At 39.3% G+C, this 1150646-nt stretch overlaps 3 protein-coding genes, 1 long non-coding RNA gene and 1 pseudogene across 5 annotated transcripts; 2 read left to right on the forward strand and 3 right to left on the reverse strand.

Moving 5' to 3' along the window:
- Nucleotides 1–78086: 78086 nt before the first annotated feature.
- On the reverse strand, nt 78087–87232 carry LOC140070826 (uncharacterized). Its single transcript, XM_072117779.1, has 2 exons — nt 83421–87232; nt 78087–83127 (listed from the first exon to the last, which is right to left on the reverse strand). The coding sequence occupies exon 2, from the start codon at nt 80431–80433 to the stop codon at nt 78856–78858; it is 1578 nt and encodes a 525-aa protein (XP_071973880.1). The 5' UTR covers nt 80434–83127; nt 83421–87232; the 3' UTR covers nt 78087–78855.
- A 136378-nt stretch (nt 87233–223610) lies between these two features.
- Nucleotides 223611–940056, forward strand: GRID2 (glutamate ionotropic receptor delta type subunit 2). Of its 2 annotated transcripts, XR_011849003.1 has the most exons (17): nt 223611–224562; nt 323629–323784; nt 528912–529196; nt 536647–536852; nt 621319–621372; nt 634292–634465; nt 642773–642934; nt 659104–659223; nt 714740–714841; nt 734750–734947; nt 771265–771577; nt 792565–792703; nt 814139–814334; nt 869688–869854; nt 927781–928021; nt 936805–936897; nt 939634–939773. XR_011849003.1 is itself a non-coding variant. In XM_072117803.1 (16 exons), the coding sequence occupies exons 1-16, from the start codon at nt 224463–224465 to the stop codon at nt 940054–940056; spliced, it is 3036 nt and encodes a 1011-aa protein (XP_071973904.1). In that variant the 5' UTR covers nt 223612–224462. The 2 variants fall into 2 exon arrangements, 1 of the variants encoding a protein (XP_071973904.1); XM_072117803.1 differs by lacking the exon at nt 936805–936897 and having other exon boundaries at nt 223612–224562; nt 939634–940056.
- On the reverse strand, nt 348811–348974 carry LOC140087472 (U2 spliceosomal RNA; annotated as a pseudogene).
- Nucleotides 899879–944356, reverse strand: LOC140070843 (uncharacterized). The gene is made up of 5 exons (XR_011849004.1): nt 944290–944356; nt 930974–931058; nt 904337–904542; nt 902023–902105; nt 899879–900843 (listed from the first exon to the last, which is right to left on the reverse strand). It is a non-coding gene; the product is annotated as an uncharacterized lncRNA (long non-coding RNA).
- A 40916-nt stretch (nt 944357–985272) lies between these two features.
- On the forward strand, nt 985273–986583 carry ATOH1 (atonal bHLH transcription factor 1). The gene has a single exon (XM_072126613.1). The coding sequence runs from the start codon at nt 985350–985352 to the stop codon at nt 985992–985994; it is 645 nt and encodes a 214-aa protein (XP_071982714.1). The 5' UTR covers nt 985273–985349; the 3' UTR covers nt 985995–986583.
- Nucleotides 986584–1150646: the final 164063 nt, after the last annotated feature.

The raw sequence follows: 1150646 nt of genomic DNA on the forward strand, positions 1-1150646 counted from the left end.
GCAAAGACCGAAGTGGGACAATTTATTAGTGGTTTGATTTCAATTAGGCACAGTCTGCCAGTTTCTTTTTATTTTACGTTTATTTTTTTAATAACTCAGCGTCATCTCATCTGGCATAGCAGTGTGCTTTCATACTTGGCTAGAAAATAGCCATAGGAGAATCCAAACGGCTTACTTAGGCCTACAATAGCGTTATATATTTTATTTCTGGTTGATCTGCTGGTGGCTGTCCTTGCTGTAGTGCATCTACTACCATATTGTGAGCAATTTGTAGTGAGACTTGCGACCGTGGTGTTTAGCGCTTAGTGACGCACATATCCATCGCAAAGACCGAAGTGGGACAATTTATTAGGGGTTTGATTTCAATTAGGCACAGTCTGCCAGTTTCTTTTTATTTTACGTTTATTTTTTCATAACTCAGCGTCATCTCATCTGGCATAGCAGTGTGCTTTCATACTTGGCTAGAAAATAGCCATAGGAGAATCCAAACTTCTTACTTAGGCCTACAATAGCTTTATATATTTTATTTCTGGTTGATCTGCTGGTGGCTGTCCTTGCTGTAGTGCATCTACTACCATATTGTGAGGAATTTGTAGTGAGACTTGCGACCGTTGTGTTTAGCGCTTAGTGACGCACATATCCATCGCAAAGACCGAAGTGGGACAATTTATTAGGGGTTTGATTTCAATTAGGCACAGTCTGCCAGTTTCTTTTTATTTTACGTTTATTTTTTCATAACTCAGCGTCATCTCATCTGGCATAGCAGTGTGCTTTCATACTTGGCTAGAAAATAGCCATAGGAGAATCCAAACGGCTTACTTAGGCCTACAATAGCGTAATATATTTTATTTCTGGTTGATCTGCTGGTGGCTGTCCTTGCTATAGTGCATCTACTACCATATTGTGAGGAATTTGTAGTGAGACTTGCGACCGTTGTGTTTAGCGCTTAGTGACGCAAATATCCATCGCAAAGACCGAAGTGGGACAATTTATTAGGGGTTGGATTTCAATTAGACACAGTCTGCCATTTACTTTTTATTTTATGTTTATTTTTTCATAACTCAGCGTCATCTCATCTGGCATAGCAGTGTGCTTTCATACTTGGCTAGAAAATAGCCATAGCAATAGGATAGCATCGTTTGGTTTTAAAAACTAAAAAATACAAAAAAAAAAAACACAATAAAAAGTAAAAAAAAAAATTAAACTTATAACTTTCATTTTCAAAATGTTTAACCCGAGGGCTAGGGGTAGAGGACGAGGGCTGGGACGTGGGCGTCCAACTACTGCAGGGGTCAGAGGCCGTGGTCCTGGGCGGGGTGAGACACCACCTGCTGATGAGGGAGCAGGGGAACGCCGCAGAGCTACACTCCCTAGGTTCATGTCTGAAGTTACTGGGACTCGTGGTAGAGCACTGTTGAGGCCAGAACAGTGCGAACAGGTGATGTCGTGGATTGCCGACAATGCTTCGAGCAATTTGTCCACCAGTCAGTCTTCCACGCAGTCCACCCATGTCACCGAAATCGGCACTCCTCCAGCTCCTGCACCTCAGCCTCCTCCCCCCCAGTCTGCCCCCTCCCAGGAAAATTTGGCATTTGAACCGGCATACTCTGAGGAACTGTTTTCTGGACCCTTCCCACAGTCACAAACCACTTGTCCGGGTGCTGCTGAGCAATTTTCCGATGCCCAGGTTTTCCACCAGTCGCAGTCTGTGGGTGATGATGACCTTCTTGACGTAGTGGAAGAAGTGTGTAAAGAGGTGTCCGACGATGAGGAGACACGGTTGTCAGACAGTGGTGAAGTTGTTGTCAGGGCAGGAAGTCCGAGGGGGGAGCAGACTGAGGGATCGGAGGATGATGAGGTGACAGACCCAAGCTGGGTTGAGAGGCCGGGTGAACACAGTGCTTCTGAGACGGAGGAGAGTCCTCGACCAGAACAGGTTGGAAGAGGCAGTGGTGGGGCCAGACGGAGAGGCAGGGCCAGAGCAGGTGCATCAGCGCCAAATGTGTCACGTAGTGAAGCTCCCGTGGCGAGGGCTAGATTTTCAGAAGTCTGGAGGTTCTTTAAGGAAACACCGGATGACCGACGGACTGTGGTGTGCAACCTTTGCCAAACCAGGATCAGCAGGGGTTCCACCACTACTAGCTTAACTACCACCAGTATGCGCAGGCATATGAATACTAAATACCCCACTCAGTGGAACCAAGTCCGTTCACCTCCGGCCGTGCACACCACTGCTCCTTCCCCTGTGTCAGCTGATAGTCAGCCCCCTGCCCAGGACCCTGGCACAAAAACCCCTTTGTCGCCTCCACGATCCTCCACAGCATACACCAGCGTTCAGCTCTCCATACCCCAGACGCTGGAGCGGAAAAGGAAATATAGTGCAACCCACCCGCACGCCCAAGCCCTTAATGTCCACATCTCCAGATTGCTTAGCCTGGAGATGCTGCCCTATAGGCTAGTAGAGACCGAGGCCTTTCGCAACCTCATGGCGGCGGCCGCCCCTCGGTATTCGGTCCCCAGCCGCCACTACTTTTCCCGATGTGCCGTCCCAGCCCTGCACCAGCACGTGTCAGACAACATCATCCGTGCCCTGACCAACGCCGTTTCTGACAAGGTCCACCTGACCACGGACACGTGGACGAGTGCTGCCGGGCAGGGCCACTATATATCGCTGACGGCACATTGGGTTAACTTGGTGGAGGCTGGGACCGAGTCTGACCCTGCGGCTGGTCATATACTGCCGACGCCGAGGATTGCGGGGCCTACCTCGGTCCAGGTCTCAAAGGCCTACTATGCCTCCTCCTCCACCTCCTCCTCCGAACTACCATCCGTGGGCATGGCGCCATCAGTCGCTAGCTCTAGGCACAGCAGCAGTGCCGTCGCTAAGCGACAGCAGGCGGTGCTCAAACTGCTGAGCCTAGGCGATAAAAGGCACACGGCCCAAGAACTATTACAGGGCATCACGGCGCAGACTGATCTGTGGCTGGCACCGCTGAACCTGAAGCCAGGCATGGTTGTGTGTGACAACGGCCGTAACCTGGTGGCGGCTCTGCAACTCGGCAGACTGACACATGTGCCATGCCTGGCCCATGTGTTAAATCTGATAGTTCAGCGTTTCCTCAAGACATACCCCAATCTGTCTGATTTGCTCACGAAGGTGCGCCGCATCTGTGCGCATTTCAGGAAGTCCAGCACGGATGCTGCCACTCTCAGGGCAGCGCAGCGCCGCCTCCAACTGCCCGCTCACCGACTGTTGTGCGACGTGCCACGAGGTGGAATTCAACATTAACCATGTTATCCAGAGTTTACCAGCAGCGCAGAGCGATTGTAGACTGCCAGATGTCAACTTCCACCAGAACTGGTAGTCAGGTCAGTCAGCTTCCTCAAGTCTACAATGAGGAGTGGACGTGGATGTCTGATATCTGTCAGGTGCTGAGTAACTTCGAGGAGTCAACACAGATGGTCAGTGGCGATGCCGCCATCATCAGCCTCACCATCCCGCTGCTTGGCCTGTTGAAAAACTCTCTGATCAGCATGAAGTCGGAAGCTTTGCGCTCGTCACAAGAGACGGGGGAAGAAGATTCCCTTGTTGATAGCCAAAGCACCCTCAGGTCTGTTTCTCAGCGCATATCGGAGGAGGTGGAGGAGGATGAGGAGGAAGAGGAGGAGAATGTTGGTGAGACACAAGAGGGGACCATTGTTCAGTCCTTCACTGTTCAGCGTGTATGGGCAGAAGAAGAGGAGTTGGAGGAGTTGGAGGAGGAGGAAATGGACAGTCAGGCCAGTGAGGGGAGTGAATTCTTGCGCGTTGGTACTCTGGCGCATATGGCAGATTTCATGCTAGGCTGCCTATCCCGTGACCCTCGCGTTCAAAGAATTTATTCCAGCACCGATTACTGGGTGTTCACTCTCCTGGACCCACGGTACAAGCAAAATCTTTCCACTCTCATCCCTGGAGAGGAAAGGAGTGTGAGAATGCATGAATACCAGCAGGCCCTGATGCACAAGCTGAAACAGTATTTCCCTTCTGACAGCGCTAGCGGCAGAGTGCGTAGTTCTGCGGGACAAGTAGCGAGGGAGAGTAGGCGAGCAGGCAGCTTGTCCAGCACTGGCAAGGGTACGCTTTACAAGGCTTTTGCCAGCTTTATGTCACCCCAGCAAGACACTGTCACCTTTCCCCAGTCTCGGCAGAGTAGGGCTGATCTTTACAGAAAGATGGTGAGGGAGTACGTAGCTGACCATACCATCGTCCTAAATGATCACACAGCTCCCTACAACTACTGGGTTTCAAAGCTGGACATGTGGCACGAACTGGCGCTGTACGCCTTGGAGGTTCTTGCCTGCCCTGGCGCTAGCGTGTTGTCCGAGCGGGTTTTCAGTGCAGCTGGTGGCATCATCACCGATAAGCGTACACGCCTGTCGACTGACAGCGCTGACAGGCTGACGCTTATTAAGATGAATAAAGCCTGGATTTCTCATAATTTCCAATCTCCACCAGGTGAAGGAAGCTCAACCTGAATAAATTATGCACTCCTCCTCCTCATTTTCCTCCTTCTCCTCCTCTTTGTACACTAAAGCAGAGGAAACTGGCTATTTTTTGACAGGGCCCACTGGCTCTAGCTATAGTACTTTATGCATTTAATTTTTCTGGAGGGCCACCTACCCGGTCCTCTGTTTTAAACAATTTTTGGGAGTGCCACATACAGGCACTCAATCTATTCAATTTTTTTGGAGGGCCACCTACCTGCTCCTCTGGTTTCAAAACTTTTTTGGACTGCCACATACAGGCACTCAATCTATTTCATTTTTCTGGAGGGCCACCTACCTGCTCTTCTGGTTTGAAAACTTTTTTGGACTGCCACATACAGGCACTCAATCTATTTAATTTTTCTGGAGGGCCACGTACCTGCTCCTCTGGTTTGAAAACTTTTTTGGACTGCCACATACAGGCACTCAATCTATTTCATTTTTTCTGGAGGGCCACCTACCTGCTCCTCTGGTTTAAAACCTTTTTGGACTGCCACATACAGGCACTATCCAAATTAAATTGTCTCCATAGCAGCCTCCACACGTTGTCTCCATTGCTACCTCCAAAACTCGTCCATATAGCTGCCTCCATACATCGTCCCCTTATCAAACGAGGTGTGTCAGGCAGAAATTTGGGTTGTTTCATGGATTCCACATCAAAGTTGTTAACTTTGTCGCCACCCTGCTGTGTTATCCACAAAATATACTGGCAAACTTTTATCATTTACCGATATTATTTCAGCGCTTCTTGCGCATCTGTTGATTACACTGCTGTGTAATCCACAAAATATACTGCCAAACTTTTACCATTTACGGATATTATTTCAGCGCTTCTTGCGCATCTGTTTACATTCCCCTCACCCGCCATATCCCAAACTTATAAGAACGCTACTACACTTAACTTGGTGGAGGCTGGGACCGAGTCTGACCCTGGGGCTGGCCATATACTGCCGACGCCGAGGATTGCGGGGCCTACCTCGGTCCAGGTCTCAAAGGCCTACTATACCTCCTCCTCCTCCCACCCCTCCTCCACCTCCTCCTCCTCCGAATTACCATCCGTGGCCATGGCGCCATCAGTCGGTAGCTCTAGGCACAGCAGCAGTGCCGTCGCTAAGCGACAGCAGGCGGTGCTCAAACTGCTGAGCCTAGGCGATAAAAGGCACACCGCCCATGAGCTATTACAGGGCATTCCACATCAAACTTGTTAACTTTGTCGCCACCCTGCTGTGTAATCCACAAAATATACTGGCAAACTTTTATCATTTACCGATATTATTTCAGCGCTTCTTGCGCATCTGTTTACATTCCCCTCACCCGCCATATCCCAAACTTATAAGAACGCTACTACACTTGATCTTATACAAAAGGTTCTTAGAAGTGCTGTTTGGGGAGTAGCCTAGAGACAGGGGCTTGGATTGGCGAAAGCTCGCCTGGAAGCGGAGCGCCAGCTCCATCCCAAGATCCAACTAACATAGTTTTAACTGCAGCACCTTTAATCTACTACTAGTTCACTGCCTCCATAATAATAATAATAATAATCTTTATTTATATAGCGCCATCATATTCCGTAGCGCTTTACAAATCATAGGAAACAAATACAAATGTAATGTAACAGAGCACAACATTTGTATGGAACAACAGGAGTGAGGTCCCTGCTCGCCAGAGCTTACGGTTTATGAAGATGATGGGGTAACACGAGGTAAAAGAATATTTAATGGTCAAGCCATTCTTCTTAGGGAATAGAACAAAATATAATAAATGGAATTGCTGTCGCTTGAACCACTCAGCCGTCATCTTATATACCAGGTCCAGGGTGAATGGGACTGCAGAGAAGTCTGGTGCCTGTTGGTTGCTGGATAACAGATGGGAGGACGACACAGGACGGTTTAGTAGAAGAGTTAAAACTTCATGCAGTTAATGAGTGTTATAGGCTTGCCTAAAGAAATGGGTTTTAAGAGCACGTTTGAAACTTTGGAGGTTAGGTATTAGTCTGATAGTCCGGGGCAGAGCATTCCATAGAATTGGTGCAGCTCTAGAGAAGTCTTGGAGACGCGAGTGGGAGGTCCACACTAGGGTAAAGGTTGATCTAAGATCACTGGCGGATCTAAGAGCACGGGTTGGGCGATAGACTGAGATAAGAGAGGAGAGGTAGGGGGGTGCAGCATTATACAGAGCTTTATGGATGAGGGTTATTATTTTAAACTGTATTCGAAAGGAGACTGGCAGCCAGTGCAGCGACTGGCATGAACTGTAGGCATACATGGTCCCCTTATCAAACGAGCTGTGTCAGGCAGAATTTTGGGTTGTTTTCATGGCTTCCACAACAAACTTGTTAACTTTGTCGCCATCCTGCTGTGTAATCCACAAAATATACTGGCAAACTTTTATCATTTACCTATATTATTTCAGCGCTTCTTGCGCATCTGTTTACATTCCCATCACCCGCCATATCCTAAACTTATAAGAACGCTACTACACTTGATCTTATACAAAAGGTTCTTAGAAGTGCTGTTTGGGGAGTAGCCTAGAGACAGGGGCTTGGATTGGCGAAAGCTCGCCTGGCAGCGGAGCGCCAGCTCCATCCCAAGATCCAACTAACATAGTTTTAACTGCAGCACCTTTAATCTACTACTAGTTCACTGCCTCCATACATGGTCCCCTTATCAAACGAGCTGTGTCAGGCAGAATTTTGGGTTGTTTTCATGGCTTCCACATCAAACTTGTTAACTTTGTCGCCACCCTGCTGTGTAATCCACAAAATATACTGGCAAACTTTTATCATTTACCGATATTATTTGAGCGCTTCTTGCTCACCTCCTTTGGTTCCTCTCTGCCACCCATTGGTTTGAAGCCTGAGTCCATTTGGGGTATTTTGCCAAGACACTCTCTAGCCTGCCGCTGCTGCCGCTGCCTCTGCATGCCGTCCCCTATAGTGTCAGGGTCAATTATTGGATGTTTTAGATGCTATCTAGCTTCATTCTGTCACTCTGTCATGGCCATGCTGTTGCCCATAATTTTGGCATAATGGTGCGTTTAAGCAGCCTCAGAGGCATCCATGCATGCTGCCCCTGCTGTTTCCTGTCCATTTCCGTGGTGTTTCCATCCTTTTCTGAGGTTCCCAGGTGTTTGGCCAAGCTTCCCTGTGCAGAGCCTTGGTCCCCTTGAAAAATGCTCGAGTCTCCCATTGACTTCAATGGGGCTCGTTATTCGAGACAAGCACTCGAGCATCGGGAAAAGTTCGTCTCGAATAACGAGTACCCGAGCATTTTAGTGCTCGCTCATCTCTACTCAGCACCCAATTGTGACAATAAACACCTGCAATGTAGAAAAACTGAAATATCACATAATCATAATTAAATAAAATGATCAAATATTCAGACCATTTACTCAATATTGAGTAGAAGCACCATTTCCTAGGTAGTACAGCCATGAGTCTTTTTGGGAATGATGCAACAATTTTTTCACACCTGAATTTTGGGATCATCTTTCATTCTTCCTTGCAGATACTCTCCAGTTCCCTCAGACAGGATGGTGAATGTTGGGTTTAGGTTAGGGTTCTTGTTGGCCCAGTAAAGAATGACCACAGCTTTTCTGAATACACTGATTAGTTATGTTAGAGCTGTGCTCCGGATCATTGCCTTATTGGAAGTTAAACCTTTGGCCCAGTCTTAGGTCTAGAAAACTCTGGAAGAGGTTTTCATCCAGCATCATCAACTTCAACCAGTTGTCCTGTACCTGTAGCTGAAAGACACCCCCAAAACATAATGCTGCCACCACCATGTTTTACTGTTTGGACACATTTGGCATAAGTGCCATAAATCCGCAAATGGTGGTGGGCTGCATTGATAGTTGACTTTGTTGAACTTTCTCCCATCTCCCTTTTACATCTCTAGAGTTCAGTAACAGTGATCATGGAGTTCTTCTTTACCTCTCTCATCAAGGCTTTTTTCTCACTATTGCTGAGTTTGAGTGGATGGCCAGGTGGAGAAAGAGTTGTGGTTGTCCTAAACTTTTAAGTTTATGGAGGCTACTGTGCTCTTAGGAACTTTGAGCGCTGCTGAAATTCTTTTGTAACCTTGGCCAGATCTTGAAAAAATTCTGTCTAGACCTCATAATTTTCATGTGCTCTGACATGCACTGTGAAATCTGATATAGGTGTGTACCTTTCCTAATCAAGCCCAATCATTTTTTACTTAAACATAGCTGGACTCCAATGAAGGAGTATAACCATCTGAAGTAAGATCAGACCGAAATGGGCGGAATGTAAGTTAAATATGAGTGCCAAGGCTTATAAATTTCAAGGGGTCTGAATACTTTCCATACCCATTTTATGTGTGAATAAGGACTTAATGGGTTTGGAGTTAAAATAATTGCAACTCCGCATGAGATTTTTTTATGATGCCATGCACCACCTTAGAAAAAAACTATGTTGTCAGTAATCAAAACTGAGACAAGCTTATAGATTGCTAGGCATGTAGACTATCTCACCATCCACCTTTGCTCCTTTAGCACTTCCTCTCCCTTTGTCTGATGTAATCCCACTGCAGCACAGGAAGTTTCTGTATACAGTGGGAGGGTAACACAATGTAACAGCCTGTGAATCTGCATTACAGATGGAAACACCTCAGTAGCCTTTAAGGTTCATTAGCATAATTTTAAAAATTGATCTTAGAAGGGAGGAGGCCTTGGATAATAAATATAAGCAGATTAGCACACTCATTGTGCTTGGATCTATGAGTAAGTGAATCTGGTTTATCATGCTCGATTTTGATGGAAGAGTTTTTTTGTTAAAAAAAAAAATTGTTACATAAGCTTTTTACATACAGCTTATTCACTATCCTAATTTTTTTGTCCATTAAAAAATAACATAATAACATTAAAAAAAATGGGTGCTTAAATATTATATGATAAAACATTTAAAGTAATTTTAATGGAAAAAACAATTGCTTTATTTTATATTTTCATAAGAATTGTAGTATGTGAACTTGTTATCATAACACAGGTAACAAAAAAAAAAAAAAACGGAAAAAGAAGCATCAGTGTGCTCTCCTCAGCCAGCAGCTGCAATATAGGGCATTTAATTCTGAGAAATTGATTTTACGGTTTCATATTAGTCTTTCCATTTCAGGGCAAACCCTCAGGTTTTTCTTTCTTTTTATGGAAGAGTAATATATTATAAACAAAATTGGAAAAAAAGAAAAGCTATATCTCACTGTATTTTTTGTAACTCTTAAAGTATGTCTTACTTTTATCAAAGCAACATCCACAGAAGCAGAGATTTTCTGTATGATGGGACATTGCTGTATATGTGTTTTAGATCAATGCCAGCAGTGATCCAAACTGTTATATGATGTTATGATTTTTGCAGAAACAGAGAGCTCAGTAGCAATGTGTTAGTAATGATCTCAATTTTATCTCTAGATGCTTTTTATGTAATGATCTTTGTGAGCTAAAATGTCTTAATTTTATCTTTAAGCAGCATGGACCCAGCACTTTTAATGTTTTTTTTTTCTTTTACTAATATCACTTTAATATATTCTATGGTTGCGACAACCTTCAGTATCTTTGCCCAAAATTATATATCTTCGTAAATATTTGATAATGGCACAATAAATTTAGTGGACAAAGATGAAGAGTTTTTAGCCAAGTACAGGCTGCATGCTAAAGGGTTACAAAAAGTCGTACAACTTTTTATTAAGTCTCTCTAAAAGGATAAAGATCTTGTCGGTTACTCATATTGCCAAGGTGATTCACACAGTTAATTTTTCATAACTAAAAACCATTGCAATTGTTATTGGCAGTGGTATGGTAATGACGAAGAGCCAGGGTGCACAAATTATTTAGTCCTGAAAGCTGCATTGTCATACTGTTCATCTTCAATGGGCTACTCCTGTAACATCACCCTTCAAGCAAGAAATTCCAAAGTACTGTACAAAATACCACCCTAGAAACACTATGTAATGCAATGCATTCTAAAATAGACACCAGAAGCAAAGAAAAAGGCTACATTCACACTGCCGTTGCCCGACCATACCGTACCGTAGCGGTCAACGGCAGTGCACGGGGAGAGAAGGAGGAGGTGAGCGCAGCTCACCCCCGCCCCTCTCCATAGGGATACATGGGGCACGACACCGAATTACGGGTAAATATAGGACAGGTCCTATCTTTTTCCCAAGTACGGAGCGGTACGGTGCCGCACGCCGTGCGCCCACTGCCATCTATGGGGGACGTATATGGGCCGTATATACGTCGGCCGTATATATATCCCCCATACGTCAGTGTGAATGTAGCCAAAGTGCTGAACAAAACAATATATAATAAAAATAAATACAGTCCCCAGAGCAGAGCATGATTAATAATTCAGACCGCAGACCCGTCAATAATACTTTATAAACAAATCCCAGAACAGACCATAATAATTTTGTTTAAAACCCCATACCCCAACCCCATCATACACTAATTAATAGTTCAGACCCCACACCACAAAATAAAAAATAATCCAAATCCCAGACACAGACTACAGATCACTACATAAAAAGTAATAGAAAAGATGCCAGGCCAGACTTTACATAAGTTGACCCCAGGCATTGTATAACGCAGATCGTGGAAAAATATGACTGAGGTATTTATGTTTTTGCAGTTTAACAGTAGAAAATGGTGTAGGGAGTAGGAGTGCATTCAAGTTTCCCAAATTTTACACTTGATATATACAGTAGCTGCTCACAGATGAGTCTGAAACTGCACATCCCACTTCCACAATACCAATGCCCTTTAACCCCTTCAGGTCTAAGCCATTTTAGGTTTTATGGGAGGTTATAACTTTGTAATTCTTTAACATTTCCAGTGGATTTTGAGATTTGTTTTCTTGTCACGTTTATGAAAATCATGAAAACCCTTATTTAGAGGCTTTACTTTAAGAGGCCTAAATAGCAGTAAAACCCTGTAAATTATGCCATTTTAGAAACTGCCAGTTTAGAAACTACACCCTTTAATGTGTGAAAAATCAACTTTAAGAAGTGTGTTAACCCCTTTGATGTTTCACAGGGGTTAAAACAAAATGGAAGTGTAATTTACAAGCTGTAATTTTTTTTAGACAATGTATTCATTTTGGCCAAAAATTAAACCATCACAAAGTATTAAATGACAAAAAACCCTACAAAGCTTGATACCCAATTTCTTCTGAGTGTGAGGATGCTCCATATGTGGTAGTAAACTGCTGTATGGGCACACGGCCGGACATAGAAGGGAAGAAGCGTCATTCAGAGCAGATTATGGATTGTCACATTTTACAGACTATAAAATTTTTATTTTTTTGTAATTTGGACATTCCGGGGATTTTTTTTTTTTTGTGGTTGATATCCACATTTAAGTACATCATTTCCGGGTGGTTCAATAGCTAATAATTATAATAATGAGATTTTATTAACTCTTCCCTGGTGGTGGTTAAAAAAATCATTTATTCTTGTTTTTGGTTTTTAGCATATTTTTTTTGGCTTTCTAATAGTCAACATCCATTACTAAGGCAGAAACTTTTTGTAATCTGGTAAAAAGCTAACATTAACCCACTTACTATTACCCCAGTAACTACAATCACCAGAGGTGACTTAAAGAGTCGGTACAATCTAGTACATGACATAGATTGTTGGGTACCAGGGCTGAGAAGTCAAAAAACACTAGCTCTCTCACCAGTAATGCCAGACGGATGCTGCTTTATTGGTTCTGGCTAGTTATGGAAATTTAAGATCACATACCTTCCCTGTGCATGCAAAAGGGTCTCTTCTTTCTTATGCTTGCCATTATTGGCTTACGACAATGAGTAGCAATGTAAATTCAAATAAATGGCTGTCGGTACATCCATGCTAGCATCGTCTTCTGTCTGCAGAAGATGGCTTAAAAGGCATACATTTCTGCAGTAGTTTGTTTGTGTGAACTGTGGCTAGACAATTCTGTGGGAATTGGGTATGAGGAATGGATGGGAAAAAATTAAAAACGCTGAAAAAAGTTCTAAAATAATATTTATCTGAAAAATGTGTTTAAGTGGATTAGAGGGGGTTATGTACCATTTCTCAGGTCAATTGGAGTAACATTGATCCTGTCACACACTGGTAACACCCAGCCAGCACCAAGTGCCATTTGCCACCACAGGGAGCACAGATCCACAGGAAAAGTGAGCTTCCATATTTTCTGGGGTTTTTGTAAACTCAGCTGGGATTGTTGTGAACTACAAGCTGAATTGGCTGGGATCGTCATAAACACCTGCCAGCACCAATACTGTTTTAACAGCAATGGGGATGGGGGTTAAGTTGAACCTAGTAAATATAATAAAGACTCATTATAGTCAAACATCTACACTCTCTCCAATATCCAAAGACTGTCTTTGCCTGGAGTCTTAGGTTCTGGTTCGATGCAACTTTGTATACTGAATCTGTACTGCAATCTTGTTTTTAGATAGCAGTCTAAGGGCCCTTACAAACCACACATGTCACTTTACCAATGCCGATCTATTGATCAATCAAGGTGTTAAATCATACAATGTATCCAATTCAGAACCAAGGTAATTAGGGCCTTATACAAATAAGAAAAGTTATCTGTTATCTTAACTGGAGACACTATATTATACCAACAACTTTTCCAAGGAGAACGGTAAAAAACACCTATTGCTCAATTATAAACAACAGCAATGTGACAAAGTCATAAAACATAGCTTTTACTGATAGTTAAAAAATTGACACTGGGGTCAAAAGATACATATCCAGGTTTAAATACAATTGTCGACATTACACAAACTCCTAAATATAGTGTAGAAAAAGAACAAGTTGAACAGGATGCCTACCAGCGGATAGCGCTGTATGCTGTAAAAATTTTTTATGATGATTGAATAAAAAGAAGAAACATTTTTAAACTCAAGTGCTGGATCAACTTGTTCTTTTTCTACATTGTTTCCTGACCCGCAACTAGAGGGTGTATCCTGGGCACTTTTATCAGGACAAGGAGAATCACTGTATGCTCACAGGTGTAATGATTTTCCCTTTAAAGCACGTTTGCCACATGGACTATGCTCATAAATATATTAACCACCTTATTGGGTGTAAAATCAAGGCCCCTAATATCTATAAATAATAACTGAGGAGATAATGAGGAAGAGAGGCTGCTAGGCCAGTCACGCAATATCGCTCAGAGAAGGCATATAAATACACAGCGGATAATGTTAGATAAATTTACAAAGAGAATTATAGGAATCAAATTCATGATAGTATAAATGTAAGTATATTGTGAAACTGATACTTACTACTAATTGTAGGTATATATTTTACAGTGGCGTAACTTGAATTTGCAGGGCCCCAGTGAAAAGTCTGCGCCAGGCACCCTGACTATAATGTATGTTTTATAGTAATAGTCTTCTCATATGGGAAAGTGACACCTTATGGGCCCTTAATCCTCTTGGGCCCGGTTGCGATCGCACCCTTTGCACCCCCTCAAGTTACGCCCCTGATATTTTACATTATTTTTATTTCTATATGCATTGATCTAACATGGAAGGTCTAACATGCATTGATCTAACGTGTTCCTATTACAACTGTTGACATCTGTTGCTTTGGTTAACAATGGAGAGTTTGATATGTAGATCAGAGCAGGAAAGATAAGATATTGCAGGTCTCTCTTAAAATTGCTAACTAGTAGTATGAACAATGATCTACACTTAGGTTAACATGTGCAAATGTCATGTCTGGACAAACCTAAGCAGTAGGCAGGAATAATAAGAAATAGGGCTCTATCACATTGATGTTGTTTTTCACATCCGTGGTTCAGTGATTTCCAATGATGCCTCACAAAGCCATTGATTTCTATGGGTGTTTGGTTTGTATTTATACTGATCCAATCAATAGAAGTCTATGGATTTACAAAAAAACAGATGAAATGGATGTTTTCATCACAATGTTTAACCTTCAGATGACAAAACATATGCATCACGAAGACAAAACGGAAAAAAAACGGAGACACAATGGAGACACAACCCAACACATGTGCAACTGAAGCTTAACATCAACGCCAATGTGTAAGAGCCCTCAGTAGGCAATTGACTTTTTACATGTTTTTACATACAAAAGAAACAATCCCTTAACCATCCTCCAGGACTTTCTGCATAAACATGAATGTCTAAACAGGAAGATCCTCCCACATAGTTTATCCCGATGCATTTCAAAGAAAAGAATCTTTGTTCAGTTGTTACCATGATATTAATAACAGTGCCCACTAATTATCCAACTGCAGCTTTGGAAACTTAAAGGGGTTTTCCCAAGAAGACAAGTTAGGCCCTATCCATGGGTTCGAAAAATATGTCTATGTCATCAAGGCTCAAATGAGGTTGCTCACTAAGGAGGTTAAGATTTGCTCAGTATTTTCAACTATATAGTATTTCTTATATATGCCTAAATAATTAAGGATAATCAAGTTATTGCCAAGTGACCACGGTGTTATTTCCTTAATTGATTTTTATTCCATGTTATAAAAAGTATGTTTCTTAAAAAATAATTATTTTTCTTCTTGTGCAATATTTTCCTGGTTCACGTAAAAATACCCCTCAAGCAACAAAACAACTGCATAATTTTATATGTTTTCATCCGAATGGGAAATGAAATTATAATTATGTATTTTAGAACAAGACAAGACTCCATTGGTAAACTGTAAATATCAATTAAGGACATTTTTTTTCTAGAAGAAAAACAAGTAATTGTATATTGATTTGAGAAATGAGTAAATAAATTGGTTCAAGAAAGGTTGTATTTGTTTTATGTATGTAGCTATTGAAATTATGGAGACTTCCCTTTGGATATGATAGTAAAACAAACTAATTAAAAATTAATAGTTTTAAAATCCAATGATTTGTAAATACAGATGTTTAACTTGTAAAAAAAATACTGAAATTAAAATACATGCGGTTACCTACTCAAGAACACCCAACTTACAGACAACCCCTAGTTAAACATTTATCACATGCGTTTAAAGCGCATTGCAACAGCTGAAGAGAGATGCCTAATTAAACAGCTGCTAACACTTGTATTTACAAAACACAAATGTTAATGCTTGTGTTAACACACTTGTTAACAAACAGGTACATTAACACGATGTTAACAGTTGCATTTTGGAAATGCAAGTGTTAACAGCTGTTTAATCAGGCAAGTCTCTCTGCAGCTGTCGCAATGCATTTTTAAATGCATGTGTTAAACGCAAGGTGTGACTGCACATTGTGGCTACAATAAACAGCTGTAATCATTAACAAAGGTGTCTGCAAGATTTAATGTTCATCCTGGTTGTTATGACTATCCAAGATTTTTAAAATCCAATTGTCACAGAGGCCCAAAAAATTCTGTCTGGGGTTACAATTATAAAATATACAGTTCTGACTAACATACAGATTCAACTTATGAACAAACCTACTGCCTGTATACATTATTTCAACTTATAGTTGCATATGTATCCCTTAAACTTCTGGATACTTATTCGTTATTTATTATTTGCTAAACTTTTTTTTTAATTTTTTTATTTTTTTTCCCCTTAAACCAACCATAATGAATGGCACATATGCTATATTTTTTAAATCTATACCGGCAATTTTTTTTAGTTTCTAGGGATACGTTGTTTTCCAGGCTTTGCCCAGAGTTAAAAAGATAAAACAAGCCAATATCCCAATAATGGCTCATTAAAGATTCTTTTCAAATGTCAGGTGATATGATGCAGTGGGATACAATGAAAAAGAGAAAATGTTATTCCGCTCAATATTTAAAAGGGACCTCTTCATCCTATGAATTATGAAGAATTAGACCTCTCCTGTCTCATCTGTAACATTTTCTAAAGGTTAATCACCTTTCGCTGTGATTGCAATCCAGAAAAGAAAAGTAGACATCTGTTGTTAATGCCTAGATCCAAAGTACTGTATCAGGAAATAAATCTTTTTATGTGACTGATAATCCAATGCACCATAAAATGTAACAAGTATATATTTAGTGGGGAAAATATCAGTATAAAAAATTTGATTGCTGTTTACAGTGTCGGTGCAGATGTCTAGAAGGATAGAAGGAACTGATCATATTGACATATGATGCAAGGAATCTTGTCCTCAGCTGTGTAATTGGCCCATGCAACAGGACACTAAATATCCCCATCTCTGGCAGTTCAAAGAATTCTCCGCCTAGCATGCCACCTTGAGGAAATGTGTGGGGCTCCTTTGCAGCTCCAACTCGTGCCCAGGGGCCCTGGGCAATTGCCACCTTTGCCTACCCATAGCGCCGGCCCTGCTTCCCCCGAGTCACTTATCTTCTTGTAGTTTGCAGCTACATATAAGAAACTTGTATTCGTGGGAATACGCCTTTAAAGGAAACCCACCATTTGATTTGATGCCTTATGAAGCAAAAATACCTTGCTTTAGCTACACTGATGCAGGATCATATCTCGGTTAATCCCTGAGCTGAGTGGTTTTGCTGATAAAACAATTCTAACATTCAGGACCTTGGGAAAGCTGGGACAGGCTGTCTGACACATTACAGGAGCTTGAAATTACAAATTATGCACCTATATGCCCCTGGCAGATCCTCTTCTATCTTCCTCTAGCTCCGTATTTGTCTCTCCACGTGGCACCATCCTATACACCATGACCTCAGCCCCTTGCTGACATCATAGTGTGCCGAACGCTGCACAATCACTATGATGTCAGCAAGCGGCTGACTTATGGTGTGTGCCACGGGACCGTGCAAGGAGCCGAATACAGAGTTTTTCTTTTTATTGACTCGAGTATAAGCCAAGTTAGGGTTTTTTTTCAGCACAATTTTTGATTGCAAATGGCTTTACTAAGAGGGCGAAACCACTTCTTAGATCTTGGATGGGGGGGATTCCAAGAAATTCCAGTTTTAAACAATTACCCCATTGTGTCTGATGTCTGTTACGTAATAGAGTTACTTTTGTTAATATAAAATAGTTCCCAGTTGGTTATCGAACATAATTGTGCAGGATAGTAAGAAGCTCAGTGATTAAAATTAACAGCAACAAAAACTATAAATAGAAAAAAAGAAAAATATAAATAATACATTTAGCTTTGTTTCAGCTGTATGCAGATTATTGCCACTTGTTGTTACAGTATCCATTAAAACATACTTATGGGAGTACTGGTGTTGTTAAACACACTGATGTCTGGGTTTCAGTTCAGGAATGATGCAGCGTCCCCAAAGGCCTATTTTTGTACATTACTGAAGCATAATGCAATATTGAAGCATAAACAAAAAAAAACATATTTTTGTATTATTTTAGGCTTTTCAGGTGTTTCAAAGCTGGCAGTCGCATGCTTCAATGATAATCTGCAAATGTTCTTGGATCTGGAAAGTAATGTGCAATAGTATCCACCAGACAAAATTAAGGTGCATTAAATGTACTCATTTAATAAATGTTCTCATTCAAGCAGATTAGGTTTTCATGAGATTGTAATGTTATTTTGTGCTATCTGAGAACTATAACAAAGAACATGAATTTATAAGCCTAAATTAAAAGCAAAACACTTTATTTACAAAACTAAACTAGGTCTTGTAAATGTAAAAGGTTAATGAATTATATTCTTCGCATGCTTACCTTTTGTTTAATATTTTTGTTCATTTTTGTTTTTTGTAACATTTATCATTGATTACATCACACTAAAACACTGCACTGTTCTTTTGTGAAGATAAAGCACAATGTAAAATGGTAATGGTTAGTTGCAAGCATGTTCAAAGCGGCAAGTAGTACATCTGAATACTGTAACATTTAACATGTAGATTTATCATTATTGTGTTATTTCATAGAGACAATAGCTAGAGATATGTTTAAAGCTATCATTCTTTTGTATTACACTTTAATGGCTGACACTGTGGCTTTTCCATTTTCTACTACTGAAATGTGTTAGGATTTCTGTTATTTAGACCAGTTGCTACACAATAAGAAAGAGAAAAACACAGGTGAAAAAATACCAAAATTATAATAATAATGTGTTAAAATTGCAAAGGATGCTCAAACATAAAGGGGAAATATGCCATGAATACTGAAGCCAGATCCTGCAGTGTTTTTATAGAATTCATTTTATTGAAATTTGCATCAGTTTTGCCCCCATGTGACCTATTCTGAAGCCAGGGGGAAAATGCTACATGTAGTACAGTATATTTGATGTGGCTAAATTCTGTCTATAAATGATGGATGGATGCATCCGCTGCACAAAAAGAACAACAGTTGTATGTGAAAATATGGACAATTCCTATATGTGATTGCACCTAATTAGTAAGACATGAGAAAACAATTTCAACCACAATCATTTTGTGTGCTAAAGGGGCTCTACAGTTCTCCTTTCCTATTTTTTACATTATATAAGACATCATTATTATAAAATATGCAGGCGAGCTAGTAGACATATTATTTATTGCATTGGGGTCCAGAAGATAAATGTTACACTTATTTAAAAAGTTTTATCCATACTTCAACCAAAGCCAATGCCTCAATTAATGTAGTGCCTGTCGTAGGGATTTCTATCTCACATGCAAAATGACTGGTCTCATGGTTTTCAATGGATTTTAATGGTTTTGCCCAAATGACCCATTTAAGGATGGTCTTGGGGGAGTTTGCATTGGTTCCTTTTACTCATGATGTTCATCAGAAAAACCTATGTAGGGTATTTATTATGAAATCTTCCATGTGGCTTGAGCGAAGATAAGAAATGGTGATGAGCATTTTGTCAAAATACAGGTTTGTTGCATTCGTCTGAACATTGTGAAGAAAGTTGGTTCTGGACACAGACCCTTAACATGAACCTCATTGAAAAAAATTGTTGTAAAATTTATGTAGTAAGAGCTGAAGGGCTGAAAATGGTGTTTATAACAGGGAGTTGCCATTACAAAAATGGGCTAGGAAAAGTACATAAAATAATACATAACTTAAAAAATAGACATAGAAATAAAGGAGAAATTAATAAAATGCTGTTAATGGTTTAAAGAGCTCTTGGTGTTTAAACCTTATTCTCAATTCATAAAAAGAAGGAATCGGAAAACCACAAACTCGTCCTCAGCTCTGGCTGTTCAGACCCAATAATTCTCATAGAGGTAAAAAGGAACAATAGGAAAACCACAAAACTCTTCCTTACATTGTGGCAAATGGTGCTCTGAGTGTTTAGAAATAATTTCTCATTGCATTAAAAGAAGCAATGGGAAAACTCTTCAGTGTGTTTAAAATCTAATTACTGCAGTATTTGACAATTTCAAATTTCAATCCAGCAAATGCGATTTCAATTTGGAAAAGAGGGGAAGGTGGAATTTGAAAATGAACCTTTTTTTCATCCTTGTAGTATGAATCCAGCAGGGTGACCACCCAGTATTTGTTACTATTTACTATCTGGGCAACTTGAATTTCGTTGCACAGGTACTGAAGCATGTATCAGCTCAAGGGCCAAGCTGTACAGAGGCAGGGACAATTTTGTCCTTGGTGGGAGGTGTCTTCTCTCTGCACGCTGCCATGCTGCAGGGATGCCTGTGAGCTGATCTGGTTTTCACTTCACTTGGAGGAAGACTCTTCTTCCTTATCCTCATCCTCTTCTAAAACTATCCCCTGGGTGGACAGTGCAGCACCTGACCACTGGTGCAGCAACCCCCGTGCAAGCAACGTGTGGACTGACTTGATTCCTTTACCTCCCCTTCTTCTTCCTGTGCCACAATTACATCCTCCATCATCGGCAGAAGTTTTTTTCGAAGAAGTTGGGGAGGCTATTGCTCATGATGGCATCATAGCACTTACCATATTGGTGGCATATTGGAAGAAGTGCAGCACGGAACAAATGTTCTTCATGAAAACCCAGTTATTGGTGGAGAAGATCAGTTGGTCATTACTTTGACTCACTCTGGTCTTCTGGAGCTGGAATTGAACTATTGCCTACATTGATACATTACATATGAGGCGTTGAGTTTAGAAGCCAAAGTTGCTCTGCTGTGCAGTTCAGGGTGTGAATGCCGAAAATGCACAAACATACCATGCACTTTATGCAGCAACTCCGGCTGCTGGCTCCTCTGCACGCTGGGTAATGCCTCCTGGCATGACTTGGCTGTAACTAACTGAGCATGCGTAGTACTTACTTACATTATACACTGCAATACATGTAATACATGGCATCCGTATCAATCTTTACAATACATCTGCAGGGATATTGAACCAGCAGGGTGTGGACAGGCTTGGTGAAGTGACGGTTGTGCTGCTGATAGTGGTGGTGGCATCACATCTTCCTTTTGCGGGTAGACAGATGCCCTTGTCTTTCAGGACAGGCTGAGCAAACTGAAGCAGCAAACGGGTAAGGTTTTTCCAGGAGTTTTTGGTGTTTCAGACCAAGCAGTCTGCCTGTCAGCCTTTGCAAGTGCTGTGCTGACAATACTATTGCACTGCAATACATGACTATTGACTAGTGCAGTGCAATAGTATGAAAAATTTATAAAATTATTATTTGTTCAAGTCCTACTAAAGGATTAAAAACAATAAGTAATAAAATGAATTAGAATGCCCCAAAAGTTCATAAAGTATGGCTGAGGATGAGCTGATGAGGGAGATGTTACTTTTAGGTTACATTCTGTCCTTACTAGTCTCAATTATTTAATTCCTGACTGATTTAATTGAATTCTACCATACTCATCTCCTGGTGATTTTGGTGAATTCTACCTCACTCGTCTCCTGGTGATTTTACTCTCAGTTTGTAACAGTTAAGTTAGCTCTCTACACTAACTCTTCTACCCTGCTAGTCTTCTTTTTCTAGATGTCGGGAAACTGGAACAATCAACTTCTGGCCTGGGATTCTGACTGTATTGCATTGCATTGTCCCTTTTGGTTTTGACTTGTATCTTTTGTGTCTTTGTCTCTGTGTTTGCACTTTGGTACAGGAAGCAAATGTCAACCAGTTGTCACCTACCACTCGGCTGACCTGGGCAATTATGTAGAAACATTGGGGAATGGCTCACTGGTTGTGTCTGCCTTTCCAGTCCATCCTTGCCATTCTCTCACTTTTTTGTAATAAAGAAATAGTATGTGATATACCACACAAAAATTATGATTTATAGGACAATAAACTGAATATAATTAAATTAACAATAAAATTATTTATTTATTTAAACCTCCTTTTCCTATTACTTTATTCCCAACCATTCTGTGTCCTCATTCTAAAATCAGCAAGAGATCATTTATACCCCAGGGAATTAAAATATTTTAATGACTACACAGCTTTCTTATTACTTGATAAATCTCAGACAATCAATTTACCATATAATATTTTCAATATGCTCTTGATTGTCTTCAAAATAATTGTTTCTTTATTAGGTCATTTCTCACCTACAAGAAACACAAGTGCTAATGCTCTGTTATGTCAGTGCAGGATATTATTTTGTTATTAAACAGCACACAAAATGGGTGGTTTAATCATTCTACATTGTTTGTTTTGTACACATAATTACATAGTTACACTCAAAGTCGTTTGCTGTCACAGCAAGACATTATCTTATGTTGCTTGGATGGTAATGTGTAACTTTCTGCTATATTCCCACATCCTAAGCTCTCCAGCAGTTTTATTAATAAACAACCATTTATTTATTCCCACAGTGAATGCACATCGCTTTAATAAAATAGTAACTTACAGTGGCAAGCTATTTCCACTTTTTTGGATTATATCTTTACCGTTGGAATGAACAGAATGAATTATCAGCCAAGGTTATTGAAAGACAATCTGGGAACATAAATCCGTATGCTCATCCAGAAACTGTGGTTCTTTAAAACTGCAGCAATATTTTCTGACATATTTGATAGTATGAGTTTGACTTCTGCTTGTTGTTATAGCTAGTAAATCATACCTTCCCTAGACATTTTAGGTTGTTTTTTACAATAGTATTTATTTGCAGCTTATGCATACTGTATTTGAGCATATGGCAAATTATTACGTTAAGCAATCTTTATCTATCCCCATTAGATTGCCACAATTTGCTATGAAATTTTATTTTATATTTACAGATTTGTGTGGAAAAAGTGGTACACTGCTGAAAAAACTGAAGCATCCAGAAAGTACATCACTCCTATGTGAGATATTCTGGACCAATTACAAAGTATATATCATAAATGTCTGATTAGCAGTGCTTTTGGCAAGGTAGCCTTGGTTGTTGCTTCCTGAGACAGACACATAAAGATATAACTGTGAATATTTAGGTCTAATTGAGTTATTTGTGACTGTGACTGTGTTTCTATTTAAATATGAATAAATGGGATTTCTCTTATCTTATTACTGACTAAATCAGTGGTGGTGAACCTCTGAGGTGGTCCCTCAGAGTCCTCTTTGTGGGAATGCAGGCTATTACCCCAGCACAAAGTTTGCCAAACAGAACTCAATGCCTCCTCCTGTAGTCAGACAGTAGGTGTTCTCCTTAAGGAGACATTGCCAATTAAGGCCACCTTAAAGGCAGACAGTAGGTGTTCTCCTTAAGGAGACATTGCCAATTAAGGCCACCTTAAAGGCGTGTGGAGACCTAAAGCCATGGATGCTCCACTAGGGAATTCTGGGAAGAATGCAAATAAGTTTTCCAAGGTGTTAAATGGAAAACAATACCTCCTTTTGCTACCTTGAAAGGCAGCCCCCTTAACATCAAGTATGACCTACAAGAAGTTCTACTGTCTGACCCTAGTCAATAGCCTCTCACATAGCCAAATCAGTTCCCTATGCTGTACTGAGGAGACCGAACCAGTTCGAAACAGTGCTGTCTACAGTTGGGTGTCTGTTCCTCATGGAATAGATATACTGGTCTTGTAGGTCATACTTGATGTTAAGGGGGCTGCCTTTTCAAGGTAGCAAAAGGAGGTATTGTTTTCCATTTAACACCTTGGAAAACTTATTTGCATTCATCCTGTAGTCTCAGGCAGCCCATTATTTGCTTGGTGCTATTTTAAAGTGATAAATCCTGAGGTGCTTAGGACTGGCGGAACAGTAAGAAGGTGTGGAGAGGGTTGTATTATCATTGAAACTCTTACTGGAGAGAAGCTCCAATTATAATCTGATTTTGCTTTATCCATCAGTGTCCTCAGATTCAAAACTGTTAGCATTAAGTAACTGCTTAAGTTGCCAACATCAAGAGAAATATTTTCAATTATGGAAATAGTTTATCCTTAGCCTGCTCTCCGTCAGAATACTTTGAGCTATTTCTTACTCCTTTGGCTTCTACAGGAGTGAGCAGTGTTGTTTTCAATTGTGACCTTACCCAGTTAAAATGCTCTGCTAGATGCTTTTCGGGTGACAGATGAGTAGCCCCTATTGGGGCACAGGGTGTGTCACGGGGCACAATAGGAGTGTCGGAAGGCTGTGGGGGGATCATTACTGGGTCAACAGTGGCTATTGGAGGCTGCACTGTGACTACTGGGGGCAACATTGTGGCTACTGTGGGATGGGGCAGGTTTGTGACTACTGAGAGCAGGAGTGTGATTACTGGGAGCAGCAATTCTACTACTGGGGGAAGCAGTGTGGCTAATAGGGGCAGCAGTGTGGCTACTGAGGGAAGCACGTTGACTACTGGGGGGAAACCTTGTGACTACTAAGAGCAGCAGTTTGGCTACTGGGGGCAGCATTGTGACTATTGGGGGGGTGAGGCAGGTTTGTGACTACTGGAGCAGCAATGTTGCTACTGGGGAAGCACTGTGACTATTGGGGGCTGTGTTGTCTCCTGGGGTCTGCACTGGCTACTGGGTGCAGCACAGTGACTAATGGCTCCTGTGGGGCATAACTGTGACTATTGCCACTGTAGGGGCATAATTGTGATCTCTGGGGAAACAACAAACCACTAATGATTTTTTCTTAAGGATATGGAGGAGATGGTGATAAAATGAGGAACCTAAATTATTGTGTTTATAAATCTTCAGAGAGGACCTCTACCAGGAAGAAGCAACATATCCTCCAAATAGAAGAAGATGAAAGCAAATTCCTCTGAATAAAGACAATGGGGCAGATTTATCAAGCTGTCTGAAAGTCAGAATATTTCTAGTTGCCTATGGCAACCAATCACAGCTCCCCTTTGAAATATTCATGAGCCCTGGTGAAATGAAAGCTGAGCTGTTATTGGTTGCCATGGGCAACTAGGAATATTCTGACTTTCAGACAGCTTGATAACTCTGCCCCAGCATGTGTGAGTTAGCATACTTTAGCTCACATTACTACACCCAATACACAACACGTTGCTTGGTTTTCATTCTGTTTTTCCTGTACTTATGTACATGCCTGTGTATATTTATACACACAAATGCTTCGCCTTCATGAATAAAGGGCTTGTCCAGGCTTGTATATATTTTTTTATCAATGGAGCAATTGTACTTACCCCCCTAAGGCGCTTTAGTCTGCCTTGGGAAAATCATATCAAATGCATATATGCATTAAAAGTAGGAACATATGTTTTCTAATTTAACATTAATAGTGATGACTATCAATGTCACATACAACACACATGTTTCCACAAAGAAAATGTATTTACATGTGATGAAGCATTTTGTCCAATGCATTTCAAAACACAATGCAAATTCATCATGTAAATGCAGTCTGAACCAGTTTTTGAATCTAATGCTAGCTGTTGATCATTGGAAAGAATCCTCCTGGGTCTCTTCTAGTAACGTGTTTGGGGTTACGGGCAGAGGTGTTAGCTTTACGCCACCAATAGGAGCACAGAGAGTGCCTAGGCCAGCATCAACACTGAGTATGGCCTTGCTTTTACCCTGTTCCAGAACTCTGTGACCCAATTCTGTGCCTGTTCCCTAATTTAAATGCAGCCGCTACTCTTAAAATGTCCATCAGTGGCCTCCCGTCACAAATAAAAATCCCAGCAGCGGCCTCCTGTCACAAATAAAATTCCCAGCAGCTGCCTGCTCTCCCTTAGAAAATGACCAGCAGCGACCTCCCTTCATTACTAAAATACCCAGCATCAGTCTCCCCTTTATAACATAATGCCCAGCAGCAGCCTCCCCTTACTAATAAAATGTCCTCCAGTGGTCTCCCTTCACTAATCAAATTCCCAGTGTGGCCTACCTTCAGTAATAAAATGCCCAGCAGCGGCCTGCCCTCACTAACAAAATGTCCAGCAGAGGCCTCCTTTAACTAATAAAATGCCCAGCAGCGGTCTCCCTACAATAATAACATGTCCAGCGTGCCCTCACCTCACTAATAAAATGCCCATTAGAGGCCTTCCATCACTAATAACATGTCCCAGCAGTGGCCTTCCCTCACTAAAAACATGTCCAGCAGCAGCCTCCACTACTAATAAAATGTCCAGCAGTGGCCTTCTCTCACTAATAATATTTCCAGTAGTGGCCTTCCCTCACTAATAAAATGTCCAGCAGTGGCCTCCCCTCACTAATAACATGTCCCAGCAGTGGCCTCCTCTCATTAATAAAATGTGCTGCAGCGGCCTCCCCTCACTAAAAAAAAAGTCCAGCAGTGGCCTCCACTCACTAATATAATTCCCAAAAGTGACCAACCCTCACTAATATAATGCACAGCAGTGGCCTGCCCTCACTAGCCAAATGCCCAGCAGTCTTCCTTAATAATGAAATGTCTGAGAACTGGGAAAACTTAATGACTCAAGTATAAGCCTAGGGTGGGAAATGAAGCTGCTACTCTTAAAGAAAAAGTTAATCAAGAGCACATGCGCCTTTTACATTTCTCTAAAGATTTTTGGCTTTTTCTTAAAGATCTGCATGAATGCAACCTTATTAACTATGATACTATGAAATCATAAGAGCAGAAAAGAACTTCAAATGGCAAGGGGACAAACTGGTTAATTACTGCATATGTTTTTTCCTGTCTTCAGAGCATGGGTTCAGTTGCTACTGCTGCTTGGTCTTATCTTGCCCAGGACTGCACAAGATTATTGCACAAGACTATTGTCCCCAGAGGGGGAAGTTTCCCTCTGTTACTAGAGCTATTATATAATTGTGACTTTATAGGAAACATTTAGTGTAACAAAAGACATCACCTCATAAAAATCGTTAATTTAATAAAATCACCCCGAACATCCAAAAAATTAATTACAATATGCTACAAATAAGTTAAAATCAGTTTGAAATGCAACACATTTGGTATCGCCAAGTACATAAAAACGCATGCAATTAAAATAAATCATTGAACTTAAAATTATTGAACGTGCTTGGTGAATACAATAGCACAAAAAAAACCTCCAAAAATTAAATTTCCATCTCACTAAGCAAAAAAAATAGCATAAAAAGTTGTTGAAAGATCATTTATTCAACAAACTTGTAAAACATAAAAAGCTATCCAGAGATTGGTATAAAATTAATTTTATAAGTCAACACCAGTATTGATTTATACTGGGCCCCTCATTAATTATATACACTGCACCTCAAATTAATTTTATATACTAGGGCCCCTCTTAATTATACACACTGCACCTCCAATTAATTTTATATACTGGGGCCCCTTATTAATTATATACACTGAACCTCCAATTAATTTTATATACTGGGGCCCCTCATTAATTATATTCACTGCACCTCCAAATAATTTTATGTACTGGGCCCCTTTCTCTGTTGCTTAAGCAAAAACATCTTATACTTATCTAACCTTGTCCTGTCTTCTTTCTGCTGCCACTGGTGCTGCCGAATGGGAAGCGATGATGTCATGATTTTGCCGCACATCTTGGGTCAGAGTGCGACATGCTCCTGGAAGACTTCCAATTGCGTTACACTCAGGGGTTGTCAGCTTTAGTGTAATAGTACTTGAGCTTCCGGTTTGGGCCGCGTCAAGTACTATAGCAGCCTCTGGTAGGGGCCTCTTCTGTGCGGATGGCAGCCCCTGCCATACGCCATGCGTGCCTCAGATGGCCAGGGGGCCCATGCGGGGTTGGAGCCCCTTGGCATTTTCCCACCGTGCCATGGGTTAACGCAAGCCATTTTGCCATATAAAATCTTCATCTTCCAAATATGCCCTACAAAAGCCCAATGGCACTATTTTTCTTCCATCCTCCACAAAAACTGTGTCAAAACAAAGGCCACAAATGTGTTTATTATGAGTAAAGTAACCAATCAAATCAATCTTTACTAGAAATTATACATTTTATTTATGACAACCACAAATTCGGCAGCTTTGTACTAATTACTAATCAATGATAAAAACAGTGTTCTGCATATCTTAAAAAAGTTTAAGTTTGTGTATCCTAGAGTAACCTTCACAGCTGTTGGAAAAGTAGGTGTTGACAGAGCTTTAGGCAGGGGGATAACAGATGATGCGAAGCCTAACTATGTCTTAGATCAGAATGTTTAGAATATATAAAGTGACTTAGTTCTTCAATGAAAATGACCTGGCCTAATTTATATAATGTCTGATGTTTGTGTGTTGTCTTACTTACAATAAAAAAAATCTGTTAGTGGTAGAGAATTGCAAACAGCATGAATCATATTTAATTCATCTCCATTACAACTGATATTACACTAGCGTAGATTCACAATAGTAAGTGCAATTCAAAGTGAATAGAATTTATAAATATAGAATTTATATTCTAAACAAGTTAGTTTTAACAGAAAAAATACTACAATGATGTGAATGCCATTGGATAGATTGTGGTGTTATTGGATGAATTGAATAAATTAATTCACAATTCAAATATTAATAATAGTGTAAACCCAATGGAATTATCATTTTATCTTTACATTTTATAAATTAACCTTTTTAACCCATATAGACTTCAGCATGAAATAAAAAGCTTTTCCCATAAAGGCATCCTCTAGCATCAATAACTTCAAATGCTATTACTTCATATGAGGAAAATTGTGGGGGACTTATCTTTTCTTCTTTTTCTTAGTATGAAAAATTTTTAAGCACTTTTGAGTTTGCACGTTATTCAGCGACTTTTCCTTGGATTTTTAATCTGTATTGCAACTTGTGGTGAATGAAGCCAAACAGGACTCACTGTATTTGTCTCATCATTCCACAAAGTTTTTGTATTGAAAATCTATCATACTCCACAGTAGACAGCAATGTTAGACTACTTCTGGGTTCACAACATTTTATTTTTATGTGCTAAGCATATACAGTCATGGCCATAAGTTTTTAGAATGACACAAATATTATATTTTCACATGATCTGTTGCCCTATGGTAATTATGTGTGTTTGTCAGATGTTTTTATCACATACAGAAATACAAGTGCAATCATATTGTAAGTAACAAAAGATTTTATTGACAGTTAGAATGAGTTAATGCAGCAAGTCAATATTTGCAGTGTTGATCCTTCTTCTTCAGGACCTCTGCAATTCTCCCTGGCAGCTCTCAACCAACTTCTGGACCAAATCCTGACTGATAGCAGTCCATTCTTGCACAATCAATGCATGCATTTTGTCACAATTTGTTGCTTTTTTGTTTGTTCACCCGTATCTTGATGATTGAACACAAGTTCTTAATGGGATTAAGATCTGGGGAGTTTCCAGGCCATGGACCCAACATCTCTATGTTTTGTTCCCTAAGCCATTTAGTTATCACCTTTGCTTTATGGCAAGGTGCTCCATCATGCTGGAAAAGGAATTGTTGATCACCAAACTGCTCTTGGACAGTTGGGAGAAGTTGCTTTTGGAGGACATTCTAGTACCATTCTTTATTCATGGATGTGTTTTTAGGCAAGACTGTGAGAGAGCTTCCCTTGGCTGAGAAGCAACCCCACACATGAATGACTGGTGGTATCGCTCACCTTGTCTTCTCCGCACAAGCTGTTTTCCAGATGTTCCAAACAATCGGAAAGGGGATTCATCAGGGAAAATGACTTTACCTCAGTCCTCAGCAGTCCACTCCCTGTACCTTTTGCAGAATAACAGTCTGTCCCTGATATTTTTTCTGGAGAGAAGTGGCTTCTTTGCTGCCCTCCTTGACACCAGGCCTTGCCCCAAGAGTCTCCGCCTCACAGTGCGTGCAGAGGCACTCACACCTGCCTGCTGCCATTCCTGAGCAAATTCTGCACTGCTGGTAGCCCAATCCCAAAGCTGAAACACTTTTAAGAGACGGTCCTGGTGCTTGCTGGTCCTTCTCGGGCGCCCTGGAGCCTTTTTGGCAACAATGGAACCTTTCTCTTTGAATTCCTTGATGATGCGATAGATTGTTGACTGAGATGCAATCTTTCTAGCTGCGAAAGTCTTCTCTGTTAGGTCAGTTTTGTGCAGTACAATGATCACTGCATGTGTTTCTTTAGAGATAACCATGGTTAACAGAAAGGAAACAATGATGCCAAGCACCAGCCTCCTTGTAACCCTTTTACGACCCGTGACGTAATAGCACACCAAGGGTCAGCGGCGGGTGAATGAGAGGGCTCAGCCCTGAGCCCTCTCCATAGCCGGTAAGTCTTTGCTGCATATTGCAGCAAAGACTTACCGGTAACACTAGCACTGATTGCAGATGTTAAACCGCACATTGCTGTCAACAAAGTTGCCGGCGGCTTCAAATAGATGGCGGCGCATGGGTGCAAATGCGTTTTTTCAAAATTTTTTCTTTTTTGAACTATAAAAAACACTTTTTAGCAAGAAAAAAATCTTGCTTAAAAGTGTCTGCATCTTGTAAACCGAAGGTCAGGAGGATCCAGCACTGCCAGACCCTCCTGATCGCTGTAATGGAGATCCGGTGATACCCTGATATAGAACTGCAGCCGATCTCCCAGAGAGAAGAGCCTTTGCCGTGCTCTCTTCTCTCCCGGGTGTCTTACAGGACCAGCGGTGATGTCAGAATTATGTGACTGATCACATGCTTACATCACCACATACTGGCGAGAATGAGAAAAGGAGGGCCAGAAGAGTACTTGAGTAACACCCGTTATGAATCTTAGACCAAAAATTAAATACAAGAGGGTGCACCATTAGTGCTTTTTAATGGTTTTTAATCATGTTAATGATTTGTTTAAGAGGGTTGGACACCCTCTTGTATTTACTTTTTGGTCTAAAATACTGGCGAGAATAGGGACATACTTCACTGGGACAGGGTAATAAGTAGGGTAAGAGGTAAATAGGGGAAGAAGAGGGGTGGAAGAGGGGAAGTGTGTGTGTGTGTGTGTGGTTCTGTATGTATAGCTGAGCTGTTGGTGTAACTTTAAGGATGATGCAGAGCTGTGTTTAACTGTATGGATAATGTAGAGCTGTATTTGTAGATGTATGGATGATTCAGAGCTGTGTGTGTAACTGTATGGATGAAGCAGAGCTGTGTGTGTAGCTGTATGGATGGAGCAGATCTGTGTGTGCTGTGCTTAAGTGCGACCAACTGGGATATTTTAATTGGAGTAAAATATATTTTTCCTTTTTTGGAATCCTAAATCTGGGGTGCGTCTTATAGTCCGAAAAATACAGTATGTCAGTAAGGCATCTAACATATATGCTTAACATATATATCGACAAAGAGTAGTAGACAGAAGTTGCTGTCTCCATCTGGTCACTAAACATCAAGTATATCCAAAAATGCAGGATGGAAATAGGTAGCAAGCTACCTCTTTTCATCCTGCAGCCTTCTCCTGAGTGACTTATGCGCTCAGTGTAGACAATAGATGGCTATAGGGAGCAGATGCAGCATGTTACATCTCTTCCTATAGCCCAGCCAAGCGCATATGTAGCTTGGCAGGAGGGAGGACCCAGTGATGTAAAACCCCGTTCACTGGCAGCAGACAATTGCTGGCTGCTGCCAAAGTAAACTTCTCCCCACATATTCAGGGTTCGTCTGGCCATACGTTGTGATGACACATCGGAATCCTCCTGACATGTCCTTACAACATATGGCAATGATGCCACCTCCACACTATATTATTGTGCCACTCTGTGGCCTACCATGTTGCCGCCACCATGTTGCTGCCACCTGTGGGCTCCTGTTGATGCCACCTTCACACTATATCATTCTGCCACTCTGTGGCTTCCCATGTTGCTGCCACCATGTTGCTGCCACTTGTGGGCTCCTGCCTCTGCCACCATCTCCACACTCTTACAATTGTTCCACTTTGTGGCCTCCTGTTGCTGATGCTGCCGCCACCTCCAGGCTCTGTCATTGGACCACTCTGTGGCTTTCCATGTTGCTGCCACCATGTTTCTGCCACCTGTGGGCTCCTGCTGCTGCCGCCACCTCCACACTCTTATCATTGTGCCACTTTGTGGCCTCCTTTGCTGATGCTGATGTTGCTGCCGCCACCCCCACATTCTGTCTTTGGACCACTCTGTGGCTTTCCATGTTGCTGCCATCATGTTGCTGCCACCAGTGGGCTCCAGCTGCTGCCGCCACCTCCACACTCTTATCATTGTTCCACTTTGTGGACTCCTGTTGCTGCCGCTGATGCTGCTGCCGCCACCTCAACACTCTTATAATTGTGCCACTTTGTGGCCTACCATGTTTCCGCCACCTCCATAATTTGTCATTGTGCCACTCTGCAGCCTACTCATGCTGCTGCCAACTGACCGATGTCTCCCTGGAACACCCTGTGATTTCCATAATGCTGTTTTCACCCTCCACCACTCTATGACGTTGCCACTGTTTGGTTTTCCCCTTCATTTCATCTGTCAGAAGGATGAAAAGCTTCAGGATTGATAGCCATTTGCTGCTCATCTCTGGATCATATTCTGGATCAACCCCGGTTTGTTTTTGGCTTTAGCAATAATGTTGGATTATTGACCAATTGAAAGAGGACACTGACGCATAAAAATAAGGGCAAAATGATCAGTGACGTCAATGCAAAATTACTGCCAACACCCTCTCCACTCTTTAGGGGGTTTCTACATGTATCCGCGTTTAACAGAACTGGTTCTGTAGTAATCTATGGAATCATCTGATGTCAGTGTAAAAAGAGTGCCCTCTTTGGTCTTATAGTGGGATCTTGGCCCTCAGCTCAGTCCTTTTCAGCTGGCACAGATGTTACCTTGTCAGGCTGCGTTCCCGCTTTGCCTATTTGGTGAAGTTGGCCTCTGTAAGCGCACATGGAAGTGAAGAGTGAAGCGATTCTAAGCGTTGTGGCTGTCATGTGTGTGTCATACTAAAACACAGCATTGTTTGAAGACCAAACCATGCTCCGTATGCATATTTAAGCATGGCACAACCTTCTACAACACCCTACACGCTCTCTGCATCCAGGGAATACCTGTTTTTTAACGTGATTGGTCACGATTCGGAACGAATAACATTTTTTTGAAGAGTTCGCTTATAATCGGGACGAGCCGAATTTTAACAAATTCGCCCATCTCTACCTAGTGCCATTACAGACAACTACAGTGATAGTGGAATGGCATGGACAGTGAGGGATAGAGCTTAAATAATTTTACAATTACCCTTTTTTAGGGAAATAGAGAGATAAGGCAATGAGGAAAAGATTAAATTAATTATTATAATTTCCCTTTTCAGGCCAGTGTGAAGAAGCCCTGGATTGTAGACTACTGTTAGCTAAATATGTACATTTCTATATTGCTGAGTCAGTATCACTACATTTGTTTTTTTATACATATCCCCCTGTATGGTCCTTAGCAGTCCCCTGTAATTCTCCCACAGCCCCCTGTAAGGGCCTCCGTTCCCCCCAGCCACATGTAATGTCCCTCACAGCCCCCTGTCCTTATAGCCCCCTGTAATGTCCTCCGCAGCCCCCTGTATTGTCCTCTGCAGCCCCTTGTAATGAAATTCACAGACCCCCATGTCCTCATAGCCCCCTCTAATGTCCGCATCTACAGCCCCAAATGTTCACTTAGCCCCCTAGTAATGTCCTCCACAACCCCTTTAATGTCCTCCACAGTCCCCTGTAATGTTCTCCACAGCCTCCCATTTCCTCATAGCCCTGATTAATGTCCCCAGTCACAGATAATGTGTCCCACAGCCCCCCACCATCATTTCCTGAAAAATGGCAAGGTTCTTCACCATCTGATCTTGGCTATGTATCTGGTTGCTTATAGCATGATATCCATGAGACCAAGACAGCATAGTACAACTTAGTCTAATCTATGGGCTGTCCAAACTCTAATAGGGTACTAGGAGCTTAGTCCCTCAAAACTGACACCTGCCTATTGCCTCTGCATGTCCTAGTGGCAAAGTACAACTAAAATCCAATCTCTCCTTAAGTCTATATAAGGACACGGAACAGGATAAACAAACAAAAACACAAAAAGGCATAGTGAACAAATGGGGTCAGCAACAGCAAGAGCAAACAATGACAGAATTGAAATCTAAGGTTAAGACATTCAAGCCAGAGGTCGAGTAGCAGAAGAAAAGCAGAAAAATATTCAGAACAAGTGGATATAAAGCCAGGGAGGAATTGGACCAGTAAATGCTTAGTACTTAGAGGCGATAGGCACTGTCCAAGATGGAAAGAGCAGAAAATCACAGGTATCTATTGCAAGACAAAGACAGAGTGAAGAGTGATGTATATGACAGATACCAAGTCAGCCAGCCACTAGAGCCACACGTTAAAAAACGCTGGACAAGTGAATAACAAAAAGTTAACATCTTCTTAATCTTCTTGCACAAATCACTGAAGACAAAGTTGCTATGCCAGACGTGAAAAATTGCCCGCTTAGTCAACACTACAAGGATAGCGTTACATAATTTATTCCACCAGTAGAGTGTGAGAGAAAAAGGAGGGAGTATTAGTGCTCTTTGGTGGAGACAATACTGGCAGAATTCCCATCCGACATTGAGAATGCAGTGGCAGCATGAGGAGGAGGAATTAGCAAATGCAGCAGGAGCACCAGCACCACCTCAGCAGAGAGAGTTAGTATGGCCACAATGTGGAACACCATGTTAAATTCTACACAACTGATATGGGACATAGTACCAGCAGGCAGACTCTGACTGACAAGTCTACACTTTTCCTGGTACTGAAGGATAGGTCCTCTCAGCTCAATTTCATGGCTAGAACTTGCCCCTTTTGTCTTTTCCTGCAGCAAGTGTGCTACGTGTTCACCAAAATGGACATCCTCACATTCTTTTAGATGAACAAGACATGGACCCCACGTGAATAGGCTGTGCCAAAGCCTGGTAAGTTGCGCATTTCCAGAATTAAAAAGGGAGAAGATCAAATTCCACATTCGCTGGATTTAAAATTGAAATTGGAAAATTCTGTAGTACCTGAATTTTAACCACAGTTAGAGGAAGAGTTAATGGTTTTCCATTGCTTAAGAAACCCCAAAGAGCCTTTAAAGTGGTATTCCCAGACAAGTTTCTTATATGTACTCAGGATAACAAAATAACACATTATCTAATTCACTATTATTAACAAATAATGCAGCATTTCACATATATAAGTCCAACCTGTCTCTAGCAGTCCTGCTGTACTCAATTTTAGTTGCCCCTAGACACAAATCTGTAACTTGGATTTCTGTGTGAGATTGTGCAGATGAGATTTTTGTGTCTTTCTACCCTGAGCCCGTAACAAAGCCCCCTGCACAAAGCACAGAGACACTCACTGATTATTGCCTGCCAGGAGATGTTGAGCAGAGAGAGAGTCTACAAACTACGATGAGATAAGTGATCCAGGGGAATGGGGGAGGCAGGAACAAATCTGTGAGATGTAGCAGAGCTCACAGTGTAACACTGTAAAAGTCTGTCAGCCTGTGTCTGTCATGCCTCTGTGTAATCTCATGCATCTTTGATGTGTCTCATCTCTTTCTATGTGCCAGTGTGTTAGTACAATGTCAGACACCAGATCAAAGTGTATATACACCTGTACCTGATAATGTAACCAAATTGTCAACCCACAGAACTAGATGGGTCATAATGTGTCTGCTTAGACAGTCCCCACCTACACCCTGGGATTTTGCCCACAGCAGCCTAGAGAGTGATAGGAGCTAAAACAGCAATAAAACCGAGTGAAATTGTAAAGTAAGGGGTTACAATGATCTTTATTGTGTTAACATCACTAGGGGATTGAGACGTTAGAATTTTCTTTCTTGATGGTTTTCCCATTGCTTCTTTTAACACTATGAAAATAAATGGGTTGGATCACCCAATTAACAACATTATCTAAAATGATTTCTTTGTTTAATTGTTTAATTTGTTTAATTTTATGTTATTATTTTGAGCTCTTACTCTAGCCCATTTTGACTGGGCAACTGACTTGTAATTTGTCAGAATCGGTGGTAGTGGATCCTGCGGACCACCGCCAACGATGACGTAAGCCGGCACCTGGGCCCGGAGTCTAAGTGGCACCAGGTTCTCACCAGAGTTTGCTGCAAAGCGGGTTGGACTTGCTGTGGCATGGTACCACCAGGTCATTCCACAGGTGTAACTTTGTCCATGGTGGCGGTCAAGATGAAGTACAGAATTGTAAGGCAAGCTCGTGGTTGGGGACAGGCAGGAGGTTGAGACAGGCAGCACAGGATCAGAGTCGGAGACATAGCAGTAGGTCAGGACTGACATAACATGTTGCCATAACATAACAACTTTATTTATGGGTCAGTACAATTCTTCTGTGCCCAAACGCAGCATAGTCTGGCATAAGGAAGGAAGTACATGTCTTTTCCCCCTATGTCACAACAGATGCTCACAAACTTACAAACTAATGTCAAAACACTCAAGGGTGCTGGTGTCATTACATTCACCACAATATAAACAATGCAACTTTAGCAAGACTTTCAGTGAATATTAAAGGGGTATTCTCATTTCGGTAAATTAATGTTATTGTATGTATAATAAAAAGTTATACAATTTTCCAATATACTTTCTGTATCAATTCCTTACAGTTTTCTAGATCTCTGCTTGTTGTCATTCTATATAAAGCTCCATTGTTTATTTCCAGTGGACAGAAATCTGACCATGGTCGCACAGGTGCTCAGCTGGTTATATCACACAGCTCTGATTATTCTCTATGATAATAATGAGCCGTGTACCTGTGTGACCATGGTCATATTCCTGCCCACCGGAAGTAAACATAGAAGCTTTTCAACAGAATGATATAACGAGCTGAGCATCTGTGTGACCATGGTCAGATTTCTGTCCACTGAAATAAACAATGAAGCTTCATATAGAATGATAGCAAGTAGAGATCTAGAAAACTGTGAGAAATTGATACAGAAAGTATATTGGTAAATTGTATAACTTTTTATTATACATACAATAACATTAATTTACTGGAATGGGAATACCCTTTTAATATTCACTGAAAGTCTTGCTAAAGTTGCCTTGTTTATATTGTGGCGAAGGTAATGACACCAGCACCCTTGGGTGTTTTGACATTAGTTTGTAAGTTTGTGAGCATCTGTTGTGACATAGGGAGCAAAGACATGTACTTCCTTCCTTATGCCAGACTATGCTGCGTTTGAGCACAGAAGAATTGTACTGACCTAGAAAATAAAGTTGTTATGTTTCCCTCATTGTGAACACTTTAAATCTGTACTGTAAAAAAAGAATCAGAATTCAACACCCTAAACATATTTAATATAAATATAAAAGATGTGGGCACTATAGAGAGTGGATTCCAGATTTCTTAAACACACATTAAAGTTATTTAATGTTATGGCTTATTAAAACATACAAATTCACAAAATAACCAGAGAGAATCCTCTGATATGCATGAAAATGCATAAAAATCTGTGCACGATAATTATAAACAATGTTATAATTCAAATTTATATATATATATATAAATATATCAATATTATATGGATTGATGTCCAGGATGCTCATGCTAACAGGATATAGGGCCCTATATCTGTAACATATAGTTATTTGAACAGTTATATTGTTCTAATTAAAAATATTGGGGGTCATTTACTTACCCGGTCCTGTCGCGATCCAGCGGCACGTTCTCCGACGAGGAATCGGGTCTTCCGGCGATTCACTATGGTCGTGCGTCACCAGGTGACACTGCTGCTCCAAGGTCCGCCGAGGTCCACTGGAGTTCACCAACCTATTCCTGGAGCATGTGAGTGATTGATTTTGGGACACAATACATTTTTTAAATTCCGCGTTTTTTTTCCGAATCCGTCGGGTTTTCCGATGGGCCACGCCCCCGATTTCTGTCACGTGAAAGCCGACAGAAAAACATGATTTGGACCTTTAGTAAATGTGCCCCATTATATTATAAAGAGCCCACTAGTGTTTAGATAATTATGTGTGAACCGGCAATCACACTTAGCTGGCTTACAGCTGGGATGTCGGTGATATTTTCTTGGGACTATGATTTTTCCTGCTCCATAGGTTCTCAGGTATTGCTCTTTTGGTGTGCTGCACTGTAGGGCACTGGTGTTTTGTCCAATTGGCTCCGATCTGTGCAATCTGATTCAGCATTTAGTTCAGATGGCTCCGGTCTGTGCAGTTTACCCTGAATCAAGATATTGCCAGTGTAAGTTCACTAGTGGGACTGTAAAAAAAATAGTTAATTAAATTAAAATTTTAAAAAATATATACCGTATATTCCGGCGTATAAGACGACCTGGTGTATAAGACGACCCCCCTACTTTCCTGTTAAAAATATAGAGTTTAAGATATATTCGTCGTATAAGACTACCCCTTTTCTAACAGCCAGCTCCCCCTGTATATTGCCAGCCTGTACCCCCAGTATACAGCCAGCCCCCCTGTATATAGCCAAACTGCCCCCCCTAGTATACTGCCAGCCTGTACCCCCAGTATACAGCCAGCTATTATACAGCCTGGCGGCCCCCCAATTGTGCAGGATGCCGGCCCCCCAGTTTGCATCCTGCCGTCTCCCCCTCTATATAGCCAGCCTGCTTGGCACATTAATAATACAACAGCTTCTCATCTTTCCAGCGATCCACCGAAGCTCCGCTGCTACACTCCGGCTGGTGGTGACAGCTCATTGAGCGCTGGCGGCTCACAGAATATGACGTCAGCCGCGTGCCGACGTCATATTCTCTGCGACGCCGGCACCCACGGAGCTGTCACCGGCAGCCAGAGCGTAGCAGCGGAGCTTCTGGACCGCGGAAAAGGTGAGAAGAAACATTACCGGCGTATAAGACGACCCCAGACCAGACTGAAGATTTTTCAGTCTTCAAAAGTCGTCTTATATGCCGGTATATACGGTACATGAAAAATAGAAATACCCTATAATTATATTTCGTGCTTAGAAATAAAAAAAAAACATATAAGTGATATTGTCACGTCCATATATACAGTATACATTAATATTATAACCAAATATTACATTATTATTAAATTTGTAATTTTATAATTGGAGCTTCAATTTCACTGTCACCACTGGTGGGCATTTTAGGTTGCACCTCGGAGCTTCCTCTAACGAGGGTGCAAAAGTCGCCGGTTACTAAAATCTTATCAGGCAAGGAAGGTATTGGCTGCCCATTGGCTTGATGTCTGTCCTCCTAAATTTAAACAAGTAGTAACACAAATTAATCATATCATCAGAAAAGAGAAATATATTCATACAAAGTGATGCACCCTTAAAAAGTTTCAAAAACAATGGCGGTCTTGATTTTGACTCCTGGGCTGGCATCAGCAACTGTTCTCAGGGATGTAGCAACTATTACGCAGTCTTGGGTGGCTTACTAGGTTAATTTCCTGATCAAAAACAGTTCTCCTATCCAGCATGATTCTCCAACATGCTTGGAGGTTAATGACACAACTTAAGGTTGGCGGTCGAGACACCCTTTGCTGGGGGGGGGGGGGACATTTCAGGGGCATTATGATTTTTTTTTTCTTTTTTTATCAGTTCCTGTCACTTGAACGGTAATTGTGGAATGTAAGGGGAGCTAATGAGAGGATAAAGAGAAAAGCAATATTTGACTTACATCAATTATTACAGCCTGGTGTGCTTTGTTTTCAGGAGACACATTTATTGCCACTACAGTGCATTGTTTGTCCTAACCTTTCTTAGGTCAGTGTTACCACTATACGTTCTCCTCTTACTTTAGACGCGTTTCTATTCTAATTGCAATTACATTGTATTATATCAGGAATTGGTGGTCCAAATTACCCCCCTGTGGAGATTTGTAATCCTGTGTTACCTGTTAGAAGGCTGAGGTGATTTTAGTTGGAGCATATCTACTCCCTGGGGCACCTAATAATAGATAGAGGACTACTAATGATGCCTGTCTTAGTAAGTCAAACCACTTCTATATTCAGAAAATTAATTATTCATCTAGGTTGGTGAGACATTTGGAGAGAGAGAAATCATGGACAAAAAGGTTTTTACTCATCTAAGACACATAATAACCTGTCCTGAATAGACATGGTTTTTGTAAACAATAAGGGTCCTTGTCACGGGCACCCCCACTGCCCTGGCCCCGCTCCCGTGGACTTACCTTTCCACGCTCCCACTCTCGTCTGGACTAGGCCCCACGCGTGGCCCCCCTCCCTACGGCGAGCAGGGCGGTACTGCAAGATTTAAAGGTCCAGTGCACAGGTGATTGGGGCTGGGCACTTCCAGGGCTGCATTTAATCCGGTGGCTCCCATCATTCCCCGCCGGATCTTCAAGCCATTTCCCTGAAGTGAAAGCCCTCCTGTGTATCCTGCGTTCCTGTGTATCCTGCATTCATGTCCTGTGTGCCAGTCCGTTCCTTTGTTCCTGATCCATGTGTCACCCCCTGTGTTTCCTGACGTGAGTCCTAGTGTGCCTTCCTGTGCTGTTCTTCCACTGTCATCCCGGGTACAGACTGTCTCCTGCATTACTATCTTGGCTGCCACTGGGGCTAGTCACACCTGTGGAATGAACTGCTGGTACCCCTGGTTAAGACCAGGTGCCACTTAGACTCCGATCCCAGGTGTCGGCTAGTACCATCTCCCACGGTTGTCCAGAGGGTCCACAGATTCACAGCCCTTACAGTACTTTTATGTTAGATAGGATAGCAATGTGGACCAGAGGACTTTCTGATAATTCTCTCCTTTAGTTTACTTAAATTGCAGTCCTGATAAAGGTAAAATTTAGCCATTTTTGTGTGCCCTAAACTGACGGAAAGTAGACCAAAATAAATTTGGTCTATCATGGACACAAAACAGCTTACACGACCGTACCCGGAATTACACTCACCACACTAGGATGTCTCAAAAACATTTTTTCAATAGGACATAGTATGGATTGCTGATTATGAGTAGTTTAAGCAATTGGCTGTACTAAGCAAGTATAGTCCTACCACGTTTATTAGAAATACTCTATTTTTAATGCTGTTCATTGCAAAGTTTTCCTTAAGGTACACTTTAAGGAGTCTAAAACATTCATTTCTTTTTAAACCTTGACTATTATACAAAAGGAAGTGCTTCTATTCTTTGAAAAACAATTCTGGTGCTGAAATATAGTGCATTGATTTGTTTTATACCACATAGTATCATTTCTGTTTGCAAGTTGGAATAATAGAACAATCGTTGCAATTTATACATTCTGGAAGCTATTGTCAGTTTTGTGGTATAAATTTATCTAAGCACTAAAAGAGCATCTTGGTACTTCCTCTGATCTCTGCAAAATTAATTGGTATTTGTAACATAAAGTTCCCATAATTGTAATAATGTTTCTTTTTTGTGGTCTGCATTTATGACCAGATCTATAATGTTATTTAAAATCTAAAGTTTAAAAAACAGCTTCTTGTAGATGACATTTCAGATCAGTTTTAAGGTGAAACATTAATATGTAAGCTCAAGAGAACAATAAAACAACAGCTTAAAATGCTGTTTTCACCGTTACCATGATTTTTTCGTACTCACCATCACTTCCACTTTTGCAAATATCTGTTTTTTTGTGCAGCAATTGTTTGGCCATTTAATTGTTAATGATTTAAAGATAAAGAACAGTAGGACATTTATACTTCTAGCTAATGATTTTTTCTTAACTAATGAATGTGAATGAAACGCCAAATGAGCTAGAAAGTATTAGTTTGCTTTTAATTTGTTAGCATTGCATGTTCTCATTAGCTAGTTTTTATGAACCTTAAATCCAATGGCTTATATATATTTGTAGCTTGGGGCTTTATTTTATGTTTAAAATGTCAAACTCCAAAGCCAAATATTCTAAAGAAACAACATCTAAAAAAAGGTGTTGCTTTCAAATAACTGTAATTGGTGCATTGCTGTCCAACCCAGCATATGCTAATTGGCAACTTTAAATGTTAAGTTAATGTAATTTTGGGGGAGATGATTGTAATATTTTACTTAGAGAGAAAAAATTATGAGAAAAAAATAGTTTCTGTGTAAAAGTGTCAAGGAAACAAAGCCAATAAGAATATGCACGTGGTCCCCTACTTAAGAACACCCGACTTACAGACAACCCCTAGTTACAAATGGACCTCTGCATTTTGGTAATTTGCTGTACTTTATTCCTAGGCGCCAATAAACAGATGTAACAGTTAACAAAGGTGTAAGCAATTAAGATTTATTGTTCATCCTGGTTGTGACAACACAACCTTTTTAAAATCCAATTGTCACAGAGACTAAACAAAATTTGTCTGGAGCTACAATTATAAATTATACAGTTATGACTTGCATACAAATTCAACTTATGAATAAACCTATAGAACCTATCATGTAAGTAACCCGGGGACTGCCAGTAATAATTTATAATAATAACAAATAACCAATGTCATGACAGTTATGAGGCTCATAATATATAAGTGAATTGTAAATAACAGTTTTGACTAGAAGATGCTCTACTATTTAACAGAATAGACACATGATCCTTTAAAAAATGGTTGTGTGAATACATTAAAAACCATAGTGGTAGGATATGCAATAAGAAAGTTCTCTTTAAATGTCTACCCTTTCTGAGCTTATGGATAAAGTGGGCTTCCTAAAGAACAAATAAACAAATAAATTTTCACAGGGCTCAATACTTCTCCTATAGAGATGAGCGAGCACTAAAATGCTCGGGTACTCGTTATTCGAGACGAACTTTTCCCGATGCTCGAGTGCTCGTTTCGAGTAACGAGCCCCATTGAAGTCAATGGGAGACTCAAGCATTTTTCAAGGGGACCAAGGCTCTGCACAGGGAAGCTTGGCCAAACACCTGGGAACCTCAGAAAAGGATGGAAACACCACGGAAATGGACAGGAAACAGCAGGGGCAGCATGCATGGATGCCTCTGAGGCTGCTTAATCGCACCATTATGCCAAAATTATGGGCAACAGCATGGCCATGACAGAGTGACCGAATGAGGCTAGATAGCATCTAAAACATCAAATAATTGACCCTGACACTATAGGGGACGGCATGCAGAGGCAGCGGCAGCGGCAGCAGCGGCAGGCTAGAGAGTGTCATGGCAACATACCCTAAATGGACTCAGGCTTCAAACCAATGGGTGGCAGAGAAGAACCAAAGGAGGTGAGCAAGAAGCGCTCAAATAATATCGGTACATGATAAAAGTTTGCCAGTATATTTTGTGGATTACACAGCAGGGTGGCGACAAAGTTAACATGGAAGCCATGAAAACAATCCAAAACTCTGCCTGACACAGCTCATTTGATAAGGGGACCATGTATGGAGGCAGTGAACTAGTAGTAGATTAAAGGTGCTGCAGTTAAAACTATGTTAGTTGGATCTTGGCATGGAGCTGGCGCTCCGCTGCCAGGCGAGCTTTCGCCAGTCCAAGCCCCTGTCTCTAGGCTACTCCCCAAACAGCACTTCTAAGAACCTTTTGTATAAGATCAAGTGTAGTAGCGTTCTTATAAGTTTGGGATATGGCGGGTGAGGGGAATGTAAACATCTGCGCAAGAAGCGCTGAAATAATATCCGTAAATGAAAAAAGTTTTCCAGTATATTTTGTGGCTTACACAGCACGGTGGCGACAAAGTTAACAAGTTTGATGTGGAATGCCCTGTAATAGCTCTTGGGCGGTGTGCCTTTTATCACCTAGGCTCAGCAGTTTGAGCACCGCCTGCTGTCGCTTAGCAACGGCACTGCTGCTTTGCCTAGAGCTACCGACTGATGGCGCCATGCCCTCGGATGGTAATTCGGAGGAGGAGGAGGTGGAGGAGGGGTGGGAGGAGGAGGAGGCATAGTAGGCCTGAAACACCTGGACCGAGGTAGGCCCCGCAATCCTCTGCGTCGGCAGTATATGACCAGCCCCAGGGTCAGACTCGGTCCCAGCCTGCACCAAGTTAAGTGTAGTAGCGTTCTTATAAGTTTGGAATATGGCGGGTGAGGGGAATGTAAACAGATGCGCAAGAAGCGCTGAAATAATATCCGTAAATGGTAAAAGTTTGCCAGTATATTTTGAGGATTACACAGCAGGGTGGCGACAAAGTTAACAAGTTTGTTGTGGAAGCCATGAAAACAACCCAAAATTCTGCCTGACACAGCACGTTTGATAAGGCGGCCATGTATGGAGGCAGTGAACTAGTAGTAGATTAAAGGTGCTGCAGTTAAAACTATGTTAGTTGGTTCTTGGCATGGAGCTGGCGCTCCGCTGCCAGGCGAGCTTTCGCCAATCCAAGGCCGTGTCTCTAGGCTACTCCCCAAACAGCAATTCTAAGAACCTTTTGTATAAGATCAAGTGTAGTAGCGTTCTTATAAGTTTAGGATATGGCGGGTGAGGGGAATGTAAACAGATGCGCAAGAAGCGCTGAAATAATATCCGTAAATGGTAAAAGTTTGCCAGTGTATTTTGTGGATAACACAGCAGGGTGGCGACAAAGTTAACAACTTTGATGTGGAATCCATGAAAACAACCCAAATTTCGGCCTGACACACCTCGTTTGATAAAGGGACGATGTATGGAGGCAGCTATATGGACGACTTTTGGAGGTAGCAATGGAGACAACGTGTGGAGGCTGCTATGGAGACAATTCAATTTGGATAGTGCCTGTATGTGGCAGTCCAAAAAAGTTTTCAAACCAGAGGAGCAGGTAGGTGGCCCTCCAGAAAAATTTAATAGATTGAGTGCCTGTATGTGGCAGTCCAAAAAAGTTTTCAAACCAGAGGAGCAGGTAGGTGGCCCTCCAGAAAAATGGAATAGATTGAGTGCCTGTATGTGGCAGTCCAAAAAAGTTTTCAAACCAGAGGAGCAGGTAGGTGGCCCTCCAGAAAAATGGAATAGATTGAGTGCCTGTATGTGGCAGTCCAAAAAAGTTTTCAAACCAGAGGAGCAGGTAGGTGGCCCTCCAGAAAAATTGAATAGATTGAGTGCCTGTATGTGGCACTCCCAAAAATTGTTTAAAACAGAGGACCGGGTCGGTGGCCCTCCAGAAAAATTAAATGCATAAAGTACTATAGCTAGAGCCAGTGGGCCCTGTCAAAAAATAGCCAGTTTCCTCTGCTTTACTGTACAAAGAGGAGGAGAAGGAGGAAAATGAGGAGGAGGAGGAGTGGATAAATTATTCAGGTTGAGCTTCCTTCACCTGGTGGAGATTGGAAATTAGGAGAAATCCAGGCTTTATTCATCTTGATAAGCGTCAGCCTGTCAGCGCTGTCAGTCGACAGGCGTGTACGCTTATCGGTGATGATGCCACCAGCTGCACTGAAAACCCGCTCGGACAAGACGCTAGCGGCAGGGCAGGCAAGAACCTCCAAGGCGTACAGCGCCAGTTCGTGCCACATGTCCAGCTTTGAAACCCAGTAGTTGTAGGGAGCTGTGTGATCATTTAGGACGATGGTATGGTCAGCTACGTACTCCCTCACCATCTTTCTGTAAAGATCAGCCCTACTCTGCCGAGACTGGGGACAGGTGACAGTGTCTTGCTGGGGTGACATAAAGCTGGCAAAAGCCTTGTAAAGCGTACCCTTGCCAGTGCTGGACAAGCTGCCTGCTCGCCTACTCTCCCTCGCTACTTGTCCCGCAGAACTACGCACTCTGCCGCTAGCGCTGTCAGAAGGGAAATACTGTTTCAGCTTGTGCACCAGGGCCTGCTGGTATTCATGCATTCTCACACTCCTTTCCTCTCCAGGGATGAGAGTGGAAAGATTTTGCTTGTACCGTGGGTCCAGGAGAGTGAACACCCAGTAATCGGTGCTGGAATAAATTCTTTGAACGCGAGGGTCACGGGATAGGCAGCCTAGCATGAAATCTGCCATATGCGCCAGAGTACCAACGCGTAAGAATTCACTCCCCTCACTGGCCTGACTGTCCATTTCCTCCTCCTCCAACTCCTCCAACTCCTCTTCTTCTGCCCATACACGCTCAACAGTGAAGGACTCAACAATGGTCCCCTCTTGTGTCTCGCCAACATTCTCCTCCTCTTCCTCCTCATCCTCCTCCACCTCCACCTCCTCCGATATGCACTGAGAAACAGACCTAAGGGTGCTTTGGCTATCAACAAGGGAATCTTCTTCCCCCGTCTCTTGTGAGGAGCGCAAAGCTTCCGACTTCATGCTGACCAGAGAGTTTTTCAACAGGCCAAGCAGCTGGATGGTGAGGCTGATGATGGCGGCATCGCCACTGACCATCTGTGTTGACTCCTCAAAGTTACTCAGCACCTGACAGATATCAGACATCCACGTCCACTCCTCATTGTAGACTTGAGGAAGCTGACTGACCTGACTACCAGTTCTGGTTGAAGTTGACATCTGGCAGTCTACAATCGCTCGGCGCTGCTGGTAAACTCTGGATAACATGGTCAGTGTTGAATTCCACCTCGTGGGCACGTCGCACAACAGTCGGTGAGCGGGCAGTTGGAGGCGGCGCTGCGCTGCCCTGAGAGTGGTAGCATCTCTGCTGGACTTCCTGAAATGCGCACCTTCGTGAGCAAATCAGACAGATTGGGGTATGTCTTGAGGAAACGCTGAACTATCAGATTTAACACATGGGCCAGGCATGGCACATGTGTCAGTCTGCCGAGTTGCAGAGCCGCCACCAGGTTACGGCCGTTGTCACACACAACCATGCCTGGCTTCAGGTTCAGCGGTGCCAGCCACAGATCAGTCTGCGCCGTGATGCCCTGTAATAGTTCTTGGGCTGTGTGCCTTTTATCGCCTAGGCTCAGCAGTTTGAGCACCGCCTGCTGTCGCTTAGCGACGGCACTGCTGCTGTGCCTAGAGCTACCGACTGATGGCGCCATGCCCACGGATGGTCTTTCGGAGGAGGAGGTGGAGGAGGGGTGGGAGGAGGAGGAGGCATAGTAGGCCTGAAACACCTGGACCGAGGTAGGCCCCACAATCCTCGGCGTCGGTAGTATATGACCAGCCGCAGGGTCAGACTCGGTCCCAGCCTCCACCAAGTTAACCCAATGTGCCGTCAGCGATATATAGTGGCCCTGCCCGGCAGCACTCGTCCACGTGTCCGTGGTCAGGTGGACCTTGTCAGAAACGGCGTTGGTCAGGGCACGGATTATGTTGTCTGACACGTGCTGGTGCAGGGCTGGGACGGCACATCGGGAAAAGTAGTGGCGGCTGGGGACCGAATGCTGAGGGGCGGCCGCCGCCATGAGGCTGCGAAAGGCCTCGGTCTCTACTAGCCTATAGGGCAGCATGTCCAGGCTTAGCAATCTGGAGATGTGCACATTAAGGGCTTGGGCGTGCGGGTGGGTTGCACTATATTTGCGTTTCCGCTCCAGCGTCTGGGGTATGGAGAGCTGAACGCTGGTGGATGCTGTGGAGGATCGTGGAGGCGACGATGGGGTTTTTGTGGCAGGGTCCTGGGCAGGGGGCTGACTATCAGCTGACACAGGGGAAGGAGCAGTGGTGTGCACGGCCGGAGGTGAACGCGCTTGTTGCCACTGAGTGGGGTGTTTAGCATTCATATGCCTGCGCATACTGGTGGTAGTTAAGCTATTAGTGGTGGAACCCCTGCTGATCCTGGTTTGGCAAATGTGGCACACCACAGTCCGTCGGTCATCCGGTGTTTCCTTAAAGAACCTCCAGACTTCTGAAAATCTAGCCCTCGCCGCAGGAGCCCTCGCCACGGGAGCTTCACTAGTTGACACATTTGGCGCTGATGCACCAGCTCTGGCCCTGCCTCTTCGTCTGGCCCCACCACTGCCTCTTCCAACCTGTTCTGGTCGAGGACTCTCCTCCGTCTCAGAAGCACTGTGTTCACCCGGCCTCTCAACCCAGCTTGGGTCTGTCACCTCATCATCCTCCGATCCCTCAGTCTGCTCCCCCCTCGGACTTCCTGCCCTGACAACAACTTCCCCACTGTCTGACAACCGTGTCTCCTCATCGTCGGACACCTCTTTACACACTTCTTCCAGTACGTCAACAAGTTCATCATCACCCACAGACTGCGACTGGTGGAAAACCTGGGCATCGGAAAATTGCTCATCAGCAACCGGACAAGTGGTTTGTGACTGTGGGAAGGGTCCAGAAAACAGTTCCTCAGAGTATGCCGGTTCAAATGGCAAATTTTGCTGGGAGGGGGCAGACTAGGGGGGAGGAGGCTGAGGTGCAGGAGCTGGAGGAGTGCCGATTTCGGTGACATGGGTGGACTGCGTGGAAGACTGACTGGTGGACAAATTGCTCGAAGCATTGTCGGCAATCCACGACATCACCTGTTCGCACTGTTCTGGCCTCAACAGTGCTCTACCACGAGTCCCAGTACCCCTAGCCCTCGGGTTAAACATTCTGAAAATGAGAGTTATAACTTTAATTTTTTTTTTAACTTTTTTTTGTGTTTTTTTTTTTTTGTGTTTTTTAGTTTTTAAAACCAAACGATGCTATCCTATTGCTATGGCTATTTTCTAGCCAAGTATTAAAGCACACTACTATGCCAGATGAGATGACGCTGAGTTATGAAAAAAATAAACGTAAAATAAAAAAAAAAAATGGCAGACTGTGCCTAATTGAAATCCAACCCCGGGCCCTAATAAATTTTCCCACTTCGGTCTTTGCGATGGATATGTGTGTCACTAAGCGCAAAACACAGTGGTCGCAAGTCTCACTCCAAATTGCTCACAATTTGCTAGTAGATGCACTGCAGCAACTACAGCCACCAGCAGATCAACCAGAAATCAAATATATATAACGCTACTGTAGGCGTAAGTAAGCCGTTTGGATTCTCCTATGGCTATTTTCTAGCCAAGTATTAAAGCACACTACTATGCCAGATGAGATGACGCTGAGTTATGAAAAAAATAAACGTAAAATAAAAAAGGAAATGGCAGACTGTGCCTAATTGAAATACAACCCCGGGCCCTAATAAATTTTCCCACTTCGGTCTTTGCGATGGATATGTGCGTCACTAAGCGCAAAACACAGTGGTCGCAAGTCTCACTCCAAATTGCTCACAATTTGCTAGTAGATGCACTGCAGCAACTACAGCCACAAGCAGATCAACCAGAAATCAAATATATATAACGCTACTGTAGGCGTAAGTAAGCCGTTTGGATTCTCCTATGGCTATTTTCTAGCCAAGTATTAAAGCACACTACTATGCCAGATGAGATGACGCTGAGTTATGAAAAAAATAAACGTAAAATAAAAAAGGAAATGGCAGACTGTGCCTAATTGAAATACAACCCCGGGCCCTAATAAATTTTCCCACTTCGGTCTTTGCGATGGATATGTGCGTCACTAAGCGCAAAAACACAGTGGTCGCAAGTCTCACTCCAAATTGCTCACAATTTGCTAGTAGATGCACTGCAGCAACTACAGCCACCAGCAGATCAACCAGAAATCAAATATATATAACGCTACTGTAGGCGTAAGTAAGCCGTTTGGATTCTCCTATGGCTATTTTCTAGCCAAGTATTAAAGCACACTACTATGCCAGATGAGATGACGCTGAGTTATGAAAAAAATAAACGTAAAATAAAAAAGGAAATGGCAGACTGTGCCTAATTGAAATACAACCCCGGGCCCTAATAAATTTTCCCACTTCGGTCTTTGCGATGGATATGTGCGTCACTAAGCGCAAAACACAGTGGTCGCAAGTCTCACTCCAAATTGCTCACAATTTGCTAGTAGATGCACTGCAGCAAGGACAGCCACCAGCAGATCAACCAGAAATCAAATATATATAACGCTACTGTAGGCGTAAGTAAGCCGTTTGGATTCTCCTATGGCTATTTTCTAGCCAAGTATTAAAGCACACTACTATGCAAGATGAGATTGTGAGGGCCAAAATAATGATTTTATGTTTTTAATGATTATATGTTTTATGATTGTATACATGTGCCCTTTGCCCTATAGTTTGTACTTTGTCTGTTGAGAAATACAGAGCTTTTCCCTTACATCAGTTTTAACCAGACATGCAACTATCAGCGAAACTCAAGTCTTGTGATGGAAAGCAGAAGATGGAAGAGCAGATGTTACTCCAAAGATAGTACCAGGTTTTTGGAGTGAAGGTTAATTTCTTAATCTTCAGGCTGCAGAAGATGACGCCTGCATGGCAACCATAATCTAAGTTGGAAGACCAATCAGCAAGAGCGGAGGGCCAGACATATATGCTTAGCTATAACCAATTATAATGATTTTAATGTATGTAACCACACCTTTTCCTATGGGTATAAGAAGCTATGTAATCAGGAAATAAACACAGTTCATCTCTCTTTTCTGTTCGGCAAGTTAAGAGCATGAACCTAAGATAAAACAGAACTTCAGTCTTCTGTCTTTTCTTATCCAAACGTGCACGCATGCTCAAATAATTTGGAGTGTCTGAGAGAAGAGTGTAAGGCGGGATTGGCCCGACCCTGACAGCTGACGCCCGAACGTGGGGCCATCCCTGCTGATACCGTACACCCGAGGACCCGAACCAGAGGACGGGGGACGAACGCTTGTCTACACCAATAGAGGACCGCGCGGCCTCACTGAGTCACGGTAAGTTGATGCATATTATATATGTGTTGGACTTCCCTGTAATCATTGGTGTGGAATAAGTTAGTAGCTTCTGATACTTTTCGGGTTTAAGGGCTGATTGTTTGAGTGGTGAGACTCATTTTCTTTACGGTGATCGCTGGGATGATTTAGAACTGATGTATAGTGACACTTCCCTATGGTGTGTCACTGAATCACCACGCTTCATTCTCTTAGGCACTGAGTCAGACCTCTGGGTGGAAAGTGAAAGTAAAAGGCTTTATTGTGACATATAGAGTCTCTGCCCCCCTTCTGTAAAAGCTGGGGAGGAAGTTTGCGGACTGAGAATAGTACAAATTGACATCCTCTATTCTGGGGATATATTGAGCACTGGTTACGTGTCCGGATTATTTTTATTATTTTTATTGTTTTATTGTTTCATTATTTTATACGGGGGGGAGGGAATTAAGGTGGTCTAGGGTTAGAGACCGGAAAGAAGATAGCATTAGCTCATTAGGAGACCGGCTGATTGAGGTACCGAGGGAAGCACGATTTATGAGCTAATTGATAGCTCTAACGGATGTGTAATCAGAGGTCGGGTAGGTTAGGGACTTTATTATTTTATTGACACACGACGGTGAGCTGGGGCCCCTGCATTGAGAGTAAGTAGCTACACTAACGTATACCTTGTTAGAACATGATGTTAGGTGTGTTTAAGAAAGTGCATACCCTCCCAGAGGGGGCAGAGACTGCAGTCGGGCTTGTTGAAAAAAGGGAAGGAAAGAAGTATGTTAATAATTGTGTGAGGTTGTACAAGTATGTTAATATGCCCTCAAAGGGAAGGCTGCAGCCTTCAATATAGAAGCAAATTCTAACCACAAGTAGAAGTGTGTTAGAAGATAAGGGTATACTAGAAGCTGCTCAGGCTCACTACAGAGTGGCCAGAGCATTACAAGTTGAAAGCTGGTCAAAAGTGCGAGGAAAAGGTGGTTCAGCAAAAGCGAAAGTGCTATATGGATATGTGAAGCTTTTAGATAAAAATGTGAAATGTGGAACTAAAATGGCAATAGCACCATATGCTCAGCCACCGCCCTATAATAGCGGCCGGCCTTGTCCAAAAAGGTGAACATGTACAGTTTATGGTTTACAAAATCTTGAGTAGGCAGAGTTATGCCGTTAATGTGGTGCCCCCAGACCTACCCATAATTTAGTTCAACCCCCTTTGATTCAAGCCCCGCCTTTAACCCCACCTAGTGGCCATCTTGGTACACCCATAGTTCAACCTCTATACCCTCTTATTACTTCCTCCGATCAATACTATCAGAGTCCAGCCCCTGTGGCCTTATAAATGGAACCGGGAGTTGAGAATGTATTGAGTGAGAAGTCAACTGAAGACCCCACCCCCGTGTTCATGAGACAATTAAAAAACAAGCCCCTAAGCAAGGACAAAAAAGTTCCCCTCAAACCCCACCAGCCCCTCCTTTAAACATACATATTACTAGTACACCGCAGGTACAAACAGGGGGGAATTATGGGCAGGAGCTTCAGGAGGTTGTCCTGATGCGTAGGTCAGTTATACGGTCAGATGATGAGGAAGACGAGGAAGAAAAGTATTAAGTTATATGTTCTCCAAAACTAGATGTTAAAGGCCCAGCTTTAAAGCCCTGCCCATCCCTAAAGTTACAATTCTCCCACTCAGATGCACCCTTACAGTCCCACTTCTCTGAGGAATTACCCACAAATTCTACCCGAAATTGTTCCTGGATAACCAAGGAATCAATAGCAATTTCCCCACTATCATTGCCACCCCCATCACCCATGCCAGAGTTAGAAAAGTGGGTCCCTAGGCTCACACGGATGTATAATACCCTTGCAGGAGGTCAGTTAATTTTTACCCTGGGACATGGGGACATAACTACTTATGAAGTGGGAGCCGTAGTGAATCCAGCCAACACTAGCTTTAAACATTATAAAAGTTTAGCCAAGAAAATAAGTAAAAAAGGGAATACTCAGATTCAGCGTAAGAGCACACAATTTATACAGAGTAACGGTTATTTTGAACCAAGAGCTGTAGTAGTTACTAACTCTGGGTATTTGCCCTGCAATGTCCTTATTTATATAGTGGGTCCTATTTGGGATGGGCAGGAGCCAGAGATACAAGCCAGTACTCTCCGGTCAGCAATTTGAAATTCATTAATGTCTGCTGCTAAAGTGGAACATTAATATATGCTTCGCAGAAGTGTATCTTTACCCCTAATATCCCTAAATATTTATCAATATTCAGTAGCTGAATGTATTAAGATACATTTGCAGATTGTCCTCCAGTTTATAAAATCCCCCGAATCAGCAGATATAAAAGAGATTAAATTGGTTTCCAATTCCCCTCCCATCACTCAAACTTTGTGTCACACTGCTAAATAAATGAAATTAGTGGATAATAAAGATGTTGCTCCTGTAACCCCTGTAAATATAGTGCAACCAGATAAAACCAAAATTACAGTAAAATATGTCCCTTTTAGTCCCAAACAGTTGGACTCGCTAGTGGAAAAACTCCCTAAACCTAATAAATTCCCTATGCAGTTTGTCCGGATACTGAACATTAACAAGAAAATATTTAGGGGAACTTGGAAAGATCTATTTAATGTAATTACTATTAAGACACCTAAGACCTATCTCAAAATAATATTTTAATATTTAAATGCATCCAAAATCACTAATCAGACTACACATAATTCAGGCATACAATTTATTGAACAATTAAAAGGGTGGGCACAAGTTTGTTTCAGTAATCAAACCGGCAGCATTCAGGATATATAGTAGGAATCTGATAAGTCAACAAAAAAGTATGCTGCTAGAATGATACAGCAGTTTAAGGATCTCGGATTCTCAGCACACAATAAAATTCAGGCTACTATGTTAGTAAAAGCTTTTATCGATGAGTTGAAAGAGAACTTTAAGGAAAAGATTATCAAAACCAGACCCGAAATATATTCTACTGACTACAAAAATACAATCACTATAATAAAAGGATTTCAACATTCTATGACCAAAAAAAAAAAAGAAAAAAAAAAAAAGAAAATTATAATGCTTACAACGAAAAATGCAGAAGATGGTGAGGAGGAGGATGATACAGGGGGAATCCCCATTATAATGCAACAGCAACCTAGTCCATATAATAAGCCAGGCCCCAGCCCGAATTATCAGTCAGAGAATTAGCCACAACGATGGCAAGTTCCCCGCCAAGATCAGCAATATCAGCCATATCCGAGGCAGGCCCAAGCCAGGCTCCCTACCTGACAAACTGGGCCTCCTATGTGTTGGAGATGTCACCGCCCAGGTCACTATAAAAAACACTATAAGATTAACCTCCCGGCCGACCTCCCACCCCAGTCTTATCCCTCATAGGATCAGCGTCCCAGAAGAAATCCCAGGGCTAAACCAAGATCCTATTATACCCAACAACAACCCTGGGACCCTAGGCAATAAAAGTTAGGCCAGCCAGTCCCCATCTGCCCCAATGTTTCCAAATATTCACCCTGTGGAATAGTAACTTTATAAGTAGATCAACAACCCCTTAGTTTTATGATGAATACTAGCGCGGCCACTTCAATCATCTCAGCTAAAGCCCTGCCCCCTACGGTCCCTTTATCAGAAGATACTCTTACTTATATTGGTATTAAAGGTACTACTCACTCCTCCCCACTAACTGTCCCTATATCTACTGGTCCCTTCCTAGACACAATGATACAATTTTTTGTCTCAAACACCTGCCCCATCAATCTACTGGGAGCTAATTTTCTACAGAAATTAAAAGCCAACATCTTCTACACAGCAGAAGACATGACTTTGGAACTTAAAAACCCCACTTCCCAGGGTGGAACCTCTTATCAATATATATTAAAAGCCCTACCCAGCATCATGTTTTTATAAATCAAGGATTCTTTGAAAATGACGGACTTGTTTAATCAATTACCCAGTAATCTCTAGTCTCAAAAACCCGATGATGTTGGGCTACTCCCAGTTCCACCGGTCATAATATATTTTAAAAAAAGGGCTACATACCCCAGATTGCCTCAATATCCGCTTAAGGTTTGTCAAGAAAAAAGCTTAGGGGAGCAAATATCAACTCTCCAGGAGGCAGGAGTATTGGTGAGGTGCACCTCCCCGTGCAATACTCTATTATTTCTAATAAAGAAGAAATCAATCAAAGGTCAACCACCCAAATATAGACTAATACAAAATTTAAGGACGGTAAATACTGCTACCATCCTAAAAACCCCTGTGGTTCCCAACCCCAACACCCTACTTTCAAAAGTCCCTGCCCAAGCCGATATGTTTACCGTGATTAACTTAACAAACGCTTTTTTTAATGTGCCGTTGCACAAAAGCTACCAATACCTTTTCGCCTTTACACAACAGGAAGAACAACTAACCTAGACCAAAATACCATAAGGAGCCCAGAATAGTCCCAATCAATTCACCCAGGCTATGAAGACACTTCTACAACTATAAATTCTAGAGAACCCCAAGGTCACACTGTTACAATATATGGATGACCTTTTGCTTTATGGCGCTGCTTCCACCATCGTTCCTACTTCACTGTCTCTACTCCATTTCCTATATACCATCAATTACAAAATCTCCAAGGACAAAATGCAATAATATCAATTTAAAATTATGTTTCTTGAACACTGCATCTCTCAAAGTACAAGACACCTCACCGAGGAAAAAAAATTAACTATTTTAGCCCTTCCTTACCCAGGAACTATTTTTTAACTCCAAACTTTTTTAAGCTTAGTCATCTACTACCGACAATGGATACCGGATGCTTTAATCAATATGCAGCCTTTTTATAATTATTTGAAAACAAGAAGCCCATTGCCACAATATGCCGTGAATCGGGCAACCTACCAGCAATAAGTGGATTCTTTCAACTACCTGCAGAAAGCAATAGCTAGTGCCCCAGCGTTAGACATCCCCAACTATAACAAAAAATTCAACTTTTTTATTTCAGAAGCTTATAGGCATGCGTCTAAAGTACTGACACAACTCCATACTGGAAGACAAAAACCAATTAGATACTACTCAGCCAGACTTGACCCAGTCGCCAGAACAGCACCCACTTATCTGAAGGCTGTACATGCCGCACATCTACTATTAAATAAAACAACGGATATCGTCCTGGGACATAACTTGGTAATACAAGCACCGCATGACCTAGCAGCAATATTACAACAAACTCTGCCCAGACATTTGACACACCAAAAACACCTTAGACTGCAGTGCTCGTTACTACTGCCTACATATATTACTTTTAAAAGATATCAAACAGTGAACCCAGCCACCTTTATATCACAGGCCTCTGGAGAAGCGGAAGAGCACATACCCTTTAAAAAGCTGGAACACAACTGTTTATAACTTTTGGAAGAAGAGACTACCTCACCTGCTAATGTCACAGAGGAAGAGATGCCTCAAGCTGACTTAGACCTTTGGACGAACGGATCAAGATATGCTGATAACTCAGAAAAGTTCCATACAGGTTTTGCTGTCACCTCTGAGACCGAAATTCTTATAACAGAAACACTACCACCACACTTATCAGCGCAGGAAGCCGAACTCTTAGCTTTAGAAATAGCCTATATACTGACTAAAGGAAAAACTGTCAATATAAAAACAGATTCCAGATATATTTGCAGCGTCGCCCATGACTTCGGAATGATCTAGAAGAACAGAAGGTTTATCACAACTCAAGGAACACCTGTGAAGCATATAAAACATATTAAGTCTTTTATATTAGCACTGGAGCTACCCACCAAAATAACGATGATCAAAGTAAAAACATATAACAAACTCAATAGTAAAAATGCCAGAAGCAATCATCTAGCCGATCAAACAGCAAAAAAAACAGCTTTAGGTAATATGTTCTCCAAATGGCTGGATCCTACATTGCAAGATACATATCCCACCATAATAGTTACCAAAGCCCAAACAAAAAAACTTAAAAAGAAAGAAAAACAAGATATAGAATTAAACACCAAAGGTGTTTACAGACCAGAAATAAACAACCAGATAATGGAAGAACAACACCGAGCTACCTCAAAAGAAAAGAAGCAATAGAAACAGCAAAGTGCTAAAAAAGATCAAGGTGTCTAAAAAATAAAAAACCTGATATGCCTCCCTAGGCGATTGTACCCTGCAGTCATCGCATAAGCCTATGGAGCCACCCATAAGGGAAAGAACCAAGCTTACGCCTGCATCCAGAGAATCTACTATGCCCCAGGAATCACACCTGCCATTGCCGCATACAATCAGGCCTGTACTATATGCGCTACCTGCAATCCCACCCCTACAGCAAAGGTACCCCAACAACACCTTGCCAAACCAGAATACCCATTTTAAAGGATCCAAGTGAACCACATTCAGCTACCCAAGGAGGGAAAACACGAATATATACTTGTAATAGTAGATATGTTCTCCAGATAGCCAGAGGCATACCCAGTAGCTAACATAACATTAAAAACTACAGCAAAGAAACTGATCACTGAGACAGTTTGCAGATTTGAGGTGCCACAAATCATAGAGTCTAACCAGGGCCCTGCTTTTTCTTCTCAGATATTCAGAGAATTATAAAATATATTGGGAGTAGATTTGGGCCTACACACACCATACCACCCACAGAGCTCAGGGAAGGTAAAGAGAATGAATAGTACCCTAAAGAACAAGTTACTTAAAATGACTCAGGATAATCCCCTCCCCTGGCCAGAATTACTCCCCATTGCTCTATATCATGTCCGACACACTGCCCAGGCTAAACATAGTCTCACCCCCTATAAGATTTTATTTGGCAAACCATCAGTTTTTTTTATAATAAGTAAGCAGAAATTGTCTGAAAGCCATAATAAGACTATACAATATGTAATTGAATTATCCAAGGAATTAACTAATCTGCATGCTGCAGTTGTTGCTTCTCTTCCAAAATCATCAAATAACGTAATCCACAACTTCTAACCAGGTAATCAAGTATATATAAAGAAGCATATCCAGAAAGATTGCTTCCAACCCAGATTCGAGGGACCTTATACAGTGGTCCTGGTAACACCTACAGCGGTGAAACTTGAAGGGAAACCTACCTGGATACACACGTTACACTGCAAAGGGAAGACAAAATGAAGCTCTATATCTTTTTCTATTTAAATTATCTAATAATCACAGATAATTACCAAATCATAACCTTTTAAATATATACCACGGCCCCGTATGAAAAGTATTTCTTTGATTTTTATAATATCGTAGATTATTAAAGGACAGAGGACATTAGATAGGATCCATTATACCAGTACAAAAGCGAAGCACAGTTTTACATCTGTGTAACCCGTCCCGGGAATAAGAACTATAACTCATGGTTAGATGTAGGGTGGAACACAGGGAAAAAGTGGGGATATAGACCCCAAGAAGGGTTGGCAAAGACAGACAAACATGGCAAATCCCTTCTTAATTGAATATCTCTGTATTTAAGGGAAGTCCCGACTAAATCATGTAAACACCCAGGCAACTGTTTTTCTTTGTTTATAAGCATTACGATGCTTTCCCCAGGAGATTTAGGTAAATATGTGCTAGGATGTTACAGGGGGACGCTAAATGGGAAGCTTGGGATGTTTGAATTGCAGGATGCTAAATTGAGACCCACAAGTGCCCCAGTACACCACATAGCAAAAGCAGATCAAGAACTACAGGAAAAAGTAAACGAGGTAATACCAGTTCCCAGGTTAAAATGGGAAGAAGTTTTCTCTATGGAAACTCAAATTGTCCCAAGAAAGAACTTATAGTTAGAATGGGTGAAATATACTATAAAGGCACACAACATATCAGTCGGATGTATAGCTTGTACAGGGGCAAATCCTCATCTGACCACCCACCCCTATGTGATCCCGCACATAGATAAACTGGCCTGTTTGATGAAACTTTTAAAGGGCCAGAATACTTCTGACTGTTTGGAATATCTACCTTTAGTTCATGATAAATCCAAGGTAAGACCCCCAGGTGAAATCTGGGTTGAACAGGGAAACTATACCTGTGTATCCTCTGACATCACTAATGCCAAAACTCCCCTAGGGGTGTTTGAAAAAGGTTTCTGCCAAAAGATTGTCACCATAGACTCAGGTTTATTGTCCGACCATACCTCTTTTCTTTATGATGTCTTTTGGCTATGTGGGAATGGTAAGCTGAGGAACCACCTTCCCCAATCATGGAAGGGTCAATGTGCTCTGGTTAAATTAGTCCTGCCTTTCTTGATGTTACCCTAGAATCCAACTTATAAAAATGAACAGATAAAGATAAAAAAGTCACTAAGAAACACTGATTACGGACAAGACCCTGATGTTTACATAGATAGTATTGGTGTCCCAAGGGGGGTCCCAGACCGATACAAGGCTCAGGATCAGATTGCAGCCGGATTTGCTTCCATAATCCCCCAAGTGCAAATCAACAAAAATGTGGACTGGATAAATTACGTTTACTATAATGAACAGAGGTTTGTGAATTATAGTAGAGATGTTTTCACTAGTATTGTGGAAGAACTGGGCCCCAATACTAGAATGACTTTATAAAATAGAATGACTCTAGATATGATACTCGCAGAAAAAGGTGGAGTGTGTGGAATGATAGGAGAAGACTGTTGCACCTACATCCCTCAGAATTCAGGTGCTGGTGGTAAAACACTGATAGCAATAAAGAAAATTACAGCATTGGCAATCGAGATGAAGGAAAATGTAGGGGTAGATACCTCCTGGGCAGTATGGTTTACTACCTGGGCAGGGGGGTGGAAGGCCCTTTTTCAACAGATAGGATTGGTACTACTCGGGATGTTCATCCTGGCCCTATTTTTTTTATGTTGTTGTATACCATTGTATAAGAGGTTGGCCAAGAAAATTGCGAAGAATAAGGCTAAAGGAGTTTTCCCAAATATTGATAAACAGTTTGTTTGTTATATGTCCATGAGGAATAGAAATCTGCCCGATTTGCCTGAAATTTTAGTTCTGTCAGAACAGCCTGATGTTCCAGTTCTGGAACACCCAAATTCTTCCCCGATAGATGACCTGCCTGCCATTGTGATTTTAGAATACTTAGCCCCCTCCCCAATAATGGAAGCTTTAGTGTAAGGGAAAGAAGGAGGACTCCATGTGTTAGCAAGGTTAGTGCTGGGAAATTGATCTAGGTGTCACAAGGGCACATTGGGTCAATGACTCAGTGAAGCAATTCACTCCCCTCTCCCACCACATGGACAGCCTATAGGAAAAACCAATTGCAGCGAAGTGTAGGGAAAAGCTCAGTATTTAGGGGGGAATTGTGAGGGCCAAAATAATGATTTTATGTTTTTAATGATTATATGTTTTATGATTGTATACATGTGCCCTTTGCCCTATAGTTTGTACTTTGTCTGTTGAGAAATACAGAGCTTTTCCCTTACATCAGTTTTAACCAGACATGCAACTATCAGCGAAACTCAAGTCTTGTGATGGAAAGCAGAAGATGGAAGAGCAGATGTTACTCCAAAGATAGTACCAGGTTTTTGGAGTGAAGGTTAATTTCTTAATCTTCAGGCTGCAGAAGATGACGCCTGCATGGCAACCATAATCTAAGTTGGAAGACCAATCAGCAAGAGCGGAGGGCCAGACATATATGCTTAGCTATAACCAATTATAATGATTTTAATGTATGTAACCACACCTTTTCCTATGGGTATAAGAAGCTATGTAATCAGGAAATAAACACAGTTCATCTCTCTTTTCTGTTCGGCAAGTTAAGAGCATGAACCTAAGATAAAACAGAACTTCAGTCTTCTGTCTTTTCTTATCCAAACGTGCACGCATGCTCAAATAATTTGGAGTGTCTGAGAGAAGAGTGTAAGGCGGAATTGGCCCGACCCTGACAAGATGACACTGAGTTATTAAAAAAATAAACGTAAAATAAAAAGAAACTGGCAGACTGTGCCTAATTGAAATCAAACCCCTAATAAATTTTCCCACTTTGGTGTTTGAGGTGGATATGTGTGTCACTAAGAGCTAAACACAACGGTAGCATGTCCCCCTGCTAATTCCTCACAATATGGTACTAGCTGCACTACTAGTGCCAGCAAGCCCAGCCACAAGCAAATAAAAAAAAAAAGTATAACGTTATTGTAGCCCTAAGAAGGGCTGTTGGGTTGTTGTAGAATCACTCCTGCCTAACAGTAAGCTAATAGAACACCCTAACGCTTTCCCTGACCAGCAGCAGCTCTCTCCCTAGCGGCATCCAGACAGAGAATGATCCGAGCAGCGCGGGCAGCGGCTAGTCTATCCCAGGGTCACCTGATCTTGCCAGCCAACCACTGCTATCGACGTGTAAGGGTACCACGTCATGCTGGGTGGAGTGCAGAGTCTCCTGGCTTGTGATTGGCTCTGTTTCTGGCCGCCAAAAAGCAAAACGGCGGGAGCTGCCATTTTCTCGAGCGGGCGAAATACTCGTCCGAGCAACGAGCAGTTACGAGTACGCTAATGCTCGATCGAGCATCAAGCTCGGACGAGTATGTTCGCTCATCTCTTATCTCCTAAGTAAATTGAATGCTGGTGAGGCCAAAAACATTCCCACAACAAAAGTCTTATTTCACTGGCTTATGAAATAGTTTATAATGGATTGGAAATACACTGCAAAACTTTACATCACATGTACCAGATATATCATGCAAGCAACTGTGATAAATTGCACTTGCAGAAAAGAATAGGAGAAGGACTTAAACAGGCACACAATTCTTGTCATTTCCTTGAACCAAGTGCATTACCTACATTTATCTACATTAAACCTCATTAACCATTTGTCAGCCTCCAGTTTCCACAAATCCCCCAGTAATATTATACTATACTCCAATGTACTAATTACTTTACAGAGCTTGTTATCATCTGCAAATATTGAAATTCTACTTTGTAAACCCTCTATGAGGTCATTTATAAAAGTAAATAGGAAAGAGCCCCAATGCTGACCCCCTGTAGAACACCACTTATAACTTCACCCAATCTGAGAATGCACCACCCTCTATTTTTATCACGAAGCCATTTGCTGATCCAAATACTTAATTTTCCCATAGTCCCAACAGTCTCATTTACGTCCCCACATTTTATGTGCATTGTATCAAATACTTTGAAATAGACCAGATATACAACATCCACAGCTGGTTCAAAGTTCATTATAGAACTTATCTGTAGCATGAGCCATGTTTAAAATTCCATAACTTTTATATTTTCTGTTTACAGAGCTTTATAATGGCTTGATTTCTGCACAACACAGTGTACTTCCAAGTGGCTGTATTTCATTTTCCATTCTCTGTATTGGGAAGCAGGAAAAAAATCCAAATGCAGTGAATGATGTTTTTGCACTATACAGCCAAGATGGCGGCACTCATACACCTCTGACCTCTACATGTTGGCAGCAACTTTGCTGGTGGGATGTAAAGAGATAACACCGTCAATCAGTGCCAGCACAAATAGTGGGTCTTAACAGTGCCCATGAGCCCTCTTGCCGCATGCCAAAGTATTATTATGTCAGTTTGCAAAAAGAGTTTAAGAAAGCTACAATGCTCGTGGCACTGACACATAGCATTTTATTAAAATCTGCTAAAAATTGGAAAAATAGCTGATGCTTAAGTTATCTGTCAGTATTTTGAATGGAGTAAAGTCCTACAAGCACTTCTGTAAATGTATTTAAAAAACCATGTGAAATCAAAGGGTGCTAAAACTGATAATCTGTTTGAATTTCTTGCTTCCTCAGGCAGAACAGAAAACAGATAGACATAGAAAATTCATTGCATTGCATTATAAGTCGTGATTTTATGCATGTTGTCACGGATGCTCCCGCGACCTCTCCATGTGCCCCCAGCACCCCACACATCCACTTACCCGTCCTCACTCCTGCTTCCTGGTCCTTGTGCATGCGCCAGCTTCAGAAGATTTAATTGGCATTAATTGGTGCTGGCCTTACCCAGAATTCTATTTAACCCAGCCTCTTCCCGCACCCCCTGCCAAATCTTTGTGCTTTATGCCCTGGAGAAAGCTTGTATTTTTGCCCTGTGCTCATGTAATGATTTCCTGTTGTGACCCCCTGACCTGTTCCTGTTTATACTCCTCTGCTGCCAGCCCTGACCTGCCTTCCATTTGTGTATCTCGCCTTGGCTGCCACCGTGGACAAAGTCGAACCTGTGAAACGACCTGGTGGCACCACGCCACAGCAAGTCCAACCCGCTTTGTGGCAGGTTCTGGTGAAAACCGGGTGCCACTTAGACTCTGGTCCCAGGTGTCGGCTTACGTCATCGTCCACAGTGGTCCAGTGGGTCCACTTCCCCTGGTGCCTGACGCATGTCAAATGTACGAAATGTTATGTGTTATATAATTTAATTTAAGAAATGTCCAACATTGGATATGTATTTACATAGATGTACAGTACATGTATCATAAGTCTGGCTTTGTCCATATGTTTTTGAGACTTTTCTTGACTTTTCTGCTGGTTTTTCCTGATTGATACATGTGGTGTTTGGTTGGTAGTGAATTTGTATTTAACACAAAAGTTGCAAAAGGTCACCAAAAGTTGCAATCAGTTCTAAGCTAATTTCTACCCCTGGTCAGGGGCAGTTTGAGTACTATCACTGTAGCCACAGCTGTCAGAGTGAGATGCGGCCTGGTGCTTTCTGGAGCACGTCGCACTGTAACTGAGATTTGCAGCCCCCTACACACTCTTTTGCCAAAAGTTAAAAAAAAAAATGTACTCGCCTCATCCTGTCACTGCTTACGTAAAGACGTAATGCTGCGGCCCCGCGATGATGTCATGGTGAAGCCGCGCATCTCTCCCTGTCCCACGGCAGCAGCGACAGGATGAGGTGAGTACATTTTTTTTTAACTTTTGGCAAAAGAGTGTGTAGGGGGGGGGGGGATGTGTATGGGGGTGAGGGGTGGAGAAATGTCTATGGGGGTGGTGGTGGGGGGAGAAATGTGTATGTGGTGGTGGGTGGGGGGGAAATGGGTATCGGGTGGTGGGGTGGGGAGAAATGTGTATGGGGTTTATGGGGGGTGAAAAATGTGTATGGGGGGGAGATATGTCTATGGAGGTGGGGTGGGGTGATTGGGGGAAGAATGTGTATGTGGGTGAATGGAAATGTATATGGGAGGGCCTTTATAGAATCTGGAGGCCTGGTGGCAATGTGTATGGGGGGCCTGCCAGCCCCCTGTAGTGTATAGCCTGCCAGCTCCCTGTATTATACAACCTGCCAGCCCCCTGTAGTATAAAGCCAGCTAGCCCCCTGTAGTATATAGCTAGCCATACCCCTGTAGTATATAGTCAGCCAGTCCCCAGTGGTATATAGCCAGCCAGCCCCCAGTGGTATATAGCCAGCCAGCCCCCAGTGGTATATAGCCTACCAGCCCCCAGTAGTACACAGCCAGCCAGCCCCCAGTAGTATATAGCTTGCCAGCCAGTCCCCTGTAGTATATAGCTTGCCAGCCAGTCCCCTGTAGTATATAGCCTGCCATCCAGACCCCTGTAGTATATAGCCTGCCATCCAGCCCCTGTAGTATATAGCCTGCCATCCAGCCCCCAGTGATATATAGCCAGCCAGCCCCCAGTGTTATATAGCCAGCCAGCCCCCAGTAGTATATAGCCAGCCAGCTCCCAGTAGTATATAGCCAGCCAGCCCCCTGTAGTATATAGCCTGCCAGCCCCCAGTAGTATGTAGCCAGGCTATATACTACAGGTGGCTGGCAAGCTACATAATACACACATACTTTTTAATGGCACAGTATTATTTATTCACAGACTGTAGTATAGTAATATATTTGGGGGTAACAATGTAATTTTTGATATGCTGGGGGCACAGCTGAGTTTCTGCAACCAGATTTTATGACGATTCTGGATGTGAAGGAGAGGACAAGTCACCTGTGAGGTAAAAGATCCTACTTCTTCCTGTACCAGATCAGTATTGTAGTCACTGACTAACCTTCTTGTGTGAGACAACTCTCAGCTTATGTATGGTTATATCTATAGGGTCAGAGAGCCAGGTGTGACTTGTCTATGTGGTGTGGGGACGCCGGAGTAGGGTTATTGTCATCAGTTTTATTGGAAGGTTGGTGTGCAGTGTGAACACTTACATCCCTAACCACAGCCCAGTCACCAGCAGAAAGCCCTGGAAAGCAGGGGTAACTCTAATACTACCCCTAACATTAATGCCCTGATATAACGTCACCACTGCACACAAACCAAGAACCGAGAACTAGCAGAGAGGGAGGGAGAAAAGGATTAGCTTATCCTTTCACTGCCCCGCTAGTGCTTAGAAATTCCCTTATCCCAGAATATTTCTATGTAGTAGTAGGTGGGCCCCCAAAATCAATTTCACAGCCAGCCCCCAGTGGTATATAGCCAGCCAGCCCCCAGTGGTATATAGCAAGCCAGCCTCCAGTGGTATATAGCCTACATGCCCCCAGTAGTATATAGCCAGCCAGCCCCCAGTAGTATATAGCTTGCCAGCCAGTCCCCTGTAGTATATTGCCTGCCATCCAGCCCCCTGTAGTATATAGCCTGCCATCCAGCCCCCTGTAGTATATAGCCTGCCATTCAGCCCCCAGTGATATACAGCCAGTAGGTGGTATAGTAGTAGGTGGGCCCCCAAAATCAATTTCACTGGTGGGCCCCAGGCCCCAAGTACCTGCCTGCAACTTGACAATGGCAAAGGGAGACTGCGTTAAACACACAAAAAAGTCGCAATCGAGCACAAGCACCATGACCAGTCCCAAAAATAAAAGACAAAGGAAAGCCAAAAGTTTGATACATGTGCTCCAGAGAGTCAGAGAGCATAATGTTGTCTAGCCAGTTTGTAATCTAAAGCAAAGGCTCTATAATTAAGTGAAGATTGAAAACAGAAATATAATACAAAATACAGTACAGCTTCAAGGATATTAAGACCTTCACATTAGAAACTGTATTTTTTCATGTCTTAAAATTTTAGAACATTTGGTTCCACTGTATGCAATAGACCTTTGGGCAACCTTAAACAAGGCAAGGCTTCTGCTAATGGTTTATTCTGCCAAATTTCATGAGAAACTACATTGCTTCTTAAATCATTCTCTACTGCAAAGTAAATTGTATTTCTACACTTTACAGTAGACAGTAGGCTTTAAAAAAACATTATAAAAACACTATATTGTTAAAAATACTGATAACAAGTTCCAGAGATTTTCAAACATGTCCTAGCTGTGGTTTAATCCAAACAAGATCATGTTAGTGTAATGATTCTGGCCTGGGAGATAATGTATATTTTGTTTGCAGTGACCGACATAACTCTCTTACTATAGTTATAGATCTTACAATCTGCGCAAGTAGTAAAATCTACATACCCCACAAATTACATGTCATCTGGGATATGACTAAAGTTTTGCCTTCTCTGTTTCATACTCTGTGACAGCTATGCAAAACAGGTAGGTAACACTGAGAGCTGCTTACATAAGCAGTTTTATTTCATTGTGAAAAATATGTCTTATTTAATAGCATGTTATGTGGTAAAGGGGTTGTCCATGACTAAGTTTCAAAAAATGAGTTGGCTGGGGTGGGCTGCATGTAAAAAATATCTAGTACTTACCTCATCCAGTGCTCCCAGTGTACCGCAATGCAGTCCCTCTGGGCTGTGACTTTTTTTGTTTACAAAATGCCCGGGCACCCCCAACAAACCACTGTAGGAGCGCCATGCCAGACACCATGAGTTCCGAACTAGATAAGTTTTTTTATACAGTCCACCCTCAGCCACCTAATTTTTTTGCTTAGTCTCTGATAAGCATTTTAGTACTTTTTTGTCAGTGACTAATGATAAATCCAATTTTATTAACCTAAAGTAGTTTAATGGAGGGGTTCATACCTTCCGAGGTGTTCAGAGACTCTTGTTACGTAAAAAGAGGGTTAAATTGGAAATTTTGCAACATTCAAAAACATGCATACATTATCATAAATATAGACTTTGATAATAGGTATATGATATCATTGCTGCATAATGTATTTGTTATTTATTTATTTATTTTTAAGAAGACGTTCACATAAACATGACCTGGAATTGGTGAGATGTAGTTTAACTGAGTTTATTACTCAGCAGATGGCTATGAAAATCCATGACATATGGAGTAAGCTATTCAGGATGCCAGTTTGCTCAACAGATTGTCTTCATGATCTGACCATCACTTTAGAAGACTAGAAATCTGTACAAATTTAAAATCATCATAGTAAAAATAAATAATACTAAAATATATTCAACTTCTAGTCTGGAAATATTTTTAACGACAGTTTATAGATAAAAAAAGATATTAATAGAAAGAAACATTTTTTTTTAATTTCCAGTTACAGTTATTACAGTGTTGGGTTCTTTTTAATTTCTTTTTACAGACCTATTTCACACTTTTCTTAATTAGTAGTTCACTATTAAAAAAGATGTCATAATATGTAGCCAAATATCTTGTAAACAAATGCATATTTATGTTTTTTTTGGCTGAAGTTATAAATGTGAATAATGTTTCTAATAGTAATTTCATATGGCATACAAATATTAAATGCATTTACACTATTAGGAAAACAGTTTGGGAGTGATTTCCAAAGAGATTTCCCACTTAGTGATTGGTAAAAATAAATTGATTGCGGCAGCCTTGGAGTTCAATTATTCTGACAACAAACCACGACCATTTTTCAGCTTTTTATACCATGACACATAATGCACCAATATAAAAAATGCAATGTTTTATGATCTATATTAAAGGGGTTCGCAGGGAAACCGCTTATATACCAGAAAATGTATGTAATAGGTGCTTTTTTATGGTTTCTGCACATGTGTTTATCAATGTCCAATGCTATCTTTATCCTGAAAATAGTTATAGTTCTATCGGTGGACAGTAACCAAACAGGTGGGCGGAGTTCAGGGAAAAATAGTCATGCATTCTTCCCCCCTCCCGACCACCTTGTCAGATAACTCCCGCCTACTTGTTCTTGGTTTCCACCCTATCCTCCCGTGGTCTTGTCTCAAAACTTGCGCATGTGCAGTGTGCATTTCTCCCTTGTGGTGAGTGCAGGGCCGGAGGGGAGATGATGTGTGCACTCCGCATGTACGCGTTTTGAGACAAGACCATGGGAGGATGGGGAGGAGACCAAGAACAACAAGGCAGGGCTGGTACCATCTCCAGGCTGGCAAGGAGGCGAGAGTCACCTGACAAGGCGGCCGGGAGGGTGGATGAATGCCTACTGTTCCCCGATCCCCGCCCCCCTGACTGATTACTGTCCATGGATATAATTATATTTTTCAGGGTAAAGGTAGCGTTGGACATTGATAAACATATGTGCAGAAACCATAAAAAAGTGCCTATAACATACATTTGCTGGTTTATAAGAGGTTTCAGTGGTGACAGGTTCCCTATATTTTATAGGAGTATACCCATCATACAATCCATATTACTATGCCTTGTCATTATATTATAATTAGTGGGGGTTTGACCTCAACAAAAATATAAAAATTAAACTACTAAGAAGCATGTAACATTTACTGTGCACAGAGGTAAATGTGTGTTTCTTTAAACAGATATTTGCCCAAATCATTGTTCAACATTAAACAATTTGCTTATTAATAAGGTTAATATCATGGAGGAGAGACCAGAGGAGGGCTGGAGAAGGAGTTGTAAGAAAGTCAATTTGACAATTTTCCCCTAGATGTCATCTTGCTATCTTTTATCAAGAGTAGCCAAAAATGTTTTATTATTCACATATCAAATAGATGAAATCTCAAAAAACTGAATAATCAACCTATTGAATTATACACCCCAATCACTGTATAGCAACAACCTATACTTTCGTAAAAATTTAAACAAGTGCCCATATTTTGGATAGTTAGACAGTATGAATATCAGTAAACAAGCACAGATTTCATAGCAAAATAATATATATTTCCTCTTATAATTCTGTATAAATATGAGTTTATTCATATACATGTAACTATGTGTTTCTTCAGATATTGTGTTATACCATGCCTAATGAAGAGGCCTAAGTAGACCCAGAAGTTTGGAATTGTCATTAACTTTTTAGTTAGCCACTTAAAGGTATCAACAACTGAAGGCTCTCAATTTTGAATCAATCTTCATTTAATCAATAGGAGAAGAGAACTAAGGTGTGTCATAGTAGCTGTTTTGGGGCCCAGTGTGTCAGGGGGCCCGGCCAACTGATTTGACACACTATTGAGAATGTGCACCGTTATATACATATTATACTGCACATTGTGTGTATGGGTGTATAACTGTATGTATGTGTATATGTGATGTATATACACTGTATGTGAGTATATTTGATATGTATCTGCTCTACATGGGTTTGTATATGCTGTATGATTGTGTATATGATGTATGGTGTGTATATACTATATTTATGTGTGTGTATGTTAACACTTTGTGTATATGTGATGTTTATATTATTTATATGTGTATATATGCTGTATTTATGTTTATATGGTGTATATACTGTATATGGTGCTATATATATATATATATATATATATATATATATACATACTGTAAAGGAAAACGTGACGTTTTAGAGTTGTCCACACAACCTCCGGCAATTATGTCACATTTACTCTTATGCTGCATTTGCGTTACACTTACAGAGTGTTTGCATTATGGGTATTCTTGCACGCCGTTTTTATCACGGTTACTCTTACACTGCATTTGCATCACATTTACGTTTTGCTGCATTTATGGCACACTTCTTCCTAAGTGCCCTTTTTCTCACATTTATGTTTGCGTTTATGCATATACAGCGTTTGAAGTGTGTTTATGCATATGCAGATTATCCATTTATGTTGAATTTGCGTTGTGTTTAAGCTTATGTGGTATTTGCCTTTGCGTCACGTTTATGCTTACATAGCATTTGCGTTTATGTTGAGTTTGACTTGTGTTTTTGCTTATGTAAATGGTGCTTGCATTTACGGCACATTTACACTTCCGTGTCACCACGTTTACACTTACATTTACACGCTATTTGCATTTATGTCTTATTTGCATCACGTTTAGGCTTATGTGTTGATGTCTCATTTGCACTTACATTTACACAGTGTTTGCATTATGTAAATATGTTATGCGTGTTTACCAATGCATGCAACATTGTCAACAGATTATTAGAATGTGTGTAAACATAGCCTTTAGATAAACAAAGAGAAATTACATCTCACCACTGACAGTAGATTAGCATAGCACATAACCCCAGCTCCAGCCCCAGCTACTCCTCTCTGACCAAACAGAGATTATAATGGTCAGATTTCGGGACTACTAACTCTGCAACCGTTGGAGCTAGTAGGAAATTCAAAGTGCCCATTAATCTATGTAGCAGCCGCTACAGAATGGCATGCTAATCTCCATATAAGTGAGGTAGTGAAAGGTCCTCTTTAAGCCTAGCTTAAAGTGTATGTAACCATGGCAGGGACACAATGTACAAAAGAATTTACCCCTTTTAGATCAATAAAGTACTTTCACCTCATAACATACATGCTTCTATGAGTGCCTTCAGCTGGGCCTTACAGCATACTTAGTGCCCAAACATAGTTTCTCAATGTGGACAATTTTGCCTTAACCCCTTATCACCAACACTTGTTTTCAGCTTAGTGACCAGACTCGATTTTTAGAATCTGACGTGTCACAGTAATTGGTTATAACTTCAGAACGCTTTAACATATCCAGGTGATACTGAGAGTGTTATCTCGTGACACATTGTACTTAATGTTAGTTGTAAAATTGTGTAAAATAAGTGATAAGTTTTGAAGTTCGATCTGAAAAAAAATGAAAATTTAGCAAAAGTTTTGAAAAATTCTTTATTTTTAAAGGTTTTATTTTGCTTTCCAGGCAGATAGGGAAACTACCCAAAAAGCTTGATAACAAACATTTCTGGAATGTCTTCTTTATGATGGAATGATATTGTATGTGTCCCCTCTTTTTCTTGATGTTATGAGGCTTAGAACTTAAGGTGCCATTTTTCTCATTTTCGTGAAAATCGCCCAAACTCACATTTTGCCGGATAACTCAGCTTTCAAGTGACTTTCAGAGGCTTATATAATAGTAAATCCCCATAAATTACCCCACTATACAAACTACACCTCTCAACGTATGTAAAACAACTTCTATTAAGTCATAATTAATATAATGATTAAATGCCCTGCAACATTTGATGCCCAATTTCTTCTGAGGGTATCAATACCCCATATGTGGTGACAAACTGCTGTATGGGCACATGGGCGGGCATGGAATCGAAGCAGCTTCGTCCAGAGCAGATTTGTATTGTCACACTGTAAAGGCTATAAAATTTATCTTTTTTTGGTAATGCGAATATATGAAGGCTTATTATTTGTGGGATGAGATATTTTGGGGGTCTATAGCTTTTTCATGAGATTTTATTAATAATTTTTTCCCCCACTCACTGTAACGTAAAAATAATATTTTATCTTTACTCTCTGGTTCACTCTAATTATGGTGATACCTCACTTATATCTTTGTTTCTTATCTTTTCTTAATTTTACTAAGCAAAACCAATATTGGAAAAAATCTAATTTATCTACTATCCACAATTTTCAGGTCATAACTTCAGTATTTTTCTGTTGACAGATCTGATTGAGGGTTTAGTTTTTGCAAAAAGTTTTTTTTTCAGTTGTATCATATTTGGACGCATAACTTTTTTTAAAATCACATTTAAGAATATTTTCTGTGAAGGTATTTGACACAAAATTGTGCATTACGAGAAATTTTTTTACATCGTTGAGTGAGTTCAATATTGATTTATATTTATTTTACAGATTAATATGGATGCGGTGATAACAAATATGTACGTTTTTTGTTTTATATACTTCAGTTGCATTTTATATGTAACTGGGGTGATAAGCGGACTTTTATTTTTTTTTATAAAATAATATTTGCTGTGATTTATTTACAATTGTTAATTTCGCCACACTTGGGCTTGAACAAGTGTTCAATTGATCAATTGTTCAAGCCCTTACACTGCAATACACTGCAATGCTTAGATATTTACAGTTGGGTCCTTCCAGGAGGTGGAACCCGGCGTAAAGAGGAGTCGGCAGCCTCATGGCACACACCAAACCCCAAGGCTGCTGTAAGATGGATCGGATCCCCCAGTAAACTCAACGGGCGGTCCGATCCATGGGGCACTAACTTAAACTTAAACTAACTTAAACGTTGTGGTCAAGCATATAAGGGGTAACACCCAGGATCAGAGTTTTTTCCATTCTGGGTGTTAGTGCCGGGTCTGGGCTGTGATGACACAGCCTAGCCTTGGCACCTGAAGGACCTGATGTCATGCAATCTTCTTTGTGCGCCAACATAGAAAGGTACCCTTAAAGAACATGATACGTCGTCAATAAGTGATTAAAGTCCTGATTCATCGTCCAAAAGTCTGGAGCGATTTTCATGTATAGTAATGTTTCGACCTGCACCACATTGGGGGAGATTTATTAATCTGTCTACGACAGAATTCTGTTTTGGTTTGCACTAAAAATCTGTCTGCACCACATTTATAAAAGGTATTAGACAGTTTTCTGGCTTGCCTACAACAAGCTCAAAGGGGGGGAGTGTGTGGCCTAAAGTCAAAAAGATCTGTGCTCAAGAAATACTGCTAACCCGACAGAACTTTGTACTAACTTTCTGGCGTAAAGTATATACTCGAGTATAAGCCGACCTGAATATAAGCAGAGGCCTCTAATGTTACCACCAAAAACTGGGAAAACCTTTTGACTGGAGTATAAGCCCAGGGTGGAAAATGCATTAGTCACAGCCCCCACAGTATAAAGCAGCCAGTTTTAACTCAGTTTTTCTTTTGTGCTGAAAACTCATCTTATACTTGAGTATATACAGTAAGCCAATTTATAGGACGTGCAGAGTATGACTAGACAATCTTATACTAGGACAGATTTATCATCCAGCATTAGACACTTTTATAAATCTGGTGCAGAATAAGACTGCCTAGTCTAACTCTGCACTGTCTAACCTTAGGACACTTTTCATAAATCTGATGCACCTAAATCCTCATTTCCGGTTCCCGTAAACATCATGAAGCAATATGTTAATTATCCAACATATTTCAAGTCTTTTCGCTATTTCTTCATGATATCTTTAAAAAAGTTTAATGAATAAAACTTTGGCCACATCTGTAGGTCTTTCAACATAAAAGGGACCCCTTAGACCCAGATTAGTTACACCAAATCTTAAAGCAACTAGCTGTTATGTTTTACACATGCTTTCCAGTGCCTGGTACTTATAGTTGGTCCCCTGATTGAAGTACCAGTGATTTTACCCTAACAGTTACCATTATCTGTTATGTCTTTGAGGACTTAAAGCTCCTTTAGCATCAAGTATTGATTAAGTATTAATAATGCACAAGTCTGTCTATGGGTTATGCTTTGAAAAAGAAAGATGGTAAAAAAAGATAGACCATCTCCAAAACTTTATAATGATGCAACTTAAGCTATTAATTTTGTCCATTTATTAGATAAATAATAAAACCTAGTGGTTAAAAGACAAGTTACCAGGTGATCAACAGGTTGTTTTGAAGGTGGGGGGTAAAACAATGGATACACCAAAATGAAAAAGGGCCTGGTGGAAAAAGGTGTTAAGTTACTTTTAGCAGTGGATTGCTACACATAACCAATACCTTATCTACATTTGCTGTTTTTTGCCATACACTATTTAACTGTAGTTTATTTATTTCTTCTTTTATAGTTTATTATTTATGGCCATGCTTTCTTTACATTAAAAATCCCATGGTCCATTTTCCATAGATACATCTTTAAAGAGGTTTTGTGAAAAAAAATTGGAGAGAGAAGCTGTTGCCACTTTCTTTTGTCTCTGGTGCCACCTATGGAGAGTTAAATAGTTCCCCTTTTCATGTATTTCTCCACGTCTCCATAATTTTGCTTGGAGCAGCCATAGCATCTTGAAGAGTTTTGTCTTGATTATTGTGTAATATAATAAAAACTTATTATGATGATGACTTTTATGAATAATTATTATTATTAATAACAATCATAAATGTCATTATACTTGCACAATGTGCTATATTTTCACAACTGTCATTGTGTCTACATTCAAGAGCTTAGCTGGCTAACTAAAATCTAATCACTGGTGTCAAATATGAGACTTTTTTATATTTATCTATAAATGTTTCACATCATTCCTTTTTCCAAAAAGCAATATCACTAAAATGTACTTTAGTTAGTTAACTATGCAATTTCTTTTACAGCTCTCCCTAAAATAAAGCTATGCAATCACATTACTTTCTAGTCATTTTCAAAGGATACATCATTCTTCAAAACTTTACACTCACCGGCCACTTTATTAGGTACACCTGTCCAACTGCTCGTTAACACTTAATTTCTAATCAGCCAATCACATGGCGGCAACTCAGTGCATTTAGGCATGTAGACATGGTCAAGACAATCTCCTGCAGTTCAAACCAAGCATCAGTATGGGGAAGAAAGGTGATTTGAGTGTCTTTGAACGTGGCATGGTTGTTGGTGCCAGAAGGGCTGGTCTGAATATTTCAGAAACTGCTGATCTACTGGGATTTTCACGCACAACCATCTCTAGGGTTTACAGAGAATGGTCCGAAAAAGAAAAAACATCCAGTGAGCGGCATTTCTGTGGGCGGAAATGTCTTGTTGTTGCCAGAGGTAAGAGGAGAATGAGCAGACTGGTTCGAGCTGATAGAAAGGCAACAGTGACTCAAATCGCCACCCGTTACAACCAAGGTAGGCAGAAGAGCATCTCTGAACGTACAGTACGTCGAACTTTGAGGCAGATGGGCTACAGCAGCAGAAGACCACACCGGGTGCCACTCTTTTCAGCTAAGAACAGGAAACTGAGGCTACAATTTGCACAAGCTCATCGAAATTGGATAATAGAAGATTGGAAAAATGTTGCCTGGTCTGATGAGTCTCGATTTCTGCTGCGACATTCGGATGGTAGGGTCAGAATTTGGCGTCAACAACATGAAAGCATGGATCCATCCTGCCTTGTATCAATGGTTCAGGCTGGTGGTGGTGGTGTCATGGTGTGGGGAATATTTTCTTGGCACTCTTTGGGCCCCTTGGTACCAATTGAGCATCGTTGCAACGCCACAGCCTACCTGTGTATTGTTGCTGACCATGTCCATCCCTTTATGACCACAATGTACCCAACATCTGATGGCTACTTTCAGCAGGATAATGCGCCATGTCATAAATCTGGAATCATCTCAGAGTGGTTTCTTGAACATGAAAATGAGTTCACTGTACTCAAAAGGCCTCTGCGGCAACTGTGTGATGCCATCATATCAATATGGACCAAAATCTCTGAGGAATGCTTCCAGCACCTTGTTGAATCTATGCCACGAAGAATTGAGGCAGTTCTGAAGGCAAAAGGGGGTCCAAACCGTTACTAGCATGGTGTACCTAATAAAGTGGCCGGTGAGTGTAGAACTATTAATATGAAAAATGAATTACTCTTTTGGGAGATTTGGTAGAACTTAAGAAACGTTAGAGCATTTATATGAGTCCTCAAAGCCATATGAAATTTTATTGTTGGACCCACAGACCTGTATACATCAAAAATATTTTATAAATTAAATAATAAAGAAAATTTATCAACAGTAGTCAAACATGTGTTCAACCTCCTAGGAGTTCATATGCAGTATGATGGTTTGTTATCTATCTCATGACTCTCTCATCTCTCTTTTTCTATGTGTCAGATACTAGTAGAATGTTCAGAAGCTAAATAAAAGCTAGATAAACCTGTAGCCTGATAATCTAGCACATTGCCAGCACACAACATCTCATAGCACAGAGGAATCATGAAGTGTCTGATCAGTCTTCGCCCACACTCTAGAATTTTGCAATATCCATTACTGGGTTATAGGAGCTAAAACAGCTTAAAAGCAAACAAAGAAAATAACACCAGACAGCATGGAAATAATATATCTAACCATGTTTATTCACCTACATAAATAGGTTGGGAGATTAGCTTTACCATTCTTGGCAAATTCATTCAGTGAACTATCCCAAATCCTGGCCATACCTTCATCATATTTGGTATGTAATGGTAGACAGGGATATGCACAGATTGATGGCAATTTTACAGTCATGAAAACTTTCTATCAAGACTTAGAAGGTTTGTTAGAGATATTTATAAAAATTTAAATGGCGAAGAGGAGGAGTAACCTGCATTACCGTGTAGATATCCTCCTCTCTGTGACATCACAAGACAGTAAGTTGGAGGGCCATGAGCTTACATTTACAGGGTTCCTGAATGCCCCTTTGTCATTTATTGGGATTCACACTACACAATGCATATAATACATTTATCTCATTTTATCCATTTTATTTCAGTGCTGTTTGTTATTATATTGTTTGTATAATTCTTTTACAACCTTTTTTCATCTTTTTTTCTGATAGCTGTTTTTGTGTGCATTGCACATTTGTGTATTAAGTTTTAAAATCTGCATAATCTTGCAGTCTTAAGGAACCTGTATTTCTGAACATATAACATTACCAGTGATAATTCATAGAATAGTATAGATAATTGATTTACTTGTATTCTTTGATATAAAATTGTAATAGGAACTTGTATAGGATATTGCCTTATTTAAAGGAGACCTGTCAATGGGGACCTCATTTTTACTAAAGATAGGTTACAGAAGCCAATTACAGCTGCATTGTAAATATGTCTTTTTGCCTTTTCTAAGCATTTGTATTACAATTAGAAGCAGTACAGAAGCACACAGGTTAGAGCCAAGAGCTGAGAAGTCTGCAGCACAGTCACATGTTGTTTTTTGAAATGCATCTAAACCAAAGCCCAATCTCTGGGACTACACAGATGATTCTGTCAGGGTGCAAGGTAAGTTATGACACACAATTATATTGTAATGCAAATGCTTATAGAAAACAGAAAGGCATATTTTGCAACCCGTCTTTAGGGAAAATAAGGTCCCTGGTGACAGATTCCCTTAAAGTAAAGATGATAGCAGCAAATAGCATGCAAATTACATGGATGCTGGGATGCTTGGAGAGTAGATTTAGCATAAATACATACTCAAGAACAGAAAGGAGGGGTTTTATGTTGTAAGTTGAGTTCCTATTCTAGGTGCAACTCGTGACATGATCTGATAGTGGGGGTACATCAGTGTTGCTGCATGAGGGACTGTTTTTTTTACAGGACCAGTTGCATTTAAAAAAAAAATTTTTTTTCTATATGTTACTTAATTAGGGATATACCAAATATATGCGTATATTTATTTATAATTATAACCATTATATTTGTTTATCAATACCAAAAAAAGGAATGTGTACTGTAAGGACATACCTCTGGCACATCCTAAAGGCATGCACGTGGTACCAATGATAAAATTCTCATTCTTCTTACCATTATCAACATTGAAAACGGTACCTAAAAGGTAAATGTTAGCAATAAATTTTCAACACTGCCCATAGCCATTAAAGCAGGACCCTAGCAATCTGTCACTTGTGGGCTCCACTGTTGATCATGCTAGGCACAGCTGCTTTGAAAACTGACTCTCAATTTAGACATGTAGGTATGTCATTTGCAGGAAGAGGTTAAAGTAGTTATCAACTTTAAAAGAACTAACTTTAATTATACATAGTGTATCTGGAGACACGTGTACCTGTGTCTTCCCCTCATTTCTAAACTACAGCCATTCTGTGCTCTCCTCTTCCCAGTATCAGTATAAGCAAACAGCTCCTGCTATTTGAAGAGCACAATATACTTGCAACGTCACTCACTAGGGGCCAGGCCATTCTCTGCTCTCATCCTAACACATAATGCTTGTCCGCTATACTGGAAAATCATCTTTGAGATGTTTAGGGCCATGCTTGGATACCTCCTTCAGTCAGTTCCCAGGAATATGCAGACTAACATAAGCGTGAGCCGTAAGATGCTGAGAGGGGTAAACTGAGTAATGTTCAAACTCTATCTACTCAGGAGCACTCAGGGAAGAAGACGAAGATACGCTCAAAACAGTTTATAATAGTAGGTTATTATACTGCAAAAGCACTCCAGGGGCATTGAGGGATTATATTCAAAGCACTATTGGGTTTTTGACAGATAAAAGAATAGAGAGGCCACCCCCTTTAAGGATTGGGCCACAATTGCATAGTAATGCTTTGTTCATAATGACTTTTCTCTATGTACATTTTATTACCTTAAAGTAAAGTTAATATTACTTTTAGATCATTTTCAAACTTTTTGTAATATCATTAAGGATCTGTAAATAAATTATCCTGACAGCAATTATTTTTCAATTAGTCTGCTAAGAACTACAATCCTTGATAAATATTTGTCTGCTGCGTTATACTCTATAGAACAGAATGTATTCAGCAATTCCAAAATAAAAGTTTACTTGTTTATTTTGCAATCATAAAAATATGGATGAAAGTAATGTAAACAGGAAAGTAAAGGAAATTAAAAAAATCAAATGTTGAATTCAGGTGAACTAAATAACCACATATTAATACATAATTGAAATATGATTCAACAAAATTGTGATTGAATATATACATTCAATATTTTCCTACATTAACTATGGCTTATTTTAGGCTTTAAAGATTAAACAATTTCTTTTCATTGTTTTATGTATACCAAAGACAATATTTTTTTACTTATATAGCCATTTTAGTGATTTTTCTATGCAAGCTGGGATATATTTTTATTTTCTACCATCTTTGGAAACTGTTTATCAGTTTATGGGGAAAGGATGGACAAAGAAAACAGTTATTTTACCAATATCCATTGTTAATAACATTTTATTTTTCTATTTCAAGCCATTATCCTTACACCAAGACCATATGTTATGCAGTATACAGTGCTTTCGGGGCAGGCTTAAGACCGCCTTACACTCTTCTCTCAGACACCCCAAATTGGTTGAGCATGCGTGCACATTTGGATAAGAAAAGACAGAAGACTGAAGTTCCGTTTTATCTTAGGTTCATGCTCTTAACTTGCCGAACAGAAAAGAGAGATGAACTGCCTTTATTTCCTGATTACATAGCCTCTTATACTCATAAGAAAAGGTGTGGTTACATACATTAAAATCATTATAATTGGTTATAGCTAAGCATATATGTCTGGCCCTCCGCTCTTGCTGATTGGTCTTCCAACTTAGATTATGGTTGCCATGCAGGCGTCATCTTCTGCAGCCTGAAGATTAGGAAGTTAACCTTCACTCCAAAAACCTGGTACTATCTTTGGAGTAACATCTGCTCCTCCATCTTCTGCTTTCCATCATAAGACTCGAGTTTCGCTGACAGTTGCATGTCTGGTTAAAACTGATGTAAGGGAAAAGCTCTGTATTTCTCAACAGACAAAGTACAAACTATAGGGCAAAGGGCACATGTATACAATCATAAGGCATATAATCATTAGAAGCATAAAATCATTATTTTGGCCCTCACAATTCCCCCCTAAATACTGAGCTTTTCCCTACACTTCGCTGCGATTCGTTTTTCTTATAGGCTGTCCATGTGGTGGGAGAGGGGAGTGGATTGCTTCACTGAGTCATTGACCCAATGTGCCCTTGTGACACCTGGATCGATTTCCCAGCACTAACCTTACTGACACATGGAGTCCTCCTTCTTTCCCTTACACTAAAGCTTCCACTATTGGGGAGGGGGCTAAGTATTCCGAGATCACAATGGTAGGTAGGTCATCTATCGGGGAAGAATTTGGGGGTTCCAGAACTGGAACATCAGGCTGTTCTGACAGAACTGAGATCTCAGGCAAATCGGGCAGATTTCTATTTCTCATGGACATATAACAAACAGACTGTTTATCAATATTCGGAAAAACTCCTTTAGCCTTGTTCTTCGCAATTTTCTTGGCCAACCTCTTATACAATGGTATACAACAACATAAAAGAAATAAAGCCAGGATGAACATCCCGAGTAGTACCAATCCTATCTGTTGGAAAAGGGCCTTCCACCCCCCTGTCCAGCTAGTAAACCATGCTGCCCAGGAGGTATCTACCCCTGCATTTTCCTTCATCTCAGTTGCCAATGCTGTAATTTTCTTTATTGCTATCAGTGTCTTGCCACCAGCACCTGAATTCTGAGGAATGTAAGTGCAACAGTCTTCTCCTATCATTCCACACACTCCACCTTTTTCTGCGAGTATCATATCTAGGGTCATTCTATTTTGTAGAGTCATTCTAGTATTGGGGCCCAGTTCTTCCACAATACTGGTGAAAGCATCCCTACTGTAATTCACAAACCTCTGTTCATTATAGTAAACGTAATTTATCCAGTCCACATTTTTGTTGATTTGCACTTGGGGGATTATGGAAGCAAATCCGGCTGCAATCTGATCCTGAGCCTTGTATCGGTCTGGGACCCCCCTTGGGACACCAATACTATCTATGTAAACATCAGGGTCTTGTCCATAATCAGTGTTACTTAGTGACCTTTTTATCTTTACCGGTTCATTTTTATAAGTCGGATCCCAAGGTAACATCAAGAAAGGCAGAACTAATTTAACCAGAGCACATTGACCCTTCCATGATTGGGGAAGGCGGTTTCTTAGCTTACCATTCCCACAAAGCCAAAAGACATCATAAAGAAAAGAAGTATGGTCGGACAATAAATCTGGGTCTATGGTGACAATCTCTTGGCAGAAACCTTTTTCAAACACCCCCAGGGGAGCTTTGGCATTAGTGATATCAGAGGATACACAGGTATAGTTCCCCTGCTCAACCCAGATTTCACCTGGAGGTCTTACCTCAGACTTAACATGAACTAAAGGTAGATATTCCAAACAGTCAGAGGTATTCTGGCCCTTTAAAAGTTTCATCAAACAGGTCAGCTTATCTATGTGTGGGATCACATAGGGGTGGGTGGTTAGATGAGGATTCGCCCCTGCACAAGCTATGCATCCGACTGATATGTTGTGTGCCTTTACAGTATACCTTACCCACTCTAACCATAAGTTCTTTCTTGGGACAACTTGAGTTTCCATAGAGAAAACTTCTTCCCATTTTAACCCGGGAACTGGTATTACCTCGCTTACTACTTTCTGTAGTTCTTGATCTGCTCCTGCTACGTAGTTCACTGGGGCACTTGTGGGTCTCAATTTGGCGTCCCGCAATTCAAACATCCCAAGCTTCCCATTTAGCGTCCCCCTGTAACATCCTAGCACATATTTACCTAAATCTCCTGGGGAAGGCATCGTGATGCTTATAAACAAAGGAAGACAGTTGCCTGGGTGTTTACATGATCTAGTTGGGAACCCCCCCTAGATACAGAGTCATCCGATCAAGAAGGGATTTGCCATGTTTGTCTGTCCTTGCCAACCCTTCTTGGGGTCTATATCCCCACTTTTTCCCTGTGTTCCACCCTACATCTGACCATGAGTTACAGTTCTCATTCCCGGGACGGGTTACGCAAATATAAAACTGTGCTTCGCCCTTGTACTGGTATAATGGATCTCATCTAATGTCCTCTGTCCCTCGACAATCTACGACATCACAAAAGTCAAAGAAATACTCTTCATATGGGGCCGTGGTGTGTACCCAAAAAATTGTAATTTGGCAATTATCTGTGATTATTAAACAACTTAAACAGAAAAGGATATAGAGCTTCATTTTGTCTTCCCCTTGCAGTGTGATGCGTGCATCCAGGTGGGTTTCCCTTCAAGTTTCACCGCTGTTGGCGTTACCAGGACCACTGTGTAAGGTCCCTCGAATCTGGGTTGGAAGCAATCTTTTCCTAATATACTTCTTCACATACACTTGATCACCTGGTTGGAAGTTGTGAACTATGTCACCTGATGACTCTGGAAGAGAAGCAACAACTGCAGCATGCAGACAGTCTTATCATGTTTACTTATCACGGGAAAAATTGGTGGTTTGCCAAACAAAATCTCCTAGGGGGTGAGACCGTGTTTGGCCTGGGCAGTGTGTCGGACATGATACAGAGCAATGGGGAGCAATTCTGGCCAGGGGAGGGGACTATCCTGGGTCATTTTGAGCAACTTGTTCTTTAGGGTACCATTCATCCTCTCTACCTTCCCTGAGCTCTGTGGGTGGTATGGTGTGTGTAGGCCCAAATCTACTCCCAACATATTCCATAATTCTCTGAATATCTAAGAAGAAAAAGCAGGGCCCTGGTCTGACTCTATGACTTGTGGTACTCCAAATCTGCAAACTGTCTCAGTGATCAGTTTCTTTGCTGTAGTTTTTGATGTCATGTTAGCTACTGGGTACGCCTCTGGCCATCCGGAGAACATGTCTACTACCACGAGTACATATTCGTGTTTTCCCTCCTTGGGTAACTGGATGTGATCCACTTGGATCCTTTGAAATGGGTACTCTGGTCTGGCAAGGTGCTGTTGGGGTACTTTTGCTGTAGGGGCGGGATTGCAAGTGGCGCATAAGGTACAGGCCTGGTTGTATGCAGCAATGGCAGGTCTGATTCCTAAGGAGTAATAGATTCTCTGGATGCAGGCATAGGCTTGGTTCTTTCCCCGATGTGTGGCTCCCTTGGTGTATATATATATAAACGTTATCATCTAGGTGCTTCTCTTAGACCTTTAGAATCCTTTGGGATTCTCTACCTTTTCTTATGTGTCTGATCAAACTTATCCCTGGGGATCACGAGGAAGGAATACACAAGTGTTATCACCGTACACTCACCTTCCCAGCCTCTAGGCCTGACCTGCTCCTATCCCCACAAATACAGTACATCAGACACTGCTAATACAGGGTTACCTGTGCTGTCAATGTCAAAAAAAGGTCATTGTCTTGTTGCACCAACCGTAGGTAAAGTCTCCTACCCTGGGGGCATCCTGGTCACCCCTACAAATACAATAATACTCATGGTTGGGGTGTCCCTGAGCATACAGTCAGTCAGAAGAGACCAGCTAGCAGGAAGAATAAGTAACATGGAATAGAAAGCTTGGAAGCATGCTGACTTCCCTCTTGCTTCACAGACGTGGCACTGGTCAGCAGGACTTAAAAAGGACCATCGTAACAAAGCTCCAGACTCTCTCTCTAGTGTCTCTTTACCACCACGTAGTCTCCAGGCTCCAGGTTATACATCCTGAGGTCTCTGTCTGGATCTGAAAAAGGAATCAGAAACACTTTTGCCGACCTTTTCCAAGGCCTGGCTCAGCTGTGTGGCTTGTTCCACCTGGTTTCCTGCCATCAGCTATAGGGTCTGTGGGAAGTAGGGGCCTAGTCTGGGTGCGCAGCCAAAAAGTACTTCAAAGGGGGCAATCCCATATTTCTGTTGGAGGTGGTCCTAACTGAATGGTGGGCAGCAGGAAAGCACTCGCCTGTTCTACACCCAGGAGGGACAAGGTTTCAGGTCTTTACCTGTCCAGTGAAGTTGGTTCTGCGACTGGACTCTATGGTCTCTGGAAGTCCAAACCTGCAGAAAAATCTCACTCACCAACTTCTTGGCTGCGGCTCTGGCAATAGCCTTGGTCATGGCAGAAGCTTCTGGACACCCTGGAAAGAGATCAATGCACACAGGCACGTATTCCTACGTACCACTTTTCGGTAGCTGGATAAAATCCATCTGCAGTCTTTGGAAGGGATACAGCAGCTTGGGTGTCACCTTCTGTGGGGTCTTTTCCACCTTACCCGGGTTGTGGCGGGCACAGACTATACAGGCTTTCACTAGCCTAGTGACAGCGGTAGTAACGCCCGGGGCAAACCACTTATGGTTTATGAGCACTAGCATGGCCATTTTGGATATGTGTGTGTGCTTCCGTGGGCTACTTGACTTACTGTCGGGTGCAGGGCTCCGGGCAGGCACACCCTCTCTCCCAGCATCCAGGTCCCATCGTCATCTGGGCTCCAGCTTTCCTCCACACTTCCTTCACTTCTGATGACACTCCGGCCACCAGGGACTGGAACACCTGTGGATCAAACTTTTAGCTCAGAACTCACCGCTGAGACTTCAGGACAGTCTCTGGGCTCCATCTGTGCAGCTGCCTTCACCATCCCGTCAGTCACATCCTTGCCCTTGGCTTGTGGAGTTACCAAATTGTGTGTGCTTTTGCTTTTACTATCCCCACCTCTTTTGGAAGTAAGAGAGCATCCATGAGCTCTATAACCAGCGTGCCATGCTTAAAGGGGGTCCCTGCAGAGGTGAGGAAATCTCTAGCCTTCCATAAGGGTTCATAGTCGTGTTTAGACCCCAGGACTATACCTTGAGTATAGATGTTTGCCCTTCTACCTTCCACCAGCTGTAGCACTTCCCTGAGTGCCGTCACTTCACCTCCTGCGCTGACCTGTGTGGAGGGAGTGGTTCTGCTTGTACTACCTCATGTGCGCCACTGACCACTGTATATCCAGTGTAGAACCGTCTGTCTTCTCCTGCAGACCTGGAGCCATCTATGAGAAAAAAACTCAACATCTGGGTTAATCACCCTTCTCTCCCCCCTCTCTGAATCCTGGAAGACTGGCTATAGAATGAAGGATTCAGAGCTGTGCACCTTATCAGTGTATCCTGGGGAATCAGGAGTGCACACTGGAGTCTTAGCTGTCTGGCCTTTCTTCAGATGTTTAGGCTGTACTTGGGTGAGGACACTGTGCAAGGTATGTGGGGTTTGCACTGTAACTGAGTGATCTAGGGTCTAGGATCAGCTCACTGGCCTTGCTGAGCAGATTGCTGGCTGCAGCTACTAACACATGAGGGGCTCCCCTCACAACGGAGTCTAACCGGGCCTAATAGTGGGCCACTGGGGAGGCCACCATATTCCTGGGCTAAAACATCTATGGCATGGACTGAATACTCAAAGCGAAATAAAATAAAATGTCTGGTTCAGTGGAACCGGGGCAGACAAAATTTACCGGGGCAGACAAAATTTACCAGTTTAGGGCTATGGAATGCATCAATTGCCTCCTGACTAAGGGCAAATGGGGAAGAGGCAATTCAGTTTATCAAGAGACAACATCAGGCTGGAGGCAGCAGACCTTATCCCAGGCCTGCAGGAGCTGGTCAGTCCTAAAAACATGTAAAGAGGCTCAGGGCCTCGGGGCAGGGGCACATTCTGGACAGCTAGCTTTCTTTCCTCTGTCAGGTGTCTGCCTGTGGCTGAGAAGCAGTGGCCTAGGAAGACCACCTTCTCCTGGCAGTACTGGAGTTTATCTCTGGAAACTTTGCAACCCTTCTGGAACAGAAAACACATAAGGTCAATAAATGCATCCTGGCAAACAAAAACAGTAGGTCCTCCGCATACTGAAACAAAGGAGAACATCCAGTAAGGGGCTAGTCTGCCAGTCTACTCCCTGTAGGGCCGTGGGGTATTGGCTGGGTGAGTTTTACCCCCCTTGTGGGAGTCTACATCAGGTGTTCTGGAATACTGAACTGGTAAAGGCAAATAGATACTGGCAATCCTCATGTAGGGGCACAGAGAGGAAAACATTTGCCAAATCAATAACAGTGAATAATTTGTCACTCTCAGGGACTGCTGCCAGTGTGGGACACTCATTAGCAGCTTGGAGATCATGGACCATCCTACATGTATGTTGTTCTTTCTGGGTCTTTTTCTTGACTGTGAATGGGTTAAAATCATCACTGGGCTAGCAGGGGAGGGTTTGACAATAAGAGAAGCTGTCTGGGGGGGAATGTACTTGCTGACGTCCTTGTTAGTTACCTATATTAGAATATAGCCACTCACTTTAGTCACTTCAGTAATGTCTCCTCCCAGCAAGTGGAAGCACGCCCCCTTGAGCTGGGCTCGTCCGGAATCGAAACTTTTGTCAGTCATGCTTTGGTGTGGTGTGTGAAACACTGGTCTCTGTTTCCCTCTGTCTTTCAATCACAGTTCCCTCTATCGCCCCCCCTCCTTGTAAACTTGCACTTGTCACTGTTTGTTCTCTCCCAAGCACAGCACAGATCGCTTCAAGACCAGTTCTCAAACACAAATTGCAAGCAGCTATGGAGAAATTTAGTCATCAAGGAATAAAAATCTCTTTTTCTCAAATTCTCTACACATCAAAATCTCTGAAATGTCCCTTATCACCTGTCTCTTTCTCAACGGGCACTCTGAAGGATTCCTGTCACTCTGTCCTGGTGTCCGTCTGTCAAAGTCAGAGGCTCTAAGTGTCTATTTAAAAATCTAATCAAGTTTTTTTTTTTTTTTTTCCTCTCACCGTCCTTTTAATTCTAATTCTTCTAATTCTTATCATGACTCCGCCCATTCCAGGTTTTATAAACCACACACTCTACAGGTCCACCCTTCCAGACCGGGTTATCCGCCATTATAGGGCTGTGGCTGGGCACATGGCACTGTCGCCATTTTGGTTCCGCATTTCACATCTCTATCTAAAAACTTCACATATCCATATAGCACTTCTGCTTTTGCTGAACTACCATCTCCTCGCACTTCTGACCATCATTCAACTTGCAATGCTCTGACCACTCTGTAGTGAGCGAGCCTGAGCGGCTTCCAGTATGCCCTTATCTTCTAACTCACCTCTACTTGTGGTTAGAATTTGCTTCCACACTGAAGGCTGCAGCCTTCCCTTTGAGGGCATATCAACATACTTGTACAACCTCGCACAATTATTAACGTACTTTTTTCCTTCCCTTTTTTCAACAAGCCTGACTGCAGTCTCTGCCCCCTCGGGGAGGGTATGCACTTTCTTAAACACACTTACCATCATGTTCCACAAGGTACACGTTGGTGTAGCTACTCACTCAACGCAGGGGCCCCAGCTCACCGTCGCGTGCCAGCAAAATAACAAAGTCCCTAACCTACCAAAAACCACTGAACACACACCCGTTAGAACTTATTTAAAGTTCATAAACCGTGCTTCCCTCGGTACCCCAATCAGCCGGTCTCCTAGTGAGCCAATGCTTATCTTTACGGTCTCTAACCCTAGACCACCTTACTTCCCCTTTTTCCCTCCCCCCGTATAAAATAATAAAAACAATCCCCGGACACCTAATAGCCAGTGTCCACAGAACAGAGGATGTCAATCTGTACTATTCTCAGTCCGCAAACTTCCTCCCCAGCTCCTACAGAAGGGGGGCAGAGACTCTATATGTCACAATGAAGCCTTTTACTTTCACTTTCCACCCAGAGGTCTGACTCAGTGCCTGAGAGAATGAGGCGTGGTGATTCAGTGACACACCATAGGGAAGTGTCACTATACATCAGTTCTGAACCACCCCAGCGATCACCGTAAAGAAAATGAGTCTCACCACTCAGACAATCAGCCCTTAGACCCAAAGAGTATCAGTGACTACTAACTTATACCACACCAATGATCACAGGGAAGTCTAACACATATATAATATGCATCAACTTACCGTGACTCAGTGAGGCCGCGCGGTCCTCTATTGGTGTGGGCAAGCGTTCGTCCCCCGTCCTCTGGTTCGGGTCCTCGGGTGTACGGTATCAGCGGGGATGGTCCCTGTTCGGGCGCCAAATTTTCGGGGCAGGCTTAAGACCGCCTTACACTCTTCTCTCAGACACCCCAAATTGGTTGAGCATGCGTGCACATTTGGATAAGAAAAGACAGAAGACTGAAGTTCCGTTTTATCTTAGGTTCATGCTCTTAACTTGCCGAACAGAAAAGAGAGATGAACTGCCTTTATTTCCTGATTACATAGCCTCTTATACTCATAAGAAAAGGTGTGGTTACATACATTAAAATCATTATAATTGGTTATAGCTAAGCATATATGTCTGGCCCTCCGCTCTTGCTGATTGGTCTTCCAACTTAGATTATGGTTGCCATGCAGGCGTCATCTTCTGCAGCCTGAAGATTAGGAAGTTAACCTTCACTCCAAAAACCTGGTACTATCTTTGGAGTAACATCTGCTCCTCCATCTTCTGCTTTCCATCATAAGACTCGAGTTTCGCTGACAGTTGCATGTCTGGTTAAAACTGATGTAAGGGAAAAGCTCTGTATTTCTCAACAGACAAAGTACAAACTATAGGGCAAAGGGCACATGTATACAATCATAAGGCATATAATCATTAGAAGCATAAAATCATTATTTTGGCCCTCACAGTGCAATATGTCACCTTTATTATATAAGTTAGCTAAGAGTACTAAATATTTTTTTTACTATTACCACATTTTTATGTGGCGCTTTAAAAGAGCTTTAAAATGTGGGAGATTTATCTTTATTTTTGTTTGTTGGGGCACAGATTTTGTATACATTTTCTTTAGTTATCTGAGGAATCCAGCTGTTAAAGAGGTTTGCCCATGAAAGAAATTTCTAAAATATTATTCCCCTATTGATGTTTAAGCAATGAGTTTTAAAACCCATACTTTAGAATTTTACCCATTTTTATTGCTGGTTTAGCTCTTAACTCAATTATGGTCATTGTAGAATGTAAAATGTGGGCGGGTACTCTACACGCAGACACTTTATGATTCTTCTGTGCTATGGGATGCGATGTGCTGACAATGTGCTTAACTTATCAGGTCACATGGTTTATCTACACTTTTAGTAAACTTCTGAATATTCTACTAGTATCTGCCACATATGAGATGACTATAAGACACAATGGGGCCCATGTACTAAGGGTTCATCGGACGCACTTTTGTCGGGTTTCCTGACGATTTCCGTTTTTTGCCAAATTGCCCCGGGATTTTTGCACATGAACGGATTTAGGCGCATCAGCGCCAGCTGGCGCATGACAAAAATCAGGGGGCGTGGCCGTCGGACAACCCGACGGATTCCGACAACGTGCAGGATTTAACAATTAGAAATGTGTCGCAAGACATGCACTTACAAGCATCGGGAAGAAGCAAGTGAACTCCGGTGGACCTTGGCACAGAAACGACAGATGCAGGAACTTGGGCCCACAAGCTACATGAATTGTGCCGGACCCAAATCCTCATCGAACAATGCACCGCGGAATCACGACAGGGCCGGGTAAGTAAATCTGCCCCAATGACACACTCCAGCTCTGCTATCTCACCTCTAACACACACTGTCAGGTCTACAATCTCACCTATGACACATGCAGTCAGCTCTGCTATGCCCCCCTCCCCTAAGATACAGAACTTATCATGTCTGTAGTTTGTAACGAAAGCTCTGCACAATGCTGCTTGCCAGCAGTAGGTGCTTGTGTCAGAGATTCAGGGACAACAAAAACTGTATACACCAGGACTGAGACAGTTTGGAGTTATATCAGGGAAATGCTGGATTTTTGTTATTAACAGTAAATTGTGTTATTTTGTCATACAGTTTATATTTAAGAATCTTGTGAGTTTTTAGTCAATGCCAGTGTTACCGGTGTTCCTCTGTGTTCCTACTGTCACCCCAGGCTTGGATGGTTTCCTGCATACCCTGTACCTTGGCTGCCACCATGGGCCTCATACCATCTCCTGCGGTGGTCCAAAGGGTCCACTGGTCCACAGACTCCTCCCTCTGGACTCTTCCTTTAGAGAGACTTTCCTCCCAGGTACTCCCAGTGACCTTTCTGTTGTCTGTGTGACCCATTACAGCAAGATCTGGCTGGATCCCATCATGGACTGTTCCAAGGACTCATACCAGTTGCTGACAGATGTTCTCGCCCAGCAGTCTCATCTGATTTTTTCTTGGGGAGAGGATCAGGCTATGCTTCCGCAGCTTCCCAGTGCTATTCCAGCTTTCCAAGAGCCACTCCAGCTTGTTTTCATGCCTCAGCAGCTTTTTGATTGCCAGCAACTACAAGTCTGGCTTCCATTTTGGCCTTGCTTGGCTCCTGTGTTCCAAAAGCCGGTCACCGTGCTTCCTCATCTTCCAAGCTCTACTCCGGTTTTGCCCAGAAGCCACACCAGAGCCTCTGCAGCTTCCCAAAGCTGTTCCAGCCTTCCAAGAGTCACTCCAGCCTCCGCAGCTTCCCAAGAGCTGTTCCTGCCTCTGCAGCTTCCCAGTGCTGCTCCGGCTTCCCAAGAGCCACCTCAGCCTCCGGATGTACTACTTGCAGAGGAGTCTATGCAAGTTAGTGGGCTTGTCCTGTTTCTGCTTTCCTCCTCTGGTGTCCCATCAACAAGATGAATTGGAGGAGGTGAAAGAAGAGGCTGAAGAAGAGAGGCCCTAAAGGGGGGGGGGGGGTACCATCACGGGTGCTCCAGCTATCCATGTTGCAGATTGCGGTTACACCCATGCTCCGCTGGCTGGCTGTCCTCGTCCCCCTTCCCACACTTACCTCTCCTGGCTCCTGGCTGTGCTCCGGGTCCTGGCGTGTAGGCCACATGCCTCCTTTCCTGCAGGCTGCGCGCTCCCGCTGCTAGGGCGCGCACGGACTTCTCAAGATTTAAAGGGCCAGCGTTCTCCTGATTGGCGCTGGCTAATCCGGCTCACCCTTTATAATCCGGCACCAATTCCTATTGAAGTGATTGCCCACCAGCTCCTGTCTTCCAGCGTTTCCAGACACTTCCGTTTTCCTCCAGCATTTCCAGATGCCTCTGTGTCTCCTGTCTCTAGAGTTCCCATTTGCTCCTGGTGTGTTTTGTCTTCCAGAGTTTCCAGATGCCTCCATGTCTCCTGTCTCCAGCATTCCCATAAGATTCCTGCTTTACCTTCCAGGGCTCCAGTCCAGCAGTGTCTTCTGTCCATGCCAGTGTTACCAGTGTTTCTCCGTGTTCCTGCTGTCACCCCAGGCTTGGACTGTTTCCTGCATACCCTGTACCTACGCTGCCACTGTGGGCCTCATAGCACTGACTCCTCACGCCTGACTCTTCCCTTACAGACTTTCCTCCCGGGTATTCCCAGGTACCTTCCTGTTGTCTGTGTGACCCGTTACATGGGGATTTTCCTCCTCATTCATTAAAATGTGCAATTAGCAATTAGTGTTGAATATTTAAAGGGTAAGCTAAACTATGCTAAATATTTTGCAGTACACCAGATAATATGTCATAAACTATATTGTTTTTTTCACAAATTGTCCACTTGTCCGATTGAATATCTAGGACATCATTTGTTATGTGTAGCTGAATTGTGCTGTATATAAAGCATTTACATGGTAGCCTTTCTCCAACTTGTTTACCTACATAGCATATCTAGGGGACTGAGGCTAATGGCATCTATGAATAAAATGTATTTTGCCTTACACTTTACTGTACAGTGAGATGGAGATATATTCTTTTGATTTGGTTAATTTGGCTATTTTTCCAAAAATAGAACAATATTGTTATGTTCAGATATGATGAAATATTTTTGTTCATCTTCAGTAAGAAATTCATAATATGACACTGATTAGAAAGAAAATATGATAATCCATGGCATCCATCTTTCATCTGACCCTACCTGACTTTCCAAATGTAGTATAACATAGTAGTATTGAGCATATGACACCATGAAGCTCTAATATTTTGGCAGCATGATATGGTTCTACAGAAATTAGGTTTACTCTGTGTTACTTTATCACAATTTGTCTTTTAACCTTCATTGTAACATATCCAGAAAATTTAACTAATAAATACATAAATGCATGTTTTATCTTCACAGAATAGTCAAAATGTTAAGCTGAATCTGACATAAATTTCTGATAGCTCTCAAAAACTAGAATAATGGGTTAAAGGTCTTCCTATTTAAGTACAGGATGTCATTTGTTTCAAAAACTGTGCCAGCTGAATGAGCTGAAACCTAATTGAAAAAGTAGTATGACCGTATAATATAGTCAGAAAAAAAGTTTAGAGACAAAAGGTGAGAGAATGTGAACATTTATAGGAAATATGTCAATGCTTAAATAAGTTTTTGTGGCTTAATTTTCCTGTATTATATGTTCTTTATCATTAAAATATCTCTTCTACCTAAACTTTTCTGTTAAATGTACAAAGCTAGGTACAAAGCTATGAAACTGGTCTCAAGAGCATTATATAAATATATATTTACTGCTCAAAAAAAGGGAACACTCAAATGCAAAGACATGCTAGATCTGAATCTATTAAATATTGTAATTGAATACGTTCTGTACAGAATCTGCTTTACAGAACGTATTCACAAAAAAAATCATCAATGGAAATCAAATTTATTAACCGATAGAGGCCTGGATTTGAAGTTACCCACAAAATTAAATTGGTAAGACACAATACAGGCTGTTCAAACCTTGAACTAATGTCCTTTAAAAAAGTCAAAATGAGGCTCATAGAGAACTTTGGTTCCTCACGAATCCAAAGTTTACGGTGATTCATGGAAATGAATTTTCGTTTCCCCTTTATTAGCAAAATGGCCGTGAGCACAATGGGGCAGATTTACTTACCCGGTCCATTCGCAATCCCGCGGCGCGTTCTGTGCGGTGGATTCGTGTCCGGCCGGGATTTAGTAAGGCAGTTCCTCCGCCGTCCACCAGGTGGCGCTGCTGCGCTGAAGTCCGCTGGAATGCCCTGAAATTCACCGGCCTATTCGTAGTGAAGGTAAGTGCAATTTTCACGACACATTTATTGTTTTAAATGCGGCGGGTTTTCCGAATCCGTCGGGTTTTCGTTCGGCCACGCCCCCCGATTTCCGTCACGTGCATGCCGACGCCGATGTGCCAAAATCCGATCGCGTGCGCCAAAATCCCTGGGCAATTCAGGGAAAATCGGTGCAAATCGGAAATATTCCGGTAACACGTCGGGAAAACGTGAATCGGGCCCTTAGTAAATGATCCCCAATGTGTTACATGAGGCAGAGAACTCTGGGAATAAGAAAGGAACACCGTCGATCACATGTGCAGACATGTAAGCCAATCAGCGACCGGCAGGCTTTTGTGATGTCACATCCTTATAAAAACAGATGGCCATTTGCAATCCCGTCATTTCACACTGCATGTGCTGTCTCTAGCATCTATCTGCTTGTACTCAGTAGTTGATGGAGTGATTTATATCATATATATAACCCATATTTCACTTCTGTTTTGTTGGTAAAGTTGATATCAAGAAATTCGTGTCAAATCAACATAGTTGGTGGAGTAATTTTTTCTCAAAGTCAAGGGTATCAGTTTTTGGGGTTCTGTAATTCCCCAAATTTCAATTCTTTTTTGTTGCTAAAGTGGATATCAAAAAATCTGTGTCAAATCCACATAGTTACTGGAGTAATTTTTGCTCAAGGTTGGCCGCTGCCTATGTGCTATGTCAGGTCTGACCAGTGGATTCCTGGATACTACTGCCACGGCTGCTGTAGGGAGATAGGGGAGGGGGGTAGGAGCAGCAGCATCCTAAGTCTACCGTCTTCAGCTTCCTTCGGCCTAGTGAGCAGGGTAGCCGCCACCAGCACAGCAGCAGGACATGGAGCAGACCCTACACCAGCAGGCGGTGACCTATTGGACAGAACTCTACCACCCCAGGATCCCCTGGACTACTGAGCAGCCAAACTTGATGTGTGGCTGCAACTTGCGGAGATTGCAGTAGAGAAGCTGTGGTACAAGGCCAGGAGTGTGGCATCAGAGCGGGTGTTCAGGGCAATGGGGGCCCTCATTACCCCAAGAAAAACCCGATTGTTCACCCATAATGTGGAGAGACTAACCTTTGTCAAGATGAATCAGGCGTGGATCGGCCAGGATTTAAACACACCAATGCCTTATGCATCAAATTAGATAAGACATGATACCTCCCCCAAACGTTGAGAAATGAGTCTGGATTCTTACTACCTGCCCCAGCCACTATTCTAATGCTGCTACTCTCTTACCTCATGCAGCTGCCGCCACCTTCACACTCTGCCAGTCTGTGGCCAACGATGTTGATGCTACCTCCATAATTTGTCATTGTGCCACTCTGTGGCCTACTCATGCTGCTGCCAACTGACCACTGTCTCCCTGGAACACCCTGTGCTTTCCATAATGCTGTTTTCACCCTCCACCACTCTATGACATTGCCACTGTTTGGTTTTCCCCTTCATTTCATCTGTCAGAAGGAAAGAAAAGCTTCAGGATTGCTAGCCAGAAGCAGGAGTGGATACAGAACACAGAGGATATGCAAATATCCCATTTACTAGTCATCTCTGTTTTAGATGAACTCCTGTTTGTTTTTGGCTTAAGCAATACCAATGGATTATTGACTGAGTCAAGTTGGCCCTTGTAAGTGCACATGGAATTGAAGAGTGAAGCGATTCTAAGAGCGGCAGCTGTCATGTGCGTGTCAAATCAAAACACAGCATTGTTTGAAGACCAAACCACAATCCCTATGCATATTTGAGAATGTCACAGTGTTCTACAAAACCCTACTGGCTCTCTGCAGCCAGGAAATGCCTGTTTTTTAACATGGTTCGCCATGATTCGATTCAGGTGGAAACGTCTTTCACATGTGCTCAGTGTGAATCTGCTTTCATCTGTGAAGAGTTCAGGGCTTCAGTTTCCAATCCTGGTGCTCTCTAGCAAATGGCAAGTGTCATGCACGACCCCATCGGTACATGTTGGGCCCTCATACCATCCTAGTGGAGTCAGTTTCTAACCATCTGTACAGACACATGCACATTTGTGGCTGCTGGAAGTCATTTTAATGGGCTTGGGCAGTGCTCCTCCTATTCTCCTTGCACAAAGGCAGAGGTAGCAGTCCTGCTGCTGGGTTGTTGCCCATCTACCGCCCCCTCTATGTCACCTGGTGTAATGGCCTGTCTCCTAGTCGTGCCTCCATACCTTGGATGCTAACAAATAGACAAAGCTAACCTTCTTGCCATCACTCACATTGATGTGCCATCCTGGATGAACTGCACTACATGAGCCAGAATCATTGGTACTGTGAAGTGGACCCCACCTGCAGAACCACTCCTTTATTGAGTGTGTCTTGCTAATTGTCTGTGAAATTGAATGTCAATCAGTGTTGCTTCCTAAGGGAACAGTTTGATTTCACAGAAGTTTGATTTACTTGGAGTTATATTTTGCTGTTTAAGTGTTTCCATTATTTTTTGAGTAGTGTATATATATATATATGTATATTTGTATTTATTGTATTTATTGTGTTTAATGCTGAAATGCCTCAATATTTAGCTAAGCTAAAAAAGAAGGAACTTCTTCAACTAGATACAGTTAGGGCCAGAAATATTTGGACAGTGACACAATTTAGCGAGTTGGGCTCTGCATGCCACCACATTGGATTTGAAATGAAACCTCTACAACAGAATTTAAATGCAGATTGTAACGTTTGTAAGGGTTGAAAAAATATCTGATAGAAAATGTAGGAATTGTACACATTTCTTTACAAACACTTCACATTTTATGAGCTCAAAAGTAATTGGACAAATAAACATAACCCAAACAAAATATTTTTATTTTCAATATTTTGTTGCGAATCCTTTGGAGGCAATCACTGCCTTAAGTCTGGAACCCATGGACATCACCAAACGCTGAGTTTCCTCCTTCTTAATGCTTTGCCAGGCCTTTACAGCCGCAGCCTTCAGGTTTTGCATGTTTGTGGGTCTTTCCGTCTGGATTTGAGCAAGTGAAATGCATGCTCAATTGGGTTAAGATCTGGTGATTGACTTGGCCATTGCAGAATGTTCCGCTTTTTTGCACTCATGAACTCCTGGGTAGCTTTGGCTGTATGCTTGGGGTCAGTGTCCATTTGTACTATAAAGCGGCGTCCCATCAACTTTGCAGCATTTGGCTGAATCTGGGCTGAAAGTATATCCCGGTACACTTCAGAATTCATCCGGCTACTCTTGTCTGCTGTTATGTCATCAATAAGCACAAGTGACCCAGTGCCATTGAAAGCCATGCATGCCCATGCCATCACGTTGCCTCCACCATGTTTTACAGAGGATGTGCTGTGCCTTGGATCATGTGCCGTTCCCTTTCTTCTCCAAACTTTTTTCTTCCCATCATTCTGGTACAGGTTTATCTTTGTCTCATCTGTCCATAGAATACTTTTCCAGAACTGAGCTGGCTTCTTGAGGTGTTTTTCGGCAAATTTAACTCTGGCCTGTCTATTTTTGGAATTGTGAATGGTTTGCATCTAGATGTGAACCCTTTGTATTTACTTTCATGGAGTCTTCTCTTTACTGTTGACTTAGAGACAGATACACCTACTTCACTGAGAGTGTTCTGGACTTCAGTTGATGTTGTGAACGGGTTCTTCTTCACCAAAGAAAGTATGCGGCGATCATCCACCACTGTTGTCATCCATGGACGCCCAGGCCTTTTTGAGTTCCCAAGCTCACCAGTCAATTCCTTTTTTCTCAGAATGTACCCGACTGTTGATTTTGCTACTCCAAGCATGTCTGCTATCTCTCTGATGGATTTTTTCTTTTTTTTCAGCCTCAGGATGTTCTGCTTCACCTCAATTGAGAGTTCCTTTGACCGTATGTTGTCTGGTCACAGCAACAGCTTCCAAATGCAAAACCACACACCTGGAATCAACCCCAGACCTTTTAACTGCTTCATTGATTACAGGTTAACGAGGGAGACGCCTTTAGAGTTAATTGCAGCCCTTAGAGTCCATTTTCCAATTACTTTTGGTCCCTTGAAAAAGAGGAGGCTATGCATTACAGAGCTATGATTCCTAAACCCTTTCTCCGATTTGGATGTGGAAACTCTCATATTGCAGCTGGGAGTGTGCACTTTAAGCCCATATTATATATATAATTGTATTTCTCAACATGTTATTGTAAACAGCTAAAATAACAAAACTTGTGTCACTGTCCAAATATTTCTAGCCCTAACTGTACATCTGCTATCCACGGGCAACAGTCATGAAACCCACAAAGAATCTCCATAGAGCCATCAGTTTTTTTTTCTTGAAGGGGTTCTCTACTTTCAGATAATAATTGATATAATTTGTGCAGTGAAAAGTTATACAACTTCCTGATATACTTTCTGTATTAATTCTTCACAGTTTTCAACAGCTGTGCTTGCTGTTATTCCATAGGAAGCTTTTATATTTACTTCTAGTGGATAGAAACCTGTCCATGGTCATGTGATTGACACGCTGTTAGCACAGAGAGTAATCAGAGCCATGTGATACTAACAGCTTGTGCACCTGCCTGTCCATCAAATGACCAAGGACAGGTTTCTGTTCACTGGAAATAAACATAGAAGCTTTATATAGAAGGACAGCAAGCAGAGGCATAGAAAACCACGAAGAATTGATACAGAATGTATATTGGAAAAATGAATAACTTTAAACAAACAATATCAATTATTTGCTGAAAGGGGACAACCCCTTTAAGTATTGTTCAGGTTTGGCAGTAAGAAACTTCATTTATGTCTTTCCACTGATACCTGTAGTGACCATTCACACTAGTAGTCAAATAGGTTTTTTACATTGTTTGTAGAAACAGTTGTTATTTCATCCTAATCATGCAACCTCAAATTATGCTTTTATAGAAAAACTATAGAGGTATAAATTTCCCAGATAATCAATATTTCATTCTTTAAAAAAAGCATATGGCATTGTATAATAGTGTCATGCAAAATTAGTAAATTATGTATATCTGCTCAGATTTGCTGTCAGATACTGTGTGATCAGAAAACATTCCCAATTTGACATTTACACATGTTTACTACTGAAAATTAGAATTAACTGGTTATCAAAACAACCAAGGCTAAACAATTTAGTCTTGAGCCGTAGTTGTATCATATTAAAGTTTAGACTTTCTGTGATGCATTATTTACATGTAGCTGATGAAAATAAATTGACAGGAGAAAAAAAATGAATTGAGGGTGATGTATGGGTGTCAGAACAAATGGACCCACATTTGTCCTGTAGAAAAAGGATAACTAGACCTGGAATACCTGTTTACCTTAATCATAGAATTTAGTCATGCTATGCAATGAGCTTTACAGCATGCTACACCATAAAGTGCCATGCCAGAAGAAAATTGGCATGAACGAGGACTGTTAAATCGGTACATAATCTCTACATAGATGACTCAAAGGATAGGAATAATGCATTTGGATTTAGCCCCCAAAAAATTAAAATACAGTTGAATAATCGTAATAAAAAGGCCAGGATTGGTCCTAACTCTCATCTCATTCCCTAATCTTTTATATTCCATGGTTAGTAGTAAGTATATCTTAAGCAAAGGCTCTATTAGTAGGTCCATTGCTACATCTGAAGTGTGATCAGTGAACACAGATGAGTACCATGGAAACCATGAGCAAAACAAAGACCTGAACTAAAGTATAGGCAACAGGAAAGCAAATAAATCATGTGTAATATAAACATCAGTGTAAAATAAAAAAGTTGAATAGTTTTTTTCCCCAATAGTTTAGTTCAATTAAATAAGGATTCGAGTTAGAACAACTTTGCCCATTATCCTTGTTATCTATTTCCAGCAGTTTCTTTGCTATACTCCTCAGATTATGTTAGTCCTGAAGTAGAGGCTCCTGTGCTTGTGCTGACAAATTCTGTGGATCAGTAGTTTTTTAATCTGTCAGACTCCTGAGTTCACATAGGAGGAGGTCATGTGACTGTGCACTCTCTTTATGTAGCAGAGCTGGATGTGTAAAGACTGCGGATACAGATGTCTGCTGCACAGAATAGTGAGGTACAAGATCTCCCCTGTTCCCCATTAGTCCCTCCATTCCAGTCTGTGATTCTATAGAACTTTTGCTGTCTCTCTCTGCAACTTATGCTGCTCCCTTCCCCCACCTTGTCATCAGCAGTATCAGCTCTATGCAGATAAGCTATTAACCCTTAGTGCTCCTTTATGTGCACTATGCAGTGTTCAGTGGATTTACTTGTGGAATCTAAATCGATTTAATGCTAAATTACTTTGAGAGAGAACACATCATAAGATCTGGGGGCAGCTTGAATTGGCCTCAGTTTGAGGGCATAGACCAGTGATGGCGAACCTATGGCACGGGTGCCAGAGGCGGCACTCAGAGCCCTTTCTGTGGGCACCCAGGCCATCGCCCCAGCACACTAGACAGGACTCTTCATGCAGTTCCAAGCAACTTAAAAGATGCGGCTTTCAGTCATATGTTGATACTTCCTTCGCTACTTGGGTCTGTAGGAAGAGGGAGCATTAGACAGGGTCGAATTATCTTTGGAGGACCTCCTGCTTGCCCCATGATTCTCTGTGTACAGAGGGACACTGGAAAGAAGTGATGTAAATTTTCCATCTTTCTACTGTGTTGCTGTCCTCAGGAGGCCAATATGATTGAAAGTTGTTGAACAGGGAGCAATAAGTTACTGATTTAATTTTTGGTTGGCATCTTGTGATAAATAATGGGGGTTTTGGGTTGCAATTTGGGCACTCGGCCGCTAAAAGGTTCGCCAACACTGGAATAGACTGAAAGACATCAGTCTCCGCCCATATCACCTCTAGTGAGAAAGATTTTTGTCAAAAACTTTCAGACCCGAAAATGCCATAACATTAGAAAGAAAAGGATGAGCAGCACAATGTGGGCATTGTTTTATTTGTTTTAAAAAGGAGGAAACGTATGAGAATTTGGCAAAATCATCATAACTTTACAGTAATGCTTTAAAGAAGTTCCTTTGTCAATTAATACATTAAAATTGGCTAAGTATAACAACTAATAACATGTACAGTATAAGTAGCAATCCAAAATCCAATTCACCAATCCATATTGCATACAACATTTAGCTAAAAGGTTCTCAATATAGAAAACCTATAGGCATAGTTCAATCTACTCTAAGGAAAGCAAGATGAGAGAAGATTAGTATACTATTTAGAAATATGAATATGGGGAGAAAGAAGATACAAAAAAATGTCACACATTTTTTATTTAAGAACTTCTTCTTCCACCCCTATTATCACTGCCCTTTATCCTTTTACTCAATATTGCAGCCTTATTGCACAAATTAACAATATGTAAATTAAGTATAACAAAACATACTTTGAGAATGATTTGGCTGATCTTTTTACTGATATTTACGGAACTTTTTTTAAAAACAAAATAGATTATTTATACCGTTTTACAACATGTTTGGCAACTTCCCAACTGGAGAACTGAAAGAACATGAGAACAGTTCATAGCTTGAAATATCCTGGAAAATAAAAACACATTGCAATTATTCAGATTAGCATAATTTAAAACAAAAAAAAAGGTTTCTTATTGTTGTAGCTCCCCTAGAAGAAACTGCTGAACAGCTTGTAAACCAAAACAGTGGGCACATTAGCAATGTACATAAAATAATGTAATACATAAAATACAAGCAATCATTCATTATATGCTACAAATAATCTATGTGCTTTTATTACTGATATTTCAAAATAGGTAAAAATGCTCCTATAGTCATTTAATGAATATTCTTATATGGGTATTATCTTGAGACAAACTTATAGGCAAAAAGAATTCAGGTAAAAGGTGCCATGTGTATAGAGGATTCCAGTAATATCAAATGATTTAATATAGCAACAATTTTGCGCCGAAAAAAAGAACAAGTCATAAGGCAAAAGCACCAAAATTGCGGAGCTAACACTTCATAAGTAAGGCAGGTCAGGCGCTGCAAGAGAAAGAAAAAAACTTCCACCAGTTTTCCTTTTTAAAGTCGATAATAAATGCCACGCAATATGATTTAGTTATATAGTCAGTAGTTGTATTTTAAGTTTATTTGTATCCTTTAGAAAGTTTTGTTACCATGTTAGTGTCTACCTTTGTCATAGATCTGTCATTATAAAAACTTTTTTTAAGTTTTCTAAAGATGCAAGGCATATTTTTTTCTTACAGATGTAGCACTTATTAACATAGCCTGAGGTGCATTGACTTATTAAGTTACCCACAATAGTGGCTGTTCCATGTACAGGCGGTCCCCTACTTAAGAATACCCGACTTACAGATGACCCCTAGTTACAGATGGACCCCTCTGCCCACTGTGACCGCTGGTGATCAGCTGTAAAGTGTCTGTAATGAAGCTTTATTGATAATCCTTGGTCCCATTACAGCAAAGAATTTTGAAACTCCAATTGTCACTGGGACAAAAAAAAAATTGTCTAGAACTACAATTATAAAATATACAGTTCTGACTTACATACAAATTCAACTTAAGAACAAACCTATGGACCCTATCTTGTACGTAACCCGGGGACTGCCTATACTTTCAAGCATCGCTGTTAGTTTTTTACTCCCCTCTTCCACAAGCCATATCTTTTTTATTTTTCTGTTTACAGAGAGATATGAGGGGTAGTTATCTGCCGGACAAATTGGCCCACATTTATTAAAGCATTTGTGCCAGTTTTCTGTCTGACTTTTCACTGTAAAGAACATACAAACTGCTTGCACATGTATTTATAAAGTGTTTGCACCAGTTTTGTGGCTGCACTGTAACCGACAAGACAGAAATAATGCATACCTAAAGGGGTGTGCTGATGCTTAGTTCAGTGATCATACCAGATGGCAATGTCTACGTGAAACATGGTGAGGTGCTACAGTTGATAGGCTAACTGCTATGATCAGTGCCAGCAGTTAACAGCTGACACTCACCACTCTTGGTGAGGGCTCAGCCCTTAATGCCGTGTGACGCATATAGTCGTATGCCGGTAAGGAAATGGTTAATTTTTTTTATCAAAGAGATATGAATGTTGTGGCTAAATTCATCTAAATTTAAAAAAGTACATTTTCCATTTTAAATGAAATACAAACTGGTTACATGGTTACAAAAATAATATCTTTATATATACAGTATATAGCACCATCATATTCTGCAGTGTTTTACAGATAATGGGATACATATACAAATCAAATAATGCAAAACTGAGCAATAACATTGTCAGATGATAAAAATGCATGTGTGCCTGCTAGCAAGAGCTTACAGTCTATGAGGATGGTGAGAAATCAGCAGAGGTTAGAGAAAAGAAAGTGAATGTCACATGCACTTAGGAAATGTGCAGGGGATTAACTTGAGGAGGTGCAGAGGGTGCGGTCGCACCAGGGCACAAGAGGCTTAGGGGACCCATAAGGTCTCACTTTCTCACTCACATAAAGTCCTGTAAAGCTGAGTGGAAGGTTTAAACAAAAGGAGAAAGTGATCTCAGAACACTAGAAGACCGTAGAGCATGGGCAGGAGAAAAGAGAGATAAGTAGGATGTGCACTGTGAAGAGCTTTGCGGATGAGGGTGATTAGTTTGAATTGAATATGGAAGGTGATGGGAAACTAGTGCAGTGATTTGACACAGAGTGGAGGAATCCATGTAGAGTCAGGTGAATCTGCCTGCTGAATAGATTCAGAGATTGGACACCAGCAGAACCCCACTAGTGAAAGTGATTCACCTGATAGAAAGGGGATCTCTGGGTTCTGTCAAAGACCTAGAACAGAGCCCTGAGAAACTCTTCCAGTAGGAGAGAGATCCAGAGAAGGAGCCACTGAAAGTGCAGTCACAGAGGTAGGAATAAAACCAATAGAGCACAGTGTCCTTCAGGCCAAAGGAATGAATCATCCTGAGGAGGAGCTGGTGGTCCACAGTATCATACACTGCACAGAGATCCATAAGAATGAGTTACCTTTGGAGAGTGCAATGAAAAGATCATTGGAGACTTTAAAAAGAGCAGTTTCAGTAAAGTGCATAGTACGGAAACCAGATTGTCCTTAAAGCTAATCATTTTGTTTTGCTTGCTTCTAGGATAAACCTAGATAAATAATGAGGTTTTTTCATGTATAATTTAGAAACCTTTTTTACAGATGTGTACAATTTCACAATTTAGCCTTTATAACATTGTATGAGCAGAAAAGCACAGCAAAAGTTTTCTAATTTAAAGTTCTACATTGGATTTAATATCTGTTGTTGTCAACTCTCGATAATTACCTGCCTGCAAATAGTTATTTTAGCAGCTTAAATCGGAATAAACTGTTTAAACTGTTATTTGGGAGCCTGCTGTTTATTTCTAAACGAATAAAGAACAAGTATGGCTGTCTTGTCTAATCATGACACCAATTATTGACTAAAAGTTTGAGCCAAAAATATTACCAATACAATTGGATTTCAAACATGAGCCAAAAACCTATCAAAGTTTTCATAGCATGCTGAAACAAAAAATCGGAAGTTAGATTTGGCAGAGCATTACGGTTGGCAGGAGTAAAGGTTTTGTAGTTTCTAATCATAAAGTATTAGATTGGATCGTAATGAGTTGAACACTTTGATGTAGCTTTGCGATGATAAAAAAGAATGATTTTAGATTTCCCTTTATTTTTTATTAAAAAAAAACAACTTTATGTATTATATCTAAAGATGAGCGAACACACTCGTCCAAGCTTGATGCTCGTTCGAGCATTAGCGTACTCGTAACTGCTCGTTAGCTACTTCGCCACCTCGAGAAAATGGCATCTCCCGCCGTTTTGATTTTTGGCGGCCAGAGCCAATCAGAAGCCAGGAGACTCTGCACTCCACCCAGCATGACGTGGTACCCTTACACGTCGATAGCAGTGGTTGGCTGGCCTCATCAGGTGACCCTGGAATAGACTAGCCCCTGCCCGCGTTGCTCGGATCATTCTCTGTCTGGATGCTGTTAGGGAGAGAGCTGCTGCTGCTGCAGGGATAGCGTTAGGCTGTTATATTAGCTTACTGTTAGGCAGGAGTGAGTCTACACGAAACCAACAGCCCTTGTTAGGGCTAGAATAGCGTTATCTATATATATATATATATAGATTTTTTTTTTTTTGCTTGTGGCTGGGCTTGCTGGCACTAGTAGTGCAGCTAGTACCATATTGTGACGAATTTGCAGGGAGACTTGCGAACGTTATATTTAGCTCTTAGTGACATACATATCCATCTCAAACACCTAGGTGGGACAATTTATTAGGGGTTTGATTGAATTAGGCACAGTATGCTTTTTCTTTTTTTTTTTACTTTTCTTTTTTTTATAACTCAAAGTCATCAGGCACAGCACAAAATCCAATTTTGAACCCGAGGGCTAGGGGTAGAACACGAGGGCGTGGGCAACCAACTACTGCAGGGGTCAGAGGCCGTGGTCCTGGGCGGGTTAAGACACCACCTGCTGATGAGGGAGCAGGGGGATGCCGCAGAGCTACACTCCCTAGGTTCATGTCTCAAGTTACTGGGACTCGTGGTAGAGCACTGTTGAGGCCAGAACAGTGCGAACAGGTGATGTCATGGATTGCGGACAATGCTTCTAGCCATTTTTCCACCAGTCAGTCTTCCACGCAGTCCACCCATGTCACCGCAATCAGCACTCCTCCAGCTCCTCCACCTCAGCCTCCTTCCCCCCAGTCTGCCCCCTCCCAGAAAAATTTGGCATTTGAACCGGCATACTCTGAGGAACTGTTTTCTGGACCCTTCCCGGAGTCACAAACCACTTGTCCGGTTGCTGCTGAGCTCTTTTCCGATGCCCAGGTTTTCCACCGGTCGCAGTCTATGGGTGATGATGACATTGTTGACGTAGTGGAAGAAGTGTGTAAAGAGGTGTCGGACGATGAGGAGACACGGTTGTCAGACAGTGGTGAAGTTGTTGTCAGGGCAGGAAGTCCGAGGGGGGAGCAGACTGAGGGATCGGAGGATGATGAGGTGACAGACCCAAGCTGGGTTGATAGGCCGGGTGAACACAGTGCTTCTGAGACGGAGGCGAGTCCTCGACGAGAACAGGTTGGAATAGGCAGTGGTGGGGCCAGACGGAGAGGCAGGGCCAGAGCTGGTGCATCAGCGCCAAATGTTTCCCGTAGTCAAGCTCCAGTGGCGAAGGCTAGATTTTCTGAATTCTGGAGGTTCTTTAAAGAAACACCGGATGACCGACGGACTGTGGTGTGCAACCTGTGCCACACCAGGATCAGCAGGGGTTCCACCACTACCAGCTTAACCTCCACCAGTATGCGCAGGCATATGAATGCTAAACACCCCACTCAATTGAACCAAGTCCGTTCACCTCCGGCCAGGCACACCACTGCTCCTTCCTCTGTGTCACCTGCTGCCTCTGCTAGTCAGCCCCCTGCCCAGGACCCCGGCCCAAACACCTCCCGTGCGAAAACCACACTTTAGCCTCCACGATCCTCCACAGCATCCACCAATGTCCCCATGCGCAGCATTCAGCTCTCCATATCCCAGATGCTGGAGCGCAAGATGAAGTACAGTGCAACCCACCCACACGCCCAAGCCCTCAACGTCCACATCTCCAAATTGCTTAGCCTGGAGATGCTACCCTATAGGCTGGGAGAGACCGAGGCCTTTCGCAACCTCGTGGCCGTGGTGCCCCTCGGTATTCGGTCCCCAGCCGCCACTACTTTTCCCGATGTGCCGTCCCTGCACAAGCACGTGTCAGTAAACATCATCCTTCCCCTTACCAACGCCGTTTATGACAAGGTCCACCTGACCACGGACACGTGGACAAGTGCTGCTGGCCAGGGCCACTATATATCGCTGACGGCACATTGGGTTAACTTGGTGGAGGCTGGGACCAAGTCTGACCCTGGGGCTGGTCATATACTGCCGACGCCGAGGATTGCGGGGCCTACCTCGGTCCAGGTCTCTCAGGCCTACTATGCCTCCTCCCACCCCTCCTCCACCTCCTCCTCCGAATTACCATCCTTGGGCATGGCGCCATCAGTCGGTAGCTCTAGGCACAGCAGCAGTGCCGTCACTAAGCGACAGCAGGTGGTGCTCAAACTGCTGAGCCTAGGCGATAAAAGACACACCGCCCAAGAGCTATTACAGGGCATCACAGCGCAGACTGATCTGTGGCTGGCACCACTGAACCTGAAGCCAGGCATGGTTGTGTGTGACAACGGCCGTAACCTGGTGGCGGCTCTGCAACTCGGCAGACTCACACATGGCCATCCCTGGCCCATGTGTTAAATCTCATAGTTCAACAGTTCCTCAAGACATACCCCAATCTGTCTGATTTGCTCACAAAGGTGCGCCCCATCTGTGCACAGATGCTGCCACTCTCAGGGCAGCGCAGCGCCGCCTCCAACTGCCCACTCACCGACTGTTGTGCGACGTGCCCACGAGGTGGAATTCAACATTAACCATGTTATCCAGAGTTTACCAGCAGCGCAGAGCGATTGTAGACTGCCAGATGTCAACTCCCACCAGAACTAGTAGTCAGGTCAGTCAGCTTCCTCAAGTCTACAATGAGGAGTGGACATGAATGTCTGATATCTGTCAGGTGCTGAGTAACTTTGAGGAGTCAACACAGATGGTCAGTGGCGATGCCGCCATCATCAGCCTCACCATCCCGCTGATTGGCCTGTTGAAAAACTCTCTGGTCAGCATGAAGTCAGAAGCTTTACGCTCGTCACAAGAGATGGGGGAAGAAGATTCCCTTGTTGATAGCCAAAGCACCATCAGGTTTGTTTCTCAGCGCATATCGGAGGAGTTGGCGGAGGATGAGGAGGAAGAGGAGGAGAATGTTGGCGAGACAGAAGAGGGGAGCATTGCTCAGTCCTTCACTGTTCAGCATGTATGGGCAGAAGAAGAGGAGTTGGAGGAGGAGGAAATGGACAGTCAGGCCAGTGAGGGGAGTGAATTCTTGCGTTGGGACTCTGACGCATATGGCAGATTTCATGCTAGGCTGCCTATCCCGTGACCCTCGCGGTCAAAGAATTTATTCTGGTGTACAAGTTGAAACAGTATTTCCCTTCTGACACCGCTAGCGGCAGAGGTCGTACTTCTGCGGGACATTTAGCGAGGGAGAGTAGGCGACAAGGCAGCTTGTGCAACACTGGCAGGGGTACGCTTTACAAGGCCTTTGCCAGTTTTATGTCACCCCAGCAAGACACTGTCACCTGTCCCCAGTCTCGGCAGAGTAGGGCTGATCTTTACAGAAAGATGGTGAGGGAGTACATAGCTGACCATACCATCGTCCTAAATGATCACACAGCTCCCTATAACTACTGGGTTTCAAAGCTGGACATGTGGCACGAACTGGCGCTGTACGCCTTGGAGGTTCTTGCCTGCCCTGCCACTAACATGTTGTCAGAGTGGGTTTTCAGTGCAGCTGGTGGCATCATCACCGATAAGTGTACACGCCTGTCGACTGACAGCGCTGACAGGCTGACGCTTATCAAGATGAATAAAGCCTGGATTTCTCAGGATTTCCATTCTCCACCAGGTGAAAGAAGCTCAACCTGAATAATGTATGCACTCCTCCTCCTCATTGTCCTCCTTCTCCTCCTCTTTGTACACTAAAGCAGAGGAAACTGGCTATTTTTTGCCAGGGCCAACTGGCTCTAGGTATAGTACTCTATGTATTTAATTTTTCTGGAGGGCCACCTACCTGGTCCTCTGTTTTAAACAATTTTTGGGAGTGCCACATACAGGTACTCTATGTATTTTATTTTTCTGGAGGACCACCTACCTGCTCCTCTGGTTTGAAAACTGTTTTGGACTGCCACATACAGGCACTATCCAAATTTAATTGTCTCCATAGCAGCCTCCACACGTCGTCTTTATAGCTGCCTCCACACATTGTCTCCAATGCTACCCCCTACACGTCATCTCCATAGCTGCCTCCAAAAGTCGTCCATATAGCTGCCTCCATACATTGTCCCCTTAGCAAACGAGCTGTGTCAGGCAGAATTTTGGGTTGTTTTCATGGCTTCCACATCAAACTTGTTAACTTTGTCGCCACCCTGCTGTATTATCCACAAAATATACTGGCAAGCTTTTATCATTTACCGATATTATTTCAGCGCTTCTTGCACATCTGTTTACATTCCCCTCACCAGCCATAACTAAAACTTATAAGAACAGTACTACACTTGATCTTATCCAAAAGGTTCTTAGAAGTGCTGTTTGTATCCCCTGCCTGCTTTGAAAATGATACTTTATGACATTTTAAAACCTGCAGGTGGATTCACCGGCAGAAATTAAAGGGTTAACACCTGCGGTTATGGGTCATCCTGGGTCCGCTAATCATTAGTAACCAGTTTTAATTTGGATTATTCCCAAGACTTCCTGATTTAATTTTCTATATTACACTATAATGCAGTGGCCAGAGCAAGTCCACAGCAAAGAATTGTGACCAGAAGAGAAAGGAGTGAGAGCAGAAGCAAACAGGCCATGCCACTCTCTAGCCTGCCGCTGCTGCCGCTGCCTCTGCATGCCATTTTCTATAGTGTCAGGGTCAATTATTGGATGTTTTAGATGCTATCTAGCCTCATACCGTCACTCTGTCATAGCCATGCTGTTGCCCATAATTTTGGCATAATGGTGCGATTAAGCAGCCTCAGAGGCATCCATGCATGCTGCCCCTGCTGTTTCCTGTCCATTTACGTGGCGTTATCATCATTTCCTGAGGTTTCCAGGTTTTTGGCCAAGCTTCCCTGTGCAGACCCTTGGTCCCCTTGAAAAATTCTCGAGTCTCCCATTGACTTCAATGGGGTTCGTTATTCGAGACGAGCACTCGAGCATCGGGAAAAGTTTGTCTCGAATAACGAGCACCCGAGCATTTTAGTGCTCGTTCATCTCTAATTATGTCCCATGAACAAAATGGTGTAAATATGTTAGGAAACATCATTTTTCACAGAAATCTATCTTGAAAAGGGGTTGCGCTTAGCAGATATTGTATAATGTATGAAAAAGTGCACAATAAATATACATGCTGGGGTAAGTGGAAATGGGTTGAATGGAAGGATAAAAATGTCCCCAGCCACAAGACTCTCTCACTCCCTCTCTTATATATATATATACAGTATATATATATATATATATATATATATATATATATATATATATATATATATAATTGCAACTTTTTCAAACTCATTCATTTTCACTGAAATGAACAAGTGACTCCATTTGTTTTATAACACTAATTTATTTCAGTAACCAGCTAGCATTACGGACCCATTTTAAAACCTGCAGGTGGATTCACTGGCAGAAATTAAAGGGTTAACATCTGCGGTTATGGGAATCATCCTGGGTCCGCTCACATTAGTAACCAGTTTTAATTTGGATTATTCCAAAGTCTTCCTCATTTAATTTTCTATATTACACTACAATGCAGTGGCCAGAGCAAGTCCACAGCAAAGAATTGTGACCAGAAGAAAAAGGAGTGAGAGCAGAAGCAAACAGGCACTTCATGGGGCAGATTTACTTATGTTATCAGCACAGGTGAAAAAATAATAATCTTAAAACATAACTTTTACTTAACTTCTTAAAATTCAGGCTCCACAATATCTCACACTTAGCGGCAGACACGGCTCCCACTGCACTTTAGAGAGAAAGGAAGGGGGGGGGTTAAACCATAGACTCCCCATCTGTTCCCTTAACGGGAAGATTACTGACCCAGTCCCAAGTAGTTAACGCTGCTAGGGACTCCTGTTCGTCTCCTAGACCTCCGTTCAAGCCCCTGATGATTACGGACCAAAGTATGAAACGCGTAGGGTAGGAATTTACCAGGGTCAGAAATGGGACTGCCCTTGTAAGGGCGGGAGCTATAATAAATATGGGCCAGGGTGCAATAGGGTTTCTTTAGGGTCTTTTTCTTATGGGACCTCCCTTATCCAGTGACACATGGATGGACTCCTAAACTTGTGAGCCATGTCGACTTGGACTAATGCACTGAGCCTCAAGACAGCAATGGTAAGACCGTTCCATACTGCATTTTAATGTCTTGTTTGGACCATAACCCGCTGCCAGTTTTTTGACTAATAAGCTGGGATAGGCACTGAGATGAGAACAAATCTACAGTGTATTAAACCGATTGCAATACTACATAGTGATTGTGTGTGGTTATTTGGTCTTTATTGAAGTATCCTGCTTCATTATAGTTAGCAGGTATTTTTGAGTGAGTTTTTCACTTATGCTTTGTATTGTGTGAGATATTGTGGAGCCTGAATTTTAAGAAGTTAAGTAAAAGTTATGTTTTAAGATTATTATTTTTTCACCTGTGCTGATAACATATATTTACTCTCTGGTGAACGTTCTGGTACCCTTAACAGGGACAGAAGAACTTCATTGCTTGTTATTTATTGGCAGATTTACTTACCTGGTCCATTCGCGATCCAGCGGCGCGTTCTCTGCGCTGGATTCGGGTACGGCCGGGATTTATTAAGGCAGTTCCTCCGACATCCACCAGGTGGTGCTGCTGCGCTGAAGTTCCCTAGAACGCACTGGAATACACCGAGCCGGGCTGAGTAAAGGTAAGTGCAAGCTCCGTGACACATTTTTTGTTTTAAATGCAGTGGTTTTTACGAATCCGTCGGGTTTTTGTTTGGCCACGCCCCGATTTCCGTCGCGTGCATGCCAGCGCTGATGCACCACAATCCGATCGCGTGCGCCAAAATCCCAGGGCAATTCAGGGGAAATCGGGGGAAAATATTAGGGTAACACGTCGGGAAAACACGAATCTGGCCCTTAGTAAATGACCCCCTATATGTTTCTGGCTTTTCTGCTTACTATATAGTCTCTGTATGTTTCACTTATATCGCCTTAGGTTATGTTACTTGATGAATTTTGTTCTAATTCCACAGAATACACACATTTCTCAGGATAGAAGTCCTTGCATTTTACAGACATTTGATGCAAGGAGTCCATATCTTCTGGCTGAACTGCAACACAGAAAAGGAGTTCATCATATTTCGATATAATGCATGGACTCACATACTTAGCAATATGTGAAGTCTGTGTGATTTTAACATCATGTGGGTTTACTTCCATGCGCTGCACAGCTGGTCTAACTATAAGAGCACTAAGCACTGCTTTTCTACTCGGAAGTCTCCTCCTGGACCATTTTTTCCAAAAGGCACATGGGACGGATATTGTCCTCCTTAATGATGTGGCTCGAAAATTTCTTGACCTGGCATTTTTAGAAAATTTCATACTTCATTGCCATAACTTCTTTTTTGCATGTTCTATTTTCATGACACATAGGGTTACTTTTTTCATTTTTATTTTCACATGATCTGTTACATTTAGGTTTATATACATGCAATTACATATGAGTTCAGGTGGTACTCGTAAAGGATTTAAGGAGATAGAAGTCACCGACCGCTCTCATCAAAAGGTAAATAGATGGATATGAAGTATTGTTTCAAACAAATAACATCACAATAAACAAACTTTTGTTGATTGGATACGGTGGCTCTTTGCTAAAGGGAATCAGAGATACCGCTTTACCATTCCGCCTAACAGACAAGGCCCTGTTTAGGGTGAGTATGAGCCTCTCACTTTCAGTGGGCTTCATTTGGGTACAGGAGGAGGGGTGAGCGAGGAGGAGAACACTGAGGTAAGGTATTGGGTTAAGGAGGATTCACACAACCTCCCCCAAATCTTATCAAACTTGTCCGGACGGGATCGATGTTTATACAACACTCGTTCAAAAGGCACTACAGCATTGATTAGGGACTTCCATTGAGCAATTCTTGGGGGATGGGTGTCAATCCTGCGTAGAGCGATAGCCTTCATGCAAAGAACAGTGTTTCTCTGAGAAATATTCTGGTATAGTGGGGCCAGGTTTCTTTATCTAGGATCCCAAACAGGCATATCTTTGGATCTAGTGCCACTGGGATCTCTATGATATTAGTAAGCAGGGAGGTGACTTCTACCCAAAACCCTTGCACCTCGGGGCACTCCCATATCATATGTCAAAAACCTGCAGGTATATGTCTACATCTGTGGCACCCCGGATTTGGAAGGCGACCCATCTTGTGTAGTCTAATGGGGGTCAAATAGCTTTGATGGATAATGTATAATTGGATAAACTTATTGTTGATTGCGGGGGACACATATTTATGTCATTCCAGAATTTCATCGTGTTCCTCCTCGCTTAAGGAGGGGATCAATGTTTTCCACTCCTCCAATGCTCTCTGTGGAGCAGCCTGAGCTGAGCACAAATTAGGTGAGAGTAAATGAGTGAGATTAAGCCACCGGGGCCCTGTGACCGTATGACACCTATTAATGGACTGTCAGATAAGGAGACCTCATTAGGGGGTAATTGAGCTTGCAATGCATGACATAGTTGTAAGTATCTGTAAAAACTGTGTCGGGGTAGTCGGTATCCAAAATTGGGGGTTGAGGGTCTCTGTCATATGCGGGAGGTCTGGATTTCCCCAAAGTGGGGTTTCTAGGGGGACCGAAGTGGTTCTGGTAATTAGTTTAACCTCTCTCCAAGCAGTCCTAGCTAGTTTATGTGCCGGGAGAAGTTTGGGCCCCCTCCATATAGGAGTAGTCAGGGTATGCCATAAATTATCAACACCCAGATGTGGGGCCAGATGGGTTTCAGGGTATTGCGGGGCATCTGCAGATAGCCTAGATTGCAGAAACTTCAATTGGCAGGCTAGGTAATAGAGAAAGGGGTCAGGTAAGGCCATGCCCGCCAGTGTCTTTGGCCTTTGTAGTTAAGCTAGTTGTGGTTTTGATCTACCAGAGCCCCATATGAAGGGGATCATTAGTGTCTCTAGGGAGGAGAAAAATGTTTTAGGAATAGGATAAAAAAGGTGTGTGGTGACATATAGGCACTTGGGTTGAATGACCAACTTTATGAGATTGATTCTCCCAGTCACTGATAGGGGTAGCTTGACCCATAATTCAAATATAGTTCTAAATAGGGCCAGTAGTGGTGACACATTCTTTTCCTGCAATATGGTTGGGTCTGGGGATAGAACAATGCCAAGATATTTGAAGTGGGGAACCACCCTCAGCCCTTCCTGGGTTTGAGTGTCAGGTATCCGAGCATGTGGCATATACATAATGAAGGATTTATCCCAGTTCATACATAGTCCCAACAGGTCACCGAAATTATCAATAAGTTGCATGGCCCTAGGCAGTGAGTTCTCCCGGTCTGACATGTAGAGTAGGAGATCATCGGCATAAAGTGTCAGACAATCCTCCGTCCCACCATGCCTAAACCCGTATATATCTCATCTGCACGTATCTGAACCGCCAGGGGCTCCACCGCTAGGGCAAAAAGTAGGGGTGAGAGAGGGCACCCCTGGCGGGTATCTCTCTCAAGCTGAAATCTGTGAGTGTTGTCCGTTTAGTGCTATACTGGCTGTCGGACACCTATATATAATGGACACCTATTTAATAAATGAGGGGCCAAATCCAAATCTGAGAAGAGCCCCCAATAGAAATGGCCATTCTACACCCCCACCTGCATAAGGATCTGGGTTTTCCTCAGGTTGTCCGCTGTGCTGCGTCCAGGGATAAAGTCGGACTGGTCCCTATGTACCGCCAGGACACTAGTTAGTAGCTTATAGTCAGCATTTAATAGCGAGATGGGTCTGTATGAACCGCACTCTTGGGGGTCTTTATCCGGTTTGAGGATGACCACTATGTTATCATAAAACAATGCAGGTAATTCCCCCTTTTCAAAAGATGCCTGAAGGACCTTAAGGAGCGCAGGTAATATCTCATCTTGATATTTAATGTAAACTTCAAGGGGCAGACCATCAGGTCCAGGGGCCTTTCCCTTGGATAGGTCACCCAGGGCTTCCTCGAGCTCTTCCAAGGTTATGGGAGCTTCCAGGGAATCTCTCAGAGATGTTGTCAGGGTAGGACATGGTATAGCATCTAGGTAGTTGTCAATCTGGGCATTGGTAGAAGTAGACCGGGTCGTATACAGGGTTTTGTAAAAATCTGTATAAGTCTGTAGTATCCCTGACACTGATAATCGTGGGGAAGCAGAGCTTGGTGAAAAACATACAACGTTTACCTTTCTCATGTATGCAGTGCATTTATTGCCTGCCCATCTGTAACCATGCCTGTCTATTCTCAGGGGTAGGATTAGGTACAAAGACTGCCTCCCGATCAGCATGACCAGCATGATCCAGCTAGGTGTTCCTCCGCCTTGGCAGATTCCTTCTTAATGTGTGTAATGAATGACTAAAGACAGCCACGTATATGTGATTTTAGGGCATCCCAATAGGAGGAATGGTTCTCAAAGGGGAGGTCGGATGAGACAAACTCTGCTAGGAAAGTCGGTGAGCTGTCTAGCTCTGTAAGTAAGGTAAGCCAGCATGGGTGGATTTTTGAGTGGTTCTAAAAATCGCCACAATAGGGGAATGATCGGAGGGTTCTCTAGGCAAATTTTCTATTGATTCAAGACTGAGGCTAGCGCAGTCGTTTCTGCAGACATAGTCAATGCGAGACAGGGTGCCCCGGCCAGCCGTGTAGCATGTAAACTCTTATGGCACCTCAGACATCCGAGCACACAAGTCATACCATCCCATTTCTTGTAGGAAGCTCGCAAGTGGTGTCATACTGTCTGTCCTGCTGTCAGATGGGGGAGTGGGAAATCTATCGTGTGTGGGGTCAACTACTGAATTGAAGTCTCCCATACAATCGTGGCTCTAGGATAACGAGTAGCAAATTGAGCCGCTTCATATAGAATGTTGAGAGTGCCTGGGGGAGGTATATACAGACATAAGATAACAAATGGTTGACAGTCTACAGTGCCATACACAAATAAATATCTCCAATCTGGATTGACCAGGTGATCCACTCTTTCCCATCTCAGGCTTCTGTGAATAAGGAGTGAAACCCCACATGAGTGCATGGAGTAAGTGGAGTGTGCGGACCACTGTACCCATGGTTTCTGTAGCCAGGAAACATTATGAGCTACCAAATGGGTTTCTATTAAGCATAAGACAGAGGGGTTGTGCTTACGCAGCCTTGAGAAAACAACATTACACTTATGAGGGCTGTTCATGCCCCTAACATTCCATATTATAGCTGTAAGAGGCATACCTTATCTGAATTTTAGAGAAACTTAACAATAACAACTAAAAACAGGCAAAGTTCCAGTGAAAAATAACTGAACCCGTGCACGATCGGGTGTCTTAAAATATTTAAGAGATATTTAATATTTAGAGAGATTGGAGGGGGATTATAGGTGGTATTAACCAGGGCCAGGGGGGCCCCCACTGGGGGTTGGTCATTTGGTAAGTAGGTTTTTCATTGCGGGCAGGCATTATCGGTTATACAGCATACATATAAACAGAACAAGTAGATTAGAACGGTAAATCGTCCTTCATTATTTCTCTGAAGGTTTCAGTGTAGTCACCGAACAGTCAGTGTTGACTCAACATATGTTTCAGCGCCGCGGCGGACGCTTGCAGGTGTTCAGCCATGATTCTGCGTTGCTGGGGTTGTCGGAGAATATAATCTTGTCTTCGTATATCACCCGCAGCCTTGCTGGGTAGGTCATTGAGCAGGATGTATGGAGATCCCTCAGCTGTCACTTTACTCCCATGAATGATGCTCGGGACTTTTGTAGAGAAGCAGAAAAATCTGGAAATAACGACACATTTACATTTTGGTAAGTGATAGCGCCGTGTCTTCTAGCTGCCTGCAGTAATGCATCCCGAGCTTTGCTGCACAGAAGGCGAGCCAGGAAGGGCCATGCAGGGGCTCCAGGCGGTGGTGGCTTGGCGGGAACTCTGTGGGCCCTTTCCACTGAGTACGCTGTGGATAATGCGGCTGCTGGTAAAGTGTCACGGAACCATTTTTCAATAAACGACACAGGCTCACTTCCCTCCACTCTTTCCGGTAGGCCCAATATACGAATGTTATTCCGGCGTAGCCGGTTCTCTAAGTCATCAGATTTCTGGGCCCATATGTTAGCCGGTCTCTCTAGGGATCGCAGCCTGTCTGGTATAGGGGCTAGTGTGTCCTCTACCTCAGAAATGCAACTGCTGAAAATCGTGACACAGCAGGCCCAGATCTCCTCTATTTTGGTGGTAAGGGAGGTGGTGGAGGTTTGTATAGCCGCCAGTAACTGGGAAGTTACCTCCTTAAGTGTCAGCTCCGGTTCTAGAGGAGAAGAGGAGGTTTCAGGGCCTGGCTTGCCGCGGTGCTGGAGGCGCGGTTGTAGTTTGTGTGTCAGCGCCATCTTGTGAGCCATGCCACGCAAACTCACAGAGCTTTACTGTGGCTCCTGACGCCCTGGTTTTGCTCATAGCGGCCAGCCTCCGGTGTGATCGAGGTCCCACCTTGTTTCCCGGTGCGGGGAGCATATGACTTCGGCAGGATGAGATAGTAGGTGTCCGGCAAGAGCGGAGCTCAAGCTACATGCGACTGCTCTCCTCGGTTGCTGGCCACGCCCCTTGCCCTCTGGTTTTTATGTGTGTTTGTCAGATGTTTTTATCACATACAGAAATACAAGTGCAATCATAATATGAGTAACAAAAGCTTTTATTGACAGTTAGAATGAGTTATTGCAGCAAGTCAATATTTGCGGTGTTGACCCTTCTTCTTCAGGAGCTCTTCTATTCTCTCTGGCAGCTCTTAATCAACTTGTGGACCAAATCCTGAGTGATAGCAGTCCATTCTTGCACAATCAATGCTTGAATTTTGTCACAATTTGTTGGTTTATGTTTGTCCACCCGTCTCTTGATGATTGACCACCAGTTCTCAATGGGATTATGATCTGGGGAGTTTCCAGGCCATGGACCCAAAATCTCTATGTATTGCTCCCTGAGCCATTTAGTTATCACCTTTACTTCATGGCAAGGTGCTCCATCATGCTGGAAAAGACATTATTGATCAGTAAACTGCTCTTGGACGGTTGGGAGAAGTTGCCCTTGGAGGACATTCTGGTACCATTCTTTATTTATGGATGTGTTTTTAGGCAAGAATGAAGGGTTGCAGGATGCTTTACAGTTGGCATGAGAGAAGACTGGTGGTATCACTCACCTTGTGTTCTCCGAACAAGCTGTTTTCCAGATGTTCCAAACAATCGGAAAGGGGATTCATCAGAGAAAATGACTTTACCCCAGTCCTCAGCAGTCCACTCCCTGTACCTTTTGCTGAATATCAGTCTGTCCTTGATGTTTTTTTTTTTGGTGAGAAGTGGCTTCTTTGCTGCCCTCCTTGACACCAGGTCTTGCTCCAAGAGTCTCCGCCTCACAGTGTGTGCAGATGCACTCACACCTGCCTGCTGCCATTCCTGAGCAAGCTCTGGACTGTTGGTAGCATGATCCCGAAGCTGAAACACTTTTAAGAGATGGTCCTAGTGCTTGCTGGTCCTTCTTGGGCACCCTGGAGCCTTTTTGGCAACAATGGAACCTCTCTCCTTTAATTCCTTGATGATGCGATAGATTGTTGACTGAGGTGCAATCTTTCTAGCTGCGATACTCTTCCCTGGTAGGCCAGTTTTGTGCAGTGCAATGATGACTGCACGTGTTTCTTTAGAGATAACCATGGCTAACAGAAGAGAAACAATGATGCCAAGCACCAGCCTCCCTTTAAAGTTTCCAGTGGTGTGATTCTTACTTAATCATGACAGATTGATCTCCAGCCCTGTCCTCAACACCCACACCTGTGTTACTGGAGCAATCACTGAAACAATGTTAGCTGCTCCTCTTTAGGCAGGCCTGCAATGAAGTTGAAATGTGTTTTAGGGAAAAAAGTTCATTTTCTAGGCAAACATTGACATTGCAATTAATTGCTGTTAAGCTGATCAATCTTTATAACATTCTGGACTATATGCAAATTGCCATTAAAAACCTGATGCAGTAGACTTGGTAAAAATTAACATTTGTATCATTCTCCTGTATCATAATCCTTTTTTTTTTTTTTTACTTTTTTGTCAATAGAAAAGATTCTCACACTTTATAGATTTTTCAAGATGCCTGGAAATCAATCATTAAAATCTGAACTTTCACTTTACAGTATAAAACTTAGTAAATACAATATTGTTATTTGCAAACATCAGGAGAAATTGAGAGAGAATGCATTATTATCAGTATGACCTTATTAATAATAATTTTGACAAACTATATACATCACATTTAGTATCTCGAGCTGCACACAAATCCTGATATTTGTTTTTACTGCATCTGTGACCTTTAGAAAAGTTTTGTGCATGGTATATGTTGTTTTTAATTTTGAAAAGTTTAAAAACATATCTCAGAAAAATACTTATATTTGTGGATGGATAAATAATGTATTTCCATATTTCTTCTACTGCTGCAAATATGTCACACGTAAATGTTTCTTTTCTTCAATCCAATTTTGATATTGGCCAAAAATAACCAAAGTCAAAACAAAATGCTGTTTTTTATTGATTTTTTTTTTTTTTAAATAGAAGTTTGATACTTTGTGAATAAATGAAGCATAGAAATTATTTTGTTGACTACTGGAGCATTTTGAACTATTCACTCTCAGGCATAACTGCCATTCTTGCCAGTTTACCAGTGTATGCAGACTGAGCTTTCTCCATTATGGGTGGGTGACTTCTGCATTATACTGTACAGCAGACACCTGCAAGGAACATCAGCAATGGTTGTCAGCTACAATAATGTGTGTTTGATTGCTGCCTCATCCAGAGCAACAAAGAATTGATAGTGTATTACTGCCTTGAGTTTAGGTATCCTATGAATATCAAAAAATGTAGAATAAAATGAAAACAAAGTGATCAAAAGATGGCATATTTCCCAAATGGTCAATGAAAACATTAATTGGTCCAGTAAAATGACAACTTTCCTAGCTTCATACAAGAAAATGTAAAAGAGTGACTGATGTCTGAATACAACAATACAGAGAATTAAAAAAGAGATCCATGGCTGCTTGGTATGTCGCTTTTGCTTTCACCAAGGTGGATGTGTCAGTCACTGCTTAGTCTATCACTGTCAATAGTGAATATCTATGTAGAATTTAGAGTCATTTGAGGTATGAAGTGTGGCAAGGGTTAGATTTACATTCCCAGCATGAAAACACAATCATCGTTAGAATATATGTTCGAAAGGATTTACAAGTTGAAAGTTTTCCTAGTTTAGGTTTTTTTTTTAATGATGTCTGTTTTAGAAGTCCAACCATCAAAAACAAAAAAAATGAGAAATAGGAGTATATTAGTGTATATATGTGTATATTATTCAAAATATAGTGTCATCATCTTTATTCGTAATAACAAGGTTGAAAGCACCTTAAAATACCTTTCAATTTTTGTTTCATTTCCAGTTGAATTTCAGGTCCAGCAGAATTTGTCCATTTCAAGTTAAATTTTAAGTGCACTGTGGCTAAAGATGCTCAGACATAGTTATTCTCAGAGCATTCAAAGAAAGATTGGGAAAACCACAGACCATTCCTCTCCCTGCGGTTAAAGGTGCTCTGGGTTCTCAGACCCAGTTATTGTCATAGCGTTAAAAGAAAAATTGGAAAATCCATGACCCTTCCTCAGACTGTAATGCAGAATTTTACAATTTCACATTAAATTTCAGGATTTACTACAACTGTATGACTCAAATAGGTCAAAAAGTGGTAGTGTAAATTAAAACTGGCATAAAAACTTGTAAGACTTGTAATACTTGCAACACTCATGCAAATACTTGTAAAACTGGTAATACTGACCCAAATAGTTCTTAGGCTGTGGTTGCTAAGGGATGGCAAGTTGATTGATCACTAAAAATTAATAATAACAAAACCTTATCCTATTTATGTGTATATGTTGTACTTGACTGGTATAGAGAATGGAAAAAAAACAATAGTTAAAAGGTAAATCAAAGCTCCAGAAATAAAGGACTTAATGACTTAAAGGTACTAAATAACACTAGAAATGCCTAGATGGGGTCTTAACAATTAAATCAGAATTAAGTACATAACGAGATGTTCAATTAAATGCAATATACAAATATACATATCAAATAAAGTACAATAACAAATAAAATGTTTTTATTTTATTGATTCACTTTTTGAAGAAACAATTTTGAGAAACTTGTAGCTGCAGTGTACCTGACATGACAGCAGTCAGGCTATGCTATTATCAACTTTGGACTAAAATAAATATGTAGCATATCTGAATGGGCAAGGTCCTAGAGAAGTTTACTGCAATACTTGAATGGCACAGGACTATTTTAGGGTTATCATGGTTCCTCAGGTTATAGTTTAGGTGCATCCTGACATGTTGCATGCTTACCGCCCTGTTGCCCTCAGTACTGCTAAATAGTTGCAAAATTAGTATTTATTGTGGTCAAACATTCCATATTAGGTTGAAAACTGTCTAACACGTTGAAGGTCAGTGAAGCTTTGTAATAATTGACTCTCTTAAAATTGCAAATCTACCCAACCGGTCTATTAGGCATATTTCACTCTAATGAAGGCCTATGGATTATATAAAGCATACAGTGATGAAAGTGGCTTAAGTGACCTTAATAACAACTTTAATTTATTCCAACATCACTATACTATTTTTCTATTTTTCAACATACAATAGCATTAATAGGAATTTTTTTCCAAGCCATGTTTTACCTTTTATTGATGGTGTTTGTTCATCAATTTATGTTATATTGTGTAAGTAACTCAACAGTTATTATTTTCGTTTTATATTTAATGTAGTTTGGAGTTATTATTATTTTTTATATTTTTGTTTTTCACAGAAAACACAATATTTAAAGTTAGAAAAACTGTATGTCTCCTGATATTATCTGTACCATGTTAATCAATATGACCTTGCTGCAGAACCCAGTTCAGTTTAACGGCTGATCCTATCAATTTTGGAACGATAAATGTACTTATTCATTTTAAATTTGGATACAGATATTTATCTTTTTAAGTACACAATGTTTCTGGATTGTCATGTTTAAAGTCGAAGTGATAGATTAAATTGATAAATGAAATATACTCACCAGTGGAAAGTTGCTATATTTTTTACAAATTAATCAAAACCTTCATTTTTCACCTCCCCGTTTTAATAAGGAGAACATGTGATCAAAAATGTTAACTTGATTTAATATTAAACTCCAAATACTCGAAATACTGTGGGATATGCAAAATATGTACATTTATATACTGGTCTAAATCTAATCATTGTTGGCTTTAAATGGTGTAGGCCCAAAGTGTTATGAATGCTTTGAAACCTTTCCCCCACTCACTTGATGACCTCATACTGTTGTCTGGATAGATGTCCACTGAAGTCTTTAATTCCACATAAATCGTGTGGCATCCAGAAGTAATTTTCCATACAGTACCATACTGTTCTGTAGAATGGTGCCTGCCTATGGGCAGAGACAGTATAGTAAACAGCGGGTGTCAGCTTATCAAAATGAATACAATCATCTATGACTATAGCATGCTGCCTTTGGAAGTTGGTGATTGTCATTATGGCTAGAGATGGGCGAATTTGTTGCAATTTGGTTCGACCCGATTCAATTAATTTTTCAAGAAAAATGTATTCGACCAGAACCGAATCATGACGAATCACGTTAAAAGACAGGTATTTCCTGGCTGCAGAGAGCCTGTAGGGTGTTGTAGAACATTGTGCCATACTTAAATATTCATAGGGAGCGTGGTTTGGTTTTCAAATAATGCTGTGTTTTTGTATGACATGCACATGACAGCCGCCGCTCTTAGAATCGCTTCACTCTTCAATTCCATGGGCACTTCAGAGGCAAACTTCACCAAATAAGTGAAGCGGGAACGCAGCTTGGTAAGGTAACGCCTGTGCCAGCTCGAAAGGACTGAGCTAAGGGCCAAGATCCAAGTATAACATCAAAGAGTGCACTCTTTTTACACTGACATTAGATGATTCCATAGATTACGACTGAACCTGTTCTGTTAAATGCGGATACATGTAGAAACCTCCCAAAGGAGTGGAGAGGGTGTCGGCAGTAATTTTGCATTGACGTCACTGATCATTTTCCCCTTCATTTCATCCATCTGTGTCCGCTTTCAATTGGTCAATAATCCATCTTCAGTGTTGCTAAAGCCAAAAACAAACAGGAGTGGATCCAAAACAGAGATGACCAGTAAATGGGATATTTGCATGTCCTCAGCGTTCTTTATCCAATCCTGCTTTTGACTATCAATCATGAGGCTTTTCTTTCCTTCTGACAAATGAAATGAAGGGGAAAACCAAACATAGTGGCAACGTGATAGAGTGATGGAGGGTGAAAACAGCATTATGGAAATCACAGGTCATTCCAGGGAGACGGCGGTCAGTTGGTAGTAGCATGAGTAGATTGCTGAGTAGCACAATAACAAATTATGGAAGTGGCGGAAACATGGTAGGCCACAGAGTGTGGAGGTGGCGGCAGCAGCAGTAGCAGGAGGTCACAGAGTGGCACAATGACAGTATAGAGGTGGCGGCAACATGATAGGCAAACAGAGTGGCACAATGACAGAGTATGAATGTGGCAGCAGCAGCAGGAGGTCAGAAAGTGGCACAATGACAGAGTGGAGGCGGCCGCAATATGGTAAGCCACAGGGTGGCACAATGACATTGTCTGGAGGTGGCAGCATCCTGGTAGGCCACAGAGTGGCACAATGACAGAGTGTGGAGGTGGCAGCAGTAGCTGCAGGAGGTGAGAGAGTGGCACTATGACAAATTCTTTAGCTGTCAGCAACATGGGAGTCCATATTGGGACACAATGATGAAGTTTGAAATGAATTTGAAGTTTAAATTTTGCATTTAAATTTGAAGATTAGAGACGCCACTTGCATCCTTCATTACGGTTTTCCTGAAAATTTCATGTCTTTTCCAAAAAAGAACTGCAAAGGTGACAACAGCAGCAGCATGAGGTCAAAGAGTGGCACAATTACAAATGCTGGAGCAGGCAGCAACATGGGAGGCCACATTGTGGTACAATGACAGAGTGTGGAGGTGGCAGCAACATGGTGGACCACAGAGTGGCACAATGATAAAGCGTGGAGGTGGCGGCAGCAGCAGGAACCCACAAAGTAGCACTATGACAGAGTGGAGGTGGCGGCAACATAGTAAGCTACAGAGTTGCACAATGATAGTGTGGAGGTGGCAGCAATATGGTATGCCACAGAGTGGCGCAATAATAGAGTGGGGTGGTGGCAGCAGCAGCATCAGGAGCCCACAGAGTGGCACAATGACAGAGTGGAGATGGCGACAACAGATTGGGTCAGAAGAATATATATTTCAGTAAGTTTATATTGTCTTTATTTTTCTTCTGCCAGGTGTACACCACCAAGATTCGATAAATTTCAGTTGTAGGGAGAGGGGAAGAGAGAAGGGAGAAGTGGCAGTAAAATATAACTTTTATTAAATCTGATTAAAATATATGTCTCATGGATATAAGAATAAAAACTAAACAAATAGGGAAAGTTCTAGGGGTAGTGTCCCCTACCATGCCTAAAAAGGACCCCTAGGATTTGATTTGCATGGGTTCCCTTAAGTTGAGGGATTCGTTAGAGGGTAAGGTTTGTATTGTTTTATTAAAACCTATTATTAATAGTGTTGCCTCATGTTGTATAGACTATAGCCTTGCGTCTATCTATATCTGTATTTGCACAGTGAGCCCTTTATTGTGTGATGAGCTTTAAATGTAACAATGTTGCATGTCACAGTAGTTTGATTGCCCTTTATTTATAAATATATATTCATTTTCATTTGGCGCCCACTCATTCACTCTATCTGCACAGAGTTCGGCGAAAGGTGCCGTCTCGATCCCAGAATTAAGGGTACACTACGCACACAGCATATATCATCACTCTCTGATCGTGGCTGTATATTAAAGCCTTATCAGATACAGTCCGTGAGGCAGTGAATGCCGTGCCTCCGCTGTATTATGACAGTGGCACGCTCTCACTCTATTCACGAGTGCCGAGCCTAGGAGCACAATCGCGGCTATTCTGAGCTCTCTTTGTAGATTTCTACTGATATGCCGCTAGTTTGCACAAGATCATTCTACTATTCTACTATCATTCTCTGACCCCAGACCACCTATTAGCTCTCTGGCTGTGGGAAAGGAACAGGACAGAGGCTGGTTGAGGACAGGTGAGGGCCGCTGACTTGCTCCTGGGCCATGCCAACTAATTGTTGTATTTGAGGAACCCACTGACTTTTGGCTGGGGTTGTCAGATGTTATATTTGAGAAATTGGATGACCTAGGTCACCCCTGCTGCAACGTCCTCTTACTGTGCTGCCACCTCTTCCTGCTCCACCTGCCACCTTTCTGTCTGATAGTGGTTTATAAACTACGTGGCTTTCACACGTAAATCTGGCTGTAAACTAGTGCCCCTAAAAGGTATGGCAATGTGTGTTATACAGATGCCCTACAACTGACACTGTAGTTCCAGCGAAAATCACTGTATAAACTTTGTGGATTTCATACGTAAATCTGGCTGTAAACTATAGATACCAGATACTAACAGATATCCCACAACTGACACCCAGTAAGAGGGCCACAAATCACTACAACAGCTACATAAACTAATGCAGTTGCATGAACGTCAAACAGATTTGTTCCTATTCGATTTTGTCACTAAATAGAACTGCTATTTGGGGTATACAGATTCCCCTTAAAGAACAACCAGCGATAGGTCCACCAATCGCTACTGCAGATGCATGAAAGTCAAACAGATTTGTTCCTAATCGATTTTGTCACTAAATAGAACTGCTATTTGGGGTATACAGATCCCCTTAAAGAACAACCAGGGATTGGTCCACCAATCACTACTGCAGATGCATGAAAGTCAAACAGATTTCTTCCTATTCGATTTTGTCACTAAATAGAACTGCTATTTGGGGTATACAGATTCCCCTTAAAGAACAACCTGTGATTGGTCCACCAATCGCTACTGCAGATGCATGAAAGTCAAACAGATTTGTTCCTAATCGATTTTGTCACTAAATAGAACTGCTATTTGGGGTATACAGATCCCCTTAAAGAACAACCAGGGATTGGTCCACCAATCGCTACTGCAGATGCATGAAAGTCAAACAGATTTCTTCCTATTCGATGTTGTCACTAAATAGAACTGCTATTTGGGGTATATAGATCCCCCTTAAAGAACATCCATGGATTGCAGCAAGAATCGTTACTACACAGAACAGTAGCAGCAGCTAGACGCTACATGCTGCACATGAAATGTGAAGTGCGAGATGTAAAATGGCTGGGTTTTATATGGCTGTGTGACATCACATAAACCCGCCGGTCTCTGATTGGCTTACATGTAAGCAGATGTCATCGGGGGGTGTTCCTTTCTCCTTCCCAGAGTTCTCTGCCCCATGTGACACGTTGTGCTCGCGCCCATTTAGCTGAAAAAAGAGGGGGGGGGACTTTGTTCCTGCGAATCAGCATAAATTTCGGCTTCGTGACAAATCGAATTTTTCCTGAAATTCTAACCGAAGTTAGAATCTTTAGAATCAATTCGCCCATCTCTATTAATTACTGATCACTCAAAATAATCCGGTGTATGTTGAGAAACAATGCCTGAATATTTGTTTTTCTTCAACTTGAAGAAACACTTCATGCATTATTGTTACGATGGGGGACCCCTTCTACAAATGCAGAAATGAAGGCATTAATTTGTTAATCATGTAAATTTCATCATTCTTTTAAATCACCTTACAGCATGTCTCAATGCCGACAAACTTTTCTTTGAAAGACATCTTTAACAACAGTACGAGCAGATGGATGCTGTCTCGATAAAGTTGCAGTATTTTATATGAATAACTCCGGTCTCACGCAATCCTTATGTTTTTTGCTCCCGCAGGAAAAAAGATAACACTTTCACAGATGCTATTCCTGTCACTATGCCTTATCCATCAATATATTGAAAATACAGATATGTACTATTTTTTCTACACAGAATTAATCAAATGTCTTAACACAAAAACACATATGTAGAACATTAAGACAATTTTCAGGCAACAGAACAAATTAAATAAAGGTAACAAAGAATGTGAAAACTCTACAAAAAATTGTTTAATTGGTTAAATTACTTTAATAATATTAGATTACATACATCATATCAGAAACTGAGAATTACTAAGACTGAGTTAAATACAGCACATGCAGCCACAATATTCAGCTTTACCTGCTGCTTGTGTATTGAGTTTGGGACTGAATTATAAAAAGCTATAAATTCTAATCGAAAAATGAAATCTTATCCAGCACTCGTCAGGTTAAAAAAATCTGTTTAATATTTTCATTTAAAAATAGTATATAGTCCTGCAGGCTTGCATCATACAAGAAAAAACTCATAGGTCCGGCATTAAAAAGTCATAAACTATTATTTTATATACAGCCCCCCCCCCCCATGTGGCCATGTGGACTCCCCTAGCAGCTCTGGGCCCAGCACTTGCCTGGGTATGCCTGGTGCTGGCACTGACCCTGTCCTCATCCACAAATTTTTGTCTTGGGCCTTTAATTTTAAATATTATGGCTATAATATGCATTTTGTTGAATGCTGAATGATAATAAATACTTTAACAATTTGGACTTTTAATTCATGTATGTCTCCTTTTTTTGGGTTAAGGTACAGTTTATCAGCTCCAAATATCAAGTTCAACAAATGCTCGTATTACAAAAAGAAGACCTATATAATAAGCAGTACAAAGTACCAGCGTAACCCACACAGATGTACACACATAGAAAATTCCCTCTATATATGCAGAATTACCTCCCAAAATCCACTCCCATCCAACCTCTCCTCCCTTGGGGGAGGGGTGGCATACACCTAACTGAAGAAAGAAAAGAAAAAAAAACTCCCCTCAGACCATATCCCTCTAACCAAATTTCAGCCACTTATACCATTTGTTGTTGAAAACGTCCTCCTTCCCTTTAACCCTGCCTCCACATTTTCTCAAGTGTCATTCATACCTTTTCTCCACATCCAGACTATTTGTGCTCTTTCAGAGATCCATAACCTAAGTATAATTTTCCTGGCACAGAAAAACATTTGTGATAGAACCTTCCTTTCTTTTTCCCTTATCCTAACATTTTTCTGTATACCCTAGTCTCCTACCCATGTCTCCTAATAACATAAAAAAGACACACTCCTAGAAGAATTTGTTGAAAAAAATATAACTTTATACATAAAATGTAATGATGATACAAATTAGATGTACCTTTAGAAACGTGTAAGGCCATTGCAGGAAGTGAGATATTTTGGATAAAGCTATGAATGTTCTGTAGGGCATCCTAAGGCACCTTTCCCCAGAGATGTTACAGAGATGTACCCAACCTAAAGAAATCCAAGACAGTGCACAAATACACTCACCGGCCACTTTATTAGGTACACCTGTCCAACTGCTCGTTAACACTTAATTTCTAATCAGCCAATCACATGGCGGCAACTCAGTGCATTTAGGCATGTAGACATGGTCAAGACAATCTCCTGCAGTTCAAACCGAGCATCAGTATGGGGAAGAAAGGTGATTTGAGTGCCTTTGAACGTGGCATGGTTGTTGGTGCCAGAAGGGCTGGTCTGAGTATTTCAGAAACTGCTGATCTACTGGGATTTTCACGCACAACCATCTCTAGGGTTTACAGAGAATGGTCCGAAAAAGAAAAAACATCCAGTGAGCAGCAGTTCTGTGGGCGGAAATGCCTTGTTGATGCCAGAGGTCAGAGGAGAATGGGCAGACTGGTTCGAGCTGATAGAAAGGCAACAGTGACTCAAATCGCCACCCGTTACAACCAAGGTAGGCAGAAGAGCATCTCTGAACGCACAGTACGTCGAACTTTGAGGCAGATGTACTACAGCAGCAGAAGACCACACCAGGTGCCACTCCTTTCTGCTAAGAACAGGAAACTGAGGCTACAATTTGCACAAGCTCATCGAAATTGGACAGTAGAAGATTGGAAAAACGTTGCCTGGTCTGATGAGTCTCGATTTCTGCTGCGACATTCAGATGGTAGGTTCAGAATTTGGCGTCAACAACATGAAAGCATGGATCCATCCTGCTTTGTATCAATGGTTCAGGCTGGTGGTGGTGGTGTCATGGCGTGGGGAATATTTTCTTGGCACTCTTTGGGTCCCTTGGTACCAATTGAGCATCGCTGCAACGCCACAGCCTACCTGAGTATTGTTGCTGACTATGTCCATCCCTTTATGACCACAATGTACCCAACATCTGATGGCTACTTTCAGCAGGATAATGTGCCATGTCATAAAGCTGGAATCATCTCAGACTGGTTTCTTGAACATGACAATGAGTTCACTGTACTCAAATGGCCTCCACAATCACCAGATCTCAATCCAATAGAGCATCTTTGGGATGTGGTGGAACGGGAGTTTCGCATCATGGATGTGCAGCCGACAAATCTGCGGCAACTGTGTGATGCCATCATGTCAATATGGACCAAAATCTCTGAGGAATGCTTCAAGCACCTTGTTGAATCTATGCCACAAAGAATTGAGGCAGTTCTGAAGGCAAAAGGGGGTCCAACCCGTTACTAGCATGGTGTACCTAATAAAGTGGCCGGTGAGTGTACATTGTCAATAAAAGCATATGCTTATTAGATAAACATATGCTTTTACCTATTTTCTTTTACATATCTTTTACCCAGATGGCCTGCTGCTGATTCCCCATGGCTTTGCTAAAAGTGGTGCTGTGGGACTGGATAAAGAAACAGGAGATGAGGAAGTAGAATAGGAGGAGGAGGCAACTGGAGGCAAGAAGTGGTGTCTGGATAATCCTGGGTGGAGACAGAATGTGAGTCAGAGTGCCTTGGGACAAACCACCACTACATTCACACCAATGGATAGTTAAGGAGATTTAATGTCCCTGCCCATGTTGTAAGGTTCACCTCAGGGCTATGAGCAGGCTAGGTTTTGGTGGGGCTGCTGGTTTTAGTAGTGGTGGTGGCTTCACATCCTGCCTTTGTGGGGATACAGGCTACCTTCTTACTGGGGATGCGGTGGAATATGCTTGTCCAACTAAAGCCTTAGGTGTTTCCAGGATTTGCAGAACAGACTCTTCTATATACCTAAGTTCCCTGAAAGGGCAATTGCTGGTTTTTCAGAAGTCCTGGCTATCTGATTGACCATATCACGAGCAACAACCTTTTCTTAACTGTCCCTTGTGTTTAATGGCTTCTGGACACGTGGCCCTGCTCTTATACTGCACAGTATAAGAGTCACAAGTTCACAGTATCACAATTTTAGCATGACCAATCACAGGCATGCCTATGGTTGTTAGGGAGCTGCAAGCTGCTTGATTTGCTGCTTCAGCAGTTAATCAAGCAGCTTCGTGCTTTTTTCCAAAAACGTACCCTGATCCCAAACAGCAGAGCTTGTTTGGTCTCCGGGTTTGTATGTGCCAAACCCGCCAAATTTGTTATGTACCTGAATTATGCACTTCAGGTTTACTCATCACAAGTAATAATCTGAAGAATGAAACAATAATGGAAACTGTACTGTATGGTCCTAGCCATAAAAAAATTATAGGGGAAATGTAGTAAAGATAGAACCTGTAACAAATAATAACTGCATGCACAGCCGTGAAATATTGTCAGGTTTTGTAAAGTAAGATTTTATCAAAAGTATGATATTGAGGAAAAATTGACCGATAAAAGGACCACATGTATTTACATATGATGGCTGGGACTATTAAGAAGCTACAAAGGCAAGAGGCAAATTCTGCGGTTAAACAGAAATTTTGCAGACAATAAGAACGTTGGATATTTATAGCCAAGTTCCAATGAAAAGCTGATTGCAAAATGACTATACCGACTCACCATAATATCTAGTGTAAGTAGTCTACATTAACCATTGTTATACCCTCCCAACTGTCCATCATCCAGTACATGTAACCACCTAAAAGGTGGGTTGTACACTGTAGATCACTAATTGTACATCCAGTACACATACATTTGCAGTATCTCGCCTGCATAGTCTGTGCACCTACATAGAGAATCCTCACATGGCATTCAATAACTCAGACACCTACCAGAATCTCTCCATTCATAGTATGTACCTCCACCCAAGTACCTATCCATACATGTCTCTTCTCAATGTATAGGAATGACGTCAACTTTTACATGGCACCTAAATAGCTCAGACATTTATTGGTATCTCTCTATTCATTGTGTGTACCTCCACCCAAGAATTTACCCATATAACCTATGGATCATACATGTCCCATCCTACTGAATAGGAATGATGTGAAATTTAAAACAATGTATTTCAATTTTACATATATTGCACACCCACAACAGTGTACATCATCAGCACATTTTAATAATAGTGAATATACCACATTCACTATACACTAACATTAGTAAAGTCCAATTACAATACAGCTCTCATACAGTAATAGCAATGCAATGTGTCAGTGCCAATAAAGTGGGGGAAAAAAAACCACAGCTGATAGGCCTGATGACATAATGAGGCACAGCCGATAAAACAACCCATTGCAGGCTCGCCTCTGCCTTGGAGAGAGAGGGTTTGCTGCTGCAGTGGAACGAGGTAAGTCATGTACTCCGCACCAACACATCAGCCTCACTTTAGGTGAGCGACAATGGTACAGTCCAGTGCTACTCCTGCATCCTGCAGACTTGTCTAAAACCCATATATTGGGAATGTTACAATATATAGTGGGAACGCATCAACACATAGAATTCATGTGTTTGTTTTAGACATTTATTTTACATGCATATATTATTTCTTTCTCTCTGGCGATTCTCATAAATCAATTTACTTGTATTGGTCACTAACTCAGAAACATACGATTTCCCCCTAGATTACCACTGCTTTTCAATCAGCTATATTCCTCCTCCAACTAGATCACGGTAAGGACAAAAACCGACTTAATACAAATAGTAGACATGTACATCACATAACCAATGTCATGTTTTGGGAATTCCATATATGTGATATGTACACATATGTACACACCAAATGATATGTACACACCAAATGGATCATGAGTATCAGTTTCCTACATGTATAGACACTCCTCACCCCATGCATCACCATTAGAGTACAGTGATACACAACAAGTCATTGACATTTTTACCACAAATTTCCTTTATATAGGCGTGTCTACATGCCTTCATATCTATTAGTTGTCTCTCCAACAATATTGCATACTTAGTTCAGTCCTAAACACACCACTATCTTATTCCAATTCATTTTTATCAGTTTTTACTTTTTATCACTGTTTTTATTGCCATTTTCTGTATTTGTAGAATATTTAAGAACCTGACAAAGGGAGCGTTCCACCCCCGAAACGTGTTGTTCATTAATTGACACTTTTGTTGAATAAAATGATTTTGTGATCAAACCTGAAATCAACGTAGCAGCGCACTTTTCCCTTTAATCCACTGCCATTTGCAATACAGTCCTTCCAGGAGGAATCGGTAGGAGCACTGCAGCGCTACATCATCTCTTGACACACTCTGAGTAGTTATGCACTGAGCATAACTACCCCAGGTGAGAGCATAACTAACCTGACCTTAGTCACCAGAAATAGGATTTCCTTGAACCAACGGGTGTTTGCCCTATGAGCGCCTTTGTGTCCTTTTATTTTTCGTTTTAGACCTAGCAAGAAGAGTTGTTTTAGAGTGTGTAACATTTTTTAATCACTTTTTAGAGCATATTTTTTAAAGGTATTAATTAAAAATTATCTTTTTTCGGAACATTTTTTTGTGTTTCTTTCCCCAGGCATTTACCATGCAGGTCCATTAACCCCTTAAGGACGCAGGGTTTTTTCCCTCATTTCTCACTCTCCACCTTCAAAAATCCATAACTTTTTCATTTTTTTGTGTACAGACCTGTGTGAGGGCTTATTTTGTCCATAACAAATTTTACTTCTGTATTGCAATATATGGCATTTTTGCACACGATTCATTACAATGAGCCACTGGCTCATTGTAACGAATCTGCAGAAGCCATTAAGCCTCGGGTCAAACAAAGACCCGAGGCTACCATGGCAACCAACCGTCTTTTAAATGCATACAATCAAAAGGTTAATCAAAAGGTTAATAGCCACGATCGGTGCAAGCACCGACTGCTGTTATTAGCGTTGGGGGTTTGCTGCAATATGCAACAACCCCCACCTCTGTATGAAGAGGACTCAGCCCGTGAGCCCTCTTCATACATTCCCTGCACCTCTGCGCCGTAGAGCTATGGCGTATAGCGTTAAGTGGTTAACAATGAATGAAAAAGTGATGTCCATCGGCAGCAGGCGAAAAAAGTCAGTGGTTGGTAAAAAAAGGCTTCATTGAAAAAACAATGGTTAAAATAAGGATACCATGGTAGCAGGTACCTGTGATAGTCAGCTGTGATAGACAGCTGATAGCCACTGCTTCTGGTGCCGGCTCCGTTCCTGAGCCGAGCCAGAAGTAGGACGTTTTACTACATCCTGGTGTGCTAAGTATCTAGCCGCAGTGAGGTACTATAACGTCCAGGTTCGCCAAAGGGTTAATAAAAAATACAAACCAGAAATTAGGAGATTTTTCATACCTCTTAACTGCCTGTTAAAATTAAGGAATCATTAATGGGAATAACCCATTTCCATTAATGGGAATAACCCAAACACTGACAGTGTAATGCTGTGAAATCAAGTTACCCATTTTTAAATGTAAGCAAGGAATAGTAGGATGTTGTATTTATTATCTATTTCATGTACTTTAGGAATTCCCCAGGTTTCCACGGATAAACAAATTCACTCTTACCAAAATAGACTTTTAAATAAATACACTGGTAAAATGAAAACATTAAAAACATTAAAAACAAAAACACCTATTCATTGAGCATTAACAAAACCAAAATGTTCTGTTGGCAAATTAACAACTTTATATGTATGTCAATGTGAATAATGAAATATAAAAAAGTCTTATATAAAATGGATGCCTGCTTTATGTAAATCCATAAGGGGCACGGTAATGTGGACGTTTGGGGTGCTCTTTGTAGATAAATGAGAGGGCATTATATAGTGTGTTGACAGGTAAATGCTGCAGGCCAGTAGAGGCAGGCCACACAACTACCATAGAACCTGTATCCCACATGAAGTGACACTGTAAAGAATTGTGTGGTATATGTAAATTAATCATGTGGGAACTGGATAGTAGGGTTGTATAAGGGTGCTGAATAAAAATGAAGGTATTTGCTGCGCTTGCGGCCAGCCTACATGGGGTGAGGAAAACAGAAGAGGCATGAATAAATTTGATTCCAATGGAGCCAGGAGGCACACGGCTAGCCAAGCAGTGAGCACCTCCAGCTCATTTGCATAAATTTTACAAGTTGATATTTCAATATAGAATATTCCAGCACCCCTAAGGTAACAAGCATCCGTTTGGGGACAGTCTACCGCCCCTCAATGTGGTGGTAGATGTCCTTTAATGTTAATTTTATATTATGGTGAAAAGGTTCTATAATTTGGCACACATTTTGAAAAATATTTGCAGGCTATACTCTTCAGGCATGTTGAAGCTGTACTGTAATACTTTTCTTCGCAAAGTCTTTTGCTTTTGTTCTTGGGTTGATATGCACATTTCGGACCAAAGCACATTCATCTCTAGGACACAGAACCCATTTCAATCATGGGGGGTATGATGGCTGGACATTCCCGTCTTGCTTCTACTTGCATATAATTGTTTGTACAGATGAACTAGGCACTTTCGGGTATCTGAAAATTGTTCCAGCAGGTTTCAGGTGTGTAATAAAATCTAGTTAACTCAGATGTTGCCAATATCTGGCAAAGGCATGATATTATCATTGTTTAAAGTCTTAGTAATCTTTGTAATCTCTGTATGTAAACTTTTGACTTTGCAGAAAGTAATAAAAATGTGTAATGAGGACTCTCAACTGAGGAAGGACAGACAGGACCATTTAAGCCCCCCAAATTCTCACCTGCCTCCTTTCCTCAGCATATCCAGGGTGATAAGGTACAACCACGAAGAAAAGACTAAGATAGAAAGTTAATGAATCCTAAGCTGCATCCTGTAGACAGAGGAAGACACTGGCACAGATGTTACATAATATCTTAAAAAAATTCTCTCTCTCTCATTATTCTAGGACTTGGCAAATATAAATAATTTTGGCAATCCTAACTGACCTAAAACAAGAAAGTCTAGTTTTGATTTCATGTGATACACTGAGAAAAAAAAAAACATGTACCGTATATACTAGAGTATAAGCCGAGTTTTTCAGTGCAATATTTGCTTCCAATGCTTCAGATACCTACTCAGGTCCTTCGGGTCCTGTTCCTGTTCTTCCGGTCCTCTTCGTATTGTTCCACTCCTCCTCAGGTCCCCTGGCGATGCCAGCGGTTCACAAAAAATAAGGTTGGCAAGTGACTTACATCATTCTTTTTGTTGGCTGAGCGCAAAGACCCGGAGAGGAGTGGAAGGACCTGGAGAGGATCCGAAGGACCCGAGGAGGCCCCTGAGCATCAGAAGCAGAAGAGAACCTACGGGGGAAGTTGGAATGGTGAGTACAGTGTTTTTATTTTTTTACTATAAGGGGGCAGGCTGGCTATATACTATAGGACTAGAAGGCTATATACTAGGGGGCTGGAAGGCTATATACTACAGGGGTCTGGCAGGCTATACACTAGGGGGCTGGCAGGCTATATACTACAGGGGCTGGCAGGCTATATACAAGAGAGTCTGGAAGGCTATATACTAGAGGTGCTGGCAGGCTACATACTAGAGGGGCTGGAAGGCTATATACTACAGGGGTCTGGCAGGCTATACACTAGTGGGCTGGAAGGCTATATACTAGAATGGCTGGCAGGCTATATAATAGAGGGCTTGCAGCCTAAATGCTAGAGGGGCTGGCAGGCTATATACTACAGGGGGCTGGCAGGCTATGTACTACAGGGGGCTGGCAGGCTATATACTGGGGGGGCTGGTAGGCTATATACTACAGGGGGCTGGCTATATACTGGGAGGCTGTAACCAATGCATTTCACACCCTCGGCTTATGCTCGCGTCAATAGGTTTTCACATTTTTTTTCTTGTTTAAATTAGGTACCTCGGCTTATACTCAGTATATACAGTATATATGTGTCCTTTTATATAGTTTATGTAAACTTCTGGTTTTAATAGTATTACATATGTAATACTATACTATTATATTACATATCATCATGGATGCTCATCATCATGGATGCTTGCCAAATCACTCTTGAAACTACAAACAGGTAATGTGAAGGAAAATAATTATCTTTTGTCATTCATTTTAATTTCATTCTTCTAAAACACCTGTTCTCTGATTACCTGGCGGAAAATAGTTCTGCTCGTTTTATAGCAGTTTTTCTTCTGAGACAGTTTTAATCCCATTTGGGATTTGATTAGAATTGAGAGCAGGCTTATTGTGTTCTGTTTACTTGTCAATTATTGATCTGGTCATAGAGCTCTCTGCATAAAACATTATTCATAGTGTTTGGACCATTTCCTGTTGACAGCAAACAGCAATTGCAAAAATGAAAATATGTGTATTTTAATGCAAAAAAAGCATTATTTTCTATTATTTAAAGCAAAATAAAGAAATTTATTGCAAAATAACTATATATATATATATATATATATATATATATATATATATATATATATACAGGCAGTCCCCTACTTAAGGACACCTGACTTACAGATGACCCTTAGTTAAAGACGGACCCCTCTGCCTTTGATGAAGCTCTATGGATGCTTTACTTTAGTCCCAGGCTGCAATGATCAGCTTAAAGTGTCTGTAGTAAAGCTTTGCTGATAATCCTTGTTTCCCTTACAGCAAAAAATTTTGAAACTCCAGTGTAACTGGGGCAAAAAAAAGAATTTTGTCTGGAACTACAATTGTAAAATATACAGTTGCGACTTACATAAAAATTTAACTTAAGTACAAACCTAAGTTTCAAATCCTATTCAGAATCTTTTCTCAAGCGACGTAGCACTTGGGTGAATAAAGTACCCACCTTCTTTCTATATTTTGGTGTGCCTATTTTTGTATGTATACAGCTGTAGCTGTACTGTGCTGCGAATAGCGCTCAGCACAGTACAGCTACTGCGCAGACGATGCCGGTTCAGCTCTGCACCGGAGCCGAACCGGCATTGGGGGTCGCAGGTAATCTACCGCTGACATCCCCGGGTAACACCCGTGGTCGGAGTGGGCTCCCGTTAAATGCCGCGGTCAACGCGACCACAGCATTTAACATGCCTTCGATCGGCACCCCCACGCCGTTTTCGGGGGCGCCGATCGCTGCTATGGCATCTCTGGGGTCCGATTGGGACCCCAGAGATGTCTGAAGGCAGTGCCATTAAGATGGCATTTGTGACGTCATCTTAAAGGCACAGTGTCAGCCTATGCATGTGCATAGGCTGACACTGCTAATACTCTTCAATACAAAAGTATTGCAGAATATTACCATGATCAAGCAATCAGATGATTGCTTGTTCTTGTCCCATGGTGAATCAAGTAAAAAATGTAAAAAAAAAAAAAAGTTTTTCAGTAAAAAATAACTTTATAAATCACTAAAAATGCCCATAATCCCCAAAATATATAAAGAGACATAGAACGCACAAAAAGTCTAAATCCTAACACAAACCCCACACACATAGTTTCAACGCGTCTGTAACAATTCGTAGAATAAAACTAAATAACTATTGAACCCCTATGATGAATGCAGTAAAAAAAAAAACTTTAAAACCCGCCAAAAATTATGATTTTTACCTATTGAATCCCACTAAAAATGCAATAAAAAGAGATCAACAAAACATATGTACTCCAGAATGATTCTTTTGCAAAGTACAAGTCCTGCAAAAAACAAACAATGTTATGCCACTTGGAAGACGGCGATGCACAAATGATAGATTTTCCCTCACATTAGGGTTTTATTTGGGAAATTTAGTAAAACTTAAAAAAAATATTCATGTCTGGTATCCCCATAATCGTATCGACCCATAGAATAAAGATAACAACATGATTATTAGGCTATATGGTGAACACGAAAAAAAAAAGGAAAAATTCCAGTACAGAATTGATGCTTTTCTACTCCTGCCCTCAAAAAAAGTTCCTAAATTTTCAACAATAGGGGATAACAACCCCAAAATGGTAAAACTGGAAAAAGCATCTCATCCCGCAAAAAAATGCAGTCACATGGCCCCAATAATGAAAAAACTAAAATTTTATAGCCTTCAAAATGGACCTATGAGGAAACTAAAATCCTGGCAGCTGCAGGGTGCTCCTTCCCTTCTGCGCCTCGCTGTGCGCCCATAAAACAAGTAACAGCCACATGTGGGGGGTCTCTGTACTCAGGAGAAATTGCAGAACAAATTGTATGGTGGGTTTTCTCTTTTTATCTTTTGGAAATGTGTACATTTTAGGGTTAAATGGACATATAGCCAACAAAATTTGACCATTCTAAATTTCTCCTCCATTTTGATTCAATTACTATGAAGATCTCAAGGGGTTAACAATCTTTGTAAATGCTGTTTCTGATAGCTTGATGGGTGCAGATTTGAAAATGAGTTGATTATATAGGGGGATTTTAATGCTAAATATGTAAAATTTAATTTCAAGCAATATTTATTCCCAAAATAGTCAATTCTGAAAATACTGAAAATTGCTATTCGATTTGTAAGCCGCGTGACGTCAAAATAAATTATCCAGACATTTCAAAAATTATGAAAATGTAAAGTAGACAAATGGGAAATGTTATTCGGCAAGTTATTTAGGTGGTAAATCTATCTGCTTGAAAACGCGATGATTACGAATTTCGAAAATGGCAAATTTTTCAAAAAATTCATCTTTTTTTTTTTTTTTTTTGAAATAAACGCAAAACGTATCAGCCAAAATTTACCACTAAAATGAAGTAAAATATGTTGGAAAAAAAAACTATCTCAGAATCATTTAGATAAGTAAGTGTTCAAAAGTTATAACCATATAAAGAGACACAGGTCAGAATCCAAAAAATGGGACTGAGCCTTAAAGGGGTTATGCCACGAAACAATTGACTACAAAAAGCTGTCAAAGAGGTTAAAATATTTCAAAAATCTATTTGTAATGGTTACCTGGAATTAAAGATTCCTTTCTATGTGTTATTATGATGCTTGTTCAGCCTCTATTCTGCTCCACACAGAAGCAGATGTGGGAGGGGCCAGGCACATGCACAGCACTGACAGAGGCAACTCACTGGCCTCACCTCAGCGCTACAGAGCGCTCAGCCTTCAGAGTCTCCTTCCACCTGCTGTGCTCAAATAGTCCCTGCATTTACTGATCCAATAGAAGTCCAATAGAAATGTGTCATACGCCCCATGTTAAAAGTGCACCAAAATAAAGTTGGTGCAGTCTGTCAAAGCAGTGCAGGGGGCACCAGATTCATGAAGAACGTGTGCCAGAAATCCTGAATCTGGCGCCCCCTGCACACTACACAGGACACTGCACATAGTACACATGTACTATGTATTCTCACAGCATCATGGTCGGTCAGGCTGACATGCATGGCGGAAGTCTAGGTGGTTGCAGGGGAGGCAAACCCCACGTGTATCGTCACTCCAAAGTGACACTTACCCCTGAGGAAGTCACTTTGAAGTGAGGATACGCATGGAGTTTGCTGTCCCTGCATTCTTCTAGACCTCCGACATATTTACACTTTACTGTCCGCCTGACCGACCATGATGCTGTGAGAATACATTGTTTTGCTCTTCTTGTATGCATTGATTGTACAAAATTAGGTGCAATAGTTGTTTTTATGACTTTTACTAATAAACTTTTGTATTTTTGTATGTTGATTGCATCTCTTTCTGTGTATTTTGTAAGGAATTGCAACCAAATCACTAGATAGATAGATATGTGATAGATAGATAGATAGATAGATAGATAGATAGATAGATAGATAGATAGATAGATAGATAGATAGATATGTGATAGATAGATGGATATATGATAGATGGATAGATAGATAGATAGATAGATAGATAGATGGATATGTGATAGATAGATAGATAGATATGTGATAGATAGATAGATAGATAGATAGATAGATAGATGGATATGTGATAGATAGATAGATAGATAGATAGATAGATAGATACATAGATAGATAGATAGATGGATATGTGATAGATGGATAGATAGATAGATAGATAGATAGATACATAGATAGATACATAGATAGATAGATAGATGGATATGTGATAGATGGATAGATAGATAGATAGATATGTGATAGATAGATGGATATGTGATAGATGGATAGATAGATAGATGGATATGTGATAGATAGATGGATATGTGATAGATAGATAGATAGATAGATAGATAGATAGATAGATATGTGATAGATAGATAGATATGTGATAGATAGATGGATATGTGATAGATAGATGGATATGTGATAGATAGATAGATAGATAGATAGATAGATAGATAGATAGATAGATAGATAGATAGATAGATGGGTAATAGAAAATAGGCAGCACTCCAAGGTATTCAGTGAAAAAGTGGTGTTCTTTATTCCATGTTAGAGTACATTAAAGTACATAAGCAGCAACGTTTCGGCTCCAGGGAGCCTTTTTCAAGCCAAGTGAAGACAGTGGAGCTCATATATATATACCAAACAGAGTGATCACATGATTAAGTAGCCCCGCCCCCTAATTTGCCTAAATTTACAAACATGATAGGCATTAAATATCCACAAAATCATCAATAAATATATACATAGTGAAAGTGCATGTGCTGTGGTACAGTACATACCATTGATTTTACAAATATCATCAAGATTGTGTATTATAAAGTGCTAAGTGCAGTGTTACAATCAAAAACAATGACAAAAGATTTCGGGATCTCACCATCCCATCCACGCGCTGCAGAGGGAAAAAAACCAGCCTGTGAGCGCGCCGATAGCCTCCGTGCGTTATACGCACATATAGAACGCAAGCCAAAGGAGGTGTAATAGATAGATATGTGATAGATAGATAGATAGATAGATAGATAGATATGTGATAGATGGATATGTGATAGATGGATAGATAGATAGATAGATAGATAGATAGGAGATAGATAGATAGATAGATAGATAGATGGATATGTGATAGATGGATATGTGATAGATAGATAGATAGATAGATAGATAGATAGATAGATAGATAGATAGATAGATAATGCAAATAGAAAAATAAGGCGGCACTCCAATATTGTGGGAAAAATCAAGTGGTTTTTATTCCCAAGTTGCTACGTTTCGGCCTCATCCGAAGCCTTTGTCAAGCAATAGTGAAAGTGCATACAGGATTTATATATAGGAAGTAGTTCATAAAATGGGTGGGGTATAGATATATACAGCGGTGTTATACATATACCAAACAGTGTTATAATATACAGGGCCAGTGATTGAATCTCATCTAATACATAGTAATATCTAGAATACCGTGAGTATTGTAGTGCAAATTATCCAAATATTTACATTCCAAGGTGTACATGTGAAGTGGCCAACATACACTCACATGACGATCCTGTTCAAAAAAGTAGCGTTCACATTTTCCATCTGCGCACGTGCAGGTGACGCTCACAGGGATTCACCAATCAGCATTGAAATAGGCGAAAACGCCCATCCCTCAAACCCCACCTACTGCCTCGCCTCGATGGAAACCTAGTCTCGCATTGTGTCTCAGCTGTCCGCGTCACTTCCGGTCTGTCATAGGGTCTCAATCATGTGACCTGACGTCACCGACATGTGACATTTTCGGACATGCGCAGTTTCTTGCCAAGTATGCGGACGCCATCTTGCTTAAGGGTAGGTAAAAGGGGTCTGTTCCAGATCAGAAAGAGGTACATCTACCAGGTGTTAGACTTAGGTGTCAACCCTGAAATTCTCCAAGGTATCCATTCCGTCTATTTACACCTATGGGACCGCCTCAATGACAATCTTACAGCTGTTATTTGTGAGTCCCCGGTGGTCACTTTTCTCGGCTGCATCGGAAAAGTTTTGATATAGAGAAAAATATACATAAAAATACAGTTCAAAGTAATGAATAGTCTAAAGTATAAATTATAGAACAGGATCGCTTCAGAGTTCAATAATTTCAGTTGTATTTTTTCTTTCTGAAATAGAGAAAAGATATATCAATAATGTATTCATATAATTATGAGCACATCCCTTATCCAGAGGGTACGAAATCACAAATCTGGGAGAATGTTAAAAGGAGAAAGTCAACTTATTGTTTAATTCCTGATAAGGAAAAATCAACGTTTAAACCCTTGGGTTTCAGAGTGTCTAATTTATAAATCCACTCCAATTCTCTACGTTTTAAGATGGCCTGTCTGTCACCCCCCCGTCTCAATGGCGGTATATGATCTATCAGGCAAAATTTTAATTGTCCCTCAGTATGTTTTGCTTCAGAAAAATGCCTTGAGACAGGTAAGTCCTTTCTTTTGTTCCGTATCGTATACCTGTGGTGATTTATTCTGGTCTTAAAATCCCATGTGGTTTCCCCTACATATAGGAGTTTACAGGGACACATCAAAACATAAATAACGAATCTACTGTCGCATTTCAAAAAATGTCTAATCTGATAGGATTTGTTCGTGACTGGGTGTATGAAATTCTCTCCCTTGATCATAGATGTACAATTAATACAGGAGAGACAAGGATAGCTACCTTTCCGTATTCTACCCGTTAATGTGGCTTGTTTCGTTTTCCTCAAGGATCCAATGTCGGCCTTGACTAGGTAGTCCTTGAGGTTTTTAGATCTTTTATATGATAATAAAGGGGGGGTTCCTGAATTCCTCAATCTCAGGGTCACAGCTCTCCAATATATGCCAGTGTTTACGGACTATCTTGGCCACTTCTACGCTTTCATTTGTAAATGTTGAAATGAATGGTATTCTTTTAATAATTCTTGTGGGAGTTTTCTTCTTTTGTATTAAAGCCTCTCTGTCTACTTCTTGCACTTTCATTCTATTTGTCACGATTGTGGTTGTAGGGTATCCTCTTTCCTTAAATTTATTAGACATTGCATCTAGTTGGATCTCCAGTTGTTCCTCACCGCTTACTATTCTTTTAACCCTCAATAACTGGCTGTATGGAAGTGAATTCACCATCGGTCTCGGATGGTGACTCTCATACCTTAACAATTGATTTCTATCTGTAGGTTTTGAAAATAGATCGGTCCTCAAAGTCCCATTGTCAATCGTGACCGACACATCAAGAAACTGTATAGTGGTTTTCGATTTGACCATTGTAAATTTCACATCTCTATCAATCATATTTAAATATTCAAAAAAGGATTGCAGTTCCGAGTCAGTACCCAACCACAGGAGGAAGATATCGTCTATGTATCTCCACCACCGGGCAACGAGGCCAAAGTGGTGGGACACATAGACGAAATCCTCCTCCAGAAAAGACATATAGATATTCGCATATGTTGGGGCCATATTAGCACCCATCGCGGTACCGCGATTTTGTACATAAAATTCGTCTCCAAACAAAAAGTAGTTATTATGCAGTACCAAAGATAATAAATCAATTATCAACAATTGACATTTCTCTGAATATTCCGAGGTTTGTAGTTTCTTGAACACAGCCCTAATCCCTTGTTCATGGGAAATAGAGGTGTATAAGGAAGTAACATCAAATGACACCAATGTGACCATCTCCCAATTGATATCTCCTACATCTTTTAATTTAGACAAAAAATCAGATGTATCACGTATATACGATGCAGTATTAACCGCGAATTGTCTTAAAGTTTTATCCAGGAAAACAGCTGTATTTGATAATAAGGATTCAGTACTAGCCACTATTGGTCTCCCCGGAGGATTCACTAAATTCTTGTGAATCTTAGGGAGACAATAAATTACTGGAGTAACTGGGTTTTTAGTTTTTAGAAAATTATACAGATCTTCATCAATTAGTTTTTCCTCTCTGGCCTTATCAATGATCGTTAAAAATTTCTTATTGATCTCAAATTTTGGATCATAGTTCAATTTTACATAAACCTCGGTGTCATCAAGTTGTCCCCTGATTTCATTTAAATAGGCACCTGTGTCCATGACGACGACCGCACCCCCTTTATCCGCGGGTTTAATTGTGAGGTCGCCGTCATGGACCAGTTCCAACATAGCTGAAAACTCTTCAGAATGCAGGTTTGGATGTCTATATGACCGCCCAGTCCTCTCTTTCAAATATCTGATGTCACGTTGTACAGCATTGATATATGCTTCAACCCCCGGACTAGATGTAGGGGGTGAAAAATGACTTTTATTATGTAAATCAAATTGTTTCAAAGTAAGTTCAGTATCAGTAATGGGTCTAGGAACATCAACATGACCTTTAAACCAATTTTTTAACTTTAAAGATCTAAAGAAATTATTCAATTCGATCTCAAGTTGGAACCAGTCCACATGACTATTCGGACAAAATGACAACCCTTTATCCAATACATTCAACTGTGTAGAAGTTAAGATTTTGGAAGAAATATTTACCGTTAGGTTTTTTTCTTTAGGACTACTGCTCTCAATGGTGTTTGTCTCTGTTTTGTCTGTTTCGTGATGTCTGTATCTTCGGTGGTTCTTGCCTCCCCTTCTCCGCCTCCTTTTATATTGGAGCCAGCTTGTTCTAAAAAATCCTCCTGATGTGGTGTTGATTCGTCTGTTTTTTCTCTTTGGTTCCTCGATGCAAGTCTACGTTTTTTCTTTGTTGTCTCCTTTGGTGAGGATACTGTAAAGTCACTGTTATTCAGTTGCCAATTATAGATTTTTCCAGTCCGGTAGTCGTCCATATCTCTATTCCACTTTTTTCTTTTGACTTCTTCCAGTTCTAAACGAAATTTATCCATCTGATTTTTATTTAGTGAAAAAAATTTTTCAGATTCCTGTTGGGATAAACTTTCCTTAATGGTATTTTCAACCACAGATAAATCATTTTTCACCTTCATCACCTCATGTTGTAGATAATCAATATTCAATAGGATCAAGTCCAAAGAATATTTATTGGAAAGTTGCATAAATCGTGAACAAAAGATTTTATCTTGGGCAAACAAATTAGGACTTATTCTTGATCGCATGCCTCTCGGTATGCGTTTCTCCTTATAATAGGTACCAAGGGTTGATAAGTGTAAATTCGTATTCACCAACCTCTTATGTAGTATTTCATATCGTCGTTTCAATTCGGTTATTGTTGGTGTTTTCAAGAAAGTTGCTTCTCCATCTAGTGCTCCCAAAATACGTGCTTCCTCTTCCTCCGAGTAAGAAAAAGCAAAGGAATAATCCACTGTTGTCGTCTCCATTATAATCCACTATTGTTCAAAATACTGGAAAGAAGACAAAAAACGTGATAAAAATACAGTCCTCGATAGCGTGCTCGCTCGAAAAAAGCCAATATTTAGAAGAATAAAAAAGATTCCAAGCGGCACTGCTTAACACATCCTGGTGGGTGCACGCTCAAACGGGCAGGCTAGAGCCCACAGTCAATGCAAATAGAAAAATAAGGCGGCACTCCAATATTGTGGGAAAAATCAAGTGGTTTTTATTCCCAAGTTGCTACGTTTCGGCCTCATCCGAAGCCTTTGTCAAGCAATAGTGAAAGTGCATACAGGATTTATATATAGGAAGTAGTTCATAAAATGGGTGGGGTATAGATATATACAGCGGTGTTATACATATACCAAACAGTGTTATAATATACAGGGCCAGTGATTGAATCTCATCTAATACATAGTTGAAACGACGATATGAAATACTACATAAGAGGTTGGTGAATACGAATTTACACTTATCAACCCTTGGTACCTATTATAAGGAGAAACGCATACCGAGAGGCATGCGATCAAGAATAAGTCCTAATTTGTTTGCCCAAGATAAAATCTTTTGTTCACGATTTATGCAACTTTCCAATAAATATTCTTTGGACTTGATCCTATTGAATATTGATTATCTACAACATGAGGTGATGAAGGTGAAAAATGATTTATCTGTGGTTGAAAATACCATTAAGGAAAGTTTATCCCAACAGGAATCTGAAAATTTTTTTTCACTAAATAAAAATCAGATGGATAAATTTCGTTTAGAACTGGAAGAAGTCAAAAGAAAAAAGTGGAATAGAGATATGGACGACTACCGGACTGGAAAAATCTATAATTGGCAACTGAATAACAGTGACTTTACAGTATCCTCACCAAAGGAGACAACAAAGAAAAAACGTAGACTTGCATCGAGGAACCAAAGAGAAAAAACAGACGAATCAACACCACATCAGGAGGATTTTTTAGAACAAGCTGGCTCCAATATAAAAGGAGGCGGAGAAGGGGAGGCAAGAACCACCGAAGATACAGACATCACGAAACAGACAAAACAGAGACAAACACCATTGAGAGCAGTAGTCCTAAAGAAAAAAACCTAACGGTAAATATTTCTTCCAAAATCTTAACTTCTACACAGTTGAATGTATTGGATAAAGGGTTGTCATTTTGTCCGAATAGTCATGTGGACTGGTTCCAACTTGAGATCGAATTGAATAATTTCTTTAGATCTTTAAAGTTAAAAAATTGGTTTAAAGGTCATGTTGATGTTCCTAGACCCATTACTGATACTGAACTTACTTTGAAACAATTTGATTTACATAATAAAAGTCATTTTTCACCCCCTACATCTAGTCCGGGGGTTGAAGCATATATCAATGCTGTACAACGTGACATCAGATATTTGAAAGAGAGGACTGGGCGGTCATATAGACATCCAAACCTGCATTCTGAAGAGTTTTCAGCTATGTTGGAACTGGTCCATGACGGCGACCTCACAATTAAACCCGCGGATAAAGGGGGTGCGGTCGTCGTCATGGACACAGGTGCCTATTTAAATGAAATCAGGGGACAACTTGATGACACCGAGGTTTATGTAAAATTGAACTATGATCCAAAATTTGAGATCAATAAGAAATTTTTAACGATCATTGATAAGGCCAGAGAGGAAAAACTAATTGATGAAGATCTGTATAATTTTCTAAAAACTAAAAACCCAGTTACTCCAGTAATTTATTGTCTCCCTAAGATTCACAAGAATTTAGTGAATCCTCCGGGGAGACCAATAGTGGCTAGTACTGAATCCTTATTATCAAATACAGCTGTTTTCCTGGATAAAACTTTAAGACAATTCGCGGTTAATACTGCATCGTATATACGTGATACATCTGATTTTTTGTCTAAATTAAAAGATGTAGGAGATATCAATTGGGAGATGGTCACATTGGTGTCATTTGATGTTACTTCCTTATACACCTCTATTTCCCATGAACAAGGGATTAGGGCTGTGTTCAAGAAACTACAAACCTCGGAATATTCAGAGAAATGTCAATTGTTGATAATTGATTTATTATCTTTGGTACTGCATAATAACTACTTTTTGTTTGGAGACGAATTTTATGTACAAAATCGCGGTACCGCGATGGGTGCTAATATGGCCCCAACATATGCGAATATCTATATGTCTTTTCTGGAGGAGGATTTCGTCTATGTGTCCCACCACTTTGGCCTCGTTGCCCGGTGGTGGAGATACATAGACGATATCTTCCTCCTGTGGTTGGGTACTGACTCGGAACTGCAATCCTTTTTTGAATATTTAAATATGATTGATAGAGATGTGAAATTTACAATGGTCAAATCGAAAACCACTATACAGTTTCTTGATGTGTCGGTCACGATTGACAATGGGACTTTGAGGACCGATCTATTTTCAAAACCTACAGATAGAAATCAATTGTTAAGGTATGAGAGTCACCATCCGAGACCGATGGTGAATTCACTTCCATACAGCCAGTTATTGAGGGTTAAAAGAATAGTAAGCGGTGAGGAACAACTGGAGATCCAACTAGATGCAATGTCTAATAAATTTAAGGAAAGAGGATACCCTACAACCACAATCGTGACAAATAGAATGAAAGTGCAAGAAGTAGACAGAGAGGCTTTAATACAAAAGAAGAAAACTCCCACAAGAATTATTAAAAGAATACCATTCATTTCAACATTTACAAATGAAAGCGTAGAAGTGGCCAAGATAGTCCGTAAACACTGGCATATATTGGAGAGCTGTGACCCTGAGATTGAGGAATTCAGGAACCCCCCCTTTATTATCATATAAAAGATCTAAAAACCTCAAGGACTACCTAGTCAAGGCCGACATTGGATCCTTGAGGAAAACGAAACAAGCCACATTAACGGGTAGAATACGGAAAGGTAGCTATCCTTGTCTCTCCTGTATTAATTGTACATCTATGATCAAGGGAGAGAATTTCATACACCCAGTCACGAACAAATCCTATCAGATTAGACATTTTTTGAAATGCGACAGTAGATTCGTTATTTATGTTTTGATGTGTCCCTGTAAACTCCTATATGTAGGGGAAACCACATGGGATTTTAAGACCAGAATAAATCACCACAGGTATACGATACGGAACAAAAGAAAGGACTTACCTGTCTCAAGGCATTTTTCTGAAGCAAAACATACTGAGGGACAATTAAAATTTTGCCTGATAGATCATATACCGCCATTGAGACGGGGGGGTGACAGACAGGCCATCTTAAAACGTAGAGAATTGGAGTGGATTTATAAATTAGACACTCTGAAACCCAAGGGTTTAAACGTTGATTTTTCCTTATCAGGAATTAAACAATAAGTTGACTTTCTCCTTTTAACATTCTCCCAGATTTGTGATTTCGTACCCTCTGGATAAGGGATGTGCTCATAATTATATGAATACATTATTGATATATCTTTTCTCTATTTCAGAAAGAAAAAATACAACTGAAATTATTGAACTCTGAAGCGATCCTGTTCTATAATTTATACTTTAGACTATTCATTACTTTGAACTGTATTTTTATGTATATTTTTCTCTATATCAAAACTTTTCCGATGCAGCCGAGAAAAGTGACCACCGGGGACTCACAAATAACAGCTGTAAGATTGTCATTGAGGCGGTCCCATAGGTGTAAATAGACGGAATGGATACCTTGGAGAATTTCAGGGTTGACACCTAAGTCTAACACCTGGTAGATGTACCTCTTGCTGATCTGGAACAGACCCCTTTTACCTACCCTTAAGCAAGATGGCGTCCGCATACTTGGCAAGAAACTGCGCATGTCCGAAAATGTCACATGTCGGTGACGTCAGGTCACATGATTGAGACCCTATGACAGACCGGAAGTGACGCGGACAGCTGAGACACAATGCGAGACTAGGTTTCCATCGAGGCGAGGCAGTAGGTGGGGTTTGAGGGATGGGCGTTTTCGCCTATTTCAATGCTGATTGGTGAATCCCTGTGAGCGTCACCTGCACGTGCGCAGATGGAAAATGTGAACGCTACTTTTTTGAACAGGATCGTCATGTGAGTGTATGTTGGCCACTTCACCTGTACACCTTGGAATGTAAATATTTGGATAATTTGCACTACAATACTCACGGTATTCTAGATATTACTATGTATTAGATGAGATTCAATCACTGGCCCTGTATATTATAACACTGTTTGGTATATGTATAACACCGCTGTATATATCTATACCCCACCCATTTTATGAACTACTTCCTATATATAAATCCTGTATGCACTTTCACTATTGCTTGACAAAGGCTTCGGATGAGGCCGAAACGTAGCAACTTGGGAATAAAAACCACTTGATTTTTCCCACAATATTGGAGTGCCGCCTTATTTTTCTATTTGCATTGACTGTGGGCTCTAGCCTGCCCGTTTGAGCGTGCACCCACCAGGATGTGTTAAGCAGTGCCGCTTGGAATCTTTTTTATTCTTCTAGATAGATAGATAGATAGATAGATAGATAGGAGATAGATAGATAGATAGATAGGAGATAGATGGATAGATAGATAGATAGATAGATAGATAGATAGATAGATAGATAGATAGATAGATGGATATGTGATAGATAGATAGATAGATAGATAGATGGATAGGAGATAGATAGATAGATATGTGATAGATAGATAGATAGATAGATAGATAGATAGATGGATATGTGATAGATGGATAGATAGATAGATAGATATGTGATAGATAGATAGATAGATAGATAGATAGATAGATGGATATGTGATAGATGGATAGATAGATAGATAGATAGATAGATAGATAGATAGATATGTGATAGATAGATAGATAGATAGATAGGAGATAGATTGTAGATGGATGGATAGATAGATAGATAGATAGATGACAAGATAGATATGAGATAGATAGATAGATAGATAGATAGATAGATAGATAGATAGATGGGTAATAGAAAATAGGCAGCACTCCAAGGTATTCAGTGAAAAAGTGGTGTTCTTTATTCCATGTTAGAGTACATTAAAGTACATAAGCAGCGATGTTTCGGCTCCAGGGAGCCTTTTTCAAGCCAAGTGAAGACAGTGGAGCTCATATATATATACCAAACAGAGTGATCACATGATTAAGTAGCCCCGCCCCCTAATTTGCCTAAATTTACAAACATGATAGGCATTAAATATCCACAAAATCATCAATAAATATATACATAGTGAAAGTGCATGTGCTGTGGTACAGTACATACCATTGATTTTACAAATATCATCAAGATTGTGTATTATAAAGTGCTAAGTGCAGTGTTACAATCAAAAACAATGACAAAAGATTTCGGGATCTCACCATCCCATCCACGCGCTGCAGAGGGAAAAAAACCAGCCTGTGAGCGCGCCGATAGCCTCCGTGCGTTATACGCACATATAGAACGCAAGCCAAAGGAGGTGTAATAGATAGATAGATAGATAGATAGATAGATAGGAGATAGATAGATAGATAGATGGATATGTGATAGATGGATATGTGATAGATAGATAGATAGATAGATAGATAGATAGATAGATAGATAGATAGATGGATATGTGATAGATAGATAGATAGATGGATAGGAGATAGATAGATAGATAGATAGATATGTGATAGATAGATAGATAGATGGATATGTGATAGATGGATAGATAGATAGATAGATAGATAGATAGATAGATAGATATGTGATAGATAGATAGATAGATGGATATGTGATAGATGGATAGATAGATAGATAGATATGTGATAGATAGATAGATAAATAGATAGATAGGAGATAGATTGTAGATGGATAGATAGATGTGCAACATCCCCCACCGGGGCCTAGCCCTTGAGGTGAGGCCTGGAGTCAGCCGGGGCCCGCGGTACCGGAGTGGCTGGCGGTTGCGGCCTAAGCACGCTATTGTCACGGTGCTTGGTACGGGGAAACCGGAGGGCTGTCCTACAGCCTGGCAGGTCTCCAGCAGGGTGGTGTTGGCAAGAAATGATGAGGGAGCGGCTGCTATAGCGGAACTCCCTGGGGCAACCCCTTAATGTCCCGAGTGTGAGTCTCTGGGTGATGGACAGGGTGCCCGGTGATGCAGGCAGGGGTAGTAGCAGGGACCAGACGGAGGCAGAAGTTGAAGGAAACAACTTACAGTTCGTTTATTGCAACCGGCAGGAACTGCAGAAAACGTGCCTTTAACAGGTGGAGTACTGGAGAGGTATTTGGAGGGAGCCACAGGATGTAGATCACCAGCCTGGATGTAAGAGCAGGCTGGGAGGCAGCTGTGTCCTAGAGGATGCTTCAGCTCGGTCCTGGATCTCTTCAGGTATCACCCTTGAAGGTAGGATGATACCCCTTTCCTCGCTACACTAACTCTAGTCTTATTGCTCCACTTCAGGCAGGGGCTAGGCTCTTCCTGCACTGGTCTGGTATGCTAGAGACTCTAAGCTACTGCTCAGCGAACTACTCACTGCTTGTGTCCTGCGGACCCAGAGGGCCTGACTAGGACCGGTCTCTCTCCTGAGAGAGATTTCTCTCTAAGAACCTAGAACATTCCTGGCCAGGGGGTTTTATTACCTCCCTTTGGTCAGGTGGTGGCTGCTCCTCCAATTACCTCTCAGTTCACAGAGACAGGATGTAACACAGACATTGGTTGACATTATTACATCACAAATTAACTTCTGCCTTGCCAGGCAGGATTAACCACTGCAATTTCCGCTGTGTGATGTGGTGACATGTTATGGGGCTTATTCGCAAGCACCCACTCGCCATTGCATCGGCGAGGGTGTTGCATACCCCGGGGGCAATTGAAAGAGCCGCCCTCGGCTCGACTACCGATGGTTTGGGCACAGAGGGGGCTAAGGGCACTTCTGGGAAGTGCAGGCTATGTGAGGTGTAGGGACAAACCGCCCATGGTCCTGGAGACAGGCACCTGGGTTGGTGTCGGACTAAGACAAAAATATGTGGCTGTATGACAGTTGGTCGCTGACGCCATTAAACCGAACTGTACAGTAGAAAAGGTGTGGTGTCATGTCCTGTAATCCACTCCTTGCACCAAGGCCTGTATATTTGTTTGATCAACGCTTCTTCCCTGGCGGCAATTATATGGTGTCTATCTGTATTGCATGAGCATATGCGACACGAGTACCTCCTGACTGACAACCTTACCCATGTATGGGTGGCATCCAGGTGCTAACTGTGTAACACCCCCGGTCCCCTAAAGACCCGCAGTTTACGGACTACCCCCACGTGCAAACCTCAGTTTGAGGGATCAGGTAGCGGTCAGTGTTTTACACAAAAAGACGGTCCGACACAGCCACACTACAACCTGAAAAGCCTATGAAAGGGTTAATGCAGACTACTGGCAGATATGACAGTGTGCAAATATTTGGCAAAATCACATTGGCTTAGGAGCCCAATGGGTACACATCTTATAACATAACGTTACAGATAGATAGGCTACTCAGGGTAGCAGAATAAATGTCTCTTTTCCTGAAAAGAAAAGGCATAAAGAAGTGCAAGCAGAATGTCCATACCTAGAAAGGAAGGCATTAAGTGCAAAATAATAGTCAATAGCCATAGCAACTTTTCCTGGAGATTGGCAAAAGTCTCTCAGAAGGTCTCTACTGACAAAGTCCATCTTCTGGGTACAGCCCTTGAGGTGGGGAAAAGTGCACTGAGAAGCAAAGGGTCTCCTCTATGTGTAGAGGGACAGAGTCCTTTGAAGAAATCTCTGCTGTGGCAGAGGAAGGGTGCTATCATAGCACAGGACAGTAATCAGTTCAAGGTATGTCTCTTGACTGAGATAAATAAGGGTAAGAGTCTCAGGAACGTCTCTGGCTCTATAGGGATATGGGGATAAATACACACAATATGTACAAAGGACATAGTACCTGGAGAGGGCTACAGCCCTTCAAGGATTAGTCAGTATCGCTGGGTTCAGCAAAGACAGGGTCCAGCTCCTGCAGGGAATCCTGTGCATCCTCAGCGGGAATAGGTGCCGGCTGGGGACACCCGGTGGCAGCAGTGGGTACTGCAGGTGCAGCAACATCCTCCGGACCTTCAGGGGGAGGAGCGCTGTCGCCCGGGGTGTCGGCTGTTCCAGCCGGGGGCTCAACTGAGCCAGGGACCACGGAGGGGTCCAAGAAGAAATAAACAGAGCCCAGCGGCCGAGCCGCGGCTCCTTCCAGCTCCGGTTCTTCCGGGGCCGGGTTGTCACCCCACTGGTAACCGGCAAGGGGAGATGCGGGCCTAGACGGAACCTCCGGACAAGGTTCGCTAGCCGGGATGTCTTCTCCCACCGAAGAGCCGCGGGACCTGGCAATGCTCCCGGCAGGGGAGCCGGTGGGGGTGGCGCCCTGTATCATGCCCGGCCCATGGATAGCAATGGGACCCGTACTCACAATTACTGTGGATGGGGCATTCACGTGGGTCACCGCCCGGGGACTTGCAGCCGAGGAGGAAGAGGTGTTCGGAGACTCCGGCCACTCGTCGTCCTCATACCAGTCGTCCTGCGGGAAGTAACGGTCCTCGTCGGAGTCGGGGATCCGGATCACGCCAGCCGCCCAGGGTCCTCGAGGTCCTTCCTGCAGGGAGAACTCGATGCACTCTCCCGGCTTCAGGTTGTGCAGGCTCTCTGGCAGATCAGGCCTCTTGACGGACCGGCGGGGTATAAATACTTCCCGTCCGGTGTAGTCCTGGGTGGCGAAGCCATAGCCCTTCCGCTTGTCGAAGAACCGGACCATGCCGGTGGTGCGGTTCTTCTCGACCCAAGCTCCAGCTGTAGATCGGCCGGCCATATACCGCTGGGCCTCCTTCTCTCGGCGTCGCTGGTCCGAGACAGCGTCTCGGAGTCGCCGGCGGGCGGCCTCACCTCGGCCTTGAGGCTGCGGAGGTTTCGGTGCTGGGGCTCGTGGTTCCGGTTCAGGCTCGGATCTCCTTGGACGACAGGTAGGTGCCGGAACAGGAGCAGGAACCACCGGAGGGTCAGGAACCACCACAGCGGGGCTAGCAGGCCGCGCAGCAGGAGTAGTAGGCCTCGAAGCAGGTGGAGCGGCAACACTAGGCCCAGGCGTTGGCTCAGCAGGAGTCCGGGCCTCCCCACGTGGCGCCTCCACGTGGACCCGCGGTACCGGGATGGTAGCCGGGACAGGGACGAGGAACCGCCCGGGTGGGATTTGGTATTGCGTCACCGTTTGGTAACATGTCCTGGTGACGAAGGCCCGAGTCAATCCTCGGTGCAGCCGATGTCCAGCGGAGGGTCTTCGGACGGGCTGCGCAGAGACCACCACCATAGTCTCTAGGACCTCATAAAACTCCGGACGCTCCACAGGAGGGAAAGGCGGAGGACCCCACATGGCGTTGTCCTCGCTGTCCAAAGTCCACTCAAGTTCTGGCGCTTCTCTGAGGCAGGGCAGGAAGTCCGCCTCTAGCCAGTGGGAGGAGTCCAAGTCCTTCCCGCCAAGAGCTGTGGCGGGCTCTAATTTTTCCTGCGCCACAGGAGGCGGGGTTCGCGCCCTTCGCGCGTGGGTGGAGCTTGATGCGTCATCTGGGTTTCCCGCCAGTGAAGGTTTTGGCGGGCTTGAATTATTTGCTGCGCCACAGTTTCTAAGGTAAAAATCTTCAGGCGCGGCAGCGCCGGATGTAGCAGAGCTGGTACAGTTCTTGCCAGGATTAACCTCTGGAGTGCGGGAGCGGCGCTCGACAGCACGTGGCAGCAGTATAACACAGTTCATTCCAGAAACACACAAGTCCTTGGGCCTAAACCCGGATGGCAGCAGGGTTAGGCAGCACAGTCTTTTTAATAAAGGAAAGTCTTTAATGCCGTAATAAGGCACAGAAGTATCAATCCTGTTCGTGACGCCACTTGCAACATCCCCCACCGGGGCCTAGCCCTTGAGGTGAGGCCTGGAGTCAGCCGGGGCCCGCGGTACCGGAGTGGCTGGCGGTTGCGGCCTAAGCACGCTATTGTCACGGTGCTTGGTACGGGGAAACCGGAGGGCTGTCCTACAGCCTGGCAGGTCTCCAGCAGGGTGGTGTTGGCAAGAAATGATGAGGGAGCGGCTGCTATAGCGGAACTCCCTGGGGCAACCCCTTAATGTCCCGAGTGTGAGTCTCTGGGTGATGGACAGGGTGCCCGGTGATGCAGGCAGGGGTAGTAGCAGGGACCAGACGGAGGCAGAAGTTGAAGGAAACAACTTACAGTTCGTTTATTGCAACCGGCAGGAACTGCAGAAAACGTGCCTTTAACAGGTGGAGTACTGGAGAGGTATTTGGAGGGAGCCACAGGATGTAGATCACCAGCCTGGATGTAAGAGCAGGCTGGGAGGCAGCTGTGTCCTAGAGGATGCTTCAGCTCGGTCCTGGATCTCTTCAGGTATCACCCTTGAAGGTAGGATGATACCCCTTTCCTCGCTACACTAACTCTAGTCTTATTGCTCCACTTCAGGCAGGGGCTAGGCTCTTCCTGCACTGGTCTGGTATGCTAGAGACTCTAAGCTACTGCTCAGCGAACTACTCACTGCTTGTGTCCTGCAGACCCAGAGGGCCTGACTAGGACCGGTCTCTCTCCTGAGAGAGATTTCTCTCTAAGAACCTAGAACATTCCTGGCCAGGGGGTTTTATTACCTCCCTTTGGTCAGGTGGTGGCTGCTCCTCCAATTACCTCTCAGTTCACAGAGACAGGATGTAACACAGACATTGGTTGACATTATTACATCATAAATTAACTTCTGCCTTGCCAGGCAGGATTAACCACTGCAATTTCCGCTGTGTGATGTGGTGACATGTTATGGGGCTTATTCGCAAGCACCCACTCGCCATTGCATCGGCGAGGGTGTTGCAGATGACAAGATAGATATGAGATAGATAGATAGATAGATAGATAGATAGATAGATATGTGATAGATAGATAGATAGATAGATAGATATATGGATAGATAGGAGATAGATAGATATGAGATAGATAGATAGATAGATAGATATGAGATAGATATGAAATAGATAGGAGATAGATAGATAGATAGATATGTGATAGATAGATAGATAGATAGATATGTGATAGATAGATAGATAGATAGATAGATAGATAGATAGATAGATGGATATGTGATAGATGGATAGATAGATAGATAGATGGATAGATAGATAGATAGATAGATAGATAGATAGATAGATAGAAGGATAGATAGGAGATAGATAGATATGAGATAGATAGATAGATAGATAGATAGATAGATAGATAGATAGATATGAGATAGATATGAAATAGATAGAGAGATAGGAGATAGATAGATAGAAAGATAGATAGATAGATAGATAGATAGATAGATAGGAGATAGATAGATAGATAGGAGATAGATAGATGACAGCTTCTCACATGTTACTGATCTTTAGCTACTTCCCTGCTAGTCAGGGACAGGGGCCCCTTTGCAGGACAGCAGGGTAACATGGAGGGAGAGTGAATGGTGGAGAGTACAGGAGGAGGACTGCATCAGCCTATTACTTGTGTTATCTCTGCAGCCTCCTGTGTGACCTGACTAATGGTGGAGGGAGGAAAGGGCTGATACATTGCTATGATCCATGTTAGGCGAGGACTCCTCTGAGAAGACATGTCTGGCTGCAGTTACCTGGTATCTGCTGCTGTAGGCTCCTGTGTAGCTGGTGAGCAGTGGCCATCACAGCACAATCTCTGCCCCTCCTCCTCTCTCACCTCCTATTGGCTGCAGTGTGTCAGGTGACCTCTCAGTGTGCAGAGGAGCTGTGAGCGGCCAGATCAGCTGTTGCTCAGGACGGGACACAGCTACCACCGGGGGGGCGCCAGCAACCAGAACAAAAGGAGTTATCTCAGTAAGGCTGCAGATTTTGTAATAAGTGTAAATGGTGAAAGTACTTTTAACAATGCATTGGACCCAATTACAGCAATGTGCAATGGTGACATAACCCCTTTAAGCTACAAAATGGCTGCGTCCTTAAGGGTTTAAAGGATAAACCATAAATATTTAATTGATATTCCAGTTATTGGACATGTGAATCTATTTTGCCTCTTCATTTATTACCTACCGTATTTTTAGAGGAGGAAAAATAAGAAAAATGTTTTTTCCCCAAATAGTATGCTAAAATATTTAATAAAGTAATGGTAAAGTAACTGGGCAGTGCAGCATAGTTTCTCTTTGGAGAGGGGCAGGGGCGAGCAGCCCTCCTCTCCCGGGCACCGCCGTCTATCTTTAGATAGAATTATGCTGGCACGTAGTCAGGGGGTCTCAAGAGTTACCAGAGCTGTATAGGCATGCGTATATGTGACAATGGTCACAGGAGCTTACAATCAATGAGGAGGAGGGGGACAGAGGAGGTGACTGTGCTTGTACAATGGTCACAGGAGCTTACAATCTACAAGGGGGACAGCAGGTCTCCCTCCCAGGTCTATCTTCAACTGAGCTTTTCCTTAGGCAAAACACACATTTTATGCCTAAAATCAGCAGGCGCATTTTTGGTCTGCTCATAATTATACTGGGCAATTCCCTGTAAAAGTATATTGGGTAGCTTTTGTAAATAATTTCAGTTTTTGTAAAAAAAAAACTTTTGTTTGTTCTGACAACTTTGTTTTTCCAAAATATGTATTTTTCGACAAAGTTTCAGTTTCTCTAAAAAAAAATTGTAGAACAGAGGACACAGAACTTAACGTTTGTCTTCATTGAGCATTTTAAAAAATGAAAATTCAAATAGAAAAAATATATTATCTAAACTTTATCACTATTATTGACTAGTGGAATGGTTTATACATTTTACATTTTTGTTAATCCATACATGATGCAGACAGTTTTTGCCTTTGGGACATGACCACGTTTTCCTTTTTTTACCTACTTATTTGAATAATTCTGTGTTGCTGTTAAAGGTTTTTTTTTTAGCAAGATAAGTTTTCATTTTTGGTGGTGTCCATTTGGGGTGCCAAATTTTTTGACTGAATTTTATGAACTCTCCTGTAGATATATACTCGAGTATAAGCCTAGTTTTTAAGCACAAAAAATGTGCTGAAAACCCAAACTCGGCTTATAATCGAGTAAAAACGAAAAAAAAAAGGTTTTACCAGGTTTTTTGGTAAAATTAGGGGCCTCGGCTTGTACTTAGGTCGGCTTATACGCGAGTATATACAGTAAATAAGGGTTTTTTTTTGCAGAAGTGTATTTTTACTGGTATCATTGATGGGATGTGTGACTTTTTGATCACTTTTTATTAAGCTTTTTTGAATATGAGATAAAAAGGACAGCATTTTTACATTTCTTAGAAATATGGTGTTAACATTGGGAGTCATGGAGGCCTTCACTAGGTCGATACTGACTGCAGAGTCTATCAGGTTAAATGGCCATGATCAATGTGACTACTAATTGTGGTTATAGCTTCAGCAGCCTGGGTTATATACTGCCCACCACAACATACAATTACATGGCAGGACAACTAGAGGTTAAACTTCAGTTTCCATCCTCTGAATTTTTACCATGGTCTGGTTATTTTGTATAAGAAATGGCTGCTTCCTGTTGTATGCTAAGGAAAGTGTCATTTGTGTTGCCAGCAGAATATCATTCAGCACCAATTTATTTACACATATAGGCATAGCCAACTGAAAAGTAAGCAGGTCAGCAAAATGAAACAACATTTTTATAGAACTTAATAGACTTTGTTTTAAGTTATCACAATGAAGGTAGTAATCATATTTCTGTTAAAGACTGCTACATCAGTAAAATCTATGTTTATTCTATGCTGTGTTAAAAATCTATCTTTGCCATGGGAAAATCTATTTCTTTGGGCGCCTACTGTTTTCAGTATTAGATACCATATGTATACAGGTATACTACCTCAGAGGTTTATTGGTCAAACCCAGGGCCGATTCTAGCCTTTTTGCTGCCTGAGGCGAAAATTCAAATAGCGCCCCCCCCCCTCCCCACGCCGTATACACAGGCCTATTTAAATGTTTATTTCCACACTCTTTGTATATAGACAATCACTCACACAAATACCCATATGTATCAATTGTTTACCTCCTGAGATCAGTATTTTAAATAAAATTTTTGAACAAATAGTTATAACACAAAAATGACTTAATAAATAACATTCGCCATATGTCTGCTTTGCGTTGGCAACATTTTTAAAAATTCTTTTGTATCTTTAGGATGGTAGAAGTTTAGTAGACATTTTTTTTTAAATTTCCAAATTCATTTTATTAAGGGCAATTTCAAGTGATTTCAATGGACCTAAACAACAGATAGAAACACATAAATTACACCATTTAAGAAACTACACCTTCAATTATTCAAAATGTCTTTAAGGAGCTTTATTAACCCTTTAGGTTTTCTTCAAAGTTAAATAAAAATGTAGAGGAGGGCACAGATGGGAGAGGTATGCAGCTGGGCAGTGAAGGGGTTAATTGTGTGTGGTGTGCAGGTGATTTATGGTGTGGAGGGTCTGTGAAGGAAAATGAGGAGATAAGATACTGATAAGGTGAGCTCCGCCAGGGAATGCTTCTTTCTTCTGGGATTTGTCTGTCTGTACTAAATGACCAGTCACAGCAATCGCTGCATATTGTCAGAGTGACAGAAGTCATGACGTTCCACAATGTCATGGTGTCTTTATGCACTGCTGCCCATAACGTTGGGGTACGTCATGGTGGCTTGAGGGGTTAATTGTCTGCTAGCTAAAAGGATCCTAACTAAATAGTGTATGACCTGTGCAGGGGGGAGCAGAGAGCAGCCAGCAGGAACTTCTGCTGGGTGATAGATCAGGTCACGAGCTGCCCCCTAAATCATCCAGGCTGCCATTCTGCCGCCTCTGATGTCCGCCGCCTGAAACAAGATTTTCATCCTGCCTCATGGCAGATGCGGCCCTGGTCAAACCTGTACAACAGTGTACAAAAGAAGATTGCTTTGTACCTAAGTACAAATTTCATTTATTTAAGGAAAAGTTATAAAATTTTCCAATATACTTTCTGTATCAATTCCTCACATTTTTCTCTGCTGCTGTCATTCTATAGAAATCTTCTATGTTTACTTCCGGTGGATAAAAATCAGCCCATGTTAACCCCTACGGGACGCAGCCTCTTTTGGCCCTAAGGACACGGCCCCATTTTTCAAGTGGTTATAGCTTTGGAACGCTATGAGATATCCAGGGGATTTTGAGATTGTTTTCTCGTGACACATTGTACTTCAAATTAGTTTAAAAATTTGGATGAAATCTTTTGTGTTTAGTTATTAAAATTTGGCAAAAAGTTGGAAAAATTTTTTATTTTCAAAGTTCTAAATTCTCTACTTTTGATGCAGAAAGTCATAGCACCCAAATAAATTCATAACTTACATTTCACAAATGTCTGCTAATGTTATGAGGCTCAGAATTTAGGTGTTTTATAGGGGTGAAAGCAAAATGGATGTGCAGTCTGCAAATTGTAATATTTTTTCACGATACACTAATTTTGGGTGGAAAATTAAACACAAAGGCTCCAAAAAAGTTTGATACCCAATTTCTCTTGAGTACACCGATACCCTATATGTGGTGGTAACCTGCTGTATGGGCGCACGGCCGGGCATAGAAGGGAAGGAGGCGCCATCCAGATCAGATTTGCTATGTCACATTGTACAGGCTATAATGTTTTTCTTTTTTTAATGTGGACCTATAGGGGCTTATTTCTTTTGCCACATGAGATGCACTTTTCTGGTATGTAATTTTGGGGCATCTATAGCTAATTGGTGAGATTTCATTAACTCTTTGTTGGTGGAGGAAATGAAAATCATCAATTTTTAGGAAAATTTTTATGTGTTTTTTTTTTTTGCCGTTAACCATACCATAAAAATAGTATATTATTTTTATTCTATGGGTCGCCACGATTACGAAAATACCTCATTTATATAGATTTTTTTATTTTTTCCCCATTTTTACTTAATAAAAATTAGGAGTCTGACTGCCCAGCAGAGCGGCCAGCTCCGGAGCACATGGCAGTCCTCGGGGCTGCCCAGAAGTTGATTGAATCCCCCGGTAAGTGGCACGGGGGAGCCGAACCATAGCGGAAACACCCTTACACGCTGCGGTCGTGCTTGACCGTGGCGTGTAAGGGGTTAACACCCGCAATAGGAGTCGTCTCCGATCTCGGATGTTAGCGCAGGCTATCAGCTGTAATAGACAGCTGACAGCCGCTGCTTCTGGTGCCAGCTCCGTTCGTGAGCCGGTACCAGAAGCAGGACGTTATAGCACGTCCATGTGCGCTTAGCATCTAGCCACGGGGACGTACTATAACGTCCTAGTGCGCCTAGGGGTTAATGTGATGTCACACAGGTGCACAAGCTGTTTTATCACACAGCTCTGATTACTCTTTGTGATATAGAGAACTGTGCACCTGTATAGAATGACAAATTAAACAGAGATGCAGAAAACTGTGAGGAATTGATACAGAAATCATATTGGAAAACTTTTCATAACACAATCATTAACCTTTATTTGAAACCAGGCAACCCATTTTAAGGAGCACTACAATGCCATATTAACACCTTGTCAGTTTGCATGAGTCCAACAATTTTGCTATATTTGAACTGATGACCCAAAATGACCATAGTGCTTCCACAGGTTTTAACATTCTAGGATTACCCAAGTATCAAACTTAATAACATAAAAATGCTCTAAAACCAATAAGTACATACATTAAGTTAAAGATCAATAGGATAAAATATGTGCTCATTTTCAGATACTGCATCATATAACAATATAAAATTATTTTGTTGTTTTACCTAACATTTTGTGACATTGACCCCAAAAGATGAATTTTTGGCCAAGACCAACAATGTATAGAAGCAATGTAGCAGCTATTAGTTACTTTTGCTATGATAAAAATCCTTTTATAGTCTCAAATGTTACACTTGGATGTCGGCTGTTAGTTACAGCTGGCACCCCATGTATCAGGACGCCGGTTCAGCTCTGATCTCGAGCTCTGCTAAGTCACTGTGCTCAGTATCTGATATATCGCACGCAGAGTGTGAACCGGTTAAGGTACCATGTCAACAAAATTCCGACCACTAAAAATGCAGCACCCTCAGGCAGGGTATGACATCACTTATTTACCTTCAAAAATTTTCCTCCAAAATCTTGGTTACATTTAGCCTAAAAAGAGTCATGGCTTAAATTACATCTACCACCAGGATCAAGGATTAGAAACCAAGCATACTAACATACTGGTGTGGATCCCTCTGACAGTATCAACTCTTTCTTGAGTTTACTATGCCCTTATTTTTAATAAAAATGGCTTTTAGCACCTTGCCGACCGAGGACAAACTATATCGTCCTCACGCGGCAAGGGGTGTATGGAGAGAGCTCACGAGCTGAGCTCTCTGCATACACAGCGGGTAATGGCTGTATAAAACAGCTAACACCCGCCTGTCACCGATCGCGGCAGTTAACCTGTTAAGTGCCGCGGTCGAACCCGACTGCGGCACCTAACTTACCTTTACATGGGCGCCAGCATCTTGGATGCCCGATCGCCTCCCCCTGGGACATCATCGGAGGTTGGCTAGGGAGTCTCATTGAGACTCGTAGGCTTCCCAGGTGCAATGATTTTTAATAGCCACCAGAGGCAGGCTATTAAAAATCATTGTAAAATACCTATATACTGCAATACAGTAGTATTGCAGTATATAGTATTAGCAATCGGACCCTGCAGGGTTAAATTACCCTGGAGGATCGAAAATAATGGTAAAAAAAAAAATTAAAAAAAAATTAAAAAGAATATGGAAAAATAGTAAAAAAAGTAAAAGTTTAAATCACCCCCCTTTCCCTAGAACTGATATAAATATAAATAAACAGTAAAAATCATAGACACATTAGGTATCATCACGTCCCAAAATGTCCGATCTATCAAAATATATTAGCGATTTTTCCCAGCGCTTAACCCTGTAACGGAAATTGGCGCCACTTTTTTGCTATTTTGAAAAATATTAAAAAATCTATAAAAAGTGATCAAAAGCCCATACAGTCCTAAAAATGAAAGCATTAAAAACGTCATCAAAAGGCGCAAAAAAAGACACCACCCACAGCTTCGTGCACTGAAGTATGAAAAAGTTATTAATGCCAGAACTTTGTACAAAAGGTTTTAATTTTTTTAAATGTATGAAAGCATTATAAAACCTGTAAAAAATTTGGTATCCTCGTGATCGTACCGAACCAAAGAATAAAATAGACATGTGATTTGAGGCGCTTAGTGAAAGCTGTAAAATCAAAGCCCACAAGAAAACGGTGCAAATGCATTTGCATTTGCAAATGGCTATATACTAAAGCGGACTTGCTGTCTATATACTACACGGGGTAGGCTATATACTACTGGGAGCTGGATATATACTACAGGGGGCTAGCTATATACTACAGGGGGCTAACTATGTATTACAAGGGGCTGGCTATATACTAGAGGAGGCTGCCTGGCTATATACTACAGGGGGTTGGCTGGCTATATATTACTGAGGGCTGGCTATAAACTACTGGGCCTGGAGGACTATATGCAGGTGCTGGGCAGCTATATACTGGAGAGGCTGTGACCAATGCATTTCCCATCCTAGGCTAATACTCGAGTCAATAGTTTTCCACAGATTTTGGTGGTAAAATTAGGTACCGCGTACCTAATACCTTAGGATCGGCTTATACTCAAGTATATACAGTATATATTTTTAATTTTTTTACTATTATTTCTGACCCTCTAGGGTACTTTAACCCTGTAGGGTCTGATTGCTCCTACTATTCTGTATTACAGTATATTGCAGTTTTACTGGTGATCTCTAATAGCCAGTCATCTGCTGTATACATGGCAAGCATACAAGTCTTTATGAAAGAGTAGCATGCCATAGTAACTGATCACCACTCTCTAATGACATCAAGGGTGCGGCGCATGGCCATCCAAGATGGTGGCCGCCATTGGCAACTATGTTAGGTGTCATGATCAGATTCCAGTTAACCAGTTAAGTGCCGTGTTCGGTAGTATACAGCTGACATCTGCTGTGTATGGAGAGAGCTCAGCCCGTGAGCTCTCTTCATACACCCCTCCAGCATAAGGATATAATAGTACGTCCTGGTGCACGAAGGGGTTAAGTAAGATGAATATAGGAAGAGAGGATGGATGGGAGCATGACTTAAGAATCACCTTTTTTGGGTTCTATAAAACCTAGAACTATGTTTCTTGTGTCATTTTATAGAATGATTAAAGGGGTTTGACCATGAAAGAAAATTTTACAAAATAAAGATCATTTTAACCCTTACTTTATAATTTTACTCAGTTTTATTGCTGTTTTAGCTCCTATTACTCATTAGGGGTCGGTGTAAAATTCCATTGTGTCTCTTTAAGCAGACACTACATGATTCCTCTGAGCTATGCGATGTTTATCTACACTTTTATCTAGCTCATGAACATTCACTAGTATCTGACACACAGAGAGAGATGAGACAGATCAGAGATGAGAGATGATGAGATCCATAAGATGCATATTACACATGACATTCTCAGCTCTAATATTACAGGCATAACATGCACTGCTCTATTATATTTCACCTATAACACATACTGTCATATCTGCAGTGCCTTCTCCTCCCCCAGATAGAGATATTACCTGTCTGTAGCTTTACTGTCCTCACGAGCTGGCTACAGGAAGTCCGTGTCTGTGTTTGGGTGAAACTGTCTTGAAATGCGAGTGCTGGGTCTAGAGGCAGCAAGCAGCTCAGTGCAGCATCAGACAGGAGAACAATATGTCTGCTGACTGTAAACTACAGATAAAGGGCTGGGTCCAGGGGCAACCAAAATTGTGTACAACAGAACTGATAGAGACAGATTTTTCCATGATAAAACATAACTTAACAAATATACTTATGAGGGTAAAGTACATTGAGGAACTTTAACAGATAACCTCAGTGGTCAACACCATTAGATCAATTCTGTAGTAAATGATAGTTCCCATGTACAGTACTGGCTAGCTGTTTACATTTTTTCCAGGTGTACTACAGCCTCTTTGATACTATAGTGGTCATAAGGTCATCTTCAGTGACCAATAAAGTTTACTTTCTTACAGACTACAGTTCTACAACCAATATATGATTATTCATCATTCATTAATCATCTAAATTAATTTGACGCTTTTTCAAAATTTGAATTTGATTACATGTAGTTTAGAAAAACAACTCCTGCCATGATCACTCATTATTTTATATTTAAAGGAATTTCTAAAAAAACGATTGGTAACAGTTAAAAGCATATTTGTGGATAGTTTAACAGCTGTTTATAAGTTTTATTTCATGTAACTTTTATGTTTAAAATTTAATTAACTAGAAGACATGAACTAGAAGACAGAAGTAAAATAAGTACTTTTGAGGGAAAATAGACATATTTGCAAGCCATAGCTAATCAAATAAGCTAGAAACTAGTGTTGAGCAGGTCTGCATTATCAAATTTTGAATTTGATATTACTGAATTTGTTGGATATGGCACCGACGACCCCCCCCCCAAAGCCTAACATCCGCCATTGTATGTGCTTCCGGTTCATGTTCAGGAAAGAAAAAAGGCAAGCTAGTCGATTGATTGCTGAGCAGCTAATTTACCAGCTTTCAGCTTCTTTACAACTCACAGCCATGTCCTCTATGGCCATGGCTGTCATTGGCAAGGAGATTACATGTTCAAATGCCTTTACAGGAAGGACACAGAGCTAGGGAGAGGTTGATTCTCTTTAAGAGGTCAGGTAGACAGGAAGGGACTTCTCAGACGCCAATAATTGCCCTTTTAAAGAAACTTTGGAAGTAAGATGAGGATGCTGTGATTTAGACAGGTGAAAACCTGAAATAATTGCCCTTTTTAAAGAGAACCCGTCAAGCAAAATAACCCCCCTAAACTAAATATATTTTCATAAACTGCCATTAGAAAGCATTGCCTCTATCCCTTCATTGTCCCTCTACATGCCTGTAAACTTAAGCAATGAGGTCCTAAAGCTGTATGCAAATGACCTGTGAAATGTCCAATGAGTCATTAGCATATTCAAGCTGTCCAGCTTATTAATGAGTGGGAGGGACAACCACACCCCCAGTGCATGACTGACAGCCTGTATAATGGTGTGAGGCTGTATAATGATGTGTTTCCTGGTGCTGGCAGCCGCACCTCCTGCAGCCTGTGTGTGTACAGCTCCAGGCAGCCATGTTATTGCAGAACATGTCAGGTGCATCTGTACTGATGTCTGTGTCACACATGTGTATTAGGAGGATGCAGCATGTCAGCAGATACAGTACACACACACTTTTTTATACATTACACACAGAAATGAGTAGGGAGAGGGGAGGGGTAACAGGGGTGACATCACTGCCTCTGACCATGTGACTAGCTTCATATACTTAATAAAGAAAATATGATTTTATAAGTATTAATGTATGAATTGACTAGATAAAGGCTGGGATGGGATCCTTGTGAGCTGCTCCAACAGGTAGTAGTGACAGGACTAGTGACACAGTCCTGATGACAGGTGTCCTTTAAGGCACTGTCAAGAGTTGCATTAAGCCAATGATAGACTGCTAAAGTGCTGGGCCAAACTTTGTAATATAAGTATTTCCAGTAATATTTGTATTTATCATCCAGACATATTTTAAAGGCGCAGTGTCAGTATAGTTTGCAGTTTCAGTATCTTTTGGCAACATCTTAGGATCACAGTCACAATACAGTTTGCATTTCCAGCATCATCCAGCAACATCTTAAAGGTGCAGTCTCAGTAGAATGTGCATTTGCATTATAATCTAGAAAATCTTAAGAGTACAGTCTCAGTTCAATTTTCATTTCCAGAATCATCCATAAATATCTTAAAGGCACAGTCTAGGTACCATTTGCAGTTATTGGATCTCAGGCACACCCATGCCCCTCTCCGTGGCGGCACCCCGTCCCCCCTAGCTCACTCAACTCTTCGTGTTACTGCTTCCTTCCCGGCTGGCTAGTGCTTGCATGCTCCCTAGGACACTTGCTCACTGCCACTTGCAGATTTAAAGGGCCAGCGTGCTGCTGATTGGCGCTGGTCACTTCTGGGTTTCCTTTAAAAAGCCAGCTTCTCCCAGCAACCCCTGCCAGACCTTAGTGCTCAAAGCCTATGAGAAAGCTTCCCCTGCGTGTCTACTGTATTCTGCTCTCCCGTTGTGAAGCCGGACCTGAACCTGACCTTGCTCCTTTGCTGCCAGCCCTGTCCTGCTGCTCTGTTCCTATTTCTGCATCATTGCAACCTGCCTTGAACGTCTGCCTGTTTCTGACCAGGAGACTGCCCAGTGATTCTGTACTTTGACCTTGGCGGCCACCATGGGCAAGTCGCACCTGTGGAATGACCTGGTGGCACCGCTCCACAGCAAGATTAACCTGCTTTGCAGCGGGTTCTGGTGAAGACCGGGTGCCACTTAGATTCCCTGGTCCCAGGTGTCGGCTTGTGCCATCGTCCACGATGGTCCAGGGGGTTCCCTTCCCCCGATTCCTTACAGTAAGATTCGGACCTGGACCCCGCCAGGGTGCTGCTTCTGAAACTGGCTGATCTTACCCCTGTTGTGGTCCAGCAGTCCCAGCAGATTACTTCGCAAGCAGAACAGCTAAGACAAGTCATCGCCATGCTGTAACAGTTGCTTGCCACTCAGCAGCAGCGTCAGATTCCTGTGACTACTCTGACGACTTCTCCTGCTACCCTGTCTTGTCTACCTGCCACTGGACCAAGGCTAAGACTGTCTATGCCCGACAAGTATGATGGGAACCCCAAGCTGTGCAGGGGCTTTATTACTCAGTGCCGCTTGCACATAGAACTCATGCCGTCTCAGTTTGTCACAGAAATCCAAGGTGGCATTCATCGTCAGCCTCCTATCCGGGAAGGCCCTAGCCTGGGCTAATCCTCTTGGGGAAAGAGGCGATTAGGTCATGGCTACGCACACAGTTTACCTTGCGGAATTCTGGGCTGTGTTTGAAGAACCTGCACAAGCTTCCTCAGCTGAGACTGCGCTGCTCAACTTGACTCTTCTGTTGGAGAGTATGCAGTTCAGATCCACACCCTGGCGCCTGAACTCTCCGGGAATGATGTGGCTCTGTCTTGAGGACTTTTGCCTCAAGTTAAGGACACTTTGGCCCAAAGTTCATCCTCGATGTCTACCTCGCCTGGCTCCTGCCTTCCAAAGGCCACTCCAGCAGAGCCTAAGCAGGTGGACAGAGCCAGACTCTGCTCCCAGAAACGCTCCAGACGATGTCTGGAGAATCTTTGCCTGTATTGTGCCAGTCTGAAGCACTTCATTGGGGCTTGTCCAGTTTGACCCCAGTGTCAGGGAAATGCAAGCACCTAGGGTTCTTGGGAGAAGCGTCCATAGGTGTGAACAGAGCTCCTCCCCCCCTGACTATTCCTGTGCTCCTCTGTTTCAGCTCCTGCACTCCAATTCAGGTTTCCGCCTTCTTGGACTCTAGTTCTGCAGGGAACTTTGTGGATACTGCCTTGGTCTCCCGGCATCACATTCTGATTGTTCCTCTCTAGAAGCTTCTCATCATCTCCTCAGTCAGTGGATAAATCCTTTCCGATGCGGTCCAGTATTGCAATTAGCCCATCTCTTTGCAAGTAGGAGTCCTTCGTGAGGAAAGTCTGTCCTTTTATGTACTGCCACACTCCACTTCATCTCTCCAACTGGGTCATCTCTCCAACTCCACGCACCGGTCCTTAACTGGAAGACGGAGGAGGTGTTCCTTTGTTGGGGACCTGTCAGTTCTGCTGCATGGTGGCGCCTCTGCCTGTCCTGGCTTCCTCTGACTTCCAAGCCTTTGGAGGGTTGACCTACGTGTTACCATGACTTTGCCATTGTTTTTTCCATAAAACAAGCAGAGACTTTGCCACTACACCATACCTATGATTGTCCTGTGGATCTCCTGCCAGGTGCCTCTCCTCCCAGAAGTCAGTTCCAGTTCCAGACACTGCTGCTACGTCAGAGTATATTAAAGAGAATCTGCAGATGTGCGTAGTATGCAAATCCTCCCCTGTGGCTGGTGCAGGCTTCTTTTTTGTCACCAAGAAGGATGGCTCCCTTCATCCTTGCATAGACTATCGTAGCTTTACAAGGTCACGGTTAACTGCTACCCCCTGCCATTGATCACAGAATTCTTTGAGCTGGTTCTTCATGGGGCCAACAATCTCATCTGGATCCGCAAGGGTGAAGAATGGAAGACAGCATTTAACACTCGTAATGGACATTTCGAGTACCTTGTGATGTGATTTGGACTGTATAATGCTGCGGCTGTCTTCACGGAATTTGTTAATGACATCTTTAAAGATCTGCTGTATACATGCATCATGGTCTGCCTAGACAAAATCTTGGTGTCCTCCACAGACCTTGGGACCCATCAGTCCCACGTACAGCAAGTTGTTGGCCGCCTTTGGGCTAATTGTCTCTAAGCCAATCATGAGAAATGTCAGTTTCACCAATGGAGCCTTCCTTTGCTCAGCTATATAATCTCCAACAGAGGCCTCCAGATGGAGCCTGCTAAACTGTCTGCAGTTCTATAGTGGCCACGCCCAGAAGGTCTCCATGCCATTCAGAGGTTCATGGGCTTTGCAAACTATTATTGGCAGTTTATTCTGCATTTCTCCACTTTTCAAGGTTGAAGTCTGTCTTTGCCTCAGCTCCAGTGCTCTCCAGGTCTAACAAAAAGAAGCCCTTTCACCTTGAAGTTGACGCATCCTCCCTAGGTGCTGGGGCGGTGCTGACCCAGAAAGAGTCTAAGGGCTGTACTCTCACTTGCGGCTTTTTCGCTAGGACTTTTTCTTCTACAGAGAGGAATTAATCTTTCTCGTGCCTCTGACAAGGTTCGGGCCTGAGGAGAGATCAAGGGAGCCTGAAGAGAATATTTTGGACTGTAGCCTCCTCCAAAGAGGGAGAGGCCAAGGGGGGAAGGGTTTCTGTCCCAGGTGTTCCTGCGATCCACGTATCCAATCGCAGGAACACCAATGCCCCTCTCCATGGTGGCACCCCGTCCCACCTAACTCACTTACCTCTCCATGTTCCTGCACCAGCACTCGCAGATTTAAAGGGCATCAGTGTTACCTCACAGTTATACCTGGAACTATTTATATCAGTGTTACCTCACACTACATGCCTTAGAACTATTTGAAACCGTGTTAGCATTCAAGTCTTAGATCTATTTGCATCAGTGTTAATTTACATTACTAGTTTTAGACCTATTTGCATGAGTGTTACCCCATACTTCGAGTGTTAGCAGTATTTGTACCAGTGTTATCTTACACTACCAGTTTAAGAAGAATTTGCATCTTTATTAATTTACACAACTTAGCACTATCATTGTTGGACATGTTTATCTGAGTAAGGTATCACAATATCAGTTTTAAAAGTATTTGCATCATTGTTGACTTACACTACTAGTTTGGGACCTATTTGCATAAGTATTAGCTTACACTATCAGTCTTAAAAGTATTGACTTCATTGTGAACTTATACTACCAGTCTTAAATCTATTCCTGTCAGTGTTAGTTCATACTACTAGTCTTAGAAGTATTTGCATCAGTGTTAATTTACACTGCCAGTCTTCGACCTATTTGCATCAGTGTCATCTCATCTCATTCCACATGTGTCAATTCATAGTCATGATGCCTTCAGTGTGAATCTAAAATGTTTATATTCATGAAAATACAGAAAACTCTTTGAATGAGAAGGTGTGTCCAAGCTTTTGGTCTGGCCGGATATTATAAATATCCCTCACACCACAATTGACCACACTGCATCCCCACAAATATCATATAAATCCCTCACACAACTGTATAAACAGTGCACTAAAAATATTACATATACCCCTCACACAAAAACTGACCACACAGTGCCCCCCAACATATATCATATATACCACTCACACCATAACTACGACTACTGTTTACCCCCCCACAGCAACACAAAAAGAAATGCAAATGGCACTGCTCAATGGTAATATTTATTCAGGGGTTTCTTATCCTCTCTTATATGTTCCATTGAAGAAGCGGTGTACATGGTTTCCGACTGTGTTGTGCTCTATTCACACAGCAAAGCACTTCACAATAATCCAAGAAAGGTAAATGAAGAATGGCACGTACCCTTGTTTTTTTTCTCTTATTTGATTGGGCCAAACTTTTTTCACTATACTTAGGTTGCCCCCGCCCCTTCGGATAGTAATGTGACACAGCCTAATCACAATACTGCATTGCAAAAAAAAGTAACCATGCATATATTATGACTATATGTCCATCTATAGGGACCAGGGATAAGGCAAATCCCAACTGCAATCACTTACCAATCCTGCAGACGAGATGCACTCCGGAAACACCAAGGGTGAGACGGTGACACACTAGGCATTTCCGTGGATTTCACTACTTGCTATTCGGCTGTGGATACCAAGTGGTGATGTCACTGATGATATCACTGTTATGTGTGGCACCATATTTAATTTTTCTTATAGTCTTACTGACATGTTCCACATGGGCAGGTAATCATATATACAACACATTTTGTTCTGCATGTTGTACAATGTTTCACCTTTACCTGTTGGTCACCAAAATAAATCGGCCCGCGTTTATTAAAGTGTTTGCATCAGTTTTCTGTCTGCACAAGAACGAACATGCAAACTGCAATTGCTAGCTTTTGTGATTACTTGCCCCGATCCGCCACCTTCATGCCAGTGCGCATGAGCGCCAGAGTATGATAAATATGCCCCAATGGGTTAGATCATCTAACTATCTAGATTATATAATCATACGTAGTTTAGATAGGGAGAGCCATCTACCAAGGGTTTAATCGGTAAGCAAGTTTGACAGCCAATACAAAAAAATGTACTTGTCTTGGACAGGCAGAGGCTTAATACCTAGTGTACACTATAGGCAGAGGTGTTATCAAGCCCCACATAAACAAGATTGAGGCCATCGTAAAGAAAGTGTGATTTGCAATTAAGTGGGCATTAGAAGCGCTCAGGACAAAACCGTGAGAAGAATTGGCGAATGACACAGTGGTTTATGTCACCACAGAACTTTAGTTTTGTTGTGGGTAATGCAGATGCCCTTTTCAAGGGTAAACTTCTCAGAGTGTTCTGCCCCTGAGGTCAATACAGAGGGGGAGGATATGTGACAGGACCAGGGAAAAAGTGTTAAATGGTGTATATGTTTCCCCTAGGTTTCTGCCCTACACGTTCTAGAAAGCCAAAAAAGGTGCACAAGAGAATGGCTGTCTCTACATCTGGGAAAACCTTATGTGAGTTCTCAATTGCTGTCTACTGTGGTTGTACAGTAGGGACAGCTTCCTGGTACTGAGCAAATTACTGAATTTGTTCGTTGCCAGACGGCATAGGACTTTATTTCTCTGTATTGTTTTATCATTGTTCCTGCTCCAAAGAAGCTAATAAAACTGGTTGCGCCAGTTGCACCCAACTTGTCTGGATGGACTGTGAGTGATGTGCCAAAAAGTGCACGGCTACCCCAGGAGACGGAGATCCCAGAGCTATTCACATTACATTTACTATACGGGCTGAGGATGAAAATCATGGAATCCGTTCTGCTCCCTTATCTAGGCTTTTACGGGGGGCGTGGCCTGATGCCGACCTAGGAGGACGTGCACCGCGGAGCTCCCGGGACCTGGCACCCTATCACCCTTCCCAGGCAGCCATCCTTACCTGTACCCCCTCCAGTCTGCTCCCCGGTGCCGCGGGTACTTGCCCCCATACTCCGGTGGCGGTATCGCGGCGGTCACCGGCTCCGTGCGGTCCCCTCCAGCACTTCAGCTCCTGCGGCCTCCCACGTGTCCCGCGCGGCGGCGGGACCATAGCCGCCCGACATCGCGGCTGTACACCGGAGAGGTGTTGAATACCGGGGGAGGGAACCCCCCCCCCCCCCCCCCCGTGCTGTGCCGCCGACCCGCTGTGCTGCTGACCTGCCCTGTCAGGGGATCGTGGCAGCGCTCCAGCCAGCCCTGTATCCGGCCGGAGGCGCCATCTTGCTGGACTCCCCTGCGCTGCCTGAGGCCTAGGCGCGCAGGGTTAACCCTGTCACTGCCGGACTGCAGCCAGGAATAAGGTAGGGAAGTAATTCCCCTGCTGCTGCCCTCCTCTCACCTGGGGACCCCAAGCTGTGCAGCCCACCATACTCCCAGTGATCCCCTGCTCCTGGGTTTTGTTTTATATTAACCCTTGCAGTGCCGCTGCAATACTCCACGTGGGCTTAGACTGTATCTCTGCTAATTACTGGACGCTAGGCTCCTCGATTGTTTATCACTGGCCCCCCTGTCCAGACGCCATGGGTAACCGGAGGAGGACGGCTAAATTGCAAAAAGCAGCATCCGGGGTGTCTGCGCCTCCATCGGATGATGAATCCATCCATGAAGATCCTCCATTCCAGTCCCTGGAACCCCTGGATGCGCAGGAATGCTCCACATCACAAGCCGTTCTTGCACAGATACAGTCAAACGCTGCCAAAAAGTTGGGGAGATTCTCCCGCACACAGCCCTGCTCTCCTCAGGGGTCCCCAAACTCCTCTCCCTCCCTCTTTGAAGGCTCCCAGAGCCCGCCGCAGCTTGTAAGCTATGAAGAGGGCGCTGATCCGCCTGACGTGGCCACTGAACTGGACCGCAAATTTGCAGAGGTGCTGGCGGCCATTAATGGGTGCCAATCCAAACTGGTTACCAAGGTGGATGAGCTGCGACAGGACTTTGTTCTTTTAAGACACGATGTTCACAAAGCCAAAGAGCGAATAACAGAAACTGAACGCAGAATATCTGAAGTGGAGGATGTCCAGAGGCCTATGCCGACACAGATAAGAGAGCTTCAGCGCCAAATGTCTGCTTCCATCGACAGAGCTGATGATCTCGAAAACCGCCTGCGACGGAACAACGTCAGAGTGGTTGGCCTCCCCGAAAAAGTGGAGGGGTCTGACCCGGTATCCTTTTTTGAAAATTGGCTCAAAAATATGCTTCCTGCAGATACCTTCTCCCCGTTCTTCACAGTAGAAAGGGCCCATCGTGTGCCATTCCGCCCTGGCCCCCCAGGGGGCAATCCAAGACCCTTCCTGGCCCGGCTGCTGCACTTTAGGGACAGGGACTCTATCCTCAGGGCTGTCCGTACCAAGGGAGAAATTCTCTATGCCAACAGCAGAGTGTCCTTCTACCCTGATTTCTCTGCATCCGTCAGGAAACAGCGAGCACAATTCACCGAGGTCCGTGCCCGTCTCCGTGACAAGGGGTATAAATACTCCATGATGTACCCTGCCAAGCTCCGAATAGTGGATGGTCAGAAGACTCGATTCTTCACTTGCCCAACCGAAGCACTTCACTGGGCTGATGCAGCTCCACGGGCTCCAGCTGCAAGGCCCGCACCTCCTGAGTGACTGGACTCACATATCCTTTTGTCTGATGTGCAGTGACTGTGCTGGACTTGGTCCTGAGTGGTTATCCAGGGGTCCCAAATCACTGTTACAGTATTCTAATATTTGTTTACACTTTACGTGCCTCACAAATGTACCCTGTGATTGATTTGCGCTTTCTTCTTGGTCATCTTGACCAGTGCGCCATTTATGGCACTCCATTCTCTCCCTCCCTCCCCCCCCCCCTTCCCACCTCCCCCTACCATTACTTCCCCCTACCATTACCTCCTTGCGTCTTCCTCCTTCCCCCCCCTCCCCTATTTCCTATTGGTTCTCTCTAAATATGGCTGCCTAATAACCTCCTGATCATCTATTCATTAAGGGTTGAAGGTCCCGGGACAAATGGTGTAGGTTTGTCTTGAGTTAGGGACCACTGTTCTACTATTTGACTGTTAGTGGGTATAGGTCTACACTACTGCTGTTAGGGTGTTAGACAGGGGGTTTGTATTCTTGGGATTGTTAGTTCAGTTCTGTTATATTTGTTATGCTCACGGTTGTCTGTCTGTCTATGTCTTTGTGGTATGAAAGGATGAATGCTTGGTTGCTCACGTCTCCTCCCCCACACCCCTTTCCCTTCCGCTAAGATGTCTTCACTTAAGGTAATGAGTTGGAATGTGAGGGGACTTAACTCCAAATTCAAGAGGGCTCTGATGTTAGATGTCATTAAGCGTCAGGCCCCCCATATTGTATGTATCCAAGAGACACACCTTACGGGTCAGAAGGTCCTCTCCCTGAAGCGGGCCTGGGTGGCTAGAGGTTACCATTCCTCCTACTCTGTCTACGCTAGGGGAGTATCCATACTTATATCCAAAGCGCTTCCCATAGAAGTCATACAGGTAGCACCGGATCACTTTGGCCGTTATGTAGTCATACATTGTGCCTTGTGGGGCTTTACCTTTACTATTGCGTCTATTTATGTCCCACCTCCCTTTGATCCAGCAGTATTGCATCTAATATCCAGTAAGCTAGCTGCTATGCCTCCAAGCCCGTTACTCTGTATTGGTGACTTCAATGCAGTCCCTAACCCCTCCTTGGATCGTACAAGTGGTCTTGACACAGGCTCGGCCCGTCTGAACGAGTGGCTCACCTCTCTAGACCTCGCCGATGTTTGGCGTAGTAAACACCCTCAAGAGAGAGAATATTCATTTTATTCCTCTGTTCATAAGAGCTTCTCTCGGATTGATCTGGCCTTTGTCTCCCCCGATATGATGCAGCACGTTGACCAGATATCCTATTGCCCGCGCAGTGCGTCAGACCATTCCGCCTTGTTCATTAGTCTCCTTATAGGCCCCCCCAGCGACTCCCGCTTATGGCGCCTGCACCCGGCTTGGCTCCTGTCCCCAGCGGTCCAGAGTACTGTTAGGGCTGCGCACAGCGAGTTCTGGGATGTACACTCAACCCATCCTGATCCTCTTCTAGTCTGGGACTCGTACAAGTCCTCGGTGCGGGGGGCATTCATGTCGGGGGTAGCTGGCCATAGGAAGTCCTTAAATGCCCAGGAGGAAGGGCTGACGGCTGTACTGGTGACTGCAGAAAAGGATTATCTAGAGAAACCTACTCCGGGGAATAAAAAGACTTGGGCTCAGGCGCAGAGGAACCATCTAGCTGTAGTGAAGGAGCGCACCAGCAAACGCCTGCTAGCCAGGGAAGCGTCCATCTTTGAATTTGGAGATAAAAACGGGAAGCTGCTTGCGTATTTATCGCGGGCTGAACGCCCCTGTGCTTCCGTTCCCTCTATTATTGATGGTAACGGAGCATTGATCACAGAACCCCGGGCCATTAACATGGTATTTCATGAATACTATTCATCTCTTTACAGCTCCAGATTGTCCGCCTCTTCCGTCGAGATCTCCGGATTCCTTGACAGTCTTCCACTTTGGAGGCTCACACAGGCACAGTCATCGGAGCTTGATGCTCCGCTCTCGGCAGAGGAGGTGGAACTGGCCATCCAATCGTTGCCCCCCGGTAAGACACCTGGACTTGATGGGCTGGGAGGTGAGTGGTATAGGGATAACTGTGAGACTCTGGTCCCCCTTCTCCTCAGCCTGTACTCCGATGCGCTTGATAGTGGTTCCCTCCCCGACTCCATGCGAGAGGCCCTTATTGTAGTTCTTCCTAAGCCTGGCAAGGATCCCCTGCTTCCTGACTCATACCGCCCAATTTCCCTCCTAAACTCAGATGTTAAAATACTAGCAAAAATTCTGGCAACAAGGCTTAACAAAGTAATACTATCACTGGTTCACCCGGACCAGACAGGCTTTATGCCTGGGAGGGGAACTGACATAAATATACAAAGACTACACCTGAACATTGCAGAGGCAGAGCGGTCTCCAGACCCTGGGTTTATATTATCCTTAGACAATTGTAAGGCGTTTGATTCTGTGGAGTGGCCCTATTTGTGGACCCTTTTGCCTAGAATGGGTTTTGGCCCTCGATTTACAGCATTGGTTAAGCTACTGTATAACGATCCCGAGGCTAGGGTGCGGACTAATCTTAACATCTCACCTACTCTCCCTATGGCTAGGGGCACTAGACAGGGTTGCCCACTATCTCCCCTCCTCTTCGCACTCGCCATTGAGCCCCTGGCTGTGGCGATCCGCCACTCTGAGGGCATCAAGGGCATAACTAGAGGTACTATTATTGAAAAGGTATCTCTCTATGCTGATGATACACTTGTATACCTTGGGGATGTGGGCCCCTCTCTGGAATCCCTTCTGGCCCTGATAGAACGTTATGGGGGGTTCTCAGGCCTTCGGGTTAACTGGGACAAATCGGCCCTCTTTCCCTTATCTGATGTAGGGGTACACTCCCTCCCCGTCCCAGTCCGGGTGGTGTCCACCTTTAAATATCTGGGAGTCCAGGTGTCACGCAAGGTCCAGGCATTTACGGAGTTAAACATTACACCCCTGATAGCTGCAACGGAATCGCGCCTAAAAGCCTGGTCCACTCTCCCCTTGTCTTTGTACGGGCGTATTAATATATTTAAAATGATTTTTCTCCCAAAATTTCTATACCTTTTCCATGCCTGCCCTATACTACTTCCTAAGAGCCTGTTTAAACGCTTAGACGGCATTCTCAGGTCCTTCTACTGGCAGAGTAGCGCCCCGCGATTCAGTCTAGCGCTGCTTCAGGCTCCCAAGTCTAGGGGTGGACTGGCTGCCCCGGATCTGTATCTTTATTACCTGGCTTCCCAGCTAGTATATGCCCAGTGGTGGATAGATATAGATATGGGTAATGCAGCTACTGCACTGGCTGGTGCCCTGGTAGGTTCCTATGAGGCCCTTACAAACCTGCTGTACAGATACAAGTCCCCATCTGATACCCCACTTCCCCTACGTACGGTAGCGGTGTGCTGGCGTAGGGCACAATCCCTGGTAGAACCGAGCAGCTCTCCCCCTCTCTCGCCTAGGACTCCATTGTGGCTCAATCCGTGGTTCTCTCACTTCCTCTCCCTCCCAGGCTGGACAATGTGGGGGGCAGCGGGGGTGAAATTTGTAGGCCAGCTCTTATCCCCGGAAGCAGAGTTACTCAGCTTTAACGAGATAAGGGAGAGACATACTGTACCCAATACGGCCAGCTTCCATTACACGCAACTGCGACACGCATTCAAAGCCCAATTCGGCTCCTTCAGCCTGACAGTGAAATTCTCCAAACTAGAGACTCTGATGAGTACCCCGGACCTCCCTAAGCCACTCACTCAGTGCTATGCTCTCCTACAAGAGCAAAAGTCCAGACCGTTTGATAGAGCCTGTGAACGCTGGAGACAGGATATCCCTGACCTGTCAGATGATGACTGGAGGGAGGTCGAACTGTCCTACTTCACATCTGTTGTGAGTGCGAGGGACTTCCTGATCCAATCCAAATTCCTCCATCGAGTTTACTTCACCCCTGCTAGACTATTTCGCATGGGAGCAATGCCTAATGATCTTTGCTTTCGCTGTCAGGCTGAAGTCGGATCCTTCCTGCATTGTGTCTGGTCCTGCCCTAGGGTCCATGTCTTCTGGTCCGAAGTGCTGGAGTTCCTTAATCTACACTTTGATTTCCCACGCTTACTATCTCCCTCTGTGTGTCTCCTCGGCATCATAAACGAAGTTGTCAATGGCCACTATGACAAAATTTTCTTTAGGTTTGTCCTATACTACGCCCGAAAAGTGGTGGTGATGACCTGGAAGGACCAGGAGCCCCCTCCATTAAAAAGATGGATACTACTCATTAATAGTGTCATTCCCCACTACCGGTCCCTGTATACCAACAGGAAGTGTCCCCAGAAGTTTGACCGCATCTGGTCCAGATGGTGCGCGACTCCCCATACAGCCTTATAATCACATGTGATTTATATTCCTCTCCATGACGAAGGAGACTGAGCGTGCTGGTGTGTGTGTGTGTGTGACTGATTGTCTATGTGTCAATAGTTATTTGTGTTGTATCAAGATGTCTGGCTGCAGTATCCTGCTGTTATCTACTATGTAATATCCCTCAGGTAGTTTTGAAACGCAGTAAGAACCTGACTGTTACCATGGCTGTTGTATAATAATCCTGTATTGGGGGGAAGGAAATATGTGACAGACAATCTTGATTTCTGGTTTTGTTTATTATGTTTGTATAAAAATTCAAAAACTGCAAAAATAAATACTTTTAAAAAATCTAGGCTTTTACAAGCTGATATCACTTTTAAGTCTGAAAGATTTTTACAGTAATTATTTTAAATGATTTATGTATTTAATATGAATTGTCATTTAACAAGTCGTAGGTTGAGTGTTATAGCCAACTAAAAAATACAAAAAAAGATTACTAAACTACAACAAAATTGTTGGTGATGGACACCATAGCAGAATGTTATTTTAGAAAAATGCATGTGTCAAGACATTTTCTATTATCTTCATTCGTCTTGCAACTGTAAGGACTATGTTAGTGAACTCCACGTTCTACCAATAACTAGAACTGAGTTTGAATCTATTGTCAAATGGAAATACATCAAGTTAGGATTCACACCAGTTACATTAGCAGTTGTTAGAAATGTTCACATACAGTATATATTTCCTTCTATTATGCCTTTTATGAAACTTGCGTAGAGTATCTTTATTCAGCTTTCTCTGTTCAACACTTCTATTCCGGTTTGTAATGGAATCCCAATGGATTTCAGAATAAGAATGAGAGTCAGATCACAATGTAACAAAGAGGATAGGATAGGCATTATTATTTAGGGCAACTTTTGTGTGCAGTGACTTTAATAAAATAGATTTTAAGCAGAGAAAATAATGTTTTACTGCGTAAATATGCAATAGAAGACTCACATTCAAATTTTTCATTTAAAATTGAAATATAATTCTCATCTATATGTATTGGGATCTCATTTATATTTATGTCCGTTGAAATAAAAAACAGCTCACATTAGAAAAAGGCAGCTTATTTTCTACTGACCAAAAGTTTAAGATTATTTTCATAATCCTGCCTTAGAACTGTAGACATGTATTTTGTAACCCCTTAACGACCTAACCATTTTTTGTTTTTTCATTTCTATTTTTCACTCCCCACCTTAAAAAATCTATAACTTTTTTATTTTTACATGTATAGAGCTCCGTGATGCCTTTTTTCCTGCGTAACAAATTGCATTTCATAGTGACAGTATTTAATACTCCATGCTGTGCACTGGGAAGTGGGAAAGAAATCCAAATGCAGTGAAATTGGTGAAAAAACGCATTTGTGCCGTTTTCTTGTGGGCTTGGAATTTACAGCTTTTACTGTGCGCCCCAAATGACATGTCTGCTTTATTTTTTGGATCAGAATGGTTACGTGGATACCAAATTTGTATAGGTTTTATATTGTTTTCATACATTTACAAAAATTAAAACCTCCTGTACAACAATTTTTTTAATTATTTTGCCATGTTCTGGGGCCAATAGCTTTTTCAAACTTAGGTTTATGGAGATGAGAGTGATGTCATTTTTTGCGACTTCTGGTGATGATTTTATTGCTGTCATTTTTGGTAGTGTACGACCTTTTGATCACTTTTTATAGATTTTTTTATATTTTTCAAAATGGCAAAAAATTGCAATTTTTGCCTTTGGGCGCTATTTTCCATTATGGGGTTAAACGCAGGGAAAAACCATTAATATATTTTGATATATCGGACATTTTTGGTCACGGTAATATCTAATGTGTTTATGATTTTCACTGTTTATTTATATTTATGTCAGTTTTAGGAAAAGGGGGGTGATTTGAGTTTTTATGTTTTTTTATTATAATTTTTTTTTAAAGTTTATTGAATTTTAATTTTTACTATTTTTCAAACTCCCTAGGGTACTTTAATCCTAGATTGTCTGATTGATCCTATCATATATTGCCTTACTACAGTATGGCATTGTATGGGGATTTTCCTGATCATTAATTTCAATGCTGATAGGGTTAACACGAGTCAGCCTCGGGTCTTCGGAAGAGCCTCAGGTCACGGGGAGCGACAATCATAGGCAAGACGGTGGTGTCCACTAAGTGTTCCCACCACATTTGTGTCGCATGCAACCTTTTGTGGTGCAGTTGTACTCTTCTACACTTGACACAAATTTCGGCACTGAAATGGGTGTTCCAGTGCTCAGTCGGACTGTGCTACACATTTATCATGAAAAGTCTGGCAGAATGTCATATGCTAAAGGTCCTCTGAAAAAAAGTTGGTGCACTCTGTCAGAGCAGTGCAGAGGGCGCCGGATTCATGAAGAAATGGCACCACAATTCTTGAATCTTGCACCCTCTGCACATTATATAGTGGATGTTACTTGTTGTATGGGCGCACAGTGAGCCGCAGAAGTGAAGAAGCTGCCAGTTTTATTCTATAGAACCTAGTGGATTTTAGTTTCCTCATTGGTGCCCTTGTGTAGGCTAGAAAATATTAGTTTTCCCTTTAGTGGGGTCATTTGTGGGCAATTTTTTTTAAGGATGAGATGTTTTTTCCAGTGATACAATTTTGGGGTTGGTATGCAGTATTGTACAGCATAATTCGATTTTTCCCATATTAGGTTTTCCCATATTACGTAAGAAAAAATATCTAAAGTTTTTGCATCACTTCCTTCCAAGAGGCATATCGCTTTTGTTTTTTTGTCTACAGAGCTGGTTGATGACTTGTTTTTTGCTGGACATGTAGTACTTTGCACCAGTATCATCCTGGATTAGATATGTTTTTTGATCACTTCTTATTGCATTTTTTGGCATGAAACGGTTAAAAATCATAATTTTTGTGGGTTTTACCTTTTTTTCCCGCGTTCCTTGTGCGGGTTAAATTACGATTACATTTATGTGTTAATGGGGATTTTGGGCATTTTTAATAATGGATTAATATTTTTTATTGAACAACATTTTTTTATTTTTAATTTTTATTAGTTCCACCATAGGACATGAACAAGCAATCATCTGATGCTGTGGTTACGGTTGCCACAAATCTTGAATCTGGTGCCCTCTGCACACTACACAGGCAAACTGCATATAGCACATTTTGCACTATTTTTAGTAAATCTGGACTAATATATTCTCTTAGGCCCACATTTACTGAGGACCTTGTGCCAGTTTTGTGTCGGACTTTGCACGTTCTCCTCAGTGCAAACTGCTTGCACACGTATTTAAGAAGTGTCCGCGCCACTTTTCTGGCGCAATGGCGCTATTTTTAATGCAACTCAAATTTCTTCACTGAAATGGGTGTTCAGTCGGACTGTGCAACACATTTATCATGCAGAAGTGTGTCCCACACACCATGTTAAATGTGCACCAAAAAAAGTTGGTGCACTCTGTCGGAGTAGTGCAGATGGCACCAGATTCATGAAGAACTGAAATTGTGTACACCAGGACTGATAGACACAGGTTGGAATTATATCTGCGAGATGGTGTATTTTTAGTAATAACATTGAATTAGAGAATGTGTTATTTTGTTATCCTGAGTATATCTAAAGGGGTATTCCCATTTCAGCAAACTAAAGTTATTGTTTTTATGATAAAAAGTTATTCAATTCTCCAATATACTTTCTATATCAATTCCTGACAGTTTTCTAGATCTCTGCTTGCTGTCCTTCCATAGAAAGCTTCTATGTTTACTTCCAGTGGACAAAAATCTTGCCATGGTCACACAGATGCTCGGCTCATTATATGTGTGTTATAACGAACTGCGCACCTGTGTAACCATGGTCAGATTTCTGTCCACTGGAAGCAAACATAGAAGCTGTCTATAGAATGAGAGCAAGCAGAGATCTAGAAAACTGTGTGGATTTGATATAGAAAGTATATTGTAAAATTGTATACCATATATACTCGTGTATAAGCCGAGTTTTTCAGCACAAAAAATGTGCTGCAAAACATCCCATCGGCTTATACACGAGTCACAACGATACTTAAAAAATAATAAACTTATATACTCACCCTTTGGTGGCCCCGATCTGCAGCGCTGCTCCCCCGATGTCCTCTTCTGGCTCCCCCGATGTCCTCTTCTGCAGCGCTGCTCCCCCGATGTCCTCTTCTGGCTTCCCGGCGCCTCTTCTTCCATCTGTACATCGCGCTGGGCGCCGCCATTGCTGCCTCCTGGGCGGCGCCCAGCGCAATGTACAGCAGATGGGCGCAGAAGCAAGAAGAGGACCCGCGCGGACATCGGGGGAGCATCGGGGGAGATTGGGGCCACCGGAGGGTGAGTATATAAGTTTATTTTTTTTTTTTATGCTGGGCTGGGCTGTATACTACTGGGGGCAAGCTGGGCAGTGCTGTATACTACTGGGGGCAAGCTGGGCAGTGCTGTATACTACTGGGGGCAAGCTGGGCAGTGCTGTATACTACTTGGGGCAAGCTGGGCAGTGCTGTATACTACTTGGGGCAAGCTGGGCAGTGCTGTATACTACTGGGGGCAAGCTGGGAAGTGCTGTATACTACTGGGGGCAAGCTGGGCAGTGCTGTATACTACTGGGGGCAGGCTGGGGTGGCTGTATACTACTGGGGGCAGGCTGGGATGGCTGTATACTACTGGGGGCAGGCTGTATACTATAGGGGGCTGGCTGGCTATATACTGGGGGGGGGGGGTCTGTGACCAATCCATTTCCCACCCTCGGCTTATACTCGAGTCAATAGGTTTTCCCAGTTTTTGGTGGTAAAATTAGGGGTCTCGGCTTATACTCGGGTCGGCTTATACTCGAGTATATACGGTAACTTATATATAATAAGCGGTATAATACAAGCAATAACATTAATTTGCTGTAATGGGAATACCCCTTTAAGAAACTTATCTTCATGGGAATACCCCTTTTATGTTTTTTGTTGCAGAAAGTTAAAATTCTAAATGTAAATTATAAATTTCAAATGTAATAGTCCTGTATGTTCCAATATATTTGTGGTTCCTGAGAAAGCTTGTATTGTTTTGGGTTATTTTTCAGCAATCGAATAGCGGCATTTGTACAAGGGCAATGCAGTAGCTAGCACTGATATGGAGCCCTATGAAGTTACTGTTGTGCAGTATAAGAAGGCTGTAATGATTAGAAAGTGCATCCCTAATCATGGTGAGAGAAACTATATTAAAACACTAATAGATTTTGAAAAAATGCCAAATGCACACCTGTTATCTTATCTTAGGGATTGTGTTTTACTCACCCTCTAAACATGACCACCTCTGGATGGAAGTGCCCCTTAAGATTAGTTAATAAAAAAGTTATTTCCTTTCCTTTTGATGAAGAAAAGACCTTTCTGGAATGAATAATTTCCTCCTGTGAGAAGAGTTTCCTGATAAAATATGTATTTGATTTATTTGCTCACTGAATGATAACTTAACAGGATAAGAGATGGGAAACATATTGTATTACCAGCATTAACAGACTTTTAGATAATGTGACTATTTTTTTTATAAAGGGTAAATTATATATCTCAATTATTTTGTGACAGCTATGTGAAACATAGCTATCATGACTGGCATATATAAATATACATTGGACGGTCATTATGCAGTCTATTAAGAGTCCTGTACGTATATATTGTCCTCTGTGGGTGTCGGCTGACACTGATAGGGGCAGTTAACCTAACAGCATTGTTTTATTGTTAAAGGCTCCTATAGGCCTTATTAGGAGATCTACATTACAGTTGTATTGCAGTACAGACAGACCCGAGGTTACATACAAGATGGGTTCCATAGGTTTGTTCTTAAGTCGAATTTGTATGTAAGTCAAAACTGTTTATCATTGTAGATCCAGACAAATTTTTTTTTTGCCCCAGTAACAATTGGAGTTTCAATTTTTTTTTTCTGTAATAGGAGCAAGAGTTATCACTAAAGCTTCATTACAGGCACCTTACAGCTGATGATTGCAGCCTAGGACTATAGTAAAGCATCCAGAGAGCTTCACCAGAGGTCAGTGGGCAGAGGCGTCCCTCTTTAACTAGGGGTCGTCTGTAAGTCGAGTGTCCTTAAGTAGCGGACCGTCTGTATATTGTAAAAGTTATCAGATCCCCTAGGGTCTCAAGTACCCTCAAGTACCCAGGGGGCTAAATATTAGGTAATACCATGTCCCAAAATGTCCAATCTATTAAAATATGAAAACAATTATTTCTGTTCATGAATCCCCGGAAAAATAGCACCTAAATTTCCAAAATGCCACTTTTTTTCCATTTAGCCTCAAATAAAAATCTTAATAAAAAGTGATCAAAAGTATTGATGACAGTTTTGAAAATAGTATCAGTGAAAACTTCATCCAATTTCACAGACAATGACACCTTACACAGCTCTATACACTAACATCTGAAAAGGTTATGGATTTCAGAATTTAGCATTGTGAGACATTTTTAACATTTTTTAAAAGGAATTAACCCTTTACTGACATGTGACGTGGTGCCTGTGGGTGTAGGGAGAGGGCTCATGGGCTGTCAAAACCCACATTTGGTGCCGATTGCTGGTGTTAACCATGTAAATGCTCTGGGAAAACAGCCAGAGGCATTTAAATCCCATTCACGATATGAGATGGTTCACAATATGAGAAGTCCAGGGAGCTGGAAAATGAGGGTTTGTTGGGGGAGGCACAGATAGCATTTAAAAAGAGGTCCTATTTTATGTTGGACCTTAAGGCCATGTTAACAAGATGCAACTGAATTGTGCTTCAAAACGCAATTCAGTCAATCTTGTCAGCATGGCCTTATGCAACACTCACTTTGTGTTAGCATTAAAATGCATTGCTAGCACAACTAAAAAAATGCAAATCAAAACATGTCTGTGTTTTTACCATCATTAACCCCTTCAGAACTAAGCACTAAGGGCGGCACATTGGCTGAGTGGCTAGCACTTCTGCCTTGCAGCACTTTGGTTCTGGATTCAAATCCCACCCAGGTCAACATCTGCAAAGAGTTTGTATGTTCTCTCCGTGTTTGCGTGGGTTTCCTCCAGGTACTCCGGTTTCCTCCCACACTCCAAAACATACTGGTAGGTTGTTTAGATTGTGAGCCCCATGGGGACAAGGACCAATTTGTCGTGCTTTGTGCAGCACTGCATAATCTGTAGGCGCTATATAAATAAAGGAATTATATTTATTATTATTATTAAGCAATTATAAGCCTGATTTTTAAAATCTAACCTGTGTCATTATAACAGTTTATAACTTTTTAGTGGCTTTTACATACCCAAAGTATTTTGAGATTGTTTTCTTGTCACACAATGCACTTTAAAGTAGTTGAAACATTTGAATGATATTTTTTTTGTTTAGTTATTTAAAAAAACCGGAAATTTGGAACAAGCAGAAAGTCAAAGCACCCAAACAACTTCATTTTCCAAATGTTCAGTGTCCAAGGTTCAGAATTTTAGGTGCAATTTTTCAAATTTTTATGAAAACTGTCAAACCTCTAGTCAGACCTGCTCAGCTTTATGTGACTTTGAGAGGCCTAAATAACAGTAAAACCCCATATATTATGTCAATTTAGAAACTATACCCCAAATGTATGAAAAATCAACTTTAAGAAGTTTAACCCTTTAACCCCACAAAATTGGGGTGCAATTTACAAGCTGTAATTTTCTTAGACAATACATAAATTTTGGTCAAAAATTAAACAAAGTTTGATACCCAATTTCTTCCAAGCATGAAGTGGTGGTAAACTACTGTATGAGTACACAACCAGGCATATATAACGAAAGGAGCACCATTCAGAGCAGTTTTGCGTTGTCACCTTAATTCTAGTTTAGATTCTTTAGCTTTTTTTTTGGGCCGTTCACCGTATCATAAAAATAATATCATTATTGTATGGCTGACTACAATTAGGGTGATACCCCATTTATATAGCTTTTTTATGGTTGATTTGTTTTGCAGAAAATAGATTTAATTTTGTGAGAAATTAGCTTTTTTAGGGCTTGTTTTTTTTTGCGGGGCAATCTGTAGTTTTCATTGGTGTCATTTTGGGGTAAATGTTACTTTTGGATCATCTTTTAGCCTACTTTAATGAGGCCAGATTTAAAAATAATTGAAAATAAAAACAATTAAGCAATCGAGAACAATGATAAAGTATACATTCTTGAATCTTATAAAAATAAATATAATATCATAGTATATAAGGTCATAAAAAGATGCAAGTCCATTAAGTCCAACCTTTAAGAATTAAATAAATGTTTTATCCCCATAACCCGTGATATTTTTTCTCTCCAGGCCTCTTTTGAATCCTATAGAATTAAATAAAGAATTAATTAAATAAAGGTCACACTTTTGCTTCAAAGATAACAAACAACGTATGGGAAATATCTTCCTTATAGAAATGCATTGAGGTGGCAACATCATCTTTTTATTTGCCAAAAATAAACTTAAGGAGAAGAAAGAGTTGATGTGAGAAATTTTTGTTGTAAAAAGTCTTGACCAGATTGTCCTGCACCACTGGAGGGATTGGAACATAAATCTACCACACTTTGATTTACATGTTAAAACCTGGAGTAGCTGAGTTTATATTGATGGAAACTAGAAAAAATAGATTTAAAATTTTTTAATTTTTGGAATAAAAATGTTGCCTTTTGATTGGTTTGGTTTTGGCAGTGTCTGGAGATCCATACCAAGTTTTAGTTTCCTAAACAGTGTTAAAGTTAAAAAAAAAACTGGTGAACATTAATAAGAAGCTATGTGTTGTATATTTTACACCAACATATTTTTCAGTTTTCCTGTAATACCCCGTTATGGATTGATATTGTAAATTACTGTAGAGTAACATGTAGATTAAAACCATTTATCCAGCCTGATGAATACTAGTTAGAATTTCAATTTTATCTGATGTCACATTTCTGTAGAAAAAAAGTATGCTACAAGGAAACAAAAAAGATATAATTTAGTATAATTTATATTATATCGAGGCATGTCAGCTTAAAGGTTAATACACTCCAAAAAGGGCTAGTGTACAATCCTTTAGATAATAATATAGCATTTTTAAAATGAGCTGCCTTTAATCTTCTTGCCTTATATAAAGCTGCTTCTAAGAGATAATACATCTGAACTTCAGTACTATACATCACCCATGGTTTAACAGTATTCTTGATTTTAGCAGTCAAGCACAATTTTGCATAATCAGATCCAAAGGGGAATAATTACATAGCAAAGGAAAAGCCAATGTGACCATAATTCCTGTTGACAAACATAGGTGTTACAGCTGAAATGAGCACGATAACACATAACACAGCCTGATCTATTATGCTCATGGTATTTGCAACAAATGAAATAAAAAGAATTTTAGTATGCAAAAGGTACATTTTAAATGAGGTGCAAATACAAAAACCTTATCTGGGAGGACTAACCAGCATTCTAAGCATAACTGGGATGCTTTACTGCCCATTCCACTAATGGGCCACTAAATAAAATATGAGCTTAGACATTTCTTGAATGGTAAAATATGATTTAAATTATTTTGTAGAAAATATGGCTGAAAAAGCAAAAGGCACATTAGCTATGTATTTCCTAAGCATTTTTATTTTGCATTACATTTGTATTTAGAACCTGTAGGTCTTACTATTGTGGTAGGTGGTCAGGGCTGATATAGCACTAAAAAGCAGAAAAATCCCACCATAAATATAACTCCAAGCAACAATAAATGGAAATAAAAGTGGAACACATAAATCTCTAATCAAATGTATGTACTCTACGACTTTATACCACAATACAGTGGTAAAGTGGTCAGATAGCGAGTGCACATAGGCATTCTGTAACACATTATACCGTTGCAGACTAGAGAAAATACTGAACTAGAAAAGAAAAGCTTCCTTCTCTCTTGACATATGGTATCTGTATTGACAATTAGGTCAACTGATCAAATTTTCTTTTCAAGCGACAACTTGTATGAAACTCTGTGCTGTCAATCAGCTAAAATAACTTTTCTTGTGACTATTATTGGGTAAGATTAGTGTTGAGCAAACCCCAATTGCAAAGTACAGGTCTGTATTGAACATGTCAGGTTCACCCACCACCTAAACCCAAGAGCCAAATTGCTAGACAAGTTGCTCGTGTTTGAGGAGAATTCAGCAAGTTGGTTGACTGCTTAGCGACCACAGCCATGACCACTTTTAGCATGGCTGTTATTGGATAGATGGTACATGTGACCCTGCTGTATAAGAGGCAGGGCCACATGTCCAGTTGCCATTACAGACCGGAGACAGAGCTAGTGAGAGGCTGCTGATTTTAATAGGAAGACAGGCAGAGAAAGTAACAATTTTAGGTAGGAAATCTGAAAAAATTGCCCTTTTTACAGTACTATGAAGAAATACATGATGCTACTCATAGGCTGCTATAGTGCAGGGCCATTGGAAGTACAATTTACATTTCCAACATCATACATTAATACCATAAATGACCAGTGTTAGTATTATTTACACTTATTACCACATTATGCGCTCGTAACGTGACCTAGGCATGACTGCGGAATACACAGGTGTTACTTGGGTGGGATTTGTAGACCAGTAGAACCTAATTGTGGGCTTTTTTACAATACCCATATTTAAAGTCTCAAAAATCTTTTTATTTCATTCAAATTTGTTGGTGTCCAATCTCTTGCATGGAAAATTGATCTGTTCTGTTCTGGTTCTGTGTTATATACTGGGTGGCATATAAATTAGTTTGGTGGACAATGTCATTAAGCATAGTGTCACTTATGAATAAAAGAAAGAAGTCCATTTGAACTAAACTGTAATCTTCCACTGTTGTGGTTGCAGTAAAGGCATGAAGTTCAAAAGATGGAGCTGTTGTCAATGAAAGAGTGCATGTCTCAATTATAGGGACCGTGCCACATTGTTCTACAGCGCTACTAGGGCCTGCAACCTCCTGATATGCTGCATGAACTTCACCAGGGACATGCCCTGTGGATGATTCTGAAGTGACGCTGGCATTGTCTCTGCCTTTAAAGTAGTCCATTTCTGATGCTGTCTCAAATTCAGATTTTGACTGAAGCAAGGCGTAGGCCTCCTCATCAGTATATTCCTTTCTCGCCATAATAACACTAACTAAACTGATATATTTTATTTATAACTGTGCAAACAGTAGCAGTAACAAAACTAAATGTAACTTTATGTATGCTTTGTAAGTGGAAGCAATAAGCGCACCAACAAAAAAATAGTCTATAAACGTAAAAAAAAAAAAAATTTTTAATCACCCATAGTAATAGGCAATGGTAAAAATTATTGCACCAATGCGGTTGTAGGTCCTACCTTCCTATACTAAGTAATCTATTACACCGCTTTATGGTGAAAAACTTTTTTTTATAGGTAGAGAACTGTGTATAGAAAGGGTTAAATAAGGGGTATAACTGGGTATATAAAGGGTTAATGAGTAGGAGGATGTAATGTGCTGCTTGTAACAGTATAACAATGAATAATTCTGATAATGAACTTCCTTCTTCTTTTCTCCTCACAAAGAAACATTGTGTGAGGAGAAGAAAAGAGGCCGAAGATTCACTGCCAAACTAATCAAAATAAACTTTGCTGTGATTTGTTCTCACAGTGATCACGTGTGCAGGGAGGACCAGTGTTGGTCCCCAAAACTCTGCCTACTGTCCAAGGCTGTTGGCAATGGCCTTGGCACAAGAAAAATAGTTTTCCCTTGTGCCTGTGCAGTGATTGAAGTGCCGCCATGAATAGACTATGCGGCCGACTTCAAAGACCTCAGCCCGGTGGGTGCTTGCGAACATGTTAAAGGTCCTGAAATGACATGTGTGTATATCTGTTTTGAGAACAGATGTATGAGGATTTCTTGGGTAAAGGTGGTCAGTGGTTTGAGGGCCATGGGCCCCCGAAAGGCTCTCCCTGGCTACCGCCCAAACATCCTATATTATAATCTTTGTACTGTGACCCAAGTATGTGCATTATGTGTGTATTGTGACATCACTGTTATCTTTGGTGCTCTTAGAGCACCAGCGTTGGGTCCCCATTTTTGCAGGCCCAATGATCCGTCCTCCCTGGCACAGGCATTGGGTTATACATGAAAGATAAAAAAAACAATAGTGTCTGCACACCCACGGGTCATACAAGGATAGTTCATGGCGTGCAAGATGGTAGGAGTCCAGTCTGGTCCTGGATTTGTGAAGTATGATGCAAATATGTAGGAGATCCATCGGCTTCAGGCAGGACAGGTGTTTTACATTTTTTTTAAAATGCATGTCCTGCCTGATGCCGATGGATTTCCTACATATTTGCATTGGGTTATACATGCCTCTGCAGTTTGGCCTCTTTAAGATGCAAGAGCACAGTGACAACATTGTGCTCCTGTGTCATCCACATGCAGCCCCATGGAGTAGCGCTGAGGACGTGGTAGGGTGCCAGCACTGGAGGTGAATACTTTAGTACATTTACATGCAGAGACATGTCTAATGGAACAGATTTTTTTTTTAAAGTGGCCAACCCTTTTAAAGCAATTTCATTTACATTTTTATAGCTTTATATTCTTCTAGCCTAGAATTTAAAATACACATTTAGCTAACTATGAACAAAGTAGTTTTTTCATCTTCTGCCTAAGGTGGCATAGAATAAAGAGTCAGAGCTGTTAGTTTCAGTATCCAGTATTCTAATTTGTCTCTTTACTGTCTTGTAGGTAGTCCTGGCTTTTTTCCCTCCAAAAATGGCATGCATGTTATAAGTTGTAAAAATATCCCCCCACAATCACACCTTGTCGCTATTCCACGGAAGAGTTGATAAATGTGTGTTTTATAACTCTAACAATTATGAGAAACCATTTAACCTAACAATTTCTATTTAAACCAACATACAGGACTCCTTATTCTCATAAGTACTGGGGTTTCAAAGGCAGACACTTATCATGTATTATATGGATAGAATATATGTTGTTATTGTGGGACAACCATCCAAACTACTATTCCTGACACCATCAGGCATGCATGTGCAGGGCAGCCCCACAATAAGGCACAAGCCTCTATAACTTTGAAGAGGATGCCACAGCTGAGACATGTTAACATTTTACCCAATTGTGGCTTGTATAGCACTGCATGACAATTTCTATAGCAATGTTTGTATCAAAGTCTTATTTGAGACTTTACAATACTTTTACTCATGTTACTCTTTTTTTTTTAACTCTAAGTGGTCACAAAATTTAGAGAGTGATATTTTGGCACAGATGATAATACACGGTGTCCCTTCTTTTGAGTCTTTGAAAAGTGTCATCTCACTTTATATTTTATAAATGTTATTCCCTAAATTAAAGCCTCTTTCCCTTAATCTGTGAAAAGCATGAAATCAGTGAGGCTGTTTTGTAAAATTTGTAAATTCCTTTATTCCTCACATTTGCTGTCATTTTTATTTGGGCCAATGGTGGCTTGAACTCTAAATTTCAGCCCTGCTTTCAGTTCCGTGTGAAAGAAATTTAACAAAAGAGCTCTACTGGCAATAAAATAAGGTTCACTAAACATCAGCAAAAGCACCGTTGCTCAAGGCAAGACATTACTAAACTGATCGGTTACAGTTCTGATCCTTAATAATATACAATATATTACTTAAGGTTCTGAACAAGAGAATGAGAAATAAGCTCTGTCGTGACTTTGAACAATGTTGAAGCTCCACCTCATATACTTTACACTTGATTGTAAACCCTCTCTGACACTTCTTGTTTGGGCACATATGAAATGTATCCTGCAGTAGTCATTCAACTGTAAGTGTGCACAGCTTGAAATACATCTTGTTTGGCATATGCTACGAAGAAAAGAAAAAATTGATGAAAAACAATAGGAACAAACAAGATGGAAAAGTGAACAATTAATGAATACAAAGGAACAACAGAAATATGTCCTTGCATTTTCTTCTTTGTCTTCTGTCTTGACCGACAGGTGCAAAAAATGCATGTTTGACATTCCAAAAAAGGGATGTGATCCAATTCAGTCACTTACAGCATGTCTTACCATTCAACCAACTTTGCAGCATTTGGTGTCTGAATAAGGACTAACACAATTTCTAGCCAATATTAAAAATATCTTAATTTTCTATAAAAATTCTGTTTATTCATTTATTTTAATGCTGCTAGTTAGAGAGCTAGCTGAATCTTGTCCCCTGTATAGAGCTTCTATGTTATATGACTACTCAGTCATGGTTATGATATGAAAGTCATGGGTTTTTGGGTGAGTGTAAATATGGAAACACTAAAGAAAAAAAAAGGGCTAAGTTGTTAAAAGGTTAAAAAGTTGGGAACAATCTAAGGGTGGCTGTTGAGAGAGAGGTATAAGATAGTGTCAGTCCCATACAGACAAGCATGGGAGAGAACATTGAATAGATTCAACAAGATTTGGTCCCCGTGGATTGATTTCAGTAGCTCGACGGACTTTGCCTCTTGGGTAGGTGGACGGTGACCTCTACCGCGTCATTTGCTTTTCAGGTACAAATTAAGCAATGGACAACTTTGAATAAATTATGCTTTATTCTTATTCTCCATCCCCCCCTTCTCTTTCCTTATGTGTCCCCCCCATAGTTAGTTACTATTACCATTTACCAACCATTCCCGAGTATCTTACCCCATTGTCTTTATGTGTCTTATATGTTTAATGTGGTAATTGTTGTTTGATATTTGTTCCTTAGATGACATAGTCTTCATATTGCACATCTCTTATAAAATTCGCAAGAAGAGTTAGCCCCATTCATTGGCATGAACCTTGAAATGTATATTACAAGACTTTCCATGTCTAGTCCGATGCTCTTGGATGTGCTATATCTCTATTTGTATGCTTTAAGATATTTGTATTTTGCATTTGCGTACAAACTAATAGTAACTACTTTAACTGTGTCATTGACTAATTTCAATAAAGTGTATTGAACACAAAAAGTTAGGAACAAATTTCTTGTTTAAAAGTTTTTTTTTCTGTACATAACTGAAGATTAAGAGCACATTAACTTTTCATGTAGTCATATGTAGAACAACATAAAGAAAGGAATGCTTTTAGTATATGTTTAGTCATGTACCATAAAACCGCAGATACATTTTTGCTGAGTTACCTTTACAATTTTACCTACCCATGACTTTTATTGTTGTTTTCTACATGCCATAAGGGGTCAGTGCTCAAAAGTGACAGGGTCCCATAGAGCCCTATTAACTAAATGTCATCTTTCTGTAAGCGAAAATTTTTTCCCTCACATTCCCATGAAATCAAGTTTGTTTCCTTATATGGCATTAATTCGGATCCTCTGCGAGTCAAACTGGGTGTGTCCTCCCATCTTCAGTAATTTGCTGTAAAGATGTAAATCCTAGAGGATCATGAAAGGTATTTATAACAGATGACTTGGAAGGTAAAGGTGTCAGACTTTAAGTCCCAGAGCAGTCCAAGGCTACATTGCATGGAAAGTGGGTCAGTTCCCAAGTCTAAATTCTTTAATACCTTCCCGATGCACATTGTTCGGTTCGGGTGCATGGAGAGGGCTCACGGGCTGAGCCCTCTCCATAGCCGGTAAGCCTTTGCTGCATATTGCACCAAAGACTTACCGGTAACACCTGCGATGGGCGCGAGCATGGGCGCCGCCATCTTGCTGAAGATCGCCGCTCCCCGTTACATCATCGGGGATCATCGATCCATTGCTATGACAGCCTCACATCTTCCCAAGACCTGAGGATGTCTTTTTTTAACCCATTCATTACAATGTGCTAATTGCACATTGTAATGATTGAGGAGGAAAATCCCCATATACTGCCACACTGCAGTATGGCAGTATATGGTAGGATCTTTCAGACAAGGGGTTAAAGTACGTTAGGGTAGTAACAATAACAAAGTTAAGAAAAAATTATAATTAAAAAACCTAAAAATTCAAATCACCCCCCTTCAAATCATAAACAAGTTAGGTATTGCCTTGTCCACAAATCTATCAAAATCATACCGTCCTAAAACGGTAACATTGAAAACATCATCAAAAGTCACAAAAAATGACACTATCCACAGCTCCGTACACCAAAGTATGAAAAAGTAAATATTGCCAGAAGATCGCAAAATCCCACCAAAAAATTTTGTACAGGAGGTTTTAAATTTTGTAAATGTATGAAAACATTATAAAACCTATACAAATTTGTTATCCCTGTGATCCCAAAGAATAAAGTAGACATGTAATTTTCAGCATGGAATAATAAATACCATCACTATGAAGTGCAACAATTAAGCAGAAAACAAGCCATCACAAAGCTCTTTACAAAAAATTAAAATAAATAGTTATAGATTTTTGAAGGTGGGGACTGAAAAGTGGAAATGAAAAAGCAAAATACGGTTTAAAGGGGTTAAATCATTTGAGTGACCAAGAGAAGAAAGGGCTTCCATGAGACCAAGAGAAGAAAAGGCTTCCATTTATTCTTTACTCCTGGATGCTATTTTGTGGAGTCATAAATTTTAATTAATACGCATTTCTTGAGCACTCTAAAAAAGACTGATTGCAGATTCATTTTTAAGCAATGATTTAAAGAGTCGTCTACATGAAAATCCTTTTCTACAAACTGTGTAGCATCTGAGCCATAGGGGCTTATTTACTAAGGGCCCCGCGTAACGCACTTTCGTTGGACATCCCAACGATTTCCGTTTTGCACCGCTGGGACAGGGATTTAAAAGGGGTGGGGCGGCCCGATGAACGATACGACAGATTCGGACAAACTATGGGATTTAACTTAAAAATTGTGTAGCAAGCCCAAGCACTTACATACACTGGGAAGAAGAAGGTGAACTGCATCGGACCTGATCGCGGAAGGGACACATGCAGGATATCGGGCGGACAATCTTCATGAATCACGGCAGAGTTCATCCTCGTCGGACAGACTGGGTAAGTAAATGTACCCCATAGAATTTCTCACCACCCTTAGCTGAATGTTTAAATCCATAAATAGCCACTGCAGGGGAAGGGCTGATACTAAAGTAAGAACTAGAGATGAGCGAACACACTCGTCCGAGCTTGATGCTCGTTCGAGCATTAGCGTACTCGAAACTGCTCATTGCTCGGACGAATATTTCGCCAGCTCGAGAAAATGGCATCTCCCGCCGTTTTGATTTTTGCCCGCGCTGCTCGCATCATTCTCTGTCTGGATGCCATTAGGGAGAGAGCTGCTGCTGGCTAGGGAAAGTTAGGGTGTTATATAAGCTTACTGTTAGGCAGGAGTGAGTCTACAAGAACCCAACAGCCCTTGTTAGGGCTAGAATATTTTTTTTTTCTTTGCTTGTGGCTGGGCTTGCTGGCACTAGTAGTACAGCTGGTAGCATATTGTGAAGAATTTGCAGGGAGACTTGCGAATGTTCTATTTAGCTCTTAGTGACACACATATTCATCTCAAACAACTAAGTGGGAGAATTTATTAGGGGTTTGGTTGAATTAGGCACAGTCTGCCGTTATTTTTTTTTTTTTCAAAACTGAAAGTCATCACAGGCACAGCAAAAAATCCTCTTGTGTGCTGTCAGTGTAGGTTAGAAACTAGCAATAGCAATCATCATCATCTTCTGTGGTTGCTGTGTGATTTCTTCTGATCATTTTGTTAACAAAAAAAATAAAAAACAAAAAAAAAACACAAAAAAAATTTACAGTTTACTCTTTAATTTTGAAAATGTTAAACCCGAGGGGTAGGGGTAGGGGTAGAGGACGAGGGCGTGGGGGGCGTGGGCATGGGCGTCAGAGGCCGTGGTCCTGGGCGGGGTGAGACACCACCTGCTGATGAGGGAGCAGGGGAACGCCGCAGAGCTACACTCCCTAGGTTCATGTCTCAAGTTACTGGGACTCATGGAAGAGCACTGTTGAGGCCAGAACAGTGTGAACAGGTGATGTCGTGGATTGCGGACAATGCTTCTAGCCATTTGTCCATCAGTCAGTCTTCCACGCAGTCCACCCATGTCACCGAAATCAGCACTCCTCCAGCTCCTCCACCTCAGCCTCCTTCCCCCCAGTCTGCCCCCTCCCAGCAACCGGCATACTCTGAGGAACTGTTTTCTGGACCCTTCCCGGAAACAAACCACTTGTCCGGTTGCTACTGAGCTCTTTCCCGATGTCCAGGTTTTCCACCGGTCGCAATCTGTGGGCGATGATGACATTGTTGACGTAGTGGAAGAAGTGTGTAAAGAGGTGTCGGATGATGAGGAGACACGGTTGTCAGACAGTGGTGAAGTTGTTGTCAGGACAGGAAGTCCGAGGGGGGAGTAGACTGAGGGATCGGAGGATGATGAGGTGACAGACCCAAGCTGGGTTTATAGGCCGGGTGAACACAGTGCTTCTGAGACGGAGGCGAGTCCTCGACGAGAACAGGTTGGAAGAGGCAGTGGTGGGGCCAGACGGAGAGGCAGGGCCACAGCTGGTGCATCAGCGCCAAATGTTGCCCGTAGTCAAGCTCCCGTGGCGAGGGCTAGATTTTCAGAAGTCTGGAGGTTCTTTAAAGAAACACCGGGTGACCGACGGACTGTGGTGTGCAACCTTTGCCAAACCAGGATCAGCAGGGGTTCCACCACTACCAGCTTAACCACCACCAGTATGCGCAGGCATATGAATGCTAAACACCCCACTGAATGGAACCAAGGCCGTTCACCTCCGGCCGGGCACACCGCTGCTCCTTCCCCTGAATCATCTGCTGCCTCTGCTAGTCAGCCCCCTGCCCAGGACCCCGGCCCAAACGCCTCCCATGCAAAAACCACACCTTCACCTCCATGTTCCTCCACAGCATCCACCAATTTCTCTATGCGCAGTGATTAGCTGTCTATACCCCAGACGCTGGAGCGCAAGAGGAAATACAGTGCAACCCACCCACAAGCCCAAGCCCTCAACATCCACATCTCCAAATTACTCAGCCTGGAGATGCTGCCCTATAGACTTGTAGACTGGCGGCCACCCCAGTCCCCAGCCGCCACTACTTTTCCCGATGTGCCGTCCCAGCCCTGCACCAGCACGTGTCAGACAACATAATCCGTGCCCTGACCGTTTCTGACAAGGTCCACCTGACCACTGACACGTGGACAAGTGCTGCCAGGCAGGGCCACTATATATCGCTGACGGCACATTGGGTTAACTTGGTGGAGGCTGGGACCGAGTCTGACCCTGCGGCTGGTCATATACTGCCGACGCCGAGGATTGCGGGGCCTACCTTGGTCCAGGTCTCTCAGGCCTACTATAACTCCTCCTCCTCCCATCCCTCCTCCACCTGCTCCTCCGAATTACCATCCGTGGGCATGGCGCCATCAGTCGGTAGCTCTAGGACCAGCAGCAGTGCCGTCGCTAAGTGACAGCAGGCGGATCTCAAACTGCTGAGCCTAGGCGACAAAAGGCACACCGCCCAAGAGCTATTACAGGGCATCACGGCGCAGACTGATCTGTGGCTGGCACCGCTGAACCTGAAGCCAGGCATGGTTGTGTGTGACAATGGCCGTAACTTGGTGGCGGCTCTGCAACACGACAGACTGACACATGTGCCATGCCTGGCCCATGTGTTAAATCTCATAGTTCAGCAGTTCCTCAAGACATAGCCCAATCTGTCTGATTTGCTAATGAAGGTGCGCCGCATCTGTGCGCATTTCAGGAAGTCCAGCACAGATGCTGCCACTCTCAGGGCAGCGCAGCGCCGCCTCCAACTGCCCGCTCACCGACTGTTGTGCGACGTGCCCACGAGGTGGAATTCAACATTAACCATGTTATCCAGAGTTTACCAGCAGCGCAGAGCGATTGTAGACTGCCAGATGTCAACTTCCACCAGAACTGGTAGTCAGGTCAGTCACCTTCCTCAAGTCTACAATGAGGAGTGGACGTGGATGTCTGATATCTGTCAGGTGCTGAGTAACTTTGAGGAGTCAACACAGATGGTCAGTGGCGATGCCGCCATCATTAGCCTCACCATCCAGCTGCTTGGCCTGTTGAAAAACTCTCTGGCCAGCATGAAGTCAGAAGATTTGCGCTCGTCACAAGAGATGGGGGAAGAAGATTCCCTTGTTGATAGCCAAAGCACCCTCAGGTCTGTTTCTCAGCGCATATCGGAGGAGGTGGAGGAGGATGAGGAGGAAGAGGAGGAGAATGTTGGCGAGACAGAAGAGGGGAGCAGGCAGCTTGTCCAGCACGGGCAGGGGTACGCTTTACAAGGCCTTTGCCAGTTTTATGTCACCCCAGCAAGACACTGTCACCTGTCCCCAGTCTCGGCAGAGTAGGGCTGATCTTTACAGAAAGATGGTGAGGGAGTACGTAGCTGACCATACCATCGTCCTAAATGATCACACAGCTCCCTACAACTACTGGGTTTCAACGCTGGACATGTGGCACGAACTGGCGCTGTACGCCTGCCCTGCCGCTAGCGTGTTGTCTGAGTGGGTTTTCTGTGCAACTGGTGGCATCATCACCGATAAGCGTATACGCCTGTTGACTGACAGCGCTGACAGGCTGGCGCTTATCAAGATGAATAAAGCCTGGATTTCTTAGGATTTCCATTCTCCACTAGGTGAAAGAAGCTCAACCTGAATAATGTATGCACTCCTCCTCCTCATTTTCCTCCTTCTCCTCCTCTTTGTACACTAAAGCAGAGGAAACTGGCTATTTTTTGCCAGGGCCAACTGGCTCTAGCTATAGTACTCTATGTATTTAATTTTTCTGGAGGACCACCTACCTGCTCCTCAGGTTTGAAAACTTTTTTGGACTGCCACATACAGGCACTATCCAAATTTAATTATCTCCATAGCAGCCTCCACACGTCGTCTTTATAGCTGCCTTAACACGTTGTCTCCATTGCTAACTCCATACATAATCTCCATAGCTGCCTCCAAAAGTCGTCCATATAGCTGCCTCCATACATCGTTCCCTTAGCAAACGAGCTGTGTCAGGCAGATTTTTGGGTTGTTTTCATGGCTTCCACATCAAACTTGTTATCTTTGTCGACACCCTGTTGTGTTATCCACTAAATATACTGCCAAACTTTTATCATTGACCGATATTATTTCAGCCCTTCTTGAGCATCTGATTACATTCCCCTCCCCCGCCATAACCAGGCCAATTACTTATAAGAACAGTTCTACACTTGATCTTATACAAAAGGTTCTTAGAAGTGCTGTTTGTAGCCCCCGCCTGCTTTGAAAATTATTATTTTTTCAAAGTAAACGCTTCCGGCCCCCAGGCCCATTTTGGGAGGGGAGGAGCCCAGAGGCAGGGGCTTGGACAGTCGAAATCTCGCCTGGCAGCGGACCGCCAGCTCCATCCCAAGATTAGGCAGCCTCAGAGGCATCCATGCATACTGCCACTGCTGTTTCCTGTCCATTTCGCCTCTACGATCCTCCACAGCGTCCATCAATGTCTCCATGTGCAACTTTCAACTGTCTATACCCCAGACGCTGGAGTGTGAGAGGAAATACAGCACATCATCCCCTTATCAAACGAGCTGTGTCAGGCAGAATTTTCAGGTGTTTCACCAGATACATAGTGGAACTCGGCCCATCTGTCGCCGTCATGCTGGAGACCTGAAGTTGCAATCATAGCAGCGCAATATGAATGCCCCATACTGTCGCTCTTAATCATGGAAGTCGTCTCCATGGCTGCCTCCACATGTCGTCCCCTTATCAAACGAGCTGTGTCAGGCTCATTTTTCGGGTGTTTCACCAGATACGTTATGGAACTTGATCACTAGGTCGCCACCATGCTGTGTTATCGACTAAATATACCGTCAACCTTTTGTTCACATAGGAAATCATTTCAGCGCTTCTTGCTAACCTCCTTTGGTTCCTCTCTGCCACCTTAACCAGGCAAAATACTGATACATACAGTGCTAAACGTTATCCTCGCCAAAAGGAATTTTTTTAATTGGTTTGAAGCCTGAGTCATTTGGGGTATGTCGCCATGCCACTCTCTAGCCTGCCGCTGCCTCTGCATGCCATCTTCTATAGTGTCAGGGTCAATTATTGCATGTTTTAGATGCTATCTAGCCTCATTCGGTCACTCTGTCATGGCCATGCTGTTGCCCATAATTTTGGCATAATGGTGCGATTAAGCAGCCTCAGAGGCATCCATGCGTGCTGCCCCTGCTGTTTCCTGTCCATTTCCGTGGTGTTTCCCTCATTTTCTGAGGTTTCCAGGTGTTTGGCCAAGCTTCCCTGTGCAGACCCTTGGTCCCCTTGAAAAACGCATTGGGAAAAGTTTGTCTCGAATAACGAGCACCCGAGCATTTTAGTGCTCGCTCATCTCTAGTAAGAACCCATTGGGTTCCTCTAATAAATTGGTATCTTTGAACAAGAACAAGAAAGCAGTGAAACATTTGCTGGATGTCAGCCATAAATGCAATAGTCTCTACAAAATCTGAGAAGTACTCCTAGGGGTCAGTTGTTAGACCTGCTAGGAGGACATTGGTTAAGGAAACACCCTTGAATTTGGCACCAAGTCAAATACCACTCTTATCTGTCCTGGTTTCTTTGAGTAGTTTCTTTGACTTTTCAAATATTTTATCCGTTAATGTAAAGAAGTGATCTTTAATATCAGGCTTCCACTGAAGAGTCCATCTTTGAGTGCTTTCTTTGAAGTCATCTTTCATATCAGGCTTCCACTGATGATTCCATTCTTTATTTTCAACGTTCTAAATTCTCTACTTTTGATTCAGAAAGTCATAGCAAATAAATTCATAACTTACATTTCCCAAATGTCTGCTTTATGTTGGCATGGGTTTTTCAGATTCCACATATTTTACTAGAATGTTATGAGGCTCAGAATTTGGGTGCCATTTTTCACATTTTTTGTAAAATCGCCAAAACCTGTATTTAGATGGACCTGCTCAGTTTCTAATTGACACTGAGAGGCCTAAATAATAGCGAGACTCGTAAATTACCCCATTGTGGAAACTACACCCCTCAACGTATGAAAAACCACTTTTAAGAAGTTTGTTAACCCTTTACGTGTTTTATAGGGGTTAAAACAAAATGGAGGTGGAGTCTGCAAATTGTAATATTTTTTCACAATACACTCATTTTGTGTGGAAAATTAAACATTTGTAATGGATAAAATGAAAAAAGGCTCCACAAAGTTTGATACGCAATTTCTCCCGAGTACACGGATACCCTATATGTGGTGGTAACCTGCTGTATGGGCTCACGGCCGGGCATAGAAGGGAAGGAGGCGCCATCCAGAGCAGATTTGCTATGTCACATTGTTCAGGCTATAATTTTTTTCTTTTTTTTTATTGAGGACCTATAGGGGCTTATTTCTTTTGCCACATGAGATGCACTTTTCTAATACATAATTTTGGGGCATCTATAGCTAATTGGTGAGATTTAATTAACTCTTTGTTGGTGGAGGAAATGAAAATCATCAATTTTTAGGAAAATTTTTATGTGTTTTTTTTTTTGGCCGTTAACCATACCATGAAAATAGTATATTATTTTTATTCTATGTGTCGCCACGTTTATGAAAATACTTCATTTATAAATATTTTTTTATTTTTTCCCATTTTTACTGAATAAAAAGTAATTTGGCAAAATTGTTGTTAATTTTAGCATCACCGTCTTTCATATGCATAACTTTTTTATTTTTCACCTCACAAATCTGTTTAAGGGCTTATTTTTTGCAAGAATGATAGCTCTTTTTAGTGGTCTTATTTTAGATTGCGTAACTTTTTAAAATCACTTTTTTAGAGCATTTTTAAAGGGCATTAATAAAAAATCATCTTTATCAGAGAGAGTTTTTTTAGGTTGTTTTTTACGGGGTTCACTTTGCGGATCTAATAACGATTCTGTTTTATTATACAGATTGTTACGGACGCAGGGATACCAAATATGTGGGGGTTTTGTGTATTTTATTCAATTGTACTGAATAAAAACTAATTTGGAGAAAATCTTATTCATTTTAGCATCACCATCTTTTTATATGCATAACTTTTTTATTTTTTGGCAGATAAATCTTGTTAGGGGCTTATTTTTTGCGAGAACAGTTGTTCTTTTTAGTGGGCTTATTTTGGAGTGCATAACATTTTTTAAATCACTTTTTAGAGCATTTTTTTATAGGGTATTAATTAAAAATTATCTTTTTTCGGAATGTTTTTTGCGTTTTTTTCCTCCGGCGTTTACCGTGCGGGTCCAGTAACAATTCTGTTTTATTATGCAGATTGTTACGGACGCGGCAATACCAAATATGCGGGGTTTTTTTGTGTTTTTATGTTTTTTATACTTTATTAAGTTTTTTTATGGGAAAGTGACATTTTAGGGGCTTATATTTTTATGTATTTATTTTTTATTTATTATAATGTGTAGTGTTAACTGTTTTTGCATATTTTTACTTATACATACTTGAACTTAAACCAGTGATGCTCTGATCACTGGTTTAAGTTCAATACACTGCTCTACAATACTATTTTATTGTAGAGCAGTGTAAACTGTCTGAGCAAGCTTGCGCATGCTCAGACAGTTTACAGTCAGATCCGGGGCACATGCCAGTCCTCGGAGCTGCCCAGAAGTGGATCGGATCCCCCGGTAAGCGGCACGGGGGATCCGATCCACAACGCAAACACCCTTACACGCCGCGGTCATGTTTGACCGCGGCGTGTAAGGGGTTAACACCCGTGATCGGAGCCGGCTCCGATCGCGGGTGTTAGCGCAGGCTGTCAGCTGTACTAGACAGCTGACAGCCGCTGCTTCTTGTACCGGCTCCGTTCGTGAGCCGGTGCCAGAAGCAGGACGTTATAGAACGTCCCCATGCGCTAAGCATCTAGCCCCGGGGACGTACTATAACGTCCTGGTGCGCCTAGGGGTTAATGAAGAGCAGCCGCTGGGTATTTTATTAGTGAAGGGAGGCTGCTTAAATTTAAGAATAGTTGCTGCATTCCCCCCTCTCGCCAGGCTTATACTTGAGTCAATAACATTTCTCAGTTATTTGTGGTAAAATTAGGTACCTTGGCTTATACTGCAGTATACATGGTATATCACATATATACTAGGTTTAGTGAAATCTAGCCGAAAATTTTCACCACACACACATAATATATGAAGATTGAAAACTGATTTTATGAGAAAATTTTTTCCTCTCCCATTTACAAAATAAAGTGTAGAACAAATATGAAGAAAATGCTGAAATGGTGCATCACAACTAAATATGTACTGATTTTTTTAAATAGCTCAATATTATAATTTCTGAAAAGAGTCTGAATGTTATCATCATTCCTTCATTTTCTTCCTATTTGTATTACACTTTTACCTAGGAGTGGTATAAATCTGCATTGATGCTGCCTTAGAATGCTGCTGAGCCTGCCAGCCAGGACTTAAGCTGTGTCCACACTTGGCATTTCAATTGTGTTTTTGAAACCCAATTCAGATGCAACAGCAAGGGCATGATTTCATATGTGTTTCTACTGAAGCACATTCGATCGGGAACAAGTATTCGGTTCTTTGCATGTAAATAATGAAATTGCATGCATTTTAGTTGAAATGCAAAGCAAAGGCTGGGGGGGAAGGACTTGTCTATATGCAATACAAGTAGCGTGTGTACTCAATCACAAGCGTTTCACTAGAAACACATCTGCAATCAGTTAAGCCCCTCCTTCACAACCTTTGCATTGTATTTCAAAATGTAAGACAAATGCTCAGTGTGAACATAGCCTTACACTCAGCCTATGTAAAGTTACAGAAATAATTACACAAACACACACATATATTCACATGCATTTAACCACTGAACTCACGAACTTCACACTCAGATTCAACCCTTCATTTATGTAATATAGGAGGCAGCAGCTCCTCACCAGTTCACAGAGCCACTGATGTGACTGCCGTCTGCCAATTGCCTGCTCCTCACTGCAGCTGATGCCAAAAAGTAATACTGTTATTCAGCAGCAGCTGCAAGGTGCCCGATGCTTACTTGTGTTATCTTATATGAAGGAGCACCTCCTCCTCTGCACAGACCTTCCCTCCTGCAGCCAGGACATCACACAATCAGCACTGTATTTCAGTACCATCTCCAAGATGCCGCCCCCCTGATATCCAGAAGGGGGGTGCCCCCTGGCAAAGAACATTTCTAATTTTTTCTTGTTGATCAATAAATTCCATAAACACACTCAATGGTGGAAATGGTATGTTGTGAACTTGATTGTACTCATAATCATGAATTAACCACTTCTCTTACAGGTTAAAAGGAATTCTCCCTTGGTAGTCAGTAGTTCCCTAAGTTTTTTATAGCAGTTGCTAGCTATTTTAGGGAAGTCATCTATTCTATTGAATAACATACTTTCTATAGCGTCATCAAGTTTGTTACAAATCATTGTTGGGCATGATTCTGCATAGTTTGTTTATGGTGATTCTCATAGCATACTTAGCTGATTATTTTCTAAGCCATTTCACTAAGTGATCTAGCTCTTGTCTTAAATAAGTCTTTCATAACTTTCTGGAATAAGGATTAGAAAATACTTAGCAAAGTCTATTGTAGCTTGGTTGGTACTGAGACAGCATGGAAGATTGTTGCCATGGTAAGAATGTGGTGTCTGGTCATACCTGTCAGGATTCTCTGCTTTAGTTTTGACAGTGCCATAATATTCTTGGGTATAGAAACTTCCTGGATGCTGGGAAGGAGCATGGGTTCTTCGTCTTGACACTTAGTATGATGTTCCTGACTTGTCTCACTTTAGGTTGTCTTTCTTTCTTGCAAAGTCTGAGGGTTATTGATGGAATGTTGAAGGATATATTCCGTGGCGCGCAGTATTGAATTCTGGGGTTCCTGTTCTAGACCAGGCATGCTGCTGTGTCTGCTGTACAGGAAATGTGGCTGCTTCTAAGAGTTTTTTGTGAATAGTGCCCTCTCTATGTTGGGAGCTGTCTATGAAGACTGATCACTTCTGTTGGAGGTTTGCAAAAGTGGAATACTTTGTAATTGCAGCTGGGGACCACTGCCAGGGAGGGCAACAGTTAACCTATCTATTGTCTTAAACCAATGATATTCTGTGTTCTTTAATGTAAAGCAAGCTGGAATCTAATTGTAGAGTGCTGCCACCTCACTAGGGGAGAATAAAAACCCCTTGTGGGTGAGAGCACATGATCAGAGTCAAGAGTCAGTTTTGGTCAGCAGAGTGAGAAGCAAGGTCCAGTGTGCAGCTCCTGCTGAGCTGCCATCATGACACACTACCAGGAAGCAGAGATGTCATAGGCCTGCTGCCTGACACCTTGGGCAGTCAGGAGACTAAGCTCCAGATTAGTATTCTGGGTCCAGGCTGACTCCCCTGTTGCTTCCAGGTGTACCCTATCTGCTTCCAAGGATGTTCGTTGTTGCACCTTATCCACGTCTAATAAGGCTTGATCTGGTAACCTTTTCTGCTTGTTGTAATTTCAGTTGCTTCTCTTCTCAAAGGTAACCCTTGCCCTTGCTGCTTCCACATTTGCATGGGCAATCAATGGCATCTGCATTACTTTGCCGCTGATGCTTTGGAGGAACTTGCCAATGACCTTATTTTGAAAGAACATGTCTAGTTTTGTGACCATTTACACTTTGGCATATTACCCGTTCAAAGGTGAATGTGTAAACAGTAGCAATTTGAGATTTGTGCTGGTACATGGCCTTCTTGCATTTCTTCCCCTTCCTTTCATCTTCTGATATGTGTATCAGGAGATGATCATCTTTTTGGGATTTGCTACAACAAAGTGATAAGACAACAAAATGTTATATGGTATCTCTTGTGGTGTTTGTGTGCAGACATCTAGTGGCAATATTTTGCATTGCCACCTGTAAGGTTTTGTGATCATGTTGTGAAATTGTAATCATATATCTGTATATGTGAATCATAGTATCATTGTTTACACGGTTGAAAAAAGACACTTGTCCATCAAGTTCAACCAAGGAAGGGAAGGGATTGCATGAGGAAATGATTTAGGGGAAATAATTCTATATAACATAACCATTAGAGATGAGCGAACATACTCGTCCGAGCTTGATGCTCGATCGAGCATTAGTGTACTCGTAACTGCTCGTTGCTCGGACGAGTATTTCGCCCGCTCGAGAAAATGGCAGCTCCCGCCGTTTTGCTTTTTGGCGGCCAGAAACAGAGCCAATCACAAGCCAGGAGACTCTGCACTCCACCCAGCATGACGTGGTACCCTTACACGTAGATAGCAGTGGTTGGCTGGCCAGATCAGGTGACCCTGGGATAGACTAGCCGCTGCCCGCGCTGCTCGGATCATTCTCTGTCTGGATGCCACTAGGGAGAGAGCTGCTGCTGGTCAGGGAAAGCGTTAGGGTGTTCTATTAGCTTACTGTTAGGCAGGAGTGATTCTAAAAGAACCCAACAGCCCTTCTTAGGGCTACAATAACGTTATAATTTTTTTTTTTTTTTTTATTTGCAGCTAGTACCATATTGTGAGGAATTAGCAGGGGGACTTGCTACCGTTGTGTTTAGCTCTTAGTGACACACATATCCACCTCAAACACCAAAGTGGGAAAATTTATTAGGGGTTTGAGTAGAATTAGGCACAGTCTGCCAGTTTCTATTTTACGTTTATTGTTTTAATAACTCAGTGTCATCTCATCTTGCATAGTAGTGTGCTTTCATACTTGGCTAGAAAATAGCCATAGGAGAATACAAACGGCTTAATTACGCCTACAGTAGCGTTATATATATTTGTTTTCTGGTTGATCTGCTGGTGGCTGTAGTTGTTGCAGTGCATCTACTAGTAAATTGTGAGCAATTTGGAGTCAGACTTGCGACCACTGTGTTTTAGTGACGCACATATCCATCGCAAAGACCGAAGTGGGAAAATTTATTAGGGCCCGGGGTTGTATTTCAATTAGGCACAGTCTGCCATTTCCTTTTTTATTTTACGTTTATTTTTTTCATAACTCAGCGTCATCTCATCTGGCATAGTAGTGTGCTGTAATACTTGGCTAGAAAATAGCCATAGGAGAATACAAACGGCTTAATTACGCCTACAGTAGCGTTATATATATTTGATTTCTGGTTGATCTGCTGGTGGCTGTAGTTGTTGCAGTGCATCTACTAGTAAATTGTGAGCAATTTGGAGTCAGACTTGCGACCACTGTGTTTTAGTGACGCACATATCCATCGCAAAGACCGAAGTGGGAAAATTTATTAGGGCCCGGGGTTGTATTTCAATTAGGCACAGTCTGCCATTTCCTTTTTTATTTTACGTTTATTTTTTTCATAACTCAGCGTCATCTCATCTGGCATAGTAGTGTGCTGTAATACTTGGCTAGAAAATAGCCATAGGAGAATACAAACGGCTTAATTACGCCTACAGTAGCGTTATATATATTTGATTTCTGGTTGATCTGCTGGTGGCTGTAGTTGTTGCAGTGCATCTACTAGCAAATTGTGAGCAATTTGGAGTCAGACTTGCGACCACTGTGTTTTGCGCTTAGTGACGCACATATCCATCGCAAAGACCGAAGTGGGAAAATTTATTAGGGGCCGGGGTTGTATTTCAATTAGGCACAGTCTGCCATTTCCTTTTTTATTTTACGTTTATTTTTTTCATAACTCAGCGTCATCTCATCTGGCATAGTAGTGTGCTGTAATACTTGGCTAGAAAATAGCCATAGGAGAATACAAACGGCTTAATTACGCCTACAGTAGCGTTATATATATTTGATTTCTGGTTGATCTGCTGGTGGCTGTAGTTGTTGCAGTGCATCTACTAGCAAATTGTGAGCAATTTGTAGTGAGACTTGCGACCACTGTGTTTTGCGCTTAGTGACGCACATATCCATCGCAAAGACCGAAGTGGGAAAATTTATTAGGGCCCGGGGTTGTATTTCAATTAGGCACAGTCTGCCATTTCCTTTTTTATTTTACGTTTATTTTTTTCATAACTCAGCGTCATCTCATCTGGCATAGCAGTGTGCTTTCATACTTGGCTATAAAATAGCCATAGCAATAGGATAGCATCGTTTGGTTTTAAAAACTAAAAAACACAAAAAAAAAAAAAAAAAAAAAGTTAAAAAAAAAATTCAAGTTATAACTCTCATTTTCAAAATGTTTAACCCGAGGGCTAGGGGTAGAGGACGAGGGCGGGACGTGGGCGTCCAACTACTGCAGGGGTCAGAGGCCGTGGTCCTGGTCCTGGGCGGGGTGAGACACCACCTGCTTATGAGGGAGCAGGGGAACGCCGCAGAGCTACACTCCCTAGGTTCATGTCTGAAGTTACTGGGAATCGTGGAAGAGCACTGTTGAGGCCAGAACAGTGCGAACAGGTGATGTCGTGGATTGCCGACAATGCTTCGAGCAATTTGTCCACCAGTCAGTTTTCCACGCAGTCCACCCATGTCACCGAAATCGGCACTCCTCCAGCTCCTGCACCTCAGCCTCCTCCCCCCCAGTCTGCCCCCTCCCAGCAAAATTTGCCATTTGAACCGGCATACTCTGAGGAACTGTTTTCTGGACCATTCCCACAGTCACAAACCACTTGTCCGGTTGCTGATGAGCAATTTTCCGATGCCCAGGTTTTCCACCAGTCGCAGTCTGTGGGTGATGATGACCTTGTTGACGTACTGGAAGAAGTGTGTAAAGAGGTGTCCGACGATGAGGAGACACGGTTGTCAGACAGTGGGGAAGTTGTTGTCAGGGCAGGAAGTCCGAGGGGGGAGCAGACTGAGGGATCGGAGGATGATGAGGTGACAGACCCAAGCTGGGTTGAGAGGCCGGGTGAACACAGTGCTTCTGAGACAGAGGAGAGTCCTCGACCAGAACAGGTTGGAACAGGCAGTGGTGGGGCCAGACGGAGAGGCAGGGCCAGAGCTGGTGCATCAGCGCCAAATGTGTCAACTAGTGAAGCTCCCGTGGCAAGGGCTCCTGCGGCGAGGGCTAGATTTTCAGAAGTCTGGAGGTTCTTTAAGGAAACACCGGATGACCGACGGACTGTGGTGTGCCACATTTGCCAAACCAGGATCAGCAGGGGTTCCACCACTACTAGCTTAACTACCACCTGTATGCGCAGGCATATGAATGCTAAACACCCCACTCAGTGGCAACAAGCGCGTTCACCTCCGGCCGTGCACACCACTGCTCCTTCCCCTGTGTCAGCTGATAGTCAGCCCCCTGCCCAGGACCCTGCCACAAAAACCCCATCGTCACCTCCACGATCCTCCACAGCATCCACCAGCGTTAAGCTCTCCATACCCCAGACGCTGGAGCGGAAACGCAAATATAGTGCAACCCACCCGCACGCCCAAGCCCTTAATGTGCACATCTCCAGATTGCTAAGCCTGGAGATGCTGCCCTATAGGCTAGTAGAGACCGAGGCCTTTCGCAGCCTCATGGCGGCGGCCGCCCCTCGGTATTCGGTCCCCAGCCGCCACTACTTTTCCCGATGTGCCGTCCCAGCCCTGCACCAGCACGTGTCAGACAACATAATCCGTGCCCTGACCAACGCCGTTTCTGACAAGGTCCACCTGACCACGGACACGTGGACGAGTGCTGCCGGGCAGGGCCACTATATATCTCTGACGGCACATTGGGTTAACTTGGTGGAGGCTGGGACCGAGTGTGACCCTGCGGCTGGTCATATACTGCCGACGCCGAGGATTGCGGGGCCTACCTCGGTCCAGGTGTTTGAGGCCTACTATGCCTCCTCCTCCTCCCACCCCTCCTCCACCTCCTCCTCCGAACGACCATCCGTGGGCATGGCGCCATCAGTCGGTAGCTCTAGGCACAGCAGCAGTGCCATCGCTAAGCGACAGCAGGCGGTGCTCAAACTGCTGAGCCTAGGCGATAAAAGGCACACCGCCCAAGAACTATTACAGGGCATCACGGCGCAGACTGATCTGTGGCTGGCACCGCTGAACCTGAAGCCAGGCATGGTTGTGTGTGACAACGGCCGTAACCTGGTGGCGGCTCTGCAACTCGGCAGACTGACACATGTGCCATGCCTGGCCCATGTGTTAAATCTGATAGTTCAGCGTTTCCTCAAGACATACCCCAATCTGTCTGATTTGCTCACGAAGGTGCGCCGCATCTGTGCGCATTTCAGGAAGTCCAGCACAGATGCTGCCACTCTCAGGGCAGCGCAGCGCCGCCTACAACTGCCCGCTCACCGACTGTTGTGCGACGTGCCCACGAGGTGGAATTCAACACTGACCATGTTATCCAGAGTTTACCAGCAGCGCCGAGCGATTGTAGACTGCCAGATGTCAACTTCCACCAGAACTGGTAGTCAGGTCAGTCAGCTTCCTCAAGTCTACAATGAGGAGTGGACGTGGATGTCTGATATCTGTCAGGTGCTGAGTAACTTTGAGGAGTCAACACAGATGGTCAGTGGCGATGCCGCCATCATCAGCCTCACCATCCCGCTGCTTGGCCTGTTGAAAAACTCTCTGGTCAGCATGAAGTCGGAAGCTTTGCGCTCCTCACAAGAGACGGGGGAAGAAGATTCCCTTGTTGATAGCCAAAGCACCCTTAGGTCTGTTTCTCAGCGCATATCGGAGGAGGTGGAGGTGGAGGAGGATGAGGAGGAAGAGGAGGAGAATGTTGGCGAGACACAAGAGGGGACCATTGTTGAGTCCTTCACTGTTGAGCGTGTATGGGCAGAAGAAGAGGAATTGGAGGAGTTGGAGGAGGAGGAAATGGACAGTCAGGCCAGTGAGGGGAGCGAATTCTTACGCGTTGGTACTCTGGCGCATATGGCAGATTTCATGCTAGGCTGCCTATCCCGTGACCCTCGCATTCAAAGAATTTATTCCAGCACCGATTACTGGGTGTTCACTCTCCTGGACCCACGGTACAAGCAAAATCTTTCCACTCTCATCCCTGGAGAGGAAAGGAGTGTGAGAATGCATGAATACCAGCAGGCCCTGGTGCACAAGCTGAAACAGTATTTCCCTTCTGACAGCGCTAGCGGCAGAGTGCGTAGTTCTGCGGGACAAGTAGCGAGGGAGAGTAGGCGAGCAGGCAGCTTGTCCAGCACTGGCAAGGGTACGCTTTACAAGGCTTTTGCCAGCTTTATGTCACCCCAGCAAGACACTGTCACCTGTCCCCAGTCTCGGCAGAGTAGGGCTGATCTTTACAGAAAGATGGTGAGGGAGTACGTAGCTGACCATACCATCGTCCTAAATGATCACACAGCTCCCTACAACTACTGGGTTTCAAAGCTGGACATGTGGCACGAACTGGCGCTGTACGCCTTGGAGGTTCTTGCCTGCCCTGCCGCTAGCGTCTTGTCCGAGCGGGTTTTCAGTGCAGCTGGTGGCATCATCAGCGATAAGCGTACACGCCTGTCGACTGACAGCGCTGACAGGCTGACGCTTATCAAGATGAATAAAGCATGGATTTCTCCTAATTTCCAATCTCCAGCAGGTGAAGGAAGCTCAACCTGAATAATTTATCCACTCCTCCTCCTCATTTTCCTCCTTCTCCTGCTCTTTGTACAGTAAAGCAGAGGAAACTGGCTATTTTTTGACAGGGCCCACTGGCTCTACCTATAGTACTTTATGCATTTAATTTTTCTGGAGGGCCACCGACCCGGTCCTCTGTTTTAAACAAATTTTGGGAGTGCCACATACAGGCACTCAATCTATTCAATTTTTCTGGAGCTCCACCTACCTGCTCCTCTGGTTTGAAAAATTTTTTTGGACTGCCACATACAGGCACTCAATCTATTCCATTTTTCTGGAGGGCCACCTACCTGCTCCTCTGGTTTAAAAACTTTTTTGGACTGCCACATACAGGCACTCAATCTATTCAATTTTTCTGGAGGGCCACCTACCTGCTCCTCTGGTTTAAAAACTTTTTTGGACTGCCACATACAGGCACTCAATCTATTCCATTTTTCTGGAGGGCCACCTACCTGCTCCTCTGGTTTAAAAACTTTTTTGGACTGCCACATACAGGCACTCAATCTATTCCATTTTTCTGGAGGGCCACCTACCTGCTCCTCTGGTTTAAAAACTTTTTTGGACTGCCACATACAGGCACTCAATCTATTCCATTTTTCTGGAGGGCCACCTACCTGCTCCTCTGGTTTGAAAAATTTTTTGGACTGCCACATACAGGCACTATCCAAATTGAATTGTCTCCATAGCAGCCTCCACACGTTGTCTCCATTGCTACCTCCAAAAGTCGTCCATATAGCTGCCTCCATACATCGTCCCTTTATCAAACGAGGTTTGTCAGGCCGAAATTTGGGTTGTTTTCATGGATTCCACATCAAAGTTGTTAACTTTGTCGCCACCCTGCTGTGTTATCCACAAAATACACTGGCAAACTTTTACCATTTACGGATATTATTTCAGCGCTTCTTGCGCATCTGTTTACATTCCCCTCACCCGCCATATCCCAAACTTATAAGAACGCTACTACACTTGATCTTATACAAAAGGTTCTTAGAAGTGCTGTTTGGGGAGTAGCCTAGAGACAGGGGCTTGGATTGGCGAAAGCTCGCCTGGCAGCGGAGCGGCAGCTCCATGCCAAGAACCAACTAACATAGTTTTAACTGCAGCACCTTTAATCTACTACTAGTTCACTGCCTCCATACATGCCCGCCTTATCAAACGTGCTGTGTCAGGCAGAATTTTGGGTTGTTTTCATGGCTTCCACAACAAACTTGTTAACTTTGTCGCCACCCTGCTGTGTAATCCACAAAATATACTGGCAAACTTTTACCATTTACGGATATTATTTCAGCGCTTCTTGCGCATCTGTTTACATTCCCCTCACCCGCCATATCCTAAACTTATAAGAACGCTACTACACTTGATCTTATACAAAAGGTTCTTAGAAGTGCTGTTTGGGGAGTAGCCTAGAGACAGGGGCTTGGATTGGCGAAAGCTCGCCTGGCAGCGGAGCGGCAGCTCCATGCCAAGAACCAACTAACATAGTTTTAACTGCAGCACCTTTAATCTACTACTAGTTCACTGCCTCCATACATGCCCGCCTTATCAAACGTGCTGTGTCAGGCAGAATTTTGGGTTGTTTTCATGGCTTCCACAACAAACTTGTTAACTTTGTCGCCACCCTGCTGTGTAATCCACAAAATATACTGGCAAACTTTTACCATTTACGGATATTATTTCAGCGCTTCTTGCGCATCTGTTTACATCCCCCTCACCCGCCATACCCCAAACTTATAAGAACGCTACTACACTTAACTTGGTGCAGGCTGGGACCGAGTATGACCCTGGGGCTGGTCATATACTGCCGACGCAGAGGATTGCAGGGCCTACCTCGGTCCAGGTCTCAAAGGCCTACTATACCTCCAAATCCTTCCACCCCTCCTCCACCTCCTCCTCCTCCGAATTACCATCCGTGGGCATGGCGCCATCAGTCGGTAGCTCTAGGCACAGCAGCAGTGCTGTCGCTAAGCGACAGCAGGCAGTGCTCAAACTGCTGAGCCTAGGTAATAAAAAGGAACACCGCCCAAGAGCTATTGCAGGGCATTCCACATCAAACTTGTTAACTTTGTCGCCACCCTGCTGTGTAAGCCACAAAATATACTGGAAAACTTTTTTCATTTACGGATATTATTTCAGCGCTTTTTGCGCAGATGTTTACATTCCCCTCACCCGCCATATCCCAAACTTATAAGAACGCTACTACACTTGATCTTATCCGAAAGGTTCTTAGAAGTGCTGTTTGGGGAGTAGCCTAGAGACAGGGGCTTGGATTGGCGAAAGCTCGCCTGGCAGCGGAGCGCCAGCTCCTTGCCAAGAAACAACTAACATAGTTTTAACTGCAGCACCTTTAATCTACTACTAGTTCACTGCCTCCATACATCGTCCCCTTATCAAACGAGCTGTGTCAGGCAGAATTTTGGATTGTTTTCATGGCTTCCATGTTAACTTTGTCGCCACCCTGCTGTGTAATCCACAAAATATACTGGCAAACTTTTATCATGTACCGATATTATTTGAGCGCTTCTTGCTCACCTCCTTTGGTTCCTCTCTGCTACCCATTGGTTTGAAGCCTGAGTCCATTTAGGGTATGTCGCCATGCCAATCTCTAGCCTTCCGCTGCTGCCGCTGCCTCTGCATGCCGTCCCCTATAGTGTCAGGGTCAATTATTGGATGTTTTAGATGCTATCTAGCTTCATTCTGTCACTCTGTCATGGCCATGCTGTTGCCCATAATTTTGGCATAATGGTGCATTTAAGCAGCCTCAGAGGCATCCATGCATGCTGCCCCTGCTGTTTCCTGTCCATTTCCGTGGTGTTTCCATCCTTTTCTGAGGTTCTCAGGTGTTTGGCCAAGCTTCCCTGTGCAGAGCCTTGGTCCCCTTGAAAAATGCTTCAATGGGGCTCGTTACTCGAAACGAGCACTCGAGCATCGGGAAAAGTTCGTCTCGAATAACGAGTACCCGAGCATTTTAGTGCTCGCCCATCTCTAATAACCATCAATGTTATTTGGGTGTAAAAAGGCATCTAGACCCTTCTTGAAGCTCTCTGCTGTCCCTGCTGTGAGGCAGGCTATTCCACAGATTGACAGTTCTCACAGTAACAAAGCCCTATCGCCTCTGGTGATTAAACCTTGATTTCTCCAATCGGAGACAGAGCCCTCTCGTCTTTTTATTTGATTTAATCTGAAACAACTTACCACTATATTTTTTGTATGGACCACTGTCACGGTTACACCCGCGATCCTCGGATTGAGGGTGTACCTGTGCCTGCTGCCGCGGTCCCCACTCCCCCAGCTCTCACTTACCTCTCCTGGCTCAGGCCTGCACTCTTGCTCCAAGCGTGTAGGCCGCATGCTTCTTCCATGCAGTCGCGTGCTCCTGCCACTAGAGGGGGTGCTCGCAGACTTCTCCCAGCCTTAAAGGGCCAGCGTCCTCCTTATTGGCTTTGGCATTCCTGGCTCGGCTATATAGCCTGGCGACTCCAAGCATCCCCTGCTTCAGCTCATTCTTCTGAGGAGAAAGCCTTCCTGAGTGTTTCCAGACGCCTCCAAGTTCCCGTGTTCCGTGGTGTTCCCGTGTTCCCTTGTTCCGTGGTATCCTATAGTGGTCCTGTTATCCTGTGGCGGTCCTTTTATCCTGTGGCGGTCCTGGTATCCTGTGGTGCTCCGGTAATCCAGCAGCCATCCGAGGTCCTGCCAGCCATCCGAGGTTCTGCCAGCCATCCGAGGTCTTGCCAGCCATCCGTGGTCCTGCCAGCCATCCAAGGTCCTGCCTGCCATCCGTGGTCCTGCCTGCCATCCGTGGTCCTTGTGTCCCTACCTTGGCTGCCACCGCAGGCCTAGTCGCACCCACAGAGCGACCTGGTGACTCCCGCCACAGCAAGACTATCGCGCTTTGCGGCGGGCTCTGGCGAAGACCAGGAGATCACCCGGGAGCGAAGACTCCGCTCCCGGGTGCGGATAAGGTTGTTATCTCCCGCGGTTGTCCAGGGAGTCCACTGTTTATCCCCCGAGATTGTGACAGTAAGATCCGGCCATGGACTCCTCCAAGGTCTTGTATCCTGCAAAAGCCATGGACTGTGTCGAGGATCCGTACCTGCTACTGGGTGACCTCCCTAGCACCATCGTCCAGCAGTCCCGAGAGATTGCTGTCCAAAAGGAACTCTTTGACAAACTTGCTGCCACTCTTCGGATGATTGCCTCCCAGCAGCAGGCTCCCACGACTCCTCCCATTGCTTCAGTCACCCCGCAATGTTTTTTGGCAGTAGAGACTGGACAAATTTGATGGCAACCCCAAATTGTGCCGGAGATTTATTTCCCAGTGCTCGCAGCACCTTGAACTGTTATCCTCCCAGTACCATACCGAACGCTCTAAGGTGGTGTTCATCTACGGTCTGCTATCTGGAAAGGCCCTGGCCTGGGCTATCCCTCTATTGGATTGTGGTGACCCGGACATGGTCTCCCATACCAGGTTCTTGGCAAAAATCCGCTCCAGGTTTGAACCACCTCAAGTTCTGCTACCTCGCTTGTCCAGCTTGGTCCCGGTGTCCCCAGTGTCTCCACTGCCTCCCAGGGCTGCTCCAGTGACTCTGCAGCTTCCCAGAGCTGCTCCAGCGGCGCCCAGGCCTCCGCAGCTTCCCAGAGCTGTTCCAGCGGTACCCAAGCCTTCGCAGCTTCCCAGAGCTGCTCCAGTTTCTCTGCAGCTTTCTCCAGCTGCTCTAGTATCTCTGCAGCTTCCCAGAGCTGCTCCAGTGGTACCCAAGCCTTCGCAGCTTCCCAGAGCTGCTCCAGTGTCTCTGCAGCTTCCCGCAGCTGCTCCAGTGTCTCCGCAGCTGCTCCAGTGTCTCCGCAGCTGCTCCAGTGTCTCCGCAGCTTCCCGCAGCTGCTCCAGTGGTGCCCCAGACTCCGCAGCTTCCCACGGCTATTCCAGTGGCGCTCCAGACGCCGCAGCTTCCCACGGCTGCTCCGACCTCCCCTGAGGCCACTCTAGAGTCTCCACCGGCCTCCCATGAAGCTGCTCTAGGGTCTCCACCGGCCTCCCTGAGGCCGCTCCGGTGTGCCTAAAGCCGACCCAGCCTGCGGCTTCCCAAGTATTTCCGGTGCCTTCTCTCCTCCTAAGGTGTCTCTCACTTACCTCTCCTGGCTCAGGCCTGCACTCTTGCTCCCAGCGTGTAGGCCGCAGGCTTCTTCCATGCAGTTGTGTGCTCCTGCCACTAGAGGGGGCGCGCGCAGACTTCTCCCAGCCTTAAAGGGCCAGCGTCCTCCTTATTGGCTCTGGCAATCCTGGCTCGGCTATATAGCCTGGCAGCTCCCAGCATCCCCTGCCGGACCTTCAGCTCATTGTTCTGAGGAGAAAGCCTTCCTGAGCGTTTCCAGATGCCTCTGAGTTCCCCTGTTCTGTGGTGTTCCCGTGTTCCTGGTTTCCTGTGTTCCCTTGTTCCGTGGTATCCTATAGTGGTCCTGTTATCCTGTGGCGGTCCTGTTATCCTGTGGAGGTCCTGGTATCCTGTGGCGCTCCGGTAATCCAGCAGCCATCCGAGGTCCTGCCTGCCATCCGAGGTCCTGCCTGCCATCCGAGGTCCTGCCTGCCATCCGAGGTCCTGCCTGCCATCCGTGGTCCCCGTGTCCCTACCTTGGCTGCCACTGCGGGCCTAGTCGCACCCACGGAGCAACTTGGTGACTCCCGCCGCAGCAAGACCATCCCGCTTTACGGCAGGCTCTGGCGAAGACCAGGAGATCACTTAGACTCCACTCCCGGGTGCGGCTAAGGTTGATATCTCCCGCGATGGTCCAGGGAGTCCACTGTTTATCCCCTGAGATTGTGACAACCATTCATATATTTATATCAATTAATCATGTCCCCTCTTAGTTGTCTCCTTTCAAGACTAAATAAATCTAGTTGTTTTAATGTTTCCTCATAACTAAGACCTTCCATACCCCTTATCATTTTTGTGGCTCTATGTTGGACCCTCTCCAGCTCCAGGGCATCCTTTTTATGGACCGGTGCCCAGAACTGGATAGCATATTCCAGGTGAGGCGGAACCAATGCCTTGTACAGTGGTAATATTACATCCCTATCATGAGAGTCCATACCACTTTTGATACATGACAATATCCTACTGGCTTTAGAGGCAGCTGATTGCCATTGCATGCTGTTATTCAATTTATGATCTACTAGCACCCCCAGGTCCTTCTCAACAAGAGACTCTCCCAGATTTACTCCCCCAAGGACATATTTTGCCTGTGGATTATTAGCCCCCAGCTGCATAACCTTACATTTATCCACATTGAACCTCATTTGCCAAGTGGATGACCAAACACTCATTTTGTCCAAGTCACCGTGCAGCCTATGAACATCCTCCATAGACTGTATTACACTATACAGCTTGGTGTCATCTGAATCAAACTTTTATCTGTTCCTGAGCGTGAACCTATGTGCCTTCTGTTTTTTGCCATGTCTTCTAATAATAGGATTTCATGTCATTTGGTAAGATGTGGTTCACTTACTTACTTCTAAATGGTTGAAATTAGATGTGTATGGATCCCTTGGCAGATCCTCTTCTCTCTTCTTTTCCTACTGCTGTCTGGGTTCCGTTGTGGCATCTATTGTTTTGACAATAGATGAATGTTGCATGTACAGTGATTAAATATTCACTGGGGGATATATTAAAACCAGTGTTTGTCAAGCCAGTCATGATACCCCAATGCAGCATGTGCCTATTATATGAGAAGGCACGTGCCACAATATTGTAAGAATAATTAATGTGCCAGCAATAGCAATGTGGGGAGTTGCACCAAACTTGAACCCAGTCCCCAAGTTCTGTAAGAATCCACACTTTGCTGTCCAGGTCTGCTCAAAGCCATATACGACTGATTTCATAGCGAGGAAATACAGAAGTATATGAAACGATTACTAACATTGCAAGATGTCAGGTCACACATAAATCAAATATTGAGAAATCTTTATATATTTTTTTTTAAAAACTGCACCATGGTTGTAGCTAAGAGGACTGGTGCACCCATTCTTGTCTAGATTCACTACCCAAAGCCTCCCACTGATCCTTGGTGACAGCTCACTGTGACTTGTCCTAATAAATAACAATTCAAGTGATTATTTCCTTTAAATTCTGGATTGTACCATTCTTTGGTAATGACAGTATCATGGGTATATAAGGATGAAAATAGACACAGGTCAAGATTAAGAATTTTTTTCCCATAACCCATAATATTATTGTTCTCCTGCAGAAAATTCCACGGTCTCACTGCTCTTACTATAAAGAATCCATGGCAATGGTAGAACCACCTCTCCTCTAGGCGTAAAGTTGTAATGAGCTCTCCCCTCAGACATATTTTATATAAACTGAATAACCCCAAGTTTTGTAATCTAACATTGTATTCTAGTCCCCCATTCCCCTAATAATATTGGTTGCTCTCCACTGCACCCTTTCCAGTTCTATTATGTCCTTTTTATACACTGGTGACCAAAACTGTACACAATATTCCATGTCTGGTCTGACCATTGATTTGTCTAAGGGCAAAACTATGTCCTTATCATAAGAATCTATTCCTCTCATAATACATCCCACAATATGTTTTGTTTTATTAGCAGATACCTGGCTCTGGTCAATAAAATTACATTTACCACCGACACTACCAAGTTTTTTTCTCCTGAAGTTTTAAGTAATTTACTGTTAGAATATAAATATAATTTATATAATTTTTATGTCCACAGCCCAAATATATAAACTTACTGTAAATTTACATGTAAACCTCAGCAGTCATTTCTCTGTCCATTCCTCCAGCTTCCACAAATCCCTCTATAATGCAAAAATATCAGGCTCAGTATTAATTACTTTACAGAGATAAGTATCATCTACAAATATTGAAACTCTATGAGGTCATTAATAAAAATATTAAAAAGAATTCCTCCTGGAAAAAGGAATACATTGATAACTTGGTTTGACATTGATAATCATCTCAGGGCATACACTATTTTTACAAGCAGATTTTGTAGCACTGCTGTTTAATTTTGACTATTGAGTAACAGCAGTAGTCCACAAGATTATATGGAACTCTGTTTGGCCGTGTACTGTTGCCATAGCTCTTTAGGTAAAATGTATTAGTCTTTTTACAAAAAGTCTCTCTTACCTTCTACCCTGGGGGTGCTAACTGCCCCTCAATAGTGATCAATAGTGTATCTTTAAGATGCTCATATTGTTGATCACTGGGTGAGCGCAGCAATATTAAAATTGCTAAAGAGTTAATGTCAGCTTGTTAACATTGCTTCCTTCTATCTTTGGATGGCCCACGTGAACAGCCGGTGTGGTTACTTAGGTGATGGTGCCTGGGTCAAAGAAAGGAAGATGCTGGCATCCACTGGTACCCTGAAGGATGCCAAAGCAAGGAGGAGGTGGCCTTAGGAAGTGCAGGTAGAATGTGTTGGGCTACCTATATACTGGAGGTATTTGTTGGGACTACCTATTTGCTAAGGGCAGCTGCTTGGCTACCTATATCCTGTGGGTATTTGTTGGGACTACCTATATACTAAGGGCAGTGCTTGGCTACCTATATACTGGTTGTGTTTCTGGGATACCTATATACTGTGGGAAATGTGCTGGGCTTTCCTATATGTTGGTGGCACATGTCTGGGCTACCTTTTTACAGAGGGATTAGACTGGGCTACGTACATACAGGGGGCTTGTGCTGAGATAACTATATACACAGGGAATGTGCTGGGCTTCATATATACTAGGGGCATGTTCAGGGCTACATATATATATATATATATACACACACACACACAATGTGGGCATGTGCTCTGCTAACTATATACAGGGGCCATGTTGTGGGATACCTTTATACAGGGGGTATGTTCTGGGCTACATATATACTTGGGACATTTGCTGAGCTACCATTATACTGGGGGTTATTCTGAACTACCTTATATATGGGGGCATGGGCTGGGACTACTTATATACAGTGGGCATGTGCTGGTACAACTTTTATACAAGAGGAATGTGCTAGGGCTATCTATATGCAGGGGCCATTTGCTGGGCTACCTATATACTGGGGCATGTACATATGTATACATATATACTGGGTGCATGTGCTGGGCTAAGTATACTGGGAGCATGTGCTGGGTTATATATATACTTGATGCATATGCTGGGCTACAGTAAATCTGATACAAGACTTAACATGCCACACATCCCAAACAGAACTGATGAACACCATTAAAGAGTTATTAAGGGAATAGGAATGTCTGATACAAAAAAACAAATGGTATAAAACAATGAATTCAACAAATCTCGATGTCATTAACCACAAAATAGAGCTTAAATAGTTTGCTTTTATGATCTTCAAAATTTTATTTAAAATTTTTTGAACTTTCTAAAGTTATCCCCAAGATGGCCACCATCTACAACTACAACTCCCATGACCCTTTAGTTCTCAGTAACTGCTCCTCCCTTTTATGCTCTGCTTCCAGTGATGACTTAACAGACTGTTCTTCTCTTTTACCATAGTAATGATGTGTGTAACTAGTAGCACTGCACATTGCTCCACTGAGATGAGTCTCACCAAAACACTGGCCATACTGAATACGCTGCAAGAAACCAACTACAGCTAAACGTAATGGTGATCACATGACCGGCAAATGCAGGACATGTGATGTGGACATATGACCAGCAGTTATTTTCTGTCCTTTGTCTCCTCCAATGGGACACTTTTAATGGACTTAAATCCAGTTAGCATTTTAATTCTCCATTATAGAGTATGACAACAACATTTTTCTGCTAAGGGGGGCAAAATTTTAAACAACAACTAATTACACATTAGCTTATATTTTAATAACCCATTTGATAATGAATTATGCTTATTTCTGGAATAACCCTTAAAGGTTCTTCAAATCTAAGACATCAGCAACTTTTGACAAGCTACTACAATAATGAATAAAAACCGCAGTCTGCACCATAGGGCCACAGCTCCTGTATGATGGTGAACAGTGGAGCAGAGAGCTATAAGCTCTTATGCAACAACCAAAATGTGGGATCCATTCTAGAACCCCGCTTCTTCTAAGTTTCCCATACTAGTTGGGGAAATAGGAAGAAATGTTTTTATCCCATGTCGAGGCAATCTGTCAGAGAATGTGGTGAAAGACTGCACTGTTTATAAAGCTGTAACCTATCATAAAGACACCAGCATTAACTGTGGTATAAGTGAGTGTTCCCTCCAATGCTAACAGCTATGTAAGTGGACCAGGCTGGAGTCATGATCAGGGTACACCTCCTGCAATGATTGAGCCATAGAGAAATGAGAATAGCCACACAAAACATTAGTATAGCAGAACTACAATAGCCGAACTACAATGCTATATGATGGGTGCATTTGGGCGCAAGGTGGCATAGGAACCATGCTATCATTTTCAGTGGGATGTAAGTTTGTGGTGCAAGGGATTAATGAATTTGCGCACAAACAAAAAAGTTTAGAAATATCTCCCCATTCATGAAGGTTAATAGAAGAGTTGGAAAACGAATTCACAAGTGGTACCAAAATGTGTGCCGAAACTTTATAAATATGGCGCAGCAAGGGGAAAAATGCAGACAGTTTTCCATTTGGAAGGTGATAATAAATGCCCTCTGATATGTCAACTAGGTCAACTAAATAGTTGATTGTTAGGAAGTTCTGCCATAAAAATCATGGCACTAAGTTGGCCAACAGTTGGCCAAAGTTGTCACTGCAGCTATGTTTCCCATTGAGTTGCAGCTGTAGAATTACATCCAACAAAGAGAACAACTTTAAAGCTTTAAAGGAAATCTACCTTCTGCTTTTATGCATTATGAACCAAACATACCATGAGAATACTGTAGCTACAGTGATGCAGAAACATATCTTGTTTAATTCCTCAATTGAGTTGTTTTGCTGAAAAAACTATTATAAAACTATAATAATGAGACTCTATCGCTTCTGTGGCTGCTCAGCGCTTCTCCTCTTACCCTAATTATGCACTACTACAGAGGATGATGTAATCACTGTTTTGTCCCCGACAGGTGGAAGTAATCAATCGCTGCACCATTCCCCAGCTGCTGTGTAGGAGTTAACCAGCTCAGGTTGATTAGTCCTGTCTGGACAGTTCAGGAAGTTCTGCGTAATGTGCTTATGCTTGGCAGGCAGTATTCACCCAGCTTTCCCATGGCCCTGAATTTTATAATTGTTTTTTGAGCAAAACCACTTGGATCAGGGATTAAACAAGATATATATTTTCACCAGTGTAGTTACAGCATTCTCAAGGTATGCTTGGTTCACAAGGCATAAAAACAAATGGCATCACCAAACAGCTAATCAATTCTGAGACTGGGCATTGGTATCTCGCTGATCAACTATCCTGCGGAAAGGTCACTAATAGTAATTTAGAAAAATAACCTTTAAATATTTTATTTAATAAAGAATAAATAGACTATTGAGGATAAATAGTGAATAATTGAGAATAGTGAGAGTAAAAGACTATGATGTTTTTTAATATAAGTACATGACAGAAAACCACTTAATATGATTTGCTGAAATGTTTTAATAACTCCTGATTGGTTAGAGTGGTATATGTTTGTTTCCACCTGCTTTCCTACCATGGCCATGAAAGTGTTACAGCAGAAAATGAGATTATACAGGACAGATAATGAAATGCTCTACAACTAGAAAAGCGGTGACAATGTGGCCTCAATAATGACATAGATCTTATAATAAAAATGAATCCCCTGTGAGTACCTAAATCGAGTATAGAGTCAGGCATCAAGGGATTAGTTAGTGCCCCAGAAAAGTATTCCAACATAAATGTCAGGCAAAAGAACAGAAATCTTCTATAATTATTTTATCAATTTAAATCACAAAATATCAACCCAGGCTGACTTTGTAACCTTTGAGATATTGAGATAAATCTGCCATTCCAGTTTCAGAACATTATATACCTCTTAATTTGGTATGACACTTTCTTTCTTTTTTGCTATATATACCTCTTAATTTGTAATATAGTACATTCATACATCCATTCAAGCACTTTGCAACCTTCATGATTATTTTGTTGGTGACACTTGACCTAAAACATGAAGAATAGTATAGAACGGACGCGAACCGTGTCCAGGTTCGCTCAGACTCTTTAAATGCTCTTCAAAGTCATCAGCAATTGGTGCCAACAGTAGCAATGCCCCACCATTTTGGGGAGCATTGTCGCTCACAGATGACATCCCCGAGAGCGGCGACCCTTCCCAAAATGGCGTGTGATGGCATGAGTTAAAACAGGTGAAAATGTTGCAAGCACTGATGACAGGTGTTGCTGGTGGGGGTTAAGGTCGGGGTTCGGTATCTTGACCCACAGATTTTTAATGGGTCCTCTTATCATTAGTGAAGAATCAAAGAAACCTCTTTTGTCAGGATGGCTGCAAGGTCATGACCATCATGGTACACAAAGAGATCTCAATATCTTAAACTGCTGCTTCCAGGCATGTTTAGATGTTCTCAAGCTGCGGCTAGAAATCTGATTTAGCTGAATTTAACCCTTTTCTTTCTAGAAGCAGGATTACACTTAAATTAATCAAATCCCTATAGTAAGTCTGTGTTAATTCACAACAGCTCTACAAATGATCTCTATATCATTACTTGAACTGTTATAATAATGAAATAAAATTTTGTTCATATGCGGTATCTATTTTGTTTAGCATGTACATGATATTTTACCATCAAATCTGTCATGTGTGCTAAATCAGGCTGCATGCATATGAGTGTAACTGATGCCAAGAATCAGACTGTATGTGCTGCAATTGTTTCTACTGACCAATGAATCTGTCCATGAAAACTGGTCCGTGTATCCGAGTCACAAAAAGTTGCACTAATTTTGATAACTCATGCTAAAAAAATGTGGCTGTCATTTGCATGATGCTCCCCATGATAATATTTTTTTATGGAACCAATTTAAGGGACAAATCCATAGCTGAAAAAGTAGATGCAACATTTACAAAATGCATATTTAAGGGTATGTTTACATATGTATTGAATTTTGCTTCATTGGTCAGGCTGCATAAATATTTCCATGAAGCTGGACACAGGATTTTTTGCAAGGAATCTGCTATGTGTGAACACATTTTATGCCAATATTAGAAATTCTAAGGACATGCTTAGATAAACAACACTGCCCCCTGCAGTTGCAGTACCCAAGACTACAAATCATCCATATAAGAAAGTTAGACCACTATATGTGTGCTGCTGGATGAGCTTTATTGACACAAACAAAGAAAAATAGTTATATGTTTATATATTATCTGTGTAATGTTTCAGGAAATGAAACAATTGTATTTCCAGACTTAGCAGATTGCATATAAATTAACGTGTATGTTTTATGTCTTGTATTCTGCACAGGGAAGTAGCATCATGGTATCGAGCCTTGGTCCAGGGTGTATTTGTACACGTCCAGTTATACATTGTGGATCAGTTATGCTTGAAATATTGCTTTCCCCTCCTCTGTCTCCAAAGGCCAAGTGAGAACTTGGGAGCTGTGTCTCTTCTCCCCTTGTATTGCAGATAGGGACAGGAAGGAGGAGCTAGATGCCTCTCCAGCTCTCAGTTTCTGCCTCTCTCCCTGGCTTTGATGGTCCTCTTATCTCCTCTCTGTATTTCCCATCCTTCTCCTAGGTGATTCATTTCTAGGCAACGTGCTGGCTGCTGCTGGAGCTGGGAACAGGGAGCGTTGTGTTATCCAGCATTGCTTCCCACCAGACAGCTTTCCCTCATCCCAAGGCATCTTAAACTGCAGGCTCAACCTGTTTGAGGATAAAGCTCTGACTTCATCTGGATGCTAGCAGGATTCCCTCTCCATCCTAGTGCATATCCACCGGGAAGCTCAGTATTCACAGAGCAGCAGCTCCTTACTTTTGCAGCTGGATGCTGAGATATTCCCATGCACATTTGTCACACATTGCTCAATAGAAGAGGATGTATGAAGAGAAGGCTGCAGCCGGCAATCCTGTATGTTCTTCCTCCCTGATCATCTAAAAGGCTTTCTGTGAGCCAGATCTGCACTAGGATCCTGAAGGATTATTGTCATTTTCTGCAGTTTGTCTGCTCTAGTATATGCGGCTAGATGGAGGATTTTCACTGGTGCATGTGAGATCATTTTGATGCACAGCTCTGGATGCTTAATGGGTATTTTAGTCTGAGGATCAAATATATTGTTTGGATTTGCTTGAAGGGAATTATTCATATTCAACTTGTCCCTAGACTTTTGCCTATTTGATCTAACCTGGTTTCTAACCTCAATGCCTCCATCTTTAACCCTGTAGAAACACTGGGATTAAACTCTTGTGAGATCTCTCTAACTATCCACGCTGCTACTAGTCTCCCTATGAAGATCTGATTTGTGGTCCACAGTCATTGAGAAGATGGACATTTTGCATGCTATGATCTGTCTGTCCGTCTTCTGGGCTTTATCCTGGGACAGAACAAGAGCAGACTCCAGATCAGACTCAATCATCCACATTGGTAAGATTTCTTGCATCATTTCTATTCCTTAGCAGTAATGCCTTGCAGTAACTTTGAATAAATAGATTCATATATTTAGATACATAGACATAGTGTTGGTAATGTTTTGTATGTTACCATTAATGTGAAATCTTGTTGCATTTGCCCTAGTCTACAACCACCTTAAAGGTATTAATATGGGCTATGATAGAATCTGTTGATCATACAGGTGTCTCTGCATTACAGCTATTTTTCCCAATCTGCAAGGGTTAATCCTTTCAGCAAAGTCTCCTATAATCATGTATATGTTACAGCATGGACACATCAATATTCTGTGGCATGTTCTGTATTACTCCACTGACTGCCAGCCTCTGTTTGAAGAGTTGTCCTTGTGACAGGTGTGATTGAGTGAGATGTACTGTGGGATCTAGTGCTGCTCACATCATCCCATGCTGCCTGGAGACCTCCTGTTCTAAGCTATAGTGAGGCTGAGGGATGCTTACAAAAGGCTGCATTCATGTGCCTGGGCTGCAGTGATCAGCCTTTGTGGGACACAAACCCTTGCAGACAGACAGAAAGAGAGAGAGAGAAAATGTGAAGCTTGAGATGTGTGTGGATTTCCTCTTAGAGGAACCAGTTAGTAGCCAAAAGCTTGAGGGCCCCACCTATTGGCAGCAAGGATGAAGGGAGCCTTTCTGAGAAAAAATATGAAAATAGCAATATCCCCACCATATTTCATGCACTTCTTTTCTGTAATTTATCTCATACATAGGACAGTGTATTTTATGTGACTGGTCCTGGTGGAGGCTTTTATTCTGTAAGTGCCATGTGCGGTAGGAGAGGAGAATGTACAGCAGTACTGGAGATAAACTGCACTGATTTCTTTACACCACCAGCACTGGCTGGTAATCTATAATCTGAACACGCAGGGCCCCTTAGAAAGGGAGTGGGCAGGAGGAGATCACTACAGCAAGAACATAAGCGTTATTCTCCTCCACCCTGTGTTCAGATCATGTAACTCTTTTTTTTTGGAAACTTAGCGGAGGTAAATCTGGCATCAGCATCTAGCCAAAATGTCATCCGGGACGCAGAACTTTAAATACACATGGTTGAAATAAAAGGAATTCAGCTTGCACATCTAGGTTGTTGGCAATTACCTTTTGCTTGGCTAGTAGATCATTTAGTTATATAACCTTCATTAATGAGTGTATTCAAGGAAAGAAAGAGAAAAATCTGGATGAGCGTAATGTGCCAATTAATATTGTCGTATGCTTTGACTATTGCTGCCATATTTTGGACTTGTATAAGTTGTTTTATAGTCTCTTCAGGGTCAACAACAGCAATGCATTACCTAGAGTAGGTCATTAAAAATGTCCCTGACCATGACTCAGGGTCAAATATCACCTACTGAGAAAGTGCCAAGGGATGTATAAATCTTGGTTATGTGATTTATTGAATTGTAATGCTGTGAAAGGGACTCAAATATTAGGAAATAGTCGGAATGAGGTCATTCTAGCCAATCGATAACTTGTAACATATTAAGGAATACAATACAGTATACTTACTGAAATTCCAGGATTGTGAGATGTTGCTAGGATTGTATAGGCTATGCATTAGTCTTCTCCCAACTGTGCTTGGTTTTGTCTTTATAAAAATAGATAAGCAATTATTAGGATATTGTTTCCAGTATCTGCATCTTTACAACATGTGACCACACATAGTGAAACAATGAAGCTACTTCCCAGACAATTAATTTAACTTGAATCACAATTAGTGCATTTGACAAGGGGATTAGCTCTTTTTATGGAGTACTTTATGTTGCCATGAAACTGGTAGATTGATAATTGTTGCACGTAGCGTATAATCATTTATAATTAGAATGCTGTCAATGTATCATCACAAAAGTAGTGCAAAAAAATCTCATTTGCTCAGCATCTGAAATTGTAAAGTTTGAAAGTTATAAAAATAGACTAAGATATTATCAAAGCTTTTCCATCTTAGTACTATAATAGGATTAACTGATTTGTAATTAAACCAGAGCAGGGTATACAACCCATGCAAAGTATATACCAGCCATTGATTTCTATTAGAGTCCATGTGCCTGTCAAAAGCTCGCTCATCCAGATTCCAATAATGTGCAGTGTTTCCCAAGTGCAGAAAACTGGTACCTTTATATTAAGAACTTTCATCAGAATAGGATGCATTTTTAAAGGCTTCAATAGATCACTACCAGAAAACTGACATGGTAATATCAATGATAAATCAATAGTACAACATCAAAGATACCTACATACTTCAGTAATCTTCAATCTCCAGAGTTCTTCATATCAATCATACAATATATATGATGGCTTAATAAAAAGGTTTAATACAATATTAGCTTCCACATATTCCTCACATGTATAAGATTTGTGGAGGTATCTACCATATAAAAAAACATCTCAGATCTCTCTTAAAGTCCCAATTTATCATGGGAAAGATTGTTATATTAGACCTTTTTTCTTATTGTTGTGAATGTGAGGAGTGGGTGTATGGGGGTGGGGAGAAGCCCAATACATTGATAGAGTAATTTCATCAGACTCACATTACTTGATTGCTTCGTAGTTTCCTAATGATCTGCATGCTGTATGAAGAGCAGAGAAGCCGTGAGTAGAATGGAAATGGTCTTGTACTTTATGAGGCCATTTACAAAAAAAACCCCTCTGATTTATGAAGCACAAATGCAGTAGAGACTAAGATAAGTCATGCTACCTAAGTTTTTTTTTTCAAATATCACTCCCCCTCTGTCATTTGTTCATATGCAACTGGTGATTGCCCGAAGATTTAATTAAATTGGGATTTAGTGGCATTTGAAGGCATTTCTCATTGCGGTGTTCACTTATAGAATGCATAGAGACCTGAAACCTCCTGTAGGAGAGGCAGTCTGTGAATTCCAGTTTGCCATTTACAGACTTTCTTGGTTGTTTTAATAAATTTGGTTACGACTTCTTATATTTATAAGTATACAAACTGACTTAAATTACACACACTGATATTACATACATTGGTCTTACTCAAAAATGACACTGGCATCAACATTTGGAGAAAAATAATCTACTGTAGACATAGATATGAGCTATAATTCATACCAGTCAGACCATGGTCCAACCTCCATCCCAAAAACCTAAAGTATTTTGTCAATTTAAAAAAGAAGAGAAAAGATGTAAAACAAAAGTCAATTACCTTACTAAGGAGTAAATGTTGCCATTAACTTCAAAAACTATTAGCATTTTTTTGTGGTAGTCATTATGAAAAAAAATAGATGTAAACTAAAAGCACAAGTTTAAAAAGTCATTCTTTTTCTTTCAAATAAATGACAATACAGGAGATAGCCAGTACTCCCTTACTGCAGCAAAAATCATCAGCTCTGTTGTAGTTCACAACGTCAAAAACAGAGCAAAGACAGCAAATGCCATTCTGTCTTTGCTAATTTGATTGGATTGGTTACAAATAGGACTGCCATCAGTAATGAGCCTCACATACCATGTCTGTCCTTCAGGAGGTTATTGTATTTATGCCATTTTCAATTTTTTTTTTGTAAAACTGGAAGTCAACAGCAAGAACTTAGGGCATCTATAAAAGAGAAATCAACCATAAGAGGAGGGGGTACTCACATCCGCGATTCAGTTCCTTTATTTAGTTGTGCAAAGACATGTTTAGTTGCAGTCCTAGAGATAACAAGCTTTTTTGGAACTGGATCACAGGTATGTGAGTTCTGCTCCTTTCTCTTTTATGGTGGATCTTCATACATCAGTCGGAAGCACTACAACAGTCTGCACAGTGCCTTGGCATGACCCACCACATTATTGAAATGCACTGATGCTCCTATAAAGTAGTGCCAGTTAACTTCTTCTCTTTTACTACTTATCAAAAATATCAAACCTCTTCCAAATGCTCCAATCCAATATGTGCATTTGTATTTTCCTAATCTTTAAAGAAACAAATAAAATTGTGGACCAAATAGAACCCACGCTCGCCTGTTATTCTTCCATGGAATTATAAAGTGAATTGACAACTGGTTGTCACCATTGCACAGATTGCGGGTTTGCCTGTTAGATGGGATACTAAGCAAGCTATGTTTGATATTCTTATGCTTGCTATGATAGAATACAGTCTTAAATGGGTTTTCCTGGTTTTTGATATTGACCAGCTATTTCTAGTATTGGCAATCAAATTCAGACTGAGTTGCACTCATATCATGCCCTGAATGAGTGTTATGTGACATCTTGTCATGTAAAGCAGAAGTGACACCCACTTCAGGCAGGCATTTTGCAGGGGTGTCGGACTCTTAATGGTTTCCTGAAGTTGTAACTGCTGCCTTGCTTTTCTGTCCAGAACATTATGTTCTTTTAGCTAGTGTTCTGATTTTAAATCAGTCCCCTTCAAGTAAAAAAGGCTGAGCTGTAATACCAGTCACAGACACCAAGCAATGTATGGCAATGCGCATGGGAGAAAGGGAAGAGACTGCAGCTCATCTGATCACTGCTGTCTTTTCACAGAACATCTTTAATGTGGCACCAATATTTACTCTTTTTTCCCTTTTAGGTAAACCCATGTAGATGGATGGATAGATAGATGTAAATAGAGGAAGCTAGCAAAACATTCCTTTATGTGACTATTGTAAAATATTGCATTTTAATATATACAATTATTTCTATAAATGATGTATTTCACAACCAATATTTATTTGAATTGGTCTGGTAAGAAGAATTTTTGCTGAAAATTTGACATAAGCATAAATAATTGATTCACATGTGTGTTCACACTGAATATAATTAGACAAGAGGTATAACATGAAGGTGAACTAGCAACTTTAGACAGACATTTGTAGTTTTTGAAGCATGCAGATGTCTCAGGGCAAAAACTTAAACAAACACTGCCACCTTCATGACAATTTATGACACCTTCATAATAAAATGTCCAGCAGCCTCCCCTCACTAATAAAATGTCCAGTAGCAGCCTACACTCACGAGTAAAATGTCTACCTGCAGCCTCCCCTCGCTAAAAAAATGTCTAGAAGCCTCCCCTCACTTGTAAATTATCCAGCAGTACAGCTCCTTCCATAACTAACGAAATGTCCAGCCGCAGCCTCTCCTCATTAAAGAAATGTCCACAGCAGTGTCCCCCCCTTCATTAATGAATGTCCACAGCAGAGCCCTGGATATTTCATTAATTAAGTACTCTATACTTATTTCCCTATGGCAATGTCTTCTTCTCCTCCTGGCAAAGCGGATAGAGGCATGTCAATGTGCCCTGTCCACACACATACGCTATGACGTCACACAGTTGTGAAACAGGTCCGTCCACTTTGCCAGGAAGAGAACAAGGTGCCGCTCTATAGAGACTCATCCTTTCCACAAGGAATAAACTTAGTAAAACCTAGTTAACAATTTATTCACACACTATTAGAGAAATAAAATTAATCAGAATGGTTGTGAACCTACTCCAGTCACACCAGAAAATATGTTTCATGCTGATCACACTGTACGCTAAGAAGGCATTTGACTGCATCAATTAGCCTTACACCTTGTAGGCCCTCAAAGCTATCAGATTAGGAGGTACCATTCTTAGATCTACCAAAGCTGTTTATTCTTCAACTTTTGGCCAAAGTGTTTGCCAGTTGAGCACTATTAGGCTCATTTCATCATTGGCACACACCAAGGCTCTCCCCTTTACCCTTTAGTTTTTATATTATAAATTGAACATCTGGCCCAGATATTAAAGGGCTATTCCCATGAAGACAATTTTCTTTTATGTACTAAAGACAACAAAATAACACATTCTCTAATTCACTGTTATTAACAAAAATGCAGCATTTCACAAATATATGTCCAACCTGTGTCTATCAGTCCTGGCGTACACAATTTCAGTTGTCCCTAGACATCACCCTGTAACTTCTGACTTCATCATCTTGGATTCCTGTGCAACAGCCGTGGAGTGGAGATTTCTGTCTCCCCACCAGAGTCTAGCACTGAGCTTACAGACACCCACTGACATCCTGCCAGCAAACAGCACATGGTGAGGAAAGAGAAGCTGCAAACTACAACCTACAAGCAGATAAGTGATATGGGGGAAGGTAGAGGCAGGCACATATCTGTGAGAGGCATCTCATGCCTCTCATCATCTCTGTACTGACACATAGAGAGAGAGATGAGACAGATCAATGTCAGAAGACAGATGAAAGTGTATATACACCTGTACCCTAATAATATAACTACTTTGTCACACCACAGAACTAGATTGATCATAATGTGTCTGCTTAGAGAGTCCCCGCCACACATTTTACACTGACTAGCCTAGGGAGCGATAGGATCTATAACAGCAATAACACTGAGCAACATTGTAAAGTAAGGGGCTAAAATGATCTTTATTGTGTACACATGACTAGAGGATTGAGAAGTGAGAATTTTCTTTTGTGGGAAAACCCATTTCAGACTGAACCCAGACATCTTTGGAGTTGTGACAGGAAACAGAAGGATACAGTGTTGCTATTTGCTGATTATGGTATTTGGACTTTGGAATAGCCAGGGAGCTCCTTGGAATCGGCAATGGAGGTTATTTGTAAATTCTTTTATTACAAATAAATGCCAATCTAGACAGTATGCTTGCTTCAGGAAAAATAGGAATTCCTCTGAGGTATGTAATGGCAGTGCATGAAATTTTGGACATTCAAAGTCAGTGCTGTACCTAGGTATTACATTACCTAGTGCTTCCTACAAATCCCTATACACTCACAACTAGGTACCCCTTATCACTAGCCTAACATACACATGTGTATCTCTACAAAAAAAACTGAATTAACCTGGCTAGTAAGAATAGCCACTTTCAAGATTCCAGCCACCTTCATTTCTAAAGCCCAAGCCTTAGTCACCAAGTTCATATGGAAAGGTAAAAACCCTCACCTTGTTAAACAGATATTAGCAAAACTAATAATAAAGAGTGTAAATGACCTCCGATTCCCAGACATAAAGGGATACTGCATGGCTATCAAGCCTTTTGCTGGGCATTCACAAAACATCTCAACCCCTGAATGCATATTGCGGAGAACCTTGGAAGAGGGTTTAGAATATATAGCTTACTGTTAGCTGCCCTTTGGGGTGTTTCCCTTCTTCATCATTTATCCCCCATGGCATTAGCCAAACTGCTGGAAGGCCCTCCACACCTTCCCTATTCTATTCCTATTTCTCTAGAAGACTATACAAACAATGGCATACACAGGTAACTGGGGATTGTTCCCATTACACAGCTACAGCAGTAGGTCTCCTTGCCAAATAGCAAGTTTCTCATATATGCTCTCCCCTCTTCTCCATTTATCGCATGGGTATTATTGCAAACTTTTCCACATGTTTTTTAAATCCACTAAAAGTATTAAACCAAACCTAAAAACATATCTCTCTGGCCTGACTTAAAAGTCAATATAAAGAAGTCCCGATATAGAGTTGTCTATGAAAGTTTTCCAACACTGGTTTCTGAACCGTGACTAATCACTGCTCAAGGGGATGTGGAGGGAGAGGAACAATACTCCATCTCTGCTGGAATTGCTCTAATAGCATCCTACTGTACCTTCATTTTCCAATTATTGGATTCACTTCTTGGATTGCTTGCTCTCAAGGACCCCTCAAATTGCATTGCTACTATTAGGCCTGGGTCTAGCTGTCAAACTAGCTGTCAAACTCCTCACCTTTGCCATAGTCCTAGAACAGTTGTGGCAAACCTTTGTCACTCAGAGGTGGCCCTCAGAGTCAACTCTGTGGGCACCCTGTATAGAGTTTGCCAGACAGGTTGATTGAGTACTCAAGCAGTGGGCCCCATAGCAAACTTTTGGCTGGGCCTCCCTTCATATATACGAGTGTATGTGTAGAGTAGAGGAAAAAAGGCAGCACTCCAAAACATCCGGTATGAGGTGTATATAGTGGGTTCTGTTTTATTCCATGTTTTAAGGTACAGCAAAGTACAGCAACGTTTCGGCTCGCTTGGAGCCTTTTTCAAGCGTGTGTATGTGTGTGTGTATGTGTATATACATAGCAACACTTCCTGGGTTTCCCGGTACTGCAAGAGGAACAAGGTGGTATGGAAAGGGCTAGATGATCATTGGAGCTCATGCCCCATGATTATTACTGTTCAAGGGAACCCTGGAGTGAAGATACAAAGATAATCAAATTTCCCCTCTGCTCTTGGTTTCTTCCAGAGGCCAATATGATTGAAAATTTAGAAAAAACAGTAAATTACTGACTCAGCACTATGTGATAAATACAGTAAGTGGGTTTTTTGGCTGTAGTTTGGGCACTCAATCTTTAAAAGCTTTAGAGTCCTAGAACCTCTTTTACCCCCCTTTTCCCATTTGATATGGACCTCATATGTTCACCTTTGAATATATCCTAGCCATCCTAAGTTTTATGTTCCATTATATTTTTCTGTCTATTGTGATATAAATGACCATACTGATCCACTTCTAAGCTTATTTCTTTGCTAAATTAACTTGGTGGGCCCCTGCACAGTTGTCTTTTTATTATATGTATCTGAGGATGACATTTTACTCGCTTTTCTAAGTCTATATTATAAGAAACCTCAATTTAAAAAAATGAAACATAAAAAAGGGGATAATATTAAACAGAATTATATGAAAGAGGTTGCAGAATTATTGCTTCATTTGGAAAAACCAATGTCTAAAAAAATGTATGTGGTAAGAGTTGAGTTACTCCACCGATATTTGAAACTAATTACAGGTGAACTGTATTTTGACCTCATATATTTAAATAGACCTGTGGCCTGCTGACAGTGTCTGTCTAAATGTGAAAACATGCAACAAAGATCTGATTAATGCATAACATTTGTATTAAATACATGGAGGTGATATCTCTTAACATTACAAATGTAGTTTCCTTAAATGTAGTTTTTGCATATTAATTTAACCAGTTCCTTTATAGAATAATTTTCCTTCCTAAAACTTGTGCATATGGATGCCTTGTTCTACCATTACCCTCTAAACAATTGTTCTTGTATGCCCCTCATCAAGTCCTGTGAGATTCCTATTTAATGGTGCTTGAGGAAGCGCATACAAATGCACTTGTGAATTATCCTGAGCTTTTGTTGCTAGAAAAATGCATAATGCGGGTCATTAATGTATGTTCAATACAATAACAAATGCTTGGTGAGTATATGATATGCAAACTGTTCATGGTCATGCCTGTGTAGTTGGCTGATGTCTATGTACCACAATAGAAAATAGCATATGCTAGCTATGGGGCCATGGCTGAAAAACAAGCTTTATATTGGGAGCAGTATGTTCCTTATCGGATAACAACACAATGATAAAAAAACAAGGGATGATATTTTATGCCATACAGCAGTGGTGGTGAACCTATGGCACTGGTGCCAGAGATGGCACTCGGACACCTCTGTGGGCACACGGGCTGTCTCCCAGGCACAGAGTTTGCCTGACATGGCACCTTCCTGCAGTCTCAGGCAGTCCAATAGTAGTGACCTGCTATTTTAAAGTGACCCATCCTGTGCTGCATGGTCCTGTCCAAAGAGTAAGAAGGTGTGGACAGGGTGGAATTGGAGCTCAAACATTCTGGTAGCAATAAGTTTGTTACTGCCTAAATTGCTGTGTTGGCACTTTGGGAAAAGCTATTGTGTCTTGGGTCTCATTTTGGGCACTCAATCTCTAAAAGGTTCTCCATCACTGCCATACAGTATGCCATACAATATGATTCTGTATACCTGCTGTATTATGGAGCTACGGTACATTACATTCCTGTATTGTTTGAGTTAGAAAAAGTAATTGATATTATAGAGGGGTTTTTATTACTTTGCTTACCACTGCAAAAATAAATGAAACAAAAGTGAATTGCATTATGCCTCAGCACAACACCACATGGGCAACTAGACTCATCACCATCTTTAGGAAGATTGTGTAGACTCCTTTGGTTCTAGTAATTCATTGTTCTTTCACGTGACCCCAAAACTGAGGGTAAAAAATTGTTTAACAAAAAGGTTGTGGGCACTAACAGAAGTAAGATACAGAATACAATAAAACATTTATGTTTAATCCAAAAAAATAAATGATTTATACAACATTAGTTTTATTGGATTAAACATATTGGGGCACATTTGCTAAGGGCTGTGCTCCAGTTTTCTGTTGGACTTTACACGTTTGCACAAAAAAATTGGTGCTCTCTGTTGGGGCAGTGCAGAGGCCGCAAGATCAATGAAGAATCTGGCACACACTACACAGGCAAACTACATTTAGTGCAGTTTGCCCTGTTCTTAGTAAATGTGCCCCATATTGTTTTATTATTATTTAATGACTATTCTGTTTCTCAATTCCACTAGTGTCCACAACCTTTCCTAAAACCATCCACTTTCACCTCATCACTGCGGGAAATCTAGATGGCCTTTGGCAAACTTAAAATAGGCAGCAACTTTTTTTAGGGTAGGAGGTGGACAGCTTCAGAGGTGTTGTTCAATGTACATTGATTTTGATGGTTGTCGGATAACCAAAGTTGTTTGCAGTTTACAGAGTGTTCAGTAGGGTCTTTATTTAATAGCACCATTTAATGAGCAAGGCAAGTAAACCCACAGTCCTAATCTCATCCCTTTACTCAAAATAGGTTTTTCCAATTAGCTCTTGAAGTACCGTAATTAAAACAGAGGTACTGTTTATTTTTCTGACCCTTACTGTAGATGTTTAGTGATGCCATAAAATATCAATGAAGAAAGAGATTTCACATGCTCTATGCAATACTGGCACCTTACTGCAGTATCCAGAGACCTTTTACATTGACAAATTCATTCATAAATGTTTTTAAAGGGAGGCTACATGTGTAGGGCTGGATTTTATGTAACAGTGGCAATGGGACCTAAAGAAATACTGGACTGTAATAATTTAAAGGTATGTTCACACTATTTTATGTCTGTGCTATACATAAAACAATGCATTTTGTAGACCCTAATTTCCACAGTCCGATGCTGATAACAAAATATCCAAATATTACTAAATATTACTAAATATACTAATAAAACTAATCGAAATACATGAATAAATATGGTAGTTAATGGTATAATAGTCATAAATATATAATAATGGGTCTTATATTACAACAGTTCAATAAAACAGCATTTATTTGATTATGGGCTAGAAACAAGGCCAAACGTTGTGTACTAAAAGTTGTTAGGAGAACAATTAGATTAGTACAGGAAAAGCCAAAGACTAATAGTCCATAGAAATGGTTTGGGTAAACATTGCCATAAAATAGTATTTTTAATTCATGGCATCTAGTAGAAGCCAAGAAACTACCAATGTGGTTAAAAAAAATAATCAGTTTTATATATAATGAATGCTTGTGGAGCAAATCTCCTCATAATTGTGCAAAGTTAGATTTTTTGGTCATTAGGATAATTTTTATTACATTATGCAAATATGTGTGAGCATAGGGATTGGCAAATTGTGTATTTTATTATAGCTCGGTCATTACTTACTATTATTACTGCACAGTGCATGTTTTTACAACTTAACTGATGTCTTGTCAACTTCTGTTAGGGGGAAGTGATGACATCCCAAACAATATGCCTCTACAGAATTAATTACATTGTTTCTTAATGATGACTCCCCTGACATATCATTCAATAATATCTTTCAGGTGTACATCATTAAGAGGCTTGGGAAGCTGTTTGGATTTTTCTTTTAGACAATGTCTTGAGAGAAATTAGATTCCCTAGAGAAGTATTTTTCAATGTGGAAATCATCAACAACTTAAAAAGGAATTATTTCCATAATTATGCTGGTTTAACAAGGCCCATTGTCGTTTTGCAAACCATGTTTAATCCAAGATATTTACCAACTGGCTTTTATCTGTTTCAATTTTCCATAGATGTGTTTGTCATATTTTTCAAGAATAAGCAATGGGCAAAGTTATTTTCATAATTGTATCACCTATGTGTGACATAGACATTTGTAGACCGGTAACATTATGAAAGTACAGTCATAGGCAATGGGTTTATGTAATAGACATTGATAATTAAACTCTTCAAAGCAACCTCTTTAAAAATTTCACCTAGTTCTAGACTTGCATAAAATTCAACCTTTCCCTGCAAAAGACGTATCTCAAATGTCAACATTATGGCTGAGGATGTATGAGATACATCCTGGATTCTAGGAGTCATAACTCTGGATCCCTGGCACATATTTTTTTTCTCTTCTTTCGTATGAATCTAAAATTGTGTTTCTAGGTGCCAGTGACAAATTCAGGTGCAATTTTTATGGAACTTTTGCTCCCCTCAGCAGAAGAATGCTATTGACATAAACTGTAATGAAGTATTAAAATGTAATCAGTCTGTTGATTTGGACAGAAGATGTCACATGTCCACATCACGTGTCCTGCAGCTACCTGTGCAAATCATGTAATCACCACTATGTTTGGCTGCAGTAGGTTGCTTACAGTGCATCCAGTATTGCCAGTGTTAGGATGAAACCCATCTCAGTGTGGTAATGTGCAGTAATGGTAATTGAACACATCATTACTATGTGGGAGGAGCTGTTACTGAGAACTATGAGATCATGAGACTTGTAGTTTCCAGTGGGGACCATCTTGGTGATAACTCTGCATACTTTAGAAAGCCCATAACAGTTTGTGAATCATAAAATAAACTATCCATTTTGTGATTAATTACAAAATTAAGATTAATTACAAAATTTATTTGTAGCATTATGGGTTTTTGTATCAGACATTCATATTCCAGGAATACCCCTTGTGACACAGTCAGGGGTTTGTTGCTGGATGGGAGGTATTATCCTCTCAGCTTGTGTTGCTCAGAGTAATGCAGCAAGCTGAAATCAAGCACCGGACCAAACTTCAAGCACCGGTCCAAACCGGGTTTTCAGGGTGTTCCAGCTAACAAAGCTCAGCTGGAAGTGTGCACAAGAGAGTGGAGTGAGCTCTAGTCTCAGAGGGAGAAGCTTGTTCCAAGAGCAAACACGTGTCCTGTCTAGGAGGACAGGTTGGCTGTTTTGGACTTTAAATGGACTAAGTGCTATGCAGCAGCTTCTGCAAGGTGTGAACATACACCAACAATTTGGACTATTTGTGAAGACCCTGCTACTGGGTGAGAAGGCCAAGCCTGGTCTGTATGTTTATGTTTTAAACAAGCATGAAGACAATGCTGGATTTTTGTTCCATTTGTTTTGTGGTGTGAATAAACACTGAACTGAACTGAGAACTGTCTCTTTCCCTCTGTCTGCGACCGCTACCTAGCTTATACCTGAGCAATACCCCACAACTGGTGGCTTGGAGCGGGCAAAACGCAGTGAGGGTGGTGCAAAACCGGAGTTCTTTTTTTTTTTTTTTTTTTTTCTGGGCACCATTGCATGTCGTGGATTAAACCTGCAAAGTTTCAGCTAGCATCACCGGACAAGATGGAGGAGCTGATTAAACAACTTGTGCAAGCTAATGTTCAGCAGCAGATGGCACACTCTGAGGCTATGCAGGCCCAGCAACAGACTAACGACTTACTGCTACAACAAATAAAGGCGCTGCGTGAGACTCCAACAGTGGTGACCCAGCTACAGCCTGCGGCCAGAGAGAGAGTCCGAACTGCGCTGAGAAAGCTGACAGCGGAGGATGACGTAGAGGCCTTCCTGGCGGTGTTCGAGAGAACGGCAGAGCGTGAGGGGCTGCAGCCTGACCAGTGGGCTGAAGTGGTGGCCCCGTTCCTGACTGGCGATGCGTTAAAGGCATATTTTGACCTCACTCAGGAGGATGCCCTGGACTACAAGAAGTTGAAAGGTGAGATCCTGGCACGCATGGGGGTCAATGTTTATGTGCGGGCCCAACGTGTATATCAGTGGGGGTTTGTGGAATCCCGAGCTGCCAGGTCTCAAGCTTATGACCTACTGCACCTGGTAAAAAGGTGGCTTCAGCCTGAGACTTTAACCCCAGCCCAAATAGTGGAGAGGGTGGTGGTAGACCGTTTTGTGCGCACTCTGCCGGTTGCCATTCAGCGCTGGGTAGGTCAAGGTGACCCAGGTAATTTAGACCAGCTGGTTGGTCTGGTGGAACGTTACATAGCCACCCAGGACTTTGTGCGGGACTGTACCCCTACACGTAAGCCACCCCGTCCCTCACCCCCACTTGCAGTGACTGAGGAAAAGCCCCGACCTTCTGCTGGGAGTAGCTCCCCAACGATGTCCAAACAACGTTCCACAAAGATTCGTGAGGTCCCCACACTCCGCTGTTGGCGCTGTCATGTCCTGGGACATGTGGCTGCAAATTGCCCCTTGGCCTCCGAACCTATGGACTGTGGGTACGCTCACCGTACTTCCTTCTATGCACGGCCTGTATGTACCGCTGACGTCCTGGATGCAGATAGGGCACCTCCCATGTGCCCAGTGTCCGTTGATGGGTGCAGGGCTAATGCACTACTTGACTCAGGGAGCCTAGTGACCATAGTACGGGATACCCTGGCGCTACCCTCTCAGTTCACTAGTCGCAAGGTTCGAGTATTGTGTATTCATGGAGACTTAAAAGATTATCCAACCGCACTGGTGGTCATAAAAACACCTGCTGGGAGGAAAGTCCACGAGGTGGCAGTAGCATCAAATCTGCCCTATGACCTAATTATAGGAAGAGACTTTCCATTATTCTCTGCACTATGGCCATCGTTACTGCATGTCAGTCCCCAGGGGTCAGGGAGAGCAATAGCTGAAGGTCATGTTCCAGACCTAGAACCAGAACCTTGGGAACCCGAGGCGGAAGGGCCAGCGGTAGGGGTGACCGCCACTTCGGTGGATGATGGGGAGACACTACCAATGAATGTAATGGTTGGGGAAGTAGAGGACTTGCCGCCAGGCCCTGAATTGTCAGACTTAAACGTCTCTGGTGATAATTTTGGTACGGCGCAACTCCGGGACCAGACTCTGTCCCGAGCCTGGGGGAATGTGTTAATGGTTGAAGGTGAGCCACAACAACCAGGAGCTGAGGCAGTTTTTCCTCGTTTTGTGGTTCACCATAATTTACTGTATCGGGTCACCCAACTACGGGGTGAGAATGTTGAACAATTAATAGTGCCTCAGGCATATCGTAGGATGGTACTGGATCTTGCTCACCAACATGTTTTAGGTGGACACCTTGGGCCGCAGAAAACCCAGGACCGTATACTGCAGCGATTTTACTGGCCCAGTGTGTTCAAAGAGGTGGAAGAGTTTTGTAAGTCCTGTCCGACCTGTCAAATAACTAGCCCCCAGCAGCACTTCCGCAGTCCCCTAGTACCCCTCCCAATTATCGAGGTACCTTTTGAGAGAATTGCCATGGACCTTGTGGGTCCAGTACCTAAATCTGCTAGGGGTCACCAACATATTTTAGTTGTCCTTGACTACGCAACCCGGTATCCAGAAGCAGTGCCACTGCGTCATACCTCTGCCAAACTTATAGCTAAGGAGTTAATGGAGATGTTTTCAAGGGTTGGGATACCTAAGGAGATTCTGACAGACCAGGGGACTCCCTTCATGTCGAAGGTCATGAAGGAACTCTGCAAGTTGCTGGGGATTAAACAGTTAAGGACTTCAGTTTACCACCCCCAAACAGACGGCCTGGTGGAGAGATTTAATCAAACTTTGAAAAATATGCTGAAAAGAGCAGTGTCCAAGGATGGAAGGGACTGGGATCTGCTTCTGCCCTATCTTATGTTCGCAGTGCGAGAGGTGCCCCAGGCCTCTACTGGGTTCTCGCCCTTTGAATTACTATATGGCAGACATCCCCGAGGTTTGCTGGACGTGGCCAAAGAGGCATGGGAGCAACAGCCCACTCCGCATAAGAGTGTCATTGAATATGTCACTAAGATGCAGGAGCGGATGGAGACCGTGTTGCCCCTTGTCAGGGAACATATGGAGGCGGCTCAGCGAGCCCAGAGTCAGGTCGACAATAGAGTAGCTAAGGTACGGAGCTTTAACCCAGGAGACAGAGTCTTGGTTTTAGTACCAACGGTAGACAGTAAGTTCCTCGCAAGGTGGCAAGGCCCTTACGAAATTCTGGAAAAAGTAAGCAATGTAAATTACAAGGTACATCAGCCAGGGCGGCGGAAGCCAGAGCAGGTCTACCATGTCAATTTGCTAAAGCCTTGGAGAGATAGGGAGACCTGCGTTGGGAGCACCCCGCAGCCGGTATGTTTAGGGGAAGGGAAACCAGTACCTCCAACTGTTCCCGGGGAAGCGGCTGCCACAGTGCGCATTGCTGACAGCCTTTCCCCTAAACAGGCTCAAGAGGCCAAGGAGTTCATTAGTCGGAACACGGACGTGTTCTCTGACCTCCCTGGACGTACTTCCGTAATCCAACATGACATTGTCACGGAGCCCCAGGCAAAAGTCCGGCTAAAGCCGTACCGGGTGCCCGAAGCTCGGCGACAAGCCATCACGGAGGAAGTACAGTTGATGCTGCGGCTGGACGTAATTGAAGAGTCAAGAAGTGAGTGGGCAAGCCCAATAGTTTTGATACCCAAACCAGATGGGACGCTACGTTTCTGTAACGATTTTCGTAAACTGAACGAAGTGTCCAAATTTGATGCTTATCCCATGCCCCGGGTGGACGAGCTAATTGAGCGCTTAGGACAGGCCAGGTATTTTTCTACCTTGGACCTCACTAAAGGGTACTGGCAAGTGCCCTTGACGGAGGCTGCCAAGGAGAAAACTGCCTTTATCACACCTGAGGGACTATTTCAGTATAAAGTGTTACCCTTTGGCCTGCATGGCGCCCCGGCCACGTTCCAGCGTTTAATGGACATTGTGCTTCGTCCACATCGGCGTTACGCGTCAGCGTACCTCGATGATATTGTCATTTTCAGTGCTGACTGGGAGAGTCATCTGGCAAAAGTGCAGGCTGTAGTAGACTCCCTCCGTAGGGCCGGGCTAACTGCTAACCCAAAGAAATGTGCCATAGGGCTAGAGGAGGCACGGTACTTAGGCTATATCATTGGGCGTGGAGTCATCAAACCCCAGATGAATAAGGTAGAGGCAATACGGAGTTGGCCACGGCCTGTCACCACCAGGCAAATAAAGTCATTCCTGGGGATGGTGGGGTATTATATGAGATTTATTCCCCATTTTGCTACTGTAGCGGCTCCATTGACAGGGCTCCTGAAGGGACGTAAGACAGTGATGGTTCGCTGGAATGACCAAGCGGAGAAGGCTTTTTCCGCTTTGAAGTCGGCCTTGTGCGGGTCACCAGTCCTGGTGACACCCGACTTCAAGAGGGAGTTTGTAGTACAGACCGATGCCTCTGAAGTGGGCCTCGGTGCTGTACTATCTCAGGAAATTAATGGGGAAGAGCATCCTGTTGGGTTCCTGAGTCGCAAGCTCACCCCAGCCGAAACCAGGTACAGTATAGTGGAGAGGGAGTGCCTAGCCATCAAGTGGGCACTCGAGTCTCTCCGCTATTATCTGTTGGGGAGGAAGTTCCGACTGGTGACTGACCATTCACCTCTCAAGTGGATGAGCCAGGCCAAGGAGAGGAATGCTCGGGTCACCAGATGGTTCTTGTCTCTACAGAACTTCAAATTCACAGTGGAACACAGAGCAGGCCGGCTACAGGGGAATGCAGATGCCCTGTCCCGGGTGCACTGTCTGGCGAGTGTTCATCCCCTCAAGGTTGAACAAAGGGAGGGGGTATGTGACACAGTCAGGGGTTTGTTGCTGGATGGGAGGTATTATCCTCTCAGCTTGTGTTGCTCAGAGTAATGCAGCAAGCTGAAATCAAGCACCGGACCAAACTTCAAGCACCGGTCCAAACCGGGTTTTCAGGGTGTTCCAGCTAACAAAGCTCAGCTGGAAGTGTGCACAAGAGAGTGGAGTGAGCTCTAGTCTCAGAGGGAGAAGCTTGTTCCAAGAGCAAACACGTGTCCTGTCTAGGAGGACAGGTTGGCTGTTTTGGACTTTAAATGGACTAAGTGCTATGCAGCAGCTTCTGCAAGGTGTGAACATACACCAACAATTTGGACTATTTGTGAAGACCCTGCTACTGGGTGAGAAGGCCAAGCCTGGTCTGTATGTTTATGTTTTAAACAAGCATGAAGACAATGCTGGATTTTTGTTCCATTTGTTTTGTGGTGTGAATAAACACTGAACTGAACTGAGAACTGTCTCTTTCCCTCTGTCTGCGACCGCTACCTAGCTTATACCTGAGCAATACCCCACACCCTTTAATACCTAACTGCATAGTAATTTTTAGGATGTTTGTGGAAGTGAAGTTGCAGTCCCCTGTTTTGTTGACATGGGAAGAGCCCAGCAGTTGGACCACCCAAAGTCAGACATTTTCCCTCTTCTGAAGTGTAGATATGGGATAAATTTTGTGTCAATTACTAAAACTGGATTCTACACAAGCTTGTAACTTTGTCCTACTAATTTGTGTTAGAAATAGTGTTCCCATTGCATAAAGATATGTTCTCTTTTAAATCTTTGTTGAAATGATGCCACACATCATTGAAGATTTGGTGAAATATTGCTAAAATGCATCATACCACTCCTCCACTGTGTTTATTTTCTCTATGATTGTGAACACCAGTGTCCAAAATGATCATACCTTAATATTTTAAATTTAGAAAAATTAAGTGAAAGAGCAAAATCCATTCTGGGAGCTGAACCTCATTTCATTCATTCAAAACCTCTAAATGCCTCAGAGCTAAAATTAATTGGCTTTTTGTTTTGTCAAGGCAAGAATGTATCAGTTCAACGCACAAATGCATTTCCATTGTAATGGTAAAAACAAACAGCAGGGATTAAAAAGAAAAAAACAATAACAATAAACAGAATCTCTGGACATTTCAACATTGCAGGTTAAATAAATTATTCCTGTACACATTTAGTGTTCTTAATGTATCCTTCTGGAGACCTTAAAGCCTTATCATAATGTGTACACACAACTACAGTGTGTGTAAATTACTCACAAAGAGACTGAATGGCCCAGAGTAGTGAAAAGGATTAACCCAAATTCCATTTCTTCTATTTGGCCCAGAGCTGTCACAAAATGCTCTTTCATTGCCATTTGTATTTTCTCTAGTCACTCTGATGGGAAACCAACAGCAACCAAATAGCAGGTTTTTTAATACTCAGTTTTGAAAAGACATAGAAAAAGTCACAGATTATAACTCGATGTGTTTTGTTTTGTCTTGTTTTATGCAATATAACAAGATGGATTTACTAGTCATTCATCATTAGTTTTTCTATATTTATATTTATATGTAAATGAAAGTAAAATATTGTGGCCACCACATGTAGCAAGCCTTGCTTCTCACATATTGTTAGCTTTGCTTCTCCTATGGGGTTACCATATAGTGCCACATTGTTCTACATGGCTGGACACTGCATGCATTTATTTACTTTAAAATGTTGTATTTCCTTCATAGTTCCATAAGGGGAATATATAAGAAAAAAACACTACACCTTAAACACACCTGGCTGATTTATCATGCTTGAAAACTAGTTATGGGGAACAGTTAAAGATGGAAACTTAAATAAACCGGTCGCTTTGGTTTGATTTTCTTGCTTTGCACCTAAAATGTTGCAATAAATGTACAAATAGACTCCAGGGGGGAGAATAAGCACAGGCCAGCCACACCTTATCATGCCAGATACATCAAAAAAACGACGGCCTCTTGATGTATCTGACATGCCAGGCAGGACCGGGCAAAGCTGTGCCAGGTCCAACCTGGACTTGTTCTGCTTAAAAACCTGAAAACAAACATTGCAGGTTTTTCTAAATTAATCCAGCAGATACGCCCTGTGTCCGCCCAATCTTCTGGCCGATGCAACCCTCTATGTTCTCTCCACGCCCACATGGCGTAAATATGGCATAGTTGCTGTAAGAATTGTAAATGTGAGAGTAAATCACAATTTGTGATTCTTTCACTGTTTCTATGCCAGAAAACTGGTGTAGGAGCACTGATAAATCCCTCTCCTCCCCCAGTCCCCACCAGGCATAGGAAACAGTTTTGCCTAGGCCACAACAAAAATTGTTCAAATTTTGCAGAACTGCTTAAAAAAAACCCCCATGCACATACATTACATGGTGCATGTATCACAGAGTTTAGTTTAAACATCTTTGATAATCAAAAAGGATATATGGATGAAATATGTTATACAGTGTGCAATATGAAATCCTGATCTATTCTTTTGAGCAAAATGAAAGGTTGTGTACTCATAATTACTAGAAGGTGGGCTGTAAAATCGTTCAATTATGGCATCTTAGTGGCTTTCACAAATATTGATCTGGACTTTAAATAGATGCTGCACTTGCAACACATTGTATGTAATTGTTGCACCTCGGGGGAAGTCACATATTTCATAGGAGCTACCTGGCATGCCAAATGCATATAAATGTACTATGCGTATATGAAGTAATTGGGATTCTGAAGTGAATGGTGGAATGAGCAAATTACATAAGCTGGGAGATAACTCAAAGTAAAACATAAGTGTCCTTTAGAGCAATATTACTAAGATTATATTATATATTTGTTTTGCTTGTAGGTGTTGTGAAGTTTTTTTCAGGGATACTGAATTTATATTGGTCTGGGAGTCTTAATTCTTTTAAGGTCTTGGTGTGAGATCTTTATTAATTTAACACACCAAATTAATTGCAATGTCTGGTCTGAGGTTTGAATTAATGATGATTACCTTTTCATTCATTATGTGGCCTGTGACTTGATAATTTATAAAGATTCTTTAATTTCAGAATCTTAAAATTTGCATCAAGGCCCAGCATATACCCTCACTTTTGATGGCACCTTCCTTCCCCATTGACCATTATATTGATAATACAGTATGTTGTTTATGTAATATGCCTTTTTACATATAAAATAATTTGCTAAATAGTTACTGTTAAGGGCTCTTTCACACATCCGTTTCTTTCCACATCCGTGCTTCAGTGATTTTCACTGAAGTCTTACTTATGTGTTTTTTTTTTTACTCCGCAATTTCACACTTCTGTTTTTTTCCACTGATCCATGGCAAACATTTTAAAACCTGTTCTACTTTTTTTTTAACAACAACATTGGATTAGTTGAAAAGTGTGACTATAATAGTTCAGTAAGACATCAATGAAAATCCCTGAAGCCTTTCTGTAAAGACAGAATTCAGCCTTTAGATGGTGGTAATAAATGAGAACTGTGTAACTGTATAATCTTTAGGCAAGTTATTACATAGAGACAGATATATAGCTAGACGGATAGCCAGAAAGTCCAAATTAGTCCAGTGCAAAAAGCTCCAAAGACAAAGGAGTAAAGTGTTTACAGGTCCGTGCAAGGCCTCCAGTAGATACGTGCAGAAAAATAGGCAGCACTCAGGTTTCCAAGTCACAATTAAAGGTGAAATTTATTGGATGTGTGGCATCGATTGGGTGGGCTACACCTTAAAGGACACCTGTCATCAGGTCTGTGTCACTAGTCCTGTCACTACTACCTGTTGGAGCAGCTCACAAGGATCCCATCCCAGCCTTTATCTCGTTATTTCATACATTATTCATTGTAAAATCATCTATTTTTTATCATGTAAATGACGCTGGTCACATGGTCAGAGGCAGTGATGTCACCCCTGTTACCCCTCCCCTCTCCTCCCCCTGCTCATGCCTGTGTGTAATGTATAGTAAAGCATGGCTAGTGTGTGTGCTGCATCTGCTGACATGCTGCATCCTCCTAATATACAGGTGAGAGACACAGACATCAGCTACACATGAATATGACATGTTCTGCTGTAACATGGCTGCCTGGAGCTGGTGTGTCTCTCCTAAACACACACACATGCACACACAGGTTGCAGGGGGCGTGACCACCAGCACCAGGAAGCACATCAATATACAGCCTCACATCATTATACAGGCTGTCAGTCATGCACTGGGGGTGTGGCTGTGCCTCCCACTCATGAATAAGGTGGACAGCTTGAATATGCTAATGCTTCATTGGACATTTCACAGGTCATTTGCACACAGCTTTAGGACCTCATTGCTTAGATTTACAGGCATGGAGAGAGACAATGAAGGGATAGAGGCAATGCTCTCTAATGGCAGTTTATGAAAATATATTTAGTTTAGGGGGGTTATTTTGCATGACGGGTTCTCTTTAAGCTAGCTTAATACACTAACTATACACTATAATCTTATGTTTCATAGACCTCTGAAACCAAATAGAGCAATGATTGTTTCTGATGTTAATATAAAGTTGTAAATATTTTCTCTGCATTGAATATTCAGTTTATTGTATTAGTAAAAAGGAAAAAAAAACTATTTCCTGTGGTTTGTTAAATAATGACATAGAAGAGAACTACACAGAGTTTAGTGATTACTGGATGAACAATGATTTTCGTTTTTTTTATTTCCTGGAAGCCTGAAATACTAATCAATAGAAACCCCAGGAAATGGCCTTGAAAATGCAGGTAAATCTGTCACGCAGCATTACCACGCTTTACTCACACAGATTGAAAATTATAAGCAGTACTTCACACCACAAACTACATTTGTAAAAAACTATTGTAGCTCTACAAAAAAAAACAAGAATCATGAACAGATTTGTATTCCTAAGTTGTGCTATATTAATACTCTTTTATTACATGCTAGATGCAGTACCTGGTATTGCCTGGGATTTTAAATAACTGCTGTTAACTATAAAATAATAGAATATTTTGCACATAAAAATCACAAACCAAAGAAAATTTATTATGAAAAACCAAAAATTACAGTAATAAAAGAATTGGCGCTTTAGTGATTGGGGTCATTAGAAGACTGATGTGTATGCCACCATGTGTCTAAACATCAACTACCAGAACCTCCTCCTCCACTTCCAGGAATGTATCCCCTGTCCTTTATTGGGGAGGGGGGGTGTCACTGTACACATCCCCTTGCAGAGGGGTGCCATTTTCTCTATCTCTGTGTCAGTCCTCACTTAATTCTGGTATTCTAATCATGAATTTGCAAGCTTAGAATAAATATTCACTGTCTTCTTATTCCTTGCAGCAAGGGGTTGTGGGATGTGACTGGAGAATCAGTTATGATATATCAATAGATATATTACTGCAACTGGATGTGACTATAGTATCAGAGAAGATATATGTAACATCCGTGCAAGTGTCTCCTTCTGTCTGCAGAAGGTGACTTAGAAGGTGTTGATTCTCATGTGTTTTGTGTATGTATGAACTGTGGCTAAGTTGGCTGCTTTGTTGGGATTGATTGAGCCACACCCAGCTCCCTGCAGCCAAGCCCTCTCCAGTAAGTGTAAATCCATGAAGCTGCTGTGGGTGGCATCCAGGAAGTCCATGTATAGCTGCCACCGTTCATTACTCCTCTCTGGTTCTATTAGTCTGCTATTTTGTGTATCCTACCTACGCTATACCTACCAGAACCCTCTATTGTTATTCTCTTTTATGATTTATTGCCTTCGCCACCGTCTTGGTTTTGACCCGATTCTGTCTGACTTCTTTTGTCCTTCTGTTGTCTGTCCCTCTGTGTTTGGTCATATTTCTTATGCACTTAGTCAGTGTAGGGAGTTTCAAACAAAGTCCTTAATCAATAGGGAATGTGAGTCATGTTTGGTTGGTGACAGGAGTTATGGGTGGGTCTGCAAACCCTTCTCTACCTTGACAATATAAAGGCAGATTGATACTTCAGTCACATCCAGAGCTGCAGTCATCTGAAATTATATAACAGTAGTTTGCTGTTTGCAGCTCTGCATGTACCTGGAGTTTCCAACATGAACTTATGCCTCTACAACAACATTGGGGCTTATTTACTAAGGGTCGCAGATCACACTTTCCTCTGACTGTTTATGGTTTTCAGGATTTGCTCCGCTGAGACAGATATTTAGCAGGGGATTGTGTCGCACGCAATTGTATTTTGGCACAGCGGGGCCGGCTTTCATGCTACAAAAATCAGGGGGGCGTGCCGTCGGACGATCCGACTGATTCGGCCTGAACGCGGGATTTAACATTCAAATTGTTTCGCAAGACAATGCACTTGCATGCACCAGGAAGGAGAGGGTAAACTCCAGTGGACCTGAGCAGGGAAGCGACACATTCAGGATATCGAGCGCACAATCTTGAATCGCGGCACAGTGCATTCCGGTCAGACAATGCAATTCGGCAAGTAAATGTGCCCCATTGTCTTAGCATCACAATCAATAATATAGTTTATACTAAGAATGTATTTTGTTAGAATCAATAAGAGCTGATATTATTGGCATGCAGCAAAAAAGAAGCTGAACTGTAATATGCAACCTGATGAATGTCCAGGCTAACTGCCACAGCAGCCAACTGACAATGGCTCTTGTAGTTTGACAATTATAAGAGCATAGTTTGGAAAGCTTGGAGTTAAAATACCCACTCAAAATATAGTCTGTAACGTTCCCAGAGTTACAGGAGGCACCTGTGCAAACTTTCATGACTGTAAATGCAACTGTGCAGATTAGGTGTAAATCTGATGATATATTTCTTTTAGTGGACATTACTTTGTACATATAGTATTAGTCTTTCGATATGTAGTGACATATTCAAAGGCTATATTCATATAACGTATTATATCATTGTGAGCCTAACCTTAAAAGAAGTGTTCCTGTTCCACAGAAGAAAGACTGTGACATATAAAACTGTATAGGCATACAGTGGGATTTGCCCACCATGGCACAAAATACTATTTAAGACACATACACCTGCTAGCAGCCAAAAAGTAAGCAATAGGGCAATGTTACTGCATGATTTACCAGTATATTCATTTTTTGTGTACTAAACTGTCAAAAAAACATATCCAAACTGGGCATTGTTCTTTAGACAGAATAACCAAAGGACTAATAATGTTATAGTCATTAAAGGGGTTTTCCCACAAAAGAATTGCTAGTGCAAAATTGCTGGTGCAAAATCCTTGGCTGTGGGTGGGGCTGCTCTAAGCAGAAACATTATGACCAATCTAGTTTTGTGGGGTAACAATTTGGTTAGATTATCAGGGTACAAGGTCTATATACACTTTCATCTGGCTTGTAACATTGTACTAACTCACTGACACATAGAGAGATGAGACAGATCAGAGATGCATGAGATGATTACACACAGGCTAATAGACCTTTACACTGTTACACTGTGAGCTCTGCTACATCGCACAGACATGTGCCTGCCTCCCCTGGATCTCTTTTCTCCTTGTAGTTTGCAGCCTCTCTCTCTGCTCACCATCTCCTGGCAGAATGTGAGCATCTCTGAGCTCTGTGCAGGGGGCGGGGCTACAGCCACACAGCAGAGACAGACAGAAATCTCATCTGCACGGTCTCATCCAAGATGGTGCCTGACCCTAAGTCAGAATTTACAGGGTCGTGTCTTGGGGAACCTGAAATTGTGTACAGCAGGACTGATAGAGACAGGTTGGACTTATATCAATGAAATGCTGCATTTTTGTTAATACTAGTAAATTAGAGAAAGTGTTATTTTGTTATCCTGAGTACATATAAGAAACTTATCATTGGAATTCCCCTTTAAAGAGCAGAATGTTGTAATATTACAATTTATCAAAGTTTCATTTGTAACTTTATAAACAGTGCATTTTGAGTAAATTTCCCACATGTTATTTTAATGAATTTATGTCATTTTTCACCCATACTATTTTCTGAAAGCACTGAAGAGCTAAATTGTTGATAAATGGCTTTCCTTATGTCCCAGCATGGAAGGATTTACACGGAACAGTTGGAGAGGCGTGACTACGCACACCACTGTCTCTATCTTGATTAGTGCTTAGTGTAGAATTGCTGTCACAGACCAGTATGTTCCAGCTTGTGCCTATTTTTTTTTGCTATTTTTGACATTTGGTGAATATTAAGTGATTTATTCACTACAACGGCACAAAACATTTCTAATAAAGAACAACCCAGCAGGTTCCAATCACAAAATGTGACCTGGGCAGTTTAACATTATTTTAAATAGCACTCAATTTGTTTCCAACTGCTTAATCGGTATAATGATTTTCTAATAATCACTGTACCCTGTTTGATTTTTAGTCATTATTCGTCCCCTTTGAATTGCACATTGCATTAGAGAAATAATGCTGTAGGAAAGCTAAAATGCAATTTACTGTGATGATTTTTACATGTGATTGAACAATTGAGTTCTTTAAATTCTCTGCATACTGTATGTATTTTAAATAACTCCACCATTGAGCAGTCTTAATAAGTGCACTCACAAGTGTAGACTGGTGGAGTTTGATTTGATAATGTTTATAGGAAAATTAAATCAACAGCATTTAAACCCAGGTTTAAGATTGTCTTCTTAAAGAGAGACTGTCAGGTTCAAAATGTCTTCCACACCCCTAACCATGGCATGTAGGGGCTGTTTATGCAATCAGCACAAACACATCTTTGTTGCCCTACCCCAAGAAAAGAAAAGCAGACATTTTCATTTATTTCTTAATATTCAAAACTGCCTGAAATTGCAACAAGCGTGGACTGGATTTAAGCTTACATTAGGCCCCCTCCCATTTTAGGGTTGTTTGTAGGTAAACCTCCACTGTACATTCCAGCTCACACCCCAAAATGATCTACCAATTTGCTTTATCACTTTGTGGTATGTTTTTGCTCCTTTTAAAGGCCCCATACAGTACAATGGATTCAGTAGGCATTGTAGACATGGCAGATTGGGAAACATGTTGGATCTGTCTACACCATAATACTGGAGTAATTTGCATCTGAACATTTGTGCCCCCATATATTCTGTGTTTTAGGCTATTAAGACTTAGGCTATTAAGAATTTTAAAGGGGGTGTGACTACAGTAAAGGGGGCAGTGTCTAATATGAAATTGGCTAAACTTACCCTAATAATAGGAGGTGCAAAGTAGGACTCCCCAGTCTTAGGCTACATTCAGATGAACATGTGCCTCCCAGGCGCACATGTCGGCACATGGGAGAGTAGGAGGAGGCGAGCACTGCTCGCCCCGCCCCTATCCATAGAGATACCCGGCGCACATGGCCATATTACGGGGGAAGGTAGGACATGTCCTATTTTTTTCCGGGTACAGAACGGGTACCACTCCATACTGCGCCATGTGCCCATTGCCGACCCAAGGGTCGTCCGAATGTTGCCTTAAGCAGGTTTCACATTGTTCCGTGGTCATTCAATGATAATGGACGTGAGGCATGCCAAGCCATGGACCGATCACTATGACTATGCTGGGGACTGCTTTATATTGTCTCCTTGATATGTGGCCGAGGTGTCACTGTTGACTTTGCAACATATCCGGGAAACAAGAATATAGCAAGTTAATGCACAGAGTTCCATACCCAGAAGATTGATCAGTCCGTGACCATGAACTGATTCTGGACCAATGTGAAAACTGCCTTATACTGCTCCAGGGTAATCATTCAGCATCAGACACACTTTTGGGGGATATTTATCTTATCTCTTTCTACATTTTCTGTCAGTCTAGTTTCTTTTTCGGCTTCTATGTTTGTCTCATGTAAAGGATGCAACTTAAAAAAAAAAGGAAAATTTCTGCACAAAAATTGTGTGTGTGTGGGGTGTTTCTGTTTCTTTCAGCCAAGTACACCACCTGAGACTAGATGAGCTTTTGCACATTTTTATTGTGACGGTTTAAAATAAAATTGCACATACGCAATGTAAATAACATGCAGCAAAACATCTAAAAAATGTGAGTTCTGCTTGGAACTGTTCACAAGGTAAAGTGCTAATACTGAAAATTCACAAAAATATGCAAATTTCTCATAGATTCCCATAATCTAACATACTAGGCATAAAATCACATAGATCCAATGAGTAATCTGGCACAGCAGAAGACTGGTCTAATTATACTCTGCACTGGTCTAATGACTGACAGTCATTAAAAATTAAAAACAACTTTGCTGACAAAAATGTGAAACTCAAAAAAAGATAATAGATTCAATGTAATGACTAATATATACACAAATGCCTTAAAGGAGCACAATTTAAATATTTTAAAATAGCAAAGTGATCCCATGATCTTTGTGGTATATTTTGATATATTTATTTTAAGTAGAGTTTGATTCCCTTTAAACATTTTGGGGGTATTTATCAAGAGCTGGAGTATCATGTTCATGACTTTCACATCATGTTATGTATACTGTACTATAAAGCTGTGGTCTGCATTCCTGCCTGGCGTAGAAATATGCTATAATGTGTACCAAGAACCTTGAGTGGTAGCCAGGAATGCCATATCACTCTATGTGCATAAGGAAATTGGCACCTTTTCCATGACCATGATAAATGTCCCCCATTGTAACAGCCATTTTTTTTCTTTCAAAATCTTTCAAAAAAAATTGTCATTTGTTAAATTGTTTAAAAATTAATAATTTTAATACTGGCTATTCTATCAGATCTACAAAGTGTGTGCAAGCCTGTGTGTGTGAAGTTAGTATCATTCCTATTTCACTCAGTATAGACTTTGTAAGCTAAGCCTAGAGGCATATTGTTTTTGCCAGGAGCTGTTTAGTTAGGGATAGTCTTTGCTAAGGGCAATCCTTGGTCGATTTAGGGATCTCTGTATTAGCTTCAGTATTGACAGAACCGGTGGGATCTAAAATAATTTGTTGCATCACTTACTGTTAGATCCAGTTTACAAATATGCTGGGAATACTAGAAATAGGAATAAAATGGAATAACGAAGCCTTACATTGTTGTGAATGAACTTTTTGAGAGGAATCTTATCTTAGGTATAATTGTACATCATATGTTGACATGGTTTATTGAGGTATACACTTATGTGTCCTTTTTATATCATATTTTCTTCCTTTTTTAAAAATTTTTTAACCACAAACAGCTTGTCTTTAATAAAGGCCCTGTAAAGCCCCACTTTCCTTATTTCTTAAACATCTGTTTCTGAAATCAAAGTCCCTATAGTTGGGGATATGAAAATCACTGAACTCTGCTAATTAACCCTTTTAAACATTAATATGTATTAGGCCTCCTGCACACGGGCTACAAACATGGGAACGTGATCCCTTATTTGCAGCCCAACTGGCCACCTACTCCATCAGTGTCTATAGAAGATTACTGCCCGGGTCGTAAAGATGGGAAGGAGAAAATCCTAATCTACAATGTTTGGCATGGGCAGTCCGGCCCACCCACAGTTCATTGTATTATCCAGCCATGGACATTAACCCATAGAAAGTGTTAACAGGATAGCACAAATCCCTATAACACATTATTATGCATGAGATCTTAATCACCTTTATGATTCAGATTTCCCGTTTGTCGTTATGGACATCCTTCTTGAGAGACAGTTTATATACTAAGCAGTGTCATATGATCCGAATTGCTGAATTATCTGTCTGGATTGTAAAGTATGGCTTCACATTGGAGGTATGGCATTTTGCTTCCCGTCTATTACTTACAACTGCTGTGTGGTGCTGGAAAATGAGAAAATATGTGTTTAGTTTACATCATTATCACATGGAAATAATACATCTCTATACCTTATTCAGAACTAAACAGCCCCTCTTTTTGCCTATTTAAGATGTCTTCCAAAAATTATAAAAATAAGTATTTAGCAACAACATTTGTGGACAGAATCTACCAACTTAATATTGCTGTTAATAAGTATTTTGGGCATACAAAATATATTTTTCTGTTAAGCTTTCAAGGTTACTTAGGTGTATTTACATTGGGTCACGCATATGGGTAACCACGTAAAAATAGAACATTTTACATTCTACACAGCTATAACAGTTTTAGACTTAGGTTCACACCTCATTTGTGCATGAAATTGCTCTTTTGCCCAGATGGTTTTGTGAGTATTGAAGTGTGAGACCTGAACAATTTGCATTACCGCTACACCTTTGTTGGACTTGGATGCAGTCACTTTAGGCAGCTATCCAAGACACTTGCATACAACAATTCCTGTCTCAATTGATATTAACAGTCCAGTAAAAGTGAGTTAAGTTGTAGAGATTTGTTATTTTTGGTAAAAAAGTTTTGATCGCCTAGCATGTACTGTATTGGCATTAACCAAATCTAAGCTTCTCTTAATCCTGGATAATTCAGTTGGCTCTTTTTTGGTAATCCACTCCCATTTAGTCAGTCAAGAAAATTGACAACTGATTTACATAGAACTATACTCTAAATTGTCAAAATCATTGGGTGGAATTGATTAAAACCGACATTTCAAATGCCAGTTTTAAAATTCCCTAGTAGCAGATTCGATCCAGCAACAGGAACCGAATACCAATATTCTTAAAAGTGATGCCTTATGCTTTATTTGAACTTTATGGTATTGCAAAACATAAAAGCTCTGCAACAGGTGTACAAATGATACTTTAACCCTTGGTTATCTAATTGTTCCGACTATATAATGCCATACTACTATATGGGGATTTTACTAATCATGCATTACAATATTCCACTGGCGCATTGTAATGAATGATCCGATACTGTGCAACCTCAGGTCTTACACAGACCCATTCTGTCATAGCAACAGATAATTGCTCTCTGATGACATCACGTGGAGCGACGGTCAAAGTTAGGATAGTTAGGATCAATTTGCCTCCTGCTTTTTACCATCCATGGCAGCTTTGCTGGCAGTAATGGCAGGGCGAACAGTTCTTTCACTGATTGCGGGTCTTATTGGCAGGGGTTTGCTGCATTTTGCAGCAAACAGTGCCTGTGTATGGAGAAGTCTCAGCCTGTTAAAGGCCATACATGATACTTTAAGAATTTTAGGAAAGGTATAAGCAAATCATTTCTCATGTCACAAGGCAAGCACTAGAAATGTAGGCTTTCTTTTCCCACCTGTGTCAACTTATTTGTATATTCCTTTCCTAGAATTCTTAGCTGGGCATATCTTAAACATCTCTGTGCACTTGCCAATCTGGCCTTCAAAAGCAGTCTCTTCAGCCCCTTCACGAGCACCCATCATGCATAGTAAGCTTACATATACCTTATATAAACAAAAAAAATAAAAAATTATGTCTTGTGGAAGGAGAGGAGTGAAAGAACGCAAATGCAAAATAGCTTGGTCTTGAAGGGGTAAAGAAGGTATATTCCTGACCCCTGTCTAAGGCCTCTCAACCAAACCAGTTCAGTGCAATAATGAGATTAATGTCTTTCGAAACAGCCCTGTTTTCAGTTGAAGAATCTTAATCTTTTAGCATTTGTAAAGTAGTTTAAGAGACATTGTTTTGTCATATAAGAAATTAAACATACATGCAGTTTGTTTTAAGGCCTAACAACGGGTTAATCCAAATCCACTATTCATTTTCTAAAAGTGGGGACTAAACATGAAATGGCTATCCTTTGATAATCACATGTAAATTATTGCTAATTGCGGTGGATAGAAGTGCCACCTGGCAATTAGCAGTGATTTGAACGATAGGTACTTGGCAGTGGGAAGATCATAGGTTGTTGGCTTGCCAGGATTTTTAGAGTGGACATTATTCATCCATCACACAATATGTACCTGCATACATTTTTAACCTTTAGATATATTTATGTACAATAAATGTCCATACATATATTTTCTTTAGAACTCTTGAATGTATATGAATGTAGATGATTTTTCAAAGGCAAGTGTTAGATGTTAACTAGTGGTCACATGACAGTGACATTGCAAATCTCACACTATTTTATAATGTACTGTATTACAATGACATTGTAAAAGTAAATGATAATGGTTCATGTTAGTAAATTTCGTCCATATCCAAAATGTTTTCCAGATAAGTCATATAACTTGGCTTCACATAGACGTCATTGGCTTAAAAAAAAGGCTATAATAGTAAATGCAAAAATTCATAATCCCCAGTTCTTGTATTATGAGTCTGTTTCATGCTATAGTCTCAAACTCTGTGTACTTTTTCACAGTACCATTGGTGCATATAAACATAAGGATGTGCACAAAGTAGTAAGTACTTGATATGAAAGCAGTCCTCTTGAGTGACAATTACTGTACTCTCTAAAATGTCTGCCAGGAGCAATCACAACTATATATCTTTAATATGTTTTTAGCTTTGATCCAAGACGTCAATTAAGCCTGATATTACTTTTCCCTCTTGGGCAAGTATGATTTTAAATTTCCTATTATTACGCAGCTAATATCTCTATAACTAGTATTCATTATGCGTAGATGTTTGTAAATGTTTCATGAAAATCTGTAACTGATGCAGATGAAAAGACACTTCGGGGCAATTTTTAAAAGTTTTATTATTAATTTATAGACTTGTTCTTGATGGACTTTTAGAATTCAAAAATCCCATAATATTTTAATAACTTCTACAAATGGTAGTAAATCTATTTTTCAGTGTTGCCTGCGAATAAAAACTGGTCAAATTTATAGTGCTCCTTTGAAATGGATATTTATAACATATTGCACAAACTGTTCTTATTAGAAAATTGATAAATTAAAAAAAAAAAGGTGTTAGGAAATCATGACTGAACCTGGGGGATATGGCCTTGGTAGTGTATTACCCCAATTTAATAAAATGGATGTTGACTTGTATATAAAGCCGCCATTGTTTTTATGTTCAAAAAAATAAAGAAATGTGATGGTTACTACAACTACATAAAATGCTTGTCTCATACTGCAACCAAAAAAAGAAAAAATGCATGCTAGGTTTTCTCTCTATGGGGCACATTTATTAAAAACAGTGCAAACTGCACTATGTGGAGTGCAGAGTGTGCCAGATTCAGGTTTTCTGGTGCACATTCTGCATGAATCTGGCGCTCCATGCACTGCCCCGACAGAATGTGCCACTTTTATTTTTGTGCACCTGTAACATAGGGTGTGTAACACATTTCTGTTGAACTTTTCATGTTAAATCTGGCGCACGGTCCGACTGAGCACCTTAACGCCCCCTTCATTGCAAAAAATTGTGTTGTATGAAGCATAGCGCAGCTGCGCCACAAAACGGTAATGTCAACAGAATTGTGGTGCAGGTACTTCTTACATACTTGTTCAAGCAGTTTTCACTGGAAAGAGTGTGCAAAGTCTGACAAAAAATGGTGCACAGTCCTTAGTAAATTTACCCCTATATGTCAACATTTTAAAGCATAGTTCTTGCTGTGTACTCTACTATATGCACATATTTCAATCACACAAGCAGTAAAAATTGCTACTTTTCTATCACTACTGGTCTAAGGACCCAGTAAACAGAGAATACACAGCTGAAGTTTGTGAATTTATTAGGTCCACAGAAAGGCACCTAATAGATCAGTAGCGGTACCATTATTAAGCAGAGTAGAGTAACACCTTGCAGATCATATTCCTTTTATGGCACTGTTGTGGCATTATCCAAAAAAAAAAACTACTTTGAGATATAAAATGGTTGTATAAAGTCACAGAGGCAGAGCGCCCAGTAATGTCAAACTCTCCCCATTTCTGAAAGCCTCCCTCATTTCAGAAGACCAGGCTAGTGATTTCACAAGAAATGGGGATGAATTACAATGGAGGGGCCATTCTGAGGCAAGGAGAGATTGACTTCAGTGTTAAACTGTCTGCCTTATTTTCTTAATACAACTAATTCGCAAATCACTTCAAAGTTGATTTTCTGGATGATCCCACAAGCAGGACTTGAAAGGATGATGATATGGGAGATGTTACTCTTCTCACTAAGGTACTGGTATATTAGGTTTGTTTATGGTGCAGGTTACCTTTAATAAAGTGCTTTCCTTGCCTCTTTTTTACACTCACACTGTCTTTATGACATTTAGAGACATACTAAGGAGCATTTTTTTATCTCTAGACTTTTGAGACATAAATCCATTACTATATGCTAGATTTCTTACTGTGGAGTAAACAACATAAACTTTTACATTTTTTATGCTTATATTTTTATTACCAAAAGTTAATGAGTTTGCCATTTTCTGAACTCAGTCTAGGGTTTATAGAGGACACATAATAAAAACTGAACTTTTATTCTTGGTCAATGTGTAACTTATAATTTTAACAACATCAAAATATACTTTCTACTTGTGCAATTAATATGGTATAGTGTTATTCCACAACCTGACCAAATGCAATATAGAAATATAGGGGCTCATTTACTAAGGGTCCATGGACCGCTCTTTCGTCAGATTATCCAATGTGCTCCGCATTTAGACAGGCTTTATGTCACACGATCGGATTTTGGCACATTGCCGCCGAATTTCGCGCAACACAAACAAGGGGGCGGGCCGTTGGACGATCCGTCGGATTTGGACAACGCGCAGGATTTAACATGTTAAATTGTGTCGCAAGACATGCACTCACATACACCGGGAAGAAGAAGGTGAACTCCGGCGGACCTCAGCGGGGAAGCAACACATGCAGGATATTGGACACACGATCTTGGTGAATCGCGCCAGACTTCATCCTCGTCGGACAGTCCGAATCGGGGATCGTGACAGTAACGGGTAAGTAAATGTGCCCCATAATATTATTTTCATAGTGAAATGTCAGATCTGATCAGTAGCAATATATAAACAATAAATGAAATCAATATAAGGTAAAATGAAATATGCAGGGTAGAAAATGAAGTGTAGAGCAAAAAGCAAAGCAGACCCAAAGCAGCACCTGTGCTGATTTCACGAGTTCACCTGATCCCACACATGGTCAAAGTGTCACATGATCAGACAGCCAGCAGCACTCCTCCGATCATAGGCCGGGAGAAGGGAGCACAAGTGCACACCAGGAACAGGGTCAATTGATAAGCTACGTTCAACTCATAAGCTATTCATATATATATATATATATATATATAATGTATTTAGAGTGGAGTATTCAAATCCCTAGACCATAATATGAATAAAGAAAACCCAATAATGAAATTTAAAAAGTTGAAAAATAATAAAAAAAAGAGAAAAAAGAAAGATATGTGAAAACATTTCCTGTAAATATATTATGTACAAAATATGTGAAATGTATTAATATATTTTTACATTTCTGTCAGACTTTGCACATGTACTTATGACGTGTTTCCGACAGTATATTTACTAAGGGGCCACGGATCGTTATTCCCGTCATGTTTTCCGACGTTTTCGGTGATCACACCGTTAGGACAGGTATTAAGAAGGGGATTTTGGCACACACAATCTGATTTTGGCGCAGAGGTGCCGGCTTTCATGCAACACAAATCGAGGGGGGGTGTTGGCCGTCGGATGATCCGATTGATTTGGACTAAGCACGGGCTTTAACTTTAAAATTGTGTCGCAAGACAAGCACTTACATACACTGGGAGGAAGATGGTGAACTCCGGTGGTCCTGAACAGGAAAGCGACACATTCAAGAAATCGGGTGCACAATCTTATTGTTGTCGGACAATGCACTTTCGGGAACTCCAAGGGACCGGGTAAGTAAAAGTGCCCCATTGAGTTGTGGCTGCACTGTGCACACCACAACACAATACCATGCACATTCGCACCGTGCACCACATCTGTGTCAGCAAATTCAACATAAATGTGGCGCATGCCTGTTGAACTGAGGGCACACAGTTCATGTACTGTAAGGCAGTTTGCCTCACTAAAAGTAAATCTGGCCCATTGTGTCTACATGCATCATAACAAGGATCTAAGCCTGCCAGACGTGCAGTCAAGTGACCTACCGTATCTGAAGGACTAATTTTGTCAGTGTTAAAAAAATAAAAGTATTTATAAAAACTTTAAACATTGCAAGGTGTAATTTCTTGCAGTCTATTCAGGTAATATCATTTATCTATTAGAATAAATGCAAGTTTACACATATTTAACCATTTTATCTATTAAGTGCCTGGCAGATGGTACTAAAATCAGTAGTGGAATTACTCATTTTCTCAGAGGAAACTGTGTGTGTTTCTTCTGGTCGTCGTTAATTATGTCTCTTTTTGTTTTTAAACATAATTAGTAGCCAAAATATATTCACAAACTGTAAATATGGCATAATGTTTAGTCTCCACCTTTGTAACTGTTGTTTTGTTGATCTTTTGTGTGAGGGTTTATTAGTTATTAGCTATGCTCCAGGCTTTTAGGCCTTTTCTATGTATCCATAAGTGTTCCTAAATTAAAAACAAATGAAATGGCATAAGCCTTAGAATTTCTAAACATCGTATTGTACTTTAATCTGAGATCATAAGAATGTATAGGAAAATTTAGGTTTACATTTATTATAGCTATTAAAATCAAAGACAGACTTCCCACAGCTCTTCTGCAGGGCATCTTTATCAAAAAAATCTCAAACATATGGCAAGCAAGAAAATTTAGAACTTTGAGAATCACATTTTCCAGGGTGTCAATATCAAAATGCAACGGAGCACATTGTTTTGACAGCAACAGATAGAGAGAATAACTGGCAAAGACATGTCCTTCACAGCCAAATGATTGATACTGTTTTGTCCACACTAGCAAGAAGGTTTTTTGGAAGTTGAAATGATATTATCCAGAGTTGTGCTGTCTTAAAGGAGTAAACATATCCCTCTGTTCTCTATTTTCAGTAGAAAACATGAAAAATAATTTGTGAAGCATTTTTTGTTATTTTTTTTTTTGTATGAAATGAAAACTTTGCTAATTACTTTCAAACGTTTTTGTTTCTGATTTATTATTCAGGAATAGATTTTATACTGTTTTATTCTTATTTAAATTAGCTCAAGAGAATTGACTTTGCATATTAAATATGATATTTACGGGAATAACATATTGAATGTCAAGCAATGTAATTTCAACCGGAAGGAGGCCATCAAAGGAATTGTAGAAAGGTTATATAAGATTTCCTGTGGTGCTTCTTGCAGGTGTCTAGCTCCTTATAACATACTCTTAAGTAATTTCGATATATAGAAATGGGGGGGGGGGGGGTTGCAAAGGGTTAGGCCAGTTAAAGCTTCCATTGCAATAATATATTGTGAGCATCTTTTTGTCTGTTCACTCCTGAAAAAAATGGCAAACTCCCATATTTTGATGTACATTTTGCCGTGTCCAGATCTGCCACCCAAAAATACCCTTTGAATCCAAACTTTAAGTAAATCCAAACTGTTTGACTAAAGAAAGGAAGGGGTGTTTACAGTAGGAAAAAAGGAGGCATGCCAAATCAGCCTTAAAAGTGAAGCCCCAAGTAGTAAGATTAATTTTCACAGCAGGATTTATTCATTTTAATAAGAATTGATGTTATGTTATTTTATTGAAATGCATCTTATAAGCCAGTCCACAGCTTAGCAGCTCTTATTATCTTCAAAATGAATACATTTAGAGGAATACAAATGTCCATTTGCTTAGGTTCCCACTCATTGCAATGAGGGGTGTTCTGTCCCCATTTGGGTAAAGCTACAGGCATCCATGTGTGATTCATGGATTTGGTGAAGTCAGAGGCAAGTTCCCTAGCACATAGACATTTAGCATCCATTCTGTGGATGGTGATAAGTGCTGTTTATTTAAGTTGTTCCCATGCCTTCCTTGTTACTTTATAGGGTTAAAGCACTTGAATATGTTTGGTGCTTGAATCAGTGACATCATGGCTGCTGCATCTCAGAGACCAAGCACTGTTTCGGGAATGGGAGTCCAAGCAATGAACGACCCCTCATACTGTAGAGTTGTGATTAGTAAGGACAAGATAATTTTGAAAGAATAAAAGGCAGTAGATGATAAAGGTCATAAAGGTGGTCATCATAAAACATGCATTTTTATCATCAACAAAATTTATCAAAAGTTAATTGCATTTCTTCTTTTTTTTGTTAGACTCTTGCAAGCAAAGCCCTAATTCCTATTATGTTATGTAATGTCTTATTTTATTTGTATATGTTCCCCATAATCTGTAAAGCACTATGGAATTTGATGGTGCTATACAAATAAAGATAATAATAAATATAATTTTTTTGGTGTGCCCTGCTTGCTGCTTAATGCTTGCACTATACTTTTGTAAAAATGCCTATGGCAAATGGTAACAGAAATCTATAGGACACAAGAAGGAGTTCCAGAAATGTCTCTAAGGAGAATTAATTCTGTAAGCCTATTATGGTTACAAGCCATGTGACAAATTTTGCAATACTTACTGAGGAGCCTTGCATCTGCACACATGATCCTGCATTTAAGAAATAGAATTGTGAAGTTTAGAGGGATATTTCAGGTATATGAGCATCTGATACAAAAACCCATGCTACTATAAATAAATGAATATAACAAACTTAAATACGGTAGTTTCATTTTATGATTCACAAAATGTTAGGTTTTTGTAAAGTAGGCAGAGTTATCACCAAGATGGCCACCACTGGAAACTACAAGTCCCACGATTCTTCTGTTCTCAGTAACTCCTCCTCCCTGCCTCCCTGCAGACTGCCCTGCTCTGTTACCATAAGAATGATGTATGTAACTGTCATCACTGCACATGACTTCACTGAGAGGACATCTCACCACAACACTGGCCCTGCTGGATGTAGTGCAACCAACTGACTACAGCCGAACATAGTGGTGATCACATGACCTGCCCAAGCATGTGCAGGACATGTGATGTGGACATGTGACCAGCAGCCATCCTTTTAAAAGGCCAGAAGCATTTTAATTCTTTATTACATCGTTTACCCACAATGTTTTTTTGCTAATGGAAGCTAAATTTTAAATAACAGCTAATTACATATTAGCTTATATTTTAAGAACCCATTTGTATATGAATAATGCTTATTCCTGGAAAACCCCTTTAATATTTTTCATCTATGATCATCAATGCAGTTGGTTTTCAGCAATAATAACCTGTAAACACTCTCAGTCTATGTGTGAAGCTTCCATTTTTGTTTTACTTTTTATTTAATTAGCAAACACGTTTTTAGATCCAAATCCATCAGACTGCAAATCAATGTTCTGTGTGTACTCTTCTTGCTCTCCTCAGATTGTCCCTTAAAAATATTAAAGAATCTGAGAACTAACAAGGGCATTTAAAATCTCAGATCTCTTCTGATGACACTGCTTGGTTGACTTTATATGTGCTGCCTTGTAGTTCATTACAAGAGTGGCAGCAAAAATTCAGCTTGATCTTCAGCTTTTCGTTAGAGCTCCACAGATCTGATACTTGCAGATCCTCATTATCCCCTTTATCTTGAAAAAAAAGACCCCACTCTCACTGCAGAGAAAAAAACTCAAGCCTGAAACTGTCACCACCATCTTCACAGGATTAATGGGTTCTGTAATTTTGGGGTTAGATAAATGTAGGTATTATTATTTTTGTGAGAAAAATTTATCTTTTCAGTCATCCAATACTTGAATGATTTAGTGATCATATTTATACAATTGGGGCATGTCCTTATTGCTAATCCTGGTTCTTATGAGAACCCAACATTTTTAAAATCCAATTGTCACAAAGACCCAAAAAATCTGCTGTGGTTACAACTATGAAATATACAGTTCTGACATACATACAAATTCAACTTAAGAACAAACCTACAGAACCTATCTTGTATGCAACCTGTACTGTGCTATTCTCTGTGTTATTTGCTTATGGAAAACTGTGAGCATACAATTGCACATACAGTACAGTAAGTCTGCTATTCCTGCTTTGCAAGAACCTTCTAGACTCACCAGTAACAATTTAAATAGGAGCAGCTATAACTCCTTAGCCATATCACAGGAAGGAAGCAGATCAATTCTTATTAACCAATTCTTCTCCATACTTGTATTGTATAGTAAGTATGAGGTGGGTCAGAACATGAAGATTGTGAATGTACTGTGGAAATATGTCTGACAATGTAAAGTGGTAATGGTTGGCAATGTAATGGGGCACTATGGTTGATTATGACACTATGATTGGCACTGGGGTGACACAATGTTGTGGAGCATTGCAGATGTACCTGTGCTGGGTCACTTTATGTAGCATTGTGAGGGAACACTGTGTGCCACATCATCAGAGAATTGGCCATGTACCCTATATACTCGAGTATAAGCCGACCCGAGTATAAGCCAAGACCCCTAATTTTGACACAAAAAAACTGGAAAAACATATTGACTCGAGTTTAAGCCGAGGGTGGGAAATGAATTGGTCACAGCCCCCCCAGTATATAGCCTGCCAGACCCCTGGAGTATATAGCCTGCCAGTCCCCTGTAGTATATAGCCAGCCCCTATAGTATATAGCCAGCCAGCCCCTGTAGTATATAGCCTGCCAGCCCCCTCAAGTATATAGCCTGCCAGCCCCCTTGAGTATATAGCCTGCCATCCGCCTGGAGTATATAGCCGCCAGCCCCCTGGAGTATATAGTCTGCCTGCCTGCCCCCTGGAGTATATAGCCTGCCTGCACCTCCCGGTCCATCACAGGCACCATGACATCAGTCGCAAGCTTAAAAACTAGGCTTATACTCAAGTATATATGATAATATGCACCCAACTAACTTTACTCTTTGCTCTTTTAATTATCAGCTTTGAGGTCTAGCTCTATGCAATCTTTCCCTAGTATAAAAGTTAAACAGTTTTTTGAATTTAATTTATTTATTAAAGGGAACCTGTCATCAACAAATTGCCTAATAAACCTGTACCAGAATATTGTCACTATAGCAGCTTGTAGGTTTTGTTTCTTTCATGGTTCAATGTGGTGGCATCATCCAGTAAATCAACATTGAAGTGAAATGTAGACTGGTTGTATAAAATCAAGGAAGGCGGAGAGTGAAGTCAAGGTGTGGAACCCTGAACGCCTGCTCCTCTGACTTCAGAAGATCTGGTTAGAAATGTCTCTGGATGCGGGACTATCAATTACAGTGAAGGGGGCTATCCAAGGAAGAGAGAGCATGACTTCAGATTTAAATTCTCCACACCTTTGACTTCATACAACTAATTTATATGTCACTTCAAAGTAAATTTCCTGGTTGATGCCACCGCACTGGGTCATGAAAGAAATATGATCTGGAATGTGTGTCAGCTGCATGACAACTTACTGGTAGTGGTTTATAAGGTAAATTTCTGCTGGCATGTTCCACTTAAAAGGAGCTATCGACAACACAAGATATTTATCTCCACAGGGAAATGATTACACCACAGTTCAACACATTAAAAAACATATACAAAATAACTTACAAATAGATACATCAACACGATTACACAAAGATAAAGCATCGCCATACAATGCAAATACATTACCTACCACCGATAATCCCATTATATAGGCTGATGGCACGGAGCAAGAGTGACCTACTGTAACACTCCATACGTGCGTACTTTTGTTGGAAAAATCTCTTACTGAAGGTGCTCTGTAGTGCAACAATAGACTCATGAAGTGAGTTCAAAGGATGACCAACTATACTGACAAACTTCAGCAACGTACGATCATTAAAATTTTGGGAGCCTAACACCCATAACACTCCCCAGTTTCACCCTATCAATTCTGCCTCTATCTCCTGTTGTCAAGCTGAAGCCATAGCAGACTGTCATATAGCAAGCAGCTTTCAACCACTGTATCGTAAAAATACTAAGAAGTTTAATACACACATTAATTCTAGATAGTTCTTTCTTATTGTATAAGTTGCTTGCTCATAGATCCTTATGATCCAAATTGGAATGGTGGGCAATAATTCCTTGGGACTCCTATTCATTACAAGATCAAGAAGGTTCTGTTGCTTTTAAAAAAAAATCCTGCCTTTTTATATTTAGAAAGGGACAGCTGAGCCGCATTACTAGATATATGCGGTCCGTGTTTGTTGCTGACAAGGATCAATGTTTGACTCCTGGAAATCCTTTGTTGTGAGCCTGAGGAGCAATCCCACTCAATGATTGGCAGCCTTCCCTATGAGAAGGCTCATACAGGAAAGACTGTCAATCGCTGAATGAGATTGTCCCTTCAGACAAATGATCTTGGCTAGATTAAACCTCTATCAAGCATCCTTCAAGGCTATGTAGGAATCTCAACACTGTATAAAGCTCTGACCACACTATCGTCATGGTTGGTATAATTGATCTGATTTCTATAGCTTTGCTATTCATGCATTCAAAATAAGTAAACCCCTGAGTCTGTGGAATAAACATGTATTCCCCATTATAGAACATTTATGATTATATTCATCTAAAACACAAAACTGATCTAGAAGTGCCTATGCTTACCTATGGGCAACTACGATATGCAAATACACAGCCTACATTTTAATATGACATTTCTTGTCACTTGTATTTGTCATTTTGTGTATTTAGATAGCACCAGAGCATGACTAATGTGTAACGTCTAGATGCTTTTAGTCGGTTAGTTGTTTTGTGAGCATTAAATTCTCTAAAGTGGAGAAAGAAGAAAAGAATTTGCAGAAGATGTATAGGAGTCTGATTTGGAGGCTTTTAAGAAATGTTATGTCTCTCTTCTGTGTCATTTGCATAGCTATTTCTTGTGTTCTGCCTCATTTCACAAGTTCTGTAGCAACAAAGGTGCTCCATCTACAGTGCATTGAAAGATCTTCAAAGTGAATTTTGAGAAAAAGAAACGGAGAAGAAGAAAATGATTGGCATAGGTGTCTATGGCTAAAAGACTACATTGCTATAAAATGCTGCAATATTATTTTAACAAAAACTCAGTAATGGCAGAAGGTGTATATGTAGCTAGAATTATTGATACACATATAAAACATTACCAGAGCAAAGAGCACAAACAGTAATACTGTTTTTTGTTCGCTGAATGGCAAGGGGGCCTTTGGCAACACAACTAAAGGCTTCTCAAACTCGAATGTATGGTGTGACTGATACTGGTAGTGGACATGTAGGATAGAGCAGTTTCTGGAGGCAATCATTCATATAGCAAAAAATGATGTGTGAAGGTAAATAAAGTAATCCTGTTCCCACAGAGAAGCAGTTCATTCAATGAATTTAATGTGTCATCTACTTAACACATTTTGTAACGATGATGAGACAAAAAAGTGATTTAAAGATAATTCCTTGTAAAATACATAATGTCCCAGTTCTTTGTTTGTACAGATGTAGCATACAATAATATTTTAATGAGAAGTGATTGATCACACAATATGCTGATGGTTTTTGTTGTGTTTACATCATTAATCTTTTTACCTTTGCAGCTGTTGTAAATTACGATCAGGCATTGATGAGATCCATTCCTGCTCAAACATCAAGTCTCTCTATGTCACCCTCTAATTACTACAACTTCTCCATTTTTCATTGTGATAATGAAAAGGACTCGTCACATCTCATAGTTAGTTTAAAGTATTTGGGAACAAGGAATTTTATTCAAACCACAAATAGATTGGAGCAGCACTTGTGATAAATAAAGGTGGGTGCAAGTCTTTCAATAGCTGAACAAGCCAGGTAAAATCTTCAAAAAGTAACAATGAAGCAGCACTCTGTTGAAAATATAATGTTCTTTATATACATTATACATTATTTTTAACAGAGTGCTGCTTCATTGATACTTTTTGAGGAATTTTAAGATTGTAAACTTTGGTATTTTGGTTTATCAATGGGAGTAATCTGCTGCAAGATGCTTGAGAACAATAGGACCAGATTTTAGATACACAACATATAGGGGGATATTTATCAGGACCTCTGCGCACCGCCAGTGGTGCAGAAGCCCTGAAATAATCGCAAATGCTAGCTGATTATTTGCCCCGATCTGCCACCTTCACGCCAGTGGGGCGCAGCCGGCCGAGCGGAGGGCGTGGCCAGACAGGAGTGGGCCGGCGTGGGGCGTTACTGTCCCCGGGCCTGCGCACTTGATGCTGCCGGCGACTTTTCATACGTGAAAAGTCGCCGGCTGCGCTTTTTTTCTACGCCAGGCCCTGCCTGGGATAGGATAAACACTGCATCACAATCAGCCCCGATACATCAAAAGGCAGAAGCCTCTTGATGTATCGCACTGCGAATTTGCAGCGGCGTATGAGCGCCAGCATATGATAAATATGCCCCATAACCTTCATTCTTGTACTACCTGACTTGCAGACAGAAGGGGGGATTTATTAACACCCTGTGTGGTTTCTTGCACAGACTTTTTGTCACAATTAACACACTTTCTTTGTCTCAGTTCAGACGTCACATCTATCAACTTTTTATATCTTAACTGTGACAAAAAAAAAAGTCTCAAAAAGTAGTATAAGAATCCAGATAACATGTAACGTATTAATTTCAGATGGGAAAATCTGCAAGAACATTACAGCTATTTTCTGGAAATTGCAAGGGTTAAATTTTAGATAGATGGAATTGGACTGCTAGGATCTGCACAGAATTCTGCATTAGGGGAATGCATTTCTGCTGGATGTGATAGCCTCATGCACTCAGTTTATGAGGTTACAGAAACATTTCCATACAGATCTAATCCAGGTATATCTAGAACAATGGGTAATATTATATACTGCACTAGGCTTAGGCTACATTCACAGTGACATGTGCCCACCATACAGTAGCACGGTGAGCACACGTCGGTACCGGGCAGAGGAGGAGAGGGTGAGCACGGAACATGGCGCTCAGTGAAAGGTACAGTGCCGCACTTGTAACGCTCCCGTAGGGCGCCGTGCGCCCATTGCCGTCTATGGGGGACGTATATACGATGTATATACGTCGGCCGTATGTACGTCCCCCATATGGCTGTGTGAATGCAGCCTTATGGTGTGTTCTTTAATAAAAATAAGCACTCCACTGAGTATACTTTACATTCCAGGGATAGCGCAAGACTGGGTATGTAAATGTGCCCCAGTGTATTCTAAACTTTTCCAAAGGGTAAAATACATTTAGTGATGTATATAGAGTATGTACGTAAAATAATACTTCAAAAATTAGTGTTCTGCATGTGAACATTGGAGCGAATAGGGATACAATATAAGCAATGTTATCTAAGATCATAGGTGCCGTGCGGTGTCACAATCCCTGCAATTGGCATACAAGGTTACTATTAGACTAGGTTAAAGGCTGAAAGAGGCCAAGGCACAAACATATTACTTTTCTGCACTCTTGCAAAAAGGTACGAACTTTAGGATGCATTAAATTTCTCTGTTATTGTTTCATTTTTCTTAGTGTTAACTGTGTTTTATGTTGCTGGCTGTATTGAGACTTATTGAACAACACCCAGTTTCTTTGCAGCTCTGCCCTGGTACAGCAACAGTTAACCTGCTTGTTATATTTCCTTGCTAGCTCCATATTATTCTTTCTTGCTGTGCTTTTTTTGTGCCATATTAACTTTCTCTGCTGAGATCCGGACCTCTATTTTGTGCTATTTTTTGTTAGCCTTGTTTCATGTTCTGACTTTGGCCTAGGAAGGAACTGTCTTCTAGTTGTCCCATTCACCTAGGATACGCTGAGGCAAAGCAGGCAGGTGACAGTTTTGGGAGTTTAGTTCAAGGCTCACTGTCTTGTTTGTTACTTCATTACACAGGTATTTGATATGACAAACAGTCTTTGGGCATATCACTGTCATGCAAAGAACATATAAATTGTTATATCCAGTTGGAATTTATAATGCAACAATAATGCATTTCTAAGTCTTCTGTATGTTACTTAAAAAACAATGAAAATATAACTGCCATGGAAAAGAAAGATCATGGGTTGGGAGAGAACTTTTTAACATTTGAGGAAAGTACAGGGTGGTCAGATGAGTCATTAATATCTTTTTTTTTATAAGCAAAGGCCCCTTCATGACATTCATATGTCCTATTAAGGTATATGGACAGCTGTTGACATAGCCTAGTACAGTGATGGCAAACCTTTCAGAGACAGAGTGCCCAAACTACAACAAAGACCTGCTTATTTATTGCAAAGTGCCAACACAGAAATTTAATTTGTGATTTTAATCTCTGTCACAGTTTTCATTGATACCAGCACCCTGAGGACACCAATAAAGCAGAAAATAGTCCCAGGTAGAGCTGTCACTTTAAAATAGCTCTGTGCACAGCAAGTCCTGGGCTGCCTGGGACTGCAGGAAGATACCTGGAGTCATCTCTGGTGATGGCCTGAGTGCCCACAGAAAGGGCTCTGAGTGCCACCTCTAGCACCAGTGCCATAGGTTAGCCATCACTGGCCTAGTAGGTCACATTATATACAGTACAAACACATACACTCTCCGGCCACTTTATTAGGTACACCATGCTAGTAACGGGTTGGACCCCCTTTTGCCTTCAGAACTGCTGCAATTCTTCGTGGCATAGATTCAACAAGGTGCTGGAAGCATTCCTCAGAGATTTTGGTCCATATTGACATGATGGCATCACACAGTTGCTGCAGATTTGTCAGCTGCACATCCATGATGCGAATCTCCCATTCCACCACATCCCAAAGATGCTCTATTGGATTGAGATCTGGTGACTGTGGAGGCTATTTGAGTACAGTGAAGTCATTGTCATGTTCAAGAAACCAGTCTGAGATGATTCCAGCTTTATGACATGGCGCATTATCCTGCTAAAAGTAGCCATCAGATGTTGGGTACATTGTGGTCATAAAGGGATGGACATGGTCAGCAACAATACTCAGGTAGGCTGTGGCGTTGCAACGCTCAATTGGTACAAAGGGGCCCAAAGAGTGCCAAGAAAATATTCCCCACACCATGACACCACCACCACCAGCCTGAACCGTTGATACAAGGCAGGATGGATCCATGCTTTCATGTTGTTGACGCCAAATTCTGACCCTACCATCCAAATGTCGCAGCAGAAATCGAGACTCATCAGACCAGGCAACGTTTTTCCAATCTTCTACTGTCCAATTTCGATGAGCTTGTGCAAATTGTAGCCCCAGTTTCCTGTTCTTAGCTGAAAGGAGTGGCACCCAGTGTGGTCTTCTGCTGCTTTAGCCCATCTGCCTCAAAGTTCGACATGAGATGCTCTTCTGCCTACCTTGGTTGTAACGGGTGGGGATTTGAGTCACTGTTGCCTTTCTATCAGCTCAAACCAGTCTGCCCATTCTCCTCTGACCTCTGGCATCAACAAGGCATTTCCGCCCACAGAACTGCCGCTCACTGGATGTTTTTTCTTTTTTGGACCATTCTCTGTAAACCCTAGAGATGGTTGTTGAAAATCCCAGTAGATCAGCAGTTTCTGAAATACTCAGACCAGCCCTTCTGGCACCAACAACCATGCCACGTTCAAAGGCACTCAAATCACCTTTCTTCCCCATACTGATGCTCGGTTTGAACTACAGGAGAATGTCTTGACCATATTTACATGCCTAAATGCACTGAGTTGCCGCCATGTGATTGGCTGATTAGAAATTAAGTGTTAAAGAGCAGTTGGACAGGTGTACCTAATAAAGTGGCCGTTGAGTGGATTTGACTCAGATATCTGCTGATTCATTTATGAAAAAAATCTAAATTAGAAAAGGTACCTGCAGCAGTTTTTTTGTGAAATCCTGGTATCAGGTTTCCTTTAGTAGATCCTGAACAGTTAAATCTGTTACTGTCCATTAGAAGATTCATGTATACTGTGACACCATGCGAACTCCGGCTTACCTCCTCCATGGATCACAAAACGTCTTTTTCTCATTCAGCACTATGCACTTTATGTACTATACTTCACTCGTTATTAACTATTAATCCTTTGATTGGATTATTTTTAATATATTATCGTAGTGTATTTTCCATGCAATTCATATATTGTTGTTGTCTTGCACTTTGCACTTTAATGTGCATTTATCATGTGGTTATGTGACATGCTATAGGGTTTCTGGCTATTTATTTGTGCCCTTGGCTGCAGATATTGGTGCATGTGGTTCTATCGTGGTCCACACTCAGACATTGCAGCTTTACAACATGTGGGAACACACCATCTATCTACATATGCTACACTGAATCGTGCATATTGTTGTTTTAGTCTGTCTTGTCCTTTTTAAGTCTGCCTTTTTAGGATTAATAATGTGTATGTATAAGTATTAATAAAGTATATAATTTTTTGCATCATTCTTATGTGCACTGTCGGCTTTTTGCACATATAAGTAGGTAGCATTATTGAGGAAAGTACAAGGTGGTCAGATGAGTCATTATTATCTATTTTTGCATAAGCAAAGACATGACATTCATATGTCCTAATAAGGTATATGGACAGCTGTTGACATAGCCTAGTATAGTGGTGGCGAACCTATGGCACGGGTGCCAGAGGTGGAACTCCAAGCTCTTTCTGTGGGCACCCGGGCCATCGCCCCAGCACACCAGACAGGACTCAAAGAATTTTCCTGCAGTTCTAAACAACTTAAAAGATTCTGCTTTCAGTGATATATTAAAGTGATATTTACTTGGCTACATGGGACTGTAGGAAGAGGGAAATATGCAGATAAGGCCGAATTGGCTTTGGAGGACTTCCTGCTGGCCCCACGATTCTCTGTGTACAGAGGGACACTGGAAAGAAGCTACAATGATGATGATGATTTTCCATCTTTTTTTCTAATATGTTGGTGTCCTCAGGAGGCCAATATGATTGAACATTGTTGAAGAACAAGGAGCAATAAGTTACTGCTTTATTTTTAGTTGCCACCTTGCGATAAACAAGGGGGCTTTGGGGTTTCAGTTTGGGCACTCGGTCCCTAAAAGGTTCGCCATCACTGGCCTAGTAGGTCACATTAAATACAGTACAAACACATATTTGACTCAGATATCTGCTGGTTCATTTATGAAAAAAATCTAAATTAGAAAAGGTACCTGCAGCAGCTTTTTTGTGAAATCCTGCTATCAGGTTTTCTTTAGTAGATCCTGAACAGTTAATTCTGCTGTAGTTGGGACTTTTGCTGTAGTCCGCAACATTCTTGAGCAACAAAGGTCATTCTTTTCAGATAGGTGGAGCTAGGCTGTCTTTGGCTACGCCATTCTTATAGTAGAGACCTGAAAATAATAATAATGATTATTCCAGAATTGTTAGCAATGGAGAGAAAATTCCAACTATGCAAGAATCTGTGGACCAATGCTTTTACAAGGATGAAAGATGTTGGGGTTGATGGACATGGTGAATTGTCCCCTTTAAGTGTAAATTCCTATGTAAATATTTCTGTAAGCAGAGCTCATCTATTCATACATACTGTGAAAGCAAACTAAGCAGTTGCTGTTTTGCTAACACATTAATATAAGAAGATACCAAGATACCAAGCGGAAAGAGCCTGAGGTGTAATAATCTAGATGAACTGTGTTTTGGTACTAATTAAGTAAAGTGCAAAATACTAAAGTGTGAGCCGAAATCCTCACAAATAAAAACACAATGTGCAAACACATTAACATAAAAAACTATGCATGAATGGCTCAAGTCAAACAAGGACCTGCAGGGCTAATCTGTACATCAAGAAACTATCCAGACTTTTAGAAGAGCTAGAAATTATTTACATGGTTAATACTTTAGATCATTTGTTTATTTGCTTATCATATTATTTGATAAGTGATGCAGAAATTCAGTAATGATAACTTTGCTGCTTTTTCAAAGGGATATGAGAAAATAAATAGTAAAAATGTGTTGTTGGATTTTCTATGAACTTAAAAATTTGAGATAACATAATTAACAATATTAGATTGCTGAAGGTCCAACACCCAGCATCACCATAGATCTGATAATGCTCAGCAGATGATAAACAGAGCATTAAAGTACAGTGGAGGAGGTTTATGAGTACAAGTATTTGGGGGTCATATGTTGACCATAGATTGGAATCGCATAGCATTTAAATAAGCAGATAAATAAGGGATACAGTAGTTATATATAAGGGATATAAGGGATACAGGGGGTTAAATATAAGTAGCTCTCTACTATGTAATTTTTACAAGTCAGTAGTGGATATTGCAATTTTTTGCCATTGCCTCCTACTTGTATCACAGTATATGACAAATCCAGGCTGAATAAGATAATTATGAGTGTAAGTTCAGGTGTTGAATACAAATTTAATGGCTGGGATGATGTATTAGAAAACAGGATGTTGGTTGGTGTAGGAGAATTTTTAACATCCAGTTTATGATGTATTAGAGGGTCAGAAAAGTAACAGTTTTTTGCAGTTAAAGTGTAGGACAGATGTATTTAGATGTTCTTTTGTACCAGTATTAATCACCATGGTGAATTTAATGTTGTCTTAGGAAAGGAAAGTGAAAGATATATATGTTTTTATTAATTTTACAAATTTGTATACTAATTTTATGTCTTTGATGTATTGTATATTTAGAGCTGTAGTAAAGTAATATCATTATTTTTTTTTCTCCCAGTTTACCCCATGTCTTCCATTGCATTATCTACTTATGCAGCTAGGAAGTTTGATATTTTTTCATGTGGTTCCGACCTACAATATACAACTCTATGTGTAGCAGGTGTTAAATGGAAATGTGTTTCAGCAAGCACTGTAACTGTTTGTTTTACGCCACATCGCTTGATATTTGCATAGAAAACTAATATAGTTTGCAAAAATAGTTTATTTAACATTTAATATGGCAGATCTAGTAACTTTTTTGTTGCTCATAGTGACCGCGCCAGGTCTAAGCTCTATTTTGCACCTGAATTACCAATTGTGTTCTGCAGCTATGATGAGTTGCAGAGTTTCCTATGATTAATGCACTTATTTGCCCAGCATGATTTTGCGACTTTAGCTATAATTTAGGTGCAACATTGTCACAATTCCTGCTTCTGGCATAGACATGTAAGCTTTCTGCAAGATCTCCTCTACTTCGCACCTACACCACAGAATGTCATTTACATTCACAGCTGAACCCTGGTGTCTGACAAGCTGCATTCCAGACACCTGCATAGGCTGACTTTTGTCTTCACACTACACAGGAGCTGGAATGGAGAAGAAATCCAGCTATTTTTGCAGCCTCACTGCCTCACTCCCCCACTCGGGATTCCCTTAAGTGCTGATCTTCTGGTGCCCTCTTGTAATTCTGGGTATCAATGCTCCATAGACAGTAGAATGTTAATCCTGCTATCTTCTTACACTTTTCTGCCAGCTCTCTTCCCCCTGCTTGTATCTCCAGCTCCTTGAACTCTTGCTGCAGAATATTTGTAAACACTGGTTCCCTTACTGTTAACACCGGCTCCTGAACTGTAAACAAAGCCTAAAGAACTTTAAAGACTTTCTCAGGTCTTCTGCATAAATATACAGGGTATACACTGCCCTAAACAAAAGTCTAAGGGCTTGCTTTTCATTCCACACCACTGCCTTTCTGGAGTGTTTTGCACCTAAAATTGTACCTAAATCAAAAGTCGCACCTAATAGATCATCCTTTGTCACTGTTAAATATCTGTATACAAAGGATAAATGCTAAAAACATGAGTAAAATTGTTGTGCTGCCAGTTTTATAGTAGTGAAGTCATGTCCTCCAATACCAGATGCAACATTAAAAGCCTTCAGCATTATTGTCCGCCATGTATAATTGTTAATAGGGTGTTATTTTCTGTATAAGCTAAGATTTTTCCAGAAGGATTGCGGTTTGTCAAGGTACTCTATGGCAAGTAGTTCCATTTCATGTCTTTTCTTCAGCAATAGTTTACTCCTTGGTATTCGTCCATAATGCTCTGCTTGGTTTAGTGTTCTGAATCTGGTACGTGTTGAAACCATGACCCCAGGCATTTCAAGGTGGATCATCTGGTCTTTGGGTGTTTGCCATGGTGTCTTTTTCCACTATATGCACCCACCTTCGTGGACATCTCTTGACATTCTCCTCTTTCCCCCCACATCCATGGAGGTTATTTATGGTTCCATGCTTGGCAACCTCTTAATAACATTGAGCACTGCTAAAACTGGAATACCAAAGTCTTTGGCGATGGTCTTATACCCATCAAAAACCTTGTGTTTGCTAATTAATATCCTAAGACAGCTTCTTTGTCCTCACCATTGAGAAAAATGAACAGGGCCTACCATGTGGCTTTCTAAAATTCTACAGTCATAATTCATTAGCTAATCACAAGGGTGTCAACAAATGATCACAGATGATTCTCCTTTTCGAATTTTGTGTCAAAATGGGTTTACATAAAAATTTCTTCAGAATTGTTGTTCAGCATTCGCTCGTTTGTTTTTAACACAAGTGCTCTATACAAGAAATTGTTTCACTTGATTCATTTTGTTCAGAAAATTCCACATTATGTACTTAAACTTCATAATGATAAGCAGGACTGTATATATATATATATATATATATATATATATATATATATAGATCTAATATAGATGTAATGATACATTTTGTATAAATGATGGACAAGCAAATTCATTTTTAGAAACATAAAATATTTGTGGAAGAATATGATTACAGATTACACATAAAATTATTAATGTTTCTGATTTAATGATAGCCCTAATAGATAATCCTAGCAAACAGTCATTATATAAAATGTTATTATTTTATATAAATTTATTAAAATTTTATTCAAAATGTTAATTAAATATTTCAAAAGTTTAAATGATCCAATTATATTAAGTTTTTCCTGGTTGCCATTCAGTAGAACAAATGTTCCCTCCTTCATCCTCCCTCATTGTCTACTTAAATCCATGCAGCAAAAACTTGTACTTCACCACATAAGAATATGCCTGAACAGCTGGTAGAGAGTAATCTTGTATGTAATTTTGTAGAATTGTTTGACCCCATACTTCTCTTCAAATTTGTTCATCTCCATTTGCCAACAGTTTGATAGTGAGTTAGACATTAGCTCCAAGCTCTAAAAAACATTTACATAGGATATTTGAGCTAAGTGTTTCCATTTTGAAATGTAAAACTAAAATACTATGGGGGTCATTTATTAAGGGCCCGATTCGCGTTTTCCCGACGTGTTACCCGAATATTTCCGTTTTGCGCCGCTTGTACTTAAATTGCCCCGGGATTTTGGCGCACGCGATCGGATTGTGGCGCATCGGCGCTGGCATGCGCGCGACGGAAATCGGGGGGCGTGGCCGAACGAAAACCCGACGTATTCGGAAAAACCGCCGCATTTAAAAACCGAAAATGTGTCGCATAAGGACCGCTTACCTTCACCTGGTCCAGCTCGGTGCATTCCGGCGCGATGAGTTTACTTTCAGCGCAGCAGCGCCACCTGGTGGACGGCGGAAGAACTACCTTATTAAATCCCGGCCGGACCCGAATCCAGAGCGGAGAAGCCGCCGCTGGAACGCGAATGGACCGGGTAAGTAAATTTGCCCCTATGTGTTAAATTTACTGGATATGTCACCTCTATTGTGTCTTTAATATGTATTAGCAGAGATGCTTAGCAATATCTACCCAAAGATGAGCGGTCACCTTTGCTGCCCCTGAAGATCTGGCCCCTTTCATTTATTAGTTTCAGATGAGTAATAGAAGGATGGTAAAAAGCCATATTCTAGATTTAGCTTAGCTCTGAGTATTTGATGTTTAACGAAAGAAGAAAGGATCTAATAAAACTGTCATATGAATCAATGAAAGCTGACATTTTTCCCAAGGTGACATCACCAACCTTAGACACGGCAAGCCATCTTGAGCTCAAAGGTTTGCCATTATTTTATTTACAGCATTTCTTCTAAGCACAATTTCCTTTTATTTCCTATTGGGATCTTATCTAAATGAATATGATTTTATGCTATTTGCAGAACTATTTGAACATATCAAAAAATGAATAGGAAATAATCCATTGGAGAACACTTGAATGTGTTATTGTAACATTTATAATCTTGATCCATATTCATGGTGCTAAATCCTCTATCAGTAGTGTTTCTCTTTTTAAATCATTCATAATTTAACACATTTCTACCAGGACTATATTGCCATTTAGCTGAAGACCTTTTCAGAATGATATTTTTATGCCAGAAAAGATTGATATTTTCTGCAGATTTTCCATACATCAAGTTCACTTAGGCAGAGAGAGAGTGGATTGTAATGTACAAAACTACTCAAGCTTTCCAAAAAATGGTCAATACAGCCAACTAAAAATCTAGTTAATTCGGCATAAATTACGTTTCTCATGCATTTTATTTTTCTCTCTGAACAGCAGTATTGGCCAGAATGTTGATACTTATACATAATCTGAACAGCAGGGTATTTTAGAGACAAGATTTGCTATTTTTAGTGTGAAGCAAATCTTCAGCTGTTTAGTTAGAAGTGTTCTTCTTGGATTTTCCAAGAACCTCATGTAATAGCTCAATATAATGAACATTATGTTGCCTAGTAGTTATTACATTTTTTATAAAATCAGTATTAAAGGTGCTGTTCTCATGCACATCACAGGGGCTATATCCTATACTGTAGCACTAAGACCCCATGTACTTGGCAGAACATGGAGAAGCACCCAAGCTAACCAGGACTCCCAGGTTTGACCTGAATTTCATTGACATCTTTTTGGGTTAATGTTTATCAAGCTTGGTCCCAAAAAGTGATTAAACAACATGTGTACATGCACAGTCAAGGCATTATTTCTAGCTAAAACTAGAAATGTAATCCATTCACCAGGTGGTGCTGAGGATTTATATACATCAAATTTATAAATAGTCTAAATAAATAGTCTATATAGACTAAAATCCTATTTGACCCTTCAAAGAGTCAACATCTAATGATAAGGAAGTTACCTAAAATATAACATTTATTTTAACAAGTATTAGAGTTTATATTTAATGATAAGTGTAAGAGACACTACTTAAAACCACAGTGAAGGTACCAGAAATACTTGTAGTTACAAATGATTTCCCCCTTCCTATAGGAGGGCGAAGGAGTTAAAGGTTGAAGACCTTTAATCTTTAAATTCTCCTGGACAATATGTTTCGTGTGCAATAACAACCCAAAAGTATCAGCTGGATAGATTCATGTAGGACTTGTATGACTGTCTGAGTGGGTACTTCCACCTTCTACATCCTGTTTAGAGCTCAACGAATAGTTATTTGCATAATGGTACTGATTATACAGGTATTTCTTCACTGTGGTTTCAATTAGTGTGTCTTACTTTTATCATTACATTTTTATACTTGTTGAAATAAAAGTTATATTTTAGGTACCTTCCTAATCATAAGACTATTTGTAGAGTCAGAGAAGTTTTTTTTGGCGTCTCAAAAAGCTAGACCTATGGGCCTAAGATATTTAAGAGAAGCACAGCTTTACAACTTTACATTGTCTGTTTCTCTTGTTGAATGCTACTGACAGTTTCCTCATGGTGATCTATGCAGAAAGTGCTGTCAGAGCAGCAGCAGGATAAGCAGCTTGTATCACACAGCCCTAATACTATTGATCTAATGAAATCTGATTTGAATAAATAAATTGATTAAAATCAGTTTTATCAGAGTCAAAGTTAGGGGTTCAGCACAGGTTAGGAAAACACATGTAAGTGGGTTACCAACTCAGGTATATAAAAATTACCACCATACAGTGACCACATCATGATAGAGAGCCTTCTGAATATGTAGATCGGTTTATTTTGAAATTATTTCCCACTTGGATTTTATAGCTCTTAAACATGATATTACATTAAGTTAATTAGTGAGAATAATAAAATATCTCACTGGAGGTGCTGTAGGCATGATAGCACTATGTCATGATTGCACTATGCCGTAGTGCTTTACAGATTCTGGGGAACATACAAATAAAATAAGACATTACACAGTAACAACAGTCATGTGAAACAATAGGAGTGTGGGTCCTGCTTGTAAGAGCTTACAGTCTATTAGGATAAGGTAGTGACAAAAGAGGTATAAGAGTTTGTATAATGGTCCAGCCATTTTTATAGGGGAATAGAATAAAAATAATTTAATTAATAAAATACTGCTGCTTGAACCAGCCATCAGCCGCCACCTTATATACAAGGTCAGTGGAGCTGCAAAGAAGCATTTTCCGGATAAAAGTCAGGGGAGGTACCCAGAATTAGTTAATAAAGATTAAAAGTTGCATGCGGTAAGCGAGTGTTATAGGCCTGCCTAAATAAATGCATCAAAATGAAATCTGGATTGTACTGTTCCTGAGAAGTAAAGGAGGTCAACTTCCTTCTCATTTTATTCTGTTGCTAATACATATATGTATATATATCATACACTTTATAGAATTCCAAGCCTTTTGTGCTTAAATAAAAAAGCTTTTTATCTTAAAATTACTGACTCCATGCAACTATGAAATTCCTTCTAATCAATGCAATGTATAGTATATACTCGAGTATAAGCCAAGGCACCTGATTTTACCAACAAAAACTAGTAAAACCTGTTGCATTGGTCACAGCCTACCTAGTATATAGTTCACCAGCCCCCTGTAGTGTATAGCTCTCCAGTCCCCTGTAGTATATAGCCGGCCAGCCCCCAGTGGCATATAACCGGCCAGCCCCCTGTAGTATATCATAATAGTGATTACTCAGTTTATTTTTTTTATATACCCGAGTATAAGCCAAGTGGAGTATTTTCAGCACAAAAATTGTGCTGAAAAACTCAGCTTATACTCGAGTATATATGGTACTATGCTTTTGAGGATGAAATATGGAAAATGTTGCCTCATAGCTACCTTAACATCAAGCATGACTTTTAGGAAGCCTAATGAAGTTATGTAGGATTAAAGCCAAACCAGTATATCTATTCCAGAAAGAACAGAATCCCAACTATTCAAAGTGCTGTTTCGATGTGGTTTCATCTCTTCAATTGGTTCATTCTGGTAAATATCCAAATACATTTTCCAAGGAAAACATTGCCTCTTAGCTACCTTATAAAGCAGCCCCCTTCAAGCATGACTTAATGGGGCTGTCTTATGATCCTGGCATCAATAGCTGTAAGTCTCCATACAGGTTTCAATGGGTGAAACAGGGAGCTCACTCCCCATGCACCTGCTTAGACACTGAAGTCCATTTTTGACCAGGCTGTCTAAAGTGTTAAACGTTCAGGATCTGCACTTTTCAATCCTGGCCTTTACTACTGGGGCTAGGCTGTGATAACACAGTCACGAGCAGCAGTAGAGGACTAGGTCCTGCTGTCTTCCTCTGATGCGGTGCTAAAAAAGGCCTTGCATCTGAAGAACTACCCTTAAAGGAAAACTACCATTTCAAATGGTAGGTGTAAGCTGTAAACACCGAGCACCGGTGCTTAGTTTCGTTAGTGTTAAAACCGCGGTATCGCGGTTTTAACACTTTTCAAACTTTATAGTAGAAACTGCTTCGGCGCTGCGTGCGCACGATCGTGCGCGCGCCTACATAGGAAATGCCGCAGGCGTTGCGCGCGCACGGTCGCGCGCAGCGCCGAAGCAGCTTTTGCTATAAAGTTTAAAAAGTGTCAAAACCGCGATACCGCGGTTTTAACACTAACGAAACTAAGCACCGGCACCAGCTCACCCTGAGCTGGTGCTCGGTGTTTACAGCTTACACCTACCATTTGAAATGGTAGGTTTCCTTTAATGAGTCTCATAAAAAGGGTTTAAAGGGTTTAAAATAGTAATTTATCCATGTTTACAGGAAAATGAATATGAAAAATATATTTTTTTCATGCAAATTCTCATGATGAATTATGTATATTGAGTTTCTTGCAGGTTTCTATTTAATACAAAAGCAGGAGCAATATTCCTGTGCGTATCAACAATCTAGACGAAGGTATTTTATCTAGACATATATGTATTTTACTGTTCTCATAAAATTTCCTGTTGTTGACTTTCATCACTAATCCTCCACACAATGAACTAGCGTTTGCATACTGCTACAGATACAATATGTGCCGCAAAGTTTTAGACTTGCACATCTAGTTCTTTAGAATGATCCAGGCAGTACAATACATTTTTCTACATCATAGCGTATTAATTGTCTCGTTAAGTACCATAGGTAGTGTTGAGTGGACCCGAACCGCAGTACCAAACTTTGGCAGTTAGGATTCATTAGAAGTTTGGGTCTGGGTTCTGGTCTCATTCAACCCCTTGCCGATAATGCCCTTGTTAACTCTAAATGCCAAACCTGAATTTTCACAGGTTCGCTCATCATTAACCATGGGTCATATATAAACCATGTAAAACACTGAAAAATTTAATGTGATATTTTCTTTTATAAAAAATGATTAGTTCTACCGTATATACTCGTGTATAAGCCGAGTTTTTCAGCACAAAAAATGTGCTGAAAAACCTAATCTCGGCTTATACACGAGTTAATAAAAAAAAAAAACATGAGTTAATAAAAAAAAAAAAAAATTAATACTCACCATCCGGCTCCCGGTCCTCGGCGGCGGCTCCTGGTCCTCGGCGGCAGCTCCCGATCCTCTGCGGCGGCTTCTCTCTTCGATTTTCAAGTGCCGGCAGTCGCGTCTATGCGACTTGCCGGCGGGCGCACAATATGATGTAGCGGTGTCGCCGCTGATGACGTCATCAGCGGCGACACCGCCGCATCGCACTGTGCGCCCGCTGGCAAGTCGCATGGACGCGACTGCCGGCACGTGAAGATCGAAGAGAGAAGCCGCCGCAGAGGATCGGGAGCTGCCGCCGAGGACCGGGAGCCGCCGCCCAGGACCAGGAGCCGCCGCCGAGAACCGGGAGCCGCCACTTCAAATCAAAGGTGAGTATCGTCGGAGGGTGAGTATTAAGTTTATTTTTTTATTATACTGAGGGCAGGCTGTATACTTTTTGGGGCAGGCTGTATACTTTTTGGGGGCAGGCTGTATACTTCATGGGGGCAGGCTGTATACTTCATGGGGGCAGGCTGTATACTTCATGGGGGCAGGCTGTATACTTCATGGGGGCAGGCTGTATACTTCATGGGAGCAGGCTGTATACTTCATGGGGGCAGGCTGTATACTTCATGGGAGCAGGCTGTATACTTCATGGGAGCAGGCTGTATACTTCATGGGGGCAGGCTGTATACTTCATGGGAGCAGGCTGTATACTTCATGGGAGCAGGCTGTATACTTCATGGGAGCAGGCTGTATACTTCATGGGAGCAGGCTGTATACTTCATGGGAGCAGGCTGTATACTTCATGGGGGCAGGCTGTATACTTCATGGGGGCAGGCTGTATACTTCATGGGGGCAGGCTGATTGTATACTACTTGGGACAGGCTGTATACTACAGGGGGCTAGCTGGCTGTATACTACACCCTCGGCTTATACTCGAGTCAATAGGTTTTCCCATTTTTTTGTGGTAAAATTAGGGGTCTCGGCTTATACTCGGGTCGGCTTATACTCGAGTATATACGGTATTTCCCTTTTTTTCTAAACTGCCCTTTATTGTTTAAATTTCACTATGAATCACTTCTTTGCTACTGCATGCAAATAGTTTTAGGATATACTTATGATCATCTATCCTGGCATCACTATTTTGGTGCAAAATTGCATAAAATAATTTTGGAGTGCCTTTTCTTCTAACTACTCACCTTTTATCCTCCTGAATCTTTAGAAATAATGCAAAATCTAAAGTAGGCCTTAATATTTCTATAGATAAACGGGTGTTGTATAGGTAATGTCATCTCACTGATTAGGGGATTCTCACAGCTCTGACATTGTCCAATCAACAGTACTCATATTCATTTCTAGGAGGGATGACAGACAGCTTTAATAAAAAAAAAGCTATAGGACCAAAAGTTAAGATTACACAGGTGCAAAGCTTGTTAGTATCACAGAGAGTAATCAGAGCAGTGCGTTAAAAAGAGCCTTGCACCTGTGTGACATCACATGACCATGAACAGATTTCTCTCCACTGGAAGTAAACGCAGATGCTTTCAATAGAAGGACAGCAAGTAGGGATCTAGAAAACCATAAGGAATTGATGCAGAAAGTATAAAGGAAGATTTTTAGACTTTTTATAATTTTTTAAATCTACAAATAACAATATCAGAAATGGGAACACCCCTTTAAGTATGCTATCTTTACTAATTGTGTTACTCTTTAAAGAATTTTTAGTAATATGAAAGTTATCCAGTATCCATTTCCTTAAAATACAAATGTGTCTAAAATATATACTGTCTTTTGTATTATATTGTGTTTACATTGTAAATAAATGTCACATAGCATCACAATAAGATGTGACATGGAACAATAAATTAAGATAAATATAGATAATGTGCATTGTATATTTCATTGAAGAATCTACATCCAATTTGTGGTGAGTCAAATATTGCAGGCGGTGTAATCAGAGATAAGATCTGCAGACCTTTAGTTTTTTGAGGTTAACTAATGAGATGCAACATTATTGGGCAGTAGGGCAGTTGATTACAAGGTTGAAAACTAGGCTGAAGTGGCAGTTAGAATGATTGAAACATTTTCTAGGCAAGAAGCAAGAGGCAGCACTGTGAATGCATGCTGTTTATTGGCAGATCTTATTTGCATAATTGTTTTCCCTGTTTGGAATTCACTAGTCTAGAAACTAATCATGAATAAAAATGCAGATGGACAATCAGTATGGATTGAATCATTAAATCACCTGATTACTATTAAAGCAAATGTAAATGACAATAGATTAAAATGTTCAAAAGGAATAAGGACAGGATTGTCTGCCAAAACAAATTCTCATTTGAAATCTTTTCTGAAGCAAAGAAACGGATGTAGGAACATATTAATAGTAATGCAGGGAATGAACCATACACTGTGTAAAGTAACCATCAACACATGCAGATGTAAGCAGCTCATATGCATCACATTTAGCACCTAGGGTATAAACGACAGATCAGGAGCAATTTGCTTTATAAAAGGTATACAGGCGGTCCCCTACTTAAGGACACCTGACTTACAGACAACCCATAGTTACAGACAGACCCTTTCTGAATGCTTTACTATAGTCCCAGATTGCAATAATCAGCTGTAAGGTGTCTGTAATGAAGCTTTATTGATAATCTTTGGTCCCACTACAGCAAAAAATTTTTAAACTCCAATTGTCACTGGGGCCCAATTTTTTTTTGGCTGGATCTACAATTATAAAATATACAGTTTCGACTTACATACAAATTCAACTTAAGAACAAACCTCCGGACCCTATCTTGTACGTAAGAGTACTCATATGTTTCCCGAAAGCAGCCTTATCAGAGGCAGTCATACTATGGACAAGGTTAAAGGTCCAAGCAGATGGCACAGCCCAGCAATGGACCCCTGTGTCAGGAAAATTATGTTCTGCTTCACTGTTTTGAAAGCAAGTTTTAAGATGAATCAATTGAGCCTCCTGGTGACATAACTAATCCCAGCCTTTGGCTCAGAGTTGTACCTGCTATAGCATTTACATTATATGTCCCACAGTTAAGTACATTACACTTGACCGTGAGTTTTAATATTTTTTTCCTGTTAAATGTACAAATCTAGTACTGTACAATTATAGCAAATGTAATAAGACGTAATACATTATGTGTAAGGCAAATGTAAAAGATATCTACAGATATAAAAGTACATTTGGACCTGCTGAAATTATGTAACCACAGATAATACGGCTAACACCTAAGGTTGGTACTGGCACCAATCACAAGTGATAACCCCTTACTTGCCATCATCAAACATGATAGAAGCACTGAAAGCTGCCATCTTGGATCTGCTTGTCAACTCTGTGATGTAATTGGAGGGCTTTGACCAGTTGCTATGACAGCTGGGACATTACAAAGAAAATTAGTTCAGCTCACCTTGTCCAAACACTTTACTCCCGCGCACGGAGCAGCAACTACCCCACAGACCTAGGGCATACGAATCCAGACAAGAAGAGATCGCACCAGCGCTTCAGGAGATGTGTTGTAAAAAATATATTTTCTTTATTCAATCCAGTTAAAATTCCAACATGGCTTGGCACATAGGTAGAAGGACCAACAGGTTTAAAACCAACGCGTTTCGCTCCTTGCGAGCTTAGTCATGGTAAAACATGCTTCCTACTATGTAGGAGCTATTTAAAGATCGCGCCCTGGATGGGCGTGTGACGTCACTGACACGTGATGTGAGTCACGTGATCGGGACTGAACACTTCCTCTTAACTCGTTAAGTCCTTCTACTAGAATATGATAAGGTAAGAAACTTGTAACGATACTAAAAAACAAAATATCATAAGGGTAAGATGATAGTGGAGGACTGACACATATATGGAGCATTACTTAATGGAAATGAGGCACCATTTCCTACATATGTGAAAACGAATGACAATTATATTGCATAGCAAAGTAAAAGCACGTATGTGTACATGGTGTAAGGCAGAAGAACTACAGACTCGTCTCTGAAAAAGGAACATCAGGAAAATTTGGCAATGGGTGTAAAATGACAGATAGGAGGGAGTGGAATGGACAGGTAGAAGGTCAGAAGGGGAACATGTAGATATAATAATTTAATCATTTAATCATAACACAGGATCAAATCCTGACGTAAATTCAGACCCATGGGTTGTGTCGTTTTGAGGATAAACATCCAATAGGTCTCCCTGCTCATGAGTTTCTTTCTATGATCTCCTCCCCTATCCGGTCGTTTGACCTTTTCCATTCCCTGCCATGAAAAGTATCTATTGTCACCATCGTGGACATCACGAAAATGCCTCGAAGCCGCAGACAGATTAGTTAAATTCCTGTTTTTTATGTCAGATAAATGTTTCCTTATGCGGACTTTGAGGGCATTAGTGGTGCACCCCACATATTGTTTATTACATAAGGTGCATTTAATACTGTATATAGCAAATGAAGTGTTACAATTCAAATAAGAGGTGATTTTGTAATTCTTTTGAGTGGTGCATGACGTAACGGAATCGGAGACATAAACAAAGTTACATGCTATACACTTCGTGTGTCCACATTTATGACTACCCAAATGTTGTAGCCAGGTGTAATTGGTAGGGTTTGTAATGGTACTTTTAAAAAGGCTGGGAGACAACATGGAACCTAGAGTGGGGGCTTTTTTCGGGATGCACCTAATTCCTTTTGCAAGACAACGTTTCAAATCTTCATTTTGTTCTAGGATGGGCAGATATTTTGTGATGATCTTCTTTATATGATGAAATTGATTACTGTATGTAGTTGTAAAAGTAATAGGTTTGTCATTTGATGTTCGATTTCTCTTTTTAGAGGAGTCGGACAGCAGTGTTTCTCTATTTACATTGGCAATTCTTTTTTTAGCCATAGTTAGTACATGTGGCTTATATTTACGTTCCCTAAATCTTTTTTCCCAGACACATGTTTGTGCATCAAAGGTGGTGTCTAGTGAACTGTTTCGACGAAGCCGTACCAATTCACCGTAAGGAACATTGTCTACAACATGTCTCGGGTGACACGATGTAGACAATAAAATTGTATTGCCTGCAATTGACTTACGATATGGTGATATATGTATATGTCCATTAGTTCCTCTCAAAGTGACATCTAAGTAATTAATTTCTGCCCCTCCAAAAAAGTGTGTAAACTTTAAATTCATATCGTTACAATTAAGATATGAAACAAATTCATTAAATTCTGCACTGGATCCTTCCCACACCCACAACAGGTCGTCTATAAAGCGGCCGAACCATCTCACCAACGATTTGTACGGATTGTGATCCGAAAAAATAAACCTTTTTTCCCACTGTATCATGAAGATGTTTGCAAGGGAGGGGGAAAACTTAGCTCCCATGGGGGCCCCCTCCACTTGCAAATAAAATTCTGAGTCAAACATAAAAAAATTGTTGCTTAATAAAAAATGTGTGACCATAATGATGTATTCCTTTAGTTCCGATGAATATGTACAAAAATCATTCAGATGTTGAGTCAGATATACCAGGGCCAATTCGTGTGGTATGGAGGAATAAAGAGCAACCACGTCACACGAAGACCAATTGTAAGTGTTTTTCCATTTCATCTGATCCATGATTTGCAACAGATGTTTCGTGTCTCTCAGGTATGTAGGTGTGACTTTGGTTAATGGCTGCAAAAGATGGTCAAGCCAATCTCCCAGTCTCTCCCCAAGGCCACCAATGCCGGCAACAATGGGTCGACAGGGAGGGGGAAACATATCTTTGTGCACCTTGGGGAGAGAGTGAAAGACCGGCATGACCGGATGTTTATTGTATAAAAACTCTTTTAGTTCAACATTCAACACTCCCAACGCTACTCCCTCCTCAAGAAGTTTCATTAAGCCAATTTGACAACTAGACGTGGGGTCCATATTAAGTTTACGATATGTGTTATGATCGTTAAGTATGTCTTCATTCAATTTTTTATACAATGATGAGTTCATAAGGACAATGGATCCCCCTTTGTCTGCATTTCTAATAGTCAAGTCTGAATTATTTTGCAAATCATGTAAGGCTTGTTTTTCTAGATGTGTGATGTTAGATTTGGTATGGATAGAGTTATGTTGTGCTTTCAAAGTGGTGAGTTCTTTTTCTACCATGTCTTGAAATTTGTCCATGCTTCCACATCTCGAGTTAATGGGATAGAAGCTGGGGTTTTTAGTTGTAAAAGGGACCACTACAGTATCGTTAACAGTTAAAGATTCATTTTCTAACATTCTTAAATTAAGGACATTGGTTTGATCTGCAAAATCCACAAAAATATTGTTCTCACTCCGGTCTTGATTTACATCAGGACAGTCCGACTCAGTACCCATATCTTCAAAATGCAAATCCTGGGATTTGTCCAGGAAGTGCATTTTGACTGTTAGGTTCCTGACAAATTTGTTAACATCCAATAAAGTTCTATACAAGTCAAAATCCGTGGATGGAGAAAAGTTAAGCCCTTTACTGAGGACTTTCAACTGAGTGTCCGATATAATATAACTTGAGAGATTGATCACCGGTGAATCTATTTGCGCTTCTTGACTGTCCCGTGGCGTGTTTGCATTTTTTCTTTTATCACTTCTATGTTTCCTGCCACTTCTCCTCCCCCGTTTTTTGACGGTGTCACTCTATGACTGGCTGTAGCTTCTGCTGCATCATCCGATGGACAAGAAGAGGAGCTGTTGTATGATTCCTCTGTTTCAGAGAAACTCACATGGGCAGTGTTATTGTTGTTTCTGCTTCTATGGTATTTCTTATGTCTGTTTTTTTTGAGAATGGATTTAGGGGTTTGATTTCTCTCATGTCGGAATGACTTCCAAGTGTATACTTCATTGTATTTGTAGTCTAGGAGATCTCGGTCGAACTTTCTCTTTTTAGTTTCTATAATGTCGTTTTCTATGGAAGCAATTTTAGTGGCAAGCTCTTGTTCCAAGGCTGCCACATCATTTTGACTGGATAGTGTCTGTAATTGTTTTTTGGTGTCTTCCATTTCTTGTTTAATGGTATCAAGTAGTTTAGATTCTTCCGCTATAATGAGAGTCATTAACTTCTCTGAACAATCACTGATGGTTTCATTCCATTTCTCCAAGAAAGTATCCGAGTATGACAGCTGGGACATGTACTGCGGGTTCTGTGTCTGTCATAGTAGTATCTGGAAAGGAGCCTGCTATTTGTAGGCTCTTTTAGGGATCCACTGATTTTACAATATATTGCAGTTGTATAACAGTATATAGTAAAAGTGATCAGAGCCCCTAGGTTTCAAGTACCCTAAGAAATGCAGTAAAACATTTACCAAGTTATAAAAATGTCATCCTACTTTCTCTAGAACACAAATAAAAATAATTTAACAAAAATAAATATATTAGGAATCACCATGTCCTAAAATGACTGATATATTAAAATATACAAAAAGTTTTTCCTGTCATTGAACCCCAAAATGGAAAAATACACCCATATGAGCAAATTGAAACTTTTTCACTTAAAATTTTTAAAAAAGTTATCAAAAGGTCAAACAGTTCTCAAAATGGAAGCAATGAAAATGCCAGCTCGTCCTGCAAAAAAAGGAAAAGTTATTGCTGTCAGAATATTGCAAAAATTAGAAATGATTGTTTCATACAAATGAAATGTGGTATCTGCTTTATCATACAGACCCAAATAGATTAAAGGTTTCATTTGAAGTACACAGTGAAGGCCATAAGAATATGACACAAATGGATTTTTTCCAGCTTCCCAGTACATGGCATGGAATATAAAATACCATCACTAGGAAGTACAATTTGTACATGAAAAAATACAAAAGTAAAATGGAATAAGACCATAATTGACAAGGAGTACGGGATTTCATAGTGCAGGGCTTGAATACTTCCCTCCAATGTTCAAGACCTAACTGGTGTATAAAAGTAGAAAGCATATTACAGCTGATTTATCATGCCTTGAACTCAAGTATTTTGTCACCAAGAGAAGCAAGCCAGTCATCATTTAAAAAAAAAAAAAAGTTTGAGGAGCAGAGATCAAGGTAGGTCAGAGGGCAAGGTCTAGTTGAAATCTATGCCAGTACCTGACTAGATTTACTTTTAACTGTGACTTTCAGAGATGCATCTGAATAAAGAGCTCCTTACTATTTGGATGTTTATAAAAGGTTGCCAATAAGAATCCATAGAGTGAAACAGAAGGTAACAGGAGATGTGAGATATGCACTCCAAGGTGAGCATGAGTTGAGGGTAAGGGGTATGCACTTTGCTTTTTCTCTCTGCACAGTAATTACAGGAAGCCAAAGCTGAGATGCATGTCAGCTCTGTCCGGTCTACAGTTTACCCTCATGTTTCTACACACAGCACACGTTCCCCCTTCAGATGCTCAATTTAATAAAGGATCCATAAGAATGGATCCATAAGGCTTTGACAAATTTACATGTGAGTCAGTGAGAAGGAGGAGGGAGGGTCAGCACAGCTGTATGATACACAGGATGAGCACTATTTTTTTCTAGATTAACTTGTATGTCTTCTTTGTGTTTGCATGGGTTTCCTCCGAGTCCTCCGGTTTCCTCCCACGCTCCAAAACATACTGGTAGATTGATTAGATTGTGAGCATGTTACACGTGCTATGTCTTCTCCATTCTCCTGTCTGTCAGGAAAAAAAATCACTTTTTACCTTAATGACATGTGACAGATCTGTCATTCTATGCAGTCTATAACAGTATGCCTGTGTTTAGGTTCCTGTAACTGTATTGCTTGTTAGTATGGATTTGAGAATGTAAAACTAATATTGAATTTATCTGTCAGGTTAAGGTCACTTCAGTGTCTTACAGCAGTAAGACGAGAGGCTTCAGCCTGAAATGCTGTTTTCTGATTGGCTGGGCTGCTAGGGCATATGAAAGCACTGAGCATGATAATAATAATAATAATAATAATAATATAATTTAAACCAGTTCCCTTAGCTGTGGAAGTACCAGTCTACTTCAGGGAATACTGGTGGGAATTTTAAAGGTAGGAATTTTAAAGATAGACTCTCACTAGCAGTTCTAAAACAATTTTTGGTCAAGTCAGAATTATTCTTTAAGTGCTGCATGTAACATGAATGTGTCATGTAATGACAAAGGGGTAATTCATTTTTGAGTACCTGCAAGATTTTCCATGATAACTCTGCTTGCATTACTTCCTTGATAAAATAGTATAACTAAAAGAATTCTAATTTCATGTACTTCAATGTTTTATCTTGGCATTTTAATAAAAAAAAGTAATAGGTATTTTACATCAGGTTGATACATATAGTATATACTGCATTAAGCAACTATAATAATCCACATAACAAAATAATTTACCTTCTAAACCTACATTTACATGAAGTAGGATATAGAAATATACACTATTTCTACTGTGTAGAACTTCTATAACTTAGCCCACTGCTTTTAACATTATTTCGACCTTAATTTTTTTTCCGTTTACTGTTTCAAAATTTTATCTATTAAGAATAAAATCTGACATTAGTGACTTATCCCTCCTGCTGCCAGTAAAGAAATTGTTTTCACTCTATTTTATTATGTGGGTGGATGCAATAACATTTCTTTTAACATTTTAGACAATTGGTGAAAAATCACTAAAACTACAGTCTGTATTGTGAGCCCACACACATCCCAAGCACTGAATAAACCTGCAGCTCCAAACTCTTATTTTTTTTGCTGAAGTTGAGCTTTTGTACAGTATGCAATTTGGTTATTTATATACCTAATAGGAAACTGTTTTACTGCAGAAGAAAACTTTACACAGTGAACTTTAGCAACATATCACCAAAAGCAGATATTTGTAATTCACAATCTAAAATAATAGCCGAGGGCTACATTAATGTATAAAATAGCCATTTGATGTTCATTAGCATAATAGATTTGTAAATTTACAAGTAGCAAGGGTTTGTGAGGGGTAAATACAAGGGATAAGAAACTACCTTACCCTAAAAATATATGCCGGGGGAAAGAAAACAAAATCACTAAATCAGTTCCTCTGAGACTCACCTCAGTTTGCCAGTCCTCCCCACCCCCCCACTCGGGAAATCGCTTCTCACTGGCCACTCACACGTGGGACACGCAAAGAGAAAGGTAAACTTTTATCTAATGGAAAAAGGCAGTTTTATTATAAAACACTTTGGCACTGTTCAAACTATTCTCTATGGTGAACTGAGGGAACCAGAGAAAGGGCTCCTGATGACCAGTTCCCTTTAATAGTTTTTATCTATTAATACAGTATTTCTAATACAGTAATTCATAATCTGGTATTTTTCCAAATAGTTTTTATTATACATAAAAGTGTTTTAAGCAAGATTGTTGATTACCATAAACTAATTGATATTCAGTGTGAATTTAAAAAAAATACTACCACATACCTGTAGTTTGGTCTCCCAAATCTATATTTGAGGTCTTTCCTTAGGCACTATTAAAAAACTAGAATACCCCGGCCTAATTGTGCGAGTGTCTTACTGTACATGCACAGGAACGTTGGCTTCATTGTCGGGCATCACGGAGCTCCAAACCTAGATAAGCATACTTTCATTTTTTTTTTAACGGATGAAGAGTGAAAAGTTAAAGGGTGATCTAAGAGGTCTTTTTAAGCATGGTAATAGCATTGTTGTGTTGTCAATTTTTGGTCTCACTATGGCAGTACTACCACTGATGAAGGATGTGATGGGTCTTAGAATCTATGCTCTTTGCCTAAATATTACAGGGCCAGCATTTTTTTTCTTCCTTTACATATTGAATGTTCAATATTTATCTATTTTTTTATGATTATACAGTATATACATAATGGACATAATGCATATAAAGAAATACTGTAAATACAGCAAAAGGAGACTTTCCTTTCAGTACCAATATTTTGTGGCAATTTTGTAATATATAACTTTAGTATTTAGAGCTTTATTTTCCTGATATGAAGCTCCAAATCCCCTGTTTAGACATAAAGCTAAAGGTGAGCTGTCAGCATTTATGCAGCATGAAATCTCATCATGACTTTCTTATGACAGAGAACTATATTTTGTTCTGAAGCACCGTGGTGTTTCATAGAAGAGGTACTCACCATGACTTTTACTTCTACATAAAATATATGTCTCCCTGTGGCAGAGGATTTCTACATTGACACATAGCAGAGTAACATGATGAAGATTATTTATATCATGTATCATTCCCGGTAATATTGACTTTATCGTATGGAGGGACAGCAGCAGATTTTAAACATGTCTTCCCATGACAAACAAAAAGGTCAGGATCATCTAAAAATGATGCATGAAAGGCAAAAATAAATTACCATTATGTACTGTAACTCAGCAACCTTTCATCTGCTTCCTTTCACAAGGAAACATGTATGCTGATGATGGAGGAAAAGTTAAGATCTCTGGCAAAAGTCAGCATCCCTCTATCCACCACCTATATTTTTAAAGTGCTGCAGAATAGGATGGCCCTATACAAATACATAGATTTATTTGCACACTTAATGGGCCTACTATGTGACCCAATAAAATTCTGTCCCCCAACCCAATACACATGAGGAATCACCCCAATTAATTAATTGGACCCCTCATCTGTGCCAATATGCACCCTCTGACCACCAATTACCCATAAATGTTCTCTGTCCCAATACAAACACATTCTGTAACTCATCTCCACCTTCACCCTTATCCAAGTAGCTCTTCAATATCAATATGAACTGCAAATGCCATAGAACATTAATAGGTTATGTATACAGCAGGGTCAGGATGGGCTGTTTTGTAACCTGTCCTCAGGTGCCAAAGAAATCAATGAGCGCAAACTTAACTAATATTACCACTATGAATTTGGGATTTATCATTATTGTCAAACAGTGTTACAATGATTATGTGCTTTATTTTCTGTGATCTTGGTTAAACACAATTTAAGTCCAGTGGGTGTTCCTCACTAGTACATCTGGTAACATAACCAGAGGGAAAGGCAAAAAAACTACTGAGATATCCATACAGCTAATGCGCTTTTCGAACCACTCTGTTCTACTTCAAAAACTCTTTCCTTAAAATAAATCATATCATCCTCACTTGACTGCTGTGTTAATGGGGTCAATGTAGCCCTTGGGAATATTTGAAGTCTGCACCTGTGGTTTGCTAAAGTTGTTGTGCTCTCATTTCTAAGAACAAAATACATAGCCTATTATTCTATAACATTTGAACATAAATATACAATAGTTAAAGGCACCAGGCATTAAGTGTTTCATAATTTTGCCTTGCTAATTTTTAAGGATAGGGTCATCAAGGTTTAAGTTGGTTTAAATTATATTAGTTATAACTTTAAATACTAAATAAATAATCTATATACAATTGATAGATAGATCATTTCTGGTCTGGTCTTTAAGCTCTCATTTATTATTATTATTATTATTATTATTATTATTATTATTTTATTAATATTATTTATAGAGGACAATTAATTCCATGTTGCTGTAGAATCGTAAGAATTTCACATGTAATACATTAAGAGAAGAACAAATGCAATTACAAATACAAAACCACATTGATCAGTAGACAAGTGGGAAGAGGACCCTGCCCTTGAGGGCTTACTATCTATGTGGGGAGACACAAGGTGAGGTAACAGAGCAGTGGAGTTATTGGGGCACATTTACTTACCCGGTCCATTCGCGTTCCAGCGTCGGCTTCTCCAACGAGCGTTCGGGTCTTCCGGCGATTCATGAAGGTCCTGCGCCCGATGTCCACCAGGTGTCGCTGCTGCGCCGAAGTCCGCCGAGGTGCCCCGGAGTTCATCGTCTTCATCCTGGTGCATGTGAGTATGGCCCGAGTGACCAATTTTTTTTTTTTCAAATGCGGCTGTTTTTCTGAATCCGTCGGGTTATCGTTCGGCCACGGCCCCCGTTTTCCGTTGCGTGCATGCCAGCACCGATGCGCCACAAACCGATCGCATGCGCCAAAATCCCGGGGCAATTCAGGGAAAATCAGCGCAAATCGGAAATATTCGGGTAACACGTCGGGAAAACGCGAATCGGGCCCTTAGTAAATTACCCCCATTGTGTGTTGTAGGCAATCAGGAACAGGTAGGATTTCAGATTACATTAGGAGGTTTGGAGGACATGCTGACATATTTTGACAGAAAGTTCCAGAAAATGGGGGAGAAGTCCTAAATACGTGAGAAGAGCGGATGGTAACAGACTAAAGCTAATGAGGTCCTGTGAGGAATGTAGATACATGTGGGATAGTAAGAGCTGATAAGTTCAGACATATATAAAGGGGACAAGTTGATGATGTTTGGTGTAATAAATGGAAGTTGCTGTCTAATGGGTAACCGCTGCAGAGACTGGCAAAGAGGAGAGGCAGAGGAGAAGCAAGGAGAGCCAGGAAGCAAAGTTAAGGTCAGATTGGAGGGGCATTATAGAGTTAGCTGGAAGACCGAAGAGAAGAATATTGAAGCAGTCCAAGAGGGTGATGAGGGCATAGACTAGTAATCTTGTAGGAAGATGCGAGAGATGTTCATGAGACACACAATCGGCAGGTTGTAGTAAAGGCTTGTAGGTGAGGCTTAAAGGATAAGGCAGAGACAAAGCTCCAAAGCAGCAGACTTTAGGAACTGGGGAGAGTGTGGAGCCATGAATTGTGACGGTTAGGTCTGATGGGAGGGATGTGTTTAAAAATAAAAATTATGACAGCTATTATTGAAGCTATTGATCTCTTCAACATTTTTCAGTCTGACTTTTCACAATCTTTTCAGTGCAAACTGCTTGTATTTAAGAAGTGTCTTTGACACATTTGTGTCGCACATGTGTTGTACTCTATTCTGCACTGAAAGGGGTGTTTGGGTGCACAGTCGGACAGTGTATATATGCTCAAGACAGATATCAAATGAACCGAGAGAGACAGACTTATAAATAGACAGACACAAGCCAAGTAAGAATAACCGTTTCAAATTCAAGATGACAGTGAGGTACAGAGTCGTTATGCAAAAGAGTAATCTAAAAACAAAAAAAAGGGTCAATATACAGCAAAAGTAAAATAGAGAAGGTGGCAACTGAGTTGGGGGCACAGTAGGTCATGTGGGAGGAATGTGTTAGGTGGATGAAAGATTATGGCCCAGATTTATTAAAGCCCCAGCACCATTTTTCTGTCTTACTTTACACCTCCCTTTCATTGCAAACTGCTTGCACATGTATTTAAGAAGTGTCCTCGAAACACATTTGTGTTGCACGTAAAACATTTGTGTCGCGGCTGCACTATTCAGCTATGAAAGGGACATTCTGGTGCACCGTCGGACTGTACAATACATTTATCATGCAGCATCCAACAGAATTGTATCGCACGTCCTAAGTTAAAGATGCACCAAAAAAAGTTGATGTAATGTGGCAGAGCAGTGCAGGGGGTGCCAGGTTCATGAACATTTCATGAATCTGTCGCACACTGCACCGTCTACAGGTGAACTGTACATAGTGCTTTTGATAAATGTGGTCCTATCAGTTCTGTTTTGTCCATGTTAAGTTTTAAAAAATGGGAAGAGTAGGAGGAGGATATGGTTGATGGACACTATGGTATTCTGGCTAGCAGAGAAGAGATATATTTACCAGAGATATAGATCCACGTGTCATCTGCTTAGGAGTGGAATTGAAAGCCATAGGACTTTATTAGATATCCTAAGCCAGAGGTGTAGATGGAGAAGGGTCCCAGGACAGAACAGAGAGAAGCAAGTTGAAGAGGTAGTATAAGAGTGATAGTCTGAACGTCCAGTTAGAGTATGAGGAGATCAATGGCAGGGCCAGGTCAATGATGCCAAGAGTACATAGCGTCCAGTGGCGGAACTACCACTGTAGAGGATGGAGCAGCTGCTATGGGCCCCGCAGTGGGATGAGCTTGGGCGGAACATAAGGTGGAGTAGTTATGCGGTCCCGCTGGTCCTCTCTGGCAGCAAATGGTACTGCTGTCAGAGCGACTTTGCTATTCTTTTCCTATGAATCCATATAATAAAGTACTATTACTTACTATATGGAGGCACAGCAGAGGAATGGCAGAGGCCTCTTCTCCTGCTCACAAATAGTCCAGTCCAAGGAGGAACCCCGTATCCTGTGTTTGCCCCGGGTGGCATGAGGAGATGAGGTGAGGGGGACCTGACTGGTGTGTGTGAAGGTGGTACTTGTCTGTTGTTAGTGTGGGTGGGGGGTTGTCACCTGTCTTTTTTATCAGTGGAGGAGGGGGGACTTGTCCATCTTTGGTGGAGGGGGTGTTTTCACCTGTCTGGTAAGTGGGGAGGGGGGACAGGTCTGTCGTTGGGGGGATTGTCACCTGTCTGTGGTCAGTGGAGGAGGGGGGACTTGTCCATCTTTGGTGGAGGGGGTGTTTTCACTTGTCTGGTCAGTGGGGGAGGGGGGACATGTCTGTCATTGAGGGGTCCCTGAAGAGGTGTTTTAAATGGATGAGGCGCAGCCCGATCGCATTTATTTCCAGTGAAATGCTGGCAATCAGCAATAAGCCTCAAGTGTTTTGCATGTACACAATGCTAAATACCAGATACTGATTACTTATTGCATGCGTTTCACTGGAAATGCAGATACGATCAGGCCAAGCAATGCAATGCAAACGCCTCATGTGAACGCACCCAAGGAAAAGTAAATTCAATCCCATGGATTATACATGGCACTTGCATACAGCATATGCATATAGCCTAATAGTAGACAAATGTATAATTGATATTCATATACTGTATTATGCACTATGTATGGTTGTATCTTTATTTATGTGCACTGGGGCCTGAACATATTCTTGCTATGGGGCCCTACCTTTTCTAGTTACGCCCCTGATAGCATCTGCCATAGGAGAGAATGGCCAGTGGGGTTTTGCCTTGGCTGACAGTAGGTCATTAGAGAATTTGGTGGGGCAGTCTCAATGGAGTGATTGGGCCAAAAACCAGAATGTAGTTTGTTAAGGAGCAAGTTGGGTGAAGGGTAGGCAGAAAATCCTAGATGGAACTGTTGTTCCAGGAGTTTTAAAGCAAATGGAAATGGTGAGATTTATGTTACACTTTACTTGTGTTAGCAACATCATCTGTTGAAATAAAAAATAATGTTGCAGTGCCCTTGCATAACATTTTATAAAGCAACATATGCAATGTTAAATATTAAAATCTGAATTTAAACGGATACAAATGAGCTTTTAGGCAATTTAGTAAAAGATACAGTTATTAGCACCATCATAGACTGAAACACAAGGTCGCAATCATAATATAACAAATCAAGAGGAGACAGTCAAAAAAGAAATTTATCATCATATCGGTTTCTTGTGCTACTTTTTGAGCCTTATTTTGTCATTCTTCTACAGTACATTGTACATGCAGTAATTTTAAATGTGACACTGACACTGCTAGAAAATGGCTCTGTATACAGTAATTTTTTTTAAAAAAAGGAATGGCTTTAGGAATGCAGAGTAAGTAAGTGTTGGGTCTAGATGGAGTTTTTTGGGATAATCCATTCAAATCAAAAACAATTAAAAAAATGTTTTTAAGTTTTCTTTTAAAGGATTGTTGAAATACCAAGACATTTTCCCCATTCTGAGCAGTGAGCATCTGTTAGACAATAATTGTACTGTGAACAGGGAGAATATAATGATATATCGATGCTAAAGGCTATGATGAGGTGGTAAAAGTAATAAAGAGAATGCCATACAAACAATAGGATTTAATATATGCTGATTAAATTAGTGAGATGAAACATAAGTCATCTGTGGTGAATTATACATAAGGTAAGATTCTGCGGGAAACAATAGTATATTATCATCAAATCTGAACAAAATCATTTTATCTATGATATGTTGTGTTGATTGTTGTGAGCGTGGCCCCAAGTCTTCTGCATGATTCATAAATTGTTAAACAATGCATGAAATAGGTAAGGGGGAGCAGTAAACCAGCCTCCGCCTGAGGTGTTCTAATCGGCTGACATGGTATTTGAACAAACCTGCTTTAGTGAAATGACATTGAAATAAACTATTCATTAAAGACCATAGCATGATCTTTTTTTGCAATAAACGTTCCTCATATCATGGTCTGAATTATAATGTGCTGTATTTATGGATATTAGTTTGCTTATAATGTTTTTCACATAAACCAAAAAATGTAAACTGTTGGGTTTTATACGCGTTTTAAATGGCCAGGTTTTATTTTTTCTTTTTGGATTCAAAAAATCAATAGGCAATTTAAAAAATGTATATATCTATCAATTATTTGTAGGAATAGATTATTAATATTTTCAATGCATTATAACATATGTTCTATTATTTACAGTTGGAAAGACATAATGGTCTGAATAGTGTCTGAGCAATTAAAAGTGGCTTCATCCATAGTCAAGAGTTACAAGTTAACTTGTCAGCCTCAACGCCCAATGCTATGTATGAAATAAAGGAAACACTGCACATCACCCTGAACACACCATGGTGGTGGCAGCATCATATTATGAGGGTGCCTTACTTCAGCTAGGAAGCTGGTTAGAAATGATCAATGAGGCTAAATAGATTGTACTCCTGGAGGAAACCTACTGCTAAAGACCTAAAACTAGGGTGAAGGTTCACCTTCTAGCAGGACGATGAATGTGACCCAAAGTTCACACCTAAATCCCATTGAGAATCAGTAGCTAGACTTGAAAATTGCTGTTTACAAAGATGTGCAAAACCATTATGGACATACACCAACCGTCTTTGCAAAAATTTTCAAAAGCATCTAAGATTTTCTGTACATATAACAAATACTATATAATTTACATTGCTTTATTGCATGCTTTTTCACATAAAATATAAGTACAATACATTTAAATTTGTCTGTAGCATTTAAGAAATAGAAGACCTTTACAACCCACTGAGATGCTCAGATTCCAAATTTGACCATTGTGCCATCAGCACATCTGGCACACTCTGCACACTCCACAGGCAAACTCGCTACTTCCTAATATGCATATAAGTTTCTAACATAGTAAACAGCCTTCATAGAGTAAAAAATATATCATAAAATAGTAACCCAACATCCTTAAGGAAGGTGGTAAATATTTCACAATATACTGTAAGTTACTAGGAGTATCACCTAAATGGCATCAGCAAATAATAAACTCCTACTGATGGGCATGGTTAGTTTGGTATAGGGTATAGGTCAGGGGGAGACACTGATAACCACCTCAAAGCGTTACATCCTTTTGAGATTCATCAGGTGGTACTGTGTTGTCCCCAGCCTGTCCCCCATACCAAATATCCATGAGGTCGAATCGGTGCTCATCCAGCGTGTAACACACTCCCAATGAAGTCGAGCACCTGAACCACATTGAATATCGCCATCACAGGACTTGTCATGGCAATATGTCTCCTGTTCGGCCCTCGTCCAGAGATGGAGTGTGACGCACTTGCAGACCACTTCTATGACAACCAGCTATAAAAACTGGTAATTGTATGAAATTTTAAAAATGTACAAAAATCCAAAAGATTTGATATAGGGCATAGTTAATAAATAGATCATAGATGTTCACATATAACATAATTTCATTGCTTACCACTCTCCTATAGCATAATCTCGTTGCTATCCGCAAATCAATAGTGAAATATTTAAGGAACATCTACCATCAGTTTACTAAAGAAAGAGTAGTTGGACTAGGTACTTTTTTATAATAACTCTCTGAGCCACAGTTCGGCAATTTCGGTAATACAGAGTCCTAAAAATTATGCTTATCAGTCTGGTGACATAGAATGTCTCCTCTTTTAATTTATTCACTCCCCGATTAAGATATAAGTCCCTCCTGGTGCTGCACGCCAGTTGCTCTATGCACTGTGGATCAATGGGAACAGGTGGGATTTGTAACCGCGAGTGAATAAATGCATCAGTGACATAGCCAGAGTGCCCCTGGCTGATTAGCATTTTTTTTAAAACTCCATATTGCCACAATCACAGCATATAGAGTTATAATAAAAGAAGTCCTCAGTAAACTGACGGTAAAGATCCATGGCCATCACAGCCTCAGGTCACACAAAGATCCGAGGCTTTCATGTTTTAGGCTATCTATTACAATGTGCGATTTGCAAATTATAATAGATGGAGGAAAAAAGCTTTAGTTCAGCCCAGGTTCCGGTGGGGTTAATGATTTTCCTTTACTTAAACAAAGTAAAAAGCTGAATAGGGCATACACAACATGATTCCCCAAGTTACACATGAAAAGAACGACGCGTTTCTGCCTGAACGGCCTTAGTCATGATCTATTGAGCAAACATTAAGATTCCATTTAAAACCCAGTAAGCACCACCTTTTCCTATGATGTCATGTGGGTGTGTGCTTGTTGTCGGCTTCATGTGAAACCCTTTGTATGCCAGATCTAGTCCACTATGCTCATCTGTTTTATCGTATTGTTCACACCTCTACCTGGTGAGTTACGAATTAGGAACGAAGCCGGGTCAGAAATGAGACTATAGGGGATAACCTTACATACATACGTAGAATCATTATATTAGAGTCAATACATTAGAGTCAATAATCTAAATGCTGCACGAGTCGAAAGGGATCAGATTTAAGTTTAGCCCAGCTGGATGTCTCGTATTCAACAAGAACATCCAGTAGGATTCTCTATTTAGTTATTTCTTCCTTATATCACCTCCCCTCGCTGATCTCGTGACTTTTTCTATTCCCTGCCAAGAGAAACTATTGAGATTGCCTCCATGGCCATGGTGGGGCATCGGACATATGTCTGCAAATCCTTTTTTTTTTTAATAGATGGTGTGCAAAATCCCCATATACTGCCATGCTCTAGTACTGTAGTATATGGTAGGATCAATCAGACAACATAGGGTTAAAGTACCCTAGGGAGTCTGAAAAATAGTAAAAAATAATTTAAAAAATTTAAAATAATTATATAAAAAAACCTAAAAATTCAAATCACAACCTTATAGATTTGACTTCAAATCTGGTCCTTAAAGGGTTAAAGAAGACTTACCGACAGGATGAAGGATTCTAAATACACTTAAATACTGGTGTGTGCATCCACTAACAGCATTATGCCCTGATTTTTAAGATTTTAAGATTATGCAAATGAGTCTGAGGGGCACCAGGCTTCATAGGTGTTAATGGAGCCTGGTGCCCCTCAGGCTCAGTTGCATTATTTTTAAAGTCTTTTTTTTTAATGAATTTATCCATGGAAAAACCTTAGAAAAATTCTAGTGGAGATGTATAATAGTTGATTTTTTTGGAATGATTATTTTGTGTTGTATGTATTTTTGAAACTTTTTTTGGTTAATAATTAAAACTCTTTTCATTCATCCTATGTGTGCTAGAAATCCAGAAACCATTTCGGCTTTTCACATTAAAGTTAATTAGAAAGCATTAACTGCTTCATTAAAGGAATAGGAATGTGACAGTAGATTAAAGATAGATGAACTTTGCCATCTATAAATTAGCTAGACTTTATACTAAGTGCTATTGCAAAACAAACATATGATTGTATATATATAGAAAATATTTAATCAGAAATGGGGTTTTTTTTGGAGAATTTAAAATATTCATTATTTTCCTATAAACTTGGTGCATACTGATGCACACTGAATGTAGAGGGGAAATTTAATTTTGAATATATTTTTTAATACATGCAGTTGTTAACAATGATTCAAGTTGTAACCAATGAGTCAGTTCTTCACAAGAAAATTTTGTAGGCGCTCAGCCTCCACAAGTTGGAAAACTTTAAAGGGGCTTTCCCACCAAGGCCCCATCTACATTGTTTTATAGGGGCTCTCTGGAGCTCTATTTGTTTTACAGATTTGCAAAAATGTTGGGTTTTATCGCTTTTTTTTATTATGTTGAATATGTTTTCAGATTTGGCACAGATCACTGTAAAATAGTTTTTTTTCCTAATATGCATGGGGTATTTTTGACATGGAGACAGACAGATCTCTTATGATAATTGTTAAATGTTGTATGAAAAGCAAATGCTTGACAACTTGTTTTATCCTTTTTGTTGGTGTTGCTTGAAATTCTTAATTATGTATTAAGCGTTTTAAGTCTTCCTTTGAATTAGTAACATTTCTATTTCTAGTACAAAGAAGTGTTGTCATCTTGGACATTTATGGCACATCCACAGATTATTAAAATATATACTGTGGATATAGATAGATAAATATATAGATTTGTAGTTTTGCACAATTTGTTTTCAAGGGAATCTTGCTTAAATATATTCAGCTATCCTTTCAACTATCTGTTTGCTGCTATTTAAACAAATAAGAAAAATTATGTCATTTGATAGTAATTAGGAATTTAAAGAGAGCCTGTTAGGCACATCTACATCTCCAAAACGGAGTTACCACCATTATCTGTTGTGCAATTGCTCTGCATTGTAATCCTGTGAATTAAAAGGAACCTGTCACCAGGAGACCCATTTTTAGCACTCCCCCAGTCCCCACAGAGCATAGTACATACACTGCCAAAGTGTTTTTGTATTAAGAATTTGTGACTAGGCAGTTGCCTATTGGGTGGGGCTGGAAAGGAGCAGTCCCCCCCCCACCCTTGGGGAACAGCTACTCCATGTGACCTTTTCAAATATATGAATATATGACACCCCCTGCTCCTCTACAACCAATCCCACATGTTTCCCAAGGCTGATTCACAGGGATGTACGTTAACTAAGTATACTAAGAGGATCTTGTGGTTGACCAGGACAGCAACAAGGAATTTGGTTTTTGGTGGACAATGGGGGACATGTATCACTCCTATTGCTTTCTTTTTCTTTTTTTGTGCAACTTTTTGTGAGACTTTTTGCATTTTGAGACTTTTAGGTGCAGAATCAAGGCGCATACCAAAGTTAGCTGCCTCAAGGATTTAATGCAGTGGCTGGATTTATCTTTGTAACCCAGAAGTTTGTTCAACTTGTAAAACTTCTGGTCCCATTCTTGCACCTAATAAATCCCAAAATAGAGCATGCTAGACCGAGACTTACTTTTGAGAGCTACTATTTTGGACTAAAAAGATTCACACCACAAAAAGTGAGACTAAACAGGCAACTCATCACATGTATCACAAAGGGGAAAAATTTAAAGATACTTTGCAATCATTGAGGAGTACAGGAGTTCAGCGGCCGCTCTTCAAGTCTGGGCAGGGATAAGAAAGACCTGCTCTACCTCTTGCATTAGAGCTTGCTGCACCATGATTGTGCATAATGCAAGTCAATGTCATCCATGAGTTGGCCATAGTTATTGTGGACAGTTCATGTCCACCGTATACAGTTGTCTCCATGAATATGTTTGTTGTCTTCTTTTTTTCACAGATTTTAAGCCTTGTCTTGCTGGAAATGTATAAAAAAAAGGCTATAATAAAGATTGAATGCTTAATGTACTCAACAATAACTATTCTCAAAAACTATAGTCCTTTCATAAATTTGATAAAGGCACAATAGTGAGAGATGCATGAACCTATGAGGGATGAGCTGACTAAGTTTTCAGTTTCATGACATTGATAAATAATGCAATGGAAAGTTGTTTGGGTTCTGCAACAATGAAGCCATGTTTCATCTACTGAAAAGGTGTATCATTTATAATATGCAGAATAAGAAATTGCTGAATTCTCAAAAGTGGATCGCTAATTAAAGCTCAGGGAGCTGGAAAGATTTGGGTTTTTATCTTTCAGGTGCATTCATCTGAATAACTCTTATTTCATTCAGTTCAATATTTGCTTTTTGCTACCTCTCAGATACTAAATGGTTTTTTCATTTTGAATCCTATTTCAGTTGTTATGTAAAATATCTCACTGGTGCTATTTCTGCTGAGATGAGCATTTAAATGTCAGTCTTCCCCTGTACTCACTTCTTGATTGGACAATTTTCGGTTGCCATAAACTCTTTACTTCTCTAATGTACTCAGAGGAACACACACTCATCTTCCCAATGTTACCCTAGGGCATTATTACCAAGCATATGTGTCTAAGCGTGGTATAATCTTAAAAGGATGATATCATTTAAAACTGTCATGAAATGAGAAGCTATGTTTTATTATGTGCCTGTGTATCTGCTTTTAAACTGGGTCACAAAATGTGTATATTTGTTATAAAGAAATGTTTTAAAATTTCTGTATAAGGCCAATGTCAACAGAACCCTGGTTTTAACTCCTCACATATGAAAATTTTCTGAATAAATTGGAAATACTGGTTACAGCTTAGTGCAGGGACAGACTCCTTTATTCTCTCTTCCTTTGTCCTCCCTGATATGCACATTGATTTGTAGCCTCATTTTAACCCTCACTGCTCTGACCCTTCTTATGGCTGGCTGTTAGAAGAGACAACTCACAGCACAGCAAAACCCTGCATGCTCCTGTGGCCTGCAATATATAGTTCAAAATGTTTAACTTTGGAGTAAGTGTAAGTCGTATTCAGCCTGTATAGACACATTGTACATTCTCGATATGACTCTTCTTACCAATACTCTTACCAAAGAGAAACTGTACTGGCAATTTTCTTATTTATTTTTTTCTAAATTAACTAAATTCTGTTAAAAAGAGTTATGATGCAATAAAGGTCTAGGGTAAGTGCACACCCAGTTTCAATTTAACAGTTGAACTATATCATAAATATATTACCAATTTTAGTTTTAACATGGGGTATAATATGATGACAAGCTGCACAGATAAACAGATATTTTATGGAGAGAGGTAGTTAATGTTTTATTTTTTGGGGGGTGGAGGGTAGGTTGAGTGCTTTGAGTAGCCATAAGCTTTCCTTTGCTGTTGGTTGTAATCATTTCTATTATAAGTTACTCACAATAGTTCTTACTCTTCTGTAGCATAGTCTATGTTTGTAAATTTAAATTGATAATTAAAACTGAAAAAAGAAAGGGATAGCAATATGTTAATACAGGTGTGAGCAGGGAATAATTCCAAATTATGTATCATTGTATGAAACCTTTATTGCACTCAATGTAACCTTCCAACTGTGGTACTACATCATGCTTTATTTTATATAGTTCTGAAAACCTTATCCGTATTCTACCAATTCTATATCCGTATAACATAACATTTTCTGTTCTAAGGGATTCTTATGTTAGTGTGTGCATATATTAATAAATATTTTAGCCGAAATATTTATGCGATATTTAAAGGAAGATACAAAATGGGAGGTCATATCAGTATAATGATTATGGCCTATTGTGAGGTTAGTTTCTTCATTACATTGCTATAAACTGCACAAACACATTCAAGATGCATAATTATACCTTTGCAACTCAAAGAGGGGGGATTTATCGCCAATGGTCTGGTTTCCTTTTCTACTTTTTGGGGTTGATTTATCTTTAGTATGGAATTTTGCATCTGTCTCTATTTTTCTTTGGGTTTTTGGGATTGTGGTACATTTGGCATTGGAGTTGTTTGTTTTTTTTTGCACAAAAGTAACAAATATTGCGCTACCCATAGTATTGGTGGAATTATTCAGATGCATAATATAACAGAGGCTATTGGAACTTTTCATTACATAAAAATTACCTTCCTGATGATAGGTTTAAAGCTATCACCCCTTTTTCTATTGTTTATGCCAGTAAGAATCACTGCCCATTGTCCCCCACAAACATGCTGCTGATATTCCACCCCTGTTCTCCAATAAAACAGTTTCTAGCCCCAACATATTAAAGGGGTTGTCCACATTTCAGTAAATACCTTCTATTAGACATATCTGCCCTGAAAATATACCTGTGTCTTTGTCTGCTTTAAACTCTGCAGCCTCTCCCTGTTCTAAGCATTTTGCCCTCTGCATACACATAGATCCGTCTCTGTCTCTGCTCCAGGTTGTCCTTATGGCATCCCCTTTACATCTCTTGATTAACAGTTGTCCACAGAGATAGAGAGAGGGAGGAGGAGAGCAGGAAACTCTCCTGCTGCAGCTCCTCCTATTCAACACAACTCAGAAATTTACAAATGATCCACACACAGTACAAAAGTAAGCAGTGGGACTGCTAAACCACTTGATGAACATTAAGGAATTTTTAATAAAGCAATAAAGGCACATAAACAACTTATGTAAAAGAGTGTCTAATACCTTTAATGGGTTATACATAGGATAGGTCATTAATTTGAAATGGATGCAGTTTGTGACAGCTATTTCTAATAAGATTGTAGATAATGACATTTTAAATGGATTGTTTTAAGAAATTCAGACTATATTCGCCCAAGTAAAAGGAATACCATTGTTTATTTAAAATCTAAATTAATTAAATACAAAAAGTATTTTTTTTCAATTTGTCTGATTTTTTAGCGATTTACATAACCTATTGCAGAAAACTACAATGCAGCTTAGCAGATATATTGTAATCCTTAAGCAATATTATAATTCAGGAAAAAAATGTAATTGGTAAAATGGTAAAATATGGAGTTAATATGATTGTACATTGTATTTGCCCTGCTGTGTATTGAGAATACTTACCTTTTTCTGTTACACGTGCAGATAAAGATACTTTATAGCCTCATTACTGTCCTTACTATTGTTACTGCAGGCTATACATTTGAGTTAGCTGGCTAATATATCACTATCACTAAATTCTTAGAATCCCTAGCCCTAGGTTATTATTGTATTATGGGCAGGTTTTATTGAGGTCTACCATGATTGTAGTTCTATCACAATGCAACACAATTCCGGATATAGAGCTTCTTTGAGCATCTGTGGTGACTGCATTGAAAAGTACATTTCCCTACAGATAGCAATAGGGTGCCTTATAGGAAGGATCTATCAAAATGCAAAGAATATTTAAAAAAAAACAGATATTTATGTATCAGGAAGAGGTATTCACTTTGCAACAGTTTATTTATCCTGTCACAATTACATTGTGGATGATATTTATACTAGTCAATATCTTTTTTTTCTCTTCCAGCCATAATTTTTTATACTTTCCATTAAAATTGTACTTCCTCTTTACATGGTTAAATATTCTGTACAATTAAGTGCGTGGAAAAAATTACAAATGTGGTGGAATTGTTATAAAAATACAGTTTGCTAAATCTCTGCCAATTCAGGCTTCAGTGCCATCCTCTGTCTGTAAAAAATGGCTGTGGGATTTCATTCTTAGGATACATTCTGTCTTTGTAGTCTGAACACTGCCTTACTCCTTTCTTGGCTTTTTTTTATTGAATGCACCCAAGTCTTCTTTGGATTTGCTCTAGAATGCAAACTGTTAAGTTAGATGATCCTGATAGAATCTTCCTCAATTCACACTTCTCCCCTGCTTGTCTACCTTGTCTGGATATCAGAGAACTGGTCCAATCACCTTCTGGATTGGCATTTACTTGCATAACACTCGCATCGTATGCTTGCCCTAATGTCCGTCCTGAATGCTTAGAGACGAGAACTGAACTCAGCATGTCAGTCTATTCTGTTCTCTAAGCATTTGGGCAGAACCTTCAGACAAGTTTATGATGTGAGTGTGATTGCATCACACACATTTGTGCTTGAGCTTGCTGCCATTTTTCTTCATCCGTATTTTGGTTACCTCGACTCTTAAACTGTTTTATAACCATCCATTTTGCCTATTGATTCTTTAATACATTGTGTATCATTGTGGATCAGACTTGATTCACTTATTAAAGGAAACCTACCTTTTGAGTTGAAGCATTATAAAGCAAACATACCTTGAGAATGCTGTAGCTACACTGATGCAGACTCATATCTTGTTTAATCCCTGAGCTGAGTGGTTTTGCTGAAAAATTATTAAATTATGATAAGGGGTCTCTCTTGCTCCTTTGCTTTTCTCAGCGCTTTTCCTCTCACATTAGTTATGCACTGCACTAGAGAATGATGTAATCACTCTGTTATCCTTGAGAGGCAGAAATAAACAATCGCTTCACCATCCCCTAGCTCAGTGATGGCAAATGTTTTAGAGGTAAAGTGCCCAAACTGCAACCCAAAACCTGCATATTTTTTACAAAGTGCCAAAACAGAAGGAGAGGAAATTCGAGTTGTCACTGGAGCTTCCCTTGACAGCCTCCTAAACAGGAAGATTCAGGGGTAGCACAGGAGGGGCTCCAATGATAACCTGACCCTATCCATACCTTCTCTCTTCCTGCAGCCTCAGGTATACCAGGATGCTCCACATTAAAATAATGCTAAGCATGGCAAGTCCTGGTACTGCAGGAGGATCCTGGTCTGGCAAACACTGCCATGGGGCAAAAGCCTGAGTGCCCACTGCGAGGGCTCTGAGTGCCACCTCTGGCACCCGTGCCATAGGTTCGCCACCACTGCCCTAGCTCCTGCATATGAGTCATCCAGCTCAGGTTGGATTAGTTCTGTCTGCACAATTCAGGAAGCTCCATGTGTAATGTGTTTATGTAGGCATCAAGGTTTCCCAAGGTCCTGAATTTTATTTGAATCCCACTCAGTGCAGGGATTAAAGAAATGCTTCTGCATCAGTATAGCTACAGCATTCTCAAGGTATGTTTGGTTCATAATTAGAGATGAGCGAGTATACTCGTCCGAGCTTGATGCTCGTTCGAGTATTAAGGTACTCGAAACGGCTCGTTGCTCGGACGAGTATTTCCCCTGCTCGAGATCGAGCATTTAATTAAAAAAACACAGTGAAGAACAATGAAGAATAGAATAAAAACAGTGAACACAGGATCATTTAAGTGAAAAACACAGTGCAGAACACAGTGCAGAATAGATTACAGATGTTCGGCACATCTGCTTACTTGTCGGGAGATACGCGCGGAACGGTGCGTACAAAATAGTATGTGAAGAACAATATATATGTGTGTAAAGAACACATTGCAGATGTTTACATACATCTGCAATGTCTTCTTCACACATATATATTGTTCTTCACATGCTATTTTGTACGCACCGTTCCGCGCGTATCTCCCGACAAGTAAGCAGATGTGCTGAACATCTGTAATCTATTCTTCATTGTGTTCTTTACTGTGTTTTTCACTTAAATGATCCTGTGTTCACGGTGTTCACTGTTTTTATTCTATTCTTCACTGTTCTTCACATCTGCTAACTTGTCGGAAGATACGCGCGGAACGGTGCGAACAAAATAGTATGTGAAGAACAATATATATGTGTGAAGAACACATTGAAGAACACGGTGAGCAGGACAGAGACACCGGGGAGCAGCACAGAGACACCGGGGAGCAGCACAGAGACACCGGGGAGCGGCACGGAGACATCGGGCAGTGGCACGGAGACATCGGGCAGCGGCACGGAGCGGCACGGAGACATAGGGGCACGGAGACATAGGGGCACGGAGACATAGGGGCACGGAGACATAGGGGCACGGAGACATCGGGGCACGGAGACATTGGGGCACGGAGACATCGAGCAGCGGCACGGAGCGGCACGGAGACATAGGGGCACGGAGACATAGGGGCACGGAGACATAGGGGCACGGAGACATAGGGGCACGGAGACATAGGGGCACGGAGACATAGGGGCACGGAGACATCGGGGCACGGAGACATCGGGGCACGGAGGCATCGGGGCACGGAGACATCGGGCAGCGGCACGGAGCGGCACGGAGACATAGGGGCACGGAGACATAGGGGCACGGAGACATCGGGGTACGGAGACATCGGGGCACGGAGACATAGGGGCACGGACACATCGGGGCACGGAGACATAGGGGCACGGAGACATAGGGGCACGGAGACATAGGGGCACGGAGACATCGGGGCACGGAGACATCGGGGCACGGAGACATCGGGCAGCGGCACGGAGCGGCACGGAGACATAGGGGCACGGAGACATAGGGGCACAGAGACATAGGGGCACGGAGACATCGGGCAGCGGCACGGAGCGGCACGGAGACATAGGGGCACGGAGACATCGGGGCACGGAGACATCGGGGCACGGAGACATCGGGCAGCGGCACGGAGACATAGGGGCACGGAGACATCGGGGCACGGAGGCATCGGGCACGGAGGCATCGGGGCACGGAGACATAGGGGCACGGAGACATAGGGGCACGGAGACATAGGGGCACGGAGGCATAGGGGCACGGAGACATAGGGGCACGGAGACATAGGGGCACGGAGACATAGGGGCACGGAGACATCGGGGCACGGAGACATCGGGCAGCGGCACGGAGACATCGGGGAGACTTCAGTGGAAGAAGAGCAGCGGATCCCGGGACAGCGTATCTCCCGACAAGTAAGCAGATGTGCCGAACATCTGCAATCTATTCTTCACTGTGTTTTTCACTTAAATGATCCTGTGGTCACTGTTTTATTCTATTCTTCACTGTTCTTCACATCTGCTAACTTGTCGGGAGATAATATACACGCGGAACAGTGAAGAATAGATTGCAGATGTTTGCATACATCTGCTAACTTATCAGAAGACATTCTTTTTCAATTAATTAACACATTTTATTCCCGAACCATGGTCCCTTTGAAAAATGCTCGAGTCTCCCATTGACTTCAATGGGGCTCGTTATTCGAGACGAGCACTCGAGCATCAGGAAAAGTTCGTCTCGAATAACGAGCACTCGAGCATTTTAGTGCTCGCTCATCTCTATTCATAATGCATGAAATCAAATGCTAGATTCTCTTTAAAGAGCATCTTCCCTGCCATCAGATAGTACTCTATTCTACTTGGACATACTAGGGTTTATTTATAATTAGGCAGACTTCTTGGTACAGTTCAACATCTGTTTTTGGAGCTCCACTGCCCATGAGATACATTAAAGTGGCTTTGGGCATTTAATAAATGTTCAATTGCTCTAATTGCTGGGTGGCAAAAAATACTGCTGCACATTTACCGACCGGGTCCCAAAGGTGTGTTGTCCGACGAGGATGAAATCTTCCAGCGATTCAACAAGATCGTGCGCCTGAGATTCTGCATTTGTCGCTTCCCCGCTCAGATCTTCCGGAGTTCACCTTATTCTTCCTGGTGTATGTGAGTGCATGTCTTGCAACATAATTAGAATTTAAAATCCCGCACTTAGTCCGAATCAGTCGGGTTTTCCAACGGCCACGCCCCCTGATTTGTGTCGCATGAAAGTTGGCTCGATTGCACCAAAATCCGATTGCGTGCACCAAAAAACCCTTTTAAATGCAGCGCAAATTGGAAATAGTCGGGAAACCCAAAGGAAACGCGGTCCGCGGACCCTTAGTAAATCTGCCGCACTGTCCTAGCACAAACACCAGTAGGGGACTGGAGTTACTATGAGACTTTTGCAAAAGTCCCAAGTCAATAATCTTGCTTTGCACAGTGTTGCATGGCATAGTAGTTCCATGTTTATTCCAGATCAATGAAGAGGCGAAAATAGCCCTGTGAGACGTTTTAGCAGTGAATAGTCCCAAAAAGCATCAATGCCACTTTTGTGAGATTTTTTTATGCCAAAAAGCCTAGCAAAACCAATTATAAATAACCCTATCTGTGTGTGTTTATAATTGGACTGAGGAAGGGAGCAGTATGCACCTCAAACTCAATGTCCATCTATTAATAAGTAAGCTGCCTATGCATCTTAACTTCTGTGATTAGTCTTTTGTGGTAGTGCACCAACTCAGCTTATTTTTTATCTGCAAAATATCTACATTACCTATATCCCTTCACCCAATATGTGATACAGGAGGTGCAGCAACCAGTTCCACAAACCCATTGCTAAAGAAACATCCCACAATAAACAGCACATAAGGATCTTTTGGCAATTTTTACACATTACAGAGTGCTGTGCTTTTTAAATAGATTTCTTTATATTAATATTGTCATGGAGAAACCAGATTTATATTATTCTTTTGTGATAATAATATGTGATAACACTTAACCACATGGCACTGTGCTTGATAACTTGCATTACATTGACAGCATTTTGCGAACTGTATGACTTTAGCAGTATTAAAACATGGCAAAATTGTTCACATTTTGTATGTCTGTGATCATACTGACCTAAAGAATAAATATGATTTGTTTATCAAAACATGTAGTAAGTATTTTGACTCTAGAGGCATTTCATAGGTGGGAATTTATCAAAACTGGACAAATTGTGTATTCTCCCCACCGTTGCACTACATGCCAGATATAGTATACTAAGATGCTTCAATCATGTTCAATCATGCTCCCAGATGAATTTGATGCCAGATCCTGCTTGGGGTAGGTTGCAGTTATAACCTGGCTATGGTAAATAGTAAAGCTATGGTAAATATGGTAAATATTCCTCCCCTAACCCCTCTGTATGTCCTGCCCCAGTATTCCCAACTGGTGTGAAAGTGGTGTTAGGGGAAAAAAGTTGCATTTCCTAGCTTTGCATTAGGAAGTATGACTTTGTCATGCCTTGTACACCAGAAAACTGTCAGACAAGGCATAATAAATGCCCCCATAGAATCACTGCAGTTATAGGTTTATGTGAATGAAATCTTGAACAGATATTAATGACACAAAGGAGTAAAAGCAATATAAGATTATGTAAAAAACCTCTAATCTATTATTGGTCACATTAAAGATAAGTTCTAATCGTTTGCATGTACAATATGCGTTAGACATTAAGCTGCAGTTGAGCTGTGCATTTTAATTGGTGAAATGTAATTGAACCATCAGTCATGCTTAAAATTTCAGAAGAAAATCTCTTTGTTCTTAGTGCATGGATAACTAGCTTTGGTATGCTCAAGCCACCATGTTTATTTTTATTTATTTGAAAAAATTGTAAAATCAAAGAAAGTCAAATAATAATAAGAATGATCACATTGTTCACATTTTTATTAGTCTTGTCACAATAGTTTATGGAATATATTTTGGTTATTCAGCTTAGAAAGAAGACGGCTGTGGGGAGACCTCAGCACAATGAATGGACAAAATACAAATACCTGAATGGACAGTACAAGGATCTCTCCAAAGATCTTTTTATACTTAGGCCTGTGACCAGGGTAAGGGGGCATCGTCTATCCTAGAGTAGAGATGGTTCTACCATCCCCATAGATGGTGAATCTTTACTGTAAGAGCAGTGAGACTATGGAACTCTCTGCCCCAGGAAGTTGTTATGGTGGACTCGATGTACATGTTCAAGAGAAGCCTGGATTACTTTTTTGAGAATAAGAATATCAAGGGTTATTGGAAAAAAAATATTTGTTTAATTCCTATAGTTTGGACTTGATGAGACCTGCATTTTTTCTCAACCGTAAATACTATGATATACTATAATAAACAAAAATTATTTCACTTTCCTTCTGACTACCTTATTGTAACTGTCACATATGTTTATTTCATCCCCATTTTCATGTCTTATTATTTACTTTCCTCAAATTCTTAATTTGAATTTTCCATAACTACATGACCACTCTGATTAAATGAAAGAAATAGACCAAAATCCAGTGCTTTTTCCCCTGATACAGATTTTTCTTTTATTGGATACTTGTGTATGGGATGTATAATATGAAAACATAAATATATTTTCACTAGTAGTGGTTTCTCCACTTGTTAGCATGCCACTTTGCTCATTAACCCCTTAAGGACGGAGGGTTTTCCGGCTCATTTCTCGCTCTCCAACTTCAAAAATCCATAACTTTTTCATTTTTACGTGTACAGACCTGTGTGAGGGCTTATTTTGTGCGTAACAAATTTTACTTTCCCGTAATGTTATTTATTTTAACATGCCGTGTACTGCGAAGCTGAAAAAAAATTCCAAATGTGGAAAAATTGAAAAAAAACTGCACGTGCGTCACGTTCTTGTGAGCTCAGTTTTTACGACTTTCACTCTTCGCTCCAAATAACACGCCTACTTTATTCTTTGGTTCGGTGCGATCGCGGTGATACCAAATTTATATAGGTTTTATTGTGTTTTAATACATTTTCAAAAATTAAACGAATGTGTACAAAAAAGAAAAAAATTTTTTTGCCATCTTCTGACGCTAATAACTTTTTCATACTTTAGCGCACGGAAATGTGTGAGGGGTCATTTTTTGCGAAATGAGGCGACGTTTTCATTGCTACCATTTTGAGGTCTGTGCGACATTTTGATCATTTTTTATTTCATTTTTTATGTTATGTAAAAAGGTGTAAAAGTCGCATTTCGGACATTTGGGCGCCATTTCCCGCCTCGGAGGTCACCGCCGGCCGTAACCGTTTTTATATTTTGATAGATCGGGCATTTTGGGACGCGGCGATACCTAATATGTCTGTGATTTTTACTGTTTGTTATGTTTTATATCCGTTCTAGGGAAAGGGGGGTGATTTGAACTTTTAATATTTTATTAATTTTTTTTATTTTTTAAACTTTTTTTTTTCTTTTTTTTTTCACTATTTTTTAGACCATCTAGGGTACATTAACCCTAGATGATCAGATCGCTCCTACCATATACTACTACAGTATTGCAATATATGGCGTTTTTGCAGGTCTTACATTACAATGAGCCACTGGCTCATTGTAACGAACCTGCATAAACCATGTAGCCTCGTGTCAAGAGAAGACCCGAGGCTACCATGGTAACCGATCGCCCTAGATGGTCAGATCGCTGCTACCATATACTGCAATACTTCTGTATTGCAATATATGGCATTTTTGCAGCACATTCATTACAATGAGCCACTGGCTCATTGTAACGAATCTGCAGCTGCCAGATAGCCTCGTGTCAAAAGAAGACACGAGGCTACCATGGCAACCAATCGCCGCCCCCCGATGACGTTCGGGGGCGTGGCGATCGAAAAAAAGATGGCGGCGCCCACGCGCCGCCGTCTTTTAAACGCCGCCCGCGACTTTGCGGGCGGCGTTTAGAGGGTTAATAGCCGCGATCGGTGCAAGCACCGACCGCGGTTATTAGCGGTGGGGGTTTTGTGCAAAATGCAAAAACCCCCACCTCTGTATGAAGAGGACTCAGCCCGTGAGCCCTCTTCATACATCCCTTATACCTCTGCGCCGTAGAGCTACGGCGCAGAGCGTTAAGGGGTTAATCTGAGATTTCTTAGACTTGAGATGATTTGAGTTGCAATTTTGGTTTTGTTGTTCTACATATGATGTGATCCAAAAAAAAAAAAACTAAAAAAAGCCTCAAATGATAACAGTTGCCATATCAGAGAAAAGTTATTTCTTGACCGCTAAATAACTCTCTAGGTCTTTGTTAACATTAACATTGACACATATTTTTCTTCCCAAAGTATTCATCTCTTGTCTATATTCTGAAGTCTCATTTTCCTCCTTATAGTAGTCAAGAGCAGATTGAATGGAGCAGCAGTTGTGCAGACATGCTGATGATCTTTGGCACAACCATGCTATTAAGTCTTATAATTCAAAACACAATGTCCTTGCTCAGCCACTGCACCATTGAAAGTCTCGCTCACTTATTTCATGCATTGGAAAGGAATAAGGGGCTCAGATCCTCTATTTTTGTGATTGGTGAAAGTGAAAGAGTTGGATTATGCAGCAATTGGGTACCTATCATGTGCAGTATTGGACCAATCCACCAGAGAGCCCGAGGATCCCTGGGTGGTCCCAGGTTCTAACTCAATACTAGACCACAGTTTTCCAGCAGTAGACAACAGGCCGCTACTTGGGTCTATTTCCTAGAGGATGATGGGTGGTTGGAACCCATGATAATTTTGGTAGGCCCACAGAACCTCAGTCCAACACTGATCATGTGAATAAGTAATTCACATAAGTGTGGGAAACCCTATTTGAAAGAATTAATCTGGACAAAACCTCTCATAGACCTTTGTTTGACTTGCATGACAGAAAGAGAAAGTGCCAATAGAGGAGCGTGGTTTCACAGGAAAGTGAAATAGCATAATTTGTGCCAAAAAGTATGCTAATGCACCAAAATGACACTGCATTTTCTATTATCAACTAAGCTAAGAAATATTTTGTGCAAAATCACTAGAAAGCCTTAATTCTTGATTCAGATTTACCAATTAGATACTGATAAATATGGGGCAGTTGGAGCCTGTCTATTCGCCTTACCTTTAGATACTTTTAAAGGGGTATTCCGGGAATATGAACGTCTACCACAAAATCCCATAATGCTATAAATAAATGAGTACAACAATACTCAATGTCATTAGTCACAAAACGGAGCTTAAATAATTTGATTTTATGATTTACAAAATTTATGGCCTCTCTTAAGTAGGTGGAGTTATCACTAAGATGGCCGCCACTGGAAACTACAAGTTCCATGATCCTTTAGTTCTCAGTAACTCCTCCTCCCTCTTATGCTCTGCTCCCAGTGATGATATAACAGGTTTTCTTGCTTGGTTACCATAGTAATGATGTGTACCACAACACCGGCCATACTGGATGCACTGCAACCAACCGACAACAGCCAAACGTAGAGGTGATCACATGACCTGCCCAGGCAGGTGCAGGACATGTGATGTGGACATGTGACCAGTGGCCATCTTCTGTCCTGCAACGGACCGCGGGGAGGAAATTAACGGACTGATTAAAGGGCCAGTAGCATTTTAATTCTCCATTACAGTGTATGTCATCTGCATTTTCTGCTAAGGGGAGCAAAATTTTAAATAACAACTAATTACACATTAGCTTATATTTTAAGTGCCCACTTGTATATGAATTATGCTGATTCCTGGAATACCCCTTTAATAAATTTGCCCCGCAGTTTTAAGCTAGTTTAGGGTAATTGCAGGGATGAGGATTTTATCAATTCCAGAGCTAGAATCCCTGTGTCATACATTGCAGTATCCGCACAACAAACACCAAACAATTCATCTTCAAGAGTTCAGTCTAGAAAGAAACATATTTCTCAAGACATTAATATTACTGCCTTAGGCTAAATTGAAACTACTTTGCATAGTTAAATAGATTGAAACTGAAAGATATGAAACCTAATTAAACTGCAAAAATATACATTTAATTAGGATTTTTAGTAAACCATTATTCTGCCAGCTTTTATTCACCTACAATTAGTAGAAAACTTTTAATATCTTCTGGGAATTCTGCAGTTTTGTCTGTCAAAAGCAACTTACTTAAATCCCATCAGCTTATGGTTGTAACGGAGATTGCAGGCTCATAACATAACCATACTGCTATTTCTTCCTGACTACAAATTTCTAGTCCATTTTAGGGCCAAGAACTCCTTAGCATTTTAATTACCTCTACTTAATTAAGTTGCCAGACTTGGACTAGTAATGCTTTTACACTGAGAAAATTTGATTCCAAGAATTTTGCTTCATTTGTGTTTTCCTTGTTCAGACCTATTATTTATTGTGAACATACTGTTAGTCCCTTCTGTAACACTGCCAAGCAATCCATCATGTCAAGCTAACCTGAATGTTTAAACTGGTGAAATACCACAATCACAAAGCTAATTAATTTTAATGAAAATAATTTCCCTGCGTAATGCTAGAGCTGAAAGAAAATTTCCAGTTGATATGGGAAGTGAGTGTTTGGGGGCATTGGGAGTGTAAGAGAGTTCATGATTGTCATTGCAAAATGGTATTTAAAATATCAAGGGAGCAATATACACTCTGCATCCACTTAGGCAGTTCACTGTTAGAAGATTATTTTTCATGATATCTACATAAATAAAATATTTTCAAATATTTTCAAACCTTAGACACAGTTGTAAAAGCCACAATTCAGTGGGCTAAGCTACAACATCGAACACATCTTTTACACAAAAATGGCCTTTCAGTGGTAAAAGAAAATTGTATTTATTATTTCATGCATACAAGCTCAATATTATAAACCACAACACACTTTGTTATGATTGTTGTTTAAGATGACTAAATATAAAATCCAAAACATTTGTCAATTGTTGGGGGTCTTATATTTTTGTTTTTTATTGGCTTGTTTTTGCCAATCTTTGTCTTTTTTTCCATCTGCTCTTTTGGTAATTTATCATTCTCACGTTTTCCTTGTGTTAAATGGTATTTTTTCAGATCTCTTTTTGAGACATTTGTGACAAATGTCTCAAAAATTAATGAAATTCCCAAAAAATTTTGGGGGGTCAAATATGAAGTAAGTTCTGGAGGAAAGCATTGCAATATATCAAAAATGTCTCAAAAATTAATGAAATTCACAAAAAATTTTGGGGGGTCAGATATGAAGTAAGTTCTGGAGGAAAGCATTGCAATATATCAAAAATGTCTCAAAAATTTCACACAAATGTCTCAAGTCACTTCTTTCCATTTTTTAAGTTCTACTAAAGAATGGTTTCATCTGGAGTTTTTTGCGCCAAAAAATGTATAGAAGATAAATGTGTCTTACTGATGAAAAAAAAAAAAATGTCCGGCAGACATTTGAAAGTGTCCTCATAAAGGCACAAAAATAACAATGCACCAAAAAATGTCTCAAAAAAGACAGAAAAAAAACAGGAAGAAAAATAAAGATAAATGGCCCCCATTGAGTATACAACTTCTCTAATGTGATAATACACTACATCAACAGATGTTGATAATAATATATGTGATGCAATAAGATTTAATTTAAATTGTATTTTAATATTCTCTGTAGAGCTAAAGTATTTATAGATTTAAAGGGATATTCCCATCTGGACTTTTACATTTAATTTAATTCATTTGCCATATGTAAACATTTCTTCAAGTGAATGCTATTAAAAAATGTTCCTGTGTAAAGATAATTACTCATAAATGTAGTTATGTTGTCCCTTAGAAACGAGATGGCTTCCTCGGATACGACCACCTCACATTTAGACAGAAGTGGCCGGACATGCACTATTGAGTCCTGCCCGACCACCTGGATTCAGCATCCATTACCACAGGACGTCTGTGGGACATGTAGTAACTCCCAGACATTTCATGTTCAAAAACAATTTGTTTTTTTGGGTAATCCCTCCAGTAGAGGTGGCTGTATCCATGGAGTCAGTCTTGTCTCTGAGGGACCATATGAGTTACATTTATGAGAAATTATCTTCACACAGGTATTTTTTTTTAATACCATCTAATTGAAGAAATGTTTATATATTGCAGATTAATGAAACTGAATGTAAATACCCAGATGAGAATACTAATTTAAGTAATAGTATTTAATGGCTACTGAATGTTCCCACTTTGTTGGATATCCTTTTTATTATTGCATTGGATAATATATTGACTTCTGTTTTAGTAATGGGTTATTGTTAATTAAAAATGTCACTTTGTCTTCTACAGCCTGTAGGTTGACTCCTGCATTAGCTGTCAGGCAGATTCTCTTGTGGATATTCCTATAAAAGGGAATGAGTGGTATGAACTTTATAACAGAAGCTAAAGTTTGTTGAAGACTAAGAAAGAAAATGCTTCACAGTATTCCATTTTGGATTTTTATAAACAGACACTTTATGAAATGGAATAATATAAAACATCTTTTAGTATTTTAGATAGCCTTTATCTTTTCACTATTATTGGCAACCATTCCCAAAAAGGGTTCTATTTGGAAATCGTATCCCTAAATCTTTAAAGGGGTTGTCTGCTTACAGCCTATATCTGATATTGTTTGTATAGAGACAAGTTTTAGAATTTTCCTAAATACTTTATGCATCAATTCCTAGATCTCTGCTTGCTGTCATTCAACAGGAAACTCCCTTGTTTACTTCATGTGGATTAAAACTGGTCCTTAGTCATGTGATTTCTCACAGGTCCACAACTCTGATTATTCTATGTGATTTGACAAGCTGTGCACCTGAGTGACATCACAAATGACCATGGACTGGTTTTATCCATAGGAGGTGGAGCTTCCTGTTGAATAAGGAATATTGCAAAACTGTACAACTTTTCATTGCACAAAAAATATCAATTATTTGTTTAAAATGGACAATTGTTTTAGTATTGGAGTACGAAGTTTAGGCATTCGTCTTTTAGAGAATAGTTTATTCTGACATATGTCAATTTTTACAGAATGGTAATGGGTATTACTTTTGTACTTTTCTTTTATAGATATCATATTTTTTGAATACTTTAAATCATCAGACTGCACATATGTTTTAAACAAAGTATTATCATAAATGAATATGATGTGGAAAAAGAGCATTTTTGCTAGGTTTTTTTAATCCATACTATTCAATCCCTTGACAGATGTTCCCTGTAAGTTACAATTACCTTCTTTCTTCAGCTAAGTGTAGCCCAAAACCTTGGCATCTTACTCACTTGTCATTTTTTTATCCTATTAATCTTGCATACTCTTTAAAGGTCTTGATCTATTATGTCTATAATCTAGCTTATCCCTGGGAACATGTTGAAGGCTATATTTACAGTGGTTGTACTATGATAAATAGTATTTGTAGAACTTTTCTTTTTGAATTTGACAAAATTGTTCAATTTAGAAACTGGCTTCAGAAATAGTGGATAATAAAAACATTAAAATTGTTTAAAATTCTAGAAAATATATATATATATTTAAAATAAATTGTCACTGCAGTTGAATAAGTTATGCCTGCAATTGTGACACAATATATTACTGATATTATGTACTTCTATACTCTGCATATAAAAATGATTGTGTGAATAGATGGTTTGGCCTGGACTTGCCCATAATGCAGCTATGATACTGCCAGTAGCATCAATACATCAATATTGATGAAAATTTATAACAACATTTTTTTTATTAACAGTACATGTATGAATTATGGAAAAAATTACCTAATTTATGCAGCTATCACAGTTGAGTCATGGGCGTGTCATGTCCACACCAACTATTCACACCATCAGTCCTTTTTATCCTGAATCTCCCAGAATCTTAAAGGATATAATATTAGTAATATATTCTGTCACTGCCCTGTATAGCAGATTGGAAGCGGCCTGTGGGCCTAAATCTAAATTTTCCCTTTTAACATGGAGAACTGGATAGTGAAAATACGCTAATGCAGTAATCACACTGATAAGCACAAACCTAGCGTTATTATAACATGCACTATGCATAATGTACGTTTGTATAGTTATAAATGAATGCACCTACTAACATTTGAAACTCCAGCTTTATGGCACTGTGCAATTCAATATGTTAGTATATAATATTACTGTTTATATTCCACTCAGAATATACAGTAGATGCTGATTAGGTTTTAAACTAGTATGATGAAGCAATATAGAAGTGTTTTCTTAAAGGAAATCTCCCACTAAGATCATGGATTGTAAACCAGGTACACTTGCATGAAGGTGTGGTACCCTCTGGCAGGATTCAGTCTTCCTTAAGCTTCTTATGCCCTTGTTTTTACAAAAAAAAGAGCTCTCTGGGCTGCATAGCTGTTAATTGAGCCCAGAGCCCCTCAGGTTCATTTGCATAATGTGTAAAGCCATTTTTTTGTAAAAACAAGGGCATAAAAAGGTACAAAGAAGAGAAGATCCTGCTAGAGAGGGCACATACCTGCATATAAGCGTTGGTTTACAATCCTTGATCCTGGTGGTGGATTTCCTTTAAATGATTAATGGCAGGAGAGAGGTGTTCAGTGACTGTTGACGGACTGCTGTGTCTGTGACAATTTATAAGCAGCGTCTATGGAAATGTAGAGAAAAATACAGTATATTAATGAGAAACTTGGGCATTTCTTGTTGCCTATATATGCATTACATTTCAAGATAGAACATTAAAATGCATGAACTTATCACAATACAGATGAATTTATTTTTAAAACACTATGAGGTAAATGCACCCTGGCTATGCTGTTGATATAGAGCTCGTGTTATATTCTTTATATTGTGTATTGTATTGTACATTGAGTGTCTGTACTGTATAGATAGTCTAGGTTCTATGATGCGGCACATGAGTAGAATAGTGTGATAAATTCTCAAACTTTTCTACGAGGTCCTAAAAACTGCATAATATCCTTGTAAAATGAATGCATAGCTTCATATTTGATTATGGTTCTATATGTGAATGGAAAAATTGAAGAAAAGAAGTAAAGCATTAGAATTGTCTTCACTGAATTCCAATTGTTCCTCTCATGGACTGTTACCTTGAACTGTAGTGCCATCCTTGATATGCTTCATTTTAGCTGGATTATGTGTAGTCAGAGACATTTATTATGGAACATCATCACTTAAAAAGCTTTTCTTACAGAATAAGGTATACAAAGAACTATTATACCTGACACATAATAAAGCATCATTTGTCATAGCCGCTAAAGAAGGTGTATAGCTATTCCACGTTCATATGAGAAAAAACTCCATATCTTATTTATGTTTGTTGGTAACAATTTATAACTACGGATGCTACTTTATGCATACATTTGTCTCATAGCAACCAAGTTGTCTTGATATTGTGTTCACCAATCTCAACAATTTCCCAATGTTACCCTTTTAACAGCATCTTTCCGTCTTTTCAGGGGCTATTTTTGATGATTCTGCTAGAAAAGATTATGAAGTATTCCGCATGGCAGTCGATGACCTGAATTTAAATGAAGATATTTTGCAAACTGAAAAGATCACATTTACTGAAAAATTTGTGGATGGTAGTAACCCATTTGTGGCTGTCCAGGAAGGTAGGAATCTAATTATCAATTGTTTTATTTAGTTGCAATATTGTAAAACTATACATTGCTTTTAAAGAATAAGCTTTACCTATCAGACATTGCTGGAATTCTTCTACTTCTGGGACCTGCACCTATAAAACTGTAAATGGTTTCACAGCCCCATTTCTACTGGGATCTGAAAACAGTCTGGAATTCCCTTAGAATCAATAAAAGAGAGACAAGCATGTTCAGCCATTCCGCAGTAGCTGTGATACAGAGGTTCCTTACCATGATTCTCAAGGTAGATGAATCCAGCAAAGTCTGAGATGGGAAAATCACTTCAAACTCCATTTGTTACTATTTTGTACTTTTTCAGGCGACTAACTTTGCCTTAATTTATTAATATAAGTGGCAAAAAGAATTACTGTGAAAATGTGCATTGTACTGTGAAACTGCATGTATTCAGATTTCTGAAGTGCCATTTTTTAAAATATTGAAAAAAAACAACTCATTTATTCCAGCACTAGGCTTTAAGTGGAGTTTACAATATGATATGCGACAAATTAAATGTCTGCAATTTGAGATGTCATAAAAACTGAACATGGCAAGAATTAATTCTAGATTAATGTGCACTTGAATAGGCTTTCACTACATTCATTAATGGTTTAAGACAATTTTGGCCAGAGGTGGGGCCTTGGGAAAATGGAGCATGTTAGTCTGTTTACCAAAAAATTTTGTAGTCTTGCTGAAAATTTAGTGGGTGTGCCAGAAAATTCAGTCGGAAATTAGAACAACAAATAGATGATCTAAAGTAGTCTCCAGATACATCATCCAGCATGATTTGTCTAGCACAAAATATGACTGTGTAGCTTAACTCTGCACTGGTCTTTTCACCTAAACTTTCATAAATCTCTCTTAATAAGTCTGCCACAGAATGACCCATTGTTGTCAAATGCAGTAAAGATATTATGGAAAGAAATTATTTAGCACTAGCACTTGATGCTCACTTGCCTTTCAAGTGGTGCCAGATACACTGAGGCTCCAGACCCTGACTAGTGTAGAATTACACTGTAACCTTTACTAGGAACTAAGGCAGGCTATAGCTAATAAGGCAGCACAGGGTATATACACACACCTTATTTACCCACATTCCAGCTACCTGGCATGGTGGTGGGGTAAGGGGGAGTCACAATTTCTGGCACCAGGAACTGCAACTAGGCAAACCTTGATAAATCCCCCCAAATGTGCCTTATATCTTATTTATAGCTAATTTTTATATACTATGGAAAGTCCACATCAGTACCATGGAAAAGAACTCCTCAGAAGAAGGGGTGCAGTGCCCCCCATGGGTCCGGCAGAGACCCTCAAAGATAGAATGTAGATTGCAGACAGCACTCCAAAACCCAATATTCATTTAAAGGTGAAGTTTATTGTGCCACATCCACAATAAACCTTACCTTGAATTGAATCTTGGATTTTGGATCTACATTCTAAAGCTTATTTTTAGTTAAAGAAACAAATTTGCCATGTGTGAACATATCAGCTACAGGACTGTTGTACTAGTGAGCAAAATGTCAGAAAACTATATGCTAATTGTACACTAAGAGCACTAAAAGATGATTTTGTGAGGCTGATGTATTTATAAGTTGAAAGCTTCCTTAGCCATCCCCTACACTTCTTTCAACCCTTCTCTGTAGTGACAGGATGTTGTGTATATGTGCAGACAAAGGAGTCTGTCAATCAAAAAAATGTGGACTAGGAATAGATGGGCTTTCATTGCTAATACACCAGACTCAAAATCTTTGTGTCAATTTTTTCAATATTCTTAGTAGCAAATGCTCAAGTAGCAAATTTTCTGTAACATGTTGTCTGCTAGGAATATTGTTCCATGGTTGTAATATGCTTCCTTTACATAGGATAATACATACACCAAAGTCAGTTTTATTTTTATTTATAATTAAGATGATCTCTCCTTAACTTTGAATGTTGTTTGCATTTATATTGGCTATAATGTATATTACAAATTTTAATTTCAAGTAAAAAGATGATGACAATAATAAGTATTATGAATGCATTTCTAATTTACTACCTGGCTTTAATCTAGTGGTGGATTTTCAATGCTGGTTTCTTGTGAATTAATAATTTATATGGAATAGAATCATTTATGAGCTTATCAATTTATTAAAACATTATAACTCCTTTTTCTTTTCTTTTTCACTCACCATATACGAGGGAAGATGATACATTTTTAATTACAGTTTTTCCAATTTTTTGAAGTCTCTCATTTAGTGAAAATAAATTGAGTAACCTAGGCAGTAGGAAACTGTTGTTAATCATAAAATTCATTTTAAATGCAGATATGCTTTTGTTTAATTTACTATGAAAGTTACTTTGACGTGTGAAAGCAACAAAGTCAATTTTCAATCATGGTTGCTATAATTTATATAATTTTTTATGTTATTCTTTTTTAGCTCCAACTCCCCATTATTTTGACCACTAAATTTTTGTACCACCGGTCAGGTTAATACATTAAATATAAAATAAATCATAATATATGTATGGACTATTTTGCTCAATTATCCAAGTTCACCATTTCTGGGTATAAGTTTTCTTGGAACCATGTGCCAAATTGGTTCATAGTCTTAGTCGTGACTGATGTCTTTGGACATCTGTAAATTTTCATCACTAATATTTAGTGTTTGTTAATAGGAAAGCAATCCATGCTTTATTTTTTACTACTGCAGATGTATGATATGCAGCTACAGCACATCTTAATATTTGTGTGATTCCATGTGTATGTTTTACCTTTAAGCCAAATACGGTTTTTCTGTTTAGGAGTTTAGGAGAATCTATGAATGAAAAGTAACCAAAAAACTTGAATCTACACTAAATTGCCATATTGCAAAATTTGCCCACTTACCTCCTCAGTTGTCACTAGTTTTATTGACCAACTAAAATGGTTGATTTTAGCTTTAGACTTATGTGTCGGAGGATTGCAATTGTCATCAACCATTCTAGTTAGCCAAAGATGATATCGCCAACTGAGGACTTTCAATTTGAATCTATTTACTGGATACCATAGTACAAAGAATATTTTAGCACCACACTAAAAATAACTTTTACTCCTCCAGTAAAAAATGTCAATGTTATTATGTCAAGTCAATGAATACAGTGTTTGCTTACAAAAATCCAGAACTATGAATCCTATTCAGAAAAGTCACAGCTATTGGGTAGACATCTGGCTGATCAGTCATTTTCAATGAGGTATATATTGAAGACTAGAAGTGTATGGTGATTTATAGTCATATCCTATTGCCAATCACCACAAGGCTAAGTAGATACTGTTGTAACTATCCCAAAGTAGCTGACTGGTATAGCACTGCATTCTGCACCCTCTCAATAGAAAGCTATTATTCTCTTAGAATATAGTGTGCTGATGATTAAAATATGTAACACCAACCCCAAGTGGATGCTTCAACACTTCTGTGCCAAAAGGGGGCAAAATGAGTAAAAGTAAAAGGGAATTTTACTAAGCTAAACTTATTTGTGCTTTACTTTGTGTATACTTCCCATAACTTTGATGCATCAGTGGATACCAAAGTTCCCCATACTTTTATTGCACGCCCATGCGAAACCCAATGTGAAAATGCATCAGCTGCTCTATACTGGATGGAAGTTGGTAAACTCTTGTTTTGCACATAGGTGCAAGTTGTGTAACATTAGAATACCAACAATTCCTTCTTTGGCTTTACTTTCACCAGCCTGTATCTTTCTAAAACAAAGAAAATATATCACATCACAATCTCCTCTAAGGACAAACTCAAGGAGTTTCCATGAAGCTTTGCTCTTACAAATCTCTTTTTCACACTTTCTTGGTTGTGAAGCTACTTCATGATAAGCTGTCAATTCACATGTACCTAAATAATATATCACTGGACCCATCATAAGGGCACAAACTTCAGGAGCATTTTTACTAGTAGTTTATTCTTATGCACTTCATTTTCCTTGTAGCTTTTATCTCAAGGTGAATGAATATAGATTATTATATTTTTACAGACACCTACAATGTGACAATAGGATAGGAGAGACGCATATCTGAGACATATATGTAGGCATTTTTAATGGAACTTATCAAGACATGTTTTTCTCCCTCTGCTGTAATGACATATATTTACTGCTTTTTAATTGTATTCATCAGGCATATTTCTACAGATTTGTACATTCAATTTTCAATATAAGAATCAGCTCTATTCAGGAAAATTGCAAATTCTTTGAATCAATTTTCTCATCTGTAATGATTAATGACATCTTCTACAAGAGATGTGACACCAAAAATTAATTCAACTGAGCAAGTGCTCTTTGCAGACATACTTTTCCTTCTCGTCAGACCTATTTCGCTGTATTGATTGAGTAATTCTTTATCAGATCAATAGTATAAGATTTATCATAAAATAGAGATACTCAGCATTTCTTTTGGATTCCATCACAATAGTTAGATTTCAGCAAAGTTACATTGCTTTTATTTATTTTTACCAGTTCTCCTTTTTGTCAAGTATTAGTGGTTTTTACTAAATTTGAACAAACTTTATTGTTACGTGTGTGTTATATATTGTCACATATTTTAATTTAAGAATCCTTGCAATCAAGCCACAATGTACCTCCCCAGTATATAGCCAGCCTGCCCCCAGTAGTATACACCCACCCCAGCCTGCCCCCAGTAGTATATAGCCATCCCAGCCTGCCCCCAGTAGTATACAGCCTGCCCCTAGTAGTATACAGCCAGACCCCAGTCGTATACAGCACTGCCCAACCTGCCCCCAGTTGTATACAGCACTGCCAAGCTTGCCCCCAGTAGTATACAGCACTGCCCAGCTTGCCCCCAGTAGTATACAGCACTGCCCGGCCTGCCCCCAGTAGTATACAGCCCAGCCCAGCCTGCCCCAGTAGTATACAGCCAGCCCAGCCTGCCCCCAGTAGTATACAGCCCAGCCCAGCCTGCCCAGTTGGACAAATTGTATTCCTTTTGTTTCCTTATGTTGTACATGACACAGACAAACATGTATATACATCTACGGAGATTATTTTATGTGAGATCATAAGATTAGTAAATTAATATATAGAAGTTGTGTATCATACCTTGTTCTTTTATAGAACTTATTTCAGTGACTTTAAAGGGAACTTGTCATCAGGAAGTGGCCTAATACCAATGACCAATACCAGTTTGTTGTAAAACAGATTAACACCTTCAAGATCATGTTCATTTCAAGGCCCAGTGTGATGGCATCATCCAGAAAATCATTTTTGAAGTAAGATGTAAAACGGTTATATAAAGTCATATGCATAGAGTTTTTAGCCCTGAAGTCAAGATCTTATTACAGTGAAGGAGTAATCGAAGAGCTTGACTTTAGGCTCTCTGCTTCCTTGACTTTATAAAACCATTTTACATCTCACTTCAAAGTTGATTTTCTGGATATGGTACAATTAATATAAATATGATAAGATATGATACAATATGCAACCATAATCCAGATCGCTCTCATTAACATTCTGAAATAATTACTTTTTACTAAATCTTATTGCTTCCCTTACTATTAGACAGAGATGAACATAAAACATTTGATCATTTGACGTATATTCTAGAAAAGGAAAACATTTAGGCTGATTTATCTTGTCTTGTTCATACCTGTTATCCAGAAATTGCAACTTTTTGCTTTCTTGCTCTGTGCTCCAGTTTTGGCAAAAAGGGAATTGATCAATTCAAGGAACAGGGCAGGCCGTGTCTGGAATGCTCCTGCCCATTAGATTTACAATTACTTGCACCAGACAATAGTAGTATAATATATGTCAACCCTTGGCTGGAATAGTTTTAATTTCTGATCTGTTCCTTGGAGAGGCTTAGAAATTCAGTCTGGTGTCAGCTTTACAGATAATTAAGACCAGTGCAAAAAACCTTGCTAGTTTTAATATTGGCCCTCTGTTTTTTTCTTTTTTGAACATACCGAAATCTATGAAGTTATTAACAGCCATCCTCTTGAATTATCTAATTAGAAGAACATTTAACTAACATCTGTTGACAATAATGTGTTTCTTCATGTTGTTTAATGCTAAATCATAGACATTTACCTAATCTTTTTAACCCCTTAACGCTCTGCGCCGTAGCTCTACGGCGCAGAGGTATAAGGGATGTATGAAGAGGGCTCACGGGCTGAGTCCTCTTCATACAGAGGTGGGGGTTTTTGCATATTGCACAAAACCCCCACCGCTAATAACCGCAGTCGGTGCTTGCACCGATCGCGGCTATTAACCCCTTCAACGCCGCCGGCAAAGTCGCCGGCGGCGTTTAAAAGACGGCGGCGCGCGGGCGCCGCCATCTTTTTTCCGATCGCCACGCCCCCGAACGTCATCGGGGGGCGGCGATTGGTTGCCATGGTAGCCTCGTGTCTTCTTTTGACACGAGGCTATCTGGCAGCTGCAGATTCGTTACAATGAGCCAGTGGCTCATTGTAATGAATGTGCTGCAAAAATGCCATATATTGCAATACAGAAGTATTGCAGTATATGGTAGCAGCGATCTGACCATCTAGGGTTAATGTACCCTAGATGGTCTAAAAGATAGTGAAAAAAAAAATAAAAAAAAAAGTTTAAAAAATAAAAAAAATTAATAAAATATTAAAAGTTCAAATCACCCCCCTTTCCCTAGAACGGATATAAAACATAATAAACAGTAAAAATCACAAACATATTAGGTATCACCGCGTCCCAAAATGCCCGATCTATCAATATATAAAAACGGTTACGGGCGGCGGCGACCTCCGAGGCGGGAAATGGCGCCCAAATGTCCGAAATGCGACTTTTACACCTTTTTACATAACATAAAAAATTAAATAAAAAATGATCAAAATGTCGCACAGACCTCAAAATGGTAGCAATGAAAACGTCGCCTCATTTCGCAAAAAATGACCCCTCACACATCTCTGTGCGCCAAAGTATGAAAAAGTTATTAGCGTCAGAAGATGGCAAAAATTTTTTTTTCTTTTTTGTACACATTCGTTTAATTTTTGAAAATGTATTAAAACACAATAAAACCTATATAAATTTGGTATCACCGCGATCGCACCGAACCAAAGAATAAAGTAGGCGTATTATTTGGAGCGAAGAGTGAAAGTCGTAAAAACTGAGCCCACAAGAACGTGACGCACGTGCGGTTTTTTTTCAATTTTTCCACATTTGGAATTTTTTTTCAGCTTCGCAGTACACGGCATGTTAAAATAAATAACATTACGGGAAAGTAAAATTTGTTACGCACAAAATAAGCCCTCACACAGGTCTGTACACGGAAAAATGGAAAAGTTATGGATTTTTGAAGTTGGAGAGCGAGAAATGAGCCGGAAAACCCTCCGTCCTTAAGGGGTTAAAGTTATTATATTTACCCTGTGTTTTTAAGCAATTTTATAATTAATGAATCATATTTACCTTTAATGGCCACAAGTAATTATTGTTTTTTTTCTGCCGCAGTCATTCGTTTAATTAAATGTAATTGTGCTTAAAATAAAAACTGTGACATCTTGAAATATATCAACTTTCCAAATAGTTTGTTTTCAGTTAATAAAGCAGACAGTGACAATGGAACAATTAACAGAATGATAACATTTATTTTAATGTTAATTAAATGAAAAGTAAAAATAAAGTTACATTGTTAACTACAAAATGCAATAAAATAGAGGTTTTTTCATTTGCTAAACAATTCTGTTGAGTGACATAGAGTTAATTTTTATATTTGACAGTGGAGTATGTACTATATTAGAGTATGACAGGGCTTTCTTTGTAGAAACTTTAAGCAAAATATATTTGCATCTAGTCATGATGCAAGTGGGTCAGGTGATTAAGACAGAGTGCTGGTCTTAATATATTGCCACCACTGCCTATTAAGTGACCAAGATAAATGAGGAGTATTAACTATGAGCTACATAAAATGTAATAATATAGTACTTTATAGAGATATAGAAATATATATATATATATATATATATATATATATATATATATATATATATATGGGCTAGCATGTATAAAAGCTAGATTTCTCCTTATACCATTGTCCATTTTTCCTTATATGTACAACTTTCATTTGAGAGATAATGTTATGCCAAATGGTTCCTCATAAAAGCCAAGGCATTTTTCTAGTTTTGTTGTGATTGTGTCATGGTTTATTTTTTAAAGGTGCCTTAATCTTCATGTCAAAGGTGACAGAAAACTTGACAAAAAAATAGAAGAGCAAAATCTAAATGTATATAGAGAATTATTCTTTAGCACTAAGAGCTGTATTAGCCACTATCACATAAATGTTGCTGTCTTATGTTTTTTATCCTTCATTGCCTACTAGTATAAAATAAGTATTGAACATCAAAACATTTACTGGTTTACCAACAGAAATAAATGAAACTATTGATACTAAAGTACCGTAGAAAAAGTGCATTGTTTTAATGTTTTAAATAATAAAAGACGGATACTTCAGAGGAGATTTATGAATGCTTCTATGCCATTGTTTTGCATTCTGTCCGGTGCCTGAGCACTAAAGTCTATGGACATTTACCACTGAAGTTTTTGTTTTTACATATAAAGTTATGTCAGGTAGAGCCTGGCATAGGTTTGCCTGGCAGAGCGGCCGCCTGACGGATACATTAAGAGATCTAAGTCTCTTGATGTACCTGCTGTGGAAGGTGGGCCCGGCCACTATCATACTCCGTGCACATGAAGCACTGTCTATGAAAAAGTTATTATTATAAAAGTTTATTCTGGCCCATTACTCCTTTTCAATCTTTGTGTTATAATGAAACAAATGCTAGATTCATGTATTATTCATTTGGTATAATGAATTTGTAATTTGCATTTTTAATGATTTTCAAGTTGAGGGATAACAGAAGTGTTGCATATCTGAGCACTGAAACTGATTGCTCCCAAGGCAATATTAGAACACCCGGTGACAAAGAGAGATGTCCTGGATTATTAGATAGCTGAAAAGTTATCTATGTAGGCTATTCATATGGTTTATACTGTCACATTGATGGCAAAGTTTTACTGTGTAGTAAACTAAATTAATTATATGAGATGTTGGAAAGGATAAAAACTACAAAATGTCTAACATAGATACATGACCACTGTTAATTAATCCCTTAGTTATCTACTTGGCTTGAGAGGCCATGGAAAGAATCTGATTAACTTCCATCATCTAAAGCACATTTAGCCTCAGAAACTGTTACATTTTTAGCTGGTATATTATTAGTAAGTTCATTTTATAAAAAAATGATTTATTTACAGGTAAAAATCTTAAAAAGCATATGTTTTTGTTATGTTGAAACATAACAAAACTTTCAACAAAATTGCATAAATAAATAGAGCATAATATTAGTCTTTGCAACATACTTTTATAAAGAAATATGTAGTTACTGCGGTAGCAAGAAGTTACTGCGGTAGTAAGAGAATAGGAATCCAGAACTTCAGAGTTACCTTTAAAATTCCATCCCTTATTGTAGACATATTAAAACTGCAATTTCACACTGGTGCATATAGGATAGAGTCTAAAATACGTGTTTCAACAGATATATATTTCAAAGTTTCCAGTGCAAATTGATTAACATGTGCATCTTATTGTCACATGTTATGCTTATAGGTTCACCCACATTGTATTTACCCTAGTAAACATTCTCCTTTTGTCCAAAAGAGGCACAGGTCAAGGAACTGGAAGGCACATTTGGAACTTTGTGTGATGTCTTATGTTTATTACTGTATTCACCAAGGGCTGTGCATTCAGTAATGAACGTCTAATCTCCTTAAAGAGCTGAATCATCAAGTAAAATATGCAAACCTGTTAAAAATTCTATCCTTATTTGTCTGATGTATATGCACTGCAAAAAGTCTTCACTGCTCACTACAGTAAAAAGGAGTAGAAAAAAGTCACAGAGTAGCTGCTTTCCTTAATGAAGTATATTACAGTGTTTACTGTTCCTAACTTCTGGGATAAAAACTTTAAATATAACTAACACATCTACTTGCTCTTCTAAAATCTACAAAAATATAAAAGGTCTGCCTATAGCAGCTGGAGTGAATTCCTTTAAGCTCAGGCCAAAAAAACCCTTTTATAAAAACAAAAAAAAAATATGTTAATTATGTTAATCCCCTTATATCATTATAAATCAAAATCCAGGCAGCACTCCAGGATAGGACCTGCATTAATCAGAAAGGTGTGGCAAATCCTGTGAAAAGATGAATATAATTTTTAAGATTCTTCTAATACCACATCTTTCATGTATTGAAACAAAAGATGTTCCTCTATTTTTAGTCTTGAGATATACTCCTTGATCTCAATTATAGACATGTGGATGTGACATTTTATACACCAAATAGCAGAATATCATCATGATGTTATGTATTGTATATATAAATTGTAATATTGAACTTTTTTTATATTGTCATATCAATTGTCTCTATAGGTATCCTTAGTTATAGCTGCAGGTGGTCTTAGTTTATTTGGTATACAGGCGACACCCGACTTACAGACAACCCATAGTTACAGACAGACCCCTCTGACCTCTGGTGAAGCTTTCGGAATGCTTTACTATAGTCCCAGATTGCAATAATCAGCTGTAAGGTGTCTGTAATGAAGCTTTATTGATAATCATTGGTCCCATTACAGAAAAAAATGTTTAAAATCCAATCACTGGGGCCAAATTTTTTTTTGTCTGGATCTACAATTATAAAATATAGAGTTTCGACTTACATACAAATTCAACTTAACAACAAACCTCTGGACCCTATCTTGTACGTAACCCGGGGACTGCCTGTACTTGATTTTGATGATATTAGTTTTAAATATTTATATTATTTGTAAGAAAATGTTTCACTTGGTGAGTTCCCCTTTTTCATTGGTGTATTAACAAAAAATAATGATGCCCAATATGATGTCTTGTTGCAGAAACTTCGACCATAATACTTGCTGTATACTTTTCTTCACCATTGTTATAGAAACGTCTATTCCTGTACTGTGCAATGTCCACTGATTCTGATTGATTGCAGAACATGAAATCACTTATTGAATAGATGTCTCTAGGGCAAAAAGGATTTGTAGAATGAACATTTTATGTTGTACAAGAACAGGCCCATTCATTCATGCCTCAAACCTAGCAAACTATTATGAAACCATTAACATGTTCATATTTTTCTCAGTGCAGTATTTGATGTTGGCGGATTTTTAAAATAATATTTCTCTCACGCTTAATCCATAGACAAATACAATATATCTACTTGAGAAATATCAGATAATTCTTTTGTTATGCCATGTTTTTCCTAACCAAGCTTTTGATGTTGCAGAATATTGATATTTAATTAAAGGTTAATTGGAAATTCCTAGAATGAAAATTGTGCATCAAAGATATGTGATGAATACAGTACATAAACGGGTATAAAGAACAAAAGAGGTCTATTATCTAGACACAATATCTCAGCTACTGTTAAGATGTGTGCACTTGTTATTTGCATATTTGTAGTGAATTCATTTTCACTGCCATAACTAGGAGAGAAAGGGCCTCGTAACAAACTTCTGAATGGGGCCCCCTGCCCCCTTAGTAAATACACATATTTGTATACTCACAAATTTATACACTCTTACACACATACATCCTTTCATACAATCATGCACACACATTTAAGCGCTTATATATACGTTTATACACTTCCACATACATATATATATATATATATATATATATATATATATATATATATATATACACATTTATACAATTAACCCTCCCACAAGATTTCTTATCTGAACTGCCAATTCATGCTGTGTATAGTAGAAGATGTGCCCTTGTTTTATACATATTATGCTGTACAATGCGTGTCAGCTTGGATATCGGTGTGTCCCCTGACACTGCAGGTCCCATAGCAGCCGCTATGGCTGCTACCGCTGTAGTTACGCCTCTGGATATTTTACTTGAAATACTTGCATCAATGCTGGGAGATATTGGTTTATTGTATTACAGTTGTCTAAATAACACATTCCCTGGTTTAATCTTGAGAAGAATTTGGCTACTATGTATGACATAGAGGATAGCCCTCAAATAACTACAGTTGAGTGGAATCAATGACTCTTGCAGGGGGTGTACACTATAAAAGTTAGTGTAAAATATCACATCAAACTGATCAAATTAAAATTGTAATGCTTAAAAAAACCTACATTTCATTAAATTACATATTAACCAATCTCAACCTAACTTTTTAATTTTAATATGTCATAATTTGCAAGTAACAAAATCATCATCTTAATCATACTGTCAGGGACATAAGCTGACACCTGGGACCGGAGTCTAAGTGGTACCCGGTTTTCACCAGAGCCCGCCGTAAAGCAGGTTGGACTTGCGGTGCAACTTTGTGCGTGGTGGCAGTCAAGGCAAGGTACAGAATCGTCAGGCAAACTTGTGGTCGGAGACAGTAGGTTGAGACAGGCAGCACAGGATCAACGTCTGGAACAAAGCAGGAGGTCAGGGCAGGCAGAGCAGGATCAGAGTCAAACACAGAACCGAGTCACAATGGGAAATCCAAACACTAGCTCAAGGACAGAAGCTTTCTCATTTGCATGAGAACGAAGATCCGACGGGGATCTGGGATCTGGACAGAGCTCAATGTATTCTGCTTATAGCTGCACTATATATTACTTTATATGTAATGTTTCTGTTGTGCAATAAATCTGGCAAAGTTACTCGTTCTTACGTCTTTGAGCTTTCCTCTCACATACTTAACATTCTGTCTGAATCCCCTGATAGATGCATGATATTACTGTGCACAGAACGCCTCACATTACTCTTTTTATTGTACATTTTATGTCATGCTTTCTGTTTGTTTTTATATATTACGAATATACATAATGGTTTCTGGGATATTGAAACCAATAATAAAATCCTCTTAACAGGCTTCTCTGAACACTTTTTAAAACATATTTGGGATAAGAAAAAGCTTGGCTGCAAATCAAAAGTTTTTCTTTAGCACTAATGGGTAATCATTTGTACTGTGCCTGTAAAGTAATGAGATACAGACCCATAAATATTTTTTTCTCCATTATTATATTTAGTAGAAAGAAGCCTATCAACTAGACAATGATATGGATTTTGCTGCTTTTGGAATTTTGAATACCCGTAGCTTTCATTTGCATCCTGCTCCTTTGCCTAGCAGCTTTTTTTCTGTTATGCATATTAACTTTTATAGATGTCACACATTTTTATGGTAATAGTTCAACTCATGGCAAAAGGGACACTTCAATATTTCATTCTCCGGGATAAGCTAAATGACATTATGTTGATCCAAAAAGCATTCACAATCTAAGACTAGAATGTTCTCTATGTACCTAGAATGTAAACACTTAAAGACATCCATTCTATTACAGTACATGTCCACCTTTTAACAAAACACCATTTTTAGGTGTTAATGTCATACTTTTTTCATCGTGGTGGAGCAGAAGAAATGGAACAGCACTTACATTTGAGGCAAAGCACTCTATAGCTGAAAACCAAATATAGGCAGCCTCTTTCAAACAAGTATCACTACATCCTGAATTTAGTGCACATAGTAAAAAGGAACAAAGATAGAGTCCTCTTGAAAAGCCACTTCCCTAAATTATGTATACTATAGTGATTGATTTTGTGACATTTGATTTTTTTAACATCATTTTTAACACATACATATGTAAACATGTCACATGTAGCGTCATAGGTAATATGTACATACCGATATATACTCATATTTCTATGGCCACAAAGATGAACATTAGTGTAAACATATACACACAGATGTTGAGAACATGTGTACATCAGGAATTGCTACTTTTTTCCCCCTTAAACCACCTTCACACCAAGTAGGCATGGAGGGTGAAAAGGGGCCATGCCAGGCAGTGAAATGGGAAGCACACTAGCCATAGCCATAGCACATTCTGTTGCCTGGCCACATGCTGGCAGCCGGATATATCATTAAGATGGAACCTCTAGTTATATACGGTGTGTGGCAGGAGAGGCAAGGTTTACATCTCAAAATGGCACAACAATCCCCACAGCAGTATATTAAATATATAAACATTATGATAGTTCCCTCTTGTTTATAGCCTAAGAGTCTTTAGTGGGGAATGCGTCACCATGTTGTCTGTTTTTTTTGTGTTACTATTTTAGACTTTTGTCTCAGTGTTACATTTTAATGTCTTATAGAGCAGTAAAAGAAAACAGAATGTGATGAAAAAAGTCCCCCCTATGAGCCCCCGTGATTCTCTATTATGCTTTATCATGGCTGAAATGGCATTCTTCTAATACAGCGGTTCTGTTACCCAAAACATTCAAATTTTGCTCTTTTCCTTATCAATACGATTAAAAACGATGTAATGAAATTACTGACACAGAATTTAGGCACTAGTAAGAGCAAATATAGTGGATTTTCACTACGCAATGTTCCTACATAAAATTATTAGCTAGCTATAACCCATTTCTGACATTAACCAAGGCCAGTATTAATATTTTAAGAAAGTGTCCCCATTTACTGTACATATTTTTATGTAAAAATGAACAAGATACAGTAGTATCTAATGTACAATACATACCATAAAGAAAGCAATTGTAACAGTATCCAGGCAGGAAAACTATTGTTCAGTAGCAAGTGGTCCCTGACCTGCTTGTTTTGTAACACCTCATTGTTTTCCAGGATGTATTCACTGCCTCTAGAAAAAAAAGTGAATCTCTATCTCTATATTTACATGCTAACAAAAGCAATATAGCATATGCAAAAATATTCAAACAAACAAATGTTTTTTATTGAACCAGACAGTAGAATATAATGCTGCAATTAATTAACTAGTAAATCTACCAGTAAATCCTGGTGCAGCAGCATCTGTATAGAGAGGACTCAGGGCAGAGTCCTCTTCAAACACCCACTGCTAACACCTGCTTTGGTGCTGGCACCGATTTTTTTCCACCAACAATGCTACCATGGGTAATTAAATACCAAAAATGTTTGGATGTCACCATCTTGGGCCGGATCGTGCCCTACCATTACTTCATCTGGTGGGCAACGATCCTTTGCAGGGCCAGTCGGGAGTCTATGTGAGACTACCAGGTGTGTCATTCAGAATGATCTATAACAATGAGTCTGTGGCATGGTATTACAGATCAGTAATGAAAAGTGAACAGAAAGTCAAACAGTCCCCAGAATGGTAGCAATGATAACTTTATCTCATTTAGCAAAAAATATTACACTCTTCACAACTTTGAAGACTGCAGTATGCAAAAAGGCATTGAAATCAAAGCATTATAAAACCTATATCAATTTGGTATCTCTATGATTGTACTGAACCAATGAATAAGGGGAAGGTATCATTTGGAGTGCACGGTAAAAGCTATAAAAACAGGGCCTAAAAGAAAATGGCGCATATGTTTTTTTTCATCAATTTCACCGCATTTGCAATTTTTTCAGTGTTACAGTACACAGCATGGAGTGTTGAATACAATGACTAGGAAGCACAGTTTGCAAAAAAGAAAACAAGCCTTTATACAGCTCATTACAAGTAAAAATAAAGTAGGGCATAAAATATGAGAATCAAAAACAAAAAAGGACTTTGTCCTTAATGGTGTAAATAATGGTAAAACTGAAGTATCTACCATACTTCATATTAATAAATAAAAGCTTTCAGTGGAGCACCAATATTTGAAGACTGTTTAAGACTGGTGTCTTAAGTAGTCTAGATGATTTGTATCAAATTTATTATTTATGCTTATACAATGTTTGGGCCTTAGTGACTGGCGAGGTATCCAGAGGCATAAAAGTAAGCTGCTGAGTCTCTGGAAAGGTATACATACATGTCTTAAAGTGTAACTGTAAAGTTTATTAAACTATTAGCTGAAAACTAACATTTTTCCAATATACATTCATTACTTTACTGTAGTTGTTTGGCTGCTATTGTTTTGCTTTTATCTTGTCTCAGCTGCACTCCTATCAGCTGCGCATTCTGGATGCCAAGAAGAAAGTGTACAGTGAAGCATGAGATGCAGGCTAAGGACTGCAGGGTCAACAAAGGGTGTGGAGCTGGGTCGTCCCATCCCCATCTCTTCTCAGTATTTACAGGAAGCAGCTCCTTCATGTCTACTCTGTCTTGTCTACAATCTGCTCTCATGTCTCTAAACACAGTCCATGTCCTTCCCCTGCAGCTACTCAATTTAATAAAGAATCTATTTTAATTTAATTTATATGTCTCCATGTACACCAGTCTCATCTATTTGGGCTTTTGCAAAGCTATAGTTAGATCAGTGAAGAGAAAATGGGAGGATCAGCACAGCAGTCTGATATACAGGAGGAAGACTATTTGTTTTGGTGTGTTCTCTGTTTCCTCTGTTTTCTTTACAGCGATAGCATCTGCTGAACAGCTGACACATCCTTTATGGCAGGTAGTGTGTACAGAAGTCATAAGTCTTTATTAGATTATAGGTTTATCTGTGTAACAGTGCATAATTGTACATAATGTGTGAGTGTGTATAATAATCTGTGTTTATACAGTAGGTTAATTTAACTGTAATAAATGTTAATATGTATGTGATGATTTAAACTGATACTGAATTAGTTTAGGGTCACATCTATATTATACAGCAGTAATTCTGAGGAAGGTATTCAGCCTGAGATTCTGTATCATGATTGGCTGAGCTGCTGGTAGTAGTGCTTGAGAGGAAAGCTCAGCATAATGGGAAGGAAAGGGCACTACTTTCCCTTCAGTTGCCTTAGCTGATGTCACAACCAAGAAGTGTCAACCTACTTCGGGAGAAGCTGAAGATGATTTTACAAGTAGGGCTGATTCGATATATGAGACTGGATCTCAGGCTAGCAAGAAGCTTAAAAATGATATAGGTATTATTGAATTTGTTGTCAAAGGCTCTCTCCAGTTGCTCTAAAACTATTTTTGGCCAGGTATCTTCGAAGTTAAGCTTTAATATTTTAAATTAAAGATCAGTATTTTGCCTATAAATAGATTATTATATTTGTACATACTACCTTCTTAAAGTAATGGCTTCATTCAAAAAGGAAGAGGCACATGATGAAGCTTATATTATGTAACCTACATTTTGCTCTCTAATCTATCCTTTACTAGCAACAATACAAACATTGGCAATTCTGAGTAATGTTTGCATTCATAGTCATTCAGCTATGTTCCTATTCTCTTTCTGTAGATGCTCTTCATAAATAGAAAAGTATTCATCATAGGATGTATTGTGAAGCTGAATTGCAAACATCCTATTTAATTCTCACAGACACGAACAATGCATGATCTTAAGTGGAAATTTGTTGTCGGATGCACTTAAAACAGAAACTTTAAAAGTCTAATTTAAATAAAAAATAATCATAAATAGGCAATTTATTCCAGAGAAAAGCAACATAGCTACATTGAATCATAGATTTTACTGTTATATACCATCAAAACTTTCAATCTTTACAGCTAAACCCAAATCATTTCACAAAGGAAATTGTGTACAGATGTTTGAAAATTTAGTTTGTCATTTGAACAGCTGTGAAATCATGTTTGGTGCAGTCTGATACAGAACTACATGCCTACATAATAGATAACCTTGCCTTAGAAAGTTATAACAGCAAACTAGCAGAGGTAAAGGAAGTGTTGAATTGCTGGTGTCTTTTTAGTTTTTTGAAAATGGTTAATAATTCAATAGTAAAACCATGAACGGGTTAAGCCCAGAGCTTTGAATACCACTCTAAATCATCTGTCCTGCTGTTGTCATCATGAGCCAAAATTATTAAGATGTTTTTTTGAATGGAATTGTGTGTCAGCCAGAAGATCTCAACTATAACCTGCACCAGTACCTATGCAATATGTTGGGGTAAGGCATGTATCTCCTATGGCGCAATTCTAAACCGGGCGTAACCTTTCATGGAATTGTTTACCGGTGCAAATGTCTGCCGGATTTATCAAGTGGCTGGAGTCTCCTGATATATCCAATGTGACAGGAGGGTGGAGTTTAATCATATGCCTGCACACTAGGTATAGTTACTGGCTGTGGCTAGGGTGCAATTCTACACCAGACAGGACTTTTTGTAGAATTTTTTAGCAGCACAACTGCTTGCAAGATTTATCAGGAGGCTTTAATCATAGTTTAATCATATGCTGGCACACAATAAATTCCCCCAAAGGACTAAAAGCTCAAAGGTTAAAAGAACAGAAACCTAGAAGAGGTCTGAACACAAAGATTAGAAGTAGTTCATATTCTTGTTGTGGTTTGGCAAAATGCCTTAAGAAAATCCTCCAATTTAGCCTTAAACCTGTTGGAAATACTATCATTTAAAAAGCAAACTAAAAAAAAAAAAAAAAAAAAAAAGCACTATGACATCTTACATCTGAGATTTTACATTTTAGAAGATGATTTCCGATCTATACAAGGTTTTTCTGTCATGGATTATTAATACCTTTGCTATAATGTAGGTCATATTCACTGAGAATTACTCTAACTGACCATTTTTAGTGCAGTTTTGAGTGGTTGTCTCATTGGGATTTCAAAATGTAAATGCATATCATCAGTAGTACTACACTAGAATAACACAATCAATAAGAATCCTTTTGCTTTAGGTATCCAGTGCAATAGGATTTTATGTTTAAGCTTTACGCTTTTCCCTTTATATCCTGTCAGGCATTTTGCTTTGAAAAAACTCTCTCATTGCTATCACATTAAGGGTGCTATGTCCTGGCATATTAGTATGTTGTGTCATGCAGAAAACTCTAACTTTACTTACAGTATATTTCTCCAATGTCAACTGAGATCTGTGTCTTGATTGAAGCATGACATGAGTGGAACATTGTAGTAGTAAAGATAAAGTGCAGTTCTAGATTGCATTATAGACATAATCAAGAAGAGAATAAAAATAATAACAATCATGTAATAAAGGAAATTGGCAGACAGTTCCCAAGGGCCATTATGATTTTTACAAAGATCTTTGTTGCTAAAAGAATTGCAAACCATAAAAATCTTGTAAAAATCAACATCTGAGAACATAATTGGATTTTGTTGCAGTTATAATATCATATTCTTTTTCATTTCAGTGTAATGTGGAAGCACATTTGTTCATAATATTACATAGGATCCAAACCATATTGTTCCTCCATGAGATAGAACATGGTCATATACTGTATATACAAGGGGGTGGAGCTGGCCTGAAGGTACAGGATTGCAGAACATTATCAATGGTTTATACTTGCATTTTTTTGATTGAAAGAGCCTTTATTCACAGATACACAGTAAAACTTACAGACAGTGTGTGCCATGACGCAGCATGGGCTTTGTACAAAGCACACAATAAATTAAGATACACTCCTAGCACTATCCTAACACTATGGCAGAATAAGTGCTACTCTAGCATACTAGCTCAGGCAAACAAAAAACACACATTTTTCAATTAAAACTAACCTGCAACAGGGGATGGGAGGGGTGGGGGGGAGGGAGGAGGGAAAGGGGGTAAGTTGTCACAGGCCCGAAGCTTTATTGAAAAATAACAGACACATGAGGGAGGTAGGGGGGGAAGGAGAGGATGGTAAGTCTTCTTCTTCCTGGATGCCTCCTTCTGTGAGGAAAGAGGCAAAGTCCCATAACTCCCTAAATAAAGTCCATGGTCAGTTAAAACAAGATAAACAAAGTCCACAAGAGAAAAATGAAGAAGTGGCTTGTCAGTCCTCTTCTTCTAAGTCCACCCTGCTGTCAAGGGAGGCATAGTCTCTGAGCTGGCTCAAGACTAGCCGGTGACAGTCCTGGATGGACAAAGTTTCTCTGTGAAGGGTGAGGCGCCTCCTGGCGTACCACAAGACGTCTTTGAAGCAGTTCATAAGACGCCAGGCATCCTGGATGGCCCCCACCGTGTGGGTGCCCTGGAACAGGCCATAAAGTGCAGCGTGGCACGTCATGGTGTTCCTGGGCACAGAAAGAAGCAGTTCGTGATCCAGAGCTTTCAACAGGCCCCGAGCAAAGGGGCATTCCCAGAACAAGTGCAATGATGTCTCCTCCACAAAGGGACACCGGGGGCAGTACTGGGTTTTGCTCAGGTTGCGGGCTGCCATAAATGACCGGGTGGGGAGGCCCCCCTGGATGGCCATCCATGACAGATCCTTGTGCCAGTTGTTAAGCCTTTCACACGACATGTTGGACCACACGGTGTCCATGGTGCTGGTGGTCAGCCCCGGAACACACTCCACAAGATCCTTGGCTCTGATGACTTTGTGGATAGTTTTTGGCTTCCACAAATCCGGCTTGAGTCCCTCCAGATGTTGATCCCTCACAAATTTCACCGCCCTGGCATAGTACCAGGGAGGATCCCAGTTGTAAGGGAAGGAGCTGTTCCACTTGTCCCAACCAAGCCCCCGCCACAGGGGAAGAAGGAAAAAGCGGGACATGGACTTTCCGGCAGAGTCCCTTGGTGTTCTCAGAGTTCTTCGGACCATGTCACACACAAAAGAAATCCAGAGCAAAGTGGGGATGTCGGGGATGCCCTTACCCCCCTTGCGTGGCTCCTTGTACATGACAGACCTTTTGACTCTGTCCATCTTTGAACCCCAAACAAACTTAAACACGGTCCTGGTAATGGCCTTGCTGACTTCGGCCGTGGGAGGCCATGCCTGTGCCGTATAGTGTAGCACAGGTAGCACCTCGTTACGCAGGACCAATGCTTTCCCCGTGAGGGTAAGCTGTCTGAGGGCCCACAGTCCAATCCGTTGGTTTACCTTGGCCAAGCGTTCTTGCCAAGACTTCGTGGCTGCTCCGTCTTTCCCAAACCAAACCCCCAAAACCTTGATAAAGTCTTGCTGGATGGTGAAGGGAAGAGGTGCAGAAGAAGCAGGATGCCAATCCCCGAAGAGCATGACCTCCGACTTCTTGCAGTTGACCTTTGCCCCCGAAGCTTGTCCGAACTGCTCACACGTCTGGGCGAGTTCCGTCACCGAACGCTGGTCTGCGCAGAAGACGGTCACGTCGTCCATGTAGAGTGAGCACTTGACCTCGGCGTGTCCTGGTCCCGGTGCGGTGATCCCTCTGATCTCTCCTCTCTGCCGGATAGATTCTGCGAACAGCTCTATAACACAAACAAAGAGAAGAGGTGAAAGAGGGCAGCCTTGTCTAACCCCTGAAAGGATAGGAAAGGGGTTAGTCTTCCAGCCGTTCACCAACACCGTGCTGCAAATGTCAGAATACATCAGGTTAACATAGGTACAAAACATTTTCCCCAGACCAAGCTTGCGCAGTACTTTACCCATGAATTCATGCGAGACTCGGTCGAAGGCCTTCTCCTGATCAAGGCTGACCAGGGCTGCGCGGATGCGGCGGCTTCTGATGTAATGCACCGTGTCTCTCATGAGGGCTAGACTGTCTGCAATCCTGCGGCCTGGGATGCCGCAGGTCTGGTCCGGGTGGATGATCTTCCCTATGACGCCCTTCAGTCTGTTTGCTAGGACCTTTGCCAGGATCTTGTAGTCCACGTTGAGGAGCGAGATGGGACGCCAATTCTTCAGGTCACACCTCTCTCCCTTCCGCTTGTACAGGATCGTGATCATTCCTTGCCTCAATGACGGCGGCATACTGCCCTCCACCACCATCTCCCCAAAGAGCTCCAGCAAGTCCGGGCAGATGAGGTCCCCCAGCGCTACATAGAGCTCCGCCGGGAGACCGTCACTGCCCGGAGTCCTGCCGGGTCTAAAGGATTTAGCGGCAGAGAGCAGCTCGTCCACCGTCAAAGGGGCATCCATTGCCGTGGCACCTGCAGGATCAAGGGGGTTAGTGATACCTGCTAGGAACCTCTCGGCGGCTTCCGTGTCTGTGGTTTTCGGGGCGTAGAGGCTGCTGTAGAAGTCGGCGACGACTCCCATCACTGCCTTTTTGCCCCGCTGCATGTTTCCGGCTTCGTCGCGCAGCTCAGTCAGGGGCGTGTGGCCGGCGTGGACTTTCCTGAAAAAGAAAGAGTTACACTTCTCACCCTTCTCCAGGTTGTCCATTTTAGCACGAAAGATGATTCGCTTGGATTCCTCCTCAAAGTGACTTTTCAGACGCTTCTTGGTGTCCTCCAGCTCCTCTCTGACGTCCCAGCCGCAGTGGTGGAGGTCCTGCAGTGATCTCAGCTGACGCTGGAGCTCCCTGAAGTCCCTTTTCACTTGGGCCGCCTGCCGCCTGCCTTTGTCCTGAAAGAAACTACGCAATTCAACTTTAGCATACTCCCACCATTCACTGACAGTAGCAAACAAACATTTGTCATTCCTCAAAACCATGTAGACATCTCTAAGCTCCTCCTGCACTCCCTCCTGTTCCAGCAAGGCACAGTTCAGTTTCCAGGACCCTGGGCCAGTTGGAAAACCGTGGCCCAGGGCGCCCCGAACCCGGACGGCCCTGTGGTCAGAGAAGAAGCAGGGGACCATAGAGTACCCACACGGCTTGATCGCTCTAGAGGTGAACACGAAGTCTATCCGGGAACGCAGTGAGCCATCGGGGCGGCTCCACGTGTAATTCACGGAGCCGCACCCCATGGAACCCACCGCGTCCTTTAAGGATGCTTCAGTTACCATCTCTATGAGCAGTTTGGACGTGACATCAAGCTTGCTCGAGGTGCCGGAGCTGCGCCCATCTTCCTCTATGGGGCAGTTGAAGTCTCCGGCCATCACTACGGCCCGGGTGGTGGCGAGCTGCGGTCTGAGGTTCTGGAAAAGTTCCAGACGCTCACCCTTGTCAGGGGATGCGTACACGCTGATTAGCCGCACGGGCTCACCCGCCCAGGAGCCATCTACGACCAGAAGTCGGCCGCAGACTAGCTCCTGGACGGAATCAAGCGTGAAAGCGCTTCCCCTGAGGAGGATGGCGGTGCCTGCAGACTTACAGTCGCCCCCCCCGGACCAGTAGGACGGGCCGTGACTCCACTGCCTGGCCAGATGTTGGTAGGACCTAGAGGAGGGGAGAGCACATTCCTGCAACATAAAAACATCACCTGGTTGGGAGGCAAGAAAGGTTAGTACAGTCGAACAACGAAACTTATCTCTAATGCTTCTAACATTAATGGAGAAAATGGTTAGATTCGCCATCATGGAAAAAGAAAAAAGAGGGTGGTTAGGTTGGGACGATACAGCCCTAGTTACCTATCCCATCAGGTGGCTCTTCCTGCTGGAGGATCGGGGATCCTTCTGCAGTATCCAGCATCTCGTCTATCAACGGATTGAGGGGTGCTGGCAGGTCGTGGTAGCTGGGGCTCTCAGGGTAGTAGTCCAGCATTTTATCAATTTCTGCATGCAGAACCAGGTCTATAGCGGAAGTGGAGGGCTGTTCGTTCTCCACCAGTACTATTTTCCTGGTGGTCTCTGCTACTGGGCTCTCCGCCTGCTTCCTCTTCCGTTTCTTCTTTGTCTTTGTCTCGGTCTCAGTGTCTGGATCTGTGGGGACAGAAGAAGAGACAAGGGCTTGGGAGGAGAGGTTGGGGAAGTTCTCCACCGTGTAGGATAGGGGATCAGCAGCGGGGGGAGGGGTTTGGGTTAGTGCTGCTGATTCCTGGGGGGTTGCCTTATGGGCCGGTGGCTGAACTGCTGAGACCCCGACTAGGGGGGTGATGGTGGTCTCAGTGGGGGGAAGGGAGGGTTTGGAGTTGGCCTGGGAGGGAGGGGGGGAAGGTGTCACCTTCTTTGTCTTACCCGTCTTCAGTTTTGACACCTCGGCGGGCTTGGCCACATTCCTGGACGTCTGAGTCACCTTCTTTGACGCCTTCTTTTGTTCTGCCGGTTGGTCACCCGACACCTTTGCCTTGGGCTTCTTTGTTGTCTCAGCAGGGGAGCGAGCTTCAAAGCCCTTTCCCGGAGCCGAGGCAGCCACCTCCGCCCATGTTTTCCTCCTTTGTGGACAGGTTTTGTAGACGTGTCCAGTCAGGCCGCAAAGGTTGCAAGTAGACTTTCTGGGACAATCTTTGGTTTCGTGGCCTGTAACCCTGCAATTCTTGCAGGCTTCCTCCTTGCAGGCCTTCATCTGATGACCCGTCTTGCCACACTTCCTGCAGGTTTGCGGCATATCCGGATAATAGATGAGGCCGTGGGAGTTGCCCAACATGAATGCTTGGGGCAGGTGTTTGAAACCGTCTTCTGATGCAGAATCCTTCTGCAGCAGGACTGTCGCAGCCCACTTGCCCATCCAAAGGTTGTAGCAGTTCAGGACCTTTTCGGGGCCCTTCACCACCGTGCAGTACCTTTGGAGGAATGTCTCGATGTCCTTGCCGGGGGTTCGCAGGTTCCACATTGACACGATGATCCTCCTCTCCTCCCTCTGTAGCAGGCAGCTGCATAAGAATTTGGAGAACGGGGAATCCGGCGTCGCTGCTTTCACTGCTTCCCAGTACCTCTTACAGACCGACATGGAGATGAAGGTCACATAAAAGATCCCGGCAACCATGGCTTGGATCCCAAAGATCTCGTGGCTCAGGATCCCCTGGTCCAGCAGCATCTTCTTGCAGAAGACGTCCTTGGACATGTCCGGCACCCTTCCGTCCACCTCCTTCAGCTTCAGGGCCACCGTATCCCTCATGTAGGGAGGGAGCTTTGGGGGCTCCTGGGTCTTCCTGGGCGGCTTCTGAATCCGAGAAGTGGTGGGGGCTTCGGGGTTGGGGACAGCTGCAGGTCCTGGGGTCTGTACCTCGGGTCCTGGGTCTTTGGCCTCCAGTCTTGGGGTTTCAGCCTTTTGGGCTTCCTCCTCCAGTCTTGGGGCTTCCTTGGGGGTCTTCTGCTTCTTCTTCCTTGCCTCCTTGCTTGCTGGAGCCATGGCTTCGGCTTGCTTGGTGGTTTAAAGAAGAAAAGGTGCAGAAATCCTTGAGCAGGGTCCTCAGCAGAACTTTCCCCAGGGGGAGAAAGCAATGAAGATTTTCCTGCTTGGTCCGGAGGTTCCTAGCCGATCGCTAGGAGCAAGGTTCCACCGGCAGAAATTCCTCCAGAAGAAACAAAGAAGAAGAAAAAGTAATCCCAGAGATAATCCAAGGTTCTTCCAAGAAGCAGCAAGAAAAAGCAGCAACTCTTCCAAATCTTTTCAAAAATCCAGGGTTCCTTCTTCAGATCTTCAGTCTTCCAGAGTTCTTTGTCAGATCCAAGGTAGTTTCTTGAAAAGGTACTACACTTGATCTTAGCCAAAAGGCCGAGAAGCAGGTTTATACTTGCATTGGTTTTTTAACTAGTAATGTTTGTTTCACACCATCATGAGGAAGTAAGAGTTCTCCTTATGGGGTGTTTGCCAATTAAGGTCAGCTCATAGCATGTGGAGACTTAAAGCCATTGATGCTCCACTAGGGAATCCTGGGAAATATGCAAATACATTTTGCAAGGTGGGAAATTAAAAACAATGCCTCCTTTTGCTACCTTGAAAGGCAGCCCCCTTAATATCAAACATTATCTATATGAAGTCTACTAACATGATGTAGAATTAATCCCACACTTTGGAAAAGTATTTACATATTTCTCACACCATGATGTAAGACATGGAAATGGAAGTGTCTGCATAATGATGCATTCTGGTTTAATATATCTAAAAAAATATATGTATATATTTATATACAAATTCTGGAATATTCTTACATATTCCCTGCATAAAGGTTAATAATTGTGTATTTCATTGCATTTCCGAATTGCCATTATTATGGTATATGCGTGTACATTCATTTACTATACAATATTGTTTTTTCTCATGTTATTTATTTTTTGTACAGCATTGTATGGTTTGCAGCATGCATATTCAGTACCCACTTACCAGTTATGTATTGTTATGTATTGTTTTGTATGATTTCAGCACTAGTAGTAGTAGTTTCTATAGTTACTACTATAAGTAGTTTCTGGTCTTCTGTTAAAATGGCCTTATTCCTCAGACAATTATTTGGGAAATTTGCAATTTGTTAATACTTTAAAATTGAATTACCTAAAGGAATGATAATGATTTAATGTTAGCATTTATACTTTGTTCATGACTTAAAAGAATATTTTCTGTGAAAATATTCCTTTTTTTGTTTTAAGAAATATAGAGTGACTATGCGTTTTTAGAACAGTATTAAGGTTTATTTTATGACTAGTCTTTGGTAGTTTATTTTGAAATAAAAAATTATCATTGGTGTCTGCTATATTAAGTTATTTCTGGGATCCTTTCCCCAAGTAACCACCCGTGATATGTTATATGCAATACTCATGGCACCAGGAAAGTGATTTATGGCAGCTGTATAATTCATGAGACTCTTTCTGTGATTCATTACCTTGCTTGTTGCTTGTGGGCTAAAACATAATTATATTTTTGGTCATACCAATAAAAAAAATGGGCACTGTTACACTTTAACTCAATAAAACAGTGTACTAAAAATGGTATCAATATAGCAGTTTCTATAAGTTACACACCGGTTTTAATAATAACAAACATCAAAATCATTGTATTTATTGTAAATGTATTAAAGGCTGTCCAAGGGTTAAGTAGATTTTAGGTTTGCATTTTTCTATGTAAGTGGGAACGAGTATATTTTATAACTTTTTTGTCCCAGTGAGAACATTTTTTGCTGTCATAGGAACAAGTTATATCAATAAAGCTTCATTAGAGACACCTTACAGCTGATGATTGCAGCCTGGGAGTAAAGTAAAGCATCCAGAGAGCTTCACCAGAGTTCACAGTGGGCAGAGAGGTCCATCTGTAACTAGGGTCGTCTGTAAGTTGAGTGTCCTTAAGTCAGAGACTGCCTGTATTAAAAATAAAAATGTTTGCTTCTAGTTGGCTTTTATATTTAATATATGGGCACAATTATACATTTTTCGTTTGTTTATGTTCCAAATATTCCAAAGGAAACCATAACAAAAAGAATTTCATAAGACTCCACATTACTAGTCTACTTAAGTGAATTGTTTATTTTGTTATTTTTTTGCAAATGAACCAAATAATTCATAGGTTTTTTATATGACACTAAATGATTGAATAACTTGTGTTAGTGCTTATTGTGTTGTGGTAATTATGTTTTTAATGTTATGTATAGATTTTGTATTGCCTTCCATCTGAACAATAGACGATTGAATGTATCTAATATTTAACGTAAACAGACTGATAAAATCCCAGTACTATTTAGATCTCTGAGAGGGGACTTTTCAGGTTCATTTTTTAATTAGACACTTATGTGTCTCAAGGATTATGCCTATAGCATAGTCCTGCAGAAAATCTATTTTCAGTTTTGTGAGAATCTATGCTGTTGCCTGATGTCACACAGGGAAGGATCACACATACATTGCGATCTACAGCAGCAACATATGGGTGAAATTAGTGTGTGATATGCATTGTATGTTGATGCCATAAAGGTTACTTCAGTAAACCTACATGCGAGCCACAGAAAAAAAACAGTAGAGAATAGTTCTGGGCAGAACAAATGGTTCGGAGCTTGTGCTCCATCCATTTCTCATTTAAATGTGTCTATATTTCAGATACACTATTTAAAAAAAGTTGTACCTCCCCAAGAACTTTGCCCAAGGTTACACTTTATCTTAAACTTGGCTTCAGCATTTCCATGTTTGCCATAGTTTACTTGTGGATCATTTGCAATAAAACAAGTTCCCAAATTATATAAAAAGCTGAACAAAAAGATGAGAAATATTACTCAGTAGTGCTTAGAATGCTAATCTCCAATTGCACAGAACAATTTTCCCCTTGTGTTGTATCAAACTTATCAAACTATAAACTTAGCTTTAATAATGAAATAACTGTTTGTCTGTAAAAATACATACAGATCTTCCTAAAACTAGAGCCTTGCAATCTAGAATATGATGGTTTCCAGTTCACCTCATCCTTACAAGTAATGCAGATGCATGATGAGAGTCTCAAATAATAGGAAACATGGGGAAGCAGTGTTTGGCATTGAGAATATAATTACTATAACGTATACCACTTATTTACAATGAAGTTGAAAATTTTTAAAAGTAACCTTGACCTTACATGTGCATATCTCAATTTTAAGGCAATATCTGTGGTTTTAAACAACCTGGATTTTATAAAAGAGGAAGAAATCCATATTAGTTATAAGAGAAATCAATAGCAGTTTAAGCGGTTCGATTAAACTGTTAGTTAATTAGCCAGAAATATATTTAAACTAATTAGTTTCAAAACTGCTTCCTTTTATTTATTGATAAACATTTAAAATACTACTTCCTAGTCAATTTTCTTCCAAATTCACTGGAAAAGGATTCCTATTACGAATGGGACAGTCCTGAAATACATTGATAACTGTGAATGAAGCCGGAGAGTTGTGAGAGAATTAGAATGCAATGTCACTACAAGATACGAAGTATCAGTGCTACAACACCTTGCTTCCTTCATTGATGACATTCCCCAAACAATTGGAACGACAAACATCCATTCTTTCAATAGCTGCCATCTCAGTGGGAAGTTGTCCCTACATTCAGAAGCTGGAGCAGAGGAATCTGCAACAATAGAGGAAAATGTATATCTCACAAGCACACCGGTATATAAGAAAAAAGTCTGTGGAGTAGAGGTTAATCTCCTATATAATGCAGTACCCTACATTCTGCATACATTAGTTCTCCATGGTAATTATGCCTTAGACACTTTGCATAAGAATGTAGTAAAAAATATGGTAGCATTTTCTTGTTATGTAAAACATCAAATATGCATGGAAATGTCTTGTATATAGAGGAAATCATAATCCTATTATGAAACTGCTTAATGTCTTCCCTTTGTTAATTACTAGTTATGTAATTAAAAGAAGTCTATGTATGAACATTTATTGTGGAAACTTACACTTAGGTCGGAAATGAGTTTAGGCATATACATCTAGAACTTCCAGATTTGTTTGATAGTGTTTGTATTCCTTGAGATTATCTGTAATTTGTTATTATGAAAGGCAGTTATCTACAAAGCAGATGTTAGCACTTATACGGTACAGTCTACAGTGAATAAATATGAACCTAAACAAAGCAATATATATCCATAATGTCATCACGGATCAAACATAAATCTACATATCATGTGGTAGAAATGGGTGAGCAGACGTAAAAAGATGGTTAGACTATAAACCACATGGTAAGGCAAATCTCAAAGTCCATTCTGCTATTAGGTGCATCCAGTCCTGGAGTGAAAAAAACTATAGAATATACAGTAAAGCCCAGCTGATACCTTCTGCAAGACTATTGGTGGTCAGAGTGTTCCTGAGATGTGTTTCAGCATCATACGTTTTCCTCATTAGGTAATCATTTTCTCGCATTTCAAACCTAAATTAATTGTTTTGGTCTCATTGGTTGTTTGACTGCTTCCTCCTTGTGCTCCTTGTGCCACCCTTTTGTTTGTGTGCCTCCTTATCCTTCCTTCACAGCTCCCTTTAGCTGATTGGCTGGGGGATCAAGAGTTGGACCCTTATCAATCTAATATTGATGGCCTAATCTGAGGATAAACAATCCATATGATAGTTCCAGAAAACTATGGTAAACGGGAAGCTTCTATATTTAGGATTTTAAGTATTGTCTGTTTTCACATGGCCATTTACGCAAATTTGCGTCTGGATATATGTCCCCATAGATGGCTATGGCTATCCAGCAACAGTACAGTGCACTGTACTGCACCATACATGGGCATGCACACCATACAAGAGCATGCTCTATCTCCCCCACTGGTACAGCTGTGTGCCGCTGTTTTCTATGGAGAGGGAAGGGGTGAGCAGTTCTCACCCGATCTCCTCTCCAGCATGCTGCCGTATGCTTACCCAGCCAAAGCGTTATTGTGATTGCACCCTTAGCTTAACTTTATATGATTTATGAGGTAATTTACAGCACTTTATTTATTTAATAAACATCCCACTTATTATATTTTGGAATAGCTGTGGGCTAAGTGTTATTTTCATGACTAACAGTGCTTTGTTTTAAGTTGCTATTTATAATAACAAATATTGTGTGAAAGAAATGGCTTTTTTGTCATTATGCTTCTAGTTTATTGTAATATATTTTTGTAACAAGAGTTATTTTAGATATTCAATCCTATTGGCCGTATGTACACGTAACATGTTGTAAGGTATTAGGTATTGGGGTAGTCATCTCCAGCAGTAGACAGGCTTTTTTATGTAGCACAGCAATGACCTAGTCTGTTCCAGCCAAATTTGATACAATTGGAAGCAAGCAGTTTTATTTGCCTTACAAGTTGATAAATAAACAAAGAAAAATGATATAAGAAATGACTCACAGTAGTTTTCCAGATGCAGCGAGAACCCTGTGTGTCTGAAGCATTGATCTTATGTAAGGCCTGTAAAGTTGTGGACTAAACAATAGGGCAGCCCAAAACTCAGACCATTGCTCAGTGCAGAGGCATGATGCTAGTGACAAAAGACTACAGCGGTGGAATGCTGGTATGACATGCCATCACTAACAAATGGATGGTTATTTTTCAGAACAGACAACCCATTTATAGATGATATCTCTTCTGGAAAAAAAATTCATTGGGTCAGATGTATCATAATTATAATTCCTTTATTTATATAGCACACACAGAGTAAACTGGAGGACCAGGAGGAAAGCCACATAAACACTGAGAGAACATACAAACTCTTTGCAGATGTTGACCCTTTGCCTTGAACCCAGGACCCATTGCTGCAAGGCTGTAATGCTAACCACTAAGCCATGGTGCTGACTATAGCTTGTGTGCCATTTTTTCAGGCTTGAAAAAGTAACAATTCCCAGCTAATGCCATGGAATTTCGGACTATTTGTCCTTTTTGTGGCTAATGTGCTCCTTAAGAAAGTGGGTGGGTATTTACTGTAACCAGTGAGATGAAATCTATGCAAGAATTTCACTTCCAGATCACTAATGCTATGGGGGAAGAGTTTGGAACGACTTTGTTGTTCATGGCATGTCATGTCTTGGGTGAGACGAATGTAAAGACTGCGAAAAAATGCTCCAGTCTTAATACATCTGACCCATTAAGTTAGCCATATAGCAGAGAATACAAAGAGCACATAGAAGACACATGCAGTGCATACAAACACTACATGACTGATGATTTTCAGTTTTAAACAAAAGTTTAAATAAAAAAATATATCAATGTGTTTAAGTATGAAATATTTAAAGGCACTTTTTTAATATTATGTGTTATCCAATATTGTAGTATATCTATCCAGTATTATAGTAATCAACATAAACTTAATGTGGGCTTAATTGATGCACGCTACATCTTTAAGATTAATTTCCCAATAGGACTATTTTCAGCTCACTCTCTTTTTTTACGTGACAGCTGTGCCCACTCTCTGTCCATTTATAAAGCATCTAATATAGTTCCTTTATGTGGTGCATGACAAGGACATACTAATGGGCACAGAGGACGATGAATATTAATGTGCCCCTAATTAGCAGCAGGTCACAAGATATGTTCTTTCTGCAGTTATCCATGTATGGTGTATGTTATTAGCCATATCAGGCATTGATATGTTATTATCGGGATGACACTGTTTTAATTACCTGATATATTATAGACAAATAACATGTTTTTATATGGATATTTTTTTTTGTGTGGAAATCTTTAGTTTTAAACTTAGAAGTCACCATTATCTTTCATGTTCTTATTTTGGGAACCCTTCTAAACAATCCAAGCAGTAGTCTAAAGAAGGCAACTTTCTAAAAGGCTATGAACAATAACATTTTTGTAGTTGTTTTTTGCTAATTTTGTAATTTTGTAACATTTTGTAGCTAGCTAAAGAGTTTGCTTTGCTTGGCTTTAGTGCCTAGCATATATGCAGACTACACAAGCCATTCTCCATCCTTTATCTGTCCTCTCATGCATGTTTCTATAAGCTTATTTATGGTCAGAAAAAAAAAATTGAATATTAATTTGGTCCTAAATCTGCTCATAAGATTATGGAGAAGAGGTTATAAAAGGGTTGAAGAAGAAGCAGTCAGAGGCAGTCTCCGGTGTTTCCTTCTGAATGGCATTCTGAAGCTGTCTGTGTAGTATAAAACATAGCTACAGAAGTCAAATGACACAAATAACCTATAACAAAGAAGTACTTTACCCCAAATGTCATGTAAATAATGTAAGTATATAAATATAATAATAAAACTAGCTCCAAGTGTCCAAAGACTTTAAAACCAAAATTCAAGTTAAGCTTGTGCTTATATCTGCAGTATTAATATTTCAGCAAGAGAAAATTATTCTTAAAATTGTTGAACATATAAAATAACAAAATGATCCCCCTCCAACCCCCAACTGTCTCATCTTAATACTTCTAGTTCTCCCTTCAAGCTCTATCTCCTTCTTAGGGATATATATAAAGCATAAACATTTTATAAATAAAAAGTGCAGATGCTAATTATGAACTTTGTAATATACTTTATTAAAGAAATATGTTCTTGTATGCTTTTTCTGTCTGTAAAGACAGCCCTTAGATAGTCTACTCACCAGGGAGCTGCATCATCAAGGGACAAAAGCTATAGGTATGGAAAAAATCAGTCATTAGTCTTAACTGCCTAAGTTGGATTGAGCTCTGAATGCTTACAGATTCACTGCTCAGTAAAGGAGAAAAAAGCAGAAAAAGACACTTAATGAAGATATTACAAAGTTTACTTTTATCACATCTTTTTTTTTAGAAATAAAACATAGCTACAAGGGATTAGTTACAATTAAATAGTTTTCCTCCTTAAAATATAAGATCTACAATATTTATAGCTCAGCTTTAATGGTTCTGTATGTTATACGTCTATTGTACTTTACTAAGTGTGAAACAGAAAAAGACTTAAGTTACATCGCCGCCAATTTATTCATTTCACCTAATAGTTATCTCAATAAGCTACAATATTGCTTCCTACAGAATATGGAAATTATCAGCTCATTAACAGGGAGAATCTGGCTCTGAAACTCTACTCAATGCTTGTAGCAAGATAATAACCATGTTAAATGTATAGCTACCTTCTTCTGGGAGCAGTGAACAAATCCATTGACAATTATTTTAAACATACAGCAAAATTAAGAATGAAAACTCTGGGTTGTTAGCAAATAAGTGTTTAAGGATCTTCAGTTTCTTCAAGTTCATTTGGTCATGTTCATTTCAGTAAGGGCAAAGGTAAATTTACTTGACATCTTATTGTGAATCTATAAGTGGAAAATGTAGAAATGATTCTAAATAAGAAAGAATTGATAATTAAAGTATATGAAGTTGACTTTGTTCTGTTTGGTTACACAGCTGTGAGCAGTGAGTGTTAAATTTGCATGCCATCTCACTTGCTAAAGAATGCTATGAGAATGATTTTCAAAGATTAAGCTGAAAGTATATTAAAATATGTTAACAACACACCCCACACAATATTAAAAATCATTTTAAATAATTTACATTTTAGGCTTTTTAATGTTCACCATAAAGGTTTACTTGGTTATGTTTTTCTCAAAACAGCACCATTCTTAATCTTGTTGAGACATTCCCCATGTTGTATGTCAGTCCTATTAAAGTGAATACACTACTGGCCATAATGATCTTTCTACAGGCGGTCCCTTACTTAAGGACACCCAACTTACAGACGACGCCTAGTTAAAGACGGACCCCTTTGCCGACTGTGACCTTTGGTGAAGCTTACTGGATGCTTTACTATAGTCCCAAACTGCAATGATCAGCTGTAAGGTGTCTGTTATGAAGCTTTATTGATTATGGTCAGAATTTGATAACATATATCCATGAAATTATCCACAAGGCCTTAAAGGTAGGTGGGCAACTTTGTAAGAGAGTGGAAGAGCCGCTTTAAGCTGTGTTTCCTTGTATTAAAGGGAAACATCACCAGGGACCTCATTTTCACTAAAGATAGGTCACAGAAGCCCATTTCAGCTGCATTGCAAATCCGCCTTTCTGCTTTTGCATTTGTATTACAATATAATTGTGTTTTATAACTTACCATGCTCCCTGACAGAATTCGCTGTGTAGTTCCAGGGGTTGGCCTTTGGTTTGGATGCATTTAAAAAAACAACACGTTCATTTTTAAATAAACAATATGCATATGACATTATTCATTTGCTTACATATGTTCACATGTAAGGATGTTAAAGAAGGACCAGTCACCAAAATGTTACCCCTCACACCAGTATGACCTGCTGGTAAAGGGTTCCAAGACTCTGTGCCTTAATTACAACCGTTTTCCAGATATGCAAATGAGCTGGAAATTCTGCAGGGGAAAGTGTTTCTCCAGGCTGCCAGTAAACCAGCCTTTTAATTGACAGCTCTGTGTCTCATCCCGAGCAGATAGGAAGTCCTCTCCCTGTCTACTTCCCTCTCTTGCCAGAATGCTGTCCCTCTCACAACATGGTGAATTTCACAGGTAATGGGCAAAGCCAAACGGTTATGGGCGGAGCCAACATAGTCAAAGGCAGAAAAGGTATGGGGAGCGATTTAACTGGTGCGAGGAGGCAGATTTAAGTTGGGACACCTGCACTTTTCAACAAAGGCACAGTGGGGGTGTGAGTAAGGGTTATTGTCTGTTTGTCTGTTTGTCTATTGTATGTTCTTGATGCCAGGTTCCCTTTAAGTTAATAAGCTATTCACCATATTTTATGTCTGATTTGCTGTCAGACATATTCAAGCATGTATATGAGAATTTTTGATTAATAACTTCAGTTTCTGCTAGAAAATAGTTATTGACAAACAATGGGAATGGGGGCTATGTAAATGTTCTCTGACATGAGCTGTGTATATTAATGCTTCATAGAATAAAGCCAAATTGATTTAATAGCATTGCAAAGGAGAGTTTGGAGCCACTGCGACTCTATCTGGTTATAATGAAGCATTGTGAAAGTCCGCCTCCCATAAGTCATCGTTATCTATCACAACAAGGTTTAGGGTCCTGACAAACTGCATTGTCAATCCATTTGGTAAATAATGATGTTAGCTCAAGCACTGTCAGTGTTAAGGTCCCTTGGGGGAGACCAGGTTATGTGCTACTCTTCTTAAACTGTTCTGCTCTGGGCACAAAGAACTTGTTTACACTGACTACATTTTTGTCTCACATTGTATGGTAGAACTGTGAAAATCAAATGTGTGTAAGTAACTTGACCTATATTTAGCTGTTGTTTTGTAAGTAATTGCCGGATTGTATTCAGACGTCATTTATAGACACAACGTGAAATGGGAAATGTGCCTGCAGACTATTATGTTAGGTGTTAACACTTTAACACTGAATCATTAAAACCATTTCAGCACAATCTACTATGTTTTGGTTGCAAAAAGAAAAAAAAATAATCGAAAAAAAAAATTCTCAGGGGAAACATCTGCCTGAGGGACTTAATTTTAGATGAAACAACAAAACTGAATCACACTTTGTGTTCCTCTCCATCCCATCCCTACATGGAATATGTTGTGTTCCCTTTTAGCAGTGTTATTTTAATATTTGAACAAGCTGAAATATTCCACAGGATAGTGAAATGTAACTAGGTCATTTTAATGATGAAGCAAAGCAGATGAAAATGTTTCAGACAAGATCCATTATACTGTGGCACTTAAAGGATCTTTTCCTGTAGATTCCTCTCTTTTACTCTTCTAATGTAATATACCTGAATGTATATCATTTTAATATTCAATATAATCAACCAGAAAAATTTGAAATCAGTGATTTTTTTTATGCTGTGACTCACTGGCTTGATAAATAGGAGATATATTAAGGTTACGATGTGTATATTAATAATTGAAGACACATTGCAGGAGGTTTTCTAAGTGTTTCTAGATACAGAGCAAGACATTTGCTCTGATTCAAGTCATGCCTATAGGTTAAAAACCAAAACTACATGGCATGGAAAATCAGTCAAACAAATGGCCTTTATTGATCTCCTGCAGCATTTGTCCCAGCTGTAATGTTGACATCATTGATACATTTATCATTAGACACAGTAGGCCTGTGCCTATAGCAAGCAGTCATTAAAAAGCAGCTCTGTCCTTGCACCGCATGAATGTTAGAAGTATTTTTCATCCATAAGCCCAAGAAAGACAAAAATAGTGTAGATGTTACTTATTCTATCTTTTGTTAGGTAGAATAATATAAAATAACAATAGTAAAATAACTGGTAAAAACAATTGTACAATAGTTATAGCTATAAAATGTTTTATAGCCCTATTGTATCGGGAAAAGAAGAGTCTCATTCACTACTGTGCCACTTGTTTCAGCAATAATAACACAATGCAGGTCATACATCCCTTGCACAATCTAAAGCTTAAAGGGGTTTTCCATTTTAGAAATAAATGTTATTGTTTTAATAATGAATCAATTCCTCACAGTTTTCCAGATCTCTGCTTGCCGTCATTCTGTAGGAAACTTCATTTCAGGTGGACATAAATCTGACCATAGTCACAGAGGTGCACGGCTTGTTATATCACACAGCTCTGATTACTCTCTATAACGAGCTGTGCACCTGTGTGACCATGGTCAGATGTCTGTCCACTGGAAGTGAACATAGTAGTTTTCTATAGAAAGACAGCAAGCAGAGATCTAGAAAACCATGAGAGATTGACACAGTAAGTATATTGGTAAATGTATAATTTTTCATCATACAAACAATTACATAAATTTGTTGTAATACCCCCTTTAATGGACACCGACAGATGTGTTCCTATGGAACATTTCTCTTTGGCGAACATGTTAAAAATTGTCTGTTTCATTATGGCTATACTGTAATAAAGACTTCATATCGTATAGTTGACTATGTGGGGCCACAAATCTAAAGCCTAAAGCCTAATGGTTGAGATTCCCATAGTCACAATGAGGCACATTTACTAAGGGCTTTGCGCCACACTTTTGTTATACTTTGCACGTTCTTCTAGGCTAAAGCGGCTTACAAAGGTATTTAAAGGCGACATGTCACCAAGAAATTCCGTACTAAAGTAAGCAGCTCCTAGTGCTAAAACGCCACAGTGTTATATAGCGTTATCGGGGGTTTCCGATAATGCTAGCATTCTAACACTGCGGTGGAGTACAATGTAAATGCCGACTGTCCGGTGAATTCGTGAGGGGGTGGGCCGAGGCGCTTCCTCTTCCCTGAACTGCCCCGCTCGCTCCATAGGCCAGCAGTGACTGCCACGAGTCATGCGGCAGTCACCACCCCTAAAGCCACCCACAATCCCGCCCCCTCACGAATACACCGGACAGCTTTGAAAGCGGTCCGCAGTTTACATTTTACTCTGCCGCAGTGTTAGATAGCGTTATCGGAGGTTTCCGATGATGCTATTTTTGTAACAATAAGGCATTTGTTTTAGCACTATGAGCTGCTTACTTTAGTATGTAGCTCCTAGTGCCAAATATCTGGATGACTGGTCCTCTTTCAAAAGTGTCTGTGCCACTATTGTGTTGCACATGGCCTTTTTGTGGTGTAGCTGCACTCCCTCCATGCAACAAAAATTAGGGGGCATTCCTGCACTTGATCTGACTCAGTGTTAACACATTGTTAACAAGCATAGTAAACACAACCAACCCCACCCTTAAAAGTAATCAAGAAATTAAAAAAAAATGTAAATGGAAAAATGTATGAATTTTCAAAAAAACTGGTTAATGTGCAAAAATTTCTAAACATTTAAAGCATGTGAAATAATTCCAATTTACATATTAAAACAGGGTCCATGAAAAAAATCCTTCCTTTGTACCTGCCCTGGATCAGGGGCAGATTTGCGCCCAAAATGTCACAAAAATAAGCAAAAACAGTGATACATAAGTGAAAAATTGGATGGAACATAAGGAAAATAACAAAACATAAGGCACACTGCACAATGTGCAGACAAAGGTGTACTTGAAATCCGACAGCAAAAGTCGCAGTGAAAAGTCGCAAAAATGACATGAGTCGGCATGTAAAAAAGCACTGGCAATTGTATTGTATATTGTAATACTGCTGCCAGGTTTTTGAAGCCCACACTAAGTTCTTAGTGGGTGAAGTAAAAAAAGAATGCATGATGAATTTCAATGGGTTATTGCCAATCCTGCACAGCTCTGCTTCTGACTAGTGTAAAAGTTACAGAAGCTGGTATAGAACTAGTCTAATATTTACAAAAGCGAGGTGGATGCATAATTAATTTGGCCATAAATTCAAGAACTTTGCTGTTGTGGAGCATGTACCAGAATCTAAAATAATACTGCCTATACAAGTGAACACACTGTACCAGAATCTAAAATAATACTGCCTATACAAGTGAACACACTGTACCCTTTGACACTGTACCCTTCATATTTTATTATATTTATTTCTAATATATTATATACACATGAGCATAAAAAATATGTTAAAATTAATTTGAATTAGACTTGCATCTTATTCAAGAATACCTTGTTTGATACTGTTAGATCTCATATAAGGTTTCAGGTGATTTTTTTAATAAGTAAACAGTTGAGATTTAGCATAAGAGAGAAAATGAAAAAGGATATTTTATACCCTACGTGCAAGGCTGGTAGTTAAGTGTTGTAAAAACAGATTTGCTTTATAGAAAACCTGTCATCAGGGAGGTCTTTTATACCTGCAGTCATGTTCCAATAGCCTATGGCATGTTCATTTCAAAAATGACTTTGGCAGCAATATGAATAAATCCAGTTATTTGTAATTGATTATTTTACACAACCTGGCTCCCTGCCAGCAGCACGTGGTGAGTCTTGGGGAGAGGGGCCATTCAAACAGCAGAAGGCATCTTCTCCTCAAACCCTACTCCTTTCCTCATCACTCGTGGCCCTCACTCCTCCTCCCTAAGCCTCTCCTCTGTTTCTTGAGTTTCTTTCATCAGTATTTAGATGATCAATGATAAAAGCAACCCATCTGTTTATTTAAAAAATCCCATATGGCTAGTTTGTTCGATTGAGATACATTAATAATGAGGACAATACATTTAACCACATGCATTGCACTTGTATGCACTGAGAGGATCCTGTAGCTTTCAATCAGATATCAATATAAGAGGCTGCTGAAGGCATTGAAGTAGTAAATTAATGATATACTGTAATATAATTATATATTAGTAAGTGATTTCATCCTAAAGTTCCCTTGAGTAAAAAGAAAAAGGTTTAAAACATCAAAAAAATACAGAAAAAAAAATCACCCCCTTTCATATAGCAAGAAACAAACATGATAGAAGTGGTAGATATTCCTGTATCTCACAGTACCCAGTAAAGATTTTAAAACATCTTTTTAGCAACTTTGTCAGACCCTAAATATTTGCAAATAATGGGATCTCTTTTCCTGAAAGTTTGTAATTTTTTAAAGTATAGTTTTTAGGTATGCCGTATATACTCGAGTATAAGCTGATGCGTGTATAAGCCGAGACCCCTAATTTGAAAACAAAAAACCTATTGACTTGAGTATAAGCCGAGGGTGTGAAATGCATTGGTCACAGCCTCCCCAGTACATAGCCAGCAAACCCCTCTGTAGTATATAGCAAGCCAGCCCCGAGTAGTATATAGCTAGCCTGCCTCCAGTAGTATACAGCCTGCCAGCTCCCACGGCTCTGCTTCCATCTTTATGTGGCAGCGGCTGACATCACAGTTATGTGCCGTCAGGCCCGTGCGCATGGAGATGTCGCGGTCCTGGCGCTGGCCTGGTAAAAGAAGAGGCGATGCAGACGGAGCTGTCGCGAGCCGCCGTGAACATGAAGATGGAAATGGAGCTGCCCGGAACATCGGAATGATGAGTATTTAGTTTATTTTTTTATATACCTGAGTATAAGCCAAGTGGGGACTTATACTCGAGTATGTGAATGAAGTTTTGTGAATTTGGTATTTGTCATTTGCACCACACAGTGAAACCCATAAAAAAATTGTAAGAAAATTATGAAACTTTTTTCATCAAAATCACCACATTTGAGTCCACCACATACAAAACAAGCACTCATACAACAAAAATAAAAAAAATCATGGCTTTTGGAAGGCAGGGAGTAAAAAATGAATCTAGAATAAGGAAAAATGAGTATCATCCTTAAAAAGGTTGCAGAAAAAAGACACCAAGAGCCTTCCTAGTCTTGATTACAGATAGAGCCTATAGATCAGTGGTGGTGAACCTATGGCACGGGTGCCAGAGGTGGCACTCAGAGCCCTTTCTGTGGGCACCCAGCCTTCACCCCAACACATAATTTGCAAGCTAAGACTTAAGGCTTTCTTCTAAGATCCAATACAGCCCAGGACGTGCCGATGCTCAGCGCTATTTTAATGCCACATCCTTGGCTGCCATGACTACAGGAGGAGCGAGAAGTTGTAGATAGAGATGGATTGTCATTGGAGCTCCTCCTCTGGGCCCCCGATTCTTCCTCTTCAGGGGACACTGGAGGGAAGCTACAATCCAAATTTCTCCATCTTTCTATTGTATTGTTGAACTCAGGACGCCAATGCGATTAAAACCTGTGATACAGCAGGGATCAATAGGTTACTGCTTAAATTGTCATGTTGGCACTTTGCGACATATAAGTGGGTTTCGGTTGTAGCTTGGGCACTCTGTCTCCAAAAGGTTTGCCATCACTGCTATAGATGGACTGCTGAATCCTAAAGATCTAGTGAAACAAAAGAGCAAGAATAAAGTCAGCTATATGATGTTTATATTTACCATTCATTGTTTTAAGGATAAAAGCAGTTACTATATGCTAACAATTGCCATTTAATAGATTTATCATGCAAAGATATAGCATTAATAGTCCTCTAGTAACTTTTGAATGTAATAGATCCTTAAAATATACTATTGTATACAGCCATTTTGTTTCTGGCTACAAAAAAATTATCATAATAGTTAATTTTAAGTGTGGAAATTGAGCCTTCTGTACTAAGAATATGGTGGCAAAAATGGAAAGGTGTTTGGTATAAGAATCGAAAACAACAACAATTTATTTGTTGCAAGATCTCATATGTAGTATACTTGTATATTACTGTATACTTCTATCATTAGTGGTGATGGAAACATCACCTAAATTCCCTACATTCTCCTCTCACCTCCTGTCTGTGTATTTGAAAGGACATCTATATGTAGTATGAGTCCCTTCTGGCAGGATCTTCTTTTCTTTCAGTTTCTTATTCCCTGGTTTTTTTTTTTTTTTTTTACAAAAAAAGGATTATAAAATATTGCAAGTGAGCCTGAGGGGCTCTGGGCTCCATAGGTTTTATTGGAGCCTGATGCCCCTCAGCCTCATTTGCATAATTTTAAAGAATTAACGTTTAATTATTAAAAACAAGAGCATAAGAAGATAAAAGAAGAGCAGATCCTGCCAGAGGGGACATACCCCAGCATGTAAGTGTGCTTGGTTTACAATCCTTCATCCTGGTGGTAGATTTCCTTTTAACCACATGGACTAGATGAAGTTAGCTTTTTATTGGTTGACATATGACATTTTACCATTCTTTGTTTGAAAGCTATTGTTGAGCTACTGAGTTGGAGCTGAGCAGCATTGAAGAAAAGCATCTTCTGTTTCCTGCTCCATGAGCATTGGGTGTCTGCTTTGTATAGTACAGACTGGATAGTGCCATTGAGTTTCACCTTTGATGTTCTATTGAGTAGAGCTTTCATCTTTTTTGAAGGTGTGTAACATGGAACTATATATTCGCTTTGCTAATGTTTCCATGTATTTGTAGAAAGCTGACGTTTGCATTCAGCTTATGTTTTACTGAGGTTTATGAGTTTACTGTTGCTTACAGAAGGCATAAATTATACTTTGTAATCATAAGTTAAAGATGTACTTATGAATAATCTTCCACAGTAACAGGCCCTAAGGGAATTGTTGTATCAAAGTGATTTATCAACTAAAAGTAAACTATGCACACTGCACAAAGACAGAGCCCTTTCTTTGCGTGTTTATATTTAGGCCAGAAACTGTGAATTGTCTTCACTGAAATAGGATATTCAGGAGGTGATGGTCATTTTACTATTGAAATGGCAGTAACCTGTTTCATTTGATTTCTTTAACCCCATGCCATTTTCCAGCATTCTTGAATTATTATCTTTTTAAGAATTTTTTCCTTACAACTTGATATTTTGGTTTTTGGTACATAAAAATCCAAATAATAACCATAAACACCGACCTTTCTGTTTTAACCACTAGAATGACTTGTTTAATTGATTTCACCCTTTATATTTTCAGCACTTAAAGAAGGATGGGATCTGGTTTGGAGCTATATGTCATATTATATAAGATTGGAAAAAGATGCAGGTCCATCAAGTCCAACCTATAACGTTAAACAAATGTTTTTATTCCCATAACTCATGATATTTTTGTTCTCAAAGTCATCCAGGCCTGTGTTCAACATTTACAAAGAATCCACCATAACAAACCTCCTGCTGCAGTAAATTCTATAGTCTCACTGCTATTACCGTAAAGAATCCCGGTCTATGAAGTGCTAGTAATAGTAGATCTCAAACCTGTGTCATCGACACCTTTGTAGCATGAACTTCATTCAGGTGTGTTTCTGGCCTTTCAGTTTTCTGAAGCAAACAGTGAATTGAAGACACAATTAATACACATCATCAGTAATTTATGTAGGTAAACTAGTAGTACCATTTTATTTGTATTTCTCTATCTGGAGATGTAATTTGCGAAAAGAGCAGTTTAACAATAGTAAAAAGACTGCAATATTTCTACATTTGCACATCTTCCTACACAAACACACATGTGTACATAAAACAATAATACTGGAATTAAAGATCTAACATCAGCACTATATGAACACCACTAACAACATAAGGTTCACATTTAGTATCATAAATATGTTTGAGCCATTGCAGACATTACAGCCATTGCAGCCATGCCTTAGACTCTGTCCACACGATATCAGAATGAAATCTAACTAGGATGTTAAATTACATAGAAGTTAAATGTGGAAGAAGAGAAATAGTGAGTCACAAGATTGACTCCCAGCAGCAAAAACTGCATTATAAAAAAACAATGGACAATGGTTATATGGGTACAGTTGGAAACTCAAGACTATGGCTATATTCACACTGCCATTGCCCGCCCGTACCGTACCATAGCGGGCAACGGTAGTGTACGGGGAGAGGAGGAGGAGGTGAGCGCAGCTCACCCCCGCCCCTCTCCATAGCAACCTATGGCGCACGGCGCCGTATTACGGGAAAAGATAGGACAGGTCCTATCTTTTTCCCGGGTACGGAACGGTACGGTGCCGCACGTGTGCGGCACCGTACCGCTCCCATAGGGTGCAGTGCGCCCATAGAAGTGTATGGGGGACGTATATAGGCCGTATATACGTCGGCCGTATATACGTCCCCCATACGTTAGTGTGTAGCCTATTGGGGTTATTTATCATTAGGCAGGCTCCTTGGGACAGTTCTATGTCAGTTTTTGGAGCTCCGCTGCCCATGAGATTAATTAAAGTGGCTTTGGCCCACAAATAAATAATAATTTTCTCTAATTGCTGTGTGAGATTTTTCTTACAAAAAGTCCCACAAAAGTCTCAAAATGCATTAAAAGTCCCAGCACATACACCAGTGAAAGACTGGAGTAACTATGAGAATTTGTATGGGAGTCTTAGCAAAGCCAGTCATGAATCTTTCTTTGCAAGATGTTGCACTGCGTTGCAATAGCAGTAGTTCTATGTTTACCCTAGATTAATGATTAGGCATAAATAACCATGTGAGACATTTTAGCAGTGAAAACTCCCCAAATACCTCAATACGACTTTTTGGAGACTTTTTACGCCAAAAAAGCCTAGCAAAACCAATGATAAATAACCCCCTATAATTCTTATAATAACAACAAAATAGGGTTATTATTGTAATTTATTAATTATTTGATTAAAAAAGGATCCAATTACTGACACCCAGTGACAAACACAAGGAACTGGAATTCCCCAAAAATGAATGAAGTGTTGGTGTGCTAACATATTTCTATAGCATTCCTTGCAGTCTCATAAAAGTGAAAGGAGTCCAAGGTGTAGGTCACAACAACCGAATGCAAAAATGGATTGCATTTTGTTGGCGCATGCAAATTACCCTAAGCTAAGCAGAAGCATCCATTTTAACTTTGGTCATAGGAACATTTAGCTTTGGTTCCCTTTTAATATTCCAGAGCTCCTGTGATCTTCTGGATCACATGAAATAGTGGCAACTCATGGATGCATATAACATGCACATATTAGAGTTGTAACAGGTTCACAAAGAAACCAGGTGAGCGGAAGTAATGTCCCTTGTATCATTGGATACAATCTCCTCTACGGAGTGCTATCTACTTGCCTTCTCTTTTCATCTTTATTGATACAGACAGTATATTGGAATAAGTAATAACTTTTTTCTACGCAAACAAAATAAATCATTTGCTTTAATGTGCTTAACGTGGACAACCATTTTAAGAATGTTTGGTTGGTTTAATGAAACATTGTAACTGGATGAGGACACAGTGGGGTACATGTATCAAACTTTTGGTTTTATTTTTTCTTTAATTTTTGAGACTTTTTTATAGTGCTTTTCCTTGGAACTGTTTTTGCACCTAAAACTGTCTTCCTTCAAAGTTCGCCATTGTCTAGTTTTCTGCCATGTTCCCTGACATATCACCTTAATGTGAAAGTTGCGACTTAATGTGAAGATGTGAAAGTTGCGACTTAATGTGAAGATGTGAAAGTTGCGAGTTTTTTAAAAAGTTGCAAATTTTTGCACAAATCTACGGCTGCCCCATACCTGGCATAGACATTAGCTGAGGAATTGCGACTTTGCGACTTTTTGCAACTTTTGTTTTAAAAAGTCGCAAATTCACCTCCACCAAATGTCATGTATATCAATAAACTAAAAAATTGCTAAAATATTCAAAAAACAGACCGACATATCATACATGTGCCCTAGTGGAATATTTTATTTTGGTATTAAAGATGTGTTTCATTACCTCTGCTCCCACTTGTAATATATTTCCCAAATTATTTCAATACCATTTACTTGTGAATTAACAAGTATAAAAGTTACATTACTGGTTTTCCAAGATCAAACTGCACTGCAATACAGCATGTCAAAATAGATTAAAATGACTATTTTCTTAGACTGAAGAAGCAGCCAAGCTAAATATTATCCCACTTTATTTATTTTTCTCATATAACAGAGAGATGCACTGGGAATTATGTTCCTGCTGGTGGCCTTTTCAGTTTCTTATTTCTAGATTCCCTAACTTATCATACAAATGGGAATTTGTTTAAGAGTGCAGAATGTACAGGTGTGAAAGACCTCACATATACACTCGAGTATTGAAGTGTTTTGTCTCTTGAATGCAAAATACCATGGTAAAATTTTTAGATGCTCTATTGGTAAAAAGAAAAAGAAAAGCAACAATAAGAAAATCAACAATAAGAATGCAGATAGACGCCTTTTTATTGTAGATGTTCCCAAGTAAATCACTTAAAGAAAACACATAATTTTAAATTATTATAATAATTTAAACTACCAGTTCTTCTTTACGCAGTGGAAGTGATGTATTAATAGTGATGCACATCATTGGTGTTCACAGAATGCTACATGCCCAAATTACAAAGAGGTTCCAACCTTGTGAAACCAGAATGCCAAGTCTATGCCAGGTCCGATCTGGCATAGACTTTAGCGATAAGCTGTGCTGTTCTTTTGGGGTGGTAAATTTGGTTGATCAGGGGTCAATGGGTCAAAAAAATAGCAAATCCCATGGTGTACACCAGGAATTGTGACTATATTATGCCTTGTACACCTAAAAACTGACATACAAGGCATGAAACATTGACCCCAGTGAATTTTCACTTTGGCTTTGTGTCTCTGTCTGTGTTCAGTGGCTCAGAAGACTTATTATATATGCACATTTATGCATATTTTGGCCGCATACAGTTCATAATCCACAAAAAAGTGCATGCATTCATTTCTGATGGATTGGATATACAGAGCCGTTTATCATAGACTTGCTGATCTATTAAAGTGAATTGATCTATATAATGACATCAATCATGACATAACAAATTCACAGCATCTTTTATGAATAAATGTTGTACAGTTCCTTTGTAAATCTTTTAGGAAATGGGGTTTCCCAATGTTTTCATAAACAATTCAGTAAAATCTATTAGGAAACCTTAGTATGGCAGTTTAAATGCATATGCATCTGCATAACCATAGAATAAATAATCCTATTTAAAGCAAGGGAACCTTGTTCTTTAAATCTATTCAGAACACATCCATCTGTCACTCACTTATATGCTTTGTAGGACCTGTATCATAGCTTTTTTTTCTTTGGTGTATAATGAGACATTTGGAAGGACATTTTTGTGCCATATGTATGATCCTGTCTTTTTTCTTGTGTTACATGTTTAGTTTTTCCTATTCTGGCAGGTGAAACTTTTGTCTTTTTTGAGACTTTTTGTTGAAAATGTCTCAAATCCACATGGACAAAAGCCTGTGAATAGTTATGTACAGGAGTGGACACTACTGTAAATTTTGGCATTCTTAGGCACTCTAGTCACACCCCAGGGAGATGATGACATATGAGGCTGTGGCCACACGTGCCATTAACACATGCATTTTTAAATGTATGAAGAGGAGATTTGCCTGCTTACAGTGCTGTCAACATTACATTTACATAATGAATATGTTAACAAGATGTTAACACCCAAGTTGTGTGTTAACAGTGTGATAATGCATACATTTTATAAATGCCATGTTGACAGCAATGTAATTAGACAAATCTGTTCATCTCAACTGTTTTGATGCATTTGAAAACGCATGTGTTAACACCACATGAAACCTCACCCTTAGAGGTAACCAATAAATTTGAATAAAATGTGAATGCTAAATTTATAAATTAAAAAAAAAACATAGCCCAAACTTTCAAAGCCCAGCAGGTTTATGTTCAAAATTTTAAACATTTAAAGCATGTGAAATAATTCTAATTTACATGTTAAAACAGGGTCCATGAAAAAAACATCTTTCCTTTTGCACCAGCCCTGGACCAGGTGCAGATTTGTGCCTAAAAGTCACAAAAATAAGCAAAAAAAGTGATACATAAGTGAGAAGTCAAGCTGAACATCTGGAAAATAAAGATACATAATGCAGACTGCACAAGGTGCAGACCATGGCGTACTTGAAAAACAGCAAAAGTTGAAGTAAAAAGTCGCAAAAGTTGCAAAAATAAGACAATTAAATTAGCTGAAATAAAGATACATGTCCTCCCTTGTGTTTATTATCAGGTCAAATATTTCAAATAAACACACAAAATATAAAATGCAAAAAATTTCTAAACTTATTTTATTTTTCCAAGACCAAATATAAGGCAATCTACTCAAATATTATAAATATACCTAAGATACAATGTTTATTCCATGGGAATTCTGTCTGCAGTTCCCCAGTAGTGATATTTTCTATTAGATTTTATTGTGTTTTATGATTGAGAATAAATTATAGCATTTTATTTTAATGCCCAAATATCATCAGATGAATTTGACCTGAAGTTTGATACTGCAAGCCAGAATCCCACTGCTTTCCTTCCTGTGTTGATGCCCAGATTGCATATTTAACTTTGGCATAGAACCGTAAACAGGTGTGATCTTTTGTAAGGAGTGGGCTATGCCAATGTGGTTCTGCGTTCACAGAGGGTGCTTCCAGGAGGAAAGAAGTCACAATCTTTATAGCACAGGCTTCCTACATTTTGCAAATGAGCTTTCCTTGAAACCTTACAGCTTTCATTGCACTCCAGTATGTGAGTGGGCTTATATGTTCTGTTCTAATTAATGAAAAGAACATTTAGCTGTGTTAGTCATGTGTAAACTTGTATTTGTGTATTTAAATACACTATGTAAAACATGATACCCTTATTACGTATAATGTTCATTTTGTAGTGTAAAAGTATACATTTTTTTAGCTAATATGTGTACTGCAAAGACAACATCTTAACGTATAGTTAGACCCCTTCCACACTAGCGTTTTTCACGCGCGAGTTCTGCGCGTGCTTTTGATGCGCAGAACTTGCATTGCACTCTGTCCCATTGTTTCCAATGGGCCTTTCCTCATTTGCTTTTTTTTTCACACGCGTGCTTGCGTTTGTTTTGACGCGCGTCAAAATCGCAGCATGCTCTACTTTTGCGTTTCACGCACGTTTTTCCCGCCCCATTCAAGTCTATGGAGACACATCAAAAATGCATTGCACTCGCAAGGGTTGCTAGGTGACATGAATAATTCCCCTGCTCGAGCATTTAATTAAAAAAACACAGTGAAGAACAGTGAAGAATAGAATAAAAACAGTGAACACAGTGAACACAGGATCATTTAAGTAAAAAAAACACAGTGTAGAACACAGTGAAGAATAGAACAGATGTTCGGCACATCTGCTTACTTGTTGGGAGATACGTGCGGAACGGTGCGAACAAAATAGTATGTGAAGAACAATATATATGTGTGTGAAGAACACATTGCAGATGTTTCCATACATCTGCAATGTGTTCTTCACATCCTATTTTGTTCGCACCGTTCCGCGCGTATCTACCGACAAGTAAGCAGATGTGCCGAACATCTGTAATCTATTCTTCAGTGTTCTTCACTGTGTTTTTCACTTAAATGATCCTATGTTCACTGTGTTCACTGTTTTTATTCTATTCTTCACTGTTCTTCACATCTGCTAACTTGTCGGGAGATAATATACACACGGAACAGTGAAGAATAGATTGCAGATGTGTGCATACATCTGCTAACTTATCAGAAGACATTCTTTTTCAATTAAATAAAACATTTTATTCCTGAACCATGGTCCCTTTGAAAAATGCTCGAGTCTCCCATTCACTTAAAAAACGCGCATGAAAAACGCACCGAAAGCGCAAAAAAAATGCAAACAACACGCGGGAGAAAACCGCAAAAACGCTAATGACTCCAAGGAAAAATGGAACAAAAATGCAGCCAAAAACGTCAGTTTTTCACGCATTGCACCCTGAGGGAAATACAACGCTAGTGTGGAAGGGGCCTTAGGTTCAAATCTGTGTCAGAGGTTCTGTCAGAATTCAATTATGTTTTAAAACTCCTCTAAATTTTGTATGGTGACTATACCAATATACACTCAACGGCCACTTTATTAGGTACACCTGTCCAACTGCTCGTTAACACTTAATTTCTAATCAGCCAATCACATGGCGGCAACTCAGTGCATTTAGGCATGTAGACATGGTCAAGACAATCTCCTGCAGTTCAAACCGAGCATCAGTATCAGGAAGAAAGGTGATTTGAGTGCCTTTGAACGTGGCATGGTTGTTGGTGCCAGAAGGGCTGGTCTATATGGTCAGTATTTCAGAAACTGCTGATCTACTTGGATTTTCACGCACAACCATCTCTAGGGTTTACAGAGAATGGTCCGAAAAAGAAAAAACATCCAGTGAGCGGTAGTTCTGTTTGCGGAAATGCCTTGTTGATGCCAGAGGTCAGAGGAGAATGGGCAGATTGGTTCGAGCTGATAGAAAGGCAACAGTGACTCAAATCGCCACCCGTTACAACCAAGGTAGGCAGAAGAGCATCTCTGAATGCACAGTACGTCGAACTTTGAGGCAGATGGGCTACAGCAGCAGAAGACCACACCGGGTGCCACTCCTTTCAGTTAAGAACAGGAAACTGAGGCTACAATTTGCACAAGCTCATCGAAATTGGACAGTAGAAGATTGGAAAAACGTTGCCTGGTCTGATGAGTCTCGATTTCTGCTGCGACATTCAGATGGTAGGGTCAGAATTTGGCGTCAACAATATGAAAGCATGGATCCATCATGCCTTGTATCAACGGTTCAGGCTGGTGGTGGTGGTGGTGTCATGGTGTGGGGAATATTTTCTTGGCACTCTTTGAGCCCCTTGGTACCAATTGAGCATCGTTGCAATGCCACAGCCTACCTGAGTATTGTTGCTGACCATGTCCTTCCCTTTATGACCACAATGTACCCAGCATCTGATGGCTACTTTCAGCAAGATAATGTGCCATGTCATAGAGCTGGAATCATCTCAGACTGGTTTCTTGAACATGACAATGAGTTGACTATACTCAAATGGCCTCCACAGTCACCAGATCTCAATCCAATAGAGCATCTTTGGGATGTGGTGGAACGGGAGATTCGCATCATGGATGTGCAGCCGACAAATCTGCGGCAACTGTGTGATGCCATCATGTCAATATGGACCAAAATCTCTAAGGAATGCTTCCAGCACCTTGTTGAATCTATGCCACGAAGAATTGAGTCAGTTCTGAAGCCAAAAGGGGGTCCAACCCGTTACTAGCATGGTGTACCTAATAAAGTGGCCAGTGAGTGTAAATAATCGTTGTGCACACATAATAAATAAGACTATAAATTGCCCTTAATAATACATTTTTATATAAATCAAGCCCTCCAGTATGTTTGCCCTATTACCTAGATAAACTAAGATGTTTACTAAATTTATAGTACTATATGTCTAAAAATGAAACAATAAAATCTATTAGCTACCAATGCCTTCATCGTCCTACATCAATGCCCTCCTAGAGCATCATGTGCAGGGGTAAGCCCCCTGTCACCCTACTCTCTATTAACTCATCTTGTATTGTACTTGTTTTTTAATATTACTCAAACAGGCCAAGTGTCTCTGGCTTAGCACAAGGCGCCATTATCTTAAGAGTTAATATTATTTTTCACATTACCTACTATGTAGGCGTGTGGAGTCTTATAGACATTGATGCTCCACTAAGGGGATTCTGGGAAAAATGCAAAGTTTTCATATGTTATTTTGTTAGCATATGTACCCCATGATTTGTAAAGTGCTGCAGAATATGATGGTGCTATATATTTTAATTACTATTATATCTTAAAAAAATATATAAAATAATCTATGAAATGATATTATATATTCTATTTCTTCAGATCATAAAGGACATTCTTTTTTACAGATCTGTACGGTCTTTTCAAATGAGTATTACAATAGAATGCTAAATTGTATCATATTGACAAGATACTGCGAATTGTATTTGCATATGCATATTTAGCTGCTATGATTATTTGTTTAATTAAGCAGAAGTCTTTATGGTTAACATTGATTGCATTTGCTCAGGCATGTGGGTTTTTTTTCTTCTGAAGTTAAACAGAATGTGACACTTTCTTAAAGCAATTAATTGGTAAAATAAGTTAAATATAATGAACCAGTGGGACATTTCAAAGCAACTTTTTGTAAGTTGTGTTATCTGCATTCTTAATAAAGCAAAATAATGTTTATATAGATGATGGTTCATTGATATTAATGGCATTTTAAAGGTACTAAATGGAAACTTTTTTGAACTACATTTAAACTACATTTATCTGTGCCAAACATATTTTTTCATTTTTGTTTGTTTAAAGGTCAACTGTCATTTGAAAATATTTTTGATATTACGGGTCACATTTACGAAGGCTTTTTGACATGATTAATTTATGAAAATATATGAATGGTCCATACAAAAAATATGGTGGGAAGTTGTTTCAGGTTAAATTGAATCAAAAGACAAGGGAGAACTGTCTGTGTCTGGAGTAAACAAGGTTTAATCACCAAAGGCGACAGGGCTTTTTTACTAACAGAACTGTAAATCTGTGGAATAGCCTGCCTCAGGCGCTCGTCACAATTAGGACAGCAGAGAGCTTCAAGAAGGGCTTAGATGTCTTTTATATCTAAATCAGATAACACAATTACACACTGTGTGCAGTGAGTGTTAACGCTTTCTGCTCACTCCCTGGCTATATTTTGCTATGAGCATTATTTTTAAACCGTTAAGCTGAAAGTGAAGGGGTTAATCCTTACTGCTCAGAGCTGTGTAAACAAACACAGTGATTTTAGTTTATAGTCATCCTCCATTGACTCACACAATACAGGCTGAAAAATGAGTTGGAACTCTGGAGTTCTTTTTACAAGCTTAGCAAAATGTAAACAGCACTTTCCCTCACACAATATTAAAATTTTTGTCAGTTGTCAGTTACCTTTTTATTTTTTGTTTTTTTTCAATCTATAATTAACTTTGTAAAACAGATCAATGTGTGCACAAAAATTAATCTATTATTAACCCTCTTAAAGAAGAATGAAGTCACAATTACACATTAAATAGGCACTTTAAGAAAGTGTGTAGATTGTAAACATAATGTTCAAATCTTAATTAGAATAATGAACCTTCCCATGTAAATAATACTTGAATCAATGCACTTCATAATTTATTTCACCTAGATTTTCATTGTGTGTGAACTAAAGGAGATCATGACCTTTTAATATACTACATCATACACTCTGAATTTAGTGTCTATGTATATGCATGATTGGTAGATGTTTCATTGCTGATATGGTAATTTTGAATTATATATTCAAAGATGGGTAGAGTAACTCTTATGTTGTAGTGGATTAGATTTTAATTGGATTTACAGTACACTGGTCACCGGATTACGGTCGTCTTTGATCTCCAAATTTGCTCTTATCTACTTAAGTATTGTGAATGATCTTTAATGTGGTGAAAAGCGAAGGCATTTGAGTGTCCTAATAATTGGATATGCTGAAAATGGGTGTTATCTTTTGTTTAAAATAACATCATTGTTTAAATAACATAATAATGGTGTCCCACAACAGCATGTACTCCTAAATACTCTTAAAATTCTAGTAATTTTGATTGATAGGATTAAATGTAAATATAAATAACCCAATATTCCTTTTTAAAAATATTCTGCGCTTTCTAAAACCCATTGTTCAGAGTCTGTGCAGCACAGTAGGGAAATGTTAGCGTCTAGAATGTTTTGATGTGGTGGGAGTTTTTTTTTTTTTTTAATTTTCAGCATAACAAATTGTTTCAAGGAGGCTCCAGGCTATCCCAAAAATGGATCTTCACCCTCCCCCCTCCTTTGGGAAATATACAAATAAGTTTTACAGGATGGGACAAGGAAAATGACTCCTCTTTATGTCTTGTAAGGAAGCCCCCTTATCAAGCATGACTTTTTGGAAGCCTTATGAGATGATGTGAGACTATAACCAAACCAGTATATCTACTCCCGAAGAAACAGATTTCCAACTGTAGACAGCACTATTTCAACATGGTTGTGTCTTGTCAGTATAGAGTAGGGAATTAGCTTAGCTTTTTTCTTGTTAGAGACTTGTGAAAGGGTTAAGGTCGACCTTGAGGGTTTAGAGATTTATAGCCATTGATGCACTATAAGGGGATTTTGGGAAATATGCAAATACATTTTTCAGGATGGGACAAGGAAAACCATACATCTTTTGCTACCTTGTGAGGCATCCCCCATCAAGCATGACTTGCATATTTCCATTGGCATTTAAGAGTTAACACCAGAAGGTGTTTACCAGAGGTATTTTCTGAAATATATCTGAGCCTTCTTCATACTCATATTATTGGCATATTATTGCAGCATTTGGTGGCCAGGGGTTAAGGTCAGTAAAAAAAGGCTTGCATTCCTGGAACAACACATTTTATGTAAAATAGTCTTTTGGTTACATAGGAATCTCCTCAGCTGACTAAGCACAGCACTATACATTCTATAGTGGCTATGCTTTATATTGCAGCGCTGTCCAATCACTTGAATGGAACTAAATTGCACACAGGTCATGTGACTGATGCATGTCAGATCACATTTTTGTGAAGCTGTGCTTACCCCTGCTCAGATTTCTGATGATCTGATTTTGTTCAAGAAATCTGTAGTGCCCATTTGATTCCAAACTGTGTAACTTCCATTGTAGATCTCTTACATCCTCCAGCAACTCCTGTAATGGCATGGTCTACACACTGTAACATCGCATCGGGTGTCTTTTCTTGTAGCATTTAAGGATGTATGATGGAAGCTTGAAGGTGGAAGAGATATATGAGGTATTTGGACTGATGGAGGAGAACATCATTTCAGCTCTTTTGAAACTTGCTCTTAGTGATATTCTAAAATGAAATGTTTGAATGACTTCTAGTTTTTATGGAATCTGGAATCTACAAACTGGTTGATTCTTTGAGGTGTTCACACTAAGTATCTAGAATAAAATAGCTTTCTTGTAAAATGTTTTATATGTACAACTTTTTTTATAGAACTTTATTTGTATTGTTTTTTGTTCAGTCTAAACAAATATCATATACATACTTTGTTATAATCGAGAATGATATACATTGTTTGTTGGTTTATAAATGTGTTAAACATGTTACATTTATATGTTTGTTCACAATGAGTATCAGGATAAACCAGGTATTAACATAACAGAACAGAAGAAAGAAAAATGCATAGATTTATAGAAAATGCAAAGTTAGACTCAATGGAAGTGTAAATTATGCAATATATCAGTACTTGCAGTTTCTACATATTGTGCGTGGAAGCATATTCTGTCCAGTCATCCCAGTCCAGTCATCCAGCCTATGTCCTTGTTACATCTCCAACAAATGTTTGACCATGATAGGTACAAGCTAATCTATTTGGTATAAGGTACCATCTATATGTCAGTTTGTGCAACTAGAGGTTTGATAGGTGACAGATAGAGCATGCCTCCACACACTTTCATCATACACTGTTCCCAGTTCTTTTTCCCATTTTAGTTGGAATGGGAGTTTTGTACTATGAGAGAGTAATAAAATTTATATGCTCTTCTAATACCTTTTGTTACAAATATTTTTATTGGAGAAGAAACCATTCAGGGTATTTATTGTGTTCAAATTTATTTTCAATTTCTGCAAAGTTTCACTTAGGCTACATTCACACTGCCGTTGCCCGCCGTACCGTAGCACGGTGGGCAATGGCAGTGCGCGGGGAGAGGAGGAGGTGAGTGCAGCTCATCCCCGCCCCTCTCCATAGGAACATATGCTGCACGGCGCGGTACTACTGAGAAAGATAGGACATGTCCTATCTTTCTATGGGGTACGGAGAGGTAGGGTGCTGCACGTGCGCCGTGCATCCATTGCCATCTATGGGGGAGGTATATCGGCCATATATACGTCCCCCTTGCGGCAGTGTGAATGCAGCCTAAGTCTCAGATATTTGAAAAAAAATCCTGTTTGGGAATTTTGTAAGTATTAATTATGTTTCTAAAGGTGTTTAGGGTATTATTTGTGCAGAGTTGGCCTAAAGTGAGTATGCCTGCTGTTATCCATTTTGAAAAATCTATTTATAAGAATCTATCTATAAGAATTAGGTGTCTGGTTGTCTTTTCTTTGATGTGGACTCTACTGCTGGCCAAATTGTTGTGTTGAAGTCTCCAACTATTATAGTTGAGCCTTTTTTGTTTTTTTCCACATTAACTAGCACTTGTAGAAATTTCTTTTGCCTCTTATTCAACACATAGATTGATGCTATGGTGTAAAGAATATTGTTAATAGTACAGTTAAGTATCACAAAACTACCATTTTTATCTGATGTATTGTTTATTAATGAGAAAGCAAGTGTATCCTTAATTGCTATAGTAACACATCCTTTTTTGTTCAGTGCGGGTGCGGAAAAGATGTGTAAGTAGTGCTTGTCTTTTAGTCTGACCAGATCTGTGTCTAACAGGTGTGTCTCCTAGAGACACAATGGGGCAGATTTACTTACCCGGTCCCGTTGCGTTCCCGCGATGCGTTGTCCAACGAGGATTTGGGTACGGCGTGATTCACTAAGATCATGCGTCTGAGTTCCTGTATCCGTCGCTGCTGCGTTGAGGTCTGCCGGAGTTCACCTTCTTCTTTCTGGTGCATGTGAGTGCATGATTTTGCGACACAAAACCTCTTTTAAATTCCGCGGTTTGTCTGAATCCGTCGTTGCCCGACGGCCACACCTGCAGATCTCTGTCGCATGCAAGCCGTCACTGTAGCGCCAAAATCCGATCGTGTGCGCCAAAATCCCGGGGCAATTCAGTGCAAAACGGAAATATTCGGGGAAAGCGACGAAAGTACGGTGTTCGGACCCTTAGTAAATGAGCCCCAATATGTCTGCATTATGTGTTTTAGCTTCACCTTATAGTAAAGATCTTTTATATGGGGAGTTTAGTCCCCTGACGTTTAGTGAGAAGACAGTAAAAATCATAATATACTAAAAGTTAGTGCATTAAGTTGGTATATTGCAGTCATTGCTTTACATACTTTTCATGCTATTTTTCTAGTATTGAGTCATGAGAAATGGTGTAATTTATTGTGAAATGGCAGGCAGGACCATGTGAGCATAACATAAACAAAACCAGGATGAGTATACATGACACTCTTCTTAATAGACTTACTAGGAAAGAGTAGTAAGAAGTGAATTAGCTAGTTATAGGGGCTCAGTGGTAGACCAAAAAGTGTTTCTCTGAGTCTGAATAACACATGGCACGGACCTAATGGCGGTTTAGACCCCAATGTTGTCCATTCTTCATTAAGGTGTTGAGGTGTAGATTTCTAGCTCTGTGTATTGCTGTCGTCTTCTTCCGTTCCACAATGTGTTTGAAGCCTTCTTTAGTGATGATGAGTTTAACTGGAAACCCCATTTATATGGGATGTTGTTGTTGCGTAAGATTCTGGTGCTGTTATTAAATTCTCGTCTTCTGGAAAGTGTTGCAGCCTATAAATCAGCATAGAGAGATATATTTTTTAAATCTTTCAGGAAGTTTAGCATTGTTTCGTGAGGCTTCCATAATTTTTTCTTTTATATGGAAAAAATTGATCCGGATTATGACATCTATTGGTATTTTTTGGGGTAACAAATTTGGCTTGGGTAAGCGATGAGTTCTGTCCATTGTAGAAATTCTCATAATTCTTCTGTTTTTATATTTTCTGGAATGCCTCTCAGGCACACATTGTTTCACCTGGAGTGATCCTCATTGTCAATGATTTTACTTTTAAGTGCTACTATTTCTTCTTCAACTGAGTTAGCAACATCCACTATCTTGTTGTGAGCGACTGTGATCTCCACCATCTTGTTTTCTATGTGGCTTGTTCTGTTCCCCAAACCCACAATCTCTTGTCTTAAGTTGGAAAAGGCAATTTGAAATGCCTTGTGGATTGTGACTTTAAGATCTGAGACAGAGACACTATTATTAAGATTATTGCTTTCTAGTACGGTAGGTTGAGCGGATGTATACAGAGTTTGCTCACCACGTGTCTTGGGTTAGCTGCTCTGGTAGTATTATTCTGCATATTCCCTGACACACTAGGAGCTTGTGTGGCATCTGCTGAGTATGAGGAGGTTAGGCTAAACGAAGGTGAGTGTGTAGGTGTATATATACCACTCACTGCTGCCGGGGATGAAGCGCCACTAAGTTGTTGTTGTTCTTCTCTCGCCTCTGAAATGATTAGGCCAGCACCGCTTTGTGGAGATGCGATTGCTGGGGTGGAGGAGGATAGCTTCCCTGGACTTTTCTCCACCCTTTGCTGATCTGGGCAGCAGAGAAATTCACAAGCTTGGGGCTGCTGTGTGCCGATATCTGCCGGCTTTTTGCCGCTGCGGTCCGGGAGCTCATGGCTCATGCTGCTTCCTTCATGAGCCACTAGCCAAACTCCCTTTATATGTACAACTTTTAGAAGTATAAACTTACGGCTAATATTCTGTCATGTAGCATTTTGATTCTGTATCTTAGAATTCACAATCACAACCAATTATAGGAGCCATAGAATATTACATTTCACTAGGGGACAAAAAAAGGGACATTCTGAATACTTGTAAGAAAAATAGACTACATATTTGGCTTAAAATTGAAGTGAATTTAGAGAAGATAAAGATAAAATGTTATATTAAAATTATTCTGGACTCCAGCTGTAAACCTCGGTTAATCCATATTTTTTTCCAAGTGAACATTTCAAATCCTTGCAAAAGTACATATTGTTTAATACATAAATCAAGAGCCAAAAAATATCAGCTTTACAGCTGTACCAATCGTGCTGTTTATTCCAGCTACCCTCCAGCTGCAAAATGTACATTTAGAGAAAGAAAATGAAACAGTGAGTTAGAGAATAATAGACACAGAAAGTAAAGTGCAGGCGGCTAATTAAAGGATTCTGTAACCTTTAAATAACTTTATGCAAAGTAAAAGGACTTGGGCAATAACTGTTCTTTAACTTATGTATATATTTTTTTTTTTTTACATTAGCCGGGTTCTGTTTCATGTGCTAAAAACTTAGGGCATATAAGGCTGATGTATTGCTATGAACTCAAAAATGATATGCAAGTCGTCCCTTGTCTGCTTTTTAGTTTACCTGTATTCCTGTATTAGGGTAGTGCCAGGGCCGATTCTAGCATATTTGCTGCCTGAGGCGAATATTAAAATGCTGCCCCCCCCCCACTCCCTGTTCAGTAAATGCTGAACACTTTACTAACAAGTAACAACCCTACAGGCAGCTCCCTGACACTGTGTGACTGACTACAGGATCTGGGAGTCATTAGTGGCATCTAGTACCTTATGGATGACAATCTCTTCCATCAGTAGAACTTTATTCCGGGTTCTCCAATCCATGACGTATCACAGGTGAATTCACAGCCGGATATCTTCAGCTCCATGCAGCATCTCCACCCGGCGTCCCTAAAAATACCACAGTCACTTACAGTATAAAGTCTCCTGGATAACAACACTGCGCTCCTAAATAATATATACCCCTCACAACACAACTGACCGCATGCTACCCCACATATAACACATCCCTTCCTTATTATATATATTCTACTGGAATTATAGCATGCTAAGCACCAATCAATATACAACACTCCCAATTTATTAATACAGACCCCTAACATTTGGTTTACATGATGCAAAGTAATCCTAAGTATGGTATCCTATAACTAATATATCCCACCCTGTTATTATGTTACATGTGAATTTATATAGAGTGCTACCCTGATTAATGTAAATATATAGCACCCCCTAATGAATATATATATATTTTATTTTTATAGGCCCCCCCCCAGTATAAACAGTATCCGGCCCCATATAAATATATATAGCCCCCCCCAGAATAAACAGAGTATGGTCCCCCATATAAATATATACAGCCCCCCAGAATAAACAGAATACGGTCCCCCATATAAATATATACAGCCCTCCCCCAGAATAAACAGAATACGGCCCCCCCATATAAATATATACAGCCCCCCCCTAGAATAAACAGAATACGGCCCTCCATATAAATATATGCAGCCCCCCCCCCCAGAATAAACAGCATCTGGCCCCCAATATAAATATATACAGCCCCCCCAGTGTAATAAGAATTTGGCCCCTCATATAAATATATACAGCCCCCCCAGAATAAACAGAATCTGGCCCCCCCATATAAATATATACAGCCGCCCCAGAATAAACGGAATCTGGCCCCTCATTTAAATATATACAGCCCCCCCCCCAGAATAAACAGAATCTGGCCCCCCATATAAATATATACAGCCCCCCCCCCTGGAAAAATTGGATCTGGCCCTTTATAAATGTACACAGGCTCCCCAGTAAAAAAAAAAAAAAAGGAATCTGGCCTCATATAAGCATAGAAGATCTACTAGTACCACTACAACCCCACCCCCACCGCCGTTTCAGGAGTAATTGCCCCCTAATATATATATGGCCACATTTAATTGATTGGACAGTAAAAATAATAAAACTTCTACTTACCCCCGGGCAGGGTGGTCCCACGGCGCGCGGCTCCCGTCTTCAGGCGCCTCTTCTGGCAGCTGCGGCTCCGCTGAGTGACACAGGCGGCGTTACGTCATCATCAGCCGCCTGTGTCACTGCACTGTACGGAGCGACGCCAGCAGCCGGAAAGGCGCTGTGTCGCTCCGCATGTAAATCGCACCTGTTTCTTAAAGAGACAGGTGCGATTTATCTGGAGGGCGATTCGGGCGCTTTTAAAATGCCGCTTTTAAAGAGGTACGCATTCTGCCACCTGCGGCGAGATTTTCATCTCGCCTCATGGCAGATGCGGCCCTGGGTAGTGCTGTGATTCATGACTACAGTTTAGCTGCACAATCTGCAAGAATACCGCCATTTGAAGATCTGTAGACATTTTGATTACCCTTTATTTAAACTTGTGTCCGCAGCAAAATTGGCAAAAAAGTGGTAATTGGAAAAGTTATAATATATACAGTATATATGTGTGTAAAACAGAAAAAAAGATTAGCAGCACTGTGGATACGTTGACTTGGCCCAGGACTGGGACAAGTTCATCCAAATGTAGAAACAGGAAAAAACGACAGGAGTGCCAGATTTCATGGCCATGTGGCCAGCAATGTTTTGGCTCTTACACACCAGAGCCTTTGTCAAGCAAATTGCAGGTGCAAGTATACACATAAATATATAATAATAACAGGATATGATATCATCTACAACCTGTTGCTTAATTAGGGCTCATTCACACTGCCGTCTGCGGGGCCGTACATGCGGGCGCAAATTTGCGGCCGCATGTACGTCCCCATAGACGGCAATAGCCGCACGGCGGGGATCCGGTGCCACACATGTGTGGCACCGATCCGGGCCGCACACCGCAAAAAGATAGAGCAAGCTCTATCTTTCGGCGGATGTGCGGCCGTGTGCCGCTATTTCCTATGGAGGGAGGAGGGGTCACCTCCTCCTCACCTCCAGCACACGGCGGTATGCCCGCACGGCAGGCATACCGCGTGTGAATGTACCCTTAGTGACATCATAAATACAAATGTATTATAAACATATATACAATGAATAACAGTGAAAATATGTAAAATATGTATATGAATTAATAAACCCAATTCAATCATATCAGAGCCCCCATACCCCATGTTGGGAAGGCTGGATGGGATTCCACAAAGTAAATTGTGCAAGCACGGCACCTCACTGCTTACTGCACCTGTATGGAAGTGACCACAATGTAGCATCCACGCCTCACACACCATGCATGTGTGGACTGCCGTGCCACCATTGTTAAGGCTGGAAAGTGAGACCACTCAACCATACATGTAAAAAACATTATAATTTTTTACCTACAATAACAGAGGTAGCAATATATCAAAGAAATATGGCTTTTAAACATGGTCAAAAGTACATAATGCTAAAATTATAGTGATTTATTACAGCATTATGTACTTTTGACCACTTATAACCTAATTCAGTGACATATTTCTACCTCTGTTATTGCAGGTGAAAAATAAGTGTCATTACATAGGGGCATGGAGTATTGGCATGGCAGCAGGGTCGGGCACTAGGATAGATCATTGTCTACCCAGGTACTGCTGTGTTGTTGTATAGGGAAACCGGATTCTCCACTTATATATAGAGGCTCTTCTTACCAATGGCCACACTAGCCTCCTTATAAACACCTCGAACCTGCATACAAGAATTATTGTAATGCTTTTTACATGTAGGGCTGAGTGGCCTTGCTTTCCAGACTCAAAGATGGTGGCATGATAGTCAGCACATGCACATTATGATACACATTGACTAAGGTATAACTGTCAGCTATATGCTGAATTTTATATACTAACTTAAATCCACATTTTATTGGATATTGGATTATTCATTGTATATATTTTTATAATACACCTGTATTCATAGGTTGTTGATGATGTTATATACTGTTGTTGTTACATATATATATATATGTGTATACTTGCACTTTCGATTATCTTGAAAAAGGGTCTGTTGTGTCAAACATTGCTTGACATATGTGAACAATATAGAACTATAACCTTTTTTGAAATCTTGGAGTGCTGCCGTTTTTCTGTTTCTAGATAGATAGACAGACACACACACATTCAATGAATTTTTTTTTCAATCTTCAACTTCAATTTAAAACTTTAAAAAAAAAATCCCTAGTGGATCATATAATATACATATAATATACTATTATACATCTATATTACAGTATTTTATAAACTGCTTTATATACTGCTTCTCTGGCAAGTAGGAAACCTGTAAGAGACCATGCTGAATGATTGGCTGTGATGAACCGATCAGACATGCATGATCACTGCCTTACTTAAATAGGGGTCATTGAGGCCGTAAATGTTGTGGCCACAGTGATTGAACCAATTTAATGTTTTTTTCGGGGGGCAAGCTTATCTGTGTACTAGTAATAATTATCTTGGTCATTTTAAGGTTTATTAAAAGAAATTTGACTTTAACAATCATCCTGGAAAGCGCCAGTATTGCCACTCTTCATTTAAATTATAACAGCTTGTGAATGCTCCCTACACTCAGAATTGGCACACTGCTGTTTTTAGCAGTGGTAATCTTAAGATTGATAAGACATTGCTGTAAAGGTCAAAATCTAATGAATGTATCACAGCTGTCTGAAGTGTTTTCTTCTTATTAATGTCTTGTAACTTTATGCTGTCTTAATCCAGATGTTTTGAAAATTGTAGAATATGACAGGTGTTTCACTGTATAAATTTTAATAAAGCGATGTCCACAGCACAAAGGGAATGAGTCAGGATATGTCTAGGATTTTCCAAAACTTATGTAGCCAACAGAGTAACACAGATTTTTTTGCAGAATAGCTGAACTTTTTGAGATTGATTGCAAGTGACAGGAAATCCCAACACTTATACTACTGCATGCAATACATTTCTCTACACAAATCTGGAATGTAAAAAAAAAAAAATTTACAATGAATTATGAAATTTATTGAATTATGAAATTCACCAAAACACACATAAATTGAATACGTTCAAACTGTGTCCCTGGGTAAAAACACTAAAAAAAGACTAATATTATCAATCATTTTACTGCAAAAGGGATACTACCAGAATTGATTTCATAATATTCGCATATTGTTATAGGACAAAAACCATACAGTGACCATATTTTGGCAGATACGAGGTGTGCTCCGGGGTATGATTCATATAATTCATTGACTATCTGTGACTAGAGTCACTTCTTGTCTCTTCATCTTCACTATAAAAACACAATGAGGGGAATTTAGCGAGCACCAGTCTTAAAGGGGTTATCCGAGTTTAGTAATAATTTAGGGCTTGGATGGGTTTTAAAAAAAATTAAATGTGTACTTACCTCCTCCAGCACTGCTGATATTCTGTGCCGCGGTTCGTCTGATCTGTGCGGCAGTTTGTTTACAAGGGCGCACAGGGAGCTTCCGCCCGCCGGAAGCTTCCATCCAACAACATCTCCCTGTGCTCTGCAATGCTGTGAGATAGGGGCGGATGGGAGGAGCCGGCAACCTCGCCGACTGGAAGCTCCCTTCTGCACGGCTTCTGTGCCCCTGTAAACAAAAAGGCAAGTACACATTTATCATTATTAAATAGCCCGCCCTAGCTTAACCCTAAGTTATTTCTTAAACCCGGATAACCCTTTTAACTGGCCACCTGCCAAAGAGTAAATCAAGAGGTGCAGGTCAAAAATAAAATCTCTAGGCGGAGATTTCAGCTGCAGTCTCCACAAAGACTGTAATAAATATGGTGGACAAGGGCATCTCCCACTACTGCTTTTAAAGAAAATGGCATGCAGATCAGACAACAAATTAAAAGTGATGCATGGAAGAAATTATCAGCTATTGCTTCAGATTCAAAATTTGCCACATGGTCAATTGCTCCACCTTTAATAGAATACCTCCCATTTTACCCCTACATTAAATGTGCAACCTTTTATTTAGTATCTCCAATTGTCTCTTAGCTCTTAGCTCTAAATGCAGAATAAATCCAATTCAGGCAGAAATTCATGATAAATCAAAAGTTAAAACCGAAACAGTTTATTGAAATATCATTAAAAGCAATACAAAAAAAGTGTCAACTCAAGAAGGTGGGTGATATGTATTAGACCCAAAAAAGGTCCTCATCAGGTATGAGTAGAGACTGTTTTTTTGCTCTGAAATGTGTGACCTTGTTTCTTAAGTACCCACTTTTTTGTATAGCTTTTGATGATGTTTTGATAAACTGTTTTGGTTTTAACTTTTTAATTTATCATGATGAATTTCTGCCTGTGCTGGATTAATAAGAAGAAAGCTTTTTAGGAGCTAAGTTATTTCAGCTGGATACCGGACCGCCTGTTTTATATTTTGGATTTACTAAATAAACCAGTTACCATGCCCCCCTCATTTAAACCTATGGCTCCCCATTCCCTTTTTCAGACTGCAACTATGCACTTCTTTGCAATATAGTCTGGCACCTTCACTGTTAAACAGATTTTTATATGCCCACCTCTCATACACCAATTGCCCCTAAAACCTTTCTTTGCAAGAAAGATGAAAAAAGCCAAAGTAGACAAAGAAGATCTGTACTATGATATAGGATATACATTGTTACAAAGGTTCTTGTAGTCCCTTTATTTTATGCAAAGTTTGTTGTAAAGCTAGTGACCACTTAAGGCCTAATGAGTTGTATATCATTCTTGATATGATTGAATTTGCCGAAGTTTGTCTAAGTTAAAGAGTTGAAAGCACATAGTTCCCCAGACACAGCTTTTAGCTTGAGTACAGCAGAGAGTGAGAAATGCCCTGAAATGAATAGATTATAAGTGTTATTGTTTCAATTGTTTTGAGACCTTGAAAGCTGTAAGCAAAAAGTCATGTCTTCTAGTCAGTCTCTAAAGTCGGGTTATAAAACTTTGTTCTTGTTTGTTAAGATGACTTCTTTGAGGTGACAGGGGTCCAGATGCCCTTTCCTCTCCTTCCCAGTTGACATACTGTTTTCAGTCTTTCATGTCTTCAAGTAGAAACAAACTTTGCTGCTCATAATAACCTTAATTTTTTTATCGAGCTTTTACTGTTATGAGGTTTAGAGGAAGTTCTTCTGAGCTTTTCATTGCAGGAACAGCAGTACTATAAAACCAGATCACCACATGAAAGCAGTTTATGGATAAAGAAATTATCAGCAACAGATTTTTTTTCTTTTTTTCACAATGTACTGTAATATAAAGTAATAAAAATTGAGATGGGAAACACATAAAATGAAATATAAGGTTGACTTTTATTAACCACAGAAACTTGCAATAGGAAACAAATGATTAATTTAGAACATTAGAGATGCTTGATTGTTTTCATTCCAGGGTTATATTGTTTCTGAAGTTATAATGAGTGAACTGTGAATACATTAACAATCACATGTCCTCTTGGTGGAAACCTTTTGTGGCTTATTTTCATTAACGTTTAATAGTAAACAATTGTTAAAAGAAATTATAAATTTAGCTGTAAGTGTGATTTTCTTAAAGATGTTTTCAAGTTATCCTGAAAAACCTGAGGGCGGACAGAGTACATAAAATAATGTATTCCCTGTTCCTGTTGTACTTTGCTCCATTCCTTTGTCAACACCTCCTGCTGCATCTTTATTGCTGTTTTGCTCCTGTAACCACAAGGATGCAATAGTCCAGGACTTCTGACCCAGCCAGAGCTACTAGCAAAGTAATAGTAAGAAGTGTCACAGGTACCTTTTTTTTACTTGGTTATTTGGAAAACCCATTTTAACAGGTGGATAAAATATATTTTTTGACATTTCTTTTTACATATAAAGGTGTAATTTTGAAAATTACACTGATTATAATAATATCCTACCATTCTATCCCTACAGCTACACAAACTTAAATGTTTCAGATTACAAACAAACCAGATGAAATCTGGGCAGATATATTACAGTATAACTCAAAGTTAATCTTAATCTTAATCTGAAGTCTACAGTACCTCACATTTCAACAAACTTAATACAGATCAGTAGTCTAGTATTTATAGTCTAGTAATAATAATGTACTATCCAGGAGCCATTAAATACACCCTCAATAATATACTGTCCTGGAGCTATTAAATCCCCCCTAATAATATACTGTTCAGGAGTCATTAAGCCACCCCCAATAATATATTGCCAGGAGCCATTACATCCCCCTCTTATAATATACTGTCCCGCAGCCATTAAATCCCTCCTACTGATACTGTCCTGGAGCCATTAACCCCCCCCCCCCCTCAAATAATATACTAACCTGGAGCTGTTAAATTCCCCCTTTCCTCTAATAATATACTGTCCAGGAGAGATATAGGAGCTCTATATTACCTCTCTGGCGCTCCCTGCATTTTATTTACTCCACTGAAGCAGACAGAATCATGTCCCCACACTGTGCCTGAGTGCACTGTATGACGCACCCAAATGTTGACGCGCATCCTGTGACCATGATTGCTATGCCCCTGAACAGGTAAATATATATCCCTGTTTTGATACGTGTATTTGTTATGTTTTATTACAATGCAACTATTTTAGCCTTGCTCTTCTTTTACTGTTTTGTAGTCCCAACCGTACATCAGATTATTGTGTGTTGGTATCTAGTCCTTGTGTCAATCCAAATACTTTAGATCACTAACTGTGTCAATAGCCTACTCATGCATAGTTACCGTTTTTTTGGAATCTGCTAATGGTCTTTTCTTGGTAGCTCTCAAACTCACTTGCAGATATATTGACATTCCTATATCAAGTACCCCAGTCCTTGTTGAAACAGAGAAGAATCCTGTAAGCATCATCTCTATGTCAGATAGCTATTAAAAGCTATTGCCAGACTAGTGAATTATAGCACATTAAGCAAGAGTAAGCTTCATTAAACATTGTTTTATTGATTTTGTTAGGACTTGTAAAGGTCAGTGTCCAAGAGTCATTTTTTTTACTGAAATTCACTTTCAATCTCATTTCCATAGCAATGGTATATTGTATTATAATCAGAGTCAGGAGAAAAAAACACTAAAAATAAAAACAATATTTATCTTATTTGGTATTCAAATAGAGATTTTTTTCCATCCATACATACAAATGTATACATTCATTCCTTTATATGGCAATCTTTTGTAGATGTAATGTTCAATAAAATACAATGTAAGCACAAACAATTTGTCTAAACACCATCCTACATTACTTACAACCTGCCAAACATAAAAGTATAATAACTGTCAATCGATATTGAGGCATATTCTAAAAAAATGTGAAGTAGTTCATGGTGGAAACAGATGTAAAGATTTTCTGTGACTGTGTTCAATTATGATCTGGTCTTGTGTTATTGCCTGATATTCAGGGGTGGATTGAGACTGTCTGTATGACAGTTTTGCTGCAGTTGTGACTTTTTGACTTTTTTAATCATAGCATATTTACGACTATTTATCAACCAAATCCTAGCTGTTGCACAAAATACTTCTTTGGTCTAATGCTGCGGCCACACAATCATACTCAATCCATGGAAACTGGACCCAGTACAGTGCCATAGATGGGACTCAGGACATCCTTGTCATGCAAGGAGTCCCTGCTTGCCAGCAGAACATCAGCACTGAACTTTAATATGTGTTGCTCAAAGTCCTATTTTCTGCAATGTTCTCGGTATGTGAAATTTGGCCATGTATGGTCCATGATTCATAGTTTTGTGGCATTAGCCGGCCCATCATGCTCACATTGTATTTTTCGATGTAGCATCCATTAATTTAATGGATAGCACATTGTCAAATTCTTTTGTGCTATCAATGGTGTGTTAGCACACCTCACACACTAATGACACACAGGTAGCTAACAACAGACCATGGATTCGTTATTTGTGGCTCATGAAATGCATATGTTCATGTGCAGGGAACTTGAATACCTTATAACCAGTATGAGATCATATAGGGAAGTAAACAGCGCTTTTCAATACAACAAACAACATATATGTTAAATGCTCTAGAAGCTCATGGGAGACAGATGCCATTTTAAAGCATCCGTCAGAGGCATCCACTCTATATATACAAGAATGGTGATGCATACAATATATTATAGTAACTTGATATAGATTGGATTAGTTGCATATAATTTAACTTGATTGGATATTCTGGAAACAAATAAAATGACTCTCTTATATACAAACATAAATACACATTTGTACACACATATACACATAGATATTCACACACAGTTACACATTCTCTTGTACATATATATCTACTTTCATACTCACGCATATACACACTGCACAGTATCTTCATTTTACTCATTTACACACTTACTGTACTAACCTATGTTCATTGATCTGTCAAGTACATCTGTCTTCACCCCTACCACCCAGGGCATTCATGGAGAGTTCAGTAAAACATGTATCCTCTGCAGAGGAGGGAACAGAGTACAGACAACTTACAACTTCCTGATTTCAATGTGCTCTTCTACCCCTGTACTGTGCCACTTCCCTGTATATATATAAATATAAGTGTATAATATATATATATATATATATATATATATATATATATATATATATATATATATTTACCCTCAACTACAACAAAGGAACATGTATATTGTCAGATTATCCATTACATGACTTATGTCCAAATTAATTTCATTACCAGTTTAAGTTTAGATACTGTATGCATTCAATGCCATATTTCTTTGAAAGCATATATTCAGCTAACTATAGCAACAAATCGCTTGTGAGAGTAAACATATGTCAACAGAATACAGAATTTGCAAAACAGAATACATTGAAATAAATCAAGTACGTACCTAAGGCAAGAAAATAAAATGATCAAAAGTGCACAAACATTTTCTGTATTGAAAGTAATGTTCTGTTTGTACAAAATTACAAACAAAAAATAGCGCTTCATAATACACTGACAAACAGTATACACATCATGAATAATTACATAGTCATATGTAACAAAGTGGTGAAAAATCCCCTTTCATCATCTTGCCAGCATATCTCTTTGTGGATGTCTGAATCGTTTTTCACTGCAGCAAATCACTGCACCAAGAAATTCAATGTTTCTCTGAAATTATGTTTAACGAAGTAAGGATAGTGAAGAACCTTAGGCATAGCTCAAGTCTCTAACCACCTAAGTAGCAAGGTCAGAGAGCAACGTCCGTTTTATATTTAGACTGAATTTGTTGCCCTCTGAGTGCACACCCCTCCCACAGGAAAAATAATCGTAGGAAAAAAAATTGATTGCCAAATATGTTAAGCACAAAAGCCTTTCTATGTTCGGGGAATTGAAATCACAGACGGTTCATTGGAAATCAATCTTTACTATTCTGTATAGGTACAGAGCAGTTTTATTGCTTTTTTATTCTAAGCAAGGTTTAAACATGAAAAACCAATGTGAGCCAAAATAAGGGATATAGAGCAGAACCAATACCTAAAAACAAAGTCTTAAATCAAAGAGGCTTAAGGGGCCATACATATTCTTTATTTCTTATACTTCATAAAAACCACACATTTTCTCTTGCAGCACTATGACATTGAGTGTCTTATATAATGTACTTCATTTAATGCCGTGTATCTGTGTGTACCTAATTGTCAATTCTTCTACCTTTATAAAAAAAATAAGTAAATATACACAGACAGACACATCAATAGATAGATTTAGATAAATGGAAATATTTTTTTTTTATTTTATGCTTTAATGTTTTGCAAACAAAAATATTTTACATTATGTAATAACGTTATTTTACAACTGCAAGAGTCCTTGATCCATTTGATTTAAGTTACACATTGACTATTATGTGTCTCTTTATAAGTCAACTTGAAAGATGTACGAAAATATGAAATTATATAACAAGACTCGCATCTATATTCCTAAACTATGGCAGATTTCTTTCTCCTACATTGGTGTGAAGTTTATAAATTCCTAAATCCTTATTATTTCTTGGCCATTCTTTCATATTCAATACTAGTATTGTAGTAACTAAATACAAGGGCAATATATCACGGCTTGCAAACTGGATTTTAAGGTACGCAAAAAGTGAATATTGATGGACATGGCATCAATTGTGATGCTTGAAACAAGTAGGTAGAGCTGGACAAGGAGAAGGACTGAGACAAGAACATCTCAACCCAACAGTTTTTGTAAGTGCCTAAAGGGTTGTCTCACAACAACATTATTTGTCAAAATGTCTCATTTAGTCTAGTGGACTCATCAAGTAGAATGATGAAGATACCATTTCTACCAAACTTGTACTCTTATTAGGTCATTCCAGTTATTGGGAATTAAGGCAGCCATTTTTAGGGTTCCAAACTGAAACTAAACACCATCCAAGAAGATACAAGTAGATTTTGACATTTTGACAGTAAATTTATGCAGTGCCAAATGCATATTCATTTTATTAATGAGGAAGGCAAACCCTTTGTTCTTTCATTACCTGATTTTAATTGATGAAGTTTTCGTCTATTGTGAGGTAGAAATAATAAAATTAAAATTATCTAAAGTTATTGTTAAAGATGACACATGTAATTTCTCCTGTTTTGCCTGGCATGAAAGTTCCAGTTGTTTAACATTTTCTGAGATGAAGCATAAATGTGGGACATTTTTAAGCTGTGGAATAAATGACTTGGAAAAATGTGAGAACAAAAGAGATTATACATATTTTTAATGATTAAAATATAACAATGAAAACAGTTGGAGCATTATTAATGGGATAAAACTAAGAGAGATTTAAAAACTAAATTTTCACCTCACTAAGTTTCTGTCATTGCATTGAAAACGAACAGATTAAAGTAAATTGGTCATGACACTAAGTGAAAGATTACTATTTCAAGATGCCTTAACAGTAATAGAATTAATATAAGTCAAAGCAAATGCAACATTCAAATCCAAGAACCATTTTTTGGAAACAGACAGTGGTTACTAAGTTATTAATGATATGTTTGTAACAATCAGCTGAATGAAACAAGTATTGTTCCCAGTAAACTCAATAAACAGGTAATTTTTTATAGAAACTAAAGGCTTTAACTCATGGTCCACCATCAAAAGCCAATATAATAGATCTGCTTACTAATATAATCCACAGAGGTGTTCCTAAGTGGAAGCCTGTTCATACCCATCAACATCTAAGGAACACATGCCATTTCTGATCCTATGCATGCTATGTATGACCAGGAATTGTGACTCTTCTTCCCCTGACATGACCTCCTTGTCTAGTGGACGGGAAGGGGTGCAGAGTCCCTGTTGCAGGTTATAGTGCATTTCTCCATCAGCTCTTGATAAATTCCCCCTAGAGCAGTGGTGGCGAACCTATGGCACGGGTGCCAGAGGTGGCACTCAGAGCCCTCTATATGGGCACCCTTGCCATCACCCCAGGTTAGAGTTTGCCAAACAGGACTCAAGGCCTCTTGCAGTCTCAGGCAGCCCAGGACCCTAGAAGGAAGCTACACTGATAATCCAAACTTCTTGTTCTTTCTACTGTATTGGTGGCCTCAGGTGCCTATACAATTTAAACCTGTGACAGAGCAGGGAGTAATAAGTTACTTCTTAAATTGTCACATTGGCACTTTGCGAAAAATATGCGGGTTTTGGTTGAAGTTTGGGCACTCGGTGTCTAAAAGGTTTGCCATCACTGCCCTAGAGTATCAGCCTCAAAATAGTTGACACAATCCACTGCAGCACTGCTCATCCTGTCCATGTTTATTCAAAGTGCCCTTAAATTAGCCACACAAGGACTAAGTATTAAAGAAGGCAATGCGAGGTAGCTGCAATTTGTATTTCTAGTTCATTCTCAATGTAAAGGATAGGGACAACATTAAAATTGACCAGAGGTCTAGTGATAAGGAGTAAAAGAGGGAGTAAAAGTCTTTAGGTGAATGGAGCATACAGATCTCAGAGGCAAACAGAGGTGTAATATAATATGTGTGAGCTGTTTAAATGCTTTTTGCAAAGTCATCAGCAGTATTTAGAGGCATCAGAGGCATGTGCCTCAATTTTGGGGAGGATCAGCAAACCCAATAATGTAATGAAGGAGTTCTGGCTAGCTTGGAGGGTTTTTCCATTGAAATGTCACTGGTGATTTTGGTTTGATTTGAGATCAACCCTCACTCGGTCCATAAGTTCTAATGAAGTCCGGGGTCATGTCCAGGGGACACGAATCGGCAATATCAGTAGGAATCCGAACTTTGTATTTCATGTCCACTCATCACTTAGTATAACTTAATTTAGGAAATAGGATACCATGGTTTGGAGCTTGTCAATATCCTGTTATGCATTGTGTTAAATTGAAATATTATTTGGATTCTTTGTCCATTGTACCATATATTAGTCATTAGAAATCAGCCAGGCAATCAACATGGTTAAATGCATTGGTAGTTAATTGATACATATTTTAACATGCAATTTCTTTAATACTTTTTTATTTGTCAAAATATATTTTACTTCATGTGAAAAACTTATTTTTAAAACACAATCATAAAATATTTCTCGAACCAAGACTATGAGGCGGCAGCTAAAGCAAATTAAAGGCTTGTAAAAGGGTTCCACAGATAAATGGCACTGTCAACCATGCCACCACAGTACATGCAGTTTGCCATTTACAATATAATCTATGAAGGACAGAGTAATTGAATAGTACAATAAAAGCTGATCTTTGCCTTGAGAGGTAGTTATTTACTAGAAAAGTGTGATTCCATACTTTTGCCTGCCAATTTGAGTCTTTTGACTATTGTTGTTTGGCACTAACTTAGATTTTTTTTAAAAACAGTTTGCAGTCATATTACTATTTTACTTTGATATAACTTATAAAGTACTATGTGCAATAAAGAAAGTGGAAATTTGTACAAGATACAATGTATAATCTATCACAAGGCCAACACACCATATATAATATATGACCAAAACAAAGAGCAAGCCAGTGTGTATAGGAATGAAGAATTTTATTTGAATACATATGAAAGACACACACAAAAGATGCCATGCATCAAAATTCATAAAAGCAATAAAAAGTGTAAATATACACATCAATAAACAACATGTGGATCAGAGCCAGTCCCACCAATCCACAAACGGCCACAAGTTGAAAAAAGTAGAGACAAACCCCCCACACAATAAAGTTATAAATCAGTATTAGCAGCAGTACGGTGTAGTCCTGGATAATGTGTTCACAATATGACAAACACTTGAGGAACTCCTAAGCAGCAGTATAAACGAATAATCAAGGATAAATACAAAAATCCTGGGGTGATCACCTGCCTCCAATCCCCAGCGCTCACTGAGTGACGAGCACCTGTGAGCGTAGAGTTGCGTAATAACGGTCCGTAGCAGCATAGAGTCTTGCGAGACTAGTGGTGGCTGGCACATGTGCAGCACAAATGCTTGCGCCTCAGATAGTAGTATGGTAAAATAAATCATGCGCATGCGCTACTATAAGAACCCATCGCCGACATACGGTATGTAAAGTATACAATGAGCTTGCGCCTTTATAAAAAAAGAAAGTCACTACTAACAAGGGTGTAAAGAACAGCAATTAGATTCAAAAGAGTGCAAAAAAGAAAGACCAATGACTCAATAAGAAAAGCTTGATCGCTAAGCATACACAGTATATAGTGTGTATATGTATGTAGACACCAAAGAACTGGGATAAAAGATATGTAAGTATATATGAGTTAATGATTGAGCATGTGAGGATAGGACTGCACAATCAAGGGCATAAATAAACCCACGAGCTATAATATTAAACAACCAACATGGTAAGTGCACAAAAATGCAAAAAAATGCATGTGTGTCTTTCATATGTATTGAAATAAAATACTTCATCTTTAGCCTATACACACTGGCTGGCTCTTTGTTTTGGTATAAAATAATATGACAATCCTTTTTTGTTTCAATATTTGTTGATGATTTCAGTGTTCTTTGACAGATATGAACATGTTCGATGGAAAAAAGGTACTTTTACACAATAACATGTTTCCTTTTCACTAGGCTATGTATGTGCTTCATGTTCTTACTAGTTCAACAGAAAACCGCATGTTTCTTGTTACAATTATCTTTCTATTGTTGCTAGTGCTTTCCAGTGCTATTGCTATCTAGTGCTGTTGCTATTGCTTTCTAGTTCTATGGGGCACATTTACTTACCCTTCCTGCGCGCTATCCCCAATCCGGACTGTCCAACGATCACACAGCTCATGCACCCGATTTCCTGCATCTGTCACTTCCCCGCTCAGGTCCGCCGGAGTTCACCTTCTTCTTCCTGGTGCATGTAAGTGCTTGGTATTGGGACACAATTTAAATGTTAAATCCTGCGCATTGTCCGAATCCGTTGGATCGTTCAACGTCCGCCCCCCAATTTGTGTTGCATGAAAGCCGGCACCGATGCGCCAAAATCCGATCGTGTGTGTCAAAAACCCCGATGTGCCGCGCACATTGGAAATCGTAGGGTTTTCCGACGATAGTGTGGACCGCGGACCCTTAGTAAATGAGCCCCACCATGTTTCATTTATAGAAGTACACAATGTCTTTATAAACAAATGTAAAAATAGTCTCTGAATTGATATATTTAAATAATACAGTAGATAAGCTGCTTTATTCTATTTTTCGTGGCCACAGAATGACAAGTTTACACAATCTGTGTATGAGCTAGTAGACAATAACAGTAACTGAAGCAAATGATTGGTTCAAATGACAAAATGTAATGACCAGAAGGGAACCCAGAAAGCAACATCATTTAATTAGCAGTGATTCCTAAGTATTGTTCCGAGTAAACTCTATAAGCAGGTCATTGCAATGGAACCCAAGACTGCAAGGCTTTAACTCATGGTCCACCAGATTAAACAGAATCCAATCTAGTAGAATAGCTTTCTAGCCCATAGAGGCAGTCTTAAGTGGAAGCCTTTTGGTACCCATTGGCATCCAAGGAATTTAACTACTGATCCCAGAGAAACAGTGTCAGTTTTAAAATAGTTAATCTGTGCTCACATCAGACATGCACTTATATGCGTCTACTAGCTAGTAGCAGTTATTTTTATTATATGCTTTCTAACTTCTTCAATAGCTCATTTGTAAAGGAAAACACACTACAGCAAACCTAGAGAGTTAACATGAAATCTCAAATGTAAAGGTCAAGTTTTTAGCGTCCATGTATCCGTATGAGGTGTGTATAACAGCAATTTAGCATGCCTGAATTAAACCTTTTCAGAGCCGTTTACTCTTGTTAGTAAACTAGAGAGCTTGACTGATAAATTTAATTATCTTGACATAAGCACCTTAAATTCTATGTGCAAGTGTTTTAGTCCATTGTGTAATGAAAGAATTTTAAAAGGTAATTTAGTGAAGAAGGTTCAAGGAAATCAACAATTTTTTTCATAACCAGGATGCCATTATCAACAATAATAGTAGCACATTACAATTCGTTAACTTTATATTGTGAAACGCAATTCCAAGCTGTACTCTCCATAAAGATTCATAAAGAAAAATTTGTATAAATTAACCCCCAACCCACTACAGGTGAGCTCAATGATTTCTGGATTCCAATTGCTTATTCCAACTCCTATTACTTTCTAATGAGCGAGCAAGTAAAGGAAAATATTAAATCAGGGTCATGCACCTTGTGCTGTAACAAATTGGCAATAGATGAATGCACTGTAGCTGTGACAAGACTGCCAAGCAAGCAGGTATTATTTTAGGATTAGGGTGAATATCACAAGTTATGGGTGCCGAAGATAAGACCTTGATTTGTTCTCATGGCCAAAAGATAATGGTTCAAAGTGTGGCCCTTAAAGTAAGGCCACTGGCTTGTATGTATAGAATAACATAGTAAGATTATACAGATGTTGCACTAGTCAAGATGTTAACCAGACATTGTGTGTAGTGTTAGGTAATTGAGAGAACAGCCTCTACGTTAATTGAATAAGTAATCACATCTTTACTTACCCAGTACCACACCTGTATATTGAAATTGGATGGCTGGAAAAAATCAAAATTCTGGTTTAAAATGATATGTTCTTGTAGGGAAGCTGCCAGCAGAATCATACTGCCTAAGACTACCTGTACAAAGCTGACCCTTGATTCTTTGTTTATGGCCTGATGCCATCGGGGCATGAGGTTCACTCGTGTGCAAATGAGATTAGAAGAGGACTAGCCAAGCCAGAAAAGCTGGAAGTAATCGGACCTGCTCCAAAATGTGTTTCCTGGGCAGTCATCTGACTTATAGGGGCAGATTTATCAAGCTGTCTGAAAGTCAGAATATTTCTAGTTGCCCATGGCAACCAATCACAGCTCCCCTTTCAAATATGCATGAGCACTTGGAAAATGAAACTGTGATTGGTTGCCATGGGCAACTAGAAATATTCTGACTTTCAGACACTTGATAAATCTGCCCCATAGGATCTCAGAATCCATGGCCATGTGTGTGATCCCATTGAATTACATGAAATTTGAAAAACAACTGCTAGCACATGGCCAAAATGCATGCTTGTGTGAATGTAGTCCAACTGTGTGCTACAGTCTTAAATATAAAAAGGGGGATTTATAATACCCCCTATACTAGTTTTAGCTGGGTAAAAAAATATGTTTTTTTTACAACCTGCCTCTGCACATAAAAAGTACGTTTTCTATTGCCATACCACATGGCTTTTCTAAAATGCCAGTATAATGTGTCTAATATTATAATAATTTCTGGCCTCAAGGAGCTTGTTCATTGGACAGCTCCCTTTTTGGTACATGTGTATTATATAGCAGTTCAGAGTGATGTGTAATGCAGTCTGAACAGGGCCAATGTTTCTATCTCACGTAGTTTGTGGCTAGGGCGATATGAATCTGCTGACAGAGCATAGTAATTAAACATTGAATAAAAATTTAATGGCTAATGATATGCAGTAGAAATACCTTTTAGTGTTTTCTGTGTCATGTGGAATCGGCAGTGATTCAGTTGCTATTCATTTTACCCTGATTATAATAAACTGCAGTTGTCTCATTAAATGTGATGTACATTCATTCAAAATAAAACACTTCCTTAAATGTTGTCACTGTAACGACACAATAAAAATAATTCACTTTTAATGACCACAAGCCTATTCATTTTATCACATTTTTATTAATACCTTATAATTTTATATATTCAGTAATGGTGTAATAAATTTTACTTGGTTCTTCAAAGGATATATAAATAAGAGCTATTATTGTTCTGCTAGAAAGTGATTGGTAAATTATTGGTAAACCAATCCATTGTACAGAGATGATTAAAGCTTTGCTTTTGCAAGATATCCTGAACGTTAGCGCAGTGTGATATTTAGAACTTGCTAGTACAGTATCTTGGTGTTTTCTTAATGGCTGCTGCATAAACACAGTTATGTTAGCTAAAACCATAACCACTGTTTCCATCTAGAACTATCTGGCCGTTTCGCACTCTCTCTCTCTCTTTCTCTCTATCTTTATATATAGATATAGAGAGAGAGAAAGAAAGAGATTTGTGTGTTAAGTATTCACAGGATTGAGTCATGGCAAATAGGTGCTAACGGCCAGATAGCAACACCAAGGATTAAAGGGTAGATTAAATCAAAGAAAAAGTGAAATATAGTTTTATACATTCCTGCCATATGCTGAAAAGATTTAGCCAATTTTCTACAGAAGATAGGAAGATGGGGTCATATCGGAGGGCACTAGTACAGCAGTAGTTTGATCATATTCAAAAACGATATGCTATGATCTTAGCACAAATGGAATAAAATGGTAAAATGTAAAAATATGTAATGTTCAGGGAAGTCTTAAGTTCCAAGACTACAGGTATAATGTGAGCTTCATCTTGCTATGCAAATAAAACTCTTGGCATAGTTGCATTCTGTATTTATTACAATTTAGTATATAGGGCATTATAAATAACATCATAAAATGTGCAAAACATCAAGGTCTTTCCAATTGTAGAGTTAGAATACTGAGCTTACTTGGTAACAGCTGATTTCATTTTAAGCTTGCATTTCAACCATATAGTGCATACAGTCAGGACAGACTAAAATACCACAGAGGATATGATGAGTCCCATCCTCCATCTATTATGTACTGTGCATCTCCATGTAGCATGTTTGGTCGATAAAAAAATAATGAACTCCTTACCAACGCGCGCCATAATAGGATGGCGCACGTCGGGTGTGGGTACATGGAGAGGGCTCACTGGCTGAGCCCACTCCATGGCCGGTAAGTCTTTGCTGCATATTGCAGCAAAGACTTACCGGTAACACCGGCAATTAGGGCTCCCCGATCAATCAAGTTCCCGGTGACGTTATCATGGAGCAGCGATCCATCGCCATAAAAGCCTTGGGTCTTCTGAAGACCCAAGGCTGTCTTGTTTTAACCCTTTCTTTACAATGTGCAATCAGTATATTGTAATGAATGAGGAGGAAAATAACCATATTCTGCCATACTGTAGTATAGCATTACATGGTAGGATTAATCAGGCAATCTAGGGTTAAAGTACCCTAGGGAGTCTGAAAAAAAGTAAAAATTTAAAAAAGTTGAAAAAAATATATAATAGAAAAAAACCTAAAAATCCTAATCACCCCCCTTTCCCTAGAAGTAATATAAATATTAATAAACAGTAAAAATCATAAACACATGAGGTATTGCTGTGTATGAAAATGCTTTTTTTCACTGCTTTTAGCCCCGTAACGGAAAATAACGCCCAAAGTCAAAAATGGCACTTTTTTGCCATTTTGAAAAATATTAAAAATCCAATAAAAAGTGATCAATAGGTCGTACAGTCCTACAAATGGTAGCATTGAAAAGTCATCAAAAGTTTCACAAAATGTAATCACCCACTGCTCCGTACACCTAAGTATGAAAAATTTATTAGCGCCAGAAAATGGCAAAATACATTTTTTTGTAGAGGAGGTTTTAATTTCTGTAAATGTATGAAAACATTATAAAACCTTTATAATTTTGGTATCCTCATGTTTGCACCACCCGATAGAATAAAGAAGACATGTCATTTGGGGTGCTTAGTGAAAGCCTTAAAATCCAAGCTACAAGAAAACAATTTTTTTTCCTGCTTCCTTGTACATGGCATGGAATATTCAATATCATCACTATAAAGTTCAATTTGTTACGCAGAAAACAAGCCATCACAGAGATCTTTACGTGTAAAACTATAAAAGTTATAGATTTTTGATTGTGGGGAGTGAAAAATGGAAATGAAAAAGCAAAAAAGGGCCAGGTGGTTAAGGTGTTAAAAACAAAAAAAAAGAACAATAATTCTATTGTTTGTGGAAGTGTAGACCTGCTCTTTAGCTTTAGGTAAATCTGGTACCATCAGGTCAGTTCCTAAGGGTGTGCACCCACTTTACGTACCTGAAGTAATAATACTGCAAACTATTTCATAAAATTGGTGTATGATCCCATAACATATAATTCTCAATGTCAAGTGATTGCTCAGGTCAACTCAAATTGGGATTATAGTCATGTGGGCCCTGGGGGGAAATGGGCGAATTCATCCCTGTATGCATTTTCTAAATCCCTCTGCCCAGTTAATATATGAAAATGTCTCATGTCTCAAACTATATATTTCAGTGAAAGCTCTTATGCTTTCAATGAGTTTTAAATGAGTATAGATAGCTGTACTTGGGAAGCCATCTCTCCCTTCCTTGCAGCCAAATGAGGGTTTTGGGACCCTCATTTCTTAGCCATTCATACCATATCATAGGAATACTGTATACCTTGCATGCTTGATGAAAAACACTTATGCTCAACTATTATTCCAGTAATAACACAATCAATATGATTTCCTATGCACCCTGTGCCCCATTCACTGCAGCACTTAAGGTATAAAATGCATGGTATGTATAGATATAATGGGAAGCATATCACCATCAAGGCTTTGTATGGCAGATATGTGTGTGTGGATGATTTAACCGCCATCACTTGGAATAATTTCATCTTCTCCACTTTCTTCATTCATGTCTATAAGGCTGATATAACACAGTCAAGTAAATAATTTCATCTTCTCCACTTTCTTCATTCATGTCTATAAGGCTGATATAACACAGTCAAGTAAATAATTTCATCTTCTCCACTTTCTTCATTCATGTCTATAAGGCTGAGATAACACAGTTAAGTAAAATGATGTGGGCTAAGGAACAGCTCATTTTACTACATTCAGGCAGCATATCAAAGGAAAACATGTAGATTTTTTGTATTCCCAATCAGCTTGGCAAAAGAGATAGTTTTGATGTAGTTGTGTGGACAGGTCAGTAATTATTTTATTTTAGGGAGAAATAACTTCTGCAGTTTGTACATTTGTTAGGCTTTTCGCTTTCTCTGTATTTTATTTGATTTATGTATAGCTAATACCTTCTAGCACACTTATCACTACTGAGTTAGTCAATAAAATTGTGACTAAAGCATTTTATTTTCAAGCAATTGGAGCTCTAAATCACCTTAAAGGGGTTTGTCCAAGAAATAAAGGTCTCACATGTTAATCCCCCAGTCATGTTTACACAATAAAGTTAATTTTACTCAGTTTTAATGCTGTTTTTGCTTTTGTCACTCCCTAGACTGGTCAGTGTAAGAATCTAGAGTGTGGGTGGATACTCTCCAAGCAGACACTTTATGATTAGAGATGAGCGAACATGCTCGTCCGAGCTTGATGCTCGGTCGAGCATTAGGGTACTCGAAACTGCTCGTTACTCGGACGAATACTTCGCCCGCTCGAGAAAATGGCAGCTCCCGCCGTTTTGCTTTTTGGCGGCCAGAAACAGAGCCAATCACAAGCCAGGAGACTCTGCACTCCACCCAGCATGACGTGGTACCCTTACACGTCGATAGCAGTGGTTGGCTGGCCAGATCAGGTGACCCTGGGATAGACTAGCCGCTGGCCGCGCTGCTCGGATCATTCTGTCTCTGGATGCCGCTAGGGAGAGAGCTGCTGCTGGTCAGGGAAAGCGTTAGGGTGTTCTATTAGCTTACTGTTAGGCAGGAGTGATTCTCAAAGAACCCAACAGCCCTTCTTAGGGCTACAATAACGTTCTACTTTTTTTATTTTAATTTGCATCTTTTACCATTTTGTGAGGAATTAGCAGGGGGACTTGCTACCGTTGTGTTTAGCTCTTAGTGGCACACATATCCATAGCAAAGACCGAAGTGGGAAAATTCAGTAGGGGTTGGATTTCTATTAGGCAATAACTCAGTGTCATCTCATCTGGCATAGTAGTGTGCTTCCTTTGATACTTGGCTAGAAAATAGCCATAGGAGAATACAAACAGCTTCTTGAAGCCTACAGTAGCGTTCTATATATTTGATTTCTGGTTGATCTGCTGGTGGCTGTAGTTTCTGCAGTGCATGTACTTGCCAATTCTGAGCAATTTGTAGTGAGACTTGCGACCGCTGTGTACTGCGCTTAGTGGCGCACATATCCATAGCAAAGGCCGAAGTGGCAAAATTCAGTAGGGGTTGGATTTCTATTAGGCAATAACTCAGTGTCATCTCATCTGGCATAGTACTGTGCTTCCTTTGATACTTGGCTAGAAAATAGCCATAGGAGAATACAAACAGCTTCTTGAAGCCTACAGTAGCGTTCTATATATTTGATTTCTGGTTGATCTGCTGGTGGCTGTAGTTTCTGCAGTGCATGTACTTGCCAATTCTGAGCAATTTGTAGTGAGACTTGCGAACGCTGTGTTCTGCGCTTAGTGGCGCACATATCCATAGCAAAGGCCGAAGTGGCAAAATTCAGTAGGGGTTGGATTTCTATTAGGCAATAACTCAGTGTCATCTCATCTGGCATAGTAGTGTGCTTCCTTTGATACTTGGCTAGAAAATAGCCATAGGAGAATACAAACAGCTTCTTGAAGCCTACAGTAGCGTTCTATATATTTGATTTCTGGTTGATCTGCTGGTGGCTGTAGTTTCTGCAGTGCATGTACTTGCCAATTCTGAGCAATTTGTAGTGAGACTTGCGACCGCTGTGTTCTGCGCTTAGTGGCGCACATATCCATAGCAAAGGCCGAAGTGGCAAAATTCAGTAGGGGTTGGATTTCTATTAGGCAATAACTCAGTGTCATCTCATCTGGCATAGTAGTGTGCTTTGATACTTGGCTAGAAAATAGCCATAGCAATAGGATAGCATTGTTTGGTTTTAAAAACTCAAAAAAAAACAAAAAACACAAAAAAAAAAAAAAACACAAAAAAAAACAAAAAAAAGTAAAAAAAAAAATAAAGTTATAACTCTCATTTTAAAAATGTTTAACCCGAGGGCTAGGGGTAGAGGACGAGGGCGGGGACGTGGGCGTCCAACTACTGCAGGGGTCAGAGGCCGTGGTCCTGGGCGGGGTGAGACACCACCTGCTGATGAGGGAGCAGGGGAACGCCGCAGAGCTACACTCCCTAGGTTCATGTCTGAAGTTACTGGGACTCGTGGTAGAGCACTGTTGAGGCCAGAACAGTGCGAACAGGTGATGTCGTGGATTGCTGACAATGCTTCGAGCAATTTGTCCACCACCAGTCAGTCTTCCACGCAGTCCACCCATGTCACCGAAATCGCCACTCCTCCAGCTCCTGCACCTCAGCCTCCTCCCCCCCAGTCTGCCCCCTCCCAGGAAAATTTGGCATTTGAACCGGCATACTCTGAGGAACTGTTTTCTGGACCCTTCCCACAGTCACAAACCACTTGTCCGGTTGCTGCTGAGCAATTTTCCGATGCCCAGGTTTTCCACCAGTCACAGTCTGTGGGTGATGATGACCTTCTTGACGTAGTGGAAGTGTGTAAAGAGGTGTCCGACGATGAGGAGACACGGTTGTCAGACAGTGGGGAAGTTGTTGTCAGGGCAGGAAGTCCGAGGGGGGAGCAGACTGAGGGATCGGAGGATGATGAGGTGACAGACCCAAGCTGGGTTGAGAGGCCGGGTGAACACAGTGCTTCTGAGACGGAGGAGAGTCCTCGACCTGAACAGGTTGGAAGAGGCAGTGGTGGGGCCAGACGGAGAGGCAGGGCCAGAGCTGGTGCATCAGCGCCACTGTCAACTAGTGAAGCTCCCGTGGTGAGGGCTCTTGCGGCGAGGGCTAGATCTTCAGAAGTGTGGAGGTTCTTTAAGGAAACACCGGATGACCGACGGACTGTGGTGTGCAACATTTGCCAAACCAGGCTCAGCAGGGGTTCCACCACTACTAGCTTAACTACCACCAGTATGCGCAGGCATATGAATGCTAAGCACCCCACTCAGTGGCAACAAGCCCGTTCACCTCCGGCCGTGCACACCACTGCTCCTTCCCCTGTGTCAGCTGCTAGTCAGCCCCCTGCCCAGGACCCTGGCACAAAAACCCCATCGTCGCCTCCACGATCCTCCACAGCATCCACCAGCGTTCAGCTCTCCATACCCCAGACGCTGGAGCGGAAACGCAAATATAGTGCAACCCACCCGCACGCCCAAGCCCTTAATGTGCACATCTCCAGATTGCTTAGCCTGGAGATGCTGCCCTATAGGCTAGTAGAGACCGAGGCCTTTCGCAACCTCATGGCGGCGGCCGCCCCTCGGTATTCGGTCCCCAGCCGCCACTACTTTTCCCGATGTGCCGTCCCAGCCCTGCACCAGCACGTGTCAGACAACATCATCCGTGCCCTGACCAACGCCGTTTCTGACAAGGTCCACCTGACCACGGACACGTGGACGAGTGCTGCCGGGCAGGGCCACTATATATCGCTGACGGCACATTGGGTTAACTTGGTGGAGGCTGGGACCGAGTCTGACCCTGGGGCTGCTCATATACTGCCGACGCCGAGGATTGCGGGGCCTACCTCGGTCCAGGTGTTTCAGGCCTACTATGCCTCCTCCTCCTCCCACCCCTCCTCCACCTCCTCCTCCGAACTACCATCCGTGGGCACGGCGCCATCAGTCGGTAGCTCTAGGCACAGCAGCAGTGCCGTCGCTAAGCGACAGCAGGCGGTGCTCAAACTGCTGAGCCTAGGCGACAAAAGGCACACCGCCCAAGAGCTATTACAGGGCATCACGGCGCAGACTGATCTGTGGCTGGCACCGCTGAACCTCAAGCCGGGAATGGTTGTGTGTGACAACGGCCGTAACCTGGTGGCGGCTCTGCAACTCGGCAGACTGACACATGTGCCATGCCTGGCCCATGTGTTAAATCTGATAGTGCAGCGTTTCCTCAAGACATACCCCAATCTGTCTGATTTGCTCACGAAGGTGCGCCGCATCTGTGCGCATTTCAGGAAGTCCAGCCCAGATGCTGCCACTCTCAGGGCAGCGCAGCGCCGCCTCCAACTGCCCGCTCACCGACTGTTGTGCGACGTGCCCACGAGGTGGAATTCAACACTGACCATGTTATCCAGAGTTTACCAGCAGCGCAGAGCGATTGTAGACTGCCAGATGTCAACTTCCACCAGAACTGGTAGTCAGGTCAGTCAGCTTCCTCAAGTCTACAATGAGGAGTGGACGTGGATGTCTGATATCTGTCAGGTGCTGAGTAACTTTGAGGAGTCAACACAGATGGTCAGTGGCGATGCCGCCATCATCAGCCTCACCATCCCGCTGCTTGGCCTGTTGAAAAACTCTCTGGTCAGCATGAAGTCGGAAGCTTTGCGCTCGTCACAAGAGACGGGGGAAGAATATTCCCTTGTTGATAGCCAAAGCACCCTGAGGTCTGTTTCTCAGCGCATATCGGAGGAGGTGGAGGTGGAGGAGGATGAGGAGGAAGAGGAGGAGAATGTTGGCGAGACACAAGAGGGGACCATTGTTGAGTCCTTCACTGTTCAGCGTGTATGGGCAGAAGAAGAGGAGTTGGAGGAGTTGGAGGAGGAGGAAATGGACAGTCAGGCCAGTGAGGGGAGTGAATTCTTACGCGTTGGTACTCTGGCGCATATGGCAGATTTCATGCTAGGCTGCCTATCCCGTGACCCTCGCGTTCAAAGAATTTATTCCAGCACCGATTACTGGGTGTTCACTCTCCTGGACCCACGGTACAAGCAAAATCTTCCCACTCTCATCCCTGGAGAGGAAAGGAGTGTGAGAATGCATGAATACCAGCAGGCCCTGGTGCACAAGCTGAAACAGTATTTCCCTTCTGACAGCGCTAGCGGCAGAGTGCGTAGTTCTGCGGGACAAGTAGCGAGGGAGAGTAGGCGAGCAGGCAGCTTGTCCAGCACTGGCAAGGGTACGCTTTACAAGGCTTTTGCCAGCTTTATGTCACCCCAGCAAGACACTGTCACCTGTCCCCAGTCTCGGCAGAGTAGGGCTGATCTTTACAGAAAGATGGTGAGGGAGTACGTAGCTGACCATACCATCGTCCTAAATGATCACACAGCTCCCTACAACTACTGGGTTTCAAAGCTGGACATGTGGCACGAACTGGCGCTGTACGCCTTGGAGGTTCTTGCCTGCCCTGCCGCTAGCGTCTTGTCCGAGCGGGTTTTCAGTGCAGCTGGTGGCATCATCACCGATAAGCGTACACGCCTGTCGACTGACAGCGCTGACAGGCTGACGCTTATTAAAATGAATAAAGGCTGGATTTCTCAGAATTTCCAATCTCCACCAGGTGAAGGAAGCTCAACCTGAATAATTGATCCACTCCTCCTCCTCCTCCTCATTTTCCTCCTTCTCCTCCTCTTTGTACAGTAAAGCAGAGGAAACTGGCTATTTTTTGACAGGGCCCACTGGCTCTTGCTATAGTACTTCATGCATTTAATTTTTCTGGAGGGCCACCTACCCGGTCCTCTGTTTGAAACAATTTTTGTGAGTGCCACATACAGGCACTCAATCTATTCCATTTTTCTGGAGGGCCACCTACCCGGTCCTCTGTTTTAAAAAATTTTTGGGACTGCCACATACAGGCACTCAATCTATTCCATTTTACTGCAGGGCCACCTACCTGCTCCTCTGGTTTGAACAATTTTTGGGACTGCCACATACAGGCACTCAATCTATTCCATTTTACTGGAGGGCCACCTACCTGCTCCTCTGGTTTGAAACATTTTTGGGACTGCCACATACAGGCACTCAATCTATTCCATTTTACTGCAGGGCCACCTACCTGCTCCTCTGGTTTGAACAATTTTTGGGACTGCCACATACAGGCACTCAATCTATTCCATTTTACTGCAGGGCCACCTACCTGCTCCTCTGGTTTGAACAATTTTTGGGACTGCCACATACAGGCACTCAATCTATTCCATTTTACTGCAGGGCCACCTACCTGCTCCTCTGGTTTGAACAATTTTTGGGACTGCCACATACAGGCACTCAATCTATTCCATTTTACTGGAGGGCCACCTACCTGCTCCTCTGGTTTGAAACATTTTTGGGACTGCCACATACAGGCACTCAATCTATCCCATTTTACTGGAGGGCCACCTACCTGCTCCTCTGGTTTGAAACATTTTTGGGACTGCCACATACAGGCACTCAATCTATTCCATTTTACTGCAGGGCCACCTACCTGCTCCTCTGGTTTGAACAATTTTTGGGACTGCCACATACAGGCACTCAATCTATTCCATTTTACTGGAGGGCCACCTACCTGCTCCTCTGGTTTGAAACATTTTTGGGACTGCCACATACAGGCACTCAATCTATCCCATTTTACTGGAGGGCCACCTACCTGCTCCTCTGGTTTGAAAAATGTTTGGGACTGCCACATACAGGCACTATCCAAATTAAATTGTCTCCATAGCAGCCTCCACACGTTGTCTCCATTGCTACCTCCAAAAGTCGTCCATATAGCTGCCTCCATACATCGTCCCTTTATCAAACGAGGTGTGTCAGGCAGAAATTTGGGTTGTTTTCATGGATTCCACATCAAAGTTGTTAACTTTGTCGCCACCCTGCTGTGTTATCCACAAAATATACTGGCAAACTTTTACCATTTAGGGATATTATTTCAGCGCTTCTTGCGCATCTGTTTACATTCCCCTCACCCGGCATATCCTAAACTTATAAGAACGCTACTACACTTGATCTTATACAAAAGGTTCTTAGAAGTGCTGTTTGGGGAGTAGCCTAGAGACAGGGGCTTGGATTGGCGAAAGCTCGCCTGGCAGCGGAACGCCAGCTCCATGCGCATCATGCGCTTCTTGCGCATCTGTTTACATTCCCCTCACCCGCCATATCCCAAACTTATGAGAACGCTACTACACTTAACTTGGTGCAGGCTGGGACCGAGTCTGACCCTGGGGCTGGTCATATACTGCCGACGCAGAGAATTGCGGGGCCTACCTCGGTCCAGGTCTCAAAGGCCTACTATACCTCCTCCCACCCCTCCTCCACCTCCTCCTCCTCCGAATTACCATCCGTGGGCATGGCGCCATCAGTCGGTAGCTCTAGGCACAGCAGCAGTGCCGTCGCTAAGCGACAGCAGGCGGTGCTGAAACTGCTGAGCCTAGGCGATAAAAGGCACACCGCCCAAGAGCTATTACAGGGCATTCCACATCAAAGTTGTTAACTTTGTCGCCACCCTGCTGTGTAATCCCCAAAATATACTTGCAAACTTTTACCATTTAGGGATATTATTTCAGCGCTTCTTGCGCATCTGTTTACATTCCCCTCACCCGGCATATCCTAAACTTATAAGAACGCTACTACACTTGATCTTATACAAAAGGTTCTTAGAAGTGCTGTTTGGGGAGTAGCCTATAGACAGGGGCTTGGATTGGCGAAAGCTCGCCTGGCAGCGGAGCGCCAGCTCCATGCCAAGATCCAACTAACATAGTTTTAACTGCAGCACCTTTAATCTACTACTAGTTCACTGCCTCCATACATCGTCCCCTTATCAAACGAGCTGTGTCAGGCAGAATTTTGGGTTGTTTTCATGGCTTCCATGTTAACTTTGTCGCCACCCTGCTGTGTAATCCACAAAATATACTGGCAAACTTTTATCATGTACCGATATTATTTGAGCGCTTCTTGCTCACCTCCTTTGGTTCCTCTCTGCCACCCATTGGTTTGAAGCCTGAGTCCATTTAGGGTATGTCGCCATGACACTCTCTAGCCTGCTGCCGCTGCCTCTGCATGCCGTCCCCTATAGTGTCAGGGTCAATTATTGGATGTTTTAGATGCTATCTAGCTTCATTCTGTCACTCTGTCATGGCCATGCTGTTGCCCATAATTTTGGCATAATGGTGCGATTATGCAGCCTCAGAGGCATCCATGCATGCTGCCCCTGCTGTTTCCTGTCCATTTCCGTGGTGTTTCCATCCTTTTCTGAGGTTCCCAGGTGTTTGGCCAAGCTTCCCTGTGCAGAGCCTTGGTCCCCTTGAAAAATGCTCGAGTCTCCCATTGACTTCAATGGGGTTCGTTATTCGAGACGAGCACTCGAGCATCGGGAAAAGTTCGTCTCGAATAACGAGTACCCGAGCATTTTAGTGTTCGCTCATCTCTATTTATGATCCCTCTGTGTAGTGAGATGCTATGTTCTGACAATGTGCTTAGATTGTCAGGGTACACGTATTAGCGACACTATCATTTATATTCTTAACACACAAGTATATGGCACATAGGAAAAGAGAGATGAGACACATCAGAGTCATGACATTGATATAAGATGCAAAGACACACTCAGCTCTGCAGCCTCACCTAATCAATAAGACACAGACCCAGCACTACATGCCCCTCCCCTCAGATACAGAGCTTATGTTGTTTATAGAGCTGTTTGGCTGTGTCTGTAGTGCTGTCTGCCTCCTACCCCTTCCCCTGCAATATAAGACATATTAAAGGAATCTGGCGACCATAGTCAGAAAATTTATGGTCGTATCCAGGGACAACCAAATTATAAACACTGGGACTGATAGAGACAGGTTATCATTATATCTCTGAAATCCGGTATTTTTGTTAAACAGTAAATTAAAGAATGTGTTATTTTGTTATCCAGGGTATATTTAAGAATCTTGTCTTCGTGGGAATACCTCTTTAATATCCATGGATGTATATTGATACATAGCATGGTGTTTCAGAATTTTCTTCCACTTTCCCATTTGTCTGAATGAGACTTGCAGAATTTTGTAAGATTTTCACCAAAACAACTCTTTTTAAGGGAATGATGTCTGATTTTCAGTTGGATACATTTTTGCAACACATTGTTATGTATGGATAAACACCTCCAGTTTACGGGCTTTAAAAATTAATTGCCTAACTTTCAAGTAAATGGGGCTGACCTGCAGTACCGAGCAAAACTTCTATACAATGTCTGGCAACGTGCATGAGAGGAAGTTTTTTTCACTGAGCAGATCCAAGACAACCTTTTTAACATTACATATTTTGGTCTCTATTTGACACTTTTATCAGATTGTCCGGCTAATGGTAGCTATATAAAACTACATTTGCATTCATTGAATTGCTGATTATCGACATAAAAATGGCCATATGGATATGGAGAGTGTACAGGAGACTTTATTAGGAGCTCTTCTGCAGGTAAGATTTATCATAGTGGCTTACACAGTTTGTTAAATCTGTCATGTAAAGTGTTATGGTGTACAAAAAAGTGTGCAAGTATCCCCTATGCCATTAGCAAACTGGAGTGCATTTGTGCTAAAGTTTATGACATTTAGAATTTTTGCATGTCATAAATCATATTTCATGGGGATTCTAGTAAATAAAAGGCACATGTAAGAAGAAATTAAAAAATTTTGAAGGTAGAGAAATTGTGCAAATCAGCAGATGCAAAATTTCAGTGACATGAAAATAAGTTCATCTACAAAGATACATGCCCCCAATGTCTTTTACTATTTTATATTCTTATGTAATGTATTGTAGAATATCTTTCCCGCTTGCTGTTTTAGTATTAACTGAACACCATGTAGCTCAATGCTTTCCCCCATTGGTGTAAAAATCTATGAATTTTCATTTCCCAACACTGTTATAGTTAAAATCACGAACATCAAAAATGATTAAATATTTCACCGTGGCAGATGCAGCGTCCTATAATCCCAGCACAGGATCCACAACTCATTTGAATTCAAAGCTATTTACTCTACTGTATGTTATCAAATGAAAGATAACAAGTCTGGACATGCAGAGGCAACAGAGAAACATGACACTATGATGTATGCCCGATAATCCACTACATAAAAATAACCTTGCTTGCTGTAAAAGCATATATTTTCATCATTCCACAGCAGCAACATTAGATTTTTAAGCAGAAAACAAAATTCCCAAATTTCTTACTAATGTAGGAATCTTATTTGATGCTTCTATCACATACCCTGAACTTTGATCTAGAAAATATCTAAACTGTGATCATTTTTCAATCTGCAGACAGATCTCGTATACAAGCAAATTCTCTCTGCTCCTTTAGTAAATGACCCTCTTCTGAAAATGATAACATCATATTTTCTATTTATACAGGATTTTCCCAGAGACCAAAGCTAAGAACCAAAGCTCTGTGTACTGTGTCCATCAATTACTTAACATTGTAATTAAGAGAGGAGACAAATATCATCAGCTTCATTTTTTATTAAAACCAAAAAAATCTCTTTCTTTTTTATATTTCTGAAAGTAGATCTATTTTGTGTCCTTGATTTTAGAGGTGGCCATCTTGCCTGAGCTGCTAATAACAGAATTATATATACATATATACATACATACATAGGGACCAGTCATAGAAGATAAGCTTGGACATCATCCCTTGCCATAGTGGATGCAGTGAAGGTGTTTCTATAGAGATGTTAACTCTTATCTGTCTATAATCTCTTTGGGTGTAGTGCTGCACTCTTAACTTTAACCATCTTGGAGCTAAAACAATGGTCCAGGACTGATCCAGAAGTCCCAATGTTAAAATATAAAGAGATAGAAATAAAAATATATAAATTTCTTATCTGAACGGAGCTCCAGATGTTCACAGAGGTTTTCACTCCAATAATTTTCACAATAATTGTTCTCGTTTTTCCTCCGTTCTGCTCACAGCACAAATCCACAGATTCTCCAGATAAGAATAGCCCACTGTTCAGACCCAAGTGGATGCAGTTTTCGTTCCTCCTATTGTTACCACCGTTCACCACAGCGGACCACTAGAAGAAACACGCACTCCAATCGTGTAGAATGTCTTCATAAAATGTTTTAATAAAATTAAACACTACTCACAAAATGTTTAGTAAAAATGCGCATATCTATAGAAAGGACACCAGCCTCACACGACCGCCCGACCCTGGGTTTCGCCGACACAGCTTCTTCCGGGGCGTATATATATATATGTAAATGAGGTGACTGCTGAAATGTGGGTGGAGAGTTTTGGAGAATATGGAGAGTTTCCTAGACACATTTTGTTCAGCAAAGACATATGAAAACGTTTTGACATCATCTCATTTTAGCAATAAAACTATCTTGAAATGTAATGTAATTTGTGATATAAATTAGGTGAATAATGCACAAAAAAAACCTACAGAATTAGCAAGTATTAGTCTATTCTCAGACCTAGTGGCAATAAAAGTGAAAATTAGGATTTAGAGAGAGATTCCATACTTGGTTTATTTATCTTATTCTTACAGATGTTTAGTCGCATGTACCTTGTATTGAGTATATTAGCAAATCCTAACCTAGCCTCAGGTGGCGAACTTAGCAATTAGAAACAAAAAATTCACATTGCGACCTTTTTGGAAAAAAACATGCAAATTTGTTTTTAAAACAGTCACAAGGTCAATACCAGTCTGCAATACTAGACTAACAACCACAGGTTTGAAAGGAAAATCCATCTAACACATTCAACAAATTAAACAAAGAAACAAGAAAAAAAAGAAAATAGACTGACAGGAAAACTAGAAGGACAAAAGATAAACTCCCTTATAGTACTTTATATTAAATATAATCAGTGGCATGGAAAAATAATTAAAAAACTGTACATTTAACATAAAAATCTACTTGGAAAAAAAACATTGTGACATATTGCCTTCAATATACTCATCTAATGATCTCAAAATGAGTGGAAGCTGTCACATGTAAAATGGTGTTAGAGGTCCCAGGACAATCACCACACTTGCCTTCCCAAAAACCTAATTCAATCTGACAGTTATTGCGTGTAGAAAACTGCTGTCTAGATGCTGGGAATGACTGTGTCGTCATGGCATGCTTGATGGTTAAAAAGTCCTGACAGAACCCCTACTCTTTTCATTCATTATCTAAAGATGTCAAATGAAATTTGTTGCATTGTTTTGTACTGTACTGTTATTTTTCTAATGGTTGTTCTACTTCTTGTACTTTTAATATTCATAGTATATTAATTTAGTATGTTTATTGTCATTAGCTCATTGGAAAGAAGTTTCAGACAATGTGATTTGTTACAATCCTTAGGCCATGAAGTGTCTTTTGTTTCTCTGTGTCACTCATCATGTACGATTAATGAGTCTGTAATGCCGCTTCCTAGTGAAGCTGTCATCACTGTCACTCAGTTATGAGATCTGGCACAGGGTGACTAACACAGTTTAATTTGCTGGTTTAATTCTCACGGGGCTTTTTGAAAGGTCGTGTTGACCAAGTGAGTGAGAAATGAACTTAGCCTTTAGGCACATCATTTTCAAAAGTAGCCCTTTTTCGTTTTATCTTTCATTTCACCTGATCCCTGGGTAAACATTATGGGACGGGATATAGATCTGTTTTATGAATTGTTTGACCATCTTTGACAGGTGATCTCCCGTGGCAGAAGCATCATTTCATGTCAACTTTAATTTGCTCTTTCCTTTCTTCTCACCCCTGGTATTTTTCTCAAGGCATGAGAAATAATGCCACTTTCATATCAAAAAACAAATACCATTTTTATTATTAGGTTAGATTTGTAAACAAAATGTATACTTTGTTCATATGAAGAGCATTGATTACTCTTCATTCCTATTGCATATCAGAGCCAGACTTTTGTTGCTTTGTTTATTTTACTCTTTATTGTTACTAGGCTAAACAAACTACAATAACATGCAGTTTTATTTCATAGGTTTTATCTCACATTGAAAAAATATGTATGTGTCAAAATTGTTGTGCTGAGGAACTTCAGTTTAACCTATTAAGTACCAAGGAACTGTTAGCCTTCCATGGCAAATGTCATTTAAAAAATGTTGATTTTAAAGTGACATATCAAATATTTGAATTGATGGGTCCCAATTCAATACAATCATTAAATTGAAAGCACAAATATGTTTACTATTACAGCCATTAGGACGTGGATTGACTGTCAATCACAACGTTTACAAGTGGGTTGATCATTGTCACAGTTCGTTGGGACGAACTGTCAGAGTCTCTTAGAGAAGAGTCAGTGGACCCTCTGGACCACTACGGCAGATGAGGGTACTAGCCAACACCCGAGACCGGAGTCTAAGTGGCACCTGGTCTTCACCAGAGCCCGCTGCAAATCAAGGTGGTCTTTCTGTGGCGGGGTGCCACCAGGTCATTCCACAGGTGTGACTAGGCCCGCAGTGGCAGCCAGGGTAGTACTCAGATGCAGGACAAAGTCCAAGCCTGGGGTGACAGCAAAAGAACAGCTTGAAGGATACGCTGGAACTCATGGCAGGAACACAGGAGCTGGCACATGGTACTGGAACGCAGGTATGGACTGGCACATGAAAGAAGCAGGCAGGAACAGATTATGGGAACACTGCAGGCACGGGAATAACAGGAACACAGAGGAACACTGTAATCACAGGGAACACTGGAGGGCTTTCACTTAGCAGGAAATGATGCTGAAGATCCGGCGAGGCAGGAAGGGAGGTGCCGGATTATAAGGCCTCCAACCTCAGTGCAATTATTACAATTATATGTGCACCTCTGTGAAGTTATTGCAATTTAAATGGACTCTGTCATCAGATTTTACCCCATTAAACGAATAACCCTCTCAGATCGAGTTTGAAATAAATTTCCCACTCTTATGACATCATGCCCATATTCCTATTAAAAAGTCAGATAAAAATGTACATAGTAGAGTCGCATTTGCCTGATATAAGTCAAATGTAGAGGTTGCAAGGGGAGTGTCATTTCAGATACCCCTATCTGTGGTTCTTTAGTACCTAGAAACATATTGAAAAAAATCTACCACCAGGATGAAGGATTGTAAACCATTCACACTGACATACTGCTATGTGCTTCCTCCTTAAGGATCTTCTCTTCTTTTAGATGTTTATTCCCTGCTTTTGACAAAAAAATAAAAAATATGCATTGGAGCCTTAATACATTAAGGTTGTGGTTCTGTGAGCTACAGTACTGGAGATACCTGCAGTTAAAGTCATAGCTTGAAAAGTAAACTTCAGATTAAGATCCAGTCCCCGCATTTTTTAAACTTTCAATATCTCCAATAATGTAGCTCACAGAACCACAAGCCTGGTACAATCTGAAAGAACTGCAGATAGGGGCATCTAAAGTAACACCTATCCTGTAGTCTCTTAACTTAACTGATTTCAGGCAAATATGAATCTCCTCTGCTCATTTTCACCTGACTTTGAAGGAGATTTCTTTTTAGGTTAACAGTTGAGATTTCACAGAAAATAGAGAATTCAAAAAAATATATATTTCATACTGTATCTGAGGCGCTGGTAGTTTAATGGGGTATAATCTGGTGGCAGGTTCCCTTTAAAATAGCCAATCAGATCTTGCGAATTCAGCTTGACAGAAGCACTAGAAAAGCCATAGTCATTTCAGTCTTGGTCAATAACAAGAATGGATTTGTTGTTTTAAAGCTCTAGATGTGTTTCCAAAAGATTCATTTTATTTTTTAACCATGAACTCAGTGAATCTGCTTGTCTCCATAATATCTGCTTAACTACCTTATCTATAAGTCCAAAAAAGAAATCATAGAAAACAGAAAAAAGCCAGTAGTGTAGAAATTGTTGGTTATAAATATTGGTGAGTAGAGCCTATCCGGGTTCGGCTTAAACTCCCCCATTGTAAAAACCACCATTGGTGCTGGCACCAATCATGGACAAAAACTCTTTAAATACCATTGGCAAAGTTGCCAGAGGCATTTAAATCTATTAAGAGCCTACAAGTTAATTGTCATCTGGAGCAAAGACCCCCCAAAAATGCCTACTCGTGACAGAGTTCCATTGATTTAAACATCGATTTATTTTTCAGTTGGATTCGGACCCAGAATCCTGTAGTAATTAAAAAAATTGTGCCACATTTTTTATACTACAGATTTATCATCCAGCATCAGACACTTACATAAAACACTTTTCATAAATCTTTTCTTTCTATATTTATATATAAGCTATTGTTTTCCATGGTATTTTTCAAAATGCCATTTGTAAGGTGTTGAATCCTTACACTTTTGAGAGTTGGCATTTTGACATATATCTTTATTAACATGACAATATTAGAATAATGATGTTGACTTTTAATTAATTGGTGTTGACATATTTTATGTCTGCAGATTAACCATCTGTCTGTGCAATAATGACACTCCTAAGCCATGTCAGAGCAAGCCCTTTGCGATTGTTATGCCCCAAGATATTGCTTAAAATTGGCTGGTCACTAAACTTTAACACAGCAACAGCTGAAGTAGAAAGCATTGGATTTTATGTGGCATCTATGCATAAACAACCAAAAACTATGAATAATATATATAATGATAATCTTAATTATAGTTGTAATAAATCTAACAATTGTTTTTTTAATACTAAATATACTCTACAAGTAAGTAAGTGAGTATTTTTGAGCATGGAATGTTACACATTCATATTTCTATGAGAAAGTATGCTTTGCAGTGAACAAGTAAATGTTTGTTGAATAAAATATAATCCAGTGTATATCCTAGATCACTTCAAATTCAACACCAAGGTGAGACGGTTTCTGGAGTTGAAGCACTGAAAGAAAACACAATTTCTTGGGCATTGCAAGAAATTGAGATTATTTTTGCATAGCCAGAGAAGTGGGCAATGACAGCCAGTGAAAACAAAAACTCATTCACAGGTTTTTACTAGAGATGAGCGAGTATACTCATCCAAGCTTGATTCTCATTCGAGTATTAGTGTACTTGAAACGGCTCGTTGCTCGGACGAGTATCTCGCCTGCTTAAGATCCAGCATTTACTTAAGGAAACACAGTGAAGAACAGTGAAGAATACAATGAAAACAGTGAACACAGTGAACACAGTGAAAACAGGATCATTTAAGTGAAGAACACAGTGAAGAACACATTGCAGATGTTCCGTAAATCTGCTAACTTATCAGAAGACCCGCGTGCCGAATGGTGTTCTTCAAAATAGTATGTGAAGAACAATATGTGTGAAGAACATATTGCAGATGTATGGAAACATCTGCAATGTGTTCCTCACACATTTTGTTCTTCACATACTATTGTGAAGAACACCGTTCGGCACGCGGGTCTTCCGATAAGTTAGCAGATGTACGGAACATCCGCAATGTGCTCTTCACTGTGTTCTTTCAATGTGTTCTTTCAGTGAAAACATCTGCAAACATCTGCAATGTGTTCTTCACTGTTCTTTCAATGTGCTATTTCAATGTGTTCTTTCAGTGAAAAATGCTCGAGTTGACTTCAATGGGGTTTGTTATTCGATACAAGCACTCGAGCATCGGGAAAAGTTCGACTCGTGTAACGAGCACTCAAGCATTTAAGTGCTCGCTCATTTCTAGTTTTTATGCAAAATTCCACCATATCGGACCTGGCAGAGCTTTGCCTGACGGTGTTGTCACCAGTTGGATGGGGGGACATGGTCAATATCATATGTCGGCGCACAAGTGCCAGCGCATGATAAATTCCCCCCAAGTATTTACATCTTGGTATCAACTTGGCCTTCAAAAGCAAGTCACCATCAAGAGTCTACATATGTTATGTTAAGTGGAGTCAGCTTCATGCTGTAATATTTTCAAAAAAAAGAAAAAAAGAGAATAATATTAAGAAATGTTATATTTGTCTGTTACCTTATGAAAACATACTACAAAAGCTAGTAAACAAAACTATCATTCCAAAATAGATTTGAAAAAACTTAGGACAAGAATTAAAAACTACGCTGATGGATTTGTTGTGCTCGTTTTTTCCCTTTAAAAAGTTAGATGATTGTAATTGCACAATTTTCTGCATTAAAGAGTGGCAAATGTCCGTAATTGCTAAGTTTTAGGCACAGTTATTGACATGTGACTTTTATGGAGCAAAAACAAGCAAAACAAAATCAGAGTTGTGATAAATCCCCCTTGGTGTACAAGAAGGCTATTTCATTATTTAATTGGTGGATGCAATGCCTACATTCTTATAAAGTGGAACAAAATCCATAACATTTATTTTGTAATGACCATGTCAACTCTTTCTATAGATAAATAATTATTTTTCTTTTGTTTTTGAATGGTTTTTAAGTCATTTGTAATTTTTTGTTCCCATAAAAGAAATGCAAATATAAACATTGAACAACTTTTACAGTACGATAAAAAAATGACATTATTATTATAATTATCTATACTCAAAAGTTTACATGTATACAGAATATTGGTATGTATGGTAGAAATGCTTACAACCAACAAAGTGCATTTGGAACTTGGATTACACTTGGAAACTGCAATCACTGACACCGGCCTTGTGTACTGCTTCACGTTGCATCGCGTTAACCGGAAGTCTCATGTTTTCCTGTGGGACTTCTGGGTGACACGACGTGATGTGATGTGGCATTCTTCGGAAATAGGTAAACATGTGCATTTGATGATTTCTTTATACCTTTTGGATGAAAACCAAGTCATTTAATTTACACAATGGAACGTCTACCAGAACCGAAGCATTTTTTTCACATCCGTTAACTAATCTGTTCAATTAATCTGAGGCTATTTCTTGAATGAAAAGATTAAAAAGAGGTCATCAAAACTGGAGTTAGTATCAAAATGTCCAATAGAACTACCAAAAATGACAAATGATTCGGGACAGCACATGCAGAAAACAATAGGTGCGGGCCTTTTAAAGGGTTGTCATCCAGGTCAATGAAATATGATAAAGCAGCAATATTCAAGCAATATGTTTTTTTATTCCACCAGTGTTCAAACAGTCAATGTTTCACCTTCTCAATGAAATGTTCAGAAGGTGAAATGTTACCTGTCTGAACACTGTCTGAAAAAAATACAGATTGGGGCACTATTATCATAGATCTGGCTTTGCCCTTCTGTTTTTTGGGACTTTTCTTGGCTTTTCTGATGGTAAGATGTATCTTAGCTGTTTTTCCAAGCAATCAGTTCCAAGCTAATTTATACACCTTGTAAGGGGCAGCCATAGATTTGAATAAAAATGTGCAACTTTTTTTTTTGGGGGGGGGGGGGGGGAATCTTTCCCAAGGCTCGGAAGGAAAGTAAGTATGAGTATTTTATTTTATTCATATGACTATGTAGGGAGCGGTTTGGGCAATTTGGAACATTTGAGCAATTTTAACCCATTGGTCCATAAGGTCTGGTCGGTGGATTAGTGTTACTAATTGTGCTCACAAGTTCTTTTTAATTTTATATTTTTTTTATTGCTGATTTCCCCCCAAAACAACCTTCCGTTTACAATCAATAAGTGGTTAATGGTTAATTATGGGAGCCAATGTTTGCTTTGGAGCCTAATGTATCTAAATTAATCTCTCAGTAACCATTGAATGAAGACTTAGAACTCATAATAGGCAAGACATAAAGTGCTGGAAGAAAGAATAATTTTCTCTATGTACATTTAATAAATGCCAAGTAGCATGATAGGATTTTGTTACAAAGTTATCCTCTTTGGCATTTCTACCCTTAGTTAATCTTTGGTCTATGTAGTTGAGATGCTTAATATCTGCTATTGTTAATTAAAATAATTTGAGTCATTGTTATCCTAAAGGGAAGCGCTTAAATAGAAATTAACCTTTCGCAAATAAGCGAAGAGCTTGCTGCCAATTAGTAAGTCATCTCTAGTTACATCACAGCCAGAGCTTATTATTGTATCACAGAAATGCTGGCCAAAGTGTAGTAATAGATTTAACAGCCATACTCTCTTGTAGAAGTAACAGGAGGTGAATGAATTATTTTAAGTATCTAAAAAAATAGATAAACTTAAAGGTTATGAACACCATTATGCAAGGGAAATCAATAAGTTACTATATTAAAGTAAGATGGTCTAAGATTTTTTTTGCCTACCTTCATACATATAGCCGAGCAGAACAGACTTTAGCATTTGGGTTTGGGGTTCAGGCACACGCGACCCAGAGGTATTGTCGGATTGGTCGCAGCTAATCCAGTAAATGAACAGCCCTAAAAACTTTCCATGCCATTTTCCTCCCTGGTCAATCATAGCAAAGGTTAGTAGCAAGTTCTTCCACTTAAAAAGATTAGAGAGACCTGTTATGAACATCACAGGTAGTCCTTAACTTTGAGAGACAAAGTGTGAAAACAAATCCAGAAAATCATGTTCTTTAGAGAATTTTTAAAGACTGATTTTGAATTTATTTGCAAATTATGGTGGAAAATAATTCTTTGGTTAATAACATCTGTAACAATAACAAATGTTAAACATCGTTTGTTGGAAAAGACAGAGGTCAAACTGTAAGTCTTCACAAGGCAGACACACAATGTTGCTGTTATGTTGGCCCATTTGTCCATGCAGATATCCTCTAGAGCAGTAATGTTTTTGGGCTGTCACTGGGCAACACAGACTTTCACCCCCTCTATGGGGTTGACATCTAGAGACTGGCTGGGCCACTCTCCATGAAATGCTTCTTATGAAGCCACTCCTTTGTCACCCTGCCGGTGTGCTTGGGATCATTGTTATGCTGAGAGACTCAGCCATTTCATCTTCAATGCCCTTGCTGATGGAAGGAAGTTTGCATTAAAAATTCTCACAATACATGGCCCTATTCATTCTTTTCAGTCTCCATGGTCCCTTTGCAGAGAAACGGCCAAAAAGCATGATGTTGACAGTTCCATGCTTCTGAGAAGATATAGTGTTCTTTGGATGCAACTAAGAATTCACTCACCTCCAAACACGACGAGTTGTGTTTCTACAAAATAGTTCTACTATTTCATCTGGCCATATGACATTTTCCCAATACTCTACTGAAACATCCAAATGCTCTCTAGAAAACTTCAGGTGGGCCCGGATATGTCCTGACTTAAGCAGAGGGACATGGCTGCACTCATATTTCTCACTGCAGGATATGATTCCATGGCAGCATAGTCTGTTGCTGACGGTAGCCTTTGTTACCTTAGTCCCAGCTTTCTACAGGTCATTCACTAGGTTTCCCCATGTGTTTCTCTGATTTTTGCTCACAATTCCTATGATCATTTTGACACAAGGGAATGAGATCTTGCATGAAGCCCCTGGTTAATGGAGTTTGTCAGTGGTCTTGTATGTCTTTCATTTTCTTATTATTGCTCCCACAGTTGATTTATTCACACCAAGCTGCATGGCTTTTGCTTTTCCAGCCTTCACAGCCTGGTGCAGGTCTATGATTTTGTTTCTGGTGTCTCTCAACAGCTCTTCGGTCTTCACCATTAAAGTTTGTAGTGTGACTGTTTGAGGTTGTGGACTGGTGTCTTTTATACTGATAACAAGTTCAAACAGGAGCCATTAGTATAGGTAATGAGTGGAAGACTGAGCCTCTTAAAGAAGAAGTTACAGGTCTGTAAAAAACAGAGATCTTGCTTGTTTGTAGGTGACCAAATACTTATTTCCCAGCATAATTTTCAAATAAATTCTTTAGAAATAAGACAAAGTTATTTACTGGATTTGTTTTCACATTTTGTCTCTCATAGATGAGAGACATTCTATGATGCAGAATAGTCTACCCAACATGCACAGTTGGTGGCTGATTCAATAGTTTTTTTCCCCACTGTATGTCAATAGATAATACTTAGGAAATTCTGCACTCCCTCGTGTTATATCGATACAAACATATAGAAAAAGCAATATTTATAACAAGATCTCATATTTTCTTTTTGAAATGAAGGAGAGGAAAGACTAAGCAGTGAGTGAGTTTTACACATGAAGAGAAGTGGACGTAGCTGAAGAAGTGAACCAGCAGGGCTGTGTTGTATGAGACTGAGCTGACTCCTGTGAGATTCGAGGGGAGGCTTTATGGCTGATAGTTGAAAATCAAGGAGTCAACGAGTCTTGTGCATGAGGAGAGAGAAAGTTAACTATGTACATTTTACATGACAGATTTTTGTGTGGACAAGGTTCATGGGCACAATATAAATTGAAATGGATAGAGGCCCTATATCAATTTTTAGTGAAATGTGGAGAGCAATTTTTCCTAATGAACTTGGGTTGCCACTGTACTATATATAATCAATCCAAGGGTACATGTTAATATTTGACTATTTGTAATAATGTCAGGATGTTAGATGGGGTAGGGGCAGATTTTAAAATTTAGATTTTTGGCTGAATTACCTAGAAACTGCACTTGCTTTTTTGACAAGGTGCATACGATGCCTTCCCTATAGATAAACTTAGTGTACTGAAATATATTGCTATTCAGGATTTATTCCACGTCCAACACAAGACTAAAGCCTCAAGTTTTATATTGAGGGTAAAAGTAGCTCTAAGTAATGCATATCTGACTAATTTCATTTTTATGAAGGCAGTGTTCAGACAGAACTATTTTTGTAACATTTGTTCCATGCTGACCATACAACATTTTGCTTCTCATTTTGTTCTCATTGTGTACTTCTCTTTTATATGCCATTCATCTTGTCACAATAGTAAATCAATGGAATTTTAACTCTTACTGCTTCAACAAGGACTGTATTTGAAATAACTTTCACATCGTTTGTAAGTGATCTGAAGAGGAACAAAACGTCTTTTCTTTGAATAAACACCAAAAGGGAAAGTTCACAGTATTCCCATGTGGTCAGAGTGGAAAGTTGTACATGCTTTGTTCATACTTCTTCTTGTTGATAGTAAAGAAATTGCAAAGTTTATCCTGATAAACAAGCAGTGTGCGACGATCAATCTTGATGCCAGTTCATCTGTGAAATGGCTTGAACCTTGACTATTGTTAGAACTACCTGCTTGGGTATTAAGTTCATATCACTTTTATGGATCTGTGCTCGCATCATTAACACCTGCCTCAACACATTATAGCAATTGGCCTCAGAGACCTGGCTTAGCTCTCTCCTGTTCTATACCCTTTACTGTCACTGGTTGATAGATCAATGAAAGTATTGGCCTGAATTTTGCCTTTTAACTGATTACATGCTCTTTTATCTAGAATAAAATGTGTCAAAAATGTATAAAAGTCCTATTTAAAAAAAAAATACTCATACACCATACATATCAACCAACCTTTCAAAAGCTCTAAAATGAGATATTACTGGATTCTGAAAGAAATATGATAGTTTCATCACCTAAATAAGCATTACTCAGCACGCAAGCAATATCAGTTGATGGGCCATCCTAAGTGCCTCTTATCTGTAGTGGTAATGGTTCTTCCTTATTGAATGTCTGGCTTCCTGGTTTGAGAAATTCTCTATTTAATAGAAAATGTTTATTTTTGTGCCTAAAGCCCCACTTTTTTTTTCTTGCTTTTTAAACTGAACATCTAAATATACCATTTACAGGAGCAATGAGTTCCTGTCACAGCAAATCATATTTCTTATGTCTAAGGCAGATGAAATAAATAGCTGAGATCAAACTGAGTTTACAAGCAGTACTTCAAAGATATTGTTCATTCAGATGTCTGATGCCATAATGCCATTTACTCCAGCTTGGGGACCTATGCCTTTATTACTCTCTTGTAGGTCTTTCCTGTGTCCTACTTTTCTCAGGAATTTCCTTGAAAATCCCCATCATTCATTTTCACAGAACTCAGACTTCTAGTTGAGATCAATTGAATTGCTTCACTTCAGTAGCCATGGTAGATGAAGGAACACTTATTGTAAAAATGACATATTTATTTTCCGAATCAATGGTAGATATGTAAATGGCAGATTTTTCTTGTTAAAATTTTATAAATTATAACATTATTCAATAAACTTACAATGAACTTGCCCACTTTTACCCTAAAGCCACTGCTTACTGGTCTATTAGTTTTTATAGAAATATCTAAGTTCATGAATTCATTGCTTGCGTCTTAGAGAGATTATTAGAGAGACTTACAGATTGTGCTCTTTGATGGGATATGGATTAATAAGGAACATGTATACTGTACCTGTACAAAGATTCTCTGCTGGTGTTATATAGCACCATATCACAATATGGCCCACATTTATTATAGTCCCTGCACCAGTTTTTTGTCTAACTTTGAACATTCTTTTCAATTCAAACTTCTGGTACATGTATTTATAAAGTGCTGTATCCCTGATGCAACACAAAATTCTTCACTGAAAGGGGCGTTCTGATTCACAGTTGGATTGTGCGAAACATTTATCATGACGTGTCTGCCAGAATGATGTCACACACTCTATGTTGAACAAAAAGTTGGTGCACTCTGTCAGAGCAGCGAAGGGTGCCCCAGATTCATGAAGATCATGCGCCACAATTCATGAATCTGGCACACCCTTCACCAGACTCCACAGGCAAACTGCCCTAGTGTAGTTTGCACTGTTCTTATATAAATGTGGGCCAATATGTATAATCTCAGGTTTTTGAACATTTTTAAAAGGTAGAACAATTTTACACTAGAAAAGAGTAATCAGAGTAGGATTTGGATAGGAATCGCAGGACCACCAAGGCAATATATAAAACAATAAATAAGTGAATGAGTAAGAAGGTAAAGAAAATAACACACAATCGGTGTCACAAGTGAAACCAAAAAGAACCTTTGCCCGCATAACACTGGGACTAGCAATATCCCTGAGACCCACCAACAACAATAACAGGAAGAAATCAGGGGAGGATACCACAAAGTAAAGAGGGGAGCAAAAGAAAAATCGGGGGTTTAGGGCAACTGGCAAGACATTCAATTTCTGTAAAAGAGGTCTGAAATCTATTCCTGTGCCATACAGGAACAGGACAGTTTGTGGATATACAAAAAATATCTTTGCCATGCTTCTACTGTAACAGATGCATCCAGTTCCTGTTCCCTACAGCAACAAAATAGAAGATCAGTAGTAATGCAGTGACAGGTTAGAGGGTATATACTAGGTAAATCACACAAGCCAGTGGAGTCTTCTCACAGAATAAACATTAGAAAGCTATAAGGGATGCATCATAAGTGGCTTGCTCACCCAGGCACTAAGGCAAGAATAGAGAACTGCCCATAGCAGTTCAAATATTATCATAGAATAATGCATTGTAGTGTGTTTTTTAATGTATTTCTTTGTACTTGTTAGATAGCATGTGTACCTTCTTTTAAAATGTTTGATTGTACTGGGTATATTCTATCATAGAGGTTCTCTACTAAAGGGCAATGCTTTAGAGGACCACTGATTTCCTTTTGAATAATATGAATCTGTTGATAGATGACCTGTAAAGCACCATTGCATTTGCAGCAGTCAAACCCCAAATATCACTGCTCACAAATTGGTCAATAACAGTTTTATTATTTACTAACCCCCACAAAATACAATGACCATTTGTAAATTGTCATAACATGACATTAATAAACAGATTTTCCAACTTAAGTCTTTTTTTCTTAAAGGAAATCTACCACCAGGATCAAGGATTTTAAGCCAAGCATCCTTACATGTATGTGCCTCCTCTGGCAGGCTCTGCTCTTTTTTTAACCTCTTATGCCCTTGTTTAAATGATTTTTAATATGCAAATGAGCCACAGCTGTTAAGTGAGCCTGACAACTCTGGAGACTCATTTTCATAATATTTAAAGCCTTTTTTGTAAAAACAAGGTCATAAGAAGGTAAAATGAGAGCAGATCTTGCCGGAGGGGGCACACTTCAGCATGTAAGTGGGCTTAGTTTACAATCCTTGATTCTGGTGGTAGATTTCCTTTAAGTCTTTTTATCATAGTATCATAGTATATAAGGCAGGAAAAAGATGCAAGTTCAACCTTTAAGAATTAAATAAATGTTTTTTCCCCATAACCTGTGATATTTTTTTCTCTCCAGAAAGTCATCCAGGCCCAGCTTGAACATGTACATAGAGTCTGCCATAACAACCTTCTGCAGCAGAGAGTTCCATAGTCTCACTGTTTTTACAGTAAAGAGCTACTTTTCAAGAAGGGGCACATGCTATCTAACAAGTGCAAATAAATTAGCTTAAAAAAATAAGTAATATTTAAAAAAACACTACAATGCATTATTCAGTAGTTTGAAAATCTATAACTATTAAACAATGCTGTATTGGTTTATGTAATCTTTTTAATATCCTTGAAATTCTTTATCAGGAAAGTAATTATTGTCGTCTTTATTGTATCTTCAGTGAAGGAAAACACTGTAAGAATGTTCATGCTCCCCAAACAACCCTTCTTCTTTGTATTTATTCAGACTGCCAAGGACACCGCCAGTAAAATAGTATGAATTATCAAAATAGATAGAAATCATTCAACGCTGTAGCACCTGCAGAGAAATAGATTTATTTAATATAGTAAGAAAAATCATCTTGCAGCAGCTCAGCAACTTATTACTCAATGAACCAAGCTATCTTGAAATTGTGATACTAAATTTTGTTTCACATTGAGCTCAATATGAGAATTACACTGTCTTTGCTATTATTATTACCATATTCTATCTACAGCAGTAACTTGTGACCCATAAGGTCATGGACCAGTTATTACTCATTGCTCCACAATGATTCTTCTGTGTCTTAAAATCAATATTACCTATGTTTAAGCCTTGCTTATCCATTCACTGACAAACAGCTTCTACATCTACATCCAGTTTTACTTTATTGAAAGATTATTTACAAAGCAAGTGTAGTAGTTACTATTAAATGTACTACTATATAGTACTATTGTAGTACTGTAGTAGTTACTATTAAATAAATTGTAGGGCTGCTAAGGTAGCATTCATACCATATATATATATATATATATATATATATATATATATATATATATATATATATATATATATTCTATATATATTGAATCTAATTTCTATTGAAAGTTTTGACCTTTATTTTACCAGTGCCCCTACCCTTCACAAACACAGAATTAGGAATTAAAATGTTCCAAGTGACTTCCTAACTTTGAATAAGTGCTGCAACTCACCTATGCTACAGTATGTCATTTGAAAGTTAAGATTTTAGGTTTTAGTATAATTCTATGACACCAAACTCATCTTTCATGATGAACCAGGAGCATTTACTCATTGAGGAAGGAGGGGAGGAAGCAGGGAGAAAGGTAAGACTGCCTGTAAAATCAGATCACAGAGTGGCCATAGAGGCTCTGAAGGCTAATTAACATAATTTTAAAAGTTGATTTTAGAAGGAAGGAGGCCACGGATAACACATATAAGATGATTAACACCATCCCAGTGCCTGGATTTATAAGTAAGTGTCCCTTGTTTATCATGTTTGATTTTGATACAAGAAGGTAAAAGGGTTAAAGAAGTTCAGGTTCATAGTTCAGGTTCAGATACCAGGCTGGGTTCGGCTCAACCCCCCACCCGTAACACTAGCAATTGGTGCTGGGCTAGCAATACCCCTGAGGCCCAACAATAACAGGAATTAATAAGAGGAGGATACCACAAAGTTAAGAGGGAAACAAAAGCTAAAAAGGGGGTTTAGGACAAATAAGATGGTTTAACTCTGAGGACCATCATCCTTGATGTGATGAAATTATGCCCCATGGGAACATTCAGTGTCTGCAAAAAGTCCTGAAATCTATTGCCTGTACCACAAAGACAGAGGACAGTTTGTGGATATATATAAATATTTCTAGTGTAACAGATGCATCTGGTTCCTGTTCTCTACGCCAACAAATGGAAGATCAGTTGTATTGGAGACCCAGGTTAAGAGGGTATATGCTAGGTAGATTACACGACTCCTCACGGAATAAAGATTCGAAAAGCTGGGATGAATCTTAAGTGACTTGCTCACCCACGCACAAAGGAAGAAATAGAGAAATTAAAAAAGATAACTTCCCATATAAGTGCAAACAATATCATATAATAATGTATTGTAGTAGTATTTTGAAAATATTTCTGTTGCTCTTGCCAATCACTTGTTTTATAGGCCTACTAGAGCAAATAACAGATGACGGACATGTGTTGGATAGCATGTTAACCCCTCTTTTAAAATTATTGATGGTAATGCCCCCCAAAAGGTCTACTCTATTATAGAGGTTCTATACTAATGGAAAATGCTTTAAATTTCTAACTTGACAAAAGACAGGTGCTAAATATTATTAAATATTACTAAATACTTAATATTAATGATCACCTAAATGTATTTGCTAACTGAATATTGTTTTTATGTGTTTGTGTGACTTTTAAATCTGACATATTAAAGAAACTTTTTACTAATTATTGCTAAGTGTGACTAAAATATTCCCCACAAAACTCTTTACATTAGCATTGGATAATTCTGTTTAATGAAAGCACTAGAGGTTTTGTCGATCTATCATGAGATAATTAGCACATCTCGTTATGTTTTTCTGTGGCATTATTCATAAAAACCTAAGGGACATATTGTACGAATAAGCGATGGCATGCTAATTACAATGTAAAGGAAAATATAAGTTGTGGAAGTAGTTCATGTTTCTAATTTTATGTTATTTTGCTCTTTGTGATAACATGTAAAGTAAAGTTATAACATGAAAAGTCAAAGTGAATAAAACGGTTTCACCCATCCCCACCATTTTTTTTTACTGTGAATTCCTGAAGCTTACATATCTATTCATACTACTTTCAGTGGTTTCATAAGTGTATTTGTCATGACATCAGTATAAAGAAGTAATCTAAAAAAATAAGAAACATAGAATTATGGGATTAAAAATTGAGATATATCTATGTTCTAAACATTGATGATTTTCAGAGAATGAAGAGGCCTGCAATTTTTATTGTACATACGCTTCAAGAGTGAGAGACCAGAACCAAACAAAAAAAAATCCAGAAAATCACATTGTATGATTTTAAAATAATTTATTAGCATTTTATTGCAAGAAAAAATATTTGATACCATAAAAAAACTGAACATTATATTTGGTACAGAAACAAATTACAGAGGTCAAAGTTTCCTGCATTTCTTGACCAAGTTTGGGGTCGGACAGTAGGTGTTCTCCTTAAGGAGACATTGCCAATTAAGGCCACCTCAAAGGCGTGTGGAGTCTTGACCAAGTTTGCACACACTGCAGGAGGGATATTGATGACTTATCCATACAGCTCTTCTCCAGATCTTTGAAGTTTAGAGGTTGTCACTGGGGCACATTTACAAAGGTCCTTGCTCCAGTTTTCTGTCAGACTTTACACATTCTTTCACAAACTGCTTGCACATGTATTTAAGAAGTGTTCGAGACACATATGTGTCCCATGCGATTGTTTTGTGAAGCGGCTGTACTATTATTCAGCTAAAATTTCTGTACTAAAGGGGGCTGAAATGTGCCCATTGAGTTACAGCTCCCTCCAAAGATTTCTGTTTGGGTTCAGGTCTGGAGGCTGGCTACACCAATCCAGAACCTTAAAATGCTTCATAAAGAGCTGCTCCTAAGTACCCCTGGCTTGGTGTTTTTGGTCATTGATTCATCTATAATGCTCCTAGTGAGAGAAGAAAATTTTTGTTAAAAATCTTGCAAAACATGATCCCATCCATCCTCCCTTCAACATATTACAGTTGACCTTTCCTCTTTGTAGAAAACCACCCCCAAAGTATGATGTCTCCACCACCATGCTTCATGTTTAGGAAAAAAAACAAACAGTACAGAGAGAATAAAAATTCTTTCTTGTTGGTAGGGAATCAAAAATGATTCCATGCAATAAAATGCTAATTATTTTTTTTTAAATTATACAATGCGATTTTCTAGAATTTTTTTAGACTATATCTCACAGTAGCAGTGTACCTACAATTACAAATATAGACCTCTCCACTCTTTGATCCCAGGCCAATTTTGAAAGTGTGCCCACCTACAAATACTTATTCCCCCATTGAAAGTTCTGACAATCCAGATCAAAGCTGGAAAAAGCCTTTTACTAGTTTTACTGTTACTTACCGTTAATGAAGCTGTAAGACCTAAGAAATCTTTTACACTAACTGAACATATTTTATGTAGGTCTGATCTTCAATTTCTAAATTAAATGTTACTCTTGTATATATGAAATACTCATGTTAGTTCAATAAATCCAGTTTACTATTTTAGTCTGGTAGTGCATTTCAGCATCATCTGTTTCTGGTAAGATCTTTAAAAAAAATGTTGAAAGTTATTGATTAGTATAATAAATATAACAAAAAAACCTCAGCAATGATACATTATGAGGAGAGCAGTGACATTTGCATTAATAGCGTGAATTATTAATAACGGTTCTTTGCTTCTAGCATGTTTTTAGAAGCAACAAATTATACAAAATGCAAAATACTGCCATAGTTTCACACTTTCTGTTATAAAGGGCACTAATGACCTGTGTCCTAAGTAGTAATTTGTGTTTTTTTGGGCATCTGAAGCTTACGAATCTTTGCCAGTCTTTAATGTATGCTTGACTGACTCCAAGATTCAAGGTGCTTCACAGCATCAGAACTAATTGCACCTGTCTATCTTTTTACTCTTAGATGCCTCATTTACTTTTCACTCTGCTAATCCCTCCTTTCAGATAAACAATAAAATCTATCTTTGTAATGCTGAAAAAAATCAGTGTCAAACTTTGTAATTACAACTGTTATGTGAATATACTGCAATAGTAACACTGTAAAAAGGCTGAATACAGATATAATAAATTGTATTTGTAGTATGTTCTATGCTCCATAAAAAAAATGTCCAAGTTACATGCCATAAATGTCTGGGAGATGCAGATCCCACCTCTGGTCTCAAAGCTTCTTTGTGGTAGTAGTAAACAAAGTAAATGGAGAAGTTCACTTCATTTGAGGTTTTGCCAATAGTTGAGTGTGAATGTATCTGACATCTCTGATCATGGCAGCAGCAAGTATTCCAGCATTACCAACATTTTTACTTAAAGGGGTATTCCAGGAATCAGCATAATTCATATACAAAAGGGTCCTTAAAATATAAGCTAATATGTAATTAGATATTATTTAAAATTTTGCTCCGGTTAGCAGAAAAATGCTGTTGACATAGACTGTAATGATGAATTAATGATGATGAATTCTACTTTAAAATGAGATGTAAATAGGTTGTAAAAAGTCAAGGAGGCAGAGATTTTAACACTGAAGTCAAGCGCTCTTTTCCTCAGAAAGCCTCCTTCACTGTAATTGATGGCCCTGCATTCAGAGCCATCACTAACTAGATCTTCTGATGTTCAATGCATGTATTCTATGACAGAATCGTAGGGGTTCAGAGCTCCCCACCTTGACATCATTGATAAACTCTCCTCCTCCTTGACTTTATACAAGCAATGTACAGCTCACTTCAGAGTTGGTTTTCTTGACAATGCCACCACACTGGATAATGTAGGAAACAAAAACTAGATGGTTTTACACTGCTTGATAACATTCCGGTAGTGGTTAATTAGGCCAATTGCTGATGACAGGTTCCCTTTAAGTGTTTGTGCTTTCATTAATTTATCATAGTAATTTAGGATATCTTCATACCTTGCCTCATGAGTATGCAATGGAAACATTAAAAAAAAAAAAAAGAATAAAATGTGCATAGGGCCTTATGGAGGGAATTTTTTAAAAGATGTGTACCCCATATTTTTTCATGGCATGTTCCTAAGCTTTTCATATATGCAACTTTTTCAGAATGTGCAAGTTTGAATGGTAGCTGAAAGTCCATGTCTGTGGGCTTGTACTTTACATCTTGTATTAGTTGGTCTAGTTTGCTGCATCATAATATTGAATTTTCTGGCACACAGTTGCTATTTCCTGCAAGACCCCGTCCTCTTTTACGGAGGCCACACCACATTTTTTGGAAAAAGGTATAATAATGGTCTAAATCCTCAATAAATGTGGCACACAGCATTTTAGGTGCAAATTACCCCAGTATTCTTAAACAGATTAATGCATCTCACCCAATGTTTTTTGCTGTTTGTTTGTAAAAGTTAGGCGACACAAAAAGGCCATCAAAAAGTTTTCCCCTTTAGATTAATAGGATAAAAATTTGGTATGCTTCCATGAACTGTACAATTGGTGCCATGCAGAGATTGATTCCAGCCCCTACAGACCCCGATGCATAGATTTCATTAGGAAACTGCTGCATGAAAATAAATAGCGATTTTGCAAATGATAGATGAAATGCCCTTCAATAATTTCTTGTCATAATCTGTAATTACATCTTGAACTAATGACTGTAGTCACAAATCATTATCTACTCAACATATTTCAGACATCTCTAATGTTTGTATAGATATTTCCATCTCATTTTTCATGTAAAAACTCAATTACATTGAAAAATACCCATCATATTTGTTGTATATTTCAAGTATCAGGATTTTGCCCTTGAAGAAGGTGTTTTATCATTGACATGGAAAAGGTCAACGTGGTTTTTCATTTCTATCATCTCAGTATAATGTAGTGTTAACTCCAGGTGAATAATTACACAAACCATTAATTGGCTGCTGAAAACAAATGAGCAATGGTTTGGCATGTGTGTTAGCATGCTAATCATGGGGAAAATTGTAATCTATAAATTCATCAATATTGTGTATCTATTAATAACACATGGCTGCTGGTCACCTTGAGAAGCTGCTGCATCCAGATAAAAGTGACAAAGTACATGTTTCAAGAAATCAAAGGGGAAGGAGGGGGGGGGGTAATTGCCAGCAACAGAAATAAACATATAATTTTTAAAAGTGAGTTAGTAGGGGGCATGCATCTTTATTTTTGCTTGTTTTTTTCTGTAATTTTTGAAAATTTTTACGGCTTTTAACTGCGACTTTTGCTGTCATTTTTCAAGTACTCCTTTGTCTGAACCTTGTGCAGTGTCTTTTGAATATTTATTTTCCAGATGTTCCATGCAACTTTTCACTTATGTATCACTTTTTTCTGCTTACTTTGTGACTTTTTGGACCCTGTTTTAAGATGTAAATTGGAAATAGTTCACATGCTTTAAAGCTGCGTTCAAACAAAGCATTTACATTGCGTTTTTAAGTGCATTTTGGAAACCCATGCCTTTGGCTAGTTAGAAAGTGTCTTTTCTTCATTGCTGGAAGTTTAAGTAGCTGTGAAAATGTTAAAACTGCTTTCTACCCTTCCAACAATGAAGAGAAACGCTTTCAAACACATGGTAACATGTAAAATGCATGGGTTTCTGCAATGGTTGGAAAAAACACATCCCAAATACCATGTGTGCACGTACCCTCATATCTCCCTGGTGTGTGGCTGGAGTGCTTAAAAATGCATGCAGAGGCCTCAAATCCAAGATATACAGCAGTGTCCACTCCTGTACATATCCCAACACAAGTCTTGTTTTCAGTTTCATTTGAGACATTTGCAATAAAAGTTGCGGAATAACAGGAAAAAAGAAAACACTAAACGTCTATCACAAAAAAAACATTATCATAAGGTGCAAAAAAGACCTTCCAATTATACACCAAAGAAAAAAAATCTTGAGATACATGTCCCCCACTATGTATATTTAAGCACATCAATTCAGCATGTACTCTTTTTTTGAATATGATGTACTACGGATTAGAAAAACATAAAATAGATTATTTTATTGACTGAGGAAAAGTTAGAACTGTAGATGTAAGCTCATAATAGATCATAATGCTGGCACAAACACTTTAAACAGCTGATTTTCATGGGAGTCAGAAGCTTAATCTCACAGATGTTATATTTATGAGATATCCTTAGGATACTTCATCAATTATCTCAATATGTAAACCACATTTCAAGATTGAGTTCCATATGATGGACCTTTAAGCTTTCCAGGCTATAAATATTGATGACCTAACTTAAGTATAAATGGTTAATATTATATTGGTGGGAGTCCAATACCCAGAACTCCCACTGATGAGCTGTTCCTAGCAGGTGGCAAACATAGCCAGGCCCTATGCAAATAAACATGAGCTGATTTTCACTATGGTGAATGGAGCTGTCCTGTATGTGAGTATATTTAATGAAGAAGCAACAAAAAGTGGTGGGTTCCATTCACTTTTTCCACTACTGCAAGTCTCATTGGGTTAATGAACAGAGCACAAGTGTTTTTGGTCATTGCTGTCCAGGGCCATTAGGCAGTGCGCTCATGTGTTTTTCTTGCAAATCTAAAAAAAAATTACACTTAGAAGCTGGTGTAGATTTCAGGTATATTTTTAACTTTGAGGTCATGGTAATGGTGCTTGAACTAGCCACAAAGCTCTATCCCCTATCAGCCCCTGTCACTTTTTATTAAATGTTAAATTAATAAAACCACAGAACAAAAATTGGCCTATACTGCATAATTCTCTCACTTTTTAGGCAGTGTTCTTACTAAAAGAAAAGAAACTGAAATTGAATTTTATTTTATTAGGAGAGCTCAATTACTGATACACTGACATGGAGTGTGGTTCTTAGACCATATATTGAAATAATGACACAATGCTGGGCAAATTTCTTTTGGTGACAGGTTCTTTTTCTTCTTGCCTCCCCTGCAATTAAATCCTTGTGAATTTACTGGTCTCCAAAGGCTCAGAATCAATGGATGTGATCTTAGCCAATAGAACCAAGTAGAGATGACTGCCTACTTGTATATACATTTCAGTAGGATCAATCATTAATAGCACAAATTGCAGGTGAATGGGATAGGCTACAAGAAAAAGGGGAAAGCTTCCCATCAGAGAAAATGCAGCCGCAAAGTTTGAAGTTTTACAAGTCCTCTATTTAGTCTGATTTTTGCTGTAAAACATTTTTGGAGAAGATATTGGCTCTTGTGTGAACTCCACAAATTTTAAAGTTAACTTTACAAAATCTAAAGAGCCTAGAAGCAAAAAAAATTCTATTGTTGGAACATTTCATGCATGAGTTAAGTTACCAGCCCTGAGTTGTCTACTGATAATACATACTGGCCCCGTGAAATAGATTTTAAAGGGAACCTGTCATCAGAAATTGGCTTAACCACAACCAGCATGTTGTCAAGCAACTGAATAGCTTCTAGATGATTTTTCTTTCATTACTTGGTATCATCCAAAGAATGAACTTTGAAGTAAGATGTAAATTGGTTTTATGAAATCAAGGAAGCGGAGAGTTTAACACTGAATTTTGTCTTTCCCTGCCCTAGAACGCCCCCAACACTGTAATTATGGTTCAGCATCCAGGGATATCATTGATCAGATCTCCTGAAGTCTGGGGAATGATGTCACTGACAGAGGAGGAGGTGTTCAGAGGCAGGAAAGCTTAACTTCAGTATTAAACTCTTCACCTCCCTGACTTTGTACAACCAACTAACATCTCACTTCAAAGTTGATTTCCTGGATGATGTTACCAAGCTGGGCCATGAAAGAAAAATGATCTAGAAGTTGTTTAGCTGCTTGACAACGTACTGTAATTGGTTTATTAGGCCAATTTATGATGACAGGTTCCCTTTAATATTAGGTCCAACACTCAAATGTGCAGCTTTAGGGTTAACCAAGGTCTTAGACATCATTTTACAAATCTTGAAGTGTACCATACAATTTTGGAAAATGACAATGACTTTTAGCCAATCTCTAATACAGTGTCTACATTCTGTTTGCTGTATTAAGTATAGTTTTTCATTGCTCTATTGACAGTATAAAGAAAATAGCCTATAACAAATTAAATATGAAATGTCTTTTCAGTAATAGATTTTTGTATTGTAAAAACAACTGCAATTTATTCTGACATTTGTTCTGACTCAATAATAATGTCTGCAAATTATTTATTTTATCACATTTTAGCAGCAAAGAAATTTAGAGAAAGTTACTTTTGTTGAATCACACAATATGTGTGTGGGCTTGTTCCAAGGATTAACCCCGCAGTATATGAAAAAAAAAACATTCTCTTTAAATATATGTTAGCTATACTTTTCTTATGGTATTATGGTTTTTTTCCCTCTTAGTTTAAGGGTTATAAACAAAATAATTTACTGTTTGGTAAATTATAAGGGTTTTCTCACACATAAAATGTGGCTTGAATACATTAACATGTTAAAATAACTTTTAAAGTAAAACATTAAAGCACTGCCTTCCTGGTCAGGGCTATGGCATCCTTTAACCCCACAGCCAATCACAGGGCTTAGTAGTGACTTTTACGCTAATGGCACGTCACTGATACAGAAAGTAGCTTATAGCTGTCATTTTCCACTTTTAAAACTGTTTCATGAATGTATCTCAAAGTCTCCTTTTCAAGATTAGTTTCTGCAGTATTCAATAATGTGCATTGTTGCATATTCAAAATGGCTTTCCACAGTATTCTATAAATTGCATTATTGCAGAGTCAAAATCAAGCACTGGGCTTTGGTCCTTATACCAAAACCTGATTACCTGTTGCTGTCATTTATTCACCTATATTTTTGATGTTACTGTGTGTTCAGGGTGATCATGTGATTTACCCACATAAATACCATCTATATCCTTTTCTGCACAAGAAATGTATTTACACTTAGCGCAGAGATTGTGCTGTCTCTATTTTTACTTATGTGATTTTATTTTAATGAAGGTAAAATTTTAAATGGAAAAATGGGGGAAATGTATCATATGCCAGTGCTCATGCACTGGCGTATGATTAAAACCCCACCTCTCCAGTGCTGTCGAATACATCAAGAGGTCACTTGCTTGTGTTTGCTTGTTGCAGTGAGAATGCAATAGTGGGTTAGTAACCCAATTCCCTACTGGCTACTCCTCCCTTCATGCCCCTCCATACCCACTTGGTATATAGATGGTGTAAAAAAGGAAATAATAAAAATTGCTGGGGATTCAATAGCAATTGCAGTTATTTCAATGCTTTTATCCCAGTTTTCTGGCATTATGTAAAGCTATTGATCCTAAAACCAAAAATATGACCAGTAAGGAAATTCGATCTTGTTGCCTATTTAAATTTTTTAATGTTTTCATTTAGGTTCACATCAATTTAGGTTGTATACAAATTTTCATCAAAAAACTAACTCTTAGCCAAACACAATGGTTATAATAAATTCCTCATAGTCTTGCATACAGTTTCTTCAATACGCTTATGTAACGCTTTGTATGTTCACTCAGTAGCCTCCATATAGACGTTCAATTCAAAATAGGCTCATCCATTCAAGCATAATCCCTGAATAGCTATAGCCTGTAACCTTTTTCTTTTTATTCTAGTCAATTTGCTCTTTGAGGAGTCCTGCTATGATGGAATGATGAGAACACTAAAATACATCATACTGGTCTCTGTCTACCTGTTTTCTAAACAGCAATATTCACTGTCACAACAACAGATAATGAATGGATCAAAATGCCATAATAGAAAATTCTCCAATCTAGAAGCCAAACTGATTTGTGTAAACACAGCTGGCCTAATGCAAAAATTGTCCTCGCGCATCAGTCGAAGGAATGACAACATCTGTAAACAAGCTCCTTTCTTTTCGGTTCTAGACATCAAAATTTTGCATCCCCCATATGCTTCTATGATTTCCGCTTAATGAGACAACATAAAAATGAGAAGAAATATAATCAGATGCTTGATGACAAGATGCTGTCACATAGTGTCATCCACAGACCTTTTAATGACATGTTATAATATATAGTACGTCCAAAGATAAATGTGTTTCTCTTCTAATTACTAAGAGTTTGTATTGTAAATTAATTACCAATTCACAGCAAGCCATTTATAGAAAGAAAGAAACCCTGCTGGCTGCATCCAATACTTTAGCACATCAAACCCTGGTGTCTTCCCCTGCCTGACTACCTTTTATTTACATAATTATGTCTGTTCCCAGATTCATTGTTTTTTTTTGCCTCTGACAATTATAGCATTAATTGTACATGAATACAAATTACATTCATTTTTTCCATTTTCATGGTTCATACCATGTATAATGATTAAACAATGCATGCAAATTTTCAACTACTTCAACTAAATTCAAGTTAAAACAAACTCGGATACATTTTTTTTGTTATTTGTTACTGTATCTCTTGAGTTATTTAACAGTCCATTTCTTGTTACATAGCCCTCAATAGACTGCAATATATTTGGCAAAAGAAAATATATACAAAATATATTAAAAATTATGAAATGCTTGTATCCTTAAAATGGTTTAGAAATTTGTCATCTAAGGCAAGGGCTTTTTCATAGACCTGCATCGGCTATATTAGTTTAAAGGACATCTACCACCCGTTTGACATCCAGCATTAGATGTTCGTTTCTTTATGCACTAATTGGGACAGTTCTTAAAGAAAGGCCATATTAGCTAAAATAAATAACTTTTAAAAAACATGTAAATGAGCCGATGGCACTCAGGTTGATATGACCTGAGCGCCTCCTGGCTTCCCCAGGTTTTAGTCTATTCCACCCCCCACCTTGCTGTAAGCCTACTCCTTCTCACGGCTGAGGAGGTGGATGGCAGATGTCTTATAAAGGAATCATGCTATTGTCACTGTTTGTGCTTAGGTCTTCATCTTAGTTAATGTATCCATTGTATTATTATTTTTGGTTGATCTTGAGGATAATTTTTATAAAACTTAAATGTCATATATTGTCTCCTGTGTTATTGCATGTGAGGGGGGGGGGCTAGTAAAGTGGGACAGGGCCACAATTGTCCCTTCTATAATTCACACCAGAAATGTCAGCCAATTTATGTGGTAAATCTAACTATCTAGCACACAAAAAGGTAGATATGTGCCAAATATATAAAGATCTCTTAATAAATTTGAATAATTAAGATTAACTGCACATTCCTGAAGAGTAAATACATATTAAATCCAAATCTAGGTATTTCCAATACCTAGCATTTCAAAATATATTAGTAGACATAATTCATCAATGTAATCTTTGTGTACGCCCAAAGCTACCCAGAACCCTTGTCCTTGTCTACTTGCCAGACCCTGCACCAACCCGCAGGGGGCCACTGGACATCAGTTTAAGTAAGTGATCAGAGAGAAAAACAGACAAATAGACAGATACAAGCATCAGGATGTTCAAGTAAACAACCAAGATAGTGGCAAAGTACAGAATCGTGAGGTAAAGAGTAGTCCAAAAGTGATACTAGAGGTCAAAATACAGCAACAGCAGAATATTGAAAGTTATAACCACAATGAACAGGGGACTAGTATAACAGGAACTGTGTGAGGTGCAGAGCAGATGAAGAGTTCCTAAATGTCACCCCAGTTAACCAGTTAACTGATACAATATTACCTTCCCTAAGAAAATAAGCATCTGTTCTGAGCTTATCGAGACTGGTAGAGACGTTCCCATTTGGCTGCCAATCCGGCAATTCATTCAGGTCCGAATCCAGGAACTTAGGAGCACTAATCTTTAAACACTGGAAAATTCTATTACGTTTTTTACTGTAAATGTTTGATAATTTATCTATTTTACCAGTGTATTAATCAAAGTACTATTTTTTAGGTGAAACCTTGCTATGTACAATCCTTTACTACATTTTTGTATTTAACTGCTTTCTGTTTTTATTAAATGGATAACCATATCAACAGTTTATTTTAGTAATTGCTTCTTAAATTTTAACTGATTTAAATGCTTCCACATGCAACAAAAATTACTTCATATAACACAATTGTGCAACTTTATTGCTATCTTACTAAATACGGTGTACATAGACGTTAACCCAATTTCCCTCTAATTTAGGTCTGCGAAATCTGTAACTTACAGAGGTATAGCATATATATTTACCTAAATTTATTATAGGTGCTTATTATACTGCTCACGTCCACATTTCCTTAACATAATAACAAATCTAACTTTAAGTTAAAAAAAAACCCTCTTAGACTAAAAAGCTACAATTTCTTGATTGCTAGTATTTGTAACAATTATTTATTCAAAGTAAGAAAATTAATTGTATTGAAATGGAGGGCACTTTGTGTTTTCCCAAAGGGCAACTCGACCTCTGTTTGAAAGTTACTTTGAGTGACCATTTTAGAATATGTATAAAAAAAACAAGTTTCTAATCTAGCAAAAAAGCTTCTTTCACTTCAATATGATACATTGTTGGCAGAAGATCTTAAAACAAACCTGTCATCAGGAATATCATTCTTGGCTGGTGATAGCTTCCAATAGCTTATGCTATGTTGATTCTAAAAATGTTCTACATCATTTCAGTACTTTATAGTACTTATTTAGAATTAACCTATAGTTTGTGGTGAGCTCCGGGCATTGGTCAGCTGCAACATATGTGTGCCTCTGTGTGTGTCTCTTCATGCATTTTTGCTCTCCGCCACAACATCCCCTCCCCTTCCTGCTCAATACACATGGCAGGAAATAGGGAGGGGTCGTGGCAGTTGGATGAGTCTGGATAAAAGGAGACTTACACACACACATATGGGCTGCAGATGCTGACTTCCCTTCCCCCCTGGACTCACCACTCACTGTTAGCTGGAATCAAGGTAATGTAAAATAAACTATTATAAACTACTGAAATGATTGAGAATGCTGACAAAGGCATTTTTAAAATCAACATTGCTTAAACTATTGGAACCTGTCACCCGCTAAAGCTGACATTCCTGGTGACAGGTTGACTTTAAATGGTTCTCTTCCCAGAATTTATGGCAAATTGGTAAGTAGGTCTTACCTCTGGGATGTGAATATATCACTAGCATACACCATTAAAGGAATTCTGCAGTTATTCAATAATTTATTTAAAGGTAGAGATAAGCGGACCCAGGGAAATTCAGGTCTGGTAGGTTTGGCTGAACCTGGATCAAATGCCTGGGTTGTGTACCTGGACCCAAATCCGAGTTTTCATGATAATGGTTGATAAACCTTAAAATGCCTTTTAACATGGGTACACTTTTTAATACCCACAATTGGTGCTGGCACCAATCGGTGTTATCCTTTAAATGCCATATGGAAGCCAACAGTGGCATTAATTTGTTGCCCATTTTACCATGATCTGCCTCAATTGAAGCTTACAGTGTGTAAATTATTAATTTATTTTGTATGAATGTATTTGAACTGCAATGCCAGAGATAGATAGAGAGTGAAGAGGCAGCACTCCGAGATATGTTGAAAGGGGTGAACCTTTATTCCATAAACCATGACGTTTCGGTGTAAATCTATGCCTTTTTCAAGCATGCTTGAATGCTTGAATAAGGTGTAGATTTACACCGAACCGTTGCGGTTTATGGAGTAAGGGTTCACCCCTTTCAACATATCTCGGAGTGCTGCCTCTATATTTGGGGTTCACCAAGGAATCATCGGCTATTGCACCCATTTTTTCAGCTGTGCTGCTTTTGGACTTTCCTCTCTTTAGATAGATAGATAGATAGATAGATAGATAGATAGATAGATAGATAGTGCATTGTTACTGGTGCATTTTAATGCTGTTAAAACCAGCCGTTTAAAAATCCACAAATTATTTTTACAAGTCCTAGTGATGTTTTTTTTTTCTGGAGTGTAAAACCAATCAGTGCCAGAGCTAATAATATAATTAAAGTATCTGTATTGTGAGCTGACAAATTCTGCCAATTCAGTTTTTTTGTTTGCTTTATTGAGATTAAAATATATCATTTTCAAATATACACTTATGTGATCATAACGCTTGATTACAGCAGATATAGTGCATTCATTTTGTTTGACCTTATCTCAATAACAACTATGATTTGTTTACTCTGAGTGGAGGTTCATTTTATAAGGATGGAAAAAATTATAACAGTTACATTTATATAATTCCCTTAAAAATTCTCAATTCAAATTACAGATTATGTTTATGGGTGTATTTGAAATAAGTAAGAGTAGAAAATAATATCTTCAATTCCACCAACTCAAACTCTTAGCATTATTTTATAGCTCAGAGTCTAAAAAGTTTATTGGGTGCAGTAATGAATAGCAGCGATTGCTTAGAAACATCTGGGACTAGAGAGTAAATCACAATTGTGTTATTGGGATTTTTGGGGCACATTTATCATAAGTCTGGCTTTTTCTGTCTGTTTTTTTTTAAATTTTCTTGGCTTTCCTGTGTTCCTCAGCTATTTTCTACACCAGGGCACATGTAGCTTGTGCAAAAATGTGCGACTTTTTTGCTACTTTTTTAAAAAGTTGCAACTTTCACAACTGGATTAAGGTGATAAATTAGGGAACTCTGCAGAAAACTAGACAATGGTAAACTTTGAAAGCAGACAGTTGTAGGTGCAAAAAAGTTTTATCAAGCCAAAAGTTTGACACATGTACCCCATTGTGTTATTTGAATGGTACCAATTAACCCTTTTCCATGATTGAATGGTTAGGATATATGGAAAGAGCTCACTGTGGGCGTGTGTCTGATGTACAATAAAGCTGCAATTGGTGCTGGCACGGGTCTTAGAATAAGAACTGTAAGATGTAAGATATATGAGTAGTGGAACTTTGCACCTTTACCAGTCCCCAAACACACATTCCCCCCACCACAGCTCTCTAGCAAAAATTACCCCTTAAATAGCTATGTACATGGTAGTATAAAGAAAAAATAAATATATGAAATATTTTTTATCTTTATGTTTGCACTGAACTCCCTAAAATTAAAAGCATGTGTCATTTGTTACGCACAAGAAAATGGAGCAATATGTCAAGTCCACAGCATGTGGATTTTTCCAAAAACATTGCCTGGAATATTGTATTGTGCCACCGGGAAATGCATTATGTCCCACAGAAAATAAACCCTCATGTAATTTAAAAAGAAATAGTTATGGCTTTTGGAAGGCAGACAGTAAAAAACAACTTGGACTATAAAAGGATAGAGATAAATGATACAGGATGTTAAAATTGGAGGAGATTGTGACAGGTTTTTAGTCTTGGAAATGACATTACTGGGCAACAATCAACTCTAAAATCAAGGGGTCTTAGAAGTCTTTTCTTTAAGTTTGAATATTTTGGTTCCTAGTAGTAAATTGTTATGAAGAGTATATACTGGGCTGATCATTAAATCCTATAAAAGTGCTGCCGAAAATCTAAGCTCCTTATACTTTACTGAATTCTATTGTAATTTCTTAAAAATGATTCACAGCAAGTTATTTCTTTTTATATTTACAATTATAACTTCACTCTCTTGCTTTGCTAGGTAATGTTTAACTGCTGAATAAGAGCAGTTGTGTTTATTGTCTGTCTTTGTTGAAGGTTTGCATCTATGAAGGATATAAAAATAAGTATTTTCAGCTTAATGACTTTAGATATGAATCATGTGCCTGCTGCTTCTAATTTCAATAAAATACAATTTTTTGACCTAATGTTGGTACTTAAAAATAAACACAAAAGGTTTGTTACTTCTATGTACTACATTCTGTAATTCATACAATTCATCCACACCACAGTTGGTATTTTTGATTTAGAAAAAAAATTAGCAAAAAAAATTATTAATTAATTAATTAATTCCCTCACTTAAATGGGTTATAAAGAAACTCAGCCTGGTAAGGCTGAAAACACATAGGGGGTGGGGGATTTATCATATGCTGGTGCATTGTGCCAGATCTATTAAGAGGCTCCGGCCATAGGGAGCAGGGGATTTATCATACACTGGTGCATCATGCCGTGGTGTATGATTAAACCCTTCCTAGAATTGCACTACAACCTGCACCAAAATGGGCACAGCCTATAATCCACTGTTCCACCTTGCAAGGCTACAGTAATGGCTCTACCACACCTACTGGCAATGGAGGTGCCGTAAGAGGGAAATTAATTGCAATATAATTGGGAAATATAATTTCTGTATAATCTTTTCAGCTGCTGTTGCTAAACTTACTATATAATAACGATGCTCTATATCATACATATGTTACCTTATTATACTAATATTTTAGGAGGCTCCTGGTTGACACATTGGTGTTATTTTAACAAATTATCTCCCATGGCAGAAAAAAAAGACACTTTGTCATTGCAGTGTGCCTTGAGCAATTCTAATTTGGACAGCTCTTCTGTGGGGAAAGATAGATAGATGACTGTATAGAAAAAGGTTATCCATCATCTACAGGTGTCAGGAAGCAGCATCTATCTATCTTTCATTTACATCACCAGGCACACAAGTATGTGTGTCTGCATTTGTCACCCAATGAATGTATGCATGAGTTGTTAGTTATACTGTGATATTCATAAAGTCAGAAAACATCTAGCTTCAATAATATAATGTGCAATAAACATTCTGATTTTAACCTGATTCTCTGATTTGTAAAGCCTGAATTCATTTTGTCAGTAAACTTCAAAAAATCTTGAGAGAGACTGTTGATCCAGGTGCCTAGGTGTGTACACAAAAGGTTGGCAAATAGTTGTAGGGAAGAGATTGTTGCAGCATCTCACCCTGGTCTGGGTAGTAACCCAGTGGAATTAATGTTAACAATTGTGAGAAAAACAGGGTAAACATATAGACCCATTTAATCCGTGTTAAAGACAGTGTTGGGTTCATAAACATTTTATCAGTGCATTTCAACGCTGAATTGGCATCTTCATCAGGTCAAGCACACAATGACCAGTGTGAATTCTTGCAGAGGCCCTGGACTGGGAACTCTGTTTATCCTCTGGAGAAAAGTGGAGCCCTACCCAATGGATTCAACTATTTGCCAACCTTTTCTCTACCTAGGCACCTGGCTCAACCAATTTTTTGCAGGATACTGACAGAATTAACTCACTCACAGTATAACTAAGTTGCATACACATGCATACATTTTTATTGGGTGACAAATTCAGAAACACATACATTTGTGCCCTGTGGACTTCCAGAGATTGTGTTTACCCCGTATTTCTCCCATTTGTTTGCATTGGATTTCTCCCCATTGTTTGCATCAGTATTACCAGTATTATGTGCACAATGCATAAAGGGAAAAGGTGAAACAGAAAATCAAGCCTTATCCAATGCAAACTAAGAGATGTGCAGAGAGCGCAAAACATTTTTTATATGACCCAGTAACATGCAGAAACATTGCTGTTTAGTGTACAAAGCACATTGAAATGTGTAAATGGTTTCTCAAAGTGCTATCTCTATATTTCTAAAAATATATATTTATTAAGTTATTCTGTTATCTCTTTGATTTTTATTCACAACCAAACTACTTGACACTCTGAACCACATAAATCATATAGTTCCAAAAGTTTGTTTTTCAGAACTCCATGACGTACCATTCTTGACCGATTCACAAATGAACATATAGCACCATTGGCTTCCAAATAATTGATACATATCTACATCACAAGACTAGTGTTACCTATTAGTAACTCTTGTGCCCTTCATCCCTACTGTTGCTCATATATACACAGTTTTGGTTTCCATAACAACTCAAAAAAATTTTCTTTACTCGCCTTATTTCTCTCAGACATTACTAGTTAGAAAATTCTCATATATCAAATATTTTTTGTACCAGTCAAAAATCTGAGCATTCAAAGATACTTTGTTGGATAGAGGTGTGAGATATAACCATACCTTGGCAAATATATTTAAAATTTATTTAGACTTTAAATTTGTATGAATTCAATAACTATGGGCTATGGGGAGACCTCTACACGTATGCTTGTAACTAGGGCTAGTGGCATTCTCTTCGCCTAGAGGAGAGGCGCTTCTACTATCACCATAGATAGGGATTCTTTACTGTGCGAGCAGTGAGACTATGGAACTCTCTGCCACAGAAGGTTGTTATGGCTGATAATTTCCAATGTCTATGGAGTACCTGGATGCCTTTCTTGAGAGTAAAAATATCACACTTGAGGAAACAAATCTCTTTATAACAGTTTATGTTAATTCAAGAAGTCATTTTGACTGCTATATTAAGGGTCAGATAGGAATTTTTCCCTACTGTGGGCAGATTAGCATCAGCCGTACAGGGTTGTTTTTGTCTGCCTCTAAATCAACACTGTATATTGTAGTATATCTAAGTTGGATTTGATGGATCAATGTCTTTTTCCAAGCTTATCTAGAAATACAGTGTCTTAAATGATTTCTTATTTCTACTGTGTGTTCAGCACTATTACTATCCTAAGGAAAACAATTGGTATAAAAGAAGGGTTACAGTGCTCAGCATATAGGGAAATATTATTAAAAATACTGAACGTGGATAAACGTGCAAGGCTTCTGCCAAAATAGTTTGAACTTCTGAGCAGACCTGAGCTCAAAAGGTTTATTTTAAAGGCTATTCACTTTACTTGGTAAACTACATGCCACACACAGAGCACCTATCAAGTTTTTTTCTCAACATGAATCAACTTTTACAACTTACAATTCTATAGAATAACTAAAGTACACGAAAGCTAATAACTTTTTTCTGTGTCCTTTCTTGATATGATCTACTTACTTTTCACAAAAATTCTCTTTGAAAACAGTCATCAAGTAGCTAGGTTCAGCAATTTATGATGGCAGAGGCAACCAACTGACCTATTTGTCAAGCTTCAGGAAGAAAAGCCAGTCAGTGATTCATTAGCTTCACTATTCGGATGTGTAACCATTTTGTAAAGATTTAATATTTGTCACTGAGACTTACAAGAATAAAATATCCATTGACATGCTTCAGCACTAGCTTGGTCATGGATGGCAGCTAAAGAGAATAGCAGATTTTTCCTCTCTTCGTATTTCAAAAACATAAAGATTTTATTGTTTCTAGCTAGAGTTAAAGATGAAAGAGTAAGACTTTGTGCTGCCCTATAAAACATATCATTTCACAGCGTACAAAATGCATGCTTTCATTGAAAATTTCTATTTCTAGGAAGCTGCATGTTGACTTAACTGATGTGTATAGGTCACGTTTTTAGGAACAACATATAAGGAAAATTTTTTAAAAAGAAAAAAACATTTAAAATTATATTAGGAATTTTTATATGCTATGTCATTGGGTTTAATTTTAAGCACGTTAATCTATACATCTGTTTCAGTGTATTGTCCAATGAAAAGAAGCTAAACAAAATAGGAAAGATTCCTAAATATTTAACCGGCATTGTCTAAATGCATAAAGTGTTAATAACAAAGGCCATACAGTTGTAATTTTTAGGTTGTGCACTATAAATTGCTATTTTATGCCATTTAAGGCAAAAAAATGGCACACAAGACGTGATAAATTGCTCCTTTGTGTTTGCTTGCTAAATTAAACATGGTAAAATATTCACAATGACTCAATGAAGAGAAAACAGTCCTTTTTAATAAACTAAGCAATAGTAATAGAAGTTATTAGGGACTTCACAAAACCTTGAAACTTTAGATACTAAAACCAGAGTGTCTGTCTTATACAACGGTTTATGTAATGTAAAGTTAGCAGCCATCTTTAGACTGTGAAATAATAATAAGTAGTTGAGATAACAGCATTTCAGAAAAGAAAAGAAAGATATTAAATAATATGAAAGATAGGAAGTTAGATACCCTATAGATATTAACCGTTGCTACATGTTGATTCATGTTATCTGTCAAAACCTTCATTGAGGGATTGATATAGGTTGGGAAATCATGATCATCATTCAGGATGATGTATTGAAGGAAAAGTTTTATGGAGCAACGAAAAAAATAAATATATAAAATATACACAGATGTGTGTTTGGGAGACTTCAAGCAACTTTACTGAGATTGATAAATCGCCCTCCAGCTCAGAGAGGCAGATAAGATCATGCAATGTTCTCTGCATTGGAATATGATGACTCCCTGGCTACACTCATTCACTGTAGCCCGGAGGAAGGAAGCGCAGCGTGACTGAGCCTGGCTGCTTCCTGAATACCGGCATCAGTACAAATCAGTGAAGAAACCCCGGCTGAATTCTAAGTTCTGCTTTATATCCCTTGTCCCCACAGCTGATTTCAGCCATCACTGAGAAGATGCTATGCATGCTTTATTACAACACTTTTTTTACATTAGTGCAGGCCTAAAGCAATAACTGTTCAGTACTACATAATACAGTGACAGCACATATATAACCTTCACATTTTACTCTGTCTTTGGAGAACATTATTTTTTCAAATATCTGTTTGGTTTGAAATCAATGTTTTATGTATGATAGAAACAAGGTTTAAAGTTGTCTTCTGGGCTAAAAATTTTAATAATATATGAATATCATAGGTCCTCAGTATCAAACTGGTGGGGGGCCATCATCTTGCACCCCCACAGTTCACCTTCACTAGAGCTAAGCGGCAGTGGAAAGGTTCACCCAACGCACAGAAAACATAGCTGAATGTGTCCAGTTCTATTCTGGTTTTTAGCTGTTAAGAAAAGGTGATCTAAGAGGGTGCTGGGTATTGGATCTTCACTAGTCTTATTTCAATCCCCCATTCTTAGACTATGCATTTAGTATTTTTTAATTTGGAAACTCTTTTAATGTAAAGATCTACTTTAATGTAAACATCCCCTCTAAGGTCACATCAAAGATTCACTGTCATTTGAGATAATTTTTAATATTGTGTTTGGGGGAGTGTTTTGGCCTTTTTTTTTAATAATATACTGTACTTTTTCTTTTTTTACAAACTAAGGATATAAGAACAATGTTCAAAACACTCCCACCAACAATTTTAATTGACAGCTATGCTTTAAGAATAATTGTAGGGAATAATTTTCTATCAATTAACTGAATTAATTTCATCAAATCATAGTATAGTAACCAAACAGTATGGTAACCATAGTAAAGAAACACTTTAGTATTGTGGGAAATCCAATTGGGGGAATTTATGAAACCACTTGACCAGACTTCTGGTGTAATTTGTGACAACACATGTATAAAATCTTTTAGATATTTTTTTCTTTTTTCTTACGTGTCTGACAAAGAGGTGGTGTCTCTAAAAGTACCGTGACAGAAAATAGTCTGTGAGCCAAAAAAATAAAATAACCAAAGCAGGTCTAATAGAACCCAACAGTCCTAAACTACGTTGTCTTCACATTCATAAAATCTCCCCAATATGCACACAATAGACATTAGTCTCTTAAAAGTTTCTTACAGTTTCCTGTGCTAATGAACTGCCATTAATTAATCTTAAATTATGCAGACATATAGACAATGTGAATACAGCTGAGTGCTTGATGACTCTTAATATGTAAGTAACTCCTCAATGTCACTAAAAAGTCACTGCAAAGTTACTACAGCTACGCAATGATTGAAGGATAGGATGAAGGAGAAAGGAAAAAACTGTCACAGAGCCTCATAGAAAATAAAGGCACTGTTTATCACCACCCATCCCACCCTTATTTGTGATAATGTGACCATCAGGTTATAGATTAATGAATAAGTTTGACCTTAACAAACCCAGGTCATAAATATAAAACAAATCCTTATGTATACCCATCAAAAACAGCAAAAAATAAGGATAAGACGAAGGACAAGGAAAAATACTGCCACAGAGCCGCATAGAAAATATAGGCAGAGTTTATCACCACACATGCCGTACTTACTTGTGAGAGTGTAATCATCGGATGATAGGTAACTGAAGAAGAAATGGGATCTAACCTAGCTCATAAATAAAAAAAAATATTTATATATACCCATCACAAACAGCTAAAAATCATTTGAATAGAGCTAAATATTTTATGTAATAAACTGAGAAAGTTGTGTATATAATACTCGGAGAAATTAAAGGAAATCTACCATTTGATTTCATGCATTATGAACCAAACATACCTTGAGAATGCGGTAGCTAAACTGATGCAGAAAAATATCTTGTCTTATCCCTGAGCTGAGTGGTTTTGCTGAAAAAACAATTATAAAATTATGATAATGAGTAATGTTGCTTCTATGCTGGGGCTGGGTGCTTCATCTCTCACATTAAGTATGCATTGCTCTGGAGAATGATGTAATCACTGTGTTGTGCCTGACAGACAGAAGTAATCAATTGCTGCACCATCCCCCAGCTGCTGTGCATGAATGATTCAGCTCTGGTTGATTAGTCCTGTCTGGACAAATCAGAAATCTCCATGTGATGTGTTTATCAACAGTAGGCTGAAGCAATCCAGTTTTCCCAGGGTACTGAATGTTAAAATTGTAATTTCAGCAAAACCACTCAGCTCAGGGATTGAACAAGATATGTGCCTGCATCAGTGTAGCTACAGCTTTCTCAAGGTATGTTTGGGTCATAATGCATGAAATCAAATGGTAGATTTCCTTTAATATTATTGAAATGAACCATTATTCTACAGGCACAGTAAGAACAGTAAGAAAAAGACACTTTCTGATAACCACTTACCCACATATCCAGCAGAGTACTAGACATATTGTATGGTAAAACTATGCCTCCAGGCATTCATACATTTAATGCTTTTTACATGGTTTATATTTTCCTATACAAGAGAAACTAAAACATCATAAATTGCTAAAAAAATAAAAAAAATAATTAACATAAAGCAAATACAAATAATTGATTATTATTAAAAAAATCCTCAATATTTACTGCACTTCAAATATTTGTATTTTAATATTTAGTATTTACCCTTCCCCTACCCTTTTATGGTTTTGGCCTTTTTTGGAAATGTATGTATTTATTTTTATTTCTATTCTTACAAATGTTTTTTTAGCCTCCTTGAACCTTCATTGTCATTGTTCAGAGTATTAAAGCAGATAAATTGTGCCCATCACCTTACTTGGTTAATTTTGCCTCAAAGACCTTATTTTGATCTGTAGCTTTTTTAAATATTAATATTTAAATAGGTTATAATTAATGTTATGATTAATAGAATGGGGGATGCAAGGTAACTCTTCATTCCTAATATCTCTCTATTTTAGTCCTTCATCACTGGAATATCTGAAAATGACTGAAAATTTTGTATGTACATTATTCTTACCTATCCATACAGTACACGGTCTATTTATGGCACTATTCCACATGACAATTACAAGCACTGCCGCATTTCAATGTAATTATTCATCTACACCTACACAGACCAATATGGAGTATATGTTTTCCCCAACACTGTACTTTATTTAAATGTACGCCCTCTGATTACTTCAAAAATGTTATGTATTTGGGGAAAGAAAAAAAACATGTTTTCTCAAACACATTTTGTAAATTATTCAGTAATCTTAGCAGTTTTATAAATCATTCATAAATAAATGTATTTGCACAACTCAAACACCCACCTATGTTTCACAAGCTGTTACCATACCTCATGTGAAAATGAAAAGCAGAATGACAGGAACTATCAGATAATATAGCTTTGATTCTAGGACCATACTGATGAAACACTGTGACATGATATCTGTGAAAGGATTCGTCACACAAGTGGTATGTTAATGACAATGCCGTACTGCTAATTTTCTATCTCCTTATTGTTATTCTGGCCATGCTTTGGTTAGATCAAGCTATGTGGTAATGACTACTAATTTGTTTATCACTGTAGAGCTGCAGTATTTCAGCATTATGAAGTGTTTCAATCATAAGACTATGATTATTTTTTCTTGCATTGCATAATCAAGAAAGGGAACAAAAAAGTCAAATTTTACAGCTTTTAAAGTTCAAAATCCTGGCTTACCTTGAACAAAAGTTATTTAAGCAATCAATAGATGATTCAGAAGTAGTCTGAACCTGGCATCTATTCGGATTCAGGTTTAATATAGACCAGCTATATAGTAGTTCACCTTTTGTTCTGCATATAATTATTGGAAATCAATTGGACAAAGAATTTTTTTTCATATTTATGTTTTTTTTCCTGTAACCTTAGCTTAAGCTGTGAAGAAGCTCATCTTAATGCAATGTCTTAAATAAAAGTACTGATGCCACAGATGAGTCGGGGGTGTGAAATTATCTTTTAGTAGGCAGAATTGCAAAGCTTGACATTGGAAATTCTGTTTGTAAAAAACTGTGGATATCAAAGTTATCAGTGATCAATTAAGATTAGGAAAATAAATTTTTAATCTGACTTAAGAAAATTCTCTTTTAGCATTTACAGTAGATATTTTATAAAATAGGATACATTCATAATTAATTGTTAAGTAACAAAATCAAACAAAATATAGAACAGTTATTTTCCCCATGATAATAGAGCTTACCGATTTGGAAATTTTTGAGGTTTTGTCTCTACTACAAAATATGTCAACAAAATACTATAGACCATTCAAATTCCAGATATAACACAGCTTCATGTGAGAGGCATAAGTGTACAATTCTCATTCCTAAAGGCTTCTGGAGTTTTAAAAATCATCACAGTGAAAGTCCTTAAGGTGAGAGCTATGCACAAATTTTGCTATGTCTGTATTCAGTGTGTTAGATGATGTCCCTGCATCACATAATGAAATAATAAATGCAAATAATTGTATAGCACAATATATACAGTACTAATGCCAGGGCCGTATTTAGTGTTAATGCTGCCCTAGACACTCTGATAGCTTTTTTGCCCTTTACCAGAGCCGTCAAGATACTGCCTCTGCCCATAACCCCTAGACCCCTATAACATTTCTAGAAGAGATCAGCACTAGACCCAGGAGGAGTCTATCCAAAGATACACTGATAGCATTAGATTCAAAGACTGCTTCAGGCTGTGTTCACATGATATGTTTTCATCGTCTTGAAATACGTTGGGCAAAATGTTTCTTCACTCATAAATACTTTTTTTTACTAACACAAATGTTGTGTGTGACATTGTAGATCATCACAATATGCGTTTGATGTGTTTTGCCCAATGCATTTGACCTGCAAATGCATCATTAGAATGCGACCTGTGTTATAGTGCTGCCACCAGTAGCCAGTTCTTCCTCTAAGTAGTCACAGTGCTGCCCCCGTGCCCCGATCATTTGTGCTGCCCCAGTATCCGGTGCTGCCTGCCCCCATGCCACAGTAGTCACAATGCTGCCCCCAGTAATCAATAAATAAAAAATAAAACATTCTTACCTGCTTGTCTGGGCTGCATCTTCAGATCTTTGGTGTCAGCGATTAATGATGATGTCAGGCTAAGCCAGGTCAAAGGCCTATGCCAGGAACTGACGCGGCGCAAGCTAATGTCATCATATGCCATCGGCACTGTACCTATGATCACACAGACCTGCTTTGACAAATACTCCTTCCCCCCACCACTGGGGGTGGGAAATCAGTCAGGCGGCTATAAAAAAAATAAAAAAAAAATAACTACATTTCTCCCCAGGCACCAAACTCCCCCTCTCCCAAGGGGGTACACTTGGCACTGTGCTCCCAGGGCCTAGGAGCGGACCTGTCTAAAGTGATTTGTCCTGGTGGAGATTGCTTTTGGATCTACTAGGTCAGTGATGGCGAACCTTTTAGAGATCGAGTGCCCAAACTACCTCCAAGACCAACTTATTTATCGCAAAGTGCCAACACAGAAATGTAATTAGTGATTTATGCTCCTGGCTCTGTCACTGCTTTCATTTATATCATGACCCTGAGGACACCAATAAAGCAGAAAATAGGAGAGATTTGGATGATCTATGTAGCTTCCTTCCAGGGTCCCCTAAACAGGAAGAATTGTCAGGCCGGAGCAGGAGCTAAAATGATAATCCAGATCTGTCCGCACATCCCACTCCTCCAGTAGTCCCAAGTAGAGCGGTCTCTTTAAAATAGCTCTGTGCACAGCAAGTCTGAGACTGCAAGAAGATATTCCTTTCTGGTGGTGTCCTGGGTGCCAACAGAGAGGGCTCTGAGTGCCACCTCTGGCACCAATGCCATACATTCGCCACCACTATACAAGGTGGTCAGAGACTGCATCAAAATGCCAGTCTTAATAGATACCCCCTATTATTTGTGCAATTTACATACAGCACACAATACAGTAAAAATGTCATTATTACTAGATCACTATAGCAAATAGGTCCGACCTGGCAGAGATCCCTTCTGGATCTTCTAGAAGGTCAAAGCCTCTCAGTAGATCTGGGCTGTAGAATGCTGACATCAAAATGTCAGTCTTAATAGATTTAATGCTTTAATTTAAATACAGCATACTATACAGAATAGATGTCATTATTTCTGGATCACTATAGAAAATAGGTTGCTGATTATAGTATTATGTTACAGGACAAGGTATACACTGATGCTGTCTGTTTAATTAGTGTTGATGGAAAAATAGACTTGTTTCTCGAAAGGCACCACATTTTGTGGAATGTATTCTTTTATTTAATGATTTATCTAGTTGCTAATATTAAACATATTATGGCTGTCTCCATGACAGGATGGTCATTTAGCTTGGTTTTATAATTTGTAGTCCAGACAAACTTTGATAAAGCTAGTTACTGTGGAATATTGTTTTGCTTTAATGACATTGTATTCAGTAAGTTCTATAACCTTTGCTTTTACAAGAATGTGTCGTTATTGCAGTCAAAAAAATCGCATAGATCAAGAGACATCTTCTAAGGAGCTCATGTGATGGTGTTAATTGATAAATGATTGCTATTTTTTGTAGAGATTAAAAAGTTATGTCAATGCATCCAAACCAAAGAATTCTGTAAATTTCTTCCAAAGGTGTATGTCAGTATTACAAGTATTACAACTAACCAGTTGTATCCCCACCATTTTAATAAGCAGAATAATCCTTAAGAGCAGAATTATGAAGACAATACTAAGAAATATGCAGGAAATGATAAGGAAAATATTGCCTATTTTGGCTAGCTTGTAAGGTGGCCCTCTCAACATCAACCATGACTTTCAAAAAGCCTAATATCATGATGCAGGATTAAAACCAAAAGGAACAGAATCTTAACTGTAGACAGAACTGTTTTGATGTATTTGCTTCTCATCATTGCAGTGTATGAAACCGGTTCAGTGAGAGTCTTTTGACTCAGAAATAAGAGTCCTCTTTATGTAGACTTTGCCAATTAAGGCCTCATTGCAGGCGTTTGGAGACTTATAGCCATTGATGCTCCACTAGGGAATGTTAAGGGGGCTAAAAAGAGGTCATGTTTCCCAGGACAGAACCAGGGGAAGGATTTTTTTACATATCATCTTATTTAAAAAAAATGCATTATGTTTTATTTTGAATCAGGCTTATCTACTTAATAAAACCTTTACATCTCATTACAGCTGTAATACCTTAAATCGTATTATAAGTGATTTTTCATCTAAGCTGCTTTGCTCTAAAACTCAGATGCCAGAAGCTTAGACATTCATTCAAATCTGTAGATTTCTAGCGTTCTTGAATCTTGGTTAATATGAATAAATATAATTTAGATTTTTGGTGGTGGAATAGTATCAACTTGTGCGTTACAGCATGAATAATATTCCCTGACAGCCTCCCATCCCTTTCTGCTGAAGGCTAGTCCAAGCTTGAAAAGTCTGGTGCAGCTTGTATATTTTGCACTTGTACAGTTAATGGCAGCACGCACACAACAGACCTTGCCTTGAAGCCCTTATATAGACATCTATAAAATACCAACACTGGGTAACAGAATTTGAGGTCAGAGGTAATAATAATTTTATGAAATCTGCACTTTTTTTTGGAAGGCTTGCTTTATCCTGATTAAAAAATATTCAAATAATGATGCAATATTTTACATCTTATAAAAAATATGGTAATATTCCTTTTATGTATCATCTAAGAATTTAAGAATTCACAAACTGCAAGACAAAAAAATAACGAGAATTTGTTGGCATATCAGCATATTATTCTAAACTTTGTGCTCTGTCCTGACAAAAACAAGAGGCACTTACATGAGGCAAAAGGTTCAGTTTTATACATGCTGTCAATAGTGATTTCGGTTAACAATGACTACTTACGGAAGATTGTGCATGACCTGGCAAACATTGAGTATTGGTATTTATTTTTCGTGAATAAAGTGGAAGATGTGGTTTGGGATACTGTGCATCAAAGCTCCCCCTTTTTATTGCTCTGCAACATCAAAATGTTGTGTCTGGAGTTATACTTACAAAATATATCTCTTCCTGCAACTGAATCTCTAGTACCCATACAAAAAAAGCTGCATTATACAGCAGTTTTCAGCAGTGTTACTATATGAATCCAATGATATAGTGAGTAAGATCACTTACTATAGAACCCGCAGCATCTCTCTCTTTTTATCTTTCCCAAGTCCTTGATAGGGAATGTATAAGGGATTGTAAAAGGGTGAGAACTATAACCTAAACTCTCAGAAATGCTTATAATTCATTGTCATCTCTGTCACTCCAAAGACAGATTTTATCAATAAAGTCATAGAGAGGAATGGAAGGGGTAAGAAGAAGCTGAGTAATTTACACTTTATGATATCACCCATGCACATATATGGACCATATATTATGTTATTTCCACCAGCTTTTTCTAGATACCCACCATTATTAAACATAATTTTTCAGTTTCTCAATTACTGGCACCATTTGATGTATATTCCCTCTTACATTATTAGAGACTTTTACGGGTTTGATTCCTAAAATGAATACATCATTACATTGTGTGGTTAAGCCATGAAAGTGTTCAGATAAAATTTAGAGTTTTATATAAAAGAAAGCAGTAAATGTTCTTTAGCTGATTTTCCTTGCCACAGAATTGTGTTCTTAGATGAACTTGAATTCCTTTGTTGCAGGCTTTAAGCAGTTCCCTCAGCATCAGGGCATCTTCACTACATCATAAATGGGAATTTATATCACTTTATTGTCAAACTAAGTGGCTTTATGGGTCCTTTTATCCCTTGGTATTATGATTTAGAGTTATGAGTGCCCATTTAGTACTTAAAGCAGAAAGTAAATGTGAAATTTCCCCTTTTCATTGAATAAGTATGTTACAGACTTATTTCTTATAAAAATTATCTTGATACTTTTCTGATATGTTATTGCGATGCCATTACTTTTCAATGCAACACTTAAAAATATTGTACAGCGTGATGAAAAGATTAATCTTAAAGGGGTTTGTGCAGGATAGAAAATTCTCAAGTTTCAATTCCCTAGTGATGTTTACACAATAAAGATAATTTTTAACCCTTACTTTACCATTTTACTCACTTTTATTGTTTTTTTTAGCTCCAATCTTTCCCTAGGCTGGTCTGTGTAAAATTTCAAAGTGTGGACAGGCACTCTCTTAGCATAGACCTCATGATCTATCTATTGCTATGTGAGATGTGGTGTTCTGACAACGTGGTTAGATTATCAGAGTCCAGTATCTAACACATAGAAAGAGAGATGGGACAGATCAGGTTGAGAGATGATGAGATCCATGAGATGCATATAACACACAATTACATTCTCAGCTCTGCTATATCTTACCTATAACACACACTGTCAGCACTACTGTGTCTCCCTCCCCCTCCCCTGGATAAAGACCGTATCTGTCTGTGGCATGTAAATTTGGTCTTCTAACACTGCAGTTGCTTGCTGGCAGAAAGTATCTGTCGGTGTGATCTCCTCTTGGAGATGCAGAGAGGAGCTCAGTGCAGGGTCAGATAGGATGCTGCACTGTTAGGGAAACTGAAATTGTATACTCCAGGATTGATAGACAGGTTGGAGATATAACTGTATTTTTCTTAATAACAGTGAATTAGAGAATGTTTTATTTTGTTATCCTGAGTATATTTATGAATCTAGTATTTGTTGGAATACCCCTTTAAAGGAGAAGGTGTTATGGAAATATTAATCTTAAGTGTGCACAACTTGGTTGATGGGCAATAAGTATCTCTTGAAGTGTCCAGGCAGTTTTTATGACAGGATTGTGGAATACAACTTGATAACCTGTGACCTGAATCCTGTTTCTGCAGAGAATCCTGTTTCTGCAGACTTCAAAGGGACCACATTTAGATTTCCCCAACCACACCTACTCTTTCTTCATCAGGATGTGGAGACAAAGCAAAGTGACCGTTAAAATATTCCTGGACTCTGCCCCTCATTAACATTTTCTCCTATCTTGAAATACCCTGCAGACTAATTAATCAGTGGGGGGTCCTGAAATCTAAAACACAGTATAAAACATTTTCATATGTGAGTAAAAAATTGTCACATGGTGGAGTAGTCTAAATGTGTCCATATTTCTCCCATCTCCAGGGAATCGGTATTTAATTTAATTTGCAATTTCTGTTGTTTTCTCCCTTTTTATTTTCTAAGTGCTTTGCTGTGTTGTGTGTTATTTTATTTTGTAATTTTTTAACATCTTTCTGGAAGCACTGAACTCCTTTTTCTTATTAAAGTTTTTCACTTTAATTTTGGTCCCTGTATGCTCTGTGAATTCCTTGCCTTGTAGAATGTGGTTAGCTGTGTGCTGAAAGGTTGAGTGTGCATATCAGGTGGGATGACAAGGTGTCTGCTTGAGAGGCAAGAGTGGATGCAGAGTGGGATACTTATTTGTCCCTGTTTTTAATTCAATAAGTGGTGGCAGCAGATCCCTAATTGGAGTGCGGGAACTGTACGAGGAACAGTATGTTTACCAAATTAATCTTCTTTCATAAATAAATGTTAAATATTTTAACCAAAATTTCCCAATATTTTGAAGTACAAAATGTAATGGAAAAACACTTGGGTAAGTTAAAGCCTTCTAAAGTTATAACCGGATAAAGTGACTGAACTGTATTTAGCTTCATCCATCTTCCCATCGCCTATGATAAGCTTCTCATTCCCTGCTGAAGCAAATATCTCCACTGCATGGTGCTGCCACCTCCATTCATCACAGTGGGGCATGCAATGTGAAGTGTTGACCTACCTCTTCATATATGTATACATCGCAAGTTTTTTCATTTGCAAAACTTTTCAACAGCTCAAGCTAGGTCTGCCCACCTTAACAGAAAATTGAATAAACTAAAACCATCTAAAAGATGAGAAAATACATTTTTTTACAATCTTGTTTCAATGTAAGTGATATATTACCTTTGTGGACTTTAATGTTTTAACTTTATAGGTACGTTTTGTATAACACCTACACTTAGTAGTGTCTGCATTCCCATTTCTTCCATGTCTCCTTATGTGGTGTTTGCACACTCAGATACCAGTTTTAAGTGTATATGATCCCCTTCACACATGAATCTGGGGTGACTAGACTGGAGATTAAGGCATTGTGCAGTCCAATATTTATGGAGTACAATGTATATGGAGGACCAAGGGAAAAACAAATATATACAAAAACACAACCATAATCATTTACAACTATAAAGCACTTATACCTAGCTAACTCCGAAACATGGCCTTGCCCATTCCTTTCTCTGTTCCTTTTTATATTAATAAAATTCAAGTTAGTATAATTTCTATGACTACTTCAATGAATTGTGAAACAGGTTGGTGAAACATTACCAAAAATACTTAGCCTTTTCAATATCAAAGGAGCGTTTTTTTGTCCTTCCAATTCTACTTAATCCTGTTCTGTTACCATTGTATGGCAAACCATGAAATAAAGTTGTTATAAATAAAAAAATGTCAAAGATTTGCTCATCTCTCCTTGGCTTCACTACATTGACAAACTCTGTCTCACTACAGATGTATAAAAAGTAATTCAGTGTGTGATGCATTTTAAATTTTTGGTTATTTAGACTTCAAGTAGAAAGAAATACTAAAGGCTGAGTGTATCACCAGGAAATGGTAGAACCTCTGATCAAGTTTCATGGAAGTGTTTAGCTACAATGTCTTCCTCCTCGTTATCTGTGGTTTCCAGATTCTGTCGTACACATCCTGATTATTTATTGTTTCACTGTTTATGGAGCTGGGTTATAAAGTATTGCTATGGTTAATGAAGATAGTTAAGGATGAATTCTCCCCTGAGAAAAATATTAATACCTCACAATTTGGTAGCCAAGAAATTACTCTGGAGAAGAGTAAATTATAAAGTATGCTAGACACACTATTACATATGATTGTATTTTTTAAAGAAAACTAAAGATCAGCCTGTAGCTTAGTGATGAGCATATAGGAAAAGGCAGCATGGAAAATTTGTCACCCCCAAGAGTCATTGGTCTCTGATAAGATATATTATTATAGCATTAAATGTGGTCATAAAGATTAGAGGAACATCTCTAAATCCTCAAAATACTGCAGCTATCTAAGAAGTATTGACTCTTTAAGATTTCACCATTCCCTTGCAATGCTGATATCCTGGGTCCTATTACAAAACACTTGCATAGAATTTATACACTTCCCTCAGGTTTTTTTTTTTGTTTTGTTTTTCTCCAAGGATGGGGAAAATGTCATTGATTAAGATCTCAGTAATGTACTGTGAATGATGTTGATATGCTAATATATAACTAATGGGAAATTAATATTGAATGACTGAATGTATGAATGAATAAATAAATGAATGAATAAATAAATTATGAACTTGTTATTTATACATTGCCCTAATATAATCCTTAATGTGTCTCCAAAGCTGGTGCATCCTTTAGTGCAGAACCAAATGGGAACATTTTATCCCTTGGCATATACACTAAAGGATTATTCAGTAAAGTGTCTATAAAGCCTAAATACACTTTTTTCTGCGCCTTTCTTCTTTTTTAATACCATAACATATCATGTAACATAACCGTATATCATGAGTTACGAATGTATGAAAAGAGCTCACATGCTGAGTGCTCTTTATTTACTGGGGTGTTTGCTGACAATCCCATCTGGAATGGGATTGTCACACCCCATAACGTCATGGGGTGTGATGATATGTTACTGTTGTAGTTATCAATCTATGTGATGCCTGTCATTCTGAAGGATTAGTAATGGTCTGTCAGTGACAGACTGATACAGATATCTTGAAAGATCCCTATAAACTGCAATACATTTAAAAAAAAATTAAACTCCTTTTCCCTAGATCACAAATAAAAGAAAAAATCATAAACATACTAGATACCACCATGTACCAAGACACCCAGTGTATTATTCCTGCGCTCCTTCTGATGAGTATACAATAACAAAATGCATGGGAAGGTGTCAGGGGGCCCAAACAATAGACAGGAACATAAGTGGGTACTATCCTTGTGCGGGAGCTATCTTGATGGGTAACTAGGGGTAGGGCAGGGAATGCCACCCTACGTTGCACTAAATATTTTAGCCTGATAAAAGAGAAAGCTTCTGAACCCACATGATTCCACAGCTTGGTGAAATTATTTAATCTAGTTACAATATTTAAGCATGCTTAAAACTTCAGAAGATAGCAGGGTAAAGTTAAAATTACATGCAACTGTAGTTATACAACTTCCTGTTATACAACTTCCTGTTATAAACTTCACTTTAGGGGAGTTATCTGCTGATGGTATGATTCCAACAGCATAAAAAATCTCATTTTTTTAACCATATGCTAATAGGGTTTGACTAGGGTAGAAGAGCCCAGGTTTAATATTAGTAGGACCTTGGTTTTATGAGGTCTGGTTTTAATCTATTATATTAAAAGTTATATTTAACCTTCTGTACCATCTAATAGTTGTTAATGCACATTGATAGATTATGTTGACCAAGTAGTATCCAAAGTGGCATTGATTTCTTTCTCTGTATTATATTCTAGAATCAGTAGAGCCACAATACTCAGGCACCTCCCAGTAGGGGGGCTGAGTTTTATAATCAAAGATTTGCAGTGGCTGGGTGGGGGGCACATTAGATGTGTGCACATTTGCCCTTTCAATAACAGGAACTGCCATGAGGCTGCACCTTAGGACCCAGGAACAGGCTGTGAGAAGCAGGATGGTGTGTGAGATTTTTTTCAGACTATGAGGCACACAAAAAATCCTTTTATTTTCTCAGAAATCAAAGATGAGCATAATAGTCCAGTGCGCCTTATACATGAACCGTACTTACAGACAACAGCTGCCTTGAACTGTGCACAGGTCTGCCACCTGCTGGTCATTCATCCTTATAATCAGGTGTGTTTTATAATCTGGTGCGCCTTATATATGAACCTAGATGTTTTAGCAGGGATTTATTGATGGCGCACCTTATAATCCGGTGCACCTTATAGTACTTTATAAACCAAGGTATATATAAACTACCTGTGATACACTTTGGTTCCTTCAGTATCAATATTTTTTTTTTATTTTCACGTGATGCACATATTAATGGTTAATAAATAAAAAAGTGTCTGTGAAAGTAAAAAAGAAAGTTAAATCTTTACCGACAGAAATGTAAATAACATGTTGTGGTATTGCATTCCTGCATCATACTAGTGTCACAATAGAAATGTTGTTACATTTGTCAGATATCTATTGACTGATGTTCTGAGCTGTGTACTAGTATTTGTTAGGCTATTGATCAATAAGAGCCGTTGTTCTCTCTTTCTTTGAGGAATGAAACATGATTACATACTCAAACATCCATTACAGTGTAGGGCATCACTTTGCTAAAAAAAATGAAAAAGAAAAAATATATATTTATTTTAATCAGAGCACATTCAATTCATTTACTAATTGAATAGTCTGATCATGGATCAATTTTATTTGATGGAAAGCAAGTGGCTATTATAGTATTTCCCCTTTTCTTTTTTTCTTAATGAAATAAATAAAAGCAGTTTGCGGGGAATGAATATCCATTACCGTGTATTAAAAAGAAAGACAATTAGAATAACTGCCATGTCGATGAAGCAATACTTCTAAATGATAAAGTGAATAAAATGAACTTACTTTTATACTTGTGGTAATTCAGCAGATCAGTGATTAACATTCAGGTCTTTTGGAAATGGATCTTATGTTCCCTTCATACCAAGAGCTTTGATATGTATGTCCGATTATTGTGAGTTTCTCCAAATGTTCCAGATTCTGTAGATCAGTGATTTTCAACTAGTGTTCCGGGGCACACTAGTGTGCCGCGACACATGGTCGGGTGTGCCGCGGGGAAATTTCCCCAAACTATGGTGCCCCCTGTGTTTTGTTTCCCGGCAATGCGCAGCGATGCACAGTTACGGCTTCTTACAATGTAGGAGACGTGTACAATAACACATGCGCAAGCTTTGAACCTCGCGCCACAAAATGACATCACCGAGGCCGGCGCATCATCCTGAGAGCGGAGAGACTCTCGCATTTGCCCACCGCCAAGGTAATGCCCACCAATAATGCTGACTATATGAGCTTTTGGCAGAATACTCAGCATATGAGCTGGTACTTTTAGTACTCCAGCAGTATACTGCATATAACAATGAGAAATGTAAAATGAGAAATACTATAGTCATGAGGCTGGAGTACTACAAGTACCAGCTGATATGCTGAGTATATGAGCTGGCACTTGTACTCTGGCCTCATGGCCATAGTACTTCTCATTGTACCCCTTTATTTTGCAGTATATAAGCCACATAATAATCAGCACCATATACTAAAAACAGGGAGAAACTGAGAACTGTTGAGGAAGAGCTTCGTGTGTCTTTCCACCATTCCTGCCAGGATATCCCTTTTGTGTTCATCGAAACAGGCCCAGGTTTCACACTGAGTGAATAAAATAAATTTAGAATCTATATTATTAACTATATTTATAATATGACCGTTTTAGTGTCATTTTGTGCTATTTTGGTTGGTGGTGTGCCCCAGGATTTTCTAAGTATAAAAAGTGTGCCGCGGCTCAAAAAAGGTTGAAAATTACTGCTGTAGATAATGTTAAGCTTCCAAGCTAGTGATGCATATTCATATGGATTGATTGTCTCTCCTCTAGGTACCACATTTTTTTCATTGAAAACACACTCTTGGCATATCCAAGTCTTGAAATACCCACAGTTGTCAAAGAACTTTAAAGATTTTTTAAATAATAGTACGGATTATGAAATCTATCCTTAGTATAAGTTGCAGTTACACAAGGATTGTGAAAGTAGTTTTCTGAAATTTTGATATTTCTATTTTATTGTTATCCATATCTGATAAATGGGCAACTACGCGGTAGTGGAAGAAGCAGATTTCCTTGTCTCCTGTACAGTGGCTTTTCTGTGTCCTACCCAGTGCTTGTTCCTTCACTAATTTGTCCAATTAAGAGCTTTCATCTCCTCTCACCATGCTGCCTACCATCCTACCTTTCAAAACTTCCATTTATGTTTCCAAGAATTTACTCAAGTTATATCAGTTATCTAGAAAAAGCTACCCCACACAATTCACTACCAAAGTGTAGGACTATTACATTTATTAATGTTTCATAACCCATGCCTTGACTATTGTTAAAAAATAAGCAGCACAGCACTGTCAATATAAAAAAAAAAAACAACTCACAACTCAATGAAAACAATGTTGGCTGAAGCAAACAATTAGCCAATGTAATGTTTAGGCAAACATTTAATAGGTGTCAAGTCAGATAAAGAGGTACAAGCAATAATCACGAAGCAAAACTTGGCACTATATTGATGCAATAGAAAAAGATTTAATGGTGAACAAAGTATGGCAATCCAAAATATGTGTAACATCTTGGGCTCAATTTCTCTGGTGGTACATACCACCATATTCTTTGTTCTTCTGCCGCCTTAGGCCTCAACTCAGTTTTATATGTACCTTATTACCTTGCAATTAGTATTTGATGAAGGTTTTTATCTAGACCAATATGTTACATGTATTTTGGATTGCTATACTCTGTTCATCAATGAATCTTTTTCTATTGCACTATTGAATTACAAAGTTTTGCTTTGGGATTATGGTTTGCAAATATATTGATATCCTACTTGAGCATCCTAAGTGAAGTTACGTGCAGTCTCCTATTACATAGAAAATGAGGTACAGGCCCTAAGCTGATTGATAACCCTTGTCACTACCTATCTGCCTATGCTGTCCACCATGAACAACTGGAAGACAGTCCCGAATCTCACTAAGTGCTCCAAATAGAAGAGGAATAAACTGACAGACAAAATCAGAGTCAGAAAAAAATAGCCACAACCAAGATGGCATTGAAGTACAGATTCATGAGGCAAAGAGTAGTCCAAAAAGGAAGCAAGGGTCAAGATTCAGGAATAGGAGAATTGATAAAATATAACCACAAGGATCAAGAGACATTCCTGGAGATTCCCTGAATGCCTCTCCAGCAGCAGATTGTTTTAGCCATCCATCACTCCATCTACACTTGACACAAACTTGACACTTGACTCCAAAATGAAACCACTCAGCTTTCCACATAACTCACATACATGGTAGCCAAGAGAACTAATAGCAGCCCCAAGCAGAGCAGCAGAGAAAAATAAGAGAGATCATTTTTACAATATTTAGTTATTAGAAACCTAGGATCTTTCCTTGAAGAACACTTCAAAACATTTCTGGATTATTTAAATGTTAGATGAATAAACAGCCCCAAAGAAAATTACTCAAGTGCTCATCCCATTTATAACATAAAAAACAGCCAAATCTTAAATTGCAAGATAATTGCACACATTAGTATTTGATCAGTGTAAAATTAGGGAATTATGAATGAATGAGTAAACAGTAGATGTAAAAATGAATGCATCTTGCAGACATTACCTAATTAATTGTGGATACTGCACAAATAATTCCCTCAATATATATATATATATATATCAATATAGATTACAAAGGGCCATAACTATCAAACTTTGGTTTTCTTTTCAATTTATCTGCAAATGTTGAGCATAAGTTTTAGCGACACTTCAAATATCATTTAAATATTTTGCCTGATTTAAGTTATTAAAGTTATTTAAGGTAATTTATCTTTGCTCCTAAGAGTTTCTCATTTTCTATTAAGAATTCAAGGATTAGGCATACCATATTAAGCCTGGGAATTGGAATGAATTTAAATATGGTATATTAATAAGAAAAAAACAGGTTTAATATGTTTAAAGTTATTATCATCGTTGTCATGTCGCTTTCATTGTTGTATAATTTAAGGTGCAGAAAAAAAGGCCTAAACAATTAGCATGAAAAAATGATCAAGCTTTATTTCTATAGGATGAGAATGGCTGTCACGCCACAAACATTTGCTACAATACCATAAAGTGTATACTATTAGCTGCAATACTATCAGCTATGTGTTATTTCCTTTATTTTTGTTTAGCACTGAAAGCGATATGAGGGTAAACCCACACGTGGTAAAGAAACCAAAGAACTGCATTGGAATATCACATATGTCTTTTTATGAATGGTCATAGTATTAATATGTGGTTATGGGTCATGTTTATTTGTTCATTCACGGCCGAAACAGTGCCGGTATGACACGAACAAGTGCAGGAAAAATTATAATATGTACTTGTCTTCTAATCCTATAGATCAATTCTTAAGCCTCTGATGACACACTACCCATGAAGGGAGTGTAGAAACGCGTCAGGCGGAGGACATACATAGGATATATCATAGTGTGTATACCAACGTGTACAGCACCTGATTAATTGGTGGTGGTATGTGGCATTATGCAGCGATCAGAAACTGAATAAATAGGCTGCACTGGTGCCACCCACATATGTTTGTCAGTTGTGTGCAGATAGCAAATGCATGGTTGGGAATATTAAAGTGAGGGATCCCCGACCAATGCACCTATACTGTATGCCTGATTGATGCAATTTGTTGGCTGTAGAGTGGCCCCATTTTTAATAGTTTCAAATTAAATATTAGATTTTAAGTGTTCTTTTTTCAGGCAGTACATTATTTGTTCATTCTACAACCTTTTTACGAGTGTTAGAAGAAAACACAGCCTATTATCCCATTACAGCAGTTAGTTGTTAAGTTCTCTATTGAGGTGGCACTTACATATCCCAAATTCCAATTTGTAATACATTCATCAAGAAAATATAGTTTTAATCTGTCTAACCATATGGTTAAAGGGTTCCCTTTACAGAAACACCTTGTCACAATGAAGAGAATTAAATGCATAGGACCCACTTTAATGTTTAAAGGGCCGCTCTTTTGAGAATGGTTTGTGTTCTTGGAACTGTTTGCCAACATAAAGCAGTCCAAATAAGAAATACTACTATTGATGTAGTGACTTATTTCTACTTTTACATCCATTAAACCATAATCACCTATTAACATTTTTTAATAAAAAAGTGTAAAACTCAAGTACAATATTTTTTATCTTTGCTTTTTCAATTGATACCTCAAAGGAAAGCAGACACTTTGAAAAAATTATCCCTAAAATATTCCATTCAATTTAACCGGTTCACGCCCGCACGCCGTGTATTCACGGTGGCGGTCGGGTCGCGCTGCATGGAGAGGGCTCACGGGCTGAGCCCTCTCCATAGCCGGTAAGTCTTTGCTGCATAGTGCAGCAAAGGCTTACCGGTAACACCCACGATCGGTGCTAGCACTATGAAGTGCAATTTGTTACGCAGAAAACAAGCCGTCACACAGCTCTTTACGTGTAAAAATAAAAAAGTTATAGATTTTTAAAGGGGGGGAGTGAAAAATGGACATGAAAAAACAGGAAAGGGCCCGGGCCTTAACCGGTTAAAATAGTATTCTCATACTGAAATACTGAAAAGCCTCATATGAAAATACAGTTTTTTTATTAGCAGTACTTCAGTTTTATTGACAGTAAAACATAGAGTTGTGTCCTGTTTAAACCCCTGACATGGACTATTTTCTTTTTTTTTTAATCTTTTCTGAAGGATGAGGAGTGATGGTTCTGTCCTTTTGTTAAATAAATTTGGACCCAGAAGCTGTCCCATGTCCTTAAGCAAATTGGGCAATTTAGTTATATAACCAATACGAATAAAAATGGTCTTATAAGTGCGTGTTACCCTGCTAAAGATCAGAAATGGTTGCACAAAAATTTGGGACATTGCAACAGTTTTATCCTTAATATGACATGGGTTCAATATGTGGTCCTGGGTTCAATGCCATCCAGGTCAATATCTACAAAGAGTTGTATTTTCTCTCCGTGCTTGCATGGCTTTCCTCTGGGTCCTCCGGTTTCCCGGAGGAAACCTCTCCCACACTCCAAAAACATACTGGTAGGTTAATTAGATTGTGAGCCCCATGGCGACAGGAACCGATTTGGCAAGCTCTGTGTAGTGCTGCGGAATCTGTAGGTACTAAATAAAGAATTATTATTATTATTACTTTTACATAAAAAGCAAGCTTCTTGATACTATAGGTAGAAACTTCTGAAGTGAAACTACCCCTGAAGCCAATAAACTTGATATGTGAAAATGAGTGGAGAAGAGTCATATTTAGGGGAAGATTATTTGACTTTGGGGGAGATTATTATATGTAATGTGTGAGATTTGAGATAGAAGTGGCAATTCTAGACATGACATTTCATACCCTACCTGGGGGCTAGTAGATTAATAGGATAAAACTTGGTGACAAATACACCAGACCCATTGATTATCTTTGACCAAACAGCTTTAAGTTTTCATGATATTTTGGCTAAAATGGAATATTATCAGTGTGGAAAGTGTAGACATATGACTATAAAATCAAGCAAAATTTCATTCACAAAGCTAAATCCTCTCAGCAACTCAGCTTGATACATTTTTAGAGACAGATGTTTGGAGAATAAAAACACATTGTCAGATAAATCCCAGTGACACATATTCTCTAAAGATTTTACTTCTTTTCTAAGGTGAACCTTCTTTTTCCTCCACTATTTTAAATATAGATGAATGGTAGAATTAATGTTGCACTGGATTAATAGGCTTAGCTGGCACATGCATTGAAGAGATTTCAGAGGTTAAATTCCTCTGGAAACTGACAGGAATAGGATTATCCCCCAAAGCACTATTGAAAGCTTCTGACTCTCTCGGACAAATCTTCATTATTTGTCCCCTTAAAACTGAAATAATCAATTTTTCAATCTGTCAAGTATCTACGGGAATACTTTGTTACACAGATTGGATGTACAATTAAGAAAAAAGCAATTAAACATTGCCTTAAAAAATAAATTCCTAAAACTGTGATATAACTTACTGTAGTACATAATGTAAAGGTAAGCAAGTTATGATGAATGATGGAACAAAGCTTAGATTTCAGATAGTCTCTCCATAGAGCCCATGTGGTGTTGCTATGGAAGGCTTACAAAATGCACATTCGTAATGTGACTCCAACAGCATTGCTAAGATCAAGACGGACAAGAAATGGAAGCTTTTCATGTAAAGAGCAATAAATGTGGATCTTTTACTCAAAACCATGGTACATTCTCCAAAGACTTGATATTTTTTTATATCTGAATAAAAGAGACTTGAAATGATGCCAGGAGACTTTAAAATAAATGGTATTCCCATTCTCTGCATGCTTCATAGACACACAGATATATGAATATTTATGGTATATTGCTCTTTGCTTCGGTCTACTTTTTGATTCTGTCATTAGAAAGTTAATGCGCTTTAAAAGTAAGCGAAGAAGATTATTTTTTCTTTTTAATTAACATTTCGATTTTGACGCATGGTTTCACTAGATTGTAATTTCCAAGAATATGAAAGAATAAAAAAATAACATTTGTATTTAAGACATCTAGACTTTATGATTCTTAGCTCCTCCTAACAATGGTAGCTTTCTATAAAACTTCAGAAATCTTGCTCTTTAAATATGTTAAATTGTTTTTTTCCAATACACTAAGAGAATATTTTAAATTCTGTGGGTTTAGCTTCAGAGAACCTAAACAGTCGTGAACATGTTTTTATTATGGTGTGATTTAATAATTCTTTACATTTATTTTTACACAGTAAATTGGTACATTTGTGGATGGGATCACTACACTGTCTCACAGGCTTTTTATAAAATAGAATTTGTCATTTGCACCTGATGACAGGTTCTAAAAGTCATTGTAATGAAGCTTCCAATGAGGTTTGTATAGCCCTGCTTCAGCATTCCAGCAAGTTATAAAAGTAGATGAAAGTTTACCTGACTCCCTGCAAGCAATCTCAAGTAAGTCATGGGGGTGTCAACTTCAATGGACAGAGTCCCTGTCTCCTTGACTCGAGCTACCTCCTCCTTACTCATCCCCCCTCCTACCTTCTCCCTTCCCAATGCCTACATGAGCTTACAAAATCTTGCTACATCAAATCTTGCACTTTTGCAGTAAGCTCCTCCTACTTGTCAGGCTCAGGAATCTGTTAAGACTTGTTGCACCATCTCCCCACTGTGCATGTGCTGCTTCACTGCTGAGAGGGTAAAAAACTTACTATGGAGTTTCTGTACAAACAGCACCACACTGACTAGCCTCTGCAGTAAGTTTCATACTTGCTGCTTACCACCAGCCAAATGAAGCAAAGCAAGTGCAGTGAGAGTAGGGGAAGATGAGTGAGGAGAAGAAAGCATGACTTAAAGAGACAGGGATTTGGTCTGTTGTAGCTGATGTCCCCTTGACTCACTCAAGATGATTGCTGGAACAGGATTGCTGGAACAGGAAAGCAGGGCTATAAAAGCCTTATTGGAATCTATTTTAAAATTTCTAATGAAACCTATCCCCTGCTGTAAATGCCATATTCTAATGACAGGTTCCCTTTAAGTCCTAAACTAAAGAGTTTTAGGGTCCTAGAGTTCAGACTCTATTGATTATACATACTGCTATGCTATGTCCAAGGTACATCCCAGCATTTTATTTAGATAGCAACACCCTTTTAAGTTTACAAAGTTTAGAGAAGTTGACTATGGAAATACTAAATGATTTATAAAAATTGAATTACATAATCTTTTGTAATGGAGGCAACAGAAGTGACCTGAAGAGCTGAATATCTGGCAATCACAGTATCCAATAGAGGCAGCAGCACTGCTTCTGCTGATGTTCACTGCTGATTCTGATCTGATTCTATGCTTTGTAGTCTGAAGACGAGGAGCTAGAAGTAGCTAGAATGCAGGAGTGAGAATGGAACTTCAGCGAGATTCCTGTCAATTGTAATAACTTATATTCAACTAAGATTTTCATGCATAAACAGCAGATGAAAAAAATATTGAACAAGTCACCAATTTACCACCAAGTTAGGCTACATTCACACACATGTATGGGGGACGTATATACGGCCGACGTATATACGGCCGACGTATATACGGCCGACGTATATACGGCCGATATACGTCCCCCATACACTTCTATGGGCTCACGGCCCTGTATGGGAGCGGTACGGTGCAGCACACGTGCGGCACTGTACCACTTCATAGCTCGGGAAAAGATAGGACATGTCCTATCTTTTCCCGTGATACGGCGCCGTGCGTTGTATCTTCCTATTGAGAGGGGCGGGGGTGAGCAGCGCTCATCCCCTGCTCCTCTCCGCAGCGCCGATGTATGCCCGCCGTACTATGGTATGGCAGGCATACATCGTGTGAATGTAGCCTTAATATATTTCTAAAGATGCTATTGACATGCATGTCTCACCAGATGTGGGCAACAACCCATCCGTTCCACAGAGTATTGTAGCAAGGTGAAGACTATTCTTATATATATTTTTAATTTAATTTTATTTTGTATTTTACACAAACATTTACAAAACACGTAAACGGCACGAAGGCCGGTTTGTACACAGGTAGAACATTTACTATTGAAAGATCTGCTAGTCAGATAAAACTAATGTTGTCCCCTAGGCCTAGGCTATTGAATTTTTCCCTTCCTCTTAGTGTGAGCAATATTGCTTGAAGCTACAATCTCCCTAACTGGGTAAATCCCAGTTTCTTAGTGTCTGCCTGAGTTTCTCCGTCAGTTACCATTGCGTTATAGAAAATGGCTGAAAGATACTATCCCGATCCCGGGAAGAAACATGGTGTGCCAGAAAACCCTTCCATCTCGTAAACAATTTCCTCGTTAATTTGGACTCGGCCTGTTCCGCTTCCAATCTCTCCAAGTGAAAGAGCTGTGTCATTTGTTCCAGTACCTTGGACACCGGGGGAGGGGGGGATCCCTAGTTCTAGCCTATGTTGTAGTAGGCACCGCTTTGCCACCAAGCTGACTATGTAAACCAGCTTTGAAGCACACCCAACTTGGGTTGAGCTTCATCCTCCTGCCCAATATTGTAGTGGAACAGATATGTGATGGGATCCTTATAGATCTCTCTTTCCCACAATGAGGTGCCTAGATTTGCACCTCTGTCCAAATTTCCCAAAGTACATGTTACAAATCAGTGCCTGGCTCCTGACATTTAGGATACGCTACTTTCCTCTCTGGGAATGCTGGGATGGAGGCAAGTTAAAAGTGAAGATCCTTGTGTTAACCCTGGTTGGTTCCACAGAGGTAGATATTTTGAGACGATCGACGAAAGATGGTAGACTTTCCTGACTCCCTTCCAAGTCACCATTGTGTCCCTGAGAATAACTGAGGTTTTAATCTCAGGTGGGAAGGAAACCTATTTGGACCTGTAGCAGGGTGCGAAGATTATTCTTATATTTTATGAGGTAACACTTGGACTAGTAATTTATTTGTTGAATTACGTACCGTATATACTCGTGTATAAGCCGAGATTTTCAGCACAAAAAATGTGCTGAAAAACCTCACCTCGGCTTATACACGAGTCAACTAAGAAAAATAAATAATAATACTCACCCTCCGGTGTCCGGATCCTCGGCGGCAGCTCCCGATTCTCGGCAGCGGCTCCGCTCCTCTCTTCTTGCCTCGGTGGCAGCTCGGTGGCAGCTCCTCTCTTCTTTCTTCACTGGCGGCTCCCGGGCTGTTTGCTTACTTCGCTAGCTGGCAGTCGCGCCCATGCAATCTGCCGACGGGCGCACACTATGATGCGGCGCTGTCGCATCATAGTGTGCGCCTGCCCGCAGATCGCATGGATGCGACTGCTGGCTAGCGAAGTAAGCAAAGAGACCGGGAGCCGCCAGTGAAGAAAGAAGAGAGGAGCTGCCACCGAGGTTCGAAAGCCGCCGCCAGGACCGGGAGCCACCGCCGAGGACCGGGAGCTGTGCCGAGCATCGAAGGTGAGTATCGTCGGAGGGTGAGTATTAAGTTTGTTTTTTTAATTCACTTGGCATACTGGGGGCAGGCTGTATACTACTATTGGGGCAGGCTGTATACTACTATTGGGGCAGGCTGTATACTACTATTGGGGCAGGCTGTATACTACATGGGGGCAGGCTGTATACTACTTGGGGGCAGGCTGTATACTACTTGGGGGCAGGCTGTATGCTACAGGGGCAGGCTGGCTGTATACTACAGGGGGCAGGCTGGCTGTATACTAAAGGGGGCAGGCTGGCTGTATACTACACCCTCGGCTTATACTTGAGTCAATGCGTTTTTCCAGTTTTTGGTGGTAAAATTAGGGGTCTTGGCTTATACTCGAGTCGGCTTATACTCGAGTATATACGGTAGATAATATTTTAATCTAAAGTACTAAGAAAGATGTAAAATGTATGTAAATTTGTTTATACAAAATACTCCATAGAAAACTCTTTTAGCTATTATAAGTATTCAGATCAGAAAGATAATTTCCCACCCCCTTCTTCATTCATAGTTAAGACCTATTAAATTTCTGCACAGGCTAATATCATCATGTAACCAAGAGAGGAGTAAAGGTGATGTCACCCTTTAACCTGTTAATGGATGTAATGGAAAGTGTGAAACACATCAAATGATTGCCATGTTCTTCTGTTCAGTGAAACAGATAAAGTGAATTAATACAGCAAGAGGAGGACAATTACATATACTCCTCCACCCTGTTCATGTCCTTGTATATCTGTATAAAAAGCTGCTTACTTTTGATTGGGCCTAAAGTTAATGTCCATACACTTTCAATAATGTTAGTCTTCAGGGAGTGCTGTCAGAGCCCCTCTGTACTCCAAGGTCTCTGGCTATAAAATGCCCCCCCAAAGTACTTATAACCTGACTCTCTGTGAGTTTTGTTTTTCCAGTCCTCCAGCTTTTTGCTGTAAATCTTGCGGCAGCAGTGAGTACCAGCTCTGTGCTTCCACAAAACTTCCCCAGACATTTTGAGGGGGGAATGCAGAAGGAGCTGGAAATCTAGTGCTTTGTGTGACATGTAATAGCTACAGACCCTATTAATACCCTGCAAAAAATTGTGCTTCATTTACATTAAACATAATTTTATAATGAAAGTACTAAAGCATTGCTGTAGATAAACATATATTCACAATCACGCTGCAAGCTACTCAGCAGGGTTAATGGTTAATAAATACAAATGGTGCTGGTAGATTTCATTTAAAATTTTTTTAGTATTTTTAGTATTGGGGATGTCAAGGATTTTGTTAAAGGGGTTCTATTAACAAAAAATATAAATAAGGAATATGTTTTAAATGTAATGTTATTAAAATGTTAAATGAAAAATCATATCAGTAAAGCTGCGAAAAGTATAAAGTACTCTACACATTCCTAGATGTTTGATGTTCCAAATTTCTTGTATTTTATTCACTTAACTGTTGGCAACATCTTAAAAAGAATTTCAATGTAAGCAACCTCAGTCCACTTTTTAAAACCTCAATTTAAAAGTTCTATAGTATATCTGTCTGTGAATACAGACTTGTACGGTATATCTGTCTCCTGCTGAGGTATGTCTCTCGTATGGTTTTCAGCTGAAGCAGACAGGCTTGATCTCTGTGACATAAATAAATGCACAATGGCCACATATCTTTGCTGTAACAGACTTGTGTTTCAAAGAGCAACTTGCATAACCATCAACCAGCCGGTTAAATTGCCATGGCAGTAAATATCCAAGTAGAAACGGATTATAAAAGAGTGTCATATACTTAGACAATAATGTATTTTATTTTGCACATAAATAGCAGCACAAATGAATTAAGTCAGTAAACACAATTGAACATATGTTTCATCAGTGCTCTGGTATGAATAGCAAAAGAGGACTGTATACATGCATATACACCTGCCCCTAGTAAATAAAAACTAAGTGAGTGGAGTAGAAAATTACTCCATCACATCCACGGGAATGCTTCAAAATAATTCTTCTTTTTATTCCACATTATGAAACAACATCCACTGCAAACATGTTATCAGACCACACATAGTGTGAACAGACCTAAGCGTTTCGTCTTGAACATGAATAAGTCCGTGCAGGACGAAAAACGTCAGTCTGTTCACACTATGTCCAGTCTGATAATATGCTGTGGATGTTGTTTAATAATATATAATAAAAAGAAGAATTATTTTAAAGTATTCCCTTGGAAGTGCTGGAGTACTCTTCTGCTAGTAGTATTCCCTTGGACGTGCTGGAGTACTTTTCTACTTGTAGATTGCAGCAGTTGACTTCTGAGCTCCAAGGGAGTCAATCACTGGAGAGGTGAGCTGGATTTTGTTGTTATATAAGTGAGTGGAGTATCTCATAAAAATGATATTTATCGAGTTCACAGTAAATGATCACTTTGATGGTCATGTATTGTATTTTGGTAGTATATTTATTTGCTGCATTTACAAATGTGCATAACAGCAATTAATGTAAAAAATAGCAAAAAAAAAGTATGTGCATAATACAAATGCTTTGCAGCCAATCATTAGGAGATGCCTCGCATATTGCTTTAGGCAGTGTTTCCATGTAGCCGATGCATTCCTTACTAGCATGCTTTTGCAGCAATTACAGAAAAAAAACACCGCAAAAAAATAACTCTAACTGTCAGTAATGTGTCGAGGTGGGGGTGAAGGCTGGGCGGAAAACACTTCTTAGAACTAGAGTCCATTTGCAACATTTATGTCGTTTTTGTAAAATGTCAGAAACTGATAAATTGAACTAATCTCCATGTACTATCCAAGTCACATCCTTTCATGTTAGATAAAAAAAAATAAAACAGACTAGCGATAGAGAATCAAAGAAATAAAGGCTCATAGTAAATATAAATGCAACAAAACAGACAAGAGAGAAATAAATAAATGAATAAATGAACAGATCAGTAAACAAAAATAATAATGAAAATATACCCGATTGAGCTAGAACTGTACCACATTGGGGCTTATTTACTAAGGGTCAGAGGCCCCATTTTCTTCGGACTTTCCGTCATTTTCCGCTGGCTTTCATGTGATAGAAATGGCGGGCGGGCCGTTGGACGATCCGATGGATTCGGACTGAGCACGGGATTTAACTTTCAAATTGTGTTGCAAGATCAAGCACTTACATACACCGGAAAGAAGAAGGTGAACTCTGGCGGACCTGAGCGGGAAAGCAACACATACAGGATATCGGGCGCATGATCTTGGTGAATCACGGCACAGTGCATTATCAGCGGACAATGCACTTTCCATGAACTCTGTGGGACCGGGTAAGTAATTGTGCCCTATTTGTTTATTATAACTGCACAAATAACAGGAATGGTTATAGAATGTAGCACAACGATAATTCAACAGCCACTCCGCAAGCATCAAAAACTACCTGAATTCATCAGGTTTCGGATCCATTTTTGACTTTGTATTGCAAAGGTTTAATTTCACACCGGGATCAGCAGCAATAAATTACATGCTATAGATTATAAATCCAGTTTTCTCTGCTGATTTTTTCTGCAATATATGTATGTTTCTTTTTTATAAATCCCATAAACTACACTGCTATTGTGTTAGACTGCCGATTTTCCACACATAAATTCCATGTGGAAATTCAGCGCATAACTTGAGCTGACTCAAACCACACAGTTTGGGTTTATACCGAACTTTACTGGCCTGGTCACTCAGATCTGACCATGAACTTCATTATAAATCCAGGGTGGTACTGGGTTCGGCTCAATGCTCATGCTGTTAATTCCTGTGATTGCAAAGACAGCAGCAGAATGTAAATTACTTCAATGTGCACCACCATTTTTGGGAAGGTCATCGCTCCCAATGTGGTCATCCCCTGCGTGTTGTTTTCAGTGCGCCCCATTTCAGTATTTTAAATGCCAGTGGTAACGGCTAGCATCGATTAAGGATGTTACTGTTAAGGGACCAGGTTTGGTACCACTCATCACTACATCCGATGTGTGTAACTGGCGTTAGTGTATCTTCTTCAATACACTATGAGAACTTTCTAAGTTTGTGATTTGTTCCTGTGTGTTTGAGAAAGCCATCTTGTTTCTTATAACTGTTGGGTTTATGAAAAGAAGCATCAATAAAATCACTAGGTGTGGAAACGGTTAAATCATAATACAGCTGAAGTTTCCATACACTTGTGTACTTCTCCAGGCTATTTAAACAAGATGAAGAATATATATATATATATATATATATATATATATATATATATATATATATATATATATATCCATATAATTATGGGATTGTTTAGCATGCTAGAATGTTGTTCCCCATGGGATTGCCATACACACTGTGAATTACCCTATTCAGGTGGGAAAGATGCAAAACGTGAAATATGAATAATGACATCAATCATCTTATTTTATCCTCTTGAAAGTACTAACACTATAATTAATGGAAAGCGTTATATAGAAAACACTTGTTTGTTTACAGAATTTGGGCTATTAAATGGAACCTGCCTCAACATTTTTCACAAACACAGCTAGTGACAGCTTTCCATAGGGCCCTATTAACTAAATGACAACCTTCTGTTGATAACTATATTTGTCAAAAATTAGGTAACAGTTTCTCCTTAAGCATCTATAACCATAAAATAATACAATAAAGTATCTGATATAAGCCTAAACCTTGTTATTCAGTGTACATTACTTCATCCTTTGTATTGCCAATAATGTTTTTTGTAAAGAAGAATTGCATACAAAAAAGTCCTGTTTTCTTAAGATTTTGGATAAAAGAGAAAAGTAAATGTATATGTTTATTGACAAAACAGTATTATGACTACAGCAGAGATATGGTAAAAAAAAAAACTAACTATAGTTGACAATGATGAAGCATCAACAATTGAAACCTTCCCATACTGGAAACACATCCTTGCTATCTAAGAATTTTCATACAATTTTTATTTTTATAGATTTCACAGCTGAGCAGATATAACATTTCTATAAATTACTGGTCATTATAAAGAATACACCATGACAAAAACTGTATAAATAGCCACAACTATAAATCAACTATCTTGTCAACACTGTTCGATTAAAGGGACTTTGTAACCAGAGTGTCCTATTATTTTAAACCAAGTTTTTTTTGTTAAACAAATATCTTTGTATTTTTTTATGATTTTGATTAATTTCATTGCAACAGTCACATCATTTACACCACAGACAAAGGAATTCTATTCTTCTGTAGATCTATAGGTAACAGCATTATGGCCTTCATTTCTGATAATAGATACCACAGTTTATGTATACAAGCGGTCCCCTACTTAAGAACACTCGACTTACATACGACACCTAGTTACAAACGGACCTCTGGATATTGGTAATTTATTGCACTTTAGTCCAAGGCTACATTGAACAGCTGAAACAGTTATCACAGGTGTCTGTAATGAAGCTTTAGTGCTAATCCTGGTTCTTATGACAACCCATTTTTAAAATCCAATTGTCACAGAGACCAAAAAAGTTCTGGCTGGGATTACAATGATAAAGTAAACAGTTCCGACTTACATACAAATTCAACTTAAGAACAAACCTACAGACCCTATCTTGTATGTAAGATGGGGACTGCCTGTAATTCATCCTGAAGAGAGCATGTCTAGTATGTAGTACCTCACTGGGCAATGTATACTGTATTTTTGAAGACCACTCTCCATAGACTTCAATGAGTCCGCTGTATTCTATTGCTGTTTATAAAGCAACAATTGTCTCATATATGGGTATATCACAAACAAGTTAGATTTTTTGCACAATTTGGCAATATACTGTCAAGTTTAAGTAATTTTAAAAAGAGACATATCATTAAATATTGGTATTTTAAAAAATAAAGGGAATGGGGAAAAATAAAATCTTCAAAATTATGATAAGTGATCTTACAATTTGAAATAACGGGTTTTATAGGAATGAAAATTTATGAAATATGAGACTGTTGTAATATACAATTATAGCATAACCTCAGCACATAACCTCAACATTTTTAAAAATCAAAAGATGGCTAAAGTGAGACAATCAGAAGGTTTTAAAGATGTTTAAAATACACTTCTTTTGAAAACTATCTAACCCTCTGTCACCTTTAAAGGATGCAGACTTCAGATAACACTTTATTGAACATAGTATCTTTAGAGGAATTCTGCGATCAAGCATCTGTTTGTGACATTAAAAGTGATATCAATGTCAAGCATCAACGCAAAATGTGATGTGTAGATGTTCCTTACATGAAAAGAGTACATGGCAAAAATCTAAAATAATCTATTAGTTTCAGATAATCTATTAGTTATAGATTTAAATCTAGTTTATATTTTGGTGGAAATGATGACAAAACTAAAACTCATTCAATTTAAGAAGTGAAGCAAATTCATACAAAAATACCTATCTTATGTGAAAGTGAACCATTATTAAATAAAACATATATTCAGCATCTGAAATCATGGAGACAGAATTCTAAGAAAGAGTACATATTTGTATTTATTGTGATTTTATGCATATGCATTAATATTAGTTAGCTGCTTAATAAATTACTAATTTTATCCTTGATTATTATCCTGAACAAAGATGCAAAAAAAGGTGTATTGAATAAACTTTTTTGCCAGTATCTGAACTGTGATTGGACGGAAGTGTGTGGTCATCTTGTCACATATAAAATATTTACAATTTGTGTCTTGCTGGGACCCTAGCAACAAGAGTGGGATGCATGTTCAGGAACATAATAACAATATGAATGAAACTATCAGACTAGAAAAAGGTGTCTACCTGAAAAGGAAAACAATGGGAAAATTTGAAAACATCTGGGGTCCATGAGTGGATACTCCGGGTTTAGCCTTCAAATATTGTAACTTGTTTACTAAGCTGCCATAGTTCTGTGTTCTGTTGGGTGTTGCCGTGTTTCCCTGAAAATAAGACAATGGGGGTCATTTACTAAGGGCCCGATTCGCGGTTTCCCGACGTGTTACCCGAATATTTCTGATTTGCGCTGATTTTCCCTATATTGCCCCGGGATTTTGGCGCACGCGATCGGTTTGTGGCGCATCGGCGCTGGCATGCACGCGACGGAAATCGGGGGGCTTGGCCGAACGTTAACCCGACGGATTCGGAAAAAACGCCGTATTTTTTTTTTAAAAAATTGGTCACACGGCCATGCTCACATGCACCACGATGAAGACGATGAACTCCGAGGCAACTCAGCGGACTGCGGCGCAGCGGCGCCACCTGGTGGACATCGGCCACAGAACCTTCATGAATCGCCGGAAGACCCGAACGCTCGTCAGAGAAGCTGCCGCTGGAACGCGAATGGACCGGGTAAGTAAATGTGCCCCAATGTCTTATATTCATTTTTGCTCCTAAAGAGGCAGTAGGTCTTATTTTAAGGGGATGTCTTAATTTTCAATTTTTTTTAATCATTTGCTCCAATCTCTCCTGTACAGTAAAAGCATTTTATTTTAATGACCCCTTCTTGCTCAGGTATCTGCTCATATCACATTTTCAATGCAACAGTCTGTGATTTTATCCAATGTATTCTGTACCCATGTCACAGACTCTTGTAGACTCTTGTAGTCAGAGCACAAATTCTCTATCCTACTGGTGCCATCTTTAGTTGCCTCATTTTTTTACTATTTACATTGAATTACAATAGCACATTTATATGCTATAGTAATTTAATACAGTGTATATACTGACATTTCATGGGAAAATATAGTAAAAAAAATAAAAATTCACATGATGTTTACATTTAAAATGACATGCTGATCACATAGCATGTATTTGAGAAAAAATAAATTTTTTTGCTTATATTATGAAATCAATAATTTGAGTAAATTCACACTGAGTAATTCTTTTTAGCTGTCAGTGATTACTATGAGCACTGTATATTCACTATAGGCTAAATTATACATTCCAGGAAAATGCAATCAAGCAAAAGTCTGCATACCACCCACTGACAATTTCTAAGACAGCATCAATGTATCATCTACCTTCATATTCAGAGCTATTTAAAATTGCATTGCCCATCCAGAGAGCTAGTGAGGTATGAAGTCACAATAAAAATAACATTTTATGTTCTCATGCATGCTTCAGATCCTAATAACCCCCTTGACTGCACATAAAATATACATATCTTTCATCAAGATGCCGACATCACAGCATACAACAAGAAAGACTCAAATCCTGAAAAACAACGGTTGCCAAAAAGAAAATATAAGATCATAACTGTGTTTTCATTCATAACCTATTTATGATATCACAGGGTTCTGAGAAATATAAGATACATAGGGAGGTAGGATTGAATTGATTTTAAAGAAAAATTTGGCACTTCTGGATAATGCAAAAAGATGTGGTATTTTATTTATACAAGGTTGTGGCAATCCAAAATTAAGCATGTATCATTTCAGACCCAATAGAACCTTTATTAGAAACTGTAAACAAATCAAAAAGGATACATAAATCTAAATATGCAAAAAACAGAAAATACATCAGAAGAGAACATAATGTTGCATCATATGGTAATGGAACATAGTAGTACTTAATACTTAAATATCAGAGCCTGAAAGAGATAACATGCATGTGTAAGTATATTTATATCAACTATCCTAATTATAGTACAAACCAAAGTGGCACAAGCTCCTTGACCATCTAAGTCTAATTTTGCCTGAACTTAAATTCACCATCAACTACAGCTTAGAAAGCATTGCCTTTCTTGACACCACCTTTATTAAAGACACCCCAGATAATCTTTCAATGGATTTAATCAAGGAACAATCTTTTGCAGTATTCCAGTTTCCACCCTAAACCATGCAAGCAATCGTTACCCAGATCCCAAATACATTGTGAACAACTCGTGGTCACAGATTCGATACAACAACAGTGCTGTGTGGGCATGTAGTAGAGCTGTGCATGCTAATCTACTAAGAAAATTAACAAGAATCTAAATAAATTCCTCTATTTAAGGGTTATACATGTTTTTCATTGCCACTGCTACCCCACAGGCTTTACCAGAATTTCCTGAAGACTATTTTAATATCTTCCTTTCTTTTGATCTTATCCTCTGTCATATTGCAATTAAATATTGACATATGAACAGTTATTATTGAGACCCGTGTGTCATTGGCAGGTAAGCTCTGCTCATGTAGTGATGCAAACAGAAAAGGACTACCGCTCCATCATTTGTGGCTCACACGGGGGTCTAAAAACTTTGGTCAAGTGTCTAAACCAATAGAAAAATATGGGGACTTGTGATAGCTGGGGAATCAATTTGCTAGCATATGTTAAAAAATGCACGTTCTTGTGCATGTAGCATGAGTAGAAGCAAAGCCCTATCACCTCCAGAGGTTAGTACTTGGAAGGGATTAGGAAAAAATCCAGAGCATGCCACAAAACTCTGCATTGATAAACACTGCTAGAAAATTCATTTTACTTTTAAAATTAATTTCTAGGATTAGTGTTCATTTTAGGTTGACTTTTTTCTATTGATGCTTCAGCATGTAAAATCCACTGCAAATCGGAATGATAATGTAGATAAAATACAATTCATACAGATTTATTTGAGATCCTCCTGTGAACAATTTGCCATCTCACTTGACTAAATTGCTAATATGTTTGTGAATGATATAGATTATCTTAATGGTGTGAAGTGATGATGTATTTTGAGCCCTAAATCATTCTTCTATCTGTAAGTCATAAGCCCTGCAATGTTGCAATTATCTTCTGAAAATCACCTGGAAACTAACAACTTAATCTTCCATATTAACAGTGACCCTCAAAGACATCATAATGACCCAAGCTTCAAGTTTTATCATTGAGGTACCAAATATTAACTTCATATAGCAACAACTGTCTATCTCCTGTAGAAACGTTAGAAAAAATGCTATTGGTATTGAGTGTAAGACCTAAATAATCTCTCCACTCCAACAAGCATAAACCAATAGGGACTGGGGCTGCACCTGCAAAAAAAATTGTCTGGCTTTTTTCGGACCAAAAAAGAAAATAAAAATAAAAATACAAAAACCCTGAATGAATTGCATAAAGAATACATAAAAAACCATTGTCCAGCATGTGTTTGCACCATGATGCTAATTTAACCCTAGACAACACTCTGCACCCCATATCGACAGCAAATGGGGTATAGATATTTTTGCTAATTTATTAAACAACATAATCTGGAATGTCACATGGTCACTGTAGTGCCAAATTATATTAACATGTCTGTTTAAGGTTAAACTAAATTACATATAGACCAAAGTGGCTAAAATGGAAAAATAAGATTTTTTTTTAGTTTATTTTAGCTTTTAAGCTGAAACTTTCAATAAAATAAAACTTTAATAACATTCCCATTAGGTTTTTATTATCAAAAAAGCATATCTTTAGTTATTCTATAAAAAAAAAAGCCAGCAGAATCACCAAGTCACAAGTGAAGTGTTTTATATTCTCCAACATCTCCCTTAGCTTTCTTGCCCCCCCCCCCCCCAACACCATTCCTTCCCCAGGAAGTCTCTTCGGTGAGTTACTGTCTCTCTCAGCTCCCAAAGATTGTATATTAGGATGTATATGGATGGGACACAAAAAGGAGCAATACCACTTGACGGGGAGTAAGCCGCTTAACACAGTGAAAGCATTTTGATAAATATTAACACACAAAATAATGGATTAAAAAAAGCCTTTAAAAACTGGAAACGCTAAATAAGCCCCATTAATTTTAACAGTAGGGCATAGAAAGAACATGTTTTATTCATGTGGCAGGCTGCTATTTCACACTGCTGTAAAATAGGAATATGTTCAAGATAACAGCTGCCATCAGACAGATTGCTGCCTGTTGCAAAGTGAAAACATAGCACAGCTGGAGAAATGTGCCAAAATATTTATTCAGTAAATCAAAGCTAGTAAGATAGTTCAGTTGAAAAGATCCTAGTTTAGAATTGCATAAAAAGCACATCCTAAAAAAGCCCCACTTACAGGACAACTTGTCACTACCATAAATGATGCTTATTGCTTTGTATGCAGGTATGCAGGGCCGGTGCCACCACTGGGCATACATGGGCAAGTGCTGGGGCCCATAGCTGCTGGGGGGCCAATTAAGGATGCACAAAAGAAATCCATAGGGGGTGAGGGGGCTTTATATAAAATAACCATGATGGAGCTGTTTGGGATGATAAATGACAGAATATTTTAGGGAACAAGAGACTGTTTTAGTTTCTGAAATTTTAATGCCGCCATTAGTTCACTTCAAAGGGGCCCACTGAGGCTCTGTCACCAAGGGGCCTACTGAAACCTGGAGCCGACCCTGCAGATATGCTATGTGTGCTGTATATATCTATAAGTCTACCCAGTGGCTATGGTGGGAACTGCTGACTGTTCAGGGTTATGCTATCATGGGTGGAGATTTATCAAGAGCTGGCACATTGGGCATCAGGTTTTGATGTTAACCTTCACCTATCCCACTATGCAGCATATACCTTAACCCCTTCCCGACGCGCGGCCGAGCCCTCTCCATAGCCGGTAAGTCTTTGCTGCATATTGCAGCAAAGGCTTACCGGTAACACCCGCGATCGGTGCTAGCACCGATCGCGGGTGCTTTCACCGCGATCGCCGCCGGCAATGCTGCCGGAGGCTTCAAAAAGATGGCGCCGCATGGGCGCCGCCATCTTGGCGCGGATCTTCGCTCCCCGATGACGTCACGGGGAGCGGTGATCCGTTGCCATGACAGCATCGGGCCTCACGAAGGCTCGATCAGACAACCTAGGGTTAAAGTACCCTAGGGAGTCTGAAAAATAGTTAAAGTAAAAGTAAAAAAAAGTTTAAAAAAAAAAATTATATTAAAAAAACCTAAAAATTCAAATCACCCCCCTTTCCCTAGAACTGATATTAATATTAATAAACAGTAAAAATCATAAACACATTAGGTATCACCGCGTCCGAAAATGTCCGATCTATCAAAATATAATAACGGTTTTTCACTGCGTTTAACCCCGAAACGGAAAATAGCGTCCAAAGTCAAAAATGACATTTTTTTGCCATTTTGGAAAATATAAAAAAATTAATAAAAAGTGATCAAAAGGTAGCACAGTCCTAACAATGATAGCAATGAAAACGCAATCAAAAGTCGCAAAAAATGACACCACCCACAGCTCCGTACACCAAAGTATGAAAAAGTTATTAGCGCCAGAAGATGGCAAAATCAAAAAAAAATTTTTGTACAGGAGGTTTTAATTTTTTTAAATGTATGAAAACATTATAAAACCTGTACAAATGTGGTATCCCTGTGATCGTAGCAACCCAAAGAATAAAGTAGACCTGTAATTTGGGGCACACAGTGAAAGCTGTAAAATCCAAGCCCACAAGAAAACGTCGCAAATGTGTTTTTTCACCATTTTCACTGCATTTGGAATTTTTTTCCCGCTTCCCAGTACGCGCCATGGAATATTAAATACCGTCACTACGAAGTGCAATTTGTTACGCAGAAAATAAGCCATCACAGAGCTCTTTATGTGGAAAAATAAAAAAGTTATAGATTTTTGAAGGTGGGGTGTGAAAAATGGAAGTGAAAAAACTAAAAAAGGCCAAGTCGTTAAGGGGTTAAGGTCCCTGTTTCTTGATATATCCTACTTTAGGTCCTGTCTAGCATAGAATTGTTCTAGAAGCTATGCCGGGATCAAACTCAGGCTATAGCTAGGGCATCACTGGCATGGAAGTGGCTTAAAGGGGAAAATAGTCGCAATGCTTGGTGGGCGCTGATCGTTGCTTTGGCAACCACGGGGTCTGATCTAGGTCATTGAAGGTCTCCATAGTAAATGCCTGTAAGATCCTGACTGCACTTTACAGGCACTGACTGAGCCTATGCCAATTGCTTTTTCATGTCCCATAAATTAATAAGCCAATAAAAAAGCCCAATTTACAAATAAAACTGTCATGTGACATAAAGTGAAAATCACTATACAAACCCCACATATATTGTCTTGCCACATATAATGAACTGTGCTATAAATTAAATCATAATTGAACCTACACATTGAACACTGTAATTAAAAAAATGAAAAACCACCAAAAAATTTGGATTTTTAACCATCTCTACATAAAATGTGATAAAAATCTAGCCCTCTTCTAGCTCTGCAAAATTAGTAAATCATAAGAAAAAATATAAAAATATGGTATTGCCATAATTCTACTGAACCATAATTCAAGAGTGTGATATATATGTAGATATTATATATTGTTCATCTCACGAAAACCAATAATGATCCTCAAAATCTTCTTTTCTGAAACTGGAAAATTGCTGATTTAGTTTTAGCCGTCTAACTTTGTATAACAATAAAAGGGCATTTAAAAAAGCTGAAAAAATAAAGTATACATATGGCAAATGTTAGCTAGTAACTAATTTTGCTGGTAAAAATATTTGTCAGAAAAGCAGATAATTTTGAAATATGAAAATGGTGAATTTTGTATTTTATAAATAAACACAAAACAAGTTCAAAATGTTATGAAAAAAGCTATTTCAAAATGTCCGTTTACAGAAAGGGTGGCTGAGCCTTAGGTCATAAAATAGCTGTGTCCCTTAAAGGGCCTTTCCACACTTAGCAGTGACCCTAGGGGGCGGTAATTTTTGAAGCATAATAATATTTATACCAAAACTTTATTTTGTCCTGCAATAAAATAAGTCACCAAATGGTTTCTATAATGAAAAACATACACAAAAAAATTCTTTAAAAAGGATTGTAATTGATAGTTGTGGAATGTGAGTGTTTATATCCATGAAAAGCACTTTACCCATTACAATAATGGAAAAATAAAAAAATAACTGAAGAATTTAACGTTAAAAGACTGAAAAGCACTCACTATGTCCAGAAGGCCCAAACTGCCCACATCCTAAAGGGCTCAGTAACAAAAATCCCCTTGTATAAGTATTATGTTTGCACTTACACAATGCTGCAAATAAATCTAAATACAGTTCTTATTAGTCTAAACTATGTAGAAAGGAATCCTGTATCCTGTATAAACCTGAATAAAGATGGAAATTACTAATAGTCCACAAGGTAACAAAATGAATAACATATTGGTGACAATAATATTAGATATTCTTTCATCCTGAAAGTTAAATGCAAATGGTCATAAAATACTGTCATCCAAAGCGTGACTCCCACTAATATGCTAATTCAGCTGTTTAGTGGTGTAATTATGGAGTACTTACGAAAAGAAGGTTAACAATTAATATGATGTGTTCACACATTTAAAATCATGCATTTAAATATGGAGGTGTATATTTCTTCAGTCAATAAACCATGGAATTTAAGAATATGATTAGAAGCATCCTGCATAGTAAAACATGTCATAATCGTTCTTAAGTCTTCTATTTTCCGCTTATTAATTACATATAATAACAAGATACCTTGAAAACATGCTACTTAGCTCAGCACCATACTAGTACTGCTCTGCTCTGCACTGAAGCCAAGCCGCCACTGGGATTACAGCTGACATCCCCAAGTAACACCTTTGGTCGGAGTGGGCTCCACGAGAACGTGACATTTATCTTGTATTCCACATGATTGCGCCGCCCCCCCCCTTCCCCAGCAGCCTTTGGGTCCATTATAACCTTATAAAGTGAAGCATGCCAGAATACAGAAAATGGGGCTGAGCCTTAAGCTATAAAATGGCCATGGTCTTAAGGGGTGAGATACAATGCTCTGAATCGATACAAACCCTTATATATGAAGCTAGGAATGTTAATTTTATTTTAATTGTACATAAACCTGTTAAGTAATTTAGCCCATGGCTGGGTGGAGAAGGGAGGGGGAGAGCTTCTCACCCCTCCATTCCCCATTGAAAACTGAGCAGCCGCAATGCGAATCAGGCAAGATATATAGAACATGTCCTGTATTTTTCAGCATAGATGCCTTACTCGGTCACAGTGCTGTGAGGCACCTTGCGCTAATTGCACCTTCATTGCAGCCAAAAATACAGGCATGTGAATGAGACTTATGGTATTTACATACATGTGATCAGTTCAACCTACTAATAGCAACCTTGTACATAAGCATTTTTGGGGGATATTTTCATAAGGGCATATAGCTTATTGCTAGCACTTGCAATTATTTACCTCAAACAGCCACCTTCATGCCAGTGAGTCACGTCAAACTTTTTGTGAAAAGAAGCCAAACAAAGCCCCCAAACTGCATTATGGGACTTTAAAGGAAATCTACCATCAAAATCAAGCATAATAAATCAGAGACACTTGTTCATAGATCCAGGAACCATGACTGTTGTAATCTTCATATAATTGTTATTCATGGACTCCTGGATTCTAAAATTAACTTTTAAAACTATATAAATGGGCCTGAGTTGCTACTGTAGCCCCTCTGTGATCTGATTCCCTCAGCACTTGGGCAATGAGCAGAAACTGTTCACTGCACAAGCACTATGGAAGCAGGGGTGAAAGGTCAGACAGTGTAACAACCTGTAAAGACAGATAACAGAAGGGTAGGGTAGACCCTCAGACACATTGGCATACTTTTAAAAGTTGATTTTAGAAGGAAGGACGCAGTGGATAACAAACAAGGGGGGATTACCACAGTCACAGTGCCTGGGTGAGGAAGTGCCCCAGTTTTATCATGCTGAATTTTGATTTCCTTTAAAGTCCGAATTGTGTTCCAACTGATTAGATTTCTTACTAGTAAAATATAGCAAGTGACAAAGCGCATGTTAAATTCCTGTCTCACCCAGAGGAAGAGGTATCACTTAAAGTAAAAAAGGAATCCATCATGGCAAAACTTGCAAACAAAAATAAAAATCTATGTAATCATATAATTGAACAATACAGCAGTGATGAATATTGTAGTACATGAAAACACATGGAATAAGATATATTATTGTGTCAGTTTTTATACCAGTGCAGAGTAGAACTAGACATTTCTCTGCTGCAGCAGATTCATCACTGTGTCTGATGGTGGATAAAGTTGTACTTTCTACCACCTATTAGTTGGTCTAGTTTGCTGCAACATAATATAAAATTTTTGGTGCACAGACTGAATTTTCTTTTGCATGGGCTATTTTCTGTTTGATCACACCCCTGAGTTACTGAGGACACACCCCTTTTTTGGAGTCGGAAAACAGATTAAAAACCTCATCTAAAACCTTCAGTAAATGTGATGCATGGCATTTCAAGTTCAAATCACTCCTATGTTCTATTACAAGAGCGTAGTAGTTTTTGCTTTATAAAGATGAATGTTATGTGTTCTTTGGTTTATTGGAAAAAAATGATTTAGGTAGTAATATGATGAAACTCCAGAAAATGTATACACTACTTAGTGAAATTATAATGATTTTCTGTGCTAAAAGAGACTCTTCAGAAATGAGGAGGCAGATGCACTTTTTGATGGAGTTCTGATGGAGTACCACAGTGAGAAATGGTTTAAATGATGGAAAACCAAAGGTCTGCTATGCCCAAAGCAACTTAATGAAGTGTAAAGCCTTATATGAATTTATGTCATTAGATTATCCCTTTAATCAAAAAATCTTCAAGCATCATGAAGTGCTTCCTGTAGCTAAGTCATTCAGCTGGCAATCAATTTTCAGTCATCTGCTACATAATAGGATTTATGGATTTTATAGGTTTGTACAACAAACTATATTCTTATTCTATGAATCATACATATACCATAACTTCTACCTTTTACAACATGTTTTGCGGTTGTTGTAGCCTGGGGCATTTTAATTAAATTAATCTTTAGGGTTGATGCATAGTAATGGAGCGTATCAGAATCAGCATCTGTTTCCTGGTAACACAACACTATAGTAACAATCTGCATGGAAAACATGCATACCAAAAAGCATAATTATGTATTGAAGATGTCTTATATTAGCACTGATGCTGAGTGCTAACAATCATCCTGATAATAGAACAAGGAATATTTCATAATGAATTTTTACACAGATGACTTACTGCATGGTGCCCCTACAATTAAGGGAAGCCATAATGGATTGAGATGTTTTATGTGTTTATGTGCCTATGCAGGTTTTAGGATTTTCATGTCCCAATTCATTGTAAAGACTTTATAAGAATAATTTAAGGAAAAAAGATCAATGTTTAAAATATAAAATCATAACTTTATTAAAAATTGATGATGCTACGATAATATACCTCTCAGATGTATTGTAGCTAATCTGTTTTTGGATTGTGGAAGCACATCTAGAAATGCAGATAACCTAAACACCCCTACCTAAAAAAGATTTTATCCAGGGTCATTGATAATGAATGTTGTACTATTGACATTTGGTGAAGTGGGGGAAGGTGCACACTTTAGGGGCCTGATTACAATTCACCCAACTGTGGAGTCCAATCTTTGTGTTAATTTCTAAGCTGTGTGGGCAGGCTGTCATACATTCTCCAGTGCAGGTTCTGGATTGCATTGCTAGCCACAAAAACCAAATGTGTCCTTCATTCTCATAGCTAACCCTAAAAAAAACATCTTCTTCAATCTTGTAGCCAACCACAAAAACCACATAGCTTTTTCATTTCTGTCCCCACAAAATTAGCTATTTACAAGCACTGGAAATCCAGGATTATCTGTACACTGTGCATACTATGAATTGCAGTTCATAGTGATTGTATTTTATATTCCATGCTGTGTACTGGGAAGTGGGAAAAAAATTCCAAAGGCAGTGAAATTGGTGTCATCCCAAATGACATGTCTTTTTTATTCTTTGGGTCTGTGCGATCACGGGGATACCAAAATTGTATAGGATTTATAATGTTTTCATACATTTCCAAAGATTAAAACCTCCTGTGCGAAAAAAAACTAGCGCTAATAACTTTTTCATATTTTGGTGCTCGGAGCTGTGGGTGGTGTAATTTTTTGTGACTTTTGATGTAATTTTCAATGCTTCTATTTTTAGGACTGTACGGTCTTTTGATCACTTTTTATTGAATTTTTTTGATTTTTCAAAATGGCAAAAATGTCATTTTTGAATTTGGTCAAAAACTCTTCCCTAATAAAGAGTAAAGCAGATCCAAGCTACTTTTTACAGTGATGGTTTTATTTCACCTGTTCTGAAGTTGAAAACAGTCAGTAAGGCAACCTGCATGGACTATATTCTTCTCTACAATACACCTGCTTTGACCTTGTTCATACTAAGTAGACTAACACATGCCTTAGTCCCCACAAATGTTAGTTTCCAAAGAGGCTAGGTGGAATTAAATGAATCTATAGATTGAATATTTGACTTGTCAAGCCTTTTTAATTTTATCAGTTTCAGTAGTACTCGCAACCGTCAACTATTGTATTGGGTTACATTGTGGGTAAATCTGCTCTTGTGTATTCATACACATATGTATGTATTCATGTTTATGTGTAAACAAATTTAATATAAGCTAAAAAGTACTTCACAATAAAACTTCTTTTTAAATGCATAAAGCTAGGCTCAGATTTACCGTATTAGATAACTACACACAAAAATATCATAATATTTCTCTATTAAAAATGTCATTTAATAGTTAAATTCATATACAGACAGTCCCCTAATTAAGGACACTCAACTTAAAGACAACCACTAGTTAAAGACGGACCCCTCTGCCCACTGGTGAAGCTCTCTGAATGCTTTACTATAGTCCCAGACTGCAATGATCAGCAGTAAGGTGTCTGTAATAAAGTTTTATTCATAATCCTTGGTCCAATTACAGCAAAAAAAATGTGAAATTCCTATTGTCACTGGGACAAAAAAAATTATTGTCTGGATCTATAATTATAAAATATAACAATTCTATGGAACCTATATTGTACGTAACCCGGCAACATTGCAAAAAATGAAAGCATGGAAGAAAAAGTAGACTGTAAAAATATTTATCCTCTGACTGTTGTAGTCCATATACACATATAATTAGACAATAGATTCACAGGGTAATAACATGGAATTCAAAGGTCTAAAAGACCTACAGGCTTACTCTTGGATTACTCAATAGAAAACAATTATGATAATAAGTAGGTATTAGGGGATTGCTCTTTATTTGTATACCAGAGTTAGTAACCAACAGCGTTCCTACTCTTTAAAACTGTCATGTTCAGGGTAGAATGTCATAACGTATCTACCGTATCTATTAATAAAACTATTAAATTCAAAAACTTGTGGTTGACATCTTCTCTTCTTCATATAATTATTTATTTTCATCTCTCTTCTCCATCTATCATAGACTGACATGGTGACAACCCAATTTATATTATCTATTTTCCTATTTATAGTTGTAGTAAACTACTCTTTTTATTTTCAACTATTTACTGCCTTTTATAAAGCTAAAAACAAATTAAAAACTAATGCAATGTCCTCCACGGTGAGTTTTGGATATTATTTATGCTACCTAATCATATGTAAATATATATAGCATAAATACTTATAACCATTTTGCAGGCTGTGATGACCACAACCAACATTTCCATATAAACAAACCACCTGGAACTCTCAAAAACTACTTTTTTGGACATCAGTAAACTTTCCTTTTCCCCAATTATAGATGAGAAACAATCTAGGAAAGTTTACTTTCTGTTTATTTTTATTGGACTTCTGTAGTTTTGTGTTAGTTACCATAGTTACATAGTTTGGTCTTTTGATGTAGTTTGCACATGGATAGAGAAATCAATGATTTTTCATAGCATCATTAATAAAAGAGGATAAGATCACTTTGGCTTAAATCAGTGGTCCAATGTGTGTACATCAGAAACACAGCTTTTTGTCTATATATATTTTCTATGCATATATGTTCATAGGGGAACATTGTAGTTACATCAGTCTTCTGTCATACAAATGTCTTACAATTGTCGCAACCGATGAGTTGTTTGGAGTATTTTCCAACCTACTCCACATTTTATTTTAGCCTACTTATGTCAGATTTATCAAGTAAATCCAGATGTGCAAGATAGATGTTTGAAGTGTGACAGTATGTCAGACTTCAAATATGCTCCTAATTTGAAAAAATAGTGCAAACAAGTCTGCTTAGTAATTAATGTCCCCTATCTGTATATACTTGCAGCTTTTCCTAAATGTCCAAGTTTTGGGAGGAGATCTTGATGTATTTACTCACTCCTCCCCCTCCCCTTTGCCATATAGCTTTCAAGTAATAAGACACTTCAGTCCGTCTTGCTAACTAGATGGAATTCTACCAAAAATTCAAAGTAAGGGTGCATGCACATGAACGTATGTGGAACGTATATACTGTCGCAAATTTACGACCACATATACATCCCAAATAGCTATCTATGGCGTCCAGGTGCCGCTCCGGTAAGCACAACTTGTACTCACCGTACCATTCCACGTCCACATAAACCATAGAACCTGCTCTATCTTTTGGCCGTGAGCACTGCTGTGCGTCACTATACACTATGGAGAGGGGAGGGGCGAGCAGCGTTGGCTTCTCCTCCTTTCCACTGCGTCTGATGTGTGCCTGCACTACCGTGGCCGTGTAGACACAAGTTTGTGTGCATGCACCCTTAAAGTAATTTTATCATAAAGAAGAGAGCCTATGAGTAGCTAGGTAAGTAGAAAAATAAGTTATTTTATTTATTTTTAAATAGAGATGAGCATACCCGTTAATATTTGGGTTTGGCTAAGTTTGGCCAAACCTGAATCTGAGGTTCTGTTTGGTTCCCAAACCCAAACCTGAATTCTCAACCCCACTTGTAATACCAATCAAAAGTGTTACCATATAGATGTTTCCAGCAAAACCACCGGCATGCATTTAAAACCTGGCAGCCTGTTGATTTTCCTATGGATCGTCAATCCCTTATGCTTTAAATGCTATACCTGCATGTTTGCATTGGACCTGAACATTGCAGGTTCGGGTATGCTCGTCACTACTGATAATATATATTTCAAAGTGTCCTATATTCTCTTGTACTGATGATCTATGCAAAGTTATTGACTTAAGGACCCTATGAGTGCAAACTCAACCCTAAGCATCCTACCATCAGCACCAGCTGATTCTTTGCTTATAATAATTAGATTTAAACTTTCCTTAATATAAAAAAGTATTGTAAAAGTTATATTTATTATTTAGGTCACATTGTAACTTTTACAATGAGGGAGTTAAATACCCAGATTGTCCACTAAAATGTTCTCTGTCTTTATTGATGACAACCTTTGTGCATTTCAGAGCAATCTCACTAATGAAAAGACATGGCACATTAGACTATACAGCTGGCACGAGATTCTGTCACTCAGACAAACACAGTCTTTGTTTTCAATAAAAGAGCGGATGGCAACCTACTTGGTTAGATAAAGGCTGTGAGTGACATGCTTCTGTGGTATTCTAAAAAGAGACGGGAGAGCGGCTCTTTTTAAATTCACATTACACTGATCTCATTGTCACTTTATCATAAAATAACATTGTTGTACATGTTCAGCTCCATAGCAGTGGAGCAATGTGACAATTTTGCCAACAACAACAAATAAATCATTCTGGCATGTTAAAGCTTTGTGACATTATTTATATATAAATTACCTACTGGAAATAAAAGAATGATAAAAGTAGAAATTAGGGACATGGAAACATGCTTTCTAGGTAATAAAGTGGTAAATAATACAAACGTGGAAGCCGGAGATGGTGTTAATTAGTTTACTTTCCATGCGCCTCGGATCGTCATTCACTGAAGGGTAGAAAATCACTGATGTTTTCATTAAGGCATTTTTCTTGTTTACAGCCACTTTATTATTTTAATACTTTTAATCATACTGTAAAGCTACTGGATGTCATCTCGTAAATTGTTCCAGGATCAGGAAAATGTGCTCAGTACAATATGTTGTCGGTATTTATTAGCATTGATTTATCTTCTAGACTTTATATATTCTATAGCTCTGTAGAGAGAACACAGTCACATTAGTTCCAGCAAATGATGCAGTTACAGTCTTATTTGCATTTTTTAAAGGATTTGATCCCTCCCAAAAAATGTGGATTATATTATAAATTAGAAGTTATGATGATTTGTGATTATGTTTATTTTACTTCCTGACTTTTGATTGATACTTCTATTAGGCATTATGGTAAACATGTACTGTATGCGTAGCACAGTTAAGTAATATCAAAGTGGCTTCAGACAAATTCTGTTTTGTGCATCCATACTTATGGCGGTACAGAAAAATTAGCTTGTTTTAGAAAGAAACTGCATACATGCTGAACTTTAAAGCTTTTGGGCCAACAGAATGCTAAATAGTATACTTATCATACTTAAAGAGGACCTGTCACCCAATTTATCGCGCACTAGGAGCTGCTTACTAAAGTAAGCAGCTCCTAGTGCTTGATCAAACGCCGCAGTGTTAAATTGATAGCGTTACCGGAAACCTCTGGTAATGCTATCTAACACTGCGGCGGTGTACAGTGTAATTGTCGGACAGCTCGCAAAGCTGTCCGACGTATTCATGAGGGGGCAGGGTTGGGGCATTGCTAGGGGCGGTGATTGCAAGCAGTCCGATGATTACATTGTACCCCTGCGGCGTTTGATCAAGCACTAGGAGCTGCTTAGTAAAAATTGAGGTGATAGGTTCTCTTTAATGTTATTATTCGGTGGAAGCGTGTTGTAATGAGATGCAGAAAGACTTCCAAAATCTCCTGTGGATCTTATGGAGCAGGTGATGGTCCTGGTAGGTATAACAGTGATTCAGGTGGTAAGAACAAGACTTTGGTGCACCAACTGCTCTATTAGCATATGGAGTTAAGGGGTTTAAATTTCTCAGAAAAGCAGAATGAATGGAAATAATATTCTGGAAATCAGATTTTTTTCTACAACATGTACACAACCGATTATAGTTTTTGGCCAAATTGATAGACTATCTTTAGAGGTTTTGTGTCAGCATAGGAGCCAGATGAGCTGCTGGGCCCTGTCAAATACCAGAACCAATGTGTTATTGCTGACTCTGCACCTCTTATAAGTAGAGCAGCTTCAGTGGCAGTGCATGTATGAAAAATAATTCTCTTTTCTTAGTGAATTGACATGGTCATATTTTGACATAATTTGCATTACATCTAGAGATTAGAAAATCTATGTAAATATTCCTCCCTAAGATAAAATATGAAACAACTTTAGTATTTGAACTTTTGTTGTCTCTTGTGATTGGAAATATAACTCCATATTTAATGAAAAAAATTACTTTTGGCTAAAAATGTTGGGTTACAAGATGATTAGAATTAGCTTCACATGGAATCCACTTGAGTTCACTAAAAGTGCATTGTCCATTTATAATGCTGCAAGATCATGAATGTGTCACTTCCCCGCACTGGTCCAACAGAGTGCACCATCTTTTTTGTGGTGCACCCTTTAACGTAGGGCATGCGACACAATTTGAAAGTTAAACACGGTGCTTGGTCCGAATCACACCCCCTAATTTGGGTTGCATGGAAGCCAGCGCAGCTGCATCACAAAAGGGTCGCGTACAACACAATCGCAGCACAGATATTTCTTAAATACCTGTGCAGGCTGTTTTAGCCATGAAGAACATGCACAGCCCGACAAAAGTGTAGCATAAAGCCCTTAGTTAATGTGCTCCAATGTTTCTTTGCGTTAGGCATTACTATAAAGCTAAGGCATTTGCTTAGGCACCTTCTCCGTTTTGTGTATGTCAATGCTAACTATGCAACAGTTCACTAGGATTTGTAAAAACTTGTGAGAATAAGAAATACCAAAGACTGATTCAATAAAAAAAAGAAATTCTAAAGCAAATCATATTATTAATGTATAAACATTTTTATCCGCCTTTTACAGTAATTCTAATGTCTGCCGCAGTCTTCTAGTGATTCCTCCCATTTCACATTCAGCGTGGCTCCCTCATTGATATTTTGTGAGAACACTTTCCAACATAAGTGACACATCCATTTCCATCCAAATCTTAGGTATTAAAATGTTCTTCAGCACAAGGTAGTGACATTACCACACTTTAAACGATTGCCCATGGACTAGTGCCCAGAAATCATCAGTATTCCAGTATAGATGTCTAGAAGGTACTGGCTGCTCATTTATCCAATTGTTCTGTTATGTGGTTTATGAATGATGGCATTTGTCCCAGTAAAAGGTTAAACATCATCTTTGAGATTCCAGTTATGTTCATTATAACAGCCAGGCAAGCCACATCTGTTAGTGGACAGTCCTTTCTATTCTCAATGACACTGTCTCACAGCATTCATTTCTTTACAAAGAAAAGACCTTGACCACACTGATATATATACAGTTTCCATTAGATATTATGTTATCAAGAACAGTACTACAGGGAAAAGAAGTAAAACAAAGGACAATGGAATTCACATCAAACAGTAATACAGCACAGGATTGAATGCTTTAGACATATAAAGAGGAAACATAAATGATGACATTATTGTATGTGATGGTGCAGGAAGTATTTACATCAGTAACAGTTTGCCAGTAAAGTGTGCAGGGTGGGCCAAATTCATGATTTGTGACAAATGATCTTCATGAATCTTACACCTCCTGCACATTTTTTTTTGTGCACCTTTAACATAGGGCGTACGATACAATTCTGTCAGACACTGCATGATAAATGTGGCACACGGAAAACTGATTAAACCCTTGTAGCAAGTCTTTTTTTCTGTCAACTGGATCAACTTGGGATCAAGTTTGTTTGTTCTTTCTTTTTTTGCCCATTTTTTCTATCTATTTATTTCTCTTATTTACTACATAACCATAATTGTCAGTGCTCTATATTGCCACCCTTAGCACTTATATCACTTGTAGTTAAGTGGATCTGAACCTGTAATGTTCATGGCTGTTTAATGACAGTGTTAACTCTCAGCATGTGTTAACTCTTGTCTTGTCTCACATGTGCTTAGGGCACTTGCCTGCCACCCTTTTCCGGTACGTTGTCACTCTTTGATTGTTGCTCCCCAACTTTGCCTGCTGCATTTAAAGAGTTAACACCTGTGATAGGTGTAGGTACCTATCTCAGGTGTTAAATGGCAGGAGTTATCTAAATATAATTCTGACATTTGCATTCGGCCGAACCTCATTGGGTCTGCTCATCGCTAATCACTTGTGATCCACCAATAACAGTAAGCAATGAAAGGCAATTTTTGGAGGACAGTCAGCAGCTTTCACTAAATCCAGGGTCCCATCTTTCTTTATAATAATTTTATATTGATTTTTGCTGAGAAATTGCTTTATTCCTTTACTGTGTTGTGAAAATACTATATTCTTTAGCAACATTTTACTTTTACAATTCATGGAAGTAGTGGTAATACCCCATTAGCTGCTAGCTAATAGCTTTTCATTGCAGTCTACAATCCATATACAGTATATTTCTCATATCATTAGAGGAAGCCTTTAGTATTCCTATAGTAAATTGTATTCTAAAAATAATATATAGATCAATTGTTATTGAATATTTCTTCAACAGGCATGCAGCCACTTTTTCCAGATATTAGTCTAAGCCTCAAATCGACCAGAAAGCAGTTTTTCTATTTGTGCTTTTTTCCTCTTTTTTATTACATAGATAATTTTTATTTAGGATTTTCCTTCCATAATTTTTTATCCAATTCTATATTCTATATGCCATAACATAAAATCTGGCTTCCAATTTACTACAGAAATCGAGCATTGCATTCACCTCACGCTTTCACATACTTCATTATTATTGACGTGCATTTTTTTCATTTACACCCTAGACATTTCATTGCCAACATGCATGTATGTGCTGCACTTTAATTAAATATCAATGCATTATTAAAAGGTTCACACACAAACAGCTTCTCTCAAAGCTTTTCTACAAATCACCTTGTTTTGACCTTTATTTTTTATGATCTCATAGGTCAATGAGATGTTTTACAACAGGATGTGGGATAACAAATGTTTATCAAAAGAAAAGAAGCAGACGTATGTTATATTTAATAGGCTTTAACTTGTACATAGCTTTGAGATGAAAAGATCATTACAATCTAGAAAAACAGACAATGAAGAATGCACAAAAAAATAAAATAAAAAATATATATTTTGCATTTTATAATGAAAACATAAACCTAATATGAGCAGCTGAAGATGAACTACTTTGATTTACACATTTGCAAATACAGAGAATCCTCTTTAGAAGACCATCCCCTTGAAAATACCATTGCTAAAATACAGATTTTTCTCAATGACCGATTATTTTTACCTATAATACTCTATGGAAGCTCCCCCTCTATGAGCAGAAGACCCCCTTATCCAACCAAATTCCACTTTTTGGTGAAACTAGTTCCTTGAGAAGATCAAACATTGAACTTAATGTAAATTTGTGTGGAAGATAAAAAATGTTGCAATTCTCACTTAAAAAGTAGCCAAGTTTAGCTAATGTAAAGCAAAATAATATATATGACATTCCTCTGTTGAAAAACAGGTAGGAAAGCCGGCCTTGTTATAGCCTGTCTAGCAGAGTGTATATTTCTAAAAGTCTCATGGCGACCGACCTCATGCTGACTCAATGATGTGTTTAACATGTGACCAATGACCTTTGAGTATATATGTTATTGGTGGCCAGTAATTTAGCATTGATGTTTTCCTATGACAAAGTGCAAAACATGTAGACAAAACATTAGAAGCAGGTAAGAATAGTTATCTATGCCGGGTCACAACAGAGAGATCAAATGTGATACAAAATGATAGACTTTAGAACAGTCAGAGAACACAGGCAAAAGCCAAGAAACCAGAAATCAAGATACAATACACAAGCACGGTGAGTAGTTGAAAATCTCTATAACTAGCACAGAACAAAATATGAACATGATTGTAGCAAAGCTTTGCTAGTCACAACCGTTAACTGTTGCTTGTCCGGAGCAGGCTGCAGGAGAAGAAGTTATGGTGCAATAATTTCATAGACAGCCGGCTAGCTGTGTTCACACAAACTGGCACACTTGATTACATGGAAGTTACTCCATTGATTCGTATATAATTTTTCCTTGGTTCCCACCACTCCTAAGCATCAATTTCCTAATTTTCCTCTCTTTACTGCCATATGGGCTGAGCCAGTCTGCTCTGGCCCTGAACCAATTATCTGATAGTAAGGAAATTCATAACTATTTCTTCAGGGTATATTCAAAACATAACTAGGCTCTGGTGGTCCCTGGTTGGATCAGACAGTCTGGCTCTACCTATCTGACATTAGAGAAATGAATCATGTGCGTTATGGTGGGGGCTACAGAGAAAATGGTGCAGGACCTATTGGGTTTCAGAGTTGGACCATGAAGCTTAGAGCAAGTTTTTTGAAGGATTACATGCTAGAGAACATGTATGAAAGGAATTCCTTCAAATAGGATATTAGTGGGATAAATAGTGATCCCTAGGTAAGAAATTGTACTCACACTACGGTTTGTTAAAGGACAAACTAAAAGAATCTGTCAGAATATATTGTATATACTGGTTTTACAGGGAATCAATTGAGAACAATCATTTTAGCTGGAGACTGCGTTGATCAAATATATGTTTGAACTGTTATGAACTGTTTGATAAACCGGACACATTTTCAAGTCTCTCTTATTTTCTATGCTGCCCCTCTACCTGATTCAAATGTGTTCCAATTTAGCTTCAGCTAATGAATCTCTCTTCATAGGTAGATAACGTCCACTTTCCCATTTACCTTTAAAGACTGATGCAGGTGGCTTGAACATACAAAACATCACAAAATCTCTTTGAAGAGAGCATTTTAGCATAATAAATGGTACCCCTGTAATTTAAATGAAATATCCCATTTAGTATCAGTATCTGATTTCTAGGTCTCTTAATGTTGCCCAAAATTAAAGTATCAAAGTCTCTTGTAGAAAGGCAACTATAGCTTCCATGTTTGGCCCCTGATTTATCCACCTATATGGATATACATATATATATATATATACTATGTTTACCATGGAATTAGTGGATCTCTATAAATAAATTAATAATAAAGATCTTTATAAATAAATTAATAATAATATTTACAATAAAATAGCCAAGTAGTGCTATATTTGCATGAAAAGAACTGATAAAAATAAGTATCTTATAGTTGCTTTTTGCTATACTAAATATAATCAAGTTGTCATTAAAAATACACAGTAACACTATCATCCCACAAGGAAATCCCAAGTTGCCATGATCTCTGGGGTCTCTATCATGTAGAAGTTGAATATGTATTGTTAATATAACTCATTTGCATTTTCAGTATATTATTATTGTCAGGTATATAGAGTTCACTAAATATGGATGTGTATTTTCTGATTCCTGTCATTAAGGCTGCCTGCAGAGGTGGACTTTAATAGCTCCTGTAAGTAGTCTTCTTACTTTTCTAACCTAGTCTTCAGTCTCATGTTGCAATTCTTTCCTTATCCCATTCTCGAAAACATATATGAACATTTTTTCGTTTATAATATGAAGCAATATTTCTCCAAAAGGGCAAATATTTTGTTTAAAGAAGAACCAACATTTGTCATCAATGTGCCTATAACTGATGTATGCCAACAATCTCAAATATGTATGCAGGGAGGCACCAGCCATGAGGCATGAGCATCTCGCCTCAAGCAGCAACGCCTACAGCACCTCATATATTTCTACTGCAAGGGGAGGAGTGGGGCTCCATTCTGTTTGTAGGAGCAGAGAGTTTGGGGTCACCCCTGCATGCATGGCAATGTGAATCATTTCTTGAAGTAATTTGATAATGTTTCTGCTAAAAAAACATGTAGCTTGTTACATTTTTTTTCCTTCTAATGGAACCTTGTTAACTGTTTCTATGCCAACCCATAGATAAGTTCAGGCAGCTGCTGATTACCCAGTGAATCACATTTGCAGTAACAATTAAAGAGGAGTGTGAAATGATTGTATGATAATAAATTATAAAATGGAAATGTAAAGACTTATCAATCATTACTGGAAGAAGCATTAACTGACGAATAAGATGTTGAAAATGGCACATTTTTTTATTTGGTGCATTAGCTAGATTTAGTAGAGTTTCCTGCCAATTGCAACATTATGTGTCATTTTAGAATCTAACAGGTAGATAATTTCTGTTTTCTGGTTGTAGCTAATTAATTACAATGAAATAATTGCATTATCGGCATCCTTTAGTAGCTGGCTTAATGCAATAATTATTTAGCATGAGACATTTGCTAGAATCAGGCTGGCAGACTATGCTCTACAGTATGTGGTTTTGTTGGCTGAGTTCTAGGAAGAAAAAAAAGGTTAAGAGTATTAGAGTGACATTACATTTGCCCATTACAAGATCATAAAGTACCATTATTGAACATTGCATGTTATTCTATAGGGCCTATTTACTAATGGGTGTAAAATGTCTCTCAGCATGAAAACAAGACTGCACAGCATGTATTGCATTCAGTCTAACAAGGAATCAATGATGTATAATGGTCAGGCTTACGGGCGTATTCCTACAAAGGACTGAATATTTTCTACAGTGTGTTGGTATTCTGCATTTATGATACAGTATGGTTAATGATTCTATGGCAGAGGACAAGAAGAAAATATAGGAAATGGGATCACAGCGATATCTCTGATACAGACACATATACAATTATTAGTAGGAGCAGAATACCCCTGCAGTGTTCACTGTTGAATGTGGAGTTTATTAAATTAGTTAAATCTCTGCAATTCTCCTTGGACTCATGCCTAGGTTATGTATAAACCATAACAGGCTCAACTTTTATTTTTAGTATAAATTTTGAAGTGTTTTTCTTATATAAAAATTCATTTAAAATTACAAATTAGGGGTTAGGCTCTGATTGGAAAGAATACCAGAATAAGCACACATACACCTGGGTAAGTACACATATTGTACCCATACCACATAAACTTTCTATGTAGTCCATGGGAGCCCCTGGTTACATGACTCCCTGAAAAAAGGACTCCTGTTGTGACAGGCATTCCAGAGACCTGCTGTTGAGGCTTGGAAGTTTATTAGGGTACGTACAATATGGGGGACCCTATTAGGGTATTGTATTTACCCTGGTAAACTTTCTTATGTCTTGTAAGAAAAAATAAATGTTTGTATAGTGTGTCACCACACTATGACATCCTTCCTTTACCTGGCCATGGGCTTTGGTATGGTCTACCAAAGCCCATACCACACAGTTGTGTACATGAAACCTTACCAGAAAAAATAGAAATTGCTATGTTTGGCTAATGTTATCACTTTGGAAGCCACCAGTACCTAAAAACAAAAAAAAAATCTAAAGAAAAGAAGCTTGTAAAAATGATTTGAACCTGAACTGGTTAAATAAAGATACATGTAACATATTTGTGCACGTACGGTAATAGAGTAAATGTCTTACGATTGCCAATGTTGGCAAGTGATACAGTAAACAATGCTTTAATGCCTGTATTGAAATGCTATTTTTAGCCAATGTACATCCCTGAGTTAGAAAAATCAATAGTTCTATTTTGGAGTTCAATCTCTAACAGCAAAGTTGAAAAAAATAGATGATATTTAGATAGATTGGTACATAGATACTATAGATTAGAAAGAGTTTATTTTGAAAAAAATAAATTGCCAATTTTACTATCAACTGTGTCAATCTCAGCTCTTCCCAAAAAATATTATAAAATCATGCAGCATGTAATCCAGGAGCTTTTACATCCTGGAAAGTTAGATAGAAAAGGGAATATAAATACTTGTAAATATGGGATGATTTAAAATGGAACACAGTTATGTGCCTCTATATCCAGCTGTCTCTGAGAGATGTGTCTAGAGAAATCTCTGCAGGCATGCTCCGAATCCCAACAGGACCAACTAAGTGGGTTTTATGAACACTGGAAAGGCTATGGAAAAACCAACACTCCCTTCAAGGCCGCAGCACTGCAGAGATAACAATTACTATGACAAATTTATGCTCACAGTATAATGAGAAATTACATTGTTTTATTTTCAAGGGACCTATAATGTAACAGAAGAAAAATCATTTGGTACAAAAGATCATCTGTGAGCACTGTGATATTATACATCACTGCAGTGAAAATTTGCAGAGACATGCAGCTTTTCCAACCATGCCAGAAACCCACATAGGGGAAATTTTGCATCTGATACATATTGTTGACTAATTGATATTGACAGGTTATCAACATGATATAAGGGAGGGGAAAAGTATTCAAATCTGTCCACTGAATGGCAGGCATGCAACCATTCATTTTATTGTGGGGGCTACAAATGGTTCTATACAAAGCTTATTGGCACGGAGGTGCATTGTGTCTTACTCTACTGATCTCATGCTGATGAGCTATCCTATGGATATATAATTTTGAAAACTATTTCTTGCTTCATCATCGCTAGACCTAAAATTTCAAAGTTTTGTTACTTAGGAATGATATCACAGGAAATTAACAATGTGAACCAACTAAAGACTTAAAGAAATCCTGAACTTGATGGTGCAAAAATTAGTAGCAGAACACCAAAGTCTAATCTACTCCTCCATATGAGATTAATGCATTAGCTCCTGCAACATTTAGTTATAGAGGGCAGGTAGTAGTTTTCTAATCATAGGGGCCACAAATAGTCATGAAGCTGATAAGGGCATGTTTAATGGATTCAGGTATCTTTGAATCTTAGATCACATAAAACTGCATAGAGAGCATCATGCATGCGCAGACACCAATACATTCTTTCTAGTCACAATGCAGCAGTCAGGATGTAGGGTCAACTTCTATATGGCATTTAATTATAAATTAATTATCTTTTGGACTTTTCCTGTATTTTTTTTTTTATCTGCATTGCTATGTGAGGCAGTTTTTCAGGGGGAGGGGGGGCATTAAGGCATGAACATTTGGTGTGCTGGGATTTTATGGAGGGCCATTTTTGCATCATTCTTAATTGATAAATTAAGAATGAGATAGAAAACAATAACAGTAAAACAAAGAAAGTAAGAATGAGACTTTAAGGTCAAAAACATATCCAGTATTTAGTACTTAGACAGATATTGCATATGAGTACCTATTAAACAAATAGTGATGCATAATGTGATACAAAAACAAAGTCTGTAGGTCAAGGTCAAAACATAAGTACAGCTTAAAGATGGTATGCTAAGTACAGAATGAAAAATATTACATGATAACCAATAAGGGAGTAACAGAAGTGTTGGGTTAGGTTTAATTAGGAAAGAGATAAGGAAGGGGGACTGTAAACATGATATGGGGTAATCAATGATGATACCAAATATCAACCAGATGGTAGATTCAGGTAAAAGTAGCAAAATCAGGAGACTGGCAGAATGTCAGGTAGAGGCCCCAGGTTAAGATGAGTGTTTCTGCAATATTGAGTATCTGCAGAGAAGGAGATTATCCCTTGTTGAGCATTTGTAGGACCAATCGCCAATTTGTACACCCTTGATATCTGGATGGAGAACCATTAATACAGATTTGGGCACCAGGGCATTGTAGAGAGCTTTAATGCAGGTTAACATCACAGTACAAATAGCAAACTGAGCCAGGGTTGCCTCAAGAAACCCCCAGTCTACCTGATTGAATGCCTTTTTTGCATCTAGTTTATTGAAGAAGAGTGAATGATGGATCAGAGAAATGGTTTTGTGCATGTTGTCTTAAGCTTCTCTGGCACCCAACTTGTTAAGGCTGGACTAGAGTGCCTACAAGGGGAGCCAGATACAATGCAATCAGTTTGTAGATTTAATCCTATCCTTCCATTGAAATCAATTAGTGAGATGGGTCTGTAACAAGGGAATAAGTGATGGTCTTTCTCTTCCTTTGGAATAACAGTGCTATGAGCGTTGAGGAAAGAGGGACGGAATGATATCACATTGAAAGTATCCAAAAGAGGAAAAGAGAGTGCTATAAAAGGCCACAGTAAACCTATTTGGGTTTGAGCTTTTACCAGAAGGGCAGAGATTTGATAATTTGGTGTAGTTCCTCTTGGGAGTATGGGGTCTCAAGCAGTTCTATCCCTTCTACTGGAAGAGTGGGTAAAGCAATGTCTCAGGGAAGACCTTTTTTAACGTATTTCTTGAGAGTAAGAAAATATTTTTTTAATCAAACTATTCTATGTGTGTGTAAAATGTTCAACAAAGCAATTAGGTAAAATCTGGAGTTTTACATAAGCAGCCCTCCTGGGATATATATGTTTATTTTTACAAAAGTATTGAAAAAAGGAGTTCTTTATACTTAGAGTATGTTAGCTTACTAGCTTATGCATATATGTTGCTTATGGAAGCTGATACAGTAAGTTCCTTGCCTCAATGAAACAGTCTTGGGGAACTAGCATGCTCGTGCTGTTAACTAAATTGATTATGGTATGGGAATAAGATGGTATATTGTATAAGAATTGAGGCTACAGTTACCATACTAAGAGTAGAAGTACTCTCTGCCTTCTCTACAGCAACAGCAAAAGACATTGCTACATACTTAAAGGGAACCTGTCACCACATTTGCACATTTACAGCCAGTGACAGGTTGCTATAGAGGAAAATTGTTTTGCATACATCCACAAAAATCACCTTTTATCTTATACTAGCTGTAGCTCCCGGCATTGCCCGGGATAGTAAATAACTGCTCTTAGCTAACAAGATAGAAACAAAAATATTTTATCTGTCACTGACTGTCAGTCCCAGTTACAGCCTGCCTGTCTGTCAGTCAGTCCATATCACAGCCTGTCTGTCAGCCAGTTTCTGTCACAGCTTGTCTGTCAGTCAGTCACTGTTACAGCCTGTCTCGGTCCCTGTCACAGTCTGTGTCAGTCCCTGTCATGGCCTATCTGTCAGTCACTGTCGGCTTGTCTGTAAGTCTGTAAGTCCATGTCACAGCTTGTCTCAGTCTCTGCCACAGCTTGTCTGTCAGTCCATTTTACAGCCTGTGAGTCAGTACCTGTCATTGCGTGTCTGTCAGTTCCCGACTCTATGTCTCTATCCATCTTACCTCACATATAAGCTCACTCATAAGCTGTCTTATACTCATTGCCTATAGTAACCAAACACAGCTCAGAGCTCATATTACTTGTGGCAGAATAGCAACCAATCACAGCTCAGCTTCCCACTGCCACAGCAGCAGCAGACAATGGCCCCTATGTATGGGGGTAATAAGTGGATTTTAGAAAGCACTGGGTGAATATTTCGGCTCAAAACCCAGTATCACAGATGTGCAGATTCCTTTAGTGTACACACACACATACACTCAGCTTTATATATTAGATTACCTGGCATCAGAGAGGGTGTGCCCTGCTCATATGGCCCCTCCCATTTAATACTGTTCATGCCTTATGCCTCCTCACTGGTCACAATTCATGTCATGTGACCAGAGTGACATCATCTCAGGTCCTTTAGCCTCTTAACAATAGCAAACTGTACCTCATGCATGTATCTGACTACATGAAGTCACAGGAGCCTCCATCGACTTCTACTTCTCTCCATCCTCCATGAAGGCAGCTGTGATTTCATACATGGTGTAGAGTTTGCTATTCTTAGAAGGCTAAAGGATCTGCAATGATGTCACTGGTCACATATCATGAATGTAACACACGGCATATAGAGCTTTATATGTCTGTAGTTGATTATTAGCAGACAATCCCTAAGTACAAGAAGGCAGAGCATGGGATTTGAAGAGACACAGAGCTATCAGTCAGAATAATGAGGCGTGTTTCACTGTCAGCCTGAGAGAGGAGAAGAGTCACAGATACCAGACATGAGGTACAGAAGCTAATTTGCATATCAGAAATACGTTTGTAATTAAAGTACAGTTCTCCATGAGCAGCTAATTTAGGTGATATGGGGAGGACTAGTAACCATTTATCCGCTGGCATTAGTCAGGGTGATCCAAATCTGGTGACAGGTCCTCTTTAAGAACTACATACATATTTATTACCGCCCATCTTCAAAAGACTGTGCACGGATGTTAAGTATTTACTGTATTGGCATATGTACAAAAATATCCAAAATAACATTTTAATGATAGATCTTGTTCTGAATGATTAAAAGCTACACTTATATCTAGTTATTGTTCAGTATTTATTTGAATTACAATGAACAGCGAGACCAACAAGGACAAGAATGACACTATTTCTGTGACAAAATAAAAGACAATTTTTCCAAACTTTTTTAAAGTTTTATTTTTCAAATTTTCTCATACAATGCAAAAATGGCAAAGTGACAAAAATTAACATGAAACAAAGTAAATCCCCAATCCCACCCTTGTTCATTCCATATATTAAATAGTTTCAATAGTTTCAACTGTATTTCAGTTTCAATCCCTGCTTATTGAAAAGGAAAGCAAAAAGTTAAAAAACAGTTCAAAATATCTGTAATGAACTATAATGCATACCTTATGGTGCAAATACATTGGAGTTTTTTTACTTTAGCTATTTATATATTTGATGTGTGTAAAGGTCCAGCTGTCGCTGTATATTGACTACTATCATGATCATTTTTCTTCTGTCTAGGACAGTATGTTGTAATGTGATTTCCTGTTTAATCCCTGTGATGATTAATTTCTACATAGGTTGGCCATTCTATAATCCCTTGCTGGAAAAATGGAACGTAGATAATGGTTATTAAAAGTAGAAATGTTTTTCTCCCCTTGATAATGACAAAAAAGATTTACCAACAAAATTGCAGCTAAACCTCGCTGTGCAGGGATTTAATTGAAAGCAAATTGTCTGCATAATAATATGTAAACACATGGAGAAAGAACATGAAGTTCGGGACAGCAAATGTCTGCACTGCTTTTTACCATTAGCATTCACTCCAATATAGACATGAAGGGCAAATTTGCCAAACATCTTTTGAGCTGAAATCATTAATTTCCCTGTCTTAATTAGTTAATGCCCAAGAGGCATCTGGTTAACTTGAAATACAATGTTTTATCATTTCATTGCTTCAGTATTTTACACAGTAGATATTTACCTTGAATTTTCATTTTCTGTATATTTTCTGTTTAACGAGACTTGATTGTTATGGAAATTCTGTTACAGTTTTATTAACACTTCCTGTTTATAAAGCTAATAACAACTAGCCTGTATCATTTGTGATTTCTACTTAGATGATTTAGTTGATGATTTGGCCTCTGCCAGATTATCCTCTGCAGTGTTAAAAACATGATGTTTCTGAGAAAATACCACCAGAAAACAGGTTAGCTGTTGTTGATAGATCCACTTGCCTACCTTTTGTTATTAATATGATTTGTGTATCCAGGGCTAATATGATGGGTGGGCTGGGGTAGGCAACTGCCTAGGGCACTACCCTGTGCTCAAATTTGGGAGGCACAGTTTTAAGGCATTTTTACCTGGATCTCCAGACAATAATGTAATAAAATATATAAATGAAGCTGCCTTTTCCTGTAGCTAAAGGAACTTTGATGACATCATCAAACAGGGTGCCATGTTATGTAAACTGAAGAAAGGGGTATGTAGGGCACAGATTGGAAAAAGGGAGCACATGGGATGCAGACTATATAAAAATCATGGAAAGTGACGAAGAGCTGATTGTACTATGTGTATTTATAATAAATGACTGATCTGTTACTATTTGCATACAAAAATGACATTCTAATGAGGAAACTATATCTTAAAGGCCAGTGGTGGCGAACCTATGGCATGGGTGAGGACCATCACCCCAGGACAGAGTTCACCAAATAGGACCAAATCTTCCTTCAGTCAACTTAAGCGACCCTTCATTGGCTGCTTCAAATTGCAGGAAAAGTGAGAAGGTGTTGACAGAACTGCATTATCTTTGAGGCTCATTCTTCTTCTACAGAGAGACCCTGGAGAGATGCTACAACGAGAGTCTGATTTGCCCTCCTTCTTTCAACTGAATTGGTGGCCTCAGATGGCCAATATGATTAAAAATGTGGAAGAAAAGGTAGCAATAATTTACTGCTTAAAATGCCATGTTGGCACTTCACAGTAAATAAGTGGATATTGGTTGTAGTTTGAGCACTCTGTCTCCAAAAGGTTCACCATCACTGTAATAGGCAATTTCAACGTTTTTCCTCAAAAAAGTGTTATGGATATATTTATAATTTTTGAAACCAATTGCAATTCTGTAACTATGTACTCTGGATAATGTCAAATCAATGCTCACAAAACCAGAGAGTGACAGCACAGGGAAAATAACATCAGTTAATGCATTTAGAGGAAGAATAGCAGAGAACTGGCTCAACATAAAGTTTGGGAAAGTAGTGATGGTGCATTGAGAATCTTGCTATTTCATTAAATTGACATGGAACTGCTAGGACTTCACACAGATCATATTTTAGATACTTTAATATGGTCTGTATTTAAATACAGTAACTAGAACAAATCTTGAATAGAGTTTCCAGATTATTGATTTTGATGACTTTTGATCATTGGCTTGATAAAGGTTAGATGCACAAGAGCTGAGCTACACCTCCAGATGCTGGTGGAACCAGCTAATTGATAAAGAACCTGTGTATCAGACCCTCACTGTAATCTTTTGGACAGGACAACAATATAATTGGTTTTGAGAACTGTTTTGATGATAACTTGTGTGTGGATTATTAAGGTGTTAAAAAGACAATGAAACCTACAGTTCGTAAAAACAGGAATACCTAAAAACAAGCATGCAAGCTGGGATTTCTGCACGATTCCTGGTGCTGGGCAGGTAGGCATGGAGGGGGCAATGCTGTGCCGTGTAGTGCCCGACTTCTACAGACTGCCCATAGTTGCAGGATATAGCAATATTTTATGCCAGGTTGCCAGCCACCCCACATCCAGTGAGCCAGAATCGTGCGCTAGTGCAATTATCACAAGTTTATTGCAGTTGAGTCTCAACTAAGTGAAAAAGACTCAGCTTGACAGATTCAACAAAAAAAGTTTCAACTGCAATTAAAAAAAATCTCAAAAAGTAGTTCAAGAAATCAGAATACTTAGACCATAAATAATTCTTAACCTGAGAAAATGGTGGCTCATGGATGAGACATGGAAGACATTTTGTAGAAAGGTTTTTGGTGTTCAACAGAAGTCTATAGGTCATCAACAGATCAAACAGTAGATTTTTTTAATATTATGCTGCAATATTCTGGTACACTGTATGATTTTAGACTTCATAGCTAAAACAGACTTTAGTCTACAGATGACATGATCAGATGGTACATACTGCTTATTGTATATATCTTTATATCTGAATATCTGTCAGTGTTATACACATTAATGTGATCAGATCATAGTCAAAGTGGCACATTTTCTATTTTGAGGGAGTATTTTTTTTATTATGATTGATACTTCATATGGATTGTATAAATTCTAAAACATTGCTCTTGTATATTGGAATTATAAAAATAGTGGTATTATTTGATCATTCAGTACTTTTTGCACCTTCTGTTTACTGAACCTATTTTTGAGGCTATTGGAGTGGTTATCAACTATACTGTTGGATTACTACCTTGCCTAAATAAATCCATTCTAAGACATCTTCAGGCTCTTATTTCTAGAGTGATTGAATCAATAAAATACATTCAATGTTTCATGTACTGCCATTTTATGAAAATATGAAAAAAAAGAAAAAACTCTTCAAAGAAAACAAATGTTCTTTTCATGATATGTAGATAATGAACTCATTTGGCTTTCTGGTGTGTGGATAATTGTCTGCTTTACTTCTAATTGGAAATGCTTGCTGTCATGTTCTCTTGTCTGTGATTGAAGCCAAAGTCCCTCAGATTTCAGCCTTTTTGTTATTTGCAAAACATTTTATCAGACGATTTATGCATGATGCTTTTCACAGTCTTCACTTTTATGGTCTTATAATAAGAAAGCTAAAGTTGAATTTAACTTCAATCTTTCTATGTCTTTACTACAGAGATTAGAATTAATAAAGCTGTATTTAAAGTCTCTTTTTTACTCATAGCTTTGTTTAAGGAGCTTTAAAGGAAAGCTACCAACAGAATCTATTATTATAAACCTTTATTGATAGATCCGGGCCCCGTGACTGTGGTAATCTTCTCATATTTGCTATACATGGCCTCCTTCCTTATAAAATACACTTTTAAAATCATTTTAATGAGCCTAAGGGGCTACCCAGGCCCCTCTGTGATCTGGCTTTACAGACTGTTACACTGCCTTTCCCCTGCTCCCTCAGCACTTGTGCAGTGAGCATTTCCTGTTGTAATCTTAGTGCCGAGTGAGCAGTGGGAAGGGTGAGACAATGTAACAGCCCTTAAAGCCAGGTATAAGGGTAGCCCCCCTCCGGGCTCATTAGAATAATTTTACAAGTTAATTTTAGAAAGAAGGAGGCCATGGATAACACATATGACAATATTATCTGTCTGGATCTCTAAGTAAATGTTCCTGGTTTATCATGCTGGATTTTGATGGCAGATTTCCTTTATAAAGCCATATGGGTTTATTCTTAAAGTTATCCATTGTAAAAATAAAAAAATGAAGTTACACTAACCTATGCACATTACAGAAAAAAACCTGCAGTGTCAGCCATTCTGCATATTTCAGTTTCTGATGCAGATTTTGTTGTAGCTTTCAATCTTTCTAACGGCTTTGTGTCGTGTTGTCAGCATTGCTTAGCAGAGTTAACTTATCTCTGTAGTTACACTAGTTAATAAAGCTCCTGCATCATACATGTCCATTTTCATCCACTCTAGTAGCAACTTATTGCAAACATTGGCAGGTCTAATCATGTAGCATTGTAATCCTTCACCAGATTTATCAATATAAATGCAGTGGATAGAAACACTAGTATATTGTCCAGACAGGGCAACCTGTTTTAAAGGAATTGTAAAGACAAAAAAAAATATTTAAAAAAAGTCATAGTATGGCACTAAAACATTTTTAAAAAGTTCACAACACCCATATCCCGACACTGCTGCTGTATTTCTGCTCAGTGGGCTTAGCAGCACTAATGTTCTTTTTGACCCATAGCTTTATGATGTTTTGTACAATCATCAAAACTGAATCTAGAATAAGAACAATGTGAACATACTCGTAGTCTGGGCTCTTTTTCAGTCCTCTGTTCTCTAATGTGATGGCTAATTCTAAACAGTCCTCTAAAAACCCAAACAGACTCCTTTAGAAATGTCAAAAGTACTCATCAGAGTAGAACACTAGGACAATAATTATAGTTAAATATAGAAAATGGTTCTTCGTTGTGACAAATTGCATTGTAAGAACCATTCATTCTACAGTTAATATGGAAGTAAAATTATAGATAGATTTTAAAGAAAACTATTATACGGATGTTTGAGATCATTAAAACTACTAAGTATTTGTTAAATAAGCAAATCTTTCATTTAAACATTTTTTTAAAAAAAGCATAGTTTTTAAATACTGCACACTTACATAATATAATGTTTATTTGAGGCACAAATATTAATTGGCGAGAGTTGAGCAAACACAGGACAGAGCGGTCTGTTTTGGCTTTGTCCCATGTGTAGTAATGATTTAGCCACCACTGCTGCTTGGCAGTGTCTTTACACCACCAATAATATATTTATGATCTGTCATACAGAGTGGGGCACACTTAAGGGGGGTGGAGAGAAAAATAGTTGCCGCCTCCCTAGGTGAAAATGGTACTGTTACTACTGGAATGCATCTTCTACACTTAAAGCTAATGTACCAACACAATCAAGAATGGCAAACCAGCTATACATACACATAGATCCGGGGATGGTGATTGGGGTAGTATTCTTATATTTGTTATCCATGGCCTCCTTCCTTCTAAAATCAACTTTTAAATGTATGCTAATGAGCCAAAAGGCCCATTCATACTGCTATTTCATAGGCTGTGTCACTGTGTCCCCCTCCCCCATTCTCCCTTGGCTCTTCCCCATCCCTCTGCCAGATGTTATCTCAGGTATCAGAGTTTTGGCAGTGGGAGAAGGAAGTGCTCCTGCACACTGTAACTACCTGCAAAGCTACATCATGGAGAGGCTCATAACAATAATTTTTTAAAAGTTGATTTTAGAAGGTAGGTGGCCATGCACATTATTGCAGTGTTCTGTCTTCTATGGTGTGCACTGTTTTGTGGAGCCATCGTATGAGCATTATTGTTGACTCACTCTGCAACATGTGGGTTTACTGCAGTAGATCTGCATACTCTGTATTCATCTATCGTCACGTGGAACAGCTGTTGGGCACAATTTGTATGTGGACATAATTGGATGTAAACTTTCTAGAGATTAAGGCAGCGCATGCTTTGAATAATGAAGCAGTAATTGAATTGTCTTGGTCTGTTCTCTATGTAAATGCTTAGGGTGTGACATTTTAGAGTGGTTCTGTCAAAAGAAAAAAATGCTAAATCGTAAATCAACAAATGAGCAGGACCAGACATTATTTTAGGTTTATTGCCTGAGCTGCTAGTTATTCATACCCTCATATATGACATATTAAGGTTTAATATAATAGAAGAGCCAAAGGTAGAAATCAAGAGCAGGTGTTTCTCTATTCTCCCCAGTAATGAGGAACAGTTGGTTCTGTAAAGACATCTGGAATTTGGACAGTTCCTGGCAAAGCTCATTAATAGCTTTCATGCTTCTCAAGAAGAGTCATGACTGAAATGAGAATTCTTACTCTACTATTAACAGCTAGCAGCATATTTATTTTCACAAATGTTGGAAATAAAACATGTAGCAAGTGGAGGAAACTTCTGTCGATATTTGCCATGGGACAGGCATTTGACGGCTGAGTAGAAGCAGGTGCTATTATGTTGTAAATTAGCTTGTGATACTTGTGTAAAGTTTTAGTAGAGCTGAATATGTCAGGGTAAGTTATGATAAAGAATGATTTTCTATAATGCCATCAAGTCCGGGAAGAGTAAACTCTGTCTAGTTCTTCTCTGTTGCATACTGTAGAATATATACATACATTTATATACTAAACTGTCATCCGCCTGCATGTGGACTTTTGTGGGCAGAGGATGTATTGCTCCTTCAATACCCCTTGGTTGAATGGCCGGTTGAAGATGGTCATCCCCTATTTCCTGTCTAATATATATGTACAGTACTCAGTACTCAGCAGAAAATCCAGGTATAAATATATAGTAAAAAGAAAACGCGGCACTGACCGGCTTCTTCATGGAAAAGTTTCTTTATTTCATTTAGGGTGACAGGTACAGGGAAGGTGCATGCCGTGGCCACCTATCTAGACATCTATCTGTCTGGTTATCTATCACCTATAATTTGACTATTTCCTATCTATACATCTACTGTATTTTTTTTATAGTCCAGTGCACCTTATATATGAACCATATTTTCAGACAACAGCTGCCTTGAACTGTGCACAGATCTGCCACCTGCTGGTCATTTATCCTTATAATCAGGTGCACCTTATAATCCGGTGCACCATATATATATATGAACCTAGACGTTTAGCAGGCATTTATTGATGAACCTAGACGTTTAGCAGGCATTTATTGATGGCGCGCCTTATAATAAGGTGCGCCTTATAGTCCAAAAAATAAGGTAACCATTTATCTATCTATAATTTCAAGAATAGGCAGCACCCCAAAGTAGGTGCTGTAAGAAGTCATGCTTGAGAAAGGCTCTTTGAGCTGAAACGTCGCACATGGAATCAAGACACCCCGTTTTTTGAACACCTACTTTGGAGTGCTGCCCATTCTTGAAATTATATATTGAAGCCCTCCTGCCAGAGGACATATGGACTTTGCACCCACCAGAATTGCTGTGCTGCTCTGAACTTTCCATCTTCCATTTATCTATCTAGCTTTTTGTCTCTCTATATATCTTCTATCTATTATCCATCCATCCATCTATCTATGTTCTTTTATCTTTCTTCTACTTTATCTATCTATATATAATCTGCTTTATATGTATGCATCTATAAATCTATCATCTTTCATATTTATCTTCTATCATCCATCGACCCATTATTTGTCTATCTCCTATAACATTCTCCTACAGTCCCATATTACAGATGGCCTTTTCATACTATTGTTTGTAAACTACACAGTGTTATTATTGTGCAGGACTAAAGGAGCATCTTACTTACTGCAACTGTTCAAAAAACATAAAACTGGCCCTGCATTAGCTCATATAATGTATGTATCCTATTACAACTGAGTTTATGACCAAAGTTGCAACATCAAATATAAGAGTTTTTGTGATCATAATCCAAATGAGCAATCAGTTGTCTTGGGGCTTTACTTTAGCTATATTCTGAAACAGAGATAATTTCACAGGCTCCTTTCTGCATCCCATTTTAATTAATCGGAACCAGTCAGATGACAGCACTTACTATACAGTACCTGGAGCAGAAAAAGTGTTGCATTCAAGAAAGCCAGCTCAGTCCACTTAAGAAAGTCTTGGCTGCTCTTAATAAGGACCCATGGGTATGTTATAGCCTTCCTTTATGTCCACTCCTGCTGCTTTCCTTACACCTGAAGCTAGTGTTTAAGTGCACAACAAAGGACACATTCTTGATAAGCAGAAGTGTAAATGGCCTACAGCAATCAGATAGATAGCCAGAAGCATTTATCTTTTCAACAATTTAACCTGACCTCAGCATCAGCATTTCAAGAGTAGAAAAAAGAAATGCTAAAATGATACTCCTAGACTATTAACATCAAATGCTATAATTTATCAAGTTTTCTACATAAAGATTTTGTTGATTTGAAAAGGAAAATGGCAAATCCAGATTCCCCTCTGCCTCAATTTGTGAGCGATCATTATTATTCTTGCGTGTAATTATATTATGCATAAGTCAGTACGTACGCACCAATTTATCATAGATTTTTCTATAGTTCTAACTATGCATGAATGGACTGAAGAGGGAATAACCTGCCTACTTTCTCCATGAGTTACTCCATTACCCCATTAAAACAGCGCCAGTACCTTATGCACCATGTAATCATCTTTATATCTATGTCCTTTATATTTGATGACATGGCTTAAGGTGGGATGTAGGAACTTTTATTCTTTATGGAAATGAGCAACTTTGTGTAAAGTAAAGTCCCCACCTCACCAGTCCAGCACTTTAGCGGACGCCTCTGCTTGGAAAGAAGTAACTGGCCATCTTCCCAGAAGGTGAGTACATGGCATTGGAATGCATTCTGATCATTATCTGGGGAACAAGGCGGACTGTTATCACGGCTCCTGCTATACAGCTCTTGGTATAACAGTGCACCTTGCTCCATAGAGGTTTGCCGGAATATATTCTGTTGTGCGCTCATCTTTAGTGAAGCCATCCAGTTACCTACCTTTAAGCAGAGAAGTCAAACAAATTGTGATGGGTATGGTGAGGTGGGGAAAGTTTGACTTTATTTCTCCGCTTCTCCACTATGACTTTATATAATTCACAGAGACTTAAGTAGTAGACTATAGTAAATGCAAAGAGTTCAAATCCCTAAACACCAAAACCCCCACCCCCCCTACTCGCCCAAAGAAGGCATTATAAACTTCCCCGATTGTATTTTTAGGGATTGCAATCCATCTACCCTGTAATGTTTGCATACGAAGGGGCTCATTTACCAAGGGTTGGGTGCTGCACCTTTTTCGGCGCTAAAACGGCTTGCACTGGTATTTAAGAAGTGTGTGCGCTGGGATTGTGGTACACGTGACCCTTTTGTGACACAGGTACGTCAGTGTGCTTGGTTTACAATCCTTGATCCTGGTTATAGATGTCCTTTAAATCACTGTGACTACACACACACACTGGCAGTAACATGCCAGCGACACTGCACACTACCATTTTGGAGAGGGCTGTCGCTCTGCATGATGTCTTCGGAGAGCAGCGATCCTTTCAAATATGACGGTGCCCTTGATATTCCATGATGCCCATGATTTAAATGCCACAGCCAACATTTAAAGATCAGTGCGATATCAGTGGAGGTATTGAACTGAACTTGTACCCGCACTCTAACTTCTAATGAAGTTCAGGGTTGAGCCGGGGAACCTGAACCAGTACAAACTGGTACTCAAGATTATTCATCAGCTCAACTGTTTTTTAGATCTTATAGATAATAACTTATATTCTGTTTTTTATGTTCCATTTAAAGCCCAATGTTGTTCTAGCTTATACACTATGCAGTAAAGCATGCAGAACACTCTAGATGGATGCCTTATGCTGTCAGAATAGTATATTTCCAGTAGATACTGTATATTAAGAGGTATATAGGAAATATTATTTTTTGGGAAATGTACAGCCACCTTAAACCATCATACAAATAGCTTTCTAAAATATGTATTGCTATTTTTCATATCTACTTGAAAGCATAATTATGTAAATCTATTTTGTGAAAGTTGAAGAGAGGTCATTACTTACATGGCTGATTACGGTCTTACTGTCTTGTCATTGACAAATGGCTTTCCACTGCAGTAATGCAACAAGCTACCCTGCTTATCAAATAGTTATCACTGCCCTTCCACCCCAATCTTATTCCCACTATATTTTATACTTGCTGTTTCTCTCCTTACAATGATTGGTAAAGTAACACTCTCATTTAGTTTTAACCCCATGGCTTTTTCAGTGGTTGCTTAGTGCTTTAATTCTTGGGTACCTGTTCATCTAGGTTATGCATAGGTGAAACTATTTGGGTTCTGCACTAGCAAAGTTCCTGGTATATACACCTAAAACAGCTAAAGGTCAAAATCTCTATTTTGGCTTCAGTCAGGGACTTATGTGCATATCTTTTTATACTGTAAAGGAAAGTGAAGCAAATACATCTGCTGGAAAATGGACTAAAACATAAGAGACTTAGTTACACAACTTCATCTGATGGTGGGTCTGTTTTTCCTAAAAGGTGATGTGCCACTATCAGGGTTCCAAATAATTTGGTGCCCTTTGAAAATCGCCAAATATCTAATGTACAAGTCTAGAATTCATGTTTCCTTAAAACATCCATTAGATTTTCATTCCATTTCCATGTAAATTACGTATTATGTAAAGTATTAATTTAATTTGAGTTCCTCGTTCATTTTACAGTTGCCATCTCTAAGTGTTACATGACCGAATGCAGAATACAATGTAAAAATGAAAGTGGAATAAGTGACATGCTATAATCTAAAATGACTTTGATCATTTTTAAACATCAATTGAGCAAATTGCCATTTCAAATTATAGTTACATTAGTCCATTAAAGAATAAATAAATAAATGGACTTAATCAACAGCTCTCAAATTTCCACTTCAGTAAAATAATAAGTTTTCCAGGCATAACTTTTCCTAGATTTGTTTTTTTGGAGGAATATTCTGTTTTCATCTTTATGGAAATGAGCCTCTTGGTGCCCTAGGGGTGTAGTTGTACCTGCCAACCCTTCTTCACAAACCTTATTTCTGTTAAGAGATGTCAATGATTGGGTTAAGGCTGAGGTTCTGATTAGTGTAAAGAAGGAGACAGCACCACGAGCAGTTATGACCATACCAAAGTTCACTGAGAAGTTCTTCAGCATAAGGTTTAAAAATAAATTTTCTCTCAAAGTGCATTAGAAAGAAAAGATGGAAGGATAATAAGATAGATAGTAAGTCAACAAGGAAGTAATTTGCTCTGAAAATATATCCAATAAAGTTGTGCATAATTAATTGTACTATTTTATATGCAAATATTATGTGTATAGCCAATAGGACTGCACAAATATGTTGAGTATTAAACATGGTAATAAGCTTAGTATACACTGATTTTACATTGTAAAGATTTGTCTGTTTAGAGACAGTGGAGCTTATTTACTAAGGATCCGGAGGACCGCTCTTTAGTCGGATATTCCAAAGTTTTCAGATTTGCAGTGCTGGGACAGGCATTTAGAAGGGGATTTTTGCTCACATGATCGCATTTTGGCGCAGCAGTGGCGGCTTTCGTGTGACACAAATTGGGGGGTGTGGGATCGATTGATCTGACTGTTTCGGACAAACCACAGGATTTAACTTCAAAATTGTGGTGCATACAATGCATTTACATACACCGGGAGGAAGATGGTCAAATCCAGCGGACCTGAGTCAAGCGATACGTTCAGGAAATCAGGCGTGCGATCTTATTGAATCGTGGCAAAGTACATTTTCGTCTGAGAATGCCCTTTCGGGAAATCCTGCAGACTGGGTAAGTAAATGTGCCCAGTAAATGTGTACAAAAAGCGTGATAGGCCCTTTTTCTTATTTGACCTTATGGCCAAAATACATACACAGTATTTTTTAAATTTTGGTTGTGAGATATACAGAGAAATGTATACATATTCAAAAAAATAAAAACATATTTGTAAAAAAATGAAGTGAATACACAAAATTGTAGATTTATGTGTAAAAGTGCAATAAAAATGTGATTTTAAAGAGGGCTCAGATACTAAAAAGGGCAGGATTTGTGGGTAAATCGGCATGGATAGGTAAAATGGGGTGTGGAGTAAGATGCAGTAAAACATTGTCACAAAATAAACTGTTGAAAATAAGAATAGGCAGAAATCTGGATACAAGTACCTGAAGATGTGTCAAATAAAATTTTGACACAGTAAAAAGTCCCCGGAAACCCTTTTAATTCAGCAACTAAAGGGAAAATGGCATACCGTATTTTCCGGACTATAAGGCGCACATAAAAGCCTTGGATTTCCTTGGAAATCCAAAGTGCGCCTTATAGTCCGGTGCGCCCTATATGAGGGCAGCGGACCATACTTACATAGGTCCCCGCTACCGGAGACAGCAGATCTCCAGCGGGAACTGCAGACCACGCGGCACAAACAACTTCTGCCGCGTCGGTCTGCAGTTCCCGCTGGAGATCTGCTGTCTCCGGTAGCGGGGACCTTTGTAAGTATGGTCCGCTGCCCTCCTCCACCTTCCCCGCTCACCTTCCCTGCGTCGCCGCGTCTCGTCGGGTCTCGTCTTCGGGTCGCGTCACGTCTCTTCTCGTTGGGTCGCCGCTCCGCCCCCGGACCTCCGCCACGCCCCCGGACCCTGCGCCTTATAGTCCGATGCGCCTTATATATGGAATTATTCTATATATAAGGCGCATCGGACTGATGCGCCTTATATTCCGGTGCGCCTAATGGCCCGGAAAATACGGTATATGCATATCTGAATCCCACAGGGAGTACTGGATAAGGGAGCCTTTATTTTAGGCTGTGTCTGGAACATGCCCACGGTGTTGAAAGCTGCCACAGTGGATTATAGGCATTTTTTTCCAATGGTAAGGTGTTCATGTAACAGAATTGTAAATATCAGATTTGCAATATCTCTTGTGGTTCAGAAGCCATCAACAAATAAACTTGCAACCACAACAGAGAATATAGTATACCACATAGTCCTCCCTTTAGTCCTTCCATGAGACAGGTGCACAGCTATTTGACATGTTGACCATGATTCTGGAGACAGAGTTGTAGGCTCTCGATCCAATCATTTTGGTTGGATAATAGTTGGACCAATTATAATGAGAATCTATGGAGAATTTCTGTTTTGATCATTTTTGGTGGTTATGTTCTTTCCGCTCTCCGCTATTTCCAATATCTGCTATGTTCTTTCCGCTCACCAATTACTTGATAGGGTATTCAGATATGTAAATTCCCAATTAATTTCTAAAACTAAAAGGATGTCCTGGGACTTTTTACTTACCCTGTATTATTTCAGCTTACCTACTGCACACATTCAAGTAATGAAACCTACAAGCACTTGTTTTCAGATCTAAATCTTAAATATGATGGCTGTGTCAAGTTGAAAGTTGCAGAATGATATTAACCATAGCAAAATATCAGCTTTGCCTTATAAGGCGTAAGTTATTTGTTAGAGACATCATTAAAATATGAACACGACACCTATTATTTTAAAAATCTTAAATTGCTGCCACTTTTTCCGATATATTTCATAGGTGTCAGATTATTTCAGCACAAAGGAAAAGGTAAATTGCTTTCCTAGAATGAAGAAATGCTCACTATCCTCTGAGATTTAGATATAGTTTTTGATTGGTTAGCAATTCCTTTTTTATATTCATCAGACGGCAGCCTGGCATGCATTTAGCAAATATTGAAGCAAAATATCTGAAATCATTGATGCATAGAGACAACCGATCTAACTTCAATGAAAGGTGCCTAGCCAAAATGAATTTGTTAATGCAAAACCAACTTTAAAAAAAGTGCACGCAGTTTCACGCTATTTAAATTGTGGCCTTTTCAGCAAGATAAGCAGCTTCTTGTTCACCGTTGTGCATTATCAAGCTTTAAGTATCAGCATTCTAATCCACAAGATGAATACATTGCCTTTGTGAGAGATATATTTATTGTGGGAGAATATTTTCTGCCAAATTACTGTATAACATGAGCAATGAGGTACAGAATATCATAAAAAAAGATGCTGGCTGTATTTGAGACTTCTCAATGCCATATATTTCCCAATACAGGACTTTGCAAATGTTACTAGGTCACTTCAAATGTTATATTTGAATAATCCAAACCATATTTAAGTCTCTTGGCTTGGTTCTTATAGACTATGATAAAGCATTTCAGCAGTCCTCTGAAAATTACCTGACTACATACTTAGGTACAGTTTTCTAATGGAAAAAATTTTGTAAAACTGCACTATATGAAAACATACAGTATGGGGCACATTTACTTACCTGTTCTGGTGCGATCCCCGAGGTGCGTTCCTCGACAAGAAGGAACAGCTGCTGCGATTCACTACCAGCGTGCGCCCGATATCCTGAATGTGGCGCTTCCCCGCTAGGTCCGCCGGAGTTCACCTTCCTCTTCCTGGTGCATGTAAGTGTTTGGCTTGCGATCCCCGAAAACATCAGGAAACACGACGGAAATGCGGCCGCGGGACCTTAGTAAATAAGCCCTTATATGTTTTTGAGAGTTTTTGATTTATTGTTGTCAAACCTATATTGATTCCTATTCATAATACAAACTTAACTTAAAGGGTTTGTTCAACCACTTACATTTCTTAGAATGCTTTAAAAAATGTGAATTAAAAAAAAATTAGATAGGAGCATTTTATTAGTTAGGGCAACATTCATTCATAGCATTTAGATTCTGATCTGAACCAAATCTATTGAAAAATTCTATGAAGTTTCTACAACTCCAGTCTTAAATGACTCCCTCATGTCCACTATCTAATCCAACTCTGAACTTCCTATTTTTTGGCTCTGTCAATTTCAGAAGCCATAAACTTTCAATGAGGTCACAACCCTGTGTTATAAAAGGCACAAAAGTGACTAAATGGGGCTGAATTATCAAGTATCTGAAAGTCAGAATATTTCTAGTTGCCCATGGCAACCAATCACAGCTCCCCTTTAAAATATGCATAAGCTCTGGTAAAATTAAAGCTGAGCTGTGATTGGTTGCCATGGGCAGCAAGAAATATTCTGACTTTCAAACACATGATAAATCTGCCCCAAAAAATTGTGTTTTTCCGGCCGGTTACCCGAATTTTTCCGTTTTGCGCCGATTTTCCCTGAATTGCCCCGGGTTTTTGGCGCATGTGAACGGATTGTGGCGCATCGGCGCCGGCGTACACAATAGAAATTGGGGGCGTGGCCGTACGAAACCCTGATGGATTCAGAAAGACCGCCACATTTTTAAAAAAAAAGTGTCGCTTGAAACGCACTTACCTGCACCTGGCCTGGCTTGGTGAACTTCAGTGCACTCCGATGGAATTCAGAACAGCAGCGACACCTGGTGGACAGGGGGAACTACCTTAGTGAATCGCCGGAAGACCCATATCCACCACACAGTACGCACCGCTGGATCGCGAATGGACCAGGTAAGTAAATCTGCCCCAATGGGGCGTTCTCTGCGGTGGATTCAGTTCACTAAGGCAGTTCCTCCGACGTCCACCAGGTGTTGCTGCTGTGCTGAAGAACATCGGAATGCACTGAAGTTCACCGTCCTATCGTGGGTGAAGGTAAGCGCATGTCGAGCAACACTTTTTTTTTCTTAAATGCGGCGGTATTTCCGAATCTATTGGGTTTTTTACGGCCACGCTCCCCGATTTCTGTTGTGTGCATGCCGGCGCCGATGCGCCACAATACGAGCGCGTGCGCCAAAATCCCAGGGCAATTCAGGAAAAATCGGCGTCAATCAGAAATATTCGGGTAACACGTCGGGAAAACGCGAATCGGGCCCTTAGTAAATGATCCCCAATGTGTCTAAAGTCCATGATGAATGTGGTTCATATTGGTAAGGTTTTTTGCCACAAAATATGACAGTGTTCCCTTTTTTAACTAAAATATGGGGCTTTTGTGCCAATATTATCAATAATAACAATTCCTGTATTGATTCCAGACTGTTCTTAGATGTTTGCTTCATCATTTATTTCCAGTGGATAGAAATCTGTCACACAGGTGCACAAGCCATTATAAAGCACAGTTCTGATTACGCTTTGTGATATATTGAGCCGTGTACCGGTGTGACATCACATGACCATGGGCTGATTTTTATCCACAGAAATCTTCCTGTTGATTGTCAGCAAGTAGAGATCTAGAAATTGTGAGACATTGATACACAAAATATATTTGAAAGCTTTTCATTACATAAACAATATCAATTATTTGCTAAAAGTGATCAACCCCTTTAAAACAATTGTATTAAGGTGATACTCAAGAATTCTGGAGAGAGGAATGCATTAGGGTGGAAAAAGTAGCTGCTCATATATACTCAGCTTTTTTGACAATGTACTTTTGACTGGTGTGCTTGTTTTTCATAATTGCTGTCAACAAATAAAGTCCTGAAGAGCTCATTCCAAATACACAACGAAAAAATTTTTATGAAGATGTATAACCCAGTTGTCAAAAAAATCCAAAAATCAAGTCATTATTTAAAATCATTGTAGAAATGACACTTATGAAGTTTTTCATATGAACTTTTGGGACTTTTAAACTGCTAAAATATCTGAAATACAAATTTTGGATCCGTACGTATCTTGTTACCAAGGAAACATATTCACATGCGAGTAGTTTGAAGAATAGTTTTAAGGTTTTTTCCTTAGGAGACTTTTCCAATCAGAGTCACTTCAGTACTAAAAACATATATCTGATTCTTTTCTCTAAATATTATTTTGTGCCATAGGCTTTAAAGTTCTTCCCCCCAGGATTATTATTAGTAAGTCTATGTCTTGAGGATATGAAATAACTCACAGATAAATTTAGTATAAGTTTCAAATCAACTAATGTGAAGAAATTGACAGCTTCATCCAATTTGGCTGAGTAATGCTGTGCATGGAATAAAGGGATACTGCTATTTTCTCTGGTACTGTAGTGTACAGGATCACTGTCCTACAGCATCTATAAATGAGAAGGTAGCTATACAAGGATGACTCTCATCATTCACTCTTATTAAAGTTCTGAAAACAGCTATGGGCATATTCTCAGCTGTTTCTAAGAACTTCCTTAGCATTGGAAGTGCATTTTGAATAAGGTTTCCCAGGTTTAAGTATTTTAAAACTCAAGAAAAAAAATCGTAATATTCAAGAAAAACAATACATGCAATAATGATAGGTAAAAATACAAACTCAATGGGAACCTGTCACCAACCTATTTACCATAAAGCTAACAATACTCTCAAGTGGAGTTTGAAATATCCTTTTTAGCTTTTATACTTTAATGCAAAAAATAACCACACAGACACCTATCATTAACAATAGTAACAATAATAACCACAGTAACACCTAAAACTAACCAGGAATGCTGTGCAATGTTTGAAAGATTGTGAGATTTTTATACATAGTCAGAACAAGTCGACAAATGGCTATCTGTGAGCAGTACTCAACCTCTCCTCCTCCACCCATCTTACAACTCACGGCACACATCTGCTCACACCGGTTTGCGCATGGAGCCTAAGGAGTTAGAGATGTATCTGTGGCTTGCATTTATAACCATGAATTTACTTTCCTGTATGCAATACATCAATTCTCAGCTTTAAAACAACATCAGAGCATGGAGTTCAGCACCATGGAATGTCCCTGTTAGGGTACATTCACACAGCGGTATGCCCGGCGTGCGAGCATACCGTCGTGTGCTGGAGAGGAGGAGGAGGCGGCCCCTCCTCCCTCCATAGAGAATAGCGGCGCACGGCTGCACACACGCCAAAAGATAGAGCATGTACGGCCGCATGTACGTCCCCGCAGACGGCCATGTGAATGTGCCCTTACTTAATATCATCATTGTTGATCATTGGTCAATCAAGTCCAACCTATAAACCTTACTGTGTTGATCCAGAGAAAAGAAAATAAGTGTCTACAAGGGCCAATTAGCCAATAGTATGAAGCATTTCCTCCCTGACCCTATATATTGCAGTCAAAATAACACCCTGAATCTCATTTTTCTCATAGGCTTTGATATTGTGTGTAGAAAATAATAATAAGCAGCAAGGCCCCTCTTGAACATGTACAAAGTATCCACCGTAACAACCTCGTGCATCCTGCAAATTCCACAGTCACAGTGCTCTTTCAATAAAGAATCCCTTTCTATGGTGATGGTAGAACTGACTCTCCTCTAGGTGTAGATGATGCCCCATTGTCTTGTCTAATGCTCAGGCATTAAAGATCATTAGAAAGATCCCTACACATTTAGGTATTTACACATTGTATTAAGACCCTAAGCCACCACACTTGTTGTGATTGCTCAGGGTACCATTGGCTAAATCCCAAGCAATTAGACACCTATTCCCTATCTGTTAAGGTAAAGAATAATTTGTATAACTCTTTTAATTCTTTAAGAAAGTACCTGTTTTATGCTCGTAGGTCCATACTTTATTGTTTCTTTTGTATTCCTAATATTTTCCATAGAATGACTTACGGGGTATTATACATGGCCTTCATTAGAGAACAAATTGTGACATTTTCCAAGGCTTTCCACGTTATACAGATATCTTCCCCTAGAAGCGTTTCTTTGATTACACATCATGGAAGCACTATACTGTGGCACGCAAAGTGTTATGTAATGCAAAACATAGGAACTCAATGTAGCATGGTACATGAACCCTGACAATATAAATATACAAAAGCTACGGCAAGTCATGCACATTCAAGCTTGCATTTTAAGGGGATGCTTGTTAGCTATAAAATAATCTTATGCTAGGCTGAATTTCTTTCTGCTTTTTTTTGTCTATTTATGTGTGAACATATCCAGGCCATGTATACTGAGAAGCAGTAATCTAAGCCAGTAATAAACTGCATTCAAATTGAGAACAACGAAACACGTGAAATGTAAACACAAAAATGAAAATTGTTCATGCTAGAACATATTTATCAAGATTTGTAGACTGTATATATGATTACATTTAGTTACATGTTTGTGTCAGCCATTTTCAGTAGAAGTAACATTGCATACATATGTCAATGTCATCTTAAATATAATTTTGTTTCTTTCAGCTTGTGACCTCATGAACCAAGGCATATTGGCCCTTGTCAGCTCAATCGGATGTGCATCAGCAGGGTCTTTGCAAGCGTTGGCAGATGCTATGCACATTCCTCATCTCTTCATGCAACGATCCACTGCGAGGACGCCAAGAAGTAGTTGTGGGCTCAACAGGAGCAACAGAATTGATGATTATACATTGTCTGTCCGCCCCCCAGTCTATCTGAATGATGTTATCTTAAGAGTCGTCACGGAATATGCCTGGCAGAAATTCATCATCTTTTACGACAACAACTATGGTAATTTCTCCCACATTTTTGCATAAAATATAGAAAAGCTTCCACATTTCCATACCCTCCATCACTGTTTTAAGAATAGATAGAAAAGAATTCTTTAAGTGCCAAACTATTTGCATGTTATATTTTAGTCCTCTAGAGACAGAGCAGAATAAAAATGGAAATTGCAAAAGCTAAGCATCCTGATAAATAACAAACTCAGCTATATTTTATTTTATTTTGATCCACAGCATTTAAGATTCTTTGCTCTGAAAAAAAGACAAATTTTGTGATTAAGCAGGTGTGCGGTAGAAAAAAAAAGAAAAGAAAAGAGAAAAGAAACTATATTTATATACCGTACATATTTATTCTCACACACAATTCTACAGTTACATGATACATTTCATGATACCAAGGCTCCTGCATCATCATCTACTGGCAAATACCATTAAATCAGTGCATCCTAATCATGAATACATTAATTACCACAATATATGTTTATTAGGAGAGCTTATTACAAACAATTCTCTTTGTAGTAGCACAATTATTGTAGATAGGAGATTTCCCATTTCAGACATTTCGAGTAAGGAACTTTATGAAAGTTTCTCACAGCCATGATTAAAGACTGTAGAATTTCTATCCTGATGTACTTGATTTTCATAATATTTTTCCACATTGCACCTCTAATAATACTATATCTACTTACACATTAATGTGAATTTATTAAGACTGATGTTCCCCTCCCCCTTCCTGTGTACCAACACCATATTTACTAAGAGTGTTTGGCCTCTTAGTAAATCGGACAGAGATCTCAGCTTCAGTCTATGTTGATTTTTCCAGCATAGACTATAGTAAATATAATGGTCCAGGGAGTTCACGACCCAACCACCTCCCACTCAAAATCCGGAAAGGTGCTTTTTACATTACATGTTCACCAAGCATAGTAAACTCCCCCATTGTGTCTTCTGAATACCAACTTTGTCACTTACTGTACTCCCTAATAATACATAGTATTTACGACACAACTGACCATGCTGTGATCGCTGCATATATATAAAATACCCCTTACAGCATAACCCTGCATATTATATACACTTTGACCTTTCCATAAATCATAAAACATTTTATACGCCTATGCATAAATTATATAGAACCCTTTGAATAAAGTATATAAGCAGAAACACAATTATCTCATTATAAAATACATAATGACCATTTTAATTAATGACATTATTTACAGAGCACTATTATAAATGTATGTTATATGCAATTTTCTATCTCCTTGAAGTAAACATATCGTACACTGTGACTTACTCTTCCCAATTAATAATATTACAGATGGTAACTAGGGAATTTTTGTTTTATACAGTACTCTTTTATTTAACTTAATGATATATCATGCCACCTAATAAATGTTAAGATATATAATTTCCACAGTTATATTATTTTTCCCTCAAAATTAAAACTATATATTTTGTTTATAGTAGAAAGAGGCATATTTTTATTTTGACTGGACCAATCAAGAAGGCTATGGTCTACAGCGCCTAGGAATGGTGGCTGGGAATAAGCCTCCTTTACTTTGTAGTATCATAGTAGACAAGTTTAAAATAAAATGTGAGTCCTTCATCTCCAACCTATAAATATCACTGTGTTGATATAGGGGAATGCTTAAAAAATAGTTATCTAATCACTGGTGCCACAAAAAGAATGATAACATAACTTTTATTCATGTTTTATTAACAAGAGAAATCGTCTCTATCAGTGTCCATGTTTTCTGTCACACATATTTCCCCTCATAGACTCCTTTACCAAATGCAATAGTACAGCAGTGTGTGTCAGTACAACCTCAACACTGAACACATTTACAGCTGCAAAGAATATGGTAGTCAGAAATTCCCTGGATCAAAATCGACTATTAAAAAAATGTTTTGTTTCCATAACATAATTTTTTTTCTATTGTATTCTAGTCAACACCCATTCCTTTGGCGTTATTTCTCCCCTCCACACCCATTCTAGTTCCACTAGGTATTTTTTATACACTTCAGCCCAAGTAATTTATATTGAAAACATAGTTGTACTTTGTTTCCTTTGCCCAAGTCCTCTACCTTACAGCCATCTACATTAAACTTCTTAAGCCAGTTTTCGACCCAAGTCTCCAGCTTCCGTAAACACCTGCTATCTGCATCTGTATTAATTACTTAGTATCATCTGCGATGATCAATATTATACGCTTAGGTCATTCATAAACATATTAAAGACAATGTACAATGTAGTGTTAGATTACATGATTATTTTCTCATTTCTAAAACATACATTTACTATGTGATTTCTGGTGCCATTAATTGGAAAATTATCTCAAATGACGCTTACTCTTTAAGCATGATTTTTCATATTTACTCTGCAAAGTATCTTGTGCTGCATCAGATCCCAATTATTCTTATGGAAGAGGCAGATTATGGAAGGCCAAGCTGTTTGAAAAATAGTGTAAATACTGTACACTCTATAGGCATATTTGGATCTGAATGAAGAGAGTCTGATAACCAAGAACTGCAATGTATGGATTTCACAAGCCATGATGCATCCATTTTCTTGTTTGTAGTTTCGAGTTATTCAAATAGATGGGGACTCAGCTGCAATATTAAGCACAACTAATATATGATCTATAATGCTAAGCTTAATAACTACAAAGAACCAACCACACTCAAGCCTTCTCTAACAGCTGATTTATTGGGGTGTCAGAATCAGACATCTATCAATCTGATTAAACATAGGCAATAAAATACTCATGCTCCTGAAAGATAAAGTTGAGGTGGTTCTAACTTGGACATGTCAATAAGGTATAGTTGATTCCAGATTTAAGCTAACTTTACTATATAATAATGTATCTTAGTGCCACAAAGCACTGTCTATCAAAAGGTAATCTCATTTTCATACAAAAAATACGACTCTTTCAACGATTATTGTCATCCAAAGTAATACTTTACATTGAGAATCTTCACAAAAAATGTTTTCAGTAAGTCCAACAACAAATATTAGCATATTTTATATGAATGATTGTATCTTGTATCTCCAGTATATATTGTTTCCACTTAATGTAATAATTTGGTAATGTCATTTACAAAAATGTATTGTATGAACTTCATAATGTTTCCTCCATCATAGCTCAATGATGTATAAACATTGCGAAAAACAGGGAAAGCTCCATGTAAAGAAATTATATAGTCTTTTGTAATCCTATTGAAGTGTTTTTTTTTTAAATATGTAAGTTATCATTGTGTAACAGGTAGGGCCACATTAAGGCTAGCAGGCATGGCTTCTATTAACTCTTTAGTAGACCAGGCCTAATTGAATCCAAGTTGCAATCACAAAGAGAAATTTATCTTTAAAAGATTGATCATATCTAGTCATGGCTGGAGAGGATCCTGAATAGTTGGCTACTAGTAGCCTGCAATTTATTAGGTGTGTGGAGTCTGGCTGTAATGTTAACACTTGATTCAGAAGAGGTCAGTCTGCTGGAGGTCCACTAGTTCCTAAAGGTTGCGGAGTCCCTGTGGTATATTTTCCCGATGCACTCACATCACTCATAATAAGCGGTAGTCAGCCAAACATGTTTGATCGTAGAAGCCTTCTATAGTTTTCCTGGCAAAGCAAAGCATTTGCACTCTACTGTAGATCAGCTCAAAGCAGGACACCTTTGCTCTGATTCTCTGTGTAATTCCTAAGGGACTATCAAAGTCAAATTCTGAAGAATCACTTTAAAATAATTTCTTTTTCCATTTTCTTTACTGGACAATTGATATAGTAATCAATTGAGACTACAGTTGAGTTTAAAAATATCCTATTACTTTGACAGAAGAGATTTCTCTTCATATGTCTTAAAGCACTTGACATTGGCAAAGTAAAGTTACTGTCTTAAATGTAAGTACTTCAATTTTTCTTTTAAAAATATCTCCGATCCATACTGTGCTCATTATCATCATATCATCTTTTGTGATAAACCTGCGTGAAAGTTCAACTTCTGCACATTTCCTCAATAGCTGTCTAACATTTATGTTTCTATTCTTGCTAGCAAAAGTTAATGTCAGTACGCTGCATTCTGTAACCTGTTCTAACAAATGTCATTTCCAATTACAGTGCTGACCTGGCATTTATATAATTTAATTAGCTGACACTGCAGGCATGACTGGTGTCAGTATTACAAGACAGAGAGCACTAGGAGGACCCTTTGCTGTTTGACACTGTCTACATGGTGCCCCATTTTTCTCAACTTGTCTAATTAATAATAAATTAGTCCAATGTTACAATATTTATATGTTTATTACTGTGAACACTACCAACATTTTTGTCTTCCTTACAAAGTTGAGCATTCCATAGTTTGACAGCTTTAAATGTAAAAAAATAGCTGTACATGTAATAAGTACCATCTGGTCCATTGTAGAGCCCTTGAATAACTTAATTATGGACCAGTCCTCTGAAAAAAAACACATATACTTAGATAAAGCACTAAGATCATTGAAATCCTATATTATTTTAGTTTCTCTTTATAAGAAAGGCTTTCATTTTAATTCAACCCCACTTCACCTTACCCATATTATTTAAAATTTATCTAGTGATATATAAAGCACAATTATGAATACACAATAACACTGACATAAGAGAAATTAAGCATAATTTCAAAGATATTTATGCCTGCAAAGCCCATATAAATAGCAGGTCAATAGGAACAAAACGTCAGGGAAACAAGTAAGCAATTCTAGAAATTTAAAGGCAACCTACCATCAGGAATCTGCCTATTAAGGTCAATCCGTTGGTAGTTTACTCCTACATCCTAACCCCTAAACTATCTATCTATTTTTAGCTTTATTTTATGGTAGATTAATTTTATTTACTTATGTGAGTATACTAATATATATATATTTTTTAAGTGGGAAGGGGGGGCCCCATGCTGAAGCCTGCTATGGGGTCCTGTCTCTCCTAGTTACGCCCAAGTCTCCCCAAGTCCTACCTCCTTCTGCATCCTCAGCATACTGTGCACAAGCTGTATTCACACTGCCAGCTTCTTCGAGCACTGCTCATACCTGGTAGTCCCTTCAGTGCAGGCAGCTGCCATAATATTCATGTGCGCTCAGCCACCAGTAGTGAGCAGGAACAACTATGTATACGCAGAGCTTGAAAAGTCAGCGGTATGAAGGAGCATGCCATGGATGTTGAAAGAGGTGGGACAGCATAGGCTACTGGGACATTGAGTAGCCTTTGCTCCCACAATGCTGAGAGGCTACTCCACAACCCGAGAGCCTCTACCTAAAATTTGCATATTAGTTAGATAAAGTTTAGATCAGGTTAGGGAGTATTGAAGGATTATGGAAATACACTTTAGCATTTAGGATTTTAGAAGTAAACAACCATCCTTTCCTTATGAACTTACATTTACTCAAAAATTCTGACAAAAGATGAGTGTTTGAAGTTCTCTGAAGATGAATGGGAAGAGTGGGTTATGGCAGCTAGGTTTCTACCAACATGATCTCTGGCAGCCACAGATTGCAGACAATGCCTGCAGAGGGGAAAGCAAGCAATTTATTAATAGATGAAGTATGCTAAACATATAGGAAACATTTAGAGCTGTTTGTCTATAAGCAGCTATTTTGCCGCAAATGTAGCATTGATGATTTTCCTCATGTGCCACTAATACTGAAGGCACAGTCTTTTTTAGATGAATAAAAAAATACAGACTTATTAAAAAGAGTAAGTAATAAAACACTGCATGAAATCCACACTAAGAATAATAGTTAATCAGTTTATACCTATTTCAGCTAAATCTATAAACCACTTAGAGAATTAAGGAAAAAGCACTTCACTGGGCCCCAAGCAATTGAATGTGCCTTATTCCACTACATCAAAAATGTAGATGTTTATGTAGCAGGATGTCAACATAACAAATTAAAATGTAACTTTTATTAATAAATAACTAAAAATATCTGCTTATAGTATATACAAATTGCTGATCAGCACAAAATACACTGGTATTACAATTTCTTCTTACAGTAAATCCGATATTGCTAATCAGCGCAAGATACATAGGTGTCCCATAAAAAAGACTCCTCCATTCGTTACAACATGTACAGATAAGATAACAGAAAGTTTGACCCATAGCTATAGATATAGAAAGGCAATATTCATACTAGCAATAATATCAATTAAATAGGTACTGTGGAACACAACTGTACTAAAGGCTGGGTCTCACCAATATGCAGCAGTAGCGACAAGTAAGGTCTAAGGAGTTTCTTGTTGATCCACTTCCTGTCCCTAAATATGATAAGGTGACCCCCCAATTGTATAGCTCCCATCCTAACATGGACAGGCTCCAGTCTGTCCCTAATACTTGCTAATACACCCTACCTCTAAGCCAATAAAGACTTAAGGGAAACTTAAGATACTTATCCATAACTTAATTTGCTAAACTGAAGGGTCACATAGTTTGTGTAGATAGCAAGTGGCTTTAACTCTTAGTGCTGCTGTGGATTGCCAATCAGCTGTTCTGTGGCATGGGAGTGGCAACTTAGCTGGATATAGCTGTAGCTCTTCCCATCCTCAGGAACGATTGGTCACTGTGCTAAAAAGGAAATGGTAGGCGGGATGGGTGGAGCAAAGCGATCCCATGATTACGGGGTGGGTGGAGCAAAGTGATTACATGATCCAGAGGTGTTCGCCGCTAAATGATCACATGATATAGAGCATGATAAATGCCTAGATAATGAGGAGGGAGGAAGCCTGCTGATGTAGGTGCAAATCAGCTTATGAGGGTACCAAGGGTAAAGTGTGTACTACACAGGGCACACACAATTCAATAGGCCATACTTCTCCTCATTCCTCCTAATTATCATAAAGGTTTGTGTAAAACATGTAGTTTTATTCAGCTGGTACATCCTACAGGATACTCAGGCATCTTAACTGTATGTTGAAAGGAATAGAGGAGGTTATTTCATGGGACCCCTATGTGTCTTGTCCTGATTAGCAATATCGGATTTACAGTAAGCAGAAATTGGAATACCGATGTATTTCAGCAAATTGGATATACTGTAGACAGATATTTTTAGTTATATATTAATAAAAGTTATATTTTAATTTTTTATGTTGACATCCTGCTACGTAATCAAATAAATCTATAAACCAAACCAATTTTATGACCTTTCTAAAATTCTAAAAAATAATATAAATATACAAAGTAACTTTACTTTCATATTTATTTTCCATTTTGAATGATGTTAGCATCATTCAGATAAGTCAACTGTGAAAATATATAACAAATGCACTCGGTGTCCACTTTGAAACAGCCGTATAATACAGTGTAACATATGTGCAGCTTAACCTTCCATTTCATGATACTGAGCAGAATGACTTCTAAACCAGGCTAGGCATTTAATGGATGTGTTTCTGTTAACTGATTAGCATTTTGATGGACTTTTGATGTTCCTAGATATCCGTGGAATACAAGAGTTTTTGGATAGAGTATCTCAGCAGGGAATGGATGTAGCTTTGCAGAAGGTAGAAAACAACATTAATAAGATGATCACGGGACTCTTTGCTACTATGCGTATTGAAGAGCTAAATCGCTACAGGGACACACTAAGAAGAGCCATTCTTGTTATGAGTCCAACCACTGCCAAATCCTTCATTACTGAGGTAAGAAATATCCTTAAACTGTTTTATAGTGGCTTGTTTCTTTCTTCATTGTTTCAATTTGCAATCCTAGTGCTGCAGCTAACAAGGCAATTACGAACGAATGTGTGTACAGAAAGAAAGATGCTTCTAATTGTGCACTCATGCTAGACAGAAGATGTTTTATGACGTAAATGTACATACAAGTACAAGGTTATGGCAGATACATACATTTAGGGTTGGCTTTCACAAACGATAAATACACTCTATGTCCATTGCGCCCTCTTTCAAGCATTGGAGAATATAGACATTGGAATCCACACTAGGCAATATGTAGGAAATAGTCCTATGCTGAAGGACTATGATAGTGATATTTGCTGATACTGGAAAGTTAGTGATTATTCATAACTATATATATATATGCAATGGGAAAATACAAGCAGCACTCAAGACGTCTTGAGTAGGTGGGTGCAGGCAACACAGGACTGGGCCTAGAGTCCTCCAGATAGAGATTTGAAGAAAACGTGCAGCACTCCGTTTGTGGTGAAAAAATAAATGTGGTTCTTTTATTCCATCACATATTACAATAGCAATTGTAATAGCTTTTGTAATATGTGATGGAATAAAAGAACCACATTTATTTTTTCACCACAAACGGAGTGCTGCACATTTTCTTCAAATATATATATATATATATATGTAAACAAATGTATAGGGAAATGCACTGCACCTATAGGAACCGTTAGAATATCATATAAATAAATCAATGGTTATAAAGTGGAAATGATGGTGGCTAAAGGGACCTGGTTCACCATTACCCAATACCCTCCTATTTGATGGGGATTGGATCAGGGCTTTGTATGGGCCAATCTCCTTCTTCCACAGCAGACTCATACAAACATGGCTTGTTTTGTGCACTGGAGAAGTCTTTCAGAAACAAAGAGGGATATTTTTTTTTCTAATCTACTCCCACGAACATAAAAGCTATTGGTACACTAAAGCATTGAGATTTATCTTCAAAAACTGCAACTTACTAACCGAAGTCAGATAGGTAGCCTTTTTCTGGCTGTAAGGATTGCTTATTTCATGCATTGGCATGTAAATTTATGTATAAAATAAAGAAGGATATACCTGTACACCGTTTGCCTTGTAATGTAAAATACTGCTTGACATAAGCAGCTATTGGGGAAAATTATTTTATTTTTATTAAAAGATATTAGTGACAGGGATCCTTACATGATCATTATTTACAATATCTATCTGGTTTTGAGTAAATGGTGGATAACAATGTAGCTAGCAGTCTAAACATTTAAATGATTAATATCCAAAGTCAAAATATATAGTAGGCAAATAAAATATCTGATAGTGTTGACACAGGGACAGTTGTAAAATACTACTGTACTTAAATATATGCAGCATAGCTGCCAACTTTGACTAAAGTCTCATTTTCAGAGTAATGCACATGATTATGTATTTCTATGCTCAATGTAGCCCTAAGATCTGTCCTTAGGCTCTCTGCTATTTATTGTGACGTTGGTTGGATGGGATTTCTATAGTTCATTAGAATTCTTTTATTGTAAGTGTAGCATGATGATGCTGGTAAGAGAGAATCTCTTGTAACTGCCTAAATGGGACATTTTGCAGGATTCACTTGATAATTGTAGCTATAATTCATTGTTTTTTAGCCACAGTTATAAAATACACAATTTATTGTGTATCTACCAACAAATACTTGAAATCAGAAATCAGATCTTTAACCCTTTACCACATTTGGATGTTACTGTACGTCCAGTAGCGGAGGGGGGGATTATGAAGCAGGCTCACGGGCTGAGACCTCTTTATAGTTATCAGGTGTTTGCTTCACAATGGAGCATACACCCACGATCTGTGTTAACGCCCTTTGACCATGACGTCATCGGGGAGCGGTGATCCATTGCTATGCTAGCCTTGAGTCACACAAAGGCCCGAGGCTGTCATGTTTTAGGCTATCTATTACAATGTGCAGATGATGTGCAAAATTCTCATATACTGCCACACTGTTAAATTAAATAAAAAAAACCTTAAAAATCACCCCCTTTCCCTAGAAATGATATAAATATAAATAAACAGTAAAAATTATAAACATGTTATATATCGCTGAAACCCAAAATGTCTGATCTATCAAAATATAATAATGTTTTTTTTCCCAGCGTTTATACCCTGTAATGGCAATTAGCGCCCAAAGTCGAAAATGCCACTCTTTGCCATTTTGCTAAATATAAGAAATACATTAAAAAGTGATCCAAATGACCTACTGTCCTCAAAATAGCAATGTTGAAAACGTCATCAAAAGTCGCAAAAAATGACACCACCCACAGCTCCGTACACCAAAATATGAAAAAGTTACTAGAGCCAGAAAAAAGCAAAATGAAGATTTTTTTTTTTGTGTACCGGAGGTTTTAATTTTTGTAAATGTATGAAAACATAAACATATTTGATCCAAAGAATAAAGTATACATGTCCTTTGAGGACGCTCAGTGAAAGCTGTTAAATCCAAGCCAAGAAATCCAAAAAAATTACGCGAATCCGTTTTTTCATCATTTTCACTGCATTCAGAATATTTTCCTGCTTCCCAGTACATGGCATGAAATATTAAAAACTGTCACTATGAATTGTAATTTGTTATGCGGACAACAAGCCCATCCACAGCTCTTTACATGGAAAAATAAAACAGTTATAGAAAGGTAGGGAGTGAAAAATGAAAACGCTAAAACGAAAAAGGGCCCGGTCATTAATGGGTTAAAGTGGTTATCAGAGGGTATAAAACCTATTCGTGGTCGGGATGGAGCGGGTTAAAAAAAATAAACATTTAATTATAATTACCTCCCGGGCCCTCCCGGCCTCCAGCACTGTGATCTCTACGGTCCGTGCCCCATGTGAACAAACAGGAAATGCACTCACCAACCAGCCGAGATGGCTGGCCACACCCACCTGTCCTGCATTATACAATGCTGGAAATGGGGTAGAAATTTTTTTAAGAGTTTTAAAAATATATGAAAAAAATATAAAAAATAAAAATCTACTCCATTTCCCCAGTGGTACAAAAAAATTGTGATCTTACTACTACCACATATACTTACCTACTGTTAATACAAAGATTTTATCCAACCAAGAAGTTCAATAGAGTCTCCATAGAGTTACACTGTCACATAAGTTCAATGCTCAGCATATACAGATGCATCTTTTTGGAGGTCTCTCTTGATATATCACTACATTAACTTTTAAAAAAAACAAAAAAAACATAATATAATTATAACAACAATATTTAATTAATTAAAAGTACAAAATGAATTATATATTTTAAATTAACATTACAAGGACAACCATTACAATACAAATGTCATAAAAAAACAAATGCACTTCTTGCAAAATTCTGGTTGCTCATTTTCAATTGCATTAATTTCAATGGAGGCTGTGGCTGGGGATGTTCATGCGGCTAGATATGTTTAACCCGCCTCCCCCCAAAAAAAATTCAAATCCTCTCCATACAGAAACAATTCCTGGCCAAAATAAAAGCAAGGTTGCCATGCTGTCTAAATGCTTTAAAATACAAACAAAAATTTGTTCAGCTCATCTCCTGCTTCATCCGATTCTATGTCCCGCTGCACAGACAACTCTGTGGGAGCCAGTACTGTCAGTCGAAGAAAACAAAGAAAAATCCAGCATCCAGGCAAGAAAAAGCTTCAGTTTCAGTTTCTATATTAAAAAAAAAATTTAAAGCCCCTAAAATTTCAAAGAACTGATATAAATATAAATAAACAGTAAAAATCATAAACATTCAAGATATCACTGCCTCCCAAAATGTTCAATCTATCAAAATATAATAACGGTTATTTCCAGCGTTTAACTCTGTAAAGAAAAATAGTGCCCAAAGTCGAAAATGCCACTTTTTTGCCATTTTGTGCAATATAAAGTTTTTTTATAAAAAGTGATCAAAAGGCCAAACAGTCCTTTTTTGTACAGGAGGTATTAGTTTTTATAAATGTATAAAAAACATTATAAAACCTGTATAAGTAGGAGATGTCATTTGGGGCACTTATGGGACAAGAAAAAGGTGCAAATTAATTTTTTCACCAATAGCATTGCATTTGTAATTTACTACTTCCCAGTACACAGCATGAAGTGCAATTTATTACGCAGAAAAAATGCCCTCCCACAGCTATTAACATGGAAAAATAAAAAAGTAAATCTCATCTCATTGATCTGATTGACTCTGCAAAAATGGAGTAAGAAGGAAGGTCTGTATAGTGATAGATCTGCCCCACTGATTCTGTATGGGACTACTTAGTGGTTTTGTTGTAATTCTTATATTTTTTAGTGACTTTTATACTTTGGTAGCATGTTGTAATATAGAATTGAATTAAATGAAACTGAAGAAACTAAAAAAATATAATTAAACCTACATTAAGAAAACGCCTCTACACATCTTCATTTACAGTTTGGTTCATTTACCATGATACGTTTGCATATCAATGAAAACATTACACAGTATAAAATAACTTTAGTAAACATATAGTACCATATATTGACGTTTACTGTGATGCTGTTTCACACAATATTCTACTTAAAACACATTTTGTACACTACCTGAAAGCAGATTTCATTTCCTAGAAAAAGAGACACAAGTAAATATATAGTTTTTGTTGCCTAATCTTTTAGCCACAGTTTTCAAGCTTCTGTTGGTTTGCTTTTCCTGCACATGAATTACTCAAGGTTATTCTGCACATAAATTCTTTCTAAATTGAGCCCTTGAAGTTCACTGCACATTTTTATGATTAGTGAGCATGTTCCTGTAGAAAGGAATAAACAAGGAATGAATTGAGTAAATAGTCACATAATGCAGTAGGTATACAAACTCAATTTATAACATACATTAGATATCATTTACCTGTTTCTCTAAATAGTTTATAAAATACTTTCTTCTTTTATCGTCCTTTCCATATTGTAAGTTGGCTTTTCTATTATACAGTACCATTTAAAACATAACAATTTTTCAAATTCTGTACTTTTATTTGAAATTAAAATAGTTATGGTGCTCTATTAAAGGGGTTGGAAACTTTAACTCAAATTTCTTTTGTAATGTGTGTTAGTGTGGGGGGCAGAATATAAGTTAAAGGGGTATTCTCGTCTGGGCAATTACATTCAGTTTCATTAATCTGCCATATGTAAACATTTCTTCAATTAGATGTTATTAAAAAAAATGTTCCTGTGTGAAGATAATTTCTCATAAATGTAGTCATATGGTCCCTTAGAAACGAGATAGCTTCCTCAGATACGGCCACCTCTGCTGTAGTGAGTGCACAAAGAAACAAAAGGTTATTGTATATAAAATGTCCGGGAGTTACTGTGTGTCCCACAGCCGTCCTGTGGTAATGATTGCTGAATCCTGGTGGTCCGGCAGGACTCTATAGTGCATGTCTGGCCACTGCTGCCAGAGTGTGACGTGGTCGTATCCGAGGAAGCCATCTCGTTTCTAAGGGACAACATGACTCAATTTATGAGAAATTATCTTCACACAGGAACATTTTTTTTAATTAACATCCAATTGAAGAAATGTTTACATAAGGCAAATTAATTTAATTAAATGTAAATGCCCTGATGGGAATACCCCTTTAATTCACCAATATACATCTAATAAAAGTTTGACATAGCTTTCTTGATATGTAAAGTAAAGACCCTGTTTCAGAAATGTCATTTATCTCATAATCCTTTCCCGTCCATAAAATGGCCAGAGATTGAGCGTTATATATAAACTATATCAAAAGTTTATCTTACAAACCTGTAAATTACTTTGGAGGCTACTGGAACGTGGAGTAGCCGCGCCGTGGAACGTAGTAGCTACGTACTCATCTGTGAAGCTGGAGTTCTGTGCATGCTCAGTAGTTTTGGCTTCAGAGAAGAGGTTGTGTCACTGTAGCTGCATGCGCAGAACTCCAGCTTCACAGACGAGTGCATGCAGCTACAGCAAGCTGCACGCTGAAGACGTGTTTGAGGTATCGGAAGAGGCTACTAGGGCATGGAGTAGCTGCAGCTAATTTTTTGCATATTTTTAAGATAAACTTTGATAAATCTTGCCCACTAAGAGTAAAAAAAAACATCACTACAAATAAATAACGGAACCTGCCAACAAATCTACTTTATTAGGTAAAACGGCAAGGGTAGGTTTCCTTTAAGATTGCATTACAGGAAAGCTGTGCAGAAATGTCATTACATGCAATTTGTAAGTTACCTAATATCCTTTCTCCCACATATTACAGGAATTCCCATTAAATATTAAGTGACCTGTACTTTTTTCAGTCTTTGTGCTCCTTAAATCATTACAATTATAGGAGTTGCCTAGACTACATCCATTATTGACCTATTAAGATCCTGCCCCCCCACCACACACACACACTAGCAATTCTGTCTTTAGTACATTAATCAGGTGACAGAACTGCTGACATAGCTTTCTTAAAAGTAAGCTATGTCCGCATGTTCAGCCATTCAGCAAGTACATTTAGGTGGAGATGTCTGCTTCTTGCTCCACCTATAGATCAGTTGTGTCCTTGCACCTTAACACCATATTGATTAAGAGGGTTGTTGGGTGTCCCACATCAACTACCTATAACCTATCCTTTGGATGAGTCATTTTTAGTTAGAGTTCCTGGAAAACCCCTTAGCAAGAGGAAAACAATGGTCAAGAAAGCATAAAACACCCTAGGTCATGAAGTGGTTAAGGAAATATTTCTGTGGGACACAATTTCAGCCACTTTTGTCATGTATATTCTCCTCATTCTGCTTATGAAATTATTTATGTCTGCTATAGAACACATTTCTGCTTAACAGCTGCAATGAATAAAAATAAAAAGTTGCATTCAGCAAATATTCTGTAGAACATATTAAGCTTTTTTTTATTTTTGTAATGATAAAGTAAAAAGGCTGATCACAATGTTTTATTCTATAGTCTACTCTTATAGCCATCATTTAAAGCAAAAAAAAACTCCTAATAATGAGGTTCTTAAAGATGTCTACAATCATTGGAATATAATTGTCTAGTTTGTGCGGTCGCACATCGACAGTGGGTGCTAATGAGGATTAGGGTTCCCACCCCAGTATAATAGACAAATAAATTAATCCAAGCACTCCTTTTGGTTTGCCTGTCACAGGCCTTTGTCAAACACAATCACAGTGAAGGTACATGAAGAGGCTGGCTGCTATGGCGGGCGTCTGTTGTGGACACTGTGGGGGTCATTTATTAAGGGCCCGATTCGCGTTTTCCCGACGTGTTACCCGAATATTTCCGTTTTGCGCCGCTTGTACTTAAATTGCCCCGGGATTTTGGCGCACGCGATCGGATTGTGGCGCATCGGCGCTGGCATGCGCGCGACGGAAATCGGGGGGCGTGGCCGAACGAAAACCCGACGTATTCGGAAAAACCGCCGCATTTAAAAACCGAAAATGTGTCGCATAAGGACCGCTTACCTTCACCTGGTCCAGCTCGGTGCATTCCGGCGCGATGAGTTTACTTTCAGCGCAGCAGCGCCACCTGGTGGACGGCGGAAGAACTACCTTATTAAATCCCGGCCGGACCCGAATCCAGAGCGGAGAAGCCGCCGCTGGAACGCGAATGGACCGGGTAAGTAAATTTGCCCCTGTGTGTCTGTTGGAGTGCGTCTGTTGGAATTTATTTGTCTATCATTGGAATATGTTTATATTGAAAATATTAAAGAAAAGGAAGCACTGTCCAAGGGGCTGTTTGGATGGATAAAAGGTCTCCCGTTTCCCGCATGGAAGTTCCAAGTCGAAAATTGTGTAGATTCTCAACAACAAGTAGTCATATCACAAAATTCCATACATAACAGCTTAAAAATCAGCAATGTGTTTCAAACGCACTATGGGGCAGTGTGGCGCAACTTCACTTTGGTAAGAATCTTTATTGCAAATGAACTACGCATTTCGGCGCTTGGACCAGCGCCTTCATCAGGTTTGGCAAACATGCTTGTTTGCCGAACCTGATGAAGGCGCTGGTCCAAGCACCGAAACGCGTAGTTCATTTGCAATAAAGATTCTTACCAAAGTGAAGTTGCGCCACACTGTGGATCTTTCCTGTCTTGCTTACCTACAAGCATCTCCACACCGCGGGATTCTACCTCTGGACGTTCAATCCTCGTGGCTCCACCGGCAGCACTCCACATACTTGACTACATGCTAGGCTAAAAGATAGCCGCAAGGTGAGCATCTTTTATTAGCATTTTTTAATACCTTTTTTAATCAAACCTACACTTGAGTCGATGCGCCCTGGTCTTTTCCCTTCTACTCCTGATTCATAGAATCGGTCCAGACCCTCTCCAGTGTAGGAATATGTAATTGACAAACAATATTCCCACTAATAGAATTATTATTTTTTGTTCTTCTTGTAAACAATATCTTGCAAATGTTAACTAAAAAAATATAATATGCATTTCATATCCCATTTCTCTGTATGTAATCTTGAATGTGTTTATGTCCAGGGTCCTCAAGTTCTGCTTGCTGTAAAATTAGAATGTGAAAATTTTACTGTTTTTGTTTTTTTGCACAGAAATATCTCATTGTATATGTATTATGTAATATATCATGGGAAAAAAATATAATATATTTGCTATTAACTGAATTTCCAAGTGCCTGAACATATAAGACAATGCCCCACAAAATTAGTGCAGTCTATACTGTACAATGTGCAGTTTTCCTGTGGAGTGTGCGGAGTGCGACTAATTCATCAAAACTGTTGCACATTCTTCATGAATCTGGTGCACTGCTCTGGAAGTGTGCACCATTTTTTTTGTGCACATTGCAGAATTGTGGTGCAGACAGAATTGTGGCACACATCAGTAGTATATGTCGCGCAAACTCAACCTAAACACTAACACGCCCCTTTAGATGCACATTTTTTGTCCTGTTGGACACAGTGTAGCCGCTACACAAAACTGCCGCAGACACTTTATAAATACATGTACAAGCAGTTTTCATCTTCTTTTCAGTGCAAAGTCAGACAGAAAACTGCTGCTTTAATAGTTTTCAACTTGGAAAAAGTTTGATAGAGCTAATAACTAGTGATGAGCGAGTATACTCGTCCGAGCTTGATGCTCGGTCGAGTATTAGCATACTCGGACCGGCTCGTTGCTCGGACGAGTATTTGCCCTGCTCGATAACGAGCATTTAATTTAAAAAAAAAAAAGAGTAAAGAACAGTAAAAAAATACAATTAAAACATTTAATTTAATCATTTAATTGAAGAACACAGTGAAAGAACACTGTGCAGAATAGATTGCAGATGTTCGCGAACATCTGCGATCTGTTCCGGAGACACGCGTGCAGAACGGTGTTCTCCGCAATAGTATTCGAAGAACAATATGTGTAGAGAACAACTTGCAGATGTTGTCAAACATCTGCAAGTTGTTCTTCACACATATTGTTCTTCAAATACTATTGCGGAGAACACCGTTCTGCACGCGTGTCTCCGGAGCAGATCGCAGATGTTCCGGAGACACGCTTGCACGGTGCAATAGTATTTGAAGAACAATATGTGTGAAGAACAACTTGCAGATGTTTGACAACATCTGCAAGTTGTTCTCTACACATATTGTTCTTCGAATACTATTGCGGAGAACACCGTGTCTCCGGAGCAGATCGCAGATGTCGCGGAGACACGCTTGCAGAACGGTGTTCTCCGCAATAGTATTTGAAGAACAATATGTGTGAAGAACAACTTGCAGATGTTTCCAAACATCTGCAAGTTGTTCTTCACACATATTGTTCTTCAAATACTATTGCAGAGAACATCGTTCTGCACGCGTGTCTCCGGAACAGATCGCAGATGTTTCCGAACATCTGCAATCTGTTCTGCACTGTGTTCTTTCACAGTGCTTGTTCAGTTTTTAATTTTACGAAAAAATGCTCGGGTCTCCCATTGATTTCAATGGGGCTCGTTACTCGAAACGAGCACTCGAGCATCAGGAAATGTTCGGCTCGAGTAACGAGTACCCGAGCATTTTAATGCTCGCTCATCTCTACTAATAACCTCATTTATATTTTCAGTACATAAAATAAAAGAACCTAGCACCAGCCCCTAAAGGTCACAAAGAATGAAGAAAACAAATAGAGGTTGTCAAAATCCTCCTTTATTGCTCAGGGACTATAGAATTATCTATTTATTCTGGCCATAGCAAGCTCTTATTAATGTGTTTGCCCTAACATATGTCTTCATTGACCCATCGGGTGAGCAGTTGTCAGAGGTTTTCCTATTAACTGTATATAGGTATATAACTTTAGCGTATCAGCAAATGTCATCTGACAATAGATCTTGTTTTAATCATGTAAGACAGCAGTAGCTGTTCTATGAGCTAATATGTGTTTTGGGTGTGATTGTCTCTTTTTCATGTGCAATATATAAAAAAGAAAATAAATACAGTAACCATTTGTTGACATGTATTTCAAACATAAATGTTATTAATTTACATCCTTTATTTTTTATTGACTCGAAAAAGGAAAAACTAAGAAACAATATTTTTCAAATCTTATAGCTTACAATGGAAAGCGTGTGCAATAATTATTGAACACATCGCCATAGTAAATATACAGTATTTGTAAAGGTTCTATTGACATGTAATTCTCACCAGATGTCAGCAGCAACCCCTCCAATTTACAGTAGCAAAGAAATCAAACCATAGATGTCCATAAAAGAAGATATGGATAATAATTAGAAATGACACTGGGAGAAAGTATTGAACACACTTACTGAAGTGTATTTACTACTTTGTACAAAGCCTTAGTTGGTTGTTTTAAGTAGCCTGTATGGAGAAATATTGTTCAGGTGTGATTTTGCCCCGTTCTTCCTCATAAACACTCTTCAAATCCTAAAGGATCTATGAGATCTTTCTATGAACTTTGAGCTTTAGTTTCTTCCACAGATTTTTTATGTGATTCGGGGGATTTGCTAGGTCATTTTAGAAGATTGATATTCCTTCTCTGAAGCCGGTTGACATTTTTCGGTTGTTTGTTTTGGATCATGGTCTTGTTAAAATGTTCACCCTCATTTTGTTTTCATTATCAATTAAGAATGTCTGGCTACATTTGTCCATTCATCTTTCCTTCAGACATATGACATCTGCCATATGCTGAAAGATAAATCCCAACACAAGGTTCCCACTTATTACCTTTCCTGTTGGTATGGTGTTTTGGTGGTGATGAGCAGTGCCTTTTGCCTACTGTTTCACAGTATTTCACAGACTTGTCTAACTGTTGTTGAGCAAACTTTAACCATACTTGGACATTCTGTCTGAATACTTTGAATAGACTTTGACTAGTCTTTGAGTTCAGAGCTTGTGAGGCACATCTAGAGCTGCCTTGTATAATCTGTTCCTGGAAATTTTGGTGGCTTATTCTACAGCTCAATGTAGTTCTCTGCTGTTTAATGTGGTATGTGGTGATTCCAGGAGGCACAAATCAAACTTACAAGTCATCTTCTCCTAAATGCTTCATCTCTCCCTTCCTCATTCATCCCCCCCTTCTCTCAGCCTCCTCCCTCGCTCCTGTTAGCTCACCACTGCAAGCAATTCTTGCTTGAACTGCCTCCCACCCCTCCACTGGCTACACAACCCCCTCCAGGAACTCACCACACTCTGCTGGCAGGGAGCCAGGTAATCCTTTGCTCTAAGTAACAGTGAAAGCCATTAAACCAACTTGAGTCAGGAGCAATTCACAAACACATATGACGAGTTTCTGATCCTCTAGGATCATTAGTCATAGATGACTAACAATCTGGAAGTATCTGAAATCCGCCGAAGTTCACCATCTTCTTCCTGGTGCATGTGAGTGCATGATCTTGCAAACCAAAAACCTTTTTTAAATTGCGCGGTTTGTCCGAATCCGTCAGGTTGTCCGACGGCCACGCCCCCAAATTCTGTCGCATGCAAGCCAGCGCCAATGCGCCAAAATCCGATCGTGTGCATCAAAATCTTGGGACTATTCGGCGCAAAACGGAAACATTCGAGAAACCCGACAAAAGTGCAGCGTTCGGACCCTTAGTAAATGAGCCCCAATATGTTCAGCAGTGTCCTTATGTTGGTTTTCATTAGGACAACTAAAGTACATTAAATATCTTTGTATTGGGCAGTAATAAGTGTAAGTTATACACATAATATAATATATATATATACACTCACCGGCCATTTTATTAGGTACACCTGTCCAACTGCTCGTTAACACTTAATTTCTAATCAGCCAATCACATGGCGGCAACTCAGTGCATTTAGGCATGTAGACATGGCGAAGACAATCTCCTGCAGTTCAAACCGAGCATCAGTATGGGGAAGAAAGGGGATTTGAGTGCCTTTGAACGTGGCATGGTTGTTGGTGCCAGAAGGGCTGGTCTGAGTATTTCAGAAACTGCTGATCTACTGGGATTTTCATGCATAACCATCTCTAGGGTTTACAGAGAATGGTCCGTAAAAGAAAAAACATCCAGTGAGCGGCAGTTTTGTGGGCGGAAATGCCTTGTTGATGCCAGAGGTCAGAGGAGAATGGGCAGACTGATTCGAGCTGATAGAAAGGCAACAGTGACTCAAATCGCCAACCGTTACAACCAAGGTAGGCAGAAGAGCATCTCTGAACGCACAGTACGTCGAACTTTGAGGCAGATGGGCTACAGCAGCAGAAGACCACACCGGGTGCCACTCCTTTCAGCTAAGAACAGGAAACTGAGGCTACAATTTGCACAAGCTCATCGAAATTGGACAGTAGAAGATTGGAAAAACGTTGCCTGGTCTGATGAGTCTCGATTCGGATGGTAGGGTCAGAATTTGGCGGCAACAACATGAAAGCATGGATCCATCCTGCCTTGTATCAACGGTTCAGGCTGGTGGTGGTGGTGTCATGGTGTGGGGAATATTTTCTTGGCACTCTTTGGGCCCCTTGGTACCAATTGAGCATCGTTGCAATGCCACAGCCTACCTGAGTATTGTTGCTGACCATGTCCATCCCTTTACGACCACAATGTACCCAACATCTGATGGCTACTTTCAGCAGTATAATGCGCCATGTCATAAAGCTGGAATCATCTCACACTGGTTTCTTGAACATGACAATGAGTTCACTGTACTCAAATGGCCTCCACAGTCACCAGATCTCAATCCAATAGAGCATCTTTGGGATGTGGTGGAACGGGAGATTCGCATCATGGATGTGCAGCCGTCGAATCTGTGGCAACTGTGTGATGCCATCATGTCAATATGGACCAAAATCTCTGAGGAATGCTTCCAGCACCTTGTCGAATCTATGCCATGAAGAATTGAGGAAGTTCTGAAGGCAAAAGGGGGTCCAACCCGTTACTAGCATGGTGTACCCAATAAAGTGGCTGGTGAGTGTATATATATATAGATTCTACTGTACACCAATTGTTACACACAGTTAGAGACAGGCTTATTGTTACCGTTACATATGAAAACTATGAGAGGGACATTCTTTCATGTCGCTCATTCCTTACAGGACATTGTGATACAGCACAATACAGGTTAAAGGGGTTGTCCGAGTTTTGAAAAAAAAACTATCTGTGGCCGGGAGAGGGCTGTCTAAAACAATAAAGATGTACTTACCTTCTGGTGCCCTCCGGTATCCAGCGCTGCTGTCGCTCCGGTCCGGGCGCCATGTAAATAAACATGGCCGCCGGAGCAGCGCTGGACTCAGCTTCCAGCCGGCCGTGGCCTTGTACGCCTATCCGTCCCTATACACAGCATTGTGTATGGGGGCCGGAAGGTTGTCGGGTCCGTCCGGAAGCTGAATGCAGCGCTGCTCCGGCGCCCGTTTACATGGCGCCCGTACCGGAGGGCACCGGAAGGTAAGTATATCATTATTGTTTTAGGCAGCCTGCTCCCGGCCACATATAGTTTTTTTTCAAAACCCCGGACAACCCCTTTAACATGACAACTTTACATAAGGGGAAATTATTACGGTACAAATTACATTAGTGACAAAAACAAATCAACACATTAGTACACTATGTTCAACAGCTGTTAAAATATCTGTGTAGTAACTTACTAAATATCAAGAATATTTGTAGCAATCTCACATTAAATATATGGATAGTGATTTGTTGATCCCCATAGTTACACAGGATTAGTATTAATTATTATACCATTTATACCAATGTACCCTAGAAGCAGTGATGTATGTTGTATGTATTATATTTAAAGTGGCAAAAATATAAATATGTGTATCTGTCATTTACACACGGCTAGACATCTGAACCATGGTAGGTATGTTATTCTCTGTCATGGTTGATAAATGGAGCTAATCCTCCTCAGTGTGTACAATGTTGCAACCTTAAAGGAAACCTACCATTTGATGTATTATGAACCAAACATTCATTGAGAATGCTGCAGCTACACTGATACCCTGAGTTGAGTGGTTTTGCTGAAAAAAACAATTATAACATTCCCGACCTTGGGAAAGCTGGGTGAGGCAGGCTGCCTACATAAACACAAGACACGGAGCTTGTCATTACACATGGAGTTTAGTCAAGAGTCAAGACATGACTAATAAGCCTGAACTGGATCACTCATACACAACAGCTGGGGGATTGTGCAGCAATTGATTATTCTGCCTTCAGGCACAACCCAGGCATTACATCATCCTGTGAAGCAGTGAATAACTAATGTGCTAGGAGAAGGGCTGAGCCAGCCATAGACAGCTTCATTATCATAACTGTATAATTGTTTTATCAGCAAAACCACTCAGCCCTGGGATTAAACAAGATATGCTCCTGCATAAGTGTGGCTACAGCATTATCAAGGTATGTTTGCTTCATAATGCATCAAATCAAATGGTAGGTTTCCTTTAAGTTTGATCCGATCAGATCTTTCCTCAGGTCCCATTTGTACATTCACAAAACAACTTGCACTGGTAGAGCAGTTGTATAGTTGGACACCCTTCCTGGATTTTAACTTTATTTGTATCAATATTGCGACATCAGTTTATGATTAGAGATGAGCGAACACTAAAATGCTCGGGTACTCGTTATTCGAGACGAACTTTTCCCGATGCTCGAGTGCTCGTCTCGAATAACGAACCCCATTGAAGTCAATGGGAGACTCGAGCATTTTTCAAGGGGACCAAGGCTCTGCACAGGGAAGCTTGGCCAAACACCTGGGAACCTCAGAAAAGGATGGAAACACCACGGAAATGGACAGGAAACAGCAGGGGCAGCATGCATGGATGCCTCTGAGGCTGCTTAATCGCACCATTATGCCGAAATTATGGGCAACAGCATGGCCATGACAGAGTGACAGAATGAAGCTAGATAGCATGTAAAACATCCAATAATTGACCCTGACACTATAGGGGACGGCATGCAGAGGCAGAGGCAGCGGCAGCAGGCTAGAGAGTGGCATGGCGACATACCCTAATTGGACTCAGGCTTCAAACCAATGGGTGTCAGAGAGGAACCAAAGGAGGTGAGCAAGAAGCGCTCAAATAATATCGGTACATGATAAAAGTTTGCCAGTATATTTTGTGGATTACACAGCAGGGTGGCGACAAAGTTAACATGGAAGCCATGAAAACAACCCAAAATTCTGCCTGACACAGCTCGTTTGATAAGGGGACCATGTATGCTTACAGTTCATGCCAGTCGCTGCACTGGCTGCCAGTCTCCTTTCGAATACAGTTTAAAATAATAATAACCCTCATCCATAAAGCTCTGTATAATGCTGCACCCCCCTACCTCTCCTCTCTTATCTCAGTCTATCGCCCAACCCGTGCTCTTAGATCCGCCAGTGATCTTAGATTAACCTCTACCCTAGTGCGGACCTCCCACTCGCGTCTCCAAGACTTCTCTAGAGCTGCACCAATTCTATGGAATGCTCTGCCCTGGACTATCAGACTAATACCTAACCTCCAAAGTTTCAAACGTGCTCTTAAAACCCATTTCTTTAGGCAAGCCTATAACACTCATTAACTGCATGAAGTTTTAACTCTTCTACTAACCCGTCCTGTGTCGTCCTCCCATCTGTTATCCAGCAACCAACAGGCACCAGACTTCTCTGCAGTCCCATTCACCCTGGACCTGGTATATAAGATGACGGCTGAGTGGTTCAAGCGACAGCAATTCCATTTATTATATTTTGTTCTATTCCCTAAGAAGAATGGCTTGACCGTTAAATATTCTTTTACCTCGTGTTACCCCATCATCTTCATAAACCGTAAGCTCTGGCGAGCAGGGACCTCACTCCTGTTGTTCCATACAAATGTTGTGCTCTGTTACAATACATTTGTATTTGTTTCCTATGATTTGTAAAGCGCTACGGAATATGATGGCGCTATATAAATAAAGATTATTATTATTATTATTATGGAGGCAGTGAACTAGTAGTAGATTAAAGGTGCTGCAACTATGTTAGTTGGATCTTGGGATGGAGCTGGCGCTCTGCAGCCAGGCGAGCTTTTGCCAATCCAAGCCCCTGTCTCTAGGCTACTCCCCAAACAGCACTTCTAAGAACCTTTTGTATAAGATCAAGTGTAGTAGCGTTCTTATAAGTTTAGGATATGGCGGGTGAGGGGAATGTAAACAGATGCGCAAGAAGCGCTGAAATAATATCCCTAAATGGTAAAAGTTTGCAAGTATATTTTGTGGATTACACAGCAGGGTGGCGACAAAGTTAACAACTTTGATGTGGAATGCCCTGTAATAGCTCTTGGGCGGTGTGCCTTTTATCGCCTAGGCTCAGCAGTTTCAGCACCGCCTGCTGTCGCTTAGCGACGGCACTGCTGCTGTGCCTAGAGCTACCGACTGATGGCGCCATGCCCACGGATGGTAATTCGGAGGAGGAGGAGGTGGAGGAGGGGTGGGAGGAGGTATAGTAGGCCTTTGAGACCTGGACCGAGGTAGGCCCCGCAATTCTCTGCGTCGGCAGTATATGACCAGCCCCAGGGTCAGACTCGGTCCCAGCCTGCACCAAGTTAAGTGTACCATACAACACACCATTATCAATAGAAGAAAGAGAAAGTGTAAGCTATATGAAACAATATAGTCTTTATTAATACATATACAAACAATATAAAATGGCACAACAATGGATAGGAGTTAAAAAACAAGAGAGCAATGCATGAGACCATAGAATAAATGTGTAAGACAATATAAATCAGCAGTGGAGAGGTAATGATAACAATAGCAGACAGAGAAGCAATGATAAATAGCACAAAAAATGTGCTCTAATGCAAGATACAAGTCCAAGACATTTACCATACCACAACTGGGAACATGCACTGCCAGACCCCGACACGTGTTTCGCATAAGGCTTTTTCAAGTTAAGTGTAGTAGCGTTCTTATAAGTTTGGGATATGGCGGGTGAGGGGAATGTAAACAGATGCGCAAGAAGCGCATGATGCGCATGGAGCTGGCGCTCCGCTGCCAGGCGAGCTTTCGCCAATTCAAGCCCCTGTCTCTAGGCTACTCCCCAAACAGCACTTCTAAGAACCTTTTGTATAAGATCAAGTGTAGTAGCGTTCTTATAAGTTTAGGATATGGCGGGTGAGGGGAATGTAAACAGATGCGCAAGAAGCGCTGAAATAATATCCCTAAATGGTAAAAGTTTGCCAGTATATTTTGTGGATAACACAGCAGGGTGGCGACAAAGTTAACAACTTTGATGTGTAATCCATGAAAACAACCCAAATTTCTGCCTGACACACCTCGTTTGATAAAGGGACGATGTATGGAGGCAGCTATATGGACGACTTTTGGAGGTAGCAATGGAGACAACGTGTGGAGGCTGCTATGGAGACAATTTAATTTGGATAGTGCCTGTATGTGGCAGTCCCAAACATTTTTCAAACCAGAGGAGCAGGTAGGTGGCCCTCCAGTAAAATGGAATAGATTGAGTGCCTGTATGTGGCAGTCCCAAAAATGTTTCAAACCAGAGGAGCAGGTAGGTGGCCCTGCAGTAAAATGGAATAGATTGAGTGCCTGTATGTGGCAGTCCCAAAAAATTTTCAAACCAGAGGAGCAGGTAGGTGGCCCTCCAGTAAAATGGAATAGATTGAGTGCCTGTATGTGGCAGTCCCAAAAATGTTTCAAACCAGAGGAGCAGGTAGGTGGCCCTGCAGTAAAATGGAATAGATTGAGTGCCTGTATGTGGCAGTCCCAAAAATGTTTCAAACCAGAGGAGCAGGTAGGTGGCCCTGCAGTAAAATGGAATAGATTGAGTGCCTGTATGTGGCAGTCCCAAAAATGTTTCAAACCAGAGGAGCAGGTAGGTGGCCCTGCAGTAAAATGGAATAGATTGAGTGCCTGTATGTGGCAGTCCCAAAAATTTTTCAAACCAGAGGAGCAGGTAGGTGGCCCTCCAGTAAAATGGAATAGATTGAGTTCCTGTATGTGGCAGTCCCAAAAATGTTTCAAACCAGAGGAGCAGGTAGGTGGCCCTGCAGTAAAATGGAATAGATTGAGTGCCTGTATGTGGCAGTCCCAAAAATTTTTCAAACCAGAGGAGCAGGTAGGTGGCCCTCCAGTAAAATGGAATAGATTGAGTGCCTGTATGTGGCAGTCCCAAAAATGTTTCAAACCAGAGGAGCAGGTAGGTGGCCCTGCAGTAAAATGGAATAGATTGAGTGCCTGTATGTGGCACTCACAAAAATTGATTCAAACAGAGGACCGGGTAGGTGGCCCTCCAGAAAAATTAAATGCATGAAGTACTATAGCAAGAGCCAGTGGGCCCTGTCAAAAAATAGCCATTTTCCTCTGCTTTACTGTACAAAGAGGAGGAGAAGGAGGAAAATGAGGAGGAGGAGGAGTGGATCAATTATTCAGGTTGAGCTTCCTTCACCTGGTGGAGATTGGAAATTCTGAGAAATCCAGCCTTTATTCATTTTAATAAGCGTCAGCCTGTCAGCGCTGTCAGTCGACAGGCGTGTACGCTTATCGGTGATGATGCCACCAGCTGCACTGAAAACCCGCTCGGACAAGACGCTAGCGGCAGGGCAGGCAAGAACCTCCAAGGCGTACAGCGCCAGTTCGTGCCACATGTCCAGCTTTGAAACCCAGTAGTTGTAGGGAGCTGTGTGATCATTTAGGACGATGGTATGGTCAGCTACGTACTCCCTCACCATCTTTCTGTAAAGATCAGCCCTACTCTGCCGAGACTGGGGACAGGTGACAGTGTCTTGCTGGGGTGACATAAAGCTGGCAAAAGCCTTGTAAAGCGTACCCTTGCCAGTGCTGGACAAGCTGCCTGCTCGCCTACTCTCCCTCGCTACTTGTCCCGCAGAACTACGCACTCTGCCGCTAGCGCTGTCAGAAGGGAAATACTGTTTCAGCTTGTGCACCAGGGCCTGCTGGTATTCATGCATTCTCACACTCCTTTCCTCTGCAGGGATGAGAGTGGAAAGATTTTGCTTGTACCGTGGGTCCAGGAGAGTGAACACCCAGTAATCGGTGCTGGAATAAATTCTTTGAACGCGAGGGTCACGGGATAGGCAGCCTAGCATGAAATCTGCCATATGCGCCAGAGTACCAACGCGTAAGAATTCACTCCCCTCACTGGCCTGACTGTCCATTTCCTCCTCCTCCAACTCCTCCAACTCCTCTTCTTCTGCCCATACACGCTGAACAGTAAAGGACTCAACAATGGTCCCCTCTTGTGTCTCACCAACATTCTCCTCCTCTTCCTCCTCATCCTCCTCCACCTCCACCTCCTCCGATATGCGCTGAGAAACAGACCTGAGGGTGCTTTGGCTATCAACAAGGGAATATTCTTCCCCTGTCTCTTGTGACGAGCGCAAAGCTTCCGACTTCATGCTGACCAGAGAGTTTTTCAACAGGCCAAGCAGCGGGATGGTGAGGCTGATGATGGCGGCATCGCCACTGACCATCTGTGTTGACTCCTCAAAGTTACTCAGCACCTGACAGATATCAGACATCCACGTCCACTCCTCATTGTAGACTTGAGGAAGCTGACTGACCTGACTACCAGTTCTGGTGGAAGTTGACATCTGGCAGTCTACAATCGCTCTGCGCTGCTGGTAAACTCTGGATAACATAGTCAGTGTTGAATTCCACCTCGTGGGCACGTCGCACAACAGTCGGTGAGCGGGCAGTTGGAGGCGGCGCTGCGCTGCCCTGAGAGTGGCAGCATCTGGGCTGGACTTCCTGAAATGCGCACAGATGCGGCGCACCTTCGTGAGCAAATCAGACAGATTGGGGTATGTCTTGAGGAAACGCTGAACTATCAGATTTAACACATGGGCCAGGCATGGCACATGTGTCAGTCTGCCGAGTTGCAGAGCCGCCACCAGGTTACGGCCGTTGTCACACACAACCATTCCCGGCTTGAGGTTCAGCGGTGCCAGCCACAGATCAGTCTGCGCCGTGATGCCCTGTAATAGCTCTTGGGCGGTGTGCCTTTTGTCGCCTAGGCTCAGCAGTTTGAGCACCGCCTGCTGTCGCTTAGCGACGGCACTGCTGCTGTGCCTAGAGCTACCGACTGATGGCGCCGTGCCCACGGATGGTAGTTCGGAGGAGGAGGTGGAGGAGGGGTGGGAGGAGGAGGAGGCATAGTAGGCCTGAAACACCTGGACCGAGGTAGGCCCCGCAATCCTCGGCGTCGGCAGTATATGAGCAGCCCCAGTGTCAGACTCGGTCCCAGCCTCCACCAAGTTAACCCAATGTGCCGTCAGCGATATATAGTGGCCCTGCCCGGCAGCACTCGTCCACGTGTCCGTGGTCAGGTGGACCTTGTCAGAAACGGCGTTGGTCAGGGCACGGATGATGTTGTCTGACACGTGCTGGTGCAGGGCTGGGACGGCACATCGGGAAAAGTAGTGGCGGCTGGGGACCGAATACCGAGGGGCGGCCGCCGCCATGAGGTTGCGAAAGGCCTCGGTCTCTACTAGCCTATAGGGCAGCATCTCCAGGCTAAGCAATCTGGAGATGTGCACATTAAGGGCTTGGGCATGCGGGTGGGTTGCACTATATTTGCGTTTCCGCTCCAGCGTCTGGGGTATGGAGAGCTGAACGCTGGTGGATGCTGTGGAGGATCGTGGAGGCGACGATGGGGTTTTTGTGGCAGGGTCCTGGGCAGGGGGCTGACTAGCAGCTGACACAGGGGAAGGAGCAGTGGTGTGCACGGCCGGAGGTGAACGGGCTTGTTGCCACTGAGTGGGGTGTTTAGCATTCATATGCCTGCGCATACTGGTGGTAGTTAAGCTAGTAGTGGTGGAACCCCTGCTGAGCCTGGTTTGGCAAATGTTGCACACCACAGTCCGTCGGTCATCCGGTGTTTCCTTAAAGAACCTCCAGACTTCTGAAGATCTAGCCCTCGCCGCAGGAGCCCTCGCCACGGGAGCTTCACTAGTTGACACATTTGGCGCTGATGCACCAGCTCTGGCCCTGCCTCTCCGTCTGGCCCCACCACTGCCTCTTCCAACCTGTTCTGGTCGAGGACTCTCCTCCGTCTCAGAAGCACTGTGTTCACCCGGCCTCTCAACCCAGCTTGGGTCTGTCACCTCATCATCCTCCGATCCCTCAGTCTGCTCCCCCCTCGGACTTCCTGCCCTGACAACAACTTCCCCACTGTCTGACAACCGTGTCTCCTCATCGTCGGACACCTCTTTACACACTTCCACTACGTCAAGAAGGTCATCATCACCCACAGACTGTGACTGTTGGAAAACCTGGGCATCGGAAAATTGCTCAGCAGCAACCGGACAAGTGGTTTGTGACTGTGGGAAGGGTCCAGAAAACAGTTCCTCAGAGTATGCCAGTTCAAATGCCAAATTTTCCTGGGAGGGGGCAGACTGGGGGGGAGGAGGCTGAGGTGCAGGAGCTGGAGGAGTGGCGATTTCGGTGACATGGGTGGACTGCGTGGAAGACTGACTGGTGGTGGACAAATTGCTCGAAGCATTGTCAGCAATCCACGACATCACCTGTTCGCACTGTTCTGGCCTCAACAGTGCTCTACCACGAGTCCCAGTAACTTCAGACATGAACCTAGGGAGTGTAGCTCTGCGGCGTTCCCCTGCTCCCTCATCAGCAGGTGGTGTCTCACCCCGCCCAGGACCACGGCCTCTGACCCCTGCAGTAGTTGGACGCCCACGTCCCCGCCCTCGTCCTCTACCCCTAGCCCTCGGGTTAAACATTTTTAAAATGAGAGTTATAACTTTATTTTTTTTTTTACTTTTTTTTGTTTTTTTTTTGTGTGTTTTTTTTTTTTTTGTGTTTTTTGTTTTTTTTTGAGTTTTTAAAACCAAACAATGCTATCCTATTGCTATGGCTATTTTCTAGCCAAGTATCAAAGCACACTACTATGCCAGATGAGATGACACTGAGTTAGTGCCTAATTGAAATCCAACCCCTACTAAATTTCCCCACTTCGGTCTTTGCTATGGATATGTGCGTCACTAAGCGCAGAACACAGCGGTCGCAAGTCTCACTACAAATTGCTCAGAATTGGCTAGTACATGCACTGCAGAAAGTACAGCCACCAGCAGATCAACCAGAAATCAAATATATAGAACGCTACTGTATGCGTAAGTAAGCTCTTTGTATTCTCCTATGGCTATTTTCTAGCCAAGTATCAAAGCACACTACTGTCAGATGAGATGACACTGAGTTAGTGCCTAATTGAAATCCAACCCCTACTAAATTTTCCCACTTCGGTCTTTGCTATGGATATGTGCGTCACTAAGCGCAGAACACAGCGGTCGCAAGTCTCACTACAAATTGCTCAGAATTGGCTAGTACATGCACTGCAGAAAGTACAGCCACCAGCAGATCAACCAGAAATCAAATATATAGAACGCTACTGTATGCGTAAGTAAGCTCTTTGTATTCTCCTATGGCTATTTTCTAGCCAAGTATCAAAGCACACTACTGTCAGATGAGATGACACTGAGTTAGTGCCTAATTGAAATCCAACCCCTACTAAATTTTCCCACTTCGGTCTTTGCTATGGATATGTGCGTCACTAAGCGCAGAACACAGCGGTCGCAAGTCTCACTACAAATTGCTCAGAATTGGCTAGTACATGCACTGCAGAAAGTACAGCCACCAGCAGATCAACCAGAAATCAAATATATAGAACGCTACTGTATGCGTAAGTAAGCTCTTTGTATTCTCCTATGGCTATTTTCTAGCCAAGTATCAAAGCACACTACTGTCAGATGAGATGACACTGAGTTAGTGCCTAATTGAAATCCAACCCCTACTAAATTTTCCCACTTCGGTCTTTGCTATGGATATGTGCGTCACTAAGCGCAGAACACAGCGGTCGCAAGTCTCACTACAAATTGCTCAGAATTGGCTAGTACATGCACTGCAGAAAGTACAGCCACCAGCAGATCAACCAGAAATCAAATATATAGAACGCTACTGTATGCGTAAGTAAGCTCTTTGTATTCTCCTATGGCTATTTTCTAGCCAAGTATCAAAGCACACTACTGTCAGATGAGATGACACTGAGTTAGTGCCTAATTGAAATCCAACCCCTACTAAATTTTCCCACTTCGGTCTTTGCTATGGATATGTGCGTCACTAAGCGCAGAACACAGCGGTCGCAAGTCTCACTACAAATTGCTCAGAATTGGCTAGTACATGCACTGCAGAAAGTACAGCCACCAGCAGATCAACCAGAAATCAAATATATAGAACGCTACTGTATGCGTAAGTAAGCTCTTTGTATTCTCCTATGGCTATTTTCTAGCCAAGTATCAAAGCACACTACTGTCAGATGAGATGACACTGAGTTAGTGCCTAATTGAAATCCAACCCCTACTAAATTTTCCCACTTCGGTCTTTGCTATGGATATGTGCGTCACTAAGCGCAGAACACAGCGGTCGCAAGTCTCACTACAAATTGCTCAGAATTGGCTAGTACATGCACTGCAGAAAGTACAGCCACCAGCAGATCAACCAGAAATCAAATATATAGAACGCTACTGTATGCGTAAGTAAGCTCTTTGTATTCTCCTATGGCTATTTTCTAGCCAAGTATCAAAGCACACTACTGTCAGATGAGATGACACTGAGTTAGTGCCTAATTGAAATCCAACCCCTACTAAATTTTCCCACTTCGGTCTTTGCTATGGATATGTGCGTCACTAAGCGCAGAACACAGCGGTCGCAAGTCTCACTACAAATTGCTCAGAATTGGCTAGTACATGCACTGCAGAAAGTACAGCCACCAGCAGATCAACCAGAAATCAAATATATAGAACGCTACTGTATGCGTAAGTAAGCTCTTTGTATTCTCCTATGGCTATTTTCTAGCCAAGTATCAAAGCACACTACTGTCAGATGAGATGACACTGAGTTAGTGCCTAATTGAAATCCAACCCCTACTAAATTTTCCCACTTCGGTCTTTGCTATGGATATGTGCGTCACTAAGCGCAGAACACAGCGGTCGCAAGTCTCACTACAAATTGCTCAGAATTGGCTAGTACATGCACTGCAGAAAGTACAGCCACCAGCAGATCAACCAGAAATCAAATATATAGAACGCTACTGTATGCGTAAGTAAGCTCTTTGTATTCTCCTATGGCTATTTTCTAGCCAAGTATCAAAGCACACTACTGTCAGATGAGATGACACTGAGTTAGTGCCTAATTGAAATCCAACCCCTACTAAATTTTCCCACTTCGGTCTTTGCTATGGATATGTGCGTCACTAAGCGCAGAACACAGCGGTCGCAAGTCTCACTACAAATTGCTCAGAATTGGCTAGTACATGCACTGCAGAAAGTACAGCCACCAGCAGATCAACCAGAAATCAAATATATAGAACGCTACTGTATGCGTAAGTAAGCTCTTTGTATTCTCCTATGGCTATTTTCTAGCCAAGTATCAAAGCACACTACTGTCAGATGAGATGACACTGAGTTAGTGCCTAATTGAAATCCAACCCCTACTAAATTTTCCCACTTCGGTCTTTGCTATGGATATGTGCGTCACTAAGCGCAGAACACAGCGGTCGCAAGTCTCACTACAAATTGCTCAGAATTGGCTAGTACATGCACTGCAGAAAGTACAGCCACCAGCAGATCAACCAGAAATCAAATATATAGAACGCTACTGTATGCGTAAGTAAGCTCTTTGTATTCTCCTATGGCTATTTTCTAGCCAAGTATCAAAGCACACTACTGTCAGATGAGATGACACTGAGTTAGTGCCTAATTGAAATCCAACCCCTACTAAATTTTCCCACTTCGGTCTTTGCTATGGATATGTGCGTCACTAAGCGCAGAACACAGCGGTCGCAAGTCTCACTACAAATTGCTCAGAATTGGCTAGTACATGCACTGCAGAAAGTACAGCCACCAGCAGATCAACCAGAAATCAAATATATAGAACGCTACTGTATGCGTAAGTAAGCTCTTTGTATTCTCCTATGGCTATTTTCTAGCCAAGTATCAAAGCACACTACTGTCAGATGAGATGACACTGAGTTAGTGCCTAATTGAAATCCAACCCCTACTAAATTTTCCCACTTCGGTCTTTGCTATGGATATGTGCGTCACTAAGCGCAGAACACAGCGGTCGCAAGTCTCACTACAAATTGCTCAGAATTGGCTAGTACATGCACTGCAGAAAGTACAGCCACCAGCAGATCAACCAGAAATCAAATATATAGAACGCTACTGTATGCGTAAGTAAGCTCTTTGTATTCTCCTATGGCTATTTTCTAGCCAAGTATCAAAGCACACTACTGTCAGATGAGATGACACTGAGTTAGTGCCTAATTGAAATCCAACCCCTACTAAATTTTCCCACTTCGGTCTTTGCTATGGATATGTGCGTCACTAAGCGCAGAACACAGCGGTCGCAAGTCTCACTACAAATTGCTCAGAATTGGCTAGTACATGCACTGCAGAAAGTACAGCCACCAGCAGATCAACCAGAAATCAAATATATAGAACGCTACTGTATGCGTAAGTAAGCTCTTTGTATTCTCCTATGGCTATTTTCTAGCCAAGTATCAAAGCACACTACTGTCAGATGAGATGACACTGAGTTAGTGCCTAATTGAAATCCAACCCCTACTAAATTTTCCCACTTCGGTCTTTGCTATGGATATGTGCGTCACTAAGCGCAGAACACAGCGGTCGCAAGTCTCACTACAAATTGCTCAGAATTGGCTAGTACATGCACTGCAGAAAGTACAGCCACCAGCAGATCAACCAGAAATCAAATATATAGAACGCTACTGTATGCGTAAGTAAGCTCTTTGTATTCTCCTATGGCTATTTTCTAGCCAAGTATCAAAGCACACTACTGTCAGATGAGATGACACTGAGTTAGTGCCTAATTGAAATCCAACCCCTACTAAATTTTCCCACTTCGGTCTTTGCTATGGATATGTGCGTCACTAAGCGCAGAACACAGCGGTCGCAAGTCTCACTACAAATTGCTCAGAATTGGCTAGTACATGCACTGCAGAAAGTACAGCCACCAGCAGATCAACCAGAAATCAAATATATAGAACGCTACTGTATGCGTAAGTAAGCTCTTTGTATTCTCCTATGGCTATTTTCTAGCCAAGTATCAAAGCACACTACTGTCAGATGAGATGACACTGAGTTAGTGCCTAATTGAAATCCAACCCCTACTAAATTTTCCCACTTTGGTCTTTGCTATGGATATGTGTGCCACTAAGAGCTAAACACAACGGTAGCAAGTCCCCCTGCTAATTCCTCACAAAATGGTACTAGATGCAAATTAAAATAAAAAAAGTAGAACGTTATTGTAGCCCTAAGAAGGGCTGTTGGGTTCTTTGAGAATCACTCCTGCCTAACAGTAAGCTAATAGAACACCCTAACGCTTTCCCTGACCAGCAGCAGCTCTCTCCCTAGCGGCATCCAGACACAGAATGATCCGAGCAGCGCGGGCAGCGGCTAGTCTATCCCAGGGTCACCTGATCTGGCCAGCCAACCACTGCTATCGACGTGTAAGGGTACCACGTCATGCTGGGTGGAGTGCAGAGTCTCCTGGCTTGTGATTGGCTCTGTTTCTGGCCGCCAAAAAGCAAAACGGCGGGAGCTGCCATTTTCTCGAGCGGGCGAAGTATTCGTCCGAGCAACGAGCAGTTTCGAGTACCCTAATGCTCGACCGAGCATCAAGCTCGGACGAGCATGTTCGCTCATCTCTATTTATGATGTATAGCATAAGTTTTATTTATGTAAGTGACACTTGTTTTATATGTATAATGAAATTGCAATCTTTCATTCGCTATGGTACTACTAGTAGTATATTGGCCACACAACATCTTCTGAGGTAGTGCCTGCTTTTCATTTTTGTAATTTCACTTTTGTTTTTTGTTAAACAATTTTTATTGTAGCGAGAGCAAAAAACAAATATCTCTATAAATTTGTCTACAAATGTCAACAGGATCTGTCATAGCTCCTCAGCAACTTGCTTTCAAGTAATGTATTTACATTATTCTTTTATTAAATTGTGGTTATTTTTTATAATAAAATTATTTTTGAAACTAAATATCTTGGAATAAAAAGGTTTTTATTTCAAATGTTTTATATTAATTTCTACTGAATCCAAAGTCAAAGATCATATGATTTCTAAGGGAATCACAAGGAATGTGAAGGTTATTGCTATTTATAGTCCTATACAGTACAGTCACTATTTTTTAAACCTGCCAAAGATTTAGCCATAGTCTGCATTTTTGCTTGTTAATGACAAATTACCTTTCTACATTAAATTATTCAGGATTTTCTTCACTGTGTGGTAAATGGCCATAATTACTTTTAATGTGACATTCAATATAGTATGTGTTTGTACTGTTCTTAAAAGATGAAGTGACTTGCTCGCTGAAAAATATAAATTAATTGTGATTATGTCAATGGACTTTAATGGGATTTCTCCCTAGTTAAGCTATTTCTCATCACAAGGTTCTTTCTACTGAAATCTTTTTAATGACCGTCATTACTTTCTCCTTAAACTTAAGAACAAAGTCAAAATAGGATATTGTAGGTTGGAAAATTCACAGGTCATAGCATGTATATTTAATACAGCAAGAATAGTCACATACCAAAGTGAATTCCAGCAGCCATCGTCCTCTGTGAAACCTATTAAATGTAGAATGTATGTATGCAGTCCTATATATACATGTCCTCTAAACATGTTTTGGAGGTGTTTCTAAATGAATGTGGGGGAAAATGGATAATAATTCACACCTGAATCAAATATCTGTGTATTTCAATAATTATTTCAATTTTTATTAAATATAAAACTACATATGTAATATCAAACCAGATAGTGGCACATGATATGAGCAGGGATGCCCCATCAAATAGTAACACCTAGAAAATAATATGCAGCTATTCATAAGAAACTACAGATAAATAAAAATACAATAAATACTCAGGGGGAGATTTATCATATGCCGGCTTAGCCATCTTGATGTATCTGACTGGCAGGTGGGGTGACCAGTGAGCAAAACTATGCCCCGTGCCTGTACCCCTCTACAACCCCTCCTTGCCCAATTTAAATATGCACAGAGTACAGTATATGCACAAAATAGCACTATATGTAAACCATGAGCAAATATGCAGACCAATATACTTAAGTTGCCTTGGTGTGGGGAGGGGAGCACAAAATCTCCAATGGGTAAGGAATTTTGGTGGAGCCCCCCACACCTAGGCAGATTCAGTATTCAATATTTGTTGCACCATTATCAGTGATAGAAAACTTCTTTTTCTTTACTTTCCAGTGGGTTATTTCCAATGCAGACTTTGGATAAAAATGTTGAATCAAAACAGTTGAGGACATTGGGGGAGATTTATCAGAAGTGTCTGAACTGTTCTATTTGCCAATGGAAACCAATCTGCCAATGTTCATAACATTCACGCTGAGCTCTTCTTGGTTGCCATAAGTAACTAGAACAGTTTTACCTCAGACACTTCTGATAAATCTCCCCATATGACTATATGTGGCAAAACCATAAATAAAGCCTACTTATCCCAGAAAGAGATGAAGAAAGATTTTGCTATACCAATCACCTTACAAGAAACCTAATTTTGCCCTCTTCAACAATATTTTTCAAATAAATGGGTTGATTTTTGTAGAAAAAATGTTTCATATATGTATAGTGTTTAATTTTCAGTTTAGTTTTAGTGCAAACTTTTAAGCGGTATAATTACTTTTCTTTTGGCTGTGCCACAGATATACACAATAAGTAATTTGGAAGGATTCCCAAAACCAACTTCTGAAATTAACTTGAAAGTAATTTAGTTATTAATTATTGGTTATTTCAATGTGCTAAGTCATTAAGAATCACATGAAATCTCTACTACATCATAGCTAAGACATTTTGTGCATTGAGCCCATGATAACTAGTTATCAGTAAGTACAGGAACAAACACAAGCACTTGTAATTTTTAAAGTATTGTTTTAGAAAATATGCACCAGATAGAAAACGTGATGCAGAAGACACAGTACAGAATTATAAAGAGTTGGCTACTGTAGTTTTAACTTCAATAAGTCTGATATGGGGAAATTACATTCTGAGCAGCAATAAGGACAGGAACTCTGTGTTATCTCTGTATGAAACTGAGGAAATGTTGGTGCTTTATAAGCAACAGGAGATATATAAATATGTAAGAAAAACTTCTTTTATAAAACTTTATTTCATAAAGTAATACAACTAAATTGTTTTGTTATGGAAATACTGAAGTAAACCCAGGCTTTCTGCCTGTCAGTAGATTCACTCTATAATAAATTCTACAAGGTTTAAGGCTTTAAATTCAGCAACTTCAATGTATGTTGTAGAATAAAAAATCTGAAAATAGTTGAGCTAACTAGTCAAAACTGGGACACTTTATTTACACCTGGCACAGAGATTCTAGGGAGTATCAAGGCTCATACACCATGCAATGTTTTCAGGACATATACTAGCAGTTCTTTTCTACAGCTGGCATAAGTCCAGATTCCCTGTTATGGGCTCGTTCATATGGCTGCAGATTTCATGGCCACATGCTTGAGCTGACTGGTCAAGATACGAAAGAAAGAACGGGTCCTATTTCTGCTTGTGTTTGTGTCCCAGGCAATCATTTTCAATTGTTGATGCGTGTGCCACTGGACCTTTGTTTTCATCCCATATAACTGCAGACATTGGTGCTCATTTACTAAGGGTCCGTGGACCCTGATTCTGTCGGGTTTCCCGAATATTTCCTTTTTGGCCCAGGTTTTTGGCACACGCGATTGGATTGTGGCTTATCGACAGAAAGCGGGGGGCGTGCCGTCGGACTACCTGACGGATTCGGACAAACTGTGGAATTTAAAAACAAAATTGTGCCGCAAGAAAGAGAACTTGCATGCACCAGGAAGAAGAAGGTGAACTTCGGCGGATCTCAGCGGCGAAGCAACACATGAAGGAAATTGGATGCACAACCTTAGTGAATCGCGGCAGAAACGGGTAAGTAAATCTGCCCCAATGTATGCATGTAAACTCATAGACCAGCTCTGTTTTGGTTTGCATTTTGCAGTTTTTTTTTTCCTTATCCTGGGCGAATCAATTATAAAGAAGTAAAATTTGTATAGAATTTCAGGAAAACTTTGGTTTGGCACAAATCCGAAGTTTACGGTGAATGGTGGGAACTATTTTTTTCCCCCTTTACTGGCAAAAAGGCCGCAAGCACAACGTGTTACATGGGGCATAGAACTCTGGGAAGAAGAAAGGAACACCCTCGAACATGTGCAGACATGTAAGCCAATCAGTGACTGGCAGGCTTATGTGATGTCACAGCCCTAAAAAAAAGGTGGCCATTTGCAATCCCATCATTTCACACTGCATGTGCTGTCTCTACCATTTAGCTGCTTATCCTCAGTAGCTGATGGAGTGATTTTTGCTTAAAGTCCAGGGTGTCAGTTTTTGGGATTGTGTGTTCCCCAAATTTCAATTCTTTTTGTTGCTAAAGTTGATATCAAGAACTCCGTGTCAAATCCATATAGTTGCTGGAGTGATTTTTTTCTTAAAGGCAGGGTGTCTGTTTTCGGGGTTCTGTATTTCCCAAATTTTCAATTCTTTTTTTGTTGCTAAAGTAGATATCAAGAAATCTGTGTCAAATCCACATAATCAATTAACCAGACAGAGAGGTAGCAGGTGGAGCAGGCACAGGTCGCAGCACAGTAAGGGGACATCGCAGCAGGGGTGACTCTGTGAGGCCAGAAGTGCTGTTGTCATCTAGCGGCAGTGTTGATGAACAACCCAAAGGTTCTCGATTGGTTGACTAGGTCATCTGCTTCCTCCCAAATGACATCTGACAACCCTAGCCAAGAGTCTGTTGGTTCATCAGATACAACCCTAAGTGGGAATGGCTAAGGAGCAGATCAGTGGCCCTCACATGTCCTCAACCAGCCTCTGTCCTGTTCATTTCCCTCAGCCAGAGATCTACTAGGTGGTCTGGGCTCAGCTCCACTATACAGCAAGGACAAAGTGTTTGAGGACAGTCAGCAGCAGCTTGGCAGTGAAGAGTTGGGGCAGACATCCGCTGCTTCGTGCAGTAGGCGGGCAAGTAGAGATGTGGAGAATGGCAGGGGAGGTTATGTTGCACTTGCAGGTAATCAGACTGTGCATATTGAGACCGTTAAGGAGAATAGCAGCGACAGGGAAACACAAATCGATGATGATGTAGCCGATCAGACTTGGGAGCTGGGTGAAGCAAGGGCTTCATCATCATTGTTGGGGGAAGAGTGTGTCCGCTTGTGTGTCAGGTAGCAAAAGCAGGCAGCAAGTCAAAACTGTGGCCGTGAGTCAGCAGGGTGGCAACAGTGTGAGGATTGAAGCCAAATGGCCGCGGGGGTACAAAACCCGCTTCACAGGTCCAAGTAAGCAGTGGCACAGGTGCTCAGCGAGGCAGCGGCGTTAGAAGAAGTGCAGAGCGTTTGTGGTAAAATCACCAACTCGGCGGTGTGGCAGTTTTTTGTTAAGACATCAGAGGAGCTGAACATGTGTATATGTAGAATCTGCAAGCAGACAGTGAAGCATGGCCAGGGAGCTAACATTGGCACCATGGCCTTGTGTCAACACATGCAGCGTCACCATCCAATGTCCTGGGAGAAACGTGTCTCAGATGTGGTGGTCCATTAACAACAGCAGCAGTAGCACCTAGTCACACACATGCCATTTCAGTCAGTCAAGGCTCCAGCATCTCTGCCGAAGGGAGTTGTTTGTCTTTGACATCATCTCCCATTCCAGATGCTCCTGCTCTTTGCTAGGCATTGCAGTGCTCCTGTCCAAGTTGTTGGTACTGCAGTCCCTTCCTTTCCAAGTCGTGGACTCTGCACCCTTCAGAGAACTAATGACTTGTGACGAACCGAGGTGGAGAGTTCCAAGCCAAAATTTATTTTCCAAAAAGGCAGTATCAGCCCTTCAAAAATATGTAGAACAGAAGGTGGACCGGTGCTGAAGCTTATCGGTTTCTTCCAAGGTGCACGGCATCGCGGACGTGTGGAGCTGTAACCTTTACAGCCCACTAGGTGAATGTGCTTACCGCCCAGCCACACCAACAGCTTCCACAGGAGAAGCCGCTTTCTCCTCCATGTTGTCAAGCCACTGCTTCTGTGCCAATGTCCTCTTCCTTCTCCACCACCACCTCAGCCTCCACAAGTCTAAGTGCTGCTCCAACATACCACATTTGCAGGGGACAGTGGTGTCACACAGTTCTACACCTGGTTTGCCTGGGCAAACGAAGTCACACTGGGGAGGAACTGCTTCGCGTCATGCAAGAAGAAATCAATGTGTGGCTTTCTCCGTGACAACTGCAAATTGGAACCATGGTGACAGACAATGGGAGGAATATGTTGTCCGCGCTGCACCAAGGAGGGATGGTCCATGCTCCCTCCATGGCGCACATGTTCAATGTGGTTGTCAACAGGTTCCTGAATTCTTTCACCCATCTGCAAGACATTCTAAAAATGGTTGAGAAACTGTGCATTCACTTCATCCATTCTTACAGAGCCAAGCACACCCTCCTCAAGTTGCAGCGGCAGAACAGCCACCCCCAAAATGGGCTGATATGTGAAGTTTCTACCCATTGGAATTCCAGCCTCCATATGTTAGACCGCCTGTATGAACAGAGAAAAGCCATTAATGATTTTTTGATGATGCAAGCGGACAGGAGTACTCCCCTGTGTAACTTTGGTGTCAGCCACTAGAAGCTCATGCGTGACACCTGATGTTTGCTCAGGTCAGGAGAAGAGGAGGTAGAAGATGAGGCAGATAACCCAGAAGCACCATGGCAGTATACTGTGGAGATGGAGGACGGGAGTCCCTCAGAGTCACTTGCGCAGATGGCCGAATAGTCAACATCCGACATAGGGCTAACTTTTGGCTCTCCACCCTCTTGGACCCTCGCTACTGGGTCCAATATGGGTGTCTTTTTTCCTGCTGATGAGAGGGAGGAACAACTGGCGTACTATAGAGAAATACTGTGCAGACAGTTGCCCGCTACCTATGTGTGCCATTTTCCATCCTCTGTCAGGTCTGACCAAGGGATTCCTGGCAGTCATCGCTCACGTACTACTGCCATGGCTGCTGTGGGGAGATGGGGGGGCGATAGGAGCAGTAGCAGCTCCATCAGCAGCAGCTTAAGTCTGAAGTCTTTAATGAGCATCTCCCTTCACCCGCCTAGTGAGGAGGGTAGCCTCCAGCAGCAGTAGGGCATGGAGCAGACCCTGCACCAGCAGGGTGGTGGTGGCCTACTTGGGCAGCACTCTACCACCCCAGGTAGAGGGTCCCATGGACTACTGGGCAGCCAAACTTAATGTGTGGCTACAACTTGCCGAGTTTGCAGTAGAGAAGTTGTCCTGCCTGGCCAGTAGAGTGGCATCAGAGTGGGTGTTCAATGCGGCGGGGGCCATCGTTACCCCAAGAAGAACCCGCTGTCCACCCGTAATGTGGAGAGACGGACCTTTGTCAAGATGAATCAGGTGTGGATCGGCCAGGATTTCAACACACCAATGCCTTATGCATCAGATTAGATCAGCCATGACGCCTCCCCCAAATGTTGTAAAATGAGTCTGGAGTCTACCTACCTGCCTCAGCCACTATTCTTATGCTGCCACCCACCTGATGCCAGTTGCTCCATCTGCCTCCCACCATCTTTACAAGGGACTGGAATTGTCACCCACCTCTATTGTGCCACTTTCTGACCTTCTGCTGCTACTGCCGGGACCTCCACACTAATTTTGCCACACTGTGGCATACCATGTTGCTACCACCACCAGAATTTGTCATTGTGCCACTCTCTGGCATCATGCTGCTGCTACTGCTGCCGCCCACCTACACACACTGTGATTGTGTCACTCTCCGACCTCCTGCTACTGCTGCCGCTACCTCCACACTTTGTCATTGTGCCATTCTGGGGCCTACCATGTTGCTGCCATCACCCGAATTTGTCATTGTGCCACTCTCTGGCCTCATGCTGCTGCTGCTGCCGCCCACCTACACACACTGTTATTGTGCCACTTTCTGACCTTGTGCTGCTGCTGCCGGCATCTCCACGCTCATTGTGCCACACTGTGGCCTATCATGTTGCTGCCGCCACCAGAATTTGTCATTGTGCCACTCTCTGGCCTCATGCTGTTGCTACTGCTGCCGCCCACCTACACACACTGTGATTGTGCCACGCTCTGACCTCCTGCTGCTGCCGCCACCAGAATTTGTCATTGTGGCACTATGTGGCCTACCATGTTGCTGCCACCTCCAGAATTTGTCATTGTGCCACTCTGAGACCTCCTGCTGCTGCCGCCACCTTCGCACTCTGTCAATGTGCCACACTGTGCCCTACTATGTTGCTGCCAACACCAGTATTTGCCATTGTGCCACTCTCTGACCTCATGCTGCTGCTGCCACCCTCTGTTGTTCTACCACTCTGTGGCCTACGATGTTGCTGGCGCTCATCACTGGTGTGAAGGTGGCGGATTGGGGCACATAATCACAAGTTCTAGCAATAAGCTAGCATTTGCGATTTTTTTCAGGGTGTGGCTCAGAGGCCCTGATAAATATGCCCCAGTGACATAGATTCATAGAAATTTCCAAATGATTGGAGACATGAATAGAATTCATCAGATATAAAGAATCCCGTTATGGAAGAGGGCCTTGGCAGGGACCAGTTGTAGAGGCATCTCCTAGAATAAAGTAGTTTAGCCTTGCTTTAGGAATAACCTAACAACACATCAAACTATATATACAATTGTAAGAGAAAGTAGAACATATAATAAAGTAACATGTGAGAAAAACCAATGGAGGAGACAATATCTAGATCTGAAATCTTTTAAGTGAAGGAGACCAAATGTTTTGGAATTTTGCATTTGGTTGCAAGAATTAAGCGCGATCAAAGCTGCTTGTTGAATTGTTTGGGCCACTGCAGGGGTACAAGGCTAAGGAAGGATTTTCTTATCTTATCCAGTGGAGGTGAGTTGGGACATAAACTCTTTATGACAGGACCTATCCTGGGCATAAATGCATGAGTCTTACTGCAATCCCACCAGAGATGGACATCCAAGCCTTCACAATGTAGGAATCTCCAACATTTTTCTGCGATGTTGGAGTCATAATGGTGAAGGACTGGAGTTTTATACCATCTACTGACCAATTTATAACAAGTCTCTTGTAAAGTAATACACTTGGATGGTCCTATGCATTCACAAAGAATTTGATTTGAATTTAAAGGAATTGATTTCAGACTCAAGGAAGGTAACGCCTAGTTATCATTGCAAGATTCAAGGCTAATTAGAATAGTTTCTCACCAGACTACCATAAGTATATTTAGACACCACAATATTTTACTAACCTATGGATTCTTACACATTTTTAATTTAATTTCAGGTACTAAATTCCTGTCAAATATGTTACTAGAGGTAAAGTAAGGGCCAAAACAGAGAATTTTTTTTTTTTTTATATAAAATAACATTTAAGTGATTTAGTAGCTCAAAATTGATTCCAAGATTTTAATAGAAATTTTAAACTGCATTGGAAATGATGACACTGGGGCACATTTACTAAGAGTAGTGCAAACTTCACTAAAAGCAGTTTGCCTGTGTATAATGCAGGGTGCGCCAGATTCATGATGAATCATGAATCTGGCACTCCCTACACTGCCCTGACAGAGTTCAGCAATTTTTTTTGTGGTGCACCTTTAACATAGGGCTTGGGACACACTTATGTCTGACTTTGCACTATAAATCTGGCGCATGGTCGGAATGAGCTCCAGAATGCCCCCAATTTGTGTTACATGATGCCTCGTGCAACGTGCACCACAATTGTGTCGGTGCACCAGAAATGTGTCTCAGACACTTCTAAAATACCTGTGCAAGCAGTTTGCACTGAAAAAAAGTTGCTGAGTCTGACAGAAAACTGGCGCACGCCCCATAATAAATGTGGGCCATTATGTATTGTGTTAATGATGGGCTTCATTAGCATCTATATACTTAGTGGGTGAGCTACTGCTGTGCTATTTGTCTTGCGAATTACATGTTTTCCATGTATAATTTGCAGCTTACAAATGGTTATTTCTATAATGTGATTAACAGTTTCTGTTCCATAACGCTAAAGTGTTTACAGTTAGGAAGTCTGCACTTGAATATGCACTTAAAAGGTTCTTCAGCTCAATGAAAGAAACCTTGTACAATCTGTATTGTAATCTGTAACTTAAAGCATAACTGGGATATCAATTATTTTTAATATTGTGGTTCTGGCACTCTAAACATAAAGGAACCCCCTGACCCTAGTAAGATTATGAAGAAAGTGTGAATTGTTAAAGTATATTTTATTTATTATTGTGTTTTATTTTAGCAAACAAATATAAAGACACAATAAAAAAATATCATAAGAGGGTAGATGCTCTACTTTTGCTATGGAGTTCACGCAATATCAATAATAATAATAATAATAATAATATTTATTTATATAGCACCATCATATACCATCGCGCTTTGCAAATCATAGGGGAAATATAAAAAAATATTACAAATAAAAAACTGCATTACTCAGTACAAACAGTCATATGGAACAAAAGGAGTGAGGGCCCTGCTCGCAAGAGCTTACAGACTATGAGGATGGGGGGGGGGGGGGTGACACAAGAGGTATAAGAGCTTGTATAATGGTCCAGCTATTTTTTTTTATAAGGGAACAGAATATAATAATTTAATTAAAAATAATTCTGCTGATTTAACTAGCCATAAGCCGCCATCTTATAGTCCTAACTTTTATCAGACAGTTTGCTAACACAGCTCAAAGTCTTAAAGATCTCAGTGCTTCATTTAGAGTCTTCAATATTGTAACCCAAATGTAAGATAAGGCGTTATGGCAGATAGTTAGCAATTGGTTTTTAATCAAAACAATGAATAGCTTACATACTGATCAATGTTTATGGCGCTATAGTCCAAATAAAATGCTGCTTGAAGCATGAACCACAGTGTAATGACATCACTGCATCTCTGTGACCCTGTAGCCATCGGCTCCATGCTCCACTCCATTTTCCTCTGCAATAGCTCTTTCTGCGTATGTAGAACGCAGATAGAGGTGAAAGACCCTACCTAGCCTTAATCGGGTACATCAAATTTTCCTGCAGTGTCAAATAACAAATTGTTAGTCTGAGATCTATTTCTGAAAAATAAATTCTTCAAGTATAAAATCTGCAATATGAAACTTGGGCAGATTATGACTTTATAAGTATAATATATTTGCTGTGACAATTCTCTAGACAATATCCATCATGAGCGTCATTCCAGCATCTGTAAAATGACATTTATAAATGTCATAGTGCATTAAGGGATTGATATACAAAGCACAATACATGTTAGAAGCTGTTAAGAATTTAATTGTATTTATTGAAAGGAAATTGAACCTGCATATACCATATATAAGTGTACACTACCGAGAGAGCAATAAACATAAGAGTCATAAACCTTTAACAAGGTAATTTTGGGACCAATGGCTGAAAGAACCTTTAGAATCCATGTTTAGGAATTTTCTATGAAAAAAGAAAATAATAAAAAAGTAAATAATAAATGATAATAGAAATGACAAAACTAGACATTACAGAGGAATGAAAAAAACAACAGTACAAACAATAAAAAAGAAGACCCTGCTCTCAACAGCTGACAATCTATCAAAAAAATGGGATAGCACTTGGAGTAAATTTACTTGTACAATTTACTTGGAGTAAATTTACTTGTACTTCTTTATTAGGTATGCAATGTCCAAAATGAATAAAGCTGCACGAGGCAGTCTTCAGCCACCATCTATATGTACAGAAAGTGCATTGCCATGCAGAGTACTTACATGAAGACATCAAGTTCTTAAGGATAATGTAGACAATAACTGTAAACACTAGGGGGTTTGTGGTAAGGAAATATAATTTGAGATGTGTCTAAAGGGATGTGTTTTAGTGCTCACAATAGAAACTGTATAATAGTTGCATTGTGCAGCATAGGGCATTCTAAAGAATCCGGTGGAAGGATTGGAGATGTTTCAAATATTGAAGATATTAGTATCAGATTGGTTACTATATCATTGAGGAAATAGAAGGTCACCTTTATAAAAAAAAATGTCATGGGCTGCAAAGCAGGGGACAGAAGACTTTGGAAGACTTTAATTTCCCAGATATTAATTGGTATCTGTGTTCTGCTTTTTAAATGAAATTTTATGGTAGAGATTAACTTAAAGGAAATCAACCACAAAAATAAGGCTAACTCCTCTCCTCTTCACCTTCGCTAGGGTTGACATGCCGGGATCACCTAGTAAAGAAACTTATAATTGGCAGCATGGAGAAGATGTCCGGTGCTCCTCGCTGCTAATTATGCAGGCCCCCGCACCTCCCTCTCCCATGCTGGCAGAGAGAGGTGACGTCATGTAAGAGGCATGAATTAACGCCTCTCGTGTGACGTCACTTCCCTCTCCCATGCTCCCATGCTGTGTGCTGCTAATTATAGCTTTCTTTGGTGAAGAGGAGCAGAAGTGAGTATTTCTAGCCTTATATTGTTTTTTGCGTTTTGTTTCTTTTAACACAGTAGTATGGGGGTAAGTTTAGTAAATGCACAAGTGCATAAATACATTTGCAATTGCTGAAATGTAACACCTAAGCCTCTGAAATAATATCAAACATCAAACCAAGAAAAGACAGAACCCAGTCAATGATATTTCATATAATTTAAAATATCATGATATAAAAATCCAAATGATGATTCTACCAAACAAAAGGACAATGGGCATCAGCATTACAACTAAAAGAATACAAAGTACATATAACTACCTCCAAACAGATGTAACACATCTATTAGAGTGTAAATAATAATATGTATAAATAATACATATAACACTGGTAAAGTGTGTTACACTGAATAAGGTGCTGAGGAGTATTGATAAAGGTATCTGTAATGATAATCACAACTGTGATTCGGTCATGGTTTGATCAATTGATCTTTGTCACGATCAGTAGCAGGGCAGTACTTATTAACACTGAATGACCAATAATCCACATGCAACATGTCCTAGGGGGAGTAAATGTTTGAGAGACCCTTGTTGAGAAGGAGCTTGGTGTACTTGTAGATCATAGGAAAGATGAAGCAGTGAAATAATCGCAAATTCTAGCATTGCACTGCTACTATGCCCACATGGTGGGAGGGGACATACAGGGGTGTGGCAGTCAATGGAGTAGGTAGGCATGGTGCGTTTCCACCCTGTGTCTGAAAAACCTGCAAACTTTGACTGCTGTCATACGCCGAGTGCGAGCGTATGATAAATCTTCCTGATGTCTGTGAAAAGCATATGGTGTAAAGGTGTTCTAGGTTAAATTGCATCCAAAGACAAAGGGGTCCTCATATAATCTCCAGGGGAGACAAGGCTTCTTTGAACTTGATGCACATATCTCTGATTTCAAACGGACTATATAACTATTTAACTCTATTGTTACTACATCAGTGTAATGCTTATAATACTTATAATTTTATATTTTATATCCATGGCCTCCACAATTTTAAAATCAACTTTTGATAATGAGCTTAAGTGACACTGTGGGGGTGGGGCATGACAAGAGCACTTCCAGGCTTTACAGGCTGTATCCTCTTTCCATCTTCTCTCAGCACTAGCAGAGGAAGTTTCAGCACATGGTAGGAGGGGAAAGTTCTCCTTGTGCACTGTAAATCGCTGTGAATTACAGTATGGAGGGGAGCTGCTAATGCCCACCGAGCCCTTCTGGTTCATTAGCATAATTTTAAAAGTTTATTTTAGAAGGAAGGGGGCCATGGATAACAAATATAAGAAAAATACCACAGACAAGGTGCCTGGATCTATGAGTAACTGTCCCTGGTTTATCATGCTTAATTTTTTTGGTATATTTATAAGCAATTTATACAAATTAATTAGAAGGGATCACTGGAGTGGAGAAAAGTCCTCATATATGGTATCCCTTGGAAGCTACCACCCAGGGGTTGCTTGTGATCATGTGTTAGTGTATGTAACATCCGTTAAGCCATGAGGGGACATCCAAGCATGACTCCCTTTACACTCTGAACAGGTCATTTGAATACTGTATTCAAAATTACATTTCTGTGTAATATTAAGAACCTAATAAATAACTTCATCATTGCGAACCTGTTTCAGACGTAAATAAAAGGTTGGTGGTGGTCTGTGCACCTAAATTCTCTTTTGAGAGATTACCATTATGACAAGCATATTGTGAAATATAAGCAAACTATACAATAACTTGTACTTATAAAGCAATGGAAAGAAAATCCCTTTAAAATAACAATAAGTTCATGTTATACAACCAATGATATCAATTATTGAAGTGTATAAAGCTGTAACTATTAGGATGTGGTAGGTAGTAGACAGTGGAAGATACATAGTGGATCTAATATAGACCATACTTATCTGTTAAATTTAGAAGATTATCGTAAAATGTTTCCCTTTTCCCATTTTTCTTTATATAATACTTTTATATATAATGCAATTAAATACAACATTTTTGCCGAATGGATTCTGTCCATTCACAAATAACTTTACATTGGAATAGATGAAACCCTGAGATACAGTATAACATTTTTTGTCCATTAGCTTTTCAAGTCCCCTAAAATGCATAGTACAATTCATCTTTGTTATGTCGCTCTAAACTATGCAACCTGTTCGTTGACAGCTTCCGTCATGAAGGAAATAGAGGTCTGGAAATAGCTCTAATATCAAGTCATTTACAAGTCATTTACAAGTCATTTACAAAGATTAAAAGTGACCTACCAGAGATTTTGTACTGCAGAAGAAGATACGTAGAAGTGGCAAAATAATCCCAAATAATTGAAATTTAATTAATATGTACAAATATTTTAACTATTATAACTATATATGAATTTAGAATAAGAGTTTAAATTGCTATTATTTATTTATTTATTTTTTTTAAACGCTATTTCCTCCCCAAATGGCTCTTGTTAACTCTGGCAACACTTCAATCCAACTCTAAAAATATATCTTTAACACCTTTACTACTGTGTACCCTCGCATTCATAGCTTCCAAACATCTTTTTAAATTGCCTTCAAATTACCAGTATAATTCATTTATGTTCTGAAAAGGAAATAAGAACATGAGATTATAGATATATATTTAGATATATCAGTTTTCCTCTATATGATTACCCACACAGTTAGCAAAATTCTGTGATTGCTTTCATCTACACACTTTGCTATGATATTAAATGAAAATGAATCTAATATAAATGTGGTGAAATAACTTGATGCTCTGAAGCTTTTGAATTGGATAAGGGTAAAATGGTAAGTGATGTGAAGATAGATAGCGTGTTTCTTATAGAAATCTAGTAGACCTAAAAATGATTGGAACTGACCTATTTCAGTGGAACCTGTAGTGATCAGCATCATTTCAAGGTCATTTCAATGCCTATGTTTTACCTAATCGGAAACATTTATTAACCAGTTAATTCCAAAGATAATGTTGCACATAGCAAGAAATATAACATACAGACAGAATTTCTTAGCTAAAGATATATCGTTTCCCTTTCCATTACATTTCCTTATCCAACACAGAAAGTATAGTAATGTATCACTGAGGAAGAATTATTGTTTCGGAGAATCCAGAGAAACGTTTTCACAGACCTGGGGCAGTGTGACAGCAACTTCTACGCTGAAAAGATATAAATTGGAGAATGGCTTTACAGTGCAGTACAATGTGAGCACTACTTCAAACAAAATTACAAAAAAAAGTATCATAGAAAAAGACAAAAAGTAGTTGGGTCAGGATGACTAACACAAATATAACTTTGTCAAAAGAAAAATTTGTTCTCTTTTCCACTAACTATTTTAAGTAGCACTTCTCCATTTTAAAAAGTTTTATTAATGCTTAAATTTTTTATGATTTTATTAAACAATTTAAATTACTTTAAATAATGAATAGCACATAGTAACTATTACAAAATAAAGCAGCTGTGTTAAAAACATAAGGACATGTATCAAGACTAGCACCAATCGTAGGTGTTAATAGTAGATGTTTGCTGCAATATGCAAGCTGAGCCTACACCCACAGCCAACGTGTGAGGTACTTATACATCACATGTCAGTAAGGGATTCATTTATGATAAGCTAAACAAATGAGTAGTTGAGATTTCAGTGATCTTAATTGCCAGTTTTCTTGCCCCAACCATTCTACACCCGTACTTCAACAATTATAATACATTAACAATGGTGAATCATGATAAGTTGGGTCATAGTGACTAACACCTTCACAGTTATAAGAAGAACATTATTTCTTTTTGATGGTACAGGTTGATCAATGTAAGACTTGGAAGATGAAGACCCTTCTTAGAAAAGGCCTCATATTCTCACACTGCATCAAAGGAAAGAAAGCATTACATACCAGCCATTCAATAAAAGTGCTGCCCACACAACAATGTCAGCATAGTATGTAGGAGGATTTCAGCTCTGAACCCTATGGAATTGCAAAAGAAGCAATCAGAAGTTATAATGCTTTCACGATAACTACTGTACTTATTGTACCTAGGGTACTTACGTATTTTTGTAGCTTATTGATGGGTAACTTTAGTCTGTAACTAAAAACTTAATAAGTAACTTAACTGTGCATTGTAAAGCTTTAATACTTTTCACAAACTTTACATTTGGTTTCCTTCAACATAGTTGAAAGGAAACTTGTCTTAAAAGCACTTTTGAATTAGTTCAGGTGTAACCAATCGCCTTTCTATTCTCACAAGATAATTGCTCCCCATCTGTGATAAATTGTAGAGATTCTTAAGATTTCTAACTAAAATTAGCTTGTTCTATAGGTTTCAAAAAGAACTAATTTTAAACTAAAGTTTTTCAATAAGTTCTCTAAATTTCGTTTTGTTGTCTGTTTTCGAAAAGGCAAAAAAGGTATATTCTACTGAAATATTAGTCTATCGGTAGGACTTGTTTTATTAATAATACTTATGCCAGCGCATAATGCCCCAGATTTACTAAATGATTCCAGCCTCTGTATAAGTTTGACATAAATTTTATGTGGTGTATATTTAAGCACCTGCACTGATAACTGGCATACAAGTCATGATAAATGCCCTTGTTTGTCTTTACTTTACTAAGGGTTCTTTGACTTCCTTTATGCATTGGGTATATATTCAGGAAGGAATAAACTTCTTGTATCCCCTTCCTTTCATAGGAAATAATAGTACAGCACAGTAGGCTGTGACTTGCTGACCTGTGCCGTACTATTACTTCCTGCTTCTTGCACCGGCTATTATCCAATGGGTATTATCCTATGATAAATGGTTTTTAAATATCACAAAATTTCACTGTAATATGTTGTGGAAAATCTGCATGTAATAGGTTACAGAAGGAAATCTGATCTTAATTATATTGATTCACTAGGGGATAAGTGCAAGTGCAAGCCAAATATTGTTGCATACCACCTGTACCTAAATAACAAGAATGTGACTTAGAAGAGGAGAAACCTCCTAGTTATTAAAGAGAACCCGTCATGCAAAATAACCCTCCTAAACTAAATATATTTTCATAAACTGCCATTAGAGAGCATTGCCTCTATCCCTTCATTGTCCCTCTACATGTCTGTAAACCTAAGCAATGAGGTCCTAAAGCTGTATGCAAATGACCTGTGAAATGTCCAATGAAGCATTAGCATATTCAAGCTGTCCACTCTATTCATGAGTGGGAGGCACAGCCACACCCCCAGTGCATGACTGACAGCCTGTATAATGGTGTGAGGCTGTATAATGATGTGCTTCCTCGTGCTGGCGCCCCCTGCAGCCTGTGTGTGTGTGTGTTTAGGAGAGATACAGCAGCTCCAGGCAGCCATGTTATAGCAGAACATGTCAGATTCATGTGTAGCTGATGTCTGTGTCTCTCACCTGTATATTAGGAGGATGCAGCATGTCAGCAGATGCAGCACACACACTAGCCATGCTTTACTATACATTACACACAGACATGAGCAGGGGGAGGAGAGGAGAGGGGTAACAGGGGTGACATCACTGCCTCTGACCATGTGACCAGCCTCATTTACATGATAAAAAATAGATGATTTTACAATGAATAATGTATGAAATAACTAGATAAAGGCTGGGGTGGGATCCTTGTGAGCTGCTCCAACAGGTAGTGGTGACAGGACTAGTGACACAGACCTGATGACAGGTGTCCTTTAAGATATTTAGATCTAAAGGCTTTATTACATCATAGGGAATGCTAACCTAATAAAGCAAATCCAATTGTGAAATATGAGCAAAGTGCATAGAAATAAAATTGCCAGATTGACAAAATTTTTCATTCTCTCCTATACTGAGTATTTACTATCAGAATTTGACAACGGTTTTACCGTTTTGCGATGATTTCCCCTGAATTGCCCTGGGATTTTGGTGCACACGATCAGATTGTGGTGCATCGGTGCCGGTATGCACATGACGGCAATCGGGGGCGTGGCCGTAAGAAAACCCGACGGATTCAGAAAAACCTCACTTTTTTTTTTTTGAAAAGTGTCACTTGACACGCACTTACCTGCACGCAGGGTAGGATTCTGAACTCCAGTGAACTCCGACGGACTTCAGCGCAGCAGCGGCACCTAGTGGACATCGGGCGCACTACCTTATTGAATCGCTGGAAGACCCGAATCCTCCACAGAGAACGTGCTGCTGGATCGCGAATGGACCGGGTAAGTAAATTTGCCCCAATGTGTTAAGTATATTTTTAGGATTAGTTTTCTGCATTACCATATCTAATAAGATTACCATTTTTTTTTCACTTTCTTCTTCAGTGAATGTGTACTCAAACTGCAGTATCTCTTCACTGGAGTAGAAGTTGGTGATATGACATGTAGATTTTAATTATTACCATATTTTTCGGACTATAAGGCGCACAAAAAATTCTTTGATTTTCTCATAAATCAAAGGTGCGCCTTATAGTCCAGTATGCCTTATATATGAACCGTACTTACAGACAAAAGCTGCCTTGAACTGTGCACAGGTCTGCCACCTACTGATCATTCATCTTTATAATCTGGTGGGCCTTATATATGAACCTAGATGTTTTCACAGGCATTCATTGATGGTGCACCTTATAATCTGGTGCACCTTCTAGTCTGAAAAATATGGTACTAGTATTTTTTTTTTTGCATTGCGTCATGTTCAATATTAAAGGGCTACTGGAGTCTATTCAATAACATGAGACCATCAGCAATTGCTTTTGCCAGTAGTGTTGGTCTATATTTCTCATTCTGAGTGATAAATTGGTCAGACAGAAATCTCAATAGTACAAATTATGTAGTGTGTACTGTATGTTTACATCTTGGAAACATTGATATTAAGTGACAGGAATGGCCCTGGAAAACATTTGTAAAAGAGACCTTATGTGTTGTGGGTAAACAATTATAGTTTAATTGCAGCCTCTTAGTGTATATGGGATGCTGTGGGGGAATTTTAAAGGACATCTAGCACCAGAATGAAAGATTACAAACCAAGAACACTGACTCACTAGTGTGTGCTCCCTCTGGAAGTATGTGCTCTTTTTTAGCTTCATATGTACTGGTTTTTACCCCCCAAAAAATTCTTTTAAAATTATGCAAATGAACCTGAGAGGCTACAATCTTCATAAATGTTAATGGAGCCTGGGGCATCTCAGGGTCATTTTCATTTTTTCATTGACTTTTTTTCTTAAAAACAAGGGCATAATAAGCTTAAAGAAGAGTGGATCCTGTCAAAGGGGGCACAAACAAGTATGTCAGCGTTCTTGGTTTATAATCCTTCATTCTGGTGGGAGATTTCCTAATATATTCTCCCCCCAAGTATGGATATAAAAGAAACGAGGGAGTAGACATATGGTAAGGAATTGATTCAACTGCAATAGAATGAAGAGGATAGATGAAATATGATGACATTTGCAAGCTTTTACTTAGGTTTGTTCATGAAGCATGGTATAATACAATATCGGAAGAGACCAAGGGAAGTCTTCAAAAGAAGAGGAAAACATGGGAAATGTAAATGCCTTTATGTCACTCTAGTGGACAGGTCTCCTTAATTTTAACAAAAGTATGTAAACAATAGTGATAGTGACTTTAAGCTTTCATTTCTCCAGCACAGATTGTGTACCCTACACACTATATATTCACACATTGCCTACTCAGCAAAATCTGCTGTCAGGTATATTAAAGAGATGTTGTGTATCTTGGAGCCTAATTCAGACTCCCACTCCAGATACTGCCTGAGCAATTTCTCATTTGTCTTGTATTCATCAAATTCTCTATTGTACAAGGTGAGCAATACTCTCCGTCAGAAGTTCCAACAACTCACGGCTGACAAAACTGATGGTTCTGAAAGGCTTCATGTAGCACTCTGATGTCCTGAAGATAAACTCCCAATAGGCAAGATGAAAGAGGAGTCTGTTGTGAAAACAGGAAAGGTTTTTGTTCTAATTTAGCTGTTTTCAAGCGTGATATTGAAACATCAATCTTTTGTTACAAGTTACAACTCAACTCTATAAACTCATTCCTAGCAGCTCTGAGTGATCAGATGACATACAAGCACCTATGGGACAATATCAAGACAGCGTAAGTTGACAAGACAATTTGATGGCTTTAGAGTTTCACCATTCTTGATTTAGCTTCCAGTGGACAAAATTCAGCAAATTATGACTCTCTGTATATTCAGACTGGACGATAAAAATAATGTATCCTTGTATTATAATGCCTCTCTTCTTGGATCACTTTGCTTTATCATAATTTAATGTAGATATAAACATCGGCATAAATGTTTTAAGTAAAAAAAAAATGTAATGCAACCTTTATTTGAAATCAAATAGCAGATAGCTACTCATCATAATAAATTGTAAGGAAGAATTGAGGTAAGTATTTACTTGGGTTTTTTTTGTATATGTGCCCCTGTGGATGTTAATAATCAATGACAAATCCTATAATTACTTTAGCATCTGCAGTAGACTCACAGGCACTTCGAATCGTGGGATCATATGGAGAATGAGAAGTAAATAGGCCTATGCCAGAACCCATATCTACTGGTTGCCTTGGCAGAAAAACATGCTGTTTGCATAATATGTTAATCTAATAATAGTTAAAGTTAAAAATGTGTTTCTTATTATTTATTCTTATTATTATAAGGTAGATAATATAGTTGACAATATACTAATCTTAAAGATGAGCTTGGTAAAGGGGTGTATATACACAAACACACACACACATATATATATATATATATATATATATATATATATATATATATATATATATATTCATATAGTCATATAGTCATACAACAATGTATACTATATATTATTGCCGAGGCAGCTTTCTTAGATTATATCTAGGTAATATAATATGCATTTACAAGGTATACAAGAGACCATAGAGAGACTATAATATTGCTGCTTGTGTATAAAGAATATGAGAAAATGTCTTTGTGTTTTACTACAATTGCTTGCTTTCATTTTCTGAGTACAACCACTGCAATACTGTTGCACTGTCCTATCTCTGTGTAAGCAATTTACCACATATTGTATCTGATTCCATATATCATATAGTAGGTGAGTATTAGATCCAAACCATTATGTTGCCAGAAATGTTATCACAGCACAAAATACTGCATTTTCTATTGTACCGTATGTTGGCAAAAAAAAGATAAGCCTGTGTGAGAGAGAGAACCATAATTACTCTAAGATAATGGGAATGTTATCTCCATTGTAAAACACCCAATAGCATATTTTTAAAGAATGAAGCACAAGGTGTTCACAATGACTGGAAATCGCACAGCATAGCAGACAAAAAGATTAATGGACTTCAACATGTAATGAAAAATATACTTTATATTTATTCCATGATATTCTAAATATTTATAGACACCTGCCCTTTCTTACATTGGCTCTTGGTATATCCCAGTATAAGGGAGTTAACATACATCATACTGTAAAGAAGAAAACTTTGTGTTACGCTGAGGGTTGTCATATGATAGGTGTAACATCATGATACTACCAGAATCCAGAAGTCGAGGTGAGTTATAGTAATACTTTGAGCAGATGTGAGACTTCACTAGTCAAGCCACCCTAATATTTAAAGTGTTCCGATCTGGTGATTTATCGAGGTGTACCACAATTTTATGCAGGGGCAGATTTGTATCTGGGACTACGCCAACCCCTCATCAATTAGTGCCTCAATAACAAGGCCTGAAAATGACCGGATATTTTTGTATGTAGCTTTTTAAGTACCATAACCTCTATTTTTGTACAACCTAGGAAGTTTTTGTGGCATTGCTCTTATGTAGCATTTTTTATTCATGAAATGAAAAATCAACGTTTCATTTTTAGTTTTATTGTGGCGCTAAAGTAACAAAAAGTGGAAAAAAGGCTTTGTTTTGTAATGCACACTACATTTTGATACATAATTTGTATTGTCTTGGGTAAATGCTGCAACTATGGCAGTGTTTTATAAAGTGTTTTTAGTGTCGGGACGGATGTGTTTACAATTTTAACATTAATGTTTTTTAACGTTAATGTTAATTTTCATATATTTATTAATTTTTAATGTGTGTTTTTTTTCTTAATATGTCTCCCATGAGGTCACAATACTCCGATCTGAGCAGGAGCAGGATAAACTAGAGTAATGCTGAAAGAGTAGGTTATGAGTAAGACGCTTGGTGTCAAAGCAGGTTAACCCATTTGTCTCCTCGTGTTGGTATGAACATTTTATGTGAATGAAAGGAATTTTTTTTGGCAAGACTCATCTTGAAGTGCTGATCCTCATTATATATTTAATGCTAAAAGATGTTACAGTAGACTCTGGGCCTGCACCAGTTGATGTCTAAGAACACAGCTTGTAAATAAAAGGCATGTTGTCCAAAAACATAATGCAAAAATTTAGTAGTTCTTGTAACTTGCGGCATACAGAATACTTAATTCTTTATTTCAGCTCACAATGGCCAAAATGTTTAGATTGAATTCCTATCTTATACAAACATAAGACTTAAAGGGGTTTTCCCACAAATCAAAGTTAGGCCCTATACAGATAGACTAGTGTGGCGCTCTGCAATTTCCATCAGTTTCATTGACATGAGAACAGTCATGCGTGTCCATCTGCTCCATTACTCACTAGGAGCGAGGGGTCCAACAGAGGTAACTGGGACCCCATCGTACCCCTTGTTTACGTGATCTGTGGGGGTCTTACCACTGAAAACCCCATCGATAGGCAAGTTAGGCCCTATCCTGTGAATAGGACCTAACTTTGATTAGTGGGAAAACCCCTTTAAAGGATTTGTACACAAAATAGGCTATGTGTTGATTGGTGACCATGGCCACTGTCACGTCTTCCATGTCTATGAAGATACTGAATGCAGTGCTTAGCTAACCTGCAACCTTTCTAGCTTAGTGGCAGTGCTCAACTACTACTTCATCAATAAAAGTCATATGGTTGGTGGAGGTCCCTGCATTTGACAATTAGATAATTTTCACTATTGTGAAGGTAAGTGATAATGTAATTTGGTACAGCTCCAAAAATTGACATAGAACTATCCCATGGAGCTGGTCTAATGATAAATTACCTTAAATGAGTTTACTATGAGACACTTTTGAAAAATCTGCCCCACTGAATTGCAACAAATGTGGAATACAAGTTCACTTTAAGAAACTAAAACATAAAGTTCATGGTGTGAACTATACATCAGTTTTGTTGGTAGAATTTTAGTTTTTAAATAGACTACTTTTCCTTTTTTCACAAATGATCAAAATACAAAATTGCAACTGGAATAATTATCATCATCATACAAAGTAATGATGGGTTTGAATGACTGTAGGCCAAAACTATTCTTTAATCTAAAATAGAATTGAAAAATATGAAGATTAGTATAATTAACTTGTGACTTCAGCTAATAAGATCTCTTTAGGCCTGCCCATTCTGAAATAGGAAAACGTTATTAAATTGTTGGAATGTGAATGAAAATTCACTGTTCTGTAATTGTGCCTGAACAGACGCCACAATTTCCATTCTTAATTGTATTATCTTCATGTCAATATCTGATTTTTCTATTAATTTTTTATGCACTAAACTTTGTGGGATTTCTGATTTCCATTGAATAAAACTTTAAAATAGAGACTGCATTGTTAGAAATCTACTGTGAATGGAGATATAATGGGCTTACTGATCATAATTGAAGTACATTCTATGTGAACTTTGTAGACCATACTAAAACTAATTTTAATAACAATAAATTAGAATATTTAAAGAGAAGAAGGAAATGACTGGTGCATTTCGAAATTCTTCTGATGGCAAAATTGTCGACTTTTTAAAGAAGATAACCACAGTAGCAGACATCAGGTAAAATAAAGGGCTTTTTTTATTTGTTAACCTTTTTTATTTACTATTTTAAGCTCAGAGGTCTGTAAACATTTGTTTTAATTAAAAGCTCAACAGTCCTTATAGATCATATGACTACCAGAACTAAATCTCAGGTAGTTAGCTGGGTGTATTTTTTATTGCCACCGAGATAGTAAGCTAGTGAGCTAGTGGTGATTATATTATATTAGAATACTCAGGAATAAAAGATTAATATACAGGCGGTCCCCTACTTAAGAACACTCGACTTACATACGACCTCTAGTTACAAACGGACCACTGGATATTGGTAATTTATTGTACTTTAGTCCTAGGCTACAATAAACAACTGTAACAGTTATCAGAGGTGTCCGTAATGAAGCTTTAATGTTAATCTTGATTCTTATGACAATTCAACATTTTTAAAATCCAATTGTCAGAGAAACCAAAAAATTTCTGGCTGGGATTACAATGATAAAATATACGATTCTGACTTACAGACCTACAGACCCTATCTTGTATGTAACCCGGGGACTGCCTGTAGATACTTAAAGACTATTACAATATTAGGATATATAATCTAAGCGAGTACTACTGTGGCTAGGTATAAACTGAAAACTTGTGAGGATTCAAAGTGAATCCAAATGCTCTGTATCTTAGATCACTAAAATAAATCCAACTGAAGTACATATAATATCTCCCTAGGGTCTGTCTCACCAAAATTTAATCCCACTAGTTTAACTTTGAGACACACATTTACTTCTCCATACCTATAGTATTGACCCCCAATATCTATCTGTCCACAATATAACTTCACTGATCTGTTGTAGACACACATACTGACACTTCTGCCTGTAGTGATTGACCTCGCTGTGCATATCTGTTGAATTTGATACCTATTTCATAGGTGCAAGTAAAGTTCCTATTGACTTGGACTAATAGACCATAAATTGTTGGTACTTTAATTTTTGAGGAAGAGTCCAACATGTCTTGTGGTTTTAATAAGACACTATCTCACACAAATAATTTGTATTAATTATCTAATGCAATAAGAGTTATTTTTTAATTGATGCCCAGCTATGGGTATTATTTGACTGCCTTAGGACAGTTTGGTGATTAATTTATTCTTCCATGCCGAGCGATTTGGTCCATATTTGTTTCTTTGAAAAATACTTTTCCTTTCCAATATATCCCATTATAGCACCACATGCTTTTCTATATATTTACTCTTCAGCTACCAATAAAGAAAACTGTTGAAACCATTTCCAGGCCATAACTTGCTAAGACAGACATAATTATTGGATAAGCTCAAGATAATGTAGTACTGTCCTCTTGATTTGTCTACGATATGAGGTTTTTCTCCTGAGGTGAAAGAATAAAGCACTAGCATGATTTATAAAGCAACAATGAGTTCCTCAGTTGGAAATTCTGGTGCTCTGATCGTATGAATCAAAGTGAAAACAACAGGTGCTTTAACTGTATGGCATGATACACTATCAGCAAGAATATCTAACTTCTAGAGATCGCAGTGATTCCTAGTCACCTGTCCGAAAATATTTAGATCTAGATTTCACAAAAAGCTGCATATGTATGTTACAAAAGATAGTGATTTCTAAAATGATTCAAAGACAGGAATAATTGTAAATTTTACATTATGGACAATTATTATTCAATTCAGTCATTAATTCATTATCTGCAATATAGATATACGTTTTTAAATTAATTGTAACAATCATAAAAACAGAATAATATCAATGAGATTTGTTATATTAAGTGCAAGTACAATGTGTGTTATAACTAGATGCATAATTTATATGGGAAGTCATTGAAGTCATGTAATTGCTCATTTCCTAGCTCTAAATAGGCATTTTCTATTATATTATCATAAAATATTTCAAAATGTATGTATTACAAAGAGCATTGAAACTTAACACTGTAAAACTGTACTAAAGTTTTGTTTAATTTACTCAATAAATTTAGTTTAAATCTTCAGCTCAATCCTCCTTTATTTTTTGCTAAAAAAGACAATTCCTTGAAAAGTGGAAGAGGAATCACGGCACAGATTGATTTGTGGCACCATCTCTTTATGTAGCTCATAACAGCCGTCCTACTGTTTATGGACTCTAAAAACACTTTCTTCAAGCTCATTTCATTACATTTTGTAGACATTTAATTATTCTAAAAACACTGTCTTGATGTAATTTAACTGTACAAAATTAACCCAAACAAAAAAATATCATATATACTTGAGTATAAGCCTAGGTTTTCAGCACAAAAAATGTGCTGAAAACCCAAACTCGGCTTGTACTCGAGTAAAAAAAATATAGGTTTTATCAGATTTTTGTGGTAAAATTAGGGGCCTCGGCTTATACTTGGGTCGGCTTATACACGAGTATATATGGTACTTTACAAATGTGTTTATATTCCTTAACCACTTATTTCTGCTCCTGCTTTCCACATTAATGCCCAAGTCAGTTTTTTCATCAATACCTTCTACAAGCTATAACTTTTTTATTTTTCATTTACTATTGTTGTTAATAGCACAATTTTAGGTTTCATATTTCCTTTTGTTAATGCTTTCTGTGCAGTATTTTTTTTAAAAAATAACACAAATCTGCAGTTGTCCTGAAAACATTTTTCTGCCTTCATCGTCAAATCTAAATAACATTTCAACTTTTTTTTTCTGGTTAAATACACATACCAAATTGGTAGGGATGATAAATATTAAAAAAGACTAGATACTAAAACTAAAAATATTTATACTAATTGGTGTAAAAAAACTTGTGTAAAAAGTCTTGCAAAACAACCTACACAACCAATTTATGATGGATATTACACATAGATTTGATGCACATCAAATCCACAGAGAAATACAATAGCATTTAGTGACATTACATACAGACATTGCAGAAGTTAATTATCAGCAGAAATGCCTTGCTACTGCAGATTTTTTTTATCTGCAGCAAATAAGTGACATGTCATATATTCCATTGTAGCATGATAAAAATCAGAAACTAGCCAACTGTAGCTGGATGCTTGTGTAATATCTGTGGGATTACTACTGGAGTAAATTCAGCAGTCACTCTGCTAATGTATGTAGATACCTGAAAATTAGGTTTTTTTTAAAGTATCGTTTTGATATTGAGAATCGTGATACCTTACTAAATAACAGTATCAAATTTAAAATTCTGGTATCAGAGCAACCCTATGGGACATCATTTTGTCGGACCATGCACGTTCTTCATTGCTAAAACGGCTTGCACAGGTATTTAAGAAGTGTCTGCACTGAGACTGTGTTGCTCACCACTTTTTTTTGCTGCAACTGCGCTGGCTTCCATGCTACACAAATTAGGTGGAGTGCATCGGACTGATTCAGACCGAGCGCCGTATTTAACTTTTGAATTGTGTCGCACGCTGTATGTTAAAGGTGCACCACAAAAAAGATGGTGAACTCTGTCGGACCAGTGCGGGGAAGTGCCAGATTGATGATTTCTGGTGCATGATCTTAGTGAATTGCAGCACTCAACATTATAGATGGGCAATGCACTTTTAGTGAACTGTCTGAATTTCTATGTATATGTGCCCCTATGTGCTTTTTTTATGGAAATGTATCATTTTGGTACTGAGAATTGTGATACTTTACTAAATATTGGTATGAAATTTTAAATTTTGATATCAGATCAACCCTACCATGGAGATCATTCAAAGTGGTCTCCAGGAAAATGATCACTGTGACAGCCAGTAACATCAATCATTTAGTAAAGTAAATAAAAGTTTTAAAAAAGTTTGTAAAAGTATGACAGAACTCCATGCATTGTAGTTATAACTGCTCCATGCCAAACAGGAGTGAAAAAATGTAATCATTTGCTGCTCCGATGATAAGCAGGGACTCCATGCATCAGATACAAATATAATTCTTGGAGTCTTGTTGACAGCACAGGGAGCAGACTGTGAAACAGGTCACTACACAATCCATGGATTAACCGCGGCCATGGGTTTTAGCCCTTATACAGTAGCAATGTGGTTTATATACACACACTGCGGAAACAAATTATGTATTTATGATCCACAACATGTCATTTGAGTGCTGCACATTCAAGCTTTGGAATTCAAAGGTTGTGCCACAGTAAAATCACAGGATAATACCGCATCAGGAATGTAGACGGATTTGTGTGTATATTATACATGTAAACTTTTATCAACTTTCTTTGAGTGGTAATTGCACACTTATAGTTACATAAAGCTTACCCATTGAAATGAAAAAAAAAAAGTAATGACGCTTGGATATCATCCTAGTGCAATCAGTTTCATGCATGTGTTGTGAGGATATTGGATGTGAATATCAAACACAACTCCAATGGTACTCGGAATACAAGTCAAATAGTTCTAGGATAGCACAATTTCCTAAATGAACCCCTTTGGGTGTCAGCCTTTTTGAACTTATTTGCTTTGAGGGTGTTTCTAATGTTTTGCTGCACTACAACATGTGTGATGTCTATTTAATGCCAGAAAAGCATCCAAAATCCATAATGTGCTGCAGAAAGCGCACATGCCAATTATAAAAAGGCTTCAGAATCCAAATTTTCTTTTGGAAAAATAGAATTTTCAATTCTTAAAACTTAATTTATTTCTACCAAACATCTGAAATTCAAAAGGTTTAAGGTTGTGTTTTGGGGCCCCACGACATACTGTATATACTTGAGTATAAGCCGAGGCACCTAATTTTAACACAAAAAACTGTGAAAACCTATTGACTTCAGTATAAGCTGTGGGTGGGAAATGCATTGGTCACATGCCCCCCAGTATATAGCTAGCCCCTGCTCCCTAGTATAAAGCCAATAGCCCCCTGCCCCTAGTATATAGAAAGCAGCACCCTTGTATATAGCCAGTGCCTGCCCCTCAGTATATAGCCAGTTCCTGCACCCAGTATATAGCTAGTGCCTGTCCCATCCAATTTATAGCCAGTGCCTGCCCCATCCCATTTATATCCAGTGCCTGCCCCCCACCCCATAAATAGCCAGCAGCCACCTTGCCCACCAAAAAAACATCATCCCTGTACACTTCTGTCTTCATCTCCAGCTCCGTCTTCAGCTCCCCATGCGGTTGCGTCAGTGTAGATAAGCACACACTATGATGTTGGCCAGTGGCTGACGTCATGGTGTGTAGAATGCCATGCATGGAGCTGAAGACGGAGCTGAAGACAGAGGAGGACCTGCGGGGGCGACTTAAGGTGAGTTTTTCTTTTCACAGACTCGAGTATAAACAGCAAATAAATTACACAAATAACATAGATTTACACAGTGCAAGTATCAAGGTATGATTTCCAAAATAATTTGTCTCAAAATCACAACATTTCCCCTCACCCAATATGAAAAATGATCTGAAATGACAGTTACTCTTTAAGAAAAGGATTCCAGGTAATCTGAGACAGAAGGACATAATTAAGTAAGGTAATATCATAATCCACGCCTGTGTTTGGTGATCAGCATAAATATAAAAACAATTGAAAAAAGAAAAGAGCCGAATTACATGTTGCATGACTTTTTATTATAACTAGACTCTTACAACATGGTATCATCTCTACAGGAATTATACACAATACTTTAATCTAATATCTAAATTCACTGAATAGACCTAAGTGTCATTGCCAAGAACCCATTTTCTTTTAGGTTCCCAGACTATTTCACAGAAAATTGATTTCTGAATTGCATGTCTGGTCATGTTATACATTGCTATTTATTTTCTAATACATTGCCACAGGCTTCTTATCATTGCATTTCATGATGACAATCAGAGTACCTTAGGAGTACCTAGGAATATATAGTGCACCATATGTATTGCTTCTTTCACATCATTCACTGATGCCGTTCTTAAAATTTTATAACTGTGATACTCTGGATGTTGCTCTAAGAAAAGGTCAGAGGGGTCTTGACTATATGGTGTTAAAGTATTATTCTGACACTCAGCATACATCTTTTATAGCATTCAGTGTCTTTTTCTTATAAAAATGATGTTGTCATCATTTTAAAAGATGTCTTAAATGGTGATTTATAAAATAATTGTAAGGAACAGTGATCCAAAAATTTCTAAACTGTAAACAGGTGTTATAGTTATTTTTTTTGTTTAACTAATACACTAAAGTGGTTATCCAACTACTCAAAAGAGAAAAAACAACTTCTTCTGGCTAATGGTTTCAGAGGCCACTTTTGGTACGAAAAACTGGCACCACTCCTAAAAAACTGGTACCAGCACTTTGTTTTAAAACAAGTGACAGAATCCTCTTGTTCTAAATAACTAGATCACATCTATCATTGTGTTGCACAGAATAAATGGGTCCTACTGTTGCCACTCTCGCACTAATTACTTAGATTTTCATAATGTTTGTGCTCAATTGTGACTTTTTTGCACCTTTTTTCAAAGTTCCCCATTGTCTAATTTTCACCTAAATCCAATTGTGAAAGTTACAACTTTTATAACTTTAAAAAGTAGCACATTTTGGCCCAAATCTTTGGCTATCCCTTTTCAGGTGTAGAAATTAGCTTAGAACTTATTGCGACTTCTGGAGACCAAATGCTACATGTATCAATAAGGAAAAACTGCTTAGATGCATCTGCCCAGCAAAAAAGCCAAGAAAAGTCCCAAAAAAACTGATAAACAAAGTCAGACATATGATACATTCCTCCCAAAGAATATATCCTAAATCTTGCATATTTGCTCTTGCATAATTTGGGAGTGAAGACTCTCTAACCTATCAATAACTTTTTCTGTACAAGTATTAGGGTATGAGTATAGTAATCCGGCAGGGTTGTGAAAAATTTGTAATGTTATTCAAAATGCCAGCTTTAATAAATTCTACTGAGGCTCTGCTCCATCGTTTTACATTTAAATTTGCCCCTGTGTATTGATTTGCGTATTACTGGTAACTGACTGTTATCCTCTCTTCCTGCTCCTATAGGTTGTGCATGTTGTCTCTATATGTTTCTCAAATGGTCCCTAGTCTATCTGTTCCTATTCAGGGATATAAACCCTTAGTTTTTTCTCTCTCTGATCTGATACACTCCATGTATGATCCATCAAGTTTCTAACTTATGATAACATTTTGTCCATCTCAAGCTACTTACTTGACCTTGCAAGTGCTCTGTCTGCCCTAACCTTCGACTCTTAATGACCATTCTCTGGCCTCATCATTTGGTTCCTTCCAATAATGTCTCTATTTAGACCATAACCATCTTTGGGACATCTTTGCATCAAAGGCCAGAAACGTATATACAAGTGAAAATATTAGGACCAGGTCCATGAATAATGCCTTTAGCGGTGGCCCAAAGTCAACCCCATTAAACATCATAAATGATCTACATCCACCAGTTGTTACAGTTTGAAAAGCTCAAGTTATTTGTTCTCTGTATGTGTACATCCTTTTTTTGAAATATATGAATACAAATCATTTAACTAGTCTGGATACTGAATAGTTTTACATCGCATTTCTTACCAACCTGGTTACCAATCCAAATTTGGCTCTGAACATCACCATTTACCAATACAATCAAGTCCAAAAATTTGCAATTGTTCATACCTTCCTTTTTTTCTTTCATGACATTTATCTGACTAAAGTATTGGCTTTTCAAGTTGTCACACTAAAAAGAAATGTCAGACAAGCCTCAGACTAAAGTTTTGCTTGTGGCCATACAACTCTAGATCACTAAGCTGAATGTTGGCAGACAGTTTTTTTGGACGTTTCCTCATAGTGGGGTTTCCAGCTGGAGAAATGAAGCAGAAGATGCCAATACATCAGGGTGGCTAGTGGATACTTGGACAACAACACTGGCATTTTGTAGGATGATGCCTAACGGGACTGCAGAGAGGCTTAAATAGACAGATTTGTACATGGCAGCCACAGCTTGCACCAGCAGTTGAAAATATTGCTGCAATCTGTTATGTTACACTGAGATAACGCAGAAGGATTTGACATAGCTCTGTGCAATGCATTTTTCACAGATGTGGGTCGAGCTTTGCATTTGCTTCTCTAATACTTTCTTCATCATGTATTCAGTTTATAATTAATCTCTTCATAACATATATAAGGTTAATGCTGATCTAAATATTTGATTAACATAGATTCCATGACAAATATGTCTGGCGTGACCACAATGTACCTCCCTGGCAGAACTGTAAATCACATTAAATTATGCACATTTAATTATGCAAACAGTACTGGATCTCTGTATTCTAGATTCACTTCATTCTCCACTATATTTATATAGATAAGTGGATATACAAAGAAGTCAAAATTCTGTTCCTTAAATTATACATGAGGTTATTTAAGTAACACAGATCCCTAAAAAATACAATAGCCAGAATAATTGAATCTTAAATGTCCCACAATACCATGTTTTATCAAATTTCTAAAAATGTTGTGCCTTGAGTTTGGTGTTTAAATTTGACCACTCTCTCTCTATTCAGATTAAGCTCATTAAAGCTCTTCTGGATGCTTTAGGAGGTTAACAATATACAGCAGACCAGATGCATGAAAGACAATGAAATTGGCACTGGTGTTTTCCTGACAAGGGGTTTACTGTTTACAAACAATATGCCTTCTTAAAGAGCATGTCATAGTGTCGAATTCCTTGCAATGTCAAGGGATATGAAAGACCTTCTGTCCTTTATTCTGGTGTGAGTTATTATCACAGTGTAAGTCTTAAAGTGAAATATGAAATTAGGTTTTCTGTTGTTTTTGCACAATTTAAAGAAAACATTTGAATTTTTTTGGATTTGTTTGTTAGGGTTTTTGCTTATAAATGCATGATCAAGAAAGTACCATAAGATGGAGCATGGATTGGCTGCTGAGAAAGATGGCCGCATGAAACTTGAGCTTTGTTCTAGGACAGAATTCAATCTCGCTCACCTCCTGCCAGCGACTGAAATAACCCTTATCAGGGTGTGGGGAGCGACTTGCTGTCAGCATACTGGCAAGAGAGGTTCCAGCATCAACAAGCTGGCAGGCATATCCCGCAGTTTTTCCCATCCACCCGTAGTCTCAGCAGTAATGGTATGTGCTGATCTCTCGACAGGAACCTTACAGGTTAGAAGAGCTTTCCATCCTCTCACCGTCCGACTTTGCCAACATGCAGGTGTGGATTTCTAACCATACTGCTGGGTAAATTTTAGTACTCTGTCTACATAAATAATTAATTCTATAGAAGAAAGCATGAATCTTCTCAACACATGGGATTTACCAGACAAAGATCTTTGATCACTGTTGAGAAACTTTACCCTGAGGAAGTAAACTTCACTACCCGCAGTGAACGGTGATGATTCCTGTCTGCAGGTTGTTGGTTCTAACTCAAGTTTTAGAGCAGCTGTCCAGTGATGGAACTTTATTTCATGTTATTGCTGCACTTACCACTATAAATTATAGGACGAATAAAGTACCTGAAAACCTTTTTTTTTGTCTTTGTGAAATGTGTTGTTGTCGATGAATCTGAACCTTTCTTGAGATTCTGGCCTTAATCCTTTGAAATACGGGCAACAGTTTACACTTTTTCTTTTCCAATCTTTACAAATACAAACACAACTAAAATAACTAAACTAAAATATTACTCCCAAGACAACAAAGCAGGTCGACTTCTCGCCTCTAGTGTGAAAAAGCTAGCACAAAAAAGTAGAATCCCCCATATCTAACTATCAACCATCCACCAAGAAAAAAAATCTATCTCCAAGAGGCTACTATAGCTCCCTATACAATTCCCCAACAATAAATGATCCCAACATTCCTATCCCCTCACAATGGGACATAGATGGATTTATGAACAAACTATCACTACCTCTCCTATCTCCTGCACAAAACAGGACCTCAGTTCCCTTTGCCACAATCAAAAACAACACACCAAAAACAAGTCACCCAGGGAAGACGGCTTTTCCAATGAATATTATCACAAGTATGCCCAACTATTGGCCCCATTCCTGTTGAGAGTTTTCAACAAAGCAGCCATCTCAGGAAGCTTTCCGCCTGATATGCTGAATGCACTCATTGTTACCCTCCCTAAACCTGGGAAACTCCCCACTAAAATGAAGGTTACTCCTTCCCTCATTGGAGATAACCAAGGAGGGTTTACTTCAGGTAGGCAGGCACCAGAAAACACCCGAAGAATTATTTCTGTGATGCAATGATGTGAACAAAGGAAAATCCAATTTACTTTTATAACAATGGATGCCGAGAAGCCATTAAACCGAGTTAACTGGTCCTACACCTTCTAGGCCCTATGTAGGTTTGACTTCAATTGAGGCCATTTATTCAAATCTGCACAGTTTTTTTTGTAACTGGGGCATTGTCTGTTCCAATAAGTGCTACCTACCTCGGACATTTATAAATACAACCCCCCCCATCCTGACCAAAACTTCTCAAGAATTAGCTGAATACTCAAAACATCGCTTGGTTTGGAAGAGTAGCTACCAGTATTTATTTCTTTTTTGCTTAAACAGACTACATTTGACAAACCAGAATGCCCAGGACAGCCTTCTCTACTTTACTTTAAATAAGCATAGAAGAGTGGATGTCTGGGAGTCTCTTATCTGGAAGACTACCACACGGCATGTATAGTAGACCAGATGACACACTGGTGGAGTCCTAGAATTGATAAACCCTGGGTGAGATTGGACCTGGCTCTTACCAAGACACCATCCCTACAGCTTTGTATACTGTCACACATGTGGGATTTGCCGCCTCCTCCTTCCTATTTGTTTTCAGTCCAAATTTCAATTTTATGTTGGAACACTGTGCTTAATAGAACTAACAGGAATGAGCTTTTCCTTCTCCAAAAGATCCCTCTGGAATTACTGGAGATTAACATTCTTGACTTGAATTTGCGGTGCTGTAAAGTGATAGGACCAAGTTCCATTCACAATATCCAAAATGTTTCTCGGAGAGTGCAGATAGATTATTTAGCTGCAAAGTATGATGTCCCACCATTTCTCTATGTGCACAAAATCAAAACTCTGATGTTCTGAAGCTACTGAATTAGACAACTGGGAAGGTTAAAAGTATTGCCATTATAAACAATGTATACCCTCTAAATCCAAAAACAAGCTTTTAGAGATATCTACTTAATGTTCCGCTGCACCAGATACCAAGAGACCCCAATTAAAATATGTCTGAGATGGTATTACAGACCTTCTCGCCTCCATCTTATCTTCACCATTTCACTGCAATATTGCTGGAGAGGGTATGGGAATACAGACTCTCTGCTTCATACGCTGTGGAGTTGTAGACTCTGTGGTCTATGACAAACTCCCTAATTTCCACACTACTTAAGCGACCATTTATCCTTCAACCAAATTTGGCATTGCTACTTATAGGCCTGCATGCCTTTAAACCATCACAAAAGGTAGTGATAGGTCACATGCTACTTTGTACAAAACTTGTTCTAATGCGCCATTGGAATACGGCCTCTTGCCTGAACTTTTCAGAAATTGTCAAACTCATGAAGACCACATATGCCTTTCAGTATACACTAGCCCAGAGGTCAGGAACCTTTTTGGCTGAGAGAGCCATGAACGCCACATATTTTAAAATGTTATTCCGTAAGAGCCGTACAATATGCACATGCTTCTCAGAAGATTGGTAGTCACAGCAAATAGATGAATATTCACCTACCTGCGCTCCCTGAAGCCAGCTCCTCATCGCTCCCACGCTCTTCGCTTTGACCCAGGCTTAGACGATGGCGTCTGGGTCGTACAAAGGACCTAGGCAGCGGTAATACTGCTGCCTGTGTACAGTGATCAGTGACACACAGCAGCCATCACTATTTATTAAAGATCTGTCTGAAAGCCAGATGCAGCCAACAAAAGAGCCACATCTGGCTCCCGAGCCAAAGGTTCCCTACCCCTGCACTAGCCGATCACTTACACAGCACTACGCAGAAAAAGTGGGCCTAATGGTCACAAAGTACTTATTTTAGACAATAAGAACCCAAATAAATTTGCCTTCAGATTAAGTGCCTGAAATGTGTTTGTATATACCATGTTACCATCCTGAAGCTACATGGCACAACATGAGATTCTAACCCTCTATAAGGTGGCAAGTTCTGTATTCTGTAATTTGTATTTCAACTTGTAACTGCAACTTATTCGACCTGTGCTACTGTTTAACTGAACATGTTATAAGCTAGATAGCCAGAATTGTGGGCTATCACTGTCTTGTTATCTTTTTCTTAAAGTCTAAGGAAAAAACTAATAAAAAGTTTGAGAAAAAAAGAAGGTACCATAAGCCAATCCATACTTCTCTTTAATAAATATTTTACAGACCTCTCCTCTCTTTCAGTCTCTCCATTGTTTAGCAATTGCACAGTGAATTCAGATTAAAATATTATCCATGAGTCAGTCCCCTCGATATATTTATGAAAGTGCCAACCAATGCCATCCTCAAGTAAACTTTGTTCCTCACAAGACCTTCTGCTTAACTGTCATATTCTGCTTTTTCCTCCTGAAAACAAATCTTTTTCATAATACCTTTAACATACAATACATGTACTACTGTTCTCCCTCACCTTGTGTGTCCATTTAACCTCCCGTATAGATTGTAAGACTTTAGGGACAGGGTCCTCCTCCCACTTGTTTCAGATCTCTGTAGTTTTGGTTTTCTGTACTTGCATTTGTTGTTGTCTTAATGTATGTGATCCAACCAAAAACTATGCAGAGCCATGGAATTCATTACAGGCGGTCCCCTTCTTAAGAACATTCGACTTACATACGACCCCTAGTTACAAATGGACCACTGGATATTGGTAATTTATTGTACTTTAGTCCTAGGCTACAATAATCAGATGTAACAGTCATCACAGGTGTCTGTAATGAAGCTTTATTGTTAATCCTAATTCTTATGACAACCCAACATTTTTAAAATCCAATTGTCACAGAGACCAAAAAAGTTCTGGCTGGGATTACAATGATAAAATATACAGTTCTGACTTACATACAAATTCAACTTAAGAACAAACCTACAGACCCTATCTTGTATGTAACCCGGGGACTGCCTGTATAGCAACTGTTGTTGTAGTTGTCTATTAAGTATATGTTTTTCTCAAAGCAAAAGAGTTGAAAGACAAATTAAAGTTTATTACATAAAAATATGGACCTCATATATAAATATACACAGAAATGGAAGTATACCAAGTAACTACAGAGTGGTTTTTGACATGTGTAATTATACCACTGGCCTTTATACATGGCTCTCTGTCAACTCCCTTTTGTATTATACTGCCATAACAAAGATTGTGATATTAACACACGTATACTGTACGCTTAGACAGAGCAAGCCTAGTGAAGTCAAGGCAGTGAAAAAGTAAAAGATGAGGTCAAAATGAAAGCTAAAGAGCTACAAGGAACATAGTTCTGTCAGTTTAGTCTTTAACATAAAGCAAACATATTTCTTTCATCACTGAGGCCTGAGGGTCTCATTAATTCTGGAGAACTTGAAGAAGCCTGAGACAAAAATGGAATTGTAAGGAAAAAAAGCCATGATACACTGTAGTTATTAAAATGGATTATTATTATTATAAAATCAGTGCAGTCTAATTAAATCTTCAAGGGCCACTCAACAGCCAAAAATCAGTCTTTTTTAATTACTGTCCAATTAACCAAATAACTTGACTGCATTTTCAATAGACTCAGTCTTTGAATATTTTTGAAATTTATGTATAGGACCGGATCTGCAAGGACCCAAATATTGTGCTTCTGGTCTGCTCATCACTAATGTTAGAGGATCTCCAAAATGGACAGCTGCTATAATTTTTTTAGTTCTTATTGATGGCTGTCTTCAATATGGGATGCTTTCTTAGAAAAAGTAGCCCATTGATGTGACTCTGCTTCAAAAGCACTATAAGGGATGAAGAAGAGAAGGTTCAATATTTCTCTTATTTGCTAAATCTTAAAATACACAAATACTAATTGCATCAAACACCTAGAAGCCTCTAAAAACCTATGAGAACTTTGTGCTATTACTTATGCATTACAGTGTTGAATTTCGTCTCAATTGTAGAGTGTTTCATTTAGTAAAGAGTTAGAGGTCTTGACTAACTGATCATCACTAACAGGATCTTCTTATATGAATCCAGGACCATTGAAACACTAATTGTGATTTAATTTTACAATCTCTCTTAAGTTAGGTTCCCATATATCAATAGAAGTTTTATAATATATCTGATGAGATTTAGATCCCACAGATGAGCTTATTCACTGCAAATAGAGAGAATATAGTAAGGTCCAAAAACACAGCGGGAAACCATATAGCAAAACAACCGATATTGGGGTCTGTTCTGATATAATTTTTTCCGTCAGGCATTTCTCTAATATGATGCAGGGAAACTTATATAGCAGACAGACATATGTGAATGCACGGTCACAAGTAACTTTATAATACATAATACAGGCGGTCCCCGATTTAAGAACACTCGACTTACAGACAACCCCTTGTTACAAACGGTCATCTGATTGTTGGTAATTCACTGGACTTTAGCCTTAGGTTACAATAAACAGCTATAACAGTTATTAAGTGTCTGTAATGAGGCTTTATTGTTAGTCCTGGTTCTTATGACAACCCAATATTTTTAAAATCCAATTGTCACAGAGACCAAAAAATATTTGCCTGGGTATACAATTATAAAATACACTGTTCCAGCTTACATATATATTCAACTTAAGAACATACCTACAGAATTAATCTTGTTCATAACCCGGGGACTGCCTGTACACTAAAGATGTTAATGTATGTACATTTCATGCTAATGCAGTTTGCTGTATCAATTATATCCTCTTACCTTTAGTTCCTGTCATTTCTTTTCTTCAGCTAAAACTTTATCAGTATTATTTAGACATGCTAGGAAGTAGAAATGTGCAAAAACAATTGTATTTTGACTTCACTCATACTTATATGTTTAAATTCCTTTCTGGATAATGCACATTCTGACCTATTTCCAGCCACTTTACTCACTCACTCTCAATTAATGCACACAGTGGTCTAGCTTGATATTAACCTAAGACGCAAGTTGCATAAATATGATTACTGGCTTTCTGTCTGCCATGTAGATTTCCAATCTGGCTTCCTCATCAATGTGCTCAGTACAGTGCACTTTGCCACCAAACAAGTAATGTAGGCATACAAATTTCAAGTGCACTTAGCACTTTGGACAATACAATTCACCCATGCCCTGTGTTGCTCTATTTAAAATGGTACAAGCCACGGTTCAGATAAGCTATTTATGAGTTTACATTCTTGTGTCTTACTGCTTTCCATATCGCATACTTCCTTTCAAAGATGCAGTTGGTATGTTACTAGTTAAAGCAACTATTGTATTCTGTGGGTCAACGCATTGGAAATCCACAACTGCAGAACAGACAGTAGTCCCACGAGACCCATATTAGCTTTGTTAAAGTTCTGAAGTTACAAGAAGCCGTATTGTACTATTCTACAGCATTACATTTCTCTAGCATTAATCCTTGTAAAATCACTGCAGAAAAAGCCTGCAATGCGAACATTTTCTGTTTCCTGTTAATTACATGCTTCCCATTTCCCACCTACCCACATACATATATCCTTATTATCCTCTATTTTACTGTCAGCGAGTAGATAATTGCTGTGGAATTTGTTGACACCATGCAAGGTCCTTTTGCTCTTTTGTGCACAAGGATCTGAACTCTTAGATCAGACTTGTTATACTCTATAGCAGCTACTAAAATGGGATTAAATATTAACCACAAATAAAATATGGTTTCGTGCTCATTCCAATGTGTGTGCATTAAAACCTGCCATTTACAGGGCTATACTACTGAATGGGAAATTATATAATCTTACTACAGGAATAAGTTAATACAATGAGTATTCACCATTGAAAGGGTAGGGCCTGCTGTACTTTTGACCGGCGTCTCAGCCACCTACCGGATACATCCTGATGTTTCCGCCACAATGGGGGCATGGGGGTATGGCTTCCTACTTATGCCAGCACACGAGCACTGGCGTATGATGAATTTCCCCCTATACATTTTCAGTATATTATAGACAACTTTTTCTATTATTATGTATTTGTATTATCTTAGAGGGAACCTGTAGGGATTTATGCCCACAAGCCATAATCAATCTGGGAGATTTATCTCTACACAGGATAAGAAACTTTTAATGACCTAGGGAGTCACAAGGGCAGAGAAGTGCCAGGTAGACATCCCAGTGTGACTCTTCTCCACCACTGTAACTCCCTACAGACCATTTTAATATAATGTTCAAAGATCTGTTTCTGGGTAAAGCTAAATCTTTTTTAATATAGCAGGACATCATTGTCATCATGTCGCTGTCCTGGATAAGGCCTTAATGACAGTCTATGGGCCTAAATTCAAATGCAATTTTCCCTTTAAAGGTAGTATAGATAGTGATAAATCTCATAAAGAATCGGTAGTAACACAATTACTTATTATGTTAACTTAGCTTTATATTTGCCAGTACTTCTGTATCTGCTTGTCTGATGTGTGTCAGAGGAATATCTAGGGCTTTGACTTTGCAAAATATATGTATATCTGATATAACCCAAACTTTTGTATTACACAAATTTTGACAATATAGAGTCAAGTTAACGTGAATGATTTCATTGAAATGAATTGATTCCCTAGGGACATCTCTGATTGAATTATTTCACAGAATGATTTTTTTCTTCCAGCAGCAATATGATTTTTTATAGCATTCAACACAGACATTTTTGGCTCTTAACCTTTTTAGTATTGCTTTTGTTCTCTGTGTGCACTTTTACTGCATAATGACCTTGTGTTTTCCCTAGCCGGGGCGTAACTACAGTGGTAGCAGCCATAGCAGCCACTATGGGGCCCGCAGTGTCAGGGGGCCACATCATCCAACCTGACACAAAAAAATATAGGATGTGCACCATTATGTACATGTATATGGAGTATGGTGTATATGGTGTGTGTATATGGAGTATGGTGCATATATATGTGTGTGTATATATTCTGTATTTCTCTGTATGGAACTGTATGTGTGTATATGTGCTGTGTATATGCTCTATGTGTGTACAAGAGTGTATAAATGTGCGTAAAAGTGTATAAATGTGGGTGTATGAGTGAAAAATTATGTATGTATATAGGTATATAAATGTGTGTATGTATATATGAGTGTAATATGTATAAAGCAGGAATGAGGTCCCCATTCAGAAGTCTGCTATGGGAAACTGCCCCTCCTAGATACACCCTGCCCCCTAGGGAGTAATCCCCCTTTTAACAAATAAATCCAAATCAAAAGCAATGCACCCTATGTATCGTTGTTAAGTAATTTCCAACCATCTAACCATGTGTGCTACATAGAAATGAATAATATGCTCTATGTGCTATATTCAATAAATAAAACTCCCTGTGCCACTATAATGTAACAATGAAAGTTAATTGTTTCCCATTCAAAAAATATCTGTATCTCATACCTGTACCTGTAGCTTTATTTATATCTTCCTCAAAAGAAAAGATATTAGACTCCCCTAATCTCAAATGACAATAAAAATAGTCTTCGCTTATCATTTTATGCCTGGCATGAGTAATATAATGAGTGTATAAAGCAGTAATATAATAGTAGCATGTGGCCTACAGAAGAATTTTTGAAATTTATTCTATCGTGAGGATCTCTACAGTGGCTCTGAGCAACCTCTGAACTTTTCCTGGATAGCTATGCCACAGACATATGTACTTAGAAATCCTTGTAAATCTGAAGGAAAAATCCAAAGGATATATCATCAATAATTGAGAGAGTAGTGGGTCATTGTGTTGGCACCTACTTTTATCAAGTATTGGGGTTTACTGTTCCCCCTTCATGACCAGGATCATAACTGGACTAATTTTCATTCTTCCATCAAAATGAATAGAGAACATCTGAGTTTTTACTGCCCTTTATCAATTCAGCCCAGCCACAGCACAGGGTCAGGAAATCTAACAAGCATATATGACCTTCAATAAAGTTTCAAAAGATACCCATATTCCTTAAATACAATCCTAGATAGATTTGCGTTCTGGACCCCCAATGAGTCCAATAATCAAGTCCATGAGCATCCATTTATTGTACATGCATAAAGTCAATGGGCTGGTTTGCTTTAATTTAGCATCAAATTGCAAATTAGATACTTTGATTACATCATAAATAGAAAAATACCGTCTTGAGAGTAGAATCTTTCCCAATTATTGTGATGAAGTTATTGAAATACAAAGGTGTTATGTGCAAAAGAGTTACACTGCAGAATCTTTGTTGTTGTTTGAGTGCACCCTTGTAGTCCCTTGTCAGTTTCTGACGCGTTTATAGATCCCGGTAATACCAGGATCCTATGCCACACCGTTTTACCTGTAGGGACCACTGTACGTGTGCACGACCACATAGTGGAGAGTTCATTATGCTCTGCTGCAGGGCCATCCTGTATAGATTATGCTAATCCCCTGATGACAGATCCTGGTATTAACGGGTTCTACAAACGCGTCAGGAACTGACTAGGGACTAGTAGGGTGCACTCAAGCTGTAGGGTGACCCTGGTACTGCCCTTGTAAGGGCGGGAGCAAATTTTGGGGATCAGGGAGAGTGTCAGATAGGGAATACTAGGTGCAGTGTGGTTATCTGTTCCTGACCTGGTTTATCCTCTCTGGACCTTTCCTGATTCAACTCCCAACTACCATATATCCGGGAAGCTGGTAAGAACGGTTTATGTTATCGCTTATGCTGGTCATGTTCCACCAGTGTGGACTAGGGATGTATTTACACACTGAGTTCGTTGTTACTGCTGGATTATGGTCCTTTGTGTATGTTTTTAATAGTGATATTTTACCGATTTATTCATGATCACACAGACTGGCAATGGTAATGTTGCAGTAGATTCTTTTCTCTCAGAAGCTCTCGTTCCTATATTCACGTAAAACAGAAATGTAAATGAGCAAATTCTAATGCTTTCTAGTTTTTTTTATTATGTTGAAACAAGGTAGAAGAATCTTTTCTGTAAGAGCGTTGTTCCAGGCTGCATAAACATGTTGAGTCTGTGACAATTTAATGAGTTATAGAGTATGTAAGAACAGCACATAAGTTACAATGTTACAAGTACAGTGGTGAATTTTCAATAAGTCGCTGTTTGGCCCATATAATATAAAGCATTATAGAAAAACTGTACGGTTCAGGATACCGATTCATCCATAAGAATATTTATCAGCATACGGTTAGGAAATATTTGTATTTTTTGCAAACTAACAATACTAAAGCTCCAGGGCCTAGCAAACAACCCTTAGCAGACCACAATCAATATTGAATTAAAAAAAAGAAGAACTTTATTTTTTACGCCTCTCACTACTGCAAAATATGCAGGGTACTTCACCCCAATAGTAAATGGCATGGGACTTATATACAGGAAAACATTTGGTCCACTCTGCATGGAAAACATCCTTACAGAATAGAGCTGTACTGTAGTCCTACCAGAATGTAAGGACATATATATATATATAGCTACTCTATTCTATGAAATACTTCTTTATTGGTCAGCAACAGAGTAGGGGACAAGGCATGGAACTGTGGTGGGGGGGGGGGAGATAAGGGAAACCCGTATTCCAAATTCAAAAGAATTGGAAAAATACTTATTTTTATAACCAAGTTTTTATGTTAGTTATTATTTCAGAAATGTTCATAACATCTTAAAGATGTATATGTCACTATATATATTTAAAAAAGAACATCTGTGTAGATGAAACTTTACTAGCCATTGTTAAAATAAAGTAGCATATTTATTACCTCTTGTAGGAAAAATTCACTCCTTAGACTCACTTAGACTTAACCATGTTTTCTAGATAAGAAAAAAATTGAGTGAAAATTGTGCAAGAAAGAAAAGGTCTGGGCTGGTACAAGAAAGGAGTAACCCCTGGCATAGAAAGCTTTCTACTCTGAAAACAGTAATTGTTCTTATATTTACCGACAGCTGACTACAGGCAGTCCCCAGGTTACATACAAGATAGAGTCCGGAGGTTTGTTCTTAAGTTGAATTTGTATGTAAGTCGAAACTGTATATTTTATAATTGTAGATCCAGACAAAAAAATTTTTGGCCCCAGTGACAATTGGAGTTTAAACATTTTTTGCTGTAATTAGACCAAGGATTATCAATAAAGCTTCATTACAGACACCTTACAGTTGATTATTGCAATCTGGGACTATAGTAAAGCATTCAGAAAGCTTCACCAGAGGTCAGAGGGGTCTGTCTGTAACTATGGGTTGTCTGTAAGTCGGGTGTCCTGAAGTAGGGGACCGCCTGTACCTGTAAAAGAAAGTATCTGACCATTTCACATTCACCACAGGCAAAGCTAATGATGATACAAGTCCAGACATTACTATAGCATAGTGACTCATGCAAACCCCTCAAAGCTATAAGAAGAAGCTTTTGGCTATTTAAAGAGAATCTACATGTAAATGTGATCTTCTTGGCTAACCTTAATGTTATTATACCTGTACAGTGAGTGCCTTGGGGTGTATTCAATACTTTTTATTACCAATATCCAGAGATTAAAGCCTTTTCAGCTGTACAAAATATTTTTTTATTAGACCTCCCTAAGGCTAAGATTATGTTATCGTATCTGTGACTATAAAAAGGACAGTATAAAAACTACTTATATTTATTTAATGTTTTAGGACACCTTTGTTCCCCATTGAAAAAAAGTGTCAAAGAAAGGAAAAAGAGAAAATAATGGAAAAATGTAATCAATATAAGGAAAGGATTCCTTTGTATACAGATTCAATTATATTTTGCGCTGTCAAATCTCAATTATGCATTTTTTTTGTTACACATTATGCATAACAATGCACATTTGACTTTGACAGAAAAGATATTTTCAATAATCATTTTACTGGTAGTTATTTTATAGGTTGTTCCTCTACAGTCGCTACAGTCCACACATATATATATATATATATATATATATATATATACACATATATATATATATAAATAAATATAGTGTATATATATATATATATATATATATATATATATATATTGTGTGTACAGACTTGCATCCAAGTTTCTCCCACCAACTTTGTTAAATGTGTAAATGTGTCTAGATAGTTAGGGGTTGAATGAAGTTTAACTTGTAGTGCATAGTATAATGTATTAATGTGCTTCAGTGCAGATAATTATATGACCAGTCTCACAATAAGCTGACTGTCTGAGTCTACCATGTTGGATGCAATATACTACAGTGCACCTCCAACAAGTTTTTATGTTTGAAAAGGGAACTTGCTATTTGAAGTCATATGATCTCAGCAGCCTTTATTCAAGCAAACTGTCTCTATGAAGGTTTATCATCAGGCAAGCTCCTTGGGAAGCTTCTATGACTGCCTTTGGAGCTTTGCTGCCCATTAGATTTATTACAGTGGCTTTGGCACTTTAATAAATCTGATTCAGTGTTCTTCTAACCTGCTGGCCGTTTTTGGTACTTTTTAACAAAAATTACATTGCATTACTAAGCTTATGATAAATACTTTGCAAGTCAGATTTATGTATGAGATAGCCATGATAGCTGTCTATGAAATGATGGTAGCTGTGTATTCAAAGTGGAGGCTGAAAGTCAAGCTCATGACATTGCTTACATACAGTGGGTCTGAAAAGTATTCAGACCCCTTTACATTTTTCATTCTTTACTTCCTTTCAACCTATTGGTAAGATCAAAACCAAATCTTTTTTTTGTTGTTCATTAATGTACACTCTGCACCCTATCTTGATAGAAAAAAATATAAATGAGGATATACACTCACCGGCCACTTTATTAGGTACACCATGCTAGTAACGGGTTGGACCCCCTTTTGCCTTCAGAACTGCCTCAATTCTTCGTGGCATAGATTCAGCAAGGTGCTGGAAGCATTCCTCAGAGATTTTGGTCCATATTGACATGATGGCATCACACAGTTGCCGCAGATTTGTCGGCTGCACATCCATGATGCGAATCTCCCGTTCCACCACATCCCAAAGATGCTCTATTGGATTGAGATCTGCTGACTGTGGAGGCCATTTGAGTACAGTGAACTCATTGTCATGTTCAAGAAACCAGTGTGAGATGATTCCAGCTTTATGACATGGCGCATTATCCTGCTGAAAGTAGCCATCAGATGTTGGGTACATTGTGGTCATAAAGGGATGGACATGGTCAGCAACAATACTCAGGAAGGCTGTGGCGTTGCAACGATGCTCAATTGGTACCAAGGGGCCCAAAGAGTGCCAAGAAAATATTCCCCACACCATGACACCACCACCACCAGCCTGAACCGTTGATACAAGGCAGGATGGATCCATGCTTTCATGTTGTTGACGCCAAATTCTGACCCTACCATCCGAATGTCGCAGCAGAAATCGAGACTCATCAGACCAGGCAACGTTTTTCCAATCTTCTACTGCCCAATTTCGATGTGCTTGTGCAAATTGTAGCCTCAGTTTCCTGACACCCGGTGTTGTCTTCTGCTGCTGTAGCCCATCTGCCTCAAAGTTCGACGTACTGTGCATTCAGAGATGCTCTTCTGCCTACTTTGGTTGTAATGGATGGCGATTTGAGTCACTGTTGCCTTTCTATCAGCTCGAACCAGTCTGCCCATTCTCCTCTGACCTCTGGCATCAACAAGGCATTTCCGCCCACAGAACTGCCGCTCACTGGATGTTTTTTCTTTTTCGGACCATTCTCTGTAAACCCTAGAGATGGTTGTGCGTGAAAATCCCAGCAGATCAGCAGTTTCTGAAATACTCAGACCAGCCCTTCTGGCACCAACAACCATGCCACATTCAAAGGCACTCAAATCACCTTTCTTCCCCATACTGATGCTCGGTTTGAACTGCAGGAGATTGTCTTGACCATGTCTACATGCCTAAATGCACTGAGTTGCCGCCATGTGATTGACTGATTAGAAATTAAGTGTTAACAAGCAGTTGGACAGGTGTACCTAATAAAGTGGCCGGTGAGTGTATTTGCTAATTTATTAAACAAGAAAAACTAAAATATCACAGACCCTTTGCTCACTATTGAGTAGATTTTTTGTGGGGATTTTATTCAGAAGTTGATGAGCAGTGCCTGGTTTTCCTCACACATAAAACATAGATTTAATACCACAAAGTTCAATCATCGTCTTCTCAGACCGGAGAATCTTATTTCTCATAATCTGGGAGTCCTTTCATATGTCTTGCACTGAGGAGAGGCTTTCATTGGCACTCTGACATAAAGCTGCAGTGATTGTCAACTTTGTGTGAATTTCTCCTATCTCCTTATTGCATCTCTGGAGCTCGGCACAGTGATCTTGGGGTTACTCTTTACCTCTCTTATCTGATTTATTACAATAAATTTAATTAGAGCACAAAGGTATTATTAATAAACTGTTTTATATTGCTTAGTTTGGCTGGATGGCTAGGTCGAGGAAGAGTTGTGGTCATCCCGTACTTGTTCCATTTAAGCATTATGGAGGCCACTGTGCTCTTAGGAAACTTGAGTGCTGTAGAAATTATTTTGTAACCTTGGGCAAATCTGTGACTTCTGCTACAATTATGTCTATAAGCTCTTTGGGCTGTACTCTAACATATTCTATGAACTGTGAGGTCTTATATAGAAAGGCATGTGCCTTCCTAATCAGGTCCAATCATTTTAAATAAACACATCTGGAGTCCAAGGAAGGAGTAGAACCATCTCAAGGAGGATCAGAAAGAAATGGACAGCATGTGAGTTAAATGTGTGCGTCACAGCAAAGGGTCTGAATAACTATTACCATGTGATATTTCAGTTTTTCTTGTTTAATAAATTGGCAAAAATATCTACATTTCAGTTTTTCTGTCAAGATGGGGTGCAAAGTGTAAATAACTGAGCAAAATATTTGATCTTACCATTTGGCTGCAATAAAACAAAGAGTGACAAATTTATAGGGGTCTAAATACTTTCTGTACTCCACAGGGGACAGTTATATCCAAAGTTTGACATAATATTTCTATAACTTCTTTCCAGTTGTTATAGAGTTTTGGAATAATCATACTCAACAAATCAGGTCTGCCCCCTTTTCCTCATATCTCCAACAATAAGAGTTCTGGTTTAAGCCTTCCCAGGTCTTATAGTTGCTTATAGATGTGAACGCCTGGTTTTTCTCATCAATACAATATTCTGATATTTAGGTCAGTCTATTAAATATGTATATATTCTCTTCTCTACCAAATATTTTAGAAGCTATCACAGTAATTTCAGCTTAAAATTACTTATTTATAACCATCCTTTGAAAACAATTACTTTATGCTCATTTATTGAAATGAATCGGAACACATATTATATTGCAATTTATCAACTAAACACATGACTTTACTGTAAGAAATATTATTTTGCGGAGACATGTTAAAATAGTTTTTACTGCTGCTGTTATTATAAAGTTCAAAAGTCTATTTTATTTTACCATCTAAAACACATGAAAGTGAGATAATCCTCTGTATTTCTTCTCAGTGAAATAGATTTAAATAGAATTAAACGTAATAACATAGCAGGATGTCAACTCATTATAAATTCTAAGTCGTGAATGACAAAGCCTGGAAAACATCTGTAGGCTTTACACGAGCAACCTTAGCTTGCTGTAATATCTTTCTGGCATGTCTTTGCTCAATCGGATATGACAACTAATCACATCTGCTGTTTTCTGTTTAAGATATCCTGATGATCAGTATTGATTAGCAGTAATTATGATAAATGAATTGAGCATAACCGCCCGTATTACTAATGCAAACAAATATACTGCTTCTAGACAATAAATTATTACAGATGCTTCCTGCAGTCTTTTTTCTGCAATTAGTCTCTAGGCCTGAAGCTCATATAATCCTTCTTCATAAAACATTTGTCACATATTGGCATATTGCAGGAGCAATGACAGAACGTCTCATCCTTTTAAATATGATATAGTACTTTAAATATTTTGGAACTATAAACTGCATCATTAAGAAACATAATTAAAAGCATTAAATTATATTTGCAAAGTTTTGTGCAACTTGTCTTATTATCTCACTGAAACAATGAATGCTACTATATGATAATAATGATTATTTATATAGCGTTCACAGATTACGCAGCGTTGCACAGAGATTGCCAAATCAGTCCCTGTCCCCAATGGGGCTCACAATCTAATCAACCTACCTGTATGTTTTTGGAGTGTGGGAGGAAACCCATGTAAACACAGAGAGATCATACAATCTCTTTTCAGATGTTGACCTGGGTGGGACTTGAACCATCTACTGCAAGGCTGTAATGCCACCCACTCAGCCACAGTGCTGCCAAAACAATGGTTTTGCTATAGTATAGCAGAAATACATGCATATCGAGTGCAGATGATAATGATACAAGGATTATGAGTGGTCCAGTTCAACTATACCAGTGGTGGCGAACCTATGGCACGGGTGCCAGAGGTGGCACTCAGAGCCCTTTCTGTGGGCACCCAGGCCATCGCCCCAGCACACCAGACAGGTCTCAAAGAATTTTTCTGCAGTTCCTAGCAACTTAAAAGATGCTGCTTTCAGACAAATTTTGATACTTACTTCGTTACTAGGGACTGTAGGAAGAGGGAGAATGAATAGACAGGGCTGAATTATCTTTGGAGGACCTCCTGCTGGCCCCATGATTCCCTGTGTACAGGGGGACACTGGAAAGAGGCTAAAATGATGCAAATTTTTCATCACTGTCCTCAGGAGGCCAATATGATTGAGAGTTGTTGAAGAACGTGGAGCAATATGTTACTGCTTTCATTTTTGGTTGGCACCTCGCGATAAATAAGGGGGGTTTTGGGTTGCTTTTTGGGTACTCGGCCGCTAAAAGGTTCGCCATCACTGAACTATACCATTTGCCTAGTGTCTAGTTAGGAGCATGTTTTTATCTGTCACGTGTTACGGGCAGGTGTCTACTTTGTATGGAGAGGGCTCCGTCTGTGGCAATGCTGCATGCTACACGCACGTTACTACTTGCTAAGCTGTGATAAAACTGATAAATTGATGTTATTATGATAGCTAGATAGATCCTGTATTTGCAGTATTTTTATTCTTTCAGAAGAGATATTATTTTTCTTCTTTAGTGTGAAAAATAGAAAGTATTGTTTAAGCATATATTTGTAAGGCTCTTAAGCAACAGCTTGAACTGGTGATTAAAGTTTAAGTGTTTTAACTGCAATTAACTGTTTATTTTAATAGTTTTATATAGTTTAATAGTTTTAAGACAAACACATCCTTTTGCACTATGTATACAAACTTGGGAGACAAAGGTTTGTGTCTCCGATATGGCTGCATACAGGTGTTATAATATAAGAAATAGCTATAACAAGAAAAACTTACACTGGGAAGTGTATCTTGTTTCTGAAGATAAAATGAAATACATACTTTTATTTGTACATCATTTTAGAAATAGTAATACAGTCCTGTGAGCAATAAATAATTTGGAGATAATTTGCACTTATCTATAAGGGAAAAAAACACATCTGAACGTTTTTTCATATCTAGATTAATCTAATAAAGTACAGTTTTATGAGAATGTAATTCAAATGATCTATTCTGGGTAACTACTTTTGGTTAGCTCTGTTAGTCACAAAGGCAGAAAAAAAAGGTATTCCCCTTAAAAATGACACATCATATAAAGTTAATGGGTAGATTTAAACTTTTCCTTTCTGTAGTTATGTAGAGAGGAGGAACTGGAACCCATATTCTAGTACTCATTATGGTTCCAGTTGTTGGGTCTCTAGTGATGTGTCTCTAGACATGTATCACTGTCACAAACCTGTCCAGCAAACAGGGCAATCACAACCAGATTTGGCGCAAGCTGTCTGACTGTTTAAGTGGTGGCAAACTAACCCTGTGACATCCCTGCAGGCTAGGAGCTTCCTAAAGCAGATATACCAACCTGATAAGAGCAAACCACTATCAGAAACCTACCAACAGACTGAGGGACCCTGAAAAGTTAATAGTAAGTCAGAGATAGGCCAATGTTCACATAAGTACACAGAAAAACGTAAAGCAAAACTAAACACTAATCTGAGTCAGGCAAAGCACTGGGATGGACAAGACAAAGGAACTAAGAACAGATCATTACAGACCAAAGTGGATCAAGTCCAAGATGGTGGCAGTAGATAGGAAAATGTGATTATACATAAATTCAGCAATAGCTAACTGTTTCCCCCATTTTTTCTGAAAATCCGATACAAAGGTCCTGAAATACTGCTCAACCACCAAACTGTCTTCTGAATGTCCAGCAGTCTCAGGGTACCAGGATGGTCTTATAGACAGTGGTATTCCCAACTTCTTACAAAAAAATTAAAACCAATTCAGGCACCCCTTGAAGTTTAAGAATATTGTCAACAAACAGAGCAGCAAATTCCTTTGCATTAGGCAACTTCTCTTGTAGAAAGAAATGACAAAATTTTGTGATGAGGTCAACAACCACTCAAATTACTGTCATTGCCTGAGATAGAAGGAGATTTGTTACAAAATTCATAGATAACTGTGTCCATGGCTTAGATTGAACAGTTTAGGGATTGATGATTTCATATGGCCAGAATTTTGCAAGCCACAAACACCAAAACTAATGCACTTGAAGTTTTTGGCCCCAGAATGAACAGTGGTCTTATGAGGCACCTTATTCTCAGTCAAGGGATCACCAACAGACAACCTTACCTGAGGTTTTAGAAATAGGTGGGCACTTAAATGACCTTCTCGATTATCACTAGGAATCACTGTTTATAAATGGCTTAAAGGGGTATTCTCGTCTCGGCATTCACATTCAGTTTGATTAATCTTCCATATATAAACATTTCTTCAATTGGATGTTATTAAAAAAAATGTTTCCGTGTGAAGATAATTTCCCATAAACATAGCCATGTTGTCCCTTAGAAACGAGATAGCTTCCTCGGTTACGACCACGTCACCTTTAGGCAGCAGTGGCCAGACATGCGCTATTGAGCCCTGCCTGACCACATGCATTCAGCGATCATTACTACAGGACGGCTGTGGGACATGTAGTAATTCCCAGATATTTCATATACAAAAACTTTTTGTTTATTTGTGCAATCCCTCCAGGAGAGGTGGCCGTATCCGAGGAAGCTATCTCGTTTCTAAGGGACCACAAGACTACATTTATGGAAAATTATCTTCGCACAGGAACATTTTTTTTAATAACATCTAGTTGAAGAAATGTTTATTAATGGCAGATTAATCAAACTGAATGTGAATGCCCAGACGAGAATACCCCTTTAAGTCAAAAGATCAAATATATCAAATCTAAAAACACATCAGTACTGACTGGTCCTACTGGTGTAAGGGAAGTGGTACATAAACAGAAAGTGTACCTGTCCAGAATAGCATGTGGTCCCCTCCACCAGGAGTGAAATAAATTTTACCAAACCAGTATTTCCTACCAGTCTCTGATGCGGAGCTAGGGAGGATACTGAAACCTGATCCTTCTCAGCAATTCAGCAAGTTCTGACACCTACCCTGTGTATTATTATTAAATGTCCTTTATCTTTAACCCCTAATGACCACAGTATCAGCATTTAAGGGTACTTCTTCTGATGTAACACCTTTCTGTTCTACTGCCTCAGAAGAATTTAGCAAGACCTAGTGTTTTGCTTGTGCTAGCGCAATGCTGTGTTATCATACCCCAGCCCTGGCACTAACACCCAAAAACCAAGAACAATCTCCAATCCCAGGTGTTTAAACCATTAGTTACTACAGTTAAACATGGACCCCTGTGTCTAAGGAGCTGTCTAGGGTCCTTAATTCTCATTAATTCTTAACTGGACTCTTCATTTTTAAATTTACATTCTTTACACCTATTTTCACATGGCACATTTTACATTTTTCAGTTTACAGAGACACATAAAGACTTTCTATCTACAGGACAGATTGTAATTCCTGGTGGCACCAGTTTATATTTTGTTCAGTGTACAGGGAAGTTTGAAAAGAATTCCAAATGCATTAGAATTGACAAAAAAACACATTTGTGACATTTTCCTAAGGGCTTTAATTTTACATTGTTTCTTGTGTAGTCCAAATGACACCTCTCCTTTATTCATTGTAGCAGGAAGAAAAGTCTCTACATAGTTGTAGCTGAAGTCCATTAACAAGAGCAAACATCGATGTGGGTCTGAGAGTGATCCAAGATTCACATGAAAGTCAAACTGCGGCAGCCCCAAGATACAATAAAAAACATTAACATTTATAAATATATAAAGAATTCATATGAATACATAAGAGGGTTAGGAAAAACTACACCTACGTGTTTCATCAGAGCCTTACTCATGGTATATACAAATAGTTACATATGTGAGAAGTAAAAGAAATATCTGACAAATCATAATCACATATATATATATATATATATATATATATATATATATATATATATATTTATATATATATAAATGCTGTGGAACAACACATGGGAAAGTTAATAGGAAATAGTTGTATGAAGCATAAAAGCATGTTAACATATTAATAAATATAACATAAGTAATTTTAGGAATTCATATCAAAGAAATCTACAGTTTCAAGTTAAGATCCATGATGCCTCCTTTTTGAAGAGGAGTTTTCTCTAATCTCCTCCCCCAATGACATGATTCACCTTTGTCAATCCAAAGAATTACAAAGAAAAACAACCATCCTTGTGCGTTTCAATAAAATGCTTGTCTACTCTTGAAGCACCATTTTTAATACCAAGTGAATGTTGAGCTATCACAAAAAAATGGAAGAGATAGTGTAATGAATGGCATAAATAACAAGAACAGTATCACATTTCATTGAGCATTCATTGGGTTGATTTGATCATGGAAATAACAAATTTATACAAGTTTTATTATTATTTAATTTTAAAAAATTAAATATTTTGTACATAAACAATTTTGTCATATTCTGTATGTTTTCATACTTCAGTGTAAATTGTCATAAGGACAAGCTGACCATTACCATTTTGGGCACTGTACAACCATTTGATCACTTTTTATTTAACTTCTTAGTGACCAGCCATTTTCTCTGTTGGTCATTAAGGGTCCTTAGGCTAGGCTGACAAATAAATAATTCTTGATAATTTACCTGTCAGGTTTAGGAGTCAGTGTCCCTCTGGAACCCAGCTAGCCGACAGCCGGGTGGCAGCCAAGGTACCTTAGGAAGAGACAGTCTCATGGTCAAGCTTAAGAAGACAGTCCGGGCAGGCAGCAAAGTGCAAGGTCAAAGTCCAATTCCAGAGTCAGCAACAGGAGGTCAATGCAGATGGGAACAGGAACACAGGAACATGGGAATACACAGGAGCATGGGAACAAGAACACAGGAACACACAGGAGCACAGGAACAGGATTGCAGTAACACACAGGAGCACAGGAACAGGAATGCAGGAGCAGACAGCAGCACAGGAACAGGAACGCAGGAACACACAGGAGCATGGGAACAGGAGTGCAGGAACACACAGGAGCATGGGAACAGGAACGCAGGAACAGGAACGTAGGAACAAATGCAGGAAACCAGGAAATGCCAGCGACAATCAGCGATGAGCTGGCCCTTTAAATCTTCGAGAGCTGGCGCACTCTATTTTTTTTTTTGCTTCTATTCCTACGGTTATTGAAAATCAAATAAAATGTTTAAAAACAACAATAAAAAAGTGAAAAAAGAGTAAAATAAAACATGTACGGTATCACTGCATCCCAAAATGTCCAATCTATAAAGATATAAAAATGGTTATTCCCGGCGGTGAACCCCGCAATGGAAAACTGCGCTCAAATGTCCTAATTGACACTTTTTTGCCGTTTTGCAACACATATATAGTATAATGAAAAGTGATTTAAATGTTGCACAATCCCCAAAATGGCAGCAATGTAAACATCATCTGGTCCTGGAAAAAATAACACCTTAGCCAAATAACACCTTAGCCAACTCTGACTTCTAAGTATGAAAAAGTTATTGGAGACAGAATATGGTAAAGGTAATCATTTTTATTTGGTAGATAAGATTTTTAATTTTTGGTAAAATCTATTAACATCTAATAAAACCAATATAAATTTGGTATCCCTGTGATCGTAGCAAACCAAAGAATATAGTAGAAATGCTATTTGAAATGTACAGTGAAAAACGTAAAAACAGAGCCTACAGGAAAATGGGGCAAATGCGGTTTCTTGTCAGTTTTTCAGCATTTTGAATTGTATTTCCACTACCCAGTACAAGGGACGGAATATTAAATGCTGCCACTGGGAGGGTACAATTTGCTAAGCAGAAAATAAGCCCTCATAGAGATCTGTACACAGAAAAATAAAAAAGTTATTGATTTTTGAAAGTAGGGATCAATAAACAGAAAGTAAAATGGAAAAAGCCCATCAGTGGCAAGGGGTTAATATGATAAAAAGTTTAAAAATTCTCTGGGAAAAAGGTTTGTGGTACCTGAGGCCATGTTCACACGTGGCATTTTGGTTATGTTTGAAAACGCAATCCGAAGGTTTCACTCATGATAACTCATGATATTTTGCTAACTTTGTGTTTCCCACATGTCAACTTAACACAAAGTAAATGCAATTTTACCTCAATACGATTGCAGGTGGAGTCTTTGGATTTGGTGAATATGGCCCCATGGGCTCTATATGCACGTCATGGCACCTGAAAACTATTCTGCCATACAAAAGCTAAATTGCGCTCCTTCCCTTCCACGCCCCGTCATGTGCCCTGACAGTGGGTTGCATCCACAAATTGGGTGTCCTCTTACTCGGAAAAAACTGCATAATATATTCTTTTTCAGTTCATGTGGGTAAATTTTGTGGGTAAATTAATGTATTCATGATAAATATTAGTAAATTCCAAATCAAACCTTCATTTTGTCTGAATTTCTGTAAAATAAATAAAGGGTAAACAAGCTTCCTACCTGCTGTTTTGAATAGTTTGATGGGTTAAGTTAATAGAACAGGGTGATATCTGGGGGCTTTCTATTAACAGAATTTCCAAAACCCCTATAGAAATGAAATGGTCCCTATAATAATTGATTCTAGATTTTCTTGAAAATTTGAGAGAATGCTGCTTGATTTGTGATCATTCTAGCGTCATAATAAAACCAAAGGACACTTCTCAAATGCCACCAACACAAAGCTGACATATGTTAAATGTTAGTTAGTCTTACTACCCAAATTAGTTACTATAGGTTTGAAAAACAGAATATCTTGAAGTTTTAAAATCGATAATTTTTTCAAAATGTTTACCAAATTCACCTTTTTTTCATAAATAAATGTTAACTATATCAACCAAAATTGCCCACTATTTTGAAGAACAAAATGTAATGGACAAACTAAAATCTGAAACACTTGTATAAGTTAAAGCCTTCTAAAGTTATAACTGGATAAAGTGACACATCCTGGTTTAAAAAAAAAAGCCTTGGTCATCAAGGCGCAAATGAGCTTGGTCACTAAGGATTTAAATTTGCGAGTGTTGCTCAATGGACAAAAAGTGTAGATTCAGACATTTGGCTGTTATTTTCTGTGATGATGTTCACCGCCACATATAGTATTGTGATAAATTGTATTTTGTATTTATTAAACTTTTACATTTTCTTTTACAATTTTTCTGTCCCTCTGTCTCTGGCAGACTGTAATACATAATGCCAAATGACAGCTAGGGTGACCTTTACCAGGTTCCCAGCTTTCATGGCAACCAATCAGAGCCCTTGGATGATGTCATATGGGGGTGCTGATCAGCCATCCAAAATGGTGGTGCCCATACACAACACTGTTAGGTACCAAAGCACCTCCTAATAGTTATAATAAAGCTCACACCTGCTGCATATGGAGAGGGATCAGCTCTTACTGCTTATATTTTAAGGCTTTCTGAAAATGTCATGTTTGATGCTAAAGGGGTCTGTCTTACAAGGTAGCTAACAAGCTAATTTCTGTTATGCCATCCTGGAAAACGTATTTTTCATATTTTAAAAACATCATATCCATCATCCAAGATCCGTTATATAACATACTAAATTACTGCTTGGATATATTTGGATATTAAATTGTGTAGAAGCAGTCTGCCACTAGTACAGACACCTTGAAACAATAGCACCTTAGTAGAAATACCTATGGTGTTGAGGACACTAATGCAAAAGTGAAGAATCAGTGTCGCTAAATAGCCACCATGTTTAACTGAATCCAACATATCCATTTGGAGGTAGGAAGTCTGGGGTTATTTCAAACTATTATTGTTGGTGAGCTCAAAGAGCTTGAATATAATCTTTTCTTGGGGAGAAAAGAACAAATATAATAGAGAACAAATCTTTTTTTGTGTTTTGATTGCATAAAACAACCTTTATACACTGTATAATTTTGCTAAACATTTTTGCAATAAAAGATCATTTGACAAGTTTTAATTATAATCTATGAAATGCTGTTTGTTGTGTTCCCTTCTCACAGCAATTTTTTTAGCTTCTAATTAAGAAGAAAAATGAATACATGCCAGTTTTTTTGTAAAGGTTATCAACTTAAATCTGAATGACAAAGCTCTGCAAGAGAATTTTTTTCAGAATGTTTTTGCATGATTGAATGCACCCTGCTTATTGAGCGTGCTGACTCAAACTCATTGTTTTCTTTTTGCAGGTCGTTGAGACTAATTTGGTTGCCTTTGACTGTCACTGGATCATTATAAATGAGGTAATTGGCGATTTAATGTTATTGTAAAGTGTTCATCCTATTTGCATACAACAGGGCATTCTTAAATTGCAACTTTGCAAGGAAAAGAATTTTGCTTCTAGTTTTTAGAACAGCAACCAAATAATTGACCGGTAAATTAAGAGGTGATATTTCAATGTAATGAAAAGTGTAACATGTCTTGTGGGTAGCTTTGTTCTCTTAAAAGTGCACTTATGAAAACTAGTGAAATATGTCAAATATAATTATATTGTATTGAAGGACTCACAAAGGCCATTGGTAATTCCTTGATATAATTATACTATCCAAACTGCTCAGTTACAAACAGGTTACGTTTATATAATAGAGGACTGTAAAAGCTAAAAAACCAAACTTCTTTTGCCAACTCACCCTGGTATCAACAGCAGAGGGCAAGTTGAATTTGCAGTGTCTGCATCTTGTTTGTAATGAGAGGAGAGGACATGATAACTTTTAGCAAATTAATGCATTCTCTATACATTCTGGGATTGTATACATTCAGGGATACACAGACCCGACAGGGCACAGTAAAATAGAAAGTGGCCTACATGACCCCCGGAGTGGCACAACACACTCTCACAACCCAGAAACACTGAGAGACACCTCCTAAAAGCCCCAATGAAACAGAGCTCTGTCAGCCAGTAGACTGCTTCTAACTACAGGGGTCTGTCTATAAATATAAGCCTATAGTATTTGACGAGAAGTCAATCAAGATAACGTACATCTAGACTATGAGCACAGATTTGTGGATTCATGGATTGATGAAAAAAAAGAACAGCCCAGGTTAAATTTACATACATAGAGTAGAAAAAAGACGAAGACTATACTCAAGAGAAATGTTGTATTGTTTGGTTTCTCCTGTGCAATGTCTGTCATAAAACCTTCCTAGAAGAGAGCAGATGCCCATATTTGTCCAGAGATTTTAACCCCTTCTCTCCACATTCACTTTCTGCCCCTGGGTGGTTCTTGGAGCACCCCCATCCTGAGTTAAATGGCTGGACAGTCCAAACCCTACTAAGAGTAAGAACTCTTCAACAAAACAATCATAACGTGACAGTAATGGTGCCATCTGATATGGCCGGGGCCCCCAGAACATTTTCTGAACAGGAGAGAACAGAGTGGTAAGTATTTCGCAGGTACAAAGCAACACCCAGCCCTATATTAAAAAAAAAAAACCTGGACAATCCCTTTAATGTTTGCAAGGTGCCTTGGTCCGGTGGCCCTGGTGGCATTGTTCACTGGTGCTTACTTTTTAAATGCCACCAGCAAAACTAATAGTGGCATTTAGATCAATGTGTAGTCCTGGCATAACTGCAATAACATACTGGCCGCAATGCACAAATCCATGTTTGGAAGGATCATCGCTCCCAATGATCTCATTGGGGAGAGATGATCATCCCTAAAGTTGCGCCGCCCAGTGCTGCCAATTTGGGGGTGTCGGCGCACATGGTCAGCATTAATTGGAATACCTCCAGAGTGAATCCAAACTTCTGAGAAAGTGAACAGCCTGAAGAAATTATTACTACCTTAGTTCACATGAACGGTTAAATAAACACAGCATAGCATTTAATCAGGTCGAAACCTTATTGTATCCTCATGTGAATTTGTGCATCTTTTTAATGAATAAAGGATAATTCAATTGGACTAAGACAAGGATTCCCTTTGCACAGTGCTGGAGTGCACCCTTTTTTTCATAGCATTTAATTGTTACGTTTGTTATTTCCCACTATATCAGTGAAGGTCCTAGAAAGGTGAGTGTAAATATTAAACATTGTCATTGTTTGGCTGTTTGGAATGACAGCAATATTCAAATCTTTACAAGGTTGTTTCCGAACACATTGGCAGGGATGCCGGATAGAAGTGGTGGGTTTGAATCTTGGCTGTAGCTCATTTGACTGAAAATGGATATTGCATAATCTGGGATGATTAAAAGAGAGAGCCAAATGCTGCTTAAATGACACTTTTTACATGACAGTAAAGGTGACTGTGTCTTTTCTTGAACGGAAGAACCAGGCTAGGCCACGTAAGGGAAATATCTGCAGACTTTAGTTCCACAATTTGCAAGAAAGACTATGACCTCTTGGCTGGCACTTGCAATTGCAGTATCAGCATAAAGTGCTTAAAATCAGTAAAGAGACAAATGGTATGTCAGGGTGTACTTATTCTCTTCACTGGCTCGGTGATTTACTTCTATTTCATGCTGTTTTTTCCAGTTTCATTGAGCCAAACCAGAAAGTGATGTATAGATTCTACAGTTTAATTATATTTGCCAGCCAAAGGATAATAATCTATATGTGGCTTATAAAGAGTTTAAAGGGCCTGTACACACCTGTAATATAGTGTGACAATACCTTATAACAATGAACAACTAATGTAACAATGAATGGAAACTCAGTTTTTTTAAGTGTTTATGTTTTGTTAATTTTTAACCTTTTATACAATACAATAAACCAAACTGATTACCAAGATTGCCGGCTGTTACATATTTTCTCACTACATTACAGAGGTATTAATCATCATTAGTAGGTAATAGTCAGGATGTTACTTTGCCCATTAAATACATGTGGACAATTATATAAAGAAGAAATGCAAAACATTATAGCTAAGACATGAAATAACGCTGACACTTAGACAATCAGACACTCACACACACACACACCAATACACTCAGTCTCCTTCTTTATGGGAATAAGTGAAGACTGTAAGGAATTATAAAGCGTTTTGGGGATTCACACACCATCTGGACCAGATGCGCTCATATTTCTGGGGGCACTTCCTGTTGACGTACAAGGAGCGATAGTGGGAAACAACACTGTTAATGAGTACTATCCACCATTTTAATGGGGGAGGGTCATAGTCCTTGCAAGACATCATCACCACTTTCTGGGCATAGTATAAGATGTACCTAAAGAAGATTTTATCATAGTGGCCGTTGATAACCTCATTCGTAAAGCACTCAGTTCATGATTATAGCAGACTCTATGATAGGTTTCTAATCTAATTGGAATATTCAATGAAGAATTTATTTGCTGGACACATTTGGGGTTAAAGTATATAGAAGATGAATAGCATGTTAAATCCAATTGTCTAATTTAAAGGGGAATCCAAACAGCAAATGAGACAATGGAATATAAAATAAAGAAATTTTGAAAGTTAATGTTGTAAATGATAGACTAAAATTTAAGGGATTCAGCAGAAAATGGGTTAGGGGAGAAATTAAAAATATACATTTATGAAGTTAATATTAGATGATATTAGACCCAAATTACTATCTACTTAATCTCTTCTCAACAACATGACCGAGTACCATTGAGTAATGCTGTCAGTTAGTGTGAATGGATAGGTCTTAGGAGTCCAATACAGCAACAGACATCCACGGTTAAAAGCTGCCAGTGGTGTTGCCACCAATTGAGAAAGTTAACCCATTGGATTGCACAATTAACTGTAACCATGGCATCTATTGAGTTTTCCACCACAGCACTTAAAAGGTTTAATTTCATTATCAATACCAATCAGAACCAATCTGCCAACATTAACACTGGTGTTAGAAGCAGGTGTCAGCTGTATAATACAATAGTCACCAGTGAGGCACTCACTAGTAAGGTATTAAACATCTACGGACCATTTGAGATGGTTAACTCATTGGATGCCATGGCACCCAGTGAGGCTTCCCCGCACTAATTATCAATAATTCAGAAGCCATCTACAAACCATAACACTAGTTTTAAGGCTCTTTAACATTGGCCTTGGAGCTCAGCTTCAATTGCACATCTGTTATATTTTGTCTCCATTGATTTGTCTCTTTGATGTATCGAGAGAGGAATAGATTCTCATGATAAAGACGTAGTTTTGCCCTTATACAAATCCCTGATCAGACCACACATGGAATATTGTGTACAGTGTATAAAAAGGATATAGTAAAGCTGGAACGGATGGAGAGGAGAGCAGCCAAGATTATTAGAGGAATGTGGGAACTAGAATACAATAACAGAATACAAAATTTGGGATTATTCAGTTTAGAAAAAGATGGCTGAGGGGAGACCTCATTACAATGTACAAATACCTGAACTGACAGTACAAGGATCTCTCCAAAGATCTTTTAATACCTAGGCCTGGGACCAGGACAAGGGGCCATCCTCTACACCTGGAGGAGAGGCGATTTTACCATCAACATAGACAAAGGTTCTTTACTGTAAGAGCAGTGAGACTATGGAACTCTCTGCCGCAGGAGGTTGTTATGGCCGACTCTATGTACATGTTCAAGAGGAGCCTGGATGCCTTTCTGAAGAGAAAAAATATCACGGGTTATGGGGAAAAAACATTTATTTAATTCTTAAAGGTTGGACTTGATGGACATGCGTCTTTTTCCAGCCTTATGTACTATGATACTATGATGTATCTGTTTTGTCTCAATGTCTGCAAAAAACTGAAGGTTTAACATTTCTTTGAAGACATCACACTTGTTTATTCAGCTTCATCAGTGAAAAAAATGTTTCTTCAGTTTATTTGGGGGACCCATAGACTACTATTGCCTTCCATGATCCGCATCAGTTAAAAAATAGTATATGTTTCATAATTTTTTCCACACACAACAGATCTGTTAGAATACAAGCCAATGTGAAAACACCCATAGAAATCAATAGCTTTGTGAGGATCTGTGGAAATCTGTGAACCACGGACATGAAAAACAAAGCCAATGTGAAAGAGCCCTTTGCAGTAGGTTTCTGCTGTATGATAAAGTAGTCACCTGCCTAATAAGGCACTCATCAGTTAGATGTTATACAGTTGTGAACCATTTAGAAAAATATGTGCCTTTAAATGAATCCACCACTTGCAGGGATTCTCACGATCATTGTGGAGCAGGATGAGTCATAATCTCCTGCTGCAGGTCCCTCCTAATTAGCAGTGTAGGATCTTTGTTTACAATCTATGTCACGGATCGTGGGCACACCAGTGCCGCTCTACGTTGCGTGGCTCCCTCCAGGCCAGAACTCACCTCTCCATGCTCCTGCTCCCGTCTGCCTAGGCCGCATGCATCCCTGTTTGCTGGGGTGCACGCGCCAGCTCTCAAAGGGCCAGCGCATTGCTGAATGGCGCTGGCACTTCACTCCCCACCGGCTCTTTGAGCTTAAGGTGAGAAGAGAAAGCTTCTTTGTGTTTCCTTTGCCTGTTCCCGTGTTCCAGTTCCTTCCTTGTCTTGATATCCAGCTGCTGACCCCTGATCTGAACTTTGACCTGGTATCTCTGCCGCATGCCCTGACTCCCTGTGCATGAACCTTACTATAAGACTGCCCGCTGAACTCGTACCTCGATCTTGGCTGTCACCGCAGGCTAGTCACACGTGTGGAACAACCTGGTGGCAACCCGCCGCAGCAAGACCATGCCACTTTGTGGCGGGTTCTGGTGAAGACCAGGTGCTACTTAGATTCTGGTCCCAGGTGTTGGCTAGTACCATGTCCCACGGTGGTCCCGAGGGTCCACTGACCCCGGACCCGGACACATGTCTATGCAGAGTGCACAGAGAGTCTGTACACAGCAATAAAGAAATCTTCAGGGATGATGAATCAATTGGTGAGCATTCAGGGATTATTGTTAAGGCAGCAAAAGCACATGGGAAGGAAAGGAAAGAAAAGGAAAATCAAGTATAGTTTTAAAGGTCATAAGATTGACCAAAAATGTAAGTTTTGCAATAAAAATATAGTGTTTCAGTATTAAAACTATTGTGTTGCAATATATTTTTGGGTTTATTTCTTATCAAGCAATAGAGAACAGGTACATGTCAAATTAAAAAAATAGCATCTTATTCCAAGAAAACCCATTATCTATGGTACATTAAGGATTAATCGACCAGAAATGCAGGATATTACACTGGACACAGCAGATGCCAGGTGTTATTTTGTTTCAGAAAATCTATATTTAATACAGAACATAAATGACAAATGAATGAAATAAGTCATAGAGGGGCCTTTGGGAAAGATAAACCATGTTTGGTTCATTTAAAACAAGTTAACACATTTGGTTTCTAGTTTAAAAGGTGCTTCAGCAAAACACAAATTCCCTTATTTTTGTGAGAAACATACAAATCAAATATTTTGCATTGATTTTGCTAAATGCTAATATCATAAAAGCTTTATCGCACCACCTGTTTTACTCAACTACAGTTCACAAAATTACATTTATTGCAAATATTGTAAAGAAGACATAATTGACAATTTTAATTGCAAAGGCAATGCTCAACGAGAGATACTTCAGCAGAAGCTGTGATGCTGAAGTAGGAGCCGGTAATAATGCATGCAGACTAAATCTATATTTGCAATTTTATGTATTGATTATTATTCACACAGAAAAATATATACCTAGATATTCTACCTTCTTCCACTCAAACCTGCAATTAGAATGAACGATCTATTGTGAATAAATGAATGACTATTCACATGTATTATGGAAGGGTTAATCACACCCAAACTCAAATATTGAACATCTTTCTGTTTTACTCCTTTGTAAGTAAACATCACGGTGCACAGATGTAGCATGATTAAAGTTCATGTTACAAGGGCCTTAAGGTCCCTTATACTGCTTTTAGTGTTGCATTGCATTGACAAATAATGCAGCTGTAGAGCTTCATTATGTATTATTTTGAAAGTCACATTAACATCATTATATGGAAAATCATCTTGGCTATCTCATACATAAACATGACTTACAACTATTGCAACTATTTAGCATCTGTCTAGTATTTTCCAGTAGCTGCTTTGTAATTATTTTGCTTTTGATGGTGGAACAATATTTTTCTTCTTGTATACTGAAACCTATTCTCACATTCACCTAGTGTGTCATTTTGTTAATTCCTAAGTGAAAGATCACTGGTAAAAATTGAGGATCAGCCATGAAAAATATTTCCAAAAAATAGATGGATTGTGGTCTCTATGGAAAGAAAATTGCCAATCTGCATCCAACCTGTGAGTGCCATGACAGTTGGAAGAGAACTAAATTCATCCATTAATTTCACTTCCAAGAGGTGGAAAGTCAACAAGTCGACTCATCAAAAACCTCTAAGCTCCATTTTCTATAAACACTATAGCAGTGGTGGCTTACATGCTTTATAATAGTAAAGTCCCAGATGTCCATGCAAGCACCACATGATGTGCATTATACATGTCTGGATTGGTGGCCTTAAAAAAAGTGAAGAAGACTTGATTCTAATATTATCATAAAAGGTGACAGCTCGAGTCTGCAAAAAAGTACAAAGAGTTGACCTTAGAGGATTGTAAATTAGTGATTTGGAGAGAGGAGATGGAAGTCAATAGACTGGGCCCTGATGGCTGTAAATCATTCTCTAAAATAAACAAAGGTTGCTGATGGATCAAAATATTGAAGGAACTGTCACATTTGGTGGAGAAAAGTGGATAATATGAGATTATTTCACAGCTAAAGGTATTGGATACTAGGATTGGTGCTGGCCTCAATACTGACATATACATAGTATCTTGCAAAATAAGTAACTTTGAAAAATCGAGTGTTAGGGGTATGCAAAGGAAGAGATAGTGTTCAAGCAGGGAAACAACTTCATCAGCATACAGCATACATCAAGAATAGTGAAGAAATGAAGTAGAGTTGCTGAATTGGCCCCCACAGTCCCCGGACCTCAAGCTCCCCAAATAGAGTTGAAGAAAATACTGTGTTGATACCCAAGTGAGTTGAACAGTATTCACCAACACTGGAATATGTAGAAGAGACCTGGGATCAGATTTTAGTAAAGAATTGCTTGAATGTGATCGAGAGTATGCCCAAAAAGATTCAGGCAGTGTTGAAAGGCAAGGGTGGATTTACAAAATACTAAAAAAAATAATAAAAATTCACATTTAGAATTTTACGAGCAAAAACTCTAGATAAATGACAAAAATCTGCATAATTAGGCATGTGCTAAATAGTTGCTAGTCAAAGTATATATGAGATTGTCTTTAATTTGATGGTGGTCTCATGTTCAAAGCTGTAGATTTCTAAATCTCTTCTTTATCCCTATATTTTTTTTTACTTTAAAACCTTAAGAGTAGATTTTCTGTTACAGTTGTGCTCTTCTTATGAAGCTACAACATGTTTTCAAAGTGACTAATGACCTTCATATTGTTAATTCCCAAGGTCTCTGTTCAGTTCTCTACCTCTTTGATCTTTCAGCAGTTTTTGATAGAGTCTTTACTCTCTATTCCATCTGGCAATATTGATTTAAACCATAGCTTGGACCTAGTTTAAGGCTTATGAGTCTCATTATATCTTTAGTATTTTAGTATCAAATTTTTTCCGTTATCTGTTGGTCTGCAATAAAATCAACGAGCATCATAAAAAAATGGAGTTATGTCTTAAGCATTTCTCCTTGGTTTTACCATAATCGTACGCAATAGAGTACTGCCTTATTAGCAATTTAACTTTAATTGGTGCAAACCACTTGCCCATTTATAATGTATTTTTGGCCATAAAATATGTTTGTCATTCCTAGTCCAATTAATGGTGTACAGATTAATGTGCCCCTTAATGATCTGGCCCTTTTCTGTTTTTTCAATTCCATTTTTCACTCCCCACCTTCAAAAATCTATAAGTTTTTTATTTTTACATGTAAAGAGCTCTCTGATGGCTTGTTTTCTGCAAAACAAATTGCACTTCATAATAAAAGCATTGAATATCCCATGCCGTGTACTGGGAAGCAGGAAAACTTCCAATGCAGTCAAAATGATACAAAAACGCATTTGCGACGTTTTCCTGTGGGCTTGGATTTTACAGCTTTCACTGTGCACCCCAAATGACTTGTTTACTTTATTCTTTGGTCGGTATGATCACAGGGATAACAAATTTGTATAGGTTTTATAATGTTTTCATACATTTACAAAATTTACAAACTCCTGTACAAATATATATTTTTTTATTTTGCCATTTCTGGCGCTAATCCAATTTTTCATACTTCGGTGTACAGAGCTGTCCAAGGTGTTATTTTGTGTGAATTTTTATGATGTTTTCAATACTAAAAATTTTAGGACTGTACAACCTTTTGATCACTTTTTATAGATTTTTTTATATTTTTCAAAATGGTAAAAAAAAAGTGCCATTTTCGAATTTGGACACTATCTTTCATTACGGGGTTGAACGCAGTGAAAAACCGTTATTATATTTTGATAGATCGGGCATTTCAGATGTGGCAATACCCAGTGTGTTTATGATTTTTACTGTTTATATTTATATCAGTTCTAGGGAAAGGGGTGTGATTTTAATTTTTGGTTTTTTATTATAATTTTTTAAAACTTTTTTTTATTTTTACTTTCACTATTTTTCACACCCCCTAGGCTACTTTAACCCTAGTATGTCTGATCAATCCTACAGTATGGCAGTATATAAGGATTTTCTACCTCATTCATTAAAATGTGCAAATCATTCAATCAAAAATTCATTGTAATGAATGGGTTACAACAAGACAGCCTTCGGTCTTTGGAAGATGACCCAATGACGTCAAGGGGAGTGGCAATCGTCACCAAGATGCTGGCCCATGCCATCTTTTTTAAGCCGGCGGCAGCTTTGCCGGCGGCGATCGACGGAATAACACCTGTGATTGGTGCCAGCACCGATTGCAGGTGTTACCGGTAAGTCTTTGCTGCAATATGCAGCAAAGACTTAGTAGCTATGGAGAGGGCTCAGCCCGTGTGCCCTCTCCATGCACCGGGATGGTTAAAAGAGGTTAATAAAAATGTATAGTATTTACATTGAAATAACTAAGCTTTTTATGTCAATCATTCTCTTCCTATCTTTTCGTTCCAACTGGACTGCAGTATATTAATGTTCAACATTTTCTTTTAGAATTCACTGTGTTCTCTTTTCATCCATAACCTATTTGCATGTTAGTTAACTCCTGGAGTAGACCTTAGGTTCCAGACAGACTCTGGTCAAAATTTCAAGGCATATTTGAAAGACCATGCAAGAACCTGCAAGAAAATATTTCCAATCTGTCTCTTCACAGTGAATATATAGTATATTAACACCTTACCATGTGTGAGTATAACATTATATGTAATATGTATTCAGTATATTGCTCTTGCTTACATAGAAAACAACTTGAGTTGAATATATATTGGATATATACAAGCTATACATACAAATTAATTGAACCCCACAGTCTACAGAAAATACTGTGTATAAGTATAATTCCAGTAAGAATGCCTTATATTGATTATTTTGCCAGGTACTAAGGGAAGTAAAGGATTTGCAGAAACATATCATTTTGTCTTAGCCTGACACAGTAATTAATCCGTACTATATAATAAATATCATTTAAATTTTCCACCATAAACCAAATAAAAATCAATTGCTTGAAGATTACTTTTGAACAAGTTTAAAAGATAGACCTTAAGGTCTGTATCTGAGCCAATAACACCAGTATTTATTTAACTTCAGTAAATGGCCAATTATGACAAAAACTCCTTATTTCAGGAAATTACTATATATGGAGTGCATAAAACAGTATTTTACTGTGTATTTTCCATTTAAAAAATGACTTGCCATTTATGGTGTAATAGAGATATCAAACCCAAGTCTACTGACTATGATTATATTAGGCACTATCTCTCAAAATAATCTTTTGAATTACTTTAAAATGAGCAAAATTGTTAAATATTAAAATGCTATTAAATGAAATTGTTCACCACCAATTTACCTACCTTAACTAACTGTTATTCTATGAAGGCCACACATGCCCCCCATAACTTTTATTTTATTGTCTATTTTATTGATCTTTTCCCTTGTTTGTACCCATATTTAAGGGTTCATTTTATTGGCTTAATTCTTGCCTTACTTTGCATCAAGAAGCCTCTTTTTTAATCAAAATTATCTTATTTATTATCTTAATGATTAATCCATTCAGATTTATTTTTATTTCAACACCATCATATATGCCAAAGATATGGACCAAAGGCCTGGAACAATATTTATATCTAATGAAATACATCTGTTTAGCCTATTTACAATTGATTTATCCATAAATGGAATGAGTAAACCCAGAGGTAATTAATATTAACCTTTTGAATAGGTCTTCCTTGTATGGAGAAGGCAAGGTCGGTGAACATTATCCTTACATCCTTAACTGCATCAGCAGTTATAGTGTGGCATGGTTAAGAATGTATGGAGGGGGCTCATGGGCTGTTTAGCATTGTTGTCCTGCTGTTCAATAAATGATTTGTTTGTGTGTTTTAACTATTACATTTTCTGCTGATTCCACCATCCAATTATTGCAAAGTATTAACTGCTTTATGACAACCAAGATGTTATCAGCGAGCAATTAAGGAGGATTCCTTAACCCTAGTCAATGGCTTCTCACTCAGGCAAAACAGTTTCCTACACAGTACTGCAGAAATGCAACCACGTCAAAACAGTGCTGTATACAGTTGGGAATCTGCTCCTTCTGGAAAAGATATACTGGTTTGGCTTTAATCCTGTATCATGTCCTTAGGCTGACAGTCATGTTTGGTGTTAAGGGGGCTGCCTTTCAAGGTAGCTAAAAGAGGCATTGTTTTCCTTATCCTATCCTGGGAATTTGCATATTTCCTTGGTACATCTGCTAATTTTATATAAATAAAAACCATATAAAATAGTTATTATTTTCTCTTTCTAGTTTACCTGTATCTCTAGTTTCTTGTTTTGCTCGTTTCTTAGTATAATTTGTCAAAGCTGTTTCTCCTTGTGTTACATTGCACCTGTGCTTGTTATTCTAAGATGTTTACCTGCTGTAAAGGATGCAAATGTTGCAAATTATTGCGCAGACAAGTTGCAAAGTTGGTTGCTTTGCATCTTCCAGCTAAGTTCACCAGTTAAGACTAGGCTATCACAGTCAATGCCACTAACATGTAACATAATCTAACATATAGATAAAAAAGTTAAAAAAAGGAATTCTTGATTGGACTTGTGCACAAAAACTTGAAGAGCAAATACTGAAATGTCACAAAAAAATTTTTCCATTTTCAATTTCCCCATTGCCCGAAAATCAGTGACTTTTTAAAACTAAGATACTAGATAAAAAAATTAGATAGATCTACCCCAAAGTGAGTCCAACATATAAGTCTACCTGGCACTTACAAATGCCTTTACTTTCTGGTCCAATCAAATTGATGCACATTAAATGTGTGTCCTTTCTGTTTTTATAAAGGCATGCCTCTCTAAATGAATATTCAGTAGCCACACAATGACAATAAAACACCAATAATTGCATTTCTCTGGGGTAATATTACAGTCTAATGATTCTTTTGATAAGATGTTAGTAATGTAAAGTCTTCTACAAGACTGCAAGTGGGACAGCTTTAATTCAGAAAATGCCCATTAAAGATTTTGCAGTGATTAATTCATTCTTCTCTCTATCAACGGTTACCACTCTGTTCTGGGTAATTGTTTTACCTTGTAAGTCCTTGGATGTAATTTGCTCCTATAATATGCTTTTCATTTTGTTTCTGAACATAATGAGGACATCATTTGTAATATATGTAAACAGATCTTGTTCCAGTCTTTGTTCCATTTAATGTGCTTGTGTTGCATTTCGGAAGAACTTGTGCATGTCATAAATTGCTGTATTTTTTATAATATGTTAATATTTCAATATACTCCCTGTTGTCACTGACCTATTTTTATTTATGCTCTGTATACTTGAAAAGGCAAAGGAAAAAAGATGTGATAGTCAGATGGGGTTTAACCCCGAGAGATGCTTTTAGGTCTTTATGCCAATAGTACTCTCTTGGAAACAGTAAACAAGCCAGACAGGTTACATGCATACCTTTTATTTAATCCAAACCTTCTATAATTATGGATGACACACTATATTATATTTGCATGTATTATATCATCTGTAAACATTGTATTCCTTTTCTCTTTAATTTGACAGGAGATAAATGACTTGGATGTACAGGACCTCGTCAGAAGGTCAATTGGAAGGCTAACAATTATTCGTCAGACCTTTCCAGTACCCCAGAATGTGAGCCAACGCTGTTACCCTGGCAACCACAGAATAAGTACTTCGCTCTGTGACCCAAAAGACCCATATTCCCAGAGCATGGAGGTAGGCTGCATAATTGTCTGTTCATTACATGTTATTTTTCCTAACATGTGCATCTAAGGTAAAATATCTCTATTTGAATAAAGGATTATTTTTCCTCTGAAAAGATGGAAAGACACATACTAGGAGATAAATCCCAATCTGTGCTTAGAAATGATTGCTAATATGTTTCTACTATAATGGGCATGGCAATGTTTAGGAAACAAAGCAATCTTAATTCATAATCTTCTACATAATTCATTTGTCACAAGAACAATACAATTTGTTGCTTTCTCATCAGTAAAACAAATACAAACAAATGCAGTAATTAAGAAGCTGCTTAACATTTTCTTCTGAAATTTCTATTGCTCGAATGGAAATAAGGTATTTTTTCAACAACAGCTGTTTTTGTGGGTTGCTGAATGAATTTTAATTACCCCTCCATAAACGAGGGAATCGCAAACAGCATAAAGTTTCGATCAAACTGTGATCTAATTATGAGTGCACAAAAATTTTCTTTCTGTCTAAACAAGCTACAGTAATGTATACACATGAGCAATATACCAACTATGCAGGAAGAATTGTACACTGGGGCATGGGGGAGCCAGCCTGCAATTAAGAATAGATTTTAGTGGGAGCTCATCTATTTCAGTAGCTATGTATGTGCTTTTCCTGATAATAAAACCAGTATCCATATGCTTTTTACTCTTCACTAGTACTTTGTGACTCCTTATCATGTAGCTCTAATAAAAAGGAAGAATAAGGCAAGAATGAGTCATCCATATTTTGAGATTCAACAAGACGTAATTATAAAGATCCTTATCCTACATTTGTTGGATTTGCATGAGTTTACTCTAAAGTTCAAACCATTGTCTAGAGGAAAATGTAACTTTAATTTGTTCTGGTCAAATAAATGAGAGCCTAATCACAGAAATAGGTAACAGTTCCTCCATGACCTCTGATAACTGTGTTTTGTATGTACACAATTCACCTATTTAGTGATTTGTGCCTAACTAAGAGGGGTTGTTGTTATTTGTAAGTTACAAATTACAGTCACACTGAAGCATTTTCTAGACTGTATTCAGAGTGTTTTGTACATTAGATTTATCATAGTGACTTATATAACTTGACATGTATGGCAAATCAGGTGTCTACATTGGAATTGGGACCTCACAAATTTTTCTAGCACATATGAATTCACATGCTCTGAAATAAAGTAGATGAAGTGAAAAGTCGGGTAAGTTAGGAAATGTTTCAAAAAAAGGCAAAAATTAGGATCATACAATAGAGGCAGTTGTGAGACATTTGTACAGCAGAAAATGTTAAGTATTTTATCAGATAGAAAATACACTACAACTAAATTTTGGTGTATAATATATTTGTGATGTTTTATAGAGTTGTGAGATTTTTTTTTTAAAGTCTGGTAAGGTCCAACCATTTTTCTTTCCTCATGGTTTGATGTACTTTCTCAGATTTTTACTTTACTGTGGTGAATATTTTTATTCATTTATTAATCAAAAGTTATGTTTTCAATTTCTGTATACCCTCATCGCTTGTTGTGGACATGTTCCCAGCTATAAACCCATTGGGGGTAATGATTGGGTTGTATGTTTAGCATTGCTTTGGCGCAGTTGTGGTACAAATGCTGTTTTTTTTACTTTCTATTGCATAGGACAGTGCAAAGTCACTTTGATGTACACCCTGCAATTTCAGTAAATTAATTATTTGCATAGAATAGATTTCATTATACTACTGAATGCATAATTTGGGCCATGGTACAAGTTTCGTTTTACATGCAAGTTTTGACTTAAATTTTTGCAAGTTCCTACCCCGGTCTATGTTGCGATTTTTGAAGGATTTTTTTGCAAATTTTCATGCGACTGTTGCAAACAACCCGCACAGCGAAGAAACACTGCCAGCAGGTTAATCAAGAGTCAAAGCCACTTTAATGCATCTGACTGCAGCAGAACTCCAAAGACAGACAGAACTGTTGTAAGGAACCTATATAATAATAATTTACACCCATTTATTTTCTCAAACCTCATTCAATTATTTTATTCTTTGAGGGGCATTTATTAATTTTGGCACAGGGTGTAACTAGAACTATTGATTTTGGCGCAAGGTGGTGCTGAAACCATGCTGTATTTTTCAGTAGGATGTAAGTTTGTGGCACACGAAATTAATGAATCAATGCACAAACTAAAAGGTTCAGAACTTCTGGCTCCAGAAATTTACACCAAATTGCAAATCAAGAAATTAGTTAATAATGAATTTGTAGCAAGCGGGGTTTATTTTAAAGTGACTTTGCACTGTCCCATGTTAATTTGGCACAATATAAAGTCACAAAACAGCATTTGTACCACAACTGCAACAAACGCAAAACCAAACACAGACAAAAAAAACAATGATAATTCCCTACACTGTATATTTTCAGACTATAAGACATACTTTTTAGAAAGAAAAAGTCTTGCTAAAAATTGCCTGTATCTAATGGTCCAATGTCACGAGGATACAGCACTGCCAGACCCTCCTGACCACTTTTTGCACTTTCTCAAGGAACAGGTTGTCTGCACAGTAACCGGCCATCAAGACAAACCAGTACAGGACCTTGAGTGATGTCATTGAGTCACATGACCCAGAAGCAAGGCTGATTCTGTGCTTTTCTCTGCTACAGTGAGGCTGAGGAGCTGTAGGCAAGCTGGGGGGCTGTGCATGAGAAGTGTAGAGAGCTAATACGGAGGGGATGAGAAGAGGGAGGGGGCTGTGGAGGCATCTAATACAAAAAGGATGAGAAGCTGGAAGGGGCTGTATAGGTTGCCAAAGAGATGAGAAGCTGGAATGAGCTGTTTAGGATTATAATACAAAGGAGGAGCTGAAGAAAGCTGCAGAGGCTCATAATACTGAGTGGATGAAGAGCTGGAGGGGTGTGTGGATACTTCTAATACAGAGGCGATCAGGACCTGGAGGAGTCTGTGGAAGCTCATAATACTGAGTGGATGAGGAGCTTGGAGGGGGTGTAGAGACTTCTAATACAGAGGGGAGGAGGAGCTGGAGGGGGGCTGTGGAGAATTCTAATACAGAGACGATCAGGACCTGGAGGAGGCTGTGGAAGCTCATAATACTGAGTGGATGAGGAGCTGGAGGGGTCTGTCGAGACTTCTAATACAGAGGGGATGAGGAGCTGGAGGGGCTGCTAATGCAAAGAGAACAAGGAGCTGGAGGTGTGTGTGGAACTGCTAATACAAAAGGAATGAAGCAATGTAGGGGGATGTGGAGTCTGATTATAGAGGAGATGAAGAGGTGGAGATTTCTGTGGCGGTTGCTAACATAGGGGGGATGAGGTGCTGGAGGGGCTGTGGAGGCTTCTAATGCAAAGGACAAGGAGCTAGAGGGAGCTGTGAAATAGTTAAAGTTTTTACTCATAGAGGTCTCAGTATGTCCATGTCCATGTAGCAGAGCTTTGTGTCTCATGGTCCAAAAAATACAGTAACTTAGAAAGACTTTGTTATCCAGGATTATAAAAATCTGTAAGAATTGTAGATTTCTTTCTTCTATTCTTTGTGCCTCCTTATGGGAGCGTTGATCTTCCCTTTGCTTTGTCAACAGGATGTAGGAAATGCTTCACAGCAGTCTTGTGCCCTAGACTACAATAGACTGAAGCTGACTTTTACATATGCTTTATGTAAGGAGTGGGACCTATTGTCACTAGTGGATGCAAATATCAAGTTTTATATAGAGGTGTTATCTTCTATGTAATCTTTTCTGTATTGTCTGAGTTGTAAATGAGGTGGCTGCTGTAAAGGAAACCCCTACAGAATTAACAAGTGTTAGTCTATAAATAGGTTTAGTGGCTTCATAGGAGTGAAAATTACAGAATAAAGTACATGTAATAATATTTTAAAAAAGACGTCTAAACTAGTTCTGTGCTAAACTTTGCTGGTGCGGGTCCCCCAGATCAGACCCCAAACTTCATCAGCAGTTCCAGTGCAGGCTGTGCTTAAAGGGGTGTTCCCATTTCAGCAAATAAATGTTACTGTTTGTATGATGAAAAATTATACAATTTTCCAATATACTTTCTGTATCAATTCCTCATGGTTTTCTAGATCTCTGCTTGCTGTCATTCTGTAGAAAGCTTCTATGTTTACTTCCAGTGTATACTGTAGAAATCTGACCCTGGTCACACAGGTGCACAGCTATCACACAGCTCTGATTACTCTCTGTGATATATAACGAGCTGTGCACTTGTGTGACCATGGTCAGATCTCTGTCCACTGGAAGTAAACATGGAAGCTTTCTATAGAATGACAGCAAGCAGAGATCTAGAAAAGAGTGAAGAATTGATACAGAAAGTATATTGGAAAATTGTATAGTTTTTTATTATACAAACAATAACATTAATTTGCTAAAATGGGAATACCCTTTAACTGCTTTTAACTGCTTTGTGCAATCAGTGTTAGAATTTAAACTGTTAATGATTACTGGGGGTGTTGTTTGGGTCCCGTTACTGAACGCGGTTCCAAACAGAATTTCAAGTTTCTATGTGATTCTATGGGTACACTAATGATTAATGGAAACCATTTTGAAACATGTTAAAAAATTCTAAATATAAAACATGGTTTACTTTTAAGGTTCCCTTCAAGGTAAACCACAATATTGGATACAAAATATCTTATATATGTTATTACACTTCTGTGGAAAGTATTTCCTCCACAGGATAAGGGATAAGGTTCCAATTAATTGAAGACTGACATTTGAATGTAACGATTGTGCATGCACGCTGTTGCTCCATTCCTCTTCAGAGATTGCTGAAAATAGCCAATATTTCCAAATCTGCCAGAAATAAACAATTCTTCAACTGGATGTTTTATAAAAAAATGTAATTATGGGAAGGTAATTCTCAGTAAATGTAGCCATGTTGTCCCTGAGGCACATAGACAGATAGCTGTCCACGAATACGACCACCTCTATACCCTGCTAGTGGTAGCCACACATGCACTATTGAGGCACCCAACTATTTTTTTCTTTGTATAATCTCTTCAGCATCAGTGGTCATATACAATAATAGCAATATCATTTTTAAGGGACAAAGTGGCTATAAATTATCTTGACATTGGTAAAAAAAAATGATAACATCCAATTGAAGAAAGGTATATAACTGGCAGATTAATTCATGTAAATGTCAATGCCCAGATGGGAATACCCCTTTAAGCTGTGGTCCAGCTTAATGTTAAGAAATAAATCTGCATAGAGATTTGAATTTGTCTAGTACACATTGGGTTAAACTAAAACATATTACTATTGTTGTTTTATGTTTCATCCATTTATTAAAGGTGAATTTTTTGCATTTTAGCCGCTACATTAATCTGGTTATTAATTAGTCTGGTTAATCATACACTTATTAGTTAATCATACAGTTTTATATCAAGCTACAAAATACAGTTGCAGCAAATGCAACTTGAGTGAGTGTTGCCTCGATATGAGCAGATATGTTCTCAGATATGTTCTCAATGACCATAGCAACCAATCAGAGCTCAGCTATAAATTTATAACCAGCCAGCTGTGGAGAAATGATATTTGAGCTTTGCCTGGTTTCCATGGGCAACTAGAACAGTTCTGCTCTCAGACACCTACAAAAAAGTAACATTTTTGTGCTAGATCACTCACCTGTACTGTGATAGTCAGCAGAATTTTCATTCCTTCTGTAAGTGGTTTCATGTTTGAGAAAGCTTGCATAACAAAATGAAAGGGTCAATTATTCCCAGATGTACTGCAAATAAAGAGAGATGTGGAGCAGAACAGTCCATAATTAATAGGCTATCTCTTAAACAATGAAAGGTTTAATGAAACCACTTCTTCTTATAGTACATTAAATAGGCTAGTTCCTTCCTGGTGAGAGATGTAATAGTTATAAATCAGTCTGACACGTTCTTTCAAAAAAGTCATATACCTATAAATGTCGTAGAAAGAGTAAAGGTGACAAGGTGCTTTCATTTACATGCATAAAGCAAAAGAAAAGTCAGAAAACTAACATTCAAAGTCTTGAGCATACCAGCGACCGAATGAAGTCACTTTGCTCAAATGTTCCATATTTTACATTCCACAATTTCATATCACATCCAATTTTCCAAGAATAAAATCTGAAATGGCAATGTCACCTGAATTTATTTCATATTAATGTCATCTTCCGCTTCCTCTAGAATGTCCTTAACTTTTACATAAGTTAAACAAGTCTATTTCAACGTAGTACTAAAAGGAATTTGGAACTAAAAGTTCCTAAATTAAAAAGGTCATCTTTGTGATGGCCTAAATCACCTGCTGCATTGTACCTACCATACAAATATGTTCAAAATAAGAATGTATGAAATCAATTTGAAAAAGATAAGAAAAGAAGAATATGTTATACTATCTAGTTACACATGGTATAAACCGTGCCTAAAAAGAGAAACATTATACCTTAATCTTGATCCCATTTTTTTATACTCATTCATTTTCCATCAGACCTTTGGTCTTACAGGTATTTTGCTAGGCTAAAGACTACCTAGAAAATAAGAAGGGAAGGAAAATAATTCAAAGGGATGCTGTGGATGTAGATGAGGATTACACTCAGACCCCGGAATCTCAGAGGCCGAAAATGGCCATTGTTCCCCATGTTAAAAGACCATTTTCATGATAACATTATAGTTCGGTGGTCTGGTATAGATTGTGCATTGGGACCAAGCAGATAAAGAGTACAACTGTTACTTGTTCAATAGAAAAATATGTCCCACAGGATAAATATGTATTAGAAAGCCAAAAGAAGAGTAGTACCCTGACCTAAATATAACTTTTATTACTCATATTTAAAAAACACCATATGCACATGCAAGGGAATAATGCTATCAGAAACTCTTCAGTGAGATGCGACTAACCAAGAGAGAAACTCAACCAATTGTATGTAGCGCCATGTCTGATGCATCACCTCCAACTGGTAGTGAAATAAACCACTTTTGTTGTGAATCTTGCCGTGATTCACAACATTTCTGTTGTATGTATCTGATAGAGCCATTCGCAAATTCCCCTATTCAGTTAAGTATAGCTGTTTCTGGTACTGATACATTATTCACATATTGTTTAAGTCCCCCAGGGTTACTAACTAAGCTAATAACTCTTTGCAATAACTTGAGGTAAAGACAGTGACATATGATACATATTGACCAGCTGGATCAGGAACAAGCAATGGTTGTCAATGGTCTAGAACAAAAGGAAAATGAAGAAATGGAAACCAAGGAAATGGGTCAATAATGAACTAACTCATCTGTATTGTCATTTACAATGTACAAGGTCTTTCTTCAAGAAATCTATGTTTATACATATTGCAGTTTGTTTTGTGGTTTCTACAATAAAAGATTGATTTTTTTTTCCCCATCACTTATACTTTCTATCATTTTATGATTTCAGGATGTCAAACCTATGTAACCCCTTACAATCCTGGTAATAAAGAAACATAACTGGGAGACGCAGGGCCCCATAGCAGACTTCTGTATGGGGCATATAACATCTATGTAATGGTGCACATTCTACATTCTTTAGTGTGTCAGGTCGAATGCCTGAAACCCCTTACCCTACGGGCCTCATAGTAGCTGCTACCCCTGTAGTTACACCCCTGATTACCAGGATCTATATGCAATGCCATGCCTTTCTTTTCAGGATCAATTGGGTCAAAATTGGTTACACACCTAAAAATTCTAGCAATGAGTCATCACTTTATAAAATGTAAAAAAAACTCTTAATTGGACAGGATGTCTATTAAATAATACGGATTTCTATGTATTTTACTAGTTACAGAATATAAGAAATGAATATAAGAAATGCTTACTTACTTTCCCTAATAATATATTGAATTCGCTCCATCTATCTGTATATTTATCTATCTATCATCTATCCCTGTAAGGAATTGATGGAATGATATAGTACGTACAAAGTGTAATTTCTTTCTAAAGAAATATATATCATGCTCAAAAGCAGCAGGTGTACCACTAACAACATAATCTCTTCAAGGAAACATACCATTTGTTGTTGTTTGCAAGCAGCAATCTCTCTTTTATTACAATTAGAAAGGTCAATAGAGAATGAAGCTGTTGGCACGTTATGGTGAATGAACCTTCCATCATAAATGACAAAGCTTTGTGTGACTAATTCAGATAGAAACATTGTACGATCTTTCAGATGAGAAATATAGTGGCAGGACAATGAGTTCATAAGTAGCTGAAGCAACTGTGTTATGATTTTTACTTAGTTCTGTCAGCTGTCTTCAGAAACTGAGACCGATGATCAATATCTAATCCTTTACAGATCACCAACCTGTATATATATGACACAGTGCTCCTGATGGCTAATGCCTTTCACAAGAAGCTGGAAGATCGAAAGTGGCATAGCATGGCGAGCCTCACCTGCATCAAGAAGAACTCAAAGCCTTGGCAAGGAGGCCGATCTATGTTGGAAACTGTCAAGAAGGTAACTTTTACTCCATCTTTTATCTTCATTATTTTCCAATGAGAGGGAAAAATGATGCTAGCTAAGGCACCTAATTTTAAATGCACATTACTCTTACTAATAGCTGTGCCTGTCAGGAGAACCATAAGATTAGTTTAGATGACAAATTTGCCAACTTACATTCTTCCAGTGAAGTTTGACTATTTGATGAAAAGTTTATTCCTTTTTAAATGATAGAGAAGTTATTTTGAGAGATATTTGGAAACATAAAAATAGGTAGTGAATTAAGTTGAAGGCAATTATTTCCTCTCAGGCAACAATGTTTCGGCTGAGACCATTTAGCCTTTCTCAAGTTTTTTCACTACCAATGAGGAGTGCTGCCTACTTTTGTATTTCCTGAGTATATGTTTATCTACCGCCAATCCATCTGTATAGATATGTAACATACAAAGTCACCGCCCTAATAAAACAAAAAAAATATATACAAAGAGTTTATAAAATTTTCCACTGCAAACACTACATCATTAAATCTATAGAATGGACATGGGATTAACATTCTGTTTGCACTTCTAGTATATAAAATCTCACATTGTGCTTTAATGGCGTTGTTTTGGCGCAGTTGTGGCGACTTTCCATTGCACCACATGAACATAGGACAGTGCAAAGTCACTTTAAAATGCACCAAATTCATTATTTGCATAGACTGGTTTTCACAAAACTGAACTGAATTCATGATTTGTTATTTCATGATTTATCATGATTTATGATTTGGGGCAAATTTCGGTTTAGTGACTTTTCATAGAACAGTCACAAATAACCCACACAGCCAAAAACACTGCTAGCAGATTTATCAAGGGCTAAAGCTACTTTAATGAATCTGACTGCAGTGGAACATCAAAGACAGACATAGGAGCATATTTATCAGGGCCTCTGCGCCACGTCAGTGGCACAAGAGCACGAGTGCCGACATACGATAAATAACCCCCATAGAATTGTCGTAAGGAGCTGGCTTAATGATAAATTCCTTCCAGTGTCTCAATGCTTAGCAAGGGCTGTATGTTCAGTATAAGTATTGTGGACACTAATGTGGGGCAAGCTCCAAAGCAGAGGCAATTGTGTATGGATATTATATTGCTATGTGTTTTCCGTAATATGGCCTACATAGCGGGAAGAGCTTCTAGGTGAGCCTTGCACACACTGTTTTTCTGTAGTACAAGGAATAAAAGAAAAGCAATTTCTGGTACAATCAACTTTTTGCTCTTTTGCTGCTAACTAAACAATGTAACTGGACAATAAGCAAGAAAGACCCCTTTTACTGTAACCTGTGGCAGCTATTGACCGGAGCAGATTTTAATTCTAGTGTGAGAGGGAAGAACCTTCTGTCAAACCCCTGGCATACATGCTGCAGACGGAGCCAAAAAGTATGACCAGGGTACAAAGAACACCATGTAATTGTACCATGTGCATTGTGAAGGCAGTCTGATATGAGTATTACTCATGGACTCAAGGACTATAAACTCAATGACACTCGGGCAGATAACATAGAGCTTGAGAAATAAAACTGAAAATGTTCACCATAATGTTGAGGTATTGAATCCTAAACTGGATACCTGTTGTAAGTTAAAAATATTTACCACAGACTTTAAGTTTAGTGGTATGAATTTTGAAAATACATTTTCAGAATAAGTCAATTGCCAACCTGTTGGGACAATAAAACTTGTCACATGGACTTTCGAGGAAGGATATCTGGCAACACAATTTGCAACGCAATACCTGCTTCCATATACATTTATGTCGTCGGCTGTGGTACAGTGAACACAATGTGTGTCAACGTACCGTACCGTTGCCAAGAAAAAGATAGAGCATGCATGCATCTTTTTCCATACATTCGGCCTGGTTTTGTCCGGGTCCCTGAATGGAAACCAGATCAAAATACTAACTGGGAAAAATATTGTTTACTCATCAATATGGCATAGATGGCAGCTATCAACTAACAGTAACAGCACAATGAATCAAATTTCTGTGGAAATGGCTGTTGAATCTCAATTAACCAATAATTAACTGTTTCCTAAGTGTCAGTTCATTCTTAAAACTTTTCATTAGTTTTTAACCACCACCAATCACCCACAATCATTTTGTCTAATTACAGTAGTTGCTTTCAGACCTTAATTAATTGCAGACTATCACCTTGCTAATTGATCAATTAGTACACTGGCTTTCTCTATGCTAAATGAATGAATGAGGGGGTGAATGGATAGTTTATGAATAAAAACAATGATGATGTCATGTTTTTTTCTATTGTTGTCATTGGTTTAAATACATATTGGTTGTTTTGAATTTGGAGCTTACTAATATAATCCTAATATCACATTCAACCTTTATGGGTCAGAGGGATGCAATGTCATACAACTCAGCTGCACTAGTAACCAGAAACTTGATGTAGCAGCAACCGCCACAATACAGCACTAGATGGCACTCTACAAACCATAACTGCATAATACTACTTGTTCAATACTATTTGTTCAAGAACTAATAGCCCAATCAATTCTACAAATAGAGCGTACTAATCAGACAATATTAATGATGATGAAGATTGTTAGAAGCAGATAATAAAAATGGAGACCCCTATCTAGAGAAGGCATGTATAATACCGGAGACCCCAAATCCGACATATAATAATTGTGACCTGGGCAGATGTTTATAATAATGGAGACTCCCCAAAGAAGACTATAATACTGAAGACCCCAGTGCTGGCTATATTACTGGAGACCCCCTAGAATTGACTATAATACTGGAGACCCACAAAGCCAAAGCTGCCTCTCAGATCTGTTTCTTCTATAAGCCCTCCCAGATCTGTTTCCCCCTCCTCACACAGAAAGCCTCCCCCAAATCTGGTCCCCTCTCCTAACACAATAAACCCACACAGATCTTACCCAGCAAGCTTCCCAAGGTATACCCACACTCCTTACTCAGGAAGACCCCCATGTCTCATACAACAAGCCCTACAGGTCTTACACAACATGTCCTCCAGTTCTCATACAGCAAGCCACCCAAGTCTCACACAGCAGGCTCCTCCAAAGCCCACACAACAAGCCCCCATGTCTCACACAGAAAGGTCTTATACATCAAACCCCCAGGATTCACACAGCAAGCCCCCCAGGCCTGAAAAAAGAAAGTTCATAAACAGTTCTCACACATACTAACACCACACCTACAGAAAGTTTTCAATTTAGCGGCCAATACAGAAACGTTCCTCCAAGAGATGCTGACTGCACTAATAATCACGATCCCTAAGCCAGGCAAACCAACAGACACCACACTCAATTACAGACCAATCTCCTTACTTAACATGGACATAAAACTGTCCGCCAAAATTATAGCCAACAGACTTAAACGTATTCTCCCACATTTAATAAAAAATTACCAAGTAGATTTTGTTCCCAAGAGACAAGCACCCAACAATACTAGAGACTAATAAACATACTACAACGCTGCAATATCAATAATATACCCACAACATTTCTCACAATCAACGCTTTTCATACCCTAACAAACTATGGAATAATGGGACCAATATTATACACAACTAAGGCACTATACTCCCACCCAGCAGCATATGTATACACAAACAACACCCTCTCCCAAAAACTAACACTCACAAATGGAACAAGACAAGGCTGCCCCATATCCCCCATTTTTCACACTAGAGCCACTAGTGGAAATAATTAGGAACAACCCCAATATTACAGGAATCAAGGTAGGGAATAAAGAACACAAGATAGCACTTTTTGCTCACGACATAGTTTTATCCATGACAGACTCTGACACATCCCTTTTACACTTATTCAAGACCCTAGAGCAGTGATGGCGAACCTTTTTGACCCTCAGTGCCCAAACTTCAACCAAAAGCCACTTATTAATGCAAAGTGCCAGCGTAGCAATTTAAGAAGTAATGTATTTCTCCTTGTTCATTGACAACTTTCAATCCTTCAGCCTCCCAAGGACACCAACGCAGTTGAAAGGAGGAGGGCAAATTCATCTATCATTGTAGGAAGGTTCTGCAGTCAGATTCTTTGATTTCTGTCTGGTGAACTTTATTCTGGGGTGATGTCCTGGGTGCCCACTGATAGGGCTCCGAGTGCCACCTCTGGCACCAGTGCCATAGGTTCGCCACCATTGCCCTAGAGGAATATGTGAAAATATCACATTACAAAATTAACACCAACAAATCACAAATACTACCAGTTAAAATCTCAGATGCAGAACTAGGCACACTAAGACAGCAATACACACTAGACTAGCAAAGTAGACTAGCACAAAATTTAACATACCAAATTACATACTCATCCAAGGAACTGTACGAATCAAACTTTGCACCTATAACTAACAGCATCAATGCACTATATAGGAAATATTAAGACATTAACCCCTTCCCGACATTTGACGTAATAATACTGCATGGCGGGAGGTGCGTTCCCGCAAAATGCAGTATTATTACGTCATGCTTCTGGCGCCGGCTCCTGAACGGAGCCGGCGCCAGAAGCTGCGGGTGTCGGCTATATATTATAGCCGACACCTGCCTCTCCGATCGCGGGTGTTAACCCCTAACACGCCGCGGTCGCGCTGACCGCGGCGTGTCAGAGGCATTTAAATGCAAGCTGAAGGGAATCGGACCCCCCCCCCGCGGCGCTTACCGGGGGGGTCCGCTGCTCCGATCCCAGCCCCGGGACTGCCGGTGCCCGGGGCTGCGAGATCTTCATCCGGAAGCCGGGTCCTGCCGGATGATCAGAAGTGATCAGAAGATCACTTGTTCAAGCTTAGATGTCATTACCTGTAAAAAAAAGTTAAAACAATAAATAAAGGTTTTTAAAAATAAAAATAAATAATAAAAGAAAGTGAAAGTCCCCCCAAACACCACATTTCCCTTTACACAAGTAATAAAGTATAAAATACACTAAATCACAAAAAAACCCCACTTATTTGGTATCGCCGTGTCCGTAACAATCTGTACAATAAATCCTAATCATAATTGGACCCGCTCGGTGAACGTGGTAAAAAAAAAACCCAAAAACTTGTCAAAAATTAAAACTTTTTATCAAATTGCTTTACAAAAAATGTTCTAAAAAGTGATCCGAAAAAGTTACAAGCGCCAAAATGATACCACTGAAAAGAACAACTTGTCACGCAAAAAATAAGCTCACAACCAGCTCCGTCAACCAAAAAATACTATAGTTATGCCGCTATAAAGATGGCAATACTAAAACAAATTAAATTTTTTCTATTCTAGTTTTCCTTCAATAAAATTGGACAAATATAAATAAAACTATATAAATGAGGTATCACCGTAATCGTAGTGATCCGTAGAATAAAGATAATATATTATTGTTATGCTACAGCGAACCCCCCCCCCCTCAAAAATGCTAAAAATCCAAAACAAGAATTGATGATTTTATTTTCCTCCACACGAAAAAAGTTAATAAAATTGCTTCAATAAGCTAAACACCCTCTAAAATAAAGTTTTTTTTACAGTGCATCGCGTCTCGCAAAAAATAAGCCCTTATTTGTCTAAATTGCTTAAAAAATAAAGATTGTATAGCCTATTCCCAACGCGCGTTGTAATAGAACGGTGCGGCGGGTAGTGACTTGCCAACACGGTTCAGACACAGTGATCGGGGCAAGATGGCAGCTGATCCTAACAGCCATCCATCCTGCCCCATGGACCAGAAGGGTTATGTCCCCCCCACACACCCCCAGTTTATTATCGCTGCTATTGGCTCATCAATTCAGACGAGCCAATAGCAGCGAATTTACTTATGACGTCAGTAATACCGGTCACCATGTCTGTAGACACGGTGATCGGGGCAGAGTGGCGGCTGTTCCTGACAGCCACCAATTGTGCCTTGTGGTTCAGAGGGGTTTTGTTTCCCCCCTCTGTCCATGTTTGCCGCTATTGGCTGGTCGATTTGGTCCAGCTAAAAGCAGCAATATTCGTCACAATGGGCATCGCTAGGGTGAATAAGAGCAACACTTGGCGATAATTTCCCTACTAAAACGAAGATATGGTACAAAAGCGCTGGCCGTGTACATTGTACAGATTACGCTGTACAACTCTTACGAGCTGTTCCAATGTGCAGGTCCTGCCGTATCATTTCTCCGTTTTCAAGAGGAAGATATTAGGAAACTAATATTGGGACAAGAAGGACGTGGCCCCTGTACCTCTGGTTTAGATGTTCCTGTATTTTGCCAGGACAGCATTTTCCCGGTGAATTCTGCTGCTTCTAATGGTAGGACTCAATAAAGAGTCTGTTCCAAAAGAGGAGTTAGGATGGACACTATATACTAAGGATGGACACTATATACTAAGGATGGACACTATATACTACTAAGAGACCTGCGACAACTCCAAGTGTGACAAAAGTTTAGATGGTCCCCTGGTCTATTCTACCTCCTTATACGCAACACATTCAAAATTCACGCCCAACCTGTTGTGAATTCAGTAAAATGAATAATTGTAACAACTGTTATGTCACGTTGCTCCCTATACCCCTCCACATTATTTCATAAGGGGCGCCACATAACGGGCACTGAACGTTCCAGAAATAATTGCAATTTCCATCTTGGACTCCATCGCACATCGTATTTGGAAACCACCTGTATGTTCAAATGCTCATTTCACCACGTGTATTACACTACACCACATATTACACCTTGCTAAATTCCCCAAGGGGTGTACATTCAACAATTAGGGTCACTTTTCGGGTTTTCCTCTGTTTTGGTACCACTACGGCTCTCCAAATGTATCCTGACACATGTGAAGGATTTCTTGCAAATTTGGCCTCTAAAAGACAAACACCCCTCTTTTCCTCTACTGTGCGCCCATAAAGCATTTTATATGCACATGTGGGGTACTTCTACACTCAGGAGAAATAGTTTTACACCTTTTTCGGGGTTATTTAATATATTATCCCTTGTGGCTTACATAAATTAGGGGTAAAGTGACATTTATAGGAAAATTTTCACCTTTTTAATGTTTAGGGCCTAATTGGATCATTCACCTGTAGGGGCAAATACATATATTGCACATTGCAAAATTCTCTAAGGGGTGTGTGTTCAAAAATTAGGATCACTTTTTGGATTCTTATCTGTTTTATACCACTAGGGCTCTCCAAATCCATGTCAAACATTTCTGTCAAATTTGGCTTCTAAAAGGCAAACCTCCCCCTTTCCTTTTACTGTGCGCCCATACAACATTTTATATACACATGTGGGGTACTTCTACACTCAAGAGAAATAGGTTTACACATTTTGGGGGGTTATTACATTTTTTTTATCCCTTGTGGCTACAAAAAATTAGGGGTACAATGACCTTTATAAGATAATGTTCACCTTTGTCCTATTTAAGCCCTAATTAAATCAAAATGTCCATCTTTTTCCTTTTAGGGACCTAATTGAAGCAAACACCTGTGGGGGAAAATACACATATTACACCTTGCTAAATTCTCCAAAGGGTGCACTTTCCAAAATAGTGACACTTGTTGGGGTTCCCCTCTGTTTTGGTACCACTAGGGCTCTCCAAATGCATCCTGACACATGTAATGGATGATTGTCAAATCTGGCTTCTAAAAGGCCAAAGCTCCTCCTTCCATTCTGAGCCCCACTGTGTACCCATACAACACTTTATATGCAAAAGTGGTGCAGTTCTGTGCTTAGGAGAAATAGTTTTACACATTTATGGGAGTTGTTTCATCTTTTATCCCTTGTGGCTTACAAAAATTTGGGGTAAAAGTGACTTTTTTGAGAACATTTTCACCTTTTTTCCCTTTTGGGGCCTAATTGAATCAAACACCTGTTTGGGCAAATACACAAATTACACCTTGCTAAACTCTCCAAGGGGTGTACTTTCCAGAATGGTGTCTCTTGTTGGGGCTTTCCTCTGTTTTGGTACCATTATGGCTCTCCAAATGCATCCTGACACATGAAAACTTTTTCAGCCATATTTGCCCTGCAAAAACGAAACAACGCTCTTTCCATTCCAAGTGCCCCCCTGTGCCCGTACAGCAGGGTACAGTGACAAAATGGGCATTGGCATGCTCAGGAGGAATTGCCCTCAACATTGTAAAATGCATTTTCCTTTTTAACCCATTGTGAAGGTGCAAATTTTAGTGTTCAATGAATCTATTGTAAGATAAAATTACATTTCTGTAATTTCACTTTCATTTATCTTTCACCCTCATGAAACGCTCAAAGGGTTAACAAAATTCCCAAAGGTTGTTTTGAATATTTTGAGGGGTGTAGTTTCTAAAATGGTGTCATTTGTGGGGGTTTTCTATCATGTAGGCCTTATAAAGTCACTTCTAACTAAACTGACCCTCCAAAAGTAGGTTTTGATGATTTTCGTGAAAATCAGAAAAATTGCACCTAAAGTTATAAGCCTCCTAACATCCTAAAAAAAAGGAAAAGATTTTTGAAAAATGATGCCAAGTTAAAGCAGACATATGGAAAATGTTAGTTATCAAGTTATTTTAGTGATATGACTAACTTTCCAAAAAGTAGAAAATTTTGAATTTTGAAAACATAGTTTTTTTCAAAATTTTTGGCAAATTTCCATTTATTTCATAAATAAATACCAAACATATTGATAAAATTTCTTGACCAACATGAAGTACAATGTGTCACGAAAAAACAATCTCAAAATCAACTGGATATGTTAAAGTGTTCCAAAGTTATAACCACTTAAATAGACACATGTCAGATTTTAAAAAATGGGCCGTGTCAGGAAGGTGAAAAGTGGCTTCAGCGTTAAGGGGTTAATTAACATGGTTTGGACATATTGCCTCATTCAAGATGGTAATACTACCAAAGTCTCTGTACTTGTTCAGAATTGTTCCAACAAATATTCCAAATATTTTTTATAGGAATCACATATATTTTTCCTTTTTTTGATGTCCAAATATGGGGTGCATCTTGTAATGAGTCTTATAGTCCAAAAAATACAGTCAATTTTATTAAACTGCTTTCCAATTATTAGCTACAGTATTTCTAAAAAGTTTTCATTAATTTCTAACAACCCCAATGAATTGTATCTTCTTGTCTCATTAGTTGCTTCTAGGCCTCAATTAATTGCTCACCATCTCCCAGTTAATTGTTCTCTAAGTACATGAATTTTTTCCTACCTAATGAATGAATGGGTAAAACACTAAAACAAATGCTGACAGTAAATTCACATAACACTCTACTCCAGAAATATTCTTTTGTGTGCATTTGATAAATGCTAATGTGATGCTAATATGTGAGCTAGATATTCCTGAGGATAGAAGTAAAATAGCAAAACAAGAAATTGAATAGGACATTAATCTAATAAAACATGCAGCATACATTCATTTAGAAGAAAAGCAACAATACATGGTGTATTAACTTAATATTTTAATTTAACATGTCAAAAAACATTGAACCTGGTGGTAACTAGAGATGAGCGGATGCTGATTGGTGGCCGAACAGCCATTGGCGTCAATTTAGTGGATGGGCTGTTCGGCTGCCAATCTAGTATGTCCAGGAATTTTTCAACAACAGGGATACAGATCTATTAATGATAGAGATTCAGAAATTCTCCAGAAATTCCCAGTGCTGTTGGGGGGAAATTTTATTATTTATAAGTGGTCTCAGATTTTAAATTAAATACCCGTTCATAGTTTTTTTTTATAATTTGGATCCTTATTTCAAGAGGGTCCTTGAATAAGTCCTTAAGTTGAAAGTAAATTTGGAAGAAGAAACTTTGGGGGCTGCTAATTGGTGAGATCCATGATGACGGATTACATTGTGTATTTTTAGGGACAGGTACAGGTCAGGGACAGGTGGGATGGAATTACTCCATACTCTGAAAACATAGGTTGTATGCAGCAGTTTAAGCTGTTATTTTGCTGTATGCCCTGATCACTTCCACTATCTTGCTTGCTTAAGTTGTTGCAAATTAGACTCTAATGATTCCACTGCAGAAAACCTACATCCAACCTGCCCTGACTTTAACACAAAATATAGGTGGCCATACATGTCAAATACAGTAGCTTCTTCAGTTACAGGCAGTCCCCTAACTTAAGAACACCCAACTTACAGGTGACCCATAGTTACAAATGGACCTCTCTGTCCACTGTGAGCTCTGGTGGAGATCTCTGGGTGCTGGTAATTACCTGAAATTTGGCTCCAGGCCGCTGTGATCAACATTACGGTTATTTAAGGTGTCTGCAATAAAGCTATATTGTTCATCCTTGTTCCCATGATAACAAAAATCCTATTGTCACAGAGACAAAAAAATACTTTGTCTGGAGCTAAATATAAAATCTTATAACTTACATACAAATTCAAAATAAGTACATACCTACAGAACAAAACTCAGGGACTGCCTGTGCTAATTGTGCCTAAATCATAGTTACTCCTGATACAGCTATTTAGGCCTACTTAATTACCTAATCTAGAATAAGATAGCATGCTTTATTAATCAGATCTCAAAGCTGCTTTCACACTTCTACACTTTTTTGTTTTCAGGTGGTAAATTTGGCTGGCCAAGGCTTCCTTTCCCTGATGACTCTTCCCCACGAAGCCTACATTTTTAAAATATGCTACTTCTCTGCTTAAAAAAATGTGTATCCTACTTATATATTAAGGAAATTATGTGAGATATACAAAACAGAAAAAAGAACAGAAAAAAACTAATTACAACTGGGAAAAATATATAGCACTTTAAATTACAAATATCTACTAAATAAAAATGATTGTAAATAAAACATTTTACTATCACATTTGTAATTAATGAATGTATACTGAGGGAGATAACCATATCTAAGGGCTTAGTATTTTTGCTTGAGGTATCTATTCTGTAATATCTCAAATTCTTGATTTTATATTCTGAAATAACATGTAAAAAAACATAAAAAATACTTCTTATTATTGAATACACTTTTACACTGAGATCACACAATTCAAAAGAAAAAACAAATATAAGACAGAATAATGAAAAATAAAGTTGTTTGTTCTAGACTGAACAGCTTTAAACTAGTGACAATTCTCTACATACACTATCTGTACCTCTTGATGCTCATTAAAATGTAACAACCGACAAGATACAATCCTTAGTTTGCCTCTGGCTTATAAGGAGCTGCATTTACTGTAAAGATATGTTCAATCCCCAAGGTTTGGATTTTTTTGTTTTCCTTTGGCTAAAGTAGTTTCTTTTTGAGGAGGGGAAAAAATCCCATTTAGGGGCTTTTCATCTATATATTATTATTTCTCTTATATTTAAATAATTTCCTTATATACTTTTCTTTTTATTGTTTGTACTGAGTTAAATCAACGAAGATTTCTCAAAAATTCAATTTCACCAATTCGCGGATCAGCTATCTGCAGGCCATGACATGTGATCTTACCTGTCCTAGGCTTTTCTACTTTTGCTTTTAACCGCATGTCAAGCCATTTTAGTAGAAACTACATTGCCACTAATCACCAGAAAATTCTTACTGGCCCTAACTTCCTTATTTTGTGCAATACCTTCAACATTGTAGAACAATTTTTTACAGTTTTTCAATTATCTCAATATGGTCGGTGGTTGGCACTACAGCATTGAAGTGCTGGGGTCCTGGGTTCAAGTCCAATCCAGGTCAACATCTGCAAATACTTTGTATTTTCTCTCTGTGTTTGCGTGGGTTTCCTCCGGATCCTCCGGTGTCTTACCACACTCCAAAAAACATACTAGTAAGTTGATTAGATTGTGAGAATCATGGGGACAGGGACTGATTTGGCAAGCTCTGTGTAGAGCTGTGTAATCTGTGTGTGCTATATAAACATAGGAATTATTATTATTAATTAAATGGGGCAACCATGGTGATTTTTTTTATAGGTAATAAAAAATGTCACCAAAGCTCAACTCCCTCTTCAAAACAAGGAAAATCCATTAAAAATGGGCTTCACTTAAAATAAAGAAAGGAACAGTATTTTCATTTGAAGATCACATACACCACTCCACCCTGTTCTATGTGATCTTCAATTGAAAATACTGTTCCTTTCTTTATTTTATCTGAAGCCCATTTTTATGGATTTTCCTTGTTTTGAAGGAAGAGTTGAATTTTGGTGATATTTTTTATTACTTGTTGTTCAGCATTTGTAAGAGATTTTGTGCTTTTTTACCAAATGACTCCTCTCAGGTTCACCTTTTTTGCCAGCAAATATATTTGTTTGTGACTTTACTGATGTTTCTTATAGTATACTTTTTCATTTAATTGGGAAATATTAATGGTAAAACATTTATTAATATTGTATGTATGCTTTTTAACTTTATATGTTCCCAATGAGGTCATAAAAGACCCCTGAGGTACATTTCCACATTTTTTCGTATTTTAATTTATTATTTACTTTCTAGTTTTCACCTGTAATTGGAGTATCTGTAAGAGCCCCAGTTACTGGGGAAAATTACTCCCTGTAGGGGAAAATTTCTGATCAGAGCTGTACTGGGTCTGAATCAGACCTACCATCTATGATTACCGCAGATGTCTGCTGGATGTATAGAGACAGGGGCAGTGCCTGCTCTGCTATTCACTGCATAGCACTACTTTAAGAAAGTAAAGGTTGAAACTGTAAAAAAAACATGTCGCTACAGACTCGAGACAAGCACTGCTGATGTCTTTCGCCAGTGGGTGTTAAAATTGCAGAGATGCAAGTAACTTTTTTTAAAAGGAGAGACACAAAAAGAACTTAGTTAACACAAAAAGATCTTCTTATAAGATGTAAAAAAACATTGATTACATAGTTGATTTTAATATCAATTTATTAACAATTCCATACTTTCTGCACATAATCTTCTAAAACCGCATGCAGATGTCTGTTTTATACTCCTTGAAATGTGCTATTGATACTCATCTCATGATTCTTTTTTTATATGATAGATATTTGTTTCTTTTATTATTATTATTTTGACTTTTTCAATATTATATAATGACTAATAGGTTTCTATATAAAAATTTGGATGAATGGGAGCAGGTTCATTTCCATATTGTTTTTATAAAGTGTTCAAAACAGTTAAACAACATACAAATTTATTATGAAATAAAAGGGAACAAGGCAGGGACATAAGAAGAAAAGTAAGAAGGTAGGAATGGAGGGTGGGAAGAAAAGGAGAATGAAAAGAAGGAATCCATACAATTTGAGCTCAGCCTTGGCTGAGCCTCTGGTTCTTCAATTAATAATATATTTACAGTTAAATAGTAATAAATACAAAAAGTGATGCATAACTACTGTACAACATTTCTAAAATTGTAATCAAATCTTCTTGAAAATAACTTGCAAAATCTTTTACTTCCATAGATTCCAGAAATTCAAAGGGAATAGTCTATTCTGAAGTACAGAAAAAAATTATACGATTCACTTTACAAAATAAAACGGCAATCTTCTCAACCCACTGTATGAAAAATAATAATATTTTATATCCAGCCAGAGTTAACAGCAAAGCAGATTACCATATCACTTTCAAAGCTTTAAGGGCTGGGGTCATGACTCTGAGGTGTTTAGGTGTTTCAATAGTTCTTACCATAGACAGTGTATCCATGGTGATGACACCATAGGGAACTATGACAGGTTAAGGTTACTGTGATTAATCTAGTGAAATAGATATAATGCCGAGATCAATCCAATCATCCCTAATTGGGAAGGTTAATATTAGGGCATCCATATTTATTATTTGAGCTTTTCTAATAGTATATTTACCTTTGGGATCTCAATTGTATTGCGAATCTGTCTATTTGAAAGTACTGGACAATTAGAAGTGCACCATATTGTATATTTATGCACAATTCATCTTCTATATTTCTCAGTATTTCTTTCTCTATCATTCTCTGTATATATACTTATATTTGCATACTTGTAAGTCAAATATTTATGCAAGTTAAGTACTCTGTATGTTTACTAACACATATTACGAAATGTGTCAGGGACATACAAATCTTAATTTAAATGATGTCCCAAATTAAGTGTAAAATAATCCTGGCTTCTACTATTTGCTTGCAGTAATATGCATATCAGTTATGATAATTATACAAATACAGATAATGTTTTATTGATGGAGGAACAGAGAGAAATATTTATTACCTAAATTAAAACTGGAAAGGCAAACAGAAGCAATTGCCAGGAACATTTTAACAAAATTTTAAACAGAATATATTTACATTATTGGCCAAATGAAAGCTGAAGAGGAAGCTCTTGCTCTAATTTACACTTAATAAGATAAAGTAGACTGTTAAACATTCAATGCGATGTGAAATGATAATACATTACTGCTACACAGATAAACATGCACAAGATAAATAGATAGATAGATAGATGATTAAATAGTGAAAGTAAAAGAAGCAGGTGCTGCCCCTAAAGCTCTAACCAAGAGAACTATGTTCTATGATAAAGCAACATTGGAAATTTAAAAATTTGATTATTCTATTTTCCATTAGAGTGCTACCTACTTTTGCTTTTTTAATTAATTCTAAAGATAAATTAATAGATAGTCAGCACTGCTGAAATAGTAAAACTACATTTTTCGGAAAAAAATAAATAAAAAAAAAGTTAGATCGAAGTTTACCTTTCTGTATGCAGAGCCGCGTCCCTAGTCCCATGGGAGTGGCCAGTGAGGAGTGGTTTCCCTCCAACCCTCAGTAAACCACTACACCATGCATCGTTTCAAATTTAAAAAAACTCCCGTGTCCCCCATACCCCCCATTGCTTTTCCCCTCAGGGTGTCATTCATGCCTGCCCCACTTTTCACTGCCCACTCCCATGGGACTAGGGACACAGCTCTGTATACAGAAAGGTAAACTTTGATTTATTTTTATTTTTTTTAAAAGACAGGTTTACTATAAAAACTCTTTAGCAATGTGTACACTATTCTCTATAAGGACACAGGGAGCCAGAAAAAGGGCTCCTGATGACAGGTTCTCTTTAAAAAGTGAAAATGGTTAGCTTTATTCGCCCATAGTGACATTTCTGTTACATAATACAATCTTGCTCAAGCAGTGTGTGGTGTTTGTGACTTAGTACTTAAAGCATGGTAATCAATTGTCACAACTCATTATACAAACAATGCTGAATCCTTCTCAGAGCAATAATGAAACTTTATTAAATCAGACAAAACAGTATGCTATAGGTGATACAGTGCAGTGCAAAAAGTGAATCAAATATTTGCATGATTACACAGTATGATATCTAACAGGCCTCATTAATACATATCAGGAAGTGTAGGACTTACCACTAATAGTAGAGACATGGATCCACTTGCAAAGTATAGTGAAACCAAAACCATTCAATAGGTTTCAATGGTGTCAGGCTCCTTAAAGTACACTGAGTGGCCACATTGAAAAAGGGCAAAAATGGGAAAACAATACTTAAGTTGCTGTATATGATAAATACAGCTAACACAGTACCATAATTATCTCACCAACATTGTGTACAGAAGTTCAGCATACTAATAACACCTAATTAAGGCAAGATATGTCATTTTTATCCCAAATCACAGTATGCTTATACCAAGTATGGGAGTAAATCTACAAATTGTTCCTTGGGAAAAACTAGCCTTAAGGGAGCCAACCCCCAGTTGACACCAGGTAACATCAATTCTGCAGAAGGCACAGATGTCTGGTGTCATAGTCCAATGGGAACAGGGACCGATCTTCAGAAATGACCGCTGGCATCGTGTAAAGGGTTAACATGCACGATTGGTGACAGCAGCAATTGCACACGTTAACGCTGGTTGTTTGCTGCAATATGCAGCAAGCACCCTGTCTGTATGGGGAGGGCTTTGTCCATGATCACTCTCCATACACCTGTTTGTGGCAAGTGGTTAAAAAAAAAGTCTTCAGTAAATGTTTTAAGCACTTACTAGACACTCCTATCATTTGTCAAGATGCATGACTTCATCGGATTGAGGTGTGACTTTGAGTAAAGTGCGCAAATAATATGTCTGTATATTGATAAATTACAGGTCTAAACTTAGAGAAGACAGTTGAATAATGGAATAGATATACCTTACCGCATAAGTCACTTTGATAATCTTGCAGTTTAAATTACAGTGTAACTTTAAGCAATTGTTGTTAAAATTGCTTTAAAATATATTATCACTAAATCAAAGCAAGTACTCACTAAACAACTTTTTGTTTCCTTTCTTTAAGGGTGCAGTAAGTGGACTTACAGGGATTTTGGAATTTAATGAAGTTGGTGACAATCCAAATATCTACTTTGAAATTCTGGGTACAAACTATGGCGAGGAACTTGGCAGAAGTGCTCGTAAGGTAAGATGAAACATTTCATATCACTTATATCACTCATATTTTTTTGCTTGTGGTAAAACTAAATGAAAAATATAATAAAATGAAGAAATCTTCTGATGTAAATAGTAAGCTACACCCTGTGCTACTATATTCCATCGAGTTCTGTCTGTCAGGCGTAGGCACCATGTAAAAAAAGTGTTCACACGGTAACCAATGTAGTGACCGTGCCCACACAGTAGCCAACACTCTTTCCATAGAGCAGAACTATATGTAGAGCTTTAAGCACCAGAATTTAGGGAACACCAATATAGTAGAACATACTATAAAAATATCTTGTCTGGCGGCAGAGCATAAAGAGGTGGGTTGCAATTTATGCATTTTACATTAAAATTGTTAAGTTTAAATTATTTATTTTAAAATTTACCATAAAAAAATGTAATTCAAGAAGCAGTAAACAACACAATAACATTATGGAAACGAAGCAGAGAAAAATATTTCAGGCCTCTACACTGTACTATGATAATGTTACATTTTTGACAACAGAGACAAATGGATAATACAGATATAATAGATACCCCGTTATGCAACAGATGATGTATCCTTTAATAAGTACTGTAGTTTTAAGCCCAGATGTCAGAAATATTTCATACATATCTTTTATGAGCACCAAGCTATAAAGATATTCCTGTTCTTGGTCCACATGCTACTTCTAGAGAAATGAATGTTTGGATTTTCATAATAAAAAGAACATTTACTGCTGGAAATATATATTAACTACAGAGCCACAAGCTAGGGATTATAATCATTTCTGCAGATTGTCAAACACATCTCTAGGCTGTGTATAAATAATTGGATGTTATATAATTTTAATCCTCCGGTTTTGTGGCAAGGTTGATTTCTTTTTAAATACACAAGTCTACTATCATTAACCCTGTGGTTTGCCACTTGCTAAGCAAAAGCTTCAAATTTAGGGTTTTGTGGTTGTAACAAAACAGGAAATATACTTTTACTTTTAACTTCATTCTATCAATGGGCCCGGAAAATGCAGTAGTGTTGTAGTAATTATTACACTTCATAGTGAATGGTGATTGTACATACAGTACAGACCAAAGGTTTGGACACACCTTCTCATTCAAAGAGTTGTCTGTATTTTCATGACTATAAAAATTGTAGATTCACACGGAAGGCATTAAAATGATGGAATTATATAAGTAACTAAAAAGTGGGAAACAACTAAAAATATGTCATATTCTAGGTTCTTCAAAGTGGCCACCTTTTGCTTTGATTACTGCTTTGCACACTCTTGGCATTCTCTTGATGAGCTTCAAGAGGTAGTCACCAGGAAAGGTTTTCATATCACTAGTGTGCCCTGTCAGGTTTAATAAGGGGGATTTCCTGCCTTATAAATGGGGTTGGGACCATCGGTTGTGTTGTGCAGAAGTCAGATGGATAGTCTACTGAAAAGACTGTTAGAATTTGTATTATGACTAGAAAAACGAAAAGAAAAAGTAACGAAAAGTAGAAAAAAATTAGTGGCTAACATTACTTTAAGAAATGAAGGTCAGTCAGTCCGAAAAACTTTGAAAGTGCAGTTGCAAAAACCATCAAGCGTTACAAAGTAAACGGCTCACATGCTGCACATTATATTAATGGGTGCACTCTGCTGGATATTATATGAATGGGGGCACTCTGCTGGACATTTTATTAATTGGAGAAGCTGCTGTGGAGATTTCATTCATGAGGTGAGAGTACTGGAAATTTTACTGATGACATAAGACTAACGGACATTTTACAAAGTCTCTGACTTAAGAACACCCAACTTGCAGATGATCCATAGTTACAAATGGACCTCTTTGCCCTTTGTGACTACTGGTGAAACTCTACAGAGGTCACCTCAGCCCAAGGCTGCAATGATCAACAATAAGAGTTATGAAAGGTGTCTGCAACAAAGTTTTAGTGTGACTACTTGTTTTGATGACACTTAAATATATGAAAAAATTTTGTCTGGAGTTATGAACATACCTTTTCCCATTTACATACATATTCAACTTAAAAACAAACCTACAGAACTTATCTTGTACATAACCCAGGGACTGACTGTATTAACTGCAGATGAAGTTAGAATGGTAGTAGGCAACAAATCTAGTTGACCATGAATACAAAAAAAAAGCCAATGCCACATATTACAATGGATAGCTTATACCATCTTTCCAAAAGATATATCACAACAAAGAATAGAAACACATATGAGAGAAAAGCAAATTTATAACGCAAAAGATGATTTGTATACCATTGTACCATTGTAAAAGCACTAAACAGTACAATAAGATAAGAACTACTACAAATTATTGTGTGAAGATTCAAATAATACTGGTAACTAGAAATAAGGTCTAGTGTAAAAGTGGCTAAATAACATGCTGAGCAGCACAATGTTGTAAAAATAAACACACACTTTCTATAATTTTGGTTAATGTGTCTCTTAAAGTGGCTAATGTGATTGAGCAGAGAAAAGTCCCATTATACAAGGGAAATTGAGCCCACTCAACACATTTATAGAAGAAAATGTTGAAATTATGAAGAGCGGAGAAACTTTTCTGGGCATGCTATATCTTACACATGTCTATAGCTGCCTATGAAGAAATATTATTAGTAGACTATTCATACTGATGGATGCAAACATTCCTATCAGTTCATTTATTATAGAGTTATTGGGTAAATGTGGGAAGGTATTACACATTGTATAAATGTATTTCTATATGCATCAGTCATCCGCTGTCAATCTGCCCTGGACAACCTTGGTGGACCTGCAGCCATACAAAACTTTTAATTGACTCAATGCTGGCATTTCCCAATGACATTTAGTCATCACTATGAACAATAAAATCAGAGAACGCACAAAATACAATTTTAGAGTTTACCTTATGGCAATTTATGATATGTTTACTGTTGCTGTACTGTAGATTGGATTGATATTTCATGCTAAACTTTTACCTTTTTGTAAAAGAATCAGAACTAAAACTGTAAGGCCATACTTGTCTCTAATTAGAGGTCAAGGCATAGGAACAAGAATAGTAAAATCACAACTGAAAGTGTACAAAGTAGTTTTATTCTTTTTAATAAGTTAGACCTACATTTGGAAAGTGTCAACTTAATGAACTTAAGAACTACATCTTTATAAACATTAAGTATTTTTTTCAGCTAAAATTTGGGTTAATATTGAAATAGGCACAGTGAAAAGCATTCAAATGTAACTTCAAGGCCCTGCCTGCTTTCACTTATGCTTCATTAAAATGATATTAAACTTATATTATGCCTCCCCTTTCAATTAGGACTCTGATATTATTCCAGAAGTATGTTACTTGAGATGTGCAAAGTAAGCCATGGAATAAGTAGCAGCTTTATCAATATTCACACTATTGCTGAGCAGCTATAATTTCTGAGACAATAAATTATGTTCTGTATGATTTTTTACAGATATTTAGTACAAAAGGACAGGAGTGCAAACAATAAGATGATACATTTTCTGTGGTACTCCTATTTCGCCTATTCACATTTGAACTCTAGTCATGATAATGTAAGTAGTGATTAATGGTAAATATCTTCAAACAAAGATGAAATCCATTATCACTTTTTCAAAGCACAGCACAGGTTACATTAAATGGGCTTAAAACCCTCAAAAGCAATTCTCGATCATAGTTAAATAAATAGGAACACTATTAAGCATTTTCAAAGTGAAAATTGTTTTTTTAGACCACTGATATATTTAGCTTGTATACTCTCATATGAGCAGTAACATTAAAAGGTCAGACAGAATAATTTTCTATGCACTTATAATTTGAGTGCCGCTAAATTATTATTATTATCCACTATTATGGACCACTATGGCTATTTTGTAACAACGTAATTTTGGTAGCACTGAATGATTTCTTAACTTCCCCCCACCACCGTTTTTTAGTGCTAGCATACCGTCAATACATTTAAACATGTAAGATTTTCAGATCTTAGAAAAAGTCACAAAAGAGATTTACTGTAAATCTAAATTTGGAAATAAACATAGTAAAAAGAGAATTTTAGGCCCATGCAGTGCTCAGTGGGGCCTTAAGCACAACACTGTTTACAAGTGAAAAGTGATGGATAAGGTTCAGTGCCTGATGTCATCAGCATCACAGTGAGTGACATCCCCCTGGGCTGCATCACTAAGACCAGGATGCCAATATACATGAGTTACATGGCAAACTAGGAACAAACAGGAAAACCTTCACTATTTGTTATTCGGTATAAGAAACTTACCTTTCTCAGAAAAGTAGAAAAGACACATAACTGTCTGTTGAAGACATGTTATACTTTTATTCTTAAATAGTTTTTCGGAATGTTTTGAAGATAACACAGTAGGAATGCGAAGGGAAATAATGATACTGTATACTGCTGTGAAATATATTACAGGCAGTCCCCGGGTTACATACAAGATAGGGTCCGGAGGTTTGTTCTTAAGTTGAATTTGTATGTAAGGCGAAACTGTATATTTTATAATTGAAGTTCTAGACAAATTTTTTCTTTTGTCCCAGTGACAATTGGAGTTTCAAAATTTTTGCTGTAATTGGACCAAAGATTCTAAATAAAGCTTCATTACAGGCACCTTACAGCTGATCATTGCAGTCTGGGACTATAGTAAAGCATCCAGAGAGCTTCACCAGAGGTCACAGTGGGCAGAGGGGTTCGTCTGTAACTATGGGTTGTCTGTAAGTTGGGTGTCCTTAAGTAGGGGACCGCCTGTATTCTAGTCCAAATAGATATATTTGGAAATATTTTGATTCTTGGTATAAAATTGTCAATTCAATAAAAACTCCCAAAAAACTATACACAGACTAGTCCAATCTGTAACATTTTGTATTTTTACAGTATGACTTTTAACTTTAGCTGTTGAATGTATTAATGTCCATTGCCCTTTGAAGGTTATTTTGTGGTATCTACATAGCAACTATGCAAAGGATGATTGATGAATGGCATTTTGGTGTTTTGAAGTGGAAAAGTTGTTTTACAAAACACATTAATGCCTTTACCAGGCAAAGGATTAAATCGCCACTCCCCTGTGACATCATCGGGGGCCGGCGATCGGTTGCCATGATCGGTTGCCAAAGACCCGATGCTCTCTTGTTTTTATCTATTCATTACAATGTGCAATTTGCACATTGTAATGAATGCAGAGAAAAATCCCCATATACTGCCATACTGCTGTATGGCAGTATATGGTAGGATAATTCAGACAACCTAAGGTTAAATTACCCTAGGGCGTCTTAATAATAGTAAAAAAAAAAAAAAAAAGTTGAAAAAAAAACTATATTAAAAAAACAAAATTCAAATCATCCCTTTTCCCTAGAAGTCATTAAATATAAACAGTAAAAATTATAAACATGTTAGGTATAGCCACGTCCCAAAATGTTCGATCTGTTAAAATATAATAAAGGTTTTTCACAGCGTTTAACCCCGTAACGGAAAATAGCTCTGAAAGTCGAAAATAAAGAAAAAGAAAAAAGTTGCAAAAAAAGACACTACCCACAGCTCCAAACACCAAAGTATGAAAAAGTTATTAGCGCCAGAAGATGGCAAAATGAAGTATTTTTTTTTTTTGGTACAGGTTTAATTTTTGTGAATGTATGAAAACATAATAAAAACTGTACAAATTTGGTATCCACATGATCACACCGATTCAAAGAATAATGTAGACATGTAATTTGTGGTGCACAGTGAAAGCGGTAAAATCCTAGCCCACAAGAATACTGCGTAAATATGTTTTTCCCCCATTTTCACCGCATTAAGAATTATTTTCCACTTCCTAGTACATGGCATGGGATATTAAATGCCATAACTATGAAGTGCAATTTGTTACACAGAAAACAAGCCCTCCTACAGCTCTTTAAAGGAAAAAATAAAAAGTTATGGATTTTTGAAGGTGGGGAGTAAAAAATGGGAATGCAAAAAGTTGTAAAAACCTTACTCACTTTTCAGATGTGGCTAGTTTGGACTTTGATGTTTACTGCCATTAAAGTCAATTGAGATACTAAGAGCACATCACTGAATGATGATCAATGTTTCTGCAACTAGTACAATCTTTAACCCCTTAAGGACGGAGGGTTTTTCGGCTCATTTCTCGCTCTCCAACTTCAAAAATCCATAACTTTTTCATTTTACGTGTACAGACCTGTGTGAGGCTTATTTTGTGCGTAACAAATTTTACTTTCCCGTAATGTTATTTATTTTAACATACCGTGTACTGCGAAGCTGCAAAAAATTCCAAATGTGGAAAAATTGAAAAAAACCTGTCACGTTCTTGTGGGCTCAGTTTTTACGACTTTCACTCTTCGCTCCAAATAACATGCCTACTTTATTCTTTGGTTCGGTGCGATCGCGGTGATACCAAATTTATATAGGTTTTATTGTGTTTTAATACATTTTCAAAAATTAAACGAAAGTGTACAAAATAGAAAAAATTTTTTTTGCCATTTTCTGACGCTAATAACTTTTTCATACTTTGGCGCACGGAAATGTGTGAGGGGTCATTTTTGCAAAATGAGGCGATGTTTTCATTGCTACCATTTTGAAGTCTGTGCGACATTTTGATCATTTTTCATTTCATTTTTTATGTTATGTAAAAAGGTGTAAAAGTCGCATTTCGGACATTTGGGCGCCATTTTCCGCCTCGGAGGTCACCGCCGCCCTTAACCGTTTTTATATTTTGATAGATCGGGCATTTTGGGACGCGGCAATACCTAATATGTTTGTGATTTTTACTGTTTATTATGTTTTATATCCGTTCTAGGGAAAGGGGGGTGATTTGAACTTTTAATATTTTATTAATTTTTTTTATTTTTTAAACTTTTTTTTTCACTATTTTTTAGACCATCTAGGGTACATTAACCCTAGATGGTCAGATCGATCCTACCATATACTGCAATACTACAGTATTGCAATATATGGCATTTTTGCAGGTCATACATTACAATGAGCCACTGGCTCATTGTAACGAACCTGCATAAGCCATGTAGCCTCGTGTCAAAAGAAGACCCGAGGCTACCATGGTAACCGATCGTTTAAACGCCGCCGGCGACTTTGCCGGCGGTGTTGAGAGGGTTAATAGCAGCGATCGGTGCAAGCACCGACCGCGGTTATTAGCGGTGGGGGTTTTGTGCAAAATGCAAAAACCCCCACCTTTGTATGAAGAGGACTTAGCCCGTGAGCCCTCTTCATACATCCCTTATACCTCTGCGCTGTAGAGCTACAGCACAGAGCGTTAAGGGGTTAATAATTTCTCCAGCACTGGAGTTGTATGTTTAGAAATCTTATAAGTTGATTATGAAAAAGAAATGTGACATATAGTAATTAAAAATTACCACCTTTTTCCAAAGGTCCAAATACACATTTGCCAAAAGGTGTTATATGGTAGATGTTAAACATAACTTTTATAGATCCCTATAAACTGTTAATTAAACTGGTACCATGGCTGTCACATCCCACCACAGACTCACTTTTGGAACAATTAATTGTAGACGAAACTTAGAATGTTGTTACTTCACAGTGGGGCTGCCTTGGTGCAAAAGAATGATTAAGAACAGGCCACCAGTTGCATTGGTAGCCCCACAGTACCCCACAATCATGGGGGATGAAGAGGGAGGATGGAGTTGCAGAGGGAACCAACTTCCCTCTGTATAATTCCTAAGCTGTTGACAATTATTTGCGGAGCCATCACCATTGATCATGCAGTTCCTGCTGCTGATTGCATGGGTACAGTTTCCATGTGATCTACAAGACATGTGTACATTTAGTCAGGACAAGTATGCAAGCACATGGTTATTTGTATTTGTCCACCTGAGAATTCTGATGTTAAATGTGTTTGCTGTTTTTTTTCTGCTAACTTATATAAGAAGCTTATTTATGTCATGGTCATTTTTGCACCATTGCAGCCCTACTGCAAACTAAATGACTTACAAGAAATAGAGAATTATATTTGACCCATACACGGAACGTATGAAACATTTTTGGTATCTAATAACATAATGTCTTGTCTTGACCTTTCCTGAATATACAGGTACTATCTTTAGAAAAATTCCACTCATATAAAAGCTTTTAATGGAAAGCAGGTGAGAATGTTCAAAGGATCCTTACTCCCATTAAGAAAATTAGGGGTGTTTTAAGGTAATTCTACCATACATTCTTAACACATTTTGTTCTACATGAAAAAGAAAGATTTCACTTTTCCTTTCACATCTACAACCTTTACTCTGTTTGTATTGCTTGCCCGTTTTCATGTCCAACAACAGTGTTCTTTAAAACATGGTGTTTCTTCCAGTTGTTTGGCTTCAAGACTAATCTTTCTGATGTCTAAATTATTGTTTTCATTCCCTTTGTCTCAGAAAAAAATAGATAGCTATAGTCCATATAACATAAGATCCTAGAACATTTTCTTTGGTGTAAAAAGTAGTAATTTAGCTTGCCTTGCAAAAGAAACACTTGCTTACTATGAAGAGATGATAAAATATGCAGTCCAATATTGGTTTACTGCACTGGATGTAAAAATGACTTTACATCATGAAAATCAACACATATATTATAGTGTGAATGTGTAATGATCTGTGTGCATACAATCAATGTTCAATGTACTGTGTGAAAATGTAGACTTAACAAGTACTAGTTCTATTGCCTTCATTAATTATACGACACAGACATCATCAGTCTTCTTGTACAAAATGTGTTAAGTACTGTACAATGTAGCTCCCCTACTGTATGTCTGCCTCGCTTTAGTAAAACCACATAGTTTCTGTACATGAAATAAATTTACTTGTCATTCCCGAATGCCTATTGTAAAATAATAATAATAGTTGTGAAATTCTGTCTGTAATGAACAGTAAAGTGCAGAAAACCTCTTGAATTATTTACATTTGGTATTGCAGCGGGATCCTCTTACAGTACAATAAATACATATTGCTGGGTAAACAGTGCAGTTTACTGTAGTTGGTAAATATATCAAAACCCTAATTTTTGTTTAGGAAAAGAGTAGTACTTTCTTAAAAAGGACCTTTTATGAATAGAATACCCTATGCTACATATAAGAACCCTGGCCATTGCACCTGGAAAAACCTGCTCTACTGTTATGTTTTAGTTCTATTTTGTTATTTGTACTTCTTTTTTTTATTTTGACTCTTGTTTTGTGACTATCCTTTTGTATCAGCCATTTTGTCCCTAATAAGCCATCTCTGTCTTGAAACAGACAGCAAATCATTCTGTTGTTATTTGTCTGTTTGTCCTTTGGCATAGGGAAGGATTGTGTTTCCTGTTGCTCTGTATCACCTAGGCAAGCAGGCAGAGTCTTTTGGGGGCTGGAGTTTACGGCTCACTCCCTCGTTTCTCCTCCCTGAATCCAGTTCAGCCATTACAAAAAAATGTATAGAAAAGTGACAAACAATTTTAAAGATTTGATGGAGGAAAAAAATGAGAAGGAAATGAGGTTGGGTGGGGGGATTAGTCAAGGGAAAACTCCCACTTTAAAAGAGGCTTCCATTTCATTACAAAATCAGAGAGGTCATTCTTTCAAAAGGAGAAACATAGTCACCCATATCACTGAGCAGTCAGAATTTTAACCAACTGTTCCTTAGCATTTAGCAACAGTTACTTTTGGCACTGAATATCTTAATTCTGCTGTCAAATGGGTGGTGCTACGTTCCACACAATAGAGAACCTAATTAACAAATATGGTACTAAAATTAATGTCATTGTCTGTGATGGAAGGTGCTCTTTAAGTTCTTATACTTTCTCTCTGGGAATTATATTGTAAATAATTCCATTCCACAGTTGACATTTTGATGGATAAGACCTTGTAAGATAATGCAATTTTCTTGTTATCGACACCCATGCATTTCCAAAAGATGACATTGTATAGAGATGGTGTGATGTATACATGAACAATGGCAGCTGTCCATTCTGTAAAATATTTCTGCTTGCTAATGAGACTACTAACACCAGACTACCTGCCTGGTCAGGATCTTGCATCTTCATATGTACAGCTTGTAATTATTCCTGGTAATTAATGTTTTCACCCTTCTGGACAGTGGTATTAATTGCTGATTTGCTGTGGACTAAAATTGAAATTGCTTGCAAAACAGAAATAGTGAAGTGCAGAAAAAAATCATAAACTAGATACATTAGGTATTATAAAATAATGAAGTGTGTAAATGCAAACACCAAATCATCTTATGTTGAGTGTCCTCTAGAGAATTCATACCTGTTGTCTTGGCAACAGTATGGAATTGTCATTATCCATGGCTTGTTCACTAATAATCCTCTGCTTGTTGCTCGTAATCAACCAGTGGTTGATCCTTATAAGCCACACAAGGAAAAAAATCCGTTAACAGAGGTTGTTTTCTTGTGTTTTCCTTGTATTCATACATGTTCTGTATAATACTTTAAAATAAAAACTGCTTGTATCTGATCCTAAGCAGGTATGTAACTGTATAAGACTTTATTACAGTGAACTAAACGTGGAGTTGATACTTTTATGCCATGATCATCATGAAAAGATGCGTAACTGCTTAGCCCCAGTGCAAATTCTGTGGCAGGTTCTCCAAACTCTGTAACATTATTGTAATGGTCTCCTTAAATGCAAAAGAGACACCTTATGGTCTCCATGAGGCTACTAATCCAAAATGCAAATCCACCCTCATCACCAACTAAAGTTACTTCCATGTCTTTAATCCAGGAAATCATCAATGGTATTTATATTATAAATATAATTAATACAATTAACATAAAATGTGCCCTAAGATGAGGAGCATTTGAGTGGCAATGTTCTTCTCTATATCATTTTGATAATCAGGATAACATGGCCGGTTAAGGTAAGTGGAGGCCTCTGGCTGCAAAATCTGGTGGTGTCCCCACTGAATGTAGCCTAAAGAGTGATATACATTACTATTCTGAAATATCATCACTATTCTTAATTTTTTTCTTGTGGCAAAGTGGCAGTGGTGTTAGCCTAGCTGCTGGCCTAGCTAGCACAGTGGCAGTACTACTAACCGCTAGTCCTATTCACCATACCAGTCCTACGTGCCACTCTTTCCCTGAGAGTTCTCTCTCGTTTTCTCACAGATTGTGCTGAGTGATCCACCGATCAGGAAGTGAACCTAACAATGTTTGGCTAGGACTTGGCTGACAACCAGTTCAGTCAACCAGTATTAAGTACTAAGGAGGGAGGGGGGGATCAGTTGTTCAGTCAGCTGTAAGCTGACTTTTGGACATTGCTGGTCTGAGATAAGTGTAGTCATGCTCTCACTTGGACATGTTTTGCTAAATGTATAACTAGTATTGAATATATAACTAAGGCCCCTGACTTAAGCGCACTCGACTTACAGACAACCTCTAATTACAGACTGACCTCTCTACCCACTGTGACCTCTGGTGAAGCTCTCTGGATGATTTAGTTTAGATACAGGTTGCAACGATCAGCTGTAGGGTGTCTGTATTAAAGTTTTATTGATAATCCTTGTTTCCATGACAGCACATATTGTGACAATACAATTCTCACAGGGCCAAAAAAAATGTTTTCTGGAGTTTTATACTGGTATAAAATATACCAGTTCCAACTTACTTACATTTCAACTTCAGTACAAACCTGCCTGTAATAAAAATTGAACAAAGGTATACTTTACCCCCCAATGAAATAAAGAGGAGGAGATTGTGACTTAAAGGGGTATTCCAGGAATATGAACGTCTGGCACAAAAACCCATGATGATATCAATAAATAAATACAACAATACTTAATGTCATTAGTCACAAAATGGAGCTTAAATAGTTTGATTTTATGATTTACAAAATTTATGGCCTCTCTAAAGTAGGTGGAGTTATCACTAAGATGGCTGCCACTGGAAACTACAAGTTCCATGATCCTTTAGTTCTCAGTAACTCCTCCTACCTCTTAAACTCTGCTCCCAGTAGTGATATAACAGACTGTCCTGCTCTGTTGCCATAGTAATGATGTGTAACTGCCATCACCACTACAACGGCCATACTGGAAGCACTGCAACCAACCGACTACAGCCAAACGTAGTGGTGACCACATGACCTGCCCAGGCAGGTACAGGACATGTGATGTAGACATGTGACCAGCGGCCATCTTCCGTCCTGTGTCTGCTCCGCAACGGACTGCGCAAAGGAAATTAACGGACTGATTAAAGGGCCAGTAGCATTTTAATTCTTCATTACAGTCTACGTCACCAGCATTTTCTGCTAAGGGGAGCAAAGTTTTAAATAATAACTAATTACACATTAGCTTAAATTTTGAGTGCCCACTTGTATATGAATTATGCTTATTCCTGGAATACACCTTTAAGGTTCAAAATCTTTCATTTTGAAGTAAATATACTTAAAATTATTAATGTTATCTATGTTTTAGGACCAGTCAGAGTCTTTTGTGTGGATTGGTAAATACACATTATTCGCTTCAGTCATTCTCATTCATATTGTTATTTGTCCTATGCTGTCAGCAGACAAGGCCACCCTCATGAGGTGCTCATCACGTTAAATTATATGCCATGAGTGTGCTGTATAAACCCTCTTATCTGCATCAGGTTGCGTTCCTCTAGGCACTTCTTTATCAGAAAACACAGACGGCTGGCACAGTGCATGTCAGATCAATAAAACAGTAATTTTCCCAATGAATTAGGCTGGATGAGCTTGTGTATTTTGAAATACATTAAAGAACATCTAGATAAAAATAGCAACTGTATCAAGTGCAAATCTCCTTGAGGTGCTACTAATTGTAATTACAGTATATAGATATGAGTCGGAGAAGTAGGATCCTTAGTGTGTTCAGCTTTAAAAATCTAGAGATTGTAAGTTATGCTTGCTGCGTTATCCTAAAATCTACTACACAACATTATTTAAAGTATTATCTGTAAATAGTGATGGATTTGATTTACTTAATCATTAAATAGAGCACAATCGATGCCATAGAGTTCATCCACTGACCTAATGAATTTAACAATGTCATAGTATTTGCAACTATTAGACAGTAGAGACTCATTGGATACCCTAGTGATAAATTTGACTCAAAATCTGAATTTACCCATTTGATTTCTGTCAGTAAGGCTCTTTGCACATTACCATATGCTAAACAGGGCTGTAACCCAGGTCAAGCACACAGCCAAGAGGAGAATGGAGGGGGATATGAGCCCACCACACATACAATTCTCCATAGCAAGCCAAGCAGCCACCCTGCTAATTGGTCCTAAGATAGGACATGCTCTAATTTTTAGTGATGCAATCACCAAGTTTTCACTTCTGTGGTGAGAAATATGGCCATTCAAATGATTGACCATAATTCCCCATTCCCCATAAGTCCATGGGGCTATATGCTGTTATGGTACATCTAGCAACGGCCAAAAAAGTATGTTCTTGTGCGGGGCCATAATGTATATTGATATCTCCAAACTTTTCTTTGAGTGTAGATGTCAAGGGTAAGAAAGATCAGGTTACTATAATTCACCACATTGATCCCTTTTGTCTCTGTTGAGATAAACCGTTGATAGATGTCTCTAGCAGTGATTTACCTGTTTCTCCCTATTGAAAACATATAAATTGAATTTCAGGTCAGGTACTGACTGTATGAGGAATAATGAAGTTCTAAAAATGACAATGAAAACTTAAACTAAACTTAAATTAAACAGCGCAGTGTTTCACAATGTCGATGTAGAATCCATGATTCTTTTTGATTTTGCACTCAACATAAGGAATTTTTTTTTATTAATTGGACTGACTAAATACATTCATACATGGTAAATACATTTTCACTCCTAGCTACTTTGTTAGTTAAATGGTGCAAATGTGATTAAAATTTTCAGGTCAATATAGGTGTCAGTGTACATTCATTGATTGTGATGCCCTTACAGATAACTTTCAACCAGTTGGCCCTTAATTAGAAATGTCTTTCTATGGAGACAAATTAACTGAGACAAATTACAATCTGAAATTGTAATGGATGAAAACATGATACACTGCATGATATCACATTAAAGCCAATTTTCCCCTACAGCATATGTGATATAGCCAATGTCTAGTGTCCTAATTAGCCCACTCATTACCATTAGATAACATGGTATTTACTGTAGTTTTCCCATTATATATATCGCAGCTCAATCTATAGTATTTGGACAGTCCCCTTTTACAGTTTGTTACTGTAAACCATATACTAATTAATATTGCTATGTATATATTTTTTTCAGAATTCTTTATGAGGTTTCCAGCAACGTGCCCTTTTTAATGTCACATGCTATGATTGTACAACAAAGTAGATGTATTTTAATTGGCTTTTCTATGTTTCTTGCTTTTTTGAGAGGTCTTCTGTAATGATGGGGGTTTCACAAAGACTGAAAAAGAGCGCTACATATTAATATGAAATAGAGGAGACCCTCTTGTTCTCCTGCATAACAGTTGGCTGTAATTGTTCTAAAGAAAGATGGCAGTGATTGGAAGTATCTGCCTGAATTTCACAGCCTACTTAACAAACAAAATCCATTTGACATCCATAATTATAAAATGGATTCTTCTCTCCTGCTGCTAGCAATGATCTAAGAATACAGCTTCCTTTCAGATGAAATTCAGCCTCTTGAAAAGGCAGTTTGATTACCCTTCCTTTTGCAGGAAACTTTGTCTGTCTCTTCATATTGATTTTGCACTAGACATTTTCTGGTTCACTGGAGGTGTCCAGCGGGACTTGGGAACATCTTTAAATAAATCCAAATTATTGTCTTTAATGGCAATCACTTAAACAATTAAACATGTCTCAATGTCAATAAAAAAAAGATTGAATTGAATATGAAATCCTGAGGAAGCTCTTACAGAGAACATCTGTTTCTCCAAGATAAAAAGTAGCATGTGGAGAAACTGCTGGTTTCAAAATTATATGAAATAATAAGGAGAAATTGATACAAAAATAACATTGGAATCTATTTTGTATATTTTCCATTTATTTTTTTTTCATACTTCAAGAGCAGTTGGGCAAATGCAAAAGAGACATGATCCATAACTGGTGAAAAAGGAATAACATAATCACATACTTTTACACATTTGTAATCACTGCAAGATGCTAATGATAATCTAGAGATAAACATTTGGAATCAAGAGACATGCACACTTTGCTTTTCTTAATGTAAAATTTTTTTTTCGACTTTGGGCAAAGCGTATTAGTTGCATTACTTCTTTATTTATCTTTTCAAAACTTTATTGCATTTAAATAACATGTAAATAAAATAGTTGCTTAATTATAAATAGAAGCCATAGTATTCCAATCAGTAGTAGCATCAAGTGCACAGTTTCCCTTTATAATATGCAAACAGTGATGACACACTAATTATAAAAAATAAACGTATCTTTATTATCTTTATTACACTTTATAGTAATATTGATGATCATCTTTCTATTGCCTTCAACTAAAATACTATATATACTCGAGTTAAGCTGGGTTTTTCAGCACAAAAAACATGCTGAAAAACTCAATCTCAGCTTATACTTTTGAGTCCAAAAAAAAGAAAGTCAATACTCGCCTTTCCAATACCCTCCAGAAATCCTCTTCTTACGTCTCCAGAAGCAGGTGGCGTTGTGGCGCACAGGCTATGACGTTAGTTGGCACTGACATCAGAGTATTTGCGCGGCGGCTGTCACACACAATTTGATGCCATAGCCTGTTTGGCGCAATGTTGCATGGACCTGCCGCTGCCAGAAGAGGACCTGCAAGTGTCGGAAAGATATTGTCTTTCTTTTTTTATGTGCTGGGCATCCTGGGGCTGGCTACATACTCAGGTTAGGCTGGCTATTAACTGGGGGAAAGCTGGCCTGCTATATACTGGGGTATTTATAGTATTAATTCTATGAAGGGGAAAGTGGGTAATCTATTGTGCAGGCAATGTCCTTCCTATAAATTCCTCTATAACATGTTAAGGAGTCTTCCAGTACAGGGTTGCAATGTAATTTATGCCCCAGCATGATGATATTATGCAAGTCACATGATGGTGACATCCAGTGGCTTATGTCTTAAAGCAGCAGCGCTGCAGGATAAAAATCCTGCAGCAACAAGCTCAATATCGTCTGCATCGGTGCAGGTGCAGTGATGCCTCAGGTTTTTTAGTGATGGACACAGAGCTAAGGAGAGAGGGCCCAGGACCCAGCCTCCTTTACTCTGTGCAGTGACCGGGATCCGCACAGCAACAAACCAATACGGTTGCGGGACTGATGGCGGTCGAAACCCTCTGTGACCGTGATCTTCCAACATACTTTAGTTATTCAAATGTGTAAAAACCTGGGCTATGAGCATGAAGGAAGTAACTGTCTGTACATGCAACAGAGACTGATAGATCACAATGAAAACTTTAAGCAAAGAAAAAAAAATGTATATTTATCATAAATAGCAGTGGACTAGGTCCTAGAATATAGGAGCACATCTCTTATATTAAAGCTAAATACAATTTGCAGCTGTTACATCTGTGTCTATGTCATTTTCTGTTTGTAAAGTACGGCTGAGGATGCATTGGTCATTTGTTTCATTCTATCTTTGCTAGTCTGGATACTGGTGTATTTCTTTCCTAGCAGCCAGGATTGATTTTCACCACACCCATCTGTCTCCTGCAAACTCTGCTCTGGTTCACCAACAGTTAACCCACTCTGTTTGGCAGAACTTTTCCCACTCTTATTGCTGCCCTGTCTGATGTCTGAGAACTGATGCAGGCTCTGCCTGCTATATTCCTGTACTTGGCTAGTATTCACTCAATCATCTGTTTTCTGGTATCTTTGGCCCTTTTGCCTACACCCATCATTTTCCATTTTGCTATTTTGTACTGCATTGTCCTCTTGGTCTAGACCTGTATTTGGCAGCTATCCTTCTAGTCTTCATGGGAGGGAACATTGAATAATTGTCTCCTACCTCTGAGGCTCTGCAGGTGCAATTAGACAGGGTCACTTGGGAACATAGTATAGTCTCAGGTCCCACTGTCTTTGTATGTTCCAAGACCCTGCATAACAGCAGCATTGTAAAATATACTTGTAAATGACGCTAACCATAAATAAAAGATAAAATAAAATTGGAGTTAGTAATATCTTCATGCATTGTTAATATAACTTTTTGATAAATTCCAAGGCACAAACTAGAAACAACAAAGTGGTACTTGGCTTTTGGCTTCTCAGTCCTTGCATCAGCATTTTGAGTGCAGACATTGTAAATGTTTAACAAGTCTGCAAGGTTGTGCAGAAAACACATGGCAAAGCATATATTTGACAATGAAATTCAGATATTTGAACTAGTTTTCTAGATTTTTACAATACTGTCTAAACTTCTTCATGTGGAACATTTATATGGCAGGACAGTTACTATTATTCAGAACATAAATATATTAATTGTGTCATAAATATTTCAGCAAACAGCAACTATGTCAACGATGCCCAGCTGCTTCAGTGACATAAGGTCATAGGTGGCTTAAATAAAAGATTGGAGCGTCTGTGACTCTTGTAGCATAACAGGGTGATTGTCATATATGCACATAATATTTAAAGTGGATATCTTAGTTGCAAAGAAAATCCCACAGAAAATGTTATTGTGTGACTTTGGAAGAAAAAGTATGACTTTGAGTCTTTGAATGGGAGGTCATTCCCATTCAGCTTACGAAAGCTCTGAAAGAGAACCACATATATCCTGTACATGCATGTAGGTGTAGTGCTGTTTTTGCATGAAACAATACAAAAAGAGGAGTAGGGTGTTTCCAGTAAGTTTCACATACTGGTTCTCTGGTAGCAGACAATATTACCTGCATTGAATTTGTTGTGCTGTAGGGCTGAACTCTTGTAACAGCCTTTTGTTAATTTGGTTGGTCTTTCAGCCACGTGCAGACTGAACCTACCGCTCTGGTCAATCCTAGTATGATATTCATGAAGTAGAATGAAGGACATTCACATGGCACCACAATTCAGAATTTGTCAGACATTAAAAGAATGGTCTTTATTTCATCACATGAATTATAAAAAAAACAACACGTTTCGTGTTTGGAACAAGTGGTTCGTCAGGTGCATAGTCTTACAATGTTCACGGTGTATTTAAAAGTCGGTCCCAGAAGTAGGCAGAGCCTCAGGCTTTTTCATGATTATGTTTAAAACTGTCTCAATTGTACTTAAAACATTTCTTATAGCACAGAAAAATAAGACTTTTTTAAAAGCTTATAACCCGAAAGAGTCATAACATGGGGAGCATCACTCCATCAGCATCATCTTTATGAAGAGGCACAAGACGGCCTAGCAATTTCCTCTGCTTCAAATGCTGAGTTAACCCTGCTAAAGAGAAATGTGAAATTCTCAAAAGTACCATGATCCAGCTGAATGAGGAACAGGCTGTAGACTTGATAAAATCTTGTTTATTTCTTCAAGTTAAAAGGAAAATACACCATTCATTTCCAACACATTTCAGACGTGGCAGCAGCGACTAAGGATGCTGCTGCGTGTGAAACACGTTGGAAATGAATGGTGTATTTTCCTTTTTACCTAATGAAATAAACAAGATTTTATCAAGTCTACAGCCTGTTCCTCATTCAGCTGGATCATGGTACTTTTGTGACTGTAATCAAACTCTGGAGGAGTTAAGGTCTGTGCTGGTGGAACAAAACAGGTCTCAGGTGTGAGCTGGGAAAAAAATCTCGATGTATCAAATGTGAAAATCTACATCAACATATTAAACAACAGTATGGTTTTAACAGAGCAAAGCGTCTAAAAAGAGATATACACAAAACTACATTGCTGGTCCAGGTTGGCAATGTGTCTCTCCATAATCAATGGCTTCCTCATGGGTCAGACAAACTTAGCAGTAGAGCAGTGAAAACAGATTTTAAAGACAGTCTTAGAACCTTCCCATTATTTCAAGTCCTTTCTGACAGAAATGGAGGGTCAGAAGAGTGCTAAAGAGGGAATGTCCAACTGGCAGTAGGTGGGTGAAGGTGTATTATGGGGGGTATTTATCCAGATTCATTGTACACCAGAGCAATGATCAACTTAAGTAAGATATTAATGAACTAGGCATATCTCCTGCACTTTTTTTTTGGATACCCATCACAGCTGTTTACTCCTTTGCCTTCATGGTATTTTATTTATTTTTTTATTTTGGGAGGGGCCTTTGATATGTATCGGGTTGCATACTTTTTGGCAATATAGCATATTCAAATTAAATATTTGCAAGTGAACACAAGCTGCTTTATCAGCTAAGAACACGACATAAAAGGGAAGTTACATTAGGAAAATGAGTACATGCTGTAACACATCATCAAGATAAGCCAGGACCAAAAAAATTATGTTTATGTTACACAATGAAGGGCAATACAGGTGACGAGTTAAAAAGCTGGAAATATGGAGTCTTGAAGAGTGACCATGTACAGTAATAGGCCATAGGTCTAGGTGCTATACTGAGTCCTAGTCTCAGTGATTGGAAGGTTAGCGATAACTGAATTTGAGGTTTTCCCATCTCTGCCACTGTTGAAGTGACCTTTCAATATTAGAACTTTTAAATCTGTCATACTATGGCCCAGACAAGTGATTTCCCACATGTGTCTCCATCTCCTGGCTTATTAATCAGACGCTAATAGCTTCAATGTTTGACTTGTTTTATACTATTTGTAGTAAAGGAATACTATTTACTGTGTTTGGTAAAGGAAGCTTTAAAACACTTTATAACCCATAATGATTGTTTTCAGAATAACTGGTAACACACTGTACACACATTTTTATAGTAGGTATAGTAGATATAAGACATATTTTAATCCATATTTAGGTTTACATTGTTATATTTATCACATGAATAAGGATATTACCTATTCAGTCAAGCTTTGGCTACCTAGTACCCAAACGATGGAGTAGTACATCTCCATCAATTCCTAATAGCACAGTCTTGCCATTTATCCAAATCACTATCTGTCATCTAAACTGAAAAGTGTAATGCATCACAGCAGATCCATCATGTTAAAGGACAGGGAAAATAAACAAAAAATCCAATTTGAAAATGCATTTTAATGAAAAGTAACGAGAGATCTCCTAAATCTTCTCTGATCTATGAAACACCAAGCACATTAGTTATTTATCCCCAACATATTTCCCTGGCAGGTATTATGATTTAATTATTCTATGAATTAGGAATAAGCAGTGAGTGATATAATGCATTGCTATAATTCTTTCAAGAGTTTCCTGTGAAATTTCCACAAACTATTATAACCTAATCACAATTCCTTCTAATGATGGGAAGATTTATACGATAGCTATGAATACCCTCAAAATGAATACAACACGATGATATTGGAGGCTTAGGTAATTCTTTAGGCTGAACAAGCTTAAGCTATATCTACAGGATAATGGAGTGGACACTGTACATCTGACCTCGTTTTATTTCATATACAGTTATTCATTTTATTAGAAATACTTAAAGTTTTAATGTAAGTTGTAATTGTAATTAAATTATATTAATGTAAATATTATAAAAGTAAAATATTGCACATTTGATGATCTTTTATCTCTGATGCTTCGCTTAACTATTGCATTAATTTGCCCTTAATAGCGCCCATGAAAATGCAGAGAGAAAATAATGTAAAGCATTCTCGCACAGCAAACATCATTTGTATTAGACGCATCCTATATAAATGCATACTAAGACTAGATGGCAATTATTTTTTTTATCAAAGCAACTCAACCAGAAGAGGATTAATAGAAGCTGAAACATTGGCAGCCCTAAAGAGCAGGAAGATGGAATGGTTAGGATATGTTTAGTGAGTATCTCCAGATTAGACAGAGGCATTGTGTTCAGCTTACACATTGAAGCTTTCTGCTCTGCCAATGATATTATGAAATACAAGGTTAAAACAAGGTTATACAACATAAAATAGTGAAATATAATTGCAAAAAGTAGAGGATTTTTAATTTTAATACCACATTACAGACCCAAGACCCCCAACGCTAAGCATGTGGAAAGGGATCGTTAATAACATAATTCCCTATGAAAAAGTGGTGTATAAGAATAGGAAGCGTCCAGAAAAGTTCCACAAGATTTGGGAATGGTGATGCTCATTTGACCTGACACCATCCAAGCTTTATCTTAACTACCTGGGTTGTGATTATGCGACCATAGAGTCCAAATGAGGAGATACCTTGAGGTTACACAGCAAAGTTGCTATGGGAGGATATTCCATAAGTGCACCGGGATGGATCTTCTTTCTATTTTAGTTATGTTCTTTTTACAATTGTTTTTGTTTGGTTTACAATCTGTATACTCTGTTATATCCGTATATGCTTCACATCCAATAGAGTACATATGTGGTTCCGAAATAACAACCCACTGCATGGGTATGTCCAATCTGCTGTATAGATCTTGCAGTTATCTGTATATTACCAAATGCTCAACATTGTACTTTGTATGTTTTCTATTGCTCTAATAAAATGAGTTATTTTTATTAACAATTAATATTTAGCAAGATGTACAAAGTATGTGGTAATTATGTGTAAATTAGATTTTTTTTGTAGACTTTTCTAACCTTATTTACTATTTCACTATGAAAGGGTTCCACTTTCTCTTATTTCAATCATAGAATTTCTGATATTTTTGAGTGAGGCATTCAGGCATTTGAAGATATAATTATATCCTTCCTCCTAAAGTCCTTTTTTGTTTTTGTGTTTCCATTTTTTGCCACAGACACATTGTTATAGATTTGCATAAATGACAGATTACAGATCTTTGCCCCCAAATGATGTCACAGGGAGCTATGATCTGAGCCAATATGGCGGCACCCACGTACAGCCGCCTAATATATGCCTCTAGCTGAATTTAATGTATAGCTCTGTCAGCTGAAGAAATCTCTTGACAAAGAAAATTTGCAATTAGCAAATGGTAAAAGCAGTTAAAAACCCATACTAGGTAAAAATGGTGGTCATCCTCTGAGGAAGCCCGTCTAATGGGCGATACATGTGGGGAATCCACACTCCCCTCCCAGGACTTGACTTATACAGTAATGTAATTGCACTTTATCTCTATGCAATACCAGATTCCAATGCATTGTAGTGGACTGGGCTGAATAGCACAGTATTACTTTGTATCTTCCTTTCTTGAGTCAATTGATAATTAAACTGCTCTAGTCTCTATATTTGCAGTATATTATCTAATACTATCAAATACTATCAAAGAAGGTATATATATGGCTTTATTTGTTACAACCTTTTCCGACATTGGGGAGTTTTCTGTTTTTACCCAGTATGGGTCTTTAACATTTGCTGAATTTCTAAATAAAGTTACTTATTTTTCCTCATCGCATCTGCTTTTTCTTGATTAAATCATAGATTATAGTCTTTTAAATGCGGGAATACGATTATCATTTTTTGTTACCCCAATAATTGATTTATGTTTGTAAAACTAGGACATTCTCCAATCATTTGCTCTGTGCACACTGTTTATCACTTATAATAATGACGAACCAAACCTATACCAAATTTCGTTTTGGTAATTTATTCCTGGTTACAAGCGCACCCATCCGTAAAACCAAATTCTTTCTTCCGCCTTACCCAAGGTTTACCAAGGAAGGGAAGGGATTGGATGAGGAAGGGATTTAGGGGAAACAATTCTATATAACATAACCCTCAATGTTATTTAGGTGTAAAACGGCATCTAGACCCTTCTTAAAGCTCTCTGCTATCCCTGCAGTGACCAACATCTGAGGCAGGCTATTCCACAGATAGTTCTTATAGTAAAAAAGCCTATGGGGATTAAACAAGACTTCTCCAGATGGAGACAGTGGGGCACATTTACTTACCTGGTCTGCGGAGTTCACTAAGATAGCACGCCCGATATCGTGCATGTGTCACTTCCCCACTCAGGTCCACCGGAGTTCACCTTCTTCTTCTTGGTGCATCTAAGTGCATTGTCTTGCAACACAATTTGAAGTTAAATCCAGCACTCAGTCTGAATCTGTCAGATCGTCCAATGGCACGCCCCCCCCCATTTCTGTTGCATGAAAGCCAAAAGCCAATCATGTGCGACACAATCCCAGCACATAAATACCTGTCAAAGCAGTGCAAATCCCGAAAACAGTCCAACAAAAGTGCAATCCGCAACCCTTAGTAAATAGGCCCCAGACAGAGATGTGCACTGGCCCTTTGGAAGAAGATTGATATGACTATTTTAAAACATTTAGAAGAAGATGAAACAACCTATTTTAGCTTCAAGGTAACCTTTTTTCAATTCATAATACAAGATCATACAATTCTTGATTCTCTATCCCACAGTAGGGACATTTGCTAGCATGATTTTGTATTTAAGCAAATACAGAATGGGCAGAATTTAAATACTATTATAAACCACAGATTGATGATCTCTGCACTGAAAAAGATTTGTTAGATTTCAACACTGTGACATAACTAAAGATAAAATCATGATGTGGAATTGTTTTTATAATAGAATAGTATTGCAAAATCAAAATTAATGTTCATAATGGTGTGGAAAACATTAAAATGGTTCTCCTAAAGAGTAGCAGTTTGTCATGTACTTTAGCTTTAGAAAGCCAATTAAGAGCAGTAAAACAACACTTAATACCACAATAAGATCATGTTAAAATCCTTTATTCAAAATGATCACTTTGCAAATGAGGAGTGAAATTCACCTTCAAAATATTCCTGATCTACCCTTGGTGCCGGAAATATGAAAAGCTTCCCACTGTTCTGCTTCTCTCTAAAGTGGCATTATACAATAAATATCCATTCACGAACATGCTTTGTTTCACAGCCATTTAACATAGTGCCAATTTAGGGTTGGAAATTCACTAAAATTGTAATTCTAAGCAAAAGAGAGAGAGTAAAAAAATGACTATAAATACATTTCTGAAATGTATTGTAGCTGCAGAGTTAATAAATGGTTAATGGTCAATTCAACCAAAAGGTTTTTTTTAATTATGAGGAATCATGTGACATAAAAAACAAATTAAAGAAAATTTGTCTAAACCCACAGATTTTGAAAGACCTACTAAATATGTAACCTTTTTGTTCTCCCTTGAGATAGAGTTAGAAAAAGCTAGAGTCCTGAGCAGCAGCTCCCTCTACCCATGAACCCTCTCCACATAACCAAACTGCAACTACCTACCTTAAAGATAAATAGTCAAGCTCTAAAGGAAATCTACAACCAGGATGAAGGATTGTAAATCAAGCACACTAACATGCTGGTTTGTGTCCCCTCTGACAGGGTCTGATCTCAATTGAGCTTCTTATGCACTTGTATTACAAAAAGAGGCTTTAAAAATTATGCAAATGAGCTAGAGGGGCTCCATAGTCAATTGACAGTTATGGAGCCCAGAGCCCGTCAGACTCCTTTGCATAATTTTAAAGACTATTTTTGTAAAAACCAGGGCATAAGATGCTAAAAGAAGAGCAGATCCTCCCAGAGGGGACACAGATCAGCATGTAAGTGTGCTTGGTCTATAATCCCTGATCCTGGTGATAGATGTCCTTTAACATAAAAGTGTTGGTGGTTTAGTGGGGTAAACAACCGGTGACAGTATCCCTTTAAATGCTGTTAACAGCATCACAGGAAAAAGCACAGCCCTCATAATCATGTACATGTACAAGGAGTAAAATATCTGTAAAAAAAGTATGGGCCGCATTTACTAAGCAGTCTGCACATGTATTTATGTATAGTCTACACCAGAATACTGCAAACTGCTTGCACATGTATTTATGAAGTGTTTCCTCCACTGGTCACCAGGGACCTCATTTTCAAAGACGGGTTGGAGGTTGCCTATTAAAGCTGAATTGCAAATCTGTCTTTCTGCTCTCCCTAAGCATTTGCATTACAATATAATTGTGTGTTATAACTTACCTTGCAAAGTCCCAGGGGTTGGGCCTTGTCTGTCTTGCTCTCTTGACAGCTCTTGACCCCCAGCTCTTGTACTCCTGTACTGCTTTTCCCTCTCCCACTAATGTCAACTCACCATGCTGTGAGCTCTGTGAAAGAGCAGGAGGGAGGAGATATACAGGAGCTAAGAGCTTAAAAAAAACAAGTCATATGTTTTTTTAAATGCATGTAAACCAAAGCCAATCCCTGGGACTACACAGAAGATTCTGTCAGGAAGCCAGATAAGTTATAACACACAATTATATTGTAATGCAAATGCTTAGAAAAGGCAGAATGACATATGTAATGGTCTTTTGAAACCTGTCTTTAGTGAAAATCATGTCCCTGGTTCCCTTTAAGTTGCATTTACTTTAAAGTACAAAGGAGCTTATAGATAAATATAATAATGAATTAACTGTGCAGTAAAAGTACATTAAGTCTGAGCTTTTTTTTTTGGTTTCTTTGTTGTTTTCTTCGAAAAAATGTGTGTCTTATTGCACTCTGCGTGTGAAAGAGATTATTTTAAAATGAGTGTCCATTTTTTCTGCATCACTTTGTCATACCTCCTGCCTGCATAAATTGAATTGTTCCAGAAGTATGTAAAAAGATGAATTTTCTACTTCTGGGAAACATGATTACCTATCTAAATAGGCAATAAATGACCAGTATAATACATTCCCAAAGCATGAAAAGATCCACAGGTTTACTTCAAGCACTGAAAAAGATAGTTTGAGAACTTAAAACTGCATAATTTGTCATCACAGAGGACTTCAATGCCAATCATGCATGTGGCATTTCTAGCCATCACGTTTTTTTGTCTTTTTTTAACAAAGCAAAAGTAGGTATATAAATGTAGCAATTAGCATATAGATAGAATGCAATCTGAATTAAATTAAATCTGAAGAGATCAGACTCTCAGAACAGTTAATGCAACAATCCCAATGGATGCCCCGTCAAAGGAATTTATTTATCATTTTTATTTTTATATGATAGTCTATGGAGAATATATTGATTTACAACTTTCCACATCCAGCTGGAGGCTCTAACCTTACAATGGCCATGGCTGCTACCTTTCTTGCTGCAACAATAGCAGATCACAATGAGAACCTATTTTTGTTTGTAACTTATGTTTTACCAAAAAAAATACCTTACAGATCATTTATAGATGCAGAATTGTCTATCTATTAAAAGGGATGATTAAAGGTATAATTTTTTGCAACCAATTTACATTTTTGCATGCTTCTATTCTCTATAGGAGCAACCATTTTCTTATTTTATTTACCGAATAATTGATTGTCTGTGTGTGATACTGTTTCCCCACAATTACCCTGTCACTGTGTAATGAGGAGCCAGGAACATTAGTGAACCCTAATACTCAACCCACCAATCACACGCGAACCTGCTTATGCAAAATCACCCTGTGCCAAATTCAGTAACTGTTCGACAATCCTTCCCAACACCAAAGTGAAAAACATGTAGACAAACCAAAACAGTACCAACAGATTACAATAGTCACCAGAGTCGGGTCACAACAGAGAGAGCAAAGGAAGTACACTATCACAAAAATGGTAGATTAGTGTGAAAAAGAGACAGGATACCAGGAATGCAATGATCAGAGCAATGAGGAAGCAGTTATCTCACAGGAAGAATGCTATAGTCGACAACCTAAGAAGGATTGGCATCCTCTTCTATGGTTTCATAGCCTTGGTCTCAATGTCAATCCAGACAAGAGGGAAGCATGTGACTAGTGTGAGGAGCTGTCAACCACAATTGTCTAACTAGCTTTGAAGCAGAGCTTATGCTGCAGGACAGAGAAAAAGCAAAGCCTGCTTAAACGCATTTATAGGCACAATCAGTGCATCCTTAGCAACATACCACTAGTAGAGGATGACACCAACACAGGTGTTAAACACTGTCTTCCCTGTAGTAACATACCAGTGTGAAGACTCTTCTCACCTACCAGAAACTTAAAGAAATTCATCAACATTGAATAATAATGTACTGCCCTCAATATTTCACTAAAGCATCTTCTATTGCACCAACAGAAAGCCATTTTTAAAATGTATGTATATCAATACCATATCTAGAATTTTCTGTGTTTTCTCCCAGAACATAAAACCTTCATAAAGAAGTGTAGCATTTATGAATCTAAATAAATATTATGCAAAATAATCATCATCTTCTAGTCTCTGCTTTTTCTGCATATTTCAACGCTGTAGAATAAACTTTGGCAAAGACTGCGCAGCAAAATATTTCAGAGCTTAGGCAATGTCAATTCTTTCATTACCATACAAATGTAATTAACAATAAACGTGAAAACAGTGTATCTTGTAAACTTTACTGCAGTACCTTCTAAAATCCTTTCAATTAGCTTTATAATGGTCTTTATTGAGTAAGCTGAGTCTTGTATGCTGCAGAGGCCAAATTTCAATTAAATGTAAGATCTTTAAAGAAATCAAAACATAGGGAAGTATAACTGAAACAGTTTGTTTGATGGTTTCTTTGCTGTTTTACTGTTATGTTATTCCTCTTACCATAAACCAATTGTTTCTGGAAATAAATGAATGTTTTAGCTTCTAATTAAAGCTTCTTTTTCCGGCCTGGGCTTTCACAGTATGACGCACGCTAACGGACAGGAAGAGGAAAAGACCAAGGGTGAGTATAGATTTTTTTTTTTTCGAGAGGACCCTGCTGTGTACATTTCATTAATGGGAGGGAGGTATCTGGTACCTCCAAAAACACCTCTACAAACACCTACTGGTAGGTTGATTAGATTGTGAGCCCCATGGAGACAGGGATTGATCTGGCAAGGTCTGTGCAGTGCTGCGGAATATGTGTGCACTATATAAAAAAAAGAATTATTATTATCAAATTAATCTCATATGAACAGCACAAGATTAAGGATATAGAGGACATAGAGTTGTACTTAAGTTCTAAAATCCGGGCACATGTCGGTTTGGGTGCTGGGTGGAAGGGGCTAGTCGTGTGAACAGTCTGGAGCCTAGGGGACACTTAATCTGCCATTTCTGTGTGATATCCATCACAAGCCTCTAGTAAACATTTACTGTATGAGACTCCCTGAACATCAATGGCAGCAAATCACTGCCTCCTTCTGCTGTTCCCTCCAGCTTTCAGGAGGAGGGAGTTGTACAGGACAACATATCACACTGTAAGTGAGGAGAGCAGAATTAGCCATACTCTCCTGCTTCAGCCCCTCCTATTCATTTGAGCTCAGACTTATAAACAAAGATCCATGCAGACAGCACAAAAATAAGTAACAAGAATGCAGATTCACTTGATGAACATTCTGGAATAACTATCATGGCAGTAAAGGCAGGTTATATAACTTATTTGAACATCCCCTTTAATTATTATTATCTGCAATATTCATTTATACAATTTTTTTGAAGTTTATACAGGTGCATGGAGAGGGCTCAAAGGCTGAGCCCTCTCCATAGCCGGTAAGTGTTTTCTGCATGTTGCAGCAAACACTTAACAGTAACTAGTGCTAGCACCAATGGTGAAGATCGTCCCTCCCCGTGACGTCTTTGAGAAGCGGCGATCAGTTGCCATGACAGCCTCGGGTCTTCCGAGGCTGTAGTATGGCAGTATATGATAGGATCAATCAGACAACTTAGGGTTAAAGTAACCTTGAGGGTCTGAAAAATAGTAAAAATAAAATTTCAAATCAACCCCCGTTCCCTAGAAGTCATATAAATTTAAATAAATAGTAAAAATCATAAACACATTAGGTATCGCCACGTCAGAAGATGCCCAATGTATCAAAATATAATAATTGTTTTTCACTGTGTTTAACCCCATAATGGAAAATAGCGCCTGAATTCAAAAATGGCACTTTTTTCAATTTCTTTTTACAGAACGTTTTCAATATCTACAAATTCCAACATGACTGTAATTTGAAAGACAGACAACAGGTATCCTTGCTCTGCTAACTGCTTAACCAGTCAAAAGTAAACTTCTGCATGAAAGTACACTTACTTAAACTTTTAAGGAAAGAATTATGGCAACCCAAATGAAACAAAATCAACATTTTAACATAAGTTAAAACCAATAAGTCCTTATCAAGCATGAGAATTTAAGAGTAAATGTTCAATAGAACTCATAAAACTCCAGAAATAAATATATCTCTGTGAAAATCACAAAATCACAGAAAAAAGCAAAACTCCATAGAAAAACACTAAGGAGTTAAACTGAACTGCAAGTGCTTTTTCATCACTGCATTTGCACCAACATTTTCCTGAGGATTGTTCTTCCCAGTGATGTTATCGATGGGGCTTTGTTGGCAGCATTTAAAGGGTGACTCCTGCCTACTATTAGTGCCAGCATGAATTGGGGGTGTGGGGGTGAACATTTGGGATTGAACAGAATCTTTTGGTTCTGGTTTGGCCAAGTTGAGACTTTGCACTTTACTGGGTCCACTTATCCCTATGATGTATGTAGTTTATTAATACATTTGGAAATTTATTGAATATAATTTTTTAATTAATGTTTATATTCATGTATACAATGTCAAAATGGTGTATTGAAACATCATTTTTATTTTTTCTTGGTATTTTTTAAAAATGTTTTGCTCTTTAAAGGCTTCTTGCACATAATCAAAATTAACATTTACAGAAGTATAATGCAAACTACCTACTTGAATCAAAAAATAAATGAGTTGGATAAGGCTCAGGTGTTCTCTGTACTGTGTTATGCTCCAGTTTAAAAGGGATTTCTCTCAATGTATTTTAATAAGCAATAACTGTTGAGTCTACATGGTTTTCACAGAAACCCTACCTATTAAATAACAAGAATATTTCATATCATGTTCCGTAACCTGTTAACCTGATTTTTAAACCTATAAACTCAAAATTCGTAGGTCAGCAATTTTGCCAACATTGAGTTGTGCTGCACTGTACTGTTCCCGTAGTGCGCTATGCGCCCATTGCAGTCTATGTGGGACGTATAGCCAACGTATATACGTTGGCCGTATACAAGTCCCCAATATGGGTGTGTGAATGCAGCCTAAGCTATACAAAAAACACAAACTCAGTATAGGCGGTCCCCTACTTAAGAACACTCGACTTACATATGACCCCTAGTTACAAATGGACCTCTGGATATTGGTAATTTATTCTACTTTAGTCCTTGGCTACAATGATCAGCTGTAACAGTTATCAAAGGTGTCTGTAATGAAGATTTATTGTTAATCCTGGTTCTTATGACAACCCAACATTTTTAAAATCCAATTGTCACAGAGACCAAAAAAGTTCTGGCTTGGATTACAATGATAAAATATTCAGTTCCGACTTACATACAAATTCAATTTAAGAACAAACCTATAGACCCTATCTTGTATGTAACCCGGGGACTGCCTGTAAATTGTGCTTTAATGTTGGTCGTTAATTGAATTTAAATGGTCATTTACCTTTATATAAATGTTGCATAAATCAATACTACAAAGTAATCTAAGAAATGTTGTGATATATTGTACATGAGGAAAATGTTTCTGTCTTCACTCATTAGGATCTTTTCATACCCCCTATATTCGCATTTGACTTTTACGTCACAGGTAGATTACATCACATGCAGATTTATGGAGGATAAAGAAGGAGGTGTGAGATACATAGACTACAAACATATACCAGAAATAAAACTATAAGGTGTTGACTCCAAAGAAGAAGAACTTGTCAGAGAAGCAATAAGACGGAGCACACTCTCACCTGTGCCCATAAAGCACACGAAAATACAATAAAAAAGTTAAGGCTCAACTCCTTTTCAAATGAACAATTCAATCTGATTAAAAGCTTCCACACCACTCCAGTATATTCGGAAATGGAAGACATTCTACATCGCTTTGTGCATAGGTCCCAATAAATGATCCTTGTAGCCAGGCATCAATTTACCAGCCCGAAACCTGTCTTGGATCTTATATAAAAGGACCAAATAGATTGTGCAGATCGCCCGAGTATAAAGATTCCTAGTAAAATATTTAAAGGTACAATTGCTTAATTTAATTATATTGGTAGTCTACCAGTGTGTAAATATCAGTCTGTACCCTGCTTTATGAATAGAGTAAAAGGCTAAAAAGTTGTATTAAGAAGGACCATTATCTGTTTGTATAAGATATGTATACCCACATTCTATTTATTTTAGCCTGGTTTCACCCACCGATTGAGACTTCAGCGGCAGTCTGCAGATCAGCGGGGTACCAGGTTAAAATGAAGAGCATAGAGTTATGCAAAGCCAAGAGGTGCTCTGGTGACATAGACCAGAGCCTCTGGCTCATTTCCATATTTTTATAAAGCGTCTTCTAGAACTATACGGCCATTGCATAAAAAAAAAAACAGGCCGCAAACTTTGCAAAAGGACAGGCATGTAAGTGCCCTTTAAGCTGATATAAGTTATTATAAAAACATAAATAGAAAGCCTAAATATTAGAGAAGTACATTTTTTCTCATTTATTTTAACTGAAATAATCTATCTGGTAACATATTTGCTCTTTTCCTCTACTCTTTAAGGAAAGTATATTATCCTTTTTTAGATTTTTTACTGTATGACATCTAATTGAAGCTGACTTCCTTGTGATAGGTTGCAAATAGGCAATGGCAAATTCATGTTCTCAGTTACAATTTTTCAATCATCCATCAAGTGCCAACAGACAAAAGTAATACAGTAAGGAAGTGATCAAATATGTACTTGCTTAGCATTTTCTCCATCTTTTCAGTGTGATGGATGGCCAGGCGATATGATTTAATCTTCAATACCAACACCTCAACATTTAAGTCGGAATGGTTTATGCAGATATGTTGGAATGATTGAGGATGTGCATGGGTTTGATTTGATTTATCTCACTTTCAGTACAGAGTATTAGATTTGTAGGATTGAAGCTCTGATAGATATTGGTAAATTGTTAAAAGGCTGTTTATACACTGCATAGAACTTCAATGTGTTTTTGGAGGCACACACAAAAAGATTACACTCACATGTGCAACTAAAATTGCAAAATGAAATAAGCAGTTACTCATACCAAGATATTAAGACATTTGTTTAACTACCATTCTAACTGCATTTAATACATTTTCAGGGGTAAGAACTAGAGCTTATTTAATTTCTCAAAAATTTGTTTAGACTGATCTCCACAGATTTTCAAAAAATTCTATTTCAGCCTGAATCAAAGTGGTCTGAACCGGGAGGTTGTAGAAACCATAGGCTCACAAAAAGTTGTTGGGCAAAGGCTCCAAGAAGATTCCCTTCCTGGAAGAGCATCCAGTGCTGCATTAGGTTGGCTACTTTCTGAAAGCCTCCTGGTTTTTGCAAAATATATGTAGTGACGAGGATAAGATATTTACCTATCCTTCTGTGTCGCAGCTGCATTTGTCACTGAAATGGGAGTTTTGGTGCAGTCGGACCGTGTATCATATTTAACATGCAATGTCACCACCTTGAGGACCAGCTCCCCCATGCCAAGTAATAGCTCCAGGTGGGCAGATACTTTTTCTAGAGCCTCTTGGTCTCAGCAGAAATTCTAACCATGCAGAAATTCAGGCCATTGCAAAATTGTCTACATGAAGTTGGTGAAAGCTTCCACAACTATCCAGTCTCAAAACTTTGCTACACTAAATTGACAGGAAATAGAGATTTGTGCAGAATCTAATTTTCATGAAATTCTAATCAAATTACACTTCGTCCAATTCACTCATCTCTAGTTAAAACTGCTGTATAAACCGCAGAAACATAAAGACCAATGGGAGAAAATAAGCCAATGGACATATTTCAAGCAGTGAAAAAGAATTACCGTAAAATATATTCAACAGATTTGCAAGAGGCTCGATTTTTCGGGTTTGGGGTTCAGGTGCACTTGCGAAAACCAAATCAGGCATATTAACACCCATAGAAACAAGCCATTGTTTTGATAGTAAAGGGGTGTTCCTTTGGCCAATCACAGCCATAGCTAGTAGCTAGGTGTTTATTTGCTCAAACAGGAAATTAATTCTGCCAGAGCTCTTACAAAAATCTTTGTTCATTCTTGTGATAAATGGGGATCTCTATGGTTGGATACATCATACACACAAAGCTATGAACCCTCTCCCACCCCATAACTTTTGGCTAAATTAACCAAATTCCTTATTTAGAGGGCCACCGTTCAATTTGAAATGCAGCAGGAGTTCTACAACAATAGTAAATGATAAAATATGGAACTGAATGAGACTTGTATAAATATGTGAGCTGTAAGACCCACACTAATGGCAACTGCAGGCAGCCAATTGAAGGAAGAATATTATCCCCATGAAAAAGAATGTGGATGGCTAAGGGGAGTTTGATCCTTTGACAGAACACAAATTCATCAGGAGATGTCTGGAGCAGCCGAGCTTAGAAGAACATAGACAAATTGGTTGCACACACTTACTAAATATAAAAGTAGGAAAGTTTTAAATAAACTCCTGTGATCACTTATTCTTTTTTGTATAACACTAAACTTTTTATTTCTAAGACACTATGCCGTTGACGCCAGCTCTTTAAAGTGACATTCATTGTGTATATTTAAGCTTTTCAAGAGCACTTTAAAAGACAAGAGTGGAAAAATGAAAACATGAAAAATTATAGATTAAATAGCAGTTTACCTGCTTTAATTGAACAGGAGAAGCTGAACTGCTTGATAGCGATCCAATAAATGCTCCTGGGCCATCAAGTTTCTGAGCAAATTATCTGCTTTTAAATTATGCTAATTGAATTGAGGCAAGTTGCAAATTTCTGCATTTATCCTGAGTGCAAGCAACTAAGGACGTGTGTTCAACAAAGGCAGTGGCTATACAATACTAACCGAATAATACATATTCTGTAGACATGCTCAATACATACCGTACATTAAATCACTGAAGAGCTATAAATAAGATACCGTATTACAGAAATTGCATTTGTACTTGTAATTTAAAATAGTGGAAATATAAATAGTACCATATATGGGGAGCTTGTTATTGTCTGACCTTTTTGACACATCTAGTTCTATCAATAAGCTCTCATTCACAGGGGCATGTCTAAAAAGTAAAATGGTTTTGAAACCATTTTGGGCCAGTATTGTATCTGCACTTTTTTTTACATCCATAAACTAAAAAAAGTAGAAAATTTTTGCACAAAAAAGAAAGATGCAATGGGATTGTCTTTTTCTCCCAGGTGAAACTAGACAAGCTTTTACCCTTTATTTGCAAGTTTAAAAAAAAACAGTTTTTTGACGAACATGCACCAAAACACCTAGAAAAAAAAGATAATTAAAGAGAGTTATACCTGGACTGATGCACTATGAGGCTTATTTACTAAGGGTCTGCGGCCGCACTTTCTGTTGGATTTTCCAACATTTTCGGGATTCGCGGCTATGTGACAAGCATTTAACTGGGGATTGTGTTGCACGCAATCAGATTGCGGGATTCAACTTTTTAATTGTGTCGCAAGATCTAGCACTTACATACACCCGGAATAAGAGGGTGAACTCCGGTGGACCTGAGCGAGGAAGCAACACATGCAGGATATCGAACAATGCACTTTCAGGGAACGCGTCAGGGTGGGTAAGTAAATGTGCCCCAATGAGTTAAAGTGCTAATTCAGCAATGACAAAAAAAATTTGCAGGGTTCTCAAAAATTTGCAAAAAACCCCATAAAAACATTACAGATTTTCAGCTGATTTACATGAGAATTTTCTATATGACAATTCACTACATATGCAGTTACCCTTAGGGTCTTTTTAACCCTCAGTGTAAGAGCATGTTCTTTTCTGGATGGCTGGGTGAGAGACTTTGGCTACAAATCAGTTAATAGAAGAGTAGACAAATATTCCACCAGCAATAAGCATTATTTCCCTGTAAAACAAATATATCTCCAAAGTATTGTTGTCTATAATTTCATAGAGATACATTTTTAGAAACAAAAAAATTATATGCTGCCATGTCCGGAGGATGGATCTACCATAATGTCATTTTTCCTCCTTTACATCTCTTTTTTCTTTTTTTTAAAGGTGATGGGAGTGTAGTATGCAAATCATTCTATGCTGACTGTATGTTTCAGTATTTGCAATGAGCGAAAGTTTACACAGATAAAACAAAATAGGATGCAAATGTAATGCAAACCAAATACTTCATTTTACAGTCAGCTAAGTGCTATTTGGATACTAAATCTTACTCCTAACTCTCCCACACAAATGTAGAAGGCACGTGTACACTTATTGAAAACAAGGGACTTTACAACTGTACTTCTAGAGGTTGTCTGTCTCTAAACAGCACAAAATTATGAATACATACCAGATTGATCACATTCATAGAATTTTATAAAAATGGATGACACCCTTTAAAGTGTAGAGGCAGAGACTGACTATAGTAATATCCATTTCACAGCTATTTCAACAAATTTCTCAGAACACAATGCAAAAAATAAGGTTCTATGACACCTTACGTTTCTAACTTATTTTACACCAGATTCTAAAAGTGTTTCATGCTGGATAGTAAATTTGTCACAAGTTAAAATTATCTAGTCTAACTTGGCAGCTTCTATTATTTGGCTTTTTTTTACACAAAAAATGGACAAACATTTGGCTCATTTCGGCACACAGTGATGTCATAAATCAGTCATGTTTTTTTAATTTTTTACTATCTATATAAAGTACTATAGCTCTTTCTATCTTGCCAGTAAAATTTGGCGTATTATGTGTTTTTTGTGCAGCAGTCACCTCATTTGTATAAAATACAGGATTACAACAGAGGAACACATCTATAGTGACAACACCATCATTGCGTGATATATAGTAGCTAAATAGCTATTCAACCTTGTTTATTGGGTCAAAACATACCCTAATGGTGTTGTGAAGCTCCATTATGGGGAAAGTACTATGGGGATTTCTTCAATAAGTACTGTAATGAAAATATTAAAACCATTATGCCCCATGCACACGACCGTCTGGGGAACATTTGTATGGGTGCTAGCTTGCAGCCGTACATACGTCCCCCATAGATGGCCGCATGTGCGGCACTGTACCACTTCTTACACATGAAAAAGATAGGACATGTCCTATCTTTCCCTGTGTTACGGCCCATACGCCGTGGATCTCTACGGAGAGGGGAGGGATCACCCCTCCTCCACTCCATGGCGCCGAACCTATGCTCGCCCGGCTACGGTCCGGTGGGCATAAGTTTGTGTGCATGCCGCCTTATATTGCAAACTGTCACTTGAGGATATAAACAAGGGGGAATCATTGGTTGGCGCATCATGCAAGATCCTTAATCTTCCCTCCACTGGTGCATGATGCTCCAGATATACCAGATATATAGGTAGTAAGGGTTCAGGATGAGTTATTGGCCAGGAATTGTGACTTTTTACGGCTTATAAGTCAGAAAACTGGCATACAGAAAAAACTTTATTTATGTTTTATGTCCGTTTTATATTAATATTATTTTTTTAATAATTTATCCCTGTTTATAGTAGTGGACACCTAGAACACTGTGTAACTGAAGCTCACTCAAATTCTACAAAAATGCTGGAAAAAGGGAAAGTTTGGTTTGTGTAGCAAAAGCAATCACAAAATATATAATAACTCAGTAGTCAATAGAAATTATTACCCTTGACCTCTCCTCTCTATGATGGTTTATTTTATTATCTGTGAACACAACAATAATTGAAAACAGGAAAACACAATAAACTCTTGACCTGCACTATATTTGTGTGATTTAACTATGCAATAATTCTGAGAGTCCCATAATGATCTTTGTACATGAGCTCAATATCTCATGCACCTACACACTTTTATAAGGACACCCTGCTGGAAAACCTAAATGAAGAAAGCTTTATTACCCCTATTTAATGAAAAGGGAAAGTTAGTGTTCCTTAGACTACATGTGGAATAGTAGTTACTAGAGATGAGCGAACATACTCGTCCGAGCTTGATGCTCGTTCGAGCATTAGCGTATTCGAAACTACTCGTTGCTCGGACAAATACTTCGCCCGCTCGAGAAAATGGCAGCTCCCGCCGTTTTGCTTTTTGGCGGCCAGAAACAGAGCCAATCACAAGCCAGGAGACTCTGCACTCCACCCAGCATGACGTGGTACCCTTACACGTCGATAGCAGTGGTTGGCTGGCCAGATCAGGTGACCCTGAAATAGACTAGCCCCTGCTGCTGGTCAGGGAAAGCGTTAGGCTGTTCAATTAGAATAGTGTTAGGCAGGAGTGATTCTACAAGAACCCAACAGCCCTTCTTAGGGCTACAATAACGTTATACTTTTTTTTTTTTTATTTGCAGCTAGTACCATATTGTGAGGAATTTGCAGGGGGACTTGCTACCGTTGTGTTTAGCTCTTAGTGACACACATATCCACCTCAAACACCAAAGTGGGAAAATTTATTAGGGGTTTGATTTCAATTAGGCACAGTCTGCCATTTACTTTTTATTTTACGTTTATTTTTTCATAACTCAGCGTCATCTCATCTGGCATAGCAGTGTGCTTTCATACTTGGCTAGAAAATAGCCATAGGAGAATCCAAACGGCTTACTTAGGCCTACAATAGCGTTATATATATTTTATTTCTGGTTGATCTGCTGGTGGCTGTCCTTGCTGCAGTGCATCTACTACCATATTGTGAGGAATTTGTAGTGAGACTTGCGACCGTTGTGTTTAGCGCTTACTGACGCACATATCCATCGCAAAGACCGAAGTGGGAAAATTTATTAGGGGTTTGATTTCAATTAGGCACAGTCTGCCATTTACTTTTTATTTTACGTTTATTTTTTCATAACTCAGCGTCATCTCTTCTGGCATAGCAGTGTGCTTTCATACTTGGCTAGAAAATAGCCATAGGAGAATCCAAACGGCTTACTTAGGCCTACAATAGCGTTATATATATTTTATTTCTGGTTGATCTGCTGGTGGCTGTCCTTGCTGTAGTGCATCTACTACCATATTGTGAGGAATTTGTAGTGAGACTTGCGACCGTTATGTTTTGCGCTTACTGACGCACATATCCATCGCAAAGACCGAAGTGGGAAAATTTATTAGGGGTTTGATTTCAATTAGGCACAGTCTGCCAGTTTCTTTTTATTTTACGTTTATTTTTTTAATAACTCAGCGTCATCTCATCTAGCATAGCAGTGTGCTTTCATACTTGGCTAGAAAATAGCCATAGGAGAATCCAAACGGCTTACTTAGGCCTACAATAGCGTTATATATTTTATTTCTGGTTGATCTGCTGGTGGCTGTCCTTGCTGTAGTGCATCTACTACCATATTGGGAGGAATTTGTAGTGAGACTTGCGACCGTTGTGTTTAGCGCTTAGTGACGCACATATCCATCGCAAAGACCGAAGTGGGACAATTTATTAGGGGTTTGATTTCAATTAGGCACAGTCTGCCAGTTTCTTTTTATTTTACGTTTATTTTTTCATAACTCAGCGTCATCTCATCTGGCATAGCAGTGTGCTTTCATACTTGGCTAGAAAATAGCCATAGGAGAATCCAAACGGCTTACTTAGGCCTACAGTAGCATTATATATATTTTATTTCTGGTTGATCTGCTGGTGGCTGTCCTTGCTGTAGTGCATCTACTACCATATTGTGAGGAATTTGTAGTGAGACTTGCGACCGTTGTGTTTAGCGCTTACTGATGCACATATCCATCGCAAAGACCGAAGTGGGACAATTTATTAGGGGTTTGATTTCAATTAGGCACAGTCTGCCAGTTTCTTTTTATTTTACGTTTATTTTTTCATAACTCAGCGTCATCTCATCTGGCATAGCAGTGTGCTTTCATACTTGGCTAGAAAATAGCCATAGGAGAATCCAAACGGCTTACTTAGGCCTACAGTAGCATTATATATATTTTATTTCTGGTTGATCTGCTGGTGGCTGTCCCTGCTGTAGTGCATCTACTACCATATTGTGAGGAATTTGTAGTGAGACTTGCGACCGTTGTGTTTAGCGCTTACTGATGCACATATCCATCGCAAAGACCGAAGTGGGAAAATTTATTAGGGGTTTGATTTCAATTAGGCACAGTCTGCCAGTTTCTTTTTATTTTACGTTTATTTTTTTAATAACTCAGCGTCATCTCATCTAGCATAGCAGTGTGCTTTTATACTTGGCTAGAAAATAGCCATAGGAGAATCCGAACGGCTTACTTAGGCCTACAGTAGCATTATATATATTTTATTTCTGGTTGATCTGCTGGTGGCTGTCCTTGCTGTAGTGCATCTACTACCATATTGTGAGGAATTTGTAGTGAGACTTGCGACCGTTGTGTTTAGCGCTTACTGACGCACATATCCATCGCAAAGACCGAAGTGGGTAAATTTATTAGGGGTTTGATTTCAATTAGGCACAGTCTGCCATTTACTTTTTATTTTACGTTTATTTTTTCGTAACTCAGCGTCATCTCATCTGGCATAGCAGTGTGCTTTCATACTTGGCTAGAAAATAGCCATAGCAATAGGATAGCATCGTTTGGTTTTAAAAACTAAAAAACACAAAAAAAAAAAACACAAAAAAACACAAAAAAAAAGTAAAAAAAAAAGTTATAACTTTCATTTTCAAAATGTTTAACCCGAGGGCTAGGGGTAGAGGACGAGGGTGGGGACGTGGGCGTCCAACTACTGCAGGGATCAGAGGACGTGGTCCTGGGCGGGTGAGACACCACCTGCTGATGAGGGAGCAGGGGAACGCCGCAGAGCTACACTCCCTAGGTTCATGTCTGAAGTTACTGGGACTCGTGGTAGAGCACTGTTGAGGCCAGAACAGTGCGAATAGGTGATGTCGTGGATTGCCGACAATGCTTCGAGCAATTTGTCCACCAGTCAGTCTTCCACGCAGTCCACCCATGTCACCGAAATCGGCACTCCTCCAGCTCCTGCACCTCAGCCTCCTCCCCCCCAGTCTGCCCCCTCCCAGGAAAATTTGGCATTTGAACCGGCATACTCTGAAGAACTGTTTTCGGGACCCTTCCCACAGTCACAAACCACTTGTCCGGTTGCTGCTGAGCAATTTTCCGATGCCCAGGTTTTCCACCAGTCGCAGTCTGTGGGTGATGATGACCTTCTTGACGTAGTGGAAGAAGTGTGTAAAGAGGTGTCCGACGATGAGGAGACATGGTTGTCAGACAGTGGTGAAGTTGTTGTCAGGGCAGGAAGTCCGAGGGGGGAGCAGACTGAGGGATCAGAGGATGATGAGGTGACAGACCCAAGCTGGGTTGAGAGGCCGGGTGAACACAGTGCTTCTGAGACGGAGGAGAGTCCTCGACCAGAACAGGTTGGAAGAGGCAGTGGTGGGGCCAGACGGAGAGGCAGGGCCAGAGCAGGTACATCAGCGCCAAATGTGTCACGTAGTGAAGCTCCCGTGGCGAGGGCTCCCGCGGCGAGGGCTAGATTTTCAGAAGTCTGAAGGTTCTTTAAGGAAACACCGGATGACCGACGGACTGTGGTGTGCAACCTTTGCCAAACCAGGATCAGCAGGGGTTCCACCACTACTAGCTTAACTACCACCAGTATGCGCAGGCATATGAATGCTAAACACCCCACTCAGTGGCACCAAGCCCGTTCACCTCCGGCCTTGCACACCACTGCTCCTTCCCCTGTGTCAGCTGATAGTCAGCCCCCTGCCCAGAACCCTGGCACAAAAACCCCATCGTCGCCTCCACGATCCTCCACAGCATCCACCAGCGTTCAGCTCTCCATACCCCAGACGCTGGAGCGGAAACGGAAATATAGTGCAACCCACCCGCACGCCCAAGCCCTTAATGTCCACATCTCCAGATTGCTTAGCCTGGAGATGCTGCCCTATAGGCTAGTAGAGACCGAGGCCTTTCGCAGCCTCATGGTGGCGGCCGCCCCTCGGTATTCGGTCCCCAGCCGCCACTACTTTTCCCGATGTGCCGTCCCAGCCCTGCACCAGCACGTGTCAGACAACATCATCCGTGCCCTGACCAACGCCGTTTCTGACAAGGTCCACCTGACCACGGACACGTGGACGAGTGCTGCTGGGCAGGGCCACTATATATCGATGACGGCACATTGGGTTAACTTGGAGGAGGCTGGGACCGAGTCTGACCCTGCGGCTGGTCATATACTGCCGACGCCGAGGATTGAGGGGCCTACCTCGGTCCAGGTCTTTCAGGCCTACTATGCCTCCTCCTCCTCCCACCCCTCCTCCACCTCCTCCTCCGAACTACCATCCGTGGGCATGGCGTCATCAGTCGCTAGCTCTAGGCACAGCAGCAGTGCCGTCGCTAAGTGACAGCAGGCGGTGCTCAAACTGCTGAGCCTAGGCGATAAAAGGCACACCGCCCAAGAACTATTACAGGGCATCACGGCGCAGACTGATCTGTGGCTGGCACCGCTGAACCTGAAGCCAGGCATGGTTGTGTGTGACAACGGCCGTAACCTGGTGGCGGCTCTGCAACTCGGCAGACTGACACATGTGCCATGCCTGGCCCATGTGTTAAATCTCATAGTTCAGCGTTTCCTCAAGACATACCCCAATCTGTCTGATTTGCTCACGAAGGTGCGCCGCATCTGTGCGCATTTCAGGAAGTCCAGCACAGATGCTGCCACTCTCAGGGCAGCGCAGCGCCGCCTCCAACTGCCTACTCACCGACTGTTGTGCGACGTGCCCACGAGGTGGAATTCAACATTAACCATGTTATCCAGAGTTTACCAGCAGCGCAGAGCGATTGTAGACTGCCAGATGTCAACTTCCACCAGAACTGGTAGTCAGGTCAGTCAGCTTCCTCAAGTCTACAATGAGGAGTGGACGTGGATGTCTGATATCTGTCAGGTGCTGAGTAACTTTGAGGAGTCAACACAGATGGTCAGTGGCGATGTCGCCATCATCAGCCTCACCATCCCGCTGCTTGGCCTGTTGAAAAACTCTCTGATCAGCATGAAGTCAGAAGCTTTGCAATCTCCACCAGGTGAAGGAAGCTCAACCTGAATAATTTATGCACTCCTCCTCCTCATTTTCCTCCTTCTCCTCCTCTTTGTACACTAAAGCAGAGGAAACTGGCTATTTTTTTGACAGGGCCCACTGGCTCTAGCTATAGTACTTTATGCATTTAATTTTTCTGGAGGGCCACCTACCCGGTCCTCTGTTTTAAACAATTTTTGGGAGTGCCACATACAGGCACTCAATCTATTCAATTTTTCTGGAGGGCCACCTACCTGCTCCTCTGGTTTGAAAACTTTTTTGGACTGCCACATACAGGCACTCAATCTATTTCATTTTTCTGGAGGGCCACCTACCTGCTCCTCTGGTTTGAAAACTTTTTTGGACTGTCACGTACAGGCACTCAATCTATTCAATTTTTCTGGAGGGCCACCTACCTGCTCCTCTGGTTTGAAAACTTTTTTGGACTGCCACATACAGGCACTCAATCTATTCAATTTTTCTGGAGGGCCACCTACCTGCTCCTCTTGTTTGAAAACTTTTTTGGACTGCCACATACAGGCACTCAATCTATTTCATTTTTCTGGAGGGCCACCTACCTGCTCCTCTGGTTTGAAAACTTTTTTGGATTGCCACATACAGGCACTCAATCTATTTCATTTTTCTGGAGGGCCACCTACCTGCTCCTCTGGTTTGAAAACTTTTTTGGACTGCCACATACAGGCACTCAATCTATTTCATTTTTCTGGAGGGCCACCTACCTGCTCCTCTGGTTTGAAAACTTTTTTCGACTGCCACATACAGGCACTATCCAAATTAAATTGTCTCCATAGCAGCCTCCACACGTTGTCTCCATTGCTACCTCCAAAAGTCGTCCATATAGCTGCCTCCATAAATCGTCCCCTTATCAAACGAGGTGTGTCAGGCAGAAATTTGGGTTGTTTTCATGGATTCCACATCAAAGTTGTTAACTTTGTCGCCACCCTGCTGTGTAATCCACAAAATATACTGGGAAACTTTTACCATTTACGGATATTATTTCAGCGCTTTTTGCGCATCTGTTTACATTCCCCTCACCCGCCATATCCCAAACTTATAAGAACGCTACTACACTTAACTTGGTGGAGACTGGGACCGAGTCTGACCATGGGGCTGGTCATATACTGCCGACGCAGAGGATTGCGGGGCCTACCTCGGTCCAGGTCTCAAAGGCCTACTATACCTCCTCCTCCTCCCACCCCTCCTCCACCTCCTCCTCCTCCGAATTACCATCCGTGGGCATGGCGCCATCAGTCGGTAGCTCTAGGCACAGCAGCAGTGCCGTCGATAAGCGACAGCAGGCGGTGCTCAAACTGCTGAGCCTAGGCGATAAAAGGCAAACCGCCCAAGAGCTATTACAGGGCATTCCACATCAAACTTGTTAACTTTGTCGCCACCCTGCTGTGTAATCCACAAAATATACTGGCAAACTTTTACCATTTACGGATATTATTTCAGCGCTTCTTGCGCATCTGTTTACATTCCCCTCACCCGCCATATCCCAAACTTATAAGAACGCTACTACACTTAACTTGGTGGAGGCTGGGACCGAGTCTGACCATGGGGCTGGTCATATACTGCCGACGCAGAGGATTGCGGGGCCTACCTCGGTCCAGGTCTCAAAGGCCTACTATGCCTCCTCCTCCTCCCACCCCTCCTCCACCTTCTCCTCCTCCGAATTACCATCCGTGGGCATGGCGCCATCAGTCGGTAGCTCTAGGCACAGCAGCAGTGCCGTCGCTAAGCGACAGCAGGCGGTGCTCAAACTGCTGAGCCTAGGCGATAAAAGGCACACCGCCCAAGAGCTATTACAGGGCATTCCACATCAAACTTGTTAACTTTCTCGCCACCCTGCTGTGTAATCCACAAAATATACTGGCAAACTTTTATCATTTACCGATATTATTTCAGCGCTTCTTGCGCATCTGTTTACATTCCCCTCACCCGCCATATCCCAAACTTATAAGAACGCTACTACACTTGATCTTATACAAAAGGTTCTTAGAAGTGCTGTTTGGGGAGTAGCCTAGAGACAGGGGCTTGGATTGGCGAAAGCTCGCCTGGAAGCGGAGCGCCAGCTCCATCCCAAGATCCAACTAACATAGTTTTAACTGCAGCACCTTTAATCTACTACTAGTTCACTGCCTCCATAATAATAATATTAATAATAATCTTTATTTATATAGCGCCATCATATTCCGTAGCGCTTTACAAATCATAGGAAACAAATACAAATGTAAAGTAACAGAGCACAACATTTGTATGGAACAACAGGAGTGAGGTCCCTGCTCGCCAGAGCTTACGGTTTATGAAGATGATGGGGTAACACGAGGTAAAAGAATATTTAATGGTCAAGCCATTCTTCTTAGGGAATAGAACAAAATATAATAAATGGAATTGCTGTCGCTTGAACCACTCAGCCGTCATCTTATATACCAGGTCCAGGGTGAATGGGACTGCAGAGAAGTCTGGTGCCTGTTGGTTGCTGGATAACAGATGGGAGGACGACACAGGACGGGTTAGTAGAAGAGTTAAAACTTCATGCAGTTAATGAGTGTTATAGGCTTGCCTAAAGAAATGGGTTTTAAGAGCACGTTTGAAACTTTGGAGGTTAGGTATTAGTCTGATAGTCCGGGGCAGAGCATTCCATAGAATTGGTGCAGCTCTAGAGAAGTCTTGGAGACGCGAGTGGGAGGTCCGCACTAGGGTAGAGGTTAATCTAAGATCACTGGCGGATCTAAGAGCAGGGGTTGGGCGATAGACTGAGATAAGAGAGGAGAGGTAGGGGGGTGCAGCATTATACAGAGCTTTATGGATGAGGGTTATTATTTTAAACTGTATTCGAAAGGAGACTTGCAGCCAGTGCAGCGACTGGCATGAACTGTAGGCATACATGGTCCCCTTATCAAACGAGCTGTGTCAGGCAGAATTTTGGGTTGTTTTCATGGCTTCCACATCAAACTTGTTAACTTTGTCGCCACCCTGCTGTGTAATCCACAAAATATACTGGCAAACTTTTATCATTTACCGATATTATTTGAGCGCTTCTTGCTCACCTCCTTTGGTTCCTCTCTGCCACCCATTGGTTTTAAGCCTGAGTCCATTTGGGGTATGTTGCCAAGACACTCTCTAGCCTGCCGCTGCTGCCGCTGCCTCTGCATGCCCTCCCCTATAGTGTCAGGGTCAATTATTGCATGTTTTAGATGCTATCTAGCTTCATTCTGTCACTCTGTCATGGCCATGCTGTTGCCCATAATTTTGGCATAATGGTGCGTTTAAGCAGCCTCAGAGGCATCCATGCATGCTGCCCCTGCTGTTTCCTGTCCATTTACGTGGTGTTTCCATCCTTTTCTGAGGTTTCCAGGTGGTTGGCCAAGCTTCCCTGTGCAGAGCCTTGGTCCCCTTGAAAAATGCTCGAGTCTCCCATTGACTTCAATGGGGCTCGTTATTCGAGACGAGCACTCGAGCATCGGGAAAAGTTTGTCTCGAATAACGAGTACCCGAGCATTTTAGTGCTCGCTCATCTCTAGTAGTTACATATTCTGATAAAATTACCACAAACCAAAGTAGCAGCATATCATATAACTCTACATTAGTATGTACCAGACTAGAGCTGGGAAAGACCATGTTCTATGTTAAAGAAATGATAATATAAAAGCCATTGATTTGCAGGTTTTTATAAAAGAAAATGTACTATTGCATTGTACAAACAACCGAAGATGAAAAACCTCCTAATACTAATAACTTTGTCAGCACTGTATTATTTGAAACACTGTACAGTTTCATTGGATGTTCTAGGACAGTGGTGGTGAACCTATGGCAATATACAGTACCATTGGATGTTCTAGGTTACAGTGGTGGCGAACTTATGGCACAATACAGTACCATTGGATGTTCTAGGACAGTGGTGGCAAACCTATGACACTGTACAGCACTATTGGATGTTTTAGTAGAGTCGTGTTGAACCTATGGCCCTATACACTACCAATGGATGTTCTAACACAGTGATGGCAAACCTATGGAACTATACAGCACCATTGGATGTTCTAGTACAGAGGTGGCAAACCTATGGCACTGTACAACACCATTGGATGTTCTAGGACAGTGGTAGCAAACCTATGGCACTATATAGCACCATTAAATATTCTAGGACAGTGATGACGAACCTATGGCAGGGCACTATACAGCACCACTGACTGTTCTAGGATAGTGGTGGTGAACCTATGACACTATAAAGTACCATTGGATATTCTAGTAGTGGCTAGCAATAGAACTATATTCTTATAAAATTGTATTATGTTAAGAGTGTTAAAGTAACACTTTGTGTTCTTGATTTTCTAGGGTAAATGTTGATATCCCTTATGTATAGTGGTCATGTGGTTGAATTCTGTAACTTGGTCATATCTGGAAGCATAAAGTATAGAGGTTAATGTGGCTAGTATTTGCTTTATTTGTGTTTCTGCTCCATTCAGGACCTTGGTACCCCCTGATTCACACTTTTGAATGGAGCATATGCAATGCCGTTCCTCTCTCTGTAGTCATCTTATAAGGACAAAATATTGTAAATGGAGAGGATGAAAGCACCAAGTTTTTCTGTTCAAGATAACCAAGGGCTTAGAGGCCTAGGCCAGCATCAAAAGTGGGTCTTATTTTAATCTTGCTACAGTGCTCCCTTACCTCCATGTATGTCCCTCATTATGCCTTTAAGGTCCTGGTCAGTTTTGGACTTCAGTTTATGTTCATATTCACATAACAAATTTCATTACTCTGAATTTTTTTCATTGAGTTATACCAGAGCTTGCGTTTGATTGGTGAGTTTTACTTTCAGATGTGGGCTCAAATTTTCATTTTGGGTACATAAAATGCTATGTTTTGCTTTCATTAAACCTTTTTTTATGGGCCTGTTTTAAAAGCTCAATTCCTTTATGTTTGGGGTTTTATGACGTTGTTTTTGCAGTAAAAGTTATAATGCAATGATTTTAGCTAGTTTTTATGACCATGGAAATCATTTCGTTCATCAATCATTTCATTATCATTTAATTTAAATGGGAAAATTAGCAAAATTAACACACACAGCATTATAAATTCTTTCATACTTGGATTCCTCAACTCAATGAGGTCTGTATAATATGAACATAATAATAGGCATGCATTAAATTGATATAGAAATTCTGCAAACGTTTCAGCAGCTGATGAGGCCATGCAGAACATAGGTGATCTTCTTACCTTTATTACATGTGATAATGACTGGCTGATTGTATTCTTACTCCAGAGTTAATGAGCTGCTAACTGGTTCAATATCAAGCACATCAATGGTAAGAACTCACACCTCAGATGTGAAACGGCATGTTATCTGAAGACATCACAGTTACTTCCCAACAGTAGAGGTGTTATCGATTTAACAATTCACTGTAAAATATAAACATTGTGTGTTACCTATATTTATATGACATGCCTAGCAATGACATCAAGGAACTGTGCTATAAATGACTACAATGTACCTCATAGTTAGCTCAGCCTAATATTTACTTTCTCATTACCCAATAATTACAATCCGATAATGGAGATCTCTACTGTGGTCCATAATGACTAAAGAAACATTAAAAAAAATCTGCATTATTATATGTAATAAATCATTATTTTCCACTTACGGATTCAACACTGCGTTGTAAAAAAGAGTAAATGCACTTTGTCTAATTGCATCTCATAATTGTTAATTTAATCTTGAGCTTCAGGGTAGAGGCTCTATGTAGAAATGTTATCAATTACTTGCAGGACACAAGCATAGATAAGAATACATGTTGGGAATAAAAAAAAATAATCATTACTTCTTGTCAGCGACTTCTGTTGAAGGCGACACAGGCAACACATATCAGACAGGATCACAACATCCTGATTAAAATTCTGGATCAGTCTAAAACTGAAAAATAACTTCCTTTTATTTTTGGGGATTTTTTTCAAATACCACGTAGATCTATTATTCTAAGGGGTCTGTTTACATCTGCTTTTTTATGCAGCGTGGATGAGTGAGAAAACAGACCTTGGATCTCCATGGAAGTAAATGGCTTTGCCAAAAAAGCATAGCAAATAGACACTATACAGTTTCTCTGGTATGAAACTACCTTCTTGGCAAGAAAATAAATAGAAATAGATGCAATTTGGATGCCATATGGACATGAGAAAATAAAAACGGATGGAAAACAATTTGTTTTCTATCAGACTTAAAATGAAAATTACCACCTGAATAAGCCTTCAGATGCAGTGTTTGTGTTGCAGACTACATGAGAATTTTCCATATGACATAATGCCATGAACTATAATGCTCTTACGAAAGCCAAAAAAGGCTCTACATGTTTGGAGTAACATAATGTACTACCCAATTTCTGCCAGTTAAGTTTTTCCAGAGCTTATTACTACCTAAGATAAGCCATGTTACTCTATGCAAATAGAAAGTGCTTATTTTTCCGTACACTATTTAACATTTTTAGCCCTTATTTGTGAATACAATTACCCTAATAGTAAATCTGTCATAAAACATCACATTTGAGGGTCTTTTTTCATAGGATAAAATGACTAATCATAATTTATGAAAATGCAGCTGCCATGGGATAGTTTTGAAGGAAGAGAAGTTTTCCTCACAGCAGTGTGAAACCCAATGCATCTCATGGGTGTAATTTGAGCCCGGATGCCCTTGCATCTGGCCAGTTAGAGGAAAGGCCAAGTTTTTCCCATTGCATCTTTAAAGGTGATGAGGGAAATGGCCAGTTTTATTTCCATATAAACAAGTGTTGATTACTGAGTGGCCTCCCTGCTGTATCAGCACTATAAATATAACATAATGTCCTTGATTCCACCACTGGAGCTGATTATAGAAATTGAGAGAATCCACTATTGGTGGAGTGCCCATTTCATAATGAAGGCTGAACAAGTCTGAGGAGCAGAAACCATGAAGAGCATTCAGACAAGGAAGTCATAGGAACCAGGCTGTAGTTTTTAACTGACTTTACAGTTAAAATGTCTTAAAGAAAGCAAAAATGTAAGGCTTTGTACATTTTATTTGGAATGTGTAAGGTATGTGTACCAAGCTGTGTAAAGTAATTAATACTGAGGTCGATAGTTTAGCATAACAGAGGGATTTGTGGAAGCTTGAGGAGTAGGCAGAGAAATGGTTGATGAGGTTTAATGTAGATAAATGTAAAGTTATGCACTTGGGCCATGGAAACAAAAAGTATAATTATGTTCCAAACAGTCAATTACTTGGTAAAACTGGAGCTGAAAAGGACTTGGGGGTATTGGTGGTGGTAAACTTAATTTTAGAGACCAGAGCCAGGCGGCTGTTGCTAAAGCAAATACAATTATGGAATGTATCAAGAGAGGAATTTCTGACGATAAGGACATAGTTTTGCCCTTATACAAATCCCTAGTCAGACCACACATGGAATACTGTGTACGGTTTAGGGCACCAGTGTATAAAAATAACATAATAGAACTGGAACAGATGCAGAGGAGAGCAACCAAGATTATTAGGGGAATGGGGGCACTGGAATACAATGACATATTACAAAATGTGGCATTATTCAGTTTAGAGAAAAAGACGACTGAGGGGAGACCTCATGACAATGTACAAATACCTGAATGAGCAGTACAAGCATCTCTCCAAAGATCTTTTTATACATAGGCCTATCTACATGTTCAAGAGAGGCCTGACTTTCTGGAGAAAAAAAAAATATCATGGGGGAAAACATTTGTTTAATTCCTAAAGGTTAGACTTGATGAACGTGCGTCTTTTTTGCAGGCTTATATACTATGATGCTATGTAATTAAAGAATGTTTTAAAGTAAAAAAAAAAGAAATGTAGCTACTGATACTGATGTATTGATTATAGAATGAGAAATTTGTATAGAAATGCAGGTAGTGTCACTACAGTATAGTACTGTATAAGAAATAGATGAAATTAGTCACTAGTCATGTATCATGGCAGCAAATCAGTATACATATGCAGTTCTTAAGACTGTCCTGAAAAGAGCAATTATTAAATATTTTTTTATTTTTCGGATGACAAATCTGATTAAGGGCTTATTTTTTGAGAGAAGGGTTGTTCTTTTTCGTGGTCTTATTTTACATTATACATACTTGAACTTGAACCAGTGATGATCGGATGGCTGGTTCCAGTCCAATACACTGCTCCACAATACTAATTCTTTGTAGAGCAGTGTAAACTGTCTGAGCATGTGTGTTACAGCGTGGTGTCAGCTGTATTACACAGCTGATAGCCACTGCTTCTGCTGTCAGCTCCGTTCGTGAGCCGGTGCCAGAAGCAGGACGTTATAGCATGTCCTGGTGCGGGAAGTATCTACTCACAGGGACGTACTATAAGTCCAGGTGTGCGTAGGGGTTAATAACACTGGTACTATAACGCAGTATAGTATGATGCAGATATTAATAACACCAGTACTATAACGCAGTACAGTATGATGCAGATATTAATAACACTGGTACTATAACGCAGTACAGTATGATGCAGATATTAATAACACTGGTACTATAACGCAGTACAGTATGATGCAGATATTAATAACACTGGTACTATAACGCAGTATAGTATGATGCAGATATTAATAACACTGGTACTATAACGCAGTACAGTATGATGCAGATATTAATAACACCAGTACTATAACGCAGTACAGTATGATGCAGATATTAATAACACAGGTACTATAACGCAGTACAGTATGATGCAGATATTAATAACACTGGTACTATAACGCAGTACAGTATGATGCAGATATTAATAACACTGGTACTATAACGCAGTATAGTATGATGCAGATATTAATAAAACCAGTACTATAACGCAGTATAGTATGATGCAGATATTAATAACACTGGTACTATAACGCAGTACAGTATGATGCAGATATTAATAACACTGATACTATAACGCAGAACAGTATGATGCAGATATTAATAACACTTGTACTATAACGCAGTACAGTATGATGCAGATATTAATAACACCAGTACTATAACACAGTATAGTATGATGCAGATATTAATAACACCGGTACTATAACGCAGTATAGTATGATGCAGATATTAATAACACTGGTACTATAACGCAGTACAGTATGATGCAGATATTAATAACACTGGTACTATAACGCAGTACAGTATGATGCAGATATTAATAACACTGGTACTATAACGCAGTATAGTATGATGCAGATATTAATAACACTGGTACTATAACGCAGTATAGTATGATGCAGATATTAATAACACTGGTACTATAATGCAGTACAGTATGATGCAGTTATTAATAACACCAGTACTACAACGCAGTTCGGTATGATGCAGATATTCATAACACTGGTACTATGACGCAGTCCAGTATGATGCAGATATTAATAACACTGGTACTATAACGCAGTTCAGTATGATGCAGATATTACTAACACTGGTACTATATCGCAGTTCTGTATGATGCAGGTATTAATAACACCGGTACTACAACGCAGTTCGGTATGCTGCAGATATTAATAACACTGGTAATTTCTGGCTTGAAGCAGAAAATAACAACACTGGTACTATAATGCAGTATGATATGATGCAGATATTAATAATACTATAAAGCTGGAATGTGTGTTTGACACATACAGTAACAGAACTAGTACTTGAAGTAGTACTGAAGGATGCTTGCATTGCTGACATTGACAGTGTAAGTTAGTACTAAATGATTCAAGGATTTCTAACACTGGAACCTTACTTCATTGTCCTCATATCTCCTTGCCTGCCCTCCTAACTCTCTATTTATTGTTATAATATTACAATTCTAATTTCCTCCTCACTGTTCCTGCAGCAGTAAGCTCTTTCCAGTTCTCTCCTGGCTGTAATGGAACCAGGAAATGTTACTCTGCCTCTTATACAGAAGGGTCACATGTCCCACTGGGTCAGTCATGGTCATGCCCTTTTTGGACACGGCTGTGTGTTAAGGGGCCCAAAGCTGCTTGATTGGCAGTTCAGCAGTCAATCAAGCAGTTTGGTTCATTTCCTGAAGTCCACACCCAAAGCTCAAATGATTTGTGACATTTGGCTTCCAGTCCGTGGATGCTGAACTTGGGTTCACTCATTACTAATTGTAACATTTCCAAGCAGCCTGATTTATCGCACTATTTTTGAGAAACACAATACATAAGGAAAAAATACATAAATCATAACAAAATTAAGCCTGGGTATTGTTCTCTGATACTTTTGGAAAATAATTCTTGTAAAGTGGGCTAGTTTCACATTTCAGAACATTGATATTTTTGCAGTAATTAGATTTTCAAAAATCTTAAGTGCTAATTAGATTTACATTCTTTTATCATTTTTCTGTGTAGCTTAGAATGATGTAAAAAATTAATATAATGTGAAGCAGCAACTAGATGTGTTCGGTTTACAGACTGTAAGAAACAAAGTTTTTTTATTGTCTACATTCATTTATTTCTTGCTTTAGGGGCATGTTATATATTGCAAAACCCACATAAAAACCAGAGGGTTAGTGCTTGAAATATAGTAATATCTAATATTACAAAGGGAGCCATAAATCACACTGGTGGAAGGAAAACATTGCTCCAGATGACTTACACATATATACAACAATGATCTTTCATATATTTTCATCAAATCAATGCGATTTACTATTACTAAATGTGTAGCCCTTAGGATAACAATATAGCCTTTGATACTTACACTGATCAATACCAAGCATGGACTTATACAGAAAGAATTCACTTGAATTATTTGTGATTTCCACAGTTAATAAACATTTGTCCATTGGGTAATTTTACGTATGATCAGAGACATAACGTGAGGGGGTACAAGGGGTAACTTTCTAGATAGAAGGCCTTGTACAGATTATGCATTGGGGCACAGTAGCATTAAGTCACAACAAGTACCCATCAATAACCAGTGCCTTTATGGATGCAAGATATGGCATACAAGAAGTATCAATGAAATTGTATGTTTGTATGGTTTAATCCTATTTAGTGGTAGTTTATTGCTGCTTTATTTAAATCCTTTTCAGAAAGATAATGACAATAACAATTGGTTACATATTTATTCTTCTTAACACTTTAACTACAATCAATGCAAACCAAGTTTGTGCCCAATTCTTATATTGTTAGAATAAGTAATACTGTTTTTCTTCAGGATCTCAATTTTAGGAGTTATATCAATTATAGCTGATAAACCAACCAGCTAGAAGTGTTAGACCAGCTGATCGCTTTGGTACATGTTCCTGATGTATACACTGAGCATTCCTATTGACACATTCTGCCAGATGGAGGCATAGTTGTTGCCTCTGTCTGACCAGTATATGACAAATCTGCTAAAAAGGACAGGATGGAAAGACCTAGCAAGCTAAGTCTTTGCATCCTACTTCCTCCCGCTGAGCGAAATATATGCCCAATGGAGGTAATAGAAGTCTATGGGGAGCAGATGCAACATCCCTCCTCCAACCTGAACAGATGCGCTGCTCAGAAGGAGCAAGGATGCCAGTGATGGCACTGTCCACTGCAGATGTCTACAGCAGGGCCCACCTTCACAAAATGCCCACAGCAGAGATCCCCCCTATATTAATGAAATGTACACAGCTGGCGCCTCTTGAAAAAAAAAACCTGTATAATCACCTTTTGCTTTTTCCTGCTCTGCGGTTCTGTTTTCTCCTCTTCCTGCGCACACACTATGACATCAGACGGCTACGAGACTACTGCGTCATAGTGTCTGGGTCGAAAGTAGAAGACAGAGCTACAGTTGAGTCTAGATTTTTAATTTTTAAATAACACATGGCGGATCTTCATATAGGGCCCAGGTATGGCGGACGTGGGCCCCTCGCAAGCCAAAGGCCCCAGGTGCCCACCCATACTGCCTTTATGAGGATCTGCCATCATTTTTATCTTTAAGCATATAATAATTTATTTGGCACGCGTTTTGGCTCAGAAAATGAGCTGAAACATGTTGCCAAATAAATTATTTTCTGCCTGGACATTAAAACAATCATGGGAAGTCTTCTTGAGCGCTTAGTGTTCCATAGTCCGCTGTTTACTAATATTGTTGTCAAATATTCATTAATAGTGATATAATAGATTATAATTTCTATTATATTAAGATGTATGCATCACTGCCAGATAAAAAAATTCTCTTCACCGTAATGGTGACATGAAGAATGGTAGAACTCAACTTTATGGTGCTTTTAAGCGCTAGAAGCTACAAAGTCAGACCTGCTGACAGAGTAGTCTGTCTGGCTATATTGCGATGTTGACAAGTACACAGCGCTGAGTGTCACACTTGATTTGATTGTTACTATGATCCTGAGTTATTTGGTGTTTGTTTCTTTAAATCCATCCAAAAGATCTGGCCCCAGGAAATTAATATGTGAATTAGTTCATTCTAACCAAGGCAGCGGTAACCTTTTATTTTCATATTTTTCGATGGGTAGACCTATTTTTAAAGAACAAACAACAAACTGATCAGGGGAACAGAGGCTATCTCATAAAGTTTGATATCCAGCGGTTTTTCTGCTCATAGATTGCCTTTATGTTCATGTCATGATTTCTGAGTTCTCGTGTTTGACTGCATGAGATATTCTGTTTATTGGCAAAGTAGTAAAATTATACCAGAGTAAAATTACACTGACATATGGAGATCAAATGTGACAAAAAGACATCCATATAATATGGTAATGTGCCTGTTTTCATACAGTAAATATACTTTTTAGGGAAATGTGCACCTGCATGATATTAGCTTATCATCTTCAGTGGTAACTGTAATTGTATGAAATATGCTCATTTAATAAATCATATGATCAGTAGGAAACTTCCCTTTTACTTTAGGAATGCTTATAAACGGAGGGGTATTTCATAGAGCAAATATTTAATAAACATTACCAATATTTATCATCCCCCTACAAACACGCAAAAGTCCACTGTACCATAGTGTTTACCAGACCCCTGGACAAAGAAGGGTGCAGAGCCTCACGGTTTAGGCTGGAAACCATTGAAAATATACAAGGAAAGAGGCAACACATCATATCCAAAAAATAAGAAGCAGGTGTGAGTTTATTTCAGTGCAACATTTTTGGTGGCTTCAGAAAGCCACTTTCCACTAAACTTTTCAAACTAGATATACTGTCTCTTTCCCTTATTTATCTATCATTTGCTATAAATATCCAGAGAAAAATATATGGAGCAAGCGTTAAATATAGGGAATTGCACATAGGGGATGTAGCTTTGATCCTACACTGACAAAGGTGCCCATGCATGCTCTCCGGTCATCTCAAGGTGTGATGGGGGTACATTGGAACCCCATTCTCGTGATCTGTGGAGGTCCCATCACTGTGACCCCCTCCGATCAGCAAGTTAGGTACTACCCTGTGGATGGGACAACCCCTTGGAGCTAAAATTATGAGAGCATAGACAACATTTTTCTTCATATAAAATTTCCGATATTTGATGATTTCTTTATTTATGTTGAATATCTAAAGCTTTGCACTGGAGCAGTTTCACATTAGGGGTTTCATTCATAGCCGCTTACATTGCCATGAATAATCACTTATTAATGCAGTTTTCTTGTGTTACAAAATCAATTTGATTTGATCCTGACAACTGTTTTTGTTTTCCTACACAGCTTGCTTCATGGAATCCTGTGACCGGACTGAATGGTTCTTTAACAGATAGAAAACTGGAAAACAACATGCGTGGAGTTGTGCTCCGTGTGGCCACAGTGCTGGTAAGGACTGTTTTTAAGCATAGATGAGAATCAAAAGAAGTAATATGAAGTTACTCCTGAGGAGAAGCTGCCACTGGATCTAGGAACTTTCAGGAGTTTTTCACATAAACATGGAAAGTCACTTTAACATTCTAGGAAGTGTCATTTAACTTTCTCTGTCATTTAACCCCTTAACAACCAGTCCAATTTTTGTTTTTGCGTTTTAATTTTTTACTCCCCCACCTTCAAAAATCCCTAATTTTTTTCCATGTAAACTGCTATGTGAGAGCTTGTTTTCTGTTTAACAAATTGCACTACATAGTGACGGTATTTAATATTCCATGCCGTGTATTGGGAAGGGGAAAAAAAAACTGTGTGAAAATGGAGAAAAAAAGCATTTGCACCATACTGTTGTGGGCTTGGATTTTATGTCTTTCATTGTGCACCCCAAATGACATGTCTGCTTTATTCTTTGGGTCGGTGCAATCACATGGATAACAAATATATATATATAGGTCTTATAATGCTTTCATACATTTACGAAAATGTACACCACCTGTACATAAAAAATTCCTCATTTTGCCAAGTTCTGGCACTAATAACTTACATGGCTGGGTGTGGTGTAATTTTTTTTTATGACTTTGCTACCATTTTGAGGAATGTGTGGCTTTTTGATCACTTTTTATTGAATGTTTAATACATTGCAAAATGGCAAAAAGTGGCATTTCCTACTTGGTGTGCTATTTTCCATTACAGGGCTAAACACCCTGTGTATTTTGAAAGATCGGATATTTTGATAGGATGCGGTAATACCTAACATGTTTATGATTGTCTATTTATATTTATATCAGTTCTAGCCTCTTAAGGACTCGGCTAATTTGTACGTTAAGGCTCAGCCCATTTTTTTTTTATCTAACCAGTGTCTCTTGGAGTCCTAATAACTTTTTAACAATTTAACTTATCAAACTGATTTGAGTACTAAAATTTTGTTGATTGGTCATTTTTAGGGGGGTAAAAATTAAGATTTTCAGGAAAAATGTGAGAAAAATAAAATTTTCTGACTTTCAAATGTTTCTAGTTTTTAGACAGTCATACCACATTTTTTTTTGTAGAAAACTTTTACCATAAAACTTTTGTCTTCTTTCTATTTCCAGATTTGTTTTATGTTTGCTTATTTTTTACGAATTTTAGAAGGTTTATACACACACATGCACTACTACTTTCTCCACATATGGCATGCACTACTACCTCCTCCACATGGTGTGCACTACTACATCCTCCGCATATGGCGTGCACTACTACATCCTCCACACACGGCATGCACTACTACATCCACCGCACTCTATGTGCAGTACTACATCCTCTGCATATGGCGTGCACTACTACTTTCTCTACACGCTGTGTACACTACACCTACTTCTACCATCACAGCGCACTTACAAGTGCAGTTGGGAGTAAAAACGGACAATAGGGGAACAACGCACAGAAAAATGGACTGTGGGGGGTTGTAATAGTGATTGTCATGACTTACATCACTGTAACTGGCCAGTCTGTATTCACTGGCCAGTTTCAGCAATGGACATCGTAGGACCAATCAAATTGGTCCTGTGATGTCAGCAGGTGGGTTTCCGCCTTGCGATCCCCACTCGCCCCTAACACTCGTCACCCTGTTGGGAGTCGCACTATCACCCTGTAGATATATGGGACGCAGAGCACTGAGGAGCTAGGGAAAGGGGGAGGGGTATTTGAATTTTTTTTTAATTTAATTTACTTTTTAAAAAAATGTTTTACTATTTTTCAGACCCCCTAGAGTAATTTAACCGTAAGTTGTCTGATTGATCCTACCATATACTGTTTTACTACAGTACTGCAGTATATATTTTCCACATCATCTATTACAATGTGCAATGGCACATTGTAATGCATGGTGTGAAATGAGTCTTTGTGTCATAGCACCAGATTGCAGCTCTCTGATGACGTTGCGGAGATTGACAAACTAAGCCAACATGCTAGTGCAGATTGCAGGTGTTACTGGTGGGTGTTTGCTGCAATATGCAGCAAACACTCACCCGCTATGGAGAAGGCTCAGCCCATAAACCATCTCCAAACACCCATTAGCCGACGTGTGACATAGTACGTCACACGTTGTTAAGGGGTTAACAGATATGTAGATATATGGCTAAATAGCAGATTTTAATGCAATATCTATATAAAGAGATTAAATAGAATATATTTATCTATTGATAGATAGATGGCTCAGTTGTTGTTTGCAATCATTTGCATGGATGTATTGAGTTTCTATAAAGTTAATTTGAATTCCTAAGCACTTATTTGTCCACAGGGGCTCTGATGACAGACGATGAATACGTATTATGATTTACAGTTACAGCTCAGCCTGTAAAAACTATTCATGAGAGAAATCTCAGTATGACAAGATCACATTATAAAAGGTGTTTATCACGGCTCAGTCCTCCACTGCAGCGCCTTGTTTATTTTTCTTATTTCCTTTCACAATTACTTCTCCTTTCATTTCTTCCCACACACATTAATAGGTTATTGACTATGTGTGGATGAAAAGGATTTTAAAAAGTCACCGCTTAATGAAGACTGCTGAGCTTAGTCAATGCAGTGGAATCAAGCTTCTACCTGCCAATATGAGATCAATGTGGCATTTTCCATGAAATAAAGGTTTTATCAATATGGCTCCATTTCAGGGAAGACAAAAAGTAAATTAGTTTGTTCTACACACATTGACATTCTTTAGTTAAACCTTTATGAGAGCACTTGTCCCTACACTGAGACGTGAGGCTAAAAAGGAAATATGTCTTCACCTTTGATTTGATTTAACTTTTCTTGATAAGAGACTTGATTTGGGGAAAATAAATTTCTGCATTATCTTTGACTTGTCTACTTTCAGCAAATAATTTATATTTTTTGTATAAGGAAAAGTTATCCAATTTTCCAATATATTTTCTGTATCAATTCATCCCAATTGTCTTGATCTCTCTGCTTGCTGTCTGTCTATAAAAAGCTGTCATGTTTACTTCCAGTGAATAGAAATCTGTCCATAGGTTGTGACATAACATGACTATGGACAGATTTCTATCCACTGGAAGTAAACATAAAATCTTTACATACGACAGTTGGCAGAGATCTAGAAAATCATGAGAAATTGATACTTTTTATTGGAAAATTGGATAACATTTCCTTACACAAACCATATCAAATATTTTCTGAAAGTGGACGACCTCCTTAATTAGTTTATCTGGAATACTGATGGTTGTATATTTCATTTGAAGTGGGACAACTGATGAGACTCTGGGATTGGTATAACATTCATTAATTCCTTAAAGGGCATCTACCACCAAGATGAAGGACTGTATGCAAATGAGTGTGAGGGGCTCCAGGCTCCTTAGGTGTCAATGGAGCCTGGAGCCCTTCAGACTCATTTGCAAATAGTATTTCATCCTGGTGGTAGATGTCCTTTAAAGCTTTATGGCATACCTGTATGTCATGGAGCTGTTAAGGATGTATGAAGAGGGGATTAGCTCTCATCATATAGACATGGGGTTTGCGGCATATTGCAGCCAAAAAAATCACTGCTTACAACTGCAATCGGTGCTAGCAAAGTCGCCAGCAGTATTTAAAAGATGGCTGCATGTGGGCGCCGCCATCTTTGTTGTGATTGTCGCTCCCTATGATGTCATCTGGTGATCTGTTGCCAGGACAGCCTTGTGTCCTACAAAATCCTGAGGCTGTCTCGTTTTAGTCCATCTATTACAATGTGCGATTTGCACATGGTAATAGATGATGTGGAAAATCCCCATATACTGGCGTACTAGATTTAATATAAAAATAAATAAACAAGTTAAATCATAAACATGTAAGGTATCACCGCATCCCAAAATGTCCAGTATATCAAAACATAAAACTTAGCGGAAAATAGCGCCCAGATGTCCAAAATGCTGCTTTTTCACCATTCTGCAGAGTATAAAAAATTTTACAAAAAGTGATCAAAAGTTCATACAGTCCTCAAAATGGTAGCAATGAAAAGATAACAAAAGGTTTAATTTTTAAAAAAATTGCATTAAAACACAATAAAACCTGTATAAATTTAGTTTCCCTGTGATTCTACAGAACCAAACAATAAAGTAAAGGTGTTATTTGGAGTGCACTGTGAAAGTCGTAAAAACCCAGGCCACAAGAAAATGGTGCAAATGCGCTTTTAACCGATTTCATAGCATTTGGAACTTTCTTTCCGCTTTCTACTACAAGGCATGAAATCTTTAACACCATCAATGCGAAGTGGAAATTGTTATGCAAAAATGAGTCCCCACACATTTCTGTACACAGAAATAGAAAAGTTAGAGATTTTTGAAGGTGCGGAGAGAAAAATGAATGAAAAAATGCCTTAAAGGACACCTGTCATCAGGTCTGTGTCACTTGTCCTGTCACTACTACCTGTTGGAGCAGCTCACAAGGATCCCATCCCAGCCTTTATCTAGTTATTTCATACATTATTCATTGTAAAATCACATATTTTTTTATCAAGTAAATGAAGCTGGTCACATGGTCAGAGGAAGTGATGTCACTCCTGTTACCCCTCCCCTCTCCTCCCCCTGCTCATGTCTGTGTGTAATGTATAGTAAATGCTGCATCCTCCTAATATACAGGTGAGAGACACAGACATCAGCTACACATGAATCTGACATGTTCTGCTGTAACATGGCTGCCTGGAGCTGCTGTGTCTCTCCTAAACACACACACATGCACACACAGGCTGAAGGGGGCGTGGCCACCAGCACCAGGAAGCACATCATTATACAAATATACTAATTTTCCCCAGTCATGCCAACTTTATGCCAAGTGAGTGTGGAGGGGCGAGAAGGAGGCTGTACCCAGCTGTGGTGTGGGTCACCAGGCAGGATTAACATCACAATACATCATGTACACAATGCACCAACATATGATAAATCTGTAAGTATCTAAGGCAAAACCAAATGATATATTCACTACTATATTTGGTAACAAAAGCAACATCTGGGAATCTGGGAGTTGCTAAAGTTATTAAGAAAACAGAAGAATTGTGTGTTGCACCAGTTTGTGCTAAATTGTGCAAAGTGTTTGAACCTTTTACAATTTTTTTACCCTCTATTGAAAAGTTGGTGGTAAGTATGTGAAACTACTGTAAGAATCATTAGGTGACACTTTTCAAAGAGTCACAAAATTTACTGACTTTCAGTTCCACATCTGATCTGTACTTTGGCTCTGAGTTCATAGGCATGAGCAGAAGCATTAAATAGTTTGATATTTGGAGGCAAAATCCCCTGCTCTTTCTCCTGGTTTCCTTGTAGAGAACAGAGCCCGCTACAGAACAACTTACATCACTGGTTTCCATACTGGAGTCAGGAGCCTTTGAGAGAGGAAAGCATGCCATGGGGGGAATTCATTAAGACTGGCATTTAGAACACCAGTCTTAAAATTCCCCCAGTGGTGCTTCGGTGACTGTATTCACTAAAACACTCCAGCATCTTAAAGGTCTCTTAAAATACATATTTGCACCAGTTTTGAACGGTAGTACAAATTTAAGAGTTTTGTACTATAATCTCCGTTGTTTTTTTGTTTCCGCCCAGCCCATCATAAAGCCAAACCAAACTACCGAAACCACAACAAAGTATATTTGACAAAAAAGTGTTTATGTGCTCTTTCTTTATATGTACAACACATAATCTGACAATGCTGTTGCCTTCATACGATCCACAATCTATTCAATATGATACTTTTTACTTATCTTCTGGCTTTCAACATGGTCTTGGACACATGAGCTAGCACCTACAAAACGGCATACACCTGCAATGTTTTGGAGGCCATGCCTCTTTCTTTGGGCCTGCCGCCCTTCTTCCCTCCGCAACACGCCCATAGAGGAGTAAGGGTTGGAGAATGCATGAAGCCGGCGGAGTGAGGGACATTCATGTGGTTTCTCTACCAGAAAACTGGTGGCAGGTAACCTTGCAGCATGTCCTGTAAATGGCCTGAACTGCTATTTAGAGACCAGATCTATTAAACTGGCTTCCCAGTTTTCTGTCTGACTTTGCACTAGAAAGAACATCTTTAGAGCTGGCACATGAATTTAAGAAGTGCCTGCACCAGTCTTGTGCTGCGGCTGCTCTGTATCCAACAAGACATAAAAATGTGCACCAAAAGGGGTGTGTTAGTGCTTAGTCACAGTTTGCCACACATTTTATACAGCGACTCCACAGAAATGTGCCGCATGCTATATGTTAAAGGTGCAATCAGCAAGCAAAAAATCTTTGGAAAGTTACTCTGTGACCAAATATATCAATGGATAGTAGCAGAAAAGTAGACAGTTAAAAGATATAAAAATTTTTATTTTATTTTAATCCTCTAAAAAGTACTACATGTACAAATGATCAATGCTCACACAAAGTATCAAAAATAATGCCCAATACAGAACCCTAGTGTAGACATACAAAAACACTTATAACCAACAATCATAGGTATCCTTATAGAAGATAGTCAGTTGCAAAAGTATAGCATTTGGTAATCTAGATATCTCTATGGATATCTTGTGCCCCTCCCCCCCTCCGCAGAGGGGAGGAGATTGGGACCGGAAAGTCCTGCAGAGAGAGGTGAGGTGGATTTACTTGCTAAATACGGTGGCATCTGGTGGTCTCAATATACAGATGCAATATGCCTGTTTTATCTAAATAGCTTTGGTTAACCCCCTTTGGCTATCATACGCAGCACTGTATCCCCACTTTTAGGTGATTTTCTATGTGGATGAGCTATTGGAATATGGTATATTTGGGCCTTGGCATAGCACAAATAATTTTTCTTCCGTTTTTAACCACTCTCTAGCTCTCCACTCATAGTACAATTAAATATCATCATATACTAACATATCGATACACCTACCTAACTACTAGCACGTTATACATCTGTCTACTCTGTCTGTTAAGAGTAACCAGCTTGGTTACTTATTCTCACGTAGTGATTATTATTTATCTCCAAGTTGCCAATCTGAACATCTTTTTAGACTGGTATTACAAACGTGCCAGAAGATAAATATGTTATCCATCCACTTTTATCTGTGCCTATACATTCGGGATATTTAGCTATACCTGTAAGAGCAGTTCAGCGCACTTGAGATGTAACCACGCAGGCGCAGCTTCAGAGGTTGCTAAGGCAACCTCCGCAATGTATCCTCCAGCCGCTACCTCGGAAGTGATATGGGGCACTTCCGGTTCAGAAACCAGCGCGGCTACTGCTGTGGCGAGTGATGAGAAAACTGGTGACCTATCGGTAAGTCCACCATGAACGGAAGACGTCACAGGGGGGTGGGCATCTTCTTAATCTGGCTCACACTTGGGAAAGGCATCACACGCCAATAATACTCTGTGAACACAAGGCGCTGTCGGTGGGTGAGGGCACTGAACACCTTATTTTGAACTATACCACCACCCTTCGGTAAGCATGACCAATTTTACCCTACCCCACTTAAGTATGTTCACTATTTCCAGGGCCATCTTAAGAATTCTCCCTCTGATTAAACTTGTTGTGGGAACGGGTCAGGGAGGTGTGATGATGTTTATTTAGGACAAGACACAGTACTTGTGGGACTGCCCTTGTAAGGGCGGCAGTTTTTCTGGGGTATAGGGTGAGCTTATGCAGGGCCTCACACCCTCCCCCATTGGTCTACTATAAAGAGAAGAAAGGACTCCCTCCCGTCCCTGGCTTTTTTGCTATTGGTATCTACAATTTGTGGGTAAGAAGGATCCCTTGGGGTCTTACATCGAGACTACTTCTAGGTTAGGTAATCCGTAGAGATATCTAGCTTACCATATGCCAATACTTTTGCAACTGACTATCTTCTATACGGATACCTGTGATTGTTGGTAATAAGTGTTTTTGTACGTCTACACTAGGGCGTTATTTTTGATACTTTGTGTGAGAATTGATTAATGGTACATGTAGTACCAATCAGCACAGTTATATATCATAATTCTTATTTTATCAATCCATGCAAACAATGTCCAGAAAAATAGTAAGAGAAAAGATATGTGGAGTTTAAGGGGTTAACCAAAAAATCCTCCCCTGGCCACTGAATCATTTATTCACTGCAAAATCACAAGACAATATTATGTGAAAATGCTATTGCTATTTAATTAGTCGAAAGTAGAGTTAAAATGGAAAGTTTAAGACGTTCAGGAGTTTCCATGTAGTGGGTTTTATTCATATCAAATACATGTGTATAGATCTGGTAATGAATTCACAAAACATGGGTATGGACATAAACAGATTACTCAGATCTGGGCAACACCAGTGACAAATTATTTTTCAAGAGCAATTAATATCTTATCTTGCTGAGCGATTGAGAGTTTGTTTACAATTCTGGGGACATTTTTTCTATGGTGACAGCCAGTGTTCCGTGTATCTTGCCATTTTTTACACAGCACTCGAGACACTTTTAAAAACAGTCCACAGCATGAACTGGACACTCTTAGTAAGAAATGGGCACATTTCGAGAACTCATTGGAGCAAGCACAGTTCTGCCCCTGAATGGTTTTGTGTATTCCAAGAAATACAACAACATTATTTATAAATAAAAAAAATATCATAGTATCAGACCAGACTTTGCTGTTTACCCGCAAAAAGTCATTTTATCTTATTTTCCAAATGAGCTTCTTAGTGGTCAAGATATGTGACTGCACTTAATGGTGCACACGTTTTCTTATTTCTATGTAGGATGTGGGAAGTGGTGCTGGAGGTTTTGGGCAGCAGAAAGAGAAATAAACGTTATCTTTGACCAAAGGGGGTGCAGCATTGTATAAGTTTGTAAAAGATTGTATAAATTTGTTAAAGCTGACACCTGCTGCTCAAGGCACCATGTCCTAACTGGTGTGAAGAAATGCCATTTGCCATACTGTACATTCAGGGCTGTATTCGCACAGCTGTGTGCACAGGCCCAGGTGAAGGTGGGGGAAGCGCTCCTCACCCCTCTTCCCTCTAGAAGATCCGGCTCGGACACTCCGTGTGCTAACTGCATCATGAGCATGGGACATAGAACTCTATGGGGGCCACAAATTATGCAACCAAATCATGGGCCCCCGAAGGCCGTTGATGTTGAGCCGGGACAATATTCTCTGATATTCTACTCTAATAATCCATAATAATAACTTGCTTTTAACACTGAAATACAAAATAATATAGACTTCTATCAAAAGCAGAAGATTGAGCAGAGATGGCATAATATTTCTTGATAATTGTATTTTTATATGATAATTTGGCATGTACAAGGTCACATTAAAAGTGGATTATAGTTAAGAAGCCATATATGACAAATAGAAGAAGATTAACACAGTTACGGTTCCTGGATCTATGAGAATCCATGGTTTATCAAGATGGATTTTTATGTTAGATTTTCTTTAAATGGATTATAATATATACTGATTAATTATTTCACATAATTTTGTAAAGTTATAGCTGTTAGATTGAAAAAAGTTCCATAGAATAGAGTACAATGTAGAGTTCCTTCATTTATCAATACATCCTCAAAACTGACAGTCTCATCTCTCATATTCCTTTATATTCCCTAATTAGGCTGTATGCATGATGTAATTCAAAATGGCAGCTCACCAAGATCTGCAAATGAGCTGCCACTAGTACTAAAGGGACATTCACACAACAAAATAGGATATATTAAAGGAGACAAATGAAGTTCATCAAAGCAAGAGCTGGGAAGCTGTAGCAATCCAATTGTATTTTGTGTCTAGGCTAAAATCCAACAAGTTAATTTTCAGAAATGATTATTATTCTTCAGCTTATGCCCTGTTAATACTTACATCAAGACTTCTGTCAAATCTCCCATTTCCAGTGGGTACATTTTTAAGGAATTGAAGAAAGCATGAAAAAGTCTAATTGATAACTTCAAACATATCAGAGTAAATATCATCCAAGCATTCATGTTACATTGAAAGGGAGTTCATGCAATGGTACAGTGTGATAGAGCACCGTATATTGCATTGTAAAATAACTACTGTATATATTTGCATATAAGGTGACTCAAGTATAAGCAGAGGCTAATTTTAACACAAATTACAGGGAAACCTTATTGACTCGAGCATTAGCCTAGGGATGTTTGCATTTTTTGCAGCCTCCTCAAGTAATGTAATGCCTACTGTCTTCCCCCAGTAATGAAATCAACTTACATACTCACCTTCTGATGCTTTTCGTTCTCCTCTATGCTCCACATGGCTCCTCTTCCTTCTCCACTTCAAAAGTGGATTGACTCGAGTATAAGCCTAGGGATGTATGCATTTTTTGCAGCCTCCTCAAGTAATGTAATGCCTAGTGGCTTCCCCCAGTAATGAAATCAACTTACATACTCACCTTCTATGCTCCACATGGCTCCTCTTCCTTCTCCACTTCACTTGTAACAGTGCGGGCGGAGAAGCCTCCATGAGCTCTGCCCTCTGCACACACTATGATGAAGTGTTGTCACCGTGTTATGTGCTCTATCGTAGCATCCTATTTATTCATGTGGTTAAGGAAGGTTCTAGACTTAAGCACAAGTCCTTATGGACAAATGGCTTAACTTCCCCAGTAGCCATCTACCACTAAACTAGGGTCTAAATTCAAATAACAAGAATGCAAAGTGGCTTCTGCATGTACACTGTTGACCTTAGGCGTGTGTGCAGTGAAGACAAGTCATATTTTCCTGTCATCAGTGAAGTTGTAGACAGATGCCAAGAGTGGCATAGATGAGCCCAATGAGACTCATCTTTAGGTAAGTGTAAATATTTTTTGCTTCAATATGCACACAAATAGAGTCAGCATATGGCTAGATGGGACAATAAGCCCTGTGATCCATAAGGACTAAAGGATAGTTAAGTGTCCTTATTATTCCTGACAGGTTCCCTTTGACGTATTTACAATTAAAGATATTTAGTCATTTGAATCCCTTCTTACAGAACATTTAATGAATACTTATTGGTGAGCCTATTTTAAATATTGCTAATCTGTATCCTATCATGTAACTAGCATTCCTCAACACAAGTATATTTTTGAGATTTAAATGAAGAATTCTTGACTGGAAATGTTCATAGTAGTTACTCTTCGTAATATATAGGACTGAATTAACCCCCTGACAAATTGCAAAAGACAGGTTTCATCTAGGCAGCTGAATGTGCAGCTGAGTACTACTGAATACATGTCTCTCTCACATTGTAAGGTTTTGACAGATAGAAAGATAGATAGATTGTAAAAGGTGATAAATATGCATTAGAGATGGACACAATGATTGAATCAGACATTCTAGAAAACTATGATCATGTTAAAAGAAGTCAATGTCTGGTCACTTAGAAATTATTATACGTATTTCTGCTTTATTATACACTACAATCTGTTAAAAAGGTACATACATTGTTACATCTGCTTTTATAAATAGCTTTCTATGGTGATTAGAATTTGGAACTCAATATCTCATAATTGTTCTCACACAGTGGATAAGGAAAGTATTCAGATCCCTTTTAAGTTTTTCACTCTTTGTTTCACTGCAACTAATTGCTAATTTATTAAACAAAAAAACAGAAATATTATATGGTCAGAAGTATTCAGACCATTTGCTGTAACACTCATATTTAACTCACATGCTGTCAATTTCTTTATGATCCTCCTTGAGATTGTTCTACTCCTTTATTGAAGTCCAGCTATTTTTAGTTAAACTGACTGGACCTGATTAGGAAAGGCACACACCTGTCTAAATAAGACCTCACAGTTCACAGTGCATGTCAGAGCACATGAGAATCATGACCTCTAAGGAACTGCCCAAGGAGCTCATAGACAGACTTGTGGTAAGGCACATATCTGGCCATAAGTACAAAAGAATTTCTGCAGCATATAAGGTTCCTAAGAGCACAGTGGCCTCCAGAATTCTTAAATGGAAATGTTAGTTTGAGACTACCACAACTATTCCTTGTGCCTTAGTGAGAGAGGTATAGAATCCAAAGATTACTGTGGTTGAGCTCCAGAGATGAAGGCTTTATGGCGAGTGTGCCAATGAAGCCTCTCCTCAGTGCAAGTTATATAGAAGCCTGTATACAGTTTGCAAACAACAAAAATATCAAAACGTTAAGATAAAATGTGTTAAAAAACACATACATAAATAAACACATAAAATAAAAAATGCATTAGGTAACCAATCTATCAAATAATAATTATCCTACACATTATATGTCAAAGCCTAAAAAAATTCTAAATCACAACTTTTTTGCCATTTTACCATTCAATATTTTATATAATTAGGGTAGAAAGTGATCAAGGGTATACCTTACAATTCTGCGGTATGAAGCAAGGTGCACCAAAATAAAAATGGTGCACAATTCATTGCATTGCCGGGTCAGTCAGATAATTGAAGACCATGCACCAGTGTTCAATTATATGGCGCATTCTGAAAACTCAAAAGTGTGCAGGGTGTGCAGTTTGCACCAGTTTTGATAAACTTGGACCAATATATTTAAATTTCGATATTGTAGCTGTGCTTGGGTTACGGGATATTTATGGTTACAGGGCCAATATCTAACACTGTCTGCAGCTTTGCATGGCCAAAACAGTTTGTAGACTCTATTAAAAGGAAACCTACTATTAGATCTACCTATTAAGGTAGATCTAGTAGTAGGTTCCCAATAACATCCTAAGCCCTAAACTGTTTCCCTATTCCTATAATACTTTCTAACCTAACCTACACTTTAACTAATATACTAATTTTCTGCAGAGGCTTTTGGGGCATGGAGTAGTCGCTCCGAGCAGTGGAAGCATAGGCTACTCCACATCCCAGCAGCCTCTGCTGTCCCTCCTACCTGTGCACTGTAGTTAAAGATTCTGTTGCTCCAGCTTCAGTTACAGCCGGAGAGATGATGTGCATGTGTGCGCGTTGCACTGAACCCAGAGTTACTGTGCATGTGTAGAGCTCTGTGTGCCAGGAAGGAAGCTTCAACTAGGGCTTGCTGGCAGGAGGGACAGCAGAAGCTACTGGAGCATGCAGTAGACTTTCCATCCGCTACCCAGAGACTACTCCACACCCCAGCAGTCTCTGCTGTCCCTCCCACCTGCGCATCCTAGTCAAAGGTTCTGTTGCTTCAGTTCTAGCTGGAGCGATGATGTCTACATGCGTGTGTTGCACTGATCCCAGAGTTACTGCACATGTGTAGAGCTCTGCGTACCAGCGGTTTGACGTAAGCTTCAACTAGAAGGTGCAGGTAGGAGAAAGCTACTGGAGCATGGAGTAGCCTTTGCTTTGCTCCCGCTACCCGGAGACTACTCCACACCTCAGTAGCCTCTGGAAAGTTAGTATATTAGTTAGATAAAGTTTAGAAAGTATTATAGGGTTAGGAAAGGACAATTTAATGCTTAGAATGTTACTGGGAACCTACCATCAGATCTAGCTTAATAAGTTCATTCCTGATGGGTGGTTTCCTTTAATGGAGTGGTGCATGATCTTCACAGTAAAGTGCTGTGGTTCTTCCCGTCCTACCAATCACTGCAATTATTTACTTGGGTAGGTGTAGACTGCAGCCAATGTAACTGTAGAATTCGTTTGAATTGAAGCAGTCAGTCAGTGGGGTGCCAGGTGTGCCCCCTCCACTGATATTGATCATCTATACAAAGTATACCTCTGATTGATAAAAATAAATAACAACACTTATCCAGCATGGTTAAGATTTCTTTAAAACACCTGATATTAGGAGAGGAGAGTGAGTCTTCAAGTATGCACAAGTTGTCCTTTGCTGACAATAATTTGATGGAAAACATGGGAAATCATACAATGGCTTTGAAAGCTTATAATTGTCTTCTGACATTTTATTAGAAATTACCCTGACACTATCAAAATTAAAATGGAACCTCTCGCCTGGCATTTGAGTTAATTTTCTAGAATAGGATAAAGGTTTTAAAGTAAAATTAGAAATTAAGCGGAAAAGTTATAATTTTAGTTTGTGGTGTAGGTGTGCAGCTGCACGACAAATGTCACAATGTTTAAGGTAAAATAATGTCTAAATACCATAAATCTGACATACTCTGTGTAAGAATTAAAATTGCATTACATCGCCAGCCATCAATGAATTTCCAGTAAACAGGAAAAAAAACTATAATAGCAAATTCTTTTGGTGTATTTGAATACTTTACCAGCAGGCAAAACATTCTAATTAACTTTATAAATTAATTTTCAACTGAAGATATTAGGGCACATTTACTTACCCAGTCCTGTCGCAATCCCCGAGGTGTGTTGTCCGACGAGGACACTAAGCAATACACTAAGATTGTGCACCCGATATCCTGCATGTGTCACTTCCCCGCTGAGGTCCTCCGGAGTTCATCTTCTTTTTCCCAGTGTATATGAATGCATGTCTTACGACACAATTTGAATTTTAAATTCTGCACTTAGTCCCATTCAGTCGGGTTTTCCGACGGCCACGCCCCCCGATTTGTGCCGCATGAAAGTCGGCACGATTGTGCCAAAATCCGATAACATGCACCAAAAACCCCTGTTAAATGTGGCGCTAATAGATACTAGTAGTAACTATGGTCAAGTCCTGGAAGCGCTTTAAAAAGATACTGCAAATTGAGGGCTTTTTGCAAGAAACCCCACTATGGTGTAATCCACACCTCACGGAGCTTAGGAGGACCCCAGATTGGAAGTTTTGGTGGAGGTTAGGATTAAGATATGTGTCACAATTAATAAAGGAAGGTCAGATGCTGTCCTTCTTGGAGCTTAAGAGAATTTATGGATTGAAGGAGGGTGATTGGATTCGATACTTTCAATTATCACACGCTATTAAGGGCAATTCACACTCGCCTCACACTCACGAGGGAACACACGAATGTTTAAGCTTAATAAGGGAAGCAAAGAAACACAGTAAGATGATGTCAAAGATAAATAAGTTTATACGAATTAGTTTCACAAAGACAAGGATTCACTGGTACAGGAAGAAATGGGAGATAGTGGTAGGTGAGATGAGTGATACAGAATGGGACACTATACATAGAAACACCAAGATCGGATCCATTAACTGGAATCATAGATTAATACACTTCTTTTTTATTTACCAAATATATTACGCTCCACTGGTGTTAAATAAAATGAATATAAGAAGCGACTCCAGATGCTGGAAATGCGCGTCTATGGGTGCAGATTTCCTTCATCTGGCCTGGCAATGCCCAGGTATTCTCAATTTTTGGAAAGAGGTCTTCCAACGAATCTCGGATGTGCTGCAAATTGACTTGACTCCATCTATCCAGACCGCAGTGTTGGGTCTGGTAAAAGATGGGGATGGGGTTATTGGTCACAAAAATCTTATTATTAAACTGCTCAATATTGCACTTGTGTGTATAGAGCAGAAATGGGGAGCTAGTGAGTACCCTGTGGTGGACGCCTGGTTCAAGCTATCCCTGCAAGTAAAAACCTACGAAGAACTATGGTTTAGAAAAGGGAAGAGGGGGAAATAAAAACCAAGCTCTGGGAAAAATGGAAGGGAAATGAGTAGCATCCATCCTCTCCCTTTCTTTCTATCCCTTTTTATTTTTTTTTATTTTTTTTCTCTTCTGCCGGGGGACCAGGGGGGCGGGAGGGGGGTAAGGTCACTATTGTGATTAGTATTGTTTGTGGTATGAAGTCAGGAGAGTTATAACTTTGGTTATTTGTACTTATGTGGGACAATCTGTGATGATCTTTTATAAGAGCTAAACTGAGTAAGGAAGGCTCAATGAGTCGTACCTCCTTTCTTGTTTGATGCTGTTTTCTGTGGGTGTCAGTAGACAAGAGAGTAGTTGAACCAGAGGAAAGTATTAGGAATCTATGGATTATTAATAATATGGTAACTGTACAATATGGTAACTGTAGAACTTTTTAATGTACTGTATTATACATGTAAAGTGAACATTTGAAGTACGACCATGTAATTTGTTTGCTGTGCCTACATACTTTGTTAACCCCTGACTTCGTTTGGCAATAAAAATGATTTATAAAAAAAAAATGTGGCGCTAATCTGAAACAGTCAGGAAACCCGACGTAAATGCGGTGTGCGAACCTTTCGTAAATGTGCCCCATTTTTGTAAAGGCAGTTAAAACTACAGGTTATTAACTTTGGAGCAGAGAGTGCATAAAGTTTGCAATGGACCACACTATAGATGTAACATTTGACAACAGTGATTGTGACCCAATTAACCCCTTACATTCTATGACTAAAAGTGGCCACTACATCAAAGTGTTGTTTCAATGGCTAGCAGACATCCACATGCCCATGTATTAAATATGGCCGTAATTTTCACAGCCCTGTGGATGAACTTAATTCCTGAGCCACAAATAATGGAGCAGGTCCTATTCCTATCCATTCTCTCTCTATTGTTATTGGCACATGACTGGGCCTCACGCACCAATGACCCACAAGCCCACAATTGAAAACATGGTGGCCTTAATCTATAAACAAATAGACTTGGATATACTGCTCTCATAGTTGTCCCTCACATCTACAGAATTACTGTAGAGATTTACAGTACTGTGACCCCTAAGGCTTCATTCGAACAGGTAGGTCCAGATAAAATGTATACTTTCTTTATTCTGTAGTTACATTTTGCTTTAATTCCATTTCCAGATGGCTAACACGCGAACCATTTAGTGTAATAACACATTTCCACAGCCACACTTCATTATTCATATGTTTGTCAATTACAAATATAACAATTTCCCTTACTAAAGAACGTTGTTAATTAGAACAGGTTACTCTTTATTGCCTTGAACATGGGCTACATTTCATTCCAAATGAAGCTCTGCCGACCAGCTGCTAAAACCTTGGAATTATGTAAATAATCTATTGTTTGTAATGGATTAATTAGTAGAGTAGTTTTTATTGTGACAAATAATCTTTGGACAAACTAAACTCCATATGGAGTTTTAGCAAACCTTCGTTTTAAATGGTTTTGGGTGACCATATATAGTGCTGCCCAGTCATACATTGTATGTGCTAAATGCCAGGCTGCACCCGTTCCCGCTATAGCAAATACAACACAAGCAGGTTGTATTATCTGCAGAAATCCTAATGCTGTGGTCATTAAAACAATAATTACAGTCAATGAGCTTCCTATCTATGGAATGTAAAGTTATTTGTGTAGGTTTCACCTCTAGCTTTCAACCTTCACAATCCAAAATGAGGTGTCCAGATGAGCAATACCAAAAAACAACCTGACTTTTCTTATTGAAATCCTTCCGCATATCTAGAATTCTGTGACCCTAGATTGTGGTCATAGGGTGATTAGCATTTTTAGTAAAACTGTTGCATTTTTACACGTTTCAATAAAAGTTGGTCTTATAGAGATTTAATGTGTTGGCTTGAGTATAGACAAAAAATGATAGATGGATAGATAGATAGATAGATAGATAGATAGATAGATAGCAGGTAACTTAAAGGGCTTCTTGAGAACCTAGTAATGAACCTTCTAGTTCTACATCAATAGGTCATGTGATACTATGAAAGATATACATGTGCTGTGACTGGCATGCATGAGGACAAGTTAGTAAATGAGCCGAAGCTGAGACCTATGCTGCTTAGCTATGATTCTGCTAACTATAAATCACTGTAATAAATTATCTTAAAGTATATAAAATCATTATGTTATAGACTTACTATTAGCGATGAGCATATCTGTTCATCAACTCAGTATGAAAATAGCAATTTTGAGGCACCAAATTAAATATGAATATTTTTTTAAAAATCTTGGAACAGATGTATAATGGATTTGTTAAAATGTCCATTGTTTTTTTTGATGATTTCCATTATTTTCCATTTGCTTATGTCTATTAGGCTTTCTATATTATTGTTTTAGTGAAAACTGAAAAGTAAAATATATATTTTTTTAACTTTACAACAGGAGATATTGCCTTTTTATTAAAAAAAACTGAGGGGGCTATATACCAATTTCCAGAGTAATGCAACATTGTTTTGAACTGAATAGATTTGGAATCGAATCTTACGAAAAACTTAGTAAAGCTGCAGCAAAGTAAATCTTGACAGATTCTCTCATCTCTAGTTACTGTGATAATACCAGTTCTAACATTTAGAACAATTATATGCAGTATAATGTGTTTCTAGTGTTTTTCTCATTGAATTAAGGATTAAAATGCGATTGGAAGGCTGTAAAAACAAACCTTTAAATCAAGTAACCAATTATTTGCAAAAGTACAAAATTTGGAATATGAGAAGCAATTATCTAATAGTCAAATAATTATGGAGTAAAACACGGTTTTATTTTGTGCTGATGGATATGGGAATGCAAATAGCACAACAACAGAGATCACAGACAGAGGAAAATATGAGCTGCAATCTAACCAAATAACAGAATTAATCCTCCTTATAATATGGATTATTAATGCAAAAACACAAAAACTTTTATGTTCTCCTTCATGAACATAAACAATTCAAAAATGGGCTTTAATGGTGTTTTATCAATAGACTACATTTATTTTTATAGCAGAATCACATTTTCTTGCCATGGACAAGGGATAGTGGGATAAAATGTGTATAAAATGGTTTGTTTGGTTTTGAAAAGCTGTTATACCCTATTACACAATTCTGGGTTAATTGAGAGAGATCTTCTGTGCATGATCCTTAGATCTTTGAAGAGTATCTCTTATTTTTTCAGTTTTTTTTTACACAGACAACCCATTGGAATGAACTGACACTATATAGTTCTTTATTTTATATCCCTTGTGGCAGGGCGGCAGTACAATCGAACACTTTCTGTCAAGTTTCCCCACAGAATACAGCTGATTGCTTCTAGTTCCAGTAGAGGACACGTTGTGATGTGACTATTGTTAGGGCAGACAAACTGGAGTGGAAAACAATTGAAAATAAATGTGTTCCCAAGATTACTTTATTCCAGTACACAAAAAACACACACAGCAGCTACATGGGTAAAATAAGGGTACAAATCGGACACAAAGACATGTAATTCCAATCAGTGAGTCCTTATTTGCAATATAAGGTACAAGAATAAAGATGTTTTTGCTGTATTCAGAATAAGAGACTGTTTTCTATGGTATTCCTTGCATCATTAAAAATGCAACTGCGTTCCTGCAACATGACAAATAAGTTCTGTGTATTTTACCCTATAAGAACAGGACTTCATTTATTCACTTGTGTCTTACTTAATAATAGATAAATAAACCTAAATTATATGGTGCTCTCATATTGTGCAGTATTTTACAGATCATGGGGTAAACAAAATAAGACAGAGTAATAACGTGGTCAGGTGAAATAATGGGAATGAGGGCCCTGCTCACAAGAACACTCAATTTACTTGGGCGAGATACATTTCCAGCAAAATTATTTACAATAAGGTACATTAAAATGTTCTTTGGCCAAGAATATTCCTTATTTGGAAGTCTAGTGGTTTTTTGCTAGTAAGAGTTGTAGTTTGTGCTTCAGAGCTGATTTATATAAAGTCAATAAGGTATAGTGTTAGTAAGCATGCTTGTTTATCCATAATGTTCATACTACGGTCTCATTCAGACGACTGAAATTGGTCTCTGATTTGTACCAAATGGGGCACCATTTGCGGCTGGATATTGTTCCCCCTTGATGCCTATGGCGCCAGGTAGTGGTGTGGGGAACACATGTTATCTCACCACACCATGACTGTGCATGGAAAAATATAGGACATATAATGCCGCCTGCGCTTCTCTATGGAGAGGGGAGTGGTAAGCAGCGCTTCTCCCCTTTAGGGTGCTGATGTGTGCTTACCCACCCGTATGCTTAAGTTCGGTAATAGCTGACATTTATAAATTTCATTTTCAATTTAACAGTGACATACCTGTATAATATTCCAAGAAAATACTCATAATATCTGTTTATTTTACAGGAAGAACCATTTGTAATGGTCTTAGAAAATGTATTGGGAAAGCCAAAGAAATACCAAGGATTTTCTATTGATGTCCTTGATGCCTTATCCAATTATTTGGGATTCAAGTATGAAATATATATTGCCCCAGATCACAAATATGGAAGTCCTCAGGAGGATGGAACCTGGAATGGGTTGATTGGTGAACTGGTTTTTAAGGTAAGGAAATCTAAAAGAAATATAAAGACATAATGTAATATGAATTATTCATGTTCTTGCTAGTTAAATGCTGTGCACTATATTTTATATCATACTATCGATCCACTTTCGAGTACATAAAGTACATACTATGTCATATTTACATACATACATACATGTATCTTGTTTAATTGTTACAGTAATTACATTAGATGTGGGTCAGATAGCTGTAACTATGATAGCTGTAACTATGCCAGTTTAATATGTGATTTCCAAGGTAATACATGTAAAATAGCCTACTTTGCTGCTTACTCTACCACTATGTTATTTTGTTTTCTACTGATGCAGGAAACATTAAATAAATACTGATGTTGCAACACTTTATTTAATACCCAAATTCTAAATAATAATCAGAAAAATTGCTTTATTAAGCAATAACTGGATGTTTCTATAACATTCTAATATTTCGTAAATCTACTGTTTTATTTTGTTGAGTTCATCTAATCCCATGCTGGGTTACTATAAAACAAATCTGGTGCTGATTTATCCAACAATGCTAAGGTTCCCCAATAGACTGCGGCCAGTGATTGACATTTTGGTCATTGCTCAAATCCTGTTTTGTGGGGGACAAGTAAATAAAGAACAATGGAGACTTGGAACAAAGGAGCAATAGGAGACTGGTGTGTATTATATATTTTATTAATTTTTAACCCATTTGAAGCCTTTTGAAAAAGAAATATTTTACCTTGTGGATAGCCCTTTTAATAATTTTAATGGAAAAGCTTCAGGTAGAATTATAGCACACAAGCTCAGAGGAGAACCCGTAGAAAATAAATGCATCAATATTATTTGGAATTTAATGGTGTACCTTGACTTAGTCAATACTAAGTTCAGCTCTGGTCTTCCATATTTTCACTTAAATTAGTTTCATTCCTGACATGTTCTGGGTATAACAAATTACATGTAAAAGGAAATAGGTAAAATAAATCCTTTTTTCAAGTAGCATCTAATATTTATTAACTGTAGCAATGAGAAATAGAGTTGCAGACCCAAGGTCACAGTTTCATTTACAAGCAAAAGGTAGATGTGATTAAAAAAATGCAACATTCAAAGACACTGAGAAGTGAACAGTGTTGACAAATGGGATCGGGAAACAGGAAGGTCATAAAAAAATACATTTTCGGAATTAACACTGTCCTTGAAAGGGCATAAATCAATAATAACCAAGCTTGTCCATAGGATTTCTCCATTGATCCTGTTAATGTGATATATATGAATGTCATATCCTCTTCAACACTGCTGCTAAAATGTATAAGAGATACATACATTTACATTTTTTGGCCAGTATACATCATTGTGGCATTTTATGCCCTTTTAGCATTTATCCTTACAAATTGCATTTTGATCTAACTGTATTGATTGATTCTTTAAATAAAAAAGAACTAATAAACTGTTTAGATGCATGATATGAACATGCTATAGGAGAGTCCAAACAGATTTGACTAAATGGTCAGTAACTTTTCAGACAACCTGTGCTCAATACAATTGCATTATACTCCTTTTAAAAACAATTATATGAATATTAAGGTCCACCACTAGAAGGTCCTTATCTAACTTTCAAATTTGCAGTCAATTCTCTGCTTGTAGTTGTGTTCCATTTCTAGAACGAGGATTCTGAGACGGAATACAGGAAGTAGATGGGTGGGCCTTACTACTCCAGCTCACTCCCAGCAGTTCAGCTCAGTGTATACAGCTCACATAAGCCTAATCCTTTTCTTTTACAAGCTATTACTCCTGCTGCTTCAATACATGCAGAGAACAGCAGGTAACATTACGTCTCCTATGCTCCAAGTTTCTGGGCGTTTCATAAAGCCTATTCGGTGCTGGATATGTGCTGTGTACAGGGACTATGGCCTTTCTTCCCAACTGAAAGTAAACTACTCCTACCTCTTATTATTTTTCTGCCGCAACATTCAAAATTTTACTTTTACCACAGGCTTGAAGTTATGGAAACATATTGGGGCACATTTACTAACAATGCCTCTTGAGTTTACCTGCACCTGAAATCATGAATGTGTTGCTCCCCCGCTCAGGTTCGACAGAGTTCACCATTTTTTTTTTGCAGTTCATCTATAATATAGGGTGTGCGACACAAGATACTATTTGGTTATGTTGATAATGAGCAATCATACATCTACAGGGGAAGATACATAACATTGAACATATTAAAAACATGTTTTTCAGCTGTGCTCAGTTAAAAAGATTCATTGAAAGTAAAAGTCTGGACCATACCACCAGGCTTTCACGCCCACAATCCCAGAGCGAACTAAGACCAGCAGTACCAGGAGACTGGGGAGAATAGCATGTCAAGATGCAATAGGTGATTTAGCTTTGATATATTGTATATGATTCTTTCAGTAAAGTGTTGTACACCTTAAAGTTGGGGGTGATCTTTCATGTCATTGTCTGGTTTCATTTACTACTTTTTGAGACATATTTGTCACAGTTTACACTGAGACATATAAATCTCAACTGAGACAAATATGGGACAAATATGTCTCAACTTGGACAACTATTTCTCAATTGGGACAAATATGTCTCAACTGGGCCAAATACTTCTCAATTGGGACAAATACATCTCAACTGGGACTAATAAGTCTCAAAAAGTTAATAAAACTAGACAATGAGGGGATAGATCACCACCATTGATTAAGACATATTTAAGAAACATGATAAAGGCTTTTCTACATCTGGTGAGTGCTACCTTCTTTTCTTTATTTTCCTGATACTGTTCTGAAAGTTAAACATTTTCATTACAACAGAGTAATGCAAAGGTTTATTTTTTATTTATTTAATTATGTCATACCACTGATCTTAGAACATCTCTTACCAAGAAAAAGGTAAAAAAGACACATTTGTATGTAAATTATGAATATAGGTTAATAGTGAGTTAACTAATATACGCTGGTAATTTGACCATCCCCAAAGAAAAACATCACTTATGAATGAAAAAATCTTTATTTTCAGATTAACCTTTATCTTGATGGTAGCATTTATGCCCACATTTATTAAAATATTTATGCCAGTTTTTTGTCTGACTTTGCACTAGAAATAATGGTGCAAACTGCTTGCACAGGTATTTATAAAATGTATGCACTAGTTTTGTGTTGTGGCTGCACTGTGTCTGACAGGACACTAAAAATGTGCACCTAAAGGGGTATGTTACTGTTTAGATGCACCGTGCTCAACAATTCTCTCCGACGTGCGTCACAATTGTGTCTGCGCCACAATTCTGCAGCATGGACAAAGAGCACCAGAAATAAATGGTGCATTCTGCTGAAGAACATGCACCACAATTAATAAATCTGGCGAACCCTGCACACAATTCAGAACAATAAATTTAGCAACAATTTCTACAACAACCAAAATAATTTGTGTGCTTATTTCGTCTCATGGTGTCATGGTTGAATATAAATACCCAAAACACTAGCTTTTACTTCATTTACTTCATGTAAATGAAAGATGGATTATTTCCATTTAATTTGACAAGTGAATGGCATCATTTCTGCATTTCATTTATCCCATAGTATAGATACCAATTTCCTAACAGGTGGAGCAGCCAAATATATCTTCAGCTGTCCCTGTTTTCACAGTTTACAGAGTGAAAGTTCGGGATAGCAAGTGACATTTATTTTAACAATACAATATTTTAATTGTTTATAGTTCCTTTTTATTTTTTCACAGAACATAAATTTATTAATCTGATATATAAATTGTACATCTTCTCATGGTGTACATTGTAAAGTCATTGGCCCATATTTATTTAAAAAAACTGTGCAGTCTGTACTATGTGCAGTTTACCAGTAAAGTGTGCGCCAGATTCGGACACTGCATGATAAATGTGACGCATGGTCTGACTGTGCACTGGAACGCCCCTTTCAGTGCAGAATTTTGTGTTGCTTCGGGTATAGTGCAGCTTTATAAATACATGTGCAAGCAGTTTGCACTGAAAGGAATGGGCAAAGTCCTAAAAAATCTGGTGCAGAGGCTTTAAAAAATGTGTCCCAGTGACTTAAATGTTATTCAATGCCTACAAATATATTGCTGAGAATCCAAGTGTCTAAATAATTGCATGCACAGATGCTGTATAGTGTCCCTGGGGTTCCGTATTACAGCTCAGTAGCCATATTGGTCTCATGTTATGATACCTATGTGAAGCAATATCTTTACTTTAAACTTTTATATTCCCCCAAAGTAATACCTTTGTATTATGATCATGGCCCATGCTAGAGTCCTTATCCTTATCAGTTTTAACCTTCCAACCAATCTTTATTTTCCTGTCACTTTATGTTGGGATAACTTTGGAATGCTTTAACATACCCTGATGATTTTGATTATGTTTTATTTTAGATTAAAAATTGGTTGATATGTTTTGCATTTATTTATGAAAAATACAGACATTTTTCAAAATGTCTTAAAATGTTAGCATTTTTAAACTTCAAAATGTTCTGATTTTTAGACCACTCAAATAGCTTAATGACAAATATTTTTTGAAAGTCTGATTTATTTTGGTATTATTTTTATTTTTAAGCATCTTCTTCTTTTTAAGATGTTATTTTTCACATTTTCATAAATATCACTAAAACTTACCTTGAGACTTACCAACTTAGGTTTTAAATGACTTTGGAGGCCTATATTTTAGAAAAACCCCATAAATTTTCCCAATTTTGAAACTAAATAAAGACTTATGCAAAATAACTTTAAGGAAGTTTTTTAACCCTTTAAATGTATCACAGGGGAAAACAAAATGGATTTGCAATTTACAAATTGTAATTTATTTGGACAATACATTAATTTAGCCAAAAAAATATATGAAATATATATTCACAGTGTAATAAATAGCAAAATGCATTGCAAAGTTTGATACCTAATTTCTCTTAAGTATGCCAATACCCAATATGTGGTAGTAACGTTCCGATAAAGCTATCAGTGTAACACTGCTACATCTGTTGTAGCACTAGGAGCTGCTTGCTTTAGTAAACAGGTCCTGATGCCATCTTTTGGGTGATAGGTCATCTTTAAAGGGAAGGAGCCCATTTGAGCTTTGCAGAGCAGAATTGCATTGTCACACTGTACCATCTTATAGGCTCTATATCAGACACTGGGATTGCCATTACAAAAATATAATGCTCTCAAACAAGGTACTAGGAATCCAATCGAGGGGGGAAGAGCCAGAAACCCTTCAATCAAGCACCCACTATCAAACTATCAAATGTCAGTTTGCATATTTTAGAAAAGGGTATTATCTGTATGGCACCAGCTCCGTTTGTGAGCCAGTGACATAACCTGATTATAATAGAACTACAGTTTGTGTGAGAGTCCCTTCCTGCAGTGTTATAAGATAAAAATGAAAGTAGCAAGCTCACCACTCCACCACTGGCGCAAGAAGAAAAGACTGGATGCTCCACAGGGTGAAATGAACAAAGGGAAATACTCCAGCACATTAACAGGTGTACTTCTAAAATAAATCATTTATTATCTTAATTGTCTAATATCCATTACAGGTATAGCATAGTATTATACAAACAGAATGTAGACCTAAGAGTTTCCATTGAACTTGAACATTATTTCCCCCTGTTTATTACTCCTCAGTATAGTAGTTGCAGTAAGGGGTTAAAATCTGTACAGGATACAAAGATATGTAATATATCTATATGCATAAGCCATTACACAGAGTACCTTATAAACTTGAGTATAAGCCGAGGTACCTAATCTTAACTACAAAAACTGTAAAAACCTATTGACTCGAGGATAAACCTAGGGTGGGAAATGCATTGGTCACTGCCTCCAACCAGTATATAGCTATCCAACCCCCTGGCTCTAGTATATAGCCTGCCAGCCCCTGCACTCAGTATATAGCCAGCCAATGCACACTAGTGTGTAGCCAGCAAGCCCCTGTCCCAAGTATCTAGCCAACCTTATATAGCCAGCAACCCCAGCCCCCAGTGTACAGCCAGCAAATGGCCACTAGTATATAGCCAGTAGCCCCTGCCCCAAGTATGTGAGGCCTATGAAAAAACTTTGTGCAATGCCAATGCAAACATTATGAAGTCAGCCACTTGCTGGTGGCGCAACTGCTTCAGCAGGTAGAATACTTCATTATGCATGTGTCAGCTTCTCATAAGGAGCAGGAGATGGAGCAGGAGCAACAAAATACATAAGAGGACCTGCAAGGGGCGTTGGAAAGGGGAGTACAGAGCTCTTTTTTTATAGATTCGAGTATTTGTCAAGTTAGGTTTTGTGAGCGCATCTTTTCGTGTTGAAAAACTCGGCTTATACTTGAGTATATATGATATTCATAGGAGAATGTTTATCAAAAAGGTATTTGATTTGAACATAGGAAATCTCTCATTCAAATTGTGAACAAAATCCTTATGAAATAAAACCATATTGTACCTGGGTGACAGGTTTGTTAGATTTTTTTTAATTATTGATTGTTCTAGAATGTATCTGCTATATTCAACAAGGTAAAATCTATGGTGCATTCTTGATGTTATAACAGATTGAACTGCAAGATTTTTGCCAGTGTGGACTTTCTCCACAGACCTAATTGACTTTATCTTACAACATCTCAAACAGAGTTTGGGGTCTTCAATGAGTAAAGAAGTGGATCTCCTTGAAACCTCACAAGACAGGTTCCTGTAAATTATGAGGTGCTTGTTGTGAAGATTGGAGACCTCCGCTTTAAATAATTCAAAAAAATAATTCAACAGCTTAATGCTTCCTAAAATACTGTCCACAGTTGTATATTATCAGAGGTACGGTATACGTTAAAGCTTATATACTTTTTTAATTAAAATTTGTGGCATTTTGGAGCCCAATATATTTGGTAATACTTATATGGAGTAAAGAAGTTATATTCCATTTCATCTTAACCTATGAACGTGCACAGCGGGGTCTCAGCAGCCTGGATGTGCCCACAGTAGAGCAAGCAATCATGCTGAATATATATCGCTTCTCATTTTTAAACCATGCTGCATGTCATGTGTCATAAATATAACATAAAAGATCCTTCAAAGTTTTACTACTGCTTTGTTGTTTAGGAACATTTTCTGGATTTCTGTGACAGACCTGCAGACACATTTTTATCTGTCACCTTTCTTCCAAGGGAGCTACCTTGTGAAATCACAGTTAGAAATACCCCATCTAAATGGATTGAAAACCATATTCACTTAAGCTTTTTGGTTTATGATGTGGAAAATGTGTGATGCCGCACAACAGATGTTTTTATTTTCTACATTCAACCTTTTATTGTTTTGTGTTCTGCACAGAGAGAAAGTGGCATGGAACAAAAACAACTCTTGTGGGATTTTGGAAGAATTATGTACATGTCAAAATACCTATTACACTTAATATTTTTTCTGTATTATCCCAATAAGTATTCTGGCATAGAATGTACATAACTACATTTGCAAACTGCTTTTACATGTATTTATGAAGTTTTTCCGCCAGTATTTTGTCATGATTGCTGTTTATCCACTACAACACAATGCGGTACACATAAATGAGCGTTCCGGTGCGCATTCCCATGGTGCACTAAATCTATGTTGGAAGTCCAACATAATTATGGTGCACACCCGATAAATACCACAAAAAAACTGGTGCACACAGTTTAAGTGCTTTCGGCGTCTGCAAGGTGCACCAGATTAATGAAGACCATGCTCCAGTCTTCATAAATTGGGTGCACTCTCCATGATATTTAGACAGTTTGCCTCACTATGAATATATGTGGCCCAATGTTATTTTTGGCTTTGGTTGTATTTTCCAATAATGTACAAGCATTTCCCAATTGAATACATAATAGATTGATTAGCTTTTTAACATTTTTATTAAAGCTGAATACACATGTTTTTGTGAGGTTAATTTGTTTTTGTCATGGTACTAAATCTATTTTATAGATTGTAATAGTTGTATAATTACCAGATATATTTTATTGAATGTTGAATTATTTAAAAAGGATTGGATGAACTAGTGAATGATTGATTGATTGTGAATATACTGTATCCTTTGAATACTTAATATATTGCAGAACAGTATTTCTGTGGTGCTTACAGGTAATCTACCTCTGGCTATCAATTACAAGAGTAGCAGTTCATGTAAAAGTTGAGAGGGACTTTATTAGGCTTATATTAATTCATTGTGGGGATCCAATGGGCTCTTAACCCCCTTTCATGAACTGAAAAATGATAGAATTCTTTTATCGCATAATTTTAAAAGCAGGTCTTTATTAATCTCTTCGCAGAATTGAGAAATAATTCAGGAGAGTCGATTGATATGAATTAGAGTTCAACGGTTTTGTATTGCAAGCACTCTATGGAATAATGTAGGACTTTTGTAATAATTAGCTCATTTGGTTTCAACTTTAAGTTATTTCTGATTTTATACAATTATTTGAGTGATGATAGCTTGTCTTAAGTGCAGGTAATATGGATACTGAATCTGAATGCCTGAAGAATGTAAAACTTTGTAGTATGATTAAAAAATAAATATCCTAGGAGTCTGTTCTACAGAAGATATCGCTCACACCCTGTGTTTTCCAATGCCCGTTAAGCTCCGGTGATGAGCTAAACTAGCATCTTCTCCAGATAGCAGACGGCTCTCTGTTCCACAATTGGAGAATACCACCTGAGCAGCACCTAGGTGATATCCGGGACCTGGCCAGATGTATCAGGGGCACATACCCCAGATATTTTGACCAGGCAATGCTCCTGGGGCCCAGCTTATATGTATCACCAGTAAACAAAAGCTGCAATGTGGTGCCTGCAACTGATGTCTACTTGTGTTGAGTAGACAAGAACTGCAAACTTCGGGCTTGAGGAAGGCTCACACTTTGAGCCGAAACGTCGCTTTGAATATAAAATAAATCCACTTATGTTTTGCAGAATTCCACGTCTGGAGTGCTGTTATTACCTTTCTATATATTATTTTTGGAGGACCTGAAGCCTGGCCCTAGTTAGCATGCACCCAGATTTTCTTTTTCAATTTCTGTGCTATTTGGATTACCTATATTTTTTTGTTTGAGCGGGAAGGGGGACCCTATTCAGAAGCTTTCTGTTGGACCCTGACTCTCTTAGCTATGCCCCTGCTCTACACCTTTTTATTTCTCAAGGTAAAAGATAGCAAGAAGGTCAATAGGACAATCTAGATTATAAACCAGAAACTGAGAATTATACATGTCTCAGCACATTTGTATTATGTTGATTGACATCTGGTGCTTACTTGAAATTAAGGGTACAGCTCTTAACCATTTCATTCCATCATTGAAGACTTGAGTTGTGTAGCATGGAAGCTCTTTTAATCTTCCTTCATTAATCTAAAGGTTTTAAAATGTATTTTGAAAAGCCTAAACTAGGAATTGCAAGGGTTACTGTTTTTTAAGCATCAGCCATTCCCTTTGTAATTGTGACTCATTTTTCTACTTATTTACAAGAGATGTTTGATATTTGTTGCTTTGTTTTCATTTAAATTAGCTCTAAATAATTTCAATGTAAATGATGTCTTCTTATTTTCTTACTTTTTGCTATATAATGTTCCTCTTGGACAATTTTCTGATGTTACACTTTGTTCTTCTGCGATCAAGGCATGTACATTTTTTTTCTAATTTATATTTTTTCCTTTGATACATTTTCTTTGGAACTTCAAGCCCTGCATCATAATGTTGGTTATTATGCTTTACTTTATCCGTATACTTAAAAAGTCATTCTACAACAGTGTTCCAGAAGTCAAGAAATGCGCTAAAATGGCTATGGAAACTTTATACACATAGTAAATAAAGTTTATTTCTTTTAGTTTAGCCCTAAAACAAAATCAAGTAATAGCTACACAAAAGCAATAGCTACAAAAACCCTTCTTTCAGAACTCGCTAATTTCTCTGAACGTGATCAAATTTCATGCTTCTGTGTTTGAAAACCATACCCAGAGTTGCCAATTATTGACAGCTCCCTTTCAGGATATTTTATTGGGAAAAGCTGGGTGTGAGTTTGAACTTGTTTTTTTGTACAGCTGTGGTTTGAGTGATAGACAGCTGAATCAGTCAGTGCAGGGGGAGAAGTGTCCATTAATCACTTTATATTCTGCCCAGTTCCATAAGAGGTTGCTGTTTACTGCTTGACTTGCTTGTGCTATTGTTACTTTAGCTTTTCTGTAAATCCGACTTCAGCTACACTTATTAACCATTCTATGTCTTATTGATTCTGTACCTTTTGCCGCCATCTTGGTTTTGTCCCACTTATGTCTGACTCCGCTTGCTTATATCTGTTGTGTATCCCTCAGTGTCCTGGATCTTCCAGTGTGACCCCGTTTTCCCTGTCTCAGACTTGTGTTTGTTTTTGGCTTGTTACTCTTCTGTGTTCTAGTGTAAACACTGGTCTATCTCTGATTTCCTGTTACCTGTCCGCTCGACCATCCAGTGGCTGCCAGATGAAGTAAGTTTTTCCGTGTCACCTTGTACGGTCACCCTTGTTAGGGTGGTTTTATCTGCTGTAGACAGGGCCATAGCCCGCAGAATAACCAGCTTGAATATGAAGGCCACGGAAGCTGTTGTTAGCCAGGTATAGAGTTTGGCTCTGATGGTTAAAAATCTGGCTCCCTTTGATTTCAGGTCAGTCTGTGTATGAACCTAAGGTTAGCCTACCTTATCTGCCTGATCAACCTAAGGTTGAGGTACCTAAATTGTTTGGTCTGTTAAAAGCATGTATTTCATTTTTGGGATAACCTCTACCAGTTTAGCTATATATGTAAATAATCAGTTTGTCATTATGCAACCAGTTGAAGTGTGTGGATCATTATGGGTACTGGCCTCGATGGGGTAACAACGTTATTGTCTTCAGTTTGTCTCCTCAGTATCTAACACTGAGCGCAATGGGTCAAGTGGAAGGTTCATGTCCCAGTACTGTAATGTGTTTCTAAAACCTGTGTATATTTGTACAGTCCAAGAGACCATGCCAAATCTCTAGAACTTTGTAGTTATATTTTTTCAGCAGGAGTTTTCTAATGTCGACATAAAGGTTAAAAATGGTGTGTTTCCTGGACAACATGCCCATAAACTAATTAAATGTAGTAACCTTTGCCTCCTTTTCTATATTCCGGGACATGGATCTAAAAAAATTATGAATCAGGTGATGGGGAAAAGGTAAAAGTTGGCTGGGTAAAGCATATTTTTCACATAGCCCCTCTTGTCAACCAACGGGGTTTGGCATTATGTAAATGTCTCCTGCCAGTCTAATGCCCTTCCTTTTCCAGGATTGTTAAAGGGCACTATCTCTTCCCAGGGAGAACTGTATGTGTGACTATAGTGAACGATGCCTTCAGACACATGTACCTGTAGGTCAGGAACTAGGCTGTGTGGTCTTCAGTATCTATTTCTCCCATGCATGTTCGCGGCCACTAATACTGCAGACTCCAGGACTGATTTGGGATGTCCCATTAGGGCCTCCTAGAGGTGAAATTTCATTAGAGTTAAACTTTTTATACCCCTGATCTAGTTATCACTGTGAGAGCCCCTATCTTTTCTTCACTTGTGCACCTGCCTTGAGTCCCTCGAAGGAATCCACACATCAGGGCCGGGGGGGATGAGGGGTGTTTCTTAATTGGGGTGCAGCCCGAGGTACTGCTCTTGTCAGAGTGGGATTCAATTACCGAACCATTAGGGATAGTGGTCCTCTTCAGATATGCTACTACTCAGTATTAGGATTCACCTGATTGCCACCCAGGCTCATCATCTCAATGTCACACTGTATGCCCACACTGTAGGCATTATAAGCACCTCTGGTAAGGCATAATATTTCCTTATTATTTTTAAAGGTGGCTATGTATTGGTACGATTTAATTTTCTACAATATATGGTTGGTCTGCATGTTTGTTGGTTTTGTCCTCTTATATGGTATACAAGATGTCTCAGGTACACTATTGAGCTAACGACTATATGTTGCATTTTGCTCGGCTGCACCGTGGGTGTTCTCTATATGTGATTTTAATATAATTAAAGTGTTACTGGTTTTAATTCCTTTTCTTTTAGAATATTTCTTGAGGTTATGGTGAGAGTAAGACTGTTTGGATACTGATCCTATTAAGTGCACATTCCTATCATTACTATTCTTATTTCTGTGGCTATAAACCCTGAGAGCACCTTCCTAATGTTTGCTTCTGCTGCCCTTCCTTGCACAAACACTAAATGTGACTCAATGATAAATGTGGGCATAAACTGGGCTAAATGATCGTCCATGATTTTTTAAAGGAGTTTAACAGTAATGGGACATCTTTGCCTTCAAAGGCTTTGTAGAGTTCAAGCGTGTGTCCATCCGGACCTATAGCCTTTTTGTTTTTTAGACCTGCTATGGCTTGACTGAGCTCTTGGGATGTGATGTCACTATTTTTCTGAGATAGCTGATCAGATGTTATCTTGTGCACGGGGAGGTTCTCTAAAAAGGTGCCCACTATTGCCTACTACTGAGTCAATGTATAGTGTGTGATATAATGTCTGGAAAATGTAGTTTATTTCTTTCGGGAATGTGGTAACTAGTCTGGCTGCAATTCTTAGGACTGGTAGATATGTGGGGGCATTGTAAGTATTTTGCTAATAGTTGCCTGTGGTCCCATGTCAGAAGAGCTCAGCTTCAAATGGCTATCTATACATCTCTTCTCTCCTGTCTAGCCTTGAATCATAATTTGCTTTCGCCCCCTCCCAATAATCTTTTCTTGGCTTGAGTGGTGCTGGCTTCCTTATATTTAATAAAAGTGTGTTTCTCAAGGGACACCATGTAGGCAATCAGTCTACCTCACAGCACCATTTTTGCCAATTCCCAATATAAGGTTATATGAGACTTGTGTACTTCATGGTTTAAAAACAAAAATGTATACCTGCGCCAACCTATATGTACATAACTCAGTGCAGAAAGACAGTACTAGACTATTCAATTTCCACACCGGTACTAGCACATGTATGTTGATACCACAAACTCAAAACCAAACTAGTATGGTTGTTTGGGAAGAGAATGCAAGTAATTCACGGCAACCAATAGATGTGTGTAGGTACCTGTAGGTGAACGATCATGTCCAGCTTACTGTTCGTGAATACAGCTGTAAATCCAAGTGTTCAGCGGGTGATGGCTTCTTACATGGGTTTCAATATCCCAGGAGTGATGTTACAAGTCGTTCTCCGCAAGAAATCTTACTTGTATCCAGCATAGGCAGGTTCGCAGAGATGTTTCCTGTATAGGGTACCAGGGCCCCGGCCGGTGGCTTCTGCTCTGTTCACAGTTCTGGTACAGTCCGATGGGTGACGTCACAAGGCTACGGGGAATCCAGAAGGACAAACTTTCCAACGCGTTTCGGAGACTGTCATATTTTAGAAAGAGACTAATGGTGAGTACTTCTGAGCGGACAGAGCACATCTATGTAAAAGCAAATAATTCTATTTAATTGTTTAACCCCGTAGGGGCTAGAGTATTCAGAGAGAAGATCCATTTGCTTTCTGCTCTAGACATTTGGGATATATAATTTCCCCCTCTCTAGTTGCGTTGTACCTTCTCTATACCAAAGAATTGGGAACCTTCAAAGAGTTCCTAATGGTTGGGTTTGTAATGTTTTGAAAGGGAGTGTCCCTCAAAACCCTTTACTATATTCCTTCTGTGTTCATTTATGCGCTCTTTAAATGTTCTTTTTGTACGGCCTACATAAAGTTTGTTGCAAGGGCATCTTTAGTACGACGATTTATGTGTTTTTTTATTTTGTATTTGTTAATATCCGTAACTGGTCCGAAAGTTTTAACAGTTTTTTGTTTCTGGTAATCTTACATGTGATGCATTGCCCACAAGGAAAAAAGCAATTTTGCGATAAAAAATTATTATTGTGGGCATGCATCACAGTAGTCATATTTTTTATAGTAGGTGCTACCAAGGTGTCAACATTTCTGGATTTTCTAAAAATAAATTGTGGTTTATTTGATAGGTTTTGTCCTATAATTTTATCTTGGGATAAGATTCTCCAATGACGATTTACTATACGTTTTAAAATACCACAATCCTGGGTATATTGTGTTATTATAGGGATTGTTATAGTATTTTCTGTATTTTTTTGTAGATTAGATCCTACAGAATTTTCTTCATCTACTATTTTATTTTTCAGTAATTCTGATTTTCCATCAAGGCTATAGTCTTTTTAGTATTTGTTAGTACGGTATCATCATACCCCTTATCTTTCAATTTTTGTTGTAATATTGAAGCTTCTTTGTCAAAAATTTCAGAATCTGTGCAGTTCCTCCGATGTCGTAGATATTGACTTTTGGGGATTGCATCGAGCCATGTAGGAAGGTGACAGCTGGTTTTTAGAATGAAACTATTGCTGTCGGTTGGCTTGCTGTTGCACAGATTCTGAAATTTTTGACAAAGAAGCTTCAATATTACAACAAAAATTGAAATACTAAAAAGACTATAGCCTTGATGGAAAGATCAGAATTACTGAAAAACAAAATAGTAGATGAAGAAAATTCTGTAGGATCTAATCTACAAAAAAATACAGAAAATACTATAACAATCCCTATAATAACACAATATACCCAGGATTGTGATATTTTGAAATGTATAGTAAATCGTCATTGGAGAATCTTATCCCAAGATAAAATTATAGGACAAAACCTATCAAATAAACCACAATTCATTTTTAGAAAAGCCAGAAATGTTGGCACCTTGGTAGCACCCACTATAAAAAATACAATAATAATAATTCTTTATCGCAAAATGGCTTTTTTCCTTGTGGGCAATGCATCACATGTAAGATTACCAGAAACAAAAAAGCTGTTAAAACTTTCAGACCAGTTACGGATATTAACAAATACAAAAGAAAAAAACACATAAATTGTCGAACTAAAGGGGTAATTTATTGCAACAAACTTTATGTAGGCCGTACAAAAAGAACATTAAAAGAGCGCATAAATGAACACAGAAGGAATATAGTAAAGGGTTTTGAGGGACACCCCCTTTCAAAACATTACAAAGCCAACCATTAGGAACTCTTTGAAGGTTCCCAATTCTTTGGTATAGAGAAGGTACAACGCAACTGGAGAGGGGGAAAGTATGTATCCCAAATGTCCAGAGCAGGAAGCAAATGGTTCTTCTCTCTGAATACTCTAGCCCCTACGGGGTTAAATAATGAAATAGAATTATTTGCTTTTACATAGATGTGCTCTGTCCGCTCAGAAGTACTCACCATTAGTCTCTTTCTAAATTCCCATCTTAGTCCCTTTTGATTATTATGTGGAAGCACACGTATGTATGTGTATTTTAATTACTAATAATTTTTTTAAACGATCCTTTATATACAATGTTTTCATATTTTATTGATATTAACATTAAAGATTAATTTTAAACTTAGTACACGCTCCTATAATCAACAAACATTCACATATTTTAACATACAGCAGCTCGCACTAATATAGGCAGGGTACGTTTATAAATGGTACGATGCATGTCCAGAAGTGCGATTCCCTGATGAAGGAGACACTGACAGTCTCCTAAACGCGTTGGAAAGTTTGTCTTTCTGGATTCCCTGTAGCGTGGTGACATCACCCATCGGACTGTACCAGAACTGTAGAGGGTAGCAGAGCCACCGGCCGCGGCTCTGCTACCCTATACAGGAAACATCACTGCGAACCTGCCTATGCTGGATACAAGTAAGATTTCTTGCAGAGAACGACTTGTAATATCACTCCTGGGATATTGAAACCCACATAAGGAGCCATCACCCACTGAACACCTGGACTTACAGCTGTATTCAGGAACAGTAAGCTGGACATGATCATTCACCTACAGGTACCTACACACATCTATTGGTTGCCGTGAATTACTTACATTCTCTTCTCAAACAACCAGGTCACCGACTATTTATACCAGTGACACCACGCAGATTGTTAGCATCCCCCATTCCCACTTTGGCGCCGAACCTATTCTTGTTTTTAGTATTTCATGGTTTGCTTAAATTCTATGCACCAGCCATTTTAGAGCTCTATAAATAAGTTGTCTTTTTTGAGGAAGGTTGTAAAATGTCATAAAATGTCCGTACCTTTGGGGTAGACAGACTGCAGGGTGAGGTGTCATCGGAAATCACCATCTAGTGAATATCTGTCTCTTAGAGGTGCTCACAGGCTCAAGGTGAAAGCAAGTTGACAGGCTCTTTGCGGGACCATGAAACTTGTAGATGGGAGTAGTGTGTGTATTCCCTATCATCTGGGTGTTGCAGGTTCCATGCATCTGACAGATCTGTGTGCTCTAAGAATGCAGTTAGCTTTTTGTTGATTATTTGGGGTAGTGCATGAGTGGTATGTGCTCCCCTTAGACATATTCTGAGAATCAGGGCTTGCAGGCATGGAGGTTGTGTAAGTGGCTGGGAGTTCATCACCTAGTGACTTCAATTTTTACCTGTTTCAGCAAAGGTAGCATTCCATAAACTCCAGGTCTTCCCTCAAGTTGTTCGTTCATTGGTGGTTCAAGTGCATTTTTGTAGCAGGACAGTTGCAAATAACCAGTCGTTCCTTCACAATTAGGTGGACCAACTTTTAGGGAGAAGGAGTAGGGTACAGGCAGGGGGAATAGAGGTACTGAGCCAGTGCAGAATGCCTGAGGGAGCTGTGGCTTGTATTGCTAGATTCTGGGTTATGTTTACACAATGTCCAGGTAATTACTCTGTGTTGCTGTGCTGCTGTGTTGCTGCTCCCGAGATGGTGGAATTCTCTGCTTGCAGCCTGTCTTCTTCAACTTTACTGTGCTTACGCATAGCGCTCCAATGGTGCCTGTTGTCAGTGTATAGGTTTCCATTATTGCCTGGGGTACACCTCATCCGTACATGTACATGCCAATATTGTATGTGGGTTGTGGACCCTTCTGCAGGTACATCTTTACATCTCTGCGTCAGACCTGGAAGTCCCAGTTTTTCGTTCTTTTAGGGATTCATGTGACTGACATCTGTTAAAATTTTGTTTTTATTTAAGTTTTCTTAAATATTGTTTAAGCGTCACCAAAAGTAGAAATTTAACAAACAAAAGTACTGATGATGCTATTATGACTGAGGTAGCTCTAAAATCTGGTTATCTATTTCAGTAAGGAAAATCAAAGTGTGTGTTGTGTGTTAATCAAAGTATAAGACAGGCCTTGACCTCACTTGATCTAAGTTTTAAATTGAGTAGTCAAGGTACAAACAGAAGTCATGAACAGATGACAACAAGGTACAAAAGCTGGAATCAAACAAGGTCAGAAAAGATAGCAGACGATAGACAATTCAAATCCATTTCAGGCTGAATAAACAGGTTAGGTTAACTTAATATATGGCAGGGAAATCCAATTATAGCTAGATAATGAGCTGATTGAGGGGGAGTGTAGCAAACAACTGAAGGTTTAAATCCTGATCTATCTCTCAGCTCAGCACTACGAATATGAGACATAAAAATCAGTATGTCAAACATGTTATTGGGTTTTTTTTTTAAGGGGTTGTTAGATAGTTATGAAATTGTAGCAGTCGAGCTGGGTATTTAAAAAAAAACAAACTTGTATTCACCTGCTCCAGCGCTCCCGAGGGCCCATGCCGTGATCTGTCAGATCCATGCCCCTGTTTGTTCCCCAGTTCCAACAACTACGAACCACTCCTTTGATTGCTGTTCTCAATAATTCTTAAATTTGACTATAACCTACAATTCTACAATGACAACAAATAATTCATATTATTCTTTCCAGCAGTGTTTAGCAGCAATTTGCCTTATATCACCCTAAAACCAATTATAAAATGTTATATTGGAATAAAACCACAAAGTTCTACTAGGGCATGAACCAGAGAAGATAAAGACATTCTTTGTACAATGAAATTAAATATTTTGTGAAAAAAAGGTTTTATTGTTAAGTAGCAAATACCACAACAGATTCAGAATTAGTACTAGTGTCAAAGGGAAGGGTCAAAATCTCAGTCCACTCCACATCTCCTATTGCTAAGTGTCTGAAAGTCAGAATATTTCCAATTGCCCATGGCAACCAATCACAACTCCCCTTTAAAATATTCATGAGCACTGGTGAAATTAAAGCTGAGCTGTGATTGGTTGCCATGGGAAACTGGAAATATTCTGACTTTCAGACTGCTTGATAAATCTGCCCCATAATCTTTTCTGTGTATGGGTGACACAGGAAGACAACATAATGTCATATTGCATTTTAATAGGTCATTAACAAATGTTACTTTCAGAGACCATTGTGTGAAAGCCATAAATTATTGTAAATTATTTCTGGTTTCAAAGTCATATAATGATGGTAATTTATCTAGTTACATTTACACTTATACAATTGTAGAACAGATCCTGTTATTTCTGATACTTCAGCTATCACAGTTTAAGAATCAAGGTTGGATAACGTAAGTAATTCCATATTTCATCAAATTATTATGTTCACTGAATACACTATGAATAATTCATTGTACTGAGAAAAGTAATGATTATGATAAATCGTAAATAAGCATATGCATCCAATCAACTGGTAATGTTTTATTAACGTGTGATAATATTTATATTATGATTACGTGTGAAATATATATGCATGGATAATGAGCATTCAATAAAATGTACATTTTTTTTAGAGCTGTTGAATTAATCATATTAAAAAAGAAACTTTACAAACAAGTAAACAAGTAAAGCAATTATTGTACTCATTTTGGGATTTCTTCCATGTGTTAAGTAACATAAAATATTAAACTATAATATTCCTTATGATGTTGTGCTCTGCTGGTAATAAAGGAATATATAGTATTCATGAGCTGTTCATACATATTAAGATATATTTAGGTAGTATGCACTTTACTTCAAAGGCTACCTACATGGTCAAATGCTAGGAGCGTGCAAAAATAAAGAAGCTTAAAGTGTAACCATCATTCTGAGCAATAAAAAAAAAACATAATTCAGCTCCAGGTGTCCGTGGGAATTTTTCCTCAAAGTATTTTGCCTCTCAGTCCTCATTTAGTAACTTTTTGGCCCATAGAAACCATGGTTTCCAGCTCTCAAAAAACTACAATCAGCAAGATAGAGGAGCGGGACCTGCCTCGTGTCACCTCATCACAAGTGCCTGCTCATATCTATCTATGTATCTACCTATCTAAGTAAAACTTCAGCACAGCACATGAGAGGACAGCTTGAATACATGGAAAGCCTCTCCTTCCCTTTCCTGCAGTAGAGTGTGAGGTGATTGGGCAGGGGGGTTTTGATGGATATGCAGTTTGTGCCTGTGTGGAAAGTTTTTTGAAATGACTGTTACACTTTAAAGGGTTTTTCCACTCCAGCAAATAAAGGTCCCATACTTATGGACCCCTGACCTACAGATGCCCCCTAGTTACAGACAAACCCCCAGCACACTGTGACCTCTGGTGAAGCTCTCTGGATGCTTTACTTTACTCCTAGACTGCAATGATCAGCTGTAAGGTTATAATCCTTGGCCCCATTACAGCAAAAAGTGTTGAAAATCTAATTGACATTGGGACAAAAAAAAATTTGTCTGGAGCTACAATTATAAAATATACAGTTTTGACTTGCATAAAAATTCAACTTCAGTACAAATCTAAAGAATCTATCTTGTATGTAACCCGGGAACTGCCTGTAATTGAAATTGATTTGTGTAAGGAAATGTTATACAATTTTCTGTTATAATTTGTGTATCAATTCCTACTGGTTTTCTAGATCTCTGCTTGCTGTCGTTCTATAGAAAGCTTCTATGTGATTTGTGTGTTCATGCGTGTATATATGGGATGTAATGGAGAGATGTATATACTGATTGCTGGGGGCTGCATGCAGTGATTGTTGGGGGCTGTACACAGTGATTTCTTGGGGGGCTCTATACAGTGATTGTTGGGGGGCTGTATATAATGATTGCTGGGGCCTGTATACAGTGGTTATTGGGGCTATATACAGTGATTGTTGGTGGCAGTATATATTAATTGGTGAGGGGCTGTATAAAGCAATTGGTGAGGGGCTGTATACAGCAATTGCTGAGGGAGCTGTATATAGTGATTGCTGGGGGTCTGTATACAGTGATTGCTAGGGGGTCTGTATACAGTGATTGCTAGATGATCTGTATACAGTGATTGCTGGGGGAGCTGTATAGAGTAATTGCTGGGGGAGCTGTATATAGTGATTGCTGGGATTCTGTATATAGTGATTGATTGCTTGGGGGGTATATTGCTGTTCCCTGTCTGGACTACATTCATTGGCGGCCTCCACCAAATTTTGCGCTTAGGGGCCCCCACCAACCTTAATCTTGCCTTGGCTGTATCTATTTTATACTACATGGCAGTATGCTGTATCTATTTTATTCTACATGGTGGTACACTATGAATTTTATACTACATGGCGGTACGCTGTATGTATTTTATACTACATGGCGATACTCTATGTATTTTATACTACATTAGCTATAGCTCCCGGCATTACCCAGGGTAGTAAATAACTACTCTTAGCTAAAGCAAAATAGAAGTCTGTCTGTCAGTCCCTGTCACAGCCTGTCTGTCTTTCTCTCTGTCTCTATCCATCTTATTGCCTATAGTAACTAATCAAAGCTTATAGCTCACAATAATGACCTGTGGAAGAACAGCAACCAATCATGATTCAGCTTCCAACTGCCACAGCAGCAGTAGACAATGGCTCCTGTATATTGTGGTTAATAAGTGGATTTTGGAAAGCACAGAGGGCAAATTTTGGATCAAAACCTACTCTATGACGTTCCCTGAGTCACAGAGAGCAGCTGTGCAAAATTTGGTGACTAAACGTGATGGTACAGATTCCTTTAGCGGATATACACACACATATACATCCAGCTTTATATATTAGTTGGTACACTGTATGCATTTTCTACTACTTGGCGGCACTCTGTATGCATTTTATACTAAAGGGTGGCACACTGTATGCATTTTATACTACATGGCGGCATACTGTATGCATTTTATAATACATGGCGGCACGCTGTATGCATTTTATACTACATGGCGGCACCCTGTGTGCATTTTGCATTGCTTTATTTTCACACCAAACCTATATGATGGATCCGGTCCTGACACTCCCAAATCCCTATGTGTGTTTGAATATACACTGTCCTGTGCTGGGAGCAAGTATATCCTAACCAAATCCCAGAAGATGTATAGCCCTTTTCTTTGTGTACTTCTATTTGGGATTTATTCCTGGTTTTTGGCTTACAAATGCTGATGCAAAATACTGACCTGAATGATATCTGTTTGAGACTGGCTCCTATGGGGTATATTAGAAAGGGAAATTGTCATCTAATGTCTACTATATAAAATCATAATCAAAACCTTTCATTGCTTTTGTGGCATATATTTCCTACAATGAAAGAATAAAAGAGGTTCATGATTTGCAACTGATTATAAGTAGAAATCCCATGGGTATGACATCCCGGCTGACCATTCGTTGCAGCTGGATACATCAAGAGGCCATAGACACCAGGAGCATGGGCTAGGCACAGAGTATAGGTTTTGCTCTACTAGGGACTAAAATGAGTGATTGTTTCAGCTTCACTCAAGCAGTGCAACCTATTAACATTAAACAGTATAATAATGTTAATTACCTTAACATTTTGTTTGATAAGGTACCAAGGCACCTTGACATTAAAGGTGGACAACTAAGCTCACCAAAAAAGATGATATTTCTGTAGATTTTCCCTCAATCCACAATCCATTAAAAAACAGCATCTTGATAAATATTTTAAAGGACTTCTACCAGATTGTCTGATGGTAGACTAGCCCTACTTAAATGCTGCTTAAGATTTCTTCTGTAAATAACTTATTTTAATAGAAAACGGTACAAAAAAATTTGCAAAAAATCCTCTAAAGTTTCTTACTAAACAAAAATTAATTTTATACTACAAAAAATGTATTATTTGTTTCTGCATTCTATAAGTAGAGCATAAAGAAAGTGGTATGATTCTGCTGCAATCATAATCCAGGAAGAAAGCTAAAATATATATAAGAAAATTACACTATCATTAAAGGGGTTTATTATATTAGAATTCCTTATGGTTTCCATATTCTGCCAAAATAAGATCATAACAGATTACACTCACCGGCCACTTTATTAGGTACACCCGTCCAACTGCTCATTAACACTTAATTTCTAATCAGCCAATCACATGGCGGCAACTCAGTGCATTTAGGCATGTAGATATGGTCAAGACAATCTCCTGCAGTACAAACCGAGCATCAGTATGGGGAAGAAAGGTGATTTGAGTGCCTTTGAACGTGGCATGGTTGTTGGTGCCAGAAGGGCTGGTCTGAGTATTTCAGAAACTGCTGATCTACTGGGCTTTTCACACACAACCATCTCTAGGGTTTACAGAGAATGGTCCGAAAAAGAAAAAACATCCAGTTTTTTGTTGATGCCAGAGGTCAGAGGAGAATGGGCAGACTGGTTCGAGCTGATAGAAAGGCAACAGTGACTCAAATTGCCACCCGTTACAACCAAGGTAGGCAGAAGAGCATCTCTGAGCGCACAGTACGTCGAACTTTGAGGCAGTTGGGCTACAGCAGCAGAAGACCACACCGGGTGCCACTCCTTTCAGCTAAGAACAGGAAACTGAGGCTACAATTTGCACAAGCTCATCGAAATTGGACAGTAGAAGATTGGAAAAACGTTGCCTGGTCTGATGAGTCTCGATTTCTGCTGCGACTTTCGGATGGTAGGGTCAGAATTTGGCGTCAACAACATGAAAGCATGGATCCATCCTGCCTTGTATCAACGGTTCAGGCTGGTGGTGGTGGTGGTGTCATGGTGTGGGGAATATTTTCTTGGCGCTCTTTGGGCCCCTTGGTACCAATTGAGCATCGTTGCAATGCCACAGCCTATCTGAGTATTGTTGTTGACCATGTCCATCCCTTTATGACCACAATGTACCCAACATCTGATGGCTACTTTCAGCAGGATAATGCGCCATGTCATAAAGCTGGAATCATCTCAGACTGGTTTCTTGAACATGACAATGAGTTCACTGTACTCAAATGGCCTCCACAGTCACCAGATCTCAATCTAATAGAGCATCTTTGGGATGTGGTGGAATGGGAGATTCGCATCATGGATGTGCAGCCGACAAATCTGCGGCAACTGTGTGATACCATCATGTCAATATGGACCAAAATCTCTGAGGAATGCTTCCAGCACCTTGTTGAATCTATGCCACGAAGAATTGAGGCAGTTCTGAAGGCAAAAGGGGGTCCAACCCGTTACTAGCATGGTGTACCTAATAAAGTGGCCGGTGAGTGTATATTGTTACTGGGAATTCAAGCAATATACTGCCCGCTGGTAGCCCAGTAGGAATTATTTGCTTAATATATACTTTAAGCCTAAAATTACTGAGATATTTGAGCAGGTACATTTTAATTCAAATGTATTTATGTTGAATAACACTTACCAGTTCATTACCTTTAGCTAAACTTTGTTCCTAATAAAACTATTAACAGCTATTAAGCATAATATTACCTTTATTATCTGGCAAAGATTGTAAAATAATTCATGTGCATATAGAAAATGTAAAAGTAAGGGAAACTATTGATATAATTAAATAATCAGTAAACATAGTAAGAATTTTTGGTTCCATTTTCGATGCCTTTTGTGTAGCAGCATTATATTCCAGACCCCAGTTCAAGTGGAAAAGTGACTGTAAAAGTTTTGAACCTTAGACCCTGAACCACAATCTTTAGAATGTGCATTTATACAAGCTCATTGCATCTACTTAAGAATTGCTGTACTGGCACTTTTGTCAAAATGATGAATCTTTAAGTCAGAATAAAATGACTTGCTGGATTGAAAGTGGTAAAATTCTTATGGATCCTTACAGAAAGTGCACACACTGCAGAGAAAATTCATTCTAAAATGTGTCTAGAAAAACCCAATTCTAATTAAGAGCTTGGTTATTTTATTATGATAGAAAGACAAACTCTTCTGGCAAAGTGCCGGTATTTGAAGTCTAATTAGTAAACATACAGGTCTATTTTGTAATTTTGAATCTACTTTGTAACGTAAAAAAAAATAGAAAGCAACTTTGTAGAAACAATGAATAACAAGGGATAATGATATCTTTCTTTGAACTTTGATTTTTGTCATATAATGTATGACAGTATGTAGTAAGCTTTTAAGCAATCTCTATTGGTACAGTAGCTGAAGAAAACCACAATGTCATTACTTCACTGGTGATCAGGAATATCTGTCAGATTATAAAATCAAAATAGGGAAACAAAGTGACCAAGTTAAATAAATAGAAAGTCAATAATAATACATTTGCAGTAAATCTCTTGGCCTTTTTTTCAATTATGGTGGCTAAGACCTTTTATTTATTTTTTTTTATTGACAAGGCTGTATAATTTGTTTTGCAAGATATTATCCCCACCATCTATGGATGATAGTAGTAAAAGGGGGTATGCTGCATATATCAGAGTTGGCTCTCATTCGACCAGTGGGAGCTTGGTTGTGGAATACAAATCTACTGCTGATCATACAGACACAGAGCACCATAACAGTATGAGGCTACATTCACACGGCCATATAGGGGAACATAATTGTGTTGCAGCGTCTGGAAAAATGGAGGCAAATACTGGAGGAGGTACTAACTTGGCACACTCCCAAATTAGCCAGAAAAACACACATAAAAAAAAACAATGTTAGTGTTCTAACTCCACAATAAAACGTTAAGATTGAGAATTCCACAGAAGGAACTGGGTGAGACCGTTCTGTGGAATTCTCAATCTTAAGGTTTTATTGTGGAGTTAGGGCACTAACATTTTTTTATGTGTTTTTTTTATTGTATGGGGGAACATATATACGTCCGACGTATATACACCGTATATATTCCCCCCATAGTTGGCAATGGGCGCACACGGCGCCATACAGAAGTGGTACGGTGCAGCACCGTTCCATAGCCGGGAGTAAGAAGGACATGTCTTATCTTTCCCTGTAATATGGCACCGTGCGCCATGTATCACTATGGAGAGGGGCGGCGGGAGCGGCGCTCACCGCCTCCTCCTCTCCTGGGTGACGGTGTGTACATGTAACCTGACACTGGTCCTCTGACACCTGTTCAGAGAACCATACTATCCATTGCTTATTGTCACCCTGTAAACATTGGAAGGGAACTTGTTATTCTAGCAGACCTATTGTTAAGGACACCAATATGATACACTAATAGAGCTATATGCATGATACAATTATATCCACAACACAGCATACAAAGTACTGAATAGAAAACAATGTCTGCATTGGTCAAGTCAATTTAATTTGCATATATACACTCAATAAAATATTTTGTTATTTCAAGGATTCAAGCACTTCTAAATTACTTTAGGGAATTGGGTGGTGAGGTAATTTTCTCACTAGATGATAAGTTTGACATGGTGAAATCTTTTGGGTTTTATTTCATGAAATCCTAACACTAGTTTATTCTGTTATGCAGGTAATTCAGTGTCTCGTTGTAGCATTTTAAGCAGTCACTTAATTGGCTCTCCTAGCTTGTTTCATGGTAAAATTGCACGTGTCATTAGGCAGCAGTGAGTGTAATTTGATTCTTACTTCTTGATGTTTCATGTTTCTATCCTACATGCATAACTAGAAATTTCTTTTGCCATAATTATGAATATGTGTTAATCTCTAAGAGCCAATGCATTTTGCAGTCTAGATTTAATTTCCTGCTTCCATGAGTCATGTGAATTTTTATTAATATAAATTTGAAAAAAGTCTAAGGAGATTGCTAGACAGTAAAATTAAAAGTAAGATACAGGCTGATAAATATTGACAAGGAGATGAAATTAGAGTATAAAATTATACCTATTTTTCTTGATTGTTGAGCCCTCAAGAATTAGCTGGTAGGAGTGCTGAAGGTTCAACAACCACAATACTAGTCACTAGATGTCATCACCGTCAAGAGCCACAGATAATATCAAGTTGCCAAGTTATCCATGGTTATATTAAACCCTTTAAAGTGGAATCTTCTGTCTACAAGTTAATTTAAGTTGCTAACAGAGTAACACAGAAAAATACAGAAACATACTGGTCGTAAAGGAAGACTAATAACTCCTAAGTCACCCCATAAGTAAAATTGAAAAAGGGAAGTCTTTTTTTATATTGCAATACATTAGCATCTTGGCTATTGCACATCATTAGGCATAAAGGTAGTCTGCGCCTGCTTGTGCACCACTTTACTTCTTTCTATGCCACCCACAATCACTCCTGTACTGATTGAGTATACTGGAATTGGTTTTGTCTACTTGAATGGGAACATATTCATAAAAGGTGCTATAAACTAAGAACATTGCTTTTTCAAGTGCAAAATAAGACTAATGCTGTAGGTGAAGAGAAGCATTAGTTCAGGGTTCTCTTCTCCTCTCCCACAATATTAGTCTTATTTGCACTTGAAAGGGGGCATTCTTATCCCAAAATGTGTTTATATCACCTTTTATGCATATTTTCCTTGACCGACGTGTGCCATTCAAATAGACAAAACAAATTCCAATTTTAGCAAGGACCTGACCTATGTGGCAACTAAAAGCATCCTAAAGAAGGCAGTACCTTATGGTACTTTACTAAGTTGTGAAATTGAGTTGTGTCTATACATTGCACAATCTGATCCGATGAGCCTTATCTTACCTTTTCACATGTTTTTTAAACGTTATCACCCCATTAGCGCTTTTTTTCTTCTTGCTTGCCTCCTTACACTTTATTACACAAAGAGTGTCCTGCCTTGCACATAGAAGTTGTAGAAAGAAAATGGGAGCATAGGAAAACATGGGGGCGCATCATAGGACCGCCATGTTACTAGTGTAGTATAAAAGATTCAACACTGTAGATATAAATCCCATGTGATCCTTACAGTTTTGCAATAATATAGTAATCTGTTCTGTCACTTCTTAGTTTAATATACAACCAAAATATTTCTATAAGAGTAGAGAACAAAGCTGATTTCTGTGCATGAATCATATTTCCTGTAAGTTATATTGAATGTATTCCAATGTATACTATTATTCTATAATAATATAAAGCCTGACACTATTCATCTCTGTGCCTCATATGTCTTAAAAGATCCTAATTTCTCCCCTTAATTAGTCAGTAAGATGCTGGACTGTGTATGTTTTCTTGATATCTACTATATTTAGTATAACAGTAATTCCTGTAATTCTTTGAATGTTGCAGATTTCAGTAGCTCATTAACACCTTAATAACCCCCACAACCTTATTCATTAACATGTGAATATCAATGCAATAAGTATTGAAATCTTAGATGGTTTAGATGTGGCTGTGTAATGATTAGCAATCATTCTTGTGCAGTAACGTAGCAATTAGAAAAAAATACAATATTAATTGTCTACTTGAATCAAAAAAATGTTTGTAAAGTTGGAGGGATATATCAAAGAATAGTCTGAAGACTCTCCTTGCTATTTGATATTACGAAACAAATTAAAAACAGAGCATCAAGACTTTTTAATGTAACTGATTTTGCAAAAAAAATAGCATTTCCACTGGTTTCTACAGTTTTTACCACTATTAAAGGGAGCAGGTTGTAGGCAAAAAGGAGAAAGGACCTTATGATGAATTCTCTTAGCTGGTTTAGATTTCAGTTTCTGGGTTAGACATGACATTAGATGTTAAAGATGATTAAGAAACATCTGACTGCTACATGGCCAATGACATTGCCATAAAAGTGAGCTGTGATCTCCTTCATTACACTGTACCTGTGTGTTATGAATTGTCTGCAGCAGTCTATATGGGTAGTAAGGTACTGATGTTTTAAAACTAAGCATTAGCTTCTAAAGATTTTATAGGGTCCGAATAAGATGACATGGCCTAATAAATAAATTGGTTAATACTAAATTTCAAATATATTAGAGGATAATATATTATTACCCTACATGGGAAAATAGGGATATAATAACAGAAGCAAACCCCAAAGTGCTTCTTAAATTAAGTCTTGCCATGAACTGAAGTATTACCTTTCAACAAAGTTTGCAAGAATCATTATTGCAGTGCGTGTATTTGTAGTCTTCATTATCCAGCAGTTTTCATCTCTGCAGCCTGGTCTAGACGCTTACAGTGCACTTTCAGCTACTGGGAGGACACTTTACTATTACCCCCACCTCCCGCACAGACCTTCTATCCAATCTGACATTTCAGTCAGCTTTTTGTTTTTTGCAAGAAATTGTACAGTGTAGATAAAGAGGGTGGGAAGGAAGGAGAAGGATAAGAACCAAACAATTGGACAAAGAAGCACTTTGCTCTGAAGAGATATATTACAAAGTTTTTTTTTGTATTCACTTGACCTACTGATTTTAGCAAAGTTTTTTAAAAGGTTACACATCATGAAAACTTCACATACCTTTTCACAATATTTAACTCACATTCTGCCTTTTATTATTCCTTCATGTTCACAATATATTATTCATCACAATTAATTTCCTGTGTGGTTTACAACTATATGACTAATCACAAGCGCTTAAATGCCGTTTTATGGCAGTGAGGGTTCTTTATTCAATCACAATGGGTTGCCTCTTTAATTTTACACCCACATAGGTACGGGCTCTAATAGCATGTACAAAGAGGAATTGTGTTTTGCTGTAGTCATTGTTTTCCTAGAGAATGGGCCACTCAAATAAAGTTTGTCTTTGAAAGCTCAATGCATGATTTTTAATTAAAGGAATGTTGTTAATAACGGCATCACTCCCTGTACCATGGCAGGCAAACATTTACCTGGTTAAAAGGTTGAAAAAAATTAAACAAATGCAGTATATAATAAAGTAACAGAGGTCAGTATCAACTAACTTTTGAGAAGGAGAAATGGAATTTAATGTAGTAGGGTGAAGGAAAATAATGCCAATTTGTGCATTGAACACTGCAATACAATAAAGTTTATAATTATATTTGGTTAAAAAAAAAACATAAAGCAAGGAAACCCTGTCCTCAATTTTACTTATTTTTGGCCATTACAAAATTTTCATAGCACCTTTGGTCAATTTCCTTAAATTTCTAACCCTGAAATATTGTTCTCCTTAATTAATCTCCTTTAATTATACAAGGAGATTGGGCTAAAAAAATATGCTCTTTCCGTTTACTATGTATCATTTATATGAACTTGCATATATGAACTGTAAAGTATCATATATATCAGTAAATGGGATATTAGAAGTTTTTTACTTCTAACGTTCTTTGTTCCATTTTGAAAAAAGTATTTCCATGTTACCAAAATTCTCCAGTGGAGCATCAATGGCTGTAAGTCTCCTCATATCTGCATAGGCAGCCTTTATTGGCAAAGTCTCCTTAAGGAGTGGTCTTAGTTCCCAAACTTAGTCTCTAGCCTCTCACTTAGCAAGATGCAAAGACGACAGTGCTTTTTACAGTTGGGAATATGAATAAACGTTTCAGCTTGGGTTTGTTTCTGCATCATATCATTAGGCTTTCTAAAAAGCTTCTTTGTAGCCAGTAGTTATATAGATGAAAGTTGAGATTCCTCAGTTGTTAATACCTTTTACTGACTAACTGAAAAAGCCAAGCTTGATTTTACGGGGGCTGCCTTATAAGACAGTTTCCTTATGGCATCATGGAAACCGTATTTGCATACTTCACAACATTTTTTGTAGTGATCTTTGTAAGTGACGTGAATGTAATGTGATCTTTATTTAAATTTCTAATATATTGTATGCTCCTGCATTGATATGTACATACTGTGCATAGCCATCCCCACCTACGGTCCAATTAGACAACGGCTCATTTCTTCTCTCCATGAACCCATTTTTACACTGCATTGCACAGCAATGAAGCACACTACAGTAGAATGACTTCGACTTCAAATCATACTCCCAGCTGTCTATTCATAATCTAAAAAGAAATCAAGTCCAGAAAAAAAGACAATGGGAAAATAGAAATAAGGTGTGGAAAGTATACATTGTAGAATTTACATAAAGGAAATTGAATCATTAACCCCTTAAGGACGCAGCCATTTTACAGCTTAAGGCTCAGCCCGATTTTTTGGATTCTGACTTGCTTCGCTTTATATGGTTATAACTTTTGAACACTGTTACTTATCAAAACGATTCTGAGATTGTTTTTTCCCCACATGTTGTACTTCATTTTAGTGGTAAATTTTGGCAGATAAGTTTTGCGTTTATTTACAAAAAAAAGAAAATGTGATGAATTTTTTGAAAAATTTGCCATTTTCGAAATTCTAAATCATCACGTTTTCAGGCAGATAGATTTACCAGCTAAATAAGTTGCTGAATAACATTTCCCATTTGTCTACTTTACATTTTCATAATTTCTGAAATATCTGGATAATTTATTTTGACGTCACGCGGCTTGCAAATAGAATATCGCTTTTCCGGATTTTCAGAATTGACTATTTTGGGGATAAATACAGTTTTGAATGAAATTTTACATATTTAGCATCAAAACCCCCTATATAACCAAATTTTCAAATCTGCACCCCTCAAGCTATCAGAAACAGCTTTTACGAAGATTGTTAACCCCTTGAGATCTTCATAGTAATTGAATCAAAATGGAGGTGAAATTTAGAATGGTCATATTGTTCCCTTATACGTTCATTTAGCACCAAAATTTACACATTTCCAAAATATAAAAAGAGAAAACCCACCATACAATTTGTTCTGCAATTTCTCCTGAGTACAAAGACCCCCCACATGTGGCCGTTACTTGTTTTATGGGGGCACAGCGAGGCGCAGAAGGGAAGGAGGGCGCTGCAGCTGCCAGGAATTTAGTTTCCTCATTGGCCCCTTTTGAAGGCTATAAAATTTTCGCTTTTTCGTTATTGGGGCCATGTGACGGCATTTTTTTTGCGGGATGAGATGCTTTTTCCATTGTTACCATTTTGGGGTTGGTATCACCTATTGTTGAAAATTTAGGAACTTTTTTTGAGGGCAGGAGTAGAAAAGCATCAATTCTGTACTGGATTTTTGACTTTTTTTTTTTTGGTGTTCACCGTATAGACTAATAGTCATGTTATCTTTATTCTATGGGTTGATACGATTACGGGGATACCAGACATGAATATATTTTCTTACGTTTTACTAAATTTGTCAAACAAAACCCTAATGTGGGGAAAAATCTATAATTTTTGTATTGCCATCTTCCAAGTGGCATAACTTTGTTACGTTTTTGGCTACGGAGCTGGTTGATGGCTTGTTTTTTGCGGGACATGTTGTACTTTGCACCAGTATCATGTCTGAGTACATATGGTTTTTTGGTCGCATTTTATATCATTTTTTGTGGGATTGAAAAGGTAAAAATCATAATTTTTGGAGGGTTTATAACAGTTTTTTTTTACGGTGTTTATCGTGGGGGTTCAATAATGATTTACTTTTATTCTACGGGTTGTTACGGACGCGGTGATACTATATATGTGGGGTTTGTGTTATGATTTAGACTTTTTTTTTGAGTTATATGTCTCTTTATATGTTTTGGGGGTTTGGGGCATTTTTAGTGATTTATGACTTTATTTTTTTATTGAATAACTTTTTTTTTTACTTTTTCACTTTTATACCATGGGACATGAAGAAGCAATCTTCTGATTGCTTCTTCATGATAATATTCTGCAATACTCATGTATTGCAGAGTATTATCAGTGTCAGCCTATGCACTTGCATAGGCTGGCACTTTGCCAGTAAGATGACGTCACAGACGCCATCTTACTGGCAATTCTTGCTAGTAACTCTGGGGTCCAGATCGGACCCCAGAGTTACTATAGCAACGATCGGCGCCCCCCGAAAACGGTTCGGGGGGGCCGATCGTGGGGGAAAGACCCCCCAGATACTTGTTAGATGCCGCGGTCGCGCTGACCGCGGCATCTAACGGGTTAAGCACCCGCGATCGGAGACAACTCCGATCGCGGGTGTTACACTGGGGTGCCGGCTATTAGTTACAGCCGGCACCCCGTGTTTCCCGATGCCGGTTCGGCTCTGATCCAGAGCCGAGCCGGCATAGGAGCCGTGGCGGATATATCCGCCACTGAGCGCTAAGTCACTGCGCTCCGTGGCGGATATATCCGCCGCGGAGCGCGAAGGGGTTAATATGTAAATCGGTATCAAAACGTCTTCAACAGTTTCATGTCTGAGCTTTGTTCAACTGAAGTGGCACATGGTAGGAGAAAATATTATTATATTATGCAATATCCTTTTAAGTATTTTATATATTGTTCATTCATAGAAACCATGTCAACAGAATTGAACACCTTGCCATTCAAAATACAAAAAAAAGTTAATATTCCTTAATTTTTCAGAAATAAAAATAAATGTAAAAAAATGAAATCATAAACATCTTAGGTTCCATATCTTCTCAAAATGCCAAATGTATCAACATATAAACACAAATACTCCCACAGGTAAGCCCTGCAATAGAAAATAGGGACCAAATGTCATCTTTAGTCCGGAAATTTGCACCTGTCTTTTTTTGCCCAAGGGAGTAGGTTTTTTTTTTCTTTCCCTGCTGTTACTTAAAAATAAACCAGATGCAACACTTGAAAATGTGGTTGCCACAGACTTTGCTGGTTGTGTGCGAAATTCACACATTTTTGCACAAATCCAAAAATGTGCCCAAAAAGTTGCAAATATAGGGAAAAAAATAAGCAAGATAAATTTCTCACTTAGGCTACATGCAAACGGCTGTATGGGCTTACAGCGCCATATGGGAGCGCATGGGAGCCGTGCACCATATATCACTATGGAGAGGAGCGGGGCTAAGCAGCGCTCACCCCCTCCTCCTCTCCCCGGCGCCGACGTGGTATGGTACTGCGGGCACGCATCACGTGAATATAGCCTTAGAGTTGCATGAAATGGCTAGTTTCACATATCTTAAAACTGAATTTTGTTAAGGATGGCCTATCTATATGTCACATGTCAGTTAAAGAGGTATTCCGATCTGGATATTCACATTTATTTTAAGTTAACTGCCAAATACATACATTTCTTCAATTGGATGTTATTAAAAAATGTACCTTAGATATGACCACTGCTGCTGGCGAGATTGTGCAAAAAATATAATTGTTTTCTATATAAAATGTTGGACTGTGGTAAAAACACTGAATCCAGGTGGTCGTACACCTCAATAGCACTTGTATGATCACTACTGCCACAGTGCTGGGATGGGTCATCAGACCCCTTAAGGTTCAAGCATCCTAGGGGGTGTATAAATATACTGAAAAAAACTTTAACATTTTAAAAACATTGCTTTTTTTAATCAGTTAAAACTAATATATGTTAGATTTTCACATGATTGTACTAACACAAAGAATAAAACAGAGGTTCCACTTAAAACGCATAGTGAAATTTGTGAAAATGAAACCAACAAGAACTTAGTGCAAGTGCATTTTTCATCAATTTCACCAGAATCCCCGTACAGGCCATGGGATATAAAATCCTGTAAATAGGAAGTACAAGTTGTTATGCAGAAAACAAGCCCTTATACAGCTCTGTAGATGGAAAAATAAAAAAGTAATTGATTTTTTAAGGACAGTGAAAAACAGAGACATAAAATGAAAAAAGTCCTTCAATAGCAAAGTATTAAGACAAATAATAAGCTAAGAAGTTGATGGGTTTATTGAAAACTGAAAGTAATGAAAGCATTACAGATATATGTTTAGCCATTGTAGCAATTTTATAGTTATAGTCATAGCAACAGTATTATATGAATAGAGAGGGCAATACATGATTAAGGCCAATTTCAATAAAGCCTGTACTAATAACTTTAAAGTGACTCATTGCTCTTTATTCATTAACTTTTTCACAAATACCAGGGTATCTAAAAGAGGAGTAAAATCCATGCTGCTATCAGGACCACATTTAATACTGTATTCATGACTTAATAGATTACATGCTGCGGCAATTCATTGTACTCTCTACACATATTGCCAGATAAAAGCCATTATGCATACATACCTAAGAAAAGTAGCACCTAAAACAAAAAGCTGTAACTTGCTTCAATATAGATGATAACTTTGAAAAAGATTTCTAGCTTGGCCTAAAGCATTACAGCCATTATTATACAAACATAAGATGTTTACAGTTCAAGGTCTAGTAGTAGGTCTGTAGTATTCTATGTATACTATGAACATGTCTTAAATTAGTGGCAGATAAAAAATGTACTTTTTTTTAATGATCACCATCAATTTCTTAAACGTATAAATAGTAAAAGTGAATATAATCAAATTTTTATATTTCTTATTAAACAAAAGTTCTTCCTCCATGTATTTTTCTCTTCCAGATTCCCTCCCATCTTATGAGTGTCACTATAATATATCTGCTGAATTCTGTCTTGCTAACTTGGTGAACAGAAACTCACAGATGTAGCATATTACATAAGGGTTATATGGGGAAGGGAGGAGAGAAGTGGGCATGAGCCCTGGGAGAAAATTAGATCAAAATTAAATAGCGTGAATATACTAAAATCAAAAATACAAGTCACATAGTGCCCCAAAATAGTGTTATTCCACATGTTTACACACTGAGCTGGTAATTTATGCAAAGTTTTTTAACGGTAAGGTACACTTTAGTAGACACTTAAGTGAATGCAAACTAAAACAATATGTTGTTGTTTAATTAGAATTGAGCTAGGGTGCTATGCCAGACACAGGCCATCGATTAAGTGGGAATAAAAAACACATTTTCTAATCTATTAACCCTCACTTAAAACAAAATAAATTACTAAAAACCACTAAAACACTTCAATAAATTGTAATATGTAAATTATTATGACAAACTCCCATATAGGAAATTAAAGGCATATTGTGGTGCATTAGAGGCCAAATAGTCATTGCATTTGAATGCTATCCCTGTAACAGTTCTGCACAAAATAGGACCTAAAACTACAGCTAAAAATTAAAATCTCTAAAAGTACTGTCTAAATATGTCATGTTACATTGAGAAAATATTTTTGTGGATTGTTTTTTACTGTATTTATTGGTAATTAATGGTAGATATAGGGGAACATTTAGCAAAATCGCCTGAGAGGCAAACTCTTTCTAGTTGCTCATGGCAACCAATAAGAGCTCAGCTCTTAATTTGCCACTGCAGTTTTATAAAATGAAAGCTAAAAACTTATTTGTTGCCATGAGCAACAAGAACAGTTTTGCTTCTAGACAATGCGGCAGATTTACTTACCTGGTCCTGTCGCGATCCCGCGGCGCGTTGTTCGAGGAGGTTTTAGGTCAGGCGCGATTCATGAAGATCGTACGCCCGAGTTCCTGCATGTGCCGCTGCTGCACTGAGGTCCACCTGCTTCTTCCTGGTGCATGTGAGTGCTTGATCTTGCAACACAATTGCGTTTTGTAAATTCTGCAGTTTGTCCAAATCTGTAGGGTTGTCCGATGGCCCCCCCCCCCAATTTCTGTCGCGTGCAAGCCGGTTCCTATGCGCCAAAATCCGATCATGAGCACCATAATCCCAGGGCAATTCGGCGCAAAACGGAAATTGGCGGGAAACCCAGCGAAAGTGCGTCCGACGGACCCTTAGTAAATGAGCCCCAGTATGTTTTGTATGTGATGTTGCATGTACAGTACGTAATGTTCTATGTATGTTTGTACGTGTGATTCTCTGATATTAGGCACAGGTATACAGTACACTTAAGTACATGGTTAGTAATCATCAAATTTACATGATCACCCTGTGAATGATCATATCCACCTACAGTGCAATTAAACAACGGCTCATTTGGCGCTTTTCACAATGCATTGCAAAGAACAGCGAATCAAAGAATAATAATGTAAATTAATTACTTTGAAATTCTTGTCGGCTTTATGTACATTTTGTGTTGCCTTTGACAGCTTTTTATTATTAATAATTATGGAGAGGAGTAGAGGTCCATGGAGGCAGCTGTGACTTCATGTGGTTAGATACATGCATGGGGTACAGTTTGCTATTATTAAGAGGCTAAAGGACTTGAGATGATGTCACTCTGGTCACATTACACAAAATGTGACCAGTAAGGAGGCATAAGGCATGGGGGGTATTAGATGTGAGCAGCCGTATGAGCAGGACACACATTCGTTGAAGCCAGGTGATATAAGATAAAAGGTAATTTATGTGGATGTAAGCAAAACACATTTAAGCTAAAAGAAGGGTGTATATCAGTTATTAGAACTCTATAGTAACCTGCCACTGGCTGTATATGTGCAAATGTGGTGGCAGATTCCCTTTAAATTGTTAATTCAAAAAAGTAAAAAGATGTATCACCATGATCAACAATTGTTCAGTTTTATTTTGTTTTATTTCCTTTATAGAGAGCTGACATAGGGATTTCTGCCTTGACTATCACACCCGACCGAGAGAATGTAGTAGACTTCACAACTCGCTATATGGATTACTCTGTTGGAGTTCTTTTGAAAAAGGCAGAGAGAACGGTGGACATGTTTGCCTGCTTGGCACCATTTGATCTTTCTCTATGGGCCTGTATTGCTGGAACTGTTCTGTTGGTAGGACTTCTGGTCTACCTGTTGAATTGGCTAAATCCTCCAAGACTGCAGATGGGATCTATGACTTCAACAACACTTTACAACTCCATGTGGTTTGTGTATGGATCCTTTGTTCAACAAGGTAATTTTCTTTCTTTTAACACAAACATGTTGATATTTACCAACTTTGTCTAACTTATTGGGAGCAAAACTGGCAATGTTAAGTTCTCCAGCTGTTTAAATAGAACTCTTTGTTCATGTCAAAAATTTGTTTCTATTGTTTTTTTCATGTCAACAACGTTAAAAATCATAACTGGAAACGGAGTCTCACAATAGACTTTCTGTTTTGTAGAATTACATTTTAATGGGGCAGATTTATCAACCTTTCTGAAAGTCTGAATATTCCTAGTTGCCCATGGCAACCAATCACAGCTACCCTTTAAAATATTCATAAGCACTGATGAAATGAAAGCTGAGTTATCATTGGTTGCTATGGGCAACTAGAAATATTCTGACTTTCAGAAAGGTTGATAAATCTGCCCCAATGTGTCCATATGCCTTAAATAGATGTTGGACAAATACTAGGTTGTCATAGATATTTTGTCTACATATGCAAACTTGCCAAGCATGCAAGTGTTAACAAAAGGGGAGGAATGTAAACCTCTACCAGACACAGTGAGTGCAAGCTTACTTCCTATTAGAATTATTAATGGGTATTATAAAATTCAGGATAAAATTGCTTTGCCAGCAATATAAATAAATCCAGTTCTATTTAATTGATTATCTACATTGCCTGTTTTACTGCCAGAGGTGTGTACTCAGTCCCCTTGGTGGTGGTGGGGCAGTTCAAATTCTTCTCCTAACTCCCTCCTCCCTCTATCCATGTAATGTAAAATAACCATAGGCATATACCATAGGCTATTAAAACCTGTCATCAGGTAAAAATAACCTCACTGATGACAGGTTCACTTTAAAGCTTAGCTTAGAAGCATGTAAGTAGCCAAATATGTGTTTTCCATAATAAAATGGTTTCCTACTTATTGGACTCCCATTATGTTCCGGTAATTGTGAGGATATAGAGGATAGTGTTTTGTCAAGCCATTTTTAGTCATTTGCTTGATTTCTCTTGTACGTAAATGTCAGGACTTTCTCTTTAAATTTAATTTCCATAAATAGTCTATAAGAGTGTATTTTAGCCTAGAAAAATGAATGGATCTTAAAAATAACCTTAGTAACTATAATCTGTTTAAATATAGAAACTATCCTCATTATCACTGATATACAGCTAAAATCATCCTATTAGATGTTGATCATGTTTATGACCATATTTTCTTTGACAAGTTCTCTTTAAATAACTGCTAAATCTTTGGACATATAAAAATGTGATATTTATTTGTAATTATCTGAAACAAAAACATGATTATCCAGTACATTCTCAATCAAAATGTTGAAACCTACCACCACGGATCTACCTATTAAGAGAGCTAGGGCCATAACTTTTGTAAATTTTAATTAGCACAATATTCAAATTTCTAAAGACACTTCTGGGGTGTGGAGTAGCCAGATCTGAGGCTATGCAGCGTGACTACTCCATGCCCCAGTAGCCTCTTGTCTTCCACCTACCCTGAACACAACTTCTCAGACAAGGCTAGGCGACTAGGCTAGGCTAAACCCGCCGTATAGCCTCAGTCCTGACAACTCCATGCCCCAGTAGCCTCTTTAGAAAATTTGAATATTGTGCAAATTAAAATTTACAAAAGTTATTGGTCAACCAAAATTTTGCCATAAAAAGGGCTATACAACTCTACATGGTTGTATGTTGTATTATTAAGGTAGATCCGTGGTGGTAGGTTTCCTTTAAAGCTGGGGTTGTTACAGGTCAAAACCCTAAGCCAGTGATGCCGAACCTTTTAGAGACCGAGTGCCCAAAATGCAAACCAGACCCACTTATTTATTGCAAAGTGCCAACACAGCAATTCTAGCATTAAATTATTAAAATCTTCTTGCTCTGTGCTATACCACAGCTTTCAACAGTCCGGAGGACACCAATATCGTTGACAGAAGGTTGGAAAATTCAGATTGCCATTGGAACATCCCTTGACAACCCAATGAACAGGAAGAATTGTGGGGCCAAGAGCAGGAACTTCAGTGGCTCCAATGATAATCTGACCCTGTCCACACCTTCTCTTCCTGCAGTCTCAGATAGACCCAGAGTGGTTCACATCCTGGAATACCTGGGTGTGCAGGAGGATCTCTCAAGTCCTGTCTGGTGAATTCTGTGCTGGGGCAACAGCCTGAGTGCCCACTGCCAACACTGCCCTAAGCCATCAATGATAAAAAAAATAAACCTTTAAGGGAAACTGTCACCAGGAAGGTAATTTTTGCATGGTGATAGGTTCCGATAGCCTCTGACATGTTGATTTCAATTATGCCTTTTCCATGCACCTGATTTATTCCACTACTATTCAACAGTTTCTTTAACATTACCAGCCAGTAGGTGGGGGGAGTTCAAATGAGAATTGCTTGTGGCAGTGAGCTGGAAGAAGCTGAGGGAGGAGGAGGGCAATGAGTGAGGAAATAACTGAAGGAAATAACTGAAGAGCTGACAGAGAAGTAAAATAGTCCTAAAAGAGGACTATATAGATAGATAAGAGATTCACAGTGCATGTGTTATATATTGCTTCTCTTCTTGTCAATAGTTTCGATATTGCAAAATCTTCACTGATTGGACCTAGAAGGTGCTTACATGAAAGTTCAATACAAACATAATTGTTTGTTTTTCTTTATATTTTCTGCATGTTTGTTGGATATGAGAAAAGATAACAGCAGGGTTATAATCTGAAATATGACAGTTCAGTCGGAGAGAAAAAAAAACAACAGAAAATGAAATAGGACAACTACTCAGAGAACTGTACTGCACAGAGAGGAGATCTAATCATAAAGTCCCATTAGGCTACCAAATATCAGCGTGGTATTGAAATACTTTCATTAGTATTGTCATCTAATATTTCACTTTCAGTTTAAATGTAACACAAACTTTATTTGCTAAATCTCTACTGTTTACTGACCCAAGACCACCTGGGAATAGTAGAATAATTGAAAGTGACAGACACACAACGTAATTGCATTTTTTTTCTCCTGAGTTAAGTCTTTTTTTTTTCTGTACTTGCCTGAGACTTCTAAAACTTGTGTATTGAAAAATATTACTGCCAATATATTTACTAATGAAGACAATACAAACAGATAACATTTTAGGGTAATGTATGTTTATGTTCTCTATTTAAAATATATATCCATCCATCAGAATTTATGTTTTTATAACACAAATGCATAAGATTAAATGCCTGACCAGAACTAAGTCGGGTAGTATTCATTAACTAATTGTGAATGTCACGCAGGATCTAAAGACTCAGACAGAGACAGTGAGCCCTGAGACCAGTTTCCATTCCTAGGTGGGCGGTACACTACTAGAAGATGACACCCGCCTGTGCCAAGAGACATGGAGACAAGACATGATAGAAAAAACAGATAAGAATAGTTGCTAGAACCAAGTCACAACCAAGGGAGCAAACAAAGTACCAAATTAATAGACTAAGGGATACCAGGAGACAAGCCAAGTGATCAGGATGTATAAGATTTAAGCAGACAGAATACAAGCTAGCTTGGTCAAGTCTGAACTTGAAGGATCCCAGGACCTTTTATGTGGTTAACTCCTGATAGGATATGGACTTTGTCCATCACAGCAGGTTAACCGCTGATGACCTGTACCAGAGCTGCAGTGTATTGGGTGTGGTGCAATTCAATTCAATTTTAGGCCTATCTCTTTTTGAATTAATATTCATATATTAATATATTCATATTATATAAACCATAATGGGTGGGCTTACAAGTTTTTACAAAAGAATCTGCAAAAAAAAAATAAAAATAAAAACACATGTATACTAATACAGGAGTTGATGGAATAGCCCCAATTACCTATTTGTTTGCATGTTTAAATATTACTATATATAACCTGCCATTTTCCATGTGTCCACTGTGCCTTGTAAATTTATAATAGGGCTGTCATTTGCTAATTCTGTTGGGTTTATCACAGCAGCAGTCACCTAATGTTTATCCCAGAGAGCATTATAATAGTAGGTAACCATTCTGTAGAAAACAATCTCAATAGATGTTGAACTAAAGACAATAGACACTGCCACATGCTATTTATAGCTCCTGCTTGCACGGAGCATGCCTAGAAAACTTCCCATAGACCTAAATTAATTAGATTTAGTCTATTACTTGCTAAGGTGATGAGACTGCTGTAAGGTATATTGGTAAATGCTGTTACTAGAGTTTAAAAATGGCATCCCCCGTAATCCTGGAAAGAAAATAGGAGAAGAAAAAGTGCAATCAGAAAAAAACTGAAAAGAAAAAAGTACATATATTTTGTTATCTAGTTGTAAGCAATCAAAATGAAAAGTCGTGACAATTTCACTTTAAATGTAGCTTAAACTCTTTTTCCATAACTATTTCAAGTGTATTATAACTATCATTGTGGCTGGTAGATTCTAGACTGCAAAGCACAGTTAAACATAATCAAAAAGTGGAATACTACCAGCAAAATTATTGTTAACCTGGTTTGATTGCACATCCATTATTTTTTGTACTAGCAATTTAAGATTCATTTTACCTCCTAATATCATTGTTTGTACATATAAATAATCTATAACCTTGTATGTGCTTTGAAATTATATTTTTCGATTCATCAGTGTTAGATAAAACCACAACTTAATATTGTTATTCTACATAAAGTAATTTTACAGCTTAACAGCCTTATGATTTGAATTTGCTTTGAATATTGTATAAATTACTTTTATTAGTTGCTTATTGTCAGTCTTGATAAGAGGCTTCATAAGTATGCCTAACGTGGCTCCTCAAATGATGATTTATTTAGATTCAATTTTTTCTCAAAAGAATGATTGATGTTTGTGTGAAATTCCCTAATTTAATAATACCAGCACTCATTTAGCATGTAAATTAAGCAACCAGAAAAGATTCTTCTGCAGATAATAGGGTCAATGTTATTTTCAGTGTATTCTCCTAAGAATTGTACATATGATGTTTGAATGTATTTCTATTTATTTTGCTATTTAATAGACATCAACGTGTGAGTAAAAGGATAGAACCATTTAAAACATTTTTCAGGCACTCCCTATTCACTTTGGGTATATTCTACAGATTACAGATTACAGATTTATGTGAATCCTGACATGGTTGTTAGATTTCAAAACTAGGTTTAGGCACAGTGCCACTTGTTCCTACCTGAAACCACATTTGTCAAAGACTCAAAAAACTGGAGTGAGATGCCTTCTGTCAAGACATCCCTGAAGTTCAACAACTATTATCCTTGCCTTCTTGCCATCCCTGCTCTAAAATCGTAAACAACTGGGCAGCAGTCTATAACCTCAATAAGTATACAGTACAGTATTGCAGAAAAAACACAAGGCTAAGTTAAACAAAGAGGGTGAAAAACCAAGATGGTGGTGAGGTAAAACATTGTAAGGTAGAAGAGTAGTCAAAGGTCAGAATCACAGCAAAGTATCAGAGCAAGAAAGACAATGTCAGTAGCAGGCACAGATAATATGAAGCAGCAGGCCTCAAATGTTGATAGGAGCAGCTTTCTAGGTCTCCCATAGTGCACACACATTCTCAGAAGGAGTCAATTCAGAGATTTCTGAGTTGCCTAATGTTAAATCTGCTTAAATTACCTATTGTCCAATATTTAATATGTTAATTTTATTATCTTTGGTGTTTTCATGACACTATCCAGGTATGAAAAAATAAATCAGAACATTTGAAAACATCAAGAGAATATGCACTATACACATTTTCTCAGCAGATTTGTCAATCTGTGTATGTTAGAATTCCTAATTCAGTGTGCCAGTTTTCTAGAGTACATACTCTGAATCCAAATGGGAATGGAGGGGCATGAAAGGTGCATGGCTGGAAGAGGAGTGGGCAGGCAGGGGGCATCACTGCCCTTATGCTGCACACTAGCTATAGCTTTCAAACTTCCAACTTAAAGTTCTATGTAGCTGCAGTTTCCTAGTATGCCAACTTTACTTACCTTTTAGACCAATTAACAGATAAACTCTTCAAATGTTTGATGGAGCTGATCCAACTATTTAGTCATGTCAAAATATGAGCAATACCGAGCTTGAAGTTCATACAGTGGTCTCTGCCAGGGCATATTCAAAGACCTTTTTCTATGGTATGGCACTTGCATTACTAGCAGATTTATTATGATCTGTTGTGGAATCTGTTCCTAAATCTGGATGAAATTGGCAATGTTCTAAACATCCTGAATGTTTGAAAGTTCTGTAGACTGCAGAATTATTATTCAATCTGTAAATGGCTGTAGCTAGGGGAAGGTGAAGAGAAATACAGTTATATCTACCTGTCTACCATCTGCATTACTTTTATTCCAATATTATATAAGAAATATTATATAGGAAATGGTGTCATTAAAAAAACTCAACAGCCAACAGAAAACAAGCCCTCATATGATAAAGGCACATGTAAAAAGTTATGGCTTCTGGAAGGCAAGGGGTGGGGGATAAAAAAAACTGCTTGGACATTTACGTTAAAAAAGGCTGGTCCATAAGGGTATGTTTCCATATATTTATCATGCTAGATGCATTTTAGGCACCTGAATGATACCTCCATATACTAATTACATAAAGAAAATGGTATGCTGCCAACATTCATTTTTAGATAATTACTTAAAAAAAGTCTTTAGATTTAAAAGACATTTGTTAAATGGAAATTAATTTCATGATAAAATACTGCTTGAGTAAGATGTGAGGAGGAAGTGAAGCAGAAAATTAGACTATGAACATGCTGAATTGAGGTTAAATATTTGATTGTCTCATGTTTATTATGCATTTATATTGTTATTATTAAATGGCTATTATAAACTGTATTTCAAATCCAACCACACATTCTTATAAAGTGACTGTTTTTTATTAAAATATTTGTAATTATGCTTCAGTTCTATGATATATGGCTTTAACTGGATTGATCTATTCATGTGAAAATGTAGAAATGGTCCCTCTAGGGCTGTGAACTCAAGGTTTCAACCGAATGATAATAATGGAAAGAACTTTGGACCTTCCATAACCTTCAGGAGGAAGGTTATGAAAACATTAGGCAGACACCAGTGCCCTCTCCCATGCGATTACCTTCAGGCATAAATCAATCTAAATTCTGCAGTATGAAAAGTCAAATACTTGAAACAAAATGATGACCCTGGAAGGTTGTCCCCATGTTGTCTGGATTTTAGAATATAATAGGCATAACTATTATAAAAATTGGTGTTGTTTCTCAATGAAGTGATATGCCTATATATAAGAAGGTTAAAGTAGATACTTTAAAGTAGCCTGCTTGGCTTACCTTCAAGATCCTGGTATCAGGGGACAGCAGTGATTTGATGAGTACACAAAGTTCTTCAAAGGCTTAGGTTCTACAGACCTCTAGTAAATTGGTGTTCAGCTATGTAAATATTAGCTACTTAGTAGTGAATATTTAACGTAAAGTCAGGAACTCATAGACACAGGAAGAGTTGACGCTGGAAAAAGCAACTGTATATGTAAAATTAGCTACCATTCCAAACTTACTGTTCATCACTCCTGTCACCATGATAGGGCAACATTATGCTATGTACACTGATTTATATTGGAATATTAAATAGGCAACATATATCACATATTTTACACAACCCAGTTAGGAATGTACATACTTTTTTCCGCACCAATATCAAGAAAAGAAAAAAACATATTTGTAAGAGTATTCATTTAAAACTACTCTTCCATGGCTAACAACTACAAACAATTTATATTTGTTTTAATTATTACTAATGAGCGGAGCCATTGAAATTTGGGTTTAGGAATTAAAAAATCCGGGGGTAGTGGGAGTTGAACCTAATGAAGACTAACTGAACACCTATTACAACCATTTGCATAGTTGCTTTTTGTAATAAGCCATAACTTCATCATTTAACATTATGCAAAAACAACATGAGTTGATGCTTTGGCTAAAAAACTCTTGTTTACTTTCCAGGTGAATGGCTACAGATAATGCTTTAAGTTGTTTACATAAAACTTCGACAATTATTCTAAAATCTATGTTTCTGGTATTTTCAATTTTGGAAATGTAAAACTTTGTAGGATGAGAATAAATATGTTCCCTTAAATGTATATAACTGTCAAGTTCAAAGTGTCTGTACAATTTATTGATAACCATCTGTAGGAATTAGTGCCAAAAATGGTTTCCTACACTTTGTTAATTAATGAATTAATTCATTATTATTAAAAATTATTAAACAATTCATTCTAAAAAATGGGGTGATTATGGGTATTTTAGGTCAATGCAGGATTCTCATACATCTGTAGTATCTAACAATGTTCATTCTTTTATGCACTCTGAAATATTTTATCAGTGTATGGTTATTTATAGATCACACCTTTAAGACCGACGTAGCTCTTCTAAGATACTTGATTAAAAAGTGATAAAGTGCATAGTGCATACTGGATAACCACATAATAACATACTTAATATCACTTAGGACACTAGAAAAGCTAAGCGACAAGCTTAATGGGAATTGTAATGATGGTCATCAACCAGCCTTCCCAGAAATACATATAACTTCAATATCACTCCGCATGAGTAGCAATCTGTTGTAGTTACTATATGGTGTCCACTACATACATATCAAAAAAGAAAAAGGTGTGGCACTCACCAATAAAATAGATCCATTTTATTTAGTTTCAACAGTAAAAGGTCTGTAACATACTAGGCAGAATAGAGGTATCAGCAGGGATTTATTGGGCCCAAGAACTCCCTGCTGATACCTCTATTCTGCCCGGTATGTTACAGACCTTTTACAGTTTAAACTAAATAAAATCAATGGATTTTATTTGTGAGTGTTGCACCTATTTTTTTTATATGACTTGACTGTCTTATGCTTTTTTGGAGCCGAGCAGCACGCCATCCCTTCCTATAACCTCATCTCAGTGCTTTCCTGGCTTGCATACCTGCATATTAAAGTGAAAAAGGAGTCAAAAAGATAGTCCTGTACCCCCCCCCTCATCCCCGCTATCGTACTGTGTCCACTACATACAGTCATCTTAAACTACTATACATCAGGGATATAAAATCTGTAACCCCATAACTATTTTATATTATGCTGTTGCAGTCACAGCTTTTCTTTTTGTTCTCATAGAAATAGGAATGAAAATTATTAAAGAAAATCAACCATTCACAAAAAGGAAAAAAAAAAAATCTAAAGATACTAACCTACACTCTTCTTGATCTTGATCCTGCTGCTGGTCTTCTCTAAGCTTGACATGCCAGAATCACTTCGAAAAGAAACTCATAATTAGCAGGCCGGACTGCTAATTAGGCCCACCCCGACACCTCCCTCTCCCATGCTGTGAGAGGAAGGTGACTTCAGGCATGTTAGATGTCTCACCCTTTCCCTTGTTGGAGAGGGAGGTGATGTCACCAAAAGGGTGTGCATAATTAGCAGCCTAGAGGGGCATACATCGCAACCCCACACTCCGGCCTGCCAATTATGAGTATCCTTTCTAGGTGATCCTGGCATTTCACAATTATAGAAGACAAGCACCAGGATCAAAATCAAGAGGAGCGGAGGTCAGTAGCTTTAGATGCTTTAAACTTTTTTTAAAATGGTTGATTTTCTATGATTTCTTTTTATAGCAACAAGAAAAGTGAAGAGAGATGGAGCTACATGGGGGATGTATCTAATATGCAAACTTGGTAGAGATATGCTCAAAATAGGCAAAATTTCTGTACTGTACTTCATATATTGGTAGTTATGGTCTCTGTTGCTTCTGTCCTACATCTGGCATTGCAGCCATGTAGTGAGTTTAAAGAAACCACCAGGCAAATAAGCCTGCTATCTATCTAATGCTGCAATATATGAACACAATAAAAAGGACTGCAATGTTTGCCCTATACTGCGGAGATAAGACTTCACTCCAAATATTCACACATAACATCAGTACTTTTATTTTTGTTTCTTTGATTCATTCACATTAACTCAATCTGACTGCCCACTGTTGTTTGACAATGTTTTTTGGCTTCATTGAAGTTTCTCCTGCTCTTGCAAGATTAGAGGAGCAGTAACAGGTTTCCAGCTGTCAGAGACAGCAGGAGACACTTGGAAGAAGGTGGAAGCGGTTGGTTTCCTCACTAAATAGCATTTGATAGACCCAAGCAATCACTGGTTTCTAAAGGGTTAATCGGAGCTTCAGGTTCTGATCAGCCCCAGTAAATCTCTCTTTAAACATTTTCCCACACATGGAAGATTGTTTCTCTATGTACCTGACGTTCATATAGATGCCCCAGTCACAGTGGAAAAAATTGAAATAAAAAAATAAAGAAATAAAAATTACACCATTGGGATATATAAGTAGCAATAAACCCACACAAATAATATATGAATAAATATATAAAATGTACATTAACATTTCAGAATAAAATTTCAGTAAATCACCCTCTTCTGCAAAAAACATTGCAGCAGTTGCCTCATTTGCCCGAGACTATACTGTACAAATTATAAACGGTCAAATTATAAACAGCCCTCATCATTAAGGGGTTAATAGAATCCTATATTGTAAATGACCTGTTTATACAACAGGTCATATAAATGGGCTTGTTTGCAAAGCATAACAATAATAATAATATATAATCCTAGATAAATGAAAAGAGCATGCAAGATAAAGGGAGGAAAGGTTGACAAGAATTTGGGTAAACTAGCACATAGTCCTATGTTTTGCTCAAGAGAACATCTCAAGCCATATATTTAATCATTTCTCTGTATCCAACTTTGGGGGATCAGGGAGTTGAGATCTTACAATAAATAACAATGAACTAGGATATAGCCTTGAGATATGTGCAAAAGAATATGTGCCATAGATTCAATTATTTGCACAGTAGTTCTGTATATCAATTTGAGGCATGGAAAAGGGAAGGTCTTCCAATAATCTCTGATAAAAGAGAATAGATGGAGTTGTGGATACTATGAATTTGCTTGAAGACATTGCTTGGACAGTATGGCTGACAGGAAGTATCATCTTCGTGTGTCAGAGATTCAAGACAGAGATATGTAAAACAGAGAGATGAGATTATAAGGGGGAAAATGCTGACATTAGCAGAGTCAAGTTTTCATTTGTGGCTGAAGGCACATTTTAAGTACATAGGAATACTGCTATAAAACAGAATTAGTCACACACCAGAGAAATCATCAGCTGCCTTTAGTAAATTATTTCAGTTTAACGTTCAACTTTCAACTTAATTATGTTATCACTAAACTTTATTTAAAATCACCCAATGATGTACACAAAATTGATCCAGAACCATTTCATGCCATTAAGTAGATATTGATATCTAAATACTAATGCACTTATATATTAAACATTTAATTTTATAATTGCTATTTGAAAATTTTTACCCACAGCAAACCGGCAAAACTAGATTGTTTTACATTAAACTATAACCAAACCTTTGAAACGCATGTTTTAAATTTAATTAATGAATAGGGCAGGTGATAAAAGTCAATGTTTTAAAATACTTCTTAAAGAAAAGCAGCTTGTCTGTGTCATTTTTAAGTTGGATATACCATTCAGAGGTCTATTCACCTAAGACAGATAAGAAGGCTTGTTCCATATCGAGAGCATGTTTCCTTTGATGATTTAGCTCTGTGGGGATATTAGATTGTCCACAAACAGCCTGTATAGAGTTAAGTCATTATATACTTTATCATGTTATTTTATCTCAAAGTTGATAGAAGACAAAAGACTCTAAATCTTAGTTGGGACAAGGAAGCAGATAGTTTAAAAAATAGTAGTAAGGAGGGTACTAAGGCAAAGAGGTGGCAAATGCATAGGTGCTAAATTTAAAAGGTAGTGGAAAACTTAAGTTCCAGGATGACAGAGGGTGTACCCAATTTTTGAGGACAGCACTAAAGTTAGGGCCCAGTGGACTCTAGTTACACCACTGTATATTTCATTCGTTCTGATCTAGCATGTGTTATTAGAGTGTTCCCTTTATTTTTTGAGCAGTGTTTATACAGTGGGTACAGACAGTATTGAGACCCTTTTCGTCATTAACGTACACTCTGCACCTCATCTTGACAGAAAAATAAAATTTATATATGATTGCTAATTTATTAAACAAGAAAAACTAAAATATCACATGGTCATTAGTAATCCTACCCGTGGTTGTGACACTCATATTTAACTCACATTTCTTTATGAACATCCTTGAGGTGGTTCTACCACTTTATAGGAGTCCGGCTGGGTTTAATTAAACTGACTGGAATTGATTAGGAAAGGCATACACTTTTCTACATAGGAGCTCACAGTGCATGTCAGAGCACATGAGAATCATGACGTCTAAGGAACTGCCCAAGGAGTTCAAAGACAGAACTGTGGTAAGGCACAGATCTGACAAAGGTTAAAAAATTTCTCCCGCACTCAAGGTTCCTTGGAGCATAGTGGCCTCCATAATCCTTAAATGGAAGAAATTTAGGGAGGACCAGAACTGTTCCTCGATGTGGCCATCCAGATAAATTAAGCAATCGTGGGAGAAGAGTCTTGGTCAGTCTTGGTAGAAAATAACCCCAAGATCACTGTCCCTGAGCTCCAGAGATGCAGTAGGGAGATGGGTGAAACTTCCAATCAGGGCCGTAACTACAGCGGTAGCAGCCATAGCAGCCGCTATGCGGCCCGCAGTGTCAGGGGACCCCGTCATCTGACCTGACACAATAAAGAATGGAGGATGTACACCATTATATCTATATTGTACTGCACATTGTCCAGCATAATATGTATATAACATATACTGTGATGTATATATGCAGTATCTGTGATGTGTATATGGTGTCTGTATACACTGTATGTGAGTATGTTGCATATGGCACTGTATGTGTGTGTATATGCTGTGTGTGCACATGAGTGTATTTATATGTGGTTGTAACTCCCATGTGTATATGTGATTTTAACTGTAATATGTATATTTTGTAAGTGGTAAGCAGGCTCCATGCAGTAGCCTGCTAGGGGGCCCTGTCTCTCCTAGTGACGCCACTGCTTCCAATAAGTCAACTATCACTGCAGCCACCCACCAGTCAAGGCTTTATGGCAGAATGTGCCAATGGAAACCTCTCCTCAGTGAAAGACATATGAAAGCCTGCATACAGTTTGCAAAAAAAGACACATGAAAGATTCCCAGATTCGCTGGTCTTATGCGACAAAAAAATTTTGGTGTTAATTCGAAGTGGTTTGTGCAGAGAAAACCAGGCTCATCACCTGCCAAAACAATCCCAACAGTGAAATATCGTGGTGGCAGCATCTTACTATGGGGTGTTTCTCAGCTGCAGGGACAGGACGACTGGTTGCAATTGAAGGAAAAATTAAAGTGTTCAAGTTCAGAGATATCCTGGATGAAAACCTCCTTCAGACTGATCTGGACCTCAGACTGGGCCTGCAGATTTGGCAAGCTCTGTGTAGCACTGCATAATCTGTGTGCGCTATATAAATAAAGCAATTATTATTTGTTAAGGTTCACCTTCCAACAAGACAATGACCCTGAGCACACAGCTAAAATAACAAAAGCAGTGGCTTCCTGACAACTCTGTGACAATTCTTGGCTGGCCCAGCCAGAACCCTGACCTAAACCCAATTAAACATTACTGGAGAGAATTGAAAATGGCCTCCACCAAAGTTCACCATCTAACCTCAGGGAACTGGAAAGGATCTGAAAAGGAAAATAGCAGAAGATCCCCAAATCTAGGCAATCCAAACTTGTTGCATCATTCCCAAGAAGCTATACTAGCTTAAAAGGTGCTTCTACTCAATACTGAGCAAAAGATCTGAAGATCTGAATACTTATGACCATGTGATATTTCAGTGTTTCTTCTTTAATAAATTAGCAAAAATATCTACATCTTTGTCAAGATGGGGTGCAGAGTGTACCTTAATGAGCAAAAAAAGACTTTTTCGATCTTACCAATTGGCTGCAATGAAACAGAGTTAAAAATATAAGGGGATATAAATACTTTTTGTACCCACTGTGTATCTATACATCCATCTATTATCCATATATATATATATATATATATATATATATATATATATATATGCCTTGAAACAATTGTCTGATATTTTCAAATGAAGCATAAGTAGTTGCTTCACGCTAAGGATCTGAGTAGCTATTTGTAGTAACTAGGTTTCCTACTGAATTTTCTCAGTGTGAAACTTTTATAACCTAACTATAGTGTTGTCTATCTAAATGAAAGCTTTTGGCAGCTATTTGAAGAATTTTCAGGTTTTAGTCAAAGCAGTATTTACCATACCTGCATAAATCCCAGCAGTTAGCATCGTAAATATGGAATGTTTATTCTAAATCCACTTCTCAGACCGCTTATTATTGGAGGAAAATAATCATGGTGTTCAATACCCAGCAGGGTAGCCACTAGCCCACCTACTCTGTGCTTTTTTTCTACTCATTCTCTTCTTCTGAAATATTTTTTCTAGTATCTACAACACATTCAATAAAGTAATATTTGCTGACATTGATGCTGATCTTTATTTTAAATTCTATCCCCTCATTTTTGTTATAGTTGCATAATATACTATTAAAACCTTACTTATATCTATAATATAGGTTACGGCTTTATTAATATTACCATTTATGCAACAAGGACATTAAAGGGGTTGTCCTACTTTCAGCAAACTATTGATATGGTTTGTGTAAGAAAAAGTTATACAATTTCCCTATATACTTTCTGTAAGAATTCCTTATGTTTTTCTAAATCTCTGCTTGCTATAGAAAGCTTCTAGGTTTGTCGATGGTCATGTGATGGACATGAAGGTGTATGAGCCGTTATTATCACATAGAGTAATCAGAGCCTTGTGATACTAACTGCTCATGCATGTCCATCACATGACCATGGACATATTTCTATCCAGTGGCGGGAAACATAGAAGCCTTCTATAGAAGGACAGCAAGCAGAGCCCTACAAAACCATAAGGAATTCGAACAGAATTCGAATACAAAATTGTATAACTTTTACACAAACCATATCAATTATTTCCTGAAAGTGGATAACCCCTTTAACATTAATGAGATTATGTAGTGATGTTTACAGATAGTCCTAGTACGCCCTAATGTGTTCCTATCCCTATTAACCATGCTTCTTAATGAAAGCTTTTCTTTCTTAGGCTGCATTCACACGACCGTTGGGGGACGTATATCCAGCCGCCATATATACGTCCCCCATAGGCCAGTAATTGACTCGGTGCGGTATGGCGCAGCACACCTACGGCACTATATTGTTCCGTACCCGGGAAAAGATAGAACGTGTCCTGTCTTTCTCCATATCATTGCGCCGTGCGCCATGAATCTCTATGGAGAGGGGTGGGGGTGAGCAGCACTCACCCCCTCCTCCTCTCCTGTGCACCGACGTGTGCTACGGCACGACATTTGTCACAAGAACTGGACCAGATGTCTCGGCAGGGAATATTAACTCAAAATTTCACAAAGCTGCCACTGGCAGAAAAAACTTCCCATATCCGGACATAACAAATCATAAAAAATTATACAGCACGACAGGCACACGTTAGTGTGAATGTAGCCTTATATTGTGTTTATTCATTTGTTGAATTTCAGTTAAACTATTGACAATTGTTTTTGTCCTACTGTAGCAATTGGACTTACTGTTGCTTTTTATTCTTTCCTATTATAGGGTATTTAAACTCTTCTAGGTTGAAATCTCTTCTTGCCCCTTCATATAATCTCCACATATAACTATGAGCAAATACCATTGGGAATATTGTTGTCAGGCACATGAATCAGCATGGATGGCTGTTGACCAAACAAGCATTTTGCTGGTGGATAACTAAAAGTATGACAGCCTCAGCCAATAAAAATACAGATTATTGTAAGGGTATTATCAATTAAATATTCTACTGGGCTTTTGCAGTCCTATAACAAATGAATCTAATTAGTAATGTGCATACAAATTAAATATGCAAATACAGGCAGTCCCCTACTTAAGGACACCCGACTTACAGACAACCCATAGTTACAGACGGACCCCTCTGCCCACTGTGACCTCTGGTGAAGCTCTCTGGATGCTTTACTATAGTCCCAGACTGCAATGATCAGCTGTAAGGTGTCTGTAATGAAGCTTTATTGATAATACTTGGTCCCATTACAGCAAGAAATTTTGAAACTCCAATTGTCACTGGGGCAAAAGAAAAAAAATTGTCTAGAACTTCCATTATAAAATATACAGTTTCGACTTACATACAAATTCAACTTAAGAACAAACCGCCAGACCCTATCTTGTATGTAACCCGGGGACTGCCTGTAGTCATCATGGAATAGAAAATAATACTATTCTTGAGTCAACCCTCCTAGTCATATGATAGAGTCATAAAATTCATGCAGTCAATATTAACCCTTCAAGTTATGCAAAATCGCTAATATTCATAGATACTACTCAGCTAAATGCATTCTGGTTACATGTCCTACTACTGTAAATGTGATATTTATTTAGAAATAGTAGATAATATTTATGCTAATGTTTTTATGGTATATTGGGCAAAATAATTAGGCATGTTTAGAGTAAAAGCAAAATGAGCCAAAATAATATCTGTCATGGAAATATTTTTTTTAGATAAGAGATCCAATAGTTTTATTGTCTAGAGGAAAATGGTATCACAGAGCTGAATGCTGCCATTGAATTGGAATTGTAGTGTATTAGATAATAACAAATGCAGATTTTAAGTAGAAATGAGAAACACTATAGATTGAATCTGTCAATTATGTGTTATTTTTGCAGGAATTGACACACATCTAAAGTATTGAATACAATGCCTATGATAAGCATTATTAATCAAATAGGATGAAATCCTTCCTCACTAATTGAAGAATAGAATTTATCTTAAATTGAACAGACAACTGAAAACAAGTCAATAAGAAGCAGCAGTATGTCAATTTTCTATGAAAGCTATTGATTTAGCTCAGTAAAGAAAACTCAGAAAAAGCTTACACGTGATTCATCATACCTTGATAGCTCTGAAGGTTTCTCACAATCTGTATGTCAAGGTGATCAAATGGATCATTCAGATTCGTCTAATGGTGGGATTTCAGTTTGTACTACTGACCATAACTCATAAAAGAGTAAAATTACATGTGTGTCTGAGATGACTAGTACAAGTAAGGTATTACTCTAATCATTGATGTGTCTGAATGAACAACAGAAAATACATCTGTTACGTTATAAATTAACATTTTGAGCATTCAATGGAAAAAAAACCCTAAACCTTAACTATCTAACAACCTCTAACATGTGAGTGGTTGACTAATTGGGTGGCTTAGATTGGAGAACTCCTAACAGTCTGCACAAGTCTGCCTAGTTGAGTTACCAGTCCATTCTCACAAAAAATATTTTGGCATAGCTTTGAAAAGAGCATTTGGGTGATAATGTGAACCTTCTCCAAAGCTACTGCCCCTATGCTTTCCATAGATTTGGTTCTTCTCTGTCAGTGGATCCATAAGGCAAATTTAAAGTGTTGATAGGTGTACAGTATGTGCTGCAGTAAAACAGCACTAGTGTGGCCAACAAAATTAGCATTTTACTAACTTACACTGAAAGGGGTTTCTCCGCTGGATACTCACATTGTATTTAAGCCATCTTTCATATACAAACATGTCTTCAATTGGATGTTGCTAAACAAAATGTACCCTGGTGAAAAAAGTTTTTCATTAATGTCTTCATATGATCGCTTAGAAACTCAAGTTATGGCATATTACTAGGATATGCTGCAACTTAACAATAGGTTAGAGTTCAACCACTGTGTTAGTAGTCCTGTACTATGTACTATATTATGCTTATGTGGTCCTCTCATCCTGATCATTGGTCACTCATCAGGAAGTTTGCACACAATCTAATAATTGCAGGTCTTAATGGAGTTATAGTTTTGTTTCCCAAGTGGAGGACAGCTGTCCCTGGATACAACCTCTTCTTGCACAAACAAACCAATAAAATATCTGGGAGTTACTGCATGTCCCACAGGTCAGAGGTCTTATTCTAGCATGATCACCTTATTTCTAAGGGACAATATGACCAAAATTATGTAAATTATCTTTACACAGTTACATTCTTTTAATTACATTCAATTGAAGAAATGTATATATAGATTAATTAAAGGAAACATGAATGCCCAGGTGACAATACCCCATTAAGTAAATTATTATTTGATATTGTTTCAGATTCTGCTGAGGGTGCGGTCAAATGCTGCGTTTAACACATGAGTTTAAGGCACAGTTGAAGAGAGATTTGCCTAATTAAACAGCTGTTAACACTTGCGTTTACAAAACGCAAATGTTAACGTTTGCGTTAATATTGCTTTAACAGTTGTGTTTTGTAATTAGGCAAATTCTCTCTTCAGCTGTTGCAATTCATTTTTAAACGTAAGTGTTAAACTTGATGTGTGACGGCACCCTCAGTGTTTTCAGAAAGTAGAAGATTGCATGTTAGATGTCCCTATTAACATATACAATATTAATTTACCATACAGCTTGAGGCTTCATAAGTTGTCCACAAATTTTGTCAGCTCACCATATGTCGTCTTCATGAAGATTTTTGTCTTGAATAAAAATGCACGGAGAGGGAAGAAGGAGGGAAATTACTGCCTTGGCAACAGCTAGATCATCTAACATCTAGCAACAGTAGATGACATTTCACAAAAGTTCTCTCCAGCACTCCAAATTTCATAATACACTAAGCATTATTCAGACATATTTAAAAATGGGAAGCATATCCATGGGGGGGATACAGACATACGGGTTTCAAGCTGACTCGAGAAGTTCTAAAAACTAAAAAAGCTACTAAAGTTAAGTCAAAACACATCGGTCCAGATGGATGTGTAACCCATTATTAAATATGTCTGTATAAAGCTAAGTCTTTTATCTTGAGATTTGGAGAGCTGGTAAAACCTTCTGTTGTATTTCATACAATATGTAGGTTGTCTTTCTGTAATAATACATATAATCACTAATGGTGATGGTCAGTGCTATACTACTAGTGTAGAGATCACAGCTGATCTGTGATTGGGTACAGTGGCAACCTGCGGCACAAAAAACGGCACAAAAAACATCAGAGTTGCAGCAGCATGAAATGGTAGAAACGTAATTCAATTGTTAAGTTTAACATCTCAAAGGGGTATTTCTACCTGGGTTTTCACATTTATTTGAATTAATTTACCATACATATATTTTTTAATTGCATGCTATTAAAAAAAAATTAAAACTAGATTGTTATCCTCGCATACTAGCACTCCTGCAGCGGTGGCCACACATGCACTATTGAGACCTGCCTGACCACCTTGATTTACTGCAGGATGGCTTTGGGATATGCAATAACTCCGGCCCAATTCATATGCAAAAAATATTAGTTTCTTTAATAATAATAATAATAATTCTTCATTTACATAGCACACAGATTATTCAGAGCTTGCCAAATTGATCCCTGTCCCTGTTTTGGAATGTGGGTGGAAACCCACACAAACACAGAGAGAACATACAAACTCTTTGCAGATGTTGACCTGGGTGGGACTTGAACCCAGGACGCCAGTGCTGCAAGGCAGAAGTGCTACCGACTCAGCCACCATGCTGTCCATTCTTTGTACAATCTCGTTTCCAAGAGACCAAATGGGAAATAATCTTCACAAAGATTTTTTTAATAATATCCAATTGAAGAAATATATATGTATATAGCAAGTGAATCAAATTACCTACATTACCCAGTTAAGAATACCAGTTTAAGGACACGGCCAAAATGGCTTTCAGAACAGAAAACTTTTTTTCAGTTATTCCTTGCTCGACTTCCAACATACAAAACTTTTTATTTTTGGTCTGACATAAGTATATCAGGGCCTGTTTTATGAGTTGTTTACCAATTGGGTAATTTTTAGGGTAAAATGTTAACTGGTAGAATGGTAATAATTGTTTTCTCTTCTGTCCAGCGGGAGAGAAGAGAAAAAATGGCTATTTGACACTTGTTTTTTAAGTTAAATAATGTACACATTTCCCCGAACGGTATAAAGACATGATAAAATTATTCTGTAGGTTAGCATGATTAGTATGCTACCAAGCAAAAAATGTTGCAGGATAAAATAATAGCTGGTTTAGAACTACTTTGGGCTACATCCAACTTTTTGATCAATTTTCTTCACACTTTTTTGGCTGTAGGAACCATTAGTTTTACAATTGCAATTTTGAAATAGCTCTTTAGTTTTGCTTTTTATGCCCTCTACAGTTGGGGTAAAAAGACATAATTAGGCACATTTACTAAGGGAAGTGCACCAGTTTTCTGGTGGACTTTGCGTGTTCATTTATGTGCAAACTGCGAGCATGTACATGTACATGTACTGCGATCATGTACTTAAGAAGTGTGTGCACCAAAATTGTGTTACACGCGACCATTTTGTGGCGCAGCTGCGTTAGGCATTATGCAACGCAAATTAGGGGGCTTTCCGGGTCTTATTCGGACCGTGCACCAGATTTATCATGCAAAATTGGTGAACACTGTTGGGGAAGTGCAGGGAAGTGCCAGATTCATGAAGAACTGGTGCCCAATGCTCTCTGTTTCCTTGGTCTCTCTCCTTAGCTGCCGTGATCAAGCTTGATCATGGCAGCTAAGGGGTTAAACTGCTCGGCACAAAGATACAGAAGAAACTAGTGCAGAAGGACGAGGCTATGTTTTGTAGCTGGACCACTAATTTCTCGTCCTGTAGCGGCAAACTTTTATTGGATCTGAGTTTTTTATTTTTTTATTCCTCACATTGATAACTTATTTCAATAATATTAATAACAAATATTTGGGAGAAAACATTATCAATTATAATGGTTTATTGTGATATTATAATGTTTTATCTTTTTCTTTTCATAAGACTCCAGAAAAATGTTTCTGCTTTGCTGGATATTTGTGTGAACCTACTTTTTATTCCACTTTATCATGTTACTTATTCACTGCTGTGCTTTTGTTCCTTCTTGCAGGAGGTGATGTCCCCTATACTACATTAGCAACAAGAATGATGATGGGAGCGTGGTGGTTGTTCGCCTTAATTGTTATCTCTTCCTACACGGCAAACCTAGCGGCCTTCCTGACAGTCTCACGTATTGAGAGCTCTATTCAGTAAGTACAATCCAGTTACATAATTAGTAGAGTTGAAAAAAGACATATGTCCAATAAGTTCAACAAAGGAAGACAAGTGAACCAGCGGAAGGTGAGGGATGTAAAGGTACACCATTCTATAGAATTACATAACCAATGTTATATTATGTAAGAAGACATCTAGACCCTTCTTGAAGCTCTGTGCTGTTCCTTCTGTGACCATTGCCTGTGGCAGGCTATTCCACAGATTGACACTTCTTACCAAAAAGAAGCCTTGTCACTTCTGGAGAGTATCCCCATGCCTTTTGAGGTGATTTAACATAGAATAACTTCTGTCATAGTTTTAAAGGAGCATTGTAGGGATATTGAAAACAATGAAAGCTGAGAATTAACTCATGTTTGAACGGAGTTAACTGACATTCTGTTGAAATGAACACCAGGTCTTGCTTTTGTTAAGCCAGAAAACCTTATGGTTTTTTTTTGTGTATGTACTGTCTCCATACAGACCATACATTAAAAGAAACATATGTGTTTTTATAAAAAAATATGTATAACACTTCCACTACAGAGTAGATAAAAGTGAATAGAAAAGCCGGCTCACCCAACCTTCAGATCGTTGTCGGCTGTACACACACTTGGAGTCTTCTGGTGCACGGAAAAAATCCATCCATAGCCGTATGGTATATGCAAAGAAAAAATAGTCTGACCGGCACAACACGAAAGACGTCACAGGAGTACAAGTGCCCAATACGTGTTTTTATGGATTCTCACCATACAGATAATGATGACATATTGCTGCAACACAGTTAGACAACTTTATGGAAATGAAAATCTTTTTTTATAATTTATTTGTACTTTACACCATTTGTGAAGAAACCATGTAGAGAATAGTGTAACCATGAGTGCAATGACTGTCTCCTGCATCTAATACCTGACTCCAATGCCTTGACTATATTAGAGTCAAATATCATAGTCAATGGAATTGTCCTGTTGCTGTGTCATTCATTATAAAATAATATTTGATAAGACAATTTGATAAGAAGTGGTGAGAACTTTAAAAAAAAAAAATTATTGTTGGGTGTCAGAATCAAATGTCAGTCAGTCCTAGTCAAATTTCATTGTTATAAATCATATTTAGTTGTCTCTGTACCACTTTGCCTAAAAAAAATTGTTAACATGTTAAAGTTTAGATTAAAATGAGCTTTCCACATATGCTACTTGATTATTGATTAATTCATTGTGATTCAGGGGATACTGCTCTTCATGCTAGGGTATTTCATCCTTCAGGATCTGACTGCTGTGACTGAGCACTACAATGAAGAAGTGGTACACTATCTCTGTTGTTTGGTTTTTAAATGGACAATGGACAAGGGTGAGATGAAGGTATACAGAAAACACCTCATTCTCATTCTTGTAGCTAAAAAGTTTTAAAATATTTTGGAGTGTATGACTAAACTCTGCTGCCCAACTTATGGTTTTACATGGCGTCGCTTGCCATACTACAACAGATTTAGGCTCAACAATTGAGTTGTGGATTTGCTTGTTTGCCTGATGAAGGCATCAATCTGGCATTGAAATTCATTGCTTTATTCAAAAGATTTTTTTTTAAAACCCTCATCTCATCTTCCCAGTAGCTCACCTTCAATATACTTTCATTTCCTTCAGCTAAGTTGGTACAAACACACACTCTCAGGAGCCCAGTTCAGATATCTAGAACTGGGCTAGATGTAGAGTTTTTATCTATTTCTTCTTCCCAGTACCATTTCCTCTTGGCAGCTCAGCTGACCCCATAGCTTTTCAATGGGATTCCAGTCCGAAAAATGGCAGGTCACTCCCTTTGAGGTGTAGATAAATAGTGCTTTCCTTGATGTCTCCAACGTGGTTGGTAACCAACATTTACTCCATGTGAATCAACTTTTAGCAAGGAATAGCTTTAAGGCTACTAGTGTCTGGTCCAGCGTAGATGATCCCTGGTTCATGCAAGACAATGACACATGTGCCCGGTGGTGTGGTCAGGTATCTATGCAGGTTGTCCAGCAAGCACACCATGCTGATGTAAAGGGCTTCATATACTTCATAGACTTGGTTGTATCTCACCGCCCTCAAATTTGCCTGGAGTTGTGTGGCATAAGTCATCCGGTTGCCCAGGGCATTATTCACAATGAAGCAGTCCAGTGTGGGCTGTGGTTAAAGGACAGTCACCTATATTCATTTCTGTCTTTCAGTCTTTATATCTCTGTTGCTAATGGCACTCTGTAAGACTCTACGCTCAGTGGCCACCTCTAGATCCTGATTGAAGCTTTGCAATTGTAGTGTACAGTTGATCATTTGATGATTTGCTGTCATCTTGATATCTTGATATAAAAATGTTAACAGCATAATGAGAAATACTGTTTAAATACCAATTCTAATTGAGCCAGGAAATTTTCACAGAACAAACCCCTGTTGTGAATTTCCCTGTTATTCTTCTCCTTGTTAGGGGAAACAAGTTGTGCAAAAGTGATAAAATATTGAATAGTTGGCCATGTGTATTCATAACAAATCAAAAGCTTAGAGAAAGTTCACCTATAAAGGTGCATTTTCGGGGGGACGGAGCCGGACCATGCTTCATTGGCAGACGTCTCTCACTGAGCTCTTGTAGCATGGGCAAGCATCTAATTGCATAGCGGCACTCAAACAGCCTAAACATGGGTAAGAACAGTAGAGACGGCTCCACTGAGCCACCTGAGACACCCAGAATCAAAAAGAGCCAAGGTGGCTTAGAAAAATACCTAAAAAAGCAGCCTCATACCTCGCCAGCCTGTCTAGCAAAGATAACTCAGACGTGCCAGATGAGTCAGACATGGATAGTCTGCTCCAGCTACAGACAGAGCAGCAACAGAGAACTCTCTGTCCAAAGCATCTTCTAAAAAGATACTGTTGCAAGCCCTCTCTCCAGTCTTAGCTATCGGCTATAAGGTCCAAAATTTCTGCCATAGGCCACACGGGGGAAAACTAAGAAGACAACCAGGGCGCCATCAAAGAGCACAGTGAACATGTGCACGGCCTAAGCAGATCCCATTAATTCCATTAATGCCATTAATTAATGTTATTCAAAAGCCACAAATAAATTCCACTCCCTTTAAATGGCGGATGAATGTGCTTACATATCTCATGATCCAACTCACCCCAAACCCACTGCATCCCTATAAAAAAAATATGTACCACTCTTAGTTCGGATTACTACCCAGCTTCAATCACTGGCCTTACCATATGTCTCGTGGATTAAGACTTTTATTATGCCAAAACTATTATATATGCTACAAACGGTTCCTATCTTCATCCCAGCAACATTTTTCAAAAATGTACGTTCAATCTTCATAAAATTCTTATGGGCAGGAAAAAGAGCCAGAATAGCCTACGAAAAACAGATTAAGCACAGATGGGGGATTAATCCAGATTCACTAACTTACTTTAAAACCATACAGCTCAAGAGATGGCTGCAGAACAATAACCAAACATGGGGTCAACTGGGCACAGAACAGGACAATGCCACCTTAACAAAACATAATAAAGCCGATCTTTGGTTGATAGACGCCCAAGGTAACTGCAAAACTATACTAATTAAAGGCATACTTACCACCCTACATTCTGTAAGGGGAGACAGGCCCTTGATTAATGATCCATCGCCATTCATGCCAATTGATTTGCTGCCACAATACATTAACCCAAAACAACCAACTATCTCAGATAGTTGGAATACAATATCCTATTTAGCAACCGCAGCCATGCCAACAATCCCCACAAATGACACTACAAACTACTTAAAAATCCAACATGGTTAGAAAAATGGCTCAAAAACAATACCCTTCAAAAGGGAATAATTTTTGCTCTGTACGCTTGTCTGCTTTAGGGAAATACCACTACTAAGCCGTCATACATAGTTCACTGGGAGAATAACCTTAACATTAACTTAAGCGACTCTGCAATTAAAACTAATTTTTCTAGGTCACATTAGGCCATATATATGGCACTGCCCATTAGTCAAACCCTATTTGACTCAAATAGAGAAAGCAATATCAGGCTTCTCTGGCTTCAGCACAAAACCTGGAGACCTGCAAAACATGTCCTAGTAACACAACCAGTACAGGCAGCAAAACTGCTAGAACCACCCAAGTGGCTACAGAAGGAGCCACCCTCCATTGCTGAGTGGTACGATAAAGTTGACCATATACATAGAATGGAAGAACTTGCTAGTTGGGAAGTTAGGAAACATAATAGATTCAAGGATCTGAGGGCGCCCTGGGTTTCCCACCGGGAGACCACATAACTTGATTTAAGCAACTGAGACAGCAACAACATAAAAATAATAGGATTATAGTCATCTCACAAGCCAATTAGAATCTGCAGGGGTCTATTAGTTATTTAGTTATCATAATCACACATACCAAGAGAGGCTAATAATATCCACCAAGAAATAGTAGGGACATAGACGATACTGTGAGACCTTATATTCACAACATTATGTAATGTTGTAGCCAGATTGAATGATAGTACTTAACCATCCTGACTGACATGCCAACACAATAGTTCTGTTCTTATTTGTTCTGTTCAGAAGTGTTTTATAACAGTGTTATTTTAATAGTATATTCAGATACATGTAGACAATGCTCAAAAGGACACAATGAGTTCTACCCCCTCCCTCCCCTCTCCTTACCACCATTCAGCCCTTTAAAATTTTATCAACTGAATAAGACATAATACTGCTATATACCTTCCCTCACCCCTTCTCCACCCTGAAGCACTTTACACCCTACCCAGCCATACCTGTTTACCCTACTCTACTATATCCCACCTCCCCCACCCAAAAGGGATACATTGAAAAATTGTTAATTGCCAATTCAATATAAAGACAGAGAGTAATATGCTTTGTACTCAGATTTGTCATAATGTTGCAATGTAATGATAAACTTGTGTCCCCACCCCTATCTTCCCTTCTGTACCCCTGAAAAACAATCAAAAGATTCATACGAAAAACAAAAAGTGCATTTTAGATTCATTAGGTTCATTTAAGGTCATGCTGAACCTTCACTTACAAGGCAAATATCCCATTATTGTGAGTAGTAAACAACTGTGGATAAGGAAATAAAAGAAATGCCAATAATTGAGAGGTCTGTCCCAATGCTTTTGTGTGTTTCTTATGTTTTTCTTTTATATGTATAACATTTTATTACTGTCTTCCAAGGGAAGAGTCACATTGTGTGACATTGGACAGCTGGGTGACATTACAACCATTTTACTTGTAATTGCTGTTTCCCCTTATTAATTTGTAATAACCACCTTATAATGAGCCATGCAACAACGCATATTCACTAATACATTTTCAACTTCTGAAAATGAGAAATATTTAACAAGATATTTTCTATTAATATAATTTATGACAGTGTTTCATTGGGAAGATGCTTTATTCAGCTGAGGAAACATTCATTGGAAACCTCCTAAAATGAAAGAGCAAACACATTTTTCATTCTAGTTTGTAGTATGAAATGAATGTAATTAGAGAGATTGGTATTCATGAGGGACCAAAGTTATAACCAGAAGGGTTTAGTTGACAAACTGCTCCAAACAGAAAACAACATTCTTGGAAATAATTATATGGAGGCTTCTAACATTGAATAATTACAAAGCGAAGGCATTAATTAGCTGAAGGAATGATTATATTTATTTTTCACTGATTAAATTGTATCCTCCGAGAGTTTAAGTTGGCAACACCAAGATATGCTTGAAGAAAAGTCATTGTATTGACAAACAACCAATGGTATCTGACAATAAGTAGTTCAGTTCAGAAGATGTGACAAGTAAGTTTGAATTTTATAAACTAGGCACACTTATTTAAGCTTAGATAAAAATGTTGGTTGATATGTGATGTGGAAATGTTACTTTTTGGAATAATATTTTGAATATAGTCATTTTTTTATGTAACGTTAACAATGGTTGATTACTTCACCTCAAAAGAATTACTAAAAGAGAAATAAAACTCCATCACCTGCAAACATCAAAATGTAAACCTAAAACTTCATTAACCATTACAGTTATTTTTCCGTTAACAGAGATGTAGATGGGCTTGTTATCTGTAGGACAACTTTTTAGTGGCAACATTTAATATTCCATGCAATGTACTGGAAAGCTGGAAAAAATTTGGTGAAATTGAAGAGTGGTGAAATTGACAAAAAGCACATTTGCAGTGTTTTTATGTGGGCTCTGTTTCCCTTTTATTCTTTGGGTTAGAATGATCACAAGGATACCAAATTTATATAAGTATTATTAGGTTTCAATAGATTTAAAAAAAATAAAATCTTTTGTACAAAAAAATTGCCATTTTGCCAAATTCTGAGGCCAATAACTTTTCATACTTGGTAATTGGACCAATGTAATCTGTCATTTTTTGCTGTAAATTCTGGCATTTTCATTTATATCCATTTTGGACCTATATGACTGTTTGATCATTTTTAATTCAAATGTTCATGGATGGAAAAAGTGGCGATTCAGACATTTGCCATTACGGTGTTCACAGCTGGGAATAATAGTTTTAAAATTTTGATAGAACAGGCATTTTGGGACATGGAGCTACCTAATGTGTTTATGACTTTTACGTTTTATTTTTTTTACATTCATTTTTTAACACTGAAAACTACTGTACTATTGTCTACTACCCTTATTTACAGTCTACCTCCTGCCATGAATGGAGAGGGCTTAGCAGGATTCACATTATGCAAAAGTATCTTAATTTGGATAAAGGCTGGACACTCACTTGACTATTGCAAAACTGACTAGAGTGCAGGCTAGTGTAAACAGCAATATTGGATAATGCCACCTAGTGGCCACCTCCATGGGTCACACTCACCCTTTATACTCTCATTTAGTCAATATGTACAACAGCAGAGAAAAGGAGAGTTTGCAACACAAATTCATTAGTTAAAATACACTATTTTATTAGATATGCCTTAAAATATATATATATAAAAAACCCGGGTCTTGGCCACGCAATCGCCCCACAACTAAACAATATTAAGCTCAATGTCAAACAGGAGTAACGCTAACCACCATGGAGTACAGTAGATAGGGTTGCGTCCTACCCCTCCTGGCGACAGTATGTATGTCAAACAGGAGCAACGATATCCACACTGATATATAGTAGAAAAGTTTGCGTCTTACCACTCCTGGCGACCGTATGTGCAGATGGGTTGGTAGTCGGTTTGTTACTCACAGGGATACGGGTATACAGCAGATGAAAGTCCAATTCATCCTTCCATGGGTCAGGTTAGCTGTCCCTATTCCCCTTCTTTATGTGACTCCCGCCCTTACAAGGGCAGTACCCAGTACTGACACCTATTCACACCCCGCACTCCTCCACCCTGACGCGCTTCTTCCTAGCATCGGATTCTTCAGAGGGTAAGAAATTGAGTGGATGCAGTAAATAAATATTATATGCCCACAGTTGTGTGGGTCATTCTGGGGTATAAAAAGTCAGCGGGTGGTGGTAGCACCTCTCTCTGCAGGTCTCCCTGGTGTTGGCCACCTCCTTAAGCTGCAGCGATAGTTTGGTTAGTATAGTTTTTTCTATATATATTTTAAGGCATATCTAATAAAATATTGTATTTTAACTAATGAATTTGTGTTACAAACTCTCCTTTTCTCTGCTGTTGTATATAGAGTGCAGGCTAGGCCTCACTTTATCATCATCATAAATGAAAAGTGGAGGAAAGAGGGATGAATTGCTGCATTAGCCTCTGCCTTCTTTCCCCCAAAGTAGGTGATGGGTTTTTGTTATTAGTCTAAAGTGTATCAGTACTTGACAGATCAAAAGAAATGTTTTTAAGGCTCACAGCCAATCTCTTGCCTTTATAGGCTATATAATGCATATTTACCACTAAGGGTCCTAGCCCAAGAATTTCCTGCTGTAGCATGAGTTTTTTTCCTTTTATACTACCTACAACTCTTGGAGCAAAAAATTGTAGCATTTTTGTTGTGTGCACTGACTAATCCCTTGATACCTGACTCTGGTCTCTGTCCAGCTGTTTTAGGAGACTAAAGGAGAGACCAGGAGACTAAATCTTGTCATTTGTTCTGACCAGAGTCTTGAGACCGACTCTGTACCGATATCCCCTGTCCAGTCCTCAGGCTATTGTCAGACCACATTATGTACCTGTTTCCTTGGTGCCACGTACCAGCGTCCCCTTCTACTAACACTAGCTGTCACTTAGATAACCTAGGAGTAGCCCAAACTCAAATTGTTACAATTTCACAATGGGCCTACAATAGCTAATCATTAAATTCATGTCAAATATCTGCTTAAATGAAATGTTTGGAAAACATCCCCTGCATTCTATACAGAGCTGCAATTATAAACCAATAATTTTTCTGTGAGGTCGAACTCATTTTCATTAGATGCAGAGTATGATACTGAGAAATATAGAGCTCATAGTTAAGAGTATTTGGGATAAAATAAAATACAGGATTAGAAACACACTAGGGATTAGGGATTTTCACAGCAGTGAACTACAAATGAATATAATAGTGTTGATATATGGGGAGATATTTTCATTTAACACAGTAACAACTGACTGTACACTCAGTTTTTGGGCAATATGTCTATAGTTTGTGGCTTAAATGTGTTTCAGTTTAGATAGATTTCCTTTTTTGTAAGTTATGTAATACCTTAATGACCAAATGTGTCTGTATTGTGGTTTAGCAGCTCGCACTTTATTAATTCCTGGACTGCAAAGGAAAGAATGTTTACTGCATTTTTATGATACATATAGCTGTTTATTTGCGCTTACTGTAATTCAAAATCGTGTCTGTGTATTTTATATAAATTGAGGAATAGTCATTGAAAAAAATACAAAAACATATTTTTTTAAGCTTTAAATTTGAAAAACAAAATATGCTTTGCGGTTTCCTTGGACAATAGTTTATTTTTTTTAATATTCTTTTGTTACTTGTATATGCATATATTTCTTACCTAATACAGTGTGTTGGAAAAGTATTCATACCTTATTTTATAATATTTAGAGTCACAAACTTAAATGTATTTTATTGATATTTTATCTGATAGAAGTATGTTGCATATGTATTCGGTTCCCTGTGTTACTCATATGTAAGACCAACTTTAGATGTAATGGTGTCTTCAGGTGTGAATTTTTGACATTTCATCTTTGCAAAAAAACTTTAGCTCAGACAGATTGTTGGATATCTTTCATGAACAGCAATTTTCACAATATTTTATGCTAGGGTACATTTAGACGGCCGTGTGGGGGGATGTACATGTGGCCACAAATTTGCAGCCGAATATATGTCCCCATAGATGGCAATGGCTGCTCGTCGGCAGTACGGCATTTCGTGCCGTACACCAGGAAAAGACAGAGCATGCTCTATCTTTTCCCCAGTGTGCGGCCGTATGCCGCTGCTTCCTATGGAGGGAGAAGGGGACACCTCCTCCTCCTCTCCAGCACACAGCAGGCATATCGCGTGTGAATGAAGCCTTACTCACATAAAATATCAAATCTGTAACATTTAAAAATTAGGACTTCCAAACAGGCACTTTTTGCATTTCCATTTTTCACTCCCCACTTTCAAAAATACTATAACTATTTTATTTTTCCATGTAATGTGGGTCTTGTTTTCTGCATTACAAATTACACTTAACAGTGATGGTATTTAATATTCCATGCTGTGTACTTAAATGGGAAAAAATTCCAAATGCAGTGAAATTGGTGAAAAAACATTTGCACCATTTTCTTGTTAGCTTGGTTTTTATGGCTTTCACTGTGTGCCCCAAATATCATGTTGTTATTAGCGTCAGTAAGATCACGGGGATACTAAATTTATACTGGTTTTATTGTATTTTAATACATTTAAAATAATTAAAATCTTCTGTACTAAAAAAATCTTCATTTTATCATACTTGGATGTATAGAACTGTGTGACATTTATTTTTTTTGCGAAATGAGATGAGACATTTTCATTGCTACTATTTTGAGGACTATTCAGCCTTTTGATCATACCTTGTATGGAGAGGACTCTGCCCATGAGCCCTCTCCATATACCCACTGACGACATGTAACACATTAATACAGCACACATCGGTAAGGGGTTAATAGCCATCCACAGTGACAACAGTCATTGCCTCCATACACAACATAGCACTTATTGGGGCAGAAATATTAATCTGTTTTTGACAGAATTCCGTCATAATCTGTACCAATATCCCTATCCATGCCACATTTATCAAGGCTTTTAAATAGTTTTCATGCAGGGCTACCTATGACAAAGGGTGTGGTGTATGAAAATCGGCACAGCTTCACGCACAGCACATGTCATTGTGCCAAAAAATAATGCTATCCTAACAGAATTTTCTCCCAGTTTTCTGCTGTAAATAGAGATGAGCGAGTATACTCGTTCGAGTATTAGAGTACTCGGAACGGCTCGTTGCTCGGACAAGTATTTCCCCTGCTCGAGATCGAGCATTTAATTAAGAAAAGACAGTGAAGAACAGTGAAGAATAGAATAAATACAATGAAAACAGTGAACACAGTATCATTTAAGTGAAGAACACAGTGAAGAACACAGTGAAGAACAGATTGCAGATGTTCGGAACATCTGCTAACTTAGCCGAAGACACGAGCGACGACGCTGGATCAGGCATGCAGGAGCGGAGGTTGAAGTGGAGCGGGGCTGGATCGGGCATGGAGGAGCGGAGCGGGCATCACCAAGCAGGTATGAGGGCATCATGGAGCGGGGCTGGAGCAGGCAACGGAGCGGGGCTGGAGCGGGCATCGGAGCGGGGCTGGAGCTGGCATCGGAGCGGGGCTGCAGCCGGGCTGGAGCGGGCATCGGAGCCGGGCTGGAGCTGGCATCGGAGCGGGGCTGGAGCGGGGCTGGAGCAGGCAACGGAGCGGGGCTGGAGCGGGCATCAGAGCGGGGCTGGAGCTAGCATCGGAGCGGGGCTGGAGCGGGGCTGGAGCGGGCATCGGAGCGGGGCTGGAGCGGGCATCGGAGCGGGGTTGGAGCGGGCATCGGAGTGGGGCTGGAGCGGGCATCAGAGCGGGGCTGGAGCGGGCAATGGAGCCAATCTGGAGCGGGCATCGGAGCGGGGCTGGAGCGGGCAATGGAGCCGGGCTGGAGCGGGCATCAGAGCTGGGCTGGAGCGGGCATCGGAACCGGGCTGGAGCGGGCATCGGAGCGGGGCTGGAGCGGGCATCAGAGCGAGGCTGGAGCGGGCATCAGAGCGGGGTTGGAGCGGGCATCAGAGCGGGGCTGGAGAGGGCAATGGAGCCGGGCTGGAGCGGGCATCGGAGCGGGGTTGGAGCGGGCAATGGAGCCGGGCTGGAGCGGGCATCGGAGCTGGGCTGGAGCTGGCATCGGAGCCGGGCTGGAGCGGGCATCGGAGCAGGGCTGGAGCGGGCATCGGAGCGGGGCTGGAGCGGGCATCGGAGTAGGGCTGGAGCGGGCATCGGAGCGGGGCTGGAGCAGGCAATGGAGCCGGGCTGGAGCGGGCATCGGAGCGGGGTTGGAGCGGGCAATGGAGCCAGGCTGGAGCGGGCATCGGAGCCGGGCTGGAGCGGGCATCATAGCCGGGCTGGAGCGGGCATCGGAGCCGGACTGGAGCGGGCATCAGAGCCGGACTGGAGCGGGCATCAGAGCCGGACTGGAGCGGGCATCAGAGCCTGGCTGGAGCGGGCATTGGAGCGGGGCTGGAGCGGGCATCGGAGCGGGGCTGGAGCGGGCATCGGAGCGGGGCTGGAGCGGGCAACGGAGCGGGGCTGGAGCGGGCAACGGAGCGGGGCTGGAGCGGGCAACGGAGCGAGGCTGGAGCGGGCATTGGAGCGGCGCTGGAGCGGGCATTGGAGCGGCGCTGGAGCGGGGAATCGGAGCGGGGCTGGAGCGGGTATTGGAGCGGGGCTGGAGCAGGCATCGGAGCAGGCATCGGAGCAGGGCATCGGAGCATTGGAGCAGGCATCAGAGCAGGCATTGGAGCGGGGCTGGAGCAGGCATTGGAGCGGGGCTGGACCGGGCATGGGGGATCGGAGAGGGCATGGAGGAGCGGGCATCACGGAGTGGAGCAGGTGGAGCTGGGCTGAAGCGGAAGCTGGAGCGGAGCGGGGCTGGAGCAGCACCAACAGCACAGAAAGAACAGATTGCCGATGTTCCGAACATCTGTTAACTTATCGGAAGGGACGCGCACCAAGGGTGTTCTTCACACTAGTATGTAAAGAACAATGTGTGAAGAACACATTGCAGATGTATGGAAACATCTGCAATGTGTTCTTCACTGTGTTCTTTCAACGTGTTTTTTCAGTGAAAACATCTGCAATGTGTTCTTTAGTGTTCTTCTTTCAATCTGTTCTTTCAGTGAAAAATGCTCGAGTCTCCCATTGACTTCAATGGGGCTCGTTAATCGAGACGAGCACTCGAGCATCGGGAAAAGTTCGTCTCGAATAACGAGCACTCGAGCATTTTAGTGCTCGCTCATCTCTAGCTGTAAAGTAAGCCAACTAATAGGATGTTCAAATTAAGACTTGACCATCTTAAACTATCATCCTCTAGCATCACACTTTTATATGAATCTTGTGCAGCTTAAGGATGTCTTCTTCACTCTGACTTACCTTATGACACTTTGGATTAATCTGCCCTATTGAGCTCTACATAGCCTGGACCAGAGTAAAGAGAAGAGTTTGCAAACTACTACTGTCTTCTGTTCCAGATTCTCATCTCTCTGACAGCCAGCAGCTCGATTATAAACGCCATAAAAAAATGTGGTAAAATAAAATAATAGATAATTTTATTGATATATTGCTATTTTTTTTTTTTTTTTTTTTTACACGTGGACTTTGCATTAAGGACAAATAGAAAACTAGTTTTGTAAGTTCCCTCTTTCATTGTAGGGAGGATTCCAAAATAAAAATAGACTGCTCTTGTAACTCATCATGTGTAAAGGGAATGGGCCCTCAAAAAATCTCTATTTACATACAATATTATAGGAGCTCATTGTGATAGCTGTTTTATTTTTTTAGCTATTTTTTTCTACAAACTTGATCCATAGTGGATAGTGGATCAAACTAATCTCTTCACCCAACAGGTGAAGGCAATTAATCTCCTACACTTAAAGTTACTTTGTCACCAGAGTTTACCCCATTAAACTACTAGCCCCCTCAGGTATGAAATGGTCTTTTAAGAATTTATTCTTTTATGGGATATCTCATCCAAAGTCATATGAAAACGAACAAACATAATAGTCATATGCTGCCTGAGATGAGTCAAGGTTAGAGACTGCAGGGGAACTGTTACTTCAGAAGCCCCTATCTTGAGATTCTTTGGTGTCCTATTGAGACAAGAATTACATATTTTAGATCACATCAGGCTTGTGACTGTGGGAGCTATAGAACCAGAGATAAAGGTAGTTAAAGACATATTTTTTGGTTAGCTAGTCCATGAAAATAATTGTAAAAAATTTGCTCTCCAAATAAAACACTCTTCTTTTTCCAACTCCCTTCCTCCTACGTCAATCATTACATACCTGCCATATTGTTACACACAACCTAAATGCACATACCCTGTACAGATACCGTGGGTATTGATGTGGCTAGATATGCCTACAACAAATGGTTTGTTGGTAAGCATCTCCAAATCTAGGAAGATGGTGATCGTCTTTAGACGATCATGAACTAGAACTTGAGATCCCTTGTATATAAGTGGAGAAGAGGTCGCAAAAGTAAAAAACTATAAATATCTAGGGGTGTACCTGAACAACAAGCTACATTGACAAATACATGTGGAACAACAGATAAGGAAAGCCAATAGCAGACTTACTTCTTACAATCTTTACAATCCTTTAATATTTACAGTTACTTGCAAAGATGTTTTTATCAAGCTGTGGTTGTCAGCACCTTTTTATCGCAGTAGCGTCATGGGAATCATGCATTAAAGTTGCTGATTGAAAAAAAAAAGGTAAAAGTAAATAAAAAGGCTTGGTCTATAATAGGACTTGAACTATAATACTGGGACAAGATTGTATAGAAGAGGATTAGCTGAAGATTCAATACAATTGTCAGGAGTAAAAGTCATCCCTTGAGACAATCGTGAAACATAAGAGTGTATTTAGTAATAGGTTTCTACAGGTACAATGTAAAACAGACAGACTTAGGTGATCCTTCTTCCTTACCCCATTTTTAGTATTGTATTTTATTATGTTAGGTTAGTGAGGGAAGTAAATGTTTAGTAGATAAATGTTTTTATGACTTTAAGTGATATATATATGAGTGATGTGTCTTGTTTGTATTTGTACTTGTTTAACCCCTTAGTGACGCGGCCTGAAAGAGCTCTATTGAGCGGGCATTTTATTCATAAGCAGCGGTTTAAAGCCCATAACTTTCTTTTTGCGTGTGCTTTTTCTTGCGGCACATAGAACCAGTTAAAACTTCATAATTTTTTTTTCATTTGTATTCTTATATGGGGTTAAAAGTGGAAAAATTTATTTTTTTGTTATTTATAGTACATATTTTTTAAACTGTTCAAATAAACCAAAGATTAACATTATTAATGAATTCCCTATTTTGTTTCGGTCACCTTGATATATAATGGGGCAGATTTACTTACCCGGTCCATTCGCGATCCAGCGGCGCGTTCTCTGCGCTGGATTCGGGTCCGGCCGGGACTCATTAAGGTAGTTCCTCCACCGTCCACCAGGTGACGCTGCTGCGCTGAAGAGCATCGGAACGCCCTGGAATACACCGAGCCGGGTTGAGTGATGGTAAGTGCAATTTCCGCTGCAGTTTTTCCGAATCCATCAGGTTTTCGTTCGGCCACGCCCCCGATTTCCGTCGCGTGCATGCCAGCGCCGATGCGCCACAATCCGATAGGGTGCGCCAAAATCCCGGTGCAATTCAGGGGAAATCGGCGCAAATCGGAAATATTCGGGTAACACGTCAGGAAAACACGAATTGGGCCCTTAGTAAATGACCCCCAATATGTATAATCTCGGGCAAACATTTTTTGTAGTGTAGCGGGATGTGATTGTATTTTTTATAAATATTTATGAATATTTTGTGTATGTGTGTTTTTACTTAATATTTCACCCATGAGGTCATAAAAGACCCCTGGGGGACATTTTATCTTTTTTTTCTGATTTTATTTTATTCTTTTTGTTTTACAAGTTTTTCTCTGTAACTGAGGTACTATAAGAGCCTCAGTTACATAGGAAAACCACCACCTGTTACTGGCTGTGCTGATCAGAGCTGTACTAATAAGGCCCAGCAGCTTTGATTAACCCCTTAACACCCGGCGGTCCTTCATGCATTTCTCTCCTTCAGAGCGATGCTTTGAGGAGTGGAGAAGTGGAGGCGGTAACAAACCACGTCTCCATTCTCCCTAGTGTTGCTGCTGCAAACTCGGGAGTAGTAGATAACTAAAGACGTTTCTACAGATTTCGGACCTGCACCCGCTGACGTCTAAAGTCAGTGAGTGGTCCGAGATGAGTTAATGTATTGTTGTATTAATTCTGTAGTTGTATGTGCAATATTCATTTTCCCGGTTTGGGATAAAAAAAATCTTATATATAAAGTCCAAGGTGAAAGTCATTGCAAAGAAGCCTGGAGCTTGAATAAAGTATACTTTTTATTATTGTTATTGCAGGCATATACTTTAAACGTTTTCTGAGAACAGAGTTAATTTTAATAAGGAGCATCATCGCTTTAATATCGCACAAGGATTATAATGCTAGGTGCCACATAACCGAAGATACCCATTGCTTATGCTGTTTTTATGTTGTTTTTAAATTAAGGAGCAGGCAGAGGTCAGGCAAATTAACCCCCAAAATTTAATATATTTTCATAAACTGCAATTAGAAAGCATTGCCCCTATCCCTACATTGTCCCTCTCCATACCTGTAAACTTAAATAATCAGAAACTAAAGCTGTATGCAAATGACCAGAGGTATGTCCAATACATCATTATCATATGGAGCAGTCCAGCTTATTCATGAGTTGAAGGCTCAGCTACAACCCCCAGTGCTTGACTAACAGCCTGTATAATGGTGGGACACTCACGGTGCTGGCTCCTCTATGTCCTTCCTGGTTCCGGAGGCTGCAGCCTTTGTATATATGAGATACTTCTTTACACATGACTGACAGCCTATATAATGATGTGAAACTCCCGGTGCTGGCTCCTGTATGTCCTTCCTGGTTCCGGAGGCTGCAGCCTTTGTATATATGAGATACTTCTATACACATGACTGACAGCCTATATAATGATGTGACACTCCTGCTGCTGGCCGCCTCTATGTGGTTCCTGGTTCTGGTTATCACACCCACTGCAGCTTGTGTGTGTGTATGAGATACTCCTATATACATAACTGACAACCTTTATAATGATGTGACACTCCTGGTGCTGGCTTCTTTATGTGCTTCCTGGTTCTGGGGGCCAAGCCCCCTACAGCCTATGTGTGTATGAGCCACATGTAGAAGAAAGTAACGGCACTCACCCACTTGTTAGAAAAGAGCAATGTCTTTTATTCAGGTGAAGAAGCATAAAATCACATGCAGGGAGAAGCAAGCCTTGGCAACGGGGCCGTTTCGCACTCAGTGGTGCTTTCTCAAGCCAATGGCGGTGCCCACTGATGACATCACATATATGAACTCATGTGACCACCAGTGGGCGGAGCCACCAAAACTGAATACAATGTATACTCTGTTTTGCAATATATCAGCATCATAACAATAGATACAAGCTATGATGATACAAAGTGAGAAAAGATAAACACAATCACATGCAAACAGGTAAGTAATTAAAATCAAAAGTGGGAGGACCACAGGTCCCAGCAAGCATCGACCTTGCTTAGTTGTTCATATGGACACCAGCAGGAGCACGTCCCTGGAGCCAAGTGGCACCAATGGGTGAGAACCTGCTCTGTACCAATCTATCTCTGATGGTCCTACTTCTCCTAAATGTCACTAGGGGTCTGTTGGCTGAGATGTTCCCTAGATCCGGGTCCTGTCCAATTTTTATGAATTACTGAACCCTAATTTACGCACAGCCTTAAACATGTCTATTTCAAAACTGGTATGATCAAAACACTCTACCAAAGCATAATTCAGTCCCTTGGATAGGAGAGAAAGATAGTTATCAGGTAATATTTCATTAGTCAGATTAATAACATTAGTCCTATTGTCCGACTTCTGTGCATCTGTCGTCGTTGTTAGTTCGAGATCCAGCGGGAGGGGACAATGTCTTCCTGGTTTGGGAAGGATCCCAGTCCACCATTTTGGCGTTCGTACACTATCTAAACAACGCAAATACTATGAACATGCGTTTCACAGCAGTATTTGGCAATAAAAGCCTAGAGTTTCTAGACGTCCTGGTAACAGAGTCAGGGACCCTATCCACCACAGCCTTTCTTAAGCCCACAGCTACCAATTCTATTCCTCATTATAGTAGTTTCCATTCTGAACATACAAAAAGTAACCTTCCCTATGGCCAATTTTTATGGTTGAGAAGGATTAACAGTGATGAAAACAGGTTCCTAGTACAGGCAGAGGAATTGAGAAGTAGGCTGTTGGAACGGGGCTATCTGCCGAGCTTATTGGACTCTGCGCAGAGAAAAGCCATGGAAATGTCACGTAAGGAATTACTAGGAAATAAGAGCAAAAGAAAAGGAGGAGATAAGGTTGAGAGTAAAGACACTAGATTTGCTTTTACTTTTGAATACAACCCATGTGAGAATGTGATACGTTCAACAATTCATAAAAATTGGCACATCTTAGGACAGGACCTGGATCTAGGGAACATCTCAGCCAACAGACCCCTAGTGACGTTTAGGAGAAGTAGGACCATCAGAGATAGATTGGTACACAGCAGGTTCTCACCCATGGGTGCCCCTTGGCTCCAGGGATGTGCTCCTGCTGGTAACCACAGGTGTGGCCCCTGTAACTATTGTACCTTGAATGCCAACTGAAGGTCATCAGTTTTGGAGGTGTAGAACATGATGTCAGGTCGTTTATTACATGTTGTTCTGATTTTGTAGTTTACGTGGTGTATTGTCCATGCGGAAGGTTTTATATTGGCAAGACAATCAGAAAAATGTTTTAGGGAACATCAAAGGTCCATCATAAATGGTAATGGCAGCCCTCGCCTTGTGGAGCATATACAGAAAGAACATGGAGGGGATCCAGGGGTGTTTAAGTTCTCTGGAGTTGAGCGAGTCAATTGCCCCACAGCAGGAGGAGATCGTTCTTTACTTCTCCTCCAGCAAGAAAGCAGACATATTATAAAATTCAGAGCGTTGGGACCTCTGGGCCTGAACGACCGTAATGAACTTGGGTTGTTTTTGTGAGGACGTTTTACCCTGGTTACTTTGCCCCTTTCCATCTATTTAAACCACTATGTTATTATGTTTGTGTATCTGCATGTCCATTTTTTATTTTTTTTGTCCTCAGCCATTGGCCATATGCTGTGTACCCACTTAAGAGGTCTGTACTATTGAGATTATAATGAAGCCATTAATAATATGGATGCCGTAGCAACTTTTGTTGCAGTAGACATAATTAATTTTCTCCTCTGTCCAAGTCAGTACTCTGGTATTTTTCATACATGTTCCATGTGAGGTCTATGTTTATGACTGTGTGCATGCATCATAGGTTCTTTAACCTATAGTATAAGGTGGTCAATCCTTGTGTTTGTTTTTAATATCAGGGTGGTACCTCATGTCCATATGAACAACTAGGCAAGGTTGATGCTTGCTGGGACCTGTGGTCCTCCCACTTTTGATTTTAATTACTTACCTGCTTGCATGTGATTGTGTTTATCTTTTCTCACTTTGTATCATCATAGCTTGTATCTATTGTTATGATGCTGATATATTGCAAAACAGAGTATACATTGTATTCAGTCTTGGTGGCTCCACCATTGGCTTGAGAAAGCGCCAATGAGCGCGAAACGGCCCCGTTGCCAGGGCTTGCTTCTCCCTGCATGTGATTTTATGCTTCTTCACCTGAATAAAGGACATTGCACTTTTCTAACAAATGGGTGAGTGCCGTTACTTTCTTCTACATGGTACTTATGGACTTTTATGTTTATTAACTGAGCACCACCGCATGGTCATGTACCGTGATCCCTGGTTCCAGGATTGGTCAGTGGCTTAATGTGTGTCGAGTGGAGATAGTGCCTGCCAGTTTTCCTTCATGTGAACTTTCCACTATGTGTGTATGAGATACTAGTATACACTTAAGTGACAACCTATATAATGATGTGACACTCCTTGTGCTGGCTGCCTCTATCTATTTCCTGATGCCGGCGGCCCCTGCAGCCTGTGTGTATGAGATACACCTATACACGTGACTGACAGCTTGCATAATGATGTGACACTCCTGGTGCTGGCTCCTCTATCTGCCTCCTGGTACTGGCGGCCACGCCCCCTACAGCCTGTGTGTGTATGAGATACTCCCATATACATGACATGATAATGATGTAACACTTCTGCGTCTTTAATAATTCTCAGAATTTCTTTAACTACTTTGCAAAAATAATTGTCGATTTTTCATTTTTCAATTGTTGTTACACAGAACTCTTTTATCATACCCTTTTTTTAGGATTATATATTTTTGTCCCATTACAAGTGAAGTGAAAAATAATGATAATTTTTATATTTGTATGAATCCTTAATCGTACAAAAATAAAATATAAAAATGCCTTGGTTAGATCCACTTGATATAAAACATCCTTTGTCTCTTTAGCATTATTTGAGCACTATTTTCAAAAATTTATAGACCGACTTTGAACAGCATATCCTGCTTTTCCCTGACTCTGTACAATGAAATGATGTCTGTGGAATAGTATTTTTTATTGCAAACTGTATGGAGTTCCAGTCAAGAGCAATGACTTGTTAATGGTTGATCAGAGCTGTTCTTTCTATAATTATTTTGTAACTAATTGCTTTCTTGCCTGCAGGCTTTAGTGACAGTCAATTTTAATAGGATCATTATATTTGTACATAAGTGTTTTTTTCTACCTTGTGAAGGAAAAAAATTCTTTGTTTTTATTTCTCTTTATCACTGTTTGCTACTTAAAAATGCCTATTAATATAATTATGTTAACTGGATTTCACTTTGTAAGATAATAATTATGGTTTCAGTTATACAGTATGTTGCAGTCTATTCCAGCTACTTCTACTTCCAAATATGAAACATTTTCACAATGTGTGTATAGATGTCGGCAATGTGTATTTACACATATTCCACAAATGAATATAAATATATATATATATATATATATATATATATATATGAAATATGAAGTATATATATATATATATATATATATATATATATATATATATATATATATATACAGGCGGTCCCCTACTTTAGAACACTCGACTTACAGACAACCCCTAGTTACAAACGGACCTCTGGATATTGGTAATTTATTGTACTTTAGTCTTAGGCTACAATGAGCAGCTGTAACAGTTATCACAAGTGTCTGTAATGAAGCTTTAGTGTTAATCCTGATTCTTATGACAACCCAACATTTTTAAAATCCAATTGTCACAGAGACCAAAAAAGTTCTGGCTGGGATTACAATGATAAAATATACAGTTCCGACTTACATACAAATTCAACTTAAGAACAAACCTACAGACCCTATCTTGTTTGTAACCCAGGGACTGCCTGTATATATATGATATATATATATATATATATATATATATATATATATATATATATATATATATATATATATATATGAATATAAAAAATTAAGTGGTCAACTCAGATTGTACAGTAGTGATTATTTTTTAAAGAAAAATCTTATTTTCTCTTAAATATTTAATGTTGTTTTTCCTATGGTAACAAAAAGGATGCAATATAACTGTATCCACTCTAATAGAAAATGTTAACTTCTGAAACCATTAATAGCAAGCAATTAACATACGTGATTATAAAAGTTATATTTGGCTTAAATCTAACTAATGAGTGGAACATATGTTTCTTACATTCATGGAAAGTGTTAATGATTTTTTTTTTTTTTGATTTGGAACATTTGTAAATATTGGCAAATGTTTGCCAATTGATTTAATGTGTTTAGTTAATTACCTAAAAGAGTTGTCAAGAACACCATGCTTGAAAGTGATAGCACATATCTATTTTAAATGTACACTTCCATGGTATTCATCCCCTCCCATAAAATGAATTTTATAGCCTTAAAGAGACATATTAAAATAAGACTTTTTGTTGACTGTCAATGAATCCTTTTTGTTCTAATAATGCCCAGAATACATCCTGTAAAACTGAACTTGACAGTGGATTGTTTAAGAGATGCTAACCTCTACGAAATATGATTGACTTGCACTGAATTTTATTCTTGCACAGAATTAAGATTAAAAATTTAAAAATCTACTTATTAATGAATATGATCATCTTTTGGTAGGTCTCTCCAGGATCTTTCAAGACAAACAGATATTCCATATGGTACGGTATTGGATTCTGCTGTTTATGATCATGTCCGGGTGAAAGGTATGAATCCATTTGAGCGGGACAGCATGTATTCCCAAATGTGGCGGATGATTAACAAAAGCAATGGAACAGAAAACAATGTACAGGAATCTCTAGAGGGTATACAAAAGGTAAAACATTCATTTCTTAATATTTTCAAGATGAGATGCTGTTTCTGAACTGTCTTTTTATGCTCACGAGTATTACAATTATGAATATAGTTATTGAGGTTCTGAGGTCATGTCAAAAATATAGACTTATAAACTTGTGTTTACCTATATAATTAAAAAAGACCACCAATTAGATGGAGTATTATATTGTTAAAAAAATCTACCATCAAAATAAAATATGATAAACAAGAGACACTTAATAATAGATCCATCAACTTTTAAAATTATGCTTATGAGCCTGAATGGATCTGGGGGGGTCTGGCTTCAAAGGTTGTTTCACTATCTCAACCTCCCCTTCTCTCTGCTTGTTGTTTTCTTACAAAATATAAAAAGATTACCACAGTCATGGTGCCTGGGCATGTGTGCATATCCCTGGTTTATCATGCTTGATTTTGATTGTTGATATCCTTTAAAATCTCTACCTTTTAGCATTGGAAAGTTTCCAAAGCCTCATAACATCTGCATAGAATAAGCCCATGGAAAATTAAAAATCCTCCACATGTCTATACTCTATTACCACCCATAAAGTTTGTTGTGGCAGTATTATTTTTCAGAATAGATCTTGCTAAAAAATGTCTGCTTCCTATAGTCCAAAGGTCAGGAGGATCCAGCACTGCCAAACTCTGCTGACCGTTGAAATGGAGATTAGATGACACGTTGACATAGCTCTTCACCCGATCTCCATAAGAGAAGTTTCTCTGATCTCTTTCTCCCTGCCATCCCGACTGTTAAGGCACCAGGACCTGCTATGATGTAATTGGGTCATGTTAAAGTCTCAAGTCACATGACCCTGAAGCAATTAAGTAGCTTGGAAGGAGACGGCAGTTTTTGAGAGAGATTTAGGAGCAGATAGGGAAGAGTGGATTTATTAACTATAGAGATTATGCTTTTTATATAGCTAAGTACACTTAGAAGAAAGATTTGTATACCCATGATTAGAGGTTTAAGGTTTATATTATTGTACTCCCTATTCTTGAACAAATGGCTATAATTTAGATCTCATAGGATGCAAAAATATACCATTGGGTTCTGCAAAATAGAATTTGGCATACCAGGATAAAACACAATGCATTATTTTACTGGAATACATGTTAATGCTCCATTATTTTATAAAAGTTATAAAATTATGTTCATGCTATTGTACAGAGCAATGCACAGCAGGATGGTATGCCATGTTGCCATCCCATTGTGTCAATCAGTGATGCCTATACTTTACTACAACTTATTGAAAGCTGGAATGAAAAAGCTCAATGATAATAATTATAAAGGTAGGAAGTAAAATGTTAAAACATTTAACTCAAGAAAATGAAACCAAGTAATAAACAATATTCCACAGAGCAATCCATAATGCTCTAATTTTTTTTTTAGATTTATTTTTATTAGAATGTTTAAACAGAACAAAACAAATTACATAGCATCTGTTTGCGCAGACCCTCAAACCCCCCCCCCTCCCTTTTCCCATAACAAAAAAAAAGGTCGTTGTATATGCCGGAAGTTTAGTTAATGGTCTTAATTGTCCCAATAGTATGAATATTGGAATTGGTTTTCAGTCTGCTTGGTGCTAGATGAGCATTCAGATCTGTAGGTAGTTTGTGATTTAGGTGGCAGGTACATACGATTTGGATCAGCTTGGAGGATACACCAAAGTTTTTGCAGTACACTTCTTAGCTGTGGGTGAGCTGCATTGTAGCTAGTAATGAAATTGCATTTTCTTGATGAGTCTTTTGGCTCTGTATTTTTTGTTTTCGTCCTCATCAGATTTTCTTGTGTTTGGGTGCTTGGTCTTCTTGTGGCTTCATTGATCAGAGGGTAGCCTTTCTGGTGATAGCTATTAGAAAGTACAGTAGTCTAGTTTTCAAAGTCTTCTGTTGTTGTGCAGTTTTTGTGGATACTTTGGTACTGATTGATGGGAATGTTGTTGAGCCAAGGTTTGTAGTAATCACTTGTAATCACTTGTAACTATTCGTATCAACAGATTTGTTGATATGAATGCCTGATTTGTATGAATGCCTGATTCTTTGTTCTTTCTGATATAGAACCAAATATAGATATTCTCCTTCTTCAACGGATCCCATGTAGATATTTGCATAACTCGGCACAAAACACATGCCCATGGCAGTCCCCCTGGTTTGCTTATAGATTTTTTTCCTTTGAAGGTGAAGATGTTATGTCTCAAGATGAAATGGATAGATTTAAAAATGAATTCTGCTTGCTTTTTTGGAAGTAACAGGTCTTTTTTTAGGAATTCAGAAATTGTGATAATCCCTTGTTCATATAGGATATTTGAATACAAAGCACTCACATCAAATGTAAGAAAGTAGTAGGAATCTTTCCACTTAAGAGAAATGATTTCCTGAATGAGCTGTGTAGAATATTTCAAGTAATATGGCAAGGATTGGACAAATTCTTATAGATAATGTTTATGTAACAGGATAAATTGGAGGTAAGTGAATTTATCCCTGCTATGATTGGTCTGCCTGGGGGATCCCCTAGGTTCTTGTGGATTTTTGGGGGGTGGTAAAAGAAAACCATTTTTGGGTTATCCAATATGATAAAGTCATGGGGGGGATATTTATCATACGCTGGCGCTCGTGCGCCAGCGTATGATCGCCCCGTCGCTGCGAATTTGCAGCCCGATACATCAAGAGGCTTCTGCCTCTTGATGTATCGGGCTGCCAGCAGCACAGCGTTTATCCTACGCCAGGCGGGGCCTGGCGTAGAAAAAGACGCAGCCGGCGACTTTTCACGTATGAAAAGTCGCCGGCAGCAGCGAGTGCGCAGACGCGAGGACAGTAACGCCCCACGCCGGCCCACTCCCGTCCGGCCGCACCCCCCCTTCACGCCCCTTCACGCCTCACTGGCGTGAGGGTGGCGGATTGGGGAAAATAATCGCAAAAGCTAGAAATAAGCTAGCATTTGCGATTATTTCAGGGCCTCTGCGCCACTGGCGGTGCGCAGAGGTCCTGATAAATATGCCCCATGTTCTTTATTGGTTAGAATTTTCTGACCATAGACAGCTTGGATGAAGGTCGTTAATTGTTTTTAGTCATTCTTGATTGGGACTGATGTTAGAACCAAGTAGTATTCTGTCTCTGAAAGGATTCTGCCTGCTTCTCTTACCGCCTTTATCAGCTGATCAGATAACTGGGTTTGGTTTTTTCTTTAGTGTATTATGTGCATTTTTACCTTTCCTGGTAAGTTTTTATTTGGACAAAAGTTTCCAAGAAGTTACCTCTGCTCTGTGAAGGGTAAAATTTGGATTTTCTTTTAAAATTAGTGCTTATGTTCTAGGTGAGCGGTGTATTTTGGGCTTCATTTTCAACATTTGTTGTTGTCTTTTTTCTTTCTTTTCATTTTTGGTGAAATGGTGATCCAAGAAATAATGTGAACTCATCTGGTTGGCTAGTGGGAAGGAATGAAAGAGTTGTTTTTCATAGGAAGACCCTCAGGCAAAGAATGGACAAACTTAGATCCAAAACAGGATGAAAAAGAAGACCTCAGTGTCTCATTCTGTTTGACCTTTAACTTTTGACATTATTCAATAAATACAAATATGTAATATATTCAATATATTACAACCATGGTAAAAAAAATATATATTATGGAGGAGGGAAGGATGATAGGACACCACAACATAGCAAAAAAAAACAACAGCTTTTTCGCGCATGTAGAGGTTCTTCTGTTTTTCTTGTTTAAACATAGACATATGGTAGAAGCTATTTAACTCAATTATAGGGCCTACTGTGAGTGCCGTTCTACTTTCATGTACTTAATTATATATGCTTTACTCACCCTGGAACTAGAGCACCACATTTGTTTATAACCATCAGCTGATTTTGGTGTATTTATAGGTTGGTAGGAACTATCGTAGCCTTTCATAGGAGAGTCGTGCCATACAGTTACCCTATTTTTTTGATACTTTGATGTTTGCATGGTTAGTATTGACGATTATTCTTACAATAGTCATGTGGTGGTAAGGAACTAATTAAGCAAATCCTCACAGCATGATGCCCCATTCCATGCTTCACAAGGCACAATGTGCAGTGTTGGTTTTCCTCCAAATTTTCCGTTAGGCATTTTTGAAAGTAAACCATAAACATAAAGCTATGTAAGGACACAGCAAGCATATGGTCAGATTAGAACAAAATTGAACTGTTTGGTTTCAATGCCAAATGTTATGCTGACACATCACCTTGAACATGTGATCCTTTAATGATACTTTGCTTTGAGAGCTTGTGAAAAGCAGGTCACAGTTAATGGAAAAATGGATGGCCCATTCAAAGTCCACAGCTAAATCTCATTAAGAATCTGTGGCTTCACTTCAATTCCTGTTCACAGAATTGTTCACTAACCAATGTGACTGAGGGAGAGCTATTTGGCAAAGTATAGGCAAGCATTCCAAATTTGCATAGCTGTTGGAGACAAACCCAAACAGCGTTACACCTGTCATTGATGCTAAAGATGGTCCTAAAAGTATTGACTGAGAGATATTCAAAACATATGCATCACACTTTTCATTTTTTTAAATCCCAAAAATTTGCAAATCCGTCTACCATTCTCTTTACACTTACCTTGTGGTTGCAAAGTTTTAAAATGAGGAAAGGTTCAAATGAATACTTTTGTAACCCACTTTACTTTCCCACCTATTCAGTAGCTTAGTAGTAATAGGTGATTAAAAAGGCATTGGGCAGATACTGTTATTATTTGAACACACTCTATACTTTTATCGTCTAACTCTTTTCTATGTTTCCACTTCAGTTAAGTGGAGAAGGACATCATAAGTTATATGTCCTTTTTTAAAAAAAAACTTCTAAATGCATATTTTGTGCCCTCAAAATTTAGGGCAGATATTTGTTTTATGTTCTGTCTAACTTTGAAAGTGACAAAACTTGAGTAAAGCAAATAAATAAATAAAGCTAAAGAACAAACACATTGTTTCTGACAAGTGTCAAAAGAAAATTTAAAGAAAAGTGATGGTCAAGCTATCTAAAACTCAGACTTGCAACTGAATAAAGATAAGGTATACTGTGCCGTTCTAAAATAGAAAAAAGAGACATTGCATCTCACTACATCTAACACATAAAAGTCCTCTCCCCTGATTGTACCATATACCAAGGTAAATAGCAAAGGTATGTTTGAAAAGCTGGGAGTGCACACGGCTCCCTGTAATGTGACCGTGTATAATGTAAGTCAATGGCAACTCCCGCCGAAATAAACTTAAGATGCATTTTATCTGTGTCGGCAGAGCAAGCAGAAAGCAAAGCGTAGCAGGGATTAGGTAGATTTGGAACACAGCGGAAAAGAGGGGAGAGGGGGAATTAGCTGGGATGAATAACAATATTAATGTTCCCAAATCCACACTTTTAAAACTCCCAAACCAACCCAAGATTAAAAACTGAATTTTAGACCTGCCAGTGCTATGTCCCATCAAGCTTTTATTTTAGATAAAATTGCTCCCACAAATGAGCGGTGTTGTTGTCCTTCCAACACCATGTATATTGCTTGTATGTGAGTATGCTCTAATAAACATCACTTGAAGAAAGGGTTGAGTCCTATTCTCTTTTTCTACTATTGCTAGTCTTATTGGATTCTACTTTAATGAATAGAGCACAACTAGAGATGAGCGAACATACTCGTCCGAGCTCGATGCTCGATCGAGCATTAGCGTACTCGTAACTGCTCGTTGCTCGGACGAGTATTTCGCCCGCTCGAGAAAATGGCAGCTCCCGCCGTTTTGCTTTTTGGCGGCCAGAAACAGAGCCAATCACAAGCCAGGAGACTCTGCACTCCACCCAGCATGACGTGGTACCCTTACACGTAGATAGCAGTGGTTGGCTGGCCAGATCAGGTGACCCTGGGATAGACTAGCCGCTGCCCGCGCTGCTCGGATCATTCTGTCTCTGGATGCCGCTAGGGAGAGAGCTGCTGCTGGTCAGGGAAAGCGTTAGGGTGTTCTATTAGCTTACTGTTAGGCAGGAGTGATTCTAAAAGAACCCAACAGCCCTTCTTAGGGCTACAATAACGTTATAATTTTTTTTTTTTTTTTATTTGCAGCTAGTACCATATTGTGAGGAATTTGCAGGGGGACTTGCTACCGTTGTGTTTAGCTCTTAGTGACACACATATCCACCTCAAACACCAAAGTGGGAAAATTTATTAGGGGTTTGAGTAGAATTAGGCACAGTCTGCCAGTTTCTTTTTATTTTACGTTTATTGTTTTAATAACTCAGTGTCATCTCATCTGGCATAGTAGTGTGCTGTAATACTTGGCTAGAAAATAGCCATAGGAGAATACAAACGGCTTAATTACGCCTACAGTAGCGTTATATATATTTGATTTCTGGTTGATCTGCTGGTGGCTGTAGTTGTTGCAGTGCATCTACTAGTAAATTGTGAGCAATTTGGAGTCAGACTTGCGACCACTGTGTTTTAGTGACGCACATATCCATCGCAAAGACCGAAGTGGGAAAATTTATTAGGGCCCGGGGTTGTATTTCAATTAGGCACAGTCTGCCATTTCCTTTTTTATTTTACGTTTATTTTTTTCATAACTCAGCGTCATCTCATCTGGCATAGTAGTGTGCTGTAATACTTGGCTAGAAAATAGCCATAGGAGAATACAAACGGCTTAATTACGCCTACAGTAGCGTTATATATATTTGATTTCTGGTTGATCTGCTGGTGGCTGTAGTTGTTGCAGTGCATCTACTAGTAAATTGTGAGCAATTTGGAGTCAGACTTGCGACCACTGTGTTTTAGTGACGCACATATCCATCGCAAAGACCGAAGTGGGAAAATTTATTAGGGCCCGGGGTTGTATTTCAATTAGGCACAGTCTGCCATTTCCTTTTTTATTTTACGTTTATTTTTTTCATAACTCAGCGTCATCTCATCTGGCATAGTAGTGTGCTGTAATACTTGGCTAGAAAATAGCCATAGGAGAATACAAACGGCTTAATTACGCCTACAGTAGCGTTATATATATTTGATTTCTGGTTGATCTGCTGGTGGCTGTAGTTGTTGCAGTGCATCTACTAGCAAATTGTGAGCAATTCGGAGTCAGACTTGCGACCACTGTGTTTTAGTGACGCACATATCCATCGCAAAGACCGAAGTGGGAAAATTTATTAGGGCCCGGGGTTGTATTTCAATTAGGCACAGTCTGCCATTTCCTTTTTTATTTTACGTTTATTTTTTTCATAACTCAGCGTCATCTCATCTGGCATAGTAGTGTGCTGTAATACTTGGCTAGAAAATAGCCATAGGAGAATACAAACGGCTTAATTACGCCTACAGTAGCGTTATATATATTTGATTTCTGGTTGATCTGCTGGTGGCTGTAGTTGTTGCAGTGCATCTACTAGCAAATTGTGAGCAATTTGGAGTCAGACTTGCTACCACTGTGTTTTAGTGACGCACATATCCATCGCAAAGACCGAAGTGGGAAAATTTATTAGGGCCCGGGGTTGTATTTCAATTAGGCACAGTCTGCCATTTCCTTTTTTATTTTACGTTTATTTTTTTCATAACTCAGCGTCATCTCATCTGGCATAGTAGTGTGCTGTAATACTTGGCTAGAAAATAGCCATAGGAGAATACAAACGGCTTAATTACGCCTACAGTAGCGTTATATATATTTGATTTCTGGTTGATCTGCTGGTGGTTGTAGTTGTTGCAGTGCATCTACTAGCAAATTGTGAGCAATTTGGAGTCAGACTTGCGACCACTGTGTTTTAGTGACGCACATATCCATCGCAAAGACCGAAGTGGGAAAATTTATTAGGGCCCGGGGTTGTATTTCAATTAGGCACAGTCTGCCATTTCCTTTTTTATTTTACGTTTATTTTTTTCATAACTCAGCGTCATCTCATCTGGCATAGTAGTGTGCTGTAATACTTGGCTAGAAAATAGCCATAGGAGAATACAAACGGCTTAATTACGCCTACAGTAGCGTTATATATATTTGATTTCTGGTTGATCTGCTGGTGGCTGTAGTTGTTGCAGTGCATCTACTAGCAAATTGTGAGCAATTTGGAGTCAGACTTGCGACCACTGTGTTTTAGTGATGCACATATCCATCGCAAAGACCGAAGTGGGAAAATTTATTAGGGCCCGGGGTTGTATTTCAATTAGGCACAGTCTGCCATTTCCTTTTTTATTTTACGTTTATTTTTTTCATAACTCAGCGTCATCTCATCTGGCATAGTAGTGTGCTGTAATACTTGGCTAGAAAATAGCCATAGGAGAATACAAACGGCTTAATTACGCCTACAGTAGCGTTATATATATTTGATTTCTGGTTGATCTGCTGGTGGCTGTAGTTGTTGCAGTGCATCTACTAGCAAATTGTGAGCAATTTGGAGTCAGACTTGCGACCACTGTGTTTTAGTGACGCACATATCCATCGCAAAGACCAAAGTGGGAAAATTTATTAGGGCCCGGGGTTGTATTTCAATTAGGCACAGTCTGCCATTTCCTTTTTTATTTTACGTTTATTTTTTTCATAACTCAGCGTCATCTCATCTGGCATAGTAGTGTGCTGTAATACTTGGCTAGAAAATAGCCATAGGAGAATACAAACGGCTTAATTACGCCTACAGTAGCGTTATATATATTTGATTTCTGGTTGATCTGCTGGTGGTTGTAGTTGTTGCAGTGCATCTACTAGCAAATTGTGAGCAATTTGGAGTCAGACTTGCGACCACTGTGTTTTAGTGACGCACATATCCATCGCAAAGACCAAAGTGGGAAAATTTATTAGGGCCCGGGGTTGTATTTCAATTAGGCACAGTCTGCCATTTCCTTTTTTATTTTACGTTTATTTTTTTCATAACTCAGCGTCATCTCATCTGGCATAGTAGTGTGCTGTAATACTTGGCTAGAAAATAGCCATAGGAGAATACAAACGGCTTAATTACGCCTACAGTAGCGTTATATATATTTGATTTCTGGTTGATCTGCTGGTGGTTGTAGTTGTTGCAGTGCATCTACTAGCAAATTGTGAGCAATTTGGAGTCAGACTTGCGACCACTGTGTTTTAGTGACGCACATATCCATCGCAAAGACCGAAGTGGGAAAATTTATTAGGGCCCGGGGTTGTATTTCAATTAGGCACAGTCTGCCATTTCCTTTTTTATTTTACGTTTATTTTTTTCATAACTCAGCGTCATCTCATCTGGCATAGTAGTGTGCTGTAATACTTGGCTAGAAAATAGCCATAGGAGAATACAAACGGCTTAATTACGCCTACAGTAGCGTTATATATATTTGATTTCTGGTTGATCTGCTGGTGGCTGTAGTTGTTGCAGTGCATCTACTAGCAAATTGTGAGCAATTTGGAGTCAGACTTGCGACCACTGTGTTTTAGTGACGCACATATCCATCGCAAAGACCGGAGTGGGAAAATTTATTAGGGCCCGGGGTTGTATTTCAATTAGGCACAGTCTGCCATTTCCTTTTTTATTTTACGTTTATTTTTTTCATAACTCAGCGTCATCTCATCTGGCATAGTAGTGTGCTGTAATACTTGGCTAGAAAATAGCCATAGGAGAATACAAACGGCTTAATTACGCCTACAGTAGCGTTATATATATTTGATTTCTGGTTGATCTGCTGGTGGCTGTAGTTGTTGCAGTGCATCTACTAGCAAATTGTGAGCAATTTGGAGTCAGACTTGCGACCACTGTGTTTTAGTGACGCACATATCCATCGCAAAGACCGAAGTGGGAAAATTTATTAGGGCCCGGGGTTGTATTTCAATTAGGCACAGTCTGCCATTTCCTTTTTTATTTTACGTTTATTTTTTTCATAACTCAGCGTCATCTCATCTGGCATAGTAGTGTGCTGTAATACTTGGCTAGAAAATAGCCATAGGAGAATACAAACGGCTTAATTACGCCTACAGTAGCGTTATATATATTTGATTTCTGGTTGATCTGCTGGTGGCTGTAGTTGTTGCAGTGCATCTACTAGCAAATTGTGAGCAATTTGGAGTCAGACTTGCGACCACTGTGTTTTAGTGACGCACATATCCATCGCAAAGACCGAAGTGGGAAAATTTATTAGGGCCCGGGGTTGTATTTTAATTAGGCACAGTCTGCCATTTCCTTTTTTATTTTACGTTTATTTTTTTCAACACTCAGCGTCATCTCATCTGGCATAGTAGTGTGCTGTAATACTTGGCTAGAAAATAGCCATAGGAGAATACAAACGGCTTAATTACGCCTACAGTAGCGTTATATATATTTGATTTCTGGTTGATCTGCTGGTGGCTGTAGTTGTTGCAGTGCATCTACTAGCAAATTGTGAGCAATTTGGAGTCAGACTTGCGACCACTGTGTTTTAGTGACGCACATATCCATCGCAAAGACCGAAGTGGGAAAATTTATTAGGGCCCGGGGTTGTATTTCAATTAGGCACAGTCTGCCATTTCCTTTTTTATTTTACGTTTATTTTTTTCATAACTCAGCGTCATCTCATCTGGCATAGTAGTGTGCTGTAATACTTGGCTAGAAAATAGCCATAGGAGAATACAAACGGCTTAATTACGCCTACAGTAGCGTTATATATATTTGATTTCTGGTTGATCTGCTGGTGGCTGTAGTTGTTGCAGTGCATCTACTAGCAAATTGTGAGCAATTTGGAGTCAGACTTGCGACCACTGTGTTTTAGTGACGCACATATCCATCGCAAAGACCGAAGTGGGAAAATTTATTAGGGCCCGGGGTTGTATTTCAATTAGGCACAGTCTGCCATTTCCTTTTTTATTTTACGTTTATTTTTTTCAACACTCAGCGTCATCTCATCTGGCATAGTAGTGTGCTGTAATACTTGGCTAGAAAATAGCCATAGGAGAATACAAACGGCTTAATTACGCCTACAGTAGCGTTATATATATTTGATTTCTGGTTGATCTGCTGGTGGCTGTAGTTGTTGCAGTGCATCTACTAGCAAATTGTGAGCAATTTGGAGTCAGACTTGCGACCACTGTGTTTTAGTGACGCACATATCCATCGCAAAGACCGAAGTGGGAAAATTTATTAGGGCCCGGGGTTGTATTTCAATTAGGCACAGTCTGCCATTTCCTTTTTTATTTTACGTTTATTTTTTTCATAACTCAGCGTCATCTCATCTGGCATAGTAGTGTGCTGTAATACTTGGCTAGAAAATAGCCATAGGAGAATACAAACGGCTTAATTACGCCTACAGTAGCGTTATATATATTTGATTTCTGGTTGATCTGCTGGTGGCTGTAGTTGTTGCAGTGCATCTACTAGCAAATTGTGAGCAATTTGGAGTCAGACTTGCGACCACTGTGTTTTAGTGACGCACATATCCATCGCAAAGACCGAAGTGGGAAAATTTATTAGGGCCCGGGGTTGTATTTCAATTAGGCACAGTCTGCCATTTCCTTTTTTATTTTACGTTTATTTTTTTCAACACTCAGCGTCATCTCATCTGGCATAGTAGTGTGCTGTAATACTTGGCTAGAAAATAGCCATAGGAGAATACAAACGGCTTAATTACGCCTACAGTAGCGTTATATATATTTGATTTCTGGTTGATCTGCTGGTGGCTGTAGTTGTTGCAGTGCATCTACTAGCAAATTGTGAGCAATTTGGAGTCAGACTTGCGACCACTGTGTTTTAGTGACGCACATATCCATCGCAAAGACCGAAGTGGGAAAATTTATTAGGGCCCGGGGTTGTATTTCAATTAGGCACAGTCTGCCATTTCCTTTTTTATTTTACGTTTATTTTTTTCATAACTCAGCGTCATCTCATCTGGCATAGTAGTGTGCTGTAATACTTGGCTAGAAAATAGCCATAGGAGAATACAAACGGCTTAATTACGCCTACAGTAGCGTTATATATATTTGATTTCTGGTTGATCTGCTGGTGGCTGTAGTTGTTGCAGTGCATCTACTAGCAAATTGTGAGCAATTTGGAGTCAGACTTGCGACCACTGTGTTTTAGTGACGCACATATCCATCGCAAAGACCGAAGTGGGAAAATTTATTAGGGCCCGGGGTTGTATTTCAATCAGGCACAGTCTGCCATTTCCTTTTTTATTTTACGTTTATTTTTTCATAACTCAGCGTCATCTCATCTGGCATAGTAGTGTGCTGTAATACTTGGCTAGAAAATAGCCATAGGAGAATACAAACGGCTTAATTACGCCTACAGTAGCGTTATATATATTTGATTTCTGGTTGATCTGCTGGTGGCTGTAGTTGTTGCAGTGCATCTACTAGCAAATTGTGAGCAATTTGGAGTCAGACTTGCGACCACTGTGTTTTAGTGACGCACATATCCATCGCAAAGACCGAAGTGGGAAAATTTATTAGGGCCCGGGGTTGTATTTCAATTAGGCACAGTCTGCCATTTCCTTTTTTATTTTACGTTTATATTTTTCATAACTCAGCGTCATCTCATCTGGCATAGTAGTGTGCTGTAATACTTGGCTAGAAAATAGCCATAGGAGAATACAAACGGCTTAATTACGCCTACAGTAGCGTTATATATATTTGATTTCTGGGTGATCTGCTGGTGGCTGTAGTTGTTGCAGTGCATCTACTAGCAAATTGTGAGCAATTTGGAGTCAGACTTGCGACCACTGTGTTTTAGTGACGCACATATCCATCGCAAAGACCAAAGTGGGAAAATTTATTAGGGCCCGGGGTTGTATTTCAATTAGGCACAGTCTGCCATTTCCTTTTTTATTTTACGTTTATTTTTTTCATAACTCAGCGTCATCTCATCTGGCATAGTAGTGTGCTGTAATACTTGGCTAGAAAATAGCCATAGGAGAATACAAACGGCTTAATTACGCCTACAGTAGCGTTATATATATTTGATTTCTGGTTGATCTGCTGGTGGTTGTAGTTGTTGCAGTGCATCTACTAGCAAATTGTGAGCAATTTGGAGTCAGACTTGCGACCACTGTGTTTTAGTGACGCACATATCCATCGCAAAGACTGAAGTGGGAAAATTTATTAGGGCCCGGGGTTGTATTTCAATTAGGCACAGTCTGCCATTTCCTTTTTTATTTTACGTTTATTTTTTTCATAACTCAGCGTCATCTCATCTGGCATAGTAGTGTGCTGTAATACTTGGCTAGAAAATAGCCATAGGAGAATACAAACGGCTTAATTACGCCTACAGTAGCGTTATATATATTTGATTTCTGGTTGATCTGCTGGTGGCTGTAGTTGTTGCAGTGCATCTACTAGCAAATTGTGAGCAATTTGGAGTCAGACTTGCGACCACTGTGTTTTAGTGACGCACATATCCATCGCAAAGACCGAAGTGGGAAAATTTATTAGGGCCCGGGGTTGTATTTCAATTAGGCACAGTCTGCCATTTCCTTTTTTATTTTACGTTTATTTTTTTCATAACTCAGCGTCATCTCATCTGGCATAGTAGTGTGCTGTAATACTTGGCTAGAAAATAGCCATAGGAGAATACAAACGGCTTAATTACGCCTACAGTAGCGTTATATATATTTGATTTCTGGTTGATCTGCTGGTGGCTGTAGTTGTTGCAGTGCATCTACTAGCAAATTGTGAGCAATTTGGAGTCAGACTTGCGACCACTGTGTTTTAGTGACGCACATATCCATCGCAAAGACCGAAGTGGGAAAATTTATTAGGGCCCGGGGTTGTATTTCAATTAGGCACAGTCTGCCATTTCCTTTTTTATTTTACGTTTATTTTTTTCATAACTCAGCGTCATCTCATCTGGCATAGTAGTGTGCTGTAATACTTGGCTAGAAAATAGCCATAGGAGAATACAAACGGCTTAATTACGCCTACAGTAGCGTTATATATATTTGATTTCTGGTTGATCTGCTGGTGGCTGTAGTTGTTGCAGTGCATCTACTAGCAAATTGTGAGCAATTTGGAGTCAGACTTGCGACCACTGTGTTTTAGTGACGCACATATCCATCGCAAAGACCGAAGTGGGAAAATTTATTAGGGCCCGGGGTTGTATTTCAATTAGGCACAGTCTGCCATTTCCTTTTTTATTTTACGTTTATTTTTTTCAACACTCAGCGTCATCTCATCTGGCATAGTAGTGTGCTGTAATACTTGGCTAGAAAATAGCCATAGGAGAATACAAACGGCTTAATTACGCCTACAGTAGCGTTATATATATTTGATTTCTGGTTGATCTGCTGGTGGCTGTAGTTGTTGCAGTGCATCTACTAGCAAATTGTGAGCAATTTGGAGTCAGACTTGCGACCACTGTGTTTTAGTGACGCACATATCCATCGCAAAGACCGAAGTGGGAAAATTTATTAGGGCCCGGGGTTGTATTTCAATTAGGCACAGTCTGCCATTTCCTTTTTTATTTTACGTTTATTTTTTTCATAACTCAGCGTCATCTCATCTGGCATAGTAGTGTGCTGTAATACTTGGCTAGAAAATAGCCATAGGAGAATACAAACGGCTTAATTACGCCTACAGTAGCGTTATATATATTTGATTTCTGGTTGATCTGCTGGTGGCTGTAGTTGTTGCAGTGCATCTACTAGCAAATTGTGAGCAATTTGGAGTCAGACTTGCGACCACTGTGTTTTAGTGACGCACATATCCATCGCAAAGACCGAAGTGGGAAAATTTATTAGGGCCCGGGGTTGTATTTCAATTAGGCACAGTCTGCCATTTCCTTTTTTATTTTACGTTTATTTTTTTCATAACTCAGCGTCATCTCATCTGGCATAGTAGTGTGCTGTAATACTTGGCTAGAAAATAGCCATAGGAGAATACAAACGGCTTAATTACGCCTACAGTAGCGTTATATATATTTGATTTCTGGTTGATCTGCTGGTGGCTGTAGTTGTTGCAGTGCATCTACTAGCAAATTGTGAGCAATTTGGAGTCAGACTTGCGACCACTGTGTTTTAGTGACGTACATATCCATCGCAAAGACCGAAGTGGGAAAATTTATTAGGGCCCGGGGTTGTATTTCAATTAGGCACAGTCTGCCATTTCCTTTTTTATTTTACGTTTATTTTTTTCATAACTCAGCGTCATCTCATCTGGCATAGTAGTGTGCTGTAATACTTGGCTAGAAAATAGCCATAGGAGAATACAAACGGCTTAATTACGCCTACAGTAGCGTTATATATATTTGATTTCTGGTTGATCTGCTGGTGGCTGTAGTTGTTGCAGTGCATCTACTAGCAAATTGTGAGCAATTTGGAGTCAGACTTGCGACCACTGTGTTTTAGTGACGCACATATCCATCGCAAAGACCGAAGTGGGAAAATTTATTAGGGCCCGGGGTTGTATTTCAATTAGGCACAGTCTGCCATTTCCTTTTTTATTTTACGTTTATTTTTTTCATAACTCAGCGTCATCTCATCTGGCATAGTAGTGTGCTGTAATACTTGGCTAGAAAATAGCCATAGGAGAATACAAACGGCTTAATTACGCCTACAGTAGCGTTATATATATTTGATTTCTGGTTGATCTGCTGGTGGCTGTAGTTGTTGCAGTGCATCTACTAGCAAATTGTGAGCAATTTGGAGTCAGACTTGCGACCACTGTGTTTTAGTGACGCACATATCCATCGCAAAGACCGAAGTGGGAAAATTTATTAGGGCCCGGGGTTGTATTTCAATTAGGCACAGTCTGCCATTTCCTTTTTTATTTTACGTTTATTTTTTTCATAACTCAGCGTCATCTCATCTGGCATAGTAGTGTGCTGTAATACTTGGCTAGAAAATAGCCATAGGAGAATACAAACGGCTTAATTACGCCTACAGTAGCGTTATATATATTTGATTTCTGGTTGATCTGCTGGTGGCTGTAGTTGTTGCAGTGCATCTACTAGCAAATTGTGAGCAATTTGGAGTCAGCCTTGCGACCACTGTGTTTTAGTGACGCACATATCCATCGCAAAGACCGAAGTGGGAAAATTTATTAGGGCCCGGGGTTGTATTTCAATTAGGCACAGTCTGCCATTTCCTTTTTTATTTTACGTTTATTTTTTTCAACACTCAGCGTCATCTCATCTGGCATAGTAGTGTGCTGTAATACTTGGCTAGAAAATAGCCATAGGAGAATACAAACGGCTTAATTACGCCTACAGTAGCGTTATATATATTTGATTTCTGGTTGATCTGCTGGTGGCTGTAGTTGTTGCAGTGCATCTACTAGCAAATTGTGAGCAATTTGGAGTCAGACTTGCGACCACTGTGTTTTAGTGACGCACATATCCATCGCAAAGACCGAAGTGGGAAAATTTATTAGGGCCCGGGGTTGTATTTCAATTAGGCACAGTCTGCCATTTCCTTTTTTATTTTACGTTTATTTTTTTCATAACTCAGCGTCATCTCATCTGGCATAGTAGTGTGCTGTAATACTTGGCTAGAAAATAGCCATAGGAGAATACAAACGGCTTAATTACGCCTACAGTAGCGTTATATATATTTGATTTCTGGTTGATCTGCTGGTGGCTGTAGTTGTTGCAGTGCATCTACTAGCAAATTGTGAGCAATTTGGAGTCAGACTTGCGACCACTGTGTTTTAGTGACGCACATATCCATCGCAAAGACCGAAGTGGGAAAATTTATTAGGGCCCGGGGTTGTATTTCAATCAGGCACAGTCTGCCATTTCCTTTTTTATTTTACGTTTATTTTTTCATAACTCAGCGTCATCTCATCTGGCATAGTAGTGTGCTGTAATACTTGGCTAGAAAATAGCCATAGGAGAATACAAACGGCTTAATTACGCCTACAGTAGCGTTATATATATTTGATTTCTGGTTGATCTGCTGGTGGCTGTAGTTGTTGCAGTGCATCTACTAGCAAATTGTGAGCAATTTGGAGTCAGACTTGCGACCACTGTGTTTTAGTGACGCACATATCCATCGCAAAGACCGAAGTGGGAAAATTTATTAGGGCCCGGGGTTGTATTTCAATTAGGCACAGTCTGCCATTTCCTTTTTTATTTTACGTTTATTTTTTTCATAACTCAGCGTCATCTCATCTGGCATAGTAGTGTGCTGTAATACTTGGCTAGAAAATAGCCATAGGAGAATACAAACGGCTTAATTACGCCTACAGTAGCGTTATATATATTTGATTTCTGGTTGATCTGCTGGTGGCTGTAGTTGTTGCAGTGCATCTACTAGCAAATTGTGAGCAATTTGGAGTCAGACTTGCGACCACTGTGTTTTAGTGACGCACATATCCATCGCAAAGACCGAAGTGGGAAAATTTATTAGGGCCCGGGGTTGTATTTCAATTAGGCACAGTCTGCCATTTCCTTTTTTATTTTACGTTTATTTTTTTCATAACTCAGCGTCATCTCATCTGGCATAGTAGTGTGCTGTAATACTTGGCTAGAAAATAGCCATAGGAGAATACAAACGGCTTAATTACGCCTACAGTAGCGTTATATATATTTGATTTCTGGTTGATCTGCTGGTGGCTGTAGTTGTTGCAGTGCATCTACTAGCAAATTGTGAGCAATTTGGAGTCAGACTTGCGACCACTGTGTTTTAGTGACGCACATATCCATCGCAAAGACCGAAGTGGGAAAATTTATTAGGGCCCGGGGTTGTATTTCAATTAGGCACAGTCTGCCATTTCCTTTTTTATTTTACGTTTATTTTTTTCATAACTCAGCGTCATCTCATCTGGCATAGTAGTGTGCTGTAATACTTGGCTAGAAAATAGCCATAGGAGAATACAAACGGCTTAATTACGCCTACAGTAGCGTTATATATATTTGATTTCTGGTTGATCTGCTGGTGGCTGTAGTTGTTGCAGTGCATCTACTAGCAAATTGTGAGCAATTTGGAGTCAGACTTGCGACCACTGTGTTTTAGTGACGCACATATCCATCGCAAAGACCGAAGTGGGAAAATTTATTAGGGCCCGGGGTTGTATTTCAATTAGGCACAGTCTGCCATTTCCTTTTTTATTTTACGTTTATTTTTTTCATAACTCAGCGTCATCTCATCTGGCATAGCAGTGTGCTTTCATACTTGGCTATAAAATAGCCATAGCAATAGGATAGCATCGTTTGGTTTCAAAAACTAAAAAACACAAAAAAAAAACAAAAAAACAAAAAAAAAGTTAAAAAAAAAAAATTCAAGTTATAACTCTCATTTTCAAAATGTTTAACCCGAGGGCTAGGGGTAGAGGACGAGGGCGGGGACGTGGGCGTCCAACTACTGCAGGGGTCAGAGGCCGTGGTCCTGGGCGGGGTGAGACACCACCTGCTTATGAGGGAGCAGGGGAACGCCGCAGAGCTACACTCCCTAGGTTCATGTCTGAAGTTACTGGGACTCGTGGTAGAGCACTGTTGAGGCCAGAACAGTGCGAACAGGTGATGTCGTGGATTGCCGACAATGCTTCGAGCAATTTGTCCACCAGTCAGTCTTCCACGCAGTCCACCCATGTCACCGAAATCGGCACTCCTCCAGCTCCTGCACCTCAGCCTCCTCCCCCCCAGTCTGCCCCCTCCCAGCAAAATTTGCCATTTGAACCGGCATACTCTGAGGAACTGTTTTCTGGACCCTTCCCACAGTCACAAACCACTTGTCCGGTTGCTGATGAGCAATTTTCCGATGCCCAGGTTTTCCACCAGTCGCAGTCTGTGGGTGATGATGACCTTGTTGACGTACTGGAAGAAGTGTGTAAAGAGGTGTCCGACGATGAGGAGACACGGTTGTCAGACAGTGGGGAAGTTGTTGTCAGGGCAGGAAGTCCGAGGGGGGAGCAGACTGAGGGATCGGAGGATGATGAGGTGACAGACCCAAGCTGGGTTGAGAGGCCGGGTGAACACAGTGCTTCTGAGACGGAGGAGAGTCCTCGACCAGAACAGGTTTGAAGAGGCAGTGGTGGGGCCAGACGGAGAGGCAGGGCCAGAGCTGGTGCATCAGCGCCAAATGTGTCAACTAGTGAAGCTCCCGTGGCGAGGGCTCCTGCGGCGAGGGCTAGATTTTCAGAAGTCTGGAGGTTCTTTAAGGAAACACCGGATGACCGACGGACTGTGGTGTGCCACATTTGCCAAACCAGGATCAGCAGGGGTTCCACCACTACTAGCTTAACTACCACCAGTATGCGCAGGCATATGAATGCTAAACACCCCACTCAGTGGCAACAAGCGCGTTCACCTCCGGCCGTGCACACCACTGCTCCTTCCCCTGTGTCAGCTGATAGTCAGCCCCCTGCCCAGGACCCTGCCACAAAAACCCCATCGTCGCCTCCACGATCCTCCACAGCATCCACCAGCGTTCAGCTCTCCATACCCCAGACGCTGGAGCGGAAACGCAAATATAGTGCAACCCACCCGCACGCCCAAGCCCTTAATGTGCACATCTCCAGATTGCTAAGCCTGGAGATGCTGCCCTATAGGCTAGTAGAGACCGAGGCCTTTCGCAGCCTCATGGCGGCGGCCGCCCCTCGGTATTCGGTCCCCAGCCGCCACTACTTTTCCCGATGTGCCGTCCCAGCCCTGCACCAGCACGTGTCAGACAACATAATCCGTGCCCTGACCAACGCCGTTTCTGACAAGGTCCACCTGACCACGGACACGTGGACGAGTGCTGCCGGGCAGGGCCACTATATACGGCACATTGGGTTAACTTGGTGGAGGCTGGGACCGAGTGTGACCCTGCGGCTGGTCATATACTGCCGACGCAGAGGATTGCGGGGCCTACCTCGGTCCAGGTGTTTGAGGCCTACTATGCCTCCTCCTCCTCCCACCCCTCCTCCACCTCCTCCTCCGAACGACCATCCGTGGGCATGGCGCCATCAGTCGGTAGCTCTAGGCACAGCAGCAGTGCCGTCGCTAAGCGACAGCAGGCGGTGCTCAAACTGCTGAGCCTAGGTGATAAAAGGCACACCGCCCAAGAACTATTACAGGGCATCACGGCGCAGACTGATCTGTGGCTGGCACCGCTGAACCTGAAGCCAGGCATGGTTGTGTGTGACAACGGCCGTAACCTGGTGGCGGCTCTGCAACTCGGCAGACTGACACATGTGCCATGCCTGGCCCATGTGTTAAATCTGATAGTTCAGCGTTTCCTCAAGACATACCCCAATCTGTCTGATTTGCTCACGAAGGTGCGCCGCATCTGTGCGCATTTCAGGAAGTCAGGGCAGCGCAGCGCCGCCTCCAACTGCCCGCTCACCGACTGTTGTGCGACGTGCCCACGAGGTGGAATTCAACACTGACCATGTTATCCAGAGTTTACCAGCAGCGCCGAGCGATTGTAGACTGCCAGATGTCAACTTCCACCAGAACTGGTAGTCAGGTCAGTCAGCTTCCTCAAGTCTACAATGAGGAGTGGACGTGGATGTCTGATATCTGTCAGGTGCTGAGTAACTTTGAGGAGTCAACACAGATGGTCAGTGGCGATGCCGCCATCATCAGCCTCACCATCCCGCTGCTTGGCCTGTTGAAAAACTCTCTGGTCAGCATGAAGTCGGAAGCTTTGCGCTCCTCACAAGAGACGGGGGAAGAAGATTCCCTTGTTGATAGCCAAAGCACCCTTAGGTCTGTTTCTCAGCGCATATCGGAGGAGGTGGAGGTGGAGGAGGAAGAGGAGGAGAATGTTGGCGAGACACAAGAGGGGACCATTGTTGAGTCCTTCACTGTTGAGCGTGTATGGGCAGAAGAAGAGGAATTGGAGGAGTTGGAGGAGGAGGAAATGGACAGTCAGGCCAGTGAGGGGAGCGAATTCTTACGCGTTGGTACTCTGGCGCATATGGCAGATTTCATGCTAGGCTGCCTATCCCGTGACCCTCGCGTTCAAAGAATTTATTCCAGCACCGATTACTGGGTGTTCACTCTCCTGGACCCACGGTACAAGCAAAATCTTTCCACTCTCATCCCTGGAGAGGAAAGGAGTGTGAGAATGCATGAATACCAGCAGGCCCTGGTGCACAAGCTGAAACAGTATTTCCCTTCTGACAGCGCTAGCGGCAGAGTGCGTAGTTCTGCGGGACAAGTAGCGAGGGAGAGTAGGCGAGCAGGCAGCTTGTCCAGCACTGGCAAGGGTACGCTTTACAAGGCTTTTGCCAGCTTTATGTCACCCCAGCAAGACACTGTCACCTGTCCCCAGTCTCGGCAGAGTAGGGCTGATCTTTACAGAAAGATGGTGAGGGAGTACGTAGCTGACCATACCATCGTCCTAAATGATCACACAGCTCCCTACAACTACTGGGTTTCAAAGCTGGACATGTGGCACGAACTGGCGCTGTACGCCTTGGAGGTTCTTGCCTGCCCTGCCGCTAGCGTCTTGTCCGAGCGGGTTTTCAGTGCAGCTGGTGGCATCATCACCGATAAGCGTACACGCCTGTCGACTGACAGCGCTGACAGGCTGACGCTTATCAAGATAAATAAAGCATGGATTTCTCCTAATTTCCAATCTCCAGCAGGTGAAGGAAGCTCAACCTGAATAATTTATCCACTCCTCCTCCTCCTCCTCATTTTCCTCCTTCTCCTGCTCTTTGTACAGTAAAGCAGAGGAAACTGGCTATTTTTTGACAGAGCCCATTGGCTCTACCTATAGTACTTTATGCATTTAATTTTTCTGGAGGGCCACCGACCCGGTCCTCTGTTTTAAACAATTTTTGGGAGTGCCACATACAGGCACTCAATCTATTCAATTTTTCTGGAGGGCCACCTACCTGCTCCTCTGGTTTGAAAACTTTTTTGGACTGCCACATACAGGCACTCAATCTATTCCATTTTTCTGGAGGGCCACCTACCTGCTCCTCTGGTTTGAAAACTTTTTTGCACTGCCACATACAGGCACTCAATCTATTCCATTTTTCTGGAGGGCCACCTACCTGCTCCTCTGGTTTGAAAACTTTTTTGGACTGCCACATACAGGCACTCAATCTATTCCATTTTTCTGGAGGGCCACCTACCTGCTCCTCTGGTTTGAAAACTTTTTTGGACTGCCACATACAGGCACTCAATCTATTCCATTTTTCTGGAGGGCCACCTACCTGCTCCTCTGGTTTGAAAACTTTTTTGGACTGCCACATACAGGCACTCAATCTATTCCATTTTTCTGGAGGGCCACCTACCTGCTCCTCTGGTTTGAAAACTTTTTTGGACTGCCACATACAGGCACTCAATCTATTCCATTTTTCTGGAGGGCCACCTACCTGCTCCTCTGGTTTGAAAACTTTTTTGGACTGCCACATACAGGCACTATCCAAATTAAATTGTCTCCATAGCAGCCTCCACACGTTGTCTCCATTGCTTCCTCCAAAAGTCGTCCATATAGCTGCCTCCATACATCGTCCCTTTATCAAACGAGGTGTGTCAGGCAGAAATTTGGGTTGTTTTCATGGATTCCACATCAAAGTTGTTAACTTTGTCGCCACCCAGCTGTGTTATCCACAAAATATACTGGCAAACTTTTATCATTTACCAATATTATTTCAGCGCTTCTTGCGCTTCTGTTTACATTCCCCTCTCCTGCCATATCCTAAACTTATAAGAACGCTACTACACTTGATCTTATACAAAAGGTTCTTAGAAGTGCTGTTTGGGGAGTAGCCTAGAGAAACGGGCTTGGATTGGCGAAAGCTCGCCTGGCAGCGGAGCGCCAGCTCCATGCCAAGATCCAACTAACATAGTTTTAACTGCAGCACCTTTAATCTACTACTAGTTCACTGCCTCCATACATGGTCCCCTTATCAAACGAGCTTTGTCAGGCAGAATTTTGGGTTGTTTTCATGGCTTCCACAACAATCTTGTTAACTTTGTCGCCACCCTGCTGTGTTATCCACAAAATATACTGGCAAACTTTTATCATTTACCAATATTATTTCAGCGCTTCTTGCGCATCTGTTTACATTCCCCTCACCCGCCATATCCCAAACTTATAAGAACGCTACTACACTTAACTTGGTGCACGCTGGGACCGAGTCTGACCCTGGGGCTGGTGATATACTGCCGACGCAGAGGATTGCGGGGCCTACCTCGGTCCAGGTCTCAAAGGCCTACTATACCTCCTCCTCCTCCCACCCCTCCTCCACCTCCTCCTCCTCCGAATTACCATCCGTGGCCATGGCGCCATCAGTCGGTAGCTCTAGGCACAGCAGCAGTGCCGTCGCTAAGCGACAGCAGGCGGTGTTCAAACTGCTGAGCCTAGCCGATAAAAGGCACACCGCCCAAGAGCTATTACAGGGCATTCCACATCAAACTTGTTAACTTTCTCGCCACCCTGCTGTGTAATCCAGAAAAGATACTGGCAAACTTTTATCATTTACCAATATTATTTCAGCGCTTCTTGCGCATCTGTTTCCATTCCCCTCACCCGCCATATCCTAAACTTATAAGAACGCTATTACACTTGATCTTATACAAAAGGTTCTTAGAAGTGCTGTTTGGGGAGTAGCCTAGAGACAGGGGCTTGGATTGGCGAAAGCTCGCCTGGCAGCGGAGCGCCAGCTCCATGCCAAGATCCAACTAACATAGTTTTAACTGCAGCACCTTTAATCTACTACTAGTTCACTGCCTCCATACATGGTCCCCTTATCAAACGAGCTGTGTCAGGCAGAATTTTGGGTTGTTTTCATGGCTTCCATGTTAACTTTGTCGCCACCCTGCTGTGTAATCCACAAAATATACTGGCAAACTTTTATCATGTACCGATATTATTTGAGCGCTTCTTGCTCACCTCCTTTGGTTCCTCTCTGCCACCCATTGGTTTGAAGCCCGAGTCCATTTAGGGTATGTCGCCATGCCACTCTCTAGCCTGCCGCTGCTGCTGCTGCCTCTGCATGAAGTCCCCTATAGTGTCAGGGTCAATTATTGGATGTTTTAGATGCTATCTAGCTTCATTCTGTCACTCTGTCATGGCCATGCTGTTGCCCATAATTTTGGCATAATGGTGCGATTAAGCAGCCTCAGAGGCATCCATGCATGCTGCCCCTGCTGTTTCCTGTCCATTTCCGTGGTGTTTCCATCCTTTTCTGAGGTTCCCAGGTGTTTGGCCAGGCTTCCCTGTGCAGAGCCTTGGTCCCCTTGAAAAATGCTCGAGTCTCCCATTGACTTCAATGGGGCTCGTTATTCGAGACGAGCACTCGAGCATCGGGAAAAGTTCGTCTCGAATAACGAGTACCCGAGCATTTTAGTGCTCGCTCATCTCTAAGCACAACCCCTGAGAAATCCCCATTCTCCATGTGATAAACTTTTGTGCACTGGCCACTGAAATCCAGAGTCATTAAGCAGTGTTGTATATGTTTTGCTCTTTTTATCAATTCAATTAGATAAAATTCAGTTTATAGCGTTTTGATGCACTAAGTATATGACGTTACCAGTGTGTAAGGAGTTGTCTTTTATGGCATAGAAATAGAAAATCTGCATATGCAGGTATGACCAATACTCTGTTGCATTACAATGCAAGTGGATTTTGTTTTATAAAGTACATAGCTGAAAAACACGAAAGGTACGTCTGGGAAGGGTATAAAATACCTTGCACAATGCTTTTTTTAACTGGTTAGGTGATTTGGGAATGGACAGACTTCATTCAATTAGTTACATTTTGTAAATTATTATATATATTTTTAGATGAAGAATTCCTTGATAAAATGTTGTTTAATGTTAGTTCCCTGAATAAATATGTGTGATTTTATTATGAATTATGTAATATGAATGTCATTTGTTAAATGACTTCCCTGTACTTGTTTTTTAACTTCTATATAAAAAAAAACGGAAATTGAAATCTTTAAAGAGTCCGTTGTCCTTGAGTCAGTCATGCTGGAAAGTCTTGTTTGATCAAGGCTTAGTAGAAATAGCTCATGCCGAATCTATCCTTGACTTTGTAGTGGATACTTCAGAGAGGAGAAAATTTCAAGCTCGAACACCTAGATGCATGGTCACTAAACTAAATCAAGCAGAATTTCGATGTACTTCAGGTACTATGTATGGTTCATGGATAGGTACATGTACTTATGAAAAATGTATCTAAAAACTTCCAATTATTTTTGCCTTTGTATACAGCCAAGCCATTTAAAATTCATAATCTTAGGTTAACATGCTTAACATTTTTGGTAAAATTATTTTCATAACTTTTCAAAAGCTCTTGTAAACTGGATGAAATCTACAGTTAATTTTGTCAATTTACAATCTGTATATGAAGGGCAACTTTGCTTATGGCATTTTATTGATTTCAAAGCATCACCAAAATTTTCAAATCCCATTTCTGTTTCAAATCCTATTACATAAATTTGATACACTCATTTTGTGTCTTCTTATGTATTGGATATCCACATAGTTTGGATTTTATGTATAATAAATAGACTTTTTGTGCAACAGTATAAGGGTGCACAAATAATTGGTGCTCTGAATATATTTTACTTTGTTGTTTTCAAATATCTATAGTTGTCCTTGTTTACATAATACTTGATTTTAACCTGTAAGATTTTAATAGGTGCCGCTAAGTCAAGTTGTCACGTCAGCCAGATCATGTGATCGTACTTGTGTAGGATCGCCAACTGACACATGAACTAGGCGAGCAGTTTAAATGGTTGTGTTGTTTGTACGTGTGTTATGTCATAATTAAGAAGTTCAGTGCTCGAAACTAGTTGATCTGAATCAGTTCACTGTGTATGCTGTATGGATAAGATAGTTGAAAGGTTTTATTTTTATCTAAAGACTTCCTGTCCAGTTTCTACTATTTCATTCTAACTTTCCCTGCGGAATGGCAGAATTTCCTGTTCAGCTGACAAAGACAATTGCCATAATAGGAAACTTTCACCATGCCTGCTTAGATTAGCTGGCACCACGACACATAAAACCATTACTTTCCAAGATGGAGCTGTTATCCTCCATAACCTCTTAATGCTCTGTACCGTACATGCACATGTATACATGAATAGGGTTCACAGGGTGAGCCCTCATCATACAAAGGTGGGGTTTGCAGTAAATTGCAGCAATCACCCACCGTTAATACCCACGATCAGTGCTTTGTTGATGTCATCAGGGAGCGACAATTAGTTGCCATGACAGCCCCGGTTCTTTGTAAGACCCAAGGCTGTATGACTTCAGCAGATTTGTTGCATTGTGCTTTTGGCACATTGTAATGCATGGTATGTAGAAACGCTACATACGCTACACGAGGGATAAAAAATATTTTAAAAAATGTTTTAAAAAAATAATAAAAATAATAAAACACTAAAAATTCACATCACCCTCCTTTCCCAATAACTGATATAAAACTAAATAAAAAGTAAAAATCACAAACATTTTAGGTATAGCCATGTCCCAAAATGCCTGATCAATCAAAATATAAAAATGGTGAGCCCCATAACAGAAAATAGTGTCCAACTGTCCGCAATGCCACTTTTACACCATTTTACATCACATAAAGATTTAATAAAAGTGATCAAAAGATTGCATAGTTCTAAAAATGGTAGCAATGAAAATGTCAGCTCATCTCACAAAAAATTACGTGTTACAAAGCTCCGTGCGCTGCAGTATGAAAAAGTTATTAGCATTAGAAGATGGCAAAACTATTTTTTTTCATGCACATTGTTTAAATTTTTGAAAATGTATTATAACACAATGAAACCTATATAAATCTGGTGTCACCATAATCTTACCGAACCAAAGAATAAAGTAGATGTGCCATTTGGAGTGTGCCGTGAAAGTCATAAAAACTGAGCCCCCAAGAAAGTGATGCAACAGCATCTTTTTGCCAATTTCACCACATTTGGAACTTTTTCCCAGCTTCCCAGTACACAGCATGGAATAATAAATAACGTCACTGAGAAGTAAAATTTGTTACACAGAAAATAAGGTCACACAGTTCTGTAGACGGTGCAACGCAAAGAGGTTACATTTAAGGAAGAAGCATAATTCATTGACAAATGGGTCCTTAAAATATAAGGTAATATGTAATTAGCTGTTATTTAAAATTTTGCTCCCCTTAGCAGAAAAATTCTGTGGACATACACTGAAGAATTAAAATGCTACTGTCCCTTTAATCAGTCTGTTGATTTCTCCAGGCAGAGCAGACACAGGGGAGGGCCCTGGTTACATGTCCACGTCACATACTTATGACTTAAAGAGGTATTCTAATTTCGGCAAATTAGTGTTATTGTTTGAAAAAGTATACATTTTTTCAATATACTTTCTGTATCAATAAATACAGCATCTAGATCTCTGCTTGCTGTCCTTCAAAAGAAAGTTTCTATTTTTACTTCCAGTAGACAGAAATGGTCATGGTCACACAGGTGCACAGCTCGTTAGTATTATAGAGAGTAATCAGAGATGTGTGATATAACGAGCCGTACACCTGTGTGACCATGGTCGGATTTCTATCCACTGGAAATAAACAATGAAGCTTTCTACAGAAGGACAGCAAGCAGAGATCTAGAAAACCGTAAGGAATATATACAGAAAGTATATTGGAAAATGGTATAACTTTTCAATATTCAAACCACAACATTTATTTGCTGAAAAGGGGAAACCCCTTTAATTTCTCTATTTGATCCCAGCTCTGCTCTCTGAATTTGCTCTATGATTCTGTTTTCTGCTCCATTAACCCCTTCACAACTGATATACGGCTATATACCTCCTATTTGCACAAGCCCAGTGCAGAAAGAACGTTTATAAACAGCATGACAGAGACCAACTTCAAATGGCTATACCTCCTGAACCATGGCACTTATGTGTCATAATAAACAGATGAATCTCCCCTTTACTCTAATGTATTGATTGTATATGGGTGCTTAACTAAACCAGAGATATCCACCCTTAAAGTTGTACTAAAAATGTTTTTTAATTATTTTTATGTATAGCTTTCTATTCCCAATATCTTTGGTTCTGTTAAGCATTCATACACGATACATATATCTTATTAAAGGGGAAACTGCAGGCGAATTTCACTTTCGCTTTGCAGAAGTACATATACGCTCTGCATCTATAGCTGAACATGGGTAGGGGTGATGGAATAATGTTTTACATATTTTTAACATTTTGTTAAAGGTTACTACCATATATACTCGAGTATAAACCGACCCGAGTATAAGCCGAAAAACTGGGAAAACCAATTGACTCGAGCAAAAGCCGAGGGTGGGAAATGCATTGGTCACAGACCCCCCCAGTATATAGCCAGCCATACCCCTGTAGTATACAGCCTTCCCAGCTTTCCCCCAGTAGTATACAGCCAGCCCAGCTTGCCCCAGTAGTATACAGCTTGCCCCCAGTAGTATACAGCCTGCCCCCATAGTATACAGCCTGCCCCCAGTAGTATACAGCCTGCCCCCAGTAGTATACAGCACTGCCCCCAGTAGTGTACAGCACTGCCCCCAGTAGTATACAGCACTGCCCCCAGTAGTATACAGCCTGCCCCCAGTAGTATACAGCCTGCCCCCAGTAGTATACAGCTTGTCCCAGTAGTATACAGAGCTTTCCCCCAGTAGAACACAGCCTGCCCGCAGTAGTATACAGCCACCCCAGCCTGCCCGCAGTAGTTTACAGATTGCCCCCAGTAGTATACAGCTTGCCCCCAGTAGTATACAGCTTGCCCCCAGTAGTATACAGCCTACCCCCAGTAGTATACAGCCTGCCAGCCCCCATGTAGTATACAGCACTGCCCCCAGTAGAATACAGCCTGCCCCCAGTAGTATACAGCCACCCCAGCCTGCCCCCAGTAGTTTACAGATTGCCCCCAGTAGTATACAGCTTGCCCCCAGTAGTATACAGCCTGCCCCCAGTAGTATACAGCCTGCCCCCAGTAGTATACAGCTTGTCCCAGTAGTATACAGAGCTTTCCCCCAGTAGAACACAGCCTGCCCCCAGTAGTATACAGCCACCCCAGCCTGCCCGCAGTAGTTTACAGATTGCCCCCAGTAGTATACAGCTTGCCCCCAGTAGTATATAGCCTACCCCCAGTAGTATACAGCCTGCCAGCCCCCATGTAGTATACAGCACTGCCCCCAGTAGAATACAGCCTGCCCCCAGTAGTATACAGCCATCCCAGCCTGCCCCCAGTAGTTTACAGATTGCCCCCAGTAGTATACAGCCTGCCCCAGTAGTATACAGCCTGCCCCCAGTAGTATACAGCCTGCCCAGCATAAAAAAATAAATAAACTTATATACTCACCCTCCGGTGGCCCCGATGTGCAGCGCCGCTCCCCCCATGTCCGTGCAGCTCGTCTTCTGGCTTCCGCGCCCGTCTTCTTGCTTCTGCTGGGCGCCGCCACCGTTTTCCCTCGGCCAGCAGGCGTATAGTATGACGCGCCACTGCTGACGTCATACTTGGCGCCACCCAGGAAAAACATGGCGGCGCCCAGCAAAAGAAAGAAGATGGGCGCGGAAGCCAGAAGACGAGCCGCGCGGACATTGGGGGAGCAGCGCTGCACATCAGGGCCACCGCAGGGTGAGTATATAAGTTTATTATTTTAAAAGTATTTTTTACTCGTGCATTGACTCGTGTATAAGCTGAGGGGACATTTTTCAGCACATTTTTTGTGCTGAAAAACTCGGCTTATACACGAGTATATACGGTACTTATTAAAATAATGTAATTGGAAAAATTACAAAAAAATTATTTGTAATCAATTTTTCTAAAGTAAAAAAAAATGTAATTAATAAAACTATCCTATCAAGTCTCACATGCCATGAAATAAACAAAGAAAATTTTTTTATGATATGTAAAGCTTTTCCAGAGATATTGCACATAGCAGAACATCAAAAATTTAAATGGACATTCACCAATGACTAACGATCACAAAGGGGATAAAGATCCAGGCCTGACCTGACTCCCATTTATGTCCGCATTCCCCAACCTCTGGCTTGTATATTGGACTTTGTTTGCTGTCTGCCCCTGAGCTTTGGTTTGTTATTTGAATTTTTCTGGGTTGGTGTCACCTCAAGATTTTATATTATTTTATTTCATTACCAATGGTCATGCAGAAGCAACTTTGTTTGGCGCTTGGTTAAAACTTTGAAATTTGGAAGGGTTGAAATTTTATGGTTACTTCATCACCTTTCGTGCAAACTCTCCTTCAAAATAGTAGTTATAATTTAGAAGATAAGCATACAGTTATCTGGGCTCTATTCCTATGGTCTCTTACATTAATTACTAAAGTATAGAGAAAAATTTAATGCATCTACCTGCTGCAGGTAGAGGCAGACCTGCTGCACCTGCTGCAGGCAGAGCTGCTCAGTTTATGATGTGTTGATGCATCATGGGGTTAGTGGTAGATGAATATGGAATAAGATAATAGCGGATGTGAGATTGCACAGCAAGAATGTAAGTGTATCTCACACTTACATAGCACACATTACATGAGCAGTTCATGGATGGTATTTTTGCTAGAGTGCTTTTTTAAAAGTTAAATTCTATTTTTTATTTCATCATCAGAAGCGCTGCTGGCATTGCATGTCAAAAAATGTGCTAGAAAAACTCAACTGGGCTAATATATGAGTCCATTAAAAACTCAACACGGATAATACACAAGTGTATAAAAAAAAATAAACGTATATACTTACCTACCAACACTTCCCGCAACTCCTCTCCTTTTCTTCTTGTCTAACAAAGCTGGCAGAGACGCGTTCATTCTCTCTGCCCATGCACTCAATATGATATGGTAGTTTCGCCTCTGATGACAGACTGTGTGCAGGGGAAGAGAGCAGTGATGCGTCTCTCTCTGTTCTGTTAGACATTAAGACAAAAGAGAAGAGGAGCTGCGGAAAGTGCCGGAAGGTAAGTATATAAGTTTGTTTATTTTGTAAACAAGGAAGGACTTCAGGGTGCTTCATTATTGTGAGGGCTGTTACAGGGCATTTCATTACTTATGGGGGTTTTGCAGTGCATTTTATTAATGGGGGAGGGCTGCCTGTGGCATATTAATACGGGAAGAGGCTGCATGGGACATATCATTAGTGGAGGAGAGCTGCATGGGGCATCACATTTCCAGGGGCTGGTCGCTTGGGTCATGTCATTACTGGGGAAGGCTGCATGGGGCATATCATAACTGGGGTAGAGCTGAGTGGAGCATTTCAATACTGGGGGAGGCTGCATGGGGCATATTGTTACTGTGGGAGGCTACACGGGCATATCATTACTAGGGGAGGCTACATGGGGCATTTCATTAATCGGGGAGGCTGCATGGGGCATTTCGTAAGTAAGGGAAGACAGCTAGGCATTTAATCATTGAGGGAAGGATGCTGGGCTTTTTATTATTCAAAAAGGCTGTGACCAATGCATTTTTCCCCTAGGCTTATGCTTGAGTCAACATATTTTCCCAGTATTTTCAGGTAAAAGTGGTGCCTCAGTTTATACTTGGGTCGATTTATACTCAAGTATATATGTGGTGCTTTATCTGGGAATCACAATCACTTCCAGTTCTCTACACTGTAAACCATATAAAGAACTTCTGCAAGGAAGTCCTTTGATGGACTGTCAGTGTTTCATGTCTAACTATTTCGCCGTGCGGCTGTCAAATTCTACATTTTACTGTTCTGCACAAAACTGTAGTATGAAGACAAGTAAAACCATATACAATGAAGTTTCAAAGTAGTGATAAAGCACAAAGCAAATGAATAACTAAAGTTTCTTTACATATTTATTATCTATTAATTTAAATGGATCTTAAGAATGCAAGTAAATTTTACACATGATATATTAGAAAATATTAAACATTGTTAACTTTAAGTAACTGTCAACTAAAAAACTTTTTTACAAAATAGTTTTGTAATTAGCCAAATAAATAAACTACGATTAGATTTTGTACTTGCTGTCAATAACTGATGTGAAAAACTAATATAATAGCTGTCGTAACTCCGAGGTTATGTTTTCACTGTGTTTTTGCCGTAGACTCATTTTATTTTATTTTTTTTCAACTTCCTTTTTTTTATTTATTAAAAAATTGACATTTTTACACAGAAAATAGACCATATTACTACAAATGTGGTATTAGCATATACCATACGTTAATACACAGAGTGCGTAGAGTTGTGTAGGTCACGCAGGTGTTGGCACATAAGCAACAGAGACAGATTATATGAAAAAATCTTGAAGAGTTTTTTCCCTTCCTCATTCCAAAGCATTATAGTCTGTCTATTTCTGACTGACCACTTATTGGTTCACATCTCTGACAAGGTATAATATCTGCTACCAATGGTAGACCTGTGCTCTTTGCTGACATAGTAATCTATCAGCACCTTCTAAGTGTGTTCCAGGAACGCTAATGGACGTAGAAGAAGTCCCCTCCATCTTTATAGATTCTTGCTCAGCACTGCATCTAATAGATTTAACAGCTGACTACTGTGGTTTTTCTGATCCAGACTGTTACAGAAGGAGCCTGTCAGTCCAATTTGACTTTAAGCAAATATTTCCTTGGATCTGTCAAGTTTTCACCCATTTACCCCTATAAAAGGACTTGGTCTTCAATGAAGAGAGAGATAGCAAACCGGCTACCTTCTGTGTTGGTCTTGGAGTGTATAGCAGTTGGCTTAGATGGGTCCACGGACACTAGTATGAAGTACTAGGGTTTAGACAGAAGGAGCCTGTCAGTCCATAACAACCAATTTGACTTTATGCAAACACTAAGGGCATTGTCCTTGGACCTCTCAAGTTTTCACCCATTTATCCATATAAAAGGACCTGGTCTTTACTGAAGAGAGAGATAGAAAACCTGCAACCTCTTGAGGTAGTCTCGGGGTGAATAGAAGCTGGCTGACATGAGTCAGTGGACACTAGTGTGAAGCACCATGGTTTAGACAAGCATAGGCAATTACAGCCTGGTAATCAGGACAGGATCCCAGGAATAATTGCTCTCGTGATATACGGATTTTATTATTTACCATTTATTACTATACACTTTTGAGTGGCCCATTATACTGTACATCAATGTGATCTTGTATAGTTTTAATTATGTTTGTATCTATTAATTAATTGTGCAATAAAGACATTTATATTGTATTTATGAGTTGGTGGTATTTTTAGTTTTTGTTACTGGGTGGTTCAGCCTGCTTAGATTCCATGTAATTGTTGAGACATTTCTGTTGCATTTCTGTAGTTGGCAACCCTGAAGCCCTTGAACAGTTCTCTCCCACAATAGGTCTCCTGCTTCTGATCACACTGGCACAGCAGTGATCTGATCTTGGTGCATTAAATCCCTTTTAATCAGGGTGATTATTAATTTCCTGTCCCCTTCAGTGGTTAACTTTGCATTTGTATGATATGATCCTATTTGCTATTTGCTAAAAGCGCTGCTTGACATATAAATCTTAAAGGGAACCTGTCTTCAGGAAGGTAATTTTTAAATGATAACAGTTTCCAATTGCCTCTGGCGTGTGGATCTCAAAAATGTGTTTGCCTCTGCTGTTTAATTGTTTCTTTTACATTACCTGGCTCACTGCCAGCAGTGTGTGGTGAGTTTCGAGGGAGGAAAGGGTTAAAATGGCATAAGTCGTCATTGCCCCCCCCCCACCCTCAGACTCTCCACTGCTCCCCTCCCTTGCTTACATCAGCTCACCGCCACAGGGGATTATCTGTTCGTAGGGAGGCAGACAATGTTAAAGAAACAATTGCAAATCAGTGTAATTATTCAGATGCACCACAAAGGAATTTTTAAAATCAACATGTCAGAGGTTATGGGATCCTGTCATCATGTAAAAAACACCTTCCTGATGACTGGTTCCCTTTAAATCTTTTCAATTTTTTTCTTTTGGATTTCTCGCAGCTGATGGCTTTTGAGCTTTCACACACAGTATTATTATTATTGGATAGTTCTAATGATCCTGTTCAGTAAACACATTTACCATTTGCCTTCCCAGTCAAAACACTTAGAAACAACCTCAGAAACAACAGTTCAATTGTACTAAATCTTTTCCACATGCATTACAGAAGGGAAAGAGCTCAACAAGTGACATTTAAAATATTGCTTGCACTTCCATACTTCAGATTTGACATTAAAGTTTTTTTTCTTTATTTTTGAGATTTATCACCTGTTTTTTTGAAGTAAATGAAATTACATTTTAATTTACTTCATACATATTCTGTCATTATTCTATGATGAGATGTATTCTACAGTATTCGTTATGTGATTGGAGGGATGTGGTTGCGGAGAGAGACATAGATGTGAGAGCTTTGGTGCTTCTAACCAGAGAACATCCAAGTTGCTTTATTTATAAAGATAACATTACACATATTGCCATATTAGTGTTTTTCTAACCCTTCCAGGACCAGGCCATTTATTTTTGGGCTTTTTTTCCGTTTCCATTTTGAACTCTGCTTTTTAAAAATCCATAACTTTTTTAATTTTTCTGTGTACAGAGCAATGTACAGAGCTGTTTTCTGAGTAACACACTGAGTAAAAGTGTCAGCATTTTATATTCCATGCTCTGTACTGGGAAGAATTTACGCCATTTTCTTGTAAGCTCTGTTTTTATGGCTTATAATTTGCACCTTCCCTTAATTCTTTGATACAAATGTATACAGGCCGTCCCCTACTTAAGAACACCCTGGTTACAAATGAACCCTTGGATGTTGGTAATTCACTGTACTTTAGGCTATAGTAGGAGTTATAAAAGATGTCTGTAATGAAGCTTTATTGTTAATTCTGGTTCTTATGACAATACAACATTTTTAAAATCCAATTGTCACAAAGACCAAAAAAAAATTCTGGCTGCGGTTACACTTCTTAACTATACAGTTCCGACTTACATACAAATTCAACTTACAAATAACAAACCTACTGAATCTATCTTGTACGTAACCTGGGGACTGCCTGTATATATATTTTATAAGGATTTAATGGATTAGAAAAATTCTAATCTTTGGTACAAAAAAAACTTCTGTCACTAATAATGTTTGCATATTTTAGTGTATGGAGCTGTGTAAGGTTTTTTTTTTTTTTGCATGATGAACTGATGTTTTTATGGCTAGCATTTGGGGACTGTACCATTTGTAAGTGTCGCAGAATGTCAAAAAAGTTGTGTTTTGGATATTTGGGCACTATTTTCTGTAACAGGGTTCAAGGCTTGGAATAACCATTTTGATAGATCGGGAAGCTTTTAGGACATAGTGATACCTAAAAATGTTTTTCTTTTACTTTATTGAACCAGTTTTTGCAGATTCTTTAGGATACTATATCCCTAGGGGGTCTTATCATTCCGTATACTAAAATACAGCTGTATTGCCACTGTTATATGTAACAGATCTCCAAAAATCAGAACCCTTTAGTCTCACACAGACTCCAGCTTGTGATAGAGGCAGATCATTGCACTTACGATAATGTCATGGGGATGGGCGGAGATCACTGCAAAGATGGGCCTTGCCAGGATATAAATGTTGCAGCCCTTGGTGGCAGTATTTAACAGGTTAACACCAGCGATTAGTGCAAGCACCAATTACAGATGTTAATGACAGTTTATACAGAAAACACCCACACACATATGTACATTAAAACTGTTGATTAAGCTGTACATAAGTTTCAAAACTGATAGTTGGTATTCATGATGACCTAGGATTTCTAGGCAAAGGGTCACAGACCAAACTACTTCTTGTGTTCAAGTGTGTTTATTACAATTTGCAATTACTTTGCTTCCACTTTTGGTAAACCCAGAAAACCCTTTTAAATGAAACTTTTAGACAACATTACTGATCCAATATGACTTTAGAATATCCTTAAAGAAGTGTAAAAATAAGAAATTAGAAATGCAAGAAGTACAGTGCAACTCCTCCTGTCACGTCCGGCTTAAGTTGTTATAATAAGGCGCATTGGTGAAGTTTTGTTTGCCAACAGAGGCTGTCGCTGCTCGGAGGTGCTGGGAAACAACCAAGAGAGGTAGATATTTTTTCTTACTTTTACATCACTTGGGGTCAGTTATACAAAAATATTAAGAAGCCTGGACAACCCTATTAACAGGGGTTTCCATTTACAACCAGATGTCTATGGCATATCCAGTACATATATAATTATTTAAATAGTGGAAGTCAGAGAGCCCATACCACTAGACATTGTGAATGGAAAAATGGCCATGCAAAACACAAAAGCTTTGATTCTGGGGAAGCTCCAAAACCAATGCACAAATATTTACTCAGCTTGAATAAATGGAAAAGACCACCTCTCTCAAGACAAAGGTGGGTCTCAGAGATGGGGCCTAATTGATATAAGATCACCAAATTATGCCATAATGTCAATGTAATAAAAAATGAAATCATGTAATTTTACTACAGCTACCTTCTTGTTTTTGTAAAAAGAATCTGTGACTTGAGTTTACCAGAGGACTTTTAATGGCAAGGGATTAATCTCTGACCAATAATCGTTACTTGCTTGCTAGTATTTCTACGTATTGTCTAGAAAGTTTATTACAAAATTTATTGAAATTTTATTTCAATATCAGCAATGGAAAACGTTGGAAAACTGAATACATTGCAACACATTCAGAAATTAAGTTTATATAAACATTCTCTGCTTAGCTTGCATTAAGTCCAGGTGCTAGGCCCCTCATCCATTGGAAAATCGATAGTGTTTACAGCAGAAATAGGCCAAAATATTTGAAAAATGCATTGCATATGATTTGAATTGCTTGTTTGAGACATATATCTAAAATAGAGATTATTTATAAACCGGTACATCTTCACCGGTACATGCACTGTACAATGTATATTTTCTACATAATTTTCTGTGTTGATGAAAATTCTAAGCTGCTCAAAAGCAGAACACGGATCCTATCCTAAGTTGGTAATACCACAAATGTCACTGTAGTTGCAAAATTGCTTACTGAATGAGGATCTATCAACTTTCATAATATTAATGTTTCATTACATATTTATATTCCTCATGAGATAATAAGAAATGCTGAAACCCAATTTCTTTTACGTCGCAAGTCCTTTTTTTGCACCGTCAAATGCATGAGAATGTACAAAAGATTTAGATGTGGAAGTATCTAACGGGAGATGTTTTTATCCAATATTATCAGTTAAAGACATTTAAAAAAGCCATTGACACAACCCAGTAGTGATCACAGTTTAAACTCAGAGAAGAGCTGTAAAGAGTTAGTATTGTGGGTATAGAATGATGATTTATTGTGATCTGCTCTGCACAGTTGTAAATGGTTATCTATGGTCACTCCGCTGCAAGTCATCCTCATACTATCATGATGATCTACCCCATCTCCTGTAATAAAATAGGACTACTTTCAAAATACTGCAATATATACACTACTTGAAAGCTTTGTGTTTCATACCTCCTATGTGTTAGCAAAGGTCCTTTGACATGACAATGTTTCTGACTATTTTAGTAGAGAACAAATTCTGTTAAAAATAAAAAACAAAGATTGATTGAGTATAGGTCTTTATTAAAATTTTCTCGTTTGGAATGGAAACTATTATTAAAATAAAAACAAACCAAACTTCACTGTTTTCTGTTGCAGTTGAATTGGTGTCTAGTCCATTTTTCATGGCTTTAGTTGGAACCTAGTACTAAAGGATTCATGACCCTGTAGTGGGCTGTGGACCAGTAGCTGGAAATCGGTGGAACCTCAAATATATAGATGCACATGAATTTGTAAAGGGTGCAGCAGTTGTACCCCGAAACAATCTGTTCATAGAATCCTAGCACAAGCTAGTACCACTCAGAAGCGTGCATGCATCTTATTGCCACTTTTGCTTTGTCCTCATTCCTTCAGACCCGGCCATTTGTGTTTGACAAAGGCTGCTGTTGCAGCCGAAATGTCACAGTGTATATGGAACTTTGCCGGAAATAAATATTATCATTAATTGGATACTGGGAATCATTGGACTCAGGAATGGGCATGATACAAGCTCCAGCCAGTTGTCTAGCAACTTTTCATTTCACAGTGCCCAATGGAGCGAGGAAAAGAATGGAATCCTGACACACATATGTATGTATGGTTTTGGATCTATTGCAAGTAGGAAGTCCAAAATTCAAAAGGACCAACTCTTCACTCACCTCTTCCATGAACCGGCATGTGCTGGCACTCCCAAGACCCTTGAGAAACTTCACATACATTGATCGATGTCCAGCAACTTCTGAAGATGTAGAAAAGAATAAAGTTTAAATTTTTGTGAACATCGGAAGTTGCTGAACACACAGTAGGTCTTTGTATGTAAAGGAAAGTAGGAGGTTCCTCTGTAGAAGCAGTGGAATACTTATTGTTTATTGTTTGATGTCTTTATTAAATGAGCTGTTAAGTCAAACACATTGCTGTTTGAATGCAGCAATCTATTTGAGTTGGGAACCTCATTTATGTTAATGTAAGTGAATTGGCTTTTAGTACAATTGTGAATTTGTATGAATTAAATAGATATAGATATATTATACTTAAGTGTATCTTGGTACATATCTTCCCATAATTTCCAAACTCTCTTTATGGATAGTCTCCATCCACTAGATGCATTCCCCATCAACAGTGCAGAAATATGGTATCAATGATGATAAACATGGCAGAGGGCAGTAGAATTGTATTGGATAGTGATTTGGAGGAAAATACTAGAAAATTTGGTTTTAAAAGCCAGAAACCTATGATTGGCGTCTTTTTATGGTAGTTGTCAGGCATGAGGAGATGGTAAATATCCCAAATATTTTCACATTGAGATCCAACCTATATGCACTGTATATAGCAGATAAAGAAATCAAATAAAAATGAATGGTGATTGCGTAGGCATTGTCAGGCTGTCAGTTTGTGGAAACCATTATGATCTGAATTAGAAATAAAAGAAATGGAACAAAGTCATAACCAATTGTTAACAAAAAGGTCGTCATGGCAAATATGTAGCAAAACGTCCTTGAAATGTAAGGCTGAAAACAGCTATTATAGCTGGAGAAAAGTGCTTGAGCACAATGCTTCTTTGGTAATGTGTTGACTCCAACAATTTAATACTATATTTATAGGCAAGGCACTTAGCCAGCAGCTATTAAACAGTTTCAGATCACTGAAAGCAGTACAAACCCAAAATATACAGTGCGGATAAATAAAGTGAATTAAAAGGAGACAGTCACCAGTTTTTATAGTTTTCAAATACTTGCCAAAATAGAGTGTATTATTAAGCCCATTTAACATTATCTCATCATAGCAATTGGAAAGAAAACCTACATGCTAACAGGGATCCAAAACAGCCCCCAATACCAAAAACAAGGAATCAACCATAAAAAATACACAGGTAAAGACTCTTGATGTTCTGCATTCTGTGCTCATGGCCACAGAGATAGTAAGAGGCTCCATCTCATGTAGAAAGTTAATGTGCTATATCCCCCGATCCAGCCCATTCGACAATCCGCCCTACCAACTGATCATGGAGGGAGCTTGGGGGGGGGTAAATAAAGTGAACCTGTGATGCACAATTCATAGTATCATAGTTTATACAGTTGAAAAAAGACACATGTCCATCAAGTTCAATCAAGGGAGGGAAAGGATTGGATGAGGAAGAGATTTAGAGGAAACAATTCTATAACCATCAATGTTATTTAGGTGTAAAAAGGCATCTAGACTGTCTTGAAGCTCTCTGCTGTCCCTGCTGTGATCAGCGCCTGAGGCAGGCTATTCCGCAGATTGACAGTTCACATAGTAATAAAGCCCTGTTGACTCTGGTGATTAAACATTGATTTCTCCAGACAGAGACAGGGCCCTGTCGTTTTTTTTTTTAATTTCATTTGGAACAATTTTCCACCATATTTTTTGTATGGACCATTCATATATTTATATAAATTAATCATGTCCCCTGGTAGTCGTCTCTTTTCCAGACTAAATAAATCTAGTTGTATTCATCTTTCTTCATAACCGAGATCCTCCATAGCCATTATCATTTATGTGGCTCTTCGTTGAACCCCCTCCAGCTTCAGGACATCCTTTTTATGTACCAGAGCCCAATGCCTTGTACAGTGGTAATATTACATCCTTATCCCGAAAGTCCATCCCACTTTTGATGCATGACAAGATCTTGCAGGCTTTAGAGGCAGCTGATTGACATTGAATGCTGTTATTTAATTAATGATCTACTAGTACGCCGAGGTCCTTCTCAACAAGGGACTCGCCCAGATTACTCCCCCAAGGACATATGTTGCCAGTGGATTATTAGACCCAAGGTGCATAACCTTACATTTATCCACATTGAACCACATTTGCCAAGTGGATGACCAAACACTCCGTTTGTCCAAGTCACCCTGCAGCCTATGAACATCCTCCATAGACTGTATTACACTACACAGTTTGGTGTCATCTGCAAACATAGACACAGTGCTATTAATTTCTACCTCTATCATTAATAAATATATTAAATAGTAGACGGCCAAGCACAGAATCCTGGGGTACACCACTTATAACTGGTGACCATTCTGAGTGGGAAACATTGACCACAACTCTCTGGATACAATCCTTCAGACAGTTTTCAATCCAATTGCAAATGATTCATGCCAAACCAATAGACCTCATTTTACCGATCAGGCATCTATGAGGGACAGTGTCAAATGCCTTTGCAGAGTCCAAGAACACAATTTCCACAGCAGCTCCTCCATCCAGGCATCTGCTCACCTCTTCATAGAAGCAGATCACGTTAGTCTGACACCTTCTATCCTTAGTAAACCCATGGCTGTCACTTATTATACTATTTGATGTCACATACTCCAGTATAAAGTCTTTTACTAACCCTTCCAGTATTTTTACCACATTATAAGTTAAACTTACAGGCCTGTAATTGTCTGGCGAAGTTCTAGAGCCTTTTTTAAAAATCGGCGCATTTGCGCATTTGTGCCAGTCTCTTGGCACCACACCAGACATTATGGAATCCCTGAAGATTTTAGACAGCGGTACAGCAATAACAGAACTCAGGGTTGTAACCCATCTGGTCTAGGAGCCTTGTACACATTGATTTTATTCAGCTTAGATTGGATCATGTCTACATTCAGCCCATCTAGTGTATTATAGGATGCATGACCCGCACTGGCACCACCCACATCAGAAGTTCTATATAAATGGATAAATGGAGCTAAAATGGAGCTTAAAAAGCCTTTTAGTATCTCCACCTTCTTTTGGTCTCCTGTCACCAATGCCCCATTTTCAGAATAAAGGGGTCCAACGTGCTCTGACCCATTTATTTTCGCATTGATATACCTAAAAGAATGTCTTAGGACTTGATTTGCTACCTTTGGTCACCTGTCTTTCATTTTGTATTTTGGCTGATTTTATTTCCTTTTTACAGATTTTTGTAAGTGTTTTGAAAGCCTCAGGTGACCTGTCAGATTTATATTTTTTGAATGCCCTCTTTTTATCATCAATTGCCCTTTTGACTGTAGCTGTAAGCCATGCGGGGTGTAATCTAGCCCGTCTATACTTGTTACATATAGGAATAAATTTAGAAGTTTAATGACTCAGTATAGATTTGAATTTCACCCATTTAACATTAGTATCATTATGAGACAGTATTTGATCCCAGTCTATATCCTGTAGTCCAACAATGCATCACCTCTTGTGGGATCTTCTACAAGCTGTACCATAAAATTATCCTGCAGAAAGTTGATAAAATGTCTCCCCTTCACAGATGAAGACGAGCCCTGACCCCAATTGATATTTGGAAAGTTAAAGTCTCCCGTTATAACTACTGCCCCCTCCTGTGCAGCCCGCTCCACCTGTTTATGTAGGTTACCCTCTATTTCCTTAGAGATGTTAGGAGGTCTATAAATAAATAACTTTCTCAATGCTCTCCTGGCTTTGAATTTCAACCCACAAAGTTTCAGCCTCCTCACACTTTTCTGAGATTCTTCTCATTCACAATCTCTTTTAAGTCTCTTCTGACATACAGACATCCCCTCCTATTTGCCTTGTCTTTCTATTTAAAGTCTTTAAAGTCCTAGTGTGCAATTACAAATGCAACATTGCTTACACTCCAGCAATTTTATATCTTGGCTCATTCTTTCATGACTAGAATAACACATATCAACTGCTTCATAGTAGAACAAAGGATAGCGTGTCAAATGCCAGTAACAGGGTTAAAGGTCCGTTAGTTTTAGGTGCTGTCATTTTTGCTGAATTGCAGAATTGTTTGGTTTAGACATTTCCAAAACAATTTGATCACAAAGTTTTCCTATGCTGGAACCCAAAAGATAATTTAAAAGCTGGTAGAAGTAATGGCCCAGTTTACAGGAGCTACCAGCTTGTATCTCAATGAGCCGGATGGACGTGATGGACTTATCTCTCCGAATGTATGAAGATTAAAAGACACTGAATGTTATATTCCCTCAAGAACAACTCTGTCCCATGTGTTCTGTAAGGGGTTATAGGAGCCATAGTAATGGACCCCTCAGTCAGTGCTTGTGTCTATTAGCTGAGAAATGCTATTGCTTCGGTAATACTCATGGCTTTCCCTTGTGATATTATCTGATCACAAGAAATCTGAATGGACAAATCCACAGTGAATCCACGCTAGTTTGGCTTTCTCTTGAGAGGAAAATCCCTTTAATAGGTATAAGTTGTCCCTGGGATAAATGGTTTCTCATTTCTTATAAATAAATGACAGTTATTTTCATAAGAGTCATAGAAATAACAGACACTTGTTGTAGCTCCATAGAAACCATACTGTACTAGATAGAACAAAGCCGTTTCTATGTCTACTGGTAATGAGCACATACAAGCTCTATGTATAGAGTTGATTTTTCATTTTTAACCCCTGTCATCTTATTAAGCCACTAAAGGAAATGCTAATATTTGAGAATTTTGCAGTTCCACCTGACAATATAAAAATAACCCAAAAACATCCACAAAAGTGAGTATGTAACTCTTTAATAAGATGTGTGAGCTGTAAGACAGAATGGCAAGTTTAATTCAAAGTTTAGCTATAAAAGTAATGCCAGGATAATAATTTTCAGATTGCACCATATTATAAAGTGAATTATGCTTGACAGCGCCAGAAGAAGAATGGGACTTCTGTTTCTACTTCTCCTGTTTGTTACGAGCAGGCGGCTAAAAGTAATTGACTGATTTAGGCTGGCAGAGTTAGCATTTGGAGCTTTGTTTCCTTGAGATGCGGCAATATCTTCTAGAGATTTTCTGCATGAACTGAGACTTGCCTTTACTCTTCTATGTCACTGCTTTTTCCCCATGTTTCTACATTTCTTGCATTATAAATATTGTTGAATGCTGTTATGTGACAGCTTCAGTTTAAGCAGATGGGAATCTACAAACTTATAAAAGTTGGCAGGAATTTGTATTAGACACGAGTTTCTGAAGTTTGAGATGTAAGCAGAGGTTGTCTATTAAACTTGCAAGTGTTATGTTACAAGTATCACTGCTCATATTTGACTATTCAATGTTATAACTTCAATTATAATTGGGGGGCTGTACTAATACTCTAGGGCCTGTTGTTTGTTAAGCATGTTATAGTTTCTTCCTTGAGTTGCTTTGTGGCTACCATAATGGATCTTTCCACCTGCCTCACTTTGCTGTATTTTCAGGTCCTTTTTCTGGTGTGGCTTATGGTTTTCAACATTTTCACTCAATATATAACGTGCTAGACTATTTTTGGAGAAACTTCTGGATCATAATTAAACTATAAGAAAGATGTTCTAAGAGATGCAAGAAGAAATTTTTTTATTTCTCAAAATTGTTACATCAAGAATGTAAAAATAAATAAATGCTTATCCCACGTCATTGTGCTAAACAATGGGAAACATGTGTAGCCGGCTCCCCTTCTGGAGTTGCCCGACTGGGATGCCTAGATCAACATAGAGAAGTACAAATTGTAGCCAGAAACTGTAGCAGGTGAACTTTTAACATTCCTTTTATTTGTTTGGCTAATTTCCAGCAATGAAAAAAAATGCTTTCAAACTTGCCAAACTCATGACAACATTTAGGAAGAAGTCACATGTAATGTAATGGAGGCGCGCCTCGGGCCAAACGCATTTGCGTTTGCAGTGAAACGCGAACAATCGTTGAACAATTGCATGTGTTTCACTGGAAACACCAATGAGATTGGGCAGAGACAAGACCCCTTGCATTTGCAGCGCAAGCGCAGTGTGCGACCACAGCTTTAAAATTGTATTTCACACACATGTATTTCTGGGATGTGTATATATTATGTCACTATCAGACAAAGCGCATATATTAAATTTCTATCAGGTAAAGCACATATGTCACATTGCTGTCAGGCAGAGCGCATATATTAGATTGCTATCATGCAGAGCACATATATTACATGGCTCTCAGGCAGAGCGTATATATTCCATCACTATCAGGCAGAGCACATATATTACATTGCTATCAAACAGCGTATACATTACATCACTATCAGGCAGAGCACATATGGCACATCGTTATCAGGCAGAGTGCATATATAACATCGCTATCAGGCAGGGCAAATATATTACATCGCTATCAGGCAGAGCGCATATATTATACAGCTATCAGGAAAAGAGCATTTATTACATTGCTATCCGTTGCATATCCGGCGCTATGTTAGCGCATATATTACGTCGCTATCAGGCAAAGCACACATATATTACATCACTATCAGGCAGAGCATATATGTCACATCACTATCAGGCAGAGTGCATATATTACATCGCTATCATATAGAGTGCAAATATTACATTGCTAGCGTACAGAGCACATATATAACATCTCTATCAGACAGAGTGTAAATATTGCATCGCTATCAGGTAGATCGCATATATTACATTACCATCAGGTAGAGCCCATATATTTTGTTGCTTTAAGGCAGAGTGCATATATTACATCACTATTAGGCAGAGCACATATATTACATCACTATCAGGCAGAGCTTTTATATAACATTCTTAACTGACAAATAAAACAATGGGCAAGGAGAAAAGCCAAATGTAATAAAATATAGTATTTATTTAATTTAATTAAAAATGAAAACAATGAATGCCAAAACAAATAAATCTCAAGTTACCAAGGAACAGTATACAGGAAAAGAACAGAAATGATGCGACTGACGTGTGATATGTAACCCATTAATAGTTTCATAACAGCATAATAGGGGGGGAAATGCATGACAATGTCCACATCATGATTAAAAAATAAATACCATATATACTTGAGTATAAGCCTAGTTTTTCAGCACAAAAAAAATGTGTTGAAAACCCAAACTCAGCTTATACGCAAGTAAAAAAATATATAGGTTTTACCAGGTTTTTGTGGTAAAATTAGGGGCCTCGGCTTATACTTGGGTCGGCTTATAGTCAAGTATATATGGTAGATGAAACAATTCATTCAAAAGTAATATCCTTGATCAATATCCGGCCTTGATCAAACAATAATTCATGTATACCAAATAGTGATTAAGTGCAAATAGAAAGTGTCAAGTGCCAGATACAAAAAGTCAATAGATACCCATATTTATCAACATGAGCAGTCGCTTCCTTCAATGTACATTTCAGCGTCCTTGCCTTTCTGAAGGGAAATGAAATGCACTTAATCTCCACTTTATCTCCATTCACTATATTATTAGTTTGTTTTATATCACATTTCAGTGGCATAATTTCAGTTTTTTTCCTGTATACTGTTCCTTGGTAACTTGTATTTTATTTGTTTTGGTACATTTTTAATGAAATGAAGTAAATACTATATTTTTCTATATTTGGCTTTTCTCCTTGCCCGTTGTGCTATTTGTAGGTTGAGTATTCATAAGAGGTATAGCCATAGGCATTGTGATACTTTTTTGTTGCATAATTTTGATGTTAACTTAAATCTAGTGCAGAAAATATCCACTTCCTAGTAAAAGTAAAGAATGATAAACCAGGGACACTAACATAGATCCAGGCACTGTGACTGTGTACATTTCCTTTAACCCCTACGGGACTCAGCCTCGTTTGGCCTTAAGGGCTCGGCCCCATTCATAAAATCTGGCCTGTGTCACTATAAGTGGTTATAGCTTTGGAACGCTATGAGATATACAGGGGATTTTGAGATTGTTTTCTCGTGACACATTGTACTTCAAATTAGTTTAAAAATTTGGATGAAATCTGTTGCGTTTAGTTATGAAAAAAAAAAAATTGGCAAAAATTTGGAAAAATTCTTTATTTTCAAATTTCTAAATTCTCTACTTTTGATGCAGATAGTCATAGCACCCAAATAAATTCATAACTTACATTTCCCAAATGTCTGCTTTATGTTGGATGGTTTTTTAGGATTCCACATATTTTACTAGAATGTTATGAGACTCAGAATTTAGGTATCATTTTTTCAAAACCCGTATTTAGATGGACCTGCTCAAATTCTAATTGACACTGAGAGGCCTAAATAATAGTGAGACTCATAAATTACCCCATTATGGAAACTACACCCCTCAATGTATGAAAAAACACTTTTAAGAAGTTTGTTAACCCTTTAGGTGTTTTATAGGGGTTAAGACAAAATGGATGTGCAGTCTGCAAATTGTAATATTTTTTCACAATACACCCATTTTGGGTGGAAAATTTACAATGGATTAAATGAAAAAAGGCTCCACAAAGTTTGATACCCAATTTCTCTTGAGTACACTGATACCCTATATGTGGTGGTAACCTGCTGTATGGGCGCACGGAAGGGCATAGAAGTGAAGGAGGCGCCATGCAGAGCAGATTTGCTATGTCACATTGTACAGGCTATAATTTTTTTCTTTTTTAATGTGCACCTATAGGGGCTTATTTCTTTTGCCACATGAGATGCACTTTTCTGGTTGGTAATTTTGGGGCATCTATAGCTAATTGGTGAGATTTTATTAACTCTTTGTTGGTGGAGGAAATGAAAATCATCAAGTTTTTTTTTTTTGGTCGTTAACCATACCATAAAAATAGTATATTATTTTTATTCTATGGGTCGCCATGATTACGAAAAGACCTCATTTATATAGATTTTTTATTTTTTCCCATTTTTACTGAATAAAAAGTAATTTGATTAAAAATGTTGTTAATTTTAGCATCACTGACTTTCATATGCATAACGTTTTTATTTTTTGCTTCACAAATCTGTTTAAGGGCTTAATTTTTGCGAGAAGGATTGTTCTTTTTAGTGGTCTTATTTTGGAGTGCATAACATATTTTAAATCACTTTTTAGAGTATTTTTTATAGGTTATTAATTGAAAATTATCTTTTTTTGGAGCTTTTTTTTTTTTTTACGGGGTTCACTTTGCGGTTCTAATAACGATTCTGTTTTATGATGCAGATTGTCACGGACGCAGGGATACCAAATATGTGGGGGTTTTGTGTATTTTATTCAATTGTACTGAATAAAAACTAATTTGAAGACAATCTTGTTCATTTTAGCATCACCATCTTTTAATATGCATAACTTTTATATTTTTCGGCTGACAAATCTGGTTAAAGGCTTATTTTTTGCAAGAAGAGTTGCTCTTTTAATTGGGCTTATTTTAGAGTGCATAACATTTTTAAATAACTTTTTAGAGTATTTTTTATAGAGTATTAATTAAAAATGATCTTTTTTCGGAATGTTTTTGCATTTTTTCTCCGGTGTTTATCGTGATGGTCCAGTAACGATTCTGTTTTATTATACAGATTGTTACAGACGCGGCAATACCAAATATGCAGGGTTTTTTTGGTTTTTTTTTTTTATACTCAGGGCAGGTTCTAGACAAAGTGGGGCCCTGGGCAAAACTAAAAGTGGGGCCCCAAAATAAAACTATTTTATGACCAGTCACAGTCAGTAAGAGGCTCCATTTAGTATGGTAAAACAAACTGTAATATGGGAGACTTTCATAAAAGATAGATAGATGATAAATGATCAGATTACAGGAGATATATAACTAGACAGATATATAGGCAGGAGATAGATGATAAGCATCTTCACCCGGTAATTCAACCAAGGGCTATTGACCCTTTCACCGCCCGGCATTTCTGTATATTTATTGACCGGGTTATTGACCGGAGCAATTTTTTTAATTTTGACATTTAAAAATAAAATCAAAATTACAGCAAAAAGAATTAAAGTAAGCCCAACAAACCACATATTTTCTGAAAGCAGACACTTGCCCCATTTTCAAAATTGCATTAAAGAGTTTATAGACATAGGCGCCTTCATGAAATTTTGATTCAAACTGAAACGTTTTATAAAAAATACTTAAATTGTGACTTTGATGGCAAAAAATGTGCTCCGAACAGAAAATATTTACCTTCACATCTCCTAAGATAAACATGTCATAGATGGACATGTGTAGAGCTCACAAATGTCCCATATTGATACGTTCACATAAATGAAATCCACATATCATCACTAAAACTGTAATAACTAGATATCTGCTTTTTAGCTACACATTTCAAGACAGTCACAACCTGCAAAATATAGCAATAAAACAGAATAAAAAGTAAAGACGCCATAAAACCTATAGAATTTTGAAAGCAGACAACCAGGCGATGCATTTGGCAATTAACATTCAAAATTTCTTATATGTATAAATGCAGAATACTTATATACAGAAAATATACTTTCCTAAAACAGTAAGATGTGAGGAGATCATACAGACCCTACATGTGTATATTTGCCAAAATATGCAGCAAAGGGAACGTTATATCCACAGGGGACACCAAACTATTTTTGCATAAAATTGCACAGATATATCATTGCATGCTTCCTTACACAATGGTAACCCACATAAATAACAATCTATCCATAAACCAAGCTAATGAGATAATAAAAGTCACTTTTAGATGTGCACCATTGTATTAGCCGCACAATAACAGATCCCTCCGCGCTTCATAAGAATTTGAGCGAGAACGTCATAACATGGGTGTAAATAATGGAGGATGGTGTGAAATAAAAATTTCACATGTGTGTGTTTTAGCTTTATGGACATGTTTTGGGTCACTGTGTTAATATGAAGCAACATTAGGGCATGAGCATCGAATGTTCATTATATCAGTCAATCTTTGCAAAAAAACGATCACGAAATAAAAGGCAATAAGAGAGAAAGTGTGTTCTTAGATAGTTCTGCATAGATAAGGGTTAAAAACATAAATATTAGTTGATATTATCCCTTATATGTAGTAACATATAAAGTGAATATTTCCATTATCTGTGAGGTGCAGCAGCCTAATGGCTAAGAATCTGGAGGGGGGACACTTCAGGGGGCTGTATCTCTGGATCTGTGCAACGTAGAACCTCACTTCTTTTTTTTGTGTTTCTCACTTCTAAATTTGTGTTTCTAAGTGTCAGGTAAATGGAGATATTAACAGTTAAACTGCCGTCTGGAGTGATTTTTATATTAAAATGGAACCTGATATCCTCACTTTAAACCTGAATATCTCTGGATCCCTGGCACCTAGAAACAAAATTCAAGGGGGCAATTGTCCACTTTGCCTACCCATAGCGCCGTCCCTATTTATACTTTATTAAGTGTTTTTATGGGAAAGTGACATTTTAGGGGCTTATATTTTAATGTATTTATTTTTTATTTATTCTAATGTGTAGTGTTCAGTGTTTTTCACTTTTTTTTATTATACATACTTGAACTTGAACCAGCAATGCTCTGATCGCTGGTTCAAGTTCAATACACTGCTCTACAATACTATTTTATTGTAGAGCAGTGTAATCTGTCTGGCATGCTTGCGCATGCTCAGACACTTTACAGTCAGACCCAGAAGGGGTCTGACTGCCAGGGAGACTGGGCAGCTCCGGGGCACATGCCAGTCCTCGGAGCTGCCCAGAAGAGGATCGGATCCCCCCGTAAGCGGCGCGGGGGATTCGATCCATAGCGCAAACACCCTTAACCAGGACGTACTATAACATCCTGGTTAATAATGCTGTAAAATTCTCCCAAGTTATTGGTAATGAAATGGTTAAAAAAAGTTTGAAGTTATCTACTGTACACCAATTACAGTATGAGAAAGAAGTTGAACAGAAATGTCTGCTAATTGGCTGAGCCACTTTTCATTCTGCAATATTCATTATGGTTGTTGGAACACAAATAGCTCTAATTTATTGTGTTCTCTGCATATTTATATTCCATGATTCACGTAATTACTATAGATCCCAATGTACAATAGCACAAAATTATTCTCACTGTAAATAGGAATCAGGCTGCTGAATGTGACCTTGTACAACGTTAATGAATCAAGATTTGTAATGGTGACCTGAACTCAGAAATAAATTAGAATTGAGCCTTAAATATTATTGTAATTTATTCTTAGCAGACATACTATGTACATCAATGTCTTTCTTAAAAGATATATCATTTAGATCTTTTAAGATTATTATCTTTACTATTTGATGCTCACAATGCACACAGCAGTTTAGCTATCATTTGTTACTATTCTAATTTCTTTATTCTTTAGAAAGTCTAGTATAACTGCTCGAGTAGAGATGTAACTGGATGCTTCTGGGCTACAATGAAATATATGTAATAGGCTTCTCGTTTCAAGTGATATCTTCTTGTGTGGTAGTTGATAAATTTTACCCCCTTAAGTATTATTAACAGGTAGTGACTGCTACCCCTCCACCAACTATAGCTATATAGGATAGTGATTAACATTGGCATAGTTATGAATACAGGAGAATCCATCAAATGTGTTCAACATAATAGATGTATTCTAGTGTTCATGAACCAATCTAACACATGATCCATTCACAGGAGAACATATAAATGCATAAAAGTAATAAAAGAGTGACTAAGAAGTGAACCCATATAAAAGATTTAATAACAAAAAGTGTCACTGCAATGTGTTAGATCATTTGCTTCATTTTCCCCCTTCTTCAAAAAAGTTACGTCCAATACATACTTGTATATATACAGTATATATATATATATATATACACAAGGTTGGAAAAAGATTCTGGGGGCCCACATTCTGCTACATGGAAATATTAGCTGTATATTCTTAGGACGCATTTGCAGAATGCATTTTCATTGTGTCTGAAAACAACAAATGCATCAGGTTAAAACACATCCAAAAACACATCAGTATAAATTATGCAATGCAAACAAATAATGTGAATGCAGCCTAAGATCCTGAATTTTAGGCGCATCTGGAGAATCTCTTCCCGGAAATCAGATGTGTTTTGACCTTAATACTTGTGTTTGGTAAGTAGTAATGCGTCTAAACACGTCTGAGTTCCGGTGGGAGTCTGCATTCAGGGAGGAGATTCTCTAGATGTACCTAACATGTAATTCAATCTTGTGAGCATGGATTGTTAGGGACACTAACAAAAGAAAGCAGTTCCCTCTCATCTCGTAGTCATATTGTGGCTTCTCTCATTCCTCCCTCATATTGTATACCCTCTAATCTCCCCCTTATATTGTGGCCCTTCATAGCCCCCTCAAAATGTGGCTCCTCTCATCTCCTCTTCATATTGTGGCTTCTCTCATCTCCCCCACATATTGTGGACTCTCTCATCTCCTTCACATATTATAGCCTCTCTCATCTCCCCCTTATATTGTGGTCTCTCATCTCCCCCTAATAGTGTGGCCCCTCTTATCTACCCCTCATATTGTGGACCCTCTCACCTACCCCTTATATTGTGGACCTTTCCATCTCCTCCACATATTGAAGCCTCTCTCATCTCCCCCTCAAATTGTGGCCTCTCATCTTCCCCTCATAGTGTGACTCCTCTCATCTCCTCTTCATATTGTGACCCTTCTCATCTTCTTCCCATATTGTTGCCCCTCTCATCTCTTCCCCATAGTGTGGCCCCTCTCATCTTCTCCTCATATTATGAATTATCATCTCATCTTATTGTGGCCCCTCTCATCTCATCCTCATATTGTGGCTTCTCATTTCTTGGGTGCTGTGCTGTGCATTTTTTTCCTCTGGTGGCTGTGCAGAGCATTATTTTCTTTGGGGGGTTGTGTTGGGCATTCCATTTTCCTGTGGAGATGCATGTGCTGGACATGTTATTACTGAAAGGGGCTTTGAAAACTGTTTATCTCTGAGGAACAATGCTATCATAATTGCAAGGATCCAAAAAAAATAATCAATCATCTTGAGTCCACAGCCAGTACAATATATCTATGATAGAAGGAGGCCAAGTTGATACATTTAATTTAGGAACTGCTGTCATTGTATCCTCAATCTGAAAGTTTTTCAGACTAGAAGGTTTATATGTGTTACTTGTTATCATATTCATTTGATATACAGTTCTATCTATATAAGTGATGTACTGGGAACATGTTAAGAGGACAAGCATGAAAATGATTCTTCAAGAGGGAGAGTATCATCTAGAATGAATTTTCAGAATTGATGAAATAATGTTTGGTATAAGAGCCTAAGCATTAATTTCATAGAGAAATCAAAGTGATGCTGATCATAACTAAGTAAAGTCCTTGACATTGCTAAAGCTAAGAAATTAGCTCAGCCACAGTAATCAAAAATGAGGAACAAAGACAACAAGGTTTTCATCTTAACCTAAATAAAAGCTCTTGACATTGAACAAACTAACAAAGCAGTACAGATCACACGTAGGCTTCAAGTGCTCTGAAAATGGGTTTACAGAAATGCTACATCAGTAAAGTTAACCATTTATCACCAGAAGCATCGGGGGTCTTCATGCAGAGTAGATTTTTCCTTTGACACACATAAGGGTCATTCTATATTTCTTAGGCAAGCCAGGGAAATTGGGACCTTTTGGCCTCTTTGTGCCATGCATGACACTTTAAAAAGACAAAACTTGTGAAAGTTGTAGCTGAGATCTATAACAACCCAGGACTGATGTAAATTTTGATTTTGTCACATGAATGCTCCCGATGGAAAAGTGATAAGTGGTCAAAACCTCTTAGTAATTTAGGAATGTTTACAAGGTACTGGTCTGAATTCATCTTTAAATGTAATATTAGTAAGAGGAAAATATAGTGCCAAGTAAATGTATGTTGAGTTACATACAGCAAATTTCAAATGTACTACAAAAGTAGTACAGTAGTACAATATATTGTATATATGTGATCAGACCTCCCAGAGTTCAAAGGGGGCAAAATAAATAATAATATCTGAAGATTCCTTGAGGACTGGTTCTGTTCCACAGGATTAGCGCATTGCAAATGTGGTGCCAATGTACAAAAAAAGATCAAAAAGGGATACTGGAAACTACAGACCTGTTAGTCTAACTTCTGTTGTGGAGAAAATATTTAAGGGGTTTGTTTGAGATGCTATCATGGAGTATCTCACTGTACATGACCTAATAACCAGAATCAGCATGGGTTTATGAGGGATCGGTCTTGTCAGACTAATCTGATTGGCTTCTATAAAGAGATAAATTCAAGATTGGACCTGGGGGACACTGTGGATTCTGTATGTATGGACTTTTCAAAGGCATTTGAAACAGTGGTGCACAAAATGATACTGCTTGGACTAGGGGAGGGAAAATCTGAGTATATGGGTAAGAAATTGGCTAAGTGGTAGAAAACAGATGGTCGTCATTAATGGCACATTCTCAGATTGGAATGACGTTGCCAGTGGAGTGCTACAGGGGTCAGTATTGGGGCAACTTCTTTTTAATATTTTTATTAATGACGTTGTAGTGGGTAATGTCAAGTTTTAATATTTGTAGATGATACTAAGCTGTGTAAAGTAATTAATACTGAGGCTGATAATAAAGCATTACAGAGGGATTTGTGGAAGCTTGAGGAGTGGGCAGAGAAATGTTTGATTAGGTGTAGTGAAGACAAAAGTAAAGTTATGCACTTGGGCCATGGAAACAAAAAGTACAATTATGTTCTAAACAGTCCATACTTAGTAAAATTGCAGCTGAAAAAGACTTGGTTGGGGTATTGGTGGACTGTAAACCTTATTTTAGTGACCAGAGCCAGGCCGCTGCAAATAAAATTATGGAGTGTATAAAGAGAGGAATAGATTTTTATGATAAGAACATAGTATTTCCCTTATACAAATCCCTGGTCAGACCACACATGGAATATTGTGTACAGTTTTGGGAACCTGTGCATAAAAAGGACATAGTAGAACTAGAACGAGTGCAGAGGAGAGCAATCAAGATTAGTAAGGGAATGGGGGGATTAGAATACAATGACAGATTACAAAAAAATGTCTGAGAGGAGACCTTGTTGCAATGTACAAATACCTGAATGGTCAGTACAAGGAAAATGGGGAATCCTCTACGCCTAAAGGAGACCCGGTTCTACCATCGCCATAGACAAAGGTTCTTTACTGTAAGAGCAGTAAGACTATGGAACTCTCTGCCGTAAAAGTTTTTTATGGCAAATTCTTTATACATGTTTAAGAGAGGCCTAAATGCCTTTCTAGAGAGCAAAATGGCGAATGGGGAAAAACATTTGTTTAATTCTTAGAGGTAGGAATTGATGGACTTGGATCTTTTATCAGCCTCATATACTATGATACTATGAAAAACCTAAAATCCTTCTTTTTTCCCTAAAATGGAAATATAATTCAATAAATTAAATGTCTGGACTCATTTTTAAAAGTCAAGTTGGAAAAGTAATTGTTTCTCTGAGAATATTTTTGTAGTAATAGAGCTACAATATGGTCCATCATTTTGTTTAAAATAAAATGCATATATAAGTAGTGTTTCTTTGACTCCAAGGTAAATGACATGTGCAAGGACAGTTAATTTTAGCATGTATTTATTTTTCTTTTACTTTGTTTATAATGTATGTCCTCAATGGTATTTTCTCACTTCTTTTAAGAAATGAAATGGTTGTGACTTTTGAACGAAACCTGTCATCAGGATCACACATTTTACCTAATAACAGCTTTTTTAATTATTTTTAACTATCTCCCAATCTAATTGAAAACTAATTAACATCAATGGTTCCACTCACTTTAAAAATATAATTAAAGTTTACCCGGGTACCTGCCAGTATACTGCTTCAGGTCCCTGTGTCATCATCATTATCTCCTCTCTGCTCTGCTAGCCCTTTCCCTCTTCCTCCCTCTCCCCTCTCTCCTGCAGACATGAACTAACAGACACTTGCTTGGAGCATGGGGTTAGCTGCACATGGGGGGAGGGTGGCATGGAGAAAAAGCTGGCAGAGGAAAGAGGAAATATTGATGAAGACAAAGGAATTGCAACCTTGTAACAGACACCCTGTGAATCAATGCAGTTTTCTGGCAGGAAACAAGGTATACTTTTTTAAAAAAGTGAGTGGAAGTAATGATAGAAGCAAATTAAAAATTATTAAAAAGTATTAAAAAGTATAGCTGAACCTGTCATTAAGTTAAAAATGTGTGATCCTTATGACAGGATCTTTTTCATAAAAGAATTACGAATCCACTCCAGATATTTACATTGTCTGGCCCCCTCTTGCCATGGCATGTTCCTGTAATGCTTATATAGGATATCAAATTTTAACATTATGTTTCATTTTATATATATTTGCCACACATTTCCGATAACATAAGATTATAGTATTTTTAATTTTTTTTTTTTTTGTAGGTGAAACATGGAAATTATGCTTTTGTATGGGATGCAGCAGTTTTGGAATACGTGGCTATAAATGATCAAGACTGTTCCTTTTACACAGTAGCAAACACAATTGCAGACAGAGGCTATGGTATAGCATTGCAACATGGCAGCCCTTATAGAGATATTTTCTCACAAAGGTAAGTTTTCTTTAAGTTATTGAAATATATGCAGTGGAATGTAGAGAATGAAAGGATACAATGGTGATTTTTTTCCATTTGTCTACCCTCACATCTCTAAAGTACAGAGGCGTTGAAATTAAACCAGGGCCAGCAGCAATTCACAAAAGACATTTACATTCTGTCTTTTCTACATTTTTTAATCAATGAGTAATGTGACCATATTCTTTCACTTCATGCTTTTTTACTTTTCATGATATATATCCAATTTTATAAGCTTGCATTGTGGTGAGTTGCTGTATGTTGTTATGGTACAGTCCAATTAAAAGTTTTACATTGCAGTCTAGAAATGTGTTAAATTTTATTACAAACTTGTCGATGGAAACCAGCAGAAGCGCTTACAAAAGTTCAAGCACTACTGAAAAGTGTTGCATTTTTATAGATAGAAGAATGCTAACTACAAAATGGCCATCCAAATTCAGGAATTAGAATATCCTCATTCAATGATTAACACAATGTACTTTTTAGCTGATAAAGAAAGATGAGTGGTTGCTAAGGAAACTGCTAATGTAAAAAATGAATTCCAGCCGTGGACTTTTTCATTCACTTATCAGAATCAAAATATGTTGCAGTTTCATACTATAGATTCAAAAATGCAAGATTAAACCTAATTTGAAAATAATGACACATTGTATAATGACATTTAATTTTTACCATAGATATACCCCAATAACAACTACATTGTAGGGAATAAGTGTCAGATCTCTAGAGGTCCCACGGCTAGAATCCACTGATCACAAGACATGCACATGCTCCATTTAATAATAATGGGACAAATAGAGATAGCTGAATACTGTCCTTAAAGGGGTATTCCAGGAATATGAAACATCTGCTGCAAAAATCCATACTGCTATAAATAAGTGAATACAACAAAACTGAATGTTATTAATCACAAAATGTTCCTTAAATAGTTTGCTTTTTTGTTTCACAAAATTTTATGGGCTTTTAAAAGTAGCCAGTTATCTCCAAGATGACCACAACTGGAAACTACAAGTCCCATGATCCTTCAGTTCTCAGTAAGAGCTCCTCCCTCTTATGCTCTGTTCTCAGTGATGATCCAACAGACTGGGGCATATTTCCGCCAGGTTTCCCAAATTTTTCCAATTTGCGCCGGATTGCCAGGGGATTTTGGTGCACGCGATCGGATTGTGGCGTATCGGAGCCGGCTTTTACACGACAGAAATCGGGGGACGTGGCCTTCGGAAAACCCGACGGATTAGGAAAAACCATGGAATTTAAAAAACAAATTCTGTAGCAAAACCACTCACTCACATGCACCCAGAATAGGTTGGTGAACTCCAGCGGTCCTTGGTGGACCTTGGCGCAGCATCGACACCTGGTGGACATCGGGGGCACGACCTTAGTGAATCGCCGGAAGACCTGAATCCTCATCGGAGAACGCTCCGCTGGATCGCGACAGGACCGGGCAAGAAAATGACCCCCACTGTCTTGCTCTGAAACCAAAGTACTTATGTCTATGTAGCTGCCTCACTGCACATTTCTTCACTGATATGGGTCTCACCACAACACTGGTCATACTGGATGTACTGCAACCAAACGACTACACCCAAACATAGTGATGATCACATGACCTGCCCAGGCAGCTGCAGGACATGTGAATGTGGACATGTGACATCTTCTGTCCCTTGTCTCCTCCACAGGGGCAAAATAAATGGACTGATTAAAGGGCCAATAGCATTTCATTCTCCATCACAGTGTAAAAAAAAAATTAAATAACAACTAATTATATTTTAGCTGTTATTTTAATGACCCATTTTAATATGTGTTATGTTTATTCCTGGAATACCCCTTTAAGCTATATGTAACAACCTCATGGAATCTGAATGGAGCAGCAGAGTGCATTCCTGAGTTTCACTCCACTCAAATGGTTTACATGGGTCCATTCTCATAATTCACAGGGGTTCAGGAGGAGCAATCAGGCGCTTATCTTATCTTGTATATTGGGATCACTTTCTTAATGTCCTTTAGGCCAGGTAAACATCACTTGTCAACTGCAGGGTGATAACTGCTTATAGTGACAATAATAGTTCAGTAGGACATCTATCAATCTAGCAGAGAGAAGAGACCACAGCCTTTAAGCCATTTAAATGTCACTGTCAATGTTGACTGCAGCGTTTAAATGTTAAGGAAAAAGAGGGGGTGCTTCACCAAAAGTGCCTTCATTTTGTAAGTGTAAAAAAATAAATAAAGACAAACATGTCTGGTATTGCCACTACCTCAACAAAACCATGGCCAACTGTCCAAGCCACAAATTGTTGAGTAGGTCTTCTTCCAACCTGTGTTTTCTGCTCAGTCCTCTTCTACTGTCATTTGGACATAAGTAGTACTCACAGGCCACAAACACCAGACTTACCTAAAGGGGTTGTCCTACAGAAGACATTTATGGTATATCCTGTGAACATACCATAAATATCTGATAGTTGCGAGTCCCACCTTAGGGAAACACAGTCCAATAAAAACAAGCCACAGACTACCAGCACTACTCTCCACACAAACACATAGCAGACTATCCAGGACACAATGGCATACCTGGAGGCAGATTTACAAGATCAACTGACAGGGTGCACATGGAGCAACAGAAAGTGCAATACAATACAACGAATACGCCACTCACTGATGAAGTCGAACATGTCTTTATTGAAAGAAGGTACCAAACATTCAGGGGAGATGCACGCCATGGCAAGGAGATGGGCTGTTGTGTGCAACAGTGCTTTTGTGTGAGAAAAAGTGCTCTTGCGTGAAATAGCCTGTCAATTTGCCATGGCGTGCATCTCCCCTGAATGTTTGGTACCTTCTTTCCATAAATACATGATCAACTTCATTGGTGAGTGACGTCATCTTTGTATTTTATTTTGGATGTGTATTAATATTCCACATCCTGAAAACTGACCAGATTAACTAAGAGCGTGCACCACTATTGGATTATCTGGTGCAAACTGCACATGAGTGAGGAAACCTTCACTAATGCAGTTTGCACCACTATTGATGTATTTATGCCAGTATAAATCTGAATACCTCAGAATTTATCAGACTGCTTCTGTCCTGTGTTGCATTATGAATTAATACTAGTAACCTTGTGCCACTGGCAGCAATGCATGCCCAAGCTATCACACTACCTCTGCCCTGTTTTACAGATCACATGGTATGCTTTGGATCATGAGTTGTACCACATCTTCGCCATTATATTCTCTTTTCATCAATTTGGTTGATCTTGCTCTTGGCTTCAATTGTGCAGGCTTTTTAGATGATTTCCAGCAATGTTCCCTGTAGCTTTTTTAAGTTTAAGTTGGATATTGATACACCTACAACCTGGTGAGCACTTTTCACCTGGTTGGCTGATGTGAACGGGATTCTCTTCACCATGGAAATTATTCTGCGATCATTCACCATTTCTTGTCTTCTTTCAGCACTGATGAGTTCACCAGTGCTTTCTTTCTCAGGATAAGATAAGATAATCCTTTATTAGTCCCACAGTGGGGAAATTCACAGCATTACAGCAGCAGAGAGGGTACAGAGAGTTAAGTACAAACTATAACAACAATAATATTAGGGATAAATGAACAAAAAGAAAAGGGGGATAAAAAGACAAAAAAAGGGACAAGCAATGATCGGCAGTTTGATGTTTAGTCTGTGGATGGGGTCTCCTGGGACTAGTTGTATGGGGGGCACAGGTTACTTCTGTTTGGGCCTTGTTTGTTGAACAGCCTGATGGCAGCGGGGAGGAATGACTTACGATAACGCTCCCTTTCACATTTGTACCAAAGGGTAGATTTGGCCACTCCTAATATTATAGAAATTTCTCTGATGAGTTTTTTCTGTTTTCGATGCTTAAGCATGGCTTGTTTCACCTGTAGGTAGAGCTTCTTTGACCACATATTTTCTTCACAGCAAACTCTTCCAAATGCAAGCACCCCCACTTCAGGGATTTTTCTTTGCTTCCTTAACATAAGGAAGGAAATTTTTTGACATCTGCTCATGAAATAGCCCTCGAGTAAATTGTCCAATTTCTTTTGGTCCATGTTAAGGGTGGCACATGTTCAGGAGTTTTGGATAAACTCAAATGTATATTGAAAGTCTAGACTTTATGTGGAGGTCCATTATATAACAATAACTTGAGTGAAAGCAATTCTAAAGGATACAGTAAGCTGTAATTCCTCAACAACAATGTATAAGACTCTTAATTCTCTGTAAAATATAGAGGCACATGTACATTTATCTGTGCTTGCCAGGTGGCCAAAATTACATTGCAATTTTCAATAAACTGAGCGCCTTATTATGTTGAAAAAGACTTGCATTATACAAATTTCACTACTCGCTATCAGGAATACTGTCACTTTAACAAATATGTATGTCTCCAATGACTCTTAAAATCCAATTTTGTAAGATTGTAAGAATAGAGAGCAGCCCATTCTCAATTTTCCAGGCATTTTCACCTGATGGATTGTAGACATTGCGTCTAGTGTGTGTAGAAATGCCTTTATTATTAACTTAAGGTTTATACATTTCGAAGCATTTTATATGCTATTATAAATAATTGCTTCCCTGTGTTAGACTGACAATAACTCATTCAGTAGGTAAATAACCTTCACAAACAGACAGTGTTATTATTTGCTCTGCAAAAGACATTATTCATATAATGCAAAATCATAGTAATAGTTTGTTATGTAGAAAACGAAGCCATTTAGTCATTTTCTACTCAACTAACGGTAGTTATTAGATAGTGGCACTCTAATGCCTTAGACTCTGAATGGGTAAACCATTCATTATCTTGGTCATATGTCTTTATCTTTCAGTGCAGAAGACTCAAAATTCATTGCAGCTTTTATTTGTGCCTTATGGTATTTGCCCAGAACTGTATATATCACTGCTTCATATGCAGCAATGCATCAATGTGGATTCATAAAAACTAGAATACTCCTCAGTATGAAATGTTGAAGGTATTAAACTTTATAGAGACTACGTATTATGGTCTGATATGGAATATACAGTACTATAAGTAAAATAAGTTTATCTCCCTAAAAGAAGCAGAAGTACTTGTATTCTGTATACACAATACAACAATTAACCTGTTGTCGAAGATTTTATAACATCACATTTAACTATTTCTAGATTACTCTGGATATAATTTAGGTAATAAAGTCTTAAGTGATTATGCCATTACAGTTATCAAGGCACTGAGGATGCTATGATTTAATCTGAGCAACACAAGGGCCATGGCCTAGCGAATGGAAGCTAAACTGTAGTTTTACAGTACAACTACTAGACAAAGAATCCAAATGATCCCCTTATATAGATGTCTTATACAGATTCTACCACTGAAGGCAGTGAAATATGATGATCAGTGGGGGTATCTATTGTTGGATGGCTACAGTCTGACATTAGTGAACTATACTGTGGATATGTTATCAATAATGACATCAATGATAAGCTTTACCCAGTTGATAAATGCAGGGCACCTCAGAAATACAGATTTGCATATATTATACAAATACACTGCTAAAAAAAAAATAAAGGGAACACTCAAATAACACATCCTAGATCTAAAGGAATTAAATATTCTCATTGTTCTGTACAAGTTGAATGTGGTGACAACAAAATTAAACATCAATGGAATCACAAATCATAATAATAATTATTTATTTATATAGCGCACGCAGATAACGCAGTGCTGCTCAGAGCTTGCCAAATCAGTCCCTGTCCCAATGGGGCTCACAATTTAAACAACCTAGCAGTATGTTTTGCAGATGTTGACCTGGATGGGACTTTAACCCAGGACCCCAGCACTGCAAGGCTATAGTGCTAACCACTGTGCCATTGCGCTGCCCCTTTGATGGAAATCAAGTTTATTAACCAATGTAGGCCTGGAATTGGAGTCACCCACAAAATTAGTGGATATACACACTACAGGCTGATCCAATTTTGAAACAAGACAAAATGAGGCTCAGCATTGTGTGTGGCCTCCTCCTGCCTGTACGACCTCTCTGTAATGCCTTGGCATGCTTCTGATGAGGTCGCGGGTGGTTTCCTGAGGGATCTCCGACCAGATCTGTACTAAAGCATATACAAACAGTCTGTGGTGCAACTTAACTATAATGGATGAGCGAGATCTGATATCCCAGATGCAGTTCTGGGGAATGACTTGGCCAGTCCATAGCACCAATACCTTCATCTTGCAGGAACTGCTGACACACTCAACACACATGAGGTCTAGCATTGTCCTGCATTAGGAGGAACCCAGGGCCAACCGCACCAGCATTTGGTCTCACAAGGGGTTTAAGAATCTCATCTCGGTAGGCTATCTCTAGTGAACACATGGAGTGCTGTGCATCCTCCAAAAAATGCCACTCCACACCATTACTGACCCACTGCCAAACCAGTCATACTGAAGGATATTGCAGGCAGCAGATTGCTCTCCATGGCACCTCCAAACTCACCTGTGAAGAGCATAGGGCACCAGTGGCAAATTTGCCAATCCTGGTGTTCTCTGGTAAATTCCAAGCATCCTGCATGTTGTTGGACTGTGAGCACAACCCACACCTGTGGATGTCGGGCACTCATATCATCATCATGGAGTCGGTTTCTAACCGTTTGTGCAGATACATGCACATTTGTGACCTGCTGGAGGTAATTTTGGAAGTGCTCCTCCTGTTCCTCCTTGAACAAAGGCATAGGTAGCAGTCCTGCTGCTGGGTTCTTACCATCCCTGATGTTTCTTGGTGTACTAGTCTATCTCCTAGTAGTGCCTCCAGCCTCTGGACACTAGGATCAAAGACACAGCAAACCTTCTGGCCACAGGTCACATTGATAAGCTGGATGAGCTGCACTACCTGAGCCACTTGTGTGGGTTGCCCAGGCATTGTAGGGAGGTCATTCAAGCACATGGAGGCCACACACAATACTGAGTGTCATTTTGTCTTGTTTTATGGACATTAGATAAAAGTTGGATCAGCCTGTAGTGTGTTTCCCCACTTTAATTTTGTGGGTGACTCCAAATCCGTGTCTCTGTTGTTTAATAAATTACATTTTTATTGATGATATTTTTTTTATTTTGTTGTCAGCACATTCAACTCCCTTTATTTTTTTTTGAGCAGTGTATATAATATTTTATGCAGGATATATGGAAAATGAATATATTAAATATAGCACCCATGGTCTGTTGTGGCCCTGTGTAGACTCATTGGGGCACATGTATCAAACTTTTGGCTTTTTCTTTAATTTTTGAGACTTTTCATTGTGCTTGTGCTCATTTGCAATTTTGTTTGCGCCTAAAACAGTCTCCTTTCAAAGTTGGCCATTGTCTAGCTTTCTGTAGTGTTCCCTGAGTTTTCACCTGAATCCAGATATACAAGTTGCAACCTCACTTAATCCACAATACCATTTGATATCCAGGTCTATGTTGGATAGCCAGTGGGGTAACATTAGATCTCACGAGGTTGCTTTGGTCAAAGTTGAAAAAGGGCCCAATAACCAGGAGGCCCACAAGCCTCAACACAACAATTTCCTTTGGCTACTTGTAACTAAAGAATCATCCAACTTCTCTGTGCCCTCCAATGAAAGCATTTACCTTTTAATGTCAAAAACAACAGTAAGTAACTGAGGATAGAGAAATATGAAGTTGCAAGGGTTTCGGTTTTCATATTATATGCTGCATCCAAGCTGCCAATATATATGCATTCACCGTACACAGAGCTGAACTGCTATATATATAAGCCACTATTATACAACATCCAATCTGTCTGCTAGTTATGCATAAATGTGTCATGTTAGCTGCTGTCAGGTAATGACAAGGAAAATTTGTGTGGTGGCCCAAAGCCAAACTTTTGCCCATGAGGCTAGTTATGCCCCTGTGCATAGGCTATGTCTCAGTGATTTCATCTGTTTAAATACAATAAATAAAGAATTTAATGCCAAATATTTTTGGTGACTTAGATACATACTTGTTTTCTGTGCTTTCACTTTTGCTTCTGTTTTTGCTTTTTTTTGCAGGCAGTCTTGCACATATTCTCTATATATCCATTTATTTTGGAATATATATTCTGACACAGTGGATGTATATTGCATTTTTATTAAGACATTTTTATCCTCAAAGACCCTGTCAGTTTCTTTTCTGTAAATAGCAGCTGTAATTTATATCTTACCTCTTTTTCATCCAAATATCAGTACTGTAGGGGTTCCATGCCAGAAACTCCAACAGCTCAGGAGAAGCTACAACCACCCACACTGCAATAACTCGTTATTTCCATAGTTATAATTGGATACAAATTCTTACCGCACTGGTGTTCCCTCAACGGTTAGATTTATAAATGCATGTACAGTCAGCAAGAAAGGATTATCAAAAATTGATTAAACATTTGGACAAGGATTAAATCACAGATGACAAAAATAATAAAAATATTTTACATGTACACATTGCTAACTGTATAATATAGTTTTGTTGTAATTGGCAATGGGAATAGGTTTCAGTGTGGTGCAACAGTTTCACAACTCCAAATAAACTGTGACAAACACTGTAAAATCATTTTAGCTCTATTTTAATGTCTAAAGTTAATTTTAATGCTTAATGTCAAACAAATACACAGTGGGCCAAATTAAAACCTTGGACAAAGTTCACAGTATATGTCGTAAAATCAGGATAATTTCAGGTCCCACTTCTGGGACCAGCAAGTGTCTAGAGAATGGTCTGCTGACCACCTTCCTGCTGCTGTACTGAATGAAATGTTTGCTGCACATGCATAGCCACTTTAAATTTTAAGTCAATTAGAGCTTATAGACACAACAATGATGTAATATGTCTTGTGAGAATGTAGTCTGTTATGAAACAATTTTTTTTTCATCTCCTCTACTTTCTAGTCCTTTGTCCACATCCATGTGCTTGTCTTGCTGTATTTTTTTAAAATAGTGTTGTCTTCTGTTATCTTCTTTATTGAGAACTACATTGGGTCCACGTGAAAGACAAACAGATCTGTCCTTTATATATAGGGGCTGCACAGTGGCTTAGTGGTTAACATTACAGCTTTGCAGCGCTGGGGACCTGTTTCAAGTCCCAGGGTCAAGATCCGCAAAGAGCTTATATGTTCTCTTCATGTTTGCGTGGTTTCCTCCAGGTCCTCCGGTTTCCTCTACATTGGCTCCAACACTCCAAAACATACTGGCAGATTGATTAGATTGTTACCCCATTGGGGACAGGGACCAATCTGGCAAGCTCTGTGAAGTGCTGCGTAGTCTGGGTGTGCTATATAAATAAAGTAATTATTATATGTGAACAGATACAGTACAGACCAAAAAATGGACACACTATTTCATTCAAAGAGTTTTCTGTATTTTCATGACTATAAAAATTGTAGATTCACATTGAAGGCATCAAAACTATGAATCAAAGTGGAAACAACTAAAAATATGTCTTATATTCTAGGTTATAGCCACATTTTACTTTGATTACAGCTTTGCACACTCTTGGCATTTTCTTGATGAGCTTCAAGAGGTAGTTACCAGAAAAAGATTTTCAAATCACAGGTGTTCCCTGTCAGGTTTAATAAGTGGGATTTCTTGTCTTATAAATGGGGTTGGGACCATCCGTTGTGTTGTGGAGAAGTCCGGTGGAAACACAGCTGATAGTCCTACTGAATAGACTGTTAGAATTTGTATTGTGGTTACAAAAATGCAGCTAAGTAAAGAAGAAATAGTGTCCCACATTAATTTAAGAAATTAAGGTCAGTCAGTCTGAAAATTTGGGAAAACTTTGAAAGTGTCCCCAAATGCAGTTGCCAAAACCATCAAGCGGTACAAAGAAACTGGCTCAAATGAGGACTGCCCCAGGATAGGAAGACCAAGAGTCACCTCTGCTGCGGAGGGTCATAGTCACCAGCCTCAGAAATCGCAGGTTAACAGAGGCTCAGATTAGAGACTGTTAAGAGGAGACTGTGTGCAGCAGCCTTCATGGTAAAATAACTTCTAGGAAACCACTGCTAAAGACAGGTAACAAGCACAAGAGACTTGTTTGGGCTAAAGGAATGGATTTTAGACAAGTGGAAATCTGTGCTTTGGTCTGATGAGTCCAAATTTGTGAACTTTGGTTCCAACCACCGTGTCTTTTCAGGTGACTACCTCTTGAAGCTCATCAATAGAATGCCAAGAATGTTCAAAGCAATGTGGGTGTTTCTGGGTGTGTTAAGGGGAATTCCTGAAATGGGACCATGTATAAATAAGACATAACACATGCGATCAGCTCACTTTTACCTCAATGCTTGCTGGAACTGACAGTGCTCGAAACCTCGAGATAAGAAAACGTTGAATATATCCATAAAAGATAATTCGACATGATGTAAACTTCCAGGAATATTTTCAGGCTTTATTTACAATCCACATAAGACCCATGTGGATCATTGTAATGAATACTGTGCAAAAATGCCATATACAGTAGTATTGCAGTATATGGTGGCAACAATCAGACCTTCAAGGGTTAATGTATCCTAGAGGGTCTAAGAAATAGCAAAAAAAATGTTTTTAAAGTTTAAAAAAATTATATTAAAAAAAAAAATTAAAATCAGCCCCCTTTCCCTACAATTGATACAAATAAACAGTAAAAATCATAAACATGTTAGGTATCACCATATCCCAAAATGTCCAATCTATCAAAATATAATAACGATTTTACCAGTATTTAACCCCTTAATGGAAAATAGCACCTAAAGACGAAAATGCCACTATTTTGCCATTTTGAAAAATATGAAAAAAATCTATAAAAAATTATCAAAAGGACTTACAGCCCTACAAATCATACCGTAAATAACATCATCAAAAATCACAGAAATGACATCACCCACAGCTCCGTACACTAAAGTATGAAAAAATTATTAGCACCAGAAAATGGCAAAATCAAAAAAAAAAAATTTGTACAGGAGGATTTAATTTTTGTAAATGTATAAAAACATTATAAAACCTATACAAATATACAAATATTTCTGCCACTTTCCAGTACCAGACATGGAATATTAAATACCGTCACTATGAAGTGCAATTTGTTATGCATGAAAACAAGCTGACACAGAGCTCTTTACGTGCAAAAATAAAAAAAAAGTTATAGATTTTTGATGGTGAAAACTGGAAATGCAAAAACAGAAAAGGGTCATATCGTTAAGGGGTTAAAAAGCATACAAACATTAGGAAGACCTTAATCATAGGTTGCCTCAGGTTCGCCATTTTTTGTGCCTGGTTGGTTCCTTTTCTTGTTTTGTAATTTACGTTTGTTGTTTTGCCTTAATAAATGCATTTTGAATTGGCCCACGGCCAATTCATTTGCTCATAATTAGTCACAAATGATTTCCCTTCATAGTGGATCTCATTTGAGACCAATAAGGAAGCTAGATTGAGAAAAGGTGTGACAGGACATTCCAAGCTTCATTTTTGCACAAAAAAGTAACTGCATGTACAGTGTCCAATATGTAGCGACTACATATTGTTGTATGTACATAGACTAAAAGTTAAAGATTTATACATTTTCTTACTCAAATGAGCATCTGCCTTTTTTATTATAATGTATAGGAAATGTATAGGTAATGTATTGCGTTCAGCTAACTTTTCACTTAGGAATCAGTGAATGAAAAGGGAGGATTCCAGGTATGAAAAGGGAGATTTTTTCAAGTGCACCTCAGTGCAGGACCATTTTTGAGGGTTTTTTGTGACTTTTTAGGTGCAAGATAATGATAGATGTAGTGCATCTGCAGAACACCCATTCGCTATGTCAGATAAGGCGCAGAGACTCAAAACCTGCATCCAAAAAATTCGCAAATTAGAGACAAATCTACTAACTGTGCCAAAAAAATTGTGCAAAAAAACGCCCAAAACAAGTCATAGTTGTTTACAGTTCAGCCTGGTATTTATTGAAATATTTGTCCCTTTTATAACTACCTTTTTAATAAACTAGTGAGTATTCAGTGATTAGGGAAATATTACATGAGATGTAACCCATGCACCTGCTTTTTTCTGACACTAATGCAAATCGTTTGAATGACTGTAAAGTATTTTGCATAATAAAAGTCAAGTGAATTCCTGTTGCAGTCATGAAATTTTCCTTTCTATAAATATAGCTATGATTATAAAGGTGATTTAGGATAATGGGAAATAGCACTTCTTTGTGTTTCTCCTTTTTCAACTGAAACAATGTAAATCCTGCAGTATATGTGCAACCAAGAATCACACTGCACTTTTGAGAGTGTTTCAAATATCCTATACCTGCTGTTTCTCCTACTAAAATACAAGGGATGTTGAGAGTTCTTACAATATTGCAGCATGCCCTGCTGAGTCAGCATTGTTCAGGGTTTTATTGTAAAGACAGTTTACAATGTTCATATAAGGAATATCATAGAATGGCATAGATGGATGATTGCTGCCAAGCTTTTTAGCCTAACGGGGCTCTTGTGACATATTACTCAATAGTTACAGAAATAAAACACCAGCTAGAAGTACAATAAAACAGTATTTATAACTAGATTTGTAGTTTTGAATACATCCATACATAATCATAAGTAGTAAAGACACCATGAAAAAATCTTCTTAGCAAATAATTGGTTATTATGGCTTTTTTTTTATTCTGACTCCTCCTCTTGATTACAGAAGAACCTAGTACATTTCTTCTCTATGACTTGACACAATAAAAAAAAATTGATGTTATTAACTAAGAATCATGGGCCACATGAATCACTTTTGTGCGCCTAAGTGTAGACTTTGCGTCTAAATTCTAGTGCACTGTTGCGCCTGAATTATCACAAGCTACAACCATCTGTGATAAGTTCATTTCCTGCTTCTTATTAATCACTTTACTTTAACACAGTGTAGGCGCAATTTTGGCGCAGTTTCGGCGCAATGTTAGATTCACGCACTTACATGTGATCCTGCTACAATCTCCTCTCTGCTTCTCCCACATGCCAGAATGAAGATAACACTCACAGCAGCACCCAGGTGTGTGACACCCAGAACCCAGTGATCTCCTCAACAGGGGCTACTCCTAGAGGGGTTCCCCCAGTGCTGGTCTTCTACTGCACCCCTGTAATTCTGCACAGTATCCCCCTCAGACACACTGGTGTCTGAGGGGGATACTGTGCAGAGTTATACGGGGGACACTTGTTTGTACTATCTGCAAAATTCTGCAAAGTTCTCTTGTTCTCAGCTGAGGATTTTGCAGAATGTTTTGTAAATAGAAGGTGATAAACTGTAAATAGAGTCTGCAATTCCTGTCTGTAGTGTCTTTATTATCTGTACTAGTGTCTGGCGTGTCTGGGTGAGCTCTGCTGCTGGGGATGAGCTGCTCTGCAAAGGAGCTCAGTGTTACTTCTCAGTTAACGCCACCTTCGTGCTGGAATGTTTTTTCGCCCGTTTTTTGCCCCTGAATGAAAAGTCGCAAGTGATGAATATCATTAGGTGCAACAAAACATCTGGATTGGTAGGATAAATGAGGGAAACATGGTTATTTTTGTTCCGCACCTAGTTTGGCGTTTAATCGAAAAAATGTCGCAAAACAGTGCACCTGTTTGAAAAGGCGCAAAAACAACCGAAAAAACGAGTGATACATGTGGCCCTATGTATATAATTGCACATATACAGCCTATCATGAAGAAGGTCAAATAGATTATTTTTTAATCAACTTTTACAAAGGAGAGACTTTGTGTGGCCTTCTATAGCTAAAAATGCATCTGTATCTCCTTATATCTTCTTGCTTCAGGTGCCCCGAGTATACGCACAATTTTTATTCTGAAAAACTCGGCTTATAGTCGAGTATATACATTCATAGAAAAACAGACTGTTATAGTTGCTACAGAAACATTTGTTATTACAGAGGTAAGTAATTTCCCGTATTTCCTGACCCAGTTTGCAGACAATGTAAATGGATTTTGTAACAGATTTTGTCCCACTCCTCCAAACAAATCTTCTCCAAACTTTTGAGGTCTCCGGGCTCAACGTTGAATTTTAATTCTGAATTGGGTTCAGGTTTGGAGACTGGCTAGGCCACTCCAGGACCTTGAAACACTTCTTTCAGAGCCAATCCTCCAACCAATCTTCAAAGTTCTTATTGAGGGAAGGCCATAAACTTATGATACATAACCTCTTTTACCCTGACTTCAATATGGTTCATTTGCCTTGTTCCCTTTGCAGAAAAGCACCCCTAAAGTATGATTTTTCTACCCCCATACTTTACAGTGTCAATCTTAATTTTGCTCATTCTTGTTCTCATTCTTTTTCCTACAAACACGAAAAGTGGAAATGATACAAAAAAAGGTTCTTTTTTGGTCTGACACACAGTTGCTGGTGGACGCCCCCAAATCCCAACTCTTTTTCGCCATTGTTCTATCCATGAATATTTGAATAATAAATGATCAGACAGTCATGTATGTCCCAAATTGATATATTGTATAGTGAGAGTTATTGGCCTAAGAATTTGGCAATTATTTATTTTGTAGAAAATATTTAAATTTAAATTGAACTCTTCCTGTGAGCCCTGCCGGATTTTTGTGCCTCACAGCCTGAGCTTGATTTTGTGACTTATGTGATTATCCATTGTGACCTTTGATTCCATTTCTGCCCTTGATTCTCTGCCAACTGTCTTGACCTTCTGCCTGACCACAACTCTGATTCTGCCTGACAATTCTGTACCGCGCATTGGCCACTATCGCGAGCAAATTCGTATATGTGGAGCAACCAGGCGGTATCCCGTTGCAGCAAGTACAACCTTTGCAGCGGGCTCTAGTGAATACCGGGTGTCACTTGGACTCACAGGTGTCGGCTTAAGTCATCACTCGCGGTGGTTCCGTGGTCAACCACCACTGACCCTGACACTTACAAGTGTCAACCATATATGAAGAGGGTTCAGCCCATGAGCCCTCTTCATACATCCTTAACAGCATTAGGACATACAGAAATGTGTTAAGAATAGCATGGGGGGGGTTACTAGCATGTAAAAAGCAACTTAGCCAGTGCTTGAATCATGACTCTCTACTTTGTAGTGCTTTCTTTCAGTAGAGCCCACTTTCATACCCATAATAGTTTCCCACTCCACTAAAAAAATCTTTCATAAAAAGCCAGCTAAATATAGATGCGGGAAGAGCTCAAAATATCACTGTATACCTCTGTAAAATATATATCTGACAGGATCTAAAAGGATTTGTCTCTTTTTAGTCTTTTTTTTTTTAGCCTTGCTTATATTTTCATAAATGTCCTTGACATGTCTTAATCCTAGTTTTATATTTTCCACTTTAGAAACACATATTCTCAGAATATAAAAAGCTCAGCTTGAAATTGGTTGACTCAAAAGTCTCTTTTTGGCTGAGATGAATAGTCGGATTATAGTAGGTTGATTGGCATATAATAAATATTCAGACATGGTACAGTGCTTAACCCCCAACTGCAAAAAAAACAAGTCTTATACATGGCAAAGCATTCAGCACAAATGTTAGAGACACTTGAAATAAATACAATCAGGTCCAGTGCTCAGGTTCTGCATGAGGAGGTATTTTATTAAATCCGAAGTGCCTGTTCAAGAAAAAGGAATCTACCATAGAATGACTATGTCTGTGACACGTTTCCTGTTTTAATTGTTGAAAGTGTATCTATACACAGAAAGGCATGATATCCTAACACTTTATATGGTGAAAGCTGTTGGTAGACTTCTGTTAAGAAGTTAATGAGATAACTGGTAAGATTTATCAGCTGGAAACACTCTTGCCCATACGTATAATGCCTCTTCTTACAGAACGTTCTACATGCTTTATCATTACCAACCTGTATCTACTTTATATATATATATATTGTACCTCAGAAATTGCACTAAATTGGTGGTATAATTAGTTGGATAATTGTGATTTCTCTTTTTCTCCATTGTATGACATTTCTACTTGTATTTTCTAACAGTATCTCACTAAACTGTGTATATGTGTATCTGTTTCCATAGTGACAGCATTATTCTGAAAGCTGCAAACATAATAAACAAGTTCAGTTTAAAAATAGCAAATATAATTAAGTTCCTAAATTTGTAACAGTTTCGCTTTATTCTCTTAAGCGTGCAATGCACTGTGTACTAGCTGGAGAGACCGAGTGTACTGCTAAGACCAGGTCACTTACAATAAGATATAAAAAATGTAAAACCCCACTGGCGCTGGTTCTCCCTATTTTTTTTTTTAACATCAACTTTTTATTGAAGATTAATAATATAAAAGTACCAGCGTACACTGACCAGGGATAGGTAAACCCAGGCACGGGATACCCACCCTGTAAAATAGTAAAACATTTACAGGTTAAGGGGTACATTCAAATATTAGCTCAAAGAAAAGAGAAACTAGAATAACAGACTAACATAGTAATTAACCAACAATTACAGGCCGTGCGGTACTAGAAATGGACTTTACACAAGTTAGCAATTGTACAATGATAGAATAGTCACTATAGGCTCAAATACTTGCAGCATAAGAGAATTGTGGTCTGTTAGTGAACGGTGGCATTCAATGTAAGGTACGTGCTTCCCTCCTAGTTTACAGGCATTTGGAGTACTGTATAGACCCTAGTCAGAGCTGCGGCTACAGAAGTCCTTCCACTTAGACCATACATGGGTGAAGCGGGACATAGAATGCGTACGATGGGCAATGAGTTCCTCCATTACACAATTGTGGTTTATTTCTTTCCTAATAACTTTAATAACAGGAATTTCCTGCGATTTCCAAAGCCTCGCAATGTGTAATCTTACAGTGGTTATAATGTTATGCATCAGGAGCCTATCTGAGGTTTTTAATTGGTCAAGCCCCAAGCCAAGAAGAGCAACCTGAGGTCCCCAAGGGGGTGGGAAACATAGGACTGTGGTAATCAGTTTGAACACCCGAGCCCATAGAGGGGCTATGCTTGAGCAAGACCACCATATATGAAGAAGAGACCCCTTAGAATTGGCGCATCTCCAGCATAGTGGTGAGGAGTTGGGGAACATTTTGGATAGTCTATAGGGGGTGAAGTACCATCTATAAAGCATTTTCCTGGAGTTTTCCAGGTGGTTAGCACACCTAGACGCTTTGTTGCTGATCGCTACGGCCTTACACCATTGATCATTTGTAAAATGCTCCTGGAGCTCTAACTCCCATTTCTCCTTATAGGGGGTATTATCAAGCTTATGACAGCCCACTAAAGTAGAGTAAGCTGCTGAAATACCCTTTTTCTGGGGGTTTGATGAAGTTAAAAATCTTTCATATTTGGAGGGGATATGTGTTTCCATGGATTTCTGGTTGGCCAGGAAGTGACGTAATTGTAGATATTTGTAAAATTCCCCCTTGGTAAGATGGTATTGCGAAGCTATTTGATCGAAGGGGCGAATTCCATTCCCTTCCAGAATGTCTCCCACCGTCCTGATCCCATTGGCGACCCACAGATCAAAGCTTGTGTTAGATATAATGCAATTAAGCACTGAGAACGGGAGATCCTGAATCTTTAATGATGTGACTCTCGGGTCTAAAAAGGCTTCCTTGAGAAACGTTATCGCTGCTTTCATGGTAGGGGAGATCATAGGGAGTTTAACCTGAGAAAACCTAATAGCCCATACCAACGAATTTAAAGATGGGAATCCTGATAGACTTCTTTCTACTTCAATCCACCTTTTGTCTACCTCATCCGACCACCAAGCTTTTATCTGGTCTGCAACTGCCGCTTTATAGTACTCTACTACTGAAGGGCATCCCAGACTGCCGTTGACATTATTAGAGTATTCAAAGGTACTCTTGCTTTTTGGCCCTTCCATATAAAGGCAGTCAGTAGTTTTTGGATATTCTTTAGGGAGGAAATATGTAAGGGGATAGGTAAATTCCTGAAATAATATAAAATTTTGGGGAGAACCATCATTTTAACTGAGGCAATTCTGCCTGTCCATGAAATAGGAAGGTTGGCGAAAGCGCGTAAATCCTTTGTGATGGTTTGAGCTAAAGAGTTGATATTGACTTGGGCCATTTGATTAGTAGGGACAGTGAGAGTGATTCCTAAATAATTAAGAGAGTTCTTAGCCCATTCAAATGGGTACTCGTTCTTTAACTTATGCTGGATCTCAGGGGGGATGTTTACACTTAATACTGTTGATTTGGTGGCATTCAATTTATAATAACTGAGAGTACTAAACTTTTGGAGTATGGAAAAAGCTTCCTTTAACGATGCTTCTGGTTCTGATAAGCACAATATAACATCGTCAGCAAATAAGCCAATACGATGCTCCCCCTCCCCAACTTGCACTCCCTTGATGAACGGGGCCAAGCGAATTGCTTGCGCTAGCAGTTCCATTACAAGTGCGAAAATAATTGGGGAGAGAGGGCACCCCTGACGTGTGCCATTGGTGATTTTAAATGGTTGTGATAAAATGCCCGATGTATATACCCTAGCAGACGGTTTGGTATACAGGGCCATAATAGCTTTTAGGATAGGACCCGACAGGCCAAAGGTAATCAGGACCTGTCGGAGATAGCCCCAATGAACTCGATCGAACGCCTTCTCCGCATCCAAGGTAAGGAGCAGAGAAGGCGTTCGCCGGGCCTCCATTAGATACAGCAGATTAGTAATTCTTCTGGTGCCATCCACTGTCTGACGTCCCTTGACAAACCCCACTTGATCTGGCATTATGACACTTGGGAGGGCGTCTGCTAATCTAGCTGCTATCAATTTAGCATACAGTTTCAGATCTGAATTAAGTAATGAGATAGGACGAAAATTGGGTGGGGATGTCGTGGCCTTACCTGGTTTAGGGAGCGTGATGACTAGTGCTTGTAACATCTCTGGGGGAATAAAACCCGACTCCATAAAGGAATTAAAAGTTCTAACAATATATGGCGCTAATATATATTTGTGGAATTTGAGGTACTCATTAGAAAAGCCATCCGGCCCAGGTGTTTTGTTCATTTTAAGGGACGAGATGGATTTAATAACTTCCTGCTCGGTGAAAGGGGTAGAGAAGGCAGAGACTGCTTCCAGGGAGAATTGGGGAAGGTTAAGGGAACTTAAAAATTGGTGTATATTCGCTTCTACAGGCTGACACTCTGAGAGGCTCTCCTCCAGGTTATATAAGTTCCCATAATATTCTGCGAAAGCATTTGCTATGCCTAGGGGATCCATCACTCTAGAGTTGTCCTGTTTAATAATAAAGGGGATACGAGCCCTCGCCTCCTTTGCTCTGAGACACTTTGCTAATAGGGAGCTAGGTCTATTCCCCATCCAATAATGCGACATTTTTAGGCGCTGCAAGGCATAGTCCTGCTTGTGGGCATTTAGAGTTTTAAGTTGGGCCGTCAGATCAACTATTTCCTCTGCTCTTGCAGGGTCGTGTGAGATTTTATTAAGTCTATGTAAAGTGGCAAGCTCCTCCAACAAGCGGTTTTCCTGGAAAGTGTGGATGGCCTTAGCGTGGGACGCTTGGCCAATCAGATGACCTCTTATCGTAGCCTTATGGGCACACCACAATGTTGGATCGTCCACTTCCCCTGAGTCATTAATATGGAAGTATTCCTTTAAGGCCTGGGTTGTAGCCGGGGCATATTTATCGTGCTGTAGAATATAGTTATTAATTCGCCAGACTGAGTTGCCTGGGTTATTGAATTCTTCCCTTAAGGAGAGGGTGATAGGGGCATGGTCGGACCAAGATATAGTGCCTATAGTAGAATCTATTGTTTGATACAGAAGGGATTTATCTATAAGAAAATAATCTATCCTCGTGTAGATTTTATGGCAGTTTGAGTAGAACGAGTAATCTCGTTCCGTCGGATGACGTATTCGCCAAATGTCAAATAACCCATAGTGCGATATGGTGGAAGAGTAGGGTGTGGGTTCAGGTGAAGTACGAGTGTTTGAAGTGTCTATGGAAGGCCATATTGCTTGGTTAAGATCCCCCATTACAACTAAATGACCCTTTTTTATTGACATTACTTTCTTAAGAACCTTTTTAAGGAAGCGATGCTGTTTTGTATTTGGACTATACACGACCACCAGTGTGTATTGCTCGTTATTTATGCAGCACACTAAAATAATATATCTCCCTCCTTCGTCAATACAAATAAAGTCCTGTGCAAATGCGACAGTATCCCTTATGGCCAGAGATACTCCGCACCTCTTTCCTGTTGCAGGGGCGTGAAATATGTGTGGGAACTTCTTATTTTTAAATCTAAAAGTGTCAGCAGCATTTAAGTGTGTTTCCTGGACACCAATAATATCCGCATGGGCTCTCATAGCTTCTTGCCACACAGAAGATCTTTTACACGGAGAATTTAGACCTTTAGAATTAATTGAAAGTAATTTAATTACCATTGTGACTTATGATTAGAACAATCATATGTGGGACGCTTGTGAGGCATAGAAAGAGGTACGGAGCTCCCCGGACTAAGCCCCCCCCCTCCAATACTCATAGCACCATCTATCATTGTGAATTCTTCCAGCAAATGCACGACCAGCTAAACAAGGGATATAACATAACAACAAAAACAAACAATTAAAAATTGAAACAAAAGTGTATGCGCACTTTGGGAGCAGGTCGGTTGCCAACCTAAACAGGCGTGCCCAAAGTGGTCATTCACGCTCAGCACAGGTAAGTTACCATCATAGATGTATAATTGACATCGGGCAGAGTCCCGGTCTGAAAAGATGAAAAGAATGGGACCCTTGTTACGGGCTTTAATAAACTTCAAGTGGTACGTCTCTTGTTATGGCGCACCGTTGTCCATTCCTCCTCCAATCTTGACGGAGAGAAGCGTTTTTGGGGTAAGTTCGCCAACTCTGAATCCTGGAGACCCCATTCTTTGCACAGCTGTAGACCCTCTTCTGGCGACGCTGCAGTGAACTTGGAACCATTCTTCGTAATGATGATTTTAACAGGAAAGCCCCATCTGTATTGGATACTATTCGCTCTTAGTAAGGATGTGCAACGAGAAAAAGCCCTGCGCTTAGCCAAGGTAGCTGCGGATAAATCAGAGTATACTGATATAGATGAAAATCGTGCTGGAAGTTGTGGCGGTGTTCTAGCAGCTTGTGTTAATTTCTCCTTTACGTGAAAGAAATGGATGCGCGCAATTATATCCCTTGGCACTTCCGAGGGCAGATGTTTAGGCTTTGGTAGCCTATGTGCTCTGTCAATTATTAGATCTGTTTGTGATGCCTCAGGGAGCAAGCAAGCGAAATAGTCCAGTAGGAATTCAGACACGGCATCTGGCTTTATGGATTCAGGAATTCCTCTGAAGCGGAGGTTATTCCTCCTATTCCGGTCCTCCATGTCTGCCACTTTTGCTTTAAGAGCTTCTATCTCTTCTTCCAGAGTGGTGGTAACATCCACCATGTCATTATGGGCCGCTGTGAGCTCAGCCATCTTGCCCTCTGTGTGGGACGTGCGCTCCCCCAAAGCATCCACTTGCGACTTAAGGGCCTGGAAGGAGCTTTGGAATTCCTTAGTTATATTTGCTTGGAGCTCAGATAATAAAGCTTTCATGGAGGCCATGGTTATAGGCGATTGAGCCATGCTAGGTGTGTTAGTCTCATAGGCCAGTATGGGTGATGCAGCTGGGTAGGCCCAGGAGCTTGCATGTGGGTTAACAGTGATCTGTGATGTGCTTAACAGCGGGAGGGAAGGAGTGGACGGTACCTCAATATCCAGCACTGTATCCTGTTGACCCTCAGAAGCGGGGCTACTCGGTGATGAGTCCAATGCCAGTAGAGGCTCCGATAGGAGTAAATCACTTTCCCGTGGTTGCGGGGAATCTGGATGGACAAGCTCCTGCGCATGCTGGGCCTCTGCCATGCGGCCTCCGCCATCTTGCGTCGTCTCCGCTGCAGGAAAAAACTGGGTAAGTTTCAGCGGGCTCTTCTTTTTCCGTCCCTTCGCCATTCTCCCGGTGTCCACTCACTCTTAGTGCACCGAAGGGTGAAAATTCTTAGTTGTGCACGCCGCTTTGTGCCGCTAAAGACCACTAGACAGCGGAGCCCGCGCTTCACACGTCCAGCTCCATGCGTCGCTAGCCACGCCCCCCTGGTTCTCCCTATTTTTCATTCACTTATAATAAGAGTAAGCATCAGGCCCAGCTTTGTGACATTCTACAGTAGCCTACCATTTAATAGTCCTGTATTTCATTGCCACAACTTGGATCACTGCAGGACTCCACTTTTGTCAACATTTGTCGAAATTAATTATTCTATCTTCTATTATTTTCCTTTAGATCTATGGAGCCATTCTCCAGTCTTGGTGTTTATAGAATGAATACCTTGCAGACAGGTGTATCTTAATAATGCACATATGCTGAATCTACACCAGCATTTTTAGGAAGTTTTCTGCCTTGAAATCCACTTTAACCCCTTCACAACTGCCATATGACTATATGGGGCAGATTTATCAAGCAGTCTGAAAGTCAGAATATTTCCAATTGCCCATGGCAACCAATCACAGCTCCCCTTTAAAATATTCATGAGCACTGGTGAAATGAAAGCTGAGCTGTGATTGGTTGCCATGGGCAACTGGAAATATTCTGACTTTCAGACTGCTTAATAAATCTGCCCCTATATGTCCTATTTGCACATTTTTCCCATGTAGATAGCATATCTATCAGTGTCATGAGAGTAGCCCATTTCAAACAGCTGCATCTCCTAAATGGTGGCACCAGGAGACACACTTTTGGTGTCATATTAAAGAGGAAAATTTTGTGATATCAAAGGGCAGATTCTTCTTTTTAAAATAACACCATAACTGTGTTTCTATGTGCCACAGTTCAAATGATAAAGTTGTTTGAAGTGTGTCCCCACCAGCCTGTCTGCTGTAGGCAGAATGTAGTAGAAAATGGAGGAAGACAGAACTTATAGTTTCCTGAAGTACATGCACACTCTGTATCTGTAACTAAATATGAGAATAGCAATGGATTGATGCCGTACATATTTTTAACATATTTTGCTAAATGTTTATTCAACAGTCTTCACACACCGGGATCACCTAAAAAAGAAACTTCAAATTAGCCGTACAGAGTACAGGGACAAGATGTCCGGCTCTCGGGGCTGCTAAATATGTATGCCCCACGTGATGTCACCTTGTTGGGTGGCATCATGCTGTGACTCAAAAGAATTGTGTCTCACACTCTGGGGCACATATACTTAGGGCCATGTGCCAGTTTTATGTCGGACTTTGCATGTTCTTTCTAGTGCAAACTACTTGCACAGGTATTTAAGAAGTGTATACACCTCATTTGGTGCCACATGTAACATGCAGAGTCCAACAGAAATGTGGTGCACTCTGTCAGAGCTGTGCAGCAGGCGCCATAAATCCAGAATCTGGCGCTCTCTGCACTATACTCAGGCAAACTGGGTTGAGTGCAGTTTGCACTAGTTTTAGTAAATGTGCCCCTCTAGGTTAAAGATGCACCACAAAAGCATTGAAGAATGTGTAACACATTTCATGAATCTGGCACACCCTGCACTCTCCACAGGCAAACTGCACATAGTGGAGCTTGCACTGTTTATGATAGATGTAGGCCAATAAACTATAGTTATGTACAAGTGAGTTACATGACTATTGTATCCTAGAGAAATTTTTCCTTCACCCTGTATCTAAATACATTTGTGTTTGGTTTCTAATACCAGTGATTTGCCATTTTACAAATTACATAAATATTGTAAGTTCCTGTAGGCTAAAGATATTCATAACATTTTATAGGACGTCTCATTCTCTCAACATGTCTTTAAGTTTTGTGTTGGTGATTAAGTATGTAATACACTACTAGAAAGCTTCCTGACTGTTGACTGTCTCTGCAACAGGTAGAGAAGTAATTGTTAGGTTTAGTCTTCCATGCATTCACAAAATATGAGCAGTGAGATCTTCCCTAGCGCACTCCCTTTAATACAGCTGCTTATCTCTTGCTTCCCCAAAGGCTTTTAACATGATGCTGACAAGACATTTCAGTTTATACTTTGCAGGTCATCCCAGTTATAGCACATCAGGTTATTCTGGCAGATAAAAAGAAAACAAAATACTATGCTGTATGCTGCTTCGGCAGAAATCTTTCAACTGAGAAAACTGTCAAGCTCCGAGGGCGGGTGATTACTTTACTAATAAAATTAGATTAGAAAATATATGGCAGTTAGTTTACAACAAGGTGAAAGGTCTTAGATAGCCTATCGATCAATAATGACACAGCTATAACACAAAGACAATGAAGCCAAAATTGCTTAGCAGAAGATCCATTCGGGTCTATAAACTATGCTTTTTAACAGAGTTGTAGACACAATACATTTACTGCGTGCAGTACACAATCATTACCTAGAGGACAAGCTAGTTAATTTTCTTGATTGAAAACAATAAGGAGCTACAGGTTATTATCCTTTTTTCAATAAAAAAAAAAAACTTTTATTGATAAAAAAAAACCTTCCAATTTGTTGTCATATAAAACAACACATTCTCAAATAGAAAGGTTCTCAACATCCCTTGTATTATTATATCTGGGTCTCCGACAGGTTTTTAATAGTGGAAGTGTCAAGGTAATGAGATTAGAGTAGAAAATGTAGAAGAATAGGAAGCTAGATTTAGCTTGGTATACCGGTGAAATTAACCCCTTAAAAGAACTCCAGGGTCACCAGATTTTACCCCATTAAACTACTAGCACCCTCAGGTAGGGTGTGAAATATCCTTTGTAGAATTCCCTCTTTTATGTGAAATCTCACCAAACAAAATAGTTCAGTGATTTTCACAGCTGCCTTACTGAGCCATTGGTTTCAATGGGTGTTTTCACAATGACTTATTTATTCACGGATCCAAGATCCGTGGAAACATTTTTTAACCTGTCCGTTTTTTTTCACTAATGTGAATCACAGAAGGCAATAGAAATCTATAGATCCACCAAAAAATTGAACGCTGGGGAACAAGGTGTTATGTTCCCAAATCAATGTTAACCCTTTTTTTTTTGTGGATGCGGAGACAAAGCGGAAGCAAAACGGAGACACAACGGATACAAAATGCAATGGACATGTAGCACACATGCCAATGTGAAACCACCCTAAGGGGTGGCTTTTGTGCTTAGTCTGTGCATGTTTTGTCTATGGAGAATGAGAAGCAAGCTGATTTCAAATTTCAACCAGAAGTTTATCCTTCTGTACACTCTATACAATAGATGGACAACTACAAAATTATCCATGTAAATAGTAACTTATATTTACTAGTTATTATACTCGAAAATAAAATGTTCTTGAGATTATCTAAAAATCAGTGACTACACATTGAATTTATCTGTACTTAAATGGGTATTCTCATCTAGGCATTCACATTTTCTTATAAATGTTGCCATGATGTCCCTTGGAAATGAGATAGCTTCCTCGGACACGACCCCCCTGCACTCTAGCAGTGGTGGCCAGACATGCCCTATTGAGTCCTGCCTGACCACCAGTTTTCAGTAATCATTACCACAGGACGGCTGTAGGACATGCAGTAACTCCTGGACATTTCATATACAAAAACCTTTTGTTTCTTTGTGCAATCCCTCCTGCAGAGGTGGCCGTATCCAAGAACACAGTCTTGTTTCTAAGGGACCATATGACTACATTTCTGAGGAATTATCTTCACACAATTTTTTTTAATAACACCCAATTGAAGAAATGTTTACATATGGCAAATTAATAAAATTAAATGTGATTGCCCAGATGAGAATACGCCTTTAAAATAATGAAATATTTACATTAATGCGGAAGTTAGTTATTTTAGATATTCAATGAGAATGAAATAAATGAGCTCAAATTTGAATAAATATGTTCAGTTTTTAACTCTATACAACTCAGGAAACAGACCATTTTCATCACTGTTTCTAAGAACCAACCTCACATTTAAAAGAAAGCATGTAACCTGCATTTTATCTCTATTTTAGTGATCAAGTATTCTGATGTCTGCTGTCAAAAAATAGCACAACAAATGGTATAAATTTACGCTGCCATGGTAACAACATCTAACTAATGACCACATTTAGAAAAGCTTTTAAAAACGAGGGGCACCATTTGGCACTCACCATGTATATTTTTCCAATAATTTGTTTCTCTATATCACATTATGTCCAGCAAAAGCATTCATCTTCTCCTTGAGATTGCCTGTTTCAAGCAAGGTCATGCAAATAAATGGAAAATTAAGCCGCTCAAGAAATAAACTAGAACTTGTAATATGAAATTTGAAGTATCTGTTCATTATTTTTAGTTATGAACATTACCTTAGATTCTCATTAAAATAATTCAGAATATAGCAAAATGTATTTTTGGATACAATTATGAATGTGTCCTTGACATTCAATTAGAATTTAGCTATATTTTAGGAATTGAAACTTTTTGCTGAGAAATATGATGAACCGGTTCCATACCACTGGTACCTTTTGGTCCATGTTACTTCTGTAAAGAATATCTTTAAACTATTCAGAACAGAGCAGCACTTCAGGGAAAAGATATGCAGAATATAAAAGCATTCTAAAAAATGCACATATTTTTGTACATGGTTTAAATAACTAGGTGATACATTGACTTTCATCGAAGAAGATTTAGAATAAAAGTTATCTAGTATCTTCCTATGTTACCTTTTTATTAAAGCCAACCTGTCACAATGAACATAGTAAATTATAGTAAATGGTTGTTAAGCGAAATGTTGTAGAGCTGAGTAACTGAGCAGTCTGATGCACGGGACACATGGGACTAATCCACAACCATTTACATCAGCAGCAAAGTAATTGATTTCAATTAAACTATTATTTATACCAGCATTACAAAGCATAATTGCCTTTCAGTAGTGCACTGACGCACAACCTTTCAGGCCATGCAGCCCATCAGTACCCAGTGCCAATGAAATACTATGGCAACTAGGGGGCAACTATGGCACAAAGGGCAGTTACAAAGGCACACACTGTCCACCATTTGTATTTGCCCTTTTGTAAACCCCCTTTTGTAATTTTTTGACATGTGGTACAATGTGGGCTGATAGTGGGAGCCCCCTATGCCTTTCAATCTGCACCTGATTTTGTGATAGATACTGCTATTTTTTTCTGTGAAGTCACAACTCACAGTACACACTAGGGATATGGGACTTTTTAGGCACAAAAAGTCTCAAATTTCACCACAAAGCCAAGTATATCATAAATTGGATGCAAAAAAAGGACACCAGCCAAGTGCAAAAAAATATTTATCAAGCCACCAATAGTGATAAATTTCCACCTACGTGTAGGATTTTGCTCAGCTTAGAATGGTCAAATTTTTTAGGAAAAGTGGGCGTGGCTTCTTCAGTTTGTTCAAAAAGTATATCAAATGTATTTCACTCACAGTTTCACATGAAAAATGACAAAATATATGTGTATAGTGTGACTTTTCATTTGACTTGCAAAAAATCAAACCCTCTAAACTTAGTAATAATATTGCGCTGGTTGGAAAAAAACAAAAGCCAAATAACAGAGCCAAGGAATCTGTTAAATAAGGAACAAAGAGAGCTTAAAAGTCACGAGTGATAAATGCCCCCAATGTGTTTTGTAATCTGCATGTCTCTGAAACAGCTGAGGCCCAGGGTTACGTTCCAATGAATTCTGAATATATCCTTGCTAATAACCTTGGCATCTTATGGGTTATACAACTCCCTATTCCACGGCTCTTTTGCCATACTGTATAAGTTTACTGCATTCATTTTAGCAGTAAATAATTTACAAAAATAATTTCAATGAAAACCTGTGATATTTACAGATGGGACATAGAAGAAAGGGTTCACAAACATTGGATAAAACTATAAGAGTTGTCCCTTTTTAACAAGCTAATTGATAAGTGTCCTACTACTGGGACTCACAATATTTATGAAAGCTGGACCTCTACCAATCCAGAGAATAGGCTTTCTGTGCATGTTCAGAAGAGCAGGCATGCGGCTCCACAGTCACTGCTTCGAAGCAGATACTGCACATGCACATGCATATGCACAGAACTCCAGCTTCACAGACAAGGATAGCTGGGCCCCGAAGATAGGTGGAAGGAGTATCAAAGAGGATACTGGGGCGCGGAGTAGCCGCGTCGTGTAGCCTCAGCTCCGGCTACTCCACACCTGAGTAGCCTCTTTAAAAAATTAGCATATTAGGGAAATAAAAGTTAAAAAGATACAGAGGACGTGAGAATAAGCCTTAAAAGGGCTATCCTCACGTTCAATAGAGGCACCTACCACCCGATCTATCTTAATAGGTAGATCCGTGGTGGTAGGTTTCCTTTAAAGGTTATTTGTGGTAGAACCCACAATAATCATTAGAAATAGACACCCCAGTTTCCATTTATGGCTGAAAAGCGAGACTTCTATTTATTCTTTTTTACCATTAATGCTGCTGAGTGGGTGTACATTTACACAGAATTACACAGAATCTAATTTGCATAGAATTAAATTTAAGGCTTACATAAAGTTAGTGGTTCAGCTACAGTAATTTAACAGTGCTGCATAAAATATTCATTTCAAAGTAGTATCAAGTAGTTTTAACCCATGTAAAGATCTCTGTGTGTAGGCCTGTTTTCTACATAACAAGTATCACTTTGCACTTTAATATTCCATGCCATAGGAAGAAATTCCATATGCAGTGAAATTGGTGGAAAAGCGCATTTGCGCCATTTTTGTGTGTCCTTTATTTTTTGGCTTTCACTGTGCTCCGCAAATGACACCTCCTTTATTCTTTGGGTCAGAACAACCATGAAGATACTAAACTTATATAGGTTTTAAAGTGTTTTAAAAAAATTAAAACCTGTACAAAAAACATTTCTTCATTTCATCTTCTTCATCAACTTTTTCATACTTCGGTGTATAGAGCTGTGTGAGGTGTTTTTTTGTTTTTTTTTGCTGCACCCCTGTAATTATGGCCAGTATTCTCTTCTATCTTGCTAGATGGAGACACTTCTCTGTAGTATCTGCAAACTCCTACAAACTTCTCCTGTCCTGCTCCGAGCTGCTGCTTTTGCAGATTGTTTTGTAAATAGAAGGTCATGAACTGTAAACAGAGGTTTCATGTGGTGTCTGTAGGGTCTACTGAGCTTTTGTGCAGAGCAGCTTATCCTCAGCAGACCCTACAGACACCACATGAATCCTCTGTTTACAGTTCATGACCTTCTATTCACAAAACAATCTGCAAAAGCAGCAGCTCGGAGCAGTACAGGAGAGAACTTTGTAGGATTTAGCAGATACTACAGATACTGCAGATACTACAAATACTACAATGCTTGCTTCTCACTTTACGACCCCTTCAAGCTGGAGTGTTTTTGCACCTGAATGAAAAGTTGCTAATGATGAATGATTATTAGGCACAGCAAAACATCTGGATTGGTAGGATAAATGAGTAAAACATGGTTATTTTTGCTGTATGGCTAGTTTGGTGTTTCTTCGCAAAAACAGTGTGACAGTATGAAAAGGTGCAAAATCGACAGAAAAAAAAAGTGATATATCTGGCCCCGTGAGTTATGTGGGGATAAAAATATAAATCCCCATTATAGTTATATAGTGGTTTTATGGAGCGTTATCATAGTAAGCCAAGTTTTAGGATATGTAATGTTCAAGGGCAATGTTTGTCTGAAAAAAATCTGAACAGATAAAGGTTACAAATCTATTAACTTTCCATTGATACAGAAACTTTTCAAAATATTCCACCTCATGAAGAGCTTTACATGAATACCACAACACTTTGGCCCTGAACCACCTATTTTATTTTTCCTGAAGCTTTCACTTGAATTATGTGAATGTATTCCGGAATCATGTCATTCAAAATGAAAAACAACTATTTCTGACTTTAGTTTTATAGATTTTACTTAAAAATTATGTTTTGGATGATACAAATGTCAGTACAAGGATAATTTATTGAATGTAATATTCTATATGATGTTTTAATACTAGATACAATATGAGATAATAACATCAACTAAATCAATCTTAGGTTATAATATTTTAAGGTAAAAACAATATTAAACAAACCACAAACCTTGTATATCGTAGCTTATTGATGTTTATCAATATTACCAAGGGCAAACATATGAATGCCAGATGATAAATGTGACCGTGACAACAATTCTTATTTCTCCATGACAACAGGTCAATGTGTACCTCTTATAATTTAACATGAATCATAGCCATCAAGGAATGATGCATGCATTTATATGAAAAACATTAGCTAAAGCTTTGGTTGATATGGATGGATCAAATGTTACTGGCCTCCACCTAAGGTGGATTGAGTAAGTAGGTAGGGCGAGTCTGGTGGGTTAAGACGAAGGCCCATTCCACAGTTGCAAGTGTGATGCGATGAACTCGCATCACACTCACAACGCGTGCTGCCGGGATCTCACAGCCCAAACACTGCAAACCGGAACTGAACTCAGCATGTCAGTTCACTCCCGGTTTGCAGCGTTTGGACCAGGAGATCCCGGAGTGTGGAACGGACCTTAGGGCTCACTGTCTCTGTGTCGCTTTTTCTGTTTGTCTTCATTTCAATACTGTAATAAGTAAAAAATAATCTATAATAAGTAAGGGACAGTTTTCTCTCTGTTATGTCTTTAACTGTTAGCATAAGTTATTGTGAGCCAAAACCAGGTGAAGAAAATACACTGATGTAAGATATGATAGAAAGGCATGTACTTTTTCTGTATGTTTAACCACTGGTTTTGGCTCACAATAACTGAAGGAAATAATTGAAAACCTAATAGGAATATGAACTAGCACAACACAAAGAAGAATGGGGGTCATTTATCGTGTTTCCCCCTTCTCTGAGTTCTTTATTGCGCCTTTTGTGAGTCCATTTTTTGCACCCAATTTGTCTTTTTTAAATAAAGGGCTTTTGTGCCTTATTAGGCGCAATTTTATGTGCAAACCATACCATTACTTTTCCTACGCATGGTCAGGACTAGTCTGTTATTGCGCAATTATTTGCACCGATATGGGGCGCGAACATCTGGAAGCAGAAGAAACACAAAGAGAAATTAGGTGCAAACCTGCTACACCGTGAACATCAGTAAACTGCTGAAAAAAGGCGGAATAAATTGTGCAAATACCCCAATGTGCTCAAAAAGTCACTAAAAAGGCATATCAGACTAAAGATAAACAATAAATCTACTCATTTCTCCCTTCTTACTCCTGCTAGGGGGTAGCAGAAACATGTCTAACAATTATTTACCATTGAGTTATATACCACTTATTTAAAGCTTTCACTTCGATTGTGTGAATCTTCTGCAAATCATGTCCTTCAAAATGAAAGACAACTTGTTCAGACATTAGTTTGAACTATTTTACTTAAAATGAAGCTTTGGATGAGTCAAATATAATCAAATATCAAGTAGCATATACACAAGGACAATTTATCAAATGTAATATTTTATCCGAAGGCTTAATAATTTAGGTTACACTTTATATATACAACAATATACAACCTTCAGAATCCATCATGATAAACCAATGATACTTACCCATAGATCCGGGCACTGTGACTGTGGTAATCTACATATATTTATTATCCATGGCCTCCTTCCTTGTAAAATATCCTTTTAAAATTATGCTAGCCTGAAGGGCTATTGGGGCATTACCAGTGCTGTAGCTTCACAGGCTGTTACAATGAGCAGAGCATGTCTCTTCTGCTGCCGCAAGATTACTCAGGCAGAAGGAGGGAGAGCAGGTGTTGGGTGAGACATGTTCTGCTCATTGTAACATTCCGTGAAGATGCAGAAAAAATTTAAGTTGATTTTTAGCAGGAAGGAGGCCATGGATCACAAATTTAAGAAAATTACTACAATCACAGTGCTTGGATCTATGGGTAAGTATCCTTGGTTTTTCATGATGGATTCTGATAGTAGTTTTGCCATATTTACAACATAACATTTGTTAAAAAAAAACTGTTCAAAAAGATTATTTTAAGAAAATGGTAACTTTTTGAAGCCAGAAGGTTTCATATTTTGTTCATAATTTCAAAAAAATATATTTTAATGAATAGCAATCTTTTTAGATTTTACTCTTTTTTTAGCTTTTGGGCAGAACTCAAAATACTCCTTATATGAAACATTTTTCATAAGCAACATACAATTAAAATCTTCATAGCATGAGAGAAATTAACACTGCTTTCAACAAAGTTGCTATGTACCTTTTAATTAAGATTCCACTTTCATGTGATCCATCAATCTTCCCGGACAAAAATAACCCACTTCCTTAAGATACAGTAATAGTCTGTCAAGAGTCAAATTTATATTTGTCATCATTCAAAATAGAATCTTTCATTTTTATATTTTTCACAGCCTGTCCATTAAGTATTTAACATAAACTGAACTTGATATTTTGCATAATATAAAGCTTCAAATGGATCACAAAACTAAATTATTATCAGTATTATTATTGCAGTAATGTACACAGCCAAACTGCATTCTTTTTGTTGGCTTTTCTTTGCCTGCTTCTAAGCCCATTTAGCCACAATTCTAGATTCAGAGGCAAATTGAAAAACGCATAGCCTAATCTTACTGTTAAATCAATATTGCTCATCCAGAGGATATTTCATTGTGAATTTAGCATTGTGAGAGAGAAAAGAAAGAATATTTTGGATTATTGGTAAATTACTGTAAATGATATATGTACATCAATATCTGAGAAACTAGGAAATAGAAAAGGATTGCTGGAAAATACTAAATATGCAAATTCATTTGTATAAAGTTGATAAGAGCCATATTATGAGTGAGTCATTAATTTACAGCGTGTGCTTATTTTTGATGCCATTTTAATCACAGGTTTTGCTCTATTGCATCTTCTAATAAATAGAGAGATCAAGAGTTTAAGCTTAAGCTACAGCAACTTTGAAGTGATATATAAATTGGTTTTATGAAGTCAAGTAGGCGGAGATTTTAACATTGAAGTCAAGCTTTCCCTGGCATAAAATGCCCCCTTTGCCCTTTAATAGAGGATCCTGACTCCAGATACATTATTGATCAGATCTTGATCAGATTTCAGATCAGAAATCTGGCGCATGATGTCAATTACATAGGAGGAGGTGTTTGACTTTAGTGTTAAACTTTCCACCTCCCTGATTTTACACATCTCCCTTACATATAAAAAGAGGCCACCAAAAAAGATAAGACATGTTTTAGGTTTTAAATCTTGATGCATGGTAAAATGTTTCATTTGGCAGTGAGACATTCCACTAATAACCTGAAATCAACTGTAGGAATTCCATTTTTTTCTGAGTATACTGAGTATACATGTACATATAGAAGATAATGGCGATAAAGCAGGACTCCATTAGAAATAAGTGAATGCCTTCATAGAGAAAGTGAAATGTTGCTTGTAGATTATGGTGGAATAAAAAATAAAGTGCTGCACAGTGGAAGAGATAGCACTGTGACTTTTTTACACTGTTCAATGGCATGATGAACACTAAACACATATTAACATGTGGAGCAGCAATAGTTTGCTTTGGCTTATTTACACAGGACACTGCAAATTGAATGTTGAAGAACAGAGTATTTTGGCAGTATCTTCTTGTGTACACAGCTCAATGTCCTGGGGATAATCCTATATTTTTGACTACATAAAAGATGTAATCAGCCAGACAATGAACATTTGCCTGTTCTTCATCCCGTTTAGACAAAACACTTGAACCCAATAATGGTCCTAATTATTAGGTAGTGAAAAGGGTCCCTAATACATTTATCCTGTAAGAGATTATAGGGCTGACGAACACAGTCACAAGCCTAAGCCAGAAGTGCAAGGAAAAAAAAATTAGAAAAGTAAGAACAAATAATAAAATAATAAAACAAAATCATAAAAAGGCAATTAAATACAAAGCAATTGTTTTATTGTTTCTTGGACATTGATGCCAAAAGATCCTGGTGTAATGATGTTGTTTGTGCAAAAATGCCTACGAACGTATAGAAAACGTACTTTTTTCTGCACTAATTAAACATAAGATTCCCGTTGTAATTACAAAATGTCAGCTTCCTGAATAGTTTATTGTTTTAAATGACAATATCATATCTATGTAACGATCACTTGCTTACACAGAATTAAGCTCTTCTTAAAACTTTCCAGAAAATGATTTTATGAAACATAACGCATTGATTTACAGATAACATTTCAATAAAAGGTTGTAAATATGATATAAAAAGTATAAAAAATACTTCTTCTCTCACATAATAATGTAAACATGCTTTAAATGAATGAAAATACTACAGAAGGTAATGGTGCTTTCATAATGCCCACACACACATACTCTTAATAGTAAATTTTTATTTATATCTACCTTGGAGACCAAATTAAAGGGGTATTTCCACAAAGACACATTTCTTAAAATACTAATATTTATATATATATATATATATATATATATATATATATATATATACATACTCAGGACGGCAAAATAACATATTATCTAATTCAATTACACAGAATTTCACAGATATAATTCTAACCTGTGTCCATCAGTCCTGCCATTGTGTCTTTTGGTTGCCCATGGATCCGACTGTAAACTCAGTCTTATTTATTGTCTGGAAGGTTTTCCTAGTTTGACTAGTTAACTTGCATCTTCTGCACTGCAGTAACAGGGGGTGGGGCAGAGAGTAGCAGAGGCTGAGGCATTTCCTGTCCAGCAGTAAGAAGAGAAGATAAGTATCTTGATCTAAGGGGGAAGGAGAGGATATCAGAACTGAATGTGTGCACAATTGGTTAGAAGAGATCGGAGAGCCAAGTATTTTTATAGCAATATTATATCCATCTCATGTCTCTGATCTGTCTCATCTCTCTTTTTCTGTGTGAGATATAGTTAGAATTTCCTGAAGCTAAAAAAAAAAGGATAGCTATGCACTGTACCATGATAATCTAAGCACATTGTCAACCACAGCAACAGGAGAAGGGTTCATACACATGCATAGCACAGAGGAGTCAGGGTGTGTCTAATCAGTTAGTGCCCATCCACAGAACTGAATCTTACAGAGAGCGTCTGATGCAGTGATTGGAGCAAAAGCAGAAATAAAACTGAGTAAAATTGCAATGTAAGTGGTTAAAAAATATCTTCACTAGGGGATTAAGATATGAGGACTTTCTTTCATAGGCAACCCCCTTTAAGAAGCTCCCTTTTTAATTTTTTTGTAATTGCTTTAAAGAAATGCAACTTGAAAAACAATTATTTCCAATAAAATGAGAGTCCACAAAAAATTCTGGGTAATATACAGACCCCATCATAGTTAAAGGGGTACATTAAGCACTGAATTGTAGATGAATTCTAAAATACCATAAAGATCAAAAATATGAACTCAAAACAATGGGGCACATTTACTCACCCGGTACTATCATGATCCCCGCTGTGCGTTGTCCGACAGTCATGGACTCCGTGCAATTCACTAAGATCATGCGCCCGGTTTCCTGCATGTGTCACTTCTCCACTCCGACGGATCATCCGACGGCCCACTCCCTGATTTCTGTTGCATGAAAGCCGGTGTTGATGCACTAAAATCCGATCCCGTGAGACACAATCCCCTTCTAAATGCCTTAGTAAATAAGCCCCGATATGTAAAATACTTCCAGTAATTTGGATCTGTAATAATATATAACTGGTTGTATTATTTTGCAAAAAGATGTAATTCTGGTGTAGGTAAGACCTTATTCAGACACATAAATATTACAAATAAAGGGCTCTGAGTGCTCTGTTTGTACTACTTGTATTGGAAAGCAGTGGGACCCCGAAATAAAAGCATTAACACTTACTGAGGTGCACCCGAATATAGAGTAAATACTGCATATACAGTAGCAGTGTATTAGTGATATACAGTAGTGTTGTGGTCTGGTCGGCTAAAGCAAAATTGGTCTTAAATACAGAAATCCTTGCTTTTCTAAACCCACCATACTTTGCTTTGCTATAGCACTTTACTACAGCACAGTAAACTAGTGGTTTAATGCATTTAATCAGCAGAAGAAACAGACACATCTTAAACAAATGGTGGTGTCCGTCAAAGTACACAGTGTAGAACCATTGTTTTTCAGGTATAAAAAGAAAAAAAATTGTGATTCAACATATCAACATATGTACATCAACAAAAACAAATTGACCTTTTGTAAATTAAATCATGTTAAAAATCATGTTAAAAATCATATGAAAACTTCAAAACCTTCTAAAACAGCAAATGATGTCAATAATGCCGACACATGGGCATTATTGAATAAATTACACAATATAAACAGATGCTCTAGAATTGCTATATTTTGATAAGAAGAAAAATTACCAAAACAAACACTTCAGGAGAGATGACAGGTCCTCTTTAAAAATATTGCTGACATGTGATGTACATGTCAGCAATATTTTTAAAGAGGACCTGTCACCTCTCCTGAAGTGTTTGTTTTGGTAATTTTTCTTCTTATCAAAATATAGCAATTCTAGAGCATCTGTTTATATTTGTGACATTTCTAGAAAATTATCATTAAATTCACAATATGGTTTAACCCGTTGTGGTATTTCTTTTAGGGACACTTCATACAGAGATATTTGAAACTGATTTTCCACCTGAAAATCTGTCAATTTCTGTAACAAAATTCACTGTCAGCATTCCAACATAGATTTTGCCATGCATAACTCATATTGCGAGCAGCTAAAAACATTCTGGTCTTCCGTTGACTTCAATAGGAAAATCCATTGTGCAAACATGCCCAGTAAATGTTTATACAGTTCTATTAGAGGCCTACAACACCATCCGTCATAAGAAAGGACATGATCCTTCCCAATGTGGCAGTGACCGCCCTATATCACTCTTAAATGTTTAAACTGTTTGCTAAGTTAGTCGCCAATACAATCAAAACAGCACTCCCTTCCTTATTAACCCCTTAACGCTGAAGCCACTTTTCACCTTCCTGACACGGCCCATTTTTTCAAATCTGCCCTGTGTCACTATAAGTGGTTATAACTTCGAAACGCTTTAACATATCCAAGTGATTTTGAAATTGTTTTCTCGTGACACATTGTACTTCATGTTAGTTACAAAATTTTGGTTGTATGTTTTGCATTTATTTATGAGAAAATCAGATATTTGGTGAAAATTTGGAAAAATTCTCAATTTTTCGAAATTCAAAATGTTCTACTTTTTCCACACATGAGTCATAACACCAGAAAACATAATAACTAACATTCACCAAATGTCTACTTTATACCTCCGTGGTTTTTTATACATACTATCATTTTTGTAGAATGTTATGGGGCTTTGAACGTTAGGTGCGATTTTTCACATTTTCATAAAAAAAGCAAAATCCTGCTATTGAGGGACCTGCTCAGGTTTGATGTCACTTTGAGAGGCCTAAATAAAAGTAAAACCCCATAAATTACCCCATTATAGAAACTACACCTCTCAACGTACGTAAAACGACTTTTATGAAGTTTGTTAACCCTTTAATTGGTTTACAGGGGTTAAAACAAAATCGGATGCAATTTTGAAATTTTTTTTTTTTTTACTAAATTAATGTGTTTTTCATAAAATGTACAAATTCTCAGTGGATAAAATACCAAAACGCTCCACAAAATTTGATACCCAATCTCTCCCGTGTATAGTAATACCCCATATGTGGTGGTAACCTGCTGTATGGGCACACGCCAGGGCATCAAAGGGAAGCTGCGCCATTAAGAGCAGATTATGCATTGTCACTTTATAATGGCTATACAATCTTTATTTTTTTGGCAATTTGGACATATAAGGACTTATTTTTTGCGACATGAGATGAACTTTACAAATACTTCATTTTAGTGGGTCTGTAGCTTTTTGATGAGATTTTATTAACTCTTTAATGTATGGAGGAAAAGAAAATTGTCAATTTTGGGTTCCTTTTTTTTGTATATTTTGGGGGTCGTACACCATACTCTAAAAATACTATAATATTTTTATTCTCTAGATCACTACGATTACGGTGATACCTCATTTATATAATTTTTTATATATTTTACAGGAAAAAAACAAATATAAAGAAAATCTCCTTTGTTTTTGCATCGCCATCTTTTCGGAGATATAACTTTAATATTTTTTTGTTGACAGTGCTAGTTTAGGGCTTATTTTTTACGTGTTGAGTTGTCCTTTTCAGTGGTACCATTTTGGTGCACATAATTTTTTTTTATCACTTTTTGGAACATTTTTGTGAAGGGATTTTATGAAAAATTCGCGTTTTGTTATTACGGCGTTCACCGTACGGGTCCAATAATGTTTCTGACTTATTGTACAGATTGTTACGGACGCGGCGATACCAAATATGTGGGGTATTTTGGAAATTTTCAGGTTTTTTCACTTTATTAGATGTGTATAGGGAATGTTTGTGTTTAGGGGGACTTTAACTTTATTTAATTAATTATTTTTATTCAAAAGTGTGTTATTAGTGTTTTTTTTTACCTTTTTTCTTTACTTTTACAGGTTAGCTTGAACAAGTGATCCATTGATCACTTGTTCAAGCTATTCTTCACCTAATACAGTGTAATACAGATGTATTACACTGTATTATGTGACACACTGAGCATGCTGCGCTTGCTCAGTGTGTCACAGCCGGGTCCTGCCAGAAGGCACGGACCCGGCTCCCGGCAGGAGGATCGCGCAGTCCCGGGGCTGCGATCGGAGCAGCGGACCTCCCCGGTAAGCGCCGCGGGGGGGTCCGATTCCAGCTAAAATGCCCCTGACACACAGCGGTCAGCGCGACCGCGGCGTGTTAGGGGTTAACACCCGCGATCGGAGAAATCTCCGATCGCGGGTGTTAGAGGCAGGTGTCGGCTATAATATATAGCCGACACCCGCAGCTTCTGGCGTCGGCTCCATTCAGGAGCCGGCGCCAGAAGCTTGACGTACTATTACTGCATTTTGCGGGAACGCACCTCCCGCCATGCAGTAATAGTACGTCAAATGTCGGGAAGGGGTTAATGATGAGTAAGTGGGTTTTGTTACAGGCAGAGAGGGTAAGGATAACACTCTCCATTTCCTCCACATTATCCAGTAAGCCCAGCGGAAGGGAATCCCATTAGCTGTACTCTCCACTAATGCCAAAAAGGTCATCAACCAGGGAGACTGGATCTATCTGCAGGAAAACTGGGTTCCCAGCTGCCCTTATTAATATTATGCCTTTGTATTGCTCCCCATCAAAAGGAGTTCGGGTTAACAATACACTCTCTCCCACATTTGATATACCCAACGGAATATGCAAGGGCTTCCCCTTCTCCTCTTTCCTTTTCATTTAGATCATGGAGACAACTCCCAAGAATATTAGGTAAAATCATTTAATCCAATTGAATACAAAACTAGGTCTCTACAACCTTTCTTTGCTTAGGACCCTCGGTCCTCCAATAAGCATCTCTAATAGGCATTTTACAACATCTATTGTACATTCCATTATCACTTTATTTATGTTCAAACTCAGAACAATATATGTTAATTATCGTTGTATGAAAATATGCACAAACATCGCTGACTTGATGATCAGATTATTGTTTTCTGTAATGTATCATTGTATGCAATGATTATACAATAACAAAATTGCATTGTATTTGTTTTCAATATTTCTAGTTGTTCATGGCAACCAATTAAAATATTCATGAGTACTGGTAAAATGAAAGCTGAGCTGGGATTGGTTGCCATTGGCAACTAGAAATATTCTGACTTTCAGACAGCTTGATAAATCTGCACCATTGCCTTGAATCATAAAAGAATTCTCAAAAAAACAATAAAAAGTTTTTAAAAATAAACAAAAAACTAAAGAAACAACCTCACATTTTATACATAAAGAAGAATATAATGTTCCTCTTAGTGCAAACCATAGTTGTCATGGAATCCACATTAATTTCTCCGATTCAGTATGTGGGATCAAAACAACATCATAGTCCGTGTCATGTAGTTCAAAGGGTCTTTGATCCATGTCTCAATATATAGCAAAAACCTAAAAAAGAGCAATAATAATTCCTCATCTCTGAAAGAAAAACACAGTTAAATGTGAAAGAGGAATATAATGTGTATTGTTTTACACATGATCTGCATACAAAAGTATACAAGGAGCTAACAAAGCTTTAAAGAGTTTTCATTGGGAAATATAATAAACTAGTAGATAGCCCGAACCAGGACAGTGACTGTAATAGAAAATGCATTAACTTAAGAGCAGAGTTCTACTACCACGATGATGACTATTTATGCTGCTCACATCCATGCTCTTGAAAATCACTTTTGGATTAAAATTTGTAATTGAAATGAGGGCGCTGTGTACAGCAGGAGCAGCTCAGTCATAACACAGTTCAGAGTAGCAACACCCACTCTCTGCTGGGATCTTTTTCCACGTTTTTCCACCGATACTTGTACACAAAAACTATTGATCACCGCAGAAGCCAGTGATTAGCCAGCAGCAAAAACAAGAATATTATTGTGTAGCACATACAGCAGCCATGATATATACTGTGCCACTGTGTATTGTTGATCAGTTGTTGAGGTAGTCCCTTTGGATGCTAAAACTAATGTAACACTCAAACTAATGGAGACAGTAATTGTTATTAAACTATAGGCAAGGATGAGCGATTTATTGTTGGCCATAAAAATAGATGCCTCAAAAATCATAAAATATGCTTAGAATACTTTAAATGAAACAAACCAATTACATGTATTGTAAAATTAGCTGTATCTACACATCTACTAAACATATTTCTAGGGTTTTCTGATAGTTCGTGTATAATGAATGGAGAAAGTGACTACCAGTCAACTCCGAACAAAAGGATAGGACAGTGTCATTCTAAATTACCTGATCCTTAGTTCCCTCAATTAAAATTCAATCCATACGCAAAACGGGATCAAACTTTTGGTTAAACCCGAAAGGGACAGCTTATGTGTTATCTGTGAAGTATCAGGAAGATCCCATTCACATTAGATGGTGGTCTTTTCGAGAAAAAAAAATATTTGGCTTGTAGTGCTAAGTATCTGCATAACATGGATACCAAAGTAATAATTTTGGGGACTAGTTAGAGAGCCAATTAATTGCAGACTAAAAAATGAACCATCTCTGTATACAGAGGGCTCACAGGATATTGCAGCAAAGACCCAACATTAATTCTGACACTGATTACAGTTGTTAACCCCTTTTATGCTTTGGGCAAAACTGCCAGCGGCATGTAACAGCAATCTTGGCAGTGACTTTCGCAATGTCATTGGAAAAGAAGATAATAATAATCTAATAATAATCCTTATATATATATATAGCACCATCATATTCTATAGCACTTTACAAATCATAGGGGGCACATATAAATAAAATAAACATTACAGAGTAAAAACATAGACACATGGAACAATAGGAGAGAGGGACCTGCTTGCAAGAGCTTACAGTCTATAAGGAGGAAGGCAGTGACACAAGAGACCTGTATAATGGTCCAGCCATTCTTTACAGAATAAAATATTTTAATAAATAAAAATGCTGCAGCTTGAACGAGTTATCAGCCACTATCTTATATACAAGGTCCAAGGTAATTGCGACTGCAAGCCTGGAGCTTGGTATCTACCTGTTGATTGCCGGATAACAGATGGGTAGACGACGTAGAATGGGTTAGTAAAGAGAGTTGACATTTCTTGCAATTAGTGAGTGTGATAGGCCTGCCTAAAGAGATAGATTTTAAGAGCACATTTGAGGCTTTGGAGGGTGGGCATTAGTCTGATAGTCCAGGGAAAGTAATTCCAGAGAGTTGGTGCATGAGAGGTTCAAATTAAAGTAGAGATTAATCTAAGGTCAGCGGCAGTTCCGCGAGGCCCGCCGGAATGCACTGAAGTTCACCGGCCTATACCTGGTGAAGGTAAGCGCGAGTCCCGCAACACTTTTTTTTTTTAAATGCGGCAGTTTTTCTGAATCCGTCAGGTTTTCATTAGGCTCCCCGTTTTCCGTTGCGTGCATGCCAGCGCTGATGCGCCACAATCCAATCGTGTGCGCCAAAATCCCGGGGCAATTCAGGGAAAACCATCGCAAATCGGAAATATTCGGGTAACACGTCGGGAAAACGCGAATTGGGCCCTTAGTAAATGACCCCCATTGTGTGCAAAATCCCCATATACTGCTATACTGTTGTATGGTAGTATATGGTAGGATGGAGCAAATAACCTAGGGTTAAATTACCACAGGGGGAAAAATAGTTAAAAAGAAAATTATTTTTTTTAAAACCTAATAAAACTTGTATGAATTTGGTATTCCCATAATCGCACTGACACATAGAATACAGGGGAGGGGTTATTTGGAGCACACAATGAAAGCCATAAAAACAGAGACCGTCAGAAAATGGTGTAGTGAACTTTTTCATCAAGTTCACTACAATTTGAATTTTTTTCCCAGTACACAGAATGGAAAATGACATTTACAACCACAAGGCATTATAAATTGTTACACAGAAAATAAGCCCTTCTAAATCTTAATACACAGAAAAATAAAAAAAAAACTTTGGATTACAGGTATTTAAAATTAAAATATAGAAATGCAAAAACTTAAAAGGGAATCAGCAGGAAGAGGTTAAGCATTTATGAATAATATTATATTGTTGCATTAAACATTTCTAATTATACCATAGATAACTAGCATAAGGTGTAGGCTTTAAACTGTGAATTCAAAATTAACATCTAATTAACATGTTCTCTGTAACCTGCGTATTTGTCATACGAGTTGCACTCGGGCAGCTATTTTTACAATATAAGGCTACATTCACACATATTTATGGGGGACGTTTATACGGCTGACGTATATACGGCCGATATACGTCCCCCATACACTCCTATGGGCTCACGGCCCTGTACGGGAGCGGTACGGTGCAGCACACATGTCCTATCTTTTCCTGTATTACGGCCCCGTGCGCTGTATCTCCCTATAGAGAGGGGCGGGGGTGAGCAGCGCTCATCCCCTGCTCCTCTCCGCAGCGCCGATGTATGCCCGCCGTACTACGGTATGGCGGGCATACATCGTGTGAATGTAGCATAACTACACAAATAAAAACTGATGTAAATTAATAATTGAATTTGTTAGAAATTTACATGTACTATACTGATAACAAAACACAACAAAAGCAGATTGGTAGATATTGCTAGGATTTAATTACTAGGCTTTGGTGGATAGTTCAAGCTAAAAGTTTGTAAGTCAGCCTGAAGCCTCCATGGAAATTCAAATCCGAGAGATAAGCTCTAAATATAATCAATAATTTTAGCTGGCACTGGGAAATTTGAAAGAGTTCTATCTCTGAGTGCTGTGGCATTGGAGCAGGGATTAGACCTTAGCTCATTTTATAGCAGCTTCTTCTTTTAAACTACCTATTACTTTCTTAAACCTTCTCTCATGATCTTTATTCCATTTACTTATCCAAGATGCTGGAAAGCAGAGCTCTGAGTATTTGATGGTACACAGCATTTTTTAAGACATATAAATGTATAAAGCAAAAATGGCATGCCTGAGCTGTAAAATCCGAGTTGAATACAGCTCATCTCTATTATGGAGCGTAATGCCGGTTTTATAAACAAGCTTAGATACCATATGACAAGTGTCTTAAGGAAGAGAAAATAGAATACAAAGTAGGGGAACAAATCATTGTGTATGTTGATCAATGTCTTGTGTGGGGTGGTGAAAAGCAAATATATGGTTTATGTTGTAGATCAAATCTGTTATTTTTAAATTTTTGACAATGAATAGAAGATTTGAATATTCTAGTTCATAGACCTTTTATATTAAACAAAACATTGCATCCAGTATCAAATACCCAAATATGAAATGGCTTGTTAACCTCAGTCCATGTTCACAAGATGCTATTAATTTACGCTTTTGGACCTAAATATTTGCATTCGGGAAGTAGCAACATTTGTTCCTAATATATTGTTAGCTCTTGTGAGCAGGACTCTCACGCCTATCGTTTTATATAAGTATGTTTTAACTCTATGCACTATGGAATATGATGCCGCTATTTTAATGTAGATTATGATTATTATTATTGTTGTTGCTGTGTTAAAAAAAACACTTTTTGCTACTTACCGGACACAGACACATGTGTGTTCTACTCCAGGTGCACTTGAAATGAGTTAAAAAAACTAATTCAAGTGCATCATGCGAACATGGTTATTAAGAGGGTCCTCTTGTTAAAATCAATCTGTGCCTCCCAGCTCCCCCAAAAACTGTGGCTCCATCACACTGCTGCCCCCTCATGGTGTGGCTCCTCTCATCTCCTCTTCTATTATGACCCCATCATATTGTTGCCTCCCTCAAATTGTGGCCTCCTATTGTGGCCCGGTCATCATATTATGGTTATTTCTGTTTGACCTTCTACTTCAGATATTAGGAGATTGCTGGCAATGTGTCTCTGTGCTAGGAATCAGAGTCAAAATTAATGTCATTTAATTGCTATATAACTATAGCGGTGTCTGTAGATTATCATATGCACTATATTATGGTATGTTAGATGGCTCTCTTTACAAACTTCTTGTATCAAATCTTCTGAGATGTCCTAGTACAGTGATGGCAAACCTTTTAGAGACCGAGTGCCCAAACTACAACAAAGACCCGCTTATTTATCGCAAAGTGCCAACACAGAAATTTAATTTGTGATTTATACTCCCTTCTCTGTCACAGTTTTCATTGATACCAGCACCTGGGGACACCAATAAAGCAGCAAATAGTCCCAGGTAGCACTGTCACTTTAATATACCTCTGTGCACAGCAAGTCCTGGGCTGTCTGGGACTGCAGCAATATACCTGGAGTCATCTCTGGTGATGGCCTGAGTGCCCACAGAAAGGGCTCTGAGTGCCACCTCTGGCACCAGTGCCATAGGTTAGCCATCACTGTCCTAGTAGGTGCTGAGATAAATGAAGGGTCTCCTGGATAACATTTCTCAAGCCGGCAGTTGTTCCTTCTGATGGAGATGAAACATTCTTCCATATGATCGACACTGCAGTTTTATATTTACCATAAATCTACCAAATCCTGGGCAGCTCAGGGATATATCTTCTTGTGTAACCCCACAACGCAGTGTGCACTAAGGAACCCTGGTCTCATGTGTCATGATGTGGAAATTAATTATTTTGTGTTTCATCAGTAACATCAAAATACTGAAAATTTCTAATGTTTAAGTAATGAAATGCCTTTGCTGTAACTAGTTATTTCTAGTGTGACAATATTATGTTATTCATAGAGAAGAACAAAGATCAGTGAGGGAATAAGTGAAACAAACATTATTAATGGCTTTTAGATCAAGACATGAGATTTGGACTTATTTTGTGAAATGAGTGAATGGTAGTTACTGAAATATGATTGACATCATGGTTTCTTATAGAAGCTGTTCTAGGAACATGCAGTCCGATTATGGACTACTCCCTGTATGTGAGAATGTACTATAGTTCTGGGAAATGTTGTGGAAATAAAGACATGTCTAGAAATGTGTCTCCTGCTAAAGCTCTAGAAAGAGGACATTCCTCCACTTTTGACTCTTGTGTGCTCTGGAGATACTAATATTCCCAATGAAATAACAACAATTTTGAAACATCTTTTCTGATAACTGCGAGTTGCCCCATTCACTGATATTCCTTCTAACAACTAATAAATAATCTGAGTGTCACCAATCTCCTGGTCCATGTGATGTCAGCATTGATTGGAAATCGTAAGTGTATGGACAAACCCATGCAAATACCAATGTGTTCATTTCTTTTATACATTTCTATAAGAAATGACAGAAGAATAGCACATCAGAGTTAAGAGAAAAGATACTCCAAAATTGTTTTTATATGAGAAATATATTGGAGTTAATTTCTCATGTAAACATTTTCTGGTGCAGGACATTTAAATTGCAAACTTTTAGGGTTTTGCCTTTTTTGCCACAACTTAGAGGAACAGGGAACAAGGCGGGCAAGTGCAACTTTAAGAAAGAACAAATCAAAGGTTTTAATATAAACACTCCAGAGAAAATATGTCAGGAGAGGTGATATGTACTTTCATTTTTTAAGTACATGTAGTCCTCGAATTAAGAACACTGACTTACAGACAGACCACTTCATGCTTATAATTTTCTGAATTTTAGCTCTAGACTGCAATGATCAGCTGTCACAGTTATCAAATGTCTTTGCAATTAAGCATTATTGTTAATCCTAGTTTTCAGGACAACCCAAAATTTAGAAAATCTGAGCTTCACAAGGACCAAAGATGTTTGTCTAGAGTTACACTTAAAAAATATACCTTTTCCGACTTACATACAAATTCAACTTGAGAACAGACCTAAAGGACCTATCTTGTATATAACCTGGGGACTGATTGTAATACGTAGGGAAAATACTGTATATATGTGTAGTGTTATTGTGGTGTAAAGTTATTATCACAAAAATACAGAACAAATTTTCTTTCTATGTTCTATTATGCCAGCTGATTTTTGGCTCAATTGGACATGTTCTTTTCCCACAAGCCCATGCCCTTTTTTTGGCTACCCTGTACAACTTGACATTTAATTGTCTAGCACATCTAATAAAGTGGCACAAAGCTTGCACAGTATGGTGCAAATTAAGTATAATAAATCTGCCTTATTATGTTGCTTCTGTTTCTATTGTTCTATGCTATTTGAAAATGATAAACGCCAATACGAATTTCACATACCTTGTGAGTTGATAGCTCACATGGCAGCATCACTTTTATTTGTATGAAGGAGAATACATTTTACTATTTTATACTTTCACTTATCACTTATCATTTTGTATTTACAAACCCAATGTTTATATCAGTACAATTCACAATTCGTATTTCATACAGAATCTCTAACCTTTAGCATCTGTTGAAGAAGGGGACAGTACCCTGATACCAAAAACAGCAACTATTAAAAAATTGGACATTTTTAGAGTGAACAGAGTCCCATTTCACTCAATTTATCTATTTTTCTTATCAACATTGTGAAGATCCCCAGCACATATGTGACAAAGAATCATGGGCCTAAAAATATCAAGTCTTCATCTTATCTAACACCTGTTGTTGTTTTATCACAATGTATCTTCTATGAGCTGCATCCATGAATCAGTTAACAACATTTGCAACTTGAGGGTGTTGTGACATGTATAAATCTGTCATTCTTGTTTTACTAAGTCAACCAACAACATGAGCAGGAGAGGAAAAGATAACACTGGTGTTTATTCATTCCCATTCCCTGGCTTTTATATATTACAAGCATATAATAGAGATCCAATGTGCTTTTTTTTACAAATAAGAATTTTTTTCAACCAGGAATGAAAATATCACTATGTACCTAAGAATGACAATGACATTTTAAAAGATCACTGGATGTGTTCTCCTTCCAATAGCAATTATGCCCTCATTTCTCAGTGGGGACCCTTGCCTCATCGTTCTGCTCCCCTCTATCTCCCTAGCTAGCTTTCATTAACCTGATTATCTATTCACTCGCTGCCTAGATTACATTTTACAAAAGATAATGCTTGCCATTTCTATAATGAGTGCTTGACTTTTACTGCTTACATAAACACACCAGATAGACAATAATTAAAGTTCACTAGTCAGTGCAGCTCCTAAGATTCATCATGATGCTAATTTGATTCCTCGACCCATTGTCTGTCATACAGGCAGGAAATTATTTTGTTGCCAATTCTAAACGTAGGAGAAGATAAATTGGTTCATGAGACAAAGTTAACACAAATAATCACTGTGTTTCTTCATATAAAACAAACTTAAAGAGTATGTGTCATACGACATGCTTAAAGATATTTTTCACTAAAGGAGGCCACCAACCATCTCAAGAATTCTTAACAAAGCAAGATGATATATTAAACAAAACTTTTACTAGTCGCCTTTACAACAGACCAATAGAGCCTCAATAAAAAATGTACAAAACAATTTGTACTTCTAGAGAATAGGCACACCGCCAAAAGGATAAATACAGATACAGATAGATAAAAAAAATTCCCAAACTTTAGTACATATACCTAATAACCCCTTAACGACTTGGCCCTTTTTAGTTTTTTCACTTCCATTTTTCACTCCCCACTTTCAAAAATCTATAACGTTTTTATTTTTCCACATAAAGAGCTGTGTGATGGCTTATTTTTTGTGTAACAAATTGCACTTCATAGTGACAGCATTTACTATTCCATGCCGTGTACTGGGAAGCGGGAAAAAAATTCCAAATGCAGTGAAAATTGTGGAAAAACTCATTTGTGGCGTTTTCTTGTGGGCTTGAATTTTACAGCTTTCACTGTGCGCCACAAATTACATGTCTACTTTATTCTTTGGGTCGGTACGATCACAGGGATAACAAATTTGTATAGGTTTTATAAAGTTTTCATACATTTACAAAAATTAAAACCGCTTGTACAAAAATGTTTATTTTAATTTTGCCATCTTCTGGCGCCAATAACTTTTTCAAACTTTGGTGTACTGAGCTGTGGGTGGTGTCATTTTTTGTGACTTTTGATGGCGTTTTCATTGCTATAATTTTAGGACTCTGCAATCTTTTGATCACTATTTGTAAATTTTTTTATATTTTTCAAAATGGCAAAAAAGTGGCATTTTCGACTTTGAGCGCTATTTTCCGCCACGGGGTAAAGCACAGTGAAAAAAAATTATTATGTTTTGATAAATCGGGCATTTTCAGGTGCGGAGATACCTTATGTGTTTATGATTTTTACTGTTTATTAATATTTATATCAGTTTTAGGGAATGGGGGGGGGATTTGAATTTTTAGGTGTTTTAATGATAATTATTTTTTTAAACTTTTTTTACTTTTGCTATTTTTCAGACTCCCTTGGGTACTTTAACCCTAGGTTGTCTGTAAGATCCTATCATATACTGCCATACTACAGTATGGCAGTATATGGGAATTTTCCTCCTCATTCATTACAATGTGCCGATAGCACATTGTAATGAATGGGTTAAAACGAAGTAGCCCCGGGTCTTCGGAAGACCCAAGGCTGTCATTGCGATGGATCGCCGCTCCCCAATGATCCACGGCAAAATGGCGACACCCATGCGCCACCATCTTTTTGAAGCCGGGTGCAGCATTGCTAGCACCGATCACGGGTGTCACCAGTAAGCCTTTGCTGCAATTTGCAGCAAAGACTTACCGGCTATGGAGAGACTCCGACCGCGAGCCCTGTCTATGCACCGGGACCCGGATTGCACCGTACTAGTATGGCGCAAGTCGGGAAGGGGTTAAACTATATGTCATATACAGGATCGGACTGGGGGGCCTAGGGTTCTCCACTGGAATTCATTCTAGGGGCCCACCTACTGAAACATGGAAATGTTACCTGTATATTCTTGGGTCCTATTTACAGAATGCGTTGCATTTGTTGCATTTTGAAAGGCAGAGCAGATGCATCAGGCAAAGCGAATCATAAAACACATCAGTATTAATAATGGCAAAAATGCAGATGTATTTTGAGTTGCATTTTTCACAATGCAAATACATAATGTGAACATAGCCTTAGACCATGTGCACAAGTCCAAATGCATTTCAAGCACCTCTGGAGAATCTCCTCCATGAATGCAGATATGTTAAGGCCTAAATGCTTGTGTTTTTAAGAAGTAACTTCTTACCAAATGCAGGCATTTAGGTCTAAACACATCTGCATTCAGGGAGGAGAAACTCCAGAGGCGATTGGAATTTATTTTAACCCTTTTACGACCTATGATTAAAATGCATGTCACGGGTCGGCCGCAGGTGCATGGAGAGGGCTCACTGGCTGTGCCCTCTCCATAGCCGGTAAGTCTTTGTTGCAGATTGCAGCAAAGAATTACCGGTAACACCTACGATCAGTGCTAGCACTGATCGCGGGTGTTAACCCACACATTGCCGCCGGCAAAGCTTGCCAATGATCGTTGCTTCCCGGGAGCTCATCAGGGAGCGGTGATCTATCAACATGACAGCTTCGGGTCTTCCTAGCTAATTGATAACTCATTACATATAGTATAGCAAGTAAATTTTAAAAAAAAATATTTTCTTTAACCTGTTATCACCACCCAGCATATAACTGAATATGAATCTTGCTACTATTCATAGCATAGTATATGTGAGTATCATAGCCAGTAGAGGATTATATTATGCCCTTTTTGGGTCCAAGGGATGACCGCCCAATAAGCCTTAGTTAATCTATATGAACACACATCTCTTTCACTGACCACAGCCCCTTCATGCCCACTTGGTGTGGAGGCATGGCCAGCAATTGCTATTAATTCTGAGCTTGTAGGCTAGATTTCAGGTGTACAAGCTCCAATAAATATGCCACAATTTGTCAATGAGCATGTCCATGCAAATGTGTTCTTATCTTAGCTTTAGGATTTAACATTTTATTGGCATTCATCCCTTGAAGAGTAATTAAACTTTCATCAAAATTTTATAAAATAATAGTAAACTCTGTAATATACTTTATTAAAGACATATGTCCTGTGTTCTTTTATCCCTCCCTTTCAGTTGTCTGTCCTGTACATCAGGATGATAACCCGTCTGATGACTTAACTCTTTACAGACAGTGTGGATAGGGTAATTAAACAATTTGGTTGTGCTCTATTCTTAAAGAGGACCTGCGACCCATAACAAACACTAGGATCTGCTTACTAAAATGCAGCAATGTTACACTACTAGCGTTATCGGAAACCTCAAATAAAGCTAGCAGGTACTGCTGCAAAGTACAATAGAAATGCCGGACCACACTCAAAGCCACTCCATAGGCCAGCGGTGACTGTTGGCAGTCACGCCCCTATATCCTCCCCCTCCTGAATACGACAGACTCTGCTCAAAGCTATTGTACTTCTATTCTATTGTACTTCGCAGCAGCATCTCATAGCGTTATCGGAAGTTTCTGATAACGCTAGCAGTGTAACACTGCTGCATCAGAGAATAAGCAGCTCCTACTGTTTTTTTACGAGTGACAGGTCCTCTTTAAGTAGTAAGCATGGTATGATATCCAACAAAAGATTAAATGAATGGCACTCAGTAGTCCCTACAGGGGTGGGGAGTTTACTTTCTTTAGGTATAACTACTCCAGGTAGTTAACATGTTTGTTAATAGAGCCAAAAGAAGCGCACGCCATTCATTTAATCCTTTCTTGAATATTGGAGTCTAGATAGTATAATCTCCTGAGAGAGCTGAATCATCAAGGGAAATACTCTCTAGTTATGGAAAGAGTTAATAATTTGCTTGTTTTTCCCCCCTGAGAAGGACTGAGTGCTTTCAGGTACTCCGCTCAATGCTGGAGAAAGAAACAGAAACAAGGCTTTACTTACTGAAGTATTTTACAAAGTTTACAATTATCGCTTGCACTATTCATTTTTGCAATTGTTTCAAAGTTTTAGTTTTTAAACTTAATTTTCTATATAGTATTCTCTGGGATAATGCAACACCTGAAAATATGTAGCGTGCTTCTCGCAGATCTGTTGAATGTGATATACCATAACAGGCTGGCTTGCATTGTGAATACTATTTTTGCGTAAGTGAATCCCATATTATCTTCAGGTAATGGACTTGACCTTGTGTATCATTGTGTCCCAATATTTGCAGCACTGTTCTTGCATGTATTCCACTGTATTCAATAATGTATTTCTGAATGACCTAAAACAAGCCTTTGTAGCCTGGAGATGAATTCCCTCATGAAACTTATCGGCATGTTAGCACTGCATGTAGTTACATATACTGAAAAGGTGGTCACTAAGACAAAAAGTGAAATTGTTGCTTGGCAACCTAGATTAATGCGGCTCACACTATACACAATGGAGAAGATGTAGGAAGAAAAGCTAAACATTGGAAAAATGAAAAGATGTAGAAAATACTGCAGTGGACTGTAAGACTTAGACGGTAAGGGCAGTAAGTCAGGTTTTATTGCACTTCTTGATCTAGATGGGTTACAAGAGGCCAGACAAACACTAAACTCAGGCACATTTTGTCACCTTACTTTGAATTGCTTTGTAAGGGTGACAATAAGAAATGTGTGCACAGGCAATAAACCAAAATCATAAAAGCAAACCAGGGTTTGGCTTACACTAAGCAAAACAATATCCTGACTTAACAATGCGTAGGCCCCGTGCCCAGCTAGGAGGATACATCTGAATACAGAATGTACTGGGAAGTTTTCTGGCAAGTTTTTCTCTCAGCTCATATCTGTCACCTTTTCTTTAAGGGAAATTATAAGCCAACAACTTGGTTCTAAAGAAAAGGAGTTTCGTGAGTCTATCTATTCAACTGATGATGATAAAGAGGGCCCCAACATACACAGATCAGGGATGACATTAACCCCTTAACAACCAGGCCCTTTTTTCATTTTTGCATTTTCATTTTTTACTACCCACCTTCAAAAATCCATAACTTTTTTTATTTTTCCATGTAGAGGGCTGTTTCATGGGCTTGTTTTCTGCATAACTAATTGGACTTCATTGTAATGGTATTTAATATTCCATGCCATGTACTGGGAAGTGGGAAAAAAAATTCCAAGTGCAGTGAAATTGGTGAAAAAATCCCTTTGCTTGAATTTAACAGCTTTTACTGTGCACCACAAATTATATGTCTACTTGATTCTTTGGTTTGGTACGATCACTGGGATACAAATGGATACATGGATATACAAATTTATATAGGTATAAATAGACCGCCAACCCCCCACCCCTGATGACTTGACAGGGGGCGCCGATCAAATCCAATATGGTGGTGCACATGCGCCTCTGGGATTTAAATGCCCCACCAACCGCAATATGCAGCAGACGCCCATCTTGTATAGAGAGGGATCAGCCGACGTGTGATGTACAGATACGTCACATTACATACTTACATAGTCAGAACACATATATGATCAGCAGATATACAGGTCCCTCAGTATATTGTGAATGGAGGGTTAATGGTCCGACAAAAAAACTTTTCACAGGTTTTCGCCTGTCTGTTCTCACTGAGGTGAGCTGTTACAAGAGGTTCTCTTTCTTCCCTGAGATACACTACATACTCAGCTAAGCTGAGCATGCATATGTATGGATAGGTTGGTAGGAATATCTGTCAAGCAAACGTTATGTGTAGACATCTGCAGGGAACAAGAAGCAGTCCACAGAATGATAGCAGCCTACAGTCTATAACCTGCCAAACACCTAAACTCTGCAACTGCTAAACTCTGAATGATGTCTTATTTTTTTGCAACCCATTAAAAAGGCAGACTGGAATGTGAAATTATGATTTTATGGGAAAATTCACATGTATTCCATCATTAAGCTTCTCTTTGAAGTCTACATTTTACATAAAACACCAGATTTTCAGTTTCTTCAACTTAATGCAAATGCTTTCTGGTGCAAACCTTATATACTTCTGGTTCCTTGTGCAGGGCCAAAATCTAGGAAGGGCTCCAGGGACATGCAACCAGGGGCCCCACCACTTTATTCATAAGAGGCCCCCACCAGCAGTGCCATTGCGCCACTCATGCGCAGGTCTTCAAACTTTGACAGTGACTTATTAGCTCTGTCAGTGAGTGTCTGCCCACCCATTCTTAATCTCAATCTCATGCAGCATGCTTTTCAGGAACTGCACTGCATGTAGAGTGGCATCTGAAGTATTAACTGTAATCTATGCATGCATATTTTGTAGAATATACTTAATGACTGCAAAGGTATATGAAGAAAAGAAGTAAAGTGTCATGCCTGCAGAGGTCTTTGTTCTGTGTACTTGTCAGTGCTTGCACTCACCCACTGAAATGTTTTAGAGGGAACCAGTTAACAGTTTTGACCTTACAAAGCTGCATTTATAGCTGGCCCTGGTGAGCTGCATATTCATATGTTTGTGTGTGTAAAAAATGTATCTTTACTCTAGCTGGTGCACATTGAGTGGGATCCCTTCAGACCTTCCCTTTTGTGTTACTGTTGCAGTACTGACACTGTTCTCATTTAGAGGAAAGGGAAGGGGCTGTGCATTGCAGTTTTGCTGTCGTCTGTCATATACATCTACTGAGGAGGCCTAGAAGACAACATTTTAGCTACCAATTAAAACATTACATTCACACAATGCGTTAGTAGTGTCAGAACTATTACAATGGGGGTCATTTATTTAGGGTCCGCGGACCGTGATTCCAACAGGTTTCCTGAATATTTCCATTTTGCCCTGAATTGCCCCAGCTTTTTTCTGCACGCGATCGGATTGTGAAACATCGGCGTTGGCTTGCATGCGACAGAAATCCGGGGGGCATGGACGTCGAACAACCCAACGGATTTGGACAAACCGCAGAATTTAAAAACGGAATTGTGTCGCAAAATCAGCACTCACATGCAACGGGAAGAAGAAGGTGAACTCACTAAGGTGAACTATCTTAGTGAATCGTGGCAGACCCGAATCCTCGTCGGACAACGCACCGCGGGATCGCGACAGGACCGTGTAAGTAAATCTGCCCCAATGTCTTCACTGCTGCTTGGCCAGCTGACCATATCATCATATTTCTGTATGATGCACGATCTCCCATCCACTGCATTGTGCCAGGTCTGTGGGATCTGACCAACATACACGACTGTTTCCACAGGCTGAACAAGTCTCAACTGCAGACATTTCAACCTGTGCTATTTATGCTTATTTGGAAAGAGGGCTCAACCCCAGTTCTGTTATTGGATCTAGCCTTACCTAAGCCATTTCACAATTGAGAAATGTGTTCAATGTGTTAAGGACACTTCCATATAAACATGTGGGACATGCTATTCCTACTATGTCCAGATGTGAACTTCCTGAACAATGATACCGGAGTTGGGGAATCTTGTTTTGGAGTTGGGAACAGGTGCCAGATTTTGAAGTCAAAGCTTTGAGCAAGTTACAGCATAGAATAGGCAAATACCATAATTGTCTAAGGAGTAAGAGTTTTCTCTCTGATGCCAGTGTGCAGTGAGCAGCCTTGTGCATCCACATGTAGTGGAATAAAACCTACTGTTTTCATTTACTGTTTAATCAGATATAGCAGCAACTTTTATTAAACATGCAGAGCTGAATTTAGCCAAACAGGACACATCTTGCAAACAACATCTGCGACGCAGCCAAATAAAACTAATGCCAGAAGATGCAGAATCCATGCCAGCTCTGTGTAACACTAGTTTCCCTTACTAAAAAAACAACTTCTTTTAAGGCAGAATAATCGCCTAGGTGCTGAGCGCTGCACAATTACAATGCCACTTACAACTTCTCAGTGAGTTAACCAAGGAAGAGAGTGCTGTGGGTTGAGAAATGGGCATCCTGCCTTGTTTTTAGAACGCATGAGTTATGAAAACCCAATGGGAATGTAACTGTTCACTTGTGAACAATTTTCCAGTACAAGCCTAACTTACCACGCTCTAGAATATACTGAAGAATAGATTTCTACATCAACATTATCAGGGGTATTGCGACATGGATAATTGTTTGAATTTAAAATAAAACATTGAATAGCACTGAATAAAATGCCGGTTTTCAGCCTGATAGATCAATAATTGCCATAGCTTTCTTCATGTCCTAATAACCGCAGCAGAAATTCTGTGGAATGTGACTGCCACCATGTGGATAAATGAGGAATAGCAATAAAATCCTAGACAAACAAACTGCGCTGGTTTTCGTTTCATTTTAAGTAGTTTATTCTGTGCCTTATCTGAGGACACTATTAAAAATAGATGTAACACTGATGCCATATATGTATTACTTTTATAACACTTTATTGTCTGTTGTTGAAGCCTTGCACTTTTGCAGTGAATATACATCGGAGTCTGCATATTTGTAAATTACAAGTTCCCACCAGAGGCGTAACTGCAGCGGCTATTTGGCCCGCAGTGTCAGGGGGCCCCGTCATCTGACCTGACACAATAAAGAATGGAGGATGTGCACCATTATATCTATATTGTACTGCACATTTCCAGCATAATATGTATATAACATATACTGTGATGTATATATGCAGTATCTGTGATGTGTATATGGTGTCTGTATACACTGTATGTGAGTATGTTGCATATGGCACTGTATGCATGTGTATATGCACATGAGTGTATTTATATATTTATATGTGTGAGTATACTAATATCTATATTTTTTAAGTGGGAAGGGGGGCCCCATGCAGTAGCCCGCTAGGGGGCCCGGTCCCTCCTAGTTACGCTACTGGTTCCCACTATCCACTGCCAATGATTGACAGTTTTCTACCTAGCACCAAAAGAGAGTGGCAGAGGGATTGCAAGGAGTTAAGCACCTGCTTATAATAAAGTGTACGTCTATGAAAACTACAGAAGGACAATGTCTGTCATTACATTATACTAGAAATATTCCTTTGTTGGCCTGGTCCATGCAGATTCGATGCCATCACACAGCTGCTGCAAATTTCTCAGATACACATTCAGATTACTGATTTCCTATTCTATCACTTCCCAGAGGTGCTGTATATGTCTAGTATCTGGTGACAGGCTATGCAGACACCAAACACATTGTCATTTCTGTCATCATATGCTCTGTGACATAGTATTATTTGTCACTTTGATGCTGGCCACATGTGACTGCAGAGAGATGCACCTGGTAAGTCACAATGGTCTGGCATCAGAGGTTCATTAAGAAGCTCCTGGGCCACAATGTAAAATGTATTATGGGCCCCCTTCTACTCAGCCATTTCAGGACCTAGGCACATCTGCTACCTATCATGAACCATCTGTACTAGCAAATGAGGTGGGATTTTTCGAGACTCCATCCAGTTTTAAAGAGCCAATGTCCACTGCGGATTTGTCTTTTAGCTGGATAGAGGATTAAGCCTTCTTAGTGTTTTTATAATGAATATTTACAGTTTTTATAAGATGGTGATTGAATTGTATTTCAGAGTTGCCAGTAGTGTAGGCAAAACCACTGCAAACCACTAAGTGGTTAGAAGTCAATTTTCACTGATAGTGGCCATTGCCACAGTTGGATGGGAAAGTTGCTGCCTATGGCAATGTCAAAGTTCATAGCTGGTGCCTTTATCAGACTGGACTAGTATTGAGTTGAAGCTTATTTTACAGTCTCTCCATTGTTAATCTTTACAAATATTCTGCCCTTGGTGTAATAGAAAACCATCTACATCCAGTTAGGACGGATGGAGACATCAGCATCTTGAGATGAGACTGGTCTCAGACTACTTTAGACTTCCTGTGGACAGTGTAGGTATACTGTTCTCACAGAGTCACAACCATCAAAAGAATGGGTCATGTTGACTGAGCAGGACTTAAGTGGGTTTGTGAAGTGCAATATGATGCTTGAAGTACCCTATCATGTAGGAATTGAGCTTCTTTCTCTGACCAATGGACTAAAAACTAGTCTGGTAGCAAGATCTGAGGAAAAGGTACTGGTGATGCTTTGGACTTGTGTCATATATAATAAATACATATAATGAATGACACATTGTAGGTGGGCCAAATTCTCCCAGACACATTCACAAAAAAAAATAGTTTAGAGCTTGTAGAAAGGCCAAGCTACACCAAACACACATGTTTAAAACTACATTGGGGTTTTACAGAATGGCAGTACATTTAAAGTTATGGCAGATCAGGAGGCAATAGACTCACAGTTCAACCATTTGCAACTGATTTTTTCAATTCGGGAGGCTCCAAGACTAAACATGGCTTGCAGCCCCACAGAATACCAAATCCACCCATGCCTTTTGGTAATGACCTAGGCCCTGTCACGGGAGCAGAAAGTGGATTTGAAGTACAGTGGTACCAGATGCCCCCTTACAACTTTTTATTGGGTCAGTTGGATTCAGTTATGTAAATTGGGAAAAAAAGCACTACATGCTGCCCTGGTTGTTCTGTAAACTATGATGAATTCTGGAGCTGAGGCTCCTGATCAGTCTTCCATTTGTAGCTGAACACTGAATGTCCATCCAGAAATAGACATAGCTTATTGTGGCCAGTGCATTATATAATGTAAGTGTTTGTCTCTTGCAGGATACTGGAACTTCAGCAGAATGGGGACATGGACCTATTAAAACATAAGTGGTGGCCACGCAATGGACATTGTGACCTATATTCATCAGTGGAGCCTAAGCAGAAAGGCACTGCCCTGGACATTAAAAGTTTTGCAGGAGTATTTTGCATCTTAGCAGTTGGTGTTGTTTTGTCCTGTGTCATAGCCATGGTGGAAACATGGTGGAATAAGAAGAAGGGCTCCCGAGTACCTTCTAAAGAGGTAACTATTAAAGACTTTGAAGTCATGTCAATCAGATGTTCCTCTGACAACGCTGTTTGCAGAGATGTAACTTGAGGTTTAAACTGTTCAGCCCCAATAAAAATCTGTAGCAGGCTCGGTAACTATAAAGTATTATTTATAGTGCCTGTCTCTTCATATGAGGAACAGATACTGCATGGGCTCACTAACACTTCTAGTCTTCATTGTGACAGCCACCCTCTGGCTGTTTGTTTTCTTGCTGATTCCTGACCAACTTTTCAAGTAGGAATACAACTAGGCAGGTTCCACACTTTAGTGACTTTTGACATATCCTGAATCCAAGTTTTCTTACACCCTTCCTACAACAGCTTGAGACACAGCAGAAACTAGCATGAAGCTGCAAAGTAGGTCAGATGAATCAAATATTTAAAAATGTGATGAATTACCCAGACCTCATTCCACATGCAGCCAGGAAAAACGAGTACATTTGGTTTGTACAATAATCCACTGTATCTGTTAGCGATGCTGCCAAATTCTAATCTGAAGCCAAAAGGAAGAAGTAAACAGATGCTTGAAATTATGATGGCCATCGACAAACAGTGCAATCTCACAGCGCTTGACTATGCTCCATTTCTCTCCTCTTATATAATAGGGTGACTCATACTGATGAGAAAAACTAGAACATATTTTACATTAAAATGATTTTTAGAAAAGCAATCCGTAACAAATAACTGGAAATAACAACATAGGATAGGCAAATACTTGTGCTCAACATCACAAAAATAATGCAATAAATAACAGATTAAATGTGCCATCGATAAATTATGTGGGGCTTGTCAGCGGAGCAATTTCTTTATACATTGGAGCAATTTCCTTATACATTGACATATGGGACAAATAGCACAGCACATGGCACTATTCCTCACAAATATGCTAGAATCTGAAGCAGAACTGCAAATGTGAACAGAGCAAAGCTAAATTTCTTAAGTGGGTTCCAAATAACCCCAGTGGGCTTGGTGTGGAATAATATCTAGCAGAAAGGAAGATGCATCTTCTGCATTGTTCAGGTGACTCTCACTTGTATTAGATTTTGGGATGCACTTTCCTAATAATTTTGCATTACCCAGTATAGTGTAAGTTCTTCTCTAAATTGCTGAGATTAGCACTTAATATGTGAGATCAAGTCTTCAGTCCTTTTAACTTCTATTATACTCCCAGAAAACACTTCAAAAATCAAGCCAACCAGTCCAAAAATATCTCTAACCATTATGGTTTATTTGCTTCATACACTGAAAAAAGCTTTTTTTGTATACTGCAACTTTACGGTAATGTATGTGCAACTCATTTACATGGCTGGCTATACTACTGCTAGGCTGAATTGAACATTATTCCTGGCTCAGGGCTAAGATCTTCTTTTATCATTATTATTATTTATAGAGAACCATAAATTCCATGGTTCTCCACATTCAGTAATGGGTTCACATTAAGACGAGAACAAGCACAAAAACAGAGAGGAACAATTGGGAGGAGGACCCTGCCCATGAGGACTCACAGTCTATATCGGAGGGTAGTTGGAGACATGAGGTGATGGAGCAGAGCAGTGAGGGTATTATGTGTTGTAGGCATGGATGGTTTTAGACACAGTGGGGTCCTGGGCAATAATAACACTGTGTAGTTTACAAACAGTAGTATGGTAAGGAAATCTGTAACATGCAAATAAGGTAGAATTTTATAGGGCAGATGATAGGAAGATTGATGATAGAAGATAAATATGAAAGATGATATAGATTTATAGATAGATGATAGAAGATAGATATGAGAGAAAGAAGATCAATTGATCGCTAGATGGATAGATAATAGATAAGACATAGATATAATAGGAAATAGAAAGGTAGATAGAAGATATATAGATATATTAATGGCTGATACAAATATATAGATGGGAAATAGACACATTATAGGAGATATATAACTAGACAGATAAAAAACATTGAAAATCCAGCAGCACCAAATAGCAAAAAAACTTTGTGGGTGCAAACCCCAAAATACTGGTCTTGACACACCAGACAGTTATATCCAAGAAAAAAAATGAGACTGCACTTCAAGATGAATGTGAAAAAAAACGCATGGGTGCTTTATTAACCCAAGTGCTCCAAGATGAATGAGAAAAAACGGATGGGTGCTTTAATAACCCAAGTGCTGCAAGAGGAATGAGAAAAAATGCATGGGTTAATAAAGCACCCATCAGTTTTTTCACATTCATCTTATTATCTTTTTTTCTAGGGGTAGCTTTGTATTTGTAACCTTTAATAAGTTTATAACTCAAAGCTTCTGTAGATACTATTTGCTGTCATTTTCTTTTGCTTTTTTACCTATTCATTACAAAGAGGAGATTATCTAATTGTATGAAATGATGTGTAACCCTAAACATAAAAAAACTATTGTGCCGCTGAACGTCAGAGGAGCTAGTGATCTCCCTGTAAAGAAGTGCTGCTACTGACATTGTAGTAAAAAGATAGTTCATGTTGTGATGATTTTAATCAGATTTTAGAACAGCAGATGTCCTTTCATCTGTACTTAGGCCAAATGCATGGCATGTGACAAATGACATCATTATTAATAAGGGATATTCAATTCAGATTTTGTGTAATGACAGTGCACAATACCGCAGACTGCAGCTGGTATTCAATATGGTTGAACACATGGTTTAAAATAAACAGACCTGAATGTACCAATGTTTTCTGCATTTGGGAAATATTTCTCCCTAAAATCTATGATTTATTCCTTACAGTAGTCAGATAAATAACAACATTGAATGGCATATTATGAGCAACTCAGCAGAGCCGCCCTATGGTACAATAAGTACTCAATTGCGGATCTTCACATGGGCGGTATGGGCTGGCGCCCAGGGCCTTTGGCTTCGGAGGAGCCCATACCCGGGCCATTAGTCTTAAAAAAAAAGTCTAAACTCACCTTGCATTTTCTTCTTCACGGGCCCCATGGCTACGTCTTCTGCTCTTCCAGCTCTCACACTTTGACATCATGTGTAGTGAAGCACCTGGACCAGAAAAGGAGAGTATGCATTCTTATTTCTTTCAAGAAGGCCCTGCTCTGAACATTACATTAAAAGGGGGCAACTGAAGTAGATATTTTATTAAAGGGGCCATCTGGGATGGACATTTAGCTAAAGGGGGCATCTGGGGTGGACATTTTATTAAAAAGAGGCATCTGGGGTAGACATTTTAGTAAAGTGGGCATCGGTTTTGGACATTTCATTAAAGGAGACCTCAGCTGTGGACATTTCATTAAAAGGGGGCATCATCTGTAGGCAATTTATTAAAGGGTCATCGGCTGTGGACATTTCATTAAAGGGGGCATCGAAGGTGGAAATTTCATTAAAGGGGGCTTCTGTGGTGCAGAATTCTAAAGAGGTCCATTTGGATGGAAATTTTATTAAAAGGGGGCATCTGCTGTGAACATTTCATTAAAGGGGGCATCTGCTGTGAACATTTCATTAAAGGGGGCATCTGGGGTGGATATTTCAGTAAAGAGGGCATCTGCTGTGGGCATTTAATTAAAATGGGGCATCTGAGGTGGACATTTCGTTAAAAAGGGGCATATGGGGTGGACATTTCATTAAAGGGGGTATCTGGGGTGGACATTTCATTAAAATGGGACATCTGGGGTAGACATTTCATTAAAAGAGGGCATCTGCTGTGGACATTTCATTAAAGGGGATGGTAGTCGGGGTGGAGGGTTTCATGCAGTTAGGGAATATGATTCGCTTTCCTAAATAGAATAGTTTATAAGAGCACGATTGTAGTTCATCATTAAATTACTTTTATGAACAGTATAAGATTAAGGATATAGAGTAGTACCTAAGTCCTTACATCCGGGCACATGTTGGTTTGGACCCTGGGGGAGGCCCTAGTCGTTTGAACAGCCTGGGGCCCATAGGACAGTTAATACACCACCGTGAATGGCCCTATTCATTTCAATACATTTGATAAAAATAATCAGGCTTTCCTATGCTGTTTTCTGATGAACTGTCATTGACACAGAAGAGAGGAGACATGTGTGTGGCCAAGATCTGTACAAAATGCAGCATATCCAAGATTTTTAGTTAACTTTTCATTTTCTTCTAAATCATAAAACACTGGCCTATGGCCTAAAGTTATTGCTACCAAGACATCCTATATGTGTCATCTTCACCACAACTGTTGCCAGTAAAATAGCTTTATTAATACATATCCTTAAAGCATGAGTAAAGGATGTCTCTTCAATACAAAGGAACAGTTAAATGCAAGATCCAGCTTGTCTTTTTTTATCATGAGCCTAATAAAGGAACAGTTGAACACACAGGACAGGAGCAGCTCCTCTATCCCTGTGTAATCTCTACACCCGATTTTGGCTTACTGATCCTAAAAAACAGGGCACAGAACTCAAACATCTTAGCTCCTTTTCCTCTATTCTTCGTGCAGTTTGCTGAAACAGCAAATGGTAGACTGTGAGAAAAATTGTCATCTATGCATGAAATGCCGTAATGGCTGAAAACGCAGAAAGTAATTGTCACACAGTTAAATAATTTGTATATCATATTGCTTGGGTAGCATTGAATTACTAAGGCTTCGTGGAAGTCTTTTACAAACAAATAATTCAGTCCAATGGAGCAGAAAACCTGCTATTTCTTACTGATATTGAGCAGGGATTTCAGCACCAAAGATTTTATTCTATGTACAAGATCATTTAAATAAGTTACAAGTGTAACAATTGCCTAGCCAAGCAACATATTCCTAGGTACATTGAAGCTAGTGGTGAATATTCAGGTTTGGCCTAATGCCCACAATCTAACATAACCAAAGGCCAAAATAGGTCAAATGTCTGGTTTCTGCCAGGGCTTACAATTGTAAGTCTGTGGCCTGGGGCAGATTTAGCAGCAGTGATTTATAAAGGGATTTATAAAAATTCCATGCCTTATACTATGACTGTCAATCATAGCGGGGTAGCTGCTGGGGATTTTACAGTTCAGGAAATATTTCAAACATGTGTATATGCCTGGAGCAAAAGGGTGTTGTTCATTCGTAACCAAGATTATTGAGAGCACATGATCGATTAGGTGTCTTATATCTGAGATCATCCTGAATAACCGTGAAATCATAGGGAAATAGCGTCACCATACATTGCTGCTTTTTATAGGAATGTTAATAATGAAAGGAAACAAGTTCTGCTAATGGTCTCAGTCATATTCTTTAAAATGTTGCAAAAAAATTATCAAAAAAACTTCTTCATAGATCAAAGAGGTGGCTTTGTTTTTAATTTGTTCTAGTTTTTGCTTTACCACAGTAGTGAATTTTGGCATTTATGACCATATTTCATTTAGTTGCTTTCCTACATTCCTAGTACACGCTATGAAGCGTGAAGATGGAAATCCTATTAAATTGGAATATACACTAGACCTTTGTATATGCATATGTCCATTTATATGAGTAACCAATGTGAAATATACATTAATTGACTAGAAGAATGGTTGTCATGAAACATTGAAATGCAGCTTTTACAGAATGTACATCAAATGGATTTCTGTTGTACTAACATAGTGTAAGCCATATTCATTAAGTCATAATGCACCCCACATTATTTTGTCCAGTTGTTACATTTTCATAAATGACCACATTTTCAGAATTACTATGATGCCAACAATTCACCCACAGCATGTAACCTGTGACTGGAGGATGGCTACTGGTGTGTCCTAATGCCATTTGGCTTCCATGCTGTTTGTCAATGTATAATTGAAAGAATACACAATAAATGCTTCCATTTTCGGAGAGTCTAATGGAAAGCACAGCTAGTGTGTTTAATACAAAAAAGGAACCTGATCATTTTTCCAATATAGTAGGTGTAGCTCAGTACACTGAGTGTAAAAAAATATAAATTTTACTTGCTGGCCTGGCCCCAAAGATTATAATTATTGCGGTAAATCCATTAAGTTTGCATTTTGGCATTATTCTTTAATACAGAATTTAGGAATAAAAACTTAACAAGCATATATCTTATCTAACGTATCTATGAAAAGTAGATTGGCATCCCCGCTACTGCATAATAGGATTTATTATTTACGAGCAGACATCTGCGGCCAGGAATCTCTCCTGATAAGCTCAAGGCCTAATGGAACTTGTAGCCCAACAGCTACAAAGTTACAGACTATTAAAGTCAACAACATCAGCAATGTATTACTTATAATAACAAACCAAAAACTTACTAATCGTACACTACCATACTTCACTGTAAGTACCATTGATATTAAGGCAAGGAATGAAGTATGGGAACTGTAGGATAGTACTACTGAGTAATTTTTGCCTTAAATGTTGCAAGTTTTAGGGTAGATGTGACCCTTTAGTATCTTGAGATATACACAACATGTTTAAGGCAAATATTATTTCTGGTACCAAAGAGCATTTGATTTTCTTATCAATGCTTTCTGAACAATATTCAGGGTAAGGTCTCGTGCATGCTTTGTGCGGTAGTCCACAAACAATGGAACCATGTTTACTGCCCATGTGACCTCACACGCTGATGACAGTAGGAATAGACTCCCAGGGCAAAAATTGGTTCTGGTCTATAATTTGCGGCATCGGCAAATGCTCAATGCTTATAATTTCCCTAGATCAATCTCCCAACTCCAGTCTATTACCTATTACTTTTTATTGTCATTCTATCAAAAATGACATGATGGAAATTGTTAAAATTGAAATACAGGATATCATTATAGCAGCATACACTTTTCTCTGAATGAGAGGTGAAGTTGTATTAGCCGTTTTTACAACCGTTACAACTTAGCTCTCCATCCAGCTTGGCTTTTTTTTAGTCTCTCCCATGTTGCAAGATTACAATTCACACACCACTGGCCTCTTTTGCTACCTATCACCTGGACTTTTAGTGCAGATACAGGGAGATGCCTACCTCTACCCACTTCTGTAAAAACACATCTCTGGAGGGTAATACTTTCCCCACTCGTTGGCGTTCTTTCTCCACCACTTTGTCCTAATCAGCATCTATCATGAAACACTCATATTAAAGGGAACCTACCACCACGAATCTACCTATAAAGGTAGATCGGGTGGTAGGTGGATGTAAGGGACGTGAGGAGAGCTCTTTTTAGAGCTAATCCTCACGTCCCCGCTAACTTTTGGGTAACTTTATTAACCTAATATGTAAATTTAGTTATGCGGCTACTGGGGCGTGGAGTAGCCGGCACGGGGCTACACGGCGCGGCTACTCCACGCCCCGGTAGCCACATTACTCCTCCTACCCTCTTGTGTGCGGCGCGCAGCTCCTCGTAGCTGCGCGCCCTCGTCTGACAAGCCGGCTACTGCGCATACGCAGTAGCTCCGGCCTCGGAGCTGGGACTGCTCAGCCGGCGTTCTGCGCAACGCCATCATATCGGACGAGGGCGCGCAGCTACGAGGAGCTGCGCGCCGGACACAACAGGGTAGGAGGAGTAATGTGGCTACTGGGGCGTGGAGTAGCCGCGCTGTGTAGCCTCGTGCCGGCTACTCCACGCCCCAGTAGCCGCATAACTAAATTTACATATTAGGTTAATAAAGTTACCCAAAAGTTAGCGGGGACATGAGAATTAGCTCTAAAAAGAGCTCTCCTCACGTCCCTTACATCCACCTACCACCCGATCTACCTTTATAGGTAGATTCGTGGTGGTAGGTTCTCTTTAAGTTATATTAAGTTATATATATTTAGTTAATAGTTAACTATTTTAGCCGCGGTACAATACTAGCATTGCTTTTTTTATGCTTCAACCGTAATTATCCTTGTTAAATCGAAGACTTACAAAATATTTCTTATCTATTTAAACTATGAAATGAATGACAAATGTTTTTACACATAATGAGACTCATTGATTGTTATAATCATTTTGTTTCAATATATCATTTATTAGTTATTTTTTTTATCAATGTCAAAGTTGATCAATCTTACTTTTCATCATTTTCATGAGGTGTGCAGCATATACATTTGCATCTAAAATAATAAATCCATGTAGACTAACTCTGCATTTTAATATTAATATTTCTGATTATAAAAAATTCAATAGTAGGGTTTGTGGAACAAAAAAAATTGTTACAAATATAAGAGTTGAAAATATATCTTTCTAGTGAACATATTTATTTTATTGATTGCAGTGTATTCTATAGATAGACCATCAATTTAAAGAAATTTTCTGGGCTAAAGATACTGTAGAATAGGTAATCAGTATCAGATTAATTGTGGTCTGATGCCAGGCAGTGCAAGATGTATACATTCTTGGTATAGTGGTCATGCATAGTGTCTGCATTCTGCTCAATTCCTGTGTATTGGCTGCTAAGAACAGCTGATCAGATGGGTTGTCAAGTGTGATGATTCATTTGATAAACCTAAAAAAAACCTTTAAAGTCCACAAATAACTTAGTTAAAGTGCATTTTGAGTGATTGTATGAGCACATATCATAGGATCCATCATAAAAATTGCTAAATTCCTAATATATTGACCTGGATATATGAAACACTTTTGTGATAAAAGGAATATAAATTCCCTGTATACAGCCATTTGTAGGCTCTATGCTTGAAAAGATGTTAGTCCATTAGAGCCAATATGGCTGTCAGGAATTGATTAATTTTTATGTCTGAAACTGAAGGCAGAATCGGTGTACAAATGGCAAAACCTTCAAGAGAACGTCTTATTACATGAATGAAACAGATGTCTACAGATACCAACTCTTAACTGACCATATATTTCTATGAAAAATTACTTTTAGGTTAGCGTTCCAGTTTATTCTAGTACCTGGTGAGAAAGGGTGACCGGTAGAATATGTTGTGATGAGCAAAGTGCCAGCAGATAGGAAGCGAAGGTAATAAATTACTTCTAGCTTCTATTTTTGGCTGGTATAAATACTGCAAAGAATGGAAATCAAAATTTGCACTGTGGGCACAATAGGGGTGTCAGCCATGATCAAGTCAGTGCCTATGGGAAAGGGGGCTTGTCTCCATTGGGTCTTTCTATTACATGTTCCTTTCCTTCTCTCCATGGGTTGAGGAGACAGGAGGAAATTTAAATAAAATATATATCTATATACATTTGTAAATATAAATTTTAATATGGTGATGTATAATAAGGTATATAATAAGCCCCGGCAAATACATATATAGGTGATCTATTGACAACAAAGTACACCATATAAGATTTTTGTTATCTAAATCCTTTTAAAATGCTAAAGCTCCAAAAGCATCATCTAACCTCATATAGAACTCTTGTCTAATCTGGCACTCATGACTATAAATCAGAAGGATTTATTAGTTTAAAGTTAATGGGGTTGTGCCAATTTAGAAAGTCCCAATACCAATCCAAAGAAGAGGGGATCAACTTCCTAGTTTAGGGTCTGACAAGTGGGATCATGACAATGGGACCCTCAGCAAGAAAGAAAAAGGAAATCCACCTTTTATTAATAGGTAGAGCATGTGCTCTGCCACTCCATTTAATTCTATGAGAATATCTGAAGATTGCCAGGCACAGTTCTCAGCTATCTATGGCCGATCATCTATGCCACTACACCCATTATTGAGAATGGGATCCCAGTTCATCTAAATCAGTGGTCCCCAAACTACGGCCCGCGGGCCACATCCACGTTTTCATCCGGCCCCCGCCACATCCAGCTCTCGGAGCGCCCCCGGCGGGTCGCGGTAGTCGGGCAGGAGCCTCCGTCCATCCGGACAGGAAGCTCCTGCCCGTCACTGAATAGTGCTCGATGCGGTCGATGTGGCCGCTCGAGCACTATTATTGCAGGTGGAGCGATGTGCCCGGAAGACAACCCCGGCGCACATCGCTCCTTGAACCTGGATGCGCGGCCGCGTGATTACATCATCACGCACCCGCGCACCCCTTCCTGTCTGGCAGCAGCCAGAAGAATGAAGACGCGGGAGCCGCTGCCAGAGGTGAGTACAGGGGGTTTTTTTTACCAGCAGCAAATACATTGTGGCGCCCGGGGGCATCATAGAAAATAATGAATGATGGAGGGGGCATCATAGAAAATAATTAATGATGGAGGGGGCATCATACAAAATAATTAATTGAGGGGGGCCCAGTGTATTACGGATGTGGTCACATGTACCTCTATTTATTTTTAAACTTTAGTCCGGCCCTCCGACGGTCTGAGAGGGATAGTGAACGGCCCCCTATGTAAAAAGTTTGGGGACCACTGATCTGAATGCTGCAGGTGTCTTGTTCTCATAATTAATGGAGGTCCCAAGTGTTGGACTGTTGGATTAGGAAGTTATGCTCTATCCAATGGGTTGGGGATACCTTCCAAAGTTAGAAAAGCCACTTTAAGAGTACTAATGCTGCACTTCGATATAAAATAAGCTGTGAGTCACTAATGTCAAAGTGACTAACATTGGGGGAGATTTACCAACACCATTTAGACAGAGTTACAATGTAGCAATACATGCATGTGTCCAGTCTAACAAGGTAAATGATGTGTCTTAAACACATAAAGGAGAACATACATCATGGCTTTTTAGAGTAAAAAATGGAAGACCTCTGGCACCCTCTGCAAGGATGGGGAAGGTGGAGCCTTTTTTTACACCAGAAAACTGGTGGAAAAACTGTCTAAAATTGTCTCCCTCCCTGACTGTTGCAATACCTGCTAAGGCTGTACACCAAAATTACGACAAGGCCATTGCAGGGGGTTGAAGACTGGTGTGAAAGACGCCAGTCTTGACACGTTCCCACTAATGAATGTAATACATGAAGAAATGAAGTAAAAAAAAATCTAATTTAGAATAAATCTGCTCAATTGTTTTTATAAATGATTCAACTTCTATATGCATTACATGGCCATACATACTGTAAAATGGATTCAAAGATAGACATTCCCTTCAACTAAACATTGTTTAACTAAACATTGTCTTTCACTTATTCTGCTTTAGGTGTTGAACTGGTTATAAACAACTAAAAACTAACACGTAAAACACAGTCTCAATGTTTTGTCTGTTATTGCTGTTAAACTCTATTGAGGTGACAAGAGTCGAGCTGCAATACCACACATGGACCGATATGTCACTATATTTGGAAATAAGCAACCGAGATTTTAGGATTCCCGATAAACCCTTTACATTATTGACCAAAAGTGCAATGTGCCATGTTATGTTCCTTTCAGATAATAAAATATATATAAATTGAAGAGGCAGTGTTTCAGTTTTCCAACTAAAATGTCATAATCTTATTAAATGTAAAAAAAAAGAGGATGCATATTTGGGCAGAACAAACTGATCTTGTTGGGCATTAAGTCTAAGCTCTGTTTCGCTGTCTTTAGTGGACTTCTGTATGCTAGCTACATTGTCTGCTGGGCTTACAGAGCTACATTATGGCTAGAATTGCATGGTCTTAACATGTGCTAGCTGTAGCACACTGCTTATTAAAGGCTTTCTTGTCTCCATCTGTCTCATAATATATATATATAAAGGAACAGGCTCCTTTATTTCCATTTGATGTGTGATATGTTTTCATGTACTAGATGTAGTAATGTCTGGATAGGATACTTAAGGTTCCTACTGAATACTGTGCATCTCCCTCTCTTTTTCTCCTCCAGGATGACAAAGAAATTGACCTGGAACATCTCCACCGACGTGTAAACAGCCTATGCACAGATGATGAAAGTCCTCATAAACAGTTTTCATCCTCATCCGTGGATCTGGCACCACTAGACATTGACACACTACCAACAAGACAAACTCTGGAGCAAATTAGTGATTTCAGAAATACCCATATTACTACTACAACTTTTATACCAGAGCAGATACAGACACTTAGTCGTAACTTGTCTACTAAAGCTGCTTCTGGATTTTCATTTGGCAATGTGCCCGAGCACCGAACTGGTCCTTTTAGGCACAGGGCACCCAATGGTGGATTTTTTCGAAGTCCGATTAAAACAATGTCATCTATTCCATACCAGCCGACTCCTTCTTTAGGGCTCAATCTTGGTAATGACCCTGACCGAGGTACCTCCATATGAGCTTTAGAGAGTTTCTTCTCCATTATTGTTTCTTTTTGTTTCTTATTCTTGGACTCTCTTTGCCAGGAGCATCTGTAAAACAACGGGACTAACATGGATGTATTTTTTTGATATCAAGATTATTAATAACAATTTTTGATTCTCCGCTTTATTCTTCCTCAATTCTCTGTCTGTAAATGTATTTTCGAACTTGTAAATTCATTCTATTGCCTCAATTTTCTTTCTTCTCTGTCCTCTCTGGACACCATGTTAATGTATTTTGGAATCTCCCTTTAGTTTGAAAGTTTCATCTGCAATAATTCCAGCTCTTTGCGTCTTATTTGCTGATTCTCCTATATATCTCACCGCTGCTGCTGTGTCCTGTAAAAGTGGACCAAAGGCAAACCCCTCAGTCTAGTGTCAAATTCTATTCAGGCCACAAGAAAAAGAATGCAATTTTGTAGGACTACAAAAAGCCATTTCTCTGCCAGTAAAGAATACATTAAAGCAAATGTTTGCACTGTAGCAGTGCATATGTAAAATAATCAACTCACTTTTTTAATGTACAGTTTACTTTAAGGGTAAAAGGTCTGCGCCAATTCAATGTATGTACATATGACAGTGTATGCATACAATGTACGTGTGTGTGTATACTGTGGCTAAGGAGAAAGTCTGGTTAACGTTGACATTATGCTTACTACTTACGGCAAAAATATTTTACATCTATCCTATCTTCATCCTACTTTTGGATCAGTGCAATGGGTGTACATATTCTTAAATGTTTTTATATTTTTATGTTTTTTTATGAAAAATAGTATTTTACTATATTCAAGAAAAAAATTAGCAAAACCTGGAAACAGCTGCTTTGAGGTTTCAGGGATGTTGCCACAGTTCAGTTGGCTCCTTACTTTTTCAATGTGGATTTATATAGCCCACATAGCCCTCAGTACAGGATTGAGAGAGAACTGATGAGAATTGACTTGTTCTTGGCTACAAGGGACACAATTGCAGGAATAGAATCCCAGAATAAAAATAGACACACTAAGGTTTTACTTTACTCTCCCCTGGCAATAGTCTCACAATTTCCAACTTTTTTTATACAGTCTTGTATCAAGTCAAGTATGACACCTTATTTATGCAACTGGTTATACCAAGATATAAAAGGGGGTTATAGAGCTTTATGGAGCTTTTAGTAGATGTAAATAAGATTTTGGTTTATGAAGTCCAACCTATAAATCCTACATTTATGATCCAGAGGATGGCAAAAACCTACAAGACTGATGCCCTTAGTAGGAAATATTGCTTCCCAACCCTTGTATAGCAGTCTCTTTAAAACAGAAAGTGTTGCTTAAAATTTCTTATTACACTCAGATTTAGCTTCCACAATATCTATTAATAAAATTAATTTTAAATCAACTTTAGTCCACATAATGGCAACATTATCCAGACTTCTAGCATTATATATAACATAGGAATATGGACTGTATACACCATTGGATAAGATTTTAAGTTAAAAAAAAACATTATATCTCATACAATAGTACTTTAGAAAATAAATTAAATATTAAATATTATATACAATGAAAATATATACTTTAGAAAGTTCTTATCTATTTTAACAAGAAAAGTTTTATATCATGTCATATCACCTCTACTTTCATAATGAATTAGATTTTTTAAATATGCCAGAAAATGCTCAGTTTTTGACCCACTCAATTCCTGAAATAGAGTATGAAGAAATCTAATCTATGTGATATCACGATACGTCTCTTTGGCACGCTGTGGAAAAAGAAGTTTTGTATATATTTGAATTACCGTATATACTCAAGTAGAAGGGAAAACTACTGACTCGAGTATAAGCCGAGGGTGGGAAATGCATTGGTAAAACCCCCCCAGTAGTATACAGCCTGCCAGCCCCCAGTAGTATACAGCCTGCCAGCCCCCATGTAGTATTTAGCAGCCCCTAGTAGTATACAGCAGCCCCCTAGTAGTATACAGCAGCCCCCTAGTAGTATACAGCAGCCACCTAGTAGTATACAGCAAGCCCCTAGTAGTATACAGCAAGCCCCTAGTAGTATACAGCAGCCCCTAGTAGTATACAGCAGCCCCCTTGTAGTATACAGCAGCCCCCTAGTAGTATACAGCAAGCCCCTAGTAGTATACAGCAAGCCCCTAATAGTATACAGCAAGCCCCTAGTAGTATACAGCCAGCCTGCCCTCACGGCCCTTAAAAAAATAAACTTATATACTCACCCTCCGATGTCAGCGCGGCTCCCCGATGTCGGCGCGACTTACCGATGTTCCCGATGTTAGCGCATCCCGTCTTCCTTCTTCTCCGCGGCTCCTCTTCTCTCTTCCGGCATGGACGCGGCCATGTTTTCTTCTAGCATGCGCATACTATGACGCGGCCGCTGCTGACGTCATAGTATGCGCGGCCACTAAGAAACCATGGCCGCCTCCATGCCGGAAGATAGAAGAGAGAAGAGGAGCCGCGGAGAAGAAAGAAGACGGGACACGCTGACATCGGGGACATCGGTAAGCCGCGTTGACATCGGAGGGTGAGTATTTAAGTTTATTTTTTTTTAAGTGGGTAATTTTTTTTGTTATAGACTTGTGTATAAGCTGAGGGGACGTTTTTCAGCACATTTTTTGTGCTGAAAAACTCGGCTTATACACGAGTATATACGGTAATCATAAAATCCAAATTATATAATATGGATAAAACTGAAAATGATCCAAAAAAATTTGTGTCTCTGAACATGAAACTACATAAAAAAAAGTGTTTTGTTCCTAAACCAACTCCAAACATGTCCATGGGCTGCGTATGATTTTACAGCCCAGCTTCATTTGAGTTTATGGAGTTAAACTGAAATACCACAGCCATGGTACTGGTACTGGTGTGGCGCTGTTTGGAAGGAAGCAGCTATATTTTCAACCCCTTTAGAAACAAACATGAAATACTGTATTTGTATGAACAATGCAATGTAATCCACATATACACACTGGTTCCTACACATTTTGTAGTCATATATCTTTTGTTTACAATCTGAATTATTGAGGCTTACATTCATTATTATTGCAAGCCTAAGCAGAAATGCAAGATTTATTTTACGGGGGAAAAAAATGATAAAAGAATATATAGATGGACCTTGAACTTGCAAATCAGAAGGCCTTATCTAGCACTAAAATGACAATTTCTATATACAGTTACGTTTTTAGCTGTTCTATGAATATACACATTTCTGAGTGGCCTTACTTAGTTGCATCATACTGGGATACTTCAGTTATAATGTGCTTTGTTTATGTCAAAAACATATCAATAAAATGAAAGTGATGTTGCTGTGTCTGGTTGAAGCCCAACATATGAAAAAGGTCTAAAAAAAAACAGAGTTTATTTTTTCATATTGAAACCATGAGCTAATTCAATTACATCAACGAAATTCTACTGACCTGAGTAAAATTAAGAAACTAGGGTCATATATGATACCAGGGCCATTAATGCTTCATATCGGAGAAGAGACATATACATGTGTCACTTCTATTTCCTTACAGTCTACAGCACTCCTTTATACTTCCCAGTAAAGGAACCGGATGAAAAGCTTAACAGCTCTCATATTTTATATGTTTTATATGATGCTATTAGCTTCATTTTACCCATTTTTTTTCCAAGTAAGGAATTTTCAATGCTGTAGTTATCCACTGTATTGACTAAAATGGATATTAGCGTGTATGTCTGGTGTTTGGTTTAAATGATTAAATGGTCTGAATTCTACAGGTTTTGTTAAAACGGCTACAAACAGATCTATAACCCTACACACATGTTTAAGCCACTGTTCCATTTGAGACCTTTGTTATGCAGATTTTGCTAGATTTTTACTAAATTCAGTACTGCATAAAGCTCCTTGAGAGCAGACACTTTGGCCAGAGGGACCCAATTATAAACAATTTGGGTCCTTTGAATGTTGTGAGGTATAAGCAATTCAAAAAGTTGTAGTTAAGGGACATCTACCACCAGGATGAAAGATTGTATGCAAATGAGCCTCAGGGGCTCCAGGCTTCGTTAACACCTGTGGTGCCTGGAGTTCCATTTGCATACATCCCTTCATCCTGGTGGTAAATGCTCTTTAAGAAGAGAGGGGTTAGAGCTTGAGATAATGGAGGTGTACGTAAAGGGGTTGTCTGCAGAAAGAAAATTTTTCATATAATGTCATAATAAAAATTTAACTCCTGCCTATTTGTTCACAGGAGGTTTACCTTTGATTGTCCCTGGTGTCAGAAGGGAGTGGGATTGATTCTTGTTGTGTTTGAGATACACATCATGTGAACTAAGAAAAGGCAAAAAAAATTGTAAATTGTCAAAATTTCTAATTATATTACATGGGTAAAGTGTTTATACAGAAGTAAGCTATCACATGCTCATTTTTTAGGATGGCAACATTACAACATCTGTTTGCAGTCTGTTACCTAGGAGACAATAACCTAGGAGCTTTTTAGATAAAATTGACTACAGCTGTCTAGTACAAATAACACATTAGTAACCACTTACTTTACAAGTGAAATTACTTTAACATGAATCTTGTTCATTACTATTCCAGGACCCCTATTCCTTTTTTTCTAAAGTTGCACTGAGGTGCCTATACACATTAGGCATTGGTGCACTGGGTAACTTTATCTTCAGGTAAGTGCCAACCAGATTATGAAAGATGGGGGGGGGATCGTCTGCCAGGCCTTTTCCTTTATGTAGTTGACACCCATGAGTGTTTTTGAGCAGAGCATGCATGTGTGTAGTGCAGCTAGGTGGAATAGCTGTCAGCTTAATGTGGGCCGACAGCTATAATTGTAGCTACATGTGATATTAGGAATTTCTACTTCATTCAGTAAACTTCCTCTCTATGTTACACATGTTTGTTGAAGCAATTTTTTTTCATTGGAGAGTGAGAAGAAATTATTAAAAAATCACCATTTGAAAGGTGAAAAGGGTACAATTAAGTTCATTTTCATATGACAGTATTCTGGTCACTATGTTATGCCCATATTAAGATACCAAAACCAGAAATGGATTGTTTTACAAATTACTGACCACAATATAGTCAAGTGATACTATTCCAATTGATCCTATGTGCTAGATTTATACTAAGAGGGCAGATTCTAGAACACAAAAGGCTGTTTTCTCGAAAGCTGATTAACAAACAAAATATTAGCACTCTAAATGATGTGCCTAAAGTCAGTTTTTCAATCTCCATGAACAAGTAAACCAGTCTCATAGTGTACTTTGCAGAGGTGAGAAATTGATGGCCAATAACACAAAGCTATTGAAACTATGAATTATTTAGTCATTAGTTACTATCGGATATAGGTCTTCAACACGTTTAAATGATTTACTTTTATGTGTCATTTTTGGTGCTAAATCTTTTATAGTTTACAAAAAATGATAACACATAACATCCCCTAGACTCAATAATAACACTCAATACTCTTATGCAGGGACTCCCATTCAGAAGTCCAAGGGCCAAGTATGTAAGAGGCTACAGTCTACTAAATTGTATGTAAGAGTCTTAGCTAAAGAGTTTCATAGTTTATTGCTGGTGGATTGTTAGGAAGACTCGAAACTAAGGTAATGAGAAACAAGGGGTCCAAACGCATTCCTGCACAGGGGTCCTACGATCTGTGTCTACCCCGACCTCATTAAATAGACATGCTCATTATCAATAGTAGTTTTTAACCATAAGGACTTTTACAGGTATTTGTAGCATTTTAAGGTATCTTGAGAGCTTCTGAGATTAAAAATAGATATAGATATATATAAAAAATTATACTTTGAATAACTTTAAATTTCAACTTTCCAGTCAGGGTTAATCATTCAGACCACACCAAAATGTATTTTGTGGTCGGAATATCATTCTTTCCACATAAGGTTTTCTGAATGTATGGAAGCAGCATATGTATTAACATATACATGAATTGTGCACTTCTAGGTTGTTGCTTGGAATAACTCTATGTTTATTGCTGTTTGCTCTCATTGTATGTCTGGAATTCTAGGCAAGAAGCAATTTTTAGTCACATCATATTACCTCATAAAACATTGGTTGGTTTTAGTGTCAACTCAGATTGCAAAAGGATTGCTAAAATATGCAGTGGGTTGATACAAGTATTTTTTTCACGTAAACCAACATTGTAGTTTTAACTGAGGTTTTCTCATGTAAAAACTGCAAAGGGCTACTGGGTATTAGGATTCATATTGGCTTATTTAAGAACACAGCACAAATGAGCTTTAATTGAAGTAAAAGTAGCAGTCACCGTCCTTAGTTTATCTCCCACTAGACTAGAATTTGAAACCAATTACGATGATTGAAAAACTTTGGTTATTAAATAAGCCTTCCTGCGTTCTCTTACTTGCAGTACATGAATGGTAAGGATGACAGCACTGATTGTGTTCATTGTATAAATAATATCACTATAATGTCTGAGATATTTTTAGCTTATTTTTTTTTTACATTTTATTTGTATGTGCTTAAGAAATGAGTGAAATCTGGGAGTCTCGATTATTCATCTTTATAAGTTTCATGATTTGCTTTATCCAAATGTAAAAAAATTAGAAAAAAAAAAGAAAAAAAAGAAAAAAATATATATATATTCTTCATACATATTTTTGATGCTGGTTCTCCAGGGTGCATCTTGTACTGTCAATGCTTTTGTACTAAATCTTCAAATATTGTCTACTGTGTAAGGCAGATTGGTTTCTATTCAAATCATGCAAAGGCCATTTTGTTTCTAAGGGTACAAGTGTCTGAAAGCATGCACATTTAGTTTCCCCTTGCGACATCCTTTGTCTCATGCATACTGGATTTTAAGCGTTAAAATGAAAAAAAAAAACTATACTAAAGCTATGTAGAGACATGCCAGATGTTGCAGTGAAATTTAGCTAAATTGAAATAACTGTTAGCCATGTACAGTATTTAAAATAGGCCTATTTTGATGTGCTGCCTATTTAAAGAGAAAAATACAGAAAACATTTTTGGAGGCCTCCGTTACAAGTGGCAGAGCTTTCTGTGTATAATTTGTCTAAATGATTTGTCTAATAAAATTGTTTTCTAAATGGCTTCTTTCATTTTTTTACCCGCCTAAATATCACGGACTGTGATCTCTTCATATGGGGAGAGGCATGAGACAAAGGGCCCCCTCAAGCTCCTGGGCCTCTGCGCCCCCACAAGTTACTCCCATTTCTAGACTAGATTCTGTCTGTACAATAATTTTTTACAAGAGCGAGATAAGATTCGACCCTACCAAGGGCCTAAGTGTATAACACATAAGTCCCCAGTATTACCCATGGTACAGGCTAGAAATAAAAGGAAAATGTCACCAGCATTTAGAGCACTAAACTAGCACAACTATGTCTTTATCTGTCTATATCTATGGGATAATAGCTCTCATGACTACAATTAAAGGTGACATTCCCACTCTAGGTGCTATAAAAGCGCACATATGGGTATCTGAAGGGACACTCCCCCTCCAGCCTCTAGAAGAGACTTATCTCGGCCAAAAAGTGACAATTCTCATTTGCATATGACTTTAGGGACGATTTTTATAGGTAAATGAGTTTGTTTTAAAAATAAAATAAAGAATGCTAGAAATTTTATTTTATACCCTACCTGAGGTGGCTGCTAGTTTATGGGTGTAAAGGCTACTGACAAGTCCCTTTAAGGCCCATAAGATTAAAGTTATGCCTTACTACAATTCAACATATTCCTCTAATATAACATAGCACAACAAGCAGAACTAACCATATAAAAGGATTTACAAATTATAGTTTTGATATTTTATTGTTTATTTATTGCTTATTTTATTGTTCATATAGTCACATTTGTTGAAAAACAAAGCATATCTTAAAAACACATCAATGTGTTGGCTAGTCAGGACACGCCCGACCCTGGGTTTCGTGTGTGCTGCTTCTTCCAAGGCATGCTTTTTAACAAATGTCTGTATATAAACAATAAAAGGAAGTTTTTTTACGGGCTACACTATCTGTGTGCATTACCTCCTAGAATACTAATGCAGATTACAGATATGTTGGAGAGAGTGAATTGCCACAGCTGATGCCTAAATGAAATCTTGGCGTTCCTGGGGAAACATGCAAACAACCTGAAAAGAGCTTGCAACATGTATGTTGAGCTCCAGTCTTTCTTTTATTTTTCCATGTTTGTATGTAGGTAGGAGGAATATATATACATTTACACTCACCGGCCACTTTATTAGGTACATCATGCTAGTAACGGGTTGGACCCCCTTTTGCCTTCAGAACTGCCTCAATTCTTTGTGGCATAGATTCAACAAGGTGCTGGAAGCATTCCTCAGAGATTTTGGTCCATATTGACATGATGGCATCACACAGTTGCTGCAGATTTGTCGGCTGCACATCCATGATGCAAATCTCCCGTTCCACCACATCCCAAAGATGCTCTATTGGATTGAGATCTGGTGACTGTGGAGGCCATTTGAGTACAGTGAACTCATTGTCATGTTCAAGAAACCAGTCTGAGATGATTCCAGCTTTATGACATGGCGCATTATCCTGCTGAAAGTAGCCATCAGATGTTGGGTACATTGTGGTCATAAAGGGATGGACATGGTCAGCAACAATACTCAGGTAGGCTGTGGTGTTGCAACGATGCTCAATTGGTACCAAGGGGCCCAAAGAGTGCCAAGAAAATATTCCCCACACCATGACACCACCACCACCAGCCTGAACCGTTGATACAAGGCAGGATGGATCCATGCTTTCATGTTGTTGATGCCAAATTCTGACCCTACCATCCGAAAGTCGCAGCAGAACTCAAGACTCATCAGACCAGGCAACATTTTTCCAATCTTCTACTGTCCAATTTCGATGAGCTTGTGCAAATTGTAGCCTCAGTTTCCTGTTCTTAACTGAAAGGAGTGGCACCCGGTGTGGTCTTCTGCTGCTGTAGCCCATCTGCCTCAAAGTTCGACATACTGTGCGTTCAGAGATGCTCTTCTGCCAGGCTTGGTTGTAACGGGTGGCGATTTGAGTCACTGTTGCCTTTCTATCAGCTCGAACCAGTATGCCCATTCTCCTCTGACCTCTTGCATCAACAAGGCATTTCCGCACACAGAACTGCCGCTCACTGGATGCTTTTTCTTTTTCGGACCATTCTCTGTAAACCCAAGAGATGGTTGTACGTGAAAATCCCAGTAGATCAGCAGTTTCTGAAATACTCAGACTAGCCCTTCTGACACCAACAACCATGCCACGTTCAAAGGCACTCAAATCACCTTTCTTCCCCATACTGATGCTCGGTTTGAACTGCAGGAGATTGTCTTGACCATGTCTACATGCCTAAATGCACTGAGTTGCCACCATGTGATTGGCTGATTAGAAATTAAGTGTTAATGACCAGTTGGACAGGTGTACCTAATAAAGTGGCCGGTGAGTGTATATATAAATATATACACACATTCATGCATCTAAAGGTATAAGTGTGTCTGCTTGTATACAGTGTGCTGCCTATACGGATTTCTCTTTTGGTCACTAAGGGGCCTTAGGCTAGGTGACGGGGCTCCCTCTCCTCCCGACACCCCGCCATGTGATCGCGGGGTGCTATCTTCAGTGCCGAGCAGCCGGGGACATATTGAAGGTCCCCGAGTCTGCCTTCAGCACATGTCTGCTCAGTCCAGCCCAGCCCCTGGCTGGACAGAGTAGCTGCCGGTCCGCCTATGCTTCTGCATAGGCTGACAGTTCTAATACACTGCAAAACATGGTTATTGCAGTGCATTAGTATGAACTAGTGATCACATGATTACTAGTTCATATGAAAGTAATGTGCAAATAAAAATAGTTTTAAAAAGCCCACAAAAATAAAAAATTTATAAAATGAAAAATAAAATTCATAAAAATGTTTCAAAAGCCCCTAGCCCATAAAAAAATAAATAATAAAACAGTGGAAAAAAGCACAACATATTAGGTATCACCGCGTCCCAAAATGTCCAATCTATACAACGGAAAAATGAACTCAAAAGTCTGAATCGCCACTTTTTTGCCCTTTCGCAACACATAAACATAAAAAATTTAATAAAAAGTTATCTCAAGGTCGCACAGTCCTGAAAATGGTAGCAATAAATCAGCTTGTCTCGGAAAAAAATTACACCTTAGCCAATTCCGTACTCCTAAGTATGAAAAAGTTATTGGAGTCAGAATATGGTAAAGATAATAATATTTTTTGGTACATAAGTCTTTAATTTTTGGTAAAAATCTATTACCGTATATTCTCGAGTATAAGCCAACCTGAGTATAAGCCGAGACCCCTAATTTTACCACAAAAAACTGGGATAATCTATTGACTTGAGTATAAGCCGAGGGTGAGAAATGCATTGGTCACAGCCTCACAGTATATAGCCAGCCAGCCCCCAGTAGTATATAGCCACCCCCAGTAGTATACAGCCAGCGAGCCCCAGTAGTATACAGCCAGCCCCCAGTAGTATGCAGCAAGCCATTCCCATGTAGTATACAGCCAGCCCCCAGTAGTGTACAGACACACAGCCCCCAAGTAGTATACAGACATACAGCCCCCATGTAGTGTACAGTCAGCCCACACATAAAGCAAGCACATAAAAACTTCCATACACACCTTCAGACAGTCCCAATGCCCGGCACAACTCCCTGATGTCCCGGTCCCTGCGGCTCATCTTCTTTCTTCTCCAGGCTCTATTAGCTGGCATATACACTCGATCTATGCAGACGCGTCTCTGCCGGCTAATACAGCGAGGAGAAGAAACTGCGCTGAGCATCAGGAACCGCGCTACGCATTGGGGATGCTGGAAGGTGAGTATGTAAGTTTATTTTTTTATTGACTCATGTATAAGCCGAGGTGAAGTTTTTTAGCACATTTTTTGTGCTGAAAAACTCGGCTTATACACGAGTATATATGGTAACACCTAATGAAACATTTGGAATGTACAGCGAAAGTGCGAATGCGATTTCTTGTCAATTTTACTGCATTTTGAATTGTATTTCCACTTCCCAGTACAAAAGATGGAATATAACGTCACTAGGAAGTACAATTTGTTGCGCAGAAAATAAGCCCTCAAACAGCTCTGTACACTGAGAAATAAACATGTTTTTGAATTTTGAAAGTAGGGAGCGATAAACAGAAAGTAAAATGCACAGAGCCCATCAGTGGCAAGGGTTTAAAATGCCCCTAATACCACATGATAAAACGTTGACAAATTCTCAGCGATAAGGGTTTGTGGTACCTGAGGCCACGTTCCCACGTGGCATTTTGGTTACGTTTGGAAACGCCACCCAAAGGCTCCACTTGTGCAACCAAAATGCCATGTGTGAACGTGTCTCAAGGAGCTCTACAAACACGTCATTGCACCTGAAAACTATCCTGCTCTACAAAAGGTCAATGACTCCTTCCCTTCCGTGCTTCGCCATGTGCCCTTACAGTAGGTTACATCCACATATGGGCTTTCCTCTTACTTGGAAAAAACTGCACAATATATTCTTAGATGCATTGTCTACTTTTACTAAGTTTATGTGGGTAAATTTTGTGGCTATATTAATATATTAAAGATAAATATTAGTGAATTCCAAATAAAACCTTCATTTTGTTTGAATTTCTGTAAAATACATTGTAATAAAACAAAAAGGACACTTCTAAAATGATGCCAACACAAAGCTGAGATATGGTAAATGTTAGATAGTAACTAATTTAGGTAGTAAGACTATCAGTTTGAAAAACAAAACATTTTGAAGTTTGAAAATAGCAATTTTTTTCAAAATGTTTACCAAATTCACCTTTTTTTTTATAAATAAATGTTAAATATATTAACCAAAATTTCCCACTAACTTGAAGTACAAATGTAACAGAAAAAAACTCAAAAACACTAAGGGGTTCATACATGTGTTTGCCTTAAAGTAGTGATTATGGACAGCCATGTATGCAGTGAGGATGTGTATAATGTCATTCTTGTATGTGTATGTGTAAGTGTGCAAATGTGTTTATACTGCACTTGCAGGAAATGGAGATGTGCCTTTCATAGTATCATAGTAGATAAGATTTAAAAAAAGATACAGGTCCATCAAGTCCAATTTATACTCTTATTGCATTGAACCAGAGGAGGGAGCATTAGTAGGAAAAATAGTAAGCAAAATTCCTTCCAAACTTTAAAGATAGCAGTCATAGTAACTCTCTGGATCAATATCATATTAACCCCTTAACGACTTGGCCTTTTTTAGTTTTTTCACTTCCATTTTTCACTCCCCACCTTCAAAAATCTATAACTTTTTTATTTTTCCACATAAAGAGCTCTGTTATGGCTTATTTTCTGCGTAACAAATTGCACTTCGTAGTGACCGTATTTAATATTCCATGGTGCGTACTGGGAAGCGGGAAAAAAATTCCAAATGCAGTGAAAATGGTGCTGATAGCACATTGTAATGAATGGGTTAAAACGAGACAGCTTCGGGCCTCCGTGAGACCCAAAGCTGTCATGGCAACGGATCACCGCTCCCCGTGACGTCATTGGGGAGCGATGATCCGCGGCAAGATGGCGCCCATGCGGCGCCATCTTTCTGGAGCCTTCAGCAGCATTGCCGGCGGCGATCGCAGTGAAAGCACCCGCGATCGGTGCTTGCAATATGCAGCAAAGACTTACCGGCTATGGAGAGGGCTCGGCCCGCGAGCCCTCTCCATGCACCCGGACCCGGCGCATTACCAGACTGATTAAAGGGCTGGTAGCACTTTAATTCTTCATTACAGTCTATGTCACCAGCATTTTTCTGCTAATGGGAGCAACATTTTAAATAACAACTAATTACATATAAGCCTATATTTTAAGGACCCATGTGTATACTGATTATACTGATTCCTAGAATACCCCTTTAAGTTTTAGACATATTTAAGCTCATTATACTCCTTAGGCCTCATGCACTTGACCGTTTGAGCACATATGGTACCGTATTCTTACCATATTCATATAAAATATGGTGGGGTGGCTCATGGCTGAATGACAAAATACACCTCCCACTGGTTCTGGTCTCCATAGATACTGCACACATATACAGCAGCATATGGTGCACAACTGTATGCAGCATGTATGCAACCCGTATTTTATACCCTCCCATAGATTTCTTGGGGTGTATGGAATGGAAATATGTGAGAAAATAGGACATGCTCTATATTTCCTTATGTCTCGCTGCGTTGTACTCTACAGCCATTGGCAGTATTGCCCATTGTAGTGAAGGTGGCCGTATGCTACACGTACATGCGTATACACGGCCATTTTCATAAGTTTCATATGTGCATGAGGCCTTAGACAGCTGTGTACCATATTCTAGGCTCAGTACTATTTATAAATGCATGCAGCAGTGCATGTGTCCTGAATGAGGAGTGAGGACAACTTTGCTATGGGCTTATCAGCCAGTGAACAAGAGGACTGGGCTATTGGAATATTGACCTGACCCATTACACATAAGAAGATAATTGGATTTAGTTAATACCTATGTAATAGATACGGGCTGCATTACACCTATTTATCAGCCCTGTAAACAGAGAGAATGCATGAAGCATGCCATGCATTCTAGAGAGGCGCATGCGCAACAGCTACTGAATGAAGCCATGTAAAGAAGATAGATTCACTAAATTTACTATGATACATGCATATTTCTATGATTTTTGGTGCAAATTTCACCTTTGTAGCCATTTTATAAACTGATACCTCTGACTGCAGTATTTGTAAATGTGAACACGGTATTAAACTGGTCTAATAAGCCCAAAGTCTATGAGTAAAACCTCAATGAGTAAAAAAAGCTCTTAGACATAAAGTTAACCTAGAAATCTGAATAATAGCATATGAACAAGTGTGCGCCTACATTTTTCTAGTAGTAAGGGTTAGGACAAATACAATCGAAACATAATGAACGGCTGTCATCTTCCTTTGTGTCGGGAATCCTATTCTTTTCTGTGCTTACACGTTATTATTCATTGAGTCCCAGCAGGGAAAAGTTTTGCATTATCTTCTGCCGGCTCTACAATGGCTTGGAAGATCAGCTCTGTGTAACATCCAGCAGGGAGGCTGCTCTTTGACCTCTGAAGATGAAACTCCTACTGTGATAGACTCACTTACACTACAGGCTTCCTCACATCCCAGAACAGGTCTATTTCAACTGCTGTGTGAGGCTGATGATAGGACATAAAAACAGTGACATACACTATGTATCACTCTGGTGCTAAGAGTCAATAACCATCATTACCATAATTGGCGGTATCACATCTCTGATATAAGCAGTATACTGCTTTATCCCTCCCCACTTCCTATATAGAGCTAAAAGCAAACAGCATCTACAGTGCTATAAATCAGCAGTCCCCGGGTTACATACAGGATAGGTTCCTTGGGTTTGTACTTTAGTAGAATTTGTATGTAAGTCAAACTGTATATTTTATAATTGCAAGCTCCAGACAATTGGATTTTCTAAATTTTTTGCTTTAATGAGGCCAAAGATTATCAATAAAGCTTCATCACGGACACCTTACAGCTGATTATTGCAGTCTGGGACTAGAGTAAAGCATCCAAAGAGCTTCACCAGAGGTCATAGTGAACAGAGAGGTCTGTCTGTAAATAGGGGTCGTCTGTAAGTCAGGTGTCCTTAAGTAAGGGACCGCCTGTATAACTGTAACTATTTGACAAACACAAAACAAACGATTGATGTTTGATTTTTGTTATTTATTATTGGTGATATTATTGATTTACAATTTAAAAAATAATAATTGTAATAATCTGATAAACAGAAAAAAAACTATTTCACTGAAATCAATATACCTGTCTATAGGTGGGGATTTAGGAGTAATAGCTGTTTTGCTAACAGTTTACATCGACTAAGTATGGATAGGAAGTTTATTTCCATCGTTAGATCCAGATAATCATGGATAGCAGAATATTTTGGTAGCAAAAAATACATGAGAACAAATTAACCAAATTTACAATATCCTGTAAAATGTTATTTATGTGGACCATGTCTTGTCCTGGCAACTTCTTATTGCACTATGCTTTAATTTACAGCCTTGATCTGACATCACTGTGTCAAAACTTCTAATTCAACATAGTCCTACCCCATCAGTTAGCTGTGCTGCACAAATTCTATCTGGACTCCGGTCTCAATGAGTTTAAGGGTCTGGTGTTCACTAATACAAAGCTTGTACTCTGTTAACAAGACCTTCATCTAAATGCAGATCCAGGTGCATCAACACAATAAAATAATGTTGTGGTCCCAACCTCCATCAAACCCTAAGAAATAGATTCTAGAAACCTTGGTTGTCTTCTGGGACCCATGGAATCACAGCATGCCTCCATGGACTTCTATTCCTCCCCATGCCTCCATGGAGGCATGCTGTGATTTCATAGGATCAGATACATACATTGGGTACAGTTTGCAAATGTTAGGTGGCAAAAGGACCTTAGATGATGTTGGCTTGGTCACATGACATTAATTGCTGATGCTGAGAAGGCATAGGGAGGAGTTTCTGGATTCAGCCGGAGAAGGCCAAACCCCCACCTCAACTTGCTTTAGATCTGGCTAAATGCAAGGCAAGATAACAAATCTTATTTGGGACATTTGCAAAAAGTCACATAGTCCCTCTATTTTAGTTTTATGCATTTTGCAACTTTTTGGAAATAAATTCTAGACAGTAGAGCGTAAGAACATTTATTTAAGTCCAAAGCCACCTTTATTAATCTGACAGGCAGCGGATAACCAAAAACAGAGAACTGCCCCAAGGAGCCAGCCTAATGATAAATAACCTCCAATGTGGCAAATGTCTAACCTTGAGAAAGATTGCATTGCTCAACCCAAACATTGCTACGTGGGTGAATAAACCTTAACATTTTCACTTTTTTCAAAGTTGGAGTGCTGCCTATTTTTTTTTTATTACAAGTGGACCTGTTGGATGGTGTCTTGGGATACGACCCACCATTCCTATTGCTATGCTGCTTTTTCCATTTTTTTTCTAGCTGATTTATTATAGTATGTGCAAAGTAATAAGAGAAGAATCATGAGCCCCTTCTGATACTTAGAGGCCTTTTCTGGAGGGAGGGGAATGTTTTTTTATTACATTTCTTCTACGTAGAGATTTTAGTTTAGTGTAATTGAACAAGGAGGTAAACAGTTCTATATTAAGCTTCTATAGGTTATGCTATTGATGATTTCATGCCTTTCCCCAAATTATGCCACCCGCTGTTGTTTCCAGGAGGCCATGACTAGGCCATTGTGATGTGAGGGGATTATCACACCTCAATAAGATTAGCAGCAGAGGTCTGGCCAGACACAGTGGGATTGTGGAAAGAAAACGGTATGAATGAAGAAGATGATAACAATGGACATTGCAAGCACATAATTTTCTTTTCAAAGTCCACAATTGACAACAAACTCCTTTAAGTGCAGGAAAAAGTAACCACATGATAAAGTTTAGATACAAATAACAATATTCAATGACAAATGGATGAAAATATGTACATATAAAGAATAAGAGTACATATAACAGGGGGTGGGGCTCTTTCCCCTCTGTGCACACAATGAGTCTCTCTTGGTCTCCGTGCTGCTGGGTGCATGAGCCAAGAAACATCTTGATGGTACATGTCACATGTCTCTAAGGTTTCACACTTTACCTTTTACTAGCATACCTCCCGACCTTTAGCGTAGAGAAAGATGGAAGAAAGGGACAGAGCACGTAGCGTGCAACAAAAAAGAGTTTTGTGCCATAAACCATGCCCATTGCCCTGCCTATTGTTCCCCCGAGCATAGTATACTATAAACCTTAATGTCTCCCCACATTGCCCCCTTCTTGTGGCCAATCCCCCTATAGAGGCATTTCACTTTATTCCCCCATTTCTGTGACCCCACTTACTTTTATCCCCATAGCTTTCTGTACTCCTACTGTCCTCCACTTCACATTGAGGCCTCTTTTCTTCATCTCCTTCATATTGTGGCCCTGTCCTCCAGCCCCCTTATATTGTGGCCTGTATCCTCCATCCCCTTCATGTTGTGGCTCCCTGTCTCCGATCCCCCTCATGTTGTGGCCTGCTCCTCCATCCCCCTTATGTTGTGGCCCCTTGTTCTCCATCCACTCATATTGTGGCCCCTTGTTCTCTATCCCTCTAATATTGTGGCCCCTGTCTTTCATCTGACTAATATTGTGGCCCCTTGTTCTCCAACCCCCTCATATTGTAGCCCCTGCCCTCCTCTTGTAGGTGTATTAAACATCAAAAAAACATTTCCCTCATTCCCCCACATCAGTTCTGCTTCCTCTTCTTCCTCTGCTTTGAAGAGGGTGAAGGGCTTGTCTAAGGTGGATCTAGGGATAGTGCTACCTCTACACATGTCTTTAAAAGAGAAGCAGACATGTATGCAGGCAGCAGGAAGCTGCTCCCACCTCCTGGTCCTGATGCCTTGGCTGCTTTGCAGCTCTAGTATGTCCCAATTGCCCGGGATGGCGGGACAGTGATGAAAACCCTGGAATGTCCCGCCAAATTGGAATGTTGGAAGTTATGTACTAGGGTTATATTGATTATTAGTTCTGTTGTCTATTTGACTAAAGAGGGAAGAGGGTTTTCCCCGTCCCCAATATCCCCTCCTGGACCCCCACAATGCGATCGTAGGGTGCTGAGGGTTGCCATGGCCACCAGATGAAGGCTGGTGTGGCCTATTGGGCCCAGTCCAAGACTGGGTCTAATGGGCAAATGGTCAGTGAAACACAGACAGATATAATACATTGCAATACAGAAATATTGTAATTTATTGTATCAAGGATTAAGGTATCCCCAAAGTAAATTAAGGGGTTTAAAATATAAATAAATAAAATTGAAAAATAAAAACACCACAAAAATTACCCATTTCTATATATAATTATATTTTGTGTTAAAAAAAAGAAATAACAAATTTGTTATTGTTGCATCCTTAGTGACCTTGGCCAAGCAGGTATTACATTATTATACACGTGTTATACCCATCTGTACCCTATAATAGTACCAATCTAACCATTACCTTTTTCCTGCAATAAACAAGCCCTAATAATTCTCTTTTGATTAAGAAATAAAAAAGTTATAGCTCTCAGAATATGGCGAGCAAAGATATTTCACATAGGAAAATGCGGTTCTTTTGAAAACCTGTACATTTTTGCCTCCTTAATGGTATTAAGTTACAGAATAATTTTATCATTTTTATTATACTGTACGTCATACAATGTAAACATTTTAATTAAAAAACAAGTGTCAAAACAACTGTTTTATTTTGTTCCGCCACTGGAAAGAGTTAATACATTTGAATCATCATGCTATTTTTAGAATAAAATTAACCCATTGGAAAATACAAAACCTACAGTCCTTGCATGCCCATGTCAAATAAAAAATAAAAAAGTTATGTCTTTTGGAATTTGGGCAGAGCTATGTCCTGAAGGCAATTTTAGGCCATGTCTTTAAGGTGTTAAATACCTTATATTTATTAGATAAAAAAAAATTAAATAATATTCACAGATGGAGTTAATTTACATTTATAGGTATGTAGAGCTTTTTATATTCAAAGACATGGATGAGGACTGGAGTGCCATGTGTTGATGATTTTGCTCATTGGCTTATAAATACAGTTACACTTATGAACAGCAGGTGGCGCCATATTACCGCTCAACATATTTCATTCACTTTAAATAAAAAATATAATTACAGGCGATCCCCTACTTAAGAACACCTGACTTACATACGACCCCTAGTTACAAACGGACCTCTGAATATTGATAATTTATTGTACTTTAGTCCTAGGCTACAATAAATAGCTGTAACAGTTATCACAGGTGTCTGTAATGAAGCTTTAGTGTTAATATTGATTCTTATGACAATCCAACATTTTTAAAATCTAATTGCCACATAGACCAAAAAAATTTTGACTGGGGTTACAATAATAAAGTATACGGTTCCGACTTACATACAAACTCAACTTAAGAACAAACCTACAGACCCTATCTTGTATGTAACCCGGGGACTGCCTGTATGGGCAAATCGTTTTATAGAAAATTGGAAATATTGTGCATAGTAATTATACAGCACATACATTGTTTGCACAAAAATAAACAGTAAGATACACGTTAAGACGATAATGCACAAGAATGATGTGTACAGGAGCACAGATATTAGTGACTCCTAGTAATCGTTATACTACTGCAAAAGATGAACCACAACATCAAAAACAAAAACAGCATGAGATGAATAGGGGTTGACGAAGACAAAGGGTAAAACAGTAGGGCTACACATAAGGGATTCAGGGAGGGGATAGATGGTGGAGAGGGTGACCGCCAATGACGCGGGATAACTGTACGAGCAGAGCTCAAGAAGTGTCTAAGAAGCCCCTTTTTAGCTTTTGTCACAGCGACAAAAAGGAAATAACGAAAGTAAGGCTAATTCCAGGGAAGGGTTAATTACCTCCCCACTGACTTTATTGTACAAGTCCCAAACTGACTCCCAGAACCGTGTAATTATAGGGCATCCCCACCAAATGTGCAGTTGCGAGCCTGTATCGGAGAGAGACATCGCCAACAAGATTCGTCTACTTCAGGGTATATTTTATGTAGTACTGTAGGACATCTGCACCACCTGGAAAGTATCTTATAGTTCCTTTCCTGACACCTCCCAGATATCGAGGACTGGTGGGTCATAGTGAAAATTTTCACCCTCTCATCCTCAGAAAATGAAACTCCCAAATCCTCTTCCCATTTGACCAAGTAATGCGTGGGCGGTATGGAGTAAATGTCTCTTCCTCCCTCTCTGAGCAGCGCGCAGACCCAGGAAATTGTAGGTGAAGGGGGATTGGGTTGTTTCAGGAATTTAAAGACATGGGTATATTCTATTATTTTTTTCTATTATGAAAAATATGTTTACTTCTGCTGATTGTTGGGATTCATCATAATATTCAGAAGGAAAGCGTTAAATTATTGATTTCTATTGTCATATTTTCTGATCCAAATGATGGGGCAAGCAGTATTACTGTTTAGATAAGGAGATGTAAAAATAAAAAGATAGATGAGGCTTATAAGACATTAACATCTCCTGCGGATTACCTGAACGTAATTTGCTAAATGAACAGGAGATGGCGATGTACAATCACTCAAATATCTTCAATATTACAAAAAGACTGAAAAATCTTGTGTGAAGTTATACTGCTTCTCACTATGAATAAACTTTTCTCTATATGACAGTTTCTATATATTAAGAATATAAATGATGCCAGTGTGCTTTACTTGACATAGATGTTACCCGTTTTATAGCAGTTAGTTAGTTAGTTAGTTAGTTAGTTAGTGTTAGTTCATGTTCATGTTGATATCAGCACTAATGTCTCCAAAATATATATAATAATATATCAATAATATATTCTATTATTTCATTAATAACAAATTATTAGTACATATTTTTCCAAAATCTTAAAGCTATACAAGAAACTGTATGGAGTGATGTACTCATAAATTCTGGTATCAAAGGAGTGCAAAATAGGCTTTTTACGGATTATGTGTGTAAAAATGTACATTGCAAACTGGTTGGAATAGAGGGGATTGTTAGTTTGTTGAACACTAGATTATCAAACACGATTTATAGCATAACTAAACTTCTGCTGACTACACGAAAAGGCTTGCAGCTACACTGCTTACTACAGGGGGGAAAGGATCAAACCATGGGACAGAGAAACATTTTGACTTAAAGGACATCTACCATCTGAATGAAGGATTGTAAATCAAGCACACTGACATACAGGTGTGTGCCACTTCTGGTAGGATCCACTTTACTATAAGCTTCTCATCCCCTTGTTTTTAAGAATAAAAAGGGGCCCCTCAGGCTCATTTGCATAATGTTAAGTAACTCATGTGGTAAAAACCAGGACATATGAAGCTAAAAGAAGAGCAGATCCTGCCAGAGGGGGCACACACCAGTATGTCAGTGTGCTTGATTTACAATATTTATCCTGTGTTAGATGTCCTTTAATGATGTAAATTACAAAGTTTAATATTTTCTATTGTATTCATTCCTGAAATAATAAAAAATATTACCTTCAAAGCTTTAGTTACACTTTAACCACTTCCTTAGTGATGTACAGCTATATACACTCACCGGCCACTTTATTACCATGCTAGTAACGGGTTGGACCCCCTTTTGCCTTCAGAACTGCCTCAATTCTTCGTGGCATAGATTCAACAAGGTGCTGGAAGCATTCCTCAGAGATTTTGGTCCATATTGACATGATGGCATCACACAGTTGCCGCAGATTTGTCGGCTGTACATCCATGATGCGAATCTCCCGTTCCACCACATCCCAAAGATGCTCTATTGGATTGAGATCTGGCGACTGTGGAGGCCATTTGAGTACAGTGAACTCATTGTCATGTTCAAGAAACCAGTCTGAGATGATTCCAGCTTTATGACATGGCGCATTATCCTGCTGAAAGTAGCCATCAGATGTTGGGTACATTGTGGTCATAAAGGGATGGACATGGTCAGCAACAATACTCAGGTAGGCTGTGACGTTGCAACGATGCTCAATTGGTACCAAGGGGCCCAAAGAGTGCCAAGAAAATATTCCTCACACCATGACACCACCACCACCAGCCTGAACCGTTGATACAAGGCAGGATGGATCCATGCTTTCATGTTGTTGACGGCAAATTCTGACCCTACCATCCGAATGTTGCAGCAGAAATCGAGACTCATCAGACCAGGCAATGTTTTTCCAATCTTCTACTGTCCAATTTCGATGAGCTTGTGCAAATTGTAGCCTCAGTTTCCTGTTCTTAGCTGAAAGGAGTGGCACCCGATGTGGTCTTCTGCTGCTGTAGCCCATCTGCCTTAAAGTTCGATGTGCTGTGCGTTCAGAGATGCTCTTCTGCCTACCTTGGTTGTAACGGGTGGCGATTTCAGTCACTGTTGCCTTTCTATCAGCTCGAACCAGTCTGCCCATTCTCCTCTGACCTCTGGCATCAACAAGGCATTTCCGCCCACAGAACTGCCGCTCACTGGATGTTTTTTCTTTTTCGGACCATTCTCTGTAAACCCTAGAGATGGTTGTGCGTGAAAATCCCAGTAGATCAGCAGTTTCTGAAATACTCAGACCAGCCCTTCTGGCACCAACAACCATGCCACATTCAAAGGCACTCAAATCACCTTTCTTCCCCATACTGATGCTCGGTTTGAACTGCAGGAGATTGTCTTGACCATGTCTACATGCCTAAATGCACTGAGTTGCCGCCATGTGATTGGCTGATTAGAAATTAAGTGTTAACGAGCAGTTGGACAGGTGTACCTAATAAAGTGGCCGGTGAGTGTATATGTAATACAACAGTAAGAGCCCTCTACATACGCGGCAGGTGTCAGCTGTATTACACAGCTAAAAACTGCCACTAACTCGCGAGCTTGGTGCTGGTACTGCTCACAGCAGTTAACCTGTTAGGAGACATGGTCAAACCCAACAACAGAACTTAACAGTGCTTACCAGTGCACTCCTGTGCTTCGTCAAGCCGTATGAGGGACGCCGGTGGAGGCGGGATTATAAATATCCTCCCTCTGACGTCACTCAAAAAGAAATCATGTGATCAAGGAAGTCATGTGATCGGGGGTAAACAAAATGGGTGTGTATAGAGGCGTGGGCGGCGCCCGCCCGGGACCGACAGCTGGCCAGTCACGGTGTGGGCGTCGCCACAACGCGTCAACAACCCAACGAGACCGCCCACAGAAAGGAGAAAAGGGAAAAAGGTAAATAAAACATTAGTATCACATGGTTAAAAACAATTTCCTCACAGTGTGATAAATCAAAGAGAGTTACAATGAGCTATATTGCCTGAAATATACCTTGTAAGGTACCTAGCAAACTATAGGAAAACCGCCATGTCATTTTTATAATTTAGTCCTGCGGGGCCTTCCGCCTCAGTCTTAAGGATCCGTCTAGCCTCGCATGGGAGGAGTTCCCTATGTCTATCTCCTCCATTGGTGTTCACCGGTACCCTTTCTATCCCTGCAAAGGACAATACATCAGGGTTGCCTGCATGTTCAGCGTGTACATGTTGTATCAGTCTTGGGGATCCTTTACTTGTGATCACCGAGCGATGATGTTCCCTAAACCTAATGAAGAGAGGTCTGATGGTTTTTCCTACGTAAAATCGTCTACAGGGACAGAAAATAACGTAGACCACATGGTCTGTTTTGCAACTAATAAACTGTTTGACAGTGGTTGTGACCCCTCCTATCTGGAGACTCTTGTCTCTTATATGAAATTTACAAAAATTGCAGTGATGGCAGGGAAAGTTACCTTGTTGAGTCGCTTTGTCTAGCCATGTGGTCCTATCGTCTCTGAATCTACTTCTGACGAGGAGGTTTTTCAAAGTAGGGTTACGTCTGAAGGCCACTATGGGTCTGTTGGCCGTAAGTGTTTTGAGTTCTGGATCTCTTTCTAGTATGTTCCAATTATTCTGAATGGCTTTTCGAATATTGGTCTCATTGGGTCCAAAATCAAAAGTAAACGTGAATCTATTTCTCTTATGTTCCTTATTGTGTCCCTTATAAATGCGAAACGGCCCGTCGCCGAAGTTTTTCTTGTGCTGCACCTCCCTGTCACATGCATAAAGCAGAATAAAGAAGATTCCTGGGTGAGTGCCGCTATCCTTTGTCTTTATTTGTATGGCTTTCTGCAAAGAGCTGAGAATATTTCACCAAGAAACGCCCAGCAGATATAGGCCATAATAGCATGTGACAGATTGAAACCTATTTTGCTTGTCAAGCTCCTACTAACCACATCCAAATAGAAATGTTTAAGTAGGTCACACAGCACCATCTTAAGGATTCCTCCCTTGCACAAAGGGCACACTATCCCCTAGCCAGGGCCTACAACAGTGGTGGCGAACCTGTGGCACTCAGAGCCCTCTCTGTGGGCACCCAGGCCACATTGCCCCAACTAGTTCACCAGACATAACTCAAAGAATTGACCTGAAGTCGCAGGCAATGTAGATGGTACTCTCAGCATTATTTTAAAGCAACACATCCTTGGCTTCTTGGGATTGTAGAAAGAGTGAGAAGATACGGACAGAGGCAGTTTATCGATGGAGGTCCTTCTTCTATTGAATTTGTAGTAGAACAGAGAGCAATAAGTTACTGCTTAAATTGCTGTGTTGGCACTTTGCAATAAATAAATGGGTTTTAGTTGCAATTTGGGCACTTGGTCTCGAAAAGGTTTGCCATCACTGGCCTACAACATGTATTGGCTTCCACAGGGGTCTTTCTCAAGTAGACTATAAATGTGGCAGCACTATGAATTCCATTTTTTGCATCAGATGCTGGCAGACAATGTTTTTTGTGTTGTCAGCAGTTTTGTGACTCAAAGAGATTTCATTCAATGTAAAGAATATTTAGAGGATTTTATTTATTGTTTAATTTTTAGTCATTTAAAAAAAACAAATGTATATATATATTTTTTTATTCAAGGAAATATATCAACAGTATGAAGGATTGTAAAGCAAGCCCACTTACATGCTGGTAAGTGCCCCCTCTGGCAGGATCTGCTATTCTTGTAGCTTCTTATGCCCTTGTTTTTATAAAAAAAGGATTTAAAAACTATGTAAATGAGTTTCAGGGGCTCCAGGTTCTATTGACAGCTATGGCACCTGGAGCCCCTTAGGCTTATTTGCATCATTTTTAAACATTTGTCTTGGTTAATACATTGGCATAAGAATCTAAAAAAATAGTGGATCCTGCCAGAGGGGGCACACAACAGCATATAAGTGAGCTTGGTTTACAATCCTTCATCCTGGTGGTAGATTTCCTTCAAGTTTTTCTTGAAGAGAGTATATTTATTAAATTTTTATCTTTTTTACTCCAGAAGGGTATTTAGAGATACAACTGTGTTGCCCAAATATGTACTGTCGTATACAGTAGAATGGCAGCTGCGATTTACTGATGATATCTGGTGCACAGTTGCTGTATCCATGCTTTCTTTTGGATGCATCATTAAAACCTACTGCAGTAAAAAAAATGGCATTAGGATTTAAAGAGAACCTGTCATCAGACATTGGCCTAATAAACCACTACCAGTATGTTGTCAAGCAGCTGGGCAGCTTCTATAACATGTTTTTTTTATGGCCCAGTGTGGTGGCATCGTCCCTTTCACTGTTATTGATGGTCGTTGGCCCTGGGACATCTTTGGCCACACCTCCTGAAGCCCAGGGGATTATGTCATTTAAATGGGAGGAGGTGTGGCAGTGAGAGCTTGACTTTAGTGTTAAACTCTCTTCCTCCATGACTTTATACATCCAAATAACATCTCATTTTAAAGTTGATTTTCTGATGATGCCACCAACATGGACTATGAAAGAAACATTATCTAGAAATTGTACAGCTGCTTTACAACATAGTGGTTTATTAGGCCCATTTCTGATGACAGATACAAATTCAGAAAATCCTCCAGCACTCCGATCCTTGTGAAATGTATATCTTTATTGGAGATTTAAAATCCACATGCATGTCACAGAAGAATAGGACTGACGTGTTTCGAGCTAACTAGTTATGACTATATCTAAGAGTGGTTAGCTCGAAACGCTTCAGTCCTATTCTTCTGTGACGTGGATTTTAAAGCTCCAATAAAGATATACATTTTGCAAGGATTGGAGTGCAGAGGATTTTCTGAATTTGTATCCACATATGCGCTGCTCCGGTGAGCCTACCGTGCACAAATTTTCCATATTGCTATTGATTTTAGCTGACTTTGGAGATCTATACTCTACTTGTATTTCTGATGACAGGTTCCCTTTAAAGGAACATTCATTTACTTAAAAGGGTTGTCAAGATTATTTTTTATGGGTCCAAGGTGGTATAAATGACAAAAAAGAAATACCTCTCCTCAACAATCAACAGTTGCAGTGCGGTGACTCCTTTCACTGCCAGTCTTGACAGCATGGAATCGCGACATCCCCTGGCTGCCGACTATATTAGACTGTGGTTGGCATTCACTGTGGATGTGATGTCACCAATATGACTCTGTGTACATATTGGAGGCGCAAGAGATAGGTGGGTTTACCTTGTTTGTTATTTATTATTTTTTTTTAATTGTATTTTTTTTTCCAGTTTTAATGTGATGTGAATGGGAAATTCAATTGAGCCACGGGGAAGTATGATTTTTGCTACTGATAACACAATAACAATCTCTTAAATGGGAAAAAAGTACTTCTTTAAGGACATCTACCACCAAGATGAAGGATTATAAACCAAGCACACTGACATATTGGTCAAAGGGCACCCCTCTGGTAGCACCTGCTCTTCTTTTAGCTACTTATGCCCTTGTTTTTACAAAAAAAAAGCTTTTAAAATTATTCAAATGAACCTGAGAAACTCTGGTCTCCATAAGTGTTAATGGAGCCTGGACACCCTCAGGCTCATTTGCATAATTTTTAAAGCCTTGTTTTCTTAAAAACCAGGGCATAGGAAGCTAAAACAAGTGCAGATGCTACCAGAGGGGTGGCATACCAGTTTGTCAGTATGCTTGGTTTATAATCATTCATCCTGGTGGTAGATGTTCTTTAAAGGTCAGGGCTAAAAATGGAAAATGCAAAAATGGAAAAGGGTGTCTTAATTAAGTGGTTAAAGAACAGAAAAAAGTAGAAATGCTGCACCAAGGGACTGCCCATACAGCTGGTATTTACTGTACCATGGTCTTTCCTGGAGATCTAAAAAGTTCTAAAATTACAGTATTAAAAGCTTCAATAAGGTTTAACACATGCAATAATATTGGAGTTTATACTATTTGCTGTTAGAAAGAGCTGTTACCGGCTACAATATATGCACCTATTGTAAAAGAATATATTGCCAATCAAATTGGGAGTCGATGAACTCAATATTACAATATATTTTGTGCCAGGCCAATGTTATTGGTATTTTTTTTTAATTTAGCTTTTTTTGTGCCGATTCATGGAGTCATTTATGTTCACATCATATAGAAGCAACTGAGATAAATCATCCCCGTAATGCATTAATATATATAATAAATGTTTGCAGGACTGTATTGCCTGGGAGACAAGCAAGGGATTTTCTGCTATGCAGACTGAATAATGTTGAAAGCCAGAATCATGTCACATTTTGTGTGCAGTTTCCAAAGAGTAATCCATGCATGACAAATGGGACACAGACTGCCTTTGTCTTGGGGACACACCTACAATATTCAACCTGTTGTTAGTATAGGGACATCCATGGGACTCCAAGAACAAATAGAAGAGTGCAGAATAGGCAGCTACAAAAAGGGAACCATCATGTTCCAAAATCAGGGCCTATTAAGCAATTATATGTAAACCCTATGGATAATAAAATTGTGTTTTTCTTTTAATCAAACTTAGAAACCACCAATTCACATTTTAACAGATTAGGTTTTAAATGTCCCTGGCCCTTCCTATAACTAGCTTATGGAAGTGGGGTCCTGCATTTCTTCTCACTAGTCCTGCAGTGAACTGTTTCCATCCTTAAAGTTTTATATGAGTAAAAGTGTAAAGGTTTAACATCCGCTCCATACTAAATCCACCTCAACACTAATGTAATGGGAAGGATGAACTTGTAATTAGAGATGAGTGAATCTATTTATTGATACATAGATGCAGTAGGAAACTGATCATTTTCAGCATCGATTCTGAATATTTTTGTGTTCATTTTGGACAATGGTTGTATATGCAATAAAACAATTACAATGTCCATTTATTTCACCTTTCCTGGTTTCAGTTCATTTCCAGGACACCCATTTGGCTACTGTTATTGTTTTAGTGAAATTTTTTTTAAAAAATTGTAAAAGATTTACAAACAAGACAGGACGTCTTTTCTTTATAATAGGTAGTTGATATTTTTATTTATATTGCAATAAAGACATGGGGGAGATTTATTATACACTGGTGATATAAAATCCCGCCCATCCGACACCCGCTGGACCTATCAGGGGGCTCCGGCCTACTGATAAATCCCAGCGGGCTGATGTGTCGCAGCATGCAGCGTTGTGCCAACAGGACAGTTCTACACCAGGTTAGGCCTAGCTTAAATTTGTACTATCGTCTGCATCTGAACTCTGCTACCAGGCACAACCCCCTTCACGCCAAGTGGGCTTGGAGGTAGTGCAAGTGGGAAAGTAAGCGCAATTCCTAGCAGTGTGTCAGGAATTTGACCTATTTAAGGGCCTATACGCCCATTTTCAGCCATACAAATCCTGATAAATCTGCCCCATTCAGCCAACTGCTTCCCATTCCATGCTTTTATATGACAATGAACAGCCAGGGATGGCCCATCTTGAGCTTAGACAATTAATGGTTATTCCAGGTCAGCCCCTTTAAGAGAATTAGAAGTGATTTATAATTGATTTTTGGTTGATCATTGCTACGTTTCTTTTAAAGGTAAATATGAAATAACAAAAAATCTGACAGGTCACTAAAAATGTGACCAAGCAAAATCAAAACATTTTTATGCTTAATTGATGTCATTTACCTGTGCCCAAAGTGAAACTATTTGTCCTGCTGTATCAGATGGAATTTCTTTTTTTTTTTTTTTTTAATGTCTTAAATTTTTATTAATTTATTTTAAATTTTCTGGTTTCATTTCATTATGAGGAAATATGGAGACATAATTACTTTTTCTAATAATAACTTTTATTAATTTCTGTCACGGATTTTCTCATCACCAGTCATGGAGTGCCATTAAAAAATACATAGGTACTGCTAGGTGAGTACAACTAAAACCATATAGCTTGGTATGCAGTTAGCGCCATCTAGTGGTTACTTCCGGTAATCAGTATTTTATCATTAAACTTTAAGACTGTACAGGGAACACAAAAACCCCTCCAACCTCCAACTATAAAAATATTTTTATTCAGTAAGATTTACCTGAGCCCCATCATTTGACAAATCTTATAAAGCAGGGGGCAGTATTTGCCATAACCAAATGTATTCAAGTGGGTAAAACTTTTAACATGGGCTCCCAAACCATTCTTGTTCCTATGTTGCCACTATTAATAGCTACTTTCTGTTTCTTCAATGTACAAGGATTGCTGCTCAGCCAGCAAAATGAGCAAAGTGGGAAAAATGGTGGCATGGGTGGCAAAGGTGGCAAAGTGAACAATGAGAGATCAGTGAGGTTATTACTGCTACTTTAATTTTTTTCCACTACTGTGAGTCAAAAATTTGCAGCACCTGGAAAACCCTTGCAATAGTTATTATATTTGCTCTAGTTTATACTGTAAATTAATTTATATCCATGGTTATGCCTCTACCCTAATATTCATGAGGCTTGGAGTCATTAACTATGACCCTGCCATGATTCAAGTCGCTAATGCAATTATCAGTCCGATCTCTATTGTCTCCTGCCTTATGGTTTATGCATTCTCTCCTGCTATGTAGTATTTGCATTTTGTCCCTGCAAAACTTTGGATGGGCTTGGATGGAGTCAGATGCGTTTACGACCAGGAGTTTGCAGAGGGGACGTATCAATTTTAATGACTTTTAACAGCATTTACATTGCTATTGTACAGTAAATGTGTCCCTGAGCTGTGCGGTTATGTTTCCGATTCCCGGGAAGTTCTCTTTGCACCAGGGCGTGCCTTGAATCACATCAAAAGACCTAAGCTCTACAAAAGAAAAAAGAAACTTGAGTGGGCTTGATCTTACAAAGACAGGCAGAAAGAGAAGAGAAAAGCCTGGACAGCATTGAATACTAAATAAGTCCAGTCAACCCCAGGAGTTCTTTAGCACATACATTTGTCTTATTGTGTGAGGGTGAAGCTAAATCCTGTCTTGACACAAACTGTTCTCTGCCTTTGACATTGACACTGCATATGTACAAACACTGGATTACAGCAATTCAAGTCCTTCTTAACTAGTAAAGCAACAATTCAAGGTCCTTGGCGTCAAGAAATAAATAAACACATAAACACAAATAACCACTTAAATAAAAATAAACAAACAATTATATAGATAAACAAAATGGAGCAGTACTTAGTTCTTAATATAGTGAAATGTGTGCTTAAAAACCACTTAATCTTGTTCATGTATGACATTTGATGACATTTGAAGAAGCTTCACCAACTAAAATGTCCTTAGTTTTGTCACATTTCATTTTTTGTCACTGGTCTACATGTATAGAAACCAACAAATGAGTCAGTTGTGTTTGTTATGGTGTGAGACATGTGAAATGGATTGTTAGATGTGCCATTATGAAAACTTTGACACAATTTCACCAGTTCCTAAAATTATATAATTTTCCATATTCGGCCATTCCAGGCATTTCCATATTCAGGCCAATTGGTACAAGCAAACAAGCACAGAACTATGGGCCATTTACATTACATCTCCCTTCGGCACAATGCTGCATAGAAGATGCAGGTATTCGCAAGCTGGAGCAGACATGTGGGATTGCCACTGTCTTGGCAACACTATCAAAAAAAAAATCTTTAAAAGACTCCAACTTATTTTCATCACGATTAAACATGTTTTACCATGTTTTCAAGTTATACCCAATCAAAGGATAGGGAATAACTAAGGCTCTGACTGCTGGAACCTCCAATAATCTGGATCCCATTCTCATAAATGAGTGAAGTGGCAGGTCAAGCACTATGACAATATGAAACTAGATATATACTAGTTACTGAAAATTTCCCAAAAGTTGCAAAGGATATCAAAAATACCATACAAAATGAGATAAAGTGGGACATGAGCTAGAACACATATCAAAATGTAGAAAAATAATACATTTATTTCTACCATCACAAATTAAATTGTAAACCACCCAGAAATATATTACAAAATATAAAGAGTAATTTGCAAAGGATGAAAGAATCTGGGATAATCAAAGGCAAATGGGTGACCACAACTGTACTGGTAAAAATATATAAAAGGATCTACACAGGAGAAAACGAAAAAGAGAGAAAGAAACCAAACATATAAATCAAAGATATAAATACAAGATCCAGAATAACAAATCCCCATTACATTGGGCTTAAGAATAACACCCATATTATTATCTGTTGACCCAGTTACAGCTATAAGTTCCCCACAGGGGGTGGGGGGTAAAATTAAAAAAGTAAAATGTCATAATCTGTGTATAAACTGGTACCAATATCAAATAAGGGGGACACAAACAGGGGGAGACAAGGGGGAGAATGGAAGGGACAGCAGGGTAATGCAAGTCGAGAATGTAATGCAAGGAACTAAGGCAATTTATTTCAGTTTAGTGCTGCAGGTAATTCAGCAAGTGATATTTTTCTCCACCAAATTGCATGTGACTACTGAAGACGCTACTCTTTGGCATTTCACTACAGATGAAATCAGCAGCACCACATCTGTGCGACTTGTTCCATCTATGTAGGTGAGATGGGGCCACTTTCTTGTATTATGTTATGGATGGGTGTCCCAGCAGTCAGAACCCCCACTGATAAGCTTATCACTTATCTTGAAGCCAAGCCGAAACACGTAGGTGTTCTGTACCTACACCGACCATGCACACTTGCATTGTTCGTCTTTTAATGTATTCCTAATAAAAAAGCTATTTGGATTTTATCTGGATGTGCCCTGGCTTTTTCCTTACTTTTTCCGTGGATTGTACAATTTGCTAGATGCCGAGGAGCCCTCGTTACAGGACCTCACCTATAGAGAAGCCTAGGTATGTGAGACTTCAACTACCGTATATACTCGAGTATAAGCCGGCCCAAGTATAAGCCAAGGCCCCTAATTTTACCACAAAAACCTGGTAAAACCTATATTTTTTTTTTAATCGAGTATAAGCCGGGTTTTCAGCACATTTTTTTGTATATATGGTACTTTTTTTCTTGTTGTATGATAAGTTATCCCCAATTGACAAGATGGATGTCAAGCAGGTTGGCTGGATAATTTGATAACTTGCTCCAAACAATTAAACAATATGTTTAAAAAGGGTTGTTTGCAAAAAATATAAAAGTTATTATTAAAAAATGTTGCCTTTAAATGGAGAGAAATCAGAGTAGAAAAATATATTCATAGATTGATAAACAGATAGAATTGAGAGAGATAAAGAGGGACATATATCATAATTTTTGGTGTTGTCTTTGGCATTTTTTTGCACAATTTTTTGGCACAGTAATTAGATTTGTCTTTTCTTTGTTGCGACTTTTTTGGGTACAGACTAAACTAGTCATGTAGTGGTTTTTAGATTCTGCCCCTTATTTATCATAGTGTTTGTGCTTTGAGGAGGTGCACAGGAAAAAATATACCTTTTTTATTATTGTCTAAAAAGGTCTACGCTTCCTAAATGAAAAATGAACTCTATGCAATGTGAAAAAATACTTCAGCACAGTTTTAAAATGTAAACTTTTATCATCTTACGTCAAGTAACTACTTTATCATTTTCTATAGAATGTCCTCTTTTTGAATGGGATTATTGTTAATCTTAATGTGCAGATCTAAAAATGTTATCAGATTCCATTTCCTGTACATTACAATATAAGGGTACATTCACACAGCGGTATGCCCGCGCGAGCATGCTCTATCTTTTTGCGGTGTGCGGGCCGGATCGGTGCCACACATGTGTGGCACCGCATCTGCGCCGCGCCGCTATTGCCGTCTATGGGGACGTACATGTGGCCGCAAATTTGCGGCCGCATGTACATCCCCGCAGACGGCCATGTGAATGTGCCCTAAAAGACAGAGACTCATTTGAGCAAGAAAACAATCATTTTTAAAAAATGTAAATAATTAAAGAAAATAATTAAAAATATATATCTTTAACATTTAGTCTATGCACTTACAAAAATATGTAGTCTGGACATTGTACATGCTTTTAGTTTTTTTTTGTGCAAAAACTAAGCTAGGAATGTCCTGTCACACCTTTTCTCAATCTAGCTTCCTTATTGGTGGCAAAGATCTATGTTGTAGGGGAAAAATTTGCGAAAAATTTGGTAAAAATGAATCGTCAGTGCAACAATTCAGAATCCATTTAATAAGGCAAAACAACAGCAAACATAAATTACAAGACAGGAAAAGGCGCAAAAAAGGTGAACCTGAGACACAGTAAGATAAATGTCCCCCAGAGAGAGAGGGACCGGAGAAATAGATGCATAAGTAGATATATTACTAGACGGGACAGAGAGAGACACTAGGAAAGATGATCGATTAGAGAGAAATGGGCATGGGAAGAGGAAAGGCTGATTGATGAATAGACAGAAAGGAGTAGAAGAGAAAGATAAGTAAATGGATTAAGAGAAGGGAAAGAGGGACTGAGATGGATAGATGATAAATATAGGAAGGGAGGGATCAGGTAGATGGCAACATACAGTACATACAGTGCAGGACACGTGTGTGAAGCTGCAGATTACTGATGCATAGAACAAAGTCTCCTGTCAGTCATCGCAGTCTATTAAGGAGCTGCAGAGGCGGAAATGATGGGGATCATTGGTGCTTATCAGCAGTGGAGGTGATGCTTTGGATGGGGGCAGGACACACATTGCTTCTTTTACCTGGGAGAAACATAAGTTACTGTTTGCCCCACACCTGATGTTCCCTATAGTCACCCTCCTCTGTTCTAGTGGTCCCACTGACCTCTCTACATGGAGGTCCATCATATACTTAATTGAGCTTGGTATATGGTATATATGGTTTATGCTGTCCCTTGAATATGGCACCACAATTCCCAGCATTCCATAAGCTAAATGCCAGAAAAGATAAAATACAATAATGTAAAGGAGATTATAAAACAGACCATCTCAGTGTGAGAGGTCGCAGGTTTTAAAAGACAGCAGCTATAAGGATCTGCTGCATATGGGAATTACCCACTATGCTTCAGTAATGCATTCCTAATACTGTATATAATATATATTCCAATTTGTTCCTTTTCTTGGCTTGTAATTTATGTTAGTTAGAATTCTGTTTTACTAAATGCGTTTTGAATTGGCTCACAGACGATTCATTTATGAAAAAATTTGCACCTAATTTGCTGCAAATTATTGCCCTACAAAGTTGGGTTCATTTGATCTCATGATAAGGAAGCTAGATGAGGCCAGTAACCTGGTTTGTGCCTAATTTTGTCTTTGTATTTCTCTTGCTTCCAGATGTTTGTGCCCGACTTAACATTGTTTTGTGCCTATAAGGGTGCAATTAGCTGAGCAACAACACTCCAGTCCCAATCATGTGTAGGAAAGTCAATAGTATTAGTCCCAGGGAAGAGGAAAAAAAGGAAAATTACCCCCTTATATTTGTACCTGCACTTTTACAGAATTGTACATTCCTCTGGATCTATATATAGGCCCATTTACCTTCCAATTTATAATTGCTTCAGATTTACATTTGTATATCTATAACCTATAGATTTGTCTAGATTTTTAGAGACCTTTAGATTTGTTAGAATCCTAGACCAATATATATTTGTCTATGCTTCCATATGTAAGCTCAGTGGAAAGCATATTCCGCCCTGTTGTAAGCAATGTTGTGAAATATTATATTGTTTAATGCAGTGTTATAAGGGATTGTGTCCTTGCTGCATCTTGTGGCATGGGATTGTGTGTGCCCAGTCTTTGTTCGGTACACTTAGCACAGTGTGTAGCAGGTTCCCCTGGTACCACCCTGTATGCAGGCAGAAACAAAGCTGACAGTGTGAACAGAACAACCTTTCATGCACTGGAAATCCGATTACAGGTGAAATGGCCAAACAAGCAAGGTTGAGGAACACAAATGAGAGATTTAACAACATTACTATTATGGAAAGGGAAAGATCAAACTTTCAAGTGAAAATGTTAATCAGGGCTATCAATACTAGATGCCAGAGATTACTTTCTTTGGGGATCTGTAGGGACTTCCTTGGGAATCCAAGACTAACAAAGAAGGATTGTGAGAGCAGGAGAGCTGCTTGTGTGCACTTGTGCTAGAAATGTATGCAACATCCCCCACCGGGGCCTAGCCTTTTCTTGGGGCTTGGAGGCACCTGGTGGCTGGAGATTGCGGTCTAGGGCACGCTGATGTCACGGTGCTTGGTATGGGGACTGGGGGATGTCCTACAGCCTGGCAGGTCTCCAGCAGGTGGTGGGTGCAAGAAATAAGGAAGGAGAGGCTGATACTGGTTTCTACCGGCGGCAACCCCTGAGTGTCTGTAGGATGAGTCCCTTGGTTATTTAATGGGGAAGCCTGTGGTGGTAAACAGCCATATCCGGGGATCAGACAGAGGTTTCATTGTGCAAAGCAACTTACGGTTCTTTATGAAACAGAGGATAACAGGCTACAGGCCAGAACAGTCAAACAGCAGATTCGGATTCTGGTTACTGGAGTCGTCATGGAGAGTGCACCAGCCTGATAGTAGATGCAGGCTGGGATAGTTGAGGTGGAGCTGTGTCCAAACTGTGGAAGCTGCAGCTCTGGGTTAGAGTCTCCTAACTCTGGTCCTGGGATTGGTATATGTGACAGCACTGGAGGTGTGCTGCACTCACGGTCTCTCTGTTCACTCTAACCATGTGGTAAGACCTGAGACAGACTCTGAAGACCATGTGCTCCCACTGCATAGGAGTTTTATACCTCCCCTCGTAAGGTGGTAGCACCTCCCCAATCACACTAAAATTACATTGATTTTAGTGATATTTTCATAAAAGAAGATCTGGCAGAGACTGGTGTCCCCCATTAACCTCCCAAACCCATCATAACTCTCTGGTGAAAACCTCATTTGTTCAAAACTTTTTCCTAATAGGGCAGGAGGCCATGCCCCCAATTGTATTAGAGTAGTAAATGCGGTTATGAGAAGATAAGCAATAACTCCTGGTAAACTAGTAAGGGGATTTATCCCATGCTGGTGGTCCAGTGTATGAAGCAATGCCTGCCCCCCAACATGCGTCAGATCTATCTGAAAGCTAAATAAAATAAATCCATCCAGGGTTGAACATCAGAGATAGATATTAAGATAGATAGATAGATAGATAGATATAACAGACATAACAGATGTAAATTATGATTTTTCATGTTACAACTGCTGGTAACTTATGGGGGATTTGTCAGGGGTTGTGCACCAGTTTTCTGGCGTGTAATCCCTGGAATATACGCAGTTTCCAGTATACATACAGGAATTGTGCCTATTTTAAGTGGCCGGTGCGGGGCATGAACTGCATACTACCCATAACCTGGGCCAGTTTTTGGCATAGAACTGCCCGCAGCCCAACCCCTGCCGGATTTAACAGGTGGTTGGAGCCCCCTTATAGATCAGGTGAGTGCTGGGGGTAACAGGGATTGCATCATATACTGTTGCACCATACGCCAGGTTCAGTGTATCAAGCCCCCCTCCCTCCTTATATACACCTGAACTATGACATCCATATTAGTTGGATATGCCAGACTGTAATATTGGATGGTTAGATTTTTTTAACTTAAATTTGGAGTACAAATGTGCAATCCATAGATTTGCTCTCTTAAGTGTCTCCTGGATCTAGTTTTAGTTCTTGTTACACTTGGGTACTACACAAGTAGAGTGAGGAATCAGCAGCTAGGGGGATTGTGCTTTTCTTCAGGAGCAGTGGAGCAATGAGAAGGCAGTGTGAGTATCCTGGAGAGTGATTGGAGCTGTGTGAATGCTCAGGAGCCAGAGAAGCCCCTGACTCCAGCCCCCTGCTGCATACAAGACAGTCACAGGACACACACTGCTGGAGCCTGGCAGGATGAGCTGGTGCTGGGCAAGGCATTCAATAGGACCTGACCCTGGCTTCCTCACACAATGGTGCAGGGCCTTTCCTGAGCTCAGGGGGGATCACACAGTCCTGTCCTGCTCTGCTGCCAGCCACCAGACAGAGACCACATCACATCCACAAGACCAGGCTATGGGATGGAACTAGCATCACATGCAGTGCTGTCTGATTTTCTGTACATATAGATTACAGACAGAACAGAAGAACAATGTCACAATGTGCAGAAACGTCATCATTGACTTCACCCAGGCACACTCAGCCCCAGAAATTTCATCACTGAGTTATTTTAGGGAGACTCAGACCCCAGGTTCACTCAAACCCCGGAAACATCATCACAGTTCACCTAGGCAAAAAAAAGTATATATTCTGACATCTGCTATATACATTGACGTCCTGAATAATAGAATATATACAGACACCTATTATATACAACAACTCCCTGCATAGTAGTATATTTACAAACACCTGCTATATACAGTGACCTCCTTATAATGTATAGCACTATATATGCAGACACCTGCTATATACAGTGACCTCCTTATAAAGTAAAGCAGTATATATGCAGACACCTGCTATATACAGTGACCTCCTTATAAAGTAAAGCAGTATATATGCAGACACCTGCTATATACAGTGACCTCCTTATAAAGTATAGCAGTATATATGCAGACACCTACTATATACACCAGTGGTCCCGAAATTACGGCCCGCGGACCGTTTTTATCCGGCCCCCGCCACATCCAGGGCATGGAGTGCCAGCGGCTCCTGCTGCGGCCCCCAGCAGGTTGCGGCAGTCGGGCAGGAGCCTCCGTCTGTCCTGACAGGAAGCTCCGGCCCGTCAATGTTATAGTGCTAGATGCGGCCGATGTGACCGCTTGAGCACTATTACTGCAAGTGGAGCAATGTGGCCGGAAGACAACCCCGGCGCACATCACTCCTTGAACCTGGATGCGCGGCCGCGTGATGACAGTGACTGCTATATACAGTGACCTCCTTATAATGTATAGCACTATATATGCAGACACCTGCTATATACAGTGACCTCCTTATAAAGTAAAGCAGTATATATGCAGACACCTGCTATATACAGTGACCGCCTAATAAAGTATAGCAGTATATATGAAGACACCTAGTATATACACTGTCATACTGTATAGTAGTATATATGCAGACACCTGCTATATACAGTGACCTCCTAATAAAGTATAGCAGTATATATGAAGACACCTACTATATACACTGTCATACTATTTAGGAGTATATATGCAGACACCTGCTATATACAGTGACCTCCTAATAAAGTATAGCAGTATATATGAAGACACCTACTATATACACTGTCATACTGTATAGTAGAATATATGGAGACACCTGCTATTTACAGTGACCTCCTTATAAAGTATAGCAGTATATATGAAGACACCTACTATATACACTGTCATACTGTATAGTAGTATATATGGAGACACCTGCTATTTACAGTGACCTCCTTATAAAGTATAGTAGTATATATGAAGACACCTACTATATACACTGTCATACTGTATAGTAGTATATATGGAGACACCTGTTATTTACAGTGACCTCCTTATAAAGTATAGCAGTATATATGCAGACACCTACTATATACACTGTCATACTGTATAGTAGTATATATGGAGACACCTGTTATATACAGTGACCTCCTTATAAAGTATAGCAGTATATATTAAGACACCTACTATATACACTGTCATACTGTATAGTAGTATATATGCAGAAACCTGCTATATACAGTGACCTCCTTATAAAGTATAGCAGTATATATTAAGACACCTACTATATACACTGTCATACTGTATAGTAGAATATATGGAGACACCTGCTATTTACAGTGACCTCCTTATAAAGTATAGCAGTATATATGAAGACACCTACTATATACACTGTCATACTGTATAGTAGTATATATGGAGACACCTGCTATTTACAGTGACCTCCTTATAAAGTATAGCAGTATATATGCAGACACCTACTATATACACTGTCATACTGTATAGTAGTATATATGGAGACACCTGTTATATACAGTGACCTCCTTATAAAGTATAGCAGTATATATTAAGACACCTACTATATACACTGTCATACTGTATAGTAGTATATATGCAGAAACCTGCTATATACAGTGACCTCCTTATAAAGTATAGCAGTATATATGAAGACACCTACTATATACACTGTCATACTGTATAGTAGTATATATGGAGACACCTGCTATATACAGTGACCTTCTTATAAAGTATAGCAGTATATATTAAGACACCTACTATATACACTGTCATACTGTATAGTAGTATATATGGAGACACCTGCTATATACAGTGACCTCCTTATAAAGTATAGCAGTATATATTAAGACACCTACTATATACACTGTCATACTGTATAGTAGTATATATGCAGACACCTGCTATATACAGTGACCTTCTTATAAAGTATAGCAGTATATATAAAGACACCTAGTATATACACTGTCATACTGTATAGTAGTATATATGCAGACACCTGCTATATACAGTGACCTTCTTATAAAGTATAGCAGTATATATGAAGACACCTACTATATACACTGTCATACTGTATAGTAGTATATATGCAGACACCTGCTATATACAGTGACCTTCTTATAAAGTATAGTAGCATATATGAAGACACCTACTATATACACTGTCATACTGTATAGTAGTATATTTGCAGACACCTGCTATATACAGTGACCTTCTTATAAAGTATAGCAGTATATATTAAGACACCTACTATATACACTGTCATACTGTATAGTAGTATATATGGAGACACCTGCTATATACAGTGACCTCCTTATAAAGTATAGCAGCATATATGAAGACACCTACTATATACACTGTCATACTGTATAGTAGTATATATGGAGACACCTGCTATATACAGTGACCTCCTTATAAAGTATAGCAGCATATATGAAGACACCTACTATATACACTGTCATACTGTATAGTAGTATATATGGAGACACCTGCTATATACAGTGACCTCCTTATAAACTATAGCAGAATATATGAAGACACCTACTATATACAATGTCATACTGTATAGTAGTATATATGCAGACACCTGCTATATACAGTGACCTTCTTATAATGGACAGTAGTATATCTCCATACACCTACTATTTACAGTAACCTTATTAAAGACATTAGAATATATGCAGGCGCCTGCTATATACACTGAAATACTGACATACCTGATAAGGTAAAAGACAGGAGGCTACAGTTCAGACATCAAGAAAGAATAGCAGAACTTTAAATAGATGTATATTGCTAAATTAACTCATATCCTGCCCCCCACAATTACAAAAGACAGTAAAGTAGGGGACTGCCTGTACAAGTTAATAATTTGTACCCCTATATATTAAGTGATAATTTAGGAGGACCTGTTTATAAGTTAATCATTTGTAGGTTCCTGATTACCACTTAATAATTATGGGGCTCTGCATATAAATACATAATTAATTAGGGACACATCAATTAATTGTAATTATTTAGAGGGCCCTGTATATGAATTAAATAATAATATTAAATAAATAATATTTATCTGAAATATAAAACATAATTGATTAGAAGGGTCTCTGTTCTCACAGGGTCACAACCAACAGTTGGAGGCAATGTAAAGGTAAATAAAATAATGAATACAATATATATAATATAATTATTTGTGAAACACAAACATGTAATGTATCTGGGCTACAGTATTATGTGGGGGCACAGTGTGGTCAGTTGTGGTGTTAGCGGTAGATATGATATATTGGGAGCACAGTGTGGTCAGTTGTGGTGTTAGCGGTAGATATGATATATTGGGTGCACAGTGTGGGCAGTTGTGGTGTGAGGAGTATATATGATATATGTGGGGGCACAGTGTGGTCAGTTGTGGTGTGAGGGGTATATATGATATAAGGGGGGGCACAGTCTGGTCAATTGTGGTGCGAGAGGTATATATGATATATGTTGGGGACACAGTGTGGTCAGTTGTTTAATGAACAACGATGAAGCAGCACTCTTGATAATGCATTCATGGAGAGGGCGAAATGTTGCTTACTAATGGTGGAATAAAGAAACTTCACTTTTTTCACTACAGAGTGCTGCTTCATCGATGTTCATTGAAGTTCACTGTGGTTTTCGTCTGAACCCTTTTGAATACCTGCACCCAACATTTTTTCTACACGGTGTTGCTCCACATTCTTCCCTCTTATTTTGGTGTGGTCAGTTGTGGTGTGAGGGGTATAAAGGTGGGGGCACATTATGGTCAGTTGTGGCATGAGGAGTATGCATATGTGGACGCACAGTGTGGTCAGTTGTGTGTGGGGTATATGTGGTAACACATCATGGACAGTTGGATTGTGGGATTTAATATTTTGGGACATTTTTATCCAGGTGACAGTAAGGCGGCGGCCCAAGATAGGGCGTGGAACACCCGGTCCTGGGCTGCGGCCATAAAAAAAATAAAAATAAAACGTCGAGCACCGGTTATGACGCAATCGTGTCGCTGGCTGATTACATCATAGCAGGTGCACGCCGGCAGATGGAAGAGACGTACCTCTTCCCGGATCTTGCAGAGAGTCAGAGCCGCGGGGTGAAGAGGAGCGATGGAAGTAAGTGTTGTTTTTATTATTTTTATGGGTCACCTCTGTGGACATTTAATAGGGGAGGGGGGAACACTCTTGGGGACATTAAAGGAAACCCACCACTTCCAATGGTGCTTCTAAGCTCAGGGTGAGCTGATGTCGGCGCTAATCTTCGTTATGTTCTTAAACTGTTTTAAAGCGTTTAAACGCTTTATTAATCTTTATATCCGAAGTAGTTTCACCGCGCCATGATCCGTGCTCGGGACATCATGCGCACGACCACTTCCTATTCAGACGCACGCAGGGTCGCGCACATGTTGTGCTGAGCGCGGACAACGGAGCAGTGAAGCTACTTCGGATATAAAGATTAATAAAGTGTTTAAATGCTTTGAAACGGTTTAAGAACATAACGAACATAAGCACCGGCACCAGCTCACCCTGAGCTGGTGCACGGCATTTGCTGCTTAGAAGCACCATCGGAAGTGGTAGGTTTCCTTTAAATTAGGGGGGAAGCACTGCTGGGGGAATTTCATTAGGAACAGAAGCACTGCTGGGGTCATTTCATTAGGGGGGAAGCACTGCCAGGGGCATTTCATTAGGGGGGAGCACTGCTGGGGTATTTCATTGGGGGGAGCACTGCTGGGGCGATTTCATTATGGAGAATGTACTGCTGGGGGTATTTCATTAGGGGGGAAGAATTGCTGGGGGCATTATATGGGGGGAACACTGTTGGGGGCATTTTATTAGGGTGAGGAGCACTACTCGGGGCATTATATAGGGGAGCACTTCTGAGGGTATTTCATTTAGGGGAGCACTAATGAGGGCATTTCTTTAGGGGGGAGCACTACTGCGGGCATTTCATTAGGGGGAAGGCATTGCTGGGGGCATTATTTTGGGGAGCACTGCTGGGGACATTTCATTAATGGGGAAGCACTGTTGGGGACATTGCGTTAAGGGGGCTCAGCCTGAGGGACATTTAATTGGGTGAGGGGCTCTGCTGGGGGCATTTGATTGGGTGATGGGAGCACTGCTGGAGACATTGCATTGGGGGGAGACTTCTGGGGACATTTCAGTTATGGGGCATTAACTGGGTTGGGGTTAAATATGGATATGTAGTTTAGTTACACGAAAGATGTGCTATAGGGAGCTAAAGAGATCTGCAAAATAATTCTGCAGCCATTACTCATGGCTAGGAGAAATCATCATGCAGCTCTGGACCAGCATTTTGCAGTTGGTAATGTTGGTGCCGAGCGCTGACACTAATTTCCCAAACCACAGCGCAGCCACCAGAAGGGTCTCCAGAAACCAGGGGTAATTCTTATAATATTCCTAACATTATTGCCCTAACATAACTTCCCCCCAGCAGTTACTACCTACAAACCAAAAGCGGTGTTCTCGAAGAGAAGGAGGGGAAAGGTATTATGTAATTTATTTTATTTCACTGTCTCATCCGCCAGAACTTAGAAATCATCTAATCCTAGAATCAATTTTACTGGTGGGCCCTGTGTACCCCAGTCTGACACTGCAGGCAATACATAGTATGGTAGATACTGTAGATATGGTAGATGTGTAGTGTACTGGTGAAGCCAGGGTGGGGCGCTGTGTCTGAGGATGAGCGGAGCTCTGAACTTTATGCCAGGAGCAGTTTGCTGGGAGAATAGGTGAGAGTGCACAGGAGGAAGCAGGAGTTTACAAGGAGGATGTCAGGTAAACGCCTCATAACCACAGCTGCCTGCAGTGTCTAACATTAACCCCTTCTGCCCCCTAACAAAGTGCAGCCCCAGGTACAGTGTGATCACTTCTCTACACGTGTGCTGCACACCCCGCCTCCCCCCTCCTCACGCACTAGACAACTAATACTGGTGCATACCCTAGTCCAACCCCCCACACACACACACATAAACATATGCTATACACCTAATACTCATGCACGTAACCAAAGCCCCCTCACACACACATGCCATACACCTAATACTCATGCACAACCCCACAGCACACAAGTAATACTGGTGCACACCCAAGCCCCCCACACACACATACACGCCATACACCTAATACTAATGATCCCCATCCCACAACTGATACTGGTGCACACCCTAGTCCACCCCCCCCCCCCCCACACACACACACATACACATATGCTATACACCTAATACTCATGCACGTAACCAAAGCCCACTCACACACACATGCCATACACCTAATACTCATGCACAACCCCCCAGCACACAAGTAATACTGGTGCACACCCAAGCCCCCCCCACACACACACACACACACGCCATACACCTAATACTAATGATCCCCCCCCACACACAACTAATACTGGTGCACACCCTAGTCCACCCCCCCACACACACACACACACACACACATACACATATGCTATACACCTAATACTCATGCACGTAACCAAAGCCCCCTCACACACACATGCCATACTCCTAATGCTCATGCACGTAACCAAAGCCCCCTCACACACACATGCCAATACTCATGCACAGCCCCCCAGCACACAAGTAATACTGGTGCACACCCAGGCCCCCCCCCTAACCCCCCCCCCCACACACACACACATACACACATACTCCTAATGCTCATGCACGTAACCAAAGCCCCCTCACACACACATGCCAATACTCATGCACAACCCCCCAGCACACAACTAATACTGGTGCACACCCCAGCCTCTACTGACACACACACCATACACCTAATACTGATGCACACCTCGGCCCCTCAACCACACTTAATACTGATGTACACCCCCACAGCTCACAACTAAATCTGGTGCAAACCACGGCCCCCAAACACACCATACACCTGCACACCCCAGATCCCACACACGCAAATACAATCACACCTTACAACTTATACTGATGCACACCCCCACAGCAGACAACGAATACTGGTGCACACCAAAGCCCCTCACCACACACACGCCATACACCTAATACTGATGCACAACCCAGACACACACGCACATACACTCAGGCCCTACAACTAATACTGATGCACACCCCCACAGCACATAACGAATATTGGTGTACACCCCAGCCCCCCACCACAGACACACAAACAACTAAGGCTCAATTTCACACTACTGTTCCCTCTGTTAAAAAAAAGTAAAGAATCTAAAGAATCTAGAGGTCTAACTTATCAATTAAAAATCCCATTCACATCAATATAAATTTTATGTCGTCTGTTATGTTCTGTTTTAGCAGGGATCGGTTATCCATGTGTTTGTTTGGACGAAAAGAATGACATTACTTCTCCTCCGTTTAAAAAGAAAACGCATGGATAACGGATCCTTGCCAAACTGACCATAACAGTTGAGATAAAATTTATATTGTTGTGAATGGGATTTTTAACTGTTATGTAAAACCTCCTTTCTTCACTTTTTAACGGAGGAAAGTAAGGGTAGTGTGAAGAGAGCCTAATACTAGTGCACTCTCACAGCACACAACTAATACTGGCACACCCCCACTCCAAATAGATAGATAGATAGATAGATAGATAGATAGATAGATAGATAGATAGAATATGTAGGTAGATAGATAAGTAGGTAGATACAGGTAGGTATATATGAGAGGGTTGATAGATAGCTGATACATGACTAGTTAGCAGGGAGACATCTAGTTGAATGGACATATTGATAGACAGATGACACACACGTTGCGCTGATGATCAGGCATGTACACACATACACATGTATCGCACAGATAGGCAGCTCGCTGATTGGCTGTGAGCACGCGACACCCCGGGCCGTCATTGGCCGTGATGACACGCGACAGGCGCGGGGCCGGGATGCGAAGGGGGGGCAGGGGGGCGGCACGGGGGGGAGCAGTGCGGCGCGTGCCGCTTTTAAAGGGCCCCCCTCACCTGCAGCAACCGGAGAGGAGCTGAGTGCACGCGAGAGAGCAGCGCCTGACCACTGCCGCCATGTCCCGCCTGCTGCCCACCGCCGCTGACTGGTGCTGCGAGGAGCTGCCTCAGGAGCCGTACCTGCTGGACGCCAGTGACCCCAGAGCCTGGCTCTCCGCCTCCTCCCTGCAGCCGCCACACGACTACCTGCTGCCCGGCCGGGCGCACAAGATCAAGGGGCTCCGCACAGACGAGGAGGACGACAATGAGGAGGAGGAGGAGGACACGGAGGCTCTGTGCAAGCAGCGAGGTGCCCCGGGCAAAGGAGGCAACGGGGTGCAGAAACAGCGGAGGCTGGCAGCCAATGCCCGGGAGCGGAGGAGGATGCACGGTCTCAACCACGCGTTTGACCAGCTGCGGAATGTCATCCCCTCCTTCAACAACGACAAGAAGTTGTCCAAGTACGAGACCCTGCAGATGGCGCAGATCTACATCAACGCTCTGTCCGATCTGCTGCAGGCGCCCCCGGAGCCGTGCCCACCCTACCCGCTGCACCCTGCCGGGGACTACCCGCTGGAGCCGCTCTCCTTCCAGTCCTCCTCCCCATCACCCGGCGCCAGAGAGTCCTCCGGAGACGAGAGCAAAACGTCCCCAAGATCGCAGAGAAGTGACGGAGAGTTCTCCCCACACTCCCACTACAGCGACTCGGACGAGGCCAGCTAGAGGGTGCCCTGGCACGGACTGAGCACAGCCCCTGGCACTGCCCAAGCCTCCACAGGAGTCCCTGACATTGCCATTACAGTGCCAGGCTAGGCTGATCACCTCACTGACTGGCACTGGCATGCCCTGCTAATAGAACTCTGCCAACTGCCACCTCGACCAGTGTCCATGCCCAATCCATCACCATGTCTTCCAGAATGTGTGTATATAGCTGCCCCTGTAAATACTGGAGAGATGCTAGTTTTATACTATATATGCCCGAATTTCTAGAGCTTCTTGCACTTTAACAGCCAACGATGGCAACGAACACACAGAAAATGCCAACCTGTATCACTGTCATGTAGCCACTTCATGTACCATCCCTGCCCTGAGTCCGGATGAGGGGAAGCGTTTGCTGGTGTCAAACTTTTTATTACTGATGACTTTGGATTGTGATGTTAGCTCATGGTCGTTATTATTATTATTATGATTATTATTTATTCTCGCCTTTCCATGTTATGTTTGTATTTTTTACTTTTTCTATGAAAAAAACGAAACAAACGGTTGTTTTATGTTGATTTAGTACATTTCACTGCCATCGCTTATATACCATTTGTGGAGAAAAATAAAAATCCATGAAAATTCAAACTTCACGTCTGCATTGCTTTATTTTATTTACTAAAGAATAAATCCTAAAAAGCAAGAAATAAGGGGGAAATATAATAATTACTAATAATAAATAATTTTTAGTTGGAGAACTATGTGCTTCTTGCATTAATGATAATTAGATTGATTATTGTTTAAACTTCAGTAATGAGGAAAAATTCCGATACTTTAGTAATCCTGTAAACGAATTTATCAAGTGGTAGAACAAGAGTTCAGCAACAGGTAAAGAAACAAGGAGTATATATATGTATATATATGTATATATATATATATATATACATATACACTGAATTTAATTGGATGATTTGTAGGTGGTCGCAAATTCAGTATTTATAAAAAAAATCATATAATTGTAATAATACCAATAATTAAAAGGATTGAGTTTGGATATGTTTAATCTCTCCTTTAGTAGTTAAATTAACCCTTTCACATTAAGAGGGGATAGCTCAGGTTTTACCACCATCATCATGATCATCACTGCTTATATTAGCATCATCATAATAAAAGGTATAATCATTATCACTATTTAGTATAATTTATAGAATCTCTAAGCACTCATCATTTCTATGATTTCTACTATAACGACTGTTCCTGGAATTTGTATTATTACTACTATCATAAACTGCTTTGTGTCGGGGAAAAAACTGCAGTGTGTTTTATCACCCTTTGGCATTTCTTGGTGAACTTTTAGGACCCAAAACTAGAACTGGATCCAAATAGAAGTTTGAATATGTTTAACCTCTCCTGAAGCCACTTCTTTATCTTATGCTTCAAAAACAGTTGGGGGAATTTACCAATTCTGCAGTGTAGGAAGATAATTCGCCCTTATCTCCAGTGCATGACCTTAGCCTTATGGGGCCCTTAAATCTTTCTTCATATTTTCCTGATCAACCATATTAAGGACTTTTTCTTCTTATTGGACCCATTCCTAATTATTCTTTAAAAAAATCACTAAACAAAACCCCAATAAAAAAAAATCTACGTGTGAATCTCCCATTATTAATATACACATCATTAGTTTTTTTTTATTTTACATAATTAATTTAATTTATTACTATCATCAACACTATTCTCATAAATCTCATCAATTGCAGTTTTCCCACTATTATGCCTACTTCATCTACTACTACTGCCCTCTTTATTACCATTACTATTTTATTAGTACACCAAATTATTATTTTAAGTTGTATTTTTGTTTCTATCTTCATCACTATTATAACAATTCTCATAATTTGTTTTCCTGCTATCATTCCTACTTCTACTACTTCTGCTTTCTTTATTAATATTATTTTTACCCCACATTCATTATTATTTTCTGTTGTATATTTGTTGCTATCATTCCCACTTCTACTACTACTGCTATCTTTATCATCCTAGTATTTTACTATTAACCCATCTTATTTCCTGTACTATTTTATTACTATCATACCTACCTTTACTACTACTGTTATCTTTATCATCATTAATATTTTACTATTACCTCCACATAATTATTCTCTATTGCATTTTTGTAACTATTATCACTACTACTAAGACAATTCTCATCCTTTATAGTTTTACTACTTCTACTACTACTTCTGCTTTCTCTCTACATTATTGGGACATGATGATGTGGCTTGTGACAGTCAGGTGGAGTACTATCACAGTTTGCTGGGGACTCCTTTGTGCTTGTGTTCAGGCTGAGGAATCACAGGGATAACACAATGAGATGATCTCTTTTGTTTTCCTCTCTGGCACAAGGTAAAGCACACAAGGACAGAATACACGTGCAGGACACTTGAGGGACTGATCTGTCAACAAGCTGACATTGTCCTGCATAGTAGTGACGGTGGTAAAGTAGAAGTCCCTGTGCTGTGTCTTCTAAGGGAGATTAGGTTCTGCACAATGCCATTAGGTGATGATAACTAGGGCCACCTGTCCCTTTCATAACCTTATGCACAATTTCCCAAATTAAGAATAAGAACAAGTAGCCACAAATCTGCCTCATGCTAGTCCCAACTTCGTGTACTAACTAGGTTAAAAGTTCACACTCTCCATATTTTATTTGGAAATACAGATGTAGCTGGTTTCCCAGATGTAGAGCAAAGGTTTTATATTTGGATTTGTATAGAACAAACATGAAAGAAATGCATTATTATAAAGTTCCCTATTATATGATAATGTTATTAGCAATTCCTTATTATATCATTCTTGTACTTCACAAGCTATAAAGGCTATCCTGTGTTGCACCTTAACAACCAAAAAAAAAAAATAAACAGTGAGGCTGGTGCACCTGTTACCCAGAAATTCCGATAATTAGCAATTCCGATGGTAGCAAGGTGCCAATATGTTGGGAATTTGCTTTGGAAATTCAAAACGAATAACTGCACTACAACTGTTTAGGTTTGTACTTATTGTAAATACAAGCCCCTGTATTTAAGGGCTTCAGTCCTCTTCTTCTATCTCTTTAAGTCCTTATTGAATACTTTTCTTCATCTTTCCTTCTCCACTGTTTTTAACAAGAATGTATTGTTAAATATGTCCTACCTGGTTTTATTATTATTATTATTATTATTATTATTATTTATAATAACAATAGTTGTAAATTTACTACTTAAATATTTTAGGAGATTATCTAGAAGACTGTAATGGTTCAGGGAAGATTAGATTCGAGCATCATAACATAAACTTTATTTTTGCACATTTCTTTTACTTGAGTGATTAGAGAGCAGAAAGCAAGGGGTGATAAATTAATTTAATTCCCCATAGAAATAAAACTTTGTATAGTAAATCATCGATTTACTATATACAGGTTATCCCTGGTTAACTGTAACATTCTCAATAGTTGCCATCATCCATAAATTAGAAAGTACATTAAATACATTAAAAGTAATTCAGACAATGTTTTACACAACTTTTGTTCTTGGGTAACTGTTTAGCTCCACAGCAGTCAGTAATCCTAGTTTCTTGTTTGCTAAGCACCATCACCCCCCACATCCCATTGAACACATGCACCTCCTCATATATCTCATCCATCTCTCCTCTCATACAAGTTCAAGAAATCCAACTCTGATCTGGTGATGTAGATGAAACAAAGAGGATGATGTGTAATACTAAACTATGAGCACTGAATTGGAGAATGATAGCATATTAAATAACCTATCAAGCCTAGGATCTGGATAGCACGCTGCCCTGCAAATCTCATCCTCATCTACAGAGAGGAGTTGACAGCAGCCCAGAGTCTGCCTGAATCGTGGCCAAAGCCAGGGCCAGTTCTTTGTACAGGGTAACTCTTTCCTCCCCACAAAAACAACAGTAAATTCACCATCTGAATGGAGTTTGCCCACCCTTGGCAGAAGGCAAGCCCATAATCCATTAGCAAGCTGTAACATATAGCTGCAGGTTGCTGCAATCTCATTAATATTTTGGATATAGTTGAATATTGAGTATTTCACAGTGCACATTCCCCATATGCCAGCCCTCCCCTGCCATGCTGGCTGACTCCTTTCTCTCTATTATTACCAATTAGCCTCTACTTTCACAAGTCACATCCAAGTAACCAAGATACTTAGCAATGGAACCAACTATGTGCACAAGCCAGGCATGCCTAATGTTCACCCTACACACTCCGCTATAGCAGCTCATGAAATGCATCAGTGAACATCAGTCCATGGTCCTTCAGTCCCTAATGCTGATCAGTTTATTGACTGACATGGCAGCAGAAAGGTAAAATTAGACATAAGGTAAGGTATATTTAGTGTATCCATAGTGTATGTAAAGATTTATACGTATCCCAAACATGTGGCATGGGTAAAATAGCAGACTGTTACAAGGTAAATAGATACAATTGGGAAGTTTATATAAGTAAACATAGATATTTTTTAAGCAGATAGAGGATAGCTAAACTTATAAAATATCTTATATAGAGGTGTTATATATTTAAGACAAAAAGAGAGAAGCAGACATGTATATGATAGATAGATAGATAGATAGATAGATAGATACATGATAGGCAAACATAGATCATTTTACTGGATAGATAGATAGATAGATGGATATGGGATATTTAGATAGGTAGGCAACTGGATAATATTTAATGTATGAATGGATAAATGTAACATCTGATATATATGTATTTATAATACCTAATAGATAGATGATAGATAAACAGGTTAAACGGATGATATCTAATATAGAGAGGTATTGGATAGTAAGATATTTCAACTTTGATGATATCTAATAGAGATAGAATATTTAATAGACAGAGAGAGATATGGGAAGGTAAGATACGTAAACATAGATCATATCCCAGAGATAAATATATATAGGTAATATCTAACAGATAGCTGTGGGATATCTAGATATCTAGGTAGGTTACTTTGGTTTGCAGAGAAGATTAGCCACATTTTTAAGCAAAGACACGTCTATAAATCTATAAACGAAGCCGTATAGAGGGCTGAGTGCCCTGGAGGTGAGGGCAGGGATGTGGAGGTGTGGAGGGGCAGTGGTAATGTGAGTGTGTGATAATTAGATGACAATGGAGGCTGCCAGCCATCTATCGTGCCTGCAGTGTAGGATGTCTGGAGCACGCTGTCAGCTGGTGAGCGCACTCTCTATTCACTCTTCTCCTTAGGGAGCTGAGTCCCAAATCCAACACCACCTCTCCCCTAGTAACATGCCCAAATCATCATCATCATCGCTGCCCCCCACCTCTAACCCTCTATTCAGCAGCTCAATCAGCCGGGCCTGCTATTATTATTACATGATTTGTTTTACCATTCATGTGTGTGGATCCCCCCCACTCCCTCGCCCCTTCCCCCCACAGTTTAGAAGAGAACATGCAAAAGTTCTTCAACTTTATTTTCTAAAAATATCAACGCTTAATCCAACACACGTACTAAAGAGTATACTATAGTATACAGGATGGATGCCACTTGTTGTTCCTCCTTTTAGACAATGAGCTATAGCTAAATGGTCTTCATGTAAGACAAGGAAGGGTTAATTCCCCAGCACAGAACGTGTAACAATAGCCGGAATTCAGTGTCAGGTCAGAATAAGCTGTTTGAAAACTTGCAATCTAAAACCTACAAAGTTAACAGGTGACTGAATGGTCCATGTCTACTGTAAGCTCTCCAGAGAACTCCTAGGAGATGTGGATTCTTTATTCAGGCCTGATCCCCGCAGGGAGTCAGGAGATACTCAACCTGCAATAAGTGAGGCTCTCATCATCACAAATGAATTGCTTCTTTCACCTCCAGCTTTCATGCAGTCTATGAAAGGAGAGGACACAGAAGAGCTCAGGCTAGACCATAGAGGGGGTTCTTCTGATGTGGTGTCAGGTGGCTGCATAGAGCAAGACAACAAGTGTCACAGGACAAGTTTGGAGCTGGATGTATACCTGTCCGAAAGTATATAGAATTGAATCTAATCTTTATGGCATGGGATTCTAACCTGTCTACCTAGCTAAAGAGCTTCTGTAGCTATGGAACTATACGTTCCTAGCAGTGATGATTTTATTAGTTTCATTAGTACAATTAATAAAAAAAATCATTGAACATACTTTAGTAATGATTGAGCTGTTTAGATGTCTAGTGGAATTGTAAATAATCATTTATTAATTATTGTTCTAGGGATAAAATATTGGATTGTTGTTGATTCTAGTAAAACCTATCCAGTACAGCAAAAACTACCACTGCATATATTATACATCTAAGGAGAACATTTAGGAACACTATTGTGAGATGGTGAAATATGACACATTTACGCTTATTTGTTGTCTCCCAACAGGGAGCTCTCTGAATCATTTGGTTGATTGTATGAATGCCTATCTGCTTACTTTATGTGTGTCCTTATTATATGACTTGCTGGTAATAATTTGAGCTCAGTCAGAGTGCCAGAAACCTATACCAGCCTCTCCAGTGTTATGTCTGTCTATAGATGCTAGAAAGGTGCATCCAGTGTACTGGAATGTCCTCAACTGTGTCCTGAGAGCATTATTACTGATGTCTTTGAACCCTCCATTATTATATAATGACTGTGACTTTGACACAAATGAATCTAAATAATGCACTGAAAAATTTTGCACAACTTGCTTTTCATGTGAAACTTTTCAATATGCCGTCTAATGGCTAGAATAGTGTACCTTAAAACTTTGTTAGGTTGTGATGTCAGCCCTGCATGCACAACTCATTCACTTGGCAAAATAAAAGGTACCATAATGTATGGATTCCTGTTTAGTCAAAGGCAGGTGCTCCAGATTTAGAATATGTGGTGCCCGTTCATCAAGAATCTGCCGCTCCGTACACAGCTCCGACAGAGTGCACCACTTTTTTTTGGTGCACTTTTAACATAGGGCGTGCGACACACTTCTGTCACTCTGCATGATAAATGTGTCGCATGGTCCAACCGTGCACCACAACGCCCCTTTATGTGCAGAAATATGTGTCAGGTCGGGTATAGTGCAGCCACAACACAAATTTGGCACTTTTCTTATTTCCGAAAAAGGCAAAAAGTTAAATGTCTCATAATAAATAATTTGCAAGCCACCTTTTTGTATTTTTTGTTGCATTTATGGTATGTCTCCCCCATTACTTCATACTTTCCTGCATGACATGACGCTGTTTTGCTGTTTCCTTCCTGCTACATTGTATACAACAACAACAACAAGGCCATATTGTTATGGAAATTCACCTAGTAAACAAACAGTACAGAGTCGTCACTTACTATGGTGTCAGTCTGTGGTCAGGTGAAGGATACAGTTACGTGAAAACCAATCTGATCCTGCCTACAATAGAGCAGAGCGGTGACTAATGTGACTGCACCTGACTTATGCATTGGGAATGATGTAGATAACACTATCCACAAGAGTGTGCCAGTAAGAGAGGCAGATAGCCCACGCTGTAGTCACTTCTTATTCACGGATCTGTCATTTCTGCATCCCTAATGACAGATGATACATCTCTTTTACATTCATTCTTTTTTAAGTATAGTGAAAAGTTGTACAGCTTTCCAGTAAGCGTTCCGTATCACTTACTAATGATTTTAAGCTCCTTGCTTGCTGTCATGCAATAGGAACCAACTTTGTTTACTTCCTATCCAGCAATTGACTTTAGTGGAGATACAGTTAGAATACAGAGATGTGTGTACTACCACTATATTCACAACACATAGGACTAGCTATATACATCCCCCATAGACGGCAATGGGCGCACGGAGCCCTACGGGAGCGGTACGGTGCAGTGTGGATCTGTAACGTTCCATACCCCGTGAAAAAAATAGCAGCGCTCACCCCCTCCTCCTCTCCCTGTCACCGATGTGTGCCCGCCGGCAGGCACACGTCAATGTGAATGCAGCCTAAGGGTGGTGGGGGCACTCCTCACAATTTTTTTTCAATAAAGTAAATGTTGCTAGTAATAAATATATCCAGCTCTTCAGTAATATATATATATATATATATATATATATATATATATATATAACAAAATAATAAAACTGTACTCACCTTCTCCCGTTTCCCCAGTGCACCTCGACCTCATCCTTTATCAGGAGTCAGACATCTGGCCCAGGCATCGCAGTGTGTGCTGTCACTGCCAGGACACTGAAATCCTCTGCGCTCCGTGGTCTATGGCAGAGCAGAGAGTTTAGAGTTCCCTCACTCTGACATAGACACAAGTCTACCAGCTACCGCCGTCTCTCTGAACCGACTGCTGTTTTAACAATAGGTTCAGAAAAGCTGGAGAGCTGAACCAGAGCCAGACCGAAACATATAGTTGGCGATACAGGTGATCAGGCAACCGCCTAAATCTCCCACACTTGGTGTCGGCCTTATGAATAAGCCTTCTAAACTTATGTCTATTGGATAGCTTAGTGTACAGTGTAATTTTGGATTATGAGCATAATTTGTTCCAGAAATATGCTTTTAATCCAATTTGCTTGTATATCAAAGGAATTCATTGATCCCAGATGACTGGTTCCACTATGATCGGATACCTTGGATTACAAGCAGAATCTGTGTTTGTAATCTAAATTACTTGTACAGGCAGTCCCCGGGTTGAATTTGTATGTAAGTCGAAACTGTATATTTTATAATGGAAGTTCCAGACAATTTTTTTTCTTTTGCCCCAGTGACAATTGACAAATTTTTGGTGTAATTGGACCAAGAATTATCAATAAAGCTTCATTACAGACATCTTACAGCTGATCATTGCAGTCTGGGACTATAGTAAAGCATCCAGAGAGCTTCACCAGAGGTCACAGTGGGCAGAGGGGTCTGTCTGTAACTATGGGTTGTCTGTAAGTCAGGTGTCCTTAAGTAGGGGACCGCCTGTATTTCAAAGCACATTTTCAAATCATTGAAAGGCAGATTATTCTTTCCACACCCCAAAATATTAAGTCATGTGTAATACAATACTGTATCTAGCCCCTCTATTTTTGATAGTTCTTAATTAATACAGTAGAGGGTGGGGAGGGCTCAAATATGCTTGTAGTATGAAATTATTACATTACATGTAAACAATTTTTGTACAACGCACGCTTGTCTTGCAAAAAGCTTGCAGACCAAGTTATGTGTAATCCAAGTTTCCACTGTATAATTATAGTAGATGGGATTGATGCAGGGTTTCCAACATCCTATTTTTGTGTTTATATGTGTATGAATGTTACTGTAAATTTCTACACAAAGTATTTCATTATCAGTTCAGGACTGTTTAAGCTTCAGCAATAGTTTTGGCACACCCTTCTAGACAAATACAACATTCTGTATGTGCCGCCAGTATCATGTACCAGGGCTCTTATCTATTGTCAATATTATCATATGACAAATGCAGGATTCTCCATCAGTTCCTGCTCATTGGGAGGTAGCAGGAAAGAATAAGATCAATCTAGATCATGAAGTTAATGTCAAACATTTCTTACAGATCTAAGTAGAGGGAGGCAGCTGGAAAAGGAGCCCATCAGCAGTAGAAAGCAGAGGTTAATAGGAAAAGAAAAGGAAGAGCAGGAGGGCTTGATACGTGCTATCAGTTGCAATAGTAATTTGGCTTTACATTCTCTGTTTTTAAAACTAATCCAGGTAGAAGTAACGTTTTTGAACTTAATAATTATTTGTATATTAAAATGGTAAGGCAACTTTTAAAATAATTTGTATATATAACAAAAATAGGGGTGGATTTACCCATAACACAAGCCATGGAGTCCAAAAAACAGCTGACAGGGGAACCAAATGAAAGTGGGATGCTGACCCATATGTCTGGTTCAACTTGTGTAAACATCCTCGGAATGCAAGGTTTGGAGTGGAGCAATGCAGCAAAGGGGCGCCCAGAGGAGACTTTGCTTGGGCCCCAAGAAATGCCAAATCTGTCCCTGTTCACTTATGCTCAAGAGTTCATTAACGTCCATTTAAAGTCCATTTAACCTCCTTGGATTGAATAAATTCACAAACATGTGGCTGAATTATGCTAATTAGTCAAAGTGCTAATGGTGGCATTGCAGGAGCCCCTCCATGCTGTAGCTTTACAGGCTATTACACTGTGGAACATCTCCCTCCACTACTGTGTGAGATTACAGCAGGCAGAGGGAGGGGGGAAGTGCCAAAGGAGCAGGGGGATTCTGCAGGTAGCAGCCTGTCTATGGGGGAGATGTATCCGGATTTGTACACCAGTTTTCTAGTATACAAGCACTGTAATGCGTGCCACCAGTAACTGCGATTATTTTTCCCTTTATGCTACCTCCATGCCAATAGGACAGGGAGAGGCTTAAAGTGCGGTGTGTCCGATGGCAGAATAGTTAGAAATATTCAGGGATTAAAGAACAGTTATATTAGGGATTTCTGCAAAAAGTTATTTTTGGGCTTTAATCAAAAATGCTGTAATTGCTTCAATCAAATTCATGCTCTGCTTTTGGTTTGCAGTATTACAAAGCCTGTTTTTGAGTCTACCTGCTACTGGTCACCATGCAGTGTTTTGTATTTTATGGGGCTCTGGAGCTGAATAATCTATTTATGCAGCTGCTATTCAGTCATAAAGCATAAGTCAATTACAGGTCAGCAAAATCCTGAAAACGATTGTAAAAAGACTGGGTGTTTTTCATAGCATATCTGCTGAAAGGCCTTACCAAACACAACAATATGTAATGATACTGGATATAGGTACAACCTTACTCAGAACACAGTATATGGAAGTATAATGAATATAAGTTCTAGAAATGTATTGAATCTGAAAACAAATTAAAAAGACAAGTCCAGGGTGTTCATCTGCAAAGAGTTTGTATGTTCTCTCCGTGTTTGCGTGGATTTCCTCCGGTTCCTCCGGTCTCCTCCCACACTCCAAAACATACTGGTAGGTGGGGACAGGGACTGATTTGGCAAGTTCTGTGTAGTGCTGCGTAATCTGTGTGTGCTATATAAATAAAGAATTATTATTAAGACAGAGTGGTCCCTTGTGCGGTTATCACCACTAGCAGGTGTGTTTAGTGCCCCAGTGAAAACTGCTCACCTGTATTGGTTGTGTTAAGGGCACAACTCCATGTAGGCTTACAAGTTAAGGGGGTATTCCCACGAAGACAAGTTTCTTATATGTACTCAGGATAACAAAATAACAATTTTTCTAATTCACTATTAACAAAAATGCAGCATTTCACAAATATAAGTCCAACCTGTCTCTATCAGTCCTGCTGTACACAATTTCCCTTTCCCCTAGTCACGACCCAGTAACTTCTGACTTAGGGTTGGGCTCCAACTTGGATTCCTGTGTGAGATTATGCAGATGAGATTTCTCTCTCTCCCCTGTGTGCTTGTAGCTCCGCCCCCTGCATGGAGCTCAGAGACTCTCACTGATTAGTATCATAGTATATAAGACAGGAAAAAGACACAAGTCCATCAAGTCCAACCTTTAAGAAATAAATAAATGTTTTTTCCCCATAACCCGTGATATTTTTTTTCGCTCCAGAAAGTCATCCAGGCCTCTCTTTAACATGTACATAGAGTCCGCCATAACAACCTCCTGCGGCAGAGAGTTCCATAGTCTCACTGCTCTTACAGTAAATAACCTTTTTATGTTGATGGTAAAACCGGCTCTCCTCTAGGCGTAGAAGATGCCCCCTTGTCCTGGTCAAAGGCCTAGATATAAAAAGATTTTTGGAGAGATCCTTGTACTGCCCGCTCAGGTATCATACTGTTAGCACATGGTGAGCAGAGAGAGCGGCTGCAAACTACAAGCTACAAAGAGATAAGTGATTCCGGGGAAGAGAGAGGCAGGCATATATCGGTGAGATGTAGCAGAGCTCACAGTGTCAAAGTCATGTAAAAGGCATCATGCATCTCATGCATCTCTGAACAGACTCATCTCTCTCTCTATGTGTCAGTGTGTTAGTACAGAAGCCAGATGAGAGTTTATTTACACCAGTACCCTGATAATGTAACCACATTGTCACTCAACAGATCTAGATGAGTCATAAAGTGTTTGTTTAGAGAGGCCCGCCCACGCCCTGGAATATTACACTGAGCAGCCTAGACAGTGGTAGGAACTAAAACAGCAATAACACTGAGTAAAATTGTAAAGTAAGGGGTTAAAATGATCTTTATTGTGTTAACATCACTAAAGGATTGAGATGTGAGAATATTCTTTAGTGGGAAAAACCCTTTAAGCATCAATGGTCCAGCAGCCCCATCCTAATCCAAGCATGAAGTGGTCAATGGATCCTGGTAATGTAATATCTCCAAAAAGTGCCAATATTGACAAAAAATTAGACAGTAAAATGGTGCCTGTGGACTCCATAATAATACATTTAAACAGTATTCAGCAATCCCTACAAAAACTCAGTTTATTTTTTAAATATATTAAAATCTCACATAAAATACTGAAGTGTAAAAACATATTTATCTTACTGTGTCTCAGGTTTTCCTTTTTGCGCCTTTTCCTGTCTTGTGATTTATGTTAGTTGTTGTTTTGCCTTATTAAATGTGTTTTAAATTGTTGCACTCTCGATTTATTTGCGCCTAATTTGTTGCACATTTTCCCCCTACAACATAGATTTCATTTGCGACCAATATGGAAGCTAGATTGAGAAAAGGTGTGACAGGACATCCCAAGCTTCATTTTTGCACAAAAAAGTAAATTCATGTACAATGTCCAAACTACATTTTGTTGAAAGTGCACAGACTTTTTGGTGCAAAATAAAAATAGATGCAGTGCAAACATCTGCAGCACACCCCAACACTACAACAAAATAAGGCTAAGGGTCTAAAACCCACGACGTGATATAGTTTAGCCTACACCCAAAAAAGATGCAAAAAAGAGACAAATCTAATAACTGTGCCTAAGAAATAGAATGCCTTATAGATACACACAAATGCCGGACCCATGCTGTAGCACAATTTACTTGACAAACCCGAGAGTTAACTTCCCAAAAACCACTGCGCAGTCCAACATTGATGGGAAAGGCTATCACGGCCCATTCTCTCGTTTCTACAACTTAATTACGGGATCCATTTAGGATGACACGGGACAGCATGCATCTCAAAATCCACAAATCTGATAGACATAGAAGTACCAATGATAACACTCCCTTATAGGTAGCCTGCACATGGTCAAGTGGAGATATATTCTTACCTGGTTTTGTAACCTGTATGTATCTATGTTGTCTACATTGTATAAGTGAATGTTGGTTATTTACAGTTTGTATTTAAAAGTGACTTTAATAAAATGATTGAACATAAGAAATAGAATGCCAAAGACAACATCAAAAATGTTCCAAATGTTCCCCTTCATTTCCAATCTAGACACTTCCCCAGGTACACATAAAAGACACACAGGGGGAATTCATGATTGCTTCTGTGCCTAAAACAAAATGTCTAAAATGCCTTCTGACAAATTTATGGAGGTTTCTAGACCATTTTTTGTCTGTTTCCCAACTCGTCCGACAAAGGGGTGTGGCCTATTAAAAGGGATGTGTTTCAGATAGGGGCATGGTCATATGGAAATTACCTTGTGCGCCAAAAATCATGGAGGTTGCACCAAAATGTGGCGCACAGTTTACACCTGCTAAAAGCAGGTCTAAAAGTAGAACTCAACAGTCTGGTTTCATTATCGCAATAATGAATCTGGTGCAGCACAAGCCTAGTGCACTGTTCGAGCCTGAGACACATTAACCTGAGCCCTATAGCCAGATGTACTCAGTATAACAAAATATCAAATTCTCTAATTCACAGTTTTTAACAAAAATACAGCATTTCACAGATATAATTCCAACCTGTCTCTATCAGTCCTGCTGTACACAGTTTCAGTTGCCCCAAGAAACTACCCTGTAACTTCTGACTTAGGGTCGGGGAAGCCATCTTGGATTGCTGTGTGATGGCCATGCACCTTATTTTCTCTCTCTCTCTCTCTGTTCCCTGCACTCTAGCTGTGCCCCCTGCAGTCCAGGTCGGAGCTCACAGGCACTCTCTCACTTCCTGCCAGCAAGCAACACATCATGAGGAGAGAGAAGCTGCAAGCTAAAGGCAGATAAGTTATCCGGGGGAAAGGAAAGCAGGCACATATCTGTGAGAACAAATATGTAGCAGACCTGATAGTGTGTAATAGGCATCTCATGAATCTCGTCATCACTGATCTGTGTCTCTTTCTATGTGTCAGATGCTAATAGAATGTTCAGAAGCTAATATGTGCCTTACTTTCATGTATCTCATGCCTATATGTTTCCATACATCTGCTGCTGACATTGATGATGTTGGAGCCCCACCTTCTGAACGTGCTGTTCAAATTAATACAGACAGAAACACATTTAGGGTACATTTAGATGGCCATCTGTGGGGATGTATATGTGGCCGCAACTTTGCAGCCGCATATACGTCCCCATAGATGGCAATGGCGGCCTGGCGGCTGTAAGCACCGATCCGCGTCATACATGGGGAAAAGATAGAGCATGCGCCACTTTTCTCTATGCAGGGGGGAGGGGTCCCGCCAGCAGCCGTATGGGTTTGGCAAACCATCTAATCCTCATTAGTTTTCTCAAAAAATAGTGGGTTATAATATGGAATAGTTTATGACTGTTTAAGGCTCTGAAAGGGCCGCCTAAATCCTGAAACCGCCTAAAAAGTTTTTTTTAGCCTGCATTTTAGTATGGCTTGAACTTGGCATACATTGTCCAATCTCCGCACACAGATATATACAGAAACAAAACCAAAAGAGAAGGTTTTGTGGCTATTGGATCTCGGGTCGGATCAAAGCAGCTAGCACCCACACGGATTGAATCCCTTGCTATATCTCACAGTGCTGACCTTCTCTGTCAAATTCGATATATACAGAAACCATTTAAGGAACCCTAAAAGGTGTTCACACGTGTACTCAGTGGCCCACATTTACCAAGGACCTTGCGCCAGTTTTCTGTTCAACTATTCATTTTCTTTCTAGTGTAAACTGCTTGCACATGTATTTAAGTGTTTTCCCGGCACATATGTGTCACACGTGACTCATTTGTGTCGTGGCAGCACTATACCCAACACAACACAATATTCTGCTTTTAAGGGGGCACAATTAAAACAAAAGAAAGAGAGAAATTACTCTGACTGGAGCTCCAACAATCCTTTATAAATTATTTGTGAATCCAGTACAGTATATTGCTTGAGGCAACAATCCTTTTCAATGAATATTGCACGTCTCCACAGGTTTCTGACAAGAATAGGTCACCATTCAGACCAACTCCATCGCGTTTCCTAATCCTCCTTCATTACCATCTCTCTTTAAGACAATTTCAAAAATATTTGTAAAAATGCGCCTATCTAGACATAAGCAGGACGCCAGTCACACATGTCCACACATGGGTGGACATATGTGACTGGCTTCCTGCTTATGTCTAGATAGGCACAATTATCTAATCCCCTGCTCCTACCTCTACCTCTATGTCGGATCTATTGTACCCTGTGATAAAATAAAGAAGATACTTTTAATCGGTGAGTGCTGCAATCTTTCTTTACTTTTGTCCCCTATAAACAAACAGCGACAGGGCCTGGTGAGATGGCGGCATGGGACACCGGGAGCGTAAGTACAGCTTTATTTTATTTTTTAAAATCCCGCCCCAGCCCGCCTGAAGAATTTTAAAAGCAGTGAGACAACCCCTCTGAGAGGACCTTTGATTTGGGACCTTCAACCAACTATTGGTCCATTTGGACCTGTGGTTTAAGGTCCCAAATCAACCTGTATGAAGGTGGGTAAAAATATTATTCATTAATAAAAAAAAATAATATAAATTTTTACTCATCAAGATGTGAGTCAAATAAGGCACATCAGGCTCACATGTGTAGATCCTGCATCAGTGCTGCATTGCAGCAAGTGAAGCTGAGATAATACCTATGGCGCATGTGCAGTGAAGACGGGTGTAATACGCCGGCTTTACTTGCTAGAAGGACGGACAAGGTGGTGTGTGCATTTTTTTTTTTGCACATGCACAGGGCGATTTGGGACACTAAACCTTCGGCCTATATGAGCCTGTGGGTGGTTCAGTGTCCCCATTCTTCCATTAAGGTTCACTTTAAACGTTTAAGTTAAAAATTCTTTAGATTTTGTACATTTTGGTAAAAATCAATCCATTTTACCTTGTGACGCACATGCAATAAACTTTATTGCAACTGAATTTTTATTCATTTTGATGTAGTCTAATAATGATTTATTAGCCTTGCCAGGTGTTTTCAAGGCTGGGAGTGTCTCTCAACAGAAAGGATGTAGGAAAGTTCATCTTTCCTTATTTTTTGGACTGAGATCCTTCAATGCCTATTTAACGCAATAAAACTAAGAACATTACCCGTAAGAAGTTAATCCCAATGAGCAGCTTTATTTGCTTTAGATTTGTTTCATCTCTGAAATGTGTAATGAATGGATAAACAGGTAATAAATGAAAAATACACAGAAAACAAAAGAAAAACTTGACCTTTATATTACATGGCAAAAGAAATGTCCAGCATTGTAAAAGAAAAACAAATGAAGTATTGAAATAAAAGCTAGTTAAGACATTTAAAGGGAACCTGTCATCAGCAATTGGTCTAATAAACTCCTACCAGTATAATGTCAAACATTGTAACACCTTCTAGTTATTGTTTTTTTTTAAGTCACAGTGTGGTGGAATCATCCAGAAAATCAACTTTGAAGTGAGCTGCAAATTGGTTGTATAAAGTCAAGGAGGCGGAGAGTTTGACACTGAAGTCAAGGTAGGGAGCTCTGAACGCCTCTGCTGTGATTGATGTCATGCACCGGACTTCAGGAGATCTGGTTAGTGATATCTCTGGATGCAGGACCATCAATTACAGTGAAGAGGGCATTCTGAGAAAGAGAGCGCTTGACTTCAGTGTTAAAAACTCCTCCTCCTTGACTTTATACAACTAATTTACATCTCACTTCAAAGTTGATTTTCTGGATGATGCCACTGCACTGGGTCATAAAAGAAACATGATCTGGAAGGTGTTCAGCTGCTTGGCAACATACTGGTAATGCTTCCTTTACTGTCAATGGAACAGATTTACCAAGAGGGGAATTTTAACCCTTTAATTACTTTTTACGGCGGTCAATAAGCCTTCTTCTTATTGCAGGACCTGGTGTTCTGCTGCTGATGGTGTCGTACAGCAACCCAGGGTCTACTGATGGTCCCTAGGGCTGCCTGTATTAAAAGGGTTGCCAGAGCTTTGCAAAAACTATATATCCAGCCTGGGGGGAGGGTGGGTTGTAAAAAAATGTATGCTTACCTCCTCCGTTGCATCGGTTGTCCTGCACCACCACTGTCAGTGGTGCGTTCTCCTTATATAGTTTTTGCAGAGTCCATTCAACCCCTTCAAGGATGCATTGCAATTTAAAAGAGATCAAACAATCTAATGTTATTGTCCAATTATGGGACACAGTAATTAGAAAAACATAATAAAGTTTTATACATTAAAAACAGCAAAAAAAAACAAACACACAAAAATCACTTACTCCTTTTTGTACCTCAACACCCATAACAACCCAAGCTACAAACTGTAATATTTATCCCATACTACAAAAACATTAATGTATAACTGTAAAGTTATAATGATTTTACTAAATTCTCACCCCTTCAAAAACAAACAGAATGTTGCCCATATTGTGCTGCCTGCCCTTTCCTTTCCAATGTAATGGCATTTTCTGTTCTGAAAATGTTTGAAAATGTCTAAAACAATTCAATCTGCCCACACATTTCATGATGCACAGTGCACATACAGGATGTATATGATGTCTAACATGGCAGATTCCATCACAAAAGAGGGGCATGGAGCATGTAATAAGTGGAAGAAATCAAAAGTAAAACAGTTATATGAAGTGTATATCCTGCGCTGTGTGAGCACTAAGGGTTAATAACTTCACCGCACAGAACTTATAGTGCCGAATACTAGGTGGGGGAAGGGCTGCAGAATGAGGTGCAGAGAGAGACAGAGAAAGTTCTGTTGAAACACATACTGGGATGGAGGAAGTGATCGGGAACAGGGGAGATCTTGTACCTGACCATTCTGTGCAGGAGACATCTGTATCCACAGTCCTGTACGCACTCAGCCACTCAGCTCTGCTACATAAGCAGACCTCCTCCTCTGTGGGCAGGGAGCAGTAGCCCCACCCCTCTTGTGAGACCATAGAAGTTTTAATCAGATGGACTCCAGGTCTTGTCAGCACAGACAGGGGAAGGAGCTACTACAGCCATGTTGACAAAAAATTTCAAAAGTTGCTTGGAAGGTGGCACTGTAAAAAGTTTTGCTTCTCCCAAAAGTACTTCATAATGCAGAGAAAGAGCATGTATATATATATATATATATATATATATATATATATATATATATATATATAAATTTGGTATTGACCCATAGAAAAAAGTTTTATGTTATTTTGATTTATCGATTAAGGCAGAACAATTATTTTAAGTCAAATTTTCATTCTTTTTTAAAATATACTGCAAAGAAGGGGTTAATAAAAGTTCACCATTAAGATATAGGAAACTAAAAAGAAATGTCCTATAATACAAGACCCCCTACAGCTATATTGAGTAAAGAATAAGAAGGATTTGCTGAAAAAAAAGATAAATGGACTGGGCATTAATGCTGAAAACATGTGTGGGCATAAGGGGTTAAGATCAGTTTTGCTGGAGTGTAGTTGCTATTATTTGCACCACATTTTTCTTATGACACACAGTATTTGATAAAGATTCAATAAGAACTGTGTTTGGTTTAGTGTGTTTGAATTGTCGCATGTCTGATTTTTTTGCGCCTAATGTTGCGCCACATTTGTCTCAAATTATTGCCCTACAAAGTAGATCTAATTTGTAACTAATAATGAAACAAGATTGAAAAAAGGTGACAGTACATACAGGGCTTCATTTTTGCACAAAAAAGTAATTGCATGTACAATGTCCAGACTACATTGGGGCTCATTTACTAAGGATCCGTTGGACGCATTTTTGTCAGTATACCCGTCGATTTCTGTTTTGCACCGAATTCCCCCAGGGTTTTGGCGCACGCGATTGGATTTTGGCGCATTTGGCTTGCGTGCAACAGAAATCAGGGGGCGGGCCCGACGGATTCGGACAACGCGCTGGATTTAACATTTAGAATTGTGTCGCAAGACACGCACTTACAAGCACCGGAAAGAAGAAGGTGAACTCCGGGGGCCTCGGCGTGGAAGCGACACATGCAGGAACTTGGACGCACAAGCTTAGTGAATAGCGGCAAACCCGAATCCTCGTTGGACAACGCACCGCGGGATTGCGACAAGACCAGGTAAGTAAATCTGCCCCTTTGTGTTGTAAGTGCAGAGGCTAAAAGTTACAGATATGTAAAAAAAAATAAAAAATTCTTGCTCAAATGAGTCTTTGCCGCCTTTTTTATTATAATGTATGTGACATGGAGTCTGATAATATTTTCAGATCTGCACATTAAGACAATAATCCCACTCAAAGAGATAATCCTATAGCAAATGGTGAAGTTGTGAAATTTTACATTTTAAAACTGTGCTATAGCATTTTTTTTTATGTTGCTTAGAGTTAATTTATCGTTTGGGAAGCGAAGGCCTTTGTTTTCAGTAATGAAAAGGGAGGTTTTCTTTCAAGTGCACCTGCTCCGAGCAGGTGTATTTTTGCGACTTTCTAGCAGAACATCTACTCACTATGTCTCAAAACCCCTAAGTGCCGGACTTTTGCTTGCACCCAAAAAAGTTGCAAATTGGAGACAAATTTAATAACTGCGCCACAAAATTGTGCAAAAAAAGTCAAAATGGGGCTAATTTATTTAGGGTCCGTGGATCGCACTTTCGTTGGATTTTCTGATTTTTCGGGGTTTGCGCCGCTGTATTTAACTGGGGATTGTGTCACATGCGATCAGGTTGTGGCGCAGCTGAGCTCGCTTTCATGCGACAGAAATCTGGGGGAAACAATCACTGTTGCAGTGGAGATAAGTTATGACCTGTAGACACCAGGTAAAGTTTTGTGGGGTAGATGGATGGAAGCTCAAGATGACCACCAAATTTGTCCTGACTTTTTTTATAAATCTTGATAAATTTTCCAATGTAAAAACTGATCCGACAGAGCAAAAAACAGAAGGTAAAGGAGATTATGTGTAGACATGTAAATTATTTTAAGAATATTATACATAATATAATACATCTTATATTCCTCTTGTACAAAATGGACAACTTGTTGACTTACATTATAAAGAAGAAAATGCTAAATATTAGGTTAAAACTGTATATTTTGAAAGAGACTTTTATGCCTGATTTTATGTAATCAGTTTTACATTTAAAAGTGAAAAGGTGTATATAGTTTTTTTCATTTCAGGCCCTACTACAAACACAGGCCTATGCTGATAGTGATAGGGGGTCCTGCTTCCTCAAAATCATAGAAGGTAAATTCATAATGAATACATACAGGGGGAGGTTATAATGGATTCCTACAATGCAGAGAACAATAGAAATCCGTTAGATGGTTTCTTCCTGTTTTTGTATTGTTGTAAATGTTTTTGTAATTTTGTAAAGGGGCATATTAAAGCCCCTTGCTGTGATTGAGGCACGCGTCTGTTACCATCGCTACTGGACAACAGTATAAAAAGAGTCCGGCTTAGAACCATGTTATCTGTCTATTATGATAAGCACATCCTACCTGCATGACATGTGAGAATTTTTATGGACCCACATGGGATGTCCAAAGCAAATGCTTCCAGCTGGTTAGAATCCTGCCTGAAATGAATAAATAGAAGAATACAAAGGCTGAGGCATACAGTAGTCTGTGTTGACCATCCTTTGTACAGAATCATCTGAGGGTGACTCACATGCAGGCTTTTGACTGGCATCTCCCCACTGTCTAGGCACCCCGTGTCTTTATTTTTGTGCAGCGCTCTTGTTTGAAGTAAAGTGAATATTCATAACATTATGCAGCTATCTAGATGCTGGATACAGGTGTAGGGCAATGATGATTTGCTATGCATGATATGATGAATTGTGACGCTATAGAATTTAGTTAAGCCCATAAACCATTGGTATCTAAGAGCTTTCTGTTTTACTGTTTGACTAGCTGTAGCTCCCAGCATTGCCCAGGATAGAAAAAAAAAATAGTGCTCTTAGCTATAACAAAATAGAATGGGTTAACAAAAAATATTCTCTCTATCTCTCTCTGACTGTCTCTGAACATTTCTGTCTTGGAGTGTCTCTGTCTCTGTCTGTGTTTGTCTCTGTCTTTGAGTGTTTCTGTCTCCAAATGTCTTTGTATCCTAGTGTCTCTGTATCTTAGTGTCTCTGACCATCTCTGTCTCTGACCGCCTCTTTCAGTGACTGTCTCTGAACTTTTATGTCTTTGACCATCTCTTTCAGTGACTATCTCTGACCTTCTCTGTCTCTAACCGTTTCTTTCAGTGACTCTCAGACAGTTTGTTTCAGTGACTGTCTCTAACCGTCTCTAACCGTTTCTTTCAGTGACTCTCAGACAGTCTCTTTCAGTGACTGCCACTGACCATCTCTGTCTCTTACCGTCCTTCAGTGTCTGCCTCTGACTGTCTCTTTAAGTTACTGTCTTTCACCGTCTCTTTGAGTGACTGTGTCTGACCTTCCCTGTCTTTGACCATCTCTTTCAGTAACTGTCTCTGACTGTCAGTGACTTCAGTGTTCCACAGTGGAACATGCTGACAGGATCCCTTTAAGATATGGTACTAACTTTGCACTTATGAATTTGTCATTTTAAATTTGTGTTTTTAAGTTATACCAAATGAAATTTTACCTTTTATATTGTCCATATTTGATTTGTTAGTCTTTTCACACAAGCTCTTGTTTGGCTGTTATTAAGGTGTAGGAGTAAACAAGCAAGGTGCAGATACAGCATGTCCATAGTTTCTCCAAAATGTTCATCTATAGTACTATGCCTGCACTAAATAAGTAAAAGTGCAGTACAAGGACAATCACCATTGTGGACCAGCCATGGTTGCATCTTTTGTTTGCACCAGAATCTATGTGCGACTATCTTAAGCCATGATAAAAAAAATTAGAATATCCTGGCACAACCAATTTTAAAATACATTTTAAAGAAAATAGGAGAATAAAAATATAAATGAGAGAATAAAAGTAAAAATAAATTATCTTCTGCAGAAGGAGTAAACTTTTTGGAGACCAGTATTGCATTATTATACTATATAATTGTGAGATTCGCATTAGTATATTTGTATTTGTATATTTGTGTTAGTGTAGTGTTATATGTTAACAACACAATTCTGTAGTATTTTATCTAAAATAAAAAACACCTTCCGCCACATTTATCAAAAGGTTTAAGACGCCTTTTATGGAAAACACCATGGGGGTTGAGTAAGACCTAAGGAGAAAAAATAATGAGCTCCTCCAGCTCATGGTTCCAGTGTTGCTCCAGCCGTTTGTTCCCTGACACTGCCAGTAATACAATGTTTGCAATGAGTTCACACTAAAACTTTACTCTGGCTATTTACATATCTACTTTGTAACTGATTTTATTATTAACTTAGGCCAAGCCCATGTAGCTTTTGAAGATTCTTGGAATGGTTGGTAAGAGAGATGGTGGCTCCAAAGAGATATTATGGAATGGGACTCGCCAAACAGAGAAGGAGGAAGGAAGAAGGGTGCAATCCCTAGTACGAAGTACATACAGAAAATAGTAGCCAATATAGAAAAGTGGATGCTACTCTTATAAACACTTATAAAACCAGCCGCTCGAGTACTATCAATACAGGCTGCAGACAGTATGGGAAATTTAACAGAAGTGTCTGAGGTAAAACTGTTCTAGTTGCCCATGTAAACCAATCAAAGTTCAGCTTTAATTTTATAGACAACTGTGGGAAAATGAAAGCAGAGCTCCGATTGGTTTCCATGGGCAACTAGGACAGATCTGCTCTCAGCCACTTCTGATAAATCTCTCCCAGTGAGTGTGATGCGGCCGCATCTACACGTCATCACGCAGCCACGCATCCTTTCCCATCTGGAGACACCAGCGGCAGAAGCTAGAAGACAGGACAAGGCACTTTATAAAGTGGGACAGTATATACAAAGCATTGAAGGGGGGCGCAGTGTATAAAATTAGAGGACCATTATGTAAATTCATGAAGGTGGGCAGTATATACAAGTCATGAAGGGGGGGCAGTGTATATAATGAGGGGACTCTTATCTAAATTCATGAAGGGGGGCAGTATATAAAGGTCATGAAGGGGGGAAGTGTATATATTGAGGGGACCATTATCTAAATTCATGTAGGGGGCAGTGTATACAGGTCATGAAGGGTTGCAGGGTATATAATGAGGGGACCATTATCTAAATTCATGTAGGGGGGCAGTGTATACAGGTCATGAAGGGTTGCAGGGTATATAATGAGGGGACCATTATCTAAATTCATGTAGGGGGGCAGTGTATACAGGTCATGAAGGGTTGCAGTGTATATAATCAGTTTTCTGTGTAACTTTGCACTAAAAAGAAAGTCTTTGGACTTTGGAGCTTGCAAATGTATTTATTAAGTCTGTGGCAGTTTTGTGTTGCGACTATTCTGTGTCTGACAAAACAGAAAAACGTGCACCTAAAGGGGCATGTTAGTGCTTAGTTGGAGTTTGCCACACACTGAATACAGTGACTCAACAGAATTGTTTAGCATGCTGTATATTAAAAATGCACCAGTGTGTTGGAGGGGGAGGGGGTATGTATAATTTCAGCTACCTCTGTTTTACTTCACCTGATTTGAGCAGCATAAGCCACTTTATGAGAAAGTGAGCCAATCCACTCCCCTTTTCAGTCTAGATTTATCATATAACTCCAAATCTGGCAGACAGATTTATGAGGGACAACTGTTCAAAAAGTCACAAATTTAGGTAAAAATCCACTCAAGTGCAATCTGCCTTAGTGCTGTTTGCACTTTCTTTGTGCAAGTTGCGCCACAATATTTAATATTGTTGCACACTCTTAGTCAATCTGGTCTTTTTTCAGCATGTGCACATAGTTGCAACTCTCTTTTCTTGGTGCACTTTTTCTTCATGCTGTTTCAACACAATTCTGTTGGATTCTAGGCATAAATGTGTCGCAAACTAGAAATAAGCACAGTTTTAGGTGAACAGTTTTCTAACGTGTTGGACAATTGTGGCGCAAACAATACTAAAGACATGTGCAAGCACCAAAAACACTTTTCTTCATACAAACTTAGACAAAAAACTGCCACAGAGACAATAGTATATATAGTTCACTGTCTTCTGGGACACTAAACCAGCAGGTTTTAAGGACCTGTGGTTGGTTTAGTGTCCCAAATCGCCATGTCAGGTTTAAGCAACACATTTCAGCCTGGGATGTGGCCTTAGGAAGGCTTAGGAAGGCTTGTCCCAAGCCAAAAAGTGCTGCTAACTAGAGACAATGGGGGGAAGGGGTCAGATAATCTTAGAGGTTTCGATTCTGTGACTAACACCAGGTCCTTAAAGGGGTATTCCCATCTGGGCATTTAAATTTAATTCAATTTATTTGCCATATGTAAACACTTCTTCAATTGGATGTTATTAAAAAATGTTCCTATGTGAAGATAATTTCTCATAAATGTAGTCATGTTGTCCCTTAGAAACCAGATGGATCCTCGGTTACGACCACGTCACACTCTGGCAGAGGAGGCCAGACTTGCGCTATAGAGTCCTGCCTGACCACCTGGGTTCAGCAATCATTACCACAGGACGGCTGTGGTGTTATGCAACTCCTGGACATTTCATATACAGAAACTTTTTGTCTCTTTGTGCGATCACTCAAGCAGAGGTGGCCGTATCCAGGCACATAATCTTGTTTCTAAGGGACTACATTTATGCGAAATTATATTCACACAGGTAATTTTTTTTTAATGATATCTAATTGAAGAAATGTTTATGTATGGCATTAATGAATCTGGATGTTAATGCACAGATGAGAATATGCCTTTAATATTATATAGGACTTAAACAAAATGAAAGGATGGAAATTAAAAACAAAAGACAGAGTGTCACTGTTTATATTCTTTTTATTATAAACAGAAATACATATGCATTGCAGGGTTTTATACAATAATAATTGAGTCTCCGACTTTGAGTGTAATTTTTTTTAAGTGTAAAAAAGAAATTAATCGCAGTTGACAATGGCCCCATTTTAACTTTAGTCTAAGTTTCTTGTTTATGGAGCTTTCGTTTCATTGCATCCTTTTGACGTATGAACCAGTACAAAGTTTGTAACATTTCCATGTAACATAAAGTTGTCTTCACTAACAACAAAGCTTTGTTTCCACGTTTTACACAAAGATTATTTTAACAGAATAATGTTCCACTTCTTGGGTTGTATGAGCAGGGGCCTCAGCTATGTGTTTCTTTAGCATCACGGAGCAGGGACAGGGCACTAGAAATATAGATAACTGGCAGGCGTCTCTAGTTTATAGCCTGCACAAATTTTCATTTCTGTTTACAGGATAAACACAATTTGAATGATCTGTGAGGTGTGTAATGTTGACCCACTTTGAAATATCAACATTAGTCTATATAATAGCAGGTTGGTATGGTTCATAAAATTTAACTGGATGCGTAGTACTCGTGGAATATTAACTTTACAGATATCTGTACAAACTGTCCAACTCCTCTGACATTCTGAAATTATTGACATCACTATCTTTTTCTCCAGGACACTTACAGCTCAGACTTTTATGAGATATATAACTGGTGTTGAGAAATTCTGTAATATCAGTTGCACATAGAAATGGATCTTATGAAGATTTTCAATCTTGCATTTGTTCCCTGATGCCCTTTTGACAGTAGGATATTAAAGACACAGGGCCAAAATCTAGAGCTCCACTATGGAGATATACTGATGATATCTCCTGGTGTCATCATTTAACATAATCAACTCAAAGGTTCTACAACATCGTCTTTCCTCAGAGTATGCCAGTATAGTAGCCTCAGTCTTTGGGCCTGTAACATTGCAAGCACTTCTATAACAGCTGAAAATGTAAGCATTGAAAAATGTTTTTAACATTCTTTGTGTACCCTAAATGACTCTTTAGGGGAAATCTACCATCAAAATCAAACATGATAATCCAGGGGCAGTTACTCATAGATCCAGGTGATATGACTGTGGTTATGTTCTTATATCTGTTATCCATGGCCTCCTTCCTTCTAAAATCAAATTATGCTAATGGCTCTGAGGGTCTACCCTAGCCCCTGTGTGATCTTGCTTTATAGGCTATTATACTGACATCCCCACTGCTTTCTCAGCACTTGTGCAGTGGACACTTCCTGCTGTAATCTCAGTGTTGAGGGTGCAGAAGGTAGAGGGAGACAGTGTAACCTGTAAATCTGCAGCCCCTCAGGTTCATTGACAAATTTGAGTTGATTTAAGAAGGAAGGAGGCCATGGATAACAGATATAAGAAGTTTACCACAGTGACAGTACCTGGATCTATGAGTAAATGTTCCTGGTTTATCATACTTGATTTTGATGGTAGATTTTCTTTAAGAAGCAGAGGGAGGCTTAATACGTATTTGGATTTGCTAATAAAGTAATAATGTGGCTGCATCATTGCTCCTTTCCAATGAATACAAAAAGTGTACTGCCTTGGTAGGATATTAAAAAAGAAACCCTATATAACTATGAAACAACCACTACTCACACCTTGCTACATAAACGTTACCCTACATGCAGAGAAACTAGAAGCTACAAGGGTAAGGTTCTGGTGACCAGGTATAAGGTTCTGGTAATAGTTGTGTGCTCACACTATGGGGGAGATTTATCATCAAGTTTCTGGGGTTAAACTGTTCTAGTTGCCCATGGAAACCAATCAGAGCTTAGCTGTGGGAAAATGAGAGCTGAGCTCTGATTTGTTGCTATGGGCAACTAAGAACAGTTCTGCTCTTAGAGACCTATGATAAATCTCCCCCTATCATTTTAGAAAGTGGCCAGCATTCTGAAAGAGAACAGGAGTAATAACATAAGCATGAGAGGTCCTGAATCCTCAGCAAAACACCTAGAGATATGAGGTTAGACCCAATAGCCCAGACCCACAGAGTACAGAATCTGTTACATTCCTGTTCCCACTATCTAAGGTTCAAATAGTCGAACTTTCTAGTGGAATGTATCCAGCACTATTGGGTCTAAACTCATATCTGTCAACGTTTTCCTAGTGGTCTAGACCCTCTGATGTATCTCTGCCATGCTAGGAATAGAAGAAACATTAGGTGCTATATACTGTATGTTATTACTCCTCTGCTCTCTTAGAGTACCGGCCAGTTCATATAATGATGTGAGCTGTCTAGTGAGTGGATACAGCTATACCAGACTTTTCTTCCTGGTCTGAGACATAAAAGAGCTTGTAGCTTCCAGTCTCTCCGTATATAGGAATGACATTTGTGTAGAGGAGCAAAAAAGAGGGGGAGAGCCAGCAATCACAATATGTAGCATAGGGTATAATGCATAACAACTAAGACCTGTATTCATAGAATAAAACAGCCCTATACAGGATATACCCTGCATCTGATAAGACTGGGTATTCAAAGTACAAACACCATCCCTCGCTTAGTGGATACCATAAACCCTACCCTGCACGTATTGCCAATCTTGACCTAGCATCATCAGCGGATCCACCTATTTGTGTAGAGGAGATACATATGTAAGTAGTGGTTGCATTGGTCACCTGCAGTAATCTACTGCCACCCTGGCCACTGATTTCATCAAGCTTGTGACACCATGGGCTCATATGTCTGTTCTAGTTGGTCCTTGACTGAGTGATATCCCAGTTTATAAGCATATTTAAGTAAGGTTTGGTATTACACAGTATACTTGTAGTGATTTGGGGGATATTCAATAATTGTGGATTATATTATTTTGGACACTTCTTGTTTCCTATGAATACACCCCAATTATAACTACAATGTGGGTTTATTTTTTCTGTTTTAATGTATTGGCTGGATTATTTGGCCGCCCTGGCCATTGTGTGTGTCATTTTTATGTTATGGATTGTTTTCACAGTTTAGGTGGAGAAGGTTATTGACTTTAGACCCGGAAGAGTTTGCTGTGTGCATAATACCTACATGTTAGATAAGAAATTGTTGCTTATCTCATTGGCTTTGTTATCTGTAGTGGATGGTAATCAAACAGTAGCACAAACTGGTTTCCAGGTGGACTAAAAAAAACTTCAGTAATGGCAACAGTTAATAAAGATGACAGCTCTGCTAGATTCTTAATAAAAAGAAGGAAGCTACTAGGTCACCAGATGATGCCTGGTCCCCTCAGTCAAGTCCTCAGATCTCTCCCTGGCAGGTGTAGGGAAATGATAAATGATCCATCATTTAATGGTGAAAACTTAATATCCAATCCTTATTGTAATCCGAAGAGTAAAAGATCCATAGTAACTGGGTGTTTCCTTATGTTTGCCATACTTTTGTCTAGTATGTGTGGTATTGATGTGTATGACATGAAAACCATGAAAAGATTGGCATATTGTGGTGTCATATTTGTTCCCATGGCAATTCCAGTCTTCTGTAGGTAGATTTGTTCCCCAAAAACATACATTCCATTTGGGAATACAAGTTTATTACCCTCTTTGACACCCTCCACACAGGACTCAAATTATCAAAGGGATTCACAACCCACTGTTATCCTGAGAAAGTGGGGTCATCAGAGACCCCAGAGTCATTAACCAAGAGGCAATAAGCCATCACACTGCTTGAGTCATCTAATTAAGGACCTGTTGTCTCAACTGTTATTGTCTTTTTGTTCACATTTTCTGCTCAATGTGTATAAAATCTGTGTCACTTCAGAAAGCCTGTTATACCATGCCTGATGAAGGGACTGTAGCTCTCCCTAAAGCTTGCTTGTAACATCTTATATTTCAGTTAGCCATTAAAAGATATCACAATCTCAAGAAGGCAACTTTATTTGTCCTATCAAAAGCAAAAGGATTGATAGGTATGTCATATGGTTCACAATAGGTAAGCTGGAATGTGGGATGGGGGGAATTTTCTTAAAGTCTTAATTTTCTTGCCTCAAAATTTCTTATGGCAGAATATGTGAGGCCTGTAGAATGCTAAGTTGTTTCTTCTGATGTGGGATATTGTTGGATATGTGGGTCAAGAACCTTATAATATTTTGCTTCTGCCTACAAACAAGTTAGGTTAAAGATAACTGTTGTAGGTAAAATATTAACAACTACAAGTCATTACAGGCGGTCCCCTACTTAAGAACATCCGACTTACAGAGGACCCCTAGTTACAAACAGACCTCTGGATGTTGGTGATTAACTGTACTGTAATCTTAGGCAACAATAAAAAGCTATAACAGTTATCACGGGTGTCTTCAATTAAGCTTTATTGTTAATCCTGGTTCTCATGACAATCCAACATTTTTAAAATCCAATTGTTACAGAGACCAAAAAAATTTGGCTGGGGTTACAATTATAAAATATACATTTCCGACTTACATACAAATTCAGCTTAAGAACAAGAACCTACAGAGCCTATCATGTACATAACCCAGGGACTGCCTGTAGTTGAAAAAAATAAAAAAAAATGAAATTACAAGTGGAACTTGATAAAAGCATAATATAGTATAAAATCTTCCCTAGTACCTAACAAACTCTCTGTAGGAAGTAGCGATTGTAGTTCCTCTGACTGAAAATCTTAATTATTAAGTATTACCAAACAACAGAATAACAAGTCTGGCTGATGAATTATTCAATGTCTTACGGAGACAGAGAATGGTAAACAGTGCAATGAGTAATCCAAATTGTTAAGTAAAAAAAGTAATAGTTTATTACCGTTAAAGGGCGTTGGCTCAAATAAAAGACAGGACTAATGAATTATTGATATGCTAATTATGGTAATTGCAATACTGGACCACGGTTTTTGTGTCACTACACTGTTGTTACACACTATAACGTTAAGGAAAAGTAGAAAGGTGGGGATGCTAAGTTCACGCTACATGGTATTATCAACAGGATCCTGGAGAGCCAATCATCAGCTTAAGAGATTATAAAGTCTGCTGGAGGCAAACCAGGTTTCCATAGTTGACTTTTAGTTCACAGTCTTTACTATTTATGATGATATAGTTTCTGTTTACTGACACAGTGCTTATGTATTATGCAGGTATTGTATAAGGTCTGTCTTGAAATGTAGTCTTGAGCCAGTCCCTTGTTCTCCTGTCAAAATTTCACACAATGGGGCTTATTTACTAAGGGTCTGCGGATCGCATTTCGGTTGGACTGTTCAAGTTTTTTGCGATTTACGGCCCTGGGACAGGTATTTTGAAGGGGATTGTGTTGCACACAATCAGATTTTGGTGACTTAGACTTAGGCGAACTGGAGTGGGGAAGCGACACATGCAGTATATATGGCACACGATCTTAGTGAATCGTTGTCGTTGGACAATGCACTTTCGGAAACTCCTCCAGATGGGTAAGTAAATGTGCCCCAATATGTTAGAATAAGAATGATAATAACCTTTATTTATATGGCGCCATCATACAAATCAAAGGGGACATATACAAATAAAATACTACATTACAGAGTACAAATAATCATATGGTACAATAGGAGTGAAGGCTCTGTTCACAAAAGCTTACAGTCTATGAGGATGAGGGGGTGACATAAAAGGTATAAGAGCTGGTATAATGTTCCAGCCATAAACAGCCATAAATAAAAATACTGCTGCTTGAACCAGACATCTTGTATACAAAGTCCAAGGTCAATGGGACTGCAGAGAAGTCTGAAACTTTTATCTATCTGGTGTTTACTGCATGTCACAGGGGGTCTCGGGTCGCGGGCTCACCTGTGCCCCTCTCTGTGCCCCAGTGCCCCGCCCCTGACTCCGGTCCGTTGGCCTTGCACGCGTCCCTGTCTCCTAGGCCGCACGCATGCCGGCTTCAGAAGATTTAAAGTCAGTAGCATTGGATGGGTCCAGGGAAGTTTTCTTTAGAAATGGGGTAACAACCACATGCTTGAAAGAAGGCTGCACGATACCAGAAAAGAGAGAGAGAGGATGAAGATTTTATTGAAGTGAGATGTGACTGCTGGGGAGAGAGACTGTACCAGATTCGAGGGGATGGGATCACTGATGCAGATAATGGGGCGAGCAGAGGAAAGGAGGCTGTGACAGGTGGCTGCAACTTTGGTATTAGTAATGAGTGAAGAGTATTGAAGAGCCTTCTGCGATTATTAGAGAGAGAGGATATTAGATTAGTGAAATAGTCCTGTTTAGCAAGGTGAAGGGCAGAGGTATATATATTACCTATATTTCTAAAAAAGTGTAAAGGGTATCTGAGTTTTTATCCCAGCAAAACGTACCTCCACAGTATATCACAGTATTTTGTTGTTAGGTTGTTTGGGGTGATATTCACTGCATTTTCAGATAGGGCTGCAGTTGTCTCTAAGTCTCTGGATGTGGAAATCTTTCAACCAAACTTCTGTTGCCTTATTTTCCAGTAGACTTTACAGCTTATCAGGAGTGAGAGCAAAGCCTTTAGCCAAAAACACATGTGAGTTCCTGAGAGCTTCCAGCAATTGCTCCCTACGGCCATCAGGCTGTCTATCCTTAATTTCTTTCCTGATGTATTCTGCACAAAGTTGGGTTCCAGAAAATTGCATTCAACAACTATCCAAGGAGGAAAAGGATATTATCATTGGCTGCACAAGGATCATAATTCTAATTTGCTTAATAATGCTATTCGTATCATCAATGGCAGCCCATTGGAATATCCTAAGGTGGCAGAAGATATAACATTTCTTCGGAATTCCACACCAATAATTTTGGTAATGTGTTTGGTTAATGTGATGTACAAATGCATTTACTTTTCATGGTGGTAGATAAAGAGATTTTGGGGCTCATTTACTAAGGGTCGCGTTGCACTTTCGTCGGACTTTGCACTTTTTTCGGGGATCGCACAGTATTTAACAGCTGTCTGCGCTGGGATTGTGTTGCACGCAATAATTTTTTTGGTGATAGGTTTCCGATAACACTAGCAGTGTAACACTGCTACAACTGTTGTAGCACTAGGAGCTGTTTACTTTAGTAAACAGCTCCTAGTGCCTTTTATATGAATGACAGGTCCTCTTTAACATTCTAACTGAGGCTTATAGCATCCAGAATGTTTACTAATTTATCTCAATGTAGAAAGACTAACTGTAATGGCAATGATAAAAGTTCCCAGAGTAATAGACAGCAAAAATTGCTTCCCTTTCTTCCTTGTTGATGTCCTTCCTCCTTGGCATTGTGATAAAATATACCTTAATGTTTCTGGCCTGAAAACTGCTGACAATTCTGCTTTTATTATGGTGGTCAATGATAATCAATTAAGGGTGTTTCACTTGCATCATCTGACTGCTTCTTACCCTCTTAATTCCTATGCAATAAAGGTGTTCTGCCTTTTGGTCTGGGTTTTGTTAACTAAGTAATGATGGGGGGGGGGGGGGCATCGGCTCATCTGAGATTGTATTTACCTAATTTTAAGACATTCCCAGGACCAAACTTGTTTTTTATGAGATCCTAAAATTCAAAGAGGGTCATTTTTAAAACTCATGCCTGTATATAAATGCCATATAAACAAATTCTTCAAGTGTAATAAAACAATGCCAGCTTTATACACCAAGAACATGTTAAAAAGGAACTAAGGCAAATCTAATGCTCTGTCAAACTCTTAAAATTGGATAACAGTTTAATTCTTCAAACAGTCTTCTAGGCATAATAATGCAGCTGAACAAATACCTCTCCTTCAGTTGGTCATTACTTCCCTTTTCCTTGAGTAAGGATTCGTTAGACTGTTAATGGTTGTTGAAAATTAGTCTATATATGATAAGTTTTACAACAGCTTCAAAAAGGAAGTTCTTATAATCTTTCAACTCATTAAGGCTAATAAAGTTATTCCTAAGAGACAGAGTAGTGTAAAATATCTGATGTAGTAAGTCCTACGACTATTGAATGGTGGGAAAGAAAATATGGAAGTTCCAAAAGATCTGCAATAAATATAATTTAACATAATGCTTTTGTTTGTAAAGTGGGTTGCAAATGTATTCATACCCATTGAACTTTTCTTTACTTGTAAATGTTACATCGCATGTTTCATGTTAAATGCAGTGAAATGTTATGTAATAAAGCAAAACAAACATTAACCCCCTTAACCTCCTGTGAAACATTAACCCCCTGCTTGTCCAATTTTTTTTTAGAATACACCAATTTAGTATGCATGTAATTTATTCTCAGTAGAGATGAGCAGACCTAACGGTTATGTTTGGGGTTCAGGTTTGGCCACGCAATCGGGACATATTGCTAGATAAGCAGCTGCACAGCAAATCCGCGAAATTGATAGACACTCTTGGCCAATCATAGCCATGTATAGGCTCTAGCGGCATCAATTTTCAGAATTGGCTCTCCAGCTTTTCAATCTGGCAATATGTCCAGGTTGCATAGCCAAACCTGAACCTCATGTCTGCTCATAAGGGAATAATACAGGATTTGGTCCAGAAGGTGATTGAGAACTGCCAAGGAGATTTGCAGAGATCCTGAAGAAGAAGGGTCAACACTGCAAATATTGACTTGCTGCATTAACTCATTCTAACTGTCAATAAAAGCTTTTGTTACTCACAATATGATTGCACTTGTATTTCTGTATGTGATAAAAACATCTGACAAACACAAATAAAAACCAGAGGGCAACAGATTATGTGCAAATATAATATTTGTGTCATCCTCAAAACTTATGGCCGTGACTGTATATATATTTCCCTATTTTGGCCAATAGGCCTCAGCCAACGGACAGGTCTCATACAGACTCTAGATTGTCTTGGGAGTCAAGTGGTGACCTGATCCCAAATGGTGTGAGCGATGGGTGTTTGCTGCATATAGCAGCTAACACCCACCATGTATGAAAAGGGCTTAGCCCATGAGTCCTCCTCATACATCCTTAACAGCATTATGACATACATGGCATTACACTACAGTGCCATAAAACACAGTGGGGCTCATTTACTAAGGGTCCGAATGCTGCACTTTCATCGGGTTTCCCGAATACTTCAGTTTTGGGCCGAATTGCCCCGAATTGCAATCGGATTCTGGAGCATCGGCGCTGGTTGTCACGCGGCAGAAATTGGGGGGGCGTGGCCGTCGGACAACCTGACGTATTCAGAAAAACCACGGAATTTATAAAACGATTTGTGTCACAAGATCAAGCACTCACATGCACTGGGAAGAAGAAGGTGAACTCCGGCGCAGCAGCGACACCTGCTGGATACGACACGACCTTAGTGAATATCGGCAGACCCGAATCCTCGTCGGATGATGCCCCGCGGGATCGCGACTGGACCGGGTAAGTAAATGTGCCCCAGTTTACTGGTGGCCATCAAATGGTTATTAATCTTAAGCCTAGTGAAGAAATCTGAGTTCTAAAGCTAATGATGTCATTTTTGTCAGCGTCAGCTTCTGGAAACAAACAGCTTAGCATTTTTTTTTGAAGCATTGTTATGGTGTTTTATTTTAACGCCTACCTAAAACCTTTGCACAGTGCTGCATGTCCCAAATGTATTTTTGTTTGGCCTTTTCTTGTCACTGTATTTCTACTACTGTAACACATGCTGTATAGGCAATAAAAAAGGACAAAGTTCTTTTTGTGCTAAAGAAATGAAAACACTATAAAGAGAAAGTCAAACATTCTTAAGCTTCCTGAAATAAAATATTTATAAGCATGTCACTGAGAAAACATGATGCATGAATTTAATATGAAGTTTTTAATTTATATATGTCAAACCCCCATTTAGTTAATGGAAGGTTCTACCTCTACAAACCACCACTACTCCTGTTAGTTGAGTCTCTGTGCTTTCTTATGCAAGATTTTATTTAAAAAGAAATGTAATCCCTTCACTAAATTGAAGCAGGTGAAGGTGCCTGTGGTCATAAAGCAGACACTACAATCTACCTTTGGACATTTAGTGCTAAGATTAGTGTCATGAAAAATGTCTTTTCTATGCATCTATTTTTCACTTAAAGGGGTATTCTCGTCTGGGCATTCACATTCTGTTTCATTAATCGGCCACGTATAAACATTTCTTCAATAAGATGTTATTACATTTTTTTTTTACCTGTGTGAAGATAATGTGACACATTTACTTACCCGGTCCCTGCGTGATCCACGAACCGGACTGACCGACGAGGATGCAGTCTATCGCGATTCATGAAGATCGTGCTCCTGATCGTGCTCCCAATCAGGTCCACCGGAGTTCACCTTCTTCTTCCTGATGCATGTAAGTGCATGGCTTGCAACACAATTTTTAAGTTAAATTCCGCGGTTTGTCCGAATCCGTCAGATCATCCGTCGACACCAAAATCCGATGGTTTGCACCAAAAACCCATTTTAAATCCCATTTTAAGTCACAGTGGCGCAAAACGGAAATCGTTGGGATGTCCGACAAAAGTGCAGGGCCCTTAGTAAATAAGCCCCAATTTCTTATAAATGGTCCCTTAGAAACAAGACTTACTCCACGGATACAACCACCTCTGCTAGAGTGATTGCACAAAGACACAAAGGGTGTTTGCATATGAAATGTCCAGGAATTACCGCATGTCCCACAGCCGTTGTCAAGCACGGGGGTGTGGGTGAGTATCTTGGGGCTGTGGACTCCTTGGACCACCGCGGGACATGATGGTACTAGCCGGAACCTGGAACTGAAATATAAGTGGCCCCTGGTCTTCGCCAGAGCCCGTTGCAAAGCGGGATGGTATTGCTGCAGCGCGAAGCCACCAGGTCGTTCCAAGGGTGCGACTAGGCCCGCAGTGGCAACCAAGGTATGGACACAGGGAAGGCAGGACCTCGAGATGGCAGGACCTCAGGAAGGCAGGACCTCTGGATGGCAGGACTTCGGGATGGCAGGACTTCAGGATGGCAGGACCTCAGGATGGCCACCGGGATAAAGGACCGCCACAGGACTACAGGACCATCACAGGAGTACAGGACCGCCACAGGACCGCCACAGGAGTACAGGACCGCCACAGGAGTACAGGACCACCACAGGAATATGGGATACCATAGGAACATGGGAAACACAGAGGCGTCTGGAAATGGAAAGGAAACACGAAGGCATCTGGAAACGCTCAGGAGGCTTTCACTTCAGTAGAATGACTTGAAGATCTGGCAGGGGATACTGGGAGCTGCCAGATTATGTAGCAGAGCTGTGAATGCCCACGCCAATTAGGAGGATGCTGGCCCTTTAAATGCAGAAGAGTCTGCACGCGCACCCTAACAGCGGGGCGCATGGCCCAGACGACGCAGGCATGCGGTCTGCCCGAAGACCACAGCCTGGAACCCAGAGAGGTAAGTACAGACCCGGGGGAGCGGGGACAAAGGCAGCGGGGGCACAGATGAGGGCATGGGTGCACACGCGATCCGTACCGAGGATCACAGGTCTAACAGTGACAGCCGTCCTGTAGTAATGATCGGTGAAATCACGTAGTCGGGCAGGGCTCAATAGCGCATATCTGGCCACTCCTGCCTAAATGTGAGGTGGTCGTAACCGAGGAAGCTATCTCTTTCTAAGGGACTACATGGCAACATTCATGAGAAATTATCTTCACACAGGAACATTTTTTTTATAACATCCAATTGAAGAAATGTTTACATATGGCAAATGAATGAAATTATGTGTAAATGCAAAGATGGGAATACCCCTTTAACCTCTCTTTCTAGTCATGAAACGTAAAAGGGCTTTTCAAAATAGAGAAGTAGTAAAAACAGTGAAAATAGTCAATGGAATAAATCTCATAAAAATATCATACTGCCTTAATACATCCCTACAAGAAGTGGAAACCCAAATCTTTTGTAAATTCTTATAAAAGATGGACTTCCACATTACTTAATTTATGATAGATCCAAATAATCTACCCTAAGCATCTCCATCCTGCAAAGTGTACATCAAGAAGCTGAGACAGCCCTTCCTCTGTATTTATTATCGAGTGGAACAGTTAAGCCCCTGAAGTCTAAAAGAACCATTTACAGATTTTTTAGGGGTGGCCATCCATTGCCCAATACACATCAAAATGACACAAGAAGAAACATATTTTAACATTATTTTGTAATATATGGTAAATTTTAAAATGTATGTACTGTTTTTTCCAAGCTGGTCAAAGTAGCCACTGCTGCACACCTTTAAACAAGTTTAACTTCAGTTGTGGAGCAAATATTTGAGGGGTTTATTAGCGATGAGTATCTCATTATACACAACCTTATAACCCAGCATCAGCATGGGTTTATGAGGGATTGGAACTGTCAGACTTATCTGATTGGCTTCTGTGAGGTATGTTCTCACTGGACTGGACTTAGTGGAGGCTGTGGATATCATTTATCGGGACTTTTCCAAGGCATTTGATAAAGTGCCGCATAAAAGGTTGGTAAATAAAATGAGACTGCTGGTGCTAGGTGGAAATCTGTGTATTTGGATTAGCAATTTGCTTTGTGATAATTAGTGGCACGTTATCATAGTGGGCTAAAGTTACAAGTGGGATGCCACCGGGGTCAGTATTTGGCCCCCTTCTTTTTGCTACCATTTTGAAGACTGTGCAACCTTTTGATAACTTTTTATAACATTTTTTTGTGTGATGTAAAATAGTGTAAAAGTGGTGTTTCAGACATTTGGCCGCTATATTTAGAGTTCACCGTCAGGAATAACCATTTTTATATTTTGATAGATCGGGCATTTTGGGACATTGCGATACCTAACATGTTTGTGATTTTTACTCTTTATTTTGTTTTATGTTAGTTAACGGGGGGGGGGGGGGGATTTGAATTTTTAGGTTCTAACTTTTGTTTTACTTTTTACATTTCTTTTTACAATCTTTTAGGCCCTCTAGGGTACTTTAACCCTAGATGGTGAAATCGTTCCTACCATGTAGTGCAATATGACTCTATTACAAATAACCGCTACCATTGCATCCAATCGTCATTCTCCAATGACATCACAGGGAGTGACTACCCCAGCAAACATTTTTTTTTATTGCCGCTAGCGGCAATCAAGGGGTTTCTAGAGGATACAGGTTCTAGAATAAAAACAGAGAATAGAGTAGAAAGCACAGCGACAAGTGGCTTTACAAGTATGACAGCAGCTCAGATTAAACTGCAGTTATTTGAGGTGGATATGAAAAACAAGTAAATCTCATTTATTTTTTGGAAAGAGGGACAAGAGAAGCAAGAATGGGGTTCAAATAGGGGCTACCCTGTTTTGGTTGACCTTTTATTATCTTCTTCTGTTTCATTATCACTTTTGTAGTCCAATGTTCAACAAATATTAATCCTTTAACAGTTGATATTTTGAATTGTATTGATTTTTAATTGTATCATTTGGTACAATGTCATTTTACCATTGTTTCTTTAACAATTAATGTTGTAAATTCTGCTTTCATCTTATCCTGGCACCTCTATTTAGTCCAAAGAGGATAATAGGTTTTTTTTTCACTATAGTTATATGAGACTACATATAAATTTATAATAGTAAATATCACTGAAGCACCAATAAACTTCTGTTTAAACCAAATGTAACTTTTAATTTTTAATGTGTCCATAAAATAGGGTACAATAAATACAATGTACAATTTTGGATACATAAAACCTATAGTTGTATGCCTGTTTATATTCTGAAACTATTTGTACTGTAACACATTTGCATAGTTTAGACAGTAGTAGTTTGGTGTTGCGGTGTTAGAGAAGTAGCCCAATTTCTGAAAGCTTTCTAATAGGGCACAGGAGCATCATGTTTCTAATATACACATTTATGTGCATAGTTGGGTGCCAGAGTATAATAGCAAGCTTCTTGCTCTCTGTAAGTTGAAAGGAGGGTGGATAACATGACATACGTTTAATTTCAGCACACTTGTTAAATCAGCTCTGAATTTTTTATGAAGCGTCAGTTACCAGTAGCCGAAGCTCTTGGGGCTTCTTCGTCACAAAGAGTGTGGCCTGCTCTCACTTCCCATCTGGCACAGGGTGACAGAGACAGTCAAGAGGGCTGCAGGAAACTTTAAGAAGAAAGCTCATGTGCGACAACCATTGTGAATGAAAAACAGAACATGCCGCGTTGTGTGACTGTGCCTCTTTAAAGAATAGACACAACAGCTTACAACTGGATTTGAAGTCAGGCTGATGCATTTGTTAACAGAAAAGACAACACAACAGCTGTTTTCCTGAGCACTATTGTATGGCAGGCTACAGGTCAATACACTCCTCAAGTCTCCAGGTCTCAGGGAAAGCTTTAGATTGTTACCTCAAGTTTCATTTTTTAATAACAACTATTTTTTAGAAGAATACTATAAACTGATTTCATTATTTTTACATGCTTATGTGGAGGCAATGTTTTCTGCTGCAATGGTGTGTTGTGCCACACTTAGAAATAGAACAATCAGTATTACCATTAATACTATCAGTTAATATCAGTATTAACAATCAGGTTTACCATTAATGACAGTAATGATTGTAGAATAACAAATAACATGACATATATATGTATGTGTATTTATAGAAGTCAGAGGAATACAGCCCAGAGCAGAAATCATTTCCTAGGGTACCTCGTGATATATTGTATGTTTTTATAAAATGAATAATTGAAAAGACACTACTAACCTCCTATTTTACATGGCCATGATGGGCTATTGGCAGTACAGCGCTCAGACAATGCAGTAAGACATCCCGCTGGCTTCAGGAAAAGTAAGTAAAACCTTACGACATACGGGACCTCATGGTTATAATGTGCATATGTAAAAATGGAGAAACATTGTTATTCTCATTTGGACAGTGCTGGAGTTGGTTTTGCAAGATTATAATTTTATAAAGTTTATTTTGAATTTGGCTTTTGTCATTTATTTGTCTACTTTGCTGCATGGTGCCTTGACCACAGGCAGCAGGAAACATCTACAACATTCCACTTTACACCTTTGCATTTTTATTTTAAAAAACAATGTTTTGGGGCTCCCTCGAAATGTTATGGGGTTCCCTCCGACAAGAGTTTTCTCCATCTGACTCGGCTTGAATGATGTGTTTTTCCCCAATGATGTGGCCATAGAATATTTCCCTCCATACCTGACTCATTTTCTAAACTTAAGAAGTGTTTTTTTTCTGAAACACAACAGAGTTCTATAGTTTTCTGCAACTAAGAACTTTGTTGGGATTTTTTTGCTGCTTTTGATATAGGAGCATGTAAATCTTAGCGATTTCTATGACATTTTATTTTTTTCTCTACGCTTACAAAACATTTCTGCTTTTTTTTGCAGGAGAAGCACTGGTCTTGACTAACTTCAGGTTCTAGCATTGCAGCTCATTGTCATTCAAGTAAATTGGACTGGAGGCTATAAATACTGATTGTTAACTTCTGTTCATCAAATATTTTCCAACATAAATTTTAAATCAAGAAAGAACAGTAAAGGATAAAAGGTGGTTAACCCTGTACGCCAGACCAATTTTAAGTTTTCCGTTTTAAGTCTGCCCATTGGTTTAAAAGATTTCGGCCATGGAAGTTTATATGGAAATAAGGTGCCCTTTTATTTTTCTGGGGGTTATTTTTCTGGGGGTTACCACCTCTTTGATAGTATGAGGTAGTATCGTACATTTATAAGAGGGAACAGTTCATTGAACACTATTGAATTCTACAGTCAGACGTCCAGGATCAGAAACCTATCCAATTGCCTGTGGAAAAAATAGGGGTACATAATGGAATAAACACCATAAGTTACATACAAATCATTAATCTAGGTGAGTGCTTTGGAGCTAAATACAGGTGATAAATCCAGATATCATTATATTTTATTTTAAATGCCATTAAGTCTTTAAGCATGCATTCATACATCAAATTCGTTTATTATTCACTATGTTGCTAGTAACAGTAATATAAAAGTACATAGTTACATGCAGAATAATAAAACAGGATGACATCTTTAAAAAAAAAGCCCGAAGTGGCTCAATATACAACAGAGAATCAGGACAACCAATGAACAATCTTTGCCAGGGTCATTTCACAGTAAAATGCAGATGCAATAAAGAAAATAGGGAGGACTAAGGAAGGCAACACTAGTCCAAAGGAGCCAAAACTGTGGTATTGGATTGTAGACACAGACCCTAGATTTAATGATACTTATCAGGGCAACCTCAATGTACATTTTCTTATGTGCAAAGAGTTTGTATGTTCTCTCTGTGTTTGTTTGAGTGTTCTCCGGGTTCTCCTTTGGTTTCCTCCCACACTATTTTCCCATAAATGTTGCCATATATTGTCCCTTAGAAAAAAGCAGTGGTGTAACTTAAAGCTCTTGGGCCCCAGTGAAAATAATAATGTATTATTATAATGTATTGTTTATAGTACTAGTCTTCCAATATAAGAAAGGTACACCATATGGGCCCCCTACGACTCTTGGGCCTGGTTGCAACCACATCCTCTGCACCTCCTCAAATTATGCCCCTGGAAACAAGAAAGCTGTTCTTGGATACAACCACCCCCACATCCTGACAGCAGTGACCAGGCATGCACTATTGAGACTTTCTCAATCACCTACATTCAGTCTTCATTACCACGCCAAGGCTATGGGACATGAAGTAAATCTCAGATATTTCATACGCAAAAACTATTTTTTTATTTGTGCATTCACTCCAGCATCTATGGTTGTATCCAAAGACAACAATCTTGTTTTTAAGAAACAATATGGATACATTTATGGGCAATTATCTTCAAACAGAAACATTTTTTTAATGACATGCAGTTGAAGAAACATATGTATATGGCAGACAAATTAAATTAAATGTAAATGCTGAATTGGGAATACCCCTTTAAGGAAGTTATGTGATACTCTTGCTCCTGTTGTGAATCCTTATGCCAGTTGTACAGTTTCATAATAGGAAAGTGTATCCATCACGTTGGTGCTACCTTTCTTGTGTTTTGCACACCATTTGGGATCCCTAAAATTTGCCTGAAACTTAGAAGCCATTGGTTCCATTCCTGTTCTTTATGTTTATATTCCTGAAGTAAAAAGAAAAAAAATCTGTAACATTAATGAGTTTGAATCATATATGCAAGCAAGTACCAGAGTTGTTGAATATGAATAACAGTTTTCAATTTTTCTGCTTTCACATGGTTGGGACTGGCAGAATCCTTCATTATAACAGGATATCCTTATCTGCTTGGTGCCGGCCTTGCGATCACAACAAGTGAGTTTGCCCACACCAACAATACAAGAAAACAAGGAAGACGGGAAGAGTAAGGAATCAGGGACTGGATGCCACATGACCTGGCGTTAGACCCAACCCAGAAACCTGAGGATCAAAACAATTGTAACCCAAGCTGGAAATAAGAAAGTTTAAGTGCCAATAAGAACCTTTCAAGGTCTGGCTCTCTGGTAACTTTACTAGTTTGAATAGTTAAAAACAAATATATGATAAGAGATTATCTGTTGATGTTACATAGCGATATTAAGTAATATATAATTTATTCAGCTCTAATCATACCTTAAGTCAATTCTGAAAAGGGATATTGTTTCTGGTGATGGCTTAATGATACATATTTAATGAGGTGTCAATATAACATAAATGTTGACAGTAGACGGTCTTGCCTGTGGCTTTCTGTCAGCATAATCCAAAGCAGAAAAAGAGGAGCGCAGTTAGCACATGTACCCATGACTTCATGACAAAAGACAATATTCCCCCCACACAACACCTGTTGTTACAGTTGGGTTAATTACTTTTCATTGTGTTCAGCTCCCTTAAATATTTATAGCAGTATGAGTATATCCAAAAATCAGAAACTGACACCAGGGTAATGTTGGAATATGAGATAAATTCTAGTCACTGTTCCACCCCCTGGAAAGTATTTTCTAACTGACTAACTGCATATGTCTCACAACACTTGTCTCATACTGCCTGACTCTAAATCATACTTTCTACCTAGTACTATTTTGGAGTGGCATTGTTTGTCTCGGCTATGTAAGAGCCACTTGTTTATTACTTGTTCCCCAGGAACTAACATTAGCACAGTTGGTTGAAGTGTGCTATGATCAGGCTGTGATAAGGATGAGAAGAGACCACTATGAAAAAATGCATATTCATTTCACCTTTATATGTTCTCATCATAAACAACTGGAATAATGTTTGATTACATCACCATAGTCTTCCATAGTAGAGTAAAATCCATAAATAAAAAATCAGTCCATACCGAATCCTTATGGGTTCCCGAGACGCCAGACACCCTGGCTTGTTGTTGTGACGTTTTGAAGGATGTGCCGCCTCAGACATAAGCACTGGAAACTAGAGTATGTATTTAAATCCGTTTCCAGGGCGCATGTCTAAGGACGGAGGGACATGCTCTGAAAGGTCACAATAAGTCAGGGCGTCTGGCATATCAGTGATTCACAAGGATTCAGTGTGGACTGATTTTATATTTATGGACTTTATTTTACTCATTGGAGACAAGCTATGTTTAATTAAACTGATAGGGCTTGATTAGGAAAGGTACACACCTGCCTATATAAGACCTCACAGCTCAAAGTGTATGTCAGAGCGTGTGAGAATCTAGAGGTCTAAGGTACTGCCCAAGGAGCTCAAAGACAGGATTGTGGTAAGGCGCAGATCTGGCCAAGGTTATAAAACAATTTCTGCAACCCTCAAGGTTACTCAGAGCACAGTGGCCCCCATAATCCTTAAATGGAAGAGGTTTGGGACGACAACAACTTTTCCTCAACCTGGCCGTCCATCTTAGATAAGGAATTATGGGAGAAGAGCCTTGGTGAGAGAGGTAAAGAAGAAAAATCCCAAGATTGCTGAGGCTAAGTTCTGGAGATGCAGTAGGGAGAACATTCCACAAAGTCAACTATCACTAGCAGCCTTCCACCAGTCAGGGCTTAATAGCAGAGTGTGCCGACAGAAGCCTCTCCTCAGTGCAAGACATATGAAAGACTGCATAGAGTTTGCACAAAAAACAAATTAGGGCATTAAGGACAATGAGAAATAAGATTCTCTGGTCTGATGAGATGAAGATTAAACTTTTTAATGTTAATTCTAAGCGGTATATGTGGAGAAAACCAGGCACTGCTCATCACCTGCCAAATAAAATCTCAAAGGTGAAACATGGTGGTGGCAGCATCATGCTATGGGGGTGTTTTCAGCTCCAGGAACAGGACATCTGGTTGCAATTGAAGGTAAGATGAATGCGGGCAAGTACAGAGATATCCTGAATGAAAACCTCTTCCAGAGTGCTCTGCAACTTTGACTGGGCCGAAGGTTCACCTTCCACCAAGTCAATGACCCTGAGCACACAGCTAAAATAACAAAGCAGTGGCTTCAGAACAACTCTGTGACCATTCTTGACTGGCCCAACCAGAGCCCTGACCTAAACCTGATTGAGCATCTCTGGAGAGACTTGAAATTGGCCCCCACCAACATTCACCATCTAGCCAGAGGGAACTGGAAAGGATCTACAAGGAAGAATGACAGAAGATCCCCAAATCCAGGTGTAAAAATGTGTTGCATCGTTCCCAAGAAGACTCATGGTTGTACTAGCTCAAAAGCTGCTTCTATTCAATAATGAGCAAAGGGTCTGAATACTTATGACCATGTGATATTTCAGTTTTTCTTGTTTAATTAATTATCTAAGGTTCTTTCTATCAAGATGGGGTACAGAGTGTCCATTAATGAGGAAAAAAAAACATTTTTCATCTTACCAATTGGCTGCAATGAAACAAAGATTGGAAAATTTAAAGGGGTCTGAATGGTTTGTGTACCCACTGTATGTGGCCATAGGAAATGACTAGTTTCTTATGCTACGAGTAAATGATGGGTCCGAGTGTTTCCTCTCGGAGGTGGTAGGAGGATCAAGAAACAGAGAAGAGACAAAAGCGCAAAAAGACTCAAGTGTTTCTTTGATGTGACAGTGCTAGAAAAAAAGATGATGACTCTCACCTGGGGTTTGGAAGAGTCTGAGCGTATCAACGAGCAGTGTTTTGCTCTTGGATGTTTTTAGATATTTTCAGGCATCTGGAGACGTTGACAGCCACGAGATTCAGGTAATGGTCCGTTCTCCCAGAAAGATGGACCAGCAGGCCGATGCAATGCAATACACGTGGAAGGGGAGATCTCGACAGTCACGGCGCTGCGATATCCATAAGCCACTCACAAACTATAGGTGAGTTTTTAACTGTTTTTTATTTTATTAATTCACTACGCGTTTCGGCCCCGGTCTGGAGCCTTCCTCGGGTGTAAAAGACATATACTTTTGTATGTGTTTGCGCACAAATATATACAATATATGTTGGGTGACGTCAGAATGACGTATAGCGGAAATGACATCACAAAAAAGAGGACACAGTATATAAATATAAATGTATAAAAGACATAGTTTCATAAAAATACATATTAAAACACATAAAACCTATGAGGTTATATTGAGTGGTGTGGTTCACCTTTTATGGTGTTTTTTGATATTTTGTAGTTGCGGTCTCTTTTCGGTACGGTGGCATGTGTTCGTAGACTCGAGGGTTTGTTTGCGGTAACTAGGCAACTGTCATGTGTTGTAAGGCTCACGTGATTCCGCGTCATACTATGCTGCTCTGGCTGGCTATGGTCCAATCTTCTTTTAGTCTCTTTCACAGTTCTGTGACTGTTGTGGGTTTCTTGGTCATAACTTTGTTAGCAAGGAAGTTTTTATAGGGTTTACAGCAGGACTCTGGGCTGCCGTTTCATTGTTTCAAGGAACTGCTTTTCTCATTTTGCTGTGTGACAGGGGGCACTGTCCAGCATGAAAATGACCTTGACATTTAGGAAATTGTGTGGTGTTCTCTAATTTTGATCTCCAGTAGGAAATAACAGTAGTTGTAACAGGATAACAGTTGTTGTATTGTGCTGTACTCTTTATTGTATATGCAGTAAATAGACACACATACATACAAACACATACACAATCTCACATTTATCTCACACTTACCCTTAGTCTCATTTTTGGTGCATGGCTGCAGCTTAAGGTCTTTTGAAGCACTTTGAAGGTTTGCTAAATACATATTTGTCAGAAGCAGTCACACATGTAAACGGAGCACATGGCTGCACTACTGCCACTACATTAATTGTTTTCTTCATGCAGAGGACACAGATAACAGAGGTCTATCCCTTACCCCAGTGATGGCGAACCTTTTAGAGATCGAGTGCCCAAAATGAGACCCAAAAACCACTAGCTTTTTCCAAAGTTCCAACACGGCACCTTTTCAATCTTCGGACAGGACCAAGCAGCACAGGATGGGTCACTTTAAAATAGCAGGGCACTACTTGGACTGCCTGAGGAAGGTAGGTGCCATGTCTGGTAAACTAGCTATGCCTATGACTCTTACACTTTTCCATCTACAGAAGCCTCATCAGGCAGAATGGGCCCCTGTTCTGGAGATGGTAAAGGGTTATAAAGGTTAAATGCTTATGTATGACTTGCATGGCATATTCTGTGGCCTTGTAATGAAAGTCTGTGATGGGGATGTGTAAAATGTAGCGTATTAAGGACCACAGGTAAAGTAAAAATGAGGTAGATTTAAATTGTCGATTACTGTTGATTTTTTTTTGCAATGAAAAATCTCAGTTCATCTTTTACTTTGCACATGGTCTTATAACAAATAGTCTCAAAGTAGGGTCAACAATAAAATGGCAATTCGATGCTTTGGCCAGTAGAGGGACATCTATCAGATGTCAGCTGTCCAGTGTCCGTGTTTGTTCACATATGTATTATGCTTTAATCATTTATGTATTCCAATTAAATAGTGGCTGTGACTTGTAGCTGACATTGAAGCTATAAAATGTATTTAGCTCATAAACATAACAGATAGTGATAACAACTTAAATACAGTCCTATGAGAATGAAAGACATAATTTATGTATTGTGCATTTACAGGTTGACTTCTTTTCAAGATAAAAAATAATTTTTCAGAACTAGCGTCAAAATGTATATTTCTGAAAATAATAAAATAAAAGTATAATAATAAAAGTATAGCTAATTTAAAATAATATTGATAGGTTCAGATCATTTGACCTCAGTTTTTATAGAAAGTCTATATGAACCTGCATATGTAGGGGCAGATTTGATTACCCGGCCGCTGGAGATCCTGCATGTGTCGCTTCCCCGCTCAGATCCGATGGAGTTCATCTTCTTTTTGTGGTATAAACGATTGGGATTGCGACACAATTTGAATGTTAAATCCCGCACTCAGTCCAAATCAGTCGGATTGTCCGATGCCACACCCCCTAATTTGTGTTGCATGAAAGCTAGCGCAGCTGCGCCAAAAATCGATTGCGTGCACCACAATCCCAGCACAGACAGTTGCTAAATACCTGTGCAAGCCGCGTGATCCCCGGAAAAAGGCGCACAGTCCGACGAAAGTGCGCTCTGGTATTATAATTAGGGGTGCTACAGGAAAGGAAGCATAAGTTGGGAAGGATACGATCTTGGGGGTCCTGTCAGTAAACTGCTCCTGCCTTAAACCTATACCTGTGAGTGTCTCTTAGTTCTGTTAGTAGGAAATACATAACAGCAGGTAGCTGCTGTATGTATGGTGATTTGGGACCCACAGCATCATTGAGAATATAAAGCTGTATTTAGATGTATTTTCAGTCATCCAAATATGTATATTATATGAATAATAAATGAATAAATAAATAAACAGGGGAGTTTGTTATATTATTATATATAATAGTATATATTATTATTATACAATAGTTGGGATGCTGTATGCTGAATATATGTATGAAATACAGTGAGAATACTTTGCAATACACCACTCATTCAGTTTCAGGGGGCCCACCTACATCAGGTGAATCCACCTGTTAACCTGTGGGCCAGTTCAAAGCTTAGGAGTGAGCTGCAGTCAAGGGGCATTACACAGTGAAGAATCCTCTAGAAGGCAGGTTTATACATTTTTATATTCCTCCCTTGGTGACGCCATCCTTGCCCTAAAAAGTAATCAGTGGTGTGTGCATCTTTAAGATGCTGATTACGGGATGCAGGCAGCGTGATGTTATCCCAGCCTGCGCCTTCTGTGTGAACCAGGCAGTGGCGTGGATTAAGCAATGATGTAATTGGCACTGCCTGTGCCATAGAAAGAATATGTTGGGGGCATGTGCCGTGCTATGTAAATATTAGGGGAATGTGCTTGCTTACACATATACTTGGAGAATGTTCTGGACTATATGTATATATATTAGGGACATGTGCTGGGCTTCATATATACTGGGGGACCGTGCTAGGCTACATATATACTGAGGGCTAGTGTGCTAGGTTACACTTGTATATACTGAGGGGAAGTGTGCTGGGCTAAATACTGTATATACCTGAAGCATGTGCTGGGCTACATATATACTGGAGGGGAGTGTGCTGGGCTACATATATACTGAGGGTAGTGTGCTGGGCTAATTATATACTGTAAGTACTGTGCAATCTAAATGAATGAGTGTCAGGCACCAGGGATAGTGGACAAACTGGACCACCGCGGACAATGATGTAAGCCGACAATTGGGACCAGAGTGGTACCCGGTTTTTATCAGAGCCCACTGCAAAGCATGTTTGACTTGTTGCGGTGTGGTACCACCAGGTCATTCCACAGGCACGACTTTGTCTGCGGTGGTGGCCAAGGGGAAGTACAGAATCTAAGGCAAACTTGTGGTCGGGGATAGGCTGGAGGGGTGTGTGATAGGCAGTACGGGATCAGAGTCAATAACAGAACCGGAGTCACAACGGAAATTCAGAATACAAGCAAGGGGCATCAGACAAGCTTTCTCTAGTGCTGTGAGGCACAAAGATCCATCAGGGTGTGCAGGGAGAGGCTGGATTATAAGTTATTCTGGGAATGGCCAGCGCCAATCAATGGCCCTTTAAATTTCCTTGAGCAGATGCACACACGCCCTTAGAGGTGGGGATGCATGCGCTTAGCCACCGGAAGAGACACAGGAATGTGCACAGGTGAGTCGGGGGTGACTGGGACCTGGGGCACAGACAGGGTCGGACTGGGGTGCCTGGGGCCCACCAGAGAAATTTATTCTGGGGGCCCACCATACTACTACCTGGAAATAGGCATACATTTTAGGAATGTAAGTGTCAGTGCTCAGCGCTAACTTACCAATACAAATAACTAACAATAACCCTTCATCTCATCCGTATTCGCGGATAAAAGACAAGGCACTGACATTTAGGAAATAGTCTAGATAGTTAATCAGTAATTACAGTTATTAGACTAAGAAGTGGGATTCAGTACCTCACATTTGGGTACTGAACTGCAGGAAAACTTCTCCCTGTTTTTATTTATCTTCAGATATCTTCAGCTACGTGTGGTCTATCTCCACACTGTGCAACTAAAAGTATCACAGTCACTACAATATAAAGTAACCTGGATAACAATGTCCCACACTGTGCTCCTAAATAACATTTACCTATCACAACACAACTGACCACACTGTGCCCAACACAAATATCAAATATACGCCCATAACAAAACCATATAGCACCCTCTCCATAAATCAAATATTACATTGCGACTCCTCAGTATATTACAATACACACTACAGGCGGTCCCCTATTTAAGGACACCCGACTTACAGACGACCCATAAGACGGACCCCTCTGCCCACTGTGGCCTCTGGTGAAGCTCTCTGGATGTTACTATAGTCCCAGACTGCAATGATCAGATGTAAGGTGTCTGTAATGAAGCTTTATTGATAATCATTGGTCCAATTACAGCAAAAAATTTTGAAACTCCAATTGTCACTGGGGCAAAAAAGTTTTTTGTCTGAATCTCCCATTATAAAATGCATTATAAATACAGTTTCGACTTACATACAAATTCAACTTAAGAACAAACTTATCTTGTATGTAACCCGGGGACTGCCCGGATAGCCCTTGAGTACATAATACTGTACACCTAATAAATTAAATTGGACATCATTCCCATAAATAATTACACAATATATAATTTCCAATTAATCATTTCATCTATACAGTCTTACAGTGCTCCTACTTATTAATTATGTTTTATATAATGCTCCCCTTAGTTATTCTACTGCTATTGTGTTTCCCTCTTATGAAATATTTTATATAAAAAAGTCCTAATAAATGTTATACTTCTATTCTCCTATATGAGACCAGCACAGTACTACTACTCCTATCCTGTATATATCGGTACAGTACGCTACTACTACTCCTATCCTGTTATATAAGGGCACAGCACAGTACTACTACTCCTATCCTGTATATATGGGCACAGCACAGTACTACTACTCCTATCCTGTATATATGGACACAGGACAATACTACTACTCCTATCCTGTATGTATGGGCTCAGCACAGTACTACTCCTATTATCCTGTATATAGAGACAACACAGTACTACTACTCCTATCCTGATATCCTGAATATATGGGAGCAGCACAGTACTCCTACTCCTATCCTGTATATATCGGTACAGTACGCTACTACTACTCCTATCCTGTATATAAGGGCAAAGCACAGTACTACTACTACTCCTATCCTGTATATATGGACACAGCACACGATTTCTACTCCTATCCTGTATATATGGACACAGGACAGTACTACTACTCCTATCCTGTATGTATGGGCTCAGCACAATACTACTCCTATTATTCTGTATATAGAGACAGCACAGTACTACTACTCCCATTCTGTATATATGGGAACAGCACAGTACTACTACTCCTAGGCTTTGTATATCGGTACAGTACACTACTACTACACCTGTACATATAGATAGCACAGTACTACTACTTCTATCCTGTATATATGAGCAAAGTACAGTACAACTACACCTATCCTGTACATATGGACACAGCACAGTACTACTACTCCTATCCTGTATATATGGGCACAGCACAGTACTACTACTCCTATCCTGTATAAGGACACAGCACAGTACTACTACTCCTATCCTGTATATATGGACACAGCACAGGATTTCTACTCCTATCCTGTATATATGGACACAGGACAGTACTACTACTCCTATCCTGTATGTATGGGCTCAGCACAGTACTACTCCTATTATTCTGTATATAGAGACAGCACAGTACTACTACTCCTATCCTGAATATATGGGAACAGCACAGTACTACTACTCCCATTCTGTATATATGGGAACAGCACAGTACTACTACTCCTAGGCTTTGTATATCGGTACAGTACACTACTACTACACCTGTACATATAGATAGCACAGTACTACTACTTCTATCCTGTATATATGAGCAAAGTACAGTACAACTATACCTATCCTGTACATATGGACACAGCACAGTACTACTACTCCTATCCTGTATATATGGGCACAGCACAGTACTACTACTCCTATCCTGTATAAGGACACAGCACAGTACTACTACTCCTATCCTGTATATATGGGCTCAGCACAATACTACTACTCCTATCCTTTATATATAGGCATAGCACAGTACTACTACTCCTATCCTGTATACATGGGCACAGCACAGTACTACTACTCCTATCCTGTATATATAGGCACAGCACAGTACTACTACTCCTATCATGTATACATGAGCACAGTACTACTACTCCTATCTTGTATATATAGGCACAGCACAATACTACTACTCCTATCCTGTATATATTAGCACAGCACAATACTACAACTCCTATCCTGTATATATAGACACAGCACAGTACTACTACTCCTATCCTGTATATATAGGCACAGCACAGTACTACTACTCCTATCCTGTTTACATGGGCACAGTACTACTACTCCTATCATGTATATATAGGCACAGCACAATACTACTACTCCTATCATGTATATATAGGCACAGCACAGTACTACTACTCCTATCCTGTTTATATATAGGCATAGCACAGTACTAATACACCTATCCTGTGTATAGGGGCACAGCACAGTACTACTACTCCTATCCTGTATATATAGGCACAGCACAGTACTACTACTCCTATCCTGTGTATAGGGGCACAGCACAGTACTACTACTCCTATCCTGTGTATAGGGGCACAGCACAGTACTACTACTCCTATCCTGTATATATGGGCACTACACAGTACTACTACTCCTATCCTTTATATGTGGATATATATATATATATATATATATATATATATATATATATATATATATATATTCCTCCTTAATATAAACTATCCTGCAATGGTTACCGTTATAATTTATAGTACTGTAGTGCCCCCCTTAGTATATGCAATGACATATAGCCCTCCTCTGACCATTTACTACTCTATATACAATGCTTATTATATATTTAGTTTAGAAGCGCCCCTCTTTTAATTTGTAGTCCTCACATATTGGCCCCACATATTTGTACAGTTACAAAAGCCCCTCAACCATGATACTTCTTTTTGTACTGGACTGTGAATTGTTAAAAAAAATAATAAAACTCACTTAGCTTTGGCAGCGCTCCCGCGTCCTCCGTCTCTAGTCTCCACGCTATGCTGGGACTGTACACTGTACAGGAACAAGATTCGCGGCAGCGTGAGTGCATCATCACGCTGCCGTGCTACAGGAGGCACAGTGCGACGCGTGCTGGGGAAAGTTCCCGGCCGCGTCGCACGCACAGGGTCAATTGACCGCTGCGTAACAGAAGCCATAGGACTCGAGCGGCCGCTCGAGTACCAATGCTTTCACTGGCAGGGGCCTCAGGTGGGGATGGAGGCCCCTGCTGTAGCAGAGGTATCAGGGGCCTACCGGAGGATGCACCGGTACTCCGGCGGGCCAGTCCGAGCCTGGGCACAGAGAGGGGGAAGGGCGAGCGCGAGAAGTGGATCATGGGAGCATCCATGACAGTAACACCCCCCCCCCCTCTTCAGCGTCCCCCTCTTCTTGGTCTGGAGGAATCTTTGCAGGAGGTCATGGTTCTAGATATTGTCCTCAGGCTCCCAAGATCTCTCCTCAGGCCCGAACTCCTTCCAGTTAACCAAGAAGCACTGCTTACCTCTCATCGTCTTCTTGTCCAAAACCTCTTTTACTTCAAACATATCGTTGGAGTGCAGAAACCCACAAAATCCCAAACATCTTTGACCAGATCAGGCCACCACTTGAAATGTGAAATGAGGACGACAGAACGCTGCACCCAAGGGTGCCCAGCCACACGTGAGGAATGTCCACAGGATGGTATCCTCTTCCGAAGAGCAGGTCGAATATAGGTCTTACCAGGAGGTAGCTGCTGAAGGTCCACTGGAGCAGCCACAACCAGTCACTCAGAAAGGAGGAGCCGGCTCTTTCCAATAACATTTGAGGCATGAGAGAAGGATTCAGCCTTGAGGTTCTTTTCTGCCGGATGGAAGTGAATTAGGAAATTGAAACGGGAAAAGAAGACCAGCGAGCTTGTAGCGCATTGTGCCTCTGAGCAGTCTGGAGATAGAGGAGGTTCTTGTGATCTTTATATATGCAATCTGGAAAATGAGCTACCTCCACTCTTCTAAAGCAAGTTTTATGGCAAATAGCCAATGGCCAATTCCTCTCTGCGGAGGATAAAGTCTTTGAGAAGAGCCCACAAGTGAGACTTCAGCACTGCTGATGCCTTCTCAGGAGGAGCATTGTTCCACCTCATACTGAGGAGGCATCAACTTCCAGCTGGAATGGCTTCTCTGTATCAGGCCGTGTGAGAACTGGGGCCGAGGCAAAAGCTCTTCTTCAGCTGCCAGGGGCCAGAGTCTGGGATTGGCTTTCTTCTTGGACAGCGCCAGAATAGGAGACACAAGAGAGGAGAAGTGCGGTATAAACTGCCAGTAGGAATTGGCAAAGCCAGGTAGTCTCTGTATAGCACGCAGTCCTACTGGGTGAGGCCATTGAAGATCCGCAGACAACTTGGCAGGATCCTTCTGTAGACCCCTGTCAGAGATGATATAGCCCAGGAAGGTAAAACTCTTCTGATGGAACTGGCACTTCTCGAGTTTAGCACAAAGGAAATTGACGATGATGTCGGCAAGCAGCTGATGTCATGGTGTGAGCGACGTAGCTGCAGGGACCCAAAGACGAAGACGGAGCTGAAGATAGAAGAGGACCTGCAGGGGTGCATCAGAAAGGTGAGTACAGATTTTAAGTTGAGTTAGGCTTTTAAGCACATGTTTTGTGCTTAGGTTTTTTTTAGGCTGGACAGGGCGCTGCTGACTATATACGAGAGGTAGCAAGCACTGGCTATATACGGGTTTGCAGGCACTGGCTATATACAAGGGGGCAGGCAATAGCTATATACTTGGGACAGGCAATGGCTATATACTGGGGGCAGGAACTCGCTAAATACTGGGAGGCAGGCACTGGCTATATACTGGGGGGCAGGCACTGGCTATATACTGGGGAGCATGGCACTGGCTATATACTGGGGGCAGGCACTGGCTATATAATGGGGGGAAGGCACTGGCAATATGCTAGAGGGCTGATAGCTATATACTAGGGAGCACCGGCTGACTATATACTGGGGGCAGGGGGCTGTTGACTATATACTAGGGGGCAGGCACTGGCTATATACAAGGGGGCTGATGGCTATATACAAGGGGGCAGGGACTGGCTATATACAAAGGGGCTACTGGCTATATACTAGGGGGCTACTGGCTTTATACTAGGGGGCAGGCGCTGTCTCCATACTAGGGGGCACTGGCGGGCTATATACTGGGGGGCTGCTGGCTATTCACTGGGTGGCATGTGCATTTTCCACCCTCGGCTTATACTCGAGTACATCTGGTAGACAAAAGAGTGTATGTACATAACACAGCAGAATTTTCTACTAACAACATTAGTTTGTATATGTATTCTTAATCGAGTTTCACCCCCTCACAACCTCCCTCTCTCACTCTTCTGACCAAGGAATAAGAGGGGAAAAAAAGGAGAAACCACAACCTTACTTTTCTAAAAAAAAAGAAAGGTTCATTTAAAAAAAAAAATCAAATCCCAGAGATCCCAGAGATCCTCAGAGTATAGTGTTAATAATTTAACTAATATTCCCTAAGCTCTATTGACCTATAATATCCGAAAGAGTAAATAGGAAGAACAAATACACAATTACAGGATATCCAGAAATGGGTAATTAGGATTAGTAATAGATACAAAAATAATCCTATGCTGACAAATAGAGTTTGCATCTATTGAATTATGTGGCCAGATCAATGAAACATTAGATCAAGCTGACAGTTGATGAGACCTCAATGTCCTGGGAGATGAAGCGAATGTCCTTTATTCTTTTAGTGCTTATGAAAGTGATCCCTTTAAATACTGAGACATATTGTCATCATTATTTCTTTGGACTTAAATCCATGTATGTTAAAGAATTGAAATAAAAAATTAAAAGTTGTATCAATTCACTCATAACTGCGCAATAGTATAAACCACTAACACACTCCAATAATATAAATCCTAGAGGTTTGTCTACATTTTTACCTATATTACTGAATCTTTTAAGGAAGAACATGAGATGAATATCATGTAATAGTATTAAAGACCTAAATATTGTTTCTCATCATTATTCCTACAACTTAAGCTAAATGAACATGGTCATAGTATTAAGATTAGTGTGTTGTATGGAAGTGAAATCTATACCAGGTCTGACCTGGTGTAGAATTCAGCTGTAACCTATGAAAGTTTTTGGCACTGGTTATAATAAAATTTGGCTGGCCAGGGTGGCACGACCCACCCAACTTTTATGTTTTATAAAATGATGTGTACGACGCAAAAGGGGCAAAATGTTGCAATATTTCAGTTGTGTTCTTGCTTTTGCTTTCATATTACACACTAGAGATAAGCAAATCATTCAAGATTGGATTTGTAAAGCTTAGTCATATTTTCAAAAGATTTGGTTCAAGTCTGAACCAATGTGGCTCTAATTGTCCTGATACATCAACTAAACTGTTATGATCTTTCCATATAGGGCATGGATGTAGGACTGTAAAATAAATATATAGAGACTGATATTATGTCACATTGTTGTTCATACATATTAATGTACTTTATCACGGAAAGCTGCTATAATGGACTTACTTTACTGAATCCTGATTTAACTGTACATTTACACAGCCCCTTCTCAAGGAAGACCTTTATCCACTTGACTTTAGGAGATGGTGCAGATATCTGTGTTCTGAGCATCTCTGAGCACAGACAAAAACTGCATTGAAGTCTGCATTGATCTTCTTCATCTGCTAAGGATAGATGTTGTCCTATTTCCCTGCTGCTCTGCCCCTCAGATGTCGCAGCAGGATCGAGGCTTGTATAGAACAATGGTTTAAGGGCTGCAGAAGTAAATCATGTGGGCCTAGACTAAAATGACATATTTATTATTTAGAGTCAGTATTGTAACTGGGCACTAACTAAACATAAAGTTCTCAATGGAAGACAGACAGTATTAGAAAGTCTGTAGAATGAATCTGATGACATTTATTATAGATAATAAAGGTAAGAGGACCAAGTAACAAATAGTTGTTTTGTATTCCTACCTATTGTCTTTAGGCAGGGTATCACGGTAGAGTGGAAACTCAGAGACATAAGAGGTCATGACCAAAGTGACCCCTCATTAGAAGCTGGCATAAATTATCAGGATGACTATTTATTAGTAAAGAGCCTCTACCTTACACAGAAGTCTCTGTCTATAATAACCGCTGCCACAAAAGCAAAAAAAAAAGCAAAAAAAAGCTATGCAGAATGGTAGATGCTAACAAAGCAGAATTTCCAAGAAGACATTTTATATACAATTTGTAGACCTGCACAAAAAAGAAGTATGACCAAGCAGGAAAGGGTTTGTTTGGCTTTGTGAAAAGTGGTCATGGACAAGATTTCCAAATTTTGAAATTTTATAGATTTTAAGATTAGCTAGTCTTAATCTTGGCCAGATAAATAATTCAACATAAAACATTTGTATCAATCTCTACCAGATTAATACTGTCTAGTTTGCACTGTCTTAGTTTAAGACAGCATTAATAGATTTGCTCTAATATATCAATACATTTCCATAAAATCCTTTTTTTCAATTAGCCTTTCTTTGTGACCAAAGGGTAGAGGACAAATTGATCATTTGGTAATGCAACCCTACAAATCTATACAATTTTTCACAACCCGCTGTTAATTAAAAAATAAGTTTTATTCCATTACTCAATAAAATAGGAATTTATATTTCAAAAGACATAAAGGAGAGGAACATGGGTTTGGAGTCTCTTCCACCATCCAAGTGGAGTGGAAAAGAGGAGAGAGAGACTGTTTTCCTAACTCTGAGGTTAAGAACTAACTATTCTACATATAGTTCAGTATGATACTGCAACCATTGTAGGTTACACTACTCTCATTGGGCTTTCTACTACAGTATATACTTCTGGGATTCATAAATGATTTGAAAGGCTCCACCTCAGTGCTGGCCATAATACATGCTATTTAAAAGATTACCCTGCAAGATCCTCCTTTACTGGCATTGTCGTAACTGAACCCCTGATGATGCCAGTTTAGTGGCAAAACTTGTCGTAAGGTCTTGCAGGGTAATCTTTTAAATAGCATGTGGTATAAGCAGCAAAGAAGTTGGAGGGCCACACTGTCAGAAAGTATGCTTACATTGAACGTGTAAAAACAAAAGAAACACTTACAAGAGTGTTGTATTTGTTTTAACCTCTTCCCGCTGCAACCCTTTTTCGTTTTTGCGTTTTCATTTTTCACTCCCCACCTTCAAAAATCTATAACTTTTTTATTTTTCCATGTGCAGAGCTGTGTGTTTGTGTAACAAATTAAACTTCAAAATGTTGGTATTTAATATTTCATGCCATGTACTGGGAAGCAGGAAAAAAATTCCGTATTCTTGTGGGCTTGGATTTTACGGATTTCACTGTATGCCCCAAATGACATGTCTACTTTATTCTTTGTATCGGTACGATTACGGGGATACCAAATTGTTATAGGTTTTATAATGTTTTCATTCATTTACAAAAATTAAAACCTCCTGCACAAAAAAAAAACAAATTTTGGATTTTGCCATCTTCTGGCACCAATAACTTTTTCATACTCTGGTGTACGGAGCTTTGGGAGTGTCATTTTTTGCGACTTTTGATTACATTTACAATGTTATCATTTTTAGGACTGTACGACCTTTTGATCACTTTTTATAGAATTTTAACTCCATGCCAGTGCCATTTTCGACTTTGGGCACGATTTTCAGTTACGGGGTTAAACGCAGTTAAAACCGTTATTATATTTTGATAGAGCGGGCATTTTTGGACGCGTTGATAGTGACACCTAATGTGTTTATGATTTTTACTGTTTATTTATATGTATATCAGTTCTAGGAAAAGGGGGTGATTTGAGGTTTTAGGGTTTTTTATTACAATTTTTTTTAAAACCTTTTTTTAATTTTTATTTTTTACTATTTTTCCGACTCCCTAGGGTACTTTAACCATAGGTTGTCCGTACGATCCTATCATATACTGTCATACTACAGTATGGCAGTATATGGAGATTTTACTCCTCATTCATTGCAATGTGCTGATAGCACATGGCAACGGATCACCACTCCCCGATGACTTCACGGGAAGCGACGATCCTCAGAAATTTTGCGGCCCCCGTGCTGGCACCGATCACAGGTGTTACCGGTAAGCCTTTGCTGCAATATGCTGCAAAGACTTACCGGCTATGGAGAGGGCTTAGGCCGTGAGCCCTCTCCATGCACCCGCACCCGTCAGTTTAGTAGTAGTATTACATCACATATCGGTAAGGGGTTACGTCTCCAATGCATTCAATAAAAGAAATTTATATTATGCAAATTAGAAAAAGTGGAGTGATCAACTTCTTAATGACCATCAATATGTGTTCTTATGCAGCCATATTCTAGAGTGTCATGTTTTTAACCCCTTAACGACTTGGCCTTTTTTAGTATTTTTACTTCCATTTTTCACACCCCACCTTCAAAAATCTATAACTTTTTTATTTTTCCACATAAAAAGCTCTGTTATGGCTTATTTTCTGCGTAACAAATTGCACTTCGTAGTGACGGTATTTAATGTTCCATGGCGCGTACTGGGAAGCGGGAAAAAAATTCCAAATGCAGTGAAAATGGTGAAAAAACACATTTGCAACGTTTTCTTGTGGGCTTGGATTTTACAGCTTTCACTGTGTGCCCCAAATGACAGGTCTACTTTATTCTTTGGGTTGCTACGATCACAGGGATACCACATTTGTACAGGTTTTATAATGTTTTCATACATTTAAAAAAATTAAAACCTCCTGTACAAAAATTTTTTTTTGATTTTGCCATCTTCTGGCGCTAATAACTTTTTCATACTTTGGTGTACGAAGCTGTGGGTGGTGTCATTTTTTGCGACTTTTGATGGCGTTTTCATTGCTATCATTGTTAGGACTGTGCTACCTTTTGATCACTTTTTATTAATTTTTTTATATTTTCCAAAATGGCAAAAAAATGTCAATTTTGACTTTGGACGCTATTTTCCGTTACGGGGTTAAACGCAGTGAAAAACCGTTATTATAGTTTGATAGATCGGACATTTTCGGACGCGGTGATACCTAATGTGTTTATGATTTTTATTGTTTATTAATATTAATATCAGTTCTAGGGAAAGGGGGGTGATTTGAATTTTTAGTTTTTTTTAATATAATTTTTTTTTTTAAACTTTTTTTTACTTTTACCTTTACTATTTTTCAGACTCCCTAGGGTACTTTAACCCTAGGTTGTCTGATCGATCCTACCATATACTGCCATACTGCAATATGGCAGTATATGGGGATTTTACTCCTCATTCATTACAATGTGCTGATAGCACATTGTAATGAATAGGTTAAAAAGAGACAGCTTCGGGCCTTCGTTTTTTTTTTTTTTTTTTTTGTCCTTTACCATCTTAATGCTCCCGTCAATACACGTACTTTGGAAACAGCACAGCTGACCACTGGACACAACTACAGACCATTACCAGTTGTGGTAAGAACCATCTTTTATTTCCTCTTTGCAAGGTATTTTTTGGATGGTATGGTGCATGGCACCGTGATTTGCAGGTACGTGGTATCCCCATTGTTTGATCCACAACCGTTGGGGGTTGTGGTGATCAGTATAGTCGCCTAGGTCGGCGTCTATAGTACGGATTGTTGTTGTTGTTTTTAGAATTCACAACCTGTGACCTTTGTATATTTTAAGGTATATCTAATAAAAATATAAGTTTTAGTTCACAGCCATGCTGATAAATTCCGATGCTGTCATGGCAACGGATCACCGCTCCCCGTGACGTCATCGGGGAGCGAAGATCCGCGCCAAGATGGCGGCGCCCAGGCGGCGCCATCTTTTTGAAGCCTCCGGCAGCATTGCCGGAGGCGATCGCGGTGAAAGCACCCGCGATCGGTGCTAGCAATATGCAGCAAAGACTTACCGGCTATGGAGAGGGCTCGGCCCGCGAGCCCTCTCCATGCATCGGGACCCGGCGCGCGTCGTACTAGTACGGCGCGCGTCGGGAAGGGGTTAAAGCTCTCTAGAATAGGCACAACTTGAAGGAGCTGTTACTGTGTTGTGCAATGACAGCCTAGCTCCTGAAAACAGGTTAGAATCAGGAGAACTTTCACTTTAAGGGTATATTCAGACAGCTGGAATTGTGACCATGATAGAAGACTATGGGAAATGGTGCAGCCAGATCACAGCAACAATAGAAGACTATGGCACCGTGACTGAGTTGGGCGGCTACTCGTCTACCTAATGGGATCCGTTCCAGGCGAGCACATGGCCGTCTGAATGAACCCTAAAGTCTAAAGGTGGAAATATTGGTGAAGCTATGGTGCAGCCGGAATTCGGCCTTTCTCATCCACTTAAGGCATTTTGCCAGTAATTCATTACAAAATTATTCTATGGTGAATGTTAACATGATACAGTCACAAAATAATAATTTTGTAGTAAAATATCGGCAAAATGCATAAATTGGATTTGACCAGTCTCGTATTGGCACCCGTGACGTAATAGACTGCAGTACATAAGTAGGCAGAATAGACTGCAGTACATAAGTAGGCAGAATAGACTGCAGTACATAAGTAGGCAGAATAGACTGCAGTACATAAGTAGGCAGAATAGACTGCAGTACATAAGTAGCAGTGCATTACACCAATGATAAAAGGATCATAGGTTCAAGTCTCCTGGTGGAACAAATAGATAAAAATTAAAGGGAACCTGTCACCAGTAATCCACTCAAAGAACCCTAAATAGTACCTTATAGTACCGTCTGAATTGGTGCCGTAATGGTTGCTGTGGGGGTTTTCTACGTATCTGCATTTGTCCAAAAATGAAATTTATTTCTTAAAGATTACTATAAGACTTCTATAAGGTACTACATAAGGTTAATTGAGTGGGTTAGTGGGAGCAGGCTCCCATTTATGCATTTTTTTTCTTATTAATGTATTAAAATGATTATGCTATGAATTGTATTATAAAATACATAAAAAAAAGTTTTATTACCACAGGGATGCAAAGACTTGCTCTATACACTAACACATTTATTTGAAAACCAATAATAAAAATGTATTGCCATAAGGGAAAAATGTTTAAAAATAAAAGGTAGGGACCTCATAATGGTACAAAGAAGACCTATCTAAGTAATTAAATAGATTATGTACACTGAATAAAGTTACTATTAAAAATACAACTCATCCCGCAAAATATTTAAAAAGTTGATATAAGGTCCAGAATTCATATTGAAAAAAACTATTTATTTAAACTTACACACAAAAAATTTAATAGTTCTTTGTTAAGGGCAATAGTAGAATCTAGTAATGTTTCCTCTTTTCCTCAAATAAATATAATCACAGATACTATATGTTTTACTTATATACTTATATACTTTGTGTTTTAAAGGAAACCTACCATAAGGAATCTTCCATTAGAAGTAGATCTGATGGTAGATTCCTCTTACCTGCCTCTGCCCAAATCTGTAACTTAATAATCCTGGAAACTACACTAACTTGTTAAAATATTTATTTTAGTAATATGTAAATTAACGGCAGAGGCTACTGGGGCGTGTATTAGCCTGGTCAGGCACTGGGAGCTTAGACTGTGCACGCCCTAGTAGCTTATGCAGTTACTTTACATATTACTTAAATAAAGTTTAGGTTAGGTTCCAGGATTATTAAATTGCAGATTAGGGCAAAGGCAGGGAGGAGGAATCTACCACCAGACCAGATTCCTCATGGTAGGTTTCAATTAAATGCTCACCATTTTTAAATACCTGTTGCCATCAGTGAACAGTGATATTCTTGTTATGTTTAATATTTATTCATGAATATTTTTAATCTAATAACTATGGATAATGTCAAACTATCCTTTAAATATCCTAGAATTGTGCCTGGTGTCTGGAAATGGCACAAAACCTGACTATAAAAAACCATAAAGAAGCAAGTGGACTAAAGAGAACATAATGTTCAGAGACAATCGGCAGAAAAGCACAAAACATGGAAAGCTTTGAGAAACAGCTTGGAAACAGCTTTTTGAAGAGCTTGAGCCGAATGCATGGCAGTCTCGTGATGTTAATAAATACTTATGCCCACAGTTTTCACTCCCAAAGGAATATAGCTCTTAGATTACCAGAGGGTGTAGATAGCAAACATGGTTCAAAAAGACAAACATATCAGTTACTGTGCTAAAGAAGGACCCCCTCCTCAATTAGAGATACACGTCTCACCCTATTCATTTCAACAGAGCCAACTATTCACTTAGAGAAGAAGCTTCAACAAAAGAAAACTGTGTAGATTAAACTTGCAAATAGAAAGGACAGCATCTGAACTAACGCAAGTCTTACTGTTTAGCAGAAACAAACAAGGAAAGATTGGGAGATAATATGACAACAATCTGCATGTGCTGCCTGTTACTAAATATCAACAATTTCACAAACTAGGGCAAAGGAAGATCCAAACAATAAGATACTTGGGGGAACATGTTTCCAGGTTTTCATAAAATTGTACTGACCCATACATTAAAGGTAATACATTTGTTTTGCTGACCTCCCACCAGATATATGAAATAGGAAATTTCATCAACAAGGTATATCCACTCCAAAATGGTTACACTAAAAATCCATCTTAGGCTACATTCACACTAACGTATGGGGGACGTATATACGGCCGACGTATATACAGCCGATATACGTCCACCATACACTTCTATGGGCGCACGGTACCCTACGGGAGCGGTACGGTGCCGCACACGTGCGGCACCGTACTGTTCCGTACCTGGGAAAAAGATAGGACCTGTCCTATCTTTTCCCGTAATACGGCGCCGTGCGCCATAGGTTGCTATGGAGAGGGGCGGGGGTGAGCTGCGCTCACCTCCTCTCCCCGTACACTGCCGTTGCCCGCTACGGTACGGTACGGGCGGGCAACGGCAGTGTGAATATAGCCTTATACTGTAAAAAAAAAGATCATGTCAACGGAATAAGGCACATGGAAAAGAAACTCAAAATAGTTTTTTTTTTAGGGAAAAACTAACTAGCACATTGATGGAAGCGCAAAACAAATGCATAAGCTGGGTGGGAAGGAATGACCATTTACAAGAAAAGTGGCACCGGATTTGAACCCCAACAATGCCCCGCCAAAGGAGTTATTTACTAACTATTGCATATACACTACACTACCATTATGAGGTCACTCTTAGGGAATTTCCGCCTAGTATTTCATGGGCTAAGAAAATATGACATAGCACCTGCCGATGCCAGACAGGCGGAAGACAGGGAACCATATTCCACTGCTGGCAGCCTACTAAATACACACATTCATGTGGCCTAATACCTTTATAAATTTCTTGAGGGTGTCTAGATTCCAAATTGGGATCACCCAGTGCTGGTTACTACTGTCCTGGCATCTCAGGGGATCTTGAAATGTAACATAGCATCCAAAAACTATTTAAAAATGTGACCACTAAATGCAAAAAGATTTTTGGGTACATTTGCTTCTTTTACCCCTTGTAAAATGAAAATTTTAGCACATAGGACTTGCTCGAAAAATGCCATGTAACACCTGTTACCATTAAAATGCTCTTATAGAAAATTATATATATTTTTCCTTAAAATAATTGACATTAAAATTTGCTTAACAAATGGAAATTTGTAAGCCATCATGCTAATAAAATAAAGGAAAATTTTAATTAAATAAGGATGCAAAAATTGTAAGAGAGGATGCTAGCACACTAATGTGGAAAAATACTGGTGAAAAGGGAAAGATACAAACTAGATTTTATTAAGTAGTTAAAAACATGTGTGAACACATGGAAAATGCACACAGTACTCACACGCTTTATACAATCTTAGACCAAGAGGGAGCAAACAGGAAGACTTGAGCATAAAGGAGGTGGTGACCTCATGATCAATGCCAGAGGTGAGTACTGTAGTGGTGCACAGTGCTGTCAACTCAGTGCTCCACTACAGACAGCAGGAGACATGGTGACATCATTACACTGCACCTCCTGGTCCAAGCAGAATAGTACAGCTGCCAGGAGCAGTAAACGCAATATAATGATATCACCTGACTGCATCCAACAAACAGATTAGAGTAGAAGATGCAGGAGTGGAGAAAGGTGAGTATTAAAGATCATTATTTTTTTTTATTGCTGTGGGGGACATGTCTCCGTAAGTAAATATATTGGTTGACAGTATAATCCCCAGTGAGGCATGAGTGGATAAAAAACCCCTATTTAAGGATGTTATTCAGGGCTTTAGTGGTTGTATTTTCATTTCTGTTCTTAACTTCAGGGGAGACCTGTATATAGCCATTACGAAGCTTGACATTGACTATATCCCTGGCTCCTTTGCATAAGCTCAAGAGGTCTCCTCTTTTATTTAATCTTTCTTGTATGGTAAAACAGTAATCATTATACTCAAGTGTAGTGGATCTTTTTTCTCTAATAAATTCCCCAAATGGAAGGTTTTTGACAGTATTTGGAGGGTGGCAACCATTTGTATACAGTAGAATGTTGCAAGGCACAGGCTCACAGTATAGTTGAGTTTGGTATCTGCTATTCAGGACATCCCCCAAAATCTGTATGTCTAGGAAACTGATTTGGTTTTATTCCCGCATCATGTCATAAGGCATCCTGAAGGTCATGCTTGATGTCAAGGGAGCTGTCTTACAAGGTAGATAAAAGAGGCGTGGTTTTCCTTATCCCATGCTGGAAAACTTTGCATATTTTCATTAAGTCTAGGAAAGGCATTTGGATGTAATCAAAGAAAAGATTAAAAGTGAAAGAGTTAACATTAAGGTGCAGAAATTTACAACTGTCTAGATCCCCAGACTTGGAGACAGTTGTTGATATACCTGCCACCCCACACAATGAAATTCACAGATGGTATCCATATAGAGATACAACTATGCCCCATAGGGCCATGTACACATTGACCAAGGATGGGGAGAAACTTGCTCCCATGGGGCAGCCAGATTTTTGGATATAAAAAGTCAAATTGAAAATGAAAAATAAAGAACATTTACAATATACTTTTGTACAACCTCTGCATAATTGCTGTATTTATGTTGATGAAAAGATATTGCTTGACCAACTTTAGTGTGTGGTATAGAGTTGTACAATGCAGCAACATTGGAAGTTAACCCCTTAACGACCAGGCCATTTTTTCGTTGAAATTTTGCACTCCCCACCTTCAAAAATCTATCACTTTTTTAGTTTTCAATGTATAGAGCTGTCTGAGGGCTTTTTTTCTGTGTAACAAATTGCAATTCATAGTGACGGTATTTAATATTCCATGTCTTGTACTGGTAAGCAGGAAAAAAATACAAATACAGTGCATTTGGGCTATTTTCTTGTGGCCGTGGTTTTTTTTGGCTTTTATTGTGCGCCCCGAATGACACATCTCCTTTATTCTTTGGGTTGGTATGATCACGGGTATACTAAATATGTATAGGTTATATAATGTTTTCATACATTTACAAAAATAAAAAAAAATCTTCGTTTTGCCATCTTCTGGGGCTAATAACCTTTTCATACTTCTCTGTACAGAGCCATGTGTGGTGTCATTTTTTGTAACGTTTGATTACATATTCAATTCTATTGAAGTCTGTACGGCTTTTTAATCACTTTTTCTTGAGTTTTTAATATTTTGCCAAACGGCCAAAGAATAACATATATGCAGCGAACAATCATTGTGTATAGAGAGGGCTCAGCTCATAAGCCCTCTCCAAACACCCACAGCCAACTACGTCATTAAAGGGACGAATACATGGCTACATGGTGACCACACAAAATCACACACAATATTAGGAACAGTTTTGCTATCCTGTATTTAAGATGGGGATTATTATTTGTGTGTGTGTGGTGGGGGGGCAGGGGGGAGTTGAACAGATAGCAAAAATGTTAGCATCAACACTTTTTGGTGTTATATAGCGTTGGTGTTGTATAGTTCAATTGTTTTCGGGAAAAATGGGTCATGGAACCTCTTCATCCGGCTGTACAATTGGCGGTAACTGATTACTAATGGCGCTTTGTTGTTGGAGGATAATGGACTACACTTATTTATCATGATAAACTCAAAATTATAGAGGGCATCTATAATGCTAAATAGTTTCAAAAGAGCTTGATGATTCTTCGCTCTGCGCTCTTCTTATCCTTTCCTTTTATGACGCCTAGCCAAAAAACCACAACAAAGAAAATTAGGCTAGCAATTGTAGCCTCATAGAACAATTTGAGGATTTTTCCACAGATATGTAATTATTTTAGATTCCTGTGGATGTACAGTCTTGACATCGCCTTTTTGTAGAGAATGTCGCTGTTTGCATTCCAGTCTAATGTATCATCTGTGTTACCCCCAGGTTTTTTTTAGATGATGACCTATTCTATGGCCCAACCTTTTATCTTTATAGCTCTGCTAGTACCTGACATAGGTAGTATGTTTTAAGTAGCCAGGGCAGATTCTATCAGGCCTGCAGGCCTTGTTCATTTGTTCACTTCCCATTTTTTTACGGATATATTCATTTTCTCTTTGTTTTGGTTATTTAGAAGGAAATATGATGTATGTCATAGAACAAGTTTCCTGTCCACTCTGGGGCAGAGATCATTACAGAGCACAAATTCAGGAAACGAACCTAACTAGCGATCACTCCTCCTCTCTCCTGCACCCGGCCTGGGCTAGAGTACGTTTGAGTGCATGAGGCCTAAGATTATATAAAGCATGTGAGTACTGTATGTTTTTAACTTTCCTTTGATTCCTCTATTTTTCCACATAGGCATTCCCTGCACCCCCTTCTGGCTGTTTGATATCATGTCTATGGTAAGCTAGATACAAATATTTTCCTATTTAAAAAGTTATGTCAGCACAAAGCTGACATTGAAAGCTGATATTGTACATTGAACTCATTTGGGGACTATCTGACTGAAAATCTAAAATTTCTTAAAATTTTCTCTTAAAGGAAATTTACCATTAAAATCAAGCATGGATATTTACTAATAAATCCAGGCACTGTGACTGTTGTAATATTCTTATACTTGTAATCCATGTACTGCTTCCTTCTAAAACCAACTTTTATAATTATGCTAATGTGTATAAAAGGCTACTGAGGCGGTTTCTACAGTCCATCCAGGCTGTAGATTCACAGGCTGTCAGACTGTCTCAGCCTGTACCTCTGCACCTGCTCAGCACTTCCCCCCTTCCCCTGCCTGAACTGCATATGCCTTTCAGGCTCATTAGCATGATTTTACAAGTTGATTTTAGAAGGAAGGAAGCCATGGATAACAAATATAAAAACATTACCACAGTCATGGTGCTTGGATCTATGACTAAGTGCCCCTGTTTATCCATTCTTGATTTGGATGGTAAATTTCCTTTAATTTCATTTTAATAAATTAAAAAAGGCTTTTTTTTCAAGTCTAAAAAAATTATTTATTTTAGGGAAATAGGGCCAGAAATAGGTAAAATATTCTCTAACTGCTTAAAATAATTTGAACTAATAATATTATTATGATGATAATAATGGACATTTTGATTGATCCAAATTCAATTATGTCTGAGCATCGGATGCCCATGCAAAAATCACATTGATTTAAAAGTACCAGCCATTTGGGTCACTGTTACTCATACATTCTAAGACCGGTAAGAAGCTATGGAGTGTGTAACCGTGACACAGAAAATCCCTGTGACATCATTACTGATGTTACAATATCATCAACCAATGAATTTGGAAGTAGCTTTATTATATAAAAGCAAGGGGCCCTAACCCTGTCATAGTTGAGGAGGCTGATGCATGCAGGAGTGTGCATTCCATAAGACTCACCAAGAAAAATTAGGAGCTATAGGCACTGAAACAATGGTTGGTTGCAATGGGGTTAATTATTCAATTTGTGTCAAGTAAAATATTTTTATTATATCTATGAGTATATCATTTCTTAATGCATTACATAAGTTATATTCTACAAATAGCGTGCTTGATGTATTATTATTGCTGATGATTATAGTATTATGATTATTATTATATTAGTATTATTCATAATATACACACTTTTTTGTTAACTTAATAACAGCAAAAATAACACACATTTTATTTGAAACATTAATCTGTTGTATTTTTTTCTGAAATAATTATCCTTGTGACATTTATTATTAGGTGGATTATCTAAATATACACATTCTAAGATTTTACCTACTACCAAGACCTAAAGACCTTCACCGGTTGAGTGAACACATCAGTCAATTTTACCACAGGCGTTTGTAAAGGGATGCCAGCCTTGTCATTGTGCACGGACTACAAAGTAACAATGAATTATCAACAAGAAAGGGATATTGGATCTCAAAAGAATAAGCAACACTCCTTTGATTTATAGCTTTTGAAGGTGTCCTGCTACATGTCACAAAGCCACACTGCTGGGCTGCTCCACTATGCACATTGGGATATCCTACCACCAGCCATTTCTCTCCGCACAGAGAGAGGGAGGAGAAGTTTGGTTTTTGCTTAATGGATCAGTGGTTTTAAATAGCACATTTTATAGACTCTAGGATATACCTACCAGAAGGAAAGCTTGTCACTGGAAGAACTTCCTAAAGTACCATGGAGGAAACTGCTTGAGATAATTCATGCATGCAGTTCATGTGGGTTGACAAGTGTAAAGTCACTTATTTGTTGGGAGGGCCGAGCCATTATAAACTTAACATAGGTTAAACGATGTGATTTCTAGTCATTTTGAATCAAGATTATGCAGATTTTAACCAGAAATCATTAAAGAGGAAGGAGAAATACAGGCGGTCCCCTACTTAGGAACACCCGACGCCTAGTTACAAAAGGAGCTGTGGATGTTGGTAATTTACTGTACTTTAGTCTTAGGCTATAATAAACAGCTATAACAGTTATCACAGGTGTCTTCAATGAAGCTTTTTTGTTAATCCTTATGAGTTCTTATGAGAATCCAACATTTTTAAAATCCAATTGTTACAGAGACCAAAAAAATTGGGCTGGGGTTACAATGATAAAATATACAGTTCCAACTTACATACAAATTCAACTTAAAAACTTCCTTAAAAAAGGAAGGAAGCAGCACTCCAAGATAAATAGTGAATGTTTATTCCACCAGTGGTAAGAGCTACGTTTCGGCTGACTCTATGCAGCCATTCTCAAACAAATTCAACTTAAGAACAAACCTACCTGTAATGTAAATATCATCATTTTTCCAATTTGTGACATTGACCCAAAAAAATGCAAAAAAAACCCTCTGTTTCTTTAAAAGAAAAAAGCTTTATCTTCACCAAGCAGAATTTTCACAAATGTTAGCATCTATTCTGTTCTGACATGCTTATAATAACCGACTGCAATATTAATCCCAATGATTTGCATGGGGAATCTATGCAGGGATTCACTATCATGGATTCTAGACATGTAAATAAGAAAATCTAGAGCTAAACTGAGGTCTATCAATGAGAATAAAGCCTGAAGGGAGTGGCGGGACGGCGCTGTTAAGACTCACTCGAACATCCAAAATAAAATCTGATAGTGTTTACTATGAGAGTAGCGACGTGTTTCAGCCCCGAACTGGAGCCTTCATCAGGCACGACATGTCGGGGCCGAAACTCGTTGCTACTCTAATAATAAACACTATCAGATTCTATTTTGGATGTTCAAGTGAGTCTTTACAGTGGCGTCTCGCTACTCTCTTCCTGCTTTGAGCTTGTTACCCACACTGTTCCGGGATCCCGGTCTCTTGATGACCGTGGTTACTGAGGATTGGCTGCTAGACTCCTATGATCATGAAAAGCCCTTGTACCATCTTTTCCAGGTTAGAGTCTTGGTTTATTCTTTTATCCTATGCTTTGCTTATACAGTATCACATGAGGATTTTTTTTCCCTTTTCTCTTGCCTCTCTGCTACTTTGAGGGGCTTGAGTTGGTACTCAACCCCCTATCCCAGGCTTTTTCGTTTATCAATGAGAATAAGTATTGCTGACAGTTTTAGCATCTATCAGGCAATTTTGATTAATTCCATCAGTTATTGCCCCCTCATTTTTGTAATACAACTGTTATTTAAACAATGTAAATTGAATAAACAGTAATGCATAGCATAGTCTATGGATTAGTATTACTTTTTGCAAAGCTCATGTCAGAAAGTAAACTTATTGAAACTCTTATCTACAATAATCCTACTCAAGCATCTTTTATAGCTATTGGCCTAGCACACTGCTATGGAGGATGATAATCCACATTTATCAGAGCAGCACTAATTTACAATAGTGCACTAATTTATATAGTGCAGATCGCACATTATAATAGATAGCCTCGATCATGACAGCCTGGGATCTTTGTGTGATCCCAGGCTGTCATGGCAACGGATCGCCGCTCCCCGGTGACGTCACGGGGAGTGACGATCGGAGCCAAGATGGCGGCGCCCACGCGCCGCCGGCTCTTTAATGCCGCTGGCAGCTTTGCCGGCGGCAATCAAAGGGTTAACACCCGCGATCGGTGCAAGCACCGATCGCGGGTGTTAGCGACGGGCGTTTGCTTCATTATGAAGCAAATGCCCGGTGAGTATGAAGAGGGCTCAGCCTGTGAGCCCTCTTCATACTCCCCCATGCGCAGTAAGACGTAAGGGTACGTCTTATTGCGCTATGGGGTTAAGGGAGCTTTCCCACGAAGGAAAGTTAGGCCTTATCCACGGTGCTGAGACCCTGTGGATCGCGAAAACGAGGGGTCCGTCGGAAAATGCCGAGTGCAGCAGTGGATAGGGTCTATCTTTCCTTCGTGGGAAAACCCCTTTGACTCCTTAACGACCTGGACCTTTTTAGTTTTTTCACTTCCATTTTTCACTCCCCACCTTCAAAAATCTATAACTTTTTTATTTTTCCATGTAAAGAGCTCTGTGATGGCTTGTTTTCTGCGTAATAAATTGCACTTCATAGTGATGGTATTTAATTTTCCATGTCGTGTACTGAGAAGCGGGGAAAAATTTCCAAATACAGTGAAAATGGTGAAAAAACGGATTTACACGCTCAGTAGAGGATAAAGGCACTGGAAAGGAATGTCTGCAGTTATCTCAGCACTAGTATTGTTTCCAGGAAAACAGGAATGTGGAGTCAGAGTTGGTGACCATTTTTGTGGAACTGAAGTCAGAGTTGGAATTAGGAAAATTAAGGAGTCAGAGTTGGAATCGGAAGTTTGGCGTACCGATTCCACAGCCACAGAATGTCCAGGTCAATTTTTGCAGTTCTGTTCTGCTCTTCTTTAAATGCAATATATTTGCAACAGTTTTCCATATCATAACAATTTTTAGTCATTTTTTATGACATGTAAGACTTTAACTTGATATTTTAACTTGAATATTTTGTTAAATGTTTTTCCATTAATAGAATTAGCAGACAAATTACTAAAGCTGTGCTTTTTGAAATTGTACAGTTGAAATTAAATAAACATTTATCAAAATATGTTAAAAACATGTGAGGAAAGTATGTTAAAAATATTTTCCTCACATTGAACTGCAAATGCAGAGTGTGCATGTACTTCTGCAAGTTCTATACCTGTGTCTCTCAGCAGCTGGGTTCATTTTAAATGCCCATATCTCATGTCATATTACAGAGGAAGATCTGCTCTTTAAAATTGCATCAGGATTGTGTTTTTAGGTGTCACAGAACCAGAGTTATCCACTGTAATATTTACAGATGGGATTGGTAAATTATATATAAGATTCACATTTTGACAGCAACTTTAACTGGACATCTCTACTTCCGTGGCACCTAGCGGAGGTTCTCCTCTTTAAAACAACATTGCCGAAAAGCCGCATCTGTGTCACTTTCTTGTGGGCTGTTTTTTTTAACGACTTTCACTGTGCGCTCCAAATGATACATCTACTTTATTCTTTGGTACGGTATGATCAAATTTATTTACGTTTTATTTAATTTTGAAGATAAAAACAGTGTGGAGGAAAAAAAATAATAGTTTTGCCATCTTTGAACACTACAGACGGTCCCCTACTTAAGGACACCCAACTTACAGACAACCCATAGTTACAGACGGACCCCTCCGCCCACTGTGACCTCTGGTAAAGCTCTCTGGATGCTTTACTATAGTCCCAGACTGCAATGATCAGCTGTAAGGTGTCTGTAATGAAGCTTTATTGATAATCCTTGGTCCAATTACAGCTAAAATTTTGAAACTTCAATTGTCATTGGGACAAAGGAAAAAAATGTGTCTAGAACTTCAATTATAAAATATACAGTTTCGACTTACATACGAATTCAACTTAAGAACAAACCTCCAGACCCTATCTTGTACGTAACCCGGGGACTGCCTGTATTAACATGCGCCAGCGAGCGCCAGCGTATGATAAATATCCCCCAATGTTTTAATTGTTACCATTTTCAGGACTAAACTTTTTGACCAGTAATTTTTTTCTTTTTTGTAAAATGGTGTAATAGTGACGTTCAAGACATTTGGGGGTTATTTTCCATTATGGGGCTTACCACTGGGAATTTTGCTAGAACTGATATTTTTGAATATGGTGATACCTAACATGTTTGTGATTTTTACTGTTTATTTAGTTTTATATCAGTTCTAGGGAGAAAGGGATGATTACAATTTTTATTTTTTATGTTTATTTTTTTTTTACATTTTATGTTACTATTTTTCAGACCCACTAAGGTACTTTAACACTAGATGGTTTGATCGTTCCTACCATATACTGCAATACTACTGTATTGTATCCAAACTAAGAATCCAAGACAGCACAAATTATCAGTAAAAAGCATATGTTTATTAGAGAACAAATCTAAAACCACATAAAAAAGAGAAACAACACACAGAAAATAAAGCACCCACATAATGTCACAATGTATTCTAAAAAAAACTATATGTGGAGGCGAGATCAAAACAGGATAGTATGGAAAAAAATGTTTTTAAGAAGTGGAAAAGATTCATCACTAGTTTTTTTTACTGACAACACCATTGAGGAGCTTGTTGGACCATTTATTAGTTCTGTATAGTAGAGTCTGACATTGTGGGCCCTTTGAGAAGATTAAAACTCCCACTGGAAAGCCATAGGCCTCCCTGAGACGTGGGGGGAAGGTTTGTCTACTCCATCACGTAGGCTTTGGGTTGGAGTGTGTCTGAGAGCGGGAGGGAGGGGTGGGAAGGGTACTATTGCAAGGACTCCACTAGGGGCTTTTGTTCCCATTGGTCACGCAAACATTGCAAACACTCTGCGACCTATGAGCCTGCATGCTCTTCAGAATTGTGATGCCTTGGGCAATCGTTTTGACATAATGTTGTATGATATTTTTGTTATGAAAATTGGATATATGTGAAAAAAACATAGTTGAAAAAAACATGTGGAGACTCACTCCTACTACAATGGATCCAATAGCCAAATCCCCTAGTATATATCAGCAGAAATCCTGTTAGGTAAACAAAATCAAACAGGGCTGAGCAAGAGGGCAGTATGAAAGTGCATGTGTACAAACCAAAAATCCCCGATATGTGTTTCATGTAGAACGCTTTATCAAGGGTATTCCATTATATGGCATTTTTACACAGGATTCATTACATTGCGCCACTGGCACATTGTAGCAAATCTACAGAAGTCATACAGCCGAGGCTGTCATGGTATCTAATCGCCGCTTTCCCGCCGGAGGCAATCAAATGGTTAATACCTATCACCGATTGCGGGTATTATGCAGCAAACCCCACCTCTGTATGAGCCCTCATCATACAGTATCAGCAGCTCGATGAGGAGCACCCAGAGGTTAAAGTGTGCAACTGTCTCTATATGTGCTATTTATGGTATGTGCTATAAGGTCTTACATAGCCTTACGGATATCTTTCTATTAGGCCACGCCAGAGGTATGTAGTATTGTGCATTATAAAAAGCGATCATCTGTCAATGACCCCTTAACAGTGATTTGGGAAAATGTCTGTAGGTTTGTAATAGGCCTTAGTCTGTGTTTCTCCAATCTTCCTAAGAGATACTGATTGTATAAATACTATACTTTTGAGGATGAGGGATTTGGGACATTTTTATGTCCAAATTGCATGTTGTATGATTTGTATTGTATTGGGAACTTTGTAGAATATGTGTGAAAAGAAAGTAAAAAAAAAAATCTCATAATGGGGGCAGTTAGGCTTCCATTGAGGTGGTGTCCAGGGAACAGAGTTTTGTATACAGATTGTGTGACGGAATCTGTGACACAGGGTTTCCTAGTGGGGTCTTAGACACAGATGTGAGCAAAGCAATAATTTACGTTTTGTTAATTAGTTAATGACCTATAAGTACAAGTACATGTACATTCTAGAATTCTCTCATCAAAATAGGGTTTTATGTAAAATTGTCATCCCATGTTATAACTAGGTCACACAGTCAAGTACATCCTGGTCAGGAAGGCTCAGGGTTAATAATGTTCTGGTGACCTGTTCTTCTGCCTCTTTCACACAGTCTGTCACCATAGCAACAAGGGTCATTAACTTGTCGCAATCTTGTCACCACCATGTTAAACCCTAATAGGTCAACAAAAGAAAAACATAAAACAAAATTTTATCTTAGTCGATCTTTTACACAAAGTAATTTCTCAGAAACTCGAGTCACACTAGAGACAGCGATCTAACCTGAAAAATGTGGACAGTGGGAGATCTTATTCAGACATTTAAAGGATGATAGAAAAATGGCAGACACATAATCACAACATTTGACCTTTTTGATCATCAAGGGAATAAATGGAGAGCAGAATATGATTAGAAGCAAACAGGTCCTTTTGCACAAGCACAAAAGTACTCCCATGGAGGGAATGAGGTTTTGTGCTGTCTCACATGAACATACAGTATGTGCACATGTTAAATGTTTTAAATGATTTTGATAAATCGTTTCACTTATTCTAATTTCATATGTAAATTTTTTGGGTTTGTAAGGTCATGTGTTCACCATTTTTCATATATATGTCCGCCTCAGTCACTCGAAAAAGGCTCTGTTTGAGCTGAAACGTTGCTGGAATTAGGTGAACAACATTCTTTGCACCTTATCTGACTGGAGTGCTGCTCATTTTTCCTATGAAATTTTTGGAGGACATGGAGCCCAGTCCAGTGTAGCCTGCACACGCCCTTAATTATTTGTTTGTGTGCTGCTTGGACTTTCATGCTCTTTTGAAGGATATCACAAAGAGGATTGGTCAATGAGAACCAAACAAAGTGACTACATCTTCTTAAGAGGATGTGAAAGATTTTTAAAAAACTTAAGTAATAAAGTAAACACATTGAGGCCGATACCTTAAGTCTGCTGTTTGTGTAACATTCTTAATAATCAGCACAGACAGCATGTGACAAGTCAGAATTATTAAGAGTTTCTGACTTCAATTAAAATCGACTGCAGTCCTGATCTAGATTTCCACTGCAGGTTATGGTAAGCTTGGCTGACCATGGTGTACCTGCCAGGGCCTGTCACCTACCAATCTCAATTTTATTAAAAGTCACATGCAAAAGAGACACAACATTTGCAATCTCAATGGCATGTGCCAGAAATTGCAGGTTTTCCATTCTTTGCACATCAGAAATCTGACATCAAGTCAAGACATACCTGCCTTTAGGATAATTGTGCTTCTCTCCAATTTATAGACACATTTAGCCCGATACTATATAAAATGTACTCTACACATTATTTTGCATACCGTTTCTTTGTCTCTGTTAAGAAAATGATATGAAGGGTGTTGTACTAGAATATGACAAGGAAAACATGTAGTAGTCAGTTCACCATGGTTTATTCTATTTTCTCCAAGTGCATGAACTCAAGATTAAGCAAAAAAGCCAAATAAAATATAGTAGACTTTATTTCATACACATATCCAAATAAAAGAAACCTGTGTATTGAGGTTATGTTTTTTGCATAACTTTGTTGCAATTGTTGCATCTGTGATTTGCACCTATGATTTTCAGAAAATCTTTTAGAAGACATGACACGAGATATTGCATAGAAATGATCTTAATTAATCTGTATAACCATGTACCCTTTGATTTAAATTAAAAAAGTTAAAAAAATAGTCATTAAACTATAAAAAAAAGACGACCTGTGAAAATCGTCCTTCCATCCAAGTAATACGAGTTTATTCTTTCCTTACTTGATATGGAATACAACCCATCCAGGAATGATACCAGGCAACGTTTCATCTAGAACCTTAATTATTGAACGCCCCTGAGAGTAATAATTTGTGTTTTACAGGTAAGAGGTATATCACAAGGTTTTGATAACTTCACAATTTGCATGGGAGTTGACTCAAATGATGTATCCATGAATAAGAAAAGAAACAAAGTCCCTTTATGCATGCAGGTCTTGTATTGTTCCACAAATAGCCTGTTGATGAACGTGAGATGGCAAAGCCATCTTCATTAGGCGGAATTTAATAGCAAATCAAAGTTCTAGTGGAGAATAGACTGATCTAAACTTTAGCCTCCCCTGGGTTCTGCTGAAAGATTAGAGGGAGAAAGAGCAGTGCTTGGGTAAGTTGAATGTATCGTATTATTTTTCACTAATAGGTACTTTTGTTATAGCCCATGAGAATGATTTAACCCTATGTAACATTGGGAAGCGTGGCAGTGAGCTGTCTTTTGTATTCATGAATTTTTTTTTTCCTTGCAGGTGACAGAACAATGTTTTTCACAGCGTTTATGGTAAACAAGGGATTACTTTCTGATATAAAGACAGAAGATAGAAAGATAAACCTTTCCGTATATTCCTTCTAGCTGGGGTCCACCATACACTACAAACAATAGTGTACAATAGATGTGAACCTTTTCTTCTTGGCTTGAAAAAGATTGATTAAGATCAAGATGAGCAGCTTTATAGAAAGTATTGATGGTAGACGTTTCATTATACATATATTTTTAGTAGAAAAGATGCTCACATGGAACTATATCCAGAAAATTGCAAGGTAAAGCAGGATACAATTGTACCTTCATGCTGTGTTAAAGCACATTTACATTATTCAGTATAAATAATAATAATTCTTTATTTATATGGAGCCTACAGATTACGTAGTGCTGCACAGAGCTTTCCAAATTTGTCCCTGTCCCATTGGGGCTCACAATCTAAACAACCTAACAGTATAATTTGGAGTGTGGGAGGAAACTGGAGGCCCCGGAGGAAACCCATGCAAACATGGAGATAACATACAAACTCTCAAACTATTTTATAAGCATAGAGGTTGTTAAAGCTGGATAGGGGCTTTCATTTCAGCACTGTTCAAAACTAATGCTAATTGACAAACACCATAGTGTAAACTGGATACATCTTATTTTAGTCAAGGGAGGGTCAATAGGGATCTACCAGTGCCAATCATATGATTGATTGATCCATCCACTGATATCTGTTCTTCTGTTCCCATATAACAGAACATATGTTAATTCCATCATGGCTGACTTCTGGCTATGACCATCTCCTCCAATACACTGCTACCTCTAACCTGCTGAGGTTTTGCAACATAGTCATGAGTCCTGCTTATGACTTTATTTATCCTCTAGCTGTTTCCTTATGTAATCTAAGCTTTTAAGCTATCAACATAACATGCTACTGTTGTATGATTCTGTGTATGCAGCTAGCAGCAACTAGCTGCAAACTATGTGTACTATGTAAGTTAAGGAAGGAGGAGGTGCCTTCGAAACGTTGCAGCCTTGTTACACTTTCCACGTTGCACTTTGCACTTTTCAAGCAGGGTGGGTCGTTGTTTAAACCGATGGACTTATGGACTGATCGATGGACCGGCGAAGTTGAAACTTTTTGATATGCATCAGTGATCAATGCTACATTTGGTACTCATATTGGATATTGGAAGAAGATAATATAAAATTGATGTTTAAGCAAAGATCGTTCTTGTTGGTTGCATACTATTCACATACTATTTGGGTTAATCCTTAAAAAAATAAAAATATCTAAGAACATTTTAATGCAACCACATAATATTGAGAAAACGATTACCATATTCCGACGCATAAACCTTGTAACCTTATGACTTATTGACCCTTATAAACTTTGGATTTAAAACCCTTCTAAAGTATATTTTTAATATATAAGATTCTCCAAGTGTTTTCACTGTATGCTTTAAATAAAGTTTTGTCATGTTTACAAAGTGCTACTTGTCCTAATCAATGATCGCTACTGTTTACGTTGGAAGGGAAATCAGTAAACAGACATCTATTAGTCACAGACAAAGGCACCCAGCCACACACATATTATTTACTAATACACGTGCCTCCCATTCTTCCACACATACTTTCAGCCTGACACTTTTTTCATGTACAGGTGGCAAAGCAACTGTGCAAACAGAAAGTAAGATAATGGATCAAGTTTGTGACCTATGAACAGTAGGCATATGTATTCAGTACAGTTTTAATGTAGCTAATTATTATACCCTATTAATAATTAAAGATAAAGGTAAAATGAAGCTTTTAGGACAGGTTGGGGTTGCTAAAATAAGAGGGGGTGGGGTGGCAAACCATACACACCAGCACCTGTCTAGAAGGATCAAACAAACAAAAGAAAGGGAAAGGGAAGAAACATGTTAACTGATCTTCATGGGCTATAGAAGGTCCCAGTAGTGCCGATAGGCATCCGCTACATGCTTTTTTATTTCTAACTTCCTTTCAAACAATTCATCAAGTTAAAAGAAAAAGCTATTGTAGAAGAGTATATCAAAGCAGGGACGGCTGTATGATTGTTAACAGCACACTTGCTCTTTTATCGCTGCGTTATGAGGTTATATGATAGCAATAGTAAAGCCTGTCATCGTAACCAAGCCCTAGTACAGGAAATTGTATCGCATCCTATTGGGGCTTATATTCCTATTATAGTTTTGTTACTTTTAAGAGACTTTATTCACATTACTGATGTTTAATCTGTTCAATCAAAAACAATTGACTTACTGTCATTTCATACAATGAACTATGATAGTATGTGCAAACATGCACAAAATATACAGCACTGAAGACTACTTATAAAAAGTACTGTAACACTATTAAAATTAAATCATCTCACTACATGCAATGGAATCCTTTTCGCATGTAGAAATACATGGTCCACTTTTTCTCAATTTTGTAGTCTGAAGAAAAATATCTATGAGCAGCAGAATACACACCTGTAGATTTTATAGAGAGGTATATTAGGTCATTAAATACACTATGGGAACAAGAACATATACAGTTTGTTATCCACAATTCCTCTTCATCATAGTACTTAGTACTTTAGAATCTATTCTGGTTGCTTAAGATATAATAAATCATTACTTTAGTATCTCATAATAGTTATTTTGCAGGTTTCTCTTTTTTTAATATTGAATAGAGTTGTACTGCTCACTTAAATATCAAAGAAATTCATATTCAATTTTTTTTAATTTTATTTCAAGAGCAATCATCATTTCACATGATTTTTCATATTGTGTAGGGGGTAATGTTGTTAACATTTTGCTACTATACTTCTACAAAGTATCTACAAAATAGAAGACAGGTTCTCTCCCCGGCTGTAGTATGCTTTCCTCTCTTCCAAGGCTGTTTAAAGGGAACCTGTCACCAGGGACCTCATTTTTCACTAAAGACAGGTTTCAGAAGCTTATTACACCTGCAGTGCAAATCTGCCTTTCTGCCTTTTCTATGCATTTGCATTACAATATAATTGTGAGTTATAATTTACTTTTGCTCCATGACAAAATCCTGGGGTAGTCACAGGGGCTGGACTTTGATTTGGATGCATTTCAAAAAACAACATGTGACTTTTCTGTTACTCACTCCTCGGAGCTTGGCCCCCACCTTTGTGCTCCTGTACAGCTCCACCTCCTGCTCCTTCTCAGAGGTGGGGGAGGGGCATCCTGTACAGGAGCACAAACATGGAGACAGCCTGCAGCTCAGACAAGTCACATGTTGTTTTTTGAAATGCATCCAAACCAAAGCCCAGCCCCTGTGACTACCCCAGGATTTTGTCAGGATGCAAGAGTAAGTTATAACACACAATTATATTGTAATGCAAATGCTTAGAAAAGGCAGAGAGGCATGTTTGCACTGCAGGTGTCATGGGCTTTTAGAATCTGTGTTTAGTGAAAAATGAGGTCCCTGGTGACAGGTTCCCTTTAACCAAACACGAGGAGATAAGATGCTAGCTCTCGTAGTCTCCATAGACACACACGGTAAAGGATAGAATACTCATCTCTATGGGCGGGAGTAGCTTGATTTTTTTCAAACTAAGTAGAATTGGTTAAATTAAGTATAATAAAAAATGTTGTCCACATCCCCCAGAAACAATATAAAAATTATCTCAAATGATGGTTACACTTAGTATCAGTTTCACAATATTTTTCATTAAATTTTTTAAACCCAGGAAAGGAAAGAAAAGAGCAGTAGGGGGAGTTGTGTCCTATTCTTGAAGACAATGAGGACCATATAGGATTATTCGGACATATCCGACCAATACATTGAAGCCCTGCCTTCTTTCTCCTCCATAGCTGTGAGATTATAATTTCTACATGCAATAAAGATTATTCTCTTGTTGAGAGTTGGCACCAGATGCTCTCTCCATTTTGGAGGAAGCCTACTGTTAATCTGTATGTATAATTTTAGATTTGTATCTGCTACGAACTGTCGCCTTCTCACCAATCAGAGATATCATCGCACTCCTCCTCCTCATCACTTGGGATAAACACAGGCGCCTCATTATATATTCTAACTAAATGTACCTTCCCCCTTTTTGTTGTTATTGTTACTTGTTATTGTTGTACATTATTTTTGAAAAATCTCCTGAATAAGATGATTGAACATAATTTCTACATGCAAACTTAAAATTTTTGGTGATTTCATTTAAAATGCTTCTCAGAGTACTGGTATAAGAGCATCTTTTGTCCAATAACTTTCTCCAAACATCCCTTTAAGTCATTAATAGTGTAGAGCAGGTTCGTACTGAACTTTGTGAGTTCAGGTCCCTTCAGACCTGACCCCAAACTTAATTAGAAGTTTGGGACAGCGAATGACCCAACCCCCAACCCTGCCGTGTTCCGGTATTGATGGTTTAAATGTAACTGGCAAATTATTTATTCAGTAGAGGTCATAATAGGCTCATTAGAATAAGTTGATTTTAGAACAAATGGTGGCAATGGATAACAAATATAAGAATTACCCCACTCAGGGTGCCTGGATCTGTGATTAAGTTTCCAGGTTTATCATGCTTGAGTTTTAAAGACAGATTTCCTGTAAGGTGATCTTAAGCTACAAATTTTTATGCGTGTGTAAATATATGGAAAGGTCTACAAATAATGTTGAGCTGTGAATATCTGGATATTCTACACTTAATTTACATTAATATGCTATATTCTCTGAAAACTCAAGTGAAAATATATTGTCTTATAATGTAGTTCATGATGAGGACCCTGTTGCTACCTCTAGAAGAAGTTTCCGTTCAGAGGCAGCTGTCTCAGTGAGTCAAGAGATACATATGCGCGCAACTGAAGAGAAAGGAAGAGGTTTGGTCAGAGGACTAGGCAGGGTTAGGACAAGCAGGGCAGGGCCGCATCTGCCATGAGGCGGGATGAAGTTCCCGCCTCAGGCGGCAGATTGTGGACCCTTCTAGTGGCAGCAGATCTCCAGTACCGTATCAGTATCCCACCTGAAAAATCGATCAGATCGGTGCCTTTAAGGTGCCAAGGTAATTGATAGGGAAAGCAGTGCAGCACAGTGTGCCTGTGTGCACTGCTCTGCAGGACGCCTGACATCATCAGCCAACTCGTCCTTTGTCACTACACATAACGCAGCTGCTGATGCCTGGGAATGCTAGGGCTGGAGGAAAGTACAATGTTTATTATCTTTTTGGGTGTCATAGCTGTATATACTATTATTGGGAGAGTCTGTGTATTACTGAGGAATGCTGTGCATTACTGAGGGAGGATTTTTATTACTGAGGGAGGCTGTCTATTACTGGGGGAGGCTGTGTATTAGTGGAGGAGGCTGTGTATTACTGGGGGAGGCTGTGTATTACTGGGGGTGCTACTGGGGGAGGTTGTTCATTAGGGTGGATTCACATCACCTTATTTGACATACATCGTAAGGACACTTCAGGAGGATTTCCTAGGACCCTTCTCCCCCCTGAATGTGAGGGGAGGAGTGTGCAGGATGAATGAGGTGTTCCCCCAGTGATTTCACTGTCTCAATATGGCATAGTGGGTCCCCCCTCTTGCCACCGACGTATGTGCTTGGCGAGGCTGTGAAGAAGGATGCAATACGCTGAATCTGCTCCAAGCTGTCCATTGCCTCTGCTCCAGTGCATACATCGCTCAGCTGGAGGCTGCAGGATAAAAAGACGTATCTTGGTAAATCTTTCCATCCTGCCTTTTTTCAATAGACAGGACGTATAGTGGCCAAATGGAGGCAACAACTATGCCTCCTTCCCCTGCCTCTATTTGTTGATGTATACGCTATGCTTATATGTCAGACCCTAACTGCGTGAGGCTGTGCTTTACTGGGGGAGGCAGTGTGCCTTACTATGGAAGGCTGTGCATTATTAAAGGAAGCTGTGCATTACCGGGGGAAAGGCTGTATGCATCACTGGGGGAGGCTGTGCATTACTGGGGGAGGCTTGGCACACAACCTTTCACAGTAACTGTGGCACTCAGCACTCAGTAATCTCCATCAGCTCCATAGAGATGACTGTAGCAGAATAGACATGCATGGCATGCGCGGAGCAATGAGGGGTCTGACGGAGGTAGCTTAGATCCCATCCCGTTTCTCGTGATCTGTGGTGGGAAAAAACACTCTAATGTTCCATGACATATCTGTATTTCATGAAGCTGATAAGGATATTAGGGTTTGCCCTCGTCATACAGACATGGGGTTTGCTGCATATTGCAGCAAGCACTCACAGCTTAAACCCGTGATTGGTGGTAGCACCTATTGCAGGTGTTAACCCTTTGATTATGTGGGCACTGTCATCTTTGTTGTGCTCATCGCTCCTCATGATGTCACAAGGGATCTGTTGACATGACAGCCTCATAGAAAGACCTTGGGTCACACAAAGCCTTGTTTTAGCCTATCTATTACAATGTGCAAGTTGCACACTGTAATAGATGATGTGAAAAATCCCCATGTACTGCTATATTGTTGAATGGCAGTATATGGTAGGATAAATCAGACAACCTAGGGTTAAAGTACACTAGGTCTGAAAAATAGTAAAAAATTTAAATGTAAGAAAAATAATAAAACCTAAAAGTTTAAAAAAAATATATCCCTTTCCCTAAGAACTGATATAAGATAAATCATAAACATGTATGGTACCACTGTATCCCAAAATATCCAGTCTATCAATATATAATAAGAGTTATTCCCAGCATTGAACCCAATAAGAGTGCCCAAATGTCAGAAACGCCACTTTTTCATCTTTTTTGTAACATATAAAAAATGTAAGAAAAAGTGATCAAAAGGTCGTATAGTATGGTAGCAATGAAAATATCAGCTCATCTAAAAAAAAGACACAACACACAGCTCTGTGTACCAAAATGTAAAAAGTAATAAGCGTCAGAAGATGGCAAAACAAAATGGTTTTTTTCGTTTAAATTTTTTAAAATGTATTAACACAATAAAACCTGTGTATATTTTGTATCTCCGTGATCGTAACAAACCATAGAGTAGAAAACCCAGGTCACAAGAAAATGATGCAATGATGCAAAATGATTAATAAATACCATCACTGTGAAGTGTAATTTGTTACGCATAAGAAAAAAGCACTTATTCAGCTCTGTGCATGGAAAAATGAAAAAGTTAAGGATTTTTGAAGGCGTGGAGCAAAAAATGAACCAAAAAAGGCTGTATCCTTAAGGGGTTAAGGCCTAAAGTACCTCTGGTCATGAGAGGGTTAAAAGGTTTGTCCATTTTAAGTACATTATCAGTGCTACCTACAAGATCATAACATGTATCGCTTGTCTTACAGAATATATATGTACATAGCTAAAAAATAAACATTTATCACATAATAACACAGTATCTACCGTATTTTCTGGACTATAAGACGCACTTTTTTCCCCCAGAAAATGGGGAAAAAACAGTAGTGCGTCTTATAGTCCGGATGTAGCCGGACGGAGCAGGAGGGGATGGAGCTGCGCTCTGCCAGCTAATGCTGGCAGTAAGCGCAGCCCTTCACAGTGGAGCGCAGCGGCTGTACTGAGTGCCGCTACGCTCCTCTCCTCCTCTCAGCCCTCCACTGCTGGAGGGAATGGAGGGCAGCTAAAGCTGGCAGAGCGCAGCACTTTGTAACTCATGTATATATCGATGTCCTCCAGCTTTGTGGCAGAGCAGCAGCAGTGGATAGAGAGGGGGAGGAGAAAGGCACAGACTCTGGCCAATCCCCGCTGGGCTTGTAAGTAGCTCAGAGTGAAGAAGAAGGTGAAGGCTGCCGGCAGAGTGTGTGCAGAGGAGCCTGTACTGTGCTGTGTCTGACCTGAAACTTCTCTCTGAGCACAGGATCAGATAAGTGATAAGTGCTCCCTTCCCCCGGTTTCTGCTCTCACAGTCTTAACCCCTTGTTGCCTGGTATGTAGAGGCTGCTGTCTTTTGAAGGTACCTTACCCCACAGACCAAGCTCTTGTGACCATTGTACAAGGACTGTCACCTCCTGTGTCCTCTCCTCCTCATAGATTGTAAGCTCTTGTGACCATTGTACAAGCACTGTCATCTCCTGTGTCCCCCTCCTCCTCATAGATTGTAAGCTCTTGTGGCCATTGTACAAGCACTGTCAACTCCTGTGTCCCCCTCCTCATAGATTGTAAGCTCTTGTGGCCATTGTACAAGGACTGTCACCTCCTCTGCCCCCTTATCCTACTCATAGATTGTAAGCTCTTCTGGCCATCATACAAGCACTCACATCTCCTGTATCCTCTTCCTCATAGATTGTAAGCTCTGGGGACCATTGTACAAGCGCTGTCACCTCCTGTGTCCCCCTCCTCCTCATAGATTGTAAGCTCTTGTGACCATTGTACAAGCACTGTCACCTCCTCTGCCCCTCTCCTCCTCATAGATTGTAAGCTCTTGTGACTATTGTACAAGCACTGTCATCTCATGTGTCCTCATCCTTCTCATAGATTGTAAGCTCTTGTGACCATTGTCACATATGCGCATACCTATACAGCCCTGGTAACTCTTGAGACCCCCTGACTACATGCCAGCATGATAGACGGCGGTGTCCGGGAGAGGAGGAGGGGGTGAGCGCTGCTCGCCCCTGCCCCTCTCCAAAGAGGAACATGGCTGCACTGCACCACCCAGTTACTTTACTGTTACTTTATTAAAAATTTTAGCATACTATTTGGGGGAAAAAACATTTTTTCTTATTTTTCCTCCTCTAAAACCTATGTGCGTCTTATGGTCCAGTGCGTCTTATAGTCCGAAAAATACGGTACTAATGTATGAGAAATTATTATACTGACATCTGTTATGGGTTGCTATGTCATTACTACCTCACAGTAGGCTTACGGAATAAGTGAATTATGGATTCCAATGTATTATCTATCAATCTCATTTACAAATCAATATTTGTCAATACCACTTATCTCCCTCTACCTATCATTATGTGCCTTTGTTAACCGTTATCTGTCTGATTCATGTGAACTATTTAATTAGTTTGGATGCTGGCAACACTATGCTGATGATATTTCACATGCATAATTATATAAATAATTTGTGAAAAGTTCATATTTAAAGAATAACATGTCTACATGTCTGCATTTGAAGAGTGTGTGCATTGATTGCGCTGAATAATGCTTGATAAGAAGGGACATGTTCCAAAAGAGGTTTAGAGTAATGCAAAATGTAGGAGATACGAAAATAACACTTATTGCCTTCACATTCTTAGAAGTCAAGGCTCTAGCAATCAAAACAGCATAAAAAATAAAAAGAGTAGAATTTAACCCTTGCACTTATGTCCCCATTCATAGTGGAATAAATAACAAAAAAGGCAAAATGTATGTGTGTGCTAATCCATCTATCTAGACAATCTTTACATACATAAATAGGATATAGTAACTATATACATATAAATGTACTAAATTTGAATACCAATCACTGCTAAATATTAAGATATAATGTAACAGACCTGACTTTCCTCATACATGCTTTTACAAACAATAATACATTTCATTGTCTTATTCTCAATGTTATCCGGAATTCTTCTAACACAAATTAAGATACATTAATTAACAATAATAATTAGAAATACCTAAAAATAAACTTTTTTAGGGAAGTATTCATGCTAGATAATGATGTCAATTTGTCACCATAATAATAAATTCTAGGTACTTACAGTAACGTTAAGTTATCGTCATCTACCTCTTTGCCTTACATAATAATGTTCATAAGCATTTCATTTAAAGATAAGTTAAATAGTTACAAGATCATATTCTATCAAGAGTAGTGGGGGTGATGGGGCAGATCAGACAAAAGACCTTTAACCTGAGCTCATTCACAGCACACTCACCTGGGAAAAGGGTTTAAGCCAAACCTATTTAGTAAAAAAGAGAGAGAAGGAACCGTGCGGTAACGGATAGGATAGGAGGGAAGAAAAGAAAGTATCTGAAGGAGCTCCCCAAGTCATGAGGATACAGACTTTTAAGATTCCTCAGTCTTGTTGGTCATTTACAGTTTGAGAGGTGAATTCAATAGACTCTTACTAATCCTCTAGGTAGCACTCACTGACCTCAGAGGATTGGCCTTTCACACTATCTGACTGGCATCCAGGAACACAGAAGTGTAATAATGTACTCCAGCTAATTAAGGCTGCTTTTCTTAACATTTCTATGGAAACCTGACCTAGCCAGAGGCAACAAGAATGGAAAAGGGCACATTTCAATGACAAAAAAACAGTTCAGTGCTTTACTTCTCTCATTGCAGCTTGTTTCTTCATCAGACTCATGAAAGAAGAAGAGAAAATGAGCCCAGGAAACAAAATCAGTTAACTCAGTCTCAATTGATTCATTTTCTTCAGCTCCATTGCAGCACTGCGCCAAATCTCAATTTAAAGCTTACAATAAAAACATGCATTCTGTATTCAAAAGTTGCTTCTTTAAGTGTGCGGTTCACCTTCATGATACCTTTGATATTACTATTTAATTGTTTTACAGGGGTTAAAACAAAATTGGATGCAATTTTCAAAATAAAATTTTTTTTGGCTAAATGAATGTGTTTTTCATAAAATGTACAAATTCTAAGTGGATAAAATACCAAAACGCTCCACAAAATTTGATACCAAATCTCTCCCGTGTATAACAATACCCGATATGTGGTGGTAACCTGCTGTATGGGCACAGGCCAGGGCATTGAGGGGGGAGCTGCGCTGTTCAGAGCAGATTATGCATTGTCACTTTATAATGGCTATACAATCTGTATTTTTTTGGCAATTTGGACATATAAGGGCTTATTTTTTGCGACATGAGATGCACTTTACAAATACTTCATTTTAGTGCGTCATTAGCTTATTCGTGAGATTTTATTAACTCTTTAATGTATGGAGAAAAAGAAATTTGTCAATTTTGGGTTTCTTTTTTTTGTATATTTTGGGGGTCGTACACCGTACACTAAAAACACTATAATATTTTTGTTCTATAGATCACTATGATTACGGTGATATCTCATTTAAATAGTTTTTTTATATATTTTACAATTTTACAGGAAAAAAACGAATATAAAGAAAATCTCATTTGTCTCTTTTCGGAGATATAACTTTAAAATTTTTTGTTTGACAGAGCTGGTTTCAGGCTTATTTTTTACGTGTTGAGTTGTCCTTTTCAGTGGTACCATTTTGGTGCACATAACTTTCTTTTGATAACCTTTTGTTCAGGGATTTTATGAAAATGTACATTTTTGGCGAGTTTTTACGGCGTTCACCGTAATTGTACAGATTGTTACGGACGCGGCGATACCAAATATATGAGGGGTTTTGGCGATTTTCAGGTTTTTTTTTTAAATTTATTAGATGTGTATAAGGAATGTTTGTGTTTAGGGGACTTTATTCAATTAATTATTTTTATAAAAAAGTGTGTTTATTTAGTGTTTTTAACCTTTTTCTTTACTTTTACTGGTTAGCTTGAACATGTGATCCACTGATCGCCGCTGACACGCCGCGGTCAGTGAGACAGCGGCGTGTTAGGGGTTAACACCCACGATCGGAGAAATCTCCGATGTTAGAGGCGGGTGTCGGCTATCATATACAGAAGTATGACGTACTATTACTGCACATGGCGGGAAGGGGTTAATATACTTGACTCCTTAGTTTTAAAATTTAGTTTAAAGGGGTATTCCCACAAAGTCAGGATTCTTAAATATACTCAGGACAACAAAATAACACATTCTCTAATCACTGTTATTAACAAAAATACAGCATTTCACACATATAATTCCAACCTTTCACTATCAGTCCTAGTGTTAATAATTTGGTAGTCCCTGGATCTGACCGTAAACTGCTGACTATGGTTGGCAGATTCCTCTAGCTTCTCTTGCATTGCAGGGGCAAGTGGCAGAGCGTACACTACAGACAGAGGCACTTCCGGTTCCAGCAGCAATGTGCTTCTGCACTTTTCTCAGCAGCCTGGAGAGGAGACATCAGCTTAATGAGTAGGTGAGGCAGCATAGCTGAGTGTGTCATTGTGTCTTATATGCATCTCATGACTGTGATGTGTCTCATCTCTCTTATTCTATGTGCTGGTAACTGTTAAAACTTCAGAAAATAAATGAAAGTTTAGCTAAACCCTGTTAATCCTGATAATTTAAGCACATTTTCAGCACACAGCATCTCATAGCACAGAGAAATCATAAAATGTCTGCTTAGTGCCCATCCACACTCTGTAATCTCACACTGACCAGCCAAGGGAGTGAAAAAAAATGAAATACAATTATCTTTATTATGTAAACATCACTAGGGGAAACTATGAACCATCAACTTACACCAATCAAAGTAAATTGAAGAGTTCCTGTACCTGAGGCCAGGATATAAGCATAATGGTACAACGCTCCCACCACAACTACTGTTCACTAGTCAAACAAACACACCACATTCAGATAAAACAGGAACACGTTAGATCAGAGAAAAGAAAGAGAAAAACATAAGATATACTTTGGGATGCACATTAGTGGATAGAATCAACAACACTCATGTGAACACAGTACAATATAAAGGGAAGAGAGGTCGATTATAATCTGGATAATAGTTTTAATATCGTTAACACCAAGAACTTTGTGTCATTTCTGTCTTAACTAACATTTATCGAACTTAACCATATCGCCTTCAGTATGACCAAAATCCAATTTACATTGTTTGTTGTTTCACATCATTACAAATGAAAGACATTATATAAATGTCATTGACAACCAGATCATTTAAGAAACCTTAAAGGAGTATTCCCATCTGGGCTTTCACAAGGCCTCATGCAGACAAATGTATGGGGGGCGGTGATATGGGCGCAAAATTTAAGGACACTTCATGGCCCCCATAAAAGTTGACAAGCACACATTGTCAACCAAGCCGGACAACGACAGCCACTCAGTTTTGGAGGAGCACTCACCCTTTCTCCCTCCTGCCTTCCCTCCTCCAGCATACATTCATGTGAGTGTGAACTAAATATAATTAATCTGCCATATATATGGAGTATGTGACATCATATAGTATAATAAGTGAGAGCCAGCAAGGGTTAACTAAGGATAGAAGTTGTCAGACTAACCTGATCTGCTTCTATGAAGAGGTGAGCAGATGCCTGGATGGAGGAGCTGCTGTGGATATTGTGTTCTTGGACTTTGAAAAGGCGTTTGACACTGTACCTCATAGACGCCTGATCGGTAAAATAAGGTCTAGTGGTTTGGCAGGAATCATTTGCAATTGGAATGAAAACTGTCTGAAGGATCATATCCAGAGAGTTGTGGTCAATGATTCCTACTCAGAATGGTCACCAGTTATAAGTGGTGTACCCCAGGGTTCTGTGCTTGGCCCACTACTACTGGAGGTGACAGACTAGTTTGGTAACACCAGACAGACTGGTCACACAAGGTCATTCCACAGGCGTGACTTGTCAAAGGAATATAGCTAGGTCTCAATTAATATATTATAAGGAATTATTATTATACAAGACTCCATATGTGGCACCTGAGATGTATATTAAATGGATGAATCAACACCTTTTAGACAAGGCCAATTTTTATTTTTATATATTTTTATGTATTTTCCTGTAACTATCAAACTCTATTATGAAAGCAATGAAACAAATAATAATAATAATAAAAATAATAATAAGTAATTTATTTACAAAGTCCCACTATGAAAATGAAAAAAAAGATGTAGATGTAAATATACAGTAGATATTTAAAGTAATAAACTTTTTATCATAAAAAATACACATATTTAGCATAGTGTGATCCATAAAAATCAAGCTGCTTAAAAATGATAGTTATTTATCCTGCCATAAGCAAACCAATAGAATACACACAAAAAATAAAGCTCATCCTGACGAAAAGACTAGCTCTTACACAGCTCCAAGTCTCAAAATAATATAAAATATATCATAGAAAGTATTATAGTCATCCATATTACTGTCATTAAAACACGACTGGCCCCACATAAACTAAGGCCTACTATAACTATTTCAATAAAGTGAATGAAAGAAAGGGGTTGTCAACAAATTTGATTCCGTACCTTGGTACATAATAATATGTAGATAACGCTTTACAAATTTAGTGACATGATGTGGACATATACTATAGTTTATGAGCCCCTTGTGACTCTCCTCAATACTATAAACTCTGGGGAAGGGGGGTATCTAAACTTTGAAATAGTCACAATTCCTAGCCATGAATTTCCCAAACCTTTTCAAGTAGAATGATACAACCTATTTATGAGGCTTATCATCAGACATTTCTACAGTCTCAACCTCCACAACACCATTTGGTAAATGTTTGTTTTTGTCCTATAAAAAGGGTAGGAGCAGCCTATACTTGCTGTACCTCACATGTCCTGTGTGTTTTTAAGTTTTCTTTGAGCAGCTAAGATAGAATTCTGGATTTCATAGATCATAACTTTTGTGGAAAAGTCAGCATTTCAGGATATTCGTTATTAGATATTACTGCAGTAAAATACACTAGGGCAGGGTCCAAGAGCTAAAAAGTTGCCATGGCCCTTCAACTGACACTCCAGCAATAATATCCCATCTTAAACATTAGTGTCTTTTTTAAGAAGATAAATATTCAGGTATGTGAAAATTATTAAGATTGTGTATAGAACACAAATTGTGGCTATTCTTTTATACTGAATTTGTAAAGTCATACACAAGCAAATAAAAAATAATAAAAAACATAAGGGTATTTTTGGTTTCATATATGTTGTTAAAGAAGACCTGTCACCAAAAATGTACCCCCTGACTAACAATGCCTGTTCATAAAGGGTTAAAAGTCCTCCCCATATACCTAAAATTAGCTGCCAGTGAGACACTGTACCTTAATTACATCCATTTTACTGATTTGCTAATTAGCTTTTCTGACTCATAAGTAGTGGTCTGACTCTTCTCTCTGGCAGTGAACCATGCCCATTTATTTTGACTGACAGCTCTGTGTCTCTTCAAATCACTGTTCTGCCTCCTTGTGCTTAGGGATTGTCTGCTAATATTCAACTACAGACATATAAAGCTCTATGTACATATGTAAATATTGGGTACATTTTTTTACATGGAGCCTTGTGTTACATTCATGTCATGTGACCAGAGTGACATCATCGCAGGTCCTTTAACCTTCTAACAATAGCAAACTGTACACCATGTATGGGAACACATAAATACCACATCAACCTCCATGGAGGATGAGGAAGAGTAGAAGTCCATGGAGGCTGCTGTGACTTCATGTGATCAAATACACTACAGTTTACATGTAGTACAGTTTACTATTGTTAAGAGGCTAAAGGACCGGAGATGATGTCACCCTGGTTATATGACATGAACTGCTAAATAGTAAGGAGTCATAAGGCATGGGGAGACATAAGGCAAATGATGGCCTCCTCTGATGCCAGGTAATATGAAAGGTGATTTATGTGGATGTAAGGGAAACAATTTTTGGCTAAAAGAAGGGTGTCAGTTAGTTAATAGGGCTAAGTTAATATAGGAACCTGTCACTGGCTGTATATGTGCAAATGTGGTGACAGGTTCCCTTTAAGGTGCTTGTTCCTAACTTTTCAGATAGAGATCAACAAGGGTAATGGATGTCTGCGACCTCCCCAAATCCTGCTTGTACTTTAACCAAATCTTGCATCCAACTGTGATCATGGATTCTTGGTCTTCCTGTCTTGTTATTGTTTCCTGAGGATATTTGGTTGGCTTTGCATCAGCTCTTGAAAATGAAGACTACTCCAGTGGAAGGTAGGACTCTGACCAACAATATGAAGACACCTCCTTAGTTTAGCCTAATCTAAAGCAGCCTAATTGATCCACATTATCAATAAGGTGTGTGACAGTGTATCTAGGACCACATAAAGCAAATAAGTAGAGTGTTAAATAAATAGGTGTTAAATGTGAGAATATGTTTTTAATTAATAAATTATGTCAAACATTATTATAATGTCTAGCATCTAATTGTAAATATGTTACATATCTCTAGGTTAAATTGTAATCAGGGTTAACATGGTTACTAGAAAAAGTTACCAAAGGGTGATGTGTGAAATACAAATTGAATGAAAACACACTCACGTTGTTTAAAAAATAGAGACAACAATATAAAAGAGTAAAAATGAAAATTCTCAATGTTTTTGTTGTGGAGCTCAAGAGTTATAAAGAACCTGCACAGCAATATTAGGTTTGGGGAAGCACAATCACATCACAAAAGATTTACTTTCACACAGTAAACTCAATAGAGGGCAATAACAGTCTATTACAAGAAGAACAGTACAACGTCAAAGGAATATTTAAAAGAACAAGACAGAACCTTTAAATCAAACAAATACAGTTATACCTACCCTAAGGAAAAGCACCACAGAGAATACAGAACTGTGTTTACAAGACCTGTGACTAATGTATTTTGAGTTATTTCAGAGATTGTTAAAATATAATTTGTCATCGAGAAAAAGCTCAAAACAATAAGAGACAGCAAATGATTAAAAATTGAAGTGATCAAAAACTCATAAAAGTATTTATTGTTTTCAAGAGCTTGTTGGTGATCATACAGTACACCACAAAAATACCTTAAAGGGGAATTCTCACGAAGACAAGATTCTTAAATGTATCCAGGATAACAAAATAACACATTCTCTAATTTAATGTTATAAACAAAAATACAACATTTCACAGATATAATTCCAATCTGTCTCTATCAGTCCTGCTGTACACAATTTTGGTTGCCCTTGGACCTGAACGTTGATCTTTTGACTTTAGGGTCTGCAGACATATTGGGGTAGATTTACTTACCCGGTCCATTCGCGATCCAGCGGCGAGTTCTCATTAAGGCAGTTCCTCCGACGTCTGCGCTGAAGTTCCCCAGAATGCACTCAAGTTCACCGGCCTATTCCTAGTGAAGGTAAGTGCAAGTTCCGCAACCCTTTTTTTTTTAAATGAGGCGGTTTTTACCAAATCCGTCAGGTTTTCGTTCGTCTACGCCCCCGATTTCCGTTGCATGCATGCCAGGGCCGGTGCGCCACAATCCGATCGCGTGCGCCAAAGTCCCGTGGCAATACAAGGAATATCGGAAATATTCGGGTAACACGTCGGGAAAACGTGAATCGGGCCCTTAGTAAATGACCCCCATTGTTCTTCTGTCTGATGCTGAACTGAGCTGAGCTCCTCTCTGGCTCCAGCCTACACCCTTGCATTCCAGGAGGAGCTCACACAGACACACACTGACTGCTGGCAAACAACAGCAAAGGGTGTGAAAAGTCAAGCTACAGGCAGATAAGATCTTTATTCAGGGAAGGGGGAGAGAAAGGCATATGGTAGATCTGACAGTATGAAATGGCTGAGATAGCAGTGCTAAGAATGTCATGTGTAATATGCATCTCATGGAACTTACCATCCCCAATTTCAGATCTGTCACATCTCTCTTTCTATGTCTCAGATATGTCTATGTGTCAATGAAAGTGTAGATAAACCTGTACCCTGTACCCTGATAATCTACCCACATTGTCAGCATACAGCACTGGAGAAATGAAGTGTCTGCTTAGAGAGTCCCCACTCACACTCTGGGATTTTACACTGACCATCACTGAGTGATAGGAGCTAAACAGAAATAAAACTAAGTAAAATTGTAAAGTAAGGGATTAAAAATTATCTTTATTGTGTAATAAACATCATGAAATTTGAGAATTTTACAGTAGCATAATTTTAAAAGTGTATTTTGGAAGGCCATGGATAACAAATATAAGAAAATTGTCATTGGTTTATCATGCTGCATTTTGGTAGTTTCCTTTAAGGTCATTAAGTCACTGATTGTAAAGCTGAGAAACCCAGTTACCCAATAAGAGAAAGGAGCTGTATTTGATCAAACTTTAACCAAGGTTGTTAAATATTTGAATGGATTGGATCTGAAGTTCATGAAACAGTTGATCTTTTTTGAGAAGGCAAAGGACATTCCTGCTGCTGGCTTCCCTATGTGCTTCCTGGTGCTGGCTCCACCTCCAGTCTTTGTGTCTATGAGATGCTCCTATTCACAAGACTTACGGTCTGTATAATGATGTGATGCTCTTGGTGCTGGCTCCTCTATGTGCTTCCTGGTGCTGGAGGCCCCTGCAGCCTGTGTGTATGAGATACTCCTATACACATGACTGATGGCCTGCATAATGATGTGACACTCCTGGTGCTGGCTCCTTTATGTGCTTCCTGGTACTGGCGGCCACGCCCCCTGCAGCCTGTGTGTGTGAGATACTTCTATACACATGGCTGACATCCTGTGTAATGATGTGACACTCCTCGTGCTGGCTCCTTTATGTGCTTCCTGGTGCTGGCGGCCACGCCCCCTGCAGCTAGTGTGTGTATGTGATACTCCTATACACATGACTGACAGCCTGTATGTGGAACTCCTGGTGTTGGCTCCTTTATGTACTTTCTGGTGCTGGTGGCTCCTCTGAAGCCGCATCCTGTAGCACGTGTAACGTACACCTCATGTGTATTTTAAGGCTGGCGATGCTAATCACTCTTAGACAGTTTTTCACACTTGGTCTCTATGGTCTACTTTCAGGGACGGTGATGGCCTTTCACAACGGCTTGCTACAAATGGAAATGCCACCACTTATGGGATCTGTTTGTATACAAAACCTTATAAAAAACTTCCACTGTGATTATTCCTGAACGCTTTGGAGATGTCTATCTGTCCCCCTCCTTTTCCCTTTCTCTTCTTTCCCTTACGATTTAATAAATATACTATTCATCTAATTAAATTTCCTTTGCTTCTTTTTTAAATGTCCCAACATGAATAAAACAATAAAATTACTCACCTCCCAGTGTTCCCCCATCCTCTATTTTCCTCCTGCAATCCTTCCCGATGACGTCATGCTGCAGGTAGAGGCCGGCATTGCTGTGCCGATGCTACAATAATAATCAAATCAAATAATGTCTTAGAGACAATTATAGTAAAATTGATTAAGTTTCACTCCTTTAGTACTCTCTTTGATTTTTAAATCTAAAAGGCAAAGTAATATCCCGAAGCTCTAGCATTTTACAATCATTACAATTGACATGTAACTGTAACAATTTGAAATATAGAAAACTTGAACATGCATAAATATATATGTTTGGAAAAAAGAGGGCAGAGCATTACCTGTATTAAAGATGCAACTTGGGTGGAAAATCCAGGAACCTTGACATGGATTCCACAGAAGACAAATAGAAAAGAATGGCACCACTCCAAGATTACCAGTGAAAATTCAGGGTACTTTTAAAAGTACATATATATATATATACATACACACACATATATATATATAAAAGCCTGAACATGTTTATTTCATGAATTTAAATATAAAGAAAAGGTGAATTGAGATTTCCTTTACGTTAGCAATGAAGGTGAACTTGATTCCCCTTAATGGAATAGACAGGAATGGTAGTTAACTAAACTTCCATCATAGAAAAGACAATGCGGTACAGGTCAGGGGATTGGGTTAACTGCAAAAAGCCTTTCACCCAGTCCCCAGACGATACCTGAAACAACAAGGCACTCACTTTGCAGGCTCAAGCACAGAAGATAGGCTGAATGTGACACAGTGACTCCTTTGCATTTGACCCATCAGCTGAAATGTTAAAAAAAGTCAGCCTTCACTGCTAAGCAAGTGAATGACTTGAATGTCACTGAAGCATTGTTAGACATCTATCTTTATGCATAAGAACGATCAAGTGTATAGCAGTGAATAGGAAGCTTTGAATAAAGACAGTATCCTATTTTTTTAGTTTAACAGCTATATTCAGGGAAGTCATTCAGCCTGCAACACCAGATATTATGTTCTAAATGGTCCAATAAATATATACATAACTAAAGTTATGTCTATGATAGTTTACCAGTAACAAATAAATTATGTACTGTTATAAAAAATTGTGCAATATACACAGTTAAGCTAATAGAAGAAAGTAAAGCAAGCACTTTCTCATATAATACTGCTATATTTAATTCCATTTAAAAATATATTCATAAATTGTAACTGACTTGTCTAAATAAAGCCACCTGTTTTCAGATTTTGTTGTAATATGTAGACATTTACAGGCACACAATTCCATAGTTGCCACTAAATGCACTATAATTCTTTTTTTGTATGCCAAGTTATTCATGTTTTTTAAATAAATGTTTGTTTATTGTTTCAATGTCACCTATCTATGGTTAATTAAAAAAAGTACTATATCCTGCAATTTTTATTCTGGCTACTAGGCCTTATAATAGACTGACACTAGCTTATTCAGTACTTCATTGCAGCTGTCACTTCTATTACATCACATACAAGACAATTACAATAGAAGATAACACCATCATTGCATCCACTACTGACAGTAGGTGATGTCAGAAGTTATCTACAGGCGGTCCCCTACTTAAGGACACCCGACTTACAGACAACCCATAGTTACAGACGGACCCCTCTGCCAACTGTGACCTCTGGTGAAGCTCTCTGGATGCTTTACTATAGTCCCAGACTGCAATGATCAGCTGTGAGGTGTCTGTAATGAAGCTTTATTCATAATTCTTGGTCCAATTACACCAAAAATTTTGAAACTCCAATTGTCACTGGGGCAAAAGAAAAAAAATTGTCTAGAACTTCCATTATAAAATATACAGTTTCGACTTACATACAAATTCAACTTAAGAACAAACCTCCAGACCCTATCTTGTATGTAACCCGGGGACTGCCTGTACTTATTTATACAGAGCATGGCTAAAAGACCTCAATGAGCAAGCTCCAGACCATTGCTGCTTATAGTCACAAGGCTGTTGTACAGCATATCACAAAATGCTGTGACTTGAGTGTAGAAAAGATATTGGTGGATGGTAAACTTAAAAGGGTTGTCCAAGAGTTAATAAAATATATACAGATGGCCTGGTGGGGGTGTAAAAGAAGACATTTGAACAACCCTTTTAACTTTAATGACCAGAGCCAGGCACCTGCTCAAGAATATAACATTATGGGATGTATCATAAGAGGCATAGATTCTCATGATAAAGACATAGGTCAGACCACACATGGAATATTGTTTTGGGCACCAGTGTATAAAAAAGATATAGTAGAGCTGGAACGGGTGCAGAGGAGAGCAACCAAGATTATTAGTGGAAAGGGGGGACTATTATACAATGATAGGTAACTAAACTTGGGGTTATTGAGCTTAGAAAGAAGATGACTGGGGAGACCTCCTTTTAATGTACAAATACCTGAATGGACAGTACAAGGATCTCTCCAAAGATCTTTTTATACCTAGGCCTGTGACCAGGAGAAGGGGGCATCCTCTACGCCTAGAGGAGAGGCGATTTTACCATCAACATAGACAAAGGTTCTTTACTGTAAGAGCAGTGAGACTGTGGAGGTTGTATTGGCTGAATATTTGCACATGTTCTAGAGAGGCCTGCATGACTCTCTGTAGGGAAAATCTTATAGGAATAAAACCTTTTGTAAATAGTTTCTGTTGACCCATGGACTTATTCTGACTGCAATATAAGGGATCTGAAACTAACTTTTCCCCATGATGGGTCAATTGGCATCAACCTTGCATTTTTTTTTGTCTTCCTCTGGATCAGCACTGTATAACGTAGGATTAATAGGTTTATTATCATACAGGTTTCTGATTTTAATAAGTGAAAGTGAAGACTGAGCTTACTCCATAAAGCTACTAACTGCAGCGGTCTGTGAGGTTACTGCAATGAACCTGTTAGGTGCTGCGGTCGAACCCAAATGCTGCACATGGACAGTAAAGAAAAGGGAGCTGTCCCTTCAGCTACCATTACCCACCTGAACATTGCCTTTGAACTCAGAAAACAGTCCAAGTACTTCAGGTTTTGTAAAAGCATCATAAAAATCCTTATATCAGATATTCCCTTCGTATTCTAAACCCAGCAGCAGGGAAAGCAATGCAACCTCTGGAATTGGTGTCAAGTGATGACCAGGCACCCAAAACTGCCCACCATAAGTGTAGGTGTATTCCCCTGTTAGAGATTGGCACCACAAAATGTCTGCCACATTGGGTTAAAATCTATGAATGAATGCTTTCTCGCTACGTACCTTCCAGAGATTGGAGACTTATGAGTCAAGGCAAGGATTTACACCATTCCCAGTCTCCTTTTGCAGGGTAACGGGAGTGTTGGACACAAGCCTAAATAGTGAAGGATCTAGTAAATTACAGCAGCAGCGCCTTGTGTAAGGGTTTCATAATGGAGCCAGTCAATACTTGGTGCAACAGATAGCTTTTATTGATAGGTTTTTAATGGGTTTGAAGAGACATGATTAAAAAGACAAGAGCATAATTTGTGCACACTTTACCCATTCTGTACTGATCCGTTTTACTTATATTAGAAGTATTGGGTAGTTGTAATGGTAACTTTCAATCTGTACAAAATTTGCCCTAAAAACTCTTTGATGCAAAGTTGCATGAAGTTTGTTATGGTGAATCATAAGACAATTAACCTAAGGGTTGTGGATTCAAGTCTCATATTTGGTGGATAAAAGAAAACTATATACATAAGGTAAAGGACTGCAGTGAATGTTAACACCTATAACATAATGTCAGTGTCTACCAAATAAGTTATTCCAGGATGTACATAATTAACTTGGCAGTCAGTGGCGAGTCAGGACAATCCCACATAGATTACATGGTCAGCCAGGCTCTTGGAAATTGGCAGGTTGGGCTGACCTTTTTGTAATATGTATGGGCACTAGAATGTGTTCCTAGTCTAAAACAACATCCGACCTGATAATAAAGCAGTGTCTTGGTCACTATAGGTTTTCCAGGAGGAAATATAATGCATAATGTGTTCCTTAACCAGTTAGAAAGAGATGCTTATAAGCTCACTCTCATTTCCTCACTAATTACCTTATCTACCCTACACCGATTGGAGGAATAAAAACATACCATTGCTTGTGGCCTCTGACATTCAGGTAGACATCTTGAGAACACAGATAAAACTGATAATGAGTTACTTTATAGGGTCCTAAAAGCAACTACAGAAATTAACAAGGCCCATTAGACTTTCTGTCATGCATATGATGGGAAAAATATCCCAGTATAAGATCCACTTGATTGTCTTGCTGTGACAGCAGCAGCCATTGTTTGTAAGAACTGCTGGCTAGTAGAAATTTCAGGTACAGCACAGGAACAGAGGGGGCTTTGTGATAGGCTATCAGTGACCTGCAGCATAGGAGTACAAAGTACATCCCAGCACTATGACAAGAAGGAAAAGCTCAACAAAAGATGACTGGCCTGTTCCAGTGTCTCATTTCAAGTTTTACATTTGCTTTCTTGCACAAAGATTAACTAAGGGTGTTGATAGCCAAATTATTTTTGTCTTGTTCCTCTCCCGCAGCGCAACCAAAATGTACAGCTATTCCTCTTCCAAAAATTTTAGACAACAGAACTATTGATGATAATAATGACTTTGAACATTGGAAGACAACATAGGTAAGAATCAATGAAAGGCAAATTTATACCTTTTACCAAGTCCCATAAAACAAAATTACCAATCAATTCTGCATCTAATGACAAAGCATTTTACAAACAAATGAGTTTTACGTATATATAGTTATGATGGGAAAAAAAGATATCAGGTGGAAAATAAATCAATGAACTTCTTACAACTAAAGTGGTGAACGTCCTTAAATGTTTTAAGCATTACTCTAAAAACATACATAGAACTATAAATAACTGTATGTGCCAAACTTATTGATGGCATTGAAAGATTATTCTAAACTAAGCAAGCTGCTCAGAACCAATGGGCGATGAAAACATCATTGCCATGCAACAGGCTTATACAACCAAGAGGTAATAAATTATGCTTTTTAAATTGGTTATTATTTATAGCGTCTCTGCAATGTTTTTTTTTTTAAATAAATGGCTTGCATGTACAAACCCTTCACAGGCCATCTGAATTGTAAAAAGAATGTAGTTCATGTTTGAGATGCAATTTCTTAGCCTTTTAACTGCATTTCAACAGTATTTTAAAAATGCTTGAAGAAAACAATATTTCACTTTATAATGAAGCATTTTCTTCATTGTAAAACACCAACATGGAGGTGCAGGTTATGTGTGAGGGAGAGGATATGGGGGCATGAGCTTGCATCAGAGCCCCTAAAAAGGCGCAATGAGATTTTTTTTCTTTTGCTCTGGCATCTCTATTATTATACTTTAAGGTCTCCATTAGAGATAAGCGAACATACTCGTCCGAGCTTGATGCTCGTTCGAGCATTAGCATACTCACAACTGCTCGGTGCTCGGACGAGTATTTCGCCCGCTCGAGAAAATGTCATCTTGCGGCGTTTAGATTTTTGTGGGCCAGAAACAGAGCCAATCACAAGCCAGGAGACTCTGCAGTACACCCAGCATCACGTGGTACACTTACATGTCGATAGCAGTGGTTGGCTGGCCTGATCAGGTGACCCTGGAATAGACTAGCCCCTGCCCCCGCTACTCGGATCATTCTCTGTCTGGATGCCGCTAGGGAGAGAGCTGCTGCTGGTCAGGGATAGCGTTAGGGTGCTAGTAGATTACTGTTAGGCAGGAGTGATTCTCCAAGAACCCAACAGCCCTTGTTAGGGCTACATTAGCGTTTTTCAAAAGTTAAAGTGACACACTCAGTCACAGCACAAAATCCTTTTGTGTGCTTTCAGTGTAGGTTAGAAACTAGCCATAGCAATCATCATCTGTGGTTGCTGTCGGATTTCTTCTCCATGTTTTGTTCTATTTAAAAAAACAAAACAAACAGAAACCCCCCCAAAAAATTTACAGTTTATTTTCTGTTTTGTCTATATAATAGACTTTAATTTAGAAAATGTAGAACCCGAGGGTTAGGGGTAGAGGACGAGTTTGTGGGCGTCCAATTACTGCAGGGTTCAGAGGCTGTGGTCCTCGACGGGGTGAGACACCACCTGCTGATGAGGGAGCAGGGGAATGCCGCAGAGCTACACTCCCTAGATTCATATCTCAATTTACTGGGACTTGTGGTAGAGCACTGTTGAGGCCAGAACAGGTGATGTCGTGGATTGCGGACAATGCTTCTAGCCATTTGTCCACCAGTCAGTCTTCCACGCAGTCCACCCATGTTACCCAAGTGAGCACTCCTCCAGCTCCTCCACCTCAACCTCCTTCCCCCCAGTCTGCCCCCTCCCAGGAAAATTTGGCATTTGAGCCGGCATACTCTGAGGAACTGTTTTCTGGACCCTTCTCCGAGTCACAAACCACTTGTCAGGTTGCTGCTGAGCTCTTTCCCGATGCCAGGTTTTCCACTGGTCGCAGTCTGTGGGTCATGATGACCTTCTTGACGTAGTGGAAGAAGTGTGTAAAGAGGTGTCACGATGAGGAGACAAGGTTGTCAGACAGTGGTGAAGTTGTTGTCAGGGCAGGAAGTCCGAGGGGGGAGCAGACTGAGGGATCAGAGGATGATGAGGTGACAGACCCAAGCTAGGTTGATAGGCCGGGTGAACACAGTGCTTGTGAGACGGAGGCGAGTCCTATACGAGAACAGGTTGGAAGAGGCAGTGGTGGGGCCAGATGGAGAGGCAGGGCCAGAGCTAATGCATCAGCGCCAATGTTTCACGTAGTGAAGCTCCCGTGTCGAGGGCTAGATTTTCTGAAGTCTGGAGGTTCTTTAATGAAACACCGGATGACCGATGGACTGTGGTGTGCAACCTGTGCCACACCAGGATCAGTAGGGTTTCCACTACTACTAGCTTAACCACCACCAGTATGCGCAGGCATATGAATGCTAAACACCCCACTCAGTGGAACCAAGGCCGTTCACCTCTGGCCGGGTCCACCACTGCTCCTTCCCCTGTGTCCTTTGCTGCCTCTGCTAGTCAGCCCCCTGCCCAGGACCCCGGCACAAACACCTCCCGGGCAAAAACCACACCTTTGCCTCCACGATCCTCCACAGTGTCCACCATTGTCTCCTTGCGCAGCGTCTAGCTCTCTATACCCCAGACGCTGGAGCGCAAGAGGAAATACAGTTGCACCCACTCACACGCCCAAGCCCTCAACATCCACATCTCCAAATTACTCAGCCTGGAGATGCTGCCCTATAGGCTGGTAAAGACCGAGGGCTTTCGCAACCTCATGGCGGCGCCCTCCCCTCGGTATTCGGTCCCCAGCCGCCACTACTTTTCCCGATGTGCCGTCCCAGTCCGGCACCAGCACATGTCAGACAACATCATCCGTGCCCTGACCAACGCCATTTCTGACAAGGTCCACCTAACCACGGACACGTGGACGAGTGCTGCTGGGCAGGGCCACTATATATCGCTGACGGCACAGTTTGTTAACTTGGTGGAGGCTGGGGCTGAGTCTGACCCTGGGGCCTCTCATATGCTGCCAACCCCGAGGATTGCGGGGCCTACCTCGGTCCAGGTCTCTCAGGCCTACTAAGCCTCCTCCTCCTGCCACCCCTCTTTTACCTCCTCCTCTGAATTACCACCCGTGGGCAAAGCGCCATCAGTTGGTAGCTCTAGGCACAGCAGCAGTGCCGTCGCTAAGCGACAGCAGTCGGTGCTCAAACTGCTGAGCCTAGGCGATAAAAGGCACACCGCCCAAGAGCTATTACAGGGCATCACGGCGCAGACCGATCAGTGGCTGGCACCGCTGAACCTGAAGCCAGGCATGGTTGTGTGTGACAACGGCCGTAACCTGGTGGCGGCTCTGCAACTCGGCAGACTGACACATGTGCCATGCCTGGTCCATGTGTTAAATCTCATAGTTCAGCGGTTCCTCAAGACATACCCAAATCTGTCTGATTTGCTCACAAAGGTGCGATCCATCTGTGCGCATTTCAGAAAGTCCAGCACAGATGCTGCCACTCTCAGGGCAGCTCAGAGCCGCCTCCAACTGCCCACCCGATCAGCGCAAAGCGATTGTAGACTGCCAGATGTCAACTTCCACCAAAACTGCTAGTCAGGTCAGTCAGCTTCCTGAAGTCTACAATGAGGAGTAGATGTGGATGTCTGATATCTGTCAGGTGCTGAGTAACTTTGAGGAGTCAACGCAGATGGTCAGTGGCGATGCCGCCATCATCAGCCTCACCATCCCGCTGCTTGGCCTATTGAAAAACTCTCTGGTCAGCATGAAGTTGGAAGCTTTGTGCTCGTCACAAGAGACGGGGGAAGAAGATACCCTTGTTGATAGCCAAAGCACCCTCCGGTCTGTTTCTCAGCGCGTATCGGAGGAGGTGGAGGAGAATGTTGGCGAGACAGAAGAGGGGAGAATTGCTCAGTCCTTAACTGTTCAGCATGTATGGGCAGAAGAAGAGGAGGTGGAGGAGGAAATGGAGAGTCAGGCCAGTAAGGGGAGTGAATTCTTGCACGTTGGGACTCTGGCGCATATGGCAGATTTCATGCTAGGCTGCCTATCCCGTGACCCTCGTGTTCAAAAAATTTATTCCAGCACCGATTACTGGGTATTCACTCTCCTGGACCCACGGTACAAGAAAAATCTTTCCACTCTCGTCCCTGTAGAGGAAAGGAGTGTGAGAATGTATGAATACCAGCAGGTCCTGGTGCACAAGCTGAAACAGTATTTCCCTTCTGACAGCGCTTGCGGCAGAGGGCGCACTTCTGCGGGACAAGTAGCGAGGGAGAGTAGGCGAGCAGGCAGCTTGTCCAGCACTAGCAGGGGTACGCTTTACAAGGCCTTTTCCAGTTTTATGTCACCCCAGCAAGACACTGTCACTTGTCCCCAGTCTCGGCAGAGTAGGGCTGATCTTTCTAGAAAGATGGTGAGGGAGTACGTAGCTGACCATACCATACTCCTAAATGATCACACAGCTCCCTACAACAACTGGGTTTCAAAGCTAGACATGTGGCCCAAGCTGGCGTTGTACGCCTTGGAGGTTTCTGCCTGCCCTGCCGCTAGCAGAGCGGGTTTTCAGTGCAGCTGGTGGCATCATCACCGATAAGCGTACACGCCTGTCGACTGACAGCGCTGACAGGCTGACGCTTATCAAGATGAATCAAGCCTGGATTTCTCATGATTTCCATTCTCCAACAGGTGAAAGCAGCTCAACCTGAATAATGCATGCACTCCTCCTCCTCATTCTCCTCTTTGTACACTAAAGCAGAGGAAACTGGCTATCTTTTGACAGGGCCAACTGGCTCTAGCTATAGTACTCTATATATTTAATTTTTCTGGAGGGCCACCTACCCGGTCCTCTGTTTTAAACAATTTTTGGGAGTGCCACATACAGGAAATCTATGTATTTAATTTTTCTGGAGGGCCAATTACCCGCTCCTCTGTTTTTTTTCAAAACTTTTTTGTACTGCCACATGCAGGCACTCAATCTATTTAATTTTTCTGGAGGGCCACCTACCCGCTCCTCTGTTTTCAGAACTATTTTGGACTGCCACATACAGGCACTATCCAAATTTAATTGTCTCCATAGCAGCCTCCACATGTCATCTTTATAGCTGCCTCCGTACGTTGTCCCCTTAGCAAACGAGCTGTGTAAGGCAGAATTTTGGGTTGTTTTAACGGCTTCCACATCAAACTTGTTAACTTTGTCGCCACCCTGATGTGTTATCCACAAAATATACCGCCAAACTTTTATCATTGACCGATATTATTTCAGCGCTTCTTGCGCATCTGTTAACATTCCCCTGCCATAACCAGGCCAATTACTTATAAGAACAGTACTACACTTGATCTTATACAAAAGCTTCTTCGAAGTGCGGTTTGTAGCCCCCGCCTGCTTTGAAAATTATAATTTTTTCAAAGTAAACGATTCTGGCCCCCAGGCCCATTTTGGGTGGGGAAGAACTGAGAGACAGGGGCTTGGACAGGCGAAAGCTCGCCTGGCATCGGACCACCAGCTCCATCCCAAGATCCAACTAACATAGTTTTAACTGCAGCACCTTTAATCTTCTACTACCTTACTTCCTCCATACATCGTCCCTTTAGCAAACGAGCTGTGTCATGCAGAATTTTCGGGTGTTTCACCAGATACATAATGGAACTCGCCGCCATGCTGGAGACCTGAAGTTTCAATCATAGCAGCGCAATATGGATGCCCCATACTGTCGCTCTTAATCATGGAACCATTTCCGAAAAAAATTAAAAATAGAAGCGCTATGCTATTCCATTATTCCCAGATGAAATATTCAAACGACCCCGCCTGCTTTGAAAATTATAATTTTTTCAAAGTAAACGCTTCTGGCCCGCCAGCTCCATCCCAAGATTAGGCAGCCTCAGAGGCATCCATGCATGCTGCCCCTGCTGTTTCCTGTCATTTCGCCTCCACGATCCTCCACAGCGTCCACCAATGTCTCCATGCGCAGCGTTCAACTGTCTATACCCCAGTCGCTGGAGTGCAAGAGGAAATACAGCACACCGTCCCTTTAGCAACAAGCTGTGTCAGGCTACATTTTCGTGTGGTTTACTGGCTGTGATTTTCTGGTGTTTTATATGGGTCACTCATTTTGATAATGGATACAAAGCTGTATGAGTGCGAGCCCCCCCCCCCCACATGCCTCCACACGTCGTCTCGATAGCAGCCGCCACATGTCGTCTCGATAGCTGCCTCCACAGATCATCTCCATAGCAGCCTCCACACATCGTCTCCATAGCAGCCTCCAGACGCCGTCTCCATAGCTGCCTCCAAAAGTCGTCTCCATAGCTGCCTCCACATGTCGTCCCCTTAGCAAACGAGCTGTGTCAGGCTAATTTTTCTGGTGTTTCACCAGATACGTTATGGAACTTGGTCACTATGTTGCCACCATGCTGTGTTATCGACTAAATATACCGTCAACCTTTTGTTCACATAGGAAATCATTTCAGCGCTTCTTGCTCACCTCCTATGGTTCTTCTCTGCCGCCATAACCAGGCAAAATACTGATACATACAGTGCTACACGTTATCCTCTCCAAAAGGAATTTTTTAAATTGGTTTGAAGCCTGAGTCCATTTGGGGTATGTTGCCCTGCCACTCTCTAGCCTGCCACTGCCTCTGCATGCCGTCCCCTATAGTGTCAGGGTAAAGAATTATTGGGTTTTTTAGATGCTATCTCACCTCATTCGGTCACTCTGTCATCACCATGCTGTTTCCCATAATTTTGGCATAATGGTGCGATTAAGCAGCCTCAGAGGCATCCATGCATGCTGCCCCTGCTGTTTCCTGTCCATTTCCGGAGTGTTTCCATCATTTTCTGAGGTTTCCAGGTGTTTGACCAAGCTTCCCTGTGCAGAGCCTTAGTCCCCATGAAAAATGCTTGAGTCTCCCATTGACTTCAATGGGGTTCGTTATTCGAAACGAGCACTCGAGCATTTTAGTGCTCGCTCATCTCTAGTCTCCATCTTTGTTTGTCTGCATCGGGGTCTCCATTAGTATTCTCTGCACTGAGAGAGTCTCTATTAATATCCTCTTCTCTGAGGTCTCCATTGTTATTTTATGCTCTAAGGATCTCTATTATTTTTCGGTGTCTTCTCTGTGGTCTCTCTATTATGATTGTCTGTTCGGGGGTCTCGTTATAATTATACGTCTGTTCTACAGAATCCATTATTATTATCTGCTCTGGGAGGGTCTCCATTACCACTGGTTATCTGCTTTAGGGTCTCTCTTTTTATTATTGAGTTCTTTAGGATCTCCATTAACCCCTTAATGACCAGGACCTTTATAGTACTCGAATTTCCATTTTTTACTCTCCACCTTCAAAAATCTATAACTTTTTTTTATTTTTCAATGTAAAGAGCTATGTGTGGGTTTGTTTGTGGTGTAAGAAATTGCACTTCATAGTATGGTATTTAATATTTCGTCCCGAGTACTGGGAAATGGGAAATAAGTTCCAATGTACTGAAGTTAGGGAAAAAATGCATTTTCACATTTTCACAAAACGCATTTCTTTATTGTTTGGGTTGGTACGATCATTGAGATACTAAATTTATAAAGGTTTTATTTATGAAAGAAGTATGCTGATATTTTGATGCCCCATCTGGTACATCTTTTCAATGAATATAAAAGGGATGCACCTATTCCTGGTGTTGCTAATTCCGCTTTTACACATGTAATACCAAAAAAACCCTGAAAATAATGACCAAAATCTTGTCAACCCACTTGAATATTTTCCTCCTGAAATATATTCACTGGGACCAAGCAGGGTTTATACCCATTAGGCAAACATGTGACCAGACTAGGATGGTTATAGAGATTGTATGTATGATACAATGGGATGGATGTAGAGATAGGAAGGGAGTCCCCAACCAAGACACAGTGTAGAGAACCATACTTTACATCACACGCCTCACTTTTGGCCCTCACCCTCACGAATAGCTCCCACATTTTGTAACAAGCCCTTACTCTCACTAATAGCCTCCACATTCACTAATAGTCCCCATACTCAGCAATAGCTTTGGCCCTTTAATAAATGTTCTTATGCACATAAAAAAAGTCTCAGCACATATGGCAGCAGGGGACTGGTGTCACTATGCAACTTTTAATGCGACTTATAAAGCTGTGAATCTGGCTTTGTACTCCGTTGCACTAGCAGTAGTTCTATGTTTATGCCAGTGTAGTAAAGTGGTAGAAATAGTTCTGTACAACTTTTTAGCAGTGAACATTTGCAAAAAACCTCAAATGCATCTTTTTTAAAAACTTTTTTACGCCAAAGAATCCCTGCAAAACCAATGATAAATAGCCACCAATGTTGTTACAAAATTACGTTGAGCAAATATCTTTAAATCTTTACATCTTTGTATACTATATAACACTTAGCAAAGAATAATCTGTATTTGAAAAAAACACAATGCTCCCTTAAACAAAAGCCTTATTGGAGCTTAGACGTGTACACATAATGAACAAATCTGCAGGAGTTTCTGTCTTTCAGTCGTTTTTATTCTCAGCATTGTCAGTGATCATGTAATGGTGGAGGTCAGCAGGCAGGTCTTCAACATGGGTCTAAGACAGTTCTAAGTGTGGTAACCTCAGCCAAATGCAAATACACTCCAGGGGATTTGAAGTTCAAGATTGCATTTCAGGTCATGCAGATAAAAATCAGTTTAAAGTTTGCTGAAGTTCTTTTGAATAGCTTCTTTTATAATCACAATTAGACACTAGGCAAGTGAATAGACTTGACATGCACACACAGAGGAAACGTCTTGGTGGTACGCACCGTCATAAGTCACCGGATCTGAACACTTTTGTATGTTGCTGCATAAATCAATACATTAGAAATGCTAACCTTTAGTTTTGTAAATCAGAGCTTTACCCTTTAAAAAAGTGTAGGGTAACATGGGTTTGGTATAAAAAAAAGTCTAAGCTTAAAGTCTAAGAGTAAAAGTAAGTAGATTCATTTGTGTTACTCTGTATATATAGAGAAATACTAAAAGCCAATATTCTATATATCATAATATCTGTATTATATAATTATATCTGTATATATATATATATATATATATATATATATATATAGAATATATATGTCTTAAATTAAGAATTATAATGATAAATAATAAAATAAATACAAATAAATAATAATTACAGTGAGTTGTAGGTACTTTCTTGTAGAAGCAGTTCCCTACTTAAGAACACCCAACTTACAGATGACCCCTAGTTACAAACAGACCTCTGGATACTGTTACATTACTGTACTGTAGCCCTAGGCTACAATAATCAGCTATGACAGTTATTAAAAGATGTCTGTAATGACGCTTTATTGTTAGTACTGGTTCTTATGACAATCCAACATTTTTAAAAACCATTTGTCACATAGAGCTGGGGTTACAATATACAGTTCCGACTTACATACAAATTAAACTTCATAACAAACCTATGTAACCGGGGACTGCCTGTATATCTATCTATATATCTATCTATAAATAACATGTAATATTAATACCTATTGTACTTAATTATTCTTTGACTTGATAAACCTACTAGCACATTCACTTGCAAACCAGCCACTGACTGGGTGTCCTTATGTCTGACCTTAGAGACCACATCTTTTGACTATCATTGTTTTCATTGTTAACTATAATCTCAAAAGAAAAATCATTCCTTCCTATCCTAGTATGTTGATTGACAGCTTCCTAACCCTCTGTTCCCTTGTAACACCTCAAAGAAGACCTTTATTATTTCAAAAAGAGCAATTGACTGATCATAATTTTACCAGAGGAGAGTAAATTTTATATGGATTCTGTAACATATGTAGGCTTTTTGATTTAAAAAAAAAAATATTTTCATCATATGCAACTGTTGTCATATCTTCAATAATACATATGCCTTATAGTCTTCAAAAGTGGAAAAAGTTCTACATTCTATGTCTTAATTCCTAAGAATAAAAAGCACAGTAGGAAAACCACATCAGAAAACATTGACTCCTGTGTTTACATGGAGTAGTATTATTTTAACAATTGGGTTTGTCAAAATGGGAAATTCAAAGCAAGAACGTGTCGCAGATATATGTACCCCAGGTCTTTCAACGGTGTAGAATTGTGTTATAGCAATAGCAATAGCTATTGCTCAGGCATGAAGATGGCGCCATAAGGAAATAAAAGGAATTACTGGCAGTTTACTAGCAATCACGATTATTTCAGGATTTGTATACGAGAAAACTGCCGTACAAGTCCTGATAAATTTCCCCAAATAAGGTAGACTTGTGAAGTTTTATGGAGGTTGAGTTGGTGACAATTTTGGTGTAGTTGGTGTTGGAGTCGTGATAAAATGGACAGACGTCAACTGCATATGAAATCTTCTTTTTATGTCTGTTCCATTCCTGATCTAAGGATTTAGGCAGGGGGTGGGAAACATTTATTTTGTACAAGGACTATATTGTCATACAGCAGAACTTTAACCCAACATATTTAAAATTTAAAACTAACAATATAAGTGGAGACCTCAGAGCAGATAATAATAGTACTGGCGAACCACGGAGCAGACAAATAATAATGGAGACCCCATAGCAGAAAGTAATAGTTGAGAAAGGTGGTAATACACAGAAACATTGCCTATTTTGGAATAACCCTACCCCATTTTTAACCATTTTGGATTTGGAGTGCTTCTTCATTTTGGGGTATACAACCATTGTCAGGAGTCAGGACACAAAATGGAGTGGCAGGAGAGGACCCAGGAGCAGTGAGGATTTCTCAGATGCACTTACCACATATCCGACCTTCTCTACCAATGAAAGCTGCCATCAGTTATGGAAGCTCTCATTGCACTCTGACTGTCAGCAGGGTGTGGACTGCAACTCATGTAGCCTTTCAACATGGGTCATGCACCCCCTAACTCCCCTTTTAGTTGAGATGAATGTGTGCTACACTTTATCTACATGCTAAGTAGTGAAGCTCCTCTGCTACAAATTAGAGGAATAATGCACTGGGATGCTTGCCTGCATTTATCGAAGCACTGCTAAAGGACCAGGAAAACAGTGCGGTGGAGTCTGTGTCAGTGACTACTTTGGTGAAACTAAAGTCGAAGTTAGGGAAATGGAGGATTTGGAGTAGGAAGTTTGGCTTACCGACTATACAGCCTTGGCCACATGATATAATCCATAAAAAAGATGAGGTACACAATTATTGCTACTGTTTTTCCATATGAGCAGTGTGACAGAAAACATTATGGAACAGATTTTCCTCTACTTTTTTTTTGGAAAGTATAGGAGACATATATAAACGTAATATATGGTAACGTTTCCCCATTAACCATCTCGGTAATACCTGCAAGTTCTGCAGCTGGAAATATTGCTCAAAAATGCAGAAAATAAGTCATGTCATGACCAGAAATAGTCCTATTTCTCATGCCCACACACAAGAAAGCTTATCTCCATAAGTCATCTTAAAGGTTTTTTATTTATAATTAATATAGGTTTTTATTTATAATTATATACTCTCCTTACAGTCCCTCAAGTCATCACTAGCTATCCTGTTTTTAAGACTTTGCGCATTTGAAATTCATTGAGAGCAGAAACAAATTACAGGCATAAAGGGGTCTGTAGCTGCTAACATCATAGTTTGTGCGCCAGCCAGGCCATGCGCAGGAACCTGTCTCTGACCTTGAACTGGCACCAGCACACATGGAGAAGGAAGAGGGGATGCCCAGAGTGTCGGAATGGGGAGTACTCAGTTTATATTTTTATTTGTTGGCCATACTGGGGGCTGGCAGGCTATATTCTCCAAGGGGGCTGGCTATATACTAAAGGAGGCTGGCTGGCTATATACTACAGGGTGGGGGCAGGCTGGTTTATACTACAGGGGGCAGGCTGGCTATATACTACAGGGGGTAGGCTGGCTATATACTACAGGGGGGGTGGCTATATACTACAGGGGGGCTGGCTGGCTATATAATACAGGATGGGGGCCTGGCTGGCTATTTACTAAAGGGGGCTGGCTGGCTATATAATACAGGGGGGCTGGCTGGCTAGAAACTACAAGGGCTCGAGTATGTAAGGTAAATGTGAATGTCCAGATAAGTGAACCCCTTTAAGCTTTATGTCATGAAAACAGTTGTCTAGGTCATTTTTTAAAGTGAACAAACTATAATAGCATTATTTTTTTTAAGGTGGTCAATTGTATAGAGAAATAAAAAGTCCAGAAGAATACTAGCCAGGCAGATAGGAAAATATATTTTTTTAAATGGTGAATTAGGTCTATGAGGCTCTGTGTTAAACAGGGAATAAGAAGGGAATTATGTTTTTAAAATACAAACTGGGCAACTGGGTATATAAGTCAACCTCCTTGGGAAGCTTAAGCAGAGGAAAGGTAAAAAAATATAAATATACTTAGTCTATAACTCACAAATGAATTGTTTTTCATTGTCAACAACAATACACATGATCAATTTATTTTTGATTATTATTTGCATCTACTGCTAATAAAATTTTCAGTCAAGTAGATACTTTTGGTTTTTCAGATGTAAATTCGTTGAAGCATATCATTGTCCGACTTTATTCAGAGTAACTGAAATATAATAATCTATTAACAAAAAAATTATCCTATGTGGATGGGAGCTATGGAAAGGCCACGTGCTGGGCAAGACTGGAGAGTGTAAGTAGGGTAGTACTTAAAATGAGTATCTATGAGCTGTGAATTAATGTCCTGTAGTCCGCGTTCCCTGTCAAGCTTTGCTCACTGTTGTAACATACTCCATGCTGGCAAGGTTCATGTCAGACAGAGCCCCCTGTCACTTGCTGTATTCATTATTAGCTTTGCTCTGAGAGCTGTCACCACCCCCTGGTAAGAGCTCTTCAGTGCAGACAACGCTCCAACCAGCCCTGGCAGCAGGGTGGAGACACATTAAGAATACAACTAAAATTTACAGTTTTTTTTCTTTCCTTGCTTTACATGAAGTAAATAGATGAGGACCCTGCTCGTGAGGGCTCACAATCTATATGGGGGTGGGGAGATAGAGACATAAGGTGAGGGTGAGGTGCAGTTAATTTGCATTGTAAGCCAACCTGAACAGGTGGGTTTTCAGATTACGTTTTAAAGTTTGGAAAGTAGGGGACAGTCTGACACATTTTGGTAGAGAGTTCCAGAGTATGGGAGATGCACAGGAGAAGTCCTGGATGTGGTTGTGAGAAGAGCGGGTGGTAATAGAGTGAATCTGAAGGTCCTGTGAGGAGCGGAGATTACGTATGGGACGGTATTGCCTTATGAGTTCAGAGATATATGGAGGGTAAAGGTTGTGGATGGCTTTATAGGTCATGGTTAGTATTTTAAATTGAATTCGCTGTGCAATGGGTAACCAGTGGAGAGACTGGCAGAAGGGGAGATGCCAAGGAGAATCGAGGAGACAGATGGATTAGCCGGGCAGCAGAGTTTAGGATAGATTGGAGGGGTGTTAGAGAGTTAGCTGGGAGACCACAAAGAAGAGTGTTACAGTAGTCTAAGTGAGAGATGATGAGGGCATGGATTAGTAATTTTGTATACTCTGGATTGAGGAAGGGCCGAATGCGAGAGATGTTCATGAGATGGAGGCGGCAGGTTGTAGTAAGGGCCTGGATATGAGGCTTAAAGGATAAGGCAGAGTCAAGGTGGCTCCAAGGCAACAGACTTTAGGGACCAGGGAGAGTGTGGAGCCATGAATTGTGATGGTTAGGTCAGGTGGGAGGGAGGGATTTGTTAGGTGGAGAAGAGATTATGAGTTCTGTTTTGTCCATCTTATGTTTTAGAAAACAGGAAGAGAAAAAGGAGGATATGGCTGACAGACACTCTGGAACGGTGGCTAGAAGAGAGGAGATATCTATACGAGATATATATATATATCTGTGTCGTCTGCATATGAACGATATTGGAAGCCATGGTACTTAATTAGGTGTCCCAGGCCAGAGGTGTAGAGGGTGAAGACACTGAACGTCCGGTTGGAAAGGTATGAGGAGATCCAGGAGAAGGCATGGTCAGTGATACCAAGAGAACAAATGTCTGCAGCAGGAGAGAATGGTCGACAGTGTCAAAAGCAGAGGACAGGTTAAGCAGGAGGAGAACAGAGTAGTGATGTTTTGCCTTGCCAGTAGGTCATCAGAAACTTTGGTCAGGGCAGTCTATGTGGAGTGATTGGGTCGAAACCCAGATTGTAGTTTGTCAAGGAGAAAGTTGGACTAGAGGAAGAAGATAGTTCTAGGTGGACATGTTGTTCCAGGAGTTATCTGTCATCTCTGTCCTGTCCAAACTGTGCTGTGCTCTATCTTTGTCATTAGGGAATAGCCACTTAGCTCACATGGAATCCTCTGATTAAGAAGGAAATGTAAAGATAGACTACATAAGCAGCCAATAAAAGGTCCAGAATTTTTCAATGTGGACTTGTTGTAGTTTGATAAAAGATATAAAACATTGAGAATTAAAAGTGTTAGGCCTTGTTCACACTTCCGTGTACTACCCCTGGCTGGATCCTAGGTGAAGCACATGGTCAAGTAGAGAACGGAGAGGGAGTGAGAGCTCCTCATGCCTCCCCTCTCCACTAAAAGCTAAATATGACAAGTCCTATATTTTGTGGCACAGCCATCCGTCTCAGTCACGTTACGGTGAGACATTGCGTGCCCACCACACAGTGGCCGGTTGCCACTGTGGCTGTTTGAATAAAGCTGCAACTTGTGAGGCCAGATCATGGCCACAACTATAGCAATGTGAATAGGGCCTTACACTGTTTTGGATAAGAGGGTGGCTTTAGTGAATCCATAGATGGCCTGGAATTGTTAGAGTGTTGCTATTGTTAAAATGGAGTTAACCACTTTTTTCTTTTTTTTCACGTCCAGTTCTAAAAGCTCCTATATAATATATACTCCTCACAACACAACTAACCGTGCTGAATCCACCTCATAAAAAAAAAGTACATGTTTCCCCTTCATATTAAAGATGCACTGTGATCGCATCATTTAAATATACACAGAGTCACAAAAGTTAATTATGTCATGTGTAACTTCCTGATCTGTGCCGTACTATTAAGTTCCGCTTCTGGCACTGGCTCCCAGACAGTGCGTGAAAATGGTACCATTGAAAACAACAACTCATCACTCAAAAATATGCTTTCAACCAGTTCTGTTAATGAAAAATACAAAAGTGTGTGCCTCCAAAAAAATATTCACACAAATGAGAGTTTCTCTATATTAGTTTTTCTTTAGTAAAATAGCAAAAAATATATAAAAATATAAATAAGGTTGAGGTATTACCATAATCCTAGTTATCCATAGTATAAAGATAAAATATTATTTTTATGGTTCAGTGAATGGCCCAAAAAATGCAAAAAATCAGAAAACAGAATTGATGATTTTCTTTTCCTCCATACATTCAAGAGTTAATAAAATATCATCAAGAAGCCAAAGACCCACTTAAATTCAGTATATTTAAAGTGCATCTAACTTGCCAAAAAAGTATAGTCTGTATGGCTTTAAAAAAAAAAGTGATAATGCAAATCTGCTTTGAATGGCGCAGCTTCCCTTCAATGTTATGGCGTGTGCCTATACTGCAGTTTACCACCACGTATGGGTTATTGTTATACTCGGGAGAGATAGGATGTCAAAGTTTGTGGAGCGTTTTGGTATTTATCCACTGAGAATGTGTACATTTTTTGTCCATTTATCCATGAAATTCAAATTTCCAAATTGTACCTGATTTTGTTTTATCCCCTGTGAAAAAACTAAAGTGTTCACTAACATCATAAAAATAGTTTTACCTACATTTAGGGGTGAATTTTCTAAAATGGGTTAATTTATGGGGTTTTACTTTTATTTAGCCCTCTCAAAGTGACTTGAAAGCTGAATGGGCCTTTGTGTTTTTTAATGAAAATGTGAAAAATCCCACCAAGTTCTAAGCTTCATAATATTGTACAAATATTAAAGGACCCATAAAAAACCATGTCAACATAAACCAGACAATTGGAAAATGTAAGTTATCAGGTCATTTTGGGGTTACGACTATATGTCAGAAAAATAAAAAAGAATTTAAATTTCGAAAATCAAAACATACCAAATTTTTCAACTAACATAAAGTGCAATATGTCATGAGAACACATTCGCAAAACCACCTAGATATGTTAAAGCATTTCAAAGTTATAACCACTTATAAAGACACATGTCAGATTTGGAAAAATCGGCAGTCTCAAGAAGGTGAAAAAATGACTAGTCGTTAGGGGTTAAAGGAGTGCTACAAGTGTGCTGCAATATGCACTTGTGTGTGATCAACCTGCACTTGTGACTGTGGTAATCTTCTTATTTGTTATTCATGGCCTCATTTTTTCTAAAATCAACATTTAAAATTATGCTAATGAGTCTGAAGGGCTCCTGGGGGTATTAGCTGAGCCCCTCTGTGCTGCAGATTCATAGGATTTTACACTGTCTCCTCACCCCCTCTGTACTTTCCCCCTTGCTCTGCTTGCTAAATTCTCAGACTGTGGAAAGGGGAAGAGCTCCTTCCACAGTGTAAAATGGACTGTGAAGCTACAACATGGAGAGGTTCTGGCAATGCACCCTAAAAGCCCTTAGAAATCAATGATGATTAGTGATTTCCACAGAGTTACATTTTTTGCAGATGATACTAAATTGTGTAAAGTAATTAAGTACAGATGCAGGTACTATAACATCACAGAGGGATTTGTGGAAACTGGAGGCATAAATGGAAAATGGCTGATAAAGATCAATGAAGATAAATTTGGGTAAAGGAAACTAAAAGTCCAATATAATTCTGTTCTAAACAGCCACTTTAAAACAAAGGGTATAAGGGTATCATAAACTTAATTTTTGTGACCTTTGCCAGGCAGTTGCAAATAAGGCAAGTAAAATATAGGATGTATTAAGAGAGGCATAAATGCCAATGATATTGACATAGCTTTGTCCTTCAAATCACTGGTCAGACCACTTATGGAAAGGGTATTATCACACTGTTTCTTGTAAAACTTTTTGAGACAAAAAAGTCTCAAAAAGTAATACATGAAACCAGACAATGTGGTGATAAATCTCACCCTCGCAATCTGTACAAATTTAGCAACTAGTGTATAAATAGGACACAGTAATACTGGAATGGGTGGAGAGTACAGCAACCAAGCTTAGGGAATGGACTGGAATACAATGATCGATTACAAAACTTAGATGACTCAGTGGAGACCTCATTACAATGTACAAATATGTACTGGGATATTTTCAAACATATTTTTATACCTAGGCCTGTGGCCAGAAAAAAGCTGCATCTCTACACCTAGAGGAGAGGCAATTCTACCATTACCATGGACAGGGATTCTTTACTGTAAGTGAAGTGAGACTGTGGAACTACTCCAAAATTTTGTGATGGCTGATACTCTGTTTATGTTCGAAAGGGGCCTGGACAGCTTTCATGAGAATAAAAACTTTAATAAACTTTGTTAAATTGATATTGATCCAGGGAGTTATTCTGATAATCATATTTGGGTTGGGAAGGAATTTTTCCCTAATTTGGGTCAATTGGCAGCAGACTTGCCTTCCACACGGTCAACATTCTATGCCTAATAGGTTTGACTTAATGGACCTACATATTTTTCCAACCTTATCTACTCTGACACTATAATTATTCCAAACCCATGCCATAAGTTCATGTAAGGAGTGTAAGCACTAGCTGGCATTTTCTGATTACCCAGCACAGTTCTTTTAGTAGTGGCTGTGCTTGGTAATACATCTACATCTATAAACAATGAAAGAGATGTGGTGCTTACTGGAGTGCTGTGGCCCCCTTACTCAACTTACCATCAGACGTATCAAGACAAAGACCCTAAATTACCTGATATTGATGGCCCAAATCTATCCTGAAACATTGCATTACAGATGTAGAATTGGTTAACATGATAACTCAGTCCTTGCATGTCCTTAGGTCATGTTAACCAGTGTTGGAACCACATTTATTAATCTTTTTAAACTAAAACTAGTTTAAAAGTACAAAGTTACAGTTAAGAGTGGCTATCTGATATTCATATTTATTTTTTTTATCAGTGGTATGAAAACTTATTGGGGCTCATTTACTAAGGGCCCCGCGGACCGCACTTTCGTTGGACATTCCGACGATTTTACACTGCTGGGACAGGGATTTAAAAGGGGTTTTTGGCACATGCGATCGGATTTTGGAGGATGATGGTTAACTCCGACGGACCTGAGCGGGGAAGCGACAGATGCAGCAAATCGGGCGCACAATCTAAGTGAATCGCGGCAGAGTGCATTCCGGACAGACAACGCACTTTAGGGAACTCCGAGGGATCGGGTAAGTAAATGTGCCCCATTGTCATGGATTTCATGTATGTAAATAGAACGATAGAGAAGTCTATAGATGGATAGATAGGTAGATGGATGGATAGATAGATAGATAGATAGATAGATAGATAGATAGATAGATAGATAGATAGATAGATAGATAGATAGAATACCATAATTTGGATGAACGTGATCTACACTACAAGCCCAGGTTGCAATAAACTTGAAAATCTAATACATTAGTTTAAATATTTATAGTTTTAAATGCTTTATTTCCAGCAAGTAAGTACACTAGGTAAGAATTCTGCTTGAAAACAGTTAAGTAAATAAAAATTCAATAAGTCTATAGAGAGGAATTTTTAGCCAGCCAGCAAGTTAAAATAATATTGTTTAATTCTTATGGCTGCAAAAGATGTCAGTTGTGGTTTTCATTTCACAGCCAGTAATTTTATTTTCCTGCTTGCGGCTGAGAGATTTTCACAAACAGACACCACACATTATGAGAGAGTCTATGAAGGAGCAAAAACTAGCAGCTTTAATGGGATGAAAGAGGAATAATAAATGTTAGAGACCTCACATACGACCATAATATAATAAATTAGGAGGATTAATGGAATTGCAAACTACAGTAACCTGCACGGGTAGACTGCCGGGTTTATGGAGCTTGATAATACAGTTTATCAGTGGCTCCATGGGAATTCCCACAATATATTAACTGTGGTGCAACAATAAAGCAAGCACAGTAAGAGGCATGTCTCTTTTGACACACATTCTCTTCCCACACTGACTTTACCAAGGAAACTACTCTGCAGCAGTTTAATTAAAGTGCAGTGCAATGAATTAGTCCAGGCCCCAGGCCCCTGACAGAGAGGAGCCTGGCAGTACCACAGGAGCTTGTTCCTCACTGACACCAATGACAACAGAAGACCTGGGAAAAAAATTAAGCAGCCATGAAAGTGACAGTACTGCAGTACACGTCTTCACCTGTCAATCATGGGCTAAGTATATCATTCTGCTAGGTTGGTTCAGATAGTTATTAATGTCCACAAACATGAGAGGTTTTTCTATAGGTGATATCCATATCAACTGACCCTTCCTGGAACATTCTGTATTACTGTTCATACTTGGAATTTGAAACATGTTTTGGGGAAATAATAAATAAATTCAATAAAAATGGACATAAATAAAATGTAGCTGGGGACTTTAACATGGACAATCCTTTATTTCCCCTGAGTCACAGTTAGCACTAATTCAATGTACGGTCAATATAATTCTGACTACTCCATTTTTTTATTGATATTTTATTTTAACTTGCCGCCTTTTATTGATTTTTTTAAAAGTTGGTTTAACATTATGATATGAAACATCTACTGTTTAAGAGTGAAGAAAAAAAAACCCTTCCGTTATTTTTTAGCCCAATTTACATAGAATCTGTTTAGATATTTTTTACATACTTCAGCACTGGCTAAAACTACAGAAGTCAGAAGAACTTCAATTTATTCAAATGCCAGACGTGATACCTTAGTGACTGGTGGGCAGTGTCGCCACACCAGTCATGGTGGCGACTGATGATCTCCTCAGGTGTCATGTAAAGCATGTGACCCTGTCCTATCATCACTTGATCTTTGCAATGCAAATGATCATTTGTCATTGTCCTACATAGACAAGACTCAGGTGGCATAGAATGGTGCACCACTGTCTCTCATAATGAAGGGCGTAATTACAAAAATTCCAAATGCTCATCCCAGTTCCCAGGGAAACCATTCTGAAAACTGTAATTAGAAAACAGACAGGTGAAATATAATTACATAAAAAATTAAATAGAAAACATACAGCATAAACTTATTAGTAGGATCTCTGATAACCTTCTTTTTAATGTCTAATATAATGAATGACAACAAATAAAACTTATGATCCCTATGATTGTGGCTTTTTTGTGGCTTCATCTAATTTGTTAAAAATAAGAGTGCATTAAATTACAATAAACATACAGCCATGTAGTCTACATGCACAAAAGTTAGCAGTAGAATAAAGTATAAAGTGTATGGTCATGTTCAAAATTTTCTTCTTTCCCATTTCTAGTTTAAGGCTAAGTGTACATGAATGTGCCCAAAATTGGCTGTGAAAAACAACAAGCTCAGACTGCTCTACGTTTTAACTGATTGGTTGTATTGTCTGTTAAAATGATGCCCGTAGGCACTGATCTATTAAAAAGTGCTGTATTTAAAGCAGCCAAATACAGACCATTCAAGAAATGGTCATGTGCATCTGCCATTAGCAATTTTGCTGTGCACTATTTTTTTTATTGGCCACTTTCAGGGTAGTTATAGATCATTCAAGTAATACATTCTCATGCATACACTGCAGATATTGTCAGCATGTAAATTAACATGTGGAGCTGATGTGCAGATATTTTGGAAAATGCATGCTACATGTTATTTAATGACAGTTTCCCCCAATGAAGGCTTGCAACATCAGCAGCTTACCCTAAGAGCAACAGGGTAAGAGAGGAGTAACTAAAATTAAAGCCTTATCAGAAAACCTCATTCTCCAAAACCCCCAAATAAGTGTAAGGCCCCTTGCACATGGACATATTATTTTTGCTAGCTGTACCGTACACAGCCCCATTGACTTTAATGGAAAATACAGCCATTCATTTGAATGGCCATATTTCCCACTGCAGCGTGTGCAAGTCGGGTGGCTGCTCCTCAAAAGACATTTCTTATCTTTGGACCGATTTGTGGTGCAGCCGCTTGACCTACTATGGAAAGGGGTGGGATGAGAAGCGCTCACTCCCCCTTCCTTCTCCACTCGGCCATGTTCTACAGACAGAATCTGCCCCAGTTAAAGGACACTTGTCATCAGGTCTCTGCACCTAGTCCTGTCACTACTACCTGTTAGAGCAGCTCAAAAGGATCCCATCCCAGCCTTTATCTAGTTATTTCCTACATTAATCATTATAAAATCATCTATTCTTTATTATGTAAATGAGGCTGGTCACATGGTCAGAGGCAGTGATGTCGCTCATGTTACCCCTCCCCTCTCCTCCCCCTGCTCATGTCTGTGTGTAATGTATAGTAAAGCATTGCTTGTGTGTGTGCTGCATCTGCTGACATGCTGCATCCTCCAAATACACAGAGACACAGACATCAGCTACACAAGTACCTGACATTTTCTGCTATAACATGGCTGCCTGGAGCTGTTGTATCCCTCCTATACACACACACTGGCTGCAGGGGGCGCCAGCACTAGGAAGGACCTCACACCATTATACAGGCTGTCAGTCAAGCACTGGGGGTGTGGCTGTACCTCCCACTCATGAATAAGCTGGACAGCTTGAATATGCTAATGACTTATTGGACATTTCACAGGTCATTTGCATACAGCTTTAGGACCTCATTGCTTAGGTTTACAGGCATGTAGAGGGACAATGAAGGGATAGAGGCAATGCTCTTTAATGGCAGTTTATGAAAATATATTTAGATTAGGGGGTTATTTTGCATGACAGGTTCTCTTTAAGAACACAATGGAGCAGATAAGGACACTTACTCTCCCTTCTCCACTCGACCACATGCGAAGGCCAAATACAAAATAGGTGTCACATCCTGAAAACCTGATTAAGAATGCCTGACAAAATTAAATAATGTGAAGCAAGTTGCACAAAGCGAGTGCAAATAAAACTAATGCACAGTGCACCATTGTTATTATATTTAGGCCAATGTCCCTACTGGCACTTGTACACACATACATCCTCAGCTTGGCTGTGTCCTAGTACCAGTTTATTTCTCCTGATTGGGCATTGGAATTCAGTGTGCCGTATCCCTATTTCCCTGACATCATTTGTTGTGGAGAACCAGGTTTCCACCATACATATTTGTATAGTCACTTGTTTCTGCTATAATCCCCTTGTGTTACATTCACACAAAGCGTTTGTATTGCATTTTGAAACAAAATTCATAGGTTGTGGGGAAGAACATGTCCTGATTGCATTGTGTTATCATTGAGTTTACATAACATTTGCATTGCATTCATGAAGATGCATTATTATCACCATGTAAACGCTGTGTTGACATAAACACAGTGTTAACACAGCATAAACACAATGTTAACTAAATGTAATCAGGCCAAGCTCCTACCACTACGCCTTTGAATTATGTTTCAAAACTAAATACAAATGCTATGTGTGAATAAAACTTTACTCTTCTCTAATGAATGCAAAAATCCTTATCCTGTTCTAATATTCCTTGCTTATTCTTATGATAAATTTTATTAATTTTTCTTAAGGTAAAAGAGTGAACTATTTTTGGCAATGTATCTGTAGTACTTACAACCATATGCTGAGACAAAGGAAACTTCTTTTATGAGCTTATTGATACATTCTCTGTTAATAATTTTTTTATCAAGCTTTTTGTTAAAATATAGTTACCCAATAAAAGGCTATTTCATTTTGGCATTTGCTATAAATTTTTTCCTTCCCCTTACCCCTGGTACCTTTTAATACTCCCTTAGAGAATAATTCCCACCATAAATAATACATCATCCTCACAACAGTTATTAATTTGAGTATAACTACAGGAGCCAAATTCTTTCTTCATACCTGAGTTGGTGAGCTCTGGCTCCACTCCCACTGTCCAGGATCCCTGCTGAGCATCCTGACACCAGAGAGACAATATTTCTCATGATAAACATTTCACCAAGCCTCTGTAAATAGTGAACAATGCATCAAGTTGACTAATTATAATGAGTCTGAACACCAGACACTCAGCCTCAGGGACTATCCTGTCTTTTTAACCCATTCTTTTTCAGCAGGGATTACAAAAGGATGTTCTTGCCTCTGCTGTGAGATCTCTTGAGTAATAGAGTGTAAAGATTATGACCTTTCAATATTAATGATTGAACACTTATTTACGGATGATCATTCATTGGAAATGAAAAAAAAACTAGATTCAGTGAAGTTTTGCAATTAGATTTATGCAAAATATGGATACATATTAAATAAAATAAATAAGTAAAGATTTGAATAAAACATGCTGTGGGGGAATTTATATAGATTGGTGCATTCCCACTTCAGGGCTCATCTGATGCAGTACTTGTTTCCCAGAGTGAAATCTATGGCTGGGCAAAGATTTCAGCTATAACCTTCGGCAGTATTCCAGTGCAGACCGGGGGCCTCCTTATTACTCCTTGAACAACCTTTAACATCTGTACAATAATTCAGCAGGTTTGCAAGAGGTCACAGAGGTCACTTTATATATTAAAATGATTATATATGAGATGGTGAGAAACAAAATGATAAATTAAAGGAAATCTACCATCAAAAGAATGTAAAACCAGGGACACTTAAATCTTAGATCTAGGCTTTATGACTGTGGTAATCTTCTTATATTTGTTATCCATAGTCTCCTTCCTTCTAAAATAGACTTTAACATTTATGCTAATGAGTCTGAAGGGCTCTGATGGGTGTTTCCACAGTCCCTCAGTGATGTCTTTTCACTTGTTGTTAAATTGAGAAGAGCAGGTCTCCAACTCCCCCCACTTTTCCTGCTGCTACTAGATTAGGGAGGCATGTTCTGCTTATTGTAACAATCTCATAGGCTGCAGCACTGAGGGGGCTCTAAATACACCCACAAGAGTCCCTCAGGCTCATTAGCATAACTTTTAAAGTTTACTTTTGAAAGAAGGAGGTCATGGATAACAAATGTAAGAAGATTACCACAGTCACAGTGCCGGGATATATGAGTAAGCATGAAGGGTATGCTTTTCTTCTAGCTTCTTATGCCCATGTTTTTGCAAAAAAAAAGTTTTTAAAATCATGCCCTATAGCTGCTGATAGAGTCTTGCATTTACTCTACTAGCTACAGACAAGATAAGGTATATTTCCCAGAAAGGAGGCAAAGCAGAGCAGACAGTGTGTTATATAACAGTGGTTGGTGGGATTTTGTGGTATCTAGTTTGTCCTTAAGGAGGTGTGCATGCTGGTTAGAAAGTAGTTATGGGTAGCACTTTTTAAATGTAACCTGTCATTATTTTTCAGTGATGACAAATTCCAAAAGGGCAAGTAATGCACAATGCAAATCATGTTTGGTTAGTCCTTAAATCAATTTACTCTGTTTAACCGCCAGAGTCCTAGGGGGGGCATTTCAAATGTAAACTGTCATCTGCTCCATTGCATCCATCCGCCATTCAGCATTGCTCCTCACTCCTCTGCAAATCAGCCCCTCCACCGGGACTCAGCATAGGATTCTGGCAGGGAGTCTGGTAAGATAAACTAAAGGATTGTAAAGAAGTAAAATGATTTAAGAACTAACCAAAACATGATTTACATTCAGCATTAGGTCCCTTTATGGAACCAGTCATCACTGAAAAATGCCTTTCTTTCGCCAGGTTTCCTTTAAGGCATAGGCAAGGATAGATGGCTAGTTGGTGGCCAATCCTGGTCTGTTAATCCTGGTGTTATAAATGACAAACTCTATGTAAAACTTAACATTGGCATCATCCATTTCCAGTTAATAAATGAAGGATAAAAATTGCCTCATAAAATTAACTCCAGTGAGCTGGGATGGTCATGAAGTTTACATCACATTTTATTAGATATTATAAGGAAACTAAAACCTCCCAACTCCATCAAAAACAGTATTATACTGAAGTAGCTTTCCAAGCATACATTTCCTGTTTCCTTACAAACTGTTAGTTTAGAGAAATTTACATTTTTATATTTATGCAAATAAGCTTCTATATTTTTATATTTTTACTCTAAAATGACAGATGGCTTAAACTCAAGAAATGTATGTCTGGGAAGTTTACAAAGTGTTATACACAATCCTGGTTTTACTTGACGAGTGATTAGGGAAATGGTAGTCCCACATCCTATGTTAAAGGTGCACAGAAAAAAAAGTTTTGCACCCTGTTGCAGCAGTGCAGGGGTCGCCAGATTCATGAAGAACGGTCACCACAAATCATGAATCTGGTGCACCCTGCACATTACATAGTTTTTAGTAAATGTGAGCCATTGATTAAGCATAGAAGCTGTTCCACAAATTTGTCATGAAACTAAGAGTAAATTCTATCACCTCAGGCTATTAAATATTATGCCCCAAACAACCCAACTGACTGAATGAAACCTGAACTATTTATTGGTGTGTTTATTTATTATCTTAATTTCTAACTCATCACTTAATGAACAAGATTCACTGCATTGGCAAAACGATGTGCTGGAACAAAAAAAAGGAAGGGAAACATTTCATACATCCCCCATACATCCCCCTGCCTGTTTTACACTTTGCATGGAAAATAAAAGTAGGGAGTGCTCACTCACATCACATTAAAGCAACAGGGCTGTTAAGTGCTGTAACATTAGCAGCAGGAAACATCATATAGATGTCATTTGCATATCATATTGTGCATTAAACGCTGGCATAATAGCATGTTTAACAATAGCCGGTGACTTCAAAAAGCAGAGGTCTGTATTGAAAATGAAACAGTGCACCTCATCTGACTGGCTTGAGTTGTATTTAACCTTAGAAGTTACAAGTTCAACAGTTCAGTACATATGATGTAGTCATTGCACGAGCTATGGATAGTACAAAGCCAAAGATACAAACTGATTTATAATAAACTTTATATAAGACCTGTCATAATATTTAAAATGCTACATTGATGTAATAAGAAAAGTGACAAAAATCTAAACCAGTGTTGGTAAAAAATATGTGGGCATGTCGATTTGGCCTGATTTAGTAGTAAGGTTGAATACTCGCATTCTGTTTTCTGCACTTGAATCTTTAATACATTTTATTGAAAAAAATGTAGGAAAATAAAATATACAGTAATGTTACTAGATGTTACATAAGAAATACAGGCCACCTTTGGCATTCACAATATATATATATATTTTCAATTTTCTCTAGTGTCCAAGTATAAATAACATGTTACCTTTATTCTGTGGGTCAGTGTGATTCCAACAATACCTAATTTATTGAACTGATTTTTGTTTTTCTAATGTTATAACAGCTTAAAAAGTTTGATTAAAATAACATAAGTTTGAGTTTTTGCAATACCATCTTCTTAAAGGGAACTTGTGATCAGGATTTTCAATTTTCACCTAATGACAGGTTCCCATGGTCTTTTTAATACTAATTCCCAATCTGCTTTTATATATCACACTACTTGTTCCATTCAAAGTTGTTAAATGTATACCTAGCCCCCTGCCAGCAAACTGCTTCAAGTCATCATCATTATCTGTACACTCTTTCTTCCTCTATCCCTCCTGATCCTCTCTCCCATATAGCCACAGAATCTTATGAAAGTTTGCTCACTATCTGTGACAGGGATCGATTTGACCATATTTGGTCCTGGCAGGACCTCAAATATTATGACAAGCTATCTTTACCTGCAACACGACCTTGCATTAGCTACTCTGTTTCATAGGCACAAGATTAAATACACCTTTTAGGACATAAGATGAGCTGATTTGTCTTTGGTATTTCTCAAATGCTCCTTATAAAAGTTTTGGTCCTATAATATGTTGGTCTTGTCTACTTTGATGATTGTAGCTGCGCTGTAGCACTGTAATGTAATTCTTCCTGTGGCTACGCATTTTGTTGTTTATATGTTTGCAATAATGTCGCTGTCTCTTGTTTAGTTACATTTTTTCTTCTTCTATTATGCTCAATAAAATTGATTGAACATTATCTGCACACTGCCAATTTCTATCCAGAAAATTCCTTGACCATCTCTGCACCATATCTGCTATCATGCCTTATCACACATGCTCGGTCACCAGTTTTAGTAACCTACATATAGAATCTACAAGTATATCTGTGGGCAAATGTACCACAGGATACCTTATGCAACCGCTATGCCTCCATGAAAAACAGTCCATCACCCCGTATAGGAAATCTACCACGAAAAGCAAGCATGATAAACTAGGGACACTTACTTTATATTTACTTAATATTTATAATTATGCTAATGAATCGCAAAGGCTATGGGCGGACCAGAGCCCCCCTCCCCAGTTTTGTAGCTTCACTGGCTGTTACATTTTGCAGTATGTTCCCCCCTTCCACTGTATGAGATTACAGTAGGTATAGGGAGGGTGGAGGTGCTGAGGGAGTAGGGTGAGACGTGCTCCTGCACAGTATAACAGCCTGTAAAGCCAGAACACGGAGGGACATAATTTAAAAGTTGATTTAAGAGGGCAGGATGCCCTGGATAACAAACATGATAAGATTAAGGCTACATTCACACAACCGTAGGGGTTTGTATGTATAGCCACAAGCTTGCGGCAATGGCCGCACAGAGCGATAAGGTGCTGCACATATGGCCTAACACAGCCACAGTATCTGGATATAGGAATATCAGTAGTAAAGGGAAAAGCAATAATCTGTCTCCAATTCAAGGTCTTTTATTCACATGTGGATACAATGGGCAATGATTCAGCTAACTCAATGTAGCCATTTTCAGGCAGTGAAAAACAGTGTTACTCAACAGGTTTAAATCCTCCACAGGATGTGACGTTAGTGATGACGTTTAACAATGTGAAAAAATTCATAAATATACAAAGTATTTAAAAAACAGATCATATACATAATCAATATTGCATAGGTGTCAAAAATTGTATACTAATATAAATATGTTCAGAAAAAACTATCACAAAGATACTTTTGTGAAATCAGCTCACCCTCTCCGTTCGAACAATCCTCTTAGTCTTGACTCTGGACACTCCAGCACGGACAAACCTCGGTCACAGGTGCGGGCAGCATTAGACAGGAAAAAGAACTATTTCCAGCTGGACATCAGACGTCAGTTTTAGGATAAAAAGTAGCAAAATTTTATTTGAAATCCATTAAAAAGGGTACAATGATACATGACACAGCATAAGGAATAAAAAATAGCGTCAAAGCTTACGCGTTTCGGTGATTAAACCTTATTCATAGCTTCTGCACAACTTTCTGCAGTCTGGCTATTTAACCCTGCCCTTTCAATCCCATGGATCTCTGGGTAAGGTTTTTTTAACCCTTTCCATGATTTTTTGTATAAAGCGTAAAGCGTAAAGTGTAAACATAAAATGTAAACATAAAGTGTAAACATACATAGAAGAAACTTTACATGTTTAAAAACAAGGAAAAACAGGTGGTAATTATCACCTTAGTACCTGCAAGAAAAAATGTAACTTTTCATTGTTTTTCTATCAAAGAAGCAAAAAAGAGAGGTTGTATTACGTGGGGAGCATTATAGGATATTAGAAACAATATTTTATATTTGTTATATATTTTATAAGTTAGCAATTTTTAGCAAAAATGAATCAAATCTTGTTTCTTATTTAATCCAAAAGGGACCCTAGTTTTTAGAGAGAAAATCCAGTACGTTTCTTGATTTAAAAGGATCCTCCTAAGATCTCCCCCTCGCTTAGGTTTCATTACTTTTTCAATACCCCTGCATCTGAGGACACTGCAGTCTCCGGCATGATGTTCCCTAACATGTCTAGATACTGCGGAAATGTTAACCGCACTGTCTGAACTGACATCAGAGAGATGTCGACGAATGCGGGTTTTAAGATTGTTCGTAGTACAGCCTATGTAATCTAATCCACATGAAATGCATTGTATCTGATAAATTACAAATGATGTATTACAGTTTATGAATTGTTTTATTTCTTGTTGTGCATCGTTAGAGTACGAGGAGAAAAATTTGCTTTGGATCGCATACCTACAGCACTTACAACGGTCTGCTCCACATTTGAAGAAGCCTTTAGTGCTGAGCCATGTGGTATGGCCTGGACTTGATTGATATAGGCTTGGTGACAGTAAATTACTGAGATTCGGAGCCTTTTTAGCTACACATTTTATATTGTTGTGCATAATTTTGGACAGTACGTGATCAGTATGCAGGATGGGTAGATTTTTATATATAATTTTTTCAATTTCTTTGTACTGAACACTGTAGGTTGTAGTAAACACTATTGGTTGTTGTTTTTTGTGTTTGGATTTTTTGTTTTTATTCATGTTAATCAAATCTGAACGGGGGATATTGTGGACTATATGAGAAGCCCTTTTTAACATCCACTCCGGATATTTTCTCTTCTTTAATTTGTCCCAAACCTTTTTCTCCTCTGTTTTATACAGGGAGGATGTGGAACAATTCCTTTTAGTGCGGATAAGTTCTCCTGTAGGGATATTCTTTATAACATGATTGGGGTGGCATGAGCTAGCTAGTAGGGTGGTATTAGATGCCGTTGGTTTGACATATGGGGAAATTTGAACTACAGTATTGGTACCAGTTAAGCTGATATCCAAGAAATTGATAGTTTTAGCCTGTAAATTAAATGTGAATTTTAAATTCATGTAGTTAGAATTCAGATATTTGACAAAATTTTCTGCATCCAATACAGTTCCCTCCCATATCAGGAGCTGGTCGTCAATATAACGGCCGTACCACCTGATATGGGAGAGAAAAGGATTCGCCCCAGAAAACAGATAAAGTTCTTCCCATCTGGCCATGTACAAATTTGCTAATGATGGAGAACATCTGCCCCCCATCGATGCACCGCATCTCTGTAAAAAATAGCTGTCATCAAATGAAAAATAATTTCTTTTCAAGAGAAAGTTAACTGCTTCTACTATAAACTCTTTTACTGCAAGTGAATACATGCTATATTTATCCAACCAGTAAGTCAGGCATTGTAATGCAATTTCATGGTCTAAAGATGGGTATAATGCTACCACGTCACACGACAGCCACATGGAGCTCCGTCTCCATGGTATACCGTCAAGTAAAGAAATAGTATGTTTAGTATCTTTCAATAGGCCAGGAAGGGAAGCAACCAGTGGCTGAAGGTGGTGGTCAACCCACTCCCCCAGTCTTTCACTCAGAGATCCGATACCCGCCACAATGGGGCGGAGGGGAGGGGGGAAGACCTCCTTATGTATCTTCGGCAATGAGTGAAAGACTGGGGTAACGGGAAATTTGACATACAGGTAATCTGATATTTTCTGGGATATTGCACCCATATTTAATCCCTCATCCAACAGTTTCCTTAACAACATTTGAAATTCAATAGTAGGATTTGATTGTAATTTTAGATACGTTTTTTCATCACTCAACATCTCTAAATTTAATTTTTTATACAGTCCGGCATTAAGGAGAACTATCGCACCCCCTTTGTCTGCAGAGCGGACTAGAAGATCAGAGTTCATTTTAATTTCTTTTATGGCTTTCCGTTCCTGGTTTGAAATATTATATTTCTGGTGCTGAGTGGTAACTTCTTTTAGTTCAATCAAATCTCGTTCCACCTGTTCTTGGAAAATGTCCATTGTGGTGGATCTTGAGTTAATGGGGTAGAACAAAGAGTTGGAAGTTCGGAAAGATTGGTTCAAGTCCACTATATCATATTCTTCAGACTGAAGTTGGCGCAATGTCGAGAGGTGATATTGGTCTTCAAAAGTGTTCATATCTTTGTTTAGGCTTAGCATCCCGGTATTACCACAGTCCTTAGAATAGGTCTTATCACCCTCTGGACATTCAAAAAAATGTTTTCGCAGAGTTAAATTTCTAATAAATTTATTTACATCTAGGATAGTATGAAATATATTGAAATTATTGCTGGGTGAAAAACCTAAACCTTTAGACAGTAAGGCACTTTGTTGAGGACTTAAAATATAGCTCGATAAATTGTAAATGAGATCTTGCTTCACTTCTGGTTCCTGAGAATGTATTTTTTGGAGGCGGGATCGGTGCTTCCTGCCTCCCCTTCTACGTTTTTTGGTTTTTTGTTTTTTCTTTTTCTTAGTTTTTTCTCAGACTCCGACTGAGTTCCGCTTGTAGATGCCAGTGAAGAAGCTGAGGAGTCAGATAAGTCATCAGATGTTGTGGCAATAGAAGTCTCTGTATCAGTGAAACTCACACGACTATCACTTCTCATTTTTTTCTGTGCATTTTTATTTTTAAGAATGGATTTAGTTTGTTTATGTGATCTTCCATAATTGATGCGTTTGCGGACATACACTTGATTGGTAGCGTAGTCCTGTGCATCTCGTTGAAACTTACTTTGTTTAGTTTTCATTATAGAGTCTTCAACTTTTGTAATATTGTTTTTCAGTTTCACGTCCATTGTTTGGAAGTCAGGAGAATTGGATAAAGGATGTATTGAATCTTGCATTTCTTTAATTTGTGTCCTAATTTGAGCAAGTGCTGATTCTTCCTCTTTGATAATGAGGTGCATGAGTTTTAGCGAGCATTCAGATAAAACTGCATTCCATTGTTGTGTGAACTCAGGCGTTGTGTGAACTCAGCATATAAATATGTTAGGTTTAACAAGGGAACATTCACCACATTAACCCCTAGGTGCACCAGGACGTTATAGTACGTCCCCGGGGCTAGATGCTTAGCGCACGGAGACGTTCTATAACGTCCTGCTTCTGGCACCGGCTCACGAACGGAGCCGGTACCAGAAGCATCGGCTGTCAGCTGTCTAGTACAGCTGAGAGCCTGCCGGCTCCGATCGCGGGTGTTAACCCCTTACACGCCGCGGTCAAACATGACCGCGGCGTGTAAGGGTGTTTGCGCTGTGGATCGGATCCCCCGTGCCGCTTACCGGGGGGTCCGATCCACTTCTGGGCAGCTCCGAGGACTGGCATGTGCCCCGGAGCTGCCCGGTCTCCATGGCAGCCAGACCCCTTCCGGGTCTGACTGTAAACTGTCTGAGCATGCGCAAGCTTGCTCAGACAGTTTACACTGCTCTACAATAAAATAGTATTGTAGAGCAGCGTATTGGACTTAAACCAGTGATCAGAGCATCACTGGTTTAAGTTCAAGTATGTATAAGTAAAAATATGCAAAAACACTTAACACTACACATTATAATAAATAAAAAATAAATACATAAAAATATAAGCCCCTAAAATGTCACTTTCCCATAAAAACACTTAATAAAGTATAAAAAACACAAAAACACAAAAAACCCCACATATTTGGTATTGCCGCGTCCGTAACAATCTGTATAATAAAACAGAATCGTTACTGGACCCGCACGGTACACGCCGTAGAAAAAAAAAACGCAAAAACGTTCCGAAAAAAGATAATATTTAATTAATACCCTATAAAAAATGCTCTAAAAAGTAATTTAAAAAATGTTATGCACTCCAAAATAAGCCCACTAAAAAGAACAACTCTTCTCGCAAAAAATAAGCCCCTAACTAGATTTGTCAGACGAAAAATAAAAAAGTTCTGCATATGAAAAGATGATGATGCTAAAATGAACAAGATTTTCTCCAAATTGGTTTTTATTCAGTACAATTGAATAAAATACACAAAACCCCCACATATTTGGTATCCCTGCGTCCGTAACAATCTGCATAATAAAACAGAATCGTTATTAGATCCGCAAAGTTAACCCCGTAAAAAACAAAACAAAAAAAAAGCTCCAGAAAAAAGATCATTTTCAATTAATACCCTATAAAAATGCTCTAAAAAGGGATTTAAAAAATGTTATGCACTCTAAAATAAGACCACTAAAAAGAACAATCCTTCTCGCAAAAAATAAGCCCTTAAACAGATTTGTGAGGCGAAAAATAAAAAAGTTATGCATATGAAAGACGGTGATGCTAAAAGTAACAACATTTTTGCCAAATTACTTTTTATGCACTAAAAATGGGGAAAAAATAAAAAATCTATATAAATGAGGTCTTTTTGTAATCGTGGCGACCCATAGAATAACAATAATATACTATTTTTATGGTATGGTAAACAGCCAAAAAAAAAAACCCATAAAAATCTTCCTGAAAAGTGATGATTTTCATTTCCTCCACCAACAAAGAGTTAATAAAATCTCACCAATTAGCCTATAGATTCCCCCAAATTACGTACCAGAAAAGTGCATCTCATGTGGCAAAAGAAATAAGCCCCTATAGGTCCACATTAAAAAAAGAAAAAAATTATAGCCTGTACAATGTGACATCGCAAATCTGATCTGGATGGCGCCTCCTTCCCTTCTATGCCAGTCCGTGCGCCCATACAGCAGGTCACCACCACATATAGAGTATCCGTGTACTCGGGAGAGATTGGGTAACAAACTTTGTGGAGCCTTTATTCATTTAATCCATTGTAAATGTTTAATTTTCCACCCAAAATGAGTGTATTGTGAAAAAATATTACAATTTGCAGACTGCACCTCCATTTTGTTTTAACCCCTATAAAACACGTAAAGCGTTAACAAACTTCTTAAAAGTGGTTTTTCATACGTTGAGGTGTGTAGTTTCCACAATGGGGTAATTTACGAGTCTCACTATTATTTAGGCCTCTCAGTGTCAATTAGAAGTTGAGCAGGTCCATCTAAGGCCCCTTCTCCACTGGCGTTTTTCACGCGCGAGTTCTGCGCGTGCATTTGACGCTCAGAACTCGCATTGCACTCTGTCCCATTGTATTCAATGGGTCTTTCTCCATTTGCGTGGTTTTCAACGCGCGTGCTTGCGTTCGTTTGCACGCGCGTCAAAATCGCAGCATGCTCTATTTTTGCGATTCACGCGCATTTTTCACGCCCCATTCAAGTCTATGGGGACGTATCAAAAACGCATTGCACTCGCAAACATTGCAAGTGCAATGCGAGTGCAATGCGTTTTAAACGTAAGGGTTGCTAGGTGACAAGTATAACAGTATTTCCCCTGCTCGCGAACGATCATTTAATTAAAAAAACACAATGAAGAACAGTGAAGAATAGAATAAAAACAGTGAACACAGTGAACACAGTGAACACAGGATCATTTAAGATAAAAACACAGTGCAGAACACAGTGCAGAATAGATTACAGATGTTCGGCACATCTGCTTACTTATCGGGAGATACGCGCGGAGCGGTGCGAACAAAATAGCATGTGAAGAACAATATATATGTGTGAAGAAGACATTGCAGATGTATGGAAACATCTGCAATGTCTTCTTCACACATATATATTGTTCTTCACATGCTATTTTGTTCGCACCGCTCCGCGCGTATCTCCCGACAAGTAAGCAGATGTGCCGAACATCTGTAATCTATTCTGCACTGTGTTCTGCACTGTGTTTTTATCTTAAATGATCCTGTGTTCACTGTGTTCACTGTTTTTATTCTATTCTTCACTGTTCTTCACATCTGCTAACTTGTCGGGAGATAATATACGCGCGCGGAACAGTGAAGAATAGATCGCAGATGTTTGCAATTTATCAGAAGACATTATTTTTCAATTAAATAAAACATTTTATTCCCGAACCTTGGTCCCTTTGAAAAAGTCCCATTGACTTAAAAAACGCGCGTGAAAAACGCACCGAAAACGCAAAAAAACGCGAACAAAAATGAAACAAAAACGCAGCAAAAACGTCAGTTTTTCACGCATTGCACCCTGACGTGAAACGCAACGCTAGTGTGCAAGAGGCCTAAATACAGGTTTTGGTGATTTTACAAAAAATTTGAAAAATGATACCTAAATTCTGAGCCTCATAACATTCTAGTAAAATATGTGGAATCTTAAAAAACCATGCCAACATAAAGCAGACATTTGGGAAATGTAAGTTATGAATTTATTTGGGAGCTATGACTATCTGCATCAAAAGTAGAGAATTTAGAACATTGAAAATAAAGAATTTTTCCAAATTTTTGCCAAATTTAGTTTTTTTTCATAACTAAACACAAAAGATTTCATCCAAATTTTTAAACTAATTTGAAGTACAATGTGTCACGAGAAAACAATCTCAAAATCCCCTGGATATCTCATAGCGTTCCAAAACTATAACCACTTATAGTGACACAGGTCAGATTTGAAGAATGGGGCCGTGTCCTTAAGGCCAAAATAGGCTGTGTCCCCTAGGGGTTAAGCCGTCGACTCCCGTTTGTCAACAAACAAAATGCACATGTCCCAGAGTCCCGAATTAGACTGGCGGGCACGAATGTCGGGGTATGCATGTTTGATAGAGAGCCGAGGGGCTGAGGCAGGCAAGATAGGAGTGGGCAGACAAGACCCATCCCAGGATTGTAGATGGTGACAGCTGTTGTGGGTCGGAATGGGATGTTTTTCTCCAATTGTGGTATTGTTTGTGTTGTCTTGTTTTCTTAAAACATTGTAAAACCAATAAAGATCAATCTGATTTAAAAAAAAACAAACAAACTAGATTACTTATCTGGTACAAGTGGGAGAGGGATCCTGGCAGTGTGGGCTATAGATCAGTGATGGTGAACCTTTTAGAGACTGAGTGTCCAACCTACAACCAAAACCCACTTTTATGTCGCAAAGTGCCAACATGACAATTTAAGCAGTAACCTATTGATCCTAGCTGTATCACAGGTTTTAATCGTATTGGCATCCTGAGAAATTTGGATTATAGCTTCCTTCCAAGGTCCCCGGAAGAGGAAGAATCAGGGGACCCAGAGCAGGAGCTCCAATGACAATACATCTCTATGCACACCTTCTTGCTCCTCCTGTTGTTGTCCTGGTAGCCAAGGATGTCGCTTTAAAATAGCGCTGAGCATGGCACATCCTGGGCTGTATTGGATCACAGGAGAAAGCCTTGAGTCCTGGCTGGGTGCACACAGAAAGGGCTCTGAGTGCCACCTTTGGCACCAGTGCCATAGATTCGCCACCACGGCTATAGATGATGTTCTTGATGTGTTGTTCATTAGGCAAACAGGCCAATTTATTTTCTTCTTTTTATCAGGCTTGTCATTTTAAAGCATTTTCTTTTAGGTTTTAGTGCTGTTACTTATTTTATGTCTGTTATTAGAATTTTCGATAATTGGCAATTATCTATGTTCATATGTAATGTTCTTGAGTGTACTTTGCATTATCATTTTAAATAGTTGCTGTTAGTCACGAGTGTTCCTAAAACCCGTGCTCCTCTCCCTCGCTTGCGCGCCGCAAACACTTCTCACCGCTTCCGGCTCCTGTTCCGTCCTCTTTGGCCATGCATGCACGTTAATTGGTGCTGGTCATTTTCTGGGAAGCTACTTAAGTCTGCCTCTTCCGGCAAACCTGCCGGATCTTCGTGCCTTGAGCCCTAGAGAAAGCTGTGCTTGATGCCTTGCGCTATTTCTGTGAATTCCCGTTGTGACCCCGGTTCCGTTTCTGACTTTGCTCCTTTGCTGCCTGCCTGACCTGTTGTTACGCCTCTGACTTTGATTCTGTGCTGCCCGTCCTGACCTCCTGCCTATCCCCAACTACGAGATTACCTGCCGTTTCTGTACCTCGACCTTGGCTGCCACTGCATACAAGTCATGCCTGTGGAACGACCTAGTGGTACCACGCCACAGCAAATCCAACCCGCTTTGCTGCGGGCTCTGGTGAAAACCAGGTGCCACTTAGACTCCGGTCCCAGGTAGTGGCTTGTGTCATCGTCCGCAGTGGTTCAGAGGATCCACTACCTCTGAGCCTGACATTAAGATCTGGCCATGGATCCCACCATCGCGGTCCAGCAATCCTGGCAGATTGCTGCGCAGCACGAATAAATGGAACAAGCCAATGCCATGCTGCAACAGCTGCTAGTTACCCAGCAACAGGTGGCTGAGGCTGCTCCTGCAACTCCTGCTACCCAGCTTGCCTTCCTGTCGCAGAACCAAGACTACGACTGTCCATGCCCGAGAATGTCCCTGCACATTGAACTGACACAGTTTGTCAAGGAGAGATCAAAAGTAGCGTTTATCATCAGTCTTCTCTCCGGAAAAGCCTTGGCCTGGGCTACTCCACTGTGGGACCGAGCCAATCCAGTCACGGCTACTCACACTGCATTTCTGGCAGAATTCCGGACAGTCTTTGAAGAACCTGCATGGGCCTCCTCCGCTGAGACTGCTTTGCTGAACCTGCGTCAAGGCGACTTGTCTGTGGGAGAGTGTGCAGTTCAGTTCCACAATCTGGCCTCTGACCTCGCCTGGAATGATGCAGCCATGATCGCCACCTTTAAAAAGGGTCTGTCTGGTAAGGTCAAAGACTCTTTGGCTGCCCCTGATCTGCCGTCTACTCAGAGTGTATTCATCACTCTGGCCATTCGGATTGACGTATGGTTTAAGGAGTGCGCAGAGGAACTACGCTTCGAGCATCCTCAAGCATGAGTTAGATGTTTCCCTTGACTGGTACCTGCTTTCCAAAAGCCGATACAGCCTCCGCCTGTATTGTCTGCTGAGGAACCTATGCAGGTGAACAGAATTTGACTCTCCCTCCAGAAGCGTTCCAGACAACATCTAGAGAATCTCTCAGAAACCACATCTTCATCTTGCTACATAATGGGACCGGGCATCAAGCCCTCCACCCTCAAAATATGGAACTGTGGTATTGATCTGGAGAATATCTGTCTTTATTGTGCCAGCCCTGAGCACTTCATTAGGAAGTGTCCTGTTCTTCCCCCACGTCCGGGAAATGCCAGCACCTGGGGTTATTAGGAGAAGCGTCGCTAGGTGTGAGCAAAGCTTCTCCACGCTTGACTATTCCACTGCTCCTCAGTGTTGGCATCTGCACCCAGCTCCAGGTCCTGGCTTTTATGGACTCTGGTTCTGTGGGGAACTTTGTGGATTCCGCCTTGGTCTCCTGGCCCCACATTCCTGTGGTCCTTCTTGACAAGCCTTTGGTTATCTCCTTGGTCAGCGGACAAATCCTCTCTGATCCGGTCTCAGTCCCGTTGCATCAAAGTTCCTCATCCTGCTCCAGCTATGCTCTCTTCGGTGCTCCACAAGTCTCTGGAGGGTGTTCCAGCATGCTACCAGGACTTTGCAGACGACTTTTCAAAGAAACAATTAGAGACCTTACCTCCACATCGTCCCTACGATTGCCCTATTGATCTGCTACTGGGTACGTCTCCTCCTTGTACCCGCTTTCTGTGCCCAAGATAGCAGCCATGTCAGACTATATTAAAGAGAACCTGCAGAGGGGTTTCATACATAAATCTTCTTATCCGGCTGATGCAGGCTTCTTCTTTGTTAACAAAAAACATGGGTCTCTCCGTCCATGTACCGACTACCGCGGACTTAACAAGATCACGGTTAAGAACCGCTACCCCCTGCCTTTGATCACAGAACTTTTTGATCACTTACGTGGCTCCAACATTTTCTCCAAGCTGGACCTCCGTGGAGCCTACAACCTCATCCGGATCAGCAAGGGTGATGAATGGAAGACAGCGTTTAACACTTTTGATTTTGAGTACCTTGAGTACATTCTTCGCGCCTGGCTCGGCACCCTGGGGTGCAATGCTCCATGGCCCTCATCTCCCGTAACTACTGGTGGCCTGATCTAGTCAAGGATGTTTGGGACTTTGTGGGATCCTGCACTTCCAGTGCCCGTAATAAGCCTTCCCACCTGAAACCAGCTGTCTCTTACTTCCGTTGCCAATACCCAATCGCCCGTGGCTATGGACTTTGTCACGGACCTTCCACCTTCCTCTGGCAATACCGTCATCTGGGTGGTGACAGACCAGTTTTATAAGATGTTGCATTTTGTTCCTTTTATAGGACTTCCATCTGCTCCATGCCTTGCCAACTTGTTCTTTCAGCATATCTTCCGGCTGCATGGTCTTCCTCAGCACTATGGGGCAGATTTATCAAGTGTCTGAAAGTCAGGATATTTCTAGTCCATGGCAACCAATCACAGCTCCCCTTTAAAGTATTCATGAGCACTGGTAAAATGAAAGCTGAGCTGTGATTGGTTGCCATGGGCCACTATAGCCATGGCCAAAAGTTTTGAGAATGACCCAAATATTATATTTTCATATGATCTGTTGCCCTCTGGTTTTTATGTGTGTTTGTCAGATGTTATCATTACATACAGAAATACAAGTGCAATCATATTATGAGTAACAAAAGCTTTTATTGACAGTTAGAATGTGTTAATGCTGCAAATCAATATTTGCAGTGTTGACCCTTCTTCTTCAGGACCTCTGCAATTCTCCCTGGCATGCTCTTAATCAACTTCTGGACCTAATCCTGACTGATAGCAGTCCATTCTTGCACAATCAATGCTTTTATTTTGTCACATTTTGTTGGTTTTTGTTTGTCCACCCGTCTCTTGATGTTTGACCACAAGTTCTCAATGGGATTAAGATCTGGGGAGTTTCCAGGCCATGGACCCAAAATCTCTATGTTTTGTTCCCTGAGCCATTAAGTTATCACCTTTGCTTTATGGCAAGGTTCTCCATCATGCTGGAAAAGGCATTGTTGATCACCATACTGCTCTTGGATGGTTGGGAGAAGTTGCTCTTGGAGGATATTCTGGTACCATTCTTTATTCATGGATGTGTTTTTAGGCAAGACTGTGAGAGAGCCGATTCCCTTGGCTGAGAAGCAACCCCACACATGAATGGTTGCAGGATGCTTTACAGTTGGCATGAGACAAGACTGGTGGTATCGCTCACCTTGTCTTCTCTGAACAAGCTGTTTTTCGGATGTTCCAAATAATCGGATAGGGGATTCATCAGAAAAAATAACTTTACCCCAGTCATCAGCAGTCTCTGACGTCTTTTCTGGAGAGAAGTGGCTTCTTTGCTGCCCTCCCTGACACCAGGCCTTGCTCCAAGAGTCTTCGCCTCACAGTGCATGCAGATGCACTCACACCTGCCTGCTGCCATTCCTGTGCAAGCTTTGCACTGCTGGTAGCCCGATTCCAAAGCTGAAACACCTTTAAGAGATGGTCCTGGCGCTTGCTGGTCCTTCTTGGGCGCCCTGGAGCCTTTTTGGCAACAATGGAACCTCTCTCCTTGAATTCTTTGATGATGCGATAGATTTTTGACTGAGGTGCAAGATCTGAGGTCTTTCTAGCTGTGATACTCTTCCCTGTTAAGCAAGTTTTGTGCAGTGCAATGATAACTGCACGTGTTTCTGTAGAGATAACCATGGTTAACAGAAGAGAAACAATTATGCCAAGCACCAGCCTCCTTTTAAAGTGTCCAGTGGTATGATTCTTACTTAATCATGACAGATTGATCTCATGCCATGTTCTCATCAACACCCACACCTGTGTTAATGGAGCAATCACTGAAACAATGTTAGCTGCTCCTTTTAAGGCCGGCCTTCAATGAAGTTGAAATGTGTTTTGGGGGAAAAAGTTCATTTTCTAGACAAATATTGACAATTGCAATTAACTGCTGTTAAGCTGATCACTCTTTATAACATTCTGGAGTATATGCAAATTGCATTATAAAACCTTATACTTTGTAAAAATTAACATTTATCATTATTGAAACTTTTTGTCAAAGGTTTCTTCAACCCAAGAAGAGGGGGAAGCCAAAAGGGGGGGGGGGGGGGGGTACTGACACGGCTCACCAGTCCTCCTCTCCCCCAGTTGTGTGCCGCTCCCGGCTTCTGTTCCATCCTCTTTGGCACTGCGCGCGCGTGGCCGACTACTAGGAAGCGCGCAAGATTTAAAGGGCCAGTGCACCGTTAATTGGTGCTGGCCATTTCCTGGGAAACTACTTACGTCTGCCTCTTCCTACAAGCCCTGCCGGATCTTCATGCCTCGAGCCCTAGAGAAAGCTGTGTTTGATGCCTTGTGCTATTTCTATGAACTCCTGTTGTGACCCTGGTTCCGTTTCTGACTTTGCTCCTTTGCCGCCTGCCCTGACCTGTTGCTACGCCTCCGACTTTGATCCTGTGCTGCCCGTCCTGACCTCCTGCCTGTCCCCGGCTACAAGATTGCCTGCCATTTCTGCAACTCGACTTGGCTGCCACTGCGGACAAGTCACGCCTGTGGAACGACCTGGTGGTACCACGCCACAGCAAGTCCAACCCGCTTTGCGGCGGGCTCTGGTGAAAACCGGGTTCCACTTAGACTACCGGTCCCAGGTAGTGGCTTGTGTCATCGTCCGCAGTGATTCAGAGGATCCAATACCTCTGAGCCTGACACTGTTAATGCATTGCTTAATAAAGATTATACAACTTCATCTGAATAAGGCTATATCTGCTCACTTGTAGCTAGTGAAGGTTATTTCTGTTTGTTCTGCCAGCTTTTGTCATACTTTGGCGTGCTAATGTATTTCCATTAGTGTACTTCAAAGTTATCAATGTAAAAAAGTAATATGTAGAGATGAGCGAACATACTCGTCCGAGCTTGATGCTCGATCGAGCATTAGCGTACTCGTAACTGCTCGTTGCTCGGACGAGTATTTCGCCCGCTCGAGAAAATGGCAGCTCCCGCCGTTTTGCTTTTTGGCGGCCAGAAACAGAGCCAATCACAAGCCAGGAGACTCTGCACTCCACCCAGCATGACGTGGTACCCTTACACGTCGATAGCAGTGGTTGGCTGGCCAGATCAGGTGACCCTGGGATAGACTAGCCGCTGCCCGCGCTGCTCGGATCATTCTCTGTCTGGATGCCGCTAGGGAGAGAGCTGCTGCTACTCAGGGAAAGCGTTAGGGTGTTCTATTAGCTTACTGTTAGGCAGGAGTGATTCTAAAAGAACCCAACAGCCCTTCTTAGGGCTACAATAACGTTATAATTTTTTTATTTTTTTATTTGCAGCTAGTACCATATTGTGAGGAATTAGCAGGGGGACTTGCTACCGTTGTGTTTAGCTCTTAGTGACACACATATCCACCTCAAACACCAAAGTGGGAAAATTTATTAGGGGTTTGAGTAGAATTAGGCACAATCTGCCAGTTTCTTTTTATTTTACGTTTATTTTTTTCATAACTCAGCGTCATCTCATCTGGCATAGTAGTGTGCTGTAATACTTGGCTAGAAAATAGCCATAGGAGAATACAAACGTCTTAATTACGCCTACAGTAGCGTTATATATATTTGATTTCTGGTTGATCTGCTGGTGGCTGTACTTGCTGCAGTGCATCTACTATCAAATTGGGAGCAATTTGGAGTCAGACTTGCGACCACTGTGTTTTAGTGACGCACATATCCATCGCAAAGACCGAAGTGGGAAAATTTATTAGGGCCCGGGGTTGTATTTCAATTAGGCACAGTCTGCCAGTTTCTTTTTATTTTACGTTTATTTTTTTCATAACTCAGCGTCATCTCATCTGGCATAGTAGTGTGCTGTAATACTTGGCTAGAAAATAGCCATAGGAGAATACAAACGTCTTAATTACGCCTACAGTAGCGTTATATATATTTGATTTCTGGTTGATCTGCTGGTGGCTGTACTTGCTGCAGTGCATCTACTATCAAATTGGGAGCAATTTGGAGTCAGACTTGCGACCACTGTGTTTTAGTGACGCACATATCCATCGCAAAGACCGAAGTGGGAAAATTTATTAGGGCCCGGGGTTGTATTTCAATTAGGCACAGTCTGCCAGTTTCTTTTTATTTTACGTTTATTTTTTTCATAACTCAGCGTCATCTCATCTGGCATAGTAGTGTGCTGTAATACTTGGCTAGAAAATAGCCATAGGAGAATACAAACGTCTTAATTACGCCTACAGTAGCGTTATATATATTTGATTTCTGGTTGATCTGCTGGTGGCTGTACTTGCTGCAGTGCATCTACTATCAAATTGGGAGCAATTTGGAGTCAGACTTGCGACCACTGTGTTTTAGTGACGCACATATCCATCGCAAAGACCGAAGTGGGAAAATTTATTAGGGCCCGGGGTTGTATTTCAATTAGGCACAGTCTGCCAGTTTCTTTTTATTTTACGTTTATTTTTTTCATAACTCAGCGTCATCTCATCTGGCATAGTAGTGTGCTGTAATACTTGGATAGAAAATAGCCATAGGAGAATACAAACGTCTTAATTACGCCTACAGTAGCGTTATATATATTTGATTTCTGGTTGATCTGCTGGTGGCTGTACTTGCTGCAGTGCATCTACTATCAAATTGGGAGCAATTTGGAGTCAGACTTGCGACCACTGTGTTTTAGTGACGCACATATCCATCGCAAAGACCGAAGTGGGAAAATTTATTAGGGCCCGGGGTTGTATTTCAATTAGGCACAGTCTGCCATTTCCTTTTTCATTTTACGTTTATTTTTTTCATAACTCAGCGTCATCTCATCTGGCATAGTAGTGTGCTGTAATACTTGGCTAGAAAATAGCCATAGGAGAATACAAACGTCTTAATTACGCCTACAGTAGCGTTATATATATTTGATTTCTGGTTGATCTGCTGGTGGCTGTACTTGCTGCAGTGCATCGACTATCAAATTGGGAGCAATTTGGAGTCAGACTTGCGACCACTGTGTTTTAGTGACGCACATATCCATCGCAAAGACCGAAGTGGGAAAATTTATTAGGGCCCGGGGTTGTATTTCAACTAGGCACAGTCTGCCATTTCCTTTTTTATTTTACGTTTATTTTTTTCATAACTCAGCGTCATCTCATCTGGCATAGTAGTGTGCTGTAATACTTGGCTAGAAAATAGCCATAGCAATAGGATAGCATCGTTTGGTTTTAAAAACTAAAAAACACAAAAAAAAAAAAAAAAAAAAAAAAAGTTAAAAAAAAAATACAAGTTATAACTCTCATTTTCAAAATGTTTAACCCGAGGGCTAGGGGTAGAGGACGAGGGCGGGGACGTGGGCGTCCAACTACTGCAGGGGTCAGAGGCCGTGGTCCTGGGCGGGGTGAGACACCACCTGCTTATGAGGGAGCAGGGGAACGCCGCAGAGCTACACTCCCTAGGTTCATGTCTGAAGTTACTGGGAATCGTGGTAGAGCACTGTTGAGGCCAGAACAGTGCGAACAGGTGATGTCGTGGATTGCCGACAATGCTTCGAGCAATTTGTCCACCAGTCAGTCTTCCACGCAGTCCACCCATGTCACCGAAATCGGCACTCCTCCAGCTCCTGCACCTCAGCCTCCTCCCCCCCAGTCTGCCCCCTCCCAGCAAAATTTGCCATTTGAACCGGCATACTCTGAGGAACTGTTTTCTGGACCCTTCCCACAGTCACAAACCACTTGTCCGGTTGCTGATGAGCAATTTTCCGATGCCCAGGTTTTCCACCAGTCGCAGTCTGTGGGTGATGATGACCTTGTTGACGTAGTGGAAGAAGTGTGTAAAGAGGTGTCCGACGATGAGGAGACACGGTTGTCAGACAGTGGGGAAGTTGTTGTCAGGGCAGGAAGTCCGAGGGGGGAGCAGACTGAGGGATCGGAGGATGATGAGGTGACAGACCCAAGCTGGGTTGAGAGGCCGGGTGAACACAGTGCTTCTGAGACGGAGGAGAGTCCTCGACCAGAACAGGTTGGAAGAGGCAGTGGTGGGGCCAGACGGAGAGGCAGGGCCAGAGCTGGTGCATCAGCGCCAAATGTGTCAACTAGTGAAGCTCCCGTGGCGAGGGCTCCTGCGGCGAGGGCTAGATTTTCAGAAGTCTGGAGGTTCTTTAAGGAAACACCGGATGACCGACGGACTGTGGTGTGCCACATTTGCCAAACCAGGATCAGCAGGGGTTCCACCACTACTAGCTTAACTACCACCAGTATGCGCAGGCATATGAATGCTAAACACCCCACTCAGTGGCAACAAGCGCGTTCACCTCCGGCCGTGCACACCACTGCTCCTTCCCCTGTGTCAGCTGATAGTCAGCCCCCTGCCCAGGACCCTGCCACAAAAACCCCATCGTCACCTCCACGATCCTCCACAGCATCCACCAGCGTTCAGCTCTCCATACCCCAGACGCTGGAGCGGAAACGCAAATATAGTGCAACCCACCCGCACGCCCAAGCCCTTAATGTGCACATCTCCAGATTGCTAAGCCTGGAGATGCTGCCCTATAGGCTAGTAGAGACCGAGGCCTTTCGCAGCCTCATGGCGGCGGCCGCCCCTCGGTATTCGGTCCCCAGCCGCCACTACTTTTCCCGATGTGCCGTCCCAGCCCTGCACCAGCACGTGTCAGACAACATAATCCGTGCCCTGACCAACGCCGTTTCTGACAAGGTCCACCTGACCACGGACACGTGGACGAGTGCTGCCGGGCAGGGCCACTATATATCTCTGACGGCACATTGGGTTAACTTGGTGGAGGCTGGGACCGAGTGTGACCCTGCGGCTGGTCATATACTGCCGACGCCGAGGATTGCGGGGCCTACCTCGGTCCAGGTGTTTGAGGCCTACTATGCCTCCTCCTCCTCCCACCCCTCCTCCACCTCCTCCTCCGAACGACCATCCGTGGGCATGGCGCCATCAGTCGGTAGCTCTAGGCACAGCAGCAGTGCCGTCGCTAAGCGACAGCAGGCGGTGCTCAAACTGCTGAGCCTAGGCGATAAAAGGCACACCGCCCAAGAACTATTACAGGGCATCACGGCGCAGACTGATCTGTGGCTGGCACCGCTGAACCTGAAGCCAGGCATGGTTGTGTGTGACAACGGCCGTAACCTGGTGGCGGCTCTGCAACTCGGCAGACTGACACATGTGCCATGCCTGGCCCATGTGTTAAATCTGATAGTTCAGCGTTTCCTCAAGACATACCCCAATCTGTCTGATTTGCTCACGAAGGTGCGCCGCATCTGTGCGCATTTCAGGAAGTCCAGCACAGATGCTGCCACTCTCAGGGCAGCGCAGCGCCGCCTCCAACTGCCCGCTCACTGACTGTTGTGCGACGTGCCCACGAGGTGGAATTCAACACTGACCATGTTATCCAGAGTTTACCAGCAACGCCGAGCGATTGTAGACTGCCAGATGTCAACTTCCACCAGAACTGGTAGTCAGGTCAGTCAGCTTCCTCAAGTCTACAATGAGGAGTGGACGTGGATGTCTGATATCTGTCAGGTGCTGAGTAACTTTGAGGAGTCAACACAGATGGTCAGTGGCGATGCCGCCATCATCAGCCTCACCATCCCGCTGCTTGGCCTGTTGAAAAACTCTCTGGTCAGCATGAAGTCGGAAGCTTTGCGCTCCTCACAAGAGACAGGGGAAGAAGATTCCCTTGTTAATAGCCAAAGCACCCTTAGGTCTGTTTCTCAGCGCATATCGGAGGAGGTGGAGGTGGAGGAGGATGAGGAGGAAGAGGAGGAGAATGTTGGCGAGACACAAGAGGGGACCATTGTTGAGTCCTACACTGTTGAGTGTGTATGGGCAGAAGAAGAGGAGTTGGAGGAGTTGGAGGAGGAGGAAATGGACAGTCAGGCCAGTGAGGGGAGTGAATTCTTACGCGTTGGTACTCTGGCGCATATGGCAGATTTCATGCTAGGCTGCTGTCGCTGCAGCGGCTAACAGCAAGTTATCTATGGGTGTGAGAGTGAGACAGACAGACTGACAGACATACAGAGAGAACAGAGTCATCCCCCCCATGGGAGATGGTGGGGGTAGGGAGTAGGGACAGAGACACAGGTGACACGTTGTTGCTTAGTGCTCCATCCACCTTCCCCCCCCCAGAGCATTCAAATAAACTTTATTATATATAGTAAAATCCTGGGACTGCCCCTCACAATCTACATAAACATGTGACTTATGACATAAGAGAACCCATGATTCCATATATGTCCTTTACATAAAGCTGATGATAAAGCTAGAATGTGTAACTAAATATATAAATAGTCTTTAGTGATGGGGGTAGTCCTGCAGAGTCCAGCTACAGCTGTCATTCACAGAGCTGTACAATGTCTATTCTTGTCAGAGGTCAACGACCTAAGACAGCCAGCACAAGGCAATAATTGTGTTCACATAAACTTAATACATTATTATTTTATTTGCATTCACATTTCCTCCTTTTGAACACATTTATTGCCTCCTTATGTCGTTGCACCCAAACAGCTACTTCTGGCCGGATCCCCCGGACCAGGACACTCGAACGTCATTCACCAGTTAGGCCACAACCTCATAAGGAAATACTAAAACTCTGGAACTCTTGCAGAGTTATTTCACTAAATCTAAGGGATTGTATCAAATAAAGTATTGAAGTAGGGGGATCTTCTTATGCAGCGCCAAACTCCAGAAGTTCAAGGGTCACATCCTCTGACTTCAGAAAGCTTTAATCATCTCCCCTTGGACTCTGCTGAGCTTGGACCACACTGGACTTGTACTGTTTCAGCATCTTCAGCTGTTGCTTTAAATTACCTTACACAAAAGCAAAACACAAGCTTAAAAGACAGCAAAAACAGCAAAAATACATATCCCTATAATCAATACATTTAAAATACCAAAAATTGATTAATCCCTCAAGGCCACCACCAGTTGACTAAACAAACTAAGACAGGACGGTCACTAGAAATTCTCATCCTCTACTGAGTTAGAAATTATGGTTGAAATTCTTCCCTTGACCTTTAAACTTGCTCAACATCATGTTAGACCCACAAAGATCAAAAGGATTTAAATATAACTGATAGAACCCACCACCTGGCACATGTCATACTACTAGAAAAGACAATACTTTTAACAATACTATGCCAGGTCCAAATAATTTAACAAAAAAACTACTTATAACAAAAATTATTATATTTTACTATGGTCACATGATGTTCAACAAGCTTATAGTCCCAATACTCCTACAGAAATTAAAAAGGCTGACATATAAACATCAGACCAGGAGACATCTAACAAGTGGTTTTCCTGATTTCTCATCAGTTGACAAACATTTCTCATTAGTTAACACAAATTTCCAGTTCCTGATTATTGATGATTTCTCATTAGTTAACACACATTTCTCATTTGTTAACAAACATTTGTCATTGCCTCCTGAACTCCAAGCTGGACGGTCTAATTCAGTCTTTCCACCTTCCCTTCCCACTTCTCTTCAGACTAAGGAGTGTGGAAAGCCTGACCTCTATATCCAGAATATTTAAAACATTCAGTTTTGAGTGAAGATTGTACCTTTTGAGCAAAGGCAATACCTTTATCATTCTTACCGGTACATCTACCTTTTGTCCACCTGAGAAGAGATCTGCACAGACCAGAACATCCTTATGCTTACCAACCCTTGACAGTCTCAAGTTACCCTTTGAAGTCGCTGAGATGTGTAAGCTGCTCTCTCCATGTGCCTTTCTGTAACTCACACAGTATTGTAAGGTTATGGCACACACATATATCATTGCACAAATCTGTCAGCATTGCTAGATCCCAGGGTGACCCATCATCATGCAAAATCGCACATATTCCTGGTCCTGACACTTGTCCCTCCATCCTCAAACTAAACCATTATGGAAACATAGTTCTAGGCAGACACAATTTTATTCCTGCTCCCATCACTCCAAGATACACTGAAGGCTTCCCAGTGCTTCCTCTCAGCCATTGGGATCCATCCTTGCAGCTCATCTAACACGACTACAGGACCTTTATCCGTCACAGTCATGAAGAGACCATATCCTATAGGAAAGGTAGAGCAGGGCAGCAGCCTCAGCTGCCTCATCAGATAACATATGTGTGTCCACACCTTGATATTACATAATAGAGAGGCAGTGTCAGGATCACAACCACTCATCAACATCCATCATGAGATTTCCTGAGGACCCAGCAAGGTCTTACATCTCCAGACTTGGCCATAACCACAATACTAAAGACACCTCTTACCAGCTTACATGTATCAGCGAAGCCCTCAGCTCCCCCTCCTGTGCTGACAGGGCAGGAGTGGTTTTCTATCCCAGCTGTCAAGATGGTAAGAAGATCTCTGATCTAGTAGATCCTTCAGGATGAAATCTACAAGACAACCTAAAGTATCAGTTAGACAATGGGCAATGTAGTCACCTGTGTACTATGAGAATTTCCTGTGACCAGTCTGTATTGTATCCCACAGTCCCATATGTCTGTCATTCCTTATTTAACCATATCATATCTCCCATCTTTTTGGACCCTGAATATGTAATATAGCAGGGTACAAAATACACCACTAATGATACAAAAACAGAATTAAATCAAGGAAGGGTTTCATTCCCACTGACACAGACAAATGTTCAATAGGAGACTGAATATCTCACTAACCTAAACAACCAGACTAAAACATAATTGATGATAATATTTGTTTGTGACCTTGTAAATCAATATAATCAGCAATTTGAATAGCTCAGGAAAAGAAATAAATAAATAAGCAAAATAATGGTATATGAACAAATACAAAGTAAACATTTTAGTGAAGATGCATAGAGAAATCATTCTCCCACAATAGTCTCAGACAGACCCTTATGTTGTTAACTCTATGATCCACACACAAGTAAACTTCACCTGTTGTAGACAACAAATAAGAAATACAAATCACTGTATGTGACAGCTGTCTGACACCACAAGTGGAACAAATGACACCAGAAGGGTAGTACAAAATACATTTCACATAAATAGACAATGGGCCCACATATGACACTTATGACAAATTTCTCACTGGAGCTCCAACTACAACTGTGCAGTATTAACACATAAAACACTTATTTGTAGATCACATATAAACAAATAAAACAAATAAAGACATTGCCAAGATCTTAATTGCAAATGTATTCAATCTTATAATTTACCTTATACATTGGATGACTGGGCAGGCCTTTACCCAGGCACCAAAAACCATAAGTAATACAATACCTAACATATGCAATAATACATTAACTTTACACTGAAGTGACATTTAAACAGACACCAAAAATGTGACATAACCTATTCTTAGCCCCAAATGGTCACATATGTCACTTTGCTCCTGTCAATCAATTGGCATGGATCCAAAATTCCACAGCACATAACTTCAAAAAGCAAAGGCATGCACCTAAAAATAGGAACGTCAAATTTTTACATCCACAAGAATGCACATGCACAATTACACAAAAACAGACAAAATGCACACAGAACGCAAAATTTAACTGAGCTCATTTATTGTCACGTGACCTTGTACCAGTTAACCAATTTGAAGCATATCCGTTTGATTTTACATTAAACATTTTACCCTATGACAATACAAATAGAAAGTTCTCCCTTTTTTTTACTCACATTACCTGGAAAAAAAACATAGACACGTTAATTCACTTATACTATTTCCAGATAAGGCACAATTCTTAAAGTTGTTAAAAGTTACTGTTAGTTCATTCTGTTGTGTATCTCCGAATCACATCACTTTATCTCTAGCTCCCAGGGGCCTGGATCTTTTAACTGCCTTCTCCCCACATTGTCTAGTAACTATTTCTGCTGCCGTAGCTCCCCACTCTCTGTGGTCTTTCCTGCATTAGCTTTAGACCCCGATATTCCCATCCACACCTGACCTTACAGGCGCAACTAATTAACTACCGGTCCGCACCTCACCTTACTACACGTGCCACTACAGTAATTAAACAAAAGAAGTTGATCAGACTTCTGATATCGCAGGCCAAAACGCGATCCCTCACCTGAAAAAATCAGTAACTATCACCGGGTGTAGAAAAACCAATCTGCACCCTACCTTCACAGCCAACCTGATTTCCACCGGATCAAGCGTCTAGCATCAACTTGTATACCGCAGCTGGTTAAACTACCACCAGAATCTGCTAGGCTCCATGCAGAATGGCCTTAAACAACATCAATTAGTTACTTAACATATGCAGGAGCACTCAAAACAATTTATCCTATGTTACACTGGCCCTTGGAGCATTGCCTAGCTCGTACTCCAGTACTTCTTAACAACCTGTATCACTTTCACAACCTAGGAACATCACACAGTCAGTTTCTTATTCTAACAACAACTGACAACTAGACAACTGTACATACACTCAACCCATAGAAAACTAGGTCTATACTTCCTACTAAACATCAAGGTAACAATACCTGGACAGCAGCCAATACAATTTTGTCAATTGTCTTACTCACCAGTCCAATAGTGCGATTCCCTGTTGTCCTGTTAGCCACTGCCCGCCATGAATTATTTCTTTTGGTTCCTTCCATAATCGCGGACGATAGCCCCCAAGTAATGTCGCTGCAGCGGCTAACAGCAAGTTATCTATGGGTGTGAGAGTGAGACAGACAGACTGACAGACATACAGAGAGAACAGAGTCATCCCCCCCATGGGAGATGGTGGGGGTAGGGAGTAGGGACAGAGACACAGGTGACACGTTGTTGCTTAGTGCTCCATCCACCTTCCCCCCCCCAGAGCATTCAAATAAACTTTATTATATATAGTAAAATCCTGGGACTGCCCCTCACAATCTACATAAACATGTGACTTATGACATAAGAGAACCCATGATTCCATATATGTCCTTTACATAAAGTTGATGATAAAGCTAGAATGTGTAACTAAATATATAAATAGTCTTTAGTGATGGGGGTAGTCCTGCAGAGTCCAGCTACAGCTGTCATTCACAGAGCTGTACAATGTCTATTCTTGTCAGAGGTCAACGACCTAAGACAGCCAGCACAAGGCAATAATTGTGTTCACATAAACTTAATACATTATTATTTTATTTGCATTCACACTGCCTATCCCGTGACCCTCGCGTTCAAAGAATTTATTCCAGCACCGATTACTGGGTGTTCACTCTCCTGGACCCACGGTACAAGCAAAATCTTTCCACTCTCATCCCTGGAGAGGAAAGGAGTGTGAGAATGCATGAATACCAGCAGGCCCTGGTGCACAAGCTGAAACAGTATTTCCCTTCTGACAGCGCTAGCGGCAGAGTGCGTAGTTCTGCGGGACAAGTAGCGAGGGAGAGTAGGCGAGCAGGCAGCTTGTCCAGCACTGGCAAGGGTACGCTTTACAAGGCTTTTGCCAGCTTTATGTCACCCCAGCAAGACACTGTCACCTGTCCCCAGTCTCGGCAGAGTAGGGCTGATCTTTACAGAAAGATGGTGAGGGAGTACGTAGCTGACCATACCATCGTCCTAAATGATCACACAGCTCCCTACAACTACTGGGTTTCAAAGCTGGACATGTGGCACGAACTGGCGCTCTACGCCTTGGAGGTTCTTGCCTGCCCTGCCGCTAGCGTCTTGTCAGAGCGGGTTTTCAGTGCAGCTGGTGGCATCATCACCGATAAGCGTACACGCCTGTCGACTGACAGCGCTGACAGGCTGACGCTTATCAAGATGAATAAAGCATGGATTTCTCCTAATTTCAAATCTCCAGCAGGTGAAGGAAGCTCAACCTGAATAATTTATCCACTCCTCCTCCTCCTCATTTTCCTCCTTCTCCTCCTCTTTCTACAGTAAAGCAGAGGAAACTGGCTGTTTTTTGACAGGGCCCACTGGCTCTAGGTATAGTACTTTATGCATTTAATTTTTCTGGAGGGCCACCGACACGGTCCTCTGTTTTAAACAATTTTTGGGAGTGCCACATACAGGCACTCAATCTATTCAATTTTTCTGGAGGGCCACCTTTCCGGTCCTCTGTTTTAAACAATTTTTTGGGACTGCCACATACAGGCACTCAATCTATTCCATTTTTCTGGAGGGCCACCTACCTGCTCCTCTGGTTTGAAAAATTTTTTGGACTGCCACATACAGGCACTCAATCTATTCCATTTTTCTGGAGGGCCACCTACCTGCTCCTCTGGTTTAAAAACTTTTTTGGACTGCCACATACAGGCACTCAATCTATTCCATTTTTCTGGAGGGCCACCTACCTGCTCCTCTGGTTTGAAAAATTTTTTGGACTGCCACATACAGGCACTCAATCTATTCCATTTTTCTGGAGGGCCACCTACCTGCTCCTCTGGTTTGAAAAATTTTTTGGACTGCCACATACAGGCACTATCCAAATTGAATTGTCTCCATAGCAGCCTCCACACGTTGTCTCCATTGCTACCTCCAAAAGTCGTCCATATAGCTGCCTCCATACATCGTCCCTTTATCAAACGAGGTTTGTCAGGCCGAAATTTGGGTTGTTTTCATGGATTCCACATCAAAGTTGTTAACTTTGTCGCCACCCTGCTGTGTTATCCACAAAATACACTGGCAAACTTTTACCATTTACGGATATTATTTCAGCGCTTCTTGCGCATCTGTTTACATTCCCCTCACCCGCCATATCCTAAACTTATAAGAACGCTACTACACTTGATCTTATACAAAAGGTTCTTAGAAGTGCTGTTTGGGGAGTAGCCTAGAGACAGGGGCTTGGATTGGCGAAAGCTCGCCTAGCAGTGGAGCGCCAGCTCCATGCGCATCATGCGCTTCTTGCGCATCTGTTTACATTCCCCTCACCCGCCATATCCCAAACTTATAAGAACGCTACTACACTTAACTTGGTGCAGGCTGGGACCGAGTCTGACCCTGGGGCTGGTCATATACTGCCGACGCAGAGGATTGCGGGGCCTACCTCGGTCCAGGTCTCAAAGGCCTACTATACCTCCAAATCCTCCCACCCCTCCTCCACCTCCTCCTCCTCCGAATTACCATCCGTGGGCATGGCGCCATCAGTCGGTAGCTCTAGGCACAGCAGCAGTGCCGTTGCTAAGCGACAGCAGGCGGTGCTCAAACTGCTGAGCCTAGGTGATAAAAGGCACACCGCCCAAGAGCTATTGCAGGGCATTCCACATCAAACTTGTTAACTTTGTCGCCACCCTGCTGTGTAAGCCACAAAATATACTGGAAAACTTTTTTCATTTACGGATATTATTTCAGCGCTTCTTGCGCAGATGTTTACATTCCCCTCACCCGCCATATCCCAAACTTATAAGAACGCTACTACACTTGATCTTATCCGAAAGGTTCTTAGAAGTGCTGTTTGGGGAGTAGCCTAGAGACAGGGGCTTGGATTGGCGAAAGCTCGCCTGGCAGCGGAGCGCCAGCTCCATGCCAAGAACCAACTAACATAGTTTTAACTGCAGTACTTTTAATCTACTACTAGTTCACTGCCTCCATACATCGTCCCCTTATCAAACGAGCTGTGTCAGGCAGAATTTTGGATTGTTTTCATGGCTTCCATGTTAACTTTGTCGCCACCCTGCTGTGTAATCCACAAAATATACTGGCAAACTTTTATCATGTACCAATATTATTTGAGCGCTTCTTGCTCACCTTCTTTGGTTCCTCTCTGCTACCCATTGGTTTGAAGCCTGAGTCCATTTAGGGTATGTCGCCATGCCACTCTCTAGCCTGCCGCTGCTGCCGCTGCCTCTGCATGCCGTCCCCTATAGTGTCAGGGTCAATTATTGGATGTTTTAGATGCTATCTAGCTTCATTCTGTCACTCTGTCATGGCCATGCTGTTGCCCATAATTTTGGCATAATGGTGCGATTAAGCAGCCTCAGAGGCATCCATGCATGCTGCCCCTGCTGTTTCCTGTCCATTTCCGTGGTGTTTCCATCCTTTTCTGAGGTTCCCAGGTGTTTGGCCAAGCTTCCCTGTGCAGAGCCTTGGTCCCCTTGAAAAATGCTCGAGTCTCCCATTGACTTCAATGGGGCTCGTTACTCGAAACGAGCACTCGAGCATCGGGAAAAGTTCGTCTCGAATAACGAGTACCCGAGCATTTTAGTGCTCGCTCATCTCTAGTAATATGACTTCTTACAATATGTCTGGTATTTTATTTAAATAAAATTTATAAACATTACAGAGCAATAACACGGTAAGATCAAACAATAAGAATGAGGCCCCTACTCGCAACAGCTTTACAATCTATCCTTTTATCAGTTTTTATACTACTGTGGACTGAACATGGTGTGCTGATTTACTTTTTGCTTTTCTGTATGGTCTTGTACAAGCATAAGTGCACTTTTAACAATTTATGCTGTTATAATATACACACAATTTGGATGCTGTTGTAAAGTGTATTATTTTTAGCTGGGTTCAACACCTGTAAACTAAGCAAAAAAATTGTTAATCAGATAACAATTTTAAAAAGGAACTAAAACATTAAGTTTCTGGATGCTGCACTATGTTACTATGTATCTGATCTTTGCTTTACAATTTGTAATTACAATGTTTGTTTTGAAAACTTGGAAACACATATTCCTGTGTTGACCAACTCTTAGTGCAACACAAAAGATGCAAAATTACCTCGAGGCGAAGATGTTTAGAAGCCAGCCATCTTTCCTTCGAGGCTTTGCAAGAAAACAAACACTTTGCAAAGGAAGCCTGGCATCTAGTGGTCAATTAGCTCATCTCATCTTGTGTAGAGGACAATGCTGTTCAAAGCAGAAAGCATTTTACAACAACGTAATAGTTTTGGGATTAAGTTTTTGGTGTCATATTTTCTACAGGTAAAACATTTCATAATGTGTCTCTCATCTGTAAAAACAAACACAGCAAATCCATATACTCACTTTCAAGTACTAAGCTTACAGCAGATGTTTAATTTCCAAAGAATTGTACCAAAAGTCTTTTTAAAGTGAACCTGTCACCAGGAAAGTTATTTTTAGTTGGTAAATGTCAAAGGGGCTCCTGCGACCTGAAATATCTCGGGTCACTGACTCACCCATGCCCCTCTGTACACCCTTACCTCTCCCTGCTCCTGATCTCGAGCCTCAGGACGTGTGCGCGCATACCCATCTCCTAGGGCGCACACACCGGCTTCAGGAAATTTAAAGGGCTAGTGCACCGTTAACTGGCCATTTCCCAGAATTCTATATAAACCTCTCAGCTTATGTCATCGTCCACGGTGGTCCAGTGGGTCCACTATCCCTGGAGCCTGACAGTAAGATCTTGCCATGGATCCCGGAAAGGTCCCTCAAACTGGCCAATCTTGCCACCGTGGTGGTCCAGCAGTCCCGGCAGATTGCCGTGAAAGGTGAACAGCTTGGTCAAGTCACCACCATGTTGCAGCAATTGATGGCAACTCAGCCACAGCCTCAAGCTCAGGTGGCTGCTGAAACTAGGCTGAGACTATCCATGCCGTCTAAATATGATGGGGATCCCAAGTTGTGCAGGGGCTTCATTACCCAGCGCTCCCTGCACATTGAGCTTATGCCGACACAGTTTGTCACGGAACGGTCTAAGGTGGCAATCATCATCAGCCCTGGCATGGGCTACTCCCCTCTGGGACAGAGAAGACGCGGTTACAGCTGACATCACCTCCTTCTTTGCTGAGTTCCAGTCCGTCTTTGAGAAACCTGCACGAGCATCTTCAGCCAAGACTGAACTGCTGAACCTGCGTTAAGGGGACTCATCTGTTGGTGACTATGGGGTTCAGTTCCGTACTCTGGCCTCTGAGCTAGCCTAGAACAATGCAACGATTGCGACTTTTAAAAGGGGACATTTGGGACAAGTTAAAGACGCGCTTTCTGTCCATGACCTGCCGTCTACTCTGAGCTATCTCATCTCTCTAGCCACATTGATATCTGGTTTATGGAGCGTTCTGAGCAAAGTTTCTAGCAAGCGCAAGTCCGGGTTCCGACGTTTGCCTCGTCTGGCTTCTGCATTCCAAAGACAGCTTAAGCCTCCTGTCGTGACAGCTGTAGATGAACCTTTACAGGTGGATAGAGTTCGTCCGTCTTCCCAGGAACGTTTCAGGGGACGTCAGGAGAACCTCTGCCTCTATTGTGCCAGCCCAGAACACTTCCTTCAGTCCTGTCCATTCCATCCTCAGCATCCGGGAAACGCACGAACATAGGGTTCTTGGGAGAAGAGTCCCTAGGTGTGAACAAAGCTTCTCCACATCTGAACACAGGTATTCAGTTTCAAGACTCTGCCTTCCTGGATTCCAGTTCGGTGGGAAACTTTGTGGGTGCTGCCCTGGTCTCTCAGTACCGTCTTTCTGTGGTCCATCTCAAGCAGCCGTTGGTCATCTCATCAGTGGGCAGATTCTCCGATACCCGATCCGGTACCGCACTGAACTCTTATGCCTACAAGTGGGGGTCTTGCACAAGGAGAGACTTTCCTTTTACGTGCTAACCTGATGCACGTCTTCAGTTCTTCTGGTTCTTCCGTGGTTGCAGCGCCACACAGTGGCAGCTGGGTGAAGTTCTCCCCTGGGGACCGGAATGCTGGCTGTCTGGAACGATCTTGTCCTGTCTCCACAACCTCACTTCCAAAGTCCTCCAAGCCTCTGGTGGGTCTCCCTGCTCCATATGTGGACTTTGCAGACGTTTTTTCAGAGAAGCAAGCAGAGACTTTGCCACATGCCTGATTGACCTGCTGCCATGCACATCTCCATGGGGTCGGGTGTACCCACTGACTATGCCCGAAACCGTTGCGATGTCGGCCTACGTGAAAGAGAATCTACAGAGGGGGTTAATATGTAAGTCCTCTTCCCCTGCCGTTGCAGGGTTCTTCTTTGTGGCCAAAAAGGGTAGGTCACTCTGTCCATTCATAGATTATCGTGGCCTAAACAAGATCACCATGAAGAACCACTTTCCTTTGCCGTTGATCACAGAACTGTTTGACCGCTTACGTGGAGCCAAGGTCTTCACAAAAGTAGACCTCTGTGGGGCGTATAACCTCATTCGGATCCGCAAAGGCGATGAGCGGAGGACCACCTTCAATACTCGTGATGGCCACTTTGAGTACCTTGCCGTTTGGACTCTGCAACACACCAGTTGTTTTACAGGAGTTCGTCAATTACATTTTCAGAGACTTGCTATATACCTGTGTGGTGGTCTATCTTGATTATATCCTGGTGTTATCTGCGGACCTTGAGTCCCATCAGTCCCATATGTGAGTCCTCAGTCGTTTAAGAGCCAATCGCCTTTACCACAAAGTCGAGAAGTGCCAGTTCCACGAGGAGAGTGTTCCATTCCTCGGCTATATCATCTCTGACAAGGTTCTACAAATGGATCCTGCATGCAATACAGAGATTCCCGGGCTTCACCAATTACTACCAGCAGTTTATTCTCTTTTCTCTATTCTATTACTTCTCTTCTCTTGTGTCTCCCATTGTGGTGTTGACCAAGAAGAACGCAATCCCAGACTCTGGCCCTGGCGGCTGCAGTCAGCCTTTGCCTTGGCCCCAGTTCTCACATGGCCTGATATAAAGACACCTTTCCTGCTGGAAGTTGATGCCTCCTCAGTAGGAGTTAGAGCAGTGCTCAAACAGAAAGGGCCGAACTCTCACTTGTAGGTTCTTCTATAAGACCTTCTCCTCCGCAGAGAAGAATTACTCCATAGGGGACCAAAAGCTATGGGCCATAAAACTTGCTTTGGAGGAGTAACGCTATCTTCTGGAAGGAGCTTGTCATCAGATTTATAAATACACCGACAACAAGAATCTCCTATATCTACAGACAGCTCAGCATCTCTTCTTTTCTCAGTTCAACTTCTTGATCCACTTCCGTCCAGCCGAGAAAAACCTCCAGTCGTATTCCCTCTCTCGTGCCTCTGATGTTGTTGGGGAAGAATCAGCTCCTCAAAACTACTAGTTGTTGCTGCTCCTGTGGACCTATGGCAGCTTCCTCCTGGCTAGACTTATGTCCCACCAGCTCTTCGGAAGAGGATAGTGACTTTGCTCTTGTGTTGCTGGGCACCCTGGGGTGAAGAGATCTGTTGCTTTCATATCTCGCTATTACTGGTGGCCAGATGTGGTCAAGGAGGTCCGAGATTTTGTGAGTTCCTGCACTTCCTGTGCCAGTAACAAGTCGTCAGGTCTCAAGTCTGCAGGTCTGCTCCTCAGTTTGCCAATGCCCACTTGCCCGTAGCCATGGACTTTATCACTGATCTCCCATCTTCTTCTGGTAATACAGTCATCTATGTGGTAATGGATCGGTTTTCCAAGACGTTCCACTTTGTTCCTCTGCCAGGTCTGTCGTCAGCTCCATGCCTTGCTAGCTTGTTCTTTCTGCCCATCTTCCGGCTTCATGGACTTCCCCTGCCCAACTCTTCCTATCTCCGTGTCTGCTGATGTTCCTGCCGTGGAAGAGTTGGTAGAAGACCTTAAGTCCATCTGGGAGCAGACTCATCAATCTCTACTTTGGCCATCCGCCCGCACCAAAACTCAAGCTGATAAGAAATGCAGATCTCCTCCAGTATTTTCACCAGGTGATAAAGTGTGGCTCTCTTCCAGATATGTCAGGCTGAAGATTCCAAGCTATAAACTTGGTCCGCGTTTCCTGAGTCCCTTCAAGGTGCTGAACCACATCAATCCCGTGACATACAAGCTGCGCCTTCCTCCCACCATGTGCATCCCGAACTCCTTCCATGTCTCCTTTCTGAAGCCAGTCATCTTGAAGCAATTCTCCCGACAGGTACCTCCTCCCACTCCTGAGGCTGATGCAACTGATGTCTATGAGATAAAGGAGGTCCTGGATATGAAGTTGGTCAGAGGAAAGCGGCTCATTGTCGTCAACTGGAAGGGGATCAGTCCAGAGGATAGGTCCTTGAAGCCTGAGGACAATATCCTGGACCAGGATGTCCTGTGGAGATTTCTCCAGCCTAAGAAGCACCAAGTGTTCCTGTGTCCTAGGGTACACACGCGCCAGCTCTAGAAAATGTAAAAGTCTAGCACACCGTTGATTGGCGCTGTCTATTTCCCAGAATTCTAAATAAACCTAGAATTGATGATTTTAAAATGCCATTGTCAGTTTCTGAATCATTTAAGCTCTTTTTATAAATTTAATTCACATTACTTGTCTCCCTTCCCACAATGTGTGGTGAGTCCTGGGGAAAGGGGCAGTTGTAACCTGGTTGCCTCCTCTTCTTCACACTCTTGTAGCTCCCTCCCCCCTCCTCACACATGCATTGAGCCATCAGGTGAAAGAGGGGGTGGTGTGCAGGAAAGGAAGAATATATGGGGAGATACAGGCACACTCAGGCTGCAGCTACCCCTCCCATGGGACTCACTAAATGCTGCTGGCAGGGAGCCAGGTAATGAGAATCAAACTACTAACATGATTCTGAATACTGACAAAGGCATTGTTAAAATCACATTAGCAGAGGCTATTCGAACCAGCTAAAAAGCACATTCCTGGTGACAGGTATGCTTTTAATTATAACAATTCTTAAAAAAAAACCCAGATACTATGGCTAAGGGATGGCTCAGGGGGGAAATAGAAGGACCAATGTGTCCAATATGTACATCCTAGTGACATAATTTAATATTCCATGCCGGTTATGGAAAAGCTTGAAAAAAATTCTAAATGCAATAAAATTGTAGAAAAGAACACATTTGTGCCATTTTCTTGTGGACACAATTTTTACTTTCACTTTGCCCTCCAAATAACACCTTTATGTTTTAAAAGATTTAAAAGACTATAAAAATTGAGCTCTCAAGTTATCCTTATTTTATAAACACCCTACATGTGGTGACTGAAAGGTTTGACACTGAAAGAGGGAGGAGCCACCTATACTTTAGTTTAGTAGCAACAAGTACATGTGATGTTAGATCCAACCAACTGTTACATACCTCAGCTACAGAGGAGGGGTCCCCACCATGCATAAAAAGGGTATGGAAATGGGGAAGCAGTGACAGAGGATGTATGAGGTAGGAGGAGGGGACAGGCTGTTGTTTTCTGATGCTGGATACCCCAGTGCAGAACATGGCTGACACCAGATGCCTCAAACTAGAGCATGGCTGATGCTGCACACCAGACTATGGTTTTAGCCAGCGAAGGTGTAAGTGCAGTGATAAGTTTAGGGAGAGGAGGTGGCAGTCATGTTTAATGGGTGTTTCTGTAATTAAGAGTAGGTCAACGAGAGTAGTGAGAGGGTGGTAGCATTAGAGAAGGTAGGGGGAGATGCTCAAATGGGTTTTGGTAAGGGCTCTGTCTGGGCCAGTCAAGAATGGTCACAGAGTTGTTCTAAACTGTTGTCACTGTTCTGAGCAGTTGTCACTGCTGAGTTATTTTAGCTGTGTGCTTAGGGTCATTGTCTTGTTGAAAGGTGAACATTCGGCTTAGTCTGAGGTCCCGAGCACTTTTTAAGAGGTTTCCATCCAGGATATTTCTGTACTTGGCCTCATGTATGTTTGCTTCAATATCAACTAGTCATCCTGTCCCTGCAGCTGAAAAACACAGCAATAGCAAGAAGCTGCCACCACCATGTTTCACTGTTGGGATTGTATCTGTCAGGTGATGAGCAGTGCCTGGTTTTTGCAACACATACCGCCTTGTTTTTTTTTTTTTTTTGCAAACTGTATGCAGCTTTCATATGTCTTGCACTGAGGAGAAGGTGGAGGGCTGCAGTGACTCGGTGGAACTTTCTCCCATTTCCCTACTGCATCTCTGGAGCTCCTCCACAGTGATCTTCTTTACCTCTCTCACTAAGGCCCTTCTCCCTAGATTGCTTAGTTTGGCTGGATGGCCAGATCCAGGAAAAGTTTTGGTCGTCCCAAACTTCTTCCATTTAAGGATCATGGAGGCCACTGTGCTCTTAAGAACCTTCAGTGCTGCAGAAATTGTTTTGCAATCTTGGCAAGATCTCTCCCTTGCCACAATTCTGTCTCTGAGCTCCTTGGACAGTCAATTAAACCTCATGATTCTCATGTGCTCATATATGCCCTGTTAGGTCTTATATAGACAGATGTTTGCCTTTCCTAAACATGATCTGTCACCCTCTGGTTTTTATGTGTGGTTGTCAGATGTTTTTATCACATACAGAAATGCGAGTGCAATCATATTATGAGTAACAAAAGCTTTTATGGACAGTTAGAATGAGTTAATGCAGCAAGTCAATATTTGCAGTGTTGACCCTTCCTCTTCAGGACCTCTGCAATTCTCCCTGGCATGCTCTCAATCAACTTCTGGACCAAATCCTGACTGATAGCAGTCCATTCTTGCACAATCAATGCTTGCATTTTGTCACAATTTGTTGGTTTTTGTTTGTCCACCCATTTCTTGCTGATTGACTACAAGTTCTCAATGGGATTAAGATCTGGGGAGTTTCCAGGCCATGGACCCAAAATCTCTATGTTTTGTTACGTGAGCCTATTAGTTATCACCTTTGCTTTATGGCAATGTGCTCCATCATGCTGGAAAAGGCTTTGTTGATCACCAAACTGCTCTTGAACGGTTGGGAGAAGTTGCTCTTGGAGGACATTCTGGTACCATTCTTTTTTCATGGATGTGTTTTTTAGGCAAGACTGTGAGAGAAGCAACCCCACACATGAATGGTTGCAGGATGCTTTACAGCTGGCATGAGACAAGACTGCTGGTATCGCTCAGCTTGTCTTCTCCGAATAAGCTGTTTTCCAGATGTTCCAAAATATCGGAAAGGGGATTCCTCAGAGAAAATGACTTTACCCCAGTCCTCAGCAGTCCACTCTCTGTACCTTTTGCAGAATATTAGTCTGTCCCTGATGTTTTTTCTGGAGAGAAGTGGCTTCTTTGCTGCCCTCCTTGACACCAGGCCTTGCTCCAAGAGTCCCCGCCTCACAGTGCATGCAGATGCACTCACACCTGCCTGCTCCCATTCCTGAGCAAGCTCTACACTGCTGGTAGCCCGATCTAGAAGCTGAAACACTTTTAAGAGACGGTCCTGGCGCTTGCTGATCCTTCTTGGGCACCGTGGAGCCTTTTTGGCAACAATGGAACCTCTCTCCTTGAATTCTTTGATGATGCGATAGATTGTTGACTGAGGTGCAATCTTTCTAGCTGCGATACTCTTCCCTGCTAGGGCAGTTTTGTGCAGTGCAATAATGACTACACGTTTCTTTAGAGATAACCATGATCTCTAGAGATAACAGAAGAGAAACAATGATGCCAAGCACCAGCCTCCTTTTAAAGAGTCCAAAGGTGTGATTCTTACTTAACCCCTTATCACCGACACTAGTTTTCAGCTCAATGACCAGACTCGATTTTTCAAATCTGACATGTTTCACGATAATTGGTTATAACTTCGGAACGCTTTAACATATCCCGGTGATTTTGAGAATGTTTTCTCGTGATACATTGTACTTCATGTTAGTTATAAAATTTAAGAGATAAGTTTTGCGATTCGCTCTGAAAAAAAGTGAAAATTTGGCAAAAGTTTGTAAAAATTCTTCATTTTCCAAGTTTGAAATGTTCTGCTTTCCAGACAGGAAGTAAAACTACCCAAAAAGCTTGATAATTAGCATTTACAGAATGTCTGCTTTATGTTGGGATGATATTTTATGCATCCTCACATTTTTCTAGTATGTTATGAGGTGCAGAACTTTAGGTGCGATTTTTCTCATTTTCATGAAAAGTGCTAAAACTCACATTTTGAGGGAAAACTCAGCTTTCAAGTGACTTTGAAAACCCTAAATAATTTCCCCCCCTCTCCCCCCCCCCCCCCCCCGCTCACTGTAACATAAAAATAATATTTTATCTTTATTCTCTGGTTCAGTACGATTGCGGTGATACCTCATTTATATAGTTTTTCTTATCTTTGCTCAATTTTCCTGAGCAAAACCAATACAGGCGGTCCCCTACTTAAGGACACCCGACTTACAGACAACCCATAGTTACAGACGGACCCCTCTGCCCACTGTGACCTCTAGTGAAGCTCTCTGGATGCTTTACTATAGTCCCAGACTGTAATAATCAGCTGTAAGGTGTCTGTACTGAAGCTCTATTGATAATTCTTGGTCCAATTACACCAAAAATTTTGAAACTCCAATTGTCACTGGGGCAAAAGAAAGAAAATTGTCTAGAACTTCCATTATAAAATATACAGTTTCGACTTACATACAAATTCAATTTAAGAACAAACCTCCAGACCCTATCTTGTATGTAACCCGGGGACTGCCTGTATTGGAGAATATCGCATTGTTGTTACTATTGACAAATTTTTAGGGCCATAACTTCTGTATTTTTCTGTTGTCAGACCTGGTTGAGGGCTTATTTGCGAAAAGAGTTGTTCTTTTCAGCCGTATCATATTAGGGAACATAACTTTTTTTGATCAATTTTTTAGAACATTTTTTTGTGATCGTGTCTGATGAAAAATTGTATACAGAAGTTTTCGAGTTTTTTTTTACGTCGTTCACCGAGCGGGTTCAATATTGATTTAGATTTATTGTACAGATTGATACGGACGCGGTGATACCAAATATGTACGTGTTTTTGTGTTTTATATACTTTATTTGTATTTCATGTGTAACTGGGGAGATTATGGGACTTTTATTTAATTTATGGGACTTGTATTGCAGTGTATAGTGAAAGTAACTGAGCATGCTGCGCATGCTCAGTTATACACAGCCAGGAAGGCAGAACCCAGCGAGAAGAGA

The sequence above is a fragment of the Engystomops pustulosus genome, chromosome 1 (genome assembly GCF_040894005.1).
Source record: "Engystomops pustulosus chromosome 1, aEngPut4.maternal, whole genome shotgun sequence".
NCBI lineage: Eukaryota > Metazoa > Chordata > Amphibia > Anura > Leptodactylidae > Engystomops > Engystomops pustulosus.

Bases quoted from the DNA above. Each gene is read 5' to 3' on its own strand.
- LOC140070826 (XM_072117779.1), bottom strand. From the start codon at position 80,433: ATGCCTTCCCCAGGAGATTTAGGTAAATATGTGCTAGGATGTTACAGG.
- GRID2 (XM_072117803.1), top strand. From the start codon at position 224,463: ATGGACATTTTGCATGCTATGATCTGTCTGTCCGTCTTCTGGGCTTTA. The intron at 659,224-714,739 runs GTAAGATGAAAC...TTTCCTACACAG, and splicing joins TTGGCAGAAGTGCTCGTAAG to CTTGCTTCATGGAATCCTGT. The intron at 771,578-792,564 runs GTAATTTTCTTT...TCCTTCTTGCAG, and splicing joins TGGATCCTTTGTTCAACAAG to GAGGTGATGTCCCCTATACT.
- ATOH1 (XM_072126613.1), top strand. From the start codon at position 985,350: ATGTCCCGCCTGCTGCCCACCGCCGCTGACTGGTGCTGCGAGGAGCTG.